Source organism: Manis javanica, chromosome X (genome assembly GCF_040802235.1).
Source record: "Manis javanica isolate MJ-LG chromosome X, MJ_LKY, whole genome shotgun sequence".
NCBI classification, from domain to species: Eukaryota; Metazoa; Chordata; class Mammalia; order Pholidota; family Manidae; genus Manis; species Manis javanica.
In genome coordinates this window covers 99,153,150-100,306,582 of record NC_133174.1, presented here as the reverse complement: position 1 = coordinate 100,306,582, position 1,153,433 = coordinate 99,153,150, and the positions used below count along the sequence as shown (strand labels likewise).

The following is a 1,153,433-nucleotide window of genomic DNA, read 5'->3' as shown; positions in this document are numbered from 1 at the left end:
CTTTTTCCCCCCTTTATTCCTCCCTTCCCACCCATCCTCCCCAGACCCTTTCCCTTTGGTAACTGTTAGTCCATTCTTGGGTTCTGTGATTCTGCTGCTGTTCTGTTCCTTCAGTTTTTTCTTTATGCTTATACTCCACATATGAGTGAAATCATATGTGCGGTTTTAATTTGCATTTCTCTGATGACTAGTGATGTGGAGCACTTTTTCATGTGTCTTTCTCTGCCTGACTTATTTCACTCAGCATAATACCCTCTAGCTCCATCCATGTTGTTGCAAATGGTAGGATTTGTTTTCTTCTTATGGCTGAATAATATTCCATTGTGTATATGTACCACCTCTTCTTTATCCATTCATCTACTGATGGACACTTAGGTTGTTTCCATTTCTTGGCTATTGTAAATAGCTGCGATAAACATAGGGGTGCATCTGTCTTTTTCAAACTGGAGTGCTGCATTCTTAGGGTAAATTCCTAGAAGTGGAATTCCTGGTTCAAATGGTATTTCTATTTTGAGCTTTTTGAGGAACCTCCATACTGCTTTCCATAATGGTTGAACTAGTTTACATTCCCACCAGCAGTGTAGGAGGGTTTCCCTTTCTCCACAACCTCACCAACATTTGTTGTTGTTTGTCTTTTGGATAGTGGCCATCCTTACTGGTGTGAGGTGATATCTCATTGTGGTTTTAATTTGCATTTCTCTGATGACTAGTGATGTGGAGCACTTTTTCATGTGTCTGTTGGCCATATGAATTTCTTCTTTGGAGAACTGTCTGTTCAGTTCCTCTGCCCATTTTTTAATTGGATTTTTTGCTTTTTGTTTGTTGAGGTGCATGAGCTCTTTATATATTTTGGATGTCAACACTTTATCGGATCTGTCATTTATGAATATATTCTCCCATACTGTAGGATGCCTTTTTGTTCTATTGGTGGTGTTGTCCTTTGCTGTACAGAAGCTTTTCAGCTTGATATAGTCCCACTTGTTCATTTTTGCTTTTGTTTCCCTTGCCCGGGGAGATATGTTCATGAAGAAGTCGCTCACATTTATGTCCAAGAGATTTTTACCTAAGTTTCTTTCTAAGAGTTTTATGGTTTCATGACTTACATTCAGGTCTTTGATCCATTTCAAATTTCCTTTTGTGTATGGGGTTAGACAATGATCCAGTTTCATTCTCTTACATGTAGCTGTCCAGTTTTGCCAACACCAGCTGTTGAAGAGGCTGTCATTTCCCCATTGTATATCCATGGCTCCTTTATTGTATATTAATTGACCATATGTTTGGGTTAATATCTGGACTCCCTATTCTGTTCCACTGGTCTGTGGCTCTGTTCTTGTGCCAGTACCAAATCGTCTTGATTACTGTGGCTCTGTAGTAGAGCTTGAAGTTGGGAAGTGAGATCCCCCCCCACTTTATTCTTCCTTCTCAGGATTGCTTTGGCTATTCGGAGTCTTTCGTGGTTCTGTATGAATTTTAGAACTATTTGTTCCAGTTCGTTGAAGAATGCTGTTGGTATTTTGATATGGATTGCATTGAATCTGTAGATTGCTTTAGGCAGGATGGCCATTTTGACAATATTAATTCTTCCTAGGCAAGAGCATGGAATGAGTTTCCATTTGTTAGTGTCCTCTTTAATTTCTCTTAAGAGTGTCTTATAGTTTTCAGGGTATAGGTCTTTCACTTCCTTGGTTAGGTTTATTCCTAGGTATTTTATTCTTTTTGATGCAATTGTGAATGGAATTTTTTCCTGATTTCTCTTTCAGCTAGTTCCTTGTTAGTGTATAGGAAAGCAACAGATTTCTGTGTATTAATTTTGTATCCTGCAACTTTGCTGAATTCAGATATTAGTTCTAGTAGTTTCGGAGTGGAGTCTTTAGGGTTTATGTACGGTATCATGTCATCTGCAAATAGTGACAGTTTGACTTCTTCTTTACCAATCTGGATTCCTTGTATTTCTTTGTTTTGTCTGATTGCTGTGGCTAGGACCTCCAATACTATGTTGAATAACAGTGGGGAGAGTGAGCATCCATCTCGTTCCCGATCTTAGAGGAAAAGCTTTCAGCTTCTCACTGTTAAGTATTATGTTGGATGTGGGTTTGTCATATATGGCCTTTATTTTATTATGTTGAGGTACTTGCCCTCTATACCCATTTTGTTGAGGGTTTTTATCATGAATGGATGTTGAATTTTGTCGAATGCTTTTTAGTGTCTATGGGATGATCATGTGATTTTTGTCCTTCTTTTTATTTATGTGGTGAATGATGTTGATGGATTTTCGAACGTTGTACCATCCTTGCTAAGTCCCTTCCTGCTTGCTGGTTGCCTTGCCCTTCTCTGCTGCCTGTGCTGGTTACCCACACATGGGGAGCAGCTTCTGGTTTTATTTACTGCGTCACTGCAGGCAGGGCAGCCGTCAGGGTAGCCCAGAGCCCTGCGGGGAGTGGCAGGTGTGCCGGGTGAGCTCTCCTGCGAGAACGGCGACCCTTTGTGCCCTGTCCTGGCTTCCTCTGTCTGTGCTGGGCAGCTGCATGCTGGCGGGGCCTCTGAGTCTGGTCCAGGTGGCTGCGGAGGAGGCTCTGGGTGGCTGCTGTGGGTGCAGCCCCTCTCAGGCTGCTCCCCTGCTGTGGCTGGGCCACAGTGGAGGGGGAATGGACGGGAGGCTCTCGCCTTGAGGGGCTTCAGAGCTGTGCTGCCGCCCAGGGGGTTGGGGCACCCGAAGTTCCCTGGGATTCCCAGCCTGCTGGGCTGAGTGTGCTGGGCCGATTCAGTCCAGCTGTGGAGCCCCTGTCCCTTTAAGACTTTCAAAAAGCACTTGCTTTTGTTTTGTTCCAGGGGCACCGGCTGCCGGGACCTGCTCACAGGTTTTACTCTTCCGTTTCCCTAATATCCAGCACATGGTGCACTGTTTATCTGCGCTCCCGATGCAGCTGACTAGGGCTGGGTATTTAGCAGTCCTGGGCTCCCTTTCCCTCCCGCTCTGGCTCCTTTCCTCCCGCCGGTGCACTGGGGTGAGGGGAGCACTTGGGTTCTGCCCGGCCGTGGCTTGTATCTTACCCCCTTTGTGAGGTGCTGAGTTCTCACAGATGTATATGTAGCCTGACTGTTGTACTATATCTTCCGGTCTCTCTTTTAGGAATAGTTGTATTTGTTGTATTTTCAAAAATATATATGGTTTTGGGAGGAGTTTTCCACTGCCCTACTCACACCACCATCTTGGCTCCTTGTGTTGACATTTTTAATGTAGAGTTAAGTTAATGAGGCCATTCTTTCTGGAAATCACCAGTCTTTTGGTTTCAGTGCCCACTGAATATATATAGCATTTTGGATAGTTTCTCAAGGTTAAAATTTCCATCTCACCAGAAACTTCATTGCTACCTTGAACAGGAAATCTCAGGAACATGAATATTTGATAGGAAAAGAAGAACCCAGGTGAGCTCAAGAAACAACAAAGTCCTGGTTGGCAACCATTGCCAACATTCTTTTTTTGAAAAACCTTACATTGTAAAGAAACAACTACCTGCTCTTAGAGCCTTAAAAAAATCAAGACTTTAAAACAAACTTGTCATAAGGCAAAGTTTTATTTTTTCAACTTACAAAAATATGTGCATGTCAAAAATAAAGTCTAGTCCATAGAAGAGTAGTTCCAGCCATTTAAAAGTTATACAGTTTGGAGAAAGCAATGCACATACAAATCTTAAAACTTAAACAATTCACAAACAGTATATAACCACTCAATTCAGTTATTGCTAGTTATCTGCAGCTTTTACTTGAGACTGTTCTCCATAAGGAAAAGGACAGTGTTTGAGTACTGACTGTTCCTGATAAAGCTGTGGTTTGAAAAAGCCAATCCAAAATTAGAATAAGCTCACTTTGAGTAGAATATTACACATACGTTTTGATCAGTACCAGAGGGGGGTATGATCTTAATTTCAATTCTACTCCCCTGTCCTATTTAACTCTATTTTGGTAATATAACAGAAATAAAACGTATAGTTTAGGGTAAGAGTAAATGAATTACTGGTTTTAAAGTTAAGTGATAAGAAACATTAACTTTGAGTTACAATGTAGAAACAAAGATGGTATATTTAGCTTAAAAATAAGGTAAATTCAAGAATGGAAAAATGTTTAAAATTTAACCAAATCCAAAATTAACTTCTTTCTTTAGATGTTGAGACATAAAATGAATCAATTTGTTCTTTTGAACTTTATGAGTTATAAAGATGTGCTGTTCTCTATTTTCTCTTTAAAAAGAGTTAGCCACAGGACAGGACATGTTTTAAAATAGATCTACTTGCTCAATTCGACATAGAAGTATAAGTCATAAAATTATATAGTTTTAACTTTATAAGTAAAAAAAAATAATGCAGTTGACAGTGTAAAACATAGGAAACAGTCAATTACTTGGGGGTGGGGAATAACTGGGGGAGACTTTGGCCTAAAGATCATATGGAAGACTTAGAAACTAAAGGTGTCCCAAAGAGATAGCGATGGCTTTGTTTCAAACTTTCCTGTCAGACCCTGCAGGGTCAGACTTATTGCTGACATTTTACCTCATTAGTTCTTGAATAAATTGAGGCATACATTGGTGGTAAGTATGAGGTGAACAGGAAAAACCTTAAAAAATCATAGGACAAGTGACACTCATGACCATTTGGCAAAGATACTTACTATCTTAATGACTTAAATCCTAAAAATAGGCTACACTTTTAGGAGGTAGAAAACAAGTACCGAAAGTTTGACATTTGGCTACCCCTCCTGAACTTCAGCTAATCTTGGATCTCTGTATTTCTCACTCCCCATTCTCCCATTAAAGCTATTTAGTCCCACAACCATTCACTACCTAAGTTACAGACGTAGAGCTGCCAAGAAATACTACGTTAAGAGGTTTTGCTCGTAAGCTACTGAGTTGTATCTACTACTCAGGTATCAACTGAGAACATTTTAGTAGATTAATTCACTCCCTAAGAAAATATGCCAACATAAAAAAGCTACTTAATATGAAAAAAGACTACTGAACATCCCTACATGTGATTTGAATTGGTCAGAATAGTTATGCAAACTGTAATGTTTTCAACTGAACTAATTTGAAAAAGCCTCATTAAAACTACATTACCAGTGTTTACTGAAAAGTTATGTATTCTACTACAAAATTAAGCTAATGCCAATAAAACCACTTCACTTCCTCCCAGAATTATATTGATCTGATTCCTATTACACTGTGCTGATATCCTGTAGATAGTATTACAAAAGGATTTCATTTTTGCAATAGGCTGGGCTCACAGTGAGTATGTTAGTACTGAGATCGTGTGTTTAATGTTACTGTAATTATGTCATTAGTGAAATGTATATAAGGCATGTAAAAAATTTGCATTAAAGCTCTTAAGGGCAACGATCAAAACTGGCAGCTGCTAGAAAAGGTGCTGCTAGGAATAAAAAAATTAAAGAAGTTGAGCACATATTAGTTTCTAGTGCTTCCACAATGAAATAAATGAACTCACATAGATTTTTTTGCTGGAACTAATGGACCAAAGGAAAGTGGACTTTTGCCCCCTTTAACAACTAGCCCAATCTTGGAAACGGAAACAATCACTTGCAATCTTCCACACGGTGCTGTGAGGAGTAGACTGAGCAGTCAGCAGGAAGTTCTGGTTGAAGAAGTGTTGTTTGTTTCCATCAAACTTCACAATTCCACTGGTCACAACAAGAACTGTATTCTGGGATTGAGTAGCTTGCTCTTTGTCCACCAAAAAAAAGAGGAGAGGCTAGTTTCTATCTTGAAACAGATTTTCAGGCTTAAACTAGATTGCTTATAATTTAACATTAAAATAAAGTTCCATAAGCTTTCTTTCCCTTGAGCATGATCTTGACAAAGACATACCCAAAGACAGAAAACTAATCATTTCAAAGATATTAAAATTATTTTCAGTCTAGAAAGATTTTGGGTATTCTGAAGTTTCCAAATAAAGAGCTTATATCTACCATAGGACCATTTGGTTCCTGTATTTGTAAATATTTCATTGGGTTTCTAACAGAGCTTTTTCCTATTTTGTTTCTTAAGTTGTTGTTTTCAAGAACTACAGGGAAAAATTCACCGTAAACCAGTACTTAAGTCACTTCAGGATCCCACCTAGAGGTTAATCTTACAAACTACATCAATCTACCTTGAATCAAATTGTCTTGCCCAAAAGGTATTCTTTCACCTAACAAGAGTAAATGTTTTCTGTGAAATTTTAATAGACTGTAAGATGATAAAACACATTAACCAGAGACATGGTATAATTTTTCTCTGGAGACATCTCAAGGCACACAAGGCAACTATTTATTTAGGGAAAACAGACCATTGTTCCTCTCCATTGACAAAAATCACATTTAGTAAGCCATAATTATATGACCCACCAAATCTACTAGTGGTCCTCTGGAGTGAGATGTATCTAAAGGAAGACCAAAAGTTTGATTTGACAGATGAATTTTGCATAATTTTTAACTTGCTCAAAAAAAAAAGTAATTCTATCACTAAAAGTTGCTTGCTGCTTTCAATGTTAAAGCTCAGTGCTCACTAAAGGAAAACAAAGGAAATACCCTGAAAGACCATGATCTTACCATGAACTGGTTGGCAATCTAATGTATTGACCTGGAACTCACTGGAAGGCAGCGTATCAAAAAAATTATTTAGGGCTGCTAGCCCTGAAACAGCATTGCCATTCCATATTAGAGTGGCCGTGTCCAGATACAGCCTGGTTAGTGCCTACAAAAAGAAAAAAAAAAGGGAGATTTCTGTTTCTGTACAAGCATTTTATAGAAATGGATTGAAAGGTTACAAGCAGTATATGAACATTTTTATAGTTTTATCTCCATCTCTAACCCCCCTGCTCTCTCCTCCTGGAAGATAATGTGAATAGGCATGTGCCTTATAATCATGGCCTTAAAAAGATATTATCCTACTCTTAATAAATGAGGCAGCTAAATACATTTTTTCCACATTTCACTTAAATCACAATGAGAAATTTTGCATCCAAACTAGAAGTTTTAAAGTTTTGCTTTCTATATAAAAATTAAATGATCCAAAGTTTCAAGCACATGCAGCCCCAAACCAGTTTTAGTGTCCCACTCTTCTAAGAATTAACAAATTGTCAACGAAGCCTTACCTGTACATTTCAATCCTAGTGTTTACATACATGTGAGTCATTTAATATTTGAACCATGTATGTGTTAGGAAGAATAAGTTCCCTTTACTTTTATTACTACTCAAATGGTATATTTAGTTCCAAAGAATCATGTGTGCTTGCTAACGCAGAGTCCTTGATAAGTCAAGTTAAGGCCCACATAAGGCAAAATTCAACAAGCAACTCTTTAGTCACAGGAGTTAGTCACAGGAGTTCAGTGTGTCACAGAACACAGTTTTTGCTTAGTTCTAAAAGTTAACTTGGATTAAAAGGAAAACACATATCTTGACTCTGGTAATGAACTACGAGTTGTCTTTTGTTTATTTTCCAAAGCACCAAGGCACAATATAAATATCCATTGTCATATTCCTTGCCCTGACCCATGTCATCAAACATCAGTACCAGGAACTTTTATCTTTTGCCTTGAAAGGATAGGTTTTTTAGAAGTAAGATATTAACTTCTGTACCTACAGCATAAAGTTCTCTAAAACACATTCCTATGCCAATAATAAAAGACCTGAGCACATGCTGAAGTAATTACTTAGAAGACAGAGCTCAGATAAATTACAATGAAAAAAGCTGATGATGTAAGAACTTGCTCTGTTGAAGACTAAAAGTATACAAGCCCTGTAGATTCTGTCTGTGAGTACCAACTATAACTGTGAGCTTCTATCAGCAATTATCTACTATTACATGAAATTAAAGGGGCAAATCAGGGAACTTTCCTTCTAATAGCATTCCCTAGCATCACTACTATTTTAACCATATTGATTGAACGATGGGACCAAGAAAAGGTAACATATTTAAGTAAATATATGTCAGGCCCCATTAAATGCAGCATTTAAATTAATCCCACTTACCACCCTAAAAATAAAATGAGATTAAGAGAGTTAGCAACTTGCCCAGGGTCACAGAGCTAGGTAAATGCAAAGCCGGGGTATGATTCCAGATCCCACACTTCCATAATACCATGCCAATCCTTCCCTAAAATAAGTAATGCACTTTTAGACAAGTCCACAGTTACCACTTATGCAAGTCAGATGAATGTCTAGCTCAAAAAAAAAACTAGTGTTCAATAAAAAGTAGCAGAGTCTATAATGCTCACCTGTCTTCTTCTGTCCATTGTCTCATAGTAAATATTGATGAATTCCTCAGCAGCTTTACATGCCTGATCTACATAAGTTTTAAAATCCTGTAAGAAAAATTTCAGAAGTATACATTACTACCCTCCAACTCCTAACAAAACATAAAATCGCCCACAAAAGTGGATGATTTATTTCAATCACTTCGTAGCTTCATACATAGCCCACATTCTTCCCTATACATTTGGGCATTCTTAAGGTTAGCGTTCAAAAGTTTTCAATTTTTAAAATGTTCACTATTTTGAGGTACATATCTTTAGGATACACTCATTTCCCATTAGTGAATTAGATTTTTTTTCCTCACTTCAAATAGAAATTTATAACCCTGGGCAACTGGTACTTTAAGTAGGCTTCCAATATTTTACAAAACAATCACCTTAATAAAAATGATAGTTTGACCCTTAAAAGGGTGGGGGTAGGGATATCTGAATAAGTTAGGAAAGTGCTGAGTCTTTTCCCCAAGCCAGAAGTTATGACCAAATTCGAAAGTGTTCAATGGAGGAAAAAAAAGGAATAAGAATAAAGCTCAGCGAAGTAGTTAGAAACTAGGTACTTTGTAAATTTCCAACTCTCTTGCATTTGTAAACAATCATAAAACTGAAGAAAAATGCTGTTGCGGGGGTTGGGTGTGTGTGTGTGTTGTTTCTCTGTAGGAAGATTGAGTACCTTGTTGCCTAGCAATTTCCCGAGCCCAGCCTATTCTTTGAATTAAGAAGCAGTTTCATTTCTTTTTCAGGTGATGCAAAGTTAGAGAGAGAGATAAACGAGAGTAGGATAGTTCAAACCACCAACAGACCCCAACATTCCCGCCTCTCGCTAGTTCCCATCTCACGGTCCTTTCCACGATCCGAAAGGGAGACAGCAGTGAGCTGCAGAGAGCAGGCCCCGCCCCGGAGCCGGCGGGCCAGACCCAGATGTGCCACTTAACCACGTGACCAGGAGCCAGCCCGGCCCAGCATCTTAGCCGCCGGAGCCGCGGCGCCCCGGCACCCTGCCACGGCTGGGCACTCACCAGGGACGAAGCCATCGGGGACTGCGCTGAGTAGTGTCGCGGTGGCGGCGGCTGCGTCCCTTTGTCCTCACGAGTCCCTCTGCCCTCACGAGTCCGTTCCCCGCGGCTGCGGGAAAGTCGAATATTTAGGAAGACAGCGAACCCGCCAAACACACAGAATTCTTTTCCTGCCCATTCTCTCCCGGAAGTAGCTCGGTCCGCTGTTGAAAGCACCCCGACGTTCCAACCTTAAGTACACTTCCCTTCAGTTCCGCCCGTATCTTCCCATCCGCCTTATGTACTCACTCGTTTGATACACATACACTCAGTCTGGGAGAAAAAAGTAACTTAGTTCTTGTAAAACGGATACTCCAAACAAAGTACCCACTTTTCCAACGCCATACCCTGGTAACAAAGGCACAATGTAAAGTGTCCAATAGGGGGAACTTATTTGAAGCAGGAGGCAAGGCCAAAGCTAGCTGAACACCAACGAGAAGCTCAAAGAGCCATTGAATCTGTAGCCTATAGGAAAAAAGGGGTGGAGCTTGGGGAAGGGCGGAATCATAAAGCACATGACTGCTAAACGGTTTAGAGTTCTAGAACGTTCTGGAGGAATCGCTCCTCACTGAAGTGAACGGCATTTTACTAGTGTTTCTAACATTATTCACTCACTAACTGACCACTAGCAAGGTACTTTTCTAAGCTTTTTAACCCATATTCACTCATTACAGGAACATTATGAGGTTATCTACATTTTATGGTTAAGACACAGTAATTACATAACCTGCTTAGGGTTAAAACATAGTTGGGAGTCAAACTCGAGCAATTTATCGCTGCAAGTGGATTTCACTCCCCATCATCCTTTAAAACCGCTCGTCTCAAAAGCACTGACAATTTCTAGGTGGTCAAATCAGTCAGATATTTCTATAAATCCTACCATTCCTGACTGGTATGTGGCTCCTCAGGAAGATCGTCTCCCCATTGTTGTCTTCTTGCGCCTCTATAAGACAAGTATCCAGGGAATTTTCTCATATTTTCTGCAGCTACGGCTCAGGTATGTCTCTGCTGATCCTCTTCCCTCCTCAGTTCACTTCCGGGGTGTCACTTCCGGCCGGTATCTCCCACTTAAAACATTCCTCCTCCCACGTGACCTCAACTGCTACTTGTATGCTAATGAATCTCAGCAACACATGTCCAGCCGCCACCGTATCTCTCAGTGCAGATTTCAAGTATGTAATTTTGCTGAATGCGAACACTGAACTGGCTGTAGGTTTCTCAAACTCTAACAGTCCCAAATTTAAACTCTTTATTTTCTCTGCACTTCCAATCTTCTGTATTGTTCCAGGCATCTGTGCATAAATTCTTGGGAATCTTTTTATTTTTTGGTTATCCTCTTCCCCAACATTGTAATTCATTCATTCCTTCAACAAATATTTATTAGGCAGGTACTATGGGCCAGGCATTGTGCAAGGTTTTGGATATAGAATGCTGAACAAAATAGACAAGACCCGTATCCTCATGAAGCTCACAATGTAAAGGGAGTGCTAGACAATAAAAAAAAGTTAATGAAGTAGAGGAGTTTCAAGTAACTTGCCTAATTCTGCCCATTGTTTAAAGCAACCCTTTCCTGTCTCTCCTCTTTCTCTCCTCTGTACACAGCTTTGACTTTGGTTACTTTATTCTTAGTTTTGCAAAATTCTTCTAATCTTTAAAGACCTACCTTGGTCTGGTATCAATTTACCTTTCTAGACTTCTCTCCCATTCTTCACCAACACTGGAAAGCTAACTACTACTGTCTGCCAAAAATGACTCCTGTTCACTGCTTTATAGGTGATTGCTTTTCTTGATTGAGACCTTAGAATGTGTCTGGTATTCATTATGATTTTAAACAATCCTAACAACCCCTGGAAAGGGACATATTATTATCCAGATGTTTAAGAATTTAAACTGAAGTTCAAAGTGGTTAAGCAAGTTGGCCAAGATGACATAGGTAGGGAAGTTGGGGTTTCAACCCACTTGCTCTTAGACACTCTGCTATTCATGCATTTGCCTATACTAAGATTAGTTTGGAATGTTTGGTTCCTCCATTTCTCCGTGCCCTTCAGGGACCAGGGCAGGTGCAGCCTTTTCTGTGAAGCCTTCCCTCATTTATGTCCCCAGAACCCTAAAGGATGTGACCTGTCCTGTGGCTATGAGGAGTGTCTTTTGGTGTGGGGCAATAGTGCTGGGGACTAGAGGAGTGCTGTGAGTACTGAAAAGGGACAGCTGAGCTAGAGGGGGAGAGAAGGCTCAGAGGTTTGTGCTGAATGTGCGCCCAGAACTTTGTGTACTTTTACTGATGTGTTACAAGGGTTGAATCTGGGTAAACTGACAATATATAGAGAAAACAATGTTGCACTCTGGTTGGTCAGAGCAGTTAATATAAAATTATGTTTCAGGGACAAATAGGAACCAGGTCAATAAGACAGAATTTCTCTTTACTAGGTAACTGCACATGTGCAAAAAGCTGGGAGAGTCACTAGGGAGGGTGTGAAAGGGCTTTCTTTGGAACACAGAATGGCCTCTTGGTTAAGCACATTGTTCTTGACATACGTCTGGATTCAAAGCCTGGCTACGCCATTGATTAGCTCTGTGACCTTGGCCAAATTATCTATCCATTCCATGTCCCAGTCTCCCAGATTGCAAAATGGAAATAATAATATTAATACATATTTCATAACATGGTTGTGAGAATTAAATGAATCAGTGCCTGGCATTGCTTGAGGAATTTTGTTTTCCTACCCATGGCAGAGGAGATTATGCAGCTGCACATTTGAGAGTAAGAAGTTGGGACAGACTCGATAACTGTTGTGTACTGAGAAGCATCTAAGATTCAGAAGATGGTTGGGGGCCTGGGATAGCAGACTGTAGGAGCAGTAAATTGGATAGATTAGGATTGCTCGTGGCTATGCTGTCCAGCCATCTCTCCTGGTCAAGTGAATACCTAGTGGAATTAAAGCTGTTTAGAGTTGCTAACATCCCTATCTGAGTCTTCACCTTGCTCTGGACTTGAGAAGGTCTAAACTTGACTGTTTGTCTAGAACAATCAGGGAAGTGATCTGAGTAGTCAGCCCCTTCCTCTCAGGTCTCTGATTGGCCACCAGCCTATTCACATCAAGTCTTATGTTCTACTGACTTAGCCACGCACCTTTGGCCTGTTCACATTAGATAGCACTTTTAAAAACAGCTTTATTGAGGTATAAATAACATACCCTTCAGTTCACCCACTTAATGTGTAAAATTCCATTGTTTTTAGCATATTCACAGAGTTATGCAAGCATTACCATGAAATTTTAGAACATTTTCAATGCCCTGGGAAAAAAAACCCTTTCCCATTAGCAGTCCGTTCTCAATTCCTCCTCACTCCAGTTCCTGGCACCACCAATCTACTTCCTGCTTTTATGGACTTGCCTATTCTGGACATGTCATACAAATGGAATCATACAATATGTGGTCCTTTGTGACTACCTTCTCTAACTTAGCACAGTGTTTTCAAAGTGCATCCATGTTGGAGCATGTATCTGTATTCCATTCCTTTTAATTGTTGAATAATATTCCCTTGTATGGTTATAACATATTTTATTTATCCATACCTCCATTTACTGACATTCGGGTAGTTTCCATTTTTTGGAAATTATGAACAATGCCTCTATAAACATTTGCATACAAGTTTTTGTATAAACATGTTTTCAGTTCTCTTGGGTGGATACCTAGGAGTGGAACTTCTGGGTCATATGTCAATTTATGCATTAAAAAACAGAATTCAACTAAGGAAATTTTGAGGATCTCATTGGCTCTATTCAACAATTAATGGATTGGGCAACATCCAGTGTAGCAGATGGAAAGGAGCTCCAAGGAGCTGTACAGAATAAAAGAATTTTATAGGCAGAAGGGAGCAGGAACAAGGAAGTTATACTAGGTAAAAAAGGGGATTGGTTATTGCAAGGTTACTTTCCTGTAGGAGATGGTAGGGCTCTATTATTTAATTTTTTTATTTTACTTTACTACTGATAATTTTACTACTACTAATCAGGAGATTCCTGAGTGACTGGTTTAAGATTTCATTTCTGGAAGAGCTGAAACTGTGATTAAGTTAAGTCTAGGTTTGATGATGTGCGGCTTAGCATAAGTAACTCCATTTTGGGCCTGTGACTGTTTTTAATATGAACTTAAAGTTTTAAGGGACTTCCAGCTTATTCTCCACAGTCGCTGAACCATTTTAATTTCCATCAGCAATGCATGAGTGTTCCACTTTCTCTACATCCTTACCAATACTTGTTATTGGCTACCTTTTTTATTATAGTCATTTGAGTGGTTGTGAAGTGGTATCTCACTGTGGTTTGATTTGTATCTCCCTGATGCCTAATGATGTTGAACATATTTTCATGAGCTTATTGCCACTTGTATATCTTTTTTAGAGAAATGTCTATTTAGATCCTGTGTCTATTTTTAAACTTAGGTTGTCTTTTTATTATTGAGTTCTAAGTATTCTTTATATGTTTTAGGTACAAGTGCCTGATCAGATATATGATTTGTAATATTTTGTCATATTCTGTGGGTTGTCTCTTCACTACTGTGGAGCTATGGAGACAGGTATGGGAAATCAGTAGGTTAAGTTACAACACTATAAACCCTGCTTTCCTTATTGAATATTCAGCAGTTTTTCTTGAGTAAATGTCAGATTTTTGAAAATGTTTACTTAATTTCTAGTGTTCTGAAACAGTTAATTTTCACATTTTTGTCAGTACTCTCTTTGCTTTTTATGGAGGGTTGGATTGACAGAAGTCCTCGCTGCCATTCCAGAAGCCTTGCCTAGGTATCACTTTTGTGTATCTTTTAAGAGATTAACATAGTTGGCCTTTTATTATTTATGTATTTATGTTCTTCACTAGACTTTAAGTTCCTGGGGATAACATTATCTGTGAATATATTTAACAATTACTCACATCACTGGCACTGAGTAAAACTTTACACAAAGTAGGTGGTGAATGACCACAGGAAATGTCCTCCTTTTTTTAGTTTGCTTTTATCCTCATTCTGAATCCATTTTGAAGGAAATGAAGGTGTGAACTAATTTCTTATTTCTTATAAAGGGAAGTTTTTCTTCCTGTTGTGAAAGAAGTGAAGGAATAATCCATTTTCACCTCATTACTTTTCAATTGCCTCCTCTATGGGGTATTCATAAGTCTTATCTTCAGGGGAGAACAATTCTTTCAACTCTGCTGGAAACTTCTTTTCCTTCAAGTAATTATTTTCAGAATCAAAACGTACAATAAGGCTTTTGTATTGGTTGAGCTCTCAGATTTTGGGAAGTCCCACTAAGACTCTGGCTCACTCAGTCTGCAAATTTCTTAGAAAAATGTGAGTTATCATTGTCAAGACATCATAATACAAGGTTCAGACAGCGGCATACATTTAATTCACAAGATGTGGAACTAAAATCTGCAGATTTCCTTATCTTATTTGTCTCTGAGAAGTCACCTTCGTACTAAACATTTCTTTCTTTCTTACCTTCTCCCTCCCATCTAGTTCCAACCTTCCTGCTTCCATGGACTCAGTAAAAACAAAATGAAAACAAAACAAAAAGTGTCTCACTCCCCTGCTCCCCAGAAAAGAAAATGTTTTTAGGGGTTTAATGTAGTCACTCAGTTTTTCTCTATGTTTTCCTGATATTATCATAGGGCTACAGAATTTTTTTGTTATTATTTTCCTGACATAACTTTTTTTCATCATTTTACTTTCAACCTTTTGAGTCCTCATGTTGAGGTTTGTCTTTTGTAAATTGCAGATAGCCCAATTTTTTTGGCCTAATTACCCCCTTTATTTAAAGGATACATAATTTACCTGCAGTAATGTTCCAAACTTTATGTGTACTGCTTGATGGATCTCACTAAAGTATACACCCATATAAAAAGTAACTACATCAAAACAGAATATTTCCAGGGCCCAAGAGGCCTCCTTCCTGTCCTCTCCTAGGCAATACTCCCTAAAGTTGACTACTATGACTTATGATCACACATAGTTTTTCTGTTATTTAACTTAATATAAATGGATTCATATAGTACCTGGCTATATGAACACCTGGCTTCTTTCACTCAGCATTGGTGGGAGAGCTTTCTAGTTGTGACACTGTAGTAGTAGTTCATTCTTCATTTATAATAGCCTCAAGCTGGAAACAACACAAATGTCAGTCAGTAGAAGAATGGACAAATAAACTGATCTCAGGAGAAAAGAGTTCTATCTTTCACTACTAAGGATAATGCTAGTTAAAAAAAAATACCCCCTTTAAAGATTGCAGGAGTTCCTTTCCATTCCTAGTTTGGTGTGTGTGTATGTTTTCAAAAAAATCGTGAACAGGTGTTGTGCCCCTCTACCAAAGTTCACCATTCTTTTCCCAGTGATCCTTCTATGTGATTTTTTTTACATTCTGGTAATCACTTCCTTCCCCCATTTCTTCCTCTAGGGAGTTTTAACAGCTCCAGTCTGTAGTGTTTTTCTTCTGGTTTTGTTACACCCTGCCCACACCTTTGTAAACAGTTCCTTTATTAAACTGTGACCACATAGCTAGATAAAAAAAGGGTTAATGGGGAACTTAGAGTGAAAGTTAACTTTTATCTTTGGAGTTGTTTTGCAGAACAAGATGTTCAGGGAGGAGCAGAGGGGTGAATCAGTTGCTATTGGCAACTGCAGGAACTCCCTTCACTGCAACCTGGGGGGCCCTCTCCTTGTTGCCAAGGTCTGAGAGTTTTGGCCAGTAGCTTTCCCTCTTCTCAACACCAATCAAAACTGTACTGGGTTTTCACCTTATTTGCATAATCTATGTACCAACCAGAACTGTACTGAGTTCTCTGTGACTATAAAAAAGCTCCTTTGCACTCAGTAGGGGAGCCACTCTTTTGGGAGGTATCTGTGGTGTTCTCCTTCGTTGTTGCAAATAATAATCTTTCCTTTTTTTATAATCTAGCTTGGTCCCATCTTAGGATAGCTAACGAGCTGACACTAAGAAACCCAGGTTGGTTATAAAACCTCGATTTTCCCCATTTTGAATGTGTCATTTGTTTCCTATTGGATCCCAAATATGTCCTGTCTTTTTGTCTTCCTTGTCTTGTCCCTTTCCTCCTCTAATTTCCCTAACTGTGGGTATTTATTAGGATTTCAACTATTGCCTCTAAACAGATGGTACCCAAATTTATAGCTCGCTGTCATCCAGGCCTAAATCTCAAAATCATAATTTGACTCACAACCCTCTCCCACTCCCACCTCCACTGTCATCAGATAATTTGCTGTTTATCAGTTTCAGCTCTTAAATGTTTCTCTCATCCACCCTCTTTTCTCTAGTTTCATGGCTATAATATCATACAGCATGGTAATGAAGAGCATGGGCATTGACCTCAGTCAGACCTGGGTTTGAATTCTGTATCTGCCACTTACTTGGATAAATTTGTTCCCTCATCAAATGCATTTATTGAGCATAAACTTTGTGCCAGGTACTATTTTAGGCCCTGAAGATTCATCACTGAACAAGACTAAATCCTTGCCTTCATGAACCTTACCTTCCAGTGGGGGAGACAGATTATACATAATGAAAAAAAACAATAAATAAGATAATTTCAGATTGTAACCCAATGGAAACAAAACAGGGTGTTGGGAAATACGTGTCATGGGAGGAGGAAATCTTAGAGTTATAAGGGATGTGTGGCTAGAGAAGAGAAGAGGTCCCTGGGGCAAGCTCTGGGTCATGCCAAGATTTAGAGGTAGGGAAAAATAATAGTAACAAATGTACGTATGGCCCTTGCTAAGGGCCAGGCACTGTCCTAATTGCAATGCATATGCTGATTCATTCAATCCTTGTCAGAACCCTAGGGGGTATCATTTTGATCTTTATTATCATTTTACTAATGAGGAAACTTAGGCACAGAGAGGTTAAGTAACTTGTCCAAGGTCAAACAGAAAACAAATGGTAAAACTGGAATTTGGATTTAGGCAGTCTTCTTTTAGAATTCATGTTCTTAACTGTCATGAAGAATACTGTGCCCCAAGAGAAGAGAGATAGGGAAGAGTCAGCAAAAGAGACTGAGAAGTAATATTGATACCGGGGTTCTTGTTTACAGAGTTGAAAAATGAATTTTGCAAATGCTCAAGGTAGGCAAGCAAGCAAGAGGCTTTTTATTGATAGATAGAAGTAAAGATGTGGAACTCCCAGGCATATACTGGGAGGGGCTAGGCTTCCGTTTATGGGCTCAGGTCTAGGGGTGTTATGCCTGTTGCACTGACAAGGAGAGAAGCTGTTAGTTTTCTGTAGGTTCCCGTCAGAATGCAGCTATATTTTAGCCAATCATACTAAAGGTCATTTCTATTTTTAACTAGTATGCCTTGGTAAAGCTACCTGAGCTACAGTGACTTATAGTCAGTAAAATGGTTCTTTATCAGGGAGGTTGGGTGGGAACCTTCTTATACATTGCTGCCTTGTTTCAGCTGCAAGTCTGTTTTTCACATTCCCAAGGTCCTTCATAAGCATCTTGTTTGTCCTTCCCAGGGCCCTTATTTTGCTCTAGCTGGACAGGGGCTGCCCCCTGTCCTTTCCCTGTCTCACTATAACCTGCATGACTTTCAGTTTTCTCATTTGTAAAGTGGAAATAAAAATAGTGTGCGTTTCATGGGGATGCTGTGAAGATAAAATCTTAGCATACTTGCAAAGTATGTATCATAGTGCCTGTCAAGTAGTGGCCACTTGAGAGATGGCAGCTACTATTATTACTTCTGAGACTATTGTAATAGTTTCCTAACTGGCCCGACTCCTCTCTCTATGTGCTCCCCTCTCCACAACCCAAATCAATCACCTCACATTCCAGTTTACCTCTACACAGTGGTGCCATTGTGATCTTAGATACAGCCCACCTGCTTAAAATTCTTTACGGTTCCCAATTGCCTAAAGCAGGGATTGGCTAACATATTATGTAAAAGGCCAGATAGTAAATATTCTTAGGCTTTGTGGGCCATATGTCCTCTGTTGCCACTACTCATCCTTCCCATTGTATTTCAAAAGTCGTCGTAGAAAATATGTAATAAAATGAGCATGGATGTATTCCAGTAAAATTTTACATACAGAACCAACTGTGGGGAAGACTGAATTTGGCTCATAGGCCATAGTTTGTCAACCCTTGGCCTACAGAATTAAATTGGGCATTCAGGACCCTCCTGCCTCTTAGAACCTTGCTTTCTACTGCTCCCAACTGTTGGCTTAAAAACTGGCCCCTGTACACGGGGGTAGGGACAGACCAAAGGAAGAGGCAGACCACTGGAGATTGGTAGGTGGCAGGTCCATAAGCAAAGGAACTTAACTATGAGACTTGTCTTGGGCAGCCATAAGATGAGTAGATCTCTGCACATGCCAGCCAGGATCTTAAAAGTTTATATAGAGGCCTTAATGGGGTTCAGATGGTCTCAGCAACACATTACTCTCTCAAGGCTGCTTGGGGCAGCTTCTAGCATGGGGAAGAGAAATGCACATTCCAAGGTCAGGGGAGATGGTGAGGAGCCTCTGATTGCCCAGGTCCAGCTTGTGGATCAATTGGAGGTCTTGTCCTCTCAATGACCTCCTCTGTTCGACCCCAGTGACTCATTCAACACTGCAGCCAAATCAGATGATGCTCTGTTCTCCGTGTTTACACTAGTTCCTCCACCTGAATTGCCCTCCTCTTCAAGCTCTGTCTGTTAAAATCCTATGTATCTGTGTTGACTAGGGTCCTTTGTAAGCAACAGATCTGACTTTGGCTGTGGAATAGACTGCAGGTGCTCATCAATAATCAGTGTTCTCTACTTTCTGGATGCCCACCTAGATTACATTTCCCAGGGTGCTGTGCAGAAAAGTGTGCCTTGTAACTGAGCTCTGGCCAATGGAATATGAACAGAGGTGATATGTGCCATTTTCCATGAAAACCTCCTCCCACGCTTCATCCTGCCAGCTGAATGCAGAGGGTGCTTGTCTTAGTCCTCTCAAGCTGCTATAACAAAATAACATACACTGAGTGGCTTGAACAACAGAAACTTATTTCTCATAGTTCTGGAGCTGGGAGGCCCAAGATCAAAGTGTTGGCCGATTTGGTTCCCGGTGAGGATCTTTCCTGGCTTACAGGTGGACTCCTTCCTACTGTATTTTCACAGGATGAAGAGAGATATCTCTCACATGGCTCTTCTTATAAGGGCACTGATCTCATTTATGAGTGCTCCCCCCTCATAATCTAATTACCACCTAAAGGCCCCACTTCCAAATATCATCACATTGGGGATTAGGGCTTCAACATATGAATTTTGGGAAGACACAGACAACTCAGTACATAGCAACTCCTAAGATCTAGAGGAGAGCAGAGACATAGAATGGAAGGAGTGTGGGTCCTTGAATAGCTAGCTATGTGGCAAAGTCCTCTTGGTGATCCACTTTGGACTGGACCTGAATGAGAAATAGATTTTTTTTAAGCCACTAAGATTTAGGAGTTTATTACCCAAACTAATACACTGGTTCACCACGGAATTTATTTAGAAGGCAATAGATGAGCTCACAGAAGGAAAAACTAAACAACTAGGGTTCAAATAAGGCATCTTCTGGGAGACAGATAAAGGGAACTAATGGGTCACTTTTCCAGGGTACTACTGGCACAATGAATCAGCTCCCATTATTTGCCATCTTTGCATTGCTCAGCTCAAGATTCAAACTGACTTGACTTGGACCTTGTGCCCATTTTCTGACTAGAGGAATGTAAGACATATTGATCACCAGTCCCCAAATGCTACCTACAATGGGGGAGGGGAGTCTTCCACAGGCAATGACATAGCTGGCACTTGGCATGTCCTGCAAGGTAACAGTAAACCTTAGGCTTTAGGTGGTTCATCTATTGAATTCTTAATTTCAGTTATTGTATTTTTCAACTTTAGGATTTTCATCAGATTCTTTTTTACAGATTCCTTCTTGTGACATTGACCATGCTGTCCTTTTTTTCCTTGAGTATTTATAGTCCATGTCACATAACTGCAATAACTGGATCATAATGAGTCTGTTTCTATTGCTTGGATTTTTTTCCTTCTTAGACTTGTTTCTTAGTATGTCAGTTATTTTTAATGACTGCCAGACTTTAAGGTATATAGTGCCTTTACGTTTATGCCTGAAAAGGTATATAGACTCTAGTTGATCTTACGGCTCTCCAGAGAGGATTCGCCTTATTTACAGCAAGGCCTCAGAAAGACAAATTACTTTAATCCAATCAGCTCCTGAGGTGACTTGAGGCTGGTTTACAATGTTTGCTCTACGCAGCCTATCTCTAGTTTGTGCCTTTCCGGGATGTAGCTCTCTCAGGTGAACCAAAAGAGAGCTGGGAGTGGGTGTACTCTAGGGACCTTCCTCCTTGAGGTGTTCTGAGCTCCAATTTTTGTCTCCTCAGCTCAGTGAAGCTTCTTAAAACTCTTTACTTTTAGCCACTCTGCTTGGTTTCTAATTTTTTGCTCCGTGCAAGGTAATTGGCAAGTTCCTAGAGGAGAAAATCTGTGCTGAGTGTCAGGCTCCCTTTACTGTGTTTCTCCTCTCTTTAGATTATAGCTGCTCAAATCCTAGCTGGCCTTGCAGACCTTTGACTCCACTCTTTGTACCCCTTTGTCCTGTGACATTACCTAAAGCATTTTAGGAGCTGCCCTCGACCCAATGTCTGAGCCAACAATTGACAAATACCCCAACAGAAAAAAAAACATGCAGGAAGTCTGGCTCACTTTGATGAGTTTCCCTTCTTTCTGGGATTTCATCTCTCAAGTTCTAGTTCTCTGATGCCTTCAAAAAGGAAATAAATGGTTTTTCACATTTTACCTAATTTTTTCTGGCTCTCAGAAAAGCATTGGTCCACTGCAAGTTACTTCATCTCGAAGCAGAAACACCACCTTGAGTGGAATAAAATTTTAATAACTGTTGGGTCTCTAAGAATTTCTTGTATATTTATTTTATTTATGTGGTTGATAGCTGGACTGGAAACCAGATGTTTTCAATACCTTAGATATATAAGGTTTAATGGTGATGATGATGGTGTGACTGTGGGTATCAGTCAGAGTTCAGTGCAGGAAACAGAAGCCACTCCAAAAAGTTTAAACAGAAAGGGATGCCCCTCATCTCTTTGACAAAAATGTAATTTTACAATCTGTTTCATTAAGTATATCATACATTATGGCATATTTTAAGGGCAATACATACACAGCCTTTTAATTTTTTCAGTTTGATCTGTAGTATTCCATAGTGTGGATGTCCTGCAATGAATTTAACCATTCCCCTACTGATGGACACTCAGATCGTCTCCAGGGTATTTTTTGCTACTAAAAATATTGTTGCAACAAATGTCTTTGTATCTATTACCATTTAAAAATATGTACACATTTAGACCCAAGCAATCTCACTTGGAAAATTCTATTGCACAAAAATAAAAGCACCAGGACTCATTGTCACAATCAGATTATGTTCCAAAAGTTCATAACAATTTAAAGGGAAAGAATTTAAAACAGAGAATTATGTAATCACAAAATATTTGCTCTAAGTCTAAAGGAGCGGGTATAGTTTGGATTTAAAAGACCAGAAAAATATTGAACTGAAACCTCCTGGGAACTACCTCTAGAGCTCTAGTGTCACCCTAGAGCTCTGCCAGAATCAAGAACTTGCCACTGTTACCTCTGCAGATGCTGCCGCTGTCTCTGAGTACCCAGAGAGCTAGATGAAAAGCATCTATCACTGTGATCCAGGGATTAGAAACCAGATAAAGAAACTGCTGTCGCTGCCTTTGCTGGGAATGACACCTCAATTCCTCCTGGTACCCCAGGAAGCTGGAGAAGAAACACGGCAGAAAAACCTCATATGGACAGACAAGACTGCTTTCTCTAGCTTCTTAGCCCACTTGCACTTGTCAGATTTCACATTAAATGCATCTCCTTGGTGATCTCTAATTTGCATGCAAAACCTAGCTGCATGGGATTCCGGGGTGGAATGGAAGTGGAGTAAATCAATCCATGGTATTAGCACTGTCTATAATTATTATATGGTATTACTAGCTACTCACTTCTGCATAAAGCTGGGCAAGCCACTAATTTCAGGGTATTCTCTGCCTACCACTGGACCGTAGAAGTGGGGGAAGAGACAAAAAAACAGTTCACAAAACAGGAAATGCAGATGGCTTACAAAACTATGTGAAAAGAATTTTTAAACAGTTCATCAGTAATTCAAAACTGCAAATAAACCCAGATACCATTTTTTGGCCTGTGAAATGAACAAATATAAATTTGAGACAAACTGAAGCTGGTGACAGGGCAATAAAATGGACACTTTTATTCACTTTTGGAGAGAGCATAAATTGGTCCAAAGATTTTGGAAAATAAATAGATTATATATGTTAAGGACCATTGCTAATATTCATACACTCTGACCCAGTAATTCCATGTCTGGGAACATATCCTAAGGTAATAATCCTAAAATACTGAAAAGAGGCTTATGTTCAAAGATATTCATTGTTGCATCATTTACAAAAGGGAAAAATTGGAAAACTAAATATATAACAATAGGAGAATGGTTCATAAATTAAATTAAATATTCTGCAGCCATAAAATAATGCATAAGTGAAATAAATGATAATAATGTTAGCCAGAGACTTTAATTTTAATCCATTGATCACTATACGCACAAATGCCTAAGGCCCATAAGATTTCCAAGGGCTTGCCAAGCTGTTTGAACCCTGACAAAAATTATAGGCTTCAAAATGTGAAGATAACTGCAAGATTAAAGCTAATAAATGCTTAAGCAAATGTCAAAAGCTATAGTGCACTGATTTTATGAACTATGACATTTTGTATTTAAGAAAGTTTCAAAACACCTTGGAAAAGTTGTTCATTAGAGTTTATCAGTTTGTAAGGATTCCTGAGTATACATAGTCTTTGATAAGAAGTCATAACTGGTAATAAATTTCAAAAGCAAAATTTAAAAATCTCTTTAAATTTTTAGAGAAAAATATAATGTAGGATGTGGGTACAAGTCCAAGTATACATATATATGGTAAGTTTGGGATGGGGCCTCCAGAAGCTGGAGAATCATAGGGTTTAGCATAGTCTTAAAATGCTTTGGACAACAAATGCCTTGTTTTGAGCACCTTCTGTGTGCCAGACACTTAATATGGATGATTTTAAAACTCCACGACAGTGCTGGGTTTTATCTGTTTATCAATATTTCTTTCAGAAGAGGAAACCTAGGCAGGGAACTTAAGCAAATAGCCCAAGGCCACATGGCTGAGAAAGGTGGAGCTGGAATTTGAAGTCAGTTTGGTTTGATTCAAAATCCTCATCCCTTAGTGTGAACTTACATACGTTAGAGTATCAAAGTAAAACCAAAAGCTTATGCAATTGTTTACATGGCATGATTGTAATTTTAGAAAAAATACGGTATTCATTGAAAACAATATTTTTAAAGATTTCTACTGTTCTGCATTTTCTAAAATATTTGCAACAGTTGTGTAACTATTAATTTTTTGAAAACCAGTTGATGAAGGCCTTGAGAATACTTGTATAACGCTGACATCCCGTGTCTGTATGGCATCATTGCAGTCTCAGCTTTAACTTCAATTTGGGAGCTGACTACTAGACGGCAGCACTGAGCAAATTGTACTCAGGTTTTCTGGACTTGAAAGCCACAGAAAGTTGGGTCAGGGTTCCAGCTCTTCCCACAAAACTGGAGAAAAATAAACCCATTTATAATGTCATAAATAAACAGATAGATAGATACAGAAACAAAATATTCTCCAATAGCTTCTTTGCATCTAGAAGCAATATAGGAAAAGTTATTAAGCGCCAAGCCTGGAACCATGCTGCCTGCATTTGAGCCCTGACTCCACCATTTACTAGCTGTGTGAACTTGGCCAAGTCACGTAACCTCTCCAGACTTATCTTTTTCTCCATCTTTAAAGTGGGAGTAAGAATTGTCTCCACCTCTCAGGGTTGTTGTGAAAAATAAATGAAGTAATATGCTTAATAGTGCCAGTTGAGAGAGGGGTGCTTGCTAATGGGTAATCATTATACTGCCTGCAACCCAAAGCAATTCTTCTTTTAAGAACAAATATGTACCTTGCTGAGCACCACAGACAGAGAGAGAACTTTGTTATTACTACTCAGTATGCCAAAGAACTTTCAGTGGGGTAGAGTTTATATGAAACCTTTAGAGCAAGGTTGAGAATTGCAGTTCAAAGCCTGCACTGGCACCACGCAGATCCAGCTTTGAATGCGGTCTGGGCCTGGGTCACTTACCTGCTCTGCCTAAGTCTCACTTGCATAACATGGAGAAAGTACTGTTATAAGTGTCATAGAGGTTTTGTGGCTATTCAAAGGAAGAGTGTCTTCCACGCTAGTAGCATGGACGTTGGCATGTGGAGCTCACAGCAACTGTTGGCTTTTGTTTTCCTCCCTAACCTCAGGGGGGTTATACGTGACATGGCAGCCCTTGTGGCAAAATAGGAAGGTTTGTCTAGCATCCTTCCTTGTAGTTTTCCTCTCCCGCCCTCAGTCATCTTCCCCCACCTCCTTTGTTCCCCAGGTTCTCCTGGCTGCACGGAGTTACTTGTCCCCAGCCTTGTTCTGGCTGACTAACCAGGAACACGCCATTCTGGACCTATTTTTATAGCCCATGTCACCGCCCTGCAGAGCTATTAATCCTGTGCCTCAGCCTTGAAAGGAATCTGTCGATCCCAGGTGACTGTCATGGCAAGCCTTTGCCACTTTCCCAGGAAGTATATAATTAGAGGTCCCCTGTAGTGTTCAGCAGTATAAAATCATCACTGATTATTAAGGGACTGTGCTTTTATCCTTGCAACTGAAGTTAAGAGGGAAGCTAGAGGGATGTGTCTGGCTTCACAAGCATCTTGTTGTTGGGGGAGGGTGCCATTTTGGGTCTTTTCATTCCATGGCTCCTAAGGAAGTAAAGATCATCCAGAGATGACTGAATTCTGTAAATTGTTAAGCTCCGATATCAGAACTGTAGCACATGAACTGATTTATGTGTTGGTAAAATTCAGTAGAATCCCATGAATATTCTGGTGCTATCAGTTTACAAGACCCCGGAGGGACAATATTAAACCAGACAATGTAGCTGATGTTACTGACACAGCAGTTCTAGAAGGCCTGTAGGGATGATCCCTAGGATGGTACTCATGGATGGATTTGGAGTTTTGTACATTTTTAGACTCATAAGGAACCCAAAGGGTTTGAATTCTTGTTCTAAAATCATCATTAATCACGTGGCCACTGAACTCTATAGATCCAAAGGGTGTTTTTTAGCCTACAGATAAATCTGGTGGGCCCATTCGGTGATTTCTTTTAAGAGGCAGTGGTTAATAGCCTTGACTCCAAAGCTAGACCACTTATTTTCACTAACTGGCTCCACCACATACTAGCTGTATGCTCTTTGGCAAGTTATTTGGCTTCTCTGTGCCTCAGTTTCTTCATCTATAAAATGTGGATGATGTTAATACCAACCCTATAGGACTGATGTGATGATTCAGTGACTTAGTACATATAAAGCCCTTGGAGCAGCGCCTAATACATAGTGAACTCTTAATAACTGTTAGCTATTATTAGTAACATAGAGAGAGACAAGTCCTTATATACTTGTCTCTCTCTATGTTACTAATAATAGCTAACAATATAAAAAATAATCAGTTTCATTTATATGCCAATTCCCAGCCACTCCTACCCATCCATTTAGGATCTCATGTCTATTCAGGATTTTGGAGCATTCCTTGAATGATGGTCCCTTGAGTGTCATAGTCCTCATCAGAACTACCCTGTGAAGCATCTGCTAGGGGTCACACATGGCACCATGGCACCAGTAGGTAGAGAAGGCTGAAAGGTCCTCACTTGCATTACTATTTTGATCAGGTCACCCGAATTCTACAATCACTGGATTGTTTCTTTTAGGTAGTTATCTTGTTTTCCCCAAGCTTCTGTAAAAGTACAAGCAGCCTTGGAGGGAATGGCACAAGAGGTCCATTAGTAGAATGTAGCAAGGATAAGCATGACCTGTGTTGGAGCCCAGTGGCCTTGGGTTTGAATCCTAATTCCACCACTTACCCAGAATCAGACTGCCTGGGTTTAAATTCTCGCTTCACCAATTAGTGGCTGTGTGGCTTTGGGTAAGTTACCTTACCTTCTCTGTGTGTCTAGAAATCAAATAATATCTACCTGTGTGCATGAAAGGAGACAGGGCTCCAAAGAATGCCTGCCACATCATCAGCTCAGTATTATTATTGCCTAATTTATCCGAGTCTTGATATCCTCACTTTACAAAATGGGGAGGATAATGTCTATCTTCATGGTTGTTGTGAACATAAACGAGATAACATACATGTAAAAATGCCTACCACACTAAAACAAGACAGACAGGTAATAATGAGTGTTGGCAAAGACATGGAGAAAGAGGAACCCTCATGACATTGCTGGTGGGAATGTAAAATGTAAAAAGCTTCTTTGGAGAGCATTCTGGAAGTTCCTCAGAATGTTAAACATGGAGTTATCATGTGACCCAGCAATTCTACTTCCAGGTATATACCCAAGAGAATTGAGAACATAAGTCCACACAAAAATGTGTACATAATGTTCATAAAAACATTATTCATAATAGTCAAAAAGTGGAAACAACCCAAATGTCCATCAATTGAAAAATGAATGAACAAAATGTGGCTGAGATAATAAAATGGAATATTATTCAGCCATTAAAAAGAATTAAGTACTAACACATGCTACAACATGCATGGCCCTTGAAAACATGCTATGTGATAGAAGCCAGTCACAAATGATCACACACTGTAGGTTTACATTTATATGAAATGTTCACAAATAGGCAAATCCCTAGAGGCAGAGAGTGGATTAATGGTTGGCAGGGCATAGGAGGAGAAGAGAATGGGGAGTGACTGCTAAATGGGTACAGGATTTCTCTGTGGCGGTAATAAAAATGTTCTGAAATTGGGTAGTGGTGAAGGTTGTACAACCTTGTGACTATATTTAAAACTGAATTATACACTTTATTTTCTATTGAAGTATAGTTGATATATAATATTGGTTTCAGTTGTACAAAATAATGATTTGACAATTATATACATTACTAAATGCTCATCATGATGGGTGTAGTTACCATCTGTCATCATACAAAGATATTACAATATTATTGGCTATATTCCTTATGCTGTACTTTCATCTTCATAGCTTATTTACTTTGTAATTGGAATCTTGTACCTCTTTATCCCTTTACCTATTTCACCCATCCCCTCACCCCCACACCACACCTCTATGGCAACCACCAGTTTGTTCCTGAATTTGAGACTATTTCTCTTATGTTTACTTTATTTTTTAAGATGCTACATACAAATGAAATCATATGGTATTTGTCTTTCTCTGACTTATTTCACTGAGCATAATACCCTCTAGGTCCACCCATGCTGTTGCAAATGGCAAGGATTCATACTTTTTTATGCCTGAGTAACATTCCATTGTGTATATGGACCACATCTTCTTTATCCACTCATTTATTGATGGACACTTAGGTTGCTTCCACATCTTGGCTATTGTAAATAGTGCTGCAATAAACATGGGGGTGCATATATCTTTTCAAATTAGTGATTTTGTTTTCTTTGGATAAATTCCTCAAAGTGGAATTACCGGGTTGTACGGTATTTCTATTTTTAATATTGTGAGGAACCTCTGTCCTGTTTTCTGTAGTGGCTGTACCAATTTACACTCCCACCAACAGTGTAGGAGGGCTCCCTTTTCTCCATATCCTCACCAACACTTGTTATTTCTTATCTTTTGGATAACAGCCATTTTGACAGGTGTGAGGTGATATCTCATTGTGGTTTTGATTTGCATTTCTCTCATGGTTAGTGATGTGGAGCATCTTTTCATGTGCCTGTTGGCTACATATATGCCTTCTAAAGATGTCTATTCAGGTCCTCTGCCAATTTTTAATTGGATTATTTGTTTTTCTAATGTTGAGTTGTATGAGTGTTTATATATTTTGGACATTAGCCCTTTGCTGGATATATCATTTGCAAACATATTCTCCCATACAGTAGGTTTTTTCATTTTGATGATGGTTTTCTTCAGTATACAGAAGCTTTTTAGCTTGATGGAGTTCCACTTGTTTCTTTTTGATTTGTTTCCTTTGCCTGGGGAGACATAGCTAGAAAAAAAAATTGTTGATGCTGATGTCCAAGAGTTTATTGCCTATGTTTTCTTTTAGGAGTTTTATAGCTCCAGGTCTTATATTTAGGTCTTCAATCCATTTCAAGTTTATTTTTGTGTATGGTATAAGACAGTGGTCCAGTTTCATTCTTTTGCATGTAGCTGTCCAGTTTTCCCAATACCATTTACTGAAGGGACTGTCTTTTCTCTATTGTATATCCTTGCTTCCTTTTTCATCTATTAATCGACCATATAGGTGTGGGTTTTTTTCTGGGCTCTCTATTCTGTTCCACTGATCTATGCACCTGTTTTTGTGGCAGTACCATATGATGAATTTTATGGTACTTAAATTATGTCTAAATAAAACTTATTTTGAAAATGTCTGCCATATAGTAGCTCTCATTTAATAGAAGTCATTTTTAGCCACACACACCTCAGTTCTTACTTTTGGAATCTAGAATAGGGCCTTGGATGAGTGGTGCCCATGAACAGAGAAGACTGCTAAGAGACAAGGGATTGACCTAAAGCACAGGTGTGTGCAGAAGTGTTGGGGGGAAATTCAGTGGTCTCTTTTGGAAGGAAAGGCAGTGAAGGTATTTAAGGGGAATAGCAAAAGCAAACAAATCTCACATGAGGGCATGTGAGACTGATTTTGAAAGGCAGAAAAAGGCAGTAGTCTGTGGTGGACACATTTACCCAGAGGGCTCCAGTTGTAAATCTCTGGGTCAATGCATTTAGGTGAGCACTACATCTGCTACAGGTGGGATCAATTTAAAGGATTAGATGGGGCTTTCTAAATCATAATCCCAGTCTTGATCTGGGGATGTTGAAGAGTGATTTACAAAAAAGATTTACTATCTGTTTCAATTACTTATGCCACTAATGGAATTTATCAACACACTGGAGTTCTTGGCAGGATTATGAACATAGAGAGGATGTGCTGAAATGGACACACTGGGGAGTCATGCCAGAGATTTGCACAAGTAGACAGAAAATTGAAGACATTTGATCGGTGAATTACATGGTGAGTAGTTGACAGCTCTTGTTCATTAGAGAGGTTGTAATGGGGAAGAAACTCAGCTCACTTGGGAGCTCTGATTTCTGAATAAGATACATCAGTTTTACTACAACGTGTAGTTTAAAAGATGACAAAAGAAAGAATGGGAGGGAAAGAAGGAAGGAAAGAGAAAGAAAGAAGGAAGGAAGGGGGGAAAGAACTTTCAAGACATTTTAAATCAAGATTTGGGTTCAAAGGTTCTCATCAAGCTTTCATTTAAATTCTTTCATGATTCTATTTTATTTCTTCCTGATGTTGTCTTCTACAAGCTGTTAACTTGATTCAGGCTGTAACTGCAAAGATCAATCATCCGTAGAAGTCCTTGGCTTGACAGGCCAGGTGAGGAACCATTTTTCCTCAGAGCTATTTGTCATAGTCTTTCTTTGTACATGTTTAAAGAACAGTTGTTTTCCTTGTGAAGTTGGGCTTCTCAGCAGATTGTGTAAGCTACCTGAAATGAAACAATGCATCCCTGCGTTCTAGCTATTTTCCGTGGAAGCTGGATTCTGTGCAGGTGTTCGAACTTGAGTTACCTAGGCGACAGCCCCAGAAGAGCGGTGGGTTAGTAGTATTCTATTTCCAAAATTTCATACCTTCAGACTTCTAGTTATGACCACATTTCTCATTAACCCCAGGGAAGGCTTCAGCTGGCTTCTTTTAAAGATAGCATCTTTTACACAAGAGCTTTATAATTTTGTCTTTAAACCCAAATCAGCAGGTGAAGGCTCAGGAGATCTCCCTTCCTTCCTTTCTTCTTTTTTCCTTGTCTTCCTTTTTTTTTTTTTTTCAGAATAAGTTTCTTTCTGCAAAATCTTGGGGTCAGGGATCAAGACTAAATCCTAGAGCAACAAAGAACTTTCTGGTTCTTCAGGGAGTCCTAGCAGAGTTAGAGATACCACCCAATGCATGAAATAGAGCCCAGAAAGAATGGAGGGGCAAATTTTTGCTCAGCGCTGCCACCGCTCCAGCCTCTGCTCTGCTCTCCTGCAGCCGTGCAGCAGCTGTGCCACTGCGTCACTCAGAGCACTGGGTGGAGCTCTTTATATAGAGTCAATAGCAACATATTGCCCATGTGTGTAGTGAACAAGCTGACCAGGGCCAGGTGAGAATCCTGCCAGCAAGAACCTTCACTTTCTCCACAGGATTATTTTAACAAATCGCAACAACAATCAAGAACAAAGAGCAAGAGGTAGTTTCTGATATGCTGCTTGAGGAAAGACCCATTGTCTTGCCAATGGGTTTCAGCCCCCAGACAAGATCACCATGGATTCAGTGAGACTGAAAAATATGACAGTGGAACGTTCTTGGGGTGAAAGGTTTTACACCCAACTTTATTCCCACAGTGGCAGGTCAATCACTAGAATCCTGTCCAGTCAGAGCGAGTTTGCATGCAGCAAGCCGGTCTCTGCCTCTGGGCCTCTCTGCCCTCACAGAGGTCTCAGTCTCTGTCCTCGGTGCTGCCACCACTCCAGTCTTGTCTCTGTTCTCCTGCAGCCATGCATCAGCCATGCAGCAGCAGTGCCACCACCATTTTGCCCAGAGCACTGGGTGGAGCTCTTTATACAGAGTCAATAACAACGTATTGCCCACACATGTGTAGTGAGCAGGCCGACCAGGGCCAGGTGAGATTCCTGGCCACAGGAACCTTCACTTTCTCCACACCCATGTTGTAAATGTGTAAGCTTGGAAAATGCTATAAAAAAACCCCATAATTTTTATTTAATTTTTTTATTGTGGTAAGAACACTTAACATGAGATCTATCCTCTTAACACATTTTTAAATGCACAGTGATGTTAACTATGGGCACTAGGTTATACAGAAGATCTCTAAAACTTATATATCTTGTTTAACTGAAACTATATACCCATGGAGAAACATCTATTCAGGTCCTTTGCCCATTTTTTGGTTGTTTTTTTTTTTTGCTATTGAGTTGTAGGAGTTCAATAATATTTCAGATATTAACCCCTTATCAGATATAGGGTTTTCAAATATTTTCTCCCACTCTGTAGGTTACCTTTTCACTCTAATTGTTTCCTTTGCTGTGCAGTTCAGTTTAGTTCTGCTGTGCAGAACTTGTCTATTTTTGTTTGTTTTCTTGACTGTGCTTTTGGTATCATATCCAAGAAATTAGTGCCAAGACTGATACCAAGAAGCTTTCCCCTGTTTTACTTCTAGAAATTCTATAGTTTTGGCTTTTACTCATTTAAATCTTTTGTCCATTTTGAGTTGAATTTTGTCAAATGCTTTTTCTGCATCTGTTGCGATAATCATATAATTCTGTTCCTTCACTCTGTTAATGGGGTATGTCACATTTATTGATATATGTATTTTGAATTATCCTTGTATCAGGGGATAAATTCCACTTGATCATGGTGTATAATCCTCTAAATGTGGTGCTGGAAAGCAAACTTCTTAGAAATTGGATGGGTAGGCATTATGTTTAGGAGGAACAACCTGGAGTGTAATATAAAAATGCCAGCCTTATACCTAGAATCAATAGCTGATCACTTTGATCTGAGGAGCACCAAAAGTCTCTTCATTTTACTACACAAAAAGTGATCCATCCTCCTTTGGACCTGCAAGGATGCTTGAAATTAAAAGTATAATATTATAATTACAATTCCTGTGGCATAAACTCCCCATCCACTGTTAAAAACAAATACCATAGGTTGAGGAGGAGTAAGGGAAAGTATCAAATATTATCAATATTTTACATATCAGTGGAAATTATTTAAAGAGCTTCTTTCTCTAGAGTTGTTTTTCTCTCCATTAATAGAGAAAGCAGACAGAACTGCACTGCAAGTTTGAAGACCTACCTTACCTACTGGATAATTTTGCCAAAGGTGGTTCCTGCTGAAGGCCTTAAACAGAGCCTTTTCAAGAACGTAGTAATATAAGACATTTCATTTGTGCTCCACATGGCTTCTTTATTATTCATTCAACAAATATTTGTTGAGTGCCTGTTATGTGTCAGGCACTGTACAGGGCACTGGACATACCATAGTGAGCAAAAGCAAGTAGGGAACTTACAAATATGACCTTACATGTGAGCCATGTTGGTGGACATTATTGCTCTCTTCCTTCTGATGTACATAGTTGATTTTCCTGGCAAGATTTCTCGGCCAGGCCCTATATTCCCCCACCTTTTTGTAGTTTCAGGCCTAGCACAAACCACGTTTTCAATGTACTTGTTAATAATGATGGTAAGATAGTAGATGGTTTTAGGAACCCAGATTTTCAGCATAGCACAACTCCAGCATTGATGGGGGGACTTCACATTGTAGGTACTTGATAGAGGATTCTAGACCAAGATTTAGAATGATCAGGAACAGGATCTCCCAAATAGAAGTAAGTACCAACCACTTAAGGGAACACAACTACAGTTGCTAATTAGAATATCAAAGGCTAGAGAATGTTGAATGAATTCAGAAAGCAGTTTAACAGTGCAGTAGTTTAGAAAAGTCACTACCTGTAAGAAGTGCAGAATCCCAGGATCAATGTTATATTAGAGAAGAAAAGGACTTGCAGATCCTTTATCCAGCTGAAAAAAGTTAAGCTGAAAAGAGCTGAAAAGTTAAGAGAGATGTAAAGAGTTGGAAACGATATCTTCAGTGTCTCATGAGTCAGTGGCAGAACTGAGTTCAGAACCCAGGCCTTCTGATTCCTAATGCAGTCTTCTTTTTACTGACTTCACTTTATTGATTCCCATTCATTTTTGGATTCATTGTGGTCTCTCAACTTGCAGCCTCTCTAAATCCAAATCCAATGGACACCTTTCTATCTTTAGCTCACTTGACATCTCAACAGAGTGTGAGATGTGATAAACACTTTCCGTCCTCAAAGTTTCATTTTCCTTGGATTGTAAGATACTCCTCTCTCCTGGATTTCGCTGTTTCTCTGGACTTTTCATATAAGTTTCATTATGACCTCCTATCTCTTGGTCTGTCCTTTAAGTGTTGTGGGGGTCTCAGGGTTTTGTCCTCTATCTTCTTTTGTTACTCCACAACTCTCTTTTGTTGATCTTATACAGTGCCATGTCTTCAATTATCCTCTGCTTATTGATTACGCCCGAATTTCTATCTCTAGTTCAGCTTTCTTTTATGAGATCCCATATGTCAAATTGTCTACTAGATATTGCCACTTGTATATTCTACAGGCATCACCAGTTCAACATGTCTAATAGAATGCATTATATCTTCTATCTCCTTCCTCCACTGTTCTTTATTTCAGAGACTTGTATCATGTTCTGACCATTTCCCTAGGTCTGAAAAGCTTAAAATCATCTTGGAGACCAACTTTGTCCTCTTTACCTTCTGTATCTTGTCAGTCACCAAATTGTTATTGGTTCTACTTTCTTAATCTCTGATATTTTTTACCTTGGAATTTGTCTCCATTCTCCATCTTCACTACTACTCTCTTGGTCTGTCATCATTTCTCATATGTATTACTACTAGTCTAATTACTGCAAACTAGTCTCCCTGCCTCCAGTCTTGCCCCCTTCCAACCCATTCTCCACACTGCTACTTGAGCAATCTTTTAAAAATAGAAATCTGATTATACCATGTCTCTGCTTAAAGCCATTGTCTACAGGACTGAATCTAAAAACCTATGAAGGACATGTAGGGCTCTTGATGATCTGGTCCTTGCCTTGGCTGACATCATAGACCCAACAGAACAAATGCCTTGGATTTCTTAGATTCTAACATATCCTTCTCTTTTTTAAATCTCGGGTCTTACTGCATGTTGTTCCTTCTGCCTGAAAGCCTCTTAACACCAACCCCACCTTGCAACCCCATTCATGAGGTTAACTTTCCTTTTACTTCTCAACTCAGAGATATCTCTCCTCTCCTCCCCTGAAATCTGAGTTTGGGTGGTTCCTCTCCATCTTCCTCTGTCTGGGCTACTTTAATTATACAGCCAATCGAGTTGCAAGGACTCCCTTTACTTTATGAGTTGCAATAGCACTTTTTACTCTGCATTGCCATTATCTGTTCATATCTGTATCTCTCTCCAAGAGGGAAGTATGGTGGAGAAAGAAGGACATATTTAAAATGATAAAAAGGGTAGTAATATCACTAATATAATGCTAACAACGTGCCAGACCCTGTCATAATCACGTGCTGTATGGTAACCCATGTGAGGTGGGCAGCTTTTACTGAATTTGAATCAACAGGACTTGGTCATGGATTGAATGTGGGGGCACAGAAGAAAGAAGAGTCTCCGTTGACTAACAGGTTTCTGACTGGAGAGAGTGGGTGAAGATTGGCTGGCGGGGGCCATCTACCGAGATGGACATAAGAAGTACAGGAAGAGGAAGAGTTTTGGTCAGGGTAGTGGACAGAAACTTTCAGTTTGGGGACTGACATTCCTTTTCCATCCTTTCATAACTGATACTTCCAGACGCTCCAGGAATAATGTGAGTAACAGATCTTTACCTCTGACTGACAGGCGTTTGGAAATCCTGCTGTCTGTTTCGGGACAGGAGACTAGCACTCAGGGTCTCTTCATTAGCTTGCTGGTAGCAGGAGGGCTATGTTCTTGGGACTCTGGGCTATCTTTCACCTTATGCTCTGCTTTGCAGCTCCCATAAGACAGCGAGGACACCATGGCCTTGCATCCTTCAAGCTCCTGTGGTGCTTGTGCCTCCTGGCCCTCACGTCCCTTCTGCAGCAGGTGTCAGCACCCCCTACAAGATATGGGTCGTGGGGCCCTGGGCTTGTGATCTGTTGTTCTCAAAGGCCCTGCCTGAGTGTTTTGCTCGACTAGCCACTTTGTAGATTAACAGGGACCCATAATTTGATCTTTTGAATATGTGATTCTCAGTGAAGACTGCCGGTCTTCCGGGGCACTTTCCAGTTTCATTTCCCACCACCAGATGGCATTAGGAGTTATTGGACCTACCAACCCTGGCTACTGCGAGGCTGCCTTGCTCCTGGGAAACAGCTGGGACAAAGGGATTTTTCTCCTGGGCTTGTGTATATTATGAACTAGACAATAAAAATAGCTACCCGACCTTTACTAGGACACTCCCTTCTCTGATCCGGGTGCTGGTAACTGTCATGAGATACTTCCAATGGACTCATGCTGGAGTCACTTCGTCAGATGAAGATATTTGGGTGCACACAATTGAGTCCCAAGTGCTGTTTGGAGCTAAGGCCTACCAGCAGAGGTCGTCCTGACTACAGGACAGGACAGTCAAAGCACTGGGAAAGCTTTCCAGCGCATTGGCCAGGTTGACAAAGTTCGCAGGGAGGGTTTTCTCCCAGCCAGGTTTAAATGTGGCTTCAGTGAGAAACAGAACAATCTCCGAAAGTCTTCCTACCCTCACACCTACGATACATTACTCCCCAGTTCTTCACACGTGTGCCTCTCTCACTCACAGTCAGGCTCCAAGACTGTCCTGCTTCGACAGAGCCTATTTTTTGAACTGAATAAAGGTACAAAGAACTCTGTGGCTAAGATTTCTTTGGGTACCAGTGTCTCCTCTTAGCACCTGGGTGAGGGAGAGCAGCTTCAAGAGTAAGGAGAGCCATACACCCTGTATACCCTTAGGACCTTGGTAGTTCCAGATCAGCCAAAGAGGATGTTCTCATGGCTTCAGTTTTGCTCCCTTCTGGGTACTTTCCCTCATAGGTGCCCAGTGCCCTGGTGTTATCACATCTCACGTAGAACCTGTCTTCCCTGGACTCCAAAATGCACATCTGCCTTCTTTCCTCTGCCTCCCCAAACAGGGCTTGTCTCTCTGCAGCACACAACTGGAGGGATCTAGCTGATCAATGGAGGCATAGTAAAATGAGAAGACTCCCTGAATTTTATTTACCCTTTCCCCTTCCAAGATAAGTTTTACATTCAAAGCTGATTCTTACAGAGATGATGGACAAAATGTGAAGCAGGAGACTGATTGACTTTCTGAAGCTACCATCACCAGTGCGACCTGGGGAAGGGGAGCTCTTCCTAGTCTTCTGGAATCAGACATGTCATACTTATCGCAGTCCTTGTGGCACTTGGTTTGGATTTTTCTTCTAACTTTTTGATCTCCACTTTACCTTTTCTTCTGAAAAGTGGCAGTGAATTGTTGGGAACACTGCTCATTTCCCCATTGCAGCCACTCCACCACCTCAGGAGGGAGAGCTCAGAAACTCTGTCAAACTGATTACTTTGAGGATTAGTCCTGGTCCCGGTCATTTCCTTAGCATAACAATGGGTTTGTTAGAGAATGGCCAAGCTTAGGCCTGGCCTATAACCAGAAGCCCATTTTAAGTTTCAAGTGTCTCTAGTATTGGGCCTTAATTATGATCATTATGGGAGCAGGAAGGCAAGAATTTTTAGTTCTAGGAACTATAGTAGTTTGCTTCCAGCTCCAGTCTACAAGATCCTATGTTAGGCAAATCAGTGTGGCTCTGATTACTTCATAATAGAGCTTGACACTTTCAAAGCAGAGCACAGAATTATTTTTAAAGATAGAAAACCATTTCCAGGGAAGAGTCATGCCAGAAACAGGCTAACATATTTAGTATCATAATGTTTTAATATGTTACAAATCTTCAAGAAGTCCAGTGTCCCCTGCAAGTTTACATTCCATAAGTGTTTCACATCGCACCCATTCTAAATAGTATACTTTTTGAAATAACGTTTTGGCCTCTACCATGAAATGTTAAATAAATCCAGGCCCTGAAGCTCTTTGAGCTGTCAGACTGACAAGCTAGGATACAGCATTCACCAGCCACAATTCCTTTGAGGCAGAGGTGGCAAATGCACATATTATTGTCCTACTATTAGAAAATCATTCCTTTAAGTCAGTGGTTTTCCCTCTGGATGCACACTAGAATTACTTGGATATCTTTTCAAAATAACTGGTGCCAGAGTGCCACCTCCACAGGTTCTAATGGGCTGCAGTGTGGCTCCAGCGAAGGTATTCTAACTGGCTTCTGAGTTCTTGAAAAATGCAGCCAGAGTCAAGAACCACTGCTTTAAGTTAATGGAAATGCCAACAAGTCTTCCTTACTTTAAGTTACAAGCCACTTTTGTCTTAATATGACTTTGTTTAATCAGGTTGTTTTCTTTATAACAGTATGAATCAGCCTACTAAGGGAATGGAAATTTTAAGACTGGGGGCAAAATAAAGCCTAGAGAGGAAGGTATGTGGTTATGGAGCAAAGGAAGACCCTGGGTAGAGAGGACAGCAGCAGGAAGTGAAGTAGGAACTCAGAAAGGAGGATGAAAGGGAGCCAAGACAGAGCTCTGCTCTTTGGGATTTTGCCTCTGTGTGGATAAAATGAAGGTTCCTGTGGCCAGGATTCTCACCTGGCCCTGGCTGGCTAGCTCACTGCACACCTGTGGGCAATACGTTGTTATTGACTCTATATAAAGAGCTCCGCCCAGTGCTCTGGGCAAGACAATGGCACGGCTGCAAGGCTGCAGGAGAGCAGAGACAAGACTGGAGTAGTGGCAACACTGAGGACGGAGACTGAGACGGCTATGCAGGCAGAGAGGCCAGAGGCTGTGTGCAAACTTGCTCTGAGTGGATGGGATTTTAGTGATTGACCTGCCACCATGGAAATAAAGTTGGGTATAACCTTTTCACCCCAAGAACATTTTACTGTAATTTCTTTGGTCACATTGAATTCATAGTGAACTTGCCCAGGTCTGAAATCCATTGGCAAGACACTCTGCTTTCTGACAAAACAGGCAGACTCAGAGATGGCATGAGTCAGAATGTGGGTGGGGGTGGGGGCAGCAAAACAGAGCCATTGGTTGGGCTGTGGCTTGAGTCCAACCCCTGGCAGTCCAGTGTGCAGTGTCCAAAGGAGTGTGTAGTATTTATGTGTGGTAGAGCCAGTTGCAGGTATGCAAGGGCTTTGCTAAGTGATGGGTGGGGTGTGACAGTAGGAACTGTGGAAGGGCAATGAGTCTTCAAGGAAGACAGGTTTGCCATCACTTGATCATCCATCGAGAGCAGTGCCTCAGCCAGTGGGAGCAGGAGGGGCAGAGTATGAACATAAATAGACCATGTATCAGGACTTCAATCAAGCGGCCTGGGGTTCAGGGCATGTTTCGGGTCCCACCAGAAAACGGAAGACCTGGTGGGAAACTGAGGCAGAAGTCAATGAATATGGATTTGGTCAATAGAACAGAAGGGTAGGTTACAACCCACCAGGCACAGCACACAGCCGATGGGATCTCTAGCTGCTTTTCTAGTGCCTCTCATCTGGTAGGACTGAGAATGCTGAAGCATTCCTAGCTGTTGTCTATCTTGACTGAAAAAGCACTAAGAGTTTTGTGTTACCTCAGCTGAGAAGGGCTGAGAAAGGTAGGGCCTGGCCTCTTCCCTATTCTACTGGATGGATATGAGGCTACTCTTCACTGTGGCCTCCCAAGCAAGCCTTCAGAGAAGGACCTATTTTGATGTATAAAATACAGTGGACAGGGAGCCCTTCCTTTGGAGAAGCCTGGCAATATTTGGACATAATAAAAATGGGAGATTTGTTTGGTTTTATCTGTTCACAATAACATTGATCACAGACAGCCCCATGTGGTGGTGGTAGTGAGGGATAGGGGTGGGGAGGAATGGGAGAGAAAGCTAGCCTACTACTGGTTGGTGTGTCACCTCTCTTTCTTGTACATTTCTGTTTCCAATTAGGAAATGTCACTGGCACCTTACTGGAGTCAGAAGAAATGCCTTTCTCAAAAACAGGTCTACATTGTGCCAGGACAATACCAAGACAATGAGAAAATTTAATAGTAAAGATGATAATAACAATAATAATGGTTCTGGGCTCTGTGGAGAAGAAACAGCAGGGATGTTTTTAATTAGATGCTGCCCTCAAGACAATGAAAGCAGCCACAATACCACTTTACATGTGGACAGCCCTCTATAGTTTACAAGGTATTTGCATCTAGAAAATCTCATTTAATCCTCCAGATTATCCAGGGGGTAGGTATTTTCTTGCAAGTTTTACAACACCTGTGTCTCACATAACAAGTAAGTAGGTGTCAGAATTATTAACACCAAAGAATGGAGTAAATGAAGTCCCAGAGAAGGGGGATTCAGCCTCTTCCAGATTCTCAGCTCATTTCCTTTAAGCTTCAGGGGCAATTAACTAATGATCTTTGTTATTGACAAAGTCAGATAGGAGAAACATTAATCAAAGACAAAGGCCTCAATTAATGGTCAGGGCTGCTGTATGTGATTATGTAGGTTGTGCCCTGTGCTAGGGAATCTAGCTGAATGGGCATGAGGGCCAAAATTCAGTTCACTTTCTGCTCCTTAAACCATGAGCCCTGGTGGAGGTTTTGATTCAATGGCACAAAAGAGCATCTGCTCACCAGGCAGAACACCTGTTGGATTGCAATTACCCAGAAGAGGTTCTTTTGCTAATTCTCACAAGGGCTAGCAGGAGGCCCCACTAAAAAGCAATTTAGAGCAGTTTTCAAATGGCTATTTCAAGCCCTCCTCTCTTCTCCTCACCTTTTTGCCTATCAATGCTTGGCTGATTGTGACATCCTTTCAATTTGGATTTACCAGGTTGTTGAACCATTTGGGGATTCCTCTAAATCCCTCTAAATTGAGAATGTTTCACTACAATATGATGTTGGGCAAATAGGACACAGAATTGTCTTCTCTTGTTCTTCTAAAATTAAACACCTTATTACTATCTTATTGCCAGGGATCTGGCTCGCCTCTCCTCATCTATTAAAGATTATTGTACACAGAACAGCAATAATAACAATAACAATAATGGCAATAGCTAATATTCATTGAGAGTTTAATGTGTGTTAGTCATTTTGCAAGGGCTTTGTATGGACCATCTCATTCAGTTCTTCTAACAGCACTTTAAAGTAAGGCCAGTTATTATTAACACACTTCATAGATTAGGCTTCTGAAGCTAAGAGAGGTTAGGTAATGCGTCCAGTGTCGCAGAGCTAGTGAATGAGAAAGCCAGGATATATATTCAGGTTGGTCTAAAGCAGTGCCTCTCCAACCTAGATGTGTACCAGAATCCATTGTTATAACACAGGTTTGTTTGGTTCCTCCTCTGGTTTCTGACTCATGAGGGCTGAGGTAGGGCCCCAGAATTTGCATTTCTAACCAGCTCACAATGGTGCTGATCTTGCTGGTCCAGAGGTCAGACTTTGAGAACTACTGGTTTAATGAATGACTTAATGCTCTCCTGCTTCCTGTTCACTTGAGGTATAGCCCTAAAGCACACTCACTTGATATCCTCTGTTGGTGTACAGTGTATAATTCAGCCCTTCCATATTTCTTAACTTTTGGGCCCACTGATGAAATTCTTTTAAGTGCCTCAAGGTACCAGGTGTTGGTCCTGTTTTCCTCCAGTAATAACAACGGTAATAGTGGTACTACTGGTCAAGAGCCTCAGTGCTAATAAGGAACTTGGCATGGGCTTTGGTGTAGAGAAATGTCAGTAAATGTCAATGGTGAAAGGAAAACTTGCTCTCATGGGCAAGGTTTACTATCAATAATGATAAAATTATCGAAGACTCGGCACAAGAGGAAATCTCTAAACCTCTAGGCTTCCTGCATTTAAGAGGCCTTATCTGTATAGCAGTTTAGGAAAAGCTGAAGAAAACATATGTTGTGTGGTGTGGAGAAATATTAAAAGCTTATCTCTGGGCAGCACTGTGCAGGCAATAAATGCACTTGCATTACCAGTTTTACCTGGCATGAGAAAACACACTCGGCTGCAGATGGGATGGCCCCTGCATATAATCTGTGTCTGCCATCATGCTGAGTTACTTGTATCAGTTCAACACTGGTGGCAGGAAAGTAAATGGTGGTCTTGGGACTTAAGGCTAAAAAAGTGTTGGGTGTCCTCAGCTGATGGAAACAGCCACATATCACCTAGTGTGGTGTTCTTAAAGTGTGCTTTGAGAGCCTCCTGCACAGAGTCACACTGGGTGGGTGGGGGTGTGTGTGTGCTGGGAAACATGCAGATTCCAGAGCCTCCCACTCTCTTCTTATGTATCCATTCTATAGACTGGGTGGGAGAAAACTGAGAGGAAGCATGTGAATCTACTTCTGTTATAGTATGGCCAGATATAGGAGTCCTGAGAGAATGTGAGACTTGGGGTAAATCACACTGCATGTCCCCCTCCTCCTTGGACCTGCTTCCCCTCTCTTCTCTCTCAACATTTGTTGAAATGAATGTTAGTTGTAGGACATGTCACAAAAGGGTTAAAACGAAGAGCAAGGATGGTAGAATGGAGTGTTGCTGTGGATTGGGAGCAATATGGTGGGCTCCTGATGTGACATGACCCCTAAGGATTTCTTCAGCAATAGCTAGTGGAACCACTTCCATTTCACAAGGTGTGACACTGGGCCCACTTTCTTCCACCGAGGACTCTATAGCCAGTAATCTGTGAGAAATCAAAAATTGAATTTTGCCTTCTGAGAAACACAGTTCCTCTTTCACAAGGAAATGGTGGCCAAAGTATTTTAATATACGAAGAGAAGTATAAGTTGAATAACTTAGTAATTGGCTTCTCCTGGAATTCTGTGACATTTCCTATTGCTAGTGTTGGGGGTGAAAGAGAGGGTCCTGGACAGCCTGCCATATTGGGTACCACAATATGAAGATAGCTGCTAGACAGCTCATGTGGGGTCCAGGTAGCTCAGAGAAAGTGCTAGTATCACATCCTGGTGAGATGGGATCTCAGGAGGATGCATCTTCTGGTCCTTGTTTTGGCTATCAAGTGGCTTGACTATTAACAATCAGGATGGAAACTTACAAATGAGTATTATTCAGTGATCACCTGTTGACTCAGGCCTTGTTTAGGATTTAAGGTTTCTGCGTATTAATCCTTTCCTGACAACAACTTACAGGTAAAATCCCATTTTAATGAATGTAATTTTGAGATAATAAAACTATTTAGTAAAATCATCATGTAGAACAGATGCATCCACAAATCCCTGTTCATGAAGCACTCAATCTGTTAAATTAAGTGGCTGTTGTTTGAAGTCAGTATTGATGCTTTCTATTTTAATGCGTTCAATGGTAAGGTCTTGTCATGCAAAAAATAGAAGAGCCTGTGATCATACCCTCTCAAGGCTTCCATTTCCTCATCTGGAAAATAATGGGAAAATGAGAGGGGCTAGATGGTCTCGAAGGGTCTTTCCAAGTTGTAAAAATTCTGACTCTTCATCTGAAATGTCCTCAGTGGGGGCCAATGGAAGGAAAACTGAGAGGAGAGACTCAGGTTGAGGGTTAGGTATTGAGCATCGTTAATGACGCTCAGTATTAAAGACAGGCATGGTAGTATTCACCTGCCCAGCAAATACCCTTTCAAACTGTTCCTCCATACTAACAATCCAAATACACCATGTCTCACTTCTCAAGGAACTCACCAAAGACATCCAAGTGCACAAACTCTCTCAGTTCTTCAGACATCCATCTAAACAATGTTTATTGGGTGCACCATATGTACCAGGATATGGAGATGAATAAGACACTGTCCTTGACTTCAAGGAGCTGACAGTTTCATAGTAGAGGCTGACATAAACAAATTAGGGCAATAAATCTGGTAAGTGCCATGAAAGAAGTCAGTTCAGGGTGTGGTGGGGCTCTAAACCAGTGTCACAAGTTGGTGCCCTGGAAAAAAGTCTGTCAGATGGAGATTTGTGTGCAGGAAACTTATGGGGAAATGCTTTCAATGATAACACCTGTGAGGGAGAGAGGGCAGTAGGATTGGACACAGAGAAGACTCGAACTGTCATGCAATTACAACAAAGGTCTCAGCAGTCCCAATGGCAGTGCTGGAGCTGGGATGCCCTTCAGAGTTGACCAGAATTGAAGTAAGCTCTCTTGGCCTTTATGCCTCCATGTTGATGAGCCATTGGTACAGGATGACACAGAGAAAGGGATGCAGATGACAGTAATAGTTTAACAGCCAGACCATCAGGGGGAGGAAAAAAGGCCCTGATTTGTAATGCTTGCTGATTTCTATGGTGTAATCACTCCCACCATGCCCAATTTCAAGCTACCAGTATGACATTATAGCTTACAAAAGCCCTGAAAATTTAACCACAGGCTCTTGTGAACCAGCAAAAGCCGACTTAAGCACACTGCTGAGGGCGTGTGACCTTGGAAGAGATGGCTCTCATTAGCTGAAGGCAATTCCTAGGGAGGCATCAGCTATCATGTCCTGACACCCCCAGAAACTAGGAGAATGAGTGCTTTAGTCTTGAAGGGTGCATCCGGGTGACACACCACAGCAACCATGACGCAGTGCGTATGTTGAAGTATTTCCACCAACAAAGAGCACTTAGTTCTCTTTAACATTTTTCATCTAGTGAAATACTTTTAATACTCCTTTAAGTATATAAATGGAATTTTATCTCTATGGGGTAATTCTGTCAAGTCATCTAATCTCTGCTTTTGCAGAAAAAAGCTGCCAATACCGACCTGCTTGCTAAGGATATTGTTGGACAAACTGGCCAACTAACCGAGACACCTGAATTAACTCTTTTTTTCCCCCTCAACGGACTAATCTGACCAAATGGATTCATGTTTAATGATATTAACCAAGTTTAAAGAGTTAGAGGCCTTTGGTTCTAGTTTCTCTTTCTAAATCCAACTCTTGCCTTTCCATCCTCTCTGGCACTCTGTTTTCCCATTATCCAGAGAGAGGCTGTGAACAAGGGAGGCTAACTTCCTTGCATGGCTGATGAACTAGCTCCAAAGATATCCCTAGAGTATTCAAAGGAAGGTTTGAGCATCATAGTACCTGTAGAACCGCTTAGGGTAATTATATTGAATGGACTAATGATTATCTGAAAACTCAACTTACGTGCTGTGTGTATGTGGTGTTTAAATTAACTTCATGACTTACTAGTTATACTTTAAAAAAACAATGAAGAGTACCAGCTCTAGCTCAAAGGGAAACTTTCTGGGGGTATTTAACAAGTGTAAAGAAGGTTTATGAAAATCGATCAAACAAATATGTAAATGCTAAAGACCCGTCATTGAATGTAGTAAAGCATAGTCAGTTCCTGAGATTAAAGGTTCTGTGTAAGCTGTATAATTAATATTTACCAAAGGCAACAGGACCTTTGCTGTTCTTCAAGGAGCTCAAAATCTTTGCCAGGCATTATCTAATTAAACTACTCAGTGTACCTGTGCATTGGAATCTACATTTCAAAGACGTGGGCACTGGAGCACAAGTGGGCTTAAACTAAATTCATTTAGCATGCCAAGGGCGAAATTGGATATAAGACTTTCAGTCTCATGACCCAGCTGCCATTCTTCAACCGTGGCCTCCTCTAATGCACTCTATTGTAGCATAGCCTTGCCAAACAACATAGTTTCATATGTCTAGGAAGAATTAAATTGAGTGCAAAGTAATTCCAATTATAGGGAAGTTTTAGATTATTAAAAGTTGAACATATCACCCATAATATTAATAGCATTTATGGATGAGTGAGTTAGTGCCATTCCTTGTCTATGGTGGCCTTGGTAGGAGTGGGATCAGTTGGTCAAAATCTGTTGGAATGTATGTTTGTAGGATGTGGACAATAAAAAGGCACAGTGGCTTGGAAAATATCTCTCACCCTCTCCTTCCAGGCTTCTTATTCTTACGTATAATCATAGTTACTATTTATTGAGTGCTATGTGCTAAAACAATTATACAAATTGCTCCTTCAGTCATCACTACCACATTATGAAGCACATATTTGTTATCTCCATTTTATGAATGAGGCAGAGAGAGGTTAAGTCATTTACCTAATGGTATACAGCTAATAACTGGAGATGTTAGGATAAAAACTTAGATCTTCCAACCCCAAAGCCTCTTTGTTATGTTACCTCTCACTTGCTGTATTTGTTCTAGTTCCTGTATAGTATTAGGCTCTGCAGCCTGTAGACATATGTATCTTATCACCTAACCCAGAGTCCCTGAACAGGCCAAAGCCATAGCTCAGGGCTTTAACATCTTGCTCATCTTGGAGGCATAACACAGAAATCATTTCCAAATTGTTTATAACACAGTTATTTATTTCTCCCAATCTGTAATTCTTGGTACCATGTTTTTCTAACATATTGCTGCTATAACCTCCCTGCTTTGTTGGTTTCAGTAATCATCATGTGCATGCATTTGGCCTTAATTGGGGCAGAGACTCAGATGCATCTCTTGGAATGGGCTCATGATCTGAAAATGACTGATGGAACCTATGTCTTTGTTCCCTAGGATGCTCTGCTCTTCAGTTAACCGTATAAGCAAGCATACCCACTACCATATCCTGAGGAACACCCCCAAACTGTAAGAAGCCTATGATGCTGTGTTGACCATTACAGTGGAGTCCCCAAGAAAAGACCTACCAAACCTACACAGAGACAGCAGCTAGAGGTGAAATTCCCAAGAAGCTGGAGTCAGATCAAGTAAGTGCAGATTCACAGGTTATCATGAGCAGAGAACAGAAAAAATCAGGAAGGTAAATATTTTTCCTATCAAAAGGCTCTATTCCATAGGAAACCCAATCAACAGCAGGAGACTGCACACAAATTAAAAACACTTTTTTTTGTTGGTGCAGAAAACATTTATAAAATAAATACACATCGTTGGAAAGTGTGTTTTTTCTTCAAGCAACCCACAATGACAGCATATAGTCATGAAGAATAAATAAAACATATTTAAGAACAGGGAAACAAAACTTTTAACACATACTAGTGCTGTATGAGGTGGTCCAGTAAAGATAAGTCTTGTTTCTGACCCAAGCTCTGGGTCAATTAAACAGTAACACTGGTATATTAGAATATAGTACCATTACTATTGATAAAGCTGGTATTGGAGAATGTGGCTTCTGTCTGTTGGCATTCGAGCTTCCCAACACCGAATCTGAGGATTAATCAGACTTCTTTATCCAGTCACCAGCATTGCTGGACTACCACATTCCTACCCAAGGGCATGCCTTTTGTAAATTGTACAGCCTGGAGGAGCACAGTGAAGTGTGGTCCCTATAGGTAGCTCACTCTCAAGAGAAAGAAGTTAGGAGGGGCTGTGCTGCACATGCTTAATTCTCCTTCCAAACTAACTAGTCAGATCAAGTCACTCCTCCTTTCTGCAAAGGAATGAGTAAGGGGGTGAAGAGAGGTCAGGTATTTTTTACTAGTAGAGCTATCTCTGTATAAAAAGGAATCATCTGGAATGGGGAACAATTCCTCCCTTCTAATATACAAGAAATAATATTTATATATGTATAGATGATGAATGTATATATTAACATATTTCATATTCAAATCACCTCTGGGCTAGAGCAAGGAAAAGGAGTGGGGAGAAGAAAGCAGAGGAAAGAATGGAGAGCAAAGGCAAAACCAAAAATGAAAAATCCAGAGAAGGCAAGAAGCATGAGAGGAAGATAGGAAGGCCAAAGATGTCAGTTGGTTTAAATATATAGGGGGGTTCTTATAGGTTGGAAACCAGCTGTAGAAGACAGTAATTTTCAGAAGTATTTAGACTGACACCTACATATGTTTAAAATTGCTAGCATTTGCTAACCTACTGTGTTAGTTATAATGCTTCTGGCTACAAGTAACAGACAAACTCAACACAACATGGCCCAAGTAATATTTTTGTCCCCCAAATTTGAAGGTATGGGAGCTCCAGGGTCAATTAATTCAGCAGTTCAGCGATGTTAGCAGTGAACAAGGTTCTTTTCATCTTTCCACTTTATAAGCTATAAAATGCTAACTTGCCCTCACCATCTGGTTGCTTTCATGGTCTCAAGATGGCTGCCACAGTTCCAGACATCACATACAGGCAGAACTGTCTACAGATGAAAATGGGGGAATATCCTTCTCCTGTGTCACTTTTTAGGAGTGAGGAAATCTTTCCCAGAAGTGCCTCAAGCAGACTTCTCCCCACTTTCCTGGTCACAATTGTGTCGTTACCCATACCTGAACCAATAATTTAGAAAGAGGGATGAGACCGTTGTGACTGACCCCATGGCTGCTGGAAAAGTATGAATAAAACTGGGACTCTGTTAGCAAGGAAGAAGGCTGTCAGATAGGCAGCTGATTGTGTCTAACACTCATATTTCTCATGATCTTCTCCTTTTTATTCATTCTTTTTTTCATTGTTCTGTGGTCTGCTTCTCTCTGAATAAGTGATTCAGATGAAACTTAGGTTTACTTCTCTTTCTGTCCTGAGTATTGATAGCAAAGATTTCGCTGATTATTGTTCTAATAAAAAAAATTGACCAGTAGAGATATTAACAGTGCTGGTTTTGAACTTTATTGCCACCAGTATATTTATAATAAATCTTTTAGGGCACAAATATTTAACTGAAAATAATTGGATAATATGGTCAAGAATTGCAAGAATCCCTCAAATTGCTAAGGATTGTTGCTCAAACCAGTTGTTTGGTGTATACCAGCAAGCAACCAGATGGTGAATTTTTAGACTTTATAGCCAATAATATTGCATCCCAGAGATACAGACTAAGTCATCTTTCTACTTTAATTACAGGATTGAGGGAAGGAGAAAGGCGTGTGTGTGTGTATTGTGTATATATATGAGCAGATATTTTGATACAAAAAACTCAGATTTTCTGCTCTTAATATTTGTTCCAATCTTTTTGAGCTTGTGGAAAACATAAGCTCATTAAAGCAAAAAAAAAAGATGAAGATGCCATTAGCTTGGTTGCTAGGCAGCCTGCACTCTGCTTTAGACAAGGAAATAGAGAGAGCTAAAACAAAGAATCCAGATCTTATAAAAAAGCTTGTTTGGATGCGTTTCCACTCCCACTTTGCCGGTGCCTAAGATTTATAACCAAAGAATGATAGAAGGATAAGACAATTACCTTAACATCTCTGATAAACAAAACCCTTTTTTCCTAAATCACCTTTTTGAAAGGTGTTTTTGAAGGCAGCTGGTATAGCAGAAAAAGCATATGATAAAGGAGCTAGACAAACTTGAATTTAAAGCCTAGCTCTCAGTCTTACTAGCAGTGTGTCCTTGGGCAAATTACTTAGACTTTTAGGTCGCAGTTTTCCCATCTATACAATGGGTTAGTGATCTACATTTTCTAGGGTTGTTGTGAAGAGTAAACAAAGTAATATATGTAAATGACTAGTAGCATGCCTGGTTGACAGCTATCCTCCTTTCCATATTTTCTCCATTGGGGCCAGGATGACCTTATTAGTTGATGGTGACCTAATATCTAAGTTACAATCTGACTTCAGCTTCCTACTTTCTTGAATATTTTTGATTACTGGCAGAGAGTCTCTCAGTAGTTCTAGCTTTCAAAATTATTTCACTTTCAGAAATCCACATAGTACTTGCTAAGATCAAATTATTTAGTTCGATGTTTGCTTATCCATGGACTCCTGTTATTTTTTTCCCTATTTAGTCAACAGATCAACAGCTATTTATTGAGCACCTGCCATGTGCCATGCACTATGCTGAACTCTAGATAGAACAATCAACAAGACAGGACTTTTGTCAATAGTGTGTTGGCACCAGTTCAAAAAACTAATTTTGTGCATCTTTTTCCCAACTCTATATTTAGTGGCATCGTGTTTGTAGCTTGAAATCAGGCACTGGGAATATTTACACCACGGAAATTGGTAGTTGCTACAAACCAGAGCTTTATTCCTCCTCAGGGAGCTGTTGTTAAATGTTTACTAGTTCATAACTTGTTCGTGCTCTTATGGGGTTTAAATTCTAGTGAGAGAGACACATAGTAAATGAATAAACAAATGGATGAAAAAGATGACTGTATTTCTCCCTTTCCCAATAACTTCCAGTGGAATTGAAATTTCTATATATAGGCTACATTGTCTATGGTGGTGGTTTGCAACCTCTTTTAATTTATTCCCTTGCTTCTTTAAAAAGTAAAAACAAACAGAAGATTATAAAAAAGATGACTGCACATAATTTAAAAGTCAAGAAATGCTAAAAAGTTTGTATCAACAACAAAGTAGTCCCTTGGTCTCCCTCCCACCATTCATCAGAAGCAACCACTTTCTTGTCTTTTAACTCTTTATTCTGGTATTTTCCTCTGTGTTTCTAAATACCATACTGCTATGGGTATCTCTTGAGTAATCAATTTTGAACCTTATTTGTTGACTCCCCATTCTAATTGTGGATTGTTAGCTCTTATATACTTCCTTACTCTTGTTCAAACCCTCAATATAGTCATGTTACAATTTTTAAATTCATGTTTAGTATTTTTAATATTATGCCTATTTAAACATCATCCATTATTGATTCATATGGTATTCTATGGTAATAATTCATTTCATATACAATTTTTGATTCTTACTGAAGTTAGTAATTGCTTTATTTTAAATTTGTTTACCTTAATTTGAATTTCTAGGTTTTTATGCACTGTCTGGTAGAATTATAGAATCTTCTCAAAACAACTTTATACATGGTAAAACCCACAGATTCTTTATCAATTTCATTTGTTTTTCCTGGGGCTCTCTATCATCCTATTCCAATTTTAACTTGTTGCTCCCTAAGGTTGCTGCACATCTGTTATGCTAGGATCTCCCTTCTCATCTCCCTGGAATTTTCCTTTCTCTTTCTTCTGTATGGATCCACTGTTTCATGAGTCTCATGACTCCCATTTTCTTAGTTTATGTCCTCATTTTGGTGGAGCATGTCCTTTAGTAGCTTCTGAGAAAGGTATACAGGAGGTCAATTTTTGAGATTTTGCATGTCTGAAAGTCATTATTCTATCTTCACTATTGATTGATAGTTTCACTGAATATATAAATCTAGGTTGAAAATAATTTTCCTTCAGTAGTTTGAAGACATGGCACATGATTTTCTCATTTCCATTGTTGGTATTGAGAACGCCAATGTCATTTTTATTTCTGATCCTTTGATTCAACCTGTTTTCACTCCTCCCCATTCTCTCAAAAACTTTTGAGATTATCTCTTTATTCCTGATGTTATGAAATTTCATGATGATGTCTGGGTCTTTGACATGTATTACGCATGTATTTGGTGGGGCCTTTCAATTTCATTCTACCTGGGAAATTTTCTTATATTACTTATTTGATAATTTCCTCAACAATATTGCCTTTCTTCTTTCTGGAAACATCTTTCTGGAAGAAGATTGAGACTCTCATCATTAAATATGAAGACATTAATTTAATCACTCTTTTATGTGGCCTACCTAACTCTCACCTTCCTTTCAGTCAAGTGTCCTAGCTCTGGTAGAGGAGAGTATGCTGGATGTCTAATTTTTCCTTGCACAGACTTTCAAACAGCTCTCTCTTTTTTAATAATATGTGGGGCCTCTAATTCCTAAACCTTTCTGGGATTTTCAGGAGGCAGATCTGCTTGTTGCTTACCAATATTCTCCTTTTCAAGTATTTAGGTTTAATGGCTCTACACTCTGCTAAGTCAGTTAGCTTTCCATCTTCATGTTTTGTGGTTAGGGTTACAGACATCTCCTAATATCACGAGATTGGAAGGTTTAGTGTTTCTGCTCCTTGTTCTTGTTGTTTGGGTGTGATTTTGAGAGGAGAAAGAGAGTGAAGAAAAAAATCTTTATTTCACTAACTTTAATCAGGAAGTCATGAAGGAAAAAAAGTTACAAAGGGTATATATCATATTCTTTTATTGGTTGCTTTGTCATAGTCCATTAATTTAACAAATATTTATTAAGCTCAGGTATAACATGGTGGTTAAGAGCATGGGCTTTGAAGGCAGACTGATGTAATTACTTAAATTTACTCTGTCTTCTTTTCATTAATTTTAAATTGGGAATAATTATGGTACCAATCTCATAGAGTTGTTATGAGGATTAAATGAGTTAATATACATGAAGAACTTGTCCAGAACCTAATAACCCCTCTATAAATGTTTATTATTATTAATGTTGTTATTTTTATTATTACTATGGGCTAGGTACTCTGTAAGTGATGTAATGGAGACTCAAATAAATATGAAATCTTTTCTCCAATGAAGGCAAACAGTTTTACCATTTCAGGGTGCTAAGGACACTGGGTCTAAAAGTGGGACTTTCTTACTTATTGATCACAATTCAAGACTAGGACAAGGACTTGAACACTATACTTCCATGATGGTATTACCAGAGCCCTGTGCTCCTATTCTGAAATGCAAACAAAAGAAGCTATCATGTATTCAGTACTTAGTCTGAACCAGGTAGTCAACATAAATGATCCCACTGAATCCTCAGACCAAGCTGACAAATTAGGTATTCTTACCTCTGTTTTATGGATGATGAAACAAGGCTCATGGTAACTTACCCAAGGTCATACAGCTGGCAAGTGGCAGAGCTGAGATTCCAGCCCAAGTCTGCTACCAGAACCTGACCATTTGACCACACATTAGCCTGTTTGAAAAAATTACAGCGACTCATGTCTGACGCTTTACTCAAACAAAATAGCATTACTAAGATCTAACACTTTGATTTGAATGGGCTTACTGGATTGTTTCTCCTCTGATATACGATGTGATAGGACTTTATGAGGACTGTGAAAAGAGAACAGTAAATCACAATGGAGAGATTGGGGGGTTGGGACACCAGTAACAAACTTCCTGATTTGATCTCAGGATGACTGGGCAAGGACTGTCACTTTGTACCTTTATATTTTGGCACAAAATAGACTTCTGAAATAAGGTTTATGTGCTTGCATTCTTAACTTTCATTCCCAATGTTTGTTTTCAATAAAACTTTATTGGCAACAGATGCATATTGCTGAAACACACATTTTGGATATTTTTTCCAAATGTGGACTCATTTGGCTAAGCAAAGGAAATCCTTTGTATTTCTCAGTAAGCCTTGGGGGACCCCTTAAGCTTCTGCCCCTACTGTTTTCCATTACCCTAAATAGGGTATCTGGCAGGGGGATGGTAGACTGAAGGGGCTGTGGTTAGGACCAAGCATTTGAGGACAGCACGCACCACACAGAATGTCAGAAAAGGTAGCCCACAGCTCACAGTGGCTACAGTTATCTTCATACCTCACAGTATATAAAATAAGGGTACTGTGTTCATGAGTATCATATCAAATGGATTGGGCTATTAGCCATCTCTTGGTTAAGTCCTAGGGTTGAGATCATGCATTATTGGAGGTACCACCTTTAATAACAGGAATTCAATTACCCATTGGTTTCTTAATTTCTGTGTGCACCTGACTCTGTCCAAATGTGATGCTGTGATTTTGTTTTTCAAGTGATGCTTTACAAGCCAGGTATATTTAAATGCACACTTTCAAGGACAAAATTCTTTAGAAGCCAGTTTTGTGTCTTTCAAGCACAGTAAATCTGAACTGATGATAGTCAACTTAATGACAGCATGAACCACTGAATTGAACAAATTCAAATCCCCTGCCCCATACCTTGTTCTCTTGGATATAAGCTCCAAAAAGCCTAAGGTAGAGCTGGCTAAAGTCTCTGAATAAAAATTAAGGGAGACTTTCAATTATCATTCATTTATTCATCATTCATTCATTCAGGTTTAGGTCTATACAGCAGGCAAAACCAAGAGACTGAGTCATCAGTTGTTTCACCCTTCTGGGCTGTGATGTCTCCAAGGTCATCTCTCTGGCAGAAGTTACTGCCAATCCTGTGTTACTTCTTTGGGGCAGAAGTCAGAAGCCAGGACAGAGGGTTGTGGAGCATGTCCTTCCTTCCCTTGTCTCACCCTCTACCTCTTCTTTTTCTCATTATTTATGCAGCTGCAACTAGAGACCTTTAGTGGCCAATGCTAAGAGAGTGTACCCTTGACTTATGGACAGGGCAGTTCCCACGCTGAAGGGCACAGTGGGTGAAACAGCAACACAAACCAGCTAGAACACAAATCCAGGCCCTCACAGAGTGGACATTTGTGACAGCCACTCTGTTGCAATGAGCACTGTTGCCAGAGCTATGATATTACCCTTAGCTTCAGGTGCCTCTACCATACTTTGTCACTGTGTGTGCACACATGTACATTTGCATGTGTATGTGTGCATGAGTGAGAGATATGTGGTGGAAGCGAGAGAATCCTGAAGAATGGCTTCAGGTTTCAGTCATCTTAAGCAGATGCTGTCAATCCCTTTTAACAGGAATAAGTCTGAGAGCACAAAGGGCAGTGTAGCTCGGCCAGCTGAAAATGCTGTGGGATGGGTCAAGTCAAAGGTGAGGGTATTTTTAAGAGTTTCAGTCTTTGCTTTTGGCTGGAGGTAGATGCAGTCTCTTTCCCGGAAGGCTCTGTGCGTTTCAAAACAGAATGCTAGCATTCTCCCTGCTTTCAGGGGCTTGCTGCTCTGTGGTTTTTTTATTCATTTGTTTTGCTAGTATAGATTTTATATTCCACCTTCCAGACTTCACTTACTGTCATAACCTACCAAAGCCCCAGAAAGCAGGCAGGCTCTTGCTGAAATCCTAAAGACAATCAAATGGAGCACCCAAGAATGTCAGGAGGGAGAGTTAGTGAAAACCCCTTAAGGGACCTCAGTGTGTACTAGGTAACTAAGGGTGGATGCCTTGGTGAGAGCACATGTCACCCATTCACCATGCCTATTGCTATAGTGTGCATTAAGCCAGTGGGGTGAACGGAGGTCACTGGAATAAAACCTAGGAGGCTGAAGTGCTGATTTCTGCTCTGTTATTAGTTAGCTCTCCTATCTGGGGCAAGGTTTTCGGCCTGAACAACTGGAAGAATGGAGTTGCTTTCCACAAAAGTGGAGCAAGAGGATTTGAGGTGAAGATCAGGAGTTCAGTTTTGGGTACAGTGAAATTTAACGTCCAAGTGTCAAAGTAGGCAGTTGGCTATGTAAGTCTGGGATTTATGAAAGAGGTTTGAGCTAAGGTATAAATCTGAAATTTATGGCATTTATGTAGCACTTATAGCCTTGAGATCAGAAGAGATAACCAAGGGAGTGAGTGTAGATAGAGAAGAGAACCAAGGACTGAGCTGCAGGGTATTCCAATGTTAAAAGGTCAAAAAGATGAAGAGGAACCCATAGGCCAAACAAAAATGTCTGCAAGCTGAATTTGGTCTCTGGACTAGACCACAAGTTGTGAAATTTCACAGGAGTTCACAACTAGAAGAGACCACAGCGAATATCTGTTTCAATCAAGAATGCTAAACGAAGAAATAGGAGACCTGGGATCTGTTTGGACCTGGGTGAATGACTTTGACCAAGCACTTGACTTCTTTAGTTCCTCTGTATCCTCAGTTCAGAGAGGAAACAAAGCATTTTGCTTATAGCTGTGGGTGTGTGTGTGTCAGTATTGCATGTCTGCATGTCGGCATGTGGGGGTATGTTTTTAAAGCTGTATTCTAGTGTTCACTTTCTCTGGGGAGCATGTGTCTAAGAGAATAGTCATTTTGCACTAAGACAGGATATCGACATGGACTGTGGAGACATGTTATTTACAGTCTTACCACACACACCTACCTCTCTAGTAGTGCCAGCAAAATGATTTTACTGTGCAAAATGCTCTGGTAATTAACCTGGTAAATTTCCTTTGCATGCCTCTTGTCTATTCCACACCTATTTTTTTAGTGCCCTTTATAACTCTAAATCATTTTCTTACTTTAGGAGCATAAAAATATATTGTGTATGGCTTGGTTTGCTCATAAAATTGTCATATTTGATATATTTAAAGATGTGAAGGCCTGGAGAAGAACAGAAAAATTCAGGGAAGAAAACAAGCAAGTCCTCAGAAACAATTGTTTTTTTTTTTTCCTCTGGGTCTTCATAGCTCTCCTCCACTCAGACATGCAGCCCATAATAATGAACACAGGCTTGGAATACACTCTGAGATTGCTCTAGGGTGACTAGGGCTCAAGATAATTGTAATTTTAAAAATAGGTTTCACTGTTGTTTGGAACCATCTACAATTCAATTTACTTTATCGCACAAGCCATGAATAATGCTATGAAAGAAAATGGACAGGCTAGTGCTGCCAGGCTGGTTCAGCATTCACGATGCATGCTGTTCTATGGATTCAAACAGTTGATAAGGACAGATCCAAATGGAAATGGAATTTCAGAGTATGTAATCCTGGACACCAACTGGAAAGAATGGGAACTCCATAGTACTTACATTGTGGACATGGAAATGGAGCTCCTACGGTTCAGGGGGACCCCCATTCACTTCCCTGGTGGCAGGCCCCCTTGAGCAGATGCAAAATGTTGGTTTGCAGAAGGAGGTAAGGAACAGAAAATCACTGGTAGTCAATTTGGCTCAGCTTGGGTTACAAGGGGAAACTCTTTAGGGGAAGGCATATTTTAATATCTGGAACACTCATAGAATCAGTCATTTGTTCTTAGGTGATGTAAACATCTTGGCACTCTATGTAGTTAATTTACAATAATGAGGACAATGAGAAGTACTTTGCAGCTTTGAATAATAATTCACAATTTAAAAACTGTGCCCATTCATTTTTAAGGGATCCTACTCCCAAAGAAGCTACTCTAATAAGCAGAAAGCATGAGTCTTCTCCTTGGTCTTTTGTAGGCTTTGACCTGTGATTGTTTCCATTGCTAGAATGATCACCTGTCCTTCCCTTGATGTCCAAATCCTGTCAATCAGGTCTCACTACAGAAATACCATATATACATACACCCTCTCTTCTCTGAACTTCCTTTGAACTAAAAGTCGGCACCTCACCCTCAGCACAAAATTGCTCTTCACTTGTTTCTTGTGTATTGATTGTGTCTTCCTCCAAATAGACTGCTCCTTGAGGGCAGGGACCATAGCTAATAATTTTTATGCCCCCCAACCACCCAGCACAATCAGTGTCCAATAAATACTTTGGTTTGATTGACTGATGGAACTCCACTAGCTCGTGGAAGAGGGAAACCCCATCAAATCTCTGAGAGCCAGAGGGGAACTTTGGAAGGATCCATATTATTCCTATGCAAGTGTACACTCCACCCTTCTAAAACCAAATGTATTTTCTTGAAAGGGACTTCAGTTTCTATTTTGCTTTAGCAACTACCTCTTCACCAGCATCATCGTATATTTTCCTATGAAATCTTAGTAATCCATTCAAATATTTAGATTTTGCAGAGGCCAATTTACATCATGATGAAAATACTAATTATCAAAAATAGACACACCCTTGAAGGACAGTGCTATGTTTTTCACCTGTAACTCATGAGGTCTATGGGATCCGGTGAATTAAAAAGGTCTTTTATTTTATGAAGGCAACATAATACTTACCCTTCACAGGTGAGAAAACATATTTATTCTCAAGACCAATATTGCTGTCCAACTTAAATGAAGGTACTCAAAGTTTTCCATTTGTGGATGTTTTCCTCCAAAGAAACACTCGGGTCAGTCTTAATTCATATGATTTGTTATTGTCAGAGTGGTGAGTGGTTTTGCTTCACAACAGAGAAATTGCTTTGTGTCCATAAAGTCAACAAGACAGACTGTGCTGTAGAAAAATGGAATTAAGTTAGGTAGATGTGGTTTCATTTTAGAGTCACCAGAAAGCACAAGGAGTCGCTCTGAGGTATATCATTTACAGCCTCTCTCTGATAACGCTATTCTTCCTCTTCCTCTGGCTCTCTGCAGGAATGACCCTGTCTTTGCTATGATGGCCTGCCTTGCTTTGCTTATAGATCTGCTATCCATTAATGGATTTGCTTACTTTATAAGGTACATTTTTTGTTCTTTTTGTATATAAAAATACAAGCCCATAATAGTTTTGTTAATATTGATTTCCAGGAAGTCATGTTTCAGTACAATTTCCTCATTACATGACCCACTGATTTTTTTTCCCATAGTGATTTGCCATCCCTATTGGCCCCATTTGGAGTGAAGTGTTTTCATGATGCCAAGAATAACTTCCTCAGCTATGTTGTCAGTGTTGTTGCCTGTGAGTAGACCTAGCTGTTGACACTATCGTGAAGTAAGAGAACCAGTATTTTAGGGCCTGTCTATACCCTATCTGTGCTCCCTTTTCTGCTGGCAATCTCCTAGAATCACCTCCTTCCCCAAATGGTATGGACTGGTATGAAGCAGACATGGGATATTTTAATAGGTTCTAAGAATTAGGCAGACTGGCTAGAACCCAAGATTTAGGAATAGTGGTACCAGTTCATAGGATTGTAGTGGGGATTAAATAAACTAATGTGAGAACATCTGGAACAATACCTGTCTCACAGTAGGAGCTCAACAAATGGCAAACCTCAGCTCCTTCTCAGGCACACAGTTCTGACGCTCCTGCTAATTGTTGGAGCCCAGGATCCTGACTTTGACACTCATACTACCGCTCCCGCTTCTCGTGGGTCGAGTCAACGCAATCACAGGAGACCTGGTTCGGTTTCTATCAGCTTTAAATTCTTCTCACAGGCGGGGTTACAGAAAGATTGCAGCTTGCACGCAGTCAAGTATGAGTTAGAGTTCTTTTAGTTTCTCTAGCTTCTTCCTCTCGTCTCTGCAGGCTGGCTCGCTGGCGTCTCCCTCCCTCTGCTGGCGTCTCCCTCCCTCTGCTGGCGTCTCCTGCCTACTACTAGCTACCGCTATATATATGTTTCCTAGACCAATCAAAGGGGAGAGCATGTGTGACCTTTAACTCTATTGGCAACAGGGCGGAAATCAAGCAGTGTGCACGAGCACGGAACTACTTATAAGGTCTGGGAGGGGGATTCTCCTATTCGGCAGAGCGGATGCGTGGGATGTGCCATAACCGGATGTGAGCGCCATCTTAGAAGGGCTGGGGTCCGACCTCGGCCGCGGCTCGGACCTCTACACATACCTTTTGCCTAGGGTATCATATTCTATATTTTTACTATCCTTCTTTCTTGGACAAAAGTCCTAGCTAGTCATCAACATTGTCATTATCAAGTCTTTGTCTTCTCTCTCGGATCCCTTGATAGGTGACACACTACTTTGATGAATTAATTCAGGATCAGGGATAAAAAGCTGAAGATGGCTTAATATGATACCCCTTTTTTGTAATCTTCACATTTTAACACTTAGACCCTCCCTATATTAGGATGATTTAGGGAAAGTGAAATAAGAAATCAGCCACATCCCTCCCACTGAGGGAACCTTTCCACTCTACAAGCCACACTTTTGATGTCTCTTTGTAAGAGTGATCCTGACAACGATGTAACATACTTGTTAGGGAATGGAGTGGAGCCATTTTAGTAAGTTCCAAGAAAAATGTCTAGTGTATTAAGTAGCTGTGTAAATTTGGATAAGACACTAAACTTCTCTTGGCCAAAATTTCTCATTTGTAAAATGAAGGAATTGGATTAGATGATCTTTAAGAGTCTTCCAGCTCTGATAGTCTAATGGGCCTGTAAAATCCTGGATTGAAGCTATTGCAGGTGACTCTTAGTGTTTAATATGTTTGCATTACTGTGAAAACCCACTATTATTCAATCTCCCCAGTATTAGAAACTTGATAAAACCACACAGACTAGTAGGTAGCTTATGATTGTTAAAACACACTTGATAAAGACATTACTTCAAAGGAAACTTTTCATTTCTGTGACTATGACATATCCCCGCTCAGAACAGAAATTAAATGTCTTTAATTTAGCTGCTGCCAAAGAATAAAGTATTTAATTAACATCATTAGATACTTAGTGAAATTAAAAGCCATCCAATCAAAAAGCTTCCCCCTCTAGGGAGATTTGAGGAGTAATAGGCTCAGGCTACCCAACACCAAAACATCCCATGGCAAGGTGGAAAAATGGAGTCGTACAGCAGCCTATGCTACTTGTCAATCTCCTTCCCACCCTACCACTCTGCAGATGACTGGTGTCACTGGTCACTGGTCTTTCCCAGGGAATGGACTGGTTTTTTGGGCTTAGAGTGAGCCCAGTATGCAATTCTCGGGAAGGGAAGACAAAAAGAAAAAAATAAATCATAGGGGAGTTTGTTTAGAGCTCGTGGGCTGAAGAGCAAAGAAGACTGGATAGGAAAATGATTGGAGAGGCACATGATTGGAGACGAAAATGACTGGGAAGGAAAATGAGTTTGAGACAACTGGCATTTCAAGTGGTCACAGAAAACTCAGAGATGAGAGAGAGGCACATCGTTTCTCAGAGTCAGTTGGTCCTTGGTTCTTAAGCTAACAAAGCACAAAAGATGCCCTCTCTTTGCTGCCTTCCTCCTTCTCTGCCCACCACGGCTGCAATCAGAAGAGCTGAGCCGCTGATGAGTTTCTGTAATAGACGGTGATTACTTGCATGAGAGTGACTCTCTGTTCCTTCCTTTTCTGTGTGTTTTGATTGTTTTAAGTTTTTTTTCAGAAAGAAAGACATGCAAAGGACCCAACCACCCCAAAACAAAGGATTCTTTGAACTCCTCCTTTCTCCCTACTCAGAACCAGACTGACTCGTCTTTCTATAAAGCTCCCTCGTGCTTTGTAATACTAATGATGATAATGATAATAATGAGTCCTTATGCTTTCATAGTGCTTCATGCTTTCCAGAACACTTTCACATACACTATCTCATTTGAGTTTCAAAACAACTCTATAAAGCAGGAAATGCAAGAGTTATTACCCTGCTAGATAGATGAAGACACTGGGGCATGAAGAGGTTAAATTATTTATCCAAGGTCATCTGGCTAATTAATGACAGAATCTGTACTAAACCTCAGGTCTCTGAATTGGGAGTCCAGTTCTCTTCCTACTGGAATGTATTCTGTAGCATGATTATTTTTACATGTGTGCCTGCTTTAAGACAATTCACTACACATATGAAACAGATAAGTTAGGGAGTGATGTTTTACTTTGCCAAAAGATTCCTGTGCTCAACCCAAGAATTCACTACAAGGCTCTTTTAATTGTCTCTGCAGGACAGCAGCTCCCACAGTGATAAGGGACATATTTGTTGGCAGACAATTAGAAACACTTAATTGTTTGTTTATAAACCAGTGGAATCACTGAAATAAACTGACTGGGTCACTGGTACTTAAAGCTACAGTGACATTATAGACTTCGAGCAACTTGACAAAGCATTTTGATTCAGTGGTTGTTTTTTCCGCTCAAGCACTTGGCTTGAGGATAACCATTAAGGGGTTATGGAAAAAGTGAAGCCAAACCGTAGCTCTGAGTTCCTAAGACAAAACAGTACAAAACAATCACGTGGGCTGAAGCAAGGTCCCTTCCAGGTCTTTAACTTGCCTGGTTAGATCAACTGAGATGACCTACCTTGCTGTGTGGGTAGACATCATAAGCTTCTATGTGTCTAGTAATTGATTTGTAGGAAGTAATTTACATTCACTGCAAATTAATGGGCATGTTTGGAGAGAATCAGGTTTAAACTGTGTCTATGTAACGCTCAGACAAGAGACCAATTCAGTAAAAGAAAAAAAAAACTCAGCCAGCCCACTTGTTTGGAATCATGTAGACAAAGCGACCAACTGATTGAATTTTTCCACTTTTCAGCCTGTTGCTTTGGCAACGCATAGATGCAACTTTGCAAGATAAGTGGTCTTGTGGGCAGAAATCTGGGCCCACAGCCAGGGACCAAGGATTCAGGACCCAACTCTGCCTCCGGCTAGGGGATCTCTCACACAATTTGCTTAATTTTGTTTTCTTTCTTTAATATGCTTTTGTGTCTATAAAATAGAGATTAGTAAGTCTTGGCCCTGGTATTATTAGAATATATACTATGGCATATGAGAAAGGGTGTTGTGTTCTTTAAAAGTACTCAGAGGTGTTTTGAAAGTGCTTTTGATGTGGGGTCACCATGTTATTAGTCTGAGATACCAACCCCATGCAACACCCTCACTCCTCCCTTTTGATGCCCCTTTAATAGCATTTTCTTTCTTTCTTTAATTAAGGTATCTTTGATATAAAATCATAAGAAGGTTTCACATGAGCAGCATTGTGGTTACTACATTCACCCGTGTTATCAAGTCTCCCTCCACACCCCATTGCAATCACTATCAACATAATAAGATGTGATAGTCACTACTTGTCTTCTTTGTGCTATACTGTCTTCCCTGTGACCTACCTATATTGTGAGTGTTAATTATAATGCCCCTTAATCCCCCTCTCCTTTAATAGCATCTTCATTTTTCTCTTTTGGTCTTTGTAACTCTGCAAGTTGTGAGAAGCCAGGATTGCCGCATTCCTTCGCTGTGGGTACTATGGGAAAGATCCAGTGAGGTTATTCTCTTGATTATCTTGTGTATTTTTAACTTCTATCACAGGGCAAATTCACCCTGGGTCTGCAAAACACGCAGCCTGCTGTGACCCTCTGATTTAATGCCTGTTACAGGTGTCATATAAATAAAATCCAGTTGATTAAAGGACCCAGCAGAATTCAACTGACTTTTAAAGTATGTGACGCTTATCAATCCCCACTTTGGCAGTAAGGTAAGGAGCATCGCTTTGTCTTGTTGCACTGTCTAATAAGGTATCCACAAGCCACAAGGAATGATTGAGCACTTGACATGTGATCAATGGAGACTGAGATGTGCTGTAAGAGTGAAATACACACTGGATTTAGAAGATAGTACAAAAACATGTAAAAAATCTCATTAAACTTTTTAAAAATAATGACACATGTCAAGATGATAATACTTTGGCTATACTGGGTTAAATAAAGCAAATTATTAAAATTAGTCTCACCTGTTTCTTTTTATTTTTTAATTGTGACTACTAGAAAACAGCATTATATGTGGCTCATGTTATATATTTATTGGATAGCGCTGTCTTCAAGCAGTTTTGTAGAAGTGAGGCAGTGCACTTTGAGGATAGTGCAGCTCTGGCTTTGTAGAACCCTTCCTTGTATATTTGGATTCAACATTTGAGTGCTAGTTCCTCAAGGGCAGAGGTAGATCTCTATTTAAAAAAAATGTTAATGCATAGCACCTGACATGGTGCTGATAGGTACTCGTAAAAGTTTGGTGAATGAATCAACTAGTGAAAGATAGTTGAATTTCACAGGGATTTTCTTCTGGTTGTGATTGTGTTATAATTGGTGATCTTCACTGAATGTGTTATAATTGGTGATCTTCACTGAATGTGTTATAATTGGTGATCTTCACTGAATGCCAGCTACTATGTCCGGGCCCTGGCCTAGGCTTTGTGAGAGATGGCATGTAGTCCCTGCCTTCAAGGGGATTCCAGTCAAGTGAGAAAGACAAATTATACCAACCCAAGAGAGTCAATAGATGCCATGTTGCCCATAAGACACCAGAATATGGTAGAACTTCAGAGGAGACAGATCTGTGGAAGAAGGCTCCTCAGAGACCCAGCACCAAAGCTGGATCTTAAAGAAGGAAGGATAGAATTTGTCTCGGTCACAGGTCACAAACTGGTAACCACTTTTGTTTGAACCTTATGGTTATAAAAATAGTAGCCAGAGTAAAAACCCCAATCAACACCACTTTTCACCACATGAGTGAGAAAACGAATAGCAACAGGGATTAATAGCCTTATAGGGAATGTTCTTTTTATTTTTTACTATTTTGGCATAGGTGGAAAAGGATGGCATTACCCTAGAAGAACATAGCTCTTGGCTTCCAGACCCTTTTGGCATTTGGCTTGTATCAGGGATTCTGATGGGAAAAGATAAGGAAAGCATACATTTTCCTTAATTGCTGTGTAGTCACAAACTTGCAGCTGGCTGTGTCTAATCAGTCAAGAAGCTAAGCCAAGAATTCCATCCAAATGGAATGTCTGAAAGTGTAAACTCTTGGTGAATATTAAATTAATTCAGTCTAGAAAAATTGGCAGGTCAGTAGAAGTCAGGCCAGGAAAGGAAGTGTTTAGAAGAAAGTGAAGCTGATGCCCAAATGTATGTGGATTTTGGCAGATTCTCTTGCTTTCTCCTTTGCCCTTCATGGCGAGGTCTGTATCTCAATAGAAAGATCTAGGTGTTCCTGCTGAGATGTGAAAATAAAGAACGAAAGGGAAGTAGATTCCTCTCTGGCCTTGCTCTGTTAAGGGGAACTCAGGTTTATGCAAGGGTTATGTGAAGAGTCATGTTTTACAACTTGTCTGAATCTTGAGCTGTTGGAATTTCAGCACATTATGGGCTGGGTGTAGTTGGCTATTGCCTTGGAACTTTGTGATAGGCTTGTCTTGGTAAAATGAACTTAACTCAGGGCTAAATCAGTGATCTTCAGTTTATCAAAGACCATTGTGAGCAGCATATGTGAAAGTACTTAAGGTCCATTTTTATTGGCAAGCAAGAGTAAAACAAAGCATGGAGTGATAGAGATAACACAAGATCAGGCAATATAATGTCTACATTCTTCTTCCAGTCCCTATATCCTTCTCTAGGTCTCTGTTTCCTCATTGTGGGGGTGGGGACTAGCCTGACAATACCAAATGTAACTGCTTGCTCTGAATCGCTAGAATTCTAAGAAAGAAACATTTGGAGACAGAGAAGAATATGAGGAACCTGTTGACTATTATTTCTTTATGTGAAATAAGTAGGTTGGTTTCCTTGAAGATAAAGATGTTCAATTTTAAAGGTTAACACAGATTGCAGATATCTCTTCCTCTTGTCATTCAACCGTGTACCTCCCAGCCCTCTCTTGCCATACTTATGTGTACAAGTTAACAATTCAAGGAACAGGGAATTCGGCCCATTTAAGCATCAGACTTATAAATCATGGGCAGATGATCTACTCACTCCATACCATCTTATTGCTTTCTGGGATACCTTCTGTCATTAATCTTGCCTGCATAAACAAGGATGCCACTTAAGATGGTATAACAAAAAGCCAGTCCTGAGAGTCAGAAGAGTAGGATTCTGTCTGAGTTCTGCTACTGATTTTTTTCAAAATGTCAGATTTTTATCTTTCTCTCATTTTTGTCTATAAAAAAGGGTCCCAGATTAAAGTTTGACTGGTGTTCTTCCTTGCCCTCCAAATCTATGACTCTAATTCCCTCTAAGAGATGGAAGTACCTACAGACATTTACCTTTCTTTTGTAGTGCATGGAGGTAAAGCATGGTACCAAACCTAGCCTTTAAAAAAATAGTGAATATTAATCAATCTCATGTTTACAGAGTTCAACTTGTATAGTTACTTCTTAGGCAAATAAAAGAAAAAACCCTAGATAAGCACAGTATCGATACCATAGCTCAATGCTCTGTCCTAGATCATAAAATTTTGTTCATAAGCTTTCCTTCTAATGTTTTCACAGAAAGGAAGTCGTGCCAGTGCAAGCTTCCAGATCATCTCAGAGGTCCAAAGTGGGAGGTTCCCAAGGCTCTCCTTCAGGGAGTCTAACTCTAGTTACCTATGAAAAGTCCAACATAGCGATTTATGAGGTAGGATATCCAACAGGTATCTAACCTGCTGCCTTCTTGGGTTTTAAAATGAGTTGGTGACTTAAGACTTAGTCTTTGGACAAAAATACTGAGGCTTTTGGTAAGTCTTTCCTTTTTGTCTGTTATACACTTATGGGCTTGTTTGGATGGCATTTTTGACACTCATATTCCTTAGCAATTAATCTACTTCCCTGTAACCTCTTTGATCTTTCAACTCCATTCATTTACTATGCATGTGGAAAAAAGCCCATGAGACCTTAACACTTAACTGTTTCACTCATTCTAGAAGATACAGCTATAATAATAGAAGAAATGACTTCCTGAGCCAGCTGTTTGTGATGGGATGTCTAGAGACAGGTTTGTGTAGAGTACAGTTTGGGGCAAATTCTCCCCTTCAAATTCTAGTTGTTCTTCTTATACTTGTTATCCTCCGGTATTATTACAATCTTTTAAAAATTATTCACTTATTTCTTTTTCACAGCCTGTACTGCTTCTTGGATTAACAAGTTACCTTCTGCTGTGTAAAATCGAATTCTTTATTATTTCACTTAAATTTCTGTTTCTTAAGGCTTAAGAGGCCACCCCTGACCCCTTGTTCTAAGGTACTGGAATTTGGCAACCAGAATAAATCTTGCATCAGTTGGAGAGATGGACTGTTTCTTCTCAGCAGTAAAGAGTTAAGCAGGGGGTAAAAGGGAAACTAGATTGCCTTTCTGTCCCTCTTAAGTGAGGCCTTCCCACTGTGGTTTCCTGGTTTTGTTTGAAGAAATACCCAAAAGCAGCAAACATTCTCAACTTCAATAGTAACTACTAAGTAAGTTCAGAACAGGGCAGATTAAGTTTTCAGATCGTCTACCACAGTGGATTTTCCAAGTGAATGCTCTCCTCCATTGGATATGTAATTGACAGGGGCCTAAAAAACCAAGACCGGCATGGTATATATTTGCTCAGTATACCTGAATGCTTTGACTTAAATTTGTGGCAGGAAACCTCCGTATCTTGCCTTGGACTTAGTTTAATTAAAGTGGAGATTTGCTTCGAATGTAAACTTGAGGTATTAGGGAATTGACAACTCTACTCTCTCAAAGACTGGAGACAAGATAATTATATAACTTGTAAAAGTCAAATGGAATGGGCTAATGGCTTTAAAAATGTATTGACACCTGTAAGATTCTGAAGTAAATCTCAGTAACCTAAGGCAGTGTCTTGCTTTCTCATCTGTAAAATGAAGGGTTGAACTAAATTCTTAATTTTGGCTGCTTATTAGACTCACATGGGAAACTTAAAAAAAAATCTATGCCCAGGCTCCACCCCTAGTAACGCTGTTTCAGTTGGTATGGGGTGTGCTGAGGCATTGGTATTTCTTTTTTTAAGTTCCTATATATACAGCCAGGGTTGGGAATTGCTGGACTAAGAAACCTGTAAGGCCTCTCCTTGCTCAGATATGCTATGATTCTCTGATTCTGTGGAAGAGTTTATGTGTTGAATTGTGGTATGTTTTATTTGGTGGAGTTGGAAGGTTAGAGCATAGAATTGAGAAGGGAAAAAATAAACATCTGTACGTAACTGGCCTTTAAGAATCTGTCAGATATTTCCTCATTTTGGAAAGAGGCAGAGAGTTGAGTTACTTCCCATAGTGACTTTTGGTCAGTCAGATTGTGAGTATTTCTGAACTGTGTAGGCCAATGAGGGCCTCTACCTGCACAAAAGGAGGGTGTGAGTGAGAATAATACCATACAGTGACATGAAGATTAGCGTGATGGCAGGGTGCAAGGGAAGACAGCTGAAGCCCGAAAACAGCCTGGCGAAGGATTGAAGAGGACTCTGAGAAGGAACATAAATTAACTGGATCAACAGATCAAACAAAGAGGTCCAGTGTGCTTTCTGAAATGGTTCTCTATTAAGAGTGTTTAAAAGAGATGTGTTATCTACTTGTTGTGTAAACTAAATCAAATTCTTAAGAATTGTTACCGGAAGGTCTGGAAGTTCCAAATAATGTGCCTGGAGCAGCAGACACCAAAGAGCAAAGGACAGGCTTCGCTAGGGCATGCTATAACATTGTACTACATTGACACAATTCACACTTTGATTATACACACAGATGCATAACATTTGGAATTGCACAGGAAAATCAGCCCTTGTTTCATACACACTCTTAGAGATACGAAAGGAAAGCTAGATGACCAGATCACTGGGGAGAAGGCTGTGAGGGGCAGATGCAGAGGGAACACATCATGATCTGCTGTGATAGCCACAGTCTAAGGGAGGGGATGAGGTGGGTAGCAGTGCGACCCTGGCACACTCAGCTAGAACTCACTGAACTTATCCTCCCTCTTCATTCTCTGCCTCTGCCTCTCAATCTCTCTTGGTGTTTTCCTCTTTGTCTCATTTCTCTCTCAGCTCCTGCACACCCTCTCCATTCATCTCCATTTCCTGAGGCCCTTTTTCTATCTTCCCACCTTCTTTTATATCCTTGATAGCTCTTGCTTCACCCCTCTCTTTTCCCCCAACCATCTTCTCTCTCTCGTCCAGTAATCAGATCATCAAAGCTGAAAAGGACCTAAGAAATCATCTAAGTTGCCCAGTTCTTTCAGGAAGGCAACTGAGGCTCAGGCCAGTTAGGTGGCTTCCCAAGGGCCACCCCTGAATTTGAGGCAGAGCCTGGTTTAGGACTTAGTTGTTTTGACTTAGTTAATACACCATGGCATTAGTGCAAAACTGATGGGTTTTAAATTACTTTGAAAAACTTTAGTGGATAGAGTTTGATGTTTCTTCCTCTTAATTAAAAAGTGAATGATGAATGAAGTATTTTATCATTCTTTCTCTTAAAAGAAAAAACAAAACAAATAGTGCATGTGTGGTAAAGATAAAACCTGACCATTTCCTCCCTTTTCCTCATTATTAATGAAGTAGGACATACACAGACTCAATAAAAATTTGCTTTAAAGTTTGTAAGAATTATTTAAATCTTAAAACAAACACACGTGAATCTCCCAGACCAAAGAAAACCCATGAGGGGAAAGAGCAATAAAGTGGGAGATGGGAGACCTTGATTGTGTTACTTCTGCCTTCAGGAGAGTCATTTAATCTTTTCAGACTTCAAAAATATGAAGGGATTGTACTAGGGATACCTAGGATGCTTTCCAGCTCTCAAATTTGGTGATTTGACTGGAAAAAAGCTCTGCTTAACTACTTCTCAAACTTAATAAACCAGAGAAAAGTCTAGCCCATGTCTGTAATGGGGCTGACTCCAGGAAGAAGGTATCAGATACTGGGTATGGACAGAGCCAGGGCTGCTAGTATTGATGTTCAGGTTGTGCACAGCACAAGGGCACCATATCTAAGAGGGTACTATTTACAATGTAGACATATCCTAGCTTATATAAGAGTGAGGCAGGAGAGGGCAAAGAGATTCTAGCCTCCCAGCCTACTTTTGGAATTCAGTGGTGGTGGGGGACCTTCGCATATCTACATTTATAACAGCACTTCCAACTATGTATGTTCATAGCCACTGGTAAACATATGTGCACCTGACTATGTGCCATCTTGACCATGATGCCCCAAGGGTTTCTTGAGGTTACTTCTTTCTCCTGCCTACTATTCTTGGAGGCCCAATTTCAGCTTCTCACCTCCACCTTGATAACCCAACTCCCAAACTGATGAAGAGGCCTAACCTGTCAGGTAGGGCTGGGTTGTGTGTGAAGTATCTGTGCTGCTAGTGGAATGTGTTCCCTGGTGTCTGGAGGATGTCTGAATAAATGAGAGGGTAGTACATGCCTGTGTGTAGACAACCAGGGCTGCTGCCCAACGTCACAGGGCTGCCACAGGTTGTAAAATAATATTTTCACATAATTAGTTTTTTACTTGAAGGAAAGCATCCTTTTCTAATTAGCTCAAAGGTGCCCTAGTGACTAGCAGTGACCATGGGCTTGGTAATATAGTTACAAAGGTGCTGGGAAGCCAATAAAAGGCTTCCCAGTATATCCCACATATTGTCCGATTTTGTAAATTCCCAGTTAGAGTTTTATTCTTTTAGAATAACCTTAGCCTTTGATCTCTCTAAAGGGCAAAGTCCCCTGAAGGGTAAAACTTCAAATTCATGTTAGGCAGTCATTACTCCTATGATTACATAAATGTTGAATGGGGCCTGAGAGTTAGCCTTTCCATGCCAGTTCCCAGGTGAGCATGATGCAGCCAGCCCTGGAATTGCTGGGCAAGAGACAAGAAAGGTTGCCTTTGGTGCTTTGACTATTGGGCTGCACGCAGGCACCCATCCTAGACTCCCTTTCTGAATTCCGTGGGTGTTGAGCCTGGCTGGCAGTTTTGTTCAGCTGCTGGAGGCCTCTGAGAGCCATACAGTAGTTAAAGGGTTTTGAGCTGCTTGGCAAGAAGATGCCCTCTAAGACAAAGTGTGGGCAAGTAACTCAGATGCCTATAGTTCCCATTAGCCTTTGCTGCTGGCTGGTCTCCAGATGCAGTGCCACAGCTGGATATATTCCTTAATAAGACAGTGGTTACACATTCTTAGTCTCAGAATTTGACTGCACACAGTTCTCTGCTTTCTATCTACTTGATGACAGACTGGTGCAGCTTGAAATGCAATCTCCAGGCTATAGGTAATAGATGTGAAAGCATTTTGAGGAGTAGAGAGCACTGTGCAAATGTAAGACATTATTATTATTACAGAGAAAAGGGAATCTATATTTGTATTGCTTTTTTAAAATTTGGGTTGGACAGAAACTAAATAGGGCTTGATGACGGATGAATCCTTGAGGCTATGCACATAGAAGAAAATTATCCATCAGGCATGGGTGTGAAAGTGAAGACAATAAAATCGTTGTTGTTTTTGACTTGACAGCAGCCTTGGAAATAGCTGTTTTGTACTTAAAAAGTCAGAAATAGACTTTGAAAGAGTCTAGATTATGCATATTACTATGGTAGTACATTTGTGCATCTCCCCAAAATGTTTAATCTATATTTAAGCCAATTGGTTTATGATTAAAGCATAAGAGGGCCCCCACATGGCCCGCCGCACAAGAGAAAAATGGATCAAGGTAAATATGGGAAACGTTAGCTGCACTACATCTCCTGCTCTACATCTCCCACCACAGATGCCTCAAGGCAGTGAGAATTGCAACCACCAATGATCACAATCAATTGCAGGGAACTGGGCACTCCATCACTTAGGTATGGGTAAGTGAAATGGCCTAGCACTTTCTGTAGTGAGGTAAGCAAGTCATTGCAGAGAGTGCTGTATTTCCTTTTCTGGGCTCTGCATACCTACAGTTGTTTCCTTGTCTTTAGTTGATTGGAATTTTTAACTTTAGCTTCTCTTTGTGACCTCATTTTTAGCTCAGGATGCAGAATGTCCACAGGGTAGAGAGTGACAGAGGAGGAACAAAGCCTGTTTGGGTTGATGGTCTAACTATAAACCTACCATGTGTCTTATCACCATTCTCTACCTTTTCTTTCTAGGGTGATTGTGTGTGGCTGAAAAAGTTCCCCTCTGGATATTTTGGAGACATTAAGTCCATCAAATCAAGGTCAAGTGATATGTTTGAAATGGTATGAAAAACCCTCATTTATATACGTTCCTATTAAAACCAATCCTTTCTCCAAAGTAACTAATACCAGCTGTTAAGAAGACCCCTTAACAAATCAGTACAGGGCAACTGCAGGGTTGTTACTGGCTTGATATGACCACATGATGGGCTCTGAAGTCAAAGAGAGATGAATGATTCAATTCCCAGCTCCAAAACTTGAGAGCTATACTTATTTGGGCATTTCACCTAAATGCTTTGAGCCTTACTTTCTTTATTTGTAAAAATATATTAATGTCTACTTCCCAAGGTTGGAATGAGGATTAAAAGAGAGAATACATATAAAGCATCTTGCACATTTTCTGACATATAGCTTCCTTGTAAAATTGTAGCTATTATGATTATTGTTAAGTATATATCCCATAATCATTCAAAATCTCTAGTTACCAGACCTGGAAAAGTCATATGGTAATTTCTGTTTACATAAGAGAAATGGTCATTTCCCCAATCCTACCAATTATGTTCAAAGAGTCCTTGGATGGTTTGTTTAAGGAAGTATTCTATAGAAAAGGCAGGGATGGTGATGATGGTGATTCCACCCAAGCCATTTAAAATCTTGGCTCCTCCTTGAGCTTTGAGTCCATAAAATATTTGTGGACACACTGATTTCTTCAGACTCATGAGAGTGGGATTTAGGAAGGTAGTGATAGATTTCTTCACATTTATGAAGCAGGCAAGTTCGAATCAACCCAACAGATTTGAATGAGGCGCTTGATCCAGCCAGAGCACTGTAGAAATGAGAAAACAAAAGAAATGGGAAAATAGAAGAGATGTGGCTTGCAAGGGACAGGATGTGCCCCAGAGGTCAGAATGAGATGATGTGATTTGGTATTTCCTTTACATGTGGTTTAAAACATTTTTTTAATTGAGTATAGTTAATATACAATATTATATTGGTTTCAAGTATACAACATAGTGATTCAACAGTTACAACCTATATTAAAGCCTCACCCCAACTAGTACAGTTACTATCTGTCAACATAGAAAGATGTTACAGAACCATTGACTATATTCTCCATGCTGTACTTCCATCCCCATGACCAACTTATATTATGATTGAGATTTCCCTTACATGTGGTTTTGATGCCTGAAGCTGAAGGGAAAATAATGAGAGATGAATCCAGAAGTGGGACCAGGGTCAGAGCTAGAATAGGCAATTGCATACTGGTTTAACAATCCAGGATGCTAAACAGAGCAGGATCCAAAGGACGGAGCCAAACAGGGCCAAACCTGGGGAAGCTGATAAACTAAAAGGATGGAAATTAAAGAACACACTCTTCTTTCTGTCTTTTTGGTCAGATATACTATAAAACTCAAATTCTGGATCATCCTAACTCTTAACTTGCTTTGTGCCTATGCTTGAAGAGCCAAGTATTGTGGTAGAAAGTTATGTAACAAGGTATATTGTTTCTACTATAAGTTCACATTTCTCATCATAAAATGTCCCTTAACACTGTCTTCTAAGTCTGTTATACTTCATTGGTTAATTCACTTTCTACAGCCCATAGTCCAAAGCTTCTCCATACTCCTTAAACCTCCTGTGTTTTTTTCTTCTATTTTTACTATTATCATCCTGGTCCAAACAACCATCATCTCCCACTAGAACTACTGCAATTGGCCTTTTTTTTAAAGAGAATTTATTAGAGCAGCTTTAGGTTCACAGCAAAACTGAGCAGAAAGTACAGAGTTCCCATATACCCCCTGCCCCCACACCTGCATAGCTTCCCCACTTTCAATATCCTGAATCAGGGTGGTACATTTGTTATAATTGGCAAGCGTATCATTATCATCCAAAGTTCATAATTTACATTAGAGTTCATTTTCGGTGTTGTATATCCATGGGTTTTGACAGATGTATAATGAATGTGTTTACCATTATAGTAACATAGAGAATAGTTTCAATACCTTAAAAATCCTTTGGGCTCCACCTATTTGTACCTCCATCCCCCTAACCTCTGGCTGCCACTGGCAATTGTACTGTAACTCCTTTACCCACATTCACTTTTACTACTCTTAAATCTTTTTTCCATATTGTAGTCAGAGTGGTATTTTCAAAATTGAATCTAATCTTGTTAGTTCTTTGTTTAAATATTAAATGGATTCCTATTGCTATTTTCTTTGTGTGGAGATCTTAAATTACAGATTCAATTTCTTGAGTAGGTATTGGACTATTCAAACTTTCTATTTCTTCTGGTATCAGTTTCAGTAAGTTATGGCTTAAAAGGAAGTTTTCCATTTCATTTATGTTTTCATACTTACTGGCATGAAGTTGTATGTGATATCCTTATGCAATCTTTTAAGTAGTTTTAGGATTTGTAGTGATGTCCCCCTTTTCATTCCTGATATTGGTAATTTGTCTTCTCTTTCTTGATCAGTTTCATTAGAGGGTATCGATTTTATTAATCTTTTCCCAAAATCAACATTTGCTTTGTTGATTTTTCTCTACTATATGCCTGCTTTCTATTTCATTGCTTTGTGTTCTTAATATTTCCTTCATTCTAATTTATTTGTCTTTAATTTGGTGTTTTTTTGTAGTTTTTTTGAACTGAGAGGTTTGATAGTTGACTTTTAACCTTCCTTATTTCCAAATAAAGTCCCTTAAAGTTAGGGAATTCCCTCTATGTACTGCTTCAGCTACATTTTGGGAGTTTTTCGTGTCTTTTTAAAACTTTTATTATGGAAAATAACAAACATATACAAAATAAACAGGATCATATAACCAAACTCCATATATGCCCATCACCCAACTTCAATAATTATCAACATTCTACCATTATTATTTCATCTGTACTTCCACCTACTTACACATTTAACTTGGTTATTATTCTTATTTTTTGTGGTGTTATTATTTTGCAGTTCTGTATTTTTGAGGTGCAATTACGTACATTGAAATGCCCATATTATAGATCTATAATTTTAATAAAGGGATATGCCCATATAACCTATACTCCTATTATGATACAGAACAGGGTCAGCAAAATATGGCCAATAAGCCAAATCTGGCTCATGGCCTGTTTTTTACAACCTGGGAACTAAGAATGTCTTTTATATTTTTAAAGGACAGTAAAAAAAGGAAAGCAAAGGTTATGCAACAGAAACCCTATATGTATGATCTGCAAAGCCTAAAATATTTACTATATGTACTTTACATAAAAAGATCGGCCCCTGACATAAAACATTTCTTTATCTCCAGAAAGTTCCCTTGTATTCTCTGGTAAATTTGTGCCCTGCCTCCCCAAGAGGAAACTACTGTTCTTTTTTTTCTCCATCTTACATTAATTTTGCTTATTTTATATTCTCATATAAGTAGAATCATACATCATACTGACTAATATTCACCCATGTTATTGTGTGTATAATAGCTTATTCTTTTCATTGCTATGAAGTATTTAATTGTATAAATATAGCACAATTTAATTATCTATTTTTCCTGCTGATGGACATTTGCACTGATTTCACTTTTGGCTATGTGAATAAAGCTGCTATGAATATGCTGTTCACAAGTCTTTTTATGGACACATATTTTCTCTTGGGTAAATAACTAGGCTTGGAATTTCTATGTTAAAGTATAGTGTACTTTTAACTGTATAAGACATTATCGAACCTTTTCCCATTTTAATATCCTGCAAGAAATTAGAATTCCCTTTGTTCTACATTGTCACCAATATTTGATATTGTCATTTTTTCTAGTTTTAGCCATTATAATAGGTTTATGGGGTATTTCATTGCATTTTCTAAAGTTTTCAGTTATGATAAAAAATAACATAAAATTTACCATCTCTAAGTGTACAAGTCAGTGATATTAAGTATGTTCACATTATTTTGCAACATATTGACATAATCTTTGCATCTTGCAAAATTGAAACTCTGTACCCATTAAACAACAACTCCCCTTTCCTTCCTCCCCTCAACTCCCAATATCCACAATTCTATTTTCTGTTTCTATGAACTGGACTACTTTAGTACGTTATGTGAGTGGAATCATATAGTATTTGTCTTTTTGTGACTGGCTTTTTTTACTTAACATAATGTCTTCAATGTTCATACATGTGGTAGCATGTGATTTGATTTCCTTCCTTTTAATTAAGGCTGAATAATATTTTGCTGTATATTATTCATTTTTTGATGGACATTTTAGTTGCTTCCCCCCTCTTAGCTATTGGGAATAGTGCTGCTCTAAATATGGGGGTGCAAATATCTCTGTGAGACCCTGCTTTCAATTCTTTGGCTGTATACCCAGAAGTGAGATTGATGGATCATATGGTAGTTCTATTTTTAATATTTTGAGAAACCACCATTCTGTTTTTAATTTTATTACAATTCCACCAACAGTGCACAAGGTTCCTATTTCTCCACATCCTCGCCAATACTTGTTATTTTCTGTTTTTCTTTCTTGATAGTAGACGCTTTAGTGGGTGTGAGGTGATACTTCATTGTGGTTTTAGTTTACACTTCTCTGATGATTAGTGATATTTAACATCTTTTCATAGGCAATTATAAACATTTTTGTACAAACATTTTTGTGAACATATATTTTCACTTCTTTTGGGTAAATACCTAAGAATAGACTGGCTGAGTCATAAAAGTAGATGGAAGTGTAACTTTATATGAAATTTCTAGGCAGTTCTCCAAATTGCTTATAACATTTTACACTACCGTCAGAAATGTATGAAGGTTCCAGTTGCTCTAAATTCTCAGAGATATTTGTCTTTTTGATATTTGCTTTTCTAGTATTTATGAAATTGGTATTTTATTGTGGTTTAATTTGCATTTCCCTGATGACTTAAGTTGTTGGGCACCTCTCCATGTGCTTATAATTCTTTTGTATATCTTCTTCTGTGAATTTCCTGTTCAAGTTTTTACCTATTTAAAAATTGTTTTGTTTAATTTTCTAATTGAATTGTTTAATTAAAAAAATTTGAATTGTAGACATTCTATATATACCCTGGATACGAGCCTTTGGTCAGATATATGTTTTATAATATTTTTTCTTGGTCTGTGGCTTGTTTATTTTCTTAATGGTATCTTTTGATGAGCAAGAGTTTTAATTTTGAGAAAGTCTAATTTATGATTTTATTTTGTGGTCCAGAAATCCTTGCCTATTCTAAGAGTCTAGATTTAGGACTATGATCTATCTTAAATTAGTTTTTGTGTTATGGACTAAGATGTTGATGAAGGTTCATTTTTTTTTCCATAGATAAATCCAAGGTTTCAATAACAATTACTTTAAAAAAGTTTTCCTTTCTCCATTGAATTAACTTTTCAACTTGGTAAAAAATTGACTGTAAAAGTATGGGTATATTTTTGGACTCTACTCCATTTCACTAACTCATTAGTGTACTCTACTGCCAGTATCACACTGTGTTTATTATCATTGCTCTAGATTAAATCCTGAAGTCAAATGGTGTGAGCTACTCCAACTTGTTTTTGTTCAAGATTGTTGGGAAGGGTGAGCTCATTTTAATTTTCAATAAATTCTGGCATCAGTTTGTATATTACTTCAATAGAATTCTGGAATTTTTGATGGGGGTTGTATGAATTTATAAATCAATTTAGGGAAAATGGACAATTTAAGAATATTGAGTCTTTAGCCTTATCTCACACCATAGTATTTCCTTTCTGCTCCAATCACACTGCCTTCTTTTCAGTCCTTAGATTGTGATATGCTCCTAGCACAGAGCCTTTTCACATGCTATCACAACCTCTGGAATGTATTCCTCTCCCTTCTTTGCCTGATTAACTCCACTATGTTTTAACTCCCAGCTCAGTTGTGACTTCTCAGGTATCTTCCCCCAACCTCTGATTAGTCAAAGCCCCAATTATACATACTCACATTATGTAGCTCTCCTTCATAAGACTTATCAGAGTTGCAAGTTTATGTTTATTCATGTAATTATTTGATTAAAATAAGAGGTCAGGGACCATGTAATATAATATTTTGTTCATCATTTGTCATCAGTACCTTAGCTTAGTGCCCAGCATATAGAAAGGTTCTCAATACATGTTTGTTAAATGAATGAGTACTGCTGGTGGGAAATATAGCAACAGAACTCTTTCACTAGTACCTGGTTAATATGTTCTATATGACCATTGATCTCTGGGTGGTAGAGAGTGAATAGGGTGACACAAGAATAGGAGGCCTTGTGTCTAAAACAAAACAAAACAAAGGAAACAGGTGTGAGTACTGTTTAGTTCATGGAGGTAGAAAACTATACTGCCAAAATAGGTAACAATGGCTGATATAGTTAGGGGCAGGCACTGATGTAGATAATTAAATTTTCAAAGAGTCCATACTCACCTATAGGATGGTGTTGCAGCTGTTGTGCAAGTAGGGATTATTCTGATGTTATGATGTGCCAGAAACATTTTCAAGTGGATGAGGCTGTCTTTAAGATCACTTAAGCTACTGTTTGACTCAGAAGCAGATTGTATGCTTAAAGGTTTCATGTCAGATATAGCACGAACAAAACTGTTTGGAGACAGGACACATTCAGTTTTGAACATCTGATGGTAACCAACTGGGGAGATACTATGGAAGGGGTGAAGTACATGCCTATCCAATAAATATTCAGATGGCTATCTTGCTAAGGCAGGTGTGCAAAATATTCTCTGCTTCCTGGGGTTGTCCAGAATGTCAACAGGACATGACTGCATGCAGGTATCTATCTGCTTCATATATGGGCTCCTCTCTATTGGTTGTAGCTGAGGACATATGACTGTAAAGATCTAGGGAAAATCTAGGCCTGAAGTATTTCCATGCTAGGGCCTGAAATTTTTCCATTGCTAGGGCTGCTAGTGTAAAACTAGATGCTGTCACAAACAGATCCCCAAATATTTAACGTCCCAAACACAGCAGAAGTTTAATTCTCATCCAAATAACAATACAAGATAGATGTGTTCTTGGTTGGCAAGTGACTCTTTTCCAATATAGTGACTCAGGGACTCAGGAAATGACTATCTTATGGCTCTTCTATCTCCTAGGGCTTTGGCATCATCATAATTTATTTATAGAAGTGGAAAAAAAACATAGAAGGTGTATATTTGCTTCTTAAAAGCTTCAGCTTAGAAAGGGCTCATATCACTTCATCTTACATTCCATTGCTTAGAATTCAATTATATGGCTACACTTAACTCCAAGGGAAGCTAGAAAATGTGGGTTAGTTGTTTTCCCACTATGAAAAGGAAATAGATTTGTGTTGAATAGCCAGCAGTTTCTAACATAAAGACTTAGTGTTTCTCTTCCAACAGAGATTCAGAGCCCAGTAGTTTTGGCTGCTTGGTCCATAAAAGGTGATACAATGAAACCTTAGAGGAAGGTGTCCATTTTACTATGTGAATTTCCATGTCTGCCTTAGCTGGTTTAGGCTTCATTGGACTAAAAAAATTGCCATGGGTGCCAAGCCTTTATGCTTAGAAGGCAGCTTTGGTGATTAATAGCTGCCATTCACACCAGGGATAATTTAACCTCAGTTTGGATCACTTGTTGGAGAATTGGGCTCATATTCCAAGCCAGAGTGCCCCATCTGAATAAACGGCCCACCATACTTTCAATGCTCAAAATAGAATAATCTTTGGTGTCATCTTTTCCCATAGTTCTCACATGAACAAGCTTGTGATTTATAGCTCCAAAACATATCTCAGATCTTCCAATTTCTGTTCCTTCAGATTGCTACCGTTCTAAATCTATATATACATTTGTATATCTGTGTAAACATATTTATAGGATAAGTTTATGTAATTAATAATTCCTTAATGGTCAAATTCACCAGATACATTTCTGTCTTCATTTTACTTGACCTCTCTAGTATTTATCACAGTTCTCTGAAATTCTTTCTGGCATTTATTTCACTTTACTGAAAGTCTTCCTGTGGTATTCATAATGTTTTCTAAATAGGCTTTTCTCCACTTCTTTGGCCTCATTTCCAAGTCTTTATGCAGGATGTTTTTCCTTTTCCCATCTATTTCCTTCTTTTCTTTTTGTTTTATACGCTTTCCTTGGGTTGTCTTGTTTACCCCCATTAATTTCATCTACCATTCATATGCTTACAATTCCCACATCTATTTATCCAGCTTGGACTTCTTTCTCAAGCTTCATACCCTGAATATCCAACTGTTTTTGGAATAGCGTCACCCTGTTGTCCCACAGGCACCTCATTCTTAATATGTCCCAAACTGAATTAATTAGCCTTCCCCACCACCAAAAATTTGCTTCCCCATCTGTCTTAGGTCAGATTCTCTAAAAGCTGAGACTGAGATGGAGATTCTTGTTCAAATTACACATTGAGAGAATGCTCCAGGATAAAGGGAGTGAGGGAAGCAGGATAGAACAGAAGTACAAGCTCAGCAAGTATGTGATCTCAGCTTGGAATCTAGCTTCAGTATGATCTCATGGGAACAATGTTGGAGTGAAAGTTGTACCATGAGTCCCATCTTGAGGCTGGGAAGTTGGACTTTTGTACCATTCCCAGTTGTATAGTCATTGGCTGAGGTCTGTGGGTGGAAGCTAACCTTTCAGGTAAGGTGGATCCCCTTTGGCTTGGGCTCTAGGACAATTTTCCCCAGAATAGAGCAGCTGTGAGTTATGAGCCAACATTCACAGCAGCTGGGGGATGCATGATAAAAGAGTTATGGGTGGGACATCAGTATATCTACTACTACACCTTTCCTCAATGCCTATATTGATGTACAACACTGCTGTCTACCTAGGAATCGAAATCTGGAAGTGATAACGGAGCCCTTTTCTTGCTCATCCCCCATTAAATAGTAATAATAATAGATTATAATTATTGAGTGCCAGAATATAAAATTCAAATTCCATAACAAGGTACTCAAAGCCCCATGGACTGTGGCTCTTGTCCATTTCTCCAGCCTAGTGTCTCACATTGTTTCTCTTGAACTCTGTTCTGGCCTCCTTAAGCCTTTTGCTGTTTCCCTAATATGGCACACTCTCACTCTCAGCCCCTTTACCTCCGTTACCATCACCTGGTCAGTTCTTACTTGTCTTTCATGATAGTCCAGACATTACCTCCTCAGGGAAGCCTTCTCTGATACTGCAGGGCGCAGATACTTAACATCTGATCTCCCCCAGCATCTCACGCTCCCTCTCATAAGAACACATTTCACAGTTGAAGTACAGCCATTGGTTTTCTTGTCTACTATCCCTCTTTGAGTGGAAGGTCCTTCATGGCAGTGATTTCACTTTATTTCTGTATCTCTAGCATGCAGTTCAGTGCCTTGGACATTGTGGGCATACACTAAAGACTTCTTGCATTAGTGAAAAAAATTAATGGATGCAAAGGACAAATGCAATAAAAATTCTAGATGTTTCTTCTAAAACAAATGTAGGCTTTGGCCAGTTGTTACATAGGCTATTTATTTTAACAGATGCTGGGTATATGAATATTCACAGAAAGACAATCTATTCTACCTTTTACTGTAGTCTCTAGATCTCCTGGGTTATAAGCTCCATTCCACAGGGTCCACAAAGAATCAGGAAGAAGGCCACAGCTCCAGCATTCACTTACAATATGCTGAGGCAGATTCTTCTCTGAAATCTCCCTCTGACCATTGCATTTATTTTCTATCACTACCTGTGATATTGTGATTTATAATAAGAAATATATATTTGATCTTTGGTCTTTGTCCCCATTTCTGGCACAGAGCTTCTAAAACTCTTGGAATTTCCTAAGTGATGAAAGTGCTAAAGGTGTCTTTTGATATGTTAATGAGGTGACTTTTGGACTGTACTTAAGAATAGGAGCTGGTAGCCAGGAGAACCAACCATATGATAAGAAGGTTGGAACTTTAAGTCCCATCCCCTGACCACTGGGGAGGTGAGAGGGGCTAGATGTTGAATCAATCACCAACAGCTAATCATTTAATCAGTCATCCCTATGTGAGGAAGCTTCCATAAAAACTGTAGTTCCAAGGGAGGGGTCTCCCAGCTCCAGGCAAGTTCATTATGGATTTGGTGAGACAAGTAACGACAATGGAACATTGCAGGTAAAGAGGGACTCATACTAAACATTATTCTTATGGCAGTCACCTGGCTCTATAAGTGGCAAGCTCATCTCTGTCTCTGCCCCTGGCTCCAGCCTCTGCTTAGGCTCCAGGCCCCCCAGTCTCTACTCTCTTCCCTAAGCTCTGCTCTCCTGCTTCCCTCTGCCCCTACAACCAGGCTGAACTCTAATTATATCAGTACTGGCAGTAATGGCTTATTGCCAATGGGTATACAAGCATACACCTGTGTAGTAGGCCAAGCACTACCTCATTGTCTGTATACAGTGGGCAATATTAGAATTAGGTGAGAATCCTGGCTATGAAATTTCCATTTTTTGTACAAGGTTGAAGATCATGGGGGTCAAAATTCTGCTTACCATGGCCACCAACTGTAAGAAGGGTGAAGAGAAAGGCATGTGTCCTAAGCTCTGGTCCTCAGTTGGGACAGGACAGTTGTGACTCTCCTCTCTCCTTCCATTTCTACATGAAGGACCTTCATCATGAGACTATTAACCCTTCATTGGGCTTCTTCAGGGATGTTTGCCATTGTGACAGAATTCTGTTCCCAAGGGAGCCTAGACGATACACTGACAAATTAGGATGTAAAACTTCACTGGATGTTTAGATCACCCCTCCTGGTGGATCTTATCAGATTAATGGAAAGACTGAAGAAATCTTGGATTTTCCCTATAGATTAGAATTTAAATGTTTTGGGATGTTTTATTTTTCTCGATCACTGTGATGATCTCACTCCTCCATCTTCCTTCTGAGGTTTTGTTCCCACTCCTTCCTCATGGTCCTTTTGTCCGTATCTGTTATAAGGTACTGACACCCGAAGGACTTACTCCTCTCCCCTTTTGAAGGCCAGATTTATCTTTATTTCCTGTTGCCATTGAACACTGTTTGCCTTAAGCAGTCCTTTTCTCCATTCCATTTCTCTGCTTCTTGGATGTGGGAAAGTGCTCATTCCCAGATTCTTTGGTGCTGCTTAGCTCCATCACCTGGTGTTCACCTTCTAAAAGGTGGTTCAGTATAGAACTAGGTGATGGGTCTTTGCATACCATGGGTATAAATATTAAACTCACCATGACCAGAAAATCCAAAGATCATTGAGTCTGTTAGGCAGCACCTCCATTCTCTAAGGCAAGGACTATTGATAGTCAAGGAGACTCATGGATGGGCCTATGGATGGGCCTCAGGGAAGTCCATGAACTCCCTGGAATTATATGCAAATTGTGTCAACATGCATTTTTATGAGGCTGATCTGAATGATCAATGAAACTTGTTGAAGTTCCTTCATATTGACCATAGTCTTGACCTTTGTACTGTGGCTGAACCCTTTTCAAGGTAGCTTATAGACATGATATCATTCCAATTCTCCACAAATTGTGATTAGTTCCCTTTTACAGAGGCCCAGAGAAGCTAAATGAGGTACACTTTGTTATATAGTGTATGCCACATGTAGTAGGTACTCAATAAATATTTATCAGCCATGTATTAAGTTACAGAACTGATAATGAATCTAAGTCTTCTCATTGATTTTTCTGGTAGCTCTTCAGTCACCCTGTAAGCAAGATCCCATGAGTTAGGGGAGAAGCTTCTAAATGGCAGTCCTCTCAGGCCCATGATGAATGAAATGCAAGCATTAGACAACCTGGGGGAAATCTCATCCACTGAAGACTCTGGTTGGAATTACTGGGCACTGCAGACTTTCTGAGGGCACAATATATAAAGCATACAAATACAAGAGAGTGTCAGGCTGCAAAATACAGCCAGATACTTAAAAGAGCTCAGCATAAACAGTTCTGAGATGATTGCACTAGAATATGGATGTATTTATATGTGAATGATTAAACCCATCTGATAGGAGTCCTGGTAGATCACATTTGAATATCATATAAAGGTCACCAAGCAAGCTGCAGAGATCAGTAGTATTCAGCTTTCTTCTTTTTTTATTGTCTATTTTTAATCACAAAGCTGGCACACTAAATTAAATTTAAAAATCAAATGATATAAATATATATGACAAAATACTGACATTTACTAAATCTTCCTTCATGTCCTCCCCCAGTGTTAACCACTTCAAAGAATTTGTTGATTAGTTTTGCAAGTTATGTCATATGTATTTATATATATTATAGATTTGTTTGTTTTGTAAAATACATACTGTCTCATAGTTCTGTAACTTACTGTTTTTCACTTTATCACTTAGAGATGGTTTCCTATCAGTAAGTACATACAGATCTAATCATATTTAACTGTTGCAGAATATTCCATAGTTTGGATGTACCACAATTTGGACAGTCCCTTTTTGATAGAGATATATGGAATTTCTGATTATGTAATATTATAAAGGAAAGCTGCAGTAAGTGTTCTTGTATATGTCTCCTTGTGCAGATGTGTAAGCGTTCCTTTGGAAGAGAAGTAGGAGCCCTAGGCCACAGGGTATGCATCCATTCAATATGATAGCTATTGCCAGGTTGCCTACCCAAAAGACTGTGCCAGTTTCCATTCCTGCCAATAGTGGATGAGAGTTGGGCTAGGCCTTTTGGGGAAAAATCAGAATCTTCAAATTACTGGCAATTATATATGTATGTATCCATCCTGTGTTTGAAACTCAATGAATCTCCCGGTAACACACAATTCTCTATACATGCAAGATACAGTTCTTCATCAAAGCATAACATTTTAGAGGTAGAAGGGACCTGGAAATGATTCTTATTAGGGTTTCGCTTTGCCTGCATATAAAAGAAAAAGGCTGAATGTGGATCATAATAGCTCATGCCATAGCAAGCTCAGAAAGTGGCTCAAAATCACAAAATAGTTTTGTTAAATAAATCCTGTTTGTATTATCTGCAGGGCATGAAGTACTTACACCACAGAGTATTTGCTCACGGGAGGCTGAAGTCTCGGAACTGTGTGGTAGATGGGCGTTTTGTACTAAAAGTGACAGATTATGGCTTTCATGACATCTTGGAAATGCCAAGGCTCTTCCAAGAGGAAACTTCTGTGGACGGTAAGCAATGTATTATATACCCTTCTGATGCATACAAGGTAACTCCAATATTCAAATGAGTATATGCAGTGAATTAAAGCCTTGGGCTGATTCAGCTACCTACTTTTGTTGAAAATTCGGCCTCATTTCCAAGCCAAGGGAGTTGAATGAAGTCTGAAGGCTGTAATCTCAGCACAGCCTAAATCTAGTGAACAAAGCCAGTGCAATAATGTGGACTTCCTGCTGTGGTGGGATTAGGCCGTATTGTTTGGAGACCCCAGGAGTCTCTGGAGGAACTTGCTGAGCGTTAGGCACACAGTAGGTGCTCAATAAATACTTGTCAGATTGAATGGAAGATAATTTGGTAGCTGGACCCCCACGAAGCACATTTTGGCATGGGATGTCACTAGAGCCTACCCTCACTGTCTCTGTCAGAAAGGAATGAGCAAGGAGCCCCCCACCCCGCCCCTCACAAGTAAATGCTTTGTGGGTTGTGTGGGATGGTTTCAGACAGAATAATGGCCTTTGAGGAAATAAGTAGGCATGCCTGAAACGTCCATTTTATCTTTTTGTGTTCTGTTTAGTGCACTAGTGGCAGCACCAAACAATGCCTGTAGAGGTCATAACAGATCAAAGAAATCAGAGAACTCTGAGCTAGGGAATGGGAGTGGGTGAGTGAGAACCCGGAGGGAATGAATTTATGGAAGAAAGAGAAAGAGTAAGGTGAGAGAATGAAAAAGGCTTAATATGTATAGGAAACATGGGCACTATAAGTTTTTACCAGTATTGCAAAGGCAAAGAAGAGAGTCACACACACACACACACACACACACACACACACACACACACAGAGAAACAGACAACCCCAAAGACAGACAGAGGGAAAGATGCAAAATTATAATATATACTTATGTTCTTAAAAGGATTTTTGGCATTATAAATTTTAAAGCTGCTTACTTCGCTGCATAGGAGAAGCACAGAAGGAATGACAGAGAGACAGGCACTGAGAGAGACAGACAGCCTAGTCATCAGCAACATCATCTTAATGCTTTACAAAACTGATGGAATATTACATTTTAGGGAGTCGTGTCCAACTCTCTCATTTTACAGATAAGATAACTGAGGCTCAAGATTTGCCCAAATCATGAAGCTACTTAGTAGCGGTTCCATGAATTCAATTTAGGTCTTCTGAAGACTAGCCCCAAACCCAGCAAAATTATAAAGCTTATATAATAACAATTCCCTCTTTCTGTGCACATCCAGCTTTGGAGGACTTGAAGTTCCTGGTAATCTGAATTAAAGACATGTGGTATTGATTCTCTCTCTCTCTCTCTTTCTCTCTTTCTCTCCCCCTCTCTTTCTATGGACCTGTTCTGGTTGCCAACATAATTGTATAGTTATTTGGCTAATTCCAATTTGAAAGCTGGGAGTAGTTGCCTGGCATTAGTTCTAGGATGTTGGGACAACAGCTGCAGAGGGGCAAGCTTCCTGTCATAATTAGTCATCTATACAAGATAAAACACAATGGCCAACTTCCCAGACTTCCATTCAATACACAAGTTGGCAATTTCCAAAAGTGAAAAACTCTGGTCTTAGAGTGCAGCAAGGATAGCTGCAGAGTGTGTGGGTGTGTTTTGTGGACTGTACCTGTCCTTTCGTGTCTCTCTTCCTACCATTTCAGTTCACTCTCCAAATTGCAATGGCAGTCTGGATGCTCAATCCATTCTTCACACACTGCAGCCGGACAGAGTATTCTAAACCGAAAATCTGATCATGTGACAGCTATGCCAAAAGTCATTGAATGGCTTCCCATTGCTCTGAAGATAAAGTTCAAATTCCTTTGCATGGGGTATGAGCCCTGTGAGGTCTGGGCATTGTGGACTGGACTTGCCATGCTTAACAACTTCCCCTCCATCTTCTATGCACCAGTAGTGCTGAACTCCTTCCAGTTGTTTATTTATACCAGGCTTTCTTACTTCTAGACCTTCACACATACTGTGCCCTGCTTGGCACCCTCTTCCCTTTCCACTCTGTAGTACACTCCTGTGAGCCTGGCTAGATTATACTCTATCTTCAAGGCTCAACTTAAATTGCACCAATACAAAAGCTTTCCATGACCCCCTGTGCTTGGTTAAGTTCCCTCCTTTTTGATCCCTTAGGGCACTGAACTTTTTTGTAAGGCCAGACTTTGTTGGTATTGCATGTTTAATTAGCCGTCTCTCTCCCTAGCCAAACTTTAAGCTCTATGAAGGCAAGAAACACATTGGCCTTCCCCAGCATCTTTCACAATACCTGGCAGAATAAATGCTTGTCAAATCAATGGATGAATGAAATGAAATGGAATAAAGAAACTTGCTCCTCCCCACTAGGTGACAGGGCTAATAGAATCTTATCATTGGAAGGCCCACAGAGATCATCCGGCTCTACTTCCGTTTTACGTGTGGGGAAACTGAAGTTCAGTAAGATGAGCTAATTAGGGACTAAGGTGAGATTTTGAACCCAGGTCTCTTGACTTGCAGCTCTGTGTTCTTTTGCACTACACCACACTGGCTCTCCAACATTGCATTTATCACCACAACAAGGCTCAGAATTAGCACTGGTTCCAGCAGATACAAAACCAGCCAAAGTAATTTTTCTAGTTTTCCTGAGGGTTCAAATCTAATGTTAGGTAGTGGCTCTTACTTGGCTCTGGAGTGGGGATGGGGAAATGGGAGTGGATTGTAAGTATATTCATTATTGTCCACTCTCAATTTTATAAGTATAGTGCAGATAAAGTCTCATTTTTAGCCATTAACAACATACATGTAAGTGCTCTCTGAAAATTCTATTTGGTAATGATTGTATTTAATCATTTAGCTTTTTACCAGTGAGTTTTGTCCTCTGTTCCCTTCTTGTGCTTTTAAATGTACAGAGAGAAAGGATACTAGGAAGAAGAAGCTGCCTACCATTTTCCCTGCTCACAAATATCCACCCTGCCTTCCCCACAAAACCATATGCCTGAAATCCCACGATCAGCAATGTATTCATTTGACTAAAGTATCACTCAGTCTTTTCAGTTTTATTTGCAAATATCAGTCCTCATAGGCAAAGGAGATATATAAGCAAAACCCACCACAGGGAGTGTATTAGACACTTTCATGGTGTGGGGAGTGAGGGAGTGGGGGATGGGGGACAAAGGCTGGAAACACCTGGAGGACAAAGACAGAGGATGAGTACATGACTGGGAGAGGCTCAAATTCCCTGTTGCAGCATTTCAATCAGGGTTGGCTGAAAATAGGTGAGTTTCTCTTTCCTGGGTTTCACTATCTCCAACCTTTCATCCTCCTTCCTGCTTCACAGGAGCTTGTCTCCTGGGCTGCCCTTCCCAATGCCCCAAATTTCACAAGATGAAAAGTTAGGCAGTACTTCCCCTTGCCACCCCTACCCTCAGCAGATATTCTTCTCCAGCCTCCCTATCTGGACCTGGACGTCCACCTGTTGTTTACTCCAGCTTTCTCCCCTTCAGAGCACATTGAGCCTGTCCCCAGCTTTCCTCTGTATCTGGCTCCCTGTCCTGCTGCCACCCCCCACCCCCAATCAAGCCTCCTTCACCTCGCTTCCAGTTCTTACTGTAATAACTTCCTAGCTGGTCTCCCTGACTCCAGCCTCTCTCCTTCAATCCAGCTTGTGCAGGTTGCCAGATTAATCTTCCCGAACACGGCTTTCATCAAATCCCTTGCCAACTCCAGCACCCCTACTGCCTTTTGTATTCACTCCAAATGCCTTCATTTGGCTCTCAGGGCCTCTCACCTTCTGCCCTCATTCTTCTAGCCATTCTCCCTCCCCCACTTCATCAACCCCATTTCTCATTTCTCATTATTTCTTAACAGAGCCCATCTCTTCAGCCAAACTAATCTGCTTACCACCACCCCCATCTGCAATTTGCTCCTTTCTACCTCTTGTTTTTTTGTACATATTGTTCTTTCTCCCTGCAAAGCCCTTACCCTCTCCACTCCAAGAAACTGCATCCTCAACCTTTTTAACAAGCTACTTTAAGGTTTAACTTTTCCAGGAAGCCTTCCTGGATTAATTTGTTCAACTATGTTTTTTATTAGTTTGATCCTTAAGGAATTGTCAATGTTCAACTATTTTTGCACTACAGAAACAGTGATGTCATATGGTTCAATGTAAAACACTCCCTCCATCTTTTGACTGCACTATTTATTATTAATGTATATTTCTTTATGTTTTGCTTAAGTGGCTCACTCCAAAAGTTTCTGGGTCTCTGACTGCCATAACTCTCTGAAAGCAGAGATAATATCTTTCACCCCTGCCATGGGGTCTGAAATGCAGCAGAGCATGCAGTGGGTGCTCTGTTTGGGTTGTTATAGATTCATTTCCCTGCACTGTATAGTGGCCCTCATCACTCTCTCCCTTGTATTGCGGTTAGGGGTACACATGTCTGTTTGCCTATGGTCTGTGAACTCTCTGAGGGCAAAGAGAAGGTCTAATTCACCTCTGGCATCACCCCTGCACCTCTCACAGTGCCTGGTACATAGTAGATCCTCAATAAATCTTCGCGTAACTGAGTTGTAAGAACTGCTACACCTTTTTTGGTCTGCAAGGACCAGACGAGGCCTGGGGATTCTTTAATCTCCTCAGAGAAGACCTGGAGAAGCAACTTGTGAATTCCTGAGGCCCAGAGCAATCACATTACCAGACACATATAGATCTCAGCAAATAGCAAATCCATGGCAACCAGTATGGTAGTGCACTTACCTTTCTCTGGAAGTCTGCCAGCTGCTACCTGGAGGCTCAAGAGAGCAGGAAAGCAAGCACCAGATAGTTTTTTTACTTAGAGCTATTTTGCCCGTCCCCATACCTGTACTGTATCTGCTTTCGTGGTCCTGGGGTGGGGAGAGTGGTATGCTCTCTCTGTGTGCAATTCAGACCCTGTGGGGGGAGGACACTAGCATGCCAGTCTGTCTAATAAAAATATAAAGCAGTCAATGAAACAGCCCCCTTGGAGTCCATGAGGGCATTGCAAATGCTGTCGGTTAATCCTCCTTGCATTCATGACACAATGCTTTCTTTTCAGAGTTATGGTGGATGGCCCCTGAACTGCTGTGAGCCCCGAAGGGCAGCAGGTTAGGTTCCTTTGCAGGAGACGTCTATAGCTTTGTCATCATCATGCAAGAAGTGATGGTCCACGGGCACCCCACTCTGCATGATGGATCTGCCTGCCAGAGGTAAGCGGGAGGTGAGAAAAGGGTGCCAGGGGCCCATCATGACCCAGATCATTAGGCTAACTCCGGCTGTCGTGACTTGCCAGGAGAGTGAACATGGTTATGTGCTGTGCTGACTGCCTGCTAGTCTGCAAGCAGCCCTTATTGTGTTCAGGTGGGACTTGGAGCCAGATAGCTTTAGGCATTTAAAAGAAATTCCCCCACTCAAGAAGCTGATCCATTTCTAAGCTGTGACAAGCCAAGGGCCTACAGGACCTATGTCAGTCCTTTTTTAAAGTAGCCCCTCTGTTCCTTTGAGACACTCCCTGTCAGGTATTTCACTACCCCTCGTGATGCTCCTGGAGGTCAGCATCCTCCCACACCTTCCCTGTGACATGCCACAGGCTTTCATTCTCATCTCCCATCAAAATGTTTGGCCATCAGGCACAATCCATCAATGAATGATAAAATCAGTGGGCGAAAGTTTGAGGGGAAAGAGAATATTTGCACATTCTAAAAAAGTATGAATGCGCTAGATATTTAATACTTACAAGTGGAAAAATAGTAAGTTTACGAGTAGGGGATCCTTCAGACACCACCTTAACCGAGTGATCAAGGTACCTCAACATCGTCCTGTACCCCGACATGATGCATTGAGAAGGACATCACATTGCTTCTGTGGTATTCTTGCCAGAAGTGCATAACCTTTGATCTAACTATGAGAAAGTATCACACACACTAACTGAGAGGCATGCTGCAGAATAATTGGCCAATACTCATCAAAAGTATCAAAGTCATGAAAGACAGGGAAAGAGTGAGGAACCATCATAGATTGGAGGAACCTAAGACACAACAATTAAATGCAATATGGGATCTTGAATTGGACTGTGGGACAGAAAAAGGATATTAGGGGAAAAGTGATGAAATTCAAATAAAGACTCTAGGTTAGTAATGATACTGAAGCAATATTAATTTTCTTTGTACTACGGTTATATAAGTTATATAACATTAGGGGAAGCTGAGTGAAGGGTATATAGGCAATTGGTATTCTATTTTTCTGACTCTTCTGGAAGTATAAATTTATTTCGGACTAAAACACTTTAGAAATGCAAACAAAACAACACAAAATCCCACCAAATATTTAGCTATCCTTTGCCTCACTTGGAGTCCCCTACTATTCCTCTACTGAGAGCTCCCCATTATTCACCATCATTTGTTACATGAAGCCCGGATTCCTCACATGACATACAAGGGTCTTCACAAGTGGCCCCTAGCCACCTCTCTAGGCTTATCTTCTGTCACTGCCCACACTCCAGCTAAACATGACTGGCGTGACTAGTAGTGCCCTGAAAGCACCATGGTCTCTCCTACCTCTGGGCCTTCACATGTGCTGTTCACAGTACCTAGAATGTCCCCACTTTCTCCTCACCTTGCCTCATTCAACTCACGTCACCTCCTCTGGGAAGCCTTCTCTGACCTCTTCAGTGGGTCAGGTGCTCCTCTGTATTCACTTGTGTGTGTGTCTGCTAGATCACTTGTATTGTTGGTCATTATTTATCTCCTCAGTTGGACTGTGAGTGCCTCAAGGACATGAATCATGCTGGGCTTAAGCAGAGAGATGACTCATTCAACTCAATGGTGTTCTGAGAAAGGACAAAAACTCCCTCTGCTAGTTGGACTCCAAGGGGTCAATTCGCATGATATCTATTGCACTGAGAGCAGGGTGCTACAATGGGGAAACCATTACTGCTGTAGGCCACCCTGGGTTACAGGAGTAGAAGGTCTGATGTCATAAAGAGCTGAGAAGTTAGAGGCAACAGCTGAAATTCTTTCATGGAATCAAGGAGACTCCTATTATAGATGAAGCAGTACTGTCAGAGTGTTACAGCCAGTGCAGGGGTGGGAAGGGCCCACTGGTGGACTGAGCAAGGTTTGCTTCATGATGAAGAGTTGGGGGTACGGGGAGAGGACCAGGGATAAGGAATGAGCTGGAGAGAAAAATCAAGGCTTGGATTTTATCCTGTGGGTTATGAATAGTCACAAAAGGGTTTTAAGCAAGAAAGTAACATGGCCAAATTCATGTGTGGGAATGGCTTGGAGAAGGCTAGGCTGGCAGCAGAGAAAAATAGTTTGAGTCCCAGTGCAGGTTGCTGGGAACATTGAAGGCTAACTATTTTCTCCTACTTCTAGGGAGTTTTCTCCCTTTGTGAAACAGTCAGTCTGACTGATCTAGACCTCTGATCACTAATGGCTTTTGGGTCGGAATAGGGAGTTGAGGAACTCACAGTTGAGGTTTGAGGCATTTGGAATCAGGGCAGTATAGCAGATGGAGACTGCCTAGGGTCAAACTCAAATTCTCTTACTAGCCATGGGACTTTGAGCAATTACTCTCTGTGCCTCACTTTTCCCTTCTGTAAAATGAAAATGAGAATTCCTACTTCATTGATTTGTAATGAGAATCAAATAAAATAATTCATTTGAAGTGCTTATCCCACAGCCTGATACATGGTAAATATTCCACTGAAAGTGGAGTTCAAGGACCATCATCCAGGAGGATTTGGATGAGGCCCTGATCTGTTTACTGGAGTTCTTAATTCCCTTTCCTTAGTGGCCAGCCAGGGCCCAAAGCCTGGACCTGGGCTGGGCCTGGACCTTAAGGGGGAATAAAGGGGTCTACTGTGGGGATTGGAAGACTTAGTTGATTTGGGTGTGGGGGAAGGGAGCCATATCATCTAAGGTGTAGTATTAGAATTAACATCAGGCCGGCCACATCTAAACCTCACAGAAGCAACATAAAGCTATGCCTAAATGGTACTAATAGATCACTTGATAAATTTCTTACCACCTCCTTAGTTGACTGATGCATCCTTTGCTCAGATACAATTTATATTTGGGCCACCTAGAATAAGCAAAGGAGATGGCCTTTCTGTGATTATTTCTGACCAACCCCTTTCTTATCTAAAACTCAATTATTTTTTTTGCCAAATCTTGGTGCTTTCTCCTTGATTTATAAAAGTTTCTCTTCTTACTTCTGTACGGAAATGATAGACAGACTCAAGAAACTTCCTCCTGTGTACCGACCAGTGGTCCCTCCTGAGTATGTCCCTCCAGAATGTCTTCGGCTGATGAAGCAGTGTTGGGCTGAGGCTGCACAATAGCGACCAACTTTTGATGAAATAGTTAACCAGATAAGGACTCTGTGAATCTTAGCACTGCTCAGAAGCCAGCCTACCCCAAGCTGACTCCTTGGTTTTTTGTCATATTGTGGAAGGAACTTCTCACACCAGAAGAAGGCACCGCTCTTGGGAAAGAGGCATGGAAGTGGCTACTTGGAGGCCTTTGATGCTGGTGCATCCCAGGCATACAAAGGCTGGTTTGGGTACTCTTCTGAATCTAAACCTCTGTTCCAGACCATCTACAGTCTGATCTAACCAACCTTTCAAAGGTAGAATTGAACCCCTGGTCATTTGCAAGGCAATGGCATTGAGACAGTTAGAAGACAGGCATCATGGAATCAACAAGGGTCCTCATAGAGTGGTGTTTGCTTTGGAGACCCCATAGAACTGTGAGAAGTATATGATTTAAGTGATGCCAGGTTGTTTTTGGAGGGCCTGGAAAAATATGGGGTGTTTGAGAGGGTGTCCAAGATGGAAGAAAGTACAAATGTGGAGTACAAAAGCAGGGGATGCCTTAGGTTCCTAGGGAACTACTTGAGGCAATGGAGAGCACAAAAAGTGATAATGTCTCTCCTCAAGTGTTGAATTTCTAAAAAGGCCAATTCTTTCTCTAGAACTGGGGACTGAACAGGAGAAATGAGGAAAGGACAGAGAGAGCCCTGCTGAGGGAGTTAGGTGTGGGTCCTAGGCCGGAGCATGCAGTTCAGAGCTTCATTGAAACTACAGGATACCGAAACTGAGGGTGCTCTCTGTGAGTGCTGTGTCAGCTCTGGCGGAGAGTTTTGAGCCTGCCTGGAGTACAGCCCTGAGATGCTTTGTGAGTGGCAGGTATCTGAGGCGGAAAAAAGAAAGAGTTGGGTTGAAAGCCTGAGGGGCCCTGCATATGAGGTCATCCGTGTCCCCAGCTAACAATGACTCCATTAGCCTGGCTAGGTTTCTTGAGGACACTCATACAGGTGTTCGGTAGTATGAAAAGGCAAAGGACCATGAAGGTTAAATTTCTAAAAACTTACTATGAGGCAGGGGAAAAAGCATTTGCCTTGTTGTTGATGCTGGAGATGTTATTTCAGAAGGCAGCAGAGAAGCTGGTGATAGATAGAAGGAGTGCACGTCATATGGCCTCTAAGCAAGACATTGCTGGGGCTGCCCTTATTGACATGCGTCAGTGCAAGTTTGGACTGTCTGAAAGACAAGGGTAGCCTTCCAGCTTCCTGCAGCTAATAACACTTACATGAGAAGAGCAGGAGAGGGAGGCTTCCAGGGCTAGGCAATATTGGGAGCTCAAAGCATCTGAAGTGGCTCCTGAGATTACCTGAAGGAACTTGGTGGACATGTAGATGTGGACCAGACTTAGCAGGAAACTCCTAGTGTTGACCTTGGGGGCACTGAGTACCCGGTGGAGCCTGTGTGGCCCAGCTGTAGAAAAGGGTTCATTGGGACAGATTCCTAGATGTCTGCTCAGCAAACCAGTCTTTTATTGCTGAGAATACAGCCCTGTGCATGCTGAATACAGCAGCAAGGAGGAGCTATCCCCTCATGGTCCCAAGGCTACGCCAAGCTCCCTGGCTCTGTAGATGGACAGAGTCTCAGGAGTGCATATTGAAAATCTGTGGCATGTAGCCACCTCTAAAGGAACAGGGCATAGGATGGGGGCAGGACCAGTTGAACTTCTCCTTGACCCTGGCTGATAGGAAGGACATGTGCTAGGGGACATCATTATTCCTGGACTCCATGGCAAGAAATAGGGGTAGATCTTGGGTCATTTTTAAGAAGTCAGAGAACCTCACACTGTCCAAGAACTGACAACACTTTTTGGACATTAGTAGCATTAGAGGACGAGGATGATTTAGTAGGTTGATGATTGAGAAGGGTAAAACAGCACTCCCTGCCTTCTTTTTCCTTACCCTACTCACAGCTGCTCTGGGCTCAAGACCAAATCCTTTGCCTTTGCAGTGACTACTATTCATGTGAGAGCACCTCAGCACTGAAGGATCCTGCCAGGAGCACCTTTGCTTAGACTTGAAAGAACAAGAAGGGTAGGGGAAAACCTACTCAGAGAAAAAGAGCCCTGTGACAGGGCCAGGGTGACAATGGGGGTGGGCGATGACTTTTCCTATTTATACCTGGGTTCACCTAAAATGCCCTGGCATTTTAGAGGAAGGGATTTGTGATCAGGGGTTCTGCTCCATCACCTCTGAGTTTGGGGAGTAAGAATCCCCTGGCTCCTCTTTCTGTTTTACTTCCAGTTTAAAATTTTCAATAAAGGGAAGAAGACCAATATCATTGATTCCATGCTTTGGGTGTGGGAGCAATATTCTAGCAACTTGGAAGATTTGATCTGGGAGTGGACTGAAGAGCTGGAAATTGAAAAACAGAAAATGGAAAAGCTTCCAACACAGATGCTACCACCATATGTGTGAACACCTGAGGAGTGTGAATCCTTGTCACAGTGTGTTCTATTAAAAATAGACAAAAACTGCCCATCACCTAACTGCTCCTTCCCCTTGTCCTGCACCTCTCTACTTCCAGTTGGTTTGAGTCACACCTTTAAAATGAAAGTAGAATTGGAAACCAAGGGAGTGGAGCACACTTCCTAATTTTCCACTACGTGTGGCTCATGCTGGTCATTTAAGTTTTGTTGCCTCGGTTTTTCCATGTGTCACTTCATGACTTTATCTAGAATTTGACCAATTAAAAGGAGGCAGTTCTTTGAGTTCCCAGAGAAAAGCAGCAGAGTTGTTTTTCTAGGTATTTCCTCCCTTAGTTGAAAGCTTTATCTGTTGCTACAATTTCCAAGTTTTCCAAGGCTTCTTTTCATGTTGTAACATGATCTTGTAGGAGATACTTGGGGAAACTAGTCTCATGCAAAGGTAACCACATTGGAATGGTCCTCGAGTAGGGGGATGGCTAAGGAAGGAGGACGACAGAGAGCTGAAAAAAACTCCACAAAGGCATCAACCAGGGCTGTCTGTTCAATGCTGTATTCCAGCACCTGGCACATTGTAAGCACTTAATATATATTTGTAGAATAAATGAAAGAATTAGTGTTTTCATCCAGGTGACATTTTCTTCCTCATCATTTCTGTGGCAGTGATGTTCAGAGAAATTGTGTTCTTGCAGATGTGGGTGTAGTATGGAAGAGAACTTTTGCCCCCTGAGGAATAGCTGTGTCTGCTTTTCAGATCAGTTGCTGAATCCTTCAAAAGGGATTGCACAGTTGAACCTGAGGGCTATGACTTGGTCACCTTGCATTTCAGTGACACTGTGTGCCTCACCACCATCTCAGCCATGAGTGAGCCCGTTGGGAGGGGTAGATCCTCTCAATGACATGTACACACTCTTTGATGCCATTGTTGGCAGCCATGATGTCTACAGGGTAAGTTACTTAGAGAAATATGTTCAAAAATTGGAGGATGCAATTGTATTGAATGCTGTTATTTAGAAATTAAATTTTAAATAGTGCACCACTTCCATGGGTAACCCATTGGAAATGAAAGCCAGATACAATGCTACAATTTCACCCTTTATAAAATAGCAATCTCGTCTCAGGAAGAGATTGATGATCGATTTCTTTTGAGCCATTTTCTAGAACTGGGACTAAGAAGAGGTTGGAGTCAAAAGGGATATTGCACTTCAGTGGCTAAGTACTCAAAGTGTAGGCAGCATCTCACTAGGCACTGAGGGGTTACAGAAGTATTGGTGTTTTGCCCATAGTTGGTGGCTGTACAGAGTTCCTCTGAGTGAAGTTTGTGCAGATTTAACACATGCTATTAAAATTTAGTTTCCTCCTTTAGGTACCGTTTTTGTACAGGAGGAACTCTGACATGTCACATGTCAAAGAGCTATTAGACTTGAGGCTCTTTGGGATTGCTACAGGGTAACCAAGAGCCACCTATTGATCTGAGGTCAGGGGAAATGATTAATTGTGAGATTGCAACCTCAGCTCCCGCCTTTCCCCCACCCCTCTAAGCCTGTCAATTTCCACTCTTCCTATGAAAGGTTACAGAAGATGAGTAGTGAACAGATGACTACATTCAGTCATTTTGGTGCCATGCTTCCTTACCTTGCTTCCTTACCCTTGGTTTTATGTGTTGTCTCGTCTCTGCGGAGAAAATGACTAAAAATATCATAGCTGTGCAGGGACGTTTCCATGTTGTCTGCAAACATGGATACTTGTCTTATTGATGGAGAAAGATGCCCCAGGCATCCCATACTTTAGACAGCTCCTCTGTCGCAGGAACCAAGGTTGAACTGGAGAATGAGTAGCTCCATTCATTGGGTCCTTCACAGTAGTCTGAAATGTTCCAACTCTCAAATCACACACAGGGCAGTGTGTTTATCTCAGATGAGACAGGGCCCTTTCAGGTCAGGTAGAAAGCCTCAGGGCTAGGCTAAAGCCACCTAAATAGGGCTCAAAAATAGACATCATACCTGTCAATCAGCAGGAGCTGCAAACTAATCAAGAAGCACACATGGAAACCACAGCAGAGAAAAAAATCCATGGAATCAGACTACCTGTCCTAAGTTGTTGAACTCAAGCAGCCTGAAGAGAAAAACAAATCACCAATAGCTAATTCAGTTGAAACTAAAATCAATGATGATTCAGCATGGCCAGTAATACAGCCACTAGTTTAATCAATCCAGCTGATATTGTTTGGACAAGTGGTGGGGGTCTTAGGAATGAGGCCATTAGGTATTTTGGTACTTCATGGCTGCAGTAGTGAATTACTGGGCTGTTTGCAGGACAGAGCAGGGCTACATGAATCCAAAAATGGAATCTAATTTTTCAGTCTTGTTTATTAAAAACAAAACAGTGCAAAGGAAATAAAAATTGAGCCAGCTGTGAGTCACCAAACCCATTTGTTTTTTTCATTTTCTTTACCTGTAAAATTGGAATCACCTCCCCTGGTACTGGGTAATCTGAAATGGGAGTGAAAAGGCTGCTGAGGAATTATGGGGCTGCTGACTTGTTCTTAGTTTCAGCTCGCCGGCCACCACCCCATCTCAACCAGACCCTTTTCTATATCTTCCTTTTCTTTCTGCATCCTTATGCAGCCCACAGTTCTCCATAGCTGTCTCAGACCAAGGCCAGGCAGTGCTCATGCTCACTGCCCTGCTCTTCTCCTCATCCGTATCCTTGAGGACTCCTGAGTGACTGACTCATTGGAGCTCAAGGGTCAGCCCGCAGTCTCTGATAATGGCCAGCCAGTGAGTTTCTCCCTCCCACATCACATCGCCTTCCTCTGTACAGGCACACAGGCTTATTGGAGGGCAGGCCTCCTTTTCTCAAATTGCAATAGGTAAGGCAGGCCCCAGAAGGAAGCATGCTGAGGTACAGAGTCCTGTAGGTGCCAAGGATTGTTGTTACTGGCTATATAGAAAGTCATGAGGAGGGGTCTATTCTGATGACTAAATTTTCTCTGGAGCTGAGTCATAGCCACAGTCCTATGGTTCATTTCAAGCCCTATCAGTACAGATAAGGATACTGAAGTACAGAGAGGTGAAGTGACTTGCCCAAGACCACACAATTTGTAAATGGTGCATCTGGGATTCTAACCAAGGCAGTATGACGTCAGAGTTTCACGCTTTTAACTGTTGCACTCTGTGAGTGCAGTTCTCTTGGCGAACATGGATCTGAGCTGAACCCAGACATGTACTAGAAGTCCTTTCAACTTACTTACCATTTGGATATGCTTAAAAAGCTTCAACTTCCTAGTCACCTAAAAGAGCGAACACACTTCTGTGGAGAAAGATGAGGAGCAAAGATTTACCTTTATTTGAACAGGTATCCAGCTCTAAGTGGTCCCTGCAAAGCAGCTGAGGGCTAGTACTGCTGCCCTTTGGAGAGGTGGCCCCAGGAAAGGAGGAGGTAGCTGGCAGTAAAAGACCTAGTTCTCATATCCAGTGAACTGCAAAACTAACTCCATCATATTAGCAAGGTGAAAAAAGCAGAAGGAACTAACTCTTCCACCTCCTTCCTTTCTGGCCTTGAGGCTGCCCTAGCTCATTTACCTGAAATCAGCTAAAGAAATTCTTGCTATTTGCAACAACATGGATGGATCTAGAGGGTATCATGCTAAGTGAAATAAGCCAGGCACAAAAAGACAAATACCATATGATTTCACTTATATGTGGAATATAAAAAACAAAATGAACAAAACAGCAGTAGACTCATAGACACCGAGAAGTGACTAGTGTTTACCATGGAGGAGGGGTTGGGATAGGTGAAATAGGTGAAGGGGATAAAGGGGCACAAAAATCTCAATCACAATATAAATTAGTCATGGGGATGAAAGTGCAGCATACAGAATATAGTCAATAATTCCGTAACATCTTTCTATGTTGACAGTAACTATACTAGTTCGAGTCAGCATCTAATAATGTATATAATTGTCAAATCACTATGTTGTATACCTGAAAACAATATAATATTGTATATGAACTATGCTTCAGTAAATACACACACACACACACACACACACACACACACATCTAGGAAAGAATACACTAAGTTAAAGAAAAGTAAAAGAAATGCTTGCAGGCAGCATCATACGCACTGTTCCCCAGGGTGCTCCTGCGTGGGCATCTGTCCCAGAAATCTCCCCTCTCCCTTCCTCCGGGAATTACTTGGAGGCTGATAGTTCTATACTACCTGCAAAGCAGTTGCATTTATTACAGAATCTATGGATGTGGAATCTAGACATCAGAATTTTTAAAAAACAAAGCTCCTTAAGTGATTCTTATGTGCAGCCAGGCCTGTGAATCACCCATAGCCTCTCTCTGTTTTCCTCACTTTACAAGAAGAATAGCTGGCTGCCATCACATCTCTTAAGCTCTGTGGAAATATGCACATGCACACACACACATGCAAATAAATTATGTGCCTGTTAATTCTATTTCCCTTGATTCCCAGGTAGAGACCATTGGTGGTGCTCAAATGGTGGCCTCAGGCATCCCAAAGAGGAATGGCAGTAGGCATGCAGCTGAGATTGCAATCATGTCCCTAGATATCCTGAGCTCCGTGGGTACCTTCAAGATGTGGCACATGCCAGAGGTGCCAGTCAGGGTACCAATAGGCCTGTTCTTAGGTAACAGCAACCAGCTGAAGTAAGAGAAGACATTCCCATGGGCCTCAAGAGAAGACTAGAAAAGTAGGAAGAGAGTAGCAGGTGTCTGATTACTGTTGGCTGGATAGCCAAGTGTCCAGGGTGCATATTTCTTCTATGCCTACCCAAGTTTACTCTGTTCCTACCACCTGCACTCCTCTGGTAGGCAGCAGACCTTATGCTAGGTACTAAGCTCTTTCAGTCTACCTTTCTTTTTAAAGCCAACATTTCTGTGTTTGACTATGATACAAGATCAACATGAATATATTGTAATTAGGGTAATTTAATTAGTTGAAATCTCAGCTCCTGAAGTATTTTTTCCCTACACTACTCCCCACTTGCTTGAATATCTTCAGGATCTCCCCTTCTTTGTAGCTTTCCCATCTATCTTCACACATTCACAGGTATCTTGAGAGGTATCTCACTTGATGTCACAAATATCTCACCTACTAGCCCCTCTTGCTTCCCTCTCCTCTCCCCTCCTCTTTATCTTTGCTTTGCTTTCCTAGGCTCCTTTTCTTTCCTTTTCATCCCTTTCCTACCACATTTGTTAGAAGAATGATTGATGCTGACTGTGCCATTTCTTCACTGCCCACTTCCTCTTCAGCCCCTTTGCAATCTGGCTTCAGCCCTCAAAACTTTTCCCAGTCCTCATTTGCCCTTCTCTCTGCAACATTTGATACTCTTGACAATCCTCCCTCAGTTAGTTTCTGAGGGACATGCTTCTCACTCTCTGAATGCTTCTTTGCCACTTCATTTACTGGCTCAGTTAGGAATTCCTATTCTACAGCTGTGGCTGCTCAAACATTTTCTGCAAAGCTTTGAGTTGTGGTCTTGATGCTCTCTGCACATTCTGACCTCGAATTCATTTCTCAACCCACTCCAACCTCGCTTTCATTGTCTACCACTGTCTGACAATCTCTTCTGTCTCTATCTGACCCTGAATCTGATATTCCCCAGGGTTCTGTCCTTCATCCACTGTTTTTCTCCCTTGGTATACTCTTCTGGGTGATCTCATTCACGTCTATGGTTTAACTACCACTTGTATGTTGATGACTTCCAACTCCACAATGTCAGCGCATATCTTCTTCCTTAAGCTTCAGCCTTGTATATCATACTTGCTGCTGACATGTCCACCTGAATGTTCCACATGGACCTCAGACTCAACACATCCAAACAGAATTATTTTCTTCCCACACATAAACTTCCTCCTCCTCCTTTTTATTTTTTTCTACTTTAGTTGGTACCATCACTTGCCTAGTTATTCCACTTAATCTTGGGGGTCATCCTCCTTGAATCTTCCCTCATCCTGACCTTCACCATTCAACCAGTTACTAAGTCTTGAATAATTTACATTTTAAGGATTTCTTGAATCTCTCTTGTCTCTTCTTGGCTCTCCTTGAATCTAGGCCACCAGCATCTCTGGCTTGGATTATTGCACTAACAATCTTCTTGCTGCTACTCTTGTTTCTTTCTATCCAGCCTTCTCATAGTCACCAGCATAACCTGTGTTTGCTTTTTTGTCCTTTCATTAGACTCTAAGCTCCTTGATGGCAGGAACCATATCTTACTCATGTTTGTATCCCAAATAATTAGCACACAGCTGGTGTTCTTTTTAAAGAAAAGCCCCAATCTCTATGTGTGCTTCAGTTTTGTATCTCCAACCTCTCTAAGCATATATGTTCTTGTATGCTTCACCATTACTTCAAATTCAAGTTATCTAAAACTTCAAGTCATCTTTTCCTGCAAACCAGCATCAGCTCATAAACCCATGCCAATTTCCTCATGGTTGTCAATCAGACAGCCAACAAGTCTATTGGTTCTCTTTTCATGATGTTGCTCTTTTTATTTTTTCATTTTTTTCATTTTTATTTATTTATTTTGGTATCATTTAATCTACAATTACATGAGCAACATTATGGTTACTAGACTCCCCCCATTATCAAGTCCCCCCCACATACCCCATTATGGTCACTGTCCATCAGCGTAGTAAGATTCTATAGAATCACTACTTGTCTTCTCTGTGTTCTACTGCCCTCCCCATGCCCCCCGCCTCCTACATTATGTGTGCTAATCATAATGCCCCTTTTCTCCCTTGTCCCTCCCTTCCCACCCATCCTCCCCAGTCCCTTTCCCTTTGGTAACTGTTAGTCCATTCTTGGGTTCTGTGAGTCTACTGCTGTTTTGTTCCTTCAGTTTTTGCTTTGTTCTTATACTCCACAGATGAGTGAAATCATTTGATACTTGTCTTTTTCCACCTGGTTTATTTCACTGAGCATAATACCCTCTAGCTCCATCCATGTTGTTGCAAATGGTAGGATTTGTTTTCTTCTTATGGCTGAATAATATTCCATTGCGTATATGTACCACATCTTCTTTATCCATTCATCTACTGATGGACACTGAGGTTGCTTCCATTTCTTGGTTATTGTAAATAGTACTGTGATAAACATAGGAGTGCATATGTCTTTTTCAAACTGGGCTGCTGCATTCTTAGGGTATGATGGTGCTCTTTTATCTCCCCTTTGTGTGCTCCCCCTCCAGATCATCACCTCCTTTCTAGACCACACAACTTTGTGCTTAGATTAGGGAAACAGTCACCTAACAGGTTTTACTTTCTCCCCTTTCAGTGCATTCTATACACTGGCTTGAGAAAATGAAAAGAATATTTATTTCATCATGTAGTTCGCTGGTCAAAATTCTCTAGTGGTTCAAGGTCCTCCATCTTGTACAACCCAATATCCACCCTTGTCTCCAGTTTCTCCTTAGCCACCTATACTAGGCAGACTGCTTTCTCTAAGACTTTCCTCCAGTTCCATGCTCAATCCCAACCACAAACCTTTGATTTGTGTCCCTTTTCTCCTATTCAAATCCTACACACCTATCAAGATCTAAATGAAATCTTACCTTCTCCATGGGATCCTTCTTGACTGAACCAGGTCCTAATAAGCAACCCCTCCTCCATTTTCTAAACTATTATAGTATTTCTGCCAGTAGCATTTATCTCAACTCAACCGTCCATTGTCTTGAGTTGTTGCTTAATTGCTTCCTGTTTGGTAATCTCTTCAATTAGACCATAAACTGCTGGAGAACTGAGACCATGTTTTTTTATTCCTCTTGGAACTTAGCTCAGTGCTCAATGAATGCTTCTGAATGGGTGAGAAATGAATTAAAAAGAGAACCATATGTTTTGTAGCTCTTATGTATTTTGATTCTTAAAAATTAAGCTTCAGAAAAAACTTTTTTAAAGCAAAAACAGTTACTTTCTCTAACTCAGGAAATAGCAAAAAGATAATGCTGAACATTTTTTCAGATAGAAATAGAGCAGAGACCAGAAAGGTAAAGGTGGAGAACTTTCTTGACACTCCTGAACTCTGTTTTCACTATGGCTGCTGAAGATTTTTTCAAGTAATGTCCACTCTGAACACCTAACACAGCATAGTGAAATGTAACAATAAAAGCCATTCTGAGAGCAAATAGAAAATATTCTTGGGTGATCTATAGCTACTGTTCTTCCATGTCCTTAACACAAATGATCGAAAGTCAATTCTACTTCTTTTCAGATGTTCCGACTGTGTTAACAATAGTTCTCTTGATAGACACAGTCTGGGGGACAGATAGCTCTATGTGATCCCTCCTTCCAAACCTAAGGAACAACAAAGAAGTCACATTTTTCCTTGCGACAATTGTGCTTGGATACTGAGTCCCTGCCCAGGCCCTTCTGGTTTGGGTTTAATGCTTATCTGTCCCTGTTGACAGATAGAAACATTTGGGTGTAGCTGTTACTTGGAATAGAGGTATAAATCAGAAGGGAGTCATGTCTGCATCATTATAAACTTGCTTTCTTGTAGGGCAAAGAGTTCATTACTCATTATAAGACATCCTTCAGATTCCCAGGGCTATTTGGTGTCAGCATTATTCTTTTGTGTAGTTACATTCCTTCCCCTGGCAGTGTTCTTCTAATTAGGATCAGAAGCATACCTGTTGACTGCAATCACACCACCTGCTACTCTATACGGTCCGTTGTTGCTGGAGTGGTGAGCCTCACTATGCCTAGATACTGTTTGGAGACACTGTGAACACAGCTTCTCAGATACAATGAACAGGGTACATGAGTACCTACAGAGGGATAGATGGGATGGTCACCTTCTGGTGTTGAGAAGGTGATTGTTCCTCAAGGGAAGGGAAAAATAACAGGGTACATGATGTTTTAATGTTTTAAAAGAAAATAAAAGATAATTTGAGAAGATAAAGAGATTTAACACACATATCTCTTGGTCTCTAATGGCAAACCAGTAGGGGGTGATGTTGGATTGAACACGTAACTTTCTTGTTCTAGAATGAAGCTGTTAGCTAAGTGACACTGAAACAGCCAGTTGATTTGATCAAAACAACTAAAAAAAATCCTTTGGATAAAGGAAAAAATTGGCCAGCCTAGTGGGTTTGGGGGTAATCATGTTGAAAAAATAAATAGGTAGGGGACTGACATTTTTAGGTTTACAACTAGTTTATGGAAATAAACCCAGAGCCAGCTGCCTCCCAGCCTGGATGCTATTTGCTGCTTTAGTCTTCTTTTTGAACTAGTTAGGACCCCAAGAGTTCTGGGTTCATCAATTAGCCCCCTAGAATTTAGTTGCAATAATCCCTCAAACCGAGGAGCTTGTAATTCTGAAATAATTAATTCCAACTTGCCTGTATATAAAACCCTTAACTTCTATCAAAACAGGCATGGAATCAAAGATATCATTTATTCTCCCCTTCTTTGAGAAGAAAACTGTATAAACCATTATGCCATTTTTTTTTTGTTGCTGGCACCTCTTTCTTGGTTATTTAGTGCCACTACTAAGGCAATGGCAACATCACAAGGTGACCTACCTATATCATGGTTGAACAAAGTGATTTGTCCATGCTAGTATGGGAAAAGCATAAAGAACAATAGGTTCTATATGCAGTTTTCATGGATTTTTCTACTTAAAAAAAAAAAACAGGTAAGCCTGTAGCAGTCCTGGATCTGGCAGCTACTAGGCAAGAAAAGGTATTTGCAGACTTCAACAACATACACAAACTAGTCCCTGATGATATGGTGGCCTATATCACAGTGGGTGGTGCCCTGTCTGACCCCAGTCCTCATCACTCATGTGCAGAAACAGGCTTGCACAATGGGTCCAGTCTTAGTCAATCTAGCCTGTGCAACCATGATTAAGGAGGAGCACAGAACTTAGAAGCTGTTGTTAGAATAAATTTTCTGACATCTGGGAAAGTCTTCAAACTCTACAGACACAGCAGCGGCCATGGAAGTAGTCATCCAGGAACTGCGGCATGCATATGACTTTGCTCTTGAAGTGCAATGCAAGAGGAAGTGAAATTGATAATGGAACCGCCATGCAGAGTTGGCACAGTACTCTGGGCTGACGGGAGCTTGTAGAAGACCAAAGTCATATTCTGGTCTCCACCAGGGAAACTCTAAACATTTCACATTGGAAATAGCTGAGAGAAGAAATTGAATTTTCAGAATCAGGCAGCACCTTGTCCAGGGATCAGATAGGAAGAAGAAAACTGAGTGAATCATGCACAGCAGGTGTTTATTAAGCACTGATTACATAAGCACAAGGAAGACATTGTGAGGGATACAAAGAATCATACACATGTGGTCTGTGCACTAAAAGGAGCTTTTAGTGTGCACTAACATGTTTCTAGAAGCTAATGACTATTGCTAAAATGTGGCTTTAAACTCCACACCTGATTGACAATATGTAAAGAGGTGGCTTCATGGTGGACATGAGACCAGTACATGTCACAGGTCTATCAAAAAATCAATTTCATGAGTATGTCCTTTGTGCCCTGTTGAATCTAAGGGAAGTGACAAGTGACCCAGCCCTGGAGGGTCCTCCTTGCCACACAATTGGATGGTGGCTGGAATGAGCTATCTCATGCTTTTCAGCTGTGTGCTCCCCACTAGTGTAAGGCTCCCTGACAAGCCATGCTAGTGGAATGGCACAAATAGGGCTGGCTAGGGACACACCAGGTGAACATGTGATGTTTAGGAATGGGACAGCCCTTTCTCAACAGAGGTTTTGGGTGACCATGAGTTTGTGATGAAGATACAAACAGTACTGAGGTGTCAAGAGAAAGAAAGTCACTATGAGTACACATAGCAGAAATTTCTTGCAATTCTTTTCAGCCATGGCTTCCTGTTTAGATTGTACTTAGCTTCTAAAAGAATTACTTTCTCAACTGTGTGTGAGAATAAGTCTGGGACTTGTTGTTCAGACTCAACTTGAACATGGTCTTATTTCATAGAATGACAGTTTTCAGAAAGGTCAAGAATCCTACCTCAGTTAATAAATGATTGTTCTCCACCAAAGAATTACACTTAATTTCTAAATAAAATTTTCAGTTGTAGTTCCCTATGTAGAGCTCTTATCCCAGGTTAAGATCATTAAATGGAAAATAATACGTTCATGTGTGTACACAGCTCGATGCACTCACTCAAAGGGCAGCTATAAATGTACAGGTTCCAAAAGATGTTGACAGCAATCTTGGGACATTTCCCACTGATGTTTCATTTTGTTTTGTTTTGTTTTTTATTAAAGTATTATTGATATACAATCTTATGAAGGTTTCACATGAACACCACTGTGGTTTCAACATTCACCAATATTAAGTCCTCACCCCACCTACTGCAGTCACTGTCTATCAGTGTAGTAAAATGTTACTTGTCTTCTCTGTGAAGACCTATGTATATTGTAATTGTGAGTCATAGTGTCCCTTAATCCCCCTCTCCCTCCCCATGCACACTCCCCAACCCCTCCCCATTTGGTAACCACTAGTCATTTCTTGGAGTCTGTGAGTCTGCTGCTATTTTGTTCCTTCAGTTTTGCTTTGTTTTTATACTCCACAAATGAGGGAAGTCATGTGGTACTTATCTTTCTCTACCTGGCTTGTTTCACTGAGCATAATAACCTCTGGCTCCATCCATGTTGTTGTAAATGGTAGGATTTGTTTTCTTTTTATGGCTGAATAGTATTCCCTTGTGTATTTCTCTTTCTCCACTTAGCTTATTTCACTGAGCATAATACCTTCCAGCTCCATCCATGTTGTTGTAAATGGTAGGATTTGTTTTCTTTTTATGGCTGAATAGTATTCCCTTGTGTATATGTACTACCTCTTCTTTATCCATTCATCTACTAATGGACACTTAGGTTGCTTCCATATCTTGGCTATTGCAAATAGTGCTATGATAAACAGGGGTGCATGTGTCTTTTTGAATCTGGGCTGTTGCATTCTTAGAGTAAATTCCTAGGAGTGGAATTCCTGGGTCAAATGGTATTTCTATTTCTAGTTTTTTGAGGGACCTCTGTACTGCTTTCCACAATGGTTGAACTAGCTTACATTCCCACCACCTGTGAAGAGGGTTCACCTTTCTCCACATCCTTCCCAGCATTTGTTGTTTGTCTTTTGGATGTTGGCCATCCTTACTGGTGTGAGGTGATATCTCATTGTGGTTTTAATTTGCATTTCTCTGATGATTAGCGATGTGGAGCATCTTTTCATGTGCCTGTCGGCCAACCGATGTTTCTTTTTAAGTACAGCAATATTGAAAGATAGAACTATGGATGTATATGGAAAAGACACCCTTTTTTTCTCTTAAGTAGGAGATGTAAACCTTGGGAGTTCAACCCTGGCAGCAGCCTGTGAGAGAGGCTCCTCAAGGCTAACTTCTCTCAGAAGAGGTCATGTTTCAGTTGAGATCACAGTAGTGGTTACTGGTTTCTTCACCTCAACCCTTCAGTTAAATTAATACCTTTCTCTAGCATGGGCTTTCCTCTGAGATGGTGTCTAGGAGGCTGATAGGTGCTACAGCTCTCACCTTATTTGGGCCTGGTGAGGAAGACCAGCACTCCCCGCCCCATCCTCCCATGAAACCCTAACTAAAACTCGCTCTTGGGGACTTTGCTTAGGGTCTAGTTCATTTAGAAGTGGGGGCATTTATTACATTAATATTTTCTCATTAGTTTTATCCCAAAGGCTCCAAAGTCATGCCTCTCTTTCTTTTACAGTTTATCACATTCGTGTCAGTCACAGCACAGTGACAATTCTTCGAGCTCTGAATGAGGGCCATGAAGTGGAGCTTCAAGGAAGGACAGAGCTCAGGGTATAATGTCCTTTTGTTATTTGAATGAAACCACTTGTACCCACCTGCTTCTGGAGAGGTCATGGTCTGCTGAAATTTACCTGGGTGTCTGAGACTAAGCCATAATTTGGGCAGAATTTCCAGCTCCATCTGCAGTTCCCAAAAGACTATTTCCTTTTGCCTTGGTTTTCTTTTCTTCAAACTACAGCTGCAGTCAGGAGGATTGTTAAAACACCTTCTGCATTTTTTAGACTACAAATTGCATCCTTCTCTCCTAAAAAATTGCCTGGAATTTGGCTTTCCAATGAGCTGCATTATTATTTACATTTTCTAACTTCCATTTTATTTACTCTTCGGCAGTGCCAGACATTGTTCAATAAGCTACAGTACTGGGGAGGAGTTTGGGTCTCTATTTGCCGGCTCAGCAGCTACCCTTTCTGACTTTTCATCCACACCATTGACCCTTGTTTACAGAGAGGCTTCATGTCTTTCTGCAAGAACTAGGAAGGATAAAGTCAGTTCCTATGAAGGACAAACATTTGTAGCACCTTTTCTTTCTGCTAGGACTATCACTTGATCTGGGATTTGGGGTCAGAACACTTTTCCTTTTTCTTTAAAAAAAATATGTTCTATTTCTACTGGATTCTTTTCACCTTCCCCTGGATGACCCGAGAGCCCCTGGCTGTACCAGTTGTAAGAGATTCCAGAGATCTGATCTAACTCCTTCATTTTTAGATGAAGTACCAAAGTCCAGAGTGGTGAAGTCATTTGGTCAGGATCACACAGTCAATTGATAGCAGGATCAAAACCCAGGAAGCCTGACTTGGCAATCAGTACCCTTTGTATGATCCCATTGTGCATGCACATTATTTCCTCAGTGATTATTCTTGGGCAGAGCAAAACCTGGGCACTGAGTGGTCCATAATTTGTTTCTGTCATTGGCATACCTTCCCCAAATGGTGGCAATTTACATGTAAAAGGATTTCAGAAGTTAAAGGTTAGAAGGCCTGCTTCTAGTTGATCAATTTTTTTTCTAGTTAGTTCTAGTTTGTCCCCTCTAAAAGAACCTTAATATCACCCAGCAGGTGGGATGAGGCATTTATAAGCGGACAGAGGTTCCTTTCCCACCTCTGTGGAAAGATCTGTGAGATGACGTGGGTGGAAATATTCCTTGGACAGTGAATCAAATCACCCAAGGCTTTTGTGATCCCTCTATACATTCTGTCATTTCTCAGCAGAGGAGGACAAAGGCAGCTGGGTTTCCTGAAGCACTTTCCGCTCTGTACTGCTGGGCATAGGTTCCCTCATTTAAAAGCTGAGGATCTGAAGAGATGCCACTTTTGAAACTGAAAAGGAAAAATATGCCCTCACCCCCATGGTTTTTAGTGCCCCTCAAAGTCCAGTCAGGAGCAGTCTCTTCTTTGGGTGTTTCAAGTATAAAAACAGGACTCCTTCCAAAGGACCCATTGCAGCGTCACGGTGTCCCCCACCTCAGGGAATCTGGGAACATGCTCTAGCAAGTTGGAGGAAGAAGTAGAGAGAGGTTTCCCCTAAGGCTCAGACCTTAGTTATTGGGGTGGCAGGGGCTTCCTGAGGACAAGAGATTGAGAGGGAGATATTGAGAAAGAAGAAAGGGGAAGGAAGGGAAATGAGAAGAAGGAAGAGGACAGGAAGTAAGATCCAAAGAAAGGAAGGGAGAGGAGGGGAGATCTTTTCTGCCTCTGTATACCTCCCCACCAGAGGTAGGTACTGGGTATTACTGGGAGACAGGGGATTCCTTGTTCCTTGGGAGCATGCAGTATATCCCCAACAAGACCACATCAGCAGCACAATTCAGAAATTCCGATTTAGGATTTCCACCTCTCATCCACTTTGTGCTGCTGGAAAGCAAGAATCGCTCTAGTACATGGGTCAGGAGGACTACATTTGATGGCTAGACAGGTGTGCTGTCAAAGATGATGGCTAAAGACATCATCTGTTCTAGCTGGCTGATGTTTGAAATTCCTCCATCGGAGCCTCTTCTCTTGGGCTCAAAGATTGGATCCAGTAAAAATAATAACTCCCCCAGGCCCCTGCCCCATCCCATCTCCTTTATTGTAGTGATGACACTTCAAGTTGTTTCTCCTAGTGGAATCAAAGATGTGCATTGGATTGGATAAGCGAAGAAAACAGAGCAGTGAGTAACTGGGTGGTACAAAGATAGGGACCACAATGAGGAAACTGAGACAGCTTGCGGGAGGATTCATTTAGAGATGAGCTTGGGGGAGGACTAGGCCTCTCTGGGGTGCTGTCCTGCTGCCATTTCAACCCCCTCCTGTACTATATTGCTGACAAATCATCAGTGCTTAAATGGTAAATTCTGCTTTTTAAAATATTTCTTTCCTAATGGTCTGGTGATAACTCATCTCATTACCTCTTCTCCTATATGAGTCCTGTTTCAGTTACCATTTTCTAGACAAATTTGAAGTTCTTTGCCCGAGACTTTGTATATATCTAGGTTCATTGGTTGTATTTACCAGAGCCTCTTAGGTAGATTTACATTCTGAAAAGACTTTCCCAAATGGTTGTTCTCAACCAGTTTATGTTGTCTTTGCCAGAGGTGAAGACTTTTTGACCTTGTCTCTGCATTCTAGGGTTAAATAGCATTTGAGTATCAGGCTTCTAAGCAGTAGACTTGCTTTGTTTGTGATTTCTCCCTTTTCCCCAACTTCTTCCACCCCTACACTCAACCCCTGACACACACATGCATGAATATGTGCAAGCATGTGCACACACACACACACACACACACACACACACACAAACCAGTAATTGAGCTAAGAAACAATGAGGTGCTGACACAGTCATGAAGGTCATAAAGTCTGCTCTGTAATTCTTGTCCCATCAAGGACTCAATGTGTCAATGTGTGATACTGGACAAGTAATTTTGTCTTCTCTGTGCTTCCATTTATCCACATACAGGCCTCTTCTGACCTGTGATTATCGGACAACTCATTAATCACAAGCTTTAAAATTCTCAACAGTTGTGTTTTGGCCTCTAGACCTGCCCCTTGATTCCAGCATGTGAGAAAAGCTATAACAGTGTGGAGGGAAGAGCATTTAAAATATGGCATCTAAGATGTTAACTAGATTTATTGTGGTGATAATTTCACAATATATACAAACTATGGTGTACACCTGAAACCAATATAATGCACACCTGAAACTAACATAATGTTGTATGTCAATCATATCTCAATTTATAAAGCAGCAAAGTCATAGTAAAAAAACACATAAAATTTGGACTCTAGTGAGGAGTTGGTATAAGTCCCTGCTATGCCTGCTTATTGACAAGTCATTTAATCTCCATGAACCTCAGTGTCTCTATTTGCAGAGTGATGTTAATAATGAACCTACTTTCCAGACTTTTGGTGAGAATTAAATAAGACAGGAGATGCCAAAGTGTCTTAAAGGTGTCAGGCCAGAGTAAGATGCAATTATTTGGAGGGTCTCTGGGACTGCCTAGGGACTGATACTGAATCAAGGAGTTTGCTTTAGGCTTTAGTTGTTGCATGCTTGTTTTACCTCTCACTCTCCCTTCAGAAGAATTTTGGAAGTAGGGTGGGTAAACACAGCTAGGATTCTAAGAATTCTCCTGGATGGGCTCCAGAACCTCAGAGAGCCCCTGGAGCTCCCCTACATGCTCTGATTTGGAAGCTTGCCTGAGTCCATGACACTCCCATCATCTTTTTCAACCATAGGTTTTGGCATTCCAGAGTGTCCCAGGATGCACCCAAATATCTGGAAAATCCTGGCATCTACAAAGCTCCTGTGAGGATTGACATGTTGTCTTGGTAGACTCTAGATCTCCAGACAAACAGTCAAATATGGCTGAGGGTTGAGTTCTTTTTTTAAATTCAAGTATCATTGATATACAATCCTATATTGGTTTCAAATATACCACACAATGGCTCAACAGTTACCCATATTATTAAATCTTCATTCCCAGGTTGAGCTTTAAGAGTATGTTTTACCAAAATGAGATCCAATGATACCTTGAGTGTTCTAAGTGCTCAAGGGTTGAGAATTCCAGTAAATGGAACAATCTGATTATTTACTTGACTGTTCTGCAGAACACGCTGCACTAGGTTCTGTGACAAAAAGAAATAGCTATCACTGTGTTCCCAGCCCTGGTACAGCAAGGGTGGAATAAATGTAAGAATGAGTGATTTGAGTAAAGTCTCAAGTTGTTCACCTCTCCTGAAAACAGAGTGGCCCCAAAGAGTCCAACTATTTGAGGTTTAGGGTGAGTTGGTTGTCAGTTAATGGAGGTTATGCTGCTGTGGTGGTAATTCTCTTCCTACTTGCGTCATGGAGAACTTGTTCAGAGCCTTGAACCAAATACTTGTAAAATGCTTTGCGATTCTTCAATTATATGTGCTAATTATTATTATGGTTGTCATTATTGTTAAGGGATAAATATATAGTGATGTAGAATAGAGAACAGTGGATTTGATATTTAAAGGGGCAAACCTAATTGGAATTTCTAAGTTAAACAATTTAGAACTCTTCCAAATGAGATCTGCCGAGGGTGAGACCATATTTGAGATTAATGGGTTGGAAACACATCCCATTACTTTTCTCAGTCTTAGTAAACACATTTTTTTTCTTATGGATTGGAGGAAATGAGAAGACTGACAAAGAGAATTAAAAGGATGAGAGAGAAACACATTGAGAAGAGGAAAGATGGGAGAGCAGAGAAAACGCAGAAAACTCGTCTCCTCTGAGGTCATCACTCAGGCTCTGGGGTGACCAGCTTGAGTTTATGCTCCCTTTCCCTTCTCAGACTTAGGGCTCTTGACAAACAACTAACTGGGCAGTAGATGGAGGTGTTCCTGAGGTCTCTTTCTACCTGTAAGAATTCTTCGGCAGGAGGGAAAGAACTCTGCAGACCTCTCAAAGCAGCCATGATGCCCTGGGCTTGAAAACAAAGTTGCACAGCCTGTCTTCCATTTCTATTTCCTTTTTCGGCTTTGTGAGAGCTGTTGGATGGCGGGGTGTTTGGGGGAGGCACACTCTCAAAGTATGTACTCTAGATACAAAAGAAAATGGGTTGCCTAGTGCTAAAAGATCAGGGGAAAAATGACAAAGAAAATCTTCAACTGAGCATCCAGATGTTTGGTTGCTATGAAGCCAAACATTCTCAAAGATGGAGCTGCATGGTGGCGGGTAGACAAAACATCTGCATGACAGCTTGAAATGGTGTCCACTTTTCATCTGGCTACTGTGGCAGCTTGTGGAGCTTACCTGAGCCTCAGGTATATATGGCAAGGAAGCTCTGTAGGAAAGAAGACTCCAGGGAGTAGTGACAAGGGGAAAGCAGAGGCAATTTCTGAGCCAAATGTAATGCTTGTACCCTATTGACTGGAAGGACTTCTTTAGGAAAATTGGTTATATAGCATGCTTAAGATTTCCTGTATTTTCTATAATAAGGGCAAAGGCACTGAAGAGAACTTCTGGCTGGTTGGAAAAAAAGGCTTCACAAAGCCACTTCCTGTGTCCCCACCAGTGGGTAAAAATGGGTAAGTGGAGTTCACACTTAATTTGAGTCTTCCTATGTCCTGCTTGCCATGCTGTCTTTACTATTTTTGTGTCTCCCCTGCCCTGCAGGCAAGTGGGCCATGGCAGGCAACCAGTAGAGATCGCAGCCTTCCAAAGAACAGCAGAAAGGCAGCTGGTAAGAAACAAGCCATAAGGTAATGGTGAGCAGGAAAGCAGAGCACAAGAGCTTGCCAGACTTTTAATAGCTGGGGCTCCCTTTGGCATGGGTACCAGTCTCAGCCTACACACTGTTGGCAGAGTGTGATGGAGCTGGTGAATTTCCAAGCTCCACTGAGTTGTGCAAAAACCTTCTGGGGAGGCCATTGCAGAGTGATCTGCATCTGGGGAAGGTCAGTTGCCCTGGCAGGAGAGACCCTTGCCTCCTGTACTGATAACACATTTGAATGTTAACAAGGCTAGCCTTATTATCCAGTTATCAGGCAGGTGCTCCTGTTTCTTTCATTGCCCAGCACCTGGGCCACATAATAAGCTGCCCCAGGTCTTTAGAGACTCACATCTACCTAAGCAAATGAGCAATATTATGATGACCCCCTTTTCCCAGGATCTTTTGGCAGGACTGACTCTGAAGGGATGCTTATATCATTTCCTCCGGAGGTCCTGCCCAATCCCTTGGCATTGCCAACCAAAATAAGACTACTCCTTGACTGCTATCCCTCCTCCCCTCCTAGAGTGGTATGATTCTGAAGCAGCAACAACAGCCTAATTATCAAGAATTCTTCCCACATATTTATCTCTGAGGAACCTAGTGCCTCCTTGGGCTCCTGTTAGTATTTATTATCTTCCTTATCTTGCTTTCTTATTCTCTCTTTCATGGACACTTAGGCCCTAAGACCCATTACTCTCTCCACATACCCTTGGAAATCACAAGATCTTCAGGTAAACATTAGGGCATCTCCACACACTCCTGCTCCCTTGTGTTTTTTAGCATGGTCCAGAATAATCACAATTCTAGCAGCAGCTACTGAAGGCATCCATATACTTGCTATTTTTCCATTAGCCTCTGTTGACTTTCTCAGCTTTTCATGACTATTTCTCTCCTAAGAAAATCCAGTGTGTCTTCATTTATGTGACTATCAGATACTCTCTCTGAGTCATAACATTCATGCTTTAGAAAGGCTTCTGTACTGAGCATGTTGCTTCCCTTATAGCCTTCTGCACCACCCTCTGCCACATATGGCCTGGCCCTATTCTTCCCTATTGACCAATACAAGCAGATAAGCAGCTGGGACACACATTCCTCCAATTTCTAGGAACATTCCTTCTTGTGGAGAAGGAAACACACAGAAAAACCATCAGTCTCAGTCTCTGGTAGGGTTTTCCCTTTGGCAGTGTGGTGTAGGCATTGGAGGCACTGTACAAGAACCTATCCATTCCTAGGAATGTACTGGAGTTTGCAGCAGGAGACACTGCAGCTGACTCACCATCACTGGTTGTGTGCTTGGGAGCACTTTCCTAGCACTGTGGATGGATGTGGCTGAGGTGATTTATACTCACTCATCTGGAACCCCTTGACAGAGGCCAAGCTTCTGTGGGCTGTGGGTATAATGGAACAGATTGATGCCAATTGGCCCCAAACTGGATTTGATTTGATCGTGACTTAATTTGCACCTGTGCTTTAATCAGCTTCTTAGCTGACCGCAATGGCCTTAATAGGCTGTGCTAATCACAAAAATCCTCAAGATCACCCTTGACAGATTTCAGAAAGCATGACCTAAATCAAAGAGCTCCTAGACATCTCCTTTATCTCTCATTTAATGTCCTATGCCAATGTCATCCAGTAACATCACCTATTCCAGAATATTTCCAACTTCTTGTAAATTTTCAGACTGACTCTTCATGACATAGCCCCTATTTATGAAAGACCCATAACACCCATTGTCTTGCCAGTGGGTTCCAGCCCTGGGCAAGTTCACTATGGATTTGGTGAGACCAAGAAATGACAATGGAACGTTGGGGTAAAAGGGTTCATACCCAGCTTTATTCTCCTGGTGATAAGTCGAGCACTAGAATCACATCTGCGTCTAGCAGTCCACAGGTCAGTAATCCACCACCTCCTGCTCTACCAAATCCTGGGCAGAGCTCTTTATATAGTGACTCTATCAGTAATAACTTATTGCCTATGGGTATGGAAGCAGTAGCCTAGCAGTAGGCCAGTCACATCATCAAGTAGTTTAGGTTCAGGTGAGGATCCTGGCCATAGGAACTTCCATTTTCCTCACACCCATGAATGTCTCTCACCCATTGCCACCATCATGGGGACTGTTGGGGCAAAACTTGAAATCTTTTGAAAGTGCTGTGGAGTTAGGGTGGAAAGAAAGATACTGTGAGAAGGGGTAGACCTTTGGCAAACAGGGGCTGCCTCTCAGACAGGGCCCTGCTGTCTGCCTAGCAGCTTCTTCCCCATGTCCCCAAATATCCACCACTTCCCAAACCTTCCAAAAGATTATCACTTCATCTGATTACTTTCCCTAAAATTTCACTAATTGCAGTTCATTTGAAGTTCAGAAGTGTCTTCTTTCAATAAAAAATGTACCTTTTGGAGGGTAAGGGGCAATTAATCACTCATATCACAATGCAGATGAACTGAGCTAGATATTCAGGAAGACTTGGAAGTTTCATTTTGATTGAGACAAGGAGAAATGAGGAAGTTGGAAGGAAGTTTTGAACAATGGACGGTTACAGTGGAAAGCTTGGAGCCACACAAGAGCCATGGATCCCTGGGAGATGAGAGAAGGGTGGAAACAAGGATGAGGGTGTAAAGTCAGTTTAGATCCCCCCACTTTTAAATCTTTGCTTTTGGTTTCCTTGGACCCAAAGATTGGAAGAAAACGTACTTTTCCTTCTGCTCTCAGAACCTAGGACCCCCGCCAGATCTTTAATATTAACTCTGCTCCATGTGGGCTAAATCAGCCTTTGCGGACCAGCCTAGAAACCTAACCACCACATATATAACCTAGTTTCTATGGAATTTGGATTCCAAATTCCAAATCATTTACGTATAAATGTTTCGGATACATATCATCAGTAAGTTAAAGATTACCTGTATGTTAACATGCCCCCTTTTTTGTTAAATGTGTAAAAACTCTCATAAATGGCAATAGCTACTTAGGCAAAACTGACAAATGGAATAGTGTTTCTCTGGTCAGTGATCCAGGGAAGTTTAGCAATTTGATGGCTGTCGGTGAAGTGCAGTGATATTGTGGGGCTTGGAATCATTCATACAGCAATCTCATGAAGGGCCCAGGATGCAGAAGGCAGTCTTAGTGTTTCTTCATTCTTCTACAGAGGAACAAAGGCTGGACTCTTCCCTGGGTGAGGCAAAGGACAAGCTCTTTCCAGTTCAACAAATTGTTCCACCTGGGCAAAGAATTAGTGAATGACTGTACCTCTGAGGATGACCAGTCTCCTGGGTTATTCAAGCCTAATTCAAATGTAAGGGGGTCCCTGGGAAGTAACTTTAATAAACTTTGCTCATTACACATCTATCACCCAAAGCCCATTTAATGTAAACTGCAATGGATGTAATCTTAAGGAAGGGTAGAGAGCTACCTCCAACTTTAGTCATTCTGAAACAGCAGGCCTAACTTGGACTAAGATAAGAAGGTCTCTATTTTCACAGAAAAAAAGTAGGAGGCACTTTGTTTTCTTTTTCAATTGAATCTCTAGAAGGTATTTAATGAGCGTAATTTATAACTCAGATACTATGAGATTAGTGCCAGGAAAAAAATCTAGCAAACATACATCTGAATCCCAGTCCACTGTGACCTCAGTTGCCTGGAATGCATAAGGAATAGAGGGGAGGAGAAGAGTCTGGTTAATTGTGTTGTTTGGATAACTGAAGGCTAAGAAGAAGTTCCTTTATTTTCTTATTGCTTAGTATTCAAAATCTTTCCAAAGCTGTCATGGTCTCTTTTCCTGTCTCAATAAACAGAATCTAGGCAACACAACTGAACTGTCCTTGCCTGATAGGTGAGTATCTCACTGGGCCTCAGGGTCATATTCTGAGCATGACAGAAGAGATGTAGGAGAGATTGTCAGGGTAAAAGACATTGAAGGAGTGGACTGATTTGATCAATTCCCTTGAAGTTTTGTACTTTCTTTTCCTTCCTCTGCCCACCCTGCCTTTCAAGCCTTTACCCCTACCGCTAAAATAAATCATTTTGAACATTTGTTTTTACTTTATGCTTTTAGTTTTCCAGATTCTACTTTCAAACAGTTACTGGAAGTGGTTTGCCATAGTCACATGGAGCAAAGCAAAAAGGCTGGAGTCACAGGCATATTTAAAATAGTTAAGCAAGCTAGTCCTCCCTTTTATTGTAAAAAATAATCTATTAAAACAGCGGAACCCAAACATATCAGCCAGTAAAGCAGTTCATTCTTTTAGAACAAGCCTCTTTAAAGAAAAATGCTTAGGGTATAATTTGATAATTTTCTTACTAATATTTAACTTTTTCATTATCAACTCACCCTGAATCTGAGCTTAGAGTCAAAAGCTCTTCCCAACAGTTTTCCCCCTACCTTCAGTCCAAACGTCCTTGGACTGATCACAGAACCTCAATTCTCTCAGCCTCAGGTGGTCTGTTTACTGTGCTGACTCTGTTCAAGAGGATGCAGAAAAGCCTGAAGTTGCCTTTCAACCTCCTTGATCAGAGTTTTTAATTTGTTTTTCTAGACATGGCAGAGGAGAAGGAGACATGAAATAGCCTCTACTTGTGGCAAGGTCGCAGTCAAAAGTGAGCTTTTAAGACTTCTGGATAGAAGCAAGGCCTAAGGGAAATTTCAAAGAAATGAACCAACTCAAAACAGGACTTGGCTTCTTTTAGATGAGATGGCATTGCCCTCTAGGATATGGAAGAATCACTGGGGGCAAGGGAAGGGATGGCACTGCAGCTAGGGGCTCCATGGAACAGGATTGTCCCCAATATAGCCCAGGAACTGCAGCCCCAGAGCTAGGCCTGCAAAACTGCCCAGCCAAAGTCTTTTACTGAACAAGACCCACTGAGGGTGATGCCAGGCTCTGTGTCTGATCCTGTCTGCTATTTCCCTTTTTGGTATTTCTGCAGTCCAGCATGTCAACCAAGCCTACCTTGTCTAGCCTCCTAATACTGTCTTGTTTGGGATCACATCTTCCTTTGCTCAATTCTGTCATGAGCTCTCATCTAAATCCATTCCATACTTTCTTGGATTCTTTTTCATTAAGGCATTACTAAATTAAACTTTCTTCAATTTGACTTAGCATTTTAATTATCTTTGGTACTCCCATGTACCATTTGACTTATTTTAGTAGAGTGTAGCCTGATTCTTACAACAAATTATTTCTCTATTTGCCTGCTGCTACTAGCACAGTGGCTTGAGTTGGTGGTTAAGAGGGACCAAAATGATTTTTTTCACAGCTTCTTTCCTAAGTCACTTATGTTCCTTGTACAAAACAAAATATTTGGAAAACAATTTGAACAATATTTTCAAAAAGAGATTTAAATTCATTTCATCACACCTCTTATATCTGCATATTTTCTTGTGATTTGCCTCTTCTCAAAATGGATTATTGGAAAAAGAAAGCCAAATGCTAAAGAACTGCAAGTTGGGTTCTACTTCTTCGGGGTTTCACTATACTTTATAAATATAACTTAACAAAATGGTCATCCCATGGGTGATTATTTAATTCCTTTTAGATTTTTTTCTTAGTGATCTCAACACCAATGCATGCTCATCACAGAAAATTTTTACAAAACACGTGAAGGCCCATAGGAAATTAAAATTGCTCAAAATTCCCTCAGATCCTTTATTGCATTTTATCCTTCCTGTTTGGGTTCACTTCATAGATTATTGCATGCTGTTGTAACATCCACCCAGCCAAAGAATACCTAAAGTTAGCTGATTCCCAAATGAGTCCATTTTACTTTTATTTTATTGCTGGTAGTGTTACTTATATTTTTGGTGGTGGAGGCTGAATCTGTTTCGATTGTGGGCAGCTTTCCATGATCCACTTGTTCCTTATTTCACTTGGCATAGCTAAGCAGGAGCAGAGAGCAGATGGTTATCTGCCGCATCAAAAGGCTGTTACTCCATTTACTATATAAAGCTACTCTACCAAGAAGTGTTCCAAGGACTCCCATTCTGCCTACCTTGTCTTAGACTTTGTATAAACAACTTTATTGCCAGGCTACTCATCTCATCACATTCTTGTCCTTAATCCAAGTGGAATCAGCTTGCAAGGAGTGGGAGGCGGCAAACAGCCAAATAGTAATACTTCATGCACTGGGTGGTCACATCTATGTGTCATCAAACAGTTGGATGTAACTTAACAACTCAGTTGAATCAAGCAAGCATTAATTATAGGAAAGGCTGCAATGGACTGACCATTTTATCCTCTTCTCCATCCAAAGCTGGTTGACCTAATCGAGCACATTTGCCATCTGCCTGGTTGCTTCTAGCCCATTAAAATAATGGAATCTGTGCAGTAGAATTCTCTCTCACCCTTTCTCTGGTCCATGCCATCTCCTCAGGTCAAGATGATGGATAGAGAGACCACAGACACAGAGACAAATGACCTTTAAAAAAAACACAAAGTGTCTGTTATTTGTGTGTGTTGTTTGGGTTTCTCTGAAGTGGTTTGTAAAATCCCTATCTTACTTCTTTTTCAGTTTGGATTTGCTACAGGCCAAGCAATAGCGGATCTTTTTCAAAGAGGCACTTAAAGCAGAGGCAACTATTCATCTATAGCCTCACTTTGGCTCACTGCACATTTGAGTGGCTCCAGATGCCACTGAAGATTTTTCAAAGCCGACCTAATTCCAAGCAAATGAATATGTACCCAGAATCATAGACATGGCAGGGCCTTGGAGACCATCAACTCTGTGGAAATGTGGAAAATGATATTAGGGTCCAGAAAGGAGAAGCCATTTTCTTAAAGTCACCGTCTAGTGAGTAGAAGAGGAAAAGCTCTTACCAAGGTCAAAAAGAGATCTGAGTTATCAAGAACAACCCTTGACATCAGGAACACTTCTTAGAGATCGTGGAGTAAGACCCTTAACTGTATGGATGGGCACAAGCTTGGCAGGAGTACTTTGGTTTAGGGTATTTTGAACTAGGTGACCGTAGTGACATAACAGTCCAGAGAGAGACAGAGAAAAGATGGGAGATTCCTCACTAAATCACCTTTACCATGCAGACAGAATCTCATCCATAGCCGTATGTATTCCTAAATTGATTTGGCCCAAGTGGATGGAAAACAAACCTCCAATTCTTCCCAGCCCTATGGATTCATTAATAGTTTATGGCACATGACCTTAATTCTGTTTACAGAATTAAAGTTTCAGAAATACCTGAGAAGAGGCCCAACTTCAGAGAACATCTTAGGAATATTTTCACTGTGCGCATCATTCAAATAAGAGCTCCAAGACATAGTGAGGGAAATCACGGGGGATCTCAGCCTGCAAATTTCAAAGCAAGATAATAATTCTGATTACTATTGTTGAAACCACCTCTCTCCTCCAGAGCCGTGAAATCTGAGATGTAGGTATAGATGTGCACCTAGTGGAATAGGCTGGCAGGAGAGGGATTTCCCCACCCCTGCACTCACTGATTCCAGCTACTTCAGGGATGATTGAGCCCATCATGTGGAATAGTCCCAAGTAAACTTCTCATGGAATGAGAGATCAAAGGAAAATCAATTGCTCCAGCAATTGCTTGGAGCCTTCTAGGGGACTAGTTAATGGAGCTAGGTTCTTTGTAAGTGGCAGTATATTAACTTCATTGGGGTATTTTGGTGTGGTTAAGAATAAAGACCTGCTTGTTCTTTTGGATCTCTCTTGGTCCAGGAGAAATCTAGGGTTAAAGTAAATTTGTTGGGATGGTTGTGAGTCTGGAGAACCTGCCCCATTGATGGATTTGGGTTGACTTAATCACTGAAACCACAGGACAAATATTAACATAAAATATTCCCATTTATGTCTATAATTTGAAAGTGCAACTCTGCTATAATGGTTTGCAGTGATAGTTTTCCAAAAAGAGTGTCATAAGATGGTCATGTTACTCCAGAGAAGTATAATATTTCCCTCTATGTGAAAATCTATGTCTGTATTTCAGTGTACTTTTCTAGGATTAAAGTTTAGGTCTTGTAATCCTCCTCTTCCCGAAATTTTAATGTTTCTCTATTTTTATAAATTCCTTAGTTAGGTTCCAACATAGCTTTCTCTATTCTCCTTAAAGTTTATGTTCTAGCCCAAACTTATTACTTGCTCTTTCCCTTGACCTTTTCTGATTGCATGCCTTTATTCATGCTTTTCCCTCTACCTGGAATTCCTTCCTTGCCTGCCACCACATAGGTCTAAATTTTACCCATCCTTCAAAGTCTAGTCAAACATCACTTCCTCCATATGTCTTCCTTGTTCCTTCTAGTGATATGTCCCTTTTTCTGAATTCCTATAATGACTTTACCTATACTCTTTTAATGTTTATATAATATTAACTTGTTTTATAGCTATTTGTATACTTACTTGTTGTCTCTACTATACTCTGATCTAGAGAAAAAAATAAATGTTATAAGCTTCTTGAGGGCAAGAACCATGTTTAATTCATCTTTGTACTTCAAATAATGCCTGACACATATAAAAGGAACTCAATAAATACTTGTTGACTGAATAAATGTTTCTATGACTTTCTGTGTATGTATCATTCCTCTGTGCATTTTCATCTCTTTTCCTTTTTTACTTAATGTTTTTCCTGTGTTCCCATACACCTGTCTACATCCTATCACCCTTCTCTCTCTCTCTACATATATATCTATAAAATAATGTATACATAATTTAATTAGCCATTATAAAAACAAAGTATATTTTGTATTTGTTGTGTTTATTAAATTGAGGTTAAATACCTTGTTTTTAATCTGAAAAGCAGTAGTGTTTTTATATTCCCCTCCATCATAAAATTCCAAAGAGATAAGTCACACCACATTTTTATTATGCCATTGCTGGTTAACTGTTTTTTCTTGATGGCCACTGACCTTTGATAGCAAAAATATTTCCCATTCATTCATTGAAAAGAATCCAGTTATGCTGTACTATGGCTTTCTCTTGAGGCATGGAGGGAAACCAATTTTAGGAATTGTAATACTTCGCCAAGAGAAGTGGAGACTAAAAGACTCGGGTCAGGGGCATGATAGCTCTCTTGATAAATGTAAAAGGATACCATGGAGAGCAGGGTTTCACTTTATTGTATTTGGCCTCAGGAGATAGAATCTGGATCAAATGATGGAAGCTGGAGAAAAGGTCAACATAAGGAAGAACTTTCTAGAAATGAATGTTCGGGCCTCAAAGATAGTGAGTTCTCTGTTATTAGGGTATTCAACAGAGGCTGAATGGCAATGTTGTGTAGAGAGAATAGATGGTATTTCTAGCACTGTGGGGGGTTGGGATAAATGATCTTTTAAGGGTCTTTGGTTCTATGATTCCTCCTTAAAATAGACTTCAGAAGCTTTCAAATGTTAAGAACACATAAGAACAGATCAATTCAAATTAAAAACGGAAAAACAGTTGTAAGAAACAGAGCTAGAAGCTTCAGACAGCTCCATGATAAATCACTGTATTCAGCCATGAAATTTTACCAAGTTTCTTGACAGTTAAGGTAAAAAGGGAAGAAAACAACAACATTGGGTCACATGGTTCTCTGTCAAATAAAAAATTGCTTATGAGTTCACCTGCCTAGACAGATTTTTTTCCTGCCCCTGAATTCTAGGAGGAATTTATCATGTAATTCCTTGTATAATAGTGTTTATTATAATGGGCAATGTGGTTTTACAAAAGATATAGACATGAAATGTCTTTTCTTCCCCTTCAAAAAAAAAGGCTATAAAATATCAAATCTTAAGCCAGCAAGAAACTTTTTCCTTCAGAAAGCCAAGCTATCATGGTTAAGGTGAGTTGCTGTCTGTTCATCTGGCTTAATATAGAGATGTGGCACACAGAACCTAGAAGAACAGACAGTTAACATGCCCCTTATCTGCTCTCAAGTACCTCCTGTATCAGGTGATCCTTAACCACACACAATTCATTGTTGAAGTCTCTGAGGGATGTCTCAAAGAGGATTGAGATTAGGAGTCTAAGGATTTGTGGTCTCTGCCAATTACCTGCTGGCAAAGGACAGTAGAGAGAGTCATCCTAGTCCTACCTACCTCGTAGGGATGCTGTGAGGATGGAAGAAGAGAAAATTGATATCAAAGCACTGAGGAAAGTTACAATTTCTAACCAAATGTCAGGGATGAGGGATGGCACCATTGCCACCAGACTGCATCTCACCAAGGCCTAGGCCTCGGGGAGGGCTTTGGTGGTTAGCTACTGGGAAAAGCCAATTTGTCAGATCTGCTATGAAGTGTCATTGCATATCTACAGGGGCAAGGCATTCAACCTCAGAGAAAGATGATTTTATGAAATTAATGAAACTTTCACGGAGTCAGGACCCTCGTTGACCAGTGTCACAGTGGTGTCTTGGTCAAAGATATAGTCTAGCGACCAAAGGTAATTTCAAAATAATTTGAATTCTGGTACTAATCAAAACCATGAAGGGGATTCAGACCAACTCATTAAAATCCCCCTTTTTCTCCTGCGTGTTTTCTTTGCATCATATTCCACAGATCTCCAGTGTCTCTCTCTTCAATTCATTTCCCCATCCCTTCAGCTTTTCCTTGATCTCCAGGCAGAACAATGGTCTTTTCTCAATATTTCCCTGTCTCCAAGCACTTTCTTATGCATATTGGCTTAGAATACTGCCTAAATCCTTTCCCGCTGCCTCTCATGTATTTTTGCTCTCTCTTCTTGGTTGTGCATCACAAAAAGCCAGAGATCACTTTTGCCAAACATAGAAGGAATGGGTTGGAATGGTAAGAATCTGAGAAAACAAAAACCAGCCTCTCCTTGATGCACTGGGAGAGGGAGAAGTTTGTTAAATTGACATGTACAGATTAAACATGTATACCCCATCACACCTTGATGTGGAAATTTAGCCAATACTTCAATCTGGACAGATGGATTATCAGAATCACTCAGTTTCACTTCCTTTTGTTATTAACCCAATTTCTCTTCTTTTCTACTTCAACTTACAGGCTAGATTTTCCCACTAGACTGGAAACAAAGACCTTTGGGAAACAACAATTAATTACAGCAAATCCACTGGTTTATATGGTCAGAAAAGGTAGCAAGCCTGGTGGAAGGGCTGGGGTATCTCTTGGACTGGTTTTGTACATCATTCAGGGAGATGCCATCTTCAGCATGCAGAGGGAGCAAGGAAGAGCTGGCTAAATTTCCCAGTGCTTCTTATGTCTCCCCTTTGCAGTGCAGCTTCAGTGTTTGGCTTGCGGTGTGTAGCTCCTAAGCATTAGGAGTACCTCTTCAGATAAATATCAAACCCCAAATTCTAAAGCCTAAAGTAAATATTTTTGGTAGCTGGTCACATCATTCTCTATTGACCAAAATTCTGTCTAAGATACAGAACAGTGAATTGAAAGCACTTCAGAGGAACTCTTTGGAGAAAATATTTCATATTCCCCTTTACGGCTCTAAAACACTAGCCTTAGAGTTAAAGAAATGCCAGCTTCTGTACATTATAGAAAAGGTAAAGAAGTATATCCAATGTCTAAATTTCTACATCTTTCCAACATTCCTCCCAGATCAACAAAGTAAGTCACTTTAGTGGTCATTCTAACCTATTTCATGTAAGCCATGGGATGCTGATACCAGATGGGATATGTACTATGATTACAGATATGGGGGATAGTAATTGGCATAAACACAGCACTGAGAATAATTCAGTGATTCATACTAGTGTTGGTGCCATGTCTCAAGTGCTTAGCAAAGGCTCTGGCATGTATTAATAATAAAGCAGGTCAAGCTTAATGGTTGATGACAGTGAGATACATCCTTAAACATCTACTCAAATATCCCACCTATGGGCCTCCAAATATATAGTTTTTGTTTCTTGTTGTTCCTTTTTATTGTCCCAATAAATAGATTCATAGACTTTCAAAATTGGGAAAGACCTCAAATATCATTTAGTTTAACCTTCTTATTTCACAGACTGGGAAACTAATCCCAGAGAATAAAGTACCTTCTCAAAGTTTGCACAGCTGGTTAGTGGCAGAGCTAGGCCTAGAACTTCCTTTCTCATTCCAGGTGCATAGTTACTGTGAAATTCAAACACGGGCTGTTGGCAGAGTATCCACTATTGAAAAGGTACTAAGTGACCTTAATAACTTCTGTACTTCAGTTCAATGTATTCTGACCCCTTTCCATTATGAAGCCAATGAATCATTAGTGATTAATTAGGTCTTCATGTGGCACTATCATTTCTAGCCTGCTCCATGATTTTGCATTTTCTGTCTTCCCTTTGGCACTGATTGAAAAAGCTACACAAACTTTCTTGGACGAGCTCAGTTGGTTAGTCATATCACATCAGCAGAAAGGAAAGGCCTCAACTTTTGATTATTTAGTCTACACTCTTAAGAATTTCCTGACTTATACTTTCTAAATGGACTTAGTCTTTAGACCTTACAAGGAAGTAAATCATGCTTATGTGAATAATATATTTATTCAGCTTTCTCATCCCCCAAGGGAGAGGTTTGAAATTGCCAATCTATGGATCAGTTTAGGATCACATATCAACCAATTAGTTTCCAAATCCTCTGACCCAAATCTTTTGACTGTGAAAGTTACAACTAGAACAAGAATCTGCTAAGAGAGCTGCCAGATCTAGATAATAGTTTCTCATACTAGCCTCTTAAAATAATGCTTTGACGATATTAGGTTAACTGATTTTAAATTCCATCTTGTATTTATGCCAGTGAGTGCTAATTCGCTTAATTATGACTCTCACAGCAATGGTATTCTCTGTCTTGAGAAAGAGAGAATTGAATTTATTCAGTGAGATGTAGGCAATGGCAACATTAACTTTAGTGGAACTACAGTCCTGACCTGTCCTCCCTGTCCCTCTCTCTGTGTTCAGTTCCATAGAGATAAACTTAGCTTCCAGAAGGCTGATTTATTTTGTTGAATGTTAGCCAGTGAAACAGACTATTACTCAGAGGTCTAACATACCATCTACTTACTTGACTGCAATAGAACATTTTGGAATAGGCTGTGTTCTAGATTCTGTCCAAGGTGTTAATCATTAAAGTAGCTCATTGGTTAATCTGTATCCTGTGAGATCAGCTGGGTATTCATAGAGCCTGACAATTCTGGGCATGTGCTTGGAATTTTCTCCATTTTTAATCACAGTATTAAAGAGGTATTGCCAGATGGGTAATAACTGGAGTTTTTTTCTGCTTCTCTTCCAATCCCATCTCTGAGCCAAGGAATCAAGGCAAGGTTGACACATATGGCAAAGAGATCTGGCAAATACCCTATTAATCAGATCCACAAAAGCAGCCAAACCAGATAAATGGTCTCCAAAGTAGATTTTTGTTTGCGGCAGGGGTACTGACACGATCTCGGTTGTCTATTTATGAGAAATTGAGGAACTGTGGAAATTCCAAAACTTATTTATTTTTCAGCTCATCATCCTTGGAGAAAACATCAGCTGCAGCTAGTAACTTCAGGCATCATTAGTTTTCTGAAGAGTCAGTTAACAGCATGTCATTTCAGATCAGAAAACTACTCGTCTATTCCCTTTAGCAGAATATCTCATCATTGTCACCAGCACTATCACTGTGTACCTACTATGTGGCAGGAATGGTACACAGATAATCTCTTCTGAGCCACAGAACAGTCCCAGGAGACAGGTGTTATTGTTAACCCACATTTATAAATGAAGAAACTGAGGCTCTGAGGGGTTAAGCAAATTGCCTAAAGCCACAAAGGTCATAAGTGGGAAGTGGTATGGAAGCCAGATTTGTCCTCATTCCAAAGTCTGCTCATATTCTACTGTACTCACATGATATGAAAATTATCTGAGGAGACCAAAACAACATTTTACCTGCAGACTTTGCAAGGCACGGGACTATCTGGAATTCTGAAATCTGGGAATTTATTTCCCACCAGGTACTTGATGGGTGAGGCAGCTACTGGAAAACACAGAAGGGTGGGGGGCAAGCATATTCAGCAACTGGTCAGAGGGTATGCTCTCTGGGTTTGCCAGGTAGGTGGAAATAAGTTTCCTCAAAATGTGAAATGAAATAAGCAAACGCAAACCATGAAATCACACTGCAGTTAACTAAGGCTTCAACCTATTTAAAGAGGCTTTGTTTCAAAACATTTGATAGGAAAAACTATCCACTGCATCAATTTTTTAAAAAGTTTCACATTACTGATACCATGAATGCTTCAAGAAGGTCCACATCTGCTTACAGAAAGGGCCTCCAGTGGATATTGAGTCCTCGAATCTGGATGGAACCCAACCAGGAAACCAATGCTAAGACTAGCCACACTCCTTTGCTAAGCCACACTTCACCCAAGTGAAGCCAAATATTCTCACTAGACTGTGACCTGGACCAAAGTTTCTTGTCTTTTTCTCTTAACATACAGTGAACAGATTCAAACCAGAACCAATGTTGTATATTTTCTAAGTGAGTGAACCCAAGATAACAGAGAACTTCAAAACAATCATAATATTGAACCTGAATTGAATTGATATACATGTAGTCCAGTCAATTTCGGTCCTTGACTGATGATGCCACTGAGCTCCCAGTGTTAGAGCTCTACTCCGTGCTTGGAGAGCTCAGCTCTGTCTGGACTAAGCAACTCAGTCACACTGAAGACCCCTGGGTCACATTACCTATAACCCACCCAAGTTCTAAGAGCACAGACTAAGGAGGAAGGGTGTTGCCTGCTTTCAAATACAAAAGGATGTGTGTGCATGTCACTATACAATATGCACTGACCTCCTTTCTGCTCTTCAAACACATCACATATTTTCCTGTCTCAGTCTTTGCACATGCCATTTCCTTTGTCTGGAATACATTGCCTCCCACATAATTTGCTCTCTCCTTTATTTTCAGGTCTCTGCTTAAATATCATCTTAATGGAGAATGCTTTCTGTGATTACCGATACGAAAAATAGCACCCATCACACTTTTTCATCTTCTTTTAATTTTTTTATAGCATCTAACACCACTTGACACAATGTATCTTCATTTTAGTTGTTTATTGATTGTACCCCCAACAGAGTATAAGTCTATGAGAGCAAAGACTTTTGCTCACCTCCCTATCCCCAGTTCTTAGAATAGTGTCTGGCATATGGTAGGTGTTCAATAAGAATTTGGAAAAAATGAAACATGATGTAAGGTTGTCTTGCCAATGGGTTTCAGCCCCGGGGAAGTTCACTATGGATCCAATATGACCAAAGAAATTGACAGCAAACGTTCTTTGGGGTGAATGGGTTTATTACCCGGCTTGTTCTCCCGGCAGTAGGTCAAGCACTAGTGTGTCTGCCTCTGCCCAGAGCTCTGGGCCAAGCTCTCCATATAGTGCAATAATAGCTTATTGCCTGAAGGTGTGGAAGTGGTAGCCTAGCAACAGGCCAGTTACATCATCAGGTTGTTTAAGTTCAGTGAGGATCCTGGCCATAGGAACCCCAACTTCCCCACAAAGGTACTATGACATAGTCCAACATCAGAAAACCTCAGATTTAATCCAAACACTATCATTAACTTGCTGTGGACAGGGGCCAATCATGTTACCTCTCTGGAGTTCAGTTTCCTTTTTGGTCAAATGGGACTATTTTTTTCTTTTTTACCAAGTTCATGGGGATGTTGTGAGATGCAAAAGAAATAATATATATGTAAGTTTTTGGAAAAGTAGAAGGTACTAGATGTATGTATGTTTCCCTCTAGCCTATAAGGTCAGGTAGTCTCTGAGAAGCCATTTTCACTGGTTTAACCTCATGCAAACTTTTATTGTCTTCTCATATTCCTAAGCTAAGACAAGATCTTGGGGACAAAAAGCAAATAAACTACTAGTCAATGGACCCTGGCCTTACTTTTCCTTGGCAGAGTATGCCTCAAGGCCAAAAGGCCAGTCTAACTGAAGCCAGAACCCAAAATGACTCTCTGCCAAAACTTGCACCATTCCTGAGAATCAGCTGCTCAATGGAAACAGGGACTCTGAGCAATGACCTACTGGGTTTGGCCATCTCGTGAGCAGGTTAGATGTCCATTAATCCTTCAGGATTTGGCCAATTATCAGTCTCTTGAATGGCCTAGGACCACTAGGCCCAAGGAAGTCAAGGAAGTAAGCAGTGCATGTCTTTCCTGGCATCCTGTTCTAACCTCTTCTGGCTTGCCATGGACATACACTGAACGAGTCATCAGAAGTCACCAGATATCTCGGTGTCCTGGCTGGTGTCCACTCGCCCCAAACCCAAATCCAATACAGCTAAACAACAAGCCGTTGATGAAGTCTCTGAATTAAATTTATGTGAAAAGTGCTATAGTCTGTACATACAAAGATTCTTATTCATTTTCCATCCATCACCTGGGCATGCCTTTAGGGATTGTAGGCTGGCATGGTTACTTTGATGAAATATGAAAACAAATCTGCTTTCCCCCAGAGTCTCAAGTGGATTGACTGCACAGCCATTGGCAAACAGCCCAAACGAGACTGACTATTCTGTGCTGCCAGAAAGATCCTGAACTTTCAAAGGTAATGGGAGGTGGGTGGAAGCAGAGGCTGTGTTGTGAATAAAGAAGAGAGAAAAAGGAACACGTAAAGAGTCCTCTGCCTCCTAAGGGTTCTAAGATGACATCAGGGTAGGTTCTGAGATAGGGGAAGTGGGGTCAGGAAATAGACTTCTTCATTCTCCCTGCTCACAACCTACTGCATTGCAATTCTGTCTCTACCACTTACTGCTTTGATCTTTTGTTTCTCATGGTGGTGGGAGTAGGGTGATGGTGAAAGAAGTCCATCAGTGCCCCTAGGAGTCAACTGTAACTCCTAGCCCCTGGCCCATGTGCAAGGAGTCCCCACTGCTTTGCTTTAGGCCAGCCACACCAGTCCCTGGCTCAAGAATCTAAGTGGTCTTGGCACCTCTCCCCCTCAGGTGTCTTATGGCCTAAGTCTGCCCTCTTTCCTCAACGAGTTTATACTGGCACCAAATCTACATTCACAGGTTAAGTTATTTTATATATCTTAAGTTACAAAATACATGCATGCTTCTTGACACTTTCTTTTAACAATACAAACACGTATAAAACAACAGGGGAAAGATCCCCTTTGCTCCATCCCCCAATCTCCACCACAGGGGTTAATAAGGCTGTACATAGTTTGGTATGATAGTTCCAGAAAATTTTCTAGGTACTTTATGTTCAGGAAACTGAACCAAGGAAATTCAGTTTTGAATTCCGGTAATGCTAAATGCTGCAGACCACAGGACAATTAGGGAAGGTGAAAAGCCCTGGCTGTCCTAGCACAGCCTGGCTCTTTAAGTCCCCTGCTAGTGAGTGGCACTGCATGTGCTGGATAACTCGATGGCTGCCCATTAATGAGACACTTGGTGAGACATGTGTAGGACACCTATACTTCAGCAAGCTGTACTGAAGCAGCCTTAGTTCTAAGCTGAACATTCTTAGTTTACCTGGCACTCTCTGTGTTGTGGCTGAAGCCAAACATCCATGCCAGCCTGAGAGATAAGATGTCTTGGTGAAGGTAAAAGGCCAACAGCTTTGGTGAAGTGACCTTTAGTGGGAGTCTTCCCACATTGCTGCTTACTGTGCTCTGGCCCTTCTCCCAGAAATAAAAAGCCTTAGTCAAGTCAGGCAACTCAGTGACTTGAGAGCTCTTAGCAGAAGAACTCGAGGGGCAACCAAGAAAAGTGACATTACGTACCTGGTGGGGTCATGGTTAGGGCTTAACACCAAACCGCTTTACTTTGGAAGGGATGAAGATCTGTGAGTCAGAGACTTTTGGAACATATATGGTATCTGTGCTTAGTCTTTCATCCAAAGCACCCTTCAGACATGCACTTTTAAGTACCTTTCCCTGCCACTGCCTCACAGATGTCATAGCTGTTGTCCTCTCTGGGTCACCAATGATGAAGCAGTGCAAAGGGGGAGGTCAGGCATGCCTGCAGTAAGGACTATAGAAACCCCAGAAATGGGATAAAGAACAGAAAGGCTAGTGGAAGCCCAGAGCTGTGCCCCCTGATGTCTGCTTCTCAGAACTGGGTTCAATAGAGTCAGCCTGCTTGCATGCTTGACGCATTCACTAACTCACTCCTCACCTCATGCTACCAAGGGCCTGAGGAAGTTAGGAATTTCAGCTGTTCTGTCCTACTTTAAAAGTGCTGGGAACAAGAAGTGACACCTTTTTCTCCAGACTGGATAACCAGCAGGCAGCCCAGTAGGGTTGTGCTTAGACTTTGTAAAACTCAGGCGGTTATGAAACTCACAGGTTTAAGAAATACGTTGCCTTATCCAGCGAGTTCCTAGTCTAATCAGAGGGTCTAAAATTCATTGAAGTTGGCAATCTATAATGTATAGATCCACAGAATGGCAGAGCCAGAAATGGCCAAGAATCATACAGTCAATCTCCCTTATTTTTTCCCTAGCCCTGGGAACACCAAGGCACACCAAGGCCCAGGGTCTCATCCAACTGAAGGCATACCATCCATCCTCTCCTGTGGCTACCACTGCCTATCAGACATCAGATGGTTTTGCGTTATGGGAAGGGATCCTTCTGCCTTGTAGCTTTCATGTTTTCACTTCTTTGTGGGCTTTGTATTTGTCTTGCTTTCCAGCTCTACCATGAGAGAAATTACCTTTATACAGACGAGAACATTGAGATGGGAGTATGATAATGGTCATAAAAACCCTGAGCAAATTTTCTAACCCCACCCTTTGTCATTGTCAATTTCCCTTTTGGGATGTCCCCAATGGAACAAATCATTTCTTTTAATCTTGCCAATAGCTAGGAGGATGAGCCTAAGGGGTGTGTGAGGTTCCCATCAGGAGGCAATTAATTTATTAATAATTCTGTGGCTACCTTCGGTTCCATTAACAAACAGGCGTGGGGTGCGAGCCTTCCCCGAGGCATCTCATTAAGCACTTGGTAGAGCAGTGATTAACATTAGTATCACTAATACCTGACACTGGCTGTGTTCCTTGCATCTGAAGATTGGCTCTTCAGGCAGGAAGCAGAGCTGAAAAAATTAGCAGCAAGCAGAGATAAGACCCAGAGATGGGAAAGATATATTCTTGGAAACAGGATGGGTAGCTTATACCAGTTCTCCCCAGAGTTTAGAATTTCATAGAAAAGCACAACTCATTTAATTTAGGGGTGCCATAGGGTGGTCAGCTTTTGTTTTGTGAAACAAAAAACCTCTGCAAGGGAAAATCTCCATCATTTCATTAAACAAATGATACTGTAGCTCCAAAAAGGTAGGAAGGACAGAATAAATTGAGTAAATTTAATTCATAAAAAAATCACTGCATTGTCCTGATTCATCTAATTGCAGCACAGACCAGTGAAAACAGTCATAGACTGGAGCTGGTCCACTCATTGTCTTTTGGAAGATTCTGGTCTATATGAGAGCTAACACACTACCTCACTGTTTGTCCAAGCTGGCTTCAGTTAATTGCCTGGCCACTGCTTCATTTGGGCCTGAGAGAGGCATCCCTCCTAGCTCATTTTTTGTTTACCAGCAAGTTTCCTATCTGGTTCCTGCTGGATTGGTGGCAGAGGCTTACTTATCCATTCTTCTTTTTCTGCCCTATTACAACTCAGTAAGGTCAGCTTGGGACTGTATTTTCCTGATAGCTGTGCATTGTATTGCCAAAAGAGTGCTTCAGGCTGGGATCTGTTAGCTAAGAATACAAGGTCACTTCACTAATTGCCCATGGCTCTTAAGCTCTATGCTATTTCTCTAATAGAACAGTTTGTTCATTTATAATAAACAAGATTGCCTTTGGTCCAGAAACCCTTTTTGAGTGGATGTCTCTATGGTCTAGATGCTGCATGTAAACCAAAGTGCTGCCCTCCATTAGATACTGCTGGAGTTGTCCTATCAAGACAAGGAGAAGTGGAGAAAGGGGGGTTCAAGTAGAGAAAGGAGCTGGTGCAGAGGAAGGAGAAAATGTAGTTGAAGCAGAAAGGCTCACTCTTCCAAGTACCCTTTTCCCCTCATCCTATCATCTTATACCCTCCCCTGCAAGGGACCCTATAGGCCAGGTGGACCTGAATTCATGTCTCAGCTCTGGCTCTTATTAGCTGTATGGTCTTGGGCAATTTTCTTAAATTCTCAGAGCTTCAGTTTTCCACATTTGTAAATTTGGGAGGATTTTTATGCAGATTAGATGAGAACACACATATAAAGTGGTGGGCATATAGCAAGCAATCAGTAAATGGTAGCTATTGCAATTCCTTAAAGCAGTTCTGTTGCTATATAATGGAGCTCTCTGTTGCTATATAATGAAACCGTTACTGCCCTACTGGGCAGACCTGGATAATCTCCCCACCTGGACAGGCATGCCTATCAGAAAACAGGCCAGGCTCTTTGGAAGGGTAAAGTATATACACTCAGGCTGACAGTGACAGTCAGGCAGCCATCTTTAGCCCAAATATCAGGGAAGAGCTCACTGTGACATGCTACCTCCTGGAGAAGCCAGCCTGAAAGCTTCTGGAACCACCCTGGGGGTTCATGAATCTTCAGGGGGCGAAGTGAAGATTGTAAGGGTATCCTTTTCCTCCTAGTGTCTGGCATATGGTGCTTTGAATCCTGACAACACTGCAAGGTAAGCATTAATCCCATTCTACCATTAGAGAAAGAGGAAGTGATTATTTTCACATGCTTCTGTGGCCCAGGGGGTGCCAGGCTCTACCTATTAGTTTAGCTCTGAGGTAGTGTTCATGCCCACTGCTATCTAGTTACACTCATCATTTTGTGTGTAGGGGTTGGGAGGTAATGTGTTCCCCTCAAGGACAGACACCAAGACAAAAAAGGAGGTACAAAACCACGGAAAGAGACAATGGTATATGTGTTTACCAAGTCCTGTTTAATTTTCCTCTTCCTGGGCTCCTAGGAAGGTTACATCTCCCACCCTTCCTTGCAGCTATGTAGGGCCCATGTGACTACATTCTTGCCAATGGGATATGGAATAAATGTTGTAAACTACTCCCTAGCCTGGCCCTTTAAATAATTAGTGGGGACCTGCAGCCCTTTGCCCCCTGCTGCAGAGAACTTGTAGCCTCATGTTAAGATGTTGCCATCCAGAATGGAAAGAGCTTGGAGTCCCAAGTTGCCCAACTTGGAAGAGAGCCCCTGATGACTCTCGTCAGATTTTATATGTATATGAAAGAAACTTCAGTTGTGCCAAGTCACTGAGATGTAAGAGTTGATTTGTTATTGTAACATAGCCTATCTTACCCTAATGCATAAACCAGTCATATGTAGTTAGAAATACATACTCTAAAGAGTAAGTTAAGAGAGAGATGACAGAGAAAATGGTTTTGCATGTGTCTTACCTGAGGGTTTCAGCCCCAGGCAAGTTCACTATGGATTCAGTGAGACTGAGAAATGACAATGGAACGTTACTGGGGTAAAAGGGTTTATACCCAACTTCATTCTCCCAGTGGTAGGTTGGGCACTAGGATCACATCTGCATCCAGCAGTCTGCAGGTCCATAATCCACCTCCATCTCTGCCTCTGCCCAGAGCTCTGGGCAGAGCTCTTTATATAGTGACTCAGTCAGTAATAGCTCATTGCCTACAGGTGTGGAAGTATTAGCCTAGCAGCAGGCCAGTTACATCATGGAGTAGTTTAGGGTCAGGTGAGGATCCTGTCCATAGGAACTTCATTTTCCCCACAGCACATCAGGGGTAGGGAATAGATGAATGACAAGTTGATGGGAGTAACACAGGTTGGGCCGCCAGTGGAGGGGATCTGTGGAGTGAAGATCAGAAGAACCCAGGGATTCCTGGCCCTCTATGTTTCCTGTTTCAGGTAAGAAGAATCTTTATCTTTAGCTCTTGCTGAAGCTTCTCCCCATCCAGAAGGACAGAGCAATTCTGGGAGAGAAATTTCCAGTTCCTTAGATCAGAGCCACATATTCTGTGCATCCTGGTTTTAGCAGCTGCTGACTGTCAGCAACCCCTTGAGCTAGAAGCGATTTTGCAGATTGTTTAGTATATTTCCCTTAAATCTTCCTCAGCAAAAGAGGAATTTTCCTGTTTTCTATCCTAAGAATAGACAAAAAGAAGTCTCAGCACCATGGCCCAACCTGTCCAGGTTGTCCTATCAATTGGAGGTACCAAATGTTACATTGTAGAGTGGTCTCCACAATCCACGCAAGGTATGCACACCTAGCCCCCAAGCTGCCAAAGGTCCCCTCTGGAGTTGCTGTCCATATCTTCCTCTAAGCCTGGGCCATTGCCTGCAGCAATCCAGACTGTCACTTAACATTTCCTTAAACCCCATATGCTTCAGTTTAAGAGCACGTCTAGTGCTGTTGTCAGTAGAAATGGGGAAAGCCTATTACCCATTCTGGCTAATTGCCTCCACCCAGCTTTGCTTTTTCCCTCTGCTGCTGAGTTAACTGCGTTGCATAATCCAGGAAAACTTCCCTTTTTGGAAAGCCTCTCTTGGTGAGCCTGATAGCAGCTGTATCCCTTCCAATGCCTAAGGAAGTCATTCAGCATTTTTACAATTTCTTGAAATCTTAAGAGGAAGTCAATTCTCAGCTAGGTTGGGCCATCTACAGTCTCCTAGGGGACTGCACAGTGGCTTGAGGAAAACCTAATCCTGGCCTATTACAACAGTGCTGCCTTGCCAAAGTACACAAGGCCAGTCACTGCACTCTGCCTCAAGCTCAGCCAGAGCCTGGAGGGCAGAGAGCAAGAACAGGCAGGGCTTCCCTGACCTGACAAGTCAGGTGGTCAGGCCTCCGGCCAGTCAGCTCCAGGCCAGGCAGGAGTCACTGCAGCCAAGTTAGTACGCTTGTTTCCACACAGCCATGCTGAAAGCACCACAGAATGCCAAGAAATGCCTTCAGCTTCTGAGCCTAACAGAGGTGCTGAAAAGAAATAGAAAGAAACGGTGAAAGATTGTGGGAGTGGGAGTGGGAGTGGGAGTGGGAGTGGGAGTGGGAGAGGGAGAGGGAGAGGGAGAGGGAGGAAGGAAGGAAGGAAGGAAGGAAGGAAGGAAGGAAGGAAGGAAGGAAGGAAGGGAGGAAAGAGAAATGAAAGGGAACATATCTTACCTCTAAGTGCTCCTGGGCCATGACAATGAGCCATGTTAAGATCATATTTGTGCATAGCTACATGACCAGAATGTGTGTGCCTGGTAAATTCAGAGCACTGAAATTATGGCAGAAACTTCAGAGCCAGGAGGCCCTCCCTATCCTGGTATGCCTTATCCTGCTATCTAAACAAACCCAAAAGGCTTTTAGGACAATTCCAAGAAAGCCCAGCAGATGTGAAGTAATGTAGTCCAAGCAAATTTACAGAAATGCTTAGGTTATTCCCCTCTAGTGCTTTAAAACCCCAACCCAGGGATGGACCACTGGATTTCTTAGGCCCTACGGCCTTATCTATTGGCCCAAACTGCTATCTGGCTCCACTGGGAGCCAGCCGTAGTCTCCTTCTGGCAGCAGCTTTGTGAAGCTCTAATACCTCATTAAGGTATCAGGTGAAATGCCAGACACCAGCAATTCAGCATCCATTGCACTCGGTACAGCAAGGGAGAATTAAAGACAACATTATGAGGAACTGTGTTGGTTCTGGTGTCATTGAAAGGAGCTAGCAGGTACATCTTCTATGTACAGAGAGGAAATAAGCACATCCTCTGAAAAACTGAGGGCAGGAGTGCTGCACAGATGTGGTTTTTTTTCTAGCTCCTTCTCAGCTCCAAAATTCCGTGATTAGTACTGTCATTTAAAAGTTATTTTCTTCAGAATGAAACTGGATTATTGTCTAACCCCATACACAAAAGTAAACTTGAAATGGATCAAAGACCTGAATGTAAGTCATGAAACCATAAAACTCTTAGAAGGCAACATAGGCAAAAATCTCTCGAATATAAATGTGAGCAACCATTTCCTGAACGCATCTCATTGGCCAAGGGAAACAAAAGCAAAAATGAACAAATGGGACTACATCAAGCTAAAAACTTCTGTACAGCAAAGAACACCATCAGCAGAACAAAAAGGCACCCTACAGTATGGGAGAATGTATTTGTAAATGACATATCCAACAAGGTGTTAACATCCAAAATTTATAAAGAACTCACATGGCTCAACACACAAAAAACAAATAACCTGATTAAAAAATGGGCAGAGGATATGAACAATTCTCCAAAGAAGAAATTCAGATGGTCAACAGGCACATGAAAAGATGCTCCACATCACTAATCATCAGGGAAATGCAAATTAGAACCACAATGAGATATCACCTCACACCAGTTAGGATGTCCAACATTGAAAAGACTAGGAATGACAAATGCTGGTGAGGATGCAGACAAAGGGGAACCCTCCTACTCTGCTGCTGGGAATGTATGATAGTTCAACCATTGTGGAAAGCAACATGGAGGTTCCTCAAAAAAATTAAAAATAGAAACACCATTTGACCCAGGAATTCCACTCCTAGGAAATTACCCAGAGAAAGCAAGTTCTCAGATTCAAAAAGGTATATGCACCCCTATGTTTATTGCAGCATTATTTACAATAGCCAAGATATGGAAGCAACCTAAGTGTCCATCTGTAGATGAATGGATAAAGAAGACGTGGTACATATACACAATGGAATACTATTCAGTCATAAGAAGAAAACAAATCCTACCATTTGCAACAACATGCACGGAGTTAGAGGGTATTATGCTCAGTGAAATAAGTCAGGCAGAGAAAGACAAATGCCAAATGATTTCCCTCATTTGTGGAGTATAACAATGAAGCAAAACTCAAGAAACAAAACAGCAGCAGAATCACAGACTCCAAGAAGGGACTAGCGGTTACCAAAGAGAGGAGGGGTGGGGGAGGGTGTGGGGGGGAGGGAGGGAGAAGGGGATTGAGGCGGGTATTATGATTAGTACACATGGTGTGGGGGGATCACGGGGAAGGCAGTAAAGCACAGAGAAGACAAGTGGTGACTCTGTGGCATCTTACTACACTGATGGACAGTGACTGCAATGGGGTTTGGGGGGTCTTGATAATATGGGTGAATGTAGTAACCACATTGTTTTTCTTGTGAAACCTTCATAAGAGTGTATATCAATGATACTCTAGTAAAAAATAAATAATAAATAAAAAAGTTAATTAAAAATAAACTTTAAAAAGTCCTTAGCAATGTGAATACCTTTCAATAATAAAAATATTTTTCCAGACTTCCCCCAACTTAAAAAAAAAAGCTATTTTCTTCAGAAAACTTTAAACTTGGCTTCCTTGACTCTTACTCTCCATGATAAGAGCATAGTTCTGTTGTTCAGCTTCCCTGTAGTAGTGTGCCTGTTTGGGAAGGCAATATGTGTGTGCATGCATGCATTTGTGTAAGTGTGTATTTCTTTCCGAAGAAAAAAGATACCTGAAGAAAGAGAGAGACTCACCTAAAGATGCCTCCCTCACCCCACCTCGACCCAACCACCAAGATAGGTTCAAACTCTAGGAGCTCCTGAAAGCAGGGTACCCACCAGTCCACACTTGAAATTGCTCATAATGTTGCCTTCCACCTTTGACAGGCACCAGTATATTTCAACATAGCCATCAGGGCTGGAGGGTGTCTGAAGCCATCAGACAAGCAGAACAGCCTAAGTGAAAGAGGAGAGGGCAACGAAGGGTGGGGCACTGCCCCTTTGGGATTACAATTGTCTTCCTTCTGGGTATCTAAGAAGGAGGACAGTGAGATGACAAGATCCTAGGGCAAGAAGGGACTTCGAGAAATAGAGCCACATTTAAACCACCTCAGACAGATGTCATAGCACCTTATTTAAAAAACATCTTGAGAAATTCCATTTATTATTTGTGCTTGTTTCGTCTTACTTCTATTCCTTGTGTGGCTATAAGCTCACTACTTCTTGGTCTGCAGGTGGTGACGGAGTTCATGATGGTGGGCTGCCCTGGGTGAAGCACCACAGGGTCTACAAAGGAGGAAAACTCCCAAGATCTGGTCACTCTCTCTGCTTGATAGATGCAGTTTGAACAGCTCAGAGCCTTAGCCTGCAGGAATGATATAGGTTGCTGGCCTCAATGGGCCAGGCTAATAAGTGCTAGCAAGAAAACCCCACTGAGGTGTGTGACACTTGCCCAGGAAACATTCAGAGCCAAAACCCCACTGAGGTGTGTGACACTTGCCCAGGAAACATTCTTAGAGGGAAAGCTGGTCCTTGTTTGATCGATAGGTCATGGGCTTTCACTTAGCATATGGCAGTCAACCTATTATTTCATGCCATCTTATTGGTGGTGGGAGCTGTGTGGATTAGGACCTGTTGGTCACATTTCAGAGAAGGGGTGACAGAGGCTTTAGTTTGTGTAGTAGCAACCAAGCTGGGACACTGTGAAAAATAAAGTGCAAATTATAGACACAAGCACAGACACACATGCAAATCCATAAGGTTCTTAGCTTTTCTAACCTCCCTCCCTAGCACACCCTCCCCCGTACAACCATAAACAGCCACAGCAGCAAAGCTTGGCCTCCCAGATGTACCCAGAAAAGAGCTACAAGACTCACATCTGGCATCAGCAAATGCCAGGATTAAAGAAGTTAGATTCCACTTAACTCCCCTCCTCTCCCATAGATTTTCCTCCAGGCAAGGTAATCCCTAGATAAAAACAGGGTGTTATGTTCTTTCTCTTAAAGTCCTCACTGCCCTGTGCTCAACTTGCCTGGCCTCACTGCCCCATCCCACCGAAGTACTCCCCTATCCTCACCCTGCCTTCCCTCTGCTGGCTTCTTCAGGTGCCTGCCTTTCCGGGAGTTCTTCCTGCAGGCTTAGCATAGTGTAGGGCAGAGGGGCAACCTAGATGGAAAAGGCCAGCAGAAACTGAAAGGACCATTTGTGCTTCTGAGCCCTGTCCAGACTCTCCTCTCTGGTCAATCACCTGTGAGGCCTCAGCTGAGCAAGACACAATGGGTTATGCAAAGGAGGAGGAGATGTGTTCTGAGATCAAGAATCTCACAATATAGCTGGGGTGGAAGAAGCTAACATACCCACTGGAGATGGAAAAACTGGATATCATGGTAGAGACAATTGTGTTCTTGCAGAAAGAGCTGAAAGGCCATGGAGGCTTCCTGCTAAGGTAGAATCGTCTGGGAAGACTTTGTACAGGAGGCAGGAATTGACTGACTGTTCAATGCATCCCACTGTGGAGCCCCACACTGCGATGGGCTGGCAACAGCTCTGTCTGGGTGTGTTGGAGTTTGGAGTTGGGACAGAGGGGCTGGGGGAAGCCATAACCTAGCTGTCTTCTAGCACAGTCCTCCTGCAGTTCTCTTCCTCCCCAGCTGGGCCTTCTCTATCCCTACCTATCCTTCCAGGTATCATCTCCTTCAGCTTGGAAATTTCACCAAGCAGCAGCTGGAAGCCAGGCATTGGCTGCTGGAACAATATTGGCTGGATTTCAAGTTGCTTTCAGACCTTCACAGGGGGAAATCTGCTTTGCTTTTACTCATCCTAATCAAGACCATGTGCTCTGGGCCCCATGGAAACATAATTGGTGGAATACTTTCTCCAGTAGTTCATCCTGAAGATTCAACGGCAAATACAAAACTTTAGTTGCTGTGGAAGTGATGCCGGCTGCTTGGGTTCAAAAGCAATGCTCCTAGGTTCCCAAGGGGATTGCTTGTTCTCAAAAGAGAGAAGCTGTTGGGCCTCTGGAAAAGGCATAGTATCTTGATATTTCTCTCACTCCTTTCTCCTCCACATGAGTTTTTTGTATCAATAGCAAGAGCAAACTGGCATGGGAACTGTGACCCACTTCAAAAAGCCTTCGTGGCACATTGACTGAGGAGCTGGGCATTTCTGCCAACAACTGCTGGCTAGCAGAGGTCCTGGATGGGACAGGTGTTCACTGCAGACTGGTGTGGTGTGGTGGGAAGCCAGAGACCTGAGCTCTAGCCCCAGCAGGGCCATAAATTCCTTATGTGATCTGGGAGCAGGCTAATCTCTCACTGCTTCTTCCTCTTGGGTAGGTAGGGTAGGACCTACCTTAGGCCCTGGTTTTCAAAATAAGGGAATGGCCTGCTCTCTAAGTGTTTTGTGAGCTCTGAAATCCTGTGACTCAAAGTCCAGCTCTTTCAACAGCAGCCCGCAGTTGAGGGAAAGCAGCTGGTGACAGAGCTCACTCCAGGCATTACATCATGCCCAAGAGTGGGGGATATTGTTTCTCTGGGGGTGAACTGGCATGCCCTGGCCTTATGAAACAGTATCCCATCACTGATGCCTTAAGAGCCTCTGCTGGGCTAGTCCCCTTTCCTTTGGGATCATCACATCTCCAATGTCCTCTTCTAAAATGCAGATGATCTGTATGACCCGTTCGCGAGAATGCACTAATCTGACCCTCTTCTCCCCAAATGGAGAATAGGGAAACCAGAAGAAGGTGACAATGAGGAAGGGGCACAGACTTAGAAAAGTGGTTGTCTAGGATACATATTTTCCTGCTTTCACAATCTTGCTCAGGGACAGACCTAGCTTTCCTATAGTTCTGTTGTTTTGTTTCCAGGAAGTGGAAAGTTCTTACCTCCTTCTACTTATACCCTATTTAGAAAGTCAGTTTTCAGGGATGTTGGCCTATCCTCAGTTGGATTCATCTGGAGAGAAGTACCAAGTCATAGGGCATTCCTGCTGCCATCAAACAACACTATACTTACATCCTCTGTGAGGGATTTGGAAAGACCTTTAGGGGTGAAAAGCCCATGATCCTTTGTGCATCCATTTCTGTTAATTGGGCCCTTTTGTAACCATCAGGTTTCTTTCTTAGCTGAAGTTTCTAGTGCTGTGATTTGCAGGAGACATCAGGTTTAATCCTAGGTCCCCTCTTACTTCATCTTGTTTCCTTTGCACTAGGTTATGAACCACACAAGAAAAGTGGTCTTAATGGTTCACAGTCATTCTTGGAGGGCAGGGTGGGAGGGAGGGAGAGAGGGGCAGATAGAAAGAAGTAGGGCATGCAAAGGTATGGAGAAGAGGGGCATTGGGCTGTTTTTTAATTAAAAACTCCACTACTGAGCTTGATCACCCTCCTTATTCTCTAGAACTTGGCTCTGAGTGACTTCTGGCTGTATGCTAAAATCAAATCCACCCTCAAAGGACAAAGATTTATAACCACCGAGGATATTCAAGAGAATGTGCCACAGACTCTGAACTCAGTTATTAAAGAGGAGTTTCAAAAACCAGCTTTGAGCAATGGCAACACCATTGCAATAAATGTACAGGGAGTGAGGTTCCCAAGGTGCCTGTCTGAAGGGGACACCACTCCTTTAGTTGTGCATGCCTAAATATGCTTGTGAAAAAGCAGCAGTCATATTACATTATGGTAACATTTCAAATTATTCTGTTTCCTCTCCTTTTGTTCTCAATGGGGATTGACAACAGCTGGTTGCTAAGTTTTGTAGGGAGCAGCAGAAAGCCATGTGGGATTTTTTACCCTGGCTTGTTCGGTACCTATGGCCATTAGTTTTCCTTTACTGTACATGCAATAAAACTATCATAGGAAATTGGCACTTTGTGGAGAAAGTGAGGGTTCCTATGGCCAGGATTCTCACCTGGCCCCAGTCGGCTTGTTCACTATACACGTGTGGGCAATACGTTGCTATTGACTTTATATAAAGAGCTCCACCCATGCACTGGGCTGCTGCACCGTGAAACAGCTGCAAGGCTGCAGGAGAGCAGAGGCTGGAGTGGTGGCAGCGCCGAGGACAGAGACTGAGACGGCTGCGGGGGCAGAGAGGCCCAGAGGCAGAGACTGGCTTGCTGCATGCAGACTTGCTCTGAGTGGACGGGATTCTATTGATTGACCTGCCACCGTGGGCATAAAGTTGGGTATAAACCCTTTCACCCCAAGAATGTTCCACAATAATTTTTTTTTTTCTGGTCTCACTGAATCCATAGTGAACTTGTCTGGGGCTGAAACCCACTGGCAAGACACACTTGTACAGTGTTTTATGCTTTTCAAGGCAGCTTCACATTCAGATGATAATCTGGAGTGATGGAACTTTGTCATATTTACTTTTGAATGGCCAAACCCTAGAACAAAGCCTCAATCATAACACTCAATAAATGTTCATGGAATGGAATAATCATCTCATTATTTTATTCTTAAAACGTACTTGTAAAGAAGGCAGACTAGGTATCTTTCATGATATTATTCCTATTGCATAAGGACCCAGGACACAAAGAGTACAGTGTGTATGGGGTAGAGGCAGTCTACCGTAGTGTTTAGGGCTATGGGCTTTGGGGACAGTTCTGGATTCTAATTTGGACTTTGCCACTGATTAGCCATTGATACTGAGTCACTTACTAAATTTCAGTTTTCTCAACTGAAGAAAAATATCCTTCTCAAGTAGGGATAATAATAGTGTCTACCTTCCAGGGTTGTGCATGAGGATGAAATCTGATCATCTATGTGAGGTACTTAGCATAAGACTGACATAGTAAGTAAGCATTCAATCCATGGTGGCTCTTCTTATTTTGTGAATTGTTTAATTTATATACCTAGCTGGCAGCAAAGCCCAAGCTGGAATCAGGGCTAACTTTCAGTGTCAATTTCTTTAGACAAGACAAGGTAGTGTGGATAAAATGAAAGTTCCTGTGGTCAGGATTCTCACCTGGCCCTGGCTGGCTTGCTCACTACACATGTGTGGGCAATACGTTTGTCTTGGCAAGGGGTTTCAGCCCTGGGCTAGTTTGCTGTGGATTCAATGTGACCAAAGAAATTGACAGCAAAACGTTCTTTGGGCTGAAAGGGTTTATTACCTGGCTTGTTCTCCCAGTGGTAGGTTGAGTCCTAGTGTCTCTGCCTCTGCCCAGAGCACAGGGCCAGGCTCTCTATATGGCGCAATAATAGCTTAATGCCCAAAGGTGTGGAAGCGGTAGCCTAGCAGTAGGCCAGTTACATCATCAGGTGGTTCAGTGAGGATCCTGGCCATAGGAACCCCAACTTCCCCACACTCCATCCCTCCAGGATTCTCGCCTTACAATCTACATGCTTTCAATCTTCTGCAATGATCCCTGTGCGAGAAAGCTGGAGCACTGTAACCAGGTTACACAATAGCAAAAGAGGATAACAACAACTTAGAGATAATAACAAAAATTAAGATACAACAAGATTTTGATACAGGTAACATAAATTATAATAATCCTCAAGCCAGAGGAAGTTCTCAATCCACAAAGACTTAAGGGCAATAAGACACATGTTTAATGCCACCAACATAGGCAAATCTTGTCCATCAGGCAGGATGCATGCAAGAGAGTGGTCCTGTGATAGGACTGTAGCAGGAAGGGGGGCCCTTCCAGGTCTAGTGTACCATACTTTTACTCCTTTCCCTGTGGGGGTTACTGAAGGGTCTATACAAAGTGCTACTGGAGGTGCATGCACTGACCATAATGATAAAACAAAACTCCCCGGTAAGATGCTCTTACCTTCTGGCCATTCAGGATACACTACTGTGATCTTTGGTGGCCACTCTGTTGTTATTCCAGGAATATACAGGAGGCCAACTTCCTGGCTTTGTCCCCAAGGTGCCAGGAGAGCCAGCCATCGTTGGCCCATGTGTCAAAAGGTCCAAGGTCACATCCACTCAATGGAGTCTCTGGGGTTCAGTGCAGTTGGTGCTGACAGCAAGATGTTATTCTGGTGGCCGAACCTCGGCTTCAGTGATTCCTCCTTGGTTTGTATTTGCAGTTGTATAGGGGAGACAGCAGTATGTGTTAACATGTCTACGGGGCTCAGGGCTCCCTTTTGGGGTCTCTCGTTCGCCGTAGCACAGTCCATAAGCAAACTGACCATCCCCGCAGACAATTATTATCTGATTTTTGTCCGGATTTTAACAAGCCATTGTGCCTCTCTATCATGCCTGCTGTGGTAGGATTGTATGGCACACGAAACTTCCATTTGATTCCCAGCTGTCGCCCCCATTCTTGCAGCGTATGTCCAGCAAAGAGATGCTCCAGGCCTCTTTTGGTCACCTGCTGGTCTACACAATGGGTAGGAAAAGCAACCAGAAGTCCAGTAGCTGTGTCCACATAAGTCATGGCATACAGATATCCTTCTGACACAGGTAGAGGTCCAATATAGTCTATCTGCCATCGGACGAGGGGTATAGGCACCTTAGCTATTGTCCTATGTTGCTGTGGAACTCGGTGTAAGTCCTTTTTGGAGCATATGACACACTCCTGCTGGGCTCTACTAACTTCTTCAAAGATCAAAGGCAAGCTCCACCAACAGGCTACAGCCCACATTGTCTTTTGCCCCGCATGCAACGAACGCTCATATAACCACAGGGCTATGTAAGAGGTAGGCTTTCCTTCTAGCCAGCATATCTGGGCCAATTTATCTGCTTCATCATTTCCTGGGGATGCCAGTGGCAAATGACCTGTCACATGATATACTGTAAATATTTTAGTCTGACCACAGGCCCATAAGTCTTGCCACAACTCTTGCCCCCAAAGGGGTCGGTGACCAACCAGTTGGCATTGTACCAGGTTGGTAGCCACAGGGTCAAGCCCCCAATAGACAGCCCAGCTGTCAGTATACACAACTATAGGGGAGGGTTCCTGGCTGATCACAAGGCATGGCCTGCAACTCTGCCTATTGGCTGCTCTTCCCCTCACCATCTTCCGTCCATATTGTCTCAGTCTTAGGATGGAAAGTATGGCCCTGCATTTTGGGAGCTGCCCACGGCTAGAGACATCTGCATACCATGCATTTTCAGGTATAGGAGCTCTTCCCTCCCAATAGGGACTCTCTGCTACTAATGGTTCAAAAGCAAGCTTTTCCTGCTTTTCACTAGTGTATGTCACCAGTCCCAACAAGCGTTGGAGTTCTTCACTCAAGGGGCTACTAGAGAGGGCACTATGCTGCTGTAGGTAAGTACCCCACTTGGCTTGTGTGGGTGTTTGTGCCACGCCACTCCTTGGCTTTGGGCCCAGTCTCATACCCACATGAAAATGGGATAGGTGGTTATCAGGGCCATTCCAGTGATGGGTTCTGTAGCCAGCAAGGTGTGACACACGGCAGCCAGTTGTTTTTCTATCAAAGTGTATCATACCTCTGCCCCTTTCCAGAGTTGTGACCAGAATCCAATGGGTTGGTGAGTTCATTCAAGCTGCTGCCAGAGACCCCAGCCATAACAGTCTTCAGTCACATGAACAATCCAGCTCACAGGGCCTTGATGGGTCTATCACACTCAAGGCCTGCATGGCCTTGACTGCCCGTTTTGCTGTAGTAAAGGCAGATGCACATGTCTCATCCCAGTCCCACCTGATGCCCTTTTGTACCAACTGGTATAAGGGCTTCAGACTTTGTGCCAAGTGTGGGATAAACGCTCTCCGGTAGCCTAGAAGGCCCAGAAACTCCTGGTGCAATGCTACAGTTGTAGGGGTAGGAAAGGCCTGGCCTTTATTACTGCTTCTGGTATAACCTTGGTCTTACCCAACCAGAAGACTCCCAAGAATTTGACAAACTAGGTCCCTGAACCTTGGTACTGTTCACAGCCCATCCTTTCTCCTGTAGGTGTTGCAGTAGTTCAGGTGCTGCACCTTCTAGATCTGAAAGAGAATTGGACGTGAGCATATCATAAATAAAGTGGTACAGCCACATCACTGGTGGTTTCTCCCATATAGCCAAATACTGGGCTGCAAGTCCATGGCAGATGGTGTGCTATGGAGGTATCCCTGTGGTAGGATGGTGAAAGTCCATTGCTGTCCTTCCCACATGAAGGCAAACTGTTCCTGACTTTCGTGCTCAATGTCAATGGAAAAGAAGGCATTAGTAAGATCTACTACATAATGCTATGTTCCTAGTTCATGGCTGAGTGTATCCATCAGGCCTGCAATAGAGGGGATGGCAGCACGCATAGAGGGTATGACTTTATTCAGTTCTCTGTAATTCATAGTCATATACCAGGAGCCATCTGGCTTTTTTACTGACCACACTGGGGAATTGAAAGGACTATGGGTGGGCTTTATAATACCCACCTTTTCCAGCTCCTGAAGAGTTTGTTCAATCTCTTTATGCCCTCCAGGCAGTTTGTATTGCTTGGTTTTAGTTACCCACTGAGGCACAGGCAAAGCTATGGGTGGGTGCCCAGCATGTCCTCAGAACTGTCTTCAGTGTGAACTCACCTGCAGTGGTCTGCAAGCATAGACTCTGCAGGATATCAATCCCCAAAATATACTCAGGGATAGGAGATATATACACAGTATACTCTTTTTTTTGTGGGTAGAAGCCCTATTCCCAAAGGGATTTGGGCTTGTTTCACTCTAATAGCCTTACCCTCGTATCCATCTATGATAGTGGGGGTCCCAGAGAACCACTTGGGGTTACCATGAATCAGTGAACATTCAGCCCCTGTGTCCACCAGAGCCCGGACACATTTTATGTTCACTGGGAACCAATGGATAGGTATTTCAACATGTGGCCTCCGGTCTCCCCTGGTCCCTAGGGCAGATACCTCGACCTTCCCCTCAGTCAAATCATGTTCCCCAATCATCTTCCTGTGTCAGCTTGAGTGAGGTTGGCTCACTCTCCAGCAGGAAGTCTTGCAAATACACAGGCCAGACTTGTGGCTCTGTCATTGACCTCTGCCTCTTTGGTCTTAATGGCTGGACAGCTGCTCTGGTTTCAGTTGTTGCCATAGCTCTAGTAAGATCCTATTTGACTTCCATTTAATTTCCTTCCATCTGCTCCTGTCCATATTAAATCAACCCACATCTGGATCCTCATAACCTTCATGGGGCCCTTTAAATTCTTGTGAGTAGCAGTTCTTATTTCTTTCCATGTTCTCGTTGCTTCACTCTTCCCTAAGTCTGCTACTGTATGTGTAAGCTTTCTTATGGGCTGCCCTAAGTGAGGGGGAAGAATGGCCACTAGATACCCAAAGGGGGATGTGGGAGCCTTTTGAAGTACAGTATTTCTCATCCTATTAGTGAAAATCTCTTCATCTGGGCCATAATTCTCTGGACTATCGATAGCATTTCTTATGCCTAGCCCTTGTAACACCTGTTGGAGCTCATCATATGTCTACCATCTAACAGGAAAGGATGGTAGATCACCCTGATTGGGCCACACAGCATGAAGTGCAGCCACAAGCCAATTGAGGAGGGAGTGACTCCCTGGGGTCTGAAGTGCATTTTGTAATTGCTACCTCAAGGCGGGCTGCACTGTCAGGGAAGCCAGCTTTCCTATCACTGATCCCAGCAGAACAATTCCATTCCCCCCCACCCACCCGAAGTCCCACAGATGCAGGAGTCAAGCTGATATTGACTCCAAGGGCTTCTGTCTAAATTGGGAGCTCAAGTCCACCAGCTCAGTCTGAGTATAGGGGCGGAGCATAGAGTGCTCCACGACCTGGGGAGGGGGCTGCTCTTCTCCTTGGGGAACTTTCAGGTGCTGGGTCTTTATTTTCTTTACAACAATTGGGCATGCTTTCAATACAGGAGGGGTCAGTGCCTCCGGACCACCCCTTCATCCTTCCCTAGCTCCTCCATTTCTGGGGCTGATGGCACCTTTCTCTCCCCTCCCCCAAGTGCCTCCTGTGCTACAATCTTTACCTTTTCTACTGTGCCCCACAGCAGTGCTAGCTCAGTCTTCAGAAGCTCTCTTACCTTCACCTCAATGCTTTGCAGCTGGCGTTCTCATGCCACCTCTGCCTGTGCTTCCCTCAGGATTTTGTCTTTTTCCTTGATGTCCTCTTCCTCCTTCATAACACCTGGCATTGCTGCTGTCTTGTTCTGTAAGGAATCTTTTACCTCTTCAATGGCACCTCGCTGTCGGTGTTCTCGTGTTGCATCCCTTTGCAACAATGCCATTTCCTTCTTCAGGGAATCCACAGAAGTTTGCAGCTTGTGTTCTCGTGCTGCCAATTCTAGGGTATTTTTCAGGAGCATGTCCTTCTCTTCTGTAGTCTTTTTTAATACTGTGAGAAGCAGCCAACCCACAGTCCCCGCTGCCTCATGGGCACTCTGTCTCTCAAAAGACCTATTTACTATATCAAGGGCTAACCCTACTGCCTCAGGTATCACCTCCACTTGCCTCCAGTCCTGGGATGGGGCCCAGTTCTCTAGGAGGCAAGCCACCTCAGACCCTATACTCACTGCGGGACTATCCACTCCCCATTCACAGGGGCAGCCCGCTGAAGCACCCTTCCCATAAGGGCAACCTGTCCTTTCCTTGGTCAACAATGAACCCTGCCAACTTTGCCAATTGTCTTGGCAATGGGTTTCCAGCCCAGACTATTTCACTGTGGATTCAATGTGACCAAAGAAATTGACATCAAAACATTCTTTAGGATGAAAGGGTTTATTACCTGGCTTGTTTTCCCAGCAGTAGGTGGAACACTAGCATCTCTGCCTCCACCCAGAGCACTGGGCTGATCTCTTTATATAGTGCAATAATAGCTTATTGCCTAAAGGTGTGGAAGCGGTAGCCTAGCAACAGGCCAGTTACATCATCAGGTGGTTTAAGTTCAGTGAGGATCCTGGCCATAGGAACCCCAACTTCCCCACTACATTGCTATTGACTCTATATAAAGAGCCCCGCTAAGTGCTGTGGGTGATATGGTGACATGGCTGCAAGGCTGCAGGAGAGCAGAGCAGAGGCTGGAGTGCTGGCAGCACCGAGGACAGAGGCCTAGGGGAAGGCTGTGTGAGATGACTGTGTGGGCAGAGAGGCCCAGAGGCAGAGACTGGCTTGCTGCATGCAAACTCTCTCTGAATGGATGGGATTCGAGTGATCGACCTGCCACCGTGGAAATAAAGTTGGGTATAATCCTTTAACCCCAAGAACATTCTCTGTGATTCCTTTGGTCACACTAAATCCATAGTGAACTTTCCCAGTGCTGAAACCCATTGGCAAGGCAATTGGCAACAGTTGGCAGGGTTCATTGGTGACCAAGGAAAAAGAACAGTTTGCCATCATGGAAGGAGTGTTTCAGCAGGCTGCACCTATGGACAGGGAGACATTTGAGTGAACCCTGTGCACATGTGGTGCTGTGAAGGGGTGAAGGACTGGGGTCCACCCCAAGAGAAAGCTGACTGAAAGGGCATCAGTACAAAGTGCTGTGCCCCGAGAGGAAGCAGCATGAGAAGGAGCAGCAGCCCGAGGAGGAGCGGCATGAGAAGGGGCAGTATGGGAGTGCAGGCTGCCAGGTGCCGTGGAACAGGTGAAGGAAGGAGCTGCACCAGAAGCAGCAGCACGCAGGCTGCCAGGTGCCGTGGGGCAAGAGAAGGATGTGAGCCATCATCCCCAGAAATGGAGGAGCGGAGGTTTGACGAACAGGTGGGGGTGGAGGCCCTGCCGGTGCTGGAGGCATCGCTCCCTCCTCAGTTGAGACCCCACCTGGTTGAAAGCTGGTGGAAAGCCAGAAGGACTCGGTGACTGTGGGTTCTTTCAGGAGCGGTGCAGCCCCCTCCTCAGGTTGTGGAGCGCTCCATGCTCTGCTTCTATCCTCAGGCTCAAGCACAAAGGGAAACACGGTCTGCTTCTTGATGGAAGAATTTAAAAGGCCCCATGATGGTTGTGAAGATTGAGATGTGGGTTGGTTTGAAAAGGGAGGAGCAGAGAGAAAGAAATCAGATGACTGGAGCTGTGGCAGCGATTGGGACCGGAGCAGTGGTTCCGGCCGCTAAGGATGAAGCAGAAGGCAGAGATAAAGCAACAAGATCGGCCTGTGTGTCTGCAAGGCTTTTTGCTGGAGAGGCTGGAGAAGGTGGGTGTTTTAAGGCCCACCCATGGTCCTTTTGGTTAACTCATTTGAGGAGAACTGATTTGAAAACAGCCAGGATGACCACTTGGTGGCAATGGATCTCCTCAGGCTTTAGGGTTATTATAATTTGTTAGAACTGGTTTGAATATGCAATGGATCTCCTCATGTTTGAGGGTTATTATAATTTGTTGCAGCCTCTGTTGTTATTATGGAATTTGGTTACAATGCTCCAGCTTTCTCATACAGGGACCATTGCAGGGGATTGAGGGCACATAGATTGAGAGGAGAGAATCCTGGAGGGGTGGACTGTGGATAAAATGAAAGTTCCTGTGGCCAGGATTCTCACCTGGCATGGGTGGCTAGTTCACTACACACCCGTGGGCAATACGTTGCTATTGACTCTATATAAAGAGCTCTACCCCGTGCTCTGGGTGATACAGTGGCAGGGCTGCAAGGCGCCAGGAGAGCAGAGCAGAGGCTGGAGTGGTGGCAGCACTGAGGACAGAGGCCCAGAGGATGGCTGTGTGGGATGACTGTGCAGGCAGAGAGGCCCAGAGGCAGAGACTGGCTTGCTGCATGCAGACTCACTCTGAGTGAATGGGATTTTAGTGAGTGACCTGCCACTGTGGAAATAAAGTTGGGTATAACCCTTTAACTCCAAAAACATTCTACTGTGATTCCTTTGGTCACACTGAATCCATAGTGAACTTCCCAGGGGCTGAAACCCATTGGCAAGGTAGTAGAAAGGATTGTGAGATAAAGTGGTCTAGACTTTAGAGGCTTGGCCAGCAAATAAAATGTGGAAGCTCCTGGATGTGCTTTGTGATTCTTATAGAAGGGATCCTCCGAAATGAATGTTCAATACCATATGGTTCAATCCCTGTACCTTACAGAAATATTGTCTCATGCTTGAAGAGATACTTTTGGGACTTAGTCATCCCATGCATGGAAGCTAGACCCTTCTTCAGTCCCCAACCTCTCTGAGAAGGGAGGCAACTTCACATATATATATATATGTATGTGTGTGTGTGATACATATATATATATATAAAACTTTATATACATATATTTTTAAGTAGCTGAGAGAAGAGCCAAAAAGACAGAGTGGCCACTGATTACAGGATGAAATCTGAAGCGACATCTTCTTGCATTCCATCTTCCAGTCCCATGGAACAGAGCTAAACAGAGGCCCATGTTGGCCTGTTTCCTGATTTCAGAAACATAAATCCAATCAACTGAAATGCCTCCTGTTTATACTGGCTATCCAAAGCCCCTCAAACTTTACACAGGAAGTCATTAAAATTTCTTATATTCTCCCCAGGCAAAGGCAGACCCAGTCAAGTGACTTCTCTCTTGTTCCTATCCAGAGGAGACCTAGGTGACTAGCAGCCCTCCATCCAGGGAACACCCTTTTATCTGATCATTTGCAGATTGTCCCATTTGGAGTCTTGAGTGGCATTTTCATTGAAATGCCCAAGGATTCTTGATGGACCCAGGAATGGCCACTTATCTCTTTCATTGTACCTGAGAAAGCCCATATTGTCCCCTCACAGGGCCTACCCAACCTAATTTCTCATTTTTTCCTTCTATAGTCACACCTGAAAAAACAGGGCCCCTACTCAGCCTGAGAAATTCAGTCCCAGAGAGCCACAAACCCTTCAATCTTTAGTGTTTGGAAGACCAAAGGACCAGATCTCCACTTCCATTTGGCTCTTTGAAACTCAAAGCCTGAAACATCCTGTTCTTTTGCCACATCTGCTTCTTTACCATACAGCTGGACCTGCTCCAGTGGGGGCAGAAGGATGAATTTGAAAACATCATCTTAAACTTTACGTGTGCCTTGTCATCAACCTACAAGGAGAGCTTAAGCTAAAGCATGGCATTCTTCTCATTCCTTCTTTTCTAATTAACAACATATGATCTCCATTCCCTTCCTGCACTCCCCTCTCAGGAGCTTCCTTTTTTCACAGTCCAAAGATACTTGAAGTTCAGGCCAGCATGAGCCAATGGCTTACCCAGGTCTTGTTTTCTTCCCCAAGAGGAGTCCCCGATTAATTCTTTCAATGTACCAAGCTGCTTCCTCCTCAAAAAATATCCAGCTTCATCCTGAAGAGACAAGTATAAGGGCACTTCTGGTTCTATGCCTTCTTTGGTTTGCTGGATGCTCCCTGGCTTAAGCCCTCACAGTGAGCAGAGAGAGCAAGTAAGCAAGCAAGCTCAGAGCCAGCCCTTCTCAGAGTTGGTAGTTTTGACCTCATCAACCCCAAATTAAATTTTCTGGCTCTCTTTCAAGCTTCCAGCACTCCTACTTACTCCCTTCTTGTTCTAGTTATATGTTTTGAAAGGGCATTTCCCCAAGCAGAGAAAGAGAGGAGGGAGGGAGGTAAGAAGGGAGAGAGGCACGGACATACAGACAGACACATGCTTAACACTCCCCCACCCCAAAACAGAGACCAAGGCATAATTCACTGGGGTTATTTGAGGAATTAAGGAACCATAAAGTACATGGCCAGGGTGCTAACTAATTCTAAAACTTCTTTGTGAGACCCACATTTCATCAGGCTCCTATTTTATACTCATAGGACCTCTTAAACTCCATCTTGGGAAAGAGCTTCTATCCTTGGCTATAGACTTCCCACAGAGCCAATGTCTGGTGATGGCCTGAGGAACAGCTATTCTTATATCATACTAATATCTGTTCTTAATGAACACACAAATAAAAGCATAGACAGAAATAGGGCCTGAGGGTTCCCAGATCTCAAGACCAACCTAGGAGCCCATGGGAAGCCCCCTACCTCTATACAAATACATGCAAAAGAGCTTCCCCTATCACACAGAGAGCACACATGGGAAATATCCTACCTCTCCCTGAATGAGCCAGTTGCTTCTACTAAGTGTGTTATAGTACCTAGGCTTTGCACCTGTGATATATGTCATGGTCTTTTGGGTTAGAAGGTGACACTCATGATGGTGCAGGGGTGCTAGTGGCTAAAGAAACATATCCAGCCAGCTTTAATTCCTGTGAAATGATCAGTAGGGAAAAAATACAGTGTAAAATGATACAAAGAATGAAAGGGGTCTCAATATATTCCACAAGGCCTGAGCAGACATGCTTAGAGACCATGAGCTAAGGCCCTTTTCTACTCCATGTTCAAACAGTATCTGCACTAAAGCGATTATTTGCAATGCCTCATATTCTTTAGCTGAAAGTTGGCTTCAAAGTTTTGCTCATAGCAAACCACTTCATTTTTTCCCTGCTGGTATATGTTAATGGTATCCTTCTTCTAGGGGATGTAGGATAGGAACCACATGGAAGATGAAGATGTTCAATGTGTTAAGGGGTAGATTTGAGGCAAATGTCCTGAGAAATGAGGGCCTCTCTCTTCCTCTTGTACTGTTATTGGGAGTAATGGTTCAGGGCTCTTACTTCTTAGAGGCCATATGAATGATGAAGTCCACAATGTGGTTTCTATAGCCAAATTCATTGTCATACTATTAAATGAGCATGACAACATGGTCATTGAGGGCAATCCTGGCCCAAACATCAAAGATAGAGGAATATGTGTCACTGTTAAACTCATAGGAAACAACCTGGTCCTCTGTGTAGGTCAAGATGTCCTTAAAGCGGTGTCAGTGTTTGCAGGGATGATGATCTGAGAAACACCATGACAAATATACCAGTTTTCCAGAGGGGCCCATATACCTTTTTTAGAATGGAAGTGCTTGTATGAACTGTGATCATAAGTCCATGGTCCCAAAGTTGTCATGGATGAATAACTGTGACTAGGGTGCCAAGCAGTTCATAGTGTAGGAAGCAATGCTAATAATCTTGAGGTAGTGATCATACTTCCCATGGTACCCTTTCATCACCAACATGGGACATCAGCAGAAGGGGAAGAGATGATAAGTCTCCAGCCCTCAACTGAGCTGCAGCCTTCTCCAAGAGAGGGAACAGATAAGTGGACTTCCACAATATATGCAACACCAGCATCATCCCATTTGATGTTTGCAATACCTCACCCTGAAGATGGCGATAGGCTTCTTATCATTGACAAGCTTCCCTTTCTCAGCCCTGACAATGCTGTTGAATTTTCATGGGTGAAATCATACATGCAGAGGATATAGTTTAGGTGGTCATAAGCAGTGACAACACCTACTTTGTCACAGATGAAAGCAGTCTGCCGACCAGGTGCCCAAGACAGCCAAACTTGTTTATTCACACTTTCACTATCATGTCTTTGGAATGTGCTTGGCACTGCACAAAATGGTGCATCTATGTGCTAAGCACAGAGGAATAGATAGCAAATCATACCATCTTTATTGTTCAAATAAGAGGTTAGGTTATGAGGCTTCATTGTTCCACAGCCATCACTAAATTTTATTCATTGAACAAAGTTGTATTCATGCATTCATATCTCTCTTTCTATGCCCAGGTTGCCCAGCCTAGAGAGATATAATCACACAACCAAACTAGGGTTCTATAGGTAAAATGGAATTTCCTTGGCCAGGATCCTCACCTGATCCTAATCTACTAGCCCACTGTGTAGGTGCAATGATGTAATACTTAGCCTACTGTGCAGGAGCATGCTTGCACACTTGTTGGCAATGAGCCATTATTGTCTGTGTTGCTATAAAAAGAGCTATGCTCCAGTGCTAAGGGAAGAGGGTAGCAGAGGCTGGAGGTGAGAGCAAAGCCTGAAGTGGAGACAGAGCCTGGAATGTAGGGAGCACCTGAGGAAGAAGCTGGAGCAGAAGTAGAAACAGATATGGACTTGCTACTTGCAGACTGCCCTGGATGTGGATAAGATTCTAGCACTTGACCTACCACCATGAGAATAAAGCTTGGTATAAGCCCCTTTTTACCTCCAATGTTTTGTTGTCATATTTTGGTCTCATAGAATCCAGAGTGAGCTTGCCAATGGTTGAAATCTGCTTCGGCCCAGAGCTAAGGTTCCTATAAAAGCTTGGTCTTTACCAGCTGAAACCACAATGCTACCTAGAAAACCCTCCATATTGCCTCAGTCAGTAACATTACCCATCCCTTTAGTGCCTATTCCAAATTTTAACCTCTCTTCTTAGACTCCTTCTCCACCCCATCTACCCCTTATTCTTACAGCAGTTTGCTTTGCTTCCTCTATTACCAAAATAATAGAGGCCATCTGGGAATGGGAGTAGCCTCCAAATTATGTCTTGATATGGTGACAAATATATCTACATCCAGAGCCATCCTTGTCTTATTCCCTTCTGCCTGGCATCTGGATCTCATATATACCCCTTCATATATGTTTTGAGATTTTCACTAATTTTCCTTTTAATCAAGACCACCTTTGATCTTTTCCAGTCTCCTAGTTCCTTCTTCTCAGTATTTAGATGGTCAAGCCTTATTCTAATAATAACAACAAAGAAACAAAAAACCCTCAAAAAACATCTCCAGCTATCATCCTATGCATTTCATTATCTCACTGCATGGGAACTCCTCAACCCATTATAACCTGTTTCAATCTAGCTGAAACTATTTTAAGGTCCACTCTTAATTGTCAAATTCAATTTACACTCCCCAATCACTACTTGACTTTATTTTCATTGTTATTTGATACCGTTGGTTACTCCCTTCTACTTAAAACTTCCTTTTCTCTTGACTACCATGGAGGTATCCTTTCCTGTTTTTTTCTCCCTACCTTTAGGATTACTTTTTCTGTCTCCTTTGCAGTCTCTGCCTCCTCAGCAAAACCTTTGAATGCCATTGTTTTCCAGAGTTCTATTCTCAGAACTATTTTTTTGTCACTCCACTCACTTTCTGTGGGTTAACTCATCCATGCCCATGGCTTCAATGACCAATGACTAATCCTTTAACTTCTCTAACTTATTGTTCATTAACTGTCACACCAGAAACATGGTTAGCACCATCAGTAGCTTGCTTTCTTTCATTCCTCACATCTACTCACTCATTGAGCTATGTCAATTCTACTTTGTAAATATCTCTCATCCATATCCCTTCTCTCCATAACTTAAGCCCGTATCATTATTCCTCCCAGTTGGTCTTTATGTGCTTCCCTAATTGCAGATAAAATTATCTTTCTAAAATGCAGAGCTGATCAAATTTTTTACCTTGTTTCAAATACTCACTGAAACATAATTTCCATTATTTCTCTAACTTTCCAACTGAAATATCCCCAGGAGCTGGGGGGTAATTAGAAGTAGCCTAGTGCAAGTAAAAACTTTTCCATCTTTCAGCTTAAGAATTTGTAGTCATTTAGCATTCTACTCCATATTATATCTGTATTTGTTTTAATATAAAATTACATATTGCTGAAAGATGGCAGCATGAGAGGTGAGACAGAAACCTCCTCCCAAAACAACATATAATATGAAAATATAGCAAATATAACTAATCCTGAAAGAGCAACAGGAAAGCAGGCTGTGGCAGACTGCCTACATCTGGGGAAAACAGCAGACCTCAAGGATAAAGTACCTCAAGGGTAAAGTATCAAAGCCATGATCCGGAGGGACCCAAGCCCTTCCCCAACCCCAGCCCACCAGAGGGAGGAAGAGAAACAGAGTGTGGAGGGGTGGAGGCCTAGGACTGCTGAACATACAGCCCTGGAGATCTGCTCTGGGAGCACGAACCTACATTACATGGTGCTCTGGAGATTAGTCAGGTCGGAAAGCTAAGACAGGTGGAATACTTGGAGAAACTGAGATTCTAGCTGCTCATGGAAAACAGGGATCCACATCTGGCCACTCTGGGACAAAAGAAAGATGGGCAGTCTGAGAGACTTCCTAACAGTGAGAGGGCTGCTAAAGGGGCAAGGATTGCACAGAACTTGTTGCACAGGAGAAAGGACAGGTGGACAAAATTGTCCAGGCACACTCTTCCCAGCAGGTTGGGAACTTTCAGGAGCCTCAGGTGCTCCATCCCCCAGCTGGCTGTGCAGCTACGAGGCCCCCCACCATGATACACAGTCTGCAGTGCCTTACCCCTGGTCAGCACCAGCTTGCAAACTGGCTGCCCCCACCATTGCACCAGGCCAGCCAGAGGGTGGTCCCACCTATGGCAGCTATAAGTGCAAAGCATAGAGTCATCTCCCTGTGTACTTGGCCCACTGGCCCTGGCAGTGGAGGCAGGCACTGCAGCTGGGAAGCAGGAAAGACCTCTTTCCTCCCAAAAGGCACCAACACCTTTGCCTGAGTTGCCTGCCATCACTCCAAGGGCTCAGGAGCACCAGAGAGCAGAGCCTCTGGGAAATAGAGGGCACTACCTGCAAATATGAAATGTCAAAGGAACCTGGCTCAAAACAAAATGCCACAAACACCAGAAAAAGGGACAAGTGAAACTGAACTCATCAATCTTCCTGAAGAGATTTCAAAATAAATATCATAAACATGCTCATGGAGGTACAGAAAAACATTCAAGAACTCAGGGAGGAATTCAAGAATGAGATACAAACGTTGAAGAATTCAGTATCTGAAATGAAACATACAAAGGAGGGACTTAAAAGCAGATTAGATGAAGTAGAGGAGACAGTAAATGAAATAGAAATTAGAGAACAGGAATACAAAGAAGCTGAGGCACAGAGAGAAAAAAGGATCTCTAGAAATGAAAGAATATTGAGAGAACTGTGTGACCAATTCAAACAGAACAATATTTGCCTTATAGGGGTAATAGAAGAAGAAGAAGAGAGAAAATGGGATAGAAAGTGTCTTTGAGAAGGTAATTACTGAAAACTTCTCCAATCTGGGTAAGGAGATAGTCTCTCAGGCCATGGAGGTGGACAGATCTCCCAACATAAGAGACCCAAGGGAGACAAGACCAAGACATATAATAATTAAAATGGCAAAGATCAAGGATAAGGACAGACTATTAAAAGCAGCCAGAGAGAGAAAAAAGATCACGTACAAAGGAAAACCCATCAGGCTACCTATCACCAGACTTCTCAACAGAAACCTTACAGGCCAGAAGGGAGTGGCATGATATATTTAATGTGATGAAACAGAAAGGCCTGGAACCAAGAATATGCTACTCGGCAAGATTGTGATTTAAATTCGAAGGAGGGACTAATCAATTTCCAGAGAAGCAAAAGCTGAGAGAATTTACCTCCCACAACTGTCTCTACAGTGTATTTTGGAGGGAGTGCTCTAGATGGAAGTGTTCCTAAGGCTAAATATGTCACCAGAGGAAATAAAACCACAGTAAGGAAAGTAGAACAAATAATTACTAAGCAGATGCAAAATCAAATTAACCACCCCCAAAGTCAGTCAAGGGATAGACAGAGTACATAATATGATACCTTATATACAAAGAATGGAGGAGGAAGAAAAAGAAAGAAAGAAAAAGCAACCTTTAGATTGTGTTTGTAATAGCATACTGAGTGAGTTAAGATAGACTGTTAGATAGTAAGGAAGTTACCCTTGAATCTCTGGTAACCATGAATCTAAACCCTGCAATGGCAATAAATACATACCTATTGATAATCACCTTAAATGTAAATGGTAAGAATGCACCTATCAAAAGACATACAGTCACTGAATGGGTAAAAAAACAAGACCCATCTATATGCTACCTAAAAGAGACTCACTTTAAACCCAAAGACATACACAGACTAAAAGTGAAGGGATGGAAAAAGATATTTCATGTAACTAATAGGGAGAAAAAGGAGGAGTTGCAGAATTTGTATTAGACAAAATAGACTTCAAAACAAAGAAAGTCACAAGAGACAAAGAAGGACATTATATCATGATAAAGGGGTCAGTCCAACAAAAAGATATAACCATTATAAATATCTATGCACCCAACATAGGAGCACCTACCTATGTGAAACAAATACTAACAGAATTAAAGGGGGAAGTAGAATCCAATGCATTCATTTTAGGAAACTTCAACACACTATTCACTCCAAAGGACAGATCAACCAGACAGAACATAGTAAGGAGACAGAGGCACTGAACAACACATTAGAACAGATGGACCTAACAGACATCTACAGAATAGTCCAACCAAAAGCACCAGAGCACACATTCTTCTCAAGTGCACATGGAACATTTTCAAGAATAGATCACACACTAGGCCACAAAAAGAGCCTCAGTAAATTCAAAAAGATTGAAATTGTACCAACTAGCTTCTCAGACCACAAAGTTATGACACTAGAAATAAATTATGTAAAGAAAACAAAAAATCCCACAAACACATGTAGGCTTAAAAACATGCTCCTAAATGACCAATGGATCAAGGACCAAATAAAAACAGAGATCAAGTAATATATGGAGACAACTGACAACAATAACTCAACACCTCAAAATTTGTAGTATGCAGCAAAGGCAATGCTAAGAGGGGAGTATATTGCAATACAGGCCTACCTCAGGAAAGAACAATCCCATATGAGCAGTCTAAACTCACAATTAATGAAACTAGAAAAATAAAAACAAATGAGGCCCAAAGTCAGTAGAAAGAGGGACATAATAAAGATTAGAGCATAAATAAATAAAATCGAGAAGAATAAAACAATAGAAAGAATCAATGAAAGCAGGAGCTGGTTTGTCAAGACAATAAACAAAATAGATAAACCCCTAGCTAGACTTATCAAGAAAAAAAGAGAGTTTACACACATAAACAGAATCAGAAATGAGAAAGGAAAAATCACTACAGACACCACAGAAATACAAAGAATTATTAGAGCGTACTATAAAAAACTATATGCTAACAAACTGGATAACCTAGAAGAAATGGACAACCTTCTAGAAAAAGACAACCTTCCAAGGCTGACCCAGGAAGAAACAGAAAATCTAAACAGACCAATTACTAGCAACAAAATTGAACTGGTAATCAAAAAACTATCTAAGAACAAAACCTCTGGACCAGATGGCTTCCCCACTGAATTTTATCAAACATTTAGTGAAGACCTAATACCCATCCTCCTTAAATTTTTCCAAAAAGTAGAAGAGGAGGAAATACTCCCAAACTCATTCTAAGAGGCCAGCATCTAATAAAAACCAGACAGGCACTACAAAAAAGCAAATTATAGACCAACATCCCTCATGAACATAGATGCAAAAATACTCAACAAAATATTAGCAAACTGAATTAAAAAATACATCAAAAGATCATCCATCATGATCAAGTAGAATTTATTCCAGGGATGCAAGGATAGTACAACATTTGAAAATCCATCAACATCATCCACCACATCAACAAAAAGGACAAAAACCACATGATCATCTGCATAGATGCTGAAAAATCACTTGACAAAATTCAACATCCATTCATGATAAAAACTGTCAACAAAATGGGTATAGAGTACAAGTACCTCAACATAGTAAAGGCCATGTACAACCAACCCAGAGCCAACATTATACTTAACAGCAGGAAGCTGAAAGCTTTCCCCCTAAGATCAGGAAAAGACAAGGATGCCCACTTCCCTACTTTTATTCAACATAGTACTGGAGTTCCTAGCCACAGCACTTAGAAAACACAAAGAAATAAAAGGCATCCAGATTGGCAAGAAAGAAATTAAACTGTCATGGTTTGCAGATGACATGATATTGTACATAAAAAACCCTAAAGAATCCATTCCAAAACTACTAGATCTAATATCTGAATTCAGCAAAGTTGCAGGATACAAAATTAATATACAGAAATCTGTTGCATTCCTACACACTAACGATGAAGTAGCAGAAAGAGAAATCAAGAAAGCAGTTCCATTCCCAATTGTATCAAAAAGAATAAAATACCTAGGAATAAACCTAACCAAGGAAGTGAAAGACCTGTACCCTGAAAACTACAAGACACTCATGAGAGAAATTAAAGACACCAATAAATGGAAACACATCCTGTGCCATGGTTAGGAAGAATTAATATTGTTAAAATGGCCATCCTGCCTAAAGCAATCTACAGATTCAAGGCAATTCCCATCAAAATACCAACAGCATTCTTCCATGAACTAGAGCAAATAGTCCTAAAATTCATATGGAACCACAAAAGACCCCAAATAGCCAGAGCAATCCTGAGAAGGAATAATAAAATGGGGGGATTAGGCTCCCTGACTTCAAGCTCTACTACGAAGCCACAGTAATCAAGACAATTTGTTACTGGCACAAGAACAGACCCATAGACCAATGGAACAGCCTAGAGAGTCCAGATATAAACCCAAGCATATATGGTCAATTAATATATGATAAAGGAGCCATGGACATACAATGGGGAAATGACAGCCTCTTCAACAACTGGTGTTGGCAAAACTGGACAGCTACATGCAAGAGAATGAAACTGGATTATTGTCTAATCCCATACACAAAAGTAAACTCAAAGTGGATCGAAGACCTGAATGTAAGTCATGAAACCATGAAACTCTTAGAAGAAAACATAGGCAAAAATCTCTTAAATATAAACATCAGCAACTTTTTCCTGAATGCATTGCCTTGAGCAAGGGAAACAAAACAAAAAATGAACAAATGGGACCTACATAATGCTAAAAAGCTTCTGTACAGCAAAGGACACCATCAGCAGAACAAAAAGGCATCCTATAGTATGGGAGAATATATTTGTAAATGACATATCCAACAAGGGGTTAACATCCAAAATATATAAAGAACTCACATGCCTTAACACCCAAAAAGCAAATAACCCTATTAAAAGATGGATGGAGGACATGAACAGACAATTCTCCAAAGAAATTCAGATGGCCAACAGGCACATGAAAAGATGCTCCACATCGCTAATCATCAGAGAAATGCAAATTAAAACCATAATGAGATATCACCTCACACCAGTAAGGATGGCCAGCATCCATAAGACCACCAACAACAACTCTTGGCCAGGATGTAGAGAAAGGGAACCCTCCTACCCTGATGGTGGGAATGTAAATTAGTTTAACCATTGTGGAAAGCAGTATGGAGGTTCCTCAAAAAACTAAAACTAGAAATACCATTTGACTCAGGAATTCCACTCCTAGGAATTTACCCTAAGAATGCAGCTGCCTAGTTTGAAAAAGGCATTTGCACCCCTATGTTTATTGCAACACTATTTACAATAGCCAAGATATGGAAGCAACCTAAGTGTCCATCAGTAGATGAATGGATAAAGAAGAGGTGGTACATATAGACAATGAAATACTATTCAGCCATGAGAAGAAAACAAATCCTACTGTTTGCAACAACATGGATGGAGCTGGAGGGTTTTATGCTCAGTGAAATAAGTCAGGTGGAGAAAGACAAGTACCAAATGACTTTCCTCATTTGGGGAGTATAACAACAAAGCAAAACTGAAGGAACAGAAGAGCAGCAGGCTTACAGACTCCAAGAAGGGACTAGTTGTTACCAAAGGGGAGGGGTGGGGGAGGGTGGGTTTGGAGGGAGGGAGAAGGGAATTGAGGGGTATTATGGTACACATGGTGTGGTGGGGGTCATGGGGAAGATAGTGTAGCTCAGAGAAGACAAGTAGTGACTCCGTGGCATCTTATTGCACTGATGGACAGTGACTTCAATGGGGTATGGGAGGGACATGATAATATGGGTGAATGTAGTAACCACAATGTTTTTCATGTGAAACCTTCATAAGAGTGTATACCAATACTTCAATAAAAAAAGAAAAACAATTATATATTCCTGTATTTCCACTAAATTAAAGAACATTTGGATAAAATTGATGCTTTAAGATTAGCCATATTTACCTTAGGAATTTAAATATGCTGTTGCACAACATTTCCTACTGCAGCTTGAGAAGCTCAGGCCCTACAGGAGCCAAGTCATTAGCAGAACATAAATGGTCATCCTTGATTGAGCACCAGTGGTTCCCAGCCAAGAAGTAGGGGTGTTTACTCTTTTAAAATATTTAGTACGGTGTATGTGTGGTACAGTGATTTTGATCATTAACACAACTGGGGGGTACTTCCAGTACTTAGTAGGGAGGAAAGATGGATACCAAACATTCTATAAAGAGAAACAATCTCATATAATGAAGAACTATCTTCAGAATACCTCCTATCTACCTCTCCAGTCTCATGTCTCACTGTGTTCTTTTTTCATATTCCATTATCCAGCCATATCAAGAAGTACAGTTTTTCTTAAAGGTCATGGGGTTTCACATCTTTATATCTTGGCAGAGGTTGTTCCCTCTACCTGTCATAATCTGTCCTACCTTCCACACCCCTTTTTGTAAGCCTTTTCTAATCCCAACCCACCACCTTTTCCAGGCAGAACTAACTATTCTCTAGCACAACAATGCATGCATGGTAGATGCACAGTACATGTTACATGTTCATTGGGTAAATAAATGAACTATCAGTTAAAGCGTCAACTGATTAATTCATATAAAAACTTTCTAGCATGAGAATTAGCTAGGCTCTGTCCTCATTTGGGATCTTTAAGGTAAAAGAGAAAGGAAGCAAAAAGTTGGACCCCAAATGTGCTGTAAGAAAAGAGCCATGGGTGGGGGCTGAGGGTTCTTTCATTTAGAGTCTCTAAGCCATCATACATGAGGGGCAATGGATATACAACAGAAAGAAGGGATTAGAAAGAGGAAATAAGGACAAGGGTGAAATTGTGCTACTCTTACAGCCTGTCAACAGCTTATACTTTTGCATAGATTTTTTTTGTCCTGCTTCCCCATTCCCACATTGCTGCTTCCAACTGTTCCCATGGTTCTGACCTAGAGGGACTTCCATATTACCTTCTACTTTATTATTAACTAATTTAATTGTAAAAGCAATAAAGAAATCTAAGATCATGATTTTAAAAATCAAATAGAACTATAAACAAAACTATAAAGAAGGGGGTATATAAGGAAGGTGAAAGAAGTACCCAATCTATACCCCAAACCTCAGGCCTTCTCTCCAGAGGTGACTATTAATTTTTTCTTCTGTCTATGCATTTAGTGATTTTTATTTATTATTTTTTTAATAAAAATTAGATCCTACCATACATACTCCAATAGTTAATTTTATGTAGCTTGACTGGGTTCAAGAAAATACTAATTTTGTCAGCTTGACTGGGTCACAGGATGCCCAGATATTTGGTTAACATTCTTGGTGTGTTTGTGAGGGTGTTTCTCAATAAGATTAACATTTCAATGGGTAGGTTTAGTCAAGCAGATTGCCCTTCCTAAGGTAGGTGGGCATCATCCAATAAGTTGAAGGCTCGAATAGACCAAAACCACTGACCCTCTTGTAAATAAGAGGGAACTCCTCCTGCTTGACTGTTTGGTCTTGGACATTGGTCTTTTCCTGCCTTTGGACTGAAAAAACATCAGCTCTTGTTGGATTTCAAGATTGCCAGCTTTTGGACTGGAACTTACACCATTTGCTCTCCTGGATCCCTAGCTTTCCAACTGCTGATCTTGGGACTTTTCAGGCTCCATAACCACCTGAGTCAATTCCTTAAAATAAATCTTTTTATAAGTGCGTGGATGTATATGTGTGTGTGTACATACACACATACACACACACACCCTGTTGCCTGTATTTCTCTGGAGAACTCTAATACATGCATGCTACTGTAACTTGATTTTTTCAAATACAATATATATTGGAGATGTTTCAAAGTAGTACAAATAGATTTACTCTATTATTTGTAACAGTGGCATGATATTCTATATTACAGATATACTATCATGTATTCAGCTGGTTAACAGGAACTAAGTTGTTTCCAAAGTTTTTGTAATAAATAATTCCACAGATATACTATCATGTATTCAGCTGGTTAACAGGAACTAAGTTGTTTCCAAAGTTTTTGTAATAAATAATTCCACAGTGATATTGTCCATATACCCTTGCCAAACTGTACAAGTATATCTTTAGTCTGTCAGAAAAGGAGCTGCTGGATCAAATGGTACAGACATTTGCAATTTTTATTCATATTGCCAAATTACTTTCCAAAAGGTAATAGACACTCCCATCAATGGAGTATGAGAGTACCTATTACCCCACAACTTTACCACCACTGGCTTTCATTAATCTTTAAAACTTTTGCCAATAAGATAGGTGAAAAATAATATTGCAATGTTGCCAACCTGCTTTCTATAAAAGCTGCACCAATTTAATTACACTCTCCCCAAATGGTCCCATATATCTGGAACCATGCCAGAAGTTTCTTGGGAATATTCTAATTTGAATCCTCTCAAGATGAAGATTATGTCTGCTGGCAGACCCCACAAACCAACTGCATTCTTCTGGTCCACTAGTTGAGCGCCAGTAGGCACTGTATCAACCTGTTTTTTAAGGTACCCTTCAAGAAAATACATCCTGCATAAAAGAAAAACACCGTAACACTCTTTAAAAATTGTTAACATGGTTTCAAAAGCAAAAACCAGAAAAGGAAATCACATTACTAAATTAGATTGCTCATTCAAGAAGCAGTTGCCTTCGAGAACAAAGCAGACCAGCCTGAAAGATTAAAACCATTCTTGCAAACAGCAACTTGCCAAATGTTCCAACAGTCATGCTCATTTAATTCATTGTACCCATGTTTCAAAGCTAATGGATAATCAACATCTACCTAATATGTTACCAAGTGCTAATGAAACAGAACCAACCAGAAGGGGCCCAGTACCCCATACATTTAGTAAGTTGTAAAAGAGCATGACTATGTCAACTCAATCATTTCTCTGATACTGAGAAAATAACATGGCTGTATTTTAAAGGTCACTATGAGCAAGCTACTGATAAATCATGCCTGACAGCCCCACAACAAATCAATGATAACTAAACAAGCTAAACTTTCAAATAAATAAACAGTAGGATGGAAGAGGAGTCATTAAATGCAGCCCTTTTGGAGCCAACTCTGGGGGCAATGGTAGTAACCTGAGAAGAGAGGCATGTTCCGCTGGCTCTTTTGCTTTAGGGCTTACAGCCTATGGCAGGGTTTAAGGTAAAAGAAGTCATTATTCTCCCAGGCCCCATATTAGAAATGTTAACATCTGCCTTACTGCCATAGCCTATCAGTTACCTAATCTATTATTTCAAAACCTCTCCTGCATCTGTCCCTTCCACTCCATAGCCTCTTCCGTTAGCCTAATCTAAGAGAAAATTTTTCTCCATTCATGAGTAAGAGTTTATTTGAAATGCCCAAGTCATCCTGCACACTGCTGCACAGAGCCAGGTATACACTGGGTTTAAGATAGGATATCGGAATCATCATTCCATTTCTCAGACAAATGGCTCTGTATTTCCCAGAAGGAGAGAAAGTCAAATGTCTCTGCAGTGACCTGTGCATGTAAGAGATGACTTGATTTCCTGGGCAGATTACTATACGGTGGCTCAGTGTCTGACCAGGAAGCCACCCTTGTTGACAATGTCAGTTATTCCTCTTGTCCCTAGGACTCCAATTATCAGAGAGCACATCACTGTTAATTTACCAACAAAGACCTTGGAAAGACAGTTTCTATAGCCCCGTGACTTCTGTCCAGATTTACTTCATTTAGTGCCTACATTTAGTTGGTCAACAAACAAGTATTTGTACATTACCTGGGAGTAAAGCACTGTGCTAGGTATAGTGGAGGGCGAAGAAAAAAGTGTAAGAGTAGTTTCTGTCCTGGAATAGTCTATTGAGAAGGAAAATCTTACATGAGGCTGGTTGAGCAGGCTTCATGGAGTTATGAGGATTTGGCATGGAAAGGAATTGGAGAAGCAGAGGGGAAGGCATTTAGGCCCACTCAGAATTTTACTGCTTTTGGTCTGAAGCCTTCAAAAGACTTATAGAATGAGGTAGATATAATGTGCTTTTAAAATAAACTACCAAGATCGAAACAGAGGTTAGAAAGCTCTTTTGAGTTTAAGTTTAGGAAATATTTCCCAGCTGTTTTTTATAAAAAGAATTGTCAGACTAATAATATAGTTGGATTAATAATAGTGTCTAAAATAGTTTTAGTTCTGAGTTTTTAATGATTGGCAGAAATAGAGACTTTAGTGGTTATAAAACCACTGGGTTAAAACTAAGCCGTTTGTATCTTCTAGCACTACAATAAAGGTGACATTATTTAAAGCGATCTCCCAACTTTCACCAAAATTTCCAGTATGCTTGTTGGTAACTAGAACCCATCAGTTAAAAAAGTGCCGGAACATTTTTTATAGCTTAGTAGTAGGAGCACTGGATTAGATGAACATATAGAATGTGCCGTCTTGAATGGAAACAGGTATAGTTTGGGAGCAGGATGTTACAAAGGCTTGCTGGTGGCCACGAAAGGCAAAACTGACCAGGGAAACAAGTCTATATTGTTCCCCCAGATATCCACCTGGCCTCTCCCTCCTTTCACCAAGGTGTCAGCTTAGATGTCACCTCCTCAGAGAGGCCTTCCCTGGCTCTCCCTATATAAAATCACACCCTCTGTCACTCTCCATCTTCTCATCCTGCTTTATAATTGTTTGAATATATGTTTATTGTCTCTTTCCCAATTAGAATGAGTTCTCCATGAGTGCAGGGACTTTCCTCCCTTGTTTACTGGTACATCTCCAGCTCCTTGAACAATGTCTAGCACATAGTAGGGGGCAATAAATATTTGTTGAATGGATGACTGTCATCCATCTGGAAAAAAAAAGCTATGTAAATCCCCAAAAAGTAATTGGACATCATATTTTGAACCAATGATCTCATGTAGGTTACTGCTTGCTTTAGAAATGGTTTGTGATTTGGGAAGACATAAAGGCACTTCCTCCTACACAGTCTTCATTTCAGTTCCACCTCCTCCATGAAGCCTTTCTTCTTACCAACAAAGGTAACTCCAAACCTTTTCTGAACTCTGAATGCATGTGCCTTAATGAGGTCTTGTTTCATGTGTATAGAATTTGTAAGTGCCTTGAGAATGAAGATGTTATCCTATCTTTTCTATCCTATAGTTTCTGTCATGCACAGCACAGGGCACATAGTAGGCACTCAAGACATTTAACTACTTGTTAATTAATTACAGGTGGGAAAATTGTTCCCACCTGTATATTCCTGGAATAACAACAGAGTGGCCACCAAAGATCACAGTAGTGTATCCTGAATGGCCAGAAGGTAAGAGCATCTTACCGGGGAGTTTTGTTTTATCATTATGGTCAGTGCATGCACCTCCAGTAGCACTTTGTATAGACCCTTTTTTTTTACAGGCATAATTACAGGCATAATTACAGGCATAAACTGTTGGAAGTGAGGTTTTTTCTTTTTTTGTAAGACACCGATATTCAACTGGCATTAAAGAAATTACTCATAAATTCTAACAAATCATTTTAACTATAAAGGTAAATTTGATTCAGCAGTGTCCCTTGGGCACTCTTCACACTTGCTAATGAATAACTTAGGGGCCTAGGAAAAATGAATTACAGGGTCTAGCCTTTGGGGAGAGTTGTCAAATGAACACATTAATTTTTTCATCTGCCTCTGCCCTGGGTTATGGGGGTGGGGGTAGGGTTTGGGTATGCAGCCTGCAAAGATCCCTTCATGCCTTTCCCTTTCCAGACTTCTTCTAGGATGTGGGTGTTGCTTCCTCACCCATAGGCAATAAGCTGTTATTCATTGAGTCACTATACAAAGAACTCAGCCCAGTGCTCTGGGCAGAGGCAGATACACTAGTGATCAACCTACTGCCAGAAGAACAAGCAGGTAATAAACTCTTTCTCCCCAAGAACGTTCTACTGTCATTTCTTTGGTCACATTGATTCCATAGTGAACTTGCCTGGGGCTGAAACCCATTGGCAAGACACACATGATGATGGAGACCAGTATCAGCACTCTCATATCTTCAATGCCAGTAACTCCAAACATTTTGGAGTTGTGATAGTCTGTTTGATTTTGCAACACCTCTGTTTCCTTTATCTCTTCTAGGAGGAAACAAATTTTGGCAGATAACTTTAATGACAGCAGTAACAGTGGAATGTAAGAGTGTCTTGCCAAGGGTTTCAGAGCACTGGGCCAAGCTCTCTATATAGTGCAATAATAGCTTATTGCCTATGGGTGTGGAAGCGGTAGCCTAGCAGTAGGCCAGTTACATCATCAAGTGGTTTAAGTTCAGTGAGGATCCTGGCCACAGGAACTCCAACTTCCCCACACTCCACCCCTCCAGGATTCTTGCCTTACAATCTACAAGCTCTCAATCTTCCGCAGTGGTCCTTGTGCTAGAAAGTTGGAGCACTGTAACCAGATTTCACAACAGCAACAGAGGATAACAGCAATTTAGAGATAACAAAAATTAAGATACAACAAGATTTTGATACAGGTAACATAAATTATAATAATCCTCAAGCCAGAGGAAGTTCTCAATCCACAAAGACTTAAGGGCAATAAGACACATGTTTAATGCCACCAACATAGGCAAATCTTGTCCATCAGGCAGGATGCATGCAAGAGAGTGGTCCTGTGATAGGACTGTAGCAGGAAGGGGGGCCCTTCCAGGTCCAGTGTACCATACTTTTACTCCTTTCCCTGTGGGGGTTACTGAAGGGTCTATACAAAGTGCTACTGGAGGTGCATGCACTGACCATAATGATAAAACAAAACTCCCCGGTAAGATGCTCTTACCTTCTGGCCATTCAGGATACACTACTGTGATCTTTGGTGGCCACTCTGTTGTTATTCCAGGAATATACAGGAGGCCAACTTCCTGGCTTTGTCCCCAAGATGCCAGGAGAGCCAGCCATCGTTGGCCCATGTGTCAAAAGGTCCAAGGTCACATCCACTCAATGGAGTCTCTGGGGTTCAGTGCAGTTGCTGCTGGCAGCAAGATGTTATTCTGGTGGCCGAACCTCGGCTTCAGTGATTCCTCCTTGGTTTGTATTTGCAGTTGTATAGGGGAGACAGCAGTATGTGTTAGCATGTCTATGGGGATCAGGGCTCCCTTTTGGGGTCTCTCATTCAAATGCCATGGCACAGTGCATAAGCAGATTGACCATACCCACAGACTATTGGTATCTGACTTCAGTGCAGATTTTAATAAGCCCTTGTGCCTCTCTGTCATGCCTGCTGTGGTAGGATTGTATGGCACATGAAACTTCCATTTAATTCCCAGCTATTGCACCCATTCTTAGAGTGCATATCCAGTAAAAAGGGTGCTCTGATCAGTCTCAATTACCTGAGATCAGCCATAGGTGGCAAAAGGATGCTCCAGGCCTCTTTTGGTCATCTGCTGGTCTGTACAAGAGGTAGAAAAAGAAACCAGAAATCCAGTAGCTGTGTCCACAAGTTATGGCATATCAATATCCCTCTGACACAAGTAGAGGCCCAAATACAGTCTATCTGTCACCTGATGAGGGATATAGGCCCCTTAGCTATTGTCCCATATTGCTGTGGAACTCGGTATAAGTCCCTTTTGGAGCACACAACACAGTCCTGCTGGACTCTACTAACTTCTTCAAAGGTCAAAGGCAAGCCCCACTGATGGGCTACAGCCCACATTGTCTTTCACCCTGCATGCAGCAAACACTGATGTACCCATTGGGCTATATAAGAGGTAGGCTTTCCTTCTAACCAACATATTTGGGCCAATTTATCTGCTTCACCATTTCCTGGGGATGCCAGTGGCAAATGACCTATCACATGGTATACTATAATTATTTTAATCTGACCACAGGTCCATGAGTCTTACCACAGTTTTTGCCCCCAAAGGGGTCAGTCACCAACCAGCCTTTTGCATCATACCAGGTTGGTAGCCACAGGGTCAAGACCCAATAGACAGCCCAGCTGTCAGTGCAGACAACTATAGGAGAGGGCTCCTGGCTGATCACAAGCCACACAGCCCTCAACTCTGCTCATTGGCTGCTCTTCCTCTCACCATCTTCCATCCATATTGTCTCAGTCTTAGGATGGAAAGCTATGACAATGCATTATGGGGGCTGCCCACAGCTAGAGACATCTGTGTACCATGCATTTTGGGCTATCTATAGGGGCTCTTCCCTCCCGATAGGGACTCTCTGCTACTAATGGTTCAAAAGCAAATTGATACTGCTTTTCACTAGTATATGTCACTGGTTACAATAAGCATTGGAGTTGTTCACTCAAGGGGCTACTAGAGAGGACACTACACTGCTGTAGGTAAGCACCCTACTTGGCCAGTGTGGGTATTTGTGCAACACCACTGTTTGGCTTTGGGGTCCAGTCTCGTACCCACCCTAAGAAGGGCAGGTGGTTATTACCTTTACTGGGGCCATTCCATTGGTGGGTTCTGTAGCCAGCAAGGAGTGATACACAGCAGCCCACTGTTTTTCTATTAAAGTGCATCATACCTCTGCCCCTTTCCAGAGTTGTGACCAGAATCCAATGGGTTGGCGAGTTTGTTCAAGCTGCTGCTAGAGACCCCAGCCATAACTGTCTTCAGTCACATGAACATCCATCTCACAGGGCCTTGATGGGTCTATCACACTGAAGGCCTGCGTGGCCTTGACTGCCCATTTTACTGTAGTAAAGGCAGATGCACATGTGTCATCCCAGTCCCACCTGACGCCCTTTCATACCAGCCAGTATAAGGGCTTCAGAATTTGTGCCAAGTGTGGGATAAACACTCTCCAGTAGCCTAGAAGACCCATAAACTCCTGTAGCAATGCTACAGTTGTAGGGGTAGGAAAGGCCTGGCCTTTATCTATAACTGTTTCTGGTATAACTTCGGTCTTACCTGACAAAATGAACCCCCAAAATTTGACAGACAAACTAGGTCCCTGAACCTTGGTACTGTTTACAGCCCATCCTTTCTCCTATAGATGTTGCAGCTGTCTAGGTGCTGCACCTTCTATATGTGAAAGAGAATTGGACGTGAGTATAACATCATCAAAATAACGGTACAGCTGCACCGTTGGCAGTTTCTCCCATGAAGCCAAGTCCTGGGCTACAAGTCCATGACAGATGGTGGGGCTGTGGAGGTATCCCTGTGGAAGGACGGTGAAAGTCCATTGCTGTCCTTCCCACATGAAGGCAAACTGTTCCTGACTTTCCTGCTCAAAGTCAATGGAAAAGAAGGCATTAGCAAGATCTACCACATAATGGTGTGTTCCTAGTTCGTGGCTGAGGGTATCCATCAGGCCTGCAATAAAGAGGATAGCAGCATGCACAGGGGGTGTGATGTTATTCACTTCTCTGTAATCCACAGTCATATGCCAGGAGCCATCTGGTTTTTTTACAGGCCACACTGGAGAATTGAAAGGACTATGGGTGGGCTTTATCATACCCAGGATTTCCAGTTCCTGGAGTTTCTTCAATCTCTTTATGCCTTCCAGGTAGTTTGTATTGTTTGGCTGAGGCACAGGCAAAGCTATGGGCAGGTGCCTAGCATGTTCCCTCAGAACTGCCTTCACCACACACACTCTCAGTCTGAACTCACCTGCAGTGGTCTGAAACCACAGACCCTGCAGGATATCGATCCCGAAAATATACTCAGGGATAGGAGATATATACAGAGTATACTCTTTTGAGGGTAGAAGCCCAATTCCCAAAGGGATTTGGGCTGCGTCACTCTGATAGCCTTAAACCTGTATCCATCTGTGATAGTGCGGGTCCTGGGGAACCACTCAGGGTTACCATGAATCAGTGAACATTCAGCCCCTGTGTCCACCAGAGCCAGGACACATTGTATATTCACTGGGGACCAATGGATAGCTATTTCAACATGTGGCCTCTGGTCCCCCCCTGGTCCATCAGGGCAGGTACCTTGAACTTCCCCTCGGTTGAACCGTGTTCCGCAATCATCTTCCTGCGTGGGCTTGAGTGAGGTTGGCTCATTCTCCAGCAGGAAGTCTTGCAAACACACAGACCGGACTTGTGGCTCTGTCTCTGACCTCTACCTCTTTGGTCTTAATGGCTGGAACTGCTGCTCTGTTTTCAGTTGTGCCATAGCTCCAGTAAGATCCTACTTGACTTCCCATCTAATTTCCTTCCATCTGCTCCTGCCATATTAAATCAACCCACATCTGGGTTCTCATAACCTTCATGGGACCCTTTAAATTCTTGTGAGTAGCAGTTCTTATTTCTTTCCATGTTCTCATTGCTTCACTCTTCCCTAAGTCTGCTACTGTATGTGTAAGCTTTCTTATGGGCTGCCCTAAGTGAGGGGGAAGAATGGCCACTAGATACCCAAAGTGGGATGTGGGAGCCTTTTGAAACACAATATTTGTCATCCCAGTAGTGAAAATCTCTTCATCTGGGCCATAATTCTCTGGACTGTAGATGGCATTTCTTATCTCTAGCTCTTGTAACACCTGTTGCAGCTTAGCATACGTCTGCCATCTAACAGGAGAGGATGGTAGATCACCCTGATTGGGCCACACAGCATAAAGTGCAGCCATAAGCCAACTGAGGAAGGAGTGACTCCCTGGGGTCTGATGTGCATTTTGTAATCACTGCCTCAATGCAGGCTGCACTGTTAGGGAGGCCAGCTATCCCATCTCTGATCCTGACAGAACAATTCCATCCATCCCTAAGTCCCACAGACACAGGAACCAAGCTGATACTGATTCTGAGGGCTTCTGCCTAAACCAGGAGCCCAAATCCAGCAGCCCAGCCTGAGTATAGGGGCAGAACATAGAGTGCTCCACCACCTGGGGAGGGGCTGGTCCTCTCATTGGGGAACTTTCAACTGCTGGGTCTTTATTTTCTTTACAACCACTGGGCATGCTTTCAATACAGGAGGCGCCAGTGCCTCAGGCACCACTCCTTCATCCTTCCCCAGCTCCTCCATTTCTGGGGCTGAGGGCACCTTTCTCTCCCCTCCCCCAAGTGCCTCCTCTGCTACAACCTTTACCTTTTCTACTGTGCCTCGCAGCAATGCTAGTTGAGTCCTCAGCAGCTCTCTTACCTTCACCTCAATGCTTCGCAGCTGGTGTTCTCGTGCCACCTCTGTCTGTGCTTCCTTCAGGAGTTCGTCTCTTTCCTTGATGGCCTTTCCTTGTTCAGAGCACTTGGCCACACTGCTGTCTCCTTCTGTAAAGAATCTTTTACCTCTTCAATGGCGCCTTGCTGTCAGCATTCTCGTGCTACCTCCTCTTGCATCAATGCCATTTCCTTCTTCAGTGAATCCATAGCAGTTTGTATTCTTGTGCCACCATTTCTTGGGTCTTTTTCAGGAGCAGGTCCCTTTCTTTTGTAGACTTTTTTTAATACTGTGAGAAGCAGCCAACCCACAGTACCCACTGCTTCACGGGCACTCTGTTTCTCAAAAGACCTACTTACTATACCAAGAGCTACCCCTACTGTGTCAGGTATCATCTCCACTTTCCCCCAGTCCTGGGGTGGGACCCAGCCCTCTAGGAGGCAAGTCACCTCAGACCACATACCCACTGAGGACAATCCACTATCTCCCCATTCACAGGGGCAGCCTGCTGAAGCACCCCTCCCATAAGAGCAGCCTGTCTTTTTCCTTGGTTAACAATGAACCCTACCAACTTTGCCAATTGTCTTGCCAATGGGTTTCAGCCCCAGGAAAGTTCACTATGGATTCAATGTGACCAAAGAAAATGACAGTAAAATGTTCTTAGGGTGAAAGGGTTTATTACCTGGCTTGCTCTCCCAGTGGTAGGTCGAGCACTAGCATCCCTGCCTCCACCCAGAGCACTGGGCTGAGCTCTCTATATAGCGCAATAATAGCTTATTGCCTAAAGGTGCGGAAGTGATAGCGTAGCAACAGGCCAGTTACATCATCAGGTGGTTTAAGTTCAGTGAGGATCCTGGCCATAGGAACCCCAACTCACCACAAAGAGGAATACTGGATAGGAAGTCAGTGGACTTGGGGTCTAATTCTGGGCTTTAACTATGGTTCCTCAACTGAGTGTTTGTGACTAGAGCATGTTACTTGCCTTAATTTGGGATTAAGTAGATCACTGTTTCCTAAACCTTGTTGTATTTCAGACTCACCAGGCAGACGTAGCTGTCAGAATTAAAAGTACTTTTTCTGGGGCCTTACTCCAGACTTACTGAATTAGAATATATCATGGTGGGCATCTATACTTTTATAAAGCATCACTGATATGTCTGAGGTTTCTCAAGCTTTAATATGCACACAGATCACCTGGGGAAGTTGTTAAAATGCCTGCCCTTTCTGATTCAGCAGGTCTGGGTTGAAGCCTGAGATTTTGCTTTTCTAACAAGTTCCATGGTGTTGCTGCAGATAAAGTGAAGGTTTCTGTGGCCAGGATTCTTACCTGGCCCTGGTTGGCTAGATCACTACACACATGTGGACAATACGCTCTTATTGACTCTATATAAAGAGCTCTGCCCAGTGCTCTGGGTGACATGGTGGCATGGCTGCAAGGCTGCAGGAGAGCAGAGACAAGAGTGGAGTGGTGGCAGTGCCTAGGACAGAGACTGAGACAGCTGCGGGGGTAGAGAGGCCCAGGGGCAGAGACTGGCTTGCTGCATGCAGACTCGCTCTGAGTGGATGGGATTCTAGTGATTGACCTGCCACCATAGGAATAAAGTTGGGTATAAACCCTTTGACCCCAAGAATGTTCCATTGTCATTTATTTGGTCTCATTGAATCCATAGTGAACTTGCCCAGGGCTGAATCCCATCAGCAAGACTGTTGCACATGCTGAATTTGAGTAGCAAGGGGCTAGAACTTTGATGGTTCTCAGCAGGGGCAACTTTGCCCCCCACCCCCACCCCGACCCCTGTGCCCAGGTAGTGTTGCCAGATAAAATAAATTTGTGAAATTTGGCAATCCTATGTCCAGAGGACATTTGACAATGCCTGGAGACATTCTTGGTAGTCATAACTTGGGGGAGAGGGCTGCTACTGGCTTCTAGTGGGCAGAGGCTAGGGATGGTGCTAAACATCCCACAGCATGCAGGTCAGCCTGCCCCTCCAAGCACAGAATAATCCAGCCTAAAGTGTCAATAATGTTAAGGTTGAGAACCACTGGATCAGGACTAGGTGGTCTAATTTAAGGTCTCTTCAAATCGTTACATTACTGTACATGATTCTGGTATAAGTGTATAAAGTCATATGTTTTGATCAATGATCAATGGTCACTAAATCAGAATTTTCTTCCCTAGCCAAACCCTTTATGACAACAGGAACTTTTCCAACAAACCTTTCAAAATTTTATTTACATTTTAGTTTTCTGGGAATAACAAGTGGGCACTGAGAGTACAAGAAATGTTGAGTGTCAGAGCCTGAAGGGCCTTTACTAATCAACTCAATACAACCCTCCCAACTTACAGATAGAAAAATCAAGGCCCACAGAGGGGAAGTGCCCAGTCCAAGCTATGTGGTTTTAAAGACATTCTCCACATATCTGAGGCTGTTAAGGAAATTAATTTTTATAGAAATGTCCATAGTAGTACCTGCTTTTAATTGGCATGCATTCTCAAAATAACATAGATAAGGAAATGCATTCTTCTCTCATTTGAAGATCACCATCCTCCACCCCCACCCCCAGCTTTCATTTCTATCCACATATTGAGAATGATTTTCTAAAAACCTGAAGTTATTGCATTCTCTGAATATACTCATTCTGATAGGTCAGGCTTTGGAGGAATTTGCTTTGGCTTGATGTAGTAAGGATAATAAATATTTGTTAAGGATTTATAACTGCCAGGCATTGTTATGAGTGTTTCACATTGTTATAAGTGTTGCCAGGCTAACTAGTCTTCCCAACCCTTCTTTCAGAAATGAAGAAACTGAGAAACAGAAATATAAAGTTACTTGTCCAAGGTACCACAAAGAGTAAGTGGTAGAGTCAGGACTTAAAACTGACATCTGAATTCTAGGGCTCGTGCTATTAGCCATCAAATCAGACTACCTCTCAGAGCCTGCAGTTTTACTAAGAGCTTTGAGCTCTTAGAGGGAGGGATATACCATTTACCTTCATATCCCCAGAGCCTAACATGATCATTGGCACATAGTTGGAGCTGTTTGTAGCTTGAATGAGTGAATGCCAAGATTTGGTGCTCTCAGCAAAGAAACTCATACAGGTAGGTGAGATGGCTTTCTGCTTACTTCCCTTTCCACAGGCATTAGCAAGAGTTTGCACAAAACCCAACTACTCACCCTGTTGTCTGAATATTTAAAACTTCTGAGGCAATATTTTAAATTTCTGAGGCAAATGGTGTTTACATTGGGGAGGTACAGTGAGGACAGCCATGTCTGGAGGCAGCTACTCATCTGGTCTACATAAAGGGTCAGCAGGTGGGAATGCTCTGCAGCAAGGCAGAGGAGTTCAGCTTGGGCTGTGCACCTGGGAGGCTGTGCTGTTTCCCACTGCCTTTGATGCCCTTTCTGGGCTGGCAGCTGCCAAACTCAGACTTGAGCAGAAGAGCCTATAAACACAGCAGGGGAGATCCTCTTTTTCAAGGAGGGGTTGTAAGGAGACCTCAGTCAGGACTCAGCTCAGATGTTCAGTCCTCCCTTTAATAGAGACAGACTGATCTTAGGGAAAGATTGTGAACCTTGAAATCCAACAGGGCTGGAATCAAACCCTGAGTGCTTTGACTTCTATTTGCCTCAGTTTTCCTGTTCTACATGGAATTTTTGGGAAGACTCCAAGTTATCTTCCCTATCACATGGAAGGCCTTCAACAAATGTTAGTTTTCTTTGCTTAGATCTAGTTAGTTATATCTCCTAGTTAGAAATCTCCAGCAGATCATCCCTTTGGTCTATCACCCTTTATTCCTTTTCCTCTTCCCTTACACCAGCAGAATTGCAAAGTGATATCTATGAGTTGGCCTTTTGAGGTTGAAACCTAAGAAAATGCTCAAGATTCAAAGAATCCCAAGGACAGCAATGGCCAGCTAACTGCTGAAATGGGTCGTGTGGATAAAATGAAAACTCCTGTGGTCAGGATTCACACCTGGCCCTGGTTGGCAAGCTCACTCCACACATGTGGGCAATACATTGCTATTAACTCTATATAAAGAGCCCTGCCCAGTGCTCTGGTCGACACAGTGGCATGGCTGCAAGGCTGCAGAAGGGTAGAGCAGAGGTTGGAGTGGTGGCAGCGCCGAGGACAGAGGCTCAGAGGACAGCTGTGCAGGCCGAGAGGCCCAGAGGCAGAGACTGTCTTGCTGTGTGCAGACTTGCTCTGAGTGGATGGGATTTTAGTGATTAACCTGCCACCATGGAAATATAAGTTGGGTATAACCCTTTCACCCAGAGAAGGTTCTACTCTTATTTCTTTGGTCACACTGAATCCATAGTGAACTTACCTGGGGCTGAAACCCATTGACAAGACTGGTCGTCATGGTGAGCTGGTATAAAAAGAATATAGGCAATAATCTTATATTAACTTTATATGGTGACAGATGCTAACTACACTTACAGTGATCATTTTGCAATGTATAAATCTTGAGTCACTATGTTGTACACCTGAAACTAATAAAATATCGTATGCCAGTTATACTTCAAAAAAAAAAAGGAAGAAAAACTGTGTGAGTCAAAAGGGTTGGAGTGAACCTAAATATCCTTAGAAGAACTTTCTGCAGACATGCTGGTATTTCATACAAAGAGATTTATTACCTGAAGGTAGTCACTGGGAATACCTTGGCAACTGGGCAGTGGTAGAAAAGCCAAGAGGAAGTCCCTAGTAATAGAATTCTGTAATCTAAAGGTAAATTCTATCCCAAGTACTCAGTTGTTTTGAGCCACTATTGCTTCTGAGGACAGAAAAAGTATCACGAGGAGGTAGAAGCTTGTTCGTATATGAATACAGCAAAGCCACTCCAGCCATGCTTTTCCCCCTACACATGACAGAATTTCACCTGGTTCATAGATGCTCTTGTGTCAGGTATTTGCTATCAATAACTTCTAAGGCCAAAATTTCTGGACTGCATGTGAATTAAATCTGTAAATACTTCTGTGATCTGGAAGAAGGACTATAGATATTGGACTACAACAGGAAAGCTAGGAACAATAACCAGAAGATCAGGCTCTTTCCAACTTAACAAGAACATATTCCTTCTTTATAGGGCTTTTCACAAGAGGGAACTCTTAAGAAATGCTTGACTTGTGCTTCCTACTAATGTATTAGTCCTGAGTGTTTGGCCCAGATATGCCACCAACCATCTTTGGTACTTCGGCGAATTCACTTTTCTGGACTTCCTTTTTCAAAGTTGTTAAAGGAGGGGACTAAAGGAGATAATATTCTTCTAGCATTCAGACTTGATGATTCTATGGGCGTGCAAGATGGAACTGGATGTTGATCTTATTCTTGAGGTAATCTGGGGCCTTGTCTCCTTTGGAATCAAACATAGGCAGAGTATCAATAGATATCTGTCTCTTGCTTCAGTACTATCAAGATGTGACTGACCAACTTTAAAGGGAGGGGCAGGTGGGAGGGAGAGGCAGAGAGCAAATGCCTGTGTTCCGAGACTATACCATGTGTTTTGTATTTCCCTAGATTTACACGTGGCCTAAAGCCTGTTTGTTCTGTGCCTGTATTGTTTCAACTTCCATCTGTTTCATTGGTTCTATAAACTGGCTTTTACCCAATTCTGTTTTGGTCATTAAAGTTCAAATTGATCCCTGCCTTTGTATACAATCCCCTTCTTTCTTTGATAATGGAAATAATATCATTCCCCAAAACGATGGTTGGAAACTTGAAAGCAGGCTGGTTACTGCTCCCTTCATCATATTTAGTTTCCTACCATTTACCTTCCTTTGGATTTACTCTTTATAGCAGTGTCTAGTGTCTTGAGCTTCAGATTCCTCTCTGATGGGCTGAGATCTCTGATGTGATAGGAGGCTGGATAATCCAATGCCCCTTGGGGCTATGCTGTTAGGACTGCCACAGCAAACAGGCTTACGGTGAGAAATTGAACCAAAACCGACTAGTCCTAGTCCAGTGAAGCTCTTCGGCAGTAAAAGCTCTCAATATTTGCCAGAAGCTAAAAGGGTTCACCTTACCTGGGTATACAAGGGAGTTGTATCTGATACAATGGCAGTTTATCCTGCCCAGGGATGCGCTGGTAAATGTTTAACAATTGGCTCTGTGGGGAGAATAAAGCCCTGATTTGTAGTGTTTGCCAATTTCCATGGTGAAAATACTCCAACCATGGTTGATTGCAAGCTAAGAAGAGCATGATGTCACTAAACATGGAGTTGGAAAGAGATGAACACAACTGGCCCTTAAAATTGGCACAAGCAAACTCCAGCACACTGCCCATTGCATCTGTATGATGGGCCTGCACAGCCGAAAGGCTCCCGATCTGGGGTCTCTGGCGCTGAAAAGGACTGGGGAGGAAAGAGAGAGTAGTCCTGCCTTTCCAGCCTGCTCCTTGGGAAAGAGATATCAGGGAGTGGAAAAAGAGAGTGGCCCTGGAAATAAGCAGGGGCCACTGTAGGGAGTTCCGAGTGTCCTACCTGAACTGCTTCCCTCCTGAAGGGTTGGCAGATGTTCGTCTGGTGACCTGGAAGAGCAACAGAGTCCATATCCTACCTGGATGACAGAGAAACCTTTTTTTAGAGCTTGCATGGCCCCTTCTCTATGGAATGGAGAAAGAAGGGGAATATTAAATCAGTGTTTGTTCTTCAGCCAACTGTGGTTTACCTGCAAAATGATATGTAAGTAGCTTTGTCTCACCAAAGTGGAGAATAAACCTTAGAGTCAAGGAAACAACTCTCTCACACCTCACGGGGTGTCGGGGCCTGACTCCACACCAACACAACCAACCTGTACAAAGGATGGCCCCCTTGGCAGCACTACTATTTCAACTATTGCAAAATGAACACTGTAGCTGTGCTTTAGACACACTTCTCTAGATTCTGTTTCTTCAGTCTTGGTAAAACTGAAACAAATGTCTATGGATTGCTTGGCTGTGAAGTGAAGATACTTGGCTCTATGTGTAGTATCAGAACCACAAGGACAGTCCCAGGTTCAGAACATTAAATTTAGAGCTGGAAGGGTAATGGAGAACAAAACTTCAGTGCCAAAGAAACAGCTTTCTCACACTCAAAGAACGCTAGGGCTTAACATCACCCTAACAAAACCAACCTGAACAAAGGGCAGCATGTTGCACACTATACGCTGTATCTCCACTTTAGACATACTTTCCTGGACACTGTTGCTGGCTGTACTCTTCTGCCTTGGCCAGGACAGAGAAGGGCACTTATGGCAGGTGGAGTGGTATTGACCATACAATGCAGACACTTGGCACTACAGCTGCATCCATATGGTAAGCTCAGGAAGCTAATGTTAAGTCTGGACGGACTTTATGGAAATAATGGATCATGATTGTAGCATTCCAATTTAGTGTAAAATGCCAATATACTTAAAAATCCCCAGGAGGAAAACTCAGCCACATGATGTTCCTCCCAGAGTGTTTTTTGTTTCCCCTTAAATTTAGCTCAGGGTAAGTTTCATTCCTGGGTCCCCAGAAACCTTTTACAGAAGACTCCCTGTGGATAAAATGAAAGTTCCAGGATTCTCACTTGGCCCTGGTTGACGAGCTCACTATGCACATGTGGGCAATACATTGCTATTGACTCTACATAAAGAGCTCCACCCAGTGCTCTGAGTAACATGGTGGCACAGCTGCAGGGCTGCAGGAGAACAGAGCAGAGGCTGGAGTGGTGGCAGCACCGAGGACAGAGGCCCAGAGGACGGCTGTGCGGGCAGAGAGGCCCAGAGACAGAGACTGGCTTGCTGTGTGCAGACTTGCTCCTAATGGATGGGATTTTAGTGATTGCCCTGCCACCATGGAAATAAAGTTGGGTATAACCCTTTCACCCCAAGAATGGTCTACTGTCATTTCTTCGGTCACACTGAATCCAAAGTGAACTTGCCTGGGGCTGAAACCCATTGGCAAGATACTCCCTTTCCATTTATATCTCCAGAAAGGATCTTGCAACATATTCTGACAATGGAGACTCCCCTTTTTTGTTGCCTAAAGAGCATGGAGACCTAGAATCAATAGAACTACCTAAAAATTATCATGTTGTGGGGACCAATCACCCACCTAATCATCACACAGTTAATCTGATCTGCTTTTTTGGTTCCCTCCAATGTGGGTTAATCATTTGGCTATTATCAGATTTATTTAGCTGTGGGGCTATCCAACCACTTGCTTAATAAAGGACCCACAAATGTTTTCTCAAAGTTGTTTTATAGATAACAGCTAACATTTATTGAGAGCTCGCTGCGTGTCAAGTTTTGCTCTATGGGTTTTATATGTATCATGTAATTCTCTCAACAACTCTCTGAAGCAGGTACTAATATTACCTCAGTTTATAGATGAAACTGAGACACAGAGAGGTGAAGTATCTTGCCCAAGGTCACACAGCTGGTAAGTGGTAGAGCCAGGATTCATACCTTGGCAAACTCAAGAGTTCTGTTATTTAACTACTATACCAATGTAATCTTACCATTAGAACAGAATTTAATTAAAAATTTAAACTCTCCTAGGCTTGAAGTCAGGAAAGATGAGTTCTGATTCTGGTTCTGCCACTGGTTCGTGAGACCTAAGGAAGGTCTCCCTATTTCTCCATGCTTACATTATACAAATGTCAAGAGAATTCAATAGAAAGTGTTAGTACCACAAGCAAACTTTTCAAAAGAAAGTTGTAGGTATCCAAAGTGTCACTGTTTCTCACTTTTTCACAGATCCAATGAAAAAGATTGGCTTTTGCTGGCTATATGTTTTGCAGTTTGAACCCCATTGTTCTCCTTTCAGTCTCTTCAGGAGAAAAATCCTTAGAAGTTAAACTTGAAAAACAGCCAGCAGAGCAGTGAACCCCTTGCTTGTTCAGGCTGGATAGCGCCCCATGACGCACCCCAGGTGTTTTTGTTTCGTGTTTTCAATCTTCTGAAACAGAGTGCACTTCTTCCCCTGAACACTTCACTAGGAATTTTCTCCAAATCCTTTCTTTCTTTTCTAGAGCCTGTATGTTACATTGGGTTGTAATCTTCCATTTCCAGGCTAGATAAAACTGTGAAACACTGAGGAACTGTTTGTGAGGGCTGAACGCCATGTCCATTCCCTGGCACCATCCTCAGTGTTACAATGTGTTGAAATTTATAGGCACCATGAAGAAAGAAAAGGCCATCTTTCTCAGGAAACACTGTAACTTTGGCTGTACAGGGAGGAGGGAGGAAGCCCCTAGTAACTGGGACAGTATGTGGTTATTATGGCACAAACCAGGGAGCAGTGGCAGGAAATCAATACTATGACCCAAACACTAATGCCAGCAGGATGCCCAGGGAGAAAGGGAATATTCTATACTTCTTCTTTATCTCTTCCTTCACTATCCCATCTCCTTCCCTGCTAGGAAGATTCATGACTCCGTGAATGATCTGAAGTAGGCTGTCTAGGTAAGTTATCATGTGAATCTAGACACCCTTTAGAATACTCTTAGTTGAATCAAGACAATAGGAGTAAGCTGTACTATTTTGGGCAAACTGGGGCAGCTGGTTTCCCTGTGCTAGAGGTCATTAAAATGCTCCAGAATTATGGGTGTGGCTTCATAGTAGAGGAACAGTATGCTAGGTCCATGTTTGACATCACAGCATGCCCCACTGCTGCCCAGCACAGAGCAAGGAAAGCAGACACCTTCCTGGGAAGTGCATCCAGCCAGGGTGTTGGCTGGGGTTTTCACATGCATATTTGTGCAGCATCTTCTCAGATGAAATTGCCATGCTGACTGCAAAGAGAAAGAACAATTAGCACATTAATTAATTAGAATCTTGTTTTTAATTCTGCTGTGAAGAGTAATCTTTTGTTAACTTGAAGGAGATGCTAGGCTTATCCTAAGCTTTAATTGTAGTGCCATTATTTAAAAATATTGGCTGGCCCTGCTCCAAGGTACAAGAGTGTTTAAATTTAAATACTCTAGAGGTAATTTAAGCGCATTATAATTTACTGACAGGTACTAATGACCCAAAGGAATTCCAGATTGTTTAGTTCAAACAAATGATTAAGATGATAACAGACCCTGAACTCTGCTAATCACATTTTAAAATACTCTTGGCCAGGGAGCATGAGTACCTGTAAATGGGTATGCATCTATTTATGGATGTCTCTGAGATGTAATGAGAGGCTGCACCATAACTGTGTTGTAGAGGTGTGGCTTTTCAGGAAGCCTGGCCTGGTTTTGAATTCCTACTCTACGGTAAGGTGTACTAGCTGCATGAGTCTTGGCAAGTTACTCACAAGTTTTAATTCCCCATTCGTAAAATGAGATTAATGATATCCCTCCCAGAGGAAAGTTTGCGAGGATTAATGAGCCAACATATATAAAGTGCTAGGCACATAGTACATGCCTGAAAAATGGTAGCTATTATGATTTACATAGATACCTTATTTGTAGTTGTGTATTCCTGTGTGTATCTCCATGTTTGTATTTTCTAGGTGTCCATATCTGACTTTGAATCTATGTACTTACCTAGGTATATAGATGTGTATTTTGGTACTTGGTAATGTGTGTTTCTCTCTGTGTCTGTGTGAGTGCAGAGGTCTTGGTACACAACTGTATCTACACACATGTTGAGTGACAGCTTGTGTGTATGAAGGAGAGATATGTCATGTCTGCATGAATGAATGCATATCACTCTGCTTTCTGTAGTTCACGATGTCTAACTAGGCTGTGAAGACAACCATAAGCATGACTTCTGCAATTTCCAGGAATACCTTCAATTCTTTAGTCTTGATTTCTTCCTTATTTAGCTGGCCCAGGTAGTGGAGATGGTTTGGTTGTATTTCTTCCCTTTTTTATAAATTTGTGTGTATATATGCTAGAACCAGTAGCTCCTTAGCCTAAAATTCCTCCTTCTTTTTTTCTTTTCCTGCCCCCCAAGTAACTTCTCCCTTTTCTTTCCTTCATTTTCTACAGCCTTACTGGCTTTTCAGCCCACTAACTTCAGGGGGAGGAATATCTGAAGTAGGTGGGAGAGTAGTCCTTGGCTCTGAAACCAATTGTGAGCTAAGTCAGTGTGAGCTTAAATTTGGGCCCCTGTGTTTCAGACAGGCAGATATGCGTATATGAGGGAGAATGTACTAGTTGGAGACTCACCAGAGAAACAGATACAGGTGCTAATCTTTGTGGAATGATTTTAGAATAACCAGGAACTCCTCCCCACCTATAAATTGCTCTCACACTAGCCTGCTGTAGCACCTGAAAGTCCACCATTAGGTCCTGTATGTGGTGGGACTTTTCTCTGTATTGCAAACACAGCTTTGTAGCATCTCTGTTATGGTAAACAGTATCAAGGCTCTGTCCCACTGGTGAACCCATATTCTCAAGTTCTGAGAGTCTTGGGAACCTCCAGAATCAATCTGCTCAGACTTAAATGGAGGGGAGGGAGGTGTTAAGGACAAACAATTCTCACCTTTCCCTTTCTGCCCTTCCCCGATTTCAGTTTCCCCCATTATCAAGCTTCGACTACATGAAGTCCCTCGGTTGGGTGTGAGGACCAGGCACAAAAAAATGCCACCTCTTTCTCTCTTCTCCACCTTGTATTCTTCACCCTAAGCCCTTCTCATTGATGTTAGGAGCAAAGCAGATCAGAAAGATGAGTGCTAAGCTGTTTTAGTTAATCTTTCCCATAAGTTTTGGCATTTTAAAAGAGGGCCTGGGGACAGTGTTGTGCATTGCCGCCCACACTTAGGCAGTGCCCCTACATTCTGAAATCAATCTTTTCTGTGCTCTTTGCTCAAGCCAATCCCCCATTTCTTCCACAGTGGAGACCATCTATTTGTTAGAGAAAGCATTCTTATTAAATTAGTTTGATTTAAGGTGTGAATGATAACTGGCTTAATGTGTTTATTTTCCAAAATAAAAGTGCATTTTGAAGGGGAACTTGTTAAAAATAAATAACCCTCGAATAACAGAATTTTAGCAGAAATCTGGGGCCCTTAAGGCTTTCTAGGTCTCTCAAGATACAGCATACAAGCAGTTGATGTTTTCTTTCCAATGGTCATAAAATGCTGAAATTCACTCAGTTCTGTTTTGTTTTCAATGAGCTTCATAGCTATGCATAATGGTGTAAGATGCCATAGGTTTTTCCTTGACATAAGGGCCACTAGGCTCCATAGAAAGTTATGGATCGTTACGGAGGCATTGTGGAGTAGGGGTGGCAGTAAATCACCCCTACTATTCTATCCCTAGCCACTAAACTGAACCTAGAGACTCTTATAGTAGAAATCTAACCTAGCCCCACAGACACCCATGTAATTGTTGAACCCATTTCCACAAATGTTAAGGTCTTCTCCCTCTTCTTCTCATCTTCTCTTCTACTTCTTCAGAAAGCAGGTAAGGACCTCATTCTACATGGTGGCCTACAAAGGGACCCACATCACTGTGGTGCCTGACTTCTGAAATGTAAAACTCTAAGGTAGAAAGCCCTGAGGGGTATGTATTTGTATGGGACAGATAGCTGAATATACTGAAATAAATTGTGGCTAAACTTCTTAATAAGTCATAGTAAAGTATAGTAATAGTAGTTAACATTTCTTGAGCATTTTCTATGTACTTGGCATATAACACACAGTGTTAAGTACTTTGCAGGCATTACATCCTCCACTCTTTGGAAGTACTGTGGTGTTATGGTTAAGAAAGAGAGTGCGTAGGTTCACATTCTAGTACCACCACTTACTAGCTGTATAACTTTGGGCAAGTTATTTAATTTCTCTTTGTCTAGGGAGTCTTACAAACTGGAGATAATAATAGTACCTGTCTTATAGGGTGGTTGGGAGGATTATTATGAGATAATCCACTTAAAGGGCTGAGAACAATGCCTGATTCCCAGTACATGGTCAATTAATGTTATTTTTCATAATGATTCTCCTATTAACTCTGTAAAATAGGTACTATTACTATCTTCATTTCAAAGATTATGAAATTGAGGGTCAGAGAAATTAATTAACTTGACTAAGATCAAACAATAGTAAGTAGTAGAACTAATGTTCAAACTCAGGTTCCTGTGACTTCTCACTGAAGTACTTTGTTACTCTCTATTTAATGTATTCAACAGAGAAAAAAACAATGATCAATATGTGACTCCTAGCTTTACTTATATTGTTAGGTGTAATATCTTGTTAATTTTTACTACATTCTTCTACCTTCATCAAGATAATTAGTAAATACTAGTAAATGTTACTGCATTCTAGTTCACATATATGCATTTAAATTTTGCATTTGTATTTCACAACAGGGACCTAGCCTCTGAAATTCACCCAATATCTATAACAAAAACCTAGGATTTTACTTAAGCTATTAAATTAATGCATTGTACAGCAGCATTATGGGTAGAATTTTGAGTCTTAGATTTATGAGCTATTTGTGCAGCAGACATTACTCTCTGTTCAGTCTTTGGTTAGAACAAACTCTACCAATGTAAATAAAGGGTAAATGTACTTTAGTAGGGGTGAAGGCAATGAGGGCTAAGTATATAATCAGGGAATGGAGAATAGCTGTGTGTGTTTCATGTCCAGGCTGAACCAAAAAAACACTTGTCAGTTGGCCAATCAATCTTAAAAGACTGGAGGATTAATGGGATTTCAGAAGCTGTTTAAATGATGAGAAAGACCATTTGACTGCCTGAAGGAAAAGTATTCCAGGGATAATATATTGTTTTGGAAAAGGTTCAGAGGTGGGAGTGGGATATGCCTGCAGGGAACCTGAAACAGGTGTGACTTCACACATGAGGTATAATGATAAAGTGATGAATGTGACTTCTTTTGATACAAGCATACCATAACTTTATATCCAATAATGTTGTCTTCTTCAAAGCAGACATCTTGAGAGTTTAGATTCTTAATGCAGTTCAACATATCTTTGAAAAAATTCTCTTCTGGTCTAAACTTCAGAGCCAAATGTGCCCATTCCTTTAAGACAGAAAGTGGGAATAACTAGCTGTGATGTAAGGGAGGTCTGAAGATTGGAATAAGACTCATGGTTTTTGAGCATCACCTTTGATGATCACTTGGGAAGGTGGAGGAGAGTTGACCTCTAAACCAATAAAGTAAATGGAGCTATCTTACTTGATTAGAGGTGGTGAGACTTATAGCCTCTGGGATCTTTTACTAGGTCTAGCTCCCTCTCTTCCTTTACATATTTATCTTGAGTTGATATTGGATCGTCCTACCAGAGTTTACTTGTTTGCAAATGGAGAACTAAATGGAGTTAGGTGAAAATATTTTACACTTTCCACCTTTATGAAACAGATTCCATGTGACCAAATGAATTCCATCTAGGTCATAATGGACAGATACAAAAGCAAAGGAACTGCCAGAGGGAGCTGGTATGAAACAATATTGAACAAATATTGTTGGTTGGTCTAAGATGTCTAAGGATTGTTATCCTGGAAGCTCATTCAAAGAGCTTGCTAGGGCTGATGGGATTTGTTCTATCAGAGGCTTCAGAGAGATTTGAGAAGTATGAAAACAAACAACTGTCTTTATAGTTAACAAAGAAAAAGTATATGGGAAAATTACACAAACTAGGATGGAACTTAGGGTTGGGATCAAGGGTACTCTAAAGACATTGGACAGGGTCTTGATTAACATTGGAGCTTGTGAATTTCACACTGAGTATTAACAGTGTTGCTACAAGAACTTAAAGTTAAAAGGTGAAAAAGAGATGGAGTTAAGTCTGTCAATGTGTCAAATGTTAGATAATGTTAGTTAAGAACTAAGGATGAAGGATGACCTATAATGCTTATTAAGCATCTATTATGTTCTTTAAGTGTATGGCTTCAAAACAAGCTTGTAAAGTAGAGGTTATGGTACCCATTTTAATGATGAGGAAACTGAGGTTCAGAGAGGTTAAGTAACTTGCCCAAAGATATGTAGCCTGTAGTTGGCAGAGCTAGGATTGAGCATCAATCTCACTGATCCCAAAACTCATGCTTTTCATCAATATATTAAGCTACTCTTTAAAGATGGATGCATCTGGGTATGCACATGGAGAAGAACTAGAAAAAGTATGTTTTGTCAAAAAAGGCTAATACTTGGAAGAAGGAAGACTTAAGAATGTGGGCAGCAATGGGATCTTAGGTTGGTGCTGCCAATGACAGTGAATGTAGGAGGGAGGATTAAGTAGTGTTTTGAACAGAGATTGTAAACTGGTGGCCCTTGGCCGGATCCAACCAACACACATGTTTTGTTTGGCCTGCACAGTGTTTTCTAAAATATCGAATTTATTGCCAGTATTTAAAAAGAGAAGTTTTTCACATAAAAATCCAAGTTTCAATTTTGTCCTAAGAAAAAAAAAGATTTGCCAACCTGGAGTCTGTTATCCTACATAGCAAATCAGCTGGGGCTAGGTTGCATATACACAGGGTACTTGCTTTCCAGTTTCCCCAAGTCTTCAGCACACCCTACACTTGGGCAGCTTCACTCATCAGGCTACCTGCCTAGCTTCTGGACAGGGTTTCATTTATGACTGATAGTGTAGATGGTCACGCTGGATGGTTCCTTGTTTTCTTTGAAGAAGATACCATCTTCTGGAAGAGATAACAATGAAAGTAGCCAAGACACTTTTCATGAGGTAACTCAAGGTGCTGAAATGTCTACATGGCTCATTTGACTAATGTCTGAGAGGAGCTAGAACCATTGTGGTATCAGCTATCAGCTAGCTGGACATTGGTATATTCTACTTTAGTTATCCAGTAGTATGGGTACAGGAGTGGAGGTGCTGTTTTTTTTTTATCCTGTTTGTGATTTGGGGTTGGATTGTAAACAGCTTTTAGTTGGCAAGAAAAGAGGACAGTGAAGACAACCAGTATCTTAGGTAATGTGGACCTCAATACACCAACAGTAGGGCCTATTATTGCAGAGTCACTTGTGGCAAGAGTTGCTAGTGTCTCCCTGAAATGGAGGCAGCAACCTGAAAGTAATAAAGGTGCCAGGAGGGAGACTGTCTAACTGTGTTAGGTGTTGGGAAGAAATATAGGAAATAAAATAGTGATCCGGGAGGATGCTTGTTTATTTTTTAAAAAAGTGAATTTACCAAGGAACTTGTATCTACAACTATTACAACTGAATAAGAAAAAGAAAAATAATACAAGTTGAAAATGGGCAAGTGATTTGAATAGACATTTCTCCAAAGAAGATACACAGGTGATCAAGCACATGAAAAGATATTCAACATTGTTATTCATTAGGGAAATGCAAAGCAAGACCACAGTGAGGTACCAATTTACACTCACTAGGATGGCTGCAGTCAGAAAGATAGACAATAACCAGTGCTGCTGAGGATGTAGAGGAATTGGAATCTTCATTTATTGTTGATGGGGATGTAAAATGGTGGAGCAGCTTTGGAGAACAGTCTGGCAACTCCCCAAAAAGTTATACAGCTACTGTATAACCCCAAAATTCCATTCTTAGGTTTATCCCCAAGAACAGTGAAAATACACAAAAACTTCACAAATATTTATAGCAGCATTATTCATACCAAATAATGTTGAAAAGTGGAAACAACCCGAATGTTCATCAATAGACAAAAGGACAAACATATGTGGCCTATCCATGCAGTGGAATATTATTCAGCAATAAAAAGGAATGAAGTACTGATACATGCTGCAATATGGATAAACCCTGAAAACATATATGCTCAGTGAAATAAGCCAGGCAAAAATATGTTGTATGATTAACAGATACTTTTCCAAAGAAGATGTACAAATGGCCAGCAGGTATATGATAAGATGCTCAACATCATTTATGAGGGGAATGCACAATGAGATATCATCTCACACCTGTTAGGATGGTGACTATTAAAAATAACAACCAAAAATGTACTAAGTGCTGGCAGAATTGTGGAGAAATTTGAATCCTTGCACACTGCTGGTGGGAATGTAAAATGGTATAGCAGCTATGGAAAACTGTATGGACAGTTCTCAAAAAATTAAAAATAGAACTTCCGTATGATCCAGCAGCCCATTTCTAGTTATATATCCAAAAGAACTGAAATCAGGATCTCAAAGAGATATATGCACTCCCTTGTTCACTGCAGCACTATTCACAATAGCCAAGATATGGAAACAACCCAAGGGTCCATCCAGAGGTGAATGGATAAGATGTGGTCTATATATATAATGGGAGATTATTCAGCCTTAAAAAAGAAGGAAATTCTGCCACTTGTGACAACATGGATGAACCTGGAGGACATTAGGCTAAGTGAAAGAAGCCAAATACTGCATGATTCCACTTATATGAAGTTTCTCAAATAGTAAAACTCATAGAAGCAGAGAATACAGTAGTGTTTGCCAGGGGCTGGGGGGTGGGGGTGGAAGAAATGGGGAGTTGTTATTCACTGCATATAAGCTTCAGTTATGCTAGATGTGTAAGTTCTAGAGATCTGTTGTAGTTACAATTATGGTATTGGTATTGTGCACTTCAAAATTTGTTAAGAGGGTAGAACTCATGTTAAGTGTTCTTACTGTAAAAGCAAATAAATGAATAAGCAGGGGGAAAAAAAACCCAAAGGGATACAAGGAAACTGTAGGAGGTGTTGGATATGTCTATTATCTTGATTGTGGTAATGTTGTTATGGATGTTTGGCTATGTCCAAACTCATTAAATTGTACACATTAAATATATGCAGTTCTTTGTATATCAATTATGCCTCAATAAAGCGGTTAAAAATGATGTATGAATCCATTTATATGAAATGTCCAGAATAGTTTGAATCTGTAGAGACAGAAAGTAGATTACTGGTTGCCCAAGGATTGAGAGGAGGGTTTGAAGGGAATAGGGAATGACCACTAATGGATGTAGTTTCTTTCTGGGGTGATGAAAATATTCTAAAATTAGATAGTATTAATGGTTGCATAACTCAATATACTAAAAGCCACTGACTTGTACACTTTAAATGAGTGAATGGCATGGTTATGTAAATTATATCTCAATAAAACTTTTTAAAAAATGAATTTATAAAACAGACATAATTGTCTATACTGCATTGTTTCCTAAACTTGGAAAAAGAGTGAAAAATTAAGGAGATTCTGTTCTTTATTGAATCCTACATTATTTAACTTCTGAAAAGGCCTTTAGGCCTCTTAGGTGATCAACAAGCACATGAAAAGATATTCAACATTGTTATTCATTAGGGAAATGCAAAGCAAAACCACAACGAGATACCGATTTTTTATCCATGGGCCACAATAAAAGACTTAAGTGTGGAAGGCAGAAGTTGATTTTTGAGCACAAAAGTTCCTTTCAAATTGTGTGTCTGTCTGAAAAGTCTCTCTGGTCTCAGTGTTTATTTGTATAATTACTTTATCCTTTACTTCAGGCCACTCTCCTCATTGTATCTGGTCTCTTCCTAAGTGAAGACAAATATCATTGAATAGAAAAACAAAGAAGCAAGCTAACTAACAATCAATTAACTAACCAACCCAAACCACCACCTAGAATTCCTAAAGGCTAGCACTGGAAAGGACTTTGAAATGGGAGTAACATGTTTAGAAAGACCCAGACAGGTAGTAGACAATCCTTACATGAACATATCTACAATGAAAGCAATTCCATGATTTCTTTTGATACGTGGTATAGTCAGTCTCCTTGCGTCATACGGTAGTTTCTAACATTGTGAAAACCTAAATACAATACTGAGAATCCTTAGAGAGTATCTGAGAGAAGAATCCTGGGCCTCCGGGAAAAGGCCTGCAGGATCTAAGCAAGGAAATGGCGTGGAGACAAGCCTGGCTATCTTTTGGGGGTGGAAGGGACTACTGAAGACCTTATGAACAGCTCCAAGCAGGCAGACAGCACTTGAGTTTTAAGACCACAAATAAATCATCTTAGTTGTGATAAAAAGCTTTTCTACTGATGTGTAAAACATCAACTTTAAAGTGGAAACCCCCTAGGCAATTCCTAGTTTTATCTAAGACGAGTCCCTTTCTCAATTTAAACTCAGTGATTTCCTTCTGTGGTTTTATCAATGGGCCAGAGGTCTGGTAAGATTGCTTCCTTCCTACATCTGGAACTCTGCCATCTCTGTTGGAGGAAATAGGACACTTGCCTTTCTGGCCTGGCTCAGAGCTCATTGGAATAGGAGGCACAGAAGATGTGCAGCCATGAAGTGCAGGGGCAAGCCAGGGTGCCTAGCTCAGAGGTAACTGGAGCGGGCTGGACTTGAGTCCTCTATCTTTATGTCTGTGAATGTTGAGCATCGCACAAATCACCTACCTTGCCCACTTAGTCTGTCAGTTGAATCAAGAGCATAGTTTGGAAGTAAGCATGGTTTATGCATGATTCTGGTGGTAACCCTGGGCCCATATCATTTCTGTCACTGGCTTTCTCATGAATACAGCTTTAGACACTTTACTCAGCTGAGTAAATGCCATGGCAGAAGAGAGCCATTGTATGGAGCTCCTGAAAGGAAGAGATCTTGAGAATTTGAGCAACAGGGTAGGAAGTAAAGCTCATCTCCATTAGTTCTGCCCGCTCTTCCCCCTAACCAGTTTGAGAAAATCACAAGGAACCTTTCAGCTTTGGCAAATATCTCCACTGACCTGATAGTGCTATCCTTACCCCAAACCACACTTTCTTAGAAGCAGAACATTCAGGTCTCTGGTCCACAAATTTCCTTATCTACAATCATACTTATTATTCTGTCATCTGAGGGCTTTTCCTTTGGTTCAACCCCTATGAGAACGCAGCAGTCATACAAGGGAAGAGTGACATATTAAGCCACCAATTAGATTTAACACATTTGAGAGAGTTTTCCTTTGTTGTTTAGCAGGTCCCTGACAGACTAGGACAAGAAATGTAGTAAATCTTGAGCCAGGGGGCTGGACAGAGGAAGTCAGGATCAAGGACCATGGTGGTGAAAGGACAGGTGGAAGTATGCCAAAGATAATCAGTCCTACCCTAGGAGGACTTGAGCTCAGAGGAGAGCCTTAGAAAAGGGCCCCTTCTGCCCTCCTGGCTCACCCAAGAGAACTGAGTGATGTGATTACAGAGAAGAGCATGGCAGCAAGAGACTTGGCAACAAAGGAGATTGTACTTGCAATGTGGCATCTTTGTCAGCCACTAAAAGGTAGGCGACAGTGAGCAAAGAGGGATTTGACATATCTTGCTGTTTGTAGATGTGTGGGTTTGGTTACCCTGACAATGAGTATGGGAAGAGAGTAGGGTAGAAGGAACAAAAATAAAAGTGCAGTGAGTGTGAATGAGGAGTTGGAGAGTGGGGGTGGGCATGGCAATCTCTGGGGCATGGAAGGCCCCCTTCTAGAGCCCTCTGAGAAATGTTCTGCTTGTTTCTTTTTCTCCTGTCCTTCCCTTCTTTCCTCTCCTTTGTATTTGTCTCCTCTCTTGCTCCTAATCTCCTCGGACATCCTACCTTTCCCTGCCTTCTCCCCTGACTGGGATTCAAGGATGCCAGTGGTCCTCTTCAGTTGGCCTTTGCCTCTGGCCCCATCCCAGTCCCAGCTGGTGTCCCTTAGGACCAAAGAGGCTGCTGGCAGACACTGTTTTCACAAATCAAGTCACATACTGGGCCCAAAGTCTACATACGTGGTGTTAATTATCAGCTCATCAATTAATGGTGAGCAGCTGTATGCTTTGTGTGTTTTTTCCAGAGCTGCACAGGGAGCCCTGGTGGCTGCTCACTGGCTTGGGCTCTGATTCCCAGTGGGGTCGGAGGGAACAATTTGTTACGGCTGTGAGTGACCCATTAGCATAGAATTTCTCTGCTTCTCCTTGGTGTAGAGAGTGATCAATATTACCCTATCTGGTAGTCTATAAGGACTTCTCTAGCAAGGGTGCAGCTTCAATAGCAATCCAAACAAAGAGGATGGGAGCACAGAAGGGATCTCACTTTACGCAGCAGCCCCCTCCTCCTTCCTCACATCCTTTCTCCCACTCCTCATTAATATTAGGCTGGTGTGGGGGATGGGCTAGGTAGTGTTTTTGCACCAGGAGCTCCTTACAGATTACAGGAGGTTAGGGGAATCCTGCCTTCTTTTGTACCCATGGGGCCACTGGGAAGGGGCTGTGGGGAGCAGGTCTCCCTGTCTCTAGCTTCATCTCTCCCTTCCTGGAGATTGGAGTGATAGGCAAAAAAAACCCGTTGTCATGGATGTTTCAAAAGCCAGTCATTTCCCTTAGGCTCAAACGTAGGTAATCTGGGCCTTTAGGCTCAGTGGGTTCTTTCATCCAGGAGTTCTGCTCCTGCTAAAGCTCACTTCTGGCATTCAGAGAAGGAAGGTGCCAGGGAGTCTGCTGGCCCCCCTGAAATAAGCAGAGTCTTAGTAGTTAAAGGAATTGGAGAGTGGTAGTGGAGGTCAGAACATGAGGGTGAAAAATAGGAGGCCCTTTTGGGAGTTCTCCAGAAAGTTTAGTGATATCCAAAATCTCCATGTGCTACTTCAGCTTTTTGTGCACATGTTAGGTGCTCAAGGAATGCTTGAAAGGCAGAATGAAGTCACATTCTTGGAAGCCATTGCCTAAACTTCCATTAAGCCCATATGATTTCTTGGAGAGGGGCTAGAAAGATGAGTATATTGATCCTCAGGACTTTCCAGATCACATTGCAGCTAGGCTGCAGCCGTGATACCTGTAGGGAGAAAATCCCCTTTTGACCAAAGCAAGTACCATCTGAAACATACATTAAACCCTAAATGACTACTGGAGTGTTTGAGATTCAGCGAGGTGGAATGACTTATTAAGCTTCGATAGTAGGACAAGAAGAAAGTGAAAATACCATTCAAATATTCTAACTCTTGTTTCACTGAGAAAGTAACTTTTATGCCCTTGGTTATAACGGTGAGAATGGAAATCCTGTTGGTTTGACTGCTCTGCTTATCACTAATCTAAAGATGGTCAGTTCAACATAAGCAGGAATAAGGAAGTAGCATTATGGTGACATATCAGATGCAAAATGCCTTTCCCCTCCCCTCCAAATTACATTTCTAAGAACTTCATCTAGAGAACTAACAATGCTAATTATAATAATACTCTGCATATGTCCATGATTAAGATCCTGCAACATCTCATCTCTTATGTGTTTCCATGACACATTTCCCTGTGAATACAAGTATTTTTTTCATTTTATGAAATGCTAAGTACTACAATGGTTCCTTTTGCACATTCATTTTCTTTCTTGAAAATGAAAAAATTTTTAAAAGCTTGCATTCATTGATTTATATAAGCATGCTTTACTTTTAATGACACTGTATCCAAGTTGTTGCTAGCCAAGCCTTAATTATGTTCCTGCCTTCTGTCCCCCATCCCTTTTCTCTGTCTTTTTTTCTGTCTTGTAATTATAAATAGTGTAATGTTCAACCTGACTGGCTTGCATTTAGGACTTTTCCCAAAGGCCCTAGCAGAGGACCTGGGGATGAGCCAGTATTTCACAAGTTTGGTTTGGATTTGTACCCCAGAGGTTTCCCAAGTCTCCAGTCTGCCAAGTTGGCCCAGCAATCTCCCCAAAATCACTTCTCCTGCTGTGCTCTGCCCCTTGGACTTCCAGGGATCTATTCAATTGGGCCCTTGTCTTCTAAGAGGCCCAGGTATGCTGGTATCTGAGGCGTAGCTAAACAAACCCAGCAGGGAATGGGGAGCTGCCTACGTTACCACCATCAGAACAGCCATTCCACCATCCATCTTTCATCACAGTTCCCAGCAAACATTAAGCACTTGATTGCAGAGGAAAAGACATATTCCCTGCACTCCTGGGGCTCCTGCACAGTGAAGGCCAGGGATATGTTCAACCAACAGACCTCATAGACATGAAAGACATAACTGAGAAATGCTAAAGGGACAGCACTGAACAGTGTGTGTGTGTACGTGTGTTTCAAAGCTATATAAGTTGAGGCAATTTTTCTATGCCTTTTTCCTTTCCAGAAAATCTGGGGCAGGGCTGGCCATAACCTCAATGGGGCTCTTAGTCAGTACCCTTCTAAGCTCATGTCTCTATGCTCCCTTTCTCTCCATCTCTTTTTAAAAAGGAAAAGAAAGTCCCGTAGTTAAGCTGTGTGCAGCCATACTTTTATTTAGTAGAGGCAAAAACGTAACCATCTTGTATGTGTTATTCCTTCTCTCCTACCTTTCTTTTGTTTTTTCCTCCTTCCAGTGTCGTTTTCAGTCCCTTTCTTCCTAACTTCTCTCTCAATTTGCTCCCTTCTCTTTCTTAGCCCATAAAATATCTCTTCTGGGATTTATACCTGGAGAGAGAGAGGAGAAGAAAAGAGAAAAGGAGAGGAGAGATGAGGGGAGGGGAGGGAAGGTGGGGGATTGGAGGGGAGAAGAAGGAGGGAGAGGGGAAGAGGAGAAGAGAGCGGGAACAAGACAAGGAGGGTGAAGGCTTTATGGAAGGGCAGGTATTTCTCCGGGTCCCAGCACACAGCTTCTCTGGCCTCCCTTCACTTTCAAAGAAACTAATGGTAATAGGTACCATATAATGAATACTTATTATGTGCAAGTGCTTTCAATACATTGTCTTATTTGATTCCTATAATAACTCTGCAAGCTGGCACCATTGTTCCCGTTTTACAGATGAGAAAACTGAGGTTCTGCAAGGTCAATCAAGTTGAGCCAGACAGCTTGAATTTAAATTCTGGCTCTGCTATCTAATAGCTAAGTGAGCTTGGGCATGTAGCTTACCTTTCTGTGTCCTGGCTATCACAAGTTTTCTATTCTAGAAAGGCATATAGCCTATATCCCACTTGTCAAGAACCTGTACTTTACTCATCTGTTAAGTTCCTAGGTACCAATTTGCTAATTGAGAAGAACCAGCCCAAATGTACCCCAGGACACTTCTTCTCTTCCCATGGGGTCTGTGCACTTAGCCAAAGATCTTTGGAAGACTTAGTTGGTGGGCATTTCAGGCCACTCGTTTATCACACAATTAAACAAATGAAAAAATACACCTACTTGGAGTTGCCTTGCTAGGTGCCAATTATGGTAAGTGCTACAATTGATCCAGTCGACAGGATCATGGTACTATACATAGGGAAGCAGGGAAAACTGTAGAGAAGTGATGATGGAAGTAAGATCTTTAAAAAGATAGGGAGTTAATTCTCAGGAAAAGAGATGAACTTGCCAGAAAAGGAAATAGCTTGCACCTTGTAGCAGGAGGGAATGGGGCAAATACAAAGAATTAAAGGCAGGTGAGTGTGGCCAGAGTGCAAGGAATGAGCACTGTGTGGTAGTGTATAGTCAATATGTCAGGATATCAGACACTGTTTTCGAGTGCACAGGCACATGTGGTACACTTCCATCATATGATATGAGCATGGTGATGGCACATCAAAGATTTTCCCGGGCTGTAATAAATATTCCATTGTGTTGCTGCCATAAGCACATTCCTAACATCAGTTCATGTATTCTTTTTTATAGCTTGAAGAATATGGTAGCTGTATGCATTCTTAGTTCCCGGGGTCATGTCTATTTTCTGGGATAAATGGGTTGGCCACAGTAAGTTTCCAAATAGCAACGGGGAAATAGGGTTTAGTATACTAGGAAGGGAGTATTTACACTTGGGTGAGGTCACTGGCTAGGCCTCTCTCTCATTGACTTTTCATCACTTTCTTATCCTTCCTTCTGTTCCCCAAACTCCTCTCCACCTTGAGGGCTGGGGTACTGGCCAGGTGGACCAGTGCCAGGGTTGAGTTTCCAGGAACAGGAGCTTGAATTGGCCAGGGTAATGACCTACAACTCTAAGGAACAGGAAGAGCTAGGGGATGAAGGCAAGCCTGTTCTTAGAGAGCACTGAGTGAGTCAAAAGTTGAGCATGGCAAGCCTAAGGGGTGAATAAGGGAGGGCCACAAATAGGAGACAGTTCCAAGAAGGTCTGGAGCCAGGTGTGCAAAAGAGCAGAGCAGGAAGTGAAGAATAAGGGCAGGAGTGAAGTGAGAGGGTTCAAGGCAATTGCTGCAGACGAGGCCCTGAGGTCTGTTACTCATTTTCTTTGGCTGCCTGCCACATAGTATGTGGGTGAGTTGGCCCAGTATAATGGCATGGGGCTGGGACTTCCCCTGGTTTGCCCAGTGAGAAGTTGTGACTTGTCAGGAGCACTCTTGAGGTGGAAGGCTGGTTCCCACCAGCATTCTGATAATCCACAGCCTTTCTCTTCCACCAGCTCCTGCAACTGGCCACTGTGGTGCTGAGAGTTTCAGCACCTCTTCCCACAGGCCCTGGTGGTCATGGAAGTGCATGGTGTCACAGGGAGGGATACCAGCTAAGCTGGGCTTAACCAAGAGTGCTGGAAGCCACCTACTCACTATGTGAGCAGGGTTCGTAGGAAAGAGAAGTCAAAGGGATTGACAATTTCTTAAACTGCAAATAGGACCAGCAAGGTCTTCAAGCACTTAGTACAGTGGGTATGGTGTAAATTGAGATGCAATAGTGTTCAGTGGTTAAAAGTGTGGGATTTATTGCCATACAGATCTAAATTCAAACCCCCAGCTCTGCCATGTGATGGCTGTGTAATCCTACATAGTCACGCAACCTTTCTGTGGCTCATTTCTACAGTTGGAAAATGGGGATAATAATATTTGGCTCATAAGATTGTTGAACAGTTTAAGTGATGGTATGCATGTAAAACTATTTAACATTGTGCCTGGCATTTAGGAAATGTTTAACAAGTGGTTAATTGGGAAGAAAGCTGGATATGATCTGCTAGTTGAATTTTTTCCCCAGGTGCTTAGAATCTATGGGGGTTGGGATAGTACTTACTAATGCAGTAAAGTGCCAAGGATGGAAATTGACATTGCAGTGGTTGGGTGAATGTGCATTCTAGATGTAGGAAATGCCTGAGTGGGAACTCAGTGGCAGTAAACTGGGAGAATCAGTCATGTTGCTGTGCAATGTGTACTAGCAAAGGTCTGGTGGCCCTTGGCAGTGGTCCAGGGCTGTCATTGGGAGCTAGTGCTGGGGTCTGGCTGGGTAGAGGAGAGCTGGAACAGCCAGGAACAGGCAGAACCAGAGGGTGAATACTAGCCTTTGTCTAGGAAGCACTGAGATGGTCACATCTGGGAGATTCATGTGAAGACAGACACAGGATGCAGAGCCAACCAAGGTCAGGAGACGGGTACCCACAGGGACCAGTTCAGAGAGAATGAGGAGCCACAGCAGGAGCAAAGTGAATAAATTCAAGGGGATTGCCATTAAAAGAGCCTCAAGGGCTGATATTTGGCTTTATTGGTTGCCAGTTGAGTAGTGGATGGGTGGTTTGGCTTGAGTTGGTTGGTATGGGCTGGGACAGACAGTAATCACAATCCTGCTAGGTGGACATAATTTCTACTTTATAGGGAAGGAAACTGAGAGTTAAAGATGTCCAGCAATTTGTCACATGCCACACCATTCATCACTAGTAAAGATGGGAAGGTGGGAATAATCCCAAAGAGGATAGTTGAGGTAAAACGAAAAGCAAAGCAGTTTCCCATGGTAGAATGGGATAGGGGCAGGGGCCATCCATAAGTACAAAAGAATGTTGGCAGTTGTTATTCTCTCTGAGACTGTGTTGATTAGAGTTGCCACATCATAAGGGATGCAGTATAATTTAGTGGTTAAGGACTACTTCTGGAGCCAGACTGCCTCATTTCAAAATCTAACTCTGCCACTAATTAGCTGTGCGACCTGGAGCAAATTACTTATCTCTCAGTGCCACAGTTTTCTCATCTGTAAAATGAGCAAATAATAGTACCAACCTTTTAGGGTTTTTATGTAACTTAATTAGTTAATATAATTAAAGCACTTAGAAAAGTGTCTGGTTTATAATAAGCACTATCTAAAATTTGGTTAATAATAATAATAGTAATGGGTTATTGCAAGGGGTAATGCACATAAAATTAGATAATGCATATAAAACACTTAACACATTCCTGTGTACAGTAAGAGCTCAATAGATGAATTATTATTATTGCTATGAGTATTCTACAATTAGGATTATGTAAACATTGGCCTCAGAAGGAATGAAGCAGACTCACAAAACCCATGGTGGAGACTAGCTTTATGCTAGAAATCTGAGGGAGAGCCTCTCCTCTCCTGTAAATACTGCTCCTTCTTTCTCATGTGCTTTTTTCAGTTAAAAAAATGGGTTGTCTTAGGAGGCAAAGTGCTTCCATTATTGCAGGTACTTAAACATAGGCTGGCTAACTGCTAGGCAGGATTGCTATATAGAGGACTGACCAATAATAGTGATAGCTAACAGTGATATAGGTACTCTTATTATCCCCCTTTTACAGATATGGTAACTAAGGCAGATTATAGTCAAGCTCTTTGCCCAAGATCACATAGCCAGTATGTGGCAGAGGTCACTTCTAACCCTTGACATCCTCCTGTGAGACATAGCAGATTTAGTCCCTAACACTGTAATATGAATAAGATTATATTTTCCCCTTTCTTTTTGCCAGGATGAAGGGGAATGATGGTGAGTTCTAGATTAGAGGATTTCAAAGTCGAAAAATATAGAAGAAGACAGTGAGGCTAGTCAGATCTCTAAAGACTAAATCTAAAATTTTATCATCTCACAATTTTCTTTGCGGGCAGCCTTGGAACCTTGAATCTGCCCTCATGAGATCACAGCTGCCTGAATCCTCTCTTCTAGGAGTCCTCAGGGGACCCTGGGATCAGAACTGGTCCAGAATTGGTGAGTGGAGACCCAAGTGCCCACAAACAATTTTCGGCCTGTTCCAGATCTGCAGCGAGCTAACTCACATTTTGCTTACCACAGTGGGCTCTATTTTAGTCATCAGTCTGATCTCCTGCCAAAGCTGTGTTCATAGAGTAAGGGGGAGGGGAATAGAGGGTATTTCTGGCATGTAGAACAGTTTGGAGACAAGAGCAAGCAAGTCATACTTATTCATTCAGGAGCTAAGATTACTTGGCTGGAAAAATAAGTTCAAGTCAGACAGTAGCAAGAACTGAAAGAAGTTCATTAAGGAATTTGTTATAGAGGGCTTTGACACATAAGTCTGGATATTCTATGAGTGGTGATTATGTGAGCAAGAGAATGACATCACAATGCTCCAGAGATAACTACTGACCTATGCACACTGCACTGGAGGGAGGTGAGATAGAAGTTCAAGGAGAGGCTTGAAAATAGGGGAGGCTGTGTACTAGTTCATCTTAAAAGTGAACTAGATGTGAGACTATATGCAAAGGGGGTAAAAGCCACAGGAAAAGAAATGGCAAGAAGGGATAAAAAGAGAATGGATTAACAGCAAGGAAGCCTTCTGTTTGATTTCATCACATCTTTACTGAAGATAAGTCCTTTGTCTGAAACCTGTTTCCTATGTTTCTTTATTTGACTCATACTCATCTTTTTAGATCTAATTTATCCTTCAGATTGTATTAAAATGGTATGTTTGTATATTTGTTTTCTCTACTAGATTTAGAGTTCCTTGAGGACAGTATGTCTGTTCTTTTTTCCATAATCCCTAATCCCTTCCTCCTTTCTTTTCTCTTCTTTCCTCCCTCCCTCCCTCCCTCCCTCCCTCCCTCCCTCCCTTCCTTCCTTCATCACCAAATATTTGTTGAATACCTACTATAGTCCAAGGAAATCAAGAAAAACTTGGGACAGACATTCACCTGATTCTAGTGACAGAGAGTTTAGGAATTCATGACATGTTTTATGTGAAGCTGTCTTAGTGACTACCAGAGAAAATGAAACCTTCTGCTGTCACTAGCATAGAGAGTGTTGCATAATAAAAATATTTTTGGCCAAGAAAGGAGGTAGATGTTTTCTAAACGTATTTTATGAAGTCAACATTACCCTGATACCAAAACCAGATAGGACACAAAAAAAAGAAAATTATAGGTTGCTGTCCCTGATGAACATTGATTAAAAAATCCTCAACACAATATTGGCAGACAGGTTCATCATACATTAAAAAGATCATACATGATAATCAAGTGGGATTTATTCCAGGGTGCACAGAATGTTCAACATCCACATATCAGACAATGTGATATATCACATTAACAAAATGAAGGATAAAAATCATGTGATCATCTCAATAGATGTAGAAAAAGCGTTAGACAACCAATTTATGAAAAAGCTCAATGAAGCTAGTAGAGAGGAAATGTACCTCAACATAGCAGGGCCCATATATGACAAGCCCAGAGCTAATGTCATACTCAATGGTGAAAAACTGAAGGCTTGTCCTCTAAGGTCAGCAAAAGACAAAGATGTCCAGTCTCACCACTTTTATTCAACATAGTACTGGAAGTCCTAGCTAGAGCAATTAGGCAAGAAAAAGAAATAAAAGGCATTTAGATTAGAAAGGAAGAAGTAAAAGCGTCACTATTTGCAGATGACATATTATACACAGAAAATCTAAAGACACCATCAAAATACTTAGAACTAATAAGCAAATTCAGTAAAGTTTCAGGATACAAAATTAATACACAAAAATCGGTTGCATTTATTCACACTAATAATGAACTATCAGCAAGATAAATTAAGAAAACAGCATTATTTATAACTGCATCAAAAAGAATAAAATATCTAGGACTAAAGCAAACCAAGGAGGTAAAAGGTCCCTATATTGAAAATGATAAGATATTAATGAAAGACATTGGAGAAGACACAAATAAATGGAAAGACATTCCATGCTCATGGATTAGAAGAATTAATATTGTTAAAATGTCTATACTGACAGGGGGCTCAAGATGGTGGTGTGAGTAGGGGTCAGAAATCTCCTCCCAAAACCATACATATTGTTCAAAATACAATAAATACAACTATTCCTAAAAGAGAGACCAGAAGATACAGTACAACAGCCAGGCTACATTTACATCTGCGAGAACTCAGCATCTAATGAAAAGGGTATGATACAAAGTCATGACCTGGCAGGATCCAAGCACTCCCTCAACCCCAGCTCACTGGTGGGAGGAAAAGAATCAGAGTGGGGAGGGAGTGGAAGCACAGGACTACTAAATAACCAGCCCTAGTAATCTGCACCAGGAGCACAGACACACATTGCATGGTGTACTGGATATTAGAGAAACGGAAAAGTAAAATCCGAGATGGAGACTGTGAGCGGGTCCCCACAGCTGGCTCCCCTGGGACAAAAGAAAAGTGGGCACTTCTTAAAAGTCTTAAAGGAACAAGGGCTCAACAGCTGGACAAAATCATCCCAGCACACTCAGCCCAGCAGGCAGGGAATCTTGAGGAACATCAGGCTCCCTAACCCCCTGGGGGGTAATTCAGCCCCAAAGCTCTTCATGGCAATAAGCAGCCTGCCATTCATTACCCCCCACCAGTGCTGCAAGCAAACCAGCTGACCTGCCACAACTTCAGAGCAGCAGGAGAAGAGCCCCGCCCACAGCAACCACACAGAGTCTCCTCCCAGCATGCAGCTAACTGGCACAGGCAGTAGAAGCCAGAGTAAGGTCTGGAAGGCACAAAGGGGCGCCGTTCTCACAGGAGAATACACCCAGTACATCTACCACCCCCCCAACACACAGTGTGCTAGGCTATCCCAAGGGTTACCCCACCCACTGCAGCTCAGGAGATTATTCCAGAGACTGTTCCCGGCATGCAGGTAGATGGCACAGGCAGCAGAAGCCAGAGAAAGGTCCAGAAGGCATGAAGGGGTGCCATTCTTGCAGGAGAACACACCTGGTGTGGCTGCGGCCCCTGCAGTGCACTAGGCTAGCCTGAGGGCCACCCTGTTCACAGCAGCTCAGGAGATTATCCCAGGGACTGTTCCCGGCATGCGGGTAGATGGCACAGGCAGTGGAGAAGGGCAAAGTGACCAAAAAGCAGGAAGGCACTTTGTTCTTCCAGTGACACACGTCCCAACTGCCTGCAACCACTTCTATTGCCATAAAAAGGCAGAAGAATCTGGTCCAGTCAAAAATCACTCAGCCAACCCCAGAAAGAGGACCTAGTGAGATAGATATAACCAATCTTCTTGAAAAATAATTCAAAATAAAAGTCATAACCATGCTAATGTACCTGCAGAGAAATATGCAAGAGCTAAGGGATGAAGTCCAGAGGGAGATGACAGAAATGAAACATTCAATAGAAGGTCCTAAGAGCCAAGTGGATGAGGTGCAAGAGACTGTTAATGGGATAGAAATCAGAGAACAGGAATACAGAGAAGCTGAGGCAGACAGAGATAAAAGGATCTCTAGGAATGAAAGAATATTAAGAGAAACATCTGACCAATACAAATGGAACAATATTCACATTATAGGGGTACCAGAAGAATAAGAGAGAGAAAAGGGGATAGAAAGTGTCATTGAAGAAATTATTGCTGAAAACGTCCCCAAGCTGGGGGAGGAAATAGTCTCTCAGACCATGGAAGCCCACAGATCTCCCAACACAAGGGACCCAAGGAGGATAACACCAAGACATACAATAATTAAAATGGCAAAGATCAAAGACAAGGACAGAGTATTAAAGGCAGCCAGAGAGAGAAAAAAGATCACCTACACAGGAAAACCCATGAGGCTATCATTAGACTTCTCAACAGAAACCTTACAGGTCAGAAGAGAATGGCATGATATATTGAATGCAATCAAACAGAAGGGCCTTGAACCAAGAATACTGTATCAAGCATGATTATCACTTAAATTTGAAGGAGGGATTAAACAATTTTCAGACAAGCAAAAGTTGAGGGAATTTGTCTCCCACAAACCACCTCTACAGGATATTTTAAAGGGACTGCTCTAGATGGAGCACTCCTAAGGCTAAATAGATGTCACCAGAGAAAATAAAATCACACCAAAGAAAGCAGACCAGCCAAATACTAACTAAAGGCAAAAAATAAAATCAACTATTTACAAAAGCAGTCAAAGGAAACACAAAAGAGTACAGAATAAAACACCTAACATATAAAGAATGGAGGAGGAGGATTAAGAAGGGAGAGAAATAAAGAATCATCAGACTGTGTTTACAAAAGCTTAATAAGAGAGTTAAGTTAGATGGTTAGATAGTAAAGACGCTACCCTTGAACCTTTGCTAACAATGAATCCAAAGCCGGCACTGGCAATAAGTACATATCTATCAATAATCACCCTAAATGTAAATGCACTGAATGCACCAATCAAAAGACACAGAGTAATAGAATGGATAAAAAAGCAAGACCCATCTATATGCTGCTTAAAAGAGATTCACCTCAAACCCAAAGGTATATACAGACTAAAAGTGAAGGGATGGAAAAAGATATTTCCTGCAAAGAATAGGGAGAAAAAAGCAGATGTTGCAGTACATGTATCAGACAAAATAGACTTCAAAACAAAGAAAGTAAAAAGAGATAAAGTAGGACATTACATAATGACAAAGGGGTCAGTCCGACAGGAGGATATAACCATTATAAATATATATGCACCCAATACAGGAGCACCAATATATGTGAAACAAATACTAACAGAATTAAAGGAGGAAATAGAATGCAATGCATTCATTTTAGGAGACTTCAACACACCACTCAATTCAAAGGACAGATCCACCAGACAGAAAATAAGTAAGGACACAGAGGCACTGAGCAACACACTAGAACAGATGGACCTAACAGACATCTACAGAACTCTACACCCAAAAGCAGCAGGATACACATTCTTCTCAAGTACACATGGAACATTTTTCAGAATAGACCACATACTAGGCCACAAAAAGAGCCTCAGCAAGTTCAAAAAGACTGAAATTCTACCAACCAACTTCTCCGATCACAAAGGTATACAACTAGAAATAAATTGTACAAAGAAAACAAAAAGACTCACAACGTGGAGGCTTAACAACATGCTCCTAAATAATCAATGGATCAATGACCAAATTAAAACAGAGATCAAGCAATATATGTAGACAAATGACTACAACAGCACAAAGCCCCAACTTCTGTGGGACTAGGTGAAGGCAGTTCTAAGTGGAATGTATATAGCAATCCAGGCCTATTTAAAGAAGGAAGAATAATCCCAAATGAATAGTCGAAAGTGACAATATTGAAACTGGAAAAAGAAGAACAAATGAGGCCCAAAGTCAGCAGAAGGAGGGACATAAAAAAGATCAGAGAAGAAATAAATAAAATTGAGAAGAATAAAACAATAGAAAAAAATCAATGAAACCAAGAGCTGGTTCTTTGAGAAAACAAACAAAATAGATAAACCCCTAGCCAGACTTATTAAGAGAAAAAGAGAATCTACACACATAAGCAGAATCAGAAATGAGAAAGGAAAAATCACGACAGACCCACAGAAATACAAAGAATTATTAGAAAATACTATGAATATCTATATGCTAACAAGCTGGTAAATCTGGAAGAAATGGACAACTTCCTAGAAAAATATAACCTTCCAAGACTGACCAAGGAAGAAACAAAATCTAAACAGACCAATTACCCGTAAAGAAATTGACTCGGTAATCAAAAAACTACCCAAGAACAAAACTCCCAGTCGAGACGGTTCACTGCTGAATTTTATCAGACATATAGAGAAGACATAATACCCATTCTCCTTAAAGTTTTCCAAAATATAGAAGAGGAGGGAATACTTCCAAACTCATTCTATGAAGCCAGCATCACTCTAATACCAAAACTAGGCAAAGACCCTACTGTAAAAGAAAAGTACAGACCAATATTCCTGATGAATAAAGATGCAAAAATACTCAACAAAATATTAGCAAACTGAATTCAAAAATACATCAAGAGGATCACACTCCATGAAAAAGTGGGATTAATCTCAGGGATGCAAGGATGTTACAACATTCGAAAATCCATCAACATTATCCACCACATCAACACAAAGAAGGACAAAAACCACATGATCATCTCCATAGATGCTGAAAAAGCATTCGACAAAATTCAACTTCCATTCATGACAAAAACTATCAACAAAATAGGTATACAGGGCAAGTACCTCAACATAATAAAGGCAATATATGACAAACCCACAGCCAACATCATACTCAACAGTGAGAAGCTGAAAGCTTTTCCTTTAAGACTGGGAACACGACAGGGATGCCCACTCTCCCCACTTTTATTCAACATAGTACTGGAAGTCCTAGACACGGCAATAAGATAAAACAAAGAAATATAAGGCATCCAGATTGGTAAAGAAGAAGTCAAACTGTCACTATTTGCAGATGACATGATATTGTACATAAAAAAAACCCTAAGGAATCCAATCCAAAACTACTAGAACTAATATCTGAATTCAGCAAAGTTGCATGATACAAAATTAATACACAGAAATCTGTTGCTTTCCTATACACTAATGATGAACTAGCAGAAAGAGAAATCAGGAAAACAATTCTATTCACAATTGCATCAAAAAGAATAAAATACCTACAAATAAACCTAACCAAGGAAGTGAAAGACCTATCCCTGAAAACTACAAGACACTCTTAAGAGAAATTAAAGAGGACACTAACAAATGGAAATTCATCCCATGCTTTTGGGTAGGAAGAATTAATTTGACAAAATGCCATCCTGCCTAAAGCAATCTACAGATTCAATGCAATTCCTAACAAAATACCAACAGCATTCTTCAACGAACTGGAACAAAGAGTTCTAAAATTCATATGGAACCATAAAAGACCCTGAGTAGCCAAAGCAATCCTGAGAAGGAAGAATAAAGCAGGGGGGACCTCGCTTCCCAACTTCAAGCTCTACTATAAGGCCACAGTAATCAAAAAAATTTGGTACTGGCACAAGAACAGATCCACACACCAGTGGAACAGAACAGAGAGTCTGATATTAACCCAAACATATATGGTCAATAAATGTATGATAAAGGATCCATGGATATACAATGGGGAAATGACAGCCTCTTCAGCAGCTGGTGTTGGCAAAACTGGACAGCTACATATAAGAGGATGAAACTGGATCATTGTCTAACCCCAAACACAAAAGTAAACTCAAAATGGATCAAAGACCTGAATGTAAGTCATGAAACCATAAAACTCTTAGAAAAAAACACAGGCAAAAATCTCTTGGACATAAACATGGGTAAGCTCTTCATGAACATATCTCCTTGGGCAAGGGAAACAAAAACAAAAATGAACAAGTGGGGCTATATCAGGCTGAAAAGCTTCTGTACAGCGAAGAACACCATTAATGGAACAAAAAGGCATCCTACAGTATGGGAGAATGTATTCATAAATGGCATATCCAATAAAGGGTTGACATCCAAAATATATAAACAGCTCACTCACCTCAACAACAAAAAAAGCAAATAATCCACTTAAAAAATGGGCTGAGGATCTGAACAGACACTTCTCCAAAGAAGAAATTCAAATGGTCCACATGCACATGAAAAGATGTTCCACATTGCTAATCATCAGAGAAATGCAGATGAAAACCACAATGATATATCACCTCACACCAGTAAGGATGGCCAACATCCAAGACAAACAACAACAAATGTTGGTGAAGTTGTGGAGGAAGGGGAACCCTCCTACACTGCTGGTGGGAATGTAAATTAATTCAACCATTGTGGAAAGCAGTATGGAGGTTCCTCAAAAAACACAAAATATATAAATACCATTTGACCCAGGAATTCCACTCCTAGGAATTTATCCTAAGAATGCAGCATCCCAATTTAACAAAGACATATGCACCCCTATGTTTATTGCAGCACTTTTTACAATAGCCAAGAAATGGGACGAACCTAATTGTCCATCAGTAGATGAATGGATGAAGAAGATGTGGTACATATACACAATGGAATTTTACTCAGCCATAATAAGAAAATAAATCCTACCATTTGCAACAACATTGTTGGAGCTAGAGGGTTTTATGCTCAGTGAAATAAGCCAGATGGAAAAAGACAAGTATCAAATGATTTCACTCATCTGTGGAGTGTAAGAACAAAGAAAAACACTAAAGGAACAAAACAGCAGCAGACTCACAGAACCCAAGAATGGACTAACAGTTACCAAAGGGAAAGGGTCTGGGGAGGATGTGTTGGAAGGGAGGGACAAGGCGGTAAAGGGGCATTACGATTAGGATACATAATGTAGGGGTGGGGCATGGGGAGGGCTGTACAACACAGAGAAGACAAGTAGTGTTTCTATAGCATCTTACTACGCTGATGGACAGTGACTGTAATGGGGTATGTGGTACGGACTTGATGATGGGGGTAGTCTAGTAACCATAATGTTGCTCATGTAATTGTAGATTAATGATACCAAAAAAAGTGTTGATACTATGCAAAGTAATCTACAGATTCAATGTAATCCTTATCAAAATTCCAGTGGCATTTTTTAACAGAAATAGAACAAACAATTCTAAAATTCATACATACCCACAAGACAAACTGAATAGCTAAAGCTATGTTGAGAAAGATGGGCAAAGCAAGAGGCATCATGATCCCTGATTTCAAACTATATTGCAAAGCTAGCTTAATTAAAACCATATGGCACTGACATAAAAACAGATACATGTATCAATAGAATGGAATAGAGAGCCCAGAAATAAATCCATGCTCCTACAGTCAATTAATATATGACAAGGGACACAAGAACATACAATGAAAAAAAAGACTGTCTCTTCAATAAATGGTGTTGGGAAAATGAACATCAATATGCAAAAGAATGAAACTGAATCCTGTTTTACATAATACACAAAAATAAACTTAAAATGGATTAAAGACCTAAATGTAATACCTGAAACTAAAATTCCTAGAAGAAAACCAAGCACATTTTTAAGAATCACAATGGAATTAAATTAGAAATCTGCAATGGATTGACTTCTGTAAAATCCCCCTGAATATTTGAAAACTAAATAACAAACTTCTTATTTTTAAATGAGTGAAAATGAAAACATAGCATATGAGAATTTGTGGGATCACACTAAAGTAATACATACAATGAAATTTATAACACTAAAAGCCTATATTAGAAAGAAGCAAGACCTTAAACTAATGACTACAGATTCTTTTTCTAAAAAGAACAAAATAAACCAAGTAAGCAAAAGATAAGAAATGATAAGTATCAAAGCAAAAGTCAATGCACTAGAAAACAAAAACAAAATAAACAAAATCAATGAAGCCAAGCTGATTAAGAAAACTGAGAACACTCTAGTTTGTCTGATCAGGAAAAATATGAAAGAAGAAATAACCCATGTTGGGAATGGGAGAAGTAACATCAGTACAGATTATACAGCTATTAAAAAGATAGTAAAAGAATATGTTAGCAACTTTATGCTAAAGTATTTGATGACTTAAATAAAATGAACAAATTATTTGTAGGACACACCTAACAAACTTAATAAAAAATAGATAACATGAGTAGCCCTGTAATTATTAAAGAAATCAAATGAGTTAAAAACCTCCCCAGAAAGAAAACCGCAGGCTTAGATAGCTTTGTTTGTGATTTATATCAAATATTCAAAGAAGAATTAATACCAACTCTTCATAAACTCTTCCAAAAAATAGGAAAGGAGGGAATACTTCTCAACTTAGTCAATGGGTCTACTGTTACCCTTATACTCACACCAGAAAAAAAACCATAAGAAAACTATAGACCAATTTTCCTGATGAATATAGATGTCAACATCCTCAACAAAATACTAACAAATAAATTCCAGCGACATAAAAAAATAACTATACATCATGGCAAGTAAGATTTTTTCCAGGAATGCAGGGTGGGTCCAACATATTAAGATCAATCAGTGTATTACACTATAATAAGAGGACATAGGACAAAAAACATATGGCAATCAATAGACACAGAAAAATCATTTGAAAAAATCCAATAACCACTCATGATAAAAACATTCAATAAGCTAGGAATAGAAGGGAACTTCTTCAATCTAATAAATGGCTTCTGTAAAAACCCCACAGCTAATACCATACTTAATGATGGAAGATAAAGTTTCTCCCATAAGATAATGAATAAGACATGGATGTTTGCTCTCACTATTTCCATTTACTATTGAAAAGAGGTTTTGACCAGTGCAATCAGAAAAAGAATAAAAGATATCTATATTGGAATGGAAGCAGAAACTTCCTTTTCATTCACAGATGACATGATCTTATATATAGAAAATCTTAAGGAATTCACTAATGAATTATTAGATCTCATAAATGAGTTCAGCCAGGTTGCAGGATAGAAGATCAAAATCAATTGTATGTCTGTATGTTAGCAATGGTGAATAGAAAATTAAAGTGTAAAAAATACAACTATAATAACAACATAAAAGATGTAGTTGGCAAGGGGTAAACATCCAAAATATATAAAGAACTCACACACCACAACACTCAAAAAGCAAATAACCCAATCAAAGAATGGGTGGAGGATATGAACAGATGATTCTCCAAAGAAGAAATTCAGATGGCCAACAGACACATGAAAATAGGCTCCACATCACTAATTATCAGGGAAATGCAGATAAAAACCACAATGAGATGTCACCTCACACCAGTTAGGATGGCCAGTATCAAAAAGACTAAGAACAGCAAATGCTGGCAAAGATGTGGAGAAAGGAGAACCCTCCTACACTGCTGGTGGGAATGTAAGCTAGTTCAACCATTGTGGAAAGCAATATGGAGGTTCCTCGAAAAACTAAAAATAGAATAGAAATACCATTTGACCCGGGAATCCCACTCCTTGGAATTTACCCAAAGAATACAAGTTCTCAGATTCAAAAAACATATGCACCCCTATGTTCATTGCAGCACTATTTTCAATAGCCAAGATATGGAAGCAACCTAAGTGTCCATCAGTAGATGAATGGATAAAGAAGAGGTGTTACATATACACAATGGAATACTATTCAGCCATTAGAATGAAACAAATCCTATCATTTGCAACAACAGAATGGAACTGGAGGATATTATGCTCAGTGAAATAAGTCAGGCAGAGAAAGACAAGTACCAAATGATTTTCCTCATTTGTGGAGTATAACAATGAAGGAAAACTGAAGGAACAAAACAGAAGCAGACTCACAAACTCCAAGATGGGACTAGTTGTTACCAAAGGGGAGGCTTGTGGGAGGGTGTGGAGGGAGGGAGAAGGGGATTGAGGGGTATTATGTTTAGTACACATGGTGTGAAGGGTCACAGGGAAGACAGTGTAACACAGAGAAGGCAAGTAGTGAATCTGTGGCATCTTACTACACTGATGGACAGTGACTGCAATGGGGTATGATTGAGGACTTGATAATGGATAAATGTAGGAACCACATTGTTTTCTCATGTGAAACCTTCATAAGAGTGTATATCAATAATACCTTCATAAAAAATGAAAAATTAAAAAAAAATAATCATCAGGGAGACTTTTAAAACATACCAAAGTCCAGTTCCATACCAAACCAATTGCACCATAATCTCTGGAGATAGAGCCCAGGTACATACCATGGTTATGGATTCCAAATATCAACTATCTACAAATTGATCTTTACAGTCAATCTGATCTAAATCCCAGCAATATTTGCTTGTAGACATTGACAAGATAGCTGATTCTCAAACTTATATTGAGGACTACACCACCTGATTTCAAAACTTATGATGAGCTACTATAATCAAGACAATAAGGTACTGACATATAATGGAACATAATAGAAAGTATAGAAATAGATCTACACATATATGGTTAATTGATTTCATCAAAGGTGACAAGATAATCCAATGGGGAAAGGAAATGTTTTTCAACAAATAGTGCTGGAAAAAAAATGGATATCCATATGGAAAAAATGAATCTTAATCATTACCTCACACCATACACAAAAATTAACTCAAGAATGATAATAGACTGAAATATAAAAGTGAAGACTATAAAATTTCTAGAAGAAAATATAGGAAAATATCTTTAAAACTGGACAGACAAGGACAGGAAGAGAAATACTATAAACAAAATTATTTATAAATTCATCTTCATCAAAATTTAACACATCTGCTCATTTCACATTAAATTAAAGTATAAAAAATACAACTATAACAACATAAAAGATGTAGTTGGCAAGGGGTAAACATCCAAAATATATAAAGAACTCACACACCACAACACTCAAAGAAAAAGAAATGACTGTGCAAGCCACAGTAGGGATGAAAATATTCACAGGACATGTATCTGACAAAAGGTTTATGTCAAGACTAATGAAGAACCCCAAAGACTCAATAAGGAGTCTTTCAAAAGGGCAATATTTGGACAGACATATTGTAAATTACATATGCAAATGACTGAATATATATACAAATAAATGATCAATAAACACATGAAAATATTCTCAGCATCATTAGTCATTAGGGAAATGCAAATTAAGACCACAATGAGCTATTACTACACAGCCATTAAAATGCCTAAAATTATAAAGCTTGATAGTTACAAATGTTGGTATAGACATAGAGCAACCAGAACGCTCCTACATTGTTAGAGGGAATGTAGAATGGTACAACCACTTTGGAAATAATCTGAAAGTTTCTTTTAACTTAAACATATACCTCCTATATGACCCAGCAAGTCCAGTTCTAAGTAATTACTCAAGTAAAAAGATCACATGTTCACTGAAACTATTGTACACAAATGTTCAGAGCAACTTTATTCACAATCACACAAAACTGGAAACAACTCATATGTCCATCATTAAGTGAACTGATAAACAAATTGTGGTATATTTGCACAACAGACTACTACTCATGAATAAAAAAGAACAAATTAGTGACACATGTAATGACATGGATAAATCTCAAAAACATTATGCTGAGTGAATAAAGCCAGGAATGTATGATTACTTTAATGTGAAATTCTAGAAAATTCAAAGTAATCTATAATGATAGAAAGCTCATCAGTGTTGCCTGGAGATAGGGGTAGGGGACATTGCTGGTAAAGGGCATACGAGCACTTTTTGCGGTGATGGAAATGATCTATATTTTGATTATGGTAACTACATGGATAAACATATTTTTCAAAACTCCTGGAAATGTACACTTTAAATGGGTGCAGTTTATTTTTCATAAATTATATCAATAACATTGATTTTTAAAAAGTTCACTAGACCATTGTAGTCAGGTCTGATAATGATAGCTTTATGGCCTTGCATCTTGAATGGCATTCCTTAGTCAAAAGTATCTGATTCCCTAGGAGCCATTAGATACACAGAATCTCAGCACCCACCCTAGAGATTCAGAAACACAATCTTCATTTTAACAAGATCCACAGGTAATTCGAATGCACATTACAATTTGAAAAACATTATCATAGGGTACAGTGGAATATAGCTAGAGGCATCTTGGGTCCTGAATCACCACATGGAGGAAAGCCACCTGCTGACCAGGAACACTCACCTTATACTCTAATGTGACCAACGAATAAACTTTTCCTGTGATTGAGGCATTTTAATTTGGGTCTCTTGTTACAGCAGGTTAGCCTACCTAATTATAACAAGATTGATCTTTTATTCCTAGAGGGCTTGAAAGTATAGCCCAAAGTGGTCTCAATGGAAAATAGCTTTGAGGTCTCATGTTCACACTTCATCTTCATAATTGACTCAAATTTCCTCTTATTTCACAGTGATTTGTGTAATAATAATGTTTGCAATAATGCTTCAAATTACTTCGCTACTTTTCCCTAACTGAAGTAAAACTGAAGCTCTAAGAAGATGTGCCATGTTTATCTTACTGCTTTCCCTTCCTAAAAGAGTTAAGTGTTCACCATTCAATAAACATGGGTTTGGATAGAAAGTATATGCCACAAGGAAGAAGTTAAATTTTTGTTGTTTTTCATGCTACACGTAGGATGGTCAGATTTGAAAGAGAACTCTCTGCAAACAGTACTGTAAGTGATAAGAATTACTCTAGCCTTTAGACGCTCTGGTCTCTAGTATCCAATTTCAGAGATTTAACAAGTTCGTAAAGGAGAGGAAATCCTGCAAATGCAAACCTTCCTCAGTTTTTCAAATGACACCACAAAGTGGTTTGGCTACTCTGTATGAAAATGACCACAGATGGTTCTGTTTATTTGCAAAAGTTGGTGGGAGGGTCCAGAGCTATTCTATTGAGTCCTTACTATGTGCCAGACCCTGTGCTGGGCACTTGCCTGCACATGACTTCATTTGATACTACCTGTGAGTTTAGATAATTGTATTTTTTGCCCTTAATTTTGAATGAGGATAGTGAGGTTCTGAGGGAGTAGGTAGCTTGCCAGACCTCACAGTGAATTAAATATATAAAACTGTATGACTCCAATGCTACCCTCTTTTTACAACAGCATCATTGTAAAATGGACCTCTTATCGACCTCTTTATCCTAACGTATTCCCATCATTATGAGAAAGAGCCCTGAGACAGAGACTGAGAGCCAGTGAGCAAGCAAGAGCTCTTTCCTACATAGAAAAGGAGCAAAGAAGCCAGTTAAAAGCAGCTGGGGCAGCCCCCTCATGGCCCTCCCTCCTTCCCATTCTGAGGCTCAATGCACCTCACACCTGTCTCCAGCTCATTCTTTCTTGCTCCTTTTTCAGTCTCAACACTCTGCTCCATCTACAATCTGCAGTTTTTTCTCCCTTGTCTCCCAGCCACCTCACCCTCACTTCCCTTTCCTTTCCTTTGATTCCTAACCACTGGCACCAGGACCCTGCCCTTTGTCACCATCCTTTGCACCCCCACCCCACTTCCTTTTCTCCTTCTGCTCTCTGTTCCTTTCTCTCCTGCTCAGCTTTCAAGGCCCCATTAGGGCCCCACCATTGACTCTGCTCTTACAATGGCTCGGTGGTTTTGAGATGAAGTAAAACGTCACTAATTTGTTCTAATTGGGGGGAAAGGTCAGTCTGCCTTAAATGAAAAGTATGAGTGATAGGATATTTGGGGGGAGAAGATGCAATCTCATTACTTTCAAGTACATAAAGTAATCCCAACAAGTAAGACAAGAGGATAAAAGGCAAAGCTATACGTCTCAGAGATCTATCTGTAAGTGGTTTGACAAATAGGCATGGTTCCTTTATAATTAGGACATTCAGTTTGGGGATTCAAATGCTGCTGCTGAGGTCTTTGCACTGAAGTAGGCGAATATTTCTTTTTTTTACACAATTAGTTTGTGAAGAGAGCTCTTTCATCATAGATACAGGTACAATCTCATTAGAGGGTCCAGCATTTCAGCCCCACTTTTTGTGTCACATGGCATGAGGAAGAGTGCTTTGTTAGCCAATTCTCCAAAAGGTGTAACAGTAAAGAACAACAAAAATACTATCTTCTCTGGTTTCCTCCTACGCAGGACATATTATCAATAAAAAAAATAACCTGTTTGTTTCATATACTTGGGGGTGAGGGTGAGGGGGTATAAGGGAAAGAACTGAATGGACACAAACAGAGCCAAACCTCAAATGTCTTAGTGTAGAATCTAGTAATTCAGAATTAGTGAAAATTGAGGTACCAGCCTACCTTATTTTTATGCTCTAAGAAGCCAATTTGCTAAGCCAAATACAATAGTAAACAAGATTTTCCTGCAAAGATTTATACAATTCCTGAAAACACCAATTTTCCATGCATGTCCAATACTCTGAAAGCACCCCCTTTGTTTATGTGTAATTTTAAAGCTAATTATTTAAACTTTCTACCAATTTCTAGAAGCAGCTCCCTAGAGGAAGGCCCACTAGGAAGCCCTTCTTTGCCTTCTTTTACTTTATGGTGTATGAAAACAAACAAGTATATTTTCTTTTTGAGTAACATAATTAAGGCTTCCTGTTGATTCAAACTAGCATTCCCCCATCTTTTCTTTATCATGGCTCAGCAATATTCTCCCCCAGTACAAATAAGCAAGAACAGGAAGACATGGGGGCTGAGTCTCACCAAGGTCTCTGAACAATTACGAGGCCAGGATCCATACATCCTTTCTCTCCCTGACAATGTAGAGATAGGTGGGTAACTGGTGAAAAGGAACATTCCCCCATACTTTACCTTGCAGTTTTAGCAGGCTTCTCTGACACTCAGAATGGAGATATGCCTTGCTATAGAAACATAATATGAAATTTGTGGAGATTTTCTTCAGTTGCTAAGGGAGTCAATTGATGTGAAACTACCACTTTTCCTAAAAACCATAAATTAGGGACTACTTCTTAACGACTGTAAGATTCTTCAGCTTTAACCCAAGGGATTCATGGAAGTGTTTCTTGAAATTGTTCAGCAGGCCAAAGCTAGGGAGATAAGGCTTCAGCTTTTGTTTACAAACCACTAGAAGTAAATTTGAAGGGATTAACTTTGTTTGAAAGCCACTAAAATTGCTGAGGCCACTTCAAACTAGTCTGATTGCTTGTGCTTTGGAGCTCATACAAACACCATGCTTGGAAATAAGCAACAGGAATTCTTCATTAACAAAGTGTATTGAATGCAGTGAGTCTACTGAATTCAAGAATAGTGACCCATACCTGGTAATTTTCAAAGCGAAGTTGGAAGAAAAGCCATTGCCTGCCAATTTCAAAGGGAAGTGTTCTAGGGAACGTTGGAGGTGAGAATGTGATGACTTCTGTTTGGGACTTTAGGGAGATATAAAGGTCCACCGGCCCTCCTCTATCTCTCCAAATGCTAAATTAACAATATTTTAATGGTGGCACAATCAAATTTAATGTAATATAGACATAAACCAACATTTTTCAGAAATGTATTTGATTTTATGTTTCATGGTTTAAAAGAAAGCTGGGCATCTTGGGGTTCTAATCTTTTTAATGGATATATTCACTTTTGACTCAAATGTAAATCAAAGGGAAAATGGAATTCTGTTTACAAATTTCTGCTTACAGTTCTGTATTAATCAATCTGTAAAATGATTAAGCATCATTTAAAAGATTTTAAAAGAATGGATCAAATTAGTCAAGTGTACAAATAGAAGAAGTTTGGCATCCCTTTTAGTACACATTTCCTTAAAAGAGACACACCTAATTTCTGGAGGTAGTCCCACATCCTTGGGCATTAGGGTTAGCATCAGAGACATCCTGAGTAGAAAAAGACTTTAGACATTATCTAGTGTAGTAAGTTTTTCAAATTTCTTTTCTTCAAGTTTCTTGAAAATCTTGCTTGAAAATCCAGCGTAGGAAACTGATAAGAGAAGAAAGTGTCTAAGGAAAGTAGAGGCTGAGGGTCCACTCCTTCGCCACTCTTTCTCCCATATTTACTGACGAGGTAAGCTGAGGTCTACAGAAACTAAGTGACCTGGTCAAGTTCACTCAGCAAGTGATAGCGGATCTCCTGATTTTCTTTCAGCTTTCTTATCTCTATTTTATATCCCCTTGTACCTCTCATAAAAGAAACACACATGCATGTATGCATACAAAATACACACCATCCCAGGTGGCCAGTAGGAGCTTCTCTTGACTCTCACAAACCACGAATATCTCACTGTGAATCTCTTTATTAAATTCCATATCCCAGGAATATTTGCATTTCCAGGGAGAAGAGTGGAAAGAAGGCAAAGATGAAGCCATGAAATGAATCACTAATGATGGCATGCCAGCACGTAGCAAATTCTGCTGTGCGTGGGCTTCCTCAAATCACACTCCATAGGCATCCTCATATTTACCCAATATTTAAGGCTAACCCTGCTGGCTTATTTAAAAAGAGTGGCTGCAGACAAAACCTCAATCAGAATTTGCATTTAGACCATGTTGGTCTTGAGATTTGAATAAATAGAATGAGGGTGAAAGGTGCTCCCACCCTTATTTAGCGATTTCCATGTTATTGCACTTCTTTCTGAATAGGTGCAATGTTTGCTTTGTTTTCTCTATGGCTAAGAGACAAGCCTGTGCATATGTGTGTATGAGTGAGTGAGTCTGTGTGAATGAAAGAGAGACACAGGCACTCATGGAAGGAGATGTACACAAAGACACAAAATGCCAATACAAAGAGACACACACACACAGACACAGAAGTACACACACTTATACACAGAGTAACAAGAAAGAGATGCAGTGAGTGACAGTAACAGAAAAAGACAGCAAGACAGGGAATCAGTGACACTGAGGGAAACTGAGAGAGGGTTAAGATTGAGACTGAGAAATTGGGAGAGGGACACACAAACAAATAGAGTGAGTGGCAGATATACAAAGAGAGATACAGAGAGAAAGACTAAAGAAAGAAAGCTGGGAGCGAGTGCCAGAGAGACGGAGGGTGACAGCAAAAAACCAAGACAGAGAAAGAGGAAAGCTGTGGTGATAAGAGGAAGAGAGAAATAACCTTTTTTTCCTTCCCTATTGGAAGCCTTCAATGTTTCTTTTGCATTCCATATAACTTGGAAATCAAACTTCAGTACCTCATATTCAGAGGCAAACTGCTCAGAGCAGTATCTGCTGCTCAGAGACAAATCTTTTACTCTGACTATAGAAAATATGTTCTTTTTTCCCCCAGTTTATTTACCAAATTTGATTGTTCAGTAATCTCAATTATGGAATATGAGAGCCAAAGCTGAAGCTGGGGCTGACGGGATCACTATGATGAATGAACCAGCAGTTTTCCAGATCTCTAATGCCAGGCATTCGTACGCCTCAGCAACCCTGCCGTGCTCTGTGCTTTCTGGGCTTCTGCCTATGTAAGACAGACACAGGGGCTGGCTGCACAAGGTTTTCAGTGTATGTGTGCCTGGTACTCATTGCAGTCTTAGGGTCTTCTCTATGCTCTTGAGGCGGGTGGTGGTGTCACTTCACAGGGAAGTCTCCATCTTACCTATTCTGTCAGGAACCTTCCCATGCCATCTAACATTGGATGTTGTGAAAATAGTTACCATGTAAAAATGAAAATTAAAAAAAAGAGAGAGAGTCTCAGACAGTCTCACAAGTCCGTGCATTGTTAAGTGGTTCTGACCACCAATCACATCTAAGAGTTTGGAGCCACTGCTGTTGCTCTCTCTCTTTCTCTCAGGCACACACAAACACACACACACACACACACACAGAGGGAGAGAGGGAAAAATGAATGCTTATGTCAACCAAAAATGTGTACAAGAATGTTCATAGCAGCTTTATGCATAAGAGCCCAAATTGGAAACAACCCAAGAAACACACAGTAGAACAAATAATGGATAATTAATTATATACTCACACAGTAGAATACTATACAACAATAATAAATGAATTACTGATACTTACAAAAGCATGGCTGAATCCCATAGACAGGAATTATGAATGAAAAAAGTGAGACACAAAAGAGTATGTATTGTATGCTTCCCTTTATATGAAATTCAAGAACAGGCAAATCTCATAAGTAGTAATAGAAGTCAGAATGATGATTACCTCTGCAGGGAGGTTATTAACTGGGAAGCAGCTTGAGGGGGGGGGGACTTCTTTGGTACTGAAAATGTTTTGTATTTTGATCTAGCTCAGAGGTCAGCAAATTATAGCCTGCGGGCCAAATTGAACCACCACCTACATTTTGAATGGCTGGGGAGCTAAGGGTAATTTTTATATTTTAAATGGTTAGGAAAAAAATAAAAAATAGAATATGTCATGACACATACTAATTATATCAAATTCACATTTCAATGTCCCTAAATAAATATTTTTGGCACACAGCCACGCCCATATGTTTACATATTGTCTAAGGCTGCTTCTACAAAGGCAAAATTGTGTAGTTGTGACAGAGACCATATGGCCTGCAAAGCCTAAAATATTTACCCTCTGGCCTTTACAATAAAAGTTTGCTGACCCCTGATCTAGGTTATAGCTACATGGGTGTAGACATATGGAAAAACTCATTGAGCTGTTCATTTAAGACTAGTGCACTTCATGCACTTTACTGCAAAGAATTTTTTCAAGATCTAGAGAAAGGGAGCATAATAAGGACACTTGCTTACATGCTTGATGTACATTAGGTTCAGAAAAAAAAGGCTGAATTCATTTCACTTCTTTACTTTTTCTTGTTGATGACAATCACAGCTTTATATAACTTCTTTATGCCCAAGGTATTAAGGGAAACAACAGTAAAAGCAACGTTTATATAAATCAGTCAGTAAAGTTCTAACAAATAGGGAAATTTAGAATGATGTCTTACAAGTAGAAAAACGATGATTAATATGTCAGTTTGTATTCTATTGTGTATGAGAAAAAAACCTATAAAATGAAAAACTGTTTTGGTAATAACCAAATGTCTGACTCTCATTGGTGGTCTACTTCTGAGTCATGTATTAAATTATCGTTAAAGGTCATCGTGACTTGTCTGAACAGGCATTTGTGTTATTAACTAAAGAACTGCTAAAAGAAATCCCCATGCTACTCTTTCACAGGAGAATATCTGTTACTATGAAGAAGCCAGTGTAAGCCAAATGACAGTGATAAATGCATTATAAACATTTCTTGTTGGAAGCTTGTTAATGATGTGATTTCTTTCCATTGTCAAATCTGCTCCTAACTTTAGTTTCATATTTTAGCTGTTTGCAGTATTTATAAATTGTAATATATGTCAAGGAGCACATTTCAGTGTTAAAAAAGAAAAGGAAAGCTGGAAAATAGATTCACAAGATGGCTTCAGGGTGGGAAATGCGTTTGTCTCGAAAAGCCATAATACAAGTTTAAAATCACAGGCTGGCAGTCAGACAAGTCAGTGACAGCCTTTTCATTAAATCTGGGCTAAATTGTATAGTTGCACTGTTGTTTGTATCTGCGCCTATTGTTACAGCTACAGTTGTAAACTAAACAATATGAGAGTGATCCAAATACAGCAGTAAGACAAAGCAAGCTGATTTTGTTAATAAGCTTGTGCTCTTTTTCCTTCTATTAATGATATTTTATATTCACCTTCTAATTTGCATTCAGCCTCCAGTGTTTCTACCAAGCATATTTCACCTGTGTTGAAATACCTGGCAGCTTTTAAATTAGGGTTGCAGGTCTTCTCTAGTCTATCTCCAATTCCTTTTTTATGAACCCTGATGACTGATCCCACCTCTTGAAGTGTGGGGAGGTTTAAGCTCCAATTTGAAGTTGGCCTGGCTTCAGAAATTCATTTTCACATGGGAAATATACCACTATGGGTCTGTTGGAGGATTAAACAAAATAATATATGTAAAGTTTGAAGTGCTGTATGTATGACATCAGCTTTGTAAGAAATCCACTTTGTTCTTACACCTAATTTACTGGTTGTTGGTCCCAGGCCAACCAGAGCAATAACAGCACTGTTTAATAGAACTTTCTGCAATGAGGGAAATGTCCTGTATTTGCACCATTCAATTCAGTAGCCACTGGCCACGTGTGGCTATTGAGTACTTGAATGTGCCTAGTATGACATGACTGAAGAAATGAATTTTTAATTTAATTTAAATTTATCTATTTAAATTCAAATATAAATAGCCACATGAGATTAGTCGCTTATATACTGGACATCATAGCATTACGGGACTAAGTTTTACTTGCTAAAGTAGCTTTGGATTAGGTGTTCTTATCTTTCTTTGAAGTGTAATGGGCCCCTTGAGAAGTCTGGTGTAATCAACTGGACAATTTCTTAAAAATCTGCTTTTTTCCTTTTTTAAAAAATAGTCTTATTGAAATATATTCCACATACCATACAATTCATACTTTTAAAGTGCATAAGTCAATGGTTTTTAGTGTATTCACAGATATATGCAACCATTATCACAATTTTAGAATATTTTCACCACCTCAAGAAACCCTGTATGTCAGTTATCATCCCCCTTTCCCCTCACCCCTTTCCCTAGCCCTAAGCAACGACTAATCTTTCAGTCTTTATAAATTTACCTATTCTGTATTTTCACAGTGTTATGTGTTGAATTTTGACCTCCAAAAGAAGTCCTACTCCCTAGTACCTCAGAATGTGTATTTATTTGAAAATAGGATCATATAATTACTTAAGAACAGGTCACACTTGAGTAGAACTTTTCAGTATGACTAGTGTCTTTATAAAAAGGAAATTTGGACACAGGTACAGAGGGAAAATGATGTGGAGACACAGAGAAAATGGCTATGTGACAAAGGACAAAGGAATTGAAGTGATACAAGTCAAGGAATGCCAAGAATTTCTTACAAACAACAGAATCTAGAAGAGGAAGGGAACAATTCAACTCTACAGGTTTCAGAGGATGTATGACCCCACTGATACGATTTCAGACTTCTAGTGTCCAGAACTGTGAGACAGTACATTTCTGCTGCTTTAAGCCACCCTGTGTTATGGCAGGCCTACAAAATGAATACACATATGAACGCAATCATACAGTATGTGGTCTTTTTTACTGGATTCTCACACTTATAATGTTTTCAAGGTCCATACATTAGCATGTATCCATACTTCAATCATTTTTATGGCCAAATAATGTTCCTTAAATGTATATACTACCTTTGTTCATTCATTTGTCAAGTAGTGGACTTTTGAGATTTTCCACTCTGGGCTATTTTGAAAAATGAGGCTATAAGCATTTGTGTATACATTTCTGTGTGACCATATGCTTTCATTTCTCTTGGGTATATACCTAAGAGTGGAAATGCTGGGTCATATGGTAACTCTATGTTTAATCATTTGAGGAACTGACAAGACTGTTTTCCAAAGTGGCTGTACCATTTTACATTTCCATCACCAGTGCATGAGAGTTTTCACATGTCCTCACCAATATTAGCTATATGACTTTTTGATTCTAGCCATCCTAGCGGGTGTGAAGTAACATCTCATTATGGCTTCCATTTCTCTAATGACTAATGATGTTGAGCATCTTTTAATGTGCCAGTTGGCCAACTGTATATATTTTTTGGAGAAATGTCTACTCAGATTCTTGATTCATTTTTTAATTGAAGTATACTTGATATACAATATTATATTGGTTTCAAGTATATAATACAGTGGCTCAAAAGTTACACACATTATTAAATCCTCACCCCAACTGGTGCAGTTACTATCTGTCAACATAGAAAGATGTTACAGAACCACTGACTATATTTTCCATGCTGCACTTTCATCCCTGAGACCAACTTATATTATGATAGATATTTCTGTGCCCCTTTATCCCCTTTGCATATGCCACACACCCACCCCTGCCCCCTTCACCATGGTAACCACCAGTCATTTGTCAGTGTCTCTGAGTCTACTGCTATTTTGATCAGTTTGTTTTGTTTTGTTTTTGAATTCCACTAATAAGTGAAATCATATGGTGTTTGTCTTTGTCTGCCTGGCTTATTTCACTTAGCATAATGCCCTCTAGGTCCATCCATGTTGTTGCAAATGGCAGGCAGGATTTCTTCCTTTTATATGGCTGAATAATATTCCACTGTGTATATGTTCCACATCTTTTTTATCCATGGACATGCGGTTGCTTCCATATCTTGGATATTGTAAATAATGTGGCAATGAACATAAGGCATATATATTTTCAAATCAGAGAGTTTGTTTTCTTGTGGCAAATTCTTAGAAGTGGAGTTAACTGGGTTGTATGGTATTTCTATTTTTAGCTTTTTGAGGAACCTCCATACTGCTTTCCATAGTGGCTGTACCAGTTTACATTTCCACCAATAGTGTAGAAGGGTTCCCTTTTCTCCACATCTTCACCAACACTTGTTATTTCATGTCTTTTGATGAATGGCCATTCTAACTGGTGTGTGGTAATATTTCAGTTTGGTTCTGATTTGCATTTCATTGATGATTAGTAATGTAGAGCATCTTTTCATGTGCCTATTGGCCATCTGTATTTCTTCTTTGGAGAAATGTCTGTTCAGGTCCTTTATGCATTTTTTAATCAGGTTATTTGCTCTTTTTGGTGTTGAGGCATATGAGTTCTTTATATATATTGGATGCTAACCACTTATCAGGTAAATAATTTATGAATATATTTTCCCATACAGTAAGTGGCCCTTTTGTTTTGCTGATGGTGTCCTTTGCTGTACAGAAGCTTTTTAGTCTGATGTAGTCCCACTTGTTCATTTTTTATTTTGTTTCCCTTGCCCAAGGAGATGTTTCCAGGAAAAATTGCTCATACTTATGTTCAACAGATTTTTGCCTATGTTTTCTTCTAAGAGTTTTATGGTTTCATGACTTACATTCAGGTCTTTGATCCATTTTGAGTTTACTTTTGTGTATGGCATTAGACAGTGATCCAGTTTAATTCTCTTACATATAACTGTCCAGTTTTCCCAACCAGACATTGAAGAGCCTGTCTTTTTCCCACTCTATAGTCATGGCTCCTTTATCATATAGTAATTGACCATATATGTGTGGGTTTATATCTGGGCTCTCTATTCTGTTCCATTGATCTATGGGTCTGTTCTTGTGCCAGTACCATACTGTTTCGATTACTGTAGTTTTGTAGTAGAGCTTGAAGTCAGGGAGTGTAATACCCCCAGCTTTGTTCTTTCTCAGGATGGCTTTGGTTATTTGGGGTCATTTATGGGTCCATATGAATTTTAGGATTATTTGCTCTAGTTCATTGAAAAATGCCACTGGTATTTTGATTTGGGATTGCATGAAATCTATCAATTGCTTTGGACAGGATGAATATTTGGACAATGAATTCTTTCTATTTATGAGCTTGGGATAGATTTCCATTGATTTGTGTCTTCTTTAATTTCTCTCATTAGTGTCCTATAGCTTTCAGAGAACAGGTCTTTACTCTCCTTGGTTAGATTTACTCCTAAGTATTTTATTCATTTTGATGCAATTGTAAATAGAATTGTTTTCCTGATTTCTCTTTCTGCTAGTTCATTGTTAGTGTATAGGAATACAACAAATTTCTGTGTATTAATTTTGTATCATGAATCTTTGCTGAATCCAGTTATTAGTTCTAAGAATTATTTTTGTGGTCATTAGGGTGTTGTATATATGTGTCATGTCATCTTCAAATAGTGAAAGTTTAACTTCTTCCTTACCAATTTGGATGCCTTTTACCTCTTTATCTTGTCTGATAGCCATGTCTAGGATATTCAGTACTATGTTGAATAAAAGTGTTGAGAGTGGGCATCCTTGTCTTGTTCCTGATCTTAGAGGAGAAGCGTTCAGCTTTTTGCCATTGAGTATGATGTTAGCTGTGGGTTTATTGTATATGGCCTTTATTATGTTGAGGTATGTTCCCTCTATACCCATTGTTGACAGTTTTTATCATGAATGGATGTTGAATTTTGTTGAATGCTTTTTCGGCATCTGTTGAGATGATCATATGGTTTTTATCTTTCCTTTTGTTAATACGGTATAACACATTTATTGATTTATGAACATTGCACCATCCTTGCATCCCTGGAGTAAATCCCACTTCATTATGAGGGATGATCCTTTTGATGTATTTTTTTTTTTTTTTTTTTTTTTTTTTTGAGAGGGCATCTCTCATATTTATTGATCAAATGGTTGTTAACAACAATAAAATTCAGTATAGGGGGGTCAATGCTCAATGTACAATCATTAATCCATCTCAAGCCTAATTCTCGTCAGTCTCCAATCTTCTGAAGCATAACGAACAAGTTCTTACATGGTGAACGAATTCTTACAGAGTGAATAAATTCTTACATGGTGAACAGTACAAGGGCATTCATCACAGAAACTTTCGGTTTTGATCATGCAATATGACCTATAAACCATCAGGTCAAATATGAATATTCATTTGATTTTTGTACTTGATTTATATGTTGATCCCACATTTCTCCTATTATTATTATTATTTTTATTTTTAATAAAATGCTGAAGTGGTAGGTAGATGCAAGATAAAGGTAGAAAACATAGTTTAGTGCTGTAAGAAGGCAAATGTAGATGATCAGATGATCAGTTGTGTGCCTATGGACTAAGTATTAATCCAGGCTAGACAAGGGCAGCAAGACATCCACGGATGCAGAAGATTTCTCTCAAAGCAGGGGGGGTGAGGTTCTGAGCCTCACCACTGTTGATCCCCAAATTCTCACCTGATGGCCCCCCTGCGACTGTGCCTGTCTTAGGTTGTTCCTCCCTTGAGGAATCTTACCCGTCTCTGGCTAACCAGTCATCTTCCGGGGCCATACAGGGAAATGTAAAGTTGGTAAGTGAGAGAGAAGCCATATTGTTTGCAAAGGTTAGCTTTTTACTTCTTTGCAGATTTACGCCCTGTGGCTTCTATGCCCAGCACTTGTCTCGAGGTATCTTTACCACCTGGAGGAATTATGATACTCGGTAAATTCGATATGAGGCACGAATTCTATTTAAGGTTTGTAATTAGGAAGGAAGAAGAAAAGCTATAGATGTAGCATATGAAGGAAACTTGGGAGGATTGATTATTTCTTTGACATATCTTCTTGTATAGTACCTTAAATATGTATAGGTTTTAAACTACTAACTAATTTGCACACACATATTAACATAATAGGAATACGGTGACATAAACAAAGCAAATCTATAATTACCAGCCATCTCCAGTGAAGCCAAGAAAACCATTTAGGCACCCTAGGCATTTGTGAAAATTTATCTATGATATGATGGATATTTTCCAACTGTACTTGAACCATCAGACAAATTAAAGCAGCCCATTTCTGGGATCTGTTCACATCCCATATGTTCTTTTAACCATAGATAGTCTATAGTCATGAGATTTTGGGGTGCTACAACTTGCACTCCTCCCAACTCCTGGTTGAGTTCCAACAGTACAGATTCGGTCAAATTCGTTGTCTCACTGTATGCACATGCCAGCCTAGACATCTCCCTCCTCATTCCTATGGCAAGTCCAGGAGACGGTGGGCTGGATGCAGCCACAGCCGCAGCATCGTCCGGATCCCTGTGGAGGCTTTTTGATGATCATCCCCCGGCACGAGTCCTCCAGAGAGTGCTGATGCCGGAAGCTCCTCCTCATATTGTATCTTAGTTCATTTTCTGGGTATCCAAGCTAGGCCTTGATCTTCTGCGTAGAAACAAACAGACCCTTTGCCCACACTTTGACATGCCCTCTATACCACTGTGCAGAACTCATTGGAGGTCAGCACACAGTAACTGCTTTTTTTTTTTTTTTTTTTTTTTAATTAAGAGAAAGGAATATTATCAGAAAAGAGTACCTCCATAGCTGATCATCTGACACCCTTTAAGTGATCAACATTAAGGATATTTAAAGCATGCGTTGATCTTTGATTTACCAATAGTTTTATCCTGTTAAGGAGTAATCCCCCTTTTCTTTCTTTCTTTCTTTTTTTTTTTAAATTTTTAATCTACACTTACCTGAAGAATACTATGTTTACTATGCTCTCCCCTATATCAGGTCCCCCCTAACAACCACATTACGGTTACTGTCCATCAGCTTAGCAAAATGTGGTAGAGTCACTACTTGTCCTCTCTGTGTTGTGCAGCCCACCCTCCCCTTTCTCCCTCCCCCCCATGCATGCTAATCTTAATACCCCCCTTCTTCTTCCCCCCCCTTATCCCTCCCTGCCCACCCATCCTCCCCAGTTCCTTTCCCTTTGGTACCTGTTAGTCCATTTTTGGGTTCTGTAATTCTGCTGCTGTTTTGTTCCTTCAGTTTTTCCTTTGTTCCTATACTCCTCAGATGAGTGAAATCATTTGGTATTTCTCTTTCTCCGCCTGGCTTATTTCACTGAGCATAATACTCTCCAGCTCCATCCATGTTGCTGCAAATGGTTGGATTTTTACACTTCTTATGGCTGAGTAGTATTCCATTGTGTATATGTACCACATCTTCTTTATCCATTCATCTACAGATGGACATTTAGGTTGCTTCCAATTCTTGGCTATTGTAAATAGTGCTGCGATAAACATAGGAGTGCATCTGTCTTTCTCAAACTTGATTGCTGCGTTCTTAGGGTAAATTCCTAGGAGTGGAATTCCTGGGTCAAATGGTAGGTCTGTTTTGAGCATTTTGATGCACCTCCATACTGCTTTCCACAATGGTTGAACTAATTTACATTCCCACCAGCAGTGTAGGAGGGTTCCCTTTTCTCCACAGCCTCGCCAACATTTGTTGTTGTTTGTCTTTTGGATGGCAGCTATCCTTACTGGTGTGAGGTGATACCTCATTGTAGTTTTAATTTGCATTTCTCTGATAATTAGCGATGTGGAGCATCTTTTCATGTGTCTCTTGGCCATCTGTATTTCTTTTTTGGAGAACTGTCTGTTCAGTTCCTCTGCCCATTTTTTAATTGGGTTATTTGTTTTTTGTTTGTTGAGGCGTGTGAGCTCTTTATATATTCTGGACGTCAAGCCTTTATCAGATCTGTCATTTTCAAATATATTCTCCCATACTGTAGGGTTCCTTTTTGTTCTATTGATGGTGTCTTTCGCTGTACAGAAGCTTTTCAGCTTAATGTAGTCCCACTTGCTCATTTTTGCTGTTGTTTTCCTTGCCCGGGGAGATATGTTCAAGAAGAGATCACTCATGTTTATGTCTAAGAGGTTTTTGCCTATGTTTTTTTCCAAGAGTTTAATGGTTTCGTGACTTACATTCAGGTCTTTGATCCATTTTGAGTTTACCTTTGTATATGGGGTTAGACAATGGTCCAGTTTCATTCTCCTACATGTAGCTGTCCAGTTTTGCCAGCACCATCTGTTGAAGAGACTGTCATTTTGCCATTGTATGTCCATGGCTCCTTTATCAAATATTAATTGACCATATATGTTTGGGTTAATTTCTGGGGTCTCTAATCTGTTCCACTGGTCTGTGGCTCTGTTCTTGTGCCAGTACCAAATTGTCTTGATTACTATGGCTTTGTAGTAGAGCTTGAAGTTGGGGAGTGAGATCCCCCCTACTTTATTCTTCTTTTTCAGGATTGCTTTGGCTATTCGGGGTCTTTGGTGTTTCCATATGAATTTTTGAATTATTTGTTCCAATTCATTGAAGAATGTTGCTGGTAATTTGAGAGGGATTGCATCAAATTTGTATATTGCTTTCGGCAGGATGGCCATTTTGACGATATTAATTCTTCCTAGCCATGAGCATGGGATGAGTTTCCATTTATTAGTGTCCCCTTTAATTTCTCTTAAGAGTGACTTGTAGTTTTCAGAGTATAAGTCTTTCACTTCTTTGGTTAGGTTTATTCCTAGGTATTTTATTCTTTTTGATGCAACGGTGAATGGAATTGTTTTCCTGATTTCTCTTTCTATTGATTCGTTGTTAGTGTATAGGAAAGCTACAGATTTCTGTGTGTTAATTTTGTATCCTGCAACTTTGCTGTATTCCGATATCAGTTCTAGTAGTTTTGGAGTGGAGTCTTTAGGGTTTTTTATGTACAGTATCATATCATCTGCAAATAGTGACGGTTTAACTTCTTCTTTACCAATCTGGATTCCTTGTATTTCTTTGTTTTGTCTGATTGCCGTGGCTAGGACCTCCAGTACTATGTTAAATAACAGTGGGGAGAGTGGGCATCCCTGTCTGGTTCCCGATCTCAGTGGAAATGCTTTCAGCTTCTCGCTGTTCAGTATAATGCTGGCTGTGGGTTTATCATATATGGCCTTTATTATGTTGAGGTACTTGCCCTCTATTCCCATTTTGCTGAGAGTTTTTATCATGAATGGATGTTGAATTTTGTCAAATGCTTTTTCAGCATCTATGGAGATGATCATGTGGTTTTTGTCTTTCTTTTTGTTGATGTGGTGGATGATGTTGATGGATTTTCGAATGTTGTACCATCCTTGCATCCCTGGGATGAACCCCACTTGGTCATGGTGTATGATCCTTTTGATATACTGTTGAATTCTGTTTGCTAATATTTTATTGAGTATTTTTGCATCTACATTCATCAGGGATATTGGTCTGTAATTTTCTTTTTTGGTGGGGTCTTTTCCTGGTTTTGGTATTAGGGTGATGTTGGCTTCATAGAATGAGTTTGGGAGTATTCCCTCTTCTTCTATTTTGTGGAACACTTTAAGGAGAATGGGTATTATGTCTTCTCTGTGTGTCTGATAAAATTCCGAGGTAAATCCGTCCGGCCCCGGGGTTTTGTTCTTGGGTAGTTTTTTGATTACTGTTTCAATTTCTTTGCTTGTAATTGGTTTGTTTAACTTTTGTGTTTCTTCCTTGGTCAGTCTTGGGAGGTTGTATTTTTCTAGGAAGTTGTCCATTTCTTCTAGGTTTTCCAGCTTGTTGGCATATAGGTTTTCATAGTAGTCTTTAATAATTCTTTGTATTTCTGTGGAGTCTGTCGTGATTTTTCCATTCTCATTTCTGATTATGTTGATTTGTGTTGACTCTCTTTTTCTCTTAATAAGTTGGGCTAGAGGCTTATCTATTTTGTTTATTTTCTCAAAGAACCAGCTCTTGGTTTCGTTGATTTTTGCTATTGTTTTATTCTTCTCAATTTTGTTTATTTCTTCTCTGATCTTTATTATGTCCCTCCTTCTGCTGACTTTAGGCCTCATTTGTTCTTCTTTTTCCAGTTTAATAATTGTGATGTTAGACTATTCATTTGGGATTGTTCTTCCTTCTTCAAGTGTGCCTGGATTGCTATATACTTTCCTCTTAAGACTGCTTTCGCTGCATCCCACAGAAGTTGGGGCTTAGTGTTGTTGTTGTCATTTGTTTCTATATATTCCTTGATCTCTATTTTGATTTGTTCATTGATCCATTGATTATTTAGTAGCATGTTGTTAAGCCTCCATGTGTTTGTGAGCCTTTTTGTTTTCTTTGTAGAATTTATTTCTACTTTCATACCTTTGTGGTCTGAAAAATTGGTTGGTAGAATTTCAATATTGTGGAATTTACTGAGGCTCTTTTTGTGAGCTAGTATGTGGTCTATTCTGGAGAATGTTCCATGTGCACTTGAGAAGAATGTATATCCTGTTGCTTTTGGATGTAAAGTTCTATAGATGTCTATTAGGTCCATCTGTTCTAGTGTGTTGTTCAGTGCCTGTGTGTCTTTACTTATTTTCTGCCCGGTGGATCTATCCTTTGGGGTGAGTGGTGTGTTGAAGTCTCCTACAATGAATGCATTGCAGTCTATTTCCCTCTTTAGTTCTGTTAGTATTTGCTTCACATATGCTGGTGCTCCTGTATTGGGTGCATATATATTTAGAATGGTTATATCCTCTTGTTGGACTAAGCCCTTTATCATTATGTAGTGGCCTTCTTTATCTCTTGTTACTTTCTTTGTTTTGAAGTCTATTTTGTCTGATATTAGTACTGCAACCCCTGCTTTCTTCTCACTGTTGTTTGCCTGAAATATGTTTTTCCATCCCTTGACTTTTAGTCTATGCTTATCTTTGGGTTTAAGGTGAGTTTCTTGTAAGCAGCATATAGATGGGTCTTGCTTTTTTATCCATTCTATTACTCTATGTCTTTTGATTGGTGCATTAAGTCCATTTACATTTAGGGTGACTATTGAAAGATATGTACTTATTGCCATTGCAGGCTTTAGATTCGTGGTTACCAAAGGTTCAAGGTTAGCTTCTTTAGTATCTTACTGCCTAACTTAGCTCGCTTATTGAGCTGTTATATACACTGTCTGGAGATTCTTTTCTTCTCTCCCTTCTTATTCCTCCTCCTCCATTCTTCATATGTTGTGTGTTTTGTTCTGTGCTCTTTTTAGGGGTGTTCCCATCTAGAGCAGTCCCTGTAGGATGCCCTGTAGAGGTGGTTTGTGGGAAGCAAATTCCCTCAGCTTTTGCTTGTCTGGGAATTGTTTGATCCCACCATCATATTTAAATGATAGTCGTGCTGGATACAGTATCCTTGGTTCAAGGCCCTTCTGTTTCATTGCATTAAGTATATCATGCCATTCTCTTCTGGCCTGTAGGGTTTCTGTTGAGAAGTCTGATGTTAGCCTGATTGGTTTTCCTTTATAGGTGACCTTTTTCTCTCTAGCTGCCTTTAAAACTCTTTCCTTGTCCTTGATCCTTGCCATTTTAATTATTATGTGTCTTGGTGTTGTCCTCCTTGGATCCTTTCTGTTGGGGGTTCTGTATAATTCCATGGTCTGTTCGATTATTTCCTCCCCCAGTTTGGGGAAGTTTTCAGCAATTATTTCTTCAAAGACACTTTCTATCCCTTTTCCTCTTTCTTCCTCTTCTGGTATCCCTATAATACGAATGTTTTTCCTTTTGTATTGGTCACATATTTCTCTTAGTGTTGTTTCATTCCTGGAGATCCTTTTATCTCTCTCTATGTCAGCTTCTATACGTTCCTGTTCTCTGGCTTCTATTCCTTCAATGGCCTCTTGCATCTTATCCATTCTGCTTATAAATCCTTCCAGGGATTGTTTCACTTCTGTGATCTCTTTCCTGACATCTGTGATCTCCTTCCGGACTTCATCCCACTGCTCTTGCATTTTTCTCTGCATCTCATCCCACTGCTCTTGCATTTTTCTCTGCATCTCATCCCATTGCTCTTGCATTTTTTTCTGCATCTCTGTCAGCATGTTCATGATTTTTATTTTGAATTCTTTTTCAGGAGGACTAGTTAGGTCTGTCTCCTTCTCAGGTGTTGTCTCTGTGATCTTTGTCTGCCTGTAGTTTTGCCTTTTCATGGTGATAGAGATAGTTTGCAGAGCTGGTACAAGTGACCGCTGGAAGAGCTTCCCTTCTTGTTGGTTTGTAGCCTTTTCCTGGGAGAATAGCGACCTCTAGTGGCTTGTGCTGGGCAGCTGTGCGCAGACAGGGCTTCTGCTTCCTGCCCAGTTGCTTTGGGGTTTATCTCCGCTGTTGCTGTGGGCTTGGCCTGGCTGGGGCTGTTCCTCCAAAATGGTGGAGCCCCGTTGGAGGGGGAGCAGCCAGGAGACTATTTATCTCCGTAAGGGGCCTCTGTGCTCCCTGCTGTCCAGGGGGTTAGAGTGCCCAGAGATCCCCAGATTCCCTGCTTCTGGTCTAAGTGACCTGTCCTGCCCCTTTAAGATTTCCAAAAAGCACTCTCCAAACCAAAACAACAACAGCAACAATGAGAGAGGGAACAGAAAGAAAGAGAAAAAAAAAAGGAAAAAACAAGCGATTTTTTTTTTTTTTTTTTTTTGTCCTCAGGTGCCGGTTCCAGGCACCCGCTCACTGGTCCTGCTGCCCTGTCTCCCTAGCACCAGGGTCCCTGTCCTTTCAAGGCTTCCAAAAAGCACCCACCACCGGTCCCGCAGGGAAGGAACGCTGAATATTCTTTGTCCTCAGGCACTGGTCCCACGCACCCGCTCACCAGTCCCGCCGCCCTGCCTCCCTAGCACCTGGGTCCCTGTCCCTTCAAGGCTTCCAAAAAGCACTCGGCAAAAAGAGAGAAAAAAAAAGGGGAAAAATGCGCGATTTCTTCCGTCCTCAGGTGCTGGTCTCAGGCACCCACCCACCGGTCCCACAGGGAAAAATGCGGGATATTCTTTGTCCTCAGGTGCCAGTCCCAGGCACCCGCTCACCAGTCCCGCCGCCCTGCCTCCCTAGCACCGGGGTCTCTGTCCCTTTTAGGCTTCCAAAAAGCACTCGCAGAAAAGAGAAAAAAAAAAAAGGGGAAAAACGCGCGATTTCCTCTGTCCTCAAGTGCCGGTCTCAGGCACCCGCCCACCGGTCCCGCAGGGAAAAACGGGGGATATTCTTTGTCCTCAGGCGCCGGTCCCAGCCACCCGCTCACCAGTCCCGCCACCGTGCCTCCCTAGCACTGGGGTCCCCGTCCCTTCAAGGCTTCCAAAAAGCGCTTGCCAAAAAGAGAAAAAAAAAAAGGGGAAAAACGTGCGACCTCCTCCGTCCTCAGGCACCGGTCTCAGGCACCCGCCCCCAGGTCTCGCAGGGAGAAACGCGGGATATTCTTTGTCCTCCGGCGCCGTTCCCAGGCACCTCCTCACCGGTCCCGCCACCCTGCCTCCCCAGCAACGGGGGCCCGTCCCTCTAAGGCTTCCAAAAAGCGCTCGCCAAAAAAAAAAAAAAAAAAAACCGCTCCGGTTTCTCTCCACCCGCCGGGAGCTGGGGGGAGGGGCGCTCGGGTCCCGCCGGGCTGGGGCTTGTATCTTACCCCCTTCACAAGGCGCTGGGTTCTTGCAGGTGTGGATGTGGTCTGGATGTTGTCCTGTGTCCTGTGGTCTCTATTTTAGGAAGATTTTTCTTTGTTATATTTTCATAGCTCTATGTGTTTTTGGGAGGAGATTTCCACTGCTCTACTCACGCCGCCATCTTGGCTCCGCCCCCCCTTTTGATGTATTTTTAAATTCAGTTTTCTAATATTTTGTTGAAGATTTCTGCTTCTATGTTAGTTAGGGATACTGGTCTATAATTTTGTTTTTTTTTATAGTGTCTTGTCTGGTTTTGGTATTAAAGTGATGCTACCTCATAGAATAAGTTTGGAAGTATTCCCTCCTCTTCTACTTTTTGGAATACTTTAGGAAGCATGGGCTTTAGCGTACCTTCATTAAGTGTCTGGTAGAATTCAGCTGTGAAGCCATCTGGTCCTGTACTTTTGTTTCTTGGGGGTTTTTTGATTACCAGTTCAATTTCATTACTGTTAATTGTTCTGTTCAGAGTTTCTGTGTCTTTCTTGGTAAGTCTTGGAAGGTTGTACTTTCCTAGGAATTTTTCCATTTCTTCTATGTTGTCCAATTCTCTTATAATTCTTTGTATTTCTGTGGTGTCAGTTGTAATTTCTTTTTTTTTCTTTTTTTTTCTCTGATTTTAATTGTGTTCTCTGTCTTTCTCTCTTGATAAGCCCAGCTAGGGGTTTGTCTGTTTTGTTTATCTTCTTGAAGAACCAATTCTTGGTTTCATTAATTTTTTCTTTTGTTTTATTCTTCCCTACTTGATTTATTTCTGTTCTGATCTTTATTACATCCCTCTGTCTACTAACTTTGGGCTTCATTTGTTCTTCTTTTTCTAGTTTCTTAATTGTGAGTTTAGACTGTTTGTTTGGGATTTTTCTCCTTTCTTGAGGTAGGCCTGTATTGCTTTGTACCCTCCTCTTATTTTGAGGCTTCCCACATATTTTGAACTGTTGTATTTTTATTTTCATTTGTCTCCAATATTGTTTTATTTCCTCTTTGTTCATTGATCCATTGATTATTTAGAAGCATGTTGTTTAGCCTCCATGTGTTTGTGGGGATTTTTTGTTTTATTTTATTCATGTAATTGGTTTCTAGTTTCATTCCATTGTCATCTGAAAAGATATTTGATACAATTTCAATCTTTTTGAATTTATTGGGGGCTCTTTTTGTGTGCTAATATGTGATATATTCTGGAGAATGTTTCATGTGCTCTTGAGAAAAATGTGTATCCTGCTGCCTTTGGGTGGAATTTCCTGTATATATCTGTTAAGTCCATCTTATCTAATGTGTTCTTCAGTGCTTCTGTTTCCTTATTTATTTTCTGTCTGGATGATCTGTCCATTGATGTAAGTGGGGTGTTAAAATAATCTAATATGATTATACTGCTATCTATTTCTCCCTTTAGTTCAGTTACTATTTGTTTTACATATTTAGGTGCTCCGATGTTGGATGCTTAGATATTCATAATTGTTAAATCCTCTTGTTGGACTAAAAGCTTTAACATTATGTAATGTCCTTGTCTCTTGTTACTTTCTTTGTTTTGGAATCTATTTTGTCTGATATAAGTACTGCAACTCCCGATTTTTTTCTCCCTTTAGTTTGCATGAAATATCTTTTTCCATCCCTTCACTTTTAGTCCGTGTATGTCTTTGGATCCAGAATGAGTCTCTTGTAGGTAGCATATAGATAGGTCCTGTTTTTCTATCCATTCTGCCACAGTGTGTCTTTTGATTCATTCAGTTCATTTACTTTTAAGGTAGTTATTGACAAGTCTGTACTTATTGCCATTTTATTACTTGTTTTCTGGTTGTTTTTATAGTTCCTCTGTCACTTTCTTCTCTTATTTCTGCTCTTATAGTTTGATGGTTTTCTTTAGTGTTATGCTTGGATTATTTATTAAAATTTTTTGGGTATCTATTATAGACTTTAGGTTTGTGGTTACCATAAGGTTCATAGATAGTTTCCTAAATATATAGAAGTCTATATTTAGTTGATGTTTGCTCCATTTTGAACACATACTAAAAATACTTTTTTTTTCTTCTTCCTCCACATTTTATGTATGAAATGTCATAACCTACATGTTTGGGTATCCCTTGACTGATTTTGTGCGTAGTTGATTTTACTACTTTTGCTTTTTTTAAACTTTATACTTGTTTAGTAAGTAATTGGTCTACTATCTTTACTGTAGGTTTATTTTCACTGATGAAAAATATTTAGGCTTAAGAACATTTCCATCTACAGAAGTCCCTTTAACATATTCTATAGTGCTGGTTTAATGGTGGCGAATTATTTTAACTTTTATTTATCTGAGAAACTTTAAATCTCTCCTTCAGTTCCAAGTAATAACCTTGCTGGGTAGTGGGCACTTGGTTGTAGGTTCTTCCATTTCAATACATTAAATATCTCATGCCACTTCCTTCTGGCCTGTAAAATTTCTTAGAAATCTGCCTACAGCCTTATGGAATTTCCCTTACAGGTAACAGTGCTTCTCTCTCACTGCTTTTAAGGTTTTCTATCTTTAATCTTTGCCATTTTCATTATATATGGCTTGGTGTTGTCTTCCTGGGGTTCCATTTGTTAGAGGCTCTTTGTGCTTCTAGGACCTGGGTGTCTATTTCCTTCCCCCGATTGGGGAAGTTTTCAGCTATTCTTTCTTCAAAGAGACTCTCCACTCCTTTGTCTCTCTCTTCTCCTGGTACACCTATTATGGATACATTGTTTAGTTTGCAACAGATCTCTTAAAATCCTTTCATTTTTAGAAATTATATTTCCCCTCTGTTCCTTAACTTTGTTGTTTTCCTATTCTCTAATTTTCATCTCATTTATTGTCTCCTATACTTGCAACAATCTATTATTCATTGTATTTTTCATTTCAGTTATTGTATTCTTCAGCTCTGAATGGCTTTCAACTCTTCCATCTCTATGTTGAAGTTCTCACTGAGATCATCAATTCTTTTCTGCAGGTCAGTGAGCATTTTTATTACTGTTTGAAATCTTTATCAAGAAGATTGGTAATCTCCATTTCATTTAGCCCTCTTTCTGGTGTCTTATCCTGTTTATTTTGTTTGAAACATATTCCTCTGCCTCTTCATTTTGTCAGGGTCTCTGTGTTTCTCCCTTTGTTTTAGATAGATCAGCTACACCCCCTTGTTCAGAATGTAATGCCTTTATTAAGAAGGTGTCATAATTAGGTGCCCAGAAACTCAAGACTCTTTGCTCAGCAGTACCTGGTTCTCCTTTGCAGCAGAGCCACAGCTGCTGTTGGTGTTCTGTGGTCAGAGCCACCTTTCTGCCTGTCATCAGTGGCTGGTCTCCATCAGCAATGGCTGACTGCTTACCTCAGCAGGCCCTTTGTGAGCTATGCTGAGGTACTTGTGCTGGGATCATTATGCGTGGGGCCTCCCTCTGCCGGACAGGCAGCAATGGCAGCACTGCTGGGCTGGTGGGGCGGAGCAGGTAGGTGCATAGGGGAGCACGTCATCGGGCTGAGACACCAGCAAGGGGGGGAGGAGTATTTGTAGTTGGCTCCCACAGGCACCTCCCCAGTTGGTTTGAGAGAAGACTGGAAAAACCTCCCTTTGTCTTGCAGGCAGCAAGATCTGACCACTGCTGGGCTGAGCAGCTGGGTAGGTGGGTGGATGGGCTGATGTGTGTGCAGGGAAGCACCCCAGTGGCTGAGCTGCCAATGAGGTAGATGGAGCATCTGTAGCTGGCTTCCAGGAGTGCCCAACCAATTGGGCTGACAGATGGCTAGGGAAATGTCATCCACCTACCCTTTCTCCTCCTGCGAGAGCTCCCTGCAACCCCCACCACTCTGGCATTCTTCCCTCTGATGGTAAATCTTTTGAACTGTTGTCCCTGTGTTGGATCCCATCAGGTCTGATGGAGGGTGCCTGCCCTCCACAAGAGACAGGCATCTCAGCCTCCCAGAGTGCTCCAACTCTTCCTAGTGTCCAACCATGTTAATCACCAAAGCCCAATGCAATGTGGACTTGTGTTCCCAGAGTGGATCTTGTAGGCCAGATGTGTAGGATTTCTGAGTGCTTATCCCCTCCTGACTCTGTTCCTCTCTCTCCTGCTTGTGGACTTGGATGGGAAGGGGTTGGGTCCCAATCTATCAATCATGGCTCTGCCACTTTACCTTTCTCTATGTGGTCTTCTTCACCAGGTGTACATGGACTGTTCTATAGTTTTCAGGTCATTTTTAGGGTTAGTTACATTTGCTGTGGTTGTTTACTTGGTGTGTATATGGGAGTAGGTTTCCACCTTGCCTTCCTACTTTGCGATCTTTTCCATGAATCTTCCTTTGCCCATTTTTAATTGAGTTATTTGCATTTTTATTAATTGAGTTTTAGGAGTTCTTTATATTTTCTAGATAAAAGTCCTTTATGAGCTATATTGTTTGCAAACATTTTTTTTCTCATTTTGTGGGTTGTCTTTTACTTTCTCAATGGAATGCTTTGATATAAATGTTTTTAATTTTGGTGAAGTCCAATTCATTTTTTCTTTTTTTGCTCATGCTTTTGGTGTCATATCTAAATATCATTTGCCAAATACAAGCTTGTGAAAATTACTCCTATGTTTTCTTCTAAGTGTTTTATAGTTTTTGCTCTTAAGTTTAGGTTTTGATCCTTATCAGTTCATTTCTGTATATGGTGTGAGGTAGGCATCTAAATTCATTATTTTACATGTTGCTCTCTCATTGTCTCAATGATTTATTGAAATTAATATTTTAATGGTCTTGGCACCCTTGCCAAAAATCAGTTGACCATGAATGTATGGTTTTATTTTGGGACTTTCAACTCTTTTCAATTGATCTATATTTCTATCCTTGTGTCAGTACCACACTGTCTTGATTACTGATGCTTTGGAGTAAGATTTAAAATTGGAAAGTGTGAGTCTTACTTTACTCTTATTTTTTAGGATAGCTTTGGCTATTTCTGATCCCTTGTCAGATTTTAAATCAGATTGTTAGTTTCTACAAAGAACTCAGTTGGGATTCTGATGGAAATTTCATTGAATCTGAATATCATTTTATGGAGTGTTACTGAATTAAAAATGTTGTCTCCCAATCCATAAACATGTAGTATTTTTCCATTTATTTAGATCTATAATCATTCAACAATATTTTAAGTTTTCTAAGTTTTGTACTTCTTTACTTAAATTTATTCCTATTTTTTAAGAAGCTATTATGAATGGCATTGCTTTCTTATTTTCATTTTTGAATTGTTCATTGCAAGTTTATAAAAATACAATCAGTTTTTATACATTGATCTGGTATCCTACAACTTTGCTCAACTAATTAGTTTTAATAATTTTTTAGTGGGTTCTTTAGGATTTTCCATGTACAAGACCATGTCATCCATGAATTGACAGTTTTACTTATTCCATTCCAATTTTAATGGCTTTTATTTTTTTTCTTGCCTAATTGCCTTGGCTAGAACCTCCAGTATAAGGTAGAATATAAGAGCAAGAGTAACCATTCTTGTCTTTCACCTGTTCTTAGGGAGAAAGTATGCAGTTTTCCACCACTAAATATGATGGTAGCTGTGGGAATTTCATAGACGCCCTTTGTCAGATTGAGAATGCTCCCTTCTAGTCATAATTTGTTGAGAGTTTTTATCCTGAGAGGGATAAAAGGTAGGGAAGTGTTTGTATTTTGTCAAATGTGTTTTCTGTCTGCTGAGATGATTGTGCAATTTTTTTACTCTACTTATATGATGTATCACATTAATTGATTGTTGGATGCTAAAACAATCTTGTATTCCTGGGCTATATCTCACTTAGTTATAGTGCTTAATTCTATTTATATGTTGATGGATTCAGTTTGCTTGTATTTTGTTGAGGATTTTTGTTTCCACAAGAGATATTGGTCTCTAGTTTTCTTACGATGTATTTTTGTTGGTTTTGAATCAGGCTAATACTGGCCTCATAGAATGAATTAAGGAGGGTTCACTACTATTTTTTGGAAGAGTTTGCAAATAATTAACATTAATTCTTTGAATGTTTGATAGAATTCAGTGGTGAAGCCATCTGGGTTTCTCTGTATGGCTAGTTTCTGATTACTGATAAATCTCTTCACTTATTTTAGGTCTATTCATATCAACTATTTATTCTTGAGTCCGTTTCAGTAGTTTGAGTCTCTAGGAGTTTTTCCATTTCAGCTAAGTTATCCAAATTTTTGGCATAAAATTGTTCATAGTATTCCTTTATAATCTATTTCTGTAAGGTCAATAGTAATATTCCCTCTTTCACTTCTGGTTTATTTGACTTTTCCCTCAAACTAGCTAAAGTTTTGTCAATTTTGCTGATCTTTTCAAAGAACCAGATTTTGTCATTAATTTTATCTATTTTTTAGTCTCTATTTTATTAATTTCTGCTCTAATCTTTATACTTCTTTCCTCCCACTTGCTTTTGTTTTAGTTCCTTTTTTTCAATGTCTTAAGGTGGCAGGTTAGGTTATTTATATGAGGTCTTTTTTCTTTATTAATGTAGGTATTTACACCTATAAATTTCCCTCCAAGAACTGCTTTAACTGCATACATTTTAGTAGGCTGTGCCTTGATTTTCATCCATGTCAAAGTATTTTCTGATATTCCTTTTGATTTCTTCTCTAACCCATTTGTTATTTAGGAGTATGCTGTTGATTTCCACATATGTTTTGGTTTCTGCCAAGTTTTCCTTGTATTTACTTCTAATTCCATTTCATTGTGGTCAGAGTACATACTCTATATAATTTCTACCATTTTAAACTTATTTAGGCTTGTTTTATGGCCTGGCATATGGTTTGTCCTGGATAATGTTCTAAATGCATTTTAGAAGAATGTATTTTAGGTTATTGTTCAATGGATTGTTCTACAGATATTGTCTAGTTGGTTTGTTCAAGTCTTCTATTTCACCATTGACCTTCTGTCTTGTATCTATTATTGAAAATGGGGTATTGAAGTCTTCAACCATGATTGTTGAATTGCCAATTTTCCCCTTCATTTCTGACATTTTGCTTCATATATTTTGGTGCTCTGTTAATTGGTGCACATATGTTTATGATTGTTATATCTTCTTCATGGAGGGACACTTTTGTCATTACAAAGTGTCTGTCTTTATCTCTAGTAACATTTTCTGTTTAAAAGTCTATTTTGTCTGATATTAATACAGTTACCCTAGTTTTCTTGTGGTTGCAATTTGTGTGATATATCTTTTTCCATCCTTTTACTTTCAAATCAATTTTGTCTTTGAATCTGAAGTATGTCCAGTGTAGACAGACATCATATAATTGGATTGTGTTTGTTTTTATATCCATTCTGATACTCTCTGGCTTTTGATTGTTTAACCTATTCACATTTAATATTATTGCTATTAGTTTTAGGTCTGTCATCAAAATTTTTGTTTTCCATATGTGTCATGACTTTTTTCCCTCTTCCTCCTTTATGGCTTTCTTTTGCATAAAGTCCATGTTTTCTAGTATAGCATTTTAATTTCATGAGTGATATTTTCATGTATTGTTTTGTACTTTTTTTAGAGGTTGCATCTTAAATTTTCATGTTCAGCTTCAGATTTATACTAGCTTAATTCTACTAATACATAGAAATGTTACTCCTATATAGCTCTGTTCCATTTCTATTATTGTGACATTATTGTTATACATATTACATCTCTCAGTAAAGCCTATAATACCATGTTATAATCACTTTACCTTCTATTTTCATTTCCTTTGCCCATTACAGCTTTTTACCCACCCACCTCCATTGTGCTATTATTGGTAAATATATTACAGAATATTGTATTTCTATATGTTACAGGCACAAAAATATATTACATACATATTATTTTATATAATTACTTTTCAAAGCAGTTATGTGAAGGAGAAAATGCCCTAATCAAGTATTTTATAATTATATAATTACCTTTACTTGTGCTGTTTATTGTTCATATGGATTCAAATTAACATCTGGGGTCACTTGCTTTCAGCCTAAAGAAGTTTTAGCATTTCTTGTAATATAGGTCTGCTAGCAACAAGTTATCTCTGTTTTTGTTTTCCTGGAGATGTCTTTATTTCACCCTCATTATTAAATAATCACTTTTCTGTATATTGGAATTCTGGTGGACAGTTTTGTTTGTTTGAGCAGTTTGAATATGTTATCCCACTGCCTTCTGGCCTCTATTGTTTTCACTAAGAAGTCAGATGTTAATCTTATTGGGGTTCTCTTGAAGGTGATGTAATATTTTTCTCTTGCTGCTTTCAAGACTTTCACAATCCTTGTCTTTAACTTTCATCCTTTTTACTATGGTCTATCTGTTGGTAGCTCTCCCTGCATTTATTCTTTTTCAAAAAATTATTGAAATATAGTTGATTGAAAGGATATATGTATCCCCATGCTTATTGCAGCATTATTTACAATAGCCAATATATGGAAGTAACCTAAGTGCCCGCCGATAGGTGAATGGATAAAGAAAATGTGGTACACATACACAATGGAATATTGCTTGAGCATTAAGAAGAATGAAATCTTGCTTTTTGCAACAACATGGATGGGTCTATAGGGTATTATTCTAAATGAAATTAGTCAGAGAAAGATGAATCAACATATGGTTTCACTTATATGTGGAATTTGAGAAACAAAACAGAAACAGACTCATAAATACAGAGAATGGACAGCTGGCTACCATGGCAGGGACAGTGAAATAGGTGAAGGGGATAGAGGTTGAAACTTCCAATTATAAAATAAATTAATAACAGGGATGGAAGCACAACATAGGGAATATAGTTAATAATATTGTAATATTTTTGTATGGTGATAGATGGTAAATACACATAACATGGTGAGCATTTATAATGCATGTAATTATTGAATCACTCAGTTGTGATCTGAAACCAATATAATATTATCTTTGCATTTATTTTACTTGGAGTTCATTGAGCTTCCTGGATGTGTAGGTTATCGTTTGTTCAAAAATTTGGCATGTTTTCAGCTGTTATTTCTTCAAATATTTTTTTGCTTTCTCTATTTCCTCTCCTTCTGGATTCCCATTACATGTATGTTGGTGTACTTCATGATGGCCCACATTTTCTGAGACAGTATTTTTCTGTACTCTTCTCTCTGTTCTTTGGTTTGCATAATTTTTATTGATTTATCTTTAAGTTTATAAATTCTTTTATCTGTCAGTTCAAATCTACACCCTGCTAAATAATTTGTTTTTGCTTGTTAGCCTACATTTCAGTGCTAGAATTTCCATTCGGTTCTTTAAAGTTTCTTTCTTTATTGATATTCTCTATTTGATACAAATTTCTTATCATGTTTTTCCTTTACTCCTTTAATAAAGTTTTCTTGTAGTTCTATGAACATATTTATAATAGCTATTTTGAAATTTTATCCCGATAAATTGACATCTGGTCACTCAGGCAATTTCTGTTGCCTACTTTTATTTTGGTACATGGGTCATATTTTCCTATATCTTTGCATGCCTCATAACTTTTTGTTGGAATCTGGACATTTTAGATAAAAATACTGTAGCAACTCTGGGTACTGGTCTCTCCTTCAGGGTTTGTTGTTATTTATTCACTTGTCTATTTGTTTAGTTACCGACTGGATATTTTAATGAAGTCTATTCTCCCCATTCCAGAGTGTTAGTTCTTGGTATTACTCTTCAGGGAATCACAGCTTTGGGTATGCCCACAGTCACACTGGGATCATAGAGTTACTTTTCTACTTCTACTCTTTCTCTGGCCACACCCAGCTATTAAGCACCACTAATTACCTGCTGATTGCTCTATTAGCTACAACAATGCCCTGGGGCATGAATTCTTCTACAAACTAATCCAATCATAATAAGTTCTAAGGTCAGTACTTGATACCTGTTCTGATCCCATGAAGGCTTCTCCCAGCTGTCTTATTACCCTGACCTCTCCTGCAAACTAGTTGATCTGTAGTCTGGGCTATATATACATTACATTCATAAGTCTCCTCCCAATTCCCTTCACCACAATCTTCACTGTTTTTATGTTTAAACTTCTCCAAGCCCTGTTGCAAAGGAAGTCATTTTTTAAAACAGGAGCTATCTATTTCATGGCCTGCTTCTCCACTTCTCTCTCTCCTCACCAAGGAAAATCTCTGAGCCTAGGCTCTAGATCCAGTGGTAGGAACAATGGTAAGGTTCAAGTGACACCACCATTCTAGGAGCTGAGTGCTCAGTATCTGATCTCAGCATATGGGTGACAGTAGCTGAGGTCCTCTTGGCTTGTCTCTCTAAGGTATGGAAGCACCACTTCAGGAACTGGGGCAAGGGCTATTGAAAACCCAATATTCTTAGTGTACCATACTCAAGGTAGAGCCATTGTTTCATATGTGGGAGTTAGACAGAAGGGAATCATTACCTCTTGACTGAACTGCACAGGAGTTAGCTTCAGCAATAAACAGCTGGGGGCAGGATAACAAACATTGACATCCAGCTTCTCCTGGAATGAAAACCCTCCAGCCGGGAGCTAGGGTGAGAGGGAACCCTGTATTCTTGGCTTTAGCAATCTGGAGTAGAGTCTCACCTCACTGAACTGAGAGGGTAGAGGCAGAGAGCAGACTTGGTTCAAATACAAGACTTTCTTAATAAATTTCCACAGATTTTCTTGAATAGATGTTTCTTCATTTCCCATTTGTCCTTACGATCATTTCCTGAGGCTTTAATAGGTTGCACATATATTATATATATTATAATGTATATATGAGGTTTAATAAAATTATATTACATATAATTTTACATAATATATATAATACAAAAACTACTATATAATAATATAAAACCATTATGTATATACACATAATACATATTTATATAAATTTCTCCATTTTTATTGGGGAATGGGTCAGTGGAACACCTTACACTATCATGCTAGAAGTTGATCTCTAAAAATCTCTTCAAATACATAAAATTAAATATAACAGATTCCAAAGGAAACCAATTATATTGAAATACATTTTCAAAATACTAAAACACACTTATGATACATTAATATTCTTTTGTATTAATGCATTAAGAGTAAGATATAGTGATAAGACTAAATACTGTAATTTCAAAATAGTAATGAATATAAACTATCTCCCAAAAATATCTGGTAAAACTTTAATATACTATGCAAATATCTGTGATTATTACTTAGAAAAATCACAGTAACATTTAAAAGTACTGTAGTTTGTTGCCTACATTAATAATTAAAGAAAATACTACATTTCAACTAAAGATTAGTGAAAATAAAGATGGAAGTTTTTCTCTTACAAAATCATGGGTCCTCTGAATTGTATTTATGGACTGTTTGGGGGTCCACAGACCCCACGTTCAAACTCTTGCCCTAAATGCTTCCTGGAATGGAGAGAAAGGGTAACTCATCCTGTTCTATGATTAATAAAACTAATAAAACTAAGGAACAACTAAGATTCAGGCCTTTGCAAAATCTAAATGTCTTCAGTTTCCTTAATCTCCATTCCCTCTTCATCTAGACAGCTAAAACCATGATCTATAGTCTTATCATTTTTCCTCTATTGTGTTTTTTCTCTTTCATATCCAACCCATCTTCTTTCTCTGAAATAGCTCAAAATGTTTCTGTTAAAATTCTCCACCATTCTTGTTACCATGGCCACCTTATACAATTCCTCTTCAGACCTCTTCACTGGTTTCCAAATTGCTTGCTATCAAGAATGAAACCTTATTATCCTTATCTGAAAAGCTCACTGTCACATCACTTCATTTCCATATCTCATTTTTCTTGTCGCACAAGGATGTGACATGTGCAGTCCAAGGCTGGGAGCTGAAGGTACTCATCACCCTATGATGTTTTTCAATGAGAAGTCATAGCACTAGGATCCAAGGGGAAGCTGGTTCTATCATAGATTCAAGGAGCTATCACTCTGGACAAACGGACACTGCCATTCTCCTTTGTTACTTTGGAATGTCACTGTTATTTGGAAGAATATTACCCCAATCCTCCACTAAACCTTTGTTTATCTACCTAACCAGTTTTTTCAAATCCTGCTTAAAAATGTCTCTGATTTTGAAAGTATTTCCTCTATTTTTACTTTTGGACAAAATCGGTGATCAATTCATACATAAATCCAGCTGTCAACACTGTTTTCCTAGTCCATTCCTAGGCAACAAACAATTCAAACTTGTAGGAGGATGGTCTATTTCAAAAAATTGCAAACTAAATGGAAGTCAACATATATGTACTCCTTGCTAAGGTCATTTGATTATGTGTCGGCCTCTTAAGCATGCACTTGTACTCTTCAGCCAGGCTATGCGCAATACTACCAGAGGTCTATCTTTAAATACAAAAGGTAATATGCATAGGAAGTGATGGAGTCAAGAGCAATGAGCAGTTCTGTTTAGCTCTCAAAAGGTAAGGTTATTCTTTATTTTTAGTAAAAGCTTCTACAGGCAAACTGTGATCATTGGGAAACATTCAGCATAACAGAACCATTTCTGTGCCTAGGTAGATGGCCCATTGTAATGTTGCTTTGTTTATCAACTGGCTATACAAATTCTCTATAATGATGACTGTACAAAAAGGCACTTTTTCTCACTACTTGTACATGTGAGGGCCTCTTTCTATAATAAAAATACCTGATCCTGTGCTGTATGCACTATGTTCAGAAGAGGAAGAGAGTTAAATGAACTGTAGATAGGCTCTTTAATGCTCATTTAGCCTGGTGTTAAGTAGAAATTTCCACTCAATTACTCTTGTTGTGGCATTCTTAAAATGTTTCCCACTTACCTCCCTCCTCTCCGAAATACTACACACACATGCAAGCAAACACACACCAAAAAGAGCCTCCCAAATCATTGAAATCAAACAAAATAAATCCTGAGGTAAATGTTGTGTGCATATTTCCCACATTTCTCTGTTGGTGTGTGTGGGCTAGGGTAGGAAAAGGTATCTTAGCAAAACCTTCAATAAAGCAAAATTCTGTTCTAATAAACTGATTGGAGATCAGTTGGAGATCCTCTGAATTTGGTATAACAAGGTAAAATCAATGGGTGGGAGGAGAGAGGGAGCAGAGTGCCAGTTTGCTGGTTTCCTTTGGGACATACTGAGTCTCTAAGTCTGACAGAATATTGTGAAGATGCCCAGCAGGATGTTAGAAACTCAAGTATATTTGTATTTCACAAGTTTTATGCTTTCCACCAAAACACCAGACTCACACTTTTAGACATTCATTCACAGTGTTGACTGCAGTAGAAAGCTTTCCTTAGACAACTGCTCTGGGGTAGTAAAAATAATGTGAAAAAAAAAATAAAACTTATTTTCTCATTTTGAGCATTGCCCTTGGTTCAGTCTTTGGCCTTTAAAACATAAGTTATGGAAGCACTTGACTCTAGATAGCATACCTTTTTTCTTTACACAGCAAAATGTTGATTACATACATATTATTATGACATCGTAAGACCCCATTTTGTACTCTAATTTCCAGAAGCAACAATTATTATCTCTGTTATTTTCTTTATCTAAACATTTTTTCTGAACTCTATAGAGTTCAGCTTCGTTTCCAGGAAGTTGAAATCTGAAGGCTTGCCTCTTACAGATAAAAGAGAAGGATGTTTAATCATCTTTGAGAATTAAACACATCATATTTCTAATGACACTAATAAAGTCAAATAAAATTGGATAATCTAATTGTCTCTCACCCAAAAGAAATATCCCTAGCACCCTCTTTAAACATCTATCATTACCTAGGTAATTTAGGCAAAAAGCTTCTGCTTTTACATAAATTACTTTGAATTGTTATGTGGTTGTTTTCAGCCTGAATTGTCCAGATTGATAAAGTGTGGATCCATAAAAGAAAAGCAGGCTACCTTCAAATAGATGTGGGAGTGGGATTTTATGCATTAGGTAAATGTCATTCATCACTGCTGCCTTTGATGTTTGCAAAGAATACCTTTTGTGGAGAACACAGAAGACATGGTACATAGAAGCACTCAGGGATCTTTATACCCAAATCTAAATGCTAATAATGGAATACAGATTACTCTATAGGCTTTGATGAAGAAGTGCATAGCTCAGACCAAATATTTTAGTGATCTTAGCTTCACTCCTGTGTTGGTTACTTTCTGGAATTATATTGCCTAACTTTGCAACACATATTGTGCAAAATGTTCATCAAGAACTGAAATTAAAAGCAAAGCTGATTCCATAAGTGAACTAAAAAAAAGATGATCACATGTCCCATACTGGTCCAGCCTATACCATCTTGGTTTGGGGAACCTTTAAGTGGTTAAATAAGCATCAGAGTCCCACACTGGGGTCAAGTTAAGGTTCAGGTTACCCTGAATCTAGTTGAAGACAAGTCATGAAGTGCTTTGGAAGGTTCTGCAAATTATAAAATTTAAGTTAAACCAAGAAGAATACTTTTGTGAACAACACCACTTAAAGAATTCACAAGTGTCTGTGTGTTCTTATTCTCCAATCTTGAATCTGCAGGGAAAATTTGAAGACTTAGGCCAAGAAAATCTGGAGACTTAGGCTTGGTGTTCTCTCTTTGGACTGGGGCTACTGGGGAAAGTATGAGCAGAATTCTCCTGTTGTCTTATCCTTGTCCTGGCTGCAGCAATGCCCCTCTGACTCTTTTACACTTTTCAGACTCAGGTTGGAAAGCAGATAAAATATTAAAGAATTGTTCTGTCTTGTTAATTTGGCCATGGTGACTGATCCACAACATGATAGCTTGGATTAAACGTCACTTTGTGTTTGCTGTACACCTCCATGTTACTAACAATTCCATACTTGATAAACCATAGCTTCTGAAATGTAGTTTTCAAAAATGCATATATCTCCCAATAATGCTATACTAGAGAATGTTATGTGCAGTCAGCCAATGAATTAAGGATGACCTCAGTAATATATACAGTTGGTTGACAGTACACACTATGATCAATATTGAACGCAGTAGTCAAATCTGGCCTTGGAGTATAGAAGGTCTCTGATGAGTTGTTATTTGAAAAAGACTTAAATGAATTCAAGAATGGCATTCTCAAGCCAAGTTAGAGGCTGAATCAGGTTGGAAAATGTAAAAACATTCCATCTGTCCAGGTGCTCCTAGAAATTCTCAGCAGTAATTATAGCAATAAACAATGAGTATATCACTAGGGTCACATGGTCAGTTGGTTAATTTGTATTTTCCATGAGCAATGCTGTTCATAATCATCCACATCTCTGAGATAGGCTCTTAAGTCCTGCTGAATGGAAGCGTGACTATGGAGCTCTATTAAGAAAATTCCCAGCAGTTACTTTAATATTTACAACAATATCAAGGTGGAAAAAGCAATAATAGGTATAGTCAATTTTATCATCTCTTAGGTGTCAGAGTACTATGTTCAGGCTTGGATGTTGAGACAAGCTGAGGAGGAAGTGGTGCAAAAGGAAGATTTTTCAGAACTATCAAGAGGAAAGATACAATTTTACATAGTATAGGTTTAAAAGTATTTGCCCTGGTATTCCACTGTCTTTTGTAGCTTTTAGACCCTAAATTCAGTTTGTAACTTGCTTACCAAATATGGCCTTGAATTTGAACTTTCAGAGGAAATTGAAGTTCTCTAATTTAACTTCTCTTGGGTTTACTTCCTACAATGATTAATTTTATGTGTTAACCTGATTGCATTACAGATGCCCAGGTATTTGATCAAACATTATTCTAGGTGTCTCTGTAAAGTTGTTTTTGGGTAAAATTAATGTTGAGTCAGTAAACTGACTAAAATAAACTGCCCTTCCTAATCTGAGGGACCATTATCAACTCAGTTAAAGGCCTGAATAAAAAAAAACTCCGACCCTCCCCCAAGTAAGAGAGAATTGTTCCTGTCTTCTTTCAAACTGCAACATTGGGTTTTTCCTGCCTTTGGACTCAAATTGAAAAATCAGCTTTTCGTTCTTGAACCTACTGGACTTGACTGGGCTTATGCCATTAGCTCTCTTGGCTCTCAGGCCTTTAGACTTGGATTGGGATTACACTCCTGGGTATGCTCTCCTGGGTCGCCAGCTTGATGATTTACCCTGTGGATCTTGGGACCTGTCATCCTTCATAATTGCATGAGCCAAACTGTTATATATATATGTTATATTATATACACACATGTATATCTCCTATTGGTTCTGTTTCTCAGGAGAACCCTAATACACTTTCCAATGCCTTTTTAGTTATGTCCATCCTCATATCCTTTCCTTCAGTCCACAGAAGTGGTATTCCTTTTTTTCTAAGCCTAGATCCCCCGATTTAGACCCTATGTCATTAACATTTCCAACCTCTTTTTCTCCACTGGTTCCTTTCCATATGGGTAAAATCATATCTAGGTCTTCCCTATCAAAACAAAAACCAATGCTTGAGCCTTCCTCCCTACATTACACCCACATGCTACCCTATCTCAGCTCCCACCATATGCCCTTCTTTTTCACTTGCTAAATTTTGTAAGAAGTTTCTGTACCTTTAGTGCTTCACTACCCATACAATACTTAATACCCGGCAATCAGGCTTCTGTCCCCACCAAACAAAGTGGTTTTATAGGAATTTTTCTAATCACCTATTAACCAATGTGGATTCTTGGGATAGAGGTCAGATTGTAGTAGACTGAGTATCACATGGGAAGTGAGGAATTAGAAACAGTAAGGGCTATTCTCTTGAGGAGGTTGGACAAAGAGAGGGAAAGAGGGAATGAAGTCTAGTAAGGGCCACCAAATCGGACAGAAACTTGTTTGCTTCAATGGGATAAACTTGAGTAAGTCTGCAGAGAAAAGACAAGAGAGAGGATAATTGATAAAGCAAAAACCAGGAGGAGTTGAAAAGGGAGAGAACCATTTCAAAACACTTGGGAAATATCTCATTTATAAAGTCAGAGTGAACAAATTGATGGTACTTGGAGTATATCTATCACTTTCTCAAACTGGAATGCCTGATTTTCCCAGCCCTGTCATCATGGGTAGGAGAGAATCCTAGATTCTGCTGCAAGAATTGTGGGAGAGCTTGAACATCAGTTGCATTTTCCCATAGAAATAATGCTCTAAATCCTGACGAGATACCATTAAAAGAGCATTGTTATTCTCTTCAGGTATACTATAGGTTTCAGCAGGCTTTTATGATCTGGTCTGGAGATTGAACTACCACTTGCAACTTTGTTTCTATGGGGAAACACTCTCTGTCTTATTGGATTCTCTAAAAGCTGTAGTATCCAGATTGGGAACTGGCTGTTGATAGCTGGAAGGCTGTTCACCTATTCCACTGTTATTAACATTGGGGAAAAAAAACCTTGGGAGCTCATATAGAGAAATTACTAGCAAAGTCATTTTCCAAACCATGCAAGAAAACCAGCCTTATTTATTTATAAATATTTTAGTATTTAATATTTAATATTCAATTTAACCCATAAGTGGCATTACTCAACTTGTTTGGCTTTCTTATTTACCATCCTTGGGTTCAAATGACTCTTAACTGTTCCCTGAAATCAATTCCACCTTCTCAGTAGAAATGTTTTTGGCCTTTGAGGAAATTCCAAAGAATGGATCACAGGCTCTGAAAGGCAGTATCAAAGAGAACTTTTGAAGTTCATTTTGAACAGTGGCAGCCACTTCTGAATAATTTATAAACTCTAACAGTAATACTTTAAAGGTATGAGAAATCATTTTAAGTTCTGATATATTTATTTGAAAATTTAAAAAAGCATAGACTATACTTAAGAGTGTTTACTACTTCTCTTTTTAGGGTTTGATTCTTTTTCTGCCCAGCTAGGTTGTAACTGCTAAGAGCCAGGGACTGTAGTTTCTTTATAGCCCTATCTGTAGTCCTGTTTGGTGCCTTGCAAAGAGTTGATGTTTTAGATATGATGCATGTTTTCTTCTGTCTGGTATGTATGATTTAGGCATATAAATAATAGCAAATCTCATTTGGGCGGCTTTGAACAGAACATAGTATGTGTAATAGAAAAAACTTACAAAAAATTGAAGGAACATAGAGAATAGATGATGGCAAAGTGCCAAAATTAGCTTTTAACACAAATCAAATGGATGAAAATAGATAAAACCATAGAAGATGGAAAGATCAACCTCATTTTTAAGCATAAGAGCAGAATCACATATTGAAACTTACACCTCAATCTGACAATCTGGGCATAACTCTCATTCTACAAACTACTTTGCTTTTCTCCCTCAATTCTCAAACCTTCCCAGATCCCCCACATCCTATCCTGTTGACTAGCTCCACATCTGACATTTAATTCATCAGCTCTTCATTTCTTTGCTGGAAACGGCTCGATAGCAAAAACAAATTTACTATCTTGTCAGTTTCTATAGTTTGTTTCTAAATTGTCCTGGATATATACCAAAGAGTGACATTTCCAGCAATTTATGAAAATACACCAAAATGTAGTTTAACAAAACTAGTATCCTAATGAAAAAGATTCCACATTCTGATATTTTAACACCTATGTCATAGTCTTTAAAATATGTAAATGAAATCTGAGTTGTTATTGAAAAGAGAAAAAATGAAAAATGATGATGTTGGCAAGAATGAGAGTACGAATATTCATGAAGAAGGACAAAGTATTTCCCTAAAATGTAATGCTCTCCTTCCCAGGGGAGGCCATCTGTCCCCTTTGATTGCTAGTTAAAACCAATTAGCACAAAATGGAATACTACCTTATTGGGTTTCACCACAAGTCTTCCGGTTTCATCTTTAATCTTATGGTTTCCTCTTAAATGTTTTCTGTTGATGGTACAAATTGAAAACAACAACAACATCAACTCATGTTTAAGCTGAGTATAGTCCACCAGGGCTCAAGAAAACACTCCTCATTAATATCTATAATCATTGCCTTATCCCAGAAAGGCAGAGATGATAACAACTCAGGCCTGTTCACACACACACAAACTGTTCCCTTGGCCGTTGGAACAGCCAGGCAGCCAGCTAACTGCTTACTCTTTGCCTGGGCTGCCAGCACCTGAGGTCCTGCGAGTTTCTTACGTGGAGTGGCAATAGTGTCAGAAACACTGATGACACTGATTTCACACCCATTTCCTTAAAGTGAGTCACAATGACACTGATGTGAAAGAAGCTTGTATTGCTTTACACTGAACACAAAAATAACACTGACTTGACCTATCTACACATTACAATCTCTGGTCGCTAGCTACAAGTACTTTAATATTGCCTACTTTCCCAGTGTTGTAGTCCAAGATTCCTCCTCTTAACTGCTTAATAAATTCTGTTCTCTGCTTAGTCCAAATTTTCTTCTTAATGAAACGTTTTTCCCGTGGTTATTGCTCCACCAGTCACCTCTCACTTTCTCTTATATCTGAGCCATAGCCACTTCTTTGGATGATAGTCTTCATTGCTCTGTAAATTATTCCTCTGGAGCAGATAAAAAAGGGACAGCACTAATTACCCAAGTTTTTATCAGATATATCCTTTACCAAATGTGTATGCAATTGTAATAAATTAACTATACAAATAGTATAGACTAGGTGAGTGTTTCTAAAAAATGGCATGCATATTATTTCTGATATATGAGATGTCTTTAGGTGGTACATGGACTAATTTTTAAATGAATAATAGTTATATATTTATTTTATTTTATTTTATAGGTATACACAAACACATATACATACTTAACGGCTTTATTAGAAAACCATGAATATTTAGATTCTATTGCCTAGGATAAGATTAATGATTTCTAAAAAAGAGGGAAGCTAATTTTTAAATTAAGTAAATAGTAGTATAGCTGTTAAAACAGACACAGCAAAATCACAAAAATGGTACCCAAAAGACCAAAGTTTGGGAAACATTTGTGTCATGGTTAGGAACTCTCCCATGTTTTAATGCTCTGCACTGCCACTTACCAGCTGTGTGACTCTGGGCAAGTCCTCCTCACTGAGTCTTGGTTTTCTCATTTGTGAAACACATTGATGATAGCACTTATCTCATAAGGGTGAAAAACAAAAAAGACATAACCTTTCTTCCAAAATAGCTATCTATATCTAAATTAGGACTTGAGTTTTTAAAATGGTCTTTCAAGCTAATATGAAAGGACGGGAAACTATAGTTATCAGACAAAACATAGTAACATCTAATAGAAGAGGATTGAGGGCTGATTTGAGGGTGAGTAGGAGAATCTTTCCTGACACAATCTCTTAGGACATCGGAAGCTATTTTTTGGTAGATGTTGGAAGAGTAAGTTGAGTTGCATAACAGAGTTTCATCTGGAATAAGAGACTGTTCTTTGAACAACCATTGCATACCTCTGCACTTACCATATTGGTTTAGAAGTGATATGTTTCCATGTCTATTTTCCCAATTAGCTTGTGAAAATCTTTAGGACAGCAACTGTTTTTTCATCATTGTATCCCAACACCTAGTGCAGTGTTTGACCCAGTGTAATGGCTCAATAAATGGCTGTTGAACTGAAAATAACAAGGCTGATTTGATGTTTTAAGATCTAAAACCCTGATAACTTTATGATGTAATATAAATATACGCTATGTGTTCACCTGTGTATTAGTGAGAACAGAAATTTGCTTCTTGACGTTTAAGTGGCCCTAGGGTACTAGAGGAGTGTCTGTTTTTAATGAACCTGAATATAATGAAAATGGAAAGACTTCTAGATGAATATAAAGACTGAGACGGTGAAAATAATGCAAAGGAAAACTACATTATGCCCCAAACAAAATAAGAACTTTGAGAGATGCCAGAAATCCTTGGGGAGAAAAGAGAAAACTCCTTTATCCATAGATGACAGACTCCATATCCATCCCATTACTACAATTTACTCTTTTGATAAGAATAAATTTCTATCATTTCCTTAATGAAATCTGGTAATTGTGGCATGATGCCTGAAAACATTGTGTCTCCTTACATCAACCAGTCTACTTTCCCATATGATTTAAGCTAATGAATAAGAAGGGGAAGATAATCATTATAATTTTCATCACTGCCAACTAATCTTTGAAAAAAATCAAGACCATTGAAACACGGAACCACCTTACTTTAATCTTTTGCTATCAAGAATAGATCTTTAAAATACCTCTGATGATTACTCTGTAATAAATAGCCTATAGAAAATACTATACTGTCCACTAATAATATCATCTAACAGATATTCTAAATATTGAAGTATTATTTTCTAATTTGGGAGTTTGGAAACAAATCAATTACTTCATTATTTTTCCAGTCTTTTGACACAATCTCAGTAGGTTGCCTGCCTGCTTATAAGTGGACAGTTTTGAGGGATGAAAATAGCATTTAAGACTCCAAGGTCCCTTTTACTATCAGGTTTCTTAGAACCTTAGTCTCCTAAATAATTGAGAGCTTTAACAAACAACAGCTAGTTATTGTGGCTTACTGGCGTGAGCATAACTTGATTAAAATTGTATTGAGACATGGCTACTAATTTATTTCACATGGGAAATTAACAACAAAAGATCTGTGATAATGGTGAATAGGAAAAATAAACATTTTAAATACTATTTATTGAATTGTGGCCAAATCAAAGCTCTAGATGTAAAAGGCTAGGCATTCCATCATCTGTTTAATATTTTCTTCTTTCATATATGAGCATTGATGTATTTATTTAGGAGAGATGGAATACATGAAAAATATTTGGGAAGCACACCTAGGAAAGAATTATAAGGACTATCTGATCATCCAGACATAAAATGTCACAAAACCGCTTAGATTTGGTTCTGAATTTATGCTGTGGTAGGCACCAGACTGTCTAGAAATAAACAAAAGCCAAATTTAAGACATCCCAAAGACAATCCTCTTCTTAACCTGGTGTGGTTAAAAGAACATCTTTTTGACCTAACTCATCACCTCTGATATTTTGAAAAGCAATAAAAGGAACAGAGTGGGAGTCAGTAGGCCTGGATTCTAATCCTTAGCTGTATCTTTAACTTGTTTTACCCTGTCTTTTGACCTTTTGGAGTCTTGTTTTTCCCATTAGTATACCCAAAACAACATCTGCTTCACAGGATGGGCTTGAAAATTAATGAGATGGTGTCTGAGAAGTACTCGAATATCAGGTGTTCTGTAAATTCTAGGTACTGATATTCAATATTAAAATTCATTACCCTTCTCAGAACCACCTAACAAACCTGCTACATCTGTGATCTGATCTCAGCACATAGGTGTAAACAAGAAAATGTCAAACTGGATGCCATGTTCTTCCCAAGTTTAATCAATTTTGGTCAAATTTCATTAGTAACTAGCCAGATTTTTCTTACTTGAGTTTTTTTATTCAGAATGTTGAACAAGTAGAGTTCATTAAGAGTGCATAGCAACCATGTATAGTTTTTTGTTGTTGCACATTAGCTGTTTTTGAATGTGAGTTCTTATAAATACTCAGGATGAAGGATTTCCACATGTTATTTTGAGTAAGTTTATCCTTGACCATTTTTTTCCTCTCTGCAGAGAAGAAATATATATCTTCAATAGCCAAAAAAAATCTCTTGCAGTAACTAAAGTATCATGAAGAAGTAAAGATTATAGGGTTGAATAAAGACCATACAGATAATTTTCCTGATAGTCTTGACCTGTACTTAACAGTTCCCTGGAGGAATGTAGTTTTTCGTTAAATAAAATAAAAATTTATGCCCTGAAATAATGACAACAACAATAAAAGATTTTTAAGCAGATGCTTTTCATACATGACTTCAGTTGGTACATGTTGAAAACATTTTTATGAGTCAAATGTTATCAACCGGTGTTTCAAATATGGAAAACAAGGTTTGCTACCTTGCCCAAGCTTATAGATTTAGTGAACGACAGTACTACTATTTAACCCAGATCATCTGACTACAAACTTAATGTCTTTTCCATTATTCTGTGATAATTGAATATGTAATCTTCTGAGGTCCAAAAATCAAAAATCTCTTTCAGTGAATCTGTAGCCCTTCTAACAAACCACAATTCTATTCAAATGGCTCTTCACTGAGGATTTCTATAGGGTTACCTCGTTGGTTACCCAATCTGCTTTGCCCTTATAAGTCTGTCTTTGATTACCTTCTTCGGAGCTAGGATTGTAGGGCATTAAGGAACACAGCCGTCAAGACTGTTTCCTGTTGCTGTGCACAAGCAGCCTTCCATCAACTCAATCACATTGCTTTCTTTGTGCTTCTCCCTCTTCTCTCTGTATTTCTTTTTCTCCCCGTGTTTTTACAAATCCTTTTGATTGTTTTTCCTCTAGGGCCCTGTCCCTAGCAAAGTTTCCACTTGAAGTATAGCTATTTCCTATAAGAAATTCCAGGATATGAACATTCATACCACCAAGTACCATATGCTGTAGCTCCAGCAAAAAGACCTCTCATAAATAACAGAGTGTTTTCTGTCCTAACAATATCCCTTCTGCTTGGGTTGCCCAACTCCTCCACATATTGTTTTTTTTTTCCACCTTTAGTCTCTTAAAACATTTATATTTCCTTTGTCAATAGACTCTTTTCCTCTTTTTTGAGGGAAGAGTGTAAAGCAGGAACTCCTGGTGGAAAAACAGACAAAAAGTTAACCAAGTAACTAAACTGGGGGAAAGTTGAAGGGGGAAGACTTTAAGAAAACATTCTTAGTATAGATGGTGGTTAAGTAGCAACAGGGAATAAATGTAGGACACAGGTGGTCAGCATGTGTTTTGAGCAAAGGCAACATTATCCAACAGAGAGCAGAATTCCTTTAGAATAATTGCTGTTTGCTATGTAGGCTCAGAGGGCTAGAGGAAAGGTTTTCCTCCAGGCAATTGTTTCTATTGTTTCAGGTTGCCTTACACTAAGCAAAGTCTGACTAAAATACTCTCTGGTCTTTAGCAAGACTTTATTTCAATTCCACGGCTGCACCAACCAATTCTTTGATCATAACTTAGTCCAGGGAACAAAAGCACTGCTTGGCACAGTGCCTCCTGGTATATACAACCCACATCCTCCTTTACCTAAAATATCATCTTTAAACTGACAAGGAACCACCCTTGTGAATATCAGCTGCTATATTATCCTAGAAAGTGTAAAAGTTCCAGTTGACTCCATTTTGGTCATGTCAGGAGCTAGTGAAGAATTACTGCTTTCTTCGTTTTGTTGTTCTGATGTGTCCTCCAAAGGTGTATTTAAAATATCAACAGATGGCTCTGGAAGAGATGAATCCAATGGCTTGGCTGTTGACAAATTTCCGTAGTAAGATCTTTACTATTGATTATTATGGTAATGCCCCACCTGCCCATCTGCCTCTAGACTCACATGACCCACGGTCTATTGCCTAAATTAGAGAGCAGAAACCCACCTTGGTTCAGCTCCTAACCTACTAGCAGAAACAAAGTCTTATGGTACAAATGAGTGCTAGGCAGTCACATATTCATTCATTCATCATCTAACAATTATTTTTTAGATGCATACCACCTGTTAGGGTGTTGTTCTAGGTACAGAGTGACATATGGAATTTGAACTTTTAAGTCTCATCTAAGTCTGAATGGGCAGAGTCCAGGCAAGGCTGGAGATGTCATACCATTAGTAAATCAACAAGTTTGCCTCATAACATTGAACATGAAATGATGAAAGGACCAATTAAAGACCTAGCTAAGTATTGGCCAGTCTCCCTGAATAATCCACTTCAGTGCATTCTTGGTTGTCTGCATGATTCTTTGATCATGACTATTTGCTTGCAGGTGTTGAGGTGTGATGGTGACAGTTTGGAGAATGCTTCTGACCACAAATTTCTTATATTCAGCTGGGGAAGGTGTTCTGGTGAAAGATGGTGGACTGAGTGCATGTATTTACTTCTCTTCCTTTCTAAAGTCTTGAAATGATAGAAAACACATTTTCAAAATAATTAAACCATAACAGGGCCAGAAAACAAGAAAGGCATGCAGCAACAGCCCAGGAAGTTCGAGGAAATCCTTAAAGATAAAAAGCAGATGAGATCTGATTAATGGAGGAAATAGAAGATGGAAAAATGCAACCCAAAACTAGAGTAGTAAGAGTACTTCTTCCAAGAGAGCTCCAAGAAGTGCCAAGCTCAGACTCAGGAAACACAAGAGCATAATGGGCCATGGGGCATTTTTCCATATAAAGAATTGCATTCAGCAAGTTAGTTAGTAGTTTAAAAACCTGTACATGCTTAAGGTACTCTACAAGAAGATATGTCAAAGAAATAATCAATCCTCCCATGTTTTCTTCCATATGCTACCTCTATAGCTTTTCTTCTTCCTTCCTAATTACAACCCTTAAATAGAATTTGTGCCTCATATCGAATTTACCGAGCATCATAATTCCTCCAGGTGGTAAAGATACCTCGAGACAAGTGGTGGGCATAGAAGCCACAGGGCATAAATCTGCAAAGAAGTAAAAAGCTAACCTTTTCAAACAATATGGCTTCTCTCTCACTTACCAACTTTACATTTCCCTGTATGGCCCCGGAAGATGACTGGTTAGCCAGAGACGAGTAAGATTCCTCAAGGGAGGAACAACCTAAGACAGGCACAGTCGCAGGGGGGCCATCAGGTGAGAAATCGGGGAACAACAGTGGTGAAGCTTAGAACCTCCCCCCCCCCCCGTTTTGAGAGAAAGCTTCTGCATCCGTGGATGTTTTATTGCCCTTGTCTAGCTCAGATTAGCACATAGTCTACAGGCACACACATGATCATCTACAATTGCTCTCTTACAACACTAAACTGTTTTCTACCTTTATCTTGCATCTACCTACCACTTCAGCATTTTATTAAAAATAATAATAATAATAATAATAATAAAGGGAGAAATGTGGGATCCACATATAAATCAAGTATAAAAATCAAACGAATATTCATATTTGACCTGATTGTTTATAGTTCATAATGCGTGATCAAAACCGAAAGTTTCTGTGATGACTGCCCTTGTACTGTTCACCATGTAAGAACTTATTCACTATGTAAGAACTTGTTCGTTATGCTTCAGAAGATTGGAGACTGACGAGAATTAGGCTTGAGATGGATTAATGATTGTGCATTGAGCATTGACCCCCCTTTACAGAATTTTATTGTTGTTAACAACCATTTGATCAATAAATATGAGAGATGCCCTCTCAAAAAAAAAAAAAAGAAATAGGAAATACAATTAAAAAAAAAAGAATTGCATTCAAAACTGCTAGGCCAATAGTGCTCCTCTTCCTAACCCAGAGCTCTAGCTTCCATTCCCAGCAAACAGGGCTGGCAGTTTAGACCTGCCCCCAGGATTAATCCTGAAAACTGCTTCTGCATTAGGAAGACGGTAAACTAGCTGCCTTGAGTGTTGAGTCTCCGAGGGTGCTGGGGCCTGAAGAGAGTGTGAGGTATCTTTAGATCCCCACAACAGATATCTATGAGCAAATGATTCTCAACCCTGCTTGCATATTATCACTTAGGAAGCAGTCAAATTGAGAACGACTGCTCTAAAGCAGCTTTCCTAATCTTTAATGTGCATATGAACCACCTGGGGACCTTGTTAAAATGCAGATTTTGATCCTGCAAATCTGAGGTATGGCCTGAGATTATGCATTTTTACCAAGTCTCCAGGCTCCCAAATTCCAAGGCTTTAAAGGTGGAAGGACCAAAAGGCTTTTGAGTAGCAAGGACTTAAAAGAATCACAAAAGACAGTTTCAAAACAGAATGTAAATATTAAACAACTTGAACAAATGAAAGTAAAGGTATAAACAAGTTGGGTAGCTGGGGAGGGTAAAAGAGTAGAGATAAATAAAAGGATGCTAATCTTTTTATCTCACCTTTCAGGATCAATAGACACTGTCTGAAGTTAAAATAAAATATACAGATTTAATTTATTATTGAATAATATATATAACAATAAATATAACAAATATGGGTGAGTAGGATGGAAACAGGAGCCATGAAAGTGAGATAAAATTTTCATCTCTCAAGATAATAAAAATAATATTTGCTGAATTCTTAATATGTGCTAAACACTATTCTAAACATCTTACTTGAATCAACTCTTACATATCTTCACAACACTCTGAGGTAGGTACTATTATTATTCCCATTTTTAATGATGAGAAAACAGAGGCCCAGAGAGATTAAGGAACTTGCTCAAGGTCACAAAACAAAAAGAAAGTGACAGTCAGGATTCAAAACCAGGAAGTCTGGCTTCAGAGTCTACGCTATTAACCACTGAAGTCTCCTGAATTGAAATGAGTCATAGATGCTGTTTAAAACACCAAGAAATAGAAGCATAAACATGTTCTAATGCTAAATTTGAAACAACCTGAAGAATACAAATTTATATGGTGTCTCTATCTGTGGGACTCAGGGCACCTGGGGTATGGAGATGAGGATATTAATTTTACTTTATATTTTAAACACTTCTGAGTAGTTTGGAAGTGTTCTGCCATCCACAAAGTTACTTAATTTTTGAAAACTAGTTTAATGCTTTTTAATGCATTGGAAAAAATAGGAAAGAAATACACCAAAATATTAATGGTTATTGTTTTGTAAGGGTAGGTGAGGGCAAGGAATTATGTGCTTTTTTTTTCATTTTTCAACCTCTGTGTTTTCTAAATTTTTTGGAGTTACTTTTATTTTCTAAATAGTGGAACAAAGTTAAGATCTCAGTGTGTAGGCTGATGTTGCCAGAAACAGCAGTGCCTGTTAATCCATGTATTGAGAAAAACAGGCACAGCAGAAGTTGGAGGTGGGTCTGGGACTCCTTTGGGACATTTTGAGAGGGAGCTGAGCTCAATGAAGAAATTATTACGTTAGAATCACTCTTCAAAATAAATATGGATTCTTATCTAAGTTTTCTTGATCCTTCTGCTTCTCCATTCCCCTATCAATGGAAAAGTAGATAACTTTAATTGGTTCTGTCTAGTAGCTTGTCACAAGCTATACTTTTTTATTGTCTTTTAAATATCAGAATCAATTTTTGAACATCAGAAATAGCTTCTATTTGAGGCTTTCATGCAAACAGATCCTGGATATGCTACATTTAGCATGGCCAAGATAACAAGAAAGCTGATTTCTTGAAAAACACTACAATTCCCCCATACAAGGCATTCTTTATGGACAGATAACTCATCTTGACAGGTTTTAAAGTCTTAAATTCCTTGTATAGTTCCCTTATGGATACCCCCTCCTGGTCTAGTTCAAGACCCAGGCTAATCTAAGATCCCTTACAGTTAATTGTGCAATTTGAATAGCCTAAAGAGCTGAATCTGGGAGATCTTTCAGCATCAAAATTTCCAATGGAGGTGACTCAGTATAACCTAAAATATGCAGGGGGCAGATAGCTCAAGTTATTGGCATTCAATGAATATGGCCCTAGGAACTCAGCTAGGGACTCCAATATTGTCTACATAGTGACATGATACAGAGTATATTTCCTGACTTGGAAAGTAATCCCCAGAGAAAGCTGAGCATCATACACATAGATAAGAAAAAGTCATGGAGCCACTTATAGTTCTTTTTTCTATTATAACAGGGTTGCTTTGATAATCTGTACAGAATTCTTATACAGAGATAACATTGTTCTTGAGTTGCAAGCAAGTGGCAGTCAGTATGATCGGATTTTCTGGAGCTAAGCAGAAGTAAGAAGAGGTGGCTGATGTTCACCATTCTAGCACATACATAGAAGACAATAATTCCTTAATTTGGAAAGAGTCCATATGCTGATAAAACGAACCACATACTTTTTCTCAATAGACAATGAAGTGACTCAGAAATTCCTGACTTTTGTGGAAGAAAAACGCAGCAAAGATTGAGTTGCCCCCAGGGAGGCTTAGAGATTTTGCTATTTTAAAGGAGAGGATTCCCCTACATCTCCTTTTGCTGCAGATGGGTGGGACTGGGTAAGGCTGATGCCAGCTGCCTAAGAAAGTAACACCGAAACAATGGAAGTTTTACTTTGCTGCCTCTTGTGTTTGATTTAATTAGTCAAATCTTGAAATAATGCCATCAGATATTATTGGAATATGTTATCACGACTGAAATCATCAGATGCAGAGTCTTTATAAAACATTGAAAAATTCCAAAGAGGATGGCTATTTGAATCATTACAAGAACATAATTCACAAGACTCCTTAATGAGAATGCTTTTATAGATATCTGCAGTAGAATCACCTGTTCATGCTCGGTTCACTTGGGCAAGTTCATTTTACTGAGACTTCCCTGTTTGCAAGAATATCAAGGAGTTGCTTGGCTCCTAGAGCTAGCTGCAGAGGTTGGGGTGGCAGTAAGTGCCATGTTCACAGTACACTCATAGTTTCTCATGGCATGCATTTGTAACTGTTAGAAGGACTTGATGAAATGCTTGATTTCTTGTTTTTCTAACACTTAGAGTAAAAGACAGTGAATTGGTGCAACAGCTATAACTACATTGAGTAACACTGGATATTTCTTGGAAAGTTCCCAGGTCCTCAGAGACTATCTTGATAAATCTGTTTCACAGCTTACTCTTGTTAAAATGTTCTAATTTTATAAATGTCTCTGACACTGATTCATGTAGGTATGGACCAATTCCTTCTCAAGAGGCCTTTGCACCACTCAGATACTTCACTGAAAAAATTTATAAAACAACAGTCTTCAAGGATTTGACAATAGACATGCAGTTCTGCTATACTCAAGAGAGGAGAAGTATTCAAGCTGAGGTCCACATACTCCCTGGCTTTCTGCCTGTGGTGAATTTCTAAACTGTAGTGCCAGAAAGTGGAGCCCAAGCAGAAATTAGCAGTCTCATGGGGTAAAGGAAATAGCTCAGAGTTATGAGTTGCTAAGTTGACTGAAATGTTTTAGACAGTTACTAGAAATGAGGGGGTTACAGAATTTTGTGTTAGAAGTACCCTTAATTCCTTGGCCAAATTCTCAGCTGAACAGAAATTCAGAACTCACACAGTGCTGAGGATATATCAGAGTTCTGACGCATCTAGAGTGAAATGAACTTGGTGAACTCACCAAGCATTCCCTTGAAACTTTAGGGAATGACCACACTTTAGGAGTAAGAATCACAAACTAGGAGTAAGGGCTATACCTGAGGACTAGAGGCAAAATAGAAATAGCACACCCCCACTTTTCCAAAAAAGTTTAAAACCAGGCCTTGACAGGACCAAGATGGTTCTCCAATAATTTAACTGCCTTCCAGAACAAAACTCAATAATCTTTGGAAGAAGATAACCTAATCCAGTGTCTCTACAACGTATCATCCACAATGTCTAGTACATAATAAAAGAAAACATAAAGAACCAGGAAAATGTGGATAATAGTAAAATAAAAATTTATTAGAATGATACCTAGAAATGATCCAGCTACTAGAATTAACAGGAGAAAAAAGAATTAGAAATAGTTATTATGCTTTTAATATTAGAGAAAATAGGGGAAAAGTGTAAACAGATGGGAAAATTCAGCAGAGAGAAGGAAACTCCTAAAAGTATTAGATGGAAATTCTAGAGCTGAAAAATGTAATATCTGGAATAGAGAATTCATTGGAATGAAAGATGACTGAACATATCAGAAAGGGATAGGTGAACTCTAAGATAGGTCAATAGGAATGATCCAAATCAAAACAAAGAGACAACAACAACAACAAAAAAGAAATAAATCAGAATATCTGAGACCTGTAAGGTAATATCAAATGATCTAGCATACATGTTATTGGAGTCTCAGAAGGAAAATATAGAATGAAGCATAAAAAATATTTGAAGAGATAATGACCAAAACCTTTTTTTGGAAAATTGATAAAATATATTAACCCATAAATCCAAGAAGCTCAGCAAACCTCACATAGGATAAATACACAGAACACACTTAGGGAAATCATAGTCAAATTATGAATAACAACTGTAAGTAGAAAATCTTATAGCTGCTTTTTTATCAGAAATAATGAAGCCTAGAATACCATAAAAATATCCTTTAAAAATGAAGGTGAAATAAAAACATTTTGCACAAGCAAGGCTAAAAGAGTTCATCTCCTATAGACTTGTACTGTAAGAAATATTGGTAGAAATTAAATAGGCTGAAGGGAAATGCAATCAGAGAAATCTAGTTCTGCAAAAGGAAATGAAAACCATCAGAAAGAATAAATTGGTCAATAAATGTAAATAGCCTTTCAAACATTTAATCTTCTTTTATACATATATATTATTAAATCTCTTTAAAGATGATTGGCTATTTAATGTAAACAACAATGAAGAAATGTGCAGTTTACAACATACATGAAAATAAAATATATGATAAGAACCCAAAGGGTGGGAGAATAGTCACTGGAAAGATACTGTTATAAAATTATTAAATAGTTCATGAAGTAATATAGTATATTTTGAATGTATAATGTGATAAGTTGAAGATATATTATAATCTCATGAATAATTATTCAAAATAACACAAAGAGAAATTACTAAAATATCAATGAAAAATATACTGAAATATTTAACAAATTTGATTAACCCAAAAGAGGTTTGGAAAGTAGTAACAGAAAAATAGAGAACAGATGAGACAAATAGAAATCAAACACCAAGATGGTAGACTTCAATCTAAAATATTGATGATTATATTATGCAAAGAAACTAAACACCAAAAGACAAGATTGTCAAACTAGATGATAAAGTAAGACCCCAACATATGTTTCTTACTTTATACACACAATAAACATATAGACACCAAGAAGCTGAAAATGAAAGGATGCAAAAAGATATTCCATGCAAACCCTAAGCATAAAAAAGTTACAGCTATATTAATATCAACAAACTAGAACTCACTGAGGAGAAGTACTAAAAATAGAGTGGGACATTTCATAATGATTAATCAAGAAGAGATAGCAATCCTAAATGTGTTGTATGTAATCATAACAGAGCAGTCCTATCCCTACGCAGTAATCCAAGAGAAATATAAACATATGTTCATGAAAAGTACATGCTGAATGATTCAATTAATTTGAAATTCTACAACAGAATAAAACTAACCTATGATGATAGAAATCAGACCAGTGGTTACTTGGTGGTGGTTGGGTTGACTAGGAGGGCTTAAGGGAATTTTCTGGGATAATGGGAGTATTTTGTATTTGGATAGGGATGTGGGTAATATAAGCACATTCATTTTACAAAACTGACATGGCACACTTAAGATCTATCCGAACATTTTACTGAATGTAAATTATGACTTCTATTAATTGTCTGTTGCTGCATATTTGCATAGAGCAAATTACTGCAAACTTACTGACTTAAACCAATATGCATTTATTACTTCACAGTTCCTGTCAGTCAGAAGTCTAGCATAGTATGATTGGATCCTCTACTCAGGGTATCACAAGGCTGAAATCAAGGTGTCAGCTGGTTTGAATTCTTATCTCAAGGTTCTGGAGAAAAATATGCTTCCAAACTTACTATTATTGTTAGCAGAATTCAGATCCTTGAGGTTGTAGGACTGAAACCTCCCCACTTTTTTCTGATTATCTGCCAGGGACAGCTCTCAGCTCCTAGAAGCTGCTTTCAATTCCTTGCCCCATGGCCTCTGCCATCTCAGCATTATAGAACCTCCCACACACTGAATCCCTCTCATGCTTCAAGTATCCCTCATTTATTCTTCCACCAACAGCCAGAGAAAATTTCTGCTTTTAAAGGGTTAATATTATTAGGTCAGACCCATCCAGATATCTTAACACCAACTGATTTGGGACTTCAATTACATCTGCAAAATCCTTTCATAGCCTCCCTGGATTAGTGTTTGATTGAAGAATCAGGGGCCAGGAATCTTGGGGGAGGGCATTTTAGAATGCTGCTTAGCACATAACTGAACAAAAAATGAAGGAAGAATAAAAACATTTTCACAAAAACAACATCTGAGAGATTTATTACTGACAGGTTTTACTATGAGAAGTACAAAAGGAGATGCTTCAAGGTGAAAGGAAAAAGGTGGAAGCCTGAATCTATAGGAAAGAATGAATAGTGCCAGAAGTGGTAAATACATCAGTTAATATTAAAGATTATTTTTTAAATGCCTTTAGAAGATTATTGACTGTTTAAAGCAATAGTATGTGGTGTGCTTTAAATACATGTAGAAGAAATGAATGTTGAGAATAATGGCACCAGAGGCTAGATGGGTCAAAAATGGAATTATACTGTTATAAGTTTCTACAATGTAAAGCAATAGAATACTAAGTCAAGATAGACTATGATAAATTAAAGATGTATATTGTATTCTCTAAAGCAACCACTAAAAAATTGATTCAAAAATGTATAGTTAAATAGCCAATAGAGGATACAAATTAACTTAGTAACACATTCTTGATAAATTAATAAGATAGGAAGGAAGGACGGAAGGAAGGAAGGAAGGAAGGAAGGAAGGAAGGAAGTAACAAGCACAAATGGGGCAATTATAAAACAAATAGTAATATCTTAGACTTCAAGCCAACCTTATCAATAAATACGCTAAATATAAATAAACTGAGTAGTTCAAGCAAAAGACAGAAATTGTCAGTCTGTTTTTTGAAGACCCAGATATATAAGGACATTAACATATTAAAACTATAACGATGAAGAAAGATATGCAATGTGAGCACTAACTGTAAGAAAACCGTGTGGCTATACTAATATCAGATAAAGTAGACTTCAGGGAAAGGGGTATTGCCAGAGATAGAGTGTTACTGTCATAACGACAAAAGGTTTTATTCATCAGAAAGATATAACAATCGAACGTTGTGTGCACTCAATAACATAGGTTCAAAATAAACAGAAAAAAATTTATATAACTGAAAGAAAAATTCAACAAATCCACAGCCAGAGTTGAATATTTTAACACTGTCCTCACAGTAATTGATAGAACACAAAGAGACAGCATTAGTAACATTATGGAGATTTGAATAACTTGATCAAATTGACATTCATAGAACACTACATTCAACAACTGTAAAATACACACTCTTTCCAAGTGAACATAGAACAGTCACTAAAATAGATCATATGCTAGATTTTAGGCAGTTATCATAGATTTCAAAAGACTGAAATACTAAAGTAAATCAGAGAAAAGTAAAATTTTACTGAATGTTTCTTTTTAAAAGCTAATAAATAAATCAGAGAATAAATCCAGATGGCCTAACAAAAGGTAATAGGAGTTCCAGAAAGAATGGAAAAATGGAAGGTTGGAAATTATTTAAGAAATTATACAAGAAAACATCCTAGAACTGCAGGACACTAATCAGATTGAAAGAGCCTATCAAGTTCCCAGAACAATAAATGGAAAAGAAACACATATACACACTGCCTTGTAATTGCCAAGTTTCAGAATGCCAGGAATAGTGAGTTACTAAACACTTCAAATTTTGAAAAAATCCAGGTCATTTAAAATAAATGATAATGAAGATGGCTTTGGTTTTCTCTATAGTTCTGAATACTTAGAAGATGATAGTGCAATACTTTCAAAATTCAGAGGGAACATTAATTTTGTCCAAAATTCCTGCATCCAGCCAAACTGTTAATCAAATGAGATTTATCCCCCATGCATCTTTTCTTAGGAAGTTAGTTGAGGATGAGCATTAGCAAAAGAAATAGATAAAGAAACAAGAGGCATAGGATTCAGGAAATGGTATACCAATCCAAAAGAGCAGTCAAGGATGGAAGTTATGGAGGGATTAATTACAGTTTAAAGCACTTGGACAGAGGGCTTAGCAAGATTTTTGCTAGAAAGATATGGGTCAGGATAGAACACCTGTTATGCTGGACCTTTGGGGAATAAAACAGATTATAGGGAAGAAATTACAAAGTTAAAATAGAGAAAATTAGGACCTATAGGAAAATAACTGTGCAGTATTTACCCCATTCCTCATCTTGGCTCTGAAGCAAAAAATATTTGAGTGTCATGATAGTGTAAACACTGTTTATTGATTTAACTAAAAAGAATGCTCTAACTATAGTGGGAGGAATGGGGACCGGAAATGGCAGTAGAGTATGAGAATGAAATCCTCATGTGTCTAATCTGCAAATAAATAGGTAATATCTAAGCCTGAAATACTAAAAATAATGGTGTAAGCATATTATTTAAAGCTATGGAGTAAACAGCTAAGAAGTCAAAAGTGATTAAACCTGGAATGGGAAGCATGGATAAATTGGTCAAGGAATGGTTGTTTTCATTATAAGACTACTGCATTTGATTATTACAGATCAGATATATGAATTATTTTGAAAAATAGCACATATTATATATTATTAAACAAACATTATAGAAAAGGAAGAATTCTAGCAAATACAGTAATACCCATTTACATTTTGAAGAATATATGAAATAAATATAGAAATACTCTATTTTATTTAAGCAAATCATCTTTGGGCTTCTTGTTCAAGAGAGTAGATTGACTACACATATATATCGTCTCCTCCTCCAATAATAACAATAATAATAATAATAGCTAACACTTATATAGTGCTTATTATGTACCAGGCATTGTTCTAAGTACTTTACATACCTTAATGACAGCAATTCTCACAACAACTTTGTCAAGTAGGTGCCATTATCATCTCCATTTTGCAGAGGAGAAAATTGAAGCACAGAGAGGCAAACATCTTGCTTTAAGGATGGTTAGTAGCAGAACCAATAATCTGGTTCCAAATTCCATGGTCTTAACAACTATACTATAATGCTTCTCCCATTAAAATTCCATGGAAATGACAACTGAAGAAAAGATGGCGGCATCTCCTCCCAAGACCACATATATTTTGAAAATACAGCAAATACAACTATTCCTAAAAGAGTGACCAGAAGTAACAGTACAAAAGCCAGTCTACATCTGTGAGAAGTTAACATCTCATGTAAAAGGATAAAGTACAAAGCTGTTACCCGGCAGGACCCAAGCACTCCCCCAACCCCAGCTCACCACTGGGAAGAAAAGAATCAGAGCAGGGAGGGAGTGAAAGCACAGGACTGCTAAATCTCCAGCCCAAGTAATCTGCCCTGGGAGCACAGACCCGCATTGCATGGTGCTCGGGAGACTGGAGGGGCTGAAAAGCAAATCTGAGACAAAGACTGCAAACAGGTTCCCACAACTGGCTGCCCTGGGACAAAAGAAAAGCAGGCAATTCAAAAGCCTTAAAGGGGCAAGGGTTTAACAGGTGGACAAAATCATCCGGGCACAGTTAGCCCAGCAGGCTGGGAACTTTCAGGAGCTTCAGGCACCCTATCACCCCTGTTTGGCAACGCAGCCCTGAGGCCCCTCAACACAATAAGCAGCCTGCCACTCCTTCCTCCATGTTGGCATCTGTGTGCAAACCAGCTGTCCCCACCATTGCTGCAGACCAGCTGGAGGGCAGCCCCGTCCACAGCAAATACACAGCTTAACGGAGAGGCTTCTCCCTGCATGCGGCTAATTGGCCCAGTCTCAGAGGCTGCTCCCAGTGTGCGGTTGACTGGCACAGACAGCAGAGGTGGACGCTGAGACTGGGAGGCCGGAAGGGGCTTTGTTCTCATGACAGAACACGTGTTGCTTGCCTGTGACCCCCGCCATTGCCCTAGGTCATCCCAAGGGCTGCCCTACCCATGGCAGGTTAGGGGATTAACCCAGGGCTGCTCCCTGTGTGCAGTTGACTGACAAAGACAGTGGAGAAGGGCAAGGTGATTTGAGCAGGAAGGGACTTTGACACCCGCACCATTTCGGAGCGACCACTCCGATCACTCCAGGACTATGAAAAGGCAAAAGAACCTGGTTCAATGCAAAATCCTTCAAACACCATAAAGAGGGCTCAGTGAGACTGAAATCACCAATCTTCCTGAAAAAGAATTCAAAAGAAATGTCATAACCATGCTGATGGAGCTATAGAAAAATTTTCAAGAGCTAAAGGATGAATTCAAGAGAGAGATAACAGAAATGAAACAAACAATAGAGGGATTTAAAAGCAGATTAGATGAGGTGGAGGAGACTGCTAATGGAATAGAAATCAGAGAAAAGGAATACAGAGAAGCTGAGGCAGAGAGAGACTAAAGGATCTCTAGGAATGAAAGAATATTAAGAGAACTGTGTGACCAATTGAAACAGAACAATATTCACATTATAGGGGTACCAGAAGAAGAAGAGAGTGAAAAAGGGATAGAAAATGTCTTTGAAGAAATAACTGCTGAAAACTTCCCCAATCTGGGGAAGGAAATAGTCTCTCAGGCATTGGAAGTCCACAGATGTCCCAACACAAGGGAACAAGGAGGACAACACCAAGACACATAATAATTAAAATGGCAAAGATCAAGGACAAGGACAAAGTTTTAAAGGCAGCTAGAGAGAGGAAAAATTTCACCTACAAAGGAAAACACATCAGGCTATCATCAGACTTCTCAACAGAAACCTTACAGGCCAGAAGAGAATGGCATGATATATTTAATGCAATAAAACAGAAGGGCCTTGAACCAAGAATACTGTATTCAGCATGATTATCATTTAAATATGAAGGAGGGATTAAACAATTCCCAGACAAGCAAAGGTTGAGGGAATTTGCTCTCACAAAACACCTCTCCAGGATATTTTAAAGGGACTGCTCTAGATGGAAGCACTCCTAAGGCTAAATAGATGTCACCAGAGAAAATAAAATCACACCAAAGAAAGCAGACCAGCCAAATACTAACTAAAGGCAAAAAATAAAATCAACTATTTACAAAAGCGTCAAAGGAAACACAAAAGAGTACGGAATAAAACATCTAACATATAAAGAACGGAGGAGGAGGATTAAGAAGGGAGAGAAATAAAGAATCATCAGACTGTGTTTATAATAGCTTAATAAGACAGTTGAGTTAGATGGTTAGATAGTAAAGAAGCTACCCTTGAACTTTTGGTAACCACAAATCTAAAGCCTGTAATGGCAATAAGTACATATCTTTCAATAATCACCCTAAATGTGAATGGACTGAATGCACCAATCAAAAGACACAGGGTAATAGAATGAATAAAAAAGCAAGACCCATGTACATGCTAAAAATCAATGAAACCAAGAGCTGGTTTCTTTGAGAAAATAAACAAAATAGATAAACCCCTAGCCAGACTTATCAAGACAAAAGGAGAGTCTATATATGTAAACAGAATCAGAAATGAAAAAAGAAAAATCACTATGGACACCACAGAAATACAAAGAATTATTAGAGAATACCATGAAAAATTATATGGTAACAAACTGGATAACCTAGAAGAAATGGACAACTTTCTAGAAAAATACAACCTTCCAAGACTGATCAAGGAAGAAACAGAAAATCTAAACAGACCAATTACCGGAAATTAAATTGAACCGGTAATCAAAAATTACCTAAGAACAAAATCCTGGTACAGATGGATTCACTGCTGAATTTTATCAGACATTTAGAGGAGACATAATACCAATTCTCCTTAAAGTCTTCCAAAAAATAGAAGAGGAGGGAATACTTCCAAACACATTCTATGAAGCTAGTATCAATCTAATACCAAAACCAGGCAAAGACCCCACAAAAAAAGAAAACTACAGATCAATATCCCTGATGAACATACATGCAAAAATACTCAACAAAATATTAGCAAAATGAATTAAAAAATACATCAAGAGGATCATACACCATAATCAAGTGGGATTCATCCCAGGGATGCAAGGATGGTACATTAGAAAACCCATCAACACCATCCACTATATCAATAAAAAGGACAAAAATCATGTGATCATCTCCATAGATGCTGAAAAAGCATTCAACAAAATGCAACACCGATTCATGATAAAGAGTCGCAACAAAATGGGTATAGAGGGCAAGTACCTCAACATAATAAAGGCCATATATGACAAACCCACAGCCAACATCATACTTAACAGTGAAAAGCTGAGAGCTTTTCCTCTAAGATCAGGAACAAGACAAGGATGCCCACTCTACCCGCGTTTATTCCACATAGTAATAGATATACTAGCCATGGCAATCAGACAAAACAAAGAAATATAAGGCATCCAGACTGGTAAGGAAGAAGTCAAACTATCCCTGTTTGCAGATGACATGACATTGTACATAAAAACCCTAAAGAATCCACTCCAAAACTACTAGAACTAATACCTGAATTCAGTGAAGTTGCAGGATAAAAAATTAATACACAGAAATCTGTTGCATTCCTATATACTAACAATGAACTAGCAGAAAGAAAAATCAGGAAAACAATTCAATTCACAATTGCATCAAAGAGAATAAAATACCTAGGAATAAACCTAACCAAGGAAGTGACAGACCTATACCCTGAAAACTACAAGATACTCAAGAGAAATTAAAGAAGACACTAATAAATGGACATTCATCCCATGTTCTTGGGTAGGAAGAATTAACATTGTCAAAATGGCCATCCTGCCTAAAGCAATCTACAGATTCAATGAAATCCCTATCAAAATACCAACAGCATTCTTCAGGGAACTGTAAGACATAGTTCTAAAATTCATATGGAAGCACAAAAGACCCTGAATAGCCAAAGCAATCCTGAGACACAAGAAAAAAGTTGGGGGGGGGAAGATATACCTCTCCAACTTCAAGCTCTACTACAAAGTCACAGTACTCAAGACAATTTGGTACTGGCACAAGAACAGACCCATGGACCAATGGAACAGACTAGAGAGCCCAGATATAAACCCAAGCATATATGGTCAATTAATATATAATAAAGGAGCCATGGACATATAATGGGGAAATGACAGCCTCTTCCACAGCTGATGTTGGCAAAACTGGACAGCTACATGTAAGAGAATGAAACTGGTAAGTTAAATTACTGTTTAACTCTATACAAAAAAGTAAACTTGAAATGGATCAAAGACCTGAATGTAAGTCATGAAACCATTAAACTCTTTAGAAGAAAACATAGGCAAAACTCTCTTGAATATAAACATGAGCAACTTTTCATGAGCATATCTCCCCAGGCAAGGGAAACAAAAGCAAAAATGAACAAGTGGGACCCTATCAAACTAAAAATTTCTGTACAGCAAAGGACACCACCAGCAGAACAGCAAAGGACACCACCAGCAGAACAAAAAGGCATCCTACAGTATGAGAGATTATATTCACAAATGACATATCTGATAAGGGGTTGACATCCAAAATATATAAAGAGCTCAATACCTCAACACCCAAGAAGTAAATAATCTGATTAAATAATGAGCAGAGGATCTGAACAGACACTTCTCCAAAAATTCAGATGGCCAACATGCACATGAAAAGGTAGTCCACGTTGCTTATCATCATGGAAATGCAAATTAAAACTACAATGAGATATAACCTCATACCAGTTAGGACGGCCAACCTAGAAAAGAATAGGAACAATAAATGCTGGTGAGGATGCGGAGAAAGGGGAACCCTCCTACACTGCTGGTGGGAATGTAAACTAGTTCAATCATTGTGGAAAGCAGTATGGAGGTTCCTCAAAAAGCTCAGAATAGAAATACCATTTGATCCAGGAATTCCACTTCTAGGAATTTACCCTAAGAATGTAGCAGCCCAGTTTCAAAAAGACATATGCACCCCTATGTTTATCGCAGCACTATTTACAATAGCCAAGATATGGAAGTAACCTAATTGTCCATCAGTAGATGAATGGATAAAGAAGATGTGGTACATATACACAATGGAGTATTATTCAGCCATAAGAAGAAAACAAATCCCACCATTTGCAACAACATGGATGGAGCTAGAGGGTGTTATGCTCAGTGAAATAAGCCAGGTGGAGAAAGACAAGTACCACATTATTTCACTCATTTGTGGAGTATAACAATGAAGCAAAACTGAAGGAACAAAACAGCAGCAGACTCATAGAACCCAAGAATGGACCAACAGTTGCCAAAGGAAAAGAGACTGGGGAGGTTGGGTTGTAAGGGAAGGATAATGGGGAAAAGGGGGCATTATGATTGGCACACATAATGTAGGATGGGGGCACGGGGAAGGCAGTATACCACAGAGAAGACATGTAGTAACTCTATAGCATCTTACTACGCTGATGGACAGTGACTGTAATGGAGTATGTGGGGGGGGACTTGATAATGGGGGGAATCTAGTAACCACAGTGCTGCTCATGTGATTGTATATTAATGATACCATAATTTTAAAAAATTCCATGGAAATAATCATGAAGGAACAAAAGAAAGTATAAAACCAAAAGCCAAGTTGTGTCATTTCCTGAGAAAGGTCCCCCAATGGTCTTCCTTTCCAGTTATAATAAAATATAAACTTCTTGCCATGGTTTCAAGACCTTCTGCTTCCCTCTCCAACATCATCTCTTACTGTTTTCTTATTTCTTCATATCTGCAGCCTTTTGGGCTTTCTTTTGGTCTCTTGGATTTGCCAGTTGCTTTCTTGCCTTAAGACTGTTCTTTTGGCCAGGAGTGCTCTTCCCCAGACTTTATCCAGGCAAGTTCCTTTTCATCATTCTATTTGCTGAAATCAGAATGATCTTCCCTGATTTAGGATCCCATGGTTTTAGGGTCAAATATGACACCTCCCCTGATCAGCTTCTCTAAAGCCCTTCACCAGATCTCTACATAACAGTACTGTTTATTTTCTTCATAGAATTTAATACTCTCTAAGATCACCTCATTTCTCTGTTGCTTTGTTTATTGTTACTAGACTGCCTTCCTTTCTCTACTGTGTCCTCAGTACACTTGCCTCTTCCACTTTTTCTTTTTTTCTGTCATGTCCTTAGTGCTTAGAATGGAACCTGGTGTAGAGTCCTCTAAGTGCTCAAAAACTACTTGTTATGGGAGGGGAAAATGCCAAGAGAATAGAATGGGTTGCAGTAGATAAGAGACTTCAACAGTTTCTAGAAACCAAAAAAAAGCAAATGAAAGAATGGTAACTGGTAAAGTAGAAACGAGGAGGCCACAGCCTAGAAAATACTTGGAGGGGAGCTATCGTATGGAGTTACACAATCTTTTCATGAAAACCTTAGAGAAGGACTGAGAAGTGAACTGAAATGGAACTGATATAGGTCTGTATATGGACATGTTGACCTCCTACTCAAGTACTTCCCATTCCCCACACAGAATGCCATAAAGTTGAGCATTTAGCCCCAGGCAAAACACTGCTTGGAAAGAACTTAAAGAGCTAGTGTGGGAGTTGGTGTCTTGAATAAAACCCTCCTCATTCTGCCATCTAGAGTTACCCAGCATACCAGCAAATTCCCTGCCTGCTCATCCAAAGGAAAGCCTGCCAGACCACAAGCCCTGCTCATGTATACTGAGCTCCTACTCAGCCTATTTTCTCATTCATAAATATGTATGGATAATCATGAATCACAGGACAACTGAGGAAAACCTCTAACCTGAAAGAAAAAGACCAAATTAATAACAAATGATCTTTGAGGAAATAGAATATGTGGAACTGAATACAGCTCCAAAACAAAACAACTGCCACTATGGAATTCCAAAACATCAGGAATAAAAAGAAGATCCTAAAAATTTCTAGTAAAAAGAAAGTTTACCCTCAAATGAACAAGCATCAGATTGACATAGAATTTATCAATACCAGCTGCTAGAAGATAATAGAACAATATCTACAAAGTTCTGAATGATAATTATTTTGAGTCTAGAATTTTAAACCAAGCAAATATATCACTTAAGTAAGATTATAGAATAATGATATTTTCAGATACGACAAGACAGAAATTTGAGCTCCTAGGCTTCCTCTCTTGACATTACTTGAGAATTGTTGTAGCAAAATGAAAGAGCAAAGAAAAAGGAAGTTGAAGGACCTAAGAAAAAGGAGATCTACATCACAATAGTAAGGAACAGAAGTCCTAGGGCAGTCCCTGTGCAGCAGCTATGTTAGAAGACAGATGACAGAAGGGGACTCTGGGAGAGCAGTCACTGGCATTGGTGTACCAAAGGCCTGGGCAGTACGAGTCATTCTCTCGGGGTGTGAGCAATAAGAGGATGCATTTTTAAAATAGAGAATAAAAAAACTATAATGAAACTGGGTACAAGTTAGTCAGCTTTTTATTACCACCATGTACCAGCAAATCAAAAAAATATCAGTGATAGAATACATTTCCCCCGGGGGTGTGTGCATTGAGATTATGACTGAATGCTTAAAACAACTTGAGGATATGATCAAGGCAATTGGTTTACTATTAAAATAGGAAAATCTCTTTGAGCTTGATCCTCAGAATATTCTCCATTGGATAGTACAGGAGCATAACACTCATCCTATAGAAAGTAATTATAATTCCAGCACACAATGTGGCTATACAGTGAACACCATGGTCATAATCATATAAGCACTGCTTGTTGTATTCAACTTTTAGAATTCATCTATCTGACAAATTACAGAATAGTTAAATGTTTACCTAACAGAATGTAAATGTTATCAATCTTAACAATGTGTAAAAATAAAGGTACAGCTGACAGTGGTTAAAAGGCAGGAGATGAGGAGGAGCAGTGAAAGGAAGAGTAGGATTGTTAATATCTTCATCTCACAAAGTACAGAATCAAGAAACATGGAACCGGAGATGGAAGTTTAATTATAGTTAATATTTCAGAGGTAACTAGTGGTAGAACTCAGAATAGGGAGGAGAGTTGGGCAGGGATTTATGTAAACTAACCACATTCTCCCCTTGCATAGCAATATGTCAATAGACAATGCCTAAACTCAATTAAGAAATGGCAACATAAACATTTTACTTAAGAGATATGGAGATAATACCAGAAAGAATTTAAATCACTGGGAAGCAAGACTGAAGGTGAGCAGGGGAGAATTGCCTTCTTTCCCCATAAAAACCCTTTGTGCTATTTGATTTTTGATTATATATTTCTCCATGTTACTGTGTTAAAATTTTCTTAAGTTTTAAAAAGGAGTAACTTTGAATGATTTGACATTAACTCTGTTTAAAGAGAGCATACACTCTACAACATGCTATCTAAGAATTCTTCAAAATGAGCTTGCTAAGGGAGATAGCACAGATTTGCAACTAATGTGACAATGCCCTCACCAGATTGTTAATTCTGTTTGTTTCAGTCCCTCAGCAGTGCTTGATGCTGAAGAGCAGTGAGTTCCCCCTAACGCCACAGACTCATGTCATGGATTCATCCTGTGCCATAGATACAGGGATATACGACAAAGCAGGGATAGCAGTGATAGTGGCATATGCTATGCTGCCATCAATGTTTAGAAGGACACCATGCTTTTCTTAGACCTCAGGAAAATGGAAGTATCATAGCATACGAGTCTTAGGGAGCAGGCTGACTAACTTTGAGCTGTTTAAGAAACTCCTATCAGCCTTTTTGTATAAAGGATTTGTTTTATATTGTGATATAGAAAATCTGGTCAAGTATTTTATCAGTCTTATTAAAGAAAGGGTTTATGCAATGTACAAATGCTCAGATTTTTTAAAACAAAAAAACAGAATGCCACCCTTATAACCATAAAAATGGTGGTATTGAGTACTACTAAGCCAGGCAATGGACAAACTATTAAAAACAACAACAGTGTTTTATAGCTATCAAACTATTCTGAAACTAACTCCATTCTAATCATTTTATACAGCTGCAGCTACTGAAGGAATAGAAGCAGTTGACAAGCCATATAACCATTTCATGGGAAAGGACTTTACTCCTAGAACATCTGAAATCTGAGCTTTTAAAATAAACAATAGTTTTATCAGCAATGTTTTTACTTCATCTTTTATATTTATAACTCTAACTCAGGCATAAGTCATGGTCCTGCTACTAAAGAAGTTCCTGCTGTCAGAAGAATTGCTGCTGACTATTCCCTCTTTATGTATTTCTCTTTTCCTTCTTTCTTTTTCATCCTCCTTTATTTCCAACTGTGCTACTTGTTTTCTTTTTTTCTTTTTCTCCTTTTCTTCTGTCCAAGCCTTAAGTCCACCACTGGCACTCAGTGGCACTGCAATGCATTGTTGTTTGCACTTGGCTATAGGTTAAGTGGTTGCTGACCAGTATCATTTCTTTATGAAGAAAAGATGTTTGCTGTTTTAGTTGGATCATCAAAACACTTACTTAATTTTCAGAGTTAATTTCTTCTCTAGTATAATACCTGACTTTGTTCTGTAACACATGACATAGGTTCTAGGTGCCGTTGCTGTTGCCCCTTTTATTAGCACATTTTCCAGTACATGATTACCACCTGCCTTCATTCAAAATTTCTTTAAGATGGTTAAAAACATGAGTTCACTTAACCTTTCCCCTTGAGTCAAAGTCACAAATGTCTGTGGCCACGCTTCAAAATACTTATCTTCTTATTTGGTTATTTTTTAGGCATCAGATGTGAGAAATAATGCAGTGGCTTAAGAAAGTAAACTTGAAAGTCTAGCCATGCCTTGGCAAACAAAGTCCAAATGAGATGCTTATTAGAAAAGCCCAGTCCTTCAAAAGCGAGTTGCCAGTGAGGCGAGGAAATGGGTCTGTGAGCTGAAGGAGCCTGCTAATGGAAATCAACACTAGTTTCTAGTTTCTGTTTGTAAAGGCAGGTCAGAGGGAAACCTTAAGAACTCCCATTCTGGTATCTACTTAGTATACTTCTGAAAGGATCCTGGACATTTTCAACCACTTCTGCAAAATGAAAACTTGTAGACAGCCCAAACATACCAGTTTTCTGTATGCAAAGTTGCCCAAGCCTTTATATCTGGCAGAAAAAATAACCATATGGATGTTATTCTAAGTACATACTGCCATTTATTTTATTTTCCAAAACTCAATCACTGAAGATAACTTAAAAATAAGATTGGTCCTCCTACTACAGTATTAGCACTTATCTCCCATTATACTGAATGTTTTCCTCAGAGAAATGTTTTCTTCACTGACAAATGTAGAGAGGTAACACAATACCTTCTCATGACAGACACCTCTGTCAGAATAGAACATTGAGCAATGCAGTCAATTCTTAATTAACGAGGGTTATGAGGAACAGGCAAAGTACGGATTAAGTGTAATTCTACAGGTAAGTACTGCAGTTCATTTTTGCCTGTTAATTTTGAGCTCTCTCTCCTAATCATGAGTTTTATCAGAGTTCTTGACAATTAAGTAAATGTAGAGATTTGTTTCACTTCCTTTCTTATCCCTGTCTAATGAGCAGGGAAATGGAGAATGGGGAAAAAAGGGAAGAGGCATTATCTACTAATATGATAATCAGTCACTGGATTTGAAAGACTCATCTGTGTTGGCTCATTATACAGTCTTAGTTGCTTCTTGATATTTCTGGGGTTTTCTCATTAAAACTGGACCACAAACAACGAATCAAAAGAATAAGGCAGAGGTCAGTTTTTTTCAAGAATCCAGAATTGTATCAGATGTGTGAAATACAACCTCTAGCTATGTAGTTCTGGAGTCTAGAACCACCAACGTAGGCAATTTCAGTCCTAGTACTGTTTAGTCTTCCTGAGCGATCTTTCTACTTCTAGGTTCTAATTTTCCATCCGTGAAAAAGCGATTCCTCAAGACTACTCTAGGATAGTTTCAAGAAAAACTGATAATGACTAAAGAGCATATTTAGTTAAAAAGAAAACAAAAGAGAAAGAAATGCATAGCCATTGTGATTGCCACTGAGCTGTGTTCTAAAGAGACTCTGGTTCCAGTAGGCTAGCTTGGACGAGCAGGGCTAGCTGAGGACCGATAGAGTCTCTGAATCTCATCTGTGTGAATATAAACGTGGCACAGGTTCCTCTTTTGTGGGGGTTGTGAGTGATCCCAGGCCTGCACTTTGATTTTTCCTTCCTGGCACAAATAGTCAAAACAACTGTATATCTGAACTGTGTGCTAATAAATAAGAAGGCTCAAAATGGGAGTATTTTTCCCAATTCTGCTCAACACACAGACAAAAAAATTCTTACTTAGACTGGAATTTCCCTTTCTCTTGACCTCATTCACTCCCTATCTATAAATTAAGGACTTTGGGCTTGATGATCTCTAAGGTACCAACTAGCTCTATGAATCTGTGAGACTGCTTGTAAAAACTTGCAACTTTACCCTTTTTCTTCTTTACTTCTAGCCTTGCCCTCAGCAGAAAATCAAAAAGTTGGAAGACAGCTGAAATTGAACTGCTACACAGAAAAAAATAAGAACCAGATCTTTTTCTCCTCTCTTTGGGTACTTTCATTATACTGTGAAAGCCAAAATAAGTATCAAAATCAGTGTGGGTGCAAACTATAGTTTCTACGCTCCAGTCCAATTTCTATGCTTGGTGGTCTAACAGATTTTACCAAGATGAGTCAATATGTTACATGAAACTGAAAAAAAATTAAATACCACTTGCAGTGATGATTCACTCTGGTCTTGATAACTAATGAATAGCCCTTTTAAAATAAAAATATTGATGTTATTCTTGTTTAAGGAGGGGTTACATATTTGGAAAGAGTGGATCACTACCATCTAGCATTCCAGGATAACATAGATGCATATATGTGTGTGTGTGTGTGCGTGTGTGTGTGTATCATGGACACAATTCAGCAATTATTTTCTTAAACCAGTTTAGTAAAATGACATGAAAAAAGGCAAGTGCAAAAAAATCTGCCTATATATGGCATAGAAGGGATCATGGAGGAGTAGGTTATCATTTTCAACTAGAGACAGAGGAGGTGGCCAGAAGAATATGTGAGTGGGGACCCATGGGGAAACTAGGGAGTAAGGCTCATGAGCCAGATCATGAAAGATCTTATAAATTCCAATAAACCTTTTGGCTTGATCCTATAGGCTAATGTGTCCCAAAGTATGCTACACATATGAGGGATGGTATATGGGTGAACATCATTATATTTAATAGTTTGGTATTTATTTTGATGTGTATGAGGGAAAAAATTATACCTTCATACCCTAGGTTTGCTCAGGGTAAAGTTAAATTTTTAAAAATGAATACATTTAATGAAAAATATTACCTAAATAACACTATAGATAATATATAGATATGACAAAAAATTATGGTGATATACAATGACTGATAATTGGGAAACAGTTCTATGTGGGGGTTATCAAAGGGTTTTAGGCAGTGGAGTAAAATTACTCCATTTATTATTTAGGAAGATCAATCTGCCTGCAGCATGGAAGACAGGTAGAACGGAGGCTACTTAGGAGAGTACTGCAGTAAAGCCTGAACTAAGGCAGTAGCGGTGAGACTGGGAAGTACAGACGGCTATGAAGGATGTTAAATAGACAGGATCTATAATTTTTTGTGAACGGGTGCATTAATCCATGGTCCAAACAGGAAAATAGAAACCAGTTTATGTAACACAAAGGAAATTAAATACAATAATTGGTTATACTGATGATGGAAGAACTGAGATGACACACAGAGGATGTTGAAGATACACAGAGATTAGAAAAAGCAGGAAGCGCCTACAACTCACAAGGCTGAAAAGACAACAGCAAGAGATGTTGCTACCAAACGCCAAGAGCAGAGGTCACCTCATGGAAGTTGGAATCACAGCAAGCCTATCTAGTATTAGCTAAAGACATGGAGGAGACACGGCTGCTCCCAAGACACTGATTCTCCTTTCCTTCCATCCTCCAATTTCTTATTGGTGTTTCCTGTTGGCCTAATCCAATCAAAGCCTCCTAACATGGAAGCAATGGAGAACACAGCCTGTAATGATCAATCCCTCTGCAAAAAGGGCAGAGCAAAGAAGGGTGAAGAATGGAGCCAAGGGCAAACAAGCTGTCTTGCCTGAGGATTTCAGCCCCAGGAAACTTCACCATGGATTCAGGGAGACTGAGAAATGACAATGCAATGTTTTTGGGGTAAAAGGGTTTATAACTGGCTGAATTCTCATGACTGTAGGTCTAACACTAGAATCATGTCTGCATCCAGCAGTCTGCAGGTAAATAATTCAACTCGTGTCTGCCTCTGCCTAGAGCACTGGGTGGAGGAGCTCTGTATATAGTGACTCAGTCAATGCCAGCTCATTGCCAATGGGCGTGGAAGAAGTAGCCTAGCAGTAGGCCAATTACACCATCAAGTAGTTTAGGGTCAGGTGAGGATTCTGGCCATAGGAACTTCCATTTTCCCCACAATGGGGAGGGAAGTTTTGGAATTGTCACTCTGGGGTTTGGACAAGGCTGTGGCCAAGGCCATAAAGCTGAGATGGGAGAATACAAATTTGCTGCAACACCGTTTTGTACAACTGTGTGGTTTCCTCCATCAAACTCAGTATTCATTGGTTGTAGAAGTTGAGAAGCATGCACCTGGAATGAACCAAAGTTAGAGTTTAACAAAATAATTATGTCAAGAAAACAAGAGGTGAAGGACATGGAAACTATCTATCAAGACAGAGGTTTCAGTGAAGCACTATGAAGTCCAGGCTCCAGAAAGAAGAGATTTATGTGATGAAAGAACCTGGAGATCCCATTATTGGACAAATTCTTCCTCTAAAATTTATAAATGTGACACTGATGTAGTATTGGTTTTGTCTTGATTTATTCTACTTTATTTTTGCAGCCTAGGAAGAGGAAAGAGGAAAGAAATTAATTATAGGGTTATTTATGTGCTATATCCTAGTTATATAAAATACGTTATTTTAGTTAATCTTTAAAACTATCCTATTGAATAGATATATCCATTATACAGAAGATACAACTGAGGCTCACAGAGGTTGAGAAAATTAGTTGAAGTTAACCACAGCCAGTTAATACCACAGAAAGGGTTGAAATTCACATTTGTCTGACTGAAAATTCAGTACTCTTTCAACTATTCCCTGCTATTTCTCTAACAAAAAAGAAAAGAAGAAAATTTATAACTGGATTTTCTCTGTGATCAAATGAGCATGAAGTACAATTGGAAAGATAACACTTCCCAAAACAAAATCTGCATGTGGGACTATTAGTGGTCCCAAGGTTATTCTGAGCAGGTCCATAGGCTGATCTCTTGTTTTTGTTAACATCTGCAGTATAGCAAGGCCTATACTTTGGTTTCCAGCATGAATAAATAATTCACTTATGAAATTATTTTGCCAATGGGTTTAAGACCTGGACAACTTCCCAGTGGATTCAGTGAGACCAAAAAATGACACTGGAACACTTTTGGGGTGAAAGTGTTTATAGCCAACTTTATTCCCATGGTGGCAGGTCAATCACTAAAATCCCATCCACTCAGAGCGAGTCTGCGTGCAGCAAGCTGGTCTCTGCCCCTGGGCCTCTCTATCCCTGCAGCTGTGTCAGTCTCTGTCCTTGGCAGTACTACTACTCCAGCCTCTGCTCTCCTGCAACTGTGCAGGGATGCAGCCATGCCACCATATTGCTGTCACTATGTTGCCCAGAGCACTGGGCAGAGCTCTTTATATAGAGTCAGTAACAATTTATTGCCCACATATGTGTAGTAAGCAAGCCAACCAGGGTCAGGTGAGAATCCTAGCCACAGGAATCTTCACTTTGTCCACACTCCACCCTTCCAGGATTCTCACCTCTCAATCTATGCACTCTTAATCTTGTTCAATGATCCCTGTGGAAGAAAGCTAGAACACTGTAACCAAATATCACAGTAACAACAGAGGCTACAATATACAAATAACAGAACTTATAATAACCCTCAAGCATGAGGAGACCCATTGCCACCAAGTGGTCATTCTGACTTTATTCAAAGCAGTTCTATTCAAATGAGTTAACCAAAAGGACCATGGGTGGACCTTACAATGCCCACCTTCTCCAGCCTCTCCAGAAGAAAGTCTTACAGACACACAGACCAGTCTTGTTGCTTAGTTGATGGTTTCTGCTTCTTTGTCCTCAGAGGCTGGAACTGCTGCTCTGGTTTCAATTGTTGCTACAGCTCCAGTAAGGTTCTATTTGACTTTCCATCCAATTTTTCTGTCTGCTCCTGCCTTTATCCTATCAACCCACATCTGGGTACTCATGACCTTCAAGGGGCCCTTTAAATTCTTCGAGTAGCAGACCATATTTCCTTTTGTGCTTTCATTGCTTGAGTCTGAGTATAGAAGCAGATTATAGAGTGCTCCACATTCTGGGGAGAGGGCAGCACTTCTGGAGGAAACTGCAGTTGCCAAGTCTTTATTTTCTTTTGGGCTTTCCACCAGTTTTCAACTGGGTGGAGTTTCAACTGAGGAGTCACTGATGCCTCTGGCACTGGCAGGGCCTCTACCCCCACCTGTTCATCAAACCTTAGCCCTTCCTTCATTTCTGGGGCTGATGGCTCCATTACATCCTTCACCTGCCCCATGGCACCTCACAGCTCAAGTGCTCGTGTTGCTTCTTGGGCTACCATTACATTCCTTACCATTTCCACAGCACCACATAGTGATGTCATTTCAGTCATCAACAAATTTTTTACCTTCTCTACAGCTCACGTTCTCATGATGCCTCTTCTCATGCTTTCTGCAGAAGGACGTCTTTCTCCCTCATGTCCTTTGTGGGGAAGTCGGGGTTCCTATGGCCAGGATCCTCACTGAACTTAGACCACTTGATGATGTAACTGGCCTGTTGCTGAGCTGCCGCTTCCACATCTGTAGGCAACAAGCTATTATTGCACTATATAGAGAGCTTGGCCCAGTGCTCAGGACAGAGGCAGAGACGCTAGTGCTTGACCTACTGCCAGGAGAACAAACCAGGTAATAAACACTTCTGCCCCAAGAGCGTTCTACTGTTATTTATTTGGTCACATTGAATCCATAGTGAACTTGCCTGAGGCTGGAACCCATTGGCAAGACAATGGGCAATAGCTGGCAGGATTCATTGCTGACCAAGGAAAAAGACAGTCTGCCCTTATGGGAGGGGTGCTTCAGTGGGCTGCCCCTGTGAATGGGGAGACAGTGGATTGTCCCCTAATGGGTATGTGGTCTGAGGTGGCTTGCCTCCTAGAGGACTGGTCTCCATCCCAGGACTGGAGGCAAGTGCAGGTGATACCTGAGGCAGTAGGGGTAGCCCTTGGTATAGTAAGCAGGTCTTTTGAGAGACAGAGTGCCCATGAGGCAGTGGGGACTGTAGGTTGGCTGCTTCTCACAGTATTAAAGAAGTCTACAGATAAGAGGAACACACTCCTGAAAAAGACACAAGAAATGGTGGCATGAGAACATGAGCTGCGAACTGCTGTGGATTCACTGAAGAATGAAATGGCATTGATATGAGAGGAGGCAGCACAAGGATGCCAGCAGCAAGGTGCTGTTAAAGAGGTAAAGGCCATGAAGGAAAAGGATGGACTCCTGCAGAAACTACAGGAAGAGGCAATGTGAAACATGAGCTGTGAGGTCCAGTGAAGGAGGTAAAAGATTCCTTACAGAATGAGACAGCTTTCTGCCAGGTGCTCTGAAGGAGGAAAAGGCCATAGAGGAAAAAGACATACTCCAGAAAGAAGCACAGAAGGAGGTGGCATGAGAGCACCACCTGCAAAGCATTGAGGTGAAGGTAAGAGAGCTGCTGAAGACTGAGCTGGCATTGCAGCAAGGCACTGAAGAAAAGGTAAAGGTTGTAGCAGAGGAGGCACTTGGGGGAGTAGAAAGAAAGGTGCCATCAGCCCTGGAATTGGAGGAGCTGGGTAAGGATGAAGGGGTGGTGCTGGAGGCACTGACCACTCCTGTACTGAAAGCACACCCAGAGATTGTAAAGAAAATAAAGACCCTGCAGCTAAGAGTTCCCCAAGGAGGGGAGCAGCCCCCTCCCCAGGTCGTGGAGCACTCTATGCTCTGCCCCTATACTCAGGCTGAGCTGCTGGATTTGGGCTCCTGGTTTAGGCAGAAGCCCTCCGAGTCAATATCAGCTTGGCTCCTGCATCTGTGGGACTTAGGGGTGGATGGAATTGTTCTGTTGGGATCAGAGATGGGAAAGTTGTCTTCCCTGACAGTGCAGCCTGCCTTGAGGCAGCAATTACAAAATGCACATCAGATCCCAGGGAGTCCCCCCGTCCTCTATTGGCTTATGACTGCACTTCCTGCTGTGTGGCCCAATCCGGGTGAGCTGCCATCCTCTCCTATTAGATGGCAGACATATGCTGAACTCCAACAGGTGTTATGAGAGCCAGGCATAAGAAATGCCATCTACAGTCCAGAGAATCATGGCCCAGATGAGGAGCCTTTCACTACAGGGATGAGAAATATTGTACTTCAAATGGCTCCCACATCCCTCTTTGGGTATCTAGTGGCTAGTCATGCTCCTCACTTAGGGCAGCCCATAAGCAAGGTGACATGTACAGTAGCAGACTTAGGAGAGGCTCAAGCAATGAAAACATGTAAAGAAATAAAGTCTGATACTCACGAGAAGAATTTAAAGGGCCCAATGAAGGTTACGAGGACCCAGATGTGAGTTGATTTAATATGGGCAGGAGTAGATGGAAGGAAATTAGACAAGAAGCCAAGTAGGATCTTACTAGAGCTATCGCAACAACTGAAACCAGAGCAGCAGTTCCAGCCATTAAGACCAAAGAGGCAGAGGTCAGAGACAGAGCCACAAGTCCAGCCTGTGTGTTTGCAAGAATTCCTGCTGGGGAATGAGCCAACCTCACTTGAGCCCACAGAGGAAGGTGATTGGGGAACACGGTTTGATTGAGGGGAAGGTCAAGGTATCTGCCCTGAGGTACCAGGCGGGTCTGGAGGCCACATGTTGAAATAGCTATCCATTGGTCCCCAGTGAACATACAATGTGTCCTGGCTCTGGTGGACACAGGGGCTGAATGTTCACTGATTCATGGTAACCCTGAGTGGTTCCCCTGGACCCCCACTGTCATAGATGGATACAGGGGGAAGGCTATCAGAGTGAAACAAGCCCAAATCCCTTTGGGAATAGGGCATCTACCCCCCAAAGGAGTATATTGTGTATATATCCCATTCCTGAGTATATTTGGGGGATTGATATCCTGCAGCGTCTATGTTTGCAGACCACTACACGTGAGTTCAGAATGAGAGTACGTGTGGTGAAGGCAGTTCTGAGGGGAAATGCTAGGCACCTGCACATAGCTTTGCCTGTGCCTCAGTGGGTGACTAATACCAAATAAAACAAACTGCCTGGAGGGCATAAAGAAATTGGAGAAACCCTCCAGGAACTGGAAAATGTGGGTATTATAAAGCCCAATCATAGTCCTTTCAATTCCCCCTTGTGGCCAGTAAAAGCCAGATGTCTCCTGGCATATAACTGTGGATTACAGAGAATTAAATAAAGTCATAACCCTATGCATGTTGCTGTCCCCTCTATTGCAGACCTGGTGGATACCTTCAGCCACGAATTAGGAACATACCATTATGTGGTAGATCTTGCTAATGCCTTCTTTTCCATTTACATTGAGCAGGAAAGTCATGAGCAGTTTGCCTTCACATGGGAAGGTTGGCAAGGGACTTTCAGTATCCTTCAAACGGGATACCTCCAAAGCCCCACCATCTGTCATGGACTTGTAGCCCAGGACTTCGCTACATGTGAGAAACCACCAACAGTGCGGCTGTACCATTATATTGATGATGTTATGCTCACATCTGATTCTCTTTCAGATCTAGAAGGTGCAGCACCTAGACTGCTGCAACATTTACAGGAGAAAGGATGAGCTATGAACAGCACCAACGTTCAGGGACCTGGTTTTTCTGTCAAATTCTTGGGGGTCATCTGGTTGAGTAAGACCAAAGTTATACCTAAAGCAGTTATAGATAAAGTCCAGGCCTTTCCTACCCCAACAGCTGTAGCATTGCTACAGGAGTTTCTGGGTCTTCTAGGATACTGCAGAGTGTTTGTCCTGCACTATGTGCAAATTCTGAAGCCCTTATACCGGTTGGTATGAAAGGACTTCAGGTAGGACGGGGAGGAGACATGTGCATCTGCCTTTACTACAGCAAAACGGACAGTCAAGGCCATGCCGGCCTTGAGTGTGACAGACCTATACCTGAAGATGCATGGTACACAGATGGCTCCAACCGTAGGCAGCCCCCAAAATGGAGGGCCATAGCTTTCCATCCTAAGACTGAGACAATATGGATGGAAGATGGTGAGGGGAAGAGCAGACAATGGGTAGAGTTGCAGGCAGTGTGGCTTGTGATAAGCCAGGAGCCCTCCCCTATAGTTGTCTGCACTGATGGCTGGGCTGTCTATTGGGGCTTGACTCTGGCTACCAACATGGTACCATGCCAACTGGCTGGTTGGTCACCGACCCCTCTGGGGGCAAGACTTATATGCCTGTGGTCAGACTAAAACAATTACAGTATACCATGGGACAGGTCATTTGCCACTAGCATCCCCAGGAAATGATGAAGCAGATAAATTGACCCAGATACACTGGTTAGAAGGAAAGCCTGCCTCTGATGTAGTACATCAGCGTTTGTTGCATGCTGGGCAAAAGACAATGTGGTCTGTAGCCCATCGGTGGGGCTTGCCTTTGACCTTTGAAGAAGTTAGTAGAGCCTGGCAGGAGTGTGTCGTGTGCTCCAAAAGGGACTTACACCGAGTTCCACAGCAATATGGGACAATAGCTAATGGGCCTATACCCCTCATCAGGTGGCAGATAGACTACATTGGGCCTCTACCTGTGTCAGAAGGATATCAGTATGCCATGACTTGTGTGGACACAGCTACTGGACTTCTGGTTGCTTTTCCTACCTGTTGTGTAGACCAGCAGACGACTAAAAGAGGCCTGGAGCGTCTCTTTGTTGCCTATGGCCGACCACAGGTAATTGAGAGTGATCACAGCACCCATTTTAGTGGACATGCACTGTAAGAATGGGTGCAACAGCTAGAAATCAAATGGAAGTTTCATGTGTCATACAATCCTACTGCAGCAGGCACCATAGAGAGGCACAGTGGCTTGTTAAAATCCGGACTAAAGTCAGATACCAATAGTCTGCAGGGATGGTCAGTCTGCTTATGGACCGTGCTATGGCGTTTGAACGAGAGACCCCGAAAGGGAGCCCTGAGCCCTGTAGACATGTTAACACATATGGCTGCCTCCCCTATACAACTGAAAATACAAACCAAGGAAGGATCACTGAAGCTTAGGTTTGGTCACCAGAATAACATCTTGCTGCCATCACCAACTGCACTAAACCCTGGAGACTCCATTGAGTGGATGTGGCCTTAGACCTTTTGACACATGGACCAACAATGGCTGGCTTTCCTGGCACCTTGGGGACAAGGCCTGGAAGCTGGCCTCTTGTGTATTCCTGGAATAACAGCAGAGTGGCCACAAAGGTCACAGTAGTGTATCCTGAACGGCCAGAAGGTAGGAGCATATTACTGGGAAGTTTTGTTTTATCATTATGGCCAGTGCATGCACCTCCAGTAGCACTATATATAGACCCTTCAGTAACCCCCACAGTGAAAGGAATAAAAGTATGGTATACTAGATCTGGAAGGGCCCCCCTTCCTGCTACAGTCCTATCACAGGATCACTCTCTTGAATGCTTCCTATCTGATGGACAAGATTTGCCTATGTTGGTGTCATTAAAACATGTGTCTTATCACCCCTAAGGTCTTTGGGGATTGGTAACTTTCTCTGGCTTGAGGATTACTATAATTTTTGTTACCTGTATCAAAATCTTATTATATCTTAATTTTGTTATTATTTATAAGTTGTTGTTATCCTCTGTTGCTGTTGTGCCATCTAGTTACAGTGCTCCAGCTTTCTTGCACAGGGACCATTGTGGAAGATTGAGAGCGTGTAGATTGTGAGACGTGAATCCTGGAGAGGTGGAGTGTGGTGCAGTTGGGGTTCCTGCGGCCAGGATCTTCACTGAACTTCAACCACCTGATGATGTAACTGGCCCATTGCTAGGCTATCACTTCCACACCTTTAGGCAATAAGCTATTATTGCACAATATAGGGAGCTCGGCCCAGTGCTCTAGGAGGAGGCAGAGATGCTAGCGCTCCACCTACCACCAGAGCACAGGCCGTGTAATAAACCCTTTCACCTTGAGAACATTCTGCTGTCATTTCTTTGGTCACAATGAATCCATAGTGAACTTGCCCGGGGCTGGAACCCATTGGCAGGACAACCTTTCTCAATATTGTGAGAAAAAAACACCCCATAGTTCCCAAAGCCTCATTTGCTCTTCTTTCTTTTAGGAATTACCTATTTTGCTGAGGGCCAACTTACTACTTCATGTGTCACCCTCATCCCTTCCCAGTCTTGGGGCGTGGCCCAGTCCTCTAGAAGGCAAGTCACCTCAGACCACATGTACACTGGGGGACACTAGAATGTCTCCCCATCCATAGGTACAGACTGCAGAAAGACTCCTCCCATGATGGCAGCCTGTTCCATTCTTCAGTCTACAGGGAGTCCTGCTGCCATCACCAATTGTCTTGTCAATGGGTTTCAGCCCTGAACAAGTTCACAATGGATTCAGTGAGACCAAAAAAATGCCACTGGAACATTCTTGGGGTGAAAGAGTTTATACCCAACTTTATTCCCAAGGTGGTAGGTCAATCACTAGAATCCCATCCACCCAGAGCGAGTCTGCATGCCGGAAGCCGATCTCTGCCTCCTGGCCTCTCTGCCCCCGCAGCCATCTCAGTCTCTGTCTCAGCACTACTACCACTCCAGTTTCTGCTCTCCTGCAGCCTTGCAGCAATGCTACCCTGTTGCTGTGTCACCCAGAGCACTGGGCGGAGCTCTTTATACAGAGTCAGTAAGAATGTATTGCCCACATGTGTGTAGTGAGCAAGCTGACCAGGGCCAGGTGAGAATCTTGACCATAGGAACCTTCACTTTCTCCACAGATATTTAAATCAGATATAATTTAATTGGTGTCTCATTTCACGTAGTGCCAGGCTTCCCATTCGTTTTAAGGAGTTTGGGTTTTGTTTTTTTGCCTGTTGCAAGGGAGAGTTGGAGATGCAGTTGGATCCACAGAACTTTTACCACTGGAAGAAGTCCACAGACTGAAAAAGATGGAGAGCCATTAGATCAGTGTCCGGGAAGCTGTGACCTGTCCGAGGGCTTAGTTAAAGAAGTGACTATGTATTTGAGTGAGGTAATGCTTGACATTCAGAATTTTGACTAGAGTCAGTAAGGCCTAGAGTCAGGAGCACATTAAATCAGCATAACAAAGTCAGCGAACTAGAATCCAACATCCTTTCCCCAGAAATCCTCCTGGTCCTCAGCCTTGAGCTGAAGTAAACATAGGACAGCTCACTCCTCTAGACTCCAGTGGTTGGTATTGGAAGCAGGAAAATGTATCATTTTCTTTTCAGATTTAGAGATAGCATCACCCTGACAGAAGATCCCTAATAATTATGATATGATGAATTTAGGCAGTAGACACTCTGGACTGGGTCAGTAATTACCTCTTCCATTGAGTACTGAAATGTAAGAAAGTACATACTTATTGAGCACCTAACACATGTCAGGTACTCATTTTATCATCATGAAACCTTTTGAGGCAAGTATTATTACTGCTATTTCACAGTTTAAAAAATGAGATGTATAGAGACAAATGAAGTTTCTCAAAGTCTTGCACCAGTAAACAACAGAATTCGGGTTTGGAGTTACATCTACATGACTCTAAAGCTCTGCATACCACAAGGCATTAAGTAACAAAAAGGAGATAAACATTTCTGGTAGTGATCTAAGCAGGGAGACTGTTGCTTGTCCATCCTGGAAGCTATTTATGAATAGGGTGCTACATATTCACTTAGAATCCCTTGCAAGAGTTCCTACTATTTTTGTATGTATGTGCCATGGACCCCTTTATTATATAGAAAAGCTTATAAAGCCCTTTTAAAGTCCATAAAATAAAATACAGAGGATTACAAAGACAACCTATTCAACAGAATTTTGTTATCAAAAATTTAAAAATACTCATATGACATCTTATGTGCTCTTTTTAATTAAGGTTTCAAATACAAGATCTGTCAGCAGGCCTACCTATAATTTCAAAATATATTAATGACAAAGGAAATGCTAAATTTCCATTAGAGACTAACAAAAATTAAAAGTTAAAATAAAAACAACCCTGAATTCTAACCATCGGGCTAGAATTGGCTCCACAAGGAGTCTACATAGTGGTGTGCTGGTGCTAACATGAAGTGGCTTTGATGAATTTTTTGAGTTTTCAGGCAGTTTGCAAGCTACATGCTAAGTGCAGCCATTGCTAATAAGTAAATTATATAAATTTATAATTCAATAAACTATATTCAAAAAGTTAATAAACACTCATTACTTCCTAATTATTTCACTGCATTCTATTATTGTCTATGCTCTTGAGGTTACATATTTATATCTATTGTGTCTGTTTGTTGAAAATGCTGTATAACGGCAAGCTATCATGCCATCTCTTCCCAACTCCACATTCAGTGACATCAGGCTTGTAACTTGAAATCAGCCATGGAAACCAGCAAATGCTACAAACCAGGACTTTCTATCCTACAGAGACAACTCTTCAATATTTAATAGCATATAATTGTGTCTATGGGCTCCAGATTAAGAACATCTGGTAGAACAATTAAAGTACCTGATGGCCTCTGGGAATTTCTTAGAAATCATGGATTATAAAGTAGACATAAAAAAGAATTTCTAGATACAACACCAAAATCATAATCCACAAAACAAAAGAGAATATACTGGAGTTCATCCAAATTAAGAACTTCTGCTCTTCAAAGGTACTCTTAGAAGAATGAAAAGACAAGCCACAGATCTGGAGAAAATACTTGCAAATTATATATCTGATAAAGGATTTATATCTAAAAAATATAAAGAATTCTCAAAACTCAATAATAAAAACAAACAACCAAAGACTTACTTCACCAAAGAAGATATATAGATGGCAAGTAAGCCCATGAAAAATACCCAATGTCATTAGCCATTGGGGACATAGAAATCAAAACCACAATAAGGTATCACCATGCACATACTAGAGTGACTAAAATTCAAAACATCAACTATACAAAGTGTTGGTAAACATGTAGAGCAACTGGAATTCTCATATATTGATGTCAGGAATGTAAAATGGAACAACCCGTTTGGAAAACAGTTTGGCAGCTTCTTATAAAGGTAAACTTCCATCTACCATACAATCTAGGCAGTTCAGTCCTAGGTATCTTCACAAGAGAAATAAAAGTATATGTCTGGACAAAGCCTTATACATGAATGTTCACAGCAGCACTATTTATATTAGCCAAAAAGGGGAAACAACACAAATGTCCATCAACAGATGAATGGATAAACAAATTGTGGTATAATCATACAATTGAATACTATTCTGTGATAAAAAGGAATAAGCTATTGATACACATAACAACTTGGATGTATCTTTTAAAAAGTATGCCAAGTGAAAAAGGTCAGCCAAAACACAGTATGTACTTTATGATTTCATTTATAGAAAATTCTAGAAAGTGTAAACTAACCTGTCATGGCAGAAAGCAGAACAGTGGTTGCCTGCGGATGGGAAGGATGGGGAAGGACATGAGGGAAGGATTACAAAGGGACAGAAGAAAACTTGAGAGTGTTGAACATGTTCATTATTTCAATTGTGGTGATCATTTCATGGGTGTATACATATGTCAAAACTTTTATCAAATTGTACACTTTAAGTATATGCAGTATATTGTATATCAATTATACTCCAAAAGAAAGTTTATTTTTTAAGAACAAGACTTATTCTATTAGCAAAAGGTTTAAACAGACACTTCAGCAAAGAACATATAGGGATGGCAAATAAGTCTGTTAAACAGGGTTACATTTTTTCCTAATGTTTTTGAGGACCCTTCATTATATCAAGCCACTGAAGGCCAAGTATTTGAGGACATACTGTTTGCTATGTGGTATCCTCATAAAAGTCTAAAATATTCGCTGCCAAGTAAATCACATACTTTCCCCCTTATTCCCCATTTATTATGTGACTATATGTGGAAGGAGCAAGCAGAGGGAGTTTTCCTTTATAGGTGAAGAAGCAGAGACAGAGATACTAGCAACATGTCTCAGGTCACTCAATAGATCAATGGCAGAAATGAGACTAGAATCCAGAACTCCCATCTTCTCAAATCATTAAGGAAAAGGTCTGTACTGGAAGAAAGAGTCTCCTGTGTGGTTCCAGAGGGTGATCAGAATTCATGGCAGGTTACTGAAAGGTAAGCATGCCTGTTGGAGGAATCTATGTTCTGTTCAGTTTTAACACACCCTTGGGAGAGATTTCAGTATACTCAAACAAACTTGGTGCTCTAAAATGTTTAAAGCATCTTTTAAATTGTGTAACATTTTTGCTTTTTAATCAAAAGGTCTCTTATCAATATGCTATGTCTTGATACTGCTAATCTATTTAGTACATAGAAGACTCACATTCATCCACAGATCCAGGAACAATATCTGAGCCAACATTTCATTAACTTGTGTATTTTTCCCAAACCAATGATTGGTTGTGTTCCCCCATCCCTGCACCACCCCCTTTCCCTTTAGATGTTGCTGGGGAGATTTTGGCACAGCCAGGGAAAGGGAGGAGGGAAATGGGTAGGAAAAGGGGGAGTTAAAGGGCGAGTTACCAGGGGCCGCTGCTCTCAAAACAGACAAAAAGGAAGGAACACAGGAGTGGGAAAACCCAAGCCTCCGCGCCCCTCTCTCCAAGTCAGGGCCTCCTTATGTGGGAATCCTGCCAGAAAATTTAAGGTAGCACTGAGAAGGAAGGACAGGGATTGAGGACGTCCTTACATTCCTGTTTAAGGACAATTTACAGAGTATAGGCAGTCTACTATAACTAAACCCCTATTCTTCAATGGGTGACACTCACAGTCACCTATCCATGCATGGTAAACAGAGACCTCAGCAGTTACAGAGACACGTGCCTACTCCCAGGCAGACACAAAGGGACAAGTGACACATCCAGGGAAAAATACATTTTTCAAGCCTTCAGAAAATTAGTTAGGTACAGAGAGTTATGGGGGGAAAGTAGAGAAAGCCATAGGTGGTGGGAGAGGCAGGGGTGGAGGTGAAAGACTGGATTAGCAGTTAAGTGTGAAAGAGAGAGCGTAAATGAGTTAGTCTGATTCCATAGAAACTCCACCTAATGGTGGATTAGAACAGAATGAGACACAAATCTCCCCAAATACTAATGTTTCAAAGCTAGAATTTCTGTCAAGCCTTTGCATTCTGCACGCTAAAATAGTTCGAATCACTTTTTTCATACTGTCTAGTAGATACACTTGCCAGCACAAATGTGCAAGCACAAAATGATCATATTAGTTTATACATGTAGATTTTCTATTTAAATGATTCAAACCTTTAGGAAGTATATCTAAGGAAATGAGTTACACCTCAGGTGATAGAAAGGGCAAAAGGGCAAGTGTAAAAACAACTGCAGCTATTTGTCAAAGAAAAAAAATCCTCTATAAAACTGAGAATAACTTCTAAACACTGAAAATAGGAAATTAGACAGAAAAGGGAATTTAAAAACTACCTTTTTTCCTTTTGATTTGTTTTCAGTGTTGGCACACATTTGAATGCACACTTAGAGACTGCTGAATCAATGCCCAATATAATCTCACTATTGTGAGTCACTGGAGGCAGGGCTAGGCTGAAGTAGTGGAAAATCTGAAATACGTAATATTTTCAAAGACACGCATTTTTATTACTTTCAAGTGTGAACAGTTATTCCAACTATGATTCAGACAGTCTTGCCTGGTAAAGGACCTGCTTTCCACAGAGTTCAGAATGGATTGTTTAGTATGATTTCAATTACCCTGAACCCAGTCATGGAAATTTTTTCAATGAAGCAGATTCTACCTTGGTACTCCATCTTTTGGAGAAATAACAATAGCTAATGCTTAGTGAGTACTTCCTATGTACCAGGCAATCACTGTTCTAAGAAGTTTACATAGATTGTCACATTTATTCCTCACAATTACTTCATAATGTAGGTTGATGACTATCCCCATTTTACTGATGAGTAAACTGAGATTTAGGGAGATTAAGTACCTTGTTCAAAAATCATAAAGTCAGCTAAGAGTTAGAGCCTAGATGTGAAACCCAAATAGGCTGACCCCAGAACCTGTGTATTAATGAGAGTAGTGCATTGCCTTAGATAAACAACCTTCTGCCTTAGGTAAAAAAAAAAAAATCTGATATCAGAGATTTATTTTCAAAATGAAAGAAACTTTTAGAGTATGTTTTGGCATCAGCACACACCCAACCCTCTTTTCTACATCCTCCTGTCTCTGCAGCTGCATATATGATTCCAAAGATCACTGACTTCCAGAGTCATGAACCTCGGGGTGAAGGATCTTCTGGCATTGAAGAAAGAGTCAGTTATCTTCAGGAGATGGTATCGCTAAAGCAGGAGAGTCAACTAGCGCCTTTCAGAGGATTTTGTAACACAGGTTGAAATAAAAAGGTTTTCTGCTTCAGTTTCTGTTAACCAGGAAAGTAAATCAATTACAACCTCCCATATTTGAACAGTCTTAGTAATGGAGACTGCTGCCATGAGCCTAACAATTGTTTACGTGTATATGAATACAATTTAAACCATTGTGCCTCCAATTGTATCTGCTTAGCAAACTTTTTTCTTTAGCTAGTACAGCGATGTACTAGCTCGGCCTTGCCTTACCACAACACTCAAAGATTGTTAATTAGTGGAGTCAAGATTATGAAGATTTGAAGATTTACACATTTACCTCTGATAAAAATACAAGTGGCAATCTGATATGCTCATTCAACATTTTTATTGTGTAGTGAGAAATAACACCATATGAAGCAGGAATGATTATAACGACAGACCAAAAAAACAGGAGGAGAAAATTGAAGGAAAACTAAAAAAATCATCTTTCAATAGCTTGAAAAGTTAAAAAGCTGCTGGGCAAGTTGCCATGGATACCATGTCCTGAATATAATACTGGGCTTTTCCTCACAGTTTAAACACTAAAGGTCTGATTCTCCAGCTGCACACCTCCCTTCTGTGCATGCATGCAGTAGCAACTACTTGAAATGGAAGTTCTCTATTTTGATGAATAAAAATGCAATGAGAAATTTCCTGTGCAAGAATCCTAACTTGCTGAAAAGACATTTGAATAAGACTAATTTCAAAAGGATTTTATCCCATTTCTATATTACCCAAGATTTCTAAGTCAAACTCAGAACACAACAACCTTTATAAATCTAGAGTAATGAATCAGAAATCAGGAATTGGTCATAACCACAATAGACCTACATGGCCCTTTTTCATCACTGACACTTGCTGCCCAATGGCACACATTCTTACTGCCCATTTATTGGAGTCTTATGGGGTCTGGACAGAAGAAATATGGCAAATTGGCCATCTCCTCTATAGATCACAGAGACACTATACCAGAAACATATACCAAAATAAGTTACTGTGTCAAGAGTTCACTGCTCCCTTCATATTCTTTGGATTTAACAAAATGACTAAGACATTTCTGTTGAATTACAGGGGAAAAATGAGTCCATAAGAGGGTTTATAGAAAAAAGCAAAGGAGCAAAAGCAGCCCTGTGTATAGCACATGGAGTATATAAGGTAGAACAGACCCACAGAGTCTAAGATGCTCAAATCCCATCTCTTGTCGCTTTACTAGCCCTGTGACTTTGAGTAAATTACTTGATCTCATTAAGACACATCTTATAATTTATAACATATGGATGATAACCGTACCTACACCATAGAGTTGCTGTGAGGACAAAGTGAGTCATATATGTGAAACACTTAGAACAGTATTATTTCTTCACTAAGTGATAATTTTTATTGCTTTTCTCCCAGCCCTCCAAATCCTTGATTTCACTCTGTGGCAAAAACATAGGCCTATGGTGGCACTAACTTCCACTTTTCATCTCACAGGAGAGCACTAACAAAATCTTCCTGACCTCCATGCCTCTGCATGCACCTTCTAAGTGTTCCCCAGCCCCTGTCAATTTATACATCAATTTACAAATCTCCAGGCTTTCTACCTTCACACCATCCGATCCTAGCTTCTCCTGGCAAGGCCTTCTATGTAGCTCATGTTCTCCTGCTCTCTGAGAAACAGAACCTTGCACTTTGTGTGGCTCTATGTCTTCTCTGCCACTTAGCTATATGACTCAGCTTTTGAGAATTTACTTTATTCTCAAACTCTTGACTCACAATTTTTATTTTGTAGGCCCCCTGACTTATCCCAAATGATCCTGTTTTTGCTTATTCATTCTATTGTGCCATCTCTATGAGCCCCATGAGTTGATTCTTTCAGAATCTTCATATGCTGTTAGCAATTCTTTTACATACTTGAGAACATAGATGCAAATGTCCTAAATGAAATGAATTAACCTCTAACAAGTATGATCAAGAAAAATAAAAGAGAAGACATGAATAATTTAAACCACAAACCAAAAGAGAAAAACTACAAATATAAATGAAATTATAAAATTATAAAATAAGAGTATTTATTACTTTATAAGTTAATTTGAAAGCCTAGATGAAGTGGACATATAAATCAAATAACACAGATTGGCCCAGAAAAAATAGAAAATGTGAATAGACCAATACTTACATAAGAAATTTAAACAGTAGTCAAACACATATTTCCTAATAAAAGCACATGAGGCCCAGGTGGTATTATGGGCAAACATTCAAGAAAGAGATCATTTCCATCTTATACAAACTGTTCCAGGGCACTGAAAAAGATGGACACCATCCAATCTATTTGTCTCATTTTATATTCCTAGAAAAGAAAGATAGTCCTGGAAAAAAAAGGAAATGGAAATATAGGCTAATATCACTTATCAATTTAGATGAGAAAACCCCAAATAAAATATTGGCAAATAGAACCACAGATTAAAAAGAATAATATTTCAAAAAATTTTAACAATATGAAGTGTTGGATGTGTTAACTAGTTTTATTGTAGTAATCATTTCACAATATATACATATAGCAAGTCATTGTGTTGTACACCTTAAACTTATATGTTATATATTAAATATATACCAATAAAGTTGGGGGAAAGGGCAGATAAATTCTAGAAAATCTAAAAATGAAATTTACACATTACCAGATTATAAAGGAAAAAATGCAAAATCATCAAAAGATTTTTGGGGAAAAAAGCATAATGAAATTCAACATATATACATAAATTTTTTAAGTCATGGAAAATTAATTAATTCTTCTTTAACCTTATAAAGGGTAGCCATCAGAGACTTAGATCAAGCATCATACTTAACTGCAAATCATTAAAACCCTCCCCATTAAAATAAAAAAACAAGCAAGGATACTGGCCATTAGTACTATTATTCAACATATTACTGGAGTCTTAGCTAATGAGTGGGGGTGAAAACAAATGAAAGGTATGAAGTTTTGCAAGGAAGAGGAAAATAATTATGAAATACTCTTAGAGGGAAAATGTCATTTTTTCCAGAAATACTATCTACACTAAAATCCCAAGAGATAAAAATTAATAAATATAACTAAACAGAGAGTGAAGAAAGGAGGTAGATATAATATTGACATATAGAAATCAACCTTTCATATATGCCAGCAATAACCTATTAAAAATAATGGAGAGACAGACCAATAGAATAGAAGTTCAGAAATAGACAAAGTCATATGGAAATTTTGTATATGATAAAGGCAGCATTTCAAATCTCAGGGACAAAGATGGGCTTTTTATTCAATAGCATTGGGACAACTGGATAACTATTTGGAAAAGAAAAAATTTGGACCCATACCTCACACCACAGAGAAGAATCAACTCCAGTGAATTAGAGAGATTCAATGCAAAGTGAAATTATACCAGTTTGGTGAGGGAAACACTTTCTACCATGACTCAATATTCACATGTGATAAAGGAAAAGATTGATAAATTCAATTACATATATATTTTTAAATGCACAACATAAAATAACATAAAAATCAAGACAAATTACAAACTTGGAGAAAATATTTTTAGCATGTATGATAGTATCTCTACTACATAAAAGACTCATAAATTAAGAAGGAAAAAATACCAAAAACTCAATTTTAAAAAACAGGCAAAAGATGCAAACAGATAATTTTTAAAAATAATATGAAAGGTCTTTGAAGATATGAAAAGATGTTCAAATTTACTCACAATAAAATAAATGAAAGTTGAAACCAATCCAATGTATCATTTCCAGTCTATCAGATTGGCAAAAGTTCAAAGGCTTAATAAAATACTTTTGAAAAGGCTGTGCATAAATGTCATTCTCATACACTGCTGTATTGAGTATAAAATGATACAACTTCTGTGGTGGGGTAAGGGATTTGGCATTATTTAACAAAACTACATTTGCTTTTTATCCAAAAATTCCACTTCTAGAAATTTACTTTGAGGTTATTTCTCCAAAAATGCAAAAAAATCCAGTTTTTTTCTATTGGCTGTTTATTTATAAATGTAAAATATTGGCGGCAATGAAATGCCTGTATAAAAGAAACTGATTCATAAAATATGGAATGTCCTCATATTGATTATTATGATGATATAAAAAAGAAAGCAAAAGATACCTGTAAACTGATGTAGAGTTCTAGGATAAATTGTTAAGGTTTTTTTTTAAGTGAAGTAAGTACAAGCAAGTGTTTGTATTACTGTGTCTTTTGTGTAAGAAAGAAGAGGAAATAGGGATATATACATATGCATGTATATATATATATAAATTCACACACATGTACATGTATATAACTTCTGAATTTTGTAAAAAGAAATAGAAGAACAATAAAAACAGAAATTAATGAAATTTGGTTACCTACAGGGGTGAATGGAAACCAGGTAGAATGGATAGAGAAGAAAGTGAGACTTCTCTGAAGATAACGTTCTGTATAGTTTTGAATTTTTGAACTGCACTTTTTTACATATTCCAGAAATAAAATAAATCAGTAGGGATGGCAAACATTTAAATAGAATGCAAGCAGAAACAACTAACTTAACTGTTTATTAAATTTATATCACAACCACACAAAGGAAAAAATAAATAGTTAATTCATGAAACTTTTAAACAAAACACTTTGACTATGTAGCCTCGGTCTAAAGACAAAAACTGCAGTAAAAATGTGAATTTGCTTGGTATGTTTATTTTGTCCAGGAATTCTGAAACCTTGTGTGTGTGTGTATTGTAGGGGTGAGCAAATAAGTAAATAAATTAATATATCCATAATATTGGGAGCAAACCTTCTCAAAGTGGGAGAGGGAGATAATATGTAAATATATAAAAATGGGAAAAGCAAGGATAGACCCTGCAGTGTTGGGCTGAGACTGGAGGTATTAGTCGAACTCACATCATACATAAAGCATTTTAGTAAAAATCTTAGCTAGTGTGACAGTGTAATATGGGGAAAAAATTAGAATGCTTAATGATTGGCAAGGAAGAAAGAAAAGTGTCATTATTTTCACATGACATGATTCTGTACATACAAAATTTTCAAAGAAACTACAAACTATTATAATTAGCATTAATTAAACAATGTTGCAAGAATCAAGGTCAAAACAAGAACTAATTTAGTTCTATGTATTACTACCAATAAAATATTGGGAAATAAATTCTTTAAAAATACCGTTACAGGTGTGGGGAGCCAGGATGGCGGCATGAGTAGAGCAGTGGAAATCTCCTCCCAAAACCACATAGGTCTATGAAAATATAACAAAGAAAACTCTTGCTAAAATAGAGACCAGAGGACACAGGACAACATCCAGACCACATCCACACCTGCAAGAACCCAGCACCTCGTGAAGGGGGTAAGATACAAGCCCCGGTCCGGCGGGACCCGAGCGCCCCTCCCCCCAGCTCCCGGCGGGTGGAAAGAAACCGGAGCAGTTTTTTTTTCTTTTTTTGGCAAGTGCTTTTTGGAAGCCTTAAAGGGACAGGGACCCCAATACCAGGGAAACAGGGCAGTAAGACCGGTGAGTGGGTGCCTGAGACCGGCGCCTGAGGACAAAGAAAATCGCGCATTTTTCCCCCTTTTTTTTTCCCTCTTTCGTTGTTGCTGTTGTTGTTTTGGTTTGGAGAGTGCTTTTTGGAAGTCTTAAAGGGGCAGGACAGGACACGTAGACCAGAGGCAGGGAATCTGGGGATCTCTGGGTGCTCTAACCCCCTGGGCAACAGGGAGCACAGAGGCCCCTTATGGAGATAAATAACCTCCCGGTTGCTCCCCCTCCAATGGGGCTACACCATTTTGGAGGAGCAGCCTCAGCCAGGCCACGCGCACAGCAACAGCGGAGATAAATGCCATAGCAAATGGGCAGGTAGCAGAAGCCCTGTCTGCACACAGCTGCCAAGCATAGGCTACTAGAGGTCGCTATTCTCCCAGGAGAGGAAGGCCACAAACCAATAAGAAGGAAAGCTCTTCCAGCGGTCACTCATACTAGCTCTGCAAACTATCTCTATCACCATGAAAAGGCAAAACTACAGGCAGACAAAGATCACAGAGACAACACCTGAGAAGGAGACAGACCTAACCAGTCCTCCTGAAAAAGAATTCAAAATAAAAATCATGAACATGCTGACAGAGATGCAGAGAAAAATGCAAGAGCAATGGGATGAGATGCAGAGAAAAATGCAAGAGCAATGGGATGAAGTCCAGAGGGAGATCACAGATGTCAGGAAGGAGATCACAGAAGTGAAACAATCCCTGGAAGGATTTATAAGCAGAATGGATAAGATGCAAGAGGCCATTGAAGGAATAGAAGCCAGAGAACAGGAACGTATAGAAGCTGACATAGAGAGAGATAAAAGGATCTCCAGGAATGAAACAACACTAAGAGAACTATGTGACCAAGCCAAAAGGAATAAAATTCGTATTATAGGGGTACCAGAAGAAGAAGAAAGAGGAAAAGGGATAGAAAGTCTCTTTGAAGAAATAATTGCTGAAAACTTCTCCAAACTGGGGGAGGAAATAATCGAACAGACCACGGAAATACACAGAACCCCCAACAGAAAGGATCCAAGGAGGACAACACCAAGACACATAATAATTAAAATGGCAAGGATCAAGGACAGGGAAAGACTTTTAAAGGCAGCTAGAGAGAAAAAGGTCACCTATAAAGGAAAACCCGTCAGGCTAACATCAGACTTCTCGACAGAAACCCTACAGGCCAGTAGAGAATGGCATGATATATTTAATGCAATGAAACAGAAGGGCCTTGAACCAAAGATACTGTATCCAGCACGACTATCATTTAAATATGATGGTGGGATTAAACAATTCCCAGACAAGCAAAAGCTGAGGGAATTTGCTTCCCACAAACCACCTCTACAGGGCATCCTACAGGGACTGCTCTAGATGGAAGCACTCCTAAAAAGAGCAGAGAACAAAACACACAGCATATGAAGAGCAGAGGAGGAGGAATAAGAAGGGAGAGAAGAAAAGAATCTCCAGACAGTGTATATAACAGCTCAATAAGTGAGCTAATTTAGGCAGTAAGATACTAAAGAAGCTAACCTTGAACCTTTGGTAACCAAGAATCTAAAGCCTGCAATGGCAATAAGTACATATCTCTCAATAGTCACCCTAAATGTAAATGGACTTAATGCACCAATCAAACGACACAGAGTAATAGAATGGATAAAAAAGCAAGACCCATCTATATGCTGCTTACAAGAAACTCACCTCAAACCCAAAGACAAGCACAGACTAAAAGTCAAGGGATGGAAAAACATATTTCAGGCAAACAACAGTGAGAAGAAAGCAGGGGTTGCAGTACTAATATCAGACAAAATAGACTTCAAAACAAAGAAAGTAACAAGAGATAAAAAAGGACACTACATAATGATAAAGGGCTCAGTCCAACAAGAGGATATAACCATTCTAAATATATATCCACCCAACACAGGAGCACCAGCACTTGTGAAACAAATACTAACAGAACTACAGAGGGAAATAGATGGCAATGCATTCATTTTAGGAGACAGAAACACACCACTCACCCCAAAGGATAGATCCACCGGGCAGAAAATAAGTAAGGACACACAGGCATTGAACAACACACTAGCATAGATGGACCTAACAGACATCTATAGAACTCTACATCCAAAAGCAACAGGATATACATTCTTCTCAAGTGCACATGGAACATTCTCCAGAATAGACCACATACAAGCTCACAAAAAGAGCCTCAGTAAATTCCAAAATATTGAAATTCTACCAACCAATTTTTTCAGACCACAAAGGTATAAAAGTAGAAATAAATTCTACAAAGAAAACAAAAAGGCTCACAAACACATGGAGGCTTAACAACATGCTTCTAAATAATCAATGGATCAATGAACAAATCAAAATAGAGATCAAGGAATATATAGAAACAAATGACAACAACAACACAAAGCCCCAACTTCTGTGGGACGCAGCAAAAGCAGTCTTAAGAGGAAAGTATATAGCAATCCAGGCACACTTGAAGAAGGAAGAACAATCCCAAATGAATAGTCTAACATCACAATTATCGAAACTGGAAAAAGAAGAACAAATGAGGCCTAAAGTCAGCAGAAGGAGGGACATAATAAAGATCAGAGAAGAAAACAAAATTGAGAAGAATAAAACAATAGCAAAAATCAACGAAACCAAGAGCTGGTTCTTTGAGAAAATAAACAAAATAGATAAGCCTCTAGCCCAACTTATTAAGAGAAAAAGAGAATCAACACAAATCAACAGAATCAGAAATGAGAATGGAAAAATCACGACAGACTCCACAGAAATACAAAGAATTATTAAAGACTACTATGAAAACCTATATGCCAACAAGCTGGAAAACCTAGAAGTAATGGACAACTTCCTAGAAAAATACAACCTCCCAAGACTGACCATGAAAGAAACACAAAAGTTAAACAAACCAATTACGAGCAAAGAAATTGAAACGGTAATCAAAAAACTACCCAAGAACAAAACCCCGGGGCCGGACGGATTTACCTCGGAATTTTATCAGACACACAGAGAAGACATAATACCCATTCTCCTTAAAGTGTTCCAAAAAATAGAAGAAGAGGGAATACTCCAAAACTCATTCTATGAAGCCAACATCACCCTAATAGCAAAACCAGGCAAAGACCCCACCAAAAAAGAAAATTACAGACCAATATCCCTGATGAATGTAGATGCAAAAATACTCAATAAAATATTAGCAAACAGAATTCAACAGAATATCAAAAGGATCATACACCATGACCAAGTGGGATTCATCCCAGGGATGCAAGGATGGTACAACATTCGAAAATACATCAACATTATCCACCACATCAACAAAAAGAAAGACAAAAACCACATGATCATCTTCATAGATGCTGAAAAAGCATTTGACAAAATTCAACATCCATTCATGATAAAAACTCTCAGCAAAAATGGGAATAGATGGCAAGTACCTCAACATAATAAAGGCCATATATGATAAACCCACAGCCAGCATTATACTGAACAGTAAGAAGCTGAAAGCATTTTCTCTGAGATCGGGAACCAGACAGGGATGCCCACTCTCCCCACTGTTATTTAACATAGTACTGGAGGTCCTAGCCATGGCAATCAGACAAAACAAAGAAATACAAGGAATCCAGATTGGTAAAGAAGAAGTTAAACTGTCACTATTTGCAGATGATATGATACTGTACATAAAAAACCCTAAAGACTCCACTCCAAAACTACTAGAACTGATATCGGAATACAGCAAAGTTGCAGGATACAAAATTAACACACAGAAATCTGTAGCTTTCCTATACACTAACAATGAACCAATAGAAAGAGAAATCAGGAAAACAATTCCATTCACCATTGCATCAAAAAGAATAAAATACCTAGGAATAAACCTAACCAAAGAAGTGAAGGACTTATACTTTGAAAACTGCAAGTCACTCTTAAGAGAAATTAAAGGGGACATTAATAAAGGGAAACTCATCCCATGCTCATGGCTAGGAAGAATTAATATCGTCAAAATGGCCATCCTGCCCAAAGCAATATACAGATTTGATGCAATCCCTCTCAAATTACCAGCAACATTCTTCAATGAATTGCAACAAATAATTAAAAAATTCATATGGAAACACCAAAGACCCGGAATAGCCAAAGCAATCCTGAAAAAGAAGAATAACGTAGGGGGGATCTCACTCCCCAACTTCAAGCTCTACTACAAAGCCATAGTAATCAAGACAACTTGGTACTGGCACAAGAACAGAGCCACAGACCAGTGGAACAGATTAGAGACTCCAGAAATTAACCCAAACATATAGGGTCAATTAATATTTGATAAAGGAGCCATGGACATACAATGGCAAAATGACAGTCTCTTCAGCAGATGGTGCTGACAAAACTGGACAGCTACATGTAGGAGAATGAAACTGGACCATTGTCTAACCCCATATACAAAGGTAAACTAAAAATGGATCAAAGACCTGAATGTAAGTCATGAAACCATTAAACTTTTGGAAAAAAACATAGGCAAAAACCTCTTAGACGTACACATGAGTGACCTCTTCTTGAACATACCTCCCCGGGCAAGGAAAACAACAGCAAAAATGAGCAAGTGGGACTACATTAAGCTGAAAAGCTTCTGTACAGCGAAGGACACCATCAATAGAACAAAAGGAACCCTAAAGTATGGGAGAATATATTTGAAAATGACAGATCCGATAAAGGCTTGACGTCCAGAATATATAAAGAGCTCACACGCCTCAACAAACAAAAAACAAATAACCCAATTAAAAAATGGGCAGAGGAACTGGACAGACAGTTCTCCAAAAAAGAAATACAGATGGCCAACAGACACATGAAAAGATGCTCCACATAGCTAATTATCAGAGAAATGCAGATTAAAACTACAATGAGGTATCACCTCACACCAGTAAGGATAGCTGCCATCCAAAAGACAAACAACAACAAATGTTGGTGAGGCTGTGGAGAAAGGGGAACCCTCCTACACTGCTGGTGGGAATGTAAATTAGTTCAACCATTGTGGAAAGCAGTATGGAGGTGCATCAAAATGCTCGACACAGACCTACCATTTGACCCAGGAATTCCACTCCTAGGAATTTACCTTAAGAACACAGCAATCAAGTTTGAGAAAGACAGATGCACCCCTATGTTTATCACAGCACTATTTAGAATAGCCAAGAATTGGAAGCAACCTAAATGTCCATCGGTAGATGAATGGATAAAGAAGATGTGGTACATATACACAATGGAATACTACTCAGCCATAAGAAGCGGAAAAATCCTACCATTTGCAGCAACATGGATGGAGCTGGAGAGTATTATGCTCAGTGAAATAAGCCAAGCGGTGAAAGAGAAATACCAAATGATTTCACTCATCTGAGGAATATAAGAACAAAGGAAAAACTGAAGGAACAAAACAGCAGCGGAATTACACAACCCAAAAATGGACTATCAGGTACCAAAGTGAAAGGAACTGGGGAGGAAGTGTGGGCAGGGAGGGATAAGGGGGGGGAAGAAGAAAGGGGGTATTAAGATTAGTATGCATGGGGGTGAGGGAGAAAGGGGAGGGAGGGCTATACAACACAGAGAGGACAAGTAGTGATTCTACAACATTTTGCTATGCTGATGGACAGTAACCATAATGTGGTTTTTAGGGGGGACCTGATATAGGGGAGAGCATAGTAAACATAGTATTCTTCATGTAAGTGTAGATTAAAGATTAAAAAAAAAAGAAAGAAAGAAAAGGGGGATTACTCCTTGATAGGATAAAACTATTGGTAAATAAAAGATTAACACATGCTTTAAATATCCTTAATGTTGATCACTTAAAGGGTGTCAGATAATCAGGTATGGAGGTACTCTTTTCTGATAATATGCCTTTCTCTTAATAAAAAAAAAAAAAGCAGCTCCTGTGTGCTGACCTCCAATGAGTTCTACACAGTGGTATAGAGGGCATGTCAAAGTGTGGGCAAAGGGTCTGTTTGTTTCTATGCAGAAGATCAAGGCCTAGCTTGGCTACCCAGAAAAATGAACTAAGATACGATATGAGGAGGAGCTTCCGGCATGAGCACTCTCTGGAGGACTCGTGCCGGGGGATGATCATCAAAAAGCCTCCACAGGGATCTGGGCGATGCTGCGGTTGTGGCTGCGTCCACCCCACCATCTCCTGGACTTGCCATAGGAATGAGGAGGGAGATGTCTAGGCTGGCATGTGCATACAGTGAGACAACGAATTTGACTGGATCTGTACTGTTGGAACTCAACCAGGAGTTGGGAGGGGTGCAAGTTGTAGCACTCCAAAATCTTACGACTATAGACTATCTACAGTTAAAAGAACATACGGGATGTGAACAGATCCCAGAAATGGGTTGCTTTAATTTGTCTGATTTCTCTCAGACTGTTCAAGTACAGTTGGACAATATCCATCATATCATAGACAAATTTTCACAAATGCCTAGGGTGCCTAAACGGTTTTCTTGGCTTCACTGGAGATGGCTGGTAATTATATTTTGCTTTGTTTATGTCACCGTATTCCTATTATGTTAATATGTGTGCACAAGTTAGTTAGTAGTTTAATACCTATACATGCTTAAGGTACTCTACAAGAAGATATGTCAAAGAAATAATCAATCCTCCCATGTTTTCTTCCATATGCTACCTCTATAGCTTTTCTTCTTCCTTCCTAATTACAACCCTTAAATGGAATTCGTGCCTCATATCGAATTTACCAAGTATCATAATTCCTCCAGGTCGTAAAGATACCTCGAGACAAGTGCTGGGCATAGAAGTTACAGGGCATAAATCTGCAACGAGGTAAAAAGCTAACCTTTTCAAACAATATGGCTTCTCTCTCACTTACCAACTTTACATTTCCCTGTATGGCCCCGGAAGATGACTGGTTAGCCAGAGACGGGTAAGATTCCTCAAGGGAGGAACAACCTAAGACAGGCACAGTCGCAGGGGGGCCATCAGGTGAGAAATCGGGGAACAACAGTGGTGAAGCTTAGAACCTCACTCCCCCCTGTTTTGAGAGAACGCTTCTGCATTCGTGGATGTTTTATTGCCCTTGTCTAGCTCGGATTAGCACATAGTCTACAGGCACACACCTGATCATCTACAATTGCTCTCTTACAACACTAAACTATGTTTTCTACCTTTATCTTGCATCTACCTACCACTTCAGCATTTTATTAAAAATAAAAATAATAATAATAATAAAGGGAGAAATGTGGGATCCACATATAAATCAAGTATAAAAATCAAACGAATATTCATATTTGACCTGATTGTTTATAGTTCATAATGCATGATCAAAACCGAAAGTTTCTGTGATGAATGCCCTTGTACTGTTCACCATGTAAGAACTTATTCACTATGTAAGAATTCGTTCACCATGTAAGAACTTGTTCGTTATGCTTCAGAAGATTGGAGACTGACGAGAATTAGGCTTGAGATGGATTAATGATTGTGCATTGAGCATTGACCTCCCTATACAGAATTTTATTGTTGTTAACAACCATTTGATCAATAAATATGAGAGATGCCCTCTCAAAAACAATACCATTACAAAAGCATGAGAAAATATAGAAAAGCTAGGCATAAGACTAACAAAAAATTTGCAAGTTCTCTACTACAAAAACAATAAAACATAGCCGAGATACTGAAGAAGTACTGAAGATGTAAGTGCCAAAGCCAGAAGCAACCCAAATGTCCTTCAATGAGTGAATGCATAAACAAACTGCAGTAAACTCATATAATAAAATACTACTCACCAATAAAAGGAACAAACTATTGGCACACAATAACATAGATGACTCTCAAAGTGCATTCTAAGTGAGAGAAGTCAGTCAGTGTTCTATTTATATGACATTCTGAAAAAGGAAAACAGTAAGGATAGAGAATAGACAGCTGCTGCTAGAGGTTAGGGAAATAGAATAACTACTAAAGTGAAGCACGAAGGAATTTTGGGGGGTGTTGGAATTGTTCTGTACCCTGTTTGTGATTGTGACTGTGATTGCAAGAATCTATGAATGTCAGGTTGTGTTTTTGCATATAATTAGCATTAATTGAACATTGTTTAATTAATGCTAATTATAATAGTTTGTAGTTTCTTCATATTCTGGATACAAGTCCTATTTAAGACATGTGGCTTATGAATACTTTCTCCCTGTCTAAATTTCTCTTTTTTATTTAAGTTGTCTATTGAAGAGCTGAAGCTCTTCTTGTTTTAATTAAAAATATTTTATTGAGATAAAATTATTAGATAATATTACATAAGTTTCAGGTGTACAGCATTATAATTCAATATCTGTATGCACTAAAAAATGATCACCACTGAAAGTCTATTTACCATCCATCACCTTACAAGTGACCCCCTTCCCCTATTTTGCTTACCCTTCACCCTTCCCCTCTTGTAACCACCAATCTGTTCTCTGTATCTATGAGTTTCTTTTGTTTTGTTTTTTAATATTCCACAATGAGTGCAATCATATAGTATTTGTCTTTCTCTGTCTGACTTATTTCACTAGGAATAATACCCTCTAGGTCCATCCCTGCTGTCATAAAGTGACAAGATTTCAGTTTTTTTATGGCTTAGAAGGATTCCATTGTATATATACACCACATCTTCTTTATCCATTCATCCATCAATGAACACTTAGGTTGCTTCCATATTTTGGCTACTGCAAATAATGCAGCAATGAACATTAGGGGGCATATATCTCTTCAAATTGGCATTTTTGTTTTCTTCAGATGAATACCCAGAAGTGGCATTGTTTGATTGTTGGTGATTCTATTCTTAATTTTATGAGGAACCTCCATAACGTTTTCTACAGTGGTCACATCAATTTACATTCCTACCAACAGAGCACAACTGTTCTTTTTTCTCCATATTCTCACCAATAATTTTACGTGTTTTCTTTTTGAAAATAGCCATTCTAACCTGTATGAAGTGATATCATAATTGTGGTTTTGATTTGCATTTCCCTTAGGGATTTGAATATCTCTTCATGTACCTGTTGGCCATCCGTATGTCTTCTTCGGAAAACTGTGTATTCATATCATATGCCCATTTTTTAAATTAGGTTGTTTGTGTTTTTGTTGTTGAGTTATATGAGTTCTTTATATGTTTTAGATATTATTCCTTTGTTGGATATATGATTTACAAAAATATTCTCCCATTCACTAGGCTGCCTTTTTGTTTTGATAATGGTTTCTTTTGATGTATAGAGGCTTTTTTTTAGTTTGATGTAGTTCTATTTGTTTATTTTTGCTTCTGTTTCCATTGCCTTTGGAGTCAGATCCACAAAAATGTTGCTAAGACCAATGCCAAGGAGCTTACTGCCTGTTTTCTTCAAGGTCTTTTATGGTTTTAGGTCTTACTAGAAGTCTTTAATCCATTTTGAATTTATGTTTGTGTATGGCATAACATCGGTGTCTAGTTATATTTCTTTGCATGTGGCTGTCCAGTTTTCCTAAGACCATTTATTGAAGACATGTCCTTTCTCCATTGTATGTTCTTGGCTCCTTTGTCAACAGATTAATTATCCATATATGCAAGGGATTATTCATGGGCTCTCAATTATGTTCCATTGATCTATGTGTCCATTTTAATGCCAATACCATACTGTTTTGATTACTGTAGTTTTGTAGCATGGTTTGAAATCAGGAAGTGTGATACCTCCAGCTTTGTTCTTTTTTCTCAAACTTGCTTTGGCTATTTGGGATCTTTCGTAGTTCCATACAAACTCTAGAATTACTTGTCCTAGTTCTGTGAAAAATGCCATTGGAATTTTGATAGGGATTACATTGAATCTCTAGGTTACTTTGGGTAATATGGACATTTTAACAATATTAATCTTCCAATCTATGAGTACAGAAGATATTTCCATTTATTTATGTCTTTTTCAATTTCTATCATCAAAGTCTTTTAGTTTTCAGTGTACAGTCTTTCACCTCATTGGTTAGTTTTATTCCTAGGCATTTTGCAATTGCAAATGGGATCATTTTCTTAGTATCTCTTTCTGTTGGTTCATTATTTGTATATAGAAATGAAACAGATTTCTGTACATTGATTTTGTAGCCTCCTATTTTACTGAATTCATTTATTAGTTCTAACAGCTTTTTGGTGGAATATTTTGGGTTTTCTGTATACAATTTCATCTGCAAATAGTAACAGTTTTACTTCCTTCTTACCAATTTGGATACTTTTTATTTTCTTTTTCTTACCTAATTGCTGTGGCTAGGACTTCCAATACTCTGTTGAATAAAACTGATGAGAGTAGGCCTCCTTGTCTTGTTCCTAATCTTAGAAGAAAATCTGGATGTCTGTTTCTTTCCCCAGGTTAGGGAAGATTATAGCCATTATTTCTTCAAATAAATTTTCTGCCTCTCTTTTTCTTCTCCTTCTGAGTATCTAAATATGAATGTTAGTATGGTTTATGTTGTCCTAGAGGTCCTTTAAACTATCCCTATATTTTTTAATTCTTTTTTCTTTTAGTTGTTCTTATTGGATGATTTCCACTATTCTGTCTTCCAGATCACTGATTCATCTTCTGTGTCATTTAATATGCTGTAAATTCTGTGTAGTGTGTTTTCCATTTCAGTTATTGTATTCTTCAACTCTGATTGGCTCTTTCTTCTATTATCTTACTGTTTGTTGAAGTTCTCAATGTGTTCTTCAATTCTTCTCCCAAGTCCAGTGAGCATGTTTAAAACCACTACTTTGAGGTTTTTATCTGGCAAATTACTTATCTCTGTTTCATTAGGGTGCTTTCTTGGGGGTTAATGTTGTTGTTTTGTTTGGAATATATTCCCCTGTCTCCTCCTTTTGTTTGACTTTTTGTGTTTGTTTCTATGAAATGAGTGGAAGAACTACCTCTCCCAGTCTTGAAGGAGTGGCCTTGTGTAGGAGGGTCTTCTGTATAGACTGCATATGCCTGGTGGCTTTGGAAGGTTGGCTAGAGCTGGAATAGGCACAGGCTGGGAGTTACTGGGTGTGTCACACTGGGGCTTCCCCAGTGGGAGAGTGGGAGTTAGGACAGGTATGCAAAGAGTGTTCCCAGGGCATGCCACATGAGCAAGCGTCCTTGGGCACACCACAGCAGGGCTACTCTGGTGGGATGACTGGAGTGGGAGCTAAAGCAGGCATGGCATGGTGAGGGTCCTGGGGTACACCATGCCTGGTTCAGCTAGTTCTGGAGCATGCCACACCAGGGCTATGTTGGCAGGACATCTGGAGCTGGGGCAGACATGGAAAGGGGTGCCTAGGGCACACTGTTCTGATGTTGTTTCAGATGGATGGCTGGAGTGGCTGTAGGAAGCCCATGGCTTCCTGGGGCAGCTGCAGCAGGCTGGGTAGAATATGTGGACCTTGCTCCCATCCACATTATCATGGTGAAGAGGGAACATAAAAATGGCTCACCAGCACCTCTGATCCCATAGAGTTCCAGAATTTCCCTGCACATTTGGCAGATGCTTTAGGGTTAGTATATGGGTTTCCTTTACTTATAGTCTAGTCTAGTTGTCCTTTATACCATTGTTTTGTTGCTGTGCAGCAGGGTGGGCTAGTCTGCATGCAGGCCCCTCAGTGATATCCGTCCCTAATGCAGGCTGCTGCTTTGGGATGGGGTTCCCATTGTTACTTTGTGTCCATCATTTCTACATTCTTCTGTGTGGTACCTTTATTATTTGTTGTGTAGAAGCTGCTCAACCAGCTTTCAGTTTTTCCAGAGGAATTGTTCTATATGTAGGTATAGATGCAGTGTATCTGTGGGAGGATATGAGTTCAAGGTATTCATACACCACCATCTTGAACCACCTCTCCTCTATACATAGATAATTTCTTCACATTGTAATGTTTGAATGAGTATATATTACTTTTGTGATAAAAACACAAATTTAAAGAAAAAAACAAACAATGGTAAAACAATGAAGTCAATCTGTTCCTGGTAAGACAATGATGTCAATCTGTTGTAAAGAGATGTTTGGGGGAAACTCTATATGCCAGGTGCTATGTCTTTGAGGACAGCCTTAGAATATAAACTTAATTGGAAGAGAGCCAACTTTGGGATACTAAAGATTGTGAACTCTATACTGAAGTAAATTAAAAAGGTGAAAGACGGTCCTGGAACATATGTTCAAAGTATTTCAATGCCAGATTTTGAAGAATAATAGGAATTAACTTGGCTTGAGAGAGTGGGGAGAATGGAGTGTGTGTTAATATGAGAGAAGCACAGGAGGAAAGGCATCAAGCCATGAGTAAGTAATCAGGGCAGCTTATGTGAACTGGTAAAAGTAAAAATAAGGCTGAACTAAGAGTATATCTTAGAATACTTAGTTGCAAGTAATAAAACCAAGCCCAGCAATTTAAACTAATAAAGATATTTATTAACAGGTATTAAGTGGCTCACAGTATCATTGGAAAGGCTGGACAAACAGGCTTGAGGCTAAGCTTCCAGGAATAGTGCCCAAAACCACACTGCAGAACTGACTGGAAGAGGAGGAAACTGCAGTCTCTGCCACTGTCAACACTAAATGCCAGAAACTCAACTTGACTGCAAACTGTTAATGCTGCCAATACCAATGCCACATCTGTTCTCCTGCTGCTGTTGCTTCTGAAAGTTAGATGCCTTTGCCACCACTTGTGTCAACAAGGTGAAAGCTCCTCACAGAGCCAGTTTCCTCATGTTACTCACTTGTGAATCAATGTCTCACATGAGTGCGCCTGTTTGGCTGATTCTAGATTAAATGCCTGCTTCCTAGCTGCAAGGGAGGCTACACATTTGAATTTTGATATCTATAGTTAGAGCAGGCCTAATTATATAGATATTTTTCTAAAATATAAAAATTCTCTTCAGAAGATGATGGAAAGGCAGCCAGAAACATCAATGATGAACATTGCAAATAGGTCATGGCGAGGATGTGAAAAGCTATGAATGCCTTTATTAAGAAGTTACACTTTATCTAGGTAGGTGATGGGGAGTAGGCAAAGGTATTTTTTTTTATTTTGGTATCATTGATCTACAATTACATGAGAAACATTATGTTTACTAGACTCCCTCTTTCACCAAGTTCCCCCCACATACCCCATTACTCACTGTCCTTCAGCGTAGTAAGATGCTGTAAAATCACTACTTGTCTTCTCTGTGTTGCACAGCCCTCCCCGTGCTCCCACACACGTTACACATGCTAATCGTAAGGTCCCCTTTCTTCCCCCTCCCCCCATTATCCCTCCCTTCCCACCCATCCTCCCCAGTCCCTTTCCCTTTGGTAACTGTTAGTCCATTCTTGGGTTCTGCTGTTTTGTTCCTTCAGTTTTTGCTTTGTTCTTATATTCCACATATGAGTGAAATCATTTGGTACTTGTCTTTCTCCACCTGGCTTATTTCACTGAGCATAATACTCTCTAGCTCCATCCATGTTGTTGCAAATGGTAGGATTTGTTTTCTTCTTATGGCTGAATAATATTCCATTCTGTATATGTACCACCTCTTCTTTATGCATTCATCTACTGATGGACACTTAGATTGCTTCCATTTCTTGGCTATTGTAAATAGTGCTGTGATAAACATAGGGGTGCATCTGTCTTTTTAAAACTGGGCTGCTGCATTCTTAGGGTAAATTCCTATAAGTGGGATTCCTGGGTCAAATGGTATTTCTATTTTGAGCTTTTTGAGGAACCTCCATACTGCTTTCCACAATGGTTGAACTAATTTACATTCCCACCAGCAGTGTAGGAGGTTCCCCTTTATCCACAACCTCGCCAACATTTGTTGTTGTTTGTCTATTGGAACGTGGCGATCCTAACTGGTGTGAGGCGATATTTCATTGTGGTTTTAATTTGCATTTCTCTGATGATTAGCGACGTGGAGCATCTTTTCATGTGTCTGTTGGCCATCTGAATTTCTTCTTTGGAGAAGTGTCTGTTCATCTCCTCTGCCCATTTTTTAATTGGATTATTTGCTTTTTGTTTGTTGAGGTGCATGAGCTCTTTATATATTTTGGATGTCAACCCTTTATCGGATATGTCATTTATAAATATATTCTCCCATTCTGTAGGATGCCTTTTTTTGTTCTACTGATGGTGTCCTTTGCTGTACAGAAGCTTTTCAGCTTGATATAGTCACACTTATTCATTTCTGCTTTTGTTTCCCTTGCCTGGGGAGATATGTTCATGAAGAAGTCACTCATGTTTATGTCCAAGAGATTTTTTTAGGCAAAGGTTTTAAGCAGGGGAATGACTACTGTTTCACCTGCCTTTAAAGCATTTGTAAAATTTGGTGAAACTGGAGGTAGCAAGAACAGTAGGCAATTTGCAATGTTACAGATAAAAGAAAATAAAATTCTGGACCCAGGAAGTGGGACTACATAGGAACGGACATGATACAAGATACTTCAGGAATAGAATGTGAAGAAGTGAGGAAATAAGAGATTCATGATGTTTGGTTCTCATCATATGTAGAACACCATAAGAATACCTACCTGTATTTTGTTTTGCTTTGTTTTTTTCCCTTTTCACCAGAGTACAAGTGTTTGTTTCCACAAATAAGATTGTTTCTCATGGGCCAATTTTTTTAATTTGCCAAATACTTACTTTGTACTTAAAAGGATTTTTTCAGCTCAGAGTTTCAGAGTTTTCCAGTCTTTATTAGCCATCTTAACTATTCTGGGGAAAAAAATGAACATTCAGTCATCCATCCACTCATTCATCCTTTCAATATTTTTTATTATGTTCTATGGACCAGGTCTGAGTTTCAAATCTCTGAAGGCAGATTATTATAATTATTATACTTGGCAATTATTATTAAATAATTATTATTTTATAATAATAATATATATACATAAATACAATATGTTATATATAATAATTACTATATATAAAATAAAAAAATATTATAAGTGACATAAAGTCATAGTGCAAATTTTATAACAAAAGATGGAAAGAGGTAAATACTATAAGAAATGTTGAGATAAAATATTTGGGACTTCAGAGGACTGAGAAATTATTTTTACTTTGGACTTTGGGCATTTAAAGAAAGTCTTCATAGACATTTGAACTTGTAGGATAAGTACGATTTGTATGTATAAAGATGAAGGTTGAAGAGAAGGGAACAGCATAAGCAAGATGGCATACTTGAATAAATAACAAGAGGTCAGTTTTGCTTGGGGTTCAGGATATAAAGAGATGAAAATAAATAAGTACATTTGGACCATATTGTGATGGATTGGGATTGCCAGGCTGAGGGATCTGGATTGCATCCAGTAAACAAAAGGAAGCCACTGAAGTATTTCAGGCCTGGAATGACACAATTGGAGTTGTGCTTTAGAATGATCAATATGACAACTGTGAGGAGAGTGGTCTCATAATTCAGAGTCAGAGAGATCAGATAGGACAGTATTAGCAAGAGATAATAATGGGTAATGGAAAGAAGGAAATGGATCTCAGTACTACTATGGGGTGGAACTGATTAGATGTGAGCTGCAAGGGAAAAGAGACCAAAGGTGGCAGTGAGATTTTTTAGCCTGGATGAATGAGAAGGACATTATTCACCCATTAGACTGATCAGATAACTTCAAAGAGAAAAACTATTTAATGATTGTTGCATAGACAAAGAGTTCAAACAGTTACTTAGATAACTGAATGGAAAACATGTCATTGGGGAAAAAGGAAAGTTTTCATACCTAAATTGAAGAATTCTGTTATCTAAATCACTCAACAGTTATCTTTATCACAATTATGTAGACCATACTGTGTGAATTCGTGACAAATGAGGACCCATAAAATGTTATTTGCTGATAGGACAATTGAAGATTCCTCATTCTTCACCAATTAATAATACATTATTACTACAATACAGTGTTTAAACTTTATGAAGGCAGTAATTTTGCCTATGTTGTTCACTGCCATGACTCAAGCACCTAGAAATGTGTCTACCATATAGTAAGGAATCAATACAGTATGTTGAATGAAAAACTATAAACAAATAAAATTTTGTTCTAATCTTACTTCTAAGGCCATGTTATAGTCCTATTGCTCTAATGGGTAGGGTCTATGAATCCAATATAATAACTGCACAGTACTGAAATTAATAGGGTTATAGATTAATAGGAAGGAGGGAAAAACTATTGTTTCAGTTCTGCTGTTTTGACCAGCCCATTTCTCTTGGGTGAATATGAATAACCCCCTCCCTCCAAGAAAGAACAGCAGAAACAGTATCAGACCTGCATAGGGCTGGATCTATGACAAAATGAAAATGTGGGGTTCTTTGTTCATAAAAGTGTCATTTAAAGTATTAAAATATAAAGTTTTTCCTTTCTTCCATGGCCTGCACTTTTTGCTCCTATTTCTCTCTCTCTCAATTTGTAGTAGAGCTTCTTATTTGCTATTTAATGCCATTCTAAATAGTAAAAAAAAAAATTAGCACGTTTACCATTCATCTTTATATTGCAAAATGTCAGTGTCAAGTACAAGTATAAGAGTATTTGACTCATGTGTGGAATCACGGAAATGACACAAATCATATTTCATAGCCCACACATGCCTATATATTTTGTTCTTATCAGAACAGTAGAAATGCTGCACAAATCTAACTCAACCTTTTATTTCACTTATTGTTATACTCATTCTACCAACACTCCCTACCTCTTTTGCTGATGAATATAGAAAGACTAAAAAGAAAAGGAACAATGGTTTGCTATCTTTCTCCTTTCTTATACACATTGTTTTCAGCTTACATGGTTGGATGATTTTTGGAAGCAACACAAGTAAGAAAGGATATGACAAGAGGTTCTTGATTGTTCATGTTTCTTAGAATGCTATTGCCTTTTTTCTTTGTTAGAAGACAGTTCATGTTAGAGTGGAATGTGTAGCCTTTTTGTCTGACAGCATCTCTCTTATTCATTATGAGATATGTTGAACTACTACACAGAGTGGGGTCCACCAGAATTCTGTGCTCTGGGGCATCATGAAAGATATATGCAAACAGATTGGCAAGGAATGGCAATGGACACACATATTGTATGTATTTCCTTTGCTCACACACATGCCCCTTTGTCCCATTGAACTACATTTACAGTACAAAAATTCAAAGATAAAATTATTAAGAATATCAACATAGTGACAGCAGGGCATTAAATAAAGTCTGGGGTCTTCTGAGTGTGTAGCTCTGTGTGATTCCACAGGTCACATACTTATGAATCCGTCCCTGATCCTTATCCTCTCCATCTCAAATCCTACATTGTTTCCAAAAGAAGAAAAAAAAACAAACAGAAAAAAGAATGTTTACAAAGGATATGGGTGATAACATCAGGGTGAGGAGTAGAAAATTTTATCTTAACCTGGCCATCTACAGTAAAAACAATGTAAAAGAACCTCAAAGTCTCTTTCATAAAAGAAAGAGAGGGGAGTAAAATTATCTTTTTTTCACAGATGCCAGTTGGATAATCTGTGAATGTCCTTATTCATATATTTAAAAGCATCATCATCAGATGTTTGCACCCTCCCATACAGGTCTTCCAAACTCATGCAATCACTGTTGGTCACAATCCTGAACAACTTCCACATGTGTACATGTCTAGGAAAACCATATATATAAGATGGGCAAAGACCCACAAGAAAATGTGTACCATCACAATTAGAAAAGAAAGGTAAAAAGAATGAAAAAGAAAAAGGCAGGAAAGATAAAGAGAAGGAAGGAGAGAGAGAGGGAAGAATGAATAGCATAAATAGACCAGAAGGTGAAAGAAGGATGAAGGCCAAATGGTGGATAAGAGAGAAAATAAGAATAAGTAAGAGAGTGGGCTGGGTGAATTAGGCCATGGTGAAAGGGACTACTAGCTGGCATTCTCTATTGACAGAAAACAAAGTTGAAAGATTCAAAACTGATTTGATTACAGATGAAGACCAATTTTCTCTAGAGACTGAGGTCAGCAATATCAACAGCATAGTTGGAAGCCCTTCACACTGCCTACCCTGCAAACACACTATTCATAAACAATTCATGAAAAAATTGTCTTTGTGAGAAGTCAGAAACTAATTGAAAGGATACTGCACTTTGGATGACACCCACAATCACTGGAGCTGGTAGGGAGATTTACAAACCCTCTCACCAGAATACTTTGCCTCTAGTGCAGCACCATAAAATCAGGAAGAGATCCCCTAACTCCTCTTTCACCCAGAGGAGGGAAGAGACTGGTTCACATGCCAGCACTCCAACTTTTATAAGGAGGAATCCTAGAGGACTGGCTTCTGTCTTGCCAGTCTTGGAACTCTGATGGATCTGGCACAATTAACCTCCCGTGGGAGAATGGAAGCAATTGCCTGGGTTGGTAGATGCCACAGCTCCCCTCTGCACATCCTAGGCATGAGCAAGCAGACAAAAACTACAGCTGGTTGCTTTTTCCTGAGACTGAGAGTTGTTATAGGTATTCAGAATCTCTGGCTGGGCTTCATGGTGGGTGTCTTCTTCTGCATAAGCTCAGGCCATGAAGGCATGCATTTTTCTCCCAGATAGGTCCCATGTTAGGTCACAAAACAAGTCTTAAAAATTTAAGATCAAAATTATATCAAGTATCGTTTCTGACAACAATGACACACAAGTAGAAATTAATACCAGGAGGAAAACTGAAAAAATCACAAATATTTGAAAATGAAACAGCACACTCAAACAACAATTTGGTCGAGGAAAAAATTAAAAAGGAAGTTAGAAAATATCCCCAGACAAATGAAAATGAAAACTCAATATACCAAAACTTATGGGATGCAGCAAAAACAGCACTAAGAGGGAAATCCATAATGATAAATGTCTATTAAAAGAGACAACAAAACTTTATACTTCAAGGAACTAAAAAAAGCAACAAATTAAGCCCAAATCTAGCATAAGAAAGGAAATAACAAAGATTAGTAGAAATAAATGAAATAGAAAACAGAAAAAGTCAACAAACTCATAGTTGGTTTTATGAAAAAGTAAATAAAATTGTCAAAATCTTAGCTAGACTAAGAAAAAAAAGAGCTCAAATAAAATCAGAAATGAAAAAAGAGTTATTAGAACTGAAGGCATAGAACTAAAAAGGATTGTAAGAGACCACTATGAACAATTATATGGCAACAAACTGGACAACCTAGAAGAAATGGAGAAATTCCTAGAAACATACATCCCACCAAACTAAATCATGAAAAAATAAAGTCTTGAGAAATCAGAAAAACAATTCCATTTACAGTTGCATCAAAAAGAATAAAATACCTAGGAATAAACCTAACCAAGGAAATAAAAGACTTGTACTCTGGAAACTATCAGACACTCATGAGAGAAATTTAAAAAGACACAAATAAGTGGAAATCTATCCCGTGCTCATGGATAGGAAGAATTAACATTGTCAAAATGAACATTCTGCCCAATTTACAGATTTGATGTAATCCCTATCAAAAGTTCAACAGCATTTTTCAATGAACTAGAACAAATAGTTCTAAAATTCATATGGAACCACAAAAGACCCTGACTAGCCAAAGCAATCCTGAAAAAGAAAAATAAAGCTGGGGGAATTACACTCACTTACTTCAAGCTCTACTACAAAGCTACAGTAATCAACATAATATAGTACTGGCACAAGAAAAGACTCTTAGATCAATGGAACAGAATATAGAGCCCAGATATAAACCCACACACATTGGTCAATTAATATGATAAAGGAGCCATGAATATACAATGGGGAAAGGGCAGCCTCTTCAATAACTGGTGTTGGGAAAACTGGAAAGCTACATGCAAGAGAATGAAACTGGATTATGGCCTAACTCCATACACAAAAGTAAACTCGAAATGGCTCAAACACCTGAATGTAAGACATGAAACCATGAAACCCTTAGAATAAAACATAGGCAAAAATCTCTTGAACATAAGTATGAGCAACTTTTTCCTGGACACATCTCCTTGGGCAAGGGAAATAAAATTAAAAAATGAACAAATGGGATGACATCAATCTAAAAAGCTTCTGTACAGCAAAGGACATCATCAGCAGAAAAAGGCATCCTACAGTATGGAGAATATATTTGTAAATGACATATCCAACAAGGGGTTAACATCCAAAATATATAAGGAACTCACATGGCTCACACAAAAAACAAATAACCCAACTAAAAAATGGGAAGAGGATATGAGCAGACAATTCTGCAAACAAGAAATACAGATGGCCAACAGGCACATGAGAAGATACTTCACATAACTAACCATCAGGGAAATGCAAATCAAAACCACAATGCAATATCACCTCACACCAGTCAGAATGGCCATGTTCCAAAAAACAAGTAATAACAAATGTTGGTGAGGATGTGGAGAAATGGGAACTCTCATACACTGTCAGTGGGAATGTCAATTGTTGCAGCCACTATAGAGAGCAATATGGAGGTTCCTCAAAAAACTAAAACTAAAAATATCACTCAACTCTGTAATTCCACTTCAAAGAATTTACCCAAAGAAAACAAAATCCATGACCTGAAAAGATATATGCACCCCTATGTTTATTGCTGCATTATTTACAATAACCAAGATATGGAAGGAACCTGAGTGTCCATCAGTAGATGAATGGATAAAGAACAATTGGTACATATGCACAATGGAATATTATTTGGCCATAAAAAGAAAAGAAGTCCTGCCATTTGCAACAACATGGATATATTATGCAAAGTGAAATAAGCCAGGCAGAGAAAGACAAATACTAATGATTTCACTTATTTGTGGGATGTAATTACAAAGCAGAATAGAATGAACAGAATAGCAGTAGACTCATAGACAATGAGAAGGGACTGGTAGCTACCATGGGGAAGGGGTTAGTGTATATGGGTGAGGAAGGTAAGGAATGAAGGGGTATAAAAATTCTTAGTCATAATGTAGGTTGTTCACAGGGATAGTAGTATAGCATGGAGAATATAGCCAATGATTCTGCAACATCTTCCTATGTTGCAGAGAGTAGCTGTACTAGTGGGGGTAAGGACTTAATAATATGTAACTGTTGAACCAGTGTTGTATACTTGGAACTAACATAAGATTTGCATATCAATAAAAAAATTGAAAGTCCCATCAAACCTATAATAGTATGAACATTGAATCAGTAATAAAGAAAAATTCCCAAAAATGAAAAGCTCAGGTTCAGATGGCTTCATGAGTGAATTCTTCAAAATTAATGCCATTTCTCCTCAAACTCTTACAAAAAAATTGATGAGGAAGGAACACATGAAATCATTGTGTGAGGCCAATATTACCCTGATACCAAAGCGAGACAAAGACACCACACTAAAAGGAAACTATAAGCCAATATCCTTGATGACCATAGGTGTAAAAACTCTTAACAAAATACTAGCAAACCAAATGCAATAATACATTAAAGAGGTCATACAAAATGACCAAGCGAGATTTATCCCTGGTATGTAAGGATGGTTCACCATATGAAAATCAACTAATGTGATACATCACAGTAACAGAATGAAGGGTAAAAATCACATGACTATATCAATAGCAGGAAAAGCATTTGATAAAATTCATTACCATTTTATGATTAAAAACTGTCATCAAAGATTCAAGATGGCGGCATGAGAGGTGAGACAGAGAATTCCTCCCCAAACCACAAATAGTATGAAAATATAGTTAATTGCTACAACTAACCCTAAAACAGCAACAAGAAAGAAGGCTGAACCAGACTGCATGCAGACCTCATGAAAAGAGCAGACCTCATGAACACAGGGTAACATGTGTTACCCTTTATGCCTTTATCAGGCAGGACCCAAGCCCTTCCCCCACCCAAGCTCACTGGTGGGAGGAAGAGAAATGGAACAGGGGAGGGGGTGGAAGCCTATAACTGCTTAACACCGAGCCCTGGACGTCTGCTTTGGGAGCAGAAACCTACACTGTGCGGTGTTCTGGATATTGGGGAGCCCAGCCAGGTGGAGTGCTTAAGAGACAGATTCCAGCCATTTGTGGAGAAGGGGATCCACACCCAGCCGCTCTGGGACAAAGGAAAGGCAGGTGTCTGAGAGGCTTCCTAGGAGTGAGCAGGTTGCTAAAGGAGTAGGGTTTGCACGGAGCTTACTGTGTGGGGGACAGGAGAGCTGGACGAGGTTTTCTGGGTGCACTCTGCCCAGCTGGTTGGGAACTTTGAGGAGCTTCAGGCGCCCCATCGCCCTAGCTGCCTACTCAGCTCCGAGGCCTCCCACTGTTACATGCAGCTTGCTGTGCCTTCCTCCTAGCCTGCTGGCACCAGTTCACAATCTGTTAGTCACCACACTGGTGTCAGGCCAGCCAGAAGGAGGCTCACCCTATAACAGCTATAGACGCAAAGCACAGAGGCTTACACCTGTGTGCTTGGACAACTGGCTCTGGCACTTGATACAGGCACCGCAGACAGGAATAGGACACAGATCCTTCCTCCAGGCACCAGCTCCACTTCCCTACGACACCCAGCCTCACTCTAGGGGCTGAGCAGCTCCAGAGACTGGAGCTCCTGGGCACTAGTGGGCACCACATAGAATTATGAAATGTCAAAAGAACATGGTTCAGACCCAAATCTCACAAACCCTAGAAAAAGGGCCTAATGAAACTGAACTCACCAATCTGCTTGAAAGAGAGTTCAAAATAAAAATTATAAACATGCTTATGGAGGGACAGAAAAATACTCAAGAACTAAGGAACGAATTTAAGTCGGAGATTCAATCATTAAGAAATTCCATATCTGAAATGAAACATAAAATGGAGGGATTTAAAAGCAGATTAGATGTAGTAGAAGAGATGGTAAATGGAATAGAAATTAGAGAAGAGGAATACAAAGAAGCTGAGGCACAAAAAGAAAAAAGAATCTCTAAGAATGAAAGAATATTGAGAGAAATGTGTGACCAATCCAAACGGAACAATATTTGTATTATAGGGGTACCAGAAGAAGAGAGAGAAAAAGGGATAGAAAGTGTCATTGAGGAGGTAATTACTGAAAACTTACCCAATCTGGGAAAGGAGATAGTCTCTCAGGCCATGGAGGTGCACAGATCTCCCAACACAAGGGACCCAAGGAAGACAACATCAAGACATATAATAATTAAAATGGCAAAGATCAAGGATAAAGACAGACTTTTAAAAACAGCTAGAGAGAGAAAAAAGATCACATACAAAGGAAAATCCATCAGGCTATCATCAGACTTCTCAACAGAAACATTACAGGCCAGAAGGGAGTGGCATGATATATTTAATGCAATGAAGCAGAAGGGCCTTGAACCAAGAATACTATACCTGGCAAGGTTATCATTTAAATTTGAAGGAGGGATTAAACAATTTTCAGATAAGAAAAAGTTGAGAGAATTTACCTCCCACAAACCACCTCTACAGTGCATTTTGGAGGGACTTCTATAGACGGAAATATTCCTAAGGTTCAATAGATGTCATCCAAGGGATAGACAAAGAGCACAGAATATGATTCATAACATACAAAGAATGGAGGAAGAAGAAAAGGGAGGGAAAAAAAAAGAACTTTTAGGTTGTGTTTGTAATAGCACATGAAGTGAGTTAAATTACACTGTTAGACAGCAAGGGAATTACCCTTGAATCTTTGGTAACCACGAAGCTAAAGCCTGCAATGGCAATAAGTACATACTGCTCCATAACCACCCTAAATGTAAATGGTCTGAATGCACCAATCAAAAGACATAGAGACACTGAATGGATTAAAAAACAAGACCCATCTATATGCTGCCAACAAGAGACTCACTTCAAACCCAAAGACATACACAGACTGAAAGTAAAGGGATGGAAAAAGATATTTCATGCAACTAACAGGGAGAAAAAAGCAGGAGGTGCAGTACTTGTATCAGATAAAATAGACTTCAAACCAAAGAAAGTCACAAGAGACAAAGAAGGACATTACATAATGATAAAGGGTCAGTTCAACAAGAGGATATAACTATTATAAATATCTATGCACCCAACACAGGATCACCTACATATGTGAAACAAACACTAACAGAATTAAAGGGGGAAACAGAATGCAATGCATTCATTTTAGGAGACTTCAACAGACTACTCACTCCAAAGGACAGATTAACCAGACAGAAAATAAGTAAAAAAGACAGAGGCACTGAACAATGTATTAGAACAGATGGACCTAACAAACACCTACAGAACACTCCATCCAAAAGCAACATGATACACATTCTTCTCAAGTGCACATGGAACGTTTTCAAGAATAGATCATATGCTAGGCCACAAAATGAACCTCAGTAAATTCAAAAAGATTGAAATTGTACCAACCAGTTTCTCAGATCACAAAGGTATGAAACTAGAAATAAATTATACAAGGAAAATGAAAAAGACCACAAACACATGGAGGCTTAATAACATGCTCCTAAATAATCAATGGATCAATGACCAAATCAAAACAGAGATCAAGCAATATATGGAGACAAATGACAACAATAATTCAACAGCACAAAATCTGTGGGATGCAGCGAAGGCCATGCTAGGAGGGAAATATATTGCAATACAGGCATACCTCAGGAAAGAACAATTCCAAATGAACAGTCTAAACTCACAATTAATGGAACTAGAAAAGGAAGAACAAATGAAGCCCATAGTCAGTAGAAGGAGGGACATAATAAAGATTAAAGAGGAAATAAATAAAATTGAGAAGAATAAAACAATAGAAAGAATCAGGGAAAGTAGGAGCTGGTTCTTCGAGAAAATAAACAAAATAGATAAGCCTCTAGCCAGACTTATTAAGAGAAAAAGAGAATCTACACACATAAACAGAATCAGAAATGAGAAAGAAAAAATCATGATAGACACAACAGAAATACAAAGAATTATTAGAGAATACTATGAAAATCTATATGTTAACAAGCTGGAAAACCTAGAAGAAATGGACAACTTTCTAGAAAAATACAACCTTCCAAAGCTGACCCAGGAAGAAACAGAAAATTTGAATAGACCAATTACCAGCAAAGAAATTGAAATGGTAATCAAAAAAATACCTAAGAACAAAACTCTTGTACCAGATGGTTTCACTGCTGAATTTTATCAAACATTTAGTGAAGACCTAATACCCATCCTCCTTAGAGTTTTCCAAAAAGTTGAAGAGGAGGGAATACTTCCAAACTCATTCTACGAGGCCAACATCACTCTAATACCTAAACCAGGAAAAGACACCACAAAAAAAGCAAAGTACAGACCAATATCCCTGATGAACATAGATGCAAAAATACTCAACAAAATATTAGCAAACCGAACTAAAAAATACATCAAAAAGATCATCCATCGTGATCAAGTGGGATTCATCCCAGGGATGCAAGGATGGTATAACATTCGAAAATCCATCAACATCACCCACTATATCAACAAAAAGAAGGACAAAAATCACATGATCATGTTCATGGATGCTGAAAAAGTATTCAACAAAATTCAATATCCATTCATGACAAAAACTCTCAACAAAATGGGCATAGAGGGCAAGTACCTCAACATAATAAAGGCCATATATGACAAACTCACAGTAAACATTATACTTAACAGTGAGAAGCTGAAAGCTATTCCTTTAAGATTGGAAACAAAACAAGGATGCTCACTCTCCCCAGTTTTATTCAACATTGTTCTATAGGCCCTAGCCATAGCAATCAGACAACGCAAAGAAATATATGGTATCCAGATTCACAAGGAAGAAGTCAAACTGTCCCTTTTTTCAGATGATATGGTATTGTACATAAAAAACCCTAAAGAATCCACACCAAGACTACTAGATCTAATACCTGAATTCAACAAAGTTATGGGATACAAAATTAATACACAGAAATCTGTTGCATTCCTATACACTAATGATAAACTAGCAGAAAGAAATCAGGAAAGCAATTCCATTTACAATTGCATCAAAAAGAATAAAATTCCTAGGAATAAACCTAACCAAGGAAGTGAAAGATCTATACCCTGAAAACTATGGGATACTCTTAAAAGAAATTAGAGAGGATACTAATAACTGGAAATTCATCCCATGCTCTTGGCTAGGAAGAATTAATATTGTCAAAATGGCCATCTAGTCTAAAGCAATCTACAGATTCAATGCAATCCCTATCAAAATACCTACAGCATTCTTCAATCAACTAGAGCAAATAGTTCTAAAATTCATATGGAACCACAAAAGACCCCAAAAAGCCAAAGCAATTCTGAGAAGCAAGAATAAAGCAGGGGAAATTATGCTCCCTGACTTCAAACTCTACTACAAAGCCACAGTAATCAAGACAATTTGGTATTGGCACAAGAACAGACCCATAGACCAGTGGAACAGACTAGAGAGTCCAGATAGAAACCCAAGTATATATGGTCAATTAATATAGGATAAAGGAGCCATGGATATACAATGGGGAAATGACAGCCTCTTCAACAGCTGGTGTTGGCAAAACTGGACAGCTACATGTAAGAGAAAAACTGGATTATTGTCTAACCCCATATACAAAAGTAAACTCAAAATGGATCAAAGACCTGAATGTAAGTCATGAAACCATAAAACTCTTAGGAAAAAATACAGGCAAAAATCTCTTGGATGTAAACATGATCAACTTATTCATGAACATATCTCCCCGGGCAAGGGAAACAAAAGCAGAAATGAACAAGTGGGACTATATCAAGCTAAAAAGCTTCTGTACAGCAAAGGATACCATCAGTAGAACAAGGAGACATCCTACAGTATGGGAGAATATATTCATAAATGACAGATCCGATAAAGGGCTGACATCCAAAATATATAAAGAGCTCACACACCTCAATAAACAAAAAGCAAATAATCCAATAAAAAAATGGGCACAGGATCTGAATCGACACTTCTCCAAAGAAGAAATTCAGATGGCCAACAGACACATGAAAAGATGCACCACATTGCTATTCATCACGGAAGTGCAAATTAAAACCACAATGAGATATCACCTCACACCAGTTAGGATGGCCAACATCCAAAAGACAAACAACAACAAATGTTGGTGAGGATGTGGAGAAAGGGGAACCCTCCTACATTACTGGTGGGAATGTAAACTAGTTCAACCATTGTGGAAAGCAGTATGGAGGTTCCTCAAAAAACTCAAAATAGAAATATCATTTGACCCAGGAATTCCACTCTTAGGAATTTACCATAAGAATGCAGCAGCCCAGTTTGAAAAAGACATATGCACCCCTATGTTTATTGCAGCAGTATTTACAATTGCCAAGAAATGGAAGCAACCTAAGTGTCCATCAGTAGATGAATGGATAAAGAAGAGGTGGTACATATACACAATGGAATATTATTCAGCCATAAGAAGAAAACAAATCCTACCATTTGCAACAACATGGATGGAACTAGAGGGTATTATGCTTAGTGATATAAGCCAGGCAGAAAAAGACAAGTACCAAATGACTTTACTCATCTGCGGAGTATAACAACAAAGAAAAAACTGAAGGAACAAAACAGCAGCAGATTCACAGAACCCAAGATGGACTAACAGTTACCAAAGGGAAAGGGACTGGGGAGGATGGGTGGGAAGGGAGGGATAAGGAGGAAAACGGGGCACTATGATTAGCATACATAATGTAGGGGGGTGGGGACATGGGGAAGGTAGTATATACAGAGAAGACAAATAATGATTCTATAGCATCTTACTATGCTGATGGACAGTGACTGTAAAGGGGTATGTGTGGGGGACTTGATAATAGAGGGGGTCTAGTAATCTTAATGTTGTTCAAGTATTTGTACATTGATATCAAAATAAAAAAATAAAAAAACTAAGATGGTAAAAAACAAAAAACAATAAACAAAACAAAAAATCCTGTCATAAAACTAGGAATAGGAGAAAATTACCTCAGTATAGTAAAGGCCATATATGACAAACCCATAGCTAACTTCATACTCAATGGTAATGGCTTGAACATATTTACTCTAAGATAACAAACAAGTCAAGGATGCCCACTCTCACCACTTCTATTCAGCATAGATAGTACTGGAATTCCTAGCCAGAGCAATTAGGCAACAAAAAGAAATAAAAGAATCCAAATAAGAAAGGAAGAATTAAACTAGTTCTGTGTTAGAGAAGACATGATGTTATACATAGAGAATGCTTAAGACTCCATTAAAAAAACTATTAGAATTAATCAATGAAGTCAGTAATGTTGCAGGATACAAAATCAACATACAAAAACCAGTTGCATTTCTATACACTAACAATAAACTATATGAAAGAAACTTAGGAAATCAATACCATTTACAATAGCACCAAAGAGAATAAAATACCTAAGAATAAACTTAAATAAGGTCGAAGACTTCTATAAAACATTGAAGAGAGAAAAGACAGAAACAAGTGGAAATGTATGTCATGTTCATGAATTGGAAAATTAATATTGTTCAAAGGTACATACTATCCAAAGCCATCTACAGATTCAATGCAATCCCTACCAAAATTCCAATGCATTTTTCATGGAAATAGAGAAAAAGATCCTAAAATTCATACAGAACCACAAAAGACCACAGGTAGCCAAATCAATTTTGGGAAAGAAGAAAAAAGCTGAAAGTATCTTGATTCCAAACTATATAAAAAAAGCTACAGGGATCAAGACAGTATGGTACTGGCCTAAAGACAGATATACAGACCAATGGAACAGAATTGAGATCTCAAAAGTAAATTCACACATATATAGTCAACTGATCCTCAACAAGGGTGCCAACAGTATACAATGGGGAAAGAATTATTTCTTGAACAAATGGTGCAGGGAAAACTGGATATACAGGTGCAAAAGAATGAATTAGACCCTTTTCTTACACCATACACAAAAATCAACTCAAAATGAATTAAAGGCTTAAATGCAAGACCTTAAACTGTAAAACCCTAGGAGAAAGCAAAGGGGACAAGCTTCATGACATTGGTCTTGGCAATTATTTCATGGATATGACACTAAAAGCACAGAAAACAACAGCAAAAAACAAGTGAAACTGTCTTCCTCTGTTTGGGCTGCTATAGACAATTCTGGGCAGCTTATAAATAATAAAAATTTATTTCTCATAGTTTTGGAGACTGGGAAATCTAAGATATTGACATAGGCAGTTTTGGTGTCTGGTGAGAGCTTCCTGGTTTGCAGACATCCATCTTTTTTGCTTTATCCTCATTTTTGGAAGGGGCACTTTCTGGAACGTCTTTTAAAAGGGCACTAATCCATCCATGAGGGCTCTACCATACTGGTCTAATTACCTCCCAAAGGTCTACCTCTTAATACCATCACCTTGGGCTTCAGAATGTCAATATGTGAATTTCAGAGGTGGGCACACAAACATTCAGACCATAGTAGGTTCTACATCAAACTAAAAAGGTTCTGCACAGCTAAGGAAACAATCAATAGAGTGAAAAGGCAACCTATGAAATTGGAGAAAATACAAATCATGTATCTGAAAAGTGTGTCAACCTCCAAAATACATACAGAGCTCCTACAACCATATAGTAAAACATTAGTAACCTGATTTAAATTGGGCTAAGAATTAAATAAACATTTCTCCAAAGAAGGCATACAAAAGTCCAACAAGTATATGAAAAAGATGTTCAGTATCACTAAATCATCAGTAAAATGCAAGTCATAACCACAATGAGATATCAATTCATACCTGTCAGGATGGCTATTATAAAAAAAAAAGCCCTAAACAGCTGTTAGTGAAGATGTGGAGAAATTGGAACCCTTGCACATGTTGGTGGGAATGCAAAATGATGCAGCTGATATGGAAAACTGTGTGATGTTTCCTCAAAAAATTAAAAATAGAACCACCATATTTTCCAGCAATCCTTATTCACAATAGTCAAGATGTGGAAACAACCTAAATGTTCATTGACAGATGAGTAAATAAAGAAAATGTGGCATAAACATAATATGGAATATTATTTAGCCTTTAAAAGAACTAAATTCTGCAATATGTGACAACATGGATAAACCTGGAGAGCACTATGCTAAGTAAAATAAGCAAGTCACAGAAAAAGAAATAAAGAAATACTGCATGATTCCACTTATATGAGGTAACTAAAGTAGTCAAACTCATAAAATCAAACAGTGGAATGGTGGTTGACATGGGCTGTGGGGTAGAGTGAAATGAGGAGTTACTAATCAATGGGCATAACATTTGAGTTAATCAAAATGTATAAGCTCTAGAAATTTGCTGTACAACACTGTATCTACAGTCAACAATAATATACTTTACACTTAAAATTTTGTTAAGAGGGTAGGTCTCATGTTACGTGCTCTTTGCACAACAAAATAAATTACATTTTCTCTAAAGATAGGAAATACCCTTTCTCCCATAGATAAGTAGCTAGTTGAGATATTATGAAAGAGTTTAAACTAATCACAAAATCAAACAAGGATAATAGTCTATTTCACTATGCTACAGAATAGAACTTATCCATATCTGTCTCTGATAGTGTTTGTTGAATGTCTCAAAAAGAAATCAAGTTTTTTACCTTATTAGCTATGTCTTGGTAATGCTAGTTTGGTGTTTCTTGTTTTAAGATTCCTGGGATGTACACTAATTTTAACTAGGCATCTGTGCATAAAGGGTCACAGCCAATAAGACTTTGAGTTTCTCCTCTTATGAGGATTATGATGTCTCCAATGAAACAACACAGAACAATTGTACCAAATGCTGTTTGGGTTCTTGAAAAGCTTTTGCAAATGAACTCTTTTAAAATTGTGACCTTATTGAACTTTATTGTACATTTTTCTCCAAGGAGATCAGGAGGAGCAACATTCTATAAGCAAAGGTCATTATTATCTGAAAGTAGGTCAAAAGCACTGCACATTTATTTGGTTCAATTTTAGATCTTCTCCTCTACCCACTATCTTTTTTTTCTTCAAGAGTAGTTATAGGTCTTTGTGTGTATGCATAGCAGTTCATGTTTACTAAATTTTAAATAAAAATGATATTTGTACTGCTTTAGAACCTTTTATGAAACCAATCAAAATCTTTTCCAGGAAAACATTGCTGATTTCACAATATTCAAAAGAAATTGTAGAGGTTTTTTCTTTGGCACACTTTACATAGCTACTAGAGGCAATAAGGGGTGCCAACACAAATAAATGAAAAATAATCAGAATTGTTGGAAAGAACTTTAGGCTAGATGCCTAATTCCAGTAGGGAAAGGGGAGGCCATGGGATAAGAGATTGCCTCCTAAAACACTTCAATAAATAATAATTTCTTGCTTCAGATAAGCTCTTATTGTTAACTGCCTTTACAAAAATTAATTAATATAAAGAACCTCCTAGATTCCTATAAGGTGGAGACAGTCTTAATCCATCTACAGATGATAAGCTAGAGACAAAGAGGTTAAATTATTTGCTTGCTAATACATGTACAAAGAATACTGGAACCAACCAGGGGTTTCAGATTCCTAATAAAACATGTCAATGATTCTTTTGATCATTTTATTGAAGCATAGTACACATGCAGAAAGTGAAGGAAACCTAACTTTTCAGTTCAATGACTTTCACAAATTGAACACCCCCATGTAACCATCATCCAGATAAAAAAACAAAGCAAAACCAGCACTCCAGAAGCCCCCCTCAAGTCTCTTTCCAGTCACTGCCTTATAAAGGATAACTACTACCCTGACTCATAGTATTATGTATGAGCTTTGCCTATGTTTTACTTTGCATAGTAAAATCATACTGTATGTACTCTTTTCGCATACTACATAATGCATTTATCCATAGTGTTAATGAACATTTGAATCAGTGTTTGCCTTTTATGAATAGTGTTGTGAGCTTTCTTGTACATTGCTTATACTGATCACATATGAACATTTATGTTGGTTTAGTACCTAAGAGTGAACTTGGTGGTGTACAGAGTACCCACAAATTCAGCTTTAGAAGATACAATGAGAGTTTTCCATAACAGTTGTCTCAATTTATGCTCCAACCAGAGTGCATGGATTTCAATCTCTCTTGGTATCTGCTGTCTGTCTCATTTTAGCAATTCTGGGTTTTGTGGTAGTAAGTAGCAGGTTTTGTGGTTTTAATTTGCATCTCCCTGATGACTAGTGAGATTGAACATCTTTTGTGTATTTATTAACTGTTTAGATATCCTCTCTGGAGAAGTGCCTATTCAAATCTGTTCATCATTTTTGCATTGGGTATACTGAAATTTTTTACTGAAGTATAGTTGATATACAATATTATATTGGTTTCAAGTATGCAACATAGTGATTCAACAGTTATATACATTAAGTCCTTATCCCAACTAGTATAGTTATTATGTCAACATAGAAAGATATTACAGAACTATTTGCTGCATTCTCTTTGTACTTTCATCCCTGTGGCTACTTTATATTATAATTGAGATTTTGTGCCTCATTATACCCTTCACCCATCCACCCCAGTCCCTCCCACATGATAACCACCTATCACTTCTCAGTGTCTGAGTCCACTGGAATCTAAAAATAAAACAAAACAAAATTAACAAAAAAGCACTGTGTATACAGTCTTCTAAAATTGAAATGTGGGTATTCTTTATATAATCTGGATGTGCCTTTTGTTGAATATATATATTGAAAATAACTCTTATTCTGTGGGTTACCTTTACCATGATGGCTAATTGTTAAACATCAATAGTGCCTTTTTAAAAATGCACTCTGAATATCTAATTTATCGTCAGCCAGCCTCCTTGGATAGGCAGGGAAGAAAATTCTGCCCAGTTTACAGATAGGGAGACCAATGGACAAAGAAAAGACATTAGAATTGAGACTGGTCTCATTATCCTGATTCAATTTGTGTCCTATTAATACAGATTCTATTTTATATTCCTCTCTCCTCACTACCTCCCTTACACTCTCCAACAACCACATGCCTACATACAACTTGACTGCAAATTAACATTTTGTGTCCTCTTGAAGGAAGGCCAATCTTGATGTTACTGTAACCAAATTTGGTTTCTGGCTTGCTACTCCATTCTATGTTTCCATAGAAATTATACAATCATTAAACCAGTCACCAATTAAACAAATTTATGATAACACTAAACTGGAATACTGGCAGGAAGGTGCCTCACACATTAAGAGTACAATAACTCTTATTTAATAATAGAAGATTCACACTGGAATGTTAAGGTTAGCAGAGGCAAGGGACAAGGATACTCAGAAGACCCACTTCTGAGGAAAGTGTGCTTTCAGATGCTTTCTCAATATTCACCAAATGTTAGAAAAGAAGAAAGGTTTGCTTTCTCTCTAGAGAGGCCCTGGAAGCCCATAGGGGTTCAACAGGACACATTTACTCACTTCATAATAAAGAATAATTCCTTAAACTTTAACAGAACTTTTGGACAGAGTGGGAAAAAATATATACCATCACAAGGAAGTGAACCCAGTATCCTAATATCTGTGCCTTTGACCTAGTGCAAAGCTAATAAAAGTCATAGTTGGATTAGAAGGCAAGAGTTACAATGGAGTGATTTCAAGATCTAAGGAAGGCCCATTTCACCTCAGCCAGGTATTTCCCCATCATCTGGCTGAAAACACAACCAACACTTTATTTTCTACTTTAAGGTTTTGATTCCTATTAAAATTGAATTTGGGTATGTGGGGCCATGGTATAAGGAAAATTCTTTAAAATTCTTTCAGATACTTTCCTGAGAATATATTTGGATAAAGGAAAATGTGAGAGAGAAAGTAGTATATTTATTGGAGGTCTTTATAATAATGGAGCTTAAATTGAAAAAAGGAATTTCAGTAGATATTTTGGTTTAAATGTAACTTGTTTGGGGTTTTTGCCCTTTCTGGGTGAGCTGCAGTCCAAGTTTAATTCTACACTCTTTTCCCACTTTCAGTTCCTTTCCCAGTAACTGTCACTACCCTCAAGTACAGATTGTAATTCAATGCGAGCTAACAAAATAACTGTATCCTAAAAAAGTCCTTAATGAAATGTGCTTTAATGAAATTGACAAGAATGGTTATTAATTAGGATATCAACGTTTTTATATGAAACACTTTAAAATTGTTCTAGGGTCCTTGACTGCAGTTAGTATGATTCTGCAAAAATGAAGAAAGGAATTTCTAACCAAGGCAATCATGACGCTGGTCCATCTGGATTGTCTCAATTTCTGAATTATTATGATCAGCATTTATGAGGTTTAAATGTCTAGATTATATGAGTACATCATTTTTATTAGTTCATATTGCATTCTGTACAACATCCAGTGCAGTGGGCCCTTAATAAAAATGATTTACAACCTCACCCGGGGGTATTTAAATAAATTACCTGGCCCTTTAAAAAAAATGATTTACATTGAGGAACACATTATTTATTAACAGATTTTTAAATTATTGATTTACAATATAATGTATTCATGTATTAAATAATGAATTAAATACATGCATCAGGCACTGTTCCAGGAGCTGAGAATATAAAAAAAACATCATTCTTGCATATGGAAGCAAGCAGTCTACCCTGGGGGACATTCATGTAAATAAACCATTAAAATATAATTTGAGAAATGCTAGAATTTTAGCAAAACATTGTAAGATCACAAAAGAAAAATCTACTTTTCTCAGTCTATGATCAGAAAAGGCTTCTCAGAGGAGACAACATTTGAGGTGGTTCTTGAAGGAAGAGTAGAAGTTGGTTGGAATGTGGTGGGAATGGGGAATAAATGTGCAAGCATAGAGACAAGCATTGTTAACGGCAGCAATCATCTGGAAATTTTGTGTAGGGAGAACTTGGGAGGATAACTTCAATAGAAGGAAGGTCTGTCACTTATTTTAAAGTGACAAAGCCACTTTTTCATAGGAGACACATCACTGCTCCATAGCTTAGGCATTTATTTGGAATGGTTTTGGAGGGCTGATGGAGGTTATGGGACCTCTAAAGCTCTCCAGAGCTACACCTATGTTAAACATATGTTTAGAAATAACAAAGGATTGGTTCAGTTTGGCAGAAGCATTTAGGTATGTGTGGCAGGATGGCTAGGAAAGGTAACCCTCCCTTCCCTAATAGAAATGACAGAAGATGAAGATTTCAATGTAGCAAACCAATACTGAAGGATAATCAATGCATGCATAAGTGAGGAATGGCCTCTCTTTTTATGATTAAAATAATTCATTTGTTTGATTTTGCAGAGACAATCTGCCTTTATTAAAGTCCTGAATTCCTATGATTAGGCAACAGCATGTTTAATATTTATATCAATATTTGAAGTCCGTGTGTCTAGTATTTCATATTTGGGGTAAGGGGTTCAACCAACAATTTTAGAAAGCTGTCATTGTAATCAAGGTGTAATAACTAACTTCAGCTAACAAATTGTTATTTTCACCCTATGAGAATAACCTCAATTCCAAATCGTAAATTTACTAATTGTTCTTCCCTGTGGAGGATGTGAACTCTGTCCTTGACTATTATCTGACTATCTACAAACCAAATGCTCCTTAGTCTAGGTCAATTTACCAAACTCACATAAATACAAATCTTACCACTAGGGTATGTTCTTCACTTCTCTATATACTACATGGGACATAAATGAAAGATAAGAATAGCAATTAGTACCTTTGTTACGAGGTATAATTTTCTTAAATTAAATTGCCAATATTAAGTAGAACATGTTAGCAACTTCAATTTTTTTACTTCTCTTTAATGGGAAAGTTGTATAATGAGAGAAAACACACAAAAAAGATTCCACAAAAGTAGCAGAGTTGGCATAAAGTGTGATCTATATGCTTAGCAAGACTCACTATGGGGCAGACAGTAAGCATACCACCTAATTGTGAGCAATGTGCCAATGGTAGATAGGCAAGTGTCAAACAAGCAATTCAGGGATAACACCTAAAAGGGTTGGTTAGCAGGCAAAAGTAGACACATAAGCAGAGATGTATTAGCATGGCAGGGAAGATAGAGAGAGGTCAAGTACAGGAAGGATAATTGAATATGTAAGGGCAGAGGGTTGTTAGCTAGAGGGTGTTACAGAAAATCCTTGAGCTAAGATAAGAAATGGGGGCTTCAGGAACTCAAGAACTATAAAAGACACAGAAGTGAATAATGTCAGTCAGATAGGGAGGGAGCCAGTAAGGTATGTAAAGAATCAATGGTCTCAGAGATGCTCAAGATGGTGGCATGAGTGGGGCAGGGGAAATCTCCTCCCAAAACCATATATATTTTTGAAAATACAGCAAATACAATTATTCCTAAAAGAGAGACTAGAAGATACAGTACAACAGCCAGGCTACATCTACATCTGCAAGAACTCAGCATCTCACGAAAAGGGTAAGAAAGAAAGCTGTGACCTGGTGGGACCGGAGCACTCCTTCGACCCCAGCTCACTGGCGGAAGGAAAAGAATCAGAGTGGGGAAAGAGTGGAAGCACAGGACTGCTAAATAACCAGCCCTAGTAATCTGCACCAGGAGCACAGACACACATCACATGGTGTACTGGATAGTAGAGAAACAGAAAAGTAAAATCCAAGACGGGGACTGCAAGTGAGTCCCCACAGCTGGCTACCCTGGGACAAAAGAAAAGTTGGAGCTTTAAAAGTCTTAAAGGGACAAGAGCTTAAGAGGTGGAAAAAATTGTCCTGGCACACTCAGTCCAGCAGGCTGTCGAATCTTAAGGAAATTCAGGTGCCCTAACCCCCTGGGTGGCAACACAGCTATGAAACCCCTCATGGTGATAAGCAGCCTGCCGTTCATTCACCCCTGCCAGTGCTGCAAGCAAACTGGCTGACCCACCACTGCTGCAGAGCAGCAGGGGAGCAGCCCCACCCACAGCACTACACAGAGTGTCTTCCCAGCCACACAGCTAACTGGGACAGATGCAGAGGCTGCCACAGCATGCAGCTGCCAAGCACAGGCAGAGGAAGCTGGGGCAAGGTCCAGAAGGCAGGAAGGGGTGCCGTTCTCACAAGAGAATACATGCTGCATGACTGCGACCCCAGGCAGTGCCCTAGGCAATCCCAAGGGCCGCCCCAACCACTGGCAGCTCAGGAGACTATCCCAGAGACTGCTCCCTGTGGGTGGGTAACCAGTACAGGCAGCAGAGAAGAGCAAGGCAACCAGCAAATAGAAAGGGACTTTGTTCTCCCAGATGACACATGTGCCACCTGCCTGCAATCACTTCTATCACCATGAAAAGGCAGAAGAACCTGGTCCAGTCAAAAATCACTCAAAGAACCCCAAGACAGAGGGCCTGGCATGACAGATATAATGAATCTTCCTAAAAAAGAATTCAAAATAAAAGCCATAACCATGCTGATGGACCTGCAGAGAAATATGCAAGTGCTAAGGGATGAAGTCTGGAGGGAGATAATAGAAATGAAACAATCAATAGAAAGACTTAAGAGCAGACTGGTTGAGGTGCAAGAGACTGTTAATGGAATAGAAATCAGAGAACAGGAATACAGAGAATCTGAGGCAGAGAGAGATAAAAGGATCTCCAGGAAAGAAAGCATATTAAGAGAACTGTGCGACCAATCCTAACAGAACATATATTTGCATTATAGGGGTACCAGAAGAAGAAGAGAGAGAAAAAGGGATAGAAGGTGTCTTTGAAAAAGTGATTGCTGAAAACTTCCCCAAGCTGGGGAAGGAAATAGACTCTCAGACCATGGAAGCCCACAGATCTCTCAACACAAGGGACCCAAGGAGGACAACATCAAGACATATAATAATTAAAATGACAAAGATCAAAGACAAGGGCAGAGTATTAAAGGCAGCCAGACAGAGAAAAATGATCACCTAGAAAGGAAAACCATCAGGCTATCATCATATTTTTCAACAGAAACCTTACAGTCCAGAAGAGAATGGCATGATATATTTAATACAATGAAACACAAGGGCCTTGTATCAAGAATACTGGGTCCAGCAAGATTATCATTTAAATTTAAAGGAGGGATTAAACAATTTCCAGATAAGCAAAAGATGAGGGAATTCGCATCCCACAAACCACCTCTACAGGGTATTTTAAAGGGACTGCTCTAGATGGAAGTACTCCAAAGGCTAAATAGATATGACCCGAGAAAATAAAATCACAGCAAAGAAAGCAGACCATCCAAACATTAACTAAAGGCAAAAAATAAAAACAACTATCTACAAAAGCAGTCAAAGCAAACACAAAAGAGTACAGACTAAAACACCTAACATATAAAGAGTGGAGGAGTAAGAATAAGAAGGGAGATAAATAAAGAATCATCAGACTGTGTTTATAATAGTATAATAAGTGAGTTAAAGTGAGATGGTTAGATAGTAAAGAAGCTACCCTTGAACCTTTGGTAACAAGGAATCCAAAGCCTGAAATGGCAATAAGTACATATCTATCAATAATCACCCTAAATGTAAATGGACTGAATGCAGCAATCAAAAGACACAGAGTAATAGAATGGATAAAAAAGCAAGACCCACCTATATGCTGCTTATAAGAGACTCACCTCAAATCCAAAGACATACACAGACAAAAAGTGAAGGGACGGAAAAAGATATTTCATGCAAACAATAGGGAGAAAAAAGCAGGAGTTGCAGTAGTTGTATCAGACAAAATAGACTTCAAAACAAAGAAAGTCACAAGAGATAAAGAAGGAGATTACATAATGATAAAGGGGGCAGTCCAACAAGAGGATATAACCATTCTAAATATATATGCACCCAACACAGGAGCACCAGCATATGTGAAATGAATACTAACAGAACTCAAGGAGAAAATAGAATGCATTGCATTCATTCTAGGAGACTTCAACACACCATTCACTCCAAAGGACAGATCAACCAGACAGAAAATAAGGACACAGAGGCACTGAAAAACACACTAGAACAGATGGACCTAACAGACATTGACAGAACTCTACACCCAAAACCAGCAGGATACACACTCTTCTCAAGTGCACATAGAACATTTTCCAGAATACACCACATCCTAGGTCACAAAAAGAGCCTCAGTAAATTAAAAAAGATTTAAATTCTACCAACCAACTTCTCAGATCACAAAGGTATACAAGTAGAAACACATTGTACAAAGAAAACAAAAAGGCTCACAAACACATGGAGCCTTAACAACATGGTCCTAAATAGTCAATGGATCAGTGACCAAACTAAAACAGAGATCAAGCAATATATGGAAACAAATGGCAACAACAGCACAATGCCCCAACTTCTGTGGGATGCAGGGAAGGCCATTCTAAGAGAAAAGTAGATAGCAATCCAGGCCTATTTAAAGAAGGAAGAACAATCCCAAATGAATACTCTCAAGTCACAATTATGAAAACTGGAAAAAGAAGAACAAATGAGGCCCAAAGTCAGAAGAAGGCTGGACATAATGATCAGAGAAGAAGTAAATAAAATTGAGAAGAATAAAACAATAGAAAAAAATCAATGAAACCAAGAGCTGGTTCTTTGAGAATATAAACAAAATAGATAAATCCCTAGCTGGACTTTTTAAGAGAAAAAGAGAATCTACACACATAAACAGAAACAGAAATGAGAAAGGAAAAATCATGACAGACACAATAGAAATACAAAGAATTATTAGAGAATACTATGAAAATCTATATGCTAACAAGCTGGATAACCTAGAAGAAATGGGCAATATCCTAGAAAAATACAACCTTCCAAGACTGACCAAGGAAGAAACAGAAAATCTAAGCAGACCAATTATCAGCAACGAAATTGAATTGGTAATCAAAACTACCAAAGAACAAAACCGCTGGTCCAAATGGATTCACCACTGAATTTTACCAGACATATAGAGAAGATGTAGTACCCATTCTCCTTAAAGTTTTCCAAAATATAGAAGAAAAGGGAGTACTTCCAAACTCATTCTATGAAGTCAGCATCACTCTAACACCAAAACCAGGCAAAGACACCAAAAAAAAGAAAATTACAGACCAATATCCCTGATGAACATAGATACAAAAATACTCAACAAAATATTATCAAACCAAATTCAAAAATAGATAAAAAGATCATCCATCATGATCAAGTAGGATTTATTCCAGGTATGCAAGGATGGTAAACATTAAAAAATCCATCAACATCATCCACCACATCAAAAAAAGGACAAAAATCACATGATCATGTTCATGGATGCTGAAAAAGCATTCAACAAAATTCAATATCTATTCATGATAAAAACTCTCAACAAAATGGGTATAGAGGGCAAGTACCTCAACATAATGAAGGCCATATATAACAAACCCACAGCCAACATTATACTTAACAGCAAGAAGCTGAAAGCTTTCCCTTTAACGGAAACAAGACAAGGATGCTCACTCTCCTACTGGAGGTCCTAGCCACAGCAATCAGACAACACAAAGAAATAAAAGGCATCCAGATTGGCAAGGAAGAAGTTAAACTGTCCCTGTTTGCAGATGGCATGATATTGTACGTAAAGAACCCTAAAGACTCCACTCCAAAACTACTAGATCTAATATCTGAATACAGCAAAGGTGCAGGACACAAAATCAATACACAGAAATCTGTGGCATTTCTATACACTAACAATGAACTAGTAGAGAGAGAAATCAGGAAACAATTCCATTCACACTTGCATCAAAAAGAATAAAATACCTAGGAATAAACCTAACCAAGGAAGTGAAAGATCTATACCCTGAAAACTACAAGACACTCATGAGAGAAATTAAAGAAGATACAATAGCCAAGAAATGGAAGCTACCTAAGTGTCCATGAGTAGATGAATGGATAAAGAAGAGGTGGTACATATACACAATGGAATATTATTCAGCCATAAGAAGAAAACAAACCCTACCATTTGCAACAACAAGGATGGAGCTAGAGGGTATTATGCTCAGTGAAATAAGCCAGACAGAGAAAGACAAGTACCAGATGAGTTCACTCATCTATGGAGTATAAGAACAAAGAAAAAACTATAGGAACAAAACAGCAGCAGACTCACAGAGCCCAGGAATAAACTAACAGTTACCAAAGGAAAAGGGTTAGTGAGGATGGGCAGGAAGGGAGGGGTAAGGGAAAAGGAAGGAGCATTATGATTAGCAGATATAATGTAGGGGGGATGGTATGGGGAGGGCTGTACAACATAGAGAAGACAAGTAGTGATTCTATAGTATCTTAGTATGCTGATGGACAGTGACTGTAATGGAGTATGTGGTGGAGACTTGATAATGGGGGGAGTCTAGTAGACATAATGTTGCTCTTGTAATTGTACATTAATGATACCAAAATAAAAAATAAATAAAAACAGAATAAATGGTTTAAGTGAGATGGGTGGAGTCAGAGAAAGCACTGTCCTTGTTCAATCAGAGAGCTTATAAAAAATTGTAGTTTGAAACAGTGCTGGATTGAATAAAGTTCTATTATTGTTGATAAGTGGTAAAATGCAGAGTGAAGGCAAACATTAGCAAAGTTTACAAGAGCAATGACTCCTCTATCCCTGGCATCTGACAGCTCAGCAGCAATAAATATTGATTGATAAATGGCTCAACATAGATGTTGCTGAGAAATTGGCAAAGGCAGAAGCAGAGAGGAGAAAAGTCATCTAGGTGTTAGTTAACCACAGTAGAGAAGGTGATAAAGAGGTAGTAAGGGGAGAAGTGGGTCTAGGCTACCGTAGTTATTATTAGAATATGAATGAACCTTGGGATATATTCAGTTTAAATAAAAATCTCTGGATCTCTCTTACATTTTTGCTCTGAAGAATGTGGTATGGGGAGGATTGGACTAATGATCAGTTAGGGTCCCCATTAAGCTTTCATGCTTCATGTCACATGTTCTGTGGTGAAGCTCTGAGTGTACCACGGGCATACCTCCTTAGTTCAACTGAGTTGAAAGGACCTCCACTGAGTTGAAAAAGACCTCCTTGGTCAGTCAATAGAGAAATCAGTGTTTTTAGGAGAGAACCAGAGTTCCACTCTGGTAAGATGACCAGGAGAGGTAAGCAAAAATTGGTTTTAAGATTTGGTAGGGATTGGAGGTTGTCCTACATTATGGATTGGAATAAAGAAAGAGATGATAAAGAACAAGAGATGGCTTTAGGAATGTAGTGAAAGAATGCTGTGGGATTATAAGGTTTAAAGAGAGGGCCACAGTAATGAGTGGCTTGAACTAGGAACAATAACATGGAGAAAAAGGATGAAAGAGGGATTTTATTGAATAATCCACTAAGGATGAAGAGTCAAACAGGCACAGAGAAAGACAGTGAATTCAGGGCCACAGGAGGGCTATCAGTTTGAAATGAAACAAGTAATCTTGCATTTTCAGCCTTCTCTTCTGCTTCATCTTCTTCAGTCTGAAACCACAGGTAAACACCTGACTTCTTAATTTCTTTGAGGCAATACAGCATAATGCAAACACAGGAGTTTTAGAGTCAAGCAACCTTGGTTTTGCAGCTGTGAACTAGCTGGATGGCCTAGAATAAGTTACTTCAATGTTCTGACCTCATTTTTCCTCAGCTGCAAAATGATAATACCTATATTATAGGATAGTTGCGAAGCCTAAATGAGTTAATACTTGTTAAGTATAAGCTTTTGTCCTCTCCTCCAAACTACAGCCAATCAACTCCCCACAGCTGCTCCCTCAGCCTTGATATTAATCCTATGCCCAAAGTAGGGACCTAAAGGATAAAAGGCTGGAGGCTCACAAAATCCTGTTAAATGTAGTGGAGTGCACACCACATTTCGTATAAGAACTAGTTTCAGGTCCAAGTTCTGTCACTTACAAGCTGTTTTATTCTTGTATTAGTTACTTAACTTCTCTGGGCTTTAGTTTCCAGTTTTATTGTGAGATAGAAATTAAATAACAAAGTGGCAGACACATAACAGGCTTTGAACTTTCATCCTCTTTCTGTTTTTTCATCACCAAAGTTCTTGAGTGAGTTATAAATACCATGGATAAAAATCTTTGTATTTTCCTACCTTCAACCTGGCTTGTTAAGGTCACTGAAAACCTCAGTGCCAAATCAAAGAAAGGATAGATTTGCTTTATCACATCTACTTCTCTGCCACTGTTGATACCATGAATCACTACATAATCCTAAATATACTCCCCAATCTGGGCCTCAGGAATACTGGTTTTCATCTGGTTTGCATCTAATATCTTTGGCTTCTTCTGTAGTATCTTTTTCCATACTTGCACATCAAAGCATTTCCCACTGGCCTTCAGATTCCTATAGGGCTTTTTTATTATATACAAATGAGGCCCTGTCTGTTCTTGGAGGAACTGTTAGAGATCCCCAAATCAAAAGGACTTACAGACCTTTTCACTCCTAGAAGAGGAGATAAGTTAGTTATTCTTACAAGTGTTATCAACGAGAGAGATGAAGGTACCTCTTGCTTGACTGAATTAATAAATAAGCCAAGCTAAAAGTGCTACCAAGAGAGATTAGCAGGTTCATGCTGATTACCCATAGCACTGGTTTCTGCTGAAATTATGAAACCACCAAGTTGTACACTTCTGAACATGGTAGGTTTACTGTACCAGGGGCAATACTATCCGTCTCCTGGATTCAATTATCATCTCTGTGAATGACACACACATCTACTTGACTGTGCTGAGCTTAATTCCTGGGTTCAGTCCTGTATAACTAAGGCAACCATATTTTCTGCACCAAAAATCAGGAGACACATGCATGGCCTGACAAATGATTGTTTATTTCTGATCTGTGAATTATTCATATGAAGTCTTGCAAAGATATAAAAGTGCAATCATATTTTATTATACTTTTAATGAATTTACTTTACTAAAAAGATAGCTAGCAGATGTCTAACATTGTCACCATCAGTGTGAGCATACATTTATCCTTTGCAGCTTCTTCCAGGCTAAACTTTCCTATGATAAATGAGAAATGTGAACATTTTTCTTACATCCTGAGGGAGGTAACTGGGGTAATGACCAACTCATCTAACTCTTTGCCACGAACATTTAAACAGTTTTTAAATCATCAATTCTTTGAGAAAAAAAGGCTTTTTCTCACTACTTTATTCTCCCTAATTCTGCTGCCACTGTCATCCTACAAGTGGTTTGTCAGCTGATGTGTGCACTGGAAACAACTGAGGAAGCTTATTAACGTGACAGATTCCCAGGCCCCACCTCCACAGAGATTGATTTGATAGAGGTGGGGTAAAGCCCAGAGACTTGCAGTTTTAACAAGCTTCCCGTTGTTTCTGGTACAGGTGGTCCAAGTACCACACTTTGTGTAAAACTGCTCTGTGTGAACCATTTGCTTTGTTATTAATGTATAAATTCAACTGCTTTAGCAAAGGCTTATATTTTTTAACATAAAAGAATATTGAGGGAAAATAAATGTCTGTAATCCAACTTGAAGATAATACATGTGCTGTGCAGATTTAACCACGATACTGTATGATTCAAGACATCTACTGGGCTTATTATAATAGCACAATAATTTAACTGTGGGGAAAGTACCTGATGAAGAAAAAATAGCCCCTGGAGAGCTGAAAGTGCATATCAAGAAACACAGCATACTCTACTAAAAAACCAAAGTAATCAAGACAATTTGGTACTGGCACAAGAACAGACCCATAGACCAGTGAAACAGACTAGACAGCCCAGATTTTAACTCAACCATATATGATCAATTAATATATGATAAAGGAGCCATGGATATACAGTGGGGAAATGACAGCCTCTTCAACAGTTGGTGTTGGCAAAACTGGACAGCTACATCTAAGGGAAAGAAACTGGATTATTGCCTAACCTCATGCACAAAAGTAAACTCAAAATGGATCAAAGACCTGAATGTAAGTCATAAAACCATAAAACTCTTAGAAAAAAACATAGGCAAAAATCTCTTGGACATAAACATGAGCAACTTCTTCATGAACATATCCCCCATGGGCAAGGGAAACAGGCCAAGATGAACAAGTGGGACTATATCAAGCTGAAAAGCTCCTGTACAGCAAAGGACACCATCAGTAGAACAAAAAGACATCCTACAGTATGGGAGAATATATTCATAAATGACATATCCGATAAGGGATTGACATCCAAATTATATAAAGAACTCATGCACCTCAACAAACAAAAAGCAAATAATCCAATTAAAAAATGGGCACAGGATATGAACAGATACTTCTCCAAAGAAGAAATTCAGATGGCCAACAGGCACATGAAAAGATGCTCCACATCGCTAATCATCAGAGAAATGCAAATTAAAATCACAATATCACCTCACACCAGTTAGGACGGCCAACATCCAAAAGACAAACAACAACAAATGTTGGCGAGGATGTGGAGAAAGGGGAACCCTCCTGCACTGCTAGTGGGAATGTAAACTAGTTCAACCAGTTTGGAAAGCAGTATGGAGGTTCCTCAAAAACTAAAAATAGAAATATCATTTGATCCATGAATTCCACTCCTAGGAATTTGCCCTAAGAATGCAGGAGCCTAGTTTGAAAAAGACATATGCACCCCTATGTTTATCGCAGCACTATTTACAATAGTCAAGAAATGAAAACAACCTAAGTGTCCATCAGTAGATGAATGGATAAAGAAGATGTGGTACATATATACAATGGAATATTATTGAGCCATAAGAAGAAAACAAATCCTACCATTTGCAACAACATGGATGGAGCTAGAGGGTGTTATACTCAGTGCAATAAGCCAGGCAGAGAAAGACAAGTATCAAATGATTTCACTTATCTGTGGAGTATAAGAACAAAGAAAAAACTGAAGGAACAAAACAGCAGCAGACTCACAGAACCCAAGAATGGACTAACCTCTTTATCTTAAACAAAATGAACAATTTGTCCAGTGAGGTTATCATTCTGACCATGCGTTTGTTGGTTTGGAGAGAAGAACTACAGATATATTCTTTACTTACATTTCTTTCTGTAAATGGTAATACACTATACATGATATTTTCTACATTGCTTATTTCATTTAATAATCTAACTTGTATACCTTTCCATTTTGGTACTATAGAGCTATCTTTTTCTTGTAAACTACTGCTACATAGTCCATTGCATGAATGTACAACTAATTTAACCAATGTCCTAATGAAGGATGTAAGGTGTTTTCAATCTTTTGCTATAATAGCAGTGCTGCAATAAACATCCTAGTATACACATTATATACACATGTGCCCCTAAAATGCTAAATCACTGCATATGTGCATTTTATATAGATATATATGGCCAATTTATTCTCCGCTGAGATTACATTGCATTGATGTTTAAAACTAACTGTAAAAGTTTTTCTATTATGGACAATAAAAAGTCTTGTCAACTATAATATTTTAACATTTTAAATAATTTTTATTTAAAATTAATATATTCTTCCTGTAAAATTAAAACATTTTGGAGTATGCTAATGCCCCTTTTACCCCAATTCCCAAATCTAGTCTAATCAATCCTGCCTTCAAAGTAACCACCATTAAAAAAAGTAACCACCATTTGAGTGTGCATGTTGTGGTATGCATTCCTCTTGACTCTTCTGTGTGTTGGCAGTACATTAGTGCAGCTATAGAAGATCAATATTACTTTGTGGTTTGCATTTTTATGTAAATTGTATCATGTATATAATTTTGCATCTTTTTAAAAAACTTAACAACTTTTGAGTTCTCTCTATATTGATCAATGACTGATATAAAGGTATTATTTCTCACTCAAGCTGCATATCCATTAATTGTTAGAGGGCTCTGCTCACTGGACTCAGGCACCCAGGCTGCTGGAGCAGCCACCAATTTGGAAATGAACAGTCTCTATGGGAAGGAAACACAGTCTTCAGTTTCCCACTTGTCACAGAAATAACAACTCATTAATCAGAACTAGACACATAGTCCTAACCAACCATAACAGTGACTGAGTATAGTCCTACTGTGTGCTCAGAAGGAGAAGAGAATTGAATAACAGTGAATAACACTAATTACTCTAATAATCAGTAAAATTGATGCATTATGGGACATACACATTTTCCATTTTAATATACACTTTCAATTGTATTGAAAAGTGACTATACCAGTTTGCATACCACTATCAGACTGTGAGCACATGCATCTCCCCATATTCTCCTTAACACTAGTTATTATCATGTTTTTTTAAGTTTTCCAGTTTGATGAGAGAAAAATGGTGTGGATATAATTTGGATTTTTTCTGACTGCTTGTGGAGTTGTGCATCTTTTCATTTGTATTTCCTCTTCTGTAATATACAGATTCATGCCCTTGGCCATTTCTGTATGAAGTTGTTTTAAAGTATTCTTATCAGTTTGTAGAAGTTGCTTATATACTGGTGGATACGGATCCTTATCTGTTATGCACATTGCAAATTTTTCTCGGGCAGAGCCAAGATGGCGGCATGAGTAGAGCAGTGGAAATCTCCTCCCAAAACCACATCTATCTATGAAAATATAACAAAGACAACTCTTCCTAGAATAAATACCAGAGGACACAGGACAACATCCAGAACACATCCACACCTGCGAGAACCCAGTGCCTTGCGAAGGGGGAGAGGAAGGCCACAAACCAACAAAAAGGGAAGTTCTTCCAGCCGTCAGTTGTCCCAGCTCTGCAAACTATTCCTATCACCATGAAAAGACAAAATTACAGGCAAACCAAGATCACAGAGACACCAGAGAAGGAGACAGACCTAACCAGTCTTCCTGAAAAAGAATTCAAAATAAAAATCATAAACATGCTGACAGAGATGCAGAGAAATACGCAACAGAAATGGGACGAAGTCCGGAGGGAGATCACAGATGCCAGAAAGGAGATTACAGAAATGAAACAAACTCTGGAAGGATTTATAAGCAGAATGGATAAGATGCAAGAGGCCATTGACAGAACTGAAATCAGAGAACAGGAACGCATAGAAGCTGACATAGACAGAGATAAAAGGATCTCCAGGAATGAAACAATATTAAGAGAACTGTGTGACCAATCCAAAAGGAACAATATCTGTATTATAGGGGTACCAGAAGAAGAAGGGAGAGGAAAAGGGATGGAAAGTATCTTGAAAGAAATAATTGCTGAAAACTTCCCCAAACGGGGGGAGGAAATAATCGAACAGACCACAGAAATACACAGAACCCCCAACAGAAAGGATCCAAGGAGGACAACACCAAGACACATAATAATTAAAATGGCAAAGATCAAGGACAAGGAAAGAGTTTTAAAGGCAGCTAGAGAGAAAAAGGTCACCCATAAAGGAAAACCCATCAGGCTAACATCAGACTTTGCTACAGAAACCCTACAGGCCAGAAGAGAATGGTATGATATATTTAATGCAATGAAACAGAAGGGCCTTGAACCAAGGATACTGGTTCGTGCATGAACCAAGCACGACTATCATTTAAATATGATGGGAGGATTAAACAATTCCCAGACAGGCAAAAGCTGAGGGAATTTGCTTCCCACAAACCACCTCTACAGGGCATCTTACAGGGACTGCTCTAGATGGGAGCACTCCTAGAAAGAGCACAGAACAAAACACCCAACATACAAAGAATGGAGGAGGAGGAATAAGAAGGGAGAGAAGAAAAGAATCTCCAGACAGTGTATATAACAGCTCAATAAGCGAGCTAAGTTAAGCAGTAAGATACTAAAGAGGCTAACCTTGAACCTTTGGTAACCACGAATTTAAAGCCAGCAATGGCAGTAAGTACATATCTTTCAATAGTCACCCTAAATGTAAATGGACTGAATGTACCAATCAAAAGACACAGAGTAATAGAATGGATAAAAAAGCAAGACCCAAATATATGCTGCTTACAAGAAACTCACCTCAAACCGAAAGACATGTACAGACTAAAAGTCAAGGGATGGAAAAACATATTTCAGGCAAACAACAGCGAGAAGAAAGCAGGGGTTGCAGTACTAAAATCAGACAAAACAGATTTCAAAACAAAGAAAGTAACAGGAGATAAAGAAGGACACTACATAATGATAAAAGGCTCAGTCCAACAAGAGGATATAACCATTCTAAATATATATGCACCCAACACAGGAGCACCAGCATATGTGAAGCAAACACTAACAGAACTAAAGGGGGAAATAGACTGCAATGCATTCACTTTAGGAGATTTCAACACACCACTGACCCCAAAGGATAGATCCACCGGGCAGAAAATAAGTAAGGACACACAGGCACTGAACAACACAGTAGAGCAGATGGACCTAATAGACATCTATAGAACTCTACATCCAAAAGCAACAGGATATACATTCTTCTCAAGTGCACATGGAACATGCTCCAGAATAGACCACATAGTAGCCCACAAAAAGAGCCTCAGCAAAATCCAAAACATTGAAATTCTACCAACCAATTTTTCAGACCACAAAGATATAAAAGTAGAAATAAATTCTACAAAGACAACAAAACGGCTCACAAACACATGGAGGCTTAGCAACATGCCCCTAAATAATCAATGGATCAACGAACAAATTAAAATAGAGATCAAGGAATATATAGAAACAAATGACAACAACAACACAAAGCCCCAACTTCTGTGGGACGCAGCAAAAGCAGTCTTAAGAGGAAAGTATATAGCAATCCAGGCACACTTGAAGAAGGAAGAACAATCCCAAATGAATAGTCTAACATCACAATTATCGAAACTGGAAAAAGAAGAACAAATGAGGCCTAAAGTCAGCAGAAGGAGGGACATAATAAAGATCAGAGAAGAAATAAACAAAATTGAGAAGAATAAAACACTAGCAAAAATCAACGAAACCAAGAGCTGGTTCTTTGAGAAAATAAACAAAATAGATAAGCCTCTAGCCAAACTTATTAAGAGAAAAAGAGAATCAACACAAATCAACAGAATCAGAAATGAGAATGGAAAAATCATGACAGACTCCACAGAAATACAAAGAACTATTAAAGACTACTATGAAAACCTATATGCCAACAAGCTGGAAAACCTAGAAGAAATGGACAACTTCCTAGAAAAATACAACCTTCCAAGACTGACCAAAGAAGAAACACAAAAGTTAAACAAACCAATTACGAGCAAAGAAATGGAAACGGTAATCAAAAAACTACCCAAGAACAAAACCCCGGGGCCGGACGGATTTACCTCGGAATTTTATCAGACACACAGAGAAGACATAATACCCATTCTCCTTAAAGTTTTCCAAAAAATAGAGGAGGGAATACTCCCAAACTCATTCTATGAAGCCAACATCACTCTAATAGCAAAACCAGGAAAAGACCCCACCAAAAAAGAAAATTACAGACCAATATCCCTGATGGACGTAGATGCAAGAATACTTAATAAAATATTAGCAAACCAAATTAAAAAGTATATCAAAAGGATCATACACCATGACCCAGTGGGATTAATCCCAGGGATGCAAGGATGGTACAACATTTGAAAATCCATCAACATCATCCACCACATCAACAAAAGGAAAGACAAAAACCACATGATCATCTCCATAGATGCTGAAAAAGCATTTGACAAAATTCAACATCCATTCATGATAAAAACTCTCAGCAAAATGGGAATAGAGGGCAAGTACCTCAACATAATAAAGGCCATATATCATAAACCCACAGCCAACATTATACTGAACAGCGAGAAGCTGAAAGCTTTTCCTCTGATATCGGGAACTAGACAGGGATGCCCACTCTCCCCACTGTTATTTAACATAACACGTTCTAGCCACTGTTATTTAACATAACAGGTTCTAGCCACGGCAATCAGACAAAACAAAGAAATACAAGGAATCCAGATTGGTAAAGAAGAAGTTAAACTGTCACTATTTGCAGATGACATGATATTATACATAAAAAACCCTAAAGACTCCACCCCAAAACTACTAGAACTGATATCGGAATACAGCAAAGTTGCAGGATACAAAATTAACACACAGAAATCTGTAGCTTTCCTATACACTAACAATGAACCAATAGAAAGAGAAATCAGGAAAACAATTCCATTCACAATTGCATCAAAAAGAATAAAATACCTAGGAATAAATCTAACCAAAGAAGTGAATGACCTATACTCTGAAAACTACAAGTCACTCTTAAGAGAAATTAAAGGGGACACTAACAAATGGAAACTCATCTCATGCTCATGACTAGGAAGAATCAATATCGTCAAAATGGCCATCCTGCCCAAAGCAATATACAGATTTGATGCAATCCCTCTCAAATTACCAGCAACATTCTTCAATGAACTGGAACAAATAATTCAAAAATTCATATGGAAACACCAAAGACCCTGAATAGCCAAAGCAATCCCGAGAAAGAAGAATAAAGTAGGGGGGATCTCACTCCCCAACTTCAAGCTCTACTATAAAGCCATAGTAATCAAGACAATTTGGTACTGGCACAAGAACAGAGTCACCAGTGGAACAGACTAGACACTCCAGACATTAACCCAAACATATATGGTCAAATAATATTTGATAAAGGAGCCATGGACATACAATGGCAAAATGACAGTCTCTTCAACAGATGGTGCTGGCAAAACTGGACAGCTACATGTAGGAGAATGAAACTGGACCATTGTCTAACCCCATATACAAAGGTAAACTAAAAATGGATCAAAGACCTGAATGTAAGTCATGAAACCATTAAACTTTTGGAAAAAAACATAGGCAAAAACCTCTTAGACATAAACATTAGTGACCTCTTCTTGAACATACCTCCCCGGGCAAGGAAAACAACAGCAAAAATGAACAAGTGGGACTATATTAAGCTGAAAAGCTCCTGAACAGCAAAATACACCATCAATAGAACAAAAAGGAACCCTACAGCATGGGAGAATATATTTGTAAATGACAGATCTAATAAAGGCTTGACGTCCAAAATATACAAAGAGCTCACACGCCTCAACAAACAAAAAACAAATAACCCAATTAAAAAATGGGCAGAGGAACTGGACAGACAGTTCTCCAAAAAAGAAATACAGATGGCCAACAGACACATGAAAAGATGCTCCACGTCACTAATTATCAGAGAAATGCAAATTAAAACTACAATGAGGTATCACCTCACACCAGTAAGAGTGGCTGCCATCCAAAAGACAAAGAACAACAAATGTTGGCGAGGCTGTGGGAAAGGGGAACCCTACTACACTGCTGGTGGGAATGTAAATTAGTTCAACCATTGTGGAAAGCAGTATGGAGGTTCATCAAAATGCTCAAAACAGACTTACCATTTGACCCAGGAATTCCACTCCTAGGAATTTACCCTAAGAACGCAGCAATCAAGTTTGAGAAAGACAGATGCACCCCTATGTTTATCGCAGCACTATTTACAATAGCCAAGAATTGGAATTGGAAGCAACCTAAATGTCCATTGGTAGATGAATGGATGAAGAAGATGTGGTACATATACACAATGGAATACTACTCAGCCATAAGAAGAGGGCAAATCCTACCATTTGCAGCAATATGGATTGAGCTGGAGGGTATTATGCTCAGTGAAATAAGCCAAGCGGAGAAAGAGAAATACCAAATGATTTCACTCTTCTGTGGAGTATAAAAACAAAGGAAAAACTGAAGGAACAAAACAGCAGCGGAATCACAGAACCCAAGAATGGACTAACATGTACCAAAGGGAAAGGGACTGGGGAGGATGGGTGGGTAGGGAGGGATAAGGGGGGGGAAGACGAAGGGGGTATTAAGATTAGCGTGCATAAAGGGGGGGTGGGAGAAAGGGGAGGGCTGTACAACACAGAGAGGACAAATAGTGATTCTACAACATTTTGCTATGCTGATGGACAGTGACTGTAAAGGGGTTTAGAGGGGGGACCTGGTATAGGGGAGAGCCTAGTAAACATAATATTCTTCATGTAAGTGTAGAATAAAGAAAACAAAAAAAGAAAGAAAGAAAAGGGGGATTGCTCCCTGGTAGGATAAAACTAACTATAAATCAACGATTAATGCATGCTTTAAATATCCTTAATTTTGATCACTTAAAGGGTGTCAGATGATTGGCTATGGAGGTATACTTTTCTGATAATATTCCTTTCTCTTAAAAAAAAGCAGTTCCTGGGTGGTGACCTCCAATGAGTTCTACACAGTGGTATAAAGGGCATATCAAAGTGTGGGCAAAGGGTCTGTTTGTGTTTATACAGAGGATCAAAGCCTAATTTGCCTACCGAGAAAATGAACTAAGATACGATATGAAGAAGAACTTCCAACATCAGCACTCTCTGGAAGAGTCATACCAGATGATCATCAAAAAACCTCAACAACGATCCAGGCGATGCTGCAGTTGTAGCTGCATTCATCCCACCAGTTCCTGGACTTGCCATTGGAATGAAGGAGGAGATATCTAAGCTGGCCTGTGCATACAGTCAAACAACAAATTTGACTGGATCTATACTGTTGGAACTCAACCAAGAACTAGGAGAAGTGCAAGTTGTAGCGCTCCAAAATCTTACAACTGCAGACTATCTACTGTTAAAAGAACATATGGGACGTGAACAGTTCCCAGGAATGGGTTGTTTTAATTTGTCTGATTTCTCTCAGACTGTTCAAGTACAGTTGGACAATATTCATTATATCATAGACAAATTTTCACAAATGCCTAGGGCGCCTAACTGGTTTTCTTGGCTTCACTGGAGATGGCTGGTAATTATAGATCTGCTTTGGTTATGGAACTGTATTCCTATTATGTTAATGTGTGTGCACAATTTAATTAGTAGTTTAAAACCTATACATGCTTAAGTTACTCTACAAGGAGATATATCAAAGAAAAAAAAATTTTTCTCACTAAGAGTCCATTTCTTTTTTTATTATCCTCCATGGGTACAGAAAACAAGTGGTTTGAATCTTTCACATAAAGCCCTGTGAAATAATTGAAAATAGTCATCAAGTCATCCCCTAGCTTTCTCTTCTTTGGGCTAAAAGGCCCTAATTTCTTTAACCTTTCCTCATAAGACTGATATTTCAATTTCTTTAATCACATTTCCTCTTTATCCACACCTTATTACTATAATAGCCTACTAAAAACACCATAAACTTCTGAAGTATGTAATTGGCCTGATTTTTTTTCTCCTTCCCATTTTAATTAGCAGCTAGTAAGCCTAAAGCTAAATTTGCTTTCCACCAACAGAAAGGATAAATGTCTTTATAATTTGCATTTTGAGCCCCATTCGTGGTCTCTTTATAGCACCATACTTGTTTATCTTTCTTCCTTGCCATCTATTCTTTATTTATATATGATTTTATGTTACATTATAAGATGTCTATTTTTTTCTGGGAATAGGTGTGGTATAAATAAATGGGTAGAGGGGCCGAGAAAGAGAGATTGGGAGAATTTTGACAAATTAAAGGCCCATCTTCCAGAACTATTTTATCTTAATTTTACCCCAGTATTTAGTTGGATATTTACCCCACAATGGCTTTATGCTATAGATTCTGGAAAATTCTGATCCTCTTCATACTATTCAGTCTTTTCCTTTTACAAAGGCACTTAATCATCAGTCCATCCTAAAAGTAACAACTTGTGTTTTTCCCTTTTAAGTTTTATCCTGTTTCTGTAAGGGCATTTTCTTCAATTGGTCAAAGTCATTTTGAATTGAACTGTCTGTGAGAATATTTAGCAAACCCTGTATAATTTACTATCATCTGCAAATTTGATGAGTTTTTCCTTAAACATATATCTCTGGCATAATAAAAATCACTTCCTTATAGACAATCGCCATGTTGATAGCTTGATTAGAACTTCATTGATTTCTGATTGCAGAGAATTTCTAGCAGCATAGCTGTTTATTAGTCTTAGTTTGCACCATCAAATAGTGTTCCTGCTAAGCACAATCACCAGAAATATAGCTCCCCTTACAAGATAATGCACCCAAACCCGCTGAGCACAAATAGAGACCCCCAGAAGCTCTCAGATATATTTCTACATTTCTGTGGCTTTGTAATCTATCCAGGTTGTGTCTGAGTGAAATCCCTTAGAAGTTATTATGCTTTTTTATAAAAACTCTTGTGATAGCCATCAGTATTGCTCCTTCTTGTCTATGTCCATCACCCATACCTTGTGCCAGTTAGTTGCTTTGGTTCCATTTATACTATGAGATCAGTATATAGTAGAATGCCATCTTGTTGCATATTATTACAATAGGAGAATTGAGGCAGGCAGATGTCAGCTCGTGATAAGCAAAAACATTTTTATGGTTGGGGCCTTTCCAACAGTGGAATAGGCTGTTTCTTGAAGTAGGTAGCTCCTGAACCCCAGAGGTATCCAAGCAGAGGTTGGAAAGCTCCCATTTCCCCCCTAAATTATACCATCTGTCATCATTAAAATCAATTGATTAAATTTTAAAATGGAAATATCTATTGTTTTCTTTGATGAATATACATGAATATTGTAGAACATTAAAATAGCACAGAGAAAATGAAAGCCTTCATTATTCCAACCCCCAGGGATCCCCAGTGTTAACAATTTCATGTATATTCTTCTGGAAATTTAATTTGTCTATATAAACATCTTGGTTTATACACAAAAGAGATCATATTTATGTGAATTTTTTACAAACTGTTTTGTCCACTTAAAAGATTGGTTATCTTCTCATGTCAATAATAAATATTTTTGTACTGTAACTTTGTGTAAGTTCTGCTAATGCATAGATGATATGCCAAATTCAACATCTTGGAGAATTAAAAAAATGAGTTACAATGAGAGTATACTATGCATACTGTTGTTTCAACATTTCATTATGAAAATTTTCAAACATTCAGAAAAGTTGAAAGAAGTGCACAGTGAATTCCTCTATACCCATCACTTTGAATCTGCAATTGTTAACATTATATTTGTCTTGTCACATATATGTCAATCTATCAATCCATCTTAATTTTTTATGTATTTCAAACTAAATTGTAGACATCAGTATAATTTACCCTAAATACAATTGTATGAATATCTTTAATTAGAGCCCAGTATTTTTTTGTGACTCTTAAAATGTTCTTGCCCATATCTATCTCCACACTTGTTTTATTATATCCTTACAACAGAGTCCCAGAATGGTATAATGTGACTTTTAGGCAGAGTATACTCCTACACACATTCTGCCCACCCAGAAAGCAGTGTGTGTGATTTGTATTGTTTGAATATGTGTTTTCCAGGTTTCTAGAGCTGGCAAGAAAAAACTTATATTCAAAGACCAGGGAGCCAATTTAGGAGCCAAAGACTGGGGATTAAAGGATGGAATGCCAGCCTTGGACTTCTGGACTAGGAATCACATAATCTGGGCACAAAGGGAACTGGGACAATCTTATTAACAATAAAAATAGTAATAGTTAACACCTGAGAACAATATATCAACATCCCCATAAAGGAAAAAAATGAGGAAGGAAGGTATGTAGTTATGCAGGGAATTCATAAGTCCAGAAATTTAGAGTGACGGTTCTCACAGTTGAATTCATATCAGAATCATCTGCCAGGTTTGTTAAAGCACAGATTGCCAGGCCCCACCCTAGAGTTTCTGATTTAGGAGGGCTTTTGTGGCACCTGAGAATTTGAGTTTCTAACAAGTTAGCAGGTGATCCTGCTGCTGCTGGTGCAGGGACCATACTGAATATAGACTAGAAAGAAAATCCTCATATTTCACATACATTGGCCAAAATATTGTTCAGTTTTTCACTTAGCCCACATGGACAAAATCATGTAGATAGAAATCTAGTGATAACTATTTGTTTCAACTACTGTTTGCATCTCCTTTTTTCTATGTATTTATGAAACCATGTGAATTTCCCTTTAATCTCTGTCCCTTAATCTTCCATATCTCTCAAATGCCGTTACAGGACTGATATTAGGAATTTAAAATTTAATGAAAACCATCTTCAGTAACTGAATTTATCAAGTGATCACATCTGAAATGTTGGTACAGATCTTTGTCACATATGCCTGTATAAAGCCTACCTAGAAAAAATGCACAGATTTAATATGTGTACTGGAGAATTGAATTAACTACCTTTCTCTAGATGCAATGTGTACTAATTCTGTTAATTTACAGGGCTACATGCCAAAATCAAAATCATGCTGAATCAGAAAAACAGAATTACAAGTATGAGTGCTTCTGTATGCATACACACAGTATTCCTCTGGGCCATTTAACTTTTGAGACAACAAATTTACTAGTCTTTCATTAACATGTCACCTCCATATGTCACAAAATTTTCTGTAAACCGTCAATACATGTGAAACAAATGCAAGGTTAAATGCTTCATTCTGCTATTTATCTTATTTTTAAGAGATTGATGTCTTAAAGCTAAACTTCACTTCTAAATAAAAAGAGTAGCCAAAGGAACATCAGATTCTGAAGCTCAAAAGCACATATGTTTCCAACAAATATTTCCTGAACACCCATTATGTACTATTCAGTAGGTGCCAGAAGTACAGAGACAAGGTTTCCTGCCTTTGAGTAGTTCATATTCTGGTCAGGGAAACAGATGTAAATAAATAACTACAATACTACGTGAGAAAGGCTATTATGGAGGTATGAAGAAAATTCTGTGGAATCACAAAGAAATGAACTGTTAATTTTCTCTTCAGTAACCAGGAAGGTCTTCATGAGGAGTGTTACATTTGAGTTGGGTCTTGAAGCAGTTGCCTGGTGAAAAAGGTAAGAAAGGTAATTTCACACAAAGCAAGGGACTTGTGCACAGGCAGAAGTTTGAGGGTATAAACATGCTAAATGTGTTCATGGAAAAGCAATAAATTTGGTGTGAGTGGATTCTAGGTGACAGGGAAGGAAGCAGTGGGAGATGACATAGGAAGTACAGGCAGGAGCTAGATTATGATGGACTTTGGACTCCCATACTAACAAATTGGGCATTTTAGTGAGTGGTGAAACTTTGAAGGAAACAGATGGTCTTTGTTAGAGCTAAAGCATCTCATTCCACCTATATATGTACTTCATGCATTTATTCATTCATTCATTCAACAACCATATATTGAGAACCTACTATGTGAAAAGTACTATATCAAATCACTTTGAAAACTACAAAGATGAATCAGACACAGTCAAGTAACAAGCTTTCTATTTTGTATCCTAATGAATTGCTTTCATCACACACACACACACACACACACACACACACACACACACACACACACACCAGAAAACAAAAAACTTGAGCAGGAGCAGGAAAGACTGCTATGGACTGAACTATGTTCCCCAAAATTCACATGTTGAAGCTTTAGTCTCCAATGTGACTGTATTTGGAGAGAGAGCTATCAGGATGCTGATAGAGGTCATAAGGGTGGCTTCTTAATCCAATAGGACTGGTGGCCCTTATAAGAAGAGGAAGTGAGAAAAAATCTCTCTCTCCAGGCACATGCACTGAAGAAAGGCCATTGAACACACAGTGGCAAGGTGGTCATCTGCAAGGCAGGAAGAGATTAAATTCAATACCTATCAATATTAACAGCCAATTTTTTTCCCACAGAAAAAGTTGCAAGGTACTTAAATTGCCAAACAACCCTGAGAAATAACAAAGTAGGACTCACTTCCCAATTTCAAAACTTCTTACAAAAACTGCGCTAATCATAACAGTATGGTACTGGCATAAGGATAGATATATAGACCAACAGAATAGAACAGAGCCCAGAAAAAAACCCCTCAAATTTATGGTCAGTTGATTTTCAACAAGGGTGCCAAGACCATTCAATAGGGAAAGAATCTTCTTTTCAATAAATGACGATGGGATAACTGGATGGTCACATGCAAAAGAATGAAGTTGCATATGCTCCACACTATGCACAAAAATTAACTCAGCATGGATCAAAGACCTTTATATAAAAGCTAAAACCACAAAACTCTTAGAAGAAACTCTAAGGTTAATAATGACCTTGGATTTGGCAATCATTTCTTAAATGTGACACAATGAACATAAGCAACAAAAGAAAAAATAGATAAATTAGACTTTATAAAAATTGAAACACTTGTGTATCAAAGGACACAATCAAGAAAGTAAAAAGCCAACCCACAGAATGGGAGAAAATATTTACCAATAATATATCTGATAAAGTTCTACTATCCAAAATATATAAAGAACTCTTATAATTCAATAACAAAAAGACAACCCAATTAAAATGGGGCAAAGGACTTGAATAGAAATTTCTCCAAAGAAGATATACAAACTGCCAATAAGCATACAAAAAGATGCTCAACATCATTAGTCATTAGGGAAATGCAAATTAAAAGCTATACCCAAAAGGGTATAATTACAAAAAATAGAGGATTAAAAGTGTTTCTGACAGTGTGGAGGTATTGAAACTCTCCTACATTGCTGGTGGGAATGTAAAAAAGGTGAAGCTGCTATGGAAAACAGCTTGGCAATGTCTCAAAAAATTAAACATGAAATTATTATATGACTCAACAGTTCTATTCTTAGATATATACCGAAAAGAACTGAAAAGATATGTTAAAAAAACTTATACACAAGTGTTCACATCATTATATCATTATTCACAACAGCCAAAAGGCAGAAGCAACACACATGTCCATAAAGTGATGAATGGGTAAACAAAATGTGATATATCCACACAGTAGAATAGTATTTAGCTAATAAAAAAATGAAGTACTGATACCATATCACAACATGGATGAACATCCAAAACATGCCAGATGAAAGAAGCTAGGTACGCAAGGCCAAAAATTGTATTATTCCATTTATATGACATATCTAGAATAAGCAAATCAAATTATATGCTATAACCAGAAAGCATATTAATAATTTTCTGAGACTTAGTGGAGAGAGGAATGGGAAGTAACTGTTTAATGTGTATGGAGTTTCTCCTTGTAGTAATGAAAGTGTTCTGAAACTAAATAATGGTGATGGCTGCACAGCATTATGAATATACTAAATACCATTAATGATAAATTTTCTGTTATGTATGTTTTATCACAAGTAAAGAAAAAGAACCAAATGGAAGTTTTAGAGCCAAACACATACAATAAATGAAACAAAAAATATACAATGGATAGAATCAAGAACATAATGGAGGGGAAAATTTAAAAAGCAATGAAATTAGAACAATACAAATTATGCAGTTTGAACAACAGAGAGAAAACAGATTTTAAATTGAACAGAGCCTTATGGATTTGTGAGATAATAATAAAAGGTTTAACATTCATGTCCTTTCAGTCTACAAGGCAAGGAAAAGAGCAGTGCTAAAAAAAATACTTGAGCAAATAATGGCTGAAAACTTGCCACATTTGGCAGAAGACATTAACCTATAGGCTTAAGATATTCAAGAGGCCCCAAACAGGATAATCCCACAGAATCCATACCAAAACATAATGGCCAGGCTTCTGAAAATTAATGACAAAATTAAATTGGAAAAAATCCAGAGAAAAATGACCTCTTGCTTATAAGGTACAAATAATTCATTTGATAGTAGATGTCAATAATTTCATTAAATATAAATGGTCTAATGATACAAATGAAAAGATAGGGACTGGTGAATTCGATTTTTTTAAAATTTTTTATTAAGGTATGATTGATATACACTCTTATGAAGGTTTCACATGAAAAAACAATGTGGTTACTACATTTACCCATATTATCAAGTTCCCACCCATACCCCAATGAAGTCACTGTCCATCAGTGCAGCAAGTTGCCAGAGATCCACTATGTCCTTTCTCTGTGATACAATGTTCTCCCCATGATCCCCCACACCATGCGTACTAAACATAATACTCCTCAGTCCCCTTCTCCATCCCTCCCCACCCACCCTCCACACCCCTCCCCTTTGGTAACCACTAGTTCATTCTTGGAGTCTGTGAGTCTGCTACCATTTTGTTCCTTCAGTTTTGCTTCATTGTTATACTCTACAAATGAGGGAAATCATTTGGCATTTGTCTTTCTCCACCTGACTTATTTCACTGAGCATAATGTCCTCTGGCTCCATCCATGTTGTTGCAAATGATAGGATTTGTTTCTTTTTATGGCTGAATAGTATTCCATTGTATATATGTACCACATCTTCTTTATCCATTAATCTACAGATGGACACTTAGGTTCCTTCCATATCTTGGCTATTGTAAACAGTGCTGCAATGAACATAGGGGTGCATATGTCTTTTTGAATCTGAGAAGTTGTATTTTTAAGGTATATTCCAAGGAGTAGGATTCCAGGGTCAAATGGTATTTCTATTTTTATTTTTTTGCGGAACATCCATATTGTTTTCCACAATGGTTGAACTAGCTTACATTCTCACCAGCAGTACAGAAGGGTTCCCCTTTCTCCGCAATCTCGTGAGCATTTGTTGTTCTTAGTCTTTTCGATGCTGGCCATCTTTACTGGTGTGAGGTGATATCTCATTGTGGTTTTAATTTGCATTTCCCTGATGATTAGTGATGTGGAGCATCCTCTCATGTATCTGTTGGCCATCTGAAATTCTTCTTTGGAGAACTGTGTCTTCATATCCTCTGCCCATTTGTTAATCAGGTTATTTCCTTCTTGGGTGTTGAGGTGTGTAAGTTCTTTATATATTTTGGATGTTAACCCCTTGTCAGATATGTCATTTACAAATATATTCTCCCATACTGTAGGATGCCTTTTTGTTTTGTTGATGATGTCCTTTGCCATACAAAAACTTTTTAATTTGATGTAGTCTCATGAGTTCATTTTTGCTTTTGTTTCCCTTGCTCGAGGAGAAGGGTTCAGGAAGAAGTTGTTCATGCTTATATTCAGGAGATGTTTGCCTATGTTGTCTTCTAAGAGTTTTATAGTTTCATGACTTACATTCAATTCTTTAATTCATTTCGAGTTTACTTTTGTGTATGGGGTTAAAGAATAATCCAGTTTCATTCTCTTGCATGTAGCTGTCCAGTTTTGCCAACACCAGTTGTTGAAGACGCTGTCATCTCCCCATTGTATGTCCATGGCTCCTTTATCATATATTAACTGACCATATATGATTGGGTTTATATCAGGGCTCTCTAATCTGTTCCATTGGTCTATGGGTCTGTTCTTGTGTCAGTACCAAATTGTCTTGATTACTGTGGCTTTGTAGTAGAGCTTGAACTTGGGGAGCATAATTCCCCCAGCTTTATTCTTCCTTCTCAGAAGTGCTTTGGCTATTCAAGGTCTTTTGTGGTTCCATATGAATTTTAGGATGATTTTCTCTAGTTCAGTGAAGAATGCTCTTGGTATTTTGATAGGAATTGCATTGAATCTATAGATTGCTATAGGCAGGATGGCCATTTTGACAATATTAATTCTTCCTATTCATGAGCTTGGGATGTATTTCCATTTATTGGTATCTTCCTTAATTTCTCTCATGAGTGTCTTGTAGTTTTCAGAGTATAGGTCTTTCACTTCCTTGGTTAGGTTTATTCCTAGAAGTTTTATTCTTTTTGATGCAATTGTTAATGGAATTGTTTTCCTGATTTCTCTCTCTGCTAGTTCATTGTTATTGTGTAGGAATGCCACAGATTTCTGTGTATTAATTTTGTATCCTGCAACTTTGCTGAATTCAGATATTAGATCTAGTAGTCTTGGAGTGGGTTCTTCAGGCTATTTTATGTACAATATCATGTCATCTGGAAACAGGGACAGTTAACTTCTTCCTTGCCAGTCTGGATGCCTTTTATTTCTTTGTGTTGTCTGATTGCCATGGCAAGGACCTCCAGTACTATCTTGAATAGAAGTGGGGAGAGTGAGCTTCCTTGTCTTGTTCCCAATCTTAAAGGAAAAGTTTTCACCTTACTGCTGTTAAGTATAATGTTGGCTGTGGGTTTGTCATATATGGCCGTTACTATGTTGAGGTACCTGCCCTCTATACCCATTTTATTGAGAGTTTTTATCATGCATGGATGTTGAATTTTGTCAAATGATTTTTCAGCATCTATGGAGATGATCATGTAGATTTTGTCCTTTTTGTTGATGTGGTGGATGATGTTGATGGATTTTTGAATGTTGTACCATCCTTGCATCCCTGGAATAAATCCTACTTGATCATGATAGATGATCTTTTTGATGTATTTTTGAATTCGGTTTGCTAATATTTTGTTGAGTATTTTTGCATCTATGTTCATCAGGGGTATTGGTCTGTAATTTCCTTTTTTTGTGGTGTCTTTGCCTGGTTTTGGTATTAGAGTGATTCTAGCCTCATAAAATGAGTTTGGAAGTATTCCCTCCTCTTCTGTTTTTTGGAAAACTTTAAGGAGATTGGGTATTAGGTCTTCACTAAATGTTTGATAAAATTTTGCAGTGAAGCCATCTTGTCCAGGAGTTTTGTTTTTAGGTAGGGTTTTGATTACCAGTTCAATTTTGTTGCTGGTAATTGGTCTGTTCAGATTTTCTCTTTCTTCCTTGGTCAGCCTTCGAAGGCTGTATTTTTCTAGAAGGTTGTCCATTTCTTCTAGGTTATCCAGTTTGTTGGCATATAATTTTTCATAGTATTCTCTAATAATTCTTTGTATTTCTATGGTGTCTGTAGTAATTTTTCCTTTCTCATTTCTGATTCTGTTTATTTTTTTCTCTCTTTTTTTCTTGATATGTCTGGCTAGGGGGTTATCTATTTTGTTTATTTTCTCGAAGAACCAGCTCTTGCTTTCATTGATTCTTTCCATTGTTTTATTCTTCTCAATTTTATTTATTTCTGCTCTAACCTTTACTATGTCCCTCCTTCTACTGACTTTGGGCCTCATTTATTTTTCTTTTTCTAGTTTAATTAATTGTGAGTTTAGACTGCTTATATGGGATTGTTCTTCTTTCTTGAAGTAGGACTGTATTGCAATATACTTTCCTCTTAGCACAGCTTTGGCTGCATCCCACAGATTTTGCAGTGTTGAATTAGTGTTGTCATTTGTCTCCATATATTGCTTGATCTCTGTTTTTATTTTGTCCTTGACCAATTGGTTATTTAGGAGCATGCTGTGAAGCCTCCATGTGTTTGTGAGATTTTTCATGTTCTTTGCATAATTTATTTCTAGTTTCATGCCTTTGTGATCTGAGAAACTGGTTGGTACAATTTCAATCTTTTTGAATTTACTGAGGCTCTTTTGTGGCCTAGTATACGATCTATTCCTGAAAATGTTCCATGTGCACTTGAGAAGAATGTGTATTCTATTGCTTTTGGGTATAGAGTTCTGTAGATGTCTGTTAGGTCCATCTGTTCTATTGTGTTGTTCACTGCCAATGTCTCCTTACTTATCTTCTGTTTGGTTGATCCGTCCTTCAGAGTGAGTGGAGTGTTGAAGTCTCCTAGAATGAATGCATTGCATTATATTTCCCCTTTTAATTCTGTTAGCATTTGTTTCACATATGTGGGTGCTCCTGTGTTGGGAGCATAGATATTTATAATGGTTATATCTTCTTGTTGGATTGACCCCTTTATCATTATGTAATGTCCTTCTTGTTTCTTGTGACTTTCTTTGTTTTGAAGTCTATTTTGTCTGAGACAAGTACTGCAACTCCTTTTTTCTCTCTGTTAGTTGCATGAAATATCTTTTTCCATCCCTTCACTTTTAGTCTGTGTTTGTCTTTGGGTTTAAAGTGAGTCTCTTGTAGGCAGCATATAAATAGGTCTTGCTTTTCTATTCATTCAGTGACTCTATGTCTTTTGATTGGTGCATTCAGTCCACTTACATTTAGGGTGATTATCGACAGGTATGCACTTATTGCCATTGCAGGCTTTATAGTCGTGGCTACCAAATGTTCAAGCTTAATTTCCTTACTATCTAAGAGTGTAACTTAACTCACTTAATATGCTGTTACAAATACAATCTAAGGGTTCTTTTCTTTTTCTCCTCCTTTTTCTTCCTCCTCCATTCTTTATATATTAGGTATCATATTCTGTATTCTTTGTCTATCCCTTGATTGACTTTGGGGGTAGTTAATTTCACTTTGCATTTGCTTAGTAATTAGCTGTTCTACTTTCTTTACTGTGGTTTTATTTCCTCTATTGACAGCTATTAAATCTTAGGAACATTTCTGTCTATAGCAGTCCCTCCAAAATAGACTGTAGAGATGGTTTGTGGGAGTTATATTCTCTCAGCTTTTGCTTATCTGGAAATTGTTTAATCCCTCCTTCAAATTCAAATGATAATCTTGCCGAGTAGCATATTCTTGGTTCCAGGCCCTTCTGCTTCATTGCATTAAATACATCATGCCACTCCCTTCTGGCCTTTAAGGTTTCTGCTGAGAAGTCTGATGTTATCCTGATGGGCTTTCCTTTGTATGTGATCTTATTTCTTCCTCTGGCTGCTTTTAATAGTCTGTCCTTATCCTTGATCTTTGCCAATTTTATTACTATATGTCTTGGTGTTGTCTTCCTTGGGTCCCTTGTGTCGGGAGATCTGTGCATCTCCATGGCCTGAGAGACTATCTCCTTCCCCAGAATGGGGAAGTTTTCAGCAACTACCTCCTCAAAGACACTTTCTATCCCTTTCTCTCTCTTCTTCTTCTTCTGGTATCCCTATAATGTGAATATTGTTCCGTTTGGATTGGTCACACAGTTCTCTCAATATTCTTTCATTCTTAGTGAACCTTTTTTCTCTCTGTGCCTCAGCTTCTTTATATTCCTCTTCTCTAGTTTCTATTTCACTTATTCTCTCCTCCACCATATTCAACCTGCTTTTAATACCCTCCATCATGCTCTTCAATGATTGGATCTCCAACCTGAATTCATTCCTGAGTTCTTGGATATCTTTTCGTACCTCCATTAGCATGTTGATGATTTTTATTTTGAACTCCCTTTCAGGAAGAGTCATAAGGTCCATGTCATGTAAATCTTTCTCCGGAGTTATATTTATTTTACTCTGGACCAGGTTCCTTTGGCATTTCATATTTGTATATGGCGCCCTCTAGTGTCCAGAAGCTCTACTCTGGAGCTGCTCAGCCCCTGAAGCAATGTCAGTGGTCACAGGGGAGCGGTATTGGTGCCTGGGGGTAGGAAAGAGCTGTTTCCTGCTTCCAAGCTGCTATGTCTTTCTCCACTGCCTGAACAAGTGGGCCAAGCACACAGGTATAAGCTTTTGTCCCAGAGCAGCCAGATATGGATTCCTGCTTTCCACAAGTGGCTGGAATCTCGGTCTCTCCAGGAATTCTGCCTGTATTAGCTTTCCAACCCCATAATCATGCGAGTATCATGACAGCACCATGAAATGTAGGTTTGTGCTCCCAGAGCAGATCTCCTTAGCTAGGTATTTAGCAGTTCCAGGCCTTCCACTCCCTTCCTGCTCCATTTCTCTTCCTCCCGCCAGTGAGCTGGGGTGGGGGAAGGGCTTGGGTCCCACCAGGCCACAGCTTTGGTATGTTACCCTGTTCCATGAGGTCTGCTCTTTTCTCCAGGTGTATGCAGTCTGGCACTGTCCTCTTTCCTGTTGCTCTTTCAGGATTAGTTGCACCAACTATATTTTCTAATTGTATACAGTTTTAAGAGGAAGCCTCTGTCTCTCCTCTCATGCTGCCATCTTTAATCCTCTTAATGGTCTGCTGAATTGGATTTTAAAACATGACCAAACTATATGCTCTTTAAAAGAAATTCACATCAAACATAAAGACAAAGGCAAGTAGAAAGTAAAATAATGAGAAAAGGTATATCATACCAAAATTAATAGAAGTAAAGGAGGAGTGGTTATATCAGAGAAAGTAGACTTCAGAGCAAAGAAACTATGAGAGGCAGAGAGGAACTATGCATAATAATTAAAGAGTCAATCCACCAAGAAGACATACCAATTTTTAATGCAAACACACCAAACAACACAGCTGCAACATAGGCAAAGCAAATACTCATATAACTGAAAGGATAAATAGTCAAATTCACAATTATAGTTGGAAACTTAACATCCTTCTCTCAACAACTGACAGAACATCCAGACAGAAAATCAGCAAATATATAGAACTCAACAGTATCATCAATGAAAGGAGCTTAGAGACATTTACAGAACACTCCACCTGACAACAGCAGAATACATTATCTTTTCAAGTGCCCACAGAACATATATCAAAATAGACCACATCTAGAGCCATAAAACAAGCCTTAATAAATTTAAAAGAATTGAAATAATGCAAAGTGTTTTATCTGACACAATGGAATCACACTACAAACCAACAACAGGACGATAAGAAAAAGTCTCCAGACACTTGGAAATTTAACAACGCACTTCTAAATAATTCATGGGTCAAAGAATAAGCTCATTTGAAGTAGAAGACTATATTAAACAATGAAAATGAAACATCAAATTTTGTGAGCTGCAGCTTAAGCAATGATGATAGGGATATTTATAGTACTAAATGCTTGCATTAGAAAAGAGGCAAAGTCCAAAATCAATAATCTAAACTCCCACATCAAGAAACTAGACAAAGAAGATCAAAATAAACCCAAAGCAAGCAGAAGCAAGAATATAATAAAGATAAGCACAAAAATAAAATCAATGAAATTGACAACAAAAATTCAATGAATCAATGATTCTTTGAAAGCAATAAAATTGACAAAACTCGAGCAAGATGGACAAAGAAAAAAAGAAAGAAGGCATAAAAAGGATAATAAAAGAATACTAAAACAACTCTGTATGTACAAATTTGACTACTTAGAAAAATCAGATCAATTCATCAAAAAATTCAAGCTACTACAACTCATTCAAAATGAAGTAGATAATTCAAATAGCCTTATATCTGCAAAGGATGTTGAATTCTTATTTTAAAATCCACCTCCCACAATCAAAATTTCCATGCCCATATAATTTCACTGGAGAAATCTACCAAACTTAAAGAACTTTTGCTAATTTTACATAATCTCCCAGGAATTAAAATAGGAAGGAAGGAGATAATTAATTTTATGAAACTAGTATTACCTTGATATAAAAATTAGATACCAGAACAAAAATAAAATTATCCTTATGAACATGGACACAAAAATCAATAAAATATTAGCAATAAAATTCCAAGAGTATATAAGAGGGTTATTCACTATGACTAAGTGGAGTTTATTTCAGAGATACAAATCTGGTTCAATATTTGAAAATCAATCAGTGTAATCTATCATAATACCAGGCTAAAAAATATGACATGATCACATCATGATTAAAATAAAAACTCTCAGAAAAATAGAAATGGAGAATTTGTTCCACTTACTGAAGAGCATCCATATAAAAGCTGGAGCTAACAAATTTTTTAATGGTGAAAGACTGAATCCTTTTCCCCCTAAGAAACAAAGTAAGTATGCCTTTTCTCATCACTTTCAACATAGTATACATTCTAGCCAGGGTAATAAAGTCTGAAAGGAAAATGAAAGGAATACAGATGGGAAAAGAAGAAATTTATTTGTGGATCACATGATGACATTTGTAGAAAATAATGAAGGAATTTACAAAAAAAATCCTTAAATCTAATAAGTGACTTCAGGATAGTAAAAGTATACAAGATAAACACAAAAACCAATCAGAAAGGGCTCAAGATGGCGGTGAAAGTAGGGCAGCGGAAATCTCCCAAAACCAAATATATTTTTGAAAATACAGCAAATGCAACTATTCCTAAAAGAGAGACCATAAGATAACAGTAGCACAGCCAGGCTACATCTACATCTGCAAGAATTCAGCATCTCATGAAAAGGGTAAGATACAAAACCGTGAACGGGTGGGATCTGAGCACTCCCCCCAACCAGCTCACTTGCAGGAGGAAAGGAGTCAGAGTGGGGAGGGCATGGAAGCACAGGACTGCTAAATAACCAGCCCTAGAATCTGCACCAGGAGCACAGACACACATTGCATGGTGTACTGGATATTAGAGAAACAGAAAAGGAAAATCTGAGATGGAGACTGCGAGTGGGTCGCCACAGCTGGCTCCCCTGGGACAAAAGAAAAGTGGGTGCTTTTTTAAAGTCTTAAGGGGACAAGGGCTCAACAGATGGATGAAATCATCCCAGCACACTCAGCCCAGCAGGCTGGGAATCTTGAGGAATTTTGGGCACCTTGGGGGTAAAGCAGCCCCGAAGCCCCTCATGGCGATAAGCTGCCTGTCATTCATTCCTCCCAGCCATCACTGCAATTGGACCAGATGACCTGCGACAGCTGCGGAGCAGCCGGAGAACAGCCCTCCCACAGCCCCCACACAGAGTCTCCTCCCAGCGCACAGCTAAATGGGAAAGATGGAGGAAGCCAGAACAAGGTCTGGAAGGCATGAACGGGCATTGTTCTCTCAGAAGAACACTCCTGGAGAGGCTGAGACCACCGACAGTGCTCTAGGCTAGCCTGAGGGCTGCCCCGCACACAGCAGCTCAGGGGATTGTCCCAGAGACTTCCTCCCAGTGTGCAGGTAACAGGGACAGGTAGCAGAAGCTGGAGAAAGGTCTAGAAGGCAGGAAGGGGCACCATTCTAGCAGGAGAACACACCCAGTGTGGCTGCAACTCCCACAGTGCACTAGGCTATCCCAAGGGAAGCCCCACCCATGGCAGCTCAGGCTATTCTTCCACAGACTGCTCCCGGTGTGCAGGTTGATGGCACAGGCAGTGGAGAAGGGCAAGGAGACCAACAAGCAGGAAGGGATTTTTTTTCTCCCAGCTGACACATGCGCTACCTGCCTGTGACCATGTCTATTGCCATGAAAAGGCAGAAGAATCTGGTCCAGTCAAAAATCACTCAGACAACTGCAGAGAGAAGGCCTGGTGAGATGGATGTAACCAATCTTCCTGAAAACGAATTCAAAATAAAGGTCATAACAATGCTGATGGATCTGCAGAGAAATATGCAAGTACTAAGGGATGAAGTCTGGAGGGCAATAACAGAAATGAAACAATCGACAGAGGGTCCTAAAGCAGACTGGATGAGATGCAAGAGACTGTTAATGGAATAGAAATCAGAGAACAGGAATACAGAGAAGCTGAGGCAGAGAGAAATAAAAGAATATCTAGGAATGAAAGAATATTAGGAGAACTATGTGACCAATCCAAATGGAACAATATTTGCATTATAGGAGTACCAGAAGAAGAAGAGAGAGAAAAAGAGATAGAAAGTGTCTTTGAAGAAAAAATTGCTGAAAACTTCTCCAAGCTGGGGAAGGAAATACTCTCTCAGACCATGGAAGCCCACAGACTTCCCAAGACAAGGGACCCAAGGAGGACAACACCAAGATACATAATAATTAAAATGGCAAATATAAAAGACAAGCACAGAGCATTAAAGGCATCCAGACAGAGAAAAATGATCACCTAGAAAGGAAAACCCATCAGGCTATCATCAGACTTCTCAAGAGAAACCTTACAGGCCAGAAGAGAATGGCATGATATATTTAATGCAATGAAACAGGAGGGTCTTGAATCAAGAATACTGTATCCAGCAAGATTATCATTTAAATTTGAAGGGGGGATTAAAAAATTTCCAGACAAGCAAAAGTTGAGGGAATTTGCCTCCCACAAACCACCTCTACAGGGTATTTCAAAGGGACTGCTCTAGATGGAAGCACTCCTAAAGCTAAATAGACATCACAAGAGAAAATAAAATCACAGCAAAGAAAGCAGACCAACTAAATACTAACTAAAGGCAAAAAACAAAATCAACTACCCACAAAAGCAGTCAAAGGAAACACAAAAGAGTACAGAATAGAACACCTAACATATAAAGAATGGAGGAGAAAATAAAGGAATGAAGGAGGAAGAATAAGAAGAGAGAGAAATAAAGAATCATCAGACTGTGTTTACAATAGCTTAATAAGAGAGTTAAGTTAGATGGTTAAATAATAAAGAAGCAATCCCTGAACCTTAGGTAACCACGAATCCAAAGTCTGCAATGGCAATAAGTACATATCTATTGATAATCACTGTAAATGTAAATATACTGAATGCACCAATCAAAAGACACAGAGTAATGGAAGGGAAAAAAAGCAAGACCCATCTACATTCTGCTTACAAGAGATTCACCTCAAACCCAAAGACATACACAGAGTAAAAGTCAAAGGATGGAAAAAGATTTTCCATGCAAATAATAGGCAGAAACAAGCAGGTGCTGCAGTACTTGTATCAGACAAAATGGACTTCAAAACAAAGAAAGTAATAAGAGATAAAGAAGGACATTATGTAATGATAAAGGGGCAGTCCAACAAGAGAATATAACCATTATAAATATATATGCACCCAACACAGGAGCACAGACATATGTGAAACAAATACTAACAGAATTAAAGGACGAAATAGAATGCAATGCATTCATTCTAGGAGACTTCAACGTACCACTCACTCCAAAGGACAGATCAACGAGACAGAAAATAAGTAAGGACACAGAGGCACTGAATAACACACAAGAACAGGTAGACCTAACAGACATCTACAGAACTCTACACCCAAAAGGAGCAGGGTACACATTCTTCTCAAGTGCACATGGAACATTTTCCAGAATAGATCACAAACTAGGCAGCAAAAGGAACTTCAGTAAATTAAAAAAGATTGAAATTCTACCAACCAACTTTTCAGATCACAAAGGTATGAAACTAGAAATAAATTACACAAAGAAAATGAAAAATCCCACAAACACATGGAGGCTTTACAGAATGCTCCTAAATAACCAATACTATGAAATACAAAAGAAATACAAAGAATTATTAGAGAATACTATGAAGATCTATATGCTAATATGCTGGAAAACCTAGAAGAAATGGACAACTTTCTAGAAAAATAAAACCTTCCAAGATTGACCAAGGAAGAAGCAGAAAATCTAAACAGATCAATTACCAGCAATGAAATTGAACTGATAATCAAAATACTACCCAAGAACAAAACCCCCGGGACAGATATATTCACTGCTGAATTTTATCAGACATATAGAGAGGACATAATATCCATTCTCCTTAAAGTTTTCCAAAAAATAGAAGAGGAGGGAATACTTCCAAACTCATTCTATGAAGCCAGCATCACTCTAATACAAAAAAAAGGCAAAGACCCCACAAAAAAGAAAACTATAGACCAATATCCCTGATGAACATAGACGCAAAAATACTCAACAAAATATTAGCAAACCGAATTCAAAAATACATAAAAAAGACCATACACCATGATCAAGTGGGATTCACCTCAGAGATGCAAGGATGGTACAACATTAGAAAATCCATCAACATCATCCACCACATCAATAAAAAGGACAAAAACTACATGATCTTTTCCATAGATGCTGAAAAACCATTCAGCAAAATTCAACATACATTCATGATAAAAACTCTCAACAAAATGGGTACAGAGGGCAAGTACCTCAACATAATAAAGGCCATATATGACAAACCCAGAGCCAATATCATATTTAACAGAGAGAAGCTGAAAGCTTTTTACCTAAGATCGGGAACAAGACAGGAATGCCCACTCTCCTCACTGTTATTCAACATGGTACTGGAGGTCTTTGCCACAGCAATCAGACAAAACATAGAAACACAAGGCATCCAGATTGGTAAAGAAGAAGTCAAACTGTCACTATTTGCAGATGACATATTGTACATAAAAACCCTAAAGACTCCACACCAAAACTATTAGAACTAATTTCTGAATTTAGCAAAGTTGCAGGATACAAAATTAATACACAGAAATCTGTTGCTTTCCTATACACTAATGATGAACTAGCAGAAGGAGAAATCAGGAAAGCAGTTCCATTCACAATTGCATCAAAAAGAATAAAATACCTATGAATAAACCTAACCAAGGAAGTGAAAGACCTATACCCTGAAAATTACTAGAAAGTCTTGAGAGAAATTAAAGAGGACACTAATAAATGGAAATTCATCCCATGCTCTTGGCTAGGAAGAATTGATATTATCAAAATGGCTATCCTGCCTAAAGCAATCTACAGATTCGATGCAATCCCTATCAAAATACCAAAAGCATTCTTCAATGAACTGGAACAAATAGTTCAAAAATTCATATGCAACCACAAAAGATCCCAAATAGCCAAAGCAATCCTGAGAAGGAAGAATAAAGTGAGAGTATCACACTCTCTGACTTCAAACTTTATTACAAAGTCCCAGTAATCAAGACAATATAGTACTGGCACAAGAACAGACCCATAGATCAATGGATCAGAATAGAGAGCCCAGATTTAAACCCACAGATGCATGGCCAATTAATATATGATAAAGGAGCCTTGAACATACAATGGGGAAATGACAGCCTCTTCAACAGCTGGTGTTGGCAAAACTGGACAGCTACATGTAAGAGAGTGGAACTGGATTGCTGTTTAACTCCATGCACAAAAGTAAACTCAAAATGGATCAAAGACCTGAATGTAAGTCATGAAACGATAAAACTCTTAGAAGAAAACACAGGCAAGACTCTCCTGAATATAAGCATGAACAACTTTTTCATGAACATATCTCCTCAGGCAGGGAAACAAAAGCAAAAATGAACATATGGAACTACATCAAACTAAAAAGCTTCTGTACAGCAAAGGACACCATCAGCAGAACAAAAAGACATCCTACAGTATGGGAGAATATATTCATAAATGACATATCTGATAAGGGATTGACATCGAAATTATATAAAGAACTCATGCACCTCAACAAACAAAAAGCAAATAATCCAATTAAAAAATGTTCACAGGATCTGAACAGACACTTCTCCAAAGAAGAAATTCATGTGCCAACAGGCACATGAAAAGATGCACCACATCGCTAATCATCAGAGAAATGCAAATTAAAACCACAATGAGATATCACCTCACACCACTTAGGAAGGCCAACATCCAAAAGACAAGAAACAATAAATGCTGGCAAGGATGCAGAGAAAGGGGAACCCAACTACACTGTTGGTGGGAATGTAAATTATTTCAACCATTGTGGAAAGCAATATGGAGGTTCCTCAAAAAACTAAAATAGAAAGACTATTTGATCCAGTAATTCCAGTCTGTGGAATTTACCCAAGGAAACAAGATCCCTGATTCAAAAAGACATATGCACCTCTATGTTTATTGCAGCCCTATTTACAATAGCCAAGATACGGGAGCAACCTAAGTGTTCATCAGAAGATGAGTGGATAAAGACAAGTGGTACATATAGACAGTGGAATATTCCATCATAAAAAGAAAACAAATTGTACCATTTGCAACAACATGGATGGAGCTAGAGGGTATTATGTTCAGTGAAATAACCCAGGTGGAGAAAGACAAGTACCAAATGATTTCACTCAGTTGTGTTGTATAACAACAAAGAAAAACTGAAAGAACAAAATATCATCAGACTCAGACTACAAAAAGGGACTGATGGTTATCAAACAGAAGGGATTAGGGAGGGTAGACGGGGAGGGAGGGAGAAGGGAATCACGGAGCATTATAATTATCACTCACAATATAGGTAGGTCACAGGGAAGGCAGTGTATCTTGGAGAAGACAAGTAGTGACTCGACAGTATCTTGCTACACTGTTGGACAGTGATTTCAATGGGGAGTCTTGATAATGTGGGTGAATGTTGAAACCACAATTTTGCCCATGTGAAACCTTCATAAGATTGTATATCAATGATATTAGAAAAAAAAGAAAAAAGGCAATGCCAAATGGTTACATACTATAAGATTTTATTTATATTATTTACATTATTGAAATAACAAAATCATTGAAATGGAAAACAGATTAGTGGTTTCCAGGGCTTAAGTGGAATCAGGCAGAAGAAATGTGGGTATGATTATAAAAGAGCAACATAGTTTATCCTTGTGGTAATGGAACTGCTCTGTATCTTGTTTCTATCAATATCAACATCCTGGTTGTGGTATTGTGCTATAGTTCTATATGATATTATCACTGAGGGATACAGGGAAGAAGGTATTTGGGAGCCCCTCTGTATTTTTCACAACTGCATGTTAATCTCTAATTATCTAAAAAAAAACTTTGGTTTTTTTAAAAGATAGGCTATAGAAAGTGCTGTAAACTATAGCAACATACTTTATGATATTTTATAAGATTTTAAGTAGACATCTTTTTTTCCTCCAGAGTCCTTCTGTATGTTTTGGAAAATACTAAACAACAAATATGAAATACTATTCTAGAGCAAGATAAACTTCCCAATGAAAATAGGAAGAACCAATAAACCAAGAAGTTGTGGTACATATATAAGATAGAATATTATTCAGCCATAAAAAGAACAAAATCCTGCCATTTTGTGACAACATGGATGGACCTAGAGGGTATTATGCTAAGCGAAATAAGCCAGGCAGAGAAAGACAAATACCATACGATTTCACTTATTTGTGCATTCTAAAAACCACACAAAACGAAATGAACAAAATAGCAGTAGACCCATAGACACTGAGAAGTAACTAATGGCTACCATGGGGGAGGGTTTGGGGTGGGTGGATGGGGAGGGTGAAGGGGATAAAAGGGCAAAAATTCTCAATTATAATAAGTTGGTCATGGGAATGGTAGTACAGCATGTAGAATATAGCCAGTGATTCTGTAACATCTTTCTATGTTGGCAGCAGCTGTACTACTTGGGGTGAGGACTTAATAAAGTGGTTAACTGTTGAACCACTGTGTTGTATACTTGAAACCAATATAATATTATGCATCAACTATATTTTGATAAAAAATAATATATATATTTAGAACCTAGCATGTGACATATATTGCAAGGAGTTACAGAAAAGTCTAAGACATAGGCTCTGTTTTTGAGCAGCTTACTATCTATATATATATACACAAGAAATGATGCAATTTATACAACTTCATATTTCATAAATTCTAATATACTTTTTCCTCATGTGAACTACTCTGAACTCAAGATGGCCTCAGAGTCAATGAAATATAGCAAACAAAATGCAATATATAATATGTGACAAAGGAGTAAGATAGGCAGAGTCTACATAATATTTCAGAGAATAAATCATTGTATTCTGAAGTAGTTAGGGAACACTATTTAGAGGAGGTGATTATGAGCAGGGCCTAATGCATGCATAAGATTACAGGAGACAAATGATAGACAGGTTAGTGGTTTATTGGAAAAGCAAAGAGAATGGAGTTGAGCATAAGGTATAACATAAGAAAGGACGAGTAATTTGGAATATGCACATCACATTTCAGGTAACTGGCCATGGGCAAGTTTGGCTTGAATAGAGTATTAATTAAAAAGAAAGAGAGAGGAAATCTTGCTTCTGATAATTGTGGACTAGGTAATTACTACTATTGGCTCCCAAATAAGAAGGATGGAATATCTTAAAATCATCTTAAATGTATCAAAATACTAATTACTTTTTCACAACGTACAAGAAAGCAATATTCCATACAGGTAAGCCTAATACTAAAAGTTGCTTTTGCTCTGAGGTCTTTTGACACTCTGGGCTAAATAGCTGTGAAAATTGAGTAGTGGTTTTGGCAGTGGTACACAGTGAAGTCAAAGCCTGATACCTTCTCAAAATAGAGATTCTGGTAAATTCCCTTTGTCAATAATCTCAGACCCCAGTGAGCTACATCCCCAGGGTAAAAGGGAACTGGATTTGCCCTTCCACATACTTGCAACCCATTTTATGTTTTTAAAAAGAAAAACACAGGCCTAACATGGGGTCATTTCTGCTGAACCAAGTCACCAAACTAGGGCTTAATGCCTTGCCTAATTGCAGTTTCTGCCTCTCTCAGGAGTGGAATGTTAAGCCAGTCTGGAATTTCCTGATCACTAGTGAGGTAATCTGCATAAGACCCTCTGCCTCTTCTAAGGGAGAGTGACCTTATCTGAAACAAATCCTACTCTCTTCTTTTGCTAATCACTTTTTGCCTCATCTTCCTGTCTATAAAAACTTTCCATTTTGTACAACTCCTTGGAACATTTCTCTACTTGCTAGATAGGATGCTGCCTGATTCATGAATCACTTAATAAAATCAATTAGATCTTCAAATTTATTGGTTGAATTTTGTTTTTTAACAATGTGTAGTACAGGGACTCTCAAGCCATGAACTTAGATTAACATGGTCCCAAATTACTAATGTGCACAGGTGCATGGCAGAAGCAAACAAAATCTTTTCTGGTAAGTGTACCTGCATCCTCCACCTTGAATTATTTTTCTTAATAATTATTAAGATTTCATTGTCAGCCTACAGTCAAAGCCAACCAGGTACATACAGAAACTATATATCATGTGAATGAACCAACAGAAAAACAGCAGAAACAAACCCATAGGAATTTGGACTTATCTGCCACAGGCTATAAAATATCTATTGTTACCATGCTTAGAGAAATAAAAGACAACCATGAATATGGTCTGCATGGAACATGAAACCATAAAAAGTATTGCAGCAGATGTGAAAAAGAACCAAGTATACTTCAAGACACTGAACAATTAAATGTCAAAATTAGAAGGTCTTTGGTGGGTAAAACAGCAGATTAGACACAGCTGAAGAGAATCGATGAACTTAAAATAAGTCAAAACAAAGTATCCAGAATCCAGCACATGGAGAAAAATGATAGAGTAATCAGAAAGAATAGAGGGTAAGAGATAGAGGATAGAGTGAGAAGATTTGACATATGTTTCTTTGGAACCCAGAAGGACAGGAGAGGAAAAGATGGGGCAGAAGTAATATTTGAGGATATAATTGTCAATTTTCCTAAACTAATGTAAAAACCCAATCCATAAATTTAAAAATACCCTAGAAACATCAATCAAGATAAACAGAAATCCACATCTGGGAATATTAGAGTAAGACTGCAGTAAAACAAAGACAGAGGGAATCTTAAAAGCATCCTGAATTTAAACATGGCAGATTACCCACAAAAAGGCAAATTAGACAACTGCTGATGTCTCAAAGGCAACAAAGGAAATTGGAAGACAATGAAATGATAAGTTCAATTGCTTAAAGATAACTACTAACCCAGAAATCTGTAGTCAGCAAAATGTATCACTCAAAAATAAAGACTTTTCCAAACAAACAAAAAGTTAAATATCCATTAGAAGGTCTGAACTAGAACTAAAAGGTATTCCACAAGATGTACTCCAGGAAAATAGGAGTAAAGAGCAAAGAAAGTGGTAAACATATGAGTAAATCTAAATGGACACTGACTGTCTGGTACAGTAAGAATTCTTTGGAAGGTTTTAACAATATAGAATTAAAATGTAGCAAGACTAGTGTAGAAATCTGGAGGTTGGCAGTTAAATTCTTCTAAGAAATAATGGAAGATGAGTTTGGACAAGACTATTGGGACCAGATTATTAGGAAGATTAAATGCCAAAATGATGAATTAGGATTTCAATGAAAAGACAATAGATTTAGTCATTTAGTGACACAATGAGAATGGAATACCAAGAGGATGAGCCTGGACTTTTATTTAAGTGACTTAGAAGAAAGAAACACAGGAGACAGAGAGATCAGCACTATGAATTAGGTATGCAATAGTAACGACAAAATGTGGTTATGCAGTAGGAAGTAAAAGTCATGGATAATATGAGACTAATTGGAAAGCACAGACAGAATTTGGTGACTGGGTGTAGAAGACTGACAGAAAAAATTTAAGGATGATCTGGATATTTCACAGCTACATGACTGGGAAAAGAGACTATTAATGGAAAAAGTCAGAAGAAAAGTTACTTCACAGGAAGAGTAGTAAAGGTAGTGAACTTGTTTCAAGATGTATTGAGTTTAGGGGAAACAAACAAGTGGATATATCCAGCAGGGATCTGAAGATGAAAAGAGCTTGGAGAAATAGTATAGCCTGGAGGAAGTTTTTGGAGTCATGCACATTTTGGTGGCATTCAAAAGCATATAGACAGTGTATATTTAGAGAAAAGCAAGAGTCAAAAACTGAACTAAAGCACACACATTTAGGACACAACGTTATGAAGGAGACCATCCACAGGGAGGGAGAAAAAGATGGTGGAGGAGGAAGGCAAGGCAGAAACCTCCTCCCAAAAACATGTAAGAGAAGAAAATACAGCAAATACAACTAAATCTAAATACAACCTGAAGACTGCAGAACAGATCACCTACACCTGGGGAAGAAGAAAAGACCATGCAGAAAAGGGTAAAGTGGCTGTTATTGAGTGGGACCCAAGACCTTCCCTGACCACAGCCCACAAGTAGGAGAAAGCGGAACAGAGTGGGGAGGGGACAGAAGCTCAGGAAAGTTGCACACCTGACCCTGGAGATCTCCAGGAGCATGAGTCCACATTACATGGCTTACATGGCTTTCTGGTGATTAGTGGGGCTGAACACCAGGAACAGCTGGAACACTCTGGGAGGCTGAGATTCCAGCTGCTTGCAGAGGACAGGCACATTCTGCTAGTCCTGAGACCGAAAGCAGAGGTGGCAGTTTAACAGACTTGCCAGCAGTGGGAAAGGTGCCATAAGGGTGAGGATTGCACGGAGCTCTCTCCTCAGGAGAAAGGGAAGGTGAACAATACCTTCCAAGACCTCCCTCAGCTCAATAGGTCTGGAATTCTCAGGAGCCCCAGACACCCCATCCTGCTCGATGGCAACTCATCCCTGAGCCACCTCCCTGTGTGCACTGCCAGTGAGCCAACCCACTCAGCCCAGGAGCAGCATCAGACTTTGCTGCCTGGCAGGCAGAGGGAGACTCTCCAAGCTTTCTCCCTGTTTCAGCCCAACTGGGGAAGTGCCTGCAGGAGCCAGTCCCAGGGCTCCTTCCTCCCCACAGGGCTGAATGACCTACCCTGCTCCAGATCTGCACGATGACCCTGCCCACCCCCATTAACCCTCCAGCCCAGTCATTGCTGCAGGGCAGGCAAAAGGCAGCCCCACCCACAGTTATCCCAACAGAGGGTTCTCCTCATATCAGAAAGGCAGCTAAAGCAAAGTGCTGGCAGAGACTCAGACCACTAGTCTGACAGACAGAAAGGCGGCCCCATCTACTGCACATCAAGAAGAGCTGGGGCTCCTGAAAAGTAGAACCATGTACTGGAGAGTAAAGTCTTGAGCTTCTGGACACCACAGGATGCTTCCTTCATAAAGCTATTACTCTACAGTCCAAGAAGCATAGCAGATCCATCTAATGCAAAGGAAGAAACAGAAACCCTGATAAAATGAGGAGGCAAAGGAATATATTCCAAGCAAAACTACAGAATAAGACATGAGAAAGAGGGCTAAATGGAATAGTGATCAACAATCTTCTTAATAGAGATTTCAAAGTAAAATTGAAAAACATGTTTACTGACTTACAGAAAAATATTCAACAACTTAGAGAGTACTTCAACAAAGAGATAGAAGAACTGAAAAAGAGCCACTCAGAGCTGAAGAATACATAACTGAAATGAAAAGTACAATGGAGGGAATGAATAGTAGATTACTGAAAGTAGAGTAGACAGTCAATGAGATGGAAATTAGGGGACAGGAACACAATGAAGATGAGGAACAGAGAGAAAAAAGGATTTCTAGGAATGAAAGAATGATAAAAGGGCTGTTTGAGCAATCCAAATGAAACAATATTCACATAATAGGGTACCAGAAGGAGAAGAAAGAGACAAAAGGATAGAAAGTCTCTTTGAGGAAATAATTGTTGAAAACTTTCCAAAATGGGGAAAGAAATAGGCACTCAGGTCACGGCAGCACAGAGAGCCCCTAACAAAAGGAATGCCAGAAAGACAACACCAAGACATATAATAATTAAAATGGCAAAGATCAAGGATAAGGAGAAGGTACTGAAAGCAGGAAGAGATAGAGAAAGATTACTTACAAAGGAAACTCCATCAGGCTATCAGCAGACTTCTCAGCAGAAACTTTACAGGCCAGAAGGGAGTGGCATGAAATATTTACTGTACTGAAACAAAAGGACTGTGGATCAAGAATCCTCTGCCCAATAAGATTATCATTTAAATTTGAAGCAGGGACTAAATAATTTTCAGATAAACTAAAGTTGAAGGGATTCACCAATAGTAAGTTAGCCTTACAGGATATGTTAAAGGAACTGCTATAGATGGAAATGTTCCTAAGGCTAAACAGCTCTCACCACTGAAAAACAAACCCACAGTAAAGGTAGAAGACCAATTAATTACCAAGCAATAAAGCAAAACAAAAGAAGTAAAATGAACTATACACAAAATCAGTCAAGGGATACACAAAAAGTACAGATTGTGACATCTAATACATAAAGTGTGGAGGAGGAGGAAGAAAAAAATAGTACTTTATATTGTGTTTGAAATAGAGTGATCAGCAACTTAATATAGACTGCTATATAGTAAGGAAGCTATCCTTGAACCTGTGGTAACCACAAAACTAAAGCCTACAATAGATACACAAAAAAATTTGTAAAGACAAATCTAATCACAACACTAAAGAAAACCATCAAATAACAAGAGAGGGGTATAAGAGAAGAAGAAAGGAACAGAGAGGAGCTATAAAAAACAGCCATAAAACAATTAATAAAATGGCAATAAGTACATATCTATCAATAATCACCATAAATGTAAATGGACTGAATGCACCAATCAAAAGACATGGAGTGGCACAAGGGATAAGGCAACAAGATGCATCTATACGCTGCCTACAAGAGACTCATTTTGGACCCAAAGACATACACAGACTAAAAATGGACAGATGGAAAAAGATATTCCATACAATAATAGGGAGAAAAAAACAGAAGTAGCAGTACTTATATCAGACAAAATAGATTTCAAAACAAATAAAGTAAGAAGAGACGAAGAAGAACATTACATAATGATAAAGGGGTCAGTCCAACAAGAGGACATAACCATTATAAATATGCAGTTTTCTGAAGAAGACATACTAATGGTCAACAGGTACATGAAAAGATGCTCAACATTACTTATTATCAGGGAAATACAAATCAAAACCCCAATGATATGTCTCCTCCTACCAGTTAGAATGGCTATGGTCAAAATGATAAGAGATAGCAAGTGTTGGTGAGGGTGTAGAAAAAAGGAAATCTTAGTGCTTTGTTAGTGGGAACTCAAATTGGCATAGCCATTGTAGAAACAGTTTGGAGGTTACTCTAAAAATTGAATATAGAACTTATTATCTAATGCAGCAATCCCACTCCTGGGCATATATCCAAAGGAAATGAAAATAAGATATCAAGAAGATATTTGAACTCACGTATTTATTGCATTATTCACAATAGCCAAGATGTGGAAACAACATAAGTGTCTGTCAATAGATGAATAAAGAAGCTGTGAGACATATATATACATATATGAATATTATTTGGTCATGAAAAGAAGCAAAATCCTGCCATGGGGGACACCTTGGATGGACATTGAGGGCATCATGCTAAGTGAAATAAGTTAAAGAAAGACAAATGCTGTACGATCACTTTGTTGGGGAATCTTATAAGGGCAAACTCTAAGAAACACTGAAGACATTGGCAATTTCTAGGGATTGGAGGTTGAGGGAAAGAGAGAGATAATGCTCAAAGGGTGTATAAAGTCCCACTTATAAGATTAGCAAGTTTAGAGATCTAATGTACAGCATGGTGGTTATAGCTAAAAATACTGTATCATATGCTTGAATGTTGCTAAGAGTCAATCTTAAATGTTCTCACCACAAACAAGAAATGGTAACTATGTGACTGGTTGGAGTTGATAGCTAATACTATGGTGGCAATTATTTTGCAATTTATAGTATCAAATAAACATGTACACCTTAAACTTACACAATGTTAAGTGTCAACTATATCTCAATACACTGGGAAAAAATAAAATGTCCTTAGCCATTACAAAATTCTTTGTCCATTTTAAGTATTTGGTTGGTTGTTTCCTTACTATTAAGAGTTCTTTATGTACTCTGCATGAAAGTCCTTTATCAGATATATGCTTTGCAAATATTTTTCCCAGTCTTGTGCCTTGAAGAGCAGAAATTCTTAATTTTGACAAAGTTAAATTTATCAGTTTTTTAAATCATGATTTTTGTGTTGTATTGAAGAAATATGAATGTGGTATAACTTTATATTTGTTAGGTCTTTAATTTTTCCATATTATTTTATAATTTTCCACGTACACTTCATGTATCTCTCTTGTTAATTTTAGTTACTTTTTCTTGTTTAAAATTTTGACCACTTTCACCATTTCCCATAGTGACAACTCCATACCTCTGTAAACCACCAATCTGTTTTGTTTCTTGAATTCCGTTTTTTTTTAGACTCCACATATAAGTAAGATCATACAGTATTTGTCTTTCACTGACTTATTTCACTAAGCACAATGCCCACAGGGTCCATCCATGTTGTTGCAGGATTCCCTTCTCTTTCATGGCTAATGATATTTCATTGTATATATACAAAAACTTCTTTATCTGTTTCTCCATTAATGGGCATCAATGTTTCTATTGATACATTATAGTAAATAATGCTGCAATGAACATGGGAGTGGCAACATCTCTTTGAGATAGTGATTTCATTTTTTCATTTTCTTTGCATGAAAATGTAAAAGTGGGATTGCAGGATCATGTGGTAGTTCTATTTTTAATTTTTGAGGAACCTCTATTCTGTTTTCCATATGGCCTGTTGGTACATTCCCACCAAAAGTGCACAAGGGTGCCCTTTTCTCCACATCCTCACTAACACGTGATATATCTTGTCTTTTTGATAATGGCCATTCTAACAAGTATGAGGTGATATCTTATTGTGATATATTTGGCCATTTCATATACTTGGCCATTTTTATGTGTTCTTCGGAAAAAATGTCTCTTCAGGTCCTGTGTAATCTAGAAACTGAGATAATTTACTTCTTCCTTTCTTATTTGGATGCCTTTTACTTCACTTTCTTGCCTAATTGCTCAGGCTAGTACTTCTGGTACTATGTTGAATGGGAGCAGTAAGAGTGAACACACTTATCTTGTTTCTGATCTTAGAGGGAAGGCTCTCAAACTTTCACTGTTGAGCATGGTTCGTTGTGTGTTTATCCTGTATGGCCTTTGTTGTGTTGGGGTAATTTTATTCTATTCCTAATTTGTTAAGAGTTTTTATCTTGACAGGATGGTGAATTGTGTCAAATGCTTTTGCTGCATCTATTGAGGTGATCATATGATTTTTATCTCATTTTATTAATGTGGCATATCAGAATTTATGATTTGCATATGTTGAACCATTTTTTATCTCAGGGAAAAATCCTACTTGATCATGGTGTATAATCTTTTCAATGTGCTGTTGAATTCAGTTTGCTAGTTTTTTATGAGAATTTTTACATCTATATTCATCAGGGATATTGGCCTGTAGTTTTCTTTTCTTGTAGTATTGTTCTCTGGCTTTGGGTAATACTGGCCTTGTAAAGTGAGTTTGGGAGTGAGCTTCCTCTTCAAACTTATGGAAGAATTTGAAAAGGATCAGTGTTGATTATTTAAATATTTTGTAGAATTCACCCATGAAGCCATCTGATTTCTTCATTGGGAGGTTTTTGATTCAAACTCTTTCTTCATTATTGTTCTCTTGTGATTTTTCTATTCTTCATGATTCAGACTTGGTAGGTCCTATGTTTCCAGGAATTTACTATTTATTCTAGGTTGTTCAATTTGTTGGCATATAATTGTTCATTGTGGCCTCATAATCCTTTATTCTGCTGTACCATCAGTTGTAATATCTCCTCTTTCATTTAAGATTTTATTTGAGTACTCCCTGTTTTCTTTTTGGTTAGGCTAGCTAAAGATTTGTCAATTTATTTTTAAAAAGCCTCCTCTTAGTTTCATTGATATTTTCAATTGCTTTTCTATTTTTTGTTTCATTTATCTATTCTCTGATGTTTTTTATCTCTTTTCTTCTCCTAACTTTGAACTTTGTTCTCTTTTTCTAGTTCCTTGAGATATAAATTTAGATTATGTGAGATCTTTCTTTTTTCAAAAATGTAGGCATTTATCATTATAAATGTCCCTTTAACCATTGCATTTGTTGTGTCACAAAAGTTTTGGTATGTTATGTTTCCATTTTTGCTTGTTTCAAGTTTTTAAATTTCCTTTTTGATTTTACATTTGACTCACTGGTTGTTTAGTAATATATTGTTTAATTTCCACATATTTGTTCATCTTCCAGTTTTCTTCCTTTTGTTGACTTCTAGTTTCATACCATTGTACTTGAGAACAATGTTTATTCTGTTGCTGTTGGATGAAATGTTCTGTATATGTCTGTTTGGTCCATTTAGACTAAATTATAGTTCAAGTCCATTACTTACCTGTTGATTTACTGCCTGGATGATCAATCCATTGTTGAAAGTGGGGAAGTCTCCTTATATTGACTATTTTTCCCTTCAGATCTGTTAGCATTTGTGTAATACATTTAGATGCTCCAATGTTGGACCTTCTTATCTTTTTGATATCTGCAAAGGCTGTAGTAATGTCTTCTGTTTTATTCCTGCTACTGGTAATTTGTAACTTTTATTTCTTTTTGTCTTGCTAGAAGCTTGTCAATTTTATTGATCTTTATACAGAATTAGCTCTTTGTTTCATTGATTTTCTGTTTTCAGTTTCATTTTGATTTATGTTGTTATCTTTAGTATTTCCTTCTTTCTATTTGCTGGGTTTATTTTGTTCTTCCTACCCAGTTTCTTGAGATGGGAGTTTATATTATTAATTTGACACTTTACCTCTTTTCTAATATAAGCACTGTTATAAATATCCCTCTCAGTATTGTTTTCAATGCATCCCACAAATTTTGATACATTGTATTTTAAATTTCATTCCATTCCATGCATTTTTAATTCCCTTGAGACTTGTTTTATGACCTGCAGATTATTGAGAGCTATTTTATTGAATTTCCAAGTGTTTTGAGATTTTCTTGTTATCTTTTTTACTGATTTGTTGTTTATTTTATAGTCAGAAAACACATTGAATAATTTTAATTCTTTGATATTTGTTGAGGTTGTCTATGGCCCAGGATATTGTCTGCTTTGTTATACATTCCAAGGGAACTTCAAAAGAATATATATTCTGTTGGATGCAGTATACTATAAATGTTTATCGGGGCTTGTTTCTATTGAGGTACATACAATAAACTGCACAAATCTTCATATACAACTCAGTGAATTTGATTAGATCCTATTGTTGATGGTATTGGTGAGCTCTTCTAGATACTTGCTGATTTTTCTCCTATTCTATCAACTTTTTTTATGAGAAGTGTTGAACTCTTGAGCTATAAGTGTGGATTTGCCCATTTTTCCTTTCAATTCTATCAACTTTGGCTTTACATATTCTGCAGCTGTTTAGCGCATGTACATTAAGAACTGCTATGTCTTCTTGGTGGATTGATGCTTTTATTAGTATGTAATACCCTTATCTGTTCCTGATAACTTCCTTCGCTGCAAAGCCTACTTTATCTGATATTAATATACCCACTCCCACTTTCTATTGATTACATTTTCCGTGCTCTATATTTTCTCATCCTATACTCTCAGTCATCCTATTTTTTTACATTTGAAGTGAATGAGTTGGGTCATTTTTGACAATCTCTGACCTTTGGTTGGTGTGCTTAGACCTTTTACATTTAATGCAAGTATTGACTTATTAGTTTCAAGTCTCCCATTTTATTTTTTATTTTCCATTTGGACTTGATTTTTCATGTCTCTTTTTTCTCTTTCCTGCCTTACTGTGAGTTATATGAACATTTTATAGAATTCCATTTTGATTTATCTATAGTGTTTCTGAATGCATCACTGTTTTGCTTTTTCTAGCATTTTCATTAGGTATTACGTTATATATAGTTAATTTATCAGTTTACTGGTGTTAACATTTTACTAATTCAAATGAAGCATAGAAACCTAACTTCCCTTACATCTCTTCACCCTTCCTTGTTTATAACTGTCAAATGTTTTTGTATACATGTGAACTATATCAGGATTCTAATATTTCCTTTAGTCATCCAGCATAATTTGTAAAACTCAGAAAGAAAATCCATTGTATTTGCCCATATTCTCTCCTCCATTTGTTCTATTGTGCTCCCTGAGGTTCAAAGTTTCTTTTATCATTTCCTTTCCAGTTTGAGAACTTTTATTAGCCATTCTTTAGTATGGTAGTGAGAATTTTTCTTTTTTTAGTTTTCCTTCATCTGAGAATGTCTTGACTAATTTTAGTATAACTACCCCAGTTTTCATATCCTTACATTTGCATAATATATCTTTTCCTTTTCCTTTTAATCTCATGTCCTTAAAATTTGTCTATGATATGCAGCATATATTTGAGGAGTCTTGCTTTTTCATGCAATCTGACCATCTTTGACTTTATTTTGGAGTGATCTGTCCATTTATATTTAATGTGATTATTGATATGGCTGGATTTAAATATCTTGCTATTTGTTGTCTATTTGTTTCACTTTAAATTTCCCTTTGTTGTTCTTTGTCTTTCTCCCACACCTAATGAATATTTTTTTATTATTTAATTTTCACTATTGACTTTTAAGCTTTACCTCTTTTGTAATTTTTTTAGTGACTGCTCATTATTAGAATATGCATTCTTAGTGTATCATAATTTTCTTAAAATTAATATTGTATTATCAGACAATTTGTACTCCAAAATGCAAGAAACTCACAACAGTATAATTTCATTTAACATCTCCATCCTTTGTAGTTTTCTTGAAATATATTTTATTTTAACATATGTAATAAACCCTCCAATTATATTATTTTAGTTTAAATAGTTATTTATACTCAAGAATATTAAGAAAATATTTAAAAACTTGTCTGATATTTTCCCACATATTTCATTCACTATCATTTCTTCCCATTTATATATATTTCTACCTGGTATCATTTCCTTTCTGCCTAAAGAATTTCTTTTAATACTTTTTATAGTAAAGATCCACTGGAGACAACTTCTCTCTGCTTTCATTTATCTAAAAATGTATTTCATTTACCCTCATGTTTGAATATTACTTTTTGATGGATATCAAAGTCTGGATTGACAGGTTTTTGTTTGTTTGTTTGTTTGCTTGTTTGTTTTCATTCATATCATCCATAGACTTTTGGCCACCATTGTTTCTCATGAGATATCAGCCCTTATTTATATTGCTTTTCTTCCATATGTAATACGACATTTTCCCTTCACTGCTTTCAAACTTTCTCTTTTTTATTTTGGCAGGTTGACTGTGATGAAGGTAGGTGTGGACTTCTTTGTATTTTTTCATCTTTGGGTTCATGGTTGCTGAATACCACTAACTTTGAAGAATTTTTAATTGCATATCTTCAAATATTTGTTTTTGCTCTGTTCTCCCTCTCTCATCTCCATTTTGGATTCCAGCAGGTCACTGCACCTCTGTTCATTTTTTTCCCCAATCTTTTTTCTCTGTATTCTTCTTCAGATTGGGTAATTTCTATGGCTCTGTCTCCAGGTTCACTGTTCTTTTCACCTGCCATCTTCAATCTGCTATTAGGTTTGTCTAGCTTACTTTTTTGTTATATTTTTGTAATTTTCATTTCTAAAATTTCCATTCTGCTATGACTCCTCATATGTTTGTCTATTAAGGCCACATTTTCCTTTATATCCTTGAACATATTTAAAATTATTGATTTATACTAATTCAAAATGATATATGCACTCCTATATTTATCAGAATTATTTATGATGGCCAAGATATGTAACCATCCTAAATGTCCATCGATAGATGAATGGATAAAGAAGATATGGTACATGTATACAATAGAATATTACTCAGTCATGAACATGAATGAAACCTTGCCATTAGCAACAACATGGGTGGACCTAGAGGATATTATGTTATATGAAATAGACCAAAGACCAATTCTATATGCCTTCAGTGATATGTGGAATCTAAGAAACAAAACAAATGAACAAACAAACAAAACAGAAATAGACTTATAAACACAGAGAACAGACTACTGGTTGCCATAGAGAAGAGGGTGGGAAGGTGGGTGAAGCAGGCGAAGGGGCAAAAAGGTACATAACTTCCAATTATGAAACAAATTAGTCACAGGGATAAAAGTATAGCATAGGGAATATAGTCAATATTGTAATATCTTTGTATGATGACAGATGGTAACTGCACTTATTATAGTGAGCATTTAGTAGTGTATATAATTATCAAATCACTATGGTGTACACTTGGAACCAATAAAACATTGCATGCCACCTATACATAAAAATAAAAAAATAAAATTATTGATTTAAAATGCTTGACTGACCACTGAATATCTGGATCATAACAGAGTTGTTTTCTATTGAAGCATATCTTTTCTTGATTGAGTTATATTTTCCTGCTTCTTCACGTGTTTCAAGATTTTTTATTGTGTGCCAGTTATTGGGAATGATATATTTTAAGAAGCCTGGATTTTTCTTCCATTAAAGAGTGATGACTTTTGTTGTGATATGCAGTTTATATTACTAGTTGTTCTCCTTTTACCTATGGAGGCTTGGCTTTAAACTTTGTTAGTTTAAACACATTGTGTGACCTCTTGTATCTCCATTCTGCTCACGGCCTCTAATAGCCACACTCTGTTGGGCCTTGTGGCACTTTACTCTGCACTTGTGCAGTCAGACCTCAGACAAAGACCTAACATAAACCCCCTCACAGACTCTAGTCTCTGTACATTGGTGGAAAATTGTCCCCATGCAGAGAGATGGGAGAATCTGAGGCCCATCTCATTTGCCTCCCTTCTCTAAGGGTTCATAGTCCTGTACTGCCTGTTGTCCAGCTCCTGAAAATAATGTTCTCAAATATTTTCTCTGGTTTTATTACTATTTATGACAGGAGGGCAAATTCATTGCCAGTTACTCCATCATGGTTACATAGCACATTTGGTCATTATTTATATTTTTCTAAAATTTAAATATTTTTATTATGAATGTATATTTCATGAGTAAAATGATTAATGAAATCATTCAAAAATTTTCAAACCATAACAAATTAAAATATAAATAAAGGAGAAAATATCTATTTCTAAATCAAAGGCAATATTAGATACCTATTTTACACCCTCTATTACCAAAATGATATTAGAAATACAAAGACAGAAAAATACAAATTTTTTAATTATGTTGGATTGTTGATGACATTTCTCTGTTGAGTTGACTGAATACTCAAGCTGGAGAAAAATATAAAAACATGTGAGTGGAAGGCTTTGTGTGCAAGTCAGTGCAATGTAGAAAATTCCTGAATCATGAAAGTATTTATGGATGTGTGTATAATGTGAGCATATTAAAAGAAAGAAATATGATTGAATGTAAAAGAAGAAAAAGGGGAAATAGAGGGAGGCAAGATGTATGTTGAGGAAAGAATGCTTTTCAAAATAGAAAAAGAATGAACATAAGTCTAGAAACTGTTATCCTCCTTATTATGCATTTTATATATTAATTTGCCCACAATATTCTCATTGATTTGGGGCAGCTGAATTCACAATAGGGGCTTAATAAGAATGTATTCGTATGATATTTCACCCACTGTTTCTAAAAAAACAAATGCATGTCATCCTATTGGGAAGGAAGACCCTCTAGTATTGTATCCCAGTTCTTCAACCTCACTTACCCAATTAGCAAAGACAGAACCTTCTGCATTTTTTTTGTAAATGAATATGCCTGGATGTATTAACTATGTAGAAAGGAAGGGTTAATAGCTGATGGGTGCAGGGAAGCATGAATTGAGAGTGATTTAGACAGTAGGAATAATAATTAGACTCTGAGGCCCAGGAGGCCAGCTAAACAATGGATAGAAAGAAAAGCTTGAGACCAGGTGTGGGAATGAAAGACAGTGGGTTCATAACGGAAAAGTCAGTCAGGGACCAATGAATCAATGCAAAAGTCAGTAGGCTTCTCTCACACTGCTTCTCCTTTTGTGCTTTTGAATTCTCTGTCTCTGGCTCTTCCAGCTCTCGTTTTTCCTCCCATTTATTCCCTCTGGCTGGCTCTCAAAATTTAATTCTTGCCCCCCACACATTCTACTTTGTATTCACTCTTTTAGGGGAGTTTATCTATCCTCCTGATTTTGGCTACTCCTTGTATACAAATAAAACTAATACATCCAGCACCAGCACTGACCAACTCTAGTTTCTTATTTTCTTTTACTGTGTTCTAGTTCCAGTTGCCTACAAGATATTTTCCCTTGGGTTTCTACTGTCCCCTGAAATCTAGTATGTCAAAGTTTTAATTAGTTTTCCTTCTCACACTCCTGATCCATTCAAAATAAGAATTCCTCCTAACCTCACCATTAATACCAATGGTACCACTCATTTTTCTAGTGTCTCACCCTTGAAACTGTGGAATGTTTTTGATTCCTCTCAAATATTTATACTATATCTAATATGTTGCCAAGTCTTTCTAATATTTTCTCTACAAATTTGTTGGGTTTTAGTTTAATTCTTCTTTTTAAAATTGTATCAAGTAATATTTAGTTTATGATAATATCTCCTTTAAATGGGTTTCCTAGCCCAACTTCTCTTTGTTCTAGTGCATTCCTCACAGATGCTGAATTCAAATCCTGTTACTCTACTTCTCAGAAACCCTTTAGTCTGCTGACTTTTTCAGGTTTAAGTCTTTAGCCTAGAGTTCAGTACACTACTTCAGCTGTCTCTCTGTCCATGTCCCCTCCAAACTTCTCTCATTTATCTCCAAAGTAGAATCACAGAAAGTATATACTGGAAGGCACCTTTAAGTCAGAAATCCATGTCAGGCATTAGGAGAAATTTCTAGGGACCTAGAATTAGGTGTCAAAGTCATTGAAATACCTGTATTAGTTGAAAAGGTGGCAGTAGATAAGATGCCGGGGAAGTGCAGTATGATGAGAGAGGAGATCCAAGGGCAAAATCTTGGGGCATGCACATTCTTTAAGGAAGCAAAAGGAGAAATACACAACAAAGGTGATTTTAAAAATCAATCACAGAAGGTGGAGAGAAATCTCTTAATTAGTGCCTACCATATATTAGGTACTTTACACCCATTGTCTCTAGTACTTGCCAACCCCTGGAAAGCTAGATATTATCAACCCCTTTTTAAAGATGAGAAAACTGTGTATGGGAGAACATATTCATAAATGACAGATCTGATAAAGGGTTGACATCCAAAATATATAAAGAGCTCATGCACCTCAACAAACAAAAAGCAAATAATCCAATTAAAAAATGGGCAGAGGAGCTGAACAGACAGTTCTCCAAAGAAGAAATTTAGATGGCCAACAGACACATGAAAAGATGCTCCACATCACTAGTTATCAGAGAAACGCAAATTAAAACCACAATGAGATATCACCTCACACCAGTAATGATGGCTACCATCCAAAAGACAAACAACAACAAATGTTGGCAAGGTTGTGGAGAAAGGGGAACCCTCCTACACTGCTGGTGGGAATGTAAATTAATTCAACCATTGTGGAAAGCAGTATGGAGGTTCCTCAGAATGCTCAAAATAGAAATACCATTTGACCCAGGAATTCCACTTCTAGGAATTTACCCTAAGAATGCAGCACTCCAGTTTGAAAAAGACAGATGCACCCCTATGTTTATCACTGCACTGTTTACAATAGCCAAGATATGGAAGCAACCTAAATGTCCATCAGTAGATGAACGGATAAAGATGTGGTACATATACACAATGGAATATTATTACTCAGCCATAAGAAAAAAACAGATCCTACCATTCGCAACAACATGGATGGAGCTAGAGGGTATTATGCTCAGTGAAATAAGCCAAGTGGAGAAGGACAAGTACCAAATGATTTCACTCATATGTGGAGTATAAGAACAAAGGAAAACTGAAGGAACAAAACAGCAGCAGAATCACAGAACCCAAGAATGGACTAACAGTTACCAAAGGGAAAGGGACTGGGGGTGATGGGTGGGAAGGGAGGGATAAGGGCAGGGAAAAAGAAAGAGGGCATTACGATTAACATGATAGTGCCTGGGGGACATGGGGAGGGCTGCACACCACAGAGAAGACAGTGATTTTACAGCATCTTACTACACAGATGGACAGTGACTGTGAAGGGGTATGTGGGGGGGACTTGGTGAAGGGGGGAACCTAGTAAACATAATGTTCTTTCTGTAATTGTAGATTAATGATACCAAAATAAAAAATAAAATAAAATAAAAAAACTTTTTAAAAAAACAACTTTCAGAACTATAAAAAAAAAAGTTACTTAGTGGCAGGGCCAGGATTTTAGTCTGAATTCACTTTGATTTTGATCCAAAGTCTGTGCTATTTTAATCATAGCCCATCGCGAAGCCATCAAGAGTGAGGAGGACTAAAACCATATGTTCCGATTTGGTGAGAAAGAGGATATTAATACCTCCTGAGTTCAATTTCTATACAGAAAGGAGAGTGAAGTCCATTTGCTCATGGGTTGAGACAGGAAAAGCAACACGACTCTTTTAAGAAATTTGATAGGGAAGAGAGATGAAGCTGTTGCTTAAGTTTGTTGTAGGGTTAAAGAAACGTATTTTATGGTAAGGGAGGCCTGTGCATACTTGCCTCCAAAGAGAAGGAGACAGCTGAAAGGCAGGGTTTTAAAATGAACTCAAGGAAGGGAATAAGAGGGGGAAGATAAGGGAATACAAAGCACAGGTAGAGAGTAGTCGGCCTTAGTAAGAAGAGGGGAACATTTTTTTCTTAAAGACAAAATAGAGCAAGAGAGAGAGGAGGAAATAAAAAATTTTGAAATAGAAACTACAGGGATTCTCACTGAGGGGCCAGTCATGGGGGTACTTAAAGAGAATGCAAAGCTGCTGAAGAAAACATTCCATAAGGGTCTATATTATTCCAAGCTCCTTACACGTTTTCTCTTTAAATCCTCATAGCCCTATTTATTAAGTATTTTATATAGGCAGTAATCACAATGAGGATGAACAACAGGGAGTTTTTTATTGTGTGGATAAATCTTCCCCTCACCCTTCTCCATTTCCATTCTGCTAATGCCTCACGCTGTTCCAGCCACTACGCATCTTCCCAGTGCCTTAAAATATGTCAGGCATGCTTTCATGGCAGGGCCTTTGCACTAGCTGTTCTCTGTGCTGCAAAGCTCTTCCCCCAGAAATCTCATTATTCACTCTCCCAGCAACTTCAAGTTTTGACTCAAATGTCACCTTCTTTGTGAGGACAATTCAGACTATTGTGCTTAAAATTGCAATTTGCGACACCTACCCTCACACTAGAACACATACACTCCTAATCTCTATTATTTCTTTCTATTTTATCAACTTCTAACATAGTATATCATTTATATGCTTTTTATGTTCATTGCTGATTATGTGTCTCCCCACATTAGAATATGAGCTTGTGGGCAGGGATTTTTGCCCCTTTTGTTCACTGATATACCCCATATTGGTGGAACAAGGAGCGGCATATGTATATGTCTCACTGAATATTTGTTAAGTGAATGAATAGGAGGTTATAGTAAAAGAGACCAAAATTCAGAGTTTGGGGAAATCATGGAAGTAGAAGAGCTGTGAGTGGTAACAAAGCCTAAAGGTTTGTCCTCCCCTGAGGAGGCTGAGGAAGTAGTGCAGATGGCCCCTGGTGTAAGGAAGCCAAGGTCACTGAGGTGCCAGGGTATGTGCAGGGTCACCAGGGAGACAGTGAAAGCATTTCCTGAGGAATCTTGTATTTCAAAATTGTTGGACTCACCAAAGGAGACTATTCTTTTCCTCACTATCACCCTTACAAGGCTTTTTCTGCTGGTTTCTCCTACTTGCTCTTCCTCAGCACCTAGTAGGGTGCTGGGCACATTTTTGAATGGTGTTTTGAATTAATCATGGGTGAATATTCCTGGAGAGAAAAACTGACAAAACTATATAGATGGGGAAGAAAATACAATTATTAAGGTAGGAATAACTGGCAGAAGCTTAAGGAGATTTTGTTTTGAAATTAAAGAAAAAGAGGAAGAGGAGGAAAGGAAGGGAGAGAGGAAACTGAAAGAAAACAATGATGGGAGAGAACTCAAAGGATCTGTATTAGGAGATTAGGAGAGGAGAAGGGCTTAAGGAGGATCTTACAACCCTGTTTTGAGAATTATTAAAGTACAGAGTACATATTCTTTTGTTTTGCACACATACCTACAAATTACACACAGCTAAATGCGCACAGTTAAACTACTGTCTTCACAAACTCTCTACCTTCCGCACAATTTTTATACAAGTTTTCTCACACATACCCATATCCATGAAAATACTCAGATCTCAGATACTCACACCCTAATACCTACACACTTATTGACTGAAACACATATCTAGGTACCTACCATGCCTTTATACACACAGACATACAGCAAGGCTCCTTATATATGCTACTATACACACAGTCCCTTTAAATCCTTCTCCTCTCTTACATAAGTACCCACAAACAGCCATGGAACTGTGCACAGATACACAAATACATACATCTACATGACTCAGCTCCAGAATAATTCATCTCTACTCCCCTTCCCAGTTTACCATCTGCAAGGGAAAAGAGCTCACAGTCTTTATGGCGAATAACTATTAAATAGATAGAGACCAGAAAAAGCCTTTGTTGTACATTATTGTTGTCAGTAATTTTGGTAACCAGATCAACAAAGCACTGTTACAATGGACCATCTGCATGACATGGAAATCAGGGTTCTAAAGAACCCTTGTAATAGGATTTTACCTGTAGCTATGAAAAGAGGTTTACTATCAGATTTAATGTATAAATAAGGGAAATGGCCTGTTTAAGAATGAGGGCCTTAACAGCTGCATAATAATGCTAATTATACATGATTCTTATCTCTTTGTTCAGGCACTTATATGAGTCTCTTAGATTCTGTTCCAGTTAGCAGTATAACTGGATATACTTGAAAGTAATACAATTACATTCCTTTCAAAATGTTCTATTAGGTATTTTATTAATTCAGACTGACCTTAACTCCTCCATTTCTCCCACCCCCAACCTCCACTCTGCAATTAGGATGAATTAGCACAATTTCAGTGTATATAAAGACTTAAGGTTTTTATCCTTTTTTGCCTTGTACTTGAAGGAAGTAAGGGAGAGTGCAGACCATCAACACTGAGGCCCCGGGGTGGGGGTGGGGGAATCTGGGAGGTCTGAGCAGATGGATCAGAAGGAAGAAAAACAGGAGGGGGATTAAGAGGAAAGGGAGAAGAGTGGGAGAGAGGGGAGTGCAGAGAACATGACACGAGAAGGGAGAGCAGCAGGGAGAAAGGCACTGAGAGGGAAAAGGGCTAGGGACCTGAAGTGGAGGGAAGCAGGGAACCACAAAGGAGGTGGGGAGGGTGAGGAACTGGAAACCCAATATGAGAGGTAAAAAGCACAGGCTGCAGGAGGAGAGCTCTGGGAAGGAAGCAATGAAAGCATTCAAAGCCAGTCTATGTGCTAAATATGATGTGCCTCTAGGAATTTTAGACACACACGCACACAAACACAATTTTACTCAAACTTGTTTGGGTTAGTTAAATATGGATAGACCAGACATACATTGTGTCTTCCTCACCACTTTGTCCAAAATCAATTGTGAACATCAATACAACACAGAAACACTGCGGCACCTCTTCTTGAGAGGGTCTGCAATCACTCTGCTGCTTTAAGTAGACTTAAAACCATCCCAGCAGAGTTGCCTATGACCATATATACTCTACTTTTATTTCCCAGCATTACTGCAACTACTTAGGCAGTACCTTGCTGACTGATTTGTTTCTTCCTCATTTCTCTCCCACAACCCCATGCAACCTCCCTCCAAATTCTTTCCAACCACTTAATCCTCTGAAGCAGCCAGATGACACTCCACCCCTATCCTGGCCTCACAGCAGAAGTGGCTGCTTGTGGGTGTGCCAGGCCTCAGCTGTGGAGCTGCTCACAAACATGCCATATCCTTGGGGTTGCTGTAGAGGCATTTGAGCAAGGCAGCAGGCTGGAGCAACTCTTTTCCCTGGCTGAGGTGGGGCAGCTACTCACCCCACCAATATTTGCAATTTTTCCTGGGTCTCCCAGAGGGCAACTTGGCTCTTTGAGTTCACGGTTCCCTTTGCCGAAGACCATGGGACAAGCTGTTCCAAGCTGGGGTAGACAGCATTTTCTCTGCTTTCTTGCTTTATGTATTATCAAAAGTGCTCTTCCTGAAAATGAAACAGTGAGCCAGGATTAGTTCAGAGCTGTCAGTACTCATCCACCTCTGGGTAAAATGCTTTCTCACTCTTGATACCACGATCCCCTTCCCCAGAAGGTGGGGAGTAGGAGACATTTTTTTGGTCCTTTCTTCGATTAGCAGTATTAATCTTGTTGTCCTATAACCCGACCAATGGTCCCTAAATTCTCTTCATCATTTACCGCAAAAAGTTCTGCTAGCCCTGATACAATTAAGCCCACCAACAACAGTTGTCATGAAGAAGTAGAGATGGGGGTATGAAATAAGTACTTCCCTCTGTGGATGCCAACCTAGAAGCTCACTATATTCCTCTTTGGAATCCCTTCATTCCTCCAAATAGCCATAGGGAAAAATAAGGAAGTGAATGCTAGTCTAAATAGGGCAACCTAATAACCTCAAGACTTGGTGCCCAGAATGGAATGAGTTTCCACATGCCAAACACTCTAGACTATGGGTGGCAACTTTTCCTGCTTGGTACACTAGAGAGGTACAGATAGGCCAAAACTACATGGAATAGAAGTTTCTACCTGCTTTGCCCCACTACCACTATACTCAGGACTCTTCTTTCTAGGGAGATTCCTCACCTAGGTCCCTAGTTTCTTTCAGTCCTGGTAAAGGTGTTCTCTGCAAGACCCTTTCAGGTCCTGGGTGCTCCTATCCCAGATACTGGACAGCTAGACAAGGGAGTCAAAGAATGTGGTACTGCATCTTCAGCTGCAGGCTGAGTGAGAGGAGTGGGGAAGAAAGGGTTCTTAGAGATGGATGAGGAGCTGAGAACTGTGAAACGCTATATTAGGAGCATCTCTGGTGACAGAGACAAATGTGCACATACCTATGGGGCCAGAGCAAAGCCATAAACATGTCTTTTAAAAACGTTATTTACTTAAGGGAGTGTTCACCTGGAGACTTCCTCGGTTCTGAGCATTTTCACCAGGTGCAGCTTACTTTGCACTCCATGTCCTGTCATCACTGGCACCTTAGCAGCAGATGAAGGTGGAGTCACCTGGAAATAAGAGATGCCTCTAGCTCATCAATCTCCTGGGAAGAGCAGGTTTGGGGAATACTGTAATAACTGGCAAACAAGATACCTGAACTCAGTAAAGTTGATATCACTATTGTTTGAAAGAACTTCCAACCAAACTCCCTCCTTACTCTCCTAATATCTCAATTGTGCCAGAAGTAGGATAAGGCAAGAGAAATGCCTAAGGGGAGAAATTTAAGAGGGTACTCACTCTCAGGGTCAGGCATTTGTCAACCATGCACTTGCATGATTCCAAGGATGAGTGCTTCCTTAAATTTCCCAACCAGAGTGCCTCTCATCTGATTCCTGGCCCTGTATCTCAGTCTAAAAGGCAAGCTCCATAAGACCCCATTTGAACTGGGAAAACCAAAAGGAAGTCCATTGCCTCATCTGCATGTGATTGCACTATGCAGCTTCAACAAGCAAAGGAACTTTAATAAAACACTGGGACCACACAACCGAGAATTAAGACAGGGCACATATTTGTCAGGATGCTATTTGCCCTCTGCTTTATTACTTCTTACAGTGGGGAATGCTTAGCTTCTGAAGCAACTCATTTCATGTTCAATCAGTCCTATTAGAAATATCTTTCATTACTGTCTTGCCAGTGGGTTTGAGCCCCGGGCAAGTTTGCTGTGGATACAATGTGACCAAAGAAATGACAGTATAGTGCTCTTGGGGTGAAAGGGTTTATACCCAGCTTGTTCTTCCAGTGGTAGGTTGAGCACTAGAGTCTCTGCCTCCACCCAGACCACTGGGCCAAGCTTTATATAGTGTACTAATAGCTTATTGCTTCTGGATGTGGAAGCAGGAGCCTAGCAAAAGGCCAGTTACATCATCAAGTGGTTTAAGTTCAGTGAGGATCCTGGCTATAGGAACCCCAACTGCCCCAGACTCCACCCCTCCAGGATTCATGCCTCACAATCTACATGCTCTCAATCTTCCGCAATAGTCCCTATGTGAGAAAGCTGGAGCACTGTAACCAGATTCCACAACAGCAAAAGAGAATAACAACTTAGAGACAATAACAAAAAAGATTACAATACAACAAGATTTTGATACAGGTAATAAAAATTATAATAATCTTCAAGCCAGAGGAGGTTCCTAATCCACAAAGACCTTAAAGGCAATAAAACACATGTTTAAATGACACCAATATAGGCAAATTTTGTCCATCAGGCAGGATGCATGCAAGAGAGTGGTCCTGTGATAGCACTGTAGCAGGAAGGGGGGCCCTTCCAGGTCTAGTATACCATACTTTTACTCCTTTCCCCGTCGGGGTTACTGAAGGGTCTATACAAAGTGCTACTGGAGGTGCATGCACTGGCCATAATGATAAAACAAAACTCCCTGGTAAGATGCTCCTACCTTCTGGCCATTCATGATATACTACTGTGACCTTTGGCAGCCACTGTGCTGTTATTCCAGGAATACACAGGAGGCCAGCTTCCAGGCCTTGTCCCCAAGGTGCCAGGAGAGCCGGCCATCATTGGTTCATATGTCAAAAGGTTGAAGGCCACGTCCACTCAATGGAGTCTCTGGGGTTCAGTGCAGTTGGTGCTGGCAGCAAGATATTATTCTGGTGGCCAAACCTTGGCTTCAATGACTCTTCCTTGGTTTGTACTTGCAGTTGTATAGGGGAGGCAACCATATGTGTTAACATGTCTATAGGGATCAGGGCTCCCTTTCGGGGTCTCTCGTTCAAATGCCATAGAAGGTCCATAAGCGGACTGACCATCCCCGCAGACTGTTGGTATCTGACTTTAGTCTGTATTTTAACAAACCATTGTGCCTCTCTATCATGCATGCTGTGGTAGGATTGTGTGGCACATGAAACTTCCATTTGATTCCCAGCTGCAGCACCCATTCATGCAGTGTATGTCCAGTAAAACGGGTGCTGTGATCACTCTCAATTACCTGTGGTCGGTCATAGGCAGCAAAGAGACACTCCAAGCCTCTTTTGGTCATCTGCTGGTCTGCACAACAGGTAGGAAAGGCAACCAGAAGTCCAATAGCTGTGTCCACACAAGTAATGGCATACCGATATCCTTCTGACACAGGTAGAGACCCAATATAGTCTATCTGCCACCTGATGAGGGGTATAGGCCTATTAGCTATTGTCCCGTGTTGCTGTAGAACTCAGTGTAAGTCCCTTTTGGAGCACATGACACACACCTTCAGGGCTCTACTAACTTCTTTGAAGGTCAAAGGCAAGCCCCACAGACATTGTCTTTTGCCCTGCATGCAACAAACGCTGATGTAACCATCGTGCTACATCAGAGGCAGGCTTTCCTTCTAACCAATGTATCTGGGCCAATTTATCTGCTTCATCATTTCCTGGGGACACCAGTGGCAAATAACCTGTCACATGGTATACTGTAATTATTATAGTCTGACCACAGGCCCATAAGTCTTGCCACAACTCTTGCCCCCAAAGGGGTTGGTGACCAACTAGCCAGTTGGCATGGCACCAGGTTGGTAGCCACAGGGTCAAGCCCTGATAGACAGCCCAGCTGTCAGTGCAGACACCATAGGAGAGGGCTCCTGGCTAATCACAAGCCACATGGCATGCAACTCTGCCCATTGGCTGCTCTTCCCCTCACCATCTTCCATCCATATTGTCTCAGTCTTAGGATGGAAAGCTATGGCCCTGCATTCTGGGAGCTGCCCATGGCTGGAGCCATCTGTGTACCATTCATCTTCAGGTATAGGGGCTCCTCCCTCCCAATAGGGACTCTCTGCTACTAATGGCTCAAAAGCAAGTTCTTCCTGCTTTTCTCTAGTATATGTTACCGGCCCCAACAAGCGTTGGAGTTCTTCACTCAAGGGGCTACTAGAGAGGGCACTACGCTGCTGTAGGTAAGCACCCCATTTGGCTAGTGTGAGTGTTTGTGCCACGCCACTCCTTGGCTTTTGGGTCCAGTCTCATAACCACCCCAAAATGGGAAACGTGGGTATTACCTTTATCAGGGTCATTCCAGTGATGGGTTCTGTAGCCAGCAAGGCATGATACACAGCAGCCAGTTGTTTTTCTATCAAAGTGTATCATACCTCTGCCTCTTTCCAGTGTTGTGACCAGAATCCAATACGTTGGCGAGTTCATTCAAGCTGCTGCCAGAGACCCCAGCCATAACTGTCTTCAGTCACATGAACATCCAGTTCACAGGGCCTTGATGAGTCTATCACACTCAAGGCCTGCAGGGCTTGACTGTCTGTTTTGCCGTAGTAAAGCCAGATGCACATGTCTCAACCTAGTCCCACCTGATGCCCTTTTGTGCCAACCGGTATAAGGGCTTCAGAATTTGTGCCAAGTGCAGGATAAACACTCTCCAGTAGCCTAGAAGACTCAAAAGCTCCTGTAGTAATGCTACTGTTGTAGGGGTAGGAAAGGCCTGGACTTTATCTATAACTGCTTCTGGTATAACTTTGGTCTTACCCAACAAGACGAACCCTAAGAATTTGACAGATAAACCAGGTCCCTGAACCTTGGTACTGTTCATAGCCTATCCTTTCTCCTGTAAATGTTGCAGCAATCTAGGTGCTACACCTTCTAGATCTGAAAGAGAATCAGATGTGAGCATGACATCATCAATGTAATGGCACAGGTGCACCATTGTCACTTTCTCCCATGTAGCCAAGTCCTGGGTGGAGGACAGATGGTGGAGCTGTGGAGGTATCCCTGTGGAAGGACGGTGTAAGTCCATTGCTGTCCTTCCCACATGAAGGCAAATTGTTCCTGACTTTCCTGCTCAATGTCAATGGAAAAGAAGGCATTAGCAAGATCTACCACATAATGGTATGTTCCTAGTTCATGGCTGAGGGTATCCATCAAGCCTGAAATATAGGGGACAGCAGCATGTATAGGGGATATGACTTTATTCAGTTCTCTGTAATCCACAGTCATACACCAGGAACCATCTGGCTTTTTTACAGGCCACACTGGGGAATTGAAAGGACTATAGGTGGGCTTTTTAATATCCACCTTTTCCAGCTCCTGAAGAGTCTCTGCAATCTCTTTATGCCCTCCAGGCAGTGTGTATTGTTTGGTATTAGTCACCTGCTGAGGCACAGGCAAAGCTATGGGCAGGTGCCTACCATGTCCCCTTAGAACTGCCTTCACCACATGTACTCTCAGTCTGAACTCACCTGCAGTGGTCTGCAACCATAGACCCTGCAGGATATCAATCCCCAAAATATACTCAGGGATAGGAGATATATACACAGTATACTCTTTTGGGGGTAGATGACCTAAAAAAGATTTGGGCTTTTTTTACTTGATAGCCTCCCCCACATCTATGATAGTGGGAGTCCCAGGGAACTGCTCAGGGTTACCATGAATCAGTGAACATTCAGCCCCAATGTCCACCAGAGCCAGGACACATTGTATGTTCACTGGGGACCAATGGATAGCTATTTCAACATGGGGTTTCCTGTCCCCCACTGGGCCCTAGCACAGGTACCTCGACCTCCCCCCTCAGTTGAACCATGTTCCTCAATCATCTTCCTTTGTGGGCTCGACTAAAGTTGGCTTGCTCTCCAGCAGGAAGTCTTGCAAACACACAGGCCGGACTCATGGCTCTTTCTCTGACCTCTGCCTCCTTGGTCTTAATGGCTGGAACTGCTGCTCTGTTTTCAGTTGTTGCCATAGCTCTAGTAAGACCATATTTAACTTCCTGTCTAATTTCCTTCCATCTGTTCCTGCCCATATTAAATCAACCTACATCTGGGTCCTCGTAACCTTCATAGGGTTCTTTATATTCATGTGAGTAGCAGACCTTATTTCTTTCTGTGTTCTCATTGCTTCAGCCTCCCCTAAGTCGGCTACTGTATGTGTAAGATTGCTTATGGGCTGCCCTAAGTGAGGGGAAAGAATGGCCACTAGAGACCCAAAGAGGGATGTGGGAGCCATTTGAAGCTCAATATTTCTCATCCCAGAAGTGAAAGTTTCTTCATCTGGGCCATTATTCTCTGGACTATAGATGGCATTTCTTATGCCTAGCTCCTATAACACCTGTTGGAGCTCAGCATATGTCTGCCATCTAGCAGGAGAGGATGGTAGATCACCCTGATTGGGCCACACAGCACGAAGATCAGCCATAAGCCAATTGAGGAGGGAGTGATTCCCTGGGGTCTGATGTGCACTTTGTAACCTCTGCCTCAAGCTGGGATGAACCATCAGGGAAGCCGGCTTTCCCATCTCTGATCGAAACAGAACAATTCCATCCACCCCTAAGTCCCACAGACATAGGAGCCGAGCTGATATTGACTCCGAGGGAGGGCTTCTGCCTAAACCAGGAGCCAAAATCCACCAGCTCAGCCTGAGTACAGGGGTGGAGCATAAAGTGCTCCACGACCTGGGGAGGGGGCTGTGCCTCTCCTTGGGGAACCCTCAGCTGCTGTGTCTTTATTTTCTTTACTGGGTGTGCTTTCAATAGAGGAGGGGTCAGTGCCCCCAGTACCACCCCTTCATCCTTTCCCAACTCTTCTGGGGCTGGTGGCACCTTTTCCTCCCCTCCCCCAAGTGCCTCCTCTGCTACATCCTTTACCTTTTCTTCAGTGCGTCGCAGCAATGCTAGCTCAGTCTTCAACAGCTCTCTTAAGTTCACCTCAATGCTTTGCTGCTGGTATTCTCATGCCACTTCCACCTGTGCTTCCCTCAGGAGTTCGTCTTTTTCCTTTATGGCCTTTTCTTCATTTAGACCACCTGGCAGTGCTGCTGTCTCATTCTGTAAGGAATCTTTTACGTCTTCAATGGCACCTCCCTGCCGGCATTCTTGTGCTGCCTCCTCTTGTATCAATGTAATTTCTTCTTCAGTGAATTCACAGCAGTTTGCAGCTCATGTTCTCATGCCATTTCTTGGGTATTTTTCAGGAGTGTGTCCTTCTCTTCTGTAGGCTTTTTTAATAATGTGCGAAGCAGCCACCCCACAGCTCCTGCTGCCTCATGGGCACTCTGTCTCTCAAAAGACTTACTTTCTATACCAAGGGCCACCCCTACAGCCTCAGGTGTCACCTCCACTTGCCTCCAGTCCTGGGGTGGGGCCCAGCCCTCTAGGAGTTAAGCCACCTCAGACCACATACCCATTGGGAGCAATCTACTGTCTCCCCATTCATAGGGGCAGCCCGCTGAAGCACCCCTCCCATAAGGGCAGCCTGTCTTTTTCCCTGGTCAACAATGAGCCCTGCTGACTATGCCAATTGTCTTGCCAATGGGTTTTAGCCCTGGGCAAGTTCACTATGGATTCAGTGTGACCAAAGAAATGACAGTAGAACTTTCTTGGGGTGAAAGGGTTTATTACCCAGCTTGTTCTTCCAGTGGTAGATCAAGCACTAGCATCTTTGCCTCCACCCAGACCACTGGGCTGAGCTCTCTAATAGTGCAATAATAGCCTATTGCCTCTGGGTGTGGAAGCATAAGCCTAACAACAGGCTAGTTACATTATCAGCAAGTGGTTTAAGTTCACTGAGGATCCTGGCCATAGGAACCCCAACTTCCCCACAATTACTAAACAGTAATTTGCCCCTCCTGTAGGCTTCTACTTAAAGCTCCTAGTACTTACATAGAAAAAAATCCTATCCCATCTTCTATAGGAAAGTCCTTTAAATTTGAAGGTAAGTAAAACGTTCATACATCCCTATGTGTATATAGTTTTACCATTTTTTATACATCTACATCTACTAAGGTTCAGCACTGTGTACTGAGATATGCCATCCACATGCATTATGCTTCATGTCATTTAATTCTCAATAATCGTATGAGGTAGGTGCTATTATTTATTTTTTTATTTTATTAAAGTATCACTGATATACAATCTTATGATGGTTTCACATACACAAAACAGTGCTTCAACATTCCCCCATATTATAAGCGCACAGACCCTCCACTGCCATCACTGTCTATCAACATAGTAAGATGTTACAGAGTTATTCATTGTATTCTCCATGCTATACTACTGTCTCAGTGACCTATCTATATTATGATTGTGAATTATACTGCCCCTTAATCCTCTTCTCCCTCCCCACCCACCCTTCCCAACCCTTCCCTTTTACTGACCACTAGCCCTTTCTTGGTGTTTGAGTCTACTGCTTTTTTTGTTTCTTCTGTTTTGCTTTGTTTTTATATTTCACAAATGAGTAAAATCATTTGGTATTTCTCTTTCTCTGCCTGACTCATCTCACTGAGCATAACACCCTCTAGATCCATCCATGTTGTTGCAAATGGTGGAATTCTTTTCTTTTTATGACTGAATAATATTCCATTGTGCATATGTACCAATTGTGCTTTATCCATTCATCTACTGATGGACACTTGTGTTGCTTCCATATCTTGGCTACTGTAAATAGTGCTGTGATAAACATTGGGGTGCATATGTCTTTTTGAATCTGTGATCTTGTTGTCTTCAGGTAAATTCTTTAGAGTGGAATTCCTGGGTCAAATGGTATTTTTATTTTTAGTTTTTTTGAGGAACCCCCATGTTGCTTTCCTCAACAGTTGAACCAATATATATTCCCACCAGGAGTGTAGGAGGGTTCCCCTTTCTCTGCATCTTCACCAGCATTTGTTGTTTCATTGTCTTTGGAATATTGGCCATTCTAACTGGTGCAAGCTGATATTTCATTGTGGTTTTTATTTTCATTTACCTGATGATTAGCGACGTGGAGCATCTTTTCATGCCTGTTGGCCATCCATATTTCTTCTCTGGAGAAGTATCTCTTGAGGTACTCCACCCATTTTTTAATAGCATTATTTGTTTTTTGGGTCTTGAGGCATATGAGTTCTTTATATATTTTGGATGATAACCCCTTATTAGATAAATCATTGACAAATATATTCTCCCATACTGTGTGATGACATTTTGTTCTGCTGATGGTGTCCTTTGCTGTACAGAAGTTTTTAGTTTGATATAATCACACTTGCTCATTTTTTATTTTGTTTCCCTTACCTGAAGAGATGTGCTGAGGAAAAATTTGCTCATGCTTATATTCAAGAGTTTTCTGCCCATGTTTTCTCCTAAGAGTTTTATGGTTTCATGACTTACATTCAGGCCTTTGATCCATTTTGAGTTTACATTTGTGTATGGAGTTAGACAATAATCCAGGTTCATTCTCATACATGTAGCTGTCCAGTTTTCCCAATAGCAGTTTTTGAAGAGACTGTCCTTTCCCCATTGTATATTAATGGTTCCTTTACTGTATATTAATTGACCATATATGTGTGGGTTTATATGTGGGCTCTCTATTCTATTCCATTGATCTATGGGTCTGTTCTTGTGCCAGTACCAAATTGTTTTGATTACTGTGGCTTTGTAGTACAGCCTGAAGTTAGGGAGCAAAATCCCCCCTGCTTTGTTCTTTCTCAGGATTGTTTGGCTACTAGGCTATTGTTTAGCTTTTAGAACTATTTATTCTAGTTCATTGAAGAATGCTGTTGGTATTTTGATGGTGATTGCATTGAATCTGTAGATTGCTTTAGGCAGCATGGCCATTTTGACAATATTGATTCTTCCTGTCCTTCAGCACAAGGTAGATTTCCATTTATTTGTGTCTTCTTTAATTTCTCTCCTGAGTTTTCAGAGTAAAGGTCTTTCACTTCCTTGGTTAGGTTTATTCTTATGTATCTTATTCTTTTTGATGCACTTGTAAATGGAGTTGTTTTCCTGATTTCTCTTTCTGCTAGTTCATCATTAGTATACAGGAATGCAACAGATTTCTGTGTATTAATTTTATATCCCACAATTGCTGAATTTGTTGTTAGTTCTAAAATTTTTTGGTGTAGTCTTTAGGGTCTTCTATGCACAATATCATGTCATCTGCAAATGGTGACAGTTTAACTTCTTCCTTACCAATTTGGATGGCTTTTATCTGTTTGCATTTTCTGACTGCCATGGCTAGGACCTCCAGTACTATGTTGAATAAAAGTCATGAGAGTGGGCATCCATGTCTTGTTCCCAACTTTAGAGGAAAAGTTTTCACCTTTTTCCTATTAATTATGAGGTTGGCTGTGGGTTTGTCATTTATACCCTTTATTATGTTGAGGTATGTGCCCTCTATACCTATTTTGTTAAGAGTTTTTATCATGAGTGGATGATAAATTTTATCAAATGCTTTTTCAGTGTCTATTGAGATGATCATGTGATTTTTGTCCTTTTTGTTGATGTACTGTATGATATTGACTTACAAATATTGTACTATACTTGCATCCCTGGAATAAATCCCACTTGATAATAATGGATGATCTTTTTGATGTATTTTTGAATTTGGTTTGCTAATATTTTGTTGAGTATTTTTATATCTATGTTCATCAGGGATATTGGTCTATAATATTCTTTTTTTGTAATGTCTTTGTCTGGTTTTGGTATAGATTGATGCTGACCTTATAGGATGAGTTTGGAAGTACTCCCTCCTCTTCTACTTTTTGGAATATTTTAAGGAGGATGTATATTAGGTCTTCTCTAAATGTTTGATAAAATTCCAAGGTTAAGCCATCTGGTCCAGGGGTTTTGTTCTGGGTAGTTTCTTGATTAGCAATTCAATTTCAATTTCATTCCTGGTAATTGGTCTGTTCAGATTTTGTTTCTTCTTGGGTCAGTTTTGGAGGGCTGTATTTTTCTAGAAAGTTGTCCATTTCTTCTAGGTTGTGCAATTTATTGGCATATAATTTATCATAGTATTCCCGAATATTTCTTTGTATTTCTGTGGTGTCCATTGTGATTTTTCCTTTTTCATTTCTGATTCTGTTTATGTCTGTTGACTCTCTTTTTTCCTTGATAAGTCTAGCTAGAGATTTATTTATTTTGTTTCTTTTCTCAGAGAACCAGCTCCTGGTTTTATTGAGTCTTTCTATTGCTTTATTCCTCTCAATTGTATTTAGTTCTACTCTGATATTTGTTATGTCCCTCCTTCTACAGACTTTGGGCCTCACTTATTCTTCTTTTTCTAGTTTCTTTAATTGTGAGTTTAGACTGTTTGTTTGGGATTGTTCTTGTTTCTTAAGGTAGGCCTGTATTACTATGTACTTTCCTCTTAGAATTGCCTTTGCTGCATCGCACAGGTTGAATTGTTGTTTTCATTTGTCTCATATATTGCTTGATCTCTGTTTTAATTTGGTCATTGATCCATTGATTATTTAGAAGTATAATGTTATGCCTCCATGTGTTTGTAGGCTTTTTTTGTTTTCTTTGTGTAATTTATTTCTAGTTTCATACCATTGTGGTCTGAGAAGCTGCTCGATACAATTTCAATCTTTTTAAATTTATAGAGACTCTTTTTGTGGCCTAGTATGTGATCTATTCTGGAAAACATTCCATGTACACTTGAGAAGAATGTGTATCCCACTGTATGGAGTGTTCTGTAAATGTCTGTTAGGTCCATCTGTTCTAATGTATTGTTCAGTGCCTTTGTTTCCTTACTTATTTTCTGTCTGTTTGATCTGTCTATTGGTGTGAGTGGTGGGTTGAAGTCTCCTCAAATGTTTGTGTTGCAATCTATTTCCCCTTTAATTATGTTAGTATTTGTTTCACATATGTAGGTGCTCCTATGTTGGGTGCATAGATATTTATAATGGCTATATCCTCTTGTTGGACTGACACCTTTATCATTAGGTAATGTCCTTTGTTTCTTGTTTTTTGTTTTGAAATCTATTTTATCTGGTATAAGAACTGCTATTCCTGGTTTTTTCTCCACATTATTTGCATGGAATATATTTTTCCACCCCTTCACTTTTAGTCTCTGTATGTCTTTGGGCCTGAAATGAGTCTCTTGAAGGAAGAATATAGATGGGTTTTGTTTTGGTATCCATTCTGCCACTCTATGTCTTCTATGTCTTTTGATTGGTGCATTCATTCCATTTCCACTTAAGGTGATTTTTGATAGATATGTACTTATTGATATTGTAGGCTTTAGGTTTGTGGGTACCAAAGGTTCAAGGGCAGCTTCCTTACTATCTAACAGTTTATCTTTAATCACTTATTACTCTATTTCAAACACAACCTAAAGGTTCATTCTTTTCTCCCCTTCTTCTTCCTCCTCTACACTTTATATATTATTTGTAATATTCTGTAATCTTTGTGTATCCCTTAATTAACTCTGTGAGTAGTTGATTTAATTTCATATTTTCTTGGTAATTAATTGGTCTACTAATTTTACTGTGGATTTATTTATTCTGGTGACAGCTATTTAACGTTAGCAGCATTTCCATCTAGAGCAGTTCCTTTAACATATTCTATAGGGCTGGTTTACTGGTAGTAAATTCCCTCAACTTTTGTTTATCTGGAAATTGTTTAATCCCTCCTTCAAATTTAAATGATAATCCTGCTGGGTCAAATATTATTGGTTGAAGTCCCTTTTGTTTCATTACATTAAGTAATTCATATCATTCTCTTCTGGCCTGTAAGGTTTTTGCTGAGAAGTCTGCTAATAGCCTGATGGGGTTTCCTTTATAAGTGATCTTTTTTCTCTCTCTGACTTCATTCAGTACTCTCTCCTTGTCCTTTATCTTTGCTATTTTAATAATTATATGTCTTGGTGTTGTCTTCATAGGGTTCCTTTTGTTGGGGGATCTTTGCAGTTCCATGATCTGAGTGTCTACTTCCTTTCCCAGACTGGGGAAGTTTTCAACAATTATTTCCTCAAAGACATTTTCTATCCCTTTGTATCTCTCTTCTTCTTCTGGTACCCCTGTAATGCAGGTAATGTTCCATTTGGATTGGTCACACAGCTCTCTTATAATTCTTTCATTCCTAAAGATCCTTTTTTCTCTGTCTTTCAGCTTCATTGATTTCTTGCTCTCTTATTTCCAAGTCACATACAAGTTCTTCAACCTGTGTAAGCCTTCTATTAATTCCCTCCATTGTATTTTTCATTTCAGATACTGTATTCTTCAGTTCTGAGTGACTTTTTTGGAGGTGTTGTATCTTTTTGTTGAGGTCCTCACTGAGATCTTGAATATTTTTCTGTAGATTTGTGAGCATGTTTATGACTTTTACTTTAGTCTTTATCAAGAAAATCGGTGATTTCAGTTTTCCTCAACCCTCTTTTTGGTATTTTATCTTGTAATTTTGTTTGTATCAAATTCCTCTGCCTCTTCATTTTTTCAGTGTCTCCTATGGAGTAATAGCTTTTGAAGGAGGTGCCCTCTAGTGCCCAGAAAATCATTTCCCGGCACAGGAGCCCCAGCTGCTGGTGTGCAGTGGGCAGGACATCTTTCTGTCTGGCTTATAGTGATACATCAGGTGGGCTGTGTGGGCCTTTGACTGCGTGAGCAGGGAGACTACTTGGAGTTGCACTGCTGGAGTTGCTGTAGGCAGAGCTGCCCCCACCCTTTCTGCAGCAATGGCAGGGGCTTCAGGTGAGCAGGACAGGTGCCTACTGTGAGGATCGAGCTCCTGGGGCTTGGCCATGCTCATGCTCAAGGAGGAGCATCAGTGCGGCACTGCCTTGGGTGGAGCTGCCCTCTGTCTGTCCTGCTTCAATGACAGGGATACTGGTGAACAGGATAGGCACCTGCTGGGAGGAAAGAGCTCCCAGCACTGGCTCCTTCATGCAGCTCTCCAGCTGGCCCAAAATAGGGCTGAGCAAGCTGGGGGTTCTCCCTCTGCTTTCCTGGGGCAATGTCTGATTACACTGCTGGCCAGCAGGCTACACGCCACAGTGAGGAGCCTCTGGGCTATGTTGCCAGAGAGGGGGATGGAGCATCTGAAGCTCCTGAGGGCTCCCAACCTGTTGGGCTGAGAGCAGGCTGGGGAGGTGTTGTCCACCTGACCTTTCTCCTAAGCAGAGAGCACTGTGTAATCCTTGCCCCTCTGGTGCTCCTCTCACTGCTGGGAAGTCTTTCAAACTGCTCACTTTGCTTCCTTTGTTGGGGGGTTGGTAGAACTTGCCTGTTCTCCACAGGTGGCTGGTATCTCAGCCTCCCTGGGTGTTCTGATTGTCTCTGTTGTCCAACCCCACTAATCACCAGAGCACCATGTGATGTGAGTTCGTGTTCCCAGAGCAGGTCTCGAGGCCCAGGTGTTCAGTGGTCCTTTGCTCCCTCCTCATTCCTCTTCCTCCTGCCTGTGGACAGGTGTAGGGGGAGGGTTTGGGTCCTGCTGGATCATGGCTTTGCCACTTTATACTTTTCTGTAGGATCTTCTGTTCTTCCCCAGATGTAGGTGGTCAGTTCTGTAGTCTTCAGGTCACCTTCGGGTTTAGTTGCACCTGCTGTGTTTTCATGTTCTATATGATTTTGAAAGGAGTTTCTGCCCTGCCTTCCTACATGGCCATCCTTTTCCCAGAATCAGTAAGTGCTATTATTTATTTATTTATTTTTAAATTAAGGTATCATTGATAGACACTCTTATGAAGGTTTCACAAGAAAAACAAAGTGGTTATTACATTCACCCTTATTCTCAAGTCCCTCCCCATACCCCAATGCGGTCACTGTCCATCAGTGTAGTAAGATGCCACAGAGTCCCTATTTGTCTTCTCTGAGCTACACTGTCTTCCCCGTGACCCCATACACACCATGTGCACCAATCATGATACCCCACAATCCCCTTCTCCCTCCCTCCTCCCCCAACCTCCCCCACACCTCCCCTTTGGTAACCACTAGTCCCTTCTTGGAGTCTGTGAGTCCACTGCAATTTTGTTCCTTCAGTTTTGCTTCACTGCTATACTGCCAGTAGGTGCTATTATTAATCTAATTTTACTGGTGAAGAAACTGAAAATCTATAAGGGCAAGGACGATGATTATTTATGTCACCATTATAGATCCAGTGTTAGAACAGTGCCCGACATGTGGCAGTAATTAAAATAAACATTCATTGATTTGAATGAGTGAGGCTCAATGCCCAAGTCACACAGCCAGTAAATGGTGGAACTGGGATTCAACTTCCAAGTCCAAAGCCTATTGTCCTTTTCTTATTCCCACATTCATAGTTCCCTCATTTGACCTTCACAAAGCATTCATTTGAGTCCTTTCATCGTGCTGACTTTCCTCAAACACAGGTCTGTATCTATTTTAAGAATAACTGGTCGAACTGACCAGAGAATGGCAGCATGCTCTCCCCTGTGACACCACAATTCATGAATTTTTGGGCAGGTGTACATAATATTGATATAACTGCAGTCCATGTCCTCTCACAATAGGTCTTTCTGTTACCTACCCACTCCAATTTCCAGCCAGAAGTTCAATTCCTTCAGGTCTCAGTGATACTGATGAGCTTACATTTAATGTTGAGTTCTAATACCAATTTCACTTTCTTACACATACTGTCTCTGGATGTTAGCATACAAATACTTGTTGACACAAATACTGTGACTAGCCCTCTCCCCAATTGCTTCCTCATGTTAATCACCAGGTAACTCCTAAACTTTGTTTTTTCCCTTCCCTGTCACACCTGCTGTTGTCCATTGTAACTGGATTTAGAAGTTTACTGGGCATTTTTCTCTGATATTTGACACAATCTGCATAGTCAGGCAGCCACATTCTAGGTCCTGTTTACTTTTTTTACCAAAGACCCAATTTTTGAAAAGAAAAAATAGAAAAACAAACAGATAAAAACCCCTGTGACCCTAGATTCCCAGGTCCTTCAATCTAATACCCCAATTTCACAATCTTTGAAGATATCTCTCTGATCTACTGATGATGTCATAAGAATCAGCAGGAATGGGTAGTAATCAACAGGTTTGGTAGGCCTCTGCATGTTCTATGGCACACACTGGATAAGTGCTCCTGGAAGATGGTACACTTTCAGGTTGGCCGTATTTGAGTTACTCCCAACTTCCTCTATACCTTCAGTGGGAAATCTTAATGAACAAGACGTGTTTACCCTGAAGGTCTGTAACACATTCTTTTGTTTCTAATAATGTTCAGAAATCCTTTGTGTAACTTATGCTTTTTAACATAGTCTGGTTCACTCCATTGTGACTAGAGTCACATATCTATTATCACGTTTTATACATATTTATGTCTATATTTATTTATAGTGGTACAGTGACTCTGCTCCTCCCCTTCTTTCTTATGAAACTTTCTCTTACGGCCCCCTATAATGTTGTCTTTGATATATTTAACCATGACATATTTGTCCCATGGATCCTGGGATGCTGCTGCTGCTTTTAAAAACCAAGCCTCATCCTCTGGGTAAAAGGCATTACACCTACTGAACGTGTTCTATATCTCACTGGGGCAGGGTTCCTTATTTCTCCTTCATCTCCTCATCTGGGATGCATTCAACTAAAATTCAACTATGAGCAGGGCATAGTTTTAGAGGTGATGGATACAAACCCACAGTTACCAAAATAGAAAAGCTGGTAGTCTTGCCTTAGCTTTGAGTTCTTTCTATGTCATTAGAATCTAAAACTTCTTGTTTTCTTTTAATAATATTGCCTCAATTGCTGTGGGTGATTTTCATCTTCCCTGATAATATGGATGCCAGAGAGTTGTTTTATACAACTTCTTCCTACTCTGCAAGCATGGCAGCTAGATGGCCTTTGGTAGTTACACAGCCAGTGCTTGACTCTAGCACAATGTACACTCGCTGCAAGTACTAGAGAAGCCCCCTAGGATTTTCTCATATTATTTTGGGTTAAGATTCCCTGTGGATCCTCATCTTTTACGGGCACCACTGAGAACCAACTAGTTCAACAACCAATATTTTCTGTTGCCCTGGTAATATGAGCTTCTGCTCAGTACTTTGCAGAAAAAAAATGTTTTTGAAATAAACATTTAAATTGCTTCTAGAAATACATAAGTAACATGCGATTTTACACAAAAATTTTATAAACACATAAGATGCTGCCTTGATGAGCATGTGGAAGTTGAGACTGTATGACTACCTCTAAAGGGTATTGTAGTGGGAATTCTTGCATTAAGTTGGAATAGTTTGGATAATCTCTAATGATCTTCCAACTCTAAGATTTCATGTTAAAAATTTAACCTTCAGAGTATATATCCCATGCTGTATGACCCAGAGCTAAAGTCTTAGGCTCAGGGGCCCTCTGCATATATTGTAAATGTTTGGCATTTTGGTATCCTTGGTGCAAACCCTGAACTCTGAGGTAGCTTTAAGATAATTTCAGAACTGTAAGATTGAATATACTGCCCCTAGATAAGCAGCATTTCCCCCACTATATTTAGTACAGTCATGCACATGTTAGGAACAGAATGAATGATTATTATATTTGAATTTTCAGAGCCAAAGCTGTCACATAATACCTGCTTTCTGCCATCCCTGAAATTCATGATGACACTTTGGCTTGGCCAGGTTGTAGCCACCAGTCTAGGCATTTGCATGCACATACTCCTCTATCATGACATTCTTTAGGTTGACATGAACCCAGAGTGATCCAGAGGAGGGAGTCATGGAGGAAATCACACCATGTTTCCACCCAACCTCTTTTCATATTCTAAACCTACTTATGGTGAAACAAAATTCTAATGTACATTGGAGGTAACATTCAATGAGGAAAATAAAATTAAAAGGAAATATGTTGGAAGTGAGGAGGAGTAGCCTAATTACTTCACTTTGGAGACACTGGAGATTTTGTAAAATTAATTATTTGTATAAAAGTCTCAAATTATTTTAGTGCTCACAAAGGGACTGACTTATCCCTTACTACAAACTCCCTTGGGCAAGGAGACCTGGATAATTCTGAGTTGTCCTTGCTTCAAATTTATCATTGATTTTTTATTTAGTTGCTAGGCTGTTGAGTTCTTCCTACGTAAGCTCCAAGGTTACACCACTTACCAGTAAACATAGTGATAACTACAGTTCTTTCAGATAGTATGTGGCTTGGTGGGAAGATAGGTAGAAAAAGAATGGAACAGATGAATGGACAGGTAAATGGAAGAATAGTTAGTGCTAGAAAGAATGGCTTAGTAGGTAGATGATGGAGATTGGTGTTGGCATCTGAGAAAGGTCACTGAGATATAATAATTTACAAGAAATATATATTTTGTGACTCAGATAACCAAAATACCCTTCTCAGATATACTTGGGTCTTCATCTACAGTTTCTGAAAATGCTTTAGAGCCATTAAGGTGAAAAGGTGTCTTGTTATTAATGAAGGTGACTTTTGAACTCTACCCAAGGGCAGGGGCTGGTTTCCAGGGGGATCAACCATGTGATTAGAAGGTTAGAACTTCCAGTACTACCCCCCAATCTCTGGGGAGGGGAGAGGAGCTGGAGGATGAATTGGCCAATGGCCAATGTCTTAGCCAGTCATGACTATGTAATAATGGAGCCTATGTAATAAAAACCCAAGAGAATAGGTTTTTTGGTCTTTTCCCCTTTTTCAGAGTGCTTCCACATTTGGGCACCCACAAGCCTCCTCCTGCCACCAAGCTGGACCCTTAGCTCCACGAGGATGGAATATCTTCTGTTTAGAATGCTACGTTATTTCTTCATCTGGCTTTTGATTCATATCCTTTTTCACATCCCCTAATAAACTGGTAAGTGTTTCCCTGAGTTCTGTAAACTGCTCTAGCAAATAATCAAACTTAAGGAGGAGATTATTGAAAACTCCAGTGTGTAGCCAGTTCACCAGAAGCACAGGTAACAGCCTGGGGTTCAGAACTGGTGTTCAAAGTGGGAGTATGGGGCAGTCTTGCAGGATTGAGCCCTCAACTTGTGGAATCTGATGCTATATCTGGGTACATAGTTTCTGAATTGAGTTAAATTCTTGGATATTCTGCTGTATCTGAGAATTGCTTGGTGTTTTGTGTGTATACATGGGAAGGTCCTCCCACATTAGAATTTGGTCTGGCAACCTATTTAGTTACACTATCCCTGAGTGCTTTCTGAATGTGTTGTGAAATAAGACAAAACAATGAACCCTTATTACTGATAAGAGATAGGCTGGAAGATGGAGCTTATTAGTATTGGTCAAGAGGACTTCCTGATACTGAATTCCAGAATTAACAGAGATATCCACCCAGACACAGGCAATGCTGAATGGGCTCAGACTTCTCCCCATGGGGTATGTGGAGAGTCTATCCCTCATAAGAGCAAAAGAAGAACAAAAGAGGATGTAGCTCAAATTCCAAGAAAAGTGGGGGAGGCTATTTAAACCCAGCTTTTGCTCCCAAACTCATGAACCACGTCACTCCACTTCTCACAGGGAGGAGCAGTAAAGGGTAGAGAGAGGCCAAGTGCCTTATAGTTATGGCCATCCCGCCTCATGATAGGAAACATCAGGAGTGGAGAAAAAGCATTTCACAACCCCTTCCACTTCAAAGTGGGCTTTTAGGGAGAAAATCAGTGGCTAGAAAAATGACCATAAAATATTAGCCATTTTTATTTGCTGTGTGAGAAACACTTTTAACAAGATCCACAGCATGCCATTACTTCAACCTACAATTACTTATCTGAATCCAATTATCTCAGTAATTCATTTATATACTACAGTGATTAAAAAAGAAAGTCCTTGTCACATTTAAATATTCCCTATAATATAGAAACTGCCCTGCCCACCTTTGAGCATATACATGATGACTCCTCTTGCCCATCTTGGTAAGAGATCTAAGGCCTAGAGTGGGAATAAGACATCAGTATGCACAGAAAGTGGCTACCAGTGATAATGGATTCCAAATATCTACAAAACTTGTATAATTAATAACTGAATTCCTCTGAGACTGATATTTTACTGACAAGCACATGGGTAGGGCAAGTTGTTCCTTGGATTTTATAACAGCAGTCATCTATCCTAGAGGTAAATAGGAAATTAGTATTTTTCATTATTCTAGAGAGCAGCCACACCAACAAGACAAAACTTAATAACCTCGTCTATCAATCATTATTTATAGTTGGACAAACTCAGCATTGGATTTAAATATATGAAAGAGGAAGTTAGATTTGCAAACAACACAACAAAGACTTAATTATATTGCATGAATTATGAGCCAATCTCCATCAGCATTTTTAAGATGAGTTCTGGGTAGAGGCTATTACTTTTAAAATGGTTATTCTCCAATTTTACATTAAAAACATATGTCCTTAATCACCACGCACAGTTATCTTTGCATTAATCCTCTACAGGTTTAAAACACTGCTTGCAATGTAAACATAATTTGGTTAGAGACAAAACTGATATCAAGATTAGGCAGAGACTAGTTTAGAGTAGAATATACATAGTATGTGCCATGCCCGGATTTTGATCTTCTCCACAATGACTAGGCCTCTTCCTTCTTAGATTAGGTGAAACTTTCAAATGGAATAAATGGAAAGATGACTAGGAGTTTTCTTTTGATTGCTATAGAAGCTATAATGAAGAAAAGTCATTGGTAGGGGAAATAATTAACAACATCTCTGTTAGCTGAAAAGCAGTTATACTCTCTCTCCATTCCTACAACACCCATAAGGAAAACCAACAGCATAAAAATAAATAATGTAGCAAAAAGAAGTTAGTTTTAATAATAGTAATTAACAGCTGATTTTAACATGTTAAAAGATTAACAACTGCCTTCTGGAGGTTCTAGAATAATCAATCCAAACTGAATGTAATGAGCATTTACATGAAAACAAATTTTGTCTTTCCATGTAGTTAGATATGTAGTTTTCTGGGTGCTCTGATTTGTTGGGTCCGATAAATATACTTCCTCCACTGAGAACTGGAATTCCACTCTTTCTTTGGGTTACCTCTTTGGCTTTTTACTTCCCATAAGTCTGTAAAGGCAACAAATATTTATTGAACACTAGCTGTTCCAGACAGTGTACAGGTTGCTGGAGTTAAAAAGATGAATAAGAGTCATTCTCCACCCATAGGTAGTAAAAATTCTTCTGCGAGGAGTATCATTAAATTCCTGACACCTAAGTGAGAATTAGTTTTATCGATCCCTTCCTGCAAGAGACATTGAGGGGTTAAAGGTAGATGAAGGGTACTTGTGCCCCAGATTTGAAAAGACAGGGAAAGGAAGGATTTTGAAAGGAGAATTTGGAATGCACTTCTACTAAGATTAATGCATACCTTTCTTCAAGTCATCAATCTCTTTCAATTTTATCAGAATAAATTCTAAACACATGAAACAGAACAACAGTTATGTAAAATTTCTAGTTGCTCCAGTAATAGAAAATCCTATTTTTTTCAACTGCTGGATGGAAGCAAGTTCTATGGCCACACTTCAATTATCAGTAAACATGGAGCTGGGATAAAGTGAAGAAAGCCTCTGATTTAAAGGCAGAAAGACCTAGGTTTCAGTCCTAACTCTGACATTTACTACTGGTGTGACCCAAATCTCTTAATGGCCCTGAACCTCTGTTTCCTCATCTATACAGTGGGGTAAGTAATTAGTAATGTATGTGAAGTATTAAACACAGTGCCTGGCTCATAGTAGGTATTTCATAAATATTGTGTCCTTTTCCTTACACTATTAGTATGGAATTGCTGTTTTTACAGTGTGGCCTAGGAACCCTTGTTGGTCTTCAATACCTTTTCAGGGAGGGGTTCATGAGATGAAAACTATTTTCATAATGATACTAAAATATTATTTGCTTTTCTCACTCTCATCTTCTAACAAGTTCACAGTGGAGTGGGGTATCACAACAGATGGAATGCAGAAGCAGATGAGAATCCATCTCTCTTCTATTAAGTCAAATATTAAAGAGATTTGCAAAAACATAAAATAATGCCACTCTTCTCACTTTGAACTATTATTTTAAAATTTTTGAAAATAGAGTTTTTTATAAACATGCTATTATGTTAACATATACTGGGTTTATTATTGTTCATTTTAAATAAATTAAGAAATAAATATTTTAACCTTTCTCAGGTTTAATTTCTAACATGGTAAATACTGATAGGTATAATTCACAGGAACAAAAGTTCTTTGGGCTCTCATATTTCAGAACCACTGGGGATAGATGACTGAAATTCACAGCATGGCCCCAAATCTAATTTTAGAGCTTGATCTTCCTATATTTATTTCTATACTTTCCATAATTATTAATATATATCAACTGACTTAAGGTTTTCCCTCTCATTTTAGCCTCCATCACTCTTTGGTAGAAATGTGAATATGTCAGGAACCAACCAAACTGTGGGCAAGAAGAGAAGCAAACAGCTGGGAAATTTCATCAAATGGTTAATCATCTCTGAATAATTTTTAACTGTAATGGTTAATTTAACATATTACAGTGTGTTTTATTAAGGGGATATTTATTGAGAGACAGTAAATTCACCCTTTGGGTGGACTATTGTAGGAATTTTAAGAACTGTATACATCTATGTAACCATAACCACAATCAAAAATGCCTTTCCTGACCTTTCTCCCTCACTTCCCCCTCCCTGCTCTTTATAATTAACCATTTTTATAAGCTTTTAGTTAATCCTTCCAATGTTGTTCTTTTACAATGTATCTATTTCCCCATTTCTTATATAAAAGATGGTATATACTATATAGTATACCACATATGCTGTTTGCACCATGCTTTTTTTTTGTTAAAGAATATATCCCAAAAGTCTCTCCATATCAGTATATAGAGATAGTCCTCATTCTCTCTTTTTTTAAAGATATTTTATTTTACTTTATTTTTCTTAAGGTACGATTGATATACACTCTTATGAAGGTTTCACATGAAGAAACAATGTGGTTACTACATTTACCAAATTCATCAATGCTGTTGCATGTGTTAATAATTTGTTTCTATTATTGCTGAATTGTGGTTATGGTTACATAGATGTATACATTTCTGTTTCATTTCCTCCAGCACCTTAAATGATATGCCATACAAAATGAGTGAGGATAGCCATCTGAATCTTGGCTTAGAGCTTTCAAAGATTAGCAGTATCTTAGGAATGACTGATGTCGGAGCTTTTTGAATTTTGAAAAGATAGGTCTACATCTGCCAAAGCAGCTAAAGAGAATAGATTTACAATCAACTGTTTTAAAGCAGGAATTTCCTCTATACACATATTATCAGAGCTTGGGTTTCATTTAATATACTTAATGCATTCGCTTGAACACTAATAGTTATCTTAAAACCAAGTGATTAGAACCTTATTATGGCCATTCAAAAGACAATTTCTCTTACAGATGCAAATCATCATTATATGATTTTGAAGCCACTTTTGTAACCATCATTAACCAAAAGAGCCACAGGATTGACTGCTGTATGTCCTGTAGTACCTCTTGCAATCTATGATTTTAGTACAGGAACTAGAGGTCTGTCTACAAGTATGTGAAAGAGGTACTTGCAACTCAAGGCATCTTATGAGTTTTTGAGTATAATAGCATGTAAGGAGGCACAATTTCTAGCTATGGATAAAAAACTGAATCCTAAAAATTCTGGCTTCCCTCAGGACTCAGGTCTCCCACCTGGGATTAATCTCCTGTGGAACTGTGTAGTTGTAAGAGGAAAGAACACTATACTTTCGCTATCTAAAAATTTATTCTAACTGGCTCATTAATGTTTTACTGAAAATTATGGATAAACCCATATTGACAGGTTCATGATTTTAAGTAAGAAATAACTTTCCTGTGTTTACCTCCCCTTTTGGAAGTGAAAGAGAATGTTTTCCCCCAGGTTTTGTTTCATATTTTATGGTAGATGCCAAACAGAAAAAAGAGACATAAAATATTTTATGAATCTTGTTATGACAGCACTACTCAGCATGCATAAACTTGTATTTTCCAATGGATAATCAAATATCAACAACGTATCTGTAAAGAACAAAAGCTGAAAAATAGAATAATATATGGGAATTTAACTCCATTTCTCAGAATTAATTTTAAGATGGGAAGCAGAATGTATTTACATTCCCCAATGTGTGTTCTTTACTATTTACAAACAGAGCTCTCAGTAAGAGATAGACTTTCTTATGGCTAAAATCTTTTTTTATTGACATATAGTTGACATAATATTATATTAGTTTCAGGTATATAACATAGTGATTTCACATTTATATACATTACAAAATGCTCACCACAGTAAGTGTAGTTACCATCTGTCACCATACAAAGTTATTACAGTATTATTGACTATATTCTCCATGTTGTACTCTCATCCCCATGATTTATTTATTTTATAACTGGAAGTTTGTACCTCTTTATCGCCTTCACCTATTTTGCCCATTTCCCCACCCCCTACCTTATGTCAGAAACCAGTTTGTTCTCTGTATTTATGAGTCTGTTTTGGGGGTTTTGTTTGTTCATTTGTTTTTTAGATTCCATATATAAGTGAAATCATATGGAATGTGTCTTTCTCTGTCTGACTTATTTCACTTAGCAAAATACTCTCTAGGTCTATTGATGTCATCACAACTGGCAAGATTTCCTTCTTTTATATGATTGGGTAATATTATATTATATATAAATAATATGTATATTAATATATATATATTATATAATGTATATAATATGTATAATATATAAATAATAAATATATAAATAAATAACAAATATTACAGCCACTTTCGAAAACAGTTTGGATACTTCTTTTTACCTAAGGGAAAGGGAAAAAGTGTCGGTACAAAAACTTGGATGTGACTGTTTATAGCAGCTCTATTCATAGCTGCCAAACTTGAAAACAACCCAAATGTCAGTCGACTAGTGAATGGAGAAACAAACTCAAATTTATATTGCTAAGTAAAAGAAAACAGACTCAAAGGCTATATACTATATGATTCCATTTATATGGCATTCTGGAAAAGGAAAACTATAAGAACATAAATCAAACCAGTGATTTCAAGTGGCTCACAGAAGAGGAATGGTTGACTACAAAGGGAACATTGACCTTAGTTTTTTATTGAAGAATAATTGGCATAAAATGTATCATTTCAGGTGTACAACAGTGATTCTGTATTTAGATATATTACAAAGTTGTCAACGTGATGAGTAATTACCATCTGTCACCATAAAAAACTGCTACAATATTTGATAATATTCTCTATTGCTGTACATTCCATCCCTGTGTCTTACACACACATTATCTTTCCACATCCTATTTATTGAGTATATACCATTTTCTCCATTTTGCTTTGGAGGAAACCTAAGTTTACAAAATGATACGTGAATTCACTAAGATCATGTAGTTAAAGGGCACAGTCAGGACTCCAGTTGAGGTCTTCTAACTCCAAATCTTATACCTTCTATCATCCTACTTTGGCTATCAATCATATCACTGGTGTCCAATTATCCACATCATCTTTCAATTAACTTTTCAATCTTTCACCTTAAAAAGATAGGACAAGACAATGTTGTGGGGTACACTTAATTTTTTAAATAGGAAAATAGAAGTCTTATGGATCTGGAGAAAAAGTTGAGTGTTCCACTTAGGGGAAATTGAGCTAATAGTGAATTTGTACAAGATGAACTGCGCTGAATATGGCTAATGCTGTTTTCCAGAAGTTTGATTATGGGACATGAAAAATATAATAAAATGAAATAGAAAAAGGTCAAGAGGGATGCACACCCAATAGGGTACAATAGTTAATGTGAGTAAATACTGCAAAATGGAAAGCACTTACCAGTCACTCAGATGTAAACAATTATTAGAGAATGTTTTCCATAGAAATGGTTTTGCTAGTAGCTATAGCTAAACAAAAAGATACATCTTTAAAAACATACAAAAACTATGGAGCATGATTTGGGTACATACAGATAAGTACTACTCATCAGCAAGGCTATATCTATCTGTAAGTGCACGATGAATGAAGCCTCACCAATTCATTTATTTTGGTTTGACGTGAAAAGCCAAATGACAGAGAGAACCAGGGTAATCAGTATCAATCTTGAGGATGACCAAAATGAACAAAGTGGCTGTACCTAACTCAAGAAGTCAGTAAGTGAACAAGGACTGTATACACTGGCCTGAATGCCCAGAAATGTTCTAGATACTTGTGGGGGTTCTAGTTAGAAGACATAGTTTGTGCCCTAAACTAACATAATTTGTTGGGGTTACCAGTTTTAAATATGTAAACTATTAAAACATTATAAACCCAAGTATAGAGTGCACAATATGTACATGCTATATGGCTTTAGAGATGGGTATGAGGCAGAGTGGGCAAAATTAAATCGAACATCAAAGAAAAAATAAGGTTTGAATTGTTGAGGAACAAGAGAGGAAAACCATATTTACCTCCAAAAAAACAAACAAACAAATGGTATCACTCTTCTCCTTGCAATAGTGCTGAATTCTTTTTTGGAAAACCATTCCATCTGCGAGTCTTAGTCAAATGCTTTAGGCAGAGTTGACTTTAGCTCCAGGTGTGCATAATTTTCCTATGTCAATCAGGATATTCTATCCTCCTAGCACTAGTGACTGCCTTAAGTATGGGCATAAAACCCAAGCTTCTAGATTATTGTAGAATGTTCCCACTTCCATAAGTGAATTACTGCACCTTTTTCCTCTTGGATCACTAATTAATTTAAAGTAGATACTGAAAGGATCCAATCAGCATATACTTCTGTGTATTTTCTGGGAATACTGGGACGCAGATTTTTCTCTTCAACTGGATAGTATAATAAGAAGATTCAAATGTTCTATTTAAAACTAAATAACGTATGTGTGGTGGGGGACCCAGGGGTTGCCAAAGATCTACCATGTGGACCTTGATGGTTGGTATGGATGCCACTGAAAGCAGAGTGGAAGAGATTTAGACTAAACCTGGGTCCTTCACAACATCACTAAGGTGCAAGATCAATCCTTGCCTGGAAACAATTTATCTCTGGATTTTTCAGTTATATTAACTAGTAAATTCCCTTTATTTGAATGAGATTAGGTTTTGTCCAACCATTCACCAGACTACAGCAAAGGATTTATGTTGCTGAAGAGCAGACAATCATTTTGGACAATGAAGACAGCCCATAATCTAGAGGAATTTAAACAACAGGGACAGAATTTAGGACTCGACAGGCAATTGGGAATCATGACTTCCTTCTGAAAAGATAATGATCTGAATGAAGTAGTAGCCTAGGAATATTGCTCACACAGAAGTGAAAAGAATGGATTCATGGAAAAGAACAAGAAAGCAGGGAAATTCCTTAGGAGGAATTGAGGGCCTGGCCTATGGTAGTGATAATGGAAATGCAGAGAAAAGGACACAGGACAGGGAATAAAGTATATTGGTTAAAAACATGAGTTCTGGAAGTAGACTGCCTGAGTTAGAATCTGGAATCTGCTACTGCTACTTATACTCTATATTATGCTACTTTGGATAACAATTGTATCATTTCTATCCAACTATTTATATCATTTCATTAACTTTTGAAACTGTAGTCTTAGGACTATTTGCACATCTTTTGGTAAATTACTCTTTTCTGACCCTCAATTCTCTCATCTTCAAAATGGGGGAAAAATAACACCTATATCTTGAGGTTATCATTATGGTTAAATATAGGAATACATGTAAAATACTTAGAAGTGTGTATAGCACATAGCAATATTCAATAAATGTTAGTTATTATTCAAACACATTTCCAAGGCAGAATCTACAGGACTTTGTGACTGAAAGAAACAAAAAAAAAAGAAAAGAGGACTAGATTAGGACATGTGTTCTAGCTCCAGGTCTGTCACACTAACGATAGTGAATTTGAGTGACTTTCCTCACCTTTTTGGAGACTCTAATTAGTCATCTGTAAAAATATGTGTTTGGATTAGATGATATTTCAGGGCTGTCTCCAGATCTAATATTTTATGACTTTATGAAATCTAAGTTGTAAAAAAGATACAGTATTATATATACATATATATTATATATTCTGTTATAGTACTAATATATTAAATTAACATACATTTTTATGTAGTTATATAGTAAAAATTTATATTATGCTTTGAATGCACTAATCAATTTGATTCTTTCAACAACTCTGTGACGTGAACTGTTTTATAGACAAGGAAACTGAAGCTCAGAGGGTTTAAATGACATGTTCATGGATGTATAGTTGAAGCTAAGACTCAAAGTCATAGCTTTCAACTCTGAACACCACACCATTTAGTATGACCTGCCACCGTCAATTTAAAATGCCAGGATTAGCATGAGACCTATAGCACCCCTGAAACATGTGCTAGGTACACATTTAGTTGAAAGAACTCTTGGTCTTCATAGAATAGGCTCATTTTCTGTCAGTAAATACAGGAGAAGTAGCAAATACAAATAGCATCAAAGGGTTTTCTAGATTATTGTAGAATGTTCCCATTTCCATGAGGGCAGTTTTGTGGCACTCAGGAGAAAATGAACCATAAAGACAGTGGGCTTAAATAGGAAAAGACCCTTGGATGAGGTCCAAGTATGAATACGATGCCTCAGTGTTATAGAGATGGAGTATGTCTCCACAACAGGTTAGTAACAAATGATATTGGTAGGTTAGATTGTAGAGTGCACAGACAGCCATGTCTATGATAATAATGGTTATGTTATAGCACAAAGCCGTGTTACTGACATGGATAATGTGCCAGGCCAACCTTAAGTAACAGCAGGAAGAAAAGCCTGTTCATTGTATATTTAAATGTGAAAACTTAAGAAAATAGTCTTAGAGACTAAATTTAGAGCCCTATACAAGAAACTTGAGGCCAAAATTTCAGTTTCATATAGAGAATAAAGTGTATACACTACAAATTCTCCAGAATCCAGAAGAATTCTTAATGGTTGTAGGCTACATATGAGGGCTAGACTCTTTCTGAGCAAAATATCACCAGGAATCTTATACTAAAAAGGAAAGAGAGGGAAGCTAGGAGAAAAGCATAATTTTCAGACCAATGTAGATCCCACTAGATTAAAAGAAACTAAATGTAAGTGTGAAAAATGGGTCCGGACTATGACAGTGATATAAAGAAAACTGAGGGCAAGGGATGCCAACTTCTTAAAAGTGCAATTGACATATATAGGAAGTGGTTAAAGTTAAGTTAGAACACAATATACATACATATATTTTTACACTTTTTCTGGAAGCTTTAAAAGGAAAATAGCTGAATTGGTATACAGGCCAGTATGTAAGGATACACAGCTAGCCTTTCAACAATTTGGTAGAAAGAGGAAAACCAAGCATTTACAATGTCAAGTTACATATAGATACAAGAAGACCCAGCCTCAGTTGATGAGTAATTATGCTTGCTGTGTGTATGAAGGCCAACATACACAGTGTAAGCATAGACTATTTGAACAAGGAAAGGACAATATAAACTTTGTGAGTACAAAGATATCATTTTAAAAATGTAAAATGTGTTAACAATGTTAGTAGCTTATATCTACTTTACAGAAGACTTGACAGGAAATAGGAATACCCTCCACCCCAAAAAATAGAAATTAGGCAATGTTATAATTTTGGAGGTTTTAGTTATCCACTAATAAATTCATCAAACATTTCATTGAGATGGAATATAGAATTGAGGATTGCATAAAACAAATGAACACTTCCTTATTATGAGATTTGAGTGAGTCTAAATAAAAGGATGTGATTTTGAGAGACAGAAATATCCAATTTTTTACAGAACTATCCAAAGGAACTACTGAACAATAACAATTAAGTTTTTCATATTAGCTTAAGCAAGAAAACCAGAATTATCTCACTTGGTTATTCAATTTTAGGAAAGGGAGGGGTGAAAAAAATGTAGGTTTTGCTATTTTTAAAACATGCCTTTAGAAATTAAAAGCCCATAAGAATGCATTTTTAAAAATCACCTAAAAAAAGCAAAAATTAATGAAAAGTACAAGACTTTGCTGAAAGAAATTGAAGACAAACACAAATGAAAGGACAGCCATGTTCATAGACTGGAAGAACTAGTATTGCTAAAATATCTATATGCCCAAAACCATCTATAGATTCAACACAATTCCTATCAAAATTCCAATGGCATTTTTCACAGAAATAGAAAAAATAATCCTAAAATTTATATGGTACCACAAAAGACTGAAAAGCCAAAGAAATCTTGAGAAAAAACAAAGCTGGAGGCATCACACTTTCTGATTTCAAACTATAGTACAAAGCTATAGTAATTAAACAGTTTGGTACTGGCAAAAAGTAGACACATAGACGAATGGAACAGAAAAGAGAGCCCAGAATTAAACCTCTGCATATACAGTCAACTAATATTTGATGAGGGAACCAAGAACATCTAGTGGGGAAAGGGTAGTTTCTTCAACAAATGGTGTTGGGAAAACTGGATAACTGCCTAAAGAAAAATGATACTGCAGCCCTATCTTACAACACTCACAAAAATTAACCCCAAATGGATCAAAGATTTCAATATAAGATCTGACACCATAAAATTCCTATTTTTATAAGGAAGAAGTTCCTCCACATTGATCTTGACAATGATTTTTTGGATATGACACCAAAAGCCCAAATAAATAACGAAAGAAAAAAATCAGCAAGAGGGACTACATCAGACTGAAAAAATTTTGCACAGCAAAAGAAACCACAGTAAATATTTGCAAAACATGCATCAGATAAAGGGTTACTATCCAAAATTTATTAAGAACTCATAGAACTTGAAAACAATAAACCAATCAAATGTAAAAATGGGCAGAGGACCTGAACAGACATTTTCCCAAAGAAGACATACAAATGGCCAATAGGTGCATGAAAAGTTGCTCAACATCACTAATCATCAGGGAAGTGCAAATCAAAATCACAATGAGATATCACCTCACATCTCTAACTATGGCTATCATCAAGATAAGACATAAGTGTTGGCAAGGATGTGGAAAAAAGAAAACCCTTGTGCATTGTTGGTGGGATTATAAACTGGTTCAACAACTATGGAGAACAGTATGGCCGTTTCTCAAAAAATTAAAAATAGAACTACCATACGATCCAGTGATCCCATTTCTGGGTATATATCTTAAGAAAATGAAAACAGGTTATCAAAGAGATATCTACACTCCCATGTTTATTACAGCATTATTCACAATAACCAAGATACAGAAACAACCTAGGTGTCTCTCAGTGGAAGAATGGGTAAATATATATATATGTATATATATATACATATATATATATATATGTATATATATATAAACACACACACACACATGCACAGTGGAATATTTTTCAGCCAATAGAAATAAAAGGAAATCCTGTCATTTGCAACAACATGGATGGCCCCTGAAGACATTATGCTAAATGTGATAAGTCTGACTGAGAAGTACAAACACTGTATGATATCTCTTATACGTGGAGTCTAAAAAAAAACAAACTTGAAAAAGCGGTGAATGGAATATTGGTTAACAGAAACTGGGGGATGGGAGAATGCGAGAGCTGGTGTTTAAGGATATATACTTGCAACTAGTAAATAAATAAGTTCTGGAGATCTAATAAATAGTACAGTGATTATAGGCAACAAACTGTATTTATAAACATTAAAATTGCTAAGAGATCAGATCTTAATTGTTCCCATCACTAGAAGAAATGATAATTATGTGACATAATTGTGGTGTTAGCTAATGCTACAATGGTAAACGTATTGCAATATAAATGTATCTACTTAATATGTTGTACACTTTAAACTTATTGTTGTATGTCAGTTTTATCTCAATCAAATAAAAAGAGCAAAAGTGTGTGCAGTGGATAAAAAACAATTTAGCAGTCAGAATAATCTAAGATCTCCACGGCTATATGACAAAGCAAAAGAGACATGGGAAGGTGGTAGAAGGTAAGTGGGAGTGTGTTTTTCAAAAAGTGAAAAAAACTTGCCTATGTGAAGAGAGCAGGAAAATCTCTATATGTGTGGCTGGTGAAGTAAAAAATAATACCAATATGATAACTAGACTTATCATGGGGATCATTTAGGAATGTGGAAAAATACTGAATTACTGTGATGTACACCTGAAACTAATAGGATATTGCATGCCAATTATACTTCAATTAAAAATAAATAAAATAGTAATAATAATTTCAAGGATCAGCCCATAAGACACTCCTAATTAATATTAAAAGGTTTTTGAAGATATCAAAAGCAGAAAGTGAGCCGGAGAATCAGTGGTGCCACTGTGATCACACAAAGGTATACTCAGGCATGAGTGGTAAAAGAGAGACCCAGAGAAGGGCTTTTTATTTTCTTTACTGAGGAAACAATGAAGGAGAATCCTGAATCTAAATGAAATTTGAAGTAATGAAGTCAGAGACATGAGATCATGAACAGGTGGCAGAATTCTGGACATGCTGGTAAATGATATACATATCAGGATCCATTTGCTCAACTTTTGAAGAATCGCAAGGGTGAAATGGTGGAACAGCAGCATTTTTGGGGGGATTTACTTCCATAATTAGCCACTTGACAGAATAAATAACACAAGGTTGAGTGCTGAAATAAACATGCATGTTGAACAGAGAGGAAAAAATGGCATCTATGTTTCAGATGTTTTGGAGATCAAACATATCCCTCTTTTCCCAGATTCTATGCTTGCCCTAAACCCAGTAGTGTCTCTATTGGAATATATTCATCTAATAGACCTGACACTCCGATAACCTTCAGAAGACAAAATATTCTGAAAACTTAATATTTACCAAGGTGAAAAGCCCTGCCAGCTTTTTGCTCCTCCCAAGAAATTTTTTTTTCTGGCAAAATTTCCCTAAAGAAGAAAGACACCCTCCCCACACAGAAGGGTTTTGAATTGGGAAGGAATCATGGCCCCCAAACAAAAGTGATCTGGCCCAGAGCAGAGTGCCAAGGCAGATTCTGAAATCCTTCATGGATGTGTGAATCCACATTTTCCTGGTATTTATTCGAGTAGTACTTCATCAGATAAATAGAACAGCAAAATAACAGCAAAATTACTTGTTACTTTTAAGAAGTAAATTCAACACTACTTCCAAAGAAGATAATACATACCATTCCAATTTATAATCACATTTCTATTTTTTTCCTTTAATGCACAGTTGACCATTAAAACCATTTTCCATAAAAATACTTCCCATAATTCTGCTTTCCAATTTGTCTACCAAAAATGCAGCATTATTAGATGGCATTTTCTTACGAATTTTTAAATAATTTCTCATAGACTTAACCAGCTTTTAACTCTTTAGATGCTAACACCATAATTTTTTTAATTGGATTTTGGAATCATTGTAGATTCACACACAGTTGTAAGAAATTGATTATATTTAAGATGATCACTTTCACTTTAAGATGACTACATTTAATCAATTGCATGTGAAAGGTTGATCACATTGATTACATTAAATTGACTGCATATAAGGACTTGCTTACATTTATAGATTTTACATTTATTTATTGTATATAAATATCCCATGTACACTTTACCCAGTTTTTCCCTTCATGGTAACATTATGTAAGGATATTGGCATTGATACAATTCACTGATCCTGTTCAGCCTTTACCATTTTACTTGTACAGTTCTATCACCACAAAGATCATACATGTTGTCCTTTTATAAATATGCCCACTTTTCTGTACACATCCTTAATCCCTGGCAAACACTAACCCATTCTCCATTTTTATAATTTTGTCATTTTAAGCATATTGTGTAAGTGGAATCATATAGTATATAACCTTTGAGGATTGATCTTTTTCATCCAGCATAATTCCTTGAATATTCATTGAGGTTGCTGCATGTATCAGTAGTTTGTTCATTTTTATTGCTTAGTACTATTCCATTGCATGTATGTACCACAGTTCATTTAATCCTCCACCTACTGAATAACATCTGAGGTGTTTCTAGATTGGGGCTAATAGGAATAAAGCTGCTATGAACATTTGTATGCTGACACTTCATTTCAGACTTCTAACTTCCAAAACTGTGAGAGAATAAATTTCCATTGTCTTAAGCCATGCAGTCTGTGGTACTTTCAGCAGACCTAGGAAACTATACAATATGTTAGCTATACAGTTTTTGTAGATGCTCTTTATCAAGCTGAGGACGTTATTCCTGTTCCTAATGTGACAAAAAATTTTATCATGAGTAAGTGTTGAATCTGTCAAATTCTTTTTCAGCATCAAATGATACGATCGTATGGTTTTCCTTCTTTAGCCTGCTGATTACATTTATTGATTTTTGGATGTTGGGCCAGTGTTGCATATATGAACTAAATCTCACTTGGTCACAGTGCATAATTGTTTTTATAAATTGTTGGATTTTATTTCCTAATATTTCATTGAAGGCCTTTGTGTTTATGTTCATGAAAAATACTAGTCTGTGCATTTCTCTGTACTTTATTTGTCTGATTTTAATATCAAGGTAACACTGGCCTCAAAAAATAAGTTTTAAAATGTTCCCTCCTGTTCTGTTTTTTGAAAAATGTTATATACAGTAGCTGTTAATTCTTTATGTGAATGGTAAAATTATCTAGTGAAACTATGTGGGCCTGGGAATTTATTTTTTAGGAGCTCTTTGTGGTTTTCTTTAATATCTTTAATTATTTAATTATTACCCATCTGGGTTCAGTTTTGGTAGTTTGTACTTTTCAAGGAACTGGTCCATTTCTTCTAAGTTCTTGAATTATGAGCATAAAGTTATCATAGTATCCCTTAGTATCTTTAATGGCTATGTGATTTCTTTCGGTCCTGATATTGGTGATTTATCTCTTTGTCATTCTTACAAGATGTTTGTCAATTGTATTGATTTTTTGGCAGAATGAGCTTTGGATTTATTGATATTATTATTTTCTTATTTTCAATTTCATTGATTTCTGCACTAATCTTTGTTATTTCCTGCTGCTCCCTTTGGATTTATTTGGCTCTTTTTCCTTAGTTTCTTGAAACTTGGATTATTGGTTTGATACCTTCCCTCTCTATTTTATAGCATTTAGCTCTATAAATTTCCCTTTTCACATTACTTTACCTGCTTCCCACACATTTTGATATGTTGTTTCTATTTCATTTAGTTCTATGCATTTTTCATTTCCTTTGGGACTTCTTTGACCCATGGATTGTATAAGTGTGTTTTTTAATTCTTAATATTTAAAGATTTTCTTATTTGTTTTCTGTTACTGATTTCTAGCTAGATTACATTATGTTTAAAGAACATATCTGTATGATTTCAATTTGTTGAGATTTTATGATCCAGTATATGGTCTGTTATAGAATGATGGTGTCCCCTCAAACTTCATATTTTGAAGCGCTAACTCCTGGTGTGGATGTATTGGGAAATGGAACTTCTAACCCACTCTTCTAATTAAGAAATTAATTAAGGTTAAATGAGGTTATAAAGGTGGGACCCTGATCTGCTAGAATTAGTGTCCTTATACGAAGAGATACCGAAGAGCTCACACTCCCTTTCCTTCTCCATGAATGCACAGAGGAAAGGCCATGTGAAGACAGAGGGAAGGTGTCTCTCTGGAACCCAGGAAGACAACTCTCATCAGAAATTTTGAATTGGACAGAACCTTGATCTTGGATTTCTAGCTTTCAGAACAATGGGAAAATAAATTTCTGTTTTTAAAGCCACCTAGTCAATAGTATTTTGTTATGACAGCATGAGAAGACTATCGTGGTGAATGGTCCACAGGTACTTGATAACATGTGCATTCTGTTGATATTGAATGGAGTGACAAATGTCAATTAGATCTTGTTGGTTGAGAGTTTTGTTGAGTTATTCTATATCTTTGCTAATTTTCCATCTAGCAGCTCTAGCAATTTCTGAGAGTGAAGTGCTGAAGTCCCCAACTATGATTTTGGATTTCTTTTTATTTCTTCTTTTAGGCCTATCAGGTTTTCAAAATGTATTTCTGGAGCTTTATTGTTTGGTGGGTACACATTTGAGATCACTTTTACTATGTGGTAACTGACTCTTTTATCATTATGTAATGTCTTGCTTTTGTCCAGTAATTTTTCTTTGCTCTGAAGTCCCTTTATCAATATTAACATAGCCACCCCTGATTTTTTAAATTAGTGTTACCATGGTATATCCTTCTACTTTTAATATTCCTATGTTGATGTGTCTTAGATGAATTTGCTGTATATAGAATATTGGTTCATTTTCTTTAAATCCACTCTTTGAATTTCTATCTTTTAATTGGTGTTAGACCATTTACCTTTAAATGTAAAGGTTTAGACAATTTACCTTTAATGCATTGTCATATTAGGGCTTAAGTCTGCCTTTTATTATTTGTTTTGTTACCTTTGTTTCTCTTTCTTGCCCTCTTGTAGGATTCTTGAACACTTTTTCAAGATTCATTCTGTTTGATTTATACTGCTTCTGACTATATCACTTTGTGTTGCTTTGTTTAGTGGTTTCTGTATTACTATACACATACATAGTTTATCACAGCCTACTAGTATCTGCATTTACTACTTTGAATTACTGAATTTTACTTCCTTTTAGTCTCACATGTTTAAAACATAATTGTCTCAAGTATTTCCTCTACATATATTGAGCGCTATAACAGAATTTTTGCTTCAACCATCCTGGATGTCTCATAAAACTGATGAAGGGAAGAAGAGTCTATTATATATCCATAATTTATCCATTTATTTATTTTCTTTCTGAGTTTCCAAGTCTTCTTCTGTTATAAACTCTTTTCTGTGTGGCGAGTTTTCTTTAATAATTTATTTAGGGAAGGTCTGCTAGTAAATTATTCTAATTTCCCTTCGAGAATGTCTTTATTTCCACTTCATCCCTAAAGGATAGTTGTGCTACATATAGGTTTTGGGGGGGTGATAGTTTTCTTTCTCTACTTGAAGAATATGCATCCTCCCTCTGGCCTCCATGAGTTCTGCCATCCAAACAGGTGTTCCCCAATAAGTAATGTGCCATTTCTCTCTGGTTGCTTTGAAGGGATTTTTTTTTTTTTGCCTTTAGTTTTCATATGTTTAATTATGATGTATCTTAGCATGGATTCCTTTGGGTTTACCCTACTTGAGCTTCTCTCGGCTCTTAAATCTGTAGGTGTATGCCTTTTGCCAAATTTGGGGAGTTTTCGGTCATTATTTCTTCAATACTTTTTCAGCCCAACATTCTTTCTTTTTTCCTTCTGGATTCAGAGATCCTCTGGGATCTGTAAATGTGACCGTTTTCATTATTGTCTCACAGATTCTTGTGGCTCTGTTCATTTTTTTCTATTTTCTCTCATTTGTTCAGATTGAATAAATTCCATTTATGTGTCCACTAACTCAGATTCCATCCATTCTTATTATTCAGCCCTTCCAGTGAGTTATTTCAGTTGTATTCTTAGTTCTATCACTTTCATTTGTTTCATTTTATAACTTCCCTTTATTTCCTCAGATTTTCCTTTTTTAAATTTGTTTTGAGGTGACTTGTAACCACTCATGGAAGCAATCTTACAGTGGCAGCTTTAAAATCTTTGTCAGACAGTTCCGACTTCTGATTCATGTTAGTGTTGCCATCAATTTTTTTTCCTTCAGGTTATGGTTTTCCTGACTCATTATGATGGGTGATTTTCTATCACGCTGCACATATTTTGGATGTTAGGAGACTCTCAATCCTATTTAAATCTAATTTAGCAAGAAGCTACCTTGTTTAGTTTTAGCATATAAGGTCTAGCCTACTTTTATTGACTGTAGTCCAAATGACAACTTAGTTTTTTGAGCTCTTATAATGTTATCTGGTCTGTTTCCTTCTTCTGGGTCTGCTTAAGCTCCTGCTGCATCCCTGCTGGTGCCAACCAATGTTGTTAGGTGCGGAGTGCAGATACCAGACCCACAGAAGGGAGAGCATTTCTCCTGACCTGTTTTTCTACCACTGGATGCTTGCCAGAGGACTTCCCACTCCATTTCTGCTTTTGCCTCCAGGGAAGAAAAGTGCCTACCTGGGCCACCTTCCACCACTAGGTGGAGGGGCCAGGAGCTGCTGAGCCTGGGTGGTTCTCTGCCATTGGGAGGAGGGTTGGGAGATGCCAGCCTTAGGGCATATTCTTCTGGGTGGAGGGCCAGGAGACACTAAGCATGTTGATGTCTCTAGCGTGAGCAGAGGAGTCCACTTGCTGCCTCTTGGTGTTGGGTGTGCAAGGAGTTGTCCTACTCAGGTTGCGCTGTTGCCACTGTGGGCAGATTGTGTCCCCTTCTGCAGGTGTAGGGAATGCAATGGGTCATCATCCACTGGATCAGTTCTCTTTTACCACTGCTTCTAGTGGATCAGACCCATTGCTGCCAGTAAGTCTCTGCCAGGATTCCCCTTTTCCAGTCCTTTGGCCAGAGAGGGAAATCTTTTTGTTTTTACTTTGGCAGTTGTCTAAACCTGTTGGCATTTCTGGGTCACAGCACCTAGTCCAGGATACATGGTAATAAAAAGGAAACCCAGGGAGCTCACTGTAGTGTCTTTCTGTAAGTTTTGAGCTCTTCAGCCAGTTCACCTTTTGCTTCCCACTTTCTGGAACTTCTTTGTGATAGTATTTAGTTGTATTTAGAGCCAAGAAATGGGGAGAGTTGAGTCTGCCATCTTGCTCCATCCAACAATATCCTTTTATATTGACTTTCCAAGTAAATTATTTGCTATAGAAATAGATAGTGATTTCATATTTTAGGATACATTACCCTATACCAGAGGTTGGCAAACTAAGGCTTGCCATGGCTAAGTTAGGGAGCCCATATATTAAAAAGCCAGATTTGAATAGTTGTGACAGACTGTATGTGCCTCACAAAACCTAAAATATTTATTTTAGGACCTTTACAAAAAAGATACTCAATCCTTATCCTATAATATTTTAAGCTCTGCTATTTAACTAAATAAGTTAGTAATATGGCACCACCACATAAAAGAGTATTGCTGTCATGATATTAAAAATGAACTTTTAGAGTAAGGAAGATATCAATTTAAGTGACAGGGTGAATTTTTTAGCTAGAGAGGACAATACTGCTCACAAAAAGGATCTAATTGTTATAATATCAGTATTCATTCACTAATTCATACATGTCTTCATTTAATAAGCATGCATTGAGCACTATAATAGGTACTGAGACACTGGCACACAGAGGACACTTACTAAGCATTTATTGAGGGAATGAATTATGAATACTTACAAAAGATCCAGTTCTCAAGAAACTCACAGTTTAGGACCAGACCATTCAGGGAGATAAACATATAAAAAGAAAATTACATTACAAGTAGAAATGTGCTTAAGTGGTGTTATGGGAACCCTCTAGGAGGATATGGCAGAAATCAAAGCTCTCCAACAAAATATTTCTTCCTTTCTTGGGCACACAACTAGATACAATCTAATATCTAATGTAGTTACGTGTGGCCAAGTGAATAAGTTGTCTCCAATAAAATGTGAACAGAAGTGACAAAATCCATTTCCAGATCTAGATCCTAAAACCTCCGGATGCTTGCTCCTCCCTGATCTTTCTCCCTCTGGCTGCATAGGACGTCAACACTCAGGGCAACATGGAAGTCATGTGTTGAGAACTGGAGTGCTTTTTCAGTTTAGGTTTCGAATGACAAGAGAGAGAGCTATGTTACCAACTTGAAAATTTTCTCACAATTGTTAAAAGAGAAAGAAAAAATATTTATATAGTGCTAATGTGACAAAATTTGGGGATCTATTTGTTAATGAAGTGTGGTATACCATAACTACAAACGAAGGAATAACTTAACTGTGCCTGGGAAGTAAGGTAAGGCTTCACAGAGGAAGTCATTTTTGAGCTGGGCCTTGGAAAATAAATGACTTGTCTTTATGCCAGTGAGGGGAATGGGCACTCGAGGGAGAGGGAATAGTATATTCAAATGCATAAAGGCACAATGTAACGTGGGTATGGCAAGATGAGCATAGGTGGAATATGCGAAAATGACAGAGATACTGAAAGTGATAAGAGAGGAGGTTGGAGAGCCCATTAGGACTAACTGAAGAGTTTTTTATGTATGAGGGAGTTTAATTTTATCCTTGAGTACTGAGGAGACAATGAACATTTTTAAGCTGAGAAGTAAAACAATTGAGGTAGTTGAAAAATGTAGCTAGCGACACCAATAGTGATAGATTAGACTTTGGTTGCATAAAAGATAGAACTCTTTGTAACTAGTCTGTCTCAAGATCCAATACCATAATACAGATCAGAAATTTATTAGGATTATACCCACTAATGAAAAAAATCACACACATATTAAAAAAGATCTCAAAAAGAAAGATTTAGCACAGAGGCAGAAAAATGAGGACTCCAGTTTAAGGTCTACCCAAAATGATATTTTTATTACACATGAAAGATGATTATATTAATCAGAATAAGACTTTTTCCAAATACTTAATATTTTCCAAATTCCATAATTCTTGAATATTGTGCTTTTGACTCTCAAGAGTATTAGAAGCTTTAGCTATGCTGTGGATATAAGGAAGCTAACAGAAAGAAATATAAAGCTTATTTAATCTCTCACATCATATAAATTATGATATTATATAATAATAGTGTCCGTTTCAGATTTGGAAATACTAACGTTGATATTTGGATCTTTCACAGCATTAAATTGTTTTCTTGGAAATTTACTTCTTTTATGTCTAAAACAGCATTTAAGTGAGTATAGGTTTCATTTCTGTTTAATCATAGCTAGCCACAAATGTCAAAAAAATTATTGCTACTTTTCTGTAGAGGTAAACTCTTTTAGTATAAATTCACAGAAATTTTAGATTGTAATAGTACATAAATATTTTTCTATACTGTAAGGGTTTAATCAAAATTTTTATTAAGATTTAGGAAACTATACAAATATAAAAGCAGATAATTTATCTGCTCTTATTCTCTTAATAAAAAATATATATTGTCAAAAAAGGAGATATATACAACAGGAAAATAGTTGAAAAGGAGAGAGAGAATGAACAGAGCCCCAATTGGGCTGCTTCAGCCTCCTGTAGGGATGGAGGAGGATGAGGTAATGGAGGCCTCCTGGTTTAGGAGCCTGAACAGTTGGGGAGGAGAGGCATCCCCCACCAAGTAATGAGACTCAATTCAAACCCCATCATGACCACCTCTTATGTGAGGCACTGTGCCAAGGAAGAATGGTAAGGGGCTGAGAGGCTCGGAGGAGGTGGGGGTACAGAGAGGTCTGGGTCAGCAAAAGGATCAGGGTGGGTGTTCTCCACAGGCACAATGCCCTACCACATGACAGCCCCGAGCCAGCCTTGCCCACCTCTGGACCTGGCTCATGCCTCGTCAGGGGTAGATATGCCCAAGTGCCCCCAAGTAACAATGGATGGGGCCTCCCTTCCTCACCTCCATTCAGACTCAGCTCCTGGTTTTACTCTCTCCATCAGGTGGCCAAGCTGGGCAGCTCTGAATGTTAAGCCAAAGGGGCACGCTGCATCTTCCCTTCCTCCACCCCTCTCCTGGGAAAGCAAGATCCTAAACACCACTTACTGCCTCTGGCTGGCCCCCACGGTAGTGCTGGATTCCAAAATGCCATAAATTCAGAAGCTGTGAAGACTAACTGAAGATAACTTTTCCACTTCAGATGGCTTTGTTTGACAATCACATGACAAATTAATTCTTTGTTGGAGAAATTCAGGGCTTGTGAAATTGTATCAATAAAGAATATTATACCACCAAGATAATTGCAAAATATAAAGTATTGCATATTTTCACAGCATCATTGCAAGAAAAAGATCGCTTTCCCCTAATCACAAAGACAGGATTCCTAAGGAGGTGACAGAGCTCACTCACTGATCACAATATACCTTCACATTTTGAAAGACTGAGCCCTATAATACATAGGAATTGCCAAGATGCTTTAATGTGGCTTTCATTCAAATTTATCACAGCTATGAAGAAAGATAACACTAAAGGTTTTGAAAACATACCTGCAAGTATAGTGGTAAGAAAAGGTACCTCTAAAGGCTTTCTCTTAAAAAATGAAGCAATGAATAATGCGAAAAGATTTCAAAGTTATCCCTTGTAATCTGTTACTCAAGTAGAAAGGAAATAAAATTGATAATAATAATTACCAGATAATTTATCTGCTTTTTATTATTCATATGTTGTCACTAGTCCTTCTGGATCAACTATATTACCAATCATGATTACCCCAAAAGAAAAATATGTCTTCATGTTAAAAAAATGTTAGATTATATTTTTGTTGAACACAAAATATAAGAAAACATAAAGCCACTATCTTTTCTGCCCTCTCAAAAAGATTCTATTTTCATCAACAGAACAGACTACGTGCCCAGAATTATCCTTCATCTGCAAACAACAAAAATAATGGGTCAAATGTTTTTAAAAATATTTTTAGCGCCATTTAGAGTCTGACGAAAGTGAGGAATAGTTAGCTAGGTATGAAAGAAAGCTGGAGACTTCAACATTCTGTCAATAATTAACAGGTCCAGCAGGAAGAAAATTAATAAGTACATAGTTCAACTGAATAGTAACAACAATTAACTGGATCTAATTCATATCTATATCTATAAAATACATTATCCAACAACAGAAGAATGTATACTCTTCCCAAGTTCATACAGAATATTCACCACGGTAGACCACATGTTAGGCCATGAAACATAACAAATTTAAAAGAACAGAAGTCATACAAAATATGCTTTCAAATTGCAATGTAATTAAACCATAAGTCAATAACAAAATGATAGCTGGAAAACCCCCAAACACAACACACTTCTAAATAATATATGGTTCAAGGAAGAAGTCTCATGAGAAATTAAAACATTTTTTAAACTAAGTTAAAATTAAACTTCTAAAATGTGTGGGATGCAGAAAAAACAGTAATCAAAAGAGGAAAGCATTGAATATTAGAAAATAAGATGGATCTAAAATCAATAATTTAAGCTTTCACCTTAGGAAATGAGAAAAAGTAGAAGAAATTTTAAAATGAAATAATGTATTAAACACAAAATAAGCAGAAGAAATAATAAAAATTAGAGAAGAAATCAATGACATTGAAACATGAAATCAATAGAGAAAATCAACAAAACCAAAAGCTGCTTCTTTGAAAAGAAAATTAATAAACCTCTAGCTATAGTAACTAATGAACAAAGGTAAAAATTAGTAATATCAAATGAAATAAGGACAATCACTACTGATCCCATGGACATTAAAAGGATAAAAAAAGGAATACTAAGGACAACTCTATCTTCAAAAATTTGAAAATTTAGAGGAAATGGAACAAGTCCTTGAAAGACACAATCTATCAAAACACACAAGAAAAAATAGACAATCTCAATAGGCATATATCTATTAAAGAAATTAAATCAGTAATTAATAACAAGCCAAAACAGAAAGCACCAGGCTCAGACGGTGAATTCTACTAAGGCAAAATCTACTGAACATTTAAATGAGAAATTACACTAATTCTCTACAGTTTCTTCCAGAAAATAGAAGTAGAACTGATACTTCCTAACTCATTCTGAGGCCAGCATTATCCTAATGCTAAACACAGACAAAGATACTACAAGAAAGGAAAACTACAGACCAATGTATCTTTTAAGCATTGATATAAAAATCCTCATGGGGGGGCGGAGCCAAGATGGCGGCATGAGTAGAGCAGTGGAAATCTCCTCCCAAAAACACATAGAGCTATGAAAATATAACAAAGAAAAATCTTCCTAAAATAGAGACCACAGGACACAGGACAACATCCAGACCACATTCACACCTGCAAGAACCCAGCGCCTTGCGAAGGGGGTAAGATACAAGCCCCGGCCTGGCGGGACCCGAGCACCCCTCCCCCCGGCTCCCGGCGGGTGGAAAGAAACCGGAGCGGTTTGTTTTTTTTTTGGCGAGTGCTTTTTGGAAGCCTTAAAGGGACAGGGACCCCAGTGCTAGGGAGGCAGGGCGGTGGGACTGGTGAGAGGGTGCCTGGGACCAGCACCTGAGGACAAAGAATATCCCGTGTTTTTCCCTGCGGGAACGGTGGGCGGGTGCCTGAGACCGGCACCTGAGGACGGAGGAAATCGCGCGTTTTTCCCCTTTTTTTTTCTCTTTTTGGCGAGTGCTTTTTGGAAGCCTTAAAGGGACAGGGACCCTGGTGCTACGGAGGCAGGGAGGCAGGACTGGTGAGCGGGTGCCTGGGACTGGCGCCTGAGGACAAAGAATATCACGTGTTTTTCCCTGCGGGACCAGTGGGCGGGTGCTTTTTGGAAGCCTTGAAGGGACAGGGACCCTGGTGCTAGGGAGGCAGGGCAGCAGGACCAGTGAGCGGGTGCCTGGGACCGGCGCCTGAAGACGAAAAAAAAATCACGTGTTTTTCCTTTATTTTTTATTTTATTTTTTTTTCTGTTCCCTCTCTCATTGTTGCTGTTGTTCTTTTGGTTTGGAGAGAGCTTTCTGGAAGTCTTAAAGGGGCAGGACAGGTCACTTAGACCAGAGGCAGGGAATCTGGGGATCTCTGGGCACTATAACCCCCTGGGGAGCAGGGAGCACAGAGGCCCCGTATGGAGATAAATAGCCTCCCAGCCGCTCCCCCTCCAACGGGGCTCCACCATTTTGGAGGAGCAGCCCCAGCCAGGCCACGCCCACAGCAACAGCAGAGAAAAACCCCATAGCAACCGGGCAGGAAGCAGAAGACCTGTCTGCACACAGCTGACCAGCACAAGCCACTAGAGGTCGCTAATCTCCCAGGAGAGGAAGGCCACAAACCAAAAAGAAGGGAAGCTCTTCCAGCGGTCACTTGTACCAGCTCTGCACACTATCTCTATCACCATGAAAAGACAAAACTACAGGCAGACAAAGATCACAGAGACAACACCTGAGAAGGAGACAGACCTAACCAGTCCTCCTGAAAAAGAATTCAAAATAAAAATCATGAACATGCTGACAGAGATGCAGAGAAAAATGCAAGAGCAATGGGATGAGATGCAGAGAAAAATGCAAGACCAGTGGGATGAAGTCCGGAAGGAGATCACAGATGTCAGGAAGGAGATCACATAAGTGAAACAATCCCTGGAAGGATTTATAAGCAGAATGGATAAGATGCAAGAGGCCATTGAAGGAATAGAAGCCAGAGAACAGGAACGTATAGAAGCTGACATAGAGGGAGATAAAAGGATCTCCAGGAATGAAACAACACTAAGAGAAATATGTGACCAATACAAAAGGAATAATATTCATATTATAGGGATACCAGAAGAAGAAGAAAGAGGAAAAGGGATAGAAAGTCTCTTTGAAGAAATAATTGCTGCAAACTTCCCCAAACTGGGGGAGGAAATAATCGAACAGACCATGGAATTACACAGAACCCCCAACAGAAAGGATCCAAGGAGGACAACACCAAGACACATAGTAATTAAAATGGCAAGGATCAAGGACAAGGAAAGAGTTTTAAAGGCAGCTAGAGAGAAAAAGGTCACCTATAAAGGAAAACCCATCAGGCTAACATCAGACTTCTCAACAGAAACCCTACAGGCCAGAAGAGAATGGCATGATATACTTAATGCAATGAAACAAAAGGGCCTTGAACCAAGGATACTGTATCCAGCACGACTATCATTTAAATATGATGGCAGGATTAAACAATTCCCAGATAAGCAAAAGCTGAGGGAATTTGCTTCCCACAAACCACCTCTACAGGTCATCCTACAGGGACTGCTCTAGATGGGAGCACCCCTAAAAGAGCACAGAACAAAACACACAACATATGAAGAATGGAGGAGGAGGAATAAGAAGGGAGAGAAGAAAAGAATCTCCAGACAGTGTATATAACAGCTCAATAAGTGAGCTAAGTTAGGCAGTAAGATACTAAAGAAGCTAACCTTGAACCTTTGGTAACCACGAATCTAAAGCCTGCGATGGCAATAAGTACATATCTCTCAATAGTCACCCTAAATGTAAATGGACTTAATGCACCAATCAGAAGACACAGACTAATAGAATGGATAAAAAAGCAAGACCCATATATATGCTGCTTACAAGAAACTCACCTTAAACCCAAAGATAAGCATAGACTAAAAGTCAAGGGATGGAAAAACATATTTCAGGCAAACAACAGTGAGAAGAAAGCAGGGGTTGCAGTACTAATATCAGACAAAATAGACTTCAAAACAAAGAAAGTAACAAGAGATAAAGAAGGACACGACATAATGATAAAGGGCTCAGTCCAACAAGAGGATATAACCATTCTAAATATATATGCACCCAATACAGGAGCACCAGCATATGTGAAGCAAATACTAACAGAACTAAAGAGGGAAATACACTGCAATGCATTCATTTTAGGAGACATCAACACACCACTCACCCCGAAGGATAGATCCACTGGGCAGAAAATAAGTAAGGACACAGAGGCACTGAACGACACCCTAGAACAGATGGAACTAATAGACATCTACAGAACTCTACATCCAAAAGCAACAGGATATACATTCTTCTCAAGTGCACATGGAACATTCTCCAGAATAGACCACATACTAGCTCACAAAAAGAGCCTCACTAAACTCCAAAATATTGAAATTCTACCAACCAATTTTTCAGACCACAAAGGTATAAAAGTAGAAATAAATTCTACAAAGAAAACAAAAAGGCTCACAAACACATGGAGGCTTAACAACATGCTACTAAATAATCAATGGATCAATGAACAAATCAAAATAAAGATCAAGGAATATATAGAAACAAATGACAACAACAACACTAAGCCCCAACTTCTGTGGGACGCAGCGAAAGCAGTCTTAAGAGGAAAGTATATAGCAATCCAGGCACACTTGAAGAAGGAAGAACAATCCCAAATGAATAGTCTAACATCACAATTATTAAAACTGGAAAAAGAAGAACAAATGAGGCCTAAAGTCAGCAGAAGGAGGGACACAATAAAGATCAGAGAAGAAATAAACAAAATTGAGAAGAATAAAACAATAGCAAAAATCAAGGAAACCAAGAGCTGGTTCTTTGAGAAAAAAAACAAAATAGATAAGCCTCTAGCCAAACTTATTAAGAGAAAAAGAGAATCAACACAAATCAACAGAATCAGAAATGAGAATGGAAAAATCACGACAGACTCCACAGAAATACAAAGAATTATTAAAGACTACTATGAAAACCTATATACCAACAAGCTGGAAAACCTAGAAGAAATGGACAACTTCCTAGAAAAATACAACCTCCCAAGACTGACCAAGGAAGAAACACAAAAGTTAAACAAACCAATTACGAGCAAAGAAATTGAAACGGTAATCAAAAAACTACCCAAGAACAAAACCCTGGGGCCGGACGGATTTACCTTGGAATTTTATCAGACACACAGAGAAGACATAATACCCATTCTCCTTAAAGTGTTCCAAAAAATAGAAGAAGAGGGAATACTCCCAAACTCATTCTATGAAGCCAACATCACCCTAATACCAAAACCAGGCAAATACCCCACCAAAAAAGAAAATTACAGACCAATATCCCTGATGAATGTAGATGCAAAAATACTCAATAAAATATTAGCAAACAGAATTCAACAGAATATCAAAAGGATCATACACCATGACCAAGTGGGATTCATCCCAGGGATGCAAGGATGGTACAACATTCGAAAATACATCAACATCATCCACCACATCAACAAAAAGAAAGACAAAAACCACATGATCATCTTCATAGATGCTGAAAAAGCATTTGACAAAATTCAACATCCATTCATGATAAAAACTCTCATCAAAATGGGAATAGAGTGCACGTACCTCAACATAATAAAGGCCATATATGATAAACCCACAGCCAGCATTATACTGAACAGCGAGAAGCTGAAAGCATTTCCTCTGAGATCGGGAACCAGACAGGGATGCCCACTCTCCCCACTGTTATTTAACACAGTACTGGAGGTCCTAGCCACGGCAATCAGACAAAACAAAGAAATACAAGGAATCCAGATTGGTAAAGAAGAAGTTAAACTGTCACTATTTGCAGATGATATGATACTGTACATAAAAAACCCTAAAGACTCCACTCCAAAACTACTAGAACTGATATCGGAATACAGCAAAGTTGCAGGATACAAAATTAACACACAGAAATCTGTAGCTTTCCTATACACTAACAATGAATCAATAGAAAGAGAAATCAGGAAAACAATTCCATTCACCATTGCATCAAAAAGAATAAAATTCCTAGGAATAAACCTAACCAAAGAAGTGAAAGACTTATACTCTGAAAACTACAAGTCACTCTTAAGAGAAATTAAAGGGGACACTAATAAATGGAAACTCATCCCATGCTCATGGCTAGGAAGAATTAATATCGTCAAAATGGCCATCCTGCCCAAAGCAATAATACAGATTTGATGCAATCCCTCTCAAATTACCAGCAACATTCTTCAATGAATTGGAACAAATAATTCAAAAATTCATATGGAAACACCAAAGACTCCGAATAGCCAAAGCAATCCTGAAAAAGAAGAATAAAGTAGGGGGGATCTCACTCCCCAACTTCAAGCTCTACTACAAAGCCATAGTAATGAAGACAATTTGGTACTGGCACAAGAACAGAGCCACAGACCAGTGGAACAGATTAGAGACTCCAGACATTAACCCAAACATATATGGTCAATTAATATTTGATAAAGGAGCCATGGACATACAATGGCAAAATGACAGTCTCTTCAACAGATGGTGCTGGCAAAACTGGACAGCTACATGTAGGAGAATGAAACTGGACCATTGTCTAACCCCATATACAAAGGTAAACTAAAAATGGATCAAAGACCTGAATGTAAGTCATGAAACCATTAAACTCTTGGAAAAAAACATAGGCAAAAACCTCTTAGACATAAACATGAGTGACCTCTTCTTGAACATATCTTCCCGGGCAAGGAAAACAACAGCAAAAATGAGCAAGTGGGACTACATTAAGCTGAAAAGCTTCTGTACAGCGAAAGACACCATCAATAGAACAAAAAGGAACCCTACAGTATGGGAGAATATATTTGAAAATGACACATCCGATAAAGGCTTGACATCCAGTATATATAAAGAGCTCACATGCCTCAACAAACAAAAAACAAATAACCCAATTAAAAAATGGGCAGAGGAACTGAACAGACAGTTCTCTAAAAAAGAAATACAGATGGCCAAGAGACACATGAAAAGATGCTCCACATCGCTAATTATCAGAGAAATGCAAATTAAAACTACAATGAGGTATCACCTCACACCAGTAAGGATAGCTGCCATCCAAAGGACAAACAACAACAAATGTTGGCGAGGCTGTGGAGAAAGGGGAACCCTCCTATACTGCTGGTGGGAATGTAAATTAGTTCAACCATTGTGGAAAGCAGTATGGAGGTTCATCAAAATGCTCAAAACAGACCTACCATTTGACCCAGGAATTCCACTCCTAGGAATTTACCCCAAGAACGCAGCAATCAAGTTTGAGAAAGACAGATGCACCCCTATGTTTATCGCACCACTATTTACAATAGCCAAGAATTGGAAGCAACCTACATGTCCATCGGTAGATGAATGGATAAAGAAGATGTGGTACATATACACAATGGAATACTACTCAGCCATAAGAAGTGGAAAAATCCAACCATTTGCAGCAACATGGATGGAGCTGGAGAGTATTATGCTCAGTGAAATAAGCCAAGCGGAGAAAGAGAAATACCAAATGATTTCACTCATCTGAGGAGTATAGGAACAAAGGAAAAACTGAAAGAACAAAACAGCAGCGGAATTACAGAACCCAAAAATGGACTAACAGGTACCAAAGGAAAGGAACTGGGGAGGATGGGTGGGCAGGGAGGGAGAAGAGGGGGAAGAAGAAGGGGGGTTTTAAGATTAGCATGGGGGGGGGGGAGGGAGAAAGGGGGGGGGGGGCTGCACAATACAGAGAGGACAAGTAGTGACTCTACAACATTTTGCTAAGCTGATGGACAGTAACCATAATGTGGTTGTTAGGGGGGACCTGATATAGGGGAGAGCATAGTAAACATAGTATTCTTCATGTAAGTATAGATTAAAAATTAAAAAAAAAAAAGAAAGAAAGAAAGAAAGAAAAGGGGGATTACTCCTTAACAGGATAAAACTATTGGTAAATCAAAGATCAATGCATGCTTTAAATATCCTTAATGTTGATCACTTAAAGGGTGTCAGATGAACAGCTATGGAGGTACTCTTTTCTGATAATATTCCTTTCTCTTAATAAAAAAAAAAAAAAAAAAGCAGTTACTGTGTGCTGACCTCCAATGAGTTCTGCACAATGGTATAGAGGGCATGTCAAAGTGTGGGCAAAGGGTCTGTTTGTTTCTATGCAGAAGATCAAGGCCTAGCTTGGATACCCAGAAAATGAACTAAGATACGATATGAGGAGGAGCTTCCGGCATCAGCACTCTCTGGAGGACTCGTGCCGGGGGATGATCATCAAAAAGCCTCCACAGGGATCCCGACGATGCTGCGGTTGTGGCTGCATCCAGCCCACCGTCTCCTGGACTTGCCGTAGGAATGAGGAGGGAGATGTCTAGGCTAGCATGTGCATACAGTGAGACAATGAATTTGACTGGATCTGTACTGTTGGAACTCAACCAGGAGTTGGGAGGGGTGCAAGGTGTAGCACTCCAAAATCTTATGACTATAGACTATCTACGGTTAAAAGAACATATGGGATGTGAACAGATCCCAGAAATGGGCTGCTTTAATTTGTCTGATTTCTCTCAGACTGTTCAAGTACAGTTGGACAATATCCATCATATCGTAGACAAATTTTCACAAATGTCTAGGGTGCCTAAATGGTTTTCTTGGCTTCACTGGAGATGGATGGTAATTATAGATTTGCTTTGTTTATGTCACCGTATTCCTATTATGTTAATATGTGTGTGCAAATTAGTTAGTAGTTTAAAACCTATACATACTTAAGGTACTCTACAAGAAGATATGTCAAAGAAATAATCAATCCTCCCATGTTTCCTTCCATATGCTACATCTGTAGCTTTTCTTCTTTCTTCCTAATTACAACCCTTAAATAAAATTCGTGCCTCCTATCGAATTTACTGAGTATCATAATTCCTCCAGATGGTAAAGATACCTTGAGACAAGTGTTGGGCATAGAAGCCACAGGGCATAAATCTGCAAAGAAGTAAAAAGCTAACCTTTTCAAACAATATGGCTTCTCTCTCACTTACCAACTTTACATTTCCCTGTATGGCCCCGGAAGATGACTGGTTAGCCAGAGACGGGTAAGATTCCTCAAGGGAGGAACAACCTAAGACAGGCACAGTCGCAAGGGGGCCATCAGGTGAGAATTTGGGGATCAACAGAGGTGAGGCTCAGAACCTCACGCCCCCTGCTTTCAGAGAAATCTTCTGCATCCGTGGATGTTTTGCTGCCCTTGTCTAGCCTGGATTAATAGTTAGTCCATAGGCACACACCTGATCATCTGTTCATCTACATTTGCCCTCTTACAGCACTAAACTATGTTTTCTACCTTTATCTTGCATCTACGTACCACTTCAGCATTTTATTAAAAATAAAAAAAATAATAATAATAAAGGGAGAAATGTGGGATCAACATATAAATCAAGTACAAAAATCAAACGAATATTCATATTTGGCCTGATTGTTTATAGGTCATAATGCGTGATCAAAACCGAAAGTTTCTGTGATGAATGCCCTTGTACTGTTCACCATGTAAGAATTTATTCACTATGTAAGAATTCGTTCACCATGTAAGAACTTGTTTGTTATGCTTCAGAAGATTGGAGACTGACGAGAATTAGACTTGAGATGGATTGATTGTACATTGAGCATTGACCCCCCTATACTGAATTTTATTGTTGTTAACAACCATTTGATCAATAAATATGAGAGATGCCCTCTCAAAAAAAAAATCCTCATGAACATATGGGCAAATTGGATATGACAACATGTAAAAAGTTTTATACACCATGATACAGTGTGATTTATTCCAGGTATGCAAGGCTAGTTCAACATTTGAAAATCAATGTGATCTCTCTTATCAACAGGCTAAAGGATAAAAATCATATGGTCATATGAATAGATACAGAAAAAGCATCTGACAAAATCCAATACTAGTCATGATAAAAACTCGTAGAAAAGTAGGAATAGAGTGGAACTTCCTAAACTTGATAAAGAATATCTACAATCTATAGCTGATATCCTCTTTAATGGTAAGAAACTAGATGCTTTTCCCCTAAAATCAGGAACAAGGCAAGGATGTCCATTTCACTACTCCTATTCAACACCATACTGGAAGTATTAGATAATGCAGTATGATAAGAAAAAGAAATACAAGGTATACAAGGTATACAGATTGGGAAGGAAGAAAATAAAAGTGTCTTTATTCACAGATGACATGATTGTCTATGTAGAAAAAAAAACCTGAATCAACCAAAAAACTGGAACTATGAAGCAAATATAGCAAGTTTACAGGATACAATGTTAGTATACAAAAGTCAGTTGCTTTCTTATATACCAGCAATAAGCAGTTGGAAAATGAAATTAAAAACACAATACTATTGCTGTATAATAAAATATCTATAGTTAACAGTATGGTATTATGCACTTTATATGTGTTAGTAGGGTATATCTCATGCTAAGTGTTCTTACCAAAAACAAAACAAAACAAAACCACAGCACAGAAACACAAAAGAACACATTTACTTTAAGATCATGAACAAGACAAAAATTGCCCATTATTACCACTTCCATTCACCATCATACTGAAGAACCTAGCCAGAAAAAATAGACAAAAATTTTAAATAAAGTTAAATACACAAGTATTGGAAAGGAAGAGACAAAACTGTCACTATTTGCAAATAATGTAGTATACCAAGAATATGCAAAAGTAACTATAAATAGTTTGAATAAACAAGACAGTTTAGCAAGGTAGCTGGACATTAAATCAATCTGTAAAAGTCTATTGTATTTATATAAACTGGAAATAAATAATTGGAAAATGTTTTTAAAAGCTTTCTAATGTATATAACAAAATTTTCAAATAGCTGGGACTAAATTTAATAAAAGATATACAACAGTTCTATAGTGAAAACTACAAACATTGCTGAGAATAGACATAAACAGACTTATATCCTATTCATGAAATGTAATTCTCAACATTGTCAAAACACTGATTTTCTTCAAATTAAATTTGATTCATTTTAATCCGAGCTCCCAGAAAGAATTTTTGTGGAAATTGATAACCTAATTTTTAAATTTATGTAAAAATGCAAAGGATTAAGTATAACCAAGACAATGATCAATGAAATAATAGAATCCAGAAATAAACTATCTTGATGACCATCTTACAACATAAAAAATTCATTCAAAATGGATATTTCTAAATGTAAAATGAAAAAAAAGCTCTAGAAGAACATATAAATACCTTCATATCATTTAGATAAGTAAATATTTCTTAAATAAGACACAAAACTCACTAATAATTTTGAAATTACAAATTGGACTTCATTAACATTAAAAACTCTTGTCCTGTTTGTCAAAATGCCATAAGTAAAATCATCAAAAATAAAAACCTTTGTGCATGAAAGGACACCAGGAAAGAACACCATGAAAAAGTGAAAACACCATCTATATAATTGGAGATATTAGTTGCACATAATATATATGATGAGGGACTTATATCCAGAAAGTATAACAATTTTTACAACTCAATCATAAAAAGAAATTCCTATTAAATACAGGCAAAGGATTTAAATACATATTTCTCCAAAGAAGACATACAAATGGCCAATAAGCACATGAAAGGGTACTCAACATCATTAGTCATCAGATATACAAATCAAAAACACAATGAGATACTATTTCATACCCACTAGGATGGCTATAATAAAAAAAATACCAGACATAACAAGTGTTGGTGAGGATATAGAAAATTTGGAACCCACATACATTGTTATTGGGGATGTAAAAATAGTGCAGACACTTTCAAAAATGGTCTGGCAGTTCCTCAAACAGCTAAAATATGATCCAGTAATTTGCCTCTTAGGTATATTCCCAAGAGAAATTAAAACATATATCCAGGAAAAATCATGTACATGAGTGTTCATAACAGCATTATTCAAAGTAGCCAAAGACTTGAAACACCCGAAATGCCCATCAACAGATAAATGGATAACAAAATGTGATATATCCATACAAGGGAAAATATCACTCAGCTATAATAAGGAATGAAGCACTGATACATACTACCCCATGGAGGGACCTTGAAAGCATTATTCTAAATGAAAGAAGCCAGTCACAAAAGACTACATATTGTAAGATTTCATTTAAATGAAATATACAGAATAAGGGAATAGGCAAGTCTACAGAGAGAGAAAGCATATTAGTGATTGCCAGAGGCAAGGGGTATTAGGGGACAGTAGGAGTGACTGCTAATGGGTAAGAAGTTTCTTCATGGGGTTAAGGTATCTTCATGTCCTAAAGTTTATTGTGTTGATGGTTGCATAACTCTAAAAACCATTGAATTGTACACTTTAAATGAGTAAACTGTGTAGTCTGTGAATTTTGTCTCAGTAAGTCTGTTTAAAAATACATCATTAAAAAATGAAAAAGCAAGCTAGAGGATTGCAAAAAAAGATATTTGTAATGCATGTATCTGACAAATGACTCATATCAAGTATGTGTGAAGAAACCTAAAAGTTAATAAGGAAAAGAAAACACAATAAAAACATGGTAATAAACTTGAAGAGACAGTTTACCACAGAGGATATATAAATGGGCAATTAGCATATAAAAAGGTACTCATCATCATCATTAGTCTTCAGTGGAGTACAAATTAATGCCACAATGAGATACCACCCACCTGGCTGTAATTAAAAACACTGACAATATTAACTGTTGGAAAAGATGTGGAAGAACTGGAACTTTCACACTCCTCCTGAAAATATAAAATTGCATAGCCACTTTGGAAAACTGGGAGCATTTACTGAATTTAACCATATGCCTACTCTATGACCTATGACCAAGCAATTTCACTTTTGGGCTTGTAGTCCAAAGTAATGGATGCACTTATCCACAAAAAAACACAGAAGATTGCTCATAACAGCTTTATTTATAATAGCCAAAAAGTGAAACAAGCCCAAATGCTTATCAAAAAATTGCCAAAAAGTTGTGATATATTTATATGATGCAATACTACTGCATAATAATGATAACAAAATGACACAATAATGATAAAATAACATGAATGATTCTCAAATACATAAATATAAGCAAAAGAAGCCAGACTTCAAAAGATCACATACTATATGACTGCATACAGTCATATGTGACCTTCAAAAATAGTCAAAACTAATGATTAATAATAGAAATCAGAATAGTAGTTTCCTCTAAGAGTTACAAACAGGGAAGGCTCATACAGGAATGTTATAGAGTGCTGAAAATAGTTTTATCAGGGTGATGGCTGTATGGATGTGTACACAAATTTTTAAAAATCAATGAGATGTACAATAAAGATAGTGTACTTTATGCATGTCACTGTATGTATGTTATCCCTAAATATAAAATAACATCATCAATAACAAAACATAACTCAAGGAAAAGAAGCCAGACACAAAATAATACATATTTATGATTTCATGTATATGAAGTTCAAAACCAGACAAAATTAAACCAGGTATTTTCTAAGGATACATATTCAAGTGTTTAAAACTTTGAAGAAAACAAGGGATGACTAATAGAAAATGCATATGTTTATCTCTTGGGGAATGGGAGGCAAATGTGATGACAGGGATTCATATAATAAGGCTGTTGTAGTATGGTAATATTCTGTTTCTGAGACTGAGTGGTACATACATGGATGTTGACTTTTACTTTTTCCATCAACTGTATACTTTCCCATACACTCTTTTACAGGTATGCTGATTTTCAAAATTGAGAAAAATAAAAATAAAACCACTACTCTACAAAGGAAAAAAATATATTCAAGTTTATCAAATAAAATTCATTCTCTGATAATTTCACTAATATTCTAAGACTGAATAGTTTCCCAAATTAACCATTCCTTACCATCAAAAGAGAGTGTTTTATAATTGGTATGGAATGAAAGTATTATATTCACTCATGATCAGGAACTATTGTCAGAAAATGTATCTGAACACTGAGAAAATCTTCTGGAAGGAAACACCCAAAATGTTAAAGTTCTGAAGCATTTATCCAGGCACATCAAAGCATTTCCATAATTAAGTTATGAGAGTAATCAAATAAATATGTATAGCACTGGCAAAAGAATATGAACCAATAATACACCAGAAAAGTAGACTAGCCCAGTATTCTTTCAAAATATTCCTTTTATTGTAGTATTCATTGAAATGTTATTTATAATAGTTGAAATTGCAAGCAACTAATGTCTACTAGTTAGGTATTAGCTAAACAAGTTACAATGCATACATACAATGAAGTACTTTGCAAACAATTAAAATGAATATGTAGATATTATACATCTGTGCTGTCCAATACAGTAGCCACTAGCTATATGTGGCTGTCCAAATTTAAATTATTAAAATTAAATAAAATTTAAACTCCCACATGTGGAAACTAGCCACGTGTGGTCAGTACTGTATTGGACAGTGCAGAACAAAACATTTCCATCATTTCAGAAAGTTCTACTGGACAGTGGTATATAGATGTCTTCAGCGGGTTGTGAAACAAGAAATTGTGGAGATTTAATGTATTATGGTTATAGTTAACAATAGTATATTCTATATACTTCTATGTTGCTAAGAGACTAGGTCTTAAGTATTCTTACCACAAAAAAAGAAATGATAATTATGTGACATGATAGAGGTGTCAGCTAAACTACAGTGGTAGTCGTATTGCAAATATATATATGTATTAAATCAACACATTGCACATCTGAAATTTAAACAATATATGTTAATTACATATCACTTTTGAGAAAAGAAGTGTAAGTTATAAGAACAGACTCAATTTTTAATCTATATTTGTATTTGTACATATTAATGGAAAGATATGCCAAAATGTTAATATCTCTAGGTTATCTCTAAGATCAACTTGTGGGATTGTGGGTGATTTTTTATTGCTTTCTCCTGCTTTCTTTACTTTCTGAAAATTTCTACAAGCATGCATTACTTCTATAACCAAAAAAATATCATTGAACTATTCCATTTTCTGAAAGAAAAATAGTCAAACTGAGCTCTTTGATATATTTCTTGAAATGTATCTTAGCAGAATGATAAGGAATGCAGACAAAGTTAATCACAAAGTTATTTATGCCAGCATTACTTACAGTAAGGGAAAACTGGGATGGGGGTAATGCTATAAATCCAATAATAGCAACATATTTAAGTAAATTTCTGGTTCATCTTTATGATGAAATATTATGTCACTATTAAAAATAATTTGATACTTTTATTTTTTCTAGATTTATTAAGGAATAATTGGCAAATGATTATATATATTTAAGGAGTACAGTGTAATGATTTAATATATATATATACTGTAAAATGATTATCACAATCAAGTTAATTAACACATCTATCACTTTACACTGTTACATTTTTTTGTGGTGAGAGTACTTTGGATCTACTCTCTTAGCAAATTTTAAGAATGCAATACGGTATTACTAACTATAGTCACAGTGCTGTATGTTAGATCCCCAGAATTTACTCAATAACTGAAGTTTGTATCCTTTCATCGACACCTCTCTATTTCACCCACTTTCTAGCCACTGCCAAACACTGTTCTACTTTATGGCTTTATGAGTTCAACTGTTTAAGATTCTACATGTAAGTGTGTAGAGTATTTATCTCTCTATGTCTTGCTTATTTCACTTAGAATAATGTCTTTCAAGTTTATAGATGTTGTGACAAATGGCAGGATTTCCTTCTTTTTATGGCTGAATAATATTCCACTGAATATATATATACCATATTTTCTTTTTCCATAGACTGACACTTATGTTGTTTCCATATCTTGGCTACTGTGAATAATGCTGCAATGAACATGGGAGTGCAGATAGCTCCTTGAGATCTAATTGTATTTCCTTTTAATAGATACCCAGAAGGAGGATGATTGCTAGATCATATGGTAATTCTATTTAAAAATTTTTGAGGAACCTCCATACTGTTTTCTGTGATGACCATACCAATTTATGTTCCCACCAACAGTGTATAAGGGTTCCTTTTTTTGCATGGCCTTGCATACTTGTTATCTCTTGTCTTTTTGATAATAATCATTCTAACAGGTATGAGGTGATATCTCACTATGGTTTGGATTTGTATTTCTCTGCCATTTTGCTGACATAACTCTCTTATAGTTTAAATAATATTAGAAAATATAAAGTTGATACAAAGTTAAATGGAAAAATAGAAATATAGTTACAGTATGTTCTTAAGTAAAATATGAAATTTATTAAGACTATTTTTTAATTTATTTATACTTATGTTTTTATTGGGTAAGAATGTATTACCCAATAATATATGAATATAGGAAAAGAGCATTTCCTTAGGAAGCCATCCAGAATACAAAATAAAGTCCTAATAATAATAGAGGGCTTCCAAGCAAAGATACAGATTGAATGCATACATTTATTTTTCTCCCTCCTCCTGAAACCCCACTAAAGCAACAAGGGGAATTGTGTAAAGACTTAAGCCTGTAGAGACCAAAAAAACGATGGAAGCTGGGATAAAAGCAACAATGTTTCAAGAAAGCAGACAAATAATCGATAACTGCCAAATGTGAGAAAAACTCTTTCTCCCACCTCAGTCCTCAGAACATTGGAAGCCAGGCCTATGCCTCCCAGGCAAGAAATTCAGATTCCTCTTAGATATCTGACCAGTCTCTAAAAGTTCTAGAGGAAAGAAACATTGGGGTTTCTGTTCAAAATGATCTAGAACTTCCAATCACCTCTTAAAAAATTATTGTGATTATATATAGTTATTAAATGTATGCAATAAAATAGACAAAGAAAGAAATACAGCTAAATGAGCTATCACAAACAATACTCGAGTAACTACCTTCCAGATGAAGGAAACTTGCCACAGCTCCAGAACACCTCTTAGAGTCCATTCCAATCTCTATACCTGCCCCTTTCTCAGCTAGAGGTAAACAATACATCAGTTTTTATGATAAACATTTCCTTGATTTTCTAGTTTTACTATCTTAGCATGCATCCCTAAATATTATTGTTTAGTTTTGCCTGATTTTTTAGATTTTCTATTAATGAAATCATACAGTATATGTTGCATATGACTTCCTATACCCTATATATTGTGAGATTTATCTATGTTGCTAGATATTGCTATAATTCATTCATTTTCTTTATTATAAGAGCAGTGTTTCTCAAACTTGAGAGTGTATTAGAATCATCCCAAAGGCTTGTTAAAACACAGATTTATTGGCCCACACCCCCAGAGTTTCTGATTCAGTAGGTCTAAGAAGGGGCTCAACAATTTGCATTTCTAACCACTTTCTAGATGATGCTGATCCTACTGGTCCAGGAACCACACTTTGAGAATCACTACTATAAGATAGTTCATTGTATGAATAGATTTACTTATCCATTCTACTGTTAATAGACATTTGGATCCTTTCCAATTTGGGGCTATTTAGATAATGCCTCTAAGAATAATCTTGTGCATGTTTCTACATGCAAAAATGCACACGTATCTATTAGGAATATGCCTTTCCTGTGTCATCAGGTGAGGATACTTTTAAATTAGTGGACAGAGCCAAAGAGCTTTGCAAAGTAGTTGTACTGATATACACACCATTTAGCACTATCTCAGAGTTTTAACTCACATTATTGCCAACACTTGGTATTAGCCATTTTGTTGGATCAGTTATATTACAACATTATGGTTTAGATTTATTTTTCCCTCATAACTAAGGAGGCTGAGCAATTTTGTGATATTGGCCATTTGGATGTCCTCTTTTTGGAAGTGCTTGTTCATGTTCATTTTTTTATAGATTTATAGGCATTTTGGAGATGAGTTCTTTGTCAAATAGATATTTTGCAAATATGTTCTGTGGCTTCACCTTTCTCTTTCTAAATGCTTTGCTGAATAGATGGTCTGAATTTTATGTTATCAAATGTTTTCCTTTTTGTGCTTTCTAATCATGGTTAAGAAATATTTCCCCATCTTAAGCATAAAAATATTCTTTTATATTATCTTCTAGAAACTGTTATCTTGCCTTTCATACATAGATCTACATTCCTTATGAAACTAATTTTTTATGTATGTATAAAGTAATAAAATTTCATTTTTTCTTTCTGAACTGCTATGAAGTTATTCCTGCAGTTTTTATTGGGAAAAAACTCCCTTATCTCCACAAACACTATTTCTGCCCCATTCTCTCTTCTCTCATTCTGAGATTACAATTACACAAATGTTAGACCCTTTCCATGCATTCACTATGGTTCCACCCTCATTTCTTTGTTTTTTATCTTTTGTTCATGCTTTATTCTGGCTGTTTTCTTCTGATCTATCTTTGAGTTCACCAAATTAATCCTCTGCTAGACTTAATCTGCTGTTAAAACAAATCCACAAATTTCTTAATTTCAGTTATCATAGTTATTTAATTCTAAATACTCCTTTTGTTATATGTCAAATCCCCTATGTCTTCTTTAAAAATACTTTTTAGTCTTCTGCTAAAATTCTCGATCTTTTCTTACAGTTCATTGAGCATGGTAAAAATAGTTATTTTAAAATGTGTGTGTGATTAATTCTGGGAAGATGGTGGAATAGAGAGAGCCTGAATCCACCTTCTCCCACCTACACACTGAATCTACACCTACACACAGAGTAGTTAACCCTGAAGAACAATGGAGACTGAAGTGAACACCTTCTATACAACAAGGGACAAGAAGATAGCATTTTTTTAAAATCCCCAAATGACAAGACAGACAGAGACACATAACAGCAGGAACCACAACCCAGCACAGCCACGAGCAGAGGGAAGGGGATGGAATATCATTGGGAAAGCCAGGCATAGACTTCCTGCCCCGAGGCACAGGAAAAAAGCCTTGCAGTTTAAAGTAGAACTTAGACCATAAGTGAAAGAAGTTAAGTTTCAGAACTAAACATCTGCCACTTAGCAAGGAAACTGTTGGAGGCAATCCAGTATCAGGGGAGTCAACCAGTGCCACTGTTTGTGCTCCTGCTGCACATCTTAGTGTGGTTGAGAACAGGATCTGGGTGCACACACCAATCTCAGACTTGGTCTAGAGACCCCAATTCTATACCCAGGCACACCTGCAGGAGATACAGCAGTTCTGCCGTACTGCCCACTGTTATCTACCAGTCCAGCCCCCATCAACAGGACTGGAAAGTCCCCAAGCTCACAGAGAGGTTACAAGAATTTACAGGCTGGTGCCACTGAGGCAACTCCCCAAAGCAAGTGGGGAATGCATGTGCCAGGCCTGACCCCAGTCACAAGTGGGACATAGCAGGTGTGGATTCAGGAATTCCCCTGAGCAGCCCAGAGCACACAGGGCCACAAGGGAGCATGTGTGTGCACAGTGCCTGATCCTGGCCACCAGTAGGAACAGGGGGTACCTGGTACAGGGTTTCTCAGGAACAGTCCAGAGCATGCAGGGGCCATGGAGGAACACATATCCCCATGATATTTGAACCTGACTGCCAGTGGGCCCACAGGCACCTAATTGGGAATTCCCAGGAGAAGCCCAGAGCACATTCAGGGTACAAGGGGCAATATGCACAGAGCCTGCCTCCATGCTGCCAATGGGACCTAGTGGGCTCTCAATGCAGGAATTTCCCAGAGTAATCCCAAGTGGCACAGAGTGTGCACAGGCATAAAAGTGAGGTAGGAAATGGGATTCAGCTGGCATCAATCCAGGAGTTACCTGGAGTATGCCTTTACCTGCCACTGGCCCACTACTCTCCCCCTGCCAGTAGAGAACCCACAGGAGTCCATTCAGGAGTGGCTCCAAAGAGTCCCCAAGGCCATGCCCCTTGGACCATGCTCTGGGAAGCCCAGAACCAGGAAAACCCTGTCTCACACTTACACAGCCTCCAGCTTGCCAAAACCATGAGGCACACACAGTCTACACAGGGGACTCTCCTACACAAGACTAGTCCTTCAAGACCAGGAGAGCAAACCCTTTCAACTAATTCATAGAATCAAGCACAGAAAGTCATACAAAATGAGAAGACATTAGAATATGTTCCAAATGACACACACACAAAAAAAACAGAAAAAAGCTAAATGAAAGAGTTAACCAATATACCTGAAAAAGAGTTTAAAGCAGTGGTTATAAAGATACTCAATGGATTTGAGAGAACAATAGTGGAACTCAAGGTAGACCTCAAGAAAGAGATAGAAAATATGAAAAAGAACCAATCACAGATAAAGAATCAATAGATGAAATAAAAAAATACACTAAGGAAATGAACAGCAGACTAGAGGATGCAGAAGAAAATATCAGTGATTTAGAAAATAGAGTAATGGAAAACACTCAAGCTGAATGGAAGAAGGAAGAAAGACTTAAAGAAATGAGGATAGGTTAAGAGAGTCCTGGGACAACATCAGATGTCCTAACATCTACATAATAGGAGTTCCAGAAGTAGAAGAGAGAAAGGAGTAGAAAATTTATTTGAAGATGTAATAGCTGAAAGCTTCCCTAACCTGAGGAAGGAAACAGTCTACTAGGTCCAGGAAGCACAGAGAGCTACAAACAAGATAAACCCAAGGAGGTACACACCAAGATACATGGCACTCAAAATGTCCAAGATCAAAGACAAATAAAATCTTAAAAGCAGCAAGCAAAAAGCAATGAATTATGTATAAGGGAAATCCCATATGTTTATCAATGGATTTTTCTGAAGAGACACTACAGGCCAGAAAGGAATGGCATGATACATTCAAAGAAAGTACTAAGTGGAAAAACATCCCCAACCAAGAATACTCTACTCAGAAAGGTTATCATTCAGCATTGAAGGAGAGAGAAAGAACATCATAGATAAACATAAGTTAAAAGAGTTCACCACTATTAAACCAGCCTTATGAAAAATGTTAAAGGGACTTCTATAAGCAGAAAACAAAAGACCCTAAATAGAAGCAGAAAATTTAATAAAGGAAAACACTTCCAGTGGTAAAGCAAACATATAGCAGAGGTAATAGAACAATTACTTGAAAACTAGTATGAAAACCAAAAACACAAAAATAACAAAAGCAGTTATGTCTAAAAATTATTTAAGATAATCAGTTAATAAAAAGGTATAAAAGAAGATATTATATACAGCAAAGAGGGAAGATGGGGAGTAATAAATGTGGTGCTGTTAGAATGCATTTGAACTTAAGTGACCATCAGCTTATTATAGATTATTATATTCACAGGATGTCATATAAGAACCCCATAGTGACCACAAACCAAAAATATATAATAGATACACAAAAAAGAAAAAGAAGGGAACCCAAGCATAACACTAAAGAAAGTCATAAGCACAAGAGAAGAGAGCATGAGAGGAAGAAAGGGTGAGAGAAGAACAACAAAAACAAGCAGGAAACATTTAACAAAATGGTAGTAAGTACATAAATATTGATAATTATTTTAAATGTAAATGGCCTAAATGCTCCAAAAAACATAGGGTGACTGAATGGATAAAAAAACAAGACCCATCTATTTGTTGCCTACAAGAGACTCATTTCAGACCTAAGGACACACAGGCTGAAATTTAAGGGATAGTAAAACATATGCCTTGCAAATAGGGATGCAAAAACATGGAGTTGCAATGCTTACATCAGGCAAAACAGATTTCAAAACAAAACAAAACAAAATAACAAGAGGCAAAGAAGAACACTACGTAATGATAAAGGGATCAGTCCAACAAGAGGATATAATAATCATAAACATCTATGCACCCAACATAGGAGCACCTAAATAAATAAACTAAATAGTAATAGACCTAAAGGGAGAGTTTGACAGCAACATAATAATAGTACAGTGCACACGGAACATTCTCCAAAATAGATTACATATTAAGACATAAAAATGCCTCAACAAATTTAAGATTTAAATTGTACCAAACATGTTTTCAGACCACAGTGATATGAAATTAGAAATCAATTATCAGAAAAAAATGTAAAAAATACAAACATGTGGAGGTTAAACAACACACTTCTAAATAATCAAGAATCAAGGGATAGATCAAAGAGGAAATCAAACAACATATGGAGACAAATGAAAAGAGAAACACAATGGTTCAAAATGTGTGGGGTGCAACAAAAGTGGTTCTAAGAGGAAAGTTTATAGCAATGCAAGTTTACATCAAGAAACAACATTCTCAAATAAAAAATCTAACAAGAAGATAAACAAAATAGACAAACCCCACATCAGACTTATCAAGAAAAAAGAGGACACAAACAAAATAAGATATTGAAAAGAAAAGAAGTTACAACTGATGCCACAGAAATTGAAGGAATTGCAAGAGAATTCTATAAAAAATTATATGCCTATAAATTGGACAACCTAGAAGAAATAGATAAATTCCTAAAAATGTACAATCTCTCAAGACTAACCCAGGAAGAAACAAAATCTGAACCAATTAATTACTAGTAAGGAAATTGAAATGGTAATCAAAAAGCTCCCAACAAACAAAAGTCCAGGACCAGATGCCTTCACAGGTGAATTCTATCAAACATCTAATGGTGAGATAATACCTAGCGTTCTTAAAGTATTCTAAAAAACAGAAGAGGAGGGCATACTTTCAAACTCATTCTATGAGGTCATTGTCACTCTAATACCAAAACCAAAGATACTGCAAATAAGAAAACTGCAGTTCAATATCCCTGATGAATACAGATGCAAAAACACTCAACAAAATATTAGCAAACCGAATTCAAAAATACATCAAGAGGATGATTCATCACAACCAAGTGGAATTTAGTCCAGGGATACAAGGATGGTACAATATCTACAAACCAACGTGATATACCATATAAACAAAGGGAGGGGAAAATACCATATGATCATCTCAATAGATGCTGAAAAAGCATTTGACAAAACTCATCATCAATTCATGATAAGAACTCTTAACAAAAATGGGTATAAATGGAACACAGCTCAATATAATAAAGGTCATATATGACAAACCCACAGCCAACATCATACCCAGTGGTGAAAAGCTGAAAGCGTTTCCTCTAAGAGCAGGAACAAGACAAGGATGCCTACTCTCACCACTTCTATTCAACATTGTATTGGAAGGCATGACCACAGCAGTCAGAGAAGAAAAAAAAGGCATCTGAATTGGTAAAGATGTAAAACTACTACTATTTTCAGATGACATGATACTATATATAGAAAACCCTGAAGACTCCTCCAAAAACCTATTAGAACTATTAAATGAATTCCATAAAGTTTCAGGATACAAAATCAACATACAGAAATTTGTTGCATTCCTATATACTAACACCAAACTAGCAGAAAAAGAAATAAAAAATTCCATTTACAACTGCACCAAAGCAACAAAATACCTCAGAATAAACCTAGTCAAGGACGTGAAAGATCTGTACTCTGAAAACTATAAGACAGAGAGGAAAGAAACTGAAGAAGACACAAATCAATGGAAATCTATCCCATGCTCATGGATAGGAAGAATTAATATTGTCCAAATGGCCATGCTTCCCAAAGCAATTTACAAATTCAGTGCACTCCCTAGCAAAATACCAATGGCATTTTTCCATGAACTAGAGCAAAGAATCCTGAAATTTACATGGAACCACAAAAATCTCTGAGTAACGAATGCAATCTTGAGAAAGAAGAACAAAGTTGGAGGTACTATGCTCCCTGATTTCAAGATACACTACAAACCTACAGTGATTAAAACAATATGGTACTGGCATAAGAACAGACCTATAAATCAAGGGAACAGAATGGAGAGCCCAGAAATAAACCTATACATATAATATCAATGAATATATGACAAAGGAGGCAAGAATAGACAATGGGGAAAGACAGTCTCTTCAATAAATGGTGCTGGGAAAACTGGGGAGGTATATGTAAGAGAATAAAACTAGATCACTGTCTTACACCTTACACAAAAGTAAATTCAAAATGGATTAAAGACCTAAATGTAAGACATGAAATTGTAAAACACTTAGAAGAAAACAGAGGCAAGAGTATTCTGAACATCAGCATGAGAAATTTCTTTCTGGATACACCTCCCCAGACAAGGGAAACAAATGAAAAGATAAACAAGTGGCACTCCACCAAATTGAAAAGTTTCTGCACAGCAAAGGAAACCCTTGACCAAAAAAAGGCAACCTGCCCTATGGGAGAACATATTTGAAAATGATCTATCTCCAGCAAGAGGCTAATATCCAAAATGTATAAAGAACTCATAAAACTCAACACCAAAAAAATCAAATAATCCAATTAAAAATGGACAGAGAACCTAAATAGACGTTTTTCCAAAGAATACATATAGATGGACAACAGGCACATGAAAAGATGTTCAACATCACTCACCACTTGGGAAATGAAAATCAAAACCACAGTAAGGTATAACCTCACACCAGTCAGAATGGCTGCTATCCAAAAGACACAAAATTAAATAAGTGTTGTCAAGGATGTGGAGAAAAGGGAACCCTTGTGCACTGTTGGTGGGAATGTAAACTGGTCTAGCTACTATGGAAAACAATATGGAGGTTCCTCAAAAGCCTAAAAATAGAAATACCATATAACCTAGCAATTCAACTTCTGGAATATACCTGAAGAAAACAAAACCATTAATTAAAAAAGATATATGCACACCTATTTTCATTGCAATATTAAAACAGCCATGATATGGAAACATCCCAAGTGCCCATCAATAGATGAATGGATAAAGAAGATGTGGTACATGTACACAATAGAATATTAGTCAGCCATGAAAAAGAAGGAAATCTTGCCATTTGCAACAACGTGGATAGATCTACAGGGTATCATGCTAAGTGAACTAAACCAGGCAGAGAAAGACAAACACCTATGATTTCACTTATAGGTGAAACATAAAAACAAACAAAAAAGAAATAGACCCACAAATATAGACAACAGACTGTTGCATTACCATAGGGAAAGGGGTGGGAGGATGGGTGAAATAGGTAAAAGGCACAAAGAGGTACAAACTGAAATAACTTAGACAAATAAATGAAAGTACAACATAGAAAATTTAACCAATAATATTGTAATATCTTTCTATGATAATATGTTAATTATACCTATTGTGGCAAGCATCTAGTAATGCATACAATGATTGAGTCAATATGTTGTACATCTGAAACTTTATTGCAATAAAAATGTGTGTGAATCTTCATATTTCTGGATCACCTGTTAATATGTTTCTGTTTTCTATCTTTTTCTGCTTGTTCTTGCTCATATTGTTTTGTCTCTGGGTGTGATATTATTATATATTAAACACTATAATTAAAATTTTACATAAATAGGGCGGAGCCAGGATGGCGGCGTGAGTAGAGCAGTGGAAATCTCCTCGCAAAAACACATAGAGCTATGAAAATATACCAAAGAAAAATCTTCCTAAAATAGAGACCACAGGACACAGGACAACATCCAGACCACATCCACACCTGCAAGAACCCAGCGCCTTGCGAAGGGGGTAAGATACAAGCCCCAGCCCGGCGGGACCCGAGCGCCCCTCCCCCCGGCTCCCGGCAGGTGGAAAGAAACCGGTGCGGTTTCTTTTTGGCAAGTGCTTTTTGGAAGCCTTAAAGGGACGGGCCCCCGGTGCTAGGGAGGCAGGGTGGCGGGACTGGTGAGCGGGTGCCTGGGACCGGTGCCTGAGGACAAAGAATATCCCATGTTTTTCCCTGCGGGACCGGGGGGGCGGGTGCCTGAGACCGGCACTTGAGGACAGAGGAAATCGCGCGTTTTTCCCCCTTTTTTTTTCTCTTTTTTGCGAGTGCTTTTTGGAAGCCTAAAAGGGACAGGGACCCCGGTGCTAGGGAGGCAGGGAGGCGGGACTGGTGAGCGGGTGCCTGGGACCGGCGCCTGAGGACAAAGAATATCGCGCGTTTTTCCCTGTGGGACTGGTGGGCGGGTGCCTGAGACCGGCACCTGAGGACGGAGGAAATCGCGCGTTTTTCCCCTTTTTTTCACTCTTTTTGGCGAGTGCTTTTTGGAAGCCTTAAAGGGACAGGGACCCCGGTGCTAGGGAGGTAGGGCGGCGGGACTGGTGAGCGGGTGCCTGGGATCAGCGCCTGAGGACAAAGAATATCGAGCGTTCCTTCCCTGAGGGACCGGTGGGTGGGTGCTTTTTGGAAGCCTTGAAAGGACAGGGACCCTGGTGCTAGGGAGACAGGGAAGCAGGACCAGTGAGCGGGTGCCTGGGACCGGCACCTGAGGACAAAAAAAAAAAAAAAAAAAAATCGCGTGTTTTTTTCTTTTTTTTTTCCTTTCTGTTCCCTCTCTCATTGCTGCTGTTGTTGTTTTGGTTTGGAGAGTGCTTTTGGAAGTCTTAAAGGGGCAGGACAGGTCACTTAGACCAGAGGCAGGGAATCTGGGGATCTCTGGGCACTCTAAACCCCTGGGCAGCAGGGAGCACAGAGGCCCCTTATGGAGATAAATAGCCTCCCGGCCGCTCCCCCTCCAACGGGGCTCCACCATTTTGGAGGAACAGCCCCAGCCAGGCCAAGCCCACAGCAACAGCGGAGATAAACCCCAAAGCAACTGGGCAGGAAGCAGAAGCCCTGTCTGGGCACAGCTGCCCAGCACAAGCCACTAGAGGTCGCTATTCTCCCAGGAGAAGGCCACAAACCAACAAGAAGGGAAGCTCTTCCAGCGGTCACTTGTACCAGCTCTGCAAACTATCTCTATCACCATGAAAAGGCAAAACTACAGGCAGACAAAGATCACAGAGACAACACCTGAGAGGGAGACAGACCTAACCAGTTCTCCTGAAAAAGAATTCAAAATAAAAGTCATGAACATGCTGACGGAGATGCAGAGAAAAATGCAAGAGCAATGGGATGAGATGCAGAGAAAAATGCAAGAGCAGTGGGATGAGATGCAGAGAAAAATGCAAGAGCAGTGGGATAAAGTCCGGAAGGAGATCACAGATGTCAGGAAGTAGATCACAGAAGAGAAACAATCCCTGGAAGGATTTATAAGCAGAATGGATAAGATGCAAGAGGCCATTGAAGGAATAGAAGCCAGAGAACAGGAACGTATAGAAGCTGACATAGAGAGAGATAAAAGGATCTCCAGGAATGAAACAACACTAAGAGAAATATGTGACCAATACAAAAGGAATAATATTCGTATTATAGGGATACCAGAAGAAGAAGAAAGAGGAAAAGGGATAGAAAGTCTCTTTGAAGAAATAATTGCTGAAAACTTCCCCAAACTGGGGGAGGAAATAATCGAACAGACCATGGAATTACATAGAACTCCCAACAGAAAGGATCCAAGGAGGACAACACCAAGACATATAGTAATTAAAATGGCAAGGATCAAGGACAAGGAAAGAGATTTAAAGGCAGCTAGAGAGAAAAAGGTCACCTATAAAGGAAAACCCATCAGGCTAACATCAGACTTCTCAACAGAAACCCTACAGGCCAGAAGAGAATGGCATGATATACTTAATGCAATGAAACAGAAGGGCCTTGAACCAAGGATACTGTATCCAGCACAACTATCATTTAAATATGATGGAGGGATTAAACAATTCCCAGACAAGCAAAAGCTGAGGGAATTTGCTTCCCACAAACCACCTCTACAGGTCATCCTACAGGGACTGCTCTAGATGGGAGCACCCCTATAAAGAGCACAGAACAAAACACACAACATATGAAGAATGGAGGAGGAGGAATAAGAAGGGAGAGAAGAAAAGAATCTCCAGACAGTGTATATAACAGCTCAGTAAGCGAGCTAAGTTAGGCAGTAAGATACTAAAGAAGCTAACCTTGAACCTTTGGTAACCACAAATCTAAAGCCTGCAATGGCAATAAGTACATATCTCTCAATAGTCACCCTAAATGTAAATGGACTTAATGCACCAATCAAAAGACATAGAGTAATAGAATGGATAAAAAAGCAAGACCCATCTATATGCTGCTTACAAGAAACTCACCTTAAACCCAAATATAAGCATAGACTAAAAGTCAAGGGATGGAAAAACATATTTCAGGCAAACAACAGTGAGAAGAAAGCAGGGGTTGCAGTACTAATATCAGACAAAATAGACTTCAAAACAAAGAAAGTAACAAGAGATAAGAGAAGGATACTACATACTGATAAAGGGCTCAGTCCAACAAGAGGATATAACCATTCTAAATTTATATGCACCCAATACAGGAGCACCAGCAAAAGTGAAGCAAATACTAACAGAACTAAAGACGGAAATAGACTGCAATGCATTCATTGTAGGAGACTTCAACACACCACTCACCCCAAAGGATAGATCCACCGGGCAGAAAATAAGTAAAGACACACAGGCACTGAACAACACACTAGAACAGATGGACCTAATAGACATCTATAGAACTCTACATCCAAAAGCAACAGGATATACATTCTTCTCAAGTGCACATGGAACATTCTCCAGAATAGACCACATACTAGCTCACAAAAAGAGCCTCAGTAAATTCCAAAATATTGAAATTCTACCAACCAATTTTTCAGACCACAAAGGTATGAAAGTAGAAATAAATTCTACAAAGAAAACAAAAAGGCTCACAAACACATGGAGGCTTAACAACATGCTACTAAATAATCAATGGATCAATGAACAAATCAAAATAGAGACCAAGGAATATATAGAAACAAATGACAACAACAACACTAAGCCCCAACTTCTGTGGGATGCAGCGAAAGCAGCCTTAAGAGGAAAGTATATAGCAATCCAGGCACACTTGAAGAAGGAAGAACAATCCCAAATGAATAGTCTAACATCACAATTATTAAAACTGGAAAAAGAAGAACAAATGAGGCCTAAAGTCAGCAGAAGGAGGGACATAATAAAGATCAGAGAAGAAATAAACAAAATTGAGAAGAATAAAACAATAGCAAAAATCAACGAAACCAAGAGCTGGTTCTTTGAGAAAATAAACAAAATAGATAAGCCTCTAGCCCAACTTATTAAGAGAAAAAGAGAGTCAACACAAATCAACATAATCAGAAATGAGAATGGAAAAATCATGACAGACTCCACAGAAATACAAAGAATTATTAAAGACTACTATGAAAACCTATATGCCAACAAGCTGGAAAACCTAGAAGAAATGGACAACTTCCTAGAAAAATACAACCTCCCAAGACTGACCAAGGAAGAAACACAAAAGTTAAACAAACCAATTACGAGCAAAAAAATTGAAACAGTAATCAAAAAACTACCCAAGAACAAAACCCCGGGGCCGGACGGATTTACCTCGGAATTTTATCAGACACACAGAGAAGACATAATACCCATTCTCCTTAAAGTGTTCCACAAAATAGAAGAAGAGGGAATACTCCCAAACTCATTCTATGAGGCCAACATCACCCTAATACCAAAACCAGGCAAAGACCCCACCAAAAAAGAAAATTACAGACCAATATCCCTGATGAATGTAGATGCAAAAATACTCAATAAAATATTAGCAAACAGAATTCAACAGTATATCAAAAGGATCATACACCATGACCAAGTGGGGTTCATCCCAGGGATGCAAGGATGGTACAACATTTGAAAATCCATCAACATCATCCACCACATCAACAAAAAGAAAGACAAAAACCACATGATCATCTCCATAGATGCTGAAAAAGCATTTGACAAAATTCAACATCCATTCATGATAAAAACAACAGCAAAAATGAGCAAGTGGGACTACATTAAGCTGAAAAGCTTCTGTACAGCGAAAGACACCATCAATAGAACAAAAAGGAACCCTACAGTATGGGAGAATATATTTGAAAATGACACATCCGATAAAGGCTTGACGTCCAGTATATATAAAGAGCTCACATGCCTCAACAAACAAAAAGCAAATAACCCAATTAAAAAATGGCAGAGGAACTGAACAGACAGTTCTCTAAAAAAGAAATACAGATGGCCAAGAGACACATGAAAAGATGCTCCACATAGCTAATTATCAGAGAAATGCAAATTAAAACTACAATGAGGTATCACCTCACACCAGTAAGGATAGCTGCCATCCAAAAGACAAACAACAACAAATGTTGGCGAGGCTGTGGAGAAAGGGGAACCCTCCTACACTGCTGGTGGGAATGTAAATTAGTTCAACCATTGTGGAAAGCAGTATGGAGGTGCATCAAAATGCTCAAAACAGACCTACCATTTGACCCAGGAATTCCACTCCTAGGAATTTACCCTAAGAACGCAGCAATCAAGTTTGAGAAAGACAGATGCACTCCTATGTTTATCGCAGCACTATTTACAATAGCCAAGAATTGGGAGCAACCTAAATGTCCATCGGTAGATGAATGGATAAAGAAGATGTGGTACATATACACAATGGAATACTACTCAGCCATAAGAAGTGGAAAAATCCAACCATTTGCAGCAACATGGATGGAGCTGGAGAGTATTATGCTCAGTGAAATAAGCCAAGCGGAGAAAGAGAAATACCAAATGATTTCACTCATCTGAGGAGTATAGGAACAAAGGAAAAACTGAAGGAACAAAACAGCAGTGGAATTACAGAACCCAAAAATGGACTAACAGGTACCAAAGGGAAAGGAACTGGGGAGGATGGGTGGGCAGGGAGGGATAAGAGGGGGGAAGAAGAAAGGGGGGATTAAGATTAGCATGCATGGGGGGGAGGGAGAAAGGGGAGGGTGGGCTGCACAACACAGAGAGGACAAGTAGTGACTCTACAACATTTTGCTAAGCTGATGGACAGTAACCGTAATGTGGTTGTTAGGGGGGACCTGATATAGGGGAAAGCATAGTAAACATAGTATTCTTCATGTAAGTGTAGATTAAAAATTAAAAAAAAAAAAAAAAAAGAAAGAAAGAAAGAAAGAAAAGGGGGATTACTCCTTAACAGGATAAAACTATTGGTAAATCAAAGATCAACGCATGCTTTAAATATCCTTAATGTTGATCACTTAAAGGGTGTCAGATGATCAGCTATGGAGGTACTTTTTTCTGATAATATTCCTTTCTCTTAATTAAAAAAAAAAAAAAAGCAGTTATTGTGTGCTGACCTCCAATGAGTTCTGCACAGTGGTATAGAGGGCATGTCAAAGTGTGGGCAAAGGGTCTGTTTGTTTCTATGCAGAAGATCAAGGCCTAGCTTGGATACCCAGAAAATGAACTAAGATACGATATGAGGAGGAGCTTCCGGCATCAGCACTCTCTGGAGGACTCGTGCCGGGGGATGATCATCAAAAAGCCTCCACAGGGATCCCGACGATGCTGCGGTTGTGGCTGTATCCAGCCCACCGTCTCCTGGACTTGCCGTAGAAATGAGGAGGGAGATGTCTAGGCTAGCATGTGCATACAGTGAGACAATGAATTTGACTGGATCTGTACTGTTGGAACTCAACCAGGAGTTGGGAGGGGTGCAAGGTGTAGCACTCCAAAATCTTATGACTATAGACTATCTACGGTTAAAAGAACATATGGGATGTGAACAGATCCCAGAAATAGGCTGCTTTAATTTGTCTGATTTCTCTCAGACTGTTCAAGTACAGTTGGACAATATCCATCATATCGTAGACAAATTTTCACAAATGCCTAGGGTGCCTAAATGGTTTTCTTGGCTTCACTGGAGATGGATGGTAATTATAGATTTGCTTTGTTTATGTCACCGTATTCCTATTATGTTAATATGTGTGTGCAAATTAGTTAGTAGTTTAAAACCTATACGTACTTAAGGTACTATACAAGAAGATATGTCAAAGAAATAATCAATCCTCCCATGTTTCATTCATATGCTACATCTATAGCTTTTCTTCTTTCTTCCTAATTACAACCCTTAAATAGAATTCGTGCCTCATATCGAATTTACCAAGTATCATAATTCCTCCAGGTGGTAAAGATACCTCGAGACAAGTGCTGGGCATAGAAGCCACAGGGCATAAATCTGCAAAGAAGTAAAAAGCTAACCTTTGCAAACAATATGGCTTCTCTCTCACTTACCAACTTTACATTTCCCTGTATGGCCCCGGAAGATGACTGGTTAGCCAGAGACGGGTAAGATTCCTCAAGGGAGGAACAACCTAAGACAGGCACAGTCGCAGGGGTGCCATCAGGTGAGAATTTGGGGATCAACAGAGGTGAGGCTCAGAACCTCACCCCCCCTGATTTGAGAGAAATCTTCTGCATCCGTGGATGTCTTGCTGCCCTTGTCTAGCCTGGATTAATACTTGGTCCATAGGCACACACCTGATCATCTGATCATCTACATTTGCCCTCTTACAGCACTAAACTATGTTTTCTACCTTTATCTTGCATCTACCTACCACTTCAGCATTTTATTAAAAATAAAAATAATAATAATAATAGGAGAAATGTGGGATCAACATATTAATCAAGTACAAAAATCAAATGAATATTCATATTTGACCTGATTGTTTATAGGTCATAATGCATGATCAAAACCGAAAGTTTCTGTGATGAATGCCCTTGTACTGTTCACCATGTAAGAGTTTATTCACTGTGTAAGAATTCGTCCACCATGTAAGAACTTGTTTGTTATGCTTCAGAAGATTGGAGACTGACGAGAATTAGGCTTGAGATGGATTATTGATTCTACATTGAGCATTGACCCCCCCTATACTGAATTTTATTGTTGTTAACAACCATTTGATCAATAAATATGAGAGATGCCCTCTCAAAAAAAAAAAAATTTACATAAATAATTTGAAATTTAGGGTAATATTATCTTCTTCCAGAGAAAATTTACAATAGCTTTTACCAAGAAAGTACAAAATTAAAACAAGCAAAACCAACTAGTCACAAAATCAGTCAAACGATATACTAAAAGTGCAGATTATGATATCTACTACACAAAATGTGGAGAAGAAAGGAGGACAAAATAAACTTTTAGATTGTGTTTGAAACAGGGTAATCAGCAACTTAATATAGACTGTTACATACTAAGGAAGTTATCCTATCCTTTGGTAACCACAAAACTAAAGCCTACAATAGATACACCAAAAAAATTACAAAAGAGAAATCTAATCACAACACTAAAGAAAATCATCAAATAACAAGAGCAGAGTACAAGAGAGGAAGAAAGGAAGAGAGGGGAGCTATAAAAAAAGAGCCAGAAAAAATTAATAAAATAGCAATAAATATATATCTATCAATAATCACGTTAAATGTAAAAGAACTGCACAGACCAATCAAAAGACAGAGTAGCAAAATGGATAAAGAAACAAGACCCACCTATATGCTGCCTACAAGACACTCACTTCAAACCTAAAGACATACACAGACTAGAAGTGAAGGGACAGAAAAAGATATTTCATGCAAATAAAAGAGATAAAAAAAAGCAGGAGCAGTAGTACTTATAACAGACAAAAGAGATTTCAAAACAAAGAAGGCAACAAGAGACAAAGAAGGACATTACATAATGATAAAGGGTTCAACCTAACAAGAAGATATAACCATTATACATATCTATGCACCCAACATAGGAGCATCTCAATATGTAAAACAAACACTAACAAAATTAAAGGGGGAAATAAATTGCAACACATACATTTTAGGAGACTTTAACACACCATTCACACCAATAGACAGACAAACCAGACAGAAAATAAAAGAAACAGAGGGACTAAACAATACATTAGATCACATTGTCTTAACAGATATCTACAGAACATTCCATCTGAAAGAAACAGGATACACATTTCTCCCAAGTGTAAATAGAATGTTCTGTAGCACAGATTATATACAAAAAAGGTCTGAATAAATTCAAAAAGAATGAAATTGTATCAAGCAGCCTCTCAGACCACATGCTAATAAATTAGGAATAAATTACACAAATAAAACAAAAGAAAGCCTACAACACATGGAGGCTAAATAATGTGCTTCTAAATAATCAATGGATCAATGAACAAATTAAAATATAAATTAAGCAATACATGGAGACAAAAGAAAACAAATCCAACAGCCCAAAATATGTGGGACACTGTGAAGGCAGTTCAAAGAGGGAAGTGCATAGCTATACAGGCCTACCTCAAAAAACAAAAACAATCCCAAGTGAACAGTCTAAACTCACAATTAAAGGAACTAGAGAGAAGAACAAATGAATCCCAAAGTTAGTAGAAAGAGGGACATAATAAATATCTAAGCAGAAATTAAAAAATAAGAGAATAAAACAATAGAAAAATTCAGTGAAAAGAGGAGCTGGTTCTTTGAGAAAATAAACAAAAAAGATAAACCTCTAGCCAAACATATGAAGAAAAAAAGATAATAACCACATAAACAAAATCAGAAATGAAGAATGACTGATCAAAATGGATACCACAGAAATACAAAGAATTATTAGAGAATACTATGAAAAATTATATGCCAATAATTTGGATGACCTAAAAGAAATGGAAAACTTTCTAGAAAAATATAACCTTCCAGATTGACCCAGGAAGAAACAAAAATTCTGAACAGACCAATTACCAGCAATGAAATTAGATTGGTAATCAAAAAACTCCCCCCAAAAACAAAGGCCAGGTCCAGATGGCTTCACAGCTGAATTCTACCAAAATTTAAAGAAGAGCTAATACCCATCCTTCTTAAAGTATTTCCAAAAGTAGAAGAGGAAGGAATACTTCCAAACTCATTCTATGAGGCCAGGATCACTCTAACACCAAAACCAGACAAAGACACCACAAAAAAAGAAAATTATACACCAATATCCCTGATGAACATAGATGTAGAAATTCTCAACAAAATATCAGCAAGCCAAATTAAAAAATACATCAGAAAGATCACCATCATGATCAAGTGGGATTTACTCCAGGGATGCAAGGATGCTACAATATTTGTAAATCAATCAATATCATACACCATATTAACAAAAAGAAGGATAAATATCACATGATCATCTCTATAGACACTGAAAAGGCATTTGACAAAATTCAACATCCATTCATGATAAAAACTCTCAACAAAATGGGGGTAGAGAGTATACACCTCAACATAATAAAGGCCATACACAACAAATCCAAAACCAAATCATACTTAATAGGGAAAAGCTTTCTCTAAGATCAGAAACAAAAGAAGGATGTCCACTCTCACCACTTTTATTCAACATAATACTGGAGGTCCTAGACATGGCAATCAGACAAAACAAAGAGGAAAAAGTCATTTAAATTGGTAAGGAAAAAGTTAACTGTCACTATTTGCAGATGACATGATATTATACATAGAAAACCCTAAAGAATCCACCGAAAAACTTTTACAATAGTAGAGTTCAGCAAAGTTGCAGATGCAAAATTAACACATGAAATCTGCTGCATCCCTATATATTAACAACAAACTAGCAGAAAGAGAAATCAGGAAAACAATTCCATTCACAATCAAAAAGAATAAAATACCTAGGAATAAACCTAACCAAGGAGGTGGTGAACCTACTACTCTGAAAACTATAAGGAACTCATGAGAGAAATTAAAGAAGACCCAAATAAATGGAAATCTATCCCATGCTCATGGATAGGAAGATTAATATTGTCAAAATGGTCATCCTTCCCAAAGCAATTTGCAGTCAATGCAATCCCTATCAAAATACCAACAGCATTTTACAATGAACTAGAACAAATAGTTCAAAAATTCCTATGGAACCCAAAAACACCCTGAATAGCCAAATCAATCCTGAGAAAAGAACAAAACTGGGGGCTTTATGCTCCCTGACTTCAAGCTCTACTACAAAGCTACAGTAATCAAAATAGTTTAGCACTGGCACAAGAACAGACCCATAGATCAATGGAACAGCGTAGAGAGCCCAGATATAAACCCAAGCATATATGGTCAATTAATATATGATAAAAGAGCCATGAATACACAATGGGGAAAAGACAGCCTCTTCAACAACTGGTGTTGGAAAAACTGGACAGCTAAATGTAAAAGAATGAAACTGGATTATTGTCTAACTCCATACACAAACGTAAACTTGAAATAGATCAAAGACATGAATGTAAGTCATGAAACCATAAAACTCTTAGAAAAAAACTTAGGCAAAAATCTCTTGAACTTAAGTATGAGTAAATTTTTCCTGGACACGTGTCCTTGGTCAAGGGCAACAAATTCAGAAATGAACAAGTGGGACTACATCAAACTAAAAGGCTTCTGTACAGCAAAGGACATCATCACCAGAACAAAAAGGCATCCTACAGTATGGGAGAATATATTTGTAAATGACTCATCTGATTAGGGGTTAATATCCAAAATATATAAAGAAGTCATATCCCTCAATGTACAAAAGAAAAATAACTTGATTAAAAAATGGCAGAGGACCTGAAGAGACATTTCTCCAAAGAAGAAATACAAATGGCCAACAGGCACATGAAAAGATGCTCCGCATTGCTAATCACCAGGGAAATGAAAAAAAAAACACAATGAGATTTTACCTCACACCAGTTATTATGGCCACTACCCAAAAGACAAGAAATAACAAATGTTGGCGAGGATGTGGAGAAAAGGGAACCCTCCTACATGGTTGATGGGAATGTAAATTGGTGCAACTACTGTGGAAAGCAGTATGGAGGTTCCTCAGAAAGCTAAAAATAGAAATACCATTCGATCTAGTAATTACACTTCTAGGGATTTACCCAAAGAAAACAAAATCCCTGATTTGAGAAGATAGATGCACTCCTCTATTGCCACACTATGTGCAATACCCAAGATATGCAAGCAACCTCAGTGTCCCATCAATAGATGTCTGGATAAAGAAGAGGTGGTACCTATACACAGTGGAATATTATTCAGCCATAAAAAGAAAAGAAATCCTGCCATTTGAAACAAGATGGATGGATCTAGAGGCTATTATGCTCAGTGAAATAAAGCCCGGCAGAGAAAGACAAATACTACATGATTTCACTTATTTGTGCAGTATAAAAACAAAGCAAAACAGAAGGAACAAAACATCAGTGGTCTCAGACACTGAAAAGTGACTAGTGGTTACCAAGGTGGAGCGGTCAGGGCTGGTGGGGGAGAGGATGAAATGGATAAATTGTCACAATAATTCAGTCACAATAGAAGTTGGTCAAAGAGACAGTAGTACAGCATGGAGAATATAGTCAATGATTCTGTAACATTCTTTCTCTGTTGATAGATAGTGACCATACTAGAAGGGGAGAGGATTTAATAATCTGGGTAACTGTTGAACCACTGTGTTGTACATTTGAAACCAACATAAGGTTGTATTCAAAGATACTTCAACTAATAAAACAAAATAAACTGTTATAAACATTCACATGCATGTTTTTCTTTGAACATAAGTTTTCATTCTTGTGACTATAAACCTAGGAGAATAATATATTACTTCATTGCATGGTTAGCAAATGTTTAATTTTATAAGAAACTTACAAGCTGGGTAATAAGTGGCTGTGCCATTTTGCAATCACCACCAATACATGAGAGTTCCAGTTGCTCCTCATCTTCACCAGCACAGTGTATGCCAGTATTTTTTTTTAATTTTAGCAAGTCTGATAAGTATGTAGTTATCTTATTGTGGTTTAAAATTATATTTCACTAATGACTAAGAGGCTGGGCATTTTTTTATGTGCTTCTTTGCTATCTGTGTATCTTCTTTTGTATAATGTCTCTCCAAATTTATTTACTTTTTATATTTGAGTTGTTTTCTTATTGCATTTTGAGAATTTTAATGAATTTTATTGAGTTGAGTAAATATACTGGATACAGGTGCTTGGTCAGGTATAAGATTTTCAAATCTTTCCTCCTAGTCTGTGTCTTTTGTTTTTATTCTCTGAGTATCTTCCACATAGCAGAAGATTAAATTTTGATGAAGTCATATTTATAAGCTTTTCCTTTATTGATCATGTGCTTAGTGTCATATCTAAGAAATTTTGGCCTAACTGAAAATTAACAGAGATTGTCTTATATGTTTTCTTATGGAATTTTCTAAGTTTTTAGTTTATATTTAGCTCCATGGTCCATTGTGAATTGATTTTTGTACAGAATGCAAGGTATGGGTCAAGGGTAAGGGTTTGATGGTTTTGCACACAGATGTCTAATTTTTCCAGCAGTATTTGTTTAAAAGTTGTTCTTTGTCTTTTCACCTTTATTTCTGGATTCTCTCTTTTCTTCCATTAATTCGTATGACTGCCCTTCCAGAAATATCACATTGCCTTGATTTCTGTAACTTTACAGTAAATTCTGAATTCAGGATGTATAAGAACTCCTACTTTATTCTTTTTCAAAAATCTTTTGGCTGTTTTAATTCCTGTGCTTTCCATTTTGATTTTGATTTTGATTTTGATTTTGGATTAGGATTAGGATTAGGATTACAATGAATATAAGGATCAATTTGGGGAGTACTGACATATTAAGAATGTTGAGTCTTCCAATCCATGAATATCATATATTTCTCCACTTCTTTACGTCTTTACTTCATTAGTCTTTTGAAGTTTTTAACATGCAGGTCCTGTATTTATTTTATTAGATATATAACTAGTATTTTATGGTTTTTTTGTGGTGCAATTATATCACATACTTTTAAAGCCTTGGTTTGTGGCTTTGGCAATTCGATACCCTCAAAAACTTACAGGCTTCTACAGAAAGAAACCCTTGTGTGTACAGTCAACATACTGGACAAAAATACACAATGGGGAAAGGATAGTCTCTTCAGTAAATGACATTGGGAAAACTGGATAAGCACAAGCAGAAAAATGAAATTGGAGCATTATCATATACCAATCAGAAAAATTAACTAAAAATGGATCAAAGATTTGAACACAAGACTTAAAACCTAAAACTCCTAGAAGAAAACATGCGGTAAGAACTCTGTGACATCATTGTTCTTGGATGTGCCACCAATAACGCAAGCAATAAAATCAAAATCAGTAAGTGGGACAACCTAAGGAATGGGATTTGCAAACCACATATCTGGTAAGGGTTAATATCCAAAATATATAAGGAACTCATACAACTCAATAACAAAAAAAAATCTGACTTTTAAAATGGACAGAGAAACTGAATAAACAATTTTCCAAAAAAGACATACAAATGGACAACAGGTACATGAAAAAATGCTCAACATCACTAATCATCAAGGAAATGCAAATTAAAACCACAATGATATGTCACCTCATACTTGTTGAAATAGCTGTCATCAAAAAAGACAAAAGAGAACAAGTATGGGCGAGGATATGGAGAAAAGGGAACTCTTGTGCACTGTCAGTGGGAATATAAGTTGGTACAGCCACTATGGAAAACAGCATGGAGGTTCACTCAAAAAGTTAAAAATACCATGATCCAGCAATTCTACTTCTGGTTATATATCAAAAGGAAATTAAAACAAGATATTGAAGAGGTATCTGTACTCCTGTGTTCACTGCAACATTATTCAAAATAGCAAAAATATGGAAACAACCTAAGTGTCTATCAATGGATGAATGATAAAAATGTATTATATATATACAGTGGAGTATTTTTCAGCCATGAGAAAGAAGGATATTCTGCCATTTGAGACAACATGGATGGACCTTGAAGGCATTATGCTAAGTGAAATAAATCAGACAGAGAAAGACAAATACTGTATGAGCTCATGTATATGTGGAACCTAAAAAAACCTGAACTCAGAGAAACAGAGAGCATAATGATGGTTACCAGTACACTATATACTTCAAGGTTGCTAAGAGAGTAAGTGTTAAGTGTTCCTACCACAAAAAAGAAATGGAATTATGTGACTGAGATGGGGGTGTTAGCTAATGTTATCATGGTAATCATAATACAATATATAAGGGTATCAAATCAACACATTGTACACCTTAAGCTTATACAATGTTCTATGTCAATTATATCTAAATAAAGCTGGAAGACAAACAAACAACAATAAAGAAAACCTAAAGGCTTCTAGTCTCATTATTTTTGGTTGGTTCCATGAGGGAGTAAGCACATACTAAAATCTTTCCTAAACTTAGTTTTAAATCCTGTCTCTGGTTTTTTGTTTATTGGTCTATAAAGAGTTTTGCCTGACTCTTTCAATGTCAACCCAATGGTGGATATACCTGGAAGTCATTTAAAAAATAGGTTTGAGTGGGAAGGAAATTCTCTTACTTTAATTTTTGCTGGATCCCATTGTGAGGAAGAAAACTCTTAAATGGAGCCTCCTGAAAAATACTTGGGGCCGAAATTTTATCCCCTGTTAATATTGCCTTATTAATTACCATTGCTTTCTTTTGGAATATTAAAAATGGTTCATTCGTTCAACCTGGAAGTTCTGCAAATTATAGGAATCTTAGTAAAATTAGATTATAAATCACAAGCACAACATGCCCCCTTTGGCAATCTCTGGACTGCATTGTCTCCCTTGTTAGACCAAGTAGCTAGAAGCAGCACAAAGCAAAAGACATACCAACATACTGAATTTTTAAAGCCATCCTGTAACACTGAAGGCTGTCAGCAGCATGTATTCTGACTTCCAAGATATCTACCTCTTTCTTTTATTCATTGATGCGTTGATTGTTCAGAAGCATGCTGTTTACCCTTCAAGTGTTTTTGAGGTTTCTGTTTTCTCCACATAATTGATTTTTAGTTTCATTCCATCATAATCAGAAAAGATGCTTCATACTGCTTCAATCTTTTTTAATTCATTGAGGCTCTTTTTGTGCTATTTACAGTAGCTAAGATATGGAAGCAACCAAAGTGCCCATCAATAGATGAATGGATAAAGAAGATGTGGTACATCTATATAACAGAATATCATTCAGCCATAAAAAATAAAGAAATCCTGCCATTTTCAACAACATGGATGACGTAGAGTCTATTATGCTAAATGGAATAAGCCAGGCAGATAAAGACAAATACCATATGATTTCACTTACGTGTGGACTCTAAAACAAAACAACAAAATGAACCAAACAGCAGTAGACTCATAGACACTGAGAAGTGACTGGTGTTTACCATGGGGGAGGGGTTGGAGCTGGTGGGTGGGGTGGGTGAGGGGGATAAAGGGGCACAAAAATCTCAATCATAATATGAGTTGGTCACAGGGATGGAGGTACAACATGGAGAATACAGTCAATGGTTCTGTAACATCTTTCTATAGTAACTGAAAGACACTATAATAGACACTATAGACAGAAACTGTACTAGTTGGGGTGAGGATTTAATAATGGGTGTAACTGCTGAATCCCTGTGTTGTATACTTGGAACCAATATAATATTGTATATATCAACTATGTTTGAATTTAAAAAATACACTTAAAAAAAAAGTCCACCATGTTTCTGGTCTGAAAAATCTCCTCCTGCCACCAGCTGTTTAACCACTTCCACTTTCTCAAGATACTAGGAGGCAATGAATTTTTTTAAATTAAAGTATCATTGACATACAATCTTACGTTCATTTAAATACACAACACAGTGGTTCAACATTCACCCACATTATCAAGTCCTCACCCCCTCCAGTGAGGTCACTGTCCATCAACATAGGAAGATGTTACAGAATCATTAATTGTATTCTCTGTGCTGTACTATCACCCCATGACCAACCTATATTGTCATTGTGAATTATTGTGTCCCTTAATCCCCTTCCCCCTCCCCCCAACCTTCCCCAACCCCTCCCCCTTGGTAACCACTAGTCCCTTCTTGGTGTCTATGAATCTACCGCTATTTTCTTAGGAGTTTAGATATGAACTTTCACTGCCACATGCAGAGAGAATAATTACAACTATAATCAATATCTCAAATGATATTAAAGAAGATATTGCAACTAAGAAATAATAGGATGCTATTATTTAAAGAATGTTTACAGAATGAAAAAAGAGCTCTTGGAAAATAAAAGAAAATGAAAGCAGAAATGAAAAACTCAGTAAGAATAAAGAGTAAAAAATATGGAAAATAGGATAAGAAAGAAAATGCAAGGGCTTCCTGTATCCAAATGAATTAGAAGCATATTTAGAAAACAGGTGGAGAATATATGGGTGAATTAGTGCTAATAAAGTAGAGAACTCAAGAACAAAAATTTACTAACTCCAAGGAAAATACAAAGCTGGAGAGGAAATTGAAAGTATCATAGTATACTATGATTATTGCATTCACATAGTCAAAGCACTGTAAACATAGTATGCTCACGGGAAAAGGAATAGATGGAGACAGTGCATGTGTTCGGAGTGGGTGTGAGTCTATGTGAAAAAGAGGAAAAATCTTCATATGCTATGGTGAGAACTCAACAGATGTGTAAGAAAACTGAAAAATCAAGAGATAGCAATATAAACACTTGTTCAGAAATAATATAAGGATCAAAATCTAAAGACATAAAGGTTAAATATGGCTACCTCTGGAGAGAAGAAAATGGGGGAAGAGGACTGCTGTTTTTACAAGAAGCTTTGTAGGGACATATCTTTTTTAAACCATGTGCCCAAATGCAATGATAACAAGGAATAAATACAACCCTGCCAGGATTCTACAACTTAAATATAGTTCTAGATTAAACAGAAGCCCTAGACTTTGGCACTCCATCTTTTCCATGGCTATCAAACATAGACTACAATGGAGACCCTGATAGCCTTTGGAGTTCTTTGTTAGTGTCTTAGGCAAAGTGAATGAGAGGATGGATGAAAGCAGGCATAGTGATCTTCAGAGAGGAAATAATAAGCAAGGAAAACAGAAGGAACATTGCAAGGACATTTTGAATTAAAAAAAAATTTCAAATAATGTAGCATTCTATGTTCAGCTGAAACATAACAGCAGCAGAAGACACATCAGTTTGGTTTATGTAGCTATCATAGATGGAATGACAGTTTCCAAACAAAGGTTCCAGGACAACCCTGCTGTAATCTGAAAAAGAGATGATCATAAAGTCACCAGCCATCTTTATGTGAGTACTGGATTTGTGCAACAGAGCCCTGTAGTTAAAGACGAACATGAAGACAACTACAACCATCAGTATGACAGCATTAGTCATCAAGAGGCTTAATACTATGAAACTAAATCAGACAAAACTTCCTCAATATGTTCAGGTGCACTATGCTCCTAACCTCTACCAACCTTACCTCCTAAAGATGAACATTACTAAAAATGAAGTTTTTACAAAAAGTAGAAGAGGAGGGAATACTCCCAAATTCATTCTACGAGGCCAACATCACTCTAATATGAAAACAAGGCAAAGACACAACAAAAAAAGAAAATTACAGACCAATATCCCTGATGAACATAGATGCAAAAATACTCAACAAAATACCAGCAAACCAAATTCAAAAATACAGCAAAAAGACCATCCATCATGACCAAGTGGGATTCATCCCAGGGATACAAGGATGGTACAACATTCGAAAACCCATCAACACCATCCACTACAACAACAAAAAGAAGGACAAAAACCACATGATCATCTCATAGATGCTGAAAAAGCATTTGACAAAATTCAACATTCATTCATGATAAAAACTGTCAACAAAATGAGTATAGAGGGCAAGTACCTCAACATAATAAAGGCCATATATGACAAACCCACAGCCAACATTATACTTAATAGCGAGAAGCTGAAAGCTATTCCTTTAAGATTGGGAACAAGACAAGGATGCCCACTCTTGCCACTTTTATTCAACATAGTTCTGGAGGTCCTAGCCATGGCAATCAAACAACACAAAAAATAAAAGGCATCCAGATAGGCAAGGAAGAAGTCAAACTGTCCCTGTTTGCAGATGACATGATATTGCACATAAAAACATAAAGAATCCACTCCAAAACTATTAGATCTAATATCTGAATTCAGCAAAGCTGCATGATACAAAATTAATACACAGAAATCTGTTGTATTCCTATACACTAATGATGAACTAGCAGAGAGAGAAATCAGGGAAACAATTCCATTCACAATTGCATCAAAAAGAATAAAATACATAGGAATAAAGGCAGTATATACAGAGAAGACAAGTAATGATTCTATAGCATCTTACTACGCTGATGGACAGTGACTGTAATGGGGTATGCGGGGAGGACTTGATAATGGGGGGAGTCTAGTAACCATAATGTTCAAGTAATGGTACATTAATGATATCAAAATAAAAAAATGAAATATTTTAAAGTAAAAGGATGTGGTTGAGTACCTAGTAGGTGAAGGTGCTTAAATATCTGAGGAAGATGAAAAATAGATGTGGGAAACTAATGTGGAATTGGCCCAACAATTTAAGTAGCAGTATTTTCAAAAAATAAATTGTAAGTTTGGGGTGATAATAAGAATAATAACAGGGGAATATATGAGATTGGTACAGTCATGCTGAAAATGACAATGATTGCAAATTATGTTGACTTATAGACATATTTGTCTGAAATTATGTTAAAAATAACATCAAAGGGATTCAAACATTTAATTACACAAAATCATATAAGCCAACCCTAAGAGATGAAAAAAGAAATGAAGTCCTATAGAGTTTATTCTTCAGTGGGTTCTATTCTCTGTAAAAATGTCTAAGTTCATAATTCCACTAAACCTGTGCAGGCCAAATGCCAAGGAGTTATCTCTGATTCATCTCTGTCCCTCACACCCTAGATCCATCGCTGTGCAACTTCTGTAGACCTTACCACCAAAATTATTCCAACTTGATCCACTTAGCTCTACCTCCACTACTATCACCATTGTTTAAGCCACCTTTGTCTGGAGCACTAAAATATTCTCTTTGTGGGTCTCTCAGCTTCCTCTTTTGTACACTATCAATCCAAGTGACAGCCAGAGTGTGCTTTTTAAAACATAAATCACGTCATTCCCCAGGTTAAACCTCTCCAATGGCTGCCCATTGCATCTAGAATAACTCTAGATTCCTTACCTTGACCAACAAACCCCTCCTTGTTGGGGCCCCTGGCTCTGTGACCCCACTATGCTCTAGTACACTACCTTCTTTCAGTTCCTCCAACACTCCCAGCTTCTGCCTGATTTTATGCTTTGTACTTTCTCTTCCCGTACTTGGGATTCTTCCTTTGATCTTTGTATGGCTAGTAACATGGCATTTGCATCTGAGAACAAATGTTCTCTCCTTTGAGAGAGACCTTCTCTGACCACCCAATATACTTATATTCTCTATCATATCACCCAATTATATATTTAAAACAGGACATTTCACTACCTGATATGTTCTTATGCCTTTATTTGGCTACTTCCTACTAGGATGTAAACTTCATGATAATAGTAAAGACATTGTCTGTCTTATTTACTATCATATCTGCTGTACCTACAAATACTATCTGGAACATATATGATTTGTGATAAATATTTTTAAATAAATAAATGAAAAAAGGGGATGAAAACAATTCACATTTAATAATTTAAGATGTTCAATTGCTAAGATTTTGGCTCTGAGGGCACAATAAAGCTTTCTTTCTGTCTCAAACTTTAGAAACCACTTGACTATAACCTCTCATTATTCAAAAGGGTAAATAAAGATTTATGGATGCAATGATCAAACAGCTAGTAAGTGGCAGAAATGAGACTAGAACCCAACCTTCCTTAGGTCTAGGATAGTATTCTTTACATACCTCTCTTACTAATAAATGTCAGTATTTTTGTCATTATCAAATACTGGTTCCATTATGGCATAATAAAACTTAAAAGGCAAGTCTACTAATTAATGAGAAGACATGATGAATTAAAGTTTTACTTATGAGTATGTGGTCTGCTATGGGTGAACACTTGAAATTGTAAAACAAAGATAAATCACACATGTCCAATTCTCATGAAATAATACTAACACTTAACCAAAGTTGAATGATAACATCTAGAAGTTAGAGAGGTATTGCAATACAGTTGGTAAAAGTAATTTGTAACATTGTAAAATATCACAGATGATGATTAAATTTTAATATATTAGACTTTCAATTCACAGAAACATTATGTATAGTAAATCAGTTTCAACTCCAAGTAATAAAAGTTTAAAGAAATATTTCTCAACTATTGGACCATACTTTTATTTTAGGCATAATATACTAGTAAATTAAGTCAGCTTTATTTTAACTTAGGGTCAGAATACCAAAAAGCCAACTTAAGTTGTATGTCTGAAAACTTTCATAATTGACTTATAGAAGTAATAATATTTTAAAAGATTTCCAGATCACACCATGCTTTCGCATTTATATTTCAGTCATTTTTATTGTACAAACACCCTAAAACTCACAGGTAATGGCCAAAACTACCTCCAGATCATACACATTACAAGACAGGAGACTGGGATCCTTATATTCCTCGACACATTCTTTTGGGTATAAAATGGATGAGACAAAGGAGTCACAAGCTATCATAATGTGACATGCATGCATTTGCAAATCAAGCAAAAGTATTAGGTGACTAACAAGGGAGAATGAAAGACAACAGATCATCCCTGTCCTCAAGAAATTTATAATCTTGAAGAGAAAAAATTAACATTAAAAGCCGCCGTTATATTATACATACATATACACAGAGGATAAAATCATAGAGAATACATAAACTATAAGAAAAGTAAGTCTCCGCTGATAAATCAGATTGTACTGTTAGGTACTGCAAATAGGGTTTCTCAGCTTACATGTCTCACTTTTTGGATTGCTCTCATCTTTGATTCTGTAACACCTCAAAGATTCCAGAGGAGTATTGAACCATGTGACAAAAGTCTTCAGGGGGACCTTGCAGCAATTTTAAGGAAATCTTTTTAAGTATGCCAAACTTTTTGTTTGGTTAGAGTTTTGTTTTTTAATTATGAAGGCACCAATTTCATCTTCCAAGAGATATCTCTTTTCAGATGCAAATGTAACTATTTCTTAGACCCTCTATTCAAATGCTAACATTGTTCCTTTCTGAATGTTAATTAACAAAAAGCAGGAATTGTTTATTCGTACTTACTAGCTTCTTGGTCTTAAATCAGTGTGAAATATTGATATATTTTCCTCTTCAGGCCAGATTTTTATGTAAGATATCTTCTTTCTGATTGTAAAATATATGTATATAAGAGTGTATAAAATACATATGTGCAGTTTAATACCTACATACTGAATGCCCATGTAACCATCACTCAGGTTAAGAAGTAAAATCCCAGGTGTTTTTAATGCATTGTCACAGAAGGAAGGGAGCCGTTTACTATGAAACAGATTCTAATTGTTCTCGTTTCCTTGATGAGAAATACAAGTTCTCCTTCCTCATTTCTCTTTTGACTCCTTAGAAATCTGGAAAAGGTACTGAAGTAAATATGCACAAACATCTTACTTCCTAACTCCTGAACTCAAATTAAATTCTTTACATAATACTTTATCATGCTCCCTAATGACGTATTTAAAGGGAAGAGGGAACATATAATTGATGAAGAATGAAATATTTTAAGCCTATGCTACTGATGCTTTTATAATTATGATTTATTGTCTTGGATTGTTGCTATTTTTAATAAACCACATGTGAAAAAGTTTGACAAGAAAGAATGATTACCAAGCCTTGTGGGTAAAAGTGAAACATTTCCAGAATATCTCGCCTGGCTTTAGTACATCTGCATATCAATAGGCGTTCAGAGGTGGAAAGAAGTATGGCTTTAGTGCATTAGCGTCTTTCCTCAGGGGTGGAGAAGTTCATCTCCATATCAGTGGGTGATTACCTGGGTAACAGAGGGCTTATCTGTACCTGAGAGGTGAGGGAGAGGGCCGGTGTGGTTGCTGCTGGAGCAGGGAAGAAAGACGGCCTGAGACTGCAGTTTGTGAGCAATAAACGGGTTTTAAACTTTATTTCCCCCTTTGACTGATTATGGTTTTTAGGGGTACTTTGCCCCGGGATTTCCTTTCCCCGGACTGACAGCCTAAACAAAATGTGGCCTCTAACATGGCTGTCAAGCACAGTGGCCCTAAATACTGAAGACTGCTTTGAATGACTGATGTTTCATTTTTTTGCAAAAAATAACACATTGTCGTCTAGGCTTATAACCTAATGCAATATTTTGCATTTAGGTAAAATCCATCCTTCAACAAGTTGTCAGTTGGTGAGTTCAGTGCAGTAATGGGCACCATGAATTGGAGAACAAAAGTAGAAAAACATAATCACTGCCTTCAGGGGGGCTTACAAAACACTGGGGAAGATAAAGCATCTACTAATGAGGCAACTGAAAAGTGCTTACAATCCATAAACAATTGTCTGATAGGAAAGTGCAGACTAAAAACAGAAATGCATGAAACGAAAAGAGGTTCTAATTCAAAAAAAAGTTTGTAAGGCAGTTGTTTTGAACTTAGAACACAATTTACCAACAGAACCGTTAGAAACAAATGTTGATTGGATTCATAGGCTTGCCAAAAGAAATGCATTTAGTTCACAATACATGGAAATTGTGTATTTGCTGTGAAAACAGAGTAGAAAGCAAAAGTGTTGGACTACTAACAATTACACAAAAATTGGGAAATAAGAATGATTATGAAAAAGGTTAATAAAACATAGCTGGAAATAGTTTGCATGCGGATGCTTGAGAAAGAGCCTGTTGAAATAAAATAGGTAGCTGAAGACTTCTGTGGAGATTCTGAAAAGGTCACTTGTGGTCCATGAGGTATCTCTATTTTTAACTTCGAAACATATCTTTTTCATTTTCATTTACTCACTGAACAAATATTTATTGAGGATCTCTATTACGAGTCTGGCACTGTTGTAGTCACGGGGAATATATGGTGAGAATACACAGGGAACACAGGGGAAGACATGGAGTTCACATTCTAGTGCTGGGGACAGGAGAGAAATACAATGGTGTCCAGAAGTGATAAGTGCTTTTCCTTGATAGAGGTTTATTGTCAGCATTACACTGTGTTTATGACCAGCATTAATTTTATATTTGTCACCCTACACGGTCAGGGTTGGAATTATTCTTTGTTACCAAAAGGAACTAAAAAGGGGAGGGGAAAATATAGGGTACAGGTATTTCCTGAGGTTGCTGACAGTTGCCACAAAATGGTGAAGATTAGCTCAGCTCTGATGAATGAGAGGAAAATATAAGCAGGATTCTTTTGAGGAGGAAGAGATACCACATGAGGCAGAAGTCACTAAGCCTCCTAATGGTTATAGAGAGCTGGGCACTGTACAAAGTTCTCTGGAGGAAGAAGTAGTCTGTATTGACCATTTAAACCCATCTCAAACATTTCTTTTCTCCTCTTTCTTTCCTTTCCTTCCTCAAAGCAAACATGTATTGGTGATTTCCAGGCACTATACTAAACATTAGGAATACTAAGGTGAATATGACAGTCCCAGTCCTGGTCCTCAAGGAGTTTACAGTGCAGAGCAGTGTTCCTAACTCAGGGGTTAGTTCTATCCAGGGACTGTACTTTTAACTACTTAACAACCTGTGTAGCACGAGCCTACCAATCAAGATGTCTGCTAGTCAAAGTTCTAGAGTACGGTTCTGGAAATCCACTGCTGTGCCGGTAGTTAACTGTGTAATGGCGGGGCCACTGGGAGGTCCTGAAGGAAGGGCTGGAGTACCCCAGTGGCTAAAGAGCATTTTCTGGAGCAGGAGTTTCAGGGCAGTAGTTATTTACCAAGTAATAGAAAAAGGATTGGAGCAATGACTGTCATTTAACAAAGATATGACTGTATCAATAAGTAACAGCTGAATCCTCAGCTCTACTTAATGTCCAGGGCTTAGGAAAATTAGACAGTGATTATAGGGAGATAGGTGAGTGAGGGAAGCTTTCCTGAGTCTTGAGCTTAGTCTTGCAGAAGATCATTAGCATTACTTGGTGATTAGGGAGGAGAGAACATTTAGATATGAGAAATAGCCTAAGTAACAGTGGAAATGGATATATCATATACAGAATGCCACAGAGACCAACCTAACTGGAGGTGTGGGCAGTGAGAATGTATTATAATAGAATGAGGAGTGAATTTGGAAGAATGGGTTATGGGCAGTAAGGGAGTGAGAAAATAGGTTGGTCCTGGTATCAGTTGGGAAGAGGGAAACCTATGCTAGGGTTAGGATTTTAGTTCTGACATACAGAAAAAAAAAGGTGGGGGAGTCTATACACCTTGAGCAGGGAATGGTCTGATGAATGTGGCACAGGAGGGAGAATATTCTGTAGATTATATGGAGACTGGAGAAGGTAAGGCCACTTTAAGAGGCTATTTCAGAAATCCTTGTAGACTTGATGAGGGAATGGCCAGAGTAACTCTGGGAATGAAAGGAAGGGCTCACACTGACAGATATTGCAGGACCACGTGAGGAGGAGAAAAAAGAATCGATGATAACAGAATACATTCTACAGCTCAAACATGATATCCAAGGGGGAGCTGCAAGTCTCTAATACTAACTCCTTTAAAATAGTAAATTTAGCTATATGATGATCCTATTTAATTTATGAAATAAAGATTCTAACTTTTGAAGACAAGGAAGTATTAGCTGATAATCTTTTTGACACTAAGAATGTGGTTCCTGTATGACACTAGCAAAGAACATCATTTAACTAAATATTACTTATTGACATTTCTACTAACATAGACAACATATATGGTTTAAAACAAATTTGTACAATCCGCTACATTTCATTGTTCACATGTTTAATTTACTTACTAAAAGTCATTTCCAAATGAAAGTTTTATCTTTTGAAGGTGGGAAGAAATGTTTGATTTTTAACTGAGCTAATTTTCAGTTGACTCCTCAGATAACAGGGAAGCTTTAGGAGCCTAATTAAACCATGTATTTGCTCTAATTACTTTAGCGGCAGACTGCTAGGAAACAAAAGCAGCAAACAGACCTGTTCTGTGTGCAGCAGTCAGGCATTTGATAGTTGTTTCCTCCAGCAGAGGTTTTGAGCAGCATAGAAGTAACGAAGCCGAGACGCAAAGCCATCATCTGTAAGCGGAGGCTGCAGCTACAAATCACAGGGCAGCCCTATTCCTGCATAGTGTAGAAAGCATCGTTCATTGTGCATGATTTCATGTCCAAACACAGAAAAAGTAATCATCATTAGCATCATTTTTTCATATCAAGGATAGCACCACATTTTTGTCAACATAATTGTACATAGCTCACAAAGACTATAGACTTAATACTTAAGGGACAATTTATATATTGGGCAGAAATAATAGTACTTTTATACTGGTTACTTTTTCCTCTTAGGCTTTATTCTCTTGAATAATGTCCATATTTAATGCAACAGCTTAATTTCTAAATTATGTAAACCCACACTTCTATTATCCATTTTGATTTTAGTACAACTGGAGTTTAGAACACTGATGACCCTGTATGTGAGGAAAAAAGCAGATGAGTTTTAATTACTACTGACTATTCAGGTCAAACTACTGCTTTCTTAAAACAGGATTCACAGGAATTCCTTTTAAAGATAAACCTCATTAAAAGCATATTTCTTCATTAGATAGAAACTTTCAACGGTACTGAGGTTGTTTATTCATTTACCTTAGTTTCTAGGTATAAAATACCAGCTGAAATGCTTCACATTTCCCCCTCAGCTAAATTAGCAAACAAATAAAGAAATATTGTAGTTTTTATTACTTCTTATCTGTTTTAAAAATCTGTGTCTGAGACTCTTGGTTCAGAGTCCAAACTCTACAGAAATTATAGCTGCACACAGAAAACTCAAGCTTTCTGGGATACCTTGTCCTAAATATAAAAACAAAAAAAATTAAGAGGTAGGAATCTATAACCAAAGGAAAGTAGAACATTAAAACAACCATCTGGTGAGTTCAGGCCAAATACAACGTCTCCACTCTTTGCCTGAACCACCTAGATGTCTGTACCACCCCTCTGCTTTATTTTGCCTATGGAAACCTGACCTAAACAACTATTCTATATCATTAAGTTGTCCAGGAAGATGAAAGTTTAAATATATGTCAGACAAGCTGCAGCATCTGGTGCGATTCAGCAATGACGGTCTCCTCCCGAGAGCTTCAGTGCTGGAACAACTTTTAGAACTAAGGAGACCTGGTTGACCAATGTAAAGAAAATAATGTTCTCTAGCCACACATTCTCTCTGTTCACAAGTACTAATACTTGCCTTATCCTCTCCAAGTGTAGGAAACATACAAAGTAAAATCCCTCTATTAAACATGTCACTCTTATTTGTAATTCCCTTTTGGTACGCCCAAATAATATATTTTGGGTACAAATGATCAGCATTATTCATCTTTCACTGTAATTATTTAAAAATTGTTTTCACACTTCTTTTAACACATTGCTTAGTCCTAGGAGATTCCCCCCCCCCCCGAGACTGTCTTACAAAGGATTGTTTAAGAGTGCTACATAAACTTTAACAAGTTTAGATGCTCTTATAGTTTATATATGAAAACTTAGCACTCTCTTTAAAAGAGGATATAAGCTTAGATATATGAAATTGTTTAAAAGATTAGAAGTGATCATGGTGACATTTGGGCATGTCAATAGCTCCCTTCTAAACTGCCTACAAACCTCATTGTGCCAAATTTACACATCTTTCGAAATAGAAGAGAATCAAGTTTAAATGTGACGTTTTCCAGCAACAGAGAAAAAACTTGCAACCAATATGACAAATTTTAGTATCTTTATTATGTAAACAGTCACACATAATAAGAAAAAAACATTAAGCATCCCATAGATAAGGCAAAGGACATAAAAAGACACTTTACATAGATAATCTATTGTCAGCAAATACATATATAAAAGTTTTTTATCTCACTGGTAAACAAAAATGCAAATTAAAAGAACAGTGGAATACCATTTCACCCATCTTATCAACGATTTTTAAAAAAATAAGAATGTCCAATTTGGGCAATCAATGTTGTGATAGGGTAAACTGATATATTTTTGAAAAATAATACCTCAGACGCCCATACTTTTTAACGCAGTAATCCCACTTCTCGATTTCCACCATAAAGTAATAATTCTAAACATTTTTTTAAAAGCTATAGGTACAAGATGTTCACTGCAGCATTATTTATAATACCGAAAACAATGAAAACAACCGAAACACCCCCAAGCAGAAAGATGATTAAGCACATTAATGCACAGGTGCCTGGAATAATATGCTTCATTTTAAATGATGTTTAGGCTGATCCATAATAATATGGGGAAATGTTATCACGGTAAAGAAAAAGAACAAGATACAAAATTATGTACATTGTCAGCCTATTACTCTGTGAAAAAATTCTATAGACCTGAGGATTTTTAAATCTATCATCTTTAGTATTTGCAAAATGTTATTTAACGTGCAGTCTGTATTTCAATACACTTTTAATGTCATGTTTTTACCCAAGGCACTTTCAAGTGCATTATCTTCTTTCAAAACATTTGTATCTAAAGCAAAACGCTGTGCTTGGAAAGACTTACAAAATATATCGATCATAAAAATCTCAAATTGTTTAATTCATTATCATTTTGGTTATAAGTGCTGGGAATCCTCTACATACGGGACTTGGCAGCTGAAACATACAGGTAACATTTCAGTCAGGGCTCTCTCAGCATCCATACTCATTCTGCCTCTAGCTCCTATCAGAAACCACAGCGGCTCCTAGCACCTGTGAATATACTGTGATTATAAACCGGTGGCAGCAGATGGAATATTAATGATTGCTTCTAATATTTAGGGGACACCCAAAACCAATTTATTTTTCCCCCAAATGGAAGCATCAAAAAGGAGCCATTGTTTACTTTTATGATGTATACACTGACTAGTTTACTGTTAGATTTTATAAATAATACCCTTTGCAGTATCTACCCTAGGGCAAAGGTGAACGGACATTCCATTATTTTAGAGAGAAATACCGTTTGTCTACACCCCCTTCCCCCAAATCCCTCTTTGCATCTGTGGTCACTCCTTGGACATTTTAATACCATATCGACCCACCTGCGCGCTTAGGAAGCTGAAATCCTAGTAAAGACAAATGGGGGAGTGGGGAACAGAGACAGAGAGACAGACTTGAAGAGGTTGCACTTACACTCCAGTAGCTTTTTTTCCCCAGAAACAAGGGAGGCGGCAGTTCTTATTTTTTTTTGGTATCAAGTTGTAGGCTGAATTTCAGCAAAAATCTTTTCTTGACGCGAGGAATGTACAATATATTCTAGGATATGTATTCGGTATGATCCTTTTTGTAGGTACGAGATTTTCTAAAGTTTTTTGGTCACTCTCAAAGAGGAAACAACATAATTTTGAAATTCTCTTAAAGGCGCCTTTCGAAGCATGTCCCATGGGAAAATATCAATAAAGCTGAACACTGGGTTCACTAAGAATCGAAGAATCCACTTTTTTTCCAATATGGCTGTATACTTTGCAGGCCCCCAAAGTTGTGCTTTCATAGTCATCATTAATCAAATAGCCAGCAACACCATCTTTAGCCAACCTGCGTTTCGAGGGCTAGAAATGCGCTCTGATTAAAGATTAAGTTCATTTTGAAGGCATCGCTGTTACTCATGTGCCTAAGAGTCGCGGGCTTTTGTCAGGGCTGGAGCGGCTCGGGAGTGCCTGCAGCGCGGTGGGCGGCAGGCCTGAGGGCCCAGGTTGTTCACACGTTTCCAGGGGGTGCCCACCCTTTCTCCCAAGACGCTCAGCTCGCGGTGCGCGGCGGCAGTGGGTGGACCGGACTGTCACGGGAAAAGAGAATTAATGTCAGGGACAGAAAGAGACAGCGCTCGGCTTGGTCCGCAGGTCACCGTGGCTCGGGGATTTGCATGAGTTTATCACCACCATTAACAGCTACTTTCAGAGGGTTGTTTACCTCCTGAATGCGCGACAGCGGACAGCAGAGCCCACTCTGGGGCCCAAGCCACGCCCCCTCATCCCTCAGCTCCCCTCCGGCCCCGCAAACTAATAAAGTCAGGGCTGCCTTGCTGCCATACACTCCCATTGGCTCCCATCCCATCCAATGAGAACCTTGCAACAGTTTCACCTGGCTCAGGCTTCCCAAATAAACAAACAAACCTTCCCGCGACCCGGCCTCCCCGGCGCCACCAGAGAAGGCTGCGCTCCGCCCCTCCCACCACCTCTCGCCCCCCGCAGCCAATCGAGCCCGGGCTGTGGCACCCCCACCCGGCTTGCTGGTCGGCCGCTCTCTCCTCCGCCCCTCTGGGCCTCCTTCCGCCCCCTCGTGCCTTCGTGGACGCCTCGTTAGGAGCAGCGTGGCCAGAGAGCCCCGCCTCCTCCCGTCCGACCTCCCCAGGCCCGCCAGCCCGGAGGCTCGCTGAGACAGTTTGGGCGCGGGTGGAGGAGGCCCCGCCTCCCGGGTCCACCGCCTCCTCCCTTGCACACCTTTGGTGGCGGCGGCGCGCGCCCCTCCACCACGCTAGTAGCGGGAGCCGCAGAGGCCGCCGCGTGAGGCAGTGGTCACGTGTTGTTTTTGCCCGCCGCCGCTCTCAGCGAGTGAAGTGGGCGGGGGGGAGCCAGGACTGGAGGGGACTGGAGGGGGCTGGGGCAGGCGGACAGGGGTAGACGGCCTCTTCCCCCAGCCCTCCCTTCTCGCGCCTCCCCTCCCCCTCGCTCACCTTAAAACCAACGTGCATCTCCATGGCGAGTTGCTCCTTCGCTCGCGCCCAGGCAACACGGAGACTGAGAGCTGCAGCAGTGGCAACAGCGGCAGCTCTAGCTGCGGTGGCGACCACCCCACTTCTTTCCTCCGGAGCCCCGACCGCACTCATTGGGACCGGGTCGTCTTGTCCGGGAGCCATGTGGCTATCCACGGCCACTGGCTCCCGGTCAGACTCCGAGTCAGATGAGGAGGACCTCCCCGTCGGGGACGAAGTCTGCAAGCACGGCTACCTGCGGAAGCAGAAGCATGGGCACAGGCGCTACTTCGTGCTCAAACTCGACACCGCTGAAGCCCCAGCTCGGCTGGAATACTACGAAAATGCCAGGAAGTTCCGGCACAGTGTCCGCGCAGCGGCGGCTGCAGCAGCGGCGGCCGCCTCGGGCGCCGCGGTGCCGGCGCTCATCCCACCGCGGCGCGTGATCACCCTGTACCAGTGTTTCTCCGTGAGCCAGCGGGCCGACGCAAGGTATCGACACCTCATCGCCCTTTTCACCCAAGACGAGTACTTCGCGATGGTGGCCGAGAACGAGTCAGAGCAAGAGAGCTGGTACTTGCTGCTCAGCCGCCTCATCCTCGAGAGCAAGCGCCGCCGCTGCGGCACGCCTGGCGCACAGCCGGAGGGTGAGCCGGCCGCCCTGGCGGCTGTAGCAGCAGCGGAGCCACCCTTCTACAAAGATGTGTGGCAGGTAATAGTCAAACCCAGGGGGCTGGGGCACAGAAAAGAGCTGAGCGGCGTGTTCCGGCTCTGTCTTACCGATGAGGAGGTTGTGTTTGTGAGGTTGAATACGGAAGTGGCCAGTGTGGTCGTCCAGCTCCTGAGCATCCGTCGCTGCGGGCACTCGGAGCAGTATTTCTTCTTGGAAGTCGGCAGGTCCACCGTCATTGGTCCCGGGGAGCTCTGGATGCAGGTCGATGACTGTGTGGTGGCCCAAAACATGCACGAGCTCTTTTTGGAGAAGATGCGAGCCTTGTGTGCAGACGAATACAGAGCTCGTTGCCGCAGCTACAGCATCAGCATCGGCGCCCACCTGTTAACCCTGCTGTCCGCTAGGAGGCACCTGGACATGCTGCCGCTCGAACCCGGTGGCTGGCTCCGAAGGTCCCGCTTTGAGCAGTTTTGCCACCTCAGGGCCATCGGCGACGGGGAAGACGAGATGCTCCTCACCAGACGCTACGTAACGCCCAGCGAGCCTGTGCCCCCCTCCAGGCGAGGAAGACTGCACCTGCCCAGAGAGCGCAGGTCCCGGAGAGCGGTTTCGGTGCCAGCCAGCTTTTTTCGCCGCTTAGCGCCCAGCCCGGTGCGGGCCCCGCACCCTGCGGAAGCCCCCAACGATGGAGCTTGTGTGTCTTCTGAAGGGTCTGGTTCTGGCTGTGGCAGCTCTGGGGAAGGGGGCGATCCTCAGGGCAAAGAGGGACAGGAAGGAAACGGGGGCGACTATATGCCCATGAACAGTTGGGGCTCGGGAAATGGCCGGGGCTCAGGCGGTGGCCAGGGTTCCAGTGGCCAGGGCTCCAGTAACCAGAGCTCGGGAGGAAACCAGTGCTCAGGTGGGGGGCAGGCCTCTGGAGGCGGCCAGGGCTCAGGGGGCCAGGGTGCAGGAGGAAACCAGTGCTCAGGAGATGGCCAGGGCACTGCAGGTGGGCACGGCTCAGGTGGTGGCCAGGGAGCTGGAGGTGGGCACGGCTCAGGCAGTGGTCAGGAACCTGGAGATGGCCATGGCTCGGGCGCTGGCAAAAACTCAGGAGGGGGCAAAGGCTCACGAAGTGGAAAAGACTCTGATGGCAGTGGTGAGCGTGGAAAATCTCTGAAGAAAAGATCCTACTTTAGCAAATTAACTCAAAACAAGCCACAGCAAATGCCACCACCTCCACCACCTCCACCACCTCCATCCCCGCCAGCTGGATCAAGTGGTGGAAAAGGGAAGTCTGGGGGAAGGTTCCGACTTTACTTTTGTACTGACAGAGGAGCAGCAAAAGAACGCAAGGAAGCCAAAGACGCAGAGACCCCAGAAGGTGCGGCTCGGGGGCCCCACAGAGCAAGAGATTTTGATGAAGATGAGGATGACCCATATGTGCCCATGAGGCCGGGGGTGGCTGCCCCTCTTGCAAGCTCCAGTGATTATATGCCAATGGCTCCTCAAAATGTCTCTGCTTCAAAAAAGCGCCATTCTCGATCACCTTTTGAAGATTCGAGAGGGTACATGATGATGTTTCCTAGAGTGAGCCCACCACCTGCTTCAAGTCCTCCAAAAGCACCGGATCCTGATAAAGAGGATGACTCAAAGGACAACGACAGTGACAGTGACTACATGTTTATGGCTCCTGGAGCCGGTGCAATTCCAAAAAATCCCAGAAATCCTCAGGGCGGCTCTTCCTCCAAAAGTTGGAGCTCCTACTTCTCTCTGCCAAATCCTTTTCGGGGCTCTCCACTGGGACAGAGCGACCACAGTGAGTATGTACCAATGTTACCTGGAAAATTACTGAGGAAGGGCCTAGACAAAGAAGCGTCATCTAAAGGGGGCCCCAAAGATTCAGTCTCAAAGCCTTCAGTTGAGGGATCATTCTCAAAGCCTGGATATGGGGGGTCACCTTCAAAGCCTTCAGATGGTGGGTCCCCCAAGAACAAGGCTAAGAGACCTAAACGACTTTCTTTTATTACAAAAGGAAATAAAATTAAGCCGAAACTACAAAAGCCCACACGTGAGCAGCGAGAAGCTGAAAGCCCTAGGGACTACTACATCAACATTGGTTTCACTAAAAGAGGGAGGAATGTGCTAGCCCCCGCTTCTCAAGGACTGCCAGATTCCTGGAGCATAATTGCTGACCCCAGACTGTCAGCCTTTTCTAGTTACGTGAATGTTGAGTTCGGCGTACAATTTCCAAACCCGGCAAACAACCTCTCAGATCTTTTAAGAGCTATTCCAGGTGCCAATTCCCTCTCTCTGGACGGTGCTAGGTGGCCACTTCCGCTTCTCCCTCCCTATGCTAATGAGGAAGAGGGTGACTACATTGAAGTGATTTTCAACCCAGCAATGACACCAGCCGTGCCTTTTGCTGACAGTGCCATTCACTATGATGCTGAAACAGGTCGAATGTATGTGGTCGACCCATTTTCTGAGTGCTGTATGGACATATCTCTCTCCCCCAGCCGATGCTCAGAGCCACCACCTGTGGCTCGGCTGCTGCAGCAAGAGGAGCTAGAGAGAAGACACCCACAAAGCGGTTCGCAAAGTTTCTTTGCATCCGCCAGAGCCGCCGTCTCGGCCTTCCCTACCGACAGGCTCGAGAGAGACCTCTCCGCCTCAGCCTCCGCGGCCACAGCTCCGACCTTAGTCGTGGGCCGAGCTTTAGCCGCCGCCTCTGCCCTCGCCGCTGTCCCGGGCATCGGTGCCGCTACCGCGGGCTTCGAGGCCGCCTCTGGATTTGACTCCGCCTCCGTCCGCTGGTTCCAACCTGTTGCCAATGCTGCGGGTGCTGGAGCAGTCAGGAGGGCCCCAGACGCTGCCGGCGGCTCGACCCCCAGAGCCCCAGACCCATCTGCAGACCTCGCCGGGGGAGAGAACGGGGTGGACGGGGCTGCCCCTGCGGCTGCTGCTCCCCCACCGCCACCTCGCCGCCGGCTGCCGAGCCCCCCTGGGCGGGAAGACTCTGACGACGACGATACGTACGTGAGAATGGACTTTGCCAGAACTGACAAGAAGTTCGACCCTCCCCAGAGAGGTTGGTCATTTTAGAATTCATTTCCTTAAAGTTAATGGTTATTGCTTAATGAATCGATGCGCTACACGTCTACAGTGTTAGGAAAAAGTGAGTTAATATTTCATTAACTGGTACCTATTTAGCACGGAAAGTAGAATTCAGTTTTAATTACTCATGCAATAATACACTGTGATCTTTGCAAAAATTTAACATTTCAGCTCAGTCATAAGTTTCTTTGTAAAGAGCCGTGTATCATTTAAACATTTTGGTTCTGCGTTTAGGAATAGTTAAAACTTAAGGCTATGTAGCATGAGGATGCTTTCAAACATCCTTCCCCTAACACTTACTGATTTATGCAAACAGGACATCGTAAATCCCATCAACTCGTTTCCAAATGAAAAAAGTAAAAGTTGCTTTTCTACAAATGCCCGTATTTAGTGGCAGGAATTTTACTAAGAGTGCAGAATATTAAGCAGTAATAATCATCTGTTTTGGGGGGGAGGATGGCTTTCTCCTCTGCAGTTTACTTTTTAAAAAGCAATCGTTGACAACGCTGTGTTGTTTATGTGAAAACATCATAAGATTGTATATCAATGACTCTTTAATTAAAAAAAGAAAATTTAGTTCTCAAAAAGTAAAATCAATCATTGTTAGGGTAGTTTGCTGTGATCTACCAAGAAGGTTAAATCTGAACTGGTTGCATGAATGTCTGGAGGGAACAAAACAGGAATAGTCAAAACAGCAGGTGATTAAAGAAGAGAGTGGCTCTGGAATGTATTTTTGTGTTGATTTGTTTTGTTTTTACACAGGATACGTTACCCAAAACCTGAGGGTTCTTTTTCTCTGTCACTAGTAGTGACAGGCAAGTCACCTTCGGTGTGCCTCATTTCTTCACCTAACTTTCCCCAAAGAGGGTATGGTGATAACTTGATAATGGGTATGAATATTGTTTGAAAGGTTTAAAAAGCATTTAAAACATCTAATTGGTGCATCTTCTGGGAAATCCTGGAAGACCTGACCCCAGGGGCAACCTATCCTGGAACAGTGGATGTTTTTTAAAAGGTCACTTTTCCAAAGGAAGACATAGGAAGAGTAGGAGCTGTCAGACTTGGAAGTAAGACTTTGAGTAAGTCTACTGTGCACATTGTGCAATGTTGTTACCACTGTCTGGAGACATTCTTCTCAAGAAATGATTTGGGGAGATGTCTCCATAGCCTCCACTGCCTTTCCTCTTTAGTAGACTGTGCTGCTTTCCCAGTGGAGGGAAGCGATAGACCCCAGCAGTTTTCACTCCAGTAGTCAGTTTAGTGAAGATTTTTGCTTTGCTTGCTTTGTGGAATGCTTTTGTGATTGGATCTCTGCCCACTGTGCTTGATCAGGCAGAACAAGTTGGGGACTGATCACAACAGTCACCTAACAAGCTCCCTATTTAGTGCAGGTGTAGCTGCCTCCCCCTTACCCCTGCTTTAGAAAATTCGCAATACAAAAACTCACATTTGCAGCACAGACACATTGAAGAGTGATCATTAAAACGACAAAAGGATGCTTTGGCTTGCCAAAGGATTCAATTCAGATCACCTTTAAATTGTGAGCCCCCCTCCCCCCAACACATACCCGCACACGCACGGCTGCCACTACTTTCAGAACCATGCAATAAATTATACAGTGCTATTTCCAAGAATTTAATTCACAACCAACTTTTCAGGAACAGAATTCTTTTATCCTGGCAAGTACACCTAACTGCTGGAGACACCGTTGATGATATTGATGTAGGTGTTCCAGAGCTGCTGTGTCCCTGTGGTACTTTGGAAAGGACAGATTTCCCAGAGGTTTGTCTAATACTTTCCAGAATACTAAGCAAAAATTAAAATGAGTGAAATTGTCTTGTTCCTAAAATAAACCCTGACTTCCTAATGATTATCTAGATCCAGTTATCATTATTTTAGCATAAGTTACTGATTTATAAATAATTTCAAAGGACTTTTTAGCTGTTTTGCAGATTTAATGTTCTCTAAATGAATTGTGCCTTGAGAAAATTCCTAACTTTATTGAGTGACTACAGCAAGGGGACTATATCTTACAGGGAGGCAGGTGCTCAGATAGTAGAAGCACTTTGGAACTTTAATGTACTTTACCAGTGTAAGATATTTTCGTCACTGCATCAACAATGAAGTGAGGTTTCAACAGTTTAAACTGGTGATTTCGTTTCTTGCAAAAATGGTTGGTCTTGAAGGTGATTCAGGCACATAATTTGCTGAGATATATAATGGGAAGGATCAGTAGAAATAATTCATTGCAGAAAATGACTGTTGTTACTCTTTCAATGTCAACGGATATGGTAGAATGTTGTTTGTGAAGTGTTAAAAACAGGCTGGAATAATTCTGATGGTTTTTTGGGTTTTGGTGTTTTGTTTTGTTTTTACTATAAAGCTATAGAATTAATTTTCAGCCATTCCTGATCTCTCTTCACCTTCCTATCTAACATGAAAAATATATGTATCATATTAGAAAACAAAAAATATGCTTTGACAAAGGAACAAAAGCCATCTTTATTGGGAGTTATGTATCTCAAGGGGTAATTTTAATTTATATCAAGTGCTAACTTAGAAGAGTGCCTGGCACATAAATGTCGTACACAAATTATTGTATAACTGTTACCATTGCTGTCATTTTTATTACTGGTATTATTGCCTTTAGAAGCACAAAATTAAAGTTCTCTGTCCTCCAATTCCACTTTTAGTCTTTACTTGCACTGGAAGTGGTTGACATCGTTGTTCACGGTTGGGATCTGTTTATGACTTAAGTGAAATGAAATGAGGCTATAAAGCAGTGAGACAGCTTTGTTCATGTCACACAAAATTGATACATAATCTCATTTACCTACAGTCACATTGCAGATAAGTACTTGAAAGCCATTTGTTCAAGACAACTAAAAGCACCCAGAAATACAACCTGGACATGCCTTTTTTCTGAATGAAATCATTTTAAAAAGTGTATAAACACATAGTTTATAAGCATTAGTACTGAGGAGGAGAATGTCATTTCATATATGGCTTAATCTGACTCTTGATCTGCGTGTGCATTTTTGCCTCCTTTCCTGGTGTATCTGATGTAGAATTCCTAGTTTAAGATGACTAAGGTGAAAAATTCACTGATTTTTGTATTCTAGGGATTTAGAGTCTAAGGGTGGCTTAAGGAGTGCTGAGAATTGGTCAGCCAAGTTGGTAATGTTATGATGGCACTGGGTATTAAAAAGTAAAAAAAAAAATCTGTAGTAATTACCTTTTGAAATTTTAGACACTGTTATTAACGTGAAAGAAGTATAAGCTTCTTTTCAGTGTACTACTGCCAAATCCTCTTGCTATAAATTATAGGTGCCTAGAGCAAGTTGTTTTTGCTGTATTGGACTTATTTATCATAAATTACTAGAATAAAATCTCCATAGAACAGATTTCTCAGTCACCATTGATAGGTCACTTATTTTAGGCAACATCCGCCCCCACGAAAAAAAAAAATGGAATAGTCGTTTGGCATAGAGGTATTTGACCTGTAACCATGAAAGAGGACGTCGTTCAATTAAAGTGAACTAAAGTTCTTGGCAATCATTATTCATTTCCATTCATTCTAAGGGTAAAAATTTCAGCCACTGGCAAAACATCTTCTTTAAACAAGGACTAGGATTTTAAGTGAACACGCAGAATATCACATATTCCTAGCAACTCAAACTAGATCTGCTTTCTCTTCATCTCCCTAAATTGTCCAACATAAACCAAAATACTCGACAGTCATTGGCAGGGATCAGTTTTGGGAACAAACTTGGGCTTCTTAGAGTCATCAGACAATTTTCATGTTGGAATAGATGAGGGTAACCAGTATAGGTAGAAGTAAGGCATCCTGTGTGTGATTGAAAAAAGGGACTGTTGTTAAATTATCAACTTGTTGGTTGAGGGAATGCTTTACAGTTGCATACTGCCTTAAGATTTGCAATGCACATTCACCTTCACCTTCATTATTTTACCAGCGGACAGTAGGTACTGGAACTGAAGCCACTGTTAAGAATTTTCCCATGGCCAAAGAAGTTAAGTAGCAGAGCTGAAATTCAAGCCCATACATCCGACTTCAAGTCCAGTGCTCCACCTTGCACATTACACCACCCCTTGATCAGATGTTCAATCTATTATTTTTCTATTGATGAAAGCTTATTATAGGCAAGGATTGATAAATTCTCTTGAATTTTATGGTATCCAATTTGTTGTAATTCATTCATTCAGAGCATTATAACTGTGAAACCATCTGCCAGAGCTTGGGTGATTTTCATTGCCTTGAGCTGTTTGCCATAGCTATTAGAATAAAAGAATTTGACCTGTGCTGGAATTGAATGTTTTAAATCTGGTCTGGGGTGGAGTTCACTAATCTTTACCTCCCTAAAACAAGTGATGTGAGTATCCATCTGGATCCCATGGAAACACTGAATGGAAAGAAAGTGAAATGAGGGTACACTCAGTAAACTTTCATTAATGGTCATTTCCTTAACTGACGTTAGATATTTTGGGTTTTCCTAAATAATCCATCAACATTTTCCATTTACAGCAAAGTCTTTCAATTTCATTTTTCCAATATGCATAAAATGTGATATTCTAATCTTAACCATCACAATGGGCAGAAGAGGAAAACGTGGGACAGGTGGAAGAAAAAGCACTATAGAAGTAGATGTTCTTCATTTGTTTAAAAAGTAAACTCGCTTTTGGCAGTCAGGCACATAGGTTTTAGAAGCCTTAGAAATCAAATCCTCTCCTTGGCTCATAAAAATCCTTGCTTAAAATTAAATTCATTTTGTTTAGCACCTTTTTTTAATGCTTTAAGACTATGTAAAAATAGCCCAGACATTTTATTGGCAGTATTGGAAAATAGCTTTTGTATAATGCTTAATTAAAGCCTGCAGTATGTTTTGTCTAAGAGGTCCTGCCAGGCTCTTAGATGGTTAGTATCATTTACTGGAAAACATTGCTTGGTCCTGAGCGAGAAATAAGAGATTAAAAGGGCTACCTTTTATAATGATGAAGTGAATACATTACAACACACTCAGTTTTACCACAACTCTCGGATTGCTAATTTTAAAACTATTGTTAAAATTGCCAAGATAATGTGCTTGCCATGTGACCTTAAAATATTTTTTCTAGCAATTCTGCATTGGTTATTGGCTGTGCAGCTACAGGTCTTACATGTTTAATCTCCTTTTGGAGACTTTGGCTGAACATTTGTAAGAGAGGAATTTCTAAAGATTTTAACAAATGTAAGCATATATCCTACTTTAGATTCGCATTTTTTTTAGAGGGTACCTTACAATTTCTGGCCAAGGACTTATTGCCTTTTAGACTTAATGGAAAATGTGTACTTAAATCTTTAGTGAAATAAGAAAGTTATTGCTATTTTTTCCCCCTTGCTTCCTGACAAAGTTTCTTATTGGAGAGGGTTTCCTTGGTTGTATTATGGGAGTTATATCCTCATGTGCCCCTTGCCAACTTTGTGTCCCTCATTTCTGGAAAGCATGCTCTTTCCTGATCCCTGTCTGGCTGAAAGGTGAGGGCCACTCTGGGAGCCCCACAGACCCATGGAGGGCTCACTGCTTGAGAAAATGTTCGATTCTAATTCACAGCCTGTTTGGGCTTAGAGTTCCTTTCCGGGCTCCTTGTTCTGCAGACCCAAGGCTGTGCTGCGTCCTCTCTCCACTCTTTGGCACAGAGACAGCTGCACTGGTGTTTAAAGCTGTTTTCATGGTTGGATTGACCACAATATCTTTGATGCTAGCCAGACCTCTGGATTTACTGAATATACAATTCCCCTTCAATTGTAGTTGCTTTAGGTAGTTTTCACAATTGGTGTAAGTTGCCTCTGTATGATTATTAATTTTCTATGTTGTAGATTTGCAACCTAGAATATCAATGAAGTCTCTCTAACTTCATCTTGAAAAGTGTCCCCATGTGCACTCATGGCGGCCTGGAAAATCTGACCAATAAATAAGGTTTTTAGCTCTTGCTCCTTCTTTAGTTGCACCTCCAGCCTTGAAGACATACCAATGCTGTCCTTACCTCAGAGCCCCCACCCTTAACCCACCCGTGAAAGACTCCTTATTGTGCCTGAGGCTCTTCCCATTGTTTTCTTTCCACTGCCACCCCACCCCCAATTATTCTAGCCGTCTGAGTTTAGAGGACACTATTCCTACTGCCATGGCTAGCAGACATATTTTCGTAGAGTGCCAAATTGGAACTTCAAATATATCTTCTCAAAGAAATGATGTGATAAGTGACGGTTGGGTAGAGTCAACTCTGTTAGTTCAGGAACTGTATAGGTTTAATATAGGCATGTGTAGACAAACCTAGGAGCCTGTCCACCACTTATTTATAACATTGTTTCTATGGGATAATTTATTCTGAGCTTCAACTGAACTGTGAGCCTCAGAATATGTCTCTTTTGTAAATTGGAGGCTGCCTATATTAGAAGTCTGGTAACTTGCATTCTTTAAGTCTGCAGTAACTAGGCAGCAGAGTGAAGTGGTCCAAGTGTGTGTTGGGAGGTAGTGGAGAAGCTGACCTGGGATGAAAATCCTGTAGCTGATCCTCACATACTTTGTATCCAGATAATCAAGCGTGCAGTAAGTGGTCCAGGGCCTGCTAGGGAAGGGCAGGTGTGAAACAATTGAACTGACTTTTGAGAGGTTTACAAGTGTCTATTTCCCTTACAGATACTTTTGACTATTCTGTCACAAAACTGTTGCCACGATGGGGAGAAGTATATTTGATCTTCTGATCTATGAAGGAGACAATAGTCTGGTATGATCAGTGTTGTAAAGACTAGCAGCAGTTATTGCTAGTTTGCACCCTTGAGGGACAGCATTTAGATTTTTCTCAAGTCCTAGAAAATCATCCTCCTATACATTCACAGGGCACAGAAAGGTGTGATGATCTGTGCTTACTGGAAGAAAAAAAACTATAAACCAGAGGCAATGCTAAACTAAATAATGTAATTGCATCATTATACATTTATCTGGGGGTATGTGCTTCCATTTCTCTTCTTTTCCTTTTGTTCATTTCCCTTCAGTTGCCTCCCTTACTTGCTTCTGCTTGTGTGATCAGCAGTTGATTGCAGGGATAGCATGTTGACTACTAAACTGAGTGAGGAATTTTCAGAGGAACTTGAGAAATATTTCTTTGAGCTCTGGGAAAATTGGAGTTGACAAGATTAGAAGACAGTGAGATTGGGGAGAGGAGAAAGAGAATGAGAGAATAACTAACTGGATCTATTGTTACAGTTTTGGCTTTCTCCAGGCAGGGGGACCATTGCTGTTTTGGACTTCACACAGAGGCACGTTTAGGATTCATATACAGAGATCTGGAATGCCCTGCAGGACCTGCCTTCTTGGCTCACCCTACAAGTTTCCAGGCATATTGAAGTCATGTGTGCTTTATTGGCACATTAAAGATTAATGTTCAGGTTTATGGTATATACAAATTGAAACAGAAAAGTTTACTTCATTTGTTTTCTAGAAGAAAGTGACGCCTGCCAGGTTTGGAGGGGGGGTGGACAGGAGAAGGAAAATGTTTTGACTCGTCGGACACCATTCAGGCTTTCTCTCTTACAGAGAAAAATAGCTTAAAGAGTATACCTCCAATTGAAAGGGGTGGAATTAAGGTGTCATTCAAAAGGTCTTTGATTAACCAGAAAGTAAGAACACAAATAAGGTAATTATTTATAACCCATCAGCATGCAGTGGAAACAACACATCAAAACAGACCATATTATTAAAGCATTGCCATTTACCCTTCTGGTGGTGAAATGATATCAAAGTGAACAGGAGACAGAACTAATACTGAACTAGTATTCATTTTGCAGACTGTTTCTGATGGAGTTTTAATCCTGAATTGCTATCCTTTGCCATGGAGCAAGTTTCTGAGTTACTTCCTTATGCCAGTCTTTGGACTGTGCTCAGGGAATGTAAACTCATTTTAATATTAGCCTGTCTAAGTAAAACAGGATTATAAAGGTGAATCTGTGGCTCAAATTCCCACAATGCATTTCAAAAGCAAATTAAATTATTTTTGGATTATCTTATTTTGGATAGCATTATTCCTTTCTACCAGCATGGTTAATCAAGAGTTGACCAAAAAAAAAAAGGTGAGATAGTTTGATATCTTGATCTGGGTGATGGTTACATGAGTATATACACATGTGAAAATTCATCAAGCTGTACACTAAGATCTGTGCGTGTTATTGTACATACCTCCATTAAAAAAAGTGACAAATATATTTTATAAAGTAAACTTGAAATCACACCATTATTTGCTAGGTTTTAGCATGTTATCAAGCATTCATGCAATGCTGGCATAGGTGTTATAGGAAATCAATTGATATATGAATCAAATTTTTAGTGGAGTCTGTCATTTAAAAAAGTAAAGAAGAAAAAAAAACAACTCTAATAACAATGAATGCCCCTAATTTCAGCCTTAATATAATGTTGATGGGGTAGTTATATGGCACTTAATTTGTATGTTTCTGGAAAAATAAATATATAAAATGTAATGTATTATATAGGTTAGTAAGAAATCCCTTTTAAAGCACATGTAGTATGCTGTATATGAACATATTTTTATATTAAAGTAGAAAATGAAATTAGGTGAATACCCTTCTGAACTTAAATTTCTGTTAATAACATCTGGGTGATAGTATCTGAAATTCTATGATAGTAGCCTAGCCTAATTTTGTAGCAGATAATTGAGTTGCTAATATGCACTCTCACAGTTAACCTCTGGCTATCACAGATACCTTTCATCCTTGTAAACTTGACAGGTATATAGCATCTAAATTTCCTAAGCCCACTGCTGACAGGAAAATTTAGTATCTTTAATAAGCCATGGTGTTAACTTTCTTACAAAACCTTTTAGTGCAGAAGACCTACCCTATACAATGAATCCTTACTAATAGCCACAAGTAGGTGGGAGGAGAGTGAAGACCTTTGATGCTTCATCCAGCTGCAAGTTTGTTATACTATTAAAACCTGTAATGACAGAAGGTATAATTAGAATGCATATTGCTGGTTTAATACAGGATCTTGTACTTGAAGCCTATTCTGGAGGATGCTTTCTGGGGATGCTTTTCTTTTGGACTGGCTGTAATGAAATAGAATACTTGGTACTTTGATGCAACCTGATGTTAAAATAACACAAGCATCCCATAATCAATCTGCTGACCATGTATCCCCATCCTTTCTTCAGTCCAATGTCCCAGATCTCCTTCCTCTGTCCCCCGCCTCACAGCGGTGCACCATCTCAATCAGCAAAAGGCCAAAAAAAATATTAGAGCTTCTTTTTATTAGACAAATGGAGATTGCTGTCAAATCTCCTTTGCAGGTATGACTTTGCTCTTTTAGAAAAAATTCAGTGATTGAGACTGGAGACTATCACCAAGGCTGTGCTTCAATCCTTCGACTTGTGCCACGTAGTCTGGTGAGGGCATAATCAAGCTTGTAGAAGAAAAAAAATTCTCTGCCCAAATGCCTGGCCCACCCCCTGGCCCCAGTTGGAGGAAGCAGAACATTGCATGCATATACCAAGCTGCTATCTGCGGGAAATGTCAGGGTAGTCTGGGGGCAAAAGGAGTAGCTGTCCTTGCCCCTTCACCAGGTTTGTGCTGGTGTTTGCTTCCCGCAGCAGGCACAGTTACACACAGCCATGCCAAGGCAGTCTTCTTGAGATGACTCTCAAAAACTGCTAGTTTGATTTGGTTTTGTTTCATTTTGTTTTAGGACAGGGTGGAGGTGAAAGCCTTTCACACTTGAATTATGAAAGTAACTTTTGGTTCTGCCATCTTTTTTTCTAGAGTGATTACACTGCCACAAGAACACATTTTAGAAGAAAAGTGACGCTTATTGAGTTTTGTCATTGTCTACTCTGGATCTACCTAACAGAAAGAAAATTCAGAGGCTTCTGAGTGGAAAACAACCTGAATTTCTAAAAGCGTACAAGTGGATGCTGGTAGTTAAGTGATCCTAACACAGATCATTCATACTGCTGCCTTTTGGATCCAGTGATTTTTGAATTAAGAAATTCACACTGTACTTTGTTTTCTTCCTGGTTTCTCTCCCAATCTCTCTTTGAAAAGAAACAAATACTATAAAAGTGAGCAGCCTATAACTCTTTCCTTCCCCTCTTTAAAACATGTTATTTACATATGTGTAAATGTGGCCAATATCAGTTTTACTGATGTATAATACTTTGATTTAGTTTTGACTTGAAAATCCTTTGAACAAGAGCAGATAAAGAAGAAAGTTATGTTCCTGAGAAGGTAGGTATGATCTGGCATAATTTTTTCTGAGTAATACATACATAAAAAATTTCTTGATCAAGAAATTAAATGTCAGTGAACCGATATCTTGATGGGACATTTCCAGTATTTTAAAGGCAGGACCAAAGGACAGATTACCTCAGTTTTTGCTCATTAACAAAACTGCAATATTCTGTCCACATTAAATGTCAACTACACTAATTATCTGGATTTGGCATTTCCAACATTTTAAAGGCAGAACTGAGGAACAGATTATTTGTTTATATACAACACTGTGATGTTCTGCTTGTAAATCAATGGAGCATTTCAAAACCATTATTATTTTTAAAATTTTGAAACCTACATTTTCCCCCTAAGAGAAGCAAAGGTCTTTAAAAGTCTTCTCACAAAGCCCCTCTCTGCCTCTCTGGGCCACCTCACTTTCACCTTTCATCCTCTCCCTCTTTCTGGTTCTCTCCTCGATACACACTCTCCCTCCTATGCCCAGGGCTCCTATAAAGAGATCAGTTTCCCAAATTCAAGAAATTAGTGTGTACCTATCAATCAACATTCTCACTAAAACTTAAGCCAAAAGGAACTCTTATATGGCCTTGTTTCTCTTTGGACAATGACTGTGTAAGATGTACCAAATGTTTTAAAAATCAGAGCAAGCTCCCCCCTTCTGGTTTTGCTTGCCTCTGATGGAAACTGAATTAAGATTTTAGGAACCTGGACCTTTGAGAACATGACACAAGCAGGTGGTGATTACAGAGGTAGGTACAAAGGTCTTGAAGCTTGCTTAGAGGTTTGTTACATGATGGCACACAAATCGTGAGTTGTACCATCAGTGGTAAACCTCACCGTTATCACAGGTGGGTGCGAGCGTCTGTGTAACTGTGTGAGTGCTAGTGTGTGTGTGCACATACTTATGTGTATGCACAGCTTTGTGTACCTGTGTACATGTGGTTGTAGATGTACCTGTTGTGTATGACTGTTAAAAAAATGGCTCTGCATTTAATGTGCACCTTTGAAGTAGTGTAATATTTCCCTAACATTTTTTGCCACCCGGTTATGATGTCTTTGAACATGTACTTCTGTCTTCAAGCAGGCTTGTCGTACATGTGGCTAACCCTAACTTCTCTGGTGAGCCAGTTTTGACTTCGATTATTCTTCCTTGCCTGCCAACCAAAAGGATCGGGGGTGGGGGGCTCTTTTTCTCCCCCCTTGTGAATGGTGTTGAGGAGAGGATGTGGCTGTAGTACCAAACGCTACTCCAGCTGCTGGGCGCGAGGGCATTGATTTCATCATTTCCTTAAGACTCTTCTCTTTTCCCGACCTAATCAAACAATGCAGTGTGGCTTTTGTTCATTGTGATAACAATGCACTCTTCAGGCAGCCTTTTTTCAAGCCATCACCATTCTATTTTCAAGTAAGTTAAATAATAATCGTTCAGAATTGTGGAAAGAAATTATTTGGGGGAAAATGCTATTATTACTGTATTTGCATATAAGGTTCAGGGGCTGCCAGCAGATGGTACAACACAGATGTGACACTTGCTGAATAAATGAATGGGAAACCTCATCTGGAACAGCACATACAAATAGTAACAGGTACAAATAGTCACAGGTACAGCATAACAAATATGCAATCTTTTTGACACTACTTCTTAGTTTACAGACACAATTTATTCAGTATTGTGCTGGAAGAATCTTTCTAGAATATGTGTACCAACATATCACTTGCCTTCCAGCTACCAGATTATGCTGCTGTTAAGAAAAACCAATGATGGAACGATTTTTTTTGTGACCTCTGCATTTAATTTAATATTGGACATAGTCACTTGGTCAGTAAAAACTAAAACTTTACAGTTTCAGAAGTTCATTCTATTTGCTAGTTCTGCTTCACAGATCTGCTTTAAGTTGCTCTGGCTTTGTCTTCCTTTGTAAATACCCTTATACTCTCTTTTCTTTGTAAACATCTCATTTGCAGTTTTGGGAGACAACCTTGCAACTCTGTATAGTGTTTATATATATATCTGACTTGCTTTCCATAGAGCTACTTGCAATAAATGTGTTCATGAAAGTTATTTGTGTGGAGACTAATTTTTTTCTTAGTAGTGTTGTCTGAGACCTCCATTATAAATACATTTTTCTGCTCTGTGGTAGAACTGACTGCATTTTTTTCAGGATAAAGCAGTTGGGACAACTTAGAGCTTGGATCAAAGTTACTACACCTAGAATTATGAGGTTTTTCAATAGAGTTAATACATCAACTCTATTCTCCAAAGGGGGAGATGATACTAGTGTAGAATTTAACTTGAGTTTTCATGTCAGTCATGATAATGTGTGAATCCTATAGTGAAGCAACTAGTCAGTGGGGTTAAAGTTATCATTTACAGTTTTCTTTTGTCTCCTTTCCTTGCCACTTACTCTTACCCTTTAAGTGACTCCCTTTTCATTTCCTTATTTTTAACTACTGGGAAGGCAAATACGAGTAAGGGGAAAATACATGAACGCACAAAAACAATTTTGTGTTAATGGAATATAGAAGAGTGGATGGATTCAATATCAAACATGTATTAGCAAATTGTCAGCCTTATCAGAAACCAAAGATTTAAAGGGACATTAGAAAAATAAGTGCCTCCCTGGCTCTTTCCTTTACCAAGTCGCCCTTGCCACACAGAGAGGCAATGAAAATAAATACGCCTCTGGGACCAATGCTCATCCAAGGCTCATCGGGTAGGGATGGAAGGGATCTGTGGAATCAGATGGGGCACAGGGTAGGGAGGCAGGCCCCACATCATGTGCAAAACCCACAAGCTACATGGATTGTCTGTTTGCAGGCAGTTGAATTCATTGTGCAGTTTTACCTTACTTCATGCACCTGAGAAGTTGTGTGTAAAAGAATATCCCTACAGGAAGGTGTAGACTGCCTTTATCATTAGACCCTGTTACAACAGAGACCATCTTACAGTCTGTGTAATTTACTTACATGGATTATATATAAACTTTAGTCCTCATTTCAAGGGAGGTAATTTGTGTTTGTCGGGGCATTGCCCAAATACATTTTACTCATCCCAAACAGCCCCTCAAAGACCGATAGGCACATCTGTGCTTATCAGTCTACATGAGCTTTGTATACTCATTTGGTGATTCACATCCTAATGGGACTTGAATTCCTGGAACAATAGGCATAGTCAGTGTGACTACTTTGACAATCAGAACTCATGAGGTGGGAAAATCTACACTGAAGAGTACACGAACAGAAATTCAGCTTCTCCACTCCCCAAGTCTCAAATATAGTAACCACTTATTCACTATAGAATGTGAAGAGGTACTGTTTCTTTAAAGTATAAAACCTATTCAGAAGACTTGTCAGGTAAAACATGCCTAAGTACACACTAGTTAAGCACCTCCAGTGACTGCTTCAAAAGATATTACTAGGTGCTAATTGACCCCAAAAGGCATCATAGAAATGCACCAAAATACCTTTTTGTAATGTTTTGAAAACAAAACAGCCCACAGGCCGAACCTGGAAAATGTATGAAAATTTGGGCGGGTAAGTCAGATCAGGGCCCCTAATTTATAAAATGTGCAAAAGAGAAATTATGTAAAATTAATGCACAGAATGAAGTTGAGCTCTATTCTGTTTTAGAAAAAGCAATTCATTTCCCCTCCTAGATGTGCAAATTAATGGATGCTGATTTTCAGGCAGCTACCGTAAGTCCCAGTTTGCTACTTAAATGTACTTCAGAGATAAGAAATGCAACTGAGCTGTACAAAATGAGACAACTTCCCTCCTGTCTCTTATGCATGATAAATGCTAAAGCAATTAGGAACCACTGTTGCATGCTACATTGGAATTTGTCAGTAACATCAGTGCTGTGCTATATAAATGGGGGAAGCTTATTTAGAATAAAATCTTGAGAATTTAGGAGGAGACCACTAATTTAATATTAAGCATTTGGGTCCATAGAACTGAACTGGAAGCAATTCTCTCCTTGACTTCTCAATCTCTGAATATCCATTATAAGGTCTTCTATTTCACTGGCAGTAATCTGAATTAGCATTTCATAACAAAAGGAACGAGGAAATATTGAAATGGAAAGCAGATTCTTAAATGTCTACAGAAAAATGTGAAGCGTACATTTCATTCTCTATCTCCACACTTGTAACCCCTAAGGTTTTCAGAATGTTTGCACTTTCTGCATCATTTTCAGGGAATTGAGTGCAGATGGGCCATTTTAAATATATTTATGCGTAGCTCTCTGTTGTTTCACTTTAACTTCCTCAGAAGCAGGTTAGGAACCAAGTGTCTGACCTTGCTTTTCTATTCTGTTATTTTTTTCTCTTTATATTACCCATATGCTCATTCCAGGAAGACAGGCATTATTGGTGGTAGTGCTTACACAGTGCTTACAATCATTGCTAAATATATCACTTAATTACACAGTAGATATAACCCATACAAGATACAGGTACTGCAAGAGACATTTTATGCAAGACTACCATGTCTATTAGCAGGGGAGTGACAATGACACTTAGTCAACATTTTCATTGTCAAGGATTCTAGTTTGGTTCCTTAATACCTTAGAAAATTATAGTTAACTATTGGTTTATACTCTGGAATTGGGTTTAGAAGTACAAGGAATCTTAGCTGTGGTGTAGACCAGGCCCTACCATCCTTCCCACTACTTCTTTATTCATCTACTTTTCTCCCTTGAAGAAATTATTTTCATCAACTTTCTTAGCTATTAAAGTCTGATAAGGGGTCTAATAGGAGAACAGGATGAAATGACTGTCAATATTTCTTCTTAGTCTAGAGATTTTTGACCCATGAGACTCCATGGAAAATGAGAGTTTGTCATACAGGATTTGAAAAGAGGATTTGTCTCCCTCCTGGTTTCAGTACTCCCTACCTCCACCAATAAATATCTTTTGTTACAGAAATGGTGCTCACAACATTTCACTTTGTAAATTCAGAGACTAAAATCACTTTTTCTACTTGTCCCACTTATAATAAAGTAAAACCCTGTCTTGTTAGAATTGAGAAAAGTATCTGAAACTCCAATTGCTAAATCACAGCTGAGACAAAAGACTAGGATATCTGGATACAAATATTCATATACAAGAGACACACCAAACAACCCTACATCTCAAGTGCTGTGTGCCACATAGTAAACAATCCTCTAGAATGATTTTAACCAGCTGTTGTAATGAATGTATATCTTGTGCTGGTAGCAAGTCATTGTGAGTAATGGTACTAATTACTTGCCAGATTTGCCCTCCCACTGGGACAACCAAAAAATCTTCAAAATAAGAAATGGGGATTTTCAAGACACTGAACATCAAATGATAAAGGACAGTGACCCTAAAAAAGTGAAAAACAAACTTGATAAATGCTACAACTGCCCTGTCTTACTGCCTTGAGAGCAGTTTTAGGCAATGAAGCAGGCTCAGGGAATTTAAGCCAACTCCTTGAATTAAATCCAAAGAGGCTAAGGTGGCTAGAATTTATGAGATGGTATACCACAGAGGGGGAAACTTCACAAAGAATGTCAAAGATGTACAAGGGGTCCCCCTTGAGTATTCAGCAGAATATTGATCACCCCATGTACATAAGGAAATTATCTGAGGCCACAGAACTACTTAAAAGGATTAGAGATAACTATTTGGCAGTCACACAAGTGAAGAAATAGGACACGTTCCTACCAACCAGAATGAAAAATTTGAAATGGGATGTTTGATAGAGTACTCAGAAGGGTCTTCCCTCGGTATTGGGGAAAATAAGTCCTAAACTCAGCACTGCTGCAGACTTACCTAACAAATTTTACAAGCAAGATATGAAAGGAACAACAGCCTCCAAATATTTTAACTGTGTTCCAGAACAAAACTAAACAATATTTACAGGATTACAAAATATTCAACATTCAACAAGATTAAATCACAGTGACTTCAATAAAAATAAATCAAATTTTTAAAAATAAAGAAAAATTTTTTAATTTTTAAAAATTAAAAAAGATAAAATCACAATGTATGGCATTACATAAAAAAATTATTAGGCATGCAAAGAAACAGAAAAATCTGACACATAATGAAGAGAAAAATGAAACCTATCCAGAAATGACACAGATGATAGAATTAGTAGACAAGGTCATTAAAACAATTACAACTATATTATATATTAAAAAATTAAATAGAGAAAGAGAAGATATATAAATGACAAATAGAACCTGGTAGAGATGAAAACTATAATTTCGGAGGTAAAAAATATACTGCATGGGATTAATGGCAAATAAGTTATTGCAGAAGAAAACACTGTTCAACCTGGAGTCATAGCAATACAGTCAACTCATCATGAAGCATAAAGAAAAAAAGAAAAGTAACAAAAATTAACTTAACATGAGTGAACAGTGGGGCAACTTCCAGTGTTCTAGTATATATGAGTGCAGTCCATATAGAATGAGAGAGAAGAGCAGAAAAAGTGTTTTAAATAATGGATAAAAATTTCCCAAGTTTGATGAAAACTATAAATCCACAGATCCGAGAGGCTGAATAACTCCCAAACAGAAGAAACATGAAGAAGTTACAGCAAAACACATCATGGTCACATTATGTAGAAAGGAACAAAGATGACAGCAACTTTTTCATCAGAAATTATGCAAGTGAGAAGACATTGAAGAAACATCTTTATAGTACTGATAGGATAAAAAAAGTCTACCTAGAATTCTAAACCCAGTGAAAGGAGCTTTCAAAACTGAAGGTGAAATAAAAGCCTTTTCAAACACATAAGAGCTGAAAGAATTCATCACCAGCAGAGTGCTCTTCAAAAAAGGAAGCTTTTCGTGCATGGAAAATAAAACAAGATGGAAATATAGATCTACATAAAAGAATGAAATGCACCAAAAATGGAAACTATATGGATCCATTTATAAATTATTTTCCTATTATTTAAATGTCTTTAAAAGATACTTGAGGATATGATAGGACTACAGGGCCCTCAAAATCCCCCATAAAGCAGAATCAACTTTTTTCAGAACTCTGGAAATTAACGAGTCCTGCAGCAATCCAGGGTATGTTTACTCAAGAAAAATGATTGAACCTTGATAACAACAGTGACCTTCATGGTGTTTTAACTTGCCCTTTTCCCATCTCCTCATCTGAAGCTATGCTGTAGCCTAGAAAACTAATAGTCATTAATCATTGTGAAAACCAACCACCTTCCAGCCTTTGGAGGGGACAGAACAAGATAGAAGTTCCTCCAAAGCTTCATTCCCAAACAACCTTTAGTAATGATCTGTTTGGTGGTTACTAGAATGAACTCAGTCCTAAAGATGTCTTAGATTTGACGTAACACTGAGTTTTGCCAGTGCAAACAAACTTTTACATGGAGGAGTTTGTCAAAACCTATCAGTATTAGTTACTTAATATTGCAGCTGCTTGGGGCTGTGGATAACACTTGGGGTAAACAATAGGCTAACTAAAAATCTTAAAAGGAAAATCTGGGGGATGAGATGTCCATAGGAGGATTTGAAAAACTCTGAAATATTTCTGTGCACCTAGAAGGAAAAGAAGAGGTATAGTGATGTGAGCATACCCAGGGCTGTGCACATGCTCATGAAAGACCGGAAAACACCCAAAACACTCCCACGATTGTCTAAACTTCAGGCTTCCATGCAAGCAAGAAGTGAAGGCTAGAGGAGATTTGTAAGCTGCCTGGCCAAATGTTGAAGATGTATCCCAGTGAGCCCAAAGAGCCACATGGGAATAACTGGGATATTTATTGCATCTAGGCATTAAAGGAAATCTCTCTAATTACTGGGAATCTAATCTAACAGCAGAGACTTTAGTTGCCACACATGACAAAGAATACAGATTTTTAAAGAATTAATACAGAAACATCATTAAACAAGTGAGTAAAAACAACAAATAGCTACCACAAAATCCCTTTTTGGGGGGCATGTGATATCCAAAGTCATCACATCATTATTTTTAAATGTCCTATTTTTGTTATTAAGGTATCATTGATATACACTCTTATGAAGGTTTCACATGAAAAACAATGTGGTTACTACATTCATCCATATTATCAAGTCGCCCCATACCCCGCTGAAGTCACTGTCCATCAGTGTAGTAAGATGCCAAAGAGTCACTACTTGTCTTCTCTGTGCTACACTTTCTTCACCATGATGCCCCCCACACCATGTATACTAATCATAATACCCCTCAATCCCCTTCTCCCTCCTACTCATCTGCCCTCCATCACCTCTCCCCTTTGGTAACTGCCAGTCCATTCTTGGAGTTTGTGAGTCTGCTGCTATTCCTTCAGTTTTGCTTCGTTGTTATACTCCACAGATGAGTGAAATCATTTGGTACTTGTCTTTCTCTGCCTGCCTTATTTCACTGAGCATTAATACCCTCTAGCTCCAACCATGTTGTTGCAAATGGTAGGATTTGTTTCTTTCTTATGTCTGAATAGTATTCCATTATGTATATGTACCACCTCTTCTTTATCCATCCATCTAATGATGGACACTTGGGTTGCTTCCATATCTTGGCTATTGTAAATAGTGCTGCAATAAACATAGGGGTGCATATGTCTTTTTGAATATGAGAATGTGCATTCTTTGGGTAGATTCCTAGGAGTGGAATTCCCAGGTCAAATGGTATTTCTATTTTTAGTTTTTTGAGGAACCTCCACATTGCGTTCCACAATGGTTGAACTAGCTTACATTCCCAGCAGCAGTGTAGGAAGGTTCCCCTTTTTCTGCATCCTCACCAGCATTTGTTGCTCTTAGTCATTTTGATGCTGGCCATCCTTACTGGTGTGAGGTGATATCTCATTGTGGTTTTAATTTGCATTTCCCTGATGATTGGTGATGTGGAGCATCTTTTCATGTGTCTGTTGGTCATCTGAATTTCTTCTTTGGAGAATTGCCTGTTCATATCCTCCGTCCATTATCTAATAGGGTTATTTGCTTTTTGGGTGTTGAGGCATGTTGAGTTCTTTATATATTTTGGATATTAACCCCTTGCCATATATGTCATTTACAAATATATTCTCCCATACTGTAGGAATGCCTTTTTGTTCTGTTGATGGTATCCTTTGCTGTACAGAAGCTTCTGAGTTTGATGTAGTCCCATGTGTTTATTTTTGCTTTGTTACCCTTGCCCGAGGAGATGCGTTCAGGAAAAAGTTGCACTTGTTTATATTCAGGAGATTTTTGCCTGTATTTTCTTCTAAGAGTTTAATGGTTTCATGACTTACATTCAGGTCTTTCATCCATTTCAAGTTTACTTTTGTGTATGGGGTTAGACAATAATCCAGTTTAATTTTCTTGCATGTAGCTGTCCAGTTTTGCCAACACCAGTTGTTGAAGACGCTGTCATTTCCCCATTGTATGTCCATGGCTCTATTATCATATATTAATTGACTATATATACTTGGGCTTATATCTGGGCTCTCTAGTCTGTTCCATTGGTCTATGGGTCTGTTCTTGTGCCAGTACCAAATATTCTTGATTATTGTGGCTTTGTAGTAGAGCTTGAATCAGGGAGCATAATCACCTCAGCTTTATTCTTCCTCCTCAGGATTGCTTTGACTATTTGGGGTCTTTTGTGGGTCCATATGAATTTTAGAATGATTTTCTCTAGTTTGTTGAAGAATGCCTTTGGTATTTTGATAGGGATTGCATTGAATCTGTAGATTGCTTTAGGCAGGACAGCCATTTTGACAATATTACTTCTTCCTATTGATGAGCACGGGATGTGTTTCCATTTAATGGTTTCTTTAATTTTATCTCATGAGTGTCTTGTAGTTTTCAGAGTATAGGTCTTTCACTTCCTTGGTTAGATTTATTCCTAGGTATTTTATTCTTTTTAATGCAATTGTGAATGGAATTTTTTTCCTGTTTTCTCTTTCTGCTAGGTCATCATTACTGTATAGGAATACATCAGATTTCTGTGTATTAATTTTGTATCCTGCAACTTTGCTGAATTCAGATATCAGATCTAGTAGTTTTGGAGTGGATTCATTAGGGTTTTTTATGTACAATATCATGTCATCTGCAAAGAGTGACAGATCAAGTTCTTCTTTACCAATCTGGATGCCTTTTATTTCTTTGTGTTGGCTGGTTGCCGTGGCTAGGACCTCCAGAACTATATTGAATAAAAGTGGGGAGAGTGGGCATCCTTCTCTTGTTCCCAGACTTAAAGGGAAAGCTTTCAGCTTCTTGCTGTTAAGTATGATGTTGGCTGTGGGTGTGTCATATATGGCCTTTATTATGTTGAGGTACTTGCCCTCTATACCTATTTTGTTGACAGTTTTTATCATGAATGGATATTGAATGTTTTCGAATGCTTTTTCAGCATCTATGGAGATGACCATGTGGTTTTTGTCCTTTTTGTTGATGTAGTCGGTGATGTTGATGGATTTTCGAATGTTGTACCATCCTTGCATCCCTGGGATGAATCCCACTTGATCATGATGGATGATCTTTTTGATGTATTTTTGAATTCAGTTTGCTAATATTTTGTTGAGTATTTTTGCATCTATGTTCATCAGGGATATTGGTCTGTAATTTGCTTTTTTTGTGGTGTCTTTTCCTGGTTTTGGTATTAGAGTGATGCTGGCCTCATAGAATGAGTTTGGAAGTGTTCCCTCTTCTACTTTTTGGAAAACTTTAAGTAGTATGGGTATTAAATGTTCACTCAATGTTTGATAAATGTTTGATGGCAGCAGTGAAGCCATCTGGTCCAGGAGTTTCATTCTTAGGTAGTTTTTTGATTACCAGTTCAATGTCATTGCTGATAACTGGTCTCTTCAGATTGTTTCTTCCTGGGTCAGCCTTGGAAGGTTGTATTTTTCTAGAAAGTTGTCCATTTCTTCTAGGTTATCCAGTTTGTTAGCACATAGTTTTTTATAGTACTCTCTAATAATTCTTTGTATTTCTGTGGTGTGCGTAGTGATTTTTCCTTTCTCATTTCTGATTCTGTGTATATGTGTAGACTTGCTTTTATTCTTGATAAGTCTGGCTAGAGGCTTATCTATTTTGTTTATTTTCTTGAAGAACCATTAGCTCTTGCTTTAATTGATTCTTTCTATTGTTTTATTCTTCTCAATTTTATTTATTATTGCTCTAATCTTTTGTATGTCCTGCCTTCTACTGACTTTGGGCCTCATTTGTTCTTCTTTTTCTAGTTTTGTTAATTGTGAGTTCATGGTGTTCATATGGGACTGCTCTTCTTTCCTGAGGTAGCCTATATTGCAGTATAGTTCCATCTTAGCACCGCCTTTGCTGCATCCCATGGATTTTGCAGTGTTGTGTTATTGTTGTCATTTGGCTCCATATATTGCTTGATCTCTGCTTTTATTTAGTCATTGATCCATTGATTATTTAGGAGCATGTTGTTAAGCCTCCATGTGTTTGTGGGCTTTTTTGTTTTCTTTGCATAATTTATTTCTAGTTTCATACCTTTGTGATCTGAGAAGCTTCTTGGTAAAATTTCAATCTTTTGAATTTACTGAGGCTCTTTTTGTGGCTTAGTATGTCATCTGTTCTAGAAAATGTTCCGTGTGTACTTGAGAGGAATGTGTATCCTGCTGCTTTTGGGTGTAGAGCTCTGTAGATGTCTGTTAGGTCCATCTGTTCTAGTGTGTTGTTCAGTGCCTGTGTCCTTACTTATTTTCTGTCTGGTTGACCTCTCCTTTGGAGTGAGTGGAGTGTTGAAGTCTCCTAGAATGAATGCATTGCATTCTATTTCCCCTTTTAATTCTGTTAGTATTTGTTTCACATATGTAGGTACTCCTGTGTTGGGTGCACAGATATTTATAATGGTCATATCCTCTTGTTGGAATGACCCCTTTATCATTATATAATGTCCTTCTTTGTCTCTTGTGACTTTCTTTGTTTTGAAGTCTATTTTGTTTGATACAAGTACTGCAACTCCTGCTTTTTTCTCACTATTAGTTGCATGAAATATATTTTTCCATTCCTTCACTTTTAGTCTGTGTATGTCTTTGGGTTTGAAGTGAGTCTCCTGTAGGTAGCACATAGTTGGGTCTTCTTTTTTATCCATTCAGTGACTCTATGTCTTTTGATTGTTACATTCAGACCATTTACATTTAGGGTGATTATTGATAGGTATGTACTTATTGCCATTGCAGGCTTTAGATTTGTGGTTACCAAAGGTTCAAAGCTAAGTTCCTTACTGTCTAATAGTCTAATTTAACTCACTTAGTATGCTAGTATGCTATTACAAATACAACCTAAAGGGTTTTTTTTCCTCTTTTTTCTTCCTCCCCCATTCTTCATAGATTAGGTATCATATTCTGTACTGTTTGTCTATCCTTTGACTGACTTTGTGGGTAGTACATTTGATTTTGCATCTGCTTAGTAACTAATTGTTCTATTTTCTTTGCTGTGGTTTTATTTCCTCTGATGACAGATATTTAGCATTAGGAACACTTCCATCTATAGCAGTCCCTCCAAAATACAGTGTAGAAATGGTTTGTGGATGGTAAATTCTCTCAGCTTTTGCTTATCTGGAAATTGTTTAATCTCTCCTTCAAATTTAAATGGCAATCTTGCTGGGTAGAGTATTCTTGGTTCAAAGCCCTTCTGTCTCATTGCATTAAATATATCATGCCACTCCCTTCTGGCCTGTAAGGTTTCTGCTGAGAAGTCTGATGATAGCCTAATGGGTTTTCCTTTCTTTGTGATCCTTTTTCTCTGTCTGGCTGCTTTTAATACTCTGTCCTTATCCTTGATCTTTGCCATTTTAATTATTATATGTCTTGGTGCAGTCTTCCTTGGGTCCCTTGTGTTGGGAGATCTGTGCACCTCCATGGCATGAGAGACTATCTCCTTCCCCAGATTCAGAAGTTTTCAGCAATTACCTTCTCATGGACACTTTATATCCATTTTTCTGTCTCTTCTTCTTCTGGTACCCCTATAATGCGAATATTATTCAGTTTGGATTAGTCACACAGTTCCCTCAATATTCTTTCATTACTAGAGATCCTTTTTTCTCTCTGTGCTTCACCTTCTTTTTATTACTCTTCTCTAATTTCTATTCCATTTACTGTCTCCTCCACTATATCTAATCTGCTTTTAAATCCCTCCATTGTATTTTTCATTTCAGATACTGCATTCCTTACCGATTAAATCTCCATCTGGAATTCTTCCCTGAGGTCTTGAATATTTTTCTGTACCTCCATGAGCATGTTTATGATTTTTATTTTGAATTCTCTTTCAGGAAGAATGATGATTCAGTTTCACTTCATGCTTTTTCTGGTGTTTGTGGGATTTGGTTTGAACCAGGTTCTCCTGATGTTTCATATTTGTATGTGGCACCCTCTATTGCCCAGAAGCTGTACTCTTTGGAGATGCTCAGACCCTGGAGCAATGGCGGGTCACAGAGGAGTGGCATTGGTACCTGGGGTGAGGAAAGAGCTGTTTTCTGATTCCTGCTGCTGTGCCTCTCTCCACTGCCAGAACCAGTGGGCCAAGCACACAGACGTAAGCCTCTATGCTTTGCATTTGTAGCTGCCATAGGCGGGGCCTCCCTCTGCCTGGCCAGACACCAATGCAGGGGCTGATGGTTTGCCAGCCAGTGTGGACTGGCAGGGAGGAAGGCACAGAAGGCTGCATATCATGGTGGTGGGCCTTGGAGCTGGTAGCCAGCCAGGGTCATGGAGCACCTGAAGCTCCTGAACATTCCCAACCTGCTTGGCAGAGTGCACCTGGATAATTTTGTCCACTTGTCCTTTCTCCTGAACAGTAACCTCTGTGAAATCCTTGCCCCTTTAACAGCCCTCTTGCTGTTAGGAAGTCTCTCAGACTTCCTGCCTTTCTTTTGTCCAAGTGCGGCTGGACGTGGATCCCTGTTTTCAGTCCCCCCAAGTTTTCCACCTGTCTTAGTTTTCCAACCCCACTAATCTTAAAAGCATAATGCAATATAGGTTCATGCTCCCAGAGCAGATCTCCAGGGCTGGATGTTGAGCAGTTCTAGGCCTCTACTCCCTCCCCAGTCACTTTCTCTTCCTCCTGCTGGTGAGCTGGGGTGGGGGAAGGGGTTGGGTCCTGCCAGATCATGGCTTTGGTATGTTACCCTGTTCCGTGAGGTCTGTTCTTTTCTCCAGGTGTATGCAGTCTGGTGCAGCCTTCTTTCCTGTTGCTCTTTCAGGATTAGTTGTATTAATGATATTTTCATATTATATGTGGTTTTGGGAGTAGGCCTCTGTCCCACCTCTCACGCTGCCATCTTTAATCTCTCTTAAATTTCCAATTTTTTAGAAAAATATTATGAGACATGCAAAGAAGCAAGAAAGTATTGGCCCATAAACAAGAAAAGAAGTAAACAGGAATTCTTTCTGAGAGGGTCTTGACTTTGAACTTACTAGACAAAGACTTTAAATCAGCAATTTTAGTGTCCAAAGGAAACCATGTCTAAGTGACTAAAGAAAAATATGAGAATTATGCCTCACACTAAACAGTCAATATTGACATAGAGATAGAAATTATAAAACAAAGAGCCACATACAAATTCTAGAGTTGGAAAGTAAAAAACTGAAATGAAAAATTCAGTAGAAAAGTTCAACAATACATTAGAACTGGAAGAAGAAAGACTCATCAAACTTGAAGATTTGTCAGATGACATTATCCAGTATGATCTAGTAGACTTTTATAGAACATTCCATCCAACAGAATATACATTGTTAAAAAGAGCACATGGAACATTATCCAGGGTAGGCTATATGTTAGCCCATTAAAAAAAAGTCTTGATAAATTTTAAAGGACTGAAATCATATCAAGTCTGGTCACTAACCACTTGAGAATTAAATTAGCATCAGAGAGCTCAGGAAATTCACAAATAATTTGGATTAAATAACACATTCTTACATATCTAGGATGTAAGTGTAAAATAACAAGATAAATTAGAACATATTTCAAAATAACTGAAACAAAACCATAGCACATGAAAATTTATGGGGTATGGCTAAAGCAGTGTTGAAAGGGGTATTTAGAATTGAAAATACCTATATTAAAAAATGACAAAAGAAAGACTTCACTTCAATACCTAATTTCCTACCTTAAAAAACTATACAAAGGAGAACAAAGTAAGTCCAGAGCAGGCAGAAGGAAGGAAATAAGAAAGATTTATTAATAAAGGAAATAATAAATCAATAATGTGGAGAGTGGGAAAACAATATAGAAAATCAACAAAGTCAAAAGTTGGCTCTTTGAAAAAAAATTAACAAAGTTGACAAACCTTTAGCTAGACAGACCAAGACAAAAGACATACAAGACTCAAATTATTAAAATCAGGTATAAAAGAGGGTATACTACTGACATTACAGAAATAAAAGTGACTATAAAAGATTACTATGAACAATCATATGCAAACAAATTAGACACACTAGACAGAACAGACAGATTTCTAGGACAGAAACTACCAAAACTGCAAGAAGAAATGGAGAAACTGAACAGATGTAGCAAAGAAATTGCACAATTCATTAAAAAATTTCCCACAAATAAAACCTTAAGACCAGATATCACTGGAGAATCTTACCAAATGTTTAAAGAAGAATTAACACACGTGGTTTGCAAAATTTTCAAAAATATGGGAGGAGCCAAAGCTTCCCAACTCATTAAATGAGGCCAAAACCTCATAGATACCTAATAATATCTTAATACTTTACTAAAACTGGAGAAAGACACATAAGAAAACTAGACCAATATTCCTTGTGAATATAGAAGCAAAATCTTAAAAACAACAAAAACCACTAGCAAATCCAAAGCAACATATAAATAGTACAGAGCCAGATATCTTCAGTAGTGAATTCTATCAAACGTTTAAAGAATTAACACAAATCCTTCTCAAATTTTTCTAAAATATCTAAGAGGAGGGAACACTTCCCAAGGCATTCTGTGAGGCCTGTAATATGCTGATAGTAAAGCCAGACAGACACTACAAGAAAACTCCAGATGCATATCACTTACTAACATTGACATAAAACATCCTCAACAAAACAGTCAAAAGCACAAGAATTACACACAATTATTAAATGGTATTTATATCTGAATGCAAGGTTCATTCAAAATTAAAATCAATGTAATACATCTAATCAACAGAATGAAGGAAACTGTTGAACCACTGTGTTGTATACTTGAAACTAATATAAGACTGTATATTGATATAAAAATAAATATAAAAAAATAGAGTGAAGGAAAAAACCTACATGATTATCTCAATTGACGCATAGAAACATTTGACAATATCTAACAACTCTTCATGATAAAAGCATTCAATAACTAGGAATACTTACTGGTGAGAGACTGAAACTTTCCCCCTTGGAATTGGAACAAGAAAAAATGTCCACTCTCATCATTTCTATTTAATGTTGTACTGGAGGTTCAGGCCTGGTCAGTTGGCAAAGGAAATAATTAAAAGGCATAAAAATTAAAAAGGAAGAAGTAAAACTATTTCTATTTTCAGATGACATGACCTTATATATAGAAAATTCTAAGAAATCCACTAAAAACTATTAGAGCTAACAAATGCATTCAGCATAGGTACAGGATACAAGATCAGTATTTAAAAAGTACAACAATTATATGCCTATACACTAGCAGTGAACAATGCCAAAAGAAAATTAATGTAACTATTCCATTTACAGTACATAAAAAAGAATAAGACAGGAATAAATTAAATTGAAAAGTACAAGACTTGTACACCGAAAACCATAAAATATCACTGAAAGAAATTAAAGACCTGTATAAATGGAATGACATCCTGCATTCATGGGTTGGAAGGTTTAATATTGTTAAAATACAATATTCCCCAAAGTAATGTACAGATTCAATGCAATCTGTTGAAATCTCAGCTGTTTTTTTCTTGAAGTAAGTGACAAGCTGATCTTGAAATTCCTATGGAATCACAAGCAAGCCTGAATAGCCAAAACAATTCTGAAAAAGAAGAACAAAGTCAGAAGACTTACACTTGATGATTTTCCAAATTTACTAAAATGTCACAGTAATCAAGACTATGTGTTACTGGCATACAGACCTATAAATCAATAGAATAGAATTGAGAGTCCAGAATTAAGCCTATATATCTATGATCAGTTGATTTTTCAAAGGATGCTGAGATAATTCAATAGGGGAAAGAATGGTCTTTTCAGCAAACGGTGCTGGAACAACTGGTTAGCAACATGCAAAAGAATGAACTTGGACCCTTACCTCACAGCATGTATAAAAATTAACTAAAAATTAATCAAAGACTTCAATGTAAAAGCTAAAATTATAAAAGTATTGGCTGAAAACATAGAGGAAATCTTCATGACTCTGGTTTAGGCAAAAGCAACAAAAGGGAAAAAAGATTTCATCAAAATTAAAATCTCTTGTACTTTTAAAGGACACTATCAGGTAAGTAACAAGACAACCCTCAGAATGCAAGAAAATATTTGGAAATTACATATCTGCTAAGGGACTAGTATTCAGAACATATAAAGTACTCTTATAGTTCAACAATAAAAAGAAAAATAACCCAGTTTAAAAATGGGCAATGCATCTGAATAAACACTTCTCGAAAGAAGGTATACAAATGGCCAACAAGCACATAAAAAGATGTTTAGCATCATTAGTCACTAGGGAAATGCAAATCAAAACAATGAGATACCATTTCATATCCATTGGGATGATTATAATTTAAAAATGGAAAAATAAGTTTTGGTAAGGATGTGGAAAAATTGGAACCCTTGTGCATTGCTGGTAGGAATGTAGAATGGTGCGCCTGCTACAGAAAACAATTTGCAGTTCCTCAAGATAATAAACATAAAAGTATTGTATGACCAAGCAACTCTACTCCTAGGTATATACACAAAATAATGGAAAACAGGTATTCAAATACTTGTACATGAACATTCATAACTGTAATTCACAATCACCAAAAGGTAGAAGCAAATGAAATTAAGGATCAAGGTTTCCAAATGGATGAATGAATAAACAAAATGTGGTATATTCATACAATGGATTATTATTAAACATAAAAAAGACTAAAGGACTCATACATGCTATAATGTGGATGAACCTTGAAAACACTATGCTAAATGAAAGAAACCAAAGAAAAACATAACACATTTTATGATTCCATTAATATGAAATATCTAGAATAGGTAAATCCTAGATAGAAAGGAGATTAGTGGCTGCTAGGGGCTACAGGAAGTGGGAAATGACTACTTAATGGGTACGAGGTTTTCTTTTGGGATGATGAAAATGTTTTAGAACTAGATAGAGGTGGTGATTGTACACATTGTAAATGTACTAAATGCCATTGGAGTTGTTTGCTTTAAAATTGTTAGTTTTATGTTATGTGAATTTTCCCTCAATTTTAATAAAAAGAATGAAGTGCTGACATGCTACAAAATGGAAGAGCCTGCTAAGTGACATGCTAAGTGTGAGAAACCAGGCACAAAAGGTCATATATTACATGATTCCATTTATATTAAGTGTCCAGAGTAGGCAAATCTTTAGAGACAGAAGGGAGATGAGTGGTTGTCGAGGGCTGGGGGTAGGTGGGAGGGAGCACAGGAAATCATTGCTAATGGGCATGGGGTTATTTCCGGGGTGATGAAAATGTTCTGAAATTAGTGATGATAGTTACACAACTTTGTGAAAACTGTACACTTTAAGAGGGTTAATTTTAGTGCATGTGAATTGTAACAAATTAAAAGGGAATGTATTGTTTAAACAAATACAGTAAGGATATAGCATGGAGTTTATAAGATCTTAAAACTACAGTGTATAAAAGTAATAGCACAAAGCTCAGGAGGGGAAAATTGAAAGTATGCTATTATAACATTCTTAAAGCATATGTGAAGTGGTCTTATATAACTCAAATATAGATTGTGATAAGTTAAAGATATATACCATAAACCCTAAAGCGGTAAGTTAAACAAAATGTTATAGTTAATATGCTACAAGGAAGATAAATTGGAATCAGAAAAAATACTCAGCCCAAAACAAGGCACTAAAAAGTGAACAAAGTACAAATGGCACAAATAGAAAACAAATACCAAGATTATACATTTAAACCTAACCATGTTAATAGCCACATTAAAAGAAGTCTATTAAAAGATAAAGATTGTTAGATTGTATTAAAAAGCAAGATCCAATTATATGCTGCCTGCAAGAAATGTACTTCAAATATAAAGACAGAAATAGATTAAAAGGTAAAATGATTGGAAAAAAGTATAGTGTGCTAACACCCACACAAAGAAAGCTGAATGGCTATATTGCTATCAGGATAGATTTCAGAGCAAAGAATATTAATTTTTTTCTTTACCGTAGTACCATTTTCATAATGATAAAGAGGTCATTTTCATCTAGAGGTCATAAAAATCACAAATATTTATGGACCTAATAAGAGAGCTTCAAAATAGATGAAGCAAAAACCAATAGAGCTGCAAGGAGAAAAGCCTTACAACATTGTCATGCGGCCATGGCTGCTTCTGCTTGCTCAGATGGCACAAAAGAAAATACCTGTTTTTTTAGAGCAGAAGGATGTGTTTGTGAAAATGGCTTTAGGCTGTTATCTTTTTCCACCCCACGGGGGCAGTTTTCTCTGCTGCTGCTGGCCTTAGGTGGACAACAGCTGCCATATCTGAAAGTACATAGTCAATTTAAGAACATATCAGATCCAGTAATCTCAAAGCCTGGCTTCTTACTATACTGAATACTCTAAATTAAGTAGGACTGTATTTTCGCCTAGAAGTTTTCCTACTTGTTTAGAACCTTTCTTGCCTCTCTAACCTAATAAATAACTGCATACTGCTTGGCCCAGTTGGCCTGATGTTTGTTCATCTGATTCTCAGCCTAAATTTCTGCCGATGGGATCCAAATAAGGAAAGCTACTGCAAGTGTAATATGACCATTGGAGGTTATTATAGTGAGCAAACTCCAGTTGCTTTTCTGTGTGTTTATGTATATTAATATAAATGAAATATAACAAACTTTCAAGACATTTTCCCCTCCAGAGTACTTTCTGCATTGTTTATAATAGATGATATATAGTATCTGCATGGTCTCAGGTTTATATAACAATTAAGATATTCTTCAGCTACAGAGGCTTTGACCAAACAAGAGTATCCTGAGGTACAGTGGATTCATTGTAAGTCTCCTGTGGCCAACAAGGGCTAATTCTAAAGGGTCTCAGGTGCTGCAATAGTGCTGGAAAAAGTCCTTAATTGAGGACCATGGTTTCCACAATATAAAGCATATCACTACTCATGAGGCAGACTTCTGTAGTGCCAAAAATATCCATGACACAGGATTCTGAATTTTGTGATATAAGCATCTTGGTGACTAGAAGGTGATGACTAGATTTTGAGTGAAAAATAACTTAGTAACTTATCCTGTGACCTTGAGAAAGTCACTTAAACATTCTAAAGCTCAGCTTCTGCATCTATAATATGAAGACCAATTCTGCACTGTTTGAATACATCAGGGTTGTTGAGGCGCAAATGAAATAATGCGTGAAGAATGTATTTTAATGAGAACTACATAAATGTAAGGTATTACTCTTGTTGCTACTGAGGCATCAGAGATTGTCTTCCTTGAAGCCTAAGCAAAGGTCAATTTGTTGTGTCAGAAAAAGGCACAGAGACCCGACATCTGGTTTACCACTGCAGCTTGTGATAGACAGTCAATATAGCAAGCACTTTACTGGCCGTAAAGAAATCAACCAGAAAACGATTTTACTTTAAAGGAAATTGTGTTTGTTTCTTGGTAAGCTCCATGTGGCCCGGTTGAAATTAGCAAGTAGCCTCAGACTGCCTTTGGTTTTTGAATCCATCTCATCTTCCACAATCTCTAGTGTAAGCATTCACTCTGGTACTCTGGGTGAACCAAAGGGAAGCAGATCTGTAGTTCTGCAGGCTCACTTTTCACAGAGGCTCTTCAGGATGGGAAACCACTTGTTTTAGGTAGTTTAAATTGCTTATTTCTTGGCCTTGTAACATTTAGGGGCTTTTTTACTGACCTCAGGCATGTACACATGGCTTAGATTTCTCTGAAGTAGAACCACCAGGGGTTTTCTTTCTGGAACTTTTGGAGATCAGTTATTGGTGCTGAAGATCTAGTCTTCCAAGAGGCGACTGAGATTGCTCATTTGGAGTAGGATGGAGCAAGCAAATGAGCACCATACAAAACTTTCAAATATCTTCAATATACTCTAGAATATACTGCTCTGAAATGGAAATGACATGATTTTAAAATATTACTCAGTTTATTTTGGAGCTGCCTAGGGATGAAGGTGTTTGTATAGTCCAGTCTAAGAAGGAAGCTTCTCTGCCACAGAAGCCAACTGAAGTGATTTGCCCAAACAGAAGTGACTGCCCTTTGCTTCTGGCTTGAGAGGCACGAGAAATACTATCAGAGCCAACTCTTCATCAAGCTCTTAAGAGAATCTTTGACAGCAAAGTTGTCCCTTATTTTGGACACAGACACTGGGAAACTGGGCCACTTCTTAAAATAATTGCTATTGATCTTTATATGGATGAAGAATGCATGAAGCTTAAAACAAGGAATCTGGAGACAGGACTTTAGACAACTCCACCACCACCATCAGCAACTAACTCAACAAATCATTACTTGCTGATTTTTTATATGGGAAATAGTGCCCTCTTGTGATTCACATACGAATAAACTTCTGATGGGTTTGGCATGACCAGTGAGTTTTCAATTCAACACTGCAACTGAGGTAAAGAACCTCATTAGTACCACAAGAGATAGAAGGTGTTCTGCAGATTTGGCTGGGTGAGAAAAGACACTGTACAATCACAGGTCTCCAGTAAAACCCCTTTTGGAAGATTGGAAGTGATGAGTGTGACACCAGCATGGTATATGTCTATATCATCTATGTCTATGTCTATATTTTTCACTTGTTTGGTACATGCAGTAACTATTTGTATCTGATTATGCAGAACAACTGACTCATTGCCTGACTATGTGGGCAAACGATTATCTGTGTATGACTGCAAAATTCACTATAGGTATCTCCTAGACCAGCTACATCAGTATAACTTTGAATATACAGTGGGCCACCAACATTAAGGTTCTGGAATGGGCTGGATTCATGTAATTTAAACAACAAAGCAGGGCTGGGGGTAGGGGATTTAAGAAACACACAGACTAGCTGCATAGGCAACTATTACATTGTTAGGAGGTTCTTTTTGAGCCAAGGTTTTCAAGAGCCAAAAAAGAGAGGGAAAGCTACGAATAGCAAAATCTTTGCAATTAGTATTTGCAACTGTAACTCAAAGAGCAACCTTCAATATACAGCATGGAGAAAAATCTAGGGGGACATAATATGGTGTTTTCATTTGCAATTATCCACTAGTGTTTTCATGTAAATGGCTACAGATGGAATTTGCAAAGGGCTAGCCTTGGCATCAACAGTATTATTAGAGAGTTACCATTACTTAGAACCTAACTTTTACTACTACAGATGTTAAACTTTAGATTTTACACGGGTTCACATTAGGGTCTAAAATTCTGAAAATCATTTTGGTTGTCCTACATTTTACCTGTAACACAAATTTTACTAAAGTAGCTTTTAATGCCTTTTACTTTTTAGTAAGTCCTTGACTATTGTAGAGAGCTACACGTGTTCATTCTTAATCATTAGGAATATTAACTCACTAATCTGCTTTAAACAATAGTAATGAATTCTTCCCTAAATGGAAAGTAGTTCTGTTTCCTTTCTTAGCTATCAACATCACGTTTTTTAATAAATTTATTATCATAAAAACACCATCCAATGAGTTGTTTACTTGCTTGGAACACCTTTACGTTACTATATATTTTCTATCCATTATTAGAGTGATCCAAGTCTGCAGGGACTGCTTTTGGTTTGGAGCTGGTCTAAATGATTGTCTGAGAAGGGGCTACTTGTTGGTGTGCAGCTATGCAGACTATCTGTAAATGAGCAGAGTTTTACACACAGGCTGAAGAGACACACAACAAACCATCCTTATATGATATCTTTAATTAAATTGATATTGGTGAGTTAAAAAACATTAAGTGAGAAGACAGTGAGGGAAATAAAATATTCTATGACTATTTGTAATAAAATGTTTAAAATAAAAAAGAGGAAGAAACATCATTTGGCTTGGTAATTGAAGAGGGAAGACTACTAAGTACTATCTTCCCAGTTGTCGTGCAAGCAAAGACCACAGGAGAATAGTTCTTACATAAGAAGCACAGGGAAAAGAATCATCAAACTTTTTTGTATATTTTTGTTTCTCAAAATTATTTGGGAGAACTTTGCCTAGACAGGGATGAGCAAAAGCAAGACGTAATAAGAAACACTAAAACGGGAGTGTCTGGTATTGAGCATCTTCAAGAATATAGCAAAAGAGAAATTGTTCCATTTGATATTATAATTTGGTGTATAACATGAGCATTTAAAATTCTGATTAAAGTGAGTAAAAATGACCTATTTTTTAAAAAATGTCAAGTAAGAACTTAGGGGATAAAACTCAAAATATATTTACTCTCAGTAGTAACTTGATGCAAGAATATAAATTCTCTTTCTTTGATAAACATGGATATAAAATCTTGCTCTCTGTATTCTAGGTTTTCCTACATTTTCTGAAGAGTAATTTATGTCAGGTCACATCTAAATGACTCAACATTTTGAGCTAAAAGGCTGTTTACACAATATACACATTCTTTACTTACAGAGCAAAATAAGCTTAACACTTTTATATTAAAAACCTGGGATACAGTAGGATTAGTAGCACCATGAAAAATAATTCTTCTCCCAAACTGCAGTTCTTTACTTGGTGTGATTCTTCTCTTAATTGAATTTTTAACGTGCCATTTTAGTTACTGGCAAAATATGTAGTCTTCATCTTATAATCCATGGAGAAAGTCATTCTGGACCCAAAAAGTAAATTCATTTCTGTATTTCTTTCATAGAAAAATAATAGAGACCTTGCTCTGGCACATTGCTGAGGTACATCTGAATCTTCAGGGTTACTAGTTAGCATGTTCTCTTGGTCATATATAATAGCACCATTGGTGGCAGCTGTGGTAAAGTTGGGGAGAGTGAGACATGGCATCCTGGGAATTATATATATAGATGTATATATATATATATCTCACATTTAAAAACATACAAGGAATTCTTCAAAATGTTATGTCCTCTTCATACACACTTGACATCGGCTAATACGTGTCCTCAAGTCTCCTGCTTTCAGCGTTTCTGACTGAGGTTTGCTGAGTGGTAAGAAATGAGATTATCAGATGAGCCTTTTCTGGTATTTCAATTCCATTATTGGTTCAAATTAACACCCAACATTCTCTTGGTATTTAAGTAGCTCTTCTGATGACTTAATGTTTCACTCTTCAGCAAGGGAGTCTATTGCTGTGACTGGTATGGACTGAGAACCATTAGTGGCCCAAGGTATTTTTGTGATTCTTCTCCCCTCACATTATTATCTTTGTCTATTTGTCTCTCCCTCTCATTCTCTTACACACTCTTCTAATAGCCCTAGAATGAAGGGGACCTGGGAAACTTATAATGAATAAATAATAATACCTGATCATAAGGAATACATAATGATAATATGTAACAAAAAAGTCAAGTAATGATAACTTGAAAGAAGCAACATATAAAAATAAATTTAAAAATTTAAAGTGGAAAAAATCCAATAGATACAAGTATCCTGAGGTATATGTATTATTATGAAATCTTACTCATTCAAGCACTTGGCTAAGAGCCTTGAAAACATCCTGGCAAAGGATATCACTGGACTGGGGGACAGAACACAGCTTACCATTTCAACTCCAAGGGTAACCTCAGTCTAGTTGAATAGCTGCCCACTTGTTACTGAGCAGGTCATATAACCTTTTCTTGCTCTGTCTGTTTTTCTGTTTTTATTGAAAGAGTTTACTATCAAGTCACCTCACACTACACGTACCTAACATTAGACAAGTCTGTTTTTCTGACCTGAGTCAGGTATATGAGAAGAACAGGTAAGAATAAATGACAAAGTCCACTAAGTTCTACTATTTGTTGGGTAAAAACCATCCATGAATTTTCTCTCTTCCTTAGCATCTCTGAAGGAAGCTTAGGGCCTAAACTAAACCAAAGTCATAAGTACCTTACCTGAACATGTCTGACACATCTACAGTTGCCAGCCAAAAGCTGTAGGAGTTGGCATAGTAGTTGCAGGTACCCCTCCCATGACATTCAATGAAGGGAGCTGAACGAAACTCTTCTAAGCAGGAACCAGGGGAGGCCAGGGCTTGACCTGAGCCCTCTGCCCCTGCACTCGTGTGCTACAAAAGACAAGGAAAAGTGTGCTGCAATACCTCAGTGGATACCCAAAGATATGTGCTGAGCTTGGCTAAAAATTCAAATCCAGTGAAGAAAGTAGGGCCAAGGTAAGAGAATAATATCCATGCCAAGGGTATGCAACAAAAGCAACAGGCAGATTATGAAAACATTCCAGAAAATGTGTGAGTGGGAACACAGTACTTGAAGAGAAGTGATCTGAGGTTCAAGCTTCTTACTATGCAAATGACAGAGATTCCCCATACTGGGAAGAAATGTAGATACAATGGGAAATCAGCTGTGACAACAAAGACAAGAACAGTGTTTCGTACCATCATGAAGGAATAACCAATCCAGAGAGAATCCCATCCCTGAGGACAACGGGGAATCTGGATAGTCTGACTGTGAACTGCAATCACCACGGCTGGAGCTTCACATACTGCACATCTGGTAAGGGAAAGGGAGAGGGAGCACAGTCTACAGAGTATGTGGGAAACAGCATTTCCTCTTCTTGAGAAACCCTCCTGGTATAGAAGCCCATTAAAGTGTCTTCAATGGTCAGAAAAAGACAAAAATGCACTTTGAGAATTAGTTTTGCATAAGCCCTGTTTTCCAGTACACGTAATATAATTAGAAATGAAAACTGTAAGTTTTCAAGAAACTACAGAACCACTACTACAGCATTCTCATTTTCCATTCTGCCCTAAATTTGTATTCATACAAGCTATAGGCAATGCCATAATTGCTGTAAGAGCTTGGCTTAGTACATTGCACATACTGCTTGTTGTCAAAGTGCCCAAGTGGAGGGTAGACATTTAGTAATGCTGAAACTGTAAGAACAATGTCTGGTAAACTGGAAAAGACAAGAAACAGACATTTTCCCAATCCCCACCCATTACTTTTCATCCAAAGGATATTTATTAACCATTTGGCCATATCTGGAGAAGCAAAACAAATCCAGAATGCTGGGCAGGTACCCAGGGCACTTGGAGATGTGGCTTAAATCTATAAAAGCAAGTATAACAGCAACAAAGTAAACAGAGTTGAGTCTACCCAATTTTAATAAAGATCATGAGGGAGCCCCCTTTTATTCCCAGGGTTGGGACTAACAAAAATCACAAAAAATGAATTCCCAAAGGATTTAGGCAAATCTATTAAAAAGGGTACCATGAATTTGCTAAGAGAGGCTAAACTACTCTTCATATTCAAAGTCAAAGAAACTAGACTTTCCAATGATTCATTCCTTATGGTTCTTGGACCCCCAGATCAATTGGACATGATCAGAATGAAAATGGCATTATCTAATATATCTTGGAGATCAAGTTAAACTAGGGTTCTAATGCGATGAAACAATAGGAAATCTATTAATGGTACCACCTTCCTCTTAGTTACTCATGCTCCAAACCTCAGCTATCACTTCCTCTTTCCCACACTTAGTCAACTGCCAAATACTATCTATTCTATTAATGTGATACATATCCCCCACTGAGAGTTTCAATCTATTCCTACCAGGACTATAGTAATACCTTCAATCTAATTGGTCCCTCTACCTTAAGACTATCTTCTCTATAATCCATGTTGCATACCTATGGTTCTGTAATCTTCTCTGAAATGTAACTCAAAAACTTTTCAGGGCTCCCCATTATATACCAAATAAATTTCAAACTAAAACCTGATGCTGAAAGTTGTCTATCAACTGGGCCCAACCTAACTTTCCAAAGTCTTCTTATGCAATCTTTATGAGCTACATTCCACACACATCAATCTACTACCCACTTCCATGTTCTCTGCCTTTCTCTTATAACTGTCTATATCTCAAGTTCTTCCCATCCTCCAAGGACTAACCAGGTCAAAATGGATTTCTTCCACAGAATCATCTCAGATTTCTCCAGTTGGAGTTAAACATCCCTTTCCCTGTGCTGTCAAAGACACTCTTATTAGATCTATTGTAGCACTTAGCCTTAGCCCAAGCCTAATATATATTAGATTAATAAATATATTAATAAATATATTTGCCTAATGACTAGACTGTGAATTCTTTGTATATTACACTATGTTTACCATGAAGCCTGCTCAAAAGCAGATCCCCAAAAGGCTCTTCTGTTCTACCTAATCTGGGAGGAACATGATTGGATTATTCACACTAGACTTATTTCTGACTGCCTAATCTAACTGGGGATTGGTAAAGTCAAAGCTATACCAATGTCTCACCGACTAATGAATGGCTGGATGCTCTGGCCCTTCAGGGGTTCCATGCTCATTGGCATGGGCTCTGGGGTGGAGAGCCAGTAAGAATAGTCATTTCTTGAAGCAAAGTTGCAAACATTATTAATGTTGCAGAACATGAAAGGCATGGTACTGAAGCGACGAAGGCAGCTGCCAGCTGTGCCTAGAAAGAATTGGGGAGAAAAAGATGAAGGACTACATGATGATACTTTAATTTCTTCTAAAACACTAAAATAACCTTCCAAAGAGAAACTTGCCCACATTTTTAGATGATATATTTTAATTATTCAATTATAAGATATACATTTTCTCATATTTTAACATTTCTAAAATCAGGTTATGTCTTACAATTTATATAGACATTTATTGTGGTGGTTTATTATATATTTCCCAGTACTGTTTTTAAACTGGTGTTACATCTTATAAACAATGCTCTCTTATGGAGAATATGGGGTAATTTTTTGTGGACAAGTGAAAGGCATAGACACTGAGTCCTTATCATATTATATCAGTATTTCCTCTCCAGGTGCCCTCTCTTCTGAGACAACCCCGAGATGTATCTGTGTAGGTCTGCAATCCATTTAAGCCTAGGGACAATTCTAGTACTGACCCATATGCACAGCAACCACAGACAGGTTGGAGGTGAATAATAAAAAGGGAAAAATTTAATAAGAGAGAAAGGAAGGATATGAGGGGAAAAAGAAAAGAAAACGAACTAGAGTCTTTGAATTTCTAAGCTGGAAGAAAAACAGAGCATCTCTACCAGTGACCAGGCCTTTCTCTCACAAAAGAATGAGGAAAAATGACATACCTTGTCACACATTTTTAAGTTGACATTTAAAATTTTTTCATTGGAAGTTTAAATTGATACTGTGCCAGTTATTAAGATACTGGTTATTGTCTATCGGCTCCAAATCCACCCTTCCATACTCTACTTTGTAATACTGGAGACTGGGACTTCGCAAACCACATTTCAGCATTGCCAGCTGTAATATCTAGTGTTTTGTGAATATTTATATTTAAAAACAAATTTTATATCAGTTCTTAATATATATTCAATGTATGATTTGAAACCTAAAAATATGAATTAAAAGCATATAAACTTGGCTTTCACAATTAGAAATTATTCAATGCTCCTTTTGCATTTGGAAATTTTTTCCCCAATTATAGTTCCATTCTGCTTCTTTTATATAGTTTTATCCTAATGTATCTTTTATTGATTATCCTTTATTTCTTGAAACTAAACTTTAAAAACATTTAAAAACTTTCTGTGACCATATGATTTTACATGTTAAATATTTTACTTTGAATTATCATCATGGTTATTATTAATTCATAATTGATCAAAAATATAAATGCTATACATTTTGGTAACTACTAAATGCAAAAAGTAAACTTTTATTTGAGATGCGTTTTTTACTGAGATGGATTAAAGTGAATTGCAGAGCCTCAGTTAATGGACACTTTAACAAAACAATTATTTAGAACTGTCCCTTTGAATCTGTCTCTCTGAGGTTTTCAAACTTCAAGGCAATGCACCATAGTATGATTCTTTTATAAAGTGGGAGGTGGGTGATAGTAACAGGGGATGTGCAAAAACGGGTTATTCAAAGCATATATACAGGCAATTCAATTTTAGGAGAAAGTATGTATGAAAGTTGAGGATCTGAAAATTGATTCTTTTAAAATCACATCTATCTATTTCTTGGATATTCCTCATGTGTTAAAAGGAGTATGCTTATCTCAGACTTAAGATGACTGATAAAATACCAGTAATTCTTAAACTTGGTAGATGGTTAGAATCATTGGGAAGTTTTATACAATAGGTTTGAGATGGGCCTAGGAACCTTTGTAAAAGTTCCAGAGGTTGAAAATCATTGATTTAGTCTAATTTACACATTTTTCAGAAAAAAAAACTGGCTCAGGAGAGGTGAATGACTCAAGGTTATGTGAGAGCAAATGACAAATTAGCGTAATTGAAAAATGGATGGATTTAGAATTGGTAGGTGCTTGATTCAATTCTTATCTCTTTCACTTTCTGAGGTAGCTTTGTAAAGTCACTTAAAAATGTATGTGTGCATGTGTGCAAGTGTATGTATAAAATTAAAGAAAACAATACTTGTTCTATATCTTTCTTGAGCATAGTTGTGGAAATCAAATTGGATAATGGATATGAAAGTGCTTTTTAATTATAAAGTAATTTAAAAATAAAACTAACATTATTGCCTAATTAGGGACAGGTTAGAAATATCCTGGTCTCAGAAAGAAGAGCAAAGGAAAAGGTATACAAAAGGAAGGGCCATAATGATGAGAACAGGGGTGTTTGGTTACATCTGTGCTGTATGGTGCCCACGATGATACAGAAGTCTCCAAATTTTCCAAGAGAAGGTGATTTCATGAACTCTCAATGCCTCCCATATTCTAAAATTATAAGGTTGTACTGGAAAAATGGTTCTTAGAATGTTTTTTTAATTATCCAGACAAAACAGATTAAATACTAAAACTAAAATGAATTTTAGTATTCAATCTGTTTCCTCCACCCTCTTTTTTACACAGCATAATCCTTTCACTAATCCAACACAGACTGTGTATTTGATCAGGTGATTGTTTCTTTAACATCAAAGCTATAGTTGCCTCTATTCATTGCTTAGCCATCAAGATACTTTCAATTTGATCCTTGTATGAGCCCTAGCAGAGACTCTGCAATCCAGGATCATCCTTGGGATCTTGGGTCTTCCTATGACTGAGGCCTAAATTGTACCTGAGTCAGGGCCACTTTGTAGCCTACTTATGATAGCTCTTGTTTGACCAAACATGTGCATTTTGAAAAGCTATAGTGACAGACTGGATAGCAGATCCCATTTTCTCTTTGCATTACATTTTTGAATTTCACGGTACTCAAAGACTTCTAATGGTTCATACTGACTTGATAGGTTAGGGATTTGAAGTTTATAAGCTCGATTATGGTTATAAGTTAGATTCTGACAGTGAAGAGAGAATGGACTAAAAGGAGAATTTTATGTGAGAAAGACTAGAGAAAATTATCTAAAAGAGAAGAGTATTTTCACAATGAAGATTTGTTGATTGTAAAATTAGAAAAAGATGTTAAAAAGGAGGTAAAAGAGGGAAGGAAAAGGAGAAGAATAAAAGAAAATTAGAAGGAGAAGAAAGTTGGGCAAACTCCTACTTCTTTTGCTTCATAACATGATCTCTGACTATTGGCTTCCTCGTAAGAAGATGTGCCTACTCTGGTGGACCAGAGCTGCCTGTCAGGTGTGGCCATATGCCCTGGGAACAGAGCAGAGCAGACCTCGGGAGGTCCCTGTTGCTGGAGAACTGTTCTCACAGAATAACTCAGCTAAAGAGACCTCAGGAGGCCTCGTACCATTCAGACCCCAGAAACTGGGAGCCCAGACTATCTTCTAAAATGTCTTTATGGAGGCAAAGGAGATAGTAATCCCCAAAATAGGCAGCCCCAGGTCAAACAATGGGACCTCAAAATCCAAGTTAAATTTTCAGAAAAAAAGATCTCGGAGATTGGAAGAAGTCTTGAGAGATATCCAGTCCAGCCTCACCCTATCAACCGAACTGTCCACTCCAGTATAGAGAAGACACATATGAACATTAAATGAAGTGTATTATGTATGGAAACATGGTGTTCTGTATAGCTTTAACCTAATCTGATAATATTTTATAAAGCTAAGGTATTTATTTTAGGAACTATAAAGTAGCATAATTAAGCAGTAACTTGACTTTTTTTGCTCTAGAAATCACAATTCTCTTCAGAACTTATCTTTCAACTTGAGGAAGAGCAGAGTCAGAGAAGATGATGTTATATCCTATGAGTTATAAACACTGCTCATTCAAGCAGCTGCTATGATGTAGGAAGCCCAGGGAACACATTTCCTTAATAACTAAGCTAATAAAAGTAAATGTGGCCCTCTTAAAAATGCCTTGTTTTGAGCCAAGAACTGTACCTCACACTAACTAATGCTTTTAGGTTAAATATTATTTATTTAAAACTCATAGTGAATATATTTAGCTGCCCTTGACATGGTCCTCAATTTGGGAGCCCTAAAAGAATAGAGTGATGCACTTTGGCCAAGGCTAATCTAAAACCCAATAGGATTTTCAAAACAACAAAAACAAAATGCACAGTAGAAAATAAGATGCCAATTATCTCACCCAAGTCTTGACCGTGAGCTCTTTTATTTCCTTGTACATACAGGAGAGAAAAGCCTTCATAAATCTGGACAGTTCCCTGTGGGCATTGTGGTGCATCTGTTGTCTGGCTGTGACGTGTGATGAGGAATCCATGGGCAACAGAGGAGGTTCCAGGGGGACCTGGAGGACCTTGCAATCCATCTGGCCCAGGGGGACCATCCAAACCACGGGTACCTATTTCCATTGAATCATCAGTATACATGATTAAGTAAGCTCTGATTCACTATTATGGCTTCTGACAAAACATAATGACCTCATTTGATTAGTTAATTTAGTCAATATTTACAGTGTCTATAAAGGTATTGTCAGATATCATGGATTTGGAGATAAATACAATATTGTCCCTGGCCTCAAAGAGACTGAAATACATATTTTTTCTTCTGGAGTCAGCTGATGACATTAGACACTAAGTAAGTACTGGGTGAGTGGAACAGTAGATGGGAAGAAGTGATGCTTAGTTGGGAATTCTGTATGCTATCTAGTCTATTGCTGAACCAAAACCCCATGACACAATTTCAGCCTGCTGTTTTGTTCATCAATGAGAAAGGAAGGGTGTGGGTGCCATGGGTCTGCCAGCTTCAGTGCTGAAAAACATTTTCCTTTCAATCTGTCTGGGGTGTTATTCTCACACATACCTTTTTGTTTAGAGAATAGGCAGAGCACACTAAAGAAGCCTTTTCAAAATGTCTGTTTTCAACCTACCACTGGTTCCCTTTCTCCATTTAGCCTGTCGATTTGAGCTCACTTAAAAATGCTCTTTATAAACAAGACTTTGGCCACTGTGTGTATAGATTTTCATTTTGGGAAAGTTCACAGCAATGCCCATATGTGATGAAATGATGCTAACTTGTTTCCTCTCTGAAATACAGTTAATGAAATGGCAGGGTGTTGGCCTAGGAAGGCCAAAGGTATCACCACTTTGCCTTGTTGCCACTGATTTTTTTTGCCAATACAAACTCTGTGTTTATATTATATGGAGTTATATTTATAGTCTCTGGCATTGCAATATATATTAAAATATTTTATGATCTTCTATTTCTATTTTGGCAATCTCACTTAATGTACTTTTTACTACAAGTTGATTCAAATTCTTTTTGGAAGTTGCTTGAATACAGATTGGAAATCTAGTATATACCAGATTTGATATTACCAGGAGCACCTATTAAAAGTGACCTAAAAAATCTCCTTATCCATTTGTTATCTCATTATAAAATGCCAATAGCTCTGTGGGGATCACTTAAACTTTGCAATTATAGTTACTGAATTTTATGGGGAAATTACACTAGTGATATTTTCAAATGTGGAAGGATTCAGAATAGTTTCAAGATGGTCATGGGATTTAAATCAACATTCTGAAAATTTTCAGAACAGGTAAATACAGTGAGTACCTGGAAAATTCCCATTTTGAGGAAGAGCAGGGTTTTCCATACTCTAAACACATAAATAAAAACATCCTTTCTATGCTTCTCTTATACTGGCAAATATCCTTATATGTGCCATCCTATTTTTCCACAGAAACAGATTCACTAGCTGGCTGCACTCTCTCAAGAAGAGACTGACAGTTCCATTTGGAGACTATATGTCCAGAGGTCTTGAGACTTAAAGACTAGTACCCACAGCAGTGTTTTACTTGTCTCACCTGGCTGGCCTGGCAGACCTGGGTCTCCTTTGCGCCCACTTGCCCCATCAAAGCCAGGGAGTCCGTTGCGTCCAGGATCTCCTGGAGGGCCAATTGGACCTATGGGAAAAAGAAATAGAATTTTCAAATACGGGTAAAATAATTCCACATCCAGACCAGATCTAGGAGACATAAAGTCCTTGAGTGTCACTGAATTCATAATCTGGTTTTGTCTCTAATCCAGACAAATGACGGAATAGCTCAAGTCCAGGACAAAAGAAACAGACAAAGATTTAGCTTTATTTTTAAACAACCCATTTGCCTCTGTGGAGATTCCCATAGTAAGGCAGTTGTGTTCTCTCTGCCTTCAGAACAAGATAGGATTGCAAGGCCCAACTTTTGTTATCTATCCCACCATAGGTAAGACTGTTACTGCCTGGTACACTTTATTTATGGAAAGACTACCACTCAATGACTTAATAAAATAAAAAGACTGAAATTCATTTTTAGCTTTCAAAGTTGGCTACAAGCATAGAGTCAAATGGCCAGCTAGACAGGATTTAGTTTAAAAATCATGAGGCCTCACAGTGGAGAACTAATGGCCGGCCTACCAAATCAGCCTTCTATCCTTTTGGTGGTTGGGATTGAGAAAGCAGCAGATTTTAAGTGCATATTAATTTCATTACAGAAGTTTAAATAACATTAACCTAGTCATTCGAATTAGAACAGCCAGAGGAGCCAGAAGAAAATGGACTGAGCCTAAAAGAAATTAGGGCATGAACAATTAACATTTTCAAGAAAAAAGGAAATGGGACCTGTGGTGGTATAGTACTACTAGTTGCTCAGACTCTTCTTATCAGAGACAAACTCTGACAAGTGAAAGAACTAGGGAAATATTTTTAAACAGGTAAGGTGTTAAAAGATGATCTGCAAAGGTACCTGGTAAGCCCTGCAGTCCTGGTAGCCCTGGTAGACCTTTTAATCCAGGCTGGCCTGGGACCCCTGGTGGGCCAGCATCTCCTTTGATTATAATACTCTGTCCTGAAGGACCAGGTAATCCAGGGGGACCTATGAGGTAAAACACACAAATTTGAAGGTAAGGCAGATAAAGGTTAGAGGAAATGGATGTCAAAGTGACCTAAGGTCAGAACAAGAATTGTGAAAGAAGCCAAGTTAGATGTATTGGAATGTTGCCATGTCCGACAGAAATATGCTTGGGAAAACTATCATCTCACGTAGAAGACTGAAAAAATAATTTTCTAAGGGTCAATGGAAAAATTGGCATATTCCCCTATTTTCAAGCCTTAAAGCATGACTTGCTACTAGAAAGTCTAACCCGTTACAAATCGTTGAACTCTGGTGTCAGGAGAAGACAATTCTATTTCCTGACAACTCCATTTTGATACTAACATCATTAACAGTTTTTGGGTCTTTTTTGTGCTTGTTAAGGGATCCACCTAATTATTAGTACGGGAATTTAGCAGATGCCCTATTTCACAGTTTACAGGGAACCTCTATAAGTCTCTTGGCAAAAAGAACTATTTTCATATTAAAAAAATACAAACATACCTATGTGACTTGCTCTTGTGATCCGTTCAGTTGAGTATGGGATAGTTAGCATAAAAGCCAATAAAATCTCTATGAAGCATTCTTGTTGGTCCTGCACTATCTTATAAATAAAAGGTCTGATCTTAATATTATATTAATAAAATAGAGACCTTAAGAGATCAGTGGAAGAAGAGTCCTGCCTACTTCTTCTCAGTTGTTGGGGACTGAGACTCTGAAAGTTTGGTTGAAAGGCAGAACACAAACTTTCAAATTCTTCACTGTGTTTAAATATCAGGTATAACTCTCTTGGGAATAGGTCTTACCTGGGGGGCCAATAAGTCCTGGATCTCCCTCGGGGCCAGTTGAACCAGGCATTCCACTGGGTCCTTTCATGCCTGCAAAGAAGGTACATACAATTGCACAGCAAAGCAACAGAGCTACAGCCTTTCCCCAGCTGAATAAGAAAATGAGTATCTTAATCCAAAGGAACTTAACGTAAAAGGAGAACCTCCAAATATCCCTTCAAATACCTGGAAATCCTGGAACACCAGGGAGACCAGTATCTCCTTTCATTCCATTGAGACCTGGTCGGCCAGGATTACCCTGAATAAATAAAATCATTAATTTCAGAAAAAAAGTTGGGGGGAGGTAAGGGAATGAGGGCATAGGTTTTGCATAGTAGTTTACGTCATGGACTCTAGAGTCAAACTTACAGGATTCAAATCCCAGTTTCACCTCTTACTAGCCTGCATGATGTTAAATTGATTATTGACCTCTTTGATCCATAGTTTTCTCTCCTCTAGAATAGAGAAAATAATAGTATCTACTTGACGGGGTTGTTGTGAGGATTAAATGAGCTAGTTCACACTAAGTACTTAGACAAGGGACTGGCATGTAGTGTATGCTCAATAAATGGTAGCTATTATTTTCTTATCACTAACAAAGACACTTCTTTTTTAGTGTAGTCTTGAGGTGGTAAGTGCTTGGATTAGAATCACATGTGCAGAAATGAAGTCTGAAAGACTTAGCAAAAAATATAGTAGGGCCTGTTAATTAATTGAGTTTGAGGGTCAAGAAAACTGTGGGTAGAAGAAGAGTTGAAAATAACTCTAGAATGGACCTAAAAGAAAAATAAATAAAGGACAATGAAGCTCTAATTAGTAGGAATGAAAAAGGAGCAAGCCTGGAGCATCTTATTATACCAAAATGTAAGTAAGTGCTAAAAACGGGGGGAAAAGGGCATGTCAGAAATACATAGGATACAGCTTGAAGAGGCTCCAAAATCTGGCACAATTTAAACAGTAATATGGGTAACGATACATTAAAAATTGTATATCACTGAAAAAATAGTATTATGAGTCTGTACTGATAACAAATAGACAATAAATGGAAGAGAAGGGAGGCTCTTGCTTAAAGTAGGGCTGACTGGTGTGTGTAGGGGTAGTGCTAGAGTTGGAAAACCATCATTTGCCACTATTCCAGTATTGGTAGGTTGAAGCTAAAATCAAAAGTAGAACATATCTAGGAGAGGCTCAAGATAGCGGCATGAGTAGGGTGGCAGAAATCTCCTCCCAAAACCATACGTATTTTTAAAATATAGCAAATACAACTATTCTTAAAAGAGAGATTAGAAGATACAGTACAGCAGCTAGACTACATCTACATCTGTGAGAACTCAGCATCTCACGAAGGGGGTAAGATACAAATCCATGACTCAGCAGGACCTAAGCACTCCCCCAACCCCAGATCACCAGCAGGAGGAAGAGAATCAGAGTGGGGAGGGAGTGGAAGCACAGGACTGCTAAATGACCAGCCCTAGTAATCTCCACCAGGAGCACAGACACACATCGCATGGTGTACTGGATATTATTAGAGAAATGGAAAAGTAAAATCCGAGATGGAGACTGCAAGCAGGTCCCCACAGTCAGCTCCCCTGGGACAAAAGAAAAGCCAGTGCTTTAAAAGTTTTAAATGACAAGGGTTTAACAGGTGGAAAAAATCATTCCAGCACACTCAGCCCAGCAGGCCGTCAAAACTTAAGGAAATTCAGGCACCCTAACCCCCTGGGTAGCAACACAGCTCTGAAGCCCCTCACGGTGATAAGCAACCTGCCGCTCATTCCCCTCTACCAGCAATGCAAGCAAACCAGCTGACCCACCACTGCTGTGGAGCAGCCAGGGAGCAGCCTCGCCCACAGCAACCACACAGAGTCTTCTCCCAGCATTCCGCTACCCAGGAAAGACCCAGAAGCTGCCCTCACGTGCAGCTACATGGCATAGGCAGAGGAAGCTGGGGCAAGGTCCAGAAGACACGATGGGGAACCATTCTCACAGGAGAACATACCTGGCATGTCAGCGAACCCCCACAGCACCCTAGGCCATTGTGAGGGCTGCCCCACCCACAGTATAGCAGAATATTAACCCAGAGACTGCTCCCAGTGTGTGGGTGACTGGCACAGGCAGCAGAGAAGGGCAAGGTGACCAGCAAGCAGGAAGGGATTTTGTTCTCCCAGCTGACACATGTGACACCTGCCAGCAATCACTTCTATTGCCATGAAAAGCCAGAAGAACCTGGTCCAGTCAAAAATCACTCAAACAACCCAAGAGAGAGGGCCTGGTGAGATAGATATAACCAATCTTCCTGAAAAATAATTAAAAATAAAAGTCATAACCATGCTGATGGACCTGCAAAGAAATATGCAAGAGCTAAGAGATGAAGTCTAGAGGGAGATAACATAAATGAAACAATCAATAGAAGCACTAAAGAGTGGACTAGAAGAGGTGCAAGAGACTGTTAATGGAATAGAAATCAGAGAACAGGAGTACAGAGAAGTTGAGGCAGAGAGAGATAAAAGGATATCTAGGAATGAAAGAATATTAAGAGAACTGTGTGACCAATCCAAATGGAACAATATTTGCATAATAGGGGTACCAGAAGAAGAAGAAGAGAGAAAAAGGGGTTGAAAGTGTCACTGAAGAAATAATTGCTGAAAATTTTCCCAAGCTAGGGAAGGAAATAGTCTGTAAGACCATGGAAGCCCACAGATCTCCCAACACAAGAGACCCAAGAAGGACAACAGCAAGACATATAATAATTAAAATGGCAAAGATCAATGACAAGGACAGGGTGCTAAAGGCAGCCAGAGAGAGAAAAAAGATCACCTACAAAGGAAAACATCAGGCTATCATCAGACTTCTCAACAGAAACATTACAGGCCAGAAGAGAATGGCATGATATATTTATTGCAATGAAACAGAAGGGCCTTGAACCAAGAATACCGTATCCAGCAAGATTGTCATTTAAATTTAAGGAGGGATTAAACAATTTCCAGATAAGCAAAAGTTGCAGGAATTTGCCTCCCACAAACAACCTCTACAGGGTATTTTAAAGGGACTGCTCTAGATGGAAGTACTCCTAAAGCTAAATAGATGTCATCAGAGAAAATAAAATCACAGCAAAGAAAGCAGACCAACCAAATACTAACTAAAGACAAAATAAAATCAGCTATCCACAAAAGCATTCAAAGGAAATACGAAAGAGTACAGAATAAAACACCTAACATATACAGAGTGCGGGAGGAAGAATAAGAAGGGAGTGAAATAAAGAATCATCAGACTGTGTTTATAATAGAGTAATAAGTGAGTTAAAGTTAGACAGCTAGATAGTAAAAATGATACCCTTGAACATTTGGTAAGCATGAATCCAAAGCCTGCAATGGCAATACATATCTATCGATAATCACCCTTAATGTAAATGGACTGAATGCACCACTCAAAGGACACAGAGTAATAGAATGGATAAAAAAAACAAGACCCATTTATATGCTGCTTACAAGAGACTCACCTCAAACCCAAAGACATACACAGACTAAAAGTGAAGGGATGGAAAGATATTTCATGCAAACAATAGGAGAAAAAAGCAGGTGTTGCAGTACTTGTATCAGACAAAATAGACTTCAAAACAAAGAGAGTAACAAGAGATAAAGAAGGACATTATATAATGATAAAGGGGTCAATCCAACAAGAGGATATAACCATTATAAATATCTATACAACCAACACAGGAGCACCTACATATGTGAAACAAATACTAACAGAATTAAAGGAGGAAATAGAAGGCAATGCATTCACTTTAGGAGATTTCAACACACCACTCACTCCAAAGGACAGATCCAACACACAGAAAATAAGTAAGGACACAGAGGCACTGAACAACACACTAGAACAGATGGACCTAACAGACACCTACAGAACTCTATAGAACTCTACACCAGCAGGATACACATTCTTCTCAAGTGCAATTGGAACATTTTCTAGAATAGACCATATACCCTACCACAAAAAGAGCCTCAGTAAATTCAAAAAGACTGAAATTCTACCAACCAACTTCTCAGATCACAAAGGTATAAAACTAGAAATAAATTGTACAAAGAAAACAAAAAGGTTCATAAACACATGGAAGCTTAACAACATGCTCCTAAATAATCAATGGATCAATGACCAAATTAAAACTGAGATCAGCAATATATGGAGACAAATGACAACAACAGTACAATGCCCCAACTTCTGTGGGAAGCGGTGAAGGCAGTTCTAAGAGGAAAGCAGATAGCAATCCAGGCCTATGGAAAGAAGGAAGAACAATCCCAAACGAAGTCTGAAGTCACAATTATTGAAACTGGAAAAAGAACAAATGAGGTCCAAAGTCAGCAGAAGGAGGGACATAATAAAGATCAGAGAAGAAATAAATAAAATTGAGAAGAATAAAACAATAGAAAAAAATTAATGAAACCAAGAGCGTGTTCTTTGAGAAAATGAACAAAATATGTAAACCCCTAGCCGGACTAATTAAGAGAAAAAGAGAATCTACACACATCAACAGAATCAGAAATGAGAAAGGAAAAACCACGATGGACACTGCAGAAATACAAAGAATTCTTAGAGAATACTATAAAAATCCATATGCTAACAAGCTGGATAAACTAGAAGAAATGGACATCTTTCTAGAAAAATACAACCTTCCAAGACTGACCAAGGAAGAAACAGAAAATCTAAGCAGACCAATTACCAGCAACAGAATTGAATCGGTAATCAAAAACCTGCCAAAGAACAAAACCACTGGGTCAGATGGATTTACCGCTGAATTTTATCAGACATATAGAGAAGACCTAATACCTGTTCTCCTTAAAGTTTTCCAAAATATCGAAGAGGAGGGAATACTTTCAAACTCATTCTATGAAGCCAGCATCACTCTAATACCAAAACCAGTCAAGACTCCACCAAAAAAGAAAATTACAGACCAATATCTCTGATAAACATAGATGCAAAAATACTCAACAAAATATTAGCAAACCGAATTCAAAAATACATTAAGAGGACCATATACCATGATCAAGTGGGATTCATCTCAGGGATGCAAGGATGTTACAACATTCGAAAATCCATCAACATCATTCACCACATCAACAAAAAGAAGGACAAAAACCACACGATCATCTTCATACATGCTGAAAAAGCTTTTGACAAAATTCAACATCCATTAATGATAAAACCTCTCAACAAAATGGGTATAGAGGACATGTACCTCAAAAAAATAAAGGCCATATATGACAAACCCACAGCCAACATCATACTTAACAGCAAGAAGGTGAAATCTTTTCACCTAAGATCAGGAACAAGAAAGGGATGCCCACTCTCCCTACTTCTATTCAACATAGTACTGGAGGTCCTAGTCACAGCAATCAGACAAAAAAATGAAATACAAGGCATCCAAGTTGGTAAAGAAGAAGTTAAACTGTCACTATTTGCAGATGACATGATATTGTACATAAAAAACCCTAAAGATTCCACTCCAAAACTATTAGACCTAATATCTGAATTCAGCAAAGTAGCAGGGTACAAAATTAATACACAGAAATCTGTTGCTTTCTTACACACTAATGATGAACTAGCAGAAAGAGAAATCAGGAAAACAATTCTATTCACAATTGCATCAAAAAGAATAAAATACTTAGGAATAAACCTAACCAAGGAAGTGAAAGACCTATACCCTGAAAACTACAAGACACTCTTAAGAGAAATTAAAGAGGACACTAATAAATGTAAACTCATCCCATGCTCTTGGCTAGGAAGAATTAATATCGTCAAAATGGCCATCCTGCCTAAAGCAATCTACAGATTCAATGCAATCCCTATCAAAATACCAACAGCATTCCTCAACGAACTGGAACAAATAGTTCTAAAATTCATATGGAACCACAAAATATCCCAAATATCCAGAGCAATCCTGAGAAGGAAGAATAAAGCAGGGGGGGATCTTGCTTCTCAACTTTAAGCTCTACTATGAAGCCACAGTAATCAAGACAATTTGGTCCTGGCACAAGAATAGACCCATAGACCAGTGGAACAGAATAGAGAGTCCAGATAATAACCCAAGCATATACGGTCAATTAATATATGATAAAGGAGCCATGGGTATACAATGGGGAAATGACAGCCTCTTCAACAGCTGGTGTTGGCAAAACTGGACAGCTACATGTAAGAGAATGAAACTGGATCATTGTTTAACCCCATACACAAAACTAAATTCAAAATGGATCAAAGACCTGAATGTAAGTCATGAAACCATAAAACTCTTAGAAAAAAACACAGGCAAAAATCTCTTGGACATAAACATGAGCAACTTCTTCATGAACATATCTCCCTGGGCTAGGGAAACAAAAGCAAAAATGAACAAATGGGACTATATCAAGCTGAAAAGCTTCTGTACAGCAAAGGACACCATCAGCAGAACAGAAAGGCATCCTGCAGTATGGGTGAATATATTCATAAATGTCACATCTGATAAAGGTTTGACATCCAAAATATATAAAGAGCTCATGCACCTCAACAAACAAAAAGCAAATAATCCAATTAAAAAATGGGCAGAGGAGCTGAATAGACAGTTCTCTAAAGAAGAAATCCAGATGGCCAACAGGCACATGGAAAGATGCTCCATATCGCTAATCATCAGAGAAATGCAAATTAAAACCACAATGAGATATCACCTCACACTAGTTAGGATGGCCAACATCCAAAAGACTAACCAACAAATGTTGGCAAGGAGGCGGAGAAAGAGGAACCCTCCTTCACTGCTGGTGGGAATGTAAATTAGTTCAACCATTGTGGAAAGCAGTATGGAGGTTCCTCAAAAAACTAAAAATAGAAATATCATTTGACCTGGGAATTATACTCCTAGGAATTTACCCTAAGAATGCAGCAGCCCAGTTTGAAAAAGACAGATGCACCCCTATGTTTATTGCAGCACTATTTACAATAGCCAAGTAATGGAAGAACCTAAATGTCCATCAGTAGATGAATGGATAAAGATGTGGTACATATACACAGTGGAGTATTATTCACCCGTAAGAAGAAAACAAATCCTACCATTTGCTACAACATGGATGGAGCTAGAGAGTATTATGCTCAGTGAAATAAGCCAGGTGTAGAAAGACAGGTATCAAATGATTTCACTCATCTGTGGAGTATAAGAACAAAACAAAAACTGAAGGAACAAAACAGGAGCAGACTCATAGAACCCAAGAGTGGACTAACAGTTACCAAGGGAAAGGGACTGGGGAGTATGGGTAGGAAGGGAGGGATAAGGGTGTAAAAGGGGCATTACGATTAGCATACATAATGTAGTGGTGGTAGGGCACAGGGAAGTCGGTACAACACAGAGAAGACACAGTGATTCTATATCATCTTACTATGCTGATGGACAGTGACTGTAATGGGGTATGCGGTGGGGACTTGATAATGGTGGGAGTCTAGTAACCATAATATTGCTCATGTAATTGTAGATTACTGTTACGAAAATTTTAAAAAAAAGTAGAACATGTCTTAGGAGAACTTTTGATAAGGAACAGTATATTTGCATGATTTTAATGTGTGCCTTCCTGTAGTTTTGCTTATTATTTACAAGAGGAAAAGCAGGAATCATAAAGTGGAGAAACCTGATGACAACTTGATGGGGTGATTAAAATTAAGATCACCAATGAGAGGCAGATGAACATCATGGGCCTCCATACATGATGAAGGATACAACATCACTCATGTAGTATTCCAGCTGGGCATGTACAACCTGAATGTAATTATAAGGAAAGAGCAGACAAAACAAGGAACATTCTATATTTTAAAAAATAGGAAGAGGTTATATTTCTTCAAAAATATCAAAGTAATGAAAGAAAAAAGAGGTCTAGAAAATGTTCAGATTAAGGTAGAATAAAGAAATATAACATTTAAATACAATGCATGATTTGGTCTGGATCCTATACTGGAAACTATGCTATAAAGGATATTACTAGGTCAGCTGACACAATTGGAATATGTAAACTAGAAATCAAAGTTTATATGGATGTTGAATTTCCTGAAGTTGATAAATGTATTGTGATTATATGAAAGAACATCTCTAATCTTAGGGAACCTTATGCACTGAAGTAGTTAGTGGTAAAGGGACATGATAGATGCAACTCAGTCTCAAATGTTTCAGAAAGGAAAACATGTAACTATACATACATATACATGCATACACATACATACAGAGAGCAAACACAGGCAAAACATTAAACAATTGGTCATCTGCATAAAGGATACATGGGAGGTTTTTCACCATTCTTATAATTTTTCTGTAAGTTTAAACTTATTTCCAAAAAAAAATTACAAAAGGGACAAATGAAAGACATAACTTTCAAAGACAAAAACGAATAGAACTTGACATACTAGATTTAAAAAGTGTTGGTATCAGGCAGTTGTCTTGAATCAGGAATAGTGATTCAACTGTAAGTACATGGGAAATGAATGAGGTAGAGAATGAATAAAGAGAGGACTGAAATTTTACATCTCTATGTCTAAGAGAATTGTGATGACATGGGAAACAAAGGTTAGTTATGGGAAAGCTTTAAAAATGGTTTCTTTATTGTTTTTTTCTCTCAGAGCACAGACAGCACAGACTTTGTTGGCTCCCAAATCTAACAACAATTCTGAATGAATGGAGAAAGCTTTGAGGATTCATAAAGAAGCATGTAACTTTCTGGGGCACTCAAACCAAAGTGGAAAATACATGAATATAGACCCAGGGATATGCTATTACTCTCATTTTACAGTGAAGACAAAAACCCAAAGCATCTATCTGCCTTCCTCATGGACACAAAGCAGACATGTGCAGCAAAACTGAAATATGACCCTAACGCTAATTTCTATGTCTAAAATATCCCTTTTTACCGTAATTACTTCCCTGTGGTATATATGCTCTGATACATGTCTCCTTTTATAAATTTGCTTTCACTGAAATGAGACTTTCTCAAATCATTTTAAATACTGTATGTACCAAATACTTCAGGTAAAGTATCTTTTGAGGAAACCTTTAATTATAAGGTAGCAAAGTCCTTTTAGTTGCAAGAGAGGGAGCTTGCCTTTTTGTTTCTCTGTAATTCACCAGTGAGCCATGAATGGAGCCCTGACCAGTAAATGCTAATTAAAATAATACAGCTTAGAATTCTCATTTTGAATGCAAACACCCACACCTCTTTCTCATCAAGTATCTACTCCCCTTTTCTACCTGAAGTCCTGGTGGTCCTTGATCTCCTTTCAAACCAGGCAAACCAGGTTGCCCAGGTTGGCCCGGGTTTCCTCTCTCTCCTTTAATACCTCCATTTCCAGGCAGACCCCGAGGACCTTCTTGACCTGGTAGACCTTGATAATGCATAACAAATGACCTTATTTCAGTATAGCATAAGAATAGAATAAAAGTCAGGCTTTTAAAATATCAGTCATCTAAATCCTCCTTAGTTTGCTGAATAAAATCCAGACTACATTAAAACATATAGATTATACTGATTCTCTAATGTAAATTAGGCTGGGTTCTTTTTGTTATTAACACTGGTTTGCAGACCCTTTTAGTGTGCATTTTATTATATATTAAATCCAATAGACTCATATCTAAAGAAAGGACTTGGGACAATTAGAAAGATTGCTTCTGCAATCCCTAAGTGCTTGACCAGTGAAACAAAACAGACACCACAGGGCACTGTTCTCAAACTGGGACAGGCATCAGAATCTCCAAGAGGGTTTGTTAAAACAGATTCCTGGGACCATCCCCAGAGTCTGGGATTCAGTAAGGCTGGGGAGGGCCCTAAGAATTTGCATTTTAGCAAGTACTCTGAAAATAAACAAGTTCTCTGTAGCTAAATCTGCCTGTTCCCCACCACACTTTAGGAATCACTGTTGTAGGGCAATCAGGGATTCCAGTCATTTGTCTCATTGTGATTAAAATCAATTGCTTTATTTGTAAGTACTTTCATTCAGCTTTTATTACTATGCAATTAATACAATCATTTAAGCAAACTAACTGTTTAATTTCATTTTAGCGACATTCTCAGTTCATGGGAATATTTTCAAGTGTCAGAAATTTATTGATACAATATAGTACTTTTGAATTTACTTTAAAAATGTTTTCATATTACACATTTTAAATATTTCTGAAGAAAAAGAATTCTGCATGTATCTTGTGAATAAATAATTTAAGATGGTAGTTTGCTAAACTCTTTTCTTTGTACTATGTTTTTACCTTTTCTTTCTAAATTAAGATATTGGGTCCATTAAACAACCAAGGAGATCTTATCAATGGCCACATCTTTTGTCACTAGGTGGGAAATGGCTGTTGCTTGCCAGTACTAAGCAGTGGCTGAGGATGAGACTAACTCATCCTGCCTTACGAAAATAATTATGAAGCCCTATATAACAAACAGCCAAAAGTTGGCACTTATACCTTCTCTCCTCTGGTAATCTTCCTTTTACTTTGGTGTCAACAAAAAAGGAAGATATGTAAGGATTACTTTTCAAGGAAATATCATAGGTATGAATTTAGAATACTGAGTTCATGCTTATGTATGGACAAAGGGTCATCTTTTTGATCTGAGATAAAAGTCAGACTTTAAATCCCTTTCCAATATGTTTAAGAACCAGAATCAATGGCTACACACTAACCAGGCAGCAAGGCGTAAGGATTAAGAATGCTGGCCTCTGGAGGTGGAAGGCTGAGTTGGAATCTCAGTTCCATTAATTGTTAGCTGTTTGACCTTAGCAAGTTTATTAATCTCCTTGGCCTCAATTTCCTCTTCTTTAAAAATGGAAACACTTAATAGTAACCTACTTTATCAGGTTGTTCCAAGGATTAAAAAATTATGTATAAATTACTTAAGACAGTGCCTGGCACATAGTAAGAATCATGTAAGAGGTTTTTAAAAATTATTATTATTACTATTGTTACCTTCATTACTAGTAGACTGAAAGTAAGAACATATCTTTAAAATATTAGCCTGTTTTAAATCTTTCAGCTACTTCTATGCGATTTCATATTATGACATTACTCTATCTGGCGTATGAAAAAGAGGAAGCAGGTCCACAACAGTAGAACAATTGATTTATCTTTAAATAGTTTAAATCATATAGTCACCCTAGCCCCAAACCAGACAAACATACTCAGAAACTCCCTTCCTAATCATAAAGAAAGGGTGGGGAGTACTTTGCACTTGAACAAACAAAAAAACAACTGCTAAAATCAAACCTCCAAGATAGGGTTTTCTAAGTAAAAATGTTAGTGCCATCCATAATGAATATTTTGGACTAGAAATCAGGCAGCAAAACAGTTTATTAAGAGAAAAATAAACTATCTGTGAATGAGCCTAACAATGACAAAATAATATTAAGATGGGGAAAAAAAGGAATCTTTTATGACTCTCTTCCCCAGTCTGAAAAGTAATCAGAACATTGTTATCATTTGAAAAAAAAAAAGTAGGCATCTTATAAGCATTGCTCTTTTTTGTAATTAGAAAAGAATTTTGGGAAATTTACATGTTATTAATTCAGACTTGATGCTCAAGTCCCTCAAATTTAAATTAATGATTTGATAATGATATAATGGATATGTAAGTATTATTTTTAACAGTAATTTATAGTTACCCTCTTCCATTACTGAAAATAGCCATGAAAAACACAAATCACACAACAAAAATTCAAGAAAATAAAATCAATATGCAGAGGTTACAAATGGGCCAGGTGCTTGCCTAAATATCTTACTGCAGTTTCAAAAAATAAAAATAAGTATATTTCCATTTAAAATTCAACATTTCTTTATGTATGGATTACCTATTATAAATAATTGAAACCACAAAGACCTAATGTCATTTCAAACTTGATTATAAACAAGTCACAGTACATTCACCAAAATGTTAAATACCAGAGCAGATAGTATTTGAGGATAACAACACTCTTCAATGACTTCTGAATTACAGCAAAAAAGGTGCATATCTCTTATCACAAATACAAAGAATTTTAAAAAATTAAAGAATTGACTAGTGAAGAGTCTAACCTTGAAAACCTGGGAAGATCAGAGTTCACCAAAGCCCAAAGATCGATGTTAGCAGTATCAGACATCACACAGTACAAAATAAGATTATGAGTTAGAAGTGGTTCATATTATAGCATAAATTAAACAATAATCCTCTTTGCCAGCATTTCTTATACCTACAGCACAATCAGTATGCAAACAGAACTATACAGCAGTAAAGAGAGCCAAACATTTTCAAACAGAGTTTATTCTAAGAAATAAGCTGCTAGTTTTCACTAATCCAAAAAATGGAAAACTCTATGTTAACACTGCTACTGTGGCTTTCTAAAAGTTAGCTTCTCAAACATTGAAGTTGGCACGGTAGTACCATTTCACCGATAGCCTCCCATTCCTTTCACAAAGGGATAATTTTGGATAAATGTTCAAGTTTTTCTTGGCCTCTGCCATCCATCAATAAAAATGAGGTGCAAATTTCTTGATATGTTGAGACTGCCCAAAGGAGATAGTTACCTTTAAAATCCTCAGATAAAAATACAAAGATCTTAGAAGACTAAACAGAGAAATTAAAACATGAGTATACAATGGCCATTACCAACTATACTTCTATTTGTTGTCTTTGAAAATCATTCCATGAAATCACAGATTTTTTTCATACTTCATCAAGAGGCTTTCTTCTGTGCACTATTACTTGTAATACGTTACTCAAAAAGAAAAAGCCAATATATATTTGTTCACCATTGAACTTGAAAATAAGGGTCAAATTTTCCAAAGTTGTGAAGACCATCAGTGAAAGGATGCTTTAAAATATTTTGGCATGCAATATCCCACCCCAAAGCACAGAATATATCACATTTACTTTATTATTATTCAATACACATATTAAATCAGGCTATTAACTATTAAAAGAAGTATCATTAAATAAAAAGATAAAAAGCCTACAAATAGGACAACTCTTGGTTAATGCTAATTGACTATGAACACAACTTCCTTTTCTTACAAGTCTTGCTATGATTTATAAACACTGAGGTTAGCAGAGACAATAAATTGTGCTAGAGCACTGAATCCTAGGAATTAGAAAACTCAGAATCTATTCTTGGCTCTATTACTCACATCTATGGGATTTGGAGCAAATCAGTCTCTCTGAGCCTGTTTTCTTACCCACATAATGGGAACAGCACTATCTACTCTAACCTTCAGAGAGTTGGTTTAAAGATCAAAACCAATTTTTAAAATACTGACCCGATACATGCCATGTACAAGGTGCTACAAGGAACACAAAGATTAGCTACACCCAAACTCTGCCTCCAGGGAGCTTACAATAAAAGGACATTATATGATGTAAGTGGTGGCATGTCAAATAAATATGAAACAATTATCACTACTGGCTAGTAATGAAACTCTTAAAACGTTTAATAATTTGAAATTTAGAAGGCTGAAAATTGGCTTCTGTTTGTTTAAGTGTTTTTTAAATCAACTACAGCAAACTGACTCGAGACATCACTTTGAGCCGTTTGGCTACACAACTAGTTAAAGAAATTAGAATTCCTACTGAGATAATTCAGAGTTTGAGTAAAGACATTTTATATAAATGTTTGATATAAAAGAACCAATAACAAAATTCTTAGAAAAAATGTCATTGAAATATATGGTATTTTGGTCTAAGTAACAAGGAAAACTGGATCATATCACAGCAAAACTTCTAAGACTTTAATTTCTAAAAAGTAATATTTTAATGAGTTATATGCCAAGTCAATTTTGTACATGAAGCTCTCAATCCATTATTTCTCAAATGACCTAACAAAGTTTAACTGAAAAACAAAACAAAATAAAAAACTGAAAGTATTGTACATAAGTGGCAATAACTAGAGATAAGCTGATGAATTGATTGGTAAATTTTAAATCCAGTTTCCACTTAAGGTTGTAGTATTCAACTGTAGCAAAGAAGGGAATATTGCAGGAACCAGGTTCCAATAACTATGTAATTTAAAGTATATCTGGTAAATAAGAAATTATCAAATCAGTTTTATAGCAATGTGGCGACTTTCTTTTTTCTTCTTTGAATATATTGTAGTGTCTCAGAAGAAAGCAATTTTTTTCCTAGCTGATAGTAAAGTCTGAAAGTGATCAAGGTTAAGACTTCTATGCAAATCAGACGAGGGAGGACTCAAAATTACTTCAAACTATACTCTAGTTTTCTCTTTATCTTGGTGATAAATAGTATGCATTTGTCTTAATCTTTTTGATGACCTCCGTTTAGGAAAAACACAAGAAGTAGTTAGTAGGGATTGATGGAGTTTCTGAGAACAAGATTGTGAGAACAAGAAAAACACAAGAAGTAGTTAGTAGGGATTGATGGAGTAACAGAGAACAAGACAGTGGAAGCAGGGCTCAGTCTGCTATGGCTAAGAGTCTCCTAAAAATGGGAGAAGCAGCTTTGTTCCATCTCTTACCATATTTATAGCTAGAGTAAGAGGCCAGATCATAAGCATCAAGCTATACAACTGCTTTTGTGCAGGATGCTATGTATTATTAGTAGAACATCCATTTAACTGAACACTGGGGAGCCCTAAATCAGATTTCTGGCTAAGCCAGTAATTAACAATATGCCTGTGAGTAAGCTTCTTAACCTCTTTGGGTCTCGGTTTTCTCATATGTGACAAAGACTCTCTCCTTGACTAAGCTTTAGATAGGCTCTTTGGGCTCTCTTTTCAACTAGGCCTCATCCTTGGGGCCTGATCTTGGTCTGCTGAGCCAAGTTTTAGCAAGAATCCTACATGTCAGTTTAAGAAGAATTACCTCATCCTTGAAATCCGATCAAGTTCCTCATCCCCTATCCTTGATGTCTAAGGCCTTGGCCTCCTTTAGCAGGAGTTCTATTATGCCAGTTTAGTAAGAATCTACCTACTCTTGATGTCTCCTCTTAGTAATTTTTCATCCACTGACTCCTTCACTCAGATAGTTGACTATAAACCTCCCCCTTGTCCTTATTGTATACAGAGTTGAGCTCAGTCTCTTTTTTCTAGTGCAAGAGTCTTTCCCCTATTGCAATAATCTTAAATAAAATCTGTCTTAACAAGTTTCTGGTGAATATTATCTCTTTGACAAATGTAAAACCTAGTCCCTTCTACACTAGCTACTTAATGATTCTATGAAATAATGGGCTTATGGAGGAACAAGAAACTACAGAACTAATTTACACAGAGATAGATGGCTTCCTACTAAGAATCTTGAAATTATGAATTTTAAATTTATAGGAAGAGAAAATTTCCTGCCATTCCTAATAACCAGAATTCAAAAGTATACTTTTTCTCCTTTTAATTCCTCCTTGGAAATTTGGAAATGGCTATTTATCTTGAATAACAGTAAACACATTCAGGTGTTTGAGGGTCTTTTTACTCCTCATTTTGTTCTTTCACTATGAATTAGCAATTTTTCATTGGGCAGCTCTCGGTAACTATTCTTTGGTGTGTTCTGTTTATATGTGTATGACAAAAGAAAAGTTAAGAGGCTTCTAATCTGTACTAATTCCCTGGATCTTTTTTATACCTTGTACCTATTGGCCCATTTTCCATTTTCATAGCAGTAGAATGTAGAACTTTGGGTCACAACCCAAAATATGAAGAGAGGGTAGTGACAAATTACAAAAGGTATGGCAAGTCAAGAACTGTATATTTGCAGGATCTGATAATACATATTTGCTGTTTAAAAAAGTGACTTTTTGAAGAAGAGTTCAATTTCATTGACATAAACAGATATAAGGCAAAATTTAGAAATATACTCTAAAGGTAAAGGTAAAACAAACAATACACTTTTGGGTACTATAAGTTTTCAACTGAAAATGACACAAAGTTGTGAATTTTAAAATTTTAAACTAGTTTTCCTAATTATTCCAATAGAGAGAAACACTAGATTCTACAAGTTCCTGACAAATTTCTGAGACAGACCAACATGTAAGAACTCAACTGGCATATATACTCATAAAATATATTAAACACTTAAAAACATTAGGTATAGGTGTGTGTGTACATATATATAAAATACATATATACACACATACACATACATATATAGGTATATATAGATATATATACACATACACATAAATATATATAAAAATATATGAAAAGTTTCAAACTTCATGCAATTACTACTTTAGAGTTAAGGAGCTAACCTGTAGGACCTGGATAGGGATCAAAGTTCACCAAGGCCCAATGTCATCATTAACAAAAAGGAAAAATATCAAAATTGTTAGAAATATCAAGAAACTAAAGCATTACACTAACTTCTTTCAAGTTAAACTTCAATTCAATACAAGCATAGTCTGAAAGTTCATATTCATGCAACTATATATAAACCAAATTATCATCATTTAGCATCAACACTAAAATAAAAACAGCATGTGATATATTTTGAAAGGCCAAAAATCATTTTTACAATAATCATTACTATGCACTCAGGCAAAAACAGTCAATTCTAAGAACAATTGGGTTTAACATTCCATTTTAATTGGTAGTTTATAGACAAATTGAGAAGTTACAAGTACTTACTAGGTTTGTGTTCTTCTTCCAACTACTTTTGTTATTATTTCATTAGAAGCTGTGATTTTTTAAAAGTGCCTTTATGACTAATGTCTTTAAGGGTGACATATTTTAAAGTAATGTTTAACAGTGAGCTACATTACCCGTAAGAACAAATAACCACAGGGCTGATTAAAATTTTAAAAAGGATAATAGTTTGGTTTATTTGAATTACTGCATGCATAACCAAGCAAGATATTTGTGTCCATCTTTTACATTAACATGCAAGAGAGTTAACATGGCTGAGGAGACTTTCACTGGTTTTCTTCAATAGTAAATGAAGGTAAAACTTTAAATAACACCCTTTGTAAACAGTCAAGTCAGATAAGATAAAATCTGGTTTTGAAAATGATCCTCTGAACCAAGTATGTGATCCCATTTAACTCATGTTTTTAGAGCATATCTTATTAAAATTAACTCTAATATTTGCAGAGCTTATGGTAATTTAAATGGAAATTTTCATTTTTAAATACATTTAAAAAATGAGTCAGACTTTCAAAGGATAAGAGGACAACTGTTTTGTTGCTTTAATCTCAGATTTCTCTTATTTTTAAAAAATCAATGAAGGCCAAGTTTTCAGTTACCAGAACATAAAAACTTAGTATCAAGTCTCAAAAATCTGTTAATAATTTATTACCAGTGATTGGGCTCAGCAACATTAATCCAGGATGAAAATGAGCATTCCCAAACTTAGTAAAATGAAATGACACAGCATAGACACAAAATGAAAAGTGAACATTGGATGCAAAATTGAGACTACTAGAGCAGTTAACACAAGACAAATGAGGTATATAGACATAAAGCTGGTATGAAGAGATCACTATTCAATTTAATCATGCTGTGATGTTGAAGATAAATTTGATTGCCTAGGTCCTAGAGAAAATAAATTTTTTTTATTGTGCTTGGTGACATTTGCTGATCATGTGACAGAACCATAGCAACACTTTGGTATGGACCACAAGCATCTATTGGGTGATCACTAAAATGATTTCTGTGATGACATGCTGAGAAGCTCACAATAAAAATGCATTTTGCTGCCAGGTTATCAGTATAGCATTACATTTAATAAAAAGACTAATAAATCCACTATTTCCTATTTTCTTCCAAGTTGGTTTGTTTTAGGTCAACTTTAAATGATGAAAAGCATTACTGAAAAGAATTAATAGATGCCATGGAAATGTATGGAGCTAAGTGTACAATAAGCTATTACTTGTAAGAAGTTCTTAGATTATAGAGTCTTAAGTCCTAAAGACTGAATAACCTGCCAGCAAAATGAAATAAATGGACTGATAAATAGACCATTCCCCTACCACTCATGTACATACCTGGTCTCCCAGGAGGACCTTGGGGCCCAGGGTTGCCTTTAGGGCCTTCCAGAGCTGGACCCGGAGAACCAGGAGGGCCTGGGGGACCCTGCACTCCAGGGAAACCCTGAAAACCTGGTTCACCCTTTGGACCTGGAAGGCCAGGATTTCCTGGAATGCCAGGTAATCCTCCATCACCCTTTTGACCTATGAAAGCAAAGTGACATTACAGAACACATGAAATGATATTATTAGGCTTGCCTGTAAGGCTAAAACTATTCATAGTTAATTAGAACAAGTAATGGAATTTACTAGGGTCATTTCTACCTCCCACCAAATCTTCAACACATCTAAAAAAAAACTCTTCCTATTAAATATATTTATGTATTATCAGAAGTGTTTATTAGAATATATATGGAAATATAGAAACAATAATAGCTTGGGTCCTGAAAGATACCCTTTATATTAGGACATACAGCAATTATTACATGACCAGTAGCTATGAGTAAAAAATAGAAAAGCATAAAGTACCTATAAATAAAAATAGGTTAGAGATGGATGGAATAAATTACTAAAACAAATGTTTCAAGACTAATTTTGAAGCAGATGGAAGATATGGATCTTCAATGGTTGCTGTGTGTCCCTAAAGACCATTCTATCCAAGATGTAGAATCACAATCTAGACAAACCATTCTCAACAATTTTTCTATACCACCAAGATGCCTAAGAGTGATATAACAGTTGCACATTAAAGTAATAATTTTCATTTTGGGATCATGCAAGGATACCAGAATTTCTAGGAGATACGTGTGTGGTTAGCCAATGGTCATTTCAGAACATACATATCTGTATGCAAATTCAGTCATCAATTAACTATTTGGTGCTTACAATTAGAGTAAGAACAGTGAGGGAAGGTAGATGTGTTTACACACATACCCACCCCACATGTAAGACATATATTAACATGGAGTTTTCAAGAAATATTTTTATTAGTAGTACATATTTCTACAGTTTCCTTATATTACTTGGAATTTGTTTTCATGAGGAGAAAAGAGTGTTTTGTTTATTTTTTCTGGATAAAAGACTAGTAAAAAACTTAGTAAACTCTATCTCTTCCTACAATCTTACTTTCTTTATCATTTCCTCAGCATTTGTTTATGAAATTAATTAAGAGGTATCTACAGGTAAATTCCCTTAAGGAAGCATTTTTATATAGTTCAACTCCTTGTACTAAATTGCTGAATAAGGAATGTTTTAAGATATATCTCTAGCTTTGAGTTTTCTGGGGTTGTATGTGTATTTTACAACAGTAAATGGTGTTGATGGAAAAATAAGTGTACTGGAGAATATTCTCTTTATGGACTGATTTAACATGTTTTATTAAAATTTACCAGAAAGTCCTGGGAGTCCAGGGGGTCCTGGGATTCCAAAGCCTGGTTGACCTGTCAGAGCATTAAACCAAAAACTCTCAAATAAATAATAATAATTGTAACAAGGAAAAATTATTTTCAGACCATTTAAGGTTTTTACGAAATGCTACCATTGATATTATATGAAACATGCAGAAGATTTAATTCCAACATGGAGCTATAATTCTAACATGAGAAAACTATACAAACATATATTCTATTTGTGATGAGTGTTAAATGTATCTTTATATACTTATACAAATATTATATATATGCATATATATGAATATAGATTACATGGTGAAAGGAGGTCATCCAGAGAAGTTAAAAAAAAAGCTGAGTAAATTCTTGACATGAAATATTGGGCAAGAAATTTTCATAAGAGGGAGGCAACTTGATCGATAAATGTGAAATAATATTCTCAGGACAGAGTGGAAGAAGGTATTAGGAAGGGAAAAAGGTCATTAGGAAGGGAAAAGTATGTGGTAGCTTAGAGGGTAAGAAAGAAGATAGAAGTTTATTGTGGATAAAAAAAGAGCAAAAGTTAAAGCAGACAAGGAAGAAATTAGAAAATTAGGAACAATGAAAAAATATAGCACCTGGTTCACCCTTCTGTCCAGCTGGTCCAGGAATACCATCTTGGCCTGGTTCGCCTTTTTCACCTGGAGGCCCTGGTAGCCCAGGATGACCTCCACCACCTAAAGAACAGGGTATGACAGTTTACACCTATCTTCCCAATTTCCTTTGTCTTCTACATTCCCCATTCTCTCCATACTAGCTCAAATAGTTCTATCCAAAAGACACAGAGTGACTCTGAGACCCTGCTTTAAATCATGAAATCTTGTGAAAAAGAAGCATAAAACGAGTAAAGGGTAATGAGAATAAGGAAGAGCCATATCATTCACTCAGTATCCAAAATTTTCAGTTTCTTGTTTTAATCTAGTTTTAGAATATCCAAAAGGTAAGGCGTGTGTGTGTTGAGGGGAGCATTATAGGCTTCATATAGGGCCAAGACAGGTGATTTGCTTTAGAATTCAGTAAACAAAGAAAAATACTACAGCTTGCCATTCTAAAGAAAAAAATCAGAGTTTCTACCTACTTTTATAGGATACTTGAAATAACTCTCCCTGGAAAAAGTGAGCCCCCCAAATAAGGTCCCTTAATAATAATTTTAAGTTAACTTTTATTAAGAGTTGTTTACTTTATACCTAACAAGTAGTGCTAATGGAATGATCACATTTCCTTTTCTTGAAACTGTCCACAGCTCCCAGACATGATTCTACTTCCCCAAAATGAATATGAGCCTTAGTTTTACAAAACAGCAAACCCTTATTTTTCATGCTTACCTATAGGACCAGGTTCTCCTGGAAGGCCAGGGTTCCCAGGAGGACCATTAATACCTTTTGGTCCAGGAAAGCCTGGGGTTCCTAGAATAAAGAGCTCAACTTAATAATGAAAGAAAAACTGCATGGCTTTGAAAGCTACACCTCAAATTTACAATTTACAGTGTTAGCACAGAAACAGTGAAGAATAGAAATAAAACTCAAAAAGGTGCTGGTGTTTGCTGGATATTTTTAGGAATAATTTTAAGTTTTAAATTTATCCAGAGGCTGGTATTATTATATATTCATAATAAAAATAATTGCCATCACATTACACTGGTAGAATTGGTAGGATTTTATTGTGTGGATATATCAATTTTTTAAAAATCCATTCAACTATTGTTGGACATTTGGGTTGTTGTCAGGTTTTAGCTATTATGAATATCTGTTCTATTTATGGAAATCTGGTCTACTTCCAGTATTTAGCCGTTATGAGTAATGCTGCTATAAATATTTCTGCCCTGGTATGTTTGTGGACATACGTCTTAATTTATTTTGGGTAAATAGCAAGATTGGTGTGGAACTGCTATGTCATACAGTAGGTGTATGGTGTGTTTTATTTTAAAAATGCCAAACCATTTTACACTCACAACAGTGGGAATTTAATTAATCAAGATCCTTGTACAACTTATGGTGTTGTTTTCATAATAGTCATTCTGGAAGGAATGTAGTACTACTTCTTTGTGGTTTTAATTTGCATTTCTCTGATGGCTAATGGTATTGATCACCTTTTCACATGCTAATTGGCCATTCTCATATCTTCTTTTGTGAAATGAAATGTCTATTCAAAATTTTTTCCTATTTAAAAAACTATATTATATATCTTGCTATTTATTGTTTTGTGGAAGTTCTCCATATAGCCCAGATATCAGTCATTTGTCAGATGTATGTTTTGCAAGTATTCTCTCCTAGCCTGTGGCGTCCCTATTCATTTTCTTAATGGTGCCTTTTGATAAGCAGAACAAAAGAACACAGGTTCTTTAAAAGAAAAAGAAAAACAAACCAGTGTGGAGCAATTGGATATCTGTACCAGAAAAAAAAACCCAACCTTGACCCCTCCTTCACACCACAAAAATATTTTCATTTAAGATATATCATAAGTGTGTAAATATAAAAGCTTAAACACTGAACATTATAGAAAAAAATTAGGAGACTATTTCTATAAACCTGAGTAGGCAAGTATTTCTTGATAGAACACAAAAAGCACTAATCATGAGATTGATAAATTAGACTTTATTAAAATCAACACCTTTTGATTTTAGAAAGTGAAAGGCAAATTTGAGACAGGAAGAACATATTCACAGTAAGTGAATCAGACAAAGGACTCATACCGGAACATATAAAGAACTGCTCTGAAGCGACAAGAAAAAGGCAAAAACCCAATAAAATGTGAGCGAAAAAACTTGGAGGAGGTACCTCAAAAAGATGCAATCCAAATGGCCAATAAGTATGTGGAAAGGTGTTTAATACTGTCATTTATTAGGAAGATGTAATTAAAACTTCAGTGAGATACCTCTATATACCCACCAGAATAGCTAAAATTAAAAAGACTGACAAACACCAAGTAAGATGAGGATATGAGCAACTGGACATTTCATAGCACAAAATACTAACCACTGTACAGTCATGGCAAGCTACTAGGAGCCACCCATGACATTTTATACATTTCAGGTGGGGCTGTAATTTATATACTTATGTATTTTGGAAAACTGGTACCATCTAATAAAGTTAAGTGTACAACTACCCTATGATTCAATCACTGTACTACTAAGTTTTGCCTAAAAGAAATGACATGTCATTTTGTCTAAGAACAAAAGACATGTCAAAAAATGTTAATAGCATCTTTTTTCTTAATAGTCCCAAAGTGGAAATAACCCAAAAGTCCATCAACAGGAGAATGGATAATTGATTATTGTGTATTTCTTCAATGGAATATTATATAATAATTAATAAAAACAAACTACTGACATTTGCAACAAAATATATGATTCTTACAGACATAATGATGAGTGAAAGAAGCCAGACATAAAGATATATACTATATGATTCTATTTTTATGAATTTCAAAAAGAGGCAAAATTAATTTAAGGTGATAGAAGTCATAGAAGTGGTTTTACCTGGGGGTTTGGGTGGTGGTTTGCTGTGAAGGGTCATGGGTAAAATTTATGGCATAAGGGAACTATTACACTTGATATTTATGGTGGACATATGGATATACACATGGGTAAAAACTCATCTATAGTCTTGCACACTTTTTGTATCTGTATTATATTTCAATAAAAAGGTTGATGAAAAGATAACAAAAGGCCCACTTCATCCATGCCACTGTGCATACCAAAAAAAAGAAAATTAAATAAAAAATTAAATACAAACAAAAATAGAGCAGATACTATAACACTTAGTTCAGGCTACCTACTTGACTATAGCGTTAAGTCCCTTGGCTTGCCTGTTTCAGTCCTTGTCATTTGAATGACCCATATCTGTGTGCCTGAGTACAATTTTCTAAGAGGATCAGCAGCAGGCTAGGGCTTACAAGTGTACATTATCACCTACAAAAATAGTAAGGCCTCTTTAATTGACTTGTGGTTAGCAGTCAAAGACTGAAAAATGCTCCACCAACAGTCTCTCTTCCCATGGGATATTGTCCTGCTGAGTTGGTAACATTCATTCTTTTCTTATACAGAAAGAAATTTGGCAAAGAAAAGTTAAAAAGCTAGTTCAAGATTATATAGCTAGTTGGTATCTGACTGGAAAACAGTAATTGATTGGGAAATAAAAGTCCACCAAATAAGTTGCTCTGTTATGTGGTTTAGAGTAGATAAGGAAGGAGAGAAGGAAGCAATTAAAAAAAGAAATATTACCAGGGAATCCAGGAAGGCCTGGTTGTCCTTTTGCTCCAGGGGTACCTGGTAATCCGGGCAAACCAGTATCTCCCACAGAACCTTTGATACCTGGGTTCCCTGGATATCCAGGCAGACCAGGTTCACCCTAAAAACATGAATAAGAAGATAAAACTGAAGTCTCTATATGACTTAGCTTGTATAACATAACATTATTTTTAGAGCTTTTATTACATGTCAGGCATTCTAAGTGCTTTACATAAATTGTGTCATTTAATCATCATAACAGCCATTTGAGTTAGTCTTTATAATCTCCATTTATAAGAAAACTCAAGTCTTGGAGAAATCAATTGCCTAAGGTCTCTAGTAAGCAGCAGAATTGGGATCTGAAGCAGGGTCCATCAGACTCCAGAGCTCATGCTATTCCCACGATATATAGATGCATTATTCTCATTAATCCTAAACAAACCTAAGAAAGATAATTGATCATTAGCCCATTTTACAGTGATGCAGGTAATAAGTGGTGGAATCTGGGTTTGGATCCAGAAGTCTGATTTCAGAACCTGTGATTGTCATCCCTAATATGCTACAATGAAATTCATTGTTTATAATAAGTATGTCAAACAATAGTTATCTACAAAAGGTTGTACTACAAAAGGTAAATTTCATCTTAACATGAACAAGTCTATCAATATTTCAGGGGACATCTCAAATCTCATTTCCTCCATGAAGCCTTCCAGGACAAAGAGACCTCTACCCTAAGAATTTATGGTAGGTTCTTACTGTACCATGTCTATAAAGGTTTCATGTATGTATGTCTTGACTCTTCAACTATATTGTAAATTTCTTCAGGGTCAGAGACAATTCATATATGCCCTTTTTGTTCAATGAACATTTGCATTGTATTTTCTTCTAGTAGAGCCTTAGAAGAGTTCATACTCACTTTAACAATTAAAACAAGTTTTTCGCAATAACAATGAGAACATATGCCTTAACTAAATCTACCAGTGTTCACTGTTCTGCTCCTGAGGATTGTGACCTCTCCAACAAAGCCTTAGTGTTTATCAACAACTACTGAGTATTTCCTTCTTCATTTAGTGCTTATGCTTGTCTATGTGAATAGGACTGTTTGTGACTCAAGTGTTTCTGTGGTAAGGTAAAATGTTTTTAAACTAATGCCTTTTCTCCCTACATCCTATTTTTTAAAAGCAATTAAGAATCTTGGGCTGGGAATATATGTATTTTTGCCTGAACCCTTATAAATCAAATATCTAGCATATTTTTACAGACATAATAGGAATACAATTAAATTTTGGATTAATTTGGTTCCATCTTATGTATTTACATAGAAAAGCTTTCAATAAACAATGATGATTCTTGTTAATCATGAACCAATAGTTTTTATATACCAAAATAAAAAACAAGAAGAAAATTCCAATATTCTGCTAATGGTAAACCTGAAAGGCAACAAACTCCTGACTCTAATAAAGCATTTTTAAAATTCTACACATAACTCCCACCTATAATTTCAACCAACACTTGTTCCCTAACACAGTTCCCCTTACCACCCAATGGACCTACCTAAGTTGTAAAAAGAAAGTAAATATTTCACTAGGGCTTCTGAAAAGGACTAAAATTTGCTAGTTTAATTTTTATCTGAGTTTTTATTATTCATACACTTGTGAGAAAACAATAAGCTTCAAAAGAAGGTAAGCAAGAAGAGATTAAAAATAATAGAGTACTCAGAAAACCAACAAACTGGCCAGAAATCCTGTAAATCACTGTGAGAAAGGAAAATTCTATTTACACTTCTGGTAAAAGCTAGACATGACTTGAATACACTTAAACTACAAATATCTGCATTTGTTCTAATGTCAGGCTTTGATATAATTCTTTTTTTATTTAGATTTAATTGACATATAACATTATATTAGTTTCAGACGTACAGCATGATTGATATTTGCTTATATTGCAAAATGATAACCACAATAAGTCTAGTCAACATCCATCACCACAGATAGTTACAAAATTGTTTGTTCTCATGATGAAAACTTTTAATATTTACTCTCTTAGCAACTTTCAATATACAATACAGTAATATTAACTACAGTTACCATGCTATACATTACATCCCCATGACTTATTTTATAGCTGGAAGTTTTTAATTTTTTAACCCCATTCAAGCATTTGCTTACCCCCCACATTCATCTCTGGCAGCCACCAATCTCTTCTCTGTATCCGTGAGCTAATTATTGTTGTTTTATTTTTAATTTTGTTTTGTTTTTTCATTTATTTTTTGATTCTACATATCAGTGAGATCATATGGCATTTGTGTTTCTCTGACTTATTTCACTTGGCATAATGCCCTCAAAGCCCACCCATGTTGTCACAAATGGCAAGATTTCCTCATTTTTATGGCTGAATAATATCACATTTTGTGTGTGTGTCTGTGTGTGTGTGTATCACATTTTCTTGTCCATCTCTATCCATTTGTCCATTGATGGACACCACTTAGGTTGCATCCACAATTGGCTATTGTAAATAATGTTGTAATGAACATGGGCTGGCACATATCTTTTTGAGTTAGTGTTTTTTTTATTCGGATAAATACATATAAGGAGAATTGCTGGATCATGTGGCGGTTCTATTTTTAATTTTTTGAAGAACCTCCGTATTGTTTTCCACAGTGCCTGCACATTTTTAAATTCCCACCAACAGGGCATGAGGGTTCCTTTTCTTCATATTGTCTTTGTCAACCCTTGTTATTTCTTGTCTTTTTGAGAACAGCCATACTAACTGGTGTGGGGGAATAACTCACTGTGGTCAAAATTTGCATTTCCCTGACAATTAGTGATGAGCACCTTTTAACTGTTGGCCATCTGTATGTAAGTATACTCATGATTTGGTATGTTCATGGGAGGAGACAAGGTCATGATATTCTTATGCCAGCAATTTGAACATATCCCACTCTTCTTATTTCTTAAAAACTTACTATTTATATAATTTTTTCTTGTGCTTGACATTCCCCAATCATAGTACTATGTTTCCTGAAACTTATTCTACGCTTCCTTTATAAGGCAGTCCTTGCTTTGCACAGTAGTACAGGACTATAAAAAATGTTGAAACCAAGTAGAGATCTTAATAATCAGTGGGAAAAAGGCCTTTAAAAGTTTTTCTCAAAACACTAAAATCACTCTTCATGTGAGTGATGCACGCATAGAGAGATCATTATGTCGGTAAGTTTGCTTTCATTAACTTCCTTGGCTGCACATCTGAAGTCTCTCAAATGGTGGCAATGTCACCATTTCTACAGTTACTTATTTCACCTATAACTCCATTTACATTAGATTTAAATTTCATGTCTAGTGTTACCGCTTTTCATTTTGTTGCTGTACTTTCATCTTTGTTGGTTAATTTTCTCTTTTGCATATTCATTTTTTTTTGGTGTTACTGTTTTTGTTTATTTATTTTTTTCTGAGAGGGCATCTCTCATATTTATTGATCAAATGGTTGTTAACAACAATAAAATTAATATTCATGTTGGTTTATCAATGAGAAACCAAAAGGTAACACAACCACAAGCTTTGCTCTCACAGCATAAAGGGAATAACAGGTTCGAGTGACTCATCACTGACAGAATCTGAAAGAAGTGAAGTGATTATTCACTGCTCATGATGCACAGCTGTTATTTACATAGTGATTTATGGATTGAAGAGCACATACACCATGGTAACTTAAATTTAAACCATGTTGTTCTGGACTGATGTTATTTAACTAAACTCTGGTAGCTAATTTATGCATATCAGAACTGTACAAAGCAAGGACTGCCTATGCCTAAAAGAACTGAGCTATAAAATCTTTTTACAATGTGTCACCATCATAAGTTAAATAACACCATTTGAAAGAAACAATAGGCTACTTCAAATACATTATTTCCTTATTTTATCAGCTCTGCAAGCATCCAAATTTAGTGAAGAATTTGCTTTTTGAAATATATTTGTAAGCTGCACAGAAAAAACTAAAAGAGCCCTTTGCTTAAAGAATTGAAATACTGTGGACATTTGCCAACTGCATCATGTTTTTCTGCTGCCATCCATTATAACTTCAGTGAGGAGTTATTATGGTAATTTTGGTTCCATTATATATAAATGTTAAAATTCACTCAGTACAGAAAAAATATGTAGAAAAATTTCTAAATAGAATTTCAAATCAATGAGTAAAGAATGGATTTTCTGACACATGAAGTTGGGGGTATCTGGATATTTATTTGAAAAAAGAATAGTTCCTCACCTCACTTGTATGCCATACAGAAAAAGTTGGATGGATTAAAGACCTAAATATAAAGGGCAAAATCATGAAAGTACTGGAAGAAAATATATAGATCTATTTTTATAATCTTAGGATATAGAAGTCTTCATAGTAATCAGAAAACTATGTTTCTGATCTTTCCCACCAAATCTGCTTCTCCCAAATCTTTCCTAGCTCATATACAGCAACTCCATTCTTCTAGTTGCTCTGGATAAAAAACTTAGAATCATCCTTGAAACCTGTCTTTCTCTCATATTACATAAGCAAATCTTGCTGGTTTGACCAGGAATAATATTCAGATCTAACTACTTCTAATCACTTCCACTACCAGCATTCAGATTCAAGCCATCAACATCTCTACTCTGTATTATTTAAATGGTGTCATAACTGGTCTCACTGTTTTCATCCTTATTCCTCTATTATGTATTTCAAAAAACAGGAGCTGTAATTTTTTTAATTAAAATATAATTATGTTACTCCTTCCAGCCACTCCCCATTTCACACAGGAATAAATGCCCTCACTATGAGCTATCCCCCATTTCCAACCCGATCGTACCATTTACTTAGTTTCACCTCACGCTGCTTAATTCACACTAGCCTCATTAATGTTCCTCAAACATGTCAGTTGTGTCCTAACTTAGGGCCTCTGAATGAATCACTTCTTCACTGCATGAAGTCACTTTATCAGTTGTTATCAGAGAAGCTTTCTCTTACTACCCTATTTCAAAATGTAACAGTTCTCAGCAATTCCTGTCCCTAAGCCATGTTTACTTTTGCCATATCTTCTGACATACTACAAATTTATTTATTTTGCCTAGTTTGTCTATTGGCTTGATGTACACTCCATGAAGGCAGAGAGTTTCATTCATGTTCTATCTCCAGCACCTAAAATACTTGTTTGGCACCTCATACATACTCAATAGATATTTTTTGAACAAATGAACAATAACAAAATCCATCCATGTAGATATTTTAAACTTCTATATGATGAAATATATAGTAAACATGTTATAAGACAAACAACTGACTAGGAGAACATATTTGCAACAATGTAATAGATAATGGATGCATCTTTGCTATTTATAATGTACTTCTACAGATCAACAGGAATATATAACCAAATCCCCTCCTAAAAAAATGAGGCAAAGAATATGAATAGACAATTTGCAGATAAGGTATAAACATGAGAAATCTCACTTGTAATAAGGAAAATTCAGACTTAAACAATGAGACACTACTTTTTACCTATTAGATGGACAAAATTAAAAGGACTGATAATATCCAATATTTGTAAAATAAGGACAAAATAGAAAATTTCTTATACTGATCAAGAAAATATAAAGCAGTAAAGCTATTTAATAGGAAAATTTGCCAGTAACTATCAATATTGATAAAACATATATATGCTGGGTGGGTTCTAGCAACTCTACTCAGAATTTACTCTACAGTGATTGATATTTGCCAAATAATATTAAGATACATATGTAAGATATGGATAAGAATCTTTAGTGTAACATGTTTGTAATCATGAAAATTTAAAAACAAATTTAGTATTCTTAGTAGGTTAAATTATTTATGGATAACCCACATTAAAAATACTATGAAAAAGAATGAGTCATATATTTATTCGCTGATAAAGTTTACCAAATTTATTAAGTTATCATAGCTAGATCTGGAACATAGAAATAGTGTGATTTTATGTGTGCAAATAAAATATTAAGACATCTACATTTGGAAGATACAGCATCATTTCATGTATCAATGAGGAAAAATTGCTCTCAATTATAACTGTAAGATGCTTTCCATTTTAACATGCACTTCAATATCAAAGACTTCAAATGTAAAAAATTGAGTCTTAAAATTGATGAAGTATCTGACATATATGTATGCATATATATGCATAAAAAGCCTTTTCTGGACAACTACAGGAGGAACTACTAAAAGTAGTTACCTTAGGGAAGAACTATAGATTTGGGATATGAGTAAACATGTAGAAAGAAAACTTCTCATTCTGTATCATTTCACACTGGTGGATTTTTAAAATCAAGTTTTACTTGTTAACTACTAATATAAAAATTTAAAAAGACAAATTTAAATGCACTTAATATGTTGCCCCAGCAATTTCATTTTCGGGAATCTATACAGTATAATTGTACATTTGTCCACAGATATGGGTAAGAATGTTCATTATGAAATTATTTGCAATAATGGAACATGATGAAGCCATTAAGAAAATGTACAACAAAACTGTCTAGCATATATTGGAACAGAAAGATTAAAAGATACATGATAAAGCAACATAAAGAACAGTGTGGATTCTATGACTCTACATACATATAACATGTAGAAAAAACAAAATTCTGTATGTATATATATAATATATATACAGACATACCTCATTTTATCATGCTTCACTTTAATTATGCTTCACAGTTACTGAATTTTTTTTACAAAGTGAAGGTTTGTGGCAGCCCTGTGTTGAGCAGTCTAACTGGCCAATTTTCTAATAGCATTTGCTCACTTCATGTCTCTATCACATTTTGGTAATTCTTGCAATATTTCAAACTTTTATTATTATTATTATTATTATTATTATATTTGTTATGGTGATCTATGATCAGTGATTACAACTTGCTGAAAGTTCAGATGATGGTTAGCATTTTTAGCAATAAAATATTTTTACGTTAAGGTATGCACATTGTTTTATTAGACATCACGCTGTTGTATACTTAACAGACTGCAGCATAGTGTAAACATAACTTTTATATGCATTGGGAAACCAAAAATTTATTTGACTCACTTTATTGCAATATTTGCTTTATTGTGGTGGTCTGGAAGCAAACCTGCACTGTCTGAGGTGTGCCTGCATATCTACCTACCTCTATCTGTGTCTATCTGTCTAGAGCAAGGGATCCAAATGTACACACCAACTACTATCAGTAAATCTCTACAGGAAAGACAATGGATTAAAGAAGATAATGTTATGAAGGAGAGTTTCACTTTTACCCATGAATGTTTGTAATATTATTTTTAACGAAAATATGTGTTCATGTAGTACTGGTAAAATTTATATAGACAGAAAAAGTTAAAATTCATTTCAATAGACTTTACACTGTTAATCTGCAATTAATATTCAGAAACTTCTCTTGGGTTTCTCTTAAAATAAGTTGATTGGGCAATCAAACTAGTCTTTCTGTATACGACTACAAACATTATCTGTAAAACATTGTTCAGTAAATTCTTATCTCAGTGGGAATTTTCATTAATTCCATGGAAGTTGAGTAACACAATTCTTTTTCTAACATTCTCAAGACTTGTGGTCTGACTGAATGATTCAACAATGTTTTAAGACAATTGACTTAGACATTTGTGACACATATAATAGACAATGGATGCATCTCTGCTAGTTCTGAAGTATTTCTTCAAATCAGTAGGAGTTACTACTTTTTTACATAGAGTTAAGCAGTTATCAAATACTCATTGAGCCCAATGATTCTAAAACAAGTTCTAAATTTGATTGCTTGAGAAATACCACCAAAACTTTCATATTGACTAGGGGCGAGAAAGATATGTAAAACTGTTTTTCGGGAACTACCTCAGATATGCTCCTAAGAATACTACTGCACTTTCGCTAATTGCCTAAGTTACTTTGTTTGTAAGAGTTTTCAAATTAGTTAACAATAATATTAGGACACAGACCACTTTTCTTTCCACTAAAAGGGGAAAAGAAAACCAAAACCAGGCAGAAACATGCCTTTGGTTTACTGAAACATACTCAGAGATTAAGATAGAAGAAAAACAAAGAAATAAACAAGTTTTCCCTCATTCTTTGCACTGGCTGTAAACCCTAAAACAAATCTCCTTAATATAAATATAAAAGAAAAGAGAAGCAATGAATTTCTTGCCCAAAATATGTCATGTCATTCTACAGTTTGTTTAATGAAGAAGTAGGAATGAGCACAATATTAAAGAAAAATCACATTTGCTCAGACATTTGCCTAGTGTAGGATTACCTTTGCGCCAGGAAGACCTGGAAGACCAATGCCTGAAATGCCAGGATCACCTTTTTCTCCTTTTTGTCCAGGTAACCCTGGGGAACCAGGTTGTCCAGGAACTCCAGGAGGTCCTGAAGACCCTTTCACCCCCTGTGGGCCTGTTAAAAACATGTAACATGCAATATTTTACAAAATATTCTATATTTGTGTCATATCTATGACGCATATGACCAAGGAAAAAGATTTTGAGACAGAACTCTGCAAATTCTGAGTTACATAATAATCCTTTACAACCAGGATTATCTAAAAACCTATTCTTAAAGGAAGCTTAAGTGAAACAGGTACAACTGGAGAAAAGATAAAAAGGCAAGTTTGTGAAACCTTACTTACAGGTTTCTAAAGCTCTGTTCTTAATTCCCACTTCAAATATTTGTGTAATGAGAGAGTTTTACCCACTGATTACCTTAGATATTGTCTCAGTTTGATTCTATCAACACCAGTATTTTCTTTTGATAACAAAGATAGTGAACCATTTTCTATTAATGGGACTAAACATTTGGTAGATTTTCATCACTTACCTGGAAAACCCATATCACCTATGTTCCCTTTAAGTCCAGGAGGTCCTGTTAGTCCTGGCTTTCCAGGGAGACCAGGGTTACCCTTGGGACCTAGAAAAGTCAAATTACTAAATTAAGAAAGTCAGCAATATTGGGGTTGCCTGGTTTCTCAGAATGGGTTGTAATTAAAATTCAAGCATGCAATTGGATAGATCAAATCTTAATATATGATTAAGTTCCAAATATCCAACTCAGCATAAACCAGGCAAGAGGTACCTAAGAAATCTCCTTAGGAACATAATACAATATAATTATGATAATAGAGGTCTCCCAATACAAATTTATGTTAAGAATACAAAAATTTTACCCAGGCATCTTGTTTCTTGCCCTAAAACAATTTCAATTACCTTAAGTCCTATTTGTTGTATGTGTTTAACTACGCTTATTGTATTTATCACAGATAAATCCAGTACAATGAGTTTGTTTTTAAAAGACTCAGATGTGGCTTTCCCATGTAGAGCCTGATTACGTGAGACCAGGAAGAGGAAAGTAGTAACCTTTCATGATATACCCCCAGGCACAGTAGCCCAGGGATAGATAAGGGTTGATGGAGAGGTACAGACTGCCTCCCCCAACAGTCATGCCTCTTCTGTTTACACATTCTTCCTTAGAGCTTGGGTGCTTGAGCTCTGTGGTGTCACCCAGGTATTTTCCAAGGACCATAGTGCTGCCTTAAACATTGTTTTATTTTTTTCTTTCACACTGGCTTCCAACTTGAGGAAGAGAATGTAGAAGATGTGAAGGACAGAAAGATAATTTCTCTTTCCAGCTACATCAAGGCAATGTAGTACAGAGTCCAGAGCAGAATAACTGACCTAAACGGCTCTTATGAAGATGGGGGCCAACTGCTCTTAATTCCCTAGGGGCCCAACTAAAAGAAAATGGCTTAAGAAGCAAAAAGAAAGAGTTATATTAGAAAAAAGAAAAAAAATCCACATTGGCTGTAAGGATGATCAATGCTGTGACAGACTACCAAAATAAGCTGTAAAATTTTCATCCCTAGAAACTTTTAGAAACAGAATGGGGAGCCATCTATTTTATGTAGCTTAATGATAGACTTGTCTGAAGGCAAAGAACTGGAAAAGGTGAATTCTTCAGGTTCTTACCAGATAATTGTCCTTTTTACATATGTTGTAATGTATGTAAATAAAACACAACATCTTACTTGGATATATTTGTGATTCTATGTTCATCCTGCTGCCATGAAAAGAAGAAAGTGAGCAAAGCAGAGCATCCTACAAATCCTGTCTGTTGACACTTGGGCCAAATGGCAACTGTTTTGCTAAAGGAGAGTTTCATATCTCAGCAGCCACCCAAGTGTATTGCCATGACCAAATCCAAAACATCATCACACATGATAAATACATAATTTCTTTTCCAGGGTTCAGGATCAGCCATCCCATTGTTAGCGTAGTCTATCATACTTACCTGATGGTCCTGGTAATCCAGGTTGTCCACTTAGTCCAGGCTGCCCTGGGTCTCCAGGCAAACCCTGGTAACCTTTTGGCCCTGAAACTCCAGGAATACCTTCCAAGGATGAGTATAAGAAAGAAAAGTTAGGCTGATATCATTAATCCATTAAATGAATTTGACAAAGCAAGCTTCCCAAATTCTGAACTATGATTGAAATACAGGAACCAGTGGTATTCTGCTATAGTATGAACCAATAGCACTGGACTCATACTAAAATCCAGCACTTTTTATTTAGCTATCATTAAGAAATTCAGAGCACTCAATAATTAAGTCATTTTTTTCTTTGGGCCTCAGGTTCTTATACTGTAGAATGAAGGAATTGGGGGCAGATGATCTCTAGGCTCTTAGATTCTACAATTATCTTTAATAACCCTACATCAGAGGCAGGGATACTTTACTGTCTCTATTTTACAAAAGTCATAACTGAAAGAGAAGAAGAGTCTTGCAAGGAGTAAGTCAAGAAAGGTATCTCATTTTAGCAATAATAAAATTAAGTGACCCTGCCTCTTCCATGACTATATACAAAAATACAGTAATGTGTAATGTCTTACACTCTTTTTTGAGGAAAAATCCCATCAAGTCCTGCTCATAGGGAAACATATAACATCTGTGTACACACATACCCTCACAAACACATCAACTGACAGCATTAATGGTTACAACACAAAAGGAGCTACAAACTTTACTAAAAACCACAAATAAACATAAACACAAGAAAAATGAACTAGCTTTAAAGTTCCATGTTGTTTGAAAGGCTATTCCATATATATTGAATTGTAAGTGCTTTATTTATTGATGTCTACTTCTCTATAGTTTCTGATGCTTTATTATGTTTTATTTTTATATAAGGAACAAAGGATTTTTTATTTAAAAAACAAATGTTATACTTCATACTTTATTGGCTTCTACTGAATAAGACAATTATAATAACACAGTTGTTCCCTAGACCTACTCTCAGTGACTTCCCCCAGGGCTGAGTTTGGCTGTTTATAGTCCAACACTTGTTTATTCTATCAAGGTAGAATAAAAATGAGTTGTATGTAAAAGCCCAGTGTGATATGGATATCAAAACACTTCAGGGCAACAGTGTACCATTCATCCCCATCTGTTTTCAAGGGAAGAAAACTAAAAAATAGCAAATTTCCCAAATTCTGAAATCTGTTTTGCAGGTAATTCTGGCTGCATATCCTTTTTTCATGACCACATCCTATGCTATTTTCTGGAAGGCCTGAATAGTTTGTGATAGATAAATTACAAAGAAAACACTCAAACAAGTTGACTAGTAAAATGGTACAAATCAAGTAAAAATTAATTTTCATTACCAAAATTTGATGCATCTAAGTACCTTCTGTTGCTGAATCCTGGACTACAAGTCACTTTTCATGCTATTAAAAATTACACTTTAGATATACCAGGTAACACATTCATAAATATATGCATTCACTCACCTGGTAAACCAGGGTCTCCCTTCTCTCCTTTTGAGCCCAGCAGATCTGGATCCATTGGTCCAGGAGAGCCTGGAAGGCCAGGCTCTCCTTTACCACCTTTTTCTCCTGCAGGGCCAGGAGGTCCTGGATGGCCCTGCAAACCATCATCACCTAAAACCAACATGTGTGGGAAAGACACACCAGATCAGATTCATCCTTCCAGGATTAATGCATATAAAGATTATTTATATACTCCATGTTGGGTAGCTCACTGGCCATCCAAAACACTTATTATGCACCATCGTTATTGTCTATGAATAACTTGAGCCCACACACATTTGAGTCTCAGATAATAATCCGTCTTTCTTCTGGAAATCTTTGACTATTATAAAGACAAAAGAAATAAAAATTTAATCCCTATATTTTATTGTTTTTTAGCTAAGTATTTAATGTTTCATGGTACCCAAACTAAGCATACCACAAAATTGAAAATAGGATCTATTTAAATGCCATATCTCATAGAAACAAAATACAAATAAGCATTGCTTATTTTAAAGCAGTCAATTATAAATATTCTGTATTGACATAAAGCAATATTTAATTTTCTCTTTTACATGCATCTGCCAACAAACTCTGAATATTACCTTTAAGACCAGGAACACCACTTCTGCCAGGAATACCCAAAGGTCCTGGTGGGCCTGGAGGTCCCATCATACCCATTTCACCTTTGGCACCTTTGAGGAATATCAGTAAATACATTTTACCTTTCCTTGACCTTGGTAAGATAAAAGATAAGTTTTAAGATGTCAAGTGGAAAACTACTATTGAGGGTTGGAGGGAAGGCAGTAGATTTTACCCCTTTACAACTCTTGTAACCTTAGTGACCACTATTGCTGATACCAATGAATAAAGGATTCACTGTGGTAGCTACTTTCCAAAGATGGCCCCCAGATGAACCACACTTACCAGTATATACATCCTCATATAGCCTTCTCTCCTTGAATTTGGGCTGATTCTGCCTTGCCCTTGACTAAGTGACACTGTATGACAAGGCTCTATCATAATAAGTCTTACAGCTTCTACGTGGGAGTCTTGGAACGCTTACTTTTGGTTTTGGGGATTCTCTTTTGGAAGCCAGCTGCCCTGGAAGGAGAGGAACTACCCTGACAGTGCCATAACATAAGTTCAAGCCAAGTGAAGAGGCACTATGGATAATGAGATACCGTATAAAAAAGACAAGGAACACTCAGTGTCAGGAAAGTGCCATCTTGGAAGTAGATCCTTGACTCCCAACCACTCTGGGTGGTGACATGGATCAGAGATAAATGACCCTAGCAAGCCATCCGTTAATTCCTGACCCATAAAATCTGGAGCAAAATTAAAAGGTTGGTTTAAACCATTACATTTCAGGGTCATTTGTTATACAGGAAGATATAACTGGAACTCTCACAGTGAAAAAGTGTAATGCAAATAGGGAAGTGAGTTTCCTTCAAAGATAGGTAACACTTTTCCTTAAAGGATAGTGTCAATCCAGGAAAGTACAAGAGTACAAGAGTAATAGTCATTTTAATTTTCTGAATCCAAAACTAGAGAAAACTTTAAACAAATTACCTGGAAAGCCAGAGGCACCTGCTTTTCCTGGGAGCCCTGGTGATCCTGGGGGTCCAATAGAACCAGGTGCTCCAGGGATTCCTGGACTTCCTCTCTCACCAGGGGGTCCTGGAACATCAAACCCAGGAGGCCCTGGATCCCCTTTCTCTCCTGGTATTCCATGCAAGCCTAGTTAATACAATACCAAAATTAACAAGTATTGAAGCAGTCTTAAGATGTGTACCTAGTTATTTTTCTAGTAAACAAGTGATAGAATCCTGTGTATAATAAACTTAAGTAAGTTAGAGATACTTTTGGTATTATGCACATAAAATGATCTAATGATGAAACTTTAGGATTTTCAAGCATGTTTCTCTAAGACAGTGTGTCTCAAATTATTTCTGGTGAAAGACTCGTCTTTTTTTAGAAAATACAATAAAAATTACTAAAAAACTAAAAACAAAGCAAAGACATATAAACATAAAATGCAAGCCAATCTTTTGGTTATTATACTCAACAAATACAATTACACTGTCAAATTGCTATAAAAGTTTCTAAATACTTTCGATTTCTTCTAATTCCAATACAGACTGGTAAACAGTTTGTGATTCAACAGTGGTCTATTGACCACACTTGGATTTGCATTGCTCTAAGGAATTATGAATTATTGGGATAATTTCTTTAAGTCATAAAAAATGATTAATTACTGAATAAGTCAGTCATATGGATCCTTTTTAATTTATTTTGGCTTTGTTTTACACGTTGTTTTAACAATACATTACTATTAGTTTTTGTTAACTTTTGTTTCTCAGTCTTCCAACCAGGATTTTATAGAAAAAAATACAACATTGCTAAAATATTTAACCATAGTAAGTTTATCTTAAACACTGAACTACTCAAAAACTAAGGTGATTTAAAAAAGAAAATGTTTAGGGGTAGAATTACACTACAACCATTATGCAAGTTGCCACTCCAATACCTATCAGCTCTGTGCCTTTGTGAGTTGTTGGTCCTCATCTGTTAAATAGGCATGCCATGTAATGACTAGAAGCTAGGGACTGAGCCAAGTGACCATTCCAAGTGTTCCTTCAACAGTAAGACCTAATTTTATTGGGGAAAATCCACAGGCAATTATTTTATAAGAGAGCAAGATGCTGGGATTTTAAGATCTGTTTGATGTTATATACCAGCATGTCCTTAAACTGATAAAATTCACTTTGAAGATGAGAGAATTTCATTTAGTTGGCATAGTGGTAATGGTTCCAATGCTGCCATTTCATAGTAAAATACACTAAGAAGGGGAGAGAGATTTTATATTACTCTATTTGTGAAGTAAGATGAGCTATGTAATAATGAGCACTATTGTAGCTCTATACGGATCACTGCTTATTGTTATACTATAGCCCACATAGTTTTTTAATAGCTGAGTTTTCAAGTTAACTAAATTTTCCTCTGAAATGTGCTCTAAAAGGGCAGTTTTGCACAATAATGAAAAGAAATCAATGACTTAAATCTGGAGAAATCTTGTTTGTCTTCCATAATTAAAGATTTAAGACTGGTCTTTTGAGAAAGAGCTACTATACCTGGTAGACCTGAAGTTCGAGAGTCAAGGAGTTACAGTTCAACAGCAAGATAAGCCACCCAAGCAGAAGCAAGTTGCAAAAATATTCATTAGGTTAGGAAACAAAACTAAGCATGTAAAGATTAGAACAAAAGAGTGTACAAAGAGAAGTTATTGGATATTGACTCACTACTATCATATATTAATAATGAGTAAAGGAACGTATTTTAGGCATTTATCCAGATGCTCATATAGCATATTCTATAAATGAAATATATTTGCCAATAAAGACACAATAAAATATGTTCATTCACAAAAAGTAATATTCTTTGATGACCAGCTTTACACTCTTATTTATCTCTTATCTTTATATTGCTTTGAATAATCATTTTGGAACTTAAGTTCCAACAGATTAGTTAGAGTTTAAAATTAATTTGATTTTATGCTGTAACAAGTTAGGTACAGAGAAATCAATAATTATCAGTAAGTAACTGTGATTAAATAACCTCCATGTACTAGGCAAAGATTTCTTTCTTCATTATTATTAGTAGTAGTAATAGATATTGTGCTGCACTTTTCATAGAATGATCTTTTCCATGAATACTGTCACGAGTAGGCATCCTGGTAAGATCCAGGAAGAAGAAAGTCAATATAAATTCAAAAACTCTGCTGAATGTTCTTATGCAATAGCAGGAATTATATGGATCCATCTATAGAGACAAAGTATATTAGGGGTGTATAGATGGTCTAAGTGTATTGGTAGCCTAATCAACCAGCTAATAGAAAAAAATAAAATTTCAAAAAGATGTATTATCTGTGAGAACTTTACACACACACACACACACACACACAGTGCAAGGGTTTTACAGCCAAATAAAATTAGAAAACTATAATGTACTATCCTTCATCTATGAAAATGACATGAGTAATTCCTTGTTTTATTGATTCACATTTGTGATGATGAGCTTAAGCGGATTCAACCACGTACTTTTTCTTAAGACTGGGCAAGTACTACAACACATTTGGCTCAGGTGAGGGTTTGATCTGTACATTCCAGGGACATGGGATTGAGCATATTTAACTAACCTTTAAAAAGAATCATTAAAGAAGTAATCTTGTAGCTAATGAACAGATCAAATAAAAAGTATCAACTTCCATTTCTGCCTGGATTTCTAGGGCATGGGATGAAAAGAATTTTGCTTCTTGTCCCTTGGCATTTTTTTCTCTTTTATTCTCCTACTGTCAAATGAAGAAATGATATTCAACAAGTCTTTAATTTATTAACATGCATTAAACTATATAGCCTGCCTTGGAGAATGACAAATAGTAAAGCCTAATTAAATAACAGCAGAAAACTGGAGCCAAAAGAAAAGCCTGAAAGGCATAATGTGAACTTTGCTCTGGAAAAATGAAAGTATAGAATATTTTGCATTATATTTTCTATTACAAAATGAACCACAGAAAGTATATTAAATAAGCTTCTTATTTAAACAACATTGGTAGGTAGAATTTCAGCCATACCATGTAAGTCAGATGTATCAAGATATTAGTAATAGCCTTGCTTATCATTCTGTTACTGAGATGTATGAACATAAATTATGACTTTTTGAAATGGGTTAAAATAATATTCAGCTTTGGTGATATAAACAAAATTTACTTAAAAAGTGACTATACATGGCTAGTATCAGTATTAAATTTGGTCCTTCCTGTGGTAAAACAAAATTGTGATTTGAGAACATTTCTATATTAATAAGAGTGATTCAATATATTCAATATATTCTCAATACAAGTGGCTGTTAATTTCATTTGTTTGTAGAATCATATTAGCTAAGATCTTGATTCTATGGCAAAGTATATTTTATCGAATGATGAGGCTAAACAGCACCATTACTTTGCCCCCTGCTCATCCTATCTAGACTTTATAAATCAATATACCTATATACCCATATGTTAAAAAGAGAGAGAAAACATTAGATGTATGAAACACTGTAGAGAATTAACTAAATTTGAAAAAGCATAAAGAACAAATAAATGTATTTTTATTTTATTCACATTAGTATTAACAGTGTGGTCTTTTTATTCTTGCTCAACTGTGATTTAAGAATTTAAAATGCTTCCAAAACCTCATGTAATTTGGGGAAATAAAAAAAAAGATGAAATACAACAGAAATGATAAACTCATTTTAGTTATCTTTGTGGAACAGTAGGCCAAAAGTATAATGGCCAAACCTAAAAACTGTTTTTTTGCAAGGTCCCTCTACTATGCTAATTGGACAGAATGGTTTTTTCATGTGTGTTGAAGCAGTTGCTTTTTAACAACCTGGTTCAAAGCCAACACTTAAAATTCTCTTGTTTTTAAATCAGTAGTGACATGTTAGGGGTCATTTAAAAAAGATACAGTGTTCCATAAATAATTTTTTTAAAAAGCACATAAACAAAAATAACCTTTACTTTCCAGGTTTTTTATATTGTTAATCAGTGTTTCCATAAGTTTAGAATAATAACTAACAAACTACCTATTGCCATTTGAGGTGAAACAATATTTCAGTCATGTATATATATCTGAACTGTGTGTTTAAGTCATCTGATGCATTCATGTGAATTAAGGAATGATTAAATGTTCCATATGTTTTAATTTTATGAATTATTACAGTGTTTTACAGTAACATAATATTGGACGAAGAGTGCCCCTTACTGTGCCTGCCTAGATGAAGATAAAAAGAATTTGTATCGCTAGATGGCTCAGAATCCATTTGAGTAAGCTCTCAGAGAAACCGTATAATTCTCTATTAGGTTATATGCTGACAAAATATTTTTTGTTCATCTGTATAAAAATGTTTAGAGTGCTTATGAGTTGCAAAGTGATTGTTGATTTTGGGGCAAAAGAGAAAATTCAACTCATTTTATTAAAAAAAGAAATGAGAATGCCTAAAATGTATTTTTAACAGAATGTTTTTAACTCTATAGTTCTCGTGCTAAGAAATGTTGAGGTTCCACAAAGGTCTATCGATGCCATATAGTTACTCAGGCTTGAAATGATCAGCACTACAAGTCCTTAGGTCTGTGATTCCAAGATTATGACTAGCTTAATAGTCATATGCTGTGGGAACATACTGCAATCGTTAAATTCCATTATTGTTAATAGATCAATTTTAAACAGGGAGAGGGAGGAAAACTAACAGGGATTAAGGTAGCTCTTATGCTGTGATCTGTACTTTTTCAATTTTATAAAATCATGCAAGTAGACATGTTACCTTTCAAATCTATTTTCTTGAAGACTATTAGGTAGGTTTTACTTTATTGATGAGCTAACCAACCTCTATATGAGTATTACAAAATGCACATTTACTCCAATCTTACCAGGTTGGCCTATCGGTCCAGGAATCCCTGGTGGCCCCGGTGGTCCCTGAACACCTATTCCTGGCAGCCCAGGAGGTCCCATTGGCCCAGGTTGTCCTGGTGGCCCAACATCACCTTTAAGAAATAAATAGAGTTTAGATATTAAAAATGACAATAGCAGCTAAGTCACTGGTCCTTAGGAACCACAATTTCCATGTTAAAAGGCAAATCACATTAAGCAGGGATCTTGAAAAGCTACCCATTTATTGAGCAGGGAAAGTAAACACAAGTACCCAGAGCAGATGATAAGGAATCCATTAAAAGTTACAGATTTTTAATTTAACTTACGGTGAGCACTCAAGTTTAGTACTTATATCAACCTTACAAAATAGTACAAAAGATTATGAACCACACATCTGTTTCACTTGTAATTCACCTTGGGCGAGTTATCTATTTAAAAGTTTACAATGTATTTTCAAATTATCTTTTTAAGGTAGATAACCTTTAAGACCTTCCTATTTACTAACTTGGGCCCATGGCCTATAAACATGCTCAAGCCTCTCCCATCATCAGTAAAACATCTCTTTGACATTGGAAACTTCACTAGCCCTCTCTAGCTTGCTGTCACTCCTACTTAAAAAATTTTTTAATATATTAAAATTCACTCCTCTTAACGTACACTTTGATAAGTTTTGACAGTATACAGTTATATAATCACCACTAAAATCAAGCTATAGAAGATAGATACAAGCGTAGTTCCATCAACCCAAAAGACTCGCTGTGCCTAGTTATGGTCAACCCGTCTTCACACTCCCATTTCCTTGCAACCGCAGATCTATTTTATGTCTTAGTTTTCTTTTTTTCCAGAATGCCAGATAAATGCAATCATACATTATGTAGCCTTTTGAATATATCTTCTTACACTTAATATAAAGCATTGATATTCATCCATGTTCTTGTATGTATCAATAGCTTGCTGCTTTTTATTGCAGGATAGTATTCCATTATGAGAATATATCAGAATTCATCTATTCACCAGTTAAAGGACATTTGGGCTGTTTCTATTTCTTGGTGATTATTAATAAAGCTGCTGTGAACATTGATGTACAGGTTTTCGTGTGAAGGTTCACATTTTTTTTGGATAAATTACGAGAAGTGCAATTGCTGGGCCATGTGATAAGGTTTTATTTAACTCTACACAAAAATGTCAAAGTCTTTTTCAAAGTGGCTGTACCATTTTGCATTGTAACTAGCAAAGTATGAGAGTTTTTGGTTTCTCTGCATCTTTGACAGCACTTGGTATTGTCAATTTTCCTTCTTTTTTGAAGCCTCTACTGATAGGATAGGAATTGGTATCTCACTGTAGTTTTAACTTGCTTTTCTAGATTACTAATTACACTGAGAATCTTAATATGTGTTTACTGGCTATTTAGGTATATTTTTTTGGTGAAGTATCTGTTCAAATCCTTTGCCTGTATTTCCAACTGAATTCTTTAAATTTGGTTGTTTACTTATTAGTGACTTCTGAGAGTTCTTTTCATATTCTGGTTAAAAGTCCCTTGTCAGATAAATAATTACAGTCTATTTCAATTTAATTAAGTTCAATTTATCAATTTTTTTCTCTTATGGAATCTTTTGGTGTTGTATCTAACAATTCTTTGCCTAACCTACAATTACAAAGATCTTCTCCTATGCTTTAGTCTAAAACAAGGGACAATAAAGTACTGCCCATGGGAAATTTTACCTTTATTGGCCTGTTTTTGAATTGCCTGTGAACTAAGAATCTACACTTAAAGGTTGAAAAAAAAATTATATGACAAACCATAGGTGGCCCACAAAGACTGAAATATTTACTATCTGGCCCTTTATAGAAAATGTTTGCCTGATTCTGTTCCAAAGTTTTATCATTTTTAGATCTTACTTTTAGGTCTATGATCCATTCTGACTTAATTTTTGTAGAAAGTATGAAGTATGGATCCAGGCTCATCTTTTGTTTTGTTTTGCATACAGATGTCCAATTGATTTAGCTTCATTTGTTGAAAAGACAATTATCTATTGAAATTGCCTTTGAAACTTTGTTAAAAATCAAATTGTATAGATCTATTTTTGGGCTTCCTATTATGTTTCATTGATCTATGTGTCTATCATTTCACATGTATCATACCATCTTAATTACTGTGGCTTTATATTAAGTTTTGAAATTATTTCTGATTTTCCAACATGTATGCTTTTTATTTCTTTCTATTGCCTTATAGGACTTCCAATACATACTCAAAAGGAGTGGTGAGAAAGGATATCTTTATTTTGTTCCATATCTTCAGAAAAAAGCAGTTTTTCATAACTAAATACAATGGGTCAAGTTTGCCGTAAATGTCCATTACCATGCTAATGAAGCTCCCTTCTCTTCCTGATTTTCTGAGATCACTTTTTAAGAATGCATGTTGAATTATGTTAATTTTCAGCACCTACTGAAATGATAATAGTGTTTCTTCTTCAAACTGTTGATACAGCAAATTACATTGATTTTCAAATCAACCTTCTATTCTGAGGATAAGCCTTACTTGGTTATAATGTATAACCCTTTTTATATATTGTTGGATTTGATTTGCTACTCTTTCTTTGAGAATTTTTACATCTATATTCATGAGAGATACTGGTCTATAGCTTTCTTTGCTCATTATGTCTGTGCCTGGCTTTGATATCAGGGTAATGCTGGCCTTATACAAGGGATGGGAAGCAATCCATCCATTTCTATTTTGGTGAAAAGATTTGTGGAGCTGGTGTTATTGCTTCTTTAAATGTTTGTTAGAATTCATCAGTGATGTCATCTAGACATGTAGATATCTTTGTTGGTAGGATTTTAACTTAAACTCAATTCCTTTAATAAATATCTGGATTATCTATTCTTCAGTGAGTTTCAGTAGTTTGTATGTTTCAAGAAATTCATACATTGCATCTAAGTTGTTAAATATATGGCCATACAGTTGTTTGTCATACTCCCTTGCTGTTCTTTTAATGCCGGTAGGGTCTTTCATTCTTAGTATTGGTAACATGTATCTCTTCTCTTTTTTTCTTGGTTGGCCTGGCTAGAGGTTTATCCATTTTACTGATCTCTTCAAAGAACTGTATTTGGTCTCACAGAATTTTTCATATTGTTTTTCAGTTTTCAATTTCATTGATATCTGCTCTTATTGCTATTTTGCCCTATCTTCTGATTGTCTCCTTATTATTTTGTTTTCTTTATCTACTTTCTTAAGGTGAAAAGTTAGATAATTCACTAGAGATTGTTCTTTTAATCTAATATTTCATATATGAATTTTCTTCTAACCACTTTGTAATATGCATTCTACAATTTTGGTGTTTTATTTTTATTTTGATTCAATCCAAAATAGTTTCTAATTTTCCTAGTGATTTCCCCTTTGATTCATGAGTTATTTAGAAGTGTTTTGTTTTTTTCCAAATATGTCAGGATTTTCCTAGTTTTCTATTACTGATTTCTTGTTAACTCTGTTATGGTTAGAGAATCTACTGTATTATTTCAGTATTTTTAATTTGCCAAAATTTGTTCTAGGGCTTAGATTATGGTCTATCATGGTGAATGTTCCTTGTGCACTCAAAAAAAAACATGCTTTCTGCTCTTCTTGGGTGGAATGTTCTATAAATGTCAATGATGAGGTATTATGCTGATGAGAAACTTCTTATCCTGCTCTGCTAGAATACTGTACATCCTATTCTTGTATCCTTCTACATGAAGCCAATGCCAAATATGGCCCATGGTAGCTGAATGAGCATGAAAAGTGTAGTTGGACTGAAGACCACCTGATGTTGATCATTACAATATCTCAATTTTCTATTTGTAATTTCTCTTTATTAAAGAAAGCTACCAAAATTGTATAGTCTTAAGGTGCTACAAAAAAATCTACTTTTCCCTGTCTCCCACATTTTCTCAAATATCTTTTTCAATTTTACTTTTCATATTTCTGAATTAAATTCCTTTTTTGTTACAGGCAAACCTCAGAGACATTACAGGTTCAGTTCCAGACCACTGCAATAAAGAAAATATTGCAATAAAGCAATTCAAATGAATTTTTGGTTTCTCAATGCATATAAAAGTTATGTTTATACAATATTATAGTTTATTAAGTGTGTGATACTGTTATGTCTAAAAAAACAATGTACATACCTTAAAACTTAAAAATATTTTATTCCTAAAAAATGTTAACCATCATCTGAGCTTTCAGTGAATCATAATCACTGATCACAGATAACAATAACAAATATAATAATGATGAAAAAGTTTGAAATATTGAGAGAATTACCAAAATGTAACACAGAGACATGAAGTGAGCAAATGCTGTTGGAAAAATGGTGCTGACAGACTTACTGCAGGGTTGCCACAAACCCTCAATTTGTGACAAATGTAGTATCTGCAAAGCACAATAAAGTGAAGCTCAATAAAATGAAGTATGTATGTATATTATACATTTTTTATTCATTTAGTTGAAACCATTTACTCAATACCAAAGTTTAAATAATTTATTCTTTCCATACTGACTAATGATGACATTTCTGTGAAGTACCAAGTTCTATACATACATGAGTATGTTTCTGAACTCCTTCTATTATATTGGTCTATTTGTATGTTCCAGCACTGGTTTCCAATGGTATAATTGCAAAGACTGCATAATATATTTTAGTATATGTTTGGTCAATATTGTTTCAAAATCAGTTATGTCAAGTGCTTCCAAAACATTCCTTCTTGATTTCTCATTGAAAACACATTATATTTACAGACAAATTTGGGAGAGTTGACAGCATTGGATCTTCCCATCCACACATACAACTTATCACCCAATTAATTCTACACTTCCTCAAGTTGTTAATAATAGAGTTCTAACTTTTTTCCACAAATACATTGGGCACATTTTATTAGTTTCTAGATACCACACAGATTTTTCGCAAATTATATTTTATATTTTATTTCTTAGAAGATTTCCAAATACACCATTCTAATTTGTTACAGTGATATTTTTGCATGCATACTAGCTACATGGAGAATCATTCCATAAAGATTGCAGTTAAGTGCCACCTCCTCTATGAAGCCTCCTTAGATGAGGCCCTGAACAAAAGTAACATATAAGGCAAATTCAATGCTTTCAAAGTCATCTTTTTTCTTTTTTGTTTAATCTGATTCTAATGTCAGTCTTAAAACACACTTTCTTCCTCATATAGTTCTTTCCTGTTGGGTATTTGCCTTTTAAATTTATTATTGGTTACTATGTTGCTTTGAAAGTGCTGCACCGATCTCATATAGTTTAGTTACTAAGTTCTAATACTCAACCAAAGGTATAAGTGTGTTTGGTGGGTAAACTTTTATTGTGATTTGCTTGCTGAGTTTTGGCTGTGGTGCACTGATCCAAAACATTAATGATACACATTCATAAACGTTCCTGTTGAGGTAACCACTATCATAATAATACTACCTAGATTTTCTTACAGTAAAGAACAATCTCTGAGATCTTCAAGAACATAGTCTATATGCCTTTGTGTTTCTAGTGATTGATTCAAGTAGTATCTGGCACATAATAAAAATATAATAAATGTTGAGGAATAAAGGAATTACATGCCATAAAAATCCAAATTCTTTTTCTTCTAGCACCTTAGGAACTGTAGTAGGGTTTTAATATTTGAGAATGATTCCTATTAGGATATGGGGATCCTATACTTCCTTTCAAAGATTAGGAAAATTCCTGTTAAGTTGTTGATGTTTAAAATAGGCTTTCACCCATTTCTTCCCAACTCCTGTCTAAAGGACGTTTTTATAAATAAAGCATAGTGAGTGAATAATTTCTATATAGAACTGCTTCCCATATAGCTTATTTATATTGTCTCTATCTACAATTTTGGGGGTCAGAGGTCTAAACTGGGGGAGATCATTGGTGGGAACCACTACCTGTAACTTTGAGTGTTATAGTTTACAGATGGCCATAATTGTTTACTCAAAGACAGAAAGGTATTTCTTAAAAGATCTTATCTAAGAATTTGTATTGGACTAGTCTGGGGCTTTGGCTAGAAGGATCTAGCCTGGTTAAATTGGGCTATGGTGTCTTATTGCTTTAATGGGAATCAATCCAACATGTCTCAGGACATGGAGCTGTTCATATTATTCTCCAGGGGCCAAAACATTGACCATGAGAGTCCACTTCCTTACAAACCAGTGAGGAAAAAAATTGCCAAACCAGCTAAGCTAATTCTGTTCCTACATATAATTATGGAAATCAAAATCAAGAGGATAGAAGAAACCAACAGAGAAATGAGCAAAGGACATGAACAGTTTACAGGAAAAAAAATATGCATGTCCCTTAAAGATATGAAAAAACTTGTCATTTTCACTCACAATAATGGACTACAAATTTGAACTACCCTGAGAATAAAGGCAAAGGACCTATTATATCCAAAGAAATTTTTTAAAAAGAAGAATAAAGCTGGAGGATTACATTAACTGGTCTTAAGGATAGTAAAATAGATAAGTGGAACTGACATCACAGGAATAGATTCACACACATATAGTCATTTGATTTATGACACAAACACCAAAGTAATTCAATGGGGAGGGAGATATTTTAAACAAATGATGTTGAATAAAATTAGAGATGGAGGATAACGTTAAACATAAAATCTAAAACTATGAAACTTAGGAGCTCAACATTAGTCATCAGGAAAATGCAAACTAAAACCAAAATATGTTACCAACATACCTACCAAAACTGAAAAGTGAAAAGACTGATAACACCAAATGTTGGAGAGAATGTGGAACAACTGAAACTTTCATACCATATTGGTGTGAGTTTAAAATGGTACAACCATTTTGGAAAAAGTGGTTATGATCCAACAATTTATGGTTATGATTCAATAATTTACACAGCAAAAGCACATCTCCATAAGAATGTAGATATGTTCTACAAGACTTCTTATAAAAGAACATTTTTTTTATAAGCTTCACTCATAATAGCACAGAACTTGACACAGTCCATATGTTCATCAACAGAGAATGGATAAACAAACTTTGGTGTATTTATACAATAAAATACTCAATAATAAAAAATAAAGAACTACTGATAAACACACCAGCACGAATGGATCTCAAATACAGTACTCTGAGTGAAAGATGCCTTACAAAGAAAGTGCATACTATATAATTTCATATGGAGTTCCAGAACAAGTAGAAATAATTTATAATGAAAAAAATCATTCAGCATAGTTGCCACTGTGGATGTTGGGGTAGAGACTGAGGAAAAAGGAAATTTCTGGGATATCATGATAGAGCTTTGGTTATATGGGTGGGTGTATGCATTTGTCAAAATCCAGCAAATATACACTTAAGATCTGTATATCACATTTCAGGTGAATTTTATATCAAAAGAAAAATAACTATAGAATTGTATTTATGATATGCAAGCTGAAATATTTAGGGAGAATTATACTGCTATTGTAATTTACTTTGAAATGCATCAAAAAATAAGTCCATGGATAAAGGAATGAATAGATATGTCACAAATCATGTACAGTAAAATATTGATAGTAGAATATAAATGATAGAAATACAGTTGTCCCTGTAAAATCCTTTCTACTTTGCTGTATATATGTCAAATTGTTAAAAATAGAATGTTGGTAAACATAAAAATATTAATTATAGAATCTAGGTGATAGATCAATGGTTTTTTTAATATTCAATTCTTTAAATTTTTGTGTTTGAAAATTTTCACACTAAAATGTTTTAATAACTACACTGAGATTCCTACTTACTTCCATCAGATTAGCAAAAATCCAAAAGTCAACATACTCACTAAGCAAGGCTATGGGGAAACGAGCACACTCATATATTGCTACTGAGAGTGTAAAATGGTGCAAATGGAGAGAAATCTGACAATATCTAGAGATCCATTTACCCTTCAATCCATTTTCATTATTTTCCTATTACAGCTGTACACTTACAAAACAACATGGAGGCAAGGTTATTCACTATGGTATTATTTCTAACAAGAAAAGATTGTCAAAAACACAATCTAGCAACTAGCAACTAGCAACTGGAAGAATACACTATAGTATACCCAAGCAATTCAATACCAGGTAGCTATTTTTTAATTGGACTTATCACCCATAAACATTCCCAACAGTTTCAATTTCTATAAAAGTTAATAGAAAACTGAGAAGTAGCAACAGCCTCCATACCTTTTGGTCCAGGCAACCCATCCAAGCCAGTGCGTCCTGGAGGACCTTGAGGTCCTGGGAAACCATGATCCCCCTTTGGGCCAAGTGTTCCTTTGAAACCTGGGAGTCCTGGAGGCCCAGGTGGCCCAGGTAGTCCAAATCCTGGTTCTCCCTTAAGTAGACACATGACAAAACACAACAAAAACTCTTATGATTTTCTTGGTGTTTATTTTTTACCATAGAGAATTTAAAGTAGAAAATATAAAGTAATATTTTTTTTCCCATAGGGAAGGGAGTAGGATAATTAAATGAAAAGTAATTGGTATGTTGGAGAGAACATCTGGAAGGCTGGGAAACAGGGTTTAGTAAAACAAACAGGGTTTAGTAAATGATTTGGACTGGTTTCAAGACAAGAAAGAGATAACTGAGCAAAGATGAGATTAAAGAAGTGAAGTGAGGAAATATGATTATAAACTGAGTATTAGATGATTATTTTTAATTTGACTAAGTATGATAATGAAATTGTGGTTTTGTATAAATGTACATTTACTTAGAGATAAATACTGAATTATTTATGGCTGAAATAACACAATTTTGAGGTCTGGGTTAAAATGCTTCAGCAAATAAAAAAGGAATAGATGAAGCAAATATAAAATCTTGATAATTTAGAATCTGAATGATGAATATAGAAAAGTTCATTGTATTATTGCTTTTACTTTTGTACCCAACTGAAAGGTTCATAATAAAATAAAAACAACTAATCAATAGAGAAGTGGTATCTCATGAGAGCTGCGTCATTGGTCAATTGATGTTCCCATGGAAAAAAAAAGTAGTAATGATGAAAACACAGGAAGTTTAAATTAATTAAGAACAGAGAAAATAGAGGAACAGTCAGGATAATTATGTACCACAGCAGTTTGCTGAAGGCTGACAGACAAAAATTTTAAGATTAGCTAAGGTATAGTAAAAGGAATGGAAATAACTCAAACACAGTATCATTATTTTATTATTATTATTATTATTATTATTATTATTATTATTATTATTTCTAAGTCAATAGCAGTGATTTGCATTATGTATCTGGGATGGGACTGTGGAGAGGGAAACAGTATGGAAAGTTCTTGACATGATATTCTACAACATTTCAACCAGTCAACATGCAGGCATGGATAAAATTAAATGGATGGTGGTGATATTTCAGAGAGGCACAGAAGGAGCTGATGATTGTATTCTTTTATCTATAATCTCTCACCTCATCAAATAACCTGTCACTCTAAAACAGGTTCAGAAGCTTCTTTTTGCTTCAAATTTGATCTCTTAGACTATTAAAGACTGTTTGGGGTTAGTGAAATGTAATCAGTTTTTAAATAAAATATAATCAGTTACATTTTATTTATATAGTGAAGACTTGGGATAATATCTAGTCAAAATAGTGAGCCAGGGCTAAGGAAGGTAGGGGAGATAGGAAAAGAGCAAAGAATATATCAGAATGTCCCAGACCTTCAGTCCTGGAAAGCCTGGCGGCCCAGGAGGGCCTTCTAGCCCAATTCTTCCAGGTGTCCCAGGTGCTCCTGGAGGACCTGGAATTCCCGGAAAACCTGTAAAATGAGGCATTTTTTAGTCTCCAAAGAGAAGACACTTTAAGAAAGATATACAAACTCCCAAGCCTACATTTTTACATATCCAATCATATTTAGTTACTGACTACAGTAAGATGTTAAAAACCACAATGATATTCTAGATGACTACTTAGGATCAAGCCTTACAGATAGCTGATATGCCCTCTCAATCACCTTATGGTCTTATCATATTCATATAGGGAAAATGTGTTTGGGAGTTACACTCTTCTGAAGGAAAAAGAAAACTATTACTTTATTAAAATGGGGTAGAACTAAACAATAAGGAATGTATCCCACACAAAGATGCAGAAAAACTTTTCTTCTGCTTACATATGGATATAGTATGATAAAAGTCTTACTATATAATTCTGGAAATGAGCTAAACATAATTGCAGGTATTACACAGATATACACACATAAAATCAAATCTGACTTTTTTGAAGTCATTAAATGTAAATGAGTAAGGGCATGTTTAAGCACTATTCTCAGACCAGTGTGCCTTCTTGCCATTCATGAGAATAAATTCTCTGAGAAATAAAGCAGAACTGAAGCAACAGCCCTAAACATTTCACTAAATCAAGAGAATATGATTTAGAATAAAACATTAGTTGGACACATGTGCAATAAATTTGTTTTGTTTAACAATCCATTCATTTAACAAAAATTAACTGAGTGCTTACTATGTGTCATTACCTTTCTAATCCCTGATAATATAACATGAACCCAAAAGACAATAATTACTGTGATTTATAAACCTTTTATGTCATTTTTATATACCTATGATTTAAGTATCTCCTTGTGTGGACTGTTTCTAGATAAAGACAATGAAATTACAGCGCATACTTGCTGTGACTTTTCATTTACATTCTTTATAGTACATAGAAAAAAGGTACAATGGGTATATTTTAATTGTTGAGTGAACTGTATCAAAGAATAATGTCATACTAATCAGCTGATCTATGCTGCCTGCTACCCAGTCCAACATACCTTTGGGACCTGGTGGTCCAGGAAGCCGGATTCCAGGGATACCTGGTTCTCCTTTGCTACCAGGTATTCCTGGCAAGCCTGGCTCTCCTGGGGGCCCAGGATCACCTATAAAGAAACAGCAGTTTTTGAAAGGGAGACTTTCAAACAAAGAAGCCAATAATTGTTGATGACATGATCAAATAAATTCCTGCCATACCTGGAAGACCGACTTCCCCATCTCTGCCTGGGTTACCGGGTAGGCCAGGCTTCCCTGGCTGAGTTATGGTCTGACCTGGATCACCCTTAGGACCTAAGAATAAGAGGGAATCAATAGTGAGTGAGAAGTGTTCATTTGACTAAAAATCTCTTCTAATTAAAAACAGAAAAAGAAAGTATGTATAGTCTTTTGAAAATACAAACTATCAAAAACCCACAAGAAAAACAATCCCATATTATATATTCAAGGAAGATACCAAACAGAAGGATGAATTTCAAAGAAAAAAGTAGATGACAGTTTTAAGAGCTTCTATGATTGAAGATAGCATCTCTAAAGATATTTTTTAAGTGTAGGTCAAAAAAGCCTAAAAACAAAAAGACAAACTATAGTAAACAAGGAAAATACTTATTTTTGGTTAACTAATGATACCTTAAGGTTTTATGTGTGGAAAGTCCAAGTACACCTACTTCTTATTAATTGAAACAGGGACTTGAAATAGGCTCAGGACAAAGATGGATTTTTCTAGACTTGACACAGAAAGCACTAACCATGATAGAAAAGACTGATAAATTTGACTACATTTAAATCAATTTTTGTTCATTAAAGACACCATACAGAGAGTAAAAACAGCAAGCCATAGCGAAAATTTTGCAAAATAAATAGCTGACAAGTAACATATAGAATATATATACATATATATATATCCTCTAAATCAATAAAGAAATAACTCTAACCCCACGGAAAAAATGATCAAACCACTTGAATAGACATTTCACAAATGGAAACTCATATGCTCAATAAACATGAAAAGGTGCTCATGTTAATGCTATCAGAGAAATGCAAAATAAAACTGCCATGTGATATATCACACTCAACAGATTGGCACAATTTTTAAAGTTTGACAATACAAAATATTTCAGAGGATGTAGAGCTACAAGAAATCTCCAATAGTGTTGGTGGGAGTATAAATTGGCACAACTGCTCTGGACATATTTTGGAATTATCTAGTAGAGGTGAAGATGTGTTTATTCTATGCCTCAAAAATGCTAACTTTAAATATATACCCTAGCACAGGGATTGGAAATTTTTTTCTGTAAAGGACAAGACAGTAAATACTTTAGGCTTTGTGAGTCATGTGGTCTCTAGTAACTACTCAATGCTATGGTTGTAGTGCAAAAGCAACCACAGATAATGGTGAATGGGTGTGATGTGTTCAAATGAAACTTTCATTTATAACAAGGGTAGGCCAGATTTGATCCATGGGCTGTAGTTTGCTGATCCTGGCCCCAGAGAAGTGTGTGCCTGTGTACACCAGGATATATATACAAGAATGTACATAGAAGCATTATTCATTATAGGCTTGAACTATAAATAATGCAATTATCCATTAACAATAGAATGGATAAATCAACTGAGACACACACATACAGTGGGACACTATTCAGCAATGAAAATGAATATATAACACAATGGAATATTACTCAGTCATAAAAAATGAAATCTTGCCATTTGCAGCAACATGGATGAATCTAGAGGGTATTATGTAAACTGAAATAAGTCTTAGAAGGATAAACACTACATGATTTCTCTTATAAATGGAACCTAAAAAGTAAAACAGAAATAGACTCAAACACTGAGAACAAACTGGTGGTTGCTATAGGGAAAGGGGGGAAGAATGGGCAAAATAGGTGAAGGGGATAAAGAGATACAAACTCCAACTTATAAAATAAATAAGTCATGGGAAAAAAAGTACACCATAGAGAATATTATAACTAATAATATTATAATATCTTTATATGGTGACAGTTGGTAACTACCCTTATTGCAGTGGTGAGCATTTAGTAATGTATGTAATTGTTGAAACACTATGTTATATACTATGATATAACCAATATTATTACATATCAACTATATAGAAAAAGAAATGAAAAAGAATGCACTACAGCTATACACAAAATGAACACAAGGAATACTTACACTATGATTCCATTAATATGAAGTTCAAAAAGAAGCATCATTAAATTACTTTGTTTAGGGATGCGTACTTAGGTGATAAAACTAGGGGGTAAATAGAAGGAAGTTATACAAAAAGTCAGAACAGTGGTTACCTTTGGAGAAATAATTCCTATGATCAGGAAAGGACAAAGAGAGGAGGATGGGGGTTTCTAGGATGCTGGCAATGTTGTTTCTTGACATGTGTGGTAGGTACATGGGTATTACCATTGTAATGATTTGTTAATGAATTATATGTCATATACTTAAAAACAACAACAATAACAATGAAGACAGAAGAATTTAAAGAAAAAAACCCTTGCTAAGGAGTTCTGAAAAGCCCAAATATAATGCCCAGGGAGATACATCTCTGATGGAAGGAAATCAAGAGTGACCAAAAGATAAACATTTTTACTTTTAGGCACATAATTAAAAACAAACAGACACAGTAAACTCACCTGGTATTCCTGGTAGGCCTGGATTTCCTGCGACACCCTGTATGCCTTTTTCACCTACTGGGCCTGGAGGACCAAAACCAAGAGGGCCCATAGGCCCCCTATTCCCTGGGAGACCTGGCAAACCTGGGTTCCCAGGGGGACCTCTTTCACCCTTAAAAGCAATTCCACCCTGAAAAGGCAAAAGTTTAATACAGAAACATATAGATATAACAGATATTTGTAGGTCAGTATTACCAAATACAACAAATGAAACAGCCATAAATCGTTCTTCTTAAAAGCTGTTTAAGTGTGTGTTATTATAGGATGTTATATGTTATCACTCCGCTTAGTCATTCATTCTTTCAACAAATAATTTTGAGTTCTTGCAATGTGCCATGTGCTGGTGATACAGCAAAGAATAAAAATGGCTGAAAATCTTTGTCCTCATGAAGTTTATATTCTAGTATAAATCAAGTTTACAGCTAATACATGGTCACCTACCCACATTTATCTCTAAGTTCACTATATATAAAAACTAAATTAGACTCCTGTTGTTATGCCTAAATAAACCCAGACAAGGATATGTGGGATAAGAGTAGGGGAACCTCACTGAACAATAAACATTTTAACCTTCTACCCACCTATTCATAGCCAATATTACTCAATATAGTAATGGGCTAAAAAGAAGGAGTTTATAAAACAACTGAGAGGAAAGAGTGGTAAGGAAACCCTACATATTCAATAATAATATGCCATTATTCTACATAATCACATTCCTTTGAGCACTGATTGTTCATCTCAGCACCAGGCCCATGTTACTAGGAAATATCCCTAAATAACAATTTGACATCACAGAACCAAAAATATCAAACCAACTCACAGGTTCTCCTTTGTGGCCAGGAAGCCCTGGTAATCCATCTTGTCCAGGGGTGCCAGGTAAACCAGGAAGCCCTGGAGCTCCAGGGGAACCCAATTCTCCTTTGTCACCCTTCATTCCTGGAAAAGTGAGTATGTCACCAGGTTCACCTTTAGATCCAGGAAAACCTGGAGCACCTGGAACTCCTGGTATGCCCTGACAGGAAAAAAAAAAAAAAAAAGGAAGAAAGGGGAGAAAAAGACCAATAGAAAAAGAAACTCAGGTTCTGTTTGTATAACACTTTCTTCTCTCCAGTTTATCCCATCAACCCACCCAATAACATTTAATGTACAAAGCTATGAATCAAATGAGGCATGTGAGCCAGAAAGAAGAGTCAAATAAATCACAGTTGAAAAACTGAATTTCTTTTGTATATATCCCTGAGTGAAAAATGGCTTTCTTCTACTTCTTTTGTTTTATACTCAAACTTACTGTTAATCCTTTGGGACCAGTTGTACCAGTATGTCCTTTTTCACCCTTCTGTCCAGGGAAACCAAGAGATCCTAACACACATACATACACATACACAATAATGTGAGCTGTGAGCTTGAGTCCTTGACAAAGTTCATATAAAATTAGCAACAGAGGAGATCAAGCTTTAAAATAAGAACCCCACTCAATCCATTTAACAAGTCACATTTTATTTTCCTATTTTATGCCCTCAAAATGAGGAAATTATCCTTTCTTTTAAGTAAATCTAATATTTCATGTTACATATAATATTTTGTATCCTTAGGTATTTCCAACTTCAAAGCCTCTCAGAACTCACTCACAGTTACTAAGTAATATGCACAAAAGTGCTCAGGCTCCTATAACCATCCCACTGCTAAGAGGAAATGGAGACAAGGGCAAAGTCTGCATCTTTCTTTGTTCTGACTTAAACAATTTCCTGAGATCCCAACCAGTCCTTTAATTGGCTTGTCACTCTTTAAAATTAGGTTTATGAGAAACACTTGGTGCTCAAAGACTAGAGGAAATATTGCTAAAGTGGTGGTTTCCAAAATTGGTCACTGGACCAGCTGCATCACCATCATCTGGGTACTGGTTATAATGCTCTTTCTTATATCCCTCCACAATTTACTAAATAAGAAACTTTTGAGGTGGGACCTGGAAATCTGGGTTTTAACAAGCCTTTCAGGTAATTCTGATGTACTCCCAAGTTTGAAAACCACTAGAGTGGGTGTACAAGGCTAGATTAACTTCCACTGGCAGCTATAAGACTTGTTAAAATCTATTTCCAAGTGCAAATGAACTGGTTTACTTGGCAGACACACTAGACAGAAAGGTAAGAGATCTGGTGTCTATATTCTCAGCCCTGACAAAGACATAAAGTGCAATTTCAAGAAAATATAATATTGGGATATCCCAAGAGGCAGCTGAGTAAGAGTTGTGGGTCTGATGGATATCAAATATGGTTTTGATTGGAAACAGGGGAGGAGGATCTATATATAGAAAAGGAATATTGGCAGTTGGTCACCAAACTCCAGTAGAATCCTCATTCCTTAATGACAACATGTGATACATCCCCAATGATTAGACATTCTGCCATTGGAAATCATACTCAGGGGCCAGGCATTATGAATTTTCCCCCCAGTGTTCTGGAAGAAAGAAGTCTGACTTTGTATAAGTTATTTTCCTCACCATATGGAAAATAGGGGAGATATTTTTTCCTGGAATAATATTGTCAAAATGCTTTAATAGAAAATGATGGTTGCTTTAGGTATTAGAAACAAGAGCATAATTTATTTCACAGCAGATAGAGGCATTTCATATTTAATTATTTATGGATATGAATGACTAGCTATAAAATGAGAAACTGACATCATTCTAAAGTGACAAACTCACCAAAATCTAGCCAATAAATATTTTTAAAAGTTGCCCTAAGACAAAATGTTTTACCTGGAGGACCTGGAAGCCCTGGCAAACCAGGTTGACCTGGAGGCCCTGCAATACCAGTTCCAATACAGTTGAAGCAGGTATCACCTTTGTCACCTAGAGAAAAGCATAATGGAGCATAGATTTTACTTGAAGGGGTACATTTACCTTCTTTAGATAGGCCCTAGAGAAATTAGCACTAAGAGACAACATTGCAACTTAACATAAAGAACTCTCCATCTATAATCAATTCATTTGATAAATATTTACTGGGTGCCTACTACGTGCCAAGCACTGTTCTAGGTGTTTGTGATAAACAAAACAGACAAAAATCCATGCTTTCATGGTACTCACATGCTACCAGTGGACAATAAACAATAAAGGTAAAGAATTATTCAATTATAGATATAGATATGTATATCTATATAGATAGATATCAAAAGGTGTTATGCTTTTATGAAATATCTAATGCTGGGTAAATGGCATTAGATATGCTAGGGCTGGGTGGCAAGTTGCAATTTTAAATAGGGTGATCAGAATAGAAGATCATTGAAAAGAAGATACATGATAAAAAGAAACTTAAAGAATGAAACATGTGCATAATGAGTACAGAGCATTCCAGAGAGAAAGAATAGCTATGCTGGGCATATACAAGGAACATCAGGGACCAGATTGTTGGAGTACAGTGATGAAGGGGAACCAGGTCTGACAATTAACAGGTTATAGCAAGTGGTATATCATAAAATGTCACAAAATGTTAACCATAAAGACTGTGGCTTTTATTGTGAGTGAAATGAGAATCTAGTAGAATAATTTAAACAGAAAAGCAAGATGACATGACTTAAGTTTTAAAAGGATGTCTCTGGCTGATTTGTTAAGAACAGAATATAAATGCAATGATGGAAACAAGGTAATCATTTAGTGGTTATTGCTGCAGTGATCTAAGAGCAATGGTAGCTCATCCCAGAGAAACAGCAATAAAGATGACAAGAATTGGTTAGATCCTGGACATACTTGAAAGTAAAACCAATAGGATTTTCTCATGGATCATATATGGAATACAAAAGAAAAGAGGAATCAAGGATATGACTCTAAGATTTTTAGCTTGAACAACCAGAAGGCTAGAGTAGCCTGCAATTAAGTAAGAAGGGGAAGATGTGAGAGGAAAAATTACAGGAGAGGAAGTGGCAGAGATCAGGACTTCAACTTGATCAGGATGTCAGGTTCAAAATGTTGGGTAGATAGTTGGATATACTAACCTAGAGGAAAAAACTTGTATCTGGACAGGAGGCACACATTTAGAAGTCACTGGCAAGCAGATGGTATTTAAAGTCATGAGACTTGAATGAATGAATTCAGATAGAGAGGAGAAGAGGAGCAAGGACTAGAACTGGGAGCATTCTAAAACTAAAAATTGGGTGGATAATTCTAAAATGCATTTGGAATAGGAAAAGATGGCACAGTAGGATGGCAAGGTGAAAACCTCCTAACATGTACGCACTGAGGAAACAACTATAGTGAATACAACTAACCCTGAAAACAACCAGAAGACTGCAGAACAGACCAGCTATACCTGGTGAAGAAGAGAAGACCACATTGTGAAGGGTAAAGGGGAAGAGCCAGGACTGATCACGACCCAGGTCCTGCCCCTATACCAGCCCACAATCAGGAAGGAGAGGAACAGAGTAGGGAGGGAATAAGTGATTAGGAATCTGGCACACCTGGCCCTGGAGATCTGCTCCGGGAATACAAGTCCAGATTGTCTTGGGCTTTGATGATTAATGGGGCTGGGAGAGTTAGAGCACTCTGGGGGCCAAGACTCCTGTTGCATGTGGAGGGCAGGCAAGCTCTGTCAGTCCCACTGAGACCCATCACAGAGACAGTAGTTTGAAAGATTTGCCAGCAGTGGGAAGTGTGCCAGAGGGGTAGAGGTCGAAGGGACCTCTCTCTGGAGGAGAAAGGGCAGGCAAAAAGCATTTCCCCAGACCTCCCTTAGCCCAGCTGGTCAGGTGCTTGCAGGAGCCAGCTCAAAAACTCCATCATCTTCACTGGTGGCTCAGACCCAGAAGTGGGTCTCCCCTGTGCACCCACCCTACTCAGCCCAGCAGTGGTCCAACTATGCTGCCTGTCAGAGGGAGAGCAGACCACATATTCCTGGTCCTCCTTCAGCCCAAATGGTCAGGTGCTTCTGGGAGCCAGCTCCAAACTCTCCAGCTCCCTTGCTGGAAGCTCAGGTCTATGGCAGTGCTCCATTATTCACCTGCCCAGCCAGCCCACTCAGCCCAACAGAGGTTGCCATTGCTGACCAGAAAGCAAAGGATGGCCCAACCCACAATGAATTCCAGCAGAAGCACTTCATGTCACACAAAGGACACACAGAGGCTAGATGTGGGGATCAGCCATTGTTAGCAGAAAGGCAGAAAGGTGGGTCCCACCGACTTCCCACAAACAGCAACTATGGCTCAGCCACAAAAGAGAACCAGGCTCTGGTGAACAGAGAGTCTTGTGCTTCTGGGCACCACAGGATGCCCACTTCATAAAGCCATTATTTTCAAGACCAGGAGGCATAATTAATTTATCTCATACACAGGAAGAAGCACAGAAATGAAGACAAAATGAGGGTGCAGATGAGTATGTTCCAAACATAAGAACATGATAAAACACCACAAAAAGGGTTAAATGAAATGGAGATTAGCAATCTTCTTGATAAAAATTTCAAAGTAACAGTCATAAAGATGCCCACTGAACTGGGGAAAATAATTGATTATCTCAGTGAGAACTTCAATGAAGAGACAGAAAATATAAAAAAGCACCACTAAGAACTGAAGAATACAATAACTGACATAAAAAATACAATAGAGAGAAGGAATAGTAGACTGTTGGAATTAGAGGAAGGAATCAGTGTAATAGAAGATAGAGGAGAGCAGAGTAAACAAGCTGAGAAACAGAGAGAAAAAAGAATTTCTAAAAATGAGAAGGTGCTAAGAGAACTGTGTGATAACTCCAAATGAAACAATATTTGCACAGCAGGGGTCCCAGAAGGAGAAGAGAGATTCAAGAAGTGGAAAATCTCTTCGAAAAATACTAAGTGAAACTTCCTCAATCTGGGGGAGGAAATAGACACCCTGGTCCTGAAAGTACAGAGAGCCCCTAATAAGAGGAACCCAAGGAAGGCAATAATGAGAAATATAGTATTTAAAGTGGCAAAGATTAAAGATAAAGAGAATCTTAAAAGCAGCAACAGAGAGACAGACAGTTACCCATAAGGGAAACTCCATAAGGCTATCAGCAGATTTCTCAGCAGAAACTTTAAAGGCCAGAAGGAAGTGGAATGAAATAGTTAATGTATTGAAAGGGAAGAACCTATAACCAAAATCCTCGACCCAGCTTGGTTATCATTCAGAATTGAAGGAGAGATTAAAAGTTTCCAAGATAAATGAAGGTTAAAAGAATTCATCACCACTAAACCAGCCTAACAGGTTATGTTAAAGGGAATTTGGTAGCTGTAAATGTTCTTATGTCTAAATATTTTTTATCAGTAAAAATAAACCTACCGTAAAAGTAGTACAATGACTTACAAGCAAATATGAAGTTAAAAAAACAAAAGTAGTAAAATCAACTATATATAAAGTCAGTCAAGAGATACACAAAAAATGTAGATTATAACATCTTATATATACAAAGTGTGGAGGAGGAAGAAGAAAAAAAAGGAGTATTTTTAGAATGTGTTTGAAACTGAGTGACCATCAACTTAACATAGACTGTTACATATTTTAGGAAATTATCTATGAATCTTATGGTAACCACAAACCTAAAGCCCATAATGGATACATAAAAAAATTTAAATGAAAGGAAACTACACATAACACTAAAGAAGATAATTAAATAACAAGGCAAAGTATAAGAAAGGAAGAAAGGAACAGAGAGGAACTACCAAAAAACCCAGAAAACAATAAATGAAATGGCATAAGTACATACCTATCAATAACTACCTTAAATGTAAGTGGACTGACCCTGCTTGCAGATGACATGATACTGTACATAAAAAACCTTAAAGAATCCACTCCAAAACTACTAGATCTAATATCTGAATTCAGCAAAGTTGCATGATACAAAATTAATACACAGAAATCTGTGGCATTCCTATACACTAACAATGAACTAGCAGAGAGAGAAATCAGGAAAACAATTCCATTCACAGTTGCATTGAAAATAATAAAATACATAGGAATAAACCTAACCAAGGAAGTGAAAGAACTATACCCTGAAAACTACAAGACACTCCTAAGAGAAATTAAAGAAGATACGAACAAATGGAAACTCATCCCATGCTCATGGATAGGAAGAACGCATATTGTCAAAATGGCCATCCTGCCTAAAACAATCTATAGATTCAATGCAATTCCTATCAAAATACCAAAAGCATTCTTCAATGAACTAGAGAAAATCATTCTAAAATTCATATAGAACCACAAAAGACCTCGAATAGCCAAAGCAATTCTGAGAATGAAGAATAAAGCTGGGGGCATTATGCTCCCCAACTTCAAGGTCTACTACAAAGCCACAGTAATCAAGACAATTTGGTACTGGCACAAGAACAGACCCACAGACCAATGGAACAGACTAGAGAGCTCTGATATAAACCCAACCATATATGGTCAATTAATATATGATAAAGGAGCCATGGATATACAATGAGGAAATGACAGCCTCTTCAACAGCTGGTGTTGGCAAAACTGGACAGCTACATGCAAGAGAATGAAACTGGATTACTGTTTAACCCCATACACAAAAGTAAACACCAAAAGGATTAAAGACTTGAATGTAAGTCATGAAACCATAAAACTCTTAAAGGACAACATAGGCAAACTTCTCCTGAATATAAGCATAAGCAACTTCTTCCTGAACGCATCTCCTCCAGCAAGGGAAACAAAAGCAAAAATGAACTCACAGGACTACATCAAACTAAAAAGTTTCTGTATGGCAAAGGACACCATCAATAGAACAAAAAGGCATCCTACAGTATGGGAGAATATATTTTCAAATGACATATCCGACAAGGAGTTAACATACAAAATATGTAAAGAACTCACATGCCTCAGCACCCAAAAAGCAAATAACCCTATTAAAAAATGGGCAGAGGATATGAAGAGACAATTCTCCAGAGAAGAAATTCAGATGGCCAACAGACACATGAAAAGATGCTCCACATCACTAGTCATCAGGGAAATGAAAATTAAAACCACAATGAGATATCTATACCTCACACCAGTAAGGATGGCCAGCATCAAAAAGACTAAGAACAACAAATGTTGGCGAAGATGCGGAGAAAAGAGAATCCTCCTACACTGCCTGTGGAAATGTAAGCTAGTTCAACCATTGTGGAAAGCAATATGGAGGCTCCTCAAAAAACTAAAAATAGAAATACCATTTGACCCAGGAATCCCACTCCTTGGAATTTACCCAAAGGATACAACTCAGATTCAAAAAGACATATGCACCCCTACGTTTATTACAGCACTTTTTACAATAGCCAAGATATGGAAGCAACCTAAGTGTCCATCAGTAGATGAATAGATAAAGAAGATGTGGTATGTATACACAATGGAATACTATTCAGCCATAAGAAAGAAACAAATCCTACCATTTGCAACAACATGGATGGAGCTAAAGGGTATTATGCTCAGTGAAATAATCCAGGCAGAGAAAGGCAAATGCCAATGATTTCCCTCATTTGTGGAGTATAATAATGAAGAAACCTGAAGGAACAAAATAGCAGCAGACTCAGAGACTCCAAGAATGAACTAGTGGTTAACAAAGGGGAGGGGTTTGGGATGGCAGGTGGGGAGGGAGGGAGAAGGGGATTGAGGAGTATTATGTTTAGTACACATGGTGTGGGGATCATGGGGAGAACAGTGTAGAAAAGAGAAGGCACATAGTGGATCTGTGGCATCTTGCTGTACTGATGGTCAGTGACTGCATTGGGGGTATGGGTGGGGACTTGATAATATGGGTAAATGTAGTAACCACATTGTTTTTTCATGTGAAACCTTCGTAAGAGTATATGTCAATCATACCTTAATAAAAAAATATATAAATGGACTGAATGTATCAATCAAAGGACATAGGGTGGCAAAATGGATAAAGAAACAAGACCCACCTTTATGCTGCCTACAAGAGACTCACTTCAAACCTATACACATACACAGACTAAAAGTGAAGGAATGGAACAAGATATTTCATGCAAATAATAGGGAGAAAAAAGCAGCAGTAGCAGTACTGATATCAGACAAAATAGACTTCAAAACAAAGAAAGTAACAAGAGACAACAAAGGACATTACATAATGATAAAGGGCTCAGTCCAACAAGAGGATATAAGAATTCTGAATATGCACCCAACACAGGAGCATCTATATATATATAAAGCAAATACTTAACAGACCTAAACAGAGAAATAGACAGAAACACAATCACATCAGGGGATTATGAAATCCCATTTACATCAATGGATAGACCATCCAGACAGGAAATAAGGAAACAGAGACACTGAATAACACATTAGACCAGATGGGCTTAACAGATATATATATATATAAACTCCACTGAGAGCAGCAGGATATACACTTTTCTCAGTGCACACGGAATTTTCTCCATAGTAGATCACATACTAGGTCACAAAAAAAGAGCCTCAATAAATTAAAAAAGATTGAAATTGTATCAAGCATCTTTTCAGATCACAATGTTATGGAATTAGAAATCAATTATACAAAGAAAACCAAAAAAAAAAAAAAAAACAACCCCACACATCGAGGTTAAACAACATGCTTCCAAATAATCAATAGGTCAATGAACAAATCAAAAAGGAAATCAAACAATACATGAAGACAAATAAAAACAGAAACATAACAGTTCAAAATATGTGGGACACAGCAAAAATGCATCTAAGAGGGAAGTACACAGCAATACAGGACTACCTCAAGAAACAAGAACAATCCCAAACAAACAATCTAAACCTCACAACTAAAGGTACTAGAAAAAGAACAAATGTAACCCAAAGTTAGTAGAATGAAGGACATAATAGAGATCAGAGCAGAAATAAATGAAATAGAGAACAAAACACTAGGAAAAAAATCAATGAAACCAAGGGCTGGTTCTTCAAGAGGATAAACAAAATAGATAACCCCTAGCCTGACTTATCAAGACAAAAAAGAGAGAGGATACAAATAAACAAAAGCAGAAATGAAAAAGAAGTTAAAACTGACACCACAGAAATAAAAAGAATTATAAGGGATTTCTATGAAAAATTATATGCCAATAAGTTGGACAACCTAGAAAAAATGGAAAAATTCCTAGAAATGTGCAAGACTGACTCAGGAAGAAATAAAAAATCTGAATAGACCAGTTACCAGTAAAGAAATTGAACTGGTAGTCAAAAAACTCCCAACAAAGAAAAGTCTGTAACCAGATGGCTTCACAGGTGAATTCTAAGGAACATTTAAAGAAGAGCTAATATCCATTGTTCTTAAAGTATTCCAAAAAGTAGAAGAGGAGAGAATACTTTCAAACTAATTCTATGAGGCTAGCATCATTTTAATATCGAAACCAAAGACAATAGAAAAAACCGTATTATAGACCAATATCCCTGATGAACATAGATGCAAAAATCCTCAACAAAATATTAGCAAACCAAATTAAAAAATACATCAAAAGAATCATCCATCACCACCAAGTGGGATTTATTCTAGGGATGCAAGGATGGTACATTATTCTTAAATCAATCAATGTAATATACCACATTAACAAAAGGAAGGATAAAAACCATGTGATCATCTCAGTAGATGCTGGAAAAGCATTTGACAAAATTCAACATTCATTCATGATAAACTCTCAAAAAATGGTTATAGAAGGGACATACCTCACCATAATAAAGGGCCATATACAAAAACCAACAGGTAATATTATACTGAATGGCAAAAAGCTGAAAGCTTCTCTTCTAAGATGAGGAACAAGACAAGGATACCTACTCACACCACTTTTATTCAACATACTAGAAGTCCTAGCATAGCAATTAGACAAAATAAAGAGATAAAAGACATCCATATTGGTAAGGAAGAAGTAAAACTGTCACTACTTGCAGATAACATGATACTATGTATAATAGAAAACCCTAACAACTCCACAAAATATTATTAGAATAACTGGATTCAGAAAAAGTTGCAAAATACAAAACCAATATACAGAAACCTGTTGCATTCCTATACAGTAACAATGAACTAGCAGAAAGAGAAATAAGGAAAACAATTCCATTTACAAATGCATCAAAAAGAATAAAATACTTAGGAATAAACCTAACCAAAGAGATAAAAACCTGTACTCTGAAATCTATAAAATACTGATGAGAGAAATTAAAGAAGACACAAATCAGTGGAAATCTATGCCATGCTCATTAAAAGAATTAATATTGTCCAAATGGCAATCCTGCCCAAAGCAATTTACACATTCAATGCAATCCCTATCAAAATACAATGGCATTTTATAATGAACTGAAGCAAAGAAGCCTAAAATTTATATGGAACCACAAAAGAACCTAAATAGCCAAAGTAATCTTAAGAAGAACAAAACTGGGGTTATCATGCTCCCTGACTTCAAGCTATACTACAGAGCTACAGTAATCAAAACAGTATTGTACTAGCACAAGAACAGACACATAGATCAATGGAACAGAATAGACAGCTCAGATATAAACCCATACATATATGGTCAGTGAATATGTGACAAAGGAACCATGAATATACAACAGGGAAAAGATAGTCTCTTCAATACCTGGTGCTGGGAAAACTGGACAGCTACATGCCAGAGAATGAAGCTGGATTACTGTCTAACTCCATATATAAAAGTAATCCCAAAATGGATTAAAGACCTAAATATAAAACATGAAATCATAAAACTCTTAGAAGAAAATATAACCAAAAGTCTCTTGAACATAAGCATGAGTAATTTTTTTCTGGATATATCTCCCCAAAGGAAACAAAAGCAAAAATGAACAAACGGGACTTACATCAAACTAAAAAACCTCTGTAGAACAAAGGACACCATCAACAAAACAAAAAGGTAACCTGCAGTATGCAAGAATATATTCATAAATGATATATCTGATAAGGGGTTAACATCCAAAACATATAAAGAACTCATATGCCCCAACACCAAAAAACCAAATAACCCAAATAAAAAATGGACAGAGGAAACGTAATAACATTTCTCCAAAGAAGAAATACAGATGGCCAATAGGCATATGAAAAGATGATCCACATCACTAATCATCAAGGAAGTGCAAATCAAAATCACAATGATATTATCGCCTCACACTAATATAAACAACACCAGGTATAACAAGTGTTGGCAAGGATGTGGAGAAAAGGGAAACCTCCCACACTGTTGTTGGGAATGTAAATTGGTGCAGCCACTATCAAAAGGAGTATGAAGATTTGTCAAAAAAGCTAAAAATAGAAATACTGTATGACCCAGTAACTCCACTTCTAGGAAATTACCTTAAGAAAACAAAATATCTGATTTGAAAAGATACATGCACTCCTATATTTATTGCCACATTTTTTATAATAGCCAAGATATGGAAGCAACCAATGTGTCCATTAATAGATGAATGGATAAAGAAGAGGGGGTACATACACACAATGGAATAATATTGATCCATAAAAAAGAAAACAATCCTGCCATTTGCAACAACATGGATGGATGTAGAGAGTATTATTCTAAGTGATATAAGCCAGGCAGAAAAAGACAAATACCAGATGATTTCACCTATATGTGGAAACTAAAAACAAAAGAAAATAAAATGTACAAAACAGGCACCAGACACTGAGAAGTGACTGGTGGTTACCATGGAGGAGAGGCTGGGGTGAGTGGTTGAAGTAGGTGAAGGGGATAAAGAGGCACAAAAATCTCTATCATAATATAAATTAGTCACAGGGATGAAAGTACAGCATAGAGAATATAGTCAATATTCCTGTAATGCATTTCTATATCGATAGACAGTAACTGCACTAGATTGTGTAAGGATTTAATAATGTATATAACTATCTGATTACTTTGTTGTATACTTGAAATGAATATAATATTCTATATCAACTATACTTCAATAAAAATATTAAAAAGTTAATGAAATAAGTATGAAATAAAATGAATTTCTAAAACAAATTTTAAAAGTAAAAAATATAAAGTGCATACAGAAATGCAAAGTAAGCCAAGACTTACTATAAAGCCACAGTAATTCATGTTTTTTTCAAAATATTTTTTATTGAAATATAGTTTATATACAATATATGGTTTCATTCAAATATCTTAGTGATTCATCAATTATATGCATTACTAAATGCTCACCACAATAAGTTTATCATCTGTCACCAAAGATATTACAATATTATGAGCTATATTCCCTATTATATACTTCAATCCCTGTGACTCAATTACTTCATAAAGTTTGTACCTCTTTATCCTCTTCACCTTTTACCCCATTCCCATGGTAACCAATTATCCTTTCTCTGTTTTAATGAGTCTATTTCAGTTTTGTTTGTTCATTTGTTTTTCAGATTCTACATGTAAGTGAAATCATATGGTATTCATCTTTTTCTGCCTTATTTCACTTAGCATAATGCCCTCTAGGTGCATTCATATTGTTGCAGATGGCAATATTTTTTTATTTTTTATGGATAAATAATATTCCATTGTGTATGTATACCACATCTTCTTTATCCATTAATTTATTGCTGGGCACATTGGCTGCCTCCATATCTTGGCTATTATTGTAAATAATGCTGCAATAAACATAGGGTGTACATATCTTCTCAATTTAATAATTTCTTTTCTTTTCTTTTCTTTTTTTGCATAGGTACCCTGAAGTGGAATTGCTGGGTCATATAGTATTTCTATTTTTCATTTTTTGTGGAACCTCTATACTGCTTTCCACAGTGGCTGCATCAACTTGCAAGCCTACTAGTAGTGTATGAGGGTTCCCTTTTCTCACATCCTTGCCAACACTTTTTATTTCTTGCCTTGTTTATATCAGCTATTCTGACTGGTGTGACATAATATCTCACTATGGTTCTGATTTGCATTTCCCTGATGATCAGTAATATGGAGCATCTTTTCATGTGCCTGTTAGCCATCTGTATGTCTTCTTTGGAGAATTGTCTATTCAGTTCCTCTCCACATTTTAAAATTGGATTATTTGTTTTTTTGGTGTTGAGGTATATGAGTTCTTTATATATTTGGATATTAGCTTCTTATCAGATATAAAGTTTGCAAATATATTCTCCCATACAGTAGGCTGTCTTGTCATTTTGTTGATGGTTTCCTTTGCTCTGCATAAGCTTTTTAGTTAAATAGTCCCACTGATTTATTTTTGCTTTTGTTTCCCTTGCCTGGGAAGACATAACCACAAAAAATGTACTAATGCTGATATCAGGAGTTTACTGACTATATTTTCTTCTAGCAGTTTTATGGTTTCAGGTCTTATATTTAGGTCTCTAATCCATTTTGCATTTATTTTTGTGTGTGGTCTAAGAAAATGACCGGTTTCATTCTTGCACATAAAGGTACAATAATTTAGACAGGTTGGCATTACTATAGTGAGAAACAAATAGAACAATGGAACAAAGTAGAAAAGGGTCAGAAACAGACTCATACATAAAGTTTCATAAGAGTTACAACAAAAGTGTTAACACAGTTCAGTAGGGAAATGTGGTCTTTCGTACTGTTATTGAATCAATTGGATATCCATAAGGGAAAAAGTAAACTTTGATCACTGATTCAAACTATACACAAAAAATTAAAGATACATCAAAGATCAAAATGAGAAATGCAAAACAATAATGCTTCTAGAAGGAAACAGAGGAATATCATCAGGTCCTTAGGATAAGAACAGATTTCTAAAACAGAACATGATCAACACTAAGCATAAAAGGGACATTTGTAATTGGATTTCTTTTAACTAATAACTACCATTCAAGAAAGGACACAAGTAAAAAATTAATTCATAGAATGGGAGAAAATAGTTGTGATATATATATATATATCCAATCACCCAATTAAAAATAGGAAAAATAGGCACTTTATAAATAGAATATACAAACTATGAGGAAGAAGTCTCAGCATCAATAAGTCATAAACCACTTTGAAAATGGTTTGGTGACATTTATGGAAACAAAACCTGTACTACCCTATAACCCAACAATTCTATTTCCAGTTAATATACACAACAGAAAAAATGCTTATGTCCTACTTAAAAAGTATAAGAATGTTCAAAGCAGCTTTATTCATAATAGCCCCTGGTCAAACATCTATTAATATTAGAATAAATATTTAGGTATCTTCATAAAATGAAATATCAAAGAACAGTGAAAGAATATTGCTACACAAAAAAACCTGAATATATCTCATAGATATGATATTGAGCAAAAGAACCAATATACAAAAGAGCCTATACTGTATGATTCCATTTGTACAAATTCAAGATTAGGCAAACTAATGTATGATAGAGGATAAAATGGTGGTTATCTTTGGGAGTGTTGACTAGGGGACACAAGAGAGTCTAGCGTCTTGGAAAAGTTCCTTATTTTGATGTAGATGATAGTTACATGGAAGATTATGTAGATATACAGATATATAGAGAGAGAGAGAAAGAAAGAGAGAAGAGAGACATATCTATATTTATATGTAATATATATAAAATAAACAAGGGAGGTATGAAGAAATACAGGACATGTAATATACTGAAAAGTGAAGAAAGTGTTTAAAGAATGGAAAAATCAAATGAAAAAGGACTGAGACCTGATATTTGGATTAACAGTACAGGCTGCTTGTGATTTTGACAAAAAGCAGCATCTATGAGTGGTGGGTGGGGGGAAATAAAATCCTGAATGGAGTATGTTTAAGAGAAAATGAGAGGAGAGTATTAGACACAGTGAGCAGAAAAATTCTTGAGTTTTGCTGCAAATGGAAGCAGAGGAATAGAGCAGTAGCTAGCAGGGTAAGTGGGATTATGATAAGGTATTTTTTAGATGGGTGAGAAAAGTGTATTTGTATGTTGCCAGGAATGATCCAGTAAAAGGGAAAAATTGATGATATGCAACAGACAAGAATTTCTGGAATAAAATCCTTGGGAAAACACGAGGGAATGGAATCTATTGTACAAATAGGAGAATTGACTTTAGATAGGAACAATAACAGTAATAGGCAGGAAGGCAGAATATATGGGTACAGATGCAAACAGGTGGGTAAATGTGGTAGTGGCAACCTGTGAAAATTATCTTGTAATTGCTTCAATTGGTCAGTGAAGGAGGAAGCAAAGTCAGCATCTTAAAATGAGAATAGAAGAGGAAGCGTGCCAGGTTTGAAGAGAGAAGAGAAGGTGCAAGCTCAGAAGAGGTGGTAATTTGGAATGCTTTTGTTCCAAGTGAGTACAATGAAGTATGGGAAAAGCAAAAGAATCAAGGGTTATGCATGGGATTGATTACAGTGATTGATCAGGGCATTTAAGCTACATTGAGAGGGAGGAAAGTGTGTCAAAAAGTTGAAAGATAATCTATAGGTCTCAGTGAGGTTGAAATGATATTGGAGTTAGGTTATTAGAGGTAGTGAGCTAGAAGGATAGGATACAGTGGTCAGAAAATAGGTCTCATAAACCAATGTTATGTAAGTTTGCACTCTTGGTAATGAGATGGTCTTGATGTATGACCATGACCATGGGAGTGAGTGGCTGAGGTCGGGTGGAGGACATAGGGGATTTTGCTGATGATTTGGAAGAAAGAAAGAATGAATATGGGGATCAAACCTTTCACTCCTTGTTCTCCTTGGAGTCCTCTATCACCTGGAGATCCTGGAGGCCCTGGAGGGCCTGCTTCACATATCTTATCACCTGAGAAAAGATAAAGGATATCAAGCTAGTTATCGTGAAATATCTGGAAGACTAAACAAAAAGAAAGCCTGACAGGCTAGGAGGAAAGAAAAAAGATCTATTTTCAGTTACTTCTCGGCAATAATACAACTACTTAGAAGCAAAAGAAAGATATAATATTGGTGATAATTTGAAGAGCAAATTTAAGCATCAAAGAATCACCAAAAATCAAAAGTCAATGCAGCAGTAGAGTCTCTTAGATACCAGAAACATAAAGAATGATGGCAGTCTTCAGCTAGATTCACTTATAAATGAAAACAAGTAAAAACCAACAATAGAACTTAGCAAAAGAAAAGTCTTACTTACTAGGAGCAACGTGAGGACCAGGAGGGCCTGGAGGCCCTGGAAGGCCAGGAGCCCCAGGCTGCCCATCAAGTCCAGGAGATCCAGGAATGGAAATTCCAGGTGGACCTTCATCACCTTTCTGGCCCCTTTCTCCAGGAAAGCCCGGGGGGCCAGGAGGACCTATAACTGCAGTCCCTAAGATAAAAAAAAAACACATTAAAGTAATCACAATGATTGATTTGATAATATTTTATTTAGGATTGTTGCTTCCATGTTCATAAATGAGATTGAATTATAGTTATTTATAGTATTATCTTCTTGGTGGCTTGGTATCAATGCTATTAAACTGAATTTCCTTTCAAAAACAAATGTTCTGAAATAGAGTGCAAAATATGAGAATTACCTGCTCAGCAACTTGGTAGAATTCATCCATAAAACTCTACAAAACTACCCATAAAATCAATGTTTTTTCATGAAGATCTCTAACAATTCAAAGTCTTCTATAGTAATTGACCTGTTTAGGTTTCCTACTTTCTCCAGACAATTTTAGTAATTTATATTTTCTGTTTCATGAGGAATGTATACTTCATCTAGAATTTCAAATATAGTGATATGGTTTTACAGTTTTCTTGTAATTTAAAAATTGTAAATGTATTTATAAATATGTAATTTTTTCTTTATTGATTTTATTTGTTCATTCTCTTGCCTTTATCTCATATTTTGTTTTTATTTTTACCTTTATTTTTATTTTTGCCATCTATTTTGTTTGTGCCTGTTTTATTTCTTGTTGGTTTTTCAACTTAGCTCATTTATTTTTAGTATCTCTAATTTTGTGATAAATTAAGGGTACTACTTTGGTATAGCAAAATCACCATGGGGATTTCTAGGTAAATGTTTCTGGAATTTTAAGTAGACAGTGCTATTTACTATTTTTATATAGGAAATCTTACAAAACTAGACATTATTAGAATAGCATTCCCTTCCGTAAGAGCATGAAAAGTGTAAAGATTAATTTTTAGATCACAGAAATATTTGGTGTAATTTATCAACAATAAAAAGTAGAAATGATATTTTTTAGGGAAAAATGGCACTATTCGACTTATTTATTTATTTTTTTAGTACAGGTGAGTAATTTGGTTGAGAAAGGCTATATATAGTAAGAGTTAAGAAACTCCTGTCAATTAAAAAAAACTCATATCCATGCTCACTGTGGAACTAGTTAAATCTAATTAAATACTGTATCATGGATCAGGAAAAATGCTCTAAACACAATGAGATTAAATACAGTCTCTTTTACCTGGAGGTCCAGGAAGGCCAGGTGGACCCTGTATTCCAGGAAATCCTCGCTCTCCTTTTTCTCCAGGCATGCCAGGTAACCCAATGTTTCCTTTTTCTCCTATAGTTACACCAGTCCCAGGCCTAGGAATGACCTTTATTATGAAAGAAAAAAAAGAGGAACTCACAGAAGAGGCTTGTTCTCCAGAAAATACCCAGCAGCTATATATGATTACAATGCCTTCGTTTTCACAAATCACTCAGATACAAAATCATTAAGACTACTACATAGATTCTATATCACTCTTATCCTTCAACTGACTAGAAAATGTTCAATACCAGTAATAATATTACAACCCTCACCTGTGCCCCAGGCTTACAGAGATAGAAATATTTTTGAAGTCTCTTATAATTCACATTCAATTCATTCCAATCACCTCAGCCTGATAATTCTTTACTGAAAATGTCTCTCAAATTTGCCCCCTTTTTTCTGTTGCCCCAGCTACTACCTTCACCTCAACCTTGGATTAACAGAAGCTCCTTCATCTAAAGAAAAGAACACTCTGGCTTGTCCTCTTGAACCCAAATCTAGTGCTAGGATATGCTTCCTCAAAAGCCAGTTTTTCAGTGTTAGCTATACTGTTAAAGGATGCAAAATTCTTCACTACTTTTTACTCCATCTGATACTTTTAACCCTGAACTCCATGAAGTCACTTCTCACGTCCAATACCACTCTCACCTATTTCATTTCCTGTTCTTTCAAGCAGTGAATTTTTAAGTGAGTAAGGTCTGATACAACCACTTCATGCATCTTGCACATTCTTGTCTTTGCTTTTGAATACGCCATTCCAAACATCTATAATGTCTTCCCTCAATCTTTCCCTTTACCATCCCACATTTCTTTCTTAATCTAAAAAAAAAGAAAACTTATCTCTTTCAGGAAGGCTTTATTGATTAAAATCAACCAACTGATCATTCCCTTTCTCTGTCTTCTTAGAACTTCAGTGCCTAAAGAACTTCATATTACATAAATAAATATAAAGAAAGTAACCCCATAAAGCTATAAAGATAAATAACTTCAGGTTTAAGAAACTGATCGGCCTGAGGTACAAATCAACACCTACTGGCAAAGTGTGATATTTCATCCTGGCTCTATTGGATACAGCAAATATTCAGGCAAAAAGAGACTGCAAGTTGTAGGACCTAGAACTGAGATAGTAATTTAAAGGGGAGCACAAGCTACTGGATAGGACTACAGTCTGTTCATCAAAATTCTATCATCTCATTTTATAAAGAAATTATTTCTTAGAGAACTAAAACCCTGATTTTGAAATGACAGTGAATAAAAATTATCTAAGATCTTCTTTAAGTATATCCTCATTAGATTTGGTAAAGTACTAAGTAGCAATATCTGAGACTCACTATAGACAAACAATTGAATTAGTGTTACTCAAATGTCTGAACATACGGGTTTTACAGCGTTTGCACCTTTGCAGCTTCAATGAAGTCTAAAGTTAAGAGTCTTACTAAATTTCTACCAAAGGAAAACCAACATGTCAAGTTGCAACAATGATATTTTATTCTTAAAAAGACTGGAAATAAATTTGACTTAAATTTCATAGTGAATGTAAACATGACAGAAAATCTGTAAGCCCCTCATTATTCTTTCATAGAGCAATTTCCTACGTTTGTTATTAAAAGCCCCTAGAAAGCACACACTCAGGGACAAAAGAGGTGTGAATCAGACAATTACAAATTAAGAAAACCTATTAAGACCAAATCCAACTTTCTCTTGAGCTCTGCAGGGAAAAAGGACCAATCCCTAGTTTCCCAACAGTCTTTTATTGAACTTTTATAAGCAACACTTGCACCACCTGCTGGTTACTTGAGAAATGATTTAGCAGTTATGATGCAAAATAACCCAGTACCATAATTTTGGAACTCTAACATGGAGAAGTAATACATAGGCAGAACAACACAAAGACTTAGAGGTCAACATCACTGAAGTTTTTAGATGTAAAGACTCTTAAGCCAGTAAAAATTGATAATGACTTAGAATTTTGTGTTCTTGGAGTATATTAAGGCACAAAAATGAAAATGCTTGAATAGATTTGATAAATGAAAACTTAAAAAGAAAACTTACAAGTCCAGGAGGTCCAACTGGGCCAATGTCACCTTTTTGGCCCTGTTCAACACAATGTAAAATAGATTAGTAAAAATCATGCTGAAACATCAATTTCTTCAAAAATATAACAGATAACTAAGTTTCATAAAGATCCAGAAATCCATAATAAAAGATCTCAAAGAGAAATACAACATAAGGTAATGAAACAAAACCAAGCTTAGCCTAGGAAGACTGTGATAATTGTCTCAGATTTACTTACTAGCTATACAGTCTTGACCAAATCAATTAACCATAGACTTCCAGACAGTAATTGCATGGATAAGGGAAGTGTTTAGTGGAGACATTTAAAATTCACAGCTATAAATCTTTTTAGTACGAGGACCTCACTAAATAGTGCTGAAACTTCTTTCTGAATAACAAAAATTTTTCCCATACATGTTCACAATAAAGGCACCAAGTTTTAACAATGGAAATGCTAAAGTTAAACAATTATTCATGTATTTCTACAACATGGATTGTGATTTAGGACAATGAATGAAAACTTAGAGGAAGTGGCATAAAAGAAAAACAAGCAACACTAAAAGATGGATAAACAAAGTATGTTTTGAATACAAAAGCTAGTCATTTAGAAATTTGTCATTTATAACTCAACCTTGGGAGAGAAAAGTATTGTTATCTAGAATAAAACCAATGACTTCAAAGTACTAAGATTCTTACCTTTTCTCCATCCCTTCCTGGTTCACCAGGGTATCCAGGATCACCAGGCAAACCCTATAAAACACAGAGGACAGAGTGACATCAGCAAGAATGGTAGAGTCAGGACCTCCAAAAATTCTCTCCTTCATAAAAGCAACAAGAACATCAGCAAAAATGGTCAGAGTCAACTTTTTTTAGAACTGTAGAGATTACCAAAACTTGCAGCAACCCAGGAAGCATTTGTTGAAAAAAAATAAAAGGCTGAATCTTAGTAAGAACATAGAGCTTTGTGGACTTTTAACTTGCTCTGTTCCAATCAAGCCTCCTCAGCTCCACAGTAGCCTTGGAAACCAACAGTTCACAATCAAGGTGAAAACCAGAAGCCTTGCAGCTAACTAGAGGGGAATGAATGTGTTGGAGCTTCTTCAAAGACCTATTCCCAAAGAATTGTCTTTATTTGACCTATCTGGTGGTTCCCCAAAAGATCCCACTTGCAAGACTATCTTTATTTCACCTCACTTGAGTTCTCCCAGTGTGAACAGAAAAGCCTTTTCCCTGGGGATATCTATTGAAAACAATCAGAGGCAACTATTGAACATCATGGCTGCCTAAATTGTGAAACAAAGACCGATTATTCCAAAAGCCGAGAACTGAGGCCCTGAATTTACCTCACCTTATACCATTTTCTATGTTTAAGTCATTTGTGAATCTAGAATTTGTAAATTGAGGAATGCCTATTTAGCAAAATCATCTGGAAAACAAGTTATCTCACTTTATTACTTCCAACTTCCAAATCTTGTTACGAATTATCCCTTTCCTTCAGAATGGTCTCCAAATTTCATCAAGTTTTCTATCTGTCCTTGAAAACCTCCTTTAACAGCTATTGTGAATACTCTTGATACTGAGGCTGCTTCAAACAATGCTCTTGGACTTGCATGTTTTTATTTTCCCCCTTTTTTGGTAGGAATTAGTTTTTAAAACTTTCACTGAAAAAATTTATGTTGACACAAAGAATTGTTTGTGGGTATTTTTAGCAGTTTAAATCATAATGGCCCAAACCAGAAACAACTAAAATATCCTTCAGTGGGTAAATGGATAAACAAACTGTGGTACATCTATACAATCAAATACTATTCAGCAATAAAAAGGAATACAAGTATGGAGTATAGAGTAGTTCTTGGCAGGGATTTTAGGAGTGGGGGAGGGAAGGAGATGACTACAAAAGAGCATGGGGGAACTTTTGAGGGTGATGGAACTGTTTTTTATTATGCAGTTGGTTACACAATTATACATGTTCATCAAAACATACAGACTGTACACTAAAAATGGGTCATTTTACTGTGTACAAATTATATCTCAATAAATGACTTAAAATCTGACTTAGAAAGCAGAGGAATTTCAAATTCATATTCAAAAGAGAAAGGATAATTTCCATTCATTTAAAGTATTTTCAAACCCAGCTTTTTTGCCAACCTGCTTCTCTACCACCATGTCCAAGTATAGCCATTTTGTGTGTGGGTGAGTGATGGACTTTGACTACTCACAGGAATTCCTGGTTGGCCATTCTCTCCATCTTTTCCTGGTTTACCCTATGGAATTTAAAGAAATGCAAAAATATAAATTTGTTATTTAGGAAGCGTGAAGTTACAGAATATAACAAGCTTTACTGCTGCCTTGGACTACATTAAGCAGAATTTTTAGACTTCAATATTATAATAAATGAATATGTCAATCATGACATTCTGAAGCAATGAAAATAGGACTTAAAAGGAAAGAATAAAATATTTTATTTTTATACACACATATATTTAAAATATTTTGCAAAGAGTATTAGTACTCATAGCACTTACTCTTTTGCCAGGTTCTCCTTGTTCACCCTTTTCGCCTTTCATACCACCTGGAGGACCCTGTACACATAAAAGTAGTTTTACATGTTCTTGGAGTACTATGTACCAATACCAATTTACATTTAATGATGCTAAAGAATTTTAGATAACTTACTGGAGGACCACGTATCCCTGGAGGTCCAGGAGGACCTTGGTCACCAGGAGGTCCCTGTAGTAGTAGGGGAAGGGAAAACAATATTAATACTGTTAATGCTAGAGCTAGCTAGGAACACTTTTAACAAGCTGAATATAGGCTCATGCAGTATAAGCAAAGATAATAGGATATTTCTAGTTCAAAGTTGAAATCTGCTAGGCAGAAGAACCTAGAGCCATCTTTGTTCACTTCAGTTAATTTCTAGTTTATGTACAAGCCAAGTTTTGACATAAATAACAAGACAATACTTAAGATTAAAGTATTAATTATTTTTTATTCTTATAAAATATTTTATAAAAAACTAGATTTGGATATATTTTGGCAGAGAATTAAATGGCTCAATCCATATAGATGACTGTAGAGTTTCAACACAATTTGTCCTTTATTCTTTACTTTCTTATTAACATTTAAGTAAAACAACAGTGCACACACTCTGTTACAGGGTGGGCCACTGTGCTATAAAAGATGTGTTTAATAACTTCATTTACTCTAGTGGAAAAAAGGTATCAGATAATTATTTCTAAACACAACAGGGTTTTAGAGTAACATGGTCTTTCTTCTTGCATATCAGTAAAATGTAGAGAAAACAGTCATCTAAAACAATGATAACCTATCTTACTGTGACCTAATTTTGTATATGAATGCATTATGCATAATAGCCAAAATGGAAACAATCCAAATTTTCATCTCATGAATGGATAAATGAACTGTGGAATATATACACAAAGGAACACTATTCTGCCATAAAAAGGAATGAAGTACTGATACATGCTACAACTTGAAAACATTACACTAAGTAAAAGAAGCCAGACACATTCCATTTATACAAAATGTCCAGAATAGGCAAATCTACAGAGCCAAAACACAGATTATTGGCTGTGTAGGGTTGGAGAGTTTGGTGAGAAATGAGGAGTGACAACTTATAGGTAGGTATGGGGTTTTTAGAGGTAGCTGACAGGAATGTTCTAAACTTAGATTATAGTGATGATGTTCCTATCTAGTGAATATACTAAAAAAATGGAATTGTATACTTTCAATGGGTAAACAATATGGTATATAAATTACATCTCAATAAAGCTCTTTTAAAAATTTAATTATCTCACATCCTCATATTTTTACAATACCCTCACATATAACTATATTCCAGCTTATAATGCATTTTAATGGAATGCCACTTTTATAGCAAGAAGTTCATAGATTTCCTTTCTACATACTCACCTGATCTCCTTTCTGAAACTCTACATCAATTGGTCTTTTCTGTTCACTGATCTGCCCAGGTGGCCCAGGAGGGCCCTGAAGACCTTGCTCACCCTGTTTGCAAGATAAAATAAAAAAGTGGTATTTCATAATTTACACAGACAGCAATATAACATGTAAGCTAAGTCAGTTGCAAGAAGCCAAAAGACAAGTTCAAATGACTAGGAAAGGAGAAAACTGGGGGCTGAATAATCAACCTTTTCCTTTACTCACCTTTTCACCCTTGGGTCCCTGGAAATTTAAGCCCATATTACCCTGAAGAGAGAAGTTTCAGTTTAAAATCTCACTGACAATAACAAAAAGAATCCATACCAAATAAAAGATGTAAAGGGAAAAAAATTACCTTTGGTCCTGGAAGTCCTGGTGGACCAGGAGGACCCTAAGAATAGAAAACACAGAAAAGGGAAAAAAGTATCATATTAATAAAGCTAATACAAATTATTTAGCTTCATAAAAAGTGAGGACTGAGAAAGTCCTTCAAAATAACATTTTCCTGTGTTTTTTTCTCATTGCTTTCTAGTCAGAGACACACATTTAAATTGATTTAAACAAACTAGATGAATATGGAGACTTCTTGTGACAGGATACAAGTGGGCAGGGGAAGAAATGCAAGTGTGGGCAGAGGCAGAGGGGTAGCACCAGGGTCAAAATTCAATACAAAAGTTAGACTCAACAAACAAATCAAATTTCTCATATCAGAATTATAGGTAAATTTAGGTACCATAAGGCAATTAATTCTCTAGTTCTAAAAAGCATGTGTTTACCTTTTAAGGCCAGTTTTTATTTTTATGTCATCTGACTTTGTATATTTGAGAATGTTTTAAGGTTTGAAAAGTTAAATAGACCCAAGTTTTGTCTACCCAAGTACACCTGCTGCTCTCAATGGACCTATTTAGTTACATATTGTACCTTGGTGGTATTTCTAAGAGTTTGCTTCACCTGTTTAATGAGGGTTAACTGAAGGGATATTCAGAAGTACAGAGTGAAACAGTTATGTGTCTACAAGAGTTAAGGAAATTCAAAGCGTAACAACACACCTAGCTAGGGTGTACTGATATTGTCACAACAGAGTTAGGAAAAATTGTGATCGTCCAGAATCTCAGGCTTTGCAGGATGTCTACAACTAAAACAAACTAAACAAAGGGGTTTTCTAATCCTCTCCCCCAAAGATTTCCAGGAAAGCAGAAATCACAATCTTTTCTGGTGGATTCTTCTAGTATTTACCAAATGTATTTCTGTGTACAAGAATAGAGGACCAATTGTCACAAACAAAAATGTGCAATCTATAAAGGTATAATGAAAACTGTCACTTAAATATATGGTAGATAGAGAGAGACTGGCACATGAAAAATTATTTTGACTGAAGTACAATTTTCTTGCCCAGTTAAGAGGGTAACAGGAAAGCTCTAAATCCAAAATATGACTTGAATGAAATCTAAGTATTTCAGGATAAAAATACTTAGAATTTATTAGAGAAGATGATACAAGTGACCAGAGAGGTAGTAAGGCAAGAGCACTGGTTGCACATTCAGGGTCTTTGGAAGTTTTTGTTTCTTTCCTGGGGTACACAAATCTTCATCCCATTGTGGAGTGATTCACTACCCTCACCAATCCTACTGTTTTGTCATAGGCCCCTAAGGAACGAGAGCTGATAATTTCTGTGAATATCTGTTTTTATTCCTCTTCAACAGATAATATGTTTGAGAAAACATAGTTCATCAAGCGACTAGAGAACTGCCCTAGAAAGCTTCATGAGATGGCCAGAATCAACTTCAACACTGACACATCAAGAGGTAAACAACAAAGTATTTTAAATCTTTCCCTTTGTGTACCTCATTTTTTCCATCTATGAAATGGAGTTATTAACTTAGCCTATATATTGTTCACAGTAACATTGCACAATTTCCTGTAAATAAGAAAATTATAGCTTATAAACATTGCAAATGCATTATACTTTCAAGTAACTACATAATTTTCATATTTGTGGAAGAAATGAAAAGGAGGAGAAATAAAATTACAGAAACAAGCTTACCATCAAACCTGGTGGTCCTCGTGGACCAACTGGCCCTGGTAAACCAGTGGGACCAGCTGGGCCCTGTTAAAGAGGAAGTAAAGAAAAGGATGAGGAAAAAAACCCTTTCCTTTGTCATACAAAAACTAAATGGATGAAATTTAAACTTAAGTAATTGCCAGAATTTGGCTCTACAAACCTATAATTGTACAATATTAGAAGCATAAATTCAAAATGTGTAAGAATAAAGGGATTAAGCAACTATAAAGCAATTCAACTAAACAGAATGGATGCAACTTGTAGGAAATGTCTATTTTACAGTGGTAGATAACAAAGGTTGGACAAACACACAGTAAGGAAGTTTCACAAAATAAGGCAACAAAGATGGGCATTTAGTGGGGGTTTTATGTTGGAAATGGGAAGAGAAAGTCTATTAGATTCAAGGTGGATTCTCTAATTTTAAAATGAAAAATAAAATTAAAGAAGGAAGAAAGAATAACTGGGACAAAAGATAAGGGAATGATGTAACTACAGTGGAACACAATTTGGATCTTAAAATGTTGAAAAGCTGACTGCCTTGAAATCTAGCAATTCTATATCTAGGGATAAATCCTGAATTGTTTATAAATTAAAAAAATCCCTAAACAGCCCAAATTCCCAACAAAAAAAATCAGAGAAACAATAAGTTGTGGTATGTTTACATAATGGAATGTTATATGGAAGTGAAACTGAATGAAATTACAGCCACATACAATAATATGGATGAGTCTTATATCAAATAGAAACAATTGCAGAAAACTACATAAACACATTATTTTTCAAATTAAATACTCTTGTTTAAAAAAATATGTATATGTAATAAAACTATTTTTTAAGAAGAAATGGAAAACTCAGGATGGTAGTTATATTTGAGAGTGCAATAATAGAGCGCACAAGGAAACCACAGGTTGATTCAAAATTATCTGTAATGTTCTAGTTCTTAAATGTTGTTTGGGGTTCATAGGTTTTCATTTGTAGTTAAGCTTCATAATGTACATACATTTTGCATGTATTCTGCTGTATTTTTAAATACTACATAATAAAGATTTGTGAAAGATAAAAGACAAGATTGACAGTACTTAAGAGCATATGGATGAGTGATGTCAAGTATGGAATGAGAAGGCAGTTAATGAAAAAGGTCCCCGACATTGTATCTTAGTGATCAAATATTAGAAAGTACTGATTTTTATTTCTGGCAAAGGGATCAATCCTTGTGAAATTTAAACCTCAAGAAATTGGCTTCTTAATCCATACATACTCAAATGTTATTGCTGTCTCTATGTGTGTTAACTGTAAGCTAACATATCTTTTTTTCTTGATTGTACTTGATGTTCATCATGCATAAATTTTATTCCTTCAGCCTTCAAAATATATTCAGATATTATGCATAACAGTTTTACAAATGACTTCTTCTGATATCTTAAATGGGACACCTATGATTTCCGTTGTATAATCACGCCACTTACAATTATCAGGATTACTCCTACCACCCTACTGATCCACACAGCACAAGAATAAGGATATAGAAACGTACTTCTGTTGCCAAACCCAAAAACCAAAATCTCCATAGAAACTGGATAGAAACGTAAAAGGACAAAGGTATTGCTTCTGAAAATTCTCTCTAGCCCAGGCTGCTTTTATTTTCAGGTACAATGTACATGCAATGACATGCAATGACTGTCAAACTTCAGGTGATAATTTGTATAACTTAATAGAGGGTACTAAAGGCTGAGGAGAAAAAAGTGATACTGGAATCTGATTTAACCAATGCAGCAATGAAGAAAGTCACTGGATGCTTACTTGTATTCCAGGAGGACCTGGATATCCTGGATTACCCTTTGGTCCTGGCAGTGATGACATAATTATACTACCTGGTTCTCCCTGAAAGAAACCATCAGTGGAAGTTTTAATTAACAGTTATGACACATGAAAACTGGCAAGGGCACAAAAATGATCTGAAAATTCAATTTGTCACATAAATGTCCTGGAAGATTAGGTGATCTCAGTAATTAACATGAATAAATTTACCTTTTAAAGGGAAATGAAGTGGCCAGAGTACACTGAAGTACAGTTGATTTATTAAGAACTGTGGTACCTTTGGTTACTCATTCACTAAAAAATATTTATTAAATATGAATGTTTGCCAAGAATTGTGTTAGGCTAAGGATACTCAGTAATGAAGAAGATAAACATGGCTTTTTTCTCAAGGTGCTAACAATATACCAGAGAAATGCAGACTGTAACATGTAAAGAAGATGACAAAATGTTCCGCTAAGGTCTGTGAAGAAAAATAACATGGTACATGATAAAGAAATAGTGGAGGACTAAAAAGAAATGATAAGTGTGTGACATGATAGAGCTGCTAGTAGCATTAAAATGGCAATCATATTATAATACATAAATGCATCAAATTAACATGTTGCATGCCTTAAATTTACACAATATTATATATGTCAAATATATTTCAATTAAAAATACAAATAGTAGAGGAAATCAGTTTGGGTAGTCAGAGAAAGGCAATCTGTGAAGGTAACATTCAGGCTAAGATTTAAAAGATAATAATGAGTTTGCCAAGTGAAGGTGGGGGAAGAGTGTTAGGTATGTACATGTAGCATGCACAAAGGACCCCAAAAGGGAAGAGTTTGGCACATTCAAATAACTTAATGCATGAGCCAAGAGAAAAGTGATTTAAAGATAAGGTGAGAAATGTGGGCAGAGACCAGAACACGCACGTCTTAGAAGCCATGGAAAAGAATGTGAACTTTATCTTAAATGCAGTGGGAAGCCCTTGAAGATGTATGAACAGAGAGATTAAATTATTGATTACATTTATAAAAGGTCATTTTTGTCTGCTTTGTAAAGAACAAACCAGGCTGGGAGGTAAGGGGGAAGTAGAGAAAAAAGAGACTAAGTTGCCATTACAGTAGTCCAGATAAGACATTATAGTTTAGGGTGGTGGCAGTGGACATGAAGAAAAATGGATGAATTTAAAATATATTTTATAGGCAACTTTAACACAATTTAGTGATAGAATGGAATGAATAGAAGATATAAACACTAACTCTCAGGTTTGGGGCTCATATAAATGTATACATAACATATAGTGGTGCAAATTTTAGAGATGGGGAAGCCAGAAGGAGGAAGAGATTTACTTTGGGGTCTGAGTTAACTTTGAACATGTTGATTTAAATGTCTGGATATTTGAGTGGACATGTCAGGGAGGAAGTTTAATACATGCATATGACTCAGAAGAAATGACTGTTTTAGGGATATAAATGTAGGTATTCAGTAACTACAAATGATCAATAGTACAAACATTAATAATATTTGTTAGGCATAACAGAGAAGGAGTCAGGACTGTGTCCTGATACCTGCTAAACAGAATCAGAATAAGCTGGCATAGAAGACTGGAATGACCAGAGATGCAGAAGAAAAATCAGGAAGGGACAGTGCCACAGAAGCCAGGGGAAAAAGAAGTATTTTTCGAGGGAGCAGGAGGTCAACGATATCAAAATGTAATGAAGACTGACAGTATCAGAAAAGAAATTTGAGCCTGATATACACATTTACAAGTGTTCAGCACACAGAAGGTATTTAAGGCCACAGGAACAAAGGAGACCACTTAAGGAGTGCTTATAAGTGTGCACCTGTACAACTTCTCGAAGCATGCATTTTAAGACAAAAGTTACAGAAATTATCTGACTGAAGTTGCAGGCTTTCCAAATATCTTATTCAAAATGTTTATCTTCCCAGCCTGAGATACTTACCTTCATACCTGGGATTCCAGGAGGTCCCTATTATTAAAAAGAAAGGGGATTATTTTATATATATATATGAGAGCAGAGCAAGCAAAAGAACACAATATTTTCCAAATAAAGTCCAAATTGAATAGACTATTGCAGGGTCATTCTGAGTACAATGTATCTTAAGATATTTAGAAATGACATTTATATTAAATACCATACAATCCTTGCTTTTACCCAGTAGAGAACTATACTGCCAACTTTTTGGAAAAATCCTTTTCTATTTTACTACTTAAAAATGTACTAATTTGTTCTACATGAATGCATTGACCTTGCTTTCTACACTTCTGCTGCTTCTGTCAATTCCTCTGTTCATTATAATCCCAAATTTTATAACTTACTGGAGGACCCTGTAAACCAGGAAAACCGGGGCTGCCTGGAAATCCATGTTCTCCCTAGAAGGAGTTAAAAATAAAGAGCATGGAGAAACAAGAAACAAAGCATATATATACCAACAAACAATGATGTATTTAAAAGATTTCTATAAAAGCCATTTTGAAACATGCCAGCTTGCCAAAAATTCATTAGCCGTCACTTTCCAATTACTTTAATATCAACTATCCATACCAATTCAACCTTCTAAGATAATTTTATCCCTACTCATCAATCCCAATCAGAAATAAAGGAAAAAATTTTCTACTTCAGTCATTTTCTTCTGACAAATCCATTTTGAGACAATCACACCATAGATTCCTGGCCATCATCACATTTAATAGTTAATGATTTATACCAATTTCCTGCCCATTTATTATATAGATTCTTAGTTTAACTGCCCTATTACATCTTTTTATTGTAAACTACTTCAAATTATTTTTGTAAAGAGGAAAAGATGGTAAGAAAGAATGTCATTAATATCACCAAGAAGACAATAATAGCAATAGTTCTAGCAATTGCAGGTCATTATGTTTTCTAGCCACCCAATTTTTCTCACTCACTATTGTAAATTACTAATATGGACATTTGGTTTAGAAAACAAAAGCTAAAATTGCTGTAGAAGAACTCCAATGCAGCTTCCTTTCTGCTACGTAAATGCCATAGTAATCTAGCAACATTCTTGTCAGAAGCTTAGGAGTAAAATTATTACAGCTGTGTGCTTTTGAGTTATTGTCCAATATCCCTCTCTCCTCCATTTTCTACACATGAAAAAAGTAGACTCAGAGAGAAAGAAAGTGGTCTGTGCATCAAGTTTAGAAGACAGAAAATAAAAGGACCCATATATTCTGGCTCATCTCTAAGGTTCATTCTATTAGTTACACAGTAAGAAATATAAGAAACCATTTCATCTAAAAGTATACATAATAAATCTATTTTTAAAAATTTGCTGCTAACAGCACTACTTACAATAGCTAAGATACGGAAGCAATCTAAGTGTCCATCAGTAGATGGATGGATAAAGAAGAGGTGGTACATATACACAATGGAATACTATTCAGCCATAAGAAGAAAACAAATCCTACCATTTGCAACAATATGGATGGAGATGGAGGATATTATGCTCAGTGAAATAAGCCAGGCAGAGAAAGACAAGTACCAAATGATTTCCCTCATTTGTGGAGTATAATGTTGAAGCAAACTGATGGAATAAAGCAGCAGCAGACTCACAGATTCCAAGAAGGGACTAGTGGTTACCAAAGGGGAGGGGTGTAGGAGTGTGGGTGGGGAGGGAGGGAGAAGGGGATGGAGGGGTATTATGACTGGTATACACAGTGTGGGCAAGGGTCATGGGAAAGACAGTGTAGCACAGAGAAGACAAGTACTGACTCTGTGGCATCTTACTACACTGATGGACAGTGACTTCAACGGGGTATGGGGGCAACTTGATAATATGGGTGAATGTAGTAACCACAATGTTTTTCATGTGAAACCTTCATAAGAGTGTATATCAATGATGCCTTAATAAAAAAATTTGCTGCTAACATAATTGTGGACCTCACACAGAAAGTAATTGTGAGATCTGGTAAGGTACTGCTCTACAAAAAGAAAGAAAAATTCCTTTAATTGTATAGCATACTATACTCACTGTAGATTCATTTGGTCTTCAAATAAAACCTTGGCTAGTAGTCTAGCTCAAGGCATGCTGGCAATAAACAAATAATTAGAATAGGCACAAGGATGTAGCCCACTTTAACATGCAATGTGCCATGCAAACTAACTCCACATTGGTTCTATCACTGTAAGGGGTCCCCAGCTCAAATTTTATTGCCTTTAAGTATACAATATAATAATTATCACAAAATAGGGCCTTCAGAATGCAAAATAGTTTTATTCAAATAGTTTTAAATATATGACCTAGTATAAAATCTGACATATGCCATTCATTAAACCAATTTAGGGTTATTTCAGAATATCATATGCAAAATGGAAAATGCCAAAAGGCTATACAGAAAATTATAAGATATTGCATTAACCTATAGGAAAAGGATAAAAGTGCAAGAATAAGAACAGAGGGTATAATATGTAAGGTTTCAAAAAGAGCAAAATTTCCTCACTTTTATCTTGCTAACACTTTATATTAAATTGAAACAGTTGACGAAAGACAAGAAAAGTGGGTCAGGAAAAAAAGCCTGTCATATGTAAAGTTTTATTTTTTCTTCTAAATTGTTAACATTATTTTCATTGACAGAGAAGAGTTCTAAGTTCCATACTAATAGTTTATAGTAAAAACTGATATGCTGTATTACATATAGACTTTGAGGATTTCTCTTAAGGAAATTATTAGGAAGGTAAAAATAATTTTAAACATTAAGTATTCACAGTAATTAAAACAGTACTGTAGTGGCACAAGAATGGACACATAGATCAATGGAACAGAACAGAGAGCCCAGAAATAAACCCACTCATAGGTGGTCAATTAATAGATGACAGTGGAAGCAAGAATATTCAATGGGGAAAAGATAGATTCTTCAATAAATGCTGCTGGAAAAACCAGACAACTACATAAGAGAATGAAACTGGATTACTGTCTAATACTATGCAAAAGTTAATTAGAAAAGGATTAAAGACCCAAATATAAGACATGAAACCATAAAACTCTTAGAGGAAAACAGGCAAAAACCTTTTGAACATAAGCATGAACAACTGTTTTCTAGATACATCTCCCAGGCAAGGGAAACAAAAGCAAACATGAACAAGTAGGACTACATCAAACTAAAAATTTCTGTATAGCAAATGATACCATCAACAAAACAAAAAGGAAACTTACAGTATGGAAGAATATATTCATAAGTTATTTATCCAATAAGGGGTTAACAACCAAAATATATAAAGAACACATAGGCTTCAACACCAAAGAACCCAATTAAAAAATGGGCAGAGGATCTGAATAAATGCTTTTTCAAATAAGACATACAGATGGTGAACAGGCGCATGAAAAGATGCTCCACATCACTAATCATCAGGGAAATGCAAATCAAAACCACAATGAGATATCGCCTCACACCAGTTAGAACCAAAAGAAAAGAAATAACAAGTGTTGTCTAGGATGTGGAGAAAAGGGAAACCTCCTACACTGTTGATGGGTATGTCAATGGTGCAGCCACTGTGGAAAGCAGTATGGAGAGTCCTCCAAAAACTAACAATAGAAATACCATATGACCCAATAATTCCACTTCTAGGGTTTACCTGAAGAAAACAAAATCTCTGAGTTGAAACAATACATGCACCCTTATCTTTATTGCCACATTATTTACAATAGCCAAGATACAGAAGCAGCCAAAGTGTCCATCAGTAGATGAATGGATAAAGAAGATGGGGTACATATACACAATGGAATCTTATTCAGCCATAAAAAGAAAAAAATCTTGCCATTTGTGACAACATGGATGACTCTAGAGGGTATTATGCTAAGTGAAATGAGCCATGTTATAAAAGACAAACACCATGTGATTTCTAAAAACAAAACAAAATGAAATGAACAAAATAATAATAGACTAATAAACACTGAAAAGTGACTGGTGATTAGCACGGGAGAGGGGTTGGTGTGGGCAGGTGAAATAGGTGAGGTGGAAAGAGATACAAAATCTCAATCATAATATACAACAAAATTAAACATCTGAAAGCTTGAATTGTAGCTAGTTTAAAAAATGGCAAATTTTTGTATGAATTACATTCACAAGTATTACTCTTAACACTTGATATTATATTTGAAACATATATATCCTAGTTCCTTTTTAACTTTCATCCTACTTTATACTAAAGTCAAAATAAAATTTGATAAGTAATGTTCAACCCAATGTGATATTCTAGCTAATGACACATGCTTACAGAATTACTGATTTTTCAATATACTGAAAATGTTAACTCAGAAACACAGCCTATGTATGTCCGAGATATAAAGCTACTATACCTCTTCGTCAATATTCTTCATATTGATTTCTTTAGATTTTTAGATCTATTATTATCAAGTTTATTGCCTAAGATTAAGTCAAAGAACTCTCACCTTGGTTCCATTGCATCCGGGGATACCTTGAGGTCCTGGAGCCCCATCATGGCCTGGCATTCCCTTTGAAAAGGGATATAACACATGTATAATATTTCTTAGATTACTTTTTAAGGGATTTTAAAATAAGAAGCCAAATCCTACTTACAGGAAGACCTGGTGTCCCTGGAAATCCAGGAAGTCCAGGAGGACCCTATAAGAAGAAATATGTTCCTTGAATCAAATAACAATCAATAACAATAAAGTAATATCCTGCCTAAGGGAATCATGAAAACTATATTTAGAAGAGCAATGGACAAAATGTATCTTATTATTACCCTAAACATTAAAGAAAAAACTCCTTATAGATGTTTACAAGTTTGTTTCATAGGAAACTATAGAAGAAACTCCTATTTGAGGGAGCATGGTCTTCATTGCACTTAGTACACACAGGCAAATTATTGGATGAAATGTCTTTTCCAAAAGATAAAGTGATTCTCCCAGGTTTGTAATGTTGGATATTGAATTCAGCAGGGGGTGGGTAAATGGCAAATATATCTGTCCCTGAGGACATCACTATGATGTTCCAAAAATTCTTCAATCAAATTTCCCTGTCAGGATTAGCAAAAGTACAAATTTGAGAATGTTCTTTGTAGGTGAACCTATGGGAAAAAGTCACTCTCAGACACTGCTAATGGGATTCAAACATCATGGAGAGAAATTTGGAAATATATAGCAAAATTATACATGCATTTATCTTTTGAAACAACTCATTTCTAAGAATATATTCCAATAGTATACCATAAATTATGAAATAAAATATGAAATTCAAGGTCATTGATTGAAGCATTATTATAGCTAAAGTTTAGAAATGACCATACCATAGTTACAGCTAAATATTAGAAAAAATAGGTACATGACTAAGTAAATTATGGTACATCCACATAATATAAAAACTATGTAGCTGTTAAAAAGAATGAGGCAGATCTCTGTACATTGAAATATGTAGTTATCTCCAGGATATAATTTTAAAAGAAAAAAGTATAAGTAGTGTATATAATATGCCACCTTTTTATAAAAGTGGTAATACTAAACAATGGAAAGATAAAAAATAATAAAAATGATTACCCAGAGGGGAAGGAGGAAAAAGAATACAGGGATGGCAAGGATGGAGGTGAAAGATCCCTAACTATGCCTTGCCTTATAGAACAATGTTTAAATAATTAAAAATTAAAATTGAAGAGGTAAAAAAAGGAAACCATTAAAAGTTAGGAACAAATTGAACCCACGAACCTAACGTACACCAAGTTGTTGACATAAACTATACAAAGGAAAAATTACTTCAAGTGCCTTTAAAGCATGATATTTTGACTGTACTTCCTTAGCAAAATTAGTCAATTCAAAGGGGAAAAAAGAACAATAAATAATTAATGGCATTTAAGAATTCTGTTACTACTATTAATTGAAATCATTTTGTTTATTTGTAAACTGCTAATTTGAAGCTATTCTAGGTATACTGTAGGATGAAGGAAATAATAAATTATATTAATGTCATTAGGAATTGAGATTTTCACCTTAAGGAGAGACAGGTGTTTGGGCTGGGCAGACAGACTAAGTGTAAAAAAACCTTTGTATTTTAAATTTCAATTGGAAGTAATACTGTGAATTCATGATATTTTTTCTCTTAAAAAATAAATATTTCCTAATTTTGTCCACTGAAAAGACATGAAAACAATGACAGATACATTAGCAATGAAAACCCCTAACATTCACACTGTGGTATCTAAATCACAGTTTTCACTAAAAAAGGACTTGGAATCAGAGATGTGACCAATTCCAGACTGAGATAAAAAAAAAATGTACAAGATGAGTCTGAAGGGTCTTCCTGTGTCAAAAAGCAGGGAAATTATCAAAGATCAATAGGGTTTTGACAAAAGGACACAGGCACCAGTTTGAGGGGGCTCCCACAGACCAAAGATGGAATAATTTGGCCTTCAAAAAGAATAATGAGTACAACTGATTGAAACACATAATTCTATTTGTACATAATGATAACAAATTCAAAAAACCTTTCTTGATCAGTACTCAAAGCTACCAGTGTACTAGCTTATTGGCAGCTGATAAATTAGAACTCCAGCTAAAAATGAAGAATTGATAGGATTGTAAAAATCACCATTTTGCAATTTTGAATAAAAAAAGTGGATCTAGGCAATGATCACTAATGGATGCTAAACCATTAAGATGAAAATTGATGAGGAAATTTTTGATGGCAGAATCAGACTCATATATCTGAGACCACTGATCAAATCTAGCATCAAAAAAGTGGGATAGACATATATTTGTGCTGTAAGATGTAATTCTATAGTAAATACACAGCACTACCTATAAAGTATTCTTTAATTTTTTTGCAGTATAATTTACATACAGTAAAATGCACAAATCTTAAGTGTACAGTTCATTCTCCATCCCCAGACAGTTCTCTAGTGCTCTTCCAAAGCAACCTGCAATTTTCAGGAAATACGGGGGACAGAGAAACAATTTACATGACATCATGAGGTAACAATCAGCCACAACCAGAATGTGGAATGCAGTACAATACAAATGACCCAGTTTCTCCAATGGTGCAATAAAAGAGGCTTAACAAACATAGCAACCAAATGCAGTATGTGGAACTTGCTTGGATCCTGGTTTGAACAAACGAATTGTAAAAACACCTCTTTGAGACAATTGAGGAAATCTGAATAAGGACTGAGTTCTAAAGTATATTGAAAATTTACTGCTCATTTTTTGGGGTGTAATAATGGTAGTGTGGTTATGTGGTTATCAGACTACTGAAGTATTCATTTGTGGAATAAATAATGTGGGGGATTTACTTTAAAATAATCCAAAAAATAGTGGTGGGATGTAGATGAAACAAAGTTGTCAAAATGTTGATAACTTTTGAAGCTGCGTGATATGTGCATGGGAGTTCATTGTACTACTTTTCTCTGTACATTTGTGTCTGCTTAAATTTTTTCAGAAGTCTTAAAATCTGCATGTCAAGAGTTGCCTGTTAGCTGAGACCTGATGATGCAAGAGCTATAAGGCCATCTACTCCTAAGCACTTCTGAAGTTCTAGTTGAGGAATGGACTATACAGGCACTCCCAGACACTTGGAAATGGCAACTGACAGAATGGACAGTTCTTTTTTTGTCTTAACAGTGCTCAAAGACATAGTTAATGGTAGCTATAGGTATTTGAGATATGATTATTATGAAGAGCTTTAATAGTATATCAATATCCATTTACTACAGAAAAACAGAAATATGTCTGCTAAAATAAACTAAGGGTTTTGAATTTCTTCCCTAGTTTTCCAGTATCCTAACCACACTAGTCATAAGTAGCACATAAGGCAAGCTACATGTTCTTAAGACCTATATAGCAAGCAGAATGTTTTAATATTATGTAAAATATGTATATCTATTAAATTTCTGGAGATCAAAGGATCAGAATGTTTAATTGCCTCCTACACACATAAACATGCTGTATCACCACCCATGTATTTTATACTTAAATTAAGGGGCCCTGTCAATGAATGAACACAGAATTTAAGAGCTAAAAGGGACCTTGGAGATCGTGTGTTGATTCTCTAATTTAACAAATGGAGAAACTGAGGCTCAAAAAGTTTAAATATGATTTTCCAAAAGCCAGTACTATTTTCAAACTATAGTTTGTTTCCAATTCTAAAGCAGACTGAAAGACTTAATGTCAACTTAAAAGCTTTTCAGAAAAATTACACTAAATATGTGCTTCAATTTTGAGACACATCCTGATTTCCAGAACATTAAAAATGAAAAATCACACATTTTAGAACTGAGGAAATGTTGTAATTTTCCTAAAGTAGTTATTCTTTAATGTAGTGTTTTAAACCAGTGCCTCCCAAACTTATTCTCTTTAAAGATACACAAAGAAAATTATAATATTTGTACGTGCTACACTGGGAGGGTGGACAGCCTGAAGTTGAACAACTTTCTAAACCCAGAGGACTGACATAATCAGACTGGTTGGGAAGTTCTGCTTTAACCACTTACATGATATATATTTTTAATAAATTAACAAGTTGTAAGAATTTAGCACTTTCATATTTCTTACCCAAAAGCTAATTTAAAATCTTCATATATTAGCTTAAAGAAACATCTGGGTATATAAATATAACTATAAAAATGCTAAATAAAGGAGAATTGTAGACATATACCAACTCTTAAATTTGACTTTTTAAAGACTGCATGTTTCTTTTAGCATTTCAATATGAGTCTTCTTGAGTTGTCTCATACACTTCATTCCCTTTCTCTCTGTTTTGATCAAAAAAGCATTTGATACACAGCAAGTATCACTTACTCTGATCCCTTTTGGTCCTGGTGGCCCTGGAATTCCATCATCACCCTGAAAAATATAATACATTTAGTTTTTTTCTTCAAAAATAGCTCTCAAGTAACTAATTTTAGATTATAAAATAAGAACTTAAATTTCTGTGAACCTTTGTGAAAGTTAGTGAGAAACTTACATATCCAAGGAAGAAACATGTATTATTGAGACTGAAAACAGAGGTAAGTTACATGATAAAAAATAAGAAAAGCCTTTATTTACTGAGAAGAAAACTGCTAACATAAAGTGAAAGAAACTTTATACCTATAAAGTTAATTATGAATCATGCAAGGAAACAAGGATGAAATAGTCATATAGATATTCCCCAAATCATTTATGCATAAACAAAATAACAACTGAAAATCTAGGCATTTTCTATAATATGTCAATCTGTTTGCCATGATGGTAATAAATAGCATCATCTGTAAGCCCAAATATAGACTGTTCTTGAATTTGGTGTTTCAAATCTTTGCTTTGTTTTATAAGGCACTTTTTACTGTCAGAGCTTAAGAAGGAACAAGAAAGAACCATAGACTTCCTTTCCTAGCTTCTGCTCTAGATTTCATACAAAAGAGGTTGCCCACATATTTGTTAATCTTTTTACTCATTTCTAGCTACAACCACATTGCTGAGAACTTATTCTCTTGCCTCAATAAGCTTTTATTAACTAGTTTTCGTAAAAAATAGAATAAAGAAAACCTAATTCTACTCCAAAAGACAGGAATTTCAGTGGAACATATAGCTAGCACACCTGAGACTTTAGATAGCTATTATTAAAGTGGGACATCTTGCTTTACATAAATGGTTTCCATGTGATTCAACTCATAACTCTAGAGGTTCCACTGGCAGCTTCTTGATGCCTCTGTCACAGCCTTCATTCAATCAGCACAGCTGTGTTTTTATTTATTTCATGTTGAACTTAACAAAAAGTTTCATTTGGAAAAAAGGTTACCTGGTATGTAAGTTTACTATAGTACTTTCACAAATTACCACAAACTTAGTGGCTTAAAACAACATAGTCTTACAGTTCTGGAAGTCAGAAGTATGACAGAGCTCTCAGTGGCAGAGCTCTGTTGCTTTCTGGAGGTTCTATTGGGGAGAACCCATGTTCTTTCTTTTTCCAGCTTCCAGGGCCACAAACATTCTTTGGCTCATGGCCCTCTTCAAATCCAGCAATGGCTGAATGAGTCTTTCTAACATTGCCTCACTCTGACACTGACTCTGCTACCTCCCTTTTCCACTTTTAAAGGATCCTTGTGATTACATTGAGCCCACCCAGATAATCCAGAATAATCTCCCTAGTGCTAACCAGCTGATTAGCAACTTTAATTTCATCTTCAATCTTAATTTCACTTACGTATGTAACCTAATATATTCACAGGTTCCGGGGATTAGGTTCTAGACATCTTTAGGGGATGGGTATTATTCTGCCTACCACACCTTGCTTTAAAAAAAATTTAATTTACTCCTTCCACAACACATGCATCTCTAAGGAGATTAAAGTAAATCCAATTTTATTTTAAAACAAATAGAAGACCATTTACCCAATGAATCTTTTTGTTTGCCTACTAAAGGCAGAAATAAGACAAAAATATATTAATATTGTACTGGTTGTACTAACCAGTATGGTTAAATAAAGAGAGAGAAATTTAAGGAATAAAAATTGGAAAGGATAAGGCAAAACTATCACTATTTACAAATAACATGATTGTAGGCATGGAAATCCAAGATAATTACAAGAAAAACTACTATAATTGAGATAATTGAGTAGTATAACTGAATATAAAACTAATATGAAGAAATCAATAGTTTTTTTTATACCAACAACTACCAGTTAGAAACATAACAGAAGAAAATATGCAATTTACAATAGCAAAAAAAAAAAGATTAAATGTTTAGGAAAGAATTTAACAAGAAATATGTAAGAGTCAAAGGAAGAAAACTTTAAAATACTTCTAAAGTTCAAAAAGGAAGACTTAAACAAATGGAAAGGCATTCTATGTTCTTAGATAATAGGATTGAACATAAAGTCAATTATCGACAATTTTAGTTACAAATTTGATTCAATAAAAATATAAATGAGTTTTTTTTAAACTGGACAAGGTGACTCTAAAGTTCATGTGGAAAAATAAGCAAGAACATTTAGGAAAATTCTGAAGAAAAAGAGCAATGAAAGTACATTAGCTTTGTCAGGTATGAAAATAAAGTATAAGACATCAATAATTAAAATAGTTTTGTTCTGATATTGAAATAAGCTGTCCACTGGAAGACTCTGGATGGCCCAGAAACAAGTCTATAAATTAATGTGAATTTGGTACATAATTAAAGTGGCATTGCAAATCAGTGGGGAAAATTATATTGGGATGCACTTGTGAGGATATATGGGAAACAAAGGTGGAACTTATATCACAAACCATACAACAGGATGAATTAGAAACGGATAGTAAATACTCAAAGTATTAGAATACTGGAAGAAAACAGAGGAAAACTGTTTTATAATCTTACAGTGGAGAAGACATCTCCTATTCAAAATACAAAAGCCATAAAAGATCTTCGAAAAATCCATGCAGAGACACATAAGTATACACACATATATACACACCCAGCAAAGACAAAGGAGAAACTGGGGGAAAATAATTGCAACTCATAACACAGACAAAGGGTGATCTTTTTAATATATAAGATTAAATGTTTAGGAAAGAATTTAACAAGAAATATGTAAGAGTCAAAGGAAGAAAACTTTGAAATATGAAAACATCAACAATGCAGTAGAAAAACGGGCAAATGATATGAATAGACAGTTCACAGAAAACACAACTGATTCTTAGACCTATGGAAAGATGCTTAATCTCACTTTTAATAAGATAAATGCATAATAAATGTACATTGAAAGACCATTTTTCAACTATCAGATTGGCAAAAATCTAAGTTTCATAATAGGGCTAGTGAAACTACAGGGAAATTGATCTTCTTGTATATTGCTGAACCAAGGATAAATCATACAACTTCTTGGGGGGCAATATAGCAATATCCATAAAAAATGTATAAATACATGAACCCTCTGACACAGAAATATCACTTCTAGTAATCTTAAGAGATAATCCCTTACTTGGGAAAGAAAATCTATTAAAATTGTACATTTTAACAGTATTGTTTACAGTAGCAAAAAACTGAAAACTACCTAAATGATCATCAATGGAAGACTGGCTTAATAAAATTATGGTTTATATACACAATGGAATATAATGCAATTATAAAAAAATAATGAGGTTTTGTTTATACTGATATGAGGTATCTACAATGTATATTAAGTGAAAAACAATGGTCAAACACTGTAGTGAATATGTGGCCATTTTATAAACAACAGGAGTTAGACAAATCCCTAGCCAGACTTATCAAGAAAAGAAGAGAGGACATAAATAAACAATATCAGAAATGAAAAAGGAGAAGTTACAACTGACACCACAAAATACAAAGAATTGTAAGAGAATTCTATGAGAAATTATATGCCAATAAATTGGAGAACCTAGAAGAAATGGACAAATTCTTAGAAAAGTACAAACTTCCAAGATTGACCCAGGAAGAAACAGAAAACATGAACAGACTAATCACCAGTAACAAAACTGAACTGGTAAACAAAAACCTCTCAACAAAGTCCAGTACTAGATGGCTTCACAGCTGAATTCTACCAAACATTTAATGAAGAGCTAATACCCACCCTTCTTAAAGTATTCCAAAATATAGGAATGAATACTTCCAAACTCATTCTAATAGCATCACTCTTAACAACAAAACCAAAGACACTCCAAAAGAAGAAAATTATAGATCAATATCCCTGATGAACAAAGATGCAAAAATCCCCCCAAAATATTAGCAAACCAAATTCAAAAATGTATTAAAGGATAATCCATTATGACCAAGTGAGATTTATCCAGGGATGCAAGGATGGTCCAATATTCAATGTTATACACCACAATAACAAAAGGAAGGATTAAAACCATATGATCATCTCAATAGATGCTGAAAAAGCATTTGAGATAATTCAACATCCATTCATGACAAAAACGCTCAACAAAATGGGATAGAGGGAACATACCTCAATAATAAAGGCCATATATAACAAAACAACAGCTAACATCATACTCAATGGCCAAAAGCTGAAAGCTTTTCCTCTAAGTTCAGGAACAAGACAAGGATGTCTACTCTCACTACTTTTATTCAACATAGTATTGGAGGCCCTAGTCATGGCAATCAGACAAGATAAAGAGATAAAAGGCATTAAAACTGGTAAGGAAGTAGTTAAACTGTTACTATTTGCAGATGACATGACACTATATATAGAATACCCTATGTATATATATATAAACTATATATATATACATATATATGATACTATATATAGAAGACTCCACCAAAAATACTATTAGTACTAATAACCAGATTCAGCAAAATTACAGGATATAAAATCAATATACAGAAACCTGTTGCATTCCTGTATACTAACAACAGACTAGCAGAAAGAGAAATCAGAAAACAATTCCATTTACAACTGTATCAAAAGAATAAAATATGTAGGACTAAACCTAACCAATGAAATGAAAGACTTATATTCTGAAAACTCTAAGACACTGATGAAAGAAATTAAAGAAGACACAAATCAATGGAAATCTATCCCATGCTCATGGATAGGAAAAATTAATATTGTCCATATGGCCATCCTACCAAAGCAATTTACACATTCAGTACAGTTCCTATCAAACTACCAATGACATTTTTCAATAAACTGGAGCAAATAATCCTAAAATTTATATGGAACCACAAAAGACACCAAATAGCCAAAGCAATCTTGACAAAGAAGAACAAAGCAGGGGATATCATGCTCCCTGACTTCAAGCTTTACTACAAAGTGATTAAAACAGAATGGAACTGGCAAAAGAACAGATCAAAAGATCAATGGAACAGAATGGAGAGCCTAGAAATAAACCCACACATATAAGATCAATGAATATATAACAATGGAAGCAAGAATATACAATGGGAAAAGGAAAATACCTTCAATAAATTGTTCTGGGAAATCTGAACAGCTACATACAAGAGAATGAAACTGTATTGTCTAACCCCATACACAAAAGTAAACTTGAAGTGGATTAAAGAGCTAAATATAAGATACGAGACCGTAAAACTCTTAGAAGACAACATAGGCAAAAATCTCTTGAACATAGCATGAGTAGTTGTGTTCTCAACACAATGGAAACAAAAGCAAAAATGAACAAGTGGGACTACATCAAACTGAAGAGTTTCTGTATAGCAAAAGACACCATCAACAAAACAAAAAGGCAACCTATAGTATTGAAGAACATATTCATAAGCGATTTACCTGATAAGGGGTTAGCATATAAAGAAATCATATGCCTAAACACCACAAAAACAAAGAACCAATTAAAAAATGGGCAGAGGATCTGAATAGACATTTTTCCAAAGAAGACATACAGATGGCTAACAGGCATATGAAAAGATGCTCTACATCTCTAACCATCAGAGAAATACAAATCGAAATCACTATGAGATAACACCTCACACCAGTGAGAATGGTCACTAACCAAAAGACAAGAAATAACAAGTGTTGGTGAGGATGTGGAGAAAAGGGAAACCTCCTATACTGTTGGTGGGAATGTAAATTGGTACAGCCACTATAGAAAGCAGTATGGAGGGTCCTCAAAAAACTAATAATAAAAATACCATATGACTCAGTAATTCTACTTCTAGGAATTTGCCCAAAGAAAACAAAATCCCTGATTTGAAAGCATATATGCACCCCTATGTTTCTTGCCACATTATTTACAACAGTCAAGATATGAAAGCAACCAAAGTGTCCATCGATAGATGAATGGATAAAGAAGGGGTACATATGCACATGGAATATTATTCAGCCATAAGAAATAAAGAAATCCTGCCATTTATAACAACATGGATGGACCTTGAGGGTATTATGCTAAGCAAAAGAAGCCAGGCAGAGAAAGACAAATACCATATGATTTCACTTTTATGTGAATCTGAAAACAAAAGAAAACAAAATGAACAAAACTGAAGTAGACTCATAGACACTGAGAAATCACTGGTGGTTAGCATGGGGGGCAGGGTTGGAATGGGTAGGTGGAGTGGGTGAGGCAGATAAAAAGGTGCAAGAGCTCAAATAGTAATTGCACTAGTTGGGGTGAGGATTTAACAATGTGTGTAAGTGTTGAATCATTGTGTTGTATATACTTGAAACCAAGATAATATTGTATATCAGCTAAATTTCAATTAAAAAATAGAGGAAGATAAATGTGTGCCTGTGGGTATATAGGTATGTATGTGCATGTATATATTCTTATCTGCATGCATATCCATAAAAAGTTCTTGGGCATATTCTTAAGAGAATAAAATAAATGGATACCTATTAGGTCTATGTAGATTCAGTAGCTAATGGACAGAGGTAGAAAGGGGATTTTTTTTATTCTATAGCTTTTTAAGTTAATTTATTTTGAAGAAAGTGAACATATTATCTACCAAAAATTAATTAAATTTTATTTTTATGAATAAAGAAATCCTTTGGAAAATTTTATATATAGACTTCTATATATATATATATTTGTTTTACATATTTTTACTTTCATATGTAGGAATATACAGATTAAAGAATAATCCTACAAAATTTATGACTTAGTATATATGTTAACATGTACCAGAATACCCAATCACTTTATAAAAAGTATAATTTAGGTATGCTGGGAAGCATGAAGTCATACTGGAGATAGCAGCACAAAGTGCTTCATATTCAAAATCCCAAAGTTTAAAAAGCAGTCTAACCTCATTTTACAGATATTGAAATAAAATCAAAGCAAAAGATTGGACTACTTTCTAAATTTAAAATGCATACAACCACACATTTAAAAATTATATTATTGTAGAATAGTGCCAGTTAAGGCTAAATTATTTCAAAGGAATTCTGATGTGGTTAGTTTTATAAAAGCTGATACAAATCTTTATTAAAACTGCCACCTCTGAGCAAGCATGGTGGGCAAGAAACTCGGCCCAGAATACCAGGTAAAGTCAGAGACAAGAAGTTTAATTTTATTTTTCTATGGTTCAACTTAATTTCTATTTCAAAGCATCCATTTCATTAATGTGACTGAAATTTAATCTTAGTCAACTGAGTCCCCACCTCATTTTCACAAGGCTGTACCTAAATTATGGAGAACTTAAGTAGTTTCAGAGTGCTGAAAAGTGGGATAATCTAGTCAAAGCTGGAATTCTTTGAGATGTCCCATGCCAACAGTCTGCATGCATTGCTGCTGAATTAGAGCTCAATAGCATCTACTCAACAATTTCAGATCTCTGCTACTTCTTTGCCACTCCAGGTGCACAAGAAACATCCTATTGTTTTTTTGGACCTCATTAGACAGGACATTGTGTTGAATGCCCAGTCTACTTGAATTCTATGCAGTCACTTAGAGTCTTTTTCCTCAGTGTCAAGTTCTACTCAGGAAGTTTCGCCCAGGTCCCTTCTGCTTTTTAATCTAACAAAACGATCTTGATGTACTGCTACCTCCTCAAAGATCATGCTCAAGCATACCCTCACAATCTATGCTCTGGTATAGTTCAAAAGTATTTTTATGCGTTTGAATTGATTTTCCTCCTTTACTGGGAGGACTGCCTGATGAGTATTCCATTTGATTTCTTTAATACGCTAATGAATGATGTACCACTAGTAAATTAAATTAAATTAGGAAAAAATGTTTTTTAAAGCACTTTTCCTTTTTTAGGCAAATGACCAGAACTGGCCCTTTCATATATCATTTCACAGGTCTACTTTTACTTTTACAGATGGTAAAGGTCAATCAATCAACCAGAAAAGCCATTTTTAAAAAACCCAGAAACTCCTTTCAATCTTAAAATTCACTATTATCTCTTGGTGGAAACCTCTTTATTGGGAGGGAGGGAAACTTGAGGATACCTTTTTTGCACTCTGACTCAGTATTTCTACTCCTAGTCCTTCCCCTTCAACCTCCCCCACTCTACCCTATGGTCCATAAAAAATGGCAGGAGGTTTTTCTCCAAGCTCCCTCAGCAATGAAACAATTCCCCATGTCTTTGCTGATCCATCTGACTCTCACTGGCACTGTTCGATGGGGAAAAATGGAACAGTGGGGAAGTTGGTGCTTTTTCTAGTTTAACTTTTTTGCTTTTACTGTCACATTAAGTGTTTGACTGTTAGTTTTATTTTGGCTTGTTGTCATTACCAGTCACTCTCATACCTGGCAGTTCAGCTCTTTCCAGCTCAGCTGAGCTCCTGACAGAAGTTAATTTTTGTTAAGGACCCAAATAACCACATACAACTAAAGGCATCTTCCAAAAGCATGTGATTATATCAGTAATATTCAGGTTTTCTTTAAACCAACAACAAAGTATAGACTCACAGCTATTCTTTCGTTTTATTTAAATATTAGTTTCTGGCAATAATTCAGTAACTTTTTAGTTGATTTGACATGCAGCTCCACAGTAAGATGGCTTAATTCTTCTTGTATTACTGGTTGGCAACTTGGCACATACCTTTTGTCCCCAAGGTCCTGGAGGCCCTTCTGGACCTGGAAATCCAGGCAAACCTGGATGGCCTTCCAAACCTGGAAACCCTCTCTCCCCCTGCAATTGAACAAAAATGAAAGGTAAGATCATTTGTGAATTTTCAAACACAGCTATGGTTGAGATTTAAAAAGACCGAATGACTATCTTGAGGAAAGTAACTTAATTTAATGATACTAATTCACAGTATCCACTAACATGAGGAAACCTGAGTGGAAAAACACAAACCATTCTGAATTTATATCATGTGTGATAATATAATCCTTTGCTGTCTTGCAAAAAATCTCTTGTGTTAAATATTCTGACATCAAGAGTTTAAGAGGGAAGATGGAAATAAATCTAGAAAATAAATCCAGGTCTGCAAGGGTTACATGAAATAAGTGTGGTACAGGGAAGAATAAGGATAAAAAGAAAACATCAGAGAAGCTGTCAAATCTGTTGTAGAGTAAAAGAGATATATGACTATCCAGAATGGAAATTCATTAGCTGACTGGAGATAATATAGCCAGAAAAGGACTTTATGAATTTTTTAAATTATAAAACTAGTACAAAAAGGAATACACAATTGTTTACTGTAGAAAATATATATATATATATTTAAAAACCACCAGTAATTCCTCTACTCAGAATTACTATTTGAATTGTGACTCAAGTCCTAGTTCTGACCAAAGCACTTATCAACACTACCACAGGAGGGCTACCTACCTACCATTGAGGGTTCACCATATCAGCACCTATACAGTAAAGTGGCCTGATACACATATTTGTACAGCCAGATAGGTGGGGGTAGAGAGCCACCATGTGTACTAATATATCATTAAATCAACACATTAGGGTTAGTTAACTTGCATACAGCCAATCATAGTAAGAGTGTGAATCCCAACACCCCTAGGGAATCCAATCACAGAAAGCAAATTCATCACTATTACGTTTAAGAACCCTGAGGGCTCACAGTTCCTAACTACAGGCCTGTAAGTGGTTCCTCTACTTTCCTAAGGCTTGAAGGCTGAGTATCTGGCAGAGTCACTGGACTTTGTTCTGGGAACCCTCTCACCAGATTCTATCCACAGTGACAGCCTAAGCAGCACCTGACAAAGAAAAGCAATGCATATCTACAAGGCAATTGATGAATGGGCCATTGGAGGCACATACATCTAGATGTCAAGGTACAGTAGACTTTGAGTCATATTCTGTGTGTGTGTGTGTGTGTGTGTGGTAAGTACTAAGTTCGGTCTAGATAGCTTAGACAATTTTGTATTGAGTGGTTCCTGGGTATGTTTAATTATCTTACAATAAATATAAGTACTTTGAAAAGGCTATTTCTGGTTGGTTTCCATTTATCACTTAAAAGTCAATAAAGCAAATACTAGCCAGTTAATGGCAGGTCTAAACATTCCTGTAGTTTTGACAATTATTATTAACATACTATATTTTCTATAAATACATCTCTTTGCTGTTCTAGTCACAGAATTGTGACAATTTGATTGTAATCAACTTCAACCCAATTATTTTGAAGGAAATAGAGAAAGAGGGGAGAACATTAGGGAGGATTGGATTAAAGATGGCAGCATGAGAGAGGAGACACAGGCTTCCTCCTAAAACTGCATATAATATGAAAATATAATTAATACAACTAATCCTGAAAGAGCAACAGGAAAGAGGACTGTGCCAGACTGCACACACCTGGAGAAAAGAACAGACCTCATGGAAGATGGTAACATACCAAAGCTGTGGCCCAGTGGGACCCAAGCTCTTCCTCCACCCCAGCTCACCAGTGGGAGGAAAAGAAACAGAGCAGGGAGGGAGTGGAGGGCTGGGACGGCTGAATATCTAACTCTGGAGATCTGCTCTAGGAGAACAAACCTACATTTCATGTGCTTGCATGGTACTCTCATGATTAGAGGGTTGGAAAGCTAAGACAGGCAGAATTCCTGGAAAGACTGAGATTCCAGCTGCTTGGGGAAAGCAGGGATCCATATCCAGCTGCTCTGGAACAAAAGAAAGGCAGGCAGTCTGAGAGACTTCCTAACAAGGAAGCCCTTAGCAAGAGGGCTGATAAAGGGGCAAGGATTGCACAGAGCTTACTGTTCAGGAGAAAGGATAGGTAGACAAAATTGTCCAGGTTCACTCTGCCCAGCAGGTTGGGAGCTTTCACAATCTTCAGGTGCTCCAGCTCCCTAGCTGGCTACACAGCTCCAAGGACCCCCTCTGTGATACACAGCCTACTGCACCTTTCTCCCGGCCAGCCCCACCTGGCTTGCAAACTGGTAAGCTCTACCCTGATGTTAAGCCAGCCAGAGGGAAGATGTGTCTGCAGCAACTACAAAGGCAAAGAATACAGGCTTATACCTGTGTACTTGGCCCATTGGTTCAGGCAGTGGAGACAGGTAGAGCAGCTCGGAAGCAGGAAACAGCTATTTCCTCCTCCCAGGCACCAATACCACTCCCCTGTGACCTCCAACATTGCTTCGGGGGCTGAGCAGCTCCAGAGAGTAGAGCTTCTGGACACTAGAGGATGCCATATACAAATATGAAACGCCAAAGGAACCTGGATCAGAGTAAAATTAATATAACTCCTGGGAAAGATGACATGGACCTCATGACTCTTCCTGAAAGGGAGTTCAAAATAAAAATCATAAACATGTTCATGGAGGTATGGAAAGATATTCAAGAACTCAGGAATGAATTCTGGTCAGAGATTCAATCACTGAAGAGCACAATGGAGGGTATTAAAAGCAGATTAGATACAGTGGAGGAGATGATAAATGAAATGGAAACTAGAGAAGAGGAATACAAAGAAGCCGAGGCACAGAGAGATAAAAGGATCAGTAAGAATGAAAGAATACTGAGAGAACTGTGTGACCAATCCAAATGGAACAATATTCGCATTATAGGGGTACCAGAAGAAGAAGAGATAGAGAAAGGGATAGGAAGTGTTTCTGAGGAGGTAATTGCTGAAAACTTCTCCAACCTGGGGAAGGAGATTGTCTCTCAGGCCATGGATAGCCACAGATCTCCCAACACAAGGGACCCAAGGAAGACAACACCAAGACATATAGTAAATAAAATGACAAAGATCAAGGATAAGGACAGACTATTACAAGCAGCCAGAGAGAGAAATAAGATCACATACAAAGGAAAACCCATCAGGCTAACATCAGACTTCCCAGCAGAAACCTTACAGGCCAGAAGGGAGTGGCATGATGTATTTAATACAATGAAGTAGAAGGGCCTTAAACCAAGATTACTTTATCCAGCAAGATTATCATTTAAATTTGAAGAAGGGATTAAACAATTTCCAGATAAGCAAAAGCTGAGAGAATTTACCTCCCACAAACCATCTCAAAAGTCTATTTTGGAGGGACTGCTATAGATGGCAGTGTTCCTAAGGTTTAATAGCTGTCACCAGAGATAATAAAACCAGAGTAAAGAAAGTAGAACAACTAATTACTAAGCAAATGAAAAATTAATGATCCCCCAAATCAATCAAGGGATACACAAAGAGTACAGAATATGATACCTAATATATAAAGAATGGAGGAGGAAGAAAAAGGAAGAGAAAAAGAAACAGTTTAGATTGTGTTTGTAATAGCATATTAGGTGAGTTAAGTTAGACTCTTAGATAGTAAGGAAGTTAACCTTGAACCTTTGGTAACCATGAATCTAAAGTCTGCAATGGCAATAAGTACATACCTATCAATAATCACCCTAAATGTAAATGGATGGAATTCACCAATCAAAAGACATATAGTCACTGAATGGATAAAAAAACAAGACCCATCTATATGCTGCCTACAAGAGACTCACTTTAAACCCAAAGACATACATAGACTAAAAGTGAAGGGATGGAAAAAGATATTTCATGCAACTAATAGGGAGAAAAAAGCAGGTGTTGCAGTACTTGTATCAGAAAATATAGACTTCAAAACAAAGAAAGTCACAAGAGAAAATAGGACATTACATAATGATAAAAGGGTCAATTCAACAAAAAGATACAACCATTATAAATATCTATGCGCTCAACACAGGAGCACCTTCATATGTGAACAAATACTAACAGAATTAAAAGAGGAAATAGAATGCAATGCATTCACTCTAGGAGACTTCAACACTCCACTAACTCTGAAGGACAGATCAACCAGACAGAAAATAAGTAAGGACACAGAGGCACTGAACAATACATTAGAACAGATGGACCTAACAGATATCTACAGAACTCTACACCCAAAAGCAGCAGAATACACATTCTTCTCAAGTGCACATGGAACATTTTCAACAATAGATCATATACTAGGTCACAAAAAGAGCCTCAGTAAATTCAAAAAGATGGAAATTGTACCAACCAGTTTCTCAGACCACAAAGGTATGAAACTAGAATAAATTAGGCAAAGAAAATGAAAAATCCCACAAACACATGGAGACTTCACAACATGCTCCTAAGTAACCAATGGATCAAAGACCAAATATAAACAGAGATCAAGCAATATATGGAGACAAATGAGAGCAAGAATTTCACACCACAAAAATCTGTGGGATACAGCAAAGGCCATGCTAAGAGGAAAGCATATTGCAATACAGGTCTACCTCAGGAAAGAAGAACAATCCCATATGAGCAGTCTAAACTCACAATTAATGAAACTAGAAAAAGAAGAACAAATGAGGCCCAAAGTCAATAGAAGGAGGGACATAATAAAGATTAGAGCAGAAATAAATACAATTGAGAAGAATAAAATGATAGAAAGAATCAATGAAAGCAACGCTGGTTCTTTGAGAAAATAAACAAAATAGATACACCCCTAGTCAGACTTATCAAGAAAAAAAGAGAGTGTACTCACATAAACAGAATCAGAAATGAGAAAGGAAAAATCACTACAGACACCACAGAAATACAAAGAATTATTAGAGCATACTATAAAAAATTATATGCTAACAAAGTGAATAACCTAGAAGAAATGGACAACCTTCTAGAAAAATATAACCTTCCAAGGCTGACCCAGAAAGAAACAGAAAATCTGAACAGACCAATTACCAGCAACAAAATGGAAGTGGGAATTAAAAACCTACATAAAAACAATACCCCTGGACTAGATGGCTTCACCACTGAATTTTATCAAACATTTAGTGAAGACCTAATACCCATCCTCATTAAAGTTATCCAAAGAGTAGAAGAAGAGGGAGTACTTCCAAACTCATTCTATGAGGCCAGCATCACTCTAATACCAAAAACAGGCAAAGAGACCACAAAAAAAGAAAATTACAGACCAATACCTGTGATGAATATAGATGCAAAAATACTCAATAAAATATTAGCACACTGAATTCAAAAATACATCAAAAAGATCATCCATCATGATCAAGCAGGATTTATTCCAGGGATGCAAGGATGGTACAACATTCGAAAATCCATCAATATCATCCACCACATCAACAAAAAGAAGGACAGAAACCACACTATCATTTCCACAGATGCTGAAAAAGCATTTGAAAAAATTCAATACCCATTCATGATAAAAACTCTCAAAAAAACAGGATTGAGGGCAAGTACCTCAACATAATAAAGGCGATATACGACAAACCCACAGCCAACATTATACTTAGCAGCGAGAAGCTGAAAGCTTTTCCTTTAAGATCAGAAACAAGACAAGGATGCCCATTCTCCCCACTTCTATTCAACACAGTACTGGAGGTCCTAGCCATGGCAATGAGACAAAAAAAGTAATAAAAGGCATCCAGATTGGCAAGGAAGAACCTAAACTCTTCCTGTTTGCAGATGAACTGAAATTGTACATAAAAAACCCTAAAGAATCCACTCCAAAACTACTAGATCTAATATCTGAATTGAGCAAAGTTGCATGATACAAAATTAATACACAGATATCTGTGGCATTCGTATAAACTGACAATGAACTAGCAGAGAGAGAAATCAGGAAAACAATTCCATTCACAGTTGCATCAAAAAGGATAAAATATGTAGGAATAAACCTAGCCAAGAAAGTGAAAGACCTATACCCTGAAAACTACAAGACACTCATGAGAGAAATTAAAGAAGATACTAATAAATGGAAACATATCCTGTGTGCATGCATAGGAACAATTAATATTGTCAAAATGGCCATCCTGCCTAAAGCAATCTACAGATTCAATGCAATTCCTATCAAAATACCAACAGCATTCTTCAACAAACTAGAGAAAATCATTCTAAAATTCATATGGAACCACAAAAGACCCTAAATAGCCAAAGCAATCCTGAGAAGGAAGAATAAAGCTGGGGGGATTATGCTCCCCAACTTCAAGCTCTACTACAAAGCCAAAGTAATCAAGACAATTTGGTACTGGCACAAGAACAGACCCATAGACCAATGGAACAGACTAGAGAGCTCTGATATAAACCCAACCATATATGGTCAATTAATATATGATAACAGAGCCATGGACAAACAATGGGGAAATGACAGCCTCTTCAACAGCTGGTGTTGGTAAAACTGGACAGCTACATGCAAGAGAATGAAACTGGATTATTCTTTTACCCCATACACAGAAGTAAACTCGACATGGATTACAGACTTGAATGTAAGTCATGAAACCATAAAACTCTTGGAAGACAACATAGGCAAACATCTCCTGAATATAAGCAGGAACAACTTCTTCCTGAACGCATCTCCTCGAGCAAGGGAAACAAAAGCAAAAATGAACTCATGGGACTCCATCAAATTAAAAACCTTCTGCATGGCAAAGGACACCATCAACAGAACAAAAAGGCATCCTACAGGATGGGAGAATTATTTGTAAATGACATATCCCACAAGGGGTTAACATCCAAAAAATATAAAGAACTTACACACCTCAACACCCTAAAAGCAAATAACCTGATTAAAAAATGTGCAGAGGATATGAAGAGGCAATTCTCCAAAGATGAATTTCCAATGGCCAACAGACACATGAAAAGATGCTCCACATCACTAATCATCAGGGAAATGCAAATTAAAACCACAATGAGATATCACCTCACACCAGTAAGGATGGACAACATCGAAAAGTCAAAGAACAACAAATGCTGTTGATGATGTGGAGAAAGGGGAACCCTCCTACACTGCTGGTGTGAATGTAAGCTAGTTCAACCATTGTGGAAAGCAATACAGAGGTTCCTCAAAAAACTAAAAATAGAAATACCATTTGACCCGGGAATCCCACTCCTTGGAATTTACACAACGAATACAACTTCTCAGACTGAAAAAGACATATGCACCCCTATGTTTATCGCAGCGCTATTTACAATAGCCATGTTATGGAAGCAACCTAAGTGTCCATCAGTAGATGAATGGATAAAGAAGGTATGGTATATATAAACAATGGAATTCTATTCAGTCATAAGAAAGAAACAAACCCTGCCATTTGCAACAACATGGATGGAGCTGGAGGACATATGGTCAGTGAAATAAGCCAGGTGGAGAAAGACAAGTGCCAAATGATTTCCCTCATTTGTGGAGTATAACAAGGTAGCAAAACTGAAGGAACAAAATGGCAGCAGACTCAGAGCCTCCAAGAAGGGACTAGTGGTTACTAAAGGGGAGGGGTGTGGGAGGTTGGGTGGGGAGGGAGGGAAAAGGGGATGGAGGGGTATTATGTTTAGTACACATGGTTTGGGGGATCACGGGGAAAACAGTGTAGCACAGAGAAGGCAAAAAATGACTCTGTGGCATCTTACTACACTGATGGACAGTGACTGCATTGGGGTATGGGTGGGGACTTGATAAAATGGTAAAAGTAGTAACCATATTGTTTTTTCATGTGAAACCTTCATAACTGTGTATATCAATAATACCTTAATAAAAAAATTTTTAAATAAAATAAAACACACAAAAAAAAAAAGAGAAAGAGGGGAGAAATAAAAGATCCAAAATATTTAGAGTTGGATCACCTCATATTACATAGTCCATTCCTGGCAGAACTGATAGTAGAAATCTGATCACAAGTCCAAGCCAAAAAGGCAGCTAGAAAGAAAAAAAAATCTAGCTTGAGGAGATTTTTCCATAAGTGGAAAACATAGTTACATTTTGGGATCTCCATTGTTATCTGGAGCATATCTCTGCCAAAACTTGAGGATAATGCTTAAAGAGAGCTGTATTTTCTGAGAAGCAAAAGTGCCATCCAGGCTACAATTAAGAAAGGAATAAACTAGAAAATGAAAGTGAAGGGTGTTAAAAAGTTTAATTGTGTTGGTATTAATAAAATCATTTACCTATAAATTATATAACCTTAAATCTCCTCCCACTATAGTAAAATAATAGTGTGGTCCTATTAAGCTGACTGAGTAATATTATACTGAGGAAGATAGAAGGGCAGCTACTGGATAGTGTAGCAAAACGAACTGCAAGAACAATCTTCAGCCATTGAAAGAAATTTTCCTGCAGCAGAAACGATAGAAGACTTCCATGTGGAAGGTAATGAGGGAGGGTTCTCTACCAAATTCCCAATACAGATGGTAGAGAAGGGTGACATTTGATGTATGCCCACCCTTTGCTACCAGTGGTAAGGCAAGGATTCAATCCTTACAACTAATATATATTTTACTGTGATTTGCTAATACTCACATAGAAAATGGCATAGTGTGTCTATTTCTGAAGTCAAAGTTTTTTTTAAAAAACTGGCTTATGCTGTCTGCCCATATTTGGATAAAAACATCATTCTTATTTTTCATTACGGAAAAATTTTCTGTCTTAACCTGTCCATTAAACATTGGTGTTACTCTGGATTCCTTTTTTTGACCCATTCTTTCTCTCTGGGAAATCTCAAATATTAGCAGTTTTTTTTCCTAAAAGCTAGGCATACAGGGCTGACTGTCTTAAACATCTCCATTTGAACATCAACAACAACAATAATAATAGCAAACATGTATTGCGTGTTTTCTATGTGCCAGCTTATTCTAAACTCATTCCATGTTTTATTTATTTAATCCTCCCAATGACAACCAAAATAATGAACATATCCATCACTCACAAAAAACTTCTTGTCTTTACAACAATGGTTCTGGAAATGGATTCCATGCAAAAAATAAATTTAGACTTTACACTTTCACAAAAATTAACTCAAAATGGATCAGAAGCTTAAATGTAAGACACAAAACTATAAAACTCTTAGATGGTAATATATGAGAAAACCATGATGACCTTGGGTATGGTAAGGACTTTTTAGATAGAATAACAAAGGCACAATTCATGAAAGAAGTAATTAATAAGCTAAACTTCATTAAAATTAAAAACTGTTCTGTGAAAGACAATGTCAAGAGAATGAGAAGATGAAAGATGGGAGAAAATATTTGCAAGTATTTGATATCTGACAAAGGGCTATTATCCAAAATATACAAAGAACCCTTAAAACTCAACAATAAGAAAACAAAGAACCCAATTCAAAAATGAGCCAACAGACACCTCATTAAAGAAGATATACAGATGGCAAATAAGCATATGAAAGGATGCTCCACATCATATGTCATTGTGGAAATGTAAAATAAAAGAACAGTAAGATACCACTACAAACCCATTAGAATGGCCAAAATTCAGAACACTGGCAATACTAAATGCTGACAAGGATGTGGAACAACAGGAACTCTCATTCATTGCTGGTGGGAATGCAAAATGGTACAGCCTCTTTGGAAGAACGTTTGGCAGTTCCTTAGAAAACTAAACGTACTCTTACCATATGGTCCAGCAACGGTGCTCCTTGGTATTTACACAAAGGAGTTGAAAACTTATGTCCACACAAAAACTTGCACATGGATGTTTATAGCAGCTTTATTCATAATTGCCAAAACTTGGAAACAACCCAGATGTCCTTCAGTAGGTAAATGTATGAAGAAACTGACACATTCAGACAATGGAATATTATTCAGGACTAAAAAGAAATGAGCTATTAAGCCATAAAAAGGCATGGAGGAACTTTGATGCATATTACTAAATGAAAAAAGCCAATCTGAAAAGGCTACATACTGTATGATTCTAACTATATGACAATCTGGAAAAGACAAAATTATGGAGACGATAAAAAGATCAGTGGTTGCCAGGGGTGAGAGTGGTGGAGATTAATACGTGGAGCAGAGAGGATTTTTAGGGCAGTGAAAATACTCTGTATAATACTATAATGATGAATACATGCCATTATATATTTGTCCAAACCCACAGAATGTACAATTGTAACAAATGTACCACTCTGGTGTGGGATATTGATAGTTGGGGAGGCTATGCAAGTGTGCATATGTGGGGGCAGGGGGTACTTGGGAAATCTCTGTATCTTTCTTTAAATTTTGTTGTGAACCTAAACTGCTCTAAAAAAAATTAAATCTAATTAAAAAACATTACAGTGAGCATTATAAACATAAAAATTTCCTAGCTCCCATTCATAGTATCTCCCTCACGTCTGTACCCATCCCCCCAAGGCAATGAATGATTTGCTTTAACTTTAGATTAATGTGCTTTTTCTAGTTTTATATTAATGAAATTATACAGAATGTACACTTCTTGTCTAAATTTTCATTCAGTGTAATTATTTTGAGATTCAAACATGTTGTATTGGGTATCAATAGTTCATTCCATTTTTTTGCTGAGTAGTGCTCCATTGTATAAATATATTACAAATTGTTGATTCATTCACCTGTTAATGAGCAGTTGAGTTGTTCCCTGTTTCTGGCTGTTACAAATAAAGCTACCATGAACTCATGTACAAGGTTCATATAGACATATGCTTTCATTTCTCACGGGTAAATGCCTAGGAGTGGAAAGAGTCATATTATAGGTTTATGTTCACCTTTTTAAAGAAACTGTCAAACTTTTTTCCAAAGCGTTTGCCTCATTTTAGATTTGCACCAGAAATCTATGAACGTTCCAGTTACTCCACACCCTTACCTATGTTTATTATGTTTATTTTTTAATATTTAAACATTCTAATAGTTTTATAGTGATATGTCATTATGGTTTTATTATGCATTGCCCTAATTAATAATGTTGAGTAACTTTTCATGTGTTTATTTACCATCTATATATCTTTTTTTGTGAAGTATCTTAAAATCGTTTGGCAACTTAAAGTCAGTTTCTAATTTAATTTTGGGATGTTTGTTTTATTATTGCATTTTGAGATTCCTTTATATATTCTGGATATAAGACTTTTATCAGATATGTGATTTGCAGATATTTTTCCTAGACTTTTGTTTGTCTTCATTACCTTAAAAATGTTCTCAGAAAAGAATGAGTTCTTAATTTTAGTGAAGTACAATTAATCAGCCTTTTCTTTTATGGATCATGTTTTTGGTGTCATATCTAAGAAATATCTGCCTAACCAAAGGTCACAAGGATTTTCTCCTGTGTTTTATCCTAAAAGATTTATAGATTTAGGTTTTATATTTAGGTCTATGATCCATTTTGAGTCAACTTTTGTATACAGGGCAAGCAGTGAGTCAAAGTCCATTTTTGTACATATGCATAACCAATTCTTCCAGTACCTTTTGTTCTAAAGACTATCTTCACTGAATTGCCTTTGCATGTTTGTTTAAAAAAATCAATTCATCATACATTTGTGTGTATATTTACTGACTCTCCACTCTGTCCCATTCATCTATACATCTATCGTTTTGCTACTAGCAAACTACCATGTCTATTACAGTTTTATACTAAGTCTTGGAATTGTATACTATAAATCCTCTTTTTTCTTTTTAAAAGCTGCATTAGCACTTCCATCTCAATTTTAGAATCAGCTTGTTAATTTCTACCAAAAAAGCAAAAATTTTATTGGAGTTGCTTTGAATTTATAAATAAATTTGGAGATAATTGGCATCTTAATGATACTGAGCCTTTTAATCCATGAACATGATATGGATTAATTCATGTCTTTTATTTTTCTCAGCAATATTTTTGTAGTTTTCAGTATACAGGACTTGAGCATTTTTGTCTGATTTACTCCTATGTATCTCAAAATTTTATGCCACTGTAAAAGGTGTTTTCGTAATACCAATTTCCCATTTTTCATTGGTAGAATATAGAACTATAACTGATTTTTGTGGGTGGATCTCATTTTACTGGTTTTATTTATTTCATGATCCTTCTAAACTCACAAGTTTTAGGAGCATTCTAATATTGTCTATAGAAATCTCTACACTCCCAAATCATGTCATCTGCAAAAAACAGAGACAGTTTTATTTGTTCTTTTCCAGCCTAGAGGCTTTTCCTTTTCCTTTTCTTGTTTGCTGCACTGGCAATGTTGAACTGAAGTGGTGAGAGCAGATATGCTCCTGATCTTAGGGAGAAAGGAATGTAGTCTTTCTCCACTGCATAAAATTTTAGCTAAAGAGGTTTAGTAGATGCCCCTTAAAGTTAAGGAAATCCCTCCTATTTCTAGGTTACTAAGAGTTTTTATTGGAAATAGATGATGAATTTTGTTAAATGCTTTCTCTGCATCTATTGAGATAATTATATGGTGGGCTTATTTAGGTTTTTAAATTTTTTTAGTCTTTTAAGATGGTGAATTACAATTTTTTATTTTCAAATGTTAAACCCACCATGCAGTCCTGGCATATACCCACTTGGTAATAATGTGTTATCCACTTTATATTCCACTGGATCTGATTTGCTAATCACCTGTAGTTTTCTGATTTTGTAATGTTGTATTTATCTGGTTTGTGTATCAGGGCATATTGGTTTCTTAAATTATTGGGCATCAGTCTATATACCTTTATTTTCTGAAAGAGTTAATGGAAGACTGATATTCTCTCTTGAACAAATGTTTCATATAATTCAACAGTGAAGATTTCTGGGTTGGAATTGTGTGTGGTGGGGGGAAGTGTTTGAAAATTTAATTTCCTTAGTAAATATATGGCTGTTCATATTTTGCTTTATTTAGTTTTAGGTAATATGTTTCTCAAGTTATTAGTCCATCTCTTCTAAGTTGCCAAATTTATTATTATAAAGTTGCTATATTCTTTTTTTGGCATTTTTAAAAATTGAGGTATTATTGAGACACACTCTTATGAAGTTTTCACATAAAAAAAACAATGTGGTTACTATATTCACCCATGTTATCATATCCCCCTAACTCCACTGCAGTCACTGCCAATAAGTATAGTAAGATGCAACAGAGTCACTATTTGCCTTCTCTGTGCTACACTGCCTTCCCCATGATCCCCCACACACAACATGTGTGCCAATCATAATACCCCTCAATACCCTTCTACCTCCCTCCCCACCTTCCCTATCCCACTTCTCCCCTTTGGTAATCGCTAGTTCCTTTTTGGAGTCTGTGAGTCTGTTGCTGTTTTGTTCCTTCAGTTTTGCTTCATTGTTATATTCCACAAATGAGGGAAATCATTTGGTACGTGTCTTTCTCTGCCTGGCATATTTCACTGAGCATGATATCCTCCAGTTCCATCCATGTTGTTGCAAATGGTAGGATTTGTTTCTTTCTTATGGCTGAATAGTATTCCATGGTGTATATGTACCACCACTTCTTTATCCATTCATCTATTGATGGACACTTAGGTTGCTTCCATATCTTGGCTATTATAAATAGTGCTGCAATAAACATAGGGGTGCATATGTCTTTTTGAATCTGAGAAATTATATTCTTTGGGTAAATTCCTAGGAGTAGAATTCCCAGGTCAAATGGTATTTCTATTTTTAGTTTTTTGAGGAACCTTCATATTGCTTTCCACAATGGTTGAACTAGCTTACGTTCCCACCAGCAATGTAGGAGGGTTCTCCTTTCTCCACATTCTCACCAGCATTTGTTGTTCTTTTTTCGATATTGGCCATCCTAACTGGTATGAGGTGATATCTCATTGTGGTTTTTATTTGCATTTTACTGATAATTAGTGATATGGAGCATCTTTTCATGTGCCTGTTGGCCATCTGAATTTCTTCTCTAGAGAATTGTCTGTTCAGCTCCTCTGTACATTTTTTAATAGAGTTATTTGCTTTTTGGGTGCTGAGGTGTGTGAGTTCTTTAATATATTTTGGATGTTAACCCCTTGTTGGATATGTCGTTAACAAATATATTCTCCCATACTGTAGGATACCTTTTTGTTGATGGTGTCCTTTGCTGTACAGAAGCTTTTTAGGTTGATGTAGTCCCATTTTTTCATTTTTGCTTCTGTTTCCCTTGCTCGAGGAGATGCGTTCAGAAAAAAGTTGCTCATGTTTATATTCGGGAGATTTTGGCCATGCTGCCTTCTAAGAGTTTTATGGTTTCATGACTTACATTCAGGTCTTTGATCCATTTCGAGTTTACATTTGTATATGGGGTTAGACAATAACCCAGTTTCATTCTCTTGCACATAGCTGTCCCGTTTTGCCAATACCAGTTGTTGAAGAGGCTGTCATTTCCCCATTGTATGTCCATGGCTCCTTTATCATATATCAATTGACCATATATGATTGGGTTTACACCTGTGCTCTCTAGTCTGCTCCATTCGTCTGTGGGTCTGTTCTTGTGCCAGTACCAAATTGTCTTGATTACTGTGGCTTTGTAGTAGAACTTGAAGTCAGGGAGCATAATCCCTCAAGATTTATTCTTCCTTCTCAGAATTGCTTTGGCTATTCAGGGTCTTTTGTGGTTCCATATGAATTTTAGAATTATTTGATCTAGTTTGTTGAAGAATGCTATTGGTATTTTGATAGGGATTGCATGGAATTATAGATTGCTTTAGGCAGGATGGCCATTTTGACAATATTAATTCTTCCAATCCATGAGCATGGGATGTGTTTCCATTTATTGGTATCTTCTTAAATTTCTCTCATGAGTGTCTTGTAGTTTTCAGGGTATATGTCTTTCACTTCCTTGGTTAGGTTTGTTCCTAGGTATTTATTCTTTTGATGCAACTGTGAATGAAATTGTTTTCCTGATTTCTCTTTCTTCTAGTTCATTGTTAGTGTATAGGAATGCAACAGATTTCTGTGTATTAATTTTGTATCCTGCAATTTTGCTGAATTCAGATATTAGTTCTCATAGTTTTGGAGTGGAGTCTTTAGGGTTTTTTATGTACAATATCATGTCATCTGCAAACAGTGACAGTTTACATTGTTCTTTACCAATCTGGATGCCTTTAATTTCTTTGTGTTGTCTGATTGTCGTGGTAAGGACCTCCAGAACTATGTTGAATGAAAGTGGAGAGAGTGGACATCCTTGTCTTGTTTCTGATCTTAAAGGAAAGGCTTTCAGCTTCTCACTGTTAAGTATGATGTTGGCTGTGGGTTTGTCATATATGGCCTTTATTATGTTGAGGTACTTGCCCTCTATGCCCATTTTGTTGAGAGTTTTTATTATGAATGGATGTTGAATTTTGTCAAGTGATTTTTCAGCATCTATGGAGATGATCATGTGTTGTTTTTCCTTCTGTTTGTTGATGTGGTAGATGATATTGATGGATTTTTTAATATTGTACATCCTTGTATCCCTGGAATAAATCCCACTTGATCATGGTGTATGATCTTCTTGATGCAGTTTTGAATTTGGTTCACTAATTTTTGTTGAGTATTTTTGCATCTATGTTCATCAGGTGTACTGGTCTGCAATTTTCTTTTTCTGTGTTGTATTTGCCTGGTTTTGGTATTAGAGTGATGCTGGCCTCACAGAATGAGTTTGGAAGTATTCCCTCCTCTTCTACTTTTTTGAAAACTTTAAGTAGAATGGGTATTATGTCTTCACTAAATGTTTGATAAAATTCAGCAGTGAAGCCATCTGGTCCAGACATTTTATTCTTAGGTAGTTTTTTTTTTATTACCAATTCAATTTCATTGCTAGTAATTTGCCAATCCAGATTTTCTGTTTTTTTGGGTCAGCCTTGAAAGGTTGTATTTTTTTCTAGAAAGCTGCCCATTTCTTCTAGGTTATCCAGTTTGTTAGCATATAATTTTTCATTGTATTCTCTAATAATTCTTTGTATTTATGTGGTATCTGTAGTGATATCTCCTTTCTCATTTTTGATTCTGTTTATGTGTGCAGACTCTCTTTTTTTCTTGATAAGTCTGGCTAGGGGTTTTTCTATTTTATTTCCTCAAAGAACCAGCTCCTGCTTTCATTAATTTTTTTCTATTGTTTTATTCTTCTCAATTTTATTTATTTCTGCTCTAATCCCTCCTTCAACTGACTTTGGGCCTCAATTGTTATTTTCTAGTTTTGTTAATTGTGAATTTAGACTGCTCATATGGGATTGTTCTTTACTGAGGTAGGTCTGTATTGCAATTACTACAGGCCCTCTTAGCACAGCCTTTGCTGCATCCCACAGATTTTGTGGTGTTGAATTATTATTGTCATTTGTCTCCATATATTGCTTGATCTCTTTTTTTATTTGGTCATTGATCCATTGGTTATTTAGGAACATGTTGTTAAGTCTCCATGTGTTTGTGGGCTTTTTTGTTTTCTTTGCATAATTCATTTCTAGTTTCATACATTTGTGGTATGAGAAGGTGGTTGGTAGACTTTCAATCTTTTTGAATTTACTGAGGCTCTTTTTGTGGCCTTGTATATGATCTCTTCTTGAAAATGTTCCATGTGCATTTGAGAAGAATATATATCCTGTTGCTTTTGGATGATGTGTTCTGTAGATGTATGTTAGGTCCATCTGTTCTAATATGCTGTTCAGTGCTTCCGTCTCTTTACTTATTTTCTGTCTGGTTGATCTGTCCTTTGGAGTGGGTAGTGTGTTGAAGTCTCCTAAAATTAATGCATTGCATTCTATTTCCTCTTTTAATTTTGTTAGCATTTGTTCACACATGTAGGTGCTCCTGTGTTGGGTGCATAGATATTTATAATGCTTATATCCTCTTGTTGGATTGATCCCTTTATCATTACACAATGTCCTTCTTTGTCTCTTGTGACTTTCTTTGTTTTGAAGTCTATTTTTTCTGATTCAAGTACTGCAACACCTGCTTATTTCTCCCTATTAGTTGCACAAAATATCTTTCCTCATCCCTTCACTTTTAGTCTGTGTATGTCTTTGGGTTTGAAGTGAGTCTCTTGTAGGCAGCATATAGTTGGGTCTTGTTTTTTTGTACATTCAGTGACACAATGTCTCTTGATTGGTGAATTCAGACCATTTACATTTAGCGTGATTATTGATAGGTGTGTACTTATAGGCATTGCACACTTTAGATTCGTGGTTACCAAAGGTTCAAGGCTAACTTCCTTACTATCTAAGAATCTAACTTAACTCACTTAATATGCTATTACAAACACAGTCTAAAGGTTCTATTTTTCCCTCCTTTTCTTCCTCCTCCATTCTTTATATATTAAGTATCATATTCTGTACTCTCTGTCTATCCCTTTTTATTACTCTGGCGTTAGCTATTTAACCACTTTCATCTATAGCAGTCCTTCCAGAATACACTGTAGAGATGGTTTGTGGAGATAAATTCTCTCAGCTTTTCTTTATCTGGAAACTGTTTAATCCCTCCTTCTAATTTAAATGATAATCTTTCCGGATAGAGTATTCTTGTTTCAAGGCCTTTCTGCTTCATTGCATTAAATACATCATGCCACTCCTTTCTGGCCTGTAAGGTTTCTGCTGAGAAGTCTGATGATAGCCTGATGGGTTTTCCTTTCTTTGTGATCTTTTTTCTCTTTCTGGCTGCTTTTAATAGTCTGTCCTTATCCTTGATCTTGGCCATTTTAATTATTATATGTCTTGGTGTTGTCCTCCTTGAGTCCCTTGTGTTGGGAGATCTGTGCATCTCTATGGCCTAAGAGACTATCTCCTTCCCCAAATTGGGGAAGTTTTCAACAATTATTTCTTCAAAGACACTTTCTATCCTTTTTTTTCTCTCTGCTTGTTCTGGTACCCCTACAATACAAATATTGTTCTGTTTGGATTGGTCACACAGTTCTGTAAGTATTCTTTCATTCCTAGAGATCCATTTTTCTCTCTATGCATCAGCTTCTTTGTATTCCTCTTCTCTAACTTCTATTTCATTTATCATCTCCTCCTCCGTATCTAATCTGCCTTTAAAACCCTCCATTGCATTCCTCAACGATTGGATCTCTGTCCTAAATTCGTTCCTGAGTTCTTGAATATTTTTCTGTACCTCCAGATGCATGTTTATGATTTTTATTTTGAACTCTCTTTCAGGAAGATTGATTAGTTCAGTCTCACTCGATCCTTTTTCTGGTGTTGTTGAGACTTCGCTTTGAACGAAGTTCCTTTGACATTTCATATTTGTTTGTGGCACCCTCCAGTGCCCAGATGCCCTACTCTCTGGAGCTGTTCAGCCCCTGGAGCAATGTCGGAGCTCACAGGGTAGTGGTGCTTTTGCCCGAGGGTAGGAAAGGGCTGTTTCCTGCTTCCCAACTGCTATGCCTTTCTCCACTGCCAGAACCAGTGGGTGAAACACACAGGTGTAAGCCTCTATGCTTTGCATTTGTAGCTGCCCTAGGTGGGGCTTCCCTCTGGCTGGCCTGACGCTAGGGCAGGGTTTGCCAGTTTGCAAGCCAGGTGCATGCTGGCCAGGAGGAAGGTGCAGCAGGCTCCATATCATGGTGGGGGACCATGGAGCTGCATAGCCAGCTAGGGAGCTGGAGCACCTGATGATTGTGAAAGTTCCCAGCCTGCTGGGCAGAGTGCACCTGAACAATTTTGTCTACCTGTCCTTTCTCCTGAGCAATAAGCTCTGTGCAATCCTTGCCCCTTCAGCAGCCTTCTCGCTTTTAGGAAGTCTCTCAGACTGCCCACCTAGATCAGCTGAATATGGATCCCTGTTTCCCACAAGCAGCCAGAATCTCAGTCTCTCCAGGTATTCCACCTCTCTTAGATTTCCAATCCCACTAATTACCAGAGCACCATGCAATGTAGGTTCATGCTCTCAGAGCAGATATCCAGGGGCTGTGTTCAGCAGTCCCGGGCCTCCATTCCCTCTCTGCTTCATTTCTCTTCCTCCCGCCAATGAGCTGGGGCAGGGGAAGGACTTGGTTCCCACCGAGTCACGGCTTTGGTACATTACCCTGTTCTGTGAGGTATGTTCTTTTCTCCAGTTGTATGCAGTCTGGCGCAGCCTTCTTTCCTGTTGCTCTTTCAGAATTAGTTGTATTAATTATATTTTCATATTATATGTGGTTTTAGGAGGAGGTCTCTTTCTAACCTCTCATGCCACCATCTTTAATCAGCTTCGTTGATGTTCTTTTATTAATCATTTACTGTTTGTGGGATCATTCCTGATATCCATAATTTGTATTTTTTATTTTCTTATCAGTCATATTAACTACCAGTTACCAAATTTTAGCTGTATAAGTATTTTCTATTCTTTTCTAGTTCATATATTTCCACTTTCAACTTATTATTTCCTTTTCTTATTTTAAGTTTAATTTACTTGCCCTTTGCTAGCTTAAGTAGGAAACTTAGATCACTGATTTTAAATCTTTCTTCTTTTCTAACATAGGCATTTAAAGCTGTTTCCTATTAAGCCCTGGCTTAACTCTATCCCACAATTCTCAATATGTTGTATTTTAATAATTGTGCAATTTGAAGTATTTTCTAATTTTCCTTGTGATTTCTTCCTTTGTCTGTCAGTTATTTAAAATGGTGCTTTTCAATTTTCAAATACATAGGAATTTCTATACATCTTATTATTATTGATTTCTTATTCATTCTGTGTGATCACAGAATATATACTGGTATTTTCAGTCTTTTGGTATTTTTAGGTCTCATTTTTTGTCCCATCATATGGTCAATCTTGGAGAAGGTTCTATGTGCCCTTGAAAAAAATTATATTCTGTAGTTGTTGGATGTAGAACTGTGTATGTCAGTCAGGTCTAGGTTCTTAACAGTGGAATTGAATCTTTCTTGTGATTTATCTTTAAGCTCACTGACTCTTTCTTCTGTAGTCTCCATTCTGCTGTTAAAAGTCTAAACCATTTTTTCTTACATATATTTTTTAATTTAAACCTTTCCCTTTTTTTAGTTTCTAGTGTTCTATTCGTTATCTATTCACTTGTTATGAGTAGATTTCCCTTTAAGTCAACAAATATATTTATCCTATCTACTTTAAATCTTTGCCTACAAATTCTAATATTTGCATTATTTCAGAGTTAGTTTTCACTGATTGGTCTTTCTCTTTACTATTGGTCACTTTTACCTGCTATTTCTCATGTGGACTATGTTTTAATGGCATATAGGACACTGTATTTAATATATACACATCCTAGATTCTTTTCTCTCTGAAGACTGCTGAACTTTTGTTTTAGGAAATAGTTAATTCAGCTAAACTAAACCTTAAAACCCTGTTTTCCCTTTAATATACAGAGTTAAATCTATGCAGTTACTGCAGATTTCCAGCTGTTCCTTTTTGCTGGTTTGTATGAATCCTCCCCTATACATATAAAGTTCAGGATTCGACCAAGAATTTGGCGGAAGTTTACAAGCAATTTTTTTGGGCTCTCTTCTCTGCGGCTCCCTTCAGTCCAACATATCCCCCATAACTTTCCAGCCACTCTGGTATCTTCAACTCTGTCCTCTGACTTCTCAAGTCTGTAAGACTGGCTTTTTGTCTGGGTTCTAGCCAGCTTTTGCCATGCAGATTAAAGGATGCACTCAGGAGAAAAGCCACATAATGCAAACTTGCCCAATATATTTTCTTTCTCTCAAGGGTAGTATCCTATCTATTTTTTTTTCTGCTTTTGGTCACTCTGCTGAGCTATTAAATAGCTATTATATTTTGTCCAGAGGGTTTATTTCTTAAGAAGAGTTAACGTGACAAAAGTCACCCCACCAATATCAGAAATGAATCCCTTTTGATCTTTTTACGACTACAGAAAGCACCCTAACTGTACAACAAAAACAAAAACACTTCCTTCAGACTAATGCTACTTAAACAGATGTTCTGTATAACATTATTCAATTATTATTAATAGATGTTTTGGGGACTTGGGACAAAGATGGCAGCATAAGTGAGGGAGAACCCTCCTCCCAAAACCACATACAACATGAAAATACAGCAAATAGAACTAATCTTAAAAGAGCGACCAAAAGACTGCAGAACAGACTACCTGCATCTGGAGAAAAGAGAAAACCTCACAGAAAAGGGTAAAATAGCAAAGCCATGATTTGGCGGTACCCAAGTCATATCCCCACCCCAGCCAACAAGTGGGAGGAAGAGAAATGGAGCAGCGAGGGAGTAGAAGCCCAGGACTGCTAAACACCCAGCTCTGGAGATCTGCTCCAGGAACATGAACCCACATTACATGGCCCTCTGGAGATTAGTGGGGTTGGGAAGCAAAGACAGGTGGACTACTCAGAGAGACTGAGATTCCATCTGCTTGTGGAAAACAGGCACATATAACTGGCCTCCTGGGACAAAACAAAGGTGAGTACTTTGAAAGACATCCCAACAGAAAGAGTGGCACTAAAGGGGCAAAGATTACACAGAGCTTGCTGCTCAGGAGAAAGGGCAAGTGGAAAAAATTGTCCCAGCACACAAAGCCCAGCAGGTTAGGGACTCTCAGAAGCTTCAGATGCTTCATTGTCCTGGCTGGCAACACAGGCCCGAGGCCCCTGCTGCTCCTTCCTCCTGGAAGTCTCTGGTCCCTCACACCTGCAGCTCGTCATCATGCCAGGCCAGGCAAAGGGTGGCTCCACCTACGGCAGCTACAGGGGGATAGCACAGAGGCTCTTCCCTGCATGCTTGGCCCATTGGACCTGGCAGTAGAGGCAGGTGCTACAGCCAGGAAGGCAGGATAGAGTTCTTTCCTGCTGGCAGGTGCCAGTTCTGCTCACCTGCAACCCCTGCCATTGGTACAGGCATTGGCAGCTCCAAAGAATAGAGCTTCTGGGCACTAGAGGGAGACACCTACAGAAAGGTTTTATTCCATAGGATTCACTAAAAATGAAATGGCAAAAAAAATTTTGTCCAAACAAAAATTTAGGAAAAGACACCAGAAAGAAGAATAAGTGAAACTGATATCACCGATCTTCTTGATAAATATTTCAAAATAAAAATCATAAACATACTCATGGAGCTACAGAAAAATATTCAAGATCTCAGGGAGAACTTTAAGAAAGAGATAGAAACTATGATAAATAAAGTATCTGAAATGAAACATACAATGGAGGGATTTAAAAGTAGATTAGATTAAGTAGAGGAGACGGTAAATGAAAAATAAATTAGAGAACAGGAAAACAAAGAAGCTGAGGCACAGAGAGGAAAAAGCCTCTCTAGAAATGAAAGAATATTAAGAGAACTGTGCAACCAGTCCAAACGGAACAATATTCACATTATAGGCATACCAGAAGAAGAAGAGACAGAAAAAGGGATAGAAAGTTTCTTTGAGGCAGTAACTGCTGAAAATTTCCCCAATCTGGGGAAGATAAGTCTATCAGGTCACAGAAGTGCAGAGATCTCCCAACACAAGGGACCCTAGGAAGACAACACCAATACATATAATAATTAAAATGGCAAAGGTCAAGGACAAGGTGAGAGTATTAAAAGCAGCCAGAGAGAGAAAAAAGATCACCTACAAAGGCTAGCCCATCAGGCTATCAGCAGACTTCTCAGCAGAAACCTTACAGACCAGAAGGGAGTGACATTATATATTTAGTGCAATGAAACAGAAGGGCCTCAAACTAAGAATACTCTATCCGGCAAGATTATCATTTACATTTGAGACAAGGATTAAACAATTTCCAGATAAGAAAAAGTTGAGGGAATTTACCTCCACAAACTGTCTCTACAGTGTATTTTGGAGGGACTGCTCTAGATGGAAGTGCTCCTAAGGCTAAATAGCTGTAACAGTGAAAATAAAACCACAGTAAAGGAAGTAGACTAATTAATTAATAGGTAAATGCAAAATTAAATCAACTATTCATAAAGTTAGTCAAGGGATACACAAAGAGTACAGAATATGACACCTAATATATAAAGAGTGGAGGAGGAAGAAGAAGAAGGGGGTAAGAACCTTTAGATTGTGTTTGAAATAGCGTAATAAGAGAATTAACACAGACTGTTAGATAGTAAGGAAGCTGCCCTTGGACCTTTGGTAACCACAAATCTAAAGCCTACAATAGATGTTCTGTCAGGAGGAAAGTAGAAACATGGTCAAATGGAGCTTGGAAATATAGCATTACAAAACAAATAGGTTTCTTTACTCCAAGATTTCTAAACACCTTTAATATGCTAGTGGGCCTTTTATATAACTAAATTGAATATGCTTTTGAGATACTATCTCAATATTTTTCATATATAATTAGTAAACATTCACTGTTCATTCAAAAATATTTATTGAGCCTCCAAGAGTAGAGACTAGAGTATGATCCCCTTTCTCCTAGTAGGACTCTCTGTAGGCCACCATTCTCTATTCCTTTTTAATATTCTATTTTCAATGTCAGTCCCTGACTCATAATGGTTAGGTTTATGTTACTTAATCTACACAAATACCTATCTTGTAATAATTATATCTATATAATAGGAGTGCTGCTGTGGGAAAAGGGAGATAAAAACAGAGAGAGATTCACTAATTATTAACTTAGATGAACTAGATAAAAATACATGAAATTGCCTAGCATGGTAGCTAGCACAAATAAGTAGCCTGATAAAAGCTTGGGTCCTTGTTAAGTGTTTTTCCCTTCTTTTCTCTATTAAGTCAGTGATTTCAACAAGGTTGATCAAAGGTTGGCAAACTAGAGCTCTCAGGCCAAATGCAGTCAGAAGCCTGTTTTATATAATATAAGAGCTGAGATTTTTTTACACTCTTAAAGGGTTATTTTTAAAAAGAGAGAAAAATATGTGCCAGAGATATTATGTAGCTCACAAAGCCTAAAATATTTACTATATGACCTTTCATAGAAAATGTTTGCTGACCTTCACCTTTTATTGTATACATTTGTTTGAACTTTTCACAGTGAAAAAATATTAAAATATTTACTATATGGCCTTTCATAGAAAATATTTGTTGATCTCTGAGATATATTCTAATCCTTACAGCTATCTAAAGTAAGCAGTATAGATTTCATTTTATTTACCTATATGCTGAGGTAGAACCCTGTTTAAAAGATAAAAGCAAAACAAAAACGCTATTTCACTGTTTTTTTAAATTAAAGTATGATTGATAAACAATCTTATGAGGGTTTCACATGAACAACATGTGGTTTCAACACTCACCAATATTATCAAGTCCTTACCCCCCGATTGCAGTTACTGTCTATCAACGTACTAAGATGCTACAGAATCATTACTTGTCTCCTCTGTGCTGTACTGCCTTCTCTGTGACCTACCTATATTGTGATTGCTAATTATAGTATTTCACTAAGTTTTTGAAGGCCCTTTTCAGATCTTACCTTTTCTCCTTTTATACCACTACAGTCACACTTTGACCCTTGAGAACAGCCATAGCAAGCCTATAAAGAAAAAAAAGAGGGAGGAAAATTATTAAATATGAACCTAAAAACCAGACTGTAACTTACAGCTCTAAGAATTCAACAGTCCAAAGTTGTAAAACAAATACTAGAAAAGCATCTGAAAGGATATATACCAAATTGCAAACAATGATTACCTCTGGGGAAACTTTCACCTTTTATTGTATACATTTGTTTGAACTTTTCACAGTGAGCAAATGCAATTTTTTATAATTTTAAGGTAAAAAATATATTTTTAAAAAGATGTTAAAAGTCAAAAAGAGGTTCAGATAATTTTCCTATGATTTGCCACTTGTCCAACCTCTTAGGAAGTCCTTTTCTTCCCCTAATATCACTTGTAAAAAATTATCTCTCAATCTGTAATAGCAATGATCTGGGCAACTAGCCAAGGATGCCTGCCACTTGAAATCTCTTGCTTCTCTGCATTCATAAGCAATCACAGAGCATAAAATACCTAATACTACCTTTAACACCACCTTCCTTTTCTTTGTTCCCATTTTCTTATCACTAGCAGCTCAGTCTATAACAGCTCCAAGCTTTATGACACATGCTGTTCCCATATCCTGGAGGTTCTAAATTGCTACAAGTTCATTCACTCATATTAGAAATTGAGGTCTTGAAGCCAGAAAAATATCCTTCTCGAAAGTAAGAGCCTATATAAGAAGACAGTAGAGAACTTCTGCCACCCACAACTATCCTTTTCTCTGGTATGAAGCTGAACTGCTTAGAAAAGCAAATAGTAATTAGTTTAACATATGTAGCTAGCTCATCATTTATGTACAATATGATGGTATGTTTCTTATCAAAAAAGAAGTATTTTTATGTGATGTAAATACCAAATAATGTTTATCAATGCTCAACCCTGGGAGCCTATGACTTAGAAAGTATCTTAACTTCCTTACCAACATTCTATGATTTCCTTTCCTCTAATCACTATCAGAGTACTTTCTCCAATCCTTATCAAATTACTGGCCTCACTCTTTAGTCAGAATTCCTAGCCCACTCTGCTGCAACTAGAAGCCACCCTCATACTGTAACTCCTTTTCCTCATTTTAAGAGCAAACAACAATCACTTGATATTAGGGGTCATCTCTCACATTGCAAGAGGCAGTTCCAGTAAAAGATGTGCTCTTGACATTTCTAATTGAGTCTGGTATGCAGCCATTATTTATTATACATAGGCGATTAGCTTATATACTGGTTTTAGTAGTATTCGTCAACTATGTTACAGGTTATATAGACTTACTCAGACTTACTAACTCATCAAATTCGAATTAAGCATTATTAGAGGCCAGAAAACTTAGGCATTAAAGATGAATAAGACACAGCTCCTTCTGACATATATAACTAATTCAATAAATACTTATTGCCAGCCACTATATTATGTTAGGTGCAGATAGATACAAAGACAGAATACCCATCCTGAATGGCAAGGATAATACCATACACAAAAATGACATTACAATGTTTCAGGAACAGAGGTTAATTTAAGATATGTAATAGTGTTTTGTGCAGACATGAATTCTAGATTCCAAAGTACAATTTAGAAATTTTAGAAAATACTGATTTATAAGATAAGAACTGTCAGTGGTCATACTCACTGAATTAAATCATGCATATTATCGACACTCAATTACATGCATTAATGTAAGATAGTGATAATCCAAAATGGCTGTAAATCTAAGAATAATTAGCATTTGACTTTGAAACATATGCATGCATTTTATGTGTAAATATATGTGTATAGTTTTTTGTTGCAAGTAAAAGATGGTATAGCTTTCTATTTTCATCTTTCATTAAGAGTTATTCCTTTTTAAAATATAAAGTCCTGGGAATAATTCAAAGTATACCTTAATAGGATTTCATTAATATAGAGAAGATACGACTTTTCTTTATAATTGTATTTCTGACTTTTCAGTATTCAACAATATCCTACAACCCTTAATATGATTTATAAGCAAATAAAACCTTAAATACTCTTGCATATCATTTTGAAATAATTTTACATACTTTTTCTTAAAAATTAGTAATTTCACTTTTTGTACTTCTTTATTACTTAACAAGTAGTTATACTTTAGAGAGGTAACTACTTAAAACATTTAGTGATTACAGAAAATCTGTTTGAATTCAATTAAAAATTGTAATTTATATCCTATTTATTCTACCTAAGTTATGGTAATTATGATACACAGGGGTTTAAAAAAAGGTAATTGTAATATACACACCAACCACTAGATGCCACTTTCCATACAGTTATAACAGTGATGGCAAAAAGAAATACCCTAATTTGAAGGCTGGTTAATGGGCTGGTTAATGGAACAACTTGTTTTTTTACCAACATCAATTAATATTGATTAGGTGCCCAGTAAGTCCATAGCACAATACTAGGGCTATGAGTTATATCAAAAAATGTGTAGACATGAGTGCTGCCTTTAAAGAACTTCCAATCTAGTAAAAAATAAAACAACCTATGCCTAAAAAATTAAAATAAAATATAAATACAATGGAATAATGAAATAGCTGACAATGGTAACAGAAATAACTCTAACATACAAGAAACACATCCTGAGTTTATCTCAAAAACTGAATCATTAGGAGATGATGGACAAGCCATTCATATACTCTGGGGCTCAGTTTTCTCTTTGGTAAAATGACAGAGAAATGTATGGTCTCTTTAGTAGCTTTCAGCTTTTACATTCTGTGATTCAGTAGACTCTACCAAGTAAAAATGAGTGGTACAGTCAATAATTGCTACGGAAGATAAGAGCGTTCCCTTGAACCTGGAAGTGTTCATAACAGCTCTGTAGAAGAGGTAAATAATTTGACTTCAATTTTGAAAGATGGGCAGAAAGCTATCTAGAGGGAAAGTGGTTACACTAAGCACTAAGATTAAAACACAAAATTTTTGTGGGCAAAGTATCAGGTAAAACAAACATTAAATGCCTTGGTATAAAGAACTTCTTAAGTCCATATGAAAAAATTACAGTAGAAGAGAAGGCTAAAAAAATCCTTTCAAAACTGTGGAAAGACTATTTAATTCTTTCTTTTAGCTTCTTCTTAATTGAAGTATAGTTGATACATAATGTTATATTGGTTTCAAGTATACAACATAGTGATTCAACAGTTAGATGCTCACCCCGACTAGTGTAGTTACCATCTGTCATCATAGAAAGATGTTACAGAACTATTTACTATATTCTCTATGCTGTACTTTCATTCCCATGACTAATTTATAATGTGATTTGATATTTTCACCTATTTCATGTACCCATCCAACCTTTGCCCCATGGTAATCACCAGCCACTTGTCAGGGTCTATGAGACTATTGCTGTTCTGTTTGCTTGCTCTTAGATTCCATTTATAAGCAAAATCATATGGTATTTGTCTTTCTCGCCTGGCTTATTTCACTGAGCTTAATACCCTTTAGGCCCATCCATGTTGTTGCAAATGGAAAGATTTCTTTCTTTTTTATAGCTGAATAATATTCTATTGTATGTAGGTACTACATGTTCTTTATCCATTCATCTTTTGATGGACATTTTGGTTGCTTCCATATCTTGGCTATTATAAATAATGTGGCAATAAACATAGGGGTGCATATATCTTTTTGAATCAGAAATTTTGTTTTCCTCAGGTATATTCCTAGAAGTAGAGTTACTGGGTCATATGAGATTTCTATTGTTAGCTTTTTGAGGACCCTGCATACTGCTTTTCATTGTGGCTGTACCAATTTACCTTCCCACCAACAATGTAGGAGGGTTCCTTTTTCTCCACATCTTTGCCAACACTTGTTAATTTTTGCCTTTTGGATAGCAGCCATTCTAACTGGTGTGAGGTGGTATAACATTATGGTTTTGATTTGCATTTGCCTGATGATTTGTAATGTGGAACATCTTTTCATGTGCCTGTTAGCCATCTGTATGTCTTCTTTGGAAAACTGTCTATTCAGGTCCTCTACCCATTTTTTAATTGAGTTATTTGGTGTTGAGGTATATGACTTGCTTATGTATTTTAGATGTTAGCCCCTTATTGGATATATCACTTGTGGATATATTCTCCCATACTACAGGTTGCCTTTTCAATTTGTTGATTGTTTCCTTTGCTGTAGAGGAGTTTTTTAATTTGATGTAGTCTCACTTGTTCAATTTTGCTTTTGTTTCCTTTGCCCAGGAAGACATATCTAAAAAAAAAATTACTCGTGCTTATGTTCAAGAGATTTTTGCCTATGCTTTCTTTTAAGGGTTTTATGGTCTCATATCTTATATTAGGTCTTTAATCCATTTCAAGTTTACTTTTGTGTATGGGGTTAGAGAGTAATCCAGTTTCATTCTCTTGCATGTAGCTATCCAGTTTTCCCGACACCAGTTGTTGAAGAGACTGTCATCCCTATTGTACATTCCTGCCTCCTTTGTCATATATTAATTATCATATATAATTGGGTTTATTTCTGGGCTCTGTCTTCTGTTCCACTGATCTATGTGTCTGTTCTTCTGCCAGTACCATACTGTTCTAAACCTCTTCATGGTATAGCTTGAAGTCAGGGAGAATGATACCCCCCCAGCTTTGTTCTTCTTTCTCAAAATTGCTTTGGCTATTCAGCACACTTTGTGGTTCCATATAAATTTTAGGATTATTTGCCCCAGTTGAAAAATGTCACCAGTATTTTGATAGGGATTGCACTGAAAGTATAAATTGCTTTGGGCAAGATCGCCATTTTGGCAATATTAATTCTTTCTATCCATGAGCATGGGATAGATTTCCATTGATTTGTGTCTCCTTCAATTTATTTCCTCAGTGTTTTATTATTTTCACAGTACAGATCTTTCACCTCTTTAAGGAAAATCTAGTTAATTCTACAAGGCCACTTTAGATTGTTAAAGCAAGAAAACGATGCAACTATAGCAATGTTTCACATTTTTTAGTACAGGAGAAAATAATTTAAAAAGTAAAGTTTTTTATTATCATGTAATAAAACATCATAAAGCTATAATAATTAAAATTGTATGGTATTGCCCAAAGAATACAAAGTTTAATGAACCAAAATAGAAAGACTAGAAACAGATGTACACACACACACACACACACACACACACACACACATTTGCTATATGATAAAATTTGGCACACCAAAAAGATGTGAAAATAATGATTGTTCAACATATGGTGCTAGAACAAGTGTGGAAAACAATAAATTTGTATCTCAGGTTCCTACAATAAAAAAATACCAGATATGAGATGTAAAAGTACAAATTAAAGCAATATTCTGTATGCATTAGGATCGCTTAAAGAACCTCACAAAAATTCAGATACTCAGACCCCATCCTAGACATTCTGTTTTAGTAAGCCTTAGATTGGTACCAGAATCTGACATTTTAATAAAACATCTCCAGATGATTCTGATTCAGATATTTCAAGATATATGTACTACAAAATAATGGCATTGAGGAAAAAGAAATATTCTAATAATGTGACTAGTTCAGTATCCAAACTGATATGCCTGCTTAAAAAAAAAAACTAAAAATGCTTGAAAAAATAGAAAAAATATCTTAAAAGCATCTAAAGGAAATAATAGAATTTATCAGGCCAAACGCTAGAGGGGAGAACCCCAGAAAAGTGACCAATGACTACTTTTGCCCTAAGGGCATTTACCAAATAGACAATTTGAGGTTCTTGTTTTATAACTTTAGTATAAGGGTGTATCAAATATAAAAGTACCCCACAATCCCATCCCGAGGGAATTTTAAGAAAAGAAAAAATCTTGGCTCTCATCAGAGAAGTATAGGGGAAAAAATTCCTTGAGATACTATTACTATAAACTGGCCCTCATACAGATTTGCAATCCAAATTAGCAAATCCAAACTGCAAATTTATTTAGAGTGGACTCAAACTGCTTTGATCTTCCAGAGGCGAGGCAGAAATACATACAAACCCTATGTAGAAGAATATATCTTCACAGGAAACATCAAACAATTCCAAAAAGTTCTTTTGAATGGAAAATAAGATATCCATCAAAAATTGCTAAGCATACAAGAAAATGAAATACCATAAGCAAAAACTGAGGGAAATATCTGACAGTAGAAACTACTTAGCAAAGATTTCAGATATTGGAATTAGTAGACACAAAATACATAATAAATTTTTTTTACAATTATGAAAGACATTTTTAAAAACTTGAACATAAGGGGATCAGGAAATTGTAAAAAGAATTATCATTGAATTGAAATAACATATAAATTCTAGAAATAACTATCAAATCTAAAACTCAGTGGCTGGGCTTCACAGCAGACTAGATACAGATGAAGAGAGAATTAGTAAAGTTAAAACACTTGGCAAAATGAAAAGAAATTATAGTATAGAGACAAAATGTATGGACAGTGTGAAATAGTAGATAAGGCATGGAAGAAAGAATAAGGAAGCATAACATATAGGTAATTAGGCTTACAGAAGAAGAGTTGAGAGTGAGAATGGGACACAGGCAATAGTTAAGAGATAATGACGGAGAGTTTTCAATAAATAATTAAAGGTATTTGTGATTCTAGAAGTCTAACAGATCCAATCAAAGAAAAATAAAAACCCAAACTAGATGGAAAATAGTGTAACCTTGGAACATAAAATCAAAGACAAGGCAAAAGTATCAAGAAAGATAAGACAGATTACCTTCAGAAGTGTGACAATTAATCTATAGATTAGTTCTTAGAAGTACAATGGAAACTAGAAGACTGTGGGATGACATCTCTAATATGGTAAGGGAAAAGCATCCATCTAATTTTTTAACCAGTTAAAATATCTTTCAAGAACAACATAAAAACACAGATATTTTCAGACAAACAAAAACTGAGAAAGTATGCCTCCAGCAACACCTCATAAAAGAAAATTCAAGTCTTTTAAATATGTTCTCCTTTATGTGAAAGGAAATGAAAAGGAAATAGAAGGTCAAAAATACCAAAAGGAATGAAGAAAAAAAAGTGGTAAATTTGTGGATTAATTTAAATAAATACTAACTATAAAACAATTATAAAAATAGCTGTAGGGTTCAAAAATATAGAACGGAGTTGAGAAAAAATATATAGAACTAAAAGAAAAACACAGTGATAATACAGTGTAAGTCAGGAGACGATGAGTGAAGTTAAAGTATTCTAGGTCCTTGCATTTGGGTAGAAAACAGTTATAAATATTAATTACTTTAGACTTTGATAAGATAAGCATACAACCCAGGTATTCTCATTTCTATGGTAAAACTTAAAAGAAGGTAAGTGAGGTGTTAATTCTAAACTAGTGGAGGGGGACAATATTTAATAAATCCAAAAGTAGACAAAACAGAGACAGAAACAGAAAGTGCCACCTTAGAAATGGCAGGACAAATAAAATAAATATATCAATAATTATGGTAACTATAATAAGTATAAATGACATAGCACAAGGAAATAAACAAATTTGGAATGTGGTACATTATAAAGACAACTGGCATGGATTTGTCAAAAAGTCAATGCCATGCCATGGGAGAAATGACTTTGTCAATGACTACTTGTAGGCCACCTTCCTAGCAAAACAACAACAACAACTGGTGAAACTTAGAAAAAATGAAATTTAAGTCTCTGAATATTGCTGTAAGAACCTACAGCAAATGAAGAGACTTATTCAACAAAATTTACTAAATCTTAGTATGAATAGTAAAGATCTATGGCATTTTGGCTATGACTCACTGCCTTCCTCTCCCCCTACCCTACTCAGTTTGACAAAAGCTTCGTACAAAGTGGGAGTAGACTGAACCCAGAGCTCCTTCTCCCTCCAACTCCCACTTGAGAGCATTATGGTATCTTACTGGGAGGAACAGATACCACCATTTCTCTCACCCCCCTTGCCCAGTTCTATTTGCATCACTTGCAGAAGCTCTTCAAGCAAAAATAGCCAAGAGTTCTTAGGCTCTTGTCTTCCACACAGCCCCAACTCAATACAAAAGCTCCAGCCATGACAAGCTGAGAATACAGGGCTCTACGGCTCTAACTCCAGCTCACTCACAGAGCACAGTTTGATGCTAGCAGAAAACAAGCTGAGAAGACCAGATGTTACTGTCTTTCCTAATGCCGTGCTCAAAATCACAGTGTCACTCCAAAAGAAGTGGGCCAGAGCTCCTGTCCCCAGTTCTAGAGCACTGGGTGACAGGAGCTCTGAAGGTCTCCTTAAGGCACCTGACTTTACTTGAGACAGAGTGTAGGGAAGTTCAAGCTTAATGGTACTCCCCAAAACAGTGAAAATTTTGGTGGCAAGCAATTAATAGGAGACAGGTAGCTCTATGAGAACAAGAAGCCAAACCATAGATTAGTCACAAGTTTACCAGAGAGAAATGGAGAAGACTGGTAAAAAGAGACATCCTGTGATTAGAACAAATCTCAAAGACTGGCCTTAAAACTTTCTCCTGAAAGAAGCCTAAACTTAATTGGATCAGAACAGCCATTTGTGCCCAAGGATATTGTCAAAAACAAAAAAGCCATTCACAGTCCATTAGTGAAGGCTTACAGCTGGGTGAGATACCTACAGAGGCAGTTTCAACTCAACAGAGAGAGCAGGAAAAGAGACAAAGAGAACCCTGATAAATTCATTGTCATACTAAGATGACTGTGAACATGTCCAAGGCTACAACCTTTGGGTAGTAGTAACATCAGAGGCTGCTCGATGTGGGGCAGACAGACTTCACTAATAATCCAGCAAACTCATTAAACAAATAAGCAAACAACAAGCCCTGAAGAGGAGGAGGAGGATCAATATTCAGACTGGCTACAGTATATTATCTAAAATGTTCAGGTTTCAACAAAAGATTATGAGACATATTAAGAAAACAGGCAAGTGTGTCCTATATAAAGAAAAGCAAGCAATAGAACTGTTCTTCACAGAGATTCATAAAAAATTTTCTTTCCACTCATTCCCGATTTTTAAAAACTTAAGAAAATAAACAAGTGCAGTACCTCAACAGCTACAAAAGACTTTTTAGCATCATTAGGGACATCTAACTAGGTTTTGAATTCTAGATTACATTTTTAAAATCACCATTAATTATTTTAAGTGTGTAAATTATATGTTTATGTAGTATAATGTCCTTTTCCTTTGGTGAGGCATGATGTATGCTGAGGTATTTAGGCATATAAGGTGTCATGATATCTGCAAATTACTTTTAAATGGCTTATCAGAAAAGAAGTGTATGCACACACACACACACACACATACACAAATACGTAATCATTAAGCACATGCACACATACACACTAGAGCAGAAGAAACAAAAATATAATACATAATGGAAAAATGCTAAAAATTGTTGAATCTAGAGGGGAAAATACTGGTATTCATTATATGTTCTTTATAATTTTTTGAACATATTGTAAACAGGTGGGTAAGTGCATTGTTAAAAATACTTATGAGACAAGTATACTCAAACTGCAAAAAAGGGCAAATCACAACATGTATGCTATTTATCAGAGACATCAAAAACATAGGTTACATGGAAAAGTTCAAATGAGAGATGAAAAAGTTATACAAATAATAAAGAAAACTGGTATAGCTATGTTAATTTCAGACAAAACAGACTTTAAGGCAAAAAGCATCACAAAAGATAAAAAAGGGTACCTTCAGAATAAAAGGCTTAGATCACAAAAAATACACCTTAAAAAGACACCTACATTTGTATGTACTAACACATCCTAAAATATATACAGTTATAAGTACTAGATCTACATGGAGAAATAAATCCACAATCATAATTGCAAATTTTAAACATATCTCTGACTACTGATAGAACATGTAACAAAATAATTTGTATAGATGTACAAAGATTTGAACATGATTACAAACTTGTTCTAATGAACATACATAAAACAGTGTACCCATCAAGGGAAGAATACATATTTCTATCAGGTATACCCTGGATATTCATAAAAACTGGCCATATTGGACTTTAAGGTTAGTCTAAGCAAATTTCAAAGAACAGAATTCATATAGAACATGATCTCTGACCATAATTCAATCAAGTTATAACAAATAATTTAAATCTAATCAAACTCTTCCAGAAAACAGAAGAGGAAGAATAAAGCTAACATGAACTTGATACTGAACCTAAATAGGACTGAGTATGAAAGGAAAATTACAGGTCAATCTTACTAAGGAATACAGATGTAGAAATCCTAAATAAAATATGACAAAGCTGTGTCACTTCAGATTTAACTTAGACCCTACCTGTTGTCAAAAGGAAAGAAAAAGTTTGGAAAAGAAGAAACAAAAATGTCATTCACAGATGATATGATTGGACAGATAGAATATTAAAAATAATATACCAAGAAATTAAAATTAATAAAATTTTAGCAAAGTTGCTGAGTATAAATTCAATATACTAAGGTGAATTATAATTTTATACATAATTGTCAAAATCAGAAAATAAAAAAGAGACCACTTACAATGGTGTTCCTAGAGTAGTCTCCCAGGAAAAAAGTAAGAGAACTAGATGTGATGAAGCTTTAAAAAAAAATCAGAGTATGAGAAATACAGTATAAGAATAGAAGAAATATAATTACAGACTCTGAAGAAAGATCAGCACAAAAAAAGAAAACTAATCACAAACATTTCCCTGGCTCTACAATAAGCAAGAAAATCATAATACATATTCAAAATAATGTAAACATTGCTTATTGATTTATCTGAAAACAGCAATGATATGTTGGGGGTAGATGGAAGAAGAGAGGTAAGGTGGTAGCAGAAAGAGCACATCATCTATCTTAACACAAAGTAGACTAACAAGTTTTTGTCCTTAAGGAACTGATCTATGAAGTCAAAAGGAATGAGAAAAAAATTGATGTTTTTTACCGTTCATTGTACTTTTTAAATCATATACATACAATATAATACTATCCCATATTAGGCATTGGCTACTCGTATGAGTCTCATAAACTCTTAGAGGATATTACTTTAACATTTCAAACAGAAGTCATCTTTGACCTGGTTACTCTTAATATAAAACCTCCACTTTTGGGGGCATGGATTCACCACTCTTTAATAGTCCATGGCTAAAAGTTTTACGTATCTTTTGTTACATCCCTTTATTTGATATCCTATCAAAATCTATAAACAGATCTTGCTATTTCTTCCTAATAAATGTTATCATAAAAGAACATTAACAGAGGTGAAAGAGGTCTTAGAAATTACCTAATCCACCCCTTTGCCTTTAAACATGAAGAAATGGAAGGCCAGTCAGTGACAGAGCCCAAGCTAGAATCAGTTTCTTGACTTTTCCAATATTTCAACCTGATTTCCATTTACTTTCAAGTTTTGAGGAAAAGCCAAGATATTTTGCCAGATTTTCTATGAAAAAGAAACATTTTCTTCTCACTATCATAAAAGTATTTCTTAAAAATCAAATTATAGATGAACACATTAATCAGTTTGAAAGCCTTTTAACCAAAGCTGCAGCTGCCACTTTCTACAAACCCAGGACTAAAATAGGAGGAGACTCATTAAAATATGATATGATGACTAGAACATATAATTCACCAATACTAACACAGATAATGATTTTCCTTGATTAAAATCACTACAATTTTTATGTTAACTAAAGAATAAAGATAGGCTCATGTAGTTTTCAAGATCCTTTTTTTCCCCATGAAATGGAAGAAGGCTGGGGAAATGAGGTGAGAGGCCTAAGAAAGGTTACCAAGCAGAAATAGGCCAGTTCTTAATGATGCTCATAAACTAACATTGATCAAAGTAAGCCCAAAGATTTAAAGAGAGTAGTTATCAGACAATGGAGCTATTCTAGTATTTAGTCTGGACAAATTACCAAATAATTCATTACCAAAAGTACTTTAACCTTAAAAATCCACAGACAAGCTATTCAGATTAGCCTTAGTGATTTTACATTTATGGCGGGGAAGCTATGCCTGTTTCAGGCAGATTTTTTTTGTCTCCAAGTACTTTTGGATACCATTTGGAAATAAGTGAAATGGGAAGCTTTTTAAATAACTAGGTTACCAGATGCTTTTCATGGCATTTGTGTACATGGAATTTTTACATTAGAAAATTACCTTAAATCAGAATGGCATTTGTTAAGAGTAGATTCTGTGATTGGCAGATAGGAAAGAAACCAAGTGTAAGCTACTTTAGTCAAAAGCAACTTTTTCCCCAATTTTAGGTACTAGAGACCATAAATTAAATTCTAGATGTTCTTATTGAGTTTGGCTCTGTGCAAATTAATATGGGATGTATGTAGATTATTAAATTCTTATCTCCCAAGAACAATTTTTATAACCTAAAAAGGGGAATTACAGAAATAAGCAAACTTATTAGAAAACTAGTAACACACACAAAATATATTATTTTACATGCTACTCTAATAGATTTTTCTGTAGCAAGAATTCCCAAAGTTAAGTGGAACAAGCACTAATTTGAAGAAAGTAAGTATACACAAGCATGTTCATGGTCTAAATTTGAAAATAAACACAGCTAAGTATCATAACATAGCAAAATTAGAAGCTCTCCATTCCTGAGCTATATATGATCTATGATACCCAGTTAAAACATTCCTAACCAACCAGCCTCACCCAGTGAACACCTCCAATGATGAACTCTTAAGGCAGCCCATAGTACTAATGTTTGTGACACTTAACTGCAGTAAGAGATTTAACCTGCTTAAATCCCTTACAAAGAAAAGTCAACAGTAGGAACTCAAGGAAGATTAAAATCATATTAAAATGAGATTAACCAAATGAATCACTTAATATTGTTTTTTAAAAGCTATAGTATAAGCAGCATAAGAAACTATTTCCCTACTGAGAGGTAAACAGCAGAATTTCCAGAATCTCCCACTTAGCCTTAGTCATTTACATATCAATGAATGTTTCAGAGCCTCCAGTGATCTCGGACAAAGGGTGAAGATAAAACAGCCATTCTCTCTTCCCCTCCATTCCTGGTATATAATTGGTCTGGCATTTGCCAGTCACCAAGGACCTGCCCATGGAGTTCCACCCAGAAGGTGTAGGTCGGGTAAGGAGAGCATGAGCCATAGCCAGAAGAGATGGATGGAGCCAGGCCTGGCTATGATTGTAAGAAATAGAAGTCTTTCTCCCAGCCAGCCCTTTCCCTTGACTTACTTTGGTTTTATCGGATTTATCGGGGCTTACTCTGGGCAGGGAACACCCTTCCCCCCGGGAGCTACGTCTATCAATATAATGGTACAGCCACACCACTGGTGGTTTCTCCCATGCTGCTAAGTCCTGGGCTACAAGTCCATGACAGATGGTGGGGCTGTGGAGGTATTCCTATGGAAGGATGGCCAAAGTCCATTGCCGTCCTTCCCAAGTGAAGGCAAACTGTTTCTGACTTTTCTGTGCTATGTCAATAGAGAAGAAAGCATTAACAAGGTCCACAACATAATGATATGTCCCTAGTTCATGACTGAGGGTGTCCATAAGGGCTGCTATAGAGGGGAAAGCAGCATTTAGAGGGGTTGTCATTTATTCAGTTCTCTGTCATCCACGGTCATACACCAGGAGCCATCTGGCTTTTTCACTGGCCAGACTGGCAAACTAAAAGGACTGTGAATGGGCTGTATGATGCCCACCTTCTCCAGCTCCTGTAGAGTTTCTCCAATTTACTTGTGCACCCCCAGGCAATTTATACTGCTTAGTATTTGTCACCCTCCAAGGTACAGGTAGAGCTACAGGTGGGTGCTTAGCATGTCCCCTCAGAACTGCCTTTACCACATGTACACTCAGTCTGAATTCATCTGCAGTGGTCTGTAACACAGGCCCTGCAGGATATGCACCCCCAAAATATATTCAGGGATGGGAGAAATATATACAGTATACTCCTTTGGGGGTAAATTCCCTATCCCCAATGAGATTTGGGTTTTCTTCACTCTAATTGCCTTACCCCCATAGCCATCTATCACAGCAGGGGTCCTGGGAACCCGCTCAGGGTTGCCATGAATCAAAGAATATTCAGTTCCTGGATCCACCAGCACCAGGACACATTGTATGTACATTCACTGGGGACCAATGAATTGCTAGTTCTACATGTAACCTCCTGTCCCCACCACATCCCCCAAGGTGAGGGCCTTGACAACCCTCCCAAACTACAATACCCAATCACCTTCCAGTGGGGGCAGAAACCAAGACAGGGTCTGGGTACTCTCCCCCAGGAAGTCCTGCAGGCACACAGGCCAGACATGGGGCTTTGCCTCCGGCTTCTGTGTCTTGGACCTCAGTAGCTGAAACTGATTATTTGGCTTTAATTGATGCCATAGCTCTCACAAGATTCTATTGGGCTATCCATCAAATTTTTCTTTCCCTGTCCCCACCTTTATCAAATCAACCCACATCTGGGTCCTTGAGACCTTCACAGAGCCCTTTGGACCTCTACTCTCTGTAGCAGACTACATTTTCTGCGCTTTTACTGTTTCAACCTTCCCCAGATCTGCTATAGTATGAGTAACCTCACTTACAGGTTGCCCTACATGGGGGACAAGAATAGTCACTAGGGACCCAAAGGAGTATGGGGGAGCTGTATGGAGCACCAGGTTTCTCATTCCCACAGTGAACAACTCCGCATTAGAGCCCTGAGGGTCCATATTATAGACGATATTTTTCATGCCCAACTCCTATAAAACCTGCTGGAGCTATGTATACATTTGCCAGCTCATGGGGAAGTATGGTAAATCACCCTGATTAGGCCAAACTGCCCTGAGGGCTGCTGTCAGCCAATCCAAAAGTACATGATTCCCTGGAGTCTAATGGGTATTTTGTAACCTCTGCTGGAGAGAGGGGTAAGTCATCAGGGAAGCCAGTTTACCCATTTCTGACCCAGACAGAAAAATGTCCTCTACTCCTAAATCCCAAAGACACAAGAGCCATGTGGGCAGAGGTTGCCAAAGGCTTCTGCTGAAACTGTGTGTTCAAACCCACCATCTTGGCCTGGGTATAGTGGGGGAGCATGGAGTATTCCACAACCTGGGGAGGGGCTGCTCTTTCCCCTGAGGAACCTATGGTTGCTGTGTCTTTATTTTCTTAACTACAACTGGGCAGGCTTTCAATATGAGAAGGGCTGGTGCCTCAGGTGGTGGCCTTGGCAACCATTCTGCCCTTGGCCCCACCCTCTCATCCTCCCCTGACGTCTCCTCTACCATTTCCAGAGCTGAAGGCACACCCGTTCCTTCACCTCCCCCACAGCCTCTTGCAGCCCGCTCTTTTCTGCTGCCCACACCCATGCCAGTAGCATGTCTCTCAGCAGTGTGAGCTCAGTTTTCAATTACTTTGGTTCCCTTTTTAGAGCACCCCACATCTCATCTCCCTGTTCTGACACTTGCCACCGAAAGGCATCTTTCTCATTAGTAACTCTTTCTAATTCTGTGAGAAACAACCACCCCACTTTTCCTGCTGCCTCATGGCCACTCGGTTCCCCTAAGTAGTCCGTGATTTCGCAGAGAGCCAACTCCACTGCCTCTGGCATATCCATCTTCCCCAGTTCTGGGGTGGGGTCAACTCCTCTAGGAACACTACTCCAGACCACATCCCCACTGGAGGAATCTCCAGGTGAATCCCCACCATCCACAGGGGGCTCCCCAGATGAATCAACACCACCCCTAGGTGGGGGTCCAAGGGTATTTCCCCACCATCTATAGAAGCAGCCTGCCCAAATATTGCACCCATGAGGACAGATGGGTGTTTGTTATAAATCCAGTGAAACCAAAGAAAGTCAAGGGAAAGGGCAGACTGGGAGAAACGCTTTTATTTCTTACAGTTGCTAGCCAGGCCCAAGCTGCATCCATCTCCTCCAGCTGCGGCTCATGCTTTCCTTCCCCCCAACATCCCGGGAGGAACACCATGGGCAGGTCCTTGGTGACTAGCAAATGCCAAACCAATTACATACCAGGAATGGAGGGGAAGAGGGAATGGACATTTTATCTCCACCTCTTGCTCCGGATAGACTACAGGCTCTGAAACATCCATTGATATGTAAATGGTAAGGCTAGGCAGGAGATTCTGAAAATTCAGCCATTTACCCCACACCTACTTAAACTGAAAGCAATTACCTTAGTTTGGGGAAGGGGGATCTGGGCAGTGCTTGTAGATAAATTGCTTCTGTTGTAATGATTATTATTCATTTCTAAGATGAAACCTTGGTAAGAAAATCTGGTAATATATACATTTTCAGTAATAAAATGAATATACATCTCAAGTGATACTGTCATGTCTATCCTGCCATTAAGGGAGTATATGCACAGGATAGATGTATTACAGATTTTGGAATAAAAGGTTTGCAAAACAATAAAAACAATAACCAGCATTTGTATGCTCTTTATAATTTACAAATGATATGACATACTGTATTTGGTCCTCTCAGTAATAATGCTGTGATGTATGCAGGTATATTTATCTATGTTTTCAGATGCAAAAACTAAGGTTGAGAGAGATTAAATGACTTGATTTAGTACTACACAGTAAGCTGACACTTGAACTAAAATTTTTGTCTTTTGCCTCCAAATGCCATTCCTTTTACTACTAACTCTGGAAGAAAAATATCCAAAACTTCCAACAAAAATTAGTGGCCCAGAATGATGGGATGATAAACATGAGTAAAACAATAAAACCACTGGATTATAAATTATAATTTATTTCTGGATATTATTAAAACTTCCAGCATTATTTAAAACTATTTACTCTAAGATAAATGAGTTAACCACAGCTATGACTTCACTGGGACAAGAAAATTGAGAAGACAGACCTTGACTGTGGCAAGAAGATTTTTATGGACTGGCTATTGACAGCACTAATGCTTTCCATTCTACCAGGCCTGTACAGACATATCCTGAGTTTCAACATCTTTCTTAGGATTGCAGTAAAGTCGTTCCATAATGTAAAGAGATTAGCACAAGTTGAACTTATCTGTAGTTATTTGTTTTAACGTGGCCTTGGAAAAGTACTAACATCACAGATAAACGAAACAAGCAAAAAAACTACAGTGTCATGATAATAAGAATAAAGACTTCAGAGTTGTGCTGAGTATAAATATGTCTGGAATGTTTCTTATGAAGTAGTCAAAACCTTTGTTCTAAGCACATTTAACAACCAGTAAGTCCAACTCTGGGGCTCTGTGCCAGTGTAAAAATGCATTAACATGCCTGAGGCCTCCCTACTGCCTGCTGGCAGGAAGGTAAGAATAAGAAACTATTTTTTGCCCTACACTAAGACACCCAACATTTCCTGTGTAATTCTAACAGAATTACTGGCTGATCATCTCAACACCTGGTATTCATCATAGGAGGAATTAATAGGATCTTTATTTCACAGGTAGCAGAGCAGGAAACCCTACAACCACTTTCAGTGAGGCAAGTTTTCTGCATGAAAGCCCCCATGGTATTTCACAACATGTGCAGAAATCAGGAAAACCCTACTTTAGTACAATCAAAAAAAGCAGGAATGCTTCCATTCTGGCTGTTTCACTTAAGATCAACATGGGGAAAAAAATGCCTTCTTAATAATGTTCTTGATTATGAGATACTGATTATATAAAATCACATCTCAAAGATGGAAAATAGTTTACTATCATCTCCATGGTCCCTCCCAAATTACAGTAGCTCCAGCAACGTGCAATAGGCTGAATATTTAGAAATCTTACAAGCCTCCTCTAATATTAAATCTGGCAGTACTATTTCAATAGTACTGTCACTCAAACAGAACAATTATTTCCAAAGCAGCTTAAATTTATATGCTAATCAAAATCTACTGTCATTTTATGCTCTTGTAATGACAAAAATCTATCCTTTGCTTAGTCTTGCCCTATAGGGGCTGGTGGAAGTATAGGTAAGAAAAAGATTATTTGACAAACAGAGCTAAGTGATGAAGATGGAAAATTCTTTACAGGCAAGAAGAGTCCATGATATACCTTATATACATAGAGTCAATCAATGAGCTTTCATTTTAATAAAAATAGCAACAACCTGGCAACTTGCTATTTAATCAGGCTTGTTACCATGGGATTATAACTGATGTCTATCACCAGCCCAATTCTAGTGAATACTAGAGTGCTTGGTGAAAAGCATTAAGAGCCATACATTAACTGGCAAAATGATTTTAGAAATCAAAGTCAACCTGGCTAGTTATCTACAAATATAATTCAAGGCAACACTGGATTTGAAACAAAAAGAATGAAATAAATACTGCATACCAGAAAATCATAAACAGAAATTCTAATGGTACATCTGGTAGAACAAGAGCTAAACATATGCAAGTAGACAAAATTGGAACAGAATGTATGTTACCTTGGCTTGTGGCTAGGTTTCTGAAAATGGAATGTTTCTTTATTCTGGAGGGAATACTGACCACATATTAGTTACTAACCCTCTGCAATATGTAAGCACATCAAGAGATGGGTTGTACACAATTCAATTCCATAAACATTTATTGCATGCTTTGCTATCTCAAAAAGCAATAAGAACTGCTGGGGATGTAGAAAGATGGCACAAAGATGAATATGGCACACACAGAATCTGCCTTCAGAGACCTGGCAATTTAGTTGAAGAAATATACAAGCAAATCAGTTACTGTAATATAATAAAAACAGTAGGAAATTAAAATGCTATGACGAAAGTATAAACAAAGTACTCTAAGAAAAGATAAAGGGTTAATTCTAGTTAGGAAGAAATTATGACAAAAAACAGTCAACAAGCATTTTCTATAGCAGATTTTAAGGGAAAATAGTACCTAAAATTATTCATTTGGACCTGCTCTGTCCAATACAGTAACCACTAGCCATATGTGCTTACTGAACACTTGAAATGTGGCTAGTCCGAACTGAGATGTGCTAAAAATGTAAAATATACACCAGCTCTCAAAGAGTATAAATATCTCTTAATAAATTATATATTGATTACATGTTGAAATTATATTTTAAATATAGTGAGTTAAATAACATGTTACTAAAGTTATTTTCACCTGTTTTTTTATGCTTTTTAAATGCCACTTTTAGAAATTTTCAATTACATGTGATCCATTATATACTATATTTCTATTGAATAAAGATGATCTAGAAAACAAAAATAGTGACAATTAGATGGTTATTGCAAGATATGTTAAGGCTATGAGTGCAAAGAGTTATTCTTCTAGAGAATAACTCATTCTGAGACAAGATAGAAAACCAAGAAAAAAAGAATAAGGAAGAGCAGGTGGAAAAAACTATCTTCTGATATAAGAGGAAATATTAACAATATGATAATGAATAAACAAATAAGTCTCCTCATTACTTGGGGAACAGAAAAAGTTCTGTACATCTTTCTGTTTCACTACAATAGTAGTCCTAAATATGATTGCTTTATCCCCAATCCAGACCAATTAAAAGTAATATGTACCCAAGGCTAAGAACCAAATGTGTCTAAAAAATTGGGAAGATTCATAATCTTGAGAAGATGGTTGAAATCAAATTACTGCCAACAAAAGCATTCTGTATTTTAAACCTGAGGAACACAGTTGATTTGATTGACATTTGGCAATAAAAAAAATCTAAGGATGAAAAACTGTAATGTCAGATTGGGGTTGTTAATAATAATGGAAGAGAAAACTGAACACAGTCAACTGCATACCCTATAAGCTGAAAAGCAGATTTTTGTAAGTTCAGAATTACAACTGTGATTTCATGAACAAAGATTCTAACAGAATAATGATTATGGGTAATTCTAAAAAGTAAAATTCTATCATGCAACCATGAGAACTTAATGAGAAAGAAAATAGAGATGTGTGAATAAAGCAGAGGTACAACACAGGGAACACTGACTGAATTAGGTTTTAAAACGTGAAAACATGGAAAAAGGGGAAAGTAATTGAAGGCACAAATGAGTAGCATAAATCTGTAAGAACAATCACAGTAAAACTAAAAACCTAAAGGGAACGGAAGTTCATAGGGCAAAATGCTTAGAAAAATTAGAGTAGCAAACAGAGCAGTGGTTGATCTGGTATTTGGGAACATTTGGGTTCCTTCATCTTCAACCAGAAAGGTGGTCTTCAAACTGGAAAGGAGTTAAGACACTATCTAAGGACAGGCAATACAACAACTACTGAATATATATTATGTTTCCAGGTTCAAATAAATTATGCATTAAGCTAATGGAAGCTTTCTCATAACCACTGTTAGTAAAAACTGTAATGTATGGAAAGTAGTAAAGATGTTTAGATGACTCAAATTGGAAAATTTTCAGTATTGTTAAAAAGAAAAGAATTACCGGAAATACAGAAAAGTTGATACATAAATACGAGGTGAAATAAGACAAGTTTTTTAGATACAGGAAATGGAATGGCATAGTGACTTTAATTCCAGCAAGATGTTTAACACAATATGCTGAAAGATAAAGTGGTGAAATGTGGGTGGATGAAATTAGAATTCAGTCATGTTGGCTCCCTAAAGTTTTTGTCTTTTGCCTCCAAATGCCATTCCTTTTACTACTAACTCTGGAAGAAAAATATCCAAAACTTCCAACAAAAATTAGTGGCCCAGAATGATGGGATGATAAACATGAGTAAAACAATAAAACCACTGGATTATAAATTATAATTTATAATTTATTTCTGGATATTATTAAAACTTCCAGCATTATTTAAAACTATTTACTCTAAGATAAATGAGTTAACCACAGCTATGACTTCACTGGGACAAGAAAATTGAGAAGACAGACCTTGACTGTGGCAAGAAGATTTTTATGGACTGGCTATTGACAGCACTAATGCTTTCCATTCTACCAGGCCTGTACAGACATATCCTGAGTTTCAACATCTTTCTTAGGATTGCAGTAAAGTCGTTCCATAATGTAAAGAGATTAGCACAAGTTGAACTTATCTGTAGTTATTTGTTTTAACGTGGTCTTGGAAAAGTACTAACATCACAGATAAACGAAACAAGCAAAAAAACTACAGTGTCATGATAATAAGAATAAAGACTTCAGAGTTGTGCTGAGTATAAATATGTCTGGAATGTTTCTTATGAAGTAGTCAAAACCTTTGTTCTAAGCACATTTAACAACCAGTAAGTCCAACTCTGGGGCTCTGTGCCAGTGTAAAAATGCATTAACATGCCTGAGGCCTCCCTACTGCCTGCTGGCAGGAAGGTAAGTTCTCCAAAGAAGAAATACAAATGGCCAACAGGCACATGAAAAGATGTTCCACATCACTAATCATCAGTGAAATGCAAATTAAAACTGCAATGAGATATTATCTTACACGAGTTAGGATGGCCAACATCCAAAAGACAAGAAGTAACAACTGCTGGTGAGGACGCAGAGAAATGGGAACCCTTCTACACTGTTGGTGGGAATGTAAATTGGTACAACTGCTGTGGAAAGCAATATGAAGGTTCTTCAAAAAACTAAAAATAGAAATACCACTTGACCTAGTAATTCCGCTCCTAAGAATTTACTCAAAGAAAACAAAAAATGGCATTTTTGAATGAACTAGAGCAAATAATCCTAAAATCCAAAAAAATTCAAAAAGATACATGCACCCCTATATTTATCACCACAGTATTTGCAATAGCCAAGATATGGAAGCAACTTAAATGTCCATCAAAAGATGAATGGATAAAGAAAATGTGGCACATATACACAATGGAATATTATTCAGACACAAAAAGAAAAGAAATCCTACCATTTGCAACAACATGGATAGATCTACAGAGTATTATGCTCAGTGAAATAAGCCAGGCAGACAATGACAAATACCATATGATTTCACTTATTTGTGGAATATAAAAATGAAGCAAAACAGAAGGAAAAAAACAGCTATAGACTAATAGACACCGACAAGTGACCCATGGTAACCAAGGGGGAGGAGTGTAAAGGGGCACAGTAATTCACAATCACAATATAAATTGATCATGAGGACAGTAGTACAGCATGGAGAATATAGTAAGTAATTCTGTAACATCTTTCTACATTGATATATAGTAAATGCACTAGAGGAGATAAGGATTTATAATATGGGTAACTGTTGAACCACTGTGTTCTTTGTTTAAAACCAACAAAAGATTGTATATCAATGATACTTCAATAAAAAAGTGATATATACAATGAAATATTACTCAGCCATATAAAGAAAAGCAGTCCTCCCATTTGCAACAACATGGATGGACCTAGACAATATTATGCTAAGTGAAATAAACCAGGCAGAGAAAGACAAATACCATATGATTTCACTTATTTGTGGAATATAAAAACAAAACAAAACAGAATGAACAAAATAGCAGTAGACTCAGAGATACTGAGAATAACTGGTGGTTACCATGAGGGAGGGGGTAGATAGGGAGGGTGAGGGGGATAAAAGGGCACAAAAATTCTCAATCATAATATAAGTTGGTCACAGGGATGGTAGTATAGCATGGAGAATATAGCCAATAATTCTGTAACATCTCCCTATTTTGACAGATAGTAACTAGTGGGGGTGAGGATTTATAATATGGGTAACTGTTGAACCACTTGTGTTGTATACTTGAAACCAATATAAGATTGTGTATCAATGATATTTCAATTAGAAAAAAAGAAAGGAAAAAGCTAAGCAAGTTGCAGATTAACAACTTTTCTTGGACCTATCACAGATAACAGAGATCACAGGGCAAATGATGAGCCCAAACCTCTAGACAGAAACACACCAGAGCATTTGCTTACCTGGGGAAGATAACACTGAATGCCATATAAGCAGGTAGGAGGATTAAATAATAAATTTTAACTAATTGCTAAAAGCCATGCATGGACTAGCGTAAGTGTGAAGCTTTCAGAAGCTATGAACATAGAGAAGCTTACACTTTCTAACAGCCATCTGCAGGAACTCCACCAGGCTATCTGGTGGGAATATAAAATGATTCTGTCACTTTAGAACACAAAATGTTAGTCCTCCAAATAATTAAACACTGAGTGATATATCACTCAGAAATTCTACTTCTAGGTATATGACAAGGATAAATGAAAACATACATCTGAACAAAAACTTTGACACAAATGTTTATATTAGCATTATTTATAATAGCCAAAATCAGGAAACAACCAAATGTCTATCAACTGATGAACTAACAAACAAAATGTAGTGTACCCATAAAGTAGAATACGATTCAGTGATGAAATGAAGTACTGATTCATGTCACAACATGAGTGAACCTTGTAAACATTCTGTCAAATGAAAAAAAAAATTTCACAAAAGACCAAATTTTGTATGATTCCATTTACATGAAATGTCCAGAACAGGCAAATTATGAAGACAAGTAGATTAGTGGTTGCCTAGATCTGGAGGATTAGGAGAGCACAGGGAGTTACTGTTAGTACATATGGGGCTTCTTTATGGGACAAGGAAATATTCCAAAATTGGACTGTGGATATGATTATACAACAATCTGTGAATATACTAAAAAACATTGACTTGTATTTTAAATGTATGGATTACAGCTCAATAAAGCTTTTTATTTAAAAAAGAAAAAATGAAGAAAGTTGTGGTTAGTGATAGTAATTTTTGACAGTCTCCAGAATAAGAGATATTATTAGAGATAAAAAGAACATTACAGAGTAATAAAGGGAACAATTATCCAAGAGAATATAACAAAATTTAATTGTGTATGCAACTAACAACAGAGCTTCAAAACACATGAAGCAAAACCTGATAGAAATGAAAGGACAAACAGGCAAATTCACAATTTTACTTTGAGATTTCATCAGTCTTCTGTCAGTAATTGACAGGACAAAATGAAGAAGTCAGTAAGAATTTCTTCATGATGACCTGAACAATACTGTTAACCAACTTGATATATATAGAATATTCCATCCAACAGCAGGATGCATATTTTTCTCAAGTGTACATGGTACATTCACCAAGACATAACATATTCTGGGCCATAAAAATCATTATAAATTTAAAAGAATATCATATGAAGTATGTTATCTGAACATAGTACAATTAAATAGAAATCAGAAATACAAAGATATTGAGAAAATCCCCCAAATGTTTGGAATGAAACAAAATACTTCTAAATAACCTATAGGTCAAAGTAGAATTCTTAAAAAAAAGTATTTTTTAACAAATGAAAATGAAAACACATGTCAAAATGCCTGGCATACAGCTAAAATAGTTCTTAGAGAGAAGTTTATAGCATTAAATGCATATATTAGAAAAAAGGTTTTGAGTCGATAATCTAAGGTTATACCTTAGGAAATTAGAAAGAAAAATGCAAAATAAAATGAAAAGCAGAAAGACTAAAGCAGAAATCAATGAAACTGAAAACAGAGAAACAAACAATAGAGAAAATCAATGAAAACAAAAGCATTCTTTGAAAACATCAATATATTTGGTAAACCTCTAAGCCAGGGTGACTAAAGAAAAAAATATACACTCAAATTATCAGTATCAGAAATGAAAAAGGAGGCATCACTACTAATCCAAGAGATTTTTAAATGATAATAAGGGAACACTATGAAAAACTCCATGCTCATAAATCTGACAACTTAGATAAAATGAACCAATTCCTAAAAATGTACAATTACAACACTCACCCCAAACGGAACAGATGACTTGAATTGTCCCATAACTATTAAAGAAATTGAATTCATTGTTTAAAACCTTCTGAAAAAATTTCTAGGCCCAGACAGTTTCACTGGCAAATTCTATAAACATTTGAAGAAGCAGTCAAACCAATTTTACATAATGTCTTCTGGAAAACAGAAAAGGAACCCTTCCTAACTCATTTTATAAGGCTAGCATTATGTAAACTCTAAAACCACATTAAGAGAGTAGAGAAAATGAAAACCACAACCCAATATCCCTCATAAACAAAAACACAAGAATTCTCAATAAAATATTAGCAGAATGAAGCCAGCAGCACACATAAGGAATAATACACCATGACCAAATGGCATAGTTTAATATTTGAAAATCAATAAATATATCCTATGTATTAACAGTCCGAAAAACAAAAACTTCATGCAGTAAAAGCATTTAACAAAATTCAATACTCATTCATAATAAAAACTTAATGAGCTAGAAATAGGAGAAATTCCTCTACCTAATGAAAAACACCTATTAAAAATTCATAGCCAATGTCATATGTAGTGGAAGACATATTTCTAGTGAAAGACGGTTTCTGGAAAAAATAATCTTTATTTCTCACCATTAAACTGGAATTCCTAGCCAGAGTAGTTAGAGAAGAAAAAGAAATATAAACCATACATATTGAAAAAGAAGAAATAATGTCTCAATTCACAAATCACATGATTTTCTATATAAAAAATCCCAGGGAGATGTGGGGGGGAGAAAGGGGGCATTACAATTAGCATGCATAATACAGGGGGGGGGCACGGGGAGGGCTGTACAGCACAGAGAGGACGGGTAGTGATTCTACAGCATCTTACTACGCTGATGGACAGTGACTGCAATGGGGTATGTGGGGGGAACTTGGTGATAGGGGGAGCCTAGTGAACATAATGTTCCTCATGTAATTGTAGATTAATGATACCAAAAAAAAATCCCAGGCAATATACAAAACATTTCCCAGAACTAATAAGTGAGTTTACCAAAGTCATAGCATAAAAGAATAAAATGCAAAAACCAATTTAAAAACTAATTAATGTAAATAAATGAAAAATCATTTGCATTCCTATATGCTAGGAATGTCCAATTAGAAGCTGAAACAAAAGTGAAAAATCATTAAAAACAACTCTAACAAATAATGTACTTGGCTATAAATCTAACAAAATATGAACAATTTTATATGGTTTTTTTTGCATTTTTATAACAAAATGCTCAGAAGGGAAATTAAGGACAATATATGTAAATGGAGATACATACTGTAAGGATTGGAAGATGTAAAATATAAAGATGTCAATTCTACCAAAAAATGATATATACATTTGATGTAATTACCATCAAAATCCTAGCAGGAATTTTTGTAGATATATACAGAAAGGCTATTATTAAAATTTTATGGATAAACAAAGTAAGTAGAACAGCCAAAACATTTTTTAAATATAATAAAACATGATGAAACCCACCAAAGGATTTTAAAACTTAATGACAAAGCTACAATAATCAACACAGAGAGGTAATGATGAAGGGATATACACAAAGATCAAAGTAAAAGAAGAGTTAGGAAGCTGTGCAAATAGGGTAAAATGATTTTTAACAAAGGTACATTCAAAGATGGTCTTTTAAACAAATGGTATTCAAACAATTAGAAATCCATAAACAGAAATATGAACCTGAAGTTCCAAATCCTATACCAAAGTTTAAAAAAAAATGTAAGTTTTAAAACTACAAAGCTTTTATAAGAAAGCATTAGAGAAAGATCTTCCTTAGGCAAAAAAATTCTTACACAATAAAATGTGTCTAATGCTAAAAAAATAATTCTTAGAGACTTGGCAAAGAAAGCACATCCCATAGAAAAGAAATATGATTAGAGTTCATCAAAATTAAAAGTTTTAGAATAGTGGAAAACACTGCCATGTGACTGAAAAGAAAAGCTATAGATTGAGAGAAAATATTGTAAATCACATGGTAAACACAGGTTTGTATCCCAAGTATATAAAGAAATCAGAAAATTCAACAGTAATAAACAGCACAATTTAAAATGGGTAAAGGATTTGAACAGATACTTCTCAAAATATGCTTATACAGATAAACGTATGAAAAGATGTCCAATCTCATGAACCATTAGGGAGATGAAAACCAAAACCCTGACAAGTTATCACTACAAAAGAGAAATAATGTATGAATGATTCAGTTTTTTTATATCCTTGTCAGCATTTGGAGTTGTCATTATTTTTTATTTAAACCATTCTTCAGGTGCATAGTGGTATCTCATTGTGATTTTGAATTTACATTCCCTTAATGGCTCATGATGTTGAAAATGATATTCTGTGCTTAACTGTCATCTGTGTGTCCTTTTATATAAAAGATATGCTCATATCTTTTACCTATTTTCTAATGGGATTTTTTTTAAATAATGAGTTTTGACAGTTCTTTATATATTTTAGATACTAATCTTTGGTTGGATGTGTGTTTTGAAATATTTTTGTGTAGTCTATAGCTTGTATTTTCATCCTTTTACCAGACTTTCACAGAACAAAAGTTTTTAATTTTGATTAAGTCAAATTTATCAGCATTTCCTCTCATAAACTGGATATTTAGTATCAAGTGTAAGAAATCTTCACTGAGTGTTTGGTACTGAGGATTTATTTATATTTTTTCCTAAAAGTTTTAAAGTTTAATTTTTACATTTAAATCCATGACCATTTTGAGTTAACTCTTTTAAAGGTATAAGGTTTGGGTCAAGGTTCATCTTTTTGTCTATAGATGTCCAATTGCTCCAGCATCATTTGTTCAAAAAGCTGTTCTTCCTCCATCAAACTGCTTTTGCTCGTCACAAATTAGGTGGGCATATTTATGTAAGCCTATAACCTACTTCTCTCTTCTGTTTCATTAATCTATGTATCTATCCCTCTACCATTACCACAGCTATTTTGACTAACCATAGTTATATAGTAGGACTTACTATCAGTTAGAGTGATTCCTCCAACCTTTATTCTTTGTTTTTAATATTCATAACTGAGATGTTAATAAGCATGCTGCTCTAAACCAGAGCCTGAAAAAAATCAAGTGTATATCTAAATACGTGCTCATCCCCAAAGACATGAAAGTCAATCATGGGAGTAGAGAGAATGGAAGGATGAAAAAGCTTAACTTTATGTTAACGGTTACAAAATCAGCATTATTTCTACAGTATAGAATCTGCCACTTATATCTTAATGCATATAAGGCATTTTAAGAACATGTGGGTGGAAAAAAGCAAAAAGATGGCTGCGTGAGAGGAGAGACAGAGGCTTCCTCCTAAAACTGGACACAATAAGAAAATTTAATTGGCCCAACTAATTCTGAGAGCAACAGGAAAGAGGACGGCGTCAGACTGCATACACCTGGAGAAAAGAGCAGACCTCACCGAATGGGGTAAGGTAACAGAGCTCTGGCTCCGCAGGACCCGAGCCCCTCCCCCACCCCAGCTCACTGGTGGGAGGAAGAGAAATGGAGCAGGGAGGGGGTGGAAGGCCTGGGACTGCTGAATACCTAGCTCCAGAGATCTGCTCTGGGAGCACAAACCTACATTTCATGGTGCTTTCATGAGACTCGCATAACTACTGGGTTGGAAAGTTAATACAGGCAGAGTTCCTGGGGAGACTGGGATTCTGGCTGCGTGTGGAAAGCAGGGACCCATATCCAGCTGCTCTGGGACAAAAATTTATACCTGTGTGCCCGGCCCACTGGCTCAGGCAGTGGAGACAGGCACAGCAGCCAGGAAGAGGGGGAACAGCTCTTTCCTCCCCCCGGGCAACAGTACTGCTCCCCTGTGACCCCGACATGGCTTCAGGGGCTGAGCAGCTCCAGAGACTACAGCTTCTAGACACTAGAGGGCGCCATATACAAACATGAAACACCAAAGGAACCTTGTCCAGAGTAAAATTATTAATACAACTCCCAAGAAAGATTTAAATGATATGGACCTCTTGTCTCCTCCTGAAAGGGAGTTCAAAATAAAAATCATTAACATTCTAGTGGAGGTACGGAAAGACATCCAAGAACTCAGGAATGAATTCAGGTCAGAGATCCAATCGTTGAAGAGCACGATGGAGGGTATTAAAAGCAGGTTGGATACGGTGGAGGAGACAATAAATGAAATAGAAACTAGAGAAGAGGAATACAAAGAAGCTGAGGCACAAAGAGAAAAAGGGATCTCTAAAAATGAAAGAATATTGAGAGAACTGTGCGACCAATCCAAGCGGAACAATATTTGCATTATAGGGATACCAGAAGAAGAAGAAGAGAGAGAAAGGGATAGAGAGTGTCTTTGAGGAGGTAGTTGCTGAAAACTTCCCCAATCTGGGGAAGGAGACAGTCTCTCAGACCATGGAGATGCACAAATCTCCCAACACAAGGGATCCAAGGAAGACAACACCAAGACACATAGTAATTAAAATGGGAAAGATAAAGAGAGACTGTTAAAAGCAGCCAGAGGCAGAAATAAGATCACATACAAAGGAAAACCCATTAGGCTAACATCAGACTTCTCAGCAGAAACCTTACAGGCCAGAAGGGAGTGGCATGATGTCTTTAATGCCATGAAACAGAAGGGCCTGGAACCAAGATTACTTTATCTGGCAAGATTATCATTTAAATTTGAAGGAGGGATTAAACAATTTCCAGATAAGCAAAAGCTGAGAGAGTTGACCTCCCACAAACCATCTCTGCAGTCTATTTTGGTGGGACTGCTATAGATGGAAGTGTTCCTAGGGTTGGATAGCTGTCACCAGAGGTAGTAAAACCATGGTGGGGAGGGTGGAGCAGCTGATTGTGAGGCAAAGGCAAAATTAAATTGACTATCAACAAAGTCAATCAAGGGATAGACAAAACGTACAGAATTTGATACCTCATATATAAAGAATGAAGGAGGAAGAAAAAGGAGGAGAAATAGAAAAGAACCTTTAGATTGTGTTTGTAACAGCATACTAAGGGAGTTAAGTTAGACTCTTAGATAGTAAGGAAAGTAACCTGGAACCTTTGGTAACCACGAATCTAAGGCCTGAAATGGTAATAAGTACATACCTATCGATAATCACCCTAAATGTAAATGGACTGAATGCACCAATCAAAAGACATAGAGTCACTGAATGGATAAAAAAACAAGACCCATCTATATGCTGCTTACAAGAGACTCACCTCAAACCCAAAGACATGCACAGACTAAAAGTCAAGGGATGGAAAAAGATATTTCATGCAAACAACAAGGAGAAAAAAGCAGGTGTAGCAGTACTAGTATCAGACAAAATAGACTTCAAAACAAAGAAAGTAACAAGAGATAAAGAAGGACATTACATAATGATAAAGGGCTCAGTCCAACAAGAGGATTTAACCATTATAAATATATATGCACCCAACACAGGAGCACCAGCATATGTGAAACAAATGCTAAGAGAACTAAAGGAGGAAATAGAATGCAATGCATTCATTTTAGGAGATTTCAACACACCATTCACTCCAAAGGACAGATCCACCAGACAAAAAATAAGTAAGGACACAGAGGCACTGAACAACACACTAGAACAGATGGACCTAATAGACATCTTTAGAACTCTACACCCAAAACCAACAGGATACACATTCTTCTCAAGTGCACATGGAACATTCTCCAGAATAGACCACATACTAGGCCACAAAAAGAGCCTTAGTAAATTCAAAAAGACTGAAATTCTACCAACCAACTTTTCATACCACAAAGGCATAAAACTAGAAATAAATTGTACAAAGAAAGCAAAAGGCTCACAAACACATGGAGGCTTAACAACATGCTCCTAAATAATCAATGGATCTACAATCAAATTAAAATGGAGATCCAGCAATATATGGAAACAAATGACAGCAACAACACAAAGCCCCAACATCTGTGGGATGCAGCAAAAGCACTCTTAAGAGGAAAGTATATAGCAATCCAGGCATATTTAAAGAAGGAAGAACAAACCCAAATGAATAGTCTAATGTCACAATTATCAAAATTGGAAAAAGAAGAACAAATGAGGCCTAAAGTCAGCAGAAGGAGGGACATAATAAAGATCAGAGAAGAAATAAACAAAATTGAGAAGAATAAAACAATAGAAAAAATCAATGAAACCAAGAGCTGGTTCTTTGAGAAAATTAACAAAATAGATAAGCCTCTAGCCAGACTTATTAAGAGAAAAAGAGAATCAACACACATTAACAGAATCAGAAACGAGAAAGGAAACATCACGACGGACCCAACAAAAATACAAAGAATTACTAGAGATTATTATGAAAACCTATATGCAAACAAGCTGGAAAACCTAGGAGAAATGGACAACTTCCTAGAAAAATACAACCTTCCACGACTGACCCAGAAAGAAACAGACCAATTACCAGCAACAAAATTGAAGTGGTAATAAAAAAACTACCCAAGAACAAAACCCCGGGCCAGATGGATTTACTTCAGAATTTTATCAGCCATACAGAGAAGACATAATACCCATTCTCCTTAAAGTTTTCCAAAAAATAGAAGAGGAGGGAATACTTCCAAACTCATTCTATGAAGCCAACATCACCCTAATACCAAAGCCACACAAAGACCCCACCAAAAAGAAAACTACAGACCAATATCCCTGATGAACGTAGATGCAAAAATACTCAACAAAATATTAGCAAACTGAATTCAAAAATACATCAAAAGGATCATACCCCATGACCAAGTGGGATTCATCCCAGGGATGCAAGGATGGTACAACATTCGAAAATCCATCAATATCATCTACCACATCAACAAAAATAAGGAAAAAACAACATGATCATCTCCATAGATGCTGAAAAAGCATTTGACAAAAGTCAACATCCATTCATGATAAAAACTCTCAAAAAAATGGGCATAGAGGGCAAGTAACTCAACATAATAAAGGCCATATATGATTAACCCACAGCTAACATCATACTGAACAGCGAGAGGCTGAAAGCTTTTCCTCTGAGATCCGGAACAAGACAGGGATGCCCACTCTCCCCACTGTTATTCAACATAGTACTGGAGGTCCTAGCCACGGCAATTAGACAAAACAAAGAAATACAAGGAATCCAGATTGGTAAAGAAGAAGTCAAACTGTCACTATTTGCAGATGACATGATATTGTACATAAAAAACCCTAAAGACTCCACTCCAAAACTACTAGAATTGATATTGAAATTCAGCAAAGTTTCAGGATACAAAATTAACACACAGAGATCTGTGGCTTTCCTATACACTAACAATGAACCAATAGAAAGAGAAATAAGGAAAACAATTCCATTCACAATAGCATCAAAAAGAATAAAATACCTAGGAATAAACCTAACCAAGGAAGTGAAAGACCTATACCCTGAAGACTATAAGACACTCTTAAGAGAAATTAAAGAGGACACTAACAAATGGAAACTCATCCCATGCTCCTGGCTAGGAAGAATTAATATCGTCACTAACAATGAACCAATAGAAAGAGAAATAAGGAAAACAATTCCATTCACAATAGCATCAAAAAGAATAAAATACCTAGGAATAAACCTAACCAAAGAAGTGAAAGACCTATATCCTGAAGACTGTAAGACACTCTTAAGAGAAATTAAAGAGGACACTAACAAATGGAAACTCATCCCATGCTCCTGGCTAGGAAGAATTAATATCGTCAAAATGGCCATCCTGCCCAAAGCAATATACAGTTTCGATGCAATCCCTATCAAATTACCAACAGCATTCTTCAATGCACTGGAACAAATAGGTAAAAAATTCATATGGAACTGCCAAAGACCCCGAATAGCCAAAGCAATCCTAAGAAGGAAGAATAAAGTGGGGGGGATCTCACTCCCCAACGTCAAGCTCTACTACAAAGCCACAGTAATCAAGACAATCTGGTATTGGCACAAGAACAGAGCCACAGACCAGTGGAACAGAATAGAGATGCCAAACATTAACCCAAACATATATGGCCAATTAATATACAATAAAGGAGCCATGGACATACAATGGGGAAATGACAGTCTCTTCAACACATGGTGCTGGCAAAACTGGACAGCTACATGTAAGAGAATGAAACTGGATCACTGTCTAACCCCATACATGAAGTAAATTCAAAATGGATCAAAGACCTGAATGTAAGCCATGAAACCATAAAACTCTTAGAAAAAATCCTAGGGAAAAATCTAATGGACATAAACATGAGTGACTTCTTCATGAACATATTTCCCCAGGCAAGGGAAACAAAAGCAAAAATGAACAAGTGGGACTATATCAAGCTAAAAAGCTTCTGTACAGCAAAGGACACCATCAATATAACAAAAAGGTATCCTACAGTATGGGAGAATATATTCATAAATGACAGATCCGATAAAGGGATGACATCCGAAATATATAAAGAGCTCACACACCTCAAGAAACAAAAAGCAAATAATCCTATTAAAAAATGGGCAGAGGAGCTGAAAAGACAGTTCTCTAAAGAAGAAATTCAGATGGCCAACAGACACATGAAAAGATGCTCCACATCTCTTGTCATCAGAGAAACGCAAATTAAAACCACAATGAGATACCAACTCACACCAGTAAGGATCGCCATTTTCCAAAAGACAATCAACAACAAATGTTGGCAAGGTTGTGGAGAAAGGGGAACCCTCCTACACTGTTGGTGGGAATGTAAATTAGTTCAACCATTGTGGAAAGCAGTATGGAGGTTCCTCAAAATGCTCAAAATAGAAATACCATTTGACCCAGGAATTCCGCTTGTAGGAATTTACCCTAAGAATGCAGCACTCCAGTTTGAAAAAGACAGATGCACCCCTATGTTTACCGCTGCAGTATTTACAATAGCCAAAAATTGGAAGCAACCTAAATGTCCATCAGTAGATGAATGGATAAAGAAGATGTGGTACATATACACAATGGAATATTATGCAGCCATAAAAAAACAGATCCTACCATTCGCAACAACATGGATGGAGCTAGAGGGTATTATGCTCAGTGAAATAAGCCAGGCCGAGAAAGACAAGTACCAAATGACTTCACTCATATGTGGAGTATAAGAACAAAGGAAAAACTGAAGGAAAAAAACAGCAGCAGAATCACAGAACCCAAGAATGGACTAATAGTTATCAAAGGGAAAGGGACTGGGGAGGATGGGTGGGAAGGGAGGGACAGGGCAGGGAAAAAGAAAGGGGGCTGTACAATTAGCATGTATAGTGTGGGGGGGGGCACAGGGAGGGCTGTACAACACAGAGAAGACAAGTAGTGATTTTACAGCATCTTACTACGCTGATGAACAGTGACTGTGAAGGGGTAAGTGGGGGGAACTTGGTGAAGGGGGAAGCCTAGTAAACATAATGTTCTTCATGTAATTGTAGATTAATAATACCAAAATAGAAAAATAAAAATAAATAAAAAAACAATACTTTCACCAAAAGTGAAAAGGCCACAAAAGTATAAAATGTAACATTCTAAAATTGTTTAAACATGTGTGGTGTGTGTGTGTGTGCATGTGCGTGTAACCTGGAAGATTAATCACCAAAATGTTATCTGTCTATGATGGAATATAGGTGATTTTCATTTTCTTCTTTATATTTCACTGTTTTTTCACTCAGATGTTGTTCAGTGACCTCATATTGCTTTATAATAACCCCAAGTGATGTTTTTAAAGTTGACTTTCACATAAAAAAAAATGGACAGAGGAACTGAACAGACAGTTCTCCAAAGAAGAAATTCAGATGGCCAACAGACACATGAAAAGATGCTCCACATCACTAGTTATCAGAGAAATGCAAATTAAAACCACAATGAAATATCACCTCACACCAGTAAGGATCGCCACCATCCAAAAGACAAACAAAAACAAATGTTGGCGAGGTTGCGGAGAAAGGGGAACCCTCCTACACTGCTGGTGGGAATGTAAATTAGTTCAACCATTGTGGAAAGCAGTATGGAGGTTCCTCAAAATGCTCAAAATAGACTTACCATTTGACCCAGGAATTCCACTTCTAGGAATTTACCCTAAGAATGCAGCACTCCAGTTTGAAAAAGACAGATGCACCTCTATGTTTATCACAGCACTATTTACAATAGCCAAGAAATGGAAGCAACCTAAATGTCCATCAGTAGATGAATGGATAAAGAAGATGTGGTACATATACACAATGGAATATTATTCAGCCATAAGAAGAAAACAAATCCTACCATTTGCAACAACATGGATGGAGCTAGAGGGTATTATGCTCAGTGAAATAAGCCAAGTGGAGAAAGACAAATACGAAATGATTTCACTCATCTGTGGAGTATAAGAACGAAGGAAAAATGAAGGAACAAAATAGCAGCAGAATCACAGAACCCACGAATGGACTAACAGTTACCAAACGGAAAGAGACTGTGGAGAATGGGAGGGTAGGGAGGGATAAGGGCGGGGAAGGAGAAAGGAGGTATTATGATTAGCATGTATAATGTGGCGGGGGGGGAAGGGAGGGCTGTCCAACACAGAGAAGACAAGCAGTGATTCTACAGCCTCTTACTATGCTGATGGACAGTGACTGTAATGGGGTTGGTCGGGTGGGGGGGATTAGGGGAGAGCCTAGTAAACATAACGTTCTTCATATAATTGTAGATTAATGATAACAACAACAAAAAGAACATGTGGGTGACTTATTGGATCAATGTTTACTTATAAAAAAATCATTTCCACATAAACCTCTCTCTCTACATGATCTAACCTATAAATGCAATGAATAACACATCTGAAAAAAAATCAGTGCTTTAATTTATAACAACAAACCAAAGTCCTTCTGGAAGTAAATGCTCACAGAATGATGAAATACAAAATTTTAGAAGTAGCATAAATATATTAAAACGTGAAATATTTTTTCATTTATAAAAGTTTTAAGCATCTCAAAATGAATAGAAAAAATAACCCAAATGTCCCCTTACCTCCTGCCCCCTGTAGTAACTGCAGCTGTTTACATCTTTACTTATGGATCCTTTTCCTCCTTTACCCTTTCTATCACCCATTTATCGTAAGGACACTTTAAAAAAATTCTGACCTGTACAAAAACCCACATGCTGGAGTAAAACTTTTTTACAGAATAATCATTGCAAATAATTAAATTATGGGTCCTGTCACACTTTGAAGCAGCAACTTTTATGCAGTCTACATAATGTTAGATCTATTTGGACTTGCAGAGATATTCTGCAAACCTTACACAGAGCTCAGTACTATTACCATTTAGGTAAAAAAAAGTTTTAAATATAGCCTTGTGCTTAAAATTTAATTTATAAAAACAAAGAAGTACTTCCAACCTAAGTAGTTGCAATCTGTTTTCTTATGGAGATGTAAAAAATTATTTTCTGAGCATTAGGCAACATCAGAATAAGCCTCAAATAAAGCATAGTCCCAAATTCACATTGTAATTTAAGATGCTTCAGGTAGAGCTTTAGCCCATTCCTAGCAAAATACTAATTTAAAAAACAATTAAAAGTGAAAATCGACTAAAATATCAAAGAACATTTAAATGATTCCATTCTTTAAATCAGTTCTTTTATATTGGAGATATAAGGAAAATCCTATAAATACTGGTTAATCCCCCCTATAATTGGGGAGCTTCCACTAGTGAAATATGTTTTTTTATTTGATGGCTACGTACACCCAAGGATTAGGTCCCTATAATCCCTGGGTAACACAGACTACATTGTATATACATTTATTGTTTTTTTTTTAAGAAAAACAGAATTGGAGTTAAAATAACAGTATATCTTCTGCCATATAATTTCTACTGATAACATGATTCACCAATGTGAAGTACGAAGATTAAAAACCAACACAGAAAAATGCTACATAAAAGCACCTTAGTCACTAAATTCAACTCTTTCAAAGAAGGCTTAATTAAGAAAAAAATTAATTCATGTACAGGTTGTCCAAGTACATTTCCTAAATACTACTTGAGTTAGCAGCTTATAAAGTAAAATTGTTACTTTTCTCTTTGATGCTATTTTTCTTTGAACTCATTCTACTCAAATTGCTTTATATGCATGAAGTATATTCAGCTGATAAAAACTGAGAGTCTTTCCTGGTGTTCTCTATTTTCTAATGAATAAAATCTCTAAAATGGATGCACAATTCTAGACTCACTTATTGAACCCCCTCTCTACCTTTACTTATAAATATATCTTTTAAAAGATTCTTTATCTCTTTGCTAAGTCTTGATAGCCACTAGAAGTTTATAGTTTAAAATGGCATTAAGCTAAATGAAAGTTATACAGTGCTTTATAAAGGTGAAAATACAATCATACTTAACAAAATATTAACCAAATAAAAATGACCATTAGAAGGTACAAGTGAGACAACAAGGCTTTGAGAATTGGGATAAAGAGAAATATAGCAGAACCAGGTACTGTTTGGTAAAGGGTTTATACACACTATTTTATTCACAGTCAAAGAACCAAAACTCCTGTAGAAGACTCAATAATTTTCCACAATTAAGCAAAATTCAATCCATTTGATCACAGGAAAAAACATTAAAAAAAATTTTACTCATCCATTTTACTTGTCCAGTTAGCTATATAGCAAGTTTAATCTCTCCCACTGTACAATTTCCACTCTTCCCTTTCACCCTTTACAATGAATGTTACACTACATTTAAAAAAATGAAAACATTCTCAAAATGGACCAAAGATCTAAATGTAAGAGTTAAAACTACAAAAGTCTTAGAAGAAAACATAAGAGAAAAGCTTCATGAATTACACTGGATTTAGCAATTTCCTGGATATAACACCAAAAGCACAGGCAACAAAAGTAAAAATAGGTAAGTGGGATTACATCAAAAGTAAAAACTTCTGTGTATCAAATGACATGATCAACAGAGTAAAAGGCAACCTATAAAATGGGAGAAAACATATGCAAGTCACATCTGATAAGTGGTTAATATCCATACTATATATAGAAATTCTACAATTCAGTAACAATAAAACAACCCATTTAACAATGGATGAAGGACTTGAATATATTTCTCCAAAGAAAATACAGAAATAGCCAAGAAGCACATGAAAAGATACTCAACATCCCTAATCATTAGGTAAATGCAAATCAAAACCATGAGATACCTCATACTAATTAGGATGACCACTATGAAAAAAATAATAATGGATGTTGGTGACAATGTGGAAAAATTGGAGATCTTGTGCACAGTTGGATAGAATATAAAATAGTGCAGCTGCCATATAAAACAGTATGTGGGTATGAGATAAAGATGTTGGAGTAGGAAGATCCTGAGTTCACCTTCTCATGGACACACCAAAATCTACAACTACATATAGAACAAGTATCTCTAAGAACAAACTGAAGAATAGCAGAACAGAACATATACAACTAATGAAATAAAGAAAAAGCCATATCAAGATGAGTTGGAGGGGCAGACACAGTTTAGTCAGGACCCACACTCCCCAGCTTAGTGACCTATAAGTGGGAGGGATACCACAACTGGAGAGGCCACCCTTAAAGAGTGAGGTGTCTGAGTCCCACATCAGGCTCCACAGCCTGAGGGACCTGCATCAGTAAGATGAGCACCCATAATGTCTGGCTTTGAAAACCAGCGGGGCTTATGTTTGGAAGAGCCAGTGTGCAGTAGGAAACAGGCTCTGCTCTTAAATGGCATGGTACACAATCTCCCTTGCTCCAAATCCCAGTGCATAGGCAGCAGTTTGAAAAGTGCCTGGGTTACACAAGAAGGAGAACCACTGACTGATTTTAGGCCATGTGATAGAGGGGCAGTGACTGGTTGGAGCGTTCTCTGAGGATGGAAGCACTGTCAGGTGCCATTTCTAATACTCTCCATCTTAATGGCACTGCTCACCCTGCCCTGGCATTTCCCTGTGGACTCGCCCCACCCAGCCCAGAGCCCCTCCCAAGAGGTTCCCTACCTTGGCACTTCTGGCAGTTACCCTTAGCCAGAACTAGAGCCCCTCCCAAGTGGACCTCCACCCTGCCGCTCCCATCAGGTGCACTCTACCACCACCAGAGCCCCTTCCACCTGTCCCCTTGCCTACCTCATGGGCGCCCATAGCTGATACAAGACCCCCTCCTAAGTGGCCCTATCTCAGAAAGCCCACACCACACTAGAATGCCTACAACAGTCACAGCCAGATCTCACAACAAGCCACACAGGAGAATGCCGCCATCCACCAGTGCACCTGCAACCGTCACAGCCAGGCCTTGTAGCCAGCAGCACTGGGGAGCAACCCTGCATACTAGCACACCTGCAAGTCACAGCCAAGCCTCTCAGTCAGACAGTAGGATGGCCAAGCTCACTCACCAGTGCATCTCTAACAGTCACAGTTTGACCTTACAGACACCCATGCCAGGGGTCAGTCCTGTGTACTGGAAATTCTGCACCAATTACAACCCAGCCACAACAGGAGAGTGCATGCAGCCCACACAGAGGATACTCCTGGGGCACCTAGTTCAGGTGACCAGGGGGTTTTCACTACAGGATACTTTCTCCATAAAGCAGCTTCTTCAAGACCAGGAAACATAAATGATCTACCTAATACACAGAAACAGAGAGTTAGGCAAAATGAGGAGACAGAGAAATATGTTTCAAATGAAAGAACAAGACAAAACTTCAGAAAAAGAGCTAAACAGAAAGGAGATAAGCAATCTACAGATAAAGAATTCAAAGCAATAGTAACAGAGATAGATGCTCACTGAACTCAGGAGAAGACTGAATGAACACAGTGAGAACTTCAACAAACAGATAGAAAATATAAAAAAGAACCAATCAGAGCTGAAGAATACAATAACTGAAATTAAAAATACACTGGAGGAAATCAACATTAGACTAGAGATACAGAACAAATCAGAAATCTGGGAGAAAAGGTAATGGAAATCACCCAACTGGAACAGAAAAAAAGAAGAAGAAAGATAAGCACAGTTTAAGGAACCTTCAGGAAAACATTATGCACACTAAATTCAGACTACATGGGTTCCAAAAGGACAAGAGAAAGAGACAGAAAACCTATGTGAAGAAATAATGGTAGAAGACTTCTCTAACCTGGAGAGGGAAACAGACATCGAAGTCTATGGAGCACAAAAAGTCCCAAATTAGATGAACCCAAAGAGATACACATCAAGAAACATCATAATCAAAGTATCTACAGTTAAAGAGAGAATCTTAAAAGCAGCAAGAGAAAAACAACTACTTATGTACAAGGTAACACCTGCTAAAACTATAAGCTGATTTTTCAGGAGAGACTTTAAAAGCCAGAAGAGAGGGGCACAATATGTTCAGAGTGCTAAAAGGAATAAAAAAAAACTTCCCAAGAATACTCTATAATTTTTAATCACTCAAAATTAAAGGAAAGATAAGTAGTTTCCCAGACAAGCAAAAGGTAAAGGAGTTCATCAACACCAAGCCAGCCTTACAAGAAATGCTAAAGGGACTTGTTTAAATGGAAAAGGCCATAACTAGATATAAGAAAATTATGAAAAGAAAAATATCTCAGTAGTAAAGGTAAATATATAATAAAGGCAGTAGATCAAGCATTTATACAGCTAGTATGAAGGTTAAAAGACAAGAGCAGTAAATCATCTAGACCTACAATATTTTGTCAAGGGATAAACAAAACAGTAATATGTAAAATGTGATGATGTCAAAAACATAAAACCTTGAGGGGGAAGAGCAGTAAAAATGTAGTGCTTTTAAGCATATGCTTGAACTTTAAGTGACCAACTTAAAATAGATTGCTATATACATAGGATGTTATATATGAACTTCATGGTAACAAAAAGCCAAATACTATAAAAAATATACAAAATATAAAAAGAAAGGAATATAAACATAAGAGTAAAGAAAGTCACCAAATCACAAGGGAAGAGAGCAAAAGAAGGAATGGAGAAGAACTCAAAAACAACCAGAAAACACTCAACAAAATGGTAATATGTACATATCTATCAATAATTACTTTAAATGTAAATTGACTAAATGCCCATTCAAAAGACATAGAATGACCGAAGAGATAAAAAAACAAGACCCATCAATGTACCACCTATAAAAGATTCACTTCACATCTAAAGACACACAGGCTGAAAGTGAAGAAAAGTAAAAAGATACTCCATGCAAATAGAAACAAAAAGAGAGCTGGGATAGTAGTAGAAAGAAAAAGAGAGCTGGGGTAGCAATACTTATATCAAATAAAGTAGACTTTAAAACAAAGACTGTAACAAGAGACAAAGAAGGGCCTTACGTAAGGATAGATGGATCAATCCAACAAGAGGATACAACACTTGTAAATATCTGTGCACCCAATTTGGGGGAACCTAAATACAGGAAGCAAATATTAGCAGACGTAAAGGGAGAAACTGACAGTAATACAATAATAATGGGATTTTTAATACCCCACTTACATCAGTGGATAGGTCATCCAGACAGAAAATCAATAAGGAAACACTGCCCTTAAGCAACATATTAGACCAGATGGACTTAACAGATATATACAAAGAATTCTAACCCATAAACAGCAGACTACACATTCTTTTCAAGTTGCATGCAGAACAACTCCAGGATAGATCACATGTTAGGCCACAAAACAAGTCTCAATAAATTTAAGACTGAAATCATATAAAGCATCTTTTCTGACTACAATTAATGACTAGAAATCAATTACAAAAAGAAAACTGAAAAAAAAATCACAAACATGTGGAGGCTAAAGATGCCACTAAATAACCAATGGGTCAATGAAGAAATTAGAGGAAATCAAAAAATGCCTTAAGAAAAATCAAAACAAACACAACAGACCAAGAACTATGGAATGCAACAAGAGCAGTTCAAGGAGGGAAGTATATAATACAGGCTCACCTCAAGAAACAAGAAAAATCTCAAGTAAACAATCTAACCTTACACTTACATCTAAAGGAACTAGAAAAAGAAGAACAAAGCACAAAGTTAGTAGAAGGGAGGAAGGAAATAAGATCAAAGTGGAAATGAGTGAATAGAGACTAAGGAAGCAAATAGAAAAGATCAATGAAACTAAGAGCTGGTTCTTTGAAAAGATAAACACAATTGATAAACCTTTATCCAGACTCAGCAAGAGAAAAAAGGGCTAAAATAAAATCAGAAAAGAAAGAGAAGTTATAACCAATACCATGGAAATACAAAGGCTCATAAGAGGCTACTACAATTAGATATTTAATAGAGGCCACATTATGACAAACCCACAGCTCTCATCATACCCATGCTGAAAGATTTTCCTCTAAGATCAGGAACAATCTGGTAGTTGCCAGAGGGAAAGAATGTGGGGGAATGGGAGAAACAGGGGAAGGGGATTAAAAGGTGAAAACTTCCAGTTATAAGATAAATAAGACAGGGATATAATATACAGCATAGGAAATATAGTTAATATATATGAAACAACTTTGTATAGAGACAGATGGTGGTTTAATCATGGGGTGTAATGTTTACAAATGTTGAATCACTATGCTTTACACCTGAAACTAATAAAATATTATATGTCAAATATAATTTATTTTAAGTATAGAAAAGAAAAGAAAAGAAAAGAAAAGATTATGGCAGTTCCTCAAAAAATTAAAAATAGAATTATCATACTACCTAGGAATTTCACTTCTGGGTGCTCAAAATCATTAAAAGCAGGTTCTCAAAGAGATACTCGTACACCCAAATATTATTCTTTTTGGTTGGTCTATTGTTTGCCCAACTGTTACTCCTTGCCCTGGGAGGCACTGGCTAATATATTTGCCTTTAAATGTTTTCTATAAATGTCCCCCAAGTAGCTGCCTCAGCCTTGGAAGATTCCTGAGCTAGGCAAAACAAGGGCAAGCCTTTTGAGCTGGTCTTTCAGGGAGCCATCAGATCAGTCACAATGAACAATCATGATTCTTTAAGAATAAGGCCACTTCTGCTTCTCCAGTACTGGGAATGTGGATTTGTCTTCAAGGCTTCTGCCAAACTGGAGAACATGGGATGGGAACAAGGTAAGTTAAAATACCACAAGTTCTTAGTGAGATTCAACTACTTTTTTTCCTTGATTAAGCATTTGCCTGGTTGCTGTAATTTATTACTACTTTCCAGAATTCAATAAAGTTGATTCTGAGGTATCTGAATTCCAATATCTAAATATATTTTCAGGTAAAAAAATATTTAACATAGCATTTTAGTAATATACATGAAAAACAGCTAATGAAGTGCCACAGTTTTATGTGGGCAAGAGGGACCTCATAATTTGGCACACGCCACTCTAACATTCCTCAGCTGCTCCCAGTTCCAGGAGCAGAATTATTTGTATAACCATTTTCTCCATTCTTCCAAATATGGTACACAGTGGTAGCATTTTAACTTTTTTATTCAATGGATGCCTTGGAGATTATGGCTTAGCTCTCCCTTGGAATCCACTTTGAAGTGCTGTTCTGGAGGGTGTATCTTGCTATCTCTGTGCTCTTTGTTAGGCCCATGGGGTGGTCAAAGGAGATTGGTGATTGGGACCAAGGACAGAGCTTGCAGCATAGGCTAGAGTGATACATACATTAGAGTAAGACCTCTCCTGGTACAAGACAGAGCCAGATATCAAAAGAGAAGGAGGCCAGCCAAGGTCTAGGAGTCAGCTTTCCCAGTGCAGTCATACTCCAATTTTGAACTCTGAGGAGTTTGAGAATTCTAAACTTGAACCTGACCTTTCAGTTCATTATAATGTTAAAATGTGAGAATACAACATTATTTTATGCAACAGTTTATTAACTTGGTTTATAAATTCTTAAAATTTTACATACATGATATGTAGTATTCTTGGCTCAGTCTACCCAAATGTTGACACTGGCCTGAATAGACTAAATCAATTAATTATCTCTGTAAAGTCAGTGAGGTTCAACTGGATAATGAACAATAGGTAGACAGTGTCCAAGTGACTTATACTTTATTATGTTTATATAATTTACATAAATATTGTGAGATGAACACCTGACATGTGTCCATTTTCCCAGAAGAAATATGTGCAAAGCAAATTCAGGGTACCAACAACTTTGTAAAACCAAGAACTAAGACAACTCTGAATCAACATTACACCCCAGCTAACTATAATACAGTGGAGATAGTCTTCCTAAAAACTTGTTTTTAGGCTTAAATAAGCCTACTTGAAGGTACTATATTTTCATCAATTACCTTTATTATTATTGATCACAGTGGAAAATAATCTAAAGTCCTTTCTAGGTGAAATGGTCCTGCCCCCAGTCCCTACACAAGGGTAACCACAGGCTATCATGTTTTATACCATATGACCCAGAATTCCCATGCACGACTAGGTAATTATAGACCAGAAAAGATAAAATTTAAAAACAATCAATCTATAGGCTGGCCAGTGAACTGTGAAGTGGCTGGAATGAAAAAATAAACTGTACCAATCAAATCAATCAGTTTCTTCCTATGAATTTGAGCTGGGAAAAAGGTGGCAATGGGAACAAAGCCAAGAGTTAATGATACAGAATGGCTACAAAGGCCACATTGGCCATGTGCAAGCCAGTACTAAGAGGAAACAAAAAGTATGAGGAAAAGAAAAAAGAATAAAATAAATATTTATAGATAAAATGGAACCTTGGAGCTCATGAATAAGTTATCCACTTTTTGCTGCCTTACTTCCGGAATGCTGTGTAATTCCATTCTACAATTACTACCCCACCCCACCCATATCTTGGGGTAGAGCGAATATCAATTTCCCATAATCCAAACCATTCCTACTCTTTCCCAAAATAGAAAGACTGCTTCTCCAATCAAAATTCAAACAAATCACATTGTATTTGGCTTTTTATAAAAGGTAGCTGCCATGAGATACTGTGCTTTATGCAAGTTTGTTTCATGAAAATTCAGATTTTGCAGATGAATCTGGAAATATTATTTCCTGTAAAATTAGATTTTCCTTTAATTTTCCCTAGTGACTTATGGGAAGATTTCCAAAGATGTGCTTACTGAGAATAGCAGATAAAATGAATAGTGAGTATCACTAATGTCTCAAGAAGAATTACATAAAACAAAAATCCATTAAGAATAGTAGTTTCAACAATGTGAAATATTCAAAGGAAACTTTTTAAAGTGAAAAATATATGGCTGGGCTCTAACAAATGAAATACATGAAGGAATCAATGATTTGAAATATATAATTTTTTCCCATATTCCTATTAAAATGCCACTCAATCTCAACCATATTTTAAAGTGGATTTCAACTGTAACATGTCAGGAAGCATACCTGCTTTGCCTTCCAGGGTATTTATTTTAATATGAACTTCACACAGGCCTCTATAGACCCCCCTGATCTCTTATGAATGAAAAGGAAAATACAATGTCACATACTTTTAGCATCATTAGCCACTCATATGAGATTTCCCATAACAAAGGCTGTATATGACTTTTCTTTTGACATATATTACCTATTAATAAAAAATACTTAAAATTCTGTGTATCAATGACTCAGAAAACACCTATTTTAAGTCACAATTAATTCACTTGAAAATCAGATCAATAACCTCAAGTGTGCAGATTTTAAATCCTTAAAAAATAGTAAAACCAGAAAAAAAATCCCCCTAACTTAAAAATGGATGTACAAGGTTGATATTCCTTTTTATATTGGCCTATAAATAGGCCTATTCAAATAATAAGTTTATCATGCTATTTACCTGCTGAAAAATCTACAGATGCTATTATTGGTATATTATACACCATATTACAGTATCAATTCCCTGAATTCAGGGATCCTATCTTTTTAACAGCTATACATTAACAGGTCCAGCAAAATGCAGGGGAAATAGTAGAGGTTCCATAAATACTTGTTGAATGAATACATTACTCAAGTAAACTCCTTCGATATTTCCTATTTCAAGGAGGTATAACTTTACCTAAAATGTTCCTATTACTTCACAATGGGATATCTCCAGTACATCCCAAGTTTATTTATCTCTGCTGTCTCCTAAATAATAATCACTTACTCCTACCTCTTGAGTTTAACCCTTTCCATAGCCTCAATTTCTTTTGATATTGGGCTCAAATTTGCCAAATAAAAAGTTTTTCAAAGATTACACCCTCCATCTAGTAAGTCCTTATTCCTTTAGCCAGTAGCCCCATCCTCAGACCATCATATCTATTTAGTACCACAGAGACAAAATCTTTACAGTAAAGATCATTAAAAAAGTTCCTTAGTATACAACACTAATATTCTTTCTTGACAGTCACTATCTTAATATTAATACCACAAACATAAAATATTATCTATCAATTGCAGTGGAACAAGATAAATGTACCTGCATTGTGAATGAATGAACAGTGAATCAATATTAATAAATTACTTTAATCATTCTCAATAAGCCAACAGAAGTTGAAATTCAGATTAATGTATGTACTCTCATGTAACATCAAAACACAGAAAACACAAAAAGGAGTATTCTGGGTGGAAAAATCGAAATAATGGAGTGACAAAGTATGTTCATGGATTGTAAGACTCAATACAGCAAAGATGTCAGTTCTCCCAAACTGATCTATAGGTTTAACTTAATTCCTATCAAAATTCTAGCAAGGGTTTATAGACACAAACTAATTATAAAATTTACATGGCACAGGCTCTAGAATACATAAAACTATCCTGAGAAAAAAGAATAAAGTGGAAGGCATCAGTGTACCCAATATTAAGGCTTACTATATAGCTACAATAATCAAGACAGTATGCTACTCATGGAAGAATAGACACATAGATCAATGGAGCAGGATAGAGAACCCAGAATTAGCTTCACACAAATAAACCTACGTGATTTTTTTTACAAAAGTACAAAAGCACTTCAATGGATAAAGGATAGCCTTTTCAATAAATGTTGCTGGAGCAATTAATTAAAAATGGATCATGGACCTAAATGTAAAAAAATAAAACTATAAAACTTCTAGAAAACCTTTAGTATCTAGGGCTAGGTAAAGAGTTCTTAGACTTGACATCAAAAGTACAATCTATAAATGAAAATATTAATAAATTAGACTTCATCAAATTTTAAATCTTTTGCTCTGCAAAAGACCCTGTTTTAGAGGCTGAAAGGACAAGCTACAGATTGGGAGAAAATGTTTGCAAACTACATATCTGGGAAAGGATTAGAATCTAGAGTATAGGAAGAACTTATACAACTGAATAGTAGAAAGAACAAACAATCCGTGAATTAGGAAATGGGAAAAAGACAAAAAAAGCCATTTCACTGAAGAGGACACTAAGATGGTAGACAAGCATATCAAAAGGTATGCAATAGCATTAGCCATTAGGGACCTACAAATTGAAACCACATTGAGATATTACTACATGCCTATAAGAACAGCTAAAACAAAAAATACACAACATATGCCAGTGAGGGTGAGGACAAAGTGAGTCACTCATTTATTAGGGACAAGGATGCTATTCTATAAAATAGCTTGAAAGTTTCTTAAAAAAGTAAATGTGCAACTACCATATAACCCAGCAATCACATCCCTGATCATTTATCAAAGAAATAAAAATTTATGTTTATACAAAATCGGGTACAGTAATATTCATAGCTGCTTTATTTGTACAGCCCAAAACTGGAATCAGCCCAGATTTCAACATCTGAATGACTTAACAAACTGTGGTACATATATAACATAGAATATTACTCAGCAATAAAAAGGAATAACCTATCGATAATCAGAAGAACTAGGATGTATCTCCAGGGAATTATGCTGATAAAAAAAGCTAATCACAGGAAAAGCTATATACTATATTATTGTATTTATATAACATTTTTGGAAGGACAAGATTTTAGAAATGGAGACAGATTATTGGTTGCTATGGGTTAGGATAGTGGAGATGGGGGTGGTGGTGAAAGGTGTATGTAGTTATAAAAAGGCAATACAGATGTCCTTGTGGTATTGGAACTGTTCAGTATTTTAACTGTGGTGCACATACACAAATCAATATATGTGATAAAATTGTATAGAACTAAAAGACACATATAGATCAACACAAGTAAATCTGGCAAAATCTGAATAGACTGGTAGATTGTGCTAATGTTAATATCCTGGTTGTGGTATTATGTAATAGTTTTATAAGATGTTACCATTGGGGGCAAACAGGCAAAGCATGCAAAGGATCTCTCTGTGTTATTTCTTAGAACTGCTTGTGAACCTACAATTATTTCAATAAAAATTTAAATTAAAAATCCCCAGCCATTTTAGAACTTGTTCAATCTTCTATAAAACCTTCTAAATTACTTAATAACAATGACCAGAACTTTAATTGCACATTTCAAGTTGCCTACATAAATTGGGAATGTTAGTGGGATAATAATTAATATACCATATTAAACTGTCCAATCTACCCACCATTGCTCAGTAAATACTTAGAACTGCCTGTGGCTGGAATTAAAGGACTTTGATGGAAAAACTGAAGAACAGCAAGGAAATACATACACTAAAAAATCTATTTCTTCAATATTATTATTAGGGGAGCATTTCTAGTAATTCTTTCTAATACAAAGTTAATAATGTCAGCAGAAAGCAAACGGGCAGCATTAGAATAAGACTTTACATAAAAATAAAATCAAACAATATGTGGGAAAGTGTTTTAAAAAATGTAATCTTGGAACCCCGATATAACTGTGATTCAATTCAATTTGAGAAACATATTATGAGTATGGGATATATGCAAAACTCTAAGCTAGTGCTAAAGGGGAATATAATTATATTCTCTAGAAATTCACCATCTAGTGAGAAAGGCAGACACAAAAATAACTAATGATGATACATGGCAGATGTTTATAAGTGCTATAACAGAAGTGATCTACAGTGCCACAGACAAAGCTCTGAGAACAATTTGTTGCATGATGCAAAAGAGTCCAGAATCATTTATGAATCAGCCAACACATTTAAATATATACTGAACTTCTAACCTTCCTATAATGTGGCTTAGGTATTGAGAAAGAAAACTGTAAACACATATTTCAAATGAAAACATACCACAATCTTAAATAATTCTGTGTAAATTCTAACACATTGCTAAGTTTCTAAGTAAAGAATAATTCTACTTTCCTTGGGACATGCAAAAAAATTTATAAAGTACAGTGTATATTAAGAAGTAACAATACTGAGTTAAATTTCTTATAAGTAATTTAGATCATTTAAAATTACTAGAGGATATCAACTATAATAAAGCAAATTACTAGAGGATGTTGGCTCAGTTGTTTGTCAACCATAATATGCTAACTGTATAATGAGTAAATTATAAAAAGCTAGTGAATTTTTAAAACACATAAAATGTTCCTAGCTTAGGAGTTTATTTGACCTAATCATGCTCTTTGGAATTACCCTTGCTCTCTGTGAAAAACAACATGCCCAAAGGTATAAGTTAAGGAAAAAAGACATTGTGGCCATCAACCCAGTAGCAGCCCAGCCATCATAGAAAGAAAATTATTTTTATAAATTTCACACAAATGTGCTCAACCTTATTCAGAACATAAATGCAAATTAAAACCACAATGAGATCATTTTTTACTTGTATTAGCAAAGATATGCTGTTTGATTGCACAAGGTGTTGGTGAGGGTTGGGGAGACAAGCACTTTTATCTACTGATGGTATAAGTACAAATTGGTACAACCTCTATGGAGGACAATTAGCAATACCCATCCAAATGACAAAGGCACAAATCGTCCAACCTAGCAGTTCCATTTCTACACATTTATTCCATAGATAGTATACATCTGAAATGACCTATTACAAGATTTTTTTTTCAGAAATGCAATAGCGAAAGTGAGGAAACAAGCTACATATTCAATAGGGATTAAATTAATTACAGCACGTCTATAGAATAAAATAACATATGTAGCCATAGCTCTTTATGTACTAGTATGGAATGATCTAAAGCAAAGTACAGAAAAATGTGTAAATATGGAAAAATGAAGTGTATGTTCATGAGTGCCCATGCTTACATATGCATGAAATACCTCTAGAAGTACAAACAAGAAATGTTAACACAGGTTGCCTCTGGGAAGGAGAACTATATATGGTTGAGCACAAAGAGTGGGGAACTTTTAATTGTATACTCTCATAACTATCAAAATTTGAGCCACCTGAATGTATTACCTAATCAAAAAATAAATGTAAGAGGGGAAAAAAGAAAAAGAAAACCTATCCAAAGCAGTACAGCTCATCATCCCAAGGAAATTATTACAGCTAATTCCTCCTGTCTAAAAAACACCTTGGAACAGGGTAAGAACCAAAGGAACCAATTTATTTCAGTCACCAGGCTGATGTTTGTCTCATAGTATTATGATAAGTTTTCCCCACTGAAGTTTTCTGATTAGCTATATGAGAATTTTATCTTCAGCAGATCCTCCAGATCCAAAAGGAAGTATTTGGTCAGAGAATCAACATTTTGGAATAAATATATCAACATTTTGGACATATAGTAGAACTGCATTACAACACTGCAAGGGTCAATTACTTTTGAATTAGTAAGCGGAATAAACAATTGTTTGATTTACTTATTTTTCCTTTCAAATTTGATCAGTTAGCTCTCTTACTTCCCTCCTTCCCTCTGTGCTTGCCTCTCCCTATCACAGACACACAAACACACACAGTTTTAGAACTCATAGAGATAATTCTTTCTTCTGTGCCTTCTGTACAATTCTACTATTGCACTCATAATGCTATATTGTAATTTGTCTCTCAACACATCTGTGATCTCTTGGAGAGTGAGGAGATTATGTACTCTCAGCCTGACACATGTGCTGCAATGCAAAAGTTGGAGGACTATTTCACAAACCTCCTCTCCACTTTCTAATGTAATCATCATTTGCTTTATTATGAAAATTTGATATAAAAATTTTTGAGATCATGTCCTTCTACATTTTTATTGTTCTGAAAACTTTGGGAAATTCTATTTTAATTTTAGAAAGTCTACTTGAACATTTGAACATAAGACTATTTAGATTTGGCATATAGACCAAAATATATTAAAATGAAAATATTTCCTGAGGTACCCTTTGAAAGCAGAAATAAGAAATTTTCTTATGCATGGTGTACTAGATTGAAGTGTCCTCTCAGAATTCATATCCACCTAGAACCTTAGAATGTGACCTTATTTGGAAGTAGGGTCTCTGCAGATGTAAGCAACCTAATATGAGGTCATCGTGAATCAGGGTGGGCCCTAATCCAATGACTGGTGTCTTTATGAAAGAGCAAAATTTGGACACAGAGATACATGCACAGGGAAAGCACCATGTGATGACAGAAGTAGAGACTGGAATGATCCATCTATAAGCCAAGGAATGCAAGTAACCACCAAAAGCTAGAAGAAGCCAAGGAATGCAAGTGAGCACCAAAAGCTAGAAAGAGGATAGGAAGGATCCTTTCCTAGAGCCTTCAGAAAATGAATGGCCATGCTGACACCTTGGTTTCAGACTTCTAACCATCAGAATTGTGTGAGACAGTAACTTTCTGTTATTTTAAGCCACCCAGTTTGTGGTATTTTGTCAGGGCAGCCCTAGAAAACTAATATACATGGAGAATTAAATGTTCAATGCAAGTAAAATGAAATAATTAACTACTGTTAATAGTATTACCTTGTTTCTAAAAACATCCTAATATTTTCCAGCCCCATTGTAATGGGATAATGAACAGAGAGGTAAAAATTATTTCCCACATCTCCCAATGTGAAGCCCTGTAAGCCAGTTTAGTCTCAAAAATCCCAAGTTAACCAAGTGTATTCCTAGATCCAGATTTTGTTCCAGCTATCTATGCACCAGGAAGGAGGCCTTCAGAAGGTATTAATTCTGCCAGCACTTTGATCTTGGACTTTCCAGCTTCTAGAACTGTGAGAAATAAATTTCTCACCTAGTCTCTGGTATTTTGTTGTAGCAGTCTGAACAAACTAAGATAGTAATTCATTATGTTCACAGAATTAAGTATAACAAGTATTAAGCATTAATACTTACATAAGTACTTATATATTATATTTATACATTATTTATATTTTATTTACTTACATAATTATATTTTATATTTATATTACATACAGTCATATTCTTATATATTATAATAGTATTAAGTATACAATAGAATTAACTATATAATCATCTCGGTAGATGCAGAAAAAAATATGATAAAAATTCAGTAGCATTTCTTGTTAAAACTGTCACCAATCTGGGAATAAAAGGTAACTTCTTTAACCTGAAAAAGAGCCTCCCATAAAACTCAGAGCTAACAATATTTCAGCAGCAGCACTACCGACACTATGGCCTGGATGATTGTTGTGCAGACGGGTGGGTGGGAGTCCTGGGCTTTGCAGGAAGTTCAGCAATGTCTCTGACCTCTACCCACTAGATGCCAGAAACAGCTCCACATCATGACAACCAAGAATGTTTCCAAATATTGCCAACAGTCCTCTACAGGCAAAGTATTGAGAACCACTGAACAAACATCACATTTAATGGTAACAGACTGAATGTTTTCCCCCTAAAAACAGAAGTGAGGCAAGGATGACTGATCTCACCACTTTGCTCTCGCTGCTTCTACTGAATATTGTACTGGGGTTTCTAACCAGGACAGCAAGGCAAGGAAAACAACTCATAGGCATTTAGAATGGGAAGGAAAAAATAAAACTCTTTTCAAAGACACTGTAATTGTGCATATACAAAATCCTGAAGAATCTACAAAAAGCTACTACTAAAAATAATAAAACTGGTACATTGAAATGTACATGACATTGCTAAGATAAATTAAAGATGACCTAAAAAATAAATGTACCACAGACATATTTAAGACTCAATATCATTAATGTCAATTTAGCTATAGATTAAATATAATACCAATCAAGATCCCAAAAGACTTTACAAATTGACAAGCTGTTTCCAAAATTATATGGAAACATAATAAAGTTAAAATAGTTAAACTTGAACTGCCTGATCTCAAGCATTACTACCCAGCTACAGTAATCAAGAACATGTGGTATTGAAATTAGGATAGACAAGTAGATCAAGAAAACAGTACAGGATCCAGAAATAAATTCACACATATACAGTCAATTGACTTGCAACAAAAGTGAAAAGGTAATTCAGTAGGGAAAAGATTGTCTTTACCTAAAACAGTAAAAGAACAACTGGATATTCATATTAAAATTTTTTTCTGAACACCATTGAAAATGATACAGTATGAAGCTCTAAGCACCTGTCCCTCCACAGAAACATTAAAAAAATCAAGCAGGAACTGTCAGAATCAAATTTGTCAGAACTCTGGGAAACAACCAAGGTTTGAAACAACCAAGCAAATGTTGAACAACAACAACAAAAAACACAACTTAAAAGTGGTAAAAGTAAGCCCGTTGTGTATTTACTTGCCCTTACCCAATTGCTTCCACAGTTCAGTGGCAGTTTTCAAGAGAACAGTAATGTTCACACTGCGGGACCCTTGTCCCTGGTTCCAGAGAGAGCACAGCAGATTTTGTTCAAAAATAATTGTTTGTCTATCCTAATCTGTCTGGGGACTACCTGAAGGACTAATGTAAAACACTTACCTTGGCTTCACCTAACTTGGAAAAGACTCAGGACAGAAGGAGTATAGGCATTTTGGGAAATCACTGTAAAGTAAATGAACAACCTGACTGGGTTGTGTGGGGCAAAAGATTACAGGTGAGGCATATGGATAGAATCCAAAATCCTGGGAGGAAAAACAAGGAGGGAGTGTCTTTGGGAAAACAGGGCATTGAGAAGTCCCCATGTATACTGAGGAATTTAAAAAGCCAGGCATATGCCCAGGGCAGGACCCATGCTCACGAAAGACCTGAGAAAACTTTAAGTTTCATCTATCTTATCTCCAGGCATAGCATAAGCAGGAAGTAAAAGCTAAGGCAGAGTTGCCAATGGTCTGGTTAAGCATTAAAGGAGTGCTACAACACAGTGTCAATGTACAAAGAAAGAGATTTTTCTCCTTCCTTTTTCTTTCTTTTGTTCTCCTTTTTTCCCTTTTATTTGTTCCTGGTATTCAAAGAAATACTATCAAAAACTATGTGAATACAAAGAACACAGATTTTAGTACCACACTTGACAAGGGATATGGTCTCTGCAAAAATAGATTGTAAAAGCCACTGAACAAATGGTGACTGCAGCCCTCAACATTCAACAATAGCAAATTCTGGTAAAGGGCAAGAATCTGATTTGCAGAGTTGCTACATTAAAATATTCAAATTCTGTTATCTGCCAAAAATGAAATAGCTTACAAAGAAACAGGAAAGTGTAGCTCATTCAAGAAAAAAAAACTGTAAGGAATCATCACTGAAGAAGCCCAGACATTAGCCTTGGTAAACAAAGACTTTAAAACAACTTTCTTAAATATGCTCAAAGAGCTAAAGAAAACCATGGACCAAGAAATAAAGGAAACCAGAAAAACAATGTTTGAACAAAAGGAAAATATCAACAAAGACACAGAAATTTTAAATGGAACCAAACAGAAATTCTAGAACTAGAAAGCACAATATTTCACTAAAGGAGTTCTACTTCAGAGATCAGCAGGCAGAAAAAAGAAACTGTAATAAACTTGAAGATAGGATAATTGAAATTATCCAGTCTGAGTGGCAGAAAGAAAAAGAATGGAGAAAAATGAGCAGAGCCTCATTTGCAACAACATGGATGGATCTAAATGGTATTATGTTCAGTTAAATAAGCCAGAGAAAGACAAATACCATATGATTTCACTTATTTGTGAAATATAAAAACAAAGCTAAACAAGATGAACAAAACAGCAGTAGACTCACAGACACTAAGAAGTGACTGGTGGTTACCATGGTGGAGGGGCTGAGGTGGGTGAATGGGGAGGGTGAGGGGGTTAAAGGGCACAAAATTTCTCATCATAATATAAGTTGGTCATGGGAATAGTAGTACAACATGGAGAATATAGCCAATGATTCTGTAACATCTTCCTATGTTGACAGACAGCAACTACACTATTAGGATTTAATAATATAGGTAATTGTTGAACCACTGTGTTGTACATTTGAAACCAATATAAGATTGCATATAATCGATTCTTCAGTTAATACTAAAAAAAAAATGAGCAGAGCCTAAGGGACCTTTAGGACACCATTAAGCAGACCAACATACCCATGTTAGAAGTACCACAAGAACAGAGAGAAAGGTTCAGAAAGAATATTTGAAGAAATAGTAGCTGAAAACATCCCAAGTTGGAATATACACATTCAGAAATTCAGTGAACTCCAGGTAGGATAACCTCAAAGAGATCCATGTCACATTAAAATCAAACTGTAAAAAGACAGAATAAAGGAGAATTAGCAAAACTGTAAGAGAGAAGCAAACTCATCACAAAGGGATTTTCACTAGATTAACAATTGATTTCTCATCAGAAACCATGGAGGCCAGAAGGTGGTGAGATAACATATTTAAAGTACAGAAAGAAAAAAAAATAAAACCTGATAACCAAAATTCTATATGTGACAAAAATATCCTTCAAAAATGGAGGTAAAATTAAGACATGCTTAGATAAGCAAAAACTGATAGTGTACACTACCAGCAGTCCTGCCTTACAAGAAATGCAACAGGGCCTAAAGCAGTCTACAGATTCAATGCAATTCCTATCAAAATACCAACAGCATTCTGCAATGAAATAGAGCAAATCATCCTAAAATTCATATGGAACCACAAAAGACCCTGAATAGACAAAGCAATCCTGAAAAGAAAGAATAAAGCAGGGAAAATTACATTCCCCAATCTCAAGCTCTACTACAAAGCCACAGTAATCAAGACAATTTGATACTGGCACAAGAACAGACCCATAGACCAATGGAACAGACTAGAGAGCCCATATATGGTCAATTAATATATGATAAAGAAGCCATGGACATACAATGGGGAAATGACAGCCTCTTCAACAGCTGGTGTTGGCAAAACTGGACAGCTACATGCAAGAGAATGAAACTGGATTACTGTTTAACCCCATACACAAAAGTAAACTCAAAATGGATTAAAGACGAATGTAAGTCATGAAACCATAAAACTCTTAGAAGACAACATAGGCAAACATCTCCTGTATATAAGCATGAGCAACTTCTTCCTGAAACCATCTCCTTGAGAAAGGGAAACAAAAGCAAAAATGAACTCATGGGACTACATCAAACTAAAAACTTTTTGTACGGCAAAGGACATCATCAACAAAACAAAAAGGCATCCTAGAATATTGGAGAATATATTTGTAAATGACATATCCAACAAGGGGTTAACATCCAAAATATATAAAGAACTCACACGTCTCAACACCCAAAAAGCAAATAACCCAATTAACAAATGGGTAGAGGATATGAAGAGACAGTTCTCCAAAGAAGAAATTCAGATGGCCAACAGACACATGAAAAGATGCTTCACATCACTAATCATCAGGGAAATGCAAATTAAAACCACAATAAGATATCACCTCATACCAGTAAGGATGGCCAGCATCAAAAAGATTAAGAACAACAAATGTTGGCAAAGATGTGGAGAAAAGGGAACCCTCCTACACTGCCTGTGGGAATGCTAGCTAGTTCAACCATTGTGGAAAGCAGTATAGAGGTTCCTCAAAATGCTTAAAATAGAAATACCATTTGACCCAGGAATTCTACTTCTAGGAATTTACCCTAAGAATGCAGCAGCCCAGTTTGAAAAAGACAGATGCACACCTATGTTTATCACAGCACTATTTACAATAGCCAAGAAATGGAAGCAACCTAAATGTCCATCAGTAGATGAATAAAGATGTGGTACATATACACAATGGAATATTATTCAGCCATAGGAAGAAAACAAATCCCACCATTTGCAACAACATGGATGGAGCTAGAAGGTATTATGCTCAGTGAAATAAGCCAGGCGGAGAAAGACAAATACCAAATGATTTCACTCATATGTGGAGTATAAGAACAAAGAAAAACTGAAGGAACAAAACAGCAGCAGAATTACAGAACCCACGAATGGACAAAGAATTACCAAAGGGAAAGGGACTGGAGAGGATGGGTGGGAAGGGAGGGATAAGGGCAGGGAAAAAGAAAGGGGGCATTACAATTAGCATGTATAATGTGGGGGGGGGCAGACGGGGTGGGCTCTACAACACAGAGAAGACAAGTAGTGATTTTACAGCATCTAACTACGCTGATGGACAGTGACTGTGAAGGGGTATGTTGGGGGGACTTGGTGAAGGGGGGGCCTAGTAAACACAATGTTCTTCATGTAATTATAGATTAATTATGCCAAAATAAAAAAAATAAAAAATAAAAAAAAGATATATGCCCCCCCTATGTTTATCGCAGCACTTTTTACAATAGCCAAGATATGGAAGCAACCTAAGTGTCCATCAGTAGATGAATGGATAAAGAAGATGTGGAACATATACACAATGGAATACTATACAGCCATAAGAAAGAAACAAATCCTACTATTTGCAAAAACATGGATGGAGCTGGAGGACATTATGCTCAGTGAAATAAGCCAGGTGGAGAAAGACAAATGCCAAATGATTTCCCTCATTTATGGAGTATAACAATGAGGATCAAAATGGCAGCAGACTCAGAGACTGCAAGAATGAACTAGTGGTTACCAAAGGGGAGGGGTGGGGGAGGGTGGGTGGGGAGGGAGGGAGAAGGGGACTAAGGGGTATTATGTTTAGTACACATGGTGTGGGGGTATCACAGGGAGAACAGTGTAGCACAGAGAAGGCACATAGTGTATCTGTGGCATCTTAGTGCACTGATGGACAGTGACTGCATTGGATTATGGGTGAGGACTTGATAATATGGGTAAATGTAGTAACCACATTGTTTTTTCATGTGAAAACTTCACAAGAGTGTATATTAATCATACCTTAATAAAAAATGTAAAAAAAAAAGAAAAGAAATGCAACAGGGATTTCTTTAGGCTGGAATGAGAGGACACTAGACAGGAACTCACAGCCCCATGAAGAAATAAAGATTTCTGGTGAAGGGAACCACACAGGTAAATATAAAAGTCAGTATATTATATTTTCAACTGTAACTCCTTTTTTATTTCCTATATAATTTAAAGGATGAATGCATAAAAATATAATTATATGTTAAAGACACACAGTGTATAAAGATATAACTTGTGAGAACAACAGACTGAGGTCAATTCAAATCAGATTGTTAAAATTTAGGAATTAATTTTAATCCCAATGGTAAGTACTAAGAAAATGTAAAAGAAAAACATAAAAAGAAATGAAAAGGGAATCCAAGTACTGCAATACAAAAAAATCAATTAAACAGAAGAGATTAATGTAGAAAATGGGCAAAAAGTGTATGACATACAGAAAACAAACAGCAAAATGGCATAAGTTCTTTTTATAGTTACTTTAAATGTAAATGGATTACACTCCCAATCAAAAGGCAGAGATTGGCAGAATGGATAATACATGGATCCAATTACAGCTATCCACAAGAAACTCACTTTAAATCCAAACATACAAATAGGCTGAAAGTTAAAGAAAAGAAAAAGATATACCATGGAAACAACGACCAAAAGAAAGCTGGGGTGGCTGGCTATAATATCAGTCAAACAAGACATTAAGTCAAAATTTGTGACAAGAGACAAAGGACATTATATATTTTAAAAGGGTAAATTTATCAATAATTTATAGCAATTATGAACATATACACCAAACAATATAGACCCAAATATATGAGGCAAATACTGACAGAATTGAAGAGAAAATTAGACTGTTGTAAAAAAATAGTTGGAGACTTCAATAACCCCCTTTCAATAATGGACAGAATATCTAGACAGAAGATTAGTAAGGAAATAGAGGTCTTGAACAATACCATAAGCCTAGAACTAAAAGACATATATGAAACCCTCCACTGAAGAGCAGAATAAACATTTTTCTCAAGTGCACACAGAACATTTCCAAGATAATATGTTAGGCCATAAAACCAGTCTCAATAAATACATAAAGGAAGAAATTATAGAATAAAGCTAGATATCAATCAAGGAGAAAAAACGGAAAAACAAAAAATATGTAGAACTTAAACAATATACTCCAAAACAATCAATAGGTCAAAAAAGAAAATACAAAGGAAATTAGAAAACACTTAGGAATAATGAATATGAATAGACAATATACAAAAACTTATGGGATGCAGTAAAGGGACTGGTCTCAGAGAAATTTACAGGAGTAAGTGCCTACATTAAAAAAGGAGAAAGCTCTCAAATCACTAACCTAACATTTCACTTTAGAAAAACTAGAAAAAGAAGAGCAAAACTAAATGCAAAGCTAGCAGAAGGAAGTAAATTATAAAGATTAGATTGGCAATAAATGATATAGAGAATAGAAAAACAAGGAAGAAAATCAATGAAACCAAAAACTGGTTTTTTAAAAACATTAACAAAGTCAACCAACATTATCAAGACTGAAAAAATACAGAAGATACAAATAACTGAAATAAATACTGAAAGTAGGGACATTAATACCAATCTTACAGAAATAAAAAACGATTACAAGAGACTATTATAAAACTTGTATGCCCAAAATTAGATAGCTTATATGAAATGGAGAAATTCTTAGAAACATACAAATTACCAAAACCAACTCAAGAAAAAATAGAGAATCTGAGCAGGCTTATCACAAGTAGATACACTGAATTAGTAATCAAAAATCTCACAACAAAGTAAAGTCCATAATCAGATAGTTTCATTCTACCACATATTTAAAGAAAAATTAACTCCAATTCTTTTCAAACTCTTCCACAAAATAAAAGAGTAGGTAATACTACCCAACCCATTCTATGAAGCCAGTATTATCCTGATTGAAAAGCCAGACAAAGATATTAAAGAAAAGAAAGTTACAGACCAGTATCTCCTATAAAATGGATGCAAAAAAACTCAACAAAATGCTAGCAAACCAACTCCAATAGCATACTAAAAGGATTATACACTGACTGGGTAAAATTTTTCTGAGGAATGCAAGGGTGGTTCAACATAACAAAATCAATCAATATAATATGGCACACTGAAAGAACAAGGAGAAAAAAAAACACATGACCATCTCAACTGATACAGAAACAGCTTTTGACAAATGTCAACACCCCTTTAATGAAAAATGCACTCAGAAACTAGGAATACAAGAAACCTTCTCAACATGATAAAAAGTACTCATGAAAAATCCACAAGCACACTCAATACTCAATGGTAAAAGATTGGAAGCGTTTCCTCCAAGATCAAGAACAAGACAAGGATGGCTCTCACCACTTTTATTCTACATAAAACCAGAAGTATTAGCCAGAGTAATTAGGTGAGGCAAAGAAATAAAAAGACACCCAAATTAGAAAGGAAAAAGTAAAATTCTGTCTGTTTCAGATGACATAGATCCTGTATTGTATAGAAAGTCTTAAGGAATCCACAAACAAAATACTAGAGCTAATAAACAAGTTCAGCAAAATTTTACGGTAGAAGATCAACACACAAAAATCAGTTTTGTTTGTATACAGTTTGAAAGGTAAATTAAGAAAATAATTCCACTTATAACCATCCAAAAGAATAAAATACCTAGTAATAACTTTAACCAAGTAAGTGGGAGACATGGACATAGAAAACTAGAAAATATTGATTCAAGAAAGTAATGAAGATTTAAATAAATGGAAAGACATCTTGTGTTTCTGGATTGGAAGACTCAGCAATATTAAGATATCAGGAACATCCAAAGCTATCTATAGCTTCAATGAAATACCTATCAAAATCCCAACAGCCTTTGAGCAGAATGGAGAATACAATGCCTCAGATTCACATGAAATTTCAAGAGGCCCCAAATAGCTAAAATAATCTGGGAAAAGAAAACAAAAGTTGGAGAACTCACACTTCTTGATTTCAAAACTTACTGCAAAGCTACAGTTACCAAAACTGTTGTACTGCCACAGGATAAACAAATAGCCAGTGGAAGAGAACTGAAAGTCCAGAAATAAGCCCTACACCTATGATGAATTGATTTTTGACAAGGATGCCTAGACCATTCAATGGAGAAAGAACAGTCTCTTCAAGAAATAGTGGAAAGACAACTTGTGTTTCTGTATTGGAAGACTAGGCAATATTAAGATATCCACATGCAAAAGAATAAAGTTGGACTTCCACCTCCTGTAACTTACAACAACTAATTCAACATGGATCAACAGCCTAAATATAAAATCTAAAACCATAAAACTCTTATAAAAAACATAGGAGTATATCTTCATGACCTTGGATATGGTAATGGAGTCTTAGATATGACACCAAAAGTATGAGGAACAAAAGAAAAAAATTGGATAAATTGGACTTCATGAAAATCGAAAACTTCTGTGCATAGAAGGATATTATCAAAAAAGTGAAAAGAATTTATAGATTGTAAGGAAATATTTGCAAATCATATATCAACCTAGCATCCAGAATATATACAGAACTCTTACAATTAAATAACAAAGAGGCAAACAGCCCAATTAAAAAAATAGACAAAGGCCTTGAATAGACATTATTCCAAAGATATATAAGTGGCAAACAAGCACATAGAAAGATGTTCAACATCATTAGTCATAAGAAAATGCAAGTCAAAAACCACAATGAAGAATTACTTCATTAATAAATCAGGATGGCAATAATAATAATAAACACAGAAAATAACAAGTGTTGGAAGGATGTGGAAAAATTGGAATGCATGTGCATTGCTGGTGGGAATGTAAAATGGTCTGGGCACTGTGAAAAGCAGTTCAGCAGTTCTCAAAAACTTACAAAATCACCATATGGCCCAGTTATTCTACTCTTAGGTATATTAAAAACAGGTAAACAAATACATGTACCCACATGTTCATGGCAGCATTATTCACAATAGCCAGCAGGTTAACAGTCCAACTGTCTATCAATGGATGAGTGGATAAACAAAATGTGGTATCCATACAATGCAATGTTATTCAACCATAAAAAGAACAAAGTACTGATAAATGATATAATGTAGATGAGCCTCAAAAACATTATGCTAAGTGAAAGAAGCCAGACACAAAAGGTCTCATAATATATGATTCCATTTGTATAAAATATCCAGAATAGGTAAATCCATGGACAGAATGCAGACTTCCAGGGGCTGGGGGGAGGGCAGGAATGGGGAGAAACTGCTTATTGGGTATCAGGTTTTATTTTAGACTAACAAAAATGTTTGGAACTAGATAGAGGTGGTGGTTGTACAACATGGTGAATGTACTAAATGCCACTGCATTGTTCACATTAAATGGTTAATTTTATATTATGTGAATGTCACCTTAATAAAACATTTAAAGAATTGAACCAGGATCCTTACCTCACACTGCACACAAAAAAACCTCTAAATTCAAAAGTGAGATGTATCAGACATATAAAACAGGCAAAATTGAGAACTTTAGTGTAATTAAAGTCTTATACATGACACAAAAAGCAATAATGATAGAACAAAAAAAGTGATGAACTAGACTTCACCAAAATTTTAAAACTGCTAATTGAAATGTACTGTTAAGGAAAAGAAAATACAACACACAAACTGGGAAAAAATACTGTGTGTGTGTGTGTGTGTGTGTGTGTGTGTGTGTGTGTATACAATGACAAAGCATTTGTATTCAGAATATGAAAAGAACTCTGAATTTGAGAAGAAAAAAATCAAATTTTAAAAAAATAGACAAAAATTAGAGAAGACACCACAAAAAGAATATATTTGAAAGGCCAATGACTACATGAACATATGATCAGCATCAGGAAAATGCAAATAAAATGAGATACCACTTTATGTCTACTGAGATGGCTATAATCAAAAAGATCCTATACATTGCTGGTAGGAATATAAAATAGTGTGACTACTTTGACAACTATTTCGGCAGTTTCTTGCAAAAGTATACACTCCATTCCTTTGCATTTACTCAAAAGAAATGAAAATTATGTGTACAAAATGATTTGTACACAAATGTTTATAGCAAAAGAAGCAGATCAGTGTCTTCCAGGTACAGAGCAGGGCAACATTTTACTGGGCAGGGACACAAGTGAACTTTTTGGGGTGATGAAACTATTCAATGTCGTAGGTATAATATATATATATACCCAAATACATTGTCAAAATTCATTAAATTGTACACTTAAAATGGATGCAGTTTATTGTATGTAAACTATACTTCACTAAAGTTGATTTTTAAAAAATAGAAGGGAAGAGAACCTGAATTGGGACTTGGACCTGTTCGGTAAGATTTCCACAGGCAACTCCCATGAGGGACGCTTCATTGAGGTCCTTGTTTGCACCAAGGAATGCGGAGGCAAAACATTGTTGGAATAGCTAAGTTATTCACTTGTTCCCTTAAACTTACCGAATGGCATGCTGTATTTCCTGAAATATTCAAAGTATTTATTTAAATTTCCTATGAATGAGAAAGAACCCCCCAAAATTAGTTTAAAATAATAAACTTACATATATGTAGACATACATGTCTATACTACAATTATCTAAATATTTAACTTCAACCCAATAAACAATTTAATAATTAAAAACTGTAAGAAGCTTCCTAGGAAATCAAAGTGGGCAAAGTAGTTTAAAGAAGTTTTCCTATAGCTGCAGATAAACCTGCTTTCTTGTTTACACCTTGGTTTTAATTTTCTCTTTACAACACGTCCCACTCCCCCATTTTCTTGCCTCTCTTTTGGATCATTTCATCTCTAATTAGATGAAATTATTTAAGGAATTATTTCTGTTTTCTAATATACCAAGTATTAGTGTATGCATATTTAACTGTCATAATGTTTGACCAATACCTCTAGAAATAAATTTAGAAAGTACTCCTAAGTCATCTTTCCACTTTGCAGTAAAGACCAGAGTTGACGAAAGCTGATTAAAGAGTTGAACAAATTACTATGCCTAAGGAAAGGCAATCTGATTTCACTAAATTATATTGGAAGAGACTATAGATCCTGCAGTACAGATCATTTAATGAACACATTATATGCTAGGCATTAAGACACTTCAGGCTAATAAAATTAGCCTCATCAGTAGGTAGAAGAGTCATGATTTAAACCAAGCCTGATGTCAATACCCATGCTCTATAAACTAAACCATTATACTATACTACAATAGTAACTTTAGAACTAGCTATTGCAGGGGTTTTGTACTCCCATAAAAAGAAAGGAATCTGTCCTACCTATTGCAAGAAACAAAATACTAATGCAGTCCATCATTCCAATTTTCAACCCTTTGGTGTCCAGGATAAATTCTCTGAGCATTCTCTCTCTACCCCAGTTCTAAAGTCTAACTTTACTTCCAAATCCTGCTCTTTCCAATTATTTGTTGTAATAAAGTAGTACATTAAAGCAACGATGAGGAGTGACTAAATGTACCTCCCACACTACACTTTTACTATCTGACAAAGGAATGACTAAGAAATATGCAGAATCCAAAAAGAGAATGGGTACATGACTAACGTGATACCACTCTCATTTTTCCCAGCTGCATTCACCTATACCATCTTCTAGACAGAATTAGAATATCTACACCTTCTCAGCAATATAAACCCTAAAGGTATATCTCTTTTCCAAAGCACCCTCTCTTCCAGCTTGGCTATAGAATTAACTCTAAACCACTGAGGTTGACACAATTTTCTTCCTCAGGGAAATTGTAAGATAGGGGGAAATTAGGGCAGCAACAGGTAAGATGATAAAATATTTTCAATCAATATTGGCAAACAGCATAAACTAGTTAAAATGACTTTATTTAGGCTTTGCAGTAAATTATAAATTTTAAGCAATTATAAACTAAGATACCTTCTTGAAGGATTTATTAGAGTTGTTTACTACATATTTTACAAATCCTGAATGCTCCTAATTCAACCAAAAAACACTCAATTAAAAAGTTCAAAATGCTTCCTTGTTTACCAGGAGTGGATTTAGATTTTATATCAGTCATTGTGTCAGTTTATCTAAAGACTTTGGATTCATTCACAAGGCCTTAAAACAAAACCACAGGTTTCATACATAATTATACATTTTGCTCCAAAGATCAGTTAAAAAGTTGGGTCCAGCAATCAGCATTAGTCTTTTTAGTGTTGGTAAAGGGAAAAGTGGAAAGGTGTGTGTCACTCAGTGGGGGGAAAAAGCTAAGAATACATGTTACACTTTATATGAAAGAATAGATAGAAATTAAAGATGACTCCTCTCCACTGTGATCAATGGCAGAATTATTACTGGTGCTAGGTTATTCTGGAACTTTTTACTTAAAAAAACCCCATTGAAGCTCTACTTTAAGAAAGGCAGATAAAGGAAAACTCTAAAATTGAACTTAAATGTTTATCAAAATAATAAAATCCTGTTTTAGTTTTTCAATAATTCACCTAGCTTTCTTTTTTCCTTTATAAGAATGATCGATAAAAATAGTTAACTATAAAATATGTTAAATTGCTTAAATCCAAATAAAAGAAATATATAGCTGTAAACTAATATTCAATACTTTCAAAACATTGCAAAAGTTATAAAATTTACTGTCAATAGCTGAGAAAATACAGATAAGGGGAAAAAAAGGGCCCAAATTTCACTATCTTCCTTTCTTCATTTAATTTTGAATAAACATTTATCACAGAGAAGTCTTATGTTAACATAAGAGTTCATATTTAGACTGATGTTACATTTTTAGGACAATGGTAGGGAAAGGAGATAAAACTTTAGGCCCTATTCTACCCAAAATGAACCAAATTAATTTTCTCTGAGTACACATTTCCATTAATTGTGATTTAATGAGAACCGATATCTATACTCTTGTCTCCTATAATAATTTATGATACTATCAATGTTTAAACCCAATAAAAATCTTTATAGAATTTTTAAGTACCATGAAGAATGAAAAAGCAGACATGTGAGCAAAACTGAAAAAGATTATAATCTGAAATGATTTAATCCCATGTACCTCTGAATATTTTGTGTTTTCAAATTAAATCAGAACCTTATTTTTAAAATGAAGCCTGGGTAATATGTTTACAATGCCTCAAGGAAATCAGAAAGACCTAATTTTGAACTCACCTTTGTTTTTCAGGATATTGTCAATTTCAAATTATAATGATTTAACCATCTAAAAAAAATGATACTTCCCTTTCCTTATCTTGGTATCATGGAGTGGAGAAAAAAATGAGAATATGAGTGTGAAAATCTATTAGGCTATGGATAAATTTATAAGCCCATGTTTTCAATATAAGGGTTGTCAATTTGCAAATTCAAATGTATCAGTTAAATTAGCCAGGAAAACAAATCCAAGCCCATGAAGATGAACCTCTTTTTTCAGCCTCAAAGAAAGGTGACCTTTCTCAGTTTAATCTCATTTGTTATTTTACAACATTAGTCTGTTTTTTTCCATTATACAGTATACAAAAATGAAGACATGAAAGCTGTGATAAGGTCTAGTTAACTTGTACTATAACAAAAAGAAGTGTACTGCAACTGTGGAGAAAAATGAATTGGCTAAAAAGGCTGAAAAAGATAAGCAAGCAAATAGAATTAAGAGAAGGTAAGAGCTAAGAATTAATTTATTCACCATTAGCCAAATTATTACAAATTGAGTATACTCACTCTTAAGTAAAAAACATTTTTAAAAATTAAGAACCCAGGAACTCAGCTGACCCTAAGAACTAGAAGGAAAAAAGCTATTATTTTTCTTCTTCCAAAATGGATTCAGTATTTATAGGAAGTGAGAGGAACGGAGATGGGGAAATCCACAACCTAGGGAGATGAATTTTGCCAGACAACGGAAACTTTCAACATACCTACATCTGAATAAAAAATAGAGCTTATTTTAAAAATCATAACTTAAAAGGAACTGACTCCTTCAGTTTGAAACAAGACAATGAAAATTGACCATGACCTGAAAGCCAGGGCATACTGGCTCATTTATAGCCAGCTAGGAAAACTACTCAGAAGGGATACTAAAGCTTAAATAAATACTTCACATTTCAAAAGCTTCTAAGACTAAATTAACTCAAAATGGATAAGGCCGCCATTTCCTACAGGGTCATTGTTCAAGCATTTGTCTTACAAAGTCAAGTCGAATGTAAGAAAGTTAGGAAAAGAGTCTTCTTCATATCAAAATAAACTGAACTATACTTTTTTTATAAAATATTTTTATCAGTGACCAAATCTGAGACCTACATATAATTTTTTAATTCCTTCTTCCTATATTATCAAAGAGAAATAATACAGGTAAATGATTTGAGATTCACCCATGTTGGGTTTATCAGTAGACCATTTCTTTTTTATTTGTTTTCTTACAGTTGAGTGGTAAGAGATATTCTTCTGGATCTTACATACCCTGGATACAACATCTTTGTTTGATACATACAAGTTTTGTGAATATGTTCTCCCTTTCAGTGTCTTGTTGTTAATCTTAACTAGTATTTTCAATGAATAAAAATTTAATTTTGACACAGTTCAGTTTATCACCTTTTTGTGGTTACAACTTTCTGTGTCCTTTATAAGAAATCTTTGATCACCCCAAGGTCACCAAGATTTTCTTCCACCTTTGCTTCTAAGAGGTTTTTTAAAAATAATCTTAGCTTTTGATTCATTTGGTTATTTTGTGTGGTGTCTGGTAAGGCTACTAGTTCAGTTTTTTCCCTTGTGTTTAATTAGTTCCAGCACCATGTATTGAAAAGATTATCCCTTCCCCCATTGAAAAGAAATATGACCACTGCTCTTGAGATAACTCTCATACTGCAGGTTTAGACAGATACATACATAGATGGATAGATAGGTAGATACACAGATGGTCATAGATATATGAATATATGTGATGATATCTAGTTTTGGAAGTCTGTTTGAAGGAAATAATCTGAAATACAAATGACTGTTCAAAAATGTTCATAGCAGTGTTCTCAAAAATGTGAAACAAGGCTATGTTGGAATAATTGCCACGGGGCTTGCTGTCTTGCGATTAACGACCAGAAACCTCTACGAAGTATGTGAAACAAATGTTTTCAGACACTGGGAAAATTTAGCAAAGACTGAAGTCTCAACACTTATATCAAACATTCTCTAACAATAAGGGGGGAAAAAGAGAGGAGTGTGCAGAGAAGAAAGAAGTAAATCTATTTTGATTCACAGAAGGCATAATCATGTATATAAATAGTTTTAGGTAATCCACAAAAGAGCTACTAGAAATAATAAATTAATTTAGCAGGAGCACAATATACAAGTCGATAGAAAAAAATCAATTGCATTTCTATATACTAACAACTGAAAATAAAAAATACCATTAATAAACTATTCAAATACATGAATACCTAGAGATAAATTTAACAAAGTATGTATAAGACCTACACACTGAAATTAAATGCAGTCTAGAATGAGGAACAGCTAAACTTTCATACATTGTGGGAAGGTACAATGGTACAACCACTTTGGAAAACAATTTAGCAGTTTCTTATAAAGTTACAAATATAATATAATATATTTATATTATATATATAACCCAGCAACTCCAGTTCTTGATATTTACCCAAGAAAATTGAAATGCTATGTCCATGCAAAGACTTGTTCATAACATTCATAGTAGTGGAAGTGGCGGGAAACTTTAAAGGCACTTTACTCTACTCTGACTCAGAACTTTTCCACTCTTGGCCTTTTTTCTTCTCTTCCCTCCCTGGATTCCTATGTCCATAAAACTGTAGGAACTTTTTGTTTGAGGCTCCTTCATCAGTGAGATACCTGACTCCCAAGGCTGTGCTGATCTACCTGACCTGGAGCCACTGCATGGAGAAAAACGTAAATGGAGGGAAAGGAAGCCAGCACTTTCCCTGATTTAGCGACTTGCTTGTATAATCACAGCAAGCAATTAAAGGCTTGAGTGTTACTTTCATTTCTGCTTAATTTGCTACTCAAATACCTAGCAGCTTAGCTGACCTCCTGACAATATGATCATTTAAGTAGGTGTAAATTATTTCTTGATGAAATTTAACATTTAAAAAAATCTCAGCATATAGGAATGAAAAACAACCTCCTCAATCTATAACTATGCAAAACGTTAAGCTAACATAAGAGCAAAATATTTAAGATCTTCTCCAAAAGAGAGTGCAAAAAATGGATTTTCTTCTCTTACCACTTCTATTAAACTTAAAGTGGATGTCCTAGCCAGTTCAATAAGACAGCTCGCACAAAAAGGTATACAGATTGGAAAGGAAGAAGTATAACTCTCTTTATCTGAAGATATATGATTATATACATGGAAAACACAAAGTAACTACTAGAGCTAATGAACAAATTTAGCAATGCTGTTCTGTATTTTATAGAATACACTTACACTATTGTATGCATCTGTCAAAACTCAGAACTATGCATAAAATGGGTGAATTTTACAATATGTAAATGATGTCCTAAAAAAGAAAACAGAAAAAAATTAGTAATAGGATAAAAAGATCAGTATAAAAAATGATATCTTAACCAGCAACTGAAAAATTTTTAAATGATACCATTTACTATAGAAACAATTACATGCATAGGAAGGAATTTAGCAAGTGCTGTGCATGACTTCTTTAATGAAATAATTAAAGAATATCTAAATTAATGGAGAGATATACTGTGTTCATGGATTGGAAAAATCAATAATTTTAAGATTTCAATTTTTCCTGAATTCACCCATAGAATCATTGCTATCCCTATCAAAATCCCAAATGGTATAAATTGACACGATGAATCTAAAACTCATAGGAACTAAACAGCCAAGACAACAGTCAAGACAATCTTAAGAACAAATTGGAAGGACTTAGACTACAAGATTTAAAGAGTTACGATAATGCCAAAATAATTAAGACAGTGTGATAATGGCATAAGGAGAGACAAACGGATAAACAGACTAGTGAGTTTTGACCTGGATGTGTAAACATACATTCAATTAATCTTGAATGTAGCCATCAAAGCAAATCAATGAAAAAAAGGGATTTTTTTCAATATATGGTACTAGAACAACTGGTTATCTATATAGGAAAAAAATGGGCTTAAAGACAAAATCTGAAACTATGAAGACTCTAGAAGAAAACATGTATCTTTGCAACCTTAGGGTTTAAAATGTCTTAGAGAAGACACAAAAGGCACTGAGAGAGAAGGGGCATGAGGGAACTTGTGGTAATGGACATGATCTGTATCTCAGCCTGGTTGGTGATTATCAAAGTGTACACAATTTTTTTAAAATAATTGATCTGGTCACCTAAGATCAGTGTAATACCATTTTACGTAAATTACACTTCAAGGAAATAACTGTTAAAATTCAAAAATAAAACTGCCCCTGGCAGCTTTACCTATAATAACCACAAAGTGGAAACAACTAAACAGGTGAACAGAAAAACAAAGTGTGGTATATCTACACAATGTACTACACTACTCAGCAAGAAAATAATGGACTATATGGATACATACCACAACATGGATATATCCCAAATGCTGAAAGAAGCAGAAGGAAGTGTACATACCATATGATTCCATTTATATAAAATTTCATAAAATGAAACTAATGAACAGAAAGCAGATCAGTGGTTATTTGGGGATAGGAGGTGAGACTAGGAAGGAAAAAAAGGAGGGGTTACAAAGAGGCATGAACATCTTTTGGGGTGATTTATATGCTCACTATTTTTAATGTATAGATGGCTCTTCAAAGCACATACATAAGTCACAGCTCCTCAAATTGTACACTTCAAATGGTGTATTTTATTGCATGTCAAGTATACCTCACAGTTGTTTAAAAATTTTGAAGATGCAGATTTGAACTCAATAAGAAAGAATTTTCTAACAACCAGAACAATAGAATTTTAGAGTTGAAAGAGACTTTGTGGGTATTTGGGACAAGGTGATATCCACCCTCTATTTGAGCACTTTTGAGTAATGGGGTATTCCATTACTAGATAGCTTAATTGTTACAAAATTGTTGATACTGAGCATTCCTGTAACTTAACTCATTGATTCTAGTTCTTGCCTCTTGGTGCTGCCCTTCCCCTAAATTCAAAATTCATTCAACAACTAGCTACTGAGCACCAATTTTTTATATATATATATATATATATATATATATATATATATATATATATATATATATATATATATATATATATATATATATATATATATATATATATATACACATACACACATACACACACACACACACACACAAGGAATCAGTCTATACACTGTGGCAAATACAAAGCTATGTAAGACAAGTTACCCTGATTTCATGCATTTTTCAGTATGAGCTGTAACTAGCTCATTGTCTTTTTTTCATCACTGGCTCCTCTGCTATGGTTTGTACATTGCAAGAATGTTTCTGACTTGGCAATTGGACTGAAGATGGTAGAAAAGACATGAAAACAATATAGCATCTCCACTCTCTATTTGATATTTTAAGCTCATCTACTAGGATGAATAAAATTACAAAATCATATTACCAGCACACCAATCCCTGAACCAATATGGTATACTGTTCAGAAGACTGAAATAAGATTCCATTTCTGCTTCTGCAATTAACTAGATGCATTTTTCGTTAATCACTTTCCTGTAAAAAGATAGATTTGGTCTCTGTAATGGTTTTCAGTCTTTTTTGGTCTCAAGACCCTTTCACCCTCTGAAAAATTGTTGAGATCCCAAGAGCTTTTGTTTATGTGGGTTATATTTATCAATATCTACCATGTAAGATAAAATTGAGTAGTATTTAAAATATTTATTTGTTTAAAAGTGACAACAAACCCATTACATGTTAACATAATTATGTATTTATGAAAACTAATATTTTCCAAAGCAAATAAAATAATGAGATGGATTATTTTATTATTTTGCAAATCTCTTTAATGTTTGCCTTGATAGAAGACAGCTGGATCTTCATATTTACTTCTGCATTCATTCTGTTGCAGTACGTTATTTTGGCTGAAATTGTTGGATCTTAGTATCTGTTCCTGCATCCATTCTGTTGCAACATGCTGCTTTGGTCAAAATATCTGAAGAAAATCTGGCTTTATGCAGTTACATGTTTGGAAAACTGAGTATTTTAATAACCTTTTAAGATAACTGTGTATATTCTTTGGTACTACGCCAAAGCTCCAGAAGTGATAGACTCTTTAGGATTAATTGCAACATAGAATCTCAAACCTTATCAATTACCTTTTTGAACTCAGTTACACAAAAACTCATTGATCTATCTTGTCTTTGAATGTATCTTTTTTACCCATGCATGACTTTGTAGTATCATACGTTAATCATTTGGAAAATATTAGTTCACTGAAATTTGCAGAACTTCCAAATGTTAACACATTTTACTATACAACATAAAAAAATCATGCTTATCAATATAATTACCAATCATTAGAAAAGGCTAAGATTTGGTAAGCTGTCAAGCTCACAGTGGCAGATTCAAGTTTTTCAAAATTCTAATTCTTACTTGAAAAGCTCAAATTTTTTCATTGGTAACAAATATTGCCAGTAGTTTTCCTTGAAGTAATAGACATACTATGCCTATTTTCTACAAAATGTCTGCCAAAAACTCAAGTCTGAATAACCTTAGTTTGTCTCAGTTGTTCAAGTAAAAATGTATTCCATGCAAAAACCAGTTAGTTCACCCACAACTCAAACAACTGTGCAAGCTCTTTTCCTAGAAACAATTATCTTACTTCAGCACACCGAAGTATTTTGTGTATACTTGCGATTTTGTCATATAGAATGTTAATAAGATGTGCACTTAAGGGTCCAGATTTAATAAAGTTAATGCTACATTGAGGACATTTTTAAGTAAAATTGGCTTCTTATCCCTTGAGAGTATGATGAACTACTAGGACAATTTGGTACATGGCACAAGCAGTTTTACCTACCATCAATACAAATGTCACACAGTGAAAAAGACAAAACAGTCTTCATACTATTGCTAAAACAGTTCTCAGGAATCCCAGGGGTCTACAGACCACACTTTGAGAACTACTGACCTAAAGGATCCGTAATATCCCTCCAGATCTAAAATGTCTATAATTATGTAAATAGTCAACATCTTTCATTTGTACAACTCTACAAAACAATAATTTCCCTGTTAAATAAAATACCTTATATTTAACAAATACATCAATTTCTTATAAATCTTTCATTCCACTGATCTTGAGAACAAACTCATGAGGTCATAAAGCAGGAACTATTTTTTCCTGCCTAACCAAACTGTGATTTTGTTCAGATTTTCCTATCTCCCAACTCTTCCAGGGGCAATGTGCTTTGGTGGTGGGAGGAGGAGGCTGGGTAAGTAACTGATCTAACTCTACCTTTATGATCCTATTCCATTTGCCAATGTATTGATGTAAACATACACATAAAACACAATTCTAGCCAATGAGATTCAGGTTGAAGGTGCAGGACTCCTGAGAAAGTTTTCATTCCTGATAAAAAGGGACACAAATGAACAGCTCATACTGTTCTTCTACTGGACATTGTGGTATCTGCATGTGATTCCCAGAACTGCAGCAACCACCCTGCCAGTATGATGAGCACTAATCTGAAAGAGAAAGCTGAATGGCAGAATATGGCAGTGCAGAAGTGGAAAGAACCTGGGTATTATTTGGCTGAATTAATTAACCTCAGAGATACTCTACCTCCAAATTTCTTGCTATGTGAGCTAAAAATTGTCTTTATTGTTACAGTTGAACTAGTGTTTTCTACTACCTGCAGCAGAAAACAACTTATCTCATATAAACAGGCACTATTATCCCTACCTTTCCCATACAGAAATGTTTCACTACACCAGTTAGATTATGAGATTACGGATAGAGAAGGGCCTGTCCTTCTTTAGCAAAGTCCTGGAGAGTTCAAACTACAGAATACACTAAGCAATTTCTCACTAGTATCCCACTCTTAATACCATTTCCTCCCAAAGTTCTAATATTTCCTTCAGTAGTCCATTAATGTCATATATATTGTAAGAAATTTTGGAAGTAAATCAACCAGTTTCATAACATACTAGAAGAGTGTTATTTGACTGGATAAGATGATACAAATGCCAAGAGATTTTCCTATAGTTCTACTTTAGTACTATTTTAGTACCATTAACTTGACTAGCACTTGCTCACAAATGATGCTTAAATTTCTCTAGAAGCTAATAAGTAAATCTCATGTTTATATCAGATTCAGTAAAAATTTTATTAAGTGAAAAATTAAATTTAGCAAAAGTGTGTTTCTTTTATAACATTTGCCTTTGGTTGTCTTTGGTTAGCAAATAGCATAGAATTTAAGGTTCTCATTTTAACAGGGTAGCAGGTACCATCACAGACTATGCTTTTGGTTAAAGGCCAGCAGAAGCTGCTAAGGGAACAAAGGGCAGTTGGAACTGGACAGATTATGAAGGTAAATAAATTCAAGCACTGAAGCATAAAATGAGAATCTGGTTTGTTAAAATGAAAGGAGCCTATGTATCAGATTTTACAATAAAGATGCCTCTCCAAAAAAAACCTCAAGAATTACTGCTATTAAAAACAAATCTTTGTAATGAAGATTTAGTTAAGTGGCTGGGTGGTTCATTTATAATGTTAATTAGAGAGAATATATTTTCAAAAATTACTTTTGTTCCATGGTTGCTATTATCAGAAGAGGATAAGATGATGGAATGATTACAGTTTAAAAATAAAATCATTAGAGGATAGGACCAAATCATCTAATCAACTGGCAATCAATTGAGCATCAATTCCATAGTCATTGTCCTAGATAGGAAAAAATGATAAGGACTGTCTCATAGGCACTCTTATCACTACTGATAGGAGTATAATTGATAAAACCATTCTAGAAAGTAATTTGGCCAGAGCAGATCCCTCTCATTCAGAAGCTTAAAGTTCAGCTATTAAAATGCCACCTGGAAAAGCCATAATGTGTAACAGTTTGTGATTTTGCAGAGGAATACATTTCAATTGCATGGAGTATAAGGCTAGCATAAAGGCAGTAAAGTCACTTGCTAGTGAGAAAACATGAGGAGAAGGTAAAGTGGGAGTGGTACAAAATGGATGGGGACATCTCGTTCCATATGTACTTACAAGATTGTTACTAAAAAGAGGAGATGGAGTCTGGAATAATATCACTCCAAAGTGGGAAAAACAGATCAGCAATTAATGGGGAGAAGGTTCTAGAGTATCACTAAGGGAGAGATGAAAGCAAGGGACAGCACTAGGCAAAAACACAGCCATTTACGTGTAAGCCTCATAGGCAGCTATGGGCTAGGGGCTGGCCAAGGGGGTAAGAAGAGGGCAAAAGGGGCCCCCATTTCAGAAGCATTTAAAAGGTTTCCTAGGGGAGGGAGAATGTCAGTGGGTTTGGACTATGTTATACCTTTACTATAGCTAGTAAGAGGTATCCATGGAGGGGAGGCTCCATCTTCTGTCCAGAAGAGACATGTAGAGAGATGCGTAGTTCATAAAATTAAAATTTAAGCCCTAGAGAATGAATGGCCTAGGTAATAGGAATAAGTAATTATTAAAAGATGGACAAGTGGTGAGACTCTTTAGAATCAAGTCAAATGACCAGTCACAGGAAAGGGTTATAGGAGTATAGAAAGTACAGTTAGAAAGGGAATTAGTTAACTTTTTAACAGGACTTTATTTTTCTGTATTACCTATCATGTTTGAAATACGGACTTAGGTAAAACTCATGAGCAGGTTCAAGAGGCAGACTGCTTTGGTTCAAATCTTGGCCCAACCACTTATTAATTCTATGACCTTGGACAAGTTATTTAAATACACTGTGGGTTTCTTTTCCTTGTACATAAAAATGGGAATAGTATTAGCCACCTAACAAAATATAACGTAGAACAACTAAAGTTAGCTATCATAGTTTATCTCTTGATACAGCCTTTGTAAATATCAGGGTCTACTGCATGTACCAAAGACTTTAAAAATACTGATGGTCTTTAGCCCACTAATTCCCCAGGAAGGAAGAAGTACTAATAAAATAATACAAAATATGAAATAAGAATTGTTCATGGCAGCATTTCTTACAGTGGCTAAAAAAAATAAAATCCAAAAATATATTCTATAAATATGAACAGGTAAATTAATTGTGGTGTGTATAAATATACATTGTATGCAATTATTTAAAAATAATATTTTTAAAATTAAGAATTTTAGTAATATTGGAAAATGCTTGATAAACAGAAGAAACGTTAAGATATAAAACTGTGTGTAGAATGATCCCAATCTTTTTTAACCCATTTACCTTTTTAAGTTTAGGGAAAAAAACCAAACTCATGGAAAGAGATTTGATTTGTGGTTACCAGAGGCAGGGGGTGGGGGAAGGGAAAATTGGGGGAAGGTGGTCTAAAGGTACACACTTCCAGTTATAAGATAAGTCAGTACTAGGGGGTAACGTACAACATAATGACTATAGCTAAGAGTACTGTAGGATATATAGGAAAGTTATTAAGAGAGTAAATCCTAAGAGTTCTTATCACAAAGAGAAAATTTTTTCTTCCTTCAGTCTTTTCTTCTTTCTTTTTATTATATCTATATGAGAAGATGGATGTTACCTAAACCTGTTGTGTTAATCATTTCATAATAGATGTAAATCAAACCATTATGCTGCATGCATTAAACTTATACGGTACTGTACATCAATTATTTCTCAATGAAACTGGAAAAAATCTTTAAAAGATTAGATATATAAAAAGTAAAATCAAAACAATAATAGGATTATTTCTATGCTGTTGGTAGAATTGCGGACAGATTTTTATAACTTTCCATATTTTTCAAGTTTCCAATACTAAACATGTATTACTTTTGTTATTGGACAAAACCAACATAGAAATTGTTTGAATGAATGAACCAATATACAATTCTTGCCTTCAAAGAGTGTATAATCTAATAGGGAGAAAAGATAAAAATCGCATGAAACAAAACACTTTGACAAACACTCTAACAAAATGTAAGACCAAATACATTTAGATACTAGACAGGAAGAGACTAAATATTACAAATGTTCAAAGAAGGGTAAAATCAGCAGTTGATATAATAGTAAGGGAAAGTTTCACAGGAGGATTGTTTATCTATTTTCACTAGCAATGTAAACTCCATGAAGGCAGGGACCCTGTTTATCTTATTCAAGTTCACCCACAGTGTCTAGCACAAAATGATTTTGTGGATAGTAAATATCCACGAGGGCAGAGCAACATAAATACAATTCTTAATTACTTATGAGTTGCTGAATAAGCATCTGCTGAATGGGTGCAAACACCATACTGCAATTCAGCAAAGATTTGGATTCACAGGATTCTAATCAAGATGTACAGACAAAATATACAAATGTAGTACTCAAGGGATTATAGGAAAACTCACTGAGGCTAGAGTGGAGAGAGTATATTGTAAAATGTAATGAAAAATAAGGTTGGATGACGGGAAAGATCATGACAGGCCTTGAAAATCAGGCAGAGAATTCGAGAATTAACAGAATAAGAAATGACCAGTCAATAAATAATTTGTAATGACAATGAAACCCAAAAATTTACTGAGTGTTTGCTATGTGCCAAGAACTATTCTAAATGTTTTACATAACGTCTCTCATTTTATCCTCAAAACAATCTGTGACAGAAATACAACTGGCCCCCGTTTGCTAATGAGGAAATAAAGGCTCAGAGGTTACTATTTGACTGAAGGTCACACATCTAACCAGTCAGATTCCAGGTCTGACTCCAGGAGTGAAGCCCATAAAGACTGTATAAGACCTCTGCAAGGCCCATAAAACATGTCCAAGGAGAGAGAACTGAAAGCAGTGAGATCCCACATTATCAAAGATCTATGTTTATTCTACAGTCTTAGACTGAAATCAGCAATTTTTTCTAGATTGCTTTGAAATTATCTCTATATATAGACAAACATACAGAGATCAAACTCTGATCTTTCTATTCTAAACCCAGAGCTGTTTCCATTATACCATGCTGCTTCTCCTAACATCAGCAGGAAGAGATGTAATCCCCATTATCATTTCCAATGCACTTCCTGTGTCCCCGAAGACCCCCCCTCAAAAAAGTAGCAGGGATCCAAATACTCTGAACAGCGAATAAATCTCTATAGACCACATACAAATAAATCTCTACAGAGGCAGTATAGGACAGTCATTAAGGGTAAAAATTTTAGAGTCAAACTGTCTGGATTCAAATTTCCAGCTCCCCAACTTACTACATATGTGACTTTTGGCAAGTTAACCTCTATGATCCATAGCTTCTTGATCTGTAAAATTGGGATATAGCAATAGCATATACCTCATAGACCTGTCGAAGAGATTAAATATGATAATGTATATTACCATATGAGCATAGTGCCTGGCACACAGTAAACACTCAAAAATGTTAAGTTATGATAACAATGCGAACAAATTCTTCCTATGGAGCAGTATACTTAATAGAGGAAAAACTGTTCCATGACCACAAAGGGCACTACTACTCTTAATGAGTTGCTGCTGGTTACAAGGGCGATAGTACATTTAAATTAAAGAAACCTGTTAAGTATATTTAAATTACAAAAACCTGTCCACTCTACTACACACGCACGCACGCACACACGCACCCCCCACCCCACCCCCTTACTAGTACTTCTATAGTAGAGGTAGTATAATTTTACACACGATATCCATAAATCTAAGTGCATATCCTACTGACAGTGAGTTAGTGCGAGTATAATTACCTTTACATAAAAATATTTATTTCCATCACTAGAAATGACCTTTCCAGTAGAAAGCTGTCTTTTTCTCTTACTGCTAACCTTTTGGCATAAGGGTTACTTTATATTTCAACTAATAAACACTTTACCTAAAAAAAACTTCCACATATTTGTGATATCCCAACTTGGCATGACTTCAGAGATAAAGAAATCCCTTAACTATGAAAAATTAAAGCAATTTAAATAGCAATGCTCTTCCTGATATATAAGTCCCAATACCAGACTACTCCAGCCAACATCCAGCCCCACCTCCACCCAGTTTACTCTGGAGAAGGTCACCAATACCCCCAGCACTAGTATGGAGAGCAGATACCATTCATATCTTTGACATGATTAAAACATTTATCTAACTAGGATATTAAAATGTGAAGCAGAGAAAACAAACCTCTGGTTTTACTAGAGGCACAATACCCTAATGATAGGGAAATAGGATATAAAATGTTCTTTAAAAATTATATGGGAGGAAAAAGGAAAAAAACTGCATAGTGTCTTCTATAATTTCTTCATGAACACTCACCCGTTAGTGTCCAAGAACACAAGCTTGCTCCTAAGTTTTATCAATCATAAAAATAAATCTCATTTTTAGTATAAATTGCTGTATAATATTGCTATACATACTCGTATAACAGGCATCTGGTGCACATTTATTAATAGCAATGTCAAAAGAAAAAAATTGGAACTATTTAATCAAATATGCACAAAATCATTGCCCCTAGGCCAAATGCCATAAGTTGTAGGCACCAAGATATTTTTTAAAGTAACTCTTTTAAAACAACAATTGCAGTTTTATCCAAGGGTCTGTAGCACAATTGAGTGACTAAAACTTACCCCTTTAAGATGCTCTGCATCAAAAAAGCAATTTTAAGTCAACCATCTACTTTGATGAAGGAAAAATCATGGCAACTGTAATTAAAAATCCCTGATATGCATGAATTTTCTGATTTGGTATCATAATTATGTCTTGCTTACAGTAATATGAAAGTTGGTTTTCTAACCTTAAGTACACACTTTCTGGAGGACAGGAAGGCAATGTAATCTGAGGCATGCTGAGTGTTTAGAGAAGCTAGACAGCTAACTTAAAAGTGAACCCGGTTAAGCTACAGCATACATCTGCATATAAAGAATTGATAATCACTCAACCACGTGGAGGCCTAAGCCATGATCTCATATTAATATGTTTTTAAAAGCACCCATTATGATCACTCAAATAAAACTTCTAAATAATCTGTCACATACTTACTTCTTTAAAGGTTAAATGAAATTAAAGATAATGGGCTTCAGGCTGGAGGATATTTTCTCTGACAAAGCCATTCCTTCCTTTAAATCTCCCTCTCATCTCCAGAAGGATAGTGGATGGTACTACCCCGATATCCTTCTAGGAGATATATTGGGGTTTTAATTCTACATTCCTAAAACTGAGTGGAACTTTTGCTCTGTCATGTCACATATGAGACGTGAAGCCTGAGGCCATCCGTCTTTACCTCATAGTTCTTGCTGTGTTACCGGAGTATTTGCAATAAGGATGTCAAAAGGGAAACAGTCTCTACAGAGGCTTTGCTGACCACAGGTGAGGGTAGGTTCATGTTGCTTAAGCAAAGGGCAAAAGGGAAGAACTTTATGGGCGGGCTTACCATTCTGATTTAAGCTGGATTTTAGAAAAGTCAAAATATTAAACTATAGACCAAGTTTAAAGAGTGCGTGGGTTGGGTACAACTAGTGAAAAGGTTAGCCAGCAGGCAGGGAAAAACCTGAGGGCGGAGGGCGGAGAGGAAAAGTTTTAAATTACCCACCAGAGCCTGGTGATCTATTAGCATGCGTCCCCCACCCCAGGCTCTGCTCTTGCCCCCAGAGCAGCTAGCTGCAGGAAAGCAAGCAGCCCTATTTTTAAACACTTAAACCTCTCCCTTGGACTTCAGAAGGCTTGAGTTACCAGCGTTTACTGTAAATAATGTGTCTTCCTAAACAAGTGAAATTAAATATGAATTCCCTAGCTAAGGCCTAGGGGGAAGTTAGGTAAAGGGCGAAAGTGATTTCGGCGTGAGAGTGAGGTGATGGGGGTCGGGATGGGGGTGGGGAGGTAGAAGGAAGGACTTACCGCAGCCTCTGCAGGCTGCCCCCAAAGCCTCAGGGCCAGTAAGAACAAGCCGGCAGCCAGGCTGATTCCACGCAGTTTCATTCTTCTCCGGCTCCCGCAGCTCCTTCAGCACCCGCACGAAATCCCTGGCTGGCTCTGACCAACTGACATAATCTTGAGGGTTTATTGGGAGAGAGCTAGAGCTGGAGAAGGACAGCCAGGGTGTCCCAATTGTGCCGGTGAGCTTAGGTGAGGAGAAAGAAGCTTTTTAAGAGTGTTGTAAAAAAAAGCAGCAGTCTCAACAGCTATTCTTCCCTTCCCCCTCCCCTCCCCAAGAAGGCTGGTCTCTCGGGAGCAGTTTTCCCTTCTGTCCAGACTTGCAAACTTTTTCCTTACACAGGTCCCACAGATCTACTTTCCTCCCTCTCTCCGCCTGCACCGCCCCCCTCCCCACCGGCCCTGGGGAATTTGAGGATCACTCCGCCGCAGCCTTAGGCTGCACCGGCAACCTGCGAGGGAGTGACGCTCAGTTATTTGGAGGAGGGAAACTTCCAAGACCAGATGACTGAACACCGGGAGTCCAACCAAGAAGCTTTTCTATTCGTTCACTTGCACCTTTCGTTGATAGTACTTATTCCTGCCCAGTCCCACTCTCATTGGTGAGAGCACCAAGCCAATTACAAATAGACCTGAGCTGGGACTATTTTTTTTTTTTGGCGGATGGATCTCAGGGAACAGTACTTTTTATTGTTAATGATTAGAAACAAATTTTAGTCGCTGCTCCCTAGGTTGCTAGTGTATTTTACCTTCCGCAGGACAGAGTTTCTACATACAACAGAATATGCGAAAATATTACAACTATATAAATATATTTATATGATTAAACATATGCTTATAACTGAAGATTTCAGATAATGAAATCTCTGTAAAGACCATGCATGCTATATATATGTAAAATTTGGCAGCATTCACAGACAGTAGTTATTATATGTTTGCATGTTATTGTGATACAACCATGTCTTTTTATGTAGCTGCACTGCTAAATGCCTTAATTTTTACTACTAACATAAAAGGTAATGACTGCTGCAGCAGTTGTGTTTCGGAGGGATTTAGGACAGGGAATTAAATAACGTTCATGCAATTTTCCTTAAAACTAACAAACACCTAACTGGAAATATTTATATAGAGTTAACTTAACGGCAGAGGGTTTAAGTTTTTCCCAAATAAAGCAGACTTGAACATTACTTTGGTAATTCTTATATACAGACTTTATTAAAGTACCAACAAGCCCGGAAAATACTTTGTGTGACTCCATGGAAGGCCTTTCAGAGATGTGCTGAAGAATTCTTCAGAACATTTCCGTTACCTCAGACCCTAAATTTTGCCACTTGAAAATCTTTCCTGCCTTTGGACCTATTCAGGGCTTTGGACCTGTTCATGAGGGCCCACTCATCCTTAATTTCTACTCCGTTTAGGGTAGACTTGACAACCCCAGAAGTCACCACCACTACCACCACCACCACCCTCAAAGCTTAGGTATAAAACCAGGATGAGTGTTGTATGCATTTGGGCAAGTTTGCAGGGACACTTTGGGGCCCATTTGTCTGTGAAGAAATCGTATGCCTTAATCTATTTATTTGTAACAGTTAACAGGGTTTCTGGAAGTGTGTGATGCATAGTTGGCTTAGATCTTAGTATATACACCTCTATGGGCCCATGCGTGAAGCTGTGGAGATGCGTGAGAATGCTCTGTTAAGAGGTGCCTGAAAGTGAGAAAGACAGCTGGCTGCCCAAGGTAAGGGGGGTGGGGGTGATTGACAGCAGACAGCCCCGCCCCCTTCCCCTCCATTCCTTCCTCTCCTGGTGCATGGAACTATCTTTTGAGTACGGCAAGTTGTAGCGGGCACCGCTGACTGTGTTTTCCTTTGGGGCACTTCTTACATGGAAGCTAAGTTTAGTTTCTTCTGAAGTGAACCGCTTCGCCTCCCTATCTCGTCCTCCTGAATAAGAAAGCAGCCGCCAAGCATCAGCGGAGCCCCGATGAGCCGGGACTGCGGAGCGGCTTAGCAGTCTCCCGGGACCCAGCTCCAGAGGAGCCGCAAGCATGCACCCTGGGTGAGATGTTGCTGCTCAGAGATCCCCTCCTTTCCTAGTTTGGGCTACTTTGCCGAACCGGGACTATATCTGTACTTCTGTCATTGCAGAAAAGTGGGGGCAGACAGCAAAAACGGGTTGGGGTCTATGGACAGACGCAGGACCCTGGAGCCTTAGATAGCCCATGTTACTCACCCTCCCTCCCATTTCAGATTGTGGCTGCTCCTGATTACGTTGTGCCTGACCGAGGAACTGGCAGGAGCGGTGAGTTTCTTCTCGCGACCTCTTTGCGTCCTCCTCCTTTGACTTCCTCCGCATCCCACCTCTTGCGTTTGTATTTAGGGGCATAAAGGATTGCGCTACGAAACCGAGTTCACATCACTCCCATTTCCAGTGGGAGTGAATAGGATTCTTAGATATAGAACAGTGACAGGTTAATTGCCCCTGGGACTCAGGAATCTTTCTCTCACAAAATCTTGGTAATGGGTTGGGGAAAAAAATTAGAAAACACAAGAAGCACGTATTTCTGAGCCTCTTCCCAGACAACTTAAGAGGACCGGCAACTGATGCCTTTCTCTGCATCGATCTCCAAGGCAGAAAAAATATATTTTCCCCTGGTCTACAAGAACATGCGTTGGCGCACAAGTTTGTGAGTGGAAGAAGAGAACAAGGAGTGGGACTTGAAAGTGCGGCAAATGTTATGGAAGTTAAACTTAAGTATTTGCTTGTGATTTCTTTGACAGTACCAGGTGACATCTGAATTCTTTAACTACCTGAACTGAACTGATACCACTAGATGATGTTCAGTTCTGACATTTTCCTTTTACTGGTTTTCTGTGTCATCAGAAAGTTAAAAGTTAAAGTGGTTGGTATAGAAAAAAAATTCTGTAAGTTAACATTTCATAGGCTGTTCAGATATCATCCATAAAATCAGGTAGGGACTGCAGGCAAAGGAATTTCTGTAGACATCTGGCCCAGAAAAATTCAGTGTATCTCCAAAAGTAGGGAGAGACCTCCAATGGAATTACTGGGATATTTTACCAAAGGTGGAGGGACCCAAATAATCAAAGATGCTGCAGTTTTCTAGTCTCACTAGCTACTTGTGCTGGTAGAAATAAAGTTAACTCCTGAGTTCAAATATCAAGTTGTTCAACTATTGCAAACTATTTCACTGCCCCATTTTTTAAAAAACTCAATAATAGCCAAAGTCTTATAGATGACAGATGAATATATAATCTAAATATTTACCATGTGGGTTTTGACCATTTTAACCAATTGGATCTATTTTTAATACTTTAAATATTTTTAGATACTGTTTATAGAGCTATACTTAACTCAGTGACATCACCTAATAACTTTATGGGGGGGGGAAATGGATTACTTTGTCCTGGCATATGTCTTTAAGAAAATATCAGAATAAAGTGAAATAATGTCCCTTACGAAAAGAGGATGGCACCAGAAAACTTGACTTTTAACATCTTGTGACCCCTTAACTAAGAACATCAGCTCTTATGTAGGTAAATTCTAGACTTTGTAAACAAAAATATTGATCTAGGGTTCTGTGCACATCTCCATCTGATTCCTTCAGTTCAGAAGTTTAGTTATGTGTTACCTTGAGGCTCAATACTACACTTACTGAAAATGGGAGGTTTGGATTAGTTAACAATTTGTCTGGGAACCTTGCCACTTGTAAAAACGTCATGCTTGGGCAGAATACTCTGAGGCAAAATCTTCATTTTCAGATTCTGTCTGAGGTTATTCAGTGTACTTTGGGGAGAAGCATTAACAAATTATTCTAAATAGCTAGAGACTTCCCAAACACTGTATCCTATCACGTGACATCCTTGAAAGTCACTAGAAGATGATACTTTCAATTCCAGAATCAAGCCCTGCTTTGGTGTATAAGTTTTAGACTCTGTTTTTTTGCCTTACCAGTTAGTTTATTGGTCACCTGCTATTATCAGTGTGATTGGCCTTGGCAAGAACAAAATAACCCTTGAGACACACTGACAATACTTATATTTTTTGCTTTATTAAAGTCCAGAGCTGATCCCTTCACCTGTTGTTTACTTGACCTTGAAAAGCTATTTTTTTAATTTTTAGAAAAATGGCAAAGAGAAGGAGGAGAGTCGCAAGATAAGTTTCCCAGAAGGTGACTTTTCCAAGGGGAAGGGGTTTTTTTTGTACTCTCTATACTGGATTCTCATCTATATTGGCTGGGTCTCATTTTCTACTCCCAATTCTACCTTATCCTCTGGGTTTGTAATGTTTTTTTACCTTTCAGATAAGTTTTAGACATTTGAGATATGGGCACCTTGTTTGACTAGTATTAATGACAATTTGTAAATAGATTGACAGGAACTATGTTGTGCTTCCTATGAGAAATTCTCTTCACTGTGACAGTTCAGTTGCCAATAATGGAATATTGGTGAGCATTTAAGATAGGGTCATTTAGGTGCTTTCGAATTCTTCCTTTGTCAGAATTTATAAAGCAGTGCTATTTAAAGCAATGGAAAGGGAAATGTTAAAACCCAGGATTAAAAAAATAAGTTTCCATTAAATTTCTTTTAAGAGAGTGATGATTTTTAATCAGGTGAAACATTTACACAATTATTCTGAATGAGATAGAGCCTAGGCCTACAGAATAATCTGTAATCATTTTGGTCATTAAGTGCTTAAGGCACAGTGTACACAGATTTATTTAAACATAATCTCTAAGTCTCTAGGCGTTTAGTTTCTCAGACAGTAATGGTCACTATGTCCCTTAAAAGATATGGTACTTAATGATAAATTATTATGTGCATGTACCTGCATCGCATTAGAGAGAAGACTAGAAAGATCCATATCTCACCACAGGCCAAGATGTCTGGGAGCTAAAAATATGCCCAAAGTAGTCAGGATCCTTATGTATTCTTCCCACTTTACTCCAAATCTGCTTTCATGAAAGGCTCTAATACAGACAAGCACGTTTAAAAGTCAAAGCCTAGTGGGAGAGTTATTTGGTTAGGGAAGAGGGGAGAAGAGAGAAAACTTACGTCTATTGTCTCTTTTGCAAGAAACATAGGTAAAATGCCTTTAGTCACATTCAAATCAAGTTCTGATTGAAATACAAACTTCTTAAAGTTGTAATTTACTCAGGTTGGTCCTTTCCACTGTGGTTTTCAGCTGTAATTGCAGTCATCAAAGTATGAATAGAGTGTTAAGGTTTTTCAAAGACAGAGAAAAATTCTCTCCTATTCTAATGATCAAAAGAAATATATGCCTTTTTGGGGGCTGTGTCTCAAGGAATTCTTTTTCTTTCTTTCTTAAAACAACTTCATTGAGATATACTTTGTATACCATAAATTCATCCATTTTATGTGTACAATACAGTGGTTTTTAGTAAATTTACCAAGCTGTGCAACTTATTAACATATCTAGTTTTAGGACATTTTCATCACCCCAGTAAGATCTTCCATATCCACTCACAGTTAATCCCCATTCCCATCATCAACCCCAGGCAACATGAATCTACTTTCCTATCTCTATAGATTTGTCTTTTCTGGACATTTCATATAAATAGAATCATGTAATACGTAATCTTTTGTGTTTGGCACCTTTCACTTAGCATAATGTTTTGTAAGTTCATGTTGTAATATGTATCAGTATTTTGCTTTTTTTTAGTATTGTTATTGTTATTTAGTATTGGTATCCCATTATGGATATACACCATTTTGTTTATGCATCACCAGCTAATTTGGGATCTTTCCACTTTTTGGCTGAGTAATCCTACTATGAACATCAACATACATACATTTTATTTCTCTTAGTAGATATGCAGGAATGGAATTGCTGGGTCATATGAAAAATTTATATTAACCTTTTAAGAAACTGAAAAACTGTTTTCTAAAGTGGCTGTACGACTTCACATCCTACCAGCAATGTGTGAAAATTCCTGATTCTCTACATCCCTGTTAACACTTGTTATTGTCTGTTTTTTTTATTATAGCTGTCTACCATAGCCTGGTGGATGTGAAGTGGCATCTCATTTTTCATTTTAATTTGCATTTCCCTAATGACTAATCAGGTTAAGCATCTTTTCAAGTGCTTATTAGTTATTTGCATATCCTCTTTGAAGATATTTCTATTTAAAGCTTTTGCCATTTTAAAGTTAGGTTGTCTTCTTAATTTAGTTGTAAAGAGTTCTTTATATACTTTCGATACAAGTCCTTTGCCATATACAGTTGACCTTTGAACAACATGGGTTTGAACTCTGTCCTCTTATACATGGATTTTTTTTCAATAGTATTTTGTAAAATCTTTGGGGATTTGTGATGATTTAAAAAATATTTTCTTTTCTCTAGCTTACATTATTGTAAGAATGCAGTATGTAATACATATAATATACAAAATATGTGTCAATCAACTGTTTATGTTATTGACAAGGCTTCCAGTTAACAGTAGGCTATTAGTTGTGAAGTTCTTGGGGGAGTCAAAAGTTGTAGGTGGATTTTCAACTGCATAGCTTGGGGGGCAAGGTCAGTGCCCATAACCCCCATGTTGTTCAAGGGTCAACTGTATACACTTTGCAAATATATTCTCCCAGTCTGTGGCTTGTCTTTCCATTTTCTTAATATGAATTCTAAAAGTAGCTGTCTGCTTTGTATGCTAGCAAATATCCTGTTTCAGCTAGCTATAAATAATTACAGTATGTAACATGTATGTGTGTACATGGGAAGATATTCTCTGCTCATGGATTAGAATAACTAATATTGTTAAAGTGTCCATACTACCCAAGAAATATACCAAGTCAGTGCAATCCCTATCAAAGTTCCAGTGATATTTTTCACAGAAAAAGAACAAACAATCCTAAAATGTGTATGGAACCACAGAAGACAACAGTCAAAGCATCCTTGATAAAGAAGAACAAAGCTGGAGGCATCATTTTCCATGATTTCAAACTATATTACAGAGCTCTAATCATTAAAACAGGATGGTATCAGCATAAAAACAGACACACAGATCAATGGAACAGAATAGGGAGTCCTGAAATAAACCCATGCATATATGGTCAATTAATTTACAAAATATACAGAATATACAATGGGGAAAGGACAGTCTCTTCAATAAATGGTGTCGGGAAAATTGGATAGCCACATGCAAAAAGAATGAAACTACCACCTTACACCATACACAAAAATTAACTCAAAATGGATCAAAGACTTGAACTTAAGACCTGAAACCATAAAACTTCTAGTGGAAAATATAGGCAGTAAGCTCCTTGATGATGACAAGGCGGTCTTGACAATAATTTCTTTGACTCTAACACCAAAACAAAAGCAACAAAAGCAAAAATAAACAAGTGGGACTATATCAAACTAAAAAGCTTCTGCACAGCAAAGGAAAACATCAACAAAATGAAAAGGCAGCCTACTGAGTGGGAGAAAATAATTGTAAATCATATATTGGATAAGGGGCTAATATCCAAAATATGCAAAGAACTCCTTCAGCTCAGTAGCAAAAACAAAACCCACAAATAATCCAATTAAAAAATTGGCAAAAGATCTGACTAAACATTTTCCAAAGAAGACATGCATACAGATGGCCAACAGATACATGAGAAGATGCTCAACATCATTAATCATCAGGAAAATGCAAACCAAAATCACAATGAGATATCACCTCACACCTGTTAGAATGGCTATTATCAAAAAGATGAGAAACAAGTGTTGGTGAGGATGTGGAGAAAAGAGAACCCTTGTGCACTGTTGATGGGAATATAAATTGGTACAACCATGATGGGGAACTGTGGAGGTTCCCTAAAAAGTTAAAAATAGAACTACCAGATGGTCCACCAAGTCCACTAATGGGTATTTATGCAAAGAAAATAAAAATACTAATTTGAAATGATATATACACTTCATGTTCATTGCAGCATTATTTACTGTAGCCAAGATAGGGAAACAGTCCTTAGATTGTCTGTGGATAGATGAATTCATAAAGAAGTTGTGATGTATATATAACCACATGGTGTGTGTATATATATGTATGTAAACATACTCACAGAATGTATGCATATGTAATAGACACACACACACAGAATGTGTGGATATACACACATGCAGTATATATATATATACAAACATACACACACATACGCAATGGAATGGTATTCAGCCATAAAAAAAATAAGTCTTGCCATTTGCAGCAACATGGATGGGCCTCAAGGACATATGCTTAGTGAAATATGTCAGAGAAAGACAAATACTTATAATCTCTTTTGTATGTGGAATATTAAAAAAAACAAGCTCATAGATACAGGGAACAGGTTAGTGGTTCAAGTGGCAGGGGATGGGGGTGTGAGAAATGAGTGAACTGTTTTTGCCTTTATAAAAAAAATTTGAATTAAAATTATTTTTGAAAAAGAACAAAACAAATAGATTGACCCCAACTATCAATATGTATTGGGTTCTGCTTACCTAAATTATATGGGCAATTCCATAATTTCACCACCATGCTTGGAGTATAGACTTGTCCTGTCCAGTCCTGACAGGACATACCCATATATAAAGAACATATAAGGAAAGCACCACACTTTATTAAACTATCAAGTCCTTTTAAGCTGACTAAATGTCCCAGTGAGGCTGATCATAGGACTCTAACTTGTTTTAAAGTCTAACTAAATGTAAATAGAAGAACGAATAAAGCATTCCCAAGGGAAGGGAAAATTAGCTAAAAGCAATTATCCACTCTTTTACTATCTTTAATCTATTCCTCTCCTAGGATTTTGTTTTTCTTCTACAAACAATATTGAAGTCTCCTTCATTATAAGAACAAATAATTCAAGAAAAACATGGTTTCATTTTCCTCTATAACTCTAACCTCCTCAATCACATTACCATCAAATTTCTGGCCATTGTCTACTACTCTTCTTCAACAACCTTTTACTCTGAAGCCTATTACAGTCTAGACTGAGTCTTGTCCTCTTTCAAGCTAATTAATGGCTGCCTAACTACCAAGCCCTATGGTTTCTTTGCAGTCCCCATTTTATCTGACTTCTCTACTGGTTTTTTTCTCAGTTTTATTGAGAAATAATTGACAGAAAATAAGTTAAAGGCATACAGCATGATAGTTTGTTTTACATATATTGTGAAATGATTACAATAGGTTTACCTAACACCCTTCTTCTCATATAGATACAATAAAAAGAAGAGAAAAATATTTCTGCCTTTTGTGATGAGAACCCTTAGAATCTACTCTCAACAATTTTCATACATAACATACAGCATTGTTATCTATAGTCATCATGTTGTACATTATAATTGGAAATTTTATCTTTTGACCACCTCCCTCCAGTTCCCCCGTGCCCCATCTTCTGCCTCTGACAACCACAAGTCTGATCTCTCTATCGTAGTGTTGGCATTTTCCCACAATTCAGAAACCACTTTTTCCCCTTTGACTTCCAAGACACTGTGTGTCATTATTTCTTCTTAAACTTCTCCAGTATTTTAATTTTATTCATTGAACACTTAAACTTACTGAGCAACCACTATATTCTAAATAGTATGCCAAGTTCTGATGACACAATGGTGAACAAGTCAAACATGATCTTTGCCGTCATGGTACTTACAATCTTTATCACTCGTTGATCCTAAAGTGGTTTTTTTTTTCAATATTTTATCCTTTGTCTTCTTCTTGCCTCAACAGTTTTAGCTATGCTTCCTATACTTTGATGGCTATAAAATTTATATTCCAGCCCAGAAACGTCTTTTGTGCTCCACACCTATTATTTCCGATTACTTATTAAGCCCTTGTACCTGTATTTCAATGAGTTGATACATACAAAGCACTTAAAACAGTGACTATGGCACTAAACCAATGCCAACTGCTGTATTTTGTATTGCCTCAAACACAGCATATCCAAAGTGAAACTATTTTCTAGCCTTCCCCATGACACTCCAGTCTGCTTTTTTATTTTTGTTAAATGTCATCACCACCCACCAATTTCAAACAAGAAACTATAGAATTAGCCCCCAACTTTCACTGTCTCCATCCTTCTAAGCAAGTTCCATTAATTTTACCAAAAATCTATAGAATCTAAACTTTTCCATTCATACTCAATGGGCTCCAAACCTCATCACCAAACATCAATAGCCTCTTAATTAGTTTTTCTACCTCCTGACTCCTATTAAGTTATCTCCTGATTTAAAACCTTTGCTGGTTTCTTGTTTCTTCCAGGACTGAAATGTGTACTCCTTGGCTTAGCATATTTAAGGCCCTTCATTATGTGGCTTTGACTACTGTTCCAGCCTCATGTCCAGGTGTTTTTATCTACCACCCTTCTTTCTCATACTCACAGTGTACAATAATACACTTCATTTGGACTGAACTCTCCATTCCCAAAGTACTTTAAGTTCTTTCCCATCTCTTTGCTTTTCATATGCTGTCCCCTTTATCTGGAAAGTCCTTCTCCATTGTTTATACCTTCTTCTCTTCCTAGTGAACTCCTACTCAATCTTCAATACCCAGATACTTCCTACCCCTGTGTTTTCCTGGCTCTTTGGATCCCTTTGGTAGCACCTACCATGTAGTCCTGAAATTTCTATGCTTACATGTCTGTTGCCCTCTTCAACCTTGTACTTGCAATGTCCAGGATACTGCCAAGCATATAGTAGATGTGCAATGGGTGACTTTCAAATGAGGAAACAGATATACTCCTATTAACCTACAACTGCCTTTTCCTTGTCTATCTTAAGACTTACTAATCTTAATTCTAATAATTGCTTTGATGAAAAAATAATTGTTCTCATACTGATGTTTAGACTTCAGCTATACTTTGATATTGCTTCAGCATGCCATGCATAGTCATTCCTTCTGCTCTTCCTTCTGTTTGAAAACACCCTTTTTTTCTCATTTCCTGTCTCTGTAGGTGGGCATATTATTCTTCCCTTCAGGCCCACTTTAGTGAACATTTTCCTGAAGTTTCCTGCTCTTTCTATCCTTCTGTCTCTCCTGTTTTTTCTTGTTTCCTCCCTTCAATAAATATTTATTTAGTGCCTACTCTGTGGTCATCCCTGCCATTTGAAGAACCATGGCAAGGACTAGGCCAATGTGGCTGGAGCACAGGGAGGGTGAAGTGGAGGGAGGGAGGCAGAACACTGTGAGGCTGGAAGAATAAGGAATGGCTAGACCTGTTCTGCAGCCTTAATTGCTCCCTGATTGCTCAGAGCATTTACCTAATGCCCATGCTAAAGTCTATTTCTCTAGGCGGGGTGTGATATACATTATAGTTATTGCTAGTCACCTACTTTGTGTCCAGCATTGACAAACCCTTTATGCATGGAGGGCTCACTCATTTGGCACACATCTGCCCTTTCCAGGTTTATAAAATCCACACAAGCCATGAAGTATGTATTTTTTCGAGCTCTTTTTGGGTTTCATGTTGAAGTCTGGAGGTCTATTTCTTGATTTTTCCCCTTTATGGATTATAATATGGTTAAAAAACAAGGAGCTCCAAATCTGGAACCAAATGTTCCTAGGTTCATGTATAGGCTCCAATACTAACTAGCCTTAGGACAAATCACTAAATACATTGTTAGCTGTAGAATTATTACTATTGTTATTCTTCTCCCATTGCTCACTGTGATTGCCTCTATACTAGAAATGAGTGGTGAGCCATTTTGGGGCCACTTTAGAGAAAATTGCTTAATTATTTGTTGGATTTGTTTTTCAAGCTCCCCAGGAGAGGAGAAGAGTTAGAACTGTCATACTTGCTCCAGTTTCCCAAAGCCACTTCTACCTCTGCTGCCTTACCTCTGTGATCTCCTCTGGAGAACAAGGTCCCAACTAAAGATTATGTCTGAAGGCACTTCTCCAGGCATCTTTGAAGTCTCAATTCCCCTTTATCCAATAACAATAGGGCTAGTTTGCCATTATCTTTCCAGCTGGTTTGCTTATATTGAGGGGGAGTTGCTATTCTTCAGTGGAAATTTCCCTGGCCATAAAGCTCTACAGCATTTACCTCAGAGAGACCAGTTTTTTCCCAGAAATGTCTGGAATTTCTGGCAAAGAGACTAAATTAGTCCTTTGGGAGAGAGATGTTTCTCTTGGGGAGGGAATAAAAATTAAGTGGTATTTCTCCTTTCTCTGTAAAGCTAAGAGTGGTCATTTTTCCTCACTCAGAGGGAAGAGGGTTGGCAGAGAAAATCTAAAATGCCTAGAATCTCTAAATTCTGTTTGCGAGTATAGCAGATACCTTAAAGGTGAAGATCAACTTTAGATTTATAAGGTTTATATGACCTTGTCTTGGAGAGAAGATTAAGTTGCATAAATGCTTACCAGCACCTCTCATGCAACTAGATATCCAGAGCTCATAGATAATGATGGTGATGTTGAGTGATGAAGAAGAAAAAAAGTTATTTGTGCACTTTTCAAAATTTATAGCGGTAGAGCCTTTCCCCCCAAACATGTCATATAATCCCCAATATAAAAGTCGACCAGAATAAGTGTTTTGCTAATAAGTCAAAGTTTTTAACATTTATTTGTGAAGTCAGTAAGAAGGAAGAGACTGGTAGAAGAAACCCCATAAAAGTCTGAAATTGAGAGCCATAGCAGTCTCAGTCTTCGGTTTATTTCTGTTCCGTTTACACAATGTGGAGAAAATTCTGATGTGCCCAAATAAATAATGGCCATCATGGGGTGAGAGCTTTTTTGTTTATCACTTTATCTTGCCATCTCAGGATACTCCTCACTTAAATAGACAGCAAAGAAAATCTCTATTTCGAGGTCTACACACATTCCTTTCTCTCTGTCCCTCTCTCTCTCTCTCTCTCTCTCTCTCTCTCTCTCTCTCTCTCTTTCACGCACACACACACACACACACACACACACATACATCACACATTAACTTGTTAACTTGGCAACACTTGTTAATACAATCAGTGGTGTGTTAAATGTTTGGTTTGTAACCCATTTGAACGGTGCACTCTGTATTTTATTACAGCTTTAAAAGTTTAAAATAAAGTTTTTAAGTGAAATTAAAATCATGCTGTGGAACTATTGAAATACCTCCCTGATTTAAAAGCACTGAATTATATGATAATCGGGCACTAAACTCCACAGGACAGAATGAAGTGCAATAGAAGGTGAAAGAAGGAAAAGGTCAGTATGGATTGAAGTGAGGGAAGGCTCCACAGCAATAGGATTTGTGCTGGGCCTTAAAGGAATAGTAAAAAATGAGTAATAAATGTGGATACTGTATATTCTAGTTTTTTTTTCAGCACATCCTTATTTCAAATTTTCTTCTCTAGGTCTCTATAAATATACTTGTCAGGACAGATAATTCATCTTTGTAGCTCTATTAAATATTAGAAAGACAAACTGATCAGAGCCTGGGCATGAGTATGTATCAGGGCACAGCATCTTTGAGGAAATTAGAAAAAGGCACACTTTGCTCTTGGCAGTCCTGTAGGCTATGGAGGCCTAAAAGCCAGGCAGAGGGAAGAATATGGCTACAAAGCACTGTACTGATTGCTATTTGAGGGAAATGCTGACATGATTAGTGGATCTTTTGTCCTCTCTTCTTATGCCAGGCAACTGTCTGTACATATAACTACCTATATTGTATATATCCAACATAAATATGCATACCAAGAGTATGCTGTTCTTATTTTTATTATAAGGACTAACACTCTAGCTTTAACCACAGTTTTTGCCTTTAGTTTCTGTCCTCTATATACTATTTTCCTAAATCACAGCTTTTATCCCTCCCCTGCCCAAGAAGCTATAACATCACCCAGATGCCTATTCAGTGAAAAAATTATATTTCTCCCCCCCACCCCCATACCTTCTCCTACTGGACTATTGAAATAACTGAAGACGCAATGGTCAAGTTGGAAGGAAACCTGTGGATTTCTCTGGTTTAGTGTCTAGCACGTGTTTTGAGACTTCAGCCAGAGCTGTCCAGTCTTGAAGCTATGATAGTAGCTTGAAGCTCCCACTCTCCCTAATGGCTGTAGAACCAAAGGGGCTGAGAGAGAATGCTGCTTCGGTGTCCACTGCCTGCCAGGTTATAGTCTCTCAGTCAGAGCCTAAGTCAGTGGGGAAAAGAGAAACATTGTACTTTAGAGCCAAAGTGACAGCAGTTTCTTTATCTTGAAGGATCCCTCTATGCATTTCTCTGTGTACATTTCTCTGTAAGTGTGGTTATGCTCTCCTATATACCTGTGATAGTATGTATTTATTTAAGGTATTTTGTCAATTTTTTTAGCTGTCTGTTTTTAAAATTTTGAAAACCTCAGAGTTACAGAAAAGTTTCAAGTATGGTACAAAAACGTTGCTCTTTAACCATTTGAGAGTAAGTTGCCAATGTGATGCCAAATCCCTCCCAAATACTTCAGTGTGAATTTCCTACAAAGATATTCTGCTATATAATCAATTTTTCTGTTGAAAAAAGTTACAATGAAATATTTTAGGCCAAAAAAGTTATAATATATATAAAATACATACAAATATTTTTGTATTTTGTATATATTATATACAAATATATTTGTATGTACAAATATGTACGAAAATATAATGGACATATACAATAATGTAATGAGCATAATACAGTGAATATATGACCATCACCCAGCTTAAGAAATAAAATGTTACCAATGAAGCTGAAACCACCTGTGTATGCCTCTCAAAGCCATACCTCCACCATCTTGAATTTGGTATATATCATTCATTCCTAAACTGGAGCTTCTATGTGGGTTTCAGGTGGGTGGGTGAGTACCCTGAAGTTGTATGTAAAATTAAGCATGTATCTGCATTGTCCTAGGGAGAAGGTCCATAGCTTTGATGAGATTTACATAAAGGTTAACTGCATGTGAAGTATCAGATTTCATGGAAAAATAGTCTACAGTTAATGCATATCCTTTTCTGCCACTTATTTTGTTTGTCTGTTTGTATTCTAGCTTTCTCCCCAACCAACTCACTGAGATAATTTCTTAAAGGTCACTTCTTAATCACTAAATTCAATTGCTTCTTCTTGGTCCTTACCCTCATTGACCTACCATAGCATTTTACTCTTGATTCACTTGCTTCTTCCAGACTCTCTCCCTTGCCTTGGCTTCTGCCCTCTCTTGACATTCTTCAGTCTCCTCATTTGAAAAATATAGTGCCTACCTCATATGGTCATAAAGATGAGCTGTAACGTTTATAAAGTGCCCGGTTGTTGTATGCTCAATAAATTGTAGCTATTATTTGGCAGTTAATTCTCATACACCATTATCTCATTATCTCCCAGCCCCCTATTTAAGGTGTTGCTAATGGACAAAGGTCATGCCAAGAAGACAGCCTGCAATTACTGCTTCAGCTTCCTGCAGTGCTGTTTATTAGTCTAGTAGTATCTCTATACCTATTAGAAGTTGTGGTTAGGGCAGGATCAATGATCCTTCGAGACTTCAGGAGAAAACAATTTAGGTGAAGAAGAATTAGCCTTAAATTACTTAATTTCATCCGTCAAAGTTTGTAACACTATTCTCAGCCTGGTCACCTTTAAAGGGCCTCAGATGGTAAAAAGGTAGTTCTCTCTTCTTTGTTTGTTTAGCTTTTTGCCCACTCTGCTACTAAATAGACTGACAAATGAAAGTGCCAACTCTTATGAGGGACAAGTGTTGGCTCCAAGCTGGCCTAAAGCCAGTTTTTCTGGATGGGCCACTGAAGAGCCATATGACTTTCAGTCACTATTTGCTTGGAACAGAATGAGAGGAAGGATTTATATCAAGTTACCAGTCCCCTGAGCCTGCCCTGTCCTGAGCTGTCCTCTTGTTTTCACATTCACTATTAGCTGCCAGTAACAATGGCATACTTTCGTTCATATCCATAGTTGAACCTTACAATAAATATTTGAGGACACAAGTCTCTTTGAAGCACCAAGGCCCTTAAATGAGGCTTATCTGCTGAAGGAAAAACAGCTAAGTTACTTTTGTGCTTTGTTAGATAGAGTGCTTGACCCTTTGAACTGTAGCTGTCATATCCCTTTGGTCAGGACAGGGTAGGGTATGTTGCTATAGAAAACAACTCCCACCATCTCTGGGGCTTAAAATAACAAAGATTTATTTCTTGTTTATAATGCATGTCTATCATGGGTCACCTGGGGGACATTATTTGGTCCCCAGTGTGAGCCCAGGTGGAGCAGCCATCATCTGGAACACTGCTGAATGTTGTGGCAGAGGGAAAGAGAGCTCTGGAGGTCTCACACTGCATTGCCAATGAAATCTTATTTCTGCATGTGACACATGGCACTTCTTTCTTATGTGGTCATCCTTGACCAGGGACCAACTAGAGGCCAGGAAGTGCAATTCTACCATCTACCCTGAAGGTGGAGAGCTGGAAATATTCAGTCACACTTATTTAATATGCTTAGAAAGGCATGCTGGTCTCTCTAGACAGTCCCTTTCCCTGGGATGCCTTGCTAAGTGGCTTCCCTTTAATTTCACTCATTCTTGTTTTCTTGCTTCTGCAGAAACCACCCTACTTATCTGTTTGGTAATGATCCGTGCAAGCCTTAGGCTGTGTTGTATAATGCAAGCTGGTTTTCTCCCCTTGATTTGAATTCTTTCTGCCTTTTTGGTGTTCCCACAGTTGTATGCTGCAGTGATGTACAGTGGTATTAGCTTAGAATAGTTTTGTTTCAATAAAATGCTTTCTTTTGCACTCTTTCCCATCTCTTGCTGTTTACTATTATAGTAACAGAATAACTATAGTTCTGTTATCTTCTGACTGTAAAGCTGGGATTAAATGACTTGCCTGAGGGTATGTTGTTAGTTGGTATTAGAGGAGCCTGAACTAGAACTCAGTTTTTCTCACTCAGAGTCTGTTTTCTTTTTATTACACCACGTCCTATTATAAAGAAAGCTGTATAACTGGCAGCTCTGTAATTTACTCCCAGAGACGACTGGTAACAACAGAATCTGGTCTTTAATCTTGAACAAAAGGAATTTTCCATTTAAATGTCTCCCTCTGAATATTTTGATGAATTCCATGTCATAAAATCAGATTCCTGGGATTCCAGTGCCAATAGGTTTTTATTCTTGAAGCAAACAAACAACTGGCCCTGAGTGAATCAGTGTCATCATCCTGACTATCTCTAAGACTCAAACAAATATGGACTTTCACCATCCCTGCTGTAGTTCAATCTAGAATAAGTCATTGTATGCATTGTATTACTGCAGGTTTCTCACTAGGATCTGGATGTGACACAATGTTCAAAGATTAAAATTACAAATAGCATCAAAAGCCTAGTGAGAGCATTACTGCCTATGTTGTGTCAACCCGTCTCAATTTGGAGTGAGTTTTGTGTGAATTGCTGTGGGCTCTTTTCATGTAAAGTTTACTAAAAAGCTTTTCAATGATGCTTCTTGTCTTAACTAAATGTACTATTGATATTGGCTTAAGAAAAGGCCCTAGCCAATGACACTATCACAAAAAAAATCATAGATAATAAAGGAGGCTTATCTATTAACACTCAGGCACAGAGTTCTTGTCAAGATATCAACCAATACAACATATGTGGTCCAGAGTATCTTCAGGTATGAAGAACCTCTGCCCAGGCTTAGTAGAGAAATACACCATTGAGTTTTTACATAGATTCAATAATATAAATTATAGGTTAGAAAGGAATCTTTTCAAAGAATGCCACACAGACTCTATTAGAATGATGTTATGAATTACTGTCATATATAGCAATACCAGGCTAGATATCTGAAGACACTGACCATTAGTGTAAAGTCAAAGCCAATTTCACTTATGGTATATCTGCAGTGACAGAATATCTTCCATATTATTTTTTCACAGAGTCTTTTGCTGTCATCATTTAGCTACCAGGTTAATTTTCTTTTTTCTCGTGGAAACCTTCATACATGAACAAAGCAGAAAGAACAGTATAATGTTACTCTATGTTCCTGTTGCCCACCATCAACAATTATCAACTCATCCACTATGAGACTTATATGAGGATGATCATAATCATTTGCACTTCATGGTTATGAACTGTTTTTTTTTAATGTCTTTTCACTTTTTATGGCAATTGTAAGCATAAATGTTAGGCTTTTACATAAAGAAAGAACATTTATTCACACCACTAGAAAATAGCATCAAAATATTCATGTCACTAGAATAGCTCAACCACAGATGTTTTCTAAGAAATTCTTAGAGGCAAGGGAGCCAGTATCCCTCTATTAGGACCTATCCATTATATCCAATCAGCCAAAAGCTAGGAAAGAACTATTGCTCCTCATAGTATGGTCTATCGACCTTTGGGTGTCAGCAAATGTATTCTTGGGGATCATAAGTTCTTAAGTTTAAGAAATATTCTTCTAATATAAAACTGGTAATAATCCTTCTGACTGTTCACTTTTGTACTCATACTGAATTATTTTACCAGTAGTTATCTTTTAAAATGGAAATAAATTATCAGAAGGTGTTTTAATAAAATAAGATATAACTTTCTTGTATCAGTGTTTCTCAAATAGACATGAATCTGTTCTGGAGTTCCTTAGAGTTCTGAAGGATGAGAAATATCACTCTAATTATCACATACGAACATTTCAGAGTTTTATCAAACAAGTTGCCATTTATATACATAGGCCCTGCACTAGTTGTGCTCTCAGTGAACAGAAGGTGGACATTCTGGTGGAAAAGAAGGCTTTCCAAAGAATGTGAGGTTGAAAAGTAAGAAGTGGAAAATGAGATTAGGAAAGTATGCTGGAACTGCATTATTGACAATCACATAACACTTTCCTGAAAGGCTAAGGAGTCTGCACTTTTGTATTTTTTGTCAATGTGATATTGTTTTATGTGAGGTTGGGAATGTTATCTTCTGCAAATGTGGGTTCTGAAAGCTGGTAGGTTTGGTAGGTATTTTTGAAGTCATCTGCTACTCTTCATATATAGTGTAGAAACCTGTTTCCAAATTTAGGTGGGATTCTGTATCAGGTTTTAATACTGTGTAAGTAAAATAATACTCTTTCTGTATTTGTCTGTTCTAAGCATTGAAACTGACAACAGTGAAGGTTTTAATCCTTTTTTTGTCACACAGAACTGAACATTATTTTAATTTTATAGATGTGTTTCATGGAACAATAATCTGCCAGAGTAAGGACTCCCATCTGCTCACACACAGTTACTTAGCGGCAGTCCAAGGATTCTAAGCAGGCTTTCATTTCTCACTCTAAAATTCTGAAAGACAAAAACTAGCTTGAACTTTTGTATGTATATTTATGCCTGCTGCTTAATAATAATGTGACAACAATAACAAATCAAAGATGATAATACCATGTGCCAGTCATTATACTAAGAGTCTTATTACATTTTTATTTCCTCTTCACAACAACCCAAGGGCAGTAGGGTAGTAGGATTCTCCTTCTTTATTTGCTTGACATGCTGTTGATTATCAGGTGGTGTACTGGTGGATGTCCCTAGAACTCATCTGTTTGTACTTCATATGGGCATATAAATTCATTCCCATATCACAGTATGAGTACTTCATCAGCATCTAATACTGATAAGCGGTTAACAAAATCTCCTTTACATGTTATATCTCATTCCATTCTAGTAGGAACATTATGAAATAGGAAGAAAAAATTTTATACAGTGTTATACTCATTGTGCATGAAAAAAATGGAAGCTCAGATACTTCTTACTTGCTCAAGGTACACGTTCACCTTCTGCTGTGTTGCTGTTATATTCAGTCTTGACTCTTGAACTGTTGAAAGTATGTTCATTTTTTTTTGGCTTAAGAAGAACACAGAAACTAATTTTCATTTACTGTACCTGTTATCCAGCATGATGTCAGTTGTACAACAAGCAGTTAATAAATGCCTGTTGACTTGGCTTATTAGATTTTATACCAAATTGGAGGAAGAACTAGGAGAATAAAATAAATTCTGCGTATGGCTTCCCACTAGTATGTGGCTGTTCATCAAACTTTATAAATCTCTAAATCTTTCTAGGAACTCCATACTACAGAAGGGCCCCAAATATTTTGTCTGCCATTTATCATACACTGTCTAAAATTAGGGTATTATAGATCCATTCCTTTGGCTACGGACATTCCTAGACATTATTCTAAATTACATATATCTCTAAAAAGTACAAGTCATCAACACATTAGTACAAAATTTTTTTTTAATCTTTGCTGAGAATTTGGCCAGGGTAATTTTGAAAGAGATAAAGGATCATTTTGGAGCATAGATCACTACTGGGGAGAGTCAAAGGAACATATTAACAGAATGTTTATTATCTACTATAATAACAATAACTAATACTTGTTCAGAATAAACTATGTGCCAGACTCTCTGCCTTAATTACTATTATTACCCCATTTTAGAAATGAGATACCTGACACTCAGAAAAGTTAAATAACTTGCTGAGGGTCACAAGGCTAGCAAGTGGCAGAACTGGGATTTAAACCAAGGTAACTAAAAACAAATCTTGCATTCTTAACCATTACCCTGCACTACCTAATCAGTGGGAATAAGGAGAGGAAGGGAAGAAGAATGGAGAAGGATATATAAACGGTTGCTAAGAAGATACACAAGTCAAACATTTTCTAACATCACAAAGGAGGCTGGAAATCTGTGGGCTCAAGTCCTGTGGCAGGTATTTTGGCCTGGACTCCCCTAGTATTCACCTCCCTTTCATTCAGCATTACTGGCTACTTTGTCTTTACTTTTGCTTATTTGGTTAGTCTTCATTGTTGTTGTTTCTTAAGTGGAGCCTGAACAATATAGTCAGATCTCCTTTGTATGTCTTATCTCCACTGTGCAGCTCAAAATTTGTTACTTATAAATTCTCATCATGCAAGGCTACCAGGAGCAATGAATAATACATAATGAGAGTTGCTTTTTGCAACTAGTAAATTGAAAGGTTGATTTGAAAGGTTGACCCCCAAATAAAACCTTTTCACCTTGTATCAGTTCTTCCAGAGTGAACTTTATATACAATCCAGTCTCACAGGCTGGAAAGATGAATAATAGTATTGATGACATTACCTTTACACTTGTGTGTAGGGCTTTCATATGTTATCTCAGTTGAGCTACTCACCAGTTATATGAGATAGGTAGGGATTCTTTTTTTTTTTTGAGAGGGAATCTCGCATATTTATTGATCAAATGGTTGTTAACAACAATAAAATTCTCTATAGGGGGGTCAATGCTCAATGTACAATCATTAATCCATCTCAAGCCTAATTCTCATCAGTCTCCAATCTTCTGAAGCATAACGAACAAGTTCTTACATGGTGAACGAATTCTTACATAGTGAATAAATTCTTACATGGTGAACAGTACAAGGGCATTCATCACAGAAACTTTCGGTTTTGATCACGCATTATGAACTATAAACAATCAGGTCAAATATGAATATTCGTTTGATTTTTATACTTGATTTATATGTTGATCCCACATTTCTCCCTTTATTATTATTATTATTTTTATTTTTAATAAAATGCTGAAGTGGTAGGTAGATGCAAGATAAAGGTAGAAGACATAGTTTAGTGCTGTAAGAGGGCAAATGTAGATGATCAGGTGTGTGCCTATGGACTAAGTATTAATCCAAGCTAGACAAGGGCAGCAAAACATCCACGGATGCAGAAGATTTCTCTCAAAACGGGGGGTGAGGTTCTGAGCCTCACCTCTGTTGATCCCCAATTTCTTACCTGATGGCCCCCCTGCGACTGTGCCTGTCTTAGGTTGTTCCTCCCTTGAGGAATCTTACCCGTCTCTGGCTAACCAGTCATCTTCCGGGGCCATACAGGGAAATGTAAAGTTGGTAAGTGAGAGAGAAGCCATATTGTTTGAAAAGGTTAGCTTTTTACTTCTTTGTAGATTTATGCCCTGTGGCTTCTATGCCCAGCACTTGTCTCGAGGTATCTTTACCACCTGGAGGAATTATGATACTCAGTAAATTCGATATGAAGGTAGGGATTCTTATACCCATTTTGCAGATGAAAGGGATTGAAGCTTACTAATTTTAAGTGGCTACCCGGCTGATAGGCAGAAAAGCCATTTACAGAGCCACAGCCTGAATATAGTGGTCTTCCAACAATCCCACATTATTTGCTTTTTTGCCTATCCTGTGACATGATGCATCACACCTTATAAAGAAATCTGCTCTTTTATTGCAAGCCTCTTCTATGAACCAAATAAATGGTACAGGCATTAAGTCCTAGAGTAGTCATTTGGAGTGGTTGAGGGGAGAGCCCATTTGGGAAAAGGGTAATCAGGAAAATTTCCTTGGAGGAAGTGAAATCTGAGTTGCAGGGTGATTTATCAACTTCTCTCCTTCTTTGAAAGAGCCTATAGATGGGAAAAGAATATGTTTCCCTGATTCTAAATGGATGGGGGTATAGATATGTGCTGATACATAATGGTGAATGTATATGGGATGATGTTTGTAGACCTTTCAAAAGTATGTTTACATGAAATGAAGTAGTTGGAGAAAAGGGAAATCCTCGTCTGTCAAGGTTCATTCAAATTGCTCTACATCCATGAAGCACGGTATGACCATTCTGGCCTCCATTAACCTTCCTTTTCTCTGCATCCTCTAATAATCATAGTCTAGACTAAAGGTTACAAACTGGTGACTCATGGTCCAAATTTGCTTCAAATACATATTTTGTTTTCACCAATGCTGCTGTACGCTAGAGGTAGGATTTTATTGGCTTTCTGGGAGAGGAGGGCAGAATTTTGAGTCCACAGCCTTGCCACAATCCCCCAGCAAAGCCCTCCAGATGCTCTGTTGGGATGAAATACAACTATACTGGGAGATTTGGCTTCCAACAGTTCCTAGGTTAGCGCATGTGTGGTTAATTGAGCAAGATAACCCTGTTCTTCCTCAGCACTGGTGTAGAAAACACTTAGGAATGGCCAGCATTAGCATCTTCCAAATTGGAGAGAAAACAGAAAATGGCACCAAGCTTTCTGAGAGATTAGATCACTGCCCTGTTATATTTCTTTCTGTCTCAGAGCATTTTCTACTGAAATTGATTAAAGTCGTGTAGTTAATAGGCAGATTGAATATAATGTCTTTCCTCCTCAACCTATTAGTCATTGACTACTGAGCATAACTCTGAGAGGTTTGATTAGAGAGTTCCAATAAAAATCATCATACTCTACATTTTCCAGGTCTCTATGAATTTCCCTTTTGCTCTGTATGGTGGCCATAGACTTAACCCTCAACCCATGCACTTTCTAACAAATGAGATGGGGAGAGAATGAAACCTTTAATTAGTGTCTCTTGAGGATGTGACAGTTCTGAACAGCTTTGCACAGATGAGAACCACTAGATATTATCCACACTATCCCTGAAAGCCAGTAGTAATAGATACTTAACTCCTAAATTGCCCTCAGTCTTTGTGAACCTCCAGAATGCCATGGACCTAGCCTGGGAAACCAGTTCTGACTAGACTGTCTAGAAGTCAGGCAAAGCCAGTACATCCTGTTTCCGGCAAAACAGTGGGAACTGCCTGAATGCTGCTAGAAGCATGGCAGGTCAAGTTTTCTTCCTTCGGGAACCTGCAGAGCATGCTGAATCAGCTCAGATGGACTGAACTGCCCCTGGTCCCCAGTGGTATAATTAACTTCACAAGACAAGCAATCCATTCCATCAAATAGATTATTTCCTTTCTTTTGAATGATGTTAAGATTAAATCTATCATCTTCTTACACCTGAATTTTAACATTAGTACTTTCATTTGGAGATTTACATTTTCACACACTAGTTTTGTATGGAATTGCGGTGCTGACTTTCTAACATGAAGATCCCCAAATAAAGCCTTTTTTAACCTTGTTTTACTTTAACTGATGTAGCGGTCCTCCTGTGTGCCATCAAAATTATTAAGCATTCAGGATATAGTACCTATTCTTCCACATTCCACAATAAGATATTACCAACCTTCAGCTTTCCCCAAACAAGAGCAGTGGGTCAAATGATATAGACTGCCCAGCAATGACTAACAAGACCTTTCAAAAGAAAGTCCTTAGCTTTGATTATTTGGCATGCATACACCAAATCAATTTTACAGGACTCTAGGCTATGCTGACTTTTTGATTGTGCCAGAATTTTGCTGAATTAGCTGTAACATGAAATTCAATGTGTTGTTTTCTGGATCAGGGAAATGCCTTTGTTATGCAGTGGTTGTCCTGCTAACATGTCAACCCTTGCATCATTATACCCTGGCTGTCAGAATCCCAGAACTTGTCCTATATCAACTGGGCTCCCTTTTCATTCAGTAGAGTTGGTGCCTGAGATGGTTGGGTGCCAGAAGGTCACAGGAGAAGCAAAGACATTTAGTGCTTTTATAAAATTGGTGAAATTAGTAGAGGGAGGCGTGGGGTAAAGTGATCCCTCCACAAATCTCCCGCAAACCAAAAACAGCTCCTCAAATGGCACATCATGATGATTCACCCTTACCCCTCACTTCTGCTTTCTCATTCTATCTGCATTTATGGCAGTCTGGATTTAGTAGAGGGCTCCTTCAAACAATAGGCTTAAGACATGTTAAGCACTGAGAAACTTGTTTTCAAATTTCCATTGAGAGGGATATAGAAACTCTGGTCAGTGTTCTGTACAGTACTGCATCTGATATTTCTGAGAGACTATAAATGTTTGTCCAGTATTGTGCCAGATCCTCTAATATAATTAGAATGAGTAGTAATAAACCAGTGTTTACATACAATTCTTATTTTGGGAAAGCTAGGTAAGCCTACAAATCTACTGACACCATCTCTCACTCCTTTTACTGGGCAGGCGTTTTGGATGGGTCCCAAAACACATTTCCTGCTTTTCTATTAAAACAAACACTAGTGTTATTCCTGTGAATCTTTTCTTTTCCCCTGATAAGGCTTATCTTTGCACCTCTTCATTAAGATCTAGGTGTGTTTTTGTGAAAATGCCTACTTTGGCAAGTGAAATTCACCCCCACCCCAACAGGCACCCCTATGGCCTCCCTTGCACCATCTCCATAAATCCCTCTTTTTCCCTCTGATCCCACCCCAATCCTCAACATTGAAAGCCCTATCACTCCAAATAGCAGTAGAAAGGAAAAAATGAAACTAAAGATATGTGCTTGTTATGCCTGCAGGTTTTAAAATAAAGTTTAATGTTCTAAGCTTCAACTTTGGTATACACAGTTACCCTGGCCTTAAAGGTCTCAGATAGAGTTCTAAAGCAGATGAAGTACATCTCACTGTCTGTTTTTCCTGCTGTTAGATGAGAATCTCCTGCATAAATTAAATTCATAAATGGCTTAGTATCCTTCTCTAACCCTTTGTTTAAGGGGGTGGGGGTAATGGAAACTCCCTGGGTATTAATTGGAGGACTTCTGGCCCTACCACTGTGGCCTTAGGCAACTCACTTTAACTTCTCCTGAGTTGCTTCATTTGCAAAATGGTGATAACAGTATCTGCTCTGCACACCTTACAAGGTTGTAGCCAAGTTCCCCCATAATAGTGGATGTTTACACCAGGCCCCACAGAGCTTCAAAGTTATATTATTTCAGACACCTCCCTTCCCTATCACAGAGGAGGCAAAATTGCCCACCACTTCCTGTCAACTGGCTGCTAGAAGAAATTAAAGGATAAGCTTATTGTACTCATCAATCTTTTCTGTAGTTTTGTTATATTTTTTAAGCACTGTCTATTTGCTGAGTGAAAGGTATCTCTTCAAAAAGACTTTATGATCTTGGTATGTAATTATGATTTACTGGCAAGATTTTTAAGAGAAGACATTTACTAGTGCCTGCCTTGTCCCACCTCTGGGCTTATCTTTCTTGTGCCTTAATCACCATATTGAAGTGCAGCTTATTTATTTTTCATCCACCTCTGCGGTGCCCAAATTCTTCATCTTTGCAGATGTTGATTGTTTTACCTACCCTCTGACAGCTTTTTCTGCTTTTTCAGTATGAATTGATGTCTAGACAGATAATGGTTATTAAAAATTTGGGAAATGATGGCTGTCCTAGGAGGCTGGTATAGGGTTTGTTCAGGAGAAAACATTATCTATTTAAGCTGTAAAAAAACACAACTCATTTGACATTCATATGAAATTGAAATTGAGTTCTTAGTGCAAATGTAACTTGAGAAATGGAAATATGGATTAAAGTGACGTGAATGGCTGGAGTCTTGCTGGGGAGGGTGCAAAGCAAGCCTTTGTTCACCCTAAAATGGTGATAATCAGTTGTAGAAGGTATATTTTTTGATCAATTATATTAACTGTGTATGTATTTAGAACCTTCAGAAAACATATTGATCACTTCCCAAACACCCTCAGACTTGCTCTTGACAGCCACTTGAGAAACTCCTTGTTTCCAATTTCCCACCTTCCCCAAGGATCTTTCTCCTGGATGACAGGAGGAGGATCCTAGAGAAGACTTCAATGAACAAGCCTGGAATGAGCTGCTTGACATACACAGAAAGGTTCATCATGTCCCACTCAGGGGAAATGTTGGGGCAATCTCATTAGCCATTCAGTGAAAAAAATGAGGACCATCTTCCAACCTTGATCATATAGGGCCACTGTTGTCCTTGAGAGGGGCATAGCTTTCAGCAGGAGATTAGGTATCCAACCCATTTTCTGCCTGATGTCTTGTCATCCTTTCCTCTACTTTTGAGCAGCTTAAAATAAAAACAACTGCATAATGAAGTTTTTACATAGCTGACAGGGGACATCAGGTTGTTAGCCATAGTGGTTAAGAGCACAGAAGATAGTGTTAGACCTGGGTTCTATTCCAGCTTTTCCATTTCCTAGCAGTGAGACCTTTCAGAAGTAATTTAACCTCTTTGAGCTTACCCAAGCCTACAATTTTGCACTGGTAAAATAGGGATAATAGTAGTACCCATCTACCAGGATTGTTTTGAGGAATAAATTAGATAATACATTTAAATCATTTAGCATAATAATCACTTGAATACTGCCAGTAGATGTTCCCAATGTCTTAGTTTCATTATAATTATTATTATTATAGTAAATAATAACTTCTCATCTTTGTGGCCATTATGGAAAGTATATGGGAAGCTCTGTTAGCCACAGCTTAAGGAAAAGTTTGTTAGATTACTCAGACCAAGTTGCTTCTATCCAGGTTAATTATGTCTTTTGTGAGTACAGATTGCTTAAAAGTAAGGCCTTGCAACCACAGGGTTCCCAGCTATGGAGACCAAAGATCCTGAACATTTCAGTTAGACTGTGTCTCACCTTAATTCCCCAAACCCAGTCCTTAAAAGGTCTAGACAAGTGGTTTTCAAGTCTTTTGAACAGCAACCTCCTCCTTTTTCCCCCAAATGAAATCCTACAAAGAACTACATATATAAAGCATATAAAAGTAGTATTCTATTAGTATGAAATTTTCTATAGGTTCATATATATGATATTTGTAGTTGATTTTCAGTGCAAAACATGAAACTAGGTGCTAAGGATGACAGTCATAGTCTTTCATCAGTGTCTATAATTCAATTTGTATTTGTATTTTGTTTTCTACATAGTATTAAAAAATAAAATTCACATAGATGTAGTAATTGCAAATGGTTGCAGAGTTTGCTTGTTTGTTTGAATAACTGATTTAGAAGCTTTAAAGAATGTTAATAAGAAAAGTCTGTGTAGCCTGGCATAGGCTAGTTAACGCCTCTGAGCCATGGTTTCCTTATTTGTAGAATAATACCTATCTCAACGAGTTGTGAGGATTAAATAAGACATTGTATGTAAAGTCTCTGCAGAATTTTGTGGGCCTTTTAGAATGCCTGGCACAGAATAAGCAACCTGCAAATACTAACTGGCACTGTCATGATCACTACCTTCACCAGCAGCAGCAGCATTCGTTCAATTCCTTAAATCATAGGCAGAAGAATTAGTCAAGATTCCTTAGCTCTTTGCATCTTCACTGTTCAGTGGGAAACACTTTTTCCAATGTCTATGACAACATTGTCAAATTCTGAGTCTTACATATTCATCTCTGTCAGGCACTGACTGTAGCTTCTGTAGTACACAGTTTGGAAACCACTGGTGTAGATGTTGACTAGGTTTCTGCAAAGTCCTCACCTGGCAGACAATGCGCTCTTTTAATGCAGGGGTTATAGTTTATTTATTTGTGTATTGTTTGTAGTACCTGGGACAGCAGATGTTCAGAAACTCTTGAATTATATTCAAGTTCACTTTTCTGGATTTTAAAGAAACTTTCCATCATCCTTAATCACCTTCCCCTGTAAAATGAAGATTTCTTCTTGGCGCCCTTCACCATTTGTGCCACCATTGCTGTAAATTTTTTGTTTGTCTTCTGAATTGAGGGTTCCAACTTTTTTGTAGGTAAGGAGTTCCTCAGTTTTTCAGCTGGAACCTCCAGATTTTGAAGGCCTTCATATCCTCTAATGAAGGAGACAAGTTACTACTGTTCAACAGTCACTAAAAGGTCACTGGCCTGCCTTCTCAAACCACAGTTTAGGGCCCTCCCAAAAGTTTGTCTCTTAGTATTAATCTCTCATGGAACAGGCAAGAAATATTTTATTTTAGATTTGACAGTTTCTGTTATAAAAGTTGCTTTTAGCAGCCATCTAAACGTCATTACTAGTCATAGCAGAGTCATTTGATTACATATCATTCACTCCCAGAGGTAAGATTTCTGGTAGTAAAATCATAGATGCCATAAAACTGCGACAGCTGTATAGTAATACAGCCCGTTCTTATGATCCAGCAGGTAAATTTAGATTTCCACTGCCTAAAGAGTCAGAGAATGCCTGCCTCTCTGCTTCCCTTTCTTCCTGTTTTCCTTACTTCCACAGATATTGTGTAGCCACCACCACCATCACTACCTGCCCTTGAGAATTAAAAAGTCTGGCAAGGAAGAGAGACACACAGACAGATTTCCTTTGTATTTGTTGTATGGCGTGTAATTAAGATACACAAAGGATATTATGAAAACAGAGGAGAGAAGATTCTAAAGCAGCCTCGATAGGACATTCTAAAGGATAAAGAGGAATTTTCCAAGGAAAAGGTTGAAGATGGAAAGAGAGACTATTTAAGGTAGAGTTTGGTGCATTGAATATGAAGCCGGAGCAAGAACCAGCATGGCATGCTGGGAAAACTTCATGCAGTTCAATATTAGAGAAGCATGATGTGCCAGGTAGAAATCAATGAAAAAGAAGGCCAGAATAACCCCGCACCAGATCAACAAGGACCTTGGATAACATTAGAAGCCTGAAATGTATTATGTAAGTGATAGTTATCTACTAGAAGATTCTAGTGTAAGGGTGGATACTGGAAGGCTAGTAAAATGGTTGCGTGACAATTTTCCTAAATAGTCCAGTGAGTAAGAGGTGATAAGGTCAGGAACTAGGGCAAGCACTGTAGAAGTAGAGAGGAAAAAAATACATTCATTAAATATTTAGGAGATAAAATTGATGGGATTTCATGATTTATTGCACATGGGGTCAGAAAAAGAGGATTATCAAGGAAAACTCCCATCCTAGGTGTCTCGCAGTATGGAAAAAGAAAGAGCTTTAGAAGGAATTCCACTTGACATTAGTTTGGATATTTAAGTTCAAGCTGCTCAACCTCCCTTGGTCCGTGCAAGTGAAGGTAACAGTAGAGCAGATATACTAGTTCTTGGTAGAGGTTTGAGTTCAATATTGATGTAAGAATGATGGATGTACTGATGGTAGTTGAAACTATGGGAGTGGATGAGCTTACTCAAGGAGAAAATGTAGAATAAAAAGAACAGAAATCTGAAAATAGAACCCTGGTGCAACACCGATATTTAACAAATATTTTCTGAATGTCTATGCTAAATAGAGGAAGGCCCTGATCTTGAGCACTTTACAACCTAGTTAAAGATGATATTGAATTTCAAACTGTTCCTCAAAGTGCCAGGGTTCTGAGGTACTACCACCAAACCTGCTGCATGGGACAAGAAACAGTTTGAGCAGCCCTCTCACTTGTGCTAGAAAATGATTCACCAGAAGCACACTTACTAAAATAGCTTCATTTTTACTGTATGTGGGGACATTTTTTCCACTTTAAGTTTGGTTTGGGTAGAGGTAGGTGAGGGGGGTCCTACTGTTAAAAAAGAGAAATTTGGCAACCACTTCTCTAAAGGACTGATTTGAATATAATTAAGAACCAAAATAGATGGGATAAATATATGGTTCAAACCCTACTTTTAGTGGAAAGGAAGGGATGAGACCAATATTTAAAAATTGGTGATGGTATATGGCTGGTATTCAATTCCATTTCATTCTTTTCAGCATCATTAAATCATCACATATTGCTAAGTATAAAATAATAAATAGGAAAGTGGAAATGCATATTTATTAGGAAGTGCCTGCCAGATGAGGTATTGGGTACATGAGGTATTTTGCCAAATTATGTAGATTCTTAAATATTATGCTAGATATGATCAGATGCACAATTACAAATCATTGTTCTCCAGTGGGCTTCTGTCTTACGTGTATTTTAGAATTACCAGTTTAACCTTTTCGTTCATCGCATATGACATATAAGGTGAACTGACAATTACCATTCCTAAATGATGAAATGTGTACAGATTAAAACTTCTGCTGGAATGTTGGTCATTGTTTCTTCTGAAAACTTGGGAGAAGAATGATCTTTATTTGGGAATGATGGCTCCTGTCTCCCCTCCATCCCACTCCAGTAATTAAGTGACAAGATCTATATTAGCTTTATGATTTATCAGCAGAGGAGATAAAACCCAGGAAATCAAGTATATAATCAGCATTATAGTTCTCTGATAGGAATAGATTAGTAAAGTTTGCATATTTGAAACGTGAAAAATGAAGCAGTTACTGCTGCCATTGCTTTTATTTATTAAAATAAGGTGTAATTGATCCGTTGAAAAATAAAAATAGTTTTGCTTACTTATTGTATTACTCTTCTAGGTTTCCCTCCATTTGTGGAAAACCTGTATTCTAGTCTGTTTGGTTGTGAAATGAAATGCCATAAATCAAACATTGCAGCAGGAATGGAGGGAGAGCTTGAATGGGGCCTGTAGGAGTACAGTGGGGGGAACATCCTCTCTCAGAAGCTGGAAAAGGGAGAAAACGTTTACTTGCTTGGATTTGATAAGGTTAGAACAAACAACTTTTATATGACTACCTCTCTGCAAGTCAAATATCCAGGTAAGGCAGACTATGTTTGTTGCTGATTTGTCAATTATTTAAATTTAATAATTCACAGTATGTTAAGGGAAGAAAAGTTATGCATTTTAGAAAATTATTAATGATGAAGAGTATAGTAGTCTGTAGTAGTCTGAGTTCAAGAGTTAAGGCATTTAATATAGTGTTTGGGCATAAAAATTTACATTGCCTAGATACTTCTGCTTCTAGTCATGTGATATAATAGACATACTGTGAGTACACGGTAGCTGAAAAACAATAAGATCCTAGGTAAAATATAACTTTTTATGCATTTCTGGGGTCACAGAAAGTAGACTGGGAATTTGAGGAATCACCTCAGTTCTCCAAATTAAAAGGAATAAACCATGAACTAAAACAAGAGCTGGGAGTAAGAGCAATTAAAAAGACAGATCTATGAAAATTGCTCTGAGGGAAAATTACTATAGTAATTCTGCTTTCAGTTCACTAAGACTTGGAATAGCATTAAGGCTGGGGACACAGCAAAGGGGGCTCTAAACCTGAGACTCCTCATTAAAACAGGACACTTACAAGGACCAAGGTGGTCCCAGGTTAGTAAAGTCTTTCCACCCCAGGAGAAGCAGACAAGAATACTCTGTGAAAAAAAGTCCCCGATTTAAATTTGCAGTTTCACAACATATTATGGGCAAGCAGGTATGAATGACTTCACAACAATCAAAGATCACCAAGCACCTGAGTCAAAAGATATAAATGAGAGTCAACAGAAACAATAGTGAGCAGATTTATATTCCCATGGATATTCAGAATACCCATGCATGAAAATGTTTTTAAAATCAAAGATATATTACAAGATGAATAAGCAATAAGAAACTATTAGTAATTAACAAGAAATTTGGAAAAATAATAAATGGAACTGCTATAAATAGACAATGTGTTTATTGAAATAAGGAATTCAGTGAATGGTTAAAACAACATCCCAGACCAAGGGTGAAGAGAAAACTGGTGAACTAGAGGAAAAATTTAGAAGAATTATCTACAAGGGAGACAGAAATACAAGGAGTTGCAATGAGAATACTTAACTTATATCTAATTAGAGCCTCAGAAAAAGAGATTGGTGGGATTTGAGGAGAATTTGTAGACATAATAACAGAATTTTCCAGAACTGTTGGAAGACATAAATCTTCAAATTCAGGAAGCACAACATACACCAAACAGGATGAAACAGGTAGAGAGCTAGATATGGAAATGGAGAGATACAGATGGGGGAGAGAAAGAGAAAATCCTAGCCTAGATACTGTAAGGAAAATTTCAGGAACCCTTTCAACAAAAAGATCTTAAAAGCATCACTTAAAAGTCATTACAGTTAGCTAATAGCAGATCACTTACCAATCATAATCAAATACAAAATTTAATCATAATGCAAGAAGAAATTCACAAATCTATCATTTTAGAGAAAGATTTCAAAATATCTCCTCAATTATTGATATTTAAAGCAGATAAAAATTATCAAAGCTATAGAATATTTGAGCAACCTACTTAACATGCTTCATAAAATGAATGTTTATAGAATACTGCACCATTAGAGAATACACATTCTTCTCAAACACATATGGAATATACATGCAAATTTACCATGCATTGTGCCATAAAGCAAATTGCAGCAGAATTCAGATATCCATATTCATAGAAAGTGTTCTCTAACAACACTGAAATTAGGTTAGAAGTCAATAACAAAAAGATAATTTTTTAAATTCTCACACATTTATAGATTAAAAACCCACATTCAAAAGAAACCACAATGTAAATAAAATATTAGAACTGAATTATAATAAAATTATACATATCAAAGCTGTGACATGTAGTGAAAAAGGTGTATATAGAAGAAAATATATAGCAATCAATGCTTATAATGAAAAACAGAAGACTGAAAATTAATCATAGGCATTCAGCCTAAGAAATTAGAAAAAGAAAAATAGACTAAATCTAAAATATTGAAGATAATATTTATTAATAGGAACAGGAATTAATAAGTTAGAAAATGAACATGCAATGGAAAGCATCATTAAAATCAAAAGTTCATTCTTTGAAAAGAATAACAAAAGTGAAAAACCTCTGGCCAGAAAATAAAAAAGGTCACAAATAATCAATATGAGTACCTAAAAGGAGGATAAACCTACAGATGCATTAGATATTAAAAATACAAGAAGAGGATGTTATAAATAGGCAAAGGTTTTAAACAGGTTCTTCACAAAGGAAGATATATGAAAGACCAATATGCACATGAAAAAATGCTCAACATCATTACTTACCAAGAAAATGCAGTTTAGTTTTAAACAATTATGAAATATCACTAATACCTACTAGAAGGGTTAAGATTTTTTAAAACTGTCATCACCAAGTTTTGAAAAGGATGTGGAGCAAATAAAACTCTCATACTTGCTGGTGGGAATGTAAAGTGAAACACTTTGGAAAAAGGTCTGGCAATTTCTTATGAAGTCAAACAAAGTCCTATTCTTGGTCCAGAAATTTCACTCCTAAATATTTAGCCAAGAGACATAAAAATTCTGCCCACAAAAAGACTTGTACAAGAAGGTTCATGACAGCTTTATTTACAATAGCATGAGACAGCAAACAACCTCAATGTCCTTCAGCAGTTGATGGATAAACAAATTGTCACATATTCTTACAATTAAATAATTGCTCAGAAATACGAAGAAACAAACTACTGATACATAATGCCAACATAGATAAATCTCATGAACTTAATGCTAAGCAAAAGAAATAATACACAAAAAAGCGCATACTCTATGATCCCATTTATAAGAAGTTCTAGAATAAGCAAAACTAGTCTACCCTGAAAATAATCAGAACAGTGTTTATCTTTGGAGCTCAGAGGGAGGCACTGATGGAGAAAAGACACATGATGGAGCTTTCTGGGGAGATTGAAACATTATATATCATGATAAGGGTGTGGGTTATACAAGTATATGCATTTATCAAAATTATATGATTAACTTTTTTGTATTTCAATAGATAATCTTACCTTAAAAATAAATGCAAAAACAAAATAATAGTAACAACACTCACCTCACTACCTTCAAATTCCTAGAATAATTATTAAAGAAATGAGTTCTATAGTTGAAGTTTTACCAAACTTTTTTATGAGACATATTATTCCAATTATTATACAAATTCTAGAGAATAGGAAAATTCCTCCCCAACATAACTCATTCTATGTATCATGATAATCTTTAGGGAAAGAAAGAGATAATGGCAACAAAGAGAAGAACAATTACTGGATAGTTTCTTCCATGAACATAAAAGTAAAATCCTAAACAAAATGTTAGGAGATTAAATCCATCGGGATATGAAAAAGAGAGTCTCATGACATATTGGATAAATTCCAAAAATGCAGAAGTAGTTTTAACATTAGGATATATATAAATCTAATTTACCATATTAATAGAGGAAAGGAGAAGAAGAAGAAAGCATATGCTCCTTTCAGAGATTTTCATACAATAGTACATGGACAACTCCCTGACAATTCATTTGACCTCCATGGAGGTTGAAATATTTTTCAAGCAACAAGCAATAATTTTGTCTCAAATTTCAGTTTGGTTACTCCCTGTTAGCATGCAAATATTACAAGTTTTTATTTTATTTAAAAATAAAATTTATAATTTCCTGATTACAAAATAATATATCTTCATTATAGAAAGTGGGATAGTACAGAAAGGCACAAAGAAGAAAAATAAGATTAACCATAATTCCATGATCCCTACCAGTTTAGTGCATATCCATCCAGTAGTTTTTGTGTATGTGTGCGCATTTGTAATTTATATCAATGTGATCATACTTGTACTTACTACTTTGTTGTAACCTCCCATTTTCATTTATCAGTATTATATTTTTCATGTCAAATCCCTAATAGCTTTATATGTACATATTCTTGCAATGTCTATATTGTGTCATATCAAATTGCTATATCGTATTTTTTTACTCCTCTATTTTTAGATATTTTAGGTTGTTTTCAATATAAGTTCTTATAAATAATGCTCTGATTCTTACAGCCAAGTCGTTATACTTACCTATGATTTTCCTTAGGATACATAACTACAAGCGAAATAATGTTAAGTCAAAGGATGTGCACATTTCTTAAGACTGAAGAAATAACCAATTTCAGACACATATCCAAGTACACATTTTAACTTAAAATACAATGAAGGTAGCATCTCAAATCAGTTTTTTAGAGATGGTTGACTAATAATTTTGAAAATGTCAAATCTCTATTGCATACACTGCACCAGAATATATACCAAGTATAGTAAAGTTTTAAATGTAAGAGATAAAAACTGCAAAAATCCTAGAAGAAGATGTAGAGAACTATTCTCATTCATGTAAAGTAAGAAATAAACTGATCTGAAAGCATAAAGGAAAATATTGATACACTGGGCCACTTTCTCAACTTTTTGGGTCAAAAATATATCATGAAAAAATAAGTAGATGAATGCCATGTTTGAGAAAACATTTACAACATGTGCAAAAGAAAACCTTAATTCATTACTATATAAAGAGTTGAAGGTTATCTATTGTTCATAAATATAAATTTACACACACACACATATACACATACTTACTTGGGTCTTTTTCAAGAATGAAGTCAAAGCTTTTCTTTTGACATTTTTCAGTCTGGAAGTTGGAAAAGAGAATTTCTGAGACCAAAATGGAAATTACAAAAGTTTTTTTACTCTGAGGTTCTAGTGCGATGAAACATAGCAGTTTCACCCTGCTGTACTTGGAGCCCAGAAAGAAGGCATATTCCTTTCATCAGTGTTCTGAGATGCAGCTCTGGTCTTGAACTAAGTGCAAAAATAAGTGGGCTATGCATATCTGGGAATGACTATTTAAATGCTGATAATTAAATTAATCTATTCCAAGCTAAATGAATAATGAGACAGTACCACCTGTTATGTAATTTATAGGGCCAAGGTTTTTATACAATGTAATAATGAAGTCTTGTATTTTAAGGTACTCTGAAGGAGAGAGGAGAGAGGAAAGGAGAAGAGAGGAGAGGAGAGCCAAGGAGAGAGAACAAAATTAAACTATGAACTTAGGGAATTCTCTTTCCTGGGGGTAGTAATAGCAAAATACTTAGCTCAGTAGTAAATGAAGCAGAGAAACCATTTTGCATTTTGTATAGCATTTGTCTTAGACATTTTCCTAGCAAAAACTAAAGTATATCTTTACTAACCTTCACTTCACAATAAGGGAGGCTTGGTGTTGGTGTTCAGAAAAGAAATGTTTTATTAGCAGCCATGTAGTCTGGATAGAATGTCTTACAGAAATCATAAAGCATGCCTTGACTGGTAGTCATGATGACAAAGATAGAATAGCTTTCAGGCACTGAAATCAACACAGTACACTCCCGGAAATTAGCCATCTCCGCTATCTTCCTCCATGTGAAACTGCCTGTCCGTGTCAGTGTGACCTCCATGTTAGACAAGTAGGAAAACAGAGTGGGCTGGGGAGTTCGGAAGCTTTTCTGTAATCGGGATATATACTTTGATGGACTTTTCCATAGTCCTTTTTCATTATCAAACTTTCAAAATGGTTAATAATGAAAGATACTATGGTGAATCATTGGGCTATTCAACAGTTACTAAAATCTGCTGCCTTCCCTGGGTGTCTCATCTTCTATCCAGCCCTAACATTTTGTGTGTTGAAAAGAACACTGCCTGAAGGGAAAACACTTGGACAAACAGTGTGCTTGGAAATAATCCAACTAAAAACTTTGAGGCATGTTCCTGACCCAAATAGGAACATATCCTATTGTCTTTTTGCCCCAGTTTTGCTTGATTTGTAATATTTGAAGAGTTCCAGTTTTGAATAAATTTCAGCCTAATTTATACCAACCTAGAATGTAGATGTAATTTGGCAATTTAAAAATCAGGCAGGATTAGTACTTACGAAAGGCACAAACAGAGAATCTTAGAGATTTAAAACTAACAACTGGGGCAGAATCTAGCATAGTACATTCAAACTAGTAGGCATTTAGTAAACATTTGTTAAGGTGAACTGAATGAATTCATGAAACAGCATTCTCTCTTACTGCTTTGTTAAAAATTTTTTTCAGTGGTTTCCTATTAATAAAAAATCCAGTTTCAAAATCCTCTTCTCATTCTGTACCCAGCAGTAGTCACCAGCTTTATTTCATTCTACCTACTGACATGCCTCCTTCACCATAGCCAAGTGGATGCAGTCTCCCAAACCCTTGACTAGCCATACTACAAGAGGAATGCTTTCCCTGCAATTTAATCCAAACACTTCACATACTTCCATTTTACAGCATGGATTCCGCATCTCTGCTCATTCTGCCCTGACACTCTAGCTCCAAAGCACTTATTCCTACTTTTCTCTTTTGGCTTTCCCTTTTGTTTGTCTCTTATCAAGTATACTTATTGGTTTCTTCAAATTCCAGGTTTGTCTGTCTTTTATCCTCAGCCAGATTGTTAACTCTTAGAAGCGAGGAGCTCCTGTCTCATATCTCTTTGTATACCCTACCTCTTTTTCTTAGCTTCTTAACCTAGGGAAAGGATCTCTTAAGGGTCTGTGAATAGAACTGTGTTTCAATGTAATAGTCTTCTTTGTAATTATACATTAAACTCTTTCATTCAATGCACAAAGTAGAATATGTATCCATAAAAATGCACAAATCGTAAATGTAAGACTCAATAAATTTTACAAGGTGAATATATCTGTATAATTAGCATCCAAAACAAGAAACAAGAGTACTGCCTGCACTCCTGAAGGGCTCCTTGTGTCCTCTTCCAATCAGAGCCCCCACCAAAGGTAACACACTGACTTCTGACACCATAGATTAGTTTTGTCTGTTCATGAACATTAAATAACAGAAATCACTGATATGCGTTTTAGTTTACACATTTAAAAGCATTTTTCTGAGAAGGTTTCCAAAGCCCTCACCACATTGCCAAGAGTCTGGTGCGCGCACACACACACAAACACACACACAGTCGCAGAACCCCTGGACTACCTCTTAGGCCTTCCTAGCTCTAGAATTTCTAAGTCTAATCTTTACATAAAATGAGGGAAATTCCCCAGAACTAATTTCAAAAGTAAAGTGACTCAGAATCTGATAATGCCTAAAATAGATGGGCAGTGCCAAAGGTTTGCAAAGATTGATTCATGGTTAGTCAGTTCTTGCTGCAAGGGTTGGGTGGGGAGAGTAATTTTTGATGGAGCAAAATGAGCTTTATTTAACTATTTTACCATATATTGCTCGTGGCTTTGTGTTTTTCTCTTTCAAAATAATTGTAAGAATAGTCACCTGTTCTGTAGACACATCATCTAGCACAAGGCCTTACATGTAAAAGGAGCTCAATAAGTATCTAATTATTCATTTTGTGCTTCAGTTGGCCATCTTGAAACAAAACGTCAGCTAGTTAAACCTTTCACAAAGCTACATCTTGTCAAACTGGCAGTTCTTAACAAACTTCAATGGAATTTGTTTGCTTGGTATTATAGAGAGAGATTTTTGCACTGAGAGTGAACAACACTACATGAACCTCCAAGTACGGGCATAGACTGATCTACCTAATCAGGAAAAACTACAAATGAGCATCAGTTCCCTGCAATGTCTTTGCGATATGAATGTATCAGTGTACCTCTCCATGTACTTTGCTTAAGGAACTAAATGGCTCCTATTTGCATGTTCTTTTTGCCTAGCATTTTGTTGTCTTTTTGCCTAGCATGTTCTTTTAGCCTAGCATTTTTGTTGTCCTGAATATCTTCTATTCATTCAATGTCATTTTTTGAGTGCTTACTATGCACACAGTACTGCATTCAAGGGCTGTGGCAGGTGAAACAAAAATAGAATATGCTGACGCCAGTCACCCAGTATTAAATAACTAGTTTGAGCAATAAGATATAATAACCAAAAAAGAGCTAAAGAAAAGTGCAAGGCTAACTATATTTAAGCAAAAACAATAAATGGTGAAAACAATAAAATTGTTGAATGTTAAGTGAATAACCTCTCTTTGGGGAAACTGGAGAAGTCCTCAAAGAGATTGTCACCCTTGTGACTGATGGGGAATTTCTCTATAGGAGAGGCTTAGAGAGTATTGATCTGATTAGAATGGAGGACTGAAGGACTTGTCTTGAAGCTGCATTTACATTATTAGCAAACACATTATTCTTTGTAGATTATACTTTTACTAGTGGTGGACCTTGAAGAATAGATGGCATCTGGCTTAGTGAAGGAGAGAGGGTCTTCTTTTTGAGGATTCAGAATCTACTATGTGTATAACTGCTTTTGTGGAGGATATGATGTGTAAGACAAGGTTTCCATTCTCAAGAAGATTGCAACCTAAATGGAGAGGCATGATATACATGCATAGAAAATCATTACAAATAGAATTTTAAAAATAAGTGCCAAATTCAGGCAATAAGTGATCAAGAGAGAGAGAGAGAGAAAGAGAGAGAGAGAGAGCTCAGCATTCACCACAGTGGTCAAGGAAGGTTTTCTGGGTCAGATGTAACTTGAACTAGACCTTGAAAAAGACATAAAAATTGGATAGAGGGAAACCAGGCAGAATTTCATTGTCTTCCATGACTTCATGGCCAGTATTGAACTCTCTTACTGTGACTCATTTTCTAAAAGACATCATTTTATAAATCTTAAGTAAATAATGCCTTGAATTAAAAAAATAATTGAAGTATAGTTGATATACAGTATTATATTGATTTCAAGTATACAACATATACGTGATTTGACAGTTATCTATATTATTAAATCCTCACCCCAACTAGTGTAGTTACTATCTGTCAACATACAAAGATGTTACAAAACTACTGAATGTATTCTCTATGCTGTACTTTCATCCCTGTGACTAATTTATATTATGATTAAGATTTTGAGCTTCTTCATTCCCTTCAACTATTTCACTCACCCACCCCCAACCTTCTCTCGTGGTAACCACCAGTCACTTCTCAGTGTCTGAGTCTCCTGCTGTTTTGTTCATTTTGTTTTGTTTTTGAATTATAATTCTTATGTCCCCAAACAACCTGTTGAATGATTATTTAGCATTGGGAGGTAGTGCTGGATCATACCTTTCTGTCCTGAAAGAGTTAACAGAGCTTCGATAGGTATTTCACTGCGAGGAGTTCATGCACTGGGCCACAGACTTTAGATAAGAGAAATGCCTTTGTGCTGGAGTGCACTTAATGAGAGAGAGCACTCTGTCCCAACACATTTGATGAATTCGCTTAATTTGGGAAAACCCAAGCCAGTGCACCTACGTTAAGATGAATAAAGAAAAAGCTCTGTTCACCTTCTTCATTCCAAGGTTGTGAATTCATTCTTGGGAGGCCTTGAGAAAGGAGGGTGAAAAGAGTAGGAGGAGGAGTGGAGGTGGGGGATACAGAGTTTCTGACCTGAATTCCACAGCAGAGGAATGTGTGAACAGTGAGAGGCACAGGTACAGGCTAGTGCTCTCACATACCTGGGCAAAGCAGTTTTTATCCAACTCCCATTACTCCATGGATAGTTGACAGTTTGCTCTGAAGAACTAATATTTTTTCTGCTTTTTTTGCCCAGAGTTTGCAGAATGAGAGAGGGACACCATGAGAACGGAGGAGAGAGAAATAACATTTTAAAACATTATGTCTAAAATAGCAATGTGAATTCTTTACTGCTATTAAAGCTGTCCATAGCCTTGTTTAAATGAGGAATACGAGGAACACATATTGTGTTTGTTCTGATTCATCGTGTAACTGCAAGATGGCTATCTGGGGGAGAAAATGAGGTCAGCCTCTGTTAGTATGGAATTCTTTGGAAAAACTAGCAAGTGTATTTTGGACTGTCTTGGTGAGGGGCACTTGGGTCAGAAGTTAGATTCAGAAAATGCAAAACATCTGCTGGCACAAGTGTAGTGCATTTGTTTAAGTTGCCATGCAAACTGTAAGGGTAAATGTAAAATATAATTCAGGGCACATAAAAAGGTGAAGGATATGTGGAAAGTGATTAATCAGACAGACAGGTTAAACTCAAGTCATTTCTTTTAAAAATCATGACTCTTTATTTTACTTTTTGATATATTCTTTTGTTGAAGCATTATTGATATACAATATTACATTGGTTTCAAGTATACAACATAGTGATTTGACAGTAATCTATATTATTAAACCTCACCCCAACCCATGTAGTTACTATCTGTCGACATAGAAAGATGTTGAATGTCAAGTCATTTCCTTTTATCAGATGAATTGCTTTCCAGATATTGGGTTAAGGAAAATTATGAGACACCTACAGTTATAGTATCCACTCATTGTGATATATGCAAACTTTCTAAGGAACTGCCAGATGTTTTCCAAAGTAGCTGCACCATTTTACATTTCCACCATTGTATGAAGGGTCCAATTTCTCACACTGTTGTCAGCATTTATTATTATTTTATTTTTTATTATAGTCATCTTAGCAGGTGTGAGTGTTTCATTTTCAATTTCTTCATAATGTCCTTTTAGGCACAAAAGTTTTTAATTTTGACAAAGTGCACTCTATATTTTTCCTTTGTTGCTCATTCTTTTGAATCATTTTTAAGAATCCATTGCTAAATCAGATGTATCCCTATGTTTTCTTCTAAGAGTTTTATAGTTTCAGCTCTTATATTTAGGACTTTGATCCATTTTCAGTTAATTTTTGTATATGGTGTGAGGTAAGGATCCAACTTAATTCTTTTGTATGCAGTTACCCAGCTGTCACTGCATCATTTGTTGAAGACATTTTTCCCTATTACATGATCTTGGCACCTTTGCCAAAAATTATTTGACCAAGATGTATGGGTTTATTTCTGGAGTCTCAATTCTATTGATTTATATGTCTATCCTTACACTGATACTCTACTGTCTTGATTACTGTTTCTTTGTAATAATTTTGAAATCAGGAAGTGTGAATCCTTCAACTTTAATCTTATTTTTCCAAATTTGACTATTCTGGGATCCTTGCAATTCCATATGGATTTTAGAATCAGCTTATAAATTTCTGTGAAGAGCCAGCTGGGATTCTGATGGGAATTGCATTGAATCTGTAGATCAATTGCAGAAATATTGCCATCTTAAAATATTGTCTTCTAATTAATGAACACAGATATTTTTCCATTTACCTAGATTTTCTTTAATTTCTTTCAAGCATGTTATAGTAATTTCAGGGTATAAAGTTTGCATTCCTTTTTTTTTTTTTTGAGAGGGCATCTCTCATATTTATTGATCAAATGGTTGTTAACAACAATAAAATTCAGTATAGGGGAGTCAATGCTCAATGTACAATCATTAATCCATCTCAAGCCTAATTCTCGTCAGCCTCCAATCTTCTGAAGCATAACGAACAAGTTCTTACATGGTGAACGAATTCTTACATAGTGAATAAGTTCTTACATGGTGAACAGTACAAGGGCATTCATCACAGAAACTTTCGGTTTTGATCATGCATTATGAACTATAAACAATCAGGTCAAATATGAATATTCGTTTGATTTTTATACTTGATTTATATGTTGATCCCACATTTCTCCCTTTATTATTATTATTATTTTTATTTTTAATAAAATGCTGAAGTGGTAGGTAGATGCAAGATAAAGGTAGAAAACATAGTTTAGTGCTGTAAGAGGGCAAATGTAGATGATCAGGTGTGTGCCTATGGACTAAGTATTAATCCAAGCTAGACAAGGGCAGCAAAACATCCATGGACGCAGAAGATTTCTCTCAAAGCAGGGGGGATGAGGTTCTGAGCCTCACCTCTGTTGATCCCCAATTACTCACCTGATGGCCCCCCTGCGACTGTGCCTGTCTTAGGTTGTTCCTCCCTTGAGGAATCTTACCCGTCTCTGGCTAACCGGTCATCTTCCGGGGCCATACAGGGAAATGTAAAGTTGGTAAGTGAGAGAGAAGCCATATTGTTTGAAAAGGTTAGCTTTTTACCTCTTTGCAGATTTATGCCCTGTGGCTTCTATGCCCAGCACTTGTCTCGAGGTATCTTTACCACCTGGAGGAATTATGATACTCGGTAAATTCGATATGAGGCACGAATTCTATTTAAGGGTTGTAATTAGGAAGGAAGAAGAAAAGCTATAGAGGTAGCATATGGAAGAAAACATGGGAGGATTGATTATTTCTTTGACATATCTTCTTGTAGAGTACCTTAAGTATGTATAGATTTTAAACTACTAACTAATTTGCACACACATATTAACATAATAGGAATACAGTGACATAAACAAAGCAAATCTATAATTACCATCCATCTCCAGTGAAGCCAAGAAAACCATTTAGGCACCCTAGGCATTTGTAAAAATTTGTCTATGATATGATGGATGTTGTCCTACTGTACATGAACAGTCTGAGAAAAATCAGACAAATTAAAGCAGCCCATTTCTGGGATCTGTTCACATCCCATATGTTCTTTTAACCATAGAAAGTCTATAGTCATAAGATTTTGGAGTGCTACAACTTGCACCCTTCCCAACTCCTGGTTGAGTTCCAACAGTACAGATCTGGTCAAATTCGTTGTCTCACTGTATGCACATGCCAGCCTAGAAATCTCCCTCCTCATTCCAATGGCAAGTCCAGGAAACGGTGGGGTGGACGCAGCCACAACCGCAGCATCGCCCGGATCCCTGTGGAGGCTTTTTGATGATCATCCCCCCGCACGAGTCCTCCAGAGAGTGCTGATGCTGGAAGCTCCTCCTCATATCGTATCTTAGTTCATTTTCTGGGTATCCAAGCTAGGCCTTGATCTTCTGCATAGAAACAAACAGACCCTTTGCCCACACTTTGACATGCCCTCTATACCACTGTGCAGAACTCATTGGAGGTCAGCACACAGGGACTGCCTTTTTTTTTTTTTTATTAAGAGAAAGGAATATTATCAGAAAAGAGTACCTCCATAGCTGATCATCTGACACCCTTTAAGTGATCAACATTAAGGATATTTAAAGCATGCGTTGATCTTTGATTTACCAATAGTTTTATTCTGTTAAGGAGTAATCCCCCTTTTCTTTCTTTCTTTCTTTCTTTCTTTCTTTCTTTCTTTCTTTCTTTCTTTCTTTCTTTCTTTCTTTCTTTCTTTCTTTCTTTCTTTCTTTCTTTCTTTCTTTTTTTTTTTTTTTTTTAAATTTTTAATCTACGCTTACATGAAGAATACTATGTTTACTATGCTCTCCCCTATATCAGGTCCCCCCTAACAACCACATTACGGTTACTGTCCATCAGCTTAGCAAAATGTTGTAGAGTCACTACTTGTCCTCTCTGTGTTGTGCAGCCCACCCTCCCCTTGCTCCCTCCCCCCATGCATGCTAATCTTAATATCCCCCTTCTTCTTCCCCCCACTTATCCCTCCCTGCCCACCCATCCTCCCCAGTTCCTTTCCCTTTGGTACCTGTTAGTCCATTTTTGGGTTCTGTAATTCCACTGCTGTTTTGTTCCTTCAGTTTTTCCTTTGTTCCTATACTCCTCAGATGAGTGACATCATTTGGTATTTCTCTTTCTCCGCTTGGCTTATTTCACTGAGCATAATACTCTCCAGCTCCATCCATGTTGCTGCAAATGGTTGGATTTTTCCACTTCTTATGGCTGAGTAGTATTCCATTGTGTATATGTACCACATCTTCTTTATCCATTCATCTACCGATGGACATTTAGGTTGCTTCCAATTCTTGGCTATTGTAAATAGTGCTGCGATAAACATAGGGGTGCATCTGTCTTTCTCAAACTTGATTGCTGCATTCTTAGGGTAAATTCCTAGGAGTGGAATTCCTGGGTCAAATGGTAGGTCTGTTTTGAGCATTTTGATGAACCTCCAAACTGCTTTCCACAATGGTTGAACTAATTTACATTCCCACCAGCAGTGTAGGAGGGTTCCCCTTTCTCCATAGCCTCGCCAACATTTGTTGTTGTTTGTCTTTTGGATGGCAGCTATCCTTACTGGGTGTGAGGTGATACCTCATTGTAGTTTTAATTTGCATTTCTCTGATAATTAGCGATGTGGAGCATCTTTTCATGTGTCTCTTGGCCATCTGTATTTCTTTTTTAGAGAACTGTCTGTTCAGTTCCTCTGCCAGTTTTTAATTGGGTTATTTGTTTTTTGTTTGTTGAGGCGTGTGAGCTCTTTATATATTCTCGAAGTCAAGCCTTTATCGGATCTGTCATTTTCAAATATATTCTCCCATACTGTAGGGTTCCTTTTTGTTCTATTGATGGTGTCTTTCGCTGTACAGAAGCTTTTCAGCTTAATGTAGTCCCACTTGCTCATTTTTGCTGTTGTTTTCCTTGCCCGGGGAGATATGTTCAAGAAGAGGTCACTCATGTTTATGTCTAAGAGGTTTTTGCCTATGTTTTTTTCCAAGAGTTTAATGGTTTCATGACTTACATTCAGGTCTTTGATCCATTTTGAGTTTACCTTTGTATATGGGGTTAGACAATGGTCCAGTTTCATTCTCCTACACGTAGCTGTCCAGTTTTGCCAACACCATCTGTTGAAGAAACTGTCATTTCCCCATTGTATGTCCATAGCTCCTTTATCAAATATTAATTGACCATATTTGTTTGGGTTAATTTCTGGAGTTTCTGATCTGTTCCACTGGTCTGTGGCTCTGTTCTTGTGCCAGTACCAAATTGTCTTCATTACTATGGCTTTGTAGTAGAGCTTGAAGTTGGGGAGTGAGATCCCCCCTACTTTATTCTTCTTTTTCAGGATTGCTTTGGCTATTTGGGATCTTTGGTGTTTCCATATGAATTTTTGAATTATTTGTTCCAATTCATTGAAGAATGTTGCTGGTAATTTGAGAGGGATTGCATCAAATCTGTATATTGCTTTGGGCAGGATGGCCATTTTGACGATATTAATTCTTCCTAGCCATGAGCATGGGATGAGTTTCCATTTATTAGTGTCCCCTTTAATTTCTCTTAAGAGTGACTTGTAGTTTTCAGAGTATAAGTCTTTCACTTCTTTGGTTAGGTTTATTCCTAGGAATTTTATTCTTTTTGATGCAATGGTGAATGGAATTGTTTTCCTGATTTCTCTTTCTATTGATTCATTGTTAGTGTATAGGAAAGCTACAGATTTCTGTGTGTTAATTTTGTATCCTGCAACTTTGCTGTATTCCGATATCAGTTCTAGTAGTTTTCGAGTGGAGTCTTTAGGGTTTTTTATGTACAGTATCATATCATCTGCAAATAGTGACAGTTTAACTTCTTCTTTACCAATCTGGATTCCTTGTATTTCTTTGTTTTGTCTGATTTCCGTGGCTAGGACCTCCAGTACTATGTTAAATAACAGTGGGGAGAGTGGGCATCCCTGTCTAGTTCCCTATCTCAGAGGAAATGCTTTCAGCTTCTCGCTGTTCAGTATAATGCTGGCTGTGGGTTTATCATATATGGCCTTTATTATGTTGAGGTACTTGCCCTCTATTCCCATTTTGCTGAGAGTTTTCATCATGAATGGATGTTGAATTTTGTCAAATGCTTTTTCAGCATCTATGGAGATGATCATGTGGTTTTTGTCTTTCTTTTTGTTGATGTGGTGGATGATGTTGATGGATTTTCGAATGTTGTACCATCCTTGCATCCCTGGGATGAACCCCACTTGGTCATGGTGTATGATCCTTTTGATATTCTGTTGAATTCTGTTTGCTAAGATTTTATTGAGTATTTTTGCATCTACATTCATCAGAGATATTGGTCTGTAATTTTCTTTTTTGGTGGGGTCTTTGCCTGGTTTTGGTATTAGGGTGATGTTGGCTTCATAGAATGAGTTTGGGAGTATTCCCTCTTCTTCTATTTTTTGGAACACTTTAAGAAGAATGGGTATTATGTCTTCTCTGTATGTCTGATAAAATTCCGAGGTAAATCCATCCGGCCCCGGGGTTTTGTTCTTGGGTAGTTTTTTGATTACCGTTTCAATTTCTTTGCTCGTAATTGGTTTGTTTAACTTTTGTGTTTCTTCCTTGGTCAGTCTTGGGAGGTTGTATTTTTCTAGGAAGTTGTCCATTTTTTCTAGGTTTTCCAGCTTGTTGGCATATAGGTTTTCATAGAAGTCTTTAATAATTCTTTGTATTTCTGTGGTGTCTGTCGTGATTTTTCCATTCTCATTTCTGATTCTGTTGATTTGTGTTGATTCTCTTTTTCTCTTAATAAGTTTGGCTAGAGGCTTATCTATTTTGTTTATTTTCTCAAAGAACCAGCTCTTGGTTTCGTTGATTTTTGCTATTGTTTTATTCTTCTCAATTTTGTTTATTTCTTCTCTGATCTTTATTATGTCCTCCTTCTGCTGACTTTAGGCCTCATTTGTTCTTCTTTTTCCAGTTTCGATAATTGTGATGTTAGACTATTCATTTGGGATTGTTCTTCCTTCTTCAAGTGTGCCTGGATTGCTATATACTTTCCTCTTAAGACTGCTTTTGCTGCGTCCCACAAAAGTTGGGGCTTAGTGTTGTTGTTGTCATTTGTTTCTATATATTCCTTGATCTCTATTTTGATTTGTTCATTGATCCATTGATTATTTAGTAGCGTGTTGTTAAGCCTCCATGTGTTTGTGAGCCTTTTTGTTTTCTTTGTAGAATTTATTTCTACTTTTATACCTTTGTGGTCTGAAAAATTGGTTGGTAGAATTTCAATATTTTGGAATTTACTGAGTCTCTTTTTGTGAGCTAGTATGTGGTCTATTCTGGAGAATGTTCCATGTGCACTTGAGAAGAATGTATATCCTGTTGCTTTTGGATATAGAGTTCTATAGATGTCTATTAGGTCCATCTGTTCTAGTGTGTTGTTCAGTGCCTGTGTTTCCTTACTTATTTTCTGCCCGGTGGATCTATCCTTCTGGGTGAGTGGTGTGTTGAAGTCTCCTACAATGAATGCATTGCAGTCTATTTCCCTCTTTAGTTCTGTTAGTATTTGCTTCACATATGCTGGTGCTCCTGTATTGGGTGCATATATATTTAAAATGGTTATATCCTCTTGTTGGACTGAGCCCTTTATCATTATGTAGTATCCTTCTTTATCTCTTGTTACTTTCTTTGTTTTGAAGTCTATTTTGTCTGATATTAGTACTGCAACCCCTGCTTTCTTCTCACTGTTGTTTGCCTGAAATATGTTTTTCCATCCCTTGACTTTTAGTCTATGCTTGTCTTTGGGTTTAAGGTGAGTTTCTTGTAAGCAGCATATAGATGGGTCTTGCTTTTTTATCCATTCTATTACTCTGTGTCTTTTGATTGGTGCATTAAGTCCATTTACATTTAGGGTGACTATTGAGAGATATGTACTTATTGCCATTGCAGGCTTTAGATTTGTGGTTACCAAAGGTTCAAGGTTAGCTTCTTTAGTATCTTACTGCCTAAGTTAGCTCGCTTACTGAGCTGTTATATACACTGTCTGGAGATTCTTTTCTTCTCTCCCTTCTTATTCCTCCTCCTCCCTTCTTCATATGTTGTATGTTTTGTTCTGTGCTCTTTTTAGGAGTGCTCCCATCTAGAGCAGTCCCTGTAGGATGCCCTGTAGAGGTGGTTTGTGTGAAGCAAAATCCCTCAGCTTTTGCTTGTCTGGGAATTGTTTCATCCTGCCATCATATTTAAATGATAGTCGTGCTGGATACAGTATCCTTGGTTCAAGGCCCTTCTGTTTCATTGCATTAAGTATATCATGCCATTCTCGTCTGGCCTGTAGGGTTTCTGTCGAGAAGTCTGATGTTAGCCTGATGGGTTTTCCTTTATAGGTGACCTTTTTCTCTCTAGCTGCCTTTAAAACTTTCCTTGTCCTTGATCCTTGCCATTTTAATTACTATGTGTCTTGGTGTTGTCCTCCTTGGATCCTTTCTGTTGGGGGTTCTGTGTAATTCCATGGTCTGTTCGATTATTTCCTCCCCCAGTTTGGGGAAGTTTTCAGCAATTATTTCTTCAAAGAGACTTTCTATCCCTTTTCCTCTTTCTTCTTCTTCTGGTACCCCTATAATACGAATATTATTCCTTTTGGCTTGGTCACATAGTTCTCTTAGTGTTGTTTCATTCCTGGAGATCCTTTTATCTCCCTCTATGTCAGCTTCTATACGTTCCTGTTCTCTGGCTTCTATTCCTTCAATGGCCTCTTGCATCTTATCCATTCTGCTTATAAATCCTTCCAGGGATTGTTTCACTTCTGTGATCTCCTTCCTGACATCTGTGATCTCCCTCCGGACTTCATCCCACTGCTCTTGCATTTTTCTCTGCATCTCATCCCATTGCTCTTGCATTTTTCTCTGCTTCTCTGTCAGCATGTTCATGATTTTTATTTTGAATTCTTTTTCAGGAGGACTGGTTAGGTCTGTCTCCTTCTCAGGTGTTGTCTCTGTGATCTTTGTCTGTCTGTAGTTTTGTCTTTTCATGGTGATAGAGATAGTTTGCAGAGCTGGTACGAGTGACAGATGGGAGAGCTTCCCTTCTTGTTGGTTTGTGGCCTTCCTCTCCTGGGAGAATAGCGACCTCTAGTGGCTTATGCTTGGAAGCTGTGCGCAGACAGGGCTTCTGCTACCTGCCAGTTTGCTATGGAGTTTATCTCCGCTGTTGCTGTGGGCATGGCCTGTCTGGGGCTGCTCCTCCAAAGTGGTGGAGCCCTGTTGGAGGGGGAGCGGCCGGGAGGCTATTTATCTCTAAAAGGGGCCTCTGTGCTCCCTGTTGCCCAGGGGGTTAGAGTGCCCAGAGATCCCCAGATTCCCTGCCTCTGGTCTAAGTGTCCTGTCCTGCCCCTTTAAGACTTCCAAAAAGCACTCTCCAAACCAAAACAACAACAGCAACAATGAGAGAGGGAACAGAAAAAAAAAAAAAAAAAGGAAGAAACACGTGATTTTTTTTTTTTTTCTTCAGGCGCCGGTCCCAGCCACCCACTCACTGGTCCTGCTGCCTTGCCTCACTAGCACCGGGGTCCCTGTCCCTTCAAGGCTTCCAAAAAGCACCCGCCCACCGGTCCCACAGGGAAAACGCGCGATATTCTTTGTCTTCAGGCACCGGTCCCAGGCACCCACTCACTGGTCCTGCTGCTCTGCCTCCCTAGCACCGGGGTCCCTGTCCCTTTAAGGGTTCCAAAAAGCACTCGCCAAAAAGAGAAAAAAAAAAGGGGAAAAACGCGTGATTTCCTCCGTCCTCAGGCGCTGGTCTCAGGCACCCGCCCACCGGTCCCGTAGGGAAAAATGCGCGATAATCTTTGTCCTCAGGCGCCGGTCCCAGGCACCCGCTCACCGGTCCCGCCACTCTGCCTCCCTAGCAATGGGGTCCCTGTCCCTTTAAGGCTTCCAAAAAGCACTCGCCAAAAAAAAAAAAAAACCACTCCGGTTTCTTTCCACCCGCCGGGAGCCGGTCCCACCGGGCCGGGGCTTGAATCTTACCCCTTTTCGCGAGGTGCTGGATTCTTGCAGGTGCGGATGTGGTCTGGATGTTGTCCTGTGTCCTCTGGTCTCTATTTTAGGAAGAGTTTTCTTTGTTATATTTTCATAGCTCTATGTGTTTTTGGGAGGAGATTTCCACTGCTCTACTCACGCCGCCATCCTGGCTCCGCCCCCCTGCATTCCTTTTATTAAATTAATTTCTACATATTTTATTATTTTTGATGCTATTGTAAATGGAATTGCTTTCATTTCACTTTCACTTTTGAATTATTCATTGCCAGTTTATAGAAATACAACTGATTTTTGTATGTTGATCTTGAACCCTGCAACTTTACTTAACCCTTTTAGTAGTTCTAACAGATTACTTAGGATTTTCTATATACAGAATTATGTCATCTGTAAGTAGAGATAACTTTGCCCCTTCTTTTTACAATTGTATGATTTTTATTTCTTTTCTTTGCCTAACTACTCTGGCTTGAATTTTCAGTACAATGTTGTAGAAAAGTGGTGAGAACAGACATCCTTCTCTTGTTCATGATCTTACAGGAAAAGCTTTTAGTCTTTCACCATTTTGATGGTAACTGTGGATTTTTTATATATGTCCTTCATCAGGTTTAGGAAAATCCTATTTATTCCTATAGTTTTCTGAGTGTTTTTAAATCATAAAATGGTTCTGGGTTTTGTCAAATGCTTTTCTCTGTCTGTTGAGATGATCATGTGATGTGGTGTATTACATTAATTTATTTTAAATTTAGTTTGCTCTTCCTTTTCTAATTCTAATACAAAGGAAGAAACACAGAAACTCAGACAACATGAGAAGGCAGAGGAATATGTTCCAAACAAAAGAACAAGATAAGACACCATAAAATGGGCTAAATTAAGGAGATTAGCAATCTTCTTGATAAAGATTTCAAAGTAACAGTCAAAAAGATGCTCACTGACCTGGGGGAAAGAATTTATGATTTCAGGGAGAATTTCAACAAAGAGATAGAAAGTCTAATTCCTTAAAATGTAAAGTTAGATTATTGACTTGGATCTTTCCTCTTTCTTAATATAAGCATTTATAGCTATAAATTTCTCTGTGAGCACTGCTTGGGCTGCATCCCATATGGTTTGGTATGTTTTATTTTTATTTTCATTTATCTTAGAGTATTTTATGATTTCCCTTTTGATTTCTTCTTTGACTCATTGGTTATTTAGGAGTGTGTGGTTTAATTTCCACATACTGTGATTTTCCCCAATATTTCCTAGCTTGTGATTTTTAATTTCATTCCATCGTGGTTGGAGAACACATTCTGTATTATTTCTAGCCTTTTAAATATGTTGAGGTTTGTTTTATGGACTAGTATGTGTCCTGGAAAATGTTTGATATGCATTTGAGAAGAATGTGTATTGTTCAGAAGAATATGTTGTTCAGAAGGATGCTGTTGTTCAGAAGAATATTCAATAGATGTCTGTTAGGTCTATTTGGCTTGTACTGTTGTTTGAGTCTTCTGTTTCTTTGCTGATCTTCTGCCTACTTGTATCCATTATTAAAAGTGAGGAATTTGAAGTCTCCAACTATTATTGTTGAATTGTTTGTTTCTCCCTTCATTTCTGCCAGGTTTTGTTTCATGTATTTTGGTGCTCTGTTGTTAGGTGCATATGTTTATAACTGTTATGTCTTCCTGATGGACTGGCCCTTTATATCACTATAAAATGACCCTTTCTGTCTGTAGTAACATTGTTGGAAAGCTGGTTTTATCTGATTTTGTCTTAATTTAAATTGTGGCTCTTTATAAGAAAATTAGTTGAATTAGATGGGTTTTGCTTTTTATCCATTCTAACAGTCTTCACCTTTAAATTTCAGTGTTTAGTTCGTTTACTTGAAATGTAATAATTATTATGTCTGTGTTTAAGTCTACTAACTTGCTATTTGTTTTCTATTTGCTCCCCTCTGTTTTTTGCTCCTTTGTTATTCTTTTCCTGCTTTCTTTTGAATTAAGCAAAGATGTTCTTAAACTTTGTTTTGCATTCCACTTTATATCCTCACAATATTGGCTTTTTACTATGTGTCCTGGTTATTTTTTTAAGGTGGAGGTTGTCTGTAGTGCTTGCTCTAGGGACTACAACTAATCACAGTATATATATTCATGGGCATGGAGGTGTGGAATAATCTGGCATGTTTCAAAACTGAGATGTTCTTTGTACCTGGATCTCAGAGATTAATGTAAAGGTTAGCATAATCATTAACAGACTAGAGTGATTATAATTTTCCATTTCTCAAATACATATTGTACCAGGCATTGTGGTAACTGCTTTGTACATACGTATATATACATATGTATGAGGATTAAATAATTTAATCCTAACAATCACCTAATGTAATAGAGAAAACAAGGTCAGTGACTTTCCAAAGGTCACATATCAAGTAAAAGGTAGAACAGAAGCAAAAACCCTGGCAGACACAGTGAAAAGAAAAGAGAAATGATGTATTATTGTTGGGGTGCATTTGAAGATTTCTGAGTAGAGGTGAGATGTGAGCAGACTTGGACTTCAGCAAAATCACTCTGACTGCTGTATTGGAGACGGGCTGGAAGATATCAAACCTAAGGCTGAGAAACCAGTGAGGACACTACTGTTACAGCCTTGGTGAGAACTGATGAGGGCCTAAAAGCAGACATTAACAGTGGAGGTTAAAGGGGAAATTCAAGAGGAAAAGAGAAATATATATATTAGAATCAATATTGCAGTAGTCATAAGAAGAGAGAGAAAAGAATAAGATTGAGAATGAAAAGTCCCTACTTTGTGCCTAGTACTGTGCTAAGCTGAGGAAGAAAGAATAGGCAATGATATTATTATTAATAACAATAGCATCAATTGCATATGATGACATATGTATGTTAGATTGTATACTAACACTGTTGTCATTAATAACATTATTATTGTTGTTAATGATTCTCTTGTTACTAATAACTTTCTAAGTGAGTATAGTAATAGTTAGCATTTACTAAGTACTACCTATGTGCTAGGTATAGTTCTAATGGTTTTCTTTACATACATTACTTCATTTCATCCCCATAACAGCCTATGAGTTCGGTACATCATTCTCACTTTGCAGTTGTGGAAGCTGGAGTTCAAGGAGGTTAAGTAACTTCCAAAAGTCATAAAAATTAGTGCAGCCAAATCTAGCCTGATGGTGTAGCTATCTTTTATTTGGTCTGTGAAATGTTTTTTTTAAAAAAATTCGTTTCTTTTCAATATGTAAACAGAAAGACAATCATTTTTAAAAGACACAGATTTTTCAACTTCTTTTAAAAATATGCTATAATCTAGCTACATTTAGCTTAATTTCCCATAAAGCAATATTCAGCTGGACTTAATGAGCTTCTTTTGACAGGGCATAGGCTCTCATAACACTTCAGTGCGTATCCAGTTTACTTAATTCATTTATGTTACCTGTCTTTGTGGGGATACGAATCACAAACTTTAAGGTGCAAGAAATACCTAGCATACATGGGCAATTTTAGAGGAAGACAAACATAGGTAAAACAATAATAAATAATACAACTTGTAATTTAATAATACACTCATGATTGAAGGCACGACATTTTAAAGGGATAGTGATGAACTGGGCATCTTTATAACAGATTGCTTATGTTGAAGAGTAGATGAACTAGAATCATAGGTGTAGTTGATCTATTTTGTGGAAAATAATACTCTAATAATAATAGCTCACTCTGTCTCAAGCATTGCAATAAGTGCTTTATATGCATAGGTCTCTTTGAATCCTTTCCACAACCCTATGAAGTAGATACTTATTATCCTCTTTTATAGATGAGGAAACTGAGGCCCATATCAATTTGGTGATTTGTTCAAGGACACACAGTTACTTAGTGACTCAAGAGCCCTGAAGTTCGAATTTCTGGTTCACTGTCCTTATACTGTAGAAAAAGCTGAAAATCTGATTTGCCCCATTCTCTGAGGACAGTTTGTAAACTGAGGAAGTAACAGTGGTGCAGAGAATTTGGGAATAGGATTTGCCTCAAGTGGTCCACAGCTGCCTTTAAATTTCTTTCAGGGAGCTGTTGAATAAAAGATGAGACAGATCAGTAGTGGTGAAAGAGATCCCAAAAGTTAATCAATACCACAGATTGTTCTGGATTGAAATTGATGTTATTGCCTTGTGGAAAAGCTCCTAGGCCCAATGTGTATTCAATCCTCTGTCCATTATAAAACTCAGTGAATAACCTGTGGGCCAATGGAGACCTCACTATTCACTCTGGCCAGTTCATGATCTGTCTCCAGCCCTGAACAAATGCAGTTTCCAAAAAGTGATTCAGTTAAAACTTTTTTCTTAAATGGCAATTCAACTATTTATGAACTAGTTTACTGAGATAATCTCCTTAAGCTGTAACAAGCAATTTATATAAGAAGGAATATCAACAACATTCCTGATTCACAGAAGTAAAAAACAGCCTTCTTAAGTTTAATCTATGTTAATTAAATATATTAAGATCTCCATTAGCTTGTGTTCTGAAAATAGTGGATTGACGGCATTACCTGGTTAACTGAGTTTAAAGCACAAACTCCCCTCCTGAAAAATCTCAATAATACATAAACCCAGGAGATTCCATGCATCATTCTTAGTGTGCTGGGTCAGTTAGTGGATTCTTAGGATCATTAACAAATATTGGTGGCGCTGGGATTCATAGGATGGACCACCAGATTCAGCCTTCTGAAGAGCTCCACAGAGCTCTGCTTGCTGGCAATAATAAAGAAGAAAACTCAAAGGGAGTCAGAGGTCCAAGGCAAAGCAAAAAGAAGACTCTAGATCTCCAACTCCTGGTGGGATGCTTTTCTTTCTGTGCCATTGTGGAAAAAGTGAAGGTTCCTGTGGCCAGGATTCTCACCTGGCCCTGGTTGGCTAGCTTACTACACACGTGTGGGCAATATGTCATTATTGACTCTATATAGAGAGCCCTGCCCAGTGCTCTGGGCAACACAGTAGCACGGCTGCAAGGCTGCAGGAGAGCAGAGCAGAGGACAGAGGCTGAGATGGCTGCACGGTTAGAGAGGCCTGGAAGCAGAGACTGGCTTGCTGCATGCAGACTCACTCTGAGTGGATAGGATTCTAGTGATTGACCTGCCACCATGGGAATAAAGTTGGGTATAACCCTTTCACCCCTAAAGTAACATTCTACTGTCATTTCTTTGGTCACCTTGAATCCATAGTGAACTTGCCCGGGGCTGAAGCCCATTGGCAAGACAGCCATCCAACCTTGAGAGCTTTATAAAAAATTAATGTATTTTAAATGTGATATGGAGACAAATCTAGTATTTTTTTCACCTGTATGTGCTGTAATACTAGTGTATCTCCATCAACTGAGGTATGCTACAAATAACATATTAATAATAACATACCAAAATTTGCAGGTATTTTAATATAAATAAAGCCGACTCAAGGTTATCTCTTGCGTCAATCAGGATCTCAGGAGAAAGCAAATGGCACACTCAAAAGCCTAACTGAAGAGAATTTAATGAAATGATTCTTCCCAAAAGGGTGGGCATTCTCCCTGAGCACAAAACAGAATAGAAAAAGGTGGAGAGAGTGTCTGGAGGGGCAAGTAGAATATCCAGTACTAACCTTAAAACTATGTTAGGCCAATTGCAGGAACAAACCCAAAGTTTCAGGGGCTTATCATCAAAAACGTCCAATGTGGGTCCATGGAGGAAACAGGAGTCTTTGTTCCATGTAGTCATTTGGGGACCAAAGCACCTCCCTTCAAGTTTGTGCCATGACCTAAAGCAGAGGTCAGTAAACTTTTCTACAAAGGGCCAGGTAGTAAATGCTTTAGGCTTCGTGAGTCATACAGTCTCTTTCACAAATACCCAGCTCTGCTGTTGTAGCATGAAAGAATCCATAGACAAGGTGTGGATAAAGTGAAGATTCCTCTGGCCAGGATTCTCACCTGGCCCTGGTCAGTTTGCTCACTACACATATGTGAGCAATACATTGTTATTGACTCTATATAAAGAGCTCCGCCCAGTGCTCTGGCCAACATGGTGGTGGCACGGCTGCAAGGCTGCAGGAGAGCAGAGACAAGAGTGGAGTGGCGGCTGTGCCGAGGACAGAGACTGAGTCGGCTGCACGGGTAGAGAGGCCCAGAGGCAGAGACCAGCTTGCTGCATGCAGACTCGCTCTGGGTGGATGGGATTCTGGTGATTGACCTGCCACCATGGGAATAAAGTTGGGTATAACCCTTTCTCCCCAAGAACGTTCCACTGTCATTTCTTTGGACTCATTGAATCCATACTGAACTTGCCTTGGGCTGAAACCCATTGGCAAGACAGTTGCATATAGTCAGCAAGATTCATTGTTGATGAAGGAAAAGAACAGGCTGCCCTCATGGGAGGAGTGTTTCAGTGGGCCACCCCTATGAATGAGGAGACATTTGAGTGTCCCGCAGTGGACATGTGGTCTGACATGGCTTGCCTCCTAGAGGACTGGGCCCCACCCCAGGATTGGGAAGGGGTGGAGGCAACACCTGAGGCAGTAAAGTTGGCCCTCAGCAAAAAGGGAATTCCTTAGAGAAACAATGTCTGTAAGGCCACGGGAACGATGGGGAGTTTTTCTCACAATATTGAGAAACGCTGTAAGGGATAAAGATGTCCTGCAGGAAACACGAGAAGAGGCAGCACGAGAACATGAACTGCAAGGTGCTGTTGAGGAGGTAAAATATTTGTTGGTGACTGAAATGGCATCACTACAAGGTGCTGTGGAAATGGTAAAGGATGTCATAGTAGCCCAAGAGGAAGCAGCATGAGAGGGAGCAGCGGCATGAGGGGAAGCAGCCTGAGAGTGCAGGGTGCCTGGTGCTGTGGGGCAGGTGAAGGATGTAGTGGAGTTGTCAGCCCCAGAAATGGAGGAGCAGAGATTTGATGAACAGGTTGTGGTGGGGAGGGAGTATGGAGGCCCTGCCGGTGCTGGAGGCATCAGCCCTTCCTTGGTTGAGACCCCACCCAGTTGAAAGTCGGTGAAAAGCCCAAAAGAAAATGAAGACTTGGCAACCACAGGTTCCTCCAGGAGAGGTGCAGCCCCTTCCCCAGGACGTGGAGCACTCTATGATCCACTCCTATACTCCAGCTCAAGCAATGAAGGCACAAAAGGAAATACGGGTCTGCTTCTCGAAGGAAGAATTTAAAGGGCGCTGTGAAGGTCATGAGGACCCAGGTGTGGGTTGATTTGATAAAGGCAGGAGCAGACAGAAATTGGATGGAAAGTCAAATAGAAACTTACTGGACCTGTGGCAACAATTGAAATCAGAGCAGCGGTTCCAGCTGCTGAGGACAAAGAAGCAGAAACCAGTGACAGAGACAAGACTGGCCTGTGTGTCTGCAAGACTTTCTGCTGGAAAAGCTGGAGAAGGTGGGTATTGTAAGGCCCACATATTGCCCTTTTGGTTAACTCATTTGAGTAGAACTGATTTGAATATATCCAGGATGAGCACTTGGTAGCAATGGATCACCTCAGGCTTGAGGGTTAGTATAATTTTTCGTAATTTGTTATTTGTATATTGTATTATGTTATTATGGAATTTGGTCACAGTGTTCTAGCTTCCTCAAACAGGGACCACTGCAGAGGACTGAGGACACATAGATGGAGAGGGCAGAATCCTGAAGGGGTGGAGTGTGGATGAAGTGAAGGTTCCTGTGGCCTGGATTCTCACCTGGCCCTGGTTGGCTAGCTCACCACACACACGTGTAGGCAGTATGTTGCTATTAACTCTAAAGAGCTCTGCCCAGTGCCCAGGGTGGCAACACGGTGGCACGGCTGCAGGACCACAGAGGATGCTGGAATGGTGGCAGCACTGAGGACAGACTGAGATGGCTGTGGGGGCAGAGCGGCCCAGAGACAGAGACCGGCTTGGTGCATGCAGACTCGCTCTGAGTGGACGGGATTCTAGTGATTGACCTGCCACCATGGGAATAAAGTTGGGTGTAAATTCTTTCACACCAAGAATGTTCCATTGTCATTTTTCAGTCTCATTGAATCCATAGTAAACTTGTCCAGGGCTGAAATCCATTGGCAAGACACAAGGCTTAAACAGGCATAGCTATATTCCAAGAAAATTTTGCTTGCAAAAACATGTCGCAGCTGGATTTCACACATGGGCCATAGTTTGCCAGCCCATGCCTAAGACATTGTCATCTTCTTTAGAATCGTCTGTATCTGAGGGCAAGAGGAGAGTATGTGGAGGATTGCATGAGATGTTTTTACGGATCACACCTGGAAGTAGCATAGAAAAAATCTACCCACATTCTATTTGCTAGAACTCAGCCATGTAGCTATGCCTAACTTCAAGTAAGGCTGGGGAGTGTAATCTAAGTATGTGCCCAGAAAGAAGAGGAAACAAGTTTGGTAAACATCTAGCCAATTTCTACCACTTATTCTTTCAAACTGCTCTAAACCAGTATTTCCCAAAGGGTAGTCCATACATGCAACACATATACTGGAGACTTTCTTAGCAAAAAAAAAAAAAAAATGGATCTAAGGCCTTGTAAGATTGGGAAATATGCATACTAGATTCTCCCTCTGCGTTGAGATTACAATGCATTTAACATATCAAAGGCTCTGAAAAGTCCCACAGTGTATAACATTTTTAAAACTTTGGTAAAGAGGCTTTATAACAAAGCATTGGTGCTCACTTTCATTCCAAATGGAAAGAGTAGGGTTACAGGTAATCCTGGGGAAATTTGCAATTCCAGATATTCTCATGGGAATTCCTTATGCATGGAAACTTAAAAAACTTAATTGTAAAGCCAATACATGCACATTAGTTAAAAAATAAAAGTATCATTCCTTCTAATACTCCCCTACCATCTGTACCAATCACCTGCTTATGTTAATTTCTGTGTATTGTGTTTGTATGCCTATTGCTGTGCTCTGCCTCATGCCTCTGGCATGCTGTCCTTCATGTCACTTTCACCTTCAGCTCTCCCACTGGAATATAAATTATATGACTCCAAAAACTTTTGTCTGTTTCATTCTTGCCTTGCCAATGGGTTTCAGCTCCAGGCAAGTTCACTATGGATTCAAGGTGACCAAAGAAATGAAAGTAGAACGTTACTTTAGGGATGAAAGGGTTACACCCAACTTTATTTCCACAGTAGCAGGTCAATCACTAAATTCCATCCACTCAGAGTGAGTCTGGATGCAGCAAGCCAATTTCTGCCTCTCTGCCCCTCTGCCCACACAGCTGTCCTCTGGGTCTCTCTACCCGTGCAGCCATCTCAGTCTCTGTCCTTGGCGCTGTCACCACTCCAGCCTCTGCTCTGCTCTCCTGCAGCCTTGTAACCGTGCCACTGTGTCGCCCAGAGCACTGGGCAGGGCTCTCTATATAGAGTCAATAACGACGCATTGCCCACGTGTGTATAGTGAGCTAGCCAACTAGGGCCAGGTGAGAATCCTGGCCACAGGAACCTTCACTTTATCCACAATCCTCCACTGTGGGTATCTCCAGTCCTTACAATACTACTTGGCCCCTAGTAGGTGCTATGTCTTCTAATGTTGTCTAAATGAAATCCTGTACTACCTGACAGAAAAGATTTCCTCTTGTTACCCACAGCTAGGTAAAACCATGTTCTCTCTCTCTGTCTCCATCCAATAGTCACCTCTAGTTCCAGGTACCCTCTTGTTAGGCCATTTAGGGTATCAAAGGCAGCTTCCCTATTGTTTAGAGCAGTGATTCACAAACCTGGATGATCAAAAAATTACCTGGTGATATTTTAGAAGAATGTAGATTTCCAGGTTTCCAAAATTCAGATTTCTAATGATAGGATCAAGGAATCTGGAACTTTAAAAACTTAGTTGTTGTATCTTCATATACACAATATTTAATTAAATGTTATTAGATGGCAACAGGAAACAAAATAGACCAAGTTCCTTATTTCATGGAGCTTATATTCTGGGGTGAAATCAATAAGTAAAATTGTTAACAAATAAAGTTATAATGTGTCAGTATTAAGTCCTGTGAAGAAAAACAGGACAGTAATAGAGTATAGAGTGGCAGGAATGCATATAGTATTTTAAGTAGGGTGGTCAATAAAGAATACTTGTTATTCTCTGATTTCCACTACCTCCCTTATCCCACTAATTCATTTTCCACCCTTTGCTTTACTTTGTTGCCTATGATAGCTAGTCTCGAAGATGACCCCCAGTGATTCTCAGCTTCTGCTGTTCACACCCTTGTGTGGTCACCTCCCACACTGACTCAGAATCCATATGTGTGACTAACATAATATGGCAAGGTGACTATGATTTTTAAGGCTAGGTTATAAAAGACATTGCAGCTTCCACTTTGGCCTCTTAGATCACTCTGTGGGAAGGTAGGTGCCATGTCATGAGGACACTCATGCAGCCCTGTGGAAAGGCCCACTTGGAGAAGAAATGAGGTCTCTGCCAGCAACCAGCATCAATTTCACCTTGAAAGTGGATCGATCCTCCAGTCCCAGGCAAGCTTCAAAGACTGTAGCCCCAACTGATATCTTGACTGCAGTTGAACATGAGACCTAGGGCCCAAACCACCAACATAAGCTGTTCCCCAATTCCTAACTCACAGAAACTGTAAAAGAAAATAAATATTTATTGTTTGAAAAGAAACAGAAGTGACTCTGATGCTTACTGGGCTTTAGAAACTCCAGGATTCAGGCATTCTTCTTAACCTTTTTTCTTTACAAACCATGACATCAGATGAAAAATCACATACATGGCACAATTTTTAACAGTGACTCGTTCTGAGGAAGGGGATTGGAGTATGTCTGTGGGAAGGGTAGGAGACTTTGTATACCTATACCCCATGGCCTGATTCCCATCCTACAAACACTGTGGTATTAAGTTAAGGGTACTAAGAAACTTGGGCAACATGAACAATTCGGGGAATGATAGATGGATCCAGTTTCTATTATTAACAAGCATATGAAGTGGTGACTCTTCTGGACTCTCATAGCACCCTGGACATAACTCTACCTCTGAACAAATGCCATGATAAAATTCTGTGTCTGAAACCTGACTAAGCAGAGTCATCTCTGAGGCTAAATAGCATACCTGGCACAAAACAGATGCTCATTAAAGCTTGCTGAAGTGAACTGAAGAACCATCAAATTATGACTGGGATACCAAGTTAGGACCAGGCCAGAATTGATGGTGATGCTGCATTGAGTATAGACCAGAGAGCTGAGTTAAATGCTCAACTTTTTGTGCTCCCTGCCTTTCAACTATTATTTAGATTTATCCTAGGGGTAGGAGCATGCTGGAGGCTGCAGGTAAAGCAAATGGTCCCAAAAGTGAGAACTGAAAAGGCTGGAGACCAGGTAGGGGCCTGACTGGTACAGTAAGATACCTGAAGAGAAGACAGTGTTGGAATAGGTAAGGGCATCTATTCTACATCGGAATACAAAAAAAAGGTGTTTGAAAGAAAGGTGTTGATACCACTTTCCAAGAAACTCAGATATCATGTTCAGTTTCTTAACTCTCCCTTACTCTGATTATAAAATGTCTCTACCCCAGGCAGCCAAGAAATAATCTTTAAGGATAATACTATTTTCTTTCATCTTCCAGTCAGTTAAATCCAAATTCGTGAGATGAGCAATTTGTAGCCCTTGAAATGTTAAGGAGAAATATACCAGGCATTCGAGATTAGTGGTGCTCACCAAAGAAGTAGATTGTTACACAGACCTACACAGACCAGCATCTTTCATTAAATACCAAATCTGAAAAAAAAACTTAATTCATGAGACAAGCACCATCAAAATGATGGAAAAAGCTACAGTTCACATCATTCACTTCTTAATCCCTAGAGATGCTCTTCCCCTTCAACCTAGCTGAGTGAAGAAGGCACTTCCCTGGAGATGACAATTAGAGTAGAAAGCCTGGAGCCTTCCCTTTGATTACTTAAAATGATACTAAGTCCTTGAGCTAACTTAGATGGATCGTCATGGTTTTCAGGGGACTGGCAACTCAGAAAAGACAACTTCATTGCACTTTCTTTCCAGTTTACTTACTTAACACTTTGAAAATACTTTTGTAAATTTTATTAAAGAGGCTTCAAGCCTTTTTAAAATCGATCGGAGAGCTCTCTCCTGATTTCAAATAACTGAATGAAATTCTGCCAAGTGCTGGTAATAACAATCCTTCTGTGTCATGGATGGTCAACCCTTACTCCCACCCTTATAGCAAGTGTGAAGTTCTAATCAGTATAATGAATGAAGTAGTTATTAACATTTCAAAAAAAAACCCCAAATTGCTACTCTTTTGTGAATTATATTGGTCACACTGTTTGCCCAGGGGACTTTGTCATTAAAAAAGCAGGAGGTTATTTACCAAATGGATAAATGAGGGGGTTGTTTACTAAACAATTCACTCACCACTGGGAACCTTCTGTCTGTCTTGAGAACAAGATTTGATGTGTATCCCTTTGAAAATTACCTTTGAAGACTAAAATGTCCCACCTGTATTTTAGGGACAATTCTGTCAGTGGTTCATGAACAATAAACAAGTATGTAAACTATCCATTCCAGGTATATAAACCTTGGGCAACTTTAAGCCCCCACAAGTCATTTAGCCTGGCTGTCTCAGATTCCTCATTGTTCAAGTGGGATAATAATACTTTCCTACCTCAAAGAGGTGTTTTAAAAATTAAACAGTTAGTGATCTGCTTTGAAGATGAACTGCCATGTTTTCATGATTCCTTTGCTCCTAGTCTGGCTCAGTTGCTACAGCAGTTGAACATATAATGTTGTAAATATGCCATGTTTGGTTTTCACATAGCCATACTCTCTTGAAAACAAAATTTGCTTGAAATATTTCCCACTGCTCTGCCTTTGAGCTATATGGGGGCTTGGGGTTAATTAGGCTCCACAGGCTCTTATCTAAACCTTTTTGAAGGGCTAATTAGTGTATACGTTGTCAAATTCTAGTGAGAATTGATAAGGAGTCTTTTTACCTGGTTTTATTTTCTCTTGTGGGAGGATATATTATTTTAGGAAGCATTTGTTTTTTACAAAGAGACAATATTTGTTAATTTAACCAATGTTTATTAAGCATCTTGAAGGCCTATGTGAGATACAAAAGAATATAAAAGAAAAAATTTTTAAGGAGCTGATGGATCTGCGGAGGTTAAGCTAGTTGTAAAAACCTCTGAGCCACAAACATTATGCGTATGTGTGAAGGGACTCGAGCAAATGAGCACTGAAGTGGGCTTAAGGTGACAGGCTTGACTGATATAGAGGCCTTGCTTTGGATAACAATGAACAAGATGAAGTGTGTAGGATGGACTGGGTGATATAATGGGCTTAATCAGGGAAGGAGAGCTTAATCAAGGAAGAGGGTGGGGAAGCAGGGAGAGGGAGGCTGTAGGGGAAAGAGTGTGGAACTGGGATTCAGGAGACCTGGGTTTAGTCGTGACGCAAACATCACCATTCTCTAGCTCTTTGAACTTCAGCTTGTCACTTCATAACAGAAGGTTATCCCCTCCACAATACAGAGGTTGGGACTACATAAGGGACTTCCAACCAGGGTATTCTAGGATTTGAAAGCTTCCTAAAAAGAATTGAGTTTAAAATTTTAACTACAGTCAGGTTCTCAAATTCTCCGTTGGTCTCATGGCTGAAGAGAAAGATTACAGGGGAGAGGCATGAACTTTACAAAGTCCTCTCCATTATAACCCAGGACCAGAAGTAGGAAAAGCCAGTGAAAAAAAAATACATGGGAGAGCAAATTGTGTATCAAATCCTTGGGTGGTGGTATCAGGTAGTAGAAAGAACACATACTTTGTTGTTGAATGAATGTGGCCATGGTTTTAATCCCAATTTATTCCCTTAGCTGTGATTTCAGGCAAGTTCCTTAACCTAAGCCAGGGTTTTCTAACTATTAAATTGGAGTAATAATATTGTATACGTAATAGGGTTGTTTTGAAACACAATGAGTTAATCTGAGCAAAGCATGTTGCACTCACCTGGCTTGCCATAAATACTCAATAAATGGTAGCCAATAAATATAGCTACCAATTACTGGGGCCCTGGTTTGTCTTGACTGTTTTGCTAGACACGTTAGATTACACAAAGGGGCCCCTCTGGCTCTTCCTTAGAGACTGAGATTTTATCATCTTTCAACTGAGGGCCTCCGTGTCAGCTTACACGACAGGCCCTTCCCCCCACAATATTACACTTCCACAAGCTCTTCTCCAAGAAAACGAGTTTTCAGGCATGTCTGATCTTTTCAGTTTGTCAGTATCTGGCTCTGCCTGGTCCCAGTCAATCTAGATGTAGTGTCAGATTGTAGCCTTGTTCTCCAAATGCTTGTGTATCTGATTTAATTTCTGTCAATGTTAAAGAGTTTTCCCAGAATACTGGGGAAGCTGTTTCCCAGAGCCAGGCAGCCCTGACCACCCTACCTCTCATTCACAGGGGCTTACTGGGGGCCTCTGCTAGGGTAAAGACTTCAGCTCTGTTACTCAGATATGTTAGGCAAAGATCTGTTTGGCGATTAGTTTTGATTAGATAGGAGTTCCACACAAAAGGCGGCTTGTGCATTTATTGTATTTACGGAGATTAGGAAGCCAGGTACTGCTGTGGGAAGCTGCCTCATTGAAAAGAGAGGCCATTCTTTGATGTTGAGCGGCCCAGTCTTCCCCAATGAGAAAAACCACTATTAGTTTCCTTAATTTTGCAAAGCACTTGAAAAGCTCTTTAACTAACTCCTTAGCTTGGATAATGCTTGCTTGAGGGTGGGAGTTTAAGTCTGTGCAGCGGAAGCCAAGTGGAGATTTCGTTTTCTCACTGGTTTCCCATGATCTCAGCGGCAGCTCAATGACATTTTTCTCACCCCGCTTTTGTTCTTCCTGTTCTTTCTATCTTTTACACTTAGTCACACACTCTTCTTCCCCGCCTCCAATGCTAGTCTTTTTTCCAAGTAGCACTTCTGTCATGGTCTACACTGATCTAACCCATACCTATCCATAGCACTCACCCATGTTATTTTTTTGGCACATGTAGCCCCTATCACTACACACACTCCTTGCACTCAAGCTCTTCTTCTCTGTACACTTAGTTACTTGTGTAACTGGAAGAACAGGAATTACATAGATCACCCAAAAGATGATAGGTTTGCCTTTGGGTACTGTCTTGTGCTTAGTATCATAATAGGAGTGTGTCTGATCCTGAAACAGCCACCGAGGTAAATTTGAAAGACGTGCTATCAGGAAGACCTACAAGCCTGGAAACCTGCGAGGTGGCTCCCTTGGCCTTCTCCCTTCTTTGTCCACTGCTCTGTAGTGAAGCTGGACAGTTCCAACATGATTCTAAAGACAACCTCGAGCAAAGTGGAGCTGCTCTCTTCCTCCCCCACCCTGTTCTTCTCCCTTTCTTTCATTTCATTGTGCGGCACTGGGCCTGGCATACAGAAAGTGCTCAATAAATGATAGCTAAACTGATCCCTAGTATTCCCTATTCCCTTTCCCTGCTTTATTTTTCTTCATAACACTAGTCACATCTGCCACACTATGTATTTTTATTTACTTTATAGTTTTTGTCCTTTCCATTCCCCCTGCACCCCCCAACATGCACACAAAATATAGGCTCCACAAAGGCAGGAGTTTTGGATGTTCACTGCCATAATACTGATACATATGTACCGATGTTTACTGATATATATGTAACATAGCACTTAGGATAGTACCTAACATTTGGTAGTTGCTCAATAAATACTTGTTGAATAAATTAAGTAGGTTTTGTCTGATTTTCTCTGGGTCATTTGATTAAGCAGACACTCTGCTGAAGATCCCAATTGTCTCACTTCTCCTAAGTGACAGATTCCACCAGACATCTCACTTGTAAACAACTGGACCCACAGGCAGGTGAGGTGTCACCCACGTGGACACCAAGAAGACAATAGCAACAATGACAGCTCAAAGCTATTGAGTCAGCTAAAGTACGTTGCTCTCAAGAGCAGGTTTTTGTTATGCAGATGTCAAGGTGAATGGATAAAATGAGACATTTTCCTAGAAAAGATAGATCTTTTCCCAGAAGAACCATGATTTGGGACAGATTTGGTGGCTGGCTAAAACAATGGTCCAGAAACCTAAGAAAATAATCAGCTAAGCAAGGTTAGGAGAGAGGGCAGAGAGGCCTGAACTCTTGCTTCAGATCTGAGTGATTTCAGCTGCTCCTGTGGAAGGAAGGAGTGTTTTTCTTGTATTAAATCTCCAACCCTGCATCTGGCCTTATTGTCTGTCCTGCTGTGCTTTGGCTCAGAGATGCTGCGCTGAATGGAAAACTTTCTCTTTGAATAGACTTGAGCTTGAAAACTTCTAATTTGCTGGAGCCAATTAGTTGTTGAAATTGCACAGAAAATCAGAGTATGTAGAGTTTGAGAAGGCATTTAGTGCAATGATTTTCAAACTGTATTTCATGGAAGTTAGGTACAGGTATAGTCTCTTTGGCAGTTAAAACGTTGGCTATTGCCAAGTGTTGGCAAGAATGAGAGAATATGGTCACTCTCATACCTTGCTGGTGGGAGTGGAAATTATTGTAGCCTTTTTGTTGGGCAATTGGGCAACACATGCCAAAAATTTAGGTTCACATGCTCTTTGACCCATCAATTCCACTTCTTGGAGACTGTCCCACCAATAAACCATATTTCATCAATTCTAAGATGCACATTTATTTTATAGATGTTCATTTTATGCACATTTCATTATGTCTGAGGTTGGGATGGTTACTTAATTCAATGAAATATGGTACTTCCCACATTCACAAGAAGTTACTATATGATTTTTTGTCACAGTGTCAGTTTTAAGTGTAAGATCTAGAAAAGCATAGATGTCCACAGACAGGACACTGGTTAACTAACTTAACATTCATCTCAAATAATATCCTATGGAGCTACTTGATGATTTGAAAAAAAAAGTCAATATGTCATTTTAAAAATTTTAAAAAAAGGATATATAATTAAGTGAAAACATTAAGGTACATAATACTGTTTTTAGAAAAATCGTTTGTGCCAAGAAAACCTGTTTTAATAAGATTTGGTATATATGTGTGTGTGTAAGTGTGTGTGTGTGTGTGTGTGTGTGTGTGTGTGTGTTCTGATATTTATGTACCAATGTTTTTCTGGTAGGATATGCAAGAAGCTGTTATCAAAAATTCTTCTGGGGCAAGGGTTGAGTAGTGGGAGACTTTTTTACTTTTCATTTTGTACCTTTTTTTGGCACAGTTTGAATTTTCCTACCATGTTCATATATTGCTATATTTTCTTAAAGGTTAAAATAAGTTTCTCAGAGATGAATTATGGTTCTTTTTTTCCCTTTTTTATACTTCTCTGTATTAAAAACACATGATAGATATTATTTTCAAAAGGAAGTCAATAAGCAGCCCCTGTCTCAGTAGAGTTCATAGGGTAATAAACCAGAGAACAGATGCTTTACTAGGTCCAATAACAAAGATTTGAACAAAGTGCTGGATAAGTGGGGAGCATGGAGGGGAAACTGATTTATTATTTCCAGAGGCATCAGGAAAGTGTCCAGAAGAAGTGACATTTGAGCTGAGGCTCGGTGGAGCAGAGGACATGTGGTGGGAAGCATTCCAAGAAGAACAGACAGCACATGGAAAGGCAAAGTGGTGTAGAAAGTCATCACTTGTTCTGGGAGTACTGAGAAGGTCTGTATGGTTGGAGACACATTAGTGTGTGTCTGTGGGTAAGCTGATGAGGCAGCATAGTGAGTGATAAGAACAGATGAGTGCATACCATGTGCTAGACACTGGGCTAAGCACTTTCAACTTTTCATGTCCAATCCTTAGAAGAGTAGAGTGTTCAGGAATCTATGCCTTGAGACAAGCAATCATGGTGAACATCCAACCCAGGGTTTGGACATGGACCAAGTTGAGTTCCAATCCAAGCAATTTAGTCTCTTGATCCTTCCTTACAGGTTTGTGATGTGGTTTTAGGGAAGCTGTATGTAATGTGCTTGACATATAGTCAGAACCCACAAGAGTAAGCTGCTATTAATATTCTCATCCTTATTATTCCTTCCCTCTCAAACCTAGCTTAGTGCTGCATATACAGTAGGTGCTCAGTGAATCCCTGCTACTGAATGATTTGTGAGAACTGGGTAAGGCATGTGATAGGGCATGATATGACCGAGCTCTCATTTCCTACCCACTCCCCCACCCCCCGTACAGCTCTTAATACCACAGAAGTCAGAACATTTTGCCTAAGAGAACCTAGTATTCACCCTCTCTGGACATGTGAGGAGGCAGAACTCCAGGAACTTGAACAAAATCTAGGAACTTGAGCAAAATTGAGGAAACAAAATCAAGATTTCTCTGTAAAGCTGATCACTCCCAAGGCTTTTAGACTACATGGATGATAGAATAAAAAGTAGAAATAAAAACCACCAAAGCAAATTCAAGATAAAGTCAAAGTCCCTTTGCTTTAGCAAACAAGGCAGTGTAGTATCAACACCAGGACCGAAGCAGGTAGACCTTAAAACATGGCTGCTATGTGGTATCATGAGAATTGAAGTTGGAAGTTGAAAGGCTCCACTTTGTTAGTTATTAGCAGTGTGACTTTGAACAGGCCATTTTCCCTCTGGGGAAAGAATCCCGTTCTGTTTGCACCTGTAAAATATGGGAGTTGAGTTAGGGTTGGATTAGTTAGATTGGGCTAGCAAACTGCAGCCAAATCCAGTCTGCCACTTGTGTCTGTAAATAAAGTTTTGATGGCACAAACCTACACCTGTTCATCTAAGTATTGTCTATGGTTGGTTTTGCACTGCAACAGCAGAGTTCAGTAGTTTTGCCAAGACCATATGCCATGCGAAGCTGAAAGCATTTACTGTTTGGGCCTCTGCTGAAAATGTTTGCTTACTGCTGACTAACACGTAAGGTCTCTTCCACCCCTGACAGATCTGTGATGTCTGTACTGCTAAAGGCTTGATGCACAAGACCATTTGCAATCATTAGGTTCGGAAATCTTTCGTGAAATTTGCAAGTGGTCCAGAAGTTCCATCTGTAACTTATTTTAATATAATAAAACTTTTAGGTCATTTTGCTGTGTACTATGGACCATACTGGTTCTGGGGTGCAATGGGGAGTGAAACCAAACATGACTCTGGCACTCATGGAGCTTACAGTCTACTGGAGGAGAAAGCTGTTAACAGAACTTCATTGCATCTTTCCCTTTGGAAAGCAAAGCCAACCAGCTATTTCATAGCAGGTTGATGACTGACCAGGTTTACATATAAGTTTATGAATACCGTTATTCATTCATTTATTAGTTTTCCCATTCATTCATTCATTCAGCATATATTTATAGTTTCTTACTATGTGCCAGGTACTGGGCCAGTTGCTAAAATATACTGATGAAAAAGATTGAAAAATTTCCTGTGCTCATGTACCTTACATTCTATTGGGGGAGATACATATTAACCAAAAAATCACAAATAAATATAATTACCAACTGTAATAAGTGATTTGAAGAAAAGGAACATAGTGATATGGCAGCATATAACAAAGAAACATGCTCTAAACAGGAGAGATCAAAGAATGATTTCTGAGGAAGCATTCCAGCTATAATTTGAAGGATGAGTTGGACCAATAATCTAGATAATACTAGTGAGAACTGTTTCTTTTCTTGGTTGGGGGAGTTTGGGGCATCTAGATGAGTACTTTTCAAACTACAGGTTGACTGAAACTCGTTCTTATTTTTTAAAATCAGTTGTATGGATCCTGAACAGCATTTGTTTCCCAGTACAATGCAACAAAGTAGACAAGACAGGAATATAATAGAATGAAATTTTCCAATTGCATTACTGGAGATAATTGTTTTGTGAAACTATATAAAAATTCATTTCTTATTGTGGGTCTCAATCCAGAAAATGAGTATCACTGATCCAGATGATCTGCTTTGGCTCTGTGTTAATTGCAATTCATCAATTAACAGCTCTGTTCTCCAGTTTCCTGTCTTTAAAGACAGAGGGAGGTATTCTTCAGGTCTTTTTAGGTTTCCTTTCATGTTCTTTTCAGAGAAAGCATGACAGCAAGTGGGACAGCAAGAGCCACCATTTTACTGAGGGCCTACTCTGGTGCCTTGTGTAAATTATACCGTTTAATACAGCAATCCTACAAGAGGCACAGTTCATTATCTCCTTTTCAAATAAGGATATTTGAGGCTCAGAGAGGTTAAGGGATTAGCCCAAAGTCATACAGCAAGTAAAATTTTCTTGCCTAAAGAACTAGTAACAAGATAATGCAAATAAACTCAATTTGGTACTGTCTGAACATTCAACAGATATATTAGGAATTAATCAATTGAAATGCTAGCTGAGAAACTGCCAGTTTTCTATCACCTGTTTGATGATGCAAGTTCTGTAGACCTCTCAGTTGAGTCCATCTCTTTCTCTTTTGCCTTCTGGAAAAAATGTTTGCTAATTCCTGAGCTGCTTAGATGGAATTTGGACCAACCTAATTCCAACATGGTGAAAATTCAGGCTCTGCAACTGAAAAGAAAGCACCAAAAATATTACATTGATGTCACACTACCAGTCCCTTAGCCCTTCAAATCTCCAAAAAAGAATCTCTAAAGAAGGGAAATTTGGGGAACAATCAATTCCTGTAGGATCACAATAGGCAATAACAGACTGATCAGTTCTCCAGGCTGGAAGCTACAAACCAAAGGTGCATGGCGAGTGAAACTACAATAGCAAGGCCTCTGGAAGGAGATTCTGATGCTATCATTAAGAGACTCAAACGGGTTCTTTTTAATTTTCTCAAATAAATGGATTAGAGATGTCTCCCCATTTTCTTACTCAGATGATTTTATACTTCTTTAACATACAATAAAAATGGGCAGGGAAAAATCCTTCAGTGACTAAATAGAGGGAAATTAATAGCCATTTGGGTCAGAGAAGTGTAATTCTGAAGGCAGATTTTCCTTAGGCAGATAATGAGCTGCAGTTAAAGAGAAAATTGGAATAATGTGAAGATAATTTCACAAGTGCCCCTTTTTCAAACCCTCTGGTTTAAAGAGGCAATCTGCAGCATGATGTGATGAAAGATTACTTCGGAGTGAGAGTTACAAAAACTTGGTTTGGGTACTGTCTCTTGTCTAAGTTTGGGTAACCTTGGGACAATAACTTCACTTCTGTGTATCTCAGTTTCCTCTTCCTATAAAGTGGGAATGAAAACAGCAGACATGATCTAGTTCTTAACAGTGTTGTGAGGATCAGATGACAGTAATGCATATGGGAAAATGTGTCTTATAAACTGAACATTTCCAGAACAATATATAGTGTGAAGATGCTACATTCAGACCTTGCTTAAGAATTTATAATGGAAAGTCCAAACTCCTCAAAAGAGTCTGATGCAGCATAATCTGGCCCTACCTAATTTCTCCAGTTTTATCACTAATTATGCCCTTATAGACCTCTCTATTCCATTTATATGTTTCCATTTACTCTCTTACAAGTGAAACATTCTCTTTCCTGCTTCTGTCACTTTATTTATGCTGTTCTTCATGCCTTTTGCCCTATTTTAAACCCAACTAAACAGCTAGAAAATGCACCTAACTTAGGAAATGCCTCCCCTAAGAAGGCTTTCTACAACTTCACTGCTTAAAGTATGGTACTCCCACCAGCAGGATCAGCATCACCCAGCACCCTGTTAGAAATGCAGATTTCCAGGCCCTGCTCAGACCTACTGAATCAGCTTCTGCATTTTAACAAACTTCCCGCAGCACATTAGTTTGAGAAGTGCTTTCCTACACAGCTCCAGCCCTCATTCGCTTCTCCTTTCTCTGAAATTCTAGAGCACCTGGGGTTGTGTCTTCTTACTGAATTGCTTCCCAGTTACACTATTCTCTTCAACTTTGAGACTGTAAGCACTTGGGAAACAGCTGTGTATTTAATGATTTTGCATTTAGGAACCATTTTTTTACCTGCTTTCAATTCCACAGACATTTATTGTGGGTCTGCTGTGTATAAGCCACTATGGGTACAAAAATGAGTAAGATGTAGTGCCTACCCTGAAGAAGCTCAAGGTCTAGTAAAAGGGATTCCTTCCTCCCTCCCTCCCTCCCTTCCTTCCTTCCTTCCTTCCCTGTGTCAGCACTTCCCAAAAATTCTTTTCCAGACACTGCACTAGTGGTTGATAATAAGAGGATAGCCAATACAAAACCTCTGCTTTTGAGTCTAGCAGAAATACATATGACCATACATAACTATAATAAACATTTGTTAATGCTGTAACAGCATTACCTTGGGAGTGCAGTCCAGTGAGTAATTTGGGAAGTTAGGAGGGAGGAAAAGCTACAGAAAAATATTTGGGTTTGTCTTGCCTGAGGGTTTCAGCCCCAGGCAAGTTCATGATGGATTCGGTGACACCAAGAAATGACAACAGAACGTTCTTGGGGTAAAAGAATTTATACCCAGCTTTATTCTCACTGTGGTAGGTCGAGCACTAGAATCACACCTGCATCCAGCAGTCTGCAGTTCATAATCCATGCCCATCTCTGCCTCCTGGGCAGAGCTCCTTATATAGTGACTCAGTCAATAATAGCTATTGCCTACCCGTGCAGAAGCAGTAGCCTAGCAGTAGGCCAGTTACATCATCAAGTAGGTTAAGGTCAGGTGAGGATCCTGGACATAGAAACTTCCATTTTCCCCACAGGATTAAATTTGGAAGTTGAGTTTGAACCCCTAGGTAGACAAGAGTCTTCCACCCAAAGGGAACAGCGTGAGTGCATATGTGCACACACTCACAGTGCATGATATTTTGGGGGATGGCAAGTAGTCAGGTGTGGCTACATGTGGGATATGTCAGTGTGCTAGGGTAGGGAGCAGAGAAGTCTGGATGACCAGAGATAAGGCTCAAAATTAGACTGAAAGTCACGATACAAAAGGTCCCATATGTTTCACACTAAGGAACTTAAGTTGTTTTTTCCTGTTTTGCCAACCTGTTTCAGCACTGGGCAAGTTCACTATGGATTCAGTGAGACTGAAAAAATGACTGTGGAACATTCTTGGGGTGAAAGGGTTTATACCCAACTTTATTCCCCTGGTGGCAGGTCAGTCACTAGAATCCCATCCACTCAGAGTGAGTCTGCATGCCGCAAGCCGGTCTCTGTCTCTGGGCCTCTTTGCTCCCACAGCCGTCTGTCTCTGTTCTCGGCACTGCCACCACTCCCACCTCTGCTCTCCTGGAGCCTCGCAGCAGCCCAGAGCACTGGGCAAAGCTCTTTATAGAGTCAATAACAACATATTGCCTACACATGTGTAGTGAGCAAGCCAACCAGGGCCAGGTAAGAATCCTGGCCATAGGAACCTTCACTTTCTCCACGTTTCCCCTTTCATTATACAATGGAGAGTTCTCAGTGATTTTCAGATATTATTATCTCATAGCAAGTGCTCAATAAAATGAACTTGAATTGATTGTGGAAGGAGAGAAAAAAGTTTCTTCAAGGGTATAGGCAAAGTGTCTTTTAACTTGCCCTGCATTCTGCAGTCTTGATTAAGATTGTCAAGAGGCTGCCGTGGTTGAGGAGGAAAATGTGCCTAACTGAAGAGACCTCCCTACTGGAACAACAAGGACGCAGCACAACTATAAAGGCTGAGAGCAAATTGATCTGAATTAAAATGTGGGTTATTATGCCATTGAAACACAGACAGCAGAATGTCTGATGTGGGTGAAGCACCCTTCAAGGCCCCCTTTATAGGTAGCAGGCATGCAGTTGTCTGGAAAGTGAAGGTACAAGTACATGTGCTTGATATTGAGATAAGCTCACAGCTGTGAAAATCAAGCCAGTGGTTTGGGGTCTGTACACTGAGCTTCCAAGCTTTGCTCTTCCACTTACAGTGGTGTGATGTTGCCGCAACTTATACCTGTGTTTAGGGGCTGAAAATAGGTCCCTGCTGCTTTCTATTTTTATCACCTGCTTCCCTACTGGGGTGAGATCTTGCTGTGTGAAAGCACCAGGGCAGCTGTGGTCTTATACTACTTAATGCCCACCTACCCAATTCTTTGCAGGAATCTGCTTTATTGACTTTTAGGGAGCCTGTGAAGAGGTTCTAATCATCCCAGAAGCAGAGATTTATGAGAGATTGTAGGATGTTGGTTGATTCATGGAATCAGACTTCCAGGGCTCAAAGGGAATGGAGAAAACATTGCTACCCCCTCTACAATATGCCTACCAAATAACAATCCCACTTTGTGCTTCATGCTTCCAAGAAGCCCACATCATGTCCAGTACAATTCCCTTCCTCCTGTGCTAGTGTGATTCTCTTCAGCCACACTGAATTTGAGGACGTTCTTCCTTGCCTTCAGTTATTGTAATATCTCATTGCATAAATAGAAGTAAACATAGTATAGTCTCTAGACCAAAAGACTTGACTGCCCTGCTTTCTTCTGTAAAGTACAAGGATAGTTCTGGGCCATGAGGTTTAACATACATGTAAGGCCACTGACTTGTGTTCAAAAGAGAGTGGCTTGGGAAGGGAGGGTACAGGTGAAGGAACTGGGGCTGTTGGGACCTGGAGAAGAGACTTCTGGAACAGGTTAGCAGTCTTTCAATATTTGAAAGGCCGTCATAGGGCAAGGGATTAACCTTGTTCCATATTGCCACAAGGACTGGAGCTAGGGTCAATAGGTTGAAGCTACAGAAAATAAATTTCAACTTAATATGAAGAAAAGTCGCCTAATAGTCTGAGCCCTCCAAAGGTATAACAGGCCACCTAGAGAGTGAAGGAGTTCCTAGCAACTGCAGTTATTCTACATAGCCTGTATGTTTTTCAAAAATAGAAAGGGTGTTTTATTAGAGGACATTTCAGCATTGGACTGAGCTCCCTTGTTGGACCCTGAGATGCTCTCAGGGAACCCTGATGCTCCATGGAATCATTCGAAAACCACTGGTCTAGATGACCTTTATAACTAGTTTATCTCTATTATCATACATCAGTATACCTGTAGATTCTACCCATTTGTCCAAGTTCTACCCTCTTGCAATCTGCTCCCTCTTTTTTAAATGTTTTCTTAAACTTGTTACAAGTGGAGAGCTTCATGCTGTCTAGCAGATTATATTTCTCAGATTTCCAGTTGGGCCCTTGAGCCAAATGACCTGTGGCCACTCCACACAGGCAGGCATAAGAGTTACTGAAGAGTTATTAGAGTTATATATTATATTCTCTCCTCCACCCCTCTCTCTCTTTCTTCACCCCCCCCCCCCACGCATACATACCTACCTAGCTTAATGCAGTTAAGATTCAGAGATGTGAAATGACTCATCCAAGATCATACAGCTACTTAATGTTGACATCTGGGAATGGAATCGGAACAATATATACTTCATTGGTAATAGTGTGGCTTGAATTTCTGAAGAGATTATAAACCTTTCTTCTCTAATGTACTCCCACTAAAAATGTATTGAATTTATTTACAAGGCATGTTAGTAAGGTCTATCTATGGTTTCAAGATATAAAACAGTATCTGATAGTATTTGAGATTTCTTTGATCTCAAATCAGTTAGGTTTCACTGGCCTCTGAGGCTGTTGTTGGGCATGCCTGTTGCTCAAAGGCTCTGTTCTGTGAAAAGATTCTGTGATATTCTTTATGCCTGCTTCCAGGTTTTATGACTTAGAAGTTCCGTCCAGCTTCCTTTAAAATCCCTTGGCTAAAATCAAATGCTGACCTAGGAATGACTTAGTGCACTAAGCCCGGGAGAGAGGGCTTCCTCTCTTGGATGGCTGAGTAGCTCCTTTAATCTATTTACTGCAAGTGTTCATTGCTCTGGGGCTCTGAGATTCTTCAGGATGAAAGCCCTCTATAAATATTTGTTATTGTTATGATAACCAGTATGGCTTCCTGAGTGAGATAAATTTGTCTTCTGGCTTCTTCTGCCTTCTCATAGCTTCCTTCCTTATCCTTTTATTTCTCCAGATAATTTTTGTGTTAGAGAAACAATCTATTTGTGCAGTTAATTAAGCTGAGTGCAGTGTGATAGGCATTAGTGACTTTTCAGGTTTGTAACTGCTAAGGGATAAAGGCATTGAAGCTGGGGGTTCATACCATAAATATATTATTTTAATCAACCAGAGGGAAAAAGATCCTTGAAAACAGAATTAAACGTGATAGCACAAAAATAATTAAATATTGCGTGGAGAGGTGGTGGGGACTGGTTTCCACAAAATTAAAAATGGTAAATCAACATTTGCAATATCCTGTAGACTATCATCATGATAGCTCTGGCTCTCAGGTGCCTATAGGATGACAGTCAGACTGTTTGCAGGAAACACAGACCTCTCTGATTTGGCCACAAACTAGTTTTCCAGACTCATCCATTCCTTCTCTCTCCAATGAATCATTCCTATCCCTTCTTGCTTCTAAAGTTCCCCTTCTTCTTAAATCACAACCCACTGGTCCTTCCAGAGTTCAGGTGACAACTCCATGAAACTACTTGAACCATACTTACCCCAAAACATCCATTTTTCTGTTCTCTCTTCTGAAATACTATATGCCTGTCTGCATTCTCATTTGGCACATCACATTTTAGGGCAGTAAATTCTAGTAATCTTATGTGAGTCATTATTGCCTCCCAAATATTAACAGTTCACAAGCTCCTAAGAGCCAGAGCCCAGTGCTGTCTTATATGATATGTCCTTGTGTTCCCAACAGCACTACATGCATAGCAGACATGTGGTAGATTAATAGGTTGATAATTTCATGTTGGGGAGAATCATAGTTGAACAGAATGGAAAAGTGAGACTCACAGTTGGATATGGGCATGAAAGAAAGGATGTGGAGACCCCAGCAATTGAAATGAACGAAAATTGGATAGATCTCTGGAGTTTGGGATTATTTAGCAGCTGGGAGAAGGCTTTTGATGGGAGCCACCACACAGACCAGAACATCTGGTTGCCTCCAAATATGATTGGCACAGCTGTTGGTGTGTTTAGAAATACTTTGCTCTTGAAGTTAAAGACTTTTGTCCAGCTGTGTCCAGTCTTCTAGAAGTTGCTCTGAATGTAGCAGTTCCAGATCGCATCTGTTGACCTACACAAGTAAAATATGCACATGGAGCTTCCTTTTTATTTCCTTATTTACAAATATGCCATCCAGGTGCTATTTCCCTGAAACCTGTACTTCACAAAGACACATGATGACAGTCTCTGCCCTTTAGCTTTCCTAAACATGTGAGCATTTAAAATGAATACTGCACATTTGCTCACTCATACCTACACCCCACTATCTTGCATTCCATACTTATACATTGTTCCCACTTCAAGCTAAGAATTTGTATTGAGTTCTGAAGCACAGAATGTGCACCTAGTAGATACCTAATAATTTTTTCTAAGTTTGGCTGATTTAATTAAAGATCTGCTAAACAGAGCCTAAAGGCTAAACCATCTCTGTTTAATTTTAAGAAGAAATGATTAGGGATAGACATGGTCATGAATCTTCTGGTACAAGGTAGAGTATTATATGGATAGTGTAAACAGTTGTCCTCCATTACTCTGGAAGAAAGGATAATAGGAAAAAACCTGCAGTTGCAGCTTGTCTGAGTTAGGTAAGAAGGTGATAGTCAAAGATTTTTGAGTGGCTTAAACAAAGACTTTGGTGTCGGACACATTTGGATTAGAGACCTGGATCTGGTCACTTACTAGCTGTGTGGTCTTGGGTAATTTACTTCAGTCTCTGTTTTCTCATTTCTAAATTGGGGATAATGGTATTGTCCAATTCATGGGGTTGCTCTGAGAATCAAATGAAATAATGCAAGAGACTTACACATTTGTTAGGAGGCACGGAAAGAGCTTGACAGTATAGGAAAGAGAGGGAATCCCTGAATAGCAAGGACTTGGAGATAATAGCTTTTGAAAGCTGTGGATAGATCTTCTTCCAGAATGGTTTGGGATTGTATTACATATTGAACCACATTCAAACTATATATTTCTAGTGTGGATCTAATTCCTAGGATTCTGAAGCTCTTTTCAACTCACACCCTCTCATCATGCCTGTTCTAGAACACTACCCTCTGGAAAGGATCTGGGCTCCCAATTTCCATTTCAGCTACTTTATTCTACCCATATCTTAGCTTATGCTCTGTTGCCAGCTCATAGAATTTTTTTAAAAAGGACTGCTGAAGAAAGCCTTCTGCTCAATTATGTCTGCAGTCTCCCAAGTCAAAAACAATATTAACTGAGTTGTATGATGACCAATAGAATGAGAAGATGTGACAATTTAAGAGTACCCACCAAACTTAGGTCTGCTTAGATGTTACAGGTAAAGCAATACTAGTCTTCGAAGGAATTCTTTCTTTTGTCTTAGTTACTTAATTGGTCAGTGCTTATGCTCCCTTCTACCAAATGCCTACTCCGTACCACATGCTGTGCCTGGCACTGGAAATACAGAAATGAATAATGTATTTTCCCAGCTCTTGAGTAACTCATAGTCTAGTTAAGGAAGACAGACAAGAAATTGATATTTCCAATGTAGCATTCTACGTGCTATGCATAGGGATGCTGTGGGATTCTAGAGCATCCTAAATTGTGTGGGAGGTGTCAGGCAAGACTTCTTGGAGAACCTGAATGCTAGTGATATTATATAAGAATAATCTAGAATCTGCCTTCGATCATTTTAAAACTTTGGTACTTTAACAACTATTTGTAACAAATGATTTGGATATAACCAACAACTGATTTTGACAGGTCAATGTGTTATAAAGGTTAAAAGTCTAAAAATTACCTTCCTATACAGGGACCTTCCCAGTCTCTAGCTAACCATATTCTGGGCCATAATTTACTTAACTGCCCGAGTTCTGTGGATAAAATGAGAGTTCCTGTGGCCAGGACTCTCACCTGGCCCTGGTTGACTAGCTCACTGCACACCTGTGGGCAATACATGGCTGTTGACGCTATATAAGGAGCTCTGCCCAGTGCTCTGGGCATGACACGGTGGCACAATTTCAAGGCTGCGGGAGAGCAGAGCAGAGGCTGGAGTGGTGGCAGCGCCGATGACAGAGGGGCCCAGAGGCAGAGACTGGCTTGTTGCATACAGACTTGCTCTGAGTGAATGGGATTTTAGTGACTGACCTGCCACCTGGAAATAAAGTTAGGTATAACCCTTTCACGCCAAAACGTTTTGCTGTCATTTTCTTTGGTCACACTGAATCCATAGCAAACTTGCCCAGGGCTGAAACCCATTGGCAAGACAGTTCCTATCCTGAAAGTTCCCAAAGAAGAGTTAGTGAATTGGAGTTATCCAGGAAAAGAGGGAGAGGGAGAAACAAAGAGAGGAAAAGGGGTGCATTGCAGGAAGAAGTAACATGTATGCAAAAGGGAGGGGAATTTTGTATAAAAGGAGCTTGTTGGAAGTGACAGGAGAAAGTGGGAAAAATAGACAGGGGATGTTGTAGGCCATGGAAAGGAAGTTGAGCTTCATCCTGTAAGGTAATGAGAAACCACAGAACAGTTTTATGTAAGTGTAAGCATCCAACTGTTGTCAATATCCTATCTCAGTGGTTGTAAAGTAGGGAAAATGAGGTGAGGCTCTAGGTGGACTTTTACCAAATTCCGGGTTGGAATGACATTTTAGGGCCAAAACTGGGATGGAGTCCCAGGTTTTTACTGAGGTAACCTAGCTCTAGACTAGTGGTGAATTAGCAGGTTTTGGGGCCTTGTAGAGTCCCACTGCCAGTGTGTATAATGATAAAACTCTACCAGGTGTCTTCCAGCTCTAACATGCCTTTTGCTCTTGTTTCAGTCCTGCGTATTTTCAGCCTTTCTGTCATTGTAAGCATTTACTGAATGAATTATCTAAACTTCTCTGTATATATGTTTGTATGTTGATAAGATAATACTAAAAGCCATGAAATATCTAAGGCAGAATAAAGGACAGTCTACCGAGGCAGGGTAGACAAAAAAGTATTTAGAGTTCAAAACTTTTCTGTTTTTCTCCTTAAAAGGAATTGAAAAGACTTTTCTACACATTGTTGTTACATCATGAGGATAATGAGTTAATGTTTTCAGGTATTTTTAGTCTTTTTTTTAAATTAAAAGTGCTACTTCTGCTCTTATTATTTTAATAAATAAGTATTGCAGATGAAAAATTCCAGGGAAATGAAGAATGATGATTACACCCCTGAACCAACTGTCTGTACTGATGACATGTTGCCAGCTTCTTCACACTTATCTCATTGAATCAGACTGTTTTTCTTGGAGGGCTTTTTGGGATAAGTGATAGAAATGTGGATTTATGGTTGTTGTTTATGAAGAGGCTTAATATTCCTACACTCTGGTATTTCCTGCCTTTTTTTCTGATACTTCTGGATGTTTTAGAAAAGTTTAAGTGTGGGTGCTCAGGCAGAAACTCCATAGATCAAAATTCTGTGTTTCAAATCTGATTCAATGTGAAGTTAGTTCTTTCATTGCTCAAACCTACTTGCTTCCTAGGAGCCCAGCTACTGGGTGAGCTCCGTAACTTCATAGGTTGCTTTGTAAAACTTTTCACTGTGTGTTATGCAAATTCCAACTCTTCAGGATAGATTCTTGTATTGCTTTAACACCTCCTCCCTATATGGTTAAGATATGAACTATGTACCAAGATTGCCTAGGTTACAATCCCAGACCTGCCATTTACTAGCTATTGACTTTTGGCTAGTCTTGCAACCTCTCTTTGTCTCAGTTTCCTCCTCTGAAAACAAGGGTACCTACCTCATGGAGTTGTGGTGAGAATTAAATGATTTCAATCTGTAAAGCATTTGAACAGTACCTGTCACATAGTTAATATTATTAATTGCCTCTGAAACTGTATTTGCTGTTTCCTCTATCCATAACTTCCCTAAGAGATATGCTTGGCTGTAGATGTCTGCTCAAATGTCATCCCTTCAGGGCAGCCTTCCCTGACCACTTAATCTAAGGTACTTCCCTCCCTGAAGATATTTGCAAATGACATATCCAGTAAGGGTCTAATATCAAAAATATATGAAGAACTCATACAACTCAACACCGAATAAATCAAATAATCTGATTAAAAAATGGGCAGAGGACCTGAATAGACATTTTTCCAAAGTAGACGTACAGATGACCAATACTCCGCATCATTAATCATCAAGGAAATGCAAATCAAAACCACAATGAGATACCACCTCACACCAGTCAGAGTGGTTCATATCAACAAGACAAGAAATAACAAATGTTGATAAGGATGTGAAGAAAAGGGAACCCTTATACACTGTTGGTGGGAATGTAAATTGGTGTAGCTACTATGGAAAGCAGTATGGAGGTTCCTCAAAGAACTAAAAATAGAAGTACCATATGGCCTAGTAATTCCACTTATGAGAATTTGCCCAAAGAAAACAAAATCACTAATTTGAAAAAATATATGCACCTTGTTTATTGCAGCATTATTTACAATAGCGAAGATATGGAAGTAAGCTAAGTGTCTATCAAAAGATGAGTGGATAAAGAAGATGATGTACACATGTACAATGGAATATTATTCAGCCATAAAAAAGAAGGAAATCTTGTAATTTGCGACAATATGAATAGACCTAGAGGGCATTATGTTAAGTGAAATAAGCCAGGCAGAGAAAGACAAATACCATATGAATTTCATTTCTATATGCAACTAAAATTCAGAACAAACAAGCAAAACAGAAATAGACTCATAAACACAAAGAATAGACTGGTGGTTGCCATATGGAGGGGAGTGGGGAGGATGGGTGAAATGGATGAAGGGGAAAAAAGGTTAGTGAGAATGTTATCTTGATCTGAGTGATGGTTAGGTGAGTATATGCACGTGTTAAAATTCGTAAGTAAAGTAGGTCCCTCCCTGTCATGCTCTATCACACCACCTTGTGATTTCCTTCACTGTTTGTATCTGCTCTCTGAAATTAGCTGGTTTCTTTATTTATGTATTGTCCGAATACTCTCACCAGAACATAAGCTCTATGAGGCCAGGGCCCTTATCTGCCCTGTTCACCACTCTATCTGTAATAGTAATGCACAGCATATGGCAGTGTTCAATTAATATGTGTTAAATGAATAAACAAAGTGATTTTATTTTATGAACCAAAAACCAGGGCAGCTCTTCTGTCAGAGAGCCTTTATATGCTTGAAGGTATAAGAAAGAAGCAACTGGAAGATATACTTCAGATCTTAAAATATTGACATTTCTTGCATATTTTTGATGGTTTTGTGGGGATAGGACAGAGAACGTCATTAGTCATTAGCACTGGCTTGGAAAATCCAAGCATATGACCTCAGCAAGGCTGGTGTCTCCCGTACTGGGCATGGAAAACGGGTGCTTGATCATTGTGGTCACTCCTTCCTCTGTTCCCATGGGTGTCCCTGGGTAGATCTTGACATCTCAATGGATATGACCTGCTGTTTTTATTATTATATCCATAGAGCATTTAGCTCATGATTTGCACATAGCAGGTTCACAGTAATTATCCACTATATGAATGAACTTTCTCTTTTTCTTCAGCATGGAAACTTTGTATCTCAATGAGGGGGTGGAAAGCAAAGAGACCACTTGCATAGGAATTTCAAGAGTTAGGGTTTATATTTGTGGGTTTGAGAAGTGGATACATTAATAACAGCTGAACTTTTAATAAGAGATTGTCTAACCCAGGCCTTGAGACTTCTCAAAGAGACCATTGTTTGGTGATTTCAAGGTGGGCTCCTTCTCAGACTTTCAGGTTGCCATAGAGATGGCATGTTTTTCTTCCTAAATGATATTTGCTTGTAATCTCAGAAGTCTGTTCAGAAAATTAGCCCAGGTGATTTGGGAGTCGGAAAGGGATGGCTGTGGCAGCTTTGAGGCTAACTCTATGAAGGCCTAGTTTGTTAAATGAAGTGAAGAAAGAGAATCTAAAGACCATCCTAATCAAAAAGCTATTGTTGGAAAGCCTCTCTTTTTCCATCTGGTGAATGAGGATGTGTTAATATGAGGAAAGAAGGAAGATTTCCAGGTCAGAGGGTTCAAAATTCAGTGCTGCAGTATGCCTGTAATAGTTGTGGAAATAATGTGTGTCATATAGAAAATAACACTTGTGGAAAAAATGTGCATTTAGAAGTTGATTTAGTCGGTGTCATATAAGAAAACACCTACACAACTGTACTGAGCAGCACAGAATCATTTCATGGTATTTGTTGGTTTTCATTTATCTGAGTACATGCTTCTTGAGGAAAGAGATCATATCTTAACATTCCTTTTGCATTCTGCACGGCACCTTAGTTTATCTCATCTGCAAGGTTTCTCTCCTTTTCTCATTCCCTTGTATTAATCTTTCTAAATCACTTCTCTGATGGTATCACTTTCTATAAAAACATTTAATGGTGCTTTTTCTGCCAGTTGAATAAAGTCAAACCCTTGAGTCTGATACTGAAACCCTTTTAAGATTTATCTTTCTGGCTCACTTTCCCACCACTTCCATAATACACTCTAATTGTAGACACGCTGGAGTACTTATCTTGCATTTCCTGAAAATGCCCTGTGCTTCTTTGGTTCAGTCTTTCCCACCACCCCTACACCTCCTCTGAATGTTTGCTTATGCTGTTCCTTCCCTTTGGAATTCCTCTCCCTCACTCTATAATCTCTAGCTAATGAAATTCTTCCCATCCTTTAAAGCTCATTTAAATGCCACCTCAGTGGGAAGTGATCTTTTGGTGTCATGAATTCCTTTAGTCTTTTCTCCCAATCTTCTTTTCATCCTCCTGAGGCTTAACACAAAGCCTCCATACAGGTATCTAAGTACTTGTAGACCCATAAATGAACTGTAGGTTGATTCACAAATATACCAAGGTCATAGAGGCAGAAATGACAGCAGATCATGACCATCTAGCAAGGCTGGCCAAGAGTTACTCCATCTACTGAAGCCTGTTTTCTCATTGTCTTCCACGATAAAAAAAGAAGATGAATTTAGAGATTGGTTGGGAAGTGATAAACAGACAAAAATAAAAAGGAGGCTCACTTGACCACAGATTGGAAGGAATTTCTGAGGAGACCTGGTTGTCACTGCAGTGAGGAACAGAACACAGGCATTGGGGGAAGGGCACTGGGATCTAGAAACACTGAGGACCATGGCCTTGCCTGGCCTTTCTTATTTCTTACCTCCACTATGCTGTGTAGCACAGCCACCCCATCAGAAAACTCAGTACCTTGACCATCAACTCTTCAACTAGTGGACTATCACCCTGATGCCAAGGAAACTGTATAATGACATTCCATTGGCAGGGAATTAAGAGGAAAGAAAACTAATATATATTCCCTTAATTAAGATGTGCTCACAAGGAACCCCAAGTTCTAGCACATCTCATAAGATGATGGACAGGAATTGCCTGATGCCTTGTTTAGAAGCTGTGTAGCATAGCACAATGCCAATGACAGGGGGCAGTAAGCACATACCCTAGGGACCTTGGCACAGTGCCCCAGACACCTCACATAAATTAGTTCTCTTGCTTTATCTTAAAGATCCAAACTGATTTTGTTGTGTCCTCCATAATGTAATTGCATTAGTTTAAATATTTTAAGTAATGTTTTGAGGTAAAAAATAATCAGAAGGTATGTGCCAGTTTTATGCTGTGGCCTTCAAGGACCACGTGGCACACCACTGAATATTCCCTGATCGGGTATAGTGAGGGTTAAATGAGATAATTCAGAGAAAACATGTTGCTCAGTACCAGAAACATAGTAAGTGTTCCATACATGGGACTTGTTTGTGGTTAATTCCTCTCAGAGCACAGTTTTGTTTTGTTTTTTGTCAATTAAGAGATTAACATCTCGCTTAAAAGTTTGTCACAAGGATTCTGTGAAGTATGTACCCAACTTTCTGACAAAGTAAAGTCCACTTTTGAGGGGAGGACTTTGCCATTCACACCTTCCAGAATAAAATGGTGGGTTGTATTCATATTAAACACATTTTTAGAATTTGCTTCTTATGGGTCAGGTGTGTCCCTTCCTTTCTATCTGGAGATGGAGGCAAAAGCCAGGTTAGAAGCATGCATGTCTGTGTGTACAGACACACACACACACACACACACACACACACACACACACACACACACACACACACACACACACACACACACACACACACACACACATTTCACGACAGCCTCACAAATACTCCTAATGCCTGTGTTCACCTAACTCCAAAGCAAGGGCTGCAGGCTAGAGTGTTCTGACCAAGCATTATTTACCAAAGATCTTGCCACGTTGATCAGGAAAGATTTTGTAATATGATGGCAATTATCCAGGCAATTTGCAAAGGGTATTTTACCTGCCAGTATGCTCTTGGGCAGAAATGATCTCTGATTACAAGCCTCATGCAGTGAATATATAGATAGCTTGTTTTGCCATCTTGCTTCTGTGTGTGTGTGTGGTGTAGTGCTTTAATTATGTTTCTTGCTGCCTGAAGAAATGCAGCTTCAATGATTTTTCTTTGCATAGAACATCACTGTCCCAGTTGGATAACTGTATTTTGTTGTTTTTCCTTATCTCCCCTTCTCTCTGCCTGTCTACAAGCAAAACTTCCTTTTGCATCTTAAAACATCTGACTGTAAGTTCAAGGTTCAGTCTTGTGAGGCTATTACCATCTGGGATTTGTCAGTGAGAATGCAGTCATATGCTTTAGCAGTAGATCACAACTGCAGGTTTTATTTGCTCAAGGTATAGCTGGCAAATTCTTCTCAGCCACCCTTCATATACATACACAGATACACACACATGCACACACACAGACTCATATGGTCATCTACTTTTTAAAGATACTGCTTATTTTTTATGTTTAAAACTGAAATTTGGAAAATTGAAGCATACTCATTACAAAATAATTTATTTTTAAATGAAGAAATGCAGATAAATATAAAGAAGAAAAAAATGATACCCCCAGAAATGGCCAGTGTTAACATTTCTGACAGTGGCTGTTATGTCTTTCCAGAACACACATTCATTTAATTTCACCTTAGTAATGAAGAGGAAGCTGTCAACAGGATACAGTTCTTTTGGGGAAGACAGTAATTTGACTTGAAATGAAGATAAGTCAAGGTGCTAGAATGTGCACCTGAGAGCTGATTGGGACTGACCCCCACCCCCACCCCCCGAGGCTAATCTCAGCTGCAGCAGAATTCATTGTGGAGAAAACAGAATTAAGTGCCAGGACAGAAGCCATTTCTGAGGGATTGACTGTCCTTGCTGAGTATCTGTGGTATAAGCAAAACTTTCTCTACTCATTGATGGCTAAAACCTTGAGTTCTGGCTCTTAAGAAGAAAAGGGTTAGATGTGACAGTGAAGTGCCTGAACTTTCCACCCCCTCATTGACCCCAAAGCAGAAACAAAGTCAGCACTAGGCACCAAAGTCTTTTGAGCATCATTTATTTTGTCAGAAACCACTCTTCACACACACACACACACACACAAATCATTTGTAGGTACTTTCTGGGAGAGTGGGATGTATGAAAAAAAGATACGAAGCTCAGTGTTCTGCAAGATTAGTTGTTACTAATAGAAAGATTAATGATTTAAATATTTCTCAAAGCTATAGCACTTTAAATATTCACTTATATTGTCACCACACGTAAGCATGTCAGGGCAATATATTTCTATATGAAGATTTCTTTAGATGCCTGAATTGAATTTATTTTTTCATTCTTTTCACCTATCCCTACAACTCTGATTCTCAAACTGTAGCATGCCTCAGAAGTAACTGTATGGTTTGGAAGAAGGCAGAGGGGTGCTCCCAAATTTCTGATTTTCAGGTTTGGAGTGGGACCTGAGAATTTGCATTTCTCACAGCTTCCTAGGTGGTGCTGATGCTACTGATCTGAGGACCAGATTTTGAGAATCACTGCCCTTCAAGAATTTTCCAAAATATTATTCTTGATTTCGGGTAATTTTTATAGAAAATTATTGGATTTAGCCACCACCATGCCACACCTATTGCAGATTTTATTTTTTAGATCTTAGATAGCAATTTTGTTCCAGAGTTCCTTGTTATTTGTCCCTGTACCTTCTAACCAACAGAATTGCTCAATGTCTGTGCTTCTGAAAAAAAAAAGAGTCCCCCAATACCTTCAGATGATATACGAGCTAGTTTCTTTTGTAGAGGATTTATGGCTCTGCCAATTATTAGCAGTAGATCCTTCAGGAAGTTACCTAACAACTCTGAACCTCAATGTACACATCTGTAAAAAGAACAAAAAACAAAACAAACAGAAAAACATCTGGCTCACCCAGGGAGTGTAAGCATTAGACAAGATAAAGAGTGTATAAAAGGCCTGGCCTAGGGATGTAATTGTTAGGCCCCCACCCCCCTTTTATTATCTATATTTATGTTGCAAATGGTGCTCTACCAGTGCCGGTAGGTGTTCTTCTCAGTGCTGATTAATCTGTAATAGCTTTTAAATATCTAATGGAGCCTAGGCAACACTGCATAGAGATAACTTAGAAAATCAAATTTGCCCTATAGTTGGAAGACATTTTTGTGTCAAGGACAAGTGGGAACAGGCTTAATAATAATAGTTAGCATTTATTGGTGCCTACTACTATGATTGTTGAGAATGACCTCATCTAATCCTAATGACAGCCCTATAATCGAAGGCATTATTATTATTATTATTTTACAGATGAGGACGTGGAGGCTCAGAGAGGTTAGTCAACTTGCCTGAGGTCACACAGATGCTAGTAAATGCAGAGCCAAGTTGTAAACCATGGGCTGTCTTCTCTCCAAAGTCTGAACTCTAACCACTGCCTCTTCAGCTCAGATTCATAAGGACTCAGTCTGAGGGGACCTTAAATAGCATAGTCTAGTCCTCCCATTGTGGAGATGAAAGAACTGAGGCCCCCGAGGGCGAGTGAGATACCACAGCTCACCAAGGGCAGAGCCAGGAGCTAGACTTAAGTTGCATCCAACCTCTGCAGTTTTTACAGCAATGTAGGCTTGCTTTGATACAAATAAAAGTTTTGACTCACCAGTTTAAGCACTGGATAAACAAGGGCTGTGCTGAATGAGGAAGGGGACTTAGATATTCCCATGTTTAACTACCAGCTCTCTGAGGGAGGTGGGGAAAGCCCTGATTTGTAGCATTGTCAATATCCACCATATAAATACTCCCACCAAGGCTTATTTCAAGCTATCATTGTGAAGCCACTGAATGCAGAGTTGAGAAGAGCACACAATCAGAAGTCTTGAGGTGATGGGAGCTGGCTCTAGCATAGCATACCACTGCCTCCATCTTTGTAGAGAATGACAAACCAAACCCTGAGTATTGTTCCAACATAAGATTTGATAGTCAAGAAAAAAATGAGCTTCTTATGTGCCAGGATTCTGAAATTCAGAAGAATTAGTATTCTGGCCAACTCTTCTTTTAGAGTTAGGAATGCCTCTATTACTGACACCAAGCCCCTGCCAAGGGCCTCTTGTGACTTATTTATAGAATCTTTTTTTTCCCCAAAGGATACATAAATATATTATGGCATGCTGTATCTTTGGAAATGCAAAACCCTTTTCTCAAATGATATCTTTGAGAGTAAGAATAAATTAAAGCACTCATAAGATGTTTGTTTTTATTTTTAAAAATTCTACAACCCCAAATCCTTTTAAAACTTACAGAAGAATCTAAGGAATACATGCTTATCATAGAAAATTTAGAAAATACAAGCAAACAAAAGAAAAAAGTTTAAAAAATCATCCATTATTCCAAGATCCAGAGATCTATATGGCTAACAATTGAGTGTGCATCCTTCTGATATTTTTTCTCTTCTTATATGCAGATATATTTTTTAAAGGAAAAATGCATTGTAAAGGAAATCCATTTATAAAATAAAAGCTACCACAGATGATTATCCTTCCCATACAGGTCCTGCCACCTTATTTGTATTCACGGAAATGGTATGTTCACTGTATTTATGCTGATGTTCTACATGCATTTGAAGATAATACCACTAATGGAGATTGTTATCTGTGAGTACAGATGGGGCTAAAAAGACCAGGGTGACAGTCTCAGCCCTTTCCAGTCCACAGACCACTGTACACACAAAGACTGTTTTTGAGCTATGGTTGCAGCTGTGCCAATATGGTGGTTGATTTGGACTCTGCCTCTGAGACCTGAGGTCATCCTGAAGCTCAGAAAACACCCCCCTCACACATACACACTGTGCTCCCTTATTGCTGTAGCCAGCCTGGCCTGCCTGCTGCTTGTTTCCAGCTGCCTGCAGCTTGGCCCCATTGTTTGAAGTGGGGCTTCAGAGCCTCTTTAATGGGTTTTCTTCTGCCCTCCCTGCTTGAGGTTGCCTCACTGCAGCTCACCATACAACGGTCTGATCTGGAATCCTGGGGCCATCCATCCTTCACACATGTCCAGCCCAGTGGGGCGCTTTAGAAATGGAATTTGTTCATTCCCTCTACTTAGTCTTGATTTTAGAAAAAAAAAAAGAGAGAAAAATACCCTAGAAAAATTTAACATAGTAACAATGCTAGATCACTGACTCTGGGAAATGAATGTTTCTTTCTGAAATAGATGCTCATTATTAAGTTTGGGAATAGAAGCCAGTAGGAGTTGCCAAAAGGTAAGGCAAAGTAGCTGATCTCTCTGGAATCTACTTTTGGCTCTTAGTCTCAAATGTGAATTTTCTTGACAGATCCTCCTCTGCCATGTTTCCTGAGTTGGGTTCCCTACTTGGAGGCCAAAGCTGAGCAGTGGAAAACCACAAAATGTTTGGGGAAATGTAACTCTTAATTCAGAGCTGCTGAAAGTTGTGGTAAATGTCATATTTATAAATGAGTGATATTTGGTGGATTTCTGCTGACATTTTTGTTTTGTGCATCATTGCTGTTGAGCACATAGTGGACTGTCAGTCTCCCTTCAGAGAGATGATCCCTTTTTAGCTGGGAAAATGTGACAAAAGAGAATCCAATCCTCTGGCCAGTTTGTGAAAGACAAAGTATTTTTTTTGTGACAGAGGAGTTAAGTGTACTAGCTGCATGACCTTAGCAAATCACTTCACCGGTCTGTGCCTCAGTTTCCTCCTCTGTGAAGATGCAATAAAGATAATGTATCTTCCTTGGGATGTCACAAGGATGAAATAAGACCGCATGTGAGGTGCTCCACACACAGTGCCTGGCACAAGAAAATGCCATGATATTTTCTCCAAGGGGAAGACATTGTCTTTGGGTCCAGTTCTTAGGTAGTGATCGCAAAGCAGGGAGCCGGCTGACCCTCCAGTGAACTGTCAGTGCCATGGTGGGGGGCAGGTGTCCCTGATTTCTCTTATTGTAGTGCTTTGAATCCTTGTAAATCACAACATTTGGGCCTGTGGTGCTCAACCTTGGCTGCACATTGCAATTACCCTGTGGGACTTTAAAAAATATGGAGGTCTGGGCGCCACCTCCAGAGATTCAGATTTAATTCATCTGTGGTGGAGCCTGAGCAATGGGACTTTTCAAAGCTTCCCAAGTGATTCTCATGGGCATCAAAAGTTGAGAACCACTTGATTATAGACAGATGCTGCACATCTGTGATAATGATGATGAAAATTAACATCATGCTATTGAAGGCAGCAGAATGCTGCTACTGCCACTACAGCCTGGATCATGGATTCCTCTCAAATCTCTTGACCCAGGGCAATAATCACCAATCCAGAGAATCTGCATTGGCCCCACCTGTATTTACAGATGCCACCCCCAGGCCATTCTGTAGGTCTTTCCATTGATTGTATGAGTTTGCTTAAGGCGGGGGATAAAAAGCTCACACCTGGCCTTCTAATGAAGTTGAGTAACTGTGTGATGGTAAATGAAGTTGAGTAAATGCAGGACAGTAGTCTAAGAGTTAATCTCATTAATGCTGATCTCTTATGCTTGGGCTGTTAGCTATTGCTCAGCTTTTATTAATTTAGGCTTCAACATGTATCTGCCTTGTCCACAATTCCAGATGGTGCTATAACTCATGCCCTTCTGTCGGTTCCAGAAGATGACTACATGTGTTTTATTTAGATAAACTGTAATTATGCCGACTTTCAACTGTTTGGGTAATTTTGGCCCATTTGTGGATGATAAGTGATAAAATCTACTCTTCATTAATATACTAAAAATCATCTGAAAACAGATTTGTTTGGTTAATGAGGTCTTATGGGGGTGGGTGAGATGGGGGAGGGAACATAGTACTTGAGGTTTTAGTTAAGTATGGATGAAAAACAAGTAGGACAACTTTTGTTTTCATGAAGAGCTCAAAGCCAGGCAACAAAACCTACCTTGAGAGGGTAGCAGTTAGGAACAGGTCTCCACCCTATATGTCTATGCTTCATTCTAGTTTAGTATAGACACTTAATCCAGGGTGGGGCCTGTTAGTAATACAGGCATAATCACCTCCCCCACCTCTTAGCCCCCATGTTAGTATTCATCTGGGTAACAGGCTCAATTTGCAGTTAATTTCCATATAAAACGAAATACAATCATATCCACCAAATACTTGCTTTTATGCCTGGATTCTTTCCTGTAAAAGTCTCATTGCTCTTGACGGAGGAAAATGGATCTGTTTTTAGACAGGGACACAGCTTATAAAGCAACTGCCTGAACCCAAAAAGCCCAGTTGCAAATAAACTTGTCAATTCAAAATCAAAGTGTCCTTAATCAGAAACAAATGATGGTTGGTTGTACAATACTGTAGTAATTTCAACCATTCTTTTTTCATAACATTCACTAGAAGTGAATTGTTGATAATATGATTTTTAATGTGTGACTTAAAATTGCTGAAGAAAAGGTAAAAGTATCTTTTCGATGTGTTAAAAAAAATGCCTTCTGGAAGGTCCTTAGTGCTGAGCATCAGCAAAATTCAAGCTGAAGCACAGATCTTTTATATTCTAAAATCTTCCCCTGAACTCTGAAATACTGCCAAGTAAGATGAAGAAGGCAGAAGTGGAGGATAGTTGGTTTTGTTTCATTTGTAAAGCTGTTCCCTCTTGGTTGTTTACTCTTAGTGGCCAGGAGAGAGGTCCTGGGCTGCTTTGTTCTTTGGCTGGGATCGCTACTATACAAAATGAAGGGTTTTTGAAATCTTTAGTCTGTTCCCGTGAAATGAAAGGCAGAGGCAACTTTTGCCTTTTAAGTACATTCTAAGTAGAAACTATTGTTTTGGGTGTTTGGAAAGGCTGACTTTAGACGTGGACTCCTGTCATGGAACTTTTAATGCAGATCCAAGCCTTCAAGAAACATTGACATTTTGGAATGGAGTTGATTTTATTCTTGGAGTTGGATAAAATGCATACAGTACTTACTCGCTACAGCCAGTAAAATGGATCTTTACAGACAGCACATTCTTGAAAAAGAACAACAAAAATCAAGCTATTATATTTTATCCCTACCATTTGATAATAGACAGTTTGGGTTGTCTAATCAATTTCACTATTGTTCCTCCATGCTGCTTGACTGAGTCACCTTTGGTTAATAGCTAGATATGTTTAAATTGCAGGCAACTTAGCTCTCCTCAGTTCTCCATTCCCTTCTCACCCTCTGCCTTTTTTGCCTTTGTAGCCAAAAATAACTGCTAAATTATGTTCATTGTGTCCTAATTTGGAATGGAAGGATAAAACCAAAGTTTTACTGCAATCTTTTTGGTGTCTCAGTTACTTCTGGCATTCAGTCACTCTGAACATTCATTTGAGTGTCTGTATAATGAATACTCTGTTTTCTTTTTCAACTAAGAGTTAATTCATCAGTGAAACCAAACTTCGCATTTAAGGTCCCTTCCAATCCCCATATGGTTTTCATCTCTGATTGCAAACCTATATGCCACTATGGCTACGAATGTTACCCTTCTTAGGTACTGTTTGTTTTGTTGCATTTTTTTTTCTTGAAAGAAAGGAGCTGTTTTGTAAGCAGTAACTTTCATTATGGAATTAGACATCCCATCCAACCAAATATGAGCCTTGAGAACCTCACCAGTTTTTTGCTACTAGATCTTGCCATGCTGCTCCACCCCCAGTTTATACGGCATGAAGGCAGGAGCCATGTTTTAGTGGCTTACACATAGCAGTTATTTGTTAAACTGAACTGAGTCTACCTTGTAGGTTATGGATATATTGTCAACCCTCCAGCCTTGTACATATATAGCAGGTGCTCAAGAAATCTTGGTGAGTTAATAGTGTATGTTTGAATTAGAATAGGGTAAGAACTGGGAAATTGCCTTACATGGAATAGAACTTGTAAATAAGCATTTGTGTTTATGATGTATCAATTGGGCCATATATGCTTTGCTGGGAAACCAGATTATTGCTGAAGTATTCATATTCCTAAAAATAAAAGTTTAATGCAATTTAAATCAAAATATCCAATAACTTAAAAAAATTAATCCATAAATGTTTCAGTATATATAGCTAAAAGATGCCTTTTTTTAACCTAACCACAATACCACTATCACAACTGCAAAAACTGTCATATATTTTAAAAATTAGATATTCTTAACTATTGCCTAGAGTCCCCAACTTATACCCACTAAGTACTTCTTACCACTTTCCTAGTCCACCTTTATTTTGCTTCTTCTACTCAGCTCTTTTTCTCCCTTAGAAAAGAAAGCCTCATGTGGTTTTCAGTGGAGTATGACAAATCCTTCTGAATCACCACCCATTGTGGGGTCCTGGGCTTGGAAATTTTTTCAGTTAGACTTCTTGGGGACAGGGAATTTGAGCTTTCTTATGTGTGCATATTGGGCCAGACACACAAGTTGTCTCCTTTAATTCTCACAATATCTCTGCCAGGTAGATTTTATCAACAAATACCTGATAGCTGAGTTTTCTAAGTCACTTTTGGACATTGGATATGAGTATATGCAGGTGACCTGGATGAGGTAGAAAGGAGAATAAAGGAAGCCAGTGACCATTCTTTGATCACTTGCTCTGAGCCAGGCACTGTATGAGAGGCTTTGCATATATTTCATTTAACTCTCAAATAACCCTAGGGAGTAATATTCTAATCCCCAGTTTACAGAGAAAGAAATTGAGACTCAGAGCTATTAACTATTTTGCTTATTTTTCAGACCTTTAGTTAAAAAATCTGAAGATCCTAATGACATGATATATGGGTAGAGTTAGCTTATTGTCTATAATAAGAAAGAAACTAAATATTCTAGGCCTGCTTTGTGTGATTTATCACATATCCTCACCAAAGCCCTATAAAATATGTATCATTTATCCTCCAGTTAAAGATTAGTTTCAGCCAAGTTAAGTCAGTTACCCAAGGCAACCAGGTAATAAAGTAGCATAACAGGAACTTGGATCCATGTCACCCCTAAAACTTGTGCTTGTCCCCTTGCACTGTGCCTCGATTTCTCCAGTTATTGCTAAATCTGAACAGACAGAATTGCCTTGCTACCTTACTTATAGCAATTAACTTGTATTATTCTGTATTCTGATGTAGTATAGTCACTTGTATTCTCAACTGAATGTAAACTCTGTAAGAGCAGGAATCTGCTCTTGTTCATTGATATTTTGTTCATTGATATATCCTCAAGGCCTAGAACAATGCCTGATGTGCAGTAGGAGTTTAAATAAATAATTTTTTAATGAATATGTATAATATTTGCTCCCCTGAGATACACATTTCTTATGGGTAAGTGAATCTTGTTCATCTAAAATAGCAATTAGCATAGTCCCATGTCCCTAATAAGCAGCCATTAATAATGCCTTTAAATCAGGCTTTCTAGGTAACAAAGTGTTATTGTGTATGTTTACACCAGTGTTAATATAAATTGAAAACCCAAGGCCAAGATTTATAGGAGGTATCAGGGAGTGGAGAGAGTTGGTTCCCAGAAGAGGCTGTGACACTGTGTGAGGGAAGAAAGAAAAGGAACAACAGCCAGGGAAAGAGAATGAGCTTCCCTCCCTGTGGAGAAACCAGGGAGGGTTAGCAACCTACAAATCTTAGTTTGGGAATAAGCTAGGAGGGCTGTGCAAGGCTAGAAGAGCCTTATCACTGTGTGGCCTGTGTAAGCAGAATGGGTTTGATCTCAGCCTGAGTTCCCAGAACCTCACCCACACAGACCCTCATTCTCACCCCCAGGCAATTTAGCCTGTGGCTGTGGTAAGGAGATAAATATATCCTGCTTGCTTCCAAGACTTGGTAGATGCTGCAAGGGGAGACAGGGAATTAAAAAACTTCAACCCCATTTGGGAGTCTTTCAAGAAGCCAAAGTCAGCTCTTTTAGGTCACTTCCAACTAGATAAGCTCAGAAGCTGGGAGCAGAGAAGTTACCACCTCTTCACAGTCTTGCAGGCCCCACAGGAGAGGAACAGGCAGTTGATAGATAGTGGGAGGAGGTACTTGAGAGGATAATACTGCATGGGAATTCTCACTGTCCTGATGCAGATCCCTTACCTACCATTTGTGTGTGCTGTGTAGTGTTTTGTTAATTATGCCTCTTAATGCAACTTTGTTGAAGAGACAAGTGTTTGTATTTTGGACATTCCTAGGAATGCTGGGAAAGGAAGGCAGGCGTAGACCAATCTGAGCAAATTCCATGAAAGTAGTGTCAAATTGCATGGATGCAAGGCCCAAATGTTACACATTAATCACTTCATTTGATCTTCATGCTAATCCTGTGAAACAGACCAGTTATTCTTATCCCCATTTTCTAGATTGATAAACTGGGTAACAATGAGGTGAATTGGCTTCCCAGGAACATGCTGCTATTTGTTGGTAATTCTTCTGATTATAATTCTTGTGTTCTTTCCACACTATGTCTCAGAAAATACTGAATGAATTGTTTGCAGGAATATTAATCTAGTTTTGGTGTATCGGATATAAAGGAAAAGGGAGAGTCAGAGAACAGGGTGTTATTGCAAAGCAACTGCAAAGATCAAGGCAAGAGATAAGGAGCCTGTGCTATCATTAAATAAACTGTTCCCAACTCCAGTGGTAACTTCTGTCTCTCTTATTATTGGACCTTTCATTAGCACTCAACAAAGTTGTCTGTTCTCTTCCTTCCTCTCTGGATGTTCTTTCCTATTCTACTTTAGTGGCTTAGCTTCCTTTGACCTCTAAATGTTGGCTTGGCCCTATGCCCTCTTCTCTTTTGTTTTCTAGTCAGTCTTAAACATTTTCATGGCTTTGATCTCATGGATGTTCCAAAGTTGTAGTCCAGACCTTAGCTCTGAATTTCAGACACACTTTTGCATTCATTCATTTAACAAATATTTCTCAAGTACCTTCGATGTGCCAGATACTGTTTAGGCAATTTTGGTTTCATCATTAAATAAAACAGACAACAGCTTTTATTTTACTTACAGTGAGGGAGGATACACAACATCCATAAATTAAATAATACATGAGAAGGTCATAGGTGCTATGATAAATAGGAAAAGTAGAACAGGATAGGGGGAGTTGAAAGTGCTGGAAAGGAAGTAAAAATATTAAATAGGGTGGTGAGGATAGGCTTCATTGAGGTGAGATTTGAGCCAACACTTGAAGGAAATGAGAGAAGTAACCTTATGGAGATCTACAGGAAAAGTGTACCAAGTGAAAGTGCAGTGCAAAGATCCTGCAGTGGGAGGCCAGTGTGTCTAGAATAAAGTGAATGGGAGGTGGAGTTGTAGATCAGGTTAGAGAGTTTAAAAAGGGAGTGGGCAGATCGTGAAGAGTCTTGTAGGCCATTATAAGGATTTTAGCTTTTACTCTGAGCAAAATGGGGAGCCTTTGGAGGATTTATGGGCAGAGGATAGATATTATCAATTTATATCTTAAAAGGATGACTGCCTGCTGTAGGGGAGCAAGAACAGATGGAGGAAGACCAGTTAGCAGACTACTGCAATTGAATTTTCTACTTGATAACTCTTCTTGGATGTCTCAAAGGTATCTCAAACTTAACAAAAGACATCCCCCTTTCCCTTCCCCACAAAAATCCAACCTGGCCCTCCTCCATTGTTGTTTATCTCAGTGAATGGTTCTACCTTGATCCCTTGATTCCTTCCTCTCTCCCACCCCCCATATCCAATTTCTCAGCAAATCTTGTTGATTTTTATCTTCTATTAACATTTCCCTAATCTGTCCTTGTCTCTCTGTCTCTACTTATTACCTCAGGCCACCATCATCTCTAGCTTGAATTACTTTAGCAGCCTCCTAATGGTCTCCTTCATCAACTGTTCTCTTCAAATATATTCTCTATAGAGCAGTTAGAATGATCTTTTCAAAATGTAGATCTGCTCAAGTCAGTGCCACTTAAAATTATTCACTTGCTTCCCAGTTCTCAGGATGGCCTACAAGATCCTGTGTGGTTCGGCTCTACTTCCATCTTTAGGTTCAGCTCAGCCCATCCTTTCCCTTGCTTATTGCATTCTAAGTATATTTTCATTTCCTCAATTATACCAAACAGTTGGCTAACTCAGGACCTCCACATTGCTTATTCCCTTTGTCTGGAATACTTTTTTTCCCATTTGTTTCTTGGCTACTAGTTCAGTTCTCAGTTTAAATGACTTTACTCCAGGAGGCTGACCAGCCCTGAATACTAATCTGATTTAGGCTTTCCCATTAACCTTGTCTTGTCATAACACTCTTCTTTTTCCTTCATAGTGTTTATCACAACTTCTAAGTCTACAGATTTATAGAAACCTAGCTGCATATCTACATACACAGAAAGCTACTGCGTAGTACTTTTCTGTATGCTGGGCAGTTGAAACAGATCTGTGAGTCACCTAAGTTCTATAAGAGCAAGAGCGATGTCCGTCTTCTGTTCCACTGTATATTCAGTATATAATACAGTGTCTAATACATATTAGACACTTTTAGATATTTGTTTGGATAAATGGATATCTATTCTTTTCTTCCTCTTAAACCAACCCCCTACAACTCTCTAATTCCACCATCTAGAGGGCATGTAGAGTCAAATTTCATACACTAAGTATCCATGAGTACTTATGGAGCCCAGCATTGCGGTCTGTCCTATTGCAGGTCCAAACAAAGCAAAACATGCCTGCCCTTGAAAAACTTGTGTCTAAATAGAGATGCAAGGCATACCTATAAAGCAAGATTTCTGCCTAAAATTATCCATAGAATATCCCATTTCTGTTCCCCCTGAACACAGTGTATTTTTGGTTTAGAGGGTGATTGCTTAGGAGTATTCTCAGGAGAAGGTTACATGGCCCTTCAGGTGGCACCTTACTTAGTTGCCCACATTTCTGAATCTGGCTCTAAGGTTTGCCCACTTGGGAACTGAATTTTATCGGCCCAGGGTGATTACATAATTTCCTTAGGACACAGTCACCCTAGCCAAGTTCACAAGAGACCTTGTATTAGTATTCTAATTAGTATTAGTATTCTAAACTAGAATACTAAGTTATTTAGCATAAGAAAAAACAACTACTAAGAAGAACCAGATGGTCACAGGAGTGAATCGTCAGCCTGTGGAAAAATCCATGGGGGGAACCAAGTGACAAGAAGGTTGCTTGGTGTGTATGGCACTGCAGCAAGGGGAATTGGTTGTATAATCCTAATATTTGCTGGCAGCCAACTCTAATGGGCGGACCTGTCCATCTTCAGGATGGGGATGTGCTGACCTCAGTGAATGAAAAGTAGATTTTTTGAGCCAGAGGTTCTTCCTAGCCTTGGCAGTGCTACATTACTGAGGATTTCCATTTGAAAAATCTCCATTTTTAATATTTTCAACTGACCTTCTTCCTCCCAATAGACTCTTTTTCTCGAGCTATGTTAATAACATTGATTTGGGTTACTGGCTGGACTGGCTCTCAGCCTGGAACCTTTGCTGTCTCTTTTAAGGTGACTTTGCACCTGGTCTTATCTAAGGTGCTTTAATTTCATTCATCAAATTCTTACAGTTTGGTGGGTGTATTGCTGGGTCTTCTGTGGATTCTTTATATAATCTAGTACAACTCTCAGTTGGAAGAGGAAAATGCGTTTCTGACCCAGGAGTCACTGCCATTTTTTTTGGTAGAAGAAAGATTATTAATTGATAGGAGTGATTTTGTCTTGGGCAGTTAGAAAAAGCTTTCCAGAAGAGGCGACATTAAAGCTGAATCTCAAATTAGAAGCTTTGAGGGTTGGGGTAGGATATATGATAATTTCCAAGTAGAGAAAGCAATTTGCATAAATGTTATTGCATACCTGTAGGGTACTGTTGTGTATTAGGGTAAATAGAACATAGCGCACTGGGAGTTTAGGGAGGTCCAATGGCAGAGAGTTCAGGTACCTTCCCTGTCCCATGGCGATCAGCCTTACAAACCCTGGGACATAGCAACTACTGACTGTTCTGCCTGAAACACTGCACGCAAGCCAAGCCTTGACTCCGTGTAAGCTTCCGAACATTCTTCTCCCCTCACGGCCTTTGTATAGTTATCTGTGTAAATACACAAGTTTGACCTGCCCTCCTCTCTATCCCCCCTACTAGTAGACTATAAGTGTCCCTGGAAGAGAAAGAACTTCATGTTTTAATAAAGTTATACAACGTTTTATATTTTAATAAAACTATTTCAGATATTTGTCATTTCCATGCATGTCTTTATACTTTCACTACATTCCTCAGAAACATCGAGTATTATTTTACATGTTATCAACATTATCAAAATGATAGGAGGCACATCATTCTACACCTTGCTGTTTTCAACCAACATTATCTTAAGGTTCATCTATGTTATAGCTCTGTTTCTTTTTTAACTGTTATATAATATTCTGTTGTATGCATATAATCATAATTTTTAAATCTTTTTGTCCCTTTTTGGATATTTTGGTTATATTTCCATTTTGGGGATAACAGACAACATTTTGAAAAACAATGGGCAATAGCTACTGAAGCTGAAAATGCACATGCTTTTCAAATCAAGCAAGTCCATTCCTCAGTATATACTAGACCTATGCTTTTCAATATGGTGGCCACTAACCACATGTGGCTAAATTTTTTTAATATTTTAATACATTTTTTATAGTTTAATTAAAATTTAAATATCAGTTCCTCAGTTGAACTAGCAGATCTTGGTTGCTAAATAACCACATGTGTGTGGCCAGTGGCTACTGAGTTGAACAGCATGGTTATAAAGCATTTCCATCATTGCAGAAAGTTCTATTGAACTCTCCACAATAGTGTTGTCTTGGAGGATAACTTTATTTGCATATTCCTAGTTATCCATAGAATGAATAAAGCTGAAAAGATTGCATTACTAGACTATATATGGTAAATGTTACATGAGTTCAAGGAATAATACCTTAACAAGTTTAGAGGGGGTAGAATTTGAGCAGTTTTGGGGTCTGTGCATGAGTTTGGAGGAGAATTGAGTATGGTGTTTATCCAGGGCAGTCAAGTGCAACATAGCAGGAGAAAGAGTTGGAATCATTACTGTGGGGGAAATCAGATAGCTCAAAAACAGAGAAGCTGTAGCAAGAATCAGATCCAAGGCAAGACTGTGAGAGAGGAAAATGAGTCATGAGGTCAGAAGCCAAAAAGATTAAAAGGAGGCCAAGAGGTGGAGTGCAAGGCAGGTCAGAGAGAGCAGTTGAGGACAGAGGCTGTGAAAATGTGAAGGTCCCTGAAGCCTGTGCTCCTGGCTTTGAGATCAGAATATGTTCATGTCCATCACCCACAAGATGGGAGGCCTGCCCACTTTTAGTGGAAGCTATGGTTAGAAGAGCGTTATCTGGAAGAATGTGGAGGAAGATTAGGGTTTGGCTCCCACTGCAAGTAGGTGTGAACGTTTGAAAGGGTGAAGGCCGGGCGTGGGCAAGGCTGCTAAGAACTGAATTTCTGAGAGAGTAGTTACTCAAGGAAAAGTAAGAGACAAGGGAGGGAGCAAGTGTGGTAAAAGAAGGCAGATCAAAAAGGAAAAGGGGATGAAAAGGCTAAGAGTCAGAAAAAGACAATACAATGAGAGGGGACATTGTACATGTCTTACTGCTGGTTTTTAGTTCATTATCGAGTTCTTCCTATAAAAACAAAACCTCAGTGGGAGTGTGATGTGGGATTCCAAAGCCATGGGTATGATTTATTCAGATAGTACAGTCCTAGCCCCAGGCTTCTGCCCAGCTCTCTGAGCTGCTCTGTGGTCTGCTCCTGGTTTTCCTGAAAGCTTCTCCAGCTCTTCCCCCACCCAGATCTACGAACTTCCACAAGTCAGAGGGAGTGATTAGAAAATTCTGGTTCCAACACTTTTGGTAGGGAGGGGACAGGTGTGTGGCCACAGGGTAAGTTGGGTATGTGTGAAAAATCAAAAGCAGCCATTTTAAAGTTTATGAGTCAAGCAGGATCTCCTCTGTTACTCTTTGATATATTGTGAAGCTTAGCTTGGCAGTAAAAATCCGCTCTCTCCTGCCCACCTCTCATCTCTTTGCATCCTATAGATAGTCTAAACTCAGTTACAATTTCAGTTGTTCTTTTCAAAATTCAATAATCAGATTAGTGCCTGCCTTCAAAACAAATAAAGGTAAAACCTGTTCTAGAACCAAACCAAATAAAGGTTGGCTTACTTGCTTGCTTGCAATAGTGTAAAATCACTTCTAACCACTCAGCTTTTGAGATCCACAGCATATGCAGAAGGGACTAGAAAGTTCACCCAAAGGGGCAAACAAATCTATCTGACCTAAGGAAAGTAATTGTTCAAGTGGAGATTGTGCATTATGAGAGCAGCCAACTGTCTACCAACAGTGGGTCTGCAATCCCACAAACCTTTCCCAGTGGCTTTCTATATACCCTCTGGCAATACTGACAGAGGTTTGGATTCCTGAGCAAGAGCAGTCTGAAAGAGTTGTGTGCACTGCTAATTCTTTACAAAGATTACAGCTCTTTAATTCCCAAGGCTATTTCTTGCTCTGACTCCCCTGCTTCTTTCCAGCTCATGTAACTTCACTCTTCAGCCTCAAAGCCCTGTGTCCAGGCATGAGCCAGTCTACTGAAATGTGGGCAACTGTCTTGACATACATGGGCAATCAGATGTTTGAAGAAAACTGATGAATAACCATGTGTCCAAGAGATCCATAGAGCTTAGGGAGTTCAAAGGCTTATTCTTGTGGTTAAATACCGGGAATGCCATCTCATTCCCATCCACTGATTTCTCTATTATCAGCTGGTAACCCACAAGTAGATCCCTTGTTCATCTGCCAGGATGCAAACTTGCCCTTCTTTCAAGTTCTACTTTTGTTGTCAGGCTTAGGAACACGCAGTTACTCCAAGAGGGATCTGGCTGGCACAGTTAATTGGACTTATCAGGCCGTAATTACAGTATCACAGCATTAGCTTGCATTTCTGGGATTTCATTACTGAACCTTCTTCGTACATGTCTTTGGGTCCTGATGCCACCATTTAGGTTCCCAACAGTTGAACCTATGGCTAACCTCTGACTGCTTCCCTGAGCTCTAGGCAGATGAATATAATGTTTCCTTATGAAGAAGGCTTGGGAAAGCAATTGATAATCATAAGTACTAACATATGTTGAGTGATTCCTATGTGTCTGGCATTATGCTTGCATTATCTTGCAATATTCACAATAAACAAGGGCAGGTACTATTAATATCCCATATGCCTACAGATGAAAACACTGAGGGGTAAGTTAACTTGCCCAAGATTACACAGCTAGTAAACATGTAATTGTCATTTATTCCCATGTCTGTTTTGATTCAGAACATATACTCTTTTTTGTTGAAGTGTAGTTGATATACAATCTTGTATTAGTTTCAAGTATACAAGTGGTTCAACAATTACTACATTATTAAATCCTCACCCCAGCTAGTGTGGTTACTATATATCAACATAGAAAGGTGTTACAGAATCATTGGCTATATTCTCCATGCTGTACTACCATCCCCATGACAAATTTATATTATGATTAAGATATTTTATACCTCTTTATCCACCTCATGCTCCCCACCTACCCATCCTATCCATTCCCCCATGGTAACCACCAGTCACTTCTCAGTGTCTATGAGTCTACTGCTATTTTTTTCATTTTGTTTTGTTTTATTTTTAGATTTCACAAGTGAAATCATATGGTACTTGTCTTTCTCTGCCTGGCTAATTTCACTGAGCATAATACCATCTAGATCCATCCATGTTGTCATAAATGGCAGGATTTCTTTCTTTTTTATGGCTGAATAATATTCCGTTGTATATATGTGCCACATCTTCCTTATTCATTCATCTATTGATGTGCATTTTGGTTGCTTCCATATCTTGGCTATTGTAAATAATGTGGAAATAAATATAGGGGTGCATATATCTGTTTGAATCAGGGATTTTGTTTTCTTCAGGTAAATTCCTAGCAGTAGAATTACTGGGTCAGAACATATACTCTTACTACCGCATCAAATTGCCTCTTCTTGGAAAGTGTCTGTCTGCTCCTGGCTTCACTAGCAAGAGCTCATCTGATTTCAATTAGCTAGAAACTGAAATGCATTGGAATAACAGACATTTCCTTTCAGATGAAGTGATGGGCTATACTGTCATATTTCACTTGTCAGCAATGAGTTTGAGGCCAGATTGTGAGAATTTGTAGATCATTTGTCATGAGTATTTACCAGGCATCTATTATGTACCAGCACATGTTGGGTGATTCAAAAATGTGTAAGAAACAGGTATGACCAACAAGAGATGAGTGTCTTACCAGAGAAAAAAGGCTAACACACAGGAACCCTTCCCAGAAAGAGGAATAGGGAAGGCACAGTAGGAGCAGAGAGGAGTCACTCATAAATGCTTTAAGGAGCAAAATCCACAAAGTTAGGCATAAGAAAAGTCAGGGACCAATGGGCTGATTGATTGATTGATTTTTTTGTGGTAAAATACACAATTATATAGCATAAAATGTACCATCTTAACCATTTAAGGTGTATAATTCAGTGACATTAAATACATCCACAATGTTGTGCAGCCATTACTATCTAGTTCCATAGCTGTTCACCACACTAAATGGGAACCCCATACCCATTAAGTAGTCACTCCCCATTCTCCCCTCTTCCCAGCCCTGGGAAATCACTAATCTCTTTTTGCCTATACAGATTTGCCTATTCTGAGTATTTCATATAAATGGAATCATACAATATGTACCCTTTGTGTCTGGCTTCTTCCACATAGCATAATATTTTAAAGATTCATCCATGTTGTAGTATGTATCAGAATTGTGTTCTTTTTTATTGCTGAATAATATTCCATTGTATGGATAAACCACATTTGTTTATTCATTCGTCTGTTGATAGACATTTGGGCTATTTCCACCTTTTGGCTATTGTGACTAGAGCCTCTATGAACATTGGTATATAAGTTTAGTTTGAATACTTGTTTTCAATTCTTTTGGGTATCTAACTAGCAATGAAATTTCTAGGTCATATGATAATTCTATGCTTAATTTATTGAGGAAAAGCAATGTTTTTCACAGAAATCTACCATAATGGTTAAAAAGGACTTTAAAGTGAGTTGAATCCTGGCTGTGGTACTTAGAGTTGTATGACCTTTAGCAAGTGATATAACCTTTGAACCTTAGCTTTCTCATCTGCTGAATAAGGTTGTTTTGGGGGTTGCATGGCATAATGCATATAAAGCACTTAGCACAGTGCCTGGCACATACAAAGTACTAGATATGTGGCAGCTAATAGGAAACCCCTATATAAGTCTCATGTTAAATGTGATGTATAGTAAACATCACAGAAAAGTAGAGGCACAGCTCTCTTGTTCATATTGCTACTTAGCCGTGCCCCACCATGTAGAACTCAACAAGTTATCTGAATTTCCAGAAAAATGAGCTACCTTGGTTTCTTAACTTCTCAATTTTTAATTATTTAAATTGTATGTATATGTGAGAGTATATGCACACACACACACAGACACATACATACATATATACACACTAATTATCTACTGAAAAAGTTTCTTTAAAATGTCAGAAGCCTGTGCATTTTTTTATAAAACTGGTATTTTCCAAGAAGAGTCAATTTGATGTAGTAGTTAAGAACATATGTTCTGAATCAAAACAGACATGGGAGTAAATGCCATTTCTGTGTTTACTAGCTGTGTAATCTTGAGCAAGTTACCTCATCCTTCTGAGCCGCAGTTTCTTCATCTATAAGCATGGGATATTAATAATAGTACCTGCCTTTGTTAGTTTATTGTGAATATTAAATGAAATAATGCAAGCATAGTGTGAGGCACCTAGCAAGCGCCCAACCCTCTGTCTGTTTTCCAGAGATATCCATGACTTTGACCTTCCTTGCTTTCCACACACCACAAGCCATCAAAATGACCAGCCAAGGGGCTTTAGCCACACCTGAAAGAATATTGAACTGTGATAAATATTCTGTCCAAATGAAATGGAATTCCACCATAACAAAAGCAACCCAAGACTCCTTAATCTCAAATGTATCTTTTGAGTTTCCTGCTTATGATTAGTCTGTCTGTTGGAAGTTACGTTTTTCTAACTTTCTACCTATGCAGAACGGAATCATACAGTATTTGAACTGAAAGGGAAGGGGCAGTGAAAAGAATTACCATCTACTGTATACTATCTTATTGGATCTTTACAACAACCCTGTTGTGAGATAAATATCCATGTGCCCACCTTGCAGCTGTGGAAACTGGGACTCAGAAGTAAACAGCCCAGAACTAGTGTCAGAACCAAGATTTAAACCCAGATCTTTCTGAAGCAGCTTCAATGAACTATACTACAGTTGTTGTAAAGAATTTCTGGTATCTTGTTTTGCTGTTGTTGAAGCAGACATCAAGAAAGGTAAAATGAGTTGCCCTAGGTCACTTAGTCAGTTAACCATAAAGGGACTAGAAACCAGTTCTGAGTACGCCAGCTCCTGTTACTTTATTGCCTCTGAATGGATGACTAGTGTAATGGTTCATCAGTTAGAGAATGAGTACAACATTAGAGTTAATCTGAAAATAAATTCCATCTGCACCTTAATTACTTCCATTTCATGTATCATAGGCTTCGTTGGAAATCTTTTGTCCAGTTACAAATGAACTAGTGACCTAGTGTTCCCTGAAGTTTCAGTGCCCACTGTATCCACTACTTGATGTACAAAATAGAGAGGCAAATGCAGGCAGTCCGCAGATGAATTCAGTTCTATTTTATAAACAGTTATTCGCCACTGTGGTGGTTAATTTTATGCATCAACTTGACTAGGCTATGGTGCCCTAATGCTCAGTCAAACCCCAGTCTAGATGTTGCTGTGAAGGTATTTTTTAAGATATGATTAACATTTAAATCAGTAGACTCTGAGAAAACCACATTACTCTCCATAATGTAGGTGGGGCCTCATCCAGTCAGCTATAGGCCTTAAGGGAAGAAGACTGAGGTGCCCTGGGAAGAAGAGATCCTGCCTCCAGACTGCCTTTGGACTTGAGAGTGCGACATCAACTCTCTCCTGGGTCTCCACCAGGCCTGCCTGGCAGATTTTGGACTTGCGAGACCCCACACTTTATGAGTCTGTTCCAATAAATAAGTAAATAAATTGATGATTGATTGATTGAATTAAAAATACACACACACATCCTTTTAGTTTTGTTTCTCTGGAGAACACTGACTATACAACCACCCACCAATGTACCAGGCACAGTGCTAGGCTCTGGGAATTTAGAGAAGAGATCTCCATACAAAGAGATTTGTGCAATGTGGCAAAATATGACAAAGCACTTTGACATGGTAGGGCAAGGTGGGAAAACAAAGCTACAAAGAAAAGCACTCAGGTATATTTCCTGATATCCTTTACACCTGCGAATAATCCTAATGACATGCAGACATTATCTGTAAGTGGAAAATTTCCTTAATTCTGAAGGAGAAACTTTCCCTTTAGGCAAAAATAGATCCTCCTCCTCTCTTTAGACTACCCTGCTTGTTTAAATCTATTGATTGGATTTACTAATTCAGTCAATATTTACTGAGTCCTGGCTTTGTGTAATGACAAAGTGAGGATGGTCTGAGAAGCTTCAAAGGTACCAGGGCCTCTCCCTAATCTCTGTCTAATCTCTGGAACCCAGCCTAGGGATGGAGAAGTTGCCTGATGTAGCTCTGGAGTGAAAACCAGGCACCTGGAAGCTCCCGGTCAGCCTATTTGTCTCTCTGACAACTTGATTTGGGCCAAATTAGAAACTGTACCTATGGCCTTGGGCAGCGACCTGTCCTCAACCTTCCACTCCTGGTTTCCAGGAATGCCTCCTCAGTTTTCAGGCTCTATCAGGGCCTCGTTCGCATGCATCACCCATCAAAAAGGCTGACCCTGGGTATTTCAGGGAAGGCTTATGTCCTTAAAATGTGAATTTCACTGATTCCCAAAGATGCAAGCTCTTCTCTGACTCCTAACACTCCAGTCATCTGCAGTCCTTGGGAGAGACGAGTAATTAATGTCTAAAGAATACTTGCAAACCATGCAAGGAAGCATATGAATCAATATAGAAAAATCAATAGTTTAACAGTAGCTTTCCATTTATTTAAGTCTTCTTTAATTTTCTCATCAATTAAGCTTTCAGTGTACAGGTTTTGCACAAATTTTGGCAGATTTATCCCTAAGTGTTTCACATATTTGACACAATCATATTTTAAATTTCAATTTATATTTTTTGTTGTTAATATAGAGGAATAGAATTGATTTTGTATAATGATCTTGTATCATCAAACATAACTTACTTATAAGTTGTAGTAGGCTTTTTTGTAGATGTTATAGTATTTTTTACATTGTCATCTGAATAAAGATAGTTTTACTTCTTCCTTTCAAAATTTTTCCCCCAGGCTTTATCACATTGGCTACTACCTGCAGCACAATGTTGAACAGAAGTGTAAATGTGGACATCTTTGCCCTTCTTCCAATCTTAATGGAGCATTCAGACTTTCACCATTAGGTATAATGTTACCTTTAGGATTTTTCACAGATGCCCTTTAGCACATTCAAGAAGTTCCCTTTTATTTGTAGTTTGTTTAGAGTTTTTATCAGGAATGGATGTTGGGTTTGTCAAATTATTTTTCTGTATCTATGGAAATGTTAAACCAACCTACCATTCCTGGGATAAACTGTACTTGGCCATAAGGTACCATCATTTTTATATTTTGTTGGATTCAATTTCCTGTATTTTTAAAAATGTGTGTGTCTGTACTCTTGGAAGATAATGAGTGTGTAAGGGTGATGCTTGACTCATAGAATGAGTTAGGAGGCGATCCTTCATCTTCAATTTTCTGGAAGAGTTTGTGTAGAATGGTGTTATTTATTCCTTAAATATTTGGTAAAAATCACCAGGGAAACTATTTGGCCTAGGAGTTTTCTTTGTGGGTAGGGTTTAACTACAAATTCAAATTTTTAAATCAATAAAGGACTATTCAGATTATCTATTTCTTCTTCAGTGAGCTTTGGTAGTTTGTATATTGGAAAGGAATTACCAAAGATGTTCCTGAGACCTTGCCACAGATGTGGGCTTTTGGAAACCATTTTGCTTGTCACTTTGCCCACAAACAAAAAGAAAAGTAGGTGAGTTTCGAAGCCATGAAACAGATTCAGAAACAAATACTGGATCACTCCTTTGGGCTTTGGGTAACTCCAAAAAGTTTGAACTGGAGTTTGAACTTTGCTTATGACATATAGTGCTGAAATTTTTTTCATGATGCTTTTTAAAGTCTGTTCCCACCAACCCAGTAGACTACTTGACTAGTTTCTATTTTCTGCATATAAGAAGGGATTAGGGCTGTTTCTCCTAATTTTAGAAATGCAGGCATACGTGACAAGTTGGTTTGTCTTGCTCACCCTGCAAGCAAAATTAAAATTAACTTCTGAAAGGATTTTACAGCTTAAAATTGCAGCCATAAAATTAGGTAAAAGTAACATGCTATTCTCGGCAAATGAAGACAGAGATCCCGGTCTGCTATGTACTAGGTTTTTGGGGAGTTTTCTCTCTCATTTTCCTTTTAGCTATGAGAGATAAATTTGCTATGAGCCATATTCAATTTTCCTGGTTCAGATCCTGCTCCCCTTGTCATCTTTCTTCATCTTTGAGCAAGGCAAAAAGCTTTAGCTACATCTACATCAGTAGACCATCTCTATCATGAGCTAGATGTCTAGCTAAATATTATCTTTATGGAAACAGCCTGTATTTGTCTCCCATTCTGTCTCCTTCTAATAGTTGCTCCTGCTGTTGAACTCCACACCGACTCCCCATCCATCTCAGCTGGGCGTTTGTTAGACTACCTTTCCCTGATACAAAAGAGAAATGGCAGTGCCCCTGATCATTTGGACTCAATAATGGATGAGACAGTCTGTCAGGATATTTTCAACAAACTGCAGCCTCTGGCCTGGAATCCCAGGCTTTTCCTATTCCTATAGGTTCAACTCTTAGAATGCTTACTGACTCTTCCATCCTAACTTTGGCTCTCAACGAGAAATCATAATGGATTTTGTTTTCAACTTGGTATGATTTTTCTAAAGCTATCATATTATAAAAGAGCATGAGACTCAGGGTTAAGCTACTACAGCCCACGACCCTGTGTACCTAACGGTTGGTAGCAAGAGCAGGCTCATAGAAAGTATGAGGACATACAACCCCACCATGCACAGCATGGCTGAGGAAACTGAGGCACAGCCTAAGCACTAAAAATAATCTTACATCTTTTTATTAGAGAACAGTCACTACAATGTATCTGAAGTAGTTCAAAGGGGATGCTGTTCGAATGTGCAATGAATACAATAATGAAACACAAATAGTGCTGTAGCTGGAAAAGGGGGAAGGTGATAGTGAAGAAAAGATGTGTGACCATATCTCAATAAGATTGTAACTTATATCTCTATAAAATTTTTACAGAAAAGAAAAAGAAAGGATGTGACTAGGATTTCCAGAGAAAAGGGTGGGATATGAAAGGCATTCCGGCAAAGAGAAATTGCTGACAAACAGACCTCTGTGAGTAGAATATTGGAGGTGATAGGTGGGCCTGCAATGTAGGTTGAGCCTGATTTAGAGGGGCCCTTAAATGTTATGGTTGGATTCTGACCTTTGCAGGTAATAGGTAGTTACCAAAAGTTTTTTGAGAGAAGACAGGGCATAATCACATCTAAGTTATAGAAAGGTATCTCTTTCCTTTTCCAGTGATACTTATTGCTTTATTCTTTTGATTAGAGTTTATCTCCTTCATTAGGCTTTAAGTTCTTCAAGTGTAATAAATATTTGTCTTTTGTCCATAGTGCCCAGAGCAGTGCTTTTATACACTTCTCAAATCAGAGACATGGCTTTGGCATGAGCGAGTTTTGGTTCTAGTCTTTCTCTTTTTGGTCATGTTCCCTCTATTTAAGTATGCATTAGATCCATTTGCTTCTCCCCATGCAGCCCCCATAACCCTTGTTCAGGCCACCTTCTTCTCTCTCTGCAACAGTCTCTTAATTGGGCTCCCACCTCACTACCACCCCTCCTACCATACTGCCACTAGAAATTTTTTTCTAAAATATCAATCTCATCATGTCACTTCCTGCTTAAAATTATCCAGTGACTTCCTGTTGCTCTGAGGATAAATAACCACCTACCTAGGACAGCCTGCAAGACTCTGCAAGAGCAGGCCTTTTCTGCCTATATGGCATCACCTCATGCCACTCTCCCCTTCCCTTTCTTGTTTCAGTCACTCTGGCTTTCTTTTAGTTTCGCCTATGTGCCATGTTCTCTCTCACCACAGGGCATATGCATATATTGTTCCCTCTGCCTGGAAGATCTTCTACTCACTCCTATCCCTTGACCTAGTTGATGCTTTCTTACTCTTCAGACCACAGTTTAACTACGCTTTCTTAGATAAATTTTCACTGAACCCACCAGGGAGTTCAAGTACCCCTGTTATATATTCTCATATCCTTCTGTTGGTCTCCTTTGTATCATATAGCACAATTATAATTAAAAGATTATTTCTTACTTTTCCAAGGTCTGTCTTCTCCACAAGAATATAGAGCTGAGGAGCAAGTCTATTTTATTTAATGGTATATTCCCAGGTATAATCCTGTGTCTGGCAGAGTAGGCACTCAATAAATTTTTGTTGAATGAAAGAATATGTCTTAATGACTTAACCATCATGAATGTTCATACCAGCCTATTTTTCTCTATTACACTTTGCACAATTATTATTCTTTAAATATTTTTGTAAGTATTTTTCTGTATCCCATGTAAGCCCCATGATGGCAGGGATTATATTTATTTTTTAATTGAGTTATGGTTTACAAACAATAAAATGTACTGATCATAAGTGTGTAGTTTTAGGAGTTTTGACAAATGTGCACACTCAAACATTCCAAACAAGATACAGTAGATGTCCAATATCCTAGAGTACCCTTATACCCCAATCATCTTCACCCCCTCACCCCTGCAGATGTTACTCTTATTCTGATTTCTATTATCATGTTCCTTTTGCCTATTCTAGAGTTTTGTGTAAGTGGACCCATACTGAATATGCTTTTATATCTGGCTTCTGTGAGAGTCATCTATGCAGTTATATGCATCAACAGTCTGTTAATTTTTTAAATTCCTCAATAGTATCCCATTGTACAAACATACCACGATTTGTTTATCCATTCACCTATTGATGGAAATTTGGGCTCTTTCCACTTTGGGGTTATTATGAATAAAGCTGCTATGAACATTTATGGACAAGTCAGAGTCAATTTTTTATCATCCTATCCCCAGCCCCCAGCACAGTGCCTGGTACTCAATAAATATTTGGTACTCTCAGCAGGCACTCAATAAATATCTGTTGAATAAACAAATGAATCTAATCTGTACAATGTTAGTAATAACTTTACCTTCCCCTCCTGCTTTGAATATTGGAATGCAGCTAGGTAAGAGTGACTCATTTACAGAAAGAAACTTGAATACCCTCTTAATGTTGTGAAAAGTAAGTTGTAGAGTTTGTACTTTAAATATTATTACTAACAATTACTGTGGACAACTCATCACATTAGTGTGTCATGATGCTATTTGAATTTCCAGATAAAATATAGGATGCCCAGTTAAATTTGAATTCCACATAAACAACAGATTTTTAGTATAAGATGTCCAAAATATCACATGGAACAGATTTATGCTAATTTGGGACACACTATACTAAAAAGATTTTTTTTGTTTTTCTGAAATTCAAATTTAACTCAGCGTCCTGTATTTTTTATTTGCTAAATCTGGTCACCCTAACTACGTGTAAACCATGGCACGTTTGGTCCCCAGGTCCCTTCCAGCCTTAAAGCTCAAAGATTCCTCCCCTGCTCACAGCAACTGGCCCTACGAAATGCTGTCCTTTCATAGCTGCTCGGTAAGCAGTTTCTGGCAAAGGAAAGGAAGACATCTATTTTAAGAACAGTATGGGCAACATTTAGTTTGTCTATTTGTGTTAAGCATTTGCATGATAAATTCACTTTAAGGTTGATTTGGACAGTACATCCCTCAGTCCCTGGCTCAGTATGACTGGCTCTGGCTTTTCCAAGTGCTATCCAGCATGCCTGTACCTCTCCCCACCCCCACCCCAACCCATCGGTTGTGTTTGTGGATGTGGATGAACACAGACAGACATTGGAGGGAAGTGCCTTCCTGAACTGCTCAGCAACGTCTGCTGTCAGCTTCATCCTTAAAATAAAAGGTGGGTGACAAGTTCCATCTGGTAGGGCGCCAGCTCCCACAGATCACTTTCTTCTCCTACCAGAGCCTTTCATTCATAAACTCTCAAGGAGCTGTTCTTAAAAGGCAAATGCACATTAAACATGGGACAAGACTCAGCTTGGTTTAATGTGTGTATACATGCTTTAATTTCAATGAACAAGTTTTGTTTAGAATTGTTCAAAGTAAAGGCAGACTCTCTGTCTTAGAGCACAAACTTCAGAAACCTTGGATGGTGCTGAAGGGGGCCTGGCTTACTAGAAGAGCACTAAGATTTTGAGTCAAGCCTGGGTTTGAATTTGTGCCACTCCTTACCTTGATCTTGGGTAGGCAAACCATTTAATCCCAGTAAGTGTCAGCTTCCTCATTTGTGAAATGGTGGTGGTAATATGCCTACTTCACAGTGTAGTTGGGACAGTTCTATTGGAGAACAAAGGTGAAGTACTTAGCCAGGCACATAGCAGATGCTCAATGCATGGTAGCCATTATTATGAATGTGGCCCCAGGAATATGTCTGATCCAGCCAGAGAGGCCTGTCGGGTTCTCAAATCCCGAGAGCACCCACAAATTATAAAAGAGCACCTCAGCATCTTGTATTATTCTTCCCCTTTAGAAATTTAGCTGTGCCCTGAGAAGAGAAGCCAGGGGGCTTTGAGTCTTTGCTTTGTAACTTAACTAGCAAGGGACACCAACTTTCTGAGACTCAGGTTTGGTTTTATCAATCTAAAAAATGGACACATGAAAATTATTCCTTTGTTTGAAAGTAGTTATGAGAATCATCAGTGGAGTTTATTTAGAAACAGTACAAATAGTACAAGTAATATTGTAAGGTAAATAAACCAATGTCGATCAAAAATTCAGAGGAAGAAAAGGGCCCCTCTTTTGACGCTCATCTTTCTTTTCATGACTTCTCAATTTCAGGCCAATTCCTGCATCTGGTGGTAGTGGGTGCAGTGGAAAAACACAAGAGGCAGTGAGGATACCTGGTTTCTTATCCCATCTCTGATCCATAACCTCCTATGTTGAGGAAGTCACTGAAAGCTGAGCTGCCATTTCCTCATCTTCAAAATGTTTCTCAGTCACTGAGTGAGCACCTCGTAGGCACCTGCAGGCACACTACTAGATATTGTCTTTATAAATAATACCAGCTAACATATATTGAGCGTACAACATGCACCACGCATGGTACTAGGGGCAAAATCTGTAATGTCACAAAACCCTATGATGTAAAATATTACCATCCTTATTTTATAGTTGAGGAAGTTGAGGCTTAGATGGTTTAAACTGATTTGCCTTATGGTGAATAAACCAAGGTCTTCATCTCAGAGGAACTCCTATCCAGGAGGGTAGGTGAAGATATAAAGAAATAATTGTGATATTGAGTGATTGTGTGATATCTCTATACAGCAAAAATACCTATTCCAGACATGTGGCAGAAAATCAAATGAGATTTAGTGTGAAAGATGTTTTGAAGAAACCTGGAGTTATTAAACCAGCATAGTTCTGTTATGTTGTAGGAAATGGGGATGGAGCAGCTATTTCAAAAACCATTTGCTGAGCTAATTCAAGAAGTATTTATTATATTCCAAGGGCTGTCTTGTTTTGCACCAGGTGAAGTGTTAACAGGCCCTAGCCTCTTTGTGGTGCAACCTCTTCTCTCTTCTGAGAGCCAGCCTCAATTCTAAAACCCACACATTTCTTCCACCTGACCAGGATCAATCACCCACCGATTGTACTACCTTATTTGCTGCCTGGTACCCACCGTCTGTGTGCACTTCCCTCATTAGGAAGCCTAGATTCCATGGTCCATTGCTACAATACTTTTTTCCATATGCCTTTGAATCCCTTGCCCTTCTTTTCCTTTATCATTCTCACCTAGCAGAACCCCATGCTGGTTAAATCCAATTCTGCCACTAATCTGCATCTGTCCCCATATGGCAGAACAAGCTAAGAAAATGTCATAATAACAATAACTGGTGTTTCTTTAAGTCCATGACCACTGTCCTCAAGTGGGCCCCAAAGCTGCCTTGCAGCCCTATCACATCTCCCTAGTTCTCCTTTCTGAAATCGCCCTGGTCCACATCACCACATTGCTAAATCCATTGGTATGTTCTCATGCCTCGTCTTGATTTTTCAGTAATTTAGCACAGTTTGTCACTCTTTCCTCCTTGAAATACTTTCTTCACTTGCCTCCTAGGACCCTTCTCTATGTTGATTCTCTACCTGCCAGCCTGGCGTCTCCTTCACAAGACTCCTTCTCTGGTACCTTCTCACATTCTCTTAACATTGAAGCGCCTCTGCGCTCAATTCTAGGATGTCTTCTGTCTCCTGTCTCTACATGCACTGCCTTGGTGATCTCACCTAGCCTTGTAGCTTTGTATTCATACCGGTGGTGGCAGAGGTGGTACGCATGAAATAATCCCTGCCCTCTTCCACTTTCCATGCTGTGAGGTGGTCCCCTGTGTCTAGTGCTTACTAAAGGGAATATGAGCGCAGTCAGGGGCAACAAAGAACAAGTATTCACATCTGCAGTGGTGGAGTTGCTAGAAAGAAGCAGCTCAGAAATCCAAGTCACTTTTGGAAGGAAACCACTAAGGAGAGCTGCCTGTCCCTCACTGGATTATATAACATGAATAAGAAATAAACCCTAGTTACATTAAACCATTGAGATTTGGGGCTTGTCACCACAACATTGTTGAGTCTGCACTGACTAGGGCACTGCAGACCACAGGTACATCGCCAAGCTAGCCGTCTCCCTCAGACTCCACACTCCAGAGCCACCTATCGAATCAGCTTCCCCATTAGACATGTAATAGACATGTCAAAACCACCATTCCTGAAGCCCCCGAGCCAGCTCCTCGAACAGTTTTCTCTATCTGAGTAAATAAGAATTTCATCTTTCTAGCTGCTCAGTACAGAAGCCTTGGAATTGACCTCGACTCCTTTCTTTGAGTCACATCCTGTACCCAGCCCATCAGCACACCCTAGCAGCAGTACCTTCAGAACATATTGGGAAAGCTCCCACTTCTACTGGCCTTTACAACTGCTTATCCAAGCCTCCATCATCCTTCTGCTGGACTACCATGCCAGCCTCCTGGTTTCCATTTCCACCTTTGTCCCATGACAGTTCATGTGGCAGCTAGAGCAATCCATTGAAAAAGTAAATCTGTAGATGTTAGAACCATTCAGTGTTTTTCCAGAGGCAGAGTTCTTATAGGGGTCTCTAAAATCTTAACACGATCTAGCCCCTGCTACATCTCTGAGGCATGATCCAGCCTACTCCCTTTACTCCATTCCGGCATTCCGGCTTTCCTGCTGAATGGCCAAACATCAAGCATGTTCTCTCATTTATTGCCCTCACTCTTGCTCTTCCCTTTGCCTGCAACACTCTTTTTCCAGAATACTACATGGCCTGCCTCCTCATTAGCTACAGCAGAAGTTCTCAAACTTGACAGTGCATAGGAATCACCTGAAGGGCTTATTAAAAACAGATTGCTAGGCTCCACTCTAACATGTATGATTAAGTAGATCTGGGAGGGGGTGATAATTTGCAATTTTGACACGTTTCCAGGGCTGATGATGCGGGCCCAAAGACTGTGTTTTGAGAAACACTATTCTCTGCTCAGAAGTTAGCTTATAAGCAAAGTCCTCCCTGACTTCCCTATATAAAATAACAGCTTGACCCAAGACTTCATATCCCTTTGTTTTCCTTCATACATATTATCATCTGACAAAAATGGATGTAATATTTGTTTGCTACTTGTCTTCCCCTCTAGATTATAAACACCATGACAGTGGGGATTTGGTTTCACTTGTGGCTGTATGATACATGTCTATCTCCCATGTCTAGCACAGTATGTGCCTAACACACAGTAGGTGCTTCATAATTATTTGTTGAACGAATAATCAAAATAAAATATCGCACAGCCAGCCTTCTATGACTGAGATTCTGGAGGAATTACTTACAAGGATAACTCACCTTTGCTAACCATTCAGTCACTCCAGCTAAGCTGCTCTTATGTTCCACCTCTCACTTCCTACCTTTTGTGTCATTGTCCTCCCTGCCACCACTCATGACAGAGTACACTACTTATGCCTGGAAAGGCATACCAGCTTATGGAAGGGTCACTGTGATGTAACTCTTTATTTCAGGAAACCAAAGGGAGAGGGAGAATAAAGCTGGTCCAACACCTGTAACAAAATTGTTCTGAGAGCAATTACTTCACAGCCCTTTACTTAGTACCTGCTTGTGCAGAGGCTACAGAAAAAGATAAAACAAAGTCCTGTTTCCATTCTGAAGGCAAAACCAAATCGATTGAGTCAGCGCCATTAGCCAAGAGGAGGGAGTAAGAATTGCTGCCCGAAATTGCTGAGAGGAATAAAATGGGGGTCGGGGGAGGTGGAGTCTTCAACAAGAAGATGGTGTTTGAGGTGGATTTTGAAGAATGAGTAGAAGTTCAGTTTGTGGTAAATGGGAAAACAGGATAGAGAAGGCATTTTAGACAGAGGAACCAGCGTCAGCAAAGGGACAGATGGTGTGTGAGATGCTGGTGATACTAAAAGTATTTAACAATCAGTTGTATGCAGATATCAACAAATCCAAATGGGCATCCTAACCAAGCAGAGTGGATATCAGCCATAGACAAACCAGCATGGCCATATCATTGCATACCACCTGACTATCAGCTCAAGAGAGAGAGCAGTGTCGCAGAAATGCTGAGTCATGTGGCATAGCTAATGTTAATGTAATAATAATAGCTGATGCCGAGGGCTTACTATGAGCCAGGCACTGTGCTTTGTGTGCTTTAGGTTTGAGTCCTTCAATCAATCCCTATATAATAGATACTGTTACCTTCCCCATTTTACAGATGGAAAATTGGATATGAAAGAGTTTCAGTCACTTTGCCTCAGGTCACTCAACTAAAAAATTATTAGATCTGGGATGTAAGCCTATACAGACTTACTCCAGAGCTTGTACACTTAACTAAGGTATGCTGCCTCAGGTAATGGCTAGAATGTAGGTTGCCTCTCTAACACTGTGGGGATAAGAGGTAAAGCAGGCTGACGTTTCCCCTTATAGACATTATAGTTTGGTTGAGGAAACAAGACTCTCAGCCATAAAACCTAAGAAACATTGCAAGGACTGTCAACAGCAACATGTGATACTTGCCCAGGAAGTGGGACATACAATGTATGCTGTGTCTTTTCCCTAAACTGGAGTGGTCATGGAAGAAATGGAACTGGAACTTGGGCTTGAGAGGTATGGAACAATGTGGAATTAGGGTCAGAAGTACTAGGGTGTGACCTACTCGCTAGCAGTGTGACCTGGGCCAAAGTAGTTTCCTTCGGTGTTCCCATCTGTAAAATGGGTGATGTGGATTAGACTAGTGGTTCTTAACAGAGGTATCCTACCCCTGGGAGGTATTTGGGAAATGGTGAGGGCATTTTTGGTTATCACAGTTATTGAGGGAGACTCTTAGGTTGGCCAGGAATGGTCAATGTTCTGCACACTCTAAATTGTCCTGTATCCTGCCCCTATGTTTAGAAGACCTCTGGACATTCATGGAGGTGGAATGTCTTTATAGTTATCTGAGCCTATAACATAACCACATTTTACATATTGCAATGAATTTTTCATTGTTTTATTTTATTGATTAAAACCACCCAGTAAATAAAGGAAAGACTGAACTTTTTTCTCAGAACTTTACCATGAGTTATTCACCATTTCAGAAAACCACTACAGTAACAGTAACTCTGTTCGTGGTACTTGAGTCACCAACATCACATCCCAATGTCATTCTGCTTCAGCAGGCTATCGCGTTCACAGTGATTCGGCATTCAGCTGCTAGCCTCTGACAACTTCATTACATCTTACAGTACACCCATGTACGAGCCTTTACATATTGAAATACGTATTGTTTCATTATACTTTTGTTTTTTATTTGCAATACAATAATGGCATAATATGTGCTTTTTAAATTATTCCTTACATCTTTATTATAACTTATTCCTATGAGTTGTTTTATTTCAGGATAGCAAGAATGAATAATAAATACTGATAATAAAAAGTAGTGTGCCTGTCCGAGTTAAGAGCCATAGTATTAGATGATCTCTCAGGGCCTTTTCAGTTCTAATTGTCTGTGGGTGTAGGGAGAGGTTGGATTCTGAGAGGAAGTGGAGAGCATTCGAGGACGGGAATGACACCAGCAACATGGCCTGGTTCAGCAGGGTTGGAGTGTCCCCAGAGAAGCCAGGATAGGGAAGGGACTTACTTCCTCAGGGCCTGGTCTTGTCATGTTCCCTGGAAGCCACTCCTTTCCTCCCTCCCCCTTCACTGTAACTGAAGACTCCTGGGGGAACTGCCAGGGCCCGCATTACAGGAAATTGCCTTGTGGCCAGTCGGGCCTCTCTGGTTACTTTCCTCCCTGACAGAGGACAGTGATGGCTTCCTGTCTGTTAGCTGGGTGTCTTTGCCTCCTTTTTCTGCCAAGTTCCCAAGAAATCTTAGCTTCTGCTCCTTATGTTTTTGTTCAGCTCCTGTCATTGGGGTTTTTCCCTTTCTTATCTAGCTCCCTTGCTTCAGGCCTCCTTGCTCCGTGCTAGAGATCTGGAAACTTTTGGTCCACAACAGACAAATTGTGTGGGACACCCAAATAGCATTGTTTGGAAGTAGGCCAAAGCCTGGAACAGATAAAACTGCCACTTTGGCAATGCCTATTGAGTCCTCTTCCTTGAAGGGGATGACTTTATCATTTAGTAACATATTGGTTTTGCTTCTAATTATACATACTCATTGAAGACTGCTAGGAAAATGCAGAAATATATGAAGAAGCAAATACAAATTATCCATTATCCCAAGAAATACTGTACTCAGTGTTAGACAAAGGTGACAGCACTGGTGAAGGTTGAATTCAGTGTTGCTCTGTCTCTCTATTCTCTGTTCTATGCCAGCCCCCAGTTTTCTCCTCCCACAGCACCTTTTGATCTTACCCTTTTGAAAACTTGCCTGTCCTATATACCATAACATAGAGGGCAAACTGAAAAGTGTACACTAGCACTTACCATGTCAAAGGCACATGAGAGAGATAAAATATCTCAAATCAGAAAGGTGTTTGGAATCTAAAATAGCAATATTTTGTCATAGCTCTGCCATCACTACCTTATTACTGAAGTGTTCTGGTGATAAAGTGTTGTGGGAATGTCTAAAGAGATAAGAGACCATCTGAGAAATTCACGGTTCTCCCTGGGAATTAGGAAAAGGCTCACAGTACAAAGAGACAAGAATGATTAAGTGTGAGGCTGGCTCATAAATATGCCTTTCTCTTTTGAAAAAAAAATAACCAACATTAAACAGAAAAGTTCAATGATACTAAATCCATCCCAGAGATAAAGTTCTTATTACAGATAATAGTTAGAATTTATATTTTGCTTTTTTTCCAAGGTGGATAGGGTCAGAATGGCAGTTTCCTCATGTTTGAGTTAACATGGAGCCTCTGGTAGACAGAGGACTTAGAAAATGTAAGGCATAAGAGTTAAGGTTAAGGCTTTGGAGTTAGTCTGACCTGGGTACAAATCTCACTTCCATTCATGTAGTCATCAAACATTCCTTACATGCCAACCCCTTGTCTTAGATATCAGGATTAAATATTGGACAACACAGATAAGGGCCCTACTTACATGGAGCTTACATTCTAGTGGGGAGAGACAAAATGTTTAATGTTGAAAAAAAAACATAATGATATGATTGGAAGTAACTGGGGGTCACCTTAGGCTGAGTGGTTAGACAAGCCTCTCTGAGAATAGACAATTGAATGGGCACTTGGAGGATGAAAAAGACACCAGCACTAAAACAAAAAAAATCTAGAGGACGTGCATCCCAGGCAGAAGTAACAGCTAGGGCAAAGCCCCTGAGGCAGGGTCTGGCTTAAGTTTTTAAAGAATAGAGTGAATACCAGTGTGACTGAAGCAGAGTGAACCAGGAAGAGACTGAAAAAGTAAGGTTGGAGAGGGTCAGCACAGGTCAGATCATGCGGGGGCCTAACAGAAATTTAGCTAGTAATAACAATCATCACAGTAATAAAGCAGAGAAGGAGAAAGGAAGTTGGAGAGTTTGAGGGATACTGTATGGTGCTACCTCAGGAATTTGAATGTGACTAACTGGGCACAGGGCTGTCACTGTCAGGTTTGAAGGGTATGCTGAAAGTGGGGCCTGAGGAGAACAATTCTGAGAGCAGAGTATGGGGTGGCAATTTCCCTCTATCATTGCATTTCTAGCCCTTAAATTTCCCTCAAGTTCTCTGCTGCAGCTACTGCTTTTTCAATGGGAGCAACTATGGAAGTCCAGTGGATGCAGGGGTATGTCTAGGGTCTATTTCCAGCCCATGTAAAGAAATTTTCTTCTACTTTGTGACTGGAACTCCTACCAATGAGGTGGTATCCCAGTCAGTTTCCAAACCAGCCACCAAACTGGCAACTTTGTGAAGTGTAGACCTGACTAAAAGGGTGCTAGCTTAAAATGACTTTTTATTTCATGTAACTCATGACATTGTCAATGAGATGATTAAGCCCTCTTAATTTACATGAGTAGGAGGAGTGTGGCTAAGGGCTAGGTTCTCTGGGGCAACATTGCTTCTTGGTTTACATGGTTTACTAACTTCTTCCTTTTTTTTTTTTGCTAGGGAGAGAAGAAGTCCCTTGGAAAGCCATGTGGGGGCCAAGACTGCAGTGGAGGCTGTAAATGCATTCCTGAGAAAGGAGGCAGAGTAAGTTGCTTCTTTCCTTGTTGAAAGACAAAGAGTCAAAGGAACTGTAATCTGTAGTGTGTAAGTTTTCTTTAAAGTTAAACTGCTTGGAATTTACTCTTATAACCTAGGAATGAACACAGAAAATGATGAAGACCAGCTGGAAGGAACTTTGCTGACTAAATGATAGGCAGAATTATGATACTAAATCCATCCCAGAGATAAAGTTCTTATTACAGATAATAGTTAGAATTTATATTTTGCTTTTTTTCCAAGGTGGATAGGGTCAAAGTCTCTGAGGGTCCAGGAGGAGGTTGTCTCATTGACTTACTGCCAAGGTTTCCTCAAGATTTCATCTGGAGTATTTCCAAGCACCAGTTAGGTGGTATGGAACAAGATTATGATGTTTGTAAATACGTGTACATTTTCATAGCTCATTTATATTCACTTGGTTCTTCCTTACCATTCTGGGGAACAAGTGGTCCAATTGTTGTTTGCAGACTAGGGATGTGGCTTGTTCAAAATCAAGGGTACAGGATGACCATAAAGTCCAGAAATATTGGTGACTATATACCAAGAATGATTTATAGATATTATATTAAAACATAGAATGTTTAAAAACATTGTGTGGTATATTCAATGCATTGTCCCTCACTAGCAATGCACAGTTCAAATTGTGAAAGAACACAATGAATGATGTGTTGCCCCAGATGAATTTTATCTCTGATTTTCATTGAATAAACCTGCATCTTTAGTGTAACTCAAAAAAGTTATTAGAGGAGATTCAATCTGCAAAAAAATAAAATACAATCTATGTTTACAGAATTTATGGCCCTCCTGTGGAATTCAGATTTCTGACTTCTAGCATTATGTCTGTACTCTCATTATGCTCAAACAAGCCTAAGAGCTTTCACTGTCAACGGAAGGTAGCATAAATAGGTCATCGAAACCCTCAAAAACATAGCCAAATGGGGAACAGAGTGACCATTCTCACTCCTCTTTCATTATCTTCCATTTGAAGTTAAGTGAAATGTCAAACTATTTCAGAACTTGAAGGAACAGAAAAAGCTATTTCCTCATGAAAAGGGACCAGCCCTATTATATTTTAAAGGCACAGGCTTAGAGAATGATAAAATATCAGAAAAGGAACGTATCTTCGTGAGCTTCTCATCTTATCCGCTGATTGTTCAGAGGAAACAAACTCTGGGAAGGAAAATGACTTTCTGGGATCACACAGCAAATTGATGGCAGATTCAGACTATTACCTGGGTCCTTTTATTTCTTGTCTATTTACTTTAGCCCCTGTAGCCACCAAGGCCCAGGCCTTTGCAACTGATCTACAACTTAGAAACACTTTAGAGAAAAATAATTCTGCAATAGGTGTATGACTACATTCTTAAACAACATGCAAGCAGTACAGAAAAAGCAAAAGTTTCCCTTGATGCTCTCTCAGTCTCACTATCATCTTTCTGATTTTTTCAGTGTATAATCAGAGATAGGTACAAATACATATAACAATAGTTTCATTTTCTTTTCTCCTCAAACTATAATCATGAGTATACATTCTTTGCCTTGTTCTGTGTTGCTTTAGACACTTAATATATCCTTAGGGTCTCTTCCTCTGCCCCATAGTTTAAAGCCATTCCCCTTTTGATGAACACTTAGTTTGTCTCCAAATTTTTGCCATTTTAAAAATGACAATGCTACAGTGAAAAAAATCCTTGAACAGGCCTCCTGATACTCATCCCCAGCATAGATACTAAGGATCGGAATGACCACATACAAGGTAATGGACATTTTTAATTTGCAAGTTAATGCTCAATTACCCCACAAAGTATCTATGCCAATTTACACTCCCATGAGCATTGTACAAAAGTGCCAATATTTCTACACCCCTGCTAACACTTGGTGATTTTTGCTGCCATGGGTGGCAAGTATCCCAATTCCTGGACCACATGTGAATTTAAGTGTCTTTTCACATATCCATGGGGTATTTATATTTCTTCTGAGAATTTCCAGGACATATCCTCTACCCACTTCCCTGAGCAGTGATACTTAATTGACTTACTTTACCCCTGCAAAGATGTAACAAATAAAAATGGCCCAAGTGGAAATGCAAATTAAAACCACAATGAGATATCACCTCACACCAGTTAGGATGGCCACCATCCAAAAGACAAGCAACAACAAATGCTGGCAAGGATACAGAGAAAGCAGAACCCTGCTACACTGTTGGTAGGAATGTGAATTGGTTCAACCATTGTGGAAAGCAGTGTGGAGATTCCTCAAAAAACTGAAAATAGAAATACCATTTGCCCCAGGAATTCCACTCCTAGGAATTTACCCTAAGTAATGCAGCAGCCCAGTTTGAAAAAGACATATAGACCCCTATGTTTATCGCAGCACTATTTACAATAGCCAAGAAATGGAAGCAACTCGTGTCCATCAGTAGATGAATGGATAAAGAAGATGGAATATATTCCAATAATATATATTCAATGGATTATTATTCAGCCATAAGAAGAAAACAAATCTACTATTTGCAACAACATGGATGGAGCTAGAGGGTATTATGCTCAGTGAAATAAGCCAGGTGGAGAAAGACAAGTATCAAATGATTTCACTCATCTGTGGAGTATAACAACAAAGCAAAACTGAAGGAACAAAACAGCAGCAGACTCACAGAACCCAAGAATGGGCTAGTGGTCACCAAAGGGAAAGGGGTTGGGGAGGAGGGTTGGAAGGGAGGGAGAAGGGGATTAAGGGGTATTATGATTAGCACACACAGTATAGAGGGGGTCACGGGGAAGGCAGTATAGCACAGAGAAGACAAGTAGTGACTCTGTAACATCTTACTATGCTGATGGACAGTGACTACAATGGGGTGTAGGGGGGGGACTTGATAATATGGTTGAATGTAGTAACCACAGTCTTGCTCATGCTAAACCTGAGCATAAGATTGTATACCAATGATACCTTAATTTAAAAAAATGGCCCAAGTGGAAACAGATATTTGAAATTTGACACAAAAAGGTATTTCCTGATGGATTGTAGGGGACAGGAAACAGTCGTTAGACTCCACAGCCAGGGAACTGGAAAGGAGCTCTTCTTTGTTGGCTTGGGTAGCCTTTAAAAGTAAAAAATCTTGTATATCTGGACAGAGGTCAGTCCTACAACAGCCAAACATGCCTAAGCTGACCACATTGTTTAAGCCCTGGCTGAAATTTTGATCTTTGAAGATGGAAGGCACGGGCTTCCTCTGTGAGAAGCCCTCGTTTGGATTCCAAACATCTGGAGCCCTAATCCGACTTCTCCATTGAAAACCTGAGTGGTTGAAGGGGCGAGGGATGGAGGAAAATAGAGCATCACTGCACAGGTATTTTTTCCTCAATATTTAAAAGACTCAGAGTCCACACAGCTAAACATGTTCCTAACGTTTATTTGTGACATCTGAAGTTTCTGGGAACATTTGTCAAGGTTATTGAACCAGATCAAACTGTATTTCGTGAGTCAAGAACAGGAACATCCTATGTCCCAGGTAGATCAGGCGGCTGGTGTGCATGGGGCAGACCCTGTGAACAGGACGCTGGAAGCCACCCAGGCCGCCAAGTCCCCTTTAGTCATCCTCCTACACCCTCCTGCATTCCCAGGGCTGAGCAGGTTTGTTTAAACTGGCCCCAGCACTGTTGACCCCGCAGGGCAGCCCCTCAGCACCCCTTTTGTGCAGATGTCAGAAAGATTTGAGACTGTTTTCTTTAGCTGAGCAGCAGGCCCCATTTGGATGTCAAGCTGTTCTTTGAGCTGTGTGAGTTGGGAGGAGAATGGAGCGTCAGGTCACCTCTGAGATACGCGGCAGCCCTTGGCAGGTCTGCCTCCTGCCTTGGGGAGACATCAAGCACATAGCTTGCTGAGCAGCGTGTACTTTTCTTTTGCCAAAGGCCTCTTGAACCGACTAGGACCTGTAGACAACAGCTAGGCTCCTGCACAACTGCAATCCAACCCTTTGTGGCTTAAGTGATCTCATCCTGGTTTCTTGCAGGTACGCACTGTCTGGTAAAAGCCCTTGTCTAGCCTCGGCTTTCCAAAGCATCTTCTTCCAGGGCCTGTATTATCTGTATGCAACACACAAAGGAGCTACCAAGTGACTTGCCCAAGGTCACTCTCCTGTTAGTGGCTAAACCTTATTTAGCCTACTTTAAGGAGAATGTCAGCTCTAAGAAATGGCATATCTAGTAACATTATCGAAAGAGCTTTTCCCCCTGGACATTAACATTTCAATTTAATGTTTCACTTTCAGTTTTCTTTCTTAGGAGGTAGGTTTTATTATCTGGGAGAGCCATTCTTTTGAGCTCTCTTCCCTCATATTTTTTTTTCTGCCATTGGATTGAGAAAAACATTTCAGATTGCCATTTCTTTCCCTTCCCTTTTCTACCTACTGGATTTGAAAGCTATCTCTACGTTATGCTCTGTCAGTGTATATTTGTCTGAGTTGGGAGCAAGTGGGATTCTTTGTTTCATTTTGAGCCTGGTATTCCTTAACACTATTTCAGAGTTTCCCCTGTTTCAACAGTGTTCTGGTGTTTATATATGGCATCTGAGTTTCTAATTATCCATGCAATCTAAAGGAGCATTATCACACATAATCCTAAACCACAGGGAATGTTTGGACACCCTCCTGACTAAGGGCTGTTTGCTCCTATTTTATGGCTTAGGAAGCTATGTCCTAGCTAGATTTATAAGGCTAGCCCACATTTTACGCAAAACAGCCCAGGTTTCTTAATCCCTTATCTCCTGCCTGCGTCCTGCTGCTTCTCTGTCAAAAAATGTGTGTTTCCCATGAATTCCAGAGCCCAGCTGCATCAACCACTACTCCTTCAATTTACTCTTCTCCTGTAAACAGCTGGTGTTCTCTGTGTCAGCTGACTGGTGCCATGGCTACCAAGAGGCCTTTCTATTTTTTCCTGAATTAGGCAGTTCCTCTGTGCATCTTTCCCATCTCCCTGTGTATCCCCCATACCCCTTCCCTGGCCAACCACTGCCACACACACCGATGTCCTTTTCCTCTACTGTTCCAAAGCGAAAGCTCATATTGCACAGGACCTCCTTGGGTAGCCAGGCTTTGCTCCAGCTGCCAGAACTCAAGCTTCTTGCCTTCATTGCCCACTCACTTCTTAGCTCTCTGCAGGCTGGCCTCACTGTGGACACTGATCACCACTATCCTGCTAGCTGCCAAATCCAATGGACGTTTTTCATTTTTTATCTTCCTTGACTTCTCTGCCAAATGAGACATGTCCTTTCCTGAAACTCTGTTCCCTTGGATTTCAGAATGTTAGCTTCTCCTAGTTCTTCTCCTACTTTTTGACTGGGGCGCCCCAGGGTCCTATCCTCATCTTCTCACTGTAGGCTTGTCCCAGGGTGGTTTCACATATTCCTGGGATTTCAGCTACCACCCATACACTGATAAATATTAAATCTCTATTTCTAGGTCAGACCATTCTCTTTAGCTTCAGGTCAGCATTGTCAATTTCTTGCTGGGTACCTCTGCTTGGATTTTCCCTGACACCACAAACATGTCTCATACAGAACTCAGCCATCAACTCCCACCATATATATTCCCTCTGAAGCCCTGCTTGTGTCTTCTTCATCTCGGCAAATGGCACCACCAACAAGCACTCTGTTGCTCAAGCCAGAAACCTGTGACTCATTCTTGTTTTCTCTTTCCTTTCCCTACTACCACCTCCAATTCATCATCAAATCCTGTCCATTTATCTTCTTAAATAAAGCTCAAATCCATCCACTTTTCTCCATACTTATTTCTCCAATCTAGGCCTGTGTACTTTGTTGCTTTTCCTGCTTCATAATACTATGAATTACCATAAAGGCCTCCAGACTGGTCTCCCGACCTCCAGTCCCACTCTCTCCCAGCCGCTCTGCTGACATAATCTTTCCGAAACACAGATATGATTATGAAACTCTTGCTTAAAATCCTTCAGTGCCTCTCCATAGCTGTTGCAATAAAGTCTTAACTCTAGCAGGCTTACAAAATCCTCCATGGTCTGGCCCCTGACTACCTCTCCAACATTCTCTCTCCTCACTAGGAGACCCTCCTTTCAGAAAACAAAATAAACTAAACTACAGTTCACCAAACCTGCTATGTTATTTCATATGTTCCAGGTTTATACCTGCTATTCTCCTTCCAGTAGCTCTACTCTTCATGCACTGACTTGCTTCTATTTACCTGTCTGTTAAAACCACACACAGACTTTGCCTCATGAAGCTTTCCATGATCTGCAAAGCTGAGGTTACCTACTTTTCCCATGGTTCCTCTCATGCTGACCTCCAGCATGAGGTCACCTAGTCTTCCCATCATTCCTCTCTGTTGACTTGTCTGCTCTCTTATGAATGCCTAAAGGCAAAGAGTGGGACCTCTTAGGCTCTTCAGGGGAAGTAGGCAGTATAACTCTTTCATGAAGGTATGACCAACTAACCAACTAACCAACCAGTTTGAATGAGTATGGTTCTTGTCCACATCCTGGATTAGCTATTAGGTCACTGTGAAGCAGATGAGTCTTCTGGCTAGGGAAGAATCCCTTTTGCTAAAAGAAGATAAAGAGCCAGGACAGTTATATCCATATCTTTTTTAGATCCTGATAGCTATCAGGGTTCCAGCCCTTTCCCACACTCTGATTCAGATTACTTGCTTTGAGATTCTGCTCTACCTGACACTTAGAGTTTGTGACCCTGACCTCTTCTTTTGCCTGAATGCTTCATACTCTGTGCTTACCGGTACGAGGGACTTGGCAAAATGCTTTTGTTTTACCACCAGAAATTCATTCTTCTTGCAAGGTGAGGACATTCATGAATAATCATGAGTCAAAGATAATCACAAATTTTCTTTCTGACATTGATTTCACCCTCCTATCCACCAATCCATTTGCTTAAAGCCTCCTGGCCTTATGCAAAGTCAATGGTCTTGCTTCTGTTGTTTCTCTTCCTTCTGTGGGGAGAGGAATAGTGTTTGTATAAGGAAGGAGCCATTGGGTGGCAGTAGGGAAGGGAGGGTAAAAAATCCAGGTTCCCTGTGTATTTAAATATAGTTACTTAAGTCAAAGATTATTGATGATAATGTTAAAACTTAGTGTCTCTGCACTGAATCAAGATGTAATCGTAGCCCAGCAGATGTTTGTGGTTATCTTAATCCCTTCTTTGATCATATGGGGACAGTATGGGATTTATGGAATATATTATCTATGCTAGTGAGGGAGGCTTCTGTTAGAGAGGAGTCAAGGAGCTGCAGGAGGAGATACATGCACAGCTGTGGAGTCAAAAGCACTGATTTAGATGTCCTGAGACCTAAGTGCCAGACCTGAGCTTTGCCAACTGGGTGACTTTGGGCTGGTGCTTTCCCCTTTCAGGGCCTTGGTCTGCCCATAAGTAAACTGAGGGGTTTGGGCTGGGTGATCTAGAAGAACCCAGCAGCTCTGATGATCTAAATCAGATGCCACCTTACTGTCACTGTGACAGTTCCTTGCCCCTGGAGTGTCTTATTGTGCTTTCTAGTGTTGCGGTGAGATATGGAGGGCACGGTTTGACAGTGTTCTACCCTCCAGAGGGGTGTCTTGGCAGCTGCCTCAGATATGAATCAGTTGCTGTGGCTTTTCACTGCTGCTGCTGCAAGCTCTAAACAGCTGAAGTGGTTCCCTGCAGGAATGTGCAGTTTCCCCCCTTCTGCGGGGGTCATCTGGCTGGTGTGATTTGAAGAGAGCCACAGGGATAGCTCCTCACCACCCATACCCCCAAATATTCTGCCTTGCCTAGGATCCATTCTCCCTATGGTTCTGGCTTTGGAGACCCACTCTTCAGGTTAAGCACTGTCCTACCCTTGCTCGGCTTGAGTAAACTGCATATGCCTCTCTGATGAGAGGAGGCAGGCTCACTCTGCATCTCTGGGGAGGAGGTGTGTGCACAGATCTTTAGAGACCACTCAGTTGTCCTTGTACTGGCCCTGCTAATCCATATGTCAGAGACACTGGACATCAAGATAGGGGTGAGCATCTTGCATGCCAACATATGACATACTCTCTTCTCCTAGAGTCTTATCTTCCCTCACCAGCTGTTTACTCGTTTCCTCTCCTTGCTCTTCTCTTTCCTCCCTGGTCTCCAATGTCCTCCTTTCTCCTTCCAGGCTTCCTCAATTCCCTTGCTCCAGCATTTCTAGCTCTCCCACGCCTCCCTCACGTCCCCACCTTGGCCAGCTCACCCAGTTTCTCCCCTCTGATTTTGGTTGCCTGTGTCACCAGTCCCTGTTCTTTGTCATCTATCAGTTGGCGGGTATCAGAAAGAGTTGCTGTGATGTACTGTATAGAAACATCCCACCTACCTGGAGATTCTGAACCTCAGAGCCTCAATCAGTAGTCTCCAAAACTGGGGGAGTTGGAGAGAGCAGTACATGCAAGTCAATCCACTGGGGTGTGAAAGAAAATGTTACAGCTTCTATTTCCATTAAACTGGAGAAAATCTAGAAAGAAATTATTATTTGGATTAAATTATTTAATTGATGTGCCCTACTCAAAACATGAGTAGGGCACAAGTGTGTTGTACACGAAGCACTATGAAAGCATTAGCTATTATTATCATTATTAAGCTTTTCAAATATATAACAGGCTTGCTGTCACTGGCACCCGCACCAGGTGTTTTTCACCTCAGCTGTCCTGGTCCTTTATCCTGAGGACAGAGCAGGAGCCCACAAGATGGAAGAGGTGACACTCTGGCCCTTCCTTTCCCCCCCGCCTGTGTGTATACCAGAGATACTGCTATTTCCTTAGGCCCAGCTAAGTGGACATCTGGATTATATTACCTAGCTACATTAGCCCTCACAAAATGAGTAAGTGGCTTAAGAAGAGTCCTGAAAATAAACCTTGTATTGGAGATAATACTAGTAATTATAATCCCGGGAAAATGGCAACATGCATACTTCTACAATTTGAAGGAATTTTTCCATCAGTCTCATTATGAGGTAAAAACCACAACAGTCAAGGTATATCTGATGAGAAGTCAGCAAAAAAGTAATGCAAGGATCATCAAGAAGACTATAGGAAATATGGACTTACAAGCATTCTCACTGATGAAAGATTTTGCGCTACCTGCATGTTGTGCCTTAAAATGTGCTAATAATGTAATAAAGCCATCACAATTAACAAGACATTCCACATGCTGTTTACCTCCTCTTTATTTCATCCACTTACATTTTCTATTTATTATGTGTTTCATGATATATATGTATTATATATATGTAGAGTAGGACATGTATATCATTTATATAATGATTAATAATATATATATAGTGTGTATATATACACATGTATGTACATACATACATACCTAGAGAGAGAGCAGAAGCATGCTCAAATTCTTTTTAACTCAAAAGGGTGTGCAATTAGAAAGATTTGGGGGCCACTGGCCAAGAATACTTAAAATAGATAGAAACCCACAAGCAGAGGCAAAAGAACTTTGACTAAGAGAAAAAAAGCTGTCCTGAAATCTCCTGCTCTTTCCCTGTATAACAGCCGTGCCACCAACTTTAAAGCCTCAGCTTGACAACTTTATATAAAATAAAGCAGTGGGGATCCTAGGAGTTGGGAGAAGTGAAACATCTAAAAATCATAAAATCTCAGGCCTGGGAGGTAGCCAAGCCCCAGATAGCATATCAGAGTTTATAAAGGGCTTTCCCAGCATGCCCATGAATGCTCTTTCTCCAGCTTTAAATATGAAGACTCTTAGGGAAGAAACAGTTTCAAAAGAGTTAAGAGACTTTCCCAAGGTCCCTTGTAAGTGGTACAGTTGAGATTTGAACCCAGCATTCCATCCCCCTGTTCAGTGTTCTTTCCTCCATGTCAAATGGCCTCTTAATCCCACAGCCATAATCAGCAGAGCTCATTGTGGCTGGGTTGTGAATGGAGGGATACTTGTAGTGGAGAATGTCTGCTAAGAAGACATAGACCAGATATCAATAAATCAGTCATCCTTCTGCCCCAGTGAGAAGCAACTCCTGCATGTTATAGTGTCTGTTTATATCTTTGGGTTTTAAAATGTTTTCCTAATATTCCTGTCTTCTAAAAGGTAAAGAAATGAAATCCATGCATTAGGAAAGCCTGGTTTTTATCTGTGATTACAAGTTTTGTGAGGAATCTGTCATTTTTTACGTCTCTGATGTGGGTCTGTTCCTTTATGTATGCCCCTCGTTGTATGGAAGTTCACCTTAGTAGGGTCACAAATGGGTGTAAATGGAATTACCAAGTATATATCAGGGAAGTAATTTGGTGTCTATTCTGAGAAGACTTGCATTAATGGAAGTCTTCCAAGAATGCTTAACAAAATTAATTGCACGACATCTCTCTTAAGCTATAGAAGTTGATGAGGAAAAAATGTGCATTGCTTTGCAGAAATTTGCTTCACTGTCATCTTTTCAAAAGAGCTTATATTTTAACAAATGAGGCACAGAGCCAATCATTTAATGAATGCCTTTACTTACGGTGGTAGAGGTCCTAGACGACACACTGTTTTGTTTTTCTCAAGTCCACTGGACAAACATCTAAGAAAGCACTCTGGGGACTAAATATTGGTGTAGGCACTGTGGGGAATGTAAACACTGCAAGCACTAGAACTCTATTTAGGGAGTGTACACACACACACACACACACAGAGCAGCAGGAGCAGCAGCACTTAACTATACACTATGCAGCACCACATCTGAATGAAGTCTGAAAATGGCTGAGCCTAAGTCCTCAAAAGGCAGTATTGGTATGGACTGGAGTGATTAAGTAAACTCTTTTTTTTAATATTATGACAAAAAATGTTTCTTGAGGAAGATTAATTTGGTGGGGGTTGTGCAGGGTGGATTGGAGTGAGAAACATGATAGGCCGACAGAAGGCTCCCTATTTTTAGAGGTTAAGTGGCATGTCCAAAATCCCCTAGCACTACAGAACGGCAAGTTCGCATTTTCTGCTGTTCAGATCCTATCTTTCTTTAAACGATTCTCTCCAACCTGAAACACACACAGAGACACAGATATACATTCACCTAAAATAGTGATTTGATGATGAGGACTTGTCTTCATTTCAGATGAATATGTCACTTTTGAATTTTTTTATTTAGCTGGAAAACAGTGCTAATTCCTTTCTCTCACAGCCCTCTAACTCCTTGGCAACCAGTATTTCCATTGATTAGTCCCTGATGATCCCAAATGAGGAAAATTCATCCCCAAACCGAGTGGAGTCAGCAGCACTAAGGTGACCCTGTCTTGATTACAGGGAGGACTGTCAGTGTCTGTTTCCTACTTGACACATTTTGTTACGTGAGTGATGTGTGAAAGGTAGTGTTTGGGGAATCAGGAAAGAAGGAAGTCATTGTTTCATGTAAGACAGATTTTAAAGCGTGGTCTGTGGAGAAATCTACAGGATACTTTAGAATTGTGCCCTTCTGAAATACCAGCTGTGACCATAGCAGGTTCATACAGGGGACTTAGCTATTAACACTTGGCTTTGCTACAACAGATAAGCTTGTACCATTTTTATCTTCAGATTTACGAGCTTAGTTTTACTCTTTAATTTTTGAAAACCCAGAGGAAAAAATGCTCCTCCTTTGGACCCCAGGGAGATTACTGTATGTGTTTGGTTATCGTCCATATCAAAGTAACTATGGTCTCTGTCCCCGTACATGTCTTTGCTAGTTCAAGTAATTGCGGTGACTTGGCATTCCGCTGCTTTAGTTGGGTTCCCTCTTGGAATGGACACCAGTCAGTGATTGCTTCCCCCTCCACATGTTGCTGGGGGAATGCCAATAAAGCCATGAGCAAAGGAGGAAGCTGTGGAGGAACAAGCTATGGGGCCCTGATTGGAATGAAGGGTAAGCAGGGTTTAGGAGCCAGGTTTCCCCAGAAAGAGACAAAAAGAAAGCCAACAAAAGGAAGAGACAGGCCTACACAGGCTCCCCAGACAGGGCCCCTTTGCTGTAAGAACAGAGCCTTAAACTTCACAAAGCTCAGGGAGGGAAGGGATCCAGGTGTTAAACATAGCCTTTGCGATTCAGTTGAAGAATCATTAACTGAGCATACAGAGAGAGAAAAGCCACACACGTTCATATACTGCAACATTTATTATTCTTAAAACCCATTAAGACACTCCATAAACTCAGAAATGTACCTAAACTTGTGTATCCACATAGAATCTAATATTTATCCCCACAAACCCCAAAAGTACTCACCCTTACATAGAAACATAGAGTCAGAGACACTCAGCAGCAGAACACCTGGAGACCCATGATGCCCGACCTAGGCTGGTTTTTGAGGTCACAGGGTGTTTAGTGACCTCATAAGTCCATTATTGCAACTGTGGGCCCATGGCTGCAGGGACTGGCACCAGAGCAAGACCAACTTCTCTCTGAGGTCTACCTTCCAGATTGGGTCCAAACCTAGTTCTGGCTATGAGAGTAGAATAGAGGGTCATCTCCTCCCTCCCTCATGAAATGAGGGGCCAGCCCAAAGGCCTGCAGGGTCCCTTGGAGGAACCCAAGCGTGCAGTGTGGCACAGCCCCTGCTCCCCTCCTTTCCCCAGGTTTATTTACAGCCTAAGGACAAAACACCCCCAACTTGACCAGCCACAGAGCCTCCATCAGTCAGTTCCAAGTTTCCCAGATTCCTGAGGGAAACTTGGTCCGGCCCAGGGGCTGTGACAAGGGCTCTTCACATCATCCCTTAAAGTCCCTGCTCCTCAGGAGCCTCAAGCACAGCACCCACCCCACACCCATCTGTCCCCAGCAGTGGGAGTCTCCAAGGGGACCTCTCAGAGTCAGTTTGCAAGGTTGCCACTGAGGAGAGGGGCCCTGCCCAGCCCTGCCCGGTGGGAGATGGTAGCTCGAGCAGGAGTGACTGAGCCTCCTCTGGGGAAGTGGTCATGCTGCTTGGAGCAGCTCAGGGTGGCCATGAACCACTGACCCCCTGCTGCGTCATACCCACAGCCAGACCAGAGCAGTTGGCCATTGGCCCTCTGCAGTGGGAGAAACCAGCTGGGAAGAAGTCAACACAACACAAAATCAAACACAGCTTGGGAACTTTGAACCAGCTTCCAAATTGAAGGTCTGCAAATGTCCTTTATCCCCTCACCCCCCAAAAATCATTTGCCTTATCAAAGAAAGTAGGTTAATTAGATCCCAGGATGAAAGAACCAGAAGACACCTCAAGAATTATGTAGTGCAAACTATTTCATCTTACATACAGGGGTCCAGAATGGGGAAGAGACTTAAACTCTAAGGAGTTCTTTAAAAACTTGTTCTATTGAAGGCCAGGTGTGTGTGTGTGTGTGTGTGTGTGTGTGAGAGAGAGAGAGAGAGAGAGAGAGAGAGAGAGAGAGAGAGAGAGACTGACTGAGAGAGAGATTGACTGAGAGAGAGAGACAGCTATTGGGAGACTATATGCAAGCCTGAACCATGGAACTTGTGGGCAGGAATGCCTCTATCCATTGGCCAGATAGTTCCCACTTCCCAGGGATCCACAGGTTCAGAATAGGGTAGGGAAAATTTGTCATCTTGGTAGTTAAATAAGTGCAGTGGTTGAGAGCACAGGTTTTTGGAGCCATTTAAACTGATATTTTCTGGCCTGGCCCTATCATTTACTAGATGTATGATCTTTACCCAGTGGTTCTCAGACACAAGCAATCTTGCCCCACCCCTCACCCCCTCCGTGAACATTTGGCTGGGTCTGGAAACATGTGTGGTTGCCATAATTAGTGGGGTGCTACTGGTACCTAGTGGGTAGAGAACACAAATATTGCTAAACACCCCATCAATGCACAAGACAGCCCCTCTACTACATGGAATTACCCAGCCCAGTATGCCAGTCGTGTCAAGGTTGAGAAACCCTGTGTACCTATCTCACAGAGATGTTATGATAATTAAATAGGCTGATACATACAAAGCCATTAGCATACTGCCTGACACAAAGTAAGTGCCCCATTAATTATTAGCTATTAGTATTATCAAACCCTACCTTAACTCCACTTTTTCTTGTAGTTACATCCATGTCTCTGCTCCCCTTACAGCATAACTCCTTGAAATAGTTGTTTAAACTCAAAATCTCCTTGTGCCCCATTAATTATTAGCTATTAGTATTATCAAACCCTACCTTAACTCCACTTTTTCTTGTAGTTACATCCATGTCTCTGCTCCCCTTACAGCATAACTCCTTGAAATAGTTGTTTAAACTCAAAATCTCCACTTTTCCCATTCTTTCTTGAACCTACTCTAATCAGGCTTTCATCATCACCACTTCTTTCTTATATAAAGGTCACCAGTGACATCCACATTGTTAATTCCAATGATGATATCTCAGTCCTCCTCTTAATTGACCTGCCATAAGTATTTGAAATGACTTTTCACTCCCTCTTTCTTGAAAAACTTTCTTCTCTTGACTTCCAGGGTACCACTCCTTTGATTCTCCTCCTACCACAGTGGAAAAAGTTCCTCTGTCTCCTTTGATCTAAGTGGAGAGGGACTTGGTCTGATTTGTTTTGTTTTGTTGAATGACTGAATGAATATTTATTGTGAGGATTAGATGAGATAAGGTATGTAGAGGCTTAGCACACATTAAGCACTTAATAAATGGCCATCATTACCACCACTGCTTCAACTGTTATCATTGCTATTATTTTTATTATTTTTATTCTTTCTTGCTGGGCTATGAGTCCCTTGAGCATGGGATTAATGTTAACATGTCTTGGTCTTCTCTTGTATAGAGCTCTGTTCAGTAAAAGAGTATATATTCAAGTCTGGATATATATCCAGAAAACAGTTTGCTATGAACAGGAGTAGTTGATAAGGACATGAGACTGGAGCAGGCCCTAGAGGAGATACAGCTTTGGAAGAGCTTGACTAGGGATGGGGGTGGGTCGCTAGAGGCTCATGGCAATAGGCAATCAGAACGGAGTCACATCTTAGCCATTTTCACTCACCTCTTCATAAATAATTGGACCATAAGGGTAGGGAGTAGCAGTTCTCAACCATTAATCATCCCAATTCCTCCTCTCCTGGGTATGGGGGAGAAGTAGGACTGTGGCCAAATGTTAGCATGAACAGAGCTTATCTGTTGAGTTTGACAGAGTAAGCAACAAAAATTCACTTTACTCACAGTAGTGGTTGAACTTCATTTTCAGTCATGTCAAACTTTGAGCAACCTTGCACACTGATCAGCTCCTACCATCATCTTTTCAAATTCTCAAGTGGCATTTATATTAGCCTGAGAATTTGGTCCCTTCAGGATAGCCATTAGAAAAAGCACACAACCCAAATTTTATTAGAAAACTGGTGAACATTCCCATTAGGTGTTGCTGTTCATTCTAATAACATAATTTGGCAGCATTTGGAGTGAAAATGAGGTAATAACCAAACAAGTTATTTGAACTTTTTATAATATTGGTGCCATTAACTACTGCCAACCGTGGCATTAAATGATGGCTGGCCTTTCCTTACTCTCCTTCACCACCTACTCTAATAAAAATGTGTGCGGCCTGAACCCTGTCTAAGAAATGCTATTAAATAAAACTCATTGTTTCCATTTGCTGACCATCCAGAACCTACACTCCTGCTCACTTGCATTGCAGCCCGTATGCAGCAACCAACCTGTTTTGTGGATGGGTCAGCCTATCTGTAAATTTCCAGACAGTAATTGCCCAAGTGCAGAGAAAAATTTTAATCTAGATTACATAAACCATCAAATGATTTTTTTAATCCACAAAACCCAATCCATTGACTTCAAGAGGAATTATGTTACTGTACTTTTGTTTTCAAATCAGCAGTTATTTTAAGTTTGAATCTGCCATCAACTCAAAGGTCTGAAAATTAACTTAATCTCTAAATTTTCTAAACTTTTTTAAACAGTCTTGTTTTTTAAGCCTTCCAGTAGGTGCTTAATAAATATACAAGTGACATATAGGCCACCACAATTTTCCAACTGGCTGGACTGTTGGTGGCTTTTGGCAATTCTATTATTATCTGTCAGAGATCCTCCAGTATCCATCTGGGCCCACAGATAGCCAAGGCTCCTGAAAGAAATGTTGATAGAGCCCAAGGGGAAGTTCTAATTAATTCTGGAAAGGTGATCCAGCTGCCTGAATCCCCTGAGCCTCTTGTAGATGCCAAATGAACTCCTAGCCTTATAATCCCATCTGTGATGTAAATGTATCCAGAAACCATCCACTCATCTCCTCTTCACTAATGTGCTCACAGAGATGTATTTTTTCTCTACTAAGATATAGGGATTGCTTTCAGACCTATCAGAGATAATGATTGTCACCTTTTCCATCATCACCATCATAAGAACTATAAGGATAATGTATAATAATGAGATAATAATAGTTGTTATCATTTATAAAATATTCACTGTGTGCCAGGCATTGTGCTAGGTATTTTATACATGTTGTCTCATTTAATATTTCAATGAGATATAAATATCATGACATAGAGTTCACCCTTTGAAAGTGTACAATTCAGTGGTTTTTAGTATACTCACAAGGTTGTCCAACCATTTCAACCATCTAATTCCATTACCTTCCATCACCCTGTGTCACTTAATTTTTACAGTAGCCTTAGGGAGTAGGTATTTAGTGTAAACCCCATTTTACAGATGATGAAGCAAAGATTAAGGAGGTTAAGTAAATGATTTGCTAAGTTCCCATAGCATGTAAGTAGTAGAGCTGAGAGTCAAAGGCATATCTCTTTGGACCCCAAACCCATGCATATCGTTCTATCTCCCTGATGGTTTTTATTTGTATTGTAGTACATGAACATTTCCACTAATAGGGACACCAAATGAAAAACTGCATCTTTCTTGTTTCTGTCCTCTATTTCCTGCTCTCCTCTCCTTTATCTCTCAAGTGATTGATGGCTTTGGTGACCCTAGTAACTACCCCCTTCTGCCCACCCCTCCTTCATACACACATTATAAACAGCACATGGTTCCCCTGTCAAAATCTGCTTTCAACTACTGACATTACTTTGCACTGAAGGTCGAAAAGACTTTCAAAATCTCAATATTTTACACCTTCTTGGGCTTGCTTTTGTTTAATAGCAGGCCATTATTTAGCACAGTGATATGAACAAAACTTCGGTATCAAGCTTGGATTTTACATTCTGGTCTGTTTTTGCCATGCTAAATGTGTTACTGTCAGCAGTTAACCTCTGTGAGCCTCAGTTTTCTCAGCATAAAATGAAAATAATAATAGTCCATAAATCACAGGACTGCTGTGAGAGCTAAATTGAATACACATGCTCAATGTGTGATACAATGGCTTGAAACAGAATACATGCTCAGTAAATGGCAGTAGTCATTTTGGTGGTATCGGTGAATGGGTAGAATGTGGAATTACAGAGCACCCATCAAGTTATATGGCCTAGAATAATCCGTAGGCTGTCTGCCCACAAGGCAAGCTTTGATAACAAGCATTTATTACACAAGGAAGTGAATGATAGTATCCCAGGAGTATTCCAATCAAGTTAAATAGTTCCTGCATATTCTTGCCACTTTAATCAACTAAAAGCATAAAGATCCCTTTTGGCATTAAATGTGACTGTTCCCTCACAGCAGTCACAGCACTTCCCTCTTTAAGAAACTACAGTGAATCCCTGTTGCCATCAAAAAGCAAAACTTCACTTGACCTGTAGGATATTGAGCATAGCCAGGAGTTTCCCAGTGTCAGGCTGGGTCTGACATGCCTGAGAAGATTAAGTAGTCCTGGCAGACTCGTGCAGTTGAATAGAAGCCAGAGGCCCAAATATAATTAAGTGTATAACCCATAGACTATTTTAGAGTTAGCAGGTTGGGATGAGAATCTAGAATATAGATTTCAAGCCGGTTATCAGTTGAGAGTTTAAGTCAATTCCAACATCCAGTCCAAACATGGGCAATCGGCAGAGGTCCAAACAGCAGGATGCCTCTATACAATCTAAGAGCAAGTACCAGAGACCCAAACTCGACTAATAATAATAGTTGCCGTTAATTATTTATCATACACCAGACACTCTACTAAAAGCTTTACTATGCATTAATTATCTCATTTAATTCTTGCAACAATCTTATAAAGGTAAGTAGTAGTATCCTCTGCATTTTAAAAATTAAGGAAACCAAGATCACAGAGCTGGAAAGTGGTAAAGCTGGTTTTAAACCCCAGATCTGTTCCACATACATGCATACCCTCAACCACTAAATGTATTGTAATAATGCCTCCCAACACAGGGAGTGCTGCTGGTAACCACAGGCCACACGCTTGGAGAGTTAGGCACAAGGATAAAGTGATCTCAGCAATAAAGCTGATTTGCTGCTTAGCCAGAGAATTATTGAAGTGAAGGTCATGTTTGTTTTTCTACTGTGTGGTGGCAGGAATATACCAAAAGTCTGAGATGGGGCTGAGACTATCAGGGAGGGGCAAAGAGAGAGTCTAGGTTGAACTGAGGCAAGTTACTGTAATGATTTTTCAGAGTATAATTTTTTTGCTGCATATGCAAGTTCACTTTGTCTTATAGTTGTGTTCTGGAAATTTTGTCTTGATTGCCTCCTATATTCTAATTTTCAGTGCTCACAAATAGAATAATAACTCCTATCTCTCTACCTTTAACTGTCTTATGTGTTTCCCTTGATCCATAAAGAAAATAGAACAAGCAGGAAGAGATGGCTCTTTCTCCCTTAAGGAGCATTGTAACTTTCTGGTAAATTAACTGACAACATCTCTTCTAAGAGGTGGCTCTATTTTGCAAGGATGGAGTCTGGATGCTTTAGAAACAACTTCAGCAGGAAATAAATGAAAAGTGTTAAGTAAGTGGCCTCTGTTGGAAAGCACATTGGTCCCTTTTTGAGGATGGAGATAGGCAGTAAGCACCTCTGAATGTTTTCTCCCCTCTAGTGGTCAGTGGGAGGAGGAAAGAATGGTGGTATTAGCAGTGCCCACTTTTTACTGTAAAAGCAATCCCGGAAGTAACATCCAAAGAATATTGCATCCTTAAGAACACTATTATCTGGGAGCTATGTTTCAGGCCAAGGACACTGTATCCAACATATTAAAAATATGACCAACAATTTGTCATATTAGCAAAGATACAATTACGGTAGGACCATAATAATTCCAAATAATGAAATTAAGGTATGTATACTGGGCCTAGATACACTCTACATAATGATTATAAAAGGGGCCTCTGCATATCATCTTTCTATCTAAATATAAAATGTCACCTAAAATAAACAATACAATACATATTGACTAAATATATCATTAACATTTTTCACCTCCTTAGATTTTATCTTTAAAGTGCTTTCCAAAGTAATCTAAGTTCTTTCCACAGAGCCATTTATGAAATGAAGCTCCACAAACAGCCAGATATTGTTCAAAACCATTTCCAAATGTGTCTCTAAAATTAATACTGGGAATGTCCCTTCCCAATTAATCTTCTCTGCATTTTGGCAATATGTATCAATAGCCTTAAAAATGTTCACAGCCTTTGACACAGTCATTCCAGTCTTATGAATTTAATTGAAGGAGATAAACCAGTACTGAAAGATTTATGAATGAAAATACTCATCAGAGCCCTATTTATAACAGTGAAAAAATGGAAAAAGCCTAGTGTCATACAATAGGGGAATAGTTAGGTAAAGAAATACGGCATAGCCCTTGCACTGGAATATCACCTAGTCATTAACATGACGTTTCTTTGAAGAATATTTAAACTTAGAAAAAATGCTTATGATATAATGTTAAATGAGAATCATGGGAAATAAATGTATATACAGTATGATTGCAAATTTGCAATGATGATAATTATAATACATACCCAAGTTTAATAAAAGACTGAAAGAACAAACACTAAAATTTTATCAGTGGTTATCACCAAGAGGTAGAATTATGGGGGAAGGGTTGGACAGGCAAAGGAAAAGGAGCTGTAAGTGAGGTGCTAATGAGAGCTGAAGGAATGAGGTGACAGCTGAGTAGCAAAGCTGGTGGGCTTTCTTGGGCAGAGGCCTGGGTCTACTGTGAATGAGAGGGCAGTTCAAGGGGGGTGACCAGTCATCCTGGTCTACACAGGACTAAGGAGTTTCCCAACACATGGGACTTTCAAGGTTAGAACTAGGTAATTCCTATGCAAACTGGGATGCACTGGTCACCCCAGACTCAAGAAAACGGAGACTGGGAGATGAGTAGTGTAATGACCAAATTCACACAGGAAGCAGAGCACTGGAGCAGGAGTTCAGAGGGCTTAATTCTGCCTCCTACTTGTAAGATGTTCATCTGAGGCTTAGTTAGGCTACAAACACTTACCTTGCTTGCTCACCAGGTTATTAGGCAGACTAAATTCAATTATTCACAAATGTAAGGGATTATCAGTAATAGTAACAATAAACAGGTAGTAGGCATGTGCTACATTGCTTTCGGCAGTTTTAAGATCGGGGGTGTATTAATAATGCCAAATTTATAAAATTGTGGTGAAGTCTAAGTGGGATTATATGTCTAAATTAGTACACTGTCTTCTAGTAAGCACTCATTAAACATTAGCTCTGATAATTAATTACATGTGACTACTTATACATCTCAATTTGAAAATACAGATATGAGAATCCCCTATCACATAACAGCAATTGTATGAGATAGGTACTTCTATTAATGCTCCCATTTTATAGATGACAAAATTTCGACTCAGAGAGGTTAATTGCTTTGCCTAAGTTTATACAGTCGGTGACAGGGCCCTTTGTCTCCTGGCCCAGCTCTCTTCTATTTCATCAAATTGCCACCCAGTGAAAAGCCTTTCTGGATGCAGGCATAGTCAACAGTTTTTTTCTTTTTACTGTAGACTACCTTCTTCCTACCTACACCTCAGTTTAGTCAAGCCTACTCTTGGACTAAATAGAAGCCACCAAGAAATATTCTATGGGCTATTTTGTTAGCAGTGTTCAGAGAACTTCAGGGTCTTATAGAAAGGCTACAAAATAATTACAAGGTCTGCAAGACACCCCTCAAAGGGCAAGGAGTAAAATCAGTAGTGTTTTGGTAAATATTTAACCACTGGCTCTGGAAGAAGAGGGAGAAGGACCCCAATTTACAGCATATGCAGATATCCATGTTGTAAATATCTCCACCATGGCTGATTTCAGTGTGACTGGCTTCTGTGAACCAGTGCTCACCAGTGCATGCCAGTGCATGCCAGTTCCAGCATGTACACTACTGGAAGCAGAACATTAATTGTAAACCATTGATTTCCTGAGTTTATATAAATTCATCGAGAATTAAAGCATGGGCATTATTCAAGAAGCTTGGTTTTTAATATGTGAAAAGGGAGGGAGAAGGAAGTGCACGGAAATGGGTTAGGCAGATGGGGGACAATTTAAGGCAAGGCCCAGAGGAATAGAGGACCTTCCTGTTACTGCCTGCAAATCTAGGTCTAGCCTCTCATGAAAGCCCTCAGTAAAGCCAAAACTAACACCTATAGTAGGGATTAGAGAAGTCTTTTTTTTTTACTTGTCACAAGCTTTGCATTTTTCCCTCCAACTTTCTATCTTGAACATTTTCAAACCTTCAGAAAAGTTATAAGAATAGAACAATGAGCACCCATACACCCTCCATCTAGATTTGCCAGTTCTTAATATTTTTCCACATTTGCTTTATCACTCTATTTTTATGAATTATTTGAATTAGTTGCAGATATCTTGACCCTTCACCCTACATTCTTGAGTAAGACTCTCCTAAGGACAAGTGTACTACCCTATGTAATTATAGTATAGTCATCACATTCAGGAAATATAACACTGGCACAATACGTAGGTGTAACATCTATATTCAGACTTCCCCAATTGTCTCAATACTGCCCTTATAGCTTTGGGGGTTTTGATGCAGAATCTAGTAAAATATTGTCTATTGCATTTAGTTGTCAGTGTCTTTGGTCTCATTTAATCTAAAACCCAGACCCCATTTTTTTTTCTTTTAGTTTTTATGCCATCAACATTTTTGAAGAGTTGAGAGTAGTTGTTTTGCAGAATGTCTCCCAGCTGGGCTGATTATTTCTCATGAATACTTTGAGATTAAACCTTTTTTTTTTTCTATGATGCTGTGTCCTTCTTAGTGTCTCACAAGAGGAACATGATGTCATTTTCCTCATTACTAGTAGTGTTAAACTTAATCATTTGGTTAGGGTGTTGTCCAACATATTTCTCCATTGCAATGATAGTAGTAAAACTTTGCCTTTGTATGAATATTCTGTTCCAGGAGAAGCTTCTTTATGCTGAAAGTATAAATTACATGGTTCACTGTAGAACCAAGGTTAAAAAGGCATTTTCCATAATTAAAACAAAAAAATAGAAGATGAGATTTATTTTTTAAAAATCTGGCACTAAGCCTCTTAGCCAAATTCACAAGCTACTCACATGACAAGGGAACTTATCTAAATAACGGGTTCCTTATTTAAGTTGTGAAATGCTGGTGGATGCTTCTGCCCTAGTCTATTTACATACATGCATCCCTAGAACTTAGCTTAGTGCCTAGGCTACAGTAGGTGTTTGGGAGACTTTTACTGAATAAATTCTTCTCCATGAATGAGAAATTAATCACACCAAGCAAAAAATGTACTTTATTTTGTCAACTGGCACCAGCTGGAATTGATATAGTTACTTAAGCACCACTCTTCTCAAGGAAAAAGAGCTTTCAGTTTTCTTCCAGGTATTTGACCTTACTCAGGCACTATTCAAGTCTCTGGTTATTCTAAAATCTTAGCTTCTTGATATTGAAGTCAGAAACCATTCCAAATAAATCAAGGATCAGCCCTGTATTTGTTAGGATTAGACTTGGCTGCAAATGATGGAAAACCCAAAATAACAATGGGTTAAACAATACATTCATTTATTTATCTCTGAAGTGAAAGTCCCTAGTTCTAGCCAAGATGGAGTAACAATGGCTGGATTTACCCTCCTGCCTGAAACAAGTGAAAAACCAGACAAAATGAAAACAATAATTTTCAGATATTGTACACCAGGCAACAAAGAAGAGTGATCTCTGAGAGACAGGAAACAAACAAGGTAAGCCCTGTGATTGCTCCAGCTTACTGCCTGAGAGAGTTTTCAGGCAGCGGTGGAGGGAGATGGAACCCAGGCAGGACCAGGTGGATCAGAGACAGAGCCTGGAGTCAGGAAAACCAACGCAGCTAGAATTTGCAGGACAGAGTACTGGAAAAGACAGAGCTGGACAGAAAGAGAACTCTAGAGATGTGCAGAGTTCCTCTTGAATCTGTGGCTGATTACTAATCAACATATGTATATAAGGCCAGGAAAAGAACCAGCCAAAATGAGCAGAAGGAACAACCCTCAGAGATCACAGAGAACTAGGAATGGTGTCTGTTCCACCAGCCAGAATGGAAAAATCTCATCATTCACAGAACATCAGAGTATTCAAAGGGGTCTTGGCTCAGTAGTGGTGCCAAGTTAGCCCTAGACTCAAGACTGCTCTAGACCTGCCTTATGAAGTTTAAAAACAAGCCTCAAAATGATGCAACTGTTTCCAAGTAATTTAACTGTGTTCTAGAACAAGCCCAAGACTATTTATAGAAATATAAAATATACAAAATCCAACAACATAAAATTCATATCTGACATCCAATTGAAAACTACCATGCTGTGGATAAAATGAAGGTTCCTGTGGCCAGAATTCTCACCTGGTTGGCTAGCTCACTACACATGTGTGGGCAATACGTTGTTATTGACTCTATGTAAAGAGCCCTGCCCAGTGCTCTGGGCAACATGGTGGCATGGCTACAAGGCTGCAGGAGAGCAGAGCAGAGGCTGGAGTGGTGGCAGCACCGAGAACAGAAGCCCAGAGAATGGCTATGTGGGCAGAGACCAGCTTGCTGCATGCAGACTTGCTCTGAGTGGACAGGATTCTATTGATTAACCTGCCACCATGGGAATAAAGTTGGGTATATCCCTTTCACCCCAAGAATGTTCTACTGTCATTTCTTTCTTTTTTTCTTTTTTTTCTTTTGGTATCATTAATGTACAATTACATGAGCAACCTTATGGTTACTAGACTCCCCCCATTATCAAGTCCCCCCCCACATACCCCATTACAGTCACTGTCCATCAGCATAGTAAGTTGCTATAGAATCACTACTTGTCTTCTCTGTGTTGTACTGCCTTCCCTGTGCCCCACCCCCTGACATTATGTCTGCTAATTGTAATGCCCCCTTTTCCCCCTTGTCCCTCCCTTCCCACCCATCCTCCCCAGTCCCTTTCCCTTTGGTAACTGTTAGTCCATTCTTGGGTTCTGTGAGCCTGCTACTGTTTTGTTCCTTCAGTTTTTTTCTTTGTTCTTATATTCTGCAGATTAGTGAAATCATTTCATACTTGTCTTTCTCTGCCTGGCTTATTTCACTGAGCATAATACCCTCTAGCTCTACTGTCATTTCTTTGGTCACATTGAATTCATAGTGAGCTTGCCCGGGGCTGAAACCCTTTGGCAAAACATGGACATTCAAAAGAAGAAGGAAAATACAATTCATGATAAGGAAAAAAAATTGATCAATCAACACTGACCCCAAAATAACACAGATGAGAGTATTAGTAGACAGACTTTTAAACAGTTATTATAACTGTTTTCCACATGTTCAAGAAGCTAGAGGAAAGATTGAGCATGTCAAGTAAAGACATGAACATATTGAAAAGACCCAAATAGAACCTCTAGAGTGAAAAACTCAATATCTGAGATGATGCAAACATCCATATAGGCAGTTGAGGGCTTTTATGGCTGCTTCATGTTCACCAGAGACCAGGCTCCTTCTGTCTTACTGCTCCATCATTCTCAACATTTGGTTTCCAATTTATAACCCAAAATGGCTGCTCTAGCTCCAGCCGTCATAATCTGCATTCCAACCATCAGAATGATGTACTAGGGGAAAGAGTATGCACATCCATTTAAAGACACTTAGAAATCACAACATCATTTTCCCTTACATCCCGTTGGCCAGAACTTAGTCCCAGGATCATACTCATGTGAAAGTGAGATCAAGAGTTGTCTTTATTCTGGGTGGCTATGTGCCCAGCTAAAATGTCAGAGTTCTACTACCACTTAATGAAGAAAGGGAGAACCAAACAGGGGGACAACTAGGTATCACTTTTCAAGTTCAGAGTCTTATAAGTTCAGGAGAGATCCTGATCCAGTGTGAACAAAATTATGACTCCTGGCTTGAAAATCTGAATGAAACTGCACCTCAGTGTTTTTGATACTCAAAAATTAGAAATCTGATAAATTTGGTTTGGTGTTGTTTGACTTCCAGCCCCATACCTCCATATACTTTTGAGCTTATCTCAAACAAACTGCCAGAGTTGCTCCATTTCCCCAATCAGTGACACCAAGCTAGAGGTGGAGTTTAACATATTGTTTGACTTATGCCTATGTTTATCCTGGCCAAGAAACCAGGGTCATTCAGTGTGTTTATGCCCTAGTCCTGAACAGCTCACTTTCTTTCTTTCCTAATAAAGTCACTAACACCTGCAGCTGAAACCAAGTTTCACAGGGGCATCCATATTGCATGGAAGGAATCCCAGTACTTTCTCCCTGATGGAGAAAAACTTGGCACGCAATAGATACAGTCTTTTCTATGAACCATGTAACTCCTACCCTGACTTTCTTTTGGTTGTCCATATACCTATTCCTAAATCTCAAATTGCTGGTCATTACAACTTGTTGACGATTTTGAATAGCCTTTCAGTATTTCTGGGGATCTTACTGCTTTCATAGTGCCAAAGTGGATGCCATTCTTTTCAAGAGATGGTAGGTGGGCATGCAATTGATCTGCTTTGTCAGGCAATAAAGTATTGCTGAAAAATTGCAATTCTTACAAGGTGCCATACAAACCAAGTGTATGGCTGGCTCACTGAATGTCCCTATAGAGCATTTTGCACTAGTTCTGTGTGCTATCTTGAGGAGCTCTGATAAAAACAATCTGCAGGAAGTCAAGCCTGGGCACTTTCCAGTTGCTAATGAGTTTGATTGCTTTAACAACCTTCTGCTCAGACATTGCAGCGTGACATTTCCACTTTCCCCCATATAAGCTCTCTTTTCCTGTAATCACACTGCTTCTCTATTATTAGCATCACCACCATCATTAATTTTTACACCAAATAATAGTGATTTTTGAGGTATAACATGCATAGGGATTTCATATAGCATACTAACAACCTAGAGAACTGTTTTGGTGGAAGAGGTTAGGAACTTCCAGTGCTGATTTGGACTGCAGATTGTGACCTCTGGGGAAGACTTTTTCCCCTTGGGCTCTCCTACTGTGAATCTGACCACAGAGGTCACGATGGAGTCGATTCCATAAACATACTCGTTGGCCTGCTATAGCCAGTGTAATTTGATTTCTCATCGGGCATCCAGTAGAGCAGAGTACACTGGGCCACTTGGGAAAGAACAGATGGTTTTTGACTTGACAAAGTACCATTTGTCAGGTACAATTTTGTTTTCAGTAAGATCTTGCTGTTTGGATAAAATGAAGGGTAGGACTGGAAAGTTGATGTAAGGAGAAGATAACTCATGGATTCAATGGGTGTTTTCACCCAAAAAGAAATGGATATTAAGAGGTTAAGTTGTTTTCCAGGTGAAGATGAGATGTACACCTTTGTTAGGCATGGCGGAGTGTTTGAAGTTTGATGCTCTATGAGCTCCAAAAACTACAACTTTGTTCCACTTATTTTAACTAACCTCTCATTGACCATGACTATCAAAAGACTGAGGAGAACGCTTGAACTGTCAGTGACTGTTAACACTGTAAATTGCAAACATTTGCTAGCTGAGTGCCTGCCCTTCTGACCCGTCTTTTTTTTTATTGATTTGAAAAACACAACATTCTTTGAACTGGTTAGCTCCAGATCTGTGAAGTGTTTGGATCCAAATGAGTTGCCCCAAATGAGGCAAATCAAAGACGTATTTTTTTTTCTTGTGCTCTTTAAAAAAAAAACTTACTGAGAGTTTTACCCAGTAATATACAATGGAACAATTCAGCTTTAGGTCTTTGTATCTTTCTTTTCAGTGGATTAAACCAAAGCACAAGAGCTGTCTGTTCTCTACCAGTCAGGCAGGGCAATAGAGTAGTATTAGCAAATCGATAAACATAACACTAAAACTATTGAAGATGTTACAATTCTTTCTGCTTCTGTATTTTGAGCTTCTTCATCTTGCTCACATTTCTCAATATGGCCCTTCTTCAGATATTGTCTTATATCACTGAAACACCTTTTCAAACAGCAAGTTAGTATCCAACAGTATTCTTCCCCCAGCATCTTCTATTAAAGAGACTACCTTCCAAGCCCTCTTTTTTCTTGGCAGCCCACATCTTATCACTTTGTATACTATTGTCATGGTAGATTTTAAAGGCTTTTTAAAGTGCCCCAGCTAGCTATAAAGCGCTGTGTCTTGCCATTCCCTGTAATCAAGGATGTCATATCCCACAATGGTCAGCTGTAGATACTAAAGAAAATAGACTGATAGTCTTTGAGGTTCCCTCTCAGAATTTTAAAGGGCTACCCTGTGACTAAGAGGTTGGTCATCTGAAAGTACAGGATACCCCAGGACAAACAATCTCCTTGAATCAACAGGTACATAGGAAGTACTTACTGAGCACTTATTAAGTATACAGCATTGACCTAGGTACCAGAGGAGAAATATAAGATGAATATGGCATGGTTCCCCTCTTGGGTGATGTTCTGTTTTCAGCTTGGGGAAGCAAAATATACCGTAAAATCTAAGAGGAAATTGTACAGCCCATGAACCATCAAATGTTAGCGCTGGAAAGAACCTGTAGTTATCATCTTGTACAACTGTATTTTCAAAGGCTGCCTCTGTCCTTGCCTACACCCCTTTCAACGAGTGGCACTGCTTTGAACTTTTATAAGATTTTGTTTAACAAAAGTTCCATAGCTTTCAAAAATTTGCAGGCCATAAGCCTAACCCAACTCCCTCATGTTACAGATGTGGAAACAAAGCCCCAGAAAGGGGAATATGGTTGAGGATCTGTAGACAACAAGATGTTGCAACCCTCAGTTGTCTGATTCCAGGGATTCTCTTTTCTCCATGCCACTTAGCAGCCTAGCAGCAGACACTTGTAAAATATCAGAGTGGCCTACTCTTTCAGGAATAGCTACTTGTCTCAGGAGCAGGAGAAAGTTTCTTTGGGGCATCCTGAGCCAAGATTAGGTCAGGAGTTACTCCAGAAGGCCAGAGAAAGGAGAGCAGTGAGGGATATTGTCAAGCTTCCCATTTTGCTGCCCCCAAATGGGCCCTCATCCTTCACAAGGAGGTAAGAGTACTGAGCTGGTAGAATTGTGAGGATTAATCGAGATCATATATGCAAAGCATCTAGCACATAGTAGGTGCTAAATAAATGTTTGATCTTAATAAAATGGTGATTTCTTTGAAACATAAAGTGTTATCTTTCAGTGATATGGCTCCTAATTATTACATAGGCAAAAAAATGAGGATTTGTGAATCAGAATCCAGGTCTAGGATGAGTTACCTGGTTTACCAGATGAATACCAATTTTGTATATTATTTGGTAGAGTCAAGTCACAAGCTTTCACTTCCTAGGGTGTCTAGTAGGGTTTAGCAATCCTAGTGTGCCCCACTATGCCTGGACAGAGAACTAAACAGAGGGTGTGGCACTTTTAAACCCAAGTCAGGAAAACATGATGCTTTGCTTTGCTTCTCATAAGCTGACTGGCATAAAATGGAGGAGAAACTTGTCAAAAGGATGGTTGTTTTACTTGGATAAATTTAATTCTCAAAAAAAATCACTAAAGAAATTTCCTCACTTGGAATTAACTTGGGAATGGCCTGGGAGGTATCACTGATGGTATTGCCTAGTTTGATGGAGCATTCACTTCCTACTTACTGTCTGTGAGTTTGGCTAGGGAATTTTCCAAGGCAGAGGTTACATTTGGGGCTTGAACTTCAGAGTTTCACTTATTTGCACCCTCATCCCAATCTCTATCCCTCATAGCTGATGTCCTTTTGAAAGCAAGTGAGGTTTCCTTTGTATTTCTGACTTAGATATTTCAATTCCAGCATTCCCACTCTGCTAGTTCCCCTTGGATCATGAGTTAAAGCCCTTCTTGCAATTGCTTTATCTCTTCTGAGCAATGGTTCTGACTTAGTAAAGGTTAAGCAGTTTACTCCAGATTTCCCAGCTAGAAAGTAGCAGGAACTAGTAGAACCTAGGCAATATGACCAATATACTCTATTGATCAGAGATTTCAAAAATAAGAGGAAGTACCTCATGACCAGTGGGATAAAGAATGAGTTTACAGAGGAAATAGCAATGGGCTTTCAGGCAAGGATAGGATGTTGACAGAAATGAATCAGTGGAGTGTTATGAGTGTGTCATTCAGGTAGAAAAGCATAGGGTAAATGTTGGCCAGGATACTTAGTTTGGCTTGGATATGAGATCCTTTGAAGGAGATATTAGAAGATGACTACTTGAACAGAGTTGTGATTATGTTATGGAGAACCTGTTTTAACAGGATGAATTTACACTTAGTTCAGTAAGCAACTGAAGGTTCTTCTGTTCTTCCTTTTCCTTTTCTTTCTTTCTTTCCCATTTTCCTTCCTTGCCTCCCAAATAATATATGTGCTTAATAGAATAAAAATTAATATCTAAAAAAGGAATACTACCAGAAAGCCACTCAACAGAGATGATTTGTGTTAACATGCAATTTCTCCCATGCAAATATATACATACAAATAACTCCATATTGTGGAAAGCAGAATTGTAAGATTTCTGCTCCCTGCCTATATGTCCTATATAATTCCCTCCCCTTGAACGTGAGCAGGCCTGTAAATAGGATGTGGTATATCACTCACTTAATTAAATTATGTTATATGGTAAAAGGCGATAAGCTAGTTATGCCTGTAATTACATTACATTATATAAGAATTTCCAGCTGGCTTTGAAGAAAAGAATCTTTAGGTTGTGAGAGAGCCATGTGCTTAGGATCTGAAAGCAGCCTCTAGGAGTTGAGAGTGAACCCTAGTAGTCAACCAACCAGATATCAGGGACCTCAGTCCTAAAAAACCACAGGGAACTGAATTCTGCCAATAAGCAGTAAGCTTCAGTTACAGCTGTGGCTGATACTGTGATTTCAACCTGGTAAGTACATTAACTCTATTTTCTTACTTTATGTATTCTTGATGTTCTGGTGTCTGGGGCTTGCTGTCTGGGGAGACTGCCCCTCTTGGGGCTAGCCAGTTCTTAGAGATTATTAATCACTTGCCCAGATGGGGGCCTTTTCATATGCAAACCAACCAACCCAGACTCCATATCAGGACCACCCTCTCTATCTGGTTCTTACACTCTAGGAGGCAATATTTCTCTGTCCTAATCATCCCAGTGGTAGGTGCCAGGCAAATAGTGGCAGCTCCTGTACTCCAGAACCCTCTGAAATTATTTAAACTAACCAATCCTAAACCTGTTTAATCCATCTTGCCTCGCCTTTCCCATGGAAACTGAAAGGCTCTTGCCCATGTTTTCCCCTTACTCCTTCACCCTTCTGACTCACCCTTGCGCTTCTACGTGGCCCTGTGTGGCATGCTGTGTTCCTTCTCTTGGAACCTGGCATAACCAACTGTCTTTTCAGAGGCAGTCATCCCCTGATCTGTTGGTGTCACCATACCTGATTAATATAAAACTTACATTTTGAAACAGTGAAACACCCTTTGCAGAAGGTCCAGTTAAACAGTACTCAGACTCCTGGCTCGTTTGTGTTGTTTTAAACTGCTAAGGTTAACCTGCTAAGTTTGTGGAAATTTGCTATGCAGCAATAGAAAACTAGTACACTTGTTAAAGTGCTACTTAAACATACCATATTCCTTAACATATGTTTTTCATTTAATATGGCATATATATCCATGCCATTGAAAGATTTTGAGAAAGGGAATGAAACACTTAGAGCTGAGAATTTAAACAGCAGTAAAATATGGGACAGTTGAGAGAAGCAAAAGGTGGAGGAAACCTGGCAGGAGACTATAGTGGTTATTTGGGTTAGTAGTTCTCAACCTTGGAATCACCTAGAACAATTTTTAAATACTGATAGCTGGCATTCACTGTCGCGTGCCCTGTCCTCGCCGGCAAGAACAGCATGCAACAACAGCAGGATTCTTCTGCAGAAAGCTTTATTCTTCAGCTCTTTGTGAAACAAATGAGTTGGGCAGGACCCAGAGGGGAAGGAGAGGCTTGCTTATATAGTTCTCATGCTCTGACCTGGTTGGTGCGGCTCCATATGCCTTATTAGCATAACCATTTGGTGGGTCTCATTGGTCCTTATGCCAAGGCGCAATTAGCATGTAGTTTAGTGGTGGTGGGTCTCATTGGTCCTTATGCCAAGGCGCAATTAGCATGTAGTTTAGTAGTGTGGGATGATTTGTCATTAGGAAGTTCGGGGCCTTCCGGCTGCCCTGCATTGGGCGCTATTTTCTGAGCGCGGCTGCCAACAATTCACAGCCCCCAGGGATTTTGATTTAATGGTCTGGTTATGCAGTGTTTTTTTTTTATTAAGGTATCATTGATATACAATCTTATGAAGGTTTCATGTGAGCAACATTGTGGTTACTACATTCCCCCATATTATCAAGTCCCCTCCCACATGCCCCATTACACTTCTGTCCATCAGCATAGTAAGATGCTATAGAGTCACTACTTGTCTTCTCTGTGCTATACTGCTTTCCCTGTGCCCCTGCTACATTGTGTGTGCTGACTGCAATTGGGTACCTAGTGTTTTAAAAGCTCCCCCGGTGATTCTGATCCACAGCCAAGGTGGAGAACCACTGGGGGATAGAAGTAGAGAGTGCCATCTTGAATTCAAGTGGTCCTGTTGAAATAGAAAAGGAGGACTGGGTGAGAGAGGCATCACTAAAGAGAACATCAATAACCTTGCAGTAAGAAGACTGGGAATCCTGCTCATCTTGCTTTTGTTGTTGCTTAGTTGGCTTGCTTGTTTTTAGATTTCCAATCATCTCTTTAGTATTAGGAGAATTTTCATGAGGAGATAGATACTTCAGGCTTGCTATGCATACGTGGTAGGATTGTCAAGGCGTTCTCCAAGAGCATTCTAGGTAAAGGAAATGGTTTGAACAAATCTCAGAGATGGCACTTAGTGTTCCAGATACCAGCATAAAGTTGGTGGTTAACACAGAGAGTGAAGTTAGAGTAATGGGGATGTGATACAGAGGCTTTGATGTCATAGAAACCAGGAGTCAGTCTCATCCTTGAAAAGAAGGGAAATGAACTGAGTTTTCAAAATGGTAGGTGAGGAAGATAACTTGAGGGCAATATGGAGAAAAGTTAGAGAAATCCTAGGAGCCAGAAAACTTACAGGTTGTTACAGTAGTTGAAGCATGAGAGAATGGAACGTATGGTAGGCCAGAGCAGTGGAAGGGGAGAAAAGCAGGACTAATCAAGAGGTACACTGAAGAGAAGGCAAATTTGAAGGACTTACTGAAGTAGGAGTAAAGGATTGGAAGGGTGGTGAACTTTGGGCTTGGCAGGATGGCAGTAAGGAATTTGATCCAGAGGTATCTATTTTGGCATTGTGGTTAGAGAAAGGGTAAACTAGTTAATTCGATTTCAGGTGTTTTGGATAATAAGGGGATTCATCCACTGTAGACTCTTCCTTGCCTGGAATGCGTTGATGAGGGATGGATCTCACAAGGGAAACATGGTAGAAATAACAGTAGTTTAAGTAGTTTGCGTGCTTCTCCCTCTCTATAACACAGAGAACTCCCTTTGAACAGTTCCATGAAAGAAGAACTAGCAATCCCAGCTGCCAATAAAAAGAGCACACATTTTTTCCCTTTATAGACCCCCCAAAGTAGAACTTTCTGGGGTTGTATTTGGTTGTGATTCATATTTTTGGCTGTGGTTCAAGCCTTGGTGTGTGACATGTAAGCTGGTCACTTGTAGCTTGAGCAGCAGATGGTGGTTCCTTCCTCCCTAAAATGGCTGAGTCGGCCCTGAATCCTTAGGAGTGTAAATAATTTACTCTCTATTCCACTGAGCCCAGTTAATATTATTTCTCAAAATACCCTGCCTATGCTCTTCTATTTACTTATACTTGGCTTGCCAAGGTCTTCTAAATACCCCTTAGGATATTTATTTTATTGGTAGAAATACTGGCCTGACCCAAACTATGAGGTAAATTGTGAAGGATAGGAGCATCTTTAGTCAGACCAATGAGATTTTTAAGTACAACTGTCCCCCTCCCATGAAGGAATTTTGTACCAGAAACAACCGTGTGAGATCCTGCTTTTCATCAAGGGTTTATTGGTTAATGAGGCCTGTGGCTGGTGTGGTTTTCCTGTGTTTAGCTTTTGGAACTCTCAGAGACAGTTGCTTGGAATAGAGAGCTGACAGAATTATTGCCCAGCAAGCCTGCCGGCCACAGCCCACAAGACTCCACCAACATCGATGAACTTTATGGCTGACTCAGTGAAGAGCAAGTATTTGAAGAGGCAGAGTGAAGAGCTATTGGCATCCTGTTCTGCTGTCTGAGGAAGTCCCTGAGGCTTCTCATTAAGCCATCCTTTTTCTATTTCCTTTTATTCTAGGCTTTGTTGTCCTTCCTCAAGTGCCTGACCAGGGACTCATGTGCAATCATAGCTTCAGGATGAAGTTATTGGAGTGGAACCTTGGTACTTACCTCCCCTAGTTTTCCTGTGGCAAAGGGGACCCTTTCAGTTAAAACCTGCAGTAAAAGAACATGACCAAACTTTACCCCCTAACATTCCAGCCCTTCACACTACTTAGCTACAAATTCTTACACCACTGAAACAGACATATCAATCTCTCCATTAAAGAAAAATAGATCTTTTTTAAAAAAAATCCAAATATCACCTGATAGTTGGACCAGAGTGACCTCATATCCAAACATAGTATGGTTCTTTGAAGAATGGGAGTATTAAAATCACCTGAAATCTGTCAGCATGTTTATTGCTGACTCTGAGTTTCACTCAGATATTACCAGGTCTGGGCTAGTCTTCTCTTAGCCCTTCCCCAACTCCCTTGTGGAGTGTTCTTTCAGTGGCTCCAATTATGCCTCTGCCCCCACCTCCGAGTCCTGCCCAGTTTGGTCTGGGTAGAACTATAGTCCAAGCTGCTCAAACCTAGCCTGAAGAGATTGAAGCTGGCATCTCTGACACAGCCTGCAAGCTTTCTTCAGGTGTGAGTTTCCATGACAACCCTGTACCTCTGGCTTTTAATACATGCACTCCTGAATCTGGCTTCTGGCATCCTAAAGGTAGAAGGTACAATCTGACCTTTAAATTCTCCTCCTCTGGGTTTCTGGCCAACATGCATTGACAGTGTGTCTGCCTCAGATGAACCTTCTAGACAGAGGTCCTCATGACTCCAGTCTCTGATAACCCCTCCCTTTTCTTTGGCACAGTTTTCTTTCCCGATCTTTGTTTTCTGCAGAGTGACTTCCATCAGCTGGTTGACATGGTTGTCTGGCTCTACCATTCAGTGAGGCTGTGCCTAATTCTTTTGATTCTAAGGATTCATGTGGGTTAGCCACAACAAGGAGATTGAGTTCTGATTTCTTTCTCCATACTTCCATGGAAGACAGGAAGATAGATTACTTGCAGTGCTTTCTGGAGGCACAAGGTAAGTGAGCAGCCTCCATAGTGGTAGAACCAAGAGAGGATGATGGTTGTCTTTGAGCCTCCAGAAATGGTAGCTAAATCCAGGAGACAGTAAATAAAGACAAGTCTATAAAACAACAACAAAAAAATGTTCTGCTGAAAAAATTAACAAGCTGCTTCTGATAAAGTCAATAAATTCAAACAGTGTCTGATCTTGGTCCTTGATTATCTTGCTGGCCCTTCACTGGGGAGAGAGAGCTATATAGCTACCACATCAAAGGAGATAAGGAAGCAAGGAAGTCTAGCTAGGCATTGCCATAAATATTTTCCCTCCTGTTTTGGAGTGATGAACCATGGGGCTATGCAGAGGAAGCAAAGAGGCAGCTGGCATTGTGGCACCATATCCTATGAATCCTTACTGGCTTGTCTGATAGTTGGTAACATAGTACAATAGTAATAAGTGTGGGCTTGAAAGCTAGACTGCCTGGGCTTGAATGTCTTCTGATGTGTGACATTAGGCAAGTTTCTTAACTCTAAGTTTTAGTTATCTCATCTACAAAATGGGCATAATGCATCCTCCCTCATATGGCAGTCTTGGGGATTAAATAAAATAATGTTTAAAAAGTGTTGGCCACAATGCTGGGCACATAATAAGCACTAAATAAATATTAACCATTGTTTATATTACCTAATGTGCATGGGTGGGAGAGGGCTTTCAAGAAGGAATTGAATATAAGAGTACATTGAGATTGCATGATATCTACTGATTGATCCTTTTGTAGTAAATTCTTTTAAATACAAAGCTCCCCTCACTGACCTCTACTTAACTGACTTGATGGATTAAGTCATTGCTTTTCCTTTTCTGAGCATTAACCAATGCCCAGGGCCCAAGGAAAGCTCATGGGTAGTAAGTTACCCTCTGGTGGACCCTGACCCTTCTGCTCCCATGTGTCAAGTTGATGCTGACCAAGAATTAGTTGTTTGTTGCCAAACTCATTTATGTCAGTTTTACTTGCTAATATAATTAGGTAACTTAATGTAAATTTATAAAATTTGAATATAAAAGTTTCCCATGAAAATTAAGTTCAGTGTTTTTCATAAAGAAAAGTTGCATTTAAAAACTGCTCTATTGTTCAAAAAAAACAAACAAACCCTGGAACTGGATATCAAATGGATATATTAGCGGTATAACTTATGTAAGAAAGAGTCTGTGAAATTCCAGTCAGGGAACCCACATTCAAAAAAAGGGCCTTGGCCTTACATCACATCACCAGATTGGTGAATGCATGTACATTTGCATGTTTTAGGTTGAAATAAAATGCTCAAGGACTGCATATATTATTTTATGATGTTTCACTTTAACCAATAAATTATTTGTTCTGATAGTGATTATATAAGAGCTTCTGTAGGGTCATTATACTGTGTCAAGTACTTTATAGGCTGTGGGCTTGCAAGAAGGGAAGGACTGTCCAGTAGAGTATATTTACCGTTTTTATGGATGGAAGCTTATTATAGGAAGAATAAAGCTCCCCCTCCCAAAGATGTCCACATCCTAATCCCTGGAACATGTGAGAAGGCTGTGTTATATGGCAGGGGGGAATAAATTGCACATGGAAGCAATGTTGCTAGTCAGTTGATCTTGAGATGGGAGGATCATTCTGGATTATCAAGTTTGGTCCAATGCAATCACAAAAGTCCTTACAAGTGGAAGAAGAAGAAACAAGTGTCAGAGCTATGAGAGGAGAGACTTGGCCAATGTTGCTGGCTTTGAAGATGGAGAACGAGGCCATGCATGCACCAAGGAATGCACACTGCCTTTAGAAGCTAGAAAGGCAAAGGAATGGATTATCCTCTAGAGCCTTCAGAAAGGAATGCCATTCTGCTGGCACTCTGATGTTAGCCCAGTGAGACCCATTTCAGACTTGTGACTGACTGAAGACTGAGATCATGTATTTGTGTTGTCAAGCCACTAGGCTTGTGGTAATGTGTTACCGCAGTACTAGGAAACTAATGCAGAGGCCAAGCCAAGTTGATGACAAAACAGCAAATCCTACCTGCTAACAACCCCCAACCCAACCCCCACAACTGTGCTCATGGGGAACCTAAGTCCTTCATACTTTCATGCACCCTAGATCCAAGATTTACACCTAGGATTTGGGTCTGGCCTTAGAAGCACCATTTTTACTAAGTTCCTACTACTTGCCAGGCAGTATACTAAATGATAAGGCTACACTGATGAACAGCATAGACACAGAGTTTGTCTTTATGGAGCCCTCATGCTCTTTGCATTCTCTCTTCCCATTTCAAAACCTGTACTTTGTGGGAAAGGGGGTCCTCAACATCTTCCTCTTTCTATACCGAGGAACACCCTGGTTTTTTGCTCATTTGTAAAACAGAATATTTAAGCCATTACTAACTAATGCCATTTTTCCTGGGACTCTTTTCTTCAGGTTGCCTTTGATTTGTGACTCTGATATCTCCTCATTCACCCATCCCACAAAGTGATTTTCCAGAATTCTATCATTACATTACAGTCTTCCAATACCAAAATACCAGCACTGCCCTGCTAAAATGAACCACCTCATCAACTCCAAGTCTCTTCCATTTATCAGAGGCATCTCATGTCTGCCCTCAACACACCCTCCCCAGCCATAGCAGCTCACCTTTGCTTCTATAGTACATGTAGTTCTGAGTCATGCCTTCATGCCCCTTGCTATGTATGTCATTTTCTTCTCTCCTACCTGTGGCATTTGCATTTTCATACTTCCCTGATTAGAAACCCCTTCAATGGCTTCCCACTGCTCTCAGAATAAAGTCCAAATTCTTCATCATAGCACTGTGGGTCATCATGATCTGGTGGTCCTGTCTTCCTCTCTGCATTCTAGTGCCATGATCCCCACCCCCTATGTCTTAGTTCATTTGGCCTGTTATAACAAAACTATGGTAGACTGGGTGGCTTACAAGCAACAGAAATTCATTACTCATGGTTCTGGAAGCTGGGAAGTCCAGTATCAAGGCCCTGGCAGGTTTCATTCCTGGTCCATAGATGGCCATCTTCTCTCTGTGTCCTCACATGGTGGAGGGGATGAAGTTACTCTCTGGGGTTTCTTTTATAAGGGCACTGACCCCATTCATGAAGGCTCTACCCTCATGAGCAATCACTCCCCAAAGGCCCCACCTCCAAATACCATCACGCTGGGGGAGTAAATTGCAGGATATTAATCTGGCAGTCACACAAACATTCAGTGTATAGCACTATCCTCAGCAGCCATTCTGATATCTTCAAATGTACCATGTTCTCTTTGACATGCTGCATCTTCCTGAAATACTTATCATCAACTTTCTTCTGCCATTCCCACCTCCACCCTCTTCAGCTGGTTTACTCATCCTCCATTTGATAATCCATATATCTATGCATTTCTTTGTAGTCCCACACATTTCTTTGTAGCACATATTGACTTGTAATCACTTGGGTTTTTTGACTTCTAGATGTAAGCTCCATGTTTGTTGAAAAAAAAGAGTAAGTGGATAAATGAACTAATAAAAATGATCTTTTAGTCCCAACTTTTAAATTGTTTACTCTCTGCCTCCTCCAACTGGAATGTAAGCTTAGTGAGGGCAGGAACCTTATTTTCTTGACTGCTGCCATGTCACTAGTGCCTAACTTATAGTATAGACCAAAATACATGAGTTTAAAACAATGTTGGCATCTTTGTGGAATCCAGCCGAAACATACCTTTGTTAATTCTTCTGCCACTTGTAGATAAAGAGGGGAGCAATGAAGGCAGAGAAAGTTTCCTATGTTTCAAGATTTCCCCCTGAACCTGGAATCCTGAAATTCACTTCATTGCCTTTTCTGTCATCTAAACAATGTTACTTAATACAAGTTAGAAAGTTCATAATGTTGTTTGTCTAAAGTACCTGTACATAATTTTCCCCATATTAATTAATTGTAATTTTTATAAGGCAAACCAGCCAGATATAATTGGCCTTATTACATAGATCAGTGGTTCTTAAACTTAAATCTGAACCAGAATCACCCTGAGTGTTTTCTAAAAAGACTTATTCCCAAATCCAAGCACAATTCTGATTCTTTAGATCCAAAATGTTGCCTAGGAAACTGCATTTACAGGCTCTTCCAGGTCATTCTGTTGCTGATTGTCCAAGAATGATCCCTTGAGAAAAACCAATATGGATTTTGAATTAGGTGTCTAAGCAGTGTAGTGACCTGATCAAATAATAATACTAGTTACCATTCAGTGAGTGTTACTCTTTGCCAGGCACTGATTTGTTCTATGAAGCTTTATTGAAAGTTATCATTATCTTTCATTTCATCTTTTCCACTAGTTTATGAAAAAGGTATTATAAATACCCCATTTTGTAGGTGAGAGAACTGAGGCTAAGAGAGGTTAAGTAATTTGCCCAGAGTTACAGAACTGCTAAGTGGCAGAGCCACTCAACATATTCTGACTACAAAGCACCTCCTCTTTCCCTTAATTCTAGGCTACTCTCCTCCTACAGAGCTTTGCAGACTTCTGGATCCTTGGTATGCTCCACGTGCACTTACCACTCCAGTCCTAATCAGAATTATGATCTGCTGCCTTTACAGGTGCTTTTGCAAAAGTTACCAAGGCCCTATCTTTCTACAGTTCTTTGCTTTGCATTTGTTGACAGTCCCCAGGCAAAAAGGCCCTTTTTTAGAAGAAAAAAATATGTTCTTTCTGCCCTCCTCACATACCACATTAATTATAAGCTGCAGAGGAAACTCCTGAAGCTCCTGGACCACTTGGCCCTTCCAGAAGGAAACATGAAAAGAGTTTCCTTCTGAAGCTCAAGTACTCTCCTGCATACCATTGCCTGGGACAAAGGTTCAGTGTGCTGGGTATGAATCCTGTGTTAAAACAACCATCAACAGGTGGAATGTTTATGGAAAACAGATTGGGATTTACAGACAAGAATTCTCATGAGGGATTTGAGGTAAATATTGAGTGAACTCCCTTTATACTTGGCCTTTCCTGTGCACTTGATATTGGGAAGTCATATGGGGTCCTCCAATAACCCAGTATGAACAGATTATACTCTGCCCAAGGATTGCTACTTGCAGCAGAAAATGGGGTTGAAAATGCTTCCCTGGATAGCAGAGGTAGCTAGATGATGGATCTCTCTATTGTACTGTCTTCTCAATGAGTTTCAGCCCCAGGCAAGTTCACTGTGGATTCAGTGTGACCAAAGAAATGACAGTAGAGCATTCTTGGGATGAAAGGGTTGTACCCAACTTTATTTCCACGGTGGCAGGTCAATCACTAAAATGCCGTGCACTCAGAGTGTGACTGCATGCAGCAACCTGGTCTCTGCCTCTGAGCCTCTCTGCCTGCACAGCCATCCTCTGGGCCTCTGTCCTCGGTGCTGCCACCACTCCAGCCTCTGCTCTGCTCTCCTGCAGCCTAACAGCCATGCCATGGTGTCTCCCAGAGCACTGGGCAGAGCTCTTTGTATACAGTCAATAGCAAAGTATTGCCCACACGTGTGCAGCGAGCTAGCCAACCAGGGCCAGGTGAGAATCCTGACCACAGGAACTCTCATTTTATCCACATGTACCCACCTCTAGCTTCCACTTTCTTATGCTTCCAAAGAGTGTCCTGACAGACAACAATCTGGAACTTAAGTACTGTATCTAGAAACAAAAGCCAGGAAGGGTTCCTCAGAGGTTATTCAATTTCTGCCAGGCAAGATCTAAGATGAAGATGGCAAACTATAGTTGCATGCCAAGTACATGCATGGAAATGGCTGCCTAGAACAATATAGTGAGAAGAATTATGAGGCCACATATGGGTACTACAGGAAAGAGTGCCAGAATTGATTAGTGATGTCTGCCATGAACATGAACATACAGAGTGCCAGCAAATGGGCTACGTTTTTTGCCACTCTTGCTCCAAGTCAGTAGTCCTTAACCTGATGTCATACAAATTACTGGGAGCTTAAAAAAATACTGGTACCCGGAGGTCCATCACAGACCAATTAAATCAGATTCTCTGGACATGACTTTCAGGCATCCAAGCATGCAGGGTTGAGAGCTACTGCTCAGCACCATCACAGATACACAGATGACTTACTCACTAGTTCTCAAGTGTACTTCCCCAACAAGGACCTTCCAGACTAGCTGCATAAGAATAATATGAGGAATTTGTAAAGTTGTGGATTCCTGGGACCAACTCCTAAAATTTCCAATTTGGAAGTGTGGTGACAAGTCCCCAAAATTTGTATTTTTAAAGACCTCACAGGAGGGTGCTGGTGTGCAGACAGGTTTGGGAACCACTGCTCTAAGCTATTCCTAATGGCTCAGATGCATAAGAAAGTACTTTGAGCAGTACCTTGAGGTCTGAGAGAATGGTTTTAAACCCTGATAACACATCAGAATTTCCTGGGAGACTTTTTAAAAACACCAGCACCTGGATCCAACTCCAGGTGAATTAAATCAGACTGTCTAGGGTAGAACCTGGATGGTTCTAATGTACGGTGAAAACTAAGACTCACTGCTCTAAGAAGTAGGATGCAAGAATCTCATTTGAGGACTTCATCAAGTGGATTCATCTCTCTTTTCCTAGGGGTTTAGTCCTGTCTTGCCAATGGGTTTCAGCCCCGGGCAAGTTCGCTATGGATTCAGTGTGACCAAAGAAATTGACAGCAAACGTTCTTTGGGGTGAAAGGGTTTATTACTCGGCTTGTTCTCCCGGCGGTAGGTGGAGCACTAGCGTCTCTGCCTCTGCCTAGAGCACTGGGCCGAGCTGTCTAGCACAGTAATAGCTTATTGCCTAAAGATGTGGAAGCAGTAGCCTAGCAACAGGCCAGTTACATCATCAGGTGGTTTACGTTCAGTGAGGATTCTGGCCATAGGAACCCCAACTTCCCCACAAGTCCCTAACTTAGTCTAGCCCTTTGGTTTGAGATTAGGTGGTAGAACCACTTCTGTTTCCCAACCTTATTTGCCCACTATGATGCTTGTGGTAGTTTTATGAGTCTTCCTGGACTTAGTAAATGTTGGCTGCAGTCACTCACTCATTTTTTTAAACACATAGGTACTGGATGTATCAGATTTTTTATAAAATGTAGATTCTAGTATCTTCTATCTCTATAAAGAAAGGTTATTGATGATGGTTTAATTAATTTTTTAGGATAATCAAATGAAAAGTAGGACAGTTGAAGCTTTTAAGAGACAGAGTCTTTGTAAGGACTAAGTTGTGTTTAAAGCTAGAGGCCTACAAGGTCCCTCGTTGTGAATTAGTAAGAACAAATAGACAACTAACTTTCAATCCATAATTGGCTCTTCGCCAGAAGGAAAAGCTTTCCTTGATCCTTTTCAGATCCCTGGATGGGTCTGAAAATTAAACTGACAGGGACAGGTTAACAGGGGGAAAACATACAGATTTATTGAATATAAGTTTTACATGACACAGGAGCCTTCATGAGGAAATGAAGACACAAAGAAATTAGGTGTGTGTGTTTTCTGCTAGGTTTGATGAAGAGTGAGCAGTTGTGTAGAAATCTGACAAGTTAAGGAGTTTGAGGTGAGTGTAGTAAACTGGGGATATTTAGCCAGGCCTGTTTGTTCAGATTCTTCTTGGCATTGCTTTGTCTTTGGATATAAGGATGCTCCTTTCCTGTGGGTATGGGGAGGACACCTATCAGCTGACCGGTTTGTGACCTATTTCAGAGGAGAAAGATCGGGGGAAGGTCAGAGTGACCTTCCTGCTTCTACCATTTTCTCAAACTCCTTCTGCTTAAAATCTTTGATATGCCAAGGTGCCATCTTTGGGGGTAGCATGTCCTGAACCCCGTCACCCTGCTGGTCCTTTTAGAGGCAAGTGGAAGAGATACGATTCCTTTCCTTTAGAATCTTTGCCTTTATGTTGATATGCTTCACATAAGTTGAGTAAGCCAGCCAGCCAGCCACAAATGGAGTCAGCCTTGCATGGATGGTCCCACCAGAGATGGTGAGATTTGCAGAGTACAGCAGGACTCCCCTTCTTCATCATAATGCCCTTTAAAAAATTACATCTATTTCACTTACGCTTGAATTTACATCACTAGTAGTTAATATATTTGATTTAAGCACTCCCTTTTTGGATCCTTATTTTTAAACATAAACAGGACATACTAAGTCTGATACCTCCAATACTCTCAGGAAATAAGGGCCGTGACTGTCTTGGCAGAGAAATGACCCCTAAGGAGAGAGGTTGGAAGGACCTCACAAAGAGAGCCTGAGTTTATAGGACTAACTCCTCTTGTTACTGCAAGCTAGTTTCTCCGTGCACTTCCTGTTTCAGGACGTCTTTGCAGAGGTAACCTGTTTTGAAAAGCAATGTGAGTCTTTTGAGAAGTAGTGAACTGGGGCCTAGCCATCTCTGTAGACCCAGCACCTGGTTCAGGGTAGTCATTTCATGGCAGCCAATGAAAATATGACATCCTAGAACTGCCATGGGAGGTTTTGGATCCAGCCTTGGGCCCATCCAAATGAGTCCCAACAGCCAGACCTCTGGAGGACAGCCTAATCATCCCTGTAAACAAGACCACTTCCTTTCCCCCCACCCATGGAGAACAGGACCCAACAAACAACTAGCTGATACAACGTCCCTATCTATGTGCTCTTGAAAATAGACCATTGTGTTTTTGCCAAGAGCTGGCTATCCAGTGAATAATCTGTTCCTATACATTCACACTCAGTGCAGAGTATTCTAGGACATGTTTATACTCAAGAAAGGTTAGTATTAACATTGTGTCAGAGGATTAATCCATTTTAATTGTAAATGCCAAGAACAAACCTCCTTCTTTGGGACCCAGATGTATGACTTCAGTTAAATATTTATAGATTAGTTGGAATGTTTACTCTTAATTCTGGAGCTAGGTATTTACTTGCAGAATTGCATATTCCTTCCCCACCTCCAACCCCAATCAGTGTTCTTCTGATGTTTTCTCTCTGAAATATAAGTGGTGGGGTTGGTGGGGAGAGGATGGGAACATCTATCTAATGGAATAGAACTACTGATATTGGTGGGAGCTGACCATTGTCTAGTAGAGTAACCAAGAAAATACTCTAGGTATATTATCAGGATCATGGAATGAACAGGGGCCTCAGAATTGGGAAACCTGGATTCTAGTCCCAACTGTGCTACACCTTAGCTGTATGACCTTCTCTGGGCCTCAGTTTCTTCATCTATTAAGTAAAAGAGATGAATTTGAATATTTAAAACTTCTTCCAGCTTTCAGTTTTCATGGAAGCTTTCGCTAAGCCATTTTGAAACCCCTGCCCACTCCACGTGTAATACTTACACCCTCTGGAACAACAGTACCAGCCAAGAGAACCTTCTGCAATGATGGAAATGTCCTGTATCTGTGGTGTCCAGTAGCATAGCCTCTAGCCACATGTAGTTACTGAGCAGTTGAAATGTGGCTGATGTGGCCGAGGAACTGAATTTTAAATTTTATTTTGTTAATTTAAATGTAATAGCCACATGTGATTAGTACCTACCATATAGAGCAGCACAATGCTAGACGATTAGCAATGACATTGGCTAGCTTCTTACAGAAAGCCATTATCTGTGCTAATGATGGCTTCTAATTTGGGGAAGATGAAAGAAGTGGTTGGTACACACTGCTCAGTAAGAACGCTCTTTCTCTGATGTGGAAGGTAGGATACAATTAAATATTCTAGATGTGCTGAGGTTTTCAAAATACACAACTGCTGAGTTCTTATTAGTTCCACTAAAAAGTGGAAGTGGGTAACAAGCCACTGAACTAATTTCCTCTTTGTTTCTGTATGAAATGTTAATATGCTTTTAGCTGCACTATGTTAAGCTGGGAAAGCAGTATCACTGTAGGGCATTTAAGACATACACAGCGGATTGCACAGAATCAATTTCCATCATTCCATATTCATTAAACAGTTTTTCATATAAAAAAGAGCTTGTTTACTTAATTTGCAAAATGTTTCTTTGTCATTTAATAGTCTATTGATCTATATCCCATAGCATTGACCGCAGAAAGTTATTAATCTGTCTGAATTAAAAAGAGGGGCAGGTCTTCATTATACAACTCATTGAGTTGAAAATCAGCTATGGTTGTTCCTGGACTTGCCTTTCTTGCTTCCAGATTTACAATATTTGTCTTGATATAGTGATATTAAGTATTATTGTTAGTTATTATTACTGGAAGTCATGTAACTAAATAATAATAAGCATTTATTAATCAAGACTTTCTACCATACTTCCTATAGAGCACATAACACTCATGATAAATTTTGAGAGTATTTGAAAAAATACTTAACTCCAGTTGCATGAACTGCTTAGAATGAAGGCTTCTAACTAATATGATCCAGTTGCCCAAGCAGTATTATCTATGTCTGTGATGGCAAATCCCTGGCATGACAGCTCTCACTTCCCATGCATTCCTTTGTCTTTGGCATTCCTCTGACTGAGCTTGGGCCTAGCCTCAGAATTCTTCTCGCCCCCCGTGTTCTAGGCAGCCAGTATCAAATGATTAAGAGAATTAACTGGAAAGCATTTAAAATGAAACTTATTTTTCCTCTCTGATTTTTACCTTGTGGACATGATCAATTTGTAAAAAACAAAAATGAAATAAAATCCATATAGCGCTACAGCTGAAAGGAACTCTAAGGAGCACTCAATCTAATTCCCTTATTTTATTAGATGAGAAGGCTGAGGCTGCAAGAAGGGAGGGGAGTTATACAAGGTTACAAAGTTGGTCAGTGGAAAAACAGGACTAGATCCCAGCCTCCTGACTCAGAGCCAGCAAGATACCACCTCCAGTCCACCATGTGGTAATTGCACCTTGGATGCTTGATTCAGGATTATCTTGATCCGACTGGAAAAGTCTGCTTGCCTGGACAATTGAGGCTGGATAGGTCTATTAAACAGGGTCAATCTTCCAGTTTGTGGGATGGCCACATTCAAACAGATTATTTGGTATTTTTTCCCAGGAGCTGGACTTACATGTTTTCCAGACATCTGTGTCCAGTGCCACCTGATTGGAAGAAAGAAATAGCAGCCTATTAGTTGAAATGAACAGTCCTAGCTTAGCAGGACCTTCTGGAATGTCTAGTACTTATCAACACCTATGATCTTTATGTTATCATTGGCAAATTCCTGAGCATCTGCCTTTGTTAATGTGTTGCTTTCCACCCAATAATTTGCTTCTCTTACTTATGGCCCATGCCCTCAATCAAGGTTGTTCTTATGCCAAAATCGTGTTTGTTTAGTCTAAGACACTGATATCATTGCCAGGCAGTGTCTTAAGAGTTGAGCCCTCACAGTTTCAGTAGAGAGGAGAGAAGTCTGCTATTTTAATCAGAAGCAACAGCAAGAACCTGGGAGTCTTGATTACGTTCTTTAGATTGTTTTTATGACCTAAATGATTCTTTACATTGGTTTGCAATGTTAAGTGATTTGCAAAGTGACAATCAGGATTACTATTTATTAAATAGTATAATAGCTATAAGTGAATGCTCAGGAAAAAGGTATAATTCTGGTTAATGGTGTCCCGGGCATCTGTTTCTGCACATTCAGAGTCTTTGTTTAGAAAATGCATTTATGTCCTAAAGCTTCTCCTGCAGTTGAACATTTTCACTAAGCAGCAAGTTGTATTAGTTTGCCCTCCTTCCTTTTTTTTTTTTTAACTCTTTGTTGTGTCTTTAAGATCCTATTCTTGTTTTTGCAATTGGTTTCTTATAATTCTTTAAATAAACTAAATTTCTATGTGACTGAAACTGCTAAGCTCTTCTAAAGGCATGAGTAAGAGGGGTCTGATCCCTCAGTTTCCATAGGAAATGTCATCCTTCAGCTAGTAACTTATACCTATAATTTTGTTTATAAGTCAGGCTTTGTTCCTGCCAGACCCTGGAGTTTTAAAAGTAGCAGGCCAGATACCCAGGGGTCTTTGAAAGAGGACTGATTTCTCTCATAAACCTTCTTCTTCAAATAAGAATACTGAGATCCAAAGAAAAGGAGGCTCTCACTTATGATCACAGAAAAGTGATGGGAGAGCTGAGACCAAGCCTCCTAACTCCCTGGCTAGGATAATTTCTTTACTACCTCTTGGAAGAAATGCCTCACTACTCCCAGGACCTGCCTTATGGTGACTATATGGCTTTGTAACAACTGTATCTCTAATACTGAAGATATTTAATTTTCTATCAAGACTTTGTCATTTAACCTAATTTTATAAGTTTTGGGGAAGCATCTGTTGTTATATCACAGGGGTTTTGGCCATGGTTGATCATTGTCCTAAGAGCTTACAGTTGGAATAGAGGCTGAATGTGCTGGCTGCCAGATAATTAGAAAGAAGTGTGGAAAATGAACATGGGCAAGAAAGAGTCAGAGTTTGTTAACAGAGAGAGGTTGGTAGACCAGTGATAAAAGAGAACTGAAAAACAGATTCAAGGTACATACAGAACTTGGATCTTAACAAAATTAGGGGAAAGAGGAGAGAAGAGCAGGGAGAAGAAAAGAGCCTCTGAAGGCTGTATTGTTTGCGGTAGGTCATGGGCAGGCAACGGAGAAGGATATTTTGCTACTGAGTCTCTTTATTGAACCATCAGTTCTTTCTCACTTTCCTTCCACCCCCAAGGGCATCCTTTGAGAATCGCTGCTCTACATTTTCAAGTTGCTGAAGTGTTGAGCACTAACACAGACTCTTTTAGATAATGTAGACCCTCTCCTTGGTCTAATTCAAACAGCAGGCCATCAGAGCAGAACTTTGCAGACCGCTCTCTTCAGAAAATGCCCCCCCCCAGTCCATTCTGGGGTGACCTTCCTTTTACTTTTTCTCATGAGACTCAGAGTGGCCTGAGCAGTTAGCAAAACCAACACTGGGGGTACTTTGTAAGTGTGCGCTCAAGAGGCATAGAGCCTTCTTAAGGATTCCAACTTTTGGAAACCTTCCTGGCAGATCTAGGGAAGAGTTTATGCAAAACTTGGTGAGGGTTTGCTTTTTCCCTGAGGCACCATTTCCCAATGTAGCTTTTTTATTGCTGGAGTTAAGTTCAGGATTTCCCCTGTTAAGGTAAAGTAAACAAAATGCTTTACCCAACTGGTGGTTTCTTCAAGCTTAACTTCCCTTCTCCCCACCCACTCCCATCCTTCCACCCCAGCCTCTGTGATCCTGGCATGTACCCACCTCTGTCCCCTCTTCAGTTCTGCACAGTCCCTAAAGATAAACATAATGAATAGAGGTATGTATATTCAGAATACCCACTGGTGTTACTACAACTGTTGATACAAGATTTAGGAAAGTATGTGAGCTGTATAAAATGGACATTCCAGCTTCAAATCAATGTGCGTTTAACATGCACAATTGGTTGATTTCACTTTTTTTCTTCCCTAGATGGGAACTAACTATTCCCCTTGCATGTTAGCAAACCAACAGGTCACATTCTTTAGGACTGGGAGTTTATAATTCAAACCAAATACAAGAGTTCCCTGCTGTTGGCTATACCGTCCAGGAATGCTTTTATTGAAATCCTATTTCAGCCATGTTAAGGAAGAAGATTATAGAGTGAAAATCATTACCCTTAAATTAAGTGTGCCCATAGGATTACAGCTGGCCCACTTAAATGCATAGTAAATTTTTGATAGGCTAGAACCTCTGCTTTCTGGGATATTTGTGGTATTCCTCTTATAGGAAGAATCATATATGACAGCAAAATCATCTGAGAGGAAGTCAGGTATATTGCCCAGAAAAAAAGGAGTTTCCAGGTAGTGTCCTGGGATCCCTACTCATTTAGACCATGTCCTACATCTCTACCAACTACAGTCCCAGAAAAAGGAAATGATCTGCTGAAAATAACTCAGAGGCTCACCTCTCCTCAAAGAGGGAGGAAAGATTTTCTGTGATCTCCACATGACTCTATCTTGTGAGTCACCCTTCAGCTAGTAACTTATTTGAAATGTTAAGTGATTTTCAAAGTGACAATCAGGATTACTATTTATTAAATAGTATAATAGCTATAAATGCCTCTGACAACTTAGAAACATGTTCATCAATAAAGGTTTCCCCTTAGGCCTCAATGAACCATACAATTTTGTAAACTTGCACTGTCCACACTCTGAGAGTCCCCATTACATAAAGGATTTGCTGCTAGCCCTAATAAATACCTTAGTAAATAAATGGGCTCTCTGAAATATAGGGCCTACAAATCCTAGAAAAAAATTCCCAACAGCTGAGAAAGGGCTGGGGAAGCAGCCAGTGCTTTCTCCAGCTTGGTAAAGAAGTGGGGGTTCTAGCCCCGCTCCAGCCTGGCCTGGATTCCATAGGGCTAGAGGTGTCCTCTCCTCTTACTTGGTTCCTGGGCTTTCACATGTACATCATTCAGTGGTCACAGTACCAATGATAGGGTCCAGGTTTCTCATTTCAACAAATATTTTTTGACTGCTTGGCTGGGTTCTAGGGATCAAAGATGAGTAAGACATAGTCCTGCCCTCAAGCACCTCCCCCAGTGATAGAAGGAGACCAAGAGATGAGCTGTCAAATTCAGAGAGTAAATGTCATTATAGAAGTATAAACATAACGTAATGTGAGCACTTTTGGTTATTTAACAGATACTGGAAATAGCTGTAAGGATGATTATTTCCTTTGTGGATGATCACTTTGTTATTATAGGTTAAGATTAGATTTATGTCAACTAGGGAAAGAGAAACATAATTGGTTCATCACTGTACATTACTGGGATATACACTGACCAGCATAAAACTTCTTGCAAAAATTATTTGGCATGAGAGTTCATGTCTGGGCCTTTACTTACTGCATAATGTAACATTACTTTTGTATATCTATCTTCCCTACCATTAAGTAAGCTACATGAGGGCAGGGATTTTTGTCTGTTTTGTTCACTGTTGTATCTGCAGATCCTAGAAGTGAGCCAGTAAATATATAACAAATATTTGTTGAACATTAAGTAAATGTAGGTAATTAAAAATTATGATAAGTGCCATGAAAGAAAATTAACACGTGTGGTTAGAGATTATAACGAGGGAGTCTGATATAGATTGGAGCATCAGGGTAGGTAGGTTTGAGGAAAAGACATTTGAGCAGAGGCATGAGGAGTTAGCCAAGACAGAGGAGTGTTGCCCTGTGGATGACAGACGGCTCACATTTGGCATACAAAAGCCCCTGGAAATCTGAAGATGTCAGGTCTAAGTGACTCAACATTTACAGGCTACTCAGTTGACACTTTAAGGAGTGGGTTTGAAGTGGCAATTTAGGGGGGGTTCTTGTTTCAAAGATTATCTCAGTCTCCCATCTCTTCCTAAATCTTTGGGTTTAAAGCCAAAGAAGCAGAGTTCTGACACAAGTTTCCCTCCTGCCTCTTCCCTAGGTAGATTAGCTTTGGGCATTTGGCCTTTGAGATGGCACCACAGCTCAGGACACTCCTCTTCCTCGGCTTGCCTGGCAAGAGATGCGTCTGCCATCTGGAGTCAGAAAAACAGCCTGCCAGCCACTGAACAGTTCATCAGGGGCCCTGGACAATGAGAATCAGGCAAAAGCCAATTCCTTGTCTGCAATTTGCTGATTATCACACCCCAGGGTGTGGGATTTTACAGCCAGGACCGCTTTGCTCTGCCTCTCATCAAGGCAGAAATGAGCACAGATCCTGACAGGTCAAATCTGCCCCCAGACCTCAGAGTTTGTTGTACAAAGGACCAGGCTTAATCTCTGGCCAAGTGTATAATTCATTTATCTGCACGGTCATGAATTCTGGGCTCTCAGGGCAGGAAGCGTGGTACATTGTGACTGGTTCTACTGGCCCAGGGAGTCACTTAAGCCCCGATTGTGTTGTAGAGGGAGGGATTTGGGAGACAAAAGCCCCTGTCGCCCAGAGATTGAGCAGACTGGAAAGGAGCCTATGCACACAAAGGACTGGAGCACTGGGGAGAGGTTGACAGCCTTGTCATCAATGCCCGTGAACTTCTCTAGATCATGGAAGTGATGACAAGGGGTCTGGAATTAATTATTTCATAGACTTTAGCCAGGAAGAACTGAGATAGGTAAAGAGTTCATCTCAGGATGTTTGCCCATGTACATCTGCCACTTTGTAGTGGAGGGAAGTTTTAAACACCTAGAGCTGATTTTTCACTTGTCCTCTTCTTAAGTAGTTGTTGGGGGATTAATTTTTGCCTCCAGCTGTCAGAGCTCCTTTCCCACCACTCAAGAGACTAGAAGTAAAAGGCAGTGCTCTAAAAAGAGCAGATACTCTAAAGCTAATTGGAAATTGTTTGGAAATTTACGATTTCCTGGCTGGGGCAGCTGGCTCTCTCTCTGATCCTCTGGACTTCCTGATGAACAGAGATGGAAATGGGATGCCATTCTGTGTTCCTGGAGTTTCATTTGCACAGTTCCACAGCCTGAGGGAGGTTGACCCATTGCAATAAATGTAGCCTCAAATCTAGAGTTACTTGGATTTTGAAGGATTTCAAGCTCCCTGTTTTTCATATCACTGTAACCTACATTGAACTGTGCAATGGAGGGCATTTTAATCATGGATTGTATGTTATATCTACACTGCAGGCTCCAGAAAAGGAGGAGGCAGAGGGTCATGGAAGGCGGAGGAATGCAGAGAACAGGGCTCTAGTGCCTACTCTGACCTTGGACAAGGACTGCCCCTCTTTGTGTGGTGAAAAACCCTGATGCTCCGTTTCTCCTTTTCTCCCTGATCATTTTGGGGTGTGATGTGAAGGACAAGAGGAAATCCCAAGCCCAGCTCTCCTAACCAATCCTGTCAGTGCCTATATACTGACAATCATTCATCACTCCACTGAAGGTCTCTGAGTGCAGCCATTACCTCAGATGGGGTCAGGCATTAAATACATTATCAGTCATTAATACTTTTTCTCTCAAATACATCTATCAAACTAGCCTCAACAGAAAATTGGGACCCCTGGGGAAATGAACTGGAAATATAAAACTTTCTGGGGTGACTGGATAAAATTTTGTTTGTTTAGGCTTTTTGCCCTTTGACATCTGGTTTCTAGGTCATCAGCAAGTCCTAAAGAGTCCCTGAGTTGATTTAGCTGCCAACCAATAGACTTACCATTAGTAAAACCATCAGAGGATTCTCCAGCCCAGTATATCCCAAGGAGTTTGTTGCTTTGTCTTCATTCTGCAAATGTCTAGTAAGCACTAGTTCTAGCACTGTGCTAGGACCTCTACAGATATGGAAAACATTTCCAGCCTTCCCTTAATGAGCTTGCTTTCTGATTGGTGGAGATAAGTCAAGAAAATCTGCAACATGTACATTTAAGAGCCATCTGCTTAAGTGACATAATGAGTGTTCCAGAGAGTTTTGTAGTGATGTAACAGATGGATCAATCAGGAAGCAGGAAGAGGACAGTCTGTGCAAAGAGAAGCACATGAACCAAGGTCCAAAGGTGGAAATGAGCCTATAATGTATGTGCAGACAGAAGGGTAGAAAAAACAGCTTCAGACTAGAGTGGAGAGCAGAGAAAATTTGATTCGATCCTTAAAGCAGTATCTCATACCTCTTCCTGCTTCCCTCCATATGAAAATTATAACCATTTTTCAAAACTCCAGGAAAATTCCCACTTCCACCAAGAAGCCTGCCCTGATTCCAGAATCTGTGCCCCTGAGCCCTGTGCCCTGCTTCTTCTTAACAGTGAGGTGTAGGGAGTGAATTATGGGGAAATCCACAAGGAAGAGGAAAGGAGGTGGAGCAGAGGAAAAGACTGGCATCTATTGAGCATGCACCATGGATCTGGCATTGTGCCAGTGCTCTAATAATAATAATGATAAACAGCAACAGCAGCATAGTTAAATCCATCAAGAGCTTTGGACGTGTGAGGCACTGTGCCAAGCACTTTATGGGGCATAGTGACTATATGTCATTTTTTAAATCACTCTGTACCAAAAGGCCTTTTCTAGTTGGAAAGAGTACCCCATTTCATGACTCTTACAGGGAGCATCGGGCTACACCTCTCACTGTGGAAGCCAGATACCTCCTCTGCCTATTCCTAGGTAGCTAGGGTGTGGGCATTGGACCTATACTGAGCCAACAGGATACTTTCCCTGCAACTTTCAATCTGGAGAAACTGAAGCTAAGATGACAAGACAGAATTCAAGCACTGTGGCAGTCAGTGGCTGTGGCTATGGTACCTGCCCAGATGGCTCCTGCCATCTGGACTCCAAAGTCTCCTCACCCTTTCTTCTGTTCTAGAAGTCTCTGTATCACAGATTGGCAAACAACAATCTTTCCCCTTACTTTTTTCTCCAAATAAAGTTTTATTGGCACATAGCTATACTCATGCATATACTTATTGTCCCGTCTATGGCAGCTTTTGTGCTACAAAAGCAGAGTTGAGTACTTACAACATGGTATGCCCCACAAACCCTAAAATATTAAATATAATACCTGACCCTTTACAGAAAAAGTTTGCCATCTCTGCTTGGTATCCTCCCAGTAAGTGCCTTTTGCTTAATATATTCAGAGTTGATTTCTGTTGCTTGCAGTCAAGAACTTTTACTGATACAAATGGATTATCTTTTCTAACCTTTACAACAACTCAGACAAGGAGGTACTACTGTTAACCTCAAACTGAAGATAAGAAAATGAAGACACAGAGAGGTTACCTGTCCAGGATCACACAGATAGTAGGTGCTAGTGGGCGACACAACTGAATTCCAACTCAGATGTGGCACTATCATTCATGAAAGAATTGAAGAAAATGGAGATGGAGTAGTTAGTGGTCCCAGACTTCTTTTGAGAGAGCAAAGGAAAGAAAATTATTTCCCCTAGTTGTTCAGAGGCACAAAGTGATCAGTACCATGGAAACAGAGAGGAAAAAGGACTGGAGATAGCAACAGCTTGGGTTTGACATGTTAATCTCCCTCTTGGGTAATTCTGTACAGTCTATTAAAATGTTAGTTTGAACCTTTGTCAAAAGGTTTCACTGACCTCTCAGTTCTTGGATCCTCTGCCAGCCTTTTGCTTGCTAAGAAATCTAGAATTTATTGGAGTGGCAGCCCAGAACTACACTAAACTGTGGAGTTTGAATTCCCTCTTCGGATCCCCGGGGCCTATGCTGGATCCAGGTGACAGTAGCCAAAGTACCACATTATTTCCTCTGCTAAAATGTAAAACGTGTGCCTTCTGAGGACAGAGTCTTAAGGTGTCTCACCTGAGGGTTTCAGCCCTAGGCAGGTTCACTGAGGATTTGGTGAGACTAAGAAGTGACAACAGAATGTTACTGGGGTAAAAGGGTTTATACCTGGTTTTATTCTCATGGCAGTAGGTCAAGCACTAGAATCACGTCTGCGTACAGCAGTCTGCAGGTTCATAATCCACCTCCCTCTCTGTCTCCACCTGGCGGAGGTCTTTATATAGTGACTCAGTCAATAATAGCTCATTAACAATGGATGTGGGAGCATTAGCCTAGCAGTAGGCCAATTACATCATCAAGTAGTTTAGGGTCAGGTGAGAATCCTGGCCATAGGAATATCCATTTCCCCACATAAGGTTTACTCACTAATTTCACCTACATATTGAAATATGTAGTCTGTGCCCTATTTTAAGGTGGTTCACATGCAGATGACCACAAAAACTTATGTCATAGGCAACCCTCTGTCCTGTCAGAGTGGCTATGGCAAATAAACCCTTTCACACTGAGCTCAGCATTCTGGAGCTTTTGCTTTGCTAAATGCAGAAGACAATGGCCAATAAGCCACAGCTTTTCCAGGGTGAGTAGGGGTGGTTTGAGCACATAAGGCTTTTCAGTCTTACCCACTGGACCCAGTGTTCCTTCAGAGGGACTCCTGTGAATACTTACAATAATATGGTGTTCCCTCTGCTTAGTGTACCATTTAACTGAGCTAATTAGTGACAAATAAACATCTCACAGCAAGGAGCATTCTGGTGGGAAAGTCTGAAGATAGGGAGGGTCAAAATGCAGACTGGTGAAGGAGGCTTCCTGCACCAAAGGCATCATAGTGTTATTGGACTGACCTGTTTGTGTGTGTGTGTGTGTGTATGCACTCTCCTGTCTGCTAAAATAGTCTGTTTCTCTAAGATAGTTGGGAAAATTTGTAAGTTTTTTTATTGTCTTGTCACATGTACTGATGGAGTATTTTCTTCTGTGATTTTACCCCTAGCAAAGTGACTCTCTGACAGTTAAAGAACAGTCTTTAACTGAGAGATTTTGTAACCTGTGATTTGTCCCTCAAGAATATCTTTGTACTCTCTGCTAATGTGGCCAGGGAACATCTGAATGGTGTCTGGAAACAGACATCTCTTTGCTGGGGGTCAAACCCAGCACTGGTGCCTTCAAAATTGGCTCTTTTCTGGATGAGTGCCTGAAGTTAACTAGCAAAAGAGTGGACTCAGGGAAGCCATTAGGAACTTTCATTATTATTTCCTGATTATCTGCGTGTGGGAAAGGAGTGGTGGTTAGCACAATTGAACCAGCCTCCAGTTTAGTCATCCTAATCATTTCAACACAAACATTCTCATGACCCGATCACCATGCTGATCATATTCACCTAGTATTGAATCCTTTCTCAAAGCACTTTTCCATTGAAAATTCTCCTCAATCTCCTCACAACAATCTAGTGAAAGTTCCATGAGTAGGGGCTGCCCAGTAAATCAGTTGATCAACAGCCATGCCATTCAGCAGGTCAAGTGGTTAGTGTGTGTTTCCAGGTGGCCTGGGACATGGAGAATTATGATATTACTGGTCAGCCTCCCAAAAAGCAGAGCATAATCAAATTGAACTCACAATTGCATGTTTTTATGATTGGTAGGTACCAGTGCACAGTAGATGAACCACAAAAACCAGTGATTCATTTCCCTCAGTCCTTTGATTTTGCTATAAAAGTCTTTCAAATTTAATCTCTTCTTTTCTGACTGAACTCAGTGTTGGTTATGAGCACTCTGAGAATGTTGCTTAATAGTGAACACTAAATAACACATTACAGCAGCACAGCCTTGTCTGGTGTAGAGAAGAGTTTGATAGCTCTCCTTTCATTTTCCTGGGAAGGAAGTGTGGAAAAAGTGAAGGTTTCTGTGGCCAGGATTCTCTCCTGGCCCTGGTTGGCTTGCTCACTACACATGTGTAGGCAATACATTGTTATTGACTCTATAAAGAGCTTTGCCCAGTGCTCCGGGCTGCTGCAAGGCTCCAGAAGAGCAGAGGCGGGAGTGGTGGCAGCGCCAAAGACAGAGACTAGGACGGCTGCAGGGGAGGAGAGGCCCAGAGGCAGAGACCCGTTTGCTGCATGCAGACTCGCTCTGAGTGGATGGGATTCTAGTGATTGACCGGCCACCGTGGGAATAAAGTTGGGTATAAACCTCTTCACCCCAAGAATGTCCCACTATCATTTTTTTTCGGTCTCATTGAATCTATAGTGAACTTGTTGGGGGGCTAAAAGCCATTGGCAAGACAGGAAGCAAAAAATGTTGGTGAACCTATCTAAAGGGCTCATTCTTCACACTTCCCATTTGCCTATTCAGATAAGAGGATCATATGTCTTGGTTAAGTCCACAAACCCACAAACAGAAAATACAAATAATGCCATTGTCCACAGCCTGTCTCCTGAAGACAACTAAAAGAAAAAAAATAAATGTCACATAAGCTGTCCCAGCTTTTTGGGTAGGGAACTCTTGTCTTTGATGGATATAACTAAATTGTTGGACCAGGAGAGGAGCTCTAGTCTCTCCCATAATAAATAATGAATTAGTGATGTGCGCTGAGGTTTCTCCAAGCATATGCAGTAACTATTGTGTTTGCAAGGATGGCACAACTTCAATGCTGCATTCACTTCAACTACTATTTAGGACAGAGGTCCTCAGCCTTGGCTGCACGTTAGTCACCTGAGGAGATTTTGTAAATCTCAGTGCCTAGGCCACAGCCCAACTTAGCTTGGGCTATCATAACAAAATATAGACTGGGGTGGCTTAAGTAACAAATTAATTTTCTTACAGTTCTGGAGGCTGGAAGTTCAAGATCAGGGTGCCTGCATGGTCAGGTTCTAGTAAGAGCTGTTTTCCTGACTTACAGGCAGCCACCTTCTTGCTGTGCCCTCACATGGTGGAGAGAGAAGTCTAGTGTCTCCTCCTCTTCTTATAAGGGCACCAGTTCTGATCAGAGCTTCACCCTTATGACCTCTTTTAACCTTAATCACCTCCTAAAGACACTTTCTCCAGTACAGTCACATGGTGAGGGTGATGGCTTCAACATATGAATTTTAGGGTAACACAGTTCAGTCCATTGGATAAATGAGTTAATTACATCAGACTCTCTAAGAATGAGACTCAGACATCAGCAGTTTTTAAAGCCCCTCAAGAGATTCCAATATGCAGCCAAGTTGAGAACTACAAAGTTAGAGCCTTGCCCTCAAAACTTCAGCCCACAGATCAACCGCATCAGCAGCACCTGGGAGCTTGTGAGACACGCAGAATCTTAGGTCTCACCCCTGACCTACTGAGTCAGACCCTGCATTTTAATGGGATCCCTGTAAACCGGGTATCCCTGTATGGTGATTTATATGCATTTTACAGTTTGAGAAGCGCCGATTGAGGACATCTAACATGTTTCTACTCTAGAGAATCCTCTTTCTTATATAGTCAGGCACTCTCAACAATAGCTATGTGATCTCTTTACATACTGTAGGATTGTCTCCAATACCAGGTGCTTGACTGTGCAGTCTCCTGACAATCGCTCAGTGATTCACAGTACATGAGGCGGTGTGTGCCGAGGTCTGCTCATTTACATGGGTGCCATATACATTGTTGGGTACCTGCCAGGCAGTGAATGAAGTAACCGGTTTTAGGTTCTTTTCCAAAAACGGGTACAGTCCCCTTTTTCTCCCTGGTGATTAATTTGCTTTTGGATTGGTTTCACAGAATTATCTTCCTTCAAAACCGTTTGCAGCTTCTTGTTCAGGCTACAGATTTCATGTAGATGGATTGCTTAGCTTTTTGCTGCCAACGTTTTTGTTTAAGAGGGTTTACCACTACCCCAATCTAGATAGCTGTTTCCTATATGTACTGCTCATACTTAGATGTTTTCATGGTTTCCATATAAATCAACTTCTTTGTCTGGTCTTGTTACAACGTAGTTGTTAATTGCATGGTGGTATAAGTGTTTGTCTTTCGCTCCACTACAAGTTTTCTTTGTTGTGGTAAAAAATGCATTTTACTAGTTTAAATTGGGGAAGATAAGAAAGTTCTGGTGATGGTCAGGATGGTTGCACAACAACGCAAAGGTATTTAGTGCCATAGAACTGTACATTTCAAATTGGTTAAAATGGTAACTTCTATGTTATGCCTTTTACTATGATCTTAAAATTTTAATGCATTTTACTAAATGTGGTGATATGTCCTAGTTTGGATCCTGGAACAGAATATGGGCATTAGTATAAAACTGATGAAATCAGAATAATATATGGAGTTTGGTTAATAATATCATACCAACATTAATTTCTTAGATTTGATAATGTACAATAGCTATTAGGGGAAACAAAGCAATGGAGTGTGTGAACTCCATAGGAACTCTCTGCTATCTTTGTGATTTTTCTATAAATCTAAGATTATTCCAAAATAAAATATTTATTAGAAAAAAAGAAAAAATTGATTCTATTGGGCCTATCATTTTGGAAACAAGATAGGAAGGAGCAGTGAAATGAGATAGGAAGGAGCAGTGAAAGAAATAAAAAATCTGACAACCCTTTTCTTCTCCAGAGCTTCCAGGTTGAGCCCCTTAGAAATGATGGTAGTTAAGAAGCAACAGAGCCCCCCCACCATGATATGGTACTGTGAAAATGACTTGGTGGGAGAGCACTTTGCTTTCAGGGTTCTAAGCTATGATATATAATATATATTCACTATGATATATACATATCTCAGTGGATTATAACAGTACTATTTACTGAATGCCAGTTCGGCATAGTGTTTAAGAGTACAAAAACCTGGGTTTGAATAGGGTTTCTCCCACTTTCCAACTATATGACTGTGAGTAGTAATATAACCTCTCTGTCTCGTATACAAAGTGTGGATGATAATGTACCTCCTTCATAGGTTTTTCTGAGCATTAAATGAGACCATCCTTATGAGCTACCACACACACCTGTGTGACATACAGTAAACACTAGATGTTATTGTGTGCAGGCCCTATACTGCTTTATATACGTTTATATTACTTGTGAATCTCATATAATATATCTCATTCCTTACTTTTTACAACTTTTAAATTATATATTATATATACAATGTGCCCAAATCATAGTGTGCAGCACTAAGAATTTTTACAAAGTTAACATGCCCATGTAATCAACAACCAGATCAAAGTACAGAGCATTATCACCACCCCAACATCTTCTGTGTGTCCCCTCTCAGTTATTATCTACCACAATTAACTCCATTTGTTTTGGTTTCTATTCCGTTTCAGAGATTTCTTCCCTCTCCAATATAAAACATTAACATGGCTCAAAAAGTCAAAACTATACATTAGTTAGTAATCTTTTTTTTCCTCCTTCTCTTCCCTCCAGTAACTCATTTGAAGTAACTTATTTTTAAATGAGAATCACATGCATAGTAATTTCCAAAGCATTCTGAAGTACTTCACAGTCCCCTCAATTCAGTGCAACTAATATTAAGTGAGCATGTACTCCAGCAAAGCACACCAGCGGAAAGAAAGGCGAACCAGAGGCCTGTCTTTAGATGCTCCAAGCCCACTTAGGGAAACAAGGCCTTAGACATAGAATTATAGTTCAATGCACACTCTGATATAATAATAGCCACGCAAAGGTCTGTATGTAAAATTACCATTCACAGTAACAATGAAAAGGAAAATCTGTAACCTATCTTTTTTTGTTAATAATCCACCTAACAAAAAGTAAATTGGATGTTTTACAATAAAAATTTTGAATTCTAATGCATGTAAAAGACCTGAATAAATGGTGGGATACATCTTGTTGATGGATGGAATGACTCGATCATAAGGATGTCAATTATTCCCAAATCTATCAATTAAAGGTCATTCCAATCAAAATACCAGCAGGATATTTTAAAGAACTTGAAAAACTTATTCTAAAATGTATATAGAATAAATGTCTAAGGATATCTGATTTTGAAAACAGAACAGATGAGAGACTTGCCCTTCTACAGTGTAAGACAGGCCTGCAAAGACATCATCATCAAACTGTAGGACTGGCCCAGTAAAAGGCAAATAAACCAGAGGAATAGACTATACAGCTCAGAAGTAGATGATAATAAGATCAATGCAATCTCACAGCAAGGAAAGGACAGATTGTTTGGTATTGGGAAAAGTGGATCACCATGTAACAGAGTTTCCCAATCAATGTGTCACACTGAAAACCACAAATGGATTAAAGGGGTATAGAGCTATTGATCCCCTTGACCCTTAGGATGGCCAGGCAGGACCTACAGTGGCTAGAGCTCCCGCACTGGTGGCCTCCACCTCTGGCCCTAAGCAGCTCCATCAGTTTACCATATTATGCTGAGCACATACTACCATATTCCTTCTATGCCATGACAGAAAAAAGATTGAGAAGCACTGCTATATGGAGGAAAATAAAGTTGGATTATTACCCTATGTCACACAAAAAAGGTGACTTCCATGTAGATTAAAAGCCTAAGTGTGAAAGATAAAACTATAAATGAAGGAGAATTTATTTATAATTTGAAATGGTATAGGACTTCATAAATAACACTCCAAAGTACAAAACATAATGTAAAAAAAATCGTGCATGTTACTACATCAAACTTAAGACTTCTAATTCAGTGAGGAGCACCACAAAGTTAACAGACAGATGATAGACTAGAAGAAGGTATTTGCAATATCTGAAACTGACAGGCATTGATATCTAGAATGTCCAAGGAACTCTGGTAAATTAACAAGGGCAGAAAACACAGTAGGAAAAGAAAAGGGCAAAACATATTCACAGAATGGTCAACCCACAGAAGAGGAAATGGGATTGGCTAACAGGCATATGAAGAGATGATGGATCTTACCATATTCAGAGAAATACGAATTAAAATAACAGTGAGATTCCAAGTTGTACTCATCCAACTGACAAAAATTAAAAAGTCTGCCAACACCAGCTGTTTGTGAGCATGTGGAGAAAAAGGAATTCTCATATTTTGCTGATAAGAGTGTAAATGGGTATAGTTTAAATGAGCAATATGATAGTTACTGATAGTAACAATATATATATTCCTACAACCGAGCAACCTCACTCCAGAGTATGCATGCTGGGGAACCTCTCCATGGTTCAAATGGGATGCTTATAAGGATATTTATCAGAAAATCATTTTTTTATCACAGAGTCATTTGTGTAAGGGATTAGAGGCAAACTAGATGTCCATTGGTGGCAGGGATATATATGTAAAGTGTGATGAGTGCATACTGTACATATTAACAAGGACTAGAAGCAATAAAATAGTTGTGCAAATATGTTTAGATCTTGAAAATATTCTCATAAAAGTAAAAAATAGAATAAGATCTATAACTCAAAAATATTTACATCAATTGAAATACACACATGCACCAACCTATATATGTGTTTTGGACTTACAACTTACATCAGATACATTAGAGATGGTTATGGTGAGGGGAAAAGAATGAGTGGAGCTTTGAATGAAGAAAAATAATAAAAAGGGGACTTATATCAACTAATAATGATATTTTGCCATAAATGGAGGGATGTGATCAACTTATCTCTCAACAGCTGAATTCCAAACAAACAAACAAAAATTAAGTGTTATGAGAAGAGAGACAATAACGCCAACTAGGGAAATGAGAAAAGTCTTTTTGGAAGAGGTCCGATTTGAGCTGAGTTATAAACGATAGAGCCTTGGTGGAGAGTTCTGGAAGAGGGGTTTTTTTTTGGCAAGGAAACCACCTGGTTGGAAGCCAGGTCTTGAGAAAGTACAGGATGGATTTAAATGTCAGCAAGGAAATTGTTATACCTTGAGTCTAGGGCAGGTAGGATGTTTAGTGGAAAATAAGCCTGCAAAGACGGGTAGGAGCTGAATGGTGAAGGTCTTTCAATGTCTGGTGAGGGAATATGGGTTTCATTTTGAAAGTATATAATAGGAAGTGATTTAGTTTTTGAGCAGAGGTACAATAGGATAAGATCTAGGAAGATTACTGTCCAGATTGTTAGATAGATTGCAGCAATTTGGATGCAGAAAGAACTCCAGAGGCTGTTGTCATTATCCAAGTGAGAGCTAATGAGTGATTGAGCTAGGCTGTGGTTGTTGGTCCCTAAGGGGTCCAATAAGAATGGGATGAACATGGACCTGAAAAACTGACAAGACGTGGGAAATAAATTAGAGCAGCGTCTCATCTTTGTCAGGAGGTGGTGGAAGCTATGGAGATAGATGAAATCACCAAGAAAGAGGCAATAGCCTTTGGGCAGAAGGGAAAGGTCCAGTGAAGAGGACTGTGAGATGATAAAAGACTGAAGAGCCCATAGTAGAGTACATTGAAAGCCAAGGGAGGGTTCCAGAAGGGAACAGAGTGTTCAGCAGTGACAAAAGCTAAGAAGAAGGTCAATGAGAAAAGTACAAATGACCAAGAACTCTGACCACAGTGAGCTGTGAACATGTGGGCTACCTTCTTTCCTCCCTGCACAGCCCATTGACTCTGCCTTTGGAGTTGGCACCATTATCTCTTCATCAGCCCAAACCATCTCCCTTTGGGATGGATACTAGGCCAAGGTACAAGGTCTTCAGTCCGGGGTAGGTGTGGCATGGCATTGCTAATAGTCTGGTGGATTTTCTCCACATGTGGATCCCCACATTGCTCTCTGGCTTCAGATTTGTCTTGACAGCATTGACTCAAGTACCAAATGCTATACGTAATTCATATCTATAGCTAGTTCAGACTTCTCACTTTGAGCAAGACCAAATTGTCTAGTAAATCATTTATCAGGAACTGCTAGATCCCCTCGGCTCACTCTCCAGCCTGGACCCCAAGATCAGTTATGTCAACAATGCTCGCATGTCCTCCAGTTGGACCTATCCCTTTTCCTCACCCCCTGTACTTCTGATGTATGTGCCAGTAAACAGCCCTGGAAAACCCCACCAGCTTTGCCTGCTCCTGCTCCTGGGCTGCCAAATATTGTTTGAGAAAGCTTCCACCACAAAAACATGTTCCCTATTGTCAGCGGAGCTCTCAGGGCTGTTTGGCAGCCCTTCACACTTTTCTAACAGTTGACTTCCTGTCATGTCCTCCATGCATCTCCTTCCAGACTTTTCCAGTCATCCTTACCCTCAGCTACCTTCACTGTCTCTCTGTGTGATCTCTTTTCCCACATTTATTGAGAAAATTGAGGTAAATTTGAAATGGACTTTCTTCACTTGCCTCTTACCAAAACTTATTCTGGATGTTTGTGTTTATGCATCCTGCTCCACTCTCTAGTTTGGAGGAATAAAAGGCCCTCCTCTCTCTCCAAGACAAACCTATTAACAGTCCTTGGTTGGGTTCAGAATCATATACATCCTGCCTTCCTCTGCCTCATGTGTGTACATAACTCATCTTTCTGACTTGAACTGAGAACTCAGGGACAGAGCCCATGGTACATTCCTCTATGCTCCTAACACGTGGTACCATGGCTGGTGCATAGTAGGCACTCAATAAATGTTTAGTGAATTGATGAGTTATGAAGGGACCAAGTAGACTGACCTGAGTTCTTTGTCGTTTGTGCATCTACTTAGCTGGTTCATAAAGGTGCCATTGGCAGCAAAAAGGATGAAGGGAAGAATCAGGAGGATTCAATAAAGTCCAGAGCCAGAGTTTTAGGTGGAGTTACATGACATTTTAGTGGGAATTTTTGACTAGAATTCACCTGTCACTTTATAAAGGGAGCAGCAGAAAAAGCACTAGATTGGGAATAAAAAGGTCTGGCTCTGCTACTCATAAGCTCTTTGGCCATGAAAAGTTAAGTAACCTCTGGGCCTCAATTACTTTCTCTAGTACATTGAAGATAGGGTTATTAGGTGTATTAAATGGAATCATGGATGTGCTAACACTTGGCAGTCTGAAGCACTTCTCCAGTGCAACCTTGTAGCCCTTATTCCTGATGCCACTAATGGCTCTGGAGCTTCCTTCTACTTTTCACCCGCACAACAGCTGCCTCTGCCATGACAGCCCACCTTTCCTGCCCCCAGAGTTTGATTTCGTCTTTGGCTTCCAATTGTCCATGATGTAAAAGGAAAATATATCAGTTATGTCAACAGTTGTCCATGATGTAAAAGGAAAATATATCAGTTATGTCAGAAATGTGGAGGCCTTGCTCTCCAGACCCCCTTCCCATCTCCTTTTGGTCTGCAGGTTACCCATGCAGATGACTTTACTTGTTTGTCCATAGGAACGATTACAAACAGTTGGTGAGGGGAGCTGTAAGTCATCCCATCTTCTGGAATTCAAATCCATGGCTGGCTGAGAGGTGTATGGCGGGCTATGCCAGGGTACCAGCCGGTCCTGCCATTTCAGCCGACTACTGTGCCTGTGGGCAGCTTTGTTTGGGTTGGAATGAGTATCTCTTTATCTGCATGGGTATAAATACATGTACTCGTCTGGTTCTAAATGAGTACAGGGATGTGGGTGTACAGGAGAACAGCGCTGAGACTGTGTAAGGTGTGTCCCTTCCTCCCCACGCTCCCCTCCCCATCAGAGCTCCCTGAGTTCTTTGGCAAGGGGTCGCTGATAGGGGGATTTGTTCGATCCTACCCTTCTTTTTCTCCTGTTTAAGGAGGAGCAATAGTTGGTTACTCCATGTTACTTGCCACTCCTCAAACTTGATGACTTCTCATCAGAGACTCAGGGAAGCCAACATTGATCCACAAGCAATCAGCTCACATCGGTTCAGTATTAAACCAAAGGCTATACAGTATATTTATTGTGTAATTTATTACATCAGAGAAAAATGCCCCAGGTATCCCTCATCTAAAGGAATAGATACACTACAGCCACAATTGCTGTCCAGTGAATTTCTGGAAGTCCTATTTCACTTTGATTTTTATTATAAAATTATGGCTATGCTTTGCTAGCAAAACTAAAAGAAAAAGAGTGGATTTACGTTGTAGTTAAAATGTGTATTTTATTTTACTTTTAACTATTGATATGGAAACATCTCCATGTTATGGTTTTCTTAACTGAAGTATAGTTGACATATAATATACTAGTTTCAGGTGTACAACATAGTGATGTGACATTTATATACATTACGAAATGCTCATCACAATAAATGTAGCTACCATCCATCACCATACAAAATTATTACAATATTATTGACTATATTCCCTACACTGTACTTTTTATCCCCATGGCCTATTTATTTTATAATTGAAAGTGTGTACCTCTTTATCCCCTTCACCTATTTTGCCTATTCCCCTAACCCTCTCCCTTCTGGCAACCACCAGTTCTCTGTATTTATAAGCTAAGTTTTTTTAAACTACAATTATAGGATAATTGTGTAAGTCCAACAATTTTTAACCTATAATGAGAATCCTGTGCTAAACAGTCAATTTGTCCCCACCTTTCTCAGCTTTAAATTTGATTCCTCCTTTCATTCATTTTTTTTTTCTTACGGAAAGTGCCTCCTCACAAACCTACATTCATTTAAGAGCTTACTGCCTTTTGAGCCCAGCAAAGAGGTTTTTTTAATTGGTTCTTTGGCTATTAGAGTTTTTCCCCCAAAGCAAAGCTTTGTCAATAGAATGAACCCTCAGCCCCTTTCCACATAACTGTTGTCTCACCTGAGGTTCAAAGCAACCCAGGAAATAGGGCAAGTTATAGCCCCATTTTGCTAATGAGGAAACTAAAGCCTAGAGATCACTTGGCTTTCTCAAGGCTGTACAGTAGGAAAGTTAACAGCAGCGAATAGAACCTACATCTTAAGAGTCTTCCTTAAACAGGAGAATTTTCTGAGGGGCAAAGGCAGCATGAATCCAAGTTTACTAGAAGGTTTCAGGAGGCCTGTGCCATCAAATCACATACAAGTTGTCCTAAATTCTGACAAGGAAAACAGAATTATGGCAAATGAAGTATTTCAGTTTTATCCAATCCATGTATTAGTTTTAGGTTAAAGTCATCCCAAGAAGGCTGTATTTATTTTCTCATGCAGTCTGGAAACTCAGTGCACACTTTGTAGTACACTGGGGCCCTTTGTACAGACTGCTTTCCCATTTGAAGGGGACTGGGGGCTCATTCAACTATTTGGTAATGGTTACCAAAGTGTTTGGTTGTTCTTTATTTTTACAGCCAACTATTGGTCATATTTAAAGTTTCATTTGGTTTTTGGTTCTTCTACTTTCCAGTTAATTTTATCACAAAAGGAAAGTTTGTTCTGGTTTCTGATATAGTTTTATGAATGGTTATAGAGAAAAGACAGACCTGAAAATTCTTCATCAACTTTTTTGCCTCTATCTGGCAGCCATCTCTGCTTCATCCTATTTTAACAATTATTAGCATTCCCTAGGGGCAAGGGAAAATACAGCATATTTAAATACAAAATTCTCCAATTTCTGCCCAACACAATGATCATCAAATTAGTATGCTGTGCCTGTATTCTCTTTTCTGCCCCTAATTTAATATGCTAGCATTAGAGGCTCATACCATATCACAATTTGTCTACAGAATCCTAGTAAACTGTCCATTGCCCACAGAACAATTAAGGAGGCCACTTTAACTGTGTAACAATTAAAGAAGGAGAAAGACAAGGAGAAACGAGAAGAAATCCTGCATCTTTTTAAGTTCTAGAGTGCCATTCTTTAAAGTATCTTTTATGACTTAATTTATTAATTCCATTAAGTGAATTTCTATTAAATGGCACCTGTTCCAGTGAAAAGATTGGGCACATTGAGATAAATGGTTTGGGTCAAAGAAAATACATTTTCTGCCCAGAGGAGCTCTTACTGTCCCTCTTCAGGTTGGGTTTCTATATTCAGAGCATTGTTCAAAGCAGAGAGGAAATGCAGCTCGGGGAAGAAGCAAAGGCTTTAGTATCCACAATATTAGCTTCACCAAAGGCTTGATGTGTGACCTCAGGCAAGTTCCTCATCCTCTCTGTGTTTCAGCTTAGTCATCTGTAAAGTGATGCTAATACCCATTTATGAGGGCTGTGAGAGGATTAAAGGAGATGGCACTTAGTAAGTGCTTGGTAAAAAGCAGGTCACTATTATGTTTTAGAAGAGAAATATGTATAAACAGCAAGAAGGGAGGGATGAAGAGTAATGCCTAGCAAGAGTTAACTTTGTCGCTCTGGAAGGTGTCTTTCTGAAAATTTCAATACACTGACAATAGCCAGTGGGATGGGTATGTGTGTCATTGCAAACAAAACATGTAGCTGCATGTCTTCATGCCTGGGCTAGCTGTTTCAAACACTGATTATAGCTTAAGAAGTAGAAAATAAATGTGTTTTCATTTGGGTGTTAAGGGCGAGCCTCTGATACTACTTCTTAGCTGTGACAGACCCTGAGGATCGAGGAGCTTCACCTTTTGCTAGACACTGATCAACTATTTTTTTGCCAGGAGTATAGATAGGCAAGGTCACTGCCCTTGCTGCCAAATATTGTAGATTAACAGGCTGATCCATGGTTTCATGGGCCACAGAATGGGTCTGTATATCTGTATGATCTGAGTCTGTCTCTGCCGTACTCTAGATCTGTTCTTTGTCCCTTATTTCCTCCTGCGGACAGTGCTAGCCCATCAGCACTGTTACTAGGAGATTGGGAACACAGGCTCTGTGCAGGGCTGTCTCCACAAAGGTGGTTGGGAGGCTCTGATACCAGCTCTGCCACCTACCAGCTGTATGACATCAGCAAGCCTAGTTGGCTAGTTTTGCAGCTTGGTGCCCTCAGCCTACCTCACAGGTGTGTTGTGACCCTCCAAAGGCAAAAGGAAGGGTTCTGAAGTGTCCAGCATTCTGCCGTTGGGGGTGTCATCATTAGTTTCATTCTTACTGCTTATTTCACAGCTAGGAGAGCCACCCCAGCTATTTAGGCCACAGGCTGTTAAGCTCTTGTATCCCCTTTGCCCCAGTCCCATAGCCTAGATGGGAATTCCAGTTGGCAAGTAAGGACAAATTGTAGAATTCAAGACACCTAGTCCCTAAGTTGGAGGTCAGGGATCTCTGCTCCCCTTTCTCTAAAGGCCACACAAGAGATTTTAAAGGATAACAACAAAGCCTTTTAATATAATTTTGTCCCTAGCTAATGAGATGTGAGGGTGCCCTTCTCAAAGTTCCCAGGTGCACATTTATTTCTGTATTTTCATTTGCTTCACAGTTAGCTTTTCCCCACAATTATATTTTGAGTGTCTACCGCTAGATACTGCATCTCCAGAAAAAGTCATCTGAGCTCCCTGCTCTCTCAGACATTCCAGCTAGTGAGAGAAACAGTTGCTGAAATCTCCCTAAATGGTCCCCAGGCTTCTTAATCCCCATGTCTCTAAAGGTGAACTCCCCATCCTCCACCAGAGACCCTTCTTCCCTAGGCCTCCTCATGCCAGTGAAGAGATGCACTCAGTAGCCCAGTTGAGAAGCCTGGGAGTCATTCTGCACACCTCCCTCTGTCTTACACACCCATTCCAATCTAGCACCAGGTCTTATCACTTTTACCTCCTGAAATATCTCTCAGATCTGTCTTCTCCCTGTCTGCACTGCCATGAACATAGTCTGGTTCACTGTTAGGTTATTTCTCTCCAGGAGGTTACAGCCTCCTTACTGGCTTCTGTGTCTCTGCTCTTAATGCCCCATCCACTCCATCCTCTCGTGATATGTCTAGAGATGATACTGTATGAACTTTGATAAGTCTCTTTCCCTTTCTGGGCTTCAGCTTTTCCATCCTGAACTGGATGACTTCCTAAGTCTTGTGCAGGTCTCTTTTCTGTGGTTCTGTGATCAGATGGTTCTTGATTGCATTCTGGTGCAGCTATCTAAACTTCCGAAGAAGATATTGTGGTTGTACCTGGCCTCTGGCTCTTCAGTGTGTATATTCATTCATTCATTTCTCCATCCATTGAGCAAACAGTTACTGAGCACCTACTGTGTACTAGGCACATGTGATTCAGTGGGGAGTAAGACACAGGCATTGTCCTCAAGGAGCTCAGTCTGTTGGGGATTAGAGACAAACTGGCAACCTAGCCCATACTGTGGGGTGGGGGTAATCATGGAAGCCTCCCTGGAAGAGCTGATATCTTGATTAGAGTCTGAATGACAAATAGGAGCTCAGGAGAGCAGAGACATGTACAGAGGCCCTGGGGCAAGATTCTAAGCAAAATTAGAGGATGACAGGCCAAGTGGGAGGCTGTGGCAACACTCGAGCGGAGAAATGAGGATAGAAGTGGACAGGTTTGAGTTATATTTTAAAGGTGGAATTGACAGTCCTCGCTGTGATTAGTCTTTGCTGGATTAGATGTGGAAGTTGAGGGAAAGAGAGAAATCATGGAGGACCCTTGGGTTTCTGGCTTGATGTAGCTCTGGGTGAAAACATGTTCCCAGCCTGGGGTGGATAAATCAGTGAAACCAGTGAAGCCAAAATCAGTCAAGGGAAAAATAAAGTGGGAGAAACCCAGTTACTTGCTCATAGGAAGCCTGACTCTGTTAGCCTCTCTGGCCGCCACTCTCGCTCACCCGTTTCTCCCCTGTCCTTCGCCACCAGGCTTGCGCTCACTTCTCCACCCTCCCCTTGTAAACACTTATTGATAGGGAGATGGACTAAGGCCAGGCGAGAGATTCTGGAACTATTGCAATTTCACCCACACTTGATCAGCACTGTAGATGGACTTCCATTTACTGAGTTAGTTCCATTAACTCAGGAGGAAGGAGCTGGTTTAGGGAATAGGGTGGGGGAGAAGAGAAGGAGTTCAACTTTGCTTGTATTGAGTTTGGGTTGGAATATCCAGGTGGAGAAGCCTGCTAAGCCAATGGCTATAAGTATCTGGCACACTGAGAAGAGAAATTTGGGCTGGAGGTTCAGAATGGGGAGTCGTTAGCATGTAGACGAGATTCCCTTAGGAGAATGGGCAGACACTGGAAGAGCCACATGCGCCAAGGCTACCCAGGACACAAGCACTAAATAAGAAGGGAAATGCTGTTATAGATGTGGGATTCTGGCACATGCTCATTCATTCCTGGGCACATATCTATGCCCCAGAGAGTTTCTCAATGATGTCTGTGCATTTCCCACTTGAGAGAAGGGGCACTCTGTACGCAATCATAACTTCTCCCTTGTACCAAAACTGATACCTAAGAGGAAAGGGAAGTGATAATTTCATGCTTTATCTGCCAGAGGTTTTACATTAATTACATACATACATAAACTCGCTTAAATGTTCGTAATAACCCTATACCAGAACGATTATTGCATGGAGCCTTAGAGACTCAGAGAGATTAAGTCATTTGCCCAAGATCACATAACCATTAAATGGCAGTAAGGGTATTTGACTCCAGGTCTGTCCTGACTTCGAAGCCGGCACCATGATACCACCTAACAGCACTTCACCACTTCCCGCAGTAGAGCTGGATCCTTACGAAAGCCTGTGCACGCCCTTTTCTTTTCTCTGCTTTGTAGATATCATTTGCATCCCCTAGCTTAATGCTTTGCTCTCCATTAAAATACAAATCCCCCCTGGGGAGAAGTAAAGCTCTAAGTTGTTGTCAGTCATTTATGCCTCAGTTGGAATGAGTTTTAGATTCTTCCTCAGGAATAAATTTTAATTTTATGGGGAGAAGGACACTGAAAGCTTGAGGGAAGGGTAAAAAGACAGAGAGAGGCCTGGTAATGAAAAGGCAGCCCCCTCTCAGTTTCACAGTCCTAGCTAGTCTGAGGCATGTGCTTTTCAGATTCTTAAATACTATTTCCGCACCTCTGTACTACAGTCGCTGTCCCCTTAACCGTGGCTTTGCTTCCTGTGGTCTCAGTTATCCACGGTCAGCTGTGCGGCAGAGGCAGACGATCCCCCTTTTGACTTAGGGTCAGGTCAGTAGTAGCTGAACGCTACATTACAATGCGAATGTCCCGCACCTCACTTCAACTCATCATGAAAACATTTTATCATCTCTCATCATCACAAGAAGAATGAGTACAGCACAATAAGAGATTTTGAGAGAGAGGGACTACATTCACATAACATGTATTAGTGTATTGTTATAATTGTATTATTAGTTATTGTTGTTAATCTTTTACTGACCCTAGTTTAGAAGTTAAACTCTATCACAGGTATGCACGTGTGGGAAAAAATAAAGTATATATGGAATTTGCTTATCCGTGGTTTTAGGCATCCACTGGGAGTCTTGGCACATATCCCCCATGGATAAGGGCAGACTTCTGTACTTCATATGTAGACTCATTTCTGGGTCTGTTACCCCAGTTATCTGGGGCTAGAGCTGTGGGTGTGGTCTGATCTAAGGTGACCTTAGAGTGCATACTGACCCAAACCCAGCATGGTCAGCAGGAGGCAGCCAGCCAGGGCTGCAGTCTTGAGCCTGCAGTTTCTGGCCTTAAGTACAAGTCCCAGCTTATTCTCTTGAGAATTAAACCCTGATGTGCATATTTAAATCTGAGAGCAGATGGAGACCCAAGAACTTGTTGGAAAGACTCAGAGGAGTCCCTTCTGCCCTGTCTGAATCTATTTGCCAAAATAAATGACACGTATCAGGACAGGGCATTGGTCCAAGCCCATTGAAATTCTGCTAGCAGTCCAAACAGTGATGGTGTTTCATATTGATTCTGTGAAATGATCAGAGCTCGGAAGAGAGAAATGATGTGTGAGCATCTGGCTGCCACAGCCTACTGATGGGGACAGTCCCATGGGCGGGCCTGGGGTAGGGGGGCAGCCTTAAGGACCCCCTAGGACATCTGCCACTGGGAAACAGGGAAAGAGCCACACACTAGCAGCAGGCAGTATGGTTTGAGTCCCATGTTGTTTTCCTTTCCAGCTATGTGATCAATACGAGTCTTTCCCCTTCTTTAGGCTTCCTTTTTCCCCCATGCACAAAACAGAACCTAGTGGAAATGGTCTCTAAGGGGCCTTCCTGCTCGAACATTCTGTGACTTCTCTGACACTGATTTGATTTCTTTTTCTCTGTAGTGGGAGAGGCCCACCCACCCACCTGCTTCTCTGTAACTGCCATGTTCTCACACTGACCTCTGCTGGTCATTATGAAAAGTGCCATCCATAGCTGCTTTGGAAGAAAACAACAGAAAAGCAGTTCATCATCAATTTAGTATTAAGCTTCAGCAGTACACTGGGCAGTGCGACAGAAGCCCTGTTCATTGGCAATAAGGGAAAAAAGTCATACGCTGTAACCACACAGTTAGCATATCTAGAGATGGCTGATGACCCACAAAAGAAACTGTGTCTCACATTTATTCTCTTTGCCATCTTCATTTGTTCACGGTGCTCTGTGCCACTGTATGAAAGGACCTCAATGGGTGGGAAGACTCCTTGTCCCATATCCTATGGCTTCAGGCTCCAGAAGGGTCTGGCACCCTGCTAAGGACGCAGTGACTCAAAGGCCTCGAAACATCCTCACAGGCCCTTCTGGCCCTTATGTCAATCTCAGAAGTTTCTAGCTGGGGCCAGCCCAGACATGCATGTTCCTCTGAGGGGTGCCATTTCCAGTGCCCCTTTGGAAAAAAATTAGAATTCATGAGTTCTTTAGGAGACTCACTTTAAGCTGTCTGGCTGGAACAGAGGAGTTGGCTCTGCAGCTGGGGCAGATTCAGCATGTCTTCCCAGCCAAGAGAACAGGAGCAGGCCATGGAACCTGCCTTTTCTGGTGGGTATCTGATTTCCTGTGAAGTCCAGCCCTAGAATTGCCTCAGTCCAAAGCCTTCCTGCTTACTCTTGCTGAGCACGTGTTCACAAAGGCAAGAGACCAGAGCTGGAGCGTGCCAGCCCATGTGTCCACGCCAGGCAGTGCTCAGGCTCTAGTGATGTGACCAAGATGGAAACTGGGCCACAGCAGAATGTGGTCTCTCAGTTCAATGGTTTGTTGTGCTCTCCACCTCCCCTCCCTTGATGTGTGAAAGCTTCGGGCAGGGCTTAGATTTGGGCCAAGCGTTCAGTGCCCTGACTGCATCCTCTCTGCTAGTAATGACATGGCCCTGCCAAGCCCATCCTGCCCCCACACTCCCACCCCCACCCCATCCCCTCCTCCCAACAGCTGGTTCTTATCTGTCTCCCTTGTTCCAGCCTCAGGCAAGCTGCCCTGGCCTCATGCTGACACACACATGTTCTCCTGAATGCTCGTTGATGAGTTTCAGCCCTAAAACACTGCCTTCCTCCATCCCACACTCACCCTGAAACCTCTGAGGGTTCTGATTTCCTACTACATCAAGTCTTCCACTTTTCCGCCTTGCCTCCCAGGCCCACTTCAGTTGGGGCACACTCAGCCTTTCCAGGGTGGCCCATGACTCCCCAAGCTGTGGACAGAATGTAAGCATTCCACCAACCCTCCATGGCCAACCCTTTCTTTGTGTTCCAGACCCGTGCTGTTCACTGTGGTTCTGTGTACATCAGTCTTGAAGGCTGGGCCCACATTTTAGACTTCTTCATTAATCAACAACACTTCAGCACTCGTTTTTACAAAGCTTCTTCTTTTTCTTTTTAGTTTCATATATAAGAGAAAATTACAAGAGTAAGAAACAACAGAATCATTGTAAACAAATTCCAATGATGGGAGGTAAAAGCATAAAAAGTGAGAGTTCATGTGCCACCCACCATTCCCAGAAATAAGCCCATTAAACAGTCTACAGCTTAGCACCCTTTGTAGGCTGCATGCTGGGTGTTGAAGGTGGAGCGGTAGTGGGTGGTAACAGCATCTCCTCAGGCAGACCATCTTTTACTTTTCTGCAAGAGTCCTAGGTCTTTGTGGGTCAGACTGACACTGGAAATTCTACTGCAAATACCCCGCACCGTTGGTGGCCACCTGAGTGTCCAGTACATGCCTCTAACCACTGCTGCAGAAAGCATCTGCCCTCTTTTCAGCCTTTTAAAAAGTAAACTTTGAAGGTGAGAACTCTAAAGGGCATATTTAATGGGCTTTTCTCAGAGTTTTCACAGATCTGTAGGAAATTGCAGGCAGTCAGGAAAGGGGCCAAGAGGTGGAGATGAGAAACATGAAAATAGGCTTTCTACATGTTACGGTGTTGTGTGCTCTGAGAGATAATGCACATTACTAGCGATTTTCACTTTTCTGTCAAAAAAAAAAATTCAGGCACTACTCTGACTTGTTCTAAATGATAGACTAGCCTGCCTGTGTTGTACCCGCTGGAGTTAATTCTATCTCAGTTAGCTTTGAAATGTCAGCCTGAACTCTCAGACTTAATTGTTACAGACACTTTATAACCAGAGCCTTCAGAATCCTCAGGCTGCTCCCTCTTGCTATCATAATTGATACTTAACGGAAATTATCAGGCTTCTTGGATTTTACACATTCAACTCTGTAAAGATGGTGAAGGATGAAGAGGAGAGGGCTGGGGAAGGAGCAAATAAACTGTGTGTGTGTGTGTGTGTGTGTGTGTGTGTGTGTGTGTGTGTCCCTGTAAGCACCTGTTTCCAGTTGCAATGATAGGGTCCTGGGGTCCTTGGTCAGCCTGTTTCTGAATTCTTCCCTTTCTGGACCCTTGAGCAGTGTTCTGAAGGCACAACCATTTCTGGACTTCACTGTAAGCATGTGGTTGGCCATTTGGACGTGAGTTATAAAATGTCATGATGCTCTCCAGTGTTCTGTTCTTTCACTATTTTGACAATCTGATGGATGGCCTGGCATTAACTAGGAAAAGGACAATATTATCCAGCCTGAATAACTAATCTCCTAAGAAGCACAGAGTTGAAGGGTCTTGGTGCACATGAATCTTATTAAATGTGCTTATAAAATACATTTTATCCAAATAAGCTTAGCAGCCTCTAAAATAGCCTTTTCTGATCCTTGTCTGGAACTTTGGCATGCTTCACAGATCTCTAAGCCAAAATGATTTTGTAAAGTGATGACAGTGTTCTTTGTGCCTGGGAAAATGGGAAGTGTTGATGTTAAGTCCTCTATTGATTAATTGTACTCCTGTCCATCTTAGGGGCAACCGGGACCAATTGGAATTCAAGGTCCAACAGGTCCTCAAGGAATTCCTGGCCCTAGTGGTTTATCAGGGTTGAAAGGGGAAAGGGGCTCCCCAGGCCCTCTGGGATCATATGGACCAAAAGGAGATAAGGTAAGAGCACCCAAGTTTGAATTTCCTTTTGACTCATGGGCCACATGTGTGAAGGTGAAAGGTTCCAGATCTCCTTTCTGTTCGTTTGTGAGAACAATACTAATCCTGAATACCTTGGTGCCAGGCTACATACTTGAATAAGAAACAGGCTGGGTTATGTGTGCTGCTATGATCAGCCCGTTTCTGGAGAGACTTCCACAGCAAACAAGCTGTAAAGTACATGTTTTAGCTACTTGATAAACAAGTGGGTTCACTGTGGTTGGAAAGCCATGTGGGCTTGGGCCAGAAGCCCAATCAGCTGAGCAATAGAGGTCACGAATACAAGCAAGACTGGGAAGCAATCTGGGCTACAAATACAGGGAAAGAGGTGCAAGAAAGGAGACTGATCATGTCTCAGTGGCGGCTGGCTCAATTTAGCAGCTCAGGTTGTTTCCTGTTGATTTTAATCACCTCCTCCTCACCCCATTGGTAAGGGAAGGAGTCCCACCCAAAGACGTGACACCTGCCACAAGACAGAAGAGATGGACAACAAGTTTATTGATCATATACTCTTACAGCACAGGGAAAGAGGATACCACACACCACACAGGGCCACACAAGGCTTGCACTCCGGAGCAGCATGAACCAGAAGGGGCTATAGGAGGCAGACTTTGTAGTGTCAAGGAGGTGAAGTGCCCCTTGGTTCCTGAGGGAGGGTGTGGTTGGCTTGTTTGAATAATTCAGTGGGCCAGCAGGGAATAGAAATAAAAAACTGTATATGGTCTGTTTGATAAGGAGACCTTATCTCTAGGAGCAGAATGGAGAGAGGAACTTGCATTTGAGGCCCTCCTGGTTTTCCTGCATGTCAAGGCAGCATGTAATACTGAGCCTTAATTTTAGATCTTAACCACATTACCTAAGAGAAGAACACAGACATGTCTGAGACCTTTGGTAGAGGCATGTGGTCACTTGGAACTGGAGTGGGAAGCAAGGTCATATAATGTGGAGAGGGAAGTACAAAACACTTCTTAACAACTTAGGTCCTGAATCACATGTATAAGCCCATTGGAGAGCAATTGGATTGTCTCTTAACATTCTTCTCCTTTCTCCTTTTTTAGGGGCCCATGGGAGTTCCTGGTTTTCTTGGCATCAATGGGATTCCGGTGAGTGTGTCCACAGAGGCATTTTTGATACCATCTCTAGGTTCTCCCTCATAGCTCAAGCACTTTGGCCTTAGCAACACCTGTCTCATGCAAGCATGCTCAGTCAAGTGTTGAGATGTGCATGGTAAGGTTCGTAGGGCTGTGGTTACACACAGTTTCCCTGGGATTCAGTTACAGACAGCACTAAATCAGATGGTTGGGGGGTGCAGGGACATGTGCGGGCATGAGAAATCATCAGAATCTGAGCCAAAATGAGTTTGGTCTTGTGTGTTGAGGAGAGCTTTAATCAGAGGTGAGGAACTGGTTCTGAAGTGTGGAGACAGTGCCACATTAGAGCATATGCATACTCATTATAAGAAAATTAAGAAAGGACATGAAATTAGATAGAAAAATCCTTAGCGATTACTTGACACATTTCATTTCAGTAATTTGTTCTCTTCAGCCTTATTTCTGGGTGAATTTCCCTTTGGTTTTTACAAAGCAAGTACTCCAGAGATGGCTTGGAGGCAGCCTCTTCCATTCATTCTGAGAACCTGGCTTTGCTGGAGCTAAGTGGAGAGTTTGGAGCTTGCAGACATCTCCATTTCCTATTCCATCCAGCCCAATCCCTTAGTTTCTTCATTTTTGCCCTATATGTCTACTAAGTCCACCACTGAAGAGTCCATAACATTTGGCCAGCCTTTAAAATATAGTATTTGGAACTTGATGCTGTCAGTTTTTGGTTGTGTCGTTTGGCACTTCTCCATATATTTCATCGTTAGCCTGGGCTGTGTTTGTCTACAGCAGTGTTTTTCAATCTTGTGTAAGAGATTGGTTTCAAATCTTGTGCAGAAGCTCAGCATATAGAACTGGAAAAAGTGGAGCTCTTTCACTTGAAGGAGTTCCTGGAGCCTGCTTTTATCCTTCCAACAACCTCTGAGGGGTTCTTCTAAACCGTATCAGAGCACAGCTTGGTAAACCCTAGACTTAACAGCTTCTTATATCATACTGCATAATGATCTAGTATCAGGCAAGGGAGCTTGAATCTCTTTGTACCAATCTATAGGTATTTCATGAGCACTAATATATGTTAGCACTACTATGGGGATACAGAAAGAGCATATGACACAGTCATCTGATTCATTTTTCTCCTCAGATCTAGTATACATTTGTGGGTTTGGAGGATATGAGGTTCACTTACCTCATGTTTATTACATGTATCAACAAATAGGTGTCAGATTTCTGCTTTTTATTTAACTGCAGGGTCCATCGAATACTCAGAAGTGGCCCGGTGGGGAGGTTAAGTGGATGGGGTTGGCCATCTTTTTATGATGTCCCCTGGCATTTTCTAATGGCTATATTCCTTTGACCACTCTATCCAGAGTCTCCATTCTAGAAACAAGAGAGTGAGGTGCACTAGCAAACTGCAGACCACCTTGTCCATTCATCCTGGGGAGCTGGCTTCACTGGAGATGAGGGGAGGATTGGGAGCTGTAGTCTCTGTTTAATGGAGGCTGGAAGCAAGTGATCCCTGTGATGCAGAAGCTGATTCCAGTTCTGAGCTAGAACCTGCCCCAGAGTCCAGCTGGACACTTCTGCCTCCAACCTGTGGCCAAGACAGTCCTAGGGCTTGCAGAAATTGATCACTTCCCTTTGGGGTTTCATTGCTTGGGGGAATGAGTCACAGGTGTCCAGAGACCTCCATGCACACGTATGGCTCCCAGTAGCAGTCCCCACTCCCTTGGCCCTTTACTTGACTCTTCCCTTGACCAAAGATTATAAATTTTCTTTTGACTTAGGATTGCTTTAGTTTCAGGCTCCAAGCCTCACTAACTCAATGAAGTTATTCTCCCTTGTTCCTTCCCTCTATTCCAGCTGTTTAAGATGTATCTATTGGGCACCTTCTGTTTACTGCTTACCTCTCCCTTCCATCTCTAACCTCCTAGGAGTCCTTGGTATCTGTCCCCCACACTCTAGCACCTTATTATGTATGGCCCCATGATATTGATTGATTGTGTTGTGCAATAGTCTGATCTAGCTGCTTGAAAGCATAGAGTATGTTTTCGGCTCTGCTCAGAGGCCTCAGAAACCCCAGGGCTGAATTCGTCATATAGTGGAAACTCTAAAAATAGTTGGGGAACTGACTCCAACCTCTAGTGCCTACAAAAACAACAGTTCTCAGACTGGCAGGACTCCCTCAGGCAGAGGAAAACACAAACAGTCTGGGTTCAGTCAGACCATTTAGTTTGCTCCTCTTTCAGTGGCTGAAACCAACAGCTTCCCCAGGACATCTTACTAAACAGGATCACAGCACAAACCTGGTTCCCCTCTGAATACTGGCTGATCACTAACATATGTGTCACGGGTTTTGGTCCCAAAACTACATTTTTGCTGTCACGTAGATAGTTTCAACATGAATGACCAAGTAGTCATTTCATGATCATTCAAGTCTGTGCACTAAGGGCCCAGCAACCAGCTGAGAGAGTGAACAAACAAGCATTCATTAAGATATTCAATATTAGAACAACACAGACTAGGGGTGGGAGGGCTGTGGGATTTAATGATATCACAGCTATGAACTGGGGCTGTTGGCACCTACAAGAAATATATGTTTATCAAATGTCTCCAGTTCAAGTAAGTTGGGACCAGAAGTTTTCGAGTTGTCTTTTGCAATTTATGTTTAGCTTTTCTCATGGAATCAATCTCAAACATTTCTCTGCCTGGAGACTTGTAAATGAGCACACCAGATTTACATCTTCAAAGTGAACATGTACCACTCACTAAATGGCAACTTTTCTTTTGAAACCTGGGTTCTGAGGTACATTGCTTTTCTGGAATACAGCAAGTCATCCTATTTTGTGTGTTCAGTCCCTTGTGATTATATAGAATCATGGGTTCCTCCCTCAAAGAGCTACACACTCTTGGAGAGCTGGCATACACATATGTAAAATCATTAGCTATAACTGGAAAAGGCAGTGTGCCAGAAATGCTGTGGTACTAAGAGTCGTGAGGAAACAGAACTCAGCCAGTTGCTAATCCTTGCTGACTTGCCTGGGAGAAGAAGACTTACCATTTATTAGGCTCTTCTGTAATAAACCTGGTCTCACTTAATTTAACTCTAACCATAAAGTTTTCATTTCATTTTAATGTTGACAATGACCCTTATGAGGTCATGGTATTCATCTCCATTTCACAGATGAGAAAACTGAGGCTCAGGCTGGGGAGTGGCAAAACTGGGCTGGAGCACAAGTCTGACTGACTCAAAACATGCTTTAGCCACCATCCCATGGTGTCAGCTGGAAAGGAAAGGCTGACGGGTCTAAGTCAGAGGTCAGAGGTTAATTCCAGAGAAGTCAGCTAACGTAGGAAAGAGTGAACAGGTACCCCTGGAATCCTACAGGTAGGAGGGAGAGATCAGGAGCTCAGGCAAGAAAACTACAGAAGGACTGGGGCCCAAGTTAAAAATGTGGATACCAAAGGATAAGAATCCAGGAAAAAGGTTTTGTTGTCGAACAGAACCAAGGTCCCAGGAGCCTGTTGTCTTGCCTTAACTCATCCTATTACCCAGCTGAAATAGACAATACACCAGAAGGAGTTGAGTGAAGGGTACAGTTAAAGGATGTGGGCGGGATTAAGGATGTGTGCTTCACCAATGGATGGTGAAGCAACTAACTCCTGAAGTCATGGAGTAGCAGTTGCCCAACAAGAGCTAAGACTATAGAGAAATGTGGCTATTGCCAGAAATAGAGCCAGGGAGGAAGGTCATATGGAAAATAAATAACCTGTGATCTTTCTCCTTCTGCTCTCTGATCTTCTGCCTGTGACTCCCAGTGCCCAAATACAGCTGGGAGACAGAGGGGAAGGGAGCTTAGGCAGTACAGTCCATAAGGTCATCCTCCCAAAGAACAGATCTGGAGAAGGTAGAGTGTAGATCTTCAGGGCAAAAAAGAATAGCCATCTTATTTGATAATAAGATGTTGATGATTCTAGTAAGCTGTCTGTTTCCCTAGTGCAGCTAATAATCATCACCCAAGTCTGAAGAGGCACAGATTGCAGCAAGTTTATTGCAAAGATAAGTTTATTGACCACTCCCTCTTGACTTAGCATTCTTTGTGTCCAGCAGTCTAGACTCATACTTTGGTACTAACACACTATCTCCTACAACTATAATAACAGTGAAAATGAAACCAAATGCTATGGAGCAAGAATTTGACAGAAGGTTGTTTCTCTAATGATTTGAAAAGTTGATTTTTGAACACATGGCATGTTTCCCTCAAATCATTAAATATGTATATTTGGCTTTAAAAAGTGTGGTCGGGGAGGGTGGGAATCTATCTTTCATTGACCCATATAGATTTCTAGTCTTTCAGATCATCTCTTTGCTCCATACCTAACACAGAACCCACTTTTGATAGGTTAAAAAGATACATTCCCTACAAAAATGTAGACTCTATGCACCAAGGAAGCCCAACTCTGGAAAATTACTGAATTCAGGCCAACTGTATAGAATGATTACTAATTGTCCAGCAAAACAGCTGTCTCAGTAGTAAGTCTGAAGAAGAGGAGAAGATACTGTTGCCTAACTAACGCTATAACCTGACATGTGATAGTGACAAAATAAGATTTAAAGTGTAGTTCTTCCTGGACTTGCTTTTTTTTGACCAAGCAGCTTTCAGGAGAGGCAGTGCTGTGGAAACTGCTTCTACTCTGTTAACCAAAATCCAGTATCATTTCCCATGTGGAACTCCCAATATAGAAAGCCATGCCAGGCATCCCAGGTTCCAGTCTGTTCTGAGGAATCTTTAGACCTGGCATGATTCCCTGTTGGTAGTAGTTCAACTGCCAGACAGCTAAGCCCCATCTTAGCATGTCTTTGTACCCAGGGAAGGTAAAGTTGCCACACCCTGTGTATCCCATTTCTTCATGCTTGACCCCTTTGGTTTCAGCATTGATCCTATTAAAGCATGGATCCTTTTGGGAGGCTTAACACTGAGCTGCCATCAGCCACATATACCTGAGTATAATGGAAAGCTATGACAGCATAGGTGATGGGGCTAAGGAGGTGGACAAGGAGCCAGAGTTTGGCAGCACACCTGGCTCACTGTGGAGTGACATCTCACTGTGGAGGATGTCAAAGTAGCTGGGAGTCCTGTGGTTGACTTGATCCCTTCTTTTCACTTTCACAGGGCCACCCTGGACAACCGGGACCCAGAGGCCCACCTGGCCTGGATGGCTGTAATGGAACTCAGGGAGCTGTTGGATTTCCAGGCCCTGATGGCTATCCTGGACTTCTCGGACTACCCGTATGCTACCAGATCTTTGTATATTATTTCAGATGACTTCCTTGCCTCTGAGTGTGCCCTTTTTCTACTTTTCTGGAGATCTCATTAAGCATCTGTGGGGCAACCACTACGGCCTCTTATCCAATGCCAGAGTCTATGCTGGCAATGCCACAACATTAAATGTATAAAGAAAAATATCGATTGCAGGGAGTGTACACATGCTACACTACTTAAATGGGTTTTTTAAATGATGCTTTTAGAGTTGGCAAGATTGTTAAAGAATGTAGTAAACTTCAGAACAGAGTACATGCTTGAACTTTTGACATATTCCCACATCAGACTATATTGGGAAATGCAGTAATTGGAAGGCTTACATGGGATCATGGAGCACTAATGACCCAAAGGCCTTGGCAAGCTTGGTCTACACCAGTGATTCTCAACCACGGGTGCTTTTGCCTCTGTCCCCCCCACCCAGTCCAGAACATTTGACAGTTATGATGGCCATTTTTGGTCATCACAATTGCTCCGGGCACAGGACAACCAGCTCCCAGCATCAAGGAATCACCTGCCACAAAGTGTCAACAGTGAGAAATAGTTGAGAAATCCTATGCTACACTAACATAGTTTGCCCCCTTCTCCCCACTCTCCACATCATAGTCTTTAGTTCTGAGGCTGATAAGGCGCTTATTGGAGCCTGGTGTCACCACTTCTATTTAATTGTATTCATCTAGTTAGGGCTTAAATATTGGTATTTAAAGGATCTCTAATAGATACTATGCCCCTGCAAGGCTGCTTTCACAAGCGCCTAGAAAGAGAAAAATAACACATTTGAAGCCCATTCTCAACCTCACTTGAAATAATCTAAGCTAATAAGGGCACTGATATGATATATTTAGCTAGAAATCACACTATCTATTAGATAGATACATGAATTAATTGGTGGGGTGTTTTTTTTAGTATATCTTATTCCAGTGCTATGCCTGTTCTTTATTATTATTATTAAAGTATAATTGACATATAACATTATATTCATTTCAGGTGTACAACAAAATGATTTGATATTTGTATACATTGCAAAATGATCACATAAGTCTATTTACCATCTGTCACCATACAAATTTACAACATTTGTTTCTTGTGATGAGAACTTTTAAAATGTACTTTCTTCGCAGTTTTCACATTTGCAGTACAATATTATTGACTGTAGTCCCCATGGTGTACACTGCAACCCCATGGCTTATGATTTTAACTGAAAGTTTGTACTTCTTGGTCTCCTTTGCCCATTTCACCTGCCTCCTTAGCCCCTCCCCTCTGGCCACCACCAATCTGTCCCCTGTATCTGTGAGTTTTGTTTTGTTTTGCTTGTGTGCTTGTTTTCTTTTTTAGATCCCGCATGTCAGTGAAATCACATGGTATTTGTTTTGTCTGACTTATTTCATTTAACATTATATTCTCAAGGTCTATCCATGTTGTTGCAAATGGCAAAATTTCATTCTTTTTTGTGACCAAGTAGTATTCCACTGTGTGTGTGTGTGTGCGCGCGTGCGTGTGTGTGCACACGTGTGTGTGTATCACATCTTCTTTATCAATTCATCCATTAATGGACATTTAGGTTGTTTCCATATCTGGGTATTTATCTGAAGAAAAAAAACACTAATCCAAAAATATGTATGTACCCCTATGTTCATCACAGTATTATTTAATTGGCATTTTTGTTAAAGAGCAGTGTGATTGCCTTCAGTGACCAAGCTGTAAATGTGGGTATATGTGAGAAAGTGAGACAAAGAAAACACAAGCCCCAGATTGGCATGAAGGACTCTTAGACTAGGGGGCAGCAAACTGGCCACTGTGCCCCTGGGCCTGCAGCTTGTTTTTACATTTTTAGAAGACTTTGAATATGAGAGAAGAAGAATTATGTGACAAAGCCCAGATATGGCCCACAAAGGCTAAATTATTTACTGTCTGGTTCGCTGACCACCCTTCTAGACAAAGGCTTTGTCAGTGATTTATACCTGTGAGGGATGGGGCAGGTGAGCTCTATAGGCTTCTGAATGACACATGTATTCTATGTGGATGTTCAGATTGGTGCTCTGAATAGATTCAGAGCCTCCTACTTTCTAATCCCTTTACAGACTCTGACTTGAGGGTGGGGGGTAGGCATACAGCTTTGAGACACAACACCTAGTTTGGGGGATGTACTTTGCCCCTTAGCACAGCCAATTCTGTCATAGAATAAACCACACGGTTTCAGGCTTTTGCTGTTCTGTCCTCTATCTGATCAGATCATGCTATTAACAAACCTCCATGTGTATGCATTTCTTCACAAGTTGTTATCATTTTTCTCAGGGGCTTCCTGGTCAGAAAGGCTCTAAAGGTGAACCTGTCCTTGCCCAAGGTGGTTTGAAAGGAGTGAAGGTAAGAGCCTCTAAGGCAGACAGCTGAGTGGGCTATAAGCTGAGTTCCCCTGGACTGGGCCCCACCTCCAATAAAAACATTTCCAGAACTAGCATCCATGTCTCTCTTTAAGGAGCAGACCAAGCTGGGTTTAAAGAGGATCCAGAGCTTCTTTTTGTGATAGAAACATTGACAGAAATGTTTTCAACCATACTGCCCAAGAGATTCGCTTTGTAGGATCTAGATCTAATATGGGAGCCAGGTCAGCAAACAGTTTGCATGGGTATCATTTTCTTTGACAAATGGAAACATTTCCTGGAGGCAGATACCTTTTGTCTACTCCAGAATCCTTGATGTCTGCATACCTTGGTTTGAAGCCATGTATGTCTCTGTCCATCTCAGCATGGCCACCAGCCCAGATCCTGGCCCTGCCCTTTTCTGTATCTGCACACCAGCCCATCACCCAAGCAGGGCCCCTGGCTGTCTGCAAAAATTGCCCTTCAACTCTGCAGTTGGTTGGAAACTTTCATCTCTTCCTAGAAGTGATAAGAACCTTCTGTGTTCTTGTGACTACTCTTGGTCTATACTGCCTGGTATCCTGTGGACCCTCAGCAAACTCTAGTGCCAGATGATTGGCCCTATTCCCTTGCAGAGTGGGAAGTTTGCCGGTCATTTCCCTAGTAGTAGACAGGAATCTATGTACCCAGCATCTGAGGGAAAGATGTACCCAAGCTCACTCAGCTGAGGATGGCACTTGCCAGTCTTCCATCCATGCACAGAGCCAGGAACATTGGAAATCACTTTGGAAGTCAGTGGCAGGGGTGGGTGGCTGAGAGCTGGAGAAGGTATAGGGTTTGGACTCTTGACTGTAGATGCCATAGCAAAAATAGAATCTTAGACTTGGAAGGACTTCCTGATTGTTGGATTCATGTTGTTCAATTTACAGGTAGAAAAACTGAGGTATACTAAGGCTATGTGACTTGCTCATAGTCACATAGCCAGTTTACAGAAGAGCCAAAACCCAGGCAGTGCTCTTTCCATGAGCAAAGAGCTGATTTTTGACAGTAAGCCAAATAGGGTAAGATTAGCAGGTGTCAAAATATGGCTATTGTCATAGCAAACGTTGATTAAATGGTTTTACCAAAAATCAGAGACCCTGGACCCAGTGGAACACAGCAATTTCCACAAGATGGTTATATTACAGATTCATATAGTGACTTAAGATGCTGCAAAGTAATTAAAACGTAATCAGAGACTGTACGCTCTGTTGATTCTCCCTTGAAATGGCTGATTTGCATTGTATACATATGGGCACAGATTCTCTGGGGATGAAGGCACACGGGAAGGTAGCTTTGCTTTCCTCCAAAAAGAGCAGGAAAATCACCAGCCCGCAGAAGCCATTTCTAATTGATGAATTCCTAGCAAAGGTGAAAATTAATTAATCCAAGTAAAATATGAAATCCTGTTCAACCAAGTCTATAATATTTGTCTTCTCGAGTCCAGATTTTTCTTAGGAAAAAAAAGTAAGTGGTTGAATATGTCCAATTCATGCAGTATTTAAAACACAAGACCTTGACAGAGGAGAGCCAAGCTTCAGTGGTGCGTTTTTATGCTTGTGAATCTTAGGTCAGTTATCTATGAAATACTACAGGTTTCATTTATTACTCTCTTCAGTGTCCTGACTTTGTCTGTTTCTCAGGGGAAACCTGGCCTGCCTGGACTGGCTGGAATTGCTGTAAGTTGTTATTTCTGTGTTGAGCTATCAATATTTGGTCAACAGTTACTGATGGTCTGTTTTCATTCCTCTCTGTGGTGTCCAAATGTCTTTGTAGACCTCCTCAAGGAAAATCCAGAGAGCTGAAGGAGAAAGGTCCCTCTACTGCATTCTTCCAGATGAGGAAGTACTGAGAGGATGGACTGTCCACCTCAAATTACACAGAGGGCAGGCTTTCAGACCCTTAGTCCAGGGACCTACATACTCTCTGGGAGGTGTTAGGAAAGAATGTTGCCTTTCCTGCAGCAAGGCTTTCCTAGGTGTTTTCTGTGTATTCAGAGTGCTGTGGGTCAAACAAAATAAGTCAAACACTCTTTTTTACAAGATATTCTATATAGAACTTCCTTTTAGGGACTCTTAGTGAGTCCATGCAAGGCTATAGGTTGTATTAGTAAGAGCTTTCTTTTTTCCTTGAGTTTCCACATTGTCATCACTTTCTTTTAAAATAGCTTAAGAAAAACCCCTTCCTTCCTGTATTGGGGTTCCTGCCTTTCTTCTTTCATTCTAGAACAGTTGTTGAGCTACCATCAGCAAAGTGCTAGAAGCGATCCCCGAGATGATGCAGACATGGTCTCTGCCCCCTTGCCCCCAAGGATGTGAAGAACTAGTAGGGCAGTGACATAAGAATTCCACAACAGTTTCAAGGAAAAGATGCTGTCCACCTAAGGATAGCTCATGAGAGACTTTATATCTAAGATAGAGAAGGTAGCCTCTGAGAAGTGGGAGTGATGTTTAGGCTGGCTGACAATGGGAGGAAGCTTTCTGAACAGAGAGAGTAGTGTGAGAAAAGATAGGCAATAAACAGGATTTCTGCAAGCCCACATGTATGCAGAGAAGGGCATGCAGGTCCCCTAGAGCTAAACAACATCAGTTGAGATGATGTAGTAACTACATTTGTAGAATAACATCCACTGAGTTTGCTGCATAGCTTGTCTAGAGATTCATTTCCCTGCCCACAAAGGTACACTGTCCTACATACAGAGGCATGATAAATAAACCACTTAGATTCGGGGAGGGACATTGGTGACTGCATTGGAGATGTGTGATCAGTAAGGAGATGACAGGTTATTAGTTACTGTCAAAGCAATGTTTGACTCTCATACATTGCTGGGGAACCTTTGAAACCCTACTTCCTCTTCCTCCTAAGTCTCAACTTCACTTAGCCACTCCATCCCTTACCTAGGCACATGTCACCTTATTACTGCTCCCTGATTTTGATTGGGCCATACATTTCCTCCTACCATCTTTCTCTTCAAACTTCATTGTCTTGCTTTTAATACTGTTACTCACTTCAAATTATTTTCTAGTTTCTCTTCTAATGTTTTGTTTGGTTCCCGGAGATACATGTTGTTTAATCTCCAGATACTTGACAACATTCCAGATATCTTTCTATTATTGATTTCACTGCAATTAGAATGTGTACTCTGTATGATTTCAATCCTTTTACATTTTTTTCGAGATTTGTCTCATGGCCCAGTGCATAGAATGCTCTTGGTGAGTGTTCCATATGCATTTGAAGGGAGTATGTATTCAACTGGTTGAGTTTGACCAGTTTTTAGGTTACTGTAAGTGTAACTTAAAAAATATTCATTAGGTCAAGGTAGTTGGTAATGTTGTTTGGCTCTCGTATGTCCTCACTGATATTTTTGTGTAGTTCTATTAATTACTGAAGGAGGAATGTTAAAATCTCCAACTATAGTTGCAGATTTGTTTGTTTCTTCCTGAAGTTCTGTCAGATATTTCTTCATATATTTTGAAGCTCTGCTATTAGATGCATACATCTAAGATTACTATGTCTTCTTGATGAATTAACCTATTTTATTGTTATGAAATGCCCTCTCTTTATTACTGATAATAGTATTTGTCTTGAAGGCTACTTTAACTGACATTAACATGAATTGTTTGGCTTACTTTAAGTTTTTTTATATCATTTTAATATGAACATTGTCAAATACAAAGTTGAATGAATTTTGCAGTGAACACTCACACTACTATTTTACTGTCCTTGTTTTATCCCACTGCTATCCATCCATCAATCCATCTTTTTTTTGATGCAATCTTATTTTTGATGCATTTCAAAGTCAATTGCAGACAGCAGAACTCATACCCTTAAATACTACAGCATATCTATCATTAGCTAGACTTCAGAGTGTTTACCGTTTTTCTTTTTATGTAAAATCTACATGCAATGAAATACACAAATCTTACATGTGTATTTGCTGAGTTTTGACAAACGCATACTTTTAGGTAATCTGAACCCTTCTAAGGTAAGGAATATTCCCATCACCTCAGAAAGTTCCCTCCTGCCCCATCCCAGTCAAGCCCTGTCCCCACCCCACCATACTGGCAAGCACTCTTGTGATTTTTTTTCATCATTGATCAGTTTTTCCTATTCTAAAACTCCATATAAAGGGAAAATACAATTATGTAGCTTTTGGGGTCTGGCTTCTTTCACTTAGCACAATGCTTTGGAGATTCATCCACGTTGTTTCATATATTCATACTTTGCTACTGTTTATTTTGAGTATTCCACCTTTTGGATGAATTGCAGTTTATCAGTCCTTGAATCAGTGGACAACTGGGACATTTCCAGCTTTTTACTGCTGTGAATAAAGTTGCTATAAACATTCTTGTGCAATCCTTGTGGGCATATGTTTTCATTTTTCTTGAGAAACTATCTTACATTTTTGACCGTGGTAAATCTTGCATCTCTAGGGCCCACAAGGAGCACCCGGATCTCTAGGAGCTGCAGGACCCATGGGGCCATCAGGATTGGAAGTAAGAGCAACCTAAGTCTGCCGTGTGATCCCAGTACTTGCATGAATGCTTTCCTCACCAGACCAGACCATGGATTAAATGTAAACCTGTGTAAATGTAGGCCCTCCTAGGAGAGAAAGGCAACTTCCATTCTTGGGGGATCAAAATGAAGGATGCTCTAGTAAAGAGCTATTTGTTGTCTTTATTTCTTTCTGATTGTCCACTCTGTACCTCCAAACCCTCCTAGCCTCTCAGCCTAAAGAATAGCCTGGCACATCTATTTCCACCTTCCTTTCCACTCACCCATGACAGGCATTGCTAATTAATTATATCACCACTGCCATCACCCACCCTGAGCACAGAAGAAGCTTCAAAGTCCTTCTCAATACTGCACCTTGGACAGCTCTACCTACTTACCTTTCTGATACCAAACCTATTTGCCATTACTGGTAATAGAAAGAGCATAGCCAGTCATCCATGTGGCTCTGGGAAAGCCCTGTCCCCTGATTGTTCTCTCTCCAGTCCATGAAATCCCACTGCTGATTACTTTAGTGTAGCTTACCAAAGGTTATCGTTTTAAAATTCCTGGCCAATTGGAAGAATGATGCATGAAGTCTTCACTACATTAGTGTGAATGTGGTTATCAGGTCAGTCTCGGAGATTTCAAAGGTGATAAAAAACAAACCATGGGAGATGGACCTAGGATTGGCTATGCTGAAGCCATGCTACACCAAGGGAATGGGGGACCTATCCCCCCAGTGAGTCTCAACATGCCTAGGTTCTTTTTGGCTGACACTAACAAGCGCTTTTTCATTTTTATCGTAGGGTCCTCCAGGACCCCCTGGCTTCCTTGGTCCTGATGTAAGTATACTTTGTTTTGGGGGCATTTGGCCTCCTTTTACTACATACTCTAGTTTCCCCAGATATATTCTGGTTTGGTTAAACACACTTCCTAGTTAAAAGACTGCATTCCAATTTAAGTTCCTGGAGCTTGTTTAGTAATTGATTTTGTTTTTTCTCCCTGCACCCATGCACCCCAGGGGAATATGGGGTTAGGTTTCCAAGGAGAGAAAGGAGTCAAGGTAAATAGATTTTGGAAAATACTATCTGCTCTCTATATGCTTCAAGAAACATCTCTGGCTGCACACATGTGCCTGCTTGTGTAAGGGGATTTGGATCTTTGCCATGGGAAATTAGCATTTCCCAACCCACATGTATCCTTGGGTGGGTTCCCTTGAGGACTGCATGGCACACATAGGCTATTGTGACCTTTTTCCTTCAAAATATTGTCATCTTCCTGTTTCCTACCTGAGAAGTGTATATGTCTTACAAACATACTCTCTTGAAATACATTCCCTCTTCCTTCCACCTGTGTATTTTCCTGGTGTTTTGTACATTGCATCACCTTCTCTTTCCTTTTCTCTGCTTTTCCTGTCCCCTTCCTCCTTCTTCCTCTTCCTCCTCCTCTTCTTCTTCCCTCCTCCTCTCCTCTTCACTATCTCTTTCCATCCCATCTCTCTCTCCTCCTTAACCTCTCTTTCATCATTCTCTTTTATGTCCCTTCCCTCATTCTCCTATTTCCCTCTGAACTGTATAGTGGTTTGGGAGTCTCAAGGGAGACTGGGAGCTCGTCCTCCCCACCTCTATGGCTGCCTCTTATAGACTGCACTGCCTTCAAGGAGCAAATCCAGCTCCCGGTGTTCCAACACAGCCTTTACTGCCTCTGCTGGTGCTCTTGGCAAGGACTAGACCAATTAGAGTCTGAGCACCATTGCCAGGAGATGGCCATTCACCTTGCTCAAACTCCTTTTTTGGTCACTTCTAAATATCCTTTCGTGCATGTCCATGGCAACCATGCCTGTGCCTTCTTTTTATCCATCTTGCTTCCTCCCTCTGCACTGAAGCATTTGATCAGGTTTATAATTCTTTTCACCCCTTGGCACTGATAGTTTTGTTTCCTCATTGATGCAAGGGTGAGGATGAAGAGGCCAAAGTAATGGACAGTTTATTTGTGAATTCCAGCCAGAGGACAAACCTACCCTCTGGAGAAATGGTCTGTGTAGTTTCTGCTTTGCTTAATGTTCCCTTTGATCTTACAGGGGGATGTTGGCCTTCCTGGCCCTGCAGGACCCCCACCATCTACTGGGGAGCTGGAATTTATGGGATTTCCCAAAGGGAAAAAAGGATCCAAGGTAGTGATCTTTTAAGAACAGGAAAAATTAATAAGCTTTTTCTTTTTAACACCAGAGTTTAGACTGGAAGGATAAGAGGGTTCTGGGTAATGGATTTTTGTTCAGAAGTGAGAGTAAAACCTTCTTTATTGTGTCCCTTATAAGTAGCTTTCTAAAAAGTCTTTTTTTTTGCGAGTGGATATGAGTGTGCCTGGGTTTCTGAGTATTCATTTAAGTGCTATTTTCTGTGTTTCAGTTTTGCAGATTCAATTATCAAGATGCTGAGTAAATTTAAAAAACATTAAATAGTTGTTTTTTTCCCTCCTAACTCCCAACCCTCTTAATACTTCTGTTGTTCCCCAAGCACTGTGACAGAACACCTATGTTAAAATGGTTGCTTTTGAGTTACATTTGTAAAGAATTTATTTGCCCTCAAAAACTTGACCCTGAACATCGGATACATCATCACCAAGTGTCAATAGATGCCCTAATTCACCTGATCTGAACTACCAAGTCTGAAGCTATAGACCTATTTAACCAAGATATTTTGTAATCTGTATTTTGATGTGAGAGTGTAACACATGGCTGTATTTCACTCGCTATCTATTGATAAGGTGTGCAGATATCTTTCAGTACCCTGCATTCCCTTCCTGCCTGGGGTTCCCTTAAGTTTTGTGATTCTGTGTCTGTAGTCAAGGGATCCAGGCAGGGAAAGTGTTTAGTCCCATTTCTTTAATTTTGTCTTTGTAGAAGCAAAGACTCCAAGCCCTCTCCTGGTTGATTTACAGGAAGTAATCATTGCTTTGGAAAAAGTTTTGGAGCATATGAAAGATTGCCTGCCTCTCTTACCATTCCCAAACCTTAGGGAGCCCTTCCCTGGCACATATAAGTAAATAAGCACATCAGGGAAACATAGATTAGAGTGTTTATATATCCCTATCCAAATTATAATTGTTACTTTCTCCCCAAAACTGCTGATTTCTTTGCAGCCTATAATTTGCTCTAGGAATTTGCACTGAATATCTTCTTCCACTAGAAAGAAAACATATGATCATCCTTCTGTCTCCTAATTAGCCTGAGAATTTGAGATTCTGTTTTTAGATACTTTTCTTTTCCTGTAATGGGTCTTGGCTATTCCCACAACACAAAGGGGTCCCTAAACTAAGACATCCTGGTGCAGTCACTAGTTGGGGTGCCCCAATCCTGTAATCCCATTGTTTCCCCACTGCCCAACCCAAGTAGCTCACAGGAGCCATCTCCTTTGTGTTCACTGCTTCCTGTTGCCATTCATTAATTAAGCTTTGGTTGGTTTTCCAGGGTGAACCAGGGCTTCAAGGCTTTCCAGGAATAAGCGGCCCTCCAGGCTTCCCAGTAAGTTTCCCTATTTGGTCAACATGTGTTTAAGGATCTAATTGGATAAAAGTTATAGGAATAGGAGGCTAACAGGAAGACTTTTTCCTGTGATTATTGTAGAGTTCCACCATCTTCATTATTGGCAGGCATTTAAAGAAATGTTCTTGTTTCTCAAACCCATGGGGACATTAGCATGGTTCCTTATCAAACTATGTATCTTAATCTTAGAGATTATTAAGTCAAGCTCTAGAGTTAAAACCGAACCAGGCTTGACTTCTGGTTTCAACAATTTCTAGCTGTGACTTGGACAAGACTCTTAACTGTTCTGAGCTTCAGTTTCCTAACTTACAAAAAAATGGGACAAAATAGGGTGGTCATGAGGATTAAATGAGGTAATATGCATGAAAAGGGCTTAGTATACACCTGTCACTTATCAATTTTCAGTAAGTGGTAGCTAATCTTAGTAATCCTATGTTTATTTTCCTATCTGTCCCCTTGTATCTTAGATTCTTTCATTCAACAAATATCTTTTGGGTGTCCCTATGTGCCAGGCATTCTGCTGGACTCTGAGGCTACAACAGTAAATAACAGTCTAATGAGTAAAAGTCCCTGTTCTTGAGGAGAGGACATTCTAATGGGGTAGTGAGGGAGGAGAAAGACAATAAACAAGTAAACGAATGAAAAACAAGTTCACACAGTGGTTAGTGATACATACAAGGTAAAAAATGGTGAAGTGGTGGAGCATGACTGGGGAATGGGGTGGGCTCCTTTGGACAGAGTGATCAAGACGGGCCTCTCTGAGGAAGGATGAGGAGGGAGCAAAGTCACATGAAGATGGGAAAGAGTGTTTCTGGCCAAGGGAACCACAAAGGCCAAGACCCTGAGGTTGGAAAAAGCTCAGCGTGTTGGAAGAAGATCAAGAAGGTGAGTGAATGGAACAGAGTGAACAAGGCTGAGAACCAGGCAAAAGAGGCAGGAGCCAGATCATGAAGACCTTTGTAGGTCAATGTGGCTTTTATGGTAAATGTAATGGAAAGCAGTTAGGAGGCTCTGACTTGTATTTTTAAGATCTCTCTTGTGGTGCAGGTGAAGATGGTAGTAGCTTGGACTAAGGTGATAGCAATGGAAATGGAGAGCAGGGCATGGATTCAAAATGTAAAAGGTTTAAACTTTTTTGTTATGGAACATTTCAAACATATACAAGGTGGAGTGAATAGCAAAATAACCCCCCTGTGTACTCATTACCCAGCTTCAATAATAAGCAACTCGACTTCCAATCTGAAGCAAGTAACATATCATTTCATCATAAATACCTCAGTATTTCTAAGAGATAAGGACTTATAAAACAATACAGTGACAATATCATCGATAATTATCAGTTAATTACTTAATATCAGTTAACAAGTCAGAATTCAGATTTATGATTGTCTCAATTATTATTTATAATTGCCTTTATGGTTGAGAATCCAGATGAGATTCACATATTACTTTTGGTTGATATGTCTCTTAAATTGCACTGTGTGTTTAGAAGGAGAAGCTGATAAGATTTTCATGGATTGGGTGCAGGGGGCGGGGGGCGGGGTAATGGATGAATCTATGATGATTAGGCCTGCCCCTACTTGATGGCAAAGTGAAGACAGGTGACTCCAATGCTTCCCCACAGTTCTTTGAAACACTTTGGGTCTCTCTGGGTAGCCAGAAAACAGAAGCACTAGAGCCATCGCACAGGTTGCTTCCATGCTGATACTATTACTCCATAGAAACACAGGGCACAGACAATTGCCTCAGTGTCCTTGATTTTAATCAGCTTAGTATCTAATGAATCAGAAAGGGAGAGAACCTTGATGTTGGAGGTAGGATTTCCAGACTTCAGACCCAGCTCTAGCTCTGGGGCCTTTTCAACTCTCTGAACCTCTCTGTGTATCTGTAGCAATAGTCACAATGGTCACAATATGGAAATGGTCATATCTACTGTTTTGACTTCTCTGTATCTCTGTAATGACAATGGTTATATCTACTGTTCTGAGGCCCAACTCACAATGTACAGGAAGTTTATTTACAAAGTATAAAGCTGTGCTGTACAATATGATAACCACAAGCCACACAGGGCTACTGAGTTCTTGAAATGTGGCTAGTCTGAAATGAGATGTCCTGTAAGTGTAAAATATACACCAGATTTCAAACACTAGGTGTGAGGAAAATAATCTAAAATACCTCACTAACAACTTTTGTTGAAATGATAATATGTATATTTGATTAAATAAAATATCATTAAAATTAATCTCACTTATTTATTTTACTTTTTCAATGTGGCTACTACAAATTTAAAATAGTGTAGGAGCTCACATCACATTTCTATTGGACAGCACAGATATAAAATACTTTGCAAGTGGGCTGGGGAGTAAGGTTCGTGCCTTCTTGTGAGCAATTCACATAGATTCTAGTCACTTCACATCATCCCTGGAGGTAAGCAGGGTGGGCTGGGTTTATCTCCCTCTACTGATGAGGAAACCATGGCCTGAAGAGATGAAGAGGTTTGTCCAGGGTCACACAGCAACTTATTAGCAGAGCTGAGACTGAAATTCAGCTTTTCTGAATTCTAGCCAATTCAGGGCTTTTCCCCCATACCATACTGCCCCCTAGAGTCCCGTTTGCTCTTGTCCTGCTGGTAGTAGATTTTATGATCTCTGGTGTTACTGAGTTCACTGGCTCATACTCCCTCCCTTCCTCCATTCCATTCCCAGTTCAGCCTCACAGGCTTTTCCCTGCTGCACTTCCGCCCTGCTCCCTTTTGTCCTGTAAAAGAAGAGGGACTGGGTGACAGCAGTGATCAGTCATAAATTGTAATTCCATTTCAAGCTCAGCATCTCCAGTGTTTCACAGTATGTGGGCTGAAAAAAATAGAAACCCCAGTTGATTGTAAAGACACAGAAACAGGAAAATACTTAATATAACACAGTGAAGTACTTAATATAGCACAGTGTGTTTTCAGAGGGTGGGAATCAAGAAAACAGAGTTCTCAGCCCACTTGGGCATGGATTCAACATGTAATCCTGGCCAAACAATGTAGCTCCTTCACTCCTAATACAGGCATATCTCATTTTATTGCAATTCACTTTTTTGCACTTCGTGGATGCTGCTTATTTTTCCAAATTGAGGGTTTGTGGCAACCCTGCACTGAGCAAGCCTATCATCACCATTTTCCCAATAGCATCTGCTCACTTCATTGTCTCTGTGTCACATTTTGGTAATCTTCCAATATTTCAAACTTTTCTATTATTATTATATTTGTTATGGTGATCTGTGATCAGCGCTTATTACTGGCCAAAAGCTCAGATAATGATTAGCATTTTTTTTGCCACAAAGTATTTTTAATTAAGGTATATAGATTGGTTTTTAGATAATGCTATAGCACACCTCATGGACTACAGTATTGTGTGAACATAACTTTTGTATATGTTGGGAAACTAAAAAATTCATTTGACTCACTTTATTGCAATATTTGCTTTTTTGTGGTGATCTGGAAGCCAACCTACAGTATCTCCGACGTATGCCTTTCTCTCTGTCTGCCTAATGGGAACATTCAAAGGTGCCTTCTGGGCCTTCTGATAGAAATCCTGTGAGAAAAAAAGTGATAATGTGTTTGAGATACTCTGGGCTTTTCAGAGGAAACATACTTCTTGAATACCATGCCCTCACATCAGCTTTCAATCATTCACACTCACTGAGAAGCAAGGCCACACTGAGGATGGAAATCTCTAGGGAATCTCAAAAAGGTTCCCTTTAACTGTTTCCTCTCCATAGGAGCCTAAATCTTTGCAGGAGCTGCTGACAAGAGGCCAGCCTGACAGGCTGATGCCTCGTCTTCTCTCTCCTTTCCCCTCTGCAGTGAGCAAACATCCTTGATTTTCTGGCTCAGCCCCAGCGTCACACGTTTCCTTCTCTTGTCCCCAGCAGCACACTCACAGGGGCAGGCCTCCCATGGAGATCGTCAGAGAGAATCAGACACCTGTGTGCCCTCTGTCCAGGAGACCAGCAAACAGGGTACAGCAAAAAGGGAGAGATGAGGGGAGGGACAAGAGAAGAAGCAGGCAAATCCTGAGGTACCTACTGAGTGGATCTGAGTCAACTAGTGGGCTATTAGGCGGGTGGAGTTCTCCCTTAACCCAGCACCAGGCTTTCCTGGTGGTAGATCTTATGGAGGAGGAGCCCCAGTGTGACAGACTTATGCTAGGCCCCTAGGCCCTGGCGCCCTGAGGGGCAATAATGGCAGAGTGACTTAGTCCAAGTCTAGAAAGAGACTGACTTGCCTAACCTGTGAAGTTTCAAATCTCCAGTCATGCTTGCAGTGCCAAGCAGAGCAGATTTCAGCAGTTTAGCTTCCCAGATATCCCCAGAAATCCCTCCCGGCCCCTCCCTGATGGCATCACCCCGCCTCCATGCTTTGGCCTCCCTCCTGCCTTCCCCAGCTAGGAAGGTGCCCTTGTGGCCGAGGTGGCTCTGGCCATCTGCACTGCCTTCACTGGGGCCATCGGGAGCCTGCTGTGGGTTGGGGGGAGAAGCTCGAGGAGAAGGTGACCACGTAGACGCCTGCCTGTCAGGTGAGCATGCCTCTGAGGACCCACGGCCAAAGTGGCTTTCACTCATCAGTGGATCCTGACAGCCCCGGGTTCCAGCCTAGTGTTGGCAGTTTGCCTTTCTCTTCACCACCCTCCTCACCCCGCCCCAAGGACCGCGTCATCCCCGCTTACTCCTGGCCACGGGACTGAAGTTGAGGTTTTACAGAGCCACTACTATCCTTGAACCAGAAATACCAGGAGACCAGGGCCCTAGGGAGTACACCTGGAAACACCTAAGCTAGTGCTCTAATGAGGCCTTCCTGGCATGGGTGAGAAGGGGTGAAGAACAGCTCATGATGAGGACTGACTGTGACAGAGGCAGATCCCAGGACACTTTGCTAGAACAGCCAGTTCTGCGGGCCCTGTGTAGTGCCCCCCTGCACTGGAAGTCATGCTGAGCCTACAGCCCCAAATCTTGCCAAGTCATTTATGTTTTATTGGCTTTAACCCACACAGAGAAATTACTTTCTGTAATTTTTTTCCTTTTTAAAGTTCTTGTGTATTTATTTATTTTTGTTCATATTGTAGCATAAACTCTCAGGCCCTCTCTCAGAGAAAGTAAGAGTCCAGCTATTCTTTCTGCTTTCCGAAGAAAAAGGACAAGTTCACTTTGTCTTTATGACTCTGGACAAGATAGGTAGGGGGCAGGAGACAGTTGCAGGAAACTTTTTCCATCACCTTTTGCAATGGTTTTGTTCTCTGGGTCATTATTCCATTCAACAAGTACATATTCAACCACTTTGTATGTGTTCAGCCTGTGGTAACATGCCTTGAAGGGGACAGAAGTGAGTGTGATATAGACCTTCTGCTTATAAACTTTCATACACAACCCATCTTAGCTCTTTACAAATGTGTGTCAGTGCGGGCTGCCGAAGCTCTGTGGACTGCCAGGAAAGGCTGCCTGAAGTGTTTGACTTCAGGGGTCCAATAGACACATTCCACCAGGTGGCAGCATGCCTTGGTTTCCAATTCGAGAATGCAGAACTATGATTTCCTGGAAAGCTAAGGAGTATTCAGCCACTACCTGTGGGAAAGCCCTAAGTGTATAAGAAGAAAAAACTACAAATGGGATAACAGTGCCTTCACAACCAGCTGAGCGAGGTCACATCAACAGAACAGGAGATGTGCCACCACACTGACTGTCTTTCTTAAGCTTACATTCGAGAAAGCTTCACTACCTCTTTATACTCTCACAATAGGCCTAAATGTGGTTTGCCCAAATTTATTCTCCAGAAAGTCCCACTTTAAACAAATAACAAAATGGCCTCAGTTAAGTTTGCCGTGAAAAGCTTCATCCACTTTGGTAAAGAACTCTTCTGTATCTCTAGGCCTAGAATATGCTTGCCTTGAACCCAGAGGCGTGGAAAGTCTTTCTCACTCACTCTCCTTTTTGGATTTCTGCCTGCCCCTAGAGAATCCCCCAATGTCTATGACCACAAGCCCTCACTTCCACTTTCCCACACCAGCAGAGCAAGAGGAGTTGACCATCTTATAGTCTTGTTTGGAGTACTCCTAGGGTCTGCTGGGTTGTAGGCCATGCCTTGATAGAAATATTCATTCCTGCTAAAGAGAATGTTGCAGTCATCGTGTCTCCAAAGGGCAAAAGCTCTTCGCTCTAGTATTGATCCCCAAGAATGAATGCAGTGCTCCATTTGTGGATCAAAATACCAAGCTCCTAGATTATGGAAGGTAGCCTGTTCTCAAGGAAAAGGCCCAGAAATGGAAGTCTGAAGACCTGTCTGTCTCATTGATTCTGCAGCCTATACAAGATGCTTAGCCCTTCTGAGTGTTAGTTTCTCCATTGTAAGATCAACAAGGTTAGATATTTAATCATTTCTATACTATTAGCCCATGTTGCTATAAATATATGTAACAGTGTTTCGGGGAGAAGACATTACTTCCAGAACCAAAAGGGAACCTTGAATGAATGGCCCAAGTTATATTCAGGCCCTGCCTGCTTCCCAGGCACTGACAAGAGACTCAGCATGGTGAGCCTTCCCAACAGGGACCGTGGAGCTAGTTTGAAATTACCTCCTTGGTTTGGATGGAGCCAAGAGACCAATGAGTAATTGAATGTTATAACTTGTGGTTTCTTTTTTCCTTTAGGGATTTGGAACTGCTGGAGAAAAGGGAGAAAAAGGAATCCCTGGTTTGCCAGGACCTAGGGTATGAGCCTGGAATGTTGCTAACTTGGTCCATTTTCTTTCCTGTTTGCATCTTTGTCATGTAACTTTATGGCCACCTAAACTTCTCTTATTTCTCTTCCTCAACCCTCTAGCAGGTTCTCTAAGACCTCCTCCTCTTCACTTTGCTCTATTACCTTGACTTAGTGGTTCCCTGGAATAAGGAATGGTGTACCCTTTACACGGACTCCTTAACCTATTTACTCTTCTTGTGCTCATGTATAATTATCTTCTGGGCTAAATACTTTGTCTTACTTTCATTCCATTATATCCTGAGAGAATGTGGAAGGGTTAGAGGGGGCTGCAGGAATGGAAGAAAGAGAGCCAAGAGCAACTTTATAGGACAGAAACAAGGCTGGGAAATTTTAGAACATAGATGTTTGGAGTCAATAGTTTTCATTAATAATCTCCCTTCAGGAGATTTAACTGTTAGCTTCTCTGATTCCTAGCTTCAGGCACTTAGGTTTTAGGCTGTAAGCAATTGGCCAACCTTAGCCTTAAAGAAGTAACATTGTAAAGAATTGTTTTTACATCTGTCATGAAGGTTGTTAAGAGTCTTTTGAGTAATCAGCAATCTTCATCCATTACCCCGCCATTTCTTTCACTACTTTTCCCTATTCCCTTGTCTTGAAAACACATAATCACCAACAAAGAAGGCTTTGGGATGAGAAACAAGAGGCCCTCCCACAATCTATTTAAAAATCTCATGACTTGAAACTAATGCAGACTGAGTACAATACCACCCAGCCATTCTACCAAATTCCACCTAATACTTAAAATGTTTCCATTTATTTAGCTCTTTAAAAATGCTCTGTGTCACTATTCAACCTGATGGATTAGTGCTTAGAAAGAAGTCATTAAGCCAGGTCTAGGAACATTCTCTTACCTGATTTTAGGAGCCGCTAAATCCTGAACTCAGTTGGACAGCTTTGTTATGTAAGTCTAGCAGCTTTTCCTAGTGTGAGCTATTAATCTTTCTAAGGTGCTTCTATTCTCTTTACAGGGTCCCACGGGTTTAGAAGGAGCCCAAGGCCCTCCAGGGAGTCAGGTACTTTGATTAATATCTTTAAAGCCTTGTTGTTTAAAATCCTAATCAAAAGGCCCATTTGCTTTACTTAACATGGCCATCAATCCAAAGGGAGACACTGCATGTAATACAAATTGTCCACTTCCCTTTGATTGGTATCTCAGATACTCTCTCCTTTTATTTTCCCCCAAGAAGAGGAGTACCCAGTTGGTGTCGTGACAGGCAGTGATGCAGTCACACTTCTTTAACGTGTTATCAGGCCCTAGCAAGGCCAGCCTGTGTGTGTGCATCTCTAGCTTTGTGGCCCTCGTGCCTTCTAATATGCAAGCTGGCTACCTAGTGCTGTATTGCCTTGTAGAACACTTAATAGGTTCCAGAGTCAGGTAGAATCCATACATACCCCGGAATGCCAGACAAGATCTCCATGTCATTTGCCCTGGCCTAATCCAAAGACCAGCCCCTCTTATGCCCTTAGACATTCAACTTAGTTGTAACTACTGTGTTTCTGTTACAGGGCAAAAAAGGGTCCTCAGGTTTTCCAGGGCTTAAAGGATTCCCAGGAATTAAGGTAATGTTGGGAAGTAAAAATCCAGGATTGGGGAGGTGGAAGGATGAGGAAATAACATAAAGGCTGTTTAGTCTGTTTGGGCTGCTATAACAAAATATCACAGATGGGGTGGCTTATAAACAACAGAACTTTATTTTTCACAGTTCTGGAGGCTGGATGTCTGAGATCAGGGTGCCGGTATGGTTGGGTTCTGGTGAAGGCCCTCTTCTGGCTTGGAGAGTCGCTGATTCTAGCTGTGTACTCACGTGGTGAAAAGGGCAAATTAGCTTTCTGGGGCCTCTTTGATAAGGGTGCTAATCCCAGTCATGGGAGCCCTGCCCTCATGACCTGATCCCCTCCCAAAGGCCCCACCTCTTGATACCATCCCCTTGGGCATTAGGTTTTCAACAGGAATTTGAAGGAGTGGGGATGACACAAACATTCAGACCAGAGCAAATACCTACATAGCAGATGAAGTATTTTTTAATATTTTGACATTTTAGATGTTACTCTTTTCACATGGAATACATGCAATCAGTTTCAACAACACAAAGCTGATGAGCATTCATTAACTGCTACTTGATTCATGGTAGACTAAAAGGTTGGGGAGTGGCCTGTGGGAGCAAATCCATCCCTACAGGAAGGAATATTTTATTTTTGACATTGTTTAGAATTGCCAACTTTTCGGTTGTATTATTGTTTTTAAATTCTCTACAGACAATGCATCCCCTTATTACCTGCACCTGGGGCAAAGAGCTCCCATCCCCCCACCCAGGATAGGCCACTGTATCTGATTCTGGTGCCTGAGTCCCTCTCTTGGGAGAATGAGGACTCCTTTGACTGCCTCTGCCTGCCATCACCCACTAACAAGGGCAGTGACAGCAGCAGAATCCTAGGCATGCTGAGGGTGGAAAAAAAGTGAAACTCTTCTCCCCTTAGCACATCTGGAATGCAGCCATGTTGTCTATTCCTGTGATGTTTCCTAGGCCTAGAAGCAGACTGTCCAGGAGTTGAGGTTGCAAAATAAAACTGGTATCCCTTGTCTTTGACAGGTTGGCAACTGAGTGTCAGGACTCTGACTGCCTTGTCACCTTCATCTTAAAGTTACTGGACTTTGAAATTAACCTATAGACTAGTTGGAAATAGGGTTACAGAAGTAGAAAACTTTCATTTCCTGGAAAATGGCTTCGAAGGGCACATAGATCTTGGGTGGCGCAGTCGCGGAAATATTTGTTTAATGTATTTAATCTTTGCAGGGTGAAAAGGGTGGCGTTGGCCTGCCAGGCCCAGATGTTCTCATTGATACAGATGGTGCTGTGATCTCAGGTGCAACTTCTCATTGATTTGAGTGGAGAAGAAAAGACGGACAGTTAAATTCTATATTCCTTGTAATTGTTAAAAGGATACTTTGTCAGCCACTGAACTGCTACTAAACTGGACGTTCCCAAGGGCTGTGCGGGGGTCCTGAAATGGGGAAATTACGCTAACTCCAATATCTTGGGCAAAGAGGCCAAGCCCCACACTCCGTTTTTGTGTCAAGTCCACCAAGACTAGGATTTGGGTCACCCTGGGCCTGGATTTGCTAAGAATGATTCTCTTAGTGATGCTTTAGGAAGGACTGATATCCTCCCCAGCTAGGATGACTCAGACCAATGCCATGGAACACTCAGGGTCTTAACTACTTGACCCCACATATGCTTGAGCTTGGCAATTTCACAGGCAGTGGAAAAGTATCTGGCTAGTGGACAAGTAGTTGACAGCCCTCCACAGAATGATGCTTTGAAAGTTTGTCTTTACCTCTGCTTGTTCTAGTTCCCACATGTGCCCAACTCTTCTCTTTGCCTTCTCCAAAGATCCAGATGCCTGGTGTCTCCAGCTACTACTTGCCTGACCAAAGGCTTCTACTATAGTGTCTCTTCCACCTGAGTTCACTAACTTATCCCTCTCCTCTTAGCCCCTCAGGCCATGCCCTGTCTGCTAAACTCAACTGAATCTGAGGTGTTAGTGATTGACAGCAGCTTCCTGTGTTTTACTCCCAGGAAAACTATGTATATAACCTAAATAGTACACTTCAGTACCTTAACCTAAATGGTAGACATTTGAGGCATATGGCAAATTAGTAGTAGTAGAAGAACCTTCCCAGTACTTACCAGTTCTTATCATGGAAAACAAGTTCTGGCCAGACCAGTTCTGAACATTAGTGGAGCCTTACCTGAAGTAGGCCCATTATCACGGGAGGCCATTAGCATCTGGGAGAACTACGAAGGGCAAGAAAGGCACTTCTAACCTGAGGACATCTTCTTGCAACTCTTCTTAGGCATTTTGTGGCATGTGTGGGCTTCCTCTGGGTTTGCTTACTGCTTTTTTTTTTTGTTGCAATGCCAGGTTATCCTGGAGACCCCGGTATGCCAGGCCTCCCAGGCCTTAAAGGAGATGAAGGCATCCAGGGCCTGCCTGGCCCTCCTGGCAGCTCTGGCTTACCAGCTTTACCAGGTGAAAGAAGCTAACCCACCCCTTGCACAGATCGGTCCTCTACCCACTCTGGTGCCTAGCAGTCTCTTCCATACTTCTGGTCTGGGTACATATCTAGTCAGTAGAAGAAAGGTAGGCTATAGTCAGTCAGTGGCCCACTGCCTGCCCAAGGCTACTGTATATGAGGTTAGTGCCTGGGTGAGCAGCTTTCCTTTGGCCTCAGTAATGTGCCATAGCTAGACAGGAGGTCCCAGGCTGTCAGTGAGGTTCACAGCACCCAGAGGGAGCCTTGTTGCTCTTCTGGGAATGTGCCCTCACACTGATGCTTGCCAGAAGGGGTGGGCAAGAGCCCAGGGGAAAGTTCATACCCACATCCTCCCTCTGTGTTTAACTCAGGCACTAAATGGCCCCAGAATTCTATGGATGACACCCTTGAAAGAGTCACTGAAGGGGCATACCCGTATGCCATTCTGGAGCAGTAGACAGAGAAGAGGCATGCTGGAGTCTGCAAGGCCGTAATATCCCAAATAGCAAACCTCAAACACTACTTTTAAAAGACACCAGTTTCTAAATTCCTTGGAGATGGGCCTCTGTAAGGATATCTGTGCTTTTAAAGCAACCACTTAGAGGAGGTACAGCTGATCCCAGCATGAAGGTGGAAAACAATCGAGAAGTGGGTGCATGGAGATCCAGGTATCCCTCTCAGGTTTGCCACTAAGAAGCTCTGTGCCCCTGACCACGTTTCCTCATGTTTTGGGGCTTCATTTCCCAAGGCATTAGGCTGGATGGTTCCTAAGGACCCTTCTAACTCTGAGGCAAGAGAAGGGGAAATGCTTTCCCAAATGTTCGCTTGAAGTTAGTTTCCAATGTATGCCACTGACTGGAATAACCCTGAAGCGCAGAGTGATATGATTAGCATTTTTCTGTGGGCTTATCCTTCCAGGTGTCCGAGGTGCCCTAGGGCCCCAGGGAGTTCCAGGTATGAAGGGGTACCAAGGAAACCCAGGCCACTCCACAGTTGGGGCAACTGGTCTCCCGGGAAGAGATGGTTTTCAAGGCCTACCAGGCCTACCAGGCCTGCCTGGTAAGTTGTTCGTTTCTCTCTTTGGTCTTGAGGTTGCATGACTGCAGAACAGTCATGATTTCTGAGGAAGGGAGCATTTCACAGGTGGAGAAGCTAAGCCAGGATACATGATAAGTGCAAAGGGACAGTGATGAAAGCCCTGTCCTCTCTGAGTCAGAGCCCTGCTTGTACAGGTTAGCGACTACAGCAGTCAGAGTGTCCATCAAGGGACAAGCAAGCTGGGGCCATCTCAATGACCAAACACTACCAAATGCCTTCCAACTCTTGTATTCATTTCATTCCATCCTTCACTGTTCTCAGCCCCTAGGCCTCTGGCCTTATAGCTCCGGAAGAAGTAGCACTGGCTCTTTCAAGCTTTCCCTGGTCCTCAGGGCTCTAATGCTGTGGGCTAAGAGCTTGAGACACGGGAAGCCAAGCCGGGCTCCTCAAGACAGCTACTAAAAGCCTCCACAGGGCTTCTTCTCCTAAGATCATCTACCTGAGTACAGGATTCTAGATTCTAAGAAAGACTGGAATTATGCCCAGCATGTTTCTTTGCAACCTAAATCCCATGACCGTTGATTGCAGCTTATGTCCATTTCCTTTTTTGACCTAAGAGGACTTTCTGAGACAGAATTGGGACTGTTAGTTACTGAAGCTGCCCTGGTCATTCCTTTATTCCCAGTGGCTACCCCAGTGCCTGGAACATAGCAGACATTCTGTAAGTAGTATTAGAGTGAATTAAGCCAATGGAGGATGGACTTGCTATAGACCCTGGGTCCCTGTCTTGGATTTTTTTTTTTATCTCTACTCTGGTTTTTGAGACCTAAGGACACAGGCCTTGGTGGCTGAGCTGCTGTGGCTATGCTGAGTCAAATGGGCCCAGGCTCACATAAAGTGCCAATCTTTTATGTCTCTTTTTCCTGAAGGTCCAGCATTTGACACTGGAACCCTACAGAACACAGAGCCAGGGTTCCCTGGTCTCCGAGGAGAACGAGGTCCAAAAGGACACCCCGGCCTCAAAGGAATAAAAGGTCATTTTGTCCCATTGGGTTTCTTTGTTCCCCAAACCTTTGAAGAAGGCTTTCCGAGCACTGAGCAAACCAGCAGCCTTGAGAACCTGAACAGAAGCTATTTGGGATTCAAATAGTTTTTCAAAATTTGATTATAAAATTGTTGGAAGTGTTCTATTTGGGGCTCTAAGACTAAGGCTAACAATGGAGGTCACACAGGACAAAGTGGCTCACAGGCTTCTCTTCCTGCTCCCTCCACCCGAAGAAGCTACTGCCCACAGACTAGGGTGCTAACCGAACATGCCACAACCTCTCCCGGTTTGCAAGGCCAAGGCTCTAAGTCACTCACTTATCATTGCCTTCAGCCTGAGGGAAAGGGCTCTGAACAGGTCAAAATCTGGCACTCTGAAAAAGCCAACTGGCTTCAGGAAAACAACTCTAGCCCCCACTGATGCTGAAGGACAGATTGATTACCCCAGCTCGGCTGCACCGTTATATCTATCTCCTTGCTGCCTTTGCGTCATTCCTCCGTTTCATACTCAAGGGATGATGTTAAAGCTCAGATAAACCAATTCATTATAGTGGCAGCCCAGGCCAGGGTGGAGGAAGAGGTGAATCTACTGGCTGAAGAAAGGTATGGGGATGGCCTGAGATCTCCCTTCTTCTCTCAAGGAATTAACAGCTCTCCTCAACCTTTAACAGAGAGGTCCTAACTTATCTCATTGCCCTGTTCATAAAATGTCACTACTTGAGTATAAGAGCTAGTTCAGAAGGTTTTGAAAGCCTCATCTCTACTGTTCAGATCCAAGGAAGACTATTTGGGGGGAAAGGACATTAAATTGCCAGTCTTGCCTTAGAATGTTAAGCTTGGCCCTTCCCTCCTGACTCGCTACACAGCTAGTGTACTTCTTGATACCATTCTCTCTCCTAAAAACGGAACATGCTCTAATGCTTCCCCTTCTATATTCCCATGGGACCACAAGGTTTTCTCTAAGTCTGGAATAGTGATAGTGATTCTCAAGTTTCATTGTACATGAGAATCACCTAGGGGAGACAACTAAAAATTAGATTCTCAGGTCTGGCTGCCTGAGAGTCTGACTGATTAAGCTGGGATGAAGCCCAGTGAGCTGTCTTATAAACAACCATGGTAGCTGACTCATGCAGGAGGTCCACGGATCACATCTGAGAAGTGCTAGTTTGGAGAACAGGCTTTTTTCCTCAGAGTTTCAGGGATTATCAATTCTCTAAAATAAGAGGAGGCCCTTCAGAATCTTAAGGGAACTCAAAGTCACCTATGTTGACCTCAATTCTCATTTTCCAGGTCATAAGCATGGAAGGTATAGGTGGCTGGGCTATGGTGCTAGTGACTCCTTGATACCTCTTCAAAGGTGCTTTGCCGAAATCCCTATCATCAGTTTATTTGGCATTTGTCTCTGTGTGCAAAAGACAGGGGAAAAGAAACTTTGGTGAAGAGAACTGCTGGGCGGCTTGGATTCCAGACTCTCAGTTGGTTAGCATAGGTCAGTGGTTCTCAACTCTGGCTGCACGTTAGACTCTGATGGCTGGGCTCCACCCCAGACTAATGAAATCCAAATCACCCACACAAATGGACTTCGATGGAGACTAAACCTGGTGCGTTTGAGCCAGTTCTCTGCAGCCTTCTGATTCCTTCCTTGGAGTTGTTCAAGTCACAAATTACCACTGTCAGGTCTTCTTTCTTCTTGGAAACATGGTCCACTTTGTCTAATGTTATCTTTTTTCCCCCCAGGGGACTCAGGGTTTTGTGCTTGTGATGGTGGTGCCCCCAACACTGGACCACCCGGGGAGCTGGGGCTGCCTGGGCCACCAGGTCTCGTGGGCCTTCCAGGCATTAAAGGAACCAGAGGAGATCCAGGCTCTGGGGGTACACAGGGCCCTTCAGGGGCTCCAGTAAGTCTTGCAAAACTTTGGCCCTGAGGGAGCAATGGGAGATTTCAATGCCTCTCATTCCTCACCAATCACTTTCCTAAAACACATAAAAGAAGGATAGGAATAAAACAAAGCTTCCAGTTTTTGATGTGTAATATGGAGAAATCTAACTGGATCTCTAAAGTCCCTTTCTTCTTTAACCTACCTATGTTTCCTCCCTCCTTCCCTTGCCCAAGATTATCTACATTTGCCAAGCACTGTACTGGGGCCCTGAGGATAAAATTGGAATTAAGGCAAGGTTACCATCTTCAAAGATTTCAAATTTTAGGAAGGATAAGGAAATAAACGGGCAATTATAATCCAAGAGGACAAGATAATCAAGTGCCCAGAACAGTGCCACAATGTACCCAAGGACCTATTTTAGGTGAAACCTATGCTAGGTGCCAGAATTCTATGATGTCTGCATCTCCTGATCATTCCCTTTTATCTCTTTGTCAGGGTTTATTTGGACCTCAAGGTCCCGCAGGCCCCAAAGGAGAGAAAGGGGACCCAACCATCACTACAGAATCAGGGATGCCAGGGGAGCAGGGTGATCTTGGCTCCCAGGGACTCCCTGGTCCAATAGGAGCTCCGGGCAAGGCTGGAATACCAGGTTTCCCAGGTCTGCCAGGCCTTCCGGTAAGTTGATCATTCCTGGGTGATTAGCTCCATAAATCCTCACATCTGACTTAGAGGGGCTTCTGATGGCCACTAGACCATGAGATAGGGCAGACCAGAGTCCAGAGCATCAATTCCTTCCTCTGCCACTGACACTGTTTGTTCTGTATGTTTCCTTTCTGTAAAATAGGACTCTTTCTCAGAATGGGTCATTGTCTCATTTGATAAATGCTGGTAACAATTGACCACATCATTTAAAATGCTTCAGCTTCTCAGTACCTTCCCCTTGCAAGTAATCCAGCTGCTTTCTGTGACCCCAAGTCTTATCCCACTCCTATTTCCTGCCTGACACCCACCCTGTCAATTTAGAACCTTTTGCATTATCAGATCACCCAAGGTTCACAAGCTTCATTCCCACTATATAAACTCCGAGGACTTGATTGATAAACTAGAGTGACAGAGAATTTGAACACAAAGTAAAGCACTGGTCACACTGGTTACCTCTTTCCTATGGTCAGAGGACTCTCCAGATAAGACTCTAAGGTGGGCTTTCATTCTTTCTTATGTGTTCTCTAGGGTGATGGTGGACCGGGCTTCCCAGGTGAAAAGGGGTTTCCAGGACCTCCTGGTGAAAAAGGCCATAGTGGTCCAACTGGCCCCCCAGGAATTGGGCTACCAGGATCTCCTGGACCTCGTGGGCTTCCTGGAGATCAAGGCATCAATGGATTACCAGGGCAACAAGGCCTCCCTGGGCGTCCAGGTGAGTCCAGGAATCAGATGGCTTTGAACTTGGAAAACTGTCCCCTTGCAGAGTATAGATATGACCCAGGTGCATGAAGAGACTTAGCTGGTTATAATCACTATTTTCAATCTTCTGAAGGGTTTTCATGTGGAAAAAGAATCATCTACTTGTACTGTGGTACACTTACATAAAACAGTATAGACTTCAGCTCTACTTAGTGAAAAACTTCTAACAGTGTAGTCTGAAAATGTGACAAAGCTATTGTGGGTGGTTATGAGCTCACAATCCCTGGAAAATTTCAAGCAGAAGCTAGATGACCATTTATTACAAGTGCCATCTGAGGATTGAGTGCGAGTGTAGACAAGGTGTCCTTGAAGTTGTTTGGTAATATCATCAGGGAAGAACGTTTCCTTGATTCACAGGATCTCAGATTGAGGAGAGACCCTAGTTGTATGTAGTCTAATATCCATTTCATACCTTAAGTCCCTTGCATTTATATAACTTTCTTTTCCACTTGAGTTTCAGTAGTTAAAATCAGTGACAATCCTGCTTACAGATTGTGAAGGGACTGTGCTAATAAATCACCCTCTTCTGTATAACCAAAACAGCTCTTCATCCCAGTTTCTGTTTCCACAACTTCTATATTTCTTAGCGGTACTACACTTATAGTCATCTGAAGTTTGAAAGCTTGGAATTTATCTCTTATTCTTCATTTTCAATGATTCTTATGTTCTTCCCTTCCTCTTCTTGCTATTAAGCTCTCATTATCTCATGCTTAGCTTATCAAATAACTATGTATTTGTTGGAATAAATGGATGGATGGATGGATGACTGGGTGAGTGAATGACAGCAACTTCCTAAATAGTTTCTCATCTCGTACCTGCAGACTTCCCCCACTCAATTCTACTATGAACACTGCTGCTAATTAATATCTGTAAGCTACTGATATCATGTTACTCTCTTACTCCAAAGCCACAGATGGTCTCTGCTGAATATAGGATAATGTCCAAACTCCATAGCCTAGAATTCAAAGGTCTCCAAACATGAACACAACCAACCTTTCTAAACTACCTTATCTTACACTTTTCATGATTTAAAAAAAATATAAGACAACAGAATTTTTCACTGTTCCCAAATACAGTATATGCTCATTTCCAACTCCAAGATTTTGCCCATGTTGCCTTTTTTCTGGAATGCTCTTCCTCTTTTCTCTATGTGGTCACATCCCATCCATCTTTCAGGGTTCTATATAAGCCCTACTTCTTCCACTAAGCCTTCCCTTGACCTCCACAAATGTCATTGACAGTTAAATCTTGCATTTCCTTCCATTAATGCTTTTACTTTCCCCAACTGCATTGTAAGCCTCTAGATACTAGGGAAGGGAATCCAAAAATTACTCCATTTCAGAGCATAATACTTTTTAGTGTTTCCCCACCTGCCTAGTGTAGTGTAGTGCAGTGTTCCATAGGAAATTAACATACACTTAGAGAAAAAAGGGCCTTCGCAGTAACAGAGGGGCTATGTCTTAGACCTATTTCTCCTCTTTCTACTTTGTCACCTTGAAGAATTACAAAAAAGAAGACAGATACCAGGTCTTGTAAAATTTTACTGATTTTAAAATCTACTTTTGTGAAAAGGATGATGGTACAAGTTAAAAATCAATGATTCAAGATTGTTAAAACCAAATCAGTTTTTCAACTCACAAATTCCGATGAAGGCTGTGAGGGGTTTTATCAGATGAATCATTATGCCTTTTGGAAGTCCTCGTGTCAACTCTAATTTTGTTTCCAGCTCTGTTCCCAAAGACATTACTTCGTGGTCATTCTACTGGCCCTCCACCAACTGGGTCTTCATTCTAGGTCAACTCATTTTGTAGGCCACTGGGGTTTAAAATGAGTTAAAATAATGTGGGACCAAAAACTTAAACATAAATCTGTGTATTGTCAACATTCCCACTGCTTGTAAACAGGCTGGGTCAACAGAAGGAAGCCCATGGGACCATTTCTATCCTGAACTTCCCCAGTCCCTATATAACTGAGGGGCTGTGTCTTAGACCTAGTTCTCCTCTTTCCACCTTTCCACAGAAAGTTCTCAGGAATATAGTGATATACTAAGCTGTAGCCTGGGTATTGCCTTATGTAGAAATTGTTCTTGTTGCAGTACCAAGACTCTCCAAAAAATTACTTCATTTCAGAGCATTAGCTTTGTTCGCTCTCTACTGCAGCCAAATGTAACTCCTTAAACCTGGCTTTCTTTCCACACAATTCCAAAAGCACATAACCTATGGGCCCCAGACATTTACATTGTGGTCATTACTGTTGCTATGAAAAATGGAGATGTTGTTCTTAAATGTACTCACTCCAACCAGTGGTGGTCCGGGCTAAGACAGCTGCACTGCCAGGAAAGGGAATGTAGTCATCAGAAGCTTTTCAAGCCAGTAGTGTGAATTAGTATAAACTCTGGGCAAGGAGACAACTGGCTGTCTCCAAAGAGGCTCTGATGCAGACGCTCATAGTAATCAATCACCCCAGTTATTAGGGAAGCAGCTACTGTGTCCTTGACCCTACGTGGGTGCCAGCTCTCTCCACTTCATCCAGACAGCGAATTTGATTGGTGTACATACTGGGGCTGCAGACAAGACTTCCTTTGGGCCTCCAGGCACTTTTGTCCAGGTTTAATTTTCTTCTTTACTTGATTGGTCCAGGTGACTGCTGCTGCAGGAAGAAGGTTGGTGAAGGAGACTTAGACCCAGAGGGAGGTGAGAACTAGCTAGGTCTAGAGGTTCCCCGGCACAGTGTTGGCATGCCCCCTTCCTTTTTGTTCACCTTTATCTTAGACACTCACAATGGCTTGAATGCCACATTGGAGCGCCTGGCTGGGGAGGAGAGATCCTAAGGCTGGGGTGCAAAGGCTCACACTGACACTGCTTCCGAGGTTCCTCAGCACATCCCTCCTGGGACGGAGGACAGGAGTGAATGGGCACGCAGCCTCTTGCAGCAGCTGATTTCCTTCACCATGCATGTTGATGGCTTGGCTGACCTCTACCTTGAGCACCTTCACTTTATGAACTTAACTGGGGCCATGGTTTGCCTTGGGAGTTACCTGGAAGAATCCACATGTGTCTGATACTTAGTCATTGGACCTAGAGTAAACTAAGATGCTAGAATCTTGATAACCAGAGGTGCTTTTCATTTGGAAGATGAATTTTGGCATTAAATGGGGAACATTCTGTATAATTAGATCATGGGTTGCACTTACCAGAGAATGGATAGAGCTAATTTCTGCTTTGTTGGGGAATACGTCTCTTTACATCTCAGAGATGTAAAATTGAAGGCAGAGATAAAGTAAAAGAGCCAGATACCAGAATGACTTGAAGTCCTTACCTTCTCATCATTTTGACCCTCTGCCTGAAATACTCAAGTGTGGTGTGGTGGGCTGTACAGGACAGGGCTAAGGCAAAAGGGAAATAGGTCTTTGATTTCCTCTGGTTTCTGCTCATCTTCCTTTATGTCATTATTTTTTCTGTCCTGGGACCTTTCCAGATGCTGGTCCTTGGCCCCATCGTCCAAGTTTTGTTTGTAATCTGGCTGTCACAGGTGAAAAGAATTTATGCAACTGATCTGATAAATTGAGGATGGATGGCTTCATGTTTGGACCCAGCCCAGGGATATTTTTATTTTACCCAGTTTGTTTTTTAAGAGGTTAAGCAATGGAACTAGTGTTTGACACATTGGAACCAGTGGGCTATTGAAACAGCTGGGGCATGGGAGTCGTCTACAGGACCCCTCTCATGATACCACCTAGGGGTAGGGAGGCAGTTCTCCAGCCTAGGCCAAATGACCCAGGCCCAAGCCAAGCACAGGATGGACAGACCTTTCACAGTGAAGCACCTCATCATGAGGTGCTTGCCCATACAGCATATTTCCATAGCAGGAAAATAACCCTCAGAAACAGATCCATCATCTTAATGACTGACAGGGTGGAGATGGATGTGACCCCGCCCCCCTCCCCCGCCCCATGCAGGAAAATCAGGTCTATGGCCATCTCCCCGCCTACAGAAATATGACTATGGGAGCCTGATGTCTAGAAGGCAAAAAGTAGCCCACTTCTTCTATTCCTCAATCAAAATTGGGGATCGAACAGTAATAATGTATGGTTAAGGAGCTGGGCTCTGAAGCCAGGCATACCTGACCTTGTATCCTAGTTCTGCTCCTAACTAGTTGGTAGATACTTAACTTCTCTGAGCCTCAGGGGTAAAATGGGAGCTAGTTATCTACACAGGCTACATAGTGGCGACACTAACCTGACTGAGGTTAAAAACTAGGGATGGCCTTGCAGGAGTTCCCCTGAATACTCCTCTTTAAGTAAAATTTAAAAACATACTCAGTGAGCACACACCGGGTGCCAGGCACTGTGCTTAGTTCTGTTAGCATTATTTCATATAGTCCTCATAAACACCATCTGAGATAACTAGCTCCTATAGAAGTGGGTTTGGAGGAGGAATGCCAGCAGTTGAGTAAGCAGTCTGAGTCATAGTCTGCATACCTAACTTTGAGAAATGCAATTTGTGATTTATTTTAAGTGCAGGCAAAAGCTATAGTACTTTATTAGCACTGTTGGCTCTGCTGCTTAAAGCAGACCTTGAGGGATTGTTTTAATGAATAGGCAAGACCAATTTTAATTAGCAGAGCAATTGTTTGTAAATGGCACTTGAGGGAGCCAACAAACAATTCAGCAGTATTTTATTAAACCTCCCCTCTGTGATCTTACAGGCTCTTTTTATTTGCATTATGAATGAGCAAGGAAGAATTTGCTAGGAGAAAGGCCGTGCATGCCAATTTCAATGTCTTGAATACTGGAATTGACTTCCTCTTTTCCCTGAGTAGCAGAGTCAACATTTCAAATGAGGAGCTGAGAGGAGGGCCTTTCATAGCCCAGAGAGTAGCCTTCACTATTTTCCTGGTACAGACATATGGGTACATCTGACCAACCACAATCCGTAGGTTTCAGTAGATCCAAATGAGGTATGTCGAAATAACCTAAAGGTTGGGGAAAAAGCCTGATTCCAGGAAAAAGGCTGACATGTGAACTTGAAAGGTCTTGGCTTCAAACTCTCCAATCTAGTCGTGGGCATAATGGACCCTAGGACTAACCCCAGGCACCCACCTGAGGGAAAGAGGCTCCATCTGAGGGCAGAGTGAAGAGGCAATTGACGTTTGCTGATGTTCCTTCGTGGGTCACCTCTGGGAAGCCTGGTTAGGGAGTATCCATGGCATAGATAACTGCCCATTGAACACTGATGGTTTGGGAGGTGATGCCCTGTGGCACTTGGACATGATGAACGGTCTTACCTTAAGGAATTTCAGTAGAATAACTCCCAAGAGATTCTGATACCAGGATTTTTCTGCATGGGCTCTTAGCTGCTAGGTGGGAAGAACTTCATCGTCCCATTTGATGGAATGGGAGGAACGGAGCATGCTAGGTGGAAATTGTCTGTGACTCAGTGGGTTCGCCAGATGCTTACATATTACCATTTACAGGGATCACCTTGCCTTGTATTATTCCTGGGTCATATGGTCCATCAGGATTCCCAGGAGCTCCCGGATTCCCAGGTATGGAACAAGGCCAGAGAAAGCCACTGAGCACACTTGTAAGGACCATGAGCCAAAGGAAGCAGAGGATATCCCAGTAGCATTTGGGGATCCCCATTCATTCTAAGAGGGCAGTGTTAAGTATTGAGGAAATAGAATGGCTGCTGGAGAGGGTTGTGTGGGGAGGTGAGGGTAAGAGAGGCCCTCTAAAAGACCCGGATATTTGATAGAATGTCACAAATCATACCGAGCTACACTGACTTTGCTTCCTCCTCACCACTCATATTTGGGTTTGCAGGCCCTAAAGGGGTTTATGGTCTCCCTGGGAGTCCTGGCCAACCTGGATCACGTGGTAATAAAGGAAAGCCCGGAAGTCCAGGATTGGTTCACCTCCCTGAATTGCCAGGTAAGGAAAGGAGCTTCTCCTTACCTGCTCCTCCTCTTGTGGAGGGTGTATCTGCGTTGTAGTAGCCCTCCACCAATTATAGGGCCTTAGGTTTGTGCTCTGGTATGGGTGGGATGGTTCTGATTTCATACTCAGGCAAGACAGAGCGGAGAGCTAGAGAATGATAGCATACAGAGCAATAAGGGCCATTTGAGATCAGCTGGGACAACCCCTTTGCTTTTAGATGGGAAATTGAGGCTCAGGTGGAAAGTGACTTCCCTGAGATCACAAAGCCACTAGTGACAGAGGTAGGACTCTGCCAGGTTGTCTGACTGCCAGTCCTATGGCAGTTTACTGGGTCAGCTCCTTATAGGTCAGAGAGTGAGATTCAGATGAATCACAGGAAGTTGTCCATTTCTAGCCCTTTGCTCATACCCTGTCTTTCCAAACTGAGCTTCATTGTTCTACACTCCCCCAGTGTCTCTCAAACTGTGTTCCCTGGGCCAGCAGCATCAGCATCACCTGGGAACTTGTTAATAAGGCAGATTCTTGGCCCCTTGGCAGAACTGCTGAACAGAAACTCTGGGGGTGGGGCCCAGCAATCTGGATTTTACCAAGCAATTCTGCCCCCTGGTGGTTTTGACCTAAGCTCAGTTTGAGAAGCACTCCCGCTCCATAGCTCAGGGCTCATCTTGGGCCACCGGACTCGGGGTTTATTGATGCCTCAGTTCCCTCCACCATCCAGGAAGAGAGGAGCATGAGAGCGGGGATAGATGACCCCAGAAGAGACTGGGCCTTTGACAGGAGGTCTTGGGTGTAACCTGTGCTCTTCGGCCACTGTAGGAGTCCCAGAAGCAGCAAGTTCTCCCAGGACCACAGACTCCAGACCTTCAACAGAAAAGGCCCACATTATTAATATGTTAGCTTTTGTAGTGGGAAAAAAACCTCTCTTAGAGATCTCTAACCAGACCTATTGCTTCTAAACTTCCATGGCTTTTTATTTTTGCCTCTTTACATCTAGGATTTCCTGGACTCCATGGAGAGCAGGGCTTACCAGGGTTTCTTGGGCTCCCCGGAAAAGATGGCTTGCCTGGGGAAGGTGGAAGTCCAGGCTTACCAGGTTCCAAGGGAGCCCCTGGTGACATCCTTGGTGCTGAAAATGGTGCTCCAGGGAAGCAAGGCCTACCAGGGTTGCCAGGGGACAGAGGATTTTCTGGAGATACTGGCCTTCCAGGATCCAAGGGTAACTCTTCTGCCTCGCTTGTTTCACAATCTATAGAAAGCCTTTCAGTGATCAGTATACTTGCATGAGTCTGGGGAGATGTATTAATTAGGGAGCTAAAATGAAAAGTCATTTTATTCTGTCCTTCCCTTTTTGGAACATTTCTTTAAATTGTCTGAATCCATTCTCCTATGTTAGTAATTCCAGAAGTAATCATAGCTCATAGTCAGATTCTTGCAAACCCACTGATTTACTGTTGGAAATAGCAGCAAGGCTGGAACTGAGACAACAGTGGCACCTGGGATGTTTCCTGGGCCAAGTTCTTCCACTGGAAGTTGGTTTGGTGACCAGTCACTGCTATCAGTCCAAGCTGTGATCATCTACCCCTTCCTTTCATTAGGTTTGCTTGGGAAGTCGGGCTTGCTTGGCCCCAAAGGTGAGCGGGGCAGGCCTGGAACACCAGGCCACATGGGCCCTCCAGGCACTCCAGGGTCTGGTGGTCTATTCGGCGTCAAGGGCAAACCCGGACTCCCAGGAGCACCAGGCTTTCCAGGCACTTCAGGTAGGTCTTACGGAGGAGGAGCCCCAACGTGACACACTTAAGCTAAGCCCTGGGCCCTGGCGCCCTGAGGGGCAATAATGGCAGAGTGACTTGGTCCAAGTATAGAAACAGACTGACTTGCCTATCGTCTGAAGTTTCAAATCTCCAGTCATGCTTGCAGTGCCAAGCAGAGCAGATTTCAGCAGTTTAGCTTCCCAGATATCCCCACAAATCCCTCCCGGCCCCTCCCTGATGGCATCACCCCGCCTCCATGCTTTGGCCTCCCTCCTGCCTTCCCCAGCTAGGAAGGTGCCCTTGTGGCCGAGGTGGCTCTGGCCATCTGCACTGCCTTCACTGGGGCCATCGGGAGCCTGCTGTGGGTTGGGGGGAGAAGCTCGAGGAGAAGGTGACCACGTAGACGCCTGCCTGTCAGGTGAGCATGCCTCTGAGGACCCACGGCCAAAGTGGCTTTCACTCATCAGTGGGTCCTGACAGCCCCGGGTTCCAGCCTAGTGTTGGCAATTTGCCTTTCTCTTCACCACCCTCCTCACCCCGCCCCAAGGACCACGTCATCCCCGCTTACTCCTGGCCACGGGACTGAAGTTGAGGTTTTGCAGAGCCACTAATATCCTGTTTATCCCCTTTGTCCTTCCGTGTTTCTGGGCATAGGCTGTGCAGGTGAGAAAACGGCATGCAGGCTCACAGACTAACACTGCCACAGCTTTGCTGCTCAGGGAATTATCTTACTATGCACTATAACCCAGCAAGGCCAGGGGTCCCTGAACTCATGCTGTGGGGTTGGCCCCATTGAATTCCCTTCCCTTTTTGCAGAATCCCCTTCACAGCCTCCCATTAGAATCCTGGGGCTTGCAGCTACTTGATGCTTTTCAATCCATAGAAAGCCAAGTCAGCCATTCATTTAGGTCCTTGGGGGCCCAAATACCTCTGTCGTCCCTGATTTAATCCTTTGCTTTTTTAATTTCCTTGCTTTGTACCTGAACATTCCACTTTGGCAGCAGCTCAGGAGGTTAATCCCATTGACCAACTTAAAGCATGGTGAAAGAAGTGTCAGAATGCTTAGGAGACCAAACGGCCATGGGGATTTCCACAGTCCTTGGCACTAGGGGGTCTTTCAACCTTAATGCCAAGGAACTGGCTGACTTAACTGCTTGCATGAGGGATTAAAAGGGCAGCCCTGTATCCATGGCTCCCTGGGAGGCTGAAACAATGGCTCAGCTTTAACCTCTGCTTCACCGATTGGCTCAGGAAACAGCCATTGTGCCGTGATTCAGTCTGGAAGTACCAGGCAACTAGAGTCCAGTTGCCACCCTGGCTTCCCGGAGCTCCATTCAGAGGCTAAAGTATGAACCACATTCATAAAGGGGAAAGAGGTTATGATCAGAGGGGGTTTGCTTGTCCTGCCAGCCACTGTGCCATGCTGGAAATAATAGCCTTTGGCACCGTACTCTGAGTGGTAGGTGCTAACCCTTTGGCCAGCTAAGAACTCTGCCTGTTAGCCCATGTAGGTCATTGTTAAAGGGCCATTTACAAAACGCAACAAGCCAACCAACCAGAAGCCATGGGAATAGACAGTGGACCAAATCTGGACAAAGCCTCACTTGACAGCTATCCTGTGTTCTCTTCTGTGCTGATTCAGGACATCCTGGAAAGAAAGGTCCAAGAGGAGAGACAGGTCCCCCTGCACCACCTGGAAAGGGAGGTCTGCCTGGCCTGAAAGGCCTTCCTGGATCTCCAGGGCTAATTGGCTTCCTGGGGAACTCAGGCTTGCCAGGAGGCGCTGGGTTGCCAGGCCTGCCGGGTCCAAAGGGTAAGTGAAGGTATCAGGAAGGCAGCAGTGTGTGGCAAAGAGGAGCATCCATGCACCCAGCTTGCCCCCTACTCTGTGCCTGGGAAAGGAGAATGGGGAAGGAGGTGGGCAGGGCTTTTGCAGCAAGATCGTTGGACAAGGCTAGTGCTAAAGGAGGCCTCCCCACCCAAGGTGAGCCACCCTCACTGCCTGCTGGGTGGCACACTGAGCAGAACAGCATGGTCAGTAAAGCCCAGGACAGTAAGAGTCACACTTTGTTCATTCAATTGCTTGACCCCTGCCCACAACCTGATAGCTCTCATTTCCTGTGAGTGTCCTACTACACAGCAGCGGTTGGGCAGGAGGCATCTCCATTTTATACAGGGGGAAATGACGGGTCCAAGGCCACACAACTGGTTAGCAACAGGGCCAGACTAGGGCTCATCTCCCTGCCCCCCTGGCCCTAGACTTTTTTTTTTTTTCCTGTGCCACGTACGTGCTCTAACTTGGCAAATCATTAGAGAAATGCCCACCTCTTCTTTCTTTTCTGTTGCTTAGGGCCATAAAGTGGAAAGGCATAATATAATATGGAATTACTAAGAGCTTAGGCTTTGGAGTTAGAGAAATCTGGGTTTGAATCCTTTCTCTGCAACTTGCTAGTTGTGTGCCTTTGAGTGAGTTGTTTAAGCTCTCCGAGCTTCTATTTCCTTGTATGTTAAGCATACATAATAGAAGTTCTTGTTTCTCACCAGGTGAGAAGGGGTCTGTTGGACCAACAGGCTTTTCAGGCATGCCAGGTGTCCCTGGAATTCCTGGTGTGAGTGGATTAAAGGGAATCCCTGGGTCAGAAGGAAGAATGGGGCCATCTGGACTGGCTGGTAGGCCTGGTGAAAAAGGTAAGCTGGGGAATTGAATTCTGGAATTGCCACCCACTTATGCTTCCCAAGGTACATTGTTTATCAACTTTGTCATTCGTGTGGCTTATACCAACCCTCGTTTGGATAATAAGATTTGGGGCTCCTGAATGAAGTTCTTTTAACCCAAAAGACCTAATCACTCCTGTTACCACTGCGTGTTAGAGGCCTCATCATGAGTTCCCAGATGCTCCGTGGAGGAGGGTTTTGAGTAGGGTCTAAAGTTGCTGGTGGACTTTGGGCTTGTTGAAGGAGAGGGCATGCACACAAATGCAAAGTTGGGGAAACAGGCGAGAATGAAGCTGGGAGGGCCCCAAAAGAGGGCCCAGGGGTGGTGTGGGAAGTGCTGACATGAAAGGCCAGCCCATGCCTGACCCTGTGTCTAAGCTCCCTCTGATGTGGATATCATGGTTTCCCTTCCTGCAGGAGACAGAGGCAACCCAGGGTTACTTGGAATACCCAGTCCCAGACCTCCAATGCTGAAACTTCAGTTCAAAGGAGACAAAGGCTCTTGGGGCTCAGCTGGATCTGACGGATTTCCTGGGCCCAGAGGTGCTGGGCAGGGAAGGGCTAGGAGAAATGCCCAAGAAAGGTTTTACAGCCCAACTCAACTTCTGTCCTGAGAAAAGGTCCTGCAGCCTAAGGCCCCCAGGGCAGCTGCCCGGATGGCAGCAGGGGCACCAAGGAAGCTGCCTTCCCTGGGCCCAAGGGCTGCCTGAACCTTGGAGATTGCCAGTTTTCATTGCCACTGTGGAACCAAGTGTTTGAACCACAGGCTGTTGTGTCCCTGGAGGAGCCCGGCACATAGTGGGGCACTGAGCAGCTTTCCCAAGGCTGGAGCTGGGGGGGCCCTGACCAGTGCCCCATAAGGCTGAAGGCTCCGCCCCACCCCTGTGCCTCTACCCCCAAGCTCACTGCCTGTTTGTGAGCCAGGGCACCTGCACCTTGGGGAGCAGATTTTCTCTAGCCCAGAGGCTTTTTCTGAGCCATATGCTTCTTTCCCAGGTGACAAAGGAGAGGCTGGCTTCCCTGGGCCACCAGGCTTGCCTGGACCTCCTGGCTTCCCCAGCACCGTCAAGGGACTTATTGGGAGACCAGGCCCCCCTGGCTCCACAGGACTCCGGGGCTTACCTGGCCTGAAGGGGTCCCCTGGAATCACAGGTTTCCCAGGAATACCAGGAGAAAGTGTAAGTGTGCCCAGATGTTTGTTCTCCACTAGGAAAGAGCCACTAGAACAGGAGAACATGACCCTGTTGCCCATCTTTCTCAACCCAGCCCTTTTCCCTAGCTGTCTCCACACAAACCTTCTCCTCGAGTTTGACAGGTCTTGCCACCCTTTCCTGGACATCCCGTCCTCTGAGCCTCTGTTCCTGTTACCTCCCCCATCAGGTATACCCTCCTTTGCATCTGCCTAATACCTGCTGTGCCCAGGCACGTGCTCTGCCAGGAGTCCCTGAGCTCCCCCGCTGCTGCCACACTACACTTCTCACTGCTTATATTGATTGTAGTTGGTTCTGCGTAGGTCTGATTTCCTCAGTGAGATTGTTAGGACTTGAGACGAAGAACTGTCTGATATGTTTTTTATCTGCACCCCCCAGCCCGCTTCCTCATTGAGTGTGGTACATCATTATGAATTTGATACTGACTTCTTAATGTTTTGATTTCAAGAAAGGCAAAGAATCAAAGCCAGTTTCTCTGGGTTCTCAGAAGGTAGGGTGGGAGAGTAATGTTAGCAATGAGACAGACTTGGCTTTGAATCCCAGCTCCATCATTCATTAGCTCTGTGATTTTATGCCTCTTGCTTAGCTTGCCTGAGCTTCACTTTTCTCATCTGTGAAAACTGGGGAATAATATTCAAACCTCCTTCACACAGTAATGAGGATTTAAGTGAGATGATACATGTAAAACACTTAAGATTGTATTTGGCACATGGCAGGCTCTGAATAAATAGTAGCAATAAACTAGTAGTATCTAAAGGACCGAATGAGCTGGATCACAGAACACCTGTGCTCCTTGCAGGCAAAGTCCCTGTCCTTTACAAGTGCCAGTCCATCTGGTGGAGAAAACACACACTTACACCCCCCTCCCACACCCCCCCCCACATCCCTGAAGCAATTGCAAAGGAAATAATTCTCAGCTGGATGCTCGTGACTACTCATGCACTAGGAAGGAAGGAATCAAAGTGGGAAGGCATTCTGGGAGGGGTTCCAGAAGGAGCAAAGGCTCAGAACCAGCAGCTGTGGCAATGTGCAGAAAAAGCCAGGTGAATGTGAGGGGTGCCCGGGGTGGTGGTCCAGTGAGCTCAGTGACCCAGTCCAGAACTCAGACTCCCACCCAAGGCACTAGGTGGCATGTCTTTACTGGGTACATCTCCAAATGAATCAAAACCAGGAACCAGGAGAAGAACTGTACTGATAGCAGCTGACATGCCCACTTCCCACGCAGAGCGTTGGACATTAGCCAGTGAAGGCAGGTTTTCTTGTAAAAATAGTAACATTAGCCCAAAGTCAGACTTCAGTACCTGCACATATACAGCCTGCTACCTGGGGGCAGAAAGACTTCATGTCCTTTGTGGAAACTGGCAAAGCTGGTTCAAGTGCCACAGAGTAAAACAGTTTTTCTTGTGCATAATGGCTCCAGAGCTTTGGCCAGAATGGTGGTAGCCAACTGGCTGCAGAGCATACCAAAGGCCTGGCCTGCTGTCATAGTCTGTATTTTCTAAGAGACTTGCTTTGAATGGCCACACCTTGATTTCCCAAGATTCCAATTTTGATAGGCTTTGGGAAGTTATGAATGACAAGTCCAGGATTAGTCTGCAGATGTAAAATCACTAAGTATGCATTTCTGCCCTGTACTCATCACCTTCCCCTCTGCAGGATGCCCCTGAGTCCACTCCTGCCAGAGTACAGGATAGACACATCTCAGGCACTTGTTCAGGGAAAGGACGGAGCTAGGAGGGTGGGAGGCCCTGAGCTCTGGGCAGAAATAACGATCCTATGTTGCTTTGAAGGGTTCACAGGGTCTCAATGGAGCACCGGGGCTCCCAGGAGCATCTGGTCTCCCAGGTTTAAAAGGTAGGGAGCATTTTCTCCTTTAATGTGTTTTTCCAGAGCAAGGTGGATTTCTAGTCAGCCCAGGGCTCTCCTGGGGAGACTCTGTGTTTAGAGGAAGGTGAATTGATTTACATTTCCCCTTTGGCAGTCTTTGGTCCTCAAAGACATGCGACAAATAGTGGTTTGACCCACCTGACTTCCAGACTCAGCAGAAGGAGAATCTTCCCCTGCTGAGCCCAGCCCACTGGGTCAGAAAACTTCCCATCCCTGCTGTCATACTGTTCCAGTCCAGTGATATTTTAGGGCCCCTCCTAGCATCTTCTCTGCTCATCCTGAGCCTTGTGATGTGCTTCCCAATGGAGATATCTACCTGTAGCAGCATTTCATGCCAGTAGCCTGGTAGCATCCCAGCCCTTTGTTGGTGATTAGTCACCTTTTGCCCAATGGGTAATTTTGTCAAGGAGTTCCTCTAGCTATATGGAATCTGCAAAGGTTTCACCTTCAAAAGATCTCTGCTATAAAATCAACTACAGCTTCTCCTGACCTCTTGAACAATGTCTTGATATCCCCAGGAGATCAAGGCCAGACTCTTGGAATTTCTGGTAGTCCGGGACCCAAGGGACAACCTGGGGAGTCTGGTTTTCAAGGTAAGCCTGCAGTATTTTTGCCTCATGTGTCTGCAGTATTTTTGCCTCAACTAAGGATCAGAAGGAGTTTTGGAGGTCAACCCCAAGTTCTGCAATGTCTATCCAGGGCAGAAAAATTCCTACTTGACATGTTTCCACTCACAGGCAGCCCAGTTTCCCCAAGCAAACCAGGCTACTGTTCCTTCAAGACTCATAGATTTATGGGATAAGTCTAAGACCTTTGGGGTAATGTCATCCACCCCCACCTTAGTTTATAGCGATCTAAACTGCTCCTTGAAGATTTCCACCTATTGCTCCTACTTCTGGGGGCACTCAGAACAAATTACTTTTCAACTGGGCAGCACCTTTCAAATGAGAAGACTGCTACCACAATCCTTTTCTGAGTTTCTTCACTGGCTCTAGCTCCCTTGGCCATTCCAGTGGCTCCACCTTCCTACTCACCCTCTTCCCTGGATGAGCACACTGCCTAAAATGTGGCCTGATCACTCAGCTTTTTTCTTGGTTTTGTAGGTGTGAAAGGAAAAGGTGGACCAGTTGGTGATGCGGGTTTTCCAGGAAACAAAGGTGAAGATGGAAAAGTTGGTATTTCTGGAGATACTGGCCTTCCTGGCTCCCCAGGTACCATGCCACTTGATAACTTTATTCTGATAAAGTTAGGATTAGCTTCAAGCCACGACCCATTCTGAACTTCTATCTTGGTTTCACTTTGAGGACTGCCCGGGATTCCAGGCATGAGAGGAAATCCAGGACTTCCAGGTCCTCCAGGCCATCCAGGGGCAACTGGGCCCCTGGGACCCCCTGGCTTAACAGGAACCAAAGGTGTGTGTGTTTTGGAGAAGGTGGTATGGGAAACGGTCCTTCCCTCAAAAAAGGACAGCAATTGCTTTATATTAGGAGACACTAGCTAGGGTAAAGCTATACCCTGGAGTATCATTAACTGGGCCTCATGAGGGATAATGGGAAAGGAGGATGAGGAGGAAGAAAGGAGATCAAGCTGAATGGGAAGAGGACAACACAGCAGCCATGGGGAGAAGAGTTAGCAAAGAAGGTCACTGCATGGCATCTGTAGCCTTTCCCTGGCTCCAAGGTGGGGCAGCAAGTGTCTGGGAGCTGGTGACTCAAGGCCTTGGTGTTGCTACTCTGTTTTTCTTGAAGATACCTAATTATCCACCACCCTGCTCTTAAAGCTGGATTGGTCTCTAATAAGGGTCAAGAAAATCTAGATTGGTGGGTAGAGGTTAGGGCTGGTCCAGTCTCCCTTAGAGCATTAAGTAATGCCTCCAGAAGGGCCATGACCTTTCAAATGAGGACTTTGCAATGTTCTTGGGGTCAGGGCCTTTGCTGGCCCTTCATGATTCTAAGCTGCTGGAGCCCTCTCTGATATTCTGTCCCCTCAGGTTTTCCTGGATATCCTGGTTTACATGGACTGAATGGGCTTCCAGGAACGAAGGGGACCCATGGAAATCCAGGTAAAGAAGACACTCAGGGGCAAGGAGAGCACCAACTCCTCCAGAAGCCTGGTGGGGGCTGGCCATAAGTTCCAGACTGTGCTATAGCCCATATCCTTGGATTCACTGATCTCCTTGCCAGCTCCCAATTTGGGGTACTTTGATGTGGGGAGGAAGGAAGATGGGGTTTGTCCTTCTACCCAGAATGAGCTCTCCTTCCTGTTATTTCAGTACTCAGCCTCTGGTATCTGTCAGGCAGGCCCCCAACAAACGAGTTAGACATGAGGGCCTCACTCCCACTGTGTTCTATCCTCTCTCTGCATCTCCTCCCAGGACCTAGTATAACCGGTGTGCCTGGGCCAGCTGGCCTGCCTGGTCCTAAAGGGGAAAAAGGTTCTCCAGGAATTGACATCGGACCTCCAGGGAAGCCAGGCATGAGAGGACAAAAAGGAGGCCAAGGTAAGTAGCCCAAGTCAGGCCTTAGAGATGTTCAGTGAGGCCTGGCTGGGGAGCCAGGGTTGGGGTTCAGTAGGGCTATACAGCACATGGGCCTGGGCTGTGCCTGTCTTCACATCTCTAGGAATGTCAGAACCCAGCACAACAGATGCTGAAAAGGAGGGTAGGCCATGTCTAGGGCTTTCCTGCAAAGCACAGTCCGACAACAGTCACAGGGAAAAGCCCCCCAGCCTCCAGTTTCACTCCCACTCTCATTAGCCTCAAGGCCTCTCTTGCACACTTGGTCACTGGCTGAGTTTAATGTGCCCCTGAGGAACAGGGCTTGTGCACTTACTGAGAGGTTTGCCCGAAGTTCCTCAGTGTCCAGTGGGGATGGTACTCCCAGGGCCCTGGGAAGACAATGTGGCTGCTGGAAACAGCCCAAGACTTAGAGGATAAATGCCTCCCTAGGCCAGGCAAACAGTAGGCACTCAGATTTGTTGGGTTAATGGAAAGTAAGTTTTGCCCTAATCTCAGCCTCTGACTCATCATATTATCTGAAGTCCCTTTCTGAGCTTCTGTTTCCCCATTTCAAATAGCGACAATGAATTCTAATTTTTTAACTCCCCTTAGGAATGTTCTGAAGACCCATATATACCCCACTCAATGTAGAACACAAACTTACTGGGGCATCACAGCCAAGAGCATGGGCCCTAAAGTCAGACCACTAGATTCATTCCAGCTGTACCTCTCATTAGCTAGACGACTTGAGCAAAGAAGTTACTTGCCCCTCAATCCCAAACGAGCCTTTAGTTTTGCTTTTCTGTAAAATGGGCATAATAAGACAATCTACCTGATAGGTTGGGTGAGGAATCAATGTGGAATGAGGTAATATATATGAAAGGACTTACTGCAGTGCTGGCACATAGTAGGTACTCAAGAAATGGCTGGCCATTATATCATTACATTGTTACCTGGGGAAATCATCTTTGCAAAATGTGCTGTCCCTCATAATCCTGGGGGACCTGAGGTCCCATCACATTTTATTTGTTTATGCGCGTGTTTGTATAACATGCATTATGTTTCCCAGGAACTCTGTTCATACATTAATTCATTTTCTGCTGCATTTTATACCGGTGCACCTGCTGCCTCTGTGTTTACTCTTTCCTTTGGCCTGGACCAATCTGTTCTTTTCAGAAAGCCAGCAGCTTCCCCAGAGAGAGGGCTCAAATAGGATCTGAGTCAGCAGAGAGTTTACGTAGCTTCTTTCACAGGAGAGAGAAGAGGAGACTGAAGAGAAGCACAGAGGCATTTGCCTTTTTGGTTTTCAAAACTTGACAATGAATACCTGCCTGGCATTAAATTATTCATTTCCTTTAGCTATGTGAGGTAATAGAATCACAATTACAAATGCAGTGAACAGCATGCGTCAAGATGGATACATTGCAGGAACAATGTTGAGTCAAAATAAAAAGGAAAAAGAAAGCAAGTCATAGAAGAGTACATTTGGTATGATACCACTGATAAATGTTCATAAATAAGATTAAATGACCAATATATTGTTTAGGGTACAAATATGCATGGTCAAACTGTGGGTAAAGGGAATGATGAACACAAAATTCAGGAGGGGTTGCCTCTGAGAGGCAAGGTGGAGGGATCTGTGAAGGGCGTACGCAAAAATTTAAGGTAATGCTATCTTTTTTCTTAAATTTGGTGGTTGAAACACAGATGTTCATTGTACCTGGATTATTTTTACATACGATTTATAAATATTCTTCTGCTCATCTCAATATTGAATGAAAACATTGTTCTAAAAGAATATAGCAAATATAATATACCCCCCCATAGGAACCTATCTCTGTTTTGAGCATAGAAATTGGTATAAAATGTGAATTTACCCCAAAGAAAACTTCCAGAGCAATCCCTGTCTCTACAGTACATTGAACTAAATAACTTTAAATTATACCATTCATTTTCCTATTTGCAACTAAACATTTAGAGGCTGCACTTGAATATTTAAGGTTTGTTTTAAGGCTCTGACACTGGAATGAATTGGAAAAATGTGCCATCTTGCATTTTCATGTACTCATTTAAAGTGTCTTATTCTTACTCAAAGAAATATATGAGCTTTTTTTTTTACTACTACTGCAGGTCAGTAGTAACTTTATTTTAGGTTTAATAATATATTGGTATAATTATAAAATCAAAAAACAGGTAAAAAGAGGAGGTGGCTCCAAAACCCATGGGAACTTTTTAATAATCTGTGTTCTGCCCACACTATACTATCTGTGATGTCTTATTTATTGGTTTTACATAATTTCAGCATATATATATATATATGCATGTATATAAAGACATATATGTGAAAAATACAATGTCTTTCTTTTTGGATTTTTACCTTTGTGAGAAGGAAACACACTTCAAAAGTTCATCAAGACATAACTGACCATACTAAAAAGAGCACCGTAGGGCTTTGCAGCCTTTTTTTGTTTTGATTTTGTTTCTTTTACAGATCTTAATCATTGGAGACGTTTCTGGGAATATAGTTTTTCCTTCTCTGTATTTCCTCAGCATTCAATTAATTAATGAGCTGTTAAAACACCTGAATTAACCAATCTACAATCTTTATAAGTTTTCATGGATTTTTATTTCTTAACTAAAAATGAGAAATTCAACATTAATATTTTTGGCTTTTCCTATCATAAAAAATAAAATTCAACTTTAATATTTTGGGGTTTTCTTATCCCAAAGAAAAAGTAAGAATCACCACCACCAGAACAGTTTACCAACCAGTTTGAATCTATTTGTCTTCATTTAAATATTTTCTAGAATATACCAAAGTAATAAATACATGTCTTTCATGCTGCGAACACAGTATGGACTGCCCCATTTGTATTTGTGGCTTTGACATATTTTCCCATTAAGATTATCATCTGTATATTCAATGTGTATATATTACATAAATCTCCTGTAATCAGCTGAAATTTTTGGTTTTGAACATTGTAAGTCATTCCAAGAACAGAAAACAGGTAAAGCAGTATTAGCATTTGAGCAAAAAAGTATTCTGTATCTACTTTGTCCAAAAAGAGGGAAGGGATTTAGTATAGAGAAATTTGTTCTCTAGGTCATTAAGCAAGCATTTAGGTAATATCATGAATTTTCCTGTTTGCCTAAAAGGCCCAGAAGTTAGCCCTCAAAGATGCCAGGATGCACAGTGCCCTTGCCGCCTCCATTCTGATCCAGCAGGTGTCTTCTGACTGGCTGGGGTCTGTAGTCTGAGTGGCATCAGCCATAATTGGCTAACTTAATGAAATGTGAGACAGGGACAGTAGGTGTAAAGACACTTTGGGAAACTTTAATTCAGGTGCTGCACTCATGCCTTCTTTTTTTCCTGAGTTGGGGAAAATCTGTCTAAAATATTTCTATTACCACTGAGGTTGGGGAGCTAGAACTTTCTGAAGCTCTATCCCAGTTAAATGCAGCGCCTGCTGGGAGAGGGGAGTCGCTGAGCCCTTGTCAGCTAAGTTTGTCCACTAGCTGCAAAGATAGACTGAAGGAAGAAGAGCCCTCTGCTGGCGTTCGCTGCTCTGGCTCCCACTTACTGAGAGAGCATGGCCCTCTCCTGGGCACACAAAGCCCACTTAGCTGCTTTTATTTATTCTTTCCAGGTTTCCCAGGTCTCCAAGGCCCTGCCGGTCTCCCCGGTGCCCCAGGCCTCTCCTTGCCCTCAGTCATAGCAGGACAGCCTGGTGACCCTGGGCGGCCAGGCCTGGATGGAGAACGAGGTAAAGACTGGAAGCCCAGAAAAGGGCTGGCCATCACCTTTTGTCCAGTCATTGGGCAGGTCCTGTATACAGTCCAGCCTCATCCCTATTGCTGCATATGCATGGGCCTGCTCAGCCTCACATCCTGCCACCAGCAGGGATGCAGGGGACTGGAATGGACTGCATTTAGCAAAAAGGGTTAGGGAAGGTCTGGGCACCGGGACCCCACAGGCAGCAAGGGAACATTCTCTGCCTTGGGAATGGGCTTTGACTTCCTATCAGCCCTGGGGACTTAAGCAGTGGCCACTTCCTGCTCACCAGCCCTCATCCCTCTTCTGATCTTATCCCTAGGCCGCCCAGGCCCCCCGGGACCCTCAGGCCCCCCTGGGCCATCCTCAGATCAAGGCGACCCTGGAGACCCTGGCTTCCCTGGAATTCCTGGCCCTCAAGGGCCCAAGGGAGACCAAGGAATTCCTGGTTTCTCTGGCCTCCCTGGAGAGCTAGGGCTGAAAGGTACGGCTGCTTGGCTGGCTGTTGGGCCTTCTCCCACGCTACAGTCAACAAAGGCCCCTTCCTGCAGCCATGTGGAGAGAGGCCAGCTGATAATGCTCTTCCCACCCTCGCCTCTGTCTGTCTCAAGCCCCTGCCACCAGTGCTACCATGCCAGGCCCTGACTTGCTCTCCTTTGTACTTTGCCAGGCATGAGAGGTGAGCCTGGCTTCATGGGGATTCCAGGCAAGGTTGGGCTGCCTGGAGACCCAGGATTTCCCGGGATTAAGGGGAAGGCAGGGCCAAGAGGTGAGTTGAGCGCATGTGCGATGCTGAGCCTGAGCTCAAGGGAAGGGTCTGGGGGTCACATTCCTTCAGGAGTCACTCAATGGTCAGCAGGCCAAGGAAGCCTGGATGCCTGAAGCAGCTGAATCCAGCTCCCCCAAGCTGCCTCCATCAGCTCCCGGGACTGAAGGCCCTGCTGCTCTGCCACCAAGGGTCCTGCCAATGACCACCCCTGTCTGCATTAGTGGGCACTGGGTCTGCGCTTAGATCACTACTCACCTGTTTCCTCAACCCGGAAATGAAGAATGATCCTGCGCATCCATTGCTGCATCCCCCTCAGTCACACATCTAATCCATTAGGCAAGCCCTGAGGGTTGTGTCTGCTCAGCGTGCCTTACATCAGTTCACCTCTCACCACCAGCACTGCTGCCACCCTGTCTCAGCCACTAAGAGTTCCCATGTGAATCACTGCAGGGACTGCTAACCAGTCTCCCTGTTTCCATCGTGCATCTCCTCCAACAATCATTTCTCCTGACAGTGGTCAGAGAAATCTTAGAGAAACAAATAATCCACTGGCTTCCCACAGGATAAGAATTAACTATGGCCCACAAAGTTTGTGGTGCCTCCCTTTTCCTCCTTATCACCAGCCCTTCCTCTTTGCTACTCACTGTGCTCTTGCCACACTAATCTCTTTCAGTTATCGAAACACACCATACCCTGGTGGTCCTCAGGGCCTTTGCACATGTTAGTTCTACTTCCTGGAATACTTTTACCACTCCCTCCACCCTGGCTCCCAGCTCCTTCTAATGCTTTAATGGTCTCAGCTTAAATGTCACTGCTTATGAGACCACTTATCATTCTCTCAAGCAAGTTCTCTACCCCTTAGCCCCCACTGCTCCCTCCCACTGTCGCTGGACTGTTCATCCTTTGTAGCACTTCTCACAGTTTGCAGCCAGATTAATGGTATTTGTTGGGTTCTGCATTTTTAATCTTTGTCACCAAACCATAATCTCCGTAAAGGTCTATCTTATTCACTGCTCTGTTCCCTGACCTGTCATGGTCTTGTACATAGTAGGCACTCAAAAAATACTTGTTCAGTAAATTTGTAAGCAAATCAGCTTATTTGGCTACTATTAGTAAGCCAGCTGGCTGGGGTCAGTCCTAGGCTCTGATGCCAACTGAACCTCTGGGGTTGGACTCATCCACTCACTTCCTTGGTACTGTGCTCTCACTGGGGAGGGAGTAAACCAGCCACCACAGCCCAAACAAAGGCTCATCCCACCGTATTTGCAACAAACATTTCCTGACTTGCTTATAACATACTAGGCCGTGTGCCGGGCCCTGAGGAGATAAGATGAATATAACCCAGTCCCTACCCTCAAGGAGCCACCAATCCACTGCCGAGATAGATGGGTAGAGACGACATTGTGTAAAGCTTGGTGAGAGCCATCCTGGAGGTTGGACTGGAGGACAAACAAGAAGAACAGAAAGCTGGTGATTAGAGGCAGAGAGGAAGGCTCCCATGGTATCCACCCTGGCTGCCTCTGCCTCCGCCTGACATTTGCATTTCCCCTACCTGCCCACAGGCTCTTCTGGCCCCCAAGGTGCTCCTGGACAAACACCAGTTGCGGAAGCTGTCCAGGTGCCTCCTGGACCCATGGGTCTACCAGGCATCGATGGCATTCCTGGCCTCACAGGGGACTCTGGGGTTCAAGGCCTTGTAGGCCTGCAAGGTGAGGAGGGCACCCAAGAAAGGGACTTTCTGGGGTGCTGAGACAGCCTTGGCTGAGAGGCTGAAGCAACTGGCTGGGCCTCTAGCTCACAAGGGGTGCTTTCATCAAGTGTTTCCTCTGCTCTTTCACAAAGCTCCCAGGCCTCTTGCCAGGAAGGAGGCCCAGCAGGGCTAGCAGTTGTACTTGGCTTTAGATAATGTGTGGGCAGAGCACAGCAGCTACTCCACACAGCTTGTCCATCACTAATGTGCTGTTGAGGGAAGGAGGGAGTATGGTGGGGGATAAAGAGCAAAGGAGAAAGCCCTGGGCTGGGGGACAGGAAACCTGACTTCTAATCCCAGCTGTGCTCCAAATGGAGTAAGTTAGCAGTCTCTCTGGGCCTTGGTGTCCTCATTTGTGATATGGGGCACCAGCTGTTGCCCTGCATGCTTCCCAGCGTTGCTGGGAGGAGAGGCTCAGCCTTGAGCTGAGTATGCACGCCAAGAGGATGGCCAGTGCGCCCTCTCCTGGTGAGTCCTGGGCATGACACACAAGCCACGTTTCTCAGGGTAGCACTCCTCAGGACCCTCCGCATTGGGAATCCTGCTGTGGGCCTTCTCTTCTTTCAGGCTCCAAGGGTTTACCTGGCATTCCTGGCAAAGACGGCCTCAGCGGACTCTCCGGCCCACCTGGGGCTCTTGGTGATCCTGGTCTCCTTGGACTACAAGGCCCTCCAGGATTTGAAGGTCTGGCAATATCGGCACTAGGGGGCAGAGGGTTTTTGTGAAGATTTGAGGCTTGGGGGTGAGTCAAAATCACAAATCTGGGACTTAGGAAACCTGGTGGTAAAGCTTGACACAACCATTTGGCTGGAAAACTGGGGCTCTCATCCATTCGTTCCTACCCACCTCTGAGCCTGTGAAAGATAAGATTCCTGTGTTCTGGAAGGCAAAGGACGGTTCCAAATTCTTTTCTGGATTCTCTTCCAGCTCTTAAGAGCTATGACTCAATACCATAACATGGCCCCTACCCCGCACCTCCCCTTTTCTATCTAAGGATTCTGACATGAATGGGAGGGGACTTAAAGGATAAGAAAATCTGAGATAAGGTATGGCTGTTATTTGCCTCACCTTTTATATCACAGATGGCAAATCAGTTGTCCTGAGTGGAGAACAATTCTGAGGCTTGGTGGGAAAGTGGTGTGATCAATCATCCACATCTACCATGGGCAGGGGAGGAGGGTATGATTTTTGCCTTGCTAATTCCAACTCTGCTTTTGCTGCTTCTGATTCAGCAGCTACTTGGTTATCTCCTAGGAGAGACTGCAGGGCCTGAGGATTAACTCCCTCTGCCCCCTCACCGCCTCATAGAGAACCCAAGGCTGGTAGCTATGGGAGGGAAGCTGGATAGTGTGCTTTTGAAAATTGAAGTATAGTTGATATACAATATTATATTGGTTTTAAGTATATAACAGTGATTTGACAATTATCTGCATTATTAAATGCTCACCCCAACTAGTATAGTTACTATTCGTCAACATGGAAGGATGTTACAGAACTGTTGACTATATTGTCCATGCTATACTTTTATCCCTGTGGCTAATTTATATCATAACTGAGATTTTGTGCCTCTTCATCTGCTTCACCTATTTCATCACCCCACCTCAACTCCTACCCCATGGTAACCACCAGTCTCTTCTCAGGGTCTGAGTCTATTTCTGCTTTGTTCATTTGTTTTGTGTTTTTAGATTCCCCATATAAGTGAAATCACATGGTATCTGTCTTTTTCTTCCTGGCTTATTTCACTGAGCATAATACCCTCTAGGTCCATCCATGCTGTCACAAATGGCAAGATTTCTTTCTTTTTTATGGCTAAGTAATATTCCATTGGGTATATGTATCACATCTTCTTCATTCGTCTATTGATGGACACTTTGGTTGCGTCCATATGTTAGCTATTGTAAATAATGCAGCAATAAATATAGGGGTGCGTATATCCAAATCAGTGATTTTGTTTTCTTCAGGTAAATTCCCAGAAGTGACATTGCTGGGTCATATGGTATTTCTATTTTTAGTTTTTTGAGGAGCTTCCTTACTGTGGATAGCATGCTTTTTAAAATGGGGACTCCGTAGCCCCATACACCTGAGTTGGCATTCCAGCTCTACCATTTACTTACTAGCTGTGTGACCTCTGAGCCTCAGTTTCCTTATCTACAAATTGGGGCAATAAGGTTGTGGTGAGAATCAAGTGAGCTAACGTGTATGTAAGGTGCCCTGCTCAACACATGGCACAAAATGAGTAGCTGCTGTTCTTATTGGCTGCACCTGGCTCACCGCTTTTCTGCTCTCTCCCTCCCAGGAGCTCGTGGAAAGCAGGGCCCCTTTGGGAGGGCTGGACTGCCTGGGCAGAGTGTGAGAGTGGGCTACACCTTGGTGAAACACAGCCAGTCAGAACAGGTGCCCCTGTGCCCCGTCGGGATGAGCCAGCTGTGGGTGGGTTACAGTTTGCTGTTTGTGGAAGGGCAGGAGAAAGCCCACAACCAGGACCTGGGTAAGTACCAGCTCTGCAAGCCATGGCTGTCCACCCCACAAGGCAAGAGCCACCCTCCTCACTCCTTCCAGCCCAGTGCTGGGTAGCGGGTTACAGCATCAGCTCTGCCCAAACCCTGGCTCTACCTCTTTCTTACCATGTACTCTGGACAAGTTACTCAACCTCTCTAAGCTTCTACTTCCTCCTTAATGGAACAAGGCTAATTCTAATACTCATCTCATAGGGTGATGTAAGGACTGCATGAATCACCCAAAGTAAAATGCTTAGAACATTTGGTGCATATGAATTATCCATTAAACGTTAGCAATTAGTAGTAGAAATAATAATATGACCTGTGGGGCAACAATGTTTACCCAAGAATTAATTGTATTATCTACAGGTGTGCTGACTCTGAAACAGACTCTCTCTATTAAATGCTGGTTTTACAGAGCATACTAATTAGGGAGTCATTAGTCAGATTATAAAAAGATTCTTTTCAATATCAAACCTCCTTGGTACATTGAAAATATAATTTGATCAACAGACTTTAGTGTGTGTACAGCGTCCCAGGACTGTAAGGGGAGGTGTCCCTGCTCTGCTACAAGCAGTTGGATGTAAACCCAAACTACTATCTAGTCCAGTCCTAGTGGCCCTAGGAATAGGCTAATCCTTGACCCACCCCTCAGCAGAACTTACCTGCTTCTGCCCACCTTTTCTCCTTCCAGGGTTTGCTGGCTCCTGCCTGCCCCGCTTCAGCACCATGCCATTCATCTACTGCAACATCAACGAAGTGTGCCACTATGCCAGGCGCAATGATAAATCCTACTGGCTCTCCACCACTGCTCCCATTCCTATGATGCCCGTCGGCCAGACCCAGATTCCACAGTACATCAGCCGCTGCTCTGTGTGTGAGGCACCCTCGCAAGCTATTGCTGTGCACAGCCAGGACATCACCATCCCGCAGTGTCCACTGGGCTGGAGCAGCCTCTGGATCGGGTACTCCTTCCTTATGGTAAGGCCCCTCCTCTCGTGTAGAGGCAGAGGGCAGGGAGCTCTGGGAGGATCCCCTGAGCTGGTTCCCCAGCTCAAGGGACATGGGATAAAATCCATGGAATTGAAAAGAAGGAATATACTTGGCCTGGGCTTGGGGAAAGACTGGAGCCCAGTCCTGCATGAATGACAGATAATTCTGGGTGGGAATAGAAATGTGCAGTTTGCACACAGCAGTTTAGGGGTGAGACTATCTGTGAATCACCAGAAAGGGTTCTAACATCTTATGCCTGCTTCAGTTATGCCACAAGCAAGAGAAGGAGGAAACACCCAATCTCGGCGGACAGTGAGGGAGAGGCTGTCCCCAGTCAGGGCCAGGACATACTCTCACTGGTCAGGCTGGGCACGGACATGCCCCACTTTTCTACCCTCCCTCCCAGGCCCCTCTGGCCACTGCCATCTCCTCCTGAAAGGCTCAGCTAAGGACATGCTGTATTCCTATGTCCTATGTCCCTGCTGGGATTTGGGCAGCTTCTCTATTTCGGTGGGAAGGCAGTGGCCGGCCAGGCGGTATGGCTTGCTAAGAAAGAACTGAAAACATCTGTAAGCCCAAGGCAGCATCAAGTCTGTCACATGACATTCTGTGCATGTCTGGGGACATTAAATGAGTGAAAGGTCAGGTACAGGACCAGAAAAACTCCTGGGGAAAGTAGTGGGGCACCCATTGAAGTACCCTACCTCACCCAGCTTTTTTGCTGAGTGGACAGGGGCAAGATGGTAAGAGAGTGTCTTTGAAGAATTACCAGAGCCACAGGCTTCCTCACATTAGTGCACCTGCCTGGGCAGAGGTGCTTCCTTGTTTTGCTCTGCGAATTGGACAGTTTATCCCAAAATAATATAGAATCATCTCACTATCATTCTGTCCTGTTCACCACCCAGACCCGGAAATAAGGAGAAAAGGCCTCTGAGCTTTGACAAGGAATAGTACAAGAGCCGTATACAAAAATCTCATGCGCTTTGCTCATGGAAGCACTCTTAAGGCTTTATTCAGAATCTCTCTACTCTTATTTTACACATAATTCTAACATACTAGAATATCTGTATTTTCCTGAAAACATGAGGGTGGCTATGGGGACTGCCTAGTTAAGGGATCTTGAAGCAATGAGGCATACCTACTGAAAAGAAGAAAAGAGTGAGAAATTGATTCGAAGGCAGCCCAAGAACTCCCAGGCTGTGACCCTTGGTGTGGGTGGGGCCTCTGCAAAATCACCCAAGACAAAAACTGACATTCACAATGACAAGCCCGGGTCATCTGGGAAGTGTAAAATACACAGTGTAAGACAGGAAGATGTGTCATTCACTCTAAAAAGTTTTCTATCTGAGAATCAAACTGAGGAAAACCTTAATGCTTCATTTATCAGGAAAGGTCACTTACATGGAAACTCATTCTCCTGCAGTTCTGCAAAGTAAGGCATTCCTGTGTGTCCAGATCAGGCATTTGTCCCATTGGCCACTTGCTGACCTGGATGTGTATGAGGGCTCTTCCCTACGTTTTGGGGTCCAGAGGATAACCCAGCTTAGGTGAAGGGAGAGGGGCAGGGACTCTGAAGAGATAAGGACTGCCACCTGTGGGTACAGTGACCAGAGACTGTCAGTTCATGAGTGGCACTGATGGGGAAATCCGGAAGTCATGTGCTGGGGGAACCCTCTGAAGCAAGGGCTGGGAGGTTAGGCCAAACACAAGGCCCACTTGTACTCAGCAGGTAACAAAACCTATATGTAGCCCTAAAGGGTGTGGTACAGACTGAAAATATAAGTTCTAATGAAGGTAAACTTCAGAGTCAGAGCGATAATAGACATGCTGAGCGGGGGAGCCCATGGTTTAACCACCTTGTGGAGGGCTGTGTGCTCCATCCCCCCTCAGGGTACACGGCCAGGGGCTGGAAATAGAGGGCTCTGAGAAGAATTGCATTCTGAAACCTATTGAATTTCCCTTCATCCTGCCTGTCTCAGACTTATTTGTCCATGGAGATTTGGGGTGGGGGAGGGAACACCTCACACGCCTCGGAACTCAGTGGGACAGCAGCAGAGTGGGAAACACTGGCTGAGATGTAGCCTCTGCCTAGGCGCGGTGGGTTAGGAGGGCCCTAGGTAGCGTGGAGGGAGCGCTCCTGGCCCTGAGGAGCTATGAGGGAGGAAGAGCAGTGTCTGGTGCTAAAATAAAGCTTCTGGCATGCTGGCGAGACGCTGGGGCTGAGCCCTTGAGGGACGCGAGCTCAGGAAGGGAGCGCACGTCCCTCGTGGAGCAGCGAGTCCGCCCCCGCGACCGCACCAGCTCACGAGAGACCCGGTCTGTTGCAGCACACCGCCGCCGGCGCGGAGGGAGGGGGCCAGTCCCTGGTCTCCCCCGGCTCCTGCCTGGAGGATTTTCGCGCCACTCCTTTCATCGAGTGCAGTGGTGCCCGAGGCACCTGCCACTACTTTGCCAACAAGTACAGTTTCTGGTTGACGACAGTGGAGGAGAGGCAGCAATTCTGGGAGGAGCCAGTATCTGAAACACTGAAAGCAGGGCAGCTCCACACCCGGGTTAGCCGCTGCCAGGTGTGTATGAAAAGCCTGTAGGGTAGCACCTGCCTCTGACCCTTGCCCTCCCCTCCCCCACAATGGTCACCTCACGAACCCAAATGGTCTGAAAAAGGAAGGCTTAAGTGCTTTTGCCCACCTGTCAAGTTGTGCATTGCAGTCTCATTTGGGCTGGACTACTACTGCACACTAGTCACACCAATCCTCAGAACCAATGGGTTGGGTGGGCCCATGGGCCCATCCCACCCCACCCCACCCTGCTAAGATCTGCTATCCCATTTCAGTCCATCTGGTGCTACGGTTCAACTCAGATGTTGGTGTAACTATTCATGGCTACCTCAGAAAGACCTGCTGGGCCACCCCTTTCTTAGACCTAGCCTTCCTCACTGTCTTGATCAGAAAGCTCTTCAGAATAGCTGATATCATTTCTTACTGGCCAGAGGTCACCACCACATTATTTGGCTTAAACCAGAACCCAGTGTTACCTACATTAAAACTGACAAAAAAAAAATTCTCTGGCTAAATATTCACAGATGGCTCAAGCCTGCATAGTGAAAGTTTGCACTCTTCAAGAAGGCTCACTGTGTCTAGGCAGGCAGCATAGCTGGAAAGAGGTGCTAGTCAGTAGCCCGGGTGAACTTCAACTCTTTCCAGAGTGAGCAGACTGGGCCCTGTATTGCTTAAGGAGGGACTCATTAACTTCACACGGTCCTAGACAAATCACTTCCTCCTTGCTGGCTCCTTTCCCAGCCAGAGACTTACAACGTGGCCCTGAGTAGGGTGGAGGATGCATCAAATGTGGCCAGGCACACAAAGGGAAATGAGAACCACAATCCTTTCTCTCAGGCCAGGGGTAGAGGGGTGGATGGGTAAGGAGGTGTGAATTCTGCTTTTGACTCCAGGAACAAAAAGATCCCTTGTCCCAATTTCTCAGAAGATCCTGTTTATTCTAAATGCCATCCAGATGTGTGCAATCTGGCAAACTGAAGCTACAATGTGTTGGTTCCTTTGCATTTTTGAGGCTGTTAGAGACTTCCCATTAAAGTGTCCATCTAACTGCTCTTTCACAGGTAGCCTGTTAAAGGATTTTAATATATTTTTAAAAGCTCATAAAAATCTTGCACACTCCTCTCTTTAGCAGTTAGCCGGCCTAAAGCAGGCCTAAGCTGACTATAAAGTGTATTGTATTCTGTTTGGGGGGATTTGTTTTAACCATTTCCTCTAATTATCAATTTCCCAGAACACTAAGCTATGTTGTCATGAGGCAATTCCTTCCAGGTGATTCTGTTTCCTTAAATATTATGTAAACTGTGCCAAACAGACAAAGCATAATCAGTATAACCTGCATTACTGTTACCTTCACTTCCTGAGTAATAAGCATGGTGTTAGCTTTGTACATCACGAATAAAAGGAATTAAATATGAACGTTTGACTCTTTTGACATTCTTTGATGAAAACTTTGGTCTGAAGTCCTTCTCATTGCAATTCATGAGTCCTTCTCAGAGCCATGGGGGTTCCTGTTATTATAAGTTGAAATTCATAACAGAAATGGAGGCAGGAAAAACTATAATTAAAGTCAAAGGGCAGAAAGAATCCTTTAACAGGCACAAATCAATATAAGCCTACAACTGCTTTTAGCCCCATCACATGCTAGAGTTCAAGAGAGGAATTTCCATACTTCTGGGGTCTGAGGGTCATCTACAGATAAATCACAAGTAGAAAAATGTTAAAGTCACCAAAATCAAACATACAGGTATATATGCATATATTTTTATATACATAAAATATATCCTCTGGAAGGATAAACAAGAAATTAATAACCTTTGGAGTATTCAGGGAAGGGAACTAACCTGTGGGGAGGGAGAGCCATTTCACTGAATACCATTTGTACCTTTTGAATTTTGAACCACTGGAATATATTATCTACTGGGAAAAAAAGAAAAAAAATAGAATTTAAGGGAACAGATATTCTATTATTCTTATATATACAAAAAAATAACCTGTTTGGTGCTAGCTTTCAAACCACAGTTGTTGGCCTTCCTCAGGACTTAGTTGAGGATGGAGGTGTAATGCATGCAGGTCATGAGGGCAACGGAGGAAAATGGGGAGACACCACTGGAACTTGAGGTACATCCACACAGGAGAGTGGTTAGCAAAGCCAATTTGATAAATATGTCCTTTAAAATGTAGTACATTGCTAGTCGTGAAATGGTCTGGCATTGTATTTAATGCACAGCTTAAATACCACCACATGAATAATTCGAATTATGGTGGTCAACCAAAATGGAGTCTAATTCACACAATTTTTAATTTCCACCAAATCAGCAACTTAAGTCAGTGACTGGCAAACTATAGCCTGTGGCCAAATCCAGCCCGCCACCTGTCTTTGGAACCAAAGTTGTATTGGCTTACAGACAGGCTTGTTTGCATGCACATTGTCTATGGCTACTTTTACACTTCAGTAGCAGAGTTGAGTAGCTGTGACAGAGCCTACATGGACTGCAAAACTTAAAACATTTACTACCTGACCTATACAGAAAAAGTTTGCTGACCTCTGATTTAAGCAATCATGATTTGATATAAGGACAGAGTGATATCTCACAAAAGTATCAGTAAGGATGGGAACAGTGACCAAGCAAATAAATAGTAAGGTTCCTTTAAGTAGGAAGGGAATCCACAAGTGCACATTTGACATTGTTTCTTTGACAAACTTTTTGGTCTAAATTGTAATTATTGAAAATACATATTCAAATAATTTAGCAAGAACTTTTTCTCCCTCATGCCATCACTTTATTATCAGAGCAAGAGAACAAATTGCTTCTTAGTATTTAGGCCCAAAGAGGTCACATCTGAAAGGGTGAAGAAGCAGAGGGTAACCATCTCTCAACTCCTGGTGCTTGAAGCAAGCTGGGAGTTGCTGTCTGTCTTCCAGACGTCCACCTCCTCCTTTCAGTAGCTGAAGACTCATAGGGGCTGTGTAAGACAAGCTGGGAAGCAAGGAATGACTCCTAATCTGTCTGCTCCTAGATTTCATGATTGTTCTAGTTCTTTCGGGGAAAGGGTAGTTAGTTTCTTTTTTTCGGAGAAATGGTGATTGGCTCAGTCATGATTGCTATGAAGTTTGTATGCTGTTGGCAAATCAGGCACTTACTGACTAGAAAAGTCTTACGTAATGAGTTCATGTTCTTCTGGTGCCACTTGGAAGACAGGCCTCCAGCTGAGTTCCCACTATTCTACACGCTCAGAATCTCAAAATCTTCCTCCAGATCAAACTCCTCCAGCTGTTCAGTAGAGTCAATGAATTCTATCAGAATACAGAAAGAAGAAAAGCTTGACACTTGGGTTGAAGCGGCAACATGGGCAAACCTCATTTTATTGTACTTTGCTCTATTGAGCTTCACAGACGTTACTTTTTTACAAAGTAAAGGTTTCTGGCAACCCTGCATGAAGCACATCTTCCAGAGCCATTTTTCCAATAGCATTTGCTCACTTTGTGTCTCTGTATCATATTTTGGTAACTACTGTAATATTTCAAACTTTGTCATTATTATTCTATTTGTTATGGTGATCTGTGACCAGTGATTATGAGTCATGGAAAGCTCAGATGATGGTTAGCATTTTTAGCAGTAAACTATTTTTAAATTTAGGTATGTACATTATTTATTTTTATGCATAAGGCTGTTGCACATTTAACAGACAGTAGTATTGTGTACACACAACTTTTATATGCACTGAGGAACCAAAAACTTCATTTGACTTACTTTGATTGTGATATACACTTTACTGTGGTGATCTGGAACCAAACTTGTAATATCTCTAAGGTCTGCCTGTATGTTACTCAGTAGTTAAGACTATGCATTTTTTATTGCTTTGCTAGAGAAAAGCCTGTGTGGAGACTTACAGGTAGGACCACTGCCAAGTATTAAAAATTCTCTATAAAGAACCAAAATAACCAGGCTTGTTACTTAGTTCTATACATAGTGATGAGGATGAGGCTCTGTAAGACCTTTGAGGAACCTTTGAATCACCCATGGCCTCTGATTTGTTTTCTGAACCAGACCATGAGAAAACAAATTCTAGTCATTTTGATTTTGCACGGAACTTTAACATTGAGCTCATTTTCTCCTACTACCATTCTTTGAAATTGGTTAAAGGCAGTTTATCAGAAGATTAAAATAACCCAGAAGCAGCACTCCTTGATCAGTCCAGCTAAGCAGAAATTTTACATTCCATGGAACCATGAGCCACAGTTGCTTCTATCTCATAAAACAATTGCTACATACAAGTTTGCTGGCTGGAGAGCCTCTGAACAACAGCTTACCTGCCCCAGTGGTTGTCACTTCTGGCTTGGCTGGGGGAACAAAGGGAGGCCAGTGTGATGGATGTTTCTGAACTAATTCAAACATCCTTAAATTTTCCTTTAGAATTTCCTGAGGAGACACAGACACAATTGTGAACACTGCAGAGTCACTACATTTCTGTCCAGTTAGCAATCTTTGTCCCCAGACTCTAAGAAAGGATGGGCTGGTTGTTGAGAGGTCAAAGCAAAGGCCTAGCAAATACACCCATCCTCTACCTGACCCACCTAAAGATCCGGCCTTCTTAGATTCTAGACGCTGTTGGCCAGGAAGGAAGGACACTAGAGGGAGCATCTGACGGAAGGCCAGTACTCCCGGCCCCTGCTCCATTATGAGGTTCAGGTCATATGCCAGTTGCATGGGCCCAACTCAACTTAGGAGTGAGATGTTCCTGAAGTGTTGGCTCCAAAGAAATGTTGGTTAATTAAGTTGAATCTGCCCTAAGAGAATATTGGTACATACTGGCATGGTTTCAGTTTTAGTCCCAACACTTACGGTATATGTCCTAATTTAAACAGCATAGTCTTATCAGAAAATTTTCATTCTAACTTTAAATGAGATAGAAATACAGTTTTGCTGTATTCTGAAATATAAGTATTGCCTTTAGAAAATAATTCTTCATCCTGTCCTAGCTAATTATTAACCGGGGTTTCAGATTCGGTTAGGGACATCAGTGTTAAGTATTTGTTCACTGGTGAAGAAAAATCTTCCCTCCTTACACTTACAAGAGGCTCTGGGCTCCCATATCTCCAATTTCTTTGTTTTGCAGAGAGGAGAACATCATGTCTCCTCCACCCCATCCAGGACTTTTTAAACTAATCCCCATGATCTCCCTTCATTCTTTGAATAAGTGTTTATCACTGTCTTCCACATATTTGCCATGTGTTAGAAGCTGAGAATGAGGGAGGCAGATACAAAGATAAGTGAGCCAAGCAAAACAAGAAATTCCTTTCATACAAAGTACCAAAAAATAATAACTTGCTTTAGTATTCACACATATTTCTGAAAATTATGTTCCCTTTAAGTGGCAGCAGGCCTACATTTTATATAAGTAACACAGGTAATAAAAAGGCAAGCCCCCTAAGCCATAATAGAATACATTAAACAGTAAATAGACCACTAAACAAATAGAAAGTAATTTAGTTCCTTCAACCATCTCTGTTACAAACACAGAAAGGAAGAATTTCAGCTGAGCTAAATGAAATTAGCATTTTTAAGTTAAAACAGTAAAATGTTAGTCGATTATTTCATATGACTCACAGGCTTAATGAGATGAAACATTCAGTGGCTAAAAATATTGCCCACTTGACATACTAAGCATATATCAAACAAAAGTTTTTCTTTTTTTCCCTGAAGTTATGCACAATTCCCCACACCTTAGTTTCTTTTTCATGCAGTAAAGTCATGTCAGGCTAGGTTTATGTTACTATGAAAAAAACAATCTTGAAAAGGAATCATATTGAAGAGCTTTCATTTTTTAAGACTAAGAAAAACATACATCTTTACCTTCTGAACAAGGCTACACCAGCTATCAAAGTCTTTTTCTTCTTTGCAGAAAAATCCCTTGTTGGGGGGGAAGCAAAAGAACACAACTTAGAACTGGTCACGGGCACCGAGGCAGGCCCTTTGCAATGCAAGGTGGAGCCGCTGGCCCAGAGTTATGATGTGGGCCACTCTCTTGGGATGCATCTTGTGGCAATAAGGAAGAAGACTGACTAGGCTTCTCTCTCTCTCTTAGGTCATTGCCTCATTTGGACACACACATTTAATTGTTCTCTTTCTCCCTGTCTCCCTTTCCCCTTCCCTTTTCCCCTGTCCCTGTCCCTCCCAGTCTCTCCCTTCATATGGTATGATATAGTAACTTAAAGACCAATCTGTAAAGCGTGGGGTTAATTCCATTACATTCAGTGCACAAATATACACATCTATAAAGAGTAGTCAAACCAACCAACAAAAGCCAAACAGTACTTTTAGCTCAGGGCAATACTTAGGAAAGGGGCTTTGGCCTTAGGGAAATTACCTATTAGAATAGAGAGCCATCCTGCAGTACGGAAAGACCAGTCCAAAACAAGGGGTGGACTCTATCAGCTCTCAGTCACTGGTTCTCTGACAGTTGGGTAAAGGTGGAAGAGAGGATGCAGACGGGCCTTGGGCTCACTGGCTACTTCACAGGCAGCTGCCCTTTCAGTGTACACAGGTCATAGTCATACTTCCAGAGGGGGAAACCCTGAAGCTTCCGGGATTGTGTGCCCAGAGAAATGGGCACTGTCTACCCAGGAGGTCTTGACCCCTTATGCCTCCCTACCCATGTCCCGCCTTAGTCCCTGTGCCTGTGTGGAAATAATTAGAGGGACAGAAGGAAAAGGGGGCAAGATGGTAACGCTGAAGATAACTAACATTCATAGAAAGCTTATGTGCCATGGTGCCTTACACACAGTATACCTCCCACATCCCTATAAGGAAGGAACTACTGTTTTGCTCATTTTAGGGATGAGAAGACCAAGACTCAGAAAAGTTAGGAACTCCCCTCTGAGTCTGTAGCCAGTAAGTAGTACGACCTAGATTCCAACTTGAGCAGTTTGGTTTCAGGGTCCATTCCCTCCCCACTAAACTATATTGCCTCTCAGCGGGCTGGTAAGCAAACATATCTTGCACCCTACCTAGCAACCTGGATAACTCCCAGGAACGGATCTGTAACAGGGTGGCATCAGATCTCGTGGTCCACCCACCCTTCAGATACCCACCAATGCTACAGAAGGATCCAAGTTCAGGATGTTCATTCGCTGTGGGGACTGCAGGCAATGGAAAGTCTGGTCGTCAACTGTTCCATTCTCCTCAGTGTCAACAAAGGTCTGGGTTGTGTGAGGATCCAAGAAAATGAGCTCATCACCTATTTGGAATGAGAATGTTTCATCTTTGAAGAACCCCTGGCACTGGCCGCACTGCTGTCCTCAGGAGGAAGCACTCGTGTTCTCTTAGTCCTTCTCTTGGTGACAATGAGTATGAAATGACAAAAAGCTTGAAGTAGGGTAAGAATGCTTGAAGGAAGCCACCCATACCAAATATAATCATTCAATGAGAAGACTTGGCCTAGCATTTATAGCTCCTCAAGGTCCAAGTCCCCAAATGGAAAGTGACAGGCTTGGGAAAAGGTGGGAACGAGAGACTGCAAATGGCATGGCAGGCTCTGTGAGCAGCAGTAGCAAAGAGGGGGTAGGTAGAATCACTGGGCCATGAGTCCAGGTGCCATTAGGGAGCTTCCTGCCTCTTTCAACATTGGAAAGCATCTCGTTGCAAACTATTGCTTCTTGGACCTAAGGTCAGAGAGCACATCTGGTAAGGAGAAAGGCCTTGGCCTCCAAAAGTAATGTGAATGCTTACTCTGCTGCGGCTGAGATACAGGGGAGCTAACATCTGGTCTTGACTAGCTAGCAGGTTAGTTATTGTTAGCAAGTTAGTAGTTCCTGTCAGAAAGCACTGTCTTCATCACATTAATGTCAATACAGATTTACCTCACTGGGAAAACTCACTTTGAGATGACTGAGCTTACAAATGAGAGAAAAGCCATGCTTCATTAAATTGAAAAAGCCAAGCCCAATAATGACCTGAGAGGAGTTTGCAATAATAAAATCTCTACTTTTGATACTCGAAGGGCTTAATGCTCATCAGCAGCATGCTAAGTAGGCAAAGTACCTTAAGGGGCACCAACCTCACTGTCCAGGCCCAAGGACCATCTGGGCCTCTGAGTTCTAGACTGGGGTAGGCAACCAAAGAGAGATCTATCAGAGGCAGGAGGATGGGGTGGGAGGGATACCTCAAAGACCTTCCCTGGAATGGCACCCAGAACTATGCTGGGCCCATCTAAGTGCTTGTGTTGGCAAAGAATGTGTTTCTGATGTCTGACCAACACTTAACTTATCTCTGTCACAGGCCTAGGACAAACCTTTAACTCAATCTGTAGTTTTCTTATTTTCAAACTGGGGACTTTGACCCTGTTCCAGCTACCTCACAGGGTATTATAAGAACCGAAAATTTCACCTCTGTGAAATACTTAAAACACAATCTAAACACAAGGTGGTCATAGATGTATCTTGTTTAGACTCAGAAGTATTCCCCTACACATATATATTTTAAAGTATATGGAAATCAATGTTCCACATGCCTTGTGTTATGAAGGTCAAGGTACATAATTTCCCTAGACCACAGGTTGGGGAGATCAGTTATATCAAAAAAGCCTTGAGTCACAATAAAGAGCAACAACCAGGATGACTGGAAGGAAGCATATCTAAGACCACAGAAACATAAGGGAAAGGAAGTTACACACAAGAAAAGAGAAATCCAAAGCAGGGTTCGAACTGAGCATGCTGCCAGAGTGTTTCAAGTTAAGGTACTGGGAATAATAGCAGTATTCTCTGGCCCTTTCCCATGGGTATGTGAGTGTGAGTGTGTATATGTGAGAGTGTGTGTGTATGAGTGTCAGTGTATGTGAGAGTGTGTATGTGAGTGTATGTATGTGTGAGTGTGAGTGCACGTGCATGTGAGTGTTAGTATATGTGAGAGAGTGTGAGTGTGAGTGCATGTGTATATGAGAGTGTGTGTCTGTGTATGTGTGAGTGTACATGTATGTGTGAGTTTGAGTGTGTGTGGGGGGGTGTAGTGGAGCTTGTGGGCTTCCCTGTTTCTCAGAGTGCTTAAAAGAGACACAATAGAAGATATACTAAAAAGCCTGGAAATGATGGGACTAATCCAAGGTCTCTAATGAGGCCTAAGGAGAAGAGGCAGGGTGCTCAGCCATCTGCAGACACAGGGCTTGCGCTATGGCCCTCCCGGTGGCAGCCTTCACCCAAGAGCAGAAGGCAAGCACCTCCTCTCTGAGCAGGCACAATCTGACAGCTAGAGCCTCACGCTTGCCATAGTCTCCCACATGGAGAGTCTTCTCCAGCTTCCCACCAGACAAGAGGGTCCTCAGGAAGCAGTGTGGTATGGTGGGCAGAGATGGCCAAACTGGGACTGAGTCCTGGCTTTGCCACTTTCTTGCTGGGTGATCTTGAGGAAATAACCCCTGCAAGCCTTAGTTTCACTGTGTGTCAGCTGGAAATGATCTCTCACAGGGCTGTTGTACTGACTGTATGTATACATCTAGGTTATCTGTCTATATGCCTGTGTCTATCTAAATGTGTGCATGTGTACACACACACACACACACACACACACACACACACACACACACACAGAGCATGCAGTGCAGAGTCCCTGGCACAAGACAGCTGTTCAGAAAATGGCAGTTCTCATCTGTTTCCTCCCTTCAGATATTCTACTAATCCAGATCCTCCAACCTAATAATGTAAGGGGGTGAGTCAGAAAAGGCAACCTTCGGGGGACTTTGGAGACTCAAATGAAGGTTAAACAAAGGATTTCTGAATGTTCCTGGGTAAACGGGCACTATGCAGACCTCCGCCTCAGGAAGGAACTGAGGATCGCCCACATCTCTTTAATGAGTAGTCAAACCCCACAAACGTCACCCTGACCCAGTGGCCTCAGAAAACAGGAGGGTTACGCCAGCTTGCTGAGTTCCTTCTGGGTAACTTGGGATAAGTGAGGCCAAGGTACCAAGGAATTCCTTACACTATTCACTGAGATCCCTCCAAAATCATTTTCTAATCCATTTCAACCTCGTCCTTATGCAAAAACAACAGGAAATAGTTTTTTGCAACATTTTCTTTAACAGGAAACCAAAAGCTCAGCAACAGAGGGCAGCTAAATTTATATAACTCCAAATATGGGGTTTTGTACACAGGAAAATAAACTCCTCCAGTTTGCCCATTTTCCATCGAGCAGTAGTTCTTAGCCTCCACCAATAGATGATAACATTAGAGAGAGCCAAGGCAATTGTGTAGAAATGAAGAAAGAGGGAGCAGAGGAGAGACGGGTTGAGGTCAGGCAGGGTGAGTGTGTACTACAGGCCTGGCTCTTTGCTAAGTGCTCTACCATGAAGTACCAACATGGTGAATCAGGTGTCAGCCCTATTTTCCGTAAGAGGAACCTGAGGCTGAAAGACTTAATTAATACTCTTTTCCCGATGTCACACAGCTAGCGAGTAGAAGACTGGCCTAGAAGGCCAGGTGTGTCTGTGTACACCCTGCCTCACCTCCTGGAATCTCTAAGGAGGTGGGTGGGTGGGGGGTGGGTGACTAAGCCCACCTCATCCTCTCCTCTGCATCTCTCTCACGCCATTCCCCATATGTGTGCTGGCTCTCCGTTGCAATCTAAACTCCTGACTTTGCTGAGGCCCAGTTTCAGACCACTCCACTCCTGCGAGAGGTGTTTTGTATCCAATTCCCTAGCCACATCTCTCTGCCCTGTGCTCTTCAGCACTAAGCAGGTGTCTAGGCCCTTGGTCCTCAGAGGCCACATCAGCGCCGCCTAGGTAGAGATGCCAGATCTCAGGGCCAAGCCTAGACCCAGCGAACCTGCCTTTTAGTAGGCCCTCAAGGGGACTTGTGTGCACATTACTTTGAGAAGCATTGGGCTAGCTCACCTTGTGTGCCAAAGGCCTTAAATGTCCCTGGACCCAGGCAGTGAATAAGGTAGCAGGGTTTCCAGTGTCATCAACCTAGTCAGGGAATGCTGGCCTGCTTGTTAGGATCCACATTAGGAGGTTAGTGGCTTAGCACCCATTATGGGGAAAGGGATACCTCTGTCTTTGCCCCGCTAATTACCACCTAGTCATGGCTCTGCTCAGTAAGCCAGCAGGTCCAGGTGCGTGAGCTTGAGAAGCTAGAGGATGGCTCCAGCCTGAATGTCCCCTGAGAAGAGGGGACTGGCAACATCAGGGGCATGAAACCCCACCACCCTCGGCCTCACGGAAAGGAGAGGTGTGCTGAAGCAATGCTGTGACAGCGGCCAAGTTCAGTGGAAAAGCAACTGGGGGACCATCTTATCAAGAGGCGATGGAGTCAGGGCACTGAAGGAGGATCTGCTCTCCGTCAGGCACAGAGAAGTGTTTACTCTCCACAGATCACGCAGCAGACAGACTGAACTGACCAGAGGCCACAGCATCTCAGGGCTAGACAAGGGCTCCCTAACTGGAATCGTGCAAACCTTCTGCCCACCCTCCCCTAGCCCATGAGGACTTACTTGTGATTCCTCTTTCCTTACCTAAGAATCCTATGAAATAATAGGCGTTATTTGGTTTTCCTCCTAATGCCCCTAAAGACTGTGGCATCTTAAAACACTCCTAGAGGGAAAGAGAATGCAAGATTCTCAACTCACTTGTGGACTGCTGCTCACGGATCTCTGTGCTCACATGGCAGTGTGATGGGCAGGCAGCAATGGGCTCGGGAAAAGGACTGACTTACTTTGAATGCATCAACATAGACAGGATTGATTTGGTTTATGCCCAGGCGAAGGGGCACAATGAGCAGCAGGGGTTTCCAGGCTGGGCAGCAGGCTGAGGTGACCTTACTCTGGTTCAAAGCATTCAGAGAGTCAGGGGGGCTCTCACCAGCTGTGTCAGCACTCAAGGGAAGGACACAGCACATTTTTTCTAGAAACAGAAGACAAGAGAGCTGAGTAAATAAGAGCTAGCCAGCCCTGGGAGATATGCCAGGGGCAAAACTAAGAGACATCTCATGTGATAACCCCTGCCTGGGAGGCCCGCCCCTCTGCCTCCAGGGCCCAGCCCACAGGAAGCCCAGGCCACTCATCCAGCCCTTACCTCTCTTCCTTCTGGCAATTGAGCACTTGCTTACCTCCCGCCAAATACTATGGGCTCACTGAGAGAATCTCATTTCTTAACTAGTCTACAAGGGGTCTTTGAGACAAGGACTGTTATCTTTGTGTTTCTCCAACCCCACGGCAGGGAGCACAGGGCTAAATATGGGGGTCCTCCACAGAAGACCTGTTGGTGGTTTAACTGACTAGCCACACTTAAGGTGTCCCACAGGGAAAGGGTAGGTGGCTCAACTTTCTGAAAGGGAAGAGAAGAAAGGGTCCAGGGAATGATTAACCAGAGTCCTATGCTCCCCCAAGCTCCCCTGCCCTCTGGGGCAGGCCAGAGAGTACAGTGTCTGTTTGTCTCTCATATACCCCCCCTCCCCACACACATGTGTGCACTTCCTGAATGTTAAGGAAGGGCCTTATCATGCACCACCCAGGAAGGTAAACAGGCTAAGGACTCACTGATATCTTCAATGACCACTGTGTTATCCATGGAAACATAAACAGCCAAGGAATTCCATTCGTCAAATAAGGCAAGTTTTCTGCAAAGCAACATACAATGAGGTCAAAATTGGGGAAAATGGAAATACCAGCAGGAAGCAGTACAATGTATGATACTCAGTGTTTCTGAAATCACTGAATGCTGATCCACTGAGAAATTCGGGTCAGCTCCTGATCCCTTGACTGAGCTCTGGAACATTCTATGTCCAGGGACCTTCAGAATGCCACAGTTACTGTTTCCAAACTTGGAGAAGAAGGTCCTGCTTTACTAAGTGGGAAAATTTACCTCACAAAATGATGTTATTCCTGTTGGGTGAGAGAGAAAAGATACCAATGCACCTGCTCCCAAGATTTTGTTTCTTAGATAAAGGACATCCTGACTTGCTTTTTCCAAAAAGGGAAATTGTCATTAAAACATATATCTATTGGTGTGGGAGCACACATAATATGGAGACTAAGCCCCAGGAAAATCCAGGGAGAGAGAAAGCTCACCTATTACATCTGTCCCCTGTGCAGTGGCAACACTGTTCAGAGAGCCTGGGGCTGCAGGTGGCTTTGGGGCAGGGCCCTGCTGGTCAATAGCTGAAGGAGAGCATGCTAAATTGCATGACTCCAGAGGAGATTAGAAAGAAAACCCCTTTAAAAGAGAGATTATCTGAGGTCTAAGTGAAGTTCCAGGCCTATTTTCTCCTTATCTTCTCCTCTTGCCAGTTTGAGAGAAGACATGTTTAACCTGGCTACTTCTGGGATTCTTGGGTAAAGCCTAGTTTCACTAGACAAAAGAAAAAAATATTCTTTCCTAAACCGAAGTAGCTCCCAGGAAGAGGTTAATTATCATTACACTTTAATGTAGTCATCTTTGCCCCAAGTAATAACAATGACAGAATAGCTATAATAATATACTGTTAATGATAACAGCAATCATGATGAATCAGAACTCACTTAAGTTCTTTAAAAGATGTATGAAAGAGGCAAATTCTGAGGGATGTCATTTAAAAACCAACCATTTCAAGCTGGGTTTGGGGCTTGACAAAGTCATTCTAACCTTCTACACTTTCTACCCTGAGTTCCTACGGTGGATCCCAAAATATTGCCAGACTCTTACTCAGCAGATTCAATGATGCCCCCAAAGGCACAATGGACTAAGGCAAGAAAGTAGTCTTGGAGAGGCTGCACTGTTAGCAAGGAGGAAAGTCAAGATACAGATTTCACTTGGGTCCCCAGGAATTCCAGACTACTCCCCCTATAAGCACATTTCTAAAGCATTCTGGTTCATTGATGATTGCCTAGTAATTGAAACAGTGCCACATTTGTACTTTGCATGGAGTGGGTCCCACCATCATGCTCCAGACAGCCCAGTTATTGAAGCACACCACACCAAAGGAGGCCGGATAGTTTCAATCTTCTAATGTCTAAATTCCACCCCAGATTCTGACTGCCACTTGCATTCATTCATCAAGTATTTATTGAGCACTTATGAGTGCCAGGCAGTTTTATATGCTAGTGTTACAGTCATAAACAAAACTAATACAATATCCACCCTCCTGGAGATTTCACTTGGTTACAGGATGTCAGGAAAGAGAGTGACAACAGGTGAGGTGGCTTATACATGTAGGTGCTGATGTCACTCACCTCACTCAATTTCGAAACATTGGTGCTGGCCTCCCTACACAGCTTCTTCCTGTGGGAAATGAACTCTGGGATTTAACAGAACTACAGAAGTATCACGCTGGTGTACCTGGAGTCTGCAGGATGGGGGGAGACTGAATAGTCCTGCTGTGCCTTCACATATACTGGTACCAGTGAGTACAACTCTCATATACCAAGACAGATGTCCATACTCACACATTTCAAAGAACTGTTTGAACAAAACAGTACAGATATTTGGTGGCTGAGTGGGATGGATGGTTTTGGGGATGGCAAAAGTAGTTACATTGATGGGACATTGAGTTGGCAGAGGAGGAAGGCATGGGAGACAGCAGAATAAGGCAGATGCCAGACTCTTACTTACTTTAGCACTTGTGCAACTGTATTTGGTCCAAACCATTCGCCAATTGATTTTCCTTCTCCTACACCCATCTGTGCTGTTTTTATGTGGAGAAAAGTAAAGAGGTCAGCAAAAGGTCTTCCAGCATGCCACAAACTCCTAATCTTTTATATAAATAATTAAGCAGATGGACAACTTAGCAGGTACAGTCATTGCCTTCAAACTACTGATGTGGCCTTACCCATTTGGTGGATAGAGTAGCAACAGTCTTTTCTATCTAAGAAGCACTGTAGGATTCGTTGATATTCTTTGGGTTGTTCTTTTTGTTTCTCCCAGTTCCAGTCTTACGAGAAAAAAAAGATGAGTTAAAAACAGGATGGATTTTTATAACAGTCCATTACCTCTCTGCACTCTTACTGTAACTCTGAGGTTAGAGGACAACAAAGGAATGATATCTAGAAGGAGAGAATGATCAAATTAGAACATTCCTAAGTGTCTTTAATTTTGATGACAAAGACATTTAGAAACTGATTACTGTCAAAGACTGAATGGGTGTAAAGAAAAAGCAAAACAGGAAGTTGACCAAGGAAGTGACTTAGCCCGAGGCTGGAGTTGGGAGAAATATTACCTGAAAACAATGTCACAGAGGCCCTTCTGCTCAGCTATTCAGTGAACAGGAGGTCACCACAAAACCTGCCAGTATATCCGTGTATCACTCAGGCTTCATAATGTCCCACCTCCACACAGACAGCAATGGCTTTGGTCTGTGTATTTTGGCAGCACAGCCAAGAGTGTCATGGGGGAAGTGCTATTCTGACATACCAGAGTTCACAAAAGAATATTCACAATTCGCAACTAAGGAAGCTAAAATATAATTGCATGCTGCCATTTTTATGCAACCTTTAAAAAATGTATGCACTGAGCTTTGAAAAAACAGACATCTTTGCTATCAAGTGTTCAAAGCTTCCTTATAACCAAAACCAGAATAACTACACCTGTGGGGCTCCCATCTGTGCCTCAGGCACAGTCCCCCATATTTTACAGTGGCTACTTCTCGCTTCCTAAGGACAACTGTGAAAAGTCTCCATAACTGCTCGGGACAGAATGCACTACTTCCATCCCTCAGCTTGAAACACTCTCTACTTAGACCAATTTCTGAGGCTCAGTTTGCTTCTAAGACACAAATTTCTCTCCTGGAGTTTTAGAGAGAGTTTGACATCCCAACTGAAATATACTTCAAGCCAAAGGCTGTTATCTCCGGAGTCTTCTGTTCTCTTTGCTTCTATGATTTCCAAAACCAAAGTTTTGAACTTCTCCAGCACAGTCTTCAGAGGGTGAACCACATCCAACTTTTTGTCATTAGCTACCAAATTGTCCAAGTCTGGGGAAATCCTGATTAACTGGCTGCTAAGTACCACTAAATATTTACTGGTGACAGTGATAAGGGAACACCCCAGCTCAACTGTAAAATAACTGAATAGGAAACACTCCAAAATACTTCTTTACAAAATTACATCTTCAAACTCAGCTACAAGATCTATTTTCAAATTCTTTCTGCTACTTGCTTTTGACTCCTGCCCATGGGGTATTTTCAGTTTGCTCTCCACAAAACTCACTTCCAGAAGAAACATCTTGAAGTATTTTATCAATGAGAAAAAGTAAAATCGTAAGAGCAGATCTGCTCCAAGAAGTATGTGCATGGTAGACAAATCACTGGACAAAGAGTAAGAAGACCTGCATTCTTTCCCCAAATCTCTGCTTTCTTGCTGTTTGACCCTCGGTGAGTCACCTTACTTCCTGAGCCTCAGTTTCCTCTTCTGATAAAACAGAAATTATGATACTACCCAGGGGAAGCAGGCACAGGATATCCTAAACCCTGAAAGAATGTATTAAGTCCTAAACCTCCCAGTTCCTTGCCAGTCCTCTCTGATCACAGTAGCAGGACAGTGAGGTTACACAGTGGAGAAAAGGGAGTGATGTTTCCATGCCTCTGAATCTCAAGGAGCAACAGTCAATGAGCTGTTATCATTGAGCTCAATAGCCCAATCTCATCCAAGGTGATTTTTTGCTCTCTAATCCCAAGTCAAACCCAACTTTCACCCAAGTGCCTGAACTGACATGGCTGACATCAGTCTGCAGTTGCCACAGGGAAGCACATGCATGTCTTAGGAAAGAAAGACTCAACACTTCCAACAATGATTACCAGAAGGTTCTTAATGAAGTAGCCTTCTCAAGAAGCTAATTTAAGGATTAATTCATCATCAAATGGACGTCCTCAGTGAACCCAAACCAAAACAGCGCCAGCTCCTTCATTAGGCACCTCCTTTAGGTCGCTTACATCCTTCACCAGGCAGATATTTTAAATGAGGTCAAGAAACAGGCCACCACACCCATCTTCCTGCTCCCTTTGTTATCTGACCTTTTTAAGGATTCGCTCAAACAATAGCAAAGGTGGAAACTCTAAATGATACACTTGCCTCAATGTTCCAGGAAAGTTCCAGGAAAGTAACTGGCTTGGTGAGTCACAAGAAAATGCTGGCTGTTTCCTTCTCATGAGAGGCTTTGTTAACTTCTTGGCCCCAGCAAGGGCGCTTGCAGAGAGCACTTTAGCACCCGCAGCTCTGTTGCAGAGTGTTCCTAAAGCTCAGCACCAGTGCTAGACCATCAGCAGGAAGTGCCACTGCTGCAGGAGTCTCTGAGGTAGTTGAGAGAACCAAATTTAACTCACCCCTTCCCAAATGTCTACAGATAAGGGCTTGAGCCAGCATCATCTGTCCACAGCGTAGCATACATCCCCAGCCAGCATCTGATGAAGGGCCTGTTCCCCCTGTAGACAAAAGGGATGGGAATGAATATGAGTTCCTTAAATTGCCCTTTCCAGAAACATCAGCATAGTTGGGAATTATACAAGCCTCTCTCTCTTTGAAAAGAAAAGCAAGAGATATACCCAGATGTGAAGCAGGGTTTGTTTTGGGGTGGAACTTGGAAAGATAATTCTGAGTTAACCAAAACAAGTTCTATGGCCAAAGACTAAACAAACAAATGAACAAAAGCTGCCCCTTACATTTTCTGCTTAGAGTCTTCTAGGTATGCATGCTATTTTGGCGAATGACTACCAGCACTTAGTCCATGCCATGTCATCATCTGCCTGACCAAACCGAGCCTTCACAGGTCACTTCCCAGGGAAGCTAGCCTTACCTTAGTTCGGGAATAAATGCTACCAAAGGTAATCATCAAAATGGTCAAAGAGATCTGGAAGGCTCTTGACTGTTCTAAATATACATTATGAAGATGTGAACAGCAAGGAGGACAATGTAAAATAGAGGAAAGAGTCCTACATTAGGCATCATAATACTAGTCTCTACTTACCTAATACAAGTCTCATCTACAGAGAGAAGATTGAGGGTAATAGTACATACCCTGCCTACTACCAGCAGACACTGTAAACTAAATGAGACACTACCTGCGAAAAGCATTCCACAACCCACTCAGGCTGCTGTACAATGTAAATATTTGGTGATTTGAGTATGGCCATAATTTTAAATACTATTAATATTTTGAAATGCACTACATATTTAAAAGGCACAGAACCAGTTAATAAATGAAATAAAGCAATGGGTTCCATTTTAAGAGCACTTGATACAAGAAAAATCCCATATATGTGGCCAGGGAAAGCTCAATACACTTTGTCAAAATATCAATAATATCAGATGACTGAGGAGACATTCTGTTTTCATTGCTTCCCTTTCTCAACATGGAAGTAGAAATGGAAATGGAGGCTATAAGCATGATCTCACACGTCTAACTCTAAAAACGGTCGTCAACCTTCTAAGACAAGTGGGCCAACGTGGCTACCCCTTTCCTTTTGCTGTGGGGACTGAAAGAAAGTTGCTAGAGCAAAATAGGGAAGATTGTGCCAACTTGTGAGCTGGAAGGGGAGTCCTTTGGCTCTTGTTAATGGTTGGATTATTGGCCAAATTAGTATGGAAAAGATGCACTGAAGCCCAGATAAAGAAGAGAGAGATCTACTACTGCCAAAACATTGTCAGAGTTGAACTATTTTTTTCAAGCCTTATGAAGATCTCCTCACCCAGAGAAACTGAACCTTTTAGAAGCAGTGGGTACTAAAGACTGTTATAGTTCACAGGATACTTCCTGTAGAGAGCTAAAAAATGTCTGCGTGGACTTGATTTTTGGCACTTATTGAAAAGGTTGATTTCACTCGTTACTAGGTCCAGTCCTGCATCAGAATCGATCAGTTAGGTTTCCTCTTAGGAGAATAGCGTCCACCATTTGAGTTTCGTAACTTTTCCTACAGGGCCATGATAATAGGAACAGGTTGGCCTACTTAAAAACATTTTACAAATGTCCTCTAGAGGGAGCCAATTCACTTATTCACTTAGCTTATTGAACTGTCCTTTTTTCTACACAGCAGCTGGTACTCTTTAACAGCCTAAAATTAGTTCCAAGGAAATCTATCATAATTCATTTCCCGGTGCAACATGCTTTTGTTTCATAGGGGAAAAAATCAAAGAAATTATTTTCTTTCCTTCAAGGTACAATTGTCTTTAATAATAAAGTAGCTCCATAAGCAAAGGATTATAGTTTAATAGATATTACCCCAAATAAAAGTTTGACTTTTTTCTTTTTATCAGAAGTAAAACAAGTTAATACTGTCAGGGACCTGAGCATTTGGAGGTGGCTCAAGAGTATACTGGCATTATGTATTAACACCATGGAACCAAGTCTGATAAGGTACGTTGGCAGTAAAACTTTTGGATAAAGTATAAACTTAACTACTCCCTTAAATCAAATTCTTCATAGTGAGCTGTTAATTCTGAGGCTCCTGTGGAGTCATCAGTAATATCAGGCAAGCTATCTACAAGGAAGAAAACACAACAGAACAAATGATATACCTACCAATTGGTGAAAATTTCCTTCTGTACGTAAACCATAGACGAGTGCTTATATCAGACAACAGCTTAGATTTTTCTGTAATTAAATGTGAAATTAAAATTAAGTCACCATATCCCATCTAAAGATATCTGCCTTTGATTTCTGAGCGAGCAGCAAACTCATTTTCAAATAACCAGTCAATTCCATTGTTATGGGGCTAGGGAAATTCATAGGAAATCCAATCTCATCTTAGCCAAGTAATTTCAGCATTTTCACCCACCTGCTTTGACCAGAGCTACTAGCTGGTACAATGATGCTGGGTGGCTCCTGTCTCCTCATTGAGCTCTATGCCCTGGCAGGTACTAATACTGGGGTCATGGCCAAATGACAGGAAATAGATAAAGCAAGGATCCTGGATAACCCACTGACAGGGCAATTAGCCCCTGCCTGAATGAGATCTTTCTTAGACTTCTCTTCCCCCTTGCTCAACAACATGTCCATTTTTATACTCTGTATAGAACTTACAGTCATGGCACTTTAAAAGAAGAAAAGGAAATTCAATTTTAGCCAATAGTTTCTTTTTTTTTTCTGCCTTTCCTTTGAACAGATCAGAAATTTGAGACATCTGGACCTTCCCTCCCCTTCATGTCCCCAGTACCAAGCACATCATGGGAAGTAAATGTACAATGGCTAAGAGTAAGACTTCTGGAGTCAGACTCTGCCTAGGTATAAACCCTGACTCTGCTACTTACCAACCATGTGGCCTTGTCACTTAACCTCTCTGAGCTTCAGTTTCCTCATCTATGAAATGGGGAAAATAACAGTACCTGCTTCACAGGGTTGTGAGTATTCAACAAGATAACATATGGAAAGTGCTTAGATGGTACAGTACGCAATAAGCCTGTGATAAATATTAGCTGTTATTACATACCCTCCTCTCAAATATTCACACCTCTGATATTCTCTATGCCTTCTAGCTTGCCTATATGCTAGGAAGGCTAGGGGAAGGTGTATGGACATTTTAACAATAATTTCCCTTTGAAAGACATATCCCAGCTAACATATAAACATGGGCATATTTGGCAACCTGAGGATTCCTGTTGTCATGGAACACAGAACTAGAAGAGATCATTTCCAGTCCCCCTCATTTTAAGTACTGGTGAAGGAAGTTAAGATCCAGAAAGAGAAAGTGACTTATGTAAGGTAGGAGATGAGGCCGAATACAAAAGGTCTCTTGATTGCTACCTGGGGTGTCTCCACTATTCAGGATTCTCTAGTCAAAACGCTGAAGCCAGAATCAAGAGAAGCTAGAAGATACTAACTTCCTCTCCTACATTCTGATCAGCTTCCTGCCCCTTCTTCCATGCCCAGGCCTCCGAAAAGGATCTCTCCTCAGACAGATGCAAAAACCAAAGCTGCCTTTCTCCAAGCTTGGGCTCTACCTGGGTACTGGGTCGTCAGCAGTTTCAGGTTAGGAGATCTTTCCCAATCCAGAAGAATGTAAGGGTAAGGAAGAAAGCTTCCAGCCTCCTTTCCAGCCAGCTACAATGGCTAAAAGTTCTACACAAAATCAGAATAAACTGAGATAGTGCTATAGTCAAGCAAAAGATCTAAAACTATGAGCCTTCCTTCTCAGTGTCTGATATTGTTTCTGATGCCATGGGCTGTTTAAAAGTTCCCTGGGTGGCAGCGTTTTTAATCTAGACAGAAAAGGATATGAGAGGGATGAAGTACATAGCCAGTCATCAAAGTCTAGATACTGGCTAGTGGTACAAGGAGTGGGTCCATGTTGTTTGAAACCTGAAGCTTATAGAATTAAAGGCTTCTCCTATAAGGAAAAGAGTAAAGATGATGACTTTTTCAAAGCGTATAAGCACATATGAGCATGTGAACACACTGCTCGGGCACACTCGCAGGGCCTTGGAAGGGACCTGTTCAAGCAAGGGGCCTGTGGCTTAAACTTTGGCTGCAAGGTAAATTCACTGAGAAGTAGCATTAATAGCTATCAAAGTAACACTCTGCCAACCCAAGGAGGAATAAAAGATAGGATCTTAACCTCAGGCACCCACCTCATTTGGGTTCTCAGACAAATGCTGCCAACCCTTACCTGTTTTAAGAAGATGAGGTTTCCCCAAGATCCATACCAGCTCATCTGTATCTGGAAATTCTTCTAAGTAGTCAGCATAAATAGTAATCTGGTTTTCATACTTGGATAAAACTGAAAGAAAAGGAAAGAAACTTAAGCAAAATCTAATAGAGGGGACTTGCTTCTATGGCATACTTTTTATTACCTTTGTCCTGAAGGAGAAGGGCCATAGGTTCAAATCTAAAGTAGGCAAACGCTTGTCCTTGAGGAACAAAGACAACTCACAAGGCTACAAAATCTTTCAGTACAGGGCTTTCCTCGTGACCACCTATTTTAACCTTCCCTTTTTCATGGTCCATTTGGCATGATCTGTAAATAATTATTTGGTCACAGTTATTTCAACACCTTTTTTTCATGGGGCCCTCTTTGTAAATAGCCACTTATCGAGCTTCTAGTGTGAGTGTCTGAATGTGATACAATACTGAGGGCATACCCGACTGCTGCCCACATCACAGAGAATACTGTGAAGTTTCTAGAAGCTAGTGTCTTAGAAGGGGCTATAACAAGCCTGAAAGATTTTCTAACTGTGAAAATGTAGTACTTTAGCTAGAAGATCAGCTGCTTTAACAGTATGTTTGCCATTTTATTTACATATTGACTTCTGCAAAGAAGGATCCTGAAGTGACAATAAATACAACTTGCTCTTGGGATTCACAAATCACTATGGTTCTCTCTCAAAGTAACTGAACCAAATATAATTAAACCCCATAAGTTCACAGACCACACTCTCAGAACTTAGCACTATGTAAAGTGAGATGAATTAAAATTCATTCTTCTACCTCCTGTGGGGAAAGGGTCTGCTATAAGAGGCAAGTCTTGAGACTTATGAAGGGATCCTGTCTCAAAAGTTCTCTTTAGGTAATTATCTGAGGGAAATTATAGTGTAGTTAGTAAACAAGTTTCAAAGTCCACAAAAACCTATTTTTACCTATTTAAACCTATTTTTATAAACAAAAAAATCAAATTGATAGTATATTCCATATTCTATGGTGCCCTATGAGAAACCATATCTCAAGTTCAAAGCTAAAAGCTAAGACATACAACACACCCCTTCTCTTCTCAGCTCTAGGAGTCTCCCCAGCCCCTGTGGGGAGAGGAGCTCAGAGAGAGGAGGTCGTTTTTTTGCAGCTACAAGTAGCTGCAGGGACTCTCCCAAAGCTAAGTAGCTAAGAGCCCCATGGGAATAGTTTTCCTGTAAAAATAGCATTGTGGGATATGCTGAACTCACTTGAAAGGACTAACTGTTTTCTTTTGGCTTTGTTTTTTAAGGCAAGAGCATGCTATTTTCATAGAAATAAATGTTCCTAAATATAAATGAGTGGGATCTGATCATAAAAATACTTGGTTGGAGGATGAAGTTATACTTTGTGTAATTTGTACAAACTGAAATTATAATTGTTTGAAGTTATAATTTTAGAAAAACAGCTACCCAGAGATACTGTCTTCTTGAGAGATATTATAGAAGTCTAATCTTTCAGGGATTTAAGTCACTTTTCTCCTCAAATGTTTTAATCACTGAGTTAACAATCTCAGCAGTATTTCAAAACCAAGGAATTTAGAAATGAGACATTCATTTTGTTCTCCAGTAAAAACTCACCACAGCCAAATTTGCCAGGGAGCCTATGCCATCTTAGCCTTTCTGCCACTGGCCTTAGCCTCTGGCCCCTGCCCAGGAAATACCAGGCTAAAAATGATCGCCCAGGTCAGGCCATCCCCAGTAGGTGGGGGGGCTGAGGTGGTGTAAATCACACTGTGTACCTTCCCACCCTATTCTCTCCCTCATAGGCAAGAGAAATCAGGTTAAAATGAACATCCAGTGTAACCTAGAAAGAAAGACAGAAAATAAGTAGACTGAAAGGAGTGTGAGAAAGGGGCAGCCTCTCTGGCATTCCCCTGGTAGGGGTGAGGAAGGGTAGCACTGGATGAATGTACAGCATGTATGCACATAAGCCTTGGGTCTTTTTTAGTACTGGCTGAAAAAAACATTTCTCTCTCACCAACCCTGTCTCAGTGAGTCACTGCCTAGCTATCTGGTCAAATCAGTACAGCCCCTTAAAGCCAGGAGAGAACTCTGCTGCTTCATTTGGGATGGCTCTGACCAAAATGGTAGCCAAAGAGTTTCCTCTCACTTTTCAGCCCCTCTCATGGCAGCAGAAGGTCATTACAGTCTCTATTCTTCCTGATTCTCCTCTTGGAAGATAGACTCCCAGAATACATTGTGTCAGGCCCAAGCCAGCCTGAGTCAAAGCTACATGGATGAAACAAATAAAAGTCAGAAAAGAAGATGAAACTGACAGAGGCAAAGAGCAGTTACAAGGGGAGAGTGTATGTAAAGGGGTCTGGGGAGGAAAGGGAAATAGGTCTTACACAAGGAGAACTCAGAGCAATGAGAAGCAAACTGGGATGTGTTTGAAGTGCAGAAGTGAAATCACATTTCCAACAAAATCACTTTTTAACTACAGCAACTCTTTTTTTAATTGAAGTATAGGTGATACACAATCTTATAGTGGTTTCAGGTATACAATAAAGTGTTTCAACAGTTACCCATATTATTAAATCCTCACCCCCACTAGTGTGGTTACTATCTGTCATCATAGGAAGATGTTACAGAATCATTGACGATATTCTCCATGCTATGTACAGCAACTCTTAAAAAATTTTTTTTCATAAACTACTTTTGGCTTGTCTTAAAATTAACAAACAAGACATCAGTCACATTTGTGTTCCCTGTCCTTTCAGCCTGTTTGAAAAGATAGGGGCTATACAGGCAGAGTTACAAATACTGTAGTTTGGTGGACCAAGAGTTAGCTTCCCCAGGGTCTGATAGACAACAGGCTTCACCGAGTTCCATTTTAGTTTAATAATTATTGCACTGAAGTCTCTGCTAGGTTGGTTAGCTTAGCAGTCAGCTAAGAATTGAACAAAAATTTCCTTAAATTCCTGGAACCAAAAATTCTCCCAGTCTTGACCAAGGGACTCTGTGTACATGTTGGGGCATGCCTCCAACCCTCAGCCAGGTGGTCGAGAACTCTACCTTAATCTTCCCTTTCTGCTTGTAAAGAGCTCAAGATCAGCCAGAGTGAAAGTTAAGGATCTTCTCAGGCCTTTCCCGAGCATGCATACAGCCCTGAGAATGCACATACCCCCAGGCATGCATGTGGTCTTCTAGATTCCTAGGAACATGCCTGAAATTTTCAAAGCCACAATGGGCATGTTATTCCTCAGCTTTTCCTTTAATGACTTTTGGTTATCTACTGCCTCAGGCAGCTGTGATACTAATCAATTACCTCTAGTGGTTTTCAAAAAGGCAGCTGGGGAAACGCTTTCTGCTCCAAGTCAGGGCAAATAAATACAGTCTTGCAAGTGGGGTCTTCTGGGGAACCACCAGAGAGATCAAATAATGACAGTTCTTTAGAAATGAGGCTTTACAGGAACTCCAAGCCATTCTGTGCTCTCCAGTGGCTATAGGCTGCTGGCTTTCCCTGTGTTTGCAGGCTGGATTTTCAAGGCTACTGTCGGGCCAGAGAGCGAGGAGCAAAGGGCAAGCGAAAACAGCACAAAGCTCACTATTCTTACCAAAATGCAGCCATTTTTCTTGTTGCAAGCTGCTGGTTAATTTCAAGAACTCTGAAGAGTCAATTGTAATCATTTTTGCCAGGTTTTCAAAAACTGCTATTATGGAAACAGAATTTTCAGAAGTCCTCACTGTGCCATTTTTGCTGATGGCTTACGTTAATTATATGCTTTCCAGTGACTGACTATATTTCTAAGGGTTATTTTGTAAAACTGCAAGCAAATGAAGAAAATCACTTTGAACAACAAATTTTCTGATAGGGCTTAACAAAGACACTTGTACATCAAGGATCCTGGATTCCCAGGGGCTTGTGCCCCACAAACACCACAAACTCTCTGAGGGGAAATCAAAAGGCCACAGAATCTCAGGGCCAGAAGGAGATCTTCCTTATAGGTCACCCAATTCTAAAAGCATGTCAGGATACTGCTGGTACCAAAACAGTCTTCTCAGTAATACATACATATTTAACACACTGTCAGGTCACAGCTCCAAAAACATAAGAAAATGTCCATGGAAGATAGGTATGGTAAGTGCTGAATATTCATCAATATATTCATTCCATAAACTTTTACAGAGTACTTACTATGTGCTAAGCACAGGGGATAGAAGATCACTGAAATGTAGTCTCCATCCTCCAAAAGCTTTTAATCTAGTGGAGAGGATAGGTCTGGAAAAAACTAACTCCGGTAAGTAGTATAAAAAAGGAAAGTGATGTAATGTACAGCATAGGGAATATAGTCAATAATATTGTAGTAACTTTGTGTAGTGACAGATGGTAACCAGACCTATTGAGGTGATCATTTCATAATGTATAAAAATATCAAACCCCTTTTGTATACCTGAAACTAATAGAATATTGCATGTGAATTACAATTCAATAAAAAAAGGAAAGTGGTGTGGAAGGTAGCAAGTGATTAATTCCAAATGGAGGTGAATGGACCTTCCACAACCTAGAAAAGGTGGCATCGGAACTGAGCCTTAATGAAAATTAGATATAAGTGGTAAGGGGGAAGGGAGGAAATTCCTGGTTGAGGGAACAGCAAAAGGATTTGGCAAGTGACTGAGTGTGCAGTGGGGCTGGGGAGAGTGAGAGAGAGAGTCAAAAATAACTTGCAGTTTTCAAGTATAGGTGAAGAAATGGTAGCAGAAAAATATGGTGGTGTGTGTGTTGCTGGTGGTGGTGAGTTGGTCCAGCCAGAACATATTGGACTCATGAGTTTAGCTGACAAAGGAAGAAGAGGTTAAAAAAAAAAGTGAAGAGGAAGTCAACCTGCACAGGGATTGTGAAGAGGGGCATGACAGATAGCAGGTTGATTAGCAGAGTCTAGGAAGGTAGGAGGAATCCAGAACAAAGTTCAGCCTAAAATGTGCCCTAACCCCCCTCCTTCTGGGTCCCCTTAGTGTCCTGGTCTTTCCAGTCTCTGCTCACCTGTGCACAGAACCTGCCCCACCTTCATTTTTCTCCCTCCTTGGTTTTCTGACAATCAGGAAGTAAGAAAATAGATAACTGGACAACAGTTCTTAACATTTCAAGGGGGATTTTTCGGGTCCCAAACTGCAAGTTTTCTTGAATTAATTCAGCAAGTCACACCCTAGTGATGCTGGGTTGTCAAGTAATGTGAAAGACATGAATGATTTCTCCACAGACCCAGTATAAACTCTGACAACGTAAGAGAACGTTGTTGTTTTTTAGACTTACACCAAAGAGTTATCATTCAGCTTGACTTGATGACTCAATGAGATTCTATTTAACTGACAGGTACTGGTGGTGGTAGAGCACAGAAGGCTGCACCTGCCAAATTTCAAGGCAAGTCAGCAAAGGTATAACCAGTCCAGTTGGCAAAGGACCACTGTTAAGTGGTAAAACCCTTTAATTTTCAGCTAGAAAAATCTGTCAGGCCATAGATGACTTGGCTCCACAAAATACATTTCTTAAAAATTTCAATCATTTCATCCTGCTGACAATGGTGGTAAGAATCAAATGTAATGTAAAATTGGACTCTTTCTGGTTCTTTGAAAGTGGTGCTTTTGAAAAGCTTATTGCCTTTTAAAGTGTATTTTTCTTGTTGTTCTCACTTAGGGACAAATTATCACCTGCTGTCTGCTGACTGAAATTCATTTGGAAACGTCCATGAGGAAATGGGATTCCATGCACAAACTGGTCAGGAATGCATCTAACACACAGAATACTGCACCTCTAAATTGCTGCCTCTTTTTGCTTTTGATAAGGTAACTCTGTTCTTCTTGAAAATGCATTTTTTAGAAGATAAAAAGATGCTGCTTTTGTAAAGGTTGTATTTGTTGATAAGGCATACAAAGAAGGTGCATTTTGTATGGATGGATGGAGAAAAATATTTGATTGGCTTTATAATTCAAGAGCTGTGGCAATGATTCTACAAACTGAGGTGAGAATCATCTCGATTCTTTATCAATAGGTTTTATTGTTCTTAAGGCTCAAGCTGCTAGTGAAAAGTGGGATTGTATTCCTAAGGAGGACATTAGTGCCACTGCCAAGTCATGCACTGGGTCCAAAGTAAGCCTCCATGGTACTGTATCTTTGATTTTGGACAGTATCCAAACCAAAATGCAGCAATACTCAAATACAGAGTCTGTAGCTCCTGTCAGAAGCAACACACCATAACAATATTAGTCAAATTGAAGAGTGCATAAAATTATTTTTCTCCATCATTGAAAAGAAAAGAAAATTGTGGGAGGATTTTTTGCATGGTGAAGAGAATGAGGAACCACTCTTCATATCGCTTGGAAATAGCTCTAGCCTAGGAACCCTAAAATTTAGGTTCTAGTCCCACCATGCCACTAACTAGCTATGTGACCTTGGAGAATTTACTGTACTTCTTTGGGCCTTTGATTCTCCATCTATAAAATGAACAGTATGTTTTCAAACAGCATATCATAATTCATCAGTGGGCTGTGAAATCTACACAGTGGGCTTCAATCAGCATTTTTAAAAATTTAAATTGAAGAGGACAGAAAATATTACAATGTATAATAAGGATGAGCATTGTTTCATGAAACTTTTGTGTGTATATAAACTGGGTTGTAATATAAAATGTATTTCTCATTGTATTATCAGATGAAAAACATTGTAAAGACACTGGTCTAGACCTAAGCTGTCCAATACAGTAGCCACTAGCTACACTGAGGTGTTTATATTTAAATAAAACTAAAGATGAGGAGGAAAAGATGGCGGCATGAGTAGGGTGGTGGAAATCTCCTCCCAAAACCATACATATTTTGAAAATACAGCAAATACAACTACCCCTAAAAGAGTGACCAGAAGATACAGTACACCAGCCAGGCTACATCTACAAAAATCCAACATCTCATGGAAAAAGGTAAGATACAAAGCCATGACCTGGTAGGACCCGAGCACTCCCCCCACCCAAGCTCACTGGCAGGAGGAAAAGAATCATAATGGGGAGGGAGTGGAAGCACAGGACTGCTAAATAACCAGCCCTAGTAATCTGCTCTGGGAGCACTGACACACATTGCATGGTACTCTGTATATTAGAGGAGTGGAAAAGCAAAATCCGAGACTGAGCCTGCAAACAGGTTCCCACAGCCGGCTTCCCTGGGACAAAAGAAAAGCAGGCACTTTAAAAGTCTTAAAGGGACAAGGGTTTAGCAGGTGGACAAAATCATCCTGGCACACTCAGTCCAGCAGGCTGGGAACTTTAAGGAACTTCAGGCCCCCTAACCCCCAGGTTGGCAACACAACTCTGAGACCCCTCATGGCAACAAGCAGCCTGCCATTCCTTCCTCCCGGCTGGCACCTGCAAGCAAACCGGCTATCCACGCCATTGCTGAAGACCAGCTGGAGAGGAGCCCCGCCTACAGGAACCACAAAGCTTAAAACAGAGGCTTCTCCCTGCGTATGGTTGACTGGCACAGACAGTGGACATGGGCACAGAGACCGAGAGGCACAAAGGGGCTTTGTTCTCATGGCAGAACACATGCTGCTCATATGCAACCTCCACCAGCACCCTAGGCTATCCTGAGGGCCGCTCTGCCCATGGCAGCTTAAGACATCAACCCAGAGGCTGCTCCTGAGATGGGTGCAAAGACCAGAAGGCACGAAGGGGCTTTGTTCTTGCGGCAGAACAAGCACCGCTCACTTGCAATTCCCACCAGTGAACTAGGCCATCCCGAGGGCCACCCCACCCATAGCAGCTTAGGGGATTAACCCAGAGGCTGCTCCCTGCATGCAGTTGACAGGCACAAACAGTGGACAAGGACACAGAGACTGGGAGGCACGAAGGGGCTTTGATCTTGTGGCAGAACACGTGCTGCTGGCCTGTAAACCCTGATAATGCCCTAGGCCATCCCAAGGGGCGCCCCACCCACAGCAGCCTAGTGGATTAACCCAGAGGCTGCTCCCTGTGTGCAGTAAACTGGCATAGACAATGCAGACAGGCAAGGTGATCAGCAAGCAGGAAGGGACTTTGTTCTCCCAGCTAACACACATGCCACTCGTGGGCGACCACTCTCATTGCCATGGAAAGGCAGAAGAACCTACTCAATCCAAAATCCATCAAACACCAGAGAGAGGGCCCAGTGAGACTGAAATCACCAATCTTCATGAAAAAGAATTCAAAATAAAAGTCATAAGCATGCTGACCTGATCATCTACATTTGCCCTCTTAGAGCACTGTTATGTTTTCTACCTTTATCTTGCATCTACCTACCACTTCAGCATTTTATTAAAAAATAATAATAATAATAATAAGGGAGAAATGTGGGATTCACATATAAATCATGTATAAAAATCAAACGAATAATCGTATCTGACTTGATTGCTTATAGTTCATGCTGCGTGATCAAAACCGAAAGTTTCTGTGATATGACTGCCCTTCCACTGTTCACCATGTAAGAACTTATTCACTATGTAAAACCTTGTTCACCATGTAAAAACTTGTTTGTTATGTTTCAGAAGATTGGAGACTGTTGAGATATAGGCTTGGGGTTGATTAATGACTGTGCATTGAGTCCCCTATGCAGAATTTTATTGTTGTTAACAACCATTTGATCAATAAATATGAGAGATACCCTCTCAAAAAAAAAGTCATAAGCATGCTGTTGGAGTTACAGAGAAATATTCAAGAGCTAAGGGATGAATTCAGGAGGGAGATAACAGAAACGAAACAAACAATGGAAGGATTTCAGAGCAGACTGATGACGTAGAAGAGACTGTTAATGGAATAGAAAGCAGAGAACAGGAATACAGAGAAGCTGAGGCAGAGAGATATAAAAGGATCTCTAGGAATGAAAGAATATTAAGAGAACTGTGTGATCAATCCAAACGGAACAATAATAGAATTACAGGGGAACCAGAATAAGCAGAAGAGAGAAAAAGGGATAGAAAGTGTCTTTGAAGAAATAATTGCTGAAAACTTCCCCAATCTGGGGAAGGAAATAGTCTCGCAGGCCATGGAAGTCCACAGATATCCCAACACAAGGTACCCAAGGAGGACAACAACAAGACATATAATATATAAAATAGCAATGATCAAAGACAAGGACAGAGTATTAAAAGCTGCCAGAGAGAGAAAACAGATCACTTACAAAGGAAAGCCCATCAGGCTATCATCAGACTTCTCAGCAGAAACCTTACAGGCCAGAAGGGAATGGCATGATATATTCAATGCAATGAAACAGAAGGGCCTTGAACCAAGAATACTGAATCCAACAAGATTATCATTTAAATTTGAAGGAGGAATTAATTCCCAGATAAGCAAAAGTTGAGGGAATTTACCACCCACAAGCCATCTCTACGGTCTATTTTAATGGAACTGCTCTAGATGGAAGTAAGCCTAAGGCTAAATAGTGGTCACCAGAGAAAATAAAACCACAGAAAAGGAAGTAGACCAACCAAATACTAACTAAATACAAAATAAAATCAGCTACCCACAATATCAGTCAAGGGAAACACAGAGTATAGAATAAAACACCTAACATATAAAGAGTGAAAGAGAAAGAAAAAGAAGGGAGAGAAATAAAGAATCATCAGATTGTGCTTATAATAGCATAATAAGTGAGTTAAGTTAGACGGATGGATAGTGAAGAAGCTTCCCTTGAACCTTTGGCAACCATGAATCCAAAGCCTGCAATGGCAATAAGTACATACCTATCAATAATCACCCTAAATGTAAATGGACTGAATGCACCAATCAAAGGACACAGAGTTATAGAATGGATAAAAAAGCAAGACCCATCTATATGCGGCTTAAAAGAGCCTGACTTCAAACCCCAAAACATACACAGACTAAAAGTGAAGGGATAGAAAAAGATATTTCATGCAAACAATAGGGAGAAAAAAGCAGGTATTACAGTACTTGTATCAGACAAAATAGACTTCAAAACAAAAAAGTCACAAGAGACGAAGAAGGACATTACAGACTGATAAAGGAGTCAGTCCAACAAGAGGATATAACCATTATAATTATCTATGCACCCAACACAGGAGTACCTACATATGTGAAACAAATACTAACACAATTAAAGGAGGAAACAGAATGCAATGCATTCATTTTAGGAGACTTCAATACACCTCCCACTCCAAACAACAGATCAGCAAGACAAAAAATAAGGACACAGAGGCACTGAACAACATATTAGAACAGATGTACCTAATGGACATCTACAGAACACTCCATCCAAAAGCAACAGGATATACATTCTTTTCAAGTACACATGGAAGATTTTCAAGAATAGATCATATGCCAGGCCACAAAAAGAGCCTCAGTAAATTCAAAAAGATTGAAATTGTACCAACCAACTTCTCAGATCACAAAGGTATAAAACTATAAATAAATTGTACAAAGAAAACAAAAAGGCTCACAAACACATGGAGGCTTAACAACATGCTCCTAAGTAATCAATGGATCAATGACCAAATAAAAAAGATCAAGCAATATATGGAGACAAATGACAATGACAGCACAATGCCCCCACTTATGTGGGATACAGCGAAGGCAGTTCTAAGAGGAAAGTATATTGCAATCCAGGACTATTTAAAGAAGGAAGAATAATCTCAAATGAGTAGTCTAAATTCACAATTATTGAAACTGGAAAAAGAAGAACAAATAAGCCCAAAGTCAGCAGAAGGAGGGACATAATAAAGATCAGAGAAGAAATACATAAAATTGAGAAGAATAAAACAATAGAAAAATTAATGAAACCAAGAGCTGGTTATTTGAGAAAATAAACAAAATAGTAAATGCCTAGTCAGACTTATTAAGGAAAAAAGAGAATTTATACACATATCCAGAATTAGACATGAAAAAGGAAAAATCACTATGAACACCACAGAAATACAAAGAATTATTAGAGAATACTATGAGAAACTACATATTAACAAACTGGATAACCTAGAAATAATGGACAACTTTCTAGAAAAATACAACCTTCCAAGACTGACCCAGGAAGAAACAGAGAATCTAAACAGACCAATTACAGCAATGAAATTGAATCAGTAATCCAAAAACTACCCAAGAGCAAAACGCTCGGACCAGATGGATTCAACACTCAATTTTATCACACATTTGGAGAAGACATAATACCCATTTACCTTAAAGTTTTCCAAAAAACAGAAGAGGAGGGAATACTTCCAAACTCATTCTATGAAGCCAGCATCACTCTAATATCAAAACCAGGCAAAGACCCCACAAAAAAGAAAACTACAGACCAATATCCCTGATGAACATAGATGCAAAAATAATCAACAAAATATTAGCAAATCGAATTCAAGCATACTTCAAGAGGATCATACACCATGATCACGTGGGATTCATCCCAGGGATGCAAGGATGGTATAACATTCAAAAATCCATCAACATCATCCATCACATCAACAAAAAGAAGGACAAAAACCACATCATCTCCACAGATGCCAAAAAAGCATTTGACAAAATTCAACATCCACTCATGATAAAAACTCTCAACAAAATGGGTATAAAGGGCAAGTATGTCAACATAATAAAGGCCATATATGACAAACCCACAGCCAACATCATACTTAACAGTGAGAAACTGAAAGCGTTTCCTCTAAGATTAGGAAAAGACAAGGATGCCCATCTCCCCGCTTTTATTCAACATAGTAGTGGTGGTCCTATCCATGGTAATCAGAGAACACAAAGAAATAAAAGACATCCAGATTGGCAAGGAAGAAGTCAAACTGTCCCTGTTTGCAGATGACATGATATTGTACATAAAATACCCTAAAGAATCCACTCCAGAACTAATAGACCTAATATCTAAATTCAGCAAAGTTGCAGAATACAAAATTAATACACAGAAATCTGTGGCATTCCTATACACTAATGATGAACTTGCAGGAAGAGAAATCCGGAAAACAATTCCATTCACAATTGCATCAAAAAGGATAAAATACCTAGGAATAAACCTAACCAAGGGAGTCAAAGACCTATACCCTGAAAACTACAAGACACTCATGTGAGAAATTAATGAGGACACTAATAAATGGAAATTCATCCCATGCTCTTGACTAGGAAGGATTAATATTGTGAAAATGGCCATCCTGCCTAAAGCAATCTACAGATTCAGTGCAATCCCTATCAAAATACTGACAGCATTCTTCAACAAACTGGAATAAATAGTTCTAAAATTCATAGGGAACCACAAAAGACCCCAAATAGCCAAAGCAATCCTGAGAAGGAAGAATAAAGTAGGGGGTATGTTGCTTCCAAACTTCAAGCTCTACTACAAAGCCACAGTGATCAAGACAATTTGGTACTAGCACAAGAACAGACCCATAGACCAGTGAAAAAGAATAGAGTCCAGATACTAACTCAAGCATATATGGTCAATTAATATACAATAAAGGAGCCATGGACATACAATGGGGAAATGACAGCCTCTTCAACAACTGGTGTTGGCAAAACTGGACAGCTACATGTAAGAGAATGAAACTGGATTACTGTCTAACTCCATACACAAATGTAAACTCGAAATGGATCAAAGACTTGAATGTAAGTCATGAAACCATAAAACTCTTAGAAGAAAACATAGGCAAAACTCTTTTGAATATATTGCCCTCTTACAGCACTAAATTATGTTTTCTACCTTTATCTTGCATCTATCTACCACTTCAGCATTTTATTAAAAAAATAATAATAATAATAAGGGAGAAATGTGGGATTCACATATAAATCAAGTATAAAAATCAAACAAATAATCATATCTGACTTGATTGTTTATAGTTCATGATGCGTGATCAAAACTGAAAGTTTCTGTGATATGACTGCCCTTGCACTGTTCACCATGTAAGAACTTATTCACTATGTAAGAACTTGTTCACCATCTAAGAACTTGTTCGTTATGCTTCAGAAGATTGGAGACTGTTGAGAATTAGGCTTGGGGTGGATTAATGATTGTGCATTGAGTCCCCTTTTTATTGTTGTTAACAACCATTTGATCAATAAATATGAGAGATGCCCTCTCAAAAAAAAACTCTTTTGAATATAAACATGAGCAACTTCTTCATGAACATATCTCCATGGGCAAGGTAAACAAAAGCAAAAATGAACAAGTGGGACTATATAAAATTACAAAGCTCCTGTACAGCAAAGGACAACATCAGTAGAACAAAAAGGCATCCTACAATATGGGAGAATATATTCAGAAATGACATATCTGATAAGGGGTTGACATCCAAAATATACAAAGAGCTCACGCACCTCAACAAACAAAAAGCAAATAATCCAATTAAAAAATGGGCACAGGATCTGAACAGACACTTCTGCAAAGAAGAAATCCAGATGGCCAACGAGCACATGAAAAGATACTCCACATCGCTAATCATCAGAGAAATGCAAATTAAAACCACAATGAGATATCACCTCACACCAGTTAGGATGGCCAGCATCAAAAAGACAAACAACAACAAATGTTGGCGAGGCTGTGGAGAAAGGGGAACCCTCCTACACTACTGGCGTCAATGTAAATTAGTTCAACCATTGTGGAAAGCAGCTTGGAGGTTCCTCAAAAACTAAAAATAGAAATAACATTTGACCCAGAAATTCCATGCCTAGGAATTTACCCTAAGAATACAGGAGCCCAGTTTGAAAAAGACATATGCACCCCTTTGTTTATAGCAGCACTATTTACAATAGCCAAAAAATGGGAGCAACCTAAATGTCCATCAGTAGATGAATGGATAAAGAAGATGTGGTACATATACACAATGGGCCATTATTCAGCCATAAGAATAAAACAAATCTTACCATTTGCAACAACATGGATGGAGCTAGAGGGTATTATGTTCAGTGAAATAAGCCAGGCAGAGAAAGACAAGTATGAAATGATTTCACTAATCTGCAGAATATAAGAACAAAGAAAAAACTGAAGGAACAAAACAGTAGCAGGCTCACAGAACCCAATGGACTAACAGTTACCAAAGGGAAAGGGACTGGGGAGGATGGGTGGGAAGGGAGGGACAAGGGGGAAAAGGGGGCATCACAATTAGCAGACATAATGTCGGGGGGTGGGGCACGGGGAAGGCAGTATAGCACAGAGAAGACAAGTAGTGATTCTATAGCATCTTACTATGCTGATGAACAGTGACTGTAATGGGGTATGTGGTGGGGACTCGATAATGGGGGGAATCTAGTAACCACAGTGTTCCTCTAGTAAGTGTATATTAATGATACCAAAATAAAAAAATAATAATAAATGTATAAATAAATAAATAAAACTAAAGATTCAGTTACTCAGTTGCACTAGCTACATTTCAAGCACCCAGTAGTCACATGTGGCTAGTGATTACTGCACTGGACAGTGCAGCTATGGAATAGTTCCATCATCACAGGAAGTTGTATTGGACAGTCTTATTCTAACAGTCTTTCTATGGTTCTATAGGAGGTAGAAATAGGACAGGTTGTTAGAAGGGATATTCCAAGCTTTAGGAACAGAAGATGGGCTCACTCATCTCTCTCTTAAGAGAGTCTGTATGCCAATTTCTACAAAAATAAGCCAGCAATTATTTATTAAACTCCAAACTTGGTTCTGTAAGGAATACAGAGAAAATGTCCTTGTAAATATTCACTAAATGTTAAATGAACAATCTAAGGCATCATAAAATCATATTATAGTTAAAGGCATAAGCCTTATGTAAATGATAGAGCTAATAAAAAAAGGCAATGCATAGGCAGGTGTTGGTAATAACTAAATGCTGTCAAAATTCATAAAAGGGAGAAATCAATGAGCATTGGATTCATTAGGGAAGATGTAGGATTTGAACTGGTCTTTAAATTAGTGTGTAGGTTTGGATGAGCAGAGATAAGACAAGAGAATATTCCAGATGAAGGAACACCATAAGTATGAGTGTATCAGAGAATGGGGTAGGTTCTGGAAAATATTGATAAATGAGATTATCGAAGTGACTTGGGAATGGATTATGGAGAGTAGAAAGCCAGTCTAGTAGAGCCCAGGTCATGGTAAAGCCATTGAAAGTTTTCAGAGCACTTTCACATGATCCTGGAGATAGCCATGACAAGGATCATTATTTTCATTTTAGAGCTGAAAGAACTGAGTCCCTGAGAGGTAACATGACTTGCCCAGGGTCATATAGTTAGAAAGCTGTGCAACCAGGATTGAAGCCTAGTTAATTTTACTCTCCATCCAGCATTCTTCACATGACACCTTGCTGTACCTATGATAAAAGCTGGATTTGAGGTACCAGAGATAGGGAGGCCAAGGAGAAAGTTGTAATAATCCAGGCATGAAATATTGAAGGTGGCAAAAACCAGATGCCCTGGTTACATAAGATACTGTAAAACAAACTGACCATGCAGTACCCACTGTTTATATGAGTAAGAGTATAGACAGTCTGAGGTTAGAACACTGTAGTTATTTTTAACTGGAAGTGATCTAAACTACCCCAAAGGAGTAAACATTAACAATATAATTCATATAGTGTCCAGATTTTTCCAGAAAGTTCAAGACAATGTTCTGGACATGGTTCCTAAGGAACAACACTTTTATATGTCTATGCATTTTCATGACCCATTTCTTTCTTAGTTGTCTTTCTTTCCTCTGTCAATTTCAATTTGCACTTCTCAGAACTAATTGGTCATATGATTTTTTTACCTCATCTAAATTTCCAGTGAGAAAGGACTAGTACAAAAAGGTCAAGGAGCTAAAGGCCCTGGAGTCTTTCCACACTATTTAGTAAAACTAATGATCAGCTTAGCAATTAATTAGTTAATAATGATTTACTAAGAAAATACTAAAATATACCACAGCCAGACTAATCTTAAAGGATCTCTCCTCCTGTGTCAATAAGTTGCTCAAAAACTTCTGTGGGCTTCCAAGATTGCTGTGATAGGAATCAAATACATACTCATCAGTCTGGCATTTAAGCTCCTCTTCAATATGGCTGTTTTCTACATTTCTAGTTGTTTGCTACTGCTCATTACTTCTTCATGAGATCTACTCCGTGCAGCCAAAATTAGCCACATGATGAACTGGAGGCTATTTGCTCACTCATGCTCAACTTGAACTTAGCACAAATGTGCTTTTTTTATGAACACTTTTTCCTCAGTTTTCCCACCAAGAAGTACTTGCTTCTTCTAAGCCTCTATATTCTTGTATTTATATCTCTTTCATGGCACTGGGTACTTTGTACTTTATTGTTATTTGTAAGCATGTCATCTCTCTGCTATTGGAATGAACTCCTGTCTCAGTCCACATGGGATTCATCTCTGTATCCCCTAGTTCTGATGATAGTGCCTTGCAATAAGTCATCTCCTAAGGTCCATCAAATGTTTACTGAATGAGTGGGCATGCTGACTAAAGTCCAAAAGTTGGTTTACATGTATATCTAAACATCAATTTAACAATCTTTTACTAAGTGTCTATCTTACAACTGACACTGTGGTAGGCCCTGGGAACAAGCAACTTATTTTAAGCAATGTCAAGTCTAATGGGAAGAGAGAGAGAAAGAGAGCTCGTTTTGATACAGTATGGTCAGTGTCTGCACAGGGGTGAGAGGGCACAGCAGGGGGCCATCTAAGTCAGTCCTGGGCACAGAGAAGACTTTGGGAAGAAAGGTGATGGCAGGACTTAGCCTTAGATGATGAGAGTTAAGCAAGGGGAAGCTTGTACCAAAACCCCAAGGGATGAGAGACTCAGGAACATTGGTGCCACATGGAGACTGTCAAGGGCTGTGGCTGGAGAGGCAGGCAGACCTAGGAGATGCTGGCATTGGAAGCCTTGGCAAGGCTTCTGGTCTTAACCTAGGCTTTCCAGGGCCCCTGAAGGATTTCAGATACACCCAAGAAGAAGTATAGGTATTCCACTATTTACAGAACAGAAGCAGTGCAACAAGTAATTGCAAGTAATGCAAATCCTGGTGTTTTGGGGACATTCATTATCAAATTAAATTCTCTTTAAAAAACCCAAAGAACTGAAGGGACCATCCTTGTCAAGAGAGGGGTTTAGGTGGGTCTGTGTCTTGTAGCATGCTCAGTAGTACAGCACAAAGGGAGAAACTCTGAGTCCTTTCCTGGAACAGTACTCTTAATTTGGAGCACTTTCCCAGCTTCCTCCTCTGTTTACAACCACCTCACCCACTTACCAGACCACAGGAATTTCCCCCATACCCTTTCAATATCACACTTCATTAGTAAATGTTGCCAGAAGACATATGTTGTTTAAAAATACTTTATCTGCTATGTAATATAAAATTATACTGCCAGAGTTTAGTTTTGGGATTACATAAAATTATACATGTGTCTTCATTTTCAAAACAAAAAATGTATACCAAGTTAATCCTGAGGCAAATTTCTGTAAGGTGAACTTGATTTTCTAACATTATGTTATAATCATTTGAGCCAGGTGCCCAACAAAAACAATTTGACCTCATCCAAAAAGGATACAGCTTGCAATAAAATGGATCCTCATCCTTGATGTGCTTTCTTTGTACCAGACAGCAGGAAAATAAGTATCTACCTACCCACAAACATGAAAAACCCCACCCACCAACCACAGCAAAAATACTCTCTAATGTCTGACAGGCCGAGAATCTTGACTGGCTAAGCAAAACACAGATTCATTTTCATCTCCAAGAGTGGCTTTTCATAACGTGGGTTTTCTTAAAAGGTGTTCAGCCAACAGTTTTTATTAGTACTAAGTTAAATTATTCCACATTAAATTAATTCTAGATTTAAAATGTCTTTTATTGGACCCACCCTAGTGATTCCACTCCTAGGTTTATATTTTAAAAAATGAGTTCTGCTGTCCATCAAAAGATATGTTCATAGCAGCTTTATCCATAATATCCAAAACATAGAAACAATTCAAATGTCTGTCAACAGGGATGCCATGGACTGAATGTTGAAGCCTTAATCCCCAATGTGATGTTATTTGGAGGTGGGGTCTTTGTGTGGTAATTGGGTAACAAGAGTTGAGTCCTCACGAATGGGACTACTGTCCTTATAAAAAAAGACACCAGAGAGTTGAGCTCTCTCCATCATGTGAAGACACAGCAAGAAGGTGGCCATCTGCAAACCAGGAAGAGGGACCTTACCAGATACTGAATCTGCCAGTGCCATAATCCTGGGCTTCTGTGAGAAATAAATTGTTGTTTAAGCCACCTGGTCTATGGGATTTTGTTACAGCAGCCTGAACTAAGACAAGGGAAATGGATAAATTGTGGTGAATCATACATGGAAATGGTACAACAAAAAAGAACTAACACTATACACTAAACATGGATGAATCTCACAGATGTTATATTAAACAAAAAAGCCAGACACAAAGTAGTACATACAATATGAGTATTTATATAAAGTTTGAAATCAGCCAAAACTAATCTATGATGTTAGCAGTCAGAATAATTGTTACCCTTGGGAGGGGGTGATGACAGGAAGAGACAAGAAGGAACCTTCTGGGGGGCCAGAAATGTTCTGTATCTTGATTTAGATGGAGGTTATACATACATAAAATTTTACTGAGCTATATATTTAAGATGTGTGCTCTTTACCATCTGTAAGAAACACCTCAATTCAAGAAAAAAATAAAAAGGTAAGTCACTATGTTGGATTTATTTCTGGTACAGATTGGAAATACAGATCAAAATTATGCTAACAACAAAATATTCCTTTATCAGGAGTAGAGATATAGCTCTGAATTTATCTCAAGTCCTTATCCACACACCCATCAAATCCAAAGTGCAAATAGTTTAGGGCTTCAGACACTATTTAGATATAAGGGTAATTTGTTGGATTTTTCCATTTATAGCATTCCAAAATGCTATCTATTTTTACAGGCTCACTTTGATTACAAATTCACAAATTTATTAATTCTTCTCTTCTATTAGAGCATTAGCTGGTCTTCATCAGAGAAATATATTGAATTTGTTCTCCAAATCTTAATGACAGAAGGCATAATAGTTACAGAGAAATGTAGTTACAGTAGCATGCTGAAGAGAAAGAACACTGGCCTGTGAATTAGAAGAACTGGGTTCTATTTCTGTTATTTTACCAGCCAAGTCACCTTGGGCCATTGTTTTAAACTAAAATTTGCTTTCCTTACCCATAAATGGAGATAATACCTTCACAACAGGGCTATAGTGAGGACCAAATGAGAGAATGGATGTGAAAGTGCTTGGTAAACTTTATAGAAGTGCTAATATCCCCAAAGCTTAGTGTTTAATTAGAAATTGTGCCTGGGTGTGGACGATAGAAGATGTATTTAAATTTCAACCATGTACTTTGGTTTCATATATCTTACATCTCTCCAGAGTCAGGATCAACAAGAACACTCAAATTCTAACATCTCTAAAAGATTGAAACAATTCCACTAATACCAAAAGTGGATGTGTAGAGGGAAGTACAATTAATAATTGCCTTCTTTGCTTTTCTCAGTTACGACTTTTAAATGTATCTCCAGCTATGCAATATCCAGTTCATACTTCTAGAACCTTGAACTGCTTCTGAAACACCCATGCCATAGTTACCTTCTCCATTATGAATTTCACAATAACTTTCCCTGAAGGCTGCTCCCATTTCTACCCTCTACATTCATCATTACCACTCTAGCAAAATTTTTAAATACTCCTCACTCTGAACTCCTTGTCAGGGTACCAAATAGAAGGTACCTTTTCTTGTGTCATGTTTTTAAGTTTGTTTTTCTGATGAGAGAGAGTGACATAGGCTGTATTTGCCCCCAAATTTTCCTGTCACCAATTATTCTTTCCAGTGGACCCAGCAGGAAACTCCTGATTGGAAAGCTATTCAGTGTAAGTGGAGTTTGACAGAAGGAAAAATTAGAGTGATTTAGTTTTAAGGGCCCCAGTGGTTCTTATTCCTGGAGATTTTATTCTTAGTCCCACAGCTAAGCTCTTCAACCTAGAGCAAATAAACAAACAAAACAAACTAGAGAAGATAAATCCTGAACTGCTCAAGTCCCTTGAGAAGCATTCCCTTCAGGCACTGAGACCCAATTAAGAAGTCTTTTTGAGCCTACTGAGCAGGGGAAGTGTTAGTAGAGGCCCAGTGGAGAGCCTAAAATTCCACCCCTTCCCAGTAATAATGACATGCCCCTAGTCCTACCCCAGTATCAATGGATGGTGAGCGGGAAATCCTGACTTCTACCCCGACCTTGCAGTAATGAAATCATTCCCCCACCAGAGCAGTCTCAGGGCAGACCTGCTAAAAAAAAGTTTGAATTATGAACCAGAGTCTCATAACATAACACCCAAAATGTTCAGGATACAATAGAAAATCACTCATGTTTCAAAGAACCAGGAACACCTAGTGTTGAGTGAGAAAAGAAAATCAACAAAAACCAACACTGAGATAACACATATATTGGAATTATCCAAGAAATATTTCAAAGCAGCCATCATAAAAATGCTTCAGCAGGAAGTTTCAAACATGCTTGAAAATTTTTTAAATAGAATCTTAGCAAAGAAATAGAAGCCATAAAGAAGTAAATGAATGCTTTAGATCTAAAAATAAAATAACCAAAATTAAAACCTCACTGGATGAGCTTAACAGTGAAATTGATTATAGAACAATAGAAATAACCCAATCTGAACAAGGGAGAAAAGAAACTTAACAGCAACAACAAAAAAAGGGAACAGAGCTTCAGGGATATATAAAATAATTGACAATGAATTAAACATTCATGTCATCGAGGTTCCAGAAGGAGAGGAAAAACAGTGTGGGGCTAAAGAAGTATTCCAAAAAATAATAGCTGATGAAGCTAACTTTTCTAAAAAATTAAGTCATTTAAAAAATAAATAATGGCTGAATAGTTTGCAAATTTGGCAAAACACATAAACTTATGGAGATGAAGAAACTGAACAAACCACACACAAAATAAATCCAAATAAATCCACAAGAAGACACATCATAATCAAATTTCTAAAAACTAAAGAAAAAGAAAAAAGTCTTGAAAGCAGTAAGAAATGATAAAGTACTAATAGGGGAGAAACAATTTTAATGAGAGCAGATTTCTCATCAGAAACCATGGAATCCAAAAGCAAATAGCACATTTTTCAAATGCTGAGAGAAAATAACTGTCAAACCCAGAATTCTATATCCAGCTAACATACCCTGGAAATCAAGATGCTCTCAGATGAAGAAAAACTAAGACTTTGTCACCACTGACAAACATTGGCAGAGTAGATAAAAACATGACCAAACCATATGCTGTCAAAATTAACTCAATTCAGATCTCATATGTGAATCTCTTATATGTGAAATCTAAAAATATAAACACATCAAAACAGATCAGATCAGTGGTTACTAAAGTAGGGATTGGGGCAGGGGGACTGGGTAGAGGAGGCCAAAAGTTACAAACTTCCAGTATAAGATAAATAAATTATGGGGATGTAAAGTACAGTATGATGACTGTAGTTAACAATACTGTATTGTATTATATATTTGAAAGTTACTAAGAGTGTAGATCTTAAAAGTTCTAATCACAAGGGAAAAATGCATAACTATGTGAGGTGATGGATGTTAACTAAACTTTTGTCATCATTTTACATATATACATGTTATCACATCATTATGTTGTACATCTTAAACTTATACAAGGTTATATGTCAGCTATACCTCAATAAAACTGGAAAAAATTACATTAAAAAACAAGTAACTCAATTCCAATTTAACAATATAGGTAGATCAAAAATATAAGGGTAGAAAGAGATATACCAGGCAAACATTAATTTAAAAAGCAATAGTGGTTATATTTACATCAGATAAAGTAAACTTCAGAAAAAAGAAAACTGCCAGGAATAGAGGAAAATCGCTTAATGAGAAAAGTTTCAGTCCATCAAGAGGACATAGTAATCTAAAATCTGTGTGCACCAAACAGGATGCCTTAAAATACATGAAACAAAAACTCACAGAGGTGAAAAAAGACATGACAAATCAACAACTGTACTTGGAAATTTCAACAACCCCTCCTCTCATAAACTGATAAGTCTACTAGACAGAAAATAAGTTAGGATATAAAAGACAAATGCTGAACTCAATACTGTAACAGTGGTATGTAAATCATTTTAATTGTGGTATTGTTAAAATACAAAGGTATAAAAAATGACTATAACTATGCAGATATGTTAATGCATACACAATATATAAATATGTAATTTGTGACATCAGTAACATAAGGTGTGAGGGGGGAAGGAAAAGTAGAAAGTATTTGCATGTGATTGAAGTTATTATCAGTTTAAATAGATGACTATAGTTATAATATATTTGACATAAGTCCATGGTAACCACAAAGAAAATACCTATAGAAGACACATAAAAGAAAATGAGAAAGGAATCAAAGCATGTCACTAAAGAAAAAGTCAATGAAAGAAAGGAAGGCAGCAATGGAGGAAAATAAGGACAAAAAGAATTAATAAAACAGCAATAGTAGTTCTTCCCTATCATAATTTCTTTAACTGAAAATGGATTAAGTTCACCAATGAAAAGACATAGACTGGCTGACAGATAATAAACAAAAGCCAACTATATGCTGTCTACAACAGACTCACTTTAGATTTAGACATACATAGATGAATGTTAAAGGTTGGAAAATGATATTCCATGAAAAATATAACCAAAAGAGGGTAGGGGGAGCTATATTTATATCAGACAAAATAGAATTTAAGTTGAAAACTGTAAGACAAAGACATCATATAGTGATAAATGGGTCAATTCACCAGGAATTTATTACAATTACAAAGAACTCAATATCAGAGAACTCAAATATATGAAACGAACACTGCCAAACTGAAGGGAGATACAGGCAGCAATACAATAACAGTAGGGGATTTCAACATCTTACCTTCAATAATGGATAGAACATTCATACAGAAGATCAATAAGGAAATAAAAGACTTCAGTAATGCTATAGACCAAATGGACCTAACAGATATATGTACAACATTCCACCCAATAGCAGCAGGATACACATTCTTCTCAAGTGCACACACAACATTCTCCAGGACAGATCACATGTTTGGTCACAAAACAAGTCTTAACAAAATCTAAAAGATTGAGATCATACCAACTATATTTTCCAACTAGAAAACTAGAAACTAATGGCAGAAGAAAAATTGGAAAATCCACAAATATGTGGAAATTCAAGAATATACTCTTGAACAACCAATGAGCCACAGAGGAAATCAAAAGAGAAATTAGAACAATATACTGAGAAAAATGAAAATGAAAGCACAACACACCAAAACGTATAGAATGCAGCAATAGCAATACTGAAAGGAAAGCTTATAGTGATAAATGCCTACATTAAAAAAGAATAGTTATCAAATGAACATCTAACACTATGCCTCCAGGAACTAGCAAAAGAAAAAAGGTTTAAGTCCAAAATTAGCAGAAGGAAGGAGATAATTAAGATTAGAACATAAATAAACAAAATGCAAAATAGAAAACAATGATACTAATGCTTTTCTTAAAAGATCAACAAAATTGAGAAACCTTTACTTACATTAGGTTAAAAAAGAGAATACTCAGATACATAAAATCAGAAATGAAGAGGAGATATTATAAATGATGCCACAGAAATTGAGAGGATTATAAGAGATTACCATGAGTAATTATACACCAATAAATTGCATAAGCTAGAAGAAATTAACAAATTCCTAGAAATTTACAACTTACCAGGACTGAATCATAAAAAAGTAGAAAATCTGAACAAAAGTATAACCAGTAAGAAGACTGAATCATTAATCAAAAGGTTCCCAACAAAGAAAATTCCAGAACTAAATGGATTCACTGGTGAATTCTATCAAACATTTAAAGAAGAATTAACTCTTTTAAAGAAGTAACTTTAAATTCATTGTTTAAGTTAATTCTTAATTTAAATAATTAACTTTATTCTTTTTTTAAGAAGAGCTTTAAAAGCTAATCCTTCTCAAACTCTTTTAAAAAACTGAAAGGGAGACACATCCAAACTCACTTTGTGAGGCCACATTACCCTGATATCAAAGACAGAAAAAGACACTACAAGAAAACTACAGGCCAATAACCCTGATGAAAATAGGTACAAAAATCTTCAACAAAATACTAGTAAACCAAATTCAACAGCACATTAAAAGGACCATACACCTTGATGAAGTGAGACTTATACCTGGGATGCAAGGATTGCTCAATATATGCAAATCAATCAATGTGATATACCAATTAACAGAATGAAGGGAGGAAAGTCATATGATCATCTCAATAGATGCAGAAAAAGCATTTGACAAAATTCAACATCTTTCCATATTGAAAAGTTGACCATTCCAAACAGAATGAAGAATAAAAGGAAATTACCTCAACATAATAAAGGCCATATATAAGAAGTCCACAGATAACACCATTCTCAGTGATGAGTATCTGAATGATTTCCTGTAATATCAGGAATAAGACCAGGATGTCCCCTTTCACTACTTCAATTCAATATAGTATGGGAATTCCTAGCCAGAGAAATTAGGCAAGAAAAAGAAATAAAAGGAATTCAATTCAGAAAGGAAGAAGTAAAATTAGCTCTGTTCATATATGACATAGCCTTATATGTAGAAAGCCTAAAAACTCCATAAAAATTGTTAGATCTAATAAATGAATCAGCATATGCTCTTAATATTTAGTTTACAGGATACAAAATCAACATACAAAAATTGGTTGTATTTCTATATACTAACAATAAACTACCTGAAAAGTAAATTTAGGAAACAATTCCATTTAAAATAGCATCAAAAATAATAAAATACTTAGGGATAAACTTCTCCAAGGAGGTAAAAGACTTGAACACTGAAAATTATAAAACACTGTTGAAAGGAATTTATAGGCACAAGTAAATGTAAAGACATCCTGTGCTCAAGGATTGGAAGACAATATTGTTCAAATGTCCAACTCAATCTACAAATTAAATGAGATCCCCATCAAAATCCCAAAGGCATATTTTACAGAAATAGAAAAAACAATCCTAAGATTCATATGGAGCCACAAAAGATCCCAAATAGCTGAAAGAATTTGAGAAAGAACAAAGCTAGAAACCTCACATTTCCTAATTTCAAAATATATTACATAATTACAGTAATCAAAACAATATGGGACTGGCATAAAGATAGACAAATAGACTAATGGAATAGAACATAGTGCCCAGAAATAAGCCCACACATATACAGTCAAATGATCATTGACTAAAGGGCCAAGTGTGCAAATGGGGAAAGGACAGCCTCTTCAACAAATGGTTTTAGGTAAACTGGATATCCACATGCAAAAGAGTGAAATTGGACCCTTATCTCACACCATACACAAAAATCAACTCAAAATTAAAACCTTCAACATAAGACCTGAAACAATAAAATGCCTAAAAGAAAACACAGGGGGGAAAGCTTCATGACATTGGCCTTGGAAATGACTTCCTGGATATGACACCAAAAACACAGGAAACCAAAGCAAAATCAGACAGGTGGGACTACATCAAACTAAAAATCTTCTGCACAGAACAGAAAAAAAACCCAGCATAATGTAAAGGCAACTTGTGGTGGGATAGAAAAAAATATTTGCAAACCATATGTTTGATCATAGACTAATATCCAAAATATATAAGGAACTCCTACAATTTAATATCAAAGAATAATAATAACTTTAAAAATTGTCAAAGGACTTGAATAGACATTTAACCAAAGAAGACATACAAATGACTAACAGGTATACAAAAAGGTGCTCAACATCACTAATCATCAGGGAAATGCAAATCAAAACCACAAAGAGGTATCACTTCACACTTGTTAGGATTGCTATTACAAAATAAAATAGAAAATAGTAAGTGTTGGTGAGGATATGGAGAAACTAGAAGCCTTGTGCATTACTGGTGGGAATGAACAAATGCTGCAGCTGCCATGGAAAAGGGCATGGCAGTTCCTCAAAAAATTAACAGAACTACCATATGATCCAGCAATCTCATTTCTGGGTATTTATCCAGAAGAACTGAAATCAGGATCTTAAAGAGACATTTGTTCATTGCAACATTATTCACAATAGCCAAGAGGTGGAAATAATCTGTTCACTGACGGATGAATGAATTAATAAAAGGTGGTACATACATACAATAGAATATTAGTCTTCCATAAAAAGGAAATCTTGTTTTATGCTACAACATGGGTGAACCTTGAGGACACTATGCTAAGTAAAATACACCAGTCATAGAAGATCAAATATCACATCATTTAACATATATGAGGTATGTAGAGCAGTCACACTCATAGGAACAGAGAGTAAAATGGTGACTCCCAAGGGCTGGGAGGAGGGAGAAATGCACAGTTACTAGTCAACGTGTATAGAATTTCAGCTATACAAATGAAAAAGTTCTAAAGATCTACTGTACGACATTGTGCCTATAGTTAATGTAATATACTTAAAATTTGTTGAGGGTAGATCTCACATTATACATTTTTTACCATACAAAAATATGTGACATGCAGCTAAACCACTGCTGAGAGGGAAATTATAGCACTAAAAATTCTTACCTTAGAAAATGGGAATAGCCTGAAATTTAAAAAACCTAATTTTATACCTTATAAATATAGAAAAATAAGAGCAAAATAAACCCAAAACAAGCAGAAGGAGGGAATAGTAAAGATGCCTGAAAAATATTCCATTGTATATCTGTACCACTTCTTCTTTATCTATTCTCCTACTGACGGATATTTTGGTTGCTTCCATATCTTGGCTATTGTAAATAATATAGTAATAAATGTAGGAGGGCATATATCTTTTTGAATCAGAGCTTTTGTTTTCTTCAGATAAATTCCTAGAAGTGGAATTACCAGGTTGTATGGTATTTCTAGTTTTAATTTTTTGAGGAACCTCCATACTGCTTTCCATAGTGGCTACACCAATTTACATTTTCACCAATCCTGCTATTTGCAACAACATGGATGGACATAGAGGATATTATGCTAAGTGAAATAAGCCAGGCAGGGAAAGAAAAATACCATACGAATTCACTCATATGTGGAATCTAAAAATGAAACAAACAAGAAAGCAATAGTCATAGACACTGAGAAGTGACTGGTGGTTACCATGGGGGAGGGGTTGGGATGGGTGGGTGAAAATAGGTGAAATGGGTAAAGAGGCACAAGATCTCAATCATAATATAAATTCATCAGAGGGATGAAAGACAGTATACAGAATATAGTCAATAGTTCTCTAACATCTTTCTATGTTGACAGATAATAACTACACTAGTTGGAATGAGCATTTAATAATGTAGGTAACTGTTGAATCACTATGTCTTATACTTGAATCCAATATAGTATTGTATATCAACTATACCTCAATAAAAAATTTTAATAAAAAAAAGAAATCAATGAGATTAAAAACTAAAAATCAATAGAGAAAATCAATGAAATAAAGAGCTTATTCTTTGGAAAGATCAATGAAATAGACAAAAGTAGTAAGACTGACAAAAGAAAGAGAGAAGACAGATTATTAATATCAGAATGATTTAGGGGATATCACTAGAGAGTCTACAGACACCAAGCAATAAAGAAATACCACAAACAAATCTATACATATACATTTTACAATTTAGATAAATTGGAACAATTCCTTGAAAAACACAAACTTCACAAAATATGAAATAATTTGAGTAGCCCTGTAACTATTAAGGAAATTGAATCTTTACTTTTATAACTACCAAAAAAGAAATACCCAGGTCTATATGGTAACACTGGAGAATTTTACCAATCACTTAAAGGAGAATTAATACCAATATAAAGCAATCTCTTTCAGAAAATAGAAGAGGAGGGAATACTTCCCAATTCTTATAAGGCCAACATTTCATTGATACCAAAATCAGACATAGTACCAAAAAATTAAATAACAAGCCAATATCATTCATGAATACAAACACAAAAATCCTTAACAAAATACTAGCAAGTAGAATTCAGCAATATATAAACAAATTTATATACTATGACCAGGTGGGATTATTCCTGGGATGCAAGACTAGTTCAATATTTGAAAACCAATCAGTATAATCCACATATTAATAGGCTAAATAACAAAAATCACATGGTCATATCAACCATTATAGAAAAAGCTGTTCAACAAAATTCAACATTCACAATAAAAACTGTCAGAAAATTAGGAATTACGGGGAAATTGCCTCAACTTTAAAGAGAATATCTACCAAAAAAATTAGAGATAACATCGTACTTAATGATGAAAGACTGGCTGCTTCCCGACTAAGACTGGAAAAAAGGTAAAGGTTCAGCTCTCACCACTGCTATTCAACATAGTACTTGAAATCCTAGCCAGAACAGTAATGGAAGAAAATAAATAAAAGGCATATAGAGTGGAAAGGAAGAAATACCACTGTCCCTATTTGCAGATGACAAAATGGTCTAAAAAGAAAATCCCAAGAAACTGACTAAAAAGCCAAAAAAAATCTCAGAACTTAATCAGTAGATCCAGCAATATCAGGGTGCAAGATCATTATTCAGCAATCAATTAATTGCATGACTATAGACAGCAATGAACACATGGAAACCAAAATTTAAAATACAATACTATTACCAGTCACTCAAAGAAATGAAATAGATATAATTTTAATTAAACATGCACAGAACTTCTTTCCTGGAAATGACACAATGCTAATAGAAGAAATAAAAGAAGATCTAAACAAATGGACAGATATAACCTGTTCATGGGTTGGAAGACTCAACACAGTAAAGATGTCAGTTCTCTCCAAATTGATATACAACTCTAATATAATTCCTATCAGCATCCCAGGAATTTTTTTTTAGATATAGGCAAACTTATTCTAAAATGTATAGGGAAAGGCAAAGAAACAAACAATATTGAAAAAATAATAATAAAGTAGGAGGCTCTACCTGATGTTTAAACTTACTATAGAGCTATAGTAATCAAGACAATATATGGTATGGTATAGTAACAGACACATAGATTGATGAATCAGTACAGAGATTCCATAAAGAGGCCAATACAAGTATGGCATACTCGTTTTTTTACTATAGTACAGAAGCAATTCAATGGAGCCATAACAGATAGCCAGTTTAAAAAGTTAACCTCAACACGAACCTCACAATATATTCAAAAATTACTTCAAAATGGATCATGGACTTGAATGTCAAATGTAACTATAAAACTTTAATAAGAAAACCTAAGAGAAAATCTTTGTGACCTAGGACCTTGGAGTTGTTAGACATAACAACAAAAGCACAATCCATAAAATAAAAAAGAATTGGTGAGTTGGACATCATTAAAATTAAGTTCTTGCTCTGTAAAAAATTTTATTAATAAGATAAAAAGATAAACCATAGACTAATGTAGAATATTTTCAAACTACATATGTGACAAATAACTTGTAACTAGAATATATATAGAACTTGCAAAACAACAGAAAAAAAACAAAGCAATTACAAATTAGGCAAAAGACATGAAGAGACATTTCATTGAAGATTTAGGGATGGAAAATAAACATGCAAAGATGTTGACCATCATTAGCCATTAGAGAAATTCAAATAAAATGACAGTAAGATATCACTATGCACCTATGAGAGTGAAATTAAAATGAAATAGAAAACAATGACAATGCCAGTGCTGGCAAGGATGCAGAGAAACGGGATGTGTCATACATTGCTGGTAGGAAGGAAAAATGGTATAACCACTCTGGAAAAATCATTTGTCAGTTTCTTTAAAAATGAAACATACACTTACTGTATGACCCAGCAATCACTCTCTTGGGCATTTATCTCAGATAAATGAAATTTATTTCTACACAAAATGTTGTACTCAAATGCTCACAACAATTTTATTTGTAATAGCCCCAAACTAGAAATAACCAAAATGTCCCTCAATCGGCAAATAAACAAACTGTAGTATATTTATAGCATGGAATATTTCTCAGTAATAAAAAAGAACAGACAATTGATACATATATCAACTTGAATGGATCTAAAAGTCATTATGTTAAGTGAAAAAAATATTGGAAAAAGTCACATATTTATGATTCCATTTATATAAAATTCTCAAAATGATAAAATGTTAGAGAACAAATTAGTATTATGTCAGGGGTTATGATGGTGAGGGTAGGTGGTGGGCATGAAGATAAAGGGGTAGCTTTCTGGAGATGGAATATTTCTATATCTTGACTGTGGTGACAGTTACACAAATCTACACATATGATCAAATAAAGTAGAATTGTATACACATACCTTGCTCCAATGTCAATTTCCTGGTTTTGATATTGTATTATAATTGTGTAAAATGTAATGATTAAACCAGATGAAGAGCATATGGAAACTTTCTGTACTGTTTTGGCAACCTCTTGTGGGTCTTATTATTGAAAATAAAAAGTTAAATAAAGAAATCACTTATAAATCAAATCAGAACAAGTACACAGAAGCCCAAACCCAGGGAATAAATAAATAAAATGTTTTATTATAACAGCCTTAAACATTATGCCAGTTTTATGAAAGGATAGATTTTAAATGGGAAAGGTTTGTATAGGCCAGTGACATACATTACCAAAGACATTTATCTGTAGGAACAAAGCATAGAGTCTGGCTTCAGAAGAGGATTAAATATGGCAGTGTAAGAGGTGAGGAAACTCCTCCCAAAAACACATATAATATGAAAATATAGTTAATACAACTAATCCCTAAAAGAGCAACAGGAAAGAAAATGGCACCAGACTGCATATACCTGGAAAAGAGAGCTGACCTCCTGAAACAGGTTAACGTACCAAAGCCTTGATCTGGCAGGACCCAAGCCCTTCCACACCCCAGCTCACCAGCAGGAGGAAGAGAAATGGAGTGGGAAGGGGGTAGAAGCCTAGTACTGTTGAACACCCAGCCCTGGAGATCTGCTTTGGGAGCACAAACCTACATTGCATGGTTCTCTGAAGATTAGTGGGGTTGGAAAGCTCAGACAGGCAGAATACTTGGGGAGACTGAGATTCCAGCCATTTGTAGAGGAATGGGATCCACATCCAGCTGCTTTGGGACAAAAGAAAGACAGGCAGTCTGAGAGACTTCCTAACAGCAAGAGGGCTGCTAAAGGGGCAAGGATTGCACAGAGATTACTGCTCAGGAGAAAGGATAGGTGGACAAAATTGTCTGGGCACACTCTGCCCAGCAGGTTGAGAACTTTCAGGGGCTTCAGGTGCTCCAATCCCCTGGCTGGCTACTCAGCTCCGAGGCGCCCCACTGTGATATGCAGCCTGCTGTAACTTCCTCCTGGCCTGCAGGTACTGGCTCACAAACCAGCAGTCCCTGCCCTGGCATTAGGCCAGCCAGAAGGAGTCCCTGTCTACTACAGCTACAAATGCAAAGCACAGAGGCTTACACCCTTGTGCTCGGCCCATGGATTCTGACATTGGAGACAGGCACTGCAGCTAGAAAGCAGGAAACAGCTTTTTCCTGCCCCCAGGCAAGAGCACAGCTCCCCTGGGACCCCCAACATCACTCCAGGGGCTGAGCACCTCCAGAGACTAGAACTTCTGGGCATGAAAGGGCGTCACATACAAATATGAAACATCCAAGGAACCTGGTTCAAACCAAAATATCACAAACACTAGAAAAAGCACCAAGTGAAACTGAACTCACCAATCTTCCTGAAAGAGAGTTCAAAATAAAAATCATGAACATGCTTATGGAGGTACAGAAAAATATTATAGAACTCAGGGATGAATTTAGGACAGAGATTCAATCATTAAGAAATTTCATATCTGAAATGAAACACACAATGGAGGGATTTAAAAGCAGATTAGATGTAGTAGAAGAGATGGTAAATGGAAGAAATTAGAGAAGAGGAATACAAAGAAGCTGAGGCACAGAGAGAAAAAAGGATCTCTAGGAATGAAGGAATATTGAGAGAACTGTGTGACCAATCCAAACAGAATAATATTCATATTATAGGGGTACTAGGAGAAGAAGAGAGAGAAAAAGGAATAGAAAGTGTCTTTGAGGAGGTAATTGCTGAAAACCTCCCAAATCTGGGGAAGGGGATAGTCTCTTAGGCCATAGAGGTGCACAGATCTCCCAACACAAGGGACCCAAGGAAATAACACCAAGACATATAATAATTAAAATGGCAAAGATCAAGGATAAAGACAGACTTTTTAAAGCAGCCAGAGAGAAAAATAAGATCACATACAAAGGAAAACTCATCAGGCTATCATCAGATTTCTCAGCAGAAACCTTACAGGCCAGAAGGGAGTGGCATGATATATTTAATACAAAGAAGCAGAAGGGCCATGAACCAAGAACACTTTATCTGGCAAGATTATCATTTAAATTTGAAGGAGGGATTAAGTTTCCAGAGAAGCAAAAGCTGAGAGAATTTACCTTCTACAAACCACCTCTACAGTGTATTTTGGAGGGACTGCTATAGATGGAAGTGTTCCTAAGGCTAAATAGCTGTCACCAGAGGAAAGAAAACCACAGTAAAGAAAATAGAACAATTAATTCCTAAGCAGATGCAAAATTAAATCAACTACCCCCAAAGTCAGTCAAGGGATAGACAAAGAGTACAGAATATGATACCTAATATATAAAGGATGGAGGAGGAAGGAAAAGGAGGGAAAAAAATAACCTTTAGATTGTGTTTGTAATAGCATGCTAAGTGAGTTAAGTTAGAATCTTAGATGGTAAGGAAGTTACCCTTGAACCTTTGGTAATCATGAATCTAAAGCCTGCAATGGCAATAAATACATACCTATCGATAATCACCCTAAATGTAAATGTTCTGAATGCATCAATAAAAAGACACAGAGTCAGTGAATAGATAAAAAAACAAGACCCATCTATATGCTGCCTGCAAGAGACTGACTTTAAACCCAAAGATATACACAGACTAAAAGTAAAGGGATGGAAAAATGTATTTCATGCAACTAAAAGGGAGAAAAAAGCAGGGGATGCAGTACTTGTACCAGACAAAATAGACTTCAAAACAAAAAACTGGTGAGAGACAAAGAAGGATATTACTTAATGATAAAGGGGTCAGTCCAACAAGAGGACATAACCATTATAAATATCTATGCACCCAACATAGGAGCACCTACATATGTGAAACAAATACTAACAGAATTGAAGGGGGAAACAGAATGCAATGCACTCGTTTTAGGAGACTTCAACACACCAGTCACTCCAAAGAACAGATCAACCAGAAAGAAAATAAGTAAGGAGACAGAGGCATTGAACAACACATTAGAACAGATGGATCTAATGGACATGTACAGAACTCTACACCCAAAAGCAGCAGGAACCACATTCCTCTCAAGTGCACATGGAACATTTTCAAGAACAGATCATATACTAGGCCACAAAATGAGCCTCAGTAAATTTGAAAAGATTGAAATTGTACCCACCAGCTTCTCAGACTACAAAGGTATGAAACTATAAATAAATTATGTAAAGGAAACAAAAAGCCCATAAACACATGGAGGCTTAACAACATGCACCTAAATAACCAATGGATAAATGACAAAATAAAAACAGAGATCAAGCAACATATAGAGACAAATGACAACCATAATTCAACACCGCAAAATCCATGAAACACAGCAATCACCATGCTAAGAGGGAAGTATATTGCAATACAGGCCTACCTCAGGAAAGAACAATCCCATATGAACAGTCTGAACTCACAATTAACGAAACTAGAAAAAGAAGAACAAATGAGGCCCAAAGTCAGTAGAAGGAGGGACATAATAAAGATTAGAGCAGAAATAAATAAATTCAAGAGGAATAAAATGATAGGAAGAATCAATAAAAGCAGGAGCTGGTTCTTTGAGGAAATAAACAAAATACATAAACCCCTAGCCAGACTTATCAAGAAAAAAAGAGAGTCTACACACACAAAGAGAATCACAAATGAGAAAGGAAAAATCACTATGGACACCACAGAAATACAAAGAATTATTAGAGAATACTATGAAAAATTATATTCTAACAAACTGGATAACCTAGAAGAAATGGACAACTTTCTAGAAAAATACAACCTTCCAAGGCTGACCCAGGAAGGAACAGAAAATTTCAATAGACCAATTACCAGCAACAACATTGAATTAGTAATAAAAAAGTTACCTAAGAACAAAATCCCTGGGCCAAATGGCTTCACCACTGAATTTTAGGAAACATTTAGTGAAGACGTAATACCCATTGTCCTTAAAGTTTTCAAAAAGTAGAAGAGGAGGTAATACTTCCAAACTCATTCTACAAGGCCAGCATCACTCTAATACCAAAACCAGGCAAAGACACCATAAAAAAGAAAACTACACACAAATATCCCTGATGAACATAGATGCAAAAATACTCAACAAAATATTAGCATACCGAATTCAAAAATACATCAAAAAGATCATCCTTCATGATCAAGTAGGATTTATTCCAGGGATGCAAGGATGGTACAATATTAGAAAATCCATCAACATCATCCAGCACATTAACAAAAAGAAGGACAAAAACCACATGACCATCTCCACAGATGATGAAAAAGCATTTGACAAAATTCGATATCCATTCATGATAAAAACTCTCCACAAAATGGGTATAGAGGGCAAGTACCTCAACATAATAAAGGCCATATATGACAAATGCACAACAACATCATACTTAATAGCAAGAAGCTGAAAGATTTTCCTTTAAGATTGGGAACAAGACAAGGATGCCCCCTCTCCCCACTTCTATTCAATATAGTTCCAGAGGTCCTAGCCACGGCAATCAGACAACACAAAGAAATAAAAGGCATCCAGATTGGCAAGGAAGAAGTCAAACTGTCCCTGTTTGCAGATGACATGATACTGTACATAAAAACCCTAAAGAATCCACTCCAAAACTATTAGATCTAATATCTGAATTCAGCAAATTTGCAGGATACAAAATTAATATACAGAAATCCGTTGTATTCCTATACATTAATGATGAACTAGCAGTAAAAGAAATCAGGAAAACAATTCCATTCACAATTGCATCAAAAGGAATAAAATACCTAGAAATAAACCTAACCAAGGAAGTGAAAGACCTATACTCTGAAAACTACAAGACACTCATGAGAGAAATTAAAGAATATACCAATAAATGGAAACACCTCCCATGCTCATGGATAGGAAGAATTAATATTGTCAAAATGGCCGTCCTGCCTAAAGCAATCTACACATTCAATGCAATCCCTATCAAAATACCAATAGCATTCTTCAACAAACTAGAAAAAATAGTTCTAAAATTCATATGGATCCACAGAAGACCCCAAATAGCCAAAGCAATCCTGAGAAGGAAGAATAGAGCTGGGGGGATTACGCTCCCTGACTTCAAGCTCTACTACAAAGCCACAGTAATCAAGACAATTTGGTAATGGCACAAGAACAGACCCATAGACCAATGGAACAGACTAGAGAGCCCAGATATAAACCCAAGCATACATGGTGAATTAATATACAATAAAGGAGCCATGGACATACAATGGGGAAATGACAGCCTCTTCAACAACTGGTGTTGGCAAAATTGGACAGCTACATGCAAGAGAATGAAACTGGATTATTGTCTAACCCCATACACAAAAGTAAACTCAAAATGGATCAAAGACCTGAATGTAAGTCATGAAACCATAAAACTCTTAGAAGAAAACATAGGCAAAAATCTCTTAAATATAAACATGAGCAACTTTTTTCTGAATGTATCTCCTTGGACAAGGGAAACAAAATAAAAAATGAACAAATGGAACTACATCAAGCTAAAAACTTCTGTACAGCAAAGGATACCATCAGCAGAGCAAAAAGGAATCCTAACTTGTGGGAGAATATATTTGTAAATGACATATCCGACAAGGGGTTAACACCCACTATATATAAAGAACTCACATGCCTCAACACCCAGAAAGCAAATAATCCTATTAAAAAATGGGCAGAGAATCTGAATAGACAATTCTCCAAAGAAGAAATTCAGATGGCCACTAGGCACAGGAAAAGATTCTCTACATCGCTAATTATTGGGGGATTGCAAATTAAAACCATGACGAGATATCACCTCACACCAGTTAGAATGGCCAACATCGAAAAGATTAGGAACAACAAATGCTAGTGAGGATGCAGAGAAAGGGGAACCCTCCTCCACTGCTGGTGGGAATGTGAAATAGTTCAACCATTGTGGAAAGCAATATGGGGGTTCCTCAAAAAACTAAAAATAGAAATACCATTTGACCCAGTAATTCCACTGCTAGGAATTTACCCAAGGAATATAGTTTCTCACATTCAAAAAGACATATGCACCCCTATGTTTATTGCAGCACTATTTACAATAGCCAAGATATGGAAGCAACCTAAGTGTCCATCAGTATATGAATGGATAAAGAAGATGTGGTACATATACACAATAGAATACTATTCAGCTATAAGAAAGAAAAAAATCCTACCATTTGCAACAACATGGATGGAGCTAGAGGGTATTATGCTCAGTGAAATAAGTCAGGCAGAGAAAGACAAATACCAAATGATTTCCCTCATTTGTGGAGTATAATAACGAAACAAAACTGAAGGAACAAAATAACAGCAGACTCACAGACTCCAAGAAGGGACTAGTGGTTACCAAAGAGGAGGGGTGGGGGAGGGAGGTTCAGGAGGTAGGGAGAAGGGGATTGTGGGGTATCATGATTAGTGCACATGGTGTGTGTGTAGTCACAGGGAAGACAATGTAGCTCAGAGAAGACAAATAGGGGCTCTGTGGCACCTTACTACACTGATGGACAGTGACTGCAATGGGGTATGGGCGGTACTCAATAATAAGGGTGAATGTAATAACCGCATTGTTTTTCTTGTGAAACCTTCTTAGGAGTGTGTATCAGTGATACCTAAATTAAAAAAAAATGTGCTTAAAAAAATATTAGAGCACAGATTAAAAAATCTCATCTTAAACCAGGCAACTGGCAACTGCAAAGTGTTTGCAATAAACCACGTAAACAAATTACATCTGCAAACAATGAAAAATCAGTTGCAAATGGTCTTTCAGCCAGTTGTTCAAACTTTATTTAACAAGTGGTGGGAATGGAGATGTTTTATTCTGGATAACACCGTACCTATTCCTGTGATTGTCATACAGTTAATTGATTTACATACATTCTGTGTAGGGTGTCTTCAAGTTTGTGTCACTATATTCATTTCCAGTTGTGCTATGGAAAGAGTATTTGCACTGGGTAAAATATTGAGTCTATCACTTGTCCTCAATTGTAGACCCCAACAGGAGGAGATGTACCTGACATTTCAGCAGGAAGAAGCCTATACTTTACTACCCCAGCAGGAAGAAGAATGATTTTCTCCTCACCTGGCGACAGCTCAACCAATGAGATACTATCACAACTCATCCAGTGAGAAATTACTACACTTCAAATGCTTTGTTTATTCCAATGGACTTCTTGTTTATAACAGCCCCTCTCACCTCCCCACTTTCCTCTGTAAAAGAGCAGTCTTCTCCTTTGTTATCCAGGTTTGCCTAGGTTTTGCCTTAAGCTTGCATGTCCCAAATTGCGGCTCTCTGCTATTCCCAAATAAACTCGTTTTTTGCTGGTAAAATAACTGACAGTTTCAGTTTTAAGGTTAATATATCATACTAGACAGCATAGATGTAGAACTTTTCCACCATCACAAAAAATTCTATAGGACAGCATTGCCCTAGGGCATGAAAAATGTCATTTCCCCACAATCATAAGTAGAATGACAGCCCAAAGAATTGCATAAATTATCATTGCATGATCTGAGGTTTGCATTTACATATAATTTCATCTTCACCTATATTGAGTAGTATGTTGCAGTGGTTAGGTGTTAGAAGCCTTGGTGTATAATAGTCCTGGATTTCAACTTCAGCTCTAATTTCTACTAAACTGTGCAAACCTTAGGCATGTTATTTCAATTCTCTGTGCCTGCATTGTCATTTTTTAAAAGGTGGGGCCTGGGGAATGACAGTACCTACGTCATAGGGCTATTGTGAAGGAATAAATGAGATAAGGCAAATATCTAATACATGTGATCTATGAATAGATTCTTAGCCATATTCTTCAAGTGTAGATGATGAACTTGGCTGTTCTAGGACCTAAAATCTAGGTGACCTATAGAAAAGGCATTAGGAAACATTCAATCACAAGATCACCAAGGGAGTCCTAACAGGTCCCCACTGACTCTTCATAGATAAACAGCAACCACATTGGTCATCTGTAACTTGGGGCCAGCAACAAAAGAAAAGAGGCCTTCTCCCTTAGAGATCTATCTGTCTGACAGCTTTCAAAAAGTCAAGGGGTACCTCACCCTTGGCCTTAAGGGACTCAAAATTGAAAGCTAAACACCATGTCATGTCAAATAAATAAAAGTATAACATACTGTCTATAAAGGAAGATTACCAAGTCCCTCAGTAGGAAAGGCACTTGGGTTGTTGTTCAGCTGTTTCTAGGGCAATCACATTCAACTGATGTATTATTATGGTGAAAAGTTACCATACCCAATCCTTTGTGAATACCACAAAACAGGCCCTCTGTACCTCTGTAATCAACTGGATAAGTATTTACTGAACACCTGCTACATACAGGTCACTTTCATTCTATACCACCCATCAGCAAACTACATCTGGCAGACCAAATTAAGTCCACTTCATGTTTTTCATATTGTAAGCAAGGTAGGAATGATTTTTACATTTTTGACTGTTGGAATAACTGCCTTTAACCACTGTCAAACACTGAATGGCTCTGGAAATTAGCTCTTGCTGCAGACTAAATAACATTTCTTAACTAATTCAACTTAAAATTAAAAAACAAAACAGCACTTCTATGTGAAACTTATACTGTAGGAAAGTCATTTTGATAGCTAACATGTTTGAAACACAAGTACACATGCTTTATATACTTACCATGCTGTCACAAGTCAAAACAACAAAATAAACTCACAAAGAGATACTACTTCACATCCACTAGAATGGCTAAATATGGAAGATAGACATTAAGAAGTGTTGGTAAAGATGTGGAGAAATTTGAATCCTCATATAATCCTGGTGGGAAGAGAAAATCATGCAGCCACTCTAGCGGAGTCCGGTAGTTCCTCACAAAGTTAAACACACAGTTGCCAATATGTCCCAGGAATTCCACTCCTAGGTTATGTACCAAGAGAAATGAAAACATATATCTGCACAGAAATTTGTACACGAATGTTTATAGCAGCATTATTCATAATAACTAAAAGACAGAAACCACTCAAATGCCTAGCAACTGATAAATGGACAAAAAGTGGCATAGCCATAAAATGGAATATTAGTCAGCCATAGAAAGCAACAAAGTACTGATACATACATACTAAAACTTGGATAAACTTTAAAATCATTATGCTAAGTGAAAGAAACCAGACCCAAACGACCACATATTATATAATTCTATTTGCCTGAAAACCCAGAAAATGAAAATCCAGAGACACAGAAAATAGATCAGTGGTTGCTAGGGCTGGGAGTAGAAATGGGAAGTGATGGAAAATGGGCATGAGGTTTCTTTCCGGGGTGATAGAAATGTTTTAAATAAGATTGTGGTGATGGTAACACAACACTAAAATATACTAATAAACACTAAATTGTAAATTTTTGGAAAATCTAAGTATACAAGACCAAAAACATGGTCCATAAAAGAAAAAATGGTAAATTTGACCTCATCAAAATCCAAAACTTTTGCACTTCAAAAGACACTATTAAGAAAATAAAAAGACAAGCAACAGACTGGAAGAAAATACTGACATATCATATATCTGACAGGGACTTGCATCCAGAATATATAAACAATTCTTACAACTCAACACTAAACAGACAAAATAATAACTCAATTTAAAAATGGAAAAAAAATGGAAAAAATATATGAACAGACACTTCACCAAAGAAGATATATAAATGACTAATAAACACATGAAAAGATGCTCATGATCATTAATCATTAAGGAAATACAAATAATAACCACAATGAGATATCATTTCACACCTATGTAGAATGGCTATACTAAAATGACAGACAATAACAAATGATGGTGAGGATGGGGAGAAACAGAAACCCTAGTGAAGATGCAAAATTATGCTGCTGCTTTGGAAAACAGACTTGCAGTTTCTTAAAAAGCTAAACATAAATTTGTCATATGATCCAGTAATTCCACCCTTAGATATCTACCAAAGAGAAATTAAAACATATGCCCACATGAAGACTTGCACACAAATGTTCTTAGCAGCATTATTCATAATAGCCAAAAATTGAAAACAACCTACATGTCTACCAACTAGTGAGAAGATAGACAAAATATGTTACATCCATGAAATGAAAATACTATTTGGTAGTAAAAAGGAATTAAGTACTGATACATGTTACAATATGCGTGAACCTCAAAAATATTATGCTGAGTGAAAGAAGCCAGGCACAAAAGACCACATTTTGTATGATTTTATTTAGATGAAATGTCCAGAATAGGCAAATTTTTAGCGACAGAAAATAGATTAGTGGTTACCTGGGAATTGGACTGGGAATGAGGATTAACTGTAAATAAGCAAGAGGGATTTTACTGGGGGAGTGAAAATGTTCTAAAACTGATTACGGTGATGGCTGCACCACTCAGTAAAGTCACTAAAAATCATTTAATTATACATTTGAAATAGGTGAATTTTATGACATGCAAAATATATCTCAATAAAGGTGTTAAAATAGGGAAAGATCAGTAGGGGAAACTAGATGAATGGTACAAAGGAACTGAGCACTATCTTTGCAACTTTCTTATAAATCTAAAGCTATTCTGAAATTTTAAAAAGTATTTAAATAAAAATTAACAAGGACATGTTAGTGGGTTGATAGTATTTGGCAGTAACTGTCTATGAGAAAAGGCATTCAAAAAGATGAAATAGGTAAAAAAAACATCTCATCACAGATCAACATTAACAGATGGACATTTGGAATGATTTTGATAATTGGGAACATTGACTGTGAGCCTCAATGAAACAAAATGGTATCCCACAAAAAAAGAATTCTATTATTCTTAAGTAGCTCTGTATTACAAAAGAGGTGCTCAATTATTATTGTATTTTGAATTTCATCATTAAACATTTGTTGAAATTTCTTTTCTATATTATATAAGTACTTACAAATTATCCTCAATTTTGCCTTTTCACCTGCAAAGCCTAGAATATTTACTATCTGGCTCTTTACACAAAGTTTGTCAGGCCCAGTTCTACACCACAACAGGATAAATATAAACATAATCAGTCTCCTGAGTGTATTCTTATCATTACCATAGTTTTAGCATAATGTCGTCCTGGATATGCCCTATAAAGGATAAGCCTTGCATCTTCTCTGCTGTTTTATTTATTTCGGATTTCCATAAATAGAAGCATTATTAGCTTAATAGTTCTAGCAAAGCCTCGATGTCATCGTTATTATTCTTAAATTAAAGGACCAGCACCATACCACAGTATCAAGATGACGCTCATCAAGCATGGTGTCACCAGGCCATGGACTCACCGAGGTCAATTAGGTATCAAGTGGCTCCTATGGCCTCACATCCTGCCTTTGGCATCACCTTGGCACATCACCTTACAACGGTGTCATATGCTATCACTGCTGTGACAGAGTTCTGCCCTGATGCCACTACGCCGAGATGTCATAATAATTAATCCCTACTCCTTTCCAGTCTTTTGACGGCGGCAGGGAGAGGGGGAGAGTAGCCAGAGGCACTGAGAGGAACTTAGGGGGTAGTACTCAGCTCCTACTGTTGTCCTTTTCGACTGCTACTGCAAGACAGGGCCCCCGTGGAACAGGACCTTCAGGCTCCCATTAACTCTCTTGCTAAGACCCAAGCACCCGTTTCGCGTGGCTGACTCAATGCCCCAACAGCGACCACCCACCCCAGTTCCACACGAAGCCGCTCCCCGTACCTGACTCCATTCTCCAGCTGTCATCGTGGGCCAATTCCACCGGCCACTTGACTACGGAGGCCGCAAGGGATCCTGGGACTTGAAGTTCCGTTCTGCTAGGAGCAGAGTAGGAGAGAGAGGCAAAGGCGTCTCCCCGCTCGGAACTACGCTTGCATTGCAACTCCCAGAGACGCCCGCGGTGGAAAAGAAGCAAACAAACGAGGAAGATGGGTGACTGGTGGAGCCCTACCAGCTCTTTTGATTGGCAGTTGGAGCCGGAGACGGGAGGCGTCAGTGGTGATGCGTCATAGAGATACTGGTAAGCGAAATGGAGGGGTGTGTGTCTAACCTAATGGTCTGCAATCTGGCCTACAGCGGGAAGCTGGAGGAGTTGAAGGAGAGGATCCTGGCCGATAAATCCCTGGCTACTAGAACTGACCAGGTAAAGCCGTGCTGGAGCGTGTCCTCCGGCGGCGGCGGCGGCGGCGAAGTCCAACGTGGCGGCCCTGCCCAAGCGGAGGCTGGTTCCGCGAGGGCCAGATCTCCACCCCCGCTGCCCCCGCCGCCCCCCGGGGTCACCTCAGGACTCGGAATCCGGCGGCAGGGTCTAGCCCCGCAAACCTCAAATATTTTTTGGCCCAGTATTTAGCTCACTGAATTTTGGATATTTCTAGAACGTTAACGCGTTTCTCAGAAATGTCCAATCTGTGAGGTATCTGTAAGGAGAAAAGCTTTTTTAAAAAAATTGGTTTTACTTTTACTAGTGATTTTATTCAATGAAACACGGTGTAACCGAACACCTCTTGTGTACCAGGCAGTTTGTTAGGAGCTGGGGATACAGTCGAGCGGGGAAGGCAAACATTAAGTAATCTCAAATCGTATGTCCGTGGGAGAACATGATTTAATCTCCCTTAAAAATGCGAGTGTTGTAATTGGAAAAGGCTTTGCAAAAGAAGGAAGGTTGGTTAGACCTTGAAGGCGGAGTGGGATTTTCCTGGGGCATGAATGGACATTCTAGGCAGAGGAGGAACAAACAGTGAATGGACTTCGCGAGTGTTTCTGCCCTCCTCCTCAAAGGACCTTCATGCGTTCACCCAGAGTTTCTAGAAAGATCAATGGTGCCCTCAGTAAACTAACAAATATTTATACATTGCATCCTATTTGATAGGAACTGTGCTAAGCACTGACAGGGCAGTGTCATGTATTTATAAATCTGCATTTAATGTCTTCAGGAAGACTAGAAGTCAGACTTTTTCTGGAATTTTCCTTTATTGCCCAACCTGAAAATGGCAGTCAACTTCCGTTGTGGTCTGTAATGTTTAATACTTTAAATTTAATTTAATAATATTAAATTAAGATTCAATAATACAGCCATTCTTCAAGTCAATGGCTTAAGAAAGGGAGAAGTTACTCAAGATAAAGAGCCTTAAGAAGCCTAATAATCAAATACTTATGGACCTTGTATGGATACTGACTACAACAGGCCAACTGCAAAAAGACATTTGGGCACCAGTTGGGGAAATCTGCATACAGACTAGGTATTATATATTATAAAGGAGTTAGTGTTAATTTTAACAGATGTAATGGTCTCATAGCTATGTAGGAAAGTATCCTTATTTTTTACATACTGAAATAATATTTAAGGATGAAAAGTCATGATATTTAGGATTTGTTTTTAAAAACCTCAACAGGGAGAAAAACTAGATGAAGCAAACCTGGCAAAATAACTTTTAAGCCTAGGTGATGGTCATATATTATATTCCCTCTATTTTTATGTGTTTGAAGTTTTTTATAATAAAGTTTAAAATACCATTTTCTTTTACATAGGGCTAAGAAATATAGCAGTCAGTGCAAAAAGAGATTCCTTTTGAGAAACCTGACTAATTCCTAGCTTATTTTTTTTAAGTAATGTTGCTCTCTAATTCTTTGTATGGTATATATTTTAAATGGTTATACAGATAATCTCAACTAGTTTTAAGAATGTTTCTTTCCCATAGGATTCATCTATTCTTTCTAGAGCACCTAGAAATTTCAGGGTCAGACAGGTATTTGTGTCTCAACTTTGCCATTTTCTAGCTGTGTGACCTTGAACAAGTTGCTCACCCTGAGGAGTCTTAGTAGCCTCATCTGTAAAATGGGGATAATATCCACTGTACAAAATCATGGGGATTAAGTGAGGTGATGCATGTAAAACTCCTAGCAGTGTCCAGCATAGAAGGACATAAATACTGTAATAGTAAACAGCCCAAGTTCTATTTGTGCCAAAGCATTGAAATCAGTTTTTTGCTCTTCTGCTTTCATGGCTTTTTATTTTGCCCAGAAATACTTACATTCATCAGTGTATTCTCCCCATATTACTAAAACCTTGTGCTCTCTTACTCTAATAAGTAAATGGTTTAACATTACCTACCTGAGGATCCAGTGCTCTCCATTTCTTGTTTCCAAACTAGGTTTGCTGACCCCCAAATTAATTTTTTCTGCCTTCTTGCCTTAGTTCTTGTTATTTCTCTTCAAGAATGGTGATTGTATTGCTTCTCTTTCCCCATGTAGGACAGCAGAACTGCATTGCACTGGGCATGCTCAGCTGGACATACAGAAATTGTTGAATTCTTACTACAACTTGGAGTGCCAGTGAATGATAAAGATGATGTGAGTACTAGGCAGAGTTGATAAATACCCAGTTATCTTTAGACTCCAGACTGGTATTTACTGAAGACTGAATATTAACCTCATAAACAAAACTGTAGCCTTTATGACTAAGAAGTTACAGCTTGGCCCCAGGGACCAACCGTAAGACTCATGGCTGCATTATTTTAGAATGTTAATTTTGACACTCATACCCTGTAATTTAAGGGAAACATAGATTAAGGCTGACTTCAGTGACCTCTATAAGACTACAAATGCCTTATATTATATTGGAATTTTGGGGGGTCAGTATTGTCTGAATAATGAGAATTTAGATACCTTTTTTGTTACATAGAGATATATTATAATGTCATTGGTTATGCTAATGTAAGACTTCTAAAGAATAGGATGGAAAATTTTTTTTTTCACTGAATTGATATTTTGAATAGCAAAGAAATAAAAACAACTTAGTGTAGGGATGGTTGAATGCAGTAGGTATATCCATATAAGATAATATGCAACCAGTAAGGTTATGATTCCAAAGAATGACACAGAAAAATTCTCACAACAAAATGGTAAGTGGAAATTGTGGAATATGCAATGCATTGAACCTTATATCCTGTGATCCCAATTTCAGAAAACATTAGAATTAGATCTACATATTATTGTCTCTGTGTTAGGGAATTATGGGTGGTTTTTCTTTTCTTTTGTATACATCTGCTTTCCAAATTTTCTGCAGTACATAATGAGGGAAATAGAATGTTATTTTTTAAACAATTCACACGCAGCTCTTCATAAACCCTGCCTAAATGTTAGCATTAATTCCTGTGCCTTTTCCCCCTTGGTTTTTGTACTGTCCACCTCTTACAGGCAGGTTGGTCTCCTCTTCATATTGCTGCTTCTGCTGGCCGGGATGAGATTGTAAAAGCCCTTCTAGGAAAAGGTGCACAAGTGAATGCTGTCAATCAGAATGGCTGTACACCCCTACATTATGCAGCTTCCAAAAACAGGCATGAGGTAGGCTTCCATTTCTGAGCTACTACTTCTTTTGAGTTCTAAACCTGTACACAAACACAAATAGATCCCTGCATTGTTTACTTCTCCACCTTTCCAGATCGCTGTCATGTTACTGGAAGGCGGGGCTAACCCAGATGCTAAAGACCATTATGAGGCTACAGCAATGCACCGGGCGGCAGCCAAGGGTAACTTGAAGATGATTCATATCCTTCTGTACTACAAAGCATCCACAAACATCCAAGACACTGAGGGTAACACTCCTCTGTAAGTGACAAGTAGCAGTCATTTGTATTCTACCTGATATTAGCCTTCTTGCACTAATTCTTACAGATCATTTCTTTTTTTTATTCTGCTTATAAATGTAATACATGTTTATGGCAAAGAAATCTGAAAGCACCAAAAGTATAAAGATAAAAATTAAAATTGCCAGCTGCTGCCCGCTTCACCTGGTTGAGGATGACATACATACCTCCTTCTCCCTGTCTTTGGAACCCATGTCTGTGGCTTACCCATAGCTAGTTCATTATATGTATATAAAAATGCCACAGGATTAAACATGAAGGCATGAGAGGTGAGACAGAGACCTCCTCCTAAAACCACATATAATATGAAAATATAATTAATACAACTAATCCTGAAAGAGCAACAGGAAAGAAGGCTGCGCCAGACTGCATACACCTGGAAAAAAGAATAGACCTCATGGAACAGGGTAATGTATCAAAGCCATGACCCAGCAGGACCCAAGCCCTTCCTCGATGCCAGCTCACTGCAGCAGGAAGAGAAACAGAGCAGGAAGGGAGTGGAGGCCAGGGACTGCTGAACACCTAGCCCTGGAGATCTGCTTTGGGAGCATGAACCTACATTGCATGATGCTCTGGTGATTAGTGGGGCTGGGAAGCTAAGACAGGCAGAATACCTGGAGAGACTGAGATGCCAGCTGCTTGTGGAAAACAGGGATCCATATCTGGTTGTTCTGGGTGGGCAGTCTGAGAGACTTCCTAACAGGGAGAGGGCTGCTAAAGGGGCAAGGATTGCACAGAGCTTACTGCTCAGGAGAAAAGACAGGTAGAAAAAATTGTCCAGGTGTACTCTGCCCAGCAGGTTGGGAACTTTCAGGATTTTCAGATGTTCCATCCCTCTGGCTGCCTACGCAGTTCCAGGGCCCTCCCACCGTGATACTCAGCCTGCTGCACCTTCCTCCCAGCCAGCCTGCACCTGGCTTGCAAAGCAGCAAACCCTGCCCTGGTGTCAGGCCAGCCAGAGGGAAGCCCCATGTACAGCAGCTACACATGCAAAGCTCTGTGTTCGGCCCAGTGGTTCTGGTAGTGGAGACAGGCATAGCAGCCGGGAAGCAGGAAACACCTCTCCCTCCCCCTATGCACCAGCACCACTCCCCTGTGGCCCCCCCCCAACATCGCTCCAGGGGCTGAGCAGCTCCAGAGAGTAGAGCTTCTGGGCACTAGAGGGCACCACATACAGATATCAAAAGTCAAAGGAACCTGGTTCAAAGCAAAATCTCACAAACACCAGAAGAAGGGTCAAGTGAGACTGAACTAATCAATCTTCCTGAAAGAGATTTCAAAATAAAAATCATAAACATGCTCCTGGAGGTACACCAAAATATTCAAAAACTCAGGAATGAATTTAGGATGGCTATCCAATCATTGAGGAACACAATGGAGGGTTTAAAAAGCAGATTAGATATGGTAGAGGAGATAATAAATGAAATAGAAATTAGAAAAGAGGAATAGAAAGAAGCTGAAGCACAGAGAAAAAAGGATCTTTAGGAATAAAAGAATACTGAGAACTGTGTGACCAATCCAAATTGTACCAGAAGAAGACAGAGAAAAAGGGATAGAAAGTGTCTTTCAGGAAGCAATTGCTGAACCCAATCTGGGGACAGAGATAGTCTCTCAGGCCATGATGTGAACAGATCTCCCAACACAAGGGACCCAAGGAAACAACACCAAGACATATAATAATTAAAATGGCAAAGATCAAGGATAAGGACAGACTATTAAAAGCAGCCAGAGAGAGAAAAAAGATCCCATACAAAGGAAAGCTCATCACGTATCATCAGACGTCTCAGCAGAAACCTTATGGGCCAGAGGGCATGGAATGACATATTTAATCAAAGAAGCGGAAGGGCCTCAAACCAAGAATACTTTATCCAGCAAGATTATCATGTAAATTTGAAGGAGGGCTTAAACAATTTCCAGATAAGCAAAAGCTGAGAGAATTTACCTCCCACAAACCATCTCTACAGTATATTGTGGAGGGATTGCTATAGATGGAAGTGTTTCTAAGATTAAATAGCAGCCACCAGAGGTAATAAAACCACAGTAAAGAAAGTAGAACAGTTATTTACTAAGCAAATGCAAAATTAAATCAACTACCCCCAAAGTCAGTCAAGGGATAGACAAAGCATACAGAATATGATACCTAATATACAAAGAATCTTTAGATTATGTTTGAAATAGCATAATAAGTGAGTTAATTTAGACTCTTAGATAGTAAGGAAGTTACCCTTGAACCTTTGGTAACCATGAATCTAAAGCCTGCAATCACACTAAGGACATACCTATCAATGATCACCCTAAATGTAAATGGTTTGAGTGCACCAATCAAAAGACATAGAGTCACTGAATCGATAAAAAAACAAGACCCAACTGTATACTGCCTACAAGAGACTCACTTCAAACCCAAAGACATATGCAGACTAAAAGTGAAGGGATGGAAAAAGATATTTCATGCAATAGGGAGAAAAAAGTCGGAGTTGCAGTACTTGTATCAGACAAAATAGACCTTAAAACAGAAAGTCACAAGAGACAAGGGCATTACATAATGATAAAAGTGTCAATCCAACAAGAGGATATAACCATTATAAATGTTTATGCACCCAACACAGAACCTACATATGTGCAACAAATACAGAATTGAAAGGGGAACTAGAACGTAATGCATTCATTCTAGGAGACTTCAACACTCCACTCACTTCAAAGGACAGATAACCAGACAGAAAATAAGTAAGGAGACAGAGGTACAGAACAATACATTAGAACAGATGGACCTAACAGACATCTACAGAACTCTACACCCAAAAGCAGCAGGATACACGTTCTTCTCAAGTGCACATGGAACATTTTCAAGAATAGGTCATATACTAGGCCACAAAAAGAATCTCGGTAAGTTCAAAAAGACTGAAATAGTACCAACCAGCTTCTCAGACCGCAAAGGTATGAAACTATAAATAAATTACACAAAGAAAATGAAAAAACTCACAAACACATGAAGGCTTAACAGCATGCTCCTAAATAACCAATGGATCAATGACCAAATAAAAACAGAGATCAAGAAATATATGGAGACAAATGACAACAATAATTCAACACTGCAAAATCTGTGGGATGCAGCAAAGACCGTGCTAAGAGGGAAGTATATTGCAATACATGCCTACCTGAGGAAAGAAGAACAATCCCATATGAGCAGTCTGAATTCACAATTAACAAAACTAGGAAAAGAAGAACAAATGAGGCCCAAAGTCAGTAGAAGAAGGGACATAATAAAGATTAGAGCAGAAATAAATAAAATTGAGAGGAATAAAATGATAGAAAGAACCAATAAAAGCAGGAGCTGGTTCTTCAAGAAAATAAACAAAATAGATAAACCCCTAGTCAGACTTGTCAAGAAACAAAGAAAGTCTATACACATAAACAGAATCAAAAATGAGAAGGGAAAAATCACAATGGACACCAAAGAAATACAAAGAATTATGAGAGAATACTATGAAAAATTATATGCTAACAAACTGGACAAACTAGAACAATGGACAACTTTCTAGAAAAATACAACCTTCCAAGGCTGACCCAGAAAAAAATAGAAAATCTGAACAGACCAATTAGTAGCAATGAAATTGAATTGGTAATCAAAAAACTACCTAAGAACAAAATCTCTGGACCAGATGGCTTCACCACTGAATTTTATCAAACATTTAGTGAAGATCTAATACCCCTTCTCCTTAAAGCTTTCCAAAAAGTAGAAGAGGAGGGAATACTTCCAAACTCATTCTACGAGGTCAGCATCACCCTAATACCAAAACCAGGCAAAGGCACCATCAAAAAAGAAAATTACAGACCAATATCCCTGATGAACACCGATGCAAACATACTCAACAAAATATTAACAAACCAAATTCAAAAATACATCAAAAAGATCATCCATCATGATCAAGTAGGATTTATTCCAGGGATGCAAGGACGGTACAGTATTAGAAAATCCATCATCATCATCCACCACATCAACATAAGGAAGGACAAAAACCACATGATCATCCCCATAGATGCTGAAAAAGTATTTGATGAAATTCAACATCCATTCATGAGAAAAAACTCTCCACAAAATGGGTATAGAGGGCAAGTACCTCAACGTAATAAAGGCCATATATGAAAAACCCACAGCAACATCATACTTAACAGCAAGAAGCTGAAAGCCTTTCCTTTAAGATTGGGGACAAGACAAGGGTGCCCACTCTCTCCACTTTTATTCAACATAGTTCTGGGGGGTCCTCGCCATGGCAATCTGACAACACAAAGAAATAAAAGGCATCCAGATTAGTAAAGAAGAAGTTAAACTGTCCCTGTTTGCAGAAGACATGATGTTATACATAAAAAACCCCAAAGAATCCACTCCGAACCTAGTAGATTTAATATCTGAATTCAGCAAAGTTGCAGGATACAAAATTAATACACAGAAATCTGTTGCCTTCCTATACCGTAACGATGAACTAGCAGAAAGAGAAATCAGGAAAATAATTCCACTCACAATTGCATCAAAAAAAAAAATACCTAGGAATAAACCTAATCAAGGAAGTGAAAGACCTATCTCTATAACCTCCAAGACATTCAGAGAAATATGAAGATACCAATAAATGGAAACACATCCCGTGCTCATGGATAGGAAGAATTAATATCGTCAAAATGGCCATCCTGTGTAAAGCAATCTACACATTCAATGCAATTCCTGTCAAAATACCAACAGCATTCTTCAACAAACTAGAGAAAATAATTCTAAAATTCATATGGAACCACAAAAGACAGAGAAAGACAAATACCAAATGATTTCCCTCATTTGTGGAGTAAAACAACGAAGGAAAACTGAAGGAACAAAACAGCAATAGACTCACAGACTCCAAGAAGGGACTAGTAGTTACCAAAGGGGAGGGGTGGGGGAGGGGTGGGGGAGGATAGGTGGGGAGGAAGGAACAAGGGGATTGAGGAGTATTATCATTGGCACACATGGTGTTGCGGGAAGACAGTGTAGCACTGAGAAGGCAAACAGTGACTCTGTGGCATCTGACTATAGTGATGGGCAATGACTCCAATGGAGTATGGGGGGGGACATGGTAATATTGGTGAATGTAATAACCACATTGTTTTTTTCATGTGAAACCTTCATAAGAGTGTATATCAATGATACCTTAATAAAAAAATGCCAAAAAAAGATTAAAATTGCCTATCATCTTGCCATCCAGAAATAACCACTGATAACATTTTTGTGTATTTACTTCTAGTCTTCTGTATGTACATATTTTACATATTTTTGCATAATTGAGGTCATATTATATATATAGTTTTATATCTTACTCTTTTCACCTCATAGTATATTGTGAGCATTTACCAACATTATTTCATATTTTTTAAACATTTTTGAATGGCTCTATAGAATTCCATTTTATGGATATATAAAAATTTAATTATTCCTCTTATTATATATTTAAACTTTTTTGAGTTTCTCAGTATTATAAATTATGCTGCATTGACCAACTTTATACCAAAGTCTGTGGGTATGTTGCTGATTATTGCCTTAGTATGGACTTCTAGAAATAGAATTGCTGGGTCAACAAATATACACATATTAAGACTATTGCTATATATTGCTGAGTTGTTTCCAGAGGAGTTGTATCATTGTACTCTCCCAGCAGCAGTTTAAGAGGGCCCACTACCTCCTCACCAACCCTGAAAATATCCTTTTGTATATGAAAAGCAGTGTTTCATAGTTGTAATTTACATTTTTCATTGTCACTGAAATTAAACATTTTTTAATGCCTACAATTAGTTGTATTTCATTTCTAAATTGTAATTTTTTGTGTTTCTTTTGAGGAATTAACTTATTTTTACTGATATTTAAATATCCTCAACATAAATATATTAACCTTCTGCCATGTTAGTTGAAAATGATTTTCTCAGTTTGTCCTTTCAGGTTGTTCATGATTTTTTTAAAACGCAAGTTTTCAACCTCAGTGTAGTCAAACCTATTAATCTTCCCTCATGAGTAAGAAGTCCTTCCTCACACTGAAATTAGTTAAATATTCACCTATATTTTATAGTAGGTTTTTTCTTTAATATTGCATTGGTTTGGTTTGAGAGTTACTGTTTTTCATTTAACTCCCATCCACCTGGAATTCATTTATATGTATTACCTGAAGCCATCCTTTCCCTTGATATTTTTTCTACAGTACTTGACTACTTTTCTTTTGACTTTTGAACTAAAAATTCAAGTCTTTCTTGTAGTCTAAAGTGAGATTCAACTTTTTAAAAAGTATTGTATCTTTAACTCTTAGTTTTAAAAATATTTCCTGCAGTTCTGATCTATAGGATCCTGGGAAGAGCCTAGTATTTAGGAATAGTAGATGCTGTTTATCCAATCCAAACTTAGCCACTTACCAATTATATTACATACATTGAGTAACTTGGAGAAATTACCCTATGTCTTATCCTCCACATCTATAATAATAATTCCTGCCTCACTAAATTGTTATGAGGCTTAAATAAAATAACATGTAAAGTACCTAATACCCTGCATGATAAACTGTAAGTGCTTAACAAGGGTTGCCCCTCAGTTACTGCTCAGCCATGATATCACAGGCAAAGACTTTAACCTCTGATACAATTTTAACTGTAAAATGGTGATATAACACCTTGCTAACTTATAAGATGTGTATAAAGGTCAAATGAGATAAGATCTTTTAAATTCCTTTTCCAAAGTTTAAACCACACAAATTGCTATTAGCAGATTATGAATTAGGGCTTTTCTAAATTCTAGCCATGAATTACTGTATATATTTGTATAAACTACTTCTACTTTCCATAGAATAAGGAAGTTGTTCCTTAGTCTGGCATTTAGATTCCTTCTATTGTAATAGGACTTGATTTATGATTTATGATCTGGTATTATGAGACTACTCCACTGAATTTTAACTTAAAAACATTGTTTCTGCAAATTGATTTTCCTTTCCTGATTAAATGACTTTTCAATATTAGACCACCTAATGGTGTGCAATTTAGATTGCCTCTCAGAAAATCCTAACCATTACCGAGAATTGGTAGTTATTAACCAGTCTTTGTGGTCCTCAATTTCAGACACTTAGCCTGTGATGAGGAGAGAGTGGAAGAAGCAAAACTGCTGGTATCCCAGGGAGCAAGTATTTACATTGAGAACAAAGAAGAAAAGACACCCCTACAAGTGGCCAAAGGGGGTCTGGGTTTAATACTTAAGAGAATGGTAGAAGGGTAAACAGTTTGGATTTATTCTTACATTGTATGTTTTGTGATTGTTCTCAATATCCTGTCAACTGATATACTTGTGCACAAGGTATCATCCATGAATGATGAATTCTTTTCATCTTCAAAGTGTTATAAACATGTTGAATAGTGTTTCTTCTGAGGTTTTTGTCCTAAGCTTACAACTTGATTTCCAGGCATTGAATAACTGTTGAGATTGTTCTAGTATTGCTGTATATTATTCTATATTGAATTTTGATTAATTTTGAGTAACTATTCTTTGACTGTTGTGAGTCTTCAGCACCCTCCCATGCACTGTCCATCTGCATTTGAGGCAGAACAACCTCAGTAGCACCAGGCCAGTTGTTCTGCCAAATGTTTCTAGGTGGATTCTAGAATGTTCCTCTGTACAATTAAAACACATTCTAATTCATTTTGCAAGCTCACTTACCAAATATTGGCCTATACCAAATATTTGTGTTTTGTCAACAATATAGTTTAATTTATTTTTGTTATAGGAGGAATACTTATGTATTTTAGAGGACCAAGTTTTCAGTTTGGCAGATACGCTGTCCAAGTTTGGCATTCATAAATGCTGAAGTACTGAAAAATAATTGTCCATGTATCCATGTATCTCTTTAATGAGCTATTTCCCTCCAAAATAAAATGTATTGTTTCTAAAAGGGAAGTCTCAAAGTACCTACATTAAGTCATCCTGTATTAAAAATAATGTCAAGCCAGCTACATGCAAGAGAATGAAACTGGATTATTGTTTAACCCCATACACAAGAGTAAACTCGAAATGGATCAAAGATCTGAATGTAAGTCATGAAACCATAAAACTCCTAGAAGACAACATAGGCAAACATCTCCTGAATATAAGCATGAGCAAATTCTTCCTGAACCCATGTCCTTGAGAAAGGGAAACAAAAGCAAAAATGAACTCATGGGACTACATCAAACTAAAAAGTTTTTGTACGGCAAAGGACATTATCAACAAAACAAAAAGGCATCCTACAGTATGGGAGAATATATTTGTAAATGACATATCTGACAAGGGGTTAACATCCAAACTATATAAAGAACTTACACACTTCAACACCCAAAAAGCAAATAACCCGATTAAAAAATGGGCAGAGGATATGAAGAGACAATTCTCCAAAGAAGAAATTCAGATGGCCAACAGACACATGAAAAGATGCTCCACATCACTAATCATCAGGGAAATGCAAATTAAAACCACAATGAGATATCACCTCACACCAGTAAGAATGGCCAGCATCAAAAAGACTAAGAACAACAAATGCTGGCAAGGATGCGGAGAAATGGGAACCCTCCTACACTGCTGGTGGGAATGCAAGCTAGTTCAACCATTGTGGAAAGCAATATGGAGGTTCCTCAAAAAACGAAAAATAGAAATACCATTTGACCCTGGAATCCCACTCCTTGGAATATACCCAAAGAATACAACTTCTCAGATTCAAAAAGACATATGCACCCCTATGTTTATCGCAGCACTTTTTACAGTAGCCAACATATGGAAGCAATCTAAGTGTCCATCAGTAGAAGAATGGATAAAGAAGATGTGGTACATATACACAATGGGATGTTATGCAGCCATAAGAAAACAAATCCTACCATTTGCAACAACATGGATGGAGCTAGAGGACATTAGGCTTAGTGAAATAAGCCAGGCAGAGAAAGAAAAGGACCAAATGATTTCCCTCATTTGTGGAGTATAACAATGAAGCAAAACTGAAGGATCAAAATGGCAGCAGACTCAGAGACTCCAAGAACAAACTAGTGGTTACCAAAGGGGAGGGGTGTGGGACGGCGGGTAGGGAGGGAGGGAGAAGGGGACTGAGGGGTATTATGTTTAGTACACATGGTGTGGGGGATCACGGGGAGAACAGTGCATCACAGAGAAGGGACATAGTCGATCTCTGGCAACTTGCTGCACTGATGGACAGTGACTGCATTGGGGTATGGGTGGGGACTTGATAATATGGGTAAGTGTAGTAACCACATTGTTTTTTCTTGTGAAACCTCCATAAGAGTGTATATCCATCATACCTTAATTAAAAATTTTTTTAAATAAAAAAAATATAATGTCAAGCTTGTTACTATATGTAACAAAAACGTATATTGGGGGCAGAGCCAAGATGGTGTCATGAGTAGTTCAGTGGAAATCTCCTCCCAAAAACATATGTGTTTATGAAAATACAATAAACACAACTATTCCTAAAAGAGACACCAGTGGATACAATACAACAGCCAGGCTACATCTACATCTGCAAGAACTCAACATTACATGAAGGGGGTAAGATACAAGCCACGGCTCAGTGGGACCCAAATGCCCGCCCCCCCCCACCCCAGAACCCGGCGGGAAGAAAGGAGTCGGAATGGGGAGGGAGTGAAAGCCCAGGACTGCTAAACAACCAGCTCTAGAAATCCGGACCCGGAGCACAGATACATGTTGCACAGGGCAGGTGGATATTAGAGAAATGGAAAAGCAAAACCTGCGGGCAGGTCCCTGCAACCGGCACCCCTGAGACAAAAGAATAGAGAGTGCTTTTTGCAAGTCTTAAAGAGACAGGGACCCCACAGCTGGATGAAGTTGTCCTGGCACACCTAGCCAGCAGCTGGGAATCCTAGGGAACTCTAGGCACCCTAACCCGCTGGGCGGCAGTGTAGCTCTGAAGCCCCTCACGGCACTCAGCAGCCTGCCAGTCTTCCCCCCAACTGGCGCGGACCCTGACACACTGGCCCAGTAGTGGGAGAGTGGCAGCATGCGCCGTGGGTGTCCCACATGCACCGGCACCCGCAGCACCAGAGGGACCTGGGAGCAGCCCGCGGGAGCAGGCAGCGGTGGCAGAGGAGCAGCCCAGGAGCAGCCATGCTCCCAGCAGCCGACCGGAATCCCAGCCCAAAACACAACCACCTGGGCCAGACCCAAAGGTCACTGCTGGCACACAGCTGCCCGGCACGGGTGCTGCTGTCACAGAGGAGTGCACCCAGCGTGCCTGCCACTCCCCGCAGTGCTCTGCACTAATCTGATGGACACCCCAACCACAGCAGCTTAGGGGATTAACCCAGTGGCTGCTCCAGGAGTGCGGGTAACCGACATAGGCAGCCCAGAAGGGCAAGGTGTCCAGCAAGCAGGAAAGGACTCTTTTCCCAGCTGACACACCCACAACCTGCCTACAGCCACTGCTATCACCATGAAAAGGCAGAAAAATTTAGTCCAGTCCAAAATAGTCCAGACAACCCCTGAGAGAGGATCTGCAGAGATAGACCTAACCAGTCTCCCTGAAAAAGAATTCATAATAAAAATCATAAACATGCTGACAGATCTGCAGAGAAATATTTAAGAGCTAAAGGAACAAGTACAGAGGGAGACTACAGAAATAAAACAATCTCTGGAAGGACTTAAAAGCAGAATGGATGGGATGCAAGAGGCCATTAATGAAATAGAAACCAGAGAACAGGAATGCAAAGAAACTGATGCAGAGAGAGATAAAAGGATCTCCAGAAATGAAACAATATTAAGAGAACTGTGTGACCAATCCAAAAGGAACAATATCTGCACTATAGGGGTACCAGAAGAAGAGAGAGAAAAGGGGATAGAAAGTGTCTTTGAAGAAATAATTGCTGAAAACGTCCCCAAACTGGGGGAGGAAATAGTTGCTCAGACCACAGAAGCACACAGAACTCCCAACACAAGGGACCCAAAGAGGACAACACCAAGACACATAATAATTAAAATGGCAAAGATCAAGGACAAGGACAGAGTATTAAAGGCAGCCAGAGAGAAAAAAAAGGTCACCTACAAAGGAAAACCCATCAGGCTATTATCAGACTTCTCAACAGAAACCTTACAGGCCAGAAGAGAATGGCATGACACATTTAATGCAATGAAACAGAAGGGCCTTGAACCAAGGATACTGTATCCAGCATGATTATCATTTAAATATGAAGGAGGGATTAAACAATTCCCAGACAAGCAAAAGTTGAAGGAATTTGCCTCCCACAAACCACCTCTACAGGGTATTTTACAGGGACTGCTCTAGATGGGAACACTCCTAAAAAGAGCACAGAACAAAACACCCAACATATGAAGAATGGAGGAGGAGGAATAAGAAGGGAGAGAAATGAGTCATCAGAGAGTGTTTATAATAGCTCAATAAGGAGTTAAGTTAGACAGTAAGATAGTAAAGAAGATAACCTTGAACCTTTAGTAACCACAAACTTAAAGCCTGCAATGGCAATAAGTACATATCTTTCAATAATCCCCCTAAATGTAAATGGACTGAATGCACCAATCAAAAGACACAGAGTAATACAATGGATTAAAAAGCAAGACGCACCTATATGCTGCTTACAAGAGACTTATCTCAAACCCAAAGACATGCACAGATTAAAAGTCAAGGGATGGAAAAAGATATTTCATGCAAACAACAGGGTGAACAAAGCAGGTGTTCCAGTACTAGTATCAGACAAAATAGACTTCAAAACAAAGAAAGTAACAAGAGATAAAGAAGTACATTACATAATGACAAAGGGCTCAGTCCAACAAGAGGATATAACCATTCTAAATATATATGTACCCAATACAGGAGCACCAACATATGTGAAACAAATACTAACAATTATAGGAGGAAATAGAATGCAATGCATTCATTTTGGGAGACTTCAACACACCACTCACTCCAAAGGACAGATCCACCAGACAGAAAATAAGCAAGGACACAGAGGTACTGAACAACACACTGGAACAGATGGACCTAATAGACATCTATAAAACTCTACATCCAAAACCAACAGGATACACATTCTTCTCAAGTGCTCATGGAATATTCTCCAGAAGAGACCACATACTGGGCCACAAAAAGAGCCTCAGTAAATTCAAAAAGATTGAAATTCTACCAACCAACTTTTCAGACCACAAAGGTATAAAACTAGAAACAAATTGTACAAAGAAAGCAAAAGGCTCACAAACACATGTAGGTTTAACAACATGCTCCTAAATAATCAATGGATCAATGACCAAATTAAAATGAAGATCCAGCAATATATGGAAACAAATGACCACAACGCAAAGCCCCAACTTCTGTGGGATGCAGCAAAAGCAGTCTTAAGAGGAAAGTATATAGCAACCCAGGTATATTTAAAGAAGGAAGAACAATCCCAAATAAATAGTCTAATGTCACAATTATCGAAATTGGAAAAAGAAGAACAAATGAGGCCTAAGGTCAGCAGAAGGAGGGACATAATAAAGATCAGAGAAGAAATAAATAAAATTGAGAAGAATAAAACAATAGAAAAAATCAATGAAACCAAGAGCTGGTTCTTTGAGAAAATAAACAAAATAGATAAGCCTCTAAGCAGACCTATTAAGAGAAAAGGAGAATCAACACACATCAACAGAATCAGTAACGAGAAAGGAAAAATCACAACAGACCCCACAGAAATACAAAGAATTATTAGAGAATACTATGAAAACCTATATGCTAACAAGCTGGAAAGCCTAGGAGAAATGAACAACTTCCTAGAAAAATACAACCTTCCATGACTGACCCAGAAAGAAACAGAAAATCTAAGCACACCAATTACCAGCAAAGAAATTGAAGCAGTAATCAAAAAACTACCCAAGAACAAAACCCCCTGCCAGATGGATTTACCTTGGAATTTTATCAGACATACAGAGAAGACATAATACCCATTCTCCTTAAACTTTTCCAAAAAATAGAAGAGGAGGGAATACTCCCAAACTGATTCTATGAAGCCAACATCATCCTAATACCAAAACCAGGCAAAAACCCCACCAAAAAGGAAAACTACAGACCAGTATACCTGATGAACATAGATGCAAAAATACTCAACAAAATATTAGCAAACTGAATTCAAAAATACATCAAAAGGATCATACACCATGACCGAGTGGGATTCATCCCAGGGATGCAAGGATGGTACAACATTAAAAAATCCATCAACATCATCCACCACATAAACAAAAAGAAGGACAAAACCCACATGATCATCTCCATAGATGCTGAAAGAGCATTCGACAAAATTCAACATCCATTCATGATAAAAACTCTCAACAAAATGGGTATAGAGGGCAAGTACCTCAACATAATAAAGGCCATATATGATAAACCCACAGCTAACATCATACTGAACAGCAAGAGGCTGAAAGCTTTTCTTCTGAGATCAGGAACAAGACAGGGATGTCCACTCTCCACACTGTCATTCAACATAGTACTGGAGGTCCTAGCCACAGCAATTAGACAAAACAAAGAAATATGAGGAATCCAAATTGGTAAAGAAGAAGTCAAACTGTCACTATTTGCAGATGACATGATATTGTACATATAAAACCCGAAAGACTCCACTCCAAAACTACTAGAACTAATATTGGAATTCAGCAAAGTTGCAGGATACAAAATTAACACCCAGAAATCTGTGGCTTTCCTATACACTAACAATGAACTAATAGAAAGAGAAATCAGGAAAAGAATTTCATTCACAATAGCATCAAAAAGAATAAAATACCTAGGAGTAAACCTAACCAAGGAAGTGAAAGAGCTATACCCTGAAAACTACAAGACACTCTTAAGAGAAATTAAAGAGGACACTAACAAATGGAAACTATCCCATGCACCTGGCTAGGAAGAATTAATATCATCAAAATGGCCATCCTGCCCAAAGCAATATACAGATTCGATGCAATCCCTATCAAATTATGAACAGCATTCTTCAATTAACTGGAACAAATAGTTCAAAAATTCATATGGAACCAACAAAGACCCCGAATAGCCAAAGCAATCCTGAGAAGGAAGAATAAAGTAGGGGGGGATCTTGCTCCTCAACTTCAAGCTCTACTACAAAGCCACAGTAATCAGGACAATTTGGTACTGGCACAAGAATAGAGCCACAGACCAGTGGAACAGAATAGAGAATCCAAACATTAACCCAAACATATATGGTCAATTAATATACGATAAAGGAGCCATGGACATAGAATGGGGCAATGACAGTCTCTTCAACAGATGGTGCTGGCAAAACTGGACAGCTACATGGAAGAGAATGAAACTGGATCACTGTCTATCCCCATACACAAAAGTAAATTCGGGATGGATCAAAGACCTGAATGTAAGTCATGAAACCACAAAACTCTTAGAAAAAAACATAGGTAAAAATCTCTTAGACATAAACATGAGTGACTTCTTCATGAACATATCTCCCTGGGCAAGGGAAACCAAAGCAAAAATGAACAAGTGGGACTATATCAAGCTGAAAAGCTTCTGAACAGCAAAGGACACCATCAATAGAATAAGGTATCCTACAGTATAGGAGAATATATTCATAGATGACAGATCCGATAAAGGGTTGACATCCAAAATATATAAAGAGCTCACGCACCTCAACAAACAAAAAGCAAATAAGCCAATTAAAAAATGGGCAGAATTGCTGAATAGACAGTTCTCTAAAGAAGAAATTCAGATGGCCAGCAGACACATGAAAAGATGCTCCGCATCACTTGTCATCAGAGAAATGCAAATTAAAACCACTATGAGATATCACCTCACACCAGTAAGGATCGCCACCATCCCAAAGACAAACAACAACAAATGTTGGTGAGGTTGTGGAGAAAGGGGAACCCTCCTACACTGTTGGTGGGAATGTAAATTGGTTCAGCTATTGTGGAAAGCAGTATGGAGGTTCCTCAAAATGCTTAAAATAGAAATACCATTTGACCCAGGAATTCCACTTCTAGGAATTTACCCTAAGAATGCAGCAGCCCAGTTTGAAAAAGACAGATGCACCCCTATGTTTATCACAGCACTATTAACAATAGCCAAGAAATGGAAGCAACCTAAATGTCCATCAGTAGATGAATGGATAAAGAAGATGTGGTACATATACACAATGGAATATTATTCAGCCATAAGAAGAAAACAAATCCTACCATTTGCAACAACATGGATGGAGCTAGAGGGTATTATGCTCAGTGAAATAAGCCAGGCGGAGGAAGACAAGTACCAAGTGATTTCACTCATATGTGGAGTATAAGAACAAAGAAAAACTGAAGGAACAAAACAGCAGCAGAATCACAGAACTCACAAAGGGACTAACAGTTACCAAAGGGAAAGGGAGTGGGGAGGATGGGTGAGAAGGGAGGGATAAGGGCAGGGAAACAGAAAGGGGCATTACAATTAGCATGTATAATGTAGGGGGGTGGTTACGGGGCCAGCTCTACAACACAGAGAAGACAAGTAGTGATTTTACAGCATCTTACTATGCTGATGGACAGTTACTGTGAAGGGGTATTTGGGGGGGACTTGGTGAAGGGGGTATCCTAGTGAACATAATGTTCTTTAGGTAATTGTAGATTAATGATACCAAAATAAAAATAAAATAAAATGTATATTGACTTGTATTTCAGAAACTAAAAAATAAAATGTTGAGAGAATCTCCCTGTTTTTCTTTCAAATCAGGTACCCACTTAAGTCTTAAAGTACTTCATAAAGATATTTCTTAGGTATTGGTAGCTCTATTATCAATAAAATTAGTGAAGCTTGAACTATAGTTAAAATCTTTAAAAATGGTAATCTTCTGAATTGCTAATTAAATGTGGAGCAAAAGAAAATAGATGTAAACTTGATCTCAATTTAAGGAAACATCTTAAATAATTACTAGTCATAAAATCTAATGAAGTCTGAGTGACTCTTCAAATTATTTTTTAATTTGAATTTTGTGCACAAATATTGCTTGAAATAAGTGATCCAAGTGAGCCCACAAACTCGCATTAATTTTGAGTCAGAGACTTAATGACCAACAGCTAAAATGAGTTTTGTAAACACAAACGGTGTTTGTGTGCAAATCCTTTTTTACATAAATATTTTGAGTGCTGATCTTTACGTCAGGGAAGCATCTTCTTCTGGAACTAAACTTTGTTGATTGAATGGGAAATAATTTCTTTCCAGTATTTTTTAGCATGATCAGAGAGTAAAGTTATGTTTAATAGAGCCTGTTAGGGCTGAAAACCTTTACTCTTCATAAATATTGAGTTTATTACCTGAGGTAATAAGCTTTGTGGGTGTAAAAAAAAATTCATCTTAATTTTTAATAAGCAATACAGATGTAAACAAGCCTCAGGCAATTTGTAGGCTTCTTGGCATTTCAAATGAAGTAGCTTATTAACAAGTCACTGATTTGTATAAACTAAGGATATTAATTGTCTCGGATGTTGATCAGATTGTTACCTATTCCCTATAGGAAACCCAGCAGAGCCATTGATTCAAGAACAGCAAATTTTAGTTACTTCCAAAATGAACTCAAGAGGAATGACAATTTTAATTGTAAAGCTTAACTGAGAATATAAGATGGAAGAAATAGGAAAATGGAACAGGAATAGGTAAACAGAATAGGTAAATATCTGTTGGAGGGAATCCACAATTTCAGTGAGGTTCTATGAGGTTCAAGGTAAATCTACATTTTACTTCATCAACTTCGCCTTAACAATTTAACTGTATGACCCCAATGTTTTGATTGCCCAGTTTCTCAACTATACCAACCACAGTGAATTCATTACATGGCTGTGTCTGCTGCTTTCTGGTATCATAGCCTGTTAAGACTATCAAGCCCCAAAATCAGTGTGTCAGCAAGCACAACATAGCATGGGAGCTCTTTACTTGAGGTCTGTGGCTCCAGCTTCCTAGTTCTACTGACTGCCTAAAGTTGAATACAGAAATTTGGATGTGCATTTTTCTAGGAAGAGGGTTCTTATAGCTTTCATAAGATTCTCAACAGGATCTATAACTCCCTAAAAGGTTAAGAATCCCTGACAAAGAGAAAAAAAAATGTTAAATTATCAGGAGATATGTGTTCTACCACAGTTCATAGTTTGTAAGTACTTACCTCCATTCTCTACTGTGGCCTTTAAGAAGGCAGAAATCACTGCCATAGTACAGATAAGAAAACACCCAGAGCTAGACAAATAGCCGACACTACTAGCCTTCCAAGATCCTGATCATTTTCTTTCTGCCTCTACTCAAAAGCAATGGACCAAATGCAAGGAACTGTGCCGTTTTAATAACCTATTAGTTGTAACACACCTCTACCTCCCATGCTTTTCTTTACTTGGTAGGGTTTTAGTGGGTTTTTTTTAGTGTGTGTGTGTGTGTGCTCTAGAACCTTCTTTATATCTCTGAATTCTTTGTTTTGTTTTAAACCAAAGCTTCAAGTGGTATTATTGCATCTTTACTGATTGGCTTGAACATTTTATGAGACCTTTCTAACTTGTACATATTGTAAAACCTTTTATTATTAAAATATAGATTTGTTTAATTAAAATTAGTAGTTTGGTAAAGTTGAAAGAACGTTGCACTGGGAATCAGAGAACTTGGGATCTACTTTTGACTGTGTATAGTCTCTGGCAGATTATTTTACCTCTCTTCACTCAGGGATTCTCTTCTGAGGATATATAGGAATGACCCAGCTTTTTTTTTTTTTTTTTTTTTTTTTTTTTTTTGAGAGGGCATCTCTCATATTTATTGATCAAATGGTTGTTAACAACAATAAAATTCAGTATAGGGGGGTCAATGCTCAATGTACAATCATTAATCCATCTCAAGCCTAATTCTCGTCAGTCTCCAATCTTCTGAAGCTTAACGAACAAGTTCTTACATGGTGAACGAATTCTTACAGAGTGAATAAATTCTTACATGGTGAACAGTACAAGGGCATTCATCACAGAAACTTTCGGTTTTGATCATGCAATATGACCTATAAACCATCAGGTCAAATATGAATATTCATTTGATTTTTGTACTTGATTTATATGTTGATCCCACATTTCTCCTATTATTATTATTATTTTTATTTTTAATAAAATGCTGAAGTGGTAGGTAGATGCAAGATAAAGGTAGAAAACATAGTTTAGTGCTGTAAGAAGGCAAATGTAGATGATCAGATGATCAGGTGTGTGCCTATGGACTAAGTATTAATCCAGGCTAGACAAGGGCAGCAAGACATCCACGGATGCAGAAGATTTCTCTCAAAGCAGGGGGGGTGAGGTTCTGAGCCTCACCTCTGTTGATCCCCAAATTCTCACCTGATGGCCCCCCTGCGACTGTGCCTGTCTTAGGTTGTTCCTCCCTTGAGGAATCTTACCCGTCTCTGGCTAACCAGTCATCTTCCGGGGCCATACAGGGAAATGTAAAGTTGGTAAGTGAGAGAGAAGCCATATTGTTTGCAAAGGTTAGCTTTTTACTTCTTTGCAGATTTACGCCCTGTGGCTTCTATGCCCAGCACTTGTCTCGAGGTATCTTTACCACCTGGAGGAATTATGATACTCGGTAAATTCGATATGAGGCACGAATTCTATTTAAGGTTTGTAATTAGGAAGGAAGAAGAAAAGCTATAGATGTAGCATATGAAGGAAACTTGGGAGGATTGATTATTTCTTTGACATATCTTCTTGTATAGTACCTTAAGTATGTATAGGTTTTAAACTACTAACTAATTTGCACACACATATTAACATAATAGGAATACGGTGACATAAACAAAGCAAATCTATAATTACCAGCCATCTCCAGTGAAGCCAAGAAAACCATTTAGGCACCCTAGGCATTTGTGAAAATTTATCTATGATATGATGGATATTTTCCAACTGTACTTGAACCATCAGACAAATTAAAGCAGCCCATTTCTGGGATCTGTTCACATCCCATATGTTCTTTTAACCATAGATAGTCTATAGTCATGAGATTTTGGGGTGCTACAACTTGCACCCCTCCCAACTCCTGGTTGAGTTCCAACAGTACAGATCCAGTCAAATTCGTTGTCTCACTGTATGCACATGCCAGCCTAGACATCTCCCTCCTCCTTCTTATGGCAAGTCCAGGAGACGGTGGGCTGGATGCAGCCACAACCGCAGCATCGTCCGGATCCCTGTGGAGGCTTTTTGATGATCATCCCCCGGCACGAGTCCTCCAGAGAGTGCTGATGCCGGAAGCTCCTCCTCATATCGTATCTTAGTTCATTTTCTGGGTATCCAAGCTAGGCCTTGATCTTCTGCGTAGAAACAAACAGACCCTTTGCCCACACTTTGACATGCCCTCTATACCACTGTGCAGAACTCATTGGAGGTCAGCACACAGTAACTGCTTTTTTTTTTTTTTTTAATTAAGAGAAAGGAATATTATCAGAAAAGAGTACCTCCATAGCTGATCATCTGACACCCTTTAAGTGATCAACATTAAGGATATTTAAAGCATGCGTTGATCTTTGATTTACCAATAGTTTTATCCTGTTAAGGAGTAATCCCCCTTTTCTTTCTTTCTTTTTTTTTTTAAATTTTTAATCTACACTTACCTGAAGAATACTATGTTTACTATGCTCTCCCCTATATCAGGTCCCCCCTAACAACCACATTACGGTTACTGTCCATCAGCTTAGCAAAATGTGGTAGAGTCACTACTTGTCCTCTCTGTGTTGTGCAGCCCACCCTCCCCTTGCTCCCTCCCACCATGCATGCTAATCTTAATATCCCCCTTCTTCTTCCCCCCCCTTATCCCTCCCTGCCCACCCATCCTCCCCAGTTCCTTTCCCTTTGGTACCTGTTAGTCCATTTTTTGGTTCTGTAATTCTGCTGCTGTTTTGTTCCTTCAGTTTTTCCTTTGTTCCTATACTCCTCAGATGAGTGAAATCATTTGGTATTTCTCTTTCTCCGCTTGGCTTATTTCACTGAGCATAATACTCTCCAGCTCCATCCATGTTGCTGCAAATGGTTGGATTTTTCCACTTCTTATGGCTGAGTAGTATTCCATTGTGTATATGTACCACATCTTCTTTATCCATTCATCTACAGATGGACATTTAGGTTGCTTCCAATTCTTGGCTATTGTAAATAGTGCTGCGATAAACATAGGAGTGCATCTGTCTTTCTCAAACTTGATTGCTGCGTTCTTAGGGTAAATTCCTAGGAGTGGAATTCCTGGGTCAAATGGTAGGTCTGTTTTGAGCATTTTGATGCACCTCCATACTGCTTTCCACAATGGTTGAACTAATTTACATTCCCACCAGCAGTGTAGGAGGGTTCCCCTTTCTCCACAGCCTCGCCAACATTTGTTGTTGTTTGTCTTTTGGATGGCAGCTATCCTTACTGGTGTGAGGTGATACCTCATTGTAGTTTTAATTTGCATTTCTCTGATAATTAGCGATGTGGAGCATCTTTTCATGTGTCTCTTGGCCATCTGTATTTCTTTTTTGGAGAACTGTCTGTTCAGTTCCTCTGCCCATTTTTTAATTGGGTTATTTGTTTTTTGTTTGTTGAGGCGTGTGAGCTCTTTATATATTCTGGACGTCAAGCCTTTATCAGATCTGTCATTTTCAAATATATTCTCCCATACTGTAGGGTTCCTTTTTGTTCTATTGATGGTGTCTTTCGCTTTACAGAAGCTTTTCAGCTTAATGTAGTCCCACTTGCTCATTTTTGCTGTTGTTTTCCTTGCCCGGGGAGATATGTTCAAGAAGAGATCACTCATGTTTATGTCTAAGAGGTTTTTGCCTATGTTTTTTTCCAAGAGTTTAATGGTTTCGTGACTTACATTCAGGTCTTTGATCCATTTTGAGTTTACCTTTGTATATGGGGTTAGACAATGGTCCAGTTTCATTCTCCTACATGTAGCTGTCCAGTTTTGCCAGCACCATCTGTTGAAGAGACTGTCATTTTGCCATTGTATGTCCATGGCTCCTTTATCAAATATTAATTGACCATATATGTTTGGGTTAATTTCTGGGGTCTCTAATCTGTTCCACTGGTCTGTGGCTCTGTTCTTGTGCCAGTACCAAATTGTCTTGATTACTATGGCTTTGTAGTAGAGCTTGAAGTTGGGGAGTGAGATCCCCCCTACTTTATTCTTCTTTTTCAGGATTGCTTTGGCTATTCGGGGTCTTTGGTGTTTCCATATGAATTTTTGAATTATTTGTTCCAATTCATTGAAGAATGTTGCTGGTAATTTGAGAGGGATTGCATCAAATTTGTATATTGCTTTCGGCAGGATGGCCATTTTGACGATATTAATTCTTCCTAGCCATGAGCATGGGATGAGTTTCCATTTATTAGTGTCCCCTTTAATTTCTCTTAAGAGTGACTTGTAGTTTTCAGAGTATAAGTCTTTCACTTCCTTGGTTAGGTTTATTCCTAGGTATTTTATTCTTTTTGATGCAATGGTGAATGGAATTGTTTTCCTGATTTCTCTTTCTATTGATTCGTTGTTAGTGTATAGGAAAGCTACAGATTTCTGTGTGTTGATTTTGTATCCTGCAACTTTGCTGTATTCCGATATCAGTTCTAGTAGTTTTGGAGTGGAGTCTTTAGGGTTTTTTATGTACAGTATCATATCATCTGCAAATAGTGACAGTTTAACTTCTTCTTTACCAATCTGGATTCCTTGTATTTCTTTGTTTTGTCTGATTGCCGTGGCTGGGACCTCCAGTACTATGTTGAATAACAGTGGGGAGAGTGGGCATCCCTGTCTGGTTCCCGATCTCAGTGGAAATGCTTTCAGCTTCTCGCTGTTCAGTATAATGCTGGCTGTGGGTTTATCATATATGGCCTTTATTATGTTGAGGTACTTGCCCTCTATTCCCATTTTGCTGAGAGTTTTTATCATGAATGGATGTTGAATTTTGTCAAATGCTTTTTCAGCATCAATGGAGATGATCATGTGGTTTTTGTCTTTCTTTTTGTTGATGTGGTGGATGATGTTGATGGATTTTCGAATGTTGTACCATCCTTGCATCCCTGGGATGAACCCCACTTGGTCATGGTGTATGATCCTTTTGATATACTGTTGAATTCTGTTTGCTAATATTTTATTGAGTATTTTTGCATCTACATTCATCAGGGATATTGGTCTGTAATTTTCTTTTTTGGTGGGGTCTTTTCCTGGTTTTGGTATTAGGGTGATGTTGGCTTCATAGAATGAGTTTGGGAGTATTCCCTCTTCTTCTATTTTGTGGAACACTTTAAGGAGAATGGGTATTATGTCTTCTCTGTGTGTCTGATAAAATTCCGAGGTAAATCCGTCCGGCCCCGGGGTTTTGTTCTTGGGTAGTTTTTTGATTACTGTTTCAATTTCTTTGCTTGTAATTGATTTGTTTAACTTTTGTGTTTCTTCCTTGGTCAGTCTTGGGAGGTTGTATTTTTCTAGGAAGTTGTCCATTTCTTCTAGGTTTTCCAGCTTGTTGGCATATAGGTTTTCATAGTAGTCTTTAATAATTCTTTGTATTTCTGTGGAGTCTGTCGTGATTTTTCCATTCTCATTTCTGATTATGTTGATTTGTGTTGACTCTCTTTTTCTCTTAATAAGTTGGGCTAGAGGCTTATCTATTTTGTTTATTTTCTCAAAGAACCAGCTCTTGGTTTCGTTGATTTTTGCTATTGTTTTATTCTTCTCAATTTTGTTTATTTCTTCTCTGATCTTTATTATGTCCCTCCTTCTGCTGACTTTAGGCCTCATTTGTTCTTCTTTTTCCAGTTTTAATAATTGTGATGTTAGACTATTCATTTGGGATTGTTCTTCCTTCTTCAAGTGTGCCTGGATTGCTATATACTTTCCTCTTAAGACTGCTTTCGCTGCATCCCACAGAAGTTGGGGCTTAGTGTTGTTGTTGTCATTTGTTTCTATATATTCCTTGATCTCTATTTTGATTTGTTCATTGATCCATTGATTATTTAGTAGCATGTTGTCAAGCCTCCATGTGTTTGTGAGCCTTTTTGTTTTCTTTGTAGAATTTATTTCTACTTTCATACCTTTGTGGTCTGAAAAATTGGTTGGTAGAATTTCAATATTGTGGAATTTACTGAGGCTCTTTTTGTGAGCTAGTATGTGGTCTATTCTGGAGAATGTTCCATGTGCACTTGAGAAGAATGTATATCCTGTTGCTTTTGGATGTAAAGTTCTATAGATGTCTATTAGGTCCATCTGTTCTAGTGTGTTGTTCAGTGCCTGTGTGTCTTTACTTATTTTCTGCCCGGTGGATCTATCCTTTGGGGTGAGTGGTGTGTTGAAGTCTCCCACAATGAATGCATTGCAGTCTATTTCCCTCTTTAGTTCTGTTAGTATTTGCTTCACATATGCTGGTGCTCCTGTATTGGGTGCATATATATTTAGAATGGTTATATCCTCTTGTTGGACTGAGCCCTTTGTCATTATGTAATGTACTTCTTTATCTCTTGTTACTTTCTTTGTTTTGAAGTCTATTTTGTCTGATATTAGTACTGCAACCCCTGCTTTCTTCTCACTGTTGTTTGCCTGAAATATGTTTTTCCATCCCTTGACTTTTAGTCTATGCTTATCTTTGGATTTAAGGTGAGTTTCTTGTAAGCAGCATATAGATGGGTCTTGCTTTTTTATCCATTCTATTACTCTATGTCTTTTGATTGGTGCATTAAGTCCATTTACATTTAGGGTGACTATTGAAAGATATGTACTTATTGCCATTGCAGGCTTTAGATTCGTGGTTACCAAAGGTTCAAGGTTAGCTTCTTTAGTATCTTACTGCCTAACTTAGCTCGCTTATTGAGCTGTTATATACACTGTCTGGAGAGTCTTTTCTTCTCTCCCTTCTTATTCCTCCTCCTCCATTCTTCATATGTTGTGTGTTTTGTTCTGTGCTCTTTTTAGGGGTGCTCCCATCTAGAGCAGTCCCTGTAGGATGCCCTGTAGAGGTGGTTTGTGGGAAGCAAATTCCCTCAGCTTTTGCTTGTCTGGGAATTGTTTGATCCCACCATCATATTTAAATGATAGTCGTGCTGGATACAGTATCCTTGGTTCAAGGCCCTTCTGTTTCATTGCATTAAGTATATCATGCCATTCTCTTCTGGCCTGTAGGGTTTCTGTTGAGAAGTCTGATGTTAGCCTGATTGGTTTTCCTTTATAGGTGACCTTTTTCTCTCTAGCTGCCTTTAAAACTCTTTCCTTGTCCTTGATCCTTGCCATTTTAATTATTATGTGTCTTGGTGTTGTCCTCCTTGGATCCTTTCTGTTGGGGGTTCTGTATAATTCCATGGTCTGTTCAATTATTTCCTCCCCCAGTTTGGGGAAGTTTTCAGCAATTATTTCTTCAAAGACACTTTCTATCCCTTTTCCTCTTTCTTCCTCTTCTGGTATCCCTATAATACGAATGTTTTTCCTTTTGTATTGGTCACATATTTCTCTTAGTGTTGTTTCATTCCTGGAGATCCTTTTATCTCTCTCTATGTCAGCTTCTATACGTTCCTGTTCTCTGGCTTCTATTCCTTCAATGGCCTCTTGCATCTTATCCATTCTGCTTATAAATACTTCCAGGGATTGTTTCACTTCTGTGATCTCTTTCCTGACATCTGTGATCTCCTTCCGGACTTCATCCCACTGCTCTTGCATTTTTCTCTGCATCTCATCCCATTGCTCTTGCATTTTTCTCTGCATCTCATCCCATTGCTCTTGCATTTTTTTCTGCATCTCTGTCAGCATGTTCATGATTTTTATTTTGAATTCTTTTTCAGGAGGACTAGTTAGGTCTGTCTCCTTCTCAGGTGTTGTCTCTGTGATCTTTGTCTGCCTGTAGTTTTGCCTTTTCATGGTGATAGAGATAGTTTGCAGAGCTGGTACAAGTGACCGCTGGAAGAGCTTCCCTTCTTGTTGGTTTGTAGCCTTTTCCTGGGAGAATAGCGACCTCTAGTGGCTTGTGCTGGGCAGCTGTGCGCAGACAGGGCTTCTGCTTCCTGCCCAGTTGCTTTGGGGTTTATCTCCGCTGTTGCTGTGGGCTTGGCCTGGCTGGGGCTGTTCCTCCAAAATGGTGGAGCCCCGTTGGAGGGGGAGTAGCCAGGAGACTATTTATCTCTGTAAGGGGCCTCTGTGCTCCCTGCTGCCCAGGGGGTTAGAGTGCCCAGAGATCCCCAGATTCCCTGCTTCTGGTCTAAGTGACCTGTCCTGCCCCTTTAGGATTTCCAAAAAGCACTCTCCAAACCAAAACAACAGCAGCAACAATGAGAGAGGGAACAGAAAGAAAGAGAAAAAAAAAAAGGAACAAAAAGGAAAAAACAAGTGATTTTTTTTTTTTTTTTTTTGTCCTCAGGTGCCAGTCCCAGGCACCCGCTCACTGGTCCTGCTGCCCTGTCTCCCTAGCACCAGGGTCCCTGTCCTTTCAAGGCTTCCAAAAAGCACCCACCCACCGGTCCCGCAGGGAAGGAACGCTCAATATTCTTTGTCCTCAGGCACTGGTCCCACGCACCTGCTCACCAGTCCCGCCGCCCTGCCTCCCTAGCACCGGGGTCCCTGTCCCTTCAAGGCTTCCAAAAAGCACTCGGCAAAAAGAGAGGAAAAAAAGGGGAAAAACGCGCGATTTCTTCCGTCCTCAGGTGCTGGTCTCAGGCACCCACCCACCGGTCCCACAGGGAAAAATGCGGGATATTCTTTGTCCTCAGGTGCCGGTCCCAGGCACCCGCTCACCAGTCCCGCCGCCCTGCCTCCCTAGCACCGGGGTCCCTGTCCCTTTTAGGCTTCCAAAAAGCACTCGCAGAAAAGAGAAAAAAAAAAAGGGGAAAAACGCCCGATTTCCTCTGTCCTCAAGTGCCGGTCTCAGGCACCCGCCCACCGGTCCCGCAGGGAAAAACGGGGGATATTCTTTGTCCTCAGGCGCCGGTCCCAGCCACCCGCTCACCAGTCCCGCCACCGTGCCTCCCTAGCACTGGGGTCCCCGTCCCTTCAAGGCTTCCAAAGAGCGCTCGCCAAAAAGAGAGAGAAAAAAAAAGGGGAAAAACGCGCGACCTCCTCCGTCCTCAGGCACTGGTCTCAGGCACCCGCCCCCAGGTCTCGCAGGGAGAAACGCGGGGTGTTCTTTGTCCTCCAGCGCCGTTCCCAAGCACCTGCTCACTGGTCCCGCCACCCTGCCTCCCCAGCAACGGGGGCCCGTCCCTCTAAGGCTTCCAAAAAGCGCTCGCCAAAAAAAAAAAAAAAAAAAAAACCGCTCCGGTTTCTCTCCACCCGCCGGGAGCCGGGGGGAGGGGCGCTCGGGTCCCGCCGGGCCGGGGCTTGTATCTTACCCCCTTCACAAGGCGCTGGGTTCTTGCAGGTGTGGATGTGGTCTGGATGTTGTCCTGTGTCCTGTGGTCTCTATTTTAGGAAGATTTTTCTTTGTTATATTTTCATAGCTCTATGTGTTTTTGGGAGGAGATTTCCACTGCTCTACTCACGCCGCCATCTTGGCTCCGCCCTCTGACCCAGCTTTTTAAAACTACATTTACCTCTTCCTGTCTCCTCCACCAAGAATGTCATTCTCCATCATCTCCCACCTCCACTCCATCATTGCCAGGAGTGAGCCACTGTGTGTGTTACTACCCTCAGTATGCTGAAATTGAAGAAGCTTGAGTACTATTGATAAAAGTTCCCTTCTAGCTCTTCTTACTGAAATATCCTCAAACCTGAATTACACACAGGCCAGTGTAAGAGCTACAGATGTTAACTTCTTACCATATAATACTGGGGGGAAAGGTCCCCAGGTTCTCTAAAGATAATGATACATGTGATTTCTTAGCTATTGGTCAAGAATTACTGTTTTAGTCCCTTTTCATCACAGATCACTGTAATTTGGAGGCCCTCCCCAGTGCAGTACAAATTCCAGCTTTCCTCCCCTGCAGTCAACATGCTACTCTTGAAAACATGCAAGAACTTGCCATAGTTAGCAAAGCTGTATACCCCATGAGGACACTAGCTCTGATTCTGCTCACCATTGTATCACCAGCCACAGGACCTGGTTCATATAAGCCATTCAGTAAACATCCAGTGGGTGACTGAATATACAAGTGAATTCGAGGAGAATAAGGAACTACAGCCAAAAACACTGTTCTGTTGACTTTAGCATATTCTAGTTGCTAAATGCCAAAAGAGAAATGAGAGAATTTCTTAGAAATCTTTTTGGGTGGTGAGAAGCAAGTGGTTAAGAAGCCCAAGGCTGGTTTGGGGTTCGTTTGGGACTACCCACTTCAATTTTTAAGTACGTATGGCAAAATGAATCATGAAGAGCCCTCTTTGAATGAGAATTACGCTGAAATAATTGGGTTGAAGTTTTAATCAGGCTATTTGGGTAATGACCCATTACTTACTTCCTGATCTACTAATGAGTAAGCAGAAAAAGCCTTTTATTTGTTCCCTTATTAGAAAGCTCTTTAGCATATGAGCCCATTATCCTGCCCAAGTAAGATTTAGTGAAAGTTGTTATGATTCCGTATTTTATAGGATCTTAGGATTCATCGAAAACATAAACATATGGTGTATTATGAATGTATTAATAGAAGATAAAGGGGACTAGGACCAAAGTTGCACTGACTCAAAGTGGCCTTATTAAGAGTAGGTGAAGTAGATGGCTACCCACATGGTTTGATGTGAGAGGGGCTTGAGAAGGCTCCTTTTTCCATAAATACGTCCCTTCTGTATTGTTCCAGTGCTTGAAATACCACAATCCAGACTCTGGATTAAAGAATTATCTGTGTTCAAGCGTCCCGTGTTAAAAGGTAAATATTCCAAAGAGAGCTAACTGAGTATCAACCTGCATGACACCAATGGATGATGAAGGACCAGGCTCACTGGACAAGAACTAGTCATGGAATGGGCTGGCTATTTTTTGAATAGGTGGCAAGTGTAGAGGTAGGTCCTGAATAATGAATCCTGCCTGAGGGATGCAGACCTGAGTGGGTTTACTGAGCTAGTAGGTGTAGGAGAATCCTGGGTGTTTGAAAAAAAAAAAAAAAGAACATCCAAAGGCCAGGTAGGGCGCTGGAGGGAGAGATCCAAAGACACCACTTCAGATTAACCTCACCTACTTTCCAAGTTTGCCCAGCTAAGGTTTCTGCACAGGCAACATGTACTCTATATATTTTTAAATCCAGACCTGTACGTCCATTGCTGTCAAACTCATTATGTTGATTTTGAGTCATACTCCCTAGAATGACAGAAATGCTCCTGTCATTTCCCCCAGGAGTAAGACATCCACAGATTTACTAAGGGTACCTTCTGTGTTTTTATCTAAGTCATTTGTTTCTAACATCTTGGATTCAGGGAGTCTGTAAGTTATTTAAAACTGTACATGGTACTGTGTGTATAAGCACTTTTCTGTGGAGTGGGGTCCAGAGTTTTCAGCAGATTCTCCAAGTGATCCATGACCTCAAAAGAAGTTAAAAAACCACTGATTCAAATATTCGTCGGAATTTTGAACACCGCAGTGATGATAAGGACAAAGCTCTCACAGACCGCCACATGTGCCTTTTTTACTGCTCAGCACTGGCCCATCAGAAATTTTTGGGTGTAGTTGTTGACTTATATATTAGTCTCTTTTCTTTTGATTTGCCTCTATCCTTAAGGTGAATTCTAGCTACTTTGGCATTCTCATCACTGACATTTCTACATTGCTGGCATTTAGTGTTTAATCTACAAATGTTAAGTCATTCTTAAGACCTCTATCATTTTGCTTCCTTGATCCATCAGACACCATATGTCATAATATTATATTTGGTCTGAATGGAATTATACATGCTTCAGAAATCCCTGGGATTGGCTGAAAATTAACACATCAAAAGAAAACACATAAATAAAAGCTTGCCATCTCTTTTCTCCATGGCTCTGGACAAGTGCAATGTTAATTTCAATTTCGATCTACTCTAAAACCTCCAAGACTGTACCTCAATTAGTGTATATGTATGACCTATATAGAAAGGACTTCACGGTTTAAGAACATTCTCTGCATGAAAATCTGGATGTGGTAATTCATATGAAGGTCAAGAAAAGGCAAAGCTAATCTGTAATGATGGAAAACAAATCAGTGGTTGCCTAGGTCCAGGGTGGTGGTGGAATTGCACAAAGGGGCATAGGGAACATTTGGGGGTGATAGAAAAATTCTGTTTAGATTGTTGTGCTTTCATGGGTGTATATATCTGTCAAAACTCATCAAATTGTACGCTTGAAATAGGTGCAGTTTGTTGCATGTACATAAAGTATATGTCAATAAAGTTGTTCATAAAAGATTTATTCAGTGACCTTAGAATCATTAAAATAAGATTTTATTAAGAGTATTTTACTGAACCTTAAAATAAGATTTAAAATCTGATTGATTATACAAATGAAAATGTCTACCTGTAAATTTCTTCAAGGTGGGATGTGGATGAAACATGGTCAATGGGATAGTTTTTTAACAAGTGAAGTGGTATCAGTGCATTTTAGTTAATATTTACTATTTATACAAGAATGACATCTCTCTATTAATGTGGTATGTCCCAACAGTAAAACAGATTAGATAATTAATTCAGATTATCTAAAATAGGTCTTAAGTGTTCATTTAGAACAGTTACCTAGTCTGGCTATTCCAAAGCAGATAGCATCAGACACAGTGATAACATAATAGATCATTCAAAGCTAAATTGATATTAACCAATGATATTAACACTTCATATTCACTTAAAGAAAATTGTGTTTGCCTGTATGTTATTTTGCATTTTAAAATTGGGTTATTAAAAATTTTTGCTATGCTCTGATATTGGTTATGGGTGTTTCCTTGGGAAATCTAATATAATAAATAAAGCATTAATTTTAAGGCTGAGGTTTAAGTGCTATGTATCCACTAATATATACCCTTTACATATTCTCCTGTGGAACTTTTGAGGAACTTTTTCCAATCTATGAGACAATGCTGATGGATTCTTAGTGGTTGATGTGAAAATGAATAGGGAAGCCCTGACAACTAGTCTTAGAAATAAAACTGAATCCAATTAATGCCACCTTGTCATGCCTGCATGTGGAATGTAAGGAAGAATAGCTAAAAATAGAGAAATAAGATTTTCTGAAATACGAAACAGGTGTTGTTACAAAACACTTTTAATTGAGTTAGAAATCACTTGCCTTTTCATTTGCTATGCTTACATGTTAGTAAAATTGTAAGTATACTGCTAATACAGGAATGCTTGCACTTATTATTAGTTTATTTAGTAGAGCTGCTTGTTTTGGATGGATGGTAGGAGCACCTTGTTAAAAGAGGGCTGGTCAGAATGGAGGGAGGTGGTAGGAGATTGCTTAGGTCAGCTTAATTCCAACCACCAGTAATGTGGTGAACACTGTACTTAGGCTACCAGCCTATGGCTTATTCACTCCCTTTTTCTTGGGCTCAACTACAATCCCAGGCCTGGTCTCCGGTTCTGGCTCCGGCTCAGTCATGGGGACAGGGTCAGGTTCTGGGGCAGGCTCCAGGGCCAGCTCATGCTGTGGCCTCTGGATGGTGTGAACATCAGTGTCATGGGAAGATGGCACAGGTGCTTCTACTTGGATGGTGTCATCAGATGGCAATGTATCCAACTCAGGGTTCTGGTTTCTCTCTGCCATCGGCCTGCAGAAAGAAGGCCCGGAGAAGGACAAGTTAGGGTTTGCCGTTTCACATGGAGTCATAGGCCCTGTAGCTTGGATGACCATAGGTCCCAGTCTGTTCAGGACCTGTGTGATCACTGATACACTGACTCACACTGTCAGACTATAGGTCTCCATTTTGGGTGCAGAAAAGTTAAGTGTCAACAATATAATGAGAGTTCATGAAAGACAAAGCAGTGTTTAAAAGGTGAAAAACCTGATGTCAGGATGTAGGGTCTAAAGCTCTAATAAGGTCTTTGAGGGCCAAATTCATGGCTCTAGTGTACCTCCAGCTTCTACTTTATCTAGCACAATACTTGACACCTGGTTGGTACCCAATGCATAGTTGTGGAAGCATAGAAATGAAGGGATGAACAAATGAAAAATTTCTGTAAATTGAAAAAGAAACCTCAGAGTGGTCAAGGGCCTGGGCTTTGGGCAGGGCCACATTCTGACTTCTGTGGGCACTACATACTTTGGCCTTCATGGGGCCCCTTGTTCCATACAAAAATATTAAAATTATGTTTTATGACTGTTGGTAGAAAACAACTACGTTAACATGATATATTAAAACATTTTCTTAGACCTAAAAGGGCTGTTATGGTGGTTAAATGAGTTCATATACATAAAACACTTAGAAAAGAGTCTGATGCGCAGCACTTGGTAAATGGTAGCCATCATTATTCTTTTATAAAAGCAATGAATGTGGGCAGACAACTCTGATACCTTATGCCTAAAAGTGCCTAAAAGGAGTTCTCAGGAAGAGCTGACTGAAAGAGAGATGCCTGAGAAATGTCTGTATTTCTAAGCAAAGACAACAAAATAAGGCCTTACTCAAGTTCTGTGGCGGTTTTAGAATGTCTCTTCCTTTCTTTCCCCTTTGCCTTGCTCCTTGCAAAGCACACAACAGAGACGATAATGGCAGCGCCCACTAGGGAGCCCACCAAGGCCCCGAGGATGATTCCAACTTCTGGATCTACAGGATATAAGCAGCTGGTTAGTAAAGTGGAACATATTGTCTGCCTCATACATATGCATTTTCAGTGGGGAATATTTGAGGCATTCATATGGTAGGAAAATGACTTTTAGGTTGGGAGCATGGAAACCCCTAGAACTCTGCCAGTGGACTCACAGTGGGAGAAGAAAGATGCCTAGCTCGACTGTGTAACTTACCTATTCACATGTACATACATGAAGAAAACAATATGCCAGCCTGGGAGAGGTGGGGTCACTTTTTAATGGGCTTTAGAGGAATAAGTCTTCAGTAGACATTTGCGTGATGAGTGAGATAGACACACCATGGAGCTGCAATCCAGTCACTATCAAGATAACCTCCGTTGCCAGCAGGGACAATTTCACCAGGATTTCCCAGAGCATAGATGAGGTAGGTCCCTAAAAAGCTTTCCCACAGATTCCATGCTTACCAAGGAGCCTCAGACATTCTGGCCACTGGAAAGGAATATGCCCATTTCCATAAACCATCATCTGGTTTATTAAATCAGTTTATGGAAAAACTTAATGAGTGTGAGACAGTCCAGCTGAGTACCAGACCTTCAAGCACTGAGGGATTTTCCCCAAAAGACCATGTCAGGGCTCCAGGTGGGCCCATTGCCACCCACCTCCCTTGAAAAAAAGATGGACATCTTATATTTTGAGACAAATGGCTAGTTGAATTGCCTAATAATTCTTTTAACACATCATGATTAAAGGAACACATGTGGATGATTTAGAAAGTCAAACAGCTCTATTTCTAACAAAACCAGCAGCCCCTTTCCCCACTCCTCCCCATCTTTTGAGTCCCATTCTCTAGAGGCAACCACTCTTCACTCTTTTTTTAAAGTGTTCTATTATTTGCCCCTATGTTTCTATTATGCTTGTTGTAATATGTCCTGCCTCTTCCAATTTTTGTCATTTTCTATTGTCTTCCTACTCTGGAAGTTGAAGATCTAACTCTCACAGACCACTCCCTCCTACCCCACCACATTCTCCTAACAGGGTTATAGCACAAGTTGCAGTTGTGTGTGAGTAATAACATCAAAGTGTGCAGTGGATGACTAGGGAGCACAACTGCAGAACGTAGTGTATATATATATATATATATATATATATATAGTGATTCTTTCTTGTACAACATTAAAATTCTCCTTGATGTTAATAGTTGCCTCATTTGGGGATTTTAAAAAATGTATTATCACCCCAAATTTCCAGCAACTGTTAAACTCCTTTCAATAGATTCAAACACATCAGATAATTTGTTGGTTTCTTATGTTTTTTCCTTCCCTGGGAGACATCCCTTGGGGAGTCGTCCATCCTCCTCCGGTAGCACAGACTCGCTGCCCTCCAAAGCCTGTTGCTCTACCCTCATCCGTATTTTACAGATAAAGAAACAGGCTTTGCAAATACCTTCAAGATCCAGCTCAAATGGCACTCCACTGGCAAAGCTGGCCCTGGTTCTATAATCTTAACTGTTTCTTCTCTGTAGTCCTGTAGACCCTGTGCAGACCTATAACATTTTTTGTCCCTATATAGTCTGTTTGTCCCTCTAGCTAAATTGTGAGCTCCTTGAGTATAAGACATGTATCTTATTAATCTCTATCTCCATCACCTAGGACAGTCCCTGGCATATAATAGATAGTCAACGAATGTTTGATTCACAGAGGGAGTCAGGGAGACAGGGAAGCAGGAAGGGAGGGAGGGAGGAAGGGAGGGAGAGAAGGAAGGAGCCAGATGCTAACATCACTGGAAAAGGATTGGAAAGGAAACAAGGCCTAAGTACAAATCTAGAGACTAGGAGTCTCTACATCTGCAGTATGAGTGTACCCCTGGAAAGGCAAAAAGGGATTAGGAAGATCTAGAGAAAAACAATAGAAATGTTCGAGCCACAGAAAAGGACAGGCAAAAAGATGAGGCTGCTTCACTTTGAACAGAAAATAGCTGACAGTGATATGAGAAGGAAGGAGCAGCTTGGAGTTAGAAAATGTTTGGTTTAGGACAAATAAAAGGAAGAAGGCTCAATTTCACAGGAGTACAATGATCCATCCAATGGAGCCACACCCCCTGGTATGGTATATAGTAAAGCCACAGATTCAGAGTAAGAAAAAATGAACAGATGACATGATCCTAAGTGCTATTAAGTGATCTTTGAGAGGTGTAGCAAGATGTCTTGCAGTAGCTTGCCCCTAATTGGTCCAATTTGACAATTCCAGGCTCTCAAGTCTATGCTTTGTAACTAAGCACCTTTGAACTGGAAGGTTGAGGTTTAAAGACATCTCGGCTCTGCTGGTCATTAACTGGATGACTTTGGGCAAGTCACTTACTTCCCTAAGTTTCACAGCACCTGTCCAAGTGTCTGGCACATAATTTGTGCTCCATGATTATTAGCTACTGTGACTGTAGGTGTGGCTATTAGTATTACTATTATTATTAGAGACAGATCTTAACAAATTAATTAAGAACTGGAAGGTTTGTGAGCACCATGTTTGACATAAATTGCTATATTTCACCTGGATTTATCAACAACATCAAAATGAAAATTCAACCAGGTTCTATCAATGAGGCTGTTGTTTTATTAAATAGTAACACCCACTTTCTAGAGAGTTTGTGAGCATTAAACAAATTAATTTTTGTAAAGAATTTAGGGCAGTTTGTGGCATTATTTTAAGTATTATGTAAGCATTAGATATTATGATGGTAATTAATCCTATAAACCTATAAATAAAGCACCAAACTCTCCAGAGAGACAGGAAGGACTAGCCAGGGATCCCAATTAATTTACTTGGCTGGCAGGACCAGGATTCTTGACTTAAAGAGAAACTGTTAAAGTTGTATGGTGAACTTACGTGAATAAGTTAGATCAATTTCACAGGAACTATTGCCAAGGAAGTTGGTGGCAGTGCACTGGTAATAACCTTGTTCAAAATTGGTCAGATTTCCAATAACCAAAATCCCGGTGGCTGGGTCTGTCAAAACCAGGAAATAAACTTTAAAAATCTCTTACATGGGTACCGATTTTGTTGAGGTAGAAGACCCCATGTCCACCCACTTCCTCACATTGGCCTCCCTTTCTTGAGATGTCCAGGGTCCAGCTAGACCCCTTGGGACTGTTCCAAATGCAGCCCATCTGGGCCCATGCCTATTCTCTCCAGATTCACCACCTCTGAGCCAAAAACGGGCTTGATGTCTAGAAGTTGGAGATAAGACCAGACCACAATCATCTTGTGAGGAGATAGACATTCTTTTTACATCCCTCTCCCAGAAGAAGAGAAGACTGAGCTCTACAGATAAGCAGCCAGCCACACTCAAATGCTATCAGCTGACCATACACACCAGGCCTTGGCAGGGGCTGCTGAAGCTATACTTACCAAAGTTTTCTTTCACTGGGACAATGTCACTTCCTTCAAGTTTATACCAGTTGTACACAGGGGAAGGCGTTCCAAGCACTGAGAGGCAAGAAAGTGATGTAGGATAGCCAGCTTCTGGTATTCCTTGAATGCGGCAAACGGGCTTCGAAGGCTTGACTGTAAGGTAATGACAAAGGGTAAACATTCTGCGGGATGAACGGCAGCCTGCAGCAATTGCACTCACTTCCTCACTCCCACTTTGTGCAATATGTGAGTTCAATTTTTAAAAAATCTTTAGACTTATTTTGACCGTTTTCTGGTTGCACCACTAGGTGGGAGTAGAGCACTTCAGGGGCGAGGCCCTTCCAGTCTCCGGGCCATTAAGATTCTAAGAGCGTCTCTTCTGTCTGCCTCCTCCCCAGATTCAAAACTTGAATTTCCGCATTGTGTCTTAAAATATGCCTTTATTAAGATAGCCAAATGTAAGCAAATACTAAATTACTAGGGACATTATTTATACTATTGAAGAACAGTTTTAAATGGAAATAGAGTCTTAAACACATTGAAATAACCTATTATTGATTATTTTTAAAAACATTGTTTCATTAATGTCATATCTTTCATTTCCTTATGAGTCATTTTTGGTATTTATTCTTCTGGAGGTGACACAAAATGATTGGAGGGCTTGAATTTGCCTGTGTCCCTTACAGGAGGGAGAAGCCCATTTCGGAGGGGGTGGGCTACACGGTGCTGAAATCTTTCTTCATCTTTCACTCCATAAGCATTTCCCTGAGCGCCTTCTGTGTGCCTAGCACTGGTCTAGGCACCAGAAATTCAAAAGTAACTCTGGCACAGGTCTGAAGTGAGGTGGGGGGTGTGGTGAGAGATGAAGCCAGAGAGCAGTGGAGGCCCTGGCTTGGAGGGCTCTGTATTTACATGTTTTATACTGAGAGCAGGAGGACCATGGAAGGAATTTGAGTAGGTGAAGGAAGATGGTCATTTTTAATGCTTTAATGGCTCGTCTCATTCTGGAGGGTTTCCGAACCAAGTGAGAGGGGGACATAGAGTCAAGAGGTATTAAAGAAGGAGAATCGACAGGACTTGGTGACCAAGATGGATAGTGGCCTTGGGGAATAGGGTGACTCCTATTATTTCTGATTTGGACAGCTGTGTACATTATCTTGCCATACTCTGAGATAAAGAATACAGGAGGAGGAGCAGGTTCAGGGAGAAGGAGTGAAGAGGATAATACGGTCAGTTCGGGACATACTGAGTTTTAGCTGCTTAAAAAATGCCTCAGTGGAGAAATCCTGTGGGAAACTGAGAATCTGAATCTCCTCATTCACCTTACTACTCACAGCTTATTCTAACCCTAGTCTTACATACAGCTAATGATCCAAATTTCAATACTCACCAACTGACCTTCCTTATCTTAAAAAGTGTAGGTTCTTTAGCTTAGGCTGGTTATTCCTTAAATGCTCTGGACACCCAGTTCTCCATCTCCTTTGGGAAGTAGCAGTTAGGAGCACAGCTCTCAACCCACACAGAATACTGACTGCAACTTTATCCTAGATGTGTTTAGGCAGGTAACCCTAACATAACCAAACCTCGGTTGACACATCTGTAAGATGGGAACAAGTGGTTATCTGACATCCGACTAATCCAAATATATTGAATTTATATGAATAAAATAATGTTTTTAGTGCCTTGCATCTGGACTCGCTGTTGGTCACGGGCAGGACTGATTCCTGCTGCCACATTTTGTAACTTGCTACTGAAGTTGATCTTCTGATCTCGGACTCTAACCCACTGTACACATGAGTGAGAAGGAAGACAGACATAGCTGTAGCTCTTTGAAATACTTCACCATCCCTATCTTTTAAACAGGTGTCTTTTAATTAAAACTGTTTTTCTATTTAGCTCTTTAATCTCTCTTCCTTATCACTGAGTCTCTGAGATAGGGACAACTTGCTGGGTTTGCCAACCCTAACCAGAAGCCCACTGCAACTGTCACTAGATTTAGATGCTGCTTTTTTTAAAACATGGTGGTTTTATAGCCTTTGCAGCAGAATAAAGCAATTTGAACAAAAAATGAAATTAGTGTGTTTCATCACAGTCCAACACCAGGACTTGAGCTAAATGATGGGGAAAAACCTAAAATGACTTGCATTCATTTCTTGAGCCCAGGATCAAACCCAGATAGGCATTTTTTTTCTGAATACATTTTTCTCCTTTTATTTTTTATTAGCAAAACACTTAGTGAATCACTTTGTACACATCCCAAACGTACATATTTTCTAAAACTACTTGAGTCAGGATTAAATTGACATTTCATCCAGTTAAAGTCCCCAGTAGAACTTGGATGTTTTACTGGCAAAGCCATTGATCTACCATTTAGCTTTATTGCTGTCAACAGAATTGGAGTGGGAAGAGGCACTCACCTTAGAAAATAAATGAAAATGCTTCAGAGTGTTCTTGAACCTTCACTAAATTCATCACTTTATGTGCTAAATTGCAGGAGGAAGATGATGCACATTTCAAATGCATACAAAATAATTACTCAAACTTCTATCTGGGTATCATTCAGAGATTCATTGTGCAAGGCTGCTAATGGGAGTCTCCCAAGTAAATAGTTGTCCAGACCACCTGGGCCTGTGCTCATTGCTGCTTGCTTTTCCTGAATGGTGCCCCGCCACCTCAGCCCCTTTTCTGCCTGACACACTCTTGCACATCCTCCCACATTCAGTGCAAAAGTCACATTCCCCAGGAAGCCTTCTCCAGTTCCCCCCTGAACAGCTTTTAGCCTCTCCCCGAGGATCTCTCTCCTACCTCCGTTGCAAGCTTGTATGTTATATATCTGCCTCCCTCACTAGACTCTGAACTTCTGGAGGGTTGGGAACCAGTCTTTACATCTTTCCATCTCCACTGCCTGACACATTAACTGGACATGTGTTCTGGGTTTGTTGAATGAATTCATGCATGAACAAGTGAATGCATGGGATCAATGTCTGTCACTGGGTAATGAAATGTCTCCAAAAGATGCATTGCTAAGAAGAGTAATCTTTAAGGAAATAGCAACACCTTTCTCCACAACTCCCCCTTTCCCACCTGCCCTCACCATGCCCCATCCCTCGATCAGGGCAAGTAGAACAAGCCCTCATAGGCATTGGAATTTGAGAACTGCAAACAACTTCTGCAATTTTTAGAGAAAATTATCAGTCTCAAAATTTCCAAAAAGCATAAATTTATAGAACACCTTTGTTCTTAGCCCAATTAATACAAATAGAATTTTTGAGAGTTCTCAAATGAACAATGGAATACACAGACCCTTCTTCTTCTTAGCTTGTCTGGATCCTGGATACTTAAGGAAAACTCAGGACACAGTCATTGCAGGAACAATTGACCCAAAGACTCATGGGAAAGAACAACTCAGAGAGGAAATGACCCTCAGCTTCTTAAGGAAGGTGATTAGGGATTCTCTGAACTTTCAATTTAAGAGTCCTAACCTTCCTGTCTAACTTCATCTCAGGGCTATTTCCAAACTCAGAGTTAAGGAGGCTTGTCTTCTTTAGGTTGTTTCTGGTCAAAAGGATAACCCAGAGCCAGGGGGCTACAGAAAACCATTACAGGACTGATCCCTTGAATTCTCTGAACATTGAATCTTCAGTATATCATTTGATTCTCATAACAAACCTGTAAAGATAGGGAATTATCTTTCCCTACCTCTAAAAGACCAGAGACATATGGGCTGACTTGCCTGAGGCCACTGAGTAGCAGAGTAAGACTTAGAACCTAGCTCTTCTGACTCCCAGGTGATAAGCCAGCATCTATACCACACCATTTAGTTCCCATGTATATGACTAGTTTTCCAAACTGGAACTTCACCTCTCCCAGGAAAGGGCTTGTGTATGCTTCTCTTATCTTTCCCTGTACCCCAGGGCCCAGCACCAGGCTCAGCAAAATAAAAACAAAATAAAAACTCTAAGTCCCCATCACTGTGAACCTCATGGATCCTGGTACAAAGTAGACACTCAGTAAATACTGCACAAATGAACCACTCCCAGATCATTTGAAAAGCTGATATGACTTGCCCAGTGTCACATAATGAGTATTTGTATATTAGCAAATTCTCATCTTTGCTTAATATGTGGTCCTGTTTTTCCAAATGGTATTAACATTTTTAAAAGGGACTCTCCTGGCTTTACTCAAAAGCATGATTTGATGGTGGGAGTTGTGGCTGGTTTAGGAGACATAACAAGCTGACAGTCGTCTCCCTCAGTAGGACTGGCTCTAACTGGAGGCTGTCTCAGAAAGAGTTGCTAATGATCATTTCGTGCAACTGTGCGTTGTCCCATCTGTTCTCATTCCATCCTTCAGAGATAGAGATCCCCTGAGGTTGGGTCATCTACTGCTCTCTGTAATATTGGTGGCCCTTTTGGCCTGGCAATGGTTTCGACATGGTTTATGAGTGATGTCTCAGTGTTGCTATATGAGTTGGGTTGGTGGTGTGTCTCTATTTCCCTGTTAATAAAAGAAGCAGGAAGGGTATTTACCCCTGGAACTTAATTAGCACCATAACTCACTGCCCTGACTCATTCAATGTTCAAAGTGACTCCAAGAAGAGAAAAAGCAGAAAAAATTGCCCATACCTAACACATTGACGTTGATGATGCCTTGATTTTTGCCAGCAAAGTCAGGGGGGTTGTTAACATCGCAGATGTAGCTGCCACTGTCGGCTGGCTGCATATGCGAAATGGTGATAGATGCATTATCTTGATCATTGGACCCTACGATGCGACCTTTAAATTGCCCAATGGCTGTAGCTTGTCCACCTTCAGAATAGTAGATCTATGAAAGAAAAATGACAGAAATAAGAACTGGGGAGTGCCTGGGGCTAGGATAAGCTACCTGGAGGCTCCTTCTAGCCAATGTTACCTCCACTGATAAGCAGCAGCTTCTTTCCCCCTGCAGGGAAGAGGTCTCCATGGCAAAGGTTTCTCAGCTCAATGGGGCCCTTTAGCTTGCTCACAGCTGTGCAGAACTATTACCTCTTCTGGGCTCAAAGCAGCTTTGTGATGTCAGGGCAGGGAGGTGTGCCTGTCTTACACACAGTAAACAGCTGGAGCTGACAGGATGCAATCCTGAAGCCTGATGCTCGCCTGATAAACTACCTGGAGGAAACTCATTAAATAGGACGCAATGCCTGATGGAAAAACCAAAACCATCACTTGTTTCCCATTTATACATTCTTTTTTTTTTCATTTGAGTTTACTTTACTCAGAAGTACTATCTGGAATATCTGGTTTCCCTAAAAGTTAGAATATTTATTTATGCCCCTTTCACACACACATACTCCTTTGGATAAGCAAATTTGGGTTTATCTTGTTTGTTAGAAGAGTAACATTTCAGAGCAGAGAGGCCCCTGAGAAATCACCTGGTCCCATCCCCTAATCATGCTGGTGTGAGGATAGAGTAATCTAGAAAAGGGCCTAAGAGACGCTTAGTCAACTGTAGCTAGTGCCTCTCGACCCACATGGCAGAAGGCAGAATTGGAATTATTATTTCATTTAAACAAACAAGGGCACTCAAACCAAGAAAGATTAAATGACTCATCCAAAACACAAGGACTTATTTATTATTTTTTTATTATTTACCAGATTTATGAAGATCTGGATTCTAGCCCCATCTCTATTAAAGAACATGGGTAGTTAGATAATAATGGCAACTGTGGGATCAGCAGGGTGAGGTAGAAAGAGGCCTGGTCTAGGAGTCCAGTGACCTGGGTTTTAGCCACAGATATGCCTGTAACTGTGACATAGTCAGAGGAGGTGGCCTCTGGTCATGCCTCCATGGCAACCTGCTTTGTGATAAGAAACAAAAGTTACTTAACCTCTTCAACCTTTAGTATCCACAACTGAATGAGGAACCAGAGCAATGCTCTCCAATGTTGTGTATTCCCTGAATGTAGGCATGCAAGTTGATTTTAGGTGGTACATGAATGAAAACTTTTTAGAAAGAGACATATCTACAGCATCAAATCTGTGACTTCATGGATGTTATTAATTTTTTTAATTTTAAAAACATAATTTTATGGAAAATTTCAAGCATACACCAAGGTAGTGAGATTCATGGATATTATTGTTTAGGGTGACACTAAAGTAGCTATTTTTAAGATTTTAAGAAAGCAAGTCAATACAGAAAACAAAGGCAAATAATCCTGCTGGTGATACACAAATATGACAAAAATCATAAAGATGAGATATGAAAGACTGAAGCTTAGGAATCACTGGACTAGGTGACCCCTGAGGTTCCTTCAAAATACACTCAGTCTCTGTACACACATTGTCAGTTTCATATAAATGTATGTCATTCTAGTGATTGGTACTTTAAAGAAGAAACTGAAGCCCAGAGAGGTAAAAAAGACACACGCAAAGTTCACAGATGGGACAGGTCTAGAATGCAGTTCTTCTAATTCCTGGTCCAGTGCTCTTTATCTTAATAGGCTAATGAAGGAAGGCAATCAGCAGACCAAAAGATACTATCTAGATAAATTCAAATATATTCTACTTTAAGTAGAAAGTCTTTAAACATCTGGCTGCTTCCCCTGCTCCCAGGGAAACTGGGGATAGGTCAGCCTGTTTTATGCTGAGCATTAATGACATCACAATGAGGTTCATCAATCTTGCCTCCGGCCGTCAGGAAATACCAGAGGATCTAGGTGAGAGGACCTTGTTTCTGCAGAGAGCAGCGGGCCAAGAGTGTTTTAATCCAGGACCAGAACATGGGAAGAAGTCACTGTAAAAGTTTACAGTTGGGAATGAATCGAGGTGAAATGAGCAAATAAGTAATGAGGCCCTGGACTGGTGACTTCCCTATAAAAAGCACCTTCCCAACCCTTTTACCTAGCTTCTCACACAGTAGCCTAATATACTTTGCTCTCTCACAAATAATACTAAAGTGTGTTAGGGATAGAAAAGGGGGTAAGGAAGGATAAAAATGGAGACCTAACGGAAAGGACTTGGCCTTGAGGTGTTGTGTGAGAAGGAAAGTCCCCAGGGCTAGCCAGGGGCCAGTCACAGATACTGAGGGGCTTTCTGTTCTGGGAAGTTTGTGCTATCACACTGTCCTTGTAAAGAAAAAGAATGAAATGTTTCGTGAAACTGGTTATCTAATCACACAGGAAGGACTGCAACTTGGTTCTATTTTCCACAAAAAGAAGCGCTCTTTTAAAAATCAAAGCTGAACAATGGCCAAGGCCCAGCCCGTGATCCTGTGAGGCTCATGTACTTTTCAAAGAGAGTGTATTGTCAATTTAGAGACCAAAGCAATTGAGGTCCAGAAAAACCACGGATGTCCAACAGGCCACAACCTTTGGGAGGAGGAGGAGGAGAAGTCTGCTTTAAGAAAATCCATCCAAGTTTTCCCTTAAGTGGTGCTTATTAATTTTCTGCCCACTTGCCTTTTGTGGCTGTGTTCATGGCAGACTGCCCTACCTTTCCCCCCAGAGGTCCTCTCTGCCTGCCACTTGATGTTAGAGGCTGGTATGTGGAGTCAAAATAGCACATTAGTTATAAGACTCCCTTGGAGATCACTTAGCTCATGGTTTCTAAGGTTGAGGAGCCTTCAGGAGCTGGATGGATATTAGAAATATGGGAAATGGCCAGAAGGGGTTGGTGGATAGAGGTAAGATCATAGAATATAGTGGGAACTGTGGTGAACTGAAGAGCCAATACAAACTAGGCTTTCAAACTGTGGAAACAAACACACAAAGTACTGGGCTGGCCGACCAGTATGCACCCACTGGCCAAATAGGGCCCAGAGACCTCCTGTGTGCAACCTCTGATTCATCCTCTTCTATTACAGAAAAGGACACCAAGGCCCCCAAAAAGGAAAAGATTTTCCCAAGGTCGCACAATTTATAGTCAGACCTGGAATCCAGCCCTCCCCATTCCTTCTGAATACATGAAACATGGCCCTCATCGTCCTGCCTTTGGTGAGGCAAGTGATTTCCAGGCAACCTTCCCCTTTCGGGGCCATTCCATCCCTTTCTCCAGCCAGCCCTTCTCCTGCCAGTGGCTGCTATTCATGGGTATGCTGCTGCCCATGCCAAGTAGGCTCACCATGCGCTGCCTCCCATGTTTGCCAGCTGCAGTAACAGTCTTTCCCCTTCTACTGCGCCAAGTTCCTATTCACATGAGGCCATGCAGCTGGGAGCCAGATTTGTCCAAAAAGATTTTTTCCCTCAGCTTTGTGACACTTCTCTACAACTAGAGGCTGGAGTATAAACAAGAAAGGTTGAAGAATCCAGTCTGCTTTCTGTCTGAGTCTGAACTGGAGTTAATAAATGCCTTCAGACCCCAGAGCAGCTTTAGTGGGCTCCTTGTGGAAATGTGGAGGGTATGGGAGGCCACAGAAAACTACCCATTCTTTCCGTTCCAGCTTCTTGCTTTCCTGTACTGCTCATAAAGGGGCTAGACATGGGAGGGGAGGGGTGCAGGGTGGCAATGGTCCCAAGCCCAGAACTTTCTATGGGCTGTATTATAGGGGTCTGGAATTGCACAGGCAAGGAATAGAACACCAAAAGGAAGACTTTCCTGCCTCCAAAATACTTCCTTCTCCGTCTGCTATTTGCTGGCACTACCCACCATTTGAACTGGTTCTTTGGGCTGAAGGCATCGGAGGTCTGTACTTAAGGGATTTTCTTTGGAAGAAAACAAAATAAACTATCACTTGTCCCTAACACATTAGCATCAGATTAATTTATCAGATTTTGCAAGAATAAACCCTTGAGGGAATGGGACACAGAACAGATAAACTTTGATGGGAGGGGGTGGTGGGAAGGGGAGAACTTGGAGTGTTTCTCAATGCAGGTGACACTAGTATTTGGGTAGACAATTCTTTCTTCTGCAGCTTTGTCTTATGTATTGTGAACATTTATTTATCTCTAGACCCCACCCATTAAATGCCAGTAGTGCTTCCCATTAATAGCAAAGCAACACCCCCTTCATTTTCAAGTGTCCCTAAGGAAGTGAAACACCCCCACCCCACCAACATTTGAAATACATTTGATATAATGCAGTCTGTAGAGGACAGGCCAGGTTGGGAGAATCTGAGCAGCCAGAGAATATTAAGACACTAGGTTCTGGAAAGAAGTCCACTAGAGAAGTATTGTTCTGACAGACTCATGGTAAGTAGGATCAATGCCTGTTCTGTTTGTGGGAAGGTGAAGTCTCTTTGGTTTTATCAGTGGCTGGCTGGGTAGAAGTGGAGGCAATTGGTGTGATCAGAGGGGCAACAAACCACCCAGAACTTCCATTCTAGCCTCCCTGTCCCAGGGCCTACAGTCTTTAGCTAAGAGTTCCTGCTGAAGGATTGATCATCTGAAGCTGTCCATATCTTCTGAGAGGAGGGCTTCTCCAAGAGGAGGACCATGCTAACACATATACTGGCCCTCCTGGCCAGAAGACTTGTGAGATACTTCAGTCCCCATTGACCAAAGGAACCCCTCAGCAGGAGGGGATAATCAGTAAGAGAAAACATCCTCCCCTGGGTATTGAGAAATGCTAGGCCTTAGAGTCAACTGCTCTTTTAACACAATGATTTTGGAATAGGAGAAGATATGTCTGTGGCAAGAGTTGGCCACTGCCCTGCCAATGCAGTAACAGGGTCCTGAGCTCTTTGGAGGAGGCTGGAAAGAATTCCAGACCTGGCCATGAGAAGGCAAAGTCAAGACTGTTCCAGTTTTTCCAAAGGCTTGTGCTGATTTGGGTTTTCACCAAACTCAGACCCTCCCAATCGTACTCCTAAAAGCTGTTGCCATTGCCTGAGAAACTCCAAACAATGAAGCGGTCTGGTGTACACCAATAAGTGATCTTACCTGAGAGGTCCAGCTACATCTTCCCCGAGCGTCTCTTGCATGCACCATTGTTAGACACTGACTGACTGCCTTTTCCTCCATACTCTCAGTATTGAGGCACGGGCTGTGCTGTGTTTGAGCAGAAATGGGTGGATCTGAGAGCTCACGACTACATGATATACTGCCACATCAACCCAGGAGTTGAATTGGATCACTCAGTAGTCATTCCAGCAACATCTTACTCCCATAAATCATAGAACTAAGAGCACAGTGGTCTCTTCTTATCATGCCCAAAATGTCCCACCAGCCATCCCTAGATTAATATACAACATGCTCTACAGAATTCTGAATTCATGGAAGTGCCCAAAGAAGAAACACATTTGAAATATAGGCCAAATCCCATTTTGAAAAATGCCATCTATACCAAGGATGTCTGTAACCTCTTGTTGAACAGGTTCTCTGTTCAGGATAAGGAGCAGGCAGAGAAGGGGCCTGACCCTTCCCTTTAGCCACAGGGACGTGGCAGGCAGTGAAACTGGAAACTAGTCCTGGGCCAGGATTCCCCCAGGAGCTGTGTCCCAACTGCTCAGCTCTACTTAGTGTCTCTTTTGGGGCTGGGTTCCCTAGTGCCCATGACCCAGGGCTATGGATGGGAGAGGGATTTTGCAAATACACCATTTTGTGAGCAATGATCCTAATAATAATAATAACTCACATTCACTGAACGGTTGTTATGTGAAAGGCTTTCTAGCACTTCAATAGCATCATTTCAGTTAATCTTCACAGTCAATCCCTGAAATAGGTTATAAGTAGCCCCATTTTGCAAATAGGAAAACTGAACCTCTGAAAGATTAAGTGACTTTGGTAAAGTCATCCAGCCAGCAATTAGGTAGCAGAGCAAGGAGTAGAACTGACATTCATCAGGTTCTACTGAGACTCCAAAATTACTCATCTGGAAAAGTAGAAAAGCACATGCCTACAGGGTATAGGGAAAAAAAGGAGTGACTCCAGTTCTCTACAAGTAGAAATCTAGGGATGGTTGTAATGGGGATCTTGCCGGGGCAAGCTGAAGCAAGAAGCAAAAAGAGGAGGAAGAGAAAGCCAGTCTTCTTAGAGGTGGTTTTCACTGTCTCTAAGTCAAGAGCTGGCCATACTCTACCCTGTCTTTCATGCAGCTAAGGCACATGCATAGCACAGTCCTCATGCACTTAAAGAAGCATCTAGGATGTTTTAAGATCAAGAAACATGTTCTCATGGATCCAGCCACTCAGTGCAGAGGACCTCCTTTTATTTGAACATCCTGAAAGAGTAGATAATTTAAATTCCTTGCTCTGTCTTTTTACCTGACACTTTGAAGAATAAGATAAATGGCAAGTAAATGAGCTAGCCAATAAATACTTAATAGAATTTCTTTCTAAAGTAGGTCTAAAAGATGTCCTGAGCTCAAGCCACATGCAGTTCAGTCACCTACACTTCTATGCATCTCAAAACCTAGAAAAAACTCATTGTTGGTCAATCACAAGATCCTTCTGCCCTGCATCTCCCAGCTCCTCATCAGACATACAGTTCAACAAAGAAGTGGCCTTTATAAATTCCAGTGTTAGAAGAGGCATAAAGAAAGATTTGTATTTTTTTAACTCAGCCTGGTCTGGCCTTGCCTCCAGGCAGTTGAGGACATTTTGATTTGAGTACCAAGCATAAAAATTTCCAAATTCTCTAAATTCTAATACTTGCCAAATGGGAAGGACTAAGCTTACAGATAAAGAATGTACTGAAAACACTAGTCAGGAAACTGGGTTTTAAAAAGGAAGAAAGATCATGTGATTATTGCCATCTACAATCTAAGAAAACATGCAAATGACAGGGATGGTTTTTAGTGGACTGTAGCAGGCGAGGTCTTGGGTCAAGATATTTTTGGTGACAGAAACTGGTAATTTCTGTTTTTGCTGCTACTGCTGCTTATGATGACAATGGTGTTTACAAGGGAGAAAATTTACAGGGCTTTGTTTTTTCAAGTGTTTTCACATGTCTTATGTCAGTTGAATCCCCATGAGGTATGTAGCAGAGTATTACTGTTCTACCATATTTTTAAGAGAAACACAGAGTATCTGAGGTAATCAGTACTGAGAAAATTTTTGAACTTTGACTAGAGGGTGGCATTGATGAAATCTCCTCTTGGATGATGTTTCCTGTTAAACAAGTGTTCAAGACCTCTGGTAAAGAGAGGACTCACCACCTCCAAAAGACCAGTTCATTTGGTTGAAACAACACTGGCCAATGTGTAGCTCCCCCAAGCTAATGCCCTTCTTCTCCACCTCTGCCCTTGGGCCTTCTTCAGCCCACCCAACTCATTCTCCATTTTACTACTAATCAGAACTCATCCTTTCCATCAAGGTCCAACTCAGCTACGTCCAACTATTTCAAACCACACTGATTTGTCTCCTCTCTGAACTCCTTGTTTTGGATCATACATCTTTTTCAAAATCTGATGAAATCTGTAGACTTTTTCTTTGAAGAGGTATGTGTTGGCCTAGGTGCTCACACATTCATGCATACACACACACATATATATACACACACACTTTGGAGTATACAGTTTTAAGCCTTGGACTAATTTAAAGAAAGAATTACCCTTAAGACCAAATAAAGAAAACCTAGGAATAGGCAGCTTACAAGTAGAATCATTCTCCTCCTGTGACTTTCACCTACCCTCCTCTGGTACCTTCTTCCCCTAGATCTTAGCCTACCCACTCTGTCCCCTACCTTCTAGACTCCTGCTTCCCTTGATTACCCAGGGTTCCTCACTACCTTGGCCCTTCTCCTCCCATCTGGAGAGTCTTATTCCATCAGTACTCAGTCTGGTACAATGAGATAGCTCATTTGACAGGCAGATCCTAGATATTAAATATGACAAATATGCAGATCAATTAGGGAAAGTATTTGAACTGGGGTCTACTGGAAATAAAGTAGTTTTTTTTTTGTTGGGGAGGAGAATTTTCACAAATATTGCTCATTTCACCTATGAGAAGGACCACTCCTATCTCCTCTAGAATACATGATGCACTTGATGTTGACCTACTTAAAATTGAGGTAACAAGATGTAACTGAATATGAAGAGAGGACACAAGCCATGTCACCTAGGTGATGGTCCTCCCTAAAGAGCTTACCATCAAACTCTCTGTATCTGAGGTTCTGCCACTGTTGTCATTAGCTTACCATTCCTTCACATATTGACCCCAATGGTTTATGCTGAAACTATCAAAAGGGAATAGTTTAGGGAAAAAGTCCTTACAGAAGTTAGTAGTGACTCCTTCTTATGAATGAATGACCATTGGATGGAAAGCTTGTCCCGAGTGGCCACAGTGGAAGTATAGGTGCAGATGAGCGTGACATCAGATCCGACAGTCACATTCACAACACTCTCTGGGATGGTCACTTGCACCACATTAACTTGACCTGAAAAGAATCATTAAAAAGACAATAAATAGTACACACATTCTGATGACACTTTTTCATCATAAAGCACTGTCAGTGACATCTTATTTGAGGAATCCAAGGTGAGGTAGAGAAGGTGGAATGAACCAGGTAGGAAAGTTGAGCAAGCAATTGGCATGGGGGTAGGGGAATTGCTAACAAATGACAATGTGAAGACACTCAAGTCCCATGTGATGGTGAGGTAATTACACTATACTGGGAATTTCTTCTTTGTAAGGATGGCCTTACACAGAAGTTGTTAAAATGTTGTCTGGGGACCCAAAAAAGGCCATGAATATGGAGAACAACCCAGTTTTTTCAGGACCAAGGGGTTCTTGGATGTAGGATTTCCAGTTTTAAACTGGTTCAATCTCAGGCAAACCATATTGGTATTGCTAGGACTTTCAGTTCTTAAGCCAGGAAAGTCCTGGGAAAACCAGAATGAGTTGGTCACCCTGTCCCCAAGACCATTTTTGGAGGATACAAGATCAAAATTGTGTTCACAGTAATATCATGATGATATTTTTCTGTCACTCTCATCATCTGGTGAGTATACAATGAGTATCCCAGAAGCTACATGACAGGTAATGATGTCATTGCTCTGGCAGCTAGTAGATTGTGCTTGTGTATTTTTGTGTTTAAAGTTTTAAAGTTTTCATTTAAAATACAGTAAATATAAATAGAAATCACTGACATTGCACAAATCTCTTTGGGGTCCTCAATAATTTTTAATGGAAAATTTTATTGAGATAATAGTTCTAAGAAATATGACAGAGATCCTATGTACATTTTACCCAGTCCCCCCACCCCTGTAGTAACATTTTGTAAAACTATACTGTAATATCACAACCAGGATACTGATGCTGACACAATCCACCAATCTTATTCATATTTCTCTAGTTTTACTTGTATGTGTGTACATGCATTTAATGTTATACAATTTTATTACATTTGTAGGTCTGTATCCACCACCTTAGTCAATACTGAACAGTGCCATCGCCACGAGATCCCTTATGTTGCCCTCTTATAATCATACCCACCTCCCTCCTGCACCATGATCCTAAGCATTGGCAACCACTAATCTGTCTTCCATTTCTAAAATGTTGTCATTTCACAAATTTTATATGAATGGAAGCATGGTAATCCTCTGGAGTTGGCTTTATTTCACACAGTATAATTACCTGGAAATTCACCCAAGTTGTTGTGTGTATCAGTAGTTCATTGTCGTTTATCGCTTACTAATGTTCAATATTGTATATGTACCATACTTTGCTTTGACATGAGACTTTTGGCCTCCAGAACTGTGAAAGAATACATTTCTCTTGTGTTAAGCCACCCAGTTTATGGCAATTTGTTACAGCACCTCTTGGAAACTAACATACCCTCTATTGCTAACTTGCTGATAGTATCATTTACTAGGTGTTGGATTTTGTTAAGTGCTTTTTCTATATCAATTTATATGATCATTTGGGGTTTTTTTCTTTATTTGATATGATAGATCACCCTGCAAGATTTTTGAATGTTGAACCAGCCTTGCAAACCTGAAAAAAAATCCCACTTGGTTATGGTATAGAATTCTTTTTAAACATTGTGGGATTCAATTTGCTAGTATTTTGTTGAAGGTTTTTTTTGTGTGTGTAGGTTCATGAGACACATTGGTCTGTAGTTTTCTATTTTTGTACTGTCTTTGTTCGGTTTTGGTATCAGGGTAATATTATCCTCATAAAATGAGGTGGAATGAATTTATAATAGAATAGAAAAAAGTCCTCTTCTATGTTTTGAAAGAGATTATGTGAAATTGGTGTTATTATTTTTTTTAATGTTGGTAGAATTACCCAGTGAAAGTATCTAGGCCTAGAGATTTCTTTTTCAGAAGTTTTAAATTATGAATTCAAATTATTTAATGACTTTAGGGATATTCAGATTATCTATTTTATATTGGGTATATTTTAGTGGTTTGCTGTTTTTGAGAAATTGGCCCATTTCTTCTAAGTTGTCAAGTATATGCATGTAAAGTTGTTCATACTCTTTCCTCACATTTTTAATGACTGCAGGATATGTGCTGATATCCCATATTTCATTTCTGATATTGGTGATTTATATCTTATCTTTCTTTTTTTACCAGTTTTCCTAGAGGTTTGCCAATATCACTTACAGATTTTTTTTGGAAGAACCAGATTTTTATTTTGTTTAATAGTTTTCCTTCGATTTCACTGATTTCAGCTCTTTAATAATTTCCTTACTTCTGTTTGCTTTGGATTTATTTTGTTGTTTTTTTCCAGTTCCTTGATGAAGGAGTTTCAGTTATTGACTTGAGACTTTTCTTCATTTCAAATGTAAGCATTTAGTCTTATAAATTTCTCCCTTGGCACTGCTTTAGCAGCATGTTACACATTTCCATATGTTATGTCTTCATTTTCACTCAGTTCTATGTATATTTTTAAACTTTCCTTTGAGTCTTTCTCTTTGATTCACAGATGATTTAGAAGTGTGTTGTATAATTTCCAAGTGTTTAGAAACTTTCTTATTGTCTTTCTATTCTTAATTTCTAGTTTGATTCCATTGTGCTCAGAGAACACACTTTATGATCTCAATTCTTTTAAATTTGTTGAGGTCTGTTTCATGACAAGCATTTAGTCTATCTTGGTAAATGTTCCATGGCTTCTTGGGAAAAAAGTGCACTCTGCTGTTCTGGGGTGGAGTGTTCTATACAAAGAGATATACTTTAAAACGCTACGGATACTCACCAAGATAGACCACATTCAGGGCCAAACATGCAAAACTTAAATTTAAAAGATAGAAGTTATACAATATCTGCCCTCAGGCCACAATGGAATCGAAGTAGAAATCAATTACAAAAAGATTACTGGAAAGTCCAAAACTACAAGGAGACAAAACAACACACTTCTGAATAACATGTGCATCAAGAAACCTCAGGAAAAATTTAAAAATATTTTGAACTAAATGAAAATGAAAACACAATTTATCAAAAATTTACAGTATGCAACAAAAGCAGTGTTTAGAGGGAAATTTACAGCATTGAATGCATGTACTAGAAAAGAGAAAATATCTCAAATCAATCATCTAAGCTTGTACTTTAGGACCTAGAACAGGAAAAGCAAATTAAATCCAAAGTAACCAGAATAAAAGAAATAATGAAAATTAGAACAGAAATCAATGAAATTGGAAAAAGGAAATCAATGCAGAGAGTAAATGAAACCAAAATTGGTTATTTGAAAAGATCAATAAAATTGATAAGACTCTAGCCAGGCTAATAAAAAGATCGGACACAAATTATTACTAAAGAAAGAGGGGCACCACTACAGATACCATAGACATTAAAAGAATAATAAAGGAATACTAGAACAACTCTATGCCCATAAACTTGATAACCTAGATAAGACAGAGCAATTCCAAAACTTGCACAAGTAGACAATCTGAACAGGCCTGTATCTGTTCTACATATGTTAAAGACATTGAATCAATAATTAATAACCTTCCAAAACAGAAAGTACCAAGCCCAAATGGGTTCAGTGGTGAATTCTACCAAAGATTTAAGGAAGAAATTATACCAATTCTCTACAGAAAATAGAACTGAGGGAATACTTCCCAATTAACAAATCACATGATCATCCCAATAGAGGCTTAAAAAGCATTTGACAAAATCTAACGCCCATTCGTGAAAAAAACTCTCAATAAACTAGAAATGGAGAGGAACTTCTTCAACTTGATAAAGAACATTACAAAAATGCTACATCTAATATCATACTTAATGGTGAAAAACTAGAAGCTTTCCTACTAAGATCAGGAACAAGGCAAGGATGTCCTCTCTCATTACTTCTTTTTGATCTCATACTAGAAATCCTAATTAATGCAATAAGACACAAAAAGAAAATAAATGTTATACAGATTTTAAAATAAATGACAGTGACATGATTGCCCAGTAGAAAATCCAAAAGAGCCAACAAAAAACCTCTGGAACTAAGAAGTGATTAAGTGATTCCATCAAGGTTTCAAGATAGAAGGTTAATGCAAAAAGTTTATTGGTTTTTTTATATTCCAGCAAAGAACAGGTGGAACTTGAGATTAAAAAGCACCATACCATTTGCATTAGCATCTCCAAAAATGAAATAATTGAGTATAAATCTAACAAAATCTGCACAACAACTCTACAAGGAAAACTAAAAAACTCCAATGAAAGAATTCAAAGAAACACTAAATAAATGAAGAGATATTCTGTGTTGATGGATAGGAAGATCCAATATTTTCAAGATGTCAGTTTTTTTCCAATTTTCTTCCCAAAAGAGAGAAAAACAAAGTTGAAGGACTGACACCATCCAACTTCAAGACTTACTATAAGCTATAGTGATCAGGACTGTGTAGTACTGGCAAACGACTGGACAAATAGATCAGTGTAAAAGAATAGAGAGCCCAGAAATAAACCCACATAAATAGAGTCAACTGACATTTGACAAAGGAGCAAAGGCAATACAATGGAGCAAAGATAATCTTTTCAAAAAATAGTGCTGGAGCAACTGAATGTCCATGTACAAATGAATGAGTTAGACAGAGACTTTACACCCTTCACAAAAGTTATCTCAAAATGGATCACAGCTCTAAATGTAAAAACAGAAATACAAAACTCATAGAAGATTGCATAAGAGAAAACCTAGATGACCTTGGGCTTGATGATGACTTTAGATAGCACACCAAGACACAATCCATGAAAGAAAGAATTGATAAATTGGACTTCACTAAAATTAAAAACTTCTGCTCTGTGAAAGGCACTATCAAAAGAATGAAAAGGCAAGTCACAGACCAGGAAAATCTATTTGCAAAAGACATCTGATAAAGGACTGTTATATAAAATATACCAAGAACTCTTAGGCCTTAGTAACAAGAAAACAGACTAAAAAATGGATGAAAGACTTTAACAGACATCTCACCAAAGATGATTGAGATGGCAAATAAGCACATGAAAAAATGTGCCACATTATATGTCATCATGGAAATGCAAATTAAAATTAGATACCACTACACACTTATTCAAATGACCAAAATCCAGAACACTGGCAACATCAAATTCTGGTGAGGATGTGGAGCAATAGGAATTCTCATACATTGCTGGTGAGAATGCAAAACGGTACAGCCACTTTGGAAGACAGTTTGGTGGTTTCTCACAAAACTGCTAAATGTAGTCTTACCATGCTATCCAGCAACTGTGCTCCTTGGTATATATTCAAAACAGTTGAAAACTTATACCCTCACAAAAATGCACATACAGATGTTTATAGCAGCTTTATTTATAATTGCCCAAACTTGGAAGCAACCAAGATGTCTTTAAGTAGGTGGATGCATTAAAAAACCACGGTACATCCATCCAATTGAATATTATTCAGTGAAAAAAAGAAATGAGCTATTCAGCCATGGGAAGACATGGAGAGACATTAAATGCATATTACTAACTGAAAGAAGGCAACCTGGAAAGTCAAAAGACTATACAATTCCAATTCTATGACATTCTGGAAAAGGGAAAACTATGGAGACAGTAAAAAAAATCAGTGGCTTCAAGGGGTTAGCAGGGAGGAAGGCCAAGGGTTATTATGGACAGATGGAGCAAGAAGATTTTTAGGGCAGTGAAAATATTTCATATAATAATATAATGGTGCATACATGTCACTATGCATTTGCCCAAACCCACAGATATTTTGTGCATCATGTTAGGAAACTCCTATTTAAATCTGTTATTTTAGCAGACAGTCTCTATTCTATGTTTTATTTATGTTTTGCACACAGGTCTCAGCCTACTTTTATGGGCTATAGTTCTAAAGCTAGTTTAATTTTCAGAGTGTTTGCAGTGTTGTTTTGGCCTGTTTGGTTTATCTGGTGTTAGTAGGGCTTCTGTCTGTCCGTGATTCTGTTGCCTGAGGGGGCAGAAGTGTTTTCGCCAGGTCGGGCAGCTGGGTGTCTCTCAATGGGGGATCAGTAAGGTTGGATACTCCTGGTACCCCTGGATCCCCAGTGTCTCTGTGTAGGAGAAGAGTCTTAGACCAACAGAGACAAAGAGCCTTCTGTAACCCAGCACTTGATGTGGCATCATCCCTCTCATCTCTTCTACCCTACAACCTCAGTATCTCTCTAGGCACAAGTAGGGAGTCTCAGGCCCAGTTGGGAAGTAGAATGGTTCTTTTGTCTGATGCTGGAGGTGGGGCTCCTAATGATTCCCCCCTGCCAGTGGTGTTGGGCTCACCTAATGTCGTAGGGACTCCCATCCAACCTGGGGGAAGAATGAACCTCGCTGGGATGCCCTCTGTTGCTAGATTGGGGTCAGGAACTGCCAGATGGGTACCCTTCTCATGCTGAGTGCAGAGATGTAAGACAGGTTGCCTTTGCGTCATTCCCTGGGTCCCAAACCAGTTTGCTTTCTTATCATCTTTCAAAGTTCTCCTTGGTTGTCTCTTGCATTATTTCCAGGGTGGGCTTACACTTGTGCTTAGCAAGGAAATGCAAGGAGAAATAGGTCTATGCCATTTTGTCAAGATCAAAAATCTCCCTCAAGTTTTTAGAGTGTAAAAGAATCCTGGGATCACAAAGTTTGAGAACTTTTGGCCTTTAAAAAGTGTGAGCTGTCCATATGATTTGGAGGAACACCAAAGAGCCCCATACCCAAAAATTTAGCTTACCACTGTACTTGAAATTCTTAGTTATATACAAGCATTTTCCAAAGGGCTATGATAGGTGATGATGCTTTGGGTAACACTATAGAGCCACTCCCTCATCTGATTAATGGGTTATTATCCACTGCAAAGTCAGAGAGTATAGAAGTTCTCCAGGGTGGGCCATAAGACTGTCAGGTAGGTCTGAGAAGAAAAGGTCAGGTTTAAGAGATGCTTTCTATTCTGCAGGGGGAGCTGGTGTGAGGGCTATAGCTGCCTGCAGGGTTATAGACAAGGGGTAGGGGTGGAATGAGGGTACAGAGATCATGTAAACATCAGAGGAAACAGTACAGAAAGACAAATTTCTGGCACCCTTCCCAATTTTGCATAACCAAAGAATTTCTAATTTTATTTTTTTTAATGATAGCAATCAACCAAAAGGACATCAGGGAACTAACAAACTTGAAAATTACAAGAAAAATCAAACCATTGTACTGATTACCCCTGGTGTTCCAGATTTAATAGCCATGTTATCCATCACAGCCAGGCCAGCTGGCCCAGCTGCTTCTCTGCCAGAACTTGACTGTTTGCCTAGCAACCAATATCTTGATGAATTGAGAGAAACGCTTTAGGGTAGACACCAGTGCAGCACCTTCTAACTCACTGCAGTTTCCCTCTTCCCAGGGTTTCCTCATGCTTTCCTGGTTCCCAGTATGCCTCCCCCGAAAATGAACCTGGCAGGCAGAAAGCAGCTACTCTTTCCAGTGGGATCTTCACTGGGGAAGTCTAAGTGGCTCTCTCCTCCTCTTCAAGAGCATGTCTCATTTCCCTTGGAACTTAACCACATCTCTGGCTATGCCTAAATGATGACTTCCAAATGTCCTTAAAATGTCCAAAATAAAAAGGATAAAAGAAGCCATTAAAGTTCCTAGAAACTTTCCCCAAAAACAGAGTTTTGAAGATACTATTTGGTCATCATTTTTATCCTCTAGTTTGGGTCCCAATATCTGTTATGAGATTGACTAATGGTGGGAGCTTATGACCAGGTAAGGTTTGCCCACCACATATGCACACAAAACTCCTTTAAAGGCTGCTCTTGGCAAAAGTTCTTGAAGACAGAGTAAGCACAGTTCTCACACAAGGCAAGCCATGGAAGAGGCCACGGTGCCTATCAACAAATATCTATCGCATGCCTATTTTGAGCCATAAACAGTGCTTAACACTGGGGAAACAATCATGAGGAAGACAGACACAACCTCTGCCTGCCCTATCAGTGCACTTAGAATGAGGATAGACAAAAATCAAAGACTAGGGAACTATAGATCTGATTAAACATTTTAACATTTTAAAAAATAGAAGACATAAATACATAAATAGGGATCTGTGAAAGCTCAGCAATATCACCTTGGAATAAGAATGGTAACCTCTGAGACAACTATGAGATAAGTATTTTTAAGAATACTACATGTTGTACTGTAAATAGGTAATAACTGTCAAGGCAAAATCTCCAGACAATTTTAATGCCCAGATTCCCAATACTCAGCACTATAATCAATCCTTAAATTCTGAAGGAAAGATGGCTTTCAGAAATTGTCCATCCCTAATACAGCAACAATACACTTCACAGAGCCAAGAGCTATATATTTTCAGATTAACTTTTTAAAAATACCATGATTCAATTAACACACATGACTTCAACCTAGTCCAGCACTGCCCATGAGAACTTTGTGTAATGATGGAAATGTTCTTTCTCTGCACTGTCCAGTTCAGTAGCCATTACCCACATGTAGTTATTGAGCACCTGAAATGTGGCCGGTGTGACTAAGGAACTGGGTTTCCAGTTTTATTTAATTTGAATTAATTAAAATTTAGATACGCCATGTGTGGATAGTGAACAGCACCAAATTAGCCTTAAACTGAAGGTGATTTGTACATGTCAGGGAAAAAAAAAAGTTCTCTTCCTTTGAATTAATTTACTCTAAATTGAGAAATTATTTAAAAATTGAGAAAAAAATCTCTATATTAACAAGACTGTGAATAAATAGCAAAATAAAGATTCATACCTGATTTAGAAAAAAACTCAGATTTCTATTTCATTCACTGACATGGCTGAATTAAAAAAAACAAAACAAAAACCACATGTGTGGTTGAAATAAGTGTAACTGCTTTTTAAGTTCAGTGCTTATTATTACAGTAAAATAATCCAAGGCCTATACACTTAAATTCATCATTTTAAAAAGATTTTTGAGTGGTTCATGTTTTGGTAAGGATAGTTCATTCATTTATTTAATGCCTACAGTGTGGCAGGCACTTTGCTTATAAAGGGGAATTATTATTCTCCTAATATACCACAGCAAACATAAACCCACAAATAACCATATTTAACCTGATGCATTTGATGTAATTTAACTTCCAACAACTTCATGTATAATGCTTCATTTTTGAGTTAGGGAATAACATAACCAAGTGATCACTCACACTTTGGATTTAACTGTAAAACCAAAGTTCAAATATATTATTTCTTTAAAACGCATAGCATATGGCCCCAGATAATGAAACTAACATTAACACGTCTTTCCAACAGGTGGCTAATATATACTACAAGTATCTAAAATATGTGTGAACTCTTTGCAGAAGACATTTTTGCTTAAAATTATTTTCCTGGAATGGAATTTAACGTAAGACATTATTGGAAAAATTTTTATTGAAAAAAAAATCTGTCTTGCTTAGTTATACAGAAAATTGATTTTAAATATGTATGTGAAAATAATTTCTGGATGCCTGGGGTTCTGGAAAATAAATCCTTCTTCTATTTTTCTAGCTTTATTGAGATATAATTGACACATAGCATTTTGTAAGTTTAAGGTGTACGGTGTACTGATTTGATACACTTGTGTATTACAAAATGATTATCACCATAGTGTTAACACTTCCATCACATCATATAATTATTATTTCTTTCTTGTGGTGAGAACATTTAAGATCTGCTCTCTTAGCAACTTTCACATATACAACACAGCATAGTTAACTATAGTCACTATGCTGTACATTAGGTCCCAATTACTTACTCATCTTCTAACTGCTAATTTAACCAACACCCCCCAGTAACCATCATTCTACTCTCTGTCTCCATGAGTTCAGCTTTTTTAGATTCCACAGGTGAGATCATATAGCATTTGTCTTTCTCTGTCTGACATTTCACTTAGCATAATGCCCTCAAGGTCCCTGACATTGTCCCAAATGGCAGGATTTCAGAAGGTAATCTGTTCTTTCAACATTTACTATGTACCCACTATGCACCAGGCACCATGCTTGACACCAAAAACATCACATCTTCTCCCTGACCAGGAAACAAGTCCAGGTAGCACATCAAATGGCACACTGATGGAAACATTACCAGTTGTTTCTCAAGTCCTATTTGGATCAGATAATGGACAATACTAAGGCCACGTATAGATTACTGAAATCTTCCTTTCTCTGACTTCCATTTGTATGTAAGCACAGCAAACAATACATTCTACCACATTTCCATTCCATCTGCCAGACTAGCACTACCACAGTTTTCCATCTCGATAGTACATGTACAGAAACACAGTATCCACTAGAAGCCAACAAAACCAGTTATATGGTAATTTAAGAACAAAGGCTCTGAAGTATTTATTGGTCACTCTAATTGGGCCTTGTTCTAAAAGTCACAATCAAGTAAGAGCCGGACATCATCGTAGTAATTTTTTAAACAATAAGAAATTGTATACAAGGTATAAATCAGATGTAATGTAATATAAATATTTGCAAAGGGAAACAAATAAGAAATTCACCCAAATCTCTGAATGCCTGTGGTTTTTATTTTTATTTTTGTATGTTTCCATATTTTTCAACCTTTCTACAATGGCCATAACACTACATTTGTAATCAATAAAAATTATATATATGTTAGTTACAGTAAAAACATTATTGCACCTGTTCTAAAACTGGTGCGTATAGGCCCCAGTAAGTCCTCACATAGGTAAGTAGGTATTGGCTACAGGTGTGATCTTAGGGGCCAGTGCAGAAGGCCTAGGGGTCACCCAATTAGCTAATGACCAGAAGCGTTTTAGGAAAGGACAAAGAATTTCACTGTCTAAAGTTAAGGTTTAAAATGGATATTTCTGGAAGAAAGGAGAAAATGTAATGTGTTCCCAGCAGGCTGGAAACTGAGAAAAGTAATTTTTTCCAGCTCTAAATCCTGGTTAGTTAACTGTATAAATGCAGTATTGCCTTCTGGTGACAACATAGAACATGTATGTTTAAACATTTAGTAGTGAACATTTGGAGAACTATTACTAAATATCATATGCTTTTATATGAGAATAAAATAGTATGATATTCTTTGTAGAAACCCCAGAAAATATGGAAAAGCTGGGAAATAAAATAAAAGTCATCTATAATCCCATTACCCAGAAGAAATCATCACTCTGGTATTAAGCCTTCTAACAATTTATCCTAGGCAAATGTGTGTATCCTGCTTTTTCACTGAATATTTTGTTCTGAGTATTTTCTTATGTCATTAAAAATGCTTAGTAAACCTCATGCTAATGACTGCCGAATAATAATAATGACTTAAAAATATCAATCTTATTGTAAACAATATTATTGTATCTACCATGGGCCTAACTTATCTTAAGAACAGATTCAAAATGCATCTGTTAGTTGCAAAAATTAGCTAAGGGATTTTCTCCATTAGTGAAATCTCTTGGGTCTAACCAACATCAGGATTTTGACTCTAAAAAATAATCTCATTCTGCTCAAATCCCTAAAAACACCCATACTGCACACAACAATAAATCACTCACATATTTTTCAAAATACAATCTAAAGCTTGGAAGTCTGCAACTCCTTAAGAAATGTTAGATACTAAAGCATGGTAGGCCCTCCAAGCCAGGCTCGGCCTGCTGTAGCAAAGCAAGTCAGTCACAGTGAGCTTAAAGGAAACACTAACATGAAATAGAAAAAAATATATATCCTTAGCACAAGCTTTGGCTTCAGTGTGAATTCGTCTGTTCACCTTGCAAACTAAAGGAAAGAAACTGCGATGTTTCTGAGAAAATCTTAATTCAGAAGCTACATAAAATAGTTGCATTTATAGTATGGCACATATTTGCTACGCAAGAATGCTGAAAATTAGTTTACTCAGCATAATAATCACAGTTCCTCTGAAGTACAAGAGGGGAACATTCTACATAAAAATTTTGTATCTCACTTTAAAAGGAAACTCGTTCACAATTATTATAATGGTTGGAAGATCTTTTCCTTACCTACGAGGCAGTTTAGGATCAGAAAAACCTTCCAAAATGCGAACACCATTGTGACGACGCTCGTTGAGCACAGCCAGGGGCCGGTAGCTTGCCTGAGCTAGGCTGAGTCTCAGACTGGCTTCTTCAATCACACCGAGGTTTGCCAGGCTTATCTGCTGGCATCAACAAGCAAACAAGCCTCTTTGGGCTTACTTGTTGGGTACCGACTTTTCTCAGGGCAGATTTGCGTTTCTTTGAAACACTTTTCATGGGGTGTGTATCCTTGATATATTTGCTACTGTGTTAATAATAAACCCATGTATTTAAATTCTTTAAGCACTTTGTACATAGATTCTCTAAATTGTATTGTTTAAAATCAATCTTATTAAAAATATATACTTGCAGAGGTGGGGGCAGATGTAGTTAGAAGAAAGCCTATGAAAATAAAAGCTGACAAGGCTAATTAATTTCAACTATTTCCAAAAAACTCTTAAAGCATTGCTTTACTAACCTCCTTTTACAAATCAGGTTAGGAAATTGGTGTTCTAAGATTTTCTCAGGAGACGGGGTTCACAGGAAGGGCATGGGGATTGTGAAGCAAAAAAGCATTTATTTTTATGTGAACGAACTCTGGACATATCACACTTATTTGAAACCCTGGCAGTAGAATGAATTACATGCTTAGGTCTTCCAGGTTAGAAAACCTTGTAGTATCTATTCAGCCACCTAATTTTGCAAAATCGTGTGTATGAATAAATGCTTTAAGACTTCCACTGGATGAATCTGAATTTTTGCAGAATCAGGTTACTGAATAGGTGCTTATAGGGTTTCCTTGGAAAGGGGGTTCACTAGGACGGGATGCAGGCTGCAGAGGTGAGAAGCCTTCATAAGAACATGAACTTCTAACAAAGTCCCTCTCCTGCTTTAGTTACCCTGAGATACACAAGGGCCTCCTCTGCCTCTTCTCATGAGATCTCTAAGTCCTGTTGTTTCCATCTCTACAACAGTTCTCAGATTTGTCCCTTTTCCAATCTGCCACTTCCATCCTGGTCCAGATACCAGATACTCAGTTCCTCACCCCTGGTCTACCATAACAGCTTCTTAAATGGTCTCTCTGACTTCTTCCTGCTTCCTCCTGTGTACCAGCCACACACCAATGTTCAACCCTGATCCAGCACCTTCAATAACACCATTACAGACTCTTTCATCAAGTCTAAAGTCCTTCATCTGGATTCCCATCCTTCCAAGATCAGGTCCTCACCTCATTTGAACTTCAGTCATGTTAAGTCACCCACCTGGAAAATGCTGTCAAAATTTATTGCCTCAAAGTGTTCAGTCACATGGAACAGGTAGAAATTACAGTGATGCATTTTACAAACTTTAATTTACAGAAAATGTATGACTCTATCTCATGGATTTTCCCACTGCTTCTGAGAAAGATGTTTTGCTTCCAAAGAGGCCTAATTCCTTCTTGCAACCTTCCTTGTCCATGCTCATGTTTGATGCCAGACCTTGTGTCCAAGTGAATTTCATCACTACTTAGAATTTTCTCCTCCCTGTTCTTGCTATCTAAGCATATTCTTAGCTCAGATCAGTCATGCTATCCTATGTAAAAACTTTGATGAACCCATAAAGCACCCCCCTCTGGGCACCCCCATGGATAAATTCACATTGTACTTAGAGCCTATACCCTACAGTTGGCACTTGATTGCTTTCCTGTAGTTTCTTATTTATTAACTGGGTCTACCCAAAATCTAGTGGCTGTGAGCCCTCCAGGTCAGGGACCAAGTCTTATACAGGTAGTTCCAACTTAAGAAAGAGTGAGTCCCAGAATGCACTGGTAGCCCACTGACTGGACCCAAGAACCCAAGAGTGCCATTTTGGCATTTCTGCCAAAGCAATGCCACAGACAGAAGTCTCCTTCCCAGGGCTATGCAGTCCATAGTCTAGCACTGGCTCGAATTCTGAGTGCTAAGCTATATAAAGCAGCAGAGGAGTAGGAGCAGCAGGAGGCCGAGAAAGAACATTCCTTTACCTTCTTCCCAAGCCATATGGGGAGCAAGAGCCAACATTTTCCTCCCAAATAACTACTGCATGTGTTTGACACCCACCTCCTTTTCTGACCCCAACCCTCATGGTCTCTGGCCCCTTATGTTCCTAAATTGCTCTAAGGGAAGGTCTTACTCCCAAGAATATCTCATGTTCCAAAATTACTTTTCCCTTTCCAATCTTATTCCTCCCAGAGACACTTCCCTTTCTCTGTACAAGCAGACATCAGCTCCATGTTGAGGGGAAACAAATAAATTGTCATGGACATTCCCCAACCTGTTTACACTATTGAAAATAAAATGCTTGTTTTCCCCATATAAATCTCAAAACCAGGAGTATTAGGCAATGCAAAAGACAAATAGTCTGAGGGGAGAGGTTTTGCAAAGGAGGACAACTTGTAGGGCAGCCTTCTGGAGGTCCACACCAGCTCTTCCCAGCCTTGGTTCTGCTTTTACCTCTGAGTCTACCAAACCTCCAAAAGACCAACAGTTTTCATAATGGCTCCTCTGGAAGCAGTACTGGCTTTTTCAGTGGTGGGGAGCTGGGATGGGGGAAGAAATTTCTAAGTCTAGTGTTTGTAAGCCAGAGGCTTCCTGTGTTTCCTTCCATGCTGCATAGGTGACCATAGTCAGGTGACATTATAATTGATCATTAAAACTAGGACACTTTTGAAAGTGGAAGGGGTGCTATTAACAATTACCAAGGACAGATAGTATAAACCATCACAGTTCCAGGAAAACCCAGATATCTGGCCACCTGCCCATAGGGGAGTGTGAAGTACAAAGCAAGTGCTAAATAAGAGCTGGCCACTTAATTCAGCATGTCCACACCGGTTCGCCCTGAAATGGGTAGAGTGCAAAGTATGACTTAAGGTTATTGCCAAAAGCCATCAGGATCATACAAACACAAAACACTCCAGTACTTTCAAGTTGAAATGCCTACACTGCTGCTATGTAGGACCTAACTGGGACTAGTAGAATTCTGTTAAAACAAACTCTAAAAGATATTCTAAATTCTCAGTATTGACTAAATTAAGCAGTATTGACTATTGCTTAAAAGAAGTGGGGCATTAACTGGCACAAGGAATATTATTTAATATCCACATTTTTACAGAGCTTTATAATTTTTAAAGCACTTTTCCATTTTATCTTTGCAGGTGGCAATAAACTAAATAGGGCATTCTCTGTATGAGAAAACAGAGGCTCAGAAACGTTGTGTCTTTCTCAAGGCCACAGAGCACGCATTAAACGCTGTCCCTCCCATCACACCACACAAGGGCACAGTGTGAATGAAATGCAACAAATGTGCTGTCTCCAGCATTCTTTCTTTGGTAACTTCTCAGAAACCTGCAGTATCTGACTTGTCCCTCATTTTTTTAACCTAAAAATTACAAAAATAATACATTTCGATTGTAAAAGAACAAAGAAGTATACAGAAAATAAAAAGACAGTTTCCTTTCTCTCACCCACATGCGTAATCCCACGCCATGCTCACAAGCAATAGGACTTTTTCATTTTTCTCAAATCTTCTATGAACTTACGCATTCACACACAAGGGGTTTTTTTTTAATATAAAGGTAACCATACTACATATATAGTTCTATGATTTTTTTCTTTCCCCTTGAAAAAGCATTTTTATTATCTCTTTATGTCACCATGTACAGCTACATCTATAGATCTACTTTATCTGTTTGAAGGCTGCATGGTATCTCACCATATGAATGTACCACAACTTGTTTAATCATTCTCTTGTTGGTGAATTCCTAGGTCTGTTTTGGTTTTTCACTATTATAAATAATGGTGAAATTAACATCCTTTTGCCTATATCTCTGCCCATTTGTGTGCTTAATTTCTATAGATTAGGTACTTAGACGTGAAATTGGTGGATCACAGGGTATGCACATTTTAACTTTTGGTACATTCTGCAAAATTGTCCACCGGAAATTCAGTAGCCTCCTGGCCTATCTTCTAGCCTCCAATCTTCTTCTTTCTCAATTCTATCCTTTATAATCCTGCCAGATAAGTTTTCCTAAAGTTCGATTTAATTGCATCATTCTCATACTCAAAAATTTTATATGACTCCCCATCACGTTTTTGTCCGGACATAAGCACTTTTATCTTATATTCAATATGTATCCAGCCTACGTTTCCTGTCTGTTTTCTGCTATTTGTAACCAAAGAATGTCAGAGTCAGCTGGGTCCAGTACATATGCTACGGTATGCTGTGATTCTAAGGACCTGGCCTAGTAATGTTTGGAGAATTTACATTGTCAAGTTCATGGTCTGTCTTATGGGAAGTCTCCAAACAAAACAGAATATTCTCGGTTCCCCAAACATATACCTCACTTTTCCACCGTGCCTTTACAAGGCTAATCCCTCCTCCTAGATCACCCACCCCACCAAGTCTAATTGTCAAAAATCTACTCATCTTGTGGGCATCAGCACAAATGCTAGCTCCTCCACAGATTGTCTCCTGATTCCCACATGACATGATGTCACTTTTGCATTAGTTAATACCTTCCGCACAACACTTAGAAGATAGCACAGCTATTCATGTACTGGTCTTCTTCATATCTCTAAAAATGCAAGCTCCTAAAGAGGATAAAGAAGATAAAGACCATGTTTGGGTGATTTTACACACACACACACACACGCACACATGCACTGAGCTTGTTATAGGTCAGGCATTGTGCTAAGTGCTTTATATGCATTATCTGACTTAATCTGTGTCACAGCCTTATCAGGTAGGTAGCATTATTATCCCTATAAACACCAGAGTCAGGCCTTCAGCCCAAGTCAGCTGCATCCAGTACATGTGCTACGGTACACTGTGACTCTAAGGACCCGGCCTAGTAATGTTTGGAGAATTTACATTGTCAAGTTTATGATATGTCAAAGTGACTATTTGAGAGGGCAGCCCTCAGTTGGAGGTGCATGATCTGGTATATTTGTTGAAAAACAAGCCTACAATAACGTCATAATCAGAAACCTTGCCTTGAAAACAATAAAGAAGTGACACATAATTCTACAATTCTCCAAACCAAGAGGCTTAGCGTCCCAGATTAGGGACTCTAGATAAGGGAAACTCTGAAGTGAATTCCATGATGGTGTTATGTGGGAGATTCCCCCTTCTTCCTCCCATCCCCGTATGTAGGGAATGGAATTTCTCTCAGTGATCAAACTGGTATAAGCCCACAGTCCCTAAATGCGCTCTCTGGACACCTTACTGGGAGTTCTCCAGAGGCCTCCAGAGAATTGCCAGAAGTGGCCTTCAGTAAGGCTGTGAAGCAAGAGAACTTAAGAGATCTTTGTTTCCTGTCCTGGAGGGAAGAATCATGTAGAAAATTCTCCTTTGGAAAGCTGTGTTTTAACAGTAAGTATGACTCAGCTTGCGTCAAGTAGCTTGGGATTGCTTACCTAGCGATAGTAGGGAGGCTAGAAAGGGTTAGTACCAGGAACTCTAAGTTAACCGATAGTGTGACTCAACCTGCTGTGTACATTAAAGTGTTTGGGAAAGCCTACTCCTTGGCAATTTGTGCTGACACACTGTACAAATACATGTCATAGGCTCTCCTTTGAAAAAAATCACATGTGTGTGCAGGCGCAAGCACACACACATGCACACACGTGCACATCCCTATTCAACCCAAAGAGGAACTAGACCCTGCAATTATTTCCAGTCGGGAGAGGTCAGGCTCCACTTGCACCAAGAAAAATCACATTCAAATGGTGTAATTGCAGGACCCTGGGTGTTTACTGTGGTTTTGTTTAGCCAGTCTCACTCAACACTTCCTAACAATGCCATACCTGAGTGAAGTTAACCCTAAAAGCTGGAGATCCTTTTGGAACCAAGAGATTGAGGAGTTCCACAGCTGCCTGAGCTGGTTATTGGTGCTGGTGACAAAGTAACAAGAGTTGCCAAATGCTGAAGTCTTACAAGATGACAGTCAGGCCGTGGGTTAAGCATTTTACATGCACAATAATCCTATGAAGGAGGTATTAGTTATACCCCTCATTTTTAAAATGAGGAAATGAAGTTCAGAGAGGTAAAATGAGTTTGCATTGGTCAAAGAGTTTGTAAGTGGCAGAGCCAGGCTTGGGCCCCAGTGTGACTGCTTCAAAACCTGTGCCTTTGCCTATTCCATGATGTCACCTCCCGGCAAATGAGGGACAGTAGAAAACATAACTAATGCAGCCCCTGCTTGCCTGGCCCACACTCTTGGTGGGAAGACAACAGAAATACATACAAAATAGGGATTAATAATAAAACATATGTGACTATGAAAGGTTCCATTATGTACCACAAAAAACAAATAAATACAAATACAGAAAGGGGGCTGTGGGCCATTAGAAGGGATGGCTTTGACCCCCCCCCCACCCACCACCAAATCTTCACTGCAAAATGAGTTCCAGGGGATCCACCTGGTAGGAGAGTGGGATTCTGGGAGGATTTGAGTATGATTATTGAGGGTAAAGATCTACAAGGAGTAATGAAAAGAGACAGCCTTTCAGAGGGCAAGGATGACAACAAGGCCAAGAGACCAGGTCGCTTTACAGAAGGGCTGAAAAGGGTCTAGTTCCTCTTTGGGTTGAATAGGGATGTGCACGTGTGTGCATGTGCGTGTGTTGCAAATACCTAAAAAAGAGAATTGTTAGGATGGGGATCAGGCATGAAGGAGCTTGCAAAGAAGAGAGACAAGAGCAGGAGAAAATGGTGAAGGTGCCAAATTTTGTTGGATATGGTTTAAAGTTTGGTTTTAGCTGCTTTTTGTTTGCTTGTTTGCTAGTTTTAATGAGGCACTGTAGCATAGTGACAAAGAACATGGACTCCAGAGTCAGGCAGCTTGGCTTTAAACCAGAGCTCTGCCACTTTCCAGCTGAGGGGCCATGAGCAAGTTAATTTCTTTGTGCCTCGTTTTCCTCACCCATAAAATGAACTAAAAGAAGACCTCATGAGATTGTCAATGTTATAAGACTTGTACAATTTATGAGTTGCAAAGTACTTGAAACAGTGCCTGTCTACAGTATGCGCTGTAGACATGCTTGTTGTGTAAATACAAATGTAATTCCTTACCAGCTTTGAAACATGTGGGAAATTTTTTAAATCACTGTGAGAAGATCTTTCCCTTAAAAACAATGAGCCGACGGGACCCTTCAGGCAGATTGCAGCAGGGCAACAACTGAGGAGAGCTGAGGAGTGGCTGCTGCCTTGAAATGGGGCTTGTATACTCCTGGGTCTCTAAGTCCCCACCCCCAGCGCCAACTGCTTATCCCTGGCCCACTTCATGTGCTCTTATGACTCCAGGCTTAAAGTCAAAGGGACAGCCTGGTTCCTAATATGCCCCTGTATTTATCAAGAGAGCTCATAAAAGAAGCAATGTGGGCCAGGGCCCCAGGTCTGGCTGAACTCACAGCATGCTCTAACCTGTAGAGTCTAAGCTAAATATCTGCCTTCCTCTCCCAGCGGGGGGTCCCTCCTTGGCTCCAGGTGCTGGCCTACTGGGCTGCACAGGCACTCCCATCCCCAGACCTCCTCCACTGCCTCAGGTCTTCCTGCTCAGTTCAGCACTTCTGATAGGAAGGAGGACTTCGGGCTCCCAAGGTCTTTTGCAGCAGCAGCTGTGGGAGGAACACAGAGCTGAGATTTGTAAAGCAGGAATGTGCAGGCTCACCCTGAGTTATCAGGCTTTGACAAAATGTGTCATCCTCCTCATGATCTTTTAGGGGATTAAACTGTGCCTCAAGGTTTGAAAACTTCCTAGCTCAGGAAGAATTTCCATAGCAGCTAGCCCCCAACCAAGCTGCAAAGTCGATCAAATTTTTCTCCAAAGCCCCCATCCATTACAGCGTTCCCAGACAGTGAGCTTCTTAGCTCTTCACACTCGAGCTGCTCAACGACACTCAGCAGTGAGCCCGGCCTGAGCCTGAGCCTCCCCCAGTAATTTTTGGACAGTCTCAGAACCTGTGTGTCTCTCCCTCAAAGGTGATGCCCTTTCTTTTTGCGCTCAGGAAGCTGACTGAGTCCTGCTTGGGTCGGGTGAGTATGCGGACTTGCTGGCTTCTAGCTGTCACCCTGGAGATGGCCTCCCACCTTTGTTGGTGGGGAACGATTAATGGTAGGAATATCGGGGTATACAGGAGAGAAGCAGCTGTGGGAGGAGATGTTTGGGAAGACAGACTTTGGGCCTTCAGTCAAACTCTGCCACCGCCACTTCTTTTCAACAACGAGCAGACTGGACCCTTCAGGCAGATTGCAGCAGGGCAACAACTGAGGAGAGCTGAGGAGTGGCTGCTGCCTTGAAACAGGGCTCGTACACTCCCGGTCTCTAAGTCCCCACCTCCACTGCCAACTGCTTGCACCTGAGTGCAGTTAAGCAAAGAGGGCCACAGAAGGTTCACTTTCAGGGTAAGAAATCAGATGGTGCACCATGCAAGAAGTGTCAAGACACAGATGTGATGTGATAGCACTAGACCATCAAGTCCAACTCCTTCATTTCCCAGAGTACCAAACTTGCCCTGGGTCTCAGCAGTGCACTGTAGAGGTCAAGCAGGAAGAAGAACATAGTCTCCTAATAACTCTTTTGGTATGACTTCCTGGGAAAGGAAAAGGTGTAGAAGTGAGAAACCCAAGACTTGTCATAAACAGCAGCATATCTGATGAATAACAGCTCTGGAGCCCTTTCCAACTGGGCGGAGGTGCACAGCCTGGTCCCAGACCCAACCATCAGGAAGTAACTTTGGCCAATCTCCACCAGTTCATGACCCTCCCAAGGCAAACAGTGCCTGGTCTCAGGAGGGACCTGGATCTGAGAGCCTGTGGCAAAGACTCTAGGTAGAAAGAGCACTAAGAGAAACCTACGTCTGTGGGGAAAGTTGTTTTGACCTCTGCATATCTTCCTGTAACTGCTACGATGCATCCCAGCAAGGCTTAAATTCCTTACTCCCTTAGTCAGCAAGGCTTTGTGTTCAATGGGTGGTTGAGGAGGTGATAACATGGTCTAGCCCTCCATTGCCTCTCTGACCTCATCACCCACCACTATCCCCCTCATTCACTCCTCTGTAGCCACTCTGACCTCCTTGCTATTCTCCAAACTTACCAATCATGCTCCCACCCCTGGGTCTTTGCACTTACTCTTCTGCCTGGTATGTACTTCTACAGCTATCTGTATGGTTTTCTCCTGCCCTTTCCAGAAATCTTTGCATAAATGTCACTTTCCCAGAGATCCCTCTCCTGACTACCATATCTGAATGTGCCCCTTTTACCCTTTAAGCCTTTACCGTACTTTTATTTTCTTCTCATAGCATTTATCACCATCTTACATTACATATTTTATTAAGCTTCTTCCCATACTAAAATATGAGATATATGAAGGCAGGAACTTTGCCTGGCGTGTTCATTCCTGTATCTCCAGCACTTAGAACAGTACCTAACACATCATAGGTGTTCAGTAAATAGTTACTGCATAAATGGATGAGTGGATAGAGAGGGGACTTCTGTATTTTTCTTGGTGCATGTTTACATAAAACAAGTAACATTGTAAACATATATCCATTCCATTTATTCATTTACCAAACAATTATTTCTTGCATGTCCATATGTCCCAGGCATAGTATAGTCAGACTATGGAAAAGAAAGACATAGATGAGGAATGACAGTGCAGTACAGTGAGTAGTACCCAGAGTTTTTGGAAGCACAGAAAAGTTGGCAAAGGCTTCTCAAAGGATACAGCTCTTGCAGAATAGGAGATGTTAATCAGAAGAAGAAAATTGAAGTACAGATGTGCAAAAGGGCATTTAACAACATGTGCATGAACACAGAGGCAAATCTGGGCAACAGATTTAGCATGTTGGGTCACCGAGTGGCCGGGAAGGAGAGAAGTAAGGAGAAACAAGGCTGCAGACGAAGGAGAGGTGCTAGCTCGAGGGCCCTGCCTGCTCTACTTAGTACAAAATTAAGCCTCTAAATCGGAGGGGACAACTTGTCAACCATAGAGAAAGCCAGGCTACATGTGTATAGTGTGACCTGTAAACTTATTTTTTTAAATTTAGTGGCCAATATTTTAAAAATTAAAGTATTTCACATAAACAATCTGGAATTTTAGCTTTTCATGAAATAGCAGAACACCACAGCCAACTAACCCATATGGCTGTGACTGCCGGCGGCTGTGCAGGAGCTGCCGGTGGCTGCGCAGGAGCTGCCCCTGTTACACAGGGCTTTTGCTTTCCAGTTTGTCATTCTCCACTCAGCCTTCTTCATTGGTGATGTTATGACTGATTCCCAACCCCTAATGTGGCCAGGAAGTGGCAAGGCTTTAAGTCTGAGTCTTTTTCCTCAAAACCCATACTCTTACCCAGTGCGTGATTAACACCTGGCCCAAAGAAGGCCCTCCATAATCCTCTTTTGAAAAATGAACAGACTCATACCATTGCCTCCTACTAGCAGGCCTTTCCCTCTGTCTCTGCACAGGCAGATCCTGCCCCATCTCTCAAGGACCAGCTCAGCTACAGCCTCCTCCATGGAGCCTTTCATGATTTCATTCTCACCACCCAACAGATGTGACCTCTCCTATTGTCATGGGGTGAAGGAAATGAAGGCAACAAGGTTAGGGTGCAGGGGAGTATTGCAGGGAGCATTGGGATAGTTAAAGCTTGACTGTAGGTGGAGGGAAAATCTGCAGTTTGAACCTGAGAATTTGTGTACCTGAGTGGAGAGTGCCCAAATGGTGGAAACTGAGAGACAACTGTAAAATAACTAAAACAGACCCCAGCCCTTCCTTGCTTGAATGTTGTCTCCTTCCTTTTATTTCCTTTTCTTGTTTTCTTTCTTTTCTAGCTCTCTGTGCCCTGTACCTTAACTGGCGTTAGGCAGTTAACTACACAACCCATGGGTGTACAAAGACATCTTTCAAAAGAACTGTTCTGAGAGCAGCCAAAATGAGATTGCCCCAACAATCCAAAGAGAGTTGTGGTAAACTGGGACAATCTCCAGCCATTCCACCTGGAAGTTGTGTGGCACTTACAGATCAAGAAAATTGAAATCTGGGGCAAGACTGCAGCCCTATACCCCTATACCTCCTCATCCTATGAAAACCCCAATCTTAACTTAAGCTCAGGAAGTTACTTAATTCAAGGTGCTCCCAGACGTGCATCAACTGGATAAAGCCTGTAACCTCTATTGAAGTCACTTCAGGTTTGTCTTTGACAGTCTGGTGCTATGAGTCGTACTGTGTCTGCATAAGCCCTTGAGCCTACACAGATTTCAAATAAGGACAGAACAAGCTAAGGAACCTCTTCTTCCCTTCTTGGGGGTCCCTATTGGGTCAAAGGGGAAGTCCTGTACCCATACTCATGTGCTCCTGTTGTTTGTTGTAGCGCACAAGTTGCAGGCTTTGGT

The 1,153,433-nt window shown here is 38.9% G+C and overlaps 8 protein-coding genes and 1 long non-coding RNA gene across 18 annotated transcripts; 4 read left to right on the top strand and 5 right to left on the bottom strand.

The window, feature by feature from the left end:
- Window positions 1-3,556: 3,556 nt before the first annotated feature.
- Window positions 3,557-9,517, bottom strand: NXT2 (nuclear transport factor 2 like export factor 2). The gene is made up of 4 exons (XM_017641732.3): window positions 9,315-9,517; window positions 8,266-8,352; window positions 6,598-6,742; window positions 3,557-5,731 (listed from the first exon to the last, which is right to left on the bottom strand). Exons 1-4 carry the CDS (start codon window positions 9,327-9,329, stop codon window positions 5,550-5,552), a joined length of 429 nt encoding a protein of 142 aa, XP_017497221.1. The 5' UTR covers window positions 9,330-9,517; the 3' UTR covers window positions 3,557-5,549.
- Window positions 9,518-35,155: 25,638 nt separating this feature from the next.
- On the top strand, window positions 35,156-112,761 carry GUCY2F (guanylate cyclase 2F, retinal). Its single transcript, XM_036991438.2, is given in 33 exon segments — window positions 35,156-35,297; window positions 35,300-35,422; window positions 35,425-35,582; window positions 35,584-35,749; window positions 35,752-35,877; window positions 45,714-45,856; window positions 45,858-45,941; window positions 45,943-46,017; window positions 55,419-55,758; window positions 56,922-56,925; window positions 57,132-57,215; window positions 61,805-61,859; window positions 61,861-61,902; window positions 64,687-64,760; window positions 64,762-64,813; window positions 70,289-70,378; window positions 80,897-80,943; window positions 80,945-81,063; window positions 83,270-83,428; window positions 88,485-88,597; window positions 88,599-88,635; window positions 90,409-90,417; window positions 91,660-91,795; window positions 94,030-94,203; window positions 94,970-95,090; window positions 95,092-95,163; window positions 98,701-98,867; window positions 98,905-98,912; window positions 102,911-102,955; window positions 102,958-103,008; window positions 106,954-107,048; window positions 112,500-112,588; window positions 112,677-112,761. Coding segments are annotated over 33 exon segments (3,285 nt in total).
- Window positions 112,762-498,591: 385,830 nt separating this feature from the next.
- On the top strand, window positions 498,592-514,903 carry IRS4 (insulin receptor substrate 4). The gene is made up of 2 exons (XM_017674614.3): window positions 498,592-502,339; window positions 512,192-514,903. The coding sequence occupies exons 1-2, from the start codon at window positions 498,598-498,600 to the stop codon at window positions 512,194-512,196; spliced, it is 3,747 nt and encodes a 1,248-aa protein (XP_017530103.3). The 5' UTR covers window positions 498,592-498,597; the 3' UTR covers window positions 512,197-514,903.
- A 20,762-nt stretch (window positions 514,904-535,665) lies between these two features.
- Window positions 535,666-756,309, bottom strand: COL4A5 (collagen type IV alpha 5 chain). Of its 2 annotated transcripts, XM_073227300.1 has the most exons (52): window positions 756,259-756,309; window positions 755,771-755,993; window positions 675,276-675,335; window positions 650,951-651,040; window positions 642,332-642,376; window positions 638,124-638,168; window positions 637,976-638,038; window positions 633,879-633,932; window positions 633,502-633,528; window positions 631,535-631,615; window positions 629,717-629,779; window positions 628,028-628,063; window positions 627,898-627,939; window positions 627,646-627,738; window positions 626,389-626,442; window positions 626,238-626,294; window positions 625,932-625,976; window positions 624,409-624,462; window positions 623,710-623,751; window positions 621,589-621,721; window positions 620,313-620,486; window positions 619,884-619,967; window positions 606,058-606,150; window positions 604,591-604,661; window positions 604,123-604,314; window positions 603,264-603,432; window positions 600,814-600,906; window positions 600,618-600,722; window positions 599,512-599,609; window positions 598,033-598,183; window positions 589,822-589,935; window positions 584,922-585,089; window positions 583,955-584,044; window positions 583,332-583,481; window positions 581,839-581,937; window positions 580,372-580,461; window positions 579,812-579,951; window positions 571,512-571,638; window positions 568,615-568,695; window positions 567,868-567,966; window positions 567,251-567,301; window positions 565,881-566,066; window positions 557,189-557,322; window positions 548,125-548,197; window positions 547,918-547,989; window positions 546,986-547,114; window positions 546,068-546,166; window positions 544,390-544,602; window positions 540,190-540,367; window positions 538,311-538,425; window positions 537,811-537,983; window positions 535,666-536,918 (listed from the first exon to the last, which is right to left on the bottom strand). In XM_073227300.1, exons 2-52 carry the CDS (start codon window positions 755,849-755,851, stop codon window positions 536,837-536,839), a joined length of 5,058 nt encoding a protein of 1,685 aa, XP_073083401.1. In that variant the 5' UTR covers window positions 755,852-755,993; window positions 756,259-756,309; the 3' UTR covers window positions 535,666-536,836. The 2 variants fall into 2 exon arrangements, with proteins under 2 accessions (XP_073083401.1, XP_017530110.2); XM_017674621.3 differs by lacking the exon at window positions 756,259-756,309 and having other exon boundaries at window positions 755,771-756,167.
- A 1,283-nt stretch (window positions 756,310-757,592) lies between these two features.
- Window positions 757,593-1,015,572, top strand: COL4A6 (collagen type IV alpha 6 chain). 3 transcript variants are annotated; one of them, XM_036991394.2, is made up of 46 exons: window positions 757,593-757,864; window positions 758,056-758,107; window positions 877,654-877,737; window positions 952,535-952,669; window positions 953,767-953,811; window positions 958,977-959,093; window positions 961,419-961,487; window positions 963,166-963,201; window positions 965,956-966,018; window positions 966,823-966,858; window positions 967,038-967,079; window positions 968,097-968,189; window positions 969,486-969,539; window positions 976,247-976,306; window positions 977,327-977,371; window positions 977,865-977,918; window positions 979,154-979,223; window positions 980,283-980,390; window positions 981,313-981,453; window positions 982,362-982,466; window positions 984,214-984,374; window positions 984,852-985,031; window positions 985,587-985,770; window positions 988,457-988,510; window positions 991,293-991,364; window positions 991,642-991,749; window positions 992,750-992,971; window positions 993,351-993,512; window positions 995,149-995,319; window positions 996,051-996,194; window positions 996,639-996,764; window positions 997,218-997,399; window positions 999,223-999,286; window positions 999,838-999,912; window positions 1,000,423-1,000,530; window positions 1,000,624-1,000,731; window positions 1,001,310-1,001,381; window positions 1,001,694-1,001,819; window positions 1,005,464-1,005,580; window positions 1,005,911-1,006,072; window positions 1,006,259-1,006,357; window positions 1,007,920-1,008,066; window positions 1,008,675-1,008,791; window positions 1,010,404-1,010,595; window positions 1,011,300-1,011,586; window positions 1,013,926-1,015,572. In XM_036991394.2, the coding sequence occupies exons 1-46, from the start codon at window positions 757,854-757,856 to the stop codon at window positions 1,014,184-1,014,186; spliced, it is 5,121 nt and encodes a 1,706-aa protein (XP_036847289.1). In that variant the 5' UTR covers window positions 757,593-757,853; the 3' UTR covers window positions 1,014,187-1,015,572. The 3 variants fall into 3 exon arrangements, with proteins under 3 accessions (XP_036847289.1, XP_036847292.1, XP_073084071.1); XM_036991397.2 differs by lacking the exon at window positions 988,457-988,510; XM_073227970.1 differs by lacking the exons at window positions 1,005,464-1,005,580; window positions 1,005,911-1,006,072; window positions 1,006,259-1,006,357.
- Window positions 884,369-890,046, bottom strand: LOC140847491 (uncharacterized). Its single transcript, XR_012127555.1, has 3 exons — window positions 889,979-890,046; window positions 886,097-886,234; window positions 884,369-884,713 (listed from the first exon to the last, which is right to left on the bottom strand). It is a non-coding gene; the product is annotated as an uncharacterized lncRNA (long non-coding RNA).
- A 323-nt stretch (window positions 1,015,573-1,015,895) lies between the features above and the next one.
- Window positions 1,015,896-1,077,901, bottom strand: ATG4A (autophagy related 4A cysteine peptidase). Of its 4 annotated transcripts, XM_073227971.1 has the most exons (13): window positions 1,077,769-1,077,901; window positions 1,035,716-1,035,826; window positions 1,033,633-1,033,704; window positions 1,031,441-1,031,539; window positions 1,028,954-1,029,055; window positions 1,028,737-1,028,809; window positions 1,026,687-1,026,766; window positions 1,025,864-1,026,051; window positions 1,025,664-1,025,742; window positions 1,021,250-1,021,395; window positions 1,020,012-1,020,068; window positions 1,018,469-1,018,577; window positions 1,015,896-1,017,451 (listed from the first exon to the last, which is right to left on the bottom strand). In XM_073227971.1, exons 1-13 carry the CDS (start codon window positions 1,077,776-1,077,778, stop codon window positions 1,017,381-1,017,383), a joined length of 1,197 nt encoding a protein of 398 aa, XP_073084072.1. In that variant the 5' UTR covers window positions 1,077,779-1,077,901; the 3' UTR covers window positions 1,015,896-1,017,380. The 4 variants fall into 4 exon arrangements, with proteins under 4 accessions (XP_073084072.1, XP_073084073.1, XP_073084074.1 ...); XM_073227972.1 differs by lacking the exon at window positions 1,020,012-1,020,068; XM_073227973.1 differs by lacking the exons at window positions 1,031,441-1,031,539; window positions 1,033,633-1,033,704; window positions 1,035,716-1,035,826; window positions 1,077,769-1,077,901 and adding an exon at window positions 1,031,190-1,031,380.
- Window positions 1,077,902-1,078,036: 135 nt separating this feature from the next.
- Window positions 1,078,037-1,089,631, top strand: PSMD10 (proteasome 26S subunit, non-ATPase 10). 2 transcript variants are annotated; one of them, XM_017657252.3, is made up of 5 exons: window positions 1,078,037-1,078,189; window positions 1,080,298-1,080,396; window positions 1,081,243-1,081,389; window positions 1,081,487-1,081,653; window positions 1,088,808-1,089,631. In XM_017657252.3, the coding sequence occupies exons 1-5, from the start codon at window positions 1,078,076-1,078,078 to the stop codon at window positions 1,088,959-1,088,961; spliced, it is 681 nt and encodes a 226-aa protein (XP_017512741.1). In that variant the 5' UTR covers window positions 1,078,037-1,078,075; the 3' UTR covers window positions 1,088,962-1,089,631. The 2 variants fall into 2 exon arrangements, with proteins under 2 accessions (XP_017512741.1, XP_073084076.1); XM_073227975.1 differs by having other exon boundaries at window positions 1,081,487-1,081,574; window positions 1,088,808-1,088,947.
- Window positions 1,089,632-1,111,043: 21,412 nt separating this feature from the next.
- On the bottom strand, window positions 1,111,044-1,142,220 carry VSIG1 (V-set and immunoglobulin domain containing 1). Of its 3 annotated transcripts, XM_017657254.3 has the most exons (8): window positions 1,142,013-1,142,220; window positions 1,129,881-1,130,044; window positions 1,126,610-1,126,717; window positions 1,121,382-1,121,580; window positions 1,116,754-1,116,909; window positions 1,116,232-1,116,351; window positions 1,113,227-1,113,368; window positions 1,111,044-1,112,375 (listed from the first exon to the last, which is right to left on the bottom strand). In XM_017657254.3, exons 1-8 carry the CDS (start codon window positions 1,142,059-1,142,061, stop codon window positions 1,112,126-1,112,128), a joined length of 1,188 nt encoding a protein of 395 aa, XP_017512743.2. In that variant the 5' UTR covers window positions 1,142,062-1,142,220; the 3' UTR covers window positions 1,111,044-1,112,125. The 3 variants fall into 3 exon arrangements, with proteins under 3 accessions (XP_017512743.2, XP_036847327.2, XP_073083771.1); XM_036991432.2 differs by lacking the exon at window positions 1,126,610-1,126,717 and having other exon boundaries at window positions 1,142,013-1,142,217; XM_073227670.1 differs by lacking the exons at window positions 1,126,610-1,126,717; window positions 1,129,881-1,130,044; window positions 1,142,013-1,142,220 and adding an exon at window positions 1,121,668-1,121,787.
- Between the last annotated feature and the right edge of the window lie 11,213 nt (window positions 1,142,221-1,153,433).

Bases quoted from the DNA above. Each gene is read 5' to 3' on its own strand.
- ATG4A (XM_073227971.1), bottom strand. The intron at 1,033,705-1,035,715 runs GTAAGGGTTGGC...ATTTAATTACAG, and splicing joins ACCTCATCTTCTTAAAACAG to AAAAATCTAAGCTGTTGTCT. The intron at 1,031,540-1,033,632 runs GTAGGTATATCA...TTTTGTCTACAG, and splicing joins AAGGAAATTTTCACCAATTG to GGGGAACAGGCCCTTCATCA.
- COL4A5 (XM_073227300.1), bottom strand. From the start codon at position 755,851: ATGAAACTGCGTGGAATCAGCCTGGCTGCCGGCTTGTTCTTACTGGCC. The intron at 584,045-584,921 runs GTAATTTGTTTA...TATTCCTCAAAG, and splicing joins AGGTGCCTCTGGCTTTCCAG to GTGCCAAAGGTGAAATGGGT. The intron at 547,990-548,124 runs GTATTTGAAGGG...CCTTCTTTGCAG, and splicing joins TGGTGTTCCAGGATTTCCAG to GCATGAAAGGACCCAGTGGA.
- COL4A6 (XM_036991394.2), top strand. The intron at 967,080-968,096 runs GTAAATAGATTT...TTGATCTTACAG, and splicing joins AAGGAGAGAAAGGAGTCAAG to GGGGATGTTGGCCTTCCTGG. The intron at 1,006,358-1,007,919 runs GTGAGTTGAGCG...ACCTGCCCACAG, and splicing joins GGGGAAGGCAGGGCCAAGAG to GCTCTTCTGGCCCCCAAGGT.
- IRS4 (XM_017674614.3), top strand. From the start codon at position 498,598: ATGGCGAGTTGCTCCTTCGCTCGCGCCCAGGCAACACGGAGACTGAGA.
- VSIG1 (XM_017657254.3), bottom strand. From the start codon at position 1,142,061: ATGGTGTTCGCATTTTGGAAGGTTTTTCTGATCCTAAACTGCCTCGTA. The intron at 1,116,910-1,121,381 runs GTATGGGCAATT...ATTACCTTACAG, and splicing joins CATCAACGTCAATGTGTTAG to TCAAGCCTTCGAAGCCCGTT. The intron at 1,116,352-1,116,753 runs GTAAGTATAGCT...TGGTTTTGACAG, and splicing joins CCCAGTGAAAGAAAACTTTG to ACCCAGCCACCGGGATTTTG.
- PSMD10 (XM_017657252.3), top strand. From the start codon at position 1,078,076: ATGGAGGGGTGTGTGTCTAACCTAATGGTCTGCAATCTGGCCTACAGC. The intron at 1,078,190-1,080,297 runs GTAAAGCCGTGC...TTCCCCATGTAG, and splicing joins TGGCTACTAGAACTGACCAG to GACAGCAGAACTGCATTGCA. The intron at 1,081,654-1,088,807 runs GTAAGTGACAAG...CCTCAATTTCAG, and splicing joins ACTGAGGGTAACACTCCTCT to ACACTTAGCCTGTGATGAGG.
- NXT2 (XM_017641732.3), bottom strand. The intron at 6,743-8,265 runs GTGAGCATTATA...TTCTTTTTGTAG, and splicing joins CAATGGACAGAAGAAGACAG to GCACTAACCAGGCTGTATCT. The intron at 5,732-6,597 runs GTAAGATCATGG...TGGTGGACAAAG, and splicing joins AGATTGCCAACCAGTTCATG to AGCAAGCTACTCAATCCCAG.